Source organism: Carcharhinus amblyrhynchos, unplaced genomic scaffold (genome assembly GCF_965287045.1).
Source record: "Carcharhinus amblyrhynchos unplaced genomic scaffold, sCarAmb.v2.hapA scaffold_41, whole genome shotgun sequence".
Taxonomy (NCBI): Eukaryota; Metazoa; Chordata; class Chondrichthyes; order Carcharhiniformes; family Carcharhinidae; genus Carcharhinus; species Carcharhinus amblyrhynchos.
Window position 1 is genome coordinate 3,448,797 of NW_027649782.1, and position 1,023,816 is coordinate 4,472,612.

The 1,023,816-nt window shown below is 44.4% G+C and overlaps 6 protein-coding genes across 14 annotated transcripts in view; 3 read left to right on the forward strand and 3 right to left on the reverse strand.

Moving 5' to 3' along the window:
* Window positions 1-69,513: 69,513 nt before the first annotated feature.
* Window positions 69,514-173,990, forward strand: tmem269 (transmembrane protein 269). Its single transcript, XM_080181506.1, has 9 exons — window positions 69,514-69,564; window positions 89,722-89,780; window positions 112,269-112,340; window positions 138,961-139,026; window positions 142,380-142,527; window positions 156,947-157,044; window positions 167,997-168,140; window positions 168,958-169,158; window positions 170,626-173,990. Exons 2-9 carry the CDS (start codon window positions 89,756-89,758, stop codon window positions 170,727-170,729), a joined length of 858 nt encoding a protein of 285 aa, XP_080037632.1. The 5' UTR covers window positions 69,514-69,564; window positions 89,722-89,755; the 3' UTR covers window positions 170,730-173,990.
* Window positions 173,991-197,575: 23,585 nt separating this feature from the next.
* Window positions 197,576-247,354, reverse strand: LOC145335781 (tyrosine-protein kinase STYK1). 3 transcript variants are annotated; one of them, XM_080181510.1, is made up of 10 exons: window positions 247,274-247,354; window positions 233,827-233,942; window positions 230,863-231,003; window positions 228,836-229,069; window positions 225,614-225,795; window positions 218,188-218,268; window positions 212,570-212,787; window positions 211,314-211,354; window positions 208,952-209,048; window positions 197,576-199,800 (listed from the first exon to the last, which is right to left on the reverse strand). In XM_080181510.1, the coding sequence occupies exons 2-10, from the start codon at window positions 233,864-233,866 to the stop codon at window positions 199,629-199,631; spliced, it is 1,206 nt and encodes a 401-aa protein (XP_080037636.1). In that variant the 5' UTR covers window positions 233,867-233,942; window positions 247,274-247,354; the 3' UTR covers window positions 197,576-199,628. The 3 variants fall into 3 exon arrangements, with proteins under 3 accessions (XP_080037636.1, XP_080037635.1, XP_080037637.1); XM_080181509.1 differs by lacking the exon at window positions 247,274-247,354 and adding an exon at window positions 246,130-246,336; XM_080181511.1 differs by lacking the exon at window positions 247,274-247,354 and adding an exon at window positions 241,025-241,091.
* Window positions 247,355-261,489: 14,135 nt separating this feature from the next.
* usp48 (ubiquitin specific peptidase 48) lies at window positions 261,490-380,755 on the reverse strand. The gene is made up of 27 exons (XM_080181525.1): window positions 380,525-380,755; window positions 366,756-366,876; window positions 362,830-362,986; window positions 357,783-357,910; window positions 356,364-356,488; window positions 340,135-340,243; window positions 334,226-334,359; window positions 331,030-331,112; window positions 323,824-324,003; window positions 320,885-321,019; window positions 319,753-319,902; window positions 314,644-314,844; window positions 308,493-308,607; window positions 300,914-301,056; window positions 297,867-297,941; window positions 297,156-297,280; window positions 292,316-292,438; window positions 286,789-286,850; window positions 282,116-282,226; window positions 278,291-278,424; window positions 276,831-276,937; window positions 273,242-273,346; window positions 268,107-268,271; window positions 266,966-267,091; window positions 264,051-264,099; window positions 263,732-263,758; window positions 261,490-262,497 (listed from the first exon to the last, which is right to left on the reverse strand). The coding sequence occupies exons 1-27, from the start codon at window positions 380,656-380,658 to the stop codon at window positions 262,475-262,477; spliced, it is 3,147 nt and encodes a 1,048-aa protein (XP_080037651.1). The 5' UTR covers window positions 380,659-380,755; the 3' UTR covers window positions 261,490-262,474.
* A 23,467-nt stretch (window positions 380,756-404,222) lies between these two features.
* ldlrad2 (low density lipoprotein receptor class A domain containing 2) lies at window positions 404,223-420,843 on the forward strand. Its single transcript, XM_080181514.1, has 8 exons — window positions 404,223-404,253; window positions 405,122-405,326; window positions 405,408-405,640; window positions 408,082-408,084; window positions 413,326-413,460; window positions 416,911-417,066; window positions 419,991-420,083; window positions 420,665-420,843. Exons 1-8 carry the CDS (start codon window positions 404,223-404,225, stop codon window positions 420,841-420,843), a joined length of 1,035 nt encoding a protein of 344 aa, XP_080037640.1.
* A 16,783-nt stretch (window positions 420,844-437,626) lies between these two features.
* Window positions 437,627-974,206, reverse strand: hspg2 (heparan sulfate proteoglycan 2). 7 transcript variants are annotated; one of them, XM_080181499.1, is made up of 101 exons: window positions 973,986-974,206; window positions 836,713-836,839; window positions 834,147-834,245; window positions 804,093-804,170; window positions 767,747-767,856; window positions 765,078-765,136; window positions 757,779-757,939; window positions 749,588-749,716; window positions 745,978-746,220; window positions 743,773-743,892; window positions 740,964-741,095; window positions 739,848-739,992; window positions 736,020-736,171; window positions 733,692-733,838; window positions 731,504-731,667; window positions 727,603-727,779; window positions 723,735-723,931; window positions 722,555-722,702; window positions 721,075-721,202; window positions 718,767-718,853; window positions 718,621-718,679; window positions 715,217-715,290; window positions 712,058-712,198; window positions 710,106-710,288; window positions 708,640-708,819; window positions 706,609-706,727; window positions 705,683-705,794; window positions 705,226-705,336; window positions 702,077-702,204; window positions 700,247-700,333; window positions 675,682-675,731; window positions 671,571-671,641; window positions 669,367-669,507; window positions 668,322-668,516; window positions 665,991-666,029; window positions 662,387-662,488; window positions 659,418-659,720; window positions 653,048-653,146; window positions 649,835-649,918; window positions 648,470-648,562; window positions 647,323-647,406; window positions 646,069-646,299; window positions 644,617-644,730; window positions 641,141-641,268; window positions 639,997-640,083; window positions 638,564-638,622; window positions 634,776-634,940; window positions 633,441-633,551; window positions 629,152-629,252; window positions 627,858-628,038; window positions 602,118-602,231; window positions 595,766-595,918; window positions 588,200-588,345; window positions 582,701-582,781; window positions 572,300-572,435; window positions 569,998-570,149; window positions 568,370-568,499; window positions 563,261-563,412; window positions 562,532-562,661; window positions 558,241-558,392; window positions 557,942-558,068; window positions 555,257-555,408; window positions 554,939-555,065; window positions 550,945-551,096; window positions 550,627-550,753; window positions 548,469-548,617; window positions 546,741-546,867; window positions 544,606-544,757; window positions 542,475-542,604; window positions 538,411-538,562; window positions 531,747-531,876; window positions 526,170-526,310; window positions 524,364-524,498; window positions 520,991-521,172; window positions 518,071-518,266; window positions 515,398-515,577; window positions 513,906-514,166; window positions 510,463-510,625; window positions 509,502-509,599; window positions 502,150-502,416; window positions 496,896-497,008; window positions 495,464-495,611; window positions 492,483-492,599; window positions 491,304-491,321; window positions 489,215-489,299; window positions 487,520-487,664; window positions 486,034-486,136; window positions 484,480-484,589; window positions 480,084-480,192; window positions 478,060-478,158; window positions 476,902-477,123; window positions 475,097-475,341; window positions 471,653-471,824; window positions 470,491-470,613; window positions 454,945-455,020; window positions 453,422-453,500; window positions 450,125-450,195; window positions 445,725-445,808; window positions 443,178-443,281; window positions 441,231-441,446; window positions 437,627-437,788 (listed from the first exon to the last, which is right to left on the reverse strand). In XM_080181499.1, exons 1-100 carry the CDS (start codon window positions 974,052-974,054, stop codon window positions 441,274-441,276), a joined length of 13,194 nt encoding a protein of 4,397 aa, XP_080037625.1. In that variant the 5' UTR covers window positions 974,055-974,206; the 3' UTR covers window positions 437,627-437,788; window positions 441,231-441,273. The 7 variants fall into 7 exon arrangements, with proteins under 7 accessions (XP_080037625.1, XP_080037627.1, XP_080037628.1 ...); XM_080181501.1 differs by lacking the exons at window positions 437,627-437,788; window positions 804,093-804,170 and having other exon boundaries at window positions 438,528-441,446; XM_080181502.1 differs by lacking the exons at window positions 437,627-437,788; window positions 582,701-582,781 and having other exon boundaries at window positions 438,528-441,446.
* Window positions 974,207-998,681: 24,475 nt separating this feature from the next.
* LOC145335785 (proproteinase E-like) overlaps window positions 998,682-1,023,816 on the forward strand; it is a 110,747-nt gene continuing 85,612 nt past the window's right edge. Inside the window, exon 1 of the mRNA XM_080181515.1 lies at window positions 998,682-998,772. The gene's annotated coding sequence lies outside the window, so the exon portion shown is untranslated. The remainder of the gene's footprint in view (window positions 998,773-1,023,816) is intronic.

Consider the following 1,023,816-nt stretch of genomic DNA (forward strand, 5'->3'; position numbering starts at 1 on the left):
CTCCCAATTGTTTCAAGTCCACCCAGCACTTAGAATGAAAATGGTAAAATAGGGCCCAGAATGTGAGATGGGTTGGGAATGCTGGGGAAGGAAGAATGTATCAAAGGGAATGAGACAGAAGGAAAAAAGGGAGACATTCAAGCAGATTAAGGAAATACTTTGATGCAAAGTAAGTCAAAACTCTGATTTTTTTGTTACAGTATTAATACCAGGAATATATTCGTGGGCTATAGGCTGAATGTTGATATCACTGAAATAATGTGTAAGGTTTGCAATTGACATTCCTCTTCCTGTTATCTTAAGGGATCTTCATTGCTTATTTAAGTACAAAGAGAGGATGCTATACAAACTCGGTAAGTATATTTATTCAATAATTTCATCAAGAGGAACCTTTAGGTTTACAATTAGAATGAAAGATTCTTTGAAGGCAAGAACATTGCTTTTGCACCCCTGCCCTTTAAATGGTTAGCTGCACCTAATTTTCAAGTAAAGTTACATTTATGTTTCATTACTGATTGACTTGGGTCCATTCACCAGCCAATTAATGGAAAACAAGAAAAAAAATCATATCCAACAGCTTTCCACATTGTGTTCTCTATTTTGCTCATTGGACAAGCAGCCATCTGGTGTCAAACACAAAAAGAAAAGGAATGAGCAACAAGACATTAATGGTTCAACCCTTTGAACTGATGGATGATAACAAAGAGAAGTAAGATAATGAAAATATGTTAAAAGATCAAAGGAATGCAATAATAGCTATGAAAAAGCAAAGATCTGGGAGCGATCCATATAAGGAGAAATGCATATAGAGCTTTGCAGATGTATATCTTTGGATTGTCTCACTGGGGTCATTCCTCACACCAATTAGATTCCTGCATTTTCTAATTGCATTTTACAAGCCATACCAGTTAATTTCCTCTTTGTGGTGTCAAAACATGGCCCTTAAGTCTTTAAATTTCTTTCCATGTCTGTATCAGGTCCATTCCTTATTCTTTACGGATACCAATGAACCTGCTATACATTTTCAGCATTTTTTAATCTTATTTTTGCCTTCCAGCATTTGTAGTTTTTTTTAAATCTATGTTGGTTCATGTTATGGTCTCGGGAAGAGACCAGCAATGGCTTTATGGTTTTGTTGAAATCAGAATTTCACTGTATTTACCAAAAGAATTAAGGCACAAAGAAGCCACTTAAAACCAAAGAACTGTATTGCTCAAAAATCAGAGAACTTTGGAGGATTTCGTCAAAGTATCATTCCTAAGATTCATATCAGGGTTGGAATTTCTTGGGCCTTCCACTTAACTTCTGACAAGCCTTCTCGTCAGATGTCCTTGAAATGCCTCCCAGTTGTAGACTTCCAGTTCAATACAATCATCACTAGCTCTATAAGCATAGTCACCTTGGGTCGGATCTCTTGGGTTCTAATGTTCTTTCATTCTGGAGTCTTAACTGCATGGCTTCCAGATGTATTTTGCCTGAGAGAGGACTCCAGCCTCTGGGGTCATCACTTGCTCTCAATCCCCTGGCTGTAAGTCTTCTCTAGGCTCAAGGGAGATGTCAGAGGACTGGAAATTTGCAAGTGTTACACCCTTGTTCAAAATTGGTTGTAAGGAAGGAAAGAGAGAGCAATTATAGCATGGTGGCAGGGGGCAGCATGGCAGCACAGTGGTTAGTCTCAGTGCCAGGAACCCAGGTTCAATTCCAGCCTCGGGTCACCATCTGTGTGGAGTTTGCATATTCTCCCATGTCTGTGTGGGTTTCCTCCCACAGTCCAAAGATGTGCGAGTTAGGTTTATTGGCCATGATAAATTGCCTCTGAGTGTCAGGGAGACTAACAAGGTAAATACGTGGGGTTATGGGGATAGGGGTTGAGTTGGATTGTTGTTGGTGTGGACTTGATGGGTCAAATGTCCTCCTTCTGCACCGTTGGGATTCTGTGAAATCTCTTTCCCTTTGCAGATTGGCTGTCCCACTCACTGTCAGCTGCAAAGGGTTTAAAACCCTTACGGCTAGCTCAAGAATTTCAGCTGAATTTTGCTGAAAAGGATGCACCCTGCTACCAGCTTAGTCTAAGCTAAACAGCTTGAAAAGACATGCTCCCTGTAATAAACTTTTTTTACTCTCTGCTTTACTATTGTTTATCTCTCAGTGCCTGGAACAAGTTGCTTTCATGAAAATCTAATTCTTAATCAATTGGCAATAACTGAGACCCAGCTCAAGGAAGGACAAGACATGGTCTTAATATTCCTGGGTACAAGATGTTCAGAAAAGATAGGCAAGGAAGGTGAAGGGGCGAATGGTGGTTTGGGAGAGTATTGTAGTGCTGAAGAAAAGGGATGTTCTTTTTAGAACATGAACATTACAGCGCAGTACAGGCCCTTCGGCCCTCGATGTTGCACCGACCAGTGGAACCAATCTAATGATCCTCTAACCTAAACTATTCCAATATTATCCATATGTCTATCCACTGACCATTTGAATGCCCTTAAAGTTGGTGAGTCCACAACTGCTGCAGGCAGGGCATTCCACACCCTTACTACCCTCTGAGTAAAGAACCTACCTCTGACATCTGTCCTATATTTATCATCCCTCAATTTAAAGCTATGTTCCCTTGTGTCAGCCATCACCATCCGAGGAAAAAGGCTCTCACTGTCCACCCTATCTAATCCTTTGATCATCTTGTATGCCTCAGTTAAGTCATCTCTTAACCTTCTTCTCTCTAACGAAAACAACCTCAAGTCCCTCAGCCTTTCCTCATAAGACCTTCTCACCATACTAGGCAACAACTTGGTAAATATCCTCTGCACCCTTTCCAATGCTTCCACATCTTTCCTACAATGCAGCGACCAGAACTGTACGCAATATTCCAAGTGTGGCTGCACCAAAGTTTTGTACAGCTGCAACATGATCTCATGGCTCCGAAACTCAATCCCTCTACCAAATTAACACACCGTGCGCCTTCTTAACAACCCTATCAATCTGGGTACCAACTTTCAAGGATCTATCCACATGGACACAGATCTCTCATCCACACTACCAAGAGTCTTTCCATTAGCCCAATACTCTGTAATCCTGTTACTCCTTCCAAAGTGAATCACCTCACACTTTTCCACATTAAACTCCATTTGCCACCTCTCAGCCCAGCTCTGCAGCTTATCTACGTCCCTCTGCAAACTGCAACATCCATCCGCTCTGTCCATAACTCCTCCGATTGTTCTGATATTTTAATAATAAAAAAATTATTAGTGTCACAAGTAGGCTTATATTAATACTGCAATGAAGGTACTGTGAAAAATCGCTTGGGCGTAGAGAAAGATCAACTTAATGCAAGGTAGGTCCTTTGATGGCAGCAGGGAAGAAGCCGTTTTTGAGTTGGTTGGTACATTTCCTCAGACATTTGTGTCTTTTTCCCAACAGAAGAAGTTGGAAGAGAGTATGCCCACGATGTGTGAGGGTCCTTGATTCTGCTGGCTGCTTTATCGAGGCATTGGAAAGTGTAGACAGAGTCAAAGGGTGGGAGACTGGTTTGCATGATGGACTGGACTTCATTCATGACCCTTTGTAGTTTTTATGGTCTTGGAAGAGCATTTGATTTGATTTATTATTGTCAGATGTATTGGTACACAGTGAAAAGTATTGTTTCTTGCGTGCTATACAGACAAAGCATACCATTCACAGAGAAGGAGAGAGTGCGGAATGTAGTGTTACAATCATTTAATGTTTAAAAGTTTATTTATTATTAGTGTCACAAGTAGGCTTACAAGCAGAAGGAATACTTTCTATGGTGCACCTGTAAAAGTTTGTGCGAGTCAGTGTAGTCGTAACATGGAGAGACAATAGAAAATAATGAGTAACATTCTTAATGGGGTGCAAGGATAGAGGAACCTGGATATATATAGAAACGTAGAATATACATACGCACAGATCATTGAAGGTGGTAGGACAAGTGGAGAGACCTGTTTGAAAAGCATATAGTATTCTGGGCTTTATTAATAGGAATATAGAGAAGAACAAGGATGGTATGTTGAAATGATACAAGACACAAGTTAGACCTCGGCTGGAAAATTGTGCACAGTTTTGGGCATTACACTACTGGAAGATATGAATGTATTAGAGAGTGGAGAAGAAGTTTACAAGAATTGTTCCAGGGAAGAAGGCTAAGAAAAAGATTTGATAGAGATGTTCAAAATCGTGAGGGGTGCTGGACAGAGTAGATAGGGAGAAACTGTTCCTGCCTAATAAAGGATCAAGAATGAGAGGGCACAGAGTTAAAGAGATTTGTAGAAAAATCAAAACAGATATGAGAAAAAGGTTTTTCACCACAAGTGGTTCAGGTTTAGAATGCACTGCCAGGAAATGTGGGGGAGGCAGATGCAATCAAGGCTTTCAAAAAGGGCATTAGATGAATATTTGAATGGAAACAATGTGCAGGGGTACGCAGAAAAGGCAGGAGAATGGTCAGAAAGCTGAAGAGCCCGTGCAGAATCAATGGGCCAAGTGGCATCCTTCTGCACCATAACAATTCTGAGATAATAGGACCATTGCTCTACATCACATTTTTCTCCAAAAACACATCTTTATTAGATTTTTAATAACATTTCTGAGGAACATAGTTCTTTTAATGCTGCGGACAGCACAAATTAAACAAGGGGGAATGTGTCTTCTCTGGGATCAAATCCAGTGCATATACTAATCTGCCTTGCCTGACAGTATGGAGCCCAATAAAGATGAGGCTGCACAATCTGAACTCGTGGCCCTGTAGACAAAGCCCAGTCTATCAGAAAGCTATTGATTTACAGGAACGTTGTAGCTATAGTATTGTGGGGTGGTGTAGGAATGATAAGAAGGACTACAACTTCAACAGTTTACTATAAAAATCTTCAGCAGCATTTACACATCATGCTTGTAGCCAGGATAGTGAGAATCTCCATGTAATCAGCACATCATAGAATATAGAAACCCTACAGTGCAGAAAGGGGCCCTTCAGCCCATCAAGTCTGCACCAACCACAATCCCACCCAGGCTCTACCCCCATATCCCTACATATTTTACCTGCTAATCCCTCTAACCTAAGCATCCTAGTACACTAAGGGGCATCTTTGGACTGTGGGAGGAACCCGGAGCAAACACATGCAGACACAGGGAGAATGTGCAAACTCCACACAGACAGTGACCCGAGCCGGGAATCGAACTCAGGTCCCTGGAGCTGTGAAGCAGCAGTGCTAACCACTGTGCTACCCGTCACTTCCGGTCATTGCTATATATATATGCATGAATACTTATTCTATAGTAGCTGTAAAAACCCTTGCATCAGAGTCACTGATACAATGATGAAGTGGCATAAAAATACATGTCTTTGGGTGGAATTTTCCCTTCCTGCCCAGCATGGGAATTGTAGGGGGCGAGGGGCATACAAAGATCTATTGCCCTCAGGTGGGATTTTCCAGTTTTGGGTGAGTGCGGCCAGAAAATCCCACCCTATGTTTCAAAAACGTGGTGAGTTGCAAACAATAAGCCCTTTAATTTCTGTTTTACTACACTCTGTTTAGAATCTACTGTGGGCAAGTATGGATAATTCAGACAGAAGGTAAGGACCATGATGAAATATTATTCAGAACAATAAATGTGCAAGGGGTCACCTCGAAGTATGGCTTTTAATTGTCCCACTATTTGAACTTTAATTCTCCAACTTCGCACTTCCCTCGTGAAGAGCATTTGGGAGTTAGGTGCACGCGTCACCTAATGTTCTGACCATTTAAATTAGCAGCTCTACTGAAGTGGGGATTGCCACCTCATTAAATTCATGTCAATTCACTGATTTTCCCAATGAGACAGCAGTCTCTTACAGTAAGCTCTGTTTTGTTTTAATTAAATTCTCCTTAGACCGATAATAACAACATGACACTCTCCATGACCTCAGGAAGTCTCAAAGAAATTTACAGCCCATAAAATACCATGGTTACAGTTGTCGTTGTTGCAGTATGAGAAACCCGAGGGCTGGTGTGTAGACAGCAAGTTCTCTCAAACAGCAACGGAGTAAGCGAGCAGTTGATCTGTTTTAGTCAGGGTTACGTAATGAACAGAATGCTGGGAGAACTCTCTTACTCTACCTCAAATAAGGCAATGAAATCTTTTATATCCACCCAGAAGAGCTGACTGGGTATTGCATTTATGCGAGCGCAGTTTACAACAGCTTTATAAAAACACAAACCTCATGAGCTCACCTCCAAACAGAGTATCAGAGGTGAGAGGGAAGATTGCCATCACCCACCAGAGATTTGAATTGAGAAGGGGCACTGGACAGGAGGTGGGGGAACCGGGTAAGTCGTTCTTGTGCCCGGCAGACATAAGAACATAAGAAATAGGGGTAGGGGAGGCTGAGTTTAGGCATTGGAGGTGGGGGGGGGGGGGGGGGGAGGGGAAGAGGGTTTGCTGTTCATTGCCTTCATCCTAGGTCTCCAAGGGATCTGCGCTTGGTGTGAACTTTGCGCTTCTCAGGTTCTCCTTGCTGGTGTCTAAGTGATGTTTCCTCGGAGGGATTGCCTTTCTGGAATGGCAGCTGGAAGTGTGTGTGGGAGCAGGTAGATTCACCACATAGGGGCAACTGTGAGGTCCCAGGGTGGGGTCTTATAAAATGCAAGTGTCCCATATGTATTTTTCACCACTATATCAACTTGCCCTTCTGTCATCAGAAATCAATGTACAAACATGCCAAGATCCCTTTGTTCCTGACAATTGTTGGACTGTCTACATATTGACCTAAAATATTCTCCTGTCACATTTCAAGAAATCCACTCCATTCAAGCCCTTAGCACTGTATCTATCCTAATTAATATTGGGAAAGTTCAAATTACCTAATACAATTGCCGTAGTGTTATTTCCTCCCTAACGGCATTGAGGGTCAACCCACAGAACATGGACTGCAGCAATTCAAGAAGGCAGCTCACCACCACCTTCTCAAGGGCAACTAGGGATGGGCAATAAATGCTGGCCCAGCCAGTGATGTCCATGTCCCACAAATGAAATTTTTTTAAAAATTGTTTTTACACACCCCTGTGAACTATGCACATATTTGCTTCTCAATTTCCCGCTGACTATCTGGGGGTCTATAATACATAGAAACATACATAGAAAATAGTTGCAGGAGTAGACCATCCAATCCTTTCGGCCTGCTCCGTCATTCAGGGGGACTCTGACATGAAATGATTAGCTCTATGCGCCCTCAGTCCTAATCCTTGGGGGTTAGCAAGACACTTATGCGATCCAAAGCAGATGTCCACCTGTCATGTGGAGTTGAGAGAGGCTAGTACAGGAACTCAGCCATTGTGTGAGTGTGCACAATGTGACTTTTCATACTTCTAATGGTGCTAACACTGGTGAATAATTTCTATATGTGTCAAACTCACCCATGCCTAAGCTGTGACTATCTTTTCCTACTATTCCTCAAACTCCTGCTTAATTTAGGTTTCTCCTCAGGATCCACAGCTCTGGATGGGGTGGCCTGCTGACTGCTACTCTCTGCTGCTTGAGATAAACTAGGTGAATCTCCCCTGGAGGGCGGGACCTCAAGGGTGTGGGCCTGCTTTTGGACATACAGGTGCTGCAGTGCTGTCCACTTCAGTGTGCAGGGCTGGAGGTGTGTTGGTCACAGGAAGGGGCAGTCAAATGGATTGGACACATCCGGGTCTCCTGGTATGTTGGCCTTCATAGTGACAGGATTTGAGTATAGGAATAAGAATGTTTTATTTCAATTCTTCAGGGTTTTGGTGGCATCGTGCCAGGTGTATTGTCTGCAGTTTTGGTGTCCTTATCTGAGGAAGGATGTCCTTGCTGTAAAGGGAGCGCAGCAAAGGTTTACCAGGCTGATTCCTGGGTTGGCGGGACTATCATATGAGGAGAGACTAAGTCAGTTAGGATTGTATGCATTGGAGTTTCGAAGGGTGAGAGGGGATCTCAAAGAAACTTATAAAATTCTAACAGGATTAGGCAGGCTAGATTCAGAAAGAATGTTCCTCATAGAGGGGGAGTCCAGAGTTCGGGGTATAGTTTGAGGATAAGGGGAAAACTTCTCTGGAGTGAGGTGAGGAGAAATTTCTTCACCCAGAGGGTGGTGACTCAGTGGAATTCACCACCACAGAAAATAGTTGAGGCCAAAACTTTGTGATTTCAAGAAGAAATTAGATATAGTTCTTGGAGCTAAAGGGACCAAGGTATATGGGGGGAAGGCAGTATCAGGGTATTGAATTTAATGATCAGCCATGAGCGATGGAGCAGGTGCGAAGGGCCAAGTGGCCTACTCTTGCTTCTGGTTTCTATGTATTATAGATCCGCAGATAGTGAGTGGGAAATTGTGCACATATTTGCACCTCAATTTACGAAGGTGTGTAAAAACAATAACACTAGGGTATTTATATTTGGTGATTTCAGCTTTCCCAACATTAATTGGGATAGACACAGTGCTAAAGGCTTGGATGAAGTGAATTTCTTTAAACGTGTAGAGGAGAATTTTTTTGGTCAATATGTAGAGGGTCCAACAATTATGAGGAACAAAGGGGCCTTGGCTTGTTTATCCATCGATCTCTGAAGGCAGAGGGCAGGCTGATGTGGTGGTGAAAAAGGCATATGGGACACTTACCTTAATCAATCGAGACATAGATTACAAAAGCTGGGAGATCATGTTGGAGATGTATAGGACTTTGGTGAGACCAAAGCTGGAACACTGTGTGCAGTTCTGGTTGCAACATTATAGGAAGGATATGATTGCACTGGAGGGGGTGCAGAGGAGGTTCACCAGGATGCTGCCTGAGATGGAGCATTTAAGTTAAGAAGAGAGATTGGTTAGGCTTGGGTCATTTTCATATTTGGAGCAAAGAAGATTGAGGGGTGATCCGATCGAAGTGTACAAGATTATGAGGGGCATGGACAGGGAGCAGCTGTTCCCCTTAGTTGAAGGGTCAGCTACAAGGAATCACAGGAGGTTTAGTACATATTAGGAAAAACTTTTTAGCCAAACGATGTGATGGTCTGGCATGTGCTGCCTTGGAGGGTGGTAGAGATGGGTTACCTCACATCCTTTAAAATTTCCTGAATGAGCACTTGGCACATCATAACATTCAAGGCTGCCAAGTGCTGGTAAATTGGAAGGCATTATCCGGCCTGGGAACGATGTGGAAAGGGAGCCGCATTCTATTTTTTTCTGCGCGTGCGTAGTTGGAGGTACCGATCGGAGCTGCAGGGTTTCAGGCACGTTAAGCCTCACCCACAGGCTTATGCAGCACGGTTTGGAATCACTGATACTTTTTCTGGCAGACTGCATATGGGGGCGCCTGAGAATGGACCTAAAAGTCAGATCTGAAACACTCCCAGTTTTAAAGTCCTCCAGCGCCTAGAATCAAAATGGTGAAACAGGGCCTGATGAGTCAAAGTGCCTCTTCTGTACTATGTGATTCTATGAAAATTGCATTTGCAAAGTTTGTTCTGAAGGTCTGTAAAGAGCAATAATGGCTAGAAAAGATTGAAATGGCTAAATTTGTTTAAACAATGCTCAGGCTTAAATGCTGTGCAGACTGTTTTGAAAACCATGAGAAAGTAACACACAACGGCATTGATTGATGACGCAAGAAAAATTAACTCTGCAATAAACTATTTTTTGTATATATTTTTGTATGCTTTATCAGAGAGCCAATTAACTCATATGTCCATCAGAGTACTGCCAATAGCAGTAGATTTGATTACTGTCCTAACTGAGGTAGATTCAGGACCTGCCTTCTCACTGGAGCTATAGTTAAAAATAATGGCACTTTGCCATTGTTTGACAAATAATTGTCAAGGGCCTGCCTTTGGGCAGAGAACTCAAGAAGAAATGAGACAATTAATCAGACAAATTGTCTTTAAATCATCAAGCAGCAACTTGTAAGAAGTCAGTAATTTGAGGGAGTCAGATTGTTTTAATTACCTTGGTGGTCCTGAACTGTGTGCGACCAGGAAAGGAAGCTGTTGTTGTGTGTGTGTTGATAATGAGCTAAAGATATCTGCAGCAACCAAGAGGGTTGAAAAAGTACATCTGAAACATCAAAGCAGGCTCTAACATTGTGGTTTAAACAAAGAATTAGAAGTCCGAAAGAGATGCTGGTTAGGTGCATTGGCCATGCTAAATTCTACCTCAGTGTACCCAAACAGATGCCTGAGTGTAGCAACTAGGGAATTTTCACAGTAACTTCATTGCAGTGTTAATGTAAGCCTACCTGTGATACTAATAAATAAATCTTAATTATCTCTTAAGGTAGATTTTGATAGGAAAGTACTATCTTGACAGTGGGATCTCTTTTGCATACTTAACAAGTAAACAAGCTCAAATTAACTTGGGACAAATTAAAAGGGGTAGCCCCCCAAAAGGAAAGGGGGGGGGGGAACGGCCAGAACAGAAACCAAAGTCCAGTGGAAACTTAAAACATTAAACCAAAATGTGATTATCAGGGTCTATAACACACCTCAGTCCCTGCGGTGCCCAGCAGGCATCAACTGCGCCCATGGACACTGCATGCTCCCTCTCCAGAGGCACCTGGCCGCAAACGTAGCCATATCTTGACAACGGGACATCTGTGCCCACCTTGGGAAGAGAGGCATGAAGATTATTCTACAAAATGATTTGGGGTTTCAAATCAGCAATTGCTGTCGTGTACAATGAAATGTGATCAGTGGGTGACTGTATATATAACCTCTTGTAAAGTATTTGTCACTAATGGGTGGATTGTAATGCTAACAGGTTTATTGGATTGCTGACTGATATTCCTCCCAAACTTAACAAGAATGTTAGTGTTTAATTTGAGCTGTGAGACTTGTCTCTATTTCTCATCGCTCTTGTATACGAACTATAGAGTAACCTGTCAAAGATAAAAAGGTTATTATCCAGATAAGGAAGCTTCAAGAAACTGTTGAAACAAACTTTACATTCCTTTAAAATCTAGTGATAAATGTATATTGGAAAAATATTTTTCTTTCTTTCTTCTTTTTGTCTTTATTCAGGTAGCTCTCAAAATATTTGACCTCGCGCCATGAAAATCCACTTACTTCAGAAACAACCATCACTCAAAAACAGAGCAATAAGTATTCATCTGGAGTCCATCACTTCATAGCCTGTAGCAAGACAGGCCAAAGCAAAAATAACATCTGTACGTTTATTGCGGAACAACCACGTAGCTTCCACAGTTAGCATATGCAGTGTGGTGTGAAACATTCACAGCCCTCTGAGTGACCAATTTGGCCTGGGTAGCTCTAACTGGTGATTAAGGGACCTCTAAACCGGGTTGGGGGGCGGGGAGGGGGGTGGTGGTGGTGGTGGGAAGGAGAGATAGAGAATGTATCATTCTGATTTCCTCTCACACACAACCCAACATCCATATCAGAATCAGCCTTACCACTGTTCATGCCACTATCATGCGACTGAGCTGAGAGCTGCAAAAGGACAATAAAACAGGTTTCAAACATTGTCGCAGATTGGATGACTTTTAGGAAGATTCAGTGCTGTAAGTGTCCATTAGTTCTTATTTTAGGATTGCTCAGTATTGTAGTGAGTTGTGAAGATGATCATATTCTCCAGTTATTTTAATTTCATGTTGAAGACATCTGAAAAAAGTTTTGAGAACACTCTTATTTCCCTTGTAACTAGCAGATGATCAGCAGAAATCCCAGAGAAACATTGCAAATGGCCATTTCCACTCGTTCCAGGATACTCCCACTGAAGTCAAATAACCCCCACATCACCTGATTTGATTTAAACATATATTTCAGTCAAGAAGAGGTGGCTAATATTTTGGCAGTAGTTCTTTTTGTCCTGCTTACGCTGGGAGTCATCTTGGACGGGGGCAAATTATTTCACAGACCTTGGCCAGGACTCATCAGGCACATTATCCTCTGGTGGGAATCCTGGCAGCTCACTGAATTGGGCATCTGGCCTAAAACAGGGTTCTCACCAGGTGGCAAACCCATCGCAATGCTTCCACGCGCCACTCTGGTCCCGGAGAGGTTCCCGCATAGAGCAGATGGGATCCCAATGCACATTCAAAAAGCCTAACAATCATGTAATTATCGTGCTAAAAACTCAATACAGTGGCCTCCTGCAATGCACACTACCCCCCACCCCCCTGCCCCTCCAGCTGGAAGCTCATGGCATGTCCTGATAAACATGGTCCTGGTGCCTTGTGATCGAAGGAGCAGCAAGGAATTAAGTGTTATGCTCATGGTTGTACTTGACATTGTTGCCCTGGGAAAGGTTTTGCTCAGTTTCAGGATGGTGAATTCTGACACCATTCTGGGGCAAGATATTCATTATTGCCTTTGTCATCTGAAACCTTTAAAGTGCCCTGTTCACTTTGACATCCATGCCCTTGGGACATCTGGAAGCCTTCAAAATCATTGCACCACTCCATTCAGTTGGGATTCACCCAGATTTTAAAAGCTTTCTTTAAGGTGCTCTTATAGAAATGACCTGACAGGATTTCCTGGGAGAACCCCTCATTTTCTCCCATAACCCACAACTGCTGTGAAACCCCTTTCAAATGGTTTGGTGGTCGCTTTCACTGGGGAGTACCCTTTTAACATGAAAAGGGTTAGCATCTGGTGTCTGCATCCTTTTGTAGTGGTTTGATTGACAGGTATGTATTACTTACCCACCAGCTAAGAGCTTTGTTTGTTTTTCTTTCCCTTCATGCTTGAATGTACCTCCAGTGATTTGTGTACATTGTGATTAGAAAAGAGGAAGTGAAACCTCTTAAAATATACAACCTAACCATGATGTTTATAAATTTCAGCCTTTGATTGACAGTTTGCATAGTTTATGAGGTTTAACTTCCTCAATAATGAATAAGACAATAATGCGTATTTAACCCCAGAATGGTTTCAGAATTTACCATCCTGAAATTGAACAACACCTTTCCCAGGGCAACAAGGGCAAGTGCAGCCATTAGACCTACATCCCCAGCCCCAACTCACCCAGTCCCCAGGTCTCTTGGGGGACCTTTGCTCTGTAGCCTGGCAGTGGCAGAGGGGCATATCGACACATTATTTACCTCCTTGCCCCCTCGGAGTACAAGGCACCATAAGAACATAAGAAATAGGAGCAGGAGTAGGCCATCTAGCCCTTCAAGCGTGCCCCACCATTCAATAAGATCATGGCTGATCTGCAGTGGATCAGTTCCACTTTCCCACTTTCTCCCCATAACCCTTAATTCCTTTGTCTATCAGAAACCTATCTACCCATGACTTAAATATATTCAACGAGGTAGCCTCCACCATTTCAATGGGCAGAGAATTCCAGAGATTCACCACCCTTTGAGTGAAGAAGTTCCTCCTCAACTCTGTTCTAAACTGCACCCCCCCCTTATTTTGAGGCTGTGCCCTCTAGTTCTGTTTTCCTTTCTAATCAGGAAGAATCTCTCTACCTCTACCCTATCTAGCCCCTTCATTATCTTGTAAGTCTCTATAAGATCCCCCCTCAGCCTTCTAAAGTCTAACGAGTACAGACCCAGTCTATTCAATCTCTCTTCATAAGCTAACCCCCTCATCTCCGGTATCAGCCTGGCGAACCTTCTCTGCGCTCCCTCCAAGGCCAATATATCCTTTTGCAAATAAGGGGACCAAAACTGCACACAGTACTCCAGTTGCAGCAAGATTTCCCTGCTTTTATATTCTATCCCCCTCACTATAAAGGCCAACATTTCATTCACCTTCTTGATCACCTGCTGCACCTGCAGACTGAGTTTTCGTGATTCGTGCACAAGGACCCCCAGGTTCCTCTGCACTGTAGCATGCTGCAGCTTTTCACCCTTCGAATAATAATCCCTCCTACTATTATTTCTACCAAAATGGATAACTTCACACATTTGCTAATGTGAAGTTATCCACTTGCCAGGTCCTCACCCACTCACTCAGCCTATCCAGATCTCTCTGCAGACTTTACACACAATTCCATCATCAGCAAATTTTGTTACCCTACACTCAGTCCCCTCCTCCAGATTGTCTATGGAAATAGTAAACAGTTGACGCCCCAGCACCAATCCCTGTGGCACTCTAGTCACCAACTGCCAACCAGAAAAGCACCCATTGATTCCAACTCTCTGCTTCCTGTTAGATAACCAATCCTCAATCTACGTTAACACTTTACCCCCAACTCCGTGTACCCTAACCTTCTGCAGCAACCTTTTGTGAGGCACCTTATGGAACCCCTTCTGGAAATCTAAAAACACCACATCCACCAGTTGCCCTCTGTCTACTGCACTAGTCACATCTTCATAGGAATCCAATAAATTCATTAAACACGGCTTCTCCTTCACAAATCCATGCTGCGTCTGCTTGATCAAACCGTTCTTTTCTAGGTGTCTTGCTATTTCTTCTTTGATAATGGATTCTAGCATTTTTCCAACACCAGGCCAGGATGTGACTGAGGGTGCAAGGAGGTAGTGCAGTGGTCCTGAGGGCGTGTCCCTTTGCAGGGGGATGTTGAGGCCTCTGACTGTGGTGAGGGGCAGAGGGCCAGGGTCACCCTCATACCAACATGGGGGACAGTGCCCATTCTTCAGTGGTGGGGGTGCCCAGATGCTCCTCTATTGAGAGAGGTTGGGGGTGTCCCCCTTGCCAGTGGGGGGGTGTCATGTCCATTGTGGAGTCAAGGTGGCCTGTCTGGGCATCCCAATCTCTGTAAAACGGGGCTGGCCAGCGTGTTTCCCGAAATGCATAAATTTAAATGCTGAAGCTGGGAGACCCCTACCCGACAGGCACTGCTAATGCTAATGATAAACATTCCAGTTTTCCCACTGGCTGGAGAACTTGGAGTGCAAATAGGTGAATTGTGCCCTATGGAAAGGATATTGACCTCAGGTGTGGATTTCTGGCCCTGAAATGGGCACAACAGGAATATCCCATATGGAGTTTGAACTTTGTTATCACCTCAAGCACTTGTGTTTGATTCCCATCACAATTGCTGGAGAATTGTCTCACAATTGCAGGAAAATGTTGCTTATAAGGCTTCAAAATGAACTCGGACTGAGCAGCTTTAGCTTCAAGTTTTAAAGTTAAAGTTTATTTATTAGTGTCACAAGTAAGCTTAAGTTAACACTGCAATGAAGTTGCTGTGAAAATCCCCTACACTCTGGCACCTGTTCGGGTACAATGAGAGAGATTTTAGCATGGCCTGCTCGTTCTAAGAAGAAAAGTCTACAGGACAAAGCTGTCCATAATCAAGGTTAATTTGCATTGTTGCTGCAAAAGCTGAAAGGATATGTTGGTGCGCGTCACACCGATTGATGAGCTCCTGAAGATAACAGTGCCTGCAAAGTGGGAGAATATCAATGAAGTATAATAAAAACCTTATGTATAAAATGGGTCAACTTCCCCATATGGATTTGCTGAGCTCCATATGCACCATGGGAGCAAGACACTTACACCAAAACAGAGAGGTTTTCATTTTGGACTCCAGCATTAAGCTGGCGTTGATGGCTTGGTTGCCTTTGACAGGACTTTACTAGTTTACACTTTGGTTGATTTCCTTTGGGCAGGCTCTTATCATGGGTGTCTAATCTAGCAATGCCAGTTTGATGTTTGGGCCCAAAGTTAAAATCTCCCCACACAATGGTGCATGTGTTTGGAATAGAGTAGACTTCATTCAGTGTCCATCTCATTTGAGGGAACAGCTGATATCAATCCAGCGTGCAAAACATATCAGAGACATTGCACCCCCAGATTGATGGGTTGTAAATAACATTTTTTTTTGGTGAAACATCGAGGAATAGATTTTCCTCCAGGCTCAGTTCTGGGCAGGAATACAGTATAGAACATAGTCTGTGCCACTCATACTTATCAGCACTTGGATTTTTCCTGGCTCATGTTTGCTGTGATAATGAGCCCCTGATGAAAGGATCATTGGCTGAGTTCATTTTTCTTAGCAGTGATGTGGAAATCGGTGCCTTTAAACTACAGTTTCTTATCTGTGAAAAGTCAATAAATTGTTTCCTGCTCAGGGGCAAACGCAAAAATTATTGCAAGGTTTTCCTCAGCCTGACTTGCTCCAGTATATCTTTAGACTATGCCAGTTTAGTAGTCTTAATTTTCACACTGTTACAGAATCCTTTCCCCAAAAGATTCCTTTGATTTGGGTATTGAATTTCTGGTCAGCTAATGAAACAATTCCAAGCTATGTAAACAAAGTTCTCAAACTAATGATCTCACCACTCTTTCTACTACCTTGCCTCAGCTCTTTTTTTTATATAGAGGGAGAACAGCTTTAAAATACCGCATTTATGTTCTCCACAACAAGAAAATGCTTAAACATACTTTTATTTTCACTGTCTGAGTCTTAGCTTTCCAGAGCAGATGGCACACCCTATATAGATCCACCCAACATTTATCCCATTGAAATGAATGGAAATCGGACGGGTTCTATAAAGGGTGGGCCATCTGCTCTGTCAAAGCAACTGTGCAGATGGAAGATAAAACCTAGCTCGTTGGTTCCACGCATTTTTAAATTCATTAACTGATCTGTCAATCAAACAAAGCTTACATTCTCATCTGACCTCATTCATTTGAAGAATACAGGGCAATTTCATCCCCACATTCTATTTTACATGGCGCAATATTCCTCCCCGGTAAAGACTTAACTCTCTGATGGAGTCTTAACCCCTTAGCGTGTGACTTTTGGTTCTGCCAATTGCCCCTCCCTGAAGTAATTGATATTAACAGACCTGGCTTCCATTCAGGTAGAGGTTTGAGGATCAGGTCATCTCAATCTGTGGCCCCAGTCTGCATACAGCAAGCTTCCACAAAGAGAAATGTGATAATGATCAGATAACCAGATTTGTTGATTGAGGGATAAATATTAGCCAGGCCACCAGGCATCACGCCCCTGCTCTTCTTCAATGTAGTGTCTTTGGATATTTCATGCTTACCTGAAAGAGTCAATGTGGTTTCAATTTAACATTTCAGCTGAAAGATGGAATCTCATACAGTGAAGTGCTCCCTCAAGTATCACAATGGAGTACCTGCCTGTGTGCTCAAGTTCTAATGTGGGACTTGAACCTTCAGACTCACAGGCAAGAGTGCTACTCACTGAGTCACAGGTGAGAAGTAAAGCAAACTGCTATTCTGTATCCCAGTCAGAGGGCAGGGTAACAGGGTGACCATAGTTTCAAAGCACCCAATCACTACCATCTAATAGAATAAGTCAGCAGATACCTAGGAACACTGCAACCTGGAGGTTCCCCTTCAAGTCCCCTGACTTGGAAATATATCATCATTCCTTCACGTCACTGAGTCACAATCATGGAATTCCCTCCGTTACATTGCTGTAGGCATACCTAGAACTCAGGGATGCAGCATTTCAAGAAGGCAGCTCACCATCACCTTCTGAAGGGCACCTAAGGATGAGCAATAAATGCTGACCATGCCAGCGATGCCCACATCATGTAAATGGATGACAAAAACTAGCAGTTGTGCCAGCTTGAATTTAATAATTATGTTAAAGATTGCCTTTCCATGCTGTACATTCAGGAGGGAGATAGACCTGCTATATACATGTACATTCAAAAAGCAGGAACCTAAGAAACACTGTGGAATAATGTGGTATTTGTGCAGAGATCGCCTTTCAACACTGATAGATAATATTCAGAAACCTGGAAATGGCTCAGTTTGATTCTTAATCCACAAACTAATGAAGCTGGGAGATGGGCTATAAAAATTCACAACACCACTGGGATTAGAATAATAGAGGATCAGCATCATTAGGTTTATTCCCACTGTTAAATGTGATTTACAGCAAGCAAACATACTGCCACAGCTGGACGCAGCATTAATGCACAGAACTGCAAAGCAACAAGTGACACACTTCCTGATACTTCAGTTTCTCCACCATCCTCCATAAAGAACAAGAGCAGCAGTGTCAGGTGAAGACACATATCTCCAAGTCACACACCATCAAAGAAAGGCTCACCCGCTCAAACAAGAAATGGACAGGAAAAGCGGATTTACTAGTATTAACCATTTTCCAAAACCATTGAAATATGAAGAACGTTGAAAGGAAAGCATAGAAGTTATATTTGCATACATTTCAGGTAACAGTTATGTACACTCCATATTTTACATGAGAATGTGCAGGATAAGGTCAACGTTGTTTACCCGACCAGGATAGTGGTGGGTGTGGGAAGTGCAATTCAATAGTTGAACAAATTGGGTGATTCTGCAGCCTGATTAGCATATGTTAATGGAAATGAAAAGCAAGAAGGTGTAAAACAGGAATTACAGCCAATGCCAAATGACACCTCCTATCCCACCCATCTCTCACATTGGTTATAGGGAGGAGAGAAAGGCAAACTGAACTTCTTCATTCTCTCTCTGTCCATGGGCAGAAAGTGGTTCTGAATTGTTTTAAGCATACTGTGGCATACATACCAAACCTTTGGTTTGTGTGATCTAATTTTAAGTAACTCAGGGCAAATTCACATTATGACTAGTGCAGGATATAGGAGCAGAATTAAGCCAATTGGCCCAACGAGTCTGCTCTGCCATTCAATCATGACTGATATGCCCCATAACCCATTAAAAATCTTATTCCTCCTTAAATTTACTCACTGTCCCAGCATCCATTGCACTTTGGGGTAGCAAATTCCACAGATTCACAGCCCTTTGGTAGAAGTAATGTCTCCCAAACTCTGTTTTAAATTTGCTATCCCTTATCCTATGACCTCTCGTCCTAGAATCCCCACAAGAGGAAGAATTTATTTTATGTACTTTATCCACGCCTTTTATCATCTTCAATACATCAATTTGGTCTCTCCTTATTCTAAATTCCAGACGGTACAGGCCTAAACTGTTCAATCTGTCTTCATACAACAAATCCCTCATCTCTGGAATCAATCTAATGAACCTCCTCTGAACTGCCTTCATTGCCGCTACATCTTTTCTCAAAAAAGGGGACCAAAACTGTGCACTATATGCCAGGTGTGGCCTTATTAATGCCTTGTATAGTTGCAACAATACTTCCCTGCCTTTATACTTTATTCCCCATAGGTTAGTTTATTCACACTCAAACTTGGAGGAGGAGTGTTTCCACAATCCCACTCCACTACACACCCACATAGCAAGTGTGGATTAAAAAAAAATTTTACAACAATGGATTGTAACAATAAAAGAACCATAGAAATGAATATTATTTCACATGATTATCACAGTCCAAAGTCAGAGCTCAGAGAGTTATTCTTTCACATTGGAGCTCGTGTTCAGGTGGCTGAAGACAAGAGTTGTAGACTTCTCTTTGTAGTTGGTGCTAGCACCACAAGATGAAGATGCTAAAAGACTGGGATTAGTTTTTCAAGAAGGTAGAAAAAAATGAGGCTCTGTGAGGATGAGGTTCTGTGCCTGTGGGGTGACTCCATGAGAGTGGGGCGGTTCCATGTCCTGGAGTGGGGATTCTGTGGTGGCAGGGGAAAGGGGGGGGGGGGGGGGGTGTGTGTGGCTGTGAGAGTGCTGTGAGGAATGGGGTATTCCATTCGGGGGCAGGGCTCCTTTTCTTAATTACGGAGCCGTTAAAAAGCTAAGATGCTGGTGGAGCAGACTCAATTAAAGCCCACCTTGCCAACGTGACATGATACCAACCCCTCCACTTTAATTTTTACTGACAGTCTAAAAACAGTGGAGAAATCTGCCCTTGGGATGGCTTCCCCCCTGTTTGCCAAACCTACTGTGACACTCTGAAAATAATTTTAAAACTTTTGCCTAGGTTTTAATTCCATTTCCAGGGTGGGATGCAAACCCATTTTCCAGAATATTAGCTTGGGCCTACAGGTTACTAGTCCCTTGGTATTACCACTACTCCACCCCCATAGCTAGCTCCAAAGGGAGATTAAAAGATCACCAACTAAGTTGAACCCAATGGAATCTCCGCCACCAAAGACCGTGCTCCATGAATACTGCTGGACCAGGGACTCAGGATCAATGTTGCATTGGGTGGAGTTTGCACATTCTCCCTGTGTCTGTGTGGGTTTCCTCCGGGTGCTCCGGTTTCCTCCCATAGTCCAAAGATGCGCAGGTTAGATAGATTGGTCATGCTAAATTGCTCCTTAGCATCTGAAAATGTGCAGTTTAGGTCAATTAGCCATGGTAAATGGGTAGGGTTATGGTGAAAGCATAGAGGGAGTAGGCCTGGGTAAGATGCTATTTTAAAGAATTGGTGCAGGCTCGATGTGATTCTAGGGATTTGAATTTTTAAACAGTGATTCCTGTTGATGCCCTGTCAATGCTCCGAAAGTCTACCCATAATAAAAAGCAGCACCTGGTTTTGGCTCACGTTCTGGAGCAACAAATTACGATGATGAGCTCTTGGTCTTAATCATGTACCTTTTTAAAAGCATTGAACATACTGATGATGTAGCCGTCTTGAAAATAAAAGTGGCAAAGTGAAAGTAGGCTTTAATGAGGCTTTAAGGTGCTTTTGCTACCCATCAAAGATACAGAAGGAACAGAATCCTGATGCTTCTTCAACAGTTCACTGAGGGAGACTGCAGTGCACCAATGAATCAAGGTCACTACATTATTTTTATATTCTTCCCTTTTGGTCTCACCACTTTGTTTTCGCTACTTCCTAGATTTGAACTACCAAACTCTCAGAAACCTTAATGTCTGTTTGTTGCTGACAACCCCCAATGTTAATTCTAAAGTTTAAGTTATCTGCTCCCTCAGTTAAACATTTCATTTTCCAATTATGTGAGAAAAGTTCTTATCTCTCAGGTCTGTTTCAACACTCATATCAATTAATCTTTATAAGTGACAGACAGGCTTCATTTATTTTTAATGACAAGTAATCTGATTTTCTATCTTTGGAAGTTGTGTGAACAGTTCTCCATGTCCCATGAATTCTCTGCCACTGGTCTTTGTGTGTGCAGTTATTTAAACATTATCAGCTAATGACTTTTCTTGAATCTTTCATATTTGCCTCAGACTGTAGATTCTCAGTACCATCTCCTTCGAATAGCAGATGCACCACTGTCTCCTCCGCATGCACAGAATGAATTCAGGGAACACTGAATCAATACCATTCTCTTCTCTACAATCTTTTATGGTGGAAAAGAACAAGAACAGCAATGTTGTAGGAATACCATTATGTGGTAACATGGCCCCTTTAAGAGAGTGATCCTTGAGAGACACGTGATCAGGCCAGGTCTTGTGGAAAGGCCACATGGGAAGCTGAAGCAATCAGGAGCAAAGGCGCATATCCTGGGTCAGAGAGGAACCTCGGTTGGAGGAGAAAAGGGTAGACGTGTTTTGCACTTCTATCAGATCCTTATTTAAATAAATAAGTCAATTCTCACTTGAAGCCACAACAAGTTGCCTTTAAAGTTATGACACTGGCAATGAGAATAAACTCAGCAGATTGCAGTGTGCAGCTAGAGGGTGAAGCGAGAGTGGTTTTCTTTCAGGTGCTAGGTATTGAGCTGAATCCAGCTAATACAAAGACTCATGAAAGACGATGTGCTGGTTAAAGATATTTTTATTTGACCGACACAAAACAATTGTACATTTTCGAGAATTAATTTCTCCCACCTTGTCATTCTAACTGGATGCTCCAATCAAATTAGTACACCTTATCTTGGCCTTGCATCCTACCTTCTAGCGAATTAGGAATTCATTGGTCTATAGGATCCGGAAGTTCCCACCCACCATTACGAAGCACTTATGTAAATCTGTAAGGTTCAAAGGTTGCTTTCCCACCGTAGGCTACAGGGTTGAAAAGGTGATGTTCCCACTGTCTCATTCTGCCTTATTATTGATAAGAATTGAATATTTTAATCAGTGGAATTGAATATTTCATATACTTTATGAATACTTCCATTCATCTTCTACAGTATGAGAATTTGAACTCTCCATGACTTTTCTGATAACATAACAGTAAGCTACAGAATTCAGTTCCCAAAGAATGAGGCCTGTCTAGTTTAGTCTTCCCATTATGCGCCAGGGTAGTTTGCATTTTGGCCAAAGCACACAACATTTTCAAAAATGCTTGTTTAAATCTAAAATATATATTTAATTTCCATAGCAGTAGCTATGAGAGTGTCCATACAAGTAGTAAAAGTAGCATAAAATATGTACAAGAGCACATTGTGGTCCTCATTCTAAGTCAATTTCTCCTGTTCAGTTTTTAAAATCCCAGGGTTGCTGAACCCTCTAACAAAGGGGAAGGAGTGTGAGCATCGAAGTTACAAAGAGGCAAATATATATATCATATAAAAATGCCTTTAATAACTCCCTCAGCAACACCTCCCAATCCCATGATTCTTACCACCTAGAAGGAAAGGGCAACAATGCATAGGAACACTACCACCTGTAAGTTCGCCTCAACCATATCATCCCAACCTGGATTTTTATCATCATTCTCTTAATGACATGGAGTCAAAAATTCAGGAACTCCCTTCCTAACAGCACTGAGGGTATACCTTGTAAGGGACCAAATCAAAAAATGCCAAGGTATATTCTGAAGTTAACCTTGACCCCAACTTTTTTTTTATTTTGGCATAAGTGCGAGGATAATGTGTTTCACTTCTGGTGTGATTCTATTGATCCACTAGGAAGCTTTTATTAAAACAAATGTTAGTTAACCGCATAGTTAAAATATAACAAAAATTAATATAACTTTTACCAATTGTAATACTTAAACATGGCATGGTATAATTCTTAAGATCTATCTGTCTCTATAGTTCCAATTTAAGCCATATTTCCACAGACATAAATCCCTCTTTAAACTCAGGTAACATAAAACATACAGACTTACGTGGATGCTTGGCTTCCAGCCTTTTAACAGCTCTGGACAGAGATACAGAAACACACCTGGTTCTGATTCCCATATAGCAGCCTCCAGAGAAAATCTATCTTCAAACAGCAGAACTTCATAGAAACAGACTTTCTTTCTAGTAGGACCCAGTCTTTAATCTCCAGGGAGATGAAGAGTAGACACAGAACTACTTCTCTCTAAAGCTCCCAAACTGCACTGAGCATATTTCTCTCTGTGAACCTGCCCCGCCCAGTCACATGAACTTTCCTGTCAATCAACCTAATCAAACCTCACTCTGAAAAATCCAGAGGTGTCTTTCGGGTCCTTGAAATCACCAAACTGCATGAACCCAGATTAAAACAAACACTCCAGCAATTAGAGTTAATTAAACTTCTGCAGCAGCAACATGTAGGCTGCTGGTTGTAAACAAAGCAGCACCGGGTAAATAGAATCAAAGATTGCCTACAGTGCAGAATGAGGCCATTCAGCCCATCAAGTCTGCACCAACCACAATCCTACCCAGATCCTTACTCCCATAACCCCACATGTGCTAATCCCTCTGACACCAGGGTCAATTTAGCATGGCCAATCAACCTAACCTGCACATCTTTGGACTGACTTCTAAAAAAATGCTTCACAAGAAACGTAACATAAATATATTTCTTAAAGGCACAGTATTGTCACACCTTCCCCTTAAAAAATGAACTGTCAATATGCAAAGTTGGCTTCACTTTACAAAATCTCTGGTTTCACACTAATAGTACTCTACAATATATACACATGCATGTAAACATAACAATAGCATAGTCCATTTCAGTCTCTTTCTTCCACCATTTAACATTTCTTCATCTTTCATCAAAATCATGATAAAGCATCGGCAATCACATTCTCTCTTCTTTTCCAACATACTGTTATTATTCAGCTGCTTCGTTTTTCCTTTCAAAAACCTCATTCAATTCTTAATCCTGCTTTGATTTCAAATTCAAGCTCAATTTCATTGTTATGAGTATAAATTAGTTCTGTTAATGTCCTCAGAGGGCTAAGCAGGATTAGGAGGATGAAACGTTACACTAGATGCAAACTGGCACAAACCATTTCAGATTTGCTTTTTAATATATTTCGCTGACTCCAACCAGTTCTTTTGATTTTCAGAATCCCAAAACATCAAAACAAAATCATCTTTTCCCAGAAGATTGAATTGTTCACAGACTTTGTCAAAGACAGCCTGTTTGCATGCTTTCTCAACTTCACATATGTGTGATCAGGGCCATCCAGAAAGGTCACGTTCTTGGTAATTGGCCTTAGTTCCTCCATCAGGCAGTCCAACTCCACCTTCTGTTGTAGAACAGTACGCTCACAATTCTTCCCAGAGTCTCCAAACATACATCTTCTGTTAGGGAAAAGATACAACATCTGAGATGATGTGACTCAAGAACAACTTCTTCTCTGCTGCCATCAGACTTTTGAATGGACCTATATTAAGTTGATCTTTCTCTACACCCTAGCTATGACTGAAACACCACATCTTGCACCCTCTTTCCTTCTCTGTGAATGGTATGCTTTGTCTGTATAGTGTGCAAGAAGCAATACGTTTCACTGTATACCAATACATGTGACAATAATAAATTGATTCAAATCAAATCCTTCTGTTCTGAGGTAGTTTATCAATTTTGCTGTTCATTCTGGATCTTCACCATCACTTTCTGCACAGTCTTTGGCAAAGACATACAGCAGATTGTCTTATTTTGTGTCAGAGCCTGTTGTAACCATGGTTCCAGCTATCACCATGGCAGTTATTCTGCTGCGAGAACCATCATAATTTACTTGAACATCAGTTATGAACAGTACTGTTTCACTGGATATCCACATCTGTGCAAGCTGTACATTATTCCAGCAGTACATTTCAAATAATGGTACAGTATTCAGCCCTCTGGACCTCATCCCTGTTTCTACTTATGTTATTGGTATTGATATGGTTCATGACCGCTTACTGTTCACCCTTCCCTATCAGAGCATTCTGTATCTTTGACACTCACACTAGAGAAGTAAAATGCCACCCTGGGCTCATGTCCAGCAAGGAGTAAAGAGTGCATGGTCAGGAAACTATGCTTGAGTGAGACATAGGCCAAGTGACTAGGAAACTAAGTCGACGTGGGAATTTGGTGGACAGGGAAAAGGGGTGTTTTAAGCAATGTTTATTACAACTAGTAAAATGTGTTCCATATTAGTCAGCTTTATCAGAACTAATAAGGTTTATCAATAGTTGTAAGATTCATTACGTTACAGCCAAGTAAAATAAAATCAATATAAGCAAATCAAAGTAAGATAAAGTTAACATAAATGAAGTAAAGTTAAGGCATGGCAGAGCAGCTCAGTTGCATGGAATGCTTGACCTGTAGTATGTGAGAAGTTGTGGACACTGTCAGTGATCTAGACCATGAAATGTGGAGGGATTGTCACCAGTTGCAGAAATTTGAGCTTGAGTGCTGGCTAAAGTCACTGTGGCACATCCGCGAGGCAGAACATGAGCACAGAGGCAGAAAGGGAATGGCCAATCACCAACCATTTCCAAGAAAACCAGGCCGGTAGTACATGGGTCTACTGAGCGCCTGCTGGCTAATCAGTTTCCCATTTTGGATGCTGATGGAGCCTTGGTTGCAGTCAGAGTTAAGTTTGTAGCACCATGTCTGGCTCAGCTATATGGGAAGAGAGGAAGGAAAGAGGGGAAGAGTAGTACTGATAGGAGATTTGCTAATTGGAGGAATAGACAAGTGTTTCTGTGGCTGTAGATGTGATTCCAGGATGGCATAGTTCCTTCTTGGTGCCAGGGTCAAGCATGTCACACAGCAGCTGCAAGACATTCTTCAGAGGAAACAGCCAGATGTTATGGTCCATTTGGTACGATGATTTAGGTAGGAAAGGGAATGAGATCCTGAAAGCAGATTTCAGGGAGTGAGGAAGGAAATTGGAAAGCAGGACCTCAAAGGCATCATTACAGGATTACTTCCAGTCTAGCCATGCTAGTGAGCATAGCTATAGGGCAACTGAGCAACACGTGGCTGGAGAACTGGAGTAGTTGGAGGGCATCAGACTTCAGGGGCATTGGGACTGGTTCCAAGATGGGAGTGATCTGTACGAGATGGGTGGGTTGCATTTCAGTGGGACTGGGACTAACATGCTCAAAGGGAGATACATGAGTGCTGTTGGGGGAGCGTTCAAACTACATGAGAACTTGAGAGGGAGCTCAGATTCAAGGGAGGCAAAACTGGTAAAAGAAAGGCATTGCTGTTCCAGCACCTTCTTGGGAGCTGGGTTCAGCCATTATGGTGCAAGTCTCTCTAGAGCCTTTATTTGAAAATAAACATGTTGATTTTCCCTAAACTCAGGAAATTCAATTGACTCTGCCTGTTTACCCTGAAGTTTTCCAAGTGTCCTGTTGTGATATGTTTAATCGAATCCTAATCCTAACACAGATTCTAATGTTTTCCCTATGAAAGATGTTAAACCAACTGGTCTTTGTAGTTTCCTGCTTTCTGTCTCCCTCCATTTTTGAATAAAGGAATTATATTCTGGCTGAATGGCGAAGCAGGTTTAACTGAGTGAATAGCTTACTCCTGTTCCTATGTTGCTTAACAGGCAAATGCTTCTCTGTTTCCCGATCACTGCCCCGCCATATATAGTTGAGCCAGCCATAGTGCTGAGGACTGGACTCTAGCTGCCTTCTGCCTTTCACCACTATTCAGAACAGACATCCCATGATGGGCCAATCTATATAGTAAAACTCCATGACTCTATGACATCTATTAGCTCACAATTTAACCTTCTCCGTTCCAACAATCCTAACTTTTCTAACCTCTCCTTACAATTAAAGTTTTTCAAACATAGTAATGTCCTGGGAAGCCTCGTCTTTACCTGTCTAAGGTCATTACATCTTCCCTAAAGTGTGGTGTCCAGACTTATTCACAATACTCCAGCTGAAGTTTACCCAGTGAGTATAAAGTTCCAATGTGAACTTCTTGCTTGTATATTTTATTCTTATATTTATAAACCCTAGTAATGGATGTGTTTTAATCATTCTGCCCAAGTGCACTTTTCAAAATAATGCCACTTAAATTATACTTCTTACCATATTAGTCCTCAAACCTCCAACGTCTCTGCATTAATGCCATCTGCGAGGTTTCTGCCCATGTCACCTTCCTGTCAAAATAATGCCATTTATTGTATACTTTTTACTATATTAGTCCTCACCACTCCAACCTTTCAGGGTACATGAGCACAGAATGGAGACTGGCCTGCTGCTCCTGGTAGCAGACTTGAGCTGGCAACGGGTCAGCCGAGGGATAAGACAGATGCCGAAACTCTACTGTCTCAACCAATCAGAGCAGGCGAGGAGCAGACAACGGAAATGTCTGTTGACCTTGGGTGGAATTTTTGGGTCTCGGGTCGAGCAAAGCCATAAAATCCGGCCTAGGATGTTTAAAAGGCTTGTCTCAGTTCTCTTGGAGAAGATTTTTTCTTATATTTTAGGCCCTCTAGCCCTCACCCCTTGCACCTTATCAGACCCCACCCACTCATCATGCTACCTCCTTGCCCATTCACCCAGTATGCACTCTGTAAAGAACCAGTGAATGCTATAATGACAATAGTCCATTAGAACTGCTTCAAAACATCAATTCATTGTTTTCTTTGAAATAAATTGTTGCTGTTGCATTGTCCAGCTCTTGCTGCATATATGCATAGACTTTTTCAGTATCTTTGGAATATCAAATGGAACCGTCAGCAAACTAACCTTATGATGGAGGGAAGTTAGGTCTAGAACATTACCATGAGGAACTCCAGCAGTGATGTCTCAGCACTGAGATGACTCACTTCCAACAACCACAACCACCTTCCTTTGTGTTGGGTTTGACACCAATCACTGGAGAGTTTTCCCTGATTCACAATAATTCCAGTTTTACCAGGTTTGCTACCTTGATGCAGTCACTCTCATCTCCTAGAATCACAGAATCATAAAATGCAGAAGAGGGCCTTCAGCCCATCAAGTCTGCACTAGCATGCAAGAAAAACCTGAACTACCCAATCCCACTTACCAGCATTTGGCCCATAGCCTTGAACGTTATGATGTGTCAAGTGCTCATCATTTTTAAAGAATGCGAGGTAACCCGCCTCTGTCATTCCAGACTGTCACCACCCTTTGGGTAAACATGTTTTTCCCCACATTCCCTCTAAATGCCCTGCCCCTCACCTTGAACCTGTGTCTCCTCATGACTGACCCTTCAACTAAGAGGAACAGCTGCTTCCTATCCATTCTGTCCATGCCCCTCATAATCTTGTCCACCTCGATCAGGTCGCCTCTCAGTCTTTGTTGCTCCAAAAATGAAAACAACCCAAGCTATCCAACCTCTCTTCATAACTTAAATGTTCCAGCCCAGGCAGCATTCTGGTGAATCTCCTCTGCACCCCCTCCAGTGCAATCACATCCTTCTGATAATGTGGTGACCAGAATTGCACACAGTACCCTAGTCATGGCCTCACCAAAGTCCTATACAACTCCAACATAATTTCCCTGGCTTACTAATCCTACCCCCCAACATAGCCATCTATGTTGTTTATATTAATCAGGAATAATGGCAGACCCAACACAGGTCCTTGTGGTACGCCACTGTCATTGGCTTCCAGTCACTAAAGCAGCCTTCTGTCACCATCCTCTGTCTTCTATGACTGAGCCAATTTTGAATCCACTTTATCAAATTACCCTGTATCCCATGAGCATTCACCTTATTTACAAGTCTTCCATTTAGACCTTGTCAAAGGCTTTGCTGAAATCCATGTAACTACATTAACTGTGCTACCTTCATCTACACATCTGGTCACCTCCTCAAAAAATTCAAACAAATTTGTTAGGCATTAGCCTCCTCTGATGAAACTATGCTGTCCTCACCTCTTGAGTTCAGCTCTTTTGTCCATGTTTGGACTAAAGCTGTATTGGGTTCAGGGGATGAGTAGACCTGGTGAGGTTAGCAGTTGTGTATTGTCAGCAGTCTACGGTTTGTTTCACTGATAGCAACTGAATGGCATGTTCCATTCTGTCTTCAATGGGGAGGTCAGCGACATTACCCTGTTATACACAAAACAGTATCTGCCATATTGTACACCCACATTACTGATAATGTCCTGTTGACTCTTCATTTATGAACCCACAGATTAAGTGTTCGGGAAACATTTCATGGTAGGCGTAACAGCCCAGCTGAATTTTGTACATTTGTACTATGTACTACATACATTTTACAGAACGGGTCAATGGATAAATCACCTCCATCAGGTACTAAGGAAAATCACCACCATTGTCAGCTGCAATCAGTTGATGTAAGCACAAACAATGTGCTAAAGCTGGTTTTATTGCACTGAATTGTTCGGTGCTTCAATGTACAGTTCAATCATCAACTGACTATTTGGAAAAGCTCTCTTCTGGTCCTTTATAAACTCTGGGGAGTCAATAAGAATACCCTTTTCTAGTTTATTGATACCTATAACATCTTTTACTTTGCAAGAAATACATTTATAATTATGGTCATTTTAATAATTGGAATTTTGTGCAGGGACACACACAAAGGATTGCTAATTCTTCAATTTGTAACTAAAGCCTGATGGAAGGTAATCTGTTAATCCTGTTGGGAAGTTCTTCACATTTTGAGAGGGGAGATTATCCACAGATTCTCACAAGTAAATCTGAATCCTGAGCTGTCAGACTGATGACATTATTAGGCTAATTGATTCTTTTTAAAAATTCTCATGTGGCCACTACTATAACTACTTCATAAATGTTACCCTCAGGCTGAAATGATTGCAGATGTTATCGGCACATGCAGAAAGCATTTTGTTCAGTTAATTTGCACTGATAAAAAGGGACTTATGTGGTTTATGAAGGGCTGGGCTGAATCTTCAAAGGATTAGAACCTTTGAAGCTCTTGACTGTTCTGCAGATAGTTGTTGATGTCATTGTCACATCAGATGCTGGGAATGTAAGCCTAGGTTTATGAACTGGGGCTTGTCCTCAACTACACAGTAACTATTCTGGGAGTGGTTTCCCACTGTTTACAAAAGTTGCTTGGTTTTGATTTAAGTTCTGAAGCTGATGTTGAATCCCTTCTTTGTGATTACTATGCTGATTAAATTCTTTAAAAGTTGCAATTTGAATGAACTAAAGCTCTGAAAATTTGACTTCACCCAACTAAATTATATCTGAATGTAATATCCCAAGGGCTGAGCCCAACAATTATTCTGGTGGACTGGCTCAGGCTAATATTATAAAAGTGTTTGAACTTTAACATCCTGCCATTACCTTGAAGTCACTGTTTAACACTCGTAAGGCTGTAATCATTGTCAGTGATCTTATTGTACAAGTGGCTAATATATTCTGCTGTCATTAATTTAACTGCTACCACTGGTCACTTACTCTGCCAAGGGATATATGACAGTCCATGTACAATATTTGCATACTTCTCTGCTGCATGGAGACCTTCGTTGAGCATTTTAGCTCCTTTGTGACTGTGAAGCTCCGTGGCCTGTGCCAACCTCAAGCAAACCATAATTGAGATGCCTGCAAGGTTCTCTCCACATCAAAGTTCTTATCTGCCTGAGTGATCAGCCTGGATAATTATAATCATCACAAACTAGTGTTTTTAACATGTCCATTGAAATAGATAAGAGGGGTATTTGGTAAAAGTGCATTAAGAATTCATTAGATAGTATCACCAAGTGTGTTGCTCTAAACGATGAGTATTTGGCACTAGGTTGGTCCATAGCCATGCAATCAGACACATTATCATACACAGATATTACAAAAACAGAAAAAAACTGATTGTCACAACTAGTCCTTCAAGTATTCAACTCCATATGTGGTTCTTAATTTTAGTTCAACATCTTCTGCTTAAACATAGAAAATGATGCACCATTCAACCCATTGGGCCTGGTCCAATCATGGTTGTTCATTACTTCAATTGGCTGTGATACTTTAGCATCCTTACATCACAAGACTCAATCAATTTAAGTCTTGTAAATTTCATTTGGCCCCACAGGTGCTTAGGGGAGAGAGTTCTAGATTTCTGGTGTCCTTTATGCGAAAAAGTGCTTCCTGATTTCACTCCTTGAGGTTAATTATCTGTATTAATCCTATTCAGACTCATAGAATCCCTATAGTGCAGAAGGAGGCCATTTGGCTATCAAGTCTGCACCAACTCTTCAAAAGAGCATCCTACCTAGGCCTTCACCTCTACCATATCCCCATAACTCCCTGCATTTACCATGAATACTAAGGGATAATTTTAGCATGACCAATCCACCAAGCCTGCATATTTTTTACTGTGGGAGGAAACCAGAACACCCTGAGGAAACCTACACAGACACAGGGAGAATGTGCAAACTCCAAGTCAGTCAAGACCAAAATCAAACCCATATCCCGAGTGCTGTGAGGCAGCAGTGCTAACCACTATGCCACCATTCTGCCCATATGGGATCACATTCTCATGATGCAGACTGCTAATATTGGGCGTGAAGATCTTTGAGGTGGAGCCCGGGCTGCAGGCGTGGTTTGTGGGTGACACAGAATACCTGCTTCGAACATGGCTGATGACACCTGTGCGGAGGCCTGTGGCTGAGGCGCTGTGTAATGAGGCCCACATTGCCACCCGCTCTATAGTGGAGAGATGAATAGGACTCCTGAAGATGCAGTTCAGGTGCCTGGACCACTCTGGCGGGGCTCTACAATACAACCCCCTGATTTCTTCCCACGTTGTGGTGGTGTGCTGCGCTCTTCACAACCTGGTGTAGCAGAGAGGAGACCTTTCGTAGGAGGAGGAGGATGTGGAGACAGACCAGCCGGGCGTCACTGGGGAGGAGGCCGTCCAGTTGAAGTCATAGAACATAGAACATAGAACATTACAGCGCAGAACAGGCCCTTCGGCCCACGATGTTGCGCCGACCAGTTACAAAAACAATGACCCACTAGCCTATACCAATCCCTTTTCGTCCATAAACCTATCCAGAGATCTCTTAAACGCCCCCAAACTAGACGCATTTACAACTGCAGCAGGCAGGGCATTCCAATCCCTCACCACCCGCTGGGTAAAGAACCTACCCCTGACATCCGTCCTGTAGCTACCCCCCCTTAATTTAAAGCCATGCCCCCTCGTGCTAGCTTTCTCCATCCGAGGAAAAAGGCTATCACTATCCACCCTATCTAAACCTCTAATCATCTTATATGTTTCAATAAGATCCCCTCTTAGCCGCCTTCTTTGACCTTTTTGTGACAGTGCTTCACTGTTCTGGGGGCCAGTGGCATGGCAGTAACCATGGTGGCAACCGCCTCCCAGGCTGTTTAACTGTCACCTCCCCTGGGTCTGCATCCTGTTGGGGGGGAAGAAAGTTCCCCGCCTTGCCTCTGTAGCATCCAGCAACCTGCTTACAGGCTGGGTCAGTAATGTTGGGGGGTCCACTGTCCATGAGGGCTGGGGGAGGTATTATCTAGCCCGGGAGGGATCGGGCAGAGGAGCAGCATTATTTATTTTGCGCATGCGCAGTTGGAGGCTCCAAATGGAGCTCTAGGGTTTCGGGTGTTAAACCCCTCCCACAGGCTTCTGCAATGAGAATGAATCTGGGTGCTGATTTCTTTGCCATTTTCTCCTGCACTCCCTGTCCGTGAACTTGTGCGCTGGACTCTTGGATATTTTTTCCTGCACTGCCTGCCTATCCATCCTTGGGATTTTTATGAAGCTACTCCTTGTTAGGGAAGATCAGCAGCAGGCAGTTTGGCAGAGCATACCAGCAAGTTGAGTGCAGTTTGTTTATTAGCATTGAGGGGAGAGAGGACACGTGGGGGCGGGATCTGTGCCTCTATAACCGGGGCGGCACAGTGGTACAGTGGTTAGCACTGCTGCCTCACAGCACCAGGGACCCGAGTTCAATTCTCGAGTTGAGTCATTGTCCGTGTGGAGTTTGCAGGTTCTCCCTGTGTCTGTGTGGGTTTCCTCTGGGTGCTCCGGTTTCTTCCCACAGTCCGAAAGACATGCTGGTTAGGTGCACTGGCCATGCGAAATTCTCCCTGTGTACTCAAACAGGTGTGGAGTATGGCTTCTAGGGGATTTTCACAGTAACTTAATTGTGGTGTTAATGTAAGCCTACTAGTAAATAAACTTTAACTTTTCTATGATGATTGGGGGTAGGGAAGAGAGAGGGAAGTGTCATACAGCCATTGAAGTCAGGGGGTGAATGGGGCCGTGTGCAGGTGAGTCCGGGGTGGGGTGGAGGGGGACATGGGGGCCACTGCCACTCTGCCTGCAATTGGTGAGGGGGAGGGGGCTGCGATCACTCTGTCTATGATTGTTTGGGGGGGAGGGGGCTGCGATCACTCTGCCTGTGATTGTTTGGGAGGGAGGAAGCTGCGATCACTCTGCCTCTGATTGTTTGGGAGGGAGGGGGGCTGCGATCACTCTACCTATCATTGTTTGGGGGGGGGGTGCGGGGAACCGCGATCATTCTACCTATGATTGTTTGAGGGGGAGGGGGGCCATAATCTGTCTGGGCGTGGGGGGAGGGTTGGGGGAATAAGGGAGTTAGTAATGTTGGAGGGGTCCACTGTCCATAAGGGCCGGGGGAGGCATCATCTGGCCCAGGAGGGATCAGGCAGAGGAGCAGCTTTTTTTTTGCACATGCGTAGTTGCGCATGCCCTGGAGCTCTAGGGTTTAGGGTGCATTAAACCCCTTCCTCAGACTTCTGCCATGAGAACCAGACTCATTCAAAATTCTGCAGGTAGGGTGCGTAATGGCGGAAGCCTAAAAACACACTCAAAAGACAGATCTGAATCTCTCCCAATTTCATGTCCGCCCAGCACTTAGACAAGAAATGATAAAATACCGCCCTCTGTCTTCTATCTATTAGCCAGTCCTCTAACCAGGCTGCCCTAGCCCTAACATCAGGGGCTCCTATCTTATCAAATGCATTTTGGAAATCCAAGTAAATTATGACTACTGGTTTCCCTTTATCTATCCTGTTCATTACCACCTCAAAGAATTCTAGTGAATTTGTTAGACATGATGCCCCCTTCATGAAGCCACGCTGACTCTGCTTGATTGTGTTACGTATTTCTAAATACTGTGCTATTACATCCTCCATAATGGACTCTAACATTTTCCCAATGACAGCTGTTAAGCTAACTGACACATAGTTACCTGTTTTTTGTCCCCTTCCCTTTTGAACATGGCAGTTTTCCAATACTTTGGGACTTTTCCAAAATTTAAGTATTCTTGGAAAATTACTACCAGTGCATCCACTATTTCTGTAGCTACTCCCTTTAATATCCTCAGATGCAACCTATCCGACTTTAGCCCCATTCGTTTTCCTCGTATTTTTTCTCGAGTGATAGATATTATATTTCTTCCCCCCTTTTTCCCCTTGATTATTTAATATTTTTGGGATGTTGTTAGTGTTTTCGACGATTAATTCTGACACAAATTATTTATTTGCCTCCTCTGGTTCCCCACTATTATTTCCCAAGACTCATTCTCTGTTCCTATGATCATTTTGGCTTCTCTCATCGTGGCACAGTGGTCAGCGCTGCAGCCTCACAGCACCAGGGACATTGGTTCAATTCCTGGCTTGGGTCACTGTTCATGTGAAGTTTGCACATTTTCCCCGCGTCTGTGTGGATTTCCTCCAGGTGCTCCAGTTTCCTCCCACAATCCAAAATATGTGCAAGTTAGGTTGATTGGTTATTCTAATTTGCCCCTTAGTGTCAGTTGGATAAGCAGGGTAAATCCATGGAATTAAAGGGATAGGGCCTAGGTGAGATTGTTATCGGTGCAAGCTCGATAGGCCAAATGGCCTCCTTCTGCAGTGTAGGGATTTTTATATATTTAAAGGTTTTTGAGCTATTCTTGAGCTTTAAAATGGTGGTAGCGCATAAAAGCAAGGACATTATAAAACACTGGCTCTGCCTCAACAGGGGTATTAAGTTCCGTTCTGGGCATTGATTTGATTTGATTTGGTTTATTATTGTCACATGTATTAGTATACAGTGAAAAGTATTGTCTCTTGCACACATACCATACACAGGGAAGGAAAGGAGAGAGTAAAGAACATAGTGTTCCAATCATAGCTAAGGTGTAGAGAAAGATCAACTTTAAGTGAGGTAGGTCTACTCAAAAGTCTGTTGGTGGCAGAGGAGAAGCTGTTTTTGAGAACAAAGAACAACCCAGCACGGAAAACAGGCCCTTCAGCCCAACGAGCCCGCGCCGCCGCATCTTCCTACACCTACCCTGCCCTGTGTGTATGTGAATGGAACCCCTAATGTAGCCAGATTCAGGGGAGAATAGTCTCAATTTGGTACACCAATCAGCCTTAGAGCACATCTTTGGGGTGTGGGAGGAAACCGGAGCACCCGGAGGAAACCCATGCAACCACAGGGAGAATGCGCAAACTCTCACAGACACAGGCCCAAATCCATGTATCTGCACAGCTAGCAGTGATAGTCACTGAGCTGTTGCGGTGCCTGTCTGCTGGTCCAGGATTAAGCATACACAACGACACGAAGTACTAGGCCACTCTCGGAACCTCCAAGAGCAGCCCACGCATGACCCACCGTGTGCATGCCCCTCGTTTGACAACAAGGTGGACCGACACCTGTGGAATAAAAAGACAAAACATTAACATGTAATACTACATTTCCGGTGTCGTCCCGAGGCTCTGACCCTATTTAATACCGTCTACTATAACCCTCCATCCCTGGTTCGCTCATGTGTCTATCTAAGTAAACCTTAAACAAGTCCAACGTGCCTGCCTCCACCACCTTACTTGGTAGCGTGTTCCATACCCCCACGACCCTCTGCGTGAAAAACCCTCCTCTCGTATCCAAATTATACTTCTCCCCCCTCACCCTTAGATCGTGACCTCTCGTAACTGTCCCCAATCTAGGGAAAAGCCTACCACTGTTGACTCTACCTATTCCCTTCATTATTTTATACACCTCTATCAGATCCCCCCTTAATCTCCGTCTTTCTAAGGAGAAGAGCCCCAGTTTCTCCAACCTTTCCTTGTAACTCAGTCCTTCCATGCCAGGCAACATCCTGGTAAAACTCCTCTGCATCCTCTCCAGGGTCTCCACGTCCTTCCGGTAGTAAGGTAACCAGAACTGGACACAGTACTCCAAATGCGGCCTAACCAACGTTCTGTACAACTGAAGCATTAGATGGCAGCTCTTATACTCTATACCCCTTCCTATAAAGGCTAGCATTCCATAAGCTTTCTTCACATCCTTCTCTACCTGTGTTGACACCTTCAGAGACTTGTGCACCTGCACTCCCAGGTCCCTCTGTATTTCTATACTCTTAATCGGTCTACCTTTTATCACGTAACTCCTCTCTGCATTACTCCTTCCAAAATGCATCACCTCGCATTTGTCAGGATTAAATTCCATCTGCCATCTATCTGCCCAATATACCAACCTATCTATATCCTGCTGTGTCACCTGACAGTCCTCCTCAGTATCTGCCAATCCTACCATCTTGGTGTCATCTGCAAACTTGCTGATCACACCACGTACGCCCTCTTCCAAGTCGTTTATATATATTACAAAGAGGAGAGGTCCCAGTACTGAGCCCTGCGGCACACCACTGGTGACTGACCTCCAGCCAGAAAAGGACCCTTCCACTACTACTCTCTGTCTCCTATTGCCCAGCCAGTTTTCAAACCACCTAGCTACCTGTCCTTGTATCCCATGTGCCTTAACCTTTTCTACCAGCCTACCGTGAGGGACTTTGTCAAACGCCTTACTGAAATCCATATAGATGACATCAACGGCTCGCCCGTTTGAGTCGGTTGGTACATGATCTCAAACTTTTGTATCTATTTCCCAACGGGAGAAGGTGGAAGAGAGTATGACAGGGGTGCATGGGCTCCTTGATTATGTTGGCTGCTTTTCTGCAAGAAGCAGAAAGTGTAATCAGAGTCAATGGAAGGGAAGTTGTTGTGTGATGGACTGGGCTTCATTCATGACCCCTTGTAGTTTCTTGCAATCTTGGACAGAAGCAGGAGCCATGCCAAGCTGTGATACAATGTGAAAGAATGATTTCTATGGTGCATTTGTAAAAGTTGGTGAGAGTCGTAGCTGACATGCCAGATTTCCTTAGTTTCCTGAGAAAGTAGAGGCATTGGTGGGCTTTCCTAACTATAGTGGCTGCATGGAGGGCCAGGCCAGGCTGTTGGTAATCTGCACACTTAAAAATATTCTCATCCATTTTAGGAAGGATGTAAAGGCATTAGAAAAGATGCTGAAAACATTTACAAAAATGGTTTCAGGAATGAGGGATTTCAGTTACATGAATAGATCGGAAAAGCTGGGATTGTTCTCCTGAGAGAGGAGATGGTCAACAGGAGATTTGATAGAGGTTTTCAAAATCATGAATGATTTAGACAGATATGATATGATAAAACTGTATCCATTGGTGGAAATGTCAGAAACCAGATAACGCAGTTTTAAGGTGATTGGTAAAAGAAGCAGAGTGATCTGTGAAGATTTTTGATATCACACTGCCATCCAGAGGTCTAACATATAGATGCAGGCAAATCAAGCACCAAACACACAGGAGCTGGCTTAACTCAACCCCATATAACGTGTCTGATATGTAGCAGTTTGTGGGCCTTAGAATGAAGAGAAAGCAGTGCAGATCCGTAACTCAGGACTTGGCAAATGACACGTTCACTTCAGGAGGAGCCAAGGAAGAGACATATCAGTGACAACAAATTACCCAACTGACAATGGCCGCAGAAAACAAGTTCAAAATTGAGTGGAGTCCAGAGGGATCATTAACTAGATATGCAGGAGAAATGAATCAAAAGCTCACAGCAAAAATAAGAGAGAAGGGGTGGAATCTTGATAACCTGACTGGGAAACAACAGCATAGTGGAAAAAATAAAAGAAACAAAAGGAAGAAAAGGTCACTTTGTTCATAGTCAAGACATTCTGGGATCTGAGCAAAAAATTCAGAAACAAATCTGCTGCAGTTAAAATTTACCCAGTACTACCAACAGCTCCACAATATGGGACCAAAAGTCCAGACGATTGGGACATGAGCAGTGAGCTGTATAATAATGAAATAGACAAAGAAGGAAAGTCGTATGACGTGCCTTCGGAGTTGCGCCAATTAGAATAGAAGTTGTGTCCAAGGCCAAGAGGACTAGTCCGATTAAGGACAACATATGTCCCATTTATCCCAAGTGATAAGATAAAATTATTGGAAAAGCTGTCAAACCAATACCCTGCCACAACATTGAATGCTTCTGGGACAAACAAAGGCAAATGCGAATAACCCACAAACTGAATAATCAGGACATAGCCATTTTAGTACAAGTTGAAATGGCTGAGACAAAATGGCAGAAACTAGACAATGACTTTAGGGGTGGTACCTAGCGGACGGCCATTACCCAGATCATCCAAGAGTCTCAGGCAGCGTTTGACCATTTCAGGACAGCAGTGACTACCACGCTGAGAGTGATGTCAGTGATTTGGGGTATGATAGCCATTACAGCATTACAGACACATGACTACAGGATGACGTAGACTGGGACCTGACTATTGAAGGGTACGTGATTTAAGAAGGACAGAAAATCAGGAAAAGATGAAGGTGCGGCTCTGTTAATTAATGATGGTGTTAGCACATCAGAGAGGAATAACCTAATTTCAGAAATGATGTGGAGATGCTGGACTGGAGTAAGCTCAGTAAGAAGTCTCACAACACCAAGTTATAGTTAAAGATGTTGTTGGCATATTGAGGTACGAATTTGGTCTCCATGGCTGTTCCACGTGTGGATGAAGAACTGTAAAGAGATTGGCATAACCTGGTGTTGTGAGACTTCTTACTAATTTCAGGAAACCAGGATGTAGAATTGGTTTGGGTACAGATGAGAAATGATAAGGGCAAAATGTCATTTGTGGGAATGTATAGGCTTCCTAATTGTAACTATTTGGTAGGACGTAATATAAAAGAAGAGCTAATGAAAGCTTGTCAGAAAGGTATTGTGATAGTCAAGGGGGATTTTAAACCACAGACTGGAAAATCAGATGGACAAATGTAGCATAGATGAGGAGTTCACAGAATGTTTTGGGGATAGTTTTTTAGAACAGCTCATTTAGGAGTAACCAGAGAGCAGGCTATACTAAACTTGCTATCGTACAATGAAATAGGATCAATTGGTAACCTCATAGTGAAGGCACCCCTAGGTAGCAGCAATCATAATATGATTGAATTTTACATTCTGTTTGAGGGAGAGAAGAATGCTCTGAAGATTAGTATTTTAAATCTAAGTATGAGCAATTAAGTGGGCATGAAAGTGGAACTAGCTAAAATAAACTGGCAAATGGTTTTAGGGATAGGTTCAGTTTAAAGGGGTATTTCAGAATACATGGAATAGACACATTCTAATGAAAAAAATGAATCCAAAGTAAGGGCCCACCAAACATGGTTAACTAAAAAAGTTAAAGATGGCATTAAACTTGAAGAAAAAGCATAAAATTGTACAATGATAGATAACAGGTCAGAAAATTGGAAAAAAATGTAAATAACAGCAAAGACTGACAAAATGATTATCAAAGAGCGAAAAGTATGAGAAGAAAAACGAGCCAGTATTACAAAGATAGATAGTAAGAGTTTAATAGCGATTGTGGTGTCTGTCTCTTTAAGATGCCAGCGTTGGACTGGGGTAAACACAGTAAGAAGCCTCACAACTCTAGGTTAAAGTCCGACAGGTTTATTTTTAAACCTGTTGGACTTTAACCTGGTGTTGTGAGGCTTCTTACTCTCTTTAAGACAGCACAGCAGAAGAGGGTTACCCTGGCTTGAGGAACCAATCGGAGCGAGTAATCACCCTAAAGGGTGAAGTCCTCTCTGGTGCAGACTTACTGAGCAGCATGTAAGAACTGGAGCTCTGTCCCAAGGTGGCCATGGGCAGCAATCCCCTGTATCTGATTTCTCTTTATTATTAAATACTTTGTGTTCCTAACAAAGCCTGAAGTGTCTTGATGTCACCTGAAGGGTGCCTCATTATTACACATTGCCAATGCGGATAAATTTCAACGGCACAGCCCAACTGTAATGTTCAATTCAAATGAAATGTGGAAAAGAGGGATACCTATCTAAGTGCCTGATTGAGGGTGAAGAGAGTCAGAGAGAGTTGTGGAGGTAGTGCCAGTTCCTGAGGGGCAGTCAAAATAGTGAACCTGGTGTGACTGGTGGGTCAAGAGGTTTGGAAAGGCACAGAAAATTAAAATGAAGAGGGATTAGCTTTCAGGAGTGCTACAGTTTTTTTTCCTGGAGGGGAAGAAAACAGAGAAAACTTAGCTGTCTTTCAGGTTTAAGAAGGAAAAATCTGGATAGAAAGCCTGGAAATTACTTCAGGTGGCTAACATTAGAGGCTAAAAGGCAGGGGAAAAGCCATAATGAGCTCTAGAGCTTGTCCCAGGATTTAGGGAAAGTAAGGAGCTGAGATTTGCAGGTAACCCAATCTAACCAAAGCCTGCAGTACGTCTGGGTAGCGTTCCCTCCACTGAGGGGCTGCAGGTAGTCAAATAGTTGAAGTTGCACAGAAATTGAAAAGATTTTTTAGGTGCCAAGAACAGGGATGGAATTAGGTTGAGAAGTTTTTAAAACAAGATATTGGCTGCAGTTAACAAGTTCAGAAGTAAAAAGGAAAAAATGTCTCATGGAGCTGCAGGACCTTTCCCAAAAGCACTGGAAGATGAAAAGGTTGGGGCTCTTAAGGCTCCTGAACTGAACAGAGCCTGTGAATGTGTCCATGGCAGCGATCCCTACACTGGGTAATTGTAGGCAGTGAGGAGAAGACCTCCATCTGTCTAAAAATAAAGATGAAAAAGTTTCTTTTTAACTGGTCCCGGCTGGAGCTGGTAGTGACACTGACAAAAAGATCAATGTTCGAAAAAGGAGAGATAAACTGATTCTTCAGACAACCAGGAAAAATGGGCAAACTGCAGAAGTTGAGGTAGACATTTTCCATCAGCAAAAAAAAAGTTAAAACAGTTTTTAAAAAACAAACAATAGAGGGGCTGTAGGTTCCTGCCAAAACCCCAAAAGCGTGGGGAACACACAAAAACAGCAACTGTTGACAGCCTAAAAACAAACTTTGTCAGTCTTAAACCAATAATGCATTAAAAGTTGTACAACATTTAATGCAACAACCATAACCAGGAACAAAGGACAAGGGACAGGAAAATCAGAGAAGACCCAAGATGGACAGCAACTCTCTAAAGAGGGTCCATAAGCAACACAAGACCTCAGTGGAGGAAATTAAGGGCTCAAGCAAGAGGCAATGACAGACTCAGGATAGGCAGTAAAACATACCAGAGAAGTGGGGGGAGGGGGCGCTGAGAAACCCTGGAGAGGATGAAGAACTGGTAGACCCTGGAGGAAACCTGGGGGGTTGGTTTGTTGGGAAACCCTGGTGAAAACCCAGGCAGAGGACAGCAGAAGGCTCTCAGTGACTAATTGAAAAGCTAAAACTAGCTAGGAAACCTATTAGGGTCAGTGAAAAATAGTAGAAGATCCACCAGCAAGCAATGAGGAACTGGAATTAGAGTAGGAAGATGAGAAGAAAGTAAAAGGGTTGAAAGAAAAATACAAGTGGAACTCAATAACAGAGATCAGAGCATGGAACCCGAGAAGAGCAAAGAAAGTACCATGTAATGGATGCTATCAGTTTTGTGATAGTGAGAGGACTGCTCGTCTCAGAATGAAACACATCAAGGATTTGATTCATGGCATTCATGGTACTCCTGTGTCATCTACTACAAGCGTCACTGTGCTGTTCAACCAGATCTATCATTCACCACAGCCATTTTAGGAATCCTGCAGAGATTCAACTCAATGATCAAACCACCAGCCATGTGGAGCACACCAACAAGCTGGACAAATTGGCATTCTGCAGAAAGGCCAAAACTGTCCAGTGCTGTGGGAGGGTGCTGTGGACTACATAGCATTGAGCAAACCCAAAAAGAAAACACAATTATTGAACAAGTTAGCAATTCAGGAAAGGTGTCTCATAAAAATAATAAGAAGAAGGAAAAATGTTGAACATAGAAGTAAAGGTTGTTGCAACTGCAACAGAAGGAATATCGCAGTTCTCCACAACATGCAGAGCATGAGTTGAGAGGTATCATTATCTAATGTTGTCAGAAGACTGTTGAGTTCACCTTGGAAGAAACTCAGAAATTGATAAACTGAATGGATTGCAGAAGCAGAGCAATGGGCTTATGCTGGGAATGAGAATTTGAACCCAAGCAGAACAGCTAAATCATTGGATAAAAGCAAATCATGCGTGAGAGATTGGTGCAGCCAACAGTTAGGGAATAAAGTTGAGTTGGAACAAATTCGGAAACAGGTTGGAGACTGTGATAGATGCAGAGAACTGTTTTAACAAAGAGGAGCCACTTAAAATTGATAGTTTATCTAAAGGGATTTCAGATGAAATTTAAGGTAAAGGAAAAAGCAACTGTGGGAGTTGGAGCTGGAAATGGCTCAGACTGAACTTAACTGGCAGAGGTTGAGTGTAAAATTACAGGTGGAGGAGATGCAGAAGATGGGTTGATGCAGAAGACAGGCTGATGCAGAAGACAAAAGGAAGAGAGTAGAAAATGACGCTAAATATCCAAGGATACATTCCTATCGTAATGTCAGGCAGGTTGGCGGAGGGGACAGGGTTGTCTGTTAGTAAGAAATGAAAATAAGTCGTTAGTTGTAGAAGTTGTGCTGTTGAGAGCTACACAAGGTAACAATTCAAACAGAGAAAGAAGGAGATTAGAAGCCAGAACATGATAGCTCAAATGGTCAGTCTAATAGAAAAACAGAAGAACCAATATGATAAAATGGTCAATGAAAAGATGCTGAATAGAAATGCAAGAAAGAGAAGGAACTTTTTCACATGACCTAAGTATCAGCAATAGAGCTCCACGACCAGTTCCTTCACAAGTAACAGACTGAAGTTGTGAATGAGCTGGCAAGGCATAAGGTTGTGTTGCATTGTGATGTTGATGCCTGCACATGTTGTAAAATAGGGTGCTTGACAGAAAAAAAGATCAACAGACAACTGGAGAATGACATCATCCTTAGAGTAAAGTATGAAGTCCTTGGTCAGTGCACAGCCTTGGACAGGAATCAGAAAGCAGCGAGCCTGTATGGAAGAATCCCATGCAAGACCACATTTGGAACTGTGAATAGTTAAAGATCACTAGTAGTGTCACGTTAAAGGTAAGTCTCAACAGCTCATCAGTGAACAATCGCTACCTCGATTTACAAATGTCTAACTGATATTGTCTGGAAACAAGCAGACGCTTGTTAAAGCACTTTATCCAGGTGTCCTTTCTCACCAGATGGACACATGACAAGATTCAGTTCACAGATCAGCCCAAATTTTATTTAAAAATTCTTATTATACAAACTCTAATTGAAAACAACTCTTGATTCCCAGAATAACTTAATACTTTATGCAATGCGTCTGAGATTTCTGATACCACCCATGTCAATGATGTGAATGATGTTGTGGGTATCACAGAAATGTGGTGGCAAGGAGGTCACAGCTGGGAGCTAAATATCCAAGGATACACTCCTATCGTAATGTCAGACAGGTTGGCGGAGGGGACAGGGTTGTCTGTTAGTAAGAAATGAAAATAAGTCGTTAGCAAAAAACAATATAGGGTCAGAAGATGTAGAATCTGTGTGTGTAGAGTTGATGAATCGCAAAGGTTAAAAGACCGTGATGGGAGTTAGGTACAGATCTCTGAGCAGTAATCAGGACGTGGGACACAAAATACACCAGGAGATAGGAAAGGCAATGTTACCGAGATCATGGAGACTTCAATATACAGGTGGATGGAAAAATCAGGTTGGTAGTGGATTCCAAGAAAAGGGATTCATGAAATGTGTACTAGATGGTTTTTTGGAGCTGCTTGTGGCCGATCCCATTACCATGCAATTCTGAATTTAGTAATGGGCAATGAGGCAGACTTGATATTGGGAGCTTAAGTTGAAGAAACCGTTGGGAGGCCAGTGATTATAATATGATAGAATTCACCCTGCAGTTTGAGAGGGAGAAGCTGGAATCAGATGTAATGGTATTACAGTTGAGTAAAGACAGCTACAGAGGCATGAGGGAGGAGCTGGCCAGAGTTGACTGGGGGAAGAGCCTAGCAGGAAGGACAGTGCAACAGCAATGGCAGGAGTTTCTGGGAGTAATTCAGGATATGGAGATGCTGGCATTGAACTGGGGTAAGGACAGTCGATAAGGATGAATATCTCACCAAGGCCAGCCCCACACCTCCCCCCCACTTCTTGACTTCAAACAGTGCACAACCTCAAACACGCCATTGTCCGCAGCAAACTACCCAGCCTTCAGACGAAGTGACCATGACATCACACAACCCTGCCACAGCAACTTCTGCAAGACGTGGCAGATCATTAACACAGATACCATCATTTCACATGAGAACATTATCCAAGTACATGGTACATACACTTGTGACTCAGACAACGTTGTCTACCTGATGATACAGAAGTATCATCCCAGAAATAGCTGTAGATCAGGGAATGGAAGGGAGGGAGCAACTCAGGAAAGTTACAATCACCAAGGAAGTGGTGTTGAGCAAACTTCTGCGTCTGCAAGCTGTCGAATCCTAGGGTTCAAATGGACATCATCCTAAGGTTTTGAAAGTAAGGTAGTTGATGCATTGATCTCAATTTTCCAAAATTCCCTCGATTTGAGGAATATTCCATTAGATAGTTCAATAGCAAAAAGAAAGGAGAACAGAAAGCAGGATATACTACAGGCCGATTAGCTTAACATTTGTTAGCCTAACATTTTGAGAAAAATGTTACAAGCCATTGTTAAAGGTGTTCTCGCAGGGCACTTAGTAAAATTCAAGGCATTCAGGAAGAGTTAACATGGGTTTGTGAATGGGAAATCATGCTTAACCAATTTATTGGAATTATTTGAAGGAGTCACATATGGATGAAGGGCAACTGGTGGATTCACTGCATTTGGATTTCCAGAAGGTATTTGACAAGGTGTCACTTCAAACGTTATTGCGGAAAATAAAAGCTCATGGTGTAGGGGGTAGCACATTGGCATGGACAGAAGATTGGCTAGCTAACAGAAAACTAAGTTGGCAAAATCAGCCTTTTTCTGGTTGGCAGGACGTATCAAGTGGTGTGTTATAGGAATGAGTTCTGAGGTCTCAACTTTCGACAATTTATTTCAGTGACTTGGATGAAGGGGCTAAAAGTACTGTTGCAAAATTTGCTTATGATACAAAGTGGAAAGTAACTTCTGAAGAGGACATAAGGAGGTAACATAGATAAATTAATTGAGTGGTGAAAGGTCTGGCAAATGGAGTATAATTTGGGCAAATGTGAAAGTCATCATTTTGGTTGGAAGAATAAAAAAGCTTATTCTCTAAATGGTGAGAGAATGCAGTGGACTGAGATTCAGGGGGATCTGGGAGTCCCCGTGCATGAGGCACAAGAAGCAAGTGATTAGAGAAGCTAATAGAAAGTTATTGTTCATTGTAACTAATTATAAAAGTAGGGAGGCTATGTTTCAGTTGTACAGGGCATTGGTGAGGCCCGATCCAGAGTATTATATACAGCATTGGTCTCCTTATTTAAGGAAATATATATGTTAGAAGCATTTCAGAGAATATTTACTAGATGAATACCTGGGATATGCAGGTTGTCTTATGAGGAAAGGATGAACAGATTAGGCTTGTATCCAGCAGAATTTAGAAAAGTAAGAGGTGACTTGATCAAGACTCCTCAGGAGTCTTGACAGGGTGGATGTGAAGAAGATGTTTTGTCTTGTGGAAGAATCTCAAACTAGAATCACTGTTTAAAAATAAGGGCTCACTCATTTAGGACAGAGATGAGGCTCAAAGCACAGTGGAAGCAGAGTTGTTCAATATTTTCAATAAAAAGTCTGACAACACCAGGTTTTAGTCCAATCGGTTGGACTAAAACCTGGTGTTGTCAGACTTTTTACTGTGTTTACCCCAGTCCAACGCCGGCACATCCACAATATTTTCAAGGCAGAGCTAGATAGGTTCTTGATTAACAAGGGGGTGAATGGTTATCAGGAGGATCATAGAATTCCTACATAGTACAGAAGAAGGGCATTTGGCCCATCAAGTCTGTACCAACCACAAACCCATCCAGACTCTATTCCTGTAACCGCACAGATTTACCCTGCTAATCCTCCTGAAACTAGGGTCAATTTAGCAATCAACCTAACCTGCACATGTTTGGAATGTAGGAGGAAACCGGAGCACCCAGAGGAAACCCATGCAGACAGGGAGAACCTCCACATAGAACCTCCAAGGCCGGAATTGTGCCACCGTGCTAGGATGTAGGGTTGAGTGTACAATCAGATCAACCGTGATCTCATTGAATGGCAGAGCAGACAGGAGGTGAGAGGCCTGTCTTGTCAACTTGGATCGGGAATGTCTCACTTGCTGAGACTTTAAATTGGACTTTGATTGGATTGAATTGGATATATGAACAAAACAAAAAAAATTCTGGGAGAAGTCAGACCAGCACCATCTACAAAGAAGTGAGAAGCAGAAGAACACCTCCAACAGTTACAGCATCCAATAGAGGTGGCTAAGGGACTTCACTGGTGTGTTCTGGGAGAAGTCTGGCCAGCATCATCTGCTAAAAAGTGGGAAGTTGTCAAGGAGCAGTAAGCCTGAAACATTTCATTAGTGTTTCCCTCCCTCCCTCCCTCTCTGACCAAAAGAAAGGCCACTGTGAGATGATAAAAGTGAAGGTAAGAGTTTTATAAATTTTCTTATATAATTTAGTTGGTGCTAGAAATGTTTGTCTGTGGGATTAAGTGCTGCACTTGTGAGCTGTGGGAAATCTGTTACACTTCCAGTGTCTCGGCGACTACGCCTGCAGGAAGTGCACCCAGTTGCATCTCCTTATAGACTGCAGGGATAAATTGGCACAGCAGTCGGAGCACCTTCGGAGCATGAAGGTGGCAGGAGATAGGAGCTTTAGAGACGTGGTCACACCCAAGGTGCAGGCAGATAGATGGGTGACCGCCAGAAGGGGCAGGAATCCCCTATGGTCATCCCCCCGTCCCCCTCTATCAAGTATACTGTTGGGGGAGATGGTCTATCGGGATAGCAGCAGCAGCCGCCGAAGCAGTGGCACCACGGCTGGCTCTATTGCTCTGCAGAGAGGAACAAAGAGCACAAGAGCAATAATTATAGGGGATTCTATAGTTAGGGGTGCAGATAGATGCTTCTGTAGACATGAAAGAATGGTATGTTGCCTCCATGATGCCAGGGTCTAGGATGTCTCTGAATGGGCAGAAAGCATTCTGAAGAGAGAAGGTGAACAGCCAGAGGTCGTAGTACATATTGGTACTAACGACATAGATAGGAAGAGTAATGAGGTCCTGCAGCAGCAGTTTAGGGAGTTAGGGAGAAAGTTAAAAAGCAGGATTTCTAGGGTTGTAATCTCAGGATTATTCCCTGTGCCACATGCTAGTGAGGCTAGGAATAGGAAGATAATGCAGCTCAACATGTGGTGTAGGAGGGAGGATTTCAGATATCTGAACCATTGGGTTCAGATATCCAGGGCAGGTGGGACCTGTACAAGGACGGATTGCATCTAGTCAAGTCACTGGCTTGACAAAACTGACTGATGAGGGTGGGGCAGTGGATGTTGTCTACATGGACTTCAGTAAGGTCATTGACAAGGTTCCTCATGGCAGACTAGTGCAAAAGGTAAAGTCACATATTATCAGAGGTGAACTGGCAAGATGGATACAAAATTAGCTCGGTCAAAGAAGACAGAGGGTAGCAGTGGACGGGTGCGTTTCTGAATGAAGGGCTATGACAAGTGGCATTCCCCAGGGATCAGTGCTGGGACCTTTGCTGTTTATAATGTATTTAAATGATTTGGAGAAAAACGTAACTGGTTTGATTCATAAGTTTGCGGTCGACACAAAGGTTGGTGGATTTGCGGATAGCAATGAGGACCATCAGCGGATACAGCAGGATATAGATCAGTTGGAGACTTGGGCAGAGAGATGGCAGATGAAGTTTAATCTGGACAAATGTGAGGTAATGCATTTTAGAAAGTCTAATACAGATAGGAAATATACAGTAAATGGCAGAATCCTTAAGAGTATTGATAGGCAAAGGGATCTGGGTTACAGGTACACAGGTCACTAAAAGTAGCAATGCAGGTGGAGAAGGCAGTCAAGAAGGAATACGGCATACTTGCCTTCATCGACCAGGACACCGAGTTTAAAAATTGGCAAGTCATGTTGCAGCTTTATAGAACCTTAGTTAGGCCACACTTGGAATATAATGTTCAGTTCTGGTCATCACACTACCAGAAGGATGTGGAGGCTTTGGAGAGGGTACAGAAAAGATTTGCCAGGATGTTGCATGGTATGGAGAGCATTAGATATGAGGAGAGGTTAGAGAAACTTGGTTTGTCCTCACTGGAACAACGGAGGTTGAGGGGCGACCTGATAGAAGTCTATAAGATTATGAGAGGTATGGTCAGAGTGGATAGTCAGAAGCTTTTTACCAGGGTGGAAGAGTCAATTACTAGGTGGTACAGGTTTAAGGTGCAAGGGGTAAGTTTTTAAAGGAGATGTTTGAAGCTGATTTTTTTACACAATGGGTGGTGGGTGCCTGGAACTCGTTGCTGTGGGAGGTAGTGGAAGCGGATGCGATAGTGAGTTTTAAGGGGCATCTTGACAAGTACATGAAGAGGATGGGAATAGAGGAAATGGTCCCTGGAAGGGTAGAGGGTTTTAGTTAAGTCAGGCAGCATGGCTGGTGCAGGCTTGGAGGGCTGAAGTGCCTGTTCCTTGTTCTTTTTCCTTTCTTCTTTACTCCACAGCAACAGAGGCTTAAACAACCTGGTGGCCTACTTCTGCTCCTAATTGGCATCCTCGTAGTAAATGAGTTGGGGCAGAAGCATAATTGGATAATGTAAGGGAGGTGGAATTAGACCTCGTACATAATAGGAACTATAATAGATTTGAAGCTCAGCTCAGCATTAAATAGAATGCTAAGATCATAAATGGTTTGGTTTAATGTCTGGCAGTTGCATGGGAGTATATGGAGTTAGTGGATAGTGAATGGAGTTGTGTAGAGTGTGTTCACAATATTTAACTGCAGGGAATTTCTGCTGATCTTATACTGGATGTTGGCAGACAATATGACAAAGAGAGGCATGGCCCTACCAGACACCATTGCTAGGTTTGGCACATTTGCATCTCTTAATGCTCAGCTCTAACTGTCTTGCATCATGCATTATGTGATGTGATTTGTGGACTATTGAGGGTGTAAGAGGTTAGTTTTGTGCCTCACAGCACCAGGGATCTGGGTTCGATTCCCGGCTTGGCTCACCATCTGTGCTTGTTCTCCTTGTGTCTGCGTGCGTTTCCTCCAAGTGCTCCAGTTTCCTCCCACAATCCAAAAAAAACATGCGGGTTAGGTGCATTGGCCGTGCTAAATTCTCCCTCCGCATACCTGAACAGGTTCTGGACTGCGATGACTAGGGCATTTTCACAGTAATATTAATATAATATTTCACTGCAGTATTAATGTAAGCCTATTTATGACACTAATAAACATTAAATAATGCAAAACTAGAAGTAACCATGGAAAAATAATGCATTCCTTGCATAGCCTCAGCAAACCTCAGGAGGGCAGAATAAGCTAAGTGAAAGGTTGAGCTCAACAATATTTCCAAGTCAACCTTTGTTGTAAAGTTCTAGAAAAATGTCTTGCTGTTTAGCCATGATATTGCTACTTTCAATCTGCCAAAGCTTTTCACTATGATCCCAAGGTGATCATCTGATTTGGCCATTTTTTGTTAAACAATACATCAAGGTTCATTTGAAACAGAATCATGGTAAGGCCTTAAAATATGACTCCTGAAATATGTCTGAACATATTAGTGCAGATTCTTCTCATATTATATTCTCCTCTCACTTCTAGTTCTTTTAGCAATTACTATTAAATCTGTCTCCCTGGTTACCTGTAAATGGAAAATTTATTCAGTCTGTTTAGTCCATGATCTTAAACATCTCTATCAAATCTTCTCTCCCCCTGCTTCTCTCATCTCTCTGCACTGCTGGAGTTTTTACATCCCTGGAACCATTCTAGTCAATCTCCTCTACATCCTCACTAACACCTAGAAATCCTTCCTAATGTGATTGGTCAGTATTCCAGCTGAGGACTAACCATTGTGTCACTTTATGTAAACAATGGTTACAACATAAACGAGGCTATTCAGCCTGTTGAGAACGTGCTGGCTCTTTACGTGGACAAATTAGATTGTCCCACCCTTTCCCCCAGGGGGGAGGGGGTGCCTGATTTCCCCTCCTCCACTCATCGGGGTCGCCTGATTTCCCCTCCTTCACTCATCGGGGTCGGGTCGCCAGCTCTCCGCAAGTGGGAAGCTATAGTAATCCCTGCAGGAATGAAATACTCTTGGTGGACGGGGGAGATACCAGCGGGCCTGGAGATTTCAGTTCCTGGCCCGCTAATCATAAATTATATTAAAATGAATCTTTGCATGCTTAATATTGGTCTGCGCCTATTTCCGGCAAGGAGCTGACAGCACCAGAAATTCGCCACTGGGAGACACGCTTGGGGTTGGACACCCAGCGAAGATCCCACGGATTGGCCAGCGCGAGAGTGTCCCATCTTGCTGCACTAAAAATCAGCGCAGCAGGACAGGAGAATTGGCCCCTATATTCTGCACTCAGTTGTTGCCTGCCACACAGTCTGTTTTAATCTTTATACGGTGGGCAAGTTACTACGAGTAGACGTCTTGTTAGTACAACCAATATTTATTTAAACCCACACAATCAATAATCACCCACCCGACCAACAATAAGTTAATTTACAGAAAATACTAGAATTCAAGTCCAATACAAGACCTTGACTTAACTTTGCATAACTGGCAAGTACCCAAGCAGATATTGGTCTTTATCTGTGCGCTGGTCTCAGTAGTCGTCTGCATAGTCTGGTCCTTTGGTCTGGTCTGGCACTCTGGCTCTGGTCTTCCTTCCTTTCTTCTCGGGTGTGGTGGCTCTCCTCATGCTGGTTGTCACTGGCAATGGTCACCATTGTTGTAGCTCATTCGTGGGGTTAGAAAGAGAGAGAGATTCCTGGTTGCACAGCACCCTTTATACCCCGTTTGGTTTCATGCCCCTTTTTGGCCATTGCCAATCAATTGATCAGGACTTGATCACCCTGATCAATAACAGTCCAATCAGGTGCTACCACGCTGATCTCTGGGTATGTCCCAACAGCCATATCTGTAGGTGCTGGAGGCACACGGGTCACATACCTCCCTCCTAAATAAGGGGTCACAGTGCCCTTATGTCTGGTACACAACCCAGTGTGACCAGAAAGTCCCTTTCATCCTGGAATGACCCATATCCTGTTTATTCGCTTGTCAGGGTTGCAGCCTGTTTGCTTCTGTCTTTAAACTGCAGCCTGTCATTTTAGTTATTGCCCAATTGTCCCAGAATGCTCTACAAAACACCATTTTAGATGGCCTGTTTGGCCACACTGTCCTTTCCTTCTTCTTTCCTTGTCCCCTATATACTGTATGAACGGTATGCATTGTCTGTATAGTGGGCAAGAAATAATACTTTCCACTGCATACCAATATGTGTGACAATAATAAATTAAATCAAAACGTCCACCACAACATACTCGTTATACTTCCTTTGAAAAAGCCAAAATAATCAATCTGAAAACTATTGCATGGGCCATGACTCCTGGAATATGACAAGAGACAAATATCGTTATTTTATCGTTTTTGTCTAAGTGCTGGGCAGACTTGAAACTGGGAGTTTCAGATCCATCTTTTGGGCACATTTTTAGGCCCCACTACGTGTACTCTGCCTGCAAAATTATCAGCGAGTCCAATTCTCACTGCAGAAGCCTGTGGGCTGAGTTTAACATGCCAAAACCCTGTGGCTCCAATCAGTGCCTCCATGAATTAAAAAAAATAAAGCTGCTCCCCTGCCAGATTCCACCTGGCCCGGATAATGCCTCCCCCCAGTGGACCACCCCAACTTTTCTGATGCCCTTACCGCATCCCCCCATCCGCCTGTCACCCAGAACAATTGTATCCCCCCCCATCCCCACTGACCGCAGGCAAAGTGGCAGCGCCCCCCCGACACTCACCACACCCCACACCCACCTCCCCCTGTCTCCAATGGTTGTATGATACCTCCCTCACTCTCCCCTGCCCCCAATCATCATAGAGGCACTGAGCCACACCACCTCCCCACCCCGCCACCCATCAGTACACCTGCAAGTGCTAACTTGCTTTCCCCTCAATGCCAACAAGCAAACTGCATTTAACTTGCTGCAATACTCTCCCAAACTGCCTGCAGCTGATCTGCCCTAATAAAGGGGCAGCTCCATAAAACCCCAAGGGTGGACTGGCAGGCAGGCACTGCAGGAAAAAATGTCCAAGAGTCCAACGCCCAGGTTCATGGAGGGTGATCTCAGCAAGTTGCTGAATGCTACAGAGGCAAGGCGGGACACCCTCTTTCCTCCCAACAGGACATAGACCCGGGGCAGATGACAGCAATGTGGCCTGGGAGGCAGTTGCCGCTTTGGTTACTGCCATGGCACTGGTCCCTAGCACAGGAAACACTGCCGCAAAAAAGGCATCTAGCATCTTCCCCCAGTTCCCCCCACCTCCCAGCATCCTGCATACTTCCAGCCCCTGACCCCCAAGCACCTCTTTTCTCCCCCCACAAGAATATCACTATCTCTGAAGGCCACCTCTTGATAATCTGCAGGAGTCACGCCATTATTTCTTTCATGACTTCTTCTGTCCCACAGGAGAAGAATGCCCGTCAGTGAGACTGACCCCCTGTCCTCACCCCCTTAGAGGAGCAGGATGCTGAAGCTATCCAGAGAGGTGGACAGCAGAGCTGTCAGCAACAGCATGGTCGGGCTGTGCTAGGGACCAGTGCCATGGCAGTAACCAAAGCGGCAACTGCCTCCCAGGCCACTTTGCTGTCATCTCCCCCGGGTCTATGTCCTGTTGGGAGGAAAGAGGGTGTCCCGCCTTGCCTCTGTAGCATTCAGCAACTTGCTGAGATCACCCTCCATGAACCTGGGCATTGGAATGAGCACCTATCAATCCCCCAATCAATCTGAGTCAATTATTAAAGGCCATGGGTTTAAGGTGCGAAGGGCAAGGTTTAGAAGTGATATAAGAGGCATTTTTATTTACAGAGGGTGGTGGGCGCCTGGAATCCGCTGCCAGGGGAGGTCGTGGAAGCACATAAAATAGTGACTTTTAAGGAGCTTCTTGACAAATACATGAATGGGAAGGGAATTGAAGAATATGGTCTCCAGAAGGGTAGGAGGTTACAATTTAGATGGATTGCCTAGTCGCTGCAGGCTTGGAGAGCCATAGGACCTGTTCCTGTGATATAATCTTCTTTGTGCTTTGTTCTATGTTCAATGGAGAAATGTCAAGCCACATTCTGGCATCCCAGGTTCCACCCCTCCCTTGCACTTAACCTTGTGTCCTGTGTTGCAGGAAGAGATCAGGATGCCATGGAACCATCTGGTATCTCGGGCCCCATTGCAGTTCCCACCCATTCTAGCACAGACACCTCGGGTGAGTCCTCAGAGGATATGGGTGAAGGGACCTTCGGAGGTGGCATCTTTCTGGCATCAGCTTCTACCTCACAACTCTCACATCGGTGGGTCCAGTTAGTGGTGCGGTTTCTGGTGAGTACGACACATCTGATAATGTATGTCGGGTGGAGGAGAGAACATCCGAGGCCCCTGGCATGCGGGGGTCTGGCGGAGATGAGGACTCAGCTGGCCCAAAACTACATACTGGACCTCTGTGATCACTTCTCCCTCAGCCACTGGAGATTTAGCAGTAGATCCAGGGAATGCAGAAGGGGCTGATGGCCACACTGGACCGATTGCAAGGCTGTTGGGAGAAGTCCCAAAGCTTTCAGGTGGACCAGCTATTGCCTGTCTTACATGGTTCCCAGGCTAACACTGCAAGGGTGATGTCCAAGGTGGAAAGCCTCAGACAGGAAATCTCACCATGAGTGGCAGGCGCCAAGTGATGGCCGAGTCAGAGCTGGCCACAGCTGAGGGACTCAACAGGATTCTTGACATTCTGCGGCCCATGGCTGAGAGGCTCGAGAGCTTGCACGAGACCCAGCAGCTGTTAAGAATGTGGCCCATTCACAGAGGGCCATGGGCGAGGGGCTGCAGAGCGTAGCCTAGTCTCAGAGTGCACTTCCTGTGGCCACTGACTCAGGTGGCCATCACAGAGGGCTTGACTACCATGGGTAGGAGGCTAGTGGTCCTGCAGGACTGGCAGGGCCAGGTGGCACCAGAGCTTCTGTAGTTCATTGCAGAAGCACCGCCATCCCATGGAGTAACTCAGGCCCACAGGAACCCCAAGGGAAGAGGAAGGGCTCGAGCCCATGCTGGGGCCTTCCAGCCAGGAGACTACGGCTGTGGCTACACCTTGTGACTGCCCCCTCCCTGAAACCAGGGCATCTCATGGGCAGCGGGATGAAGAGGATGTCATGGATACATCCCAGTAACTGGGAAGCCAGTCAGGGCCCTCAACGTCTGGGCTCCAGAGGATGCCCACCAAGCACATCACAAGCCACGGGGCAACGTAAGCAACTGGCCCCCTCCAACTCTGATGTACATTCTGGGAAGGAACTGAAATGTTGTGGTAGGCCACAAGGTTGGGAAGTTGTAGTTGCACTAAGATTGCACAGGTGAAGGGCTGAAATAGTTAGATGTTTAAGCACCTTAAAATTTTCTGTTCACATGTCTTTATCTTAGAACTTGTTATTTCGACTCTTTTACTGTAATCAATAAATGTTTTTTCACCACCCATTAATTTGTCTCAGATTTGCCTTGAACAGGAATCCCCTGACAGTCGGCAGAGGGATCCTTCATGTTGATGTCAGTTGGGGAGGGTCCTCAATGCTGTGTCACTGAAGAAATGAAGCCATTGCTGCCCCAGATCCCACGAGCAATTCCTTCCCTCCCCCACCTCACCCATCCCTGAGCCCTGTATGCAGGGTCACAGATCTCTTACTCACTACACAGACGTGGGCTCAGGTGCCAGTGTGCATGCAAAACTCAGGTAGGAGTCAGACTAGTTTGCACCAGAGCATCATCATAACAGTGCTTAGCGAGTCGTCATCACCCTTTTGCCTGCCAAAGAAACTCACTAACGCAATGTACCCAGGCCCACCACTCTGCTGTTATAATGTTGTAGGAGATAGTAGGAATTTTGGGGGGGTCAGGGAATGGAACTGTGCACATAGGCAGGCCCCCCCCCGCCAAGTAAGCGAAGCACCTGGCGATCAAGCCCTCCCTCGCCATCCCGGCATGTCTCATTCTTGCTGCCAGCCCTCCAGCGCCTGGGTGGCATTTCTCTTCCTCCTCCTCCTGCTGGGCAGCCTGTTCCCCAGTGATGACTGGCTGGTCAGCCTCCAAGTCCTCCTCCTACAAAAGGTCCCCTTTCTGCTGCGATAGTTCGTGAAGGGCACAGCACACCACCACAATGTAGGAAGAAATCAGGGGCTGTGTTGTAGGGCCCCACCAGAGCAATCCAGGCATCAGAACTGCATTTTCAGGAGCCCTATTCACCTCTCCACTATACAGCAGGTGGCAATGTGTGCTTCATTATACCAGATCTCAGCTGCAGGCATCATCAGCCAAGTCCAAAACGGGTACCCCAAATCACCCATCGCCATCCCTGCAACCTGGACTCCTCCTCAAAGGCCTCTGGTATGTCTGAGCTCATGATGTGGAGATGCCAACATTGGACTGGGGTAAACACAGTAAGAAGTCTCACAACACCAGGTTAAAGTCCCACAGGTTTATTTGGTAGCAATAGCCACTAGCTTTCGGGCCTCTGATCCTTCGTCAGGTGAGTGGAGAGTTCTGATCACAAACAGGGGATGTAAAGACACACACTCAGTTTACAGAATACTGATTAGAATGCGAGTTTTTACAGCTAATCAAGTCTTAAAGGTGCAGACAATGTGAGTGGCGATAGCATTAAGCATACGTTAAAGAAATGTGTATTGTCTCCAGACAGGACAGTGAAATTTTGCAAGCCCAGGCAAGTCATGGCGGTTACAAATAGTGTGACACGATCCCAAAATCCTGGTTGAGGCTGTCCTCATGAGTGCGGAACTTGGCTATCAATTTCTGATAGCCATTAGCCATCAACCCCCATGACTTGCCTGGGCTTGCAAAATCTCACTTACTGTCCTGTCAGCAATCTTCATAGATTCTGAAGTGGGGCCTTGAGAGCAACGTGGGCGCAGTCTATAGTCCCCTGCACATTAGGCATCCCCACAATGGCTGTGAATCCTGCAGCCTGAGCTTCCTGCTGGGCCTGGGCCAGGTGAAATTTGATATACTGGCCAGCCTGGGCATACAGGGCATCCGTGATCTCCTTGACACAGATGTGCATAGCTGACTGTGAAATGCCACATACATCTCCGCTGGGGGGTCTGGAAGGACCCAGTGACATAAAAGTTCAGAGTGGTCATCAATTTGGCGGTCACTGAGAGTGAGTGCCAACCCCCCTACCTCCATGCCCCCCGCCCCGAGGTGCCAAGTCCTGCAATAAGTGGCACAAGTATTGCACTGTCTCCTTTCAGAGCCAGAGCCATCTGCGGCATGCGATGTCCGATATTTATTCAAACGAAACTCATGTGCCCAGTTCTCTGCTCTCCTGTGTCACCACCCATCTCCCTTCCCAACCCCCGAGTGAATGGCATCCACTTCCTGCCTCCGGTGGCCGTTTCCCTCTATTCGTGTGAGTAGTAAGGCCTGGGCCTCCTCTGCCTGCAATTCATACTCCTGCTCGTCCTCCTCAGTTCCAGCAGCAACCAAAAGAACAGCAAGATCAATTGGTTGCATCGCAAAAGCCATCTCGACAATATGGGTGGGGAAGGAGGGAGATTTGGAGAAGGGGAGAAACACATGGAGAGGTTAAAGAACACTGCTTGCCCCTAGCCCAGAAAAACACACTGCCTATACTGCCCATACCCACCCCCCATCAACACAGCTCCTCATTCCCTTCCCACAGGCCCCCCACTAATACAGCCCTCCCACCTTCGTCCCAGTAACACATACCCAAAACTCATGCAACAGTGAGCACAGACACTGCTGCTTGAAAAGTTCTGAGGCTGCAGCAGTGCAATTTCAAAGGGCTTCGCATAGATCCTTCAGCAGGAAGAAGGCTGCGTGCACTAAAACCCAGCAGGATCCCCAATTCCCAAGGTTAGTGCTGAGACCCAGGTCCATGCTGTAAATCGGACATCTTGCTAATATCAGCCCCCACATACTCACTGACCCCACCTGACCCGAAACGGAAAATAGCCACCACGAAAGGAGCCCCTGTGAGCAGCATGGAGCAGTCCGACAGTAACCACTTACCTTGTCACTAATTCTCACTGATGGAATGCTGGAATCAGTCTTTTATCGAGCATGTCTATACCAGGTCGATTCTGGATTGGACGAATGCGGTGGTAAAGGCAGATGTGCTGGTAAAGTGAGGCATCCAGCTCATTAACCGGATTGAAATACATCCAGAAATATTTAAATTGATGTCACACCCATTTTGAGCAGGTCTTCGATCGCAGCCATTTTCAAGCCTTGGTAAAGCGCGAACTGGCGTGCAAGTGGGTGCAGATCGCACTACTCGCTTCGCCGGACTTTACTAATTTTTCACACCCAGAAACAGGCGCAACGCAATGGTAAAATCCCAGCCAAGAAATCATATTGTACCCATCCAGGGAAATCAGATGTTAGACATTTCAGTAACAACAAAGGGTGTTAGCATTGTAACAATAACCTCTGTATGATTAAAAGTCAAGCAGTTTTAAGCAACAAGCTTTATATACACAGACTAATAACAGCATAGTTCCTATACACAAGTTCTACAGATTAATTAAAATGCAAACAAGTAATATAACCTGGTTCTCAGACCCACAGTGATTAATCTCAGCTCCCTGGACTACCATTAAACTGAATGGGCTTCCGACTATCCTGCAAACCCTCTAATATTGGAAGATTCAGTGTGTACCATTACACTATTCAGATTCCTTGGACTGCACGTAAATTTAACAATATGCAATACACGAGAGGTGTTTATGGTATGTTCTACTTGTGTGGTACCCAACTCTGTCCTAAAATCTTCATTTAATGTATAGGCCAATCTTTTATTGTAGTACGTGATTTCTTATTTTCATGGCTCAACTTAATTTGTTCACACAGCAACAAAAAATCTTCCCCCTTTTCTCCATATTTGAACATGATCATTAAAACACATTAAAATATTCTCAGACTTAACACATTAAAATATTCTCAGACTCACACTTCAACCTCTTGTTTGGTAACATCTTGTCACTCAAGCCCAAGAACAGCACAATACTATTGACCTTGTTACTATGTGCGGGACATTTCTCTGCATACCAATGCTAACAGAACTTCCTTTGCTCTTTGTGGAGATCATGATGTACAGCTGAACAGAGAACTACTGCCACAGAGTACCAAGTTAAATCTGGGAATTTGGCACATGAGGGGATTTTAAGAGTTGATCTCTCTCTAAAATCGAGTCAAATTTTGCATTTAACTTCTATCTTTAATATCATCATATGGTTCCTTTCAGTCTTTGTCATCGCAAGCTGCGAGGAGGGGGTCAAAGAAGCTGCAAAGATATATAGACTAGTGAGTGAGTAACAAAGTGGCAGTTGGGTATAATGTGGGAAAGTGTGAGGTTATTCACTTTGGCCTTAAAAATAAAAGATCAGAATTTTTTTTAAAATGTGTTAAGACTTGTGAATGTTGATGATCAGAGAAATTTGAGTATACTTGTACATTAGGAAACCAATTTTGATTTGAATTATTATTGTCACAAGTATTAGTATACAATGAAAAGTTTTGTTTCTTGTGCACTATACAGACAGAGCATGCCATTCAGAGAAGGAAACAAGCGGGTGCAGAATGAAGTGTTACAGTCATAGCTAGGGTGTAGAGAAAGATCAACTTAATGCGAGGTAGGTCCATTCAAAAGTCTGATGGCAGCAGGGAAGAAGCTGTTCTTGAGTCGGTTGGTGCATGATCTCAGACTTTTATATCTTTTTCCAGACGGAAGAAAGTAGAAGAGAGTATGCCCTGGATGTGTCTGGTCCTTAATTGTGCTGGCTGCTTTGCTGACGCAGAGGGAAGTGTAGACAGAGTGAATGGATGGGAGACTGGTTTGCATGATGGATTGAGTTGCACAACCTTCTGTAGATTCTTGCGGTCTTGGACAGAGCAGGAGCCATACAAAGCTGTGACACAACCAGAAAGAATGCTTTCTATGATGCATCTGTAAAAGTTAGTGAGTTGTAGCTGACGTGCCAAATTTCCTTAGTCTTCTGAGAAAGTAGAGGCATTGGTGAGCTTTCTTAACTAGTGTCAGCCGGGGTGGGGGGGGGGTGGGGGGGTGGGGGGGGGGGGTGGGGGCGGGCGGGGAACCAGGCCAGGTTGTTGGTGATCTGGACACCTAAAAACTCAAAGTTTTCAACCTTTTCTACTTCATCCCCGTGGATGTAGTTAGGGGCATGTTCTCCACTGCGCTTCCTGAAGTCGATGACAATCTCCTTCATTTTGTTGACGTTCAGGGAGACATTATTGTTGTTGCAGCATTCACCAGATTCTCTATCTCATTCCTGTATTGTCTTGCCATTGTTTGAAATCCAACCCACTGTGGTGGTGTCATCAGCAAATTTGAAAATCAAGTTGGAAAGGAATTTGGCCACAAAGTCATAGGTGTATAAAGAATATAGTAGGGGGCTGACAGCACAGCCTTGTGGAGCACCAGTGTTGAGGATGGTCGTGGAGAAGGTGTTGTTGCCTATCCGATTGTGGTCTGTGGGTCAGGAAGTTCAGGCTCCTGTTGCAGAGGGGGGAGCTGAGGCCCAGACCACAGTTTGGAGATGACATGTTGGTAAACAGCATGTTGGCCTTGATTGAAAGGAGTTTTTGGATACAAGAATAAAGGAATCTTGCTACAAGTATATGTGACTTTGGTGAGGTCACACCAAGAATACTGTGCAATTTTGGTTTCATATTTAAGAAAGGATATGCTTACAAGTAGATAGCATAATGAGAGTTCACTGGATTCACCACTGGGAGGAGAGGTTATCCTCAATCAGAGGCTAAGTAAATGGAGTTTATAAGCACAATTCACTCAAATTGGAACTAAGTGCCCATGCCAACCAGGCAGGCTGGCTTTTCAGAGATTTTAAAATTTAATTTCCATTTTTACACAATACTCAAAACAATGTCCTCAAATTATGGTTGACTTTATTACATCCTATCTGTAGAGGGTGCTATGGTCACTTCATTTGATGTTCAGAAAATTCTTTCCAGGCTAGACATAATCATAGAAATTACAACACAGGAAATGTTTAGCACTCCGCACCTGTGCCTTTGCTAAAACTTGACAGAAGATGACTATCTAAATTGCTTTTCTAATCTATTTCAATATAGTTTTAAAATTGTATTCAATTATTTATCCAGTACCAACTGATTTTATTGCTGTCACATACATTGGGGTACTGTGAAAAGTTTTGTTTCTTGTGAGCTATACCGACAAAACATACTGCTCATAGGGTACATAAGGAAGAAAAGGAGAGGGTGCAGAATGTAGTGTTGCAGTTACCGATGGGTGGCACAGTGGTTAGTACTTTGCACATTCTCCCCGTGCCTGTGTGGGTTTCCTCTGGGTGCTCCGGTTTCCTCCCACAGTCCAAAGATGTGCAGGTCAGGTGCATTGGTCATGCTAAATTCTCCCTCAGTGTACCCGATCAGGCACCGGAGTGTGACAACTACGGGATTTTCACCATAACTTCAGTGCAGTGTGAATGTAAGCGTACTTCTAATTAATAAATGAACTTCACTTTACGGTAGGGTTAAAAAAGATCAGCTTAATTTGTGATAGGACCATTCAAAAGTCTACGGCAGCAGGGAAGAAGCTGCTCTTGAGTCAGTTTGTACATGTTTTCAGACTGTTGTATCAACTCTGCCTCAAAGGCCAATTGTTCTAATGGTCTTTGAGAAGGCATTTTCTCCAATGTGTCATCACTCACCTGTTAATAATCTTGAATCTCTTTTCCATGGTTACTGACATGGAGAAGTGGAAAGGGGTCTTAGGTGTGGGTTAACATCAAACCTTCAATTTAAAAAAAAATGGTGATTCAGAGGGCAGGTTTGACTGAATTGACATCCTAATCTTTCCTCTAATTTGAATACAATGTACAATATCTTGACGGCATGGTAGCACAGTGATTAGCACTGCTGTCTCACAGCACCAGGGAACCTAGGTTCGATTCCCAGCTCAGGTCACTGTCTGTGTGGAATTTGCATGTCCTCCTCTTGTCTGCATGGGTTTCCTCCAGGGCTCCAGTTTCCTCCCACAGTCCAAAGATGTGCAGGTTAGATGGATTAGCCATGCTAAATTGTCCCTCAATATGTACAAAGATATGTAGGTTATGGGATAAGCCATGGTAAATGCGCGGGGCTATGAGGAATGGTGGGCAGGTGGATTGAGTAAAGATGCTCTTTTGAAGCGCCAGTGCAAACTTAATGAGCTGTATGGTCTCTTACTGCACTGCGGCGATTCTATGAAACTTGGTCAGCAACACTGTTGACTGAGTGGTGAAAAATATGTTGATGCAACTTTTAAAGGACTACGAAGACAAGAGATTGTTAGAGTGTCCAAAGGAGAATTGTGCACTTTTGCCAAAGAAAAAGATGGCAGAGTTGCTGCTGTTGATGTTGCAGAGGTATACATTGTTGTAGGATGTTTGTGAAAAAGTTGTCCCTATTTTAGATTGAAGACCATCAGACTCAGTATCGTTCAGATACAAACTGCCTGAATGAGGTCACTGACTGAATCTACGCATTTAATTGGAATAACTTACTTTTGGCTTGTAAAATGACCATGGTTATTTCAGTTTGTTCCTGTGCCTACTGATTGGGCCAAATGTCTCATGGACCTTGACCTTGGGTATTGAGGGCATAATGTCAAAGTCTGCAGCTGATATAAAACTCAAATAAAGGAAACAAACAGCAAAATAATAATAGAGAACATGGACTGATAAAGTTCCCAGGAGACATAAATGATGAAATTCAATAGAGGGGAGTAAATAGATACATTTTGGTAATGATGACAAGTTGAGGTGTGATGAACTAAACAGTGCACATTTGAAGTGTGTGTGGGAACAAAAAGACTTGGGAACACATATATAAAGATCCTTGGAGGTTTTGAGAAGGTTGTTCAAAAAACACGAGATCCTTAGTTTTATGATAGAAAATAAAGTAGCAATGAAGTGATGCTAACTCTTATAATAGTAGGATAATTGACTGGCACTGCTTATTACCTAGAATCATATTGAGAGCCTGCCCTGCACACTTCCAAACCAGGAAAAATGTGTGGGTGCGTGGGGTGACTATGGGGAGAGGCGGAGGGGTTGGTGGGAGGGGGAATGATTTTGTTTGTATATGTGGGTGGTTATGGGCAAGTGGCATTAGGAAAGTCCCATTCCAAATAATCAAGAGATTTGATGATGTGCCTATGTACCATAAGAGGTGTTTGGGAAAGTGCCACACAATAGACACATTAGAAAAATTAAAACCGGGGGATTAAAAAGCCAGTGGCTACATGGATACAAAATTGCCTTTTTACATTCTTTCACAGAATGTGGGATCGCTGGTTAGGCTAGCAATTATTGCCCATTCCTAGTTGCCATTCAGAAGGTAGTGAGTCACCTTCCTGAATTGTTGCAGTCCATCTGGTTGCAGATACACCGATTACGCTATGAGGGAGGAAGTTTCAGGATTCTGACCCGGTGAGAGTGAGGGCAGTGGTGAACCTTATTGTTTCTAGATTGGAGGCTGATAAGGTGGTTGTGTTCCCCAGGACTTGATATCAATATTCTCTTATCCAGCTCTCTCTGTTCACAGAAAGTCTCCTCCCGCCGCCTCTACAATTTAAAGTGGCTATTCACGAAACTGAACACAGTACTCTAGATGTGGTTTGACCCTAGCAGTGCATGGTGTAGTCATGATTTTCTTCAACCTGTATTCTCGACTGACTATGGAGTTCAGCAGGCTGTTGGATTTGTTTATCCCTTTTTTATGGGTTTGAGTGTTGAAGCTAAAACAGCCCCAAGGTCTCTTTCAGTTTCAGTTTTGGCTGTTTTAACTATCCCTAGAGTGTGTGTCACACGTTTTTCTTCTTATATGTATCTTGGATGAGAATATAGGAGGCATGGTTAGTAAGTTTGCAGATGACTTTAAGATTGGTGGCATTGTGGACAGTGAAGAAAGTTATCTCCAACTGCAGTGGGATCTTGATCAATTGGGCCAGTGGGCTGACGAATGGCAGATGGAGTTTAATTTAGACAAATGCGAGGTGCTGCATTTTGATAGATTGAACCAGGGTAGGACTTATTCAGTTAATGGTAGGGCGTTGGGGAGAGTTACAGAACAAAGAGATCTAGGAGTACATGTTCATAGCTACTTGAAAGTGGAGTCACATGTGGACAGAGTGGTGAAGAAGGCATTCGGCATGCTTGGTTTCATCGGTCAGAACATTGAATACAGGAGTTGGAATGTCTTGTTGAAGTTGTACAAGACATTAGGAAGGCCACACTTGGAATACTATGTGCAATTCTGGTCACCTATTATAGAAAGGATGTTATTAAACTAGAAAGAGTGCAGAAAAGATTTACTAGGAAGCGACCAGGACTTGATGGAGTGAGTTATAAGGAGAGGCTGAATAGACTGGGGCTTTTTTCTCTGGAGTGTAGAAGGCTGAAGGGTGATCTTATAGAGGTCTATAAAATAATGAGGGGCATCGATCAGCTAGATAGTCAATATCTTTTCCCAAAGGTAGGGGAGCCTAAAACTAGAGGGCATAGATTTAAGGTGAGAGGGGAGAGATACAGAAGTGTCCAGAAAGGCAATTTTTTCACACAGACGATGGTCAGTGTCTGGAACAAACTGCCAGAGATAGTAGCAGAGGTGGGTACAATTTTCTCTTTTAAAAAGCATTTAGATAGTTACATGGGTATAGAGGGATATGGGCCAAATGTGGGCAATTGCGATTAGCTTAGGGGTTTTTAAAAAAAGGGTGGCATGGACAAATTGGGCTGAAGGGCCTGTTTCCATGCTGTAAACCTCTATGGCTTTATATACAGCTTCACACTTATCGGCACTATATTTTAACTTCACTATTCAACCACATGAATATTTTATCAAATTCATTCTAAAACATCTGGCTGCCTATTAGTTTATCAGCTACAACTTTTCCCATCCCTTTTGACAGCAATACCTCAGGGAAAGCTGAACTTCCAGCAGTCAGTCATAGAAAGCATTCTTTCTGGATGTATCACAGCTTGGTACGGCTGCTGCTAAGTCCAAGACCGGGAGAAACTACAAAGGGTCGTGAACGAAGCCCAATCCATCATTCAAACCAATCTCCCATCCATTGACTCTGTCTACACTTCCCACTGCCTTGGAAAAGCAGCCAGCATAATCAAGGACCCCACATACCCCGAGCATGGTCTCTTCACCTTTGATCGGGAAGAAGATACAAATGTCTAAGCACATGTACCAACCGATTCAAAAACAGCTTCTTCCCCGCTGCTGTCAGACTTTTGAATAGACCTATCTTGCATTAAGTTGATATTGTTATGCTTGTAACACTACATTCTGCACTCTCTCCTTTCCTTCCCTGTGTACGGTATGCTTTGTCTATAGCACTAAAGAAACAATACTTTTCACCGTATACTAATACATATGACAATAATAAATCAAATCAGTTTTGAGAACACTCAGAAGCATGACTGAAATTTCAACTCACTCCAAGTATGATGTGCCAGTATTCCTACTGTGCCTATAAACAACTTAGATATGGCATTCTTTGGAGATCAACATTGCTTCTATTCCAACCTAATGCAACAACTAGTAGGTACTAGTTGGGGAACATCCCAAACCATTCCATAAGAACAAGCCAAAATTTGTTTAAATAAAAACAAGAAGTGCTGGAATAAATTCAAGAGGCCTGGAAAGAGAATCAGTGGTAATGTTTCAAATCCAATATGACTCTTCTGCAGAACTGGAGAGGTAAGAAAGCTGTTGGGAGGATGGGGGAAAATGGAACAAAAGAGAGTGTGAGAAATAGATTGGAGGATGGGAAGATTATATGAAGTATGTCATGCAACACAGGAAAAGTGAGTGGTAATGATAGTGTTGAAGACACAAAGCAGTCCAGAGTAGGTGTTAATAGCAGAATAAATGTGAGATGATATTAGTTGCACAGTGATATATCTGCCAATAAAAGTTGATTTGAAGCAACTGCATGACCAGAAGAGATCCTAGAAGGTAGGACTGCTGCTCTAGACCCGCTAATTAAACTTGCATCTCTTTTGTGGTGGCCCTTCCAGTTGTACTGCTGCCTCACAGTGCCAGGGCTTGGGTCACTGTCTGTGTAGAGTTTGCACATTCTCCCTGTGTCTACATGGGTTTCCTCTGGGAGCTCCAGTTTCCTCCCACAGTTCAAAGACGTGCAAGTTAGGCAGACTGGCCATGATAAGTTGTCCATTAGTGTTGGGGGGATTAGTAGGGTAAATGTATGGAGTTAAGGGGATAGGGCCTGGGTGGGATCATTGTCGGTGCAGGCTTGATGGGCGAATGGCCTCCTTCTGCACTGTAGGAATTCTATGATTCAATCCGTTGGCCATGACATCCTCCAAACCCTCCTGATAGCTTGTCACAGTACCAGAGTTCACACTCTTGGATCCCCAGTGGATTCACCTGGTGTCCAAACTCTTGCTCCCAGTCGCTGGCAATATACCAGGTTTGTGAAGGAATTAAAGGGTTAAACACCTAATATGGAAATAAGACCCAGGAGTTAGGATATGTCTTAATGTCGCGCCATTCCATCAAGGGTGTTTGTCACTGCCTTTGGGCTTTGCACACCATCCTTACAATTAACAAAATAAGAGTTTATCTATCCTTTTTATCTTCATTTTTGATCTACAGATGCATCAGACAATCAAAAAACTAACATTTTATCTAGTACCACATTTTATATTGCAATAGCATAATTTTGTACAAAACATTAGCCCTTAAAACACCTTTTTCAACAGCACATCTCTGGAAACAAGATTTAAGAAAAAACCCATAATGAAGTTATGATTAGTTACAGCAGTGGAGTGAAATATGTCAAGAAAACCTTTAGTGTCCTGCAAATATTGGTATCATCCACAACTTCTGACTCTGTTTTTGTCTCATTTAAACCTCAGAAGTCTGATAAAAGTTTTAAGTAAATGTAGGAAGTTAGTAGTCTGAAGCAATGTGGCAACAAGTTTGAAAGACCAGGAGTAAAAGATTTTTTTTAATGAACAACCACGAAAACAAATGGGCAATTCAAAAAAAGCCAATTTTGAAAAGTTTATGAGAAAATTAAGATCTAGTGCTATAAGTAGTCAAAACACTCTCCTGGATTGTCATTTTTTAAAATTCATTTTACAGAGTGTGGGCATTGCGAGATGGGCTAACATTTATTGCCCACAGCTACTTGCCATTCACTTTAATTTCAGTTTAGCAACTTGTGCCATAGATTATATCTTCTGACCTGACATTCTGTGTTCTCAAGCTGCTTTGAGCTAATTCTATGTTACTGTTGTATGTGGAGGGCAAATCAGTAATTATATAATGTGCTAATATACTTTAGGTAAACTTTTCCCATTTCTTGAATAATCCTCCATGGCTAGACTACCAGCCTTTTCAAACAGGTTTGAAGATTTTTCATATGTGTCATTTTACTGTGTGATAAATGTTATTGTCTTCTGTAAGTTTTCAGTTCTCAGTGCTGATTCCTTAGGATTAACAATGCCATCTCTAACTAAAAATTGAAGTTGTGGTGAAACTGAAATGGGGGAATATCACTTGACTATGTTAGGCAAGGATTTTCTTAAATATTATTATAGTATAGGACATTTCACATGTAGAATTATAACAATTACAAATTTCATATAAGGATCGAACTGATTTTAGAGATCAAGCAAGATTTTATATAGCTTGTTCATTTGACAATATAAATTTAAAGCAGATATGTTCAGGTTTAATATTGATAGGCTGGGAATAAAAACATGAAATTGTCACTTCAGACTGATGATCAAATCACTAATAAAAAAAGGCTACAGAATGACTGCCGCCAATGTTGGAGGTTGTTTCTCACCAGAAAAATAGCTTTCAAAATTATACTGAACCAGCCAAAAGAAGGAAAATTAATTATCTTTTTTCTAATATCCAAAGGATATCTCAACAATAACTACTTATTGTAAATAGCACTTTCAACATAGTAAACTTCTCATTTTATAGCATTAAGGTTGCAATTATGCATATACATCTAAAAAAAAGTCTGCCTATATTTTCATCAGGTAATAGAGCACACTTAAGATATGGACATATGGACAGAGGATAGGAATAAAAGGCTTGCTCGCTAAGCAGTGGAATATGACAAGCAGTTACTCTCTACTAGGAGTAACTAATGATGGGCAATAAATGCCAGTCTTGCCAGAATCACCCATATCTGAACACTGATTAAAATTACAAACTCAGGAACAAATGTCAGTGTGATTTCTCTAATCTAATGCCTTTGATATGTGATCAAGTTCAACTATCACCTTTTGCTGTGCAAGAAAGATGGATTCCCGCCCACCCCCCTCCTTTTTAAGCCTCTTGTAGTGATAACCAAAGTTTTTGCCTTTAAATATTAAATGGAAACAGAGGTCTTGACACCTAGGCCAAATGGTTTCTCCTTCATGTGGGAGCCCTATTCAGGAATCCAGAACCCCTCGAATTTTTAATTGGTAATAGATTGAAGGGTTATGGGGAGAAGGCAGGACAATGGGGATAGGGTGCATATCAATCATGACCAAATGGCAGAGCAGAATCAATGGGCCGAATGGCCTAATTCTGCTCCTGTAGCTTACGAACTTATGAACTTAAGCACTGCAGGGAAATGCCAAACTGACAGCACAAGTCGCATATTCATGGCACCACTATTTCCATGCATTTGTAATTCTTGCATGGGTGTGAGTGCAATAGATGTGGAGAACACTACAGTCAACAGTCCTGAGGGTTCATTAGTTGTAAAACTGCAGTGAACTTGACATTTTCAAATGGCAAGCAGTTAGAGGATTAGCAATGAAGCTGTCAGGTCACCCTAACCACCAACATTCTGAAACAAGTGGAGAAAGGACATAGAATCATTGAATCCCTACAGTGCAGAAGGAGGACATTTAGCCCATCGAGTTTGCACTGACCACAGTCCCACCCAGGCCCTAACCCATAACCCCTCTCATTCACTGTGCTAATCCACCTGCCACTAGGGTCAATTCAGCATAGCCAATCAGCCTAATCCGCACATCTTTGGACTGTGGGAAGAAACTGGAGCACCCAGAGGAAACCCACATGGACACAGGGACAATGTGCAAACGCCACACAGACAGTGACCCAAGGCCAGAATGGAACCCTGGTCTCTGCTGCTGTGAGGCAGCAGTGCTAAACATTGTGCCACCGTGTTGCTTTGATGGCATTATAACAGCACAGAAGATCAGTCAGCCTGTTGAACCCATGCCAGTTCTCTGCAGAACAATCGTATTATTCCCATCCCCTGAGACCTTATTTCCTTCAAATTCTCATATGTCAGTGATGCTCCCTATGTGATACCAATCAAGCTCTGATGACTTTGGGGGGGGGGGGGGGGGCAGCATGGTGGTTAGTACTGGTGCCTCACAGCTTCAGGAGTCTGGGTTGAATTCCTGGCTTGAGTCACTGTGTGCTGTTTGCACATTCACCCCGTATCTGCGTGGGTTTCCTCTGGGTGCTCCACTTTCCTCCCACAGTCTGAAAGATGTGCTGATTACATGCATTGGCCATGCCAAACTCTCACAGGAACATAAGAAATAGGAGCCATCTAGGCCTTCGAGACTGCCCCGCCATTCAACAAGATCACGGCTGATCTGAAGTGGATCAGTTCCACTCTCCCTAGGTGTACCCGAACAGGGGCCGGAGTCTGGCGACTAGGGCATGTTTCACATTAACTTCACTGCAGTAAGCCCACTCATAAATAAAATAGTTTCCTTTGTTCTAAGAAGTAAACTTTAAACGGACGCGCTCAGTCCTCTAGAATTAAAAATCTCCACCTACTCCATTGTCTTGAAGGGTAATGTGGACAACATGGGAATGGACGCTTCGCGCTCACTCCTCCCTCACTCCCGGCCGCTCTGAGCCTGGCGCCGGCGCGTGCGGCCCCGCCCCTAACCCCGCGCGGCTGGAAGCCGGTGCGTGCGGCTCCTGCCCTCGCGCCTCGACCGTTTTTTTCTCGAGCAGCTGCTCGATCCAGCCTCAGTGCGGAGGGCGGGCTGGCGGGACAGCGAGTGGGGTGCGCTCTCTGGCTGTCTGCCTGTGCTCATCTCCAGCCAGCCTCCGTCGCCTCATTTCCCACCCCCCCCCCCCCCACTTCCTCACACAGATCCTGGAATTTTTATTCTTACGGTAAGTGATTGCATTCGTTCCCTCATCCCGGTCAATGGACGGTTGTGTTTTGTTGCTGATGTTGAATAGCAGTGCTCCTTGCACGGGGTGATTGGAAACGAACGGGTGATATCCCTTGCAAAGAGAAGGCAGGCGAGCAGGAACGCAGGCTACCCACCCCGTTGTGGAAAGGCTGGGGTGGCCTCTTTCGGGGATTTTAAATTGCGGTGGTGACAAAAAAAAATGATTTTTTTCTCTTTCCCTTCCCGTCCCTGATGCTGCTGCCGCCTGGAGCGGAGCGGCTCCCACTCTGTGCCCGCGATTCGAGGGACCATCCAGCCGCCCCTGACTTGGCCACCCACCCATCTATTCATCCATCCACCCATCTATTTATCCACCCATCTATTCATCCATCCATTCTATCTATTCTCGCTGTGTCGGGTGATATTATTTTTGTCAGCCTAGCCTGTGTGCGAGTGAGCGAGTGATGCGGTGGGGGAGCTGTCCGCCTTTCTAATGGGTGCTGGAGGGAGCAGCTTGGCGCTGTCCCCATTATTTCCCTGGGCTCTGCCTCTGAGTGCTGAACCTCTGACTGTGGTGGATCACCCCATTCTCCTTAATTTGTGGTGAACTGGGAGAGGGGGTTGAGCACCGCCGCCCCCCCCCCCTCTTGCCTTGTAGTGGGCTTCGAGAGGGCTTGAGTGTCCCCTTTCCCTTTCATTGACTTGTGGTGGACTGGCAGAGGGCTTATGTGTCCCCCTTCCCCGTCCCTCTCTTCCTTTTCCCTTCCATTGATCTGTGGTGGACAAGCAGAGGGCTTTAGTGTCCCCCTTCTCCTTCCCCTTCCTCCCCATTCCCTTCCACTGACTTGTGGTGGACTGGGAAAGAGAGAGAGATTGAACCCACTGCGGGTGCTGATGTGCCAAACGCTTTTTCCCCGAATGAAAAGCATCTGCAGTAATTTGCTTTCATCGTTTTAAATTATTTTCGTAACTAAACAGAGCAGAATGGGCTCAAATAATAGAATCATAGGATACTTACAATGCAGAAGGAGAACGTTCACCCTTTGGGCAGGATTTTAAAGCCTGGTTTGTCCCAAAACTGTAGAATCCCACCTGAGATAATGGACCTCATTGAGAAGACAGCCTCAAAATAAGGGGGGGGGGGGGGAGTAGTTTAGAACAGAGTTGAGGAGAAACTTCTTCACTCAAAGGGTGGTGAATCTCTGGAATTCTCTGCCCATTGAAGTGGTGGAAGCTACCTTGTTGAATATATTTAAGTCATGGGTAGATAGATTTCTGATAGACAAGGGAATTAAGAGTTATGGGGAGCAGACGGGAAAGTGGAACTGATCCACTTCAGATCAGCCATGATCTTATTGAATGGCAGGGCAGGCTCGAAGGGCTAAATGCCTACTCCTGCTCCTATTTCTTATGTTCTTATGACTTTTTCCATTGGCTGCCCACCACTCACTCCGATTCCTGTGGCGGGCAGGGTGGTATAATTCCAGCCTTTGACTCTATACCCACTCTCTAATAGATAATCAACCTAACCTTCATCCCTGGGGATAATTTAAAATCTGTTCCACCTTGCCTGTGTCTGACCAACATGTGGCATATTTACCATCTGTGAGGTCTTCTGTTCCCCGTAAGTTAGAAACAATCACACTTTGGACTCTAAAGTGCTGTAGTTTTGGTGTGTATTTCTTGCCCCTCTCCATGTGGCTGGTGGACATAACACTTACATGACTGCAGTGGGGCACTCCAGGTTGTATATTTGCATTAGTTCTAGTTCTTTACAAATAATAACGTAACATATTATCATCTTTTCTACACTTCTCAAGTACTTGATTCATTGTTTGATCAATTAGAACTGAGAATCATAACATTAAGTAGCTGAAGGGCATCTTTTCTTTTGTGGGCACATTTTTCTTTTGTGGAGAGCTGTAAGAACTGAAGGACTTTAAAAGACAGCTTATTAGTAGTGGCATGGTAGCACAGTGGTTAGCAATGCTGTCTCACAGTGCCAGAGACCAGGTTCAATTCTGGCCTTGGGTGATTTGTCTATGTAGAGTTTGCATGCTCTCCCACAGACTAAAGATGTGCAGGTTAGGTTAATGGCCATGCAGAATTGCCCCTTAGTGCTAGGGTAATTAACCATGGTAAATATGTGGAGCTCTGGGCTTGCGTAAGATGGATACTCTATTGGAGAGTGGATATGGACTCAAAGGCTAGAATTTTACTGCCCCGCCTGCCACAGGAATCGGAGTGGGTGAGGGGCGAACAATGGAAAGGTTAGTTGATCTCAAGTGGGATTTTACAGTTTTGGGACGAACAAGGCTTTAAAATCCTGCCCAAAGGTTTACATTTCTGCTCTGCTTAGTTACCAAAATAATTTAAAATGAAAGTGAAAGCAAAGTACTGTGGATGCTGGAATCTGAAACAAACAGAAAATGCTGCAAAAGTTCATCTGTGGAGAGAGAACAAAGCTTACATTTCATGTCTGAATGACTCATCATAAGAATTATAAAACTAATCCCACTTGATTGACACGTACAAATTTGTAAATGATTTCCCTTAAAATAATCAATAGTACGCATTTCAAAGCTATAATGCCCATTTGCCAAAGCATTCCGTTCTCCAATAGCACCTGAAATTAAGTTTTTTTTTTGACCACTTTTAAGAAATCAATTAGATCATTACTTACTGGACAATATACTCCTCTATTCACTATTAAAAACCTCTTTGTTCTTTTCCAATTGATGTTATCGCTGACAGCAAAATCCAAATATCTCAAGTCTGCTGAGATCTATAGTAGCTCCCCGTTCCTTGGCATTACCCTGGTGCCTTCTTAGTAGCTTTAATATCCTTTATAATGGGACAGCCAAAACTGCTCTAGTCATAGAAATCATAGAAACCCTACAGTATAAAAAGAGGCCATTCGGCCCATCTAGTCTGCACTGACCACAATTCCACCCAAGCCCTACCCCCATATCTGTACATATTTTACCCATTAATTCTCTAACCTATGCATCTATGGTCAATTTAGCATGGCCAGTCAACCTAACCCGCACATCTTTGGATTGTGGGAGGAAACCAGAGCACCTGGAGGAAACTCACGCAGACACGAGAGCAAGGTCCCTGGAGCTGTGAAGCAGCAGTGCTAACCACTGTGCTGCCGTGCCACCCAAAGAGTCCTTTTCTCTTAAGGCATGTCTTATACTAACAGAGACCCTGGAAATAAATTGCAGCCAAATTAATGTCATTATTGCAAATATACTTCTTGAAATATGAAACTTCTTGTTATTCTTTCATCAAAGACTCAACAGATTGAACTGGAAGAAGTTACACACAGCAGTCCATGTGAAAATGGGTCTGGTAATATAAATACAAATTTTATCAAGTCTGGCCTTGTGACTTATTTGTAGTCATAGAATATGAAAGCATTAAGCTTTTGCTGCATTGAAGGCACAAGTTTACATCTGGTAGGTTTAATATTAAGAATGATTGCCTTATTTCCTTGAAAATCCACGATATAATTTCAGCATCTGTCACTAAACAAAATATTTTTCTAACTACCAATCTTGTTCCATAGCAGTCATTGTTTAGGATTCTGTTTCACAGTAACATTTATAACTGTTCCTTCCTTGTCCAACGGAGTTGGACCGGATGGAATGCATCCGAGGGTTCTGAAAGAAATGGCGGAGGTTATAGTGGATGCATTGGTGGTTATTTTCCAGACATCGCTGGATTCCGGGGAAGTGCCGGAAGATTGGAAAACGGCTAATGTTACGCCGTTGTTTAAGAAGGGTGCCAGGCAAAAGGCAGGGAATTATAGGCCGGTTAGTTTAACGTCTGTGGTAGGTAAAATGTTAGAATCCGTCATTAAGGAGGAAATTGCGAGGCATCTTGAAGGCAATTGCTTGATAGAGCAGACGCAGCACGGTTTCATTAAAGGGAAGTCGTGTCTGACAAATTTACTGGAGTTCTATGAGGATGTGTCTAGGGCGGTGGATAGAGGAGAGCCGGTGGATGTGGTCTTTCTGGATTTTCAGAAGGCGTTTGACAAAGTACCTCATAAGAGGTTATTGCAGAAGGGGGGTAGGGTGTTAGCGTGGATAGAGGATTGGTTGTCAAATAGGAGGCAGAGAGTGGGGGTCAACGGGTGCTATTCGGATTGGCGGATGGTGACTAGTGGAGTGCCCCAGGGGTCGGTGCTGGGGCCTCAGCTTTTTACCATTTATATAGATGATCTGGAGGAGGGAACCGAGTGTAGGGTGTCGAAATTTGCGGATGACACCAAGATTGGGGGAACGGCAAATTGTGCGGAGGGTGTGGAGAGTCTGCAGAAGGATCTAGATAGGCTGGGCGAATGGGCCAGGAAATGGCAAATGGAATTTAATGTTGGCAAGTGTGAGGTGGTCCACTTTGGTAGGAAGAATGGTAGGAAGGACTATTACTTACGGGGCGAAAAACTGCAGCAGGCGACGGTGCAGAGGGACCTCGGGGTCCTTGTGCCTGAGTCACAAAAACCCAGCTTGCAGGTGCAGCAGGTGGTCAGGAAGGCGAATGGGATGCTGGCCTTCATAACGAAGGGGATTGAATATAAAAGTAGGGAGGTCTTGCTGCAGCTGTATAGGGCATTGGTGAGGCCGCAGCTGGAGTACTGTGTGCAGTTTTGGGCGCCGCACCTGCGCAAAGATATTTTGGCCTTGGAGGGAGTGCAGAGGAGGTTTACTAGGCTGATACCGGAGTTGAGGGGGTTGAGCTATGAGGAGAGGCTGAATAAACTAGGCTTGTACTCGTTAGAGTTTAGAAGAATGAGGGGAGATCTCATTGAGACGTATAAGATGATGAGTGGGATGGATAGGATAGAGGTGGAGAGACTCTTCCTGCTCAGAAAAGACAGTAGGACTAGGGGGCACAGCCTCAAGATAAAGGGGGGGCGTTTTAGAACGGAGTTGAGGAGGAACTTCTTCACTCAAAGGGTGGTGAATCTCTGGAATTCTCTACCCATTGAAGTGGTGGAGGCTGCCTCGCTAAATATTTTCAAGAAGCGGGTTGATGGGTTTTTGATAAGAGAGGGGATTAAGGGTTATGGGGAGAGGGCCGGAAAGTGGAACTGAGCCACGACAGATCAGCCATGATCTTATTGAATGGCGGGGCAGGCTCGAAGGGCCAGATGGCCTACTCCTGCTCCTATTTCTTATGTTCTTATGTTCTTAGTTATTTGTGTAGAACTCTGAAAGGTTTAATCATCCATATCTATCAAATCCACTCACCTGACAGCATTTGCAAAACATTTTCGTTAAGATCTAGTGAATTTTCATGTTGGCACAGAGTAACTTTTCAAAATCTTATCAAGTAATTGTTCCCACCAGTTTCATCATCTCATCCATGATTGCCATGTTATCCCCTCCATTCCTATGCCTTTCATTCCTATGCCATTGCTGTCCTATTCCTTCAATCCTGCTCTTACCATCCCCATCATTCTCAGAAACATTCTCTCCAGCTGGGGTAGCTGTTGTTTGATTCTCCTTATCCTTTTTTTGTTCTCCAGCAAGATTCCATCAGCCTCTCCCCAACACTGTTATTGCTGTCATCAACTATTGACTACATGTACATCCTGGGTTCCAATCCTCCATCACTCCATTAGCAGGAATTGCCCACCAAATAAACCTACCAACAGACATGCCCATTTAACTGACCTATCCAAACAACTTGAACACACAAAAATAGTATTTATAGATAATTTATTGTGACATATTGATTCTTGTACTCTTCATTCCAGTTTATAAAGCCAGTAAGACATAGGAGCAGGATTGGGCCACTTGGCCCATCGACTCTGCTCTGCCATTCAGTCATAGCTGATATTTATCTCATCCCCATTCTCCTGCCTTTTCCCGATAACCCCTGACCCCGTTATTAATCAACAACCCATCTATCCCTGTCTTAAAGACACTCAATGACCTGGCCTCCACAGCCTTCTGCAGCAAAGAGTTCCACGGATTGACCACTCTGGTTGAAGAAATTTCTCCTCATTTCTGTTTTAAAGGGTTGTCCCTTTAGCCTGAGTTTGTGCTTTCTGGTTCTAGTTTTTCCTACTAATGGAAACATCCTCTCCACATCCATTCAATCCAGGCTCCCAGTATCCTGTAAGTTTCAATAAGATCCCCACCTCCCACACTTCTTAACTCCAAGTATTGACCCAGAGTACTCAACCTTTTCCCATACAACAAGTTCTTCTTTCCAGGGATCATTCTAGTGAACCTCCTGGGCCCTTTCCAAGGCCAGCACATCCATCCTTAGATATGGGGCCCAAAACTGCTCAATATTCCAAATGGGGTCTGACCAGAGCCTTATACAGCTTCAGAAGTACATCCCTGCTCTTGTATTCTAGTCCCCTTGATACGAATGCTAACATTGCATTTGCCTTCCTAACTGCTGACTGAACCTGCACATTAACCTCAAGAGAATGTTGAATAATGACTCCCAAGTCCTTTTGTGTTTCTGATTTCCTAAGCATTTCCCATTTAGAAAATAATCTATGCCTCCATTTCTCCTTCCAAAGTGCATAACCTCACACTTCTCCACATTGTATTCCATCTGCCACTTCTTTGCCCACTCTCCTAACTTGTTCAAGTCCTTCTGCACCCCCCTCCGCTTCCTTGATACTACCTGTCCCTCTACGTACCTTGTATCCTCTGCAAATCTAGCAACAGTGCCTTCAGTTCCTTCTTCCAAATCGTTAATGTATATTGTGAAAAGCTGTGGTCCCAGCACTGACCCCTGAGGCACACCACTAGTCACTGGCTGCCATCCTGAAAAAGACCCCTTTATTCCCATTCCCTGCCTTCTGCCAGTCAGTGAATCCTCTATCCACACCAGGATCTTGCCTTTAACACTATGGGCTCTTAACTTATTTAACAGTCTCCTATGCAGCACCTTGTCAAAGGCCTTCCGGAAATCTAAATAAATCATGTCCACTGGTTCTCTTTTATTTAACTTCCTTGTTACCACCTCAAAGAATTCTAACAAATTTGTCAGACATGACCTCCCCTTGACAAAGCCATGCTGACTCAGTCCTACTTTATCTCGCACTTCCAAGTACCCTGCGATCTCACCTTTAATAATGGACTCTAAAATCTTGCCAATGCCTGAAGTCAGGCTAACTGGCCTATAATTTCCTGTCTGCTGCCTCCCTGCCGCCTTAAACAGCGGTGTTATATTAGCTACTTTCCAGTCTTCTGATACCCTCCCTGCCTCCATTGGTTCCTGAAAGATCACCACCAATGCCTCCACAATTTCCTTAGCTATCACTTTTAGAACCCTGTGGTGTAGAACATCCGGTCCAGATGATTTATCCACCTTCAAACCTTTCAGTTTCCCCAGAGCCTTCACCTTAATGATGGCCACTACACTCTCCTGTGTCCCCTGACTCCTGGAGCTTTGGCATCCCACTGGTGTCTTCCACTGTGAAGACTAATAAAAAGTAACTTTTCAGTTCCTCTGCCATTGCTTTGTTCCCTTTTATTCATGGACCATTTTCCAGTGGTCCGATGTCTATTCTTGCCTCTCTTACCTTTTATATATTGAAAAAAACTCTTCCTATCTTTTGTAATGTTAGCTAGCTTACATTCATATTTCATCTTCTCTTCCCTTATTGCTTTTTTTTTGTTGTCCTTTTTAAAGGCTTCCCATTAATCTTTGCCACTTTGTATGTTTTTTCTTTTGCTTTTATGCTGTCCTTGACTTAACTCTTCAGCCATGGATGCCTCATCCTCCCCTTAGCATGTTTCCTCCGCCTTGGGATGAATTTCTGTTGTGCCTACTAAATAACACACAAACTCCTGCCATTGCTGTTCCACTGTCTTCCCTTTCCAATCAACTCTGGCCAGCTTCTCCCTCACATCTTTGTAGTTACCTTTATTTAATTGTAAAACCGTTACATCTGATTCCAGCTTCTTCCCTTCAAACTGCAGGGTAAATTCTATCATATTGTGGTCACTGCTCCCTAAGGGTTCCTTCTCCTTAAGTTCTCTAATCAAGTCTGCCTCATTACACATCACCAAATCCAGAATTGCCTGTTCCCTAGTAGGTTCTTAGACATTCCACAAATTGCTTTTCTTGGGATCCACTACCTACCTGATTTTCCAGTCCACCTGCATGTTGAAGTCCCCCAAGATTATTGTAATATTGCCTTTTTATATACCTTTTCTATCTCCTGATTTATTTTCCGTCCCACATCCTGACTACTGCTAGGGGGCCTGTACATAACTCCCATCGGGGTCTTTTCATCTTTGCGATTCCTCAACTCAACCCACAGAAATTCTATGCCTTCTGATGCTATATCACTTCTATTGATTTATTGAAGAAATGAGGGGTTGGGAGGATCGGACTGGTTAATACTGGCTTTTTTTCAAAAGCAGTTGTTTCTTTTTCTAAACTGTGCAGTAACTGGTCTATTAATTTAACTTAATTCCTTACTAACAATGCAACCCACCCCACCCCCACCCACCTTGGCCCATCTGCCTGTCCTTCTGATAGGAGTCATGATGTGGAAATGCTGGCGTTGGACTGGGGTAAACGCAATAAATTTACCCCAGTCCAATGCCAGCATCTCGACATCATGACCACTTTCGACACTGCAAACTGCTGGCTCCAAGTGGAGAGGATCTCCAAGAAGATCATGCATATTGACACTTCCAATAGGATACATACCCTTTGATATTTAGGTTCCAGCCCTGACCTACTTGCAGCCAAGTATCTGTGATGCCCAAAACATCATACCGGCCAATTTCAATGGGTGCAACAAGTTCATTTACTTTGTTCCGTATATTGCACACATTTAGATACAACACCCTCAGTCCTGCATTGACCACCTCCCTTCTCATATATTGTCACCTTTTTTGCTCTGCCTGAGGTTAGATTCCTGCCACCTTCTATACTCTCTGTTCTATTACTTGATTGAGAAACTTTACTAGCACGATTCAGATGAAAACCATCCCATCAGAACAGGTCCCCTCTTCCCCAGTACTGGTATTCTTCCAGTGTCCTATGAATTCAAACCCATTTCTCCCACACCAATCTTTGAGCCACGCATTTACCTCGATCTTATTGACCCTGTGCCAATTAGCCTGTGGCTCAGGTATTAATCCAGAGATTATTATGGTTTGGTTCTGCTTTTTAATTTAGCTCCTACTTGTTCATACTCCCTTAGCAGAATCTTTGTTCCTGTTCTACCTATATCATTGGTTACTCTCGAGTAAGGGGAAATATGAAGACATCAGGCAGATAATTGGACAAATAAACTGGAAGGAGGCGTTCTTGGGGAAAAGTACAGAAGGAAGGTGGCGGATATTCAAGGAATGTTTGACTGGAGCTCTGCACGATAAAGTTCCAATGAGACAAGGAGGTTTTGGTAGGGCGCAGGAACCGTGGTGCACGAAGGTTGTGGTGAACCTAGTCAGGAAGAAAAGAAAGGTGTATAAAAGGTTCAGAGAGCTAGGAGATGTTAAGGATCTAGAGGAGTATAAGGCTTGTAGAAAGGAGCTTAAAAAGAAAATTAGGAGAGCCAGAAGGGGTCATGAGAAGGCCTTGGCAGGTAAGATTAAGAGAATCCCAAGGCCTTCTACAAATATGTGAAAAGTAAAAGGATGAGAAGAGAAGGGATAGGACCTATAAAAGATGAAGGGGGAAAAGTCTGTGTGGAACCGGAAGAAATGGCAGAGGTGCTTAATGAGTACTTTGCCTCGGTATTCACGGTGGAAAGTGATCTGGGAGGTTGTACTACAGGTTTGCGGCAGTCTGAAAAGATTGAGTATGTGGATGTTAAGGAAGAGGATGTGTTAGAACTTTTAAACTCAATCAAGATAGACAAGGCGCTGGGACCGGATGGGATGTACCCCAGGCTACTGTGGGAGGTGAGGGAAGTGATTGCAGAACCCCTGGCGATGATCTTTGCGTCGTCGATGGAGACAGGAGAGGTTTTGGAGGATTGCGGATGTGGTTCCTATTTTCAAGAAAGGGAACAGGGATAGCCCGGGAAATTACCAACTGGTGAGTCTGACCTCAGTGGTTGGTAAGTTGGTGGAGAGGATACTGAGGGACAAGATTTATGAGCATTTGGAGAAGTTTAGAATGATCAGAAATAGTCAACATGGTTTTGTGAAGGGCAGATCGTGCCTTACGAGCCTAGTTGAGTTCTTTGAGAATGTGACTGAACACATTGACGAAGGAAGAACGGTAGACATGGTTTACATGGCGTTTGATAAGGTCCCCCATGCACGACTTCTTGAGAAGGTGAGAGGGCATGGGATCCAGGGGGCTTTGGCCTTGTGGATCCAGAACTGGCTTGCCTGCAGAAGGCAAGTGGTTGTGGATGGGTCTTTTTCTGCATGGAAATCGGTCACCAGTGGAGTGCCCCAGGGATCTGTTCTAGGACCCTTGCTGTTTGTCATTTTTATAAATGACCTGGATGAGGAAGTGGAGGGATGGGTTAGTAAGTTCGCCGACGATACGAAGGTTGGTGATGTCGTGGATGGTCTGGAGGGATGTCAGAAGTTGCAGCAGGACATAGATAGGATGCAAGACTGGGCGGAGAAGTGGCAGATAGACTTCAACGCAGATAAATGTGTAGTGGTCCATTTTGGCAGGACCAATGGGATGAAGGAATACAATATCAAGGGTAGGAGTCTTAGCTGCGTTGAAGAGCAGAAGGATCTTGGGGTCCGGGTCCATAGGACTCTTAAATCGGCCTCACAGGTGGAGGATGTGGTCAAGAAGGCGTATGGTTGTACTGGCCTTCATTAATCGAGGGATTGAGTTTAGGAGTCAGGAGGTAATGCTGCAACTTTATAAGACCCTTGTCAGACCCCACTTGGAGTACTGGGCGCAGTTCTGGTCGCCTCACTACAGGAAGGATGTGGAAACCATTGAAAGGGTGCAGAGGAGATTTACAAGGATGTTGCCTGGATTGGGAGGCATGCCTTATGAAGATAGGTTGAGGGAGCTGGGACTCTTCTCCCTGGAGAGACGAAGGTTGAGAGGCGACCTGATAGAGGTTTATAAGATGTTGAGAGGAATAGATAGGGTGGATTCTCAGAGGCTATTTCCCCGGGCTGAAATGGTCGCTACAAGAGGACACAGATTTAAGGTGCAGGGAAGCAAGTACAGAGGAGATGTCAGGGGTAAGTTTTTCACTCAGAGGGTGGTGAGTGAATGGAATCGACTGCCGTCGGTGGTGGTGGTGGAGGCGAACTCGCTGGGGTCTTTTAAAAGACTTCTGGATGAGTTTATGAGATCTAATGGGATTGGGGGTTATAGATAGGTGTATGGCTTGGTAGGTATAGATGTGATCGGCGCAACTTGTGGGCCGAAGGGCCTGTTTGTGCTGTAGTGTTCTATGTTCTGTGTTCTATTGGTACCTACATGTACCACGACAACTGGATCTTTACCTTCTCAATCCAAGTTCCTCTGCAGGTGAGATATCCCGAACCTGAGCAGCAGGCAAGCAACACAACCTTTGGGATTCTTGATCCTGGTCACAGAGAACAGTGTCAATGCCACTAACTATGTTGTTGTGGGAAATTCACCACTTCGGAGTCAGACTTGGAGGTTCAACAAACAGTTTTATTCGGACAAAGCTTTGGGAGAAGCGTTGGCACTCTGGAGTATAGGGTGTCACCTTCTCAACTACACAACGGTAGCTGAGCATCTTTTATACATTTTAGATAATAGACAGTGTGGACATTTAGCCATTAGCGCATTGTTACAAGTTGAGTAGACAGGTATGGACACCGACAGTTAACACATTGTTATACACAGACATGTACAGACATTGACAGCTATCACATCATTGTACATAGAGTAGATACATTTATGCAGTTATGTCCTCTATCAATGGCTGACTTGTTATATACATTTATGCACTTATGTCCCCGTCAGTGGCTGATCTTGTTATCAAACTCATTGTTGTGGGTCTGCTTTTATTTCAAGTTAGAGGTGCCTCAAGGTCTGACCTGTTTCCTGCAGTAATTTAAACACTACAGGTTTTAATTCTTTGTGTACTGTCTGTGTCCAAAGTCAGTGCCTCTTCTGTACTGTGTCTGCAGTACCTGTTCCTGTCCACACAGGGAACAAAAAACTCGAACCTATTGGTTCAGGGACTGAGGCTCTGCAACTTTACGTCCTGGATCCCTCAACTTGCCTCACTTGCAGCCACATGCTCCTGTCCCTGACAACTGGCCGAATTCAAGGTATTTAATCTAAGGGGTGTGACTGCCCCCTACAACAGTGTCCAAATGTATTTTCCCCCTCCCTAATGTGTCACAGAGTCCAAAGCTCAGAATCTAGTTCATCCAGTTTGAGCTAGAGTTCCTCAAGCAACCAACACTTACTACAGACATGCTCCCTAGGAACCACAATGGAGTCCACTAGCTCCCACGTCATGCATGAACAACACATCACCTGACACTCCATCTTTTTTATTTAATTTTTAATTTGAGTTTTAAACTTTTAAATTTTGTTTTGCAATGTTGCATCGTTAGAGCAAAGGTGATGAATGGAACTTATTCCTGTGAGGAATCTAAAAGTCAGTCATACTGCTTTACCAAAAAGAAGTAAACTGCAATACCAAATATCTGGCTGGAGGATAGGAATTAGGAGCAGAACTAGGCAAATTCAGCCTATCAGATCATGGTTGATCTCTCCCAGGTCTCAAATCCACCTTCCTACCGCTTCTCCATAAGCCTTTAACCAGTTTTTTTTAAATTAGAAATATATCTCCTTGAAATGATTCAGACTCTCATCGTGCTATGAGTTCCACAAATTCACCACCCTCACAAGAAGTAGTTTCTCCTCATCTTAACATTAAATCTACCATCTCTCAACTTATACCTGTGACCTCTTGATCTAGTTTGCCCCATAAGAGGAAACAATAGGTCTACATTTACTCTATCAGTTCCTTTTTAGAATTTTATACACATCGATCAGATCCCCCCTCATCCTTCTAAACTCCATTGAGTACAAGCCCAAACTGTTCAATCTGTCCTCATCAACCCTTTCGTTCCCGGAATCAATTTATGAACCTCCTCTGAACTGCCTCCAATGCAACCACATCCTTCCTCCAAGAGAACAAACTAGAGACAGTAGTTTCTACTGTCACCAACAATTGCAACAATACTTCTCTATTTTTATACTTTTGCAATAAATGTCAAGAACATAAGAAATAGGAGCAGAAGTAGGCCATCTAGCCCTTCGAGCCTGCCCCGCCATTCAATAAGATCATGGCTGATCTGAAGTGGATCAGTTCCCCTTTCCTGCTTTCTCCCCATAACCCTTAATTCCCCTGTCTATCAAAAACCTATCTACCTGTGACTTAAATATATCTAGCGAGGTAGCCTCCATCACTTCAACGGGCAGAGAATTCCAGAGATTCACCACCCTTTGAGTGAAGAAGGTCCTCCTCAACTCTGATCTCAACTGCCCCCCCTTATCTTGAGGCTGTGCCCTCTAGTCCTGCTATCCTTTCCAAGCAGGAAGAATCTCTCTACCTCTACCCTATCCATCCCTTTCATTATCTTATACATCTCTGTAAGATCCCCCCTCATCCTTCTAAGCTCCAACATTCCATTTGTCTTCCTTATTACATGCTATATCTGCATACTGACTCATGAACAAAGATGCCCAGATGCATTTTGAATCTGCTTTCCATTTAGATCATTTGCCTTTTATATTTTCTGCCCAAATGGATAATCTCAATTTATCCACATTAAACTCCATCTGCCAAATTTTAGCCTGCCTATGTCCGTCTGTAAAATCTTTATTCCTTTTCACTGCCTGCTTTCCCACCAATTTTAGTATCATACACAAATTTTACAATGTTACAGCCTATCCCTGTTTGCAAATCATTTATATAGATTGTAAACAGTTGAGGTCTGAGGACTGACCCCTATGGCACTCCACTAATTAAATTTTGCCAACCAGAGAAGGACCAATTTATCCTGACCCTCTGGTTGACTGATAGAAAGCAACGTTCAATCCAATCTAGTGCCTGACCCCCGATCCCCAACGATCTCACCTTCTGGATCAGTCTTTTATGCGGCACCTTGTCAAATGCCTTCCGGAAGAGTAGATATATACCACATCCACATCCACCTTGCTGGTTATGTCCTCAAAGAACTGGAGCAAGTTTGTCAAGTATGACTTGCCTTTCTAAAATCATGCTGACGATGGTGGATTGAGCTTTGTCTTTCCAAATGCTCAATTACTTCCTCAATTGATTCCAGCAACTTCCCACCACAGTGGTCAAGCTAACTGATATATAGTTTTCTGCTTTTTGTGCCTCTCCCTTTGAATAGGGGTGTCACATTAATGTGTTTCCAATTTACCAGAATCTAAGCAATTTTGAAATATCACAACCAACGCATCCACTGTTTCAGCTGCCACTCTCTTTTAATACTCTAGGGTATAGGCCATCAAGTCCTGAAGATTTATCTGGCTTTAATCCCATTAGTTTATTAAATCCTTTCTCACTAGTGATGGTTATTGCACCAAGTTCCTCTTCATTAACTACAGTTTTTGGAAAATTTTTCTTATTCCGTACCATAAAGACAGAGGCAAAGTATCGGATGTCATGATATTGCTAACGCCACATGCGACTTGAGTGCAATAATGAAACAACTGCTTGGAGTCACATATGATTGTTATTTTGACTAGCAGTGGGCAGGACAGCTAAGCCTAGACATAATGTGATTTTCTTTTTCTCTGACTCATGGGTGGAACAAAAAAGTAAAAAGGGGCGTGAACAGTGCTTTTGTCTCTGACTTGTCTCAGTGAACAAACAGGAGGATAGGACGGCACAGTAGCAAAGTGCTGCCTCAAGGTGCCAGGGACCTGCGTTCGGTTACGGGCTTGGATAACTGTGTCGTGTTTGCATGTTCTCCCCATGTCTGGGTTTCCTTCTACAATCCAAAGATGAGTGGGTTAGGTTGATTGACTATGATAAATTGCTCCTTAGTGTCAGGGTAATTAAATAGGGTTACAGGGATAGAGTCTGGCTGGTATTGTTGTCGGTGCAGACCTGATAGGCCAAATGGCCTCCTTCTGCACTGTAGGGATTCTACGATAAATAGAATAATTCTGCAGTATTATGATGAGGGCCATTCTGAAAGTATCTTCCATTGGTAACCTTATAAATTAATAATGGCTCTTTTTATTGGGACATGATAGAAATTTTTTGACTGTCTACTTGTCAATAGAACATAGAACAGTACAGCACAATACAGGCCCTTCGGCCCTCAATGTTGTGCTGAGCTACGTCCAAACCCAAGATCAAGCAATCCCACTCCCTATCCATGTGTGCTCCATGTGCCTGTTCAATAACCGCTTGAAAGTTCCTAAAGTGTCTGACTCTACTATCACAGCAGGCAGTGTATTGCACACCCCAACCATTCTGAGTGAAGAATGTATCTCGGTTTTTTTTAGAACATAGAACATAGAAAAACTACAGCACAAACAGGCCCTTTGGCCCACAAGTTGCGCCGATCATATTCCTACCTACTAGGCTTACCTATAATCCTCAATCCTATTAAGTCCCATGTACTCATCCAGAAGTCTCTTAAAAGATCCTATCAAATTTGCCTCCACCACCACCGACGGCAGGTGATTCCACTCACCCACCACCCTCTGAGTGAAAAACTTATCCCTGACATCTCCTCTGCACCCTAAACCTGTGTCCTCTTGTGGCTGCCATTTCAGCCCTGGGAAAAAACCTCTGAGAATCCACCCAATCAATATCTCTCAACACCTTATACACCTCTATCAGATCGCCTCTCATCCTTCATCTCTCCAAGGAGAAAAGACCTTTTTTTCCCGTTTTTTTAGATATAGGAGTGATGTCCGAGGTAGAAGTACGTATGTTCTTACCAGTATTAATGTACACAACTTTTAGTGTAAAAATGTTACAGGATGCAACTAAGTTGCAATAAAACATCCTCTTGAAGTTGAATAGAAGTTAAAGAATGGAATATTCTTTATTCCAATCCATTCATGTGACATTCAAGAATCTATCTTAAACCAGTTGAACCAGGAGCCAATTTTGGTCTTGGGAAGTCATTGCTGTTGGCGGCTTCGATGCCACTTTACTCATTTACTGCTTGCATTTGCCAATTTCTGGGAAAATTCTACCCAACATTTCAAGGCTAGGATTACTCGGTTCCAAAACAGATTGTCTCTTCATAGGTGCTTACGAGCTGAGTTTTTGCAGCATTTTCTGTTTTATTTCCACAAACATCTTGGGGACATGCCATTGTTTTTGGGTAGATGCAGGGTTTAAATTCCTGTTCTTGGGCAGAAATACCATCTTGTGGAATTATCCTCCAGCTAATAAATTAGGCTGCTTTAATCCTTTCTAATTAGGAAACTCACTTTTTGAATAGAAGAACCAGCTACCTCAAATGGGCCTATCATGTTATTTGGTTAAGGCACAGTAAACCTCATTGGCGGTGGGGAGGGGGGCGGGGGGGGAACGGAATTCAGGCCCTTGGCCTGAATTTTATCCCCCCACCTGCCACAGGAAGTTTTTCTGCTTTTTGTTACATCCCACTGATGGCAGGATCTTCAGAATCTATGACATTTTATGTGGCTTACCCATCCCACCGTCGGGGAACCTACCAGAAATTCCCACCCCTTAATGAAAGTGTTATGAAGAATAGAACCATATTAAAGTTTTATGGTGCAGAAAGAGGCCATTCATCCCTGAGTATGTGCTGTCCAAAAGAGAAAAATGAAATTAGCCGCCCATTTTCCAGCACCCTATTCATTAGCCTTGCAGGTTGCAGCACTTCAGATGCAGATCCAGATCCAGATATCTAATATCTATACACTCTCTTGACCACCTTGGCCTGCCGTCTTAAAGGCTTTGTGGAAATGTACTAAGGTCACTCACTTCCTCAATCTCTCTTAATACCTTCCCATTTATTGAATACTCTCTTGCTTTGTTTGTTCTCCACAAATGCATTAATGCATTACTTCACACTTTTGCATATTGAATTCCATTTGCCACGTCTCTGTCCACGCATCCAAACCATTGATAGTCTGGAGTTGACCTCTTCACTTATCAGCCACATTTTGTTGTTATTTGCAAATCATGCCACTCACATTTAAGTTTAAAGTATTAAGTAGGAAGGGCCCCAACACTGAACCGTGTGAAACATCACTTGAAACTGTTTCTCATCATAAACATCCATCGGCCATTACTCTTTGTTTCCTGTCACTGACTCAATTTTGGATCCAACCTACCAAATTTCCCCTGTATCCCATGAGATCTTACTTTTCTGACCAGTCTACCATGTGGGACCTTGTCAAATGGCTTGCTGTAGATAATAGCTACAGCATTACCGTTATCAATCCTCTTTGTTACTTACTGAAAATTATAAAGTTAGTTCGGCACAATCTTCCCCTAACATAACCCTGCTGTCTATCCCTGATCAATTCATACATTTCTAAGTGACATTCTTTTGTTGCTTATGCTATTCCAACATGGGACTTCCGAATGTGATTTGATTTATTATGGTCACATGTATTAGTATAAAATGAGAAGTATTGTTTCTTGCACACTATACAGTCAAAGCAAACCGTACATAGAGAAGGAAACGAGAGTGCAGTCATAGCTAGGGTGCAGAGAAAAATCAAAATAATGTGAAGTAGATCCAAAAGTCTGATGGCAGCAGGGAAGAAGCTGTTCTTCAGTCACTTGGTACATTTCCTCAGACTTTTGTATGTTCGATGGAAGAAGGTGGAAGAGTGTGTTCAGGGTGCATGGAGTCCTTAATTATGATGGCTGCTTTTCCGAGGCAGCAGGAAGTGTAGACCGCATCAGTGGATGGGAGGTGGGATTGAGTAATGGACTGGGTTTCATTCATGACCCTTTATAGTTTCTTGTGGCCTTGGACAGATCAGAAGCCATACCAAGCTTTGATACAACCAGAAAGAATACTTTCTATGATGCATCTCTAAAAGTTGGTGCAAGTAATAGCAGACATACCAAATTTCCTTAGCCTCCTGAGAAAGTAGAGGTGTTGATGGGCTTTCCTAACAATAGTGACAGCATGGGGGGGGGGACCAGGACAGGTTATTGATGATCTGGACACTTAAAAACATGAAGCTCTCGACTCTTTCTATTTTATTCACATTGATGTAGACAGGGGCATGTTCTCCACTCTGCTTCGTGAAGCCGATGACAATGTCCTTCATTCTGTTGACATTGAGGGAAAGATTGTCATCCAGTTCACCAGATTTTCTGTCTCTTTCCTGTTTTCTTCGCGTGAGATTCGATCCACTACGTGATGTCATCAGCATTCTTGAAAATCAAGTTGGAGGGGAATTTGGCCACACAGTCTTAGGTGTATAAGGAGTATAGCAGGGGGCTAAGTGCACATCCTTGTGGGGCACTGGTGTTGAGGATGACTGCGGAGGAAGTGTTGTTGCCTATCCATACTGATTGTTTTCCGTGTGTCCTAATATATAACTCCTGCTTTCATCATTTACTGAGCAGTTGCCTGTATTGCTGAAACTACCATGTGTATCCTGGTATTTGGTTAATGCAGCAATTGATCAACTAAGACCCCTGTATGAATCAAAGATTTAATTTGTTCCTGTCTGAGTTGTAGAGAGATGATGACTGAATCCTTCTCAAATTTGATCTTTCTGGATAGCAGCATGAAATGCTACAAAGATCATGGCCCATAACCTACTTGGGCATTGTAACTGGAGGTACCCCAAATATGTGCTGGGGAGTCTGTCCAGAAGTCTCCAGCTAAGGATTGCCTGGGAAGTTCAAACTATCATTGGGTAATTGCCTTGCACTAGGAGCTGACCAAAACCATGATATCAAGCACAAACTTCACATAGTTCTGACTGTCTTACTAGCATAGTTATGTAATTATGCAGGAAAATTTAGAATAATTAAAATGGGTAACTAAGGATGGTACAATGGCCAGCACTGTTGCCTTACAATGCCAGGAATCCAGGTTGAATGCCAACCTCGAGTTCCAGTCTGTGTGAAGTTTGCACATTCTTCTCATGTCTGCATGAGTTTCATCCAGATGCTCTGGTTTCCTCCCACAAGGATGTGCAGGCCGCACACATGTGCATGCATATGCATGCACGCATATTCTTGGAGGAACACTGGCCCTGAACTCTCACTATTTCACTTTTAAAAGACCCTTACTCACCAAGTGTTGATCTACCTGCACATAACTGCTTCCAGTCTCTGGTTTTCTCATCTGGCAAACAAAGTGAAGAGCTGGCTTTTCTCTCAGTATTGATCAACACTCTGAATTTTAAAATGAGAAGAGAGATTCACATTGTCAGCTGATGCGGTGGGGCCTAAACATGCTGGCAAGGCCAGGAATCCAGAGATGGGAGGACATTTTTTTAAAGGACACCTCAATCTCCAACTTGAATAAAAGACCTTCCCCGTGGAAACTGGGCACTGCCCACATCACAGCATCATTCCCACTGCACCCCTCCCCCTCCCATTTCTCCTTTTCTAAGGGTAAACCTGATCACATCGTGGTTGAGGAGGATTTTGAAATAGGATTTGCATTAGCATCCTATTTTATTTTGGACCTCTTGTGGTATTTAGCTGCCATTACAGGTTTTGCAGCTAGTGTGGCTGCTCAATGATGGCCAAGGTCTGACGTCTTACTCAGTCCTGTAGTGTCTGCTGAGTTTATCTGCATGCTAATCCAGGGTCGTTAATACTCCACTTAAATTTCACAGAAATCATGATGTTCTCCTCTGTTGTAACTATAAGCAAATTTCACTAGGATCGAGGGATGTGGGGAATATCCTATGAGGAGAGATTAAGTAGTCTTGGTCTGCAGTCTCCAATGTTTAGGATGACAGAGTGGATGCTGCAAAAATGTTTGCCCTGGCTGGGAATCTAGATCACAGTGTCAAATTGGGGGGCAGCAATTAGCAGTGAAATTAAAAAGATTATGAATTTTTGGAATCAACTTAACACCAAGGGCTGTGAATGTTTGGCCATTGAATATACCCAAGATAGATCTCATTACAATTTTGGTTTGACTTCACTTGAGAGGAAAATAGATGTGTTATTGTATGTCAGTTAGTGACTTGATTCCTCACTTTACTACATTTCCTTGTCTTTCAGTAGAAGATTAATCTATTTTACAAGTTGAGGCAAGATGTTTGTACTGAATCCCCCTTCCAGTAAGTACATATTGCCAGTCGTTTAACTTTCAGTTGTAATAAGTAACAGACAAACTTGTCTCTGCTGCCTCTTGAGTTTTTGTTCTCGGTTATTTTTGTTTGGCTTGTCTACATACCCCACCACACCCCTGAATTTTTTTCCAGGAAGTTGTTCATTGGGTTAAATGATGAATCTTATTAGAACATATTGTGCAATTTAATTCCAGATGCAAACAAAGATGAATTACAGAAGGTACTAAAGAAAAAAATCCATTATGTTAATTACTATAAAACACAATACTATCTGAAATGGTGGTCACAAGGACTTGAATTGATATCTGTATATTCAGAGCAAGGACAGAATCAAATTCTGAACCTAGCCAAAATTAGTTTGATTAAATATGGCCTGGATTGAATTTTTCCCTTAATTGTTCTTGAGTAAAATGATTTTAGTTGTTCCACAGCAGTGACCACAGAATGAATTCCCTTACAATTAAAATTGTATTTGGTACAAGTGGGGCTGGGGTCTATGGAATATTACCAAGACATACCCAAGTGGGGGAGCCACTGAGGTGATTGTGGATTGGAAAAAGTTTTAAGCACTTCCTACAAGAATTATCAAAGTCATACAAAGTTTCTGTGGTGTAAACTGCAATAGGAGGGAAGATATTAAAATAGAAAATATATCTTTTGAGGTGAGGAGTCAAGTATGAATATCTTTTAAAAAAGAATTTGAAGAACAATATTGTTGGAAAAGCCTGAAGATTTGCAGTGATGGTTAACAGTGGGTAACATCTGCTTTACAAAGCTTCAATTTTGCTTTACCTTAAATTGATTAGCTAAACCTGAAATGCGCACAGAAAGCAATACAAACTTGTGAATATGCTGACTGTACTGGGGAATGTTATTGTAGAACAATCATTTGCAAGAACACAGAGCAAGCTGACAAATTGCCCTATTTTGATCCCTTATTGGTGTAAGAATATAACAAAATTAAACTCTACATGGTATTACCCATATGCTTACAATGTAGCTTTGCAGTTTTGTATGAAATGTTGTCTTTTTTAATGTAAATCCTGTTAACTGCCATGTGGGTGGATGCACTGATTTTCTTTTCCCCCCCCAAGTTCCCTTAACTTCCAAACGGCAGAACTGAAAAAATAATGAAATGATATAATCAATTTGTTGTTCCTGCATGTGTAGTATTGCTAGCAGATTTTACAAGTGCATAAAAATTAGATTTTTAATGTTGCATGTTATCTCTTTTTTAAATCCATCATTCAGAAAACATTTTTTGTTTATTTAACATCAGTTGGTAACTTTTTTTCCACCTGCTTCTGGTCTTAACAGCGAATGCTAATAACAATATATTATTGAAGTTGCTATCAACTGAGAAGGAACAGAACATACTGTTATACTAGTTAATGTGACATTGGCAACTTAAATTAATGACAATCATTCACGACTCTTATAGTACTGGACTGAGTAATGGTGCCAACTGATTGCTTAGTTGCTGTTTGAAATTTATATTTTTTTGAGGGGAGATTCACCTTTACCATTGCTTTGCGAGTTCTTTTGCCTGAAAATGCATGACATCGAAGCCCTACGTAATTGCATTCTGCAGATCATATACCATTTAAGGCCTGGATAAAAAATCTCAGCCACAATTCAGAGTACTGCTGTAAGAGATCACCTGGAGTAAATGCTTCAGGAATAAGCAGATGGATGGAGATAAAGATGACTTTCTTTCAGAGGGTTCCCTTTGCTTAAGGTTCAAATGACCTTACAGTCAAACTCACACCATTAATTATGTTCCTGTTAAAATTGTAATCTCTCCAGTCCACAATGCCTGGGACTAAGTCATTTCTGAATTTTCTAGAATTTAGAATGATGTTAGAATGTCTTCCCATAAGTGTGTGAAACAGAGCGACACGAGAGTTAAATTTACCTGAAACATAAAGCAATAATAAAGATTGTTTTACATATTCAAATATTCAATTTTTCAGCTCGAATACTGTACTAAAAGGATGCTGCGAGTTGCTTGGGTCTGCTCAAACGATTTCTGGACAATTAGTGGTTCTGAACAGTTTTTGCAAGTTATTTTGTTGAACAATAGCAGTTTTGAGAATCTCTACCCCAAAAACACCCCCCTTCCCAAACCCAACTTCTGATCAATGTCCTTTTTCCTGATTCTGGATCATTCTTTGCAGAATTTGTCCTGTACACATGCTTGATGTGAAGGAAGTCAAAAATTAAGGCTTCCTCAAAACTCACCAATGCAAGGCTCAGCCTCTGTCTCTTTGTTTGAGTCCTTGGAAAAAAGGTTGATTTAGAATTAATAAAGACTGAGGACTAAGACTCCAAGTGAAACCATTATTGGAAATAACCAAGGTCCTTTCAAATTTTTTTGTATACGTCAAAGCTTTAACATTTCCATAAAGATTGATAATTTTTTGAAGAGATTAATTTCCCAAATGATGAATAATTGATTTTCTTTGGACAAGATTTCACATTTTTGAACTTTGCTGCAATAACTCAACATAAAACCAAATATTAATAGACAATTCATACATCTAACTAAAGAAGATACTTTTGTGTAGCTAACTAATGCAAGCAATACACATCTTGCCATCTTTTTGCTATCCACTCCATTTCTAGCAGCAAGTCCAAAGTTATCCCAACTCTCCAGCAGACTTATTTTTCTCCACAGTGCTAGTGACATTAAAAAAACACTTGACTTGAGTCTTCCAGATTTGACTTTCACAAGTAAGTCCTCCTCCTAAATCCCTAAAGTTCTGTCTATACTGTTCTCTTCCTTTCAAACAGAAACAATGTCCCTCGCTATGCCACAACTCTTCCTTTTATTGTGTCACTGGGGAAAGATTTGTAAACTATCAAGACATTTTAAAGCATTATCATCTTGTAAAATCCAGCATTCATAGCACCACAAACTTAGGAATTTTACCTGATGGAACTAACACAGGGATTTCATCTAAGTTACTGTACTCAGAGAAATATTTACCAAACATAGCATGGCAATTTGTGAAAACGTGCATTTCTTTAAATTTAATGGGTGAATCTAAACATAATGTTTAAAGTCAGTAATTAAGTATAATCTTTTTCTTGAAGTCCTGTGCCAAGGAATTTGTTCAAGAAATGCTTAATAAATTGATCTTTATCTGTGTCAGTTGTGACTCCATTGTAAGCGTTGTTACCTCTTGAGGCAAAAAAAAGGAGGAAATGGAAGACCATATGACCTACTTTGCCATGATCATCGCTGATCTGCCTCAACTCCACATTTTCCTGCCCTCTTCTGCAATCCCTAGATTCCCAGAGAGCAACCACAACCTTAAGTATGCTCAACAACAGACTTTCTTGAGGTACGGTTGCAAGGATTCACAACTCTTTAAATTAAGAAATTTCTGGTAGTGTTGTTCTGAATGAGCAGACCTATAACACTCCTGTTCAGGGTAACAATGTCTTCCCTGTCAAGCTCCTTCAAAATCTTGTGCGTTTCAATGAAATCATCTCTTACTCTTTAACTCAGAGTTTAGACCCAGTTGACTCAGTCTCATTGTGGGATAAGCCTTTTCATTCCAGGAACCAATCTAGTGACACTTGGCTCTATTGCCTCCAATCCAAGTATATCCTTTCTTAAATTTGAAGCCCAAAGCTGTGCACAGATTGATTGTCAAAACTCTACAATTATTGCAAGACTTCCTTATTCCTCTACTCAAGCTGCTGCAGTTCCTAGTAATTACGTTTCAAAAGTTGTCATAATGCACTATACAAATGAAAGTTTTTAATGGTCTGAAGAATCTGGGAAAGGCAGCCTGTGTATTCATTTGTGTCCTAACCATGAAGAAATCATATATATGGAACTGCGGGAAAGTAAAAGTTTTAAGATATGGCAAAGTGCAATGTATGACCATTAAGATGTGGAAAGCAATGGATGCCAATAGTGTCCTAGAGAATCACATGTGCAGGGTCAGCTGCTGAAACTTGAGGTTGAGTGGCAGCTGGAGTCGCTGAGCATGTATTCTGCATAGCTCTCAAACTTCATGGATGTGCCACAGAGAGGTGGTCACACCATAGTTTAGGAGCCTGAGCCAGAAAGCAATGGGTAACTGCCAGGGAGTGCAAGAAAATTAGGCAGGTAGCGAAGGAGTCCCCTGGGGCCCTGAGTAAAATCACTTTGAATTTTGGGTACTAATTTTTCAGAGATACTCAGTAGCGCTAGGTTTAAGGTATCATGAGCAGCTTACCAAGAGTGGCTGTACAGGGACGAGGGAGGAATATATGAACATGGTGAAGTAGAAGCAGAAGAAGCCATTCAGCTCCTGGAGTCTGCTCTGTTGTTCGAATGAGCCCATAGCTGATCTGTTTGTTTCAAGTTCTATGTTCCATATCCCTTATAACCTTTAATTCTCGAGGAATCGCTCTATCCCTACCTCCTGAGGCAGAGAATTCCAAAGTAGCACAACCCTCCAGGAACATTCTCGTCTCAAGTGTTCACTTGATGCTCTTTTTCTGCGGTCATCACTCTTACAGTCACAAACCAATAGATCCGATAGAGCCAACCTGTTGTAAGTTGTACAACAGATTCATCAGAATCTTATATTTCAAAACTGGATAAAAAACAATATAGATATATAGATGAGAATGTGGGGGGATGAAAAGTTTGCAGATGACATGATTGACACGGTGGTTAATAATGAAGAAGGTCTGTGTTGCAGAAAAATATAGACGGTTTGATCAGATGGACAGATCAGTGGCAAATGGAAGTTCACCCTGAAAGGTATGAGGTGATGTGCTTTGAAAGGAATAACTCGACAAGGAGGTACTTTATGAATGGCAGGATACTAGGAAACTGGGATATGAGAGCAATTGTCCACAGGCCCCTGAAGGCAGCAGGGCAGGACAGGCATACGGGACACTTGTCTTTATCAGTGGTGACATAGATTATAAGAGCAGGGAGATTATGTTGGAGCCGTACAAAACTTTGGTTGGGCTACAGCTGAAGTACTGTGTGCACTTCTGGTCACCTCACTATAGGAAGGATGTGATTTCACTGGAGAGGGTGTAGAGGAGATTCAGCAGGATGATGTCTGGGTTGGAATATAGGAGTGCTGAAGAGAGGCTAGATGGGCACGGGTTGTTTTCTTTAGAGCAGAGAAGGCTGTGAGGGGGCCTGATTGAGTGTAGAAGATTGAGGGTTTGTGTAAGCAGCGTTCCCTTAGTTGAAGGATCAGTAACTAGAGGGCATAATTTTAAGGTGAGGGGCAGGATATTTAGAGGGGATCTGAATGTTTTCACCCAGTGGGTGGCATGACTCTGGAATGCACTGGATAAAAGCAAATTACTGCAGATGCTGGAATCTGAAACCAAAAGAGAAAATGCTGGAAAATCTCAGCAAGTTTGGCAGCATCTGTAAGAAGAGAAAAGAACTGACGTTTCAAGTCCAAATGACTTTTGTCAAAGGGTCAAAGAGATGCTGCCAGACCAGCTGAGATTTTCCAGCATTTTCTCTTCTGGAATGCACTGCCCGGGAGGGTAATAGAGGTGAGAAACCTTTTTTGAGCTTTTAAAAAGTACATGATGAGCACTTGAAATGTCATAACATTGAAGGCTATGGACCAAGTGCTAGAAAGTGGGTTTAGGGTTGTTTTCAATGTAGACTTGATGGACAGAAAGGCCTGTTCAGTACTGTATGACTCCACCTCCTGCACTTGCCTTATGTGGCTTCCACCCGCCATTTTTAATTTTAAAATTGAGATTGATGGATTATTGGGTATGGTACCTAAGGCCAGTATATGGAGTAAAGTTACCGGTCAACCTTTGAACAACAGAGAACCTTGAATGGAGGTGAGGTGCTAAATGGTCTGCTACTACTCCCAATTTTCTTGAAGTTTTGAGTTAAGAATAAAAGACTATAGATTCAAGGTTAAATGTTGTTTTTATTGTATGTGTCTTCATTTCCATGTCTAGACCATTGCTTCATCTTATATATTAGACTCAGTTATCCCAAATTTTCATTATCCTCCTTGCAGGACCAAGTGCCCCCCTCTTACAGCAGGTAATGGAGGTTTCACTATATTTGCATTTTATCACTAAGTTGTGACTATATCACAATTGCTTTATCCATTTCAAGATAAATCTGGTGTGATGACTAATTGGATTAATGTTCCTTATTGAACAAATTAAAGATCAACCTGAGATATTAATGTTGCATTTTGTAGTAAGATTGTATGTTTGTTTATGATTAAAATACTGTGTGGGTGTGATCATATAGCATAAAAACCTATGCCAGTCTCTTTTACTGAATCTTAATCTTTCTAGGTTTTGTCTTCTAAGCACTTATTAACTTCTTTCTAAATGAATTTGTCAATATCTGCATATAATAAGACAAAACTTACAAGCCCTCTATGAACATAAGAACATATGAACCAATTATTTTCAATATATCCCTTTCATTTTCTGGCAATGATCTTTCATTTATGGCCTCTTAGGATTTGGGGAATCTGTGGAAACAATTTTTCATTTTTATATAATTTTGAAAATCCCTCCTTTTTCCAGTGAGAGGGTGAAAAGCACAACTTTTGAGCCTTTAAGATTTCCCATTCCTGCAGTCATTCCAGTGTAACTTCACTGTACGTTTTTGAAACAATTAGTGTCCTGATAATAGAGTCTGTAACATCTCTCAATGCTCCCAACTTGGCCTAGCCCCTCCAAAATCACTTTCTTGCCTTTGTATTCATTACATCTATTTGCCTTGCCATACACTTTGTATCTTCCCTCCCACCATTTAAAGATCTATGCCCCTCAGATCTCTGTTTCTTCACTCTTAATAACCTCACTATGAGTGTGTTCTCACTTCCACTGATTCATTTTCCCAAAATGTATGACTGTCCTTTTGCTGTTTTCTCTGTTTCTCTGACTTTGATATTGTTTCAAATAACCAGTAGACAGAAAACAAATGAAGTTGCAGCACGGATCCAGATGCATAGTATTATCCATAACCCACTGATCTGAAAGACATGTCCTGCTCTGCTTTCTGTTCCCCTGACAAACTCTACATTTAATACATTCCCTTTAATACCATATGGCATTACCTTTTTAAGTTATTCTATATCAAATGCCTTGTGAAAATACAAAGTACAGCTTCAGTTAACATTCCCTTTATCTGCATAAACTGTTTTTATGAAAAAAAGCTAAATTTACCGTGCTTTACAGTCCATGTTGGCTGTTTCTAATTAAACTATGTTCTTCCGAGTGTGTAGTCATTTCACCCTACATTATGATATGAGACAATATTTTCTTCATGATTTCTCCCAGAATTGTGCTGAGGCAGGACTTGTATCTGGCTAATTATCCCCCCCATAGACCGTGCTGAAGTTCAGGCGCTGATTCATATATTCATGGCATGTTCCAGTCTCTCCAGATTTAGGAGTTCATCCATTTGGGGACAGGGAGAAGGGAGTATGTTATTTATGGATTTAAATATCTCCAGTAACTTGAAGGGCTAAGGATCAGAAAGCAACAATTTAAGAAAGTAGGTGAAAGTTTTAGATGACCAGTGGGTGGAGATGCAACTCAGCATCACAAGCAGTTCAATTACCTTATCAATTCAAACAACTTAAGAGCCAGTTATACCCAAGATTCATTGCTCTAGTCATATTTGCCACTTGCAACTGTGTTGACATGTTTCAACAGCAAGCATATCACTGCTGTGGAAATACTTTAGGCCCATTTACACATCTACTCAACCCTGAGAGAATGCAGGCCACTAAAAGACTTACTCTTCTATCACCAACAAACCAGATGACCAATTTATGAAATTGGAGATTTACAGCATAGAAATGGGCCCTTCGGCCAAACTTGTCCATGCCGCCTTTTTTTTGAAACCACTAAGCTAATCCCAATTACCCACATTTGGCCTATATCCCTCTATACCCATGTAACTAACTAAATGCTTTTTAAAAGCCAAAATTGTACCTGCCTCTACTACTGCTTCTGGCAGCTTTTTCCAGACACTCGCTGCCCTCTGTAAAAAATTGCACCTCTGGACCTTTTTGTGTATCTCCCTTCTCACTTTAAACCTATGCCCTCAAGTTTTAGACTCCCCTACCTTTGGGAAAGATGTTGACTATCTAGCTGATCTATGCCCCTCATTATTTTATAGACCTCTAAAAGATCACCCATAAGCCTCCTATGCTCCAGGGAATAAAAGTCCCAGTCTATCCAGCCTCTCCTTTATAATTTAAGTCCCGGTAGCATCCTAGTAAATCTCCTCTGTATTCTTTCTAGTTCAATAATATCTTTTCTATAGTAGGGTGACCAGAACTGTACACAGTATTCCAAGTGTGGCCTTAATAATGTCTTGCACAACTTCAACAAGATGACCCAATCCCAACTCCTGCATTCAATGTTCTGACCAATGAAACCAAGCATGCTGAATGCCTTCTTCACCACCCTGTCCACCTGTGACTCCACTTTCAAGGAGTTATGAGCCTGTATCCTAGATCTTTGATATATAACTCTCCCCTACACCCTACTGTTAACTAAGTCCTGCCTACCAAAATGCATCATCTTGCATTTATCTAAATTAAATTCCATTTGCCATTCATCCGCCCACTGGCCCAATTGGCCAAGATCCTGTTGCAATCCTAGATAACCTTCACTGTCCACTATGCCAGCAATCTTGGTGTCATCTGGAAACTTCCTAATCATGCCTCCTAAATTCTCATCGAAATCATTAATATAAATAACAAAAGTGGACCCAGCACTGATTCCTGAGACACACCACTGGTCACAGGCCTCCAGTTTGAAGAACAACCCTCTACAATCATCTTCTGTCATCAAGCCAATTTTGTATCCATTGAATCCTGTGAGATTTAACCTCCTGCAGCAACCTACCATGTGGTACCTTGTCAAAAGCCTTGCTAAAGTCCATATAGACAATGTCAACTGCACTGCCCTCATCTACTTTCTTGGTTACCCCTTCAAAAACTCAAATTTGTGAGACAAGATTTTTCACTAATAAAACCATGCTGACTGTCCCTTATCCATTGTTGAGTCTCTAAACACCTATAGATCCTGTCTCCCAAGAATACTTTCTAACAACTTACCACAAAGGTGTTAGGCTCACTGGCCTATAGTTTCCAGGTTTTACACTTCAGCCCTCCTTAAACAAAGGCACAACATTTGCCACTCTCCAATCTTCTGGCACTTCACCTGTGGCTGTCAATGATTCAAATATCTCTGCTAGGGGACCCACAATTTTCTCCATAGCCTCCCACAATATCCTGGGATACACTTCATTAGATTCCGAGGATTTATCTATCTTGGTGCGCATTAAAGACTTCCAGCACCACCACCTCTAATATGTACATTCCTCAAGACATCACTGTGTATTTCCCCAAGTTCCCTAACGTCCATGCCTTTCTCAGCAGTAAATACCTATGAGAAATTTTCATTTCATTTAGGATCTCGCCCATCTCTTGTGCCTCCACACATAAATGACCTTGTTGGTCCTTAAGAGGCCCTACTCTCTCCCTAGTTATTCTTTTGCCCTTTGTGTATTTAAGAGCTCCCCCCACCCCCACCAAACTAGTTTCAACCCTCCTAAGTGGCTCTAGCAAATCTCCCCACCAGGATCATAGAATCATAGAAACCCTACTGTGCAGAAGGAGGCCATTCGGCCCATCAAGTCTGCACCGACAACAATCCCATCCAGTCCGTAATCCCAAATATGTACCCCGCTAATCCCTCTAACCTACACATCCTGGGATACCTAAGCAGCAATTTAGCATGGCCAATCCACCTAACCCTCACATCTTTGGAGGATATTAGTCCCCCTCCAGTTCAGGTGTAACTCGTTCCTCTTGAACACACCATCCCTGCCCCAGAAGTGATCCCAATGATTCACAAATCTAAATCCTTGCCCCCTGCACCAGCTCTCATCTGCCTAATCTTACTCTCCTAGCACGCGGCATCGCAGTACTCCTGAAATTACTACCTTCAAGGTCCTGCTCTTTAGTCTTCTGCCTAACTGTGTATATTCACACTTCAGGACCTCGTCCCTTTTCCTATCCGTGTCGTTGGTACCAATGTGTATAATGACCTCTGGCTGCTCACCCTCCCCCTTAAGAATTTAAATGAGGAGTGAGACAAGCATGCTGGAAGCAACACAAGACTGAAAATGAAATTTTGTTACAACCAGTAACATTGTTTTAAAGTTGACTAAATTTACTGAAATCTCAAGGTTCCATGGTTTTAATAAATAACATTTACTATAGAAGAATCAACAAACGAAGCACAAAATACTATTTCTGCTGTTCTCAACAACTTTCAGAATTAACATGTTAAATCTGATTTGAGGTTTATCATAAACTATAAATTGCATGGTAACTGGCGGAGACAACTAAGGCTGACATCACAAATGGGCTCCACAGTCCACTCAAATTGTAATAATCATACTCTTTCACTAAGTCCTTCAAATGCTTGTCTTTCTCATGAGGAATTTTAGCTCCTCCTTCTATGAGCTAGTCTGATCCCCAGCAAAGTGAAATCAACTCGAGTTGAATGGGCACTGTCTTCACTGCAAATGACACACATCTGCAGAACTCCCTCTGGATGAGATTGATCCAACACTCTTCAGTAATACACACAGCTGCAGCAACTTATTCTGTTTTGCCTATTCTCAGCTTCTCAACTTCTGGACCTAGCCTTTTCTTGAGTCTTTAGTTTGTATGTTCTGCTCTAGTGGGCAAATGCTCAGCTTGGATGTAAACTAGGTGTAAAGTGTCCTTTACATCTTTAAACAAGATTTCAATTTATAGAACATTACAGAGCAGTACAGGCCCTTAGGCCCTCGATGTTGCACCGACCAGTGGAACGAATCTAATGACCCTCTAACCTAAACTATTCCAATGTTATCCATGTGCCTATCCAATGACCATTTGAACGCCCTTAAAGTTGGCGAGTCCACAACTGCTGCAGGCAGGGCATTCCACACCCTTACTACCCTCTGAGTAAAGAATTTCCCAACCTCAAGTTTTTGGTTTCCTTAGAGAACCATGTTGTGATTTCATGTTGTACCTAGTTCGAACAGGGTCACTTTAAAAAAATTGGTCATGTGATGTACTGATGAAGTCATTAGTTAGGCAGGCTAATAGTCTATTCTAGCAGCCTGAGAGTGAACACCTTTGCAATAAAGCTCTTGTTTGTTTTGTACCGTTGTGGTCTGTAAGCCTCTCCTTAAAAATACCACAAAGAAACTAGTGACCAGGCAGTTTAAACACCTAACAAAGAACTACAGAAATCTAGTGGAGTGAGAAAAATCATTAATCCATGCTGTAACCATCCAAAAAGGTTTAAGATGATCAAAATATTACTACACCAAAGCTGGCAATGGAGGGGTGCTGATTAATAGCAGCAGCCATTGAAGGAATCAAAATTTAAACAAACGTTTTGGTGAAAATGGCATCAAAAGCTTGCCACGTGCTCTGCCTGAAAAGTTCTGAAAAGCGCTCCCTCTACAGTGAGTAGCAAGTAAAGTAATAAATACCCTGCAACATGTTAATAGCTAGAGGAGTTTTGCAACATCCCTTACAAAACTCAAAGGAGCAGGCTGAGCTTTTTACAATAAAGAGCTAGCGCTAAAAAGCTTTGTGGTGCATTTGTGCTTTCCAGTAATAAAAATAGGAGGAATTTTTGGTACCATGGGACCTTATGATGAAAGCACCGATAGCTGGAGCCCATACAGTAAAGGATTTGAATCCTTTGTCCAGGCAAACAAATTTTGCCAGACATTGTAGTCCCAACTTTCCTAAGCACAACTGGGGTTTTGGGGGACTTTCAACCTCCTGTGGAGTCTGATAAACCAGAAAAACCAAGCTCAAACCTACGGCAAGATTGTGAAGATACTGTGGGACCATTTCTTGTGAATCAATCACACAAGGCGTAGATACTTTAAGTAAGTTAGCTGAATTCTGTGAATTTGGAGATGTCTTGAATGACACCATTAGAGACAAACTTGTGTCTAGGTTAAGAAGCAAAGCTATCCTGAAAAGTCTGGTAATGGAAACCAACATTGTCAGTACATACATATACAATTAACCATCATTAATCAACTCTCCATGGGAATGCTGAGTCATCAACAATAATTGAAGAAGTCCAAAACATTCCTTTAACTGCAGGACAAGTAAAGAAGTATACCAGAAATGATCGAGTACTGTCAGAACTTATGGCAAGACTGCAGGAGCAAACCCGGAATTGAAGCCATTTGTCACCGAAGATTTGAACACTCTGTTCAGGCTGATTGTCTACGCCGGGGAACCGTTCCACTATTGTTAAGGAAGTATGTTCTAAACCAATTTCATGATTGTGGGTTAGTAAAGAAGGAGGAGATAACAGAAGCTATTTTGCTGGCCAGGGTTCACTGGCAACATAGCGGAGAAAGCAAATATGTGTTCAGCCATTGCTGGAAATGGTGCATCGCAGTCATCACCATGAAGCGGTCTGGGAATGATATCTTGCAGTCAGCATCATGGGAAAACAGCTAACTGAAGTGCTAGAGATAGTAAAAGTCAGAGCCAATGTGAGTGATAAGTAATTATAAAAGTAGTAAGGTTAGGTAATTTGACGTAGAATTAGACAAGGAGACTAAGTTATGGTAAGACGAGCTTTTAAGACTAAGAGGAGAATCTTACCAAAAAAATGGCAGTGTTTCTGGCGAGAAAGCGGACATGCTTCTGTCCAGAGAAACACTTTGGTTTTCTCTCCACATCTTCCACTCTGCCTGAAAAATTCAAGGCAGATGTTTCAACTCATTTTGCAGGGGGTGGGGCCTCAACACTGAGTGCAATCTTAAAAGGGCACCTCAATCATAACTGAAATAAAGCTGCCCCACCCCAATCAGTCAGCATTTCACTTTTCCCTGATCATTGCCTCCCCACTGGGGCCCTGCCCATGGCACAGGTTGGCATGGACTTGTTCACATCTAGGTGACATCATGTCAGTGCCAGCTGAATATCTGGTGGTGGGGGAAGTCCCAGAGAGAGTGCTCTCTAATGACTTGCTAATGTATTAGAATGACTTTCTTGGTATCCTGTGATTTCACACTACTCCACTGATGAGGGGGCTGGAAGATCAGAAAGGAAGATCAGAAACATGCCAATGCGAATCACACTTTGAGTCTCTGGATTTTGAGTGCTGTTGTTCCCACAATGTCATTATTATCATTTTGTCATTTGATTATTATCAAAACTATAATTAGAAAAGTTGGCAAGAAAGACAAAGAATGCTTAAGTTTAAACATGGCAAATGAGGTCAGCTGAGTGCATTGTGCACGTGCAGGAAGTGCTACCACATGTAGAAAGTTGAGCTCCAGGTTTTGGAGCTCAAGTGGCAGCTGGAATACACTGGTCCATGAGCAAAGCTGAGAGTTATGTGGATAGCATGTTTAGAGACTGGGGAAAGAAGGGTGACTACCAGGCAGTGCAGAGTTTCCTGAGGTGCAGCTTCCAAATCGGTTTTCCATTCAAGTGAGTGCAATCACAGCCAAACTTCTGGTACCATGAGCGGCATGACATTACAGGAGACGAGGAAGAAAGAAGGAAGACCAGCAATGATAGGGAGTTAATTAGTTAAGGGAACAGACAGACATTTCTGTAGCTGCAGATGTGACTCCAGGATGGTGTGTTGCTTGCTTGGGGCCAGAGTCAAAGATGTCACTCGCTGTCGGGCATTCTGAAGGGCGATAAGTCAGAAGTTCTGGTACACATTGGTACCAATGAAGGATGAGGTCTTGTATCAAGAATTCGGGGAACTGGGCAGCAGATTAAAAAGCTGGACCTCAAAGGTTATAATCTCTTACTGCCGGTGCTATGTGCTGGCAAGTGTAGATGTGAGAGAATAGGATAGATGAATGCATGGCTCAAGTTGATGCAGGACGTACGGTTTTAGATTCCTGGATCGTGTGGACTGCTTCTGGGGAAGGTGGGACCTGTTCAAGTGGGGCGGTCTGTACTAGAACCAGAATGGGACCGACATCCTTGCAGATGGGTTTGCTATTGCTGTTGGGAGGAGTTTAAATTAGTTCAGCAGGGGCAGAGGACACAAAGCAATGGTACAATAGGGACACAGCATACTGAAGGAACCAAAACAGAGCAACTTCAGCTATGTTAAATTCTAATGGAGTAAGGCAAGGTTGGGTGACCTCTAATGCTAGGAGTATTATAGCTAAGACTGATGAACTGTTGTAGGTTGACATGTGGAATTGTGATATTGATACCATCACAGAGACTTGATTGAGGGATAGGCAGGACTGACAGTTAGCCATTCAAGGGTATAGGATCTTCAGGAGAGGGCATGACAGAGGAGGTTATATTGCATTATTTTTGGAAGGATCTTCAAATGAGGCTTTGTGGGTAGAGCTTAGGAAAGGGGGCAGTCACATTGCTGGTAATGTATTATCGGTCCCCAAATAATCAACGGGCAATACAGGAGCTGATATGTAGACAATTGACTGAGTGTGTAAAAGTAATTAAAAATAGATGGAGTGATGATAGCTTGACACTGTTAGGTAATACTGTCAATGAATAAGTACAGACAGTGTAGGCCAGCTGAGTAACAAAGTCTTTACAAGTAATCATGAGCGCTAATGGATAAATGCAAGCAGGTGAGTATAAACAGTCAGTGAGCTGGTGTTAAACACTATGCAAACTAATTCAGGAAGAGCGAGTATCACCTGTAATCAAGGTATGCATGGTGTCAAAGCAGGACAGTCCAGGAGATTTTTTCGCCACAGAACAATATGGTGAGGTTACATGTAGTGTGACATGACCTGAGATCAAGTTAAGGCTATCTTCGTGAGTGCTGAACTTAACTATCAGTTTTTGTTCCACAATTCTGTGTTGTTGTGCACCTGGAAGGCTGCCTTAGAGAAAGCTTATTCGAAGAGTGGAGACAGTATCCTTGGCCAATGAAATGTTTTCTGACTGGGAGGGAACACTCTTGCCTGGCGATTGTTGCATGGTGTCCGTTCATCCATCGTCGTAGTAACTGCATGATTTTGCTGATGTACCATGCCCTGGCACATCCTTTCCTGCAGTGTATGAGGTAAACTACATTGGCCGAGTTGCATGAGTGTACTGTGTGCCTGGTGGGTAGTGTTTCCACATATGATGGTGGCATTTGTATTGATGATCTAGCAAGTCCTTTAGAGGTTACTGTGGTAGGATCGTGTGGTGTTGTGAACGCTGTTCCCCTGAGAGTTGGGTAGCTTGCTGTGAATGATAATGTGTTTGAGATCGTCATCCAGTACTTTCCCAGAATGGAGAAACTATGCCAGGTTCTTCACAGCCGTATGCATATCATCAGTGACGACGAACATCTCACCAAGGCGATCCTTGCACCTCCATTACTTGCCTTCAAACAGCTGTCTAACCTCAAACACACTATTGTTCGCAGCAAGCTGCTTGGCCAGTGTAGTTACCTCATATACTACGGGAAAGGATGCCCGGGACATGATGCATTGGCGAGACCATACAAATACTATGACAACAGTTGAATGGACACCACACAACCATTAACAGGCAGGAGTGTTCCCTCCCAGTCAGTGAACACGTCAGTGGCCAAGGACACTTGGCCTTTGATCTTCAAGTAATCGTTCTCCAAAGCGGCCTTTGAGATGCACAACAACTCAGAACTGCCAAGCAAAAACTGATGGCCAAGCTTCATACTCATGAGGACAGCCTTGACTGTGATCTCAGGTTCATTTCACGCTGTATATAACCCCAACATATATTCCTGTGGGGGAAAAGTCTCTTTGACACCATGCATACATTGATTACAGGTGGTGATTTTTCTACCTATGTTAGTTTGAATAGTGTTTAACACCATCTTACTCTGTTTGTAATCCTCTCTCTGCTTTAAATTATCAGTTCTTGAGTCATCCCTTCACTTGTTATATAGCCTGTTGACACTTTGCACATACTGATTTATAATTAACTACTTGCGTTTAATTGTCAGCATTCATAATTACTTGTAAAGATTTGTTATTCAGCCGGCCTACGTATCTACTTATCCTTTGACACTGTTGATTACCTGTTAGTGTTGGGCTATCATCACTCCACCTATATATTCTGTGCTTGTGCACCTCACTTCGCTTCATCTGATGAAGAAACAGCACTCCGACAGCTTGTGATTTCAAATAAACCTGTTGGACTGTAACTTGGTGTTGCGTGACCTCTCATCTTGTCCACCTCAGCCCAACACTGGCATCTCGTCATAACTAAAATAGGGTACTTATGTTGGGTTTTCAACTTCCCTAACATGAATTGGGATAGTCATGGTGAGAAAGGATTTGAGCGAATGGATTTCTTGAAATGTATTCAGGAGAGCTTTTATGTCATTATATAGATGGTCTAACAAGGGACGGCACAGTGCTGGATCTCATTCTGGAGAGCGAAGCTGGACAAGTGTTTGAGGTGGCAGCGAAGGAGCATTTTAGTCATAGTGACCACAACACAGTACAATTTGAGTCTGTTATGGAAAAGGACAAAGATTGCTTGCAATTAAACGGTTTTGGATTGGGGGGGGAAGCAATTAAAGCAGGTGAAAATACATTGGGAAAATCTACAGCAGATTACTGGGATTGGGGGCATAAAAAAGAACTGTGAAGAGTACAGGCTTAACCTGTTCCCTTTTAGGAGCAATAAAACTCACCTGATGAAGGGGCATACTCCAATAGCTTGTGTCTTGTGCTACCAAACAAATCTGTTGGACTTTAATCTGATGTTGTGAGACTTCTTACTAAGGAGGAGTAAGCCCAGGGAAACCTTGATATCCAGAAATATTCAGGACTGGATAAGAAAGTAATGAGAGGTTCTTAGCAAAGGGACCAACAGCGGAGACTCTTAGTGGACTATGGAAAGTGCAGAGAGGAACTTAAAAACAATTAGGAGATCAAAGAGGGACATGAAAAAGCACCGACTGGTAGGATAAGGATGAATCCCATAGTATAACCAGAGAAAGAGGTCCCATTAAGGAGCAAGGGGGAAATCTGTCTAAGGAACTGGATGACTTTGGTAGGATGTTAAACATGTGTTTCACATCTGACTTTACTTGGGAGAAGGAGAATTTAGGTACAGATTTCAGAGAGAGGAGGTTCTTGAACAGTTTGACATAGGGAGTGAGGAGGGATTGGAGGTTTAGTGCACTTAACAGTGGAGACATCTCCAGGACTGGATGAGTTGTATCCCAGATTGCTGTGTGAGGCAAAGGACGAAATTAGAGGGACTCTGACCCAAATTTTTAATTCCTCTCTGGCCATAAGGGCAGTACAGTAAGAAGTCTTACAACACCAGGTTTGTTTGGTAACTCATCAGGTGAGTGGGAGTTGTGTTCACAAACAGGGCATATAAAGACGCAAACTCAATTTACAAGATAGTGGTTGGAATGCGAGTCTTTACAGGTAATCAAGTCACACACTGTGAGTGGAGAGAGGGTCAAGCACATTTTTTTTTGTCTCCAGCCAGGACAGTTAGTAAGATCTTGCAAGCCCAGGCAAGTCGTGGGGGTTACAGATAGTGTGACATGAACCCAAGATCCCAATTTGAGGCCATTCTCATGTGTGCGGAAGTTGGCTATCGGTCTCTGCTCAGTGATTCTGCATTGTGTCGTGTAGGCCACCTTGGAAAACACTAACCCGAAAATCAGAGGCTGAATGCGTGTGACTGCTGAAGTGTTTCCAACAGGAAGAGAACATTCCTGCCCGGTGACTGTCGAGCGATGTACATTCATCAGTTGTCATATCGTCTGCATGGTCTCCCCAATGTACCATGCCTTAACATAAGAAATAGGAGCAGGAGTAGGCCATCTAGCCCTTCGAGCCTGCCCCGCCATTTAATAAGATCATGGCTGATCTGAAGTGGATCAGTTCCACTTTCCCGCCTTCTCCCCATAACCCTTAATTCCCTTGTCTGTCAGAAATCTATCTACCTGTGACTTAAATATATTCAGCGAGGTAGCCTCCACCACTTCAATGGGTAGAGAATTCCAGAGATTCGCCACCCTCTGAGTGAAGAAGTTCCTCCTCAATTCCATTCTAAATTGCACCCCCCCCTTATTTTGAGGCTGTGCCCTCTAGTTCCGCTATCCTTTCTAAGCGGGAAAAATCTATCTACCTCTACGCTATCTTGCCCTTTCATTATCTTGTAAGTCTCTATAAGATCCACCTTCAGCCTTCTAAACTCTAACGAGTACAGACCCAGTCTATTCAATCTCTCTTCATAGGCTAACCCCCCTCATCTCCGGTATCAGCCTGGTGAACCTTCTCTGTACTCCCTCCAAGGCCAATATATCCTTTCTGAAATGCAGGGACCAAAACTGCACACAGTACTCCAGTTGCGGCCTCACCAGTGCCCTGTACACTTGCAGCAAGACCTCCCTGCTTTTATATTCTATCCCCCTCGCTATAAAGGCCAACATTCCATTTGCCTTCTTGATCACCTACTGCACCTGCAGACTGGGTTTTTGCGATTCATGCACAAGGACCCCCAGGTCCCTCTGCACTGTAGCATGCTGCAGCTTTTCGCCCTATAAATAATAATCCCTCCTACTATTATTTCTACCAAAGTGGATAACCTCACATTTGCTAACGTTATACTCCATCTGCTAGGTCCTCGCCCACTCACTGAGCCTATCCAGATCTCTCTGCAGACTGTCCACACCTTCCACGCAATTTGCTTTTCCACTCATCTTTGTGTCATCAGCAAATTTCGTTACCCTACACTCAGCCCCCTCCTCCAGATCGTCTATGTAAATACTTGGGACATCCTTTCCTACAGCGTATCAGGTAGAAACGTTGGCCAAGTTGAAAGAGTATATACCGTGTACGTGGTGGATGGTGTTCTCACATGAGATGATAACGTCCGTGTCGATGATTCGGCACGTCTTGCAAGAGGTTGCTGTGGCAGGGTTGTGTGGTGTCATGGTCACTGTTCTCCTGAAGGCTGGGTAGTTTGCTGCAGACAGTGGTCTGTTTTGAGGCTGTGTGGTTGTTTGAAGGCAAGAAGTGGGAGTGTGGGGATGGCCTTGGCTCACGGGATCCAAGGTGACTTGGCACATTGGATCCAAAACTGATTTAGTGGTAGGAGACAGAGGATGGTGATAGGTGGCCATTTGTGTGACTGGAGATCAGGGCTCAGGAGCATTTTACAGGAATCAGTGCTCAGTCCCTTATTGTTCATGATGTATATAAATGATATAGATGTGAATGTGCAGGAGATAAGTTTGTGGATAACATGAAGATTGACAGGATGGATGATAGTGAAGAAAAAAGTCTTGGATTTTAGAAATATATAGATGGGTTGATCGGATGGGGAGATAAGTAGCAGGTGGAATTTAACTCTGAAAAGTGCAAGATGATGCATTTTAGGAGTAACAAGACAAGGGAGAACTCATAAGAACATAAGAAATAGGAGCAGGAGTAGGCCATCTAGCCCTTCGAGCCTGCCCCGCCATTCAATAAGATCATGGCTGATCTGTCGTGGCTCAGTTCCACTTTCCCGCCCTCTCCCCATAACCCTTAATCCCCTCTCTTATCAAAAACTCAATGAATGACAGGGCACTAGGAAGCTCAGAGGAATAGTGAAATCTTCGAGTGCTTGTCCATAGATCCCTGAAGGTGGCAGCACAGGTTAATAGGGTAGTTGAAGACATGCGGGACACTTCCTTTATTAGTCATTGCATGGATTATAAGCGCAGGGAGGTTCTGTTGGAGCCATATAAAACTTTAGTTAGGCCATAGCTGGAGTACTTTGTGCACTTTGGTCACTTTACTATAGAAAGAATGTGATTGCACTGGAGAAAGTACAGAGGAGATTCACCAGGATGTTGCCTGGGATGGAGCATTTGGAGCTATGAAGAGACACTGGATTGGCTGGGGTTGTTTTTTTCAGAGCGGAGAAGGCTGAGAGGTGACCTGATCGAAGTGTGTAAGATCATAAGACATCTGGAAAGTGTGGAAGGGTCAATAATGGGAGATGTAATTTTAAGGTGAAGGGCAAGACATTTCAAGGGAGTCTGAAGAAAATTTTATTTAACTTTGAAGATGGTGGGACTCTGGAATGTATTTCCTTGGAAGGTAGTAGAGGCTGGAAATCTCAAACTCTTAAAGTACGTAAGATAAACACATGAAATGTCAGAACATTCAAGTCTATGGGCCAAGTGCTGGAAAGTGGCATTAATGTAAATTTAGTGTATTTTTATTGGTGTAGATTGGCCAAAGGCTTTCTTCTGTACTATATATACTCTAGCATCATTACACCTATGGGAATGGCCAGAAGCGCCATGTCAAAGAGTTCATGCAGATTATGCTGGACCATTCAAAAGACAAGCATTTTTTATTATGGTAGACCCACACTCAAAAGGGTCTCAGTCGCCATTTTGTAGACTACGTCTTCAGAATGATAGACTGGGTAAGATTTTTGCAAGATTCGGTCACCCTGAATAACTTGTTGGCAACAATGGGCCATAGTTCATTTCACATGAATTCATAAATTATCTAAAGGAGAATGAAATCCAATGCATTGGATCAGCACCTTATCCTGCCACAAATGCAATACCTTGTTAAGGTACCATATGGTAGGTTGTTGCATAAGGTTAAATCTCATGGGATCCAGGGTGCGATATCTATATGGATACAAAACTGGCTTCTTGACAGAAGCCAAAGGTGGTTGTAGGGGGCTGTTTTTCAAACTGGAGGACTGTGATCTCTGGTGTGCCTCAGGGATCAGTGCTGGGTCCACTGTTATTTGTCATTTATATTAATGATTTGGATGAGAATATAGGAGTCATGGTTAGTAAGATTGCAAATGATATCCAGATTGGTGGCATGGTGGACAGTGAAGACAGTTATCTTTGATTGCAATGGGATCTTGATTAATTGGGCCAGTGGGCTGACAAATGGCAGATGGAATTTAATTTAAATAAATGCAAGGTGATGCATTTTGGTAGATTGAACCAGGGCAGGACTTGCTCAGTTAATGGTAGGGCGCTGGGAAGAGTTACAGAACAAAGAGATCTAGGGGTAGATGTTCATAGCAACTTGAAAGTGGAGTCACAGGTGGACAGGGTGGTGAAGAAGGCATTCAGCATGCTCGATTTCATCGGTCAGAACATTGAATACAGGAGTTGGGACGTCCTGTCGAAGTTGCACGAGACATTGGTAAGGCCACACTTGGAATATTGTGTGCAGTTCTGGTCACCCTATTATAGAAAGGATATTATTAAACCAGAAAGAATGCAGAAAAAGATTTACTAGGATGCTATCAGGACTTGATGGAATGAGTTATAAGGAGAGGCTGGATAGACTGGGACTTTTTTCCTCTGGAATGTGGAAGGCTGAAGGGTGATCTTATAGAGGTCTGTAAAATAATGAGGGGCACAGATCAGCTAGATAGTCAATATCTTTTCCCAAAGGTAGGGAAGTCTAAAACTGAGAGGGGAAAGATACAAAAATATCCAGAGGGGCAACTTTCTCATAGGGTGGTGAGTGTCTGGAACTAGAGATAGCAGTAGACACAGGTACAATTTTGTCTTTTTAAAAAGCATTTACATAGTTACATGGGTAAGATGGGTATAGAGGGATATGGGCCAAATGCGGGCAATTGGGATTAGCTTTGGGGTTTTAAAAAGAAAAGGTTAACATGGACAAGTTGGGCTGAAGGGCCTGTTTCCATGCTGTAAACTTCTATGACTCTAAATGGGCTGGCTAAACGATTATTCAGACAATGAAGCATTAGATGTAACTCATGAGCAAGGATCACTTTCAAAATGACTTAAGCCAATTCCTGATGACATGCAGGAATATGACACGTTCAACAATCAAAAGTTCCCCGGCATTACTCATGGTAAAACGTCAGTTCAGTGTTTGATTTGCTGAAGCCGCCAAAGACTAGAAAGATTGTTGAGAGGAAACAGCAAAGGCATGTTGTACAACATGAGAGCAGGGCTAAATGCCATGTCTTTCAGAAAGCTCAAAAAGCATTGGCAACAAACTATATGACCAGTAAAAAGTTGGTACCTGTCATCATATTAGCACAAACAGGACCTCTCTCCAAAATGTTCAAACTCAAGACAAGGTTGTATGAAGAATACACGCTGACTAATTTTTAGCAGCAACAACAAGATTGCAGGGACAGTCAACCGAGAGTTCACAACAAACTGTGCCAAGTAAAGATTTGTACATGCCTGAGAATATGACAGTACCACAAGTGAGGACACTCCAAAACCAAGTAAACGTCCAAATCCTACATTGACTCCAGTTGAGATAATTATGGATGACATCAGAAACACCAGAAATCGCAGTCAGAATGAAAAAGCAGACGTCTGAGGTTTATCGACAAGCACATCGGAATCAATGTTCCCAGGAAAGTGACTTGTGTTTACTAATTATTTATATTGTAAGTTTTGTTAACGTTATACTGTGTTTCATTGCAGGAACCTCTGATGTAAAGGGGGAGAAAAGAGTTTTTTGTGGTATTTTTAAAGAGAAGCTTGCAGTCCACAAAGGTACAAAATAAATTAGTTTTATTAGAAAGGTGATTACTCTTTGGCTGTTATAATAGTATCCCACTCAAATAGCCAATGATGGCATCAGTGTGTCAAGTGATTGAACTCTTAAAGTGACCATCTTCCAACTAGGAACAACATGAACATACAACGAACACTGGAAATAGAAGCAGGAATAGGCCACAAGACCCTTCAAGCCTGCCCCGCCATTTAATACAATGATGGCTGATTTATGCCAACCTCAACTCCTTTTGGGTGTGATTTTCTCATAGCCCTCTATTCTGCGATTTATCAAATATTTATCACCTCCATTTTGAATATTTCTAATGATTCAGCCTCCACCACCCACTGGGGCAGAGAATTCCAGAGATTCACCACCTACTGAAAGAAATTTCTGCGTGTCTGTTTTAAATGATTGGCTCTTTTATCTTGTAGCTGTGTCCCCTTGTTCAAGGCTCTGCCACTTGTAAAAAGATCTCACCATCAACTCTGTCAAGCCCCCTCAGGATCTTGTATGTTTGAATAAGGTCACCCCTCGCTCTTCTACGCTCCAAGGAACACAGACCCAGATTATTTAGTCAGGTTTAGAAAAACCTCTCATCTCAGGAATTAGCTTGGTGAATCTCCTTTGGACTGCCACCAATGTTACAATATCCTTTTTTTCTAGGCAAGAGGACCAATAGGAAGGCCAGTTTTATTTTGAGGTCCGCCTTTCCTTTTCAGTTTCATTTTCAATTCAACTTCCGTTTTGAGGGTCTGCCTCAAAAACATACAAATTACATTTAAAAATATAGGGGAAATCTTCTGGTCTGCAGATCATTGGAGACCAGAGGCTGGATTCTCCAGCTTCAAAAGACAGCCCTCCACAACTCAATGCCCTGCAGAATTGGGTGTCAGCCAAAAATCCAAATTCCCAACAGGCATCAAGGCTGTCAGGATTTACCAGGCTGGAAGCCCATTGTGGGCAGTAACTCATTAATTATACAAAACCACTAATTGTAATACAGTTAGTAGACTAGACAGCCCATTCGCCAAATCTGCCTGCCTGCCATGCACCTTCCCCCAATGGGAATGGCACTGGACAGCCTTTGGTATTGCTAATCACAAGTGTGGACACAGCATGCTGGACCCCAAGGGTCTAGGAGCGCATCAGTAATTTATGAGTAAAGAAGGGCTTCCTCCCACCACTCAAATCATGGGTCACCACCTTCTCCCACCTCAACACAGAGACACACACACTGCAGGCATGAGGGTGACCCAACCCCACTCTCCCTCCCCCTTCAACCCCTTTACCCTCAGGCCAGACATCTTGGTAGTGTCAAATGGGTCGACCTCGTCTGGGATGGAACCTTCATGGCAGACCTGATGATCATCCCTGGCATGGTGATTTCAGGCAGCCCCGTGATCAACATCTTTATTCCTGCCTGTCAGCTGTAAAAATTCTGAAGTGGCCAGGTCACTTTAATCTCCATGTTCCCTGGTCACCTGGCAGGCTTTTAAGTCACAGCAGCATTCCGTTCTGCAGCAGAGATTTCCCTTTCTCCGTCAGAAGTTGCAGATGTGAGAGCCCTTTAAAGTCCTCTCACAGAGAGAAGACATCAATTTCACCTGGTGTGTGGGGGGTTCTGTTCTGCACAGCTGTGTCCTCGGCTCCAGTGTATTCACAGAGCTTAGATTTGGTCTCTGAGGCTTCCAACCAAGCTGAAACCTTTGAAACCCCCTCTGTTGTATTGAAACTTTTTGATCTATGTCAATTTCAATTTCAACATGCAATGCTTTGAAATAGGCTTCCATTGACAATGGATATCTCTTCATGCTCCAGTACGCTGTTTATTTTTATTTCCCTTCACACTTGAATGCATCTCAAGTACCTCCATTGTTCCTAACTGCAATGTTTACTTAGATATTGATTGACAATTGTGGCTTTTTCAGAAGGAAAAGAAATCCGGGAAATTATAGGCCAGTAAGTTTGACGTCGGTGCTGGGCAAGTTATTGGAAGGTGTGATAAGAGATAGGATCTACGAATATTTGGATAGACAGGGACTTATTAGGGAGAGTCAACATGGCTTTGTGTGAAGTAGGTCATGTTTGACCAATCTATTAGAGTTTTTCGAGGAGGTTACCAGGAAAGTGGATGAAGGGAAGGCGGTGGATGTTGTCTACCTGGATTTCAGCAAGGCCTTTGACAAGGTCCTGCATGGGAGGTTAGTTAGGAAGGTTCAGTCGCTAGGTATACATAGGGAGGTAGTAAATTGGATTAGACACTGGCTCAATGGAAGAAGCCAGAGAGTGGTTGTGGAGGATTGCTTCTCTGAGTGGAGGCCTGTGACTAGTGGTGTGCCGCAGGGATCAGTGATGGGTCCATTGTTGTTTGTCATCTATATCAATGATCTGGGTGATAATGTAAATTGGATCAGCAAATTTGCTGATGATACAAAGATTGGAGGTGTAGTGGACAGTGAGGAAGGTTTTCAAAGCTTGCAGAGGGATTTGGACCAACCAGAAAAATGGCAAATGGAATTTAACGCAAACTAATGTGAGGTACTGCACTTTGGAAGGACAAACCAAAGTAGAACATATAGGTTAAATGGTAGGATTCTGAAGAGTGTAGTTGAACGGAGGGATCTGGGAATACAGGTACAGAATTCCCTAAAAGTGACGTCACAGGTGGATAGGGGTCGTAAAGAGTGCTTTTTGTACATTTGGCCTTTATAAATCGGAGTATCGAGTATAAAAGTTGGAGTGTTATGGTAAGGTTACATGATGTGGATGTGCCGGCATTGGACTGGGATAAACACAGTAAAAAGTCTGACAACACCAGGTTTTAGTCCAACCGATTTATTTGATAGTAAGCTCACAAGCTTTCGAGGGGACTCCCTCTTCGCCAGGTGAATGGAGAGTTCTGGCCTCGGACAGAGCATATAAAGCACAATCTCTAAACTGTCTGTGCTTTATATGCTCTGTCCGAGGCCAGAACTCTCCATTCACCTGACGAAGAGGGAGTCCCCTCGAAAGCTTGTGAGTTTACTATCAAATAAATCGGTTGGTCTAAAACCTGGTGTTGTCAGACCTTTTACAAGGTTATATGAGGCATTGATGCGGCCGAATTTAGAGTATTGCGTACAGTTTTGGTCACCTAGTTACAGGAAGGATGTAAATAAGGTTGAAAGAGTGCAGAGACGGTTCACAAGGATATTGCCGGGACTTGAGAAGCTGAGTTACAGAGAGAGATTGAATAGATTAGGACTTTATTCCCTGGAGCGTAGAAGAATGAGGGAAGATTTGATAGAGGTATATAAGATTTTGATGGGTATAGATAGAGTGAATGCAAGCAAGCTTTTTCCACTGAGGCTAGGGGAGAAAAAAACCAGAGGGCATGGGTTAAGGGTGAAAGGAGAAAAGTTTAAAGGGAATATTGGGGGGGCTTCTTCACACAGAGAGTGGTGGGAGTGTGGAATGAGCTGCCAGATGAAGTGGTAAATGTGGGGTCACTTTTAACATCTAAGAAAAACTTGGACGGGTTCATGGATGAGAGGGGTGTGGAGGGATATGGTCCAAGTGCAGGTCAGTGGGACTAGGCAAAAAATTCCTGTTTTCCTGCCAGCATGATCACTTAGCCTGAAAATGGGAGCATTCTGCCCCAGATGTACAACCAAAGATGTTCAGATCCATTAGGAGGCACATCACATCAACCTACATGACAATTGCCTGGGAATTTGAACTTCTGATGGGCCACTCCCCTGCCTCCCACATCCTCCCATGAATATCTCCGACTCTGCGTTGGAGACTTTTTGGACAGTTCTGAATGGTTATCCAGAAAATATTGGACAGATTAAAACATAGCCTACCTCCAGAAGTAACCGCCACTACTCCACCAACTTCTGATTACTCCCCAATATCTACTCCAACCTGACTACCCCTCTGTCCCAACTACCCCATGATGCACCCACTTAGTCATCTACCCACCCACCTACCTACCTACCTAACCATTCACTTATTTACCCACTCAGCCATTTACTGATCTAATCACTAACATTCAGACTGGACATTTAAACTTATCATATGGCAACTAATGCATTAAAAGGGGGCATTTTCTGAATTCCAAAACTCTGCTCTGTTCATTGGTGTTCCACGTTTCAGGAAATTCTGGGCTTAGAAGGCCCTGAAGAAATGAGGAGCAGCAGCAAGACTGGGGAATTTGAGCCAAGTGGCAATCTGGCGATTATTGCCGCTCCTCTGAGTCACAGATTCCTTCACAGCGCCAAACTGGTGAAGTCATAACATACAATTAGCAACAAGCTAAAAAGTGAGAAGTAGCACGCACTAAACAATGTAAATGTTCCCACACCAATTGAAGCTGTACCTAACAATGTGGAAATTTGCCTACATTTGTCTTCATAGGACAAATAAAACCCAATTAACAGTCCAATCAAATCAACCATGCTCCATTAGGTTCTGCCAGAACCACTTGGCTCCAAATCTCATTACAGCCTTGGTTCTAATATTGATATGAGCTGATACCCCATTCAAGACTCGACTAGTGTTTTATAAAGGTTCTTTATACTGACTTGCTTTTGTATTACACAACTCTTTGTTAAGCCCAGGGTCCCTTGTGTCTTTTTAACTACTTTCTCAACCTGTTCTCCCACATTCAATGATGTGTTCATCTGTTAAATGTCCTTCCATTCATTCGCCTGTCTGGCCTCTTGAGTTGTATCACTGTCTTTCTCACTACATTATAAAACATCTGCAAATTTTAAGATTGTGCCCTGTACATCCATTCATTAGTATACGAAAAGCAGTGGTCTTACTACTGATTCCTGTGGAACACCATTTTCTTCCAGGCTTAAAAAAAACTCTTCATTTTCAATCATTTATCCAATTTTCTAAACAGGCTGCCACTGCCCCTTTTATTACAAAGAACAAAGAACAATACAGCACGGGAAACAGGCCCTTCGGCCCAACGAGCCTGCGCCGCCATCTTAACAAAGCATTTTTCCTACACCTCCCTTGACTTATGGTACCCCCATTGGAAACCAGATTCAGGGGAGAATAATTTAGGGACAATTTGTTACACCAATCAGCCTAAGAGCACATCTTTGGGGTGTGGGAGGAAACCGGTGCACCCGGACGAAACCCACGCAACCACAGGGAGAATGTGCAAACTCCCACAGACAATGGCCCAAATCCATGTATCTGCACAGCTAGCAGTGATAGTCACTGAGCTGTTGTGGTGCCCATCTGCTGGTCTAGTTTTAAGCACACACAACGACGCAAAGTACTAGGCCACTCTCGAAACATCCAAGAGCAGCCCACGCATGACCCACCATGTGCATGCCCCTCGTTAGACAACAAGGTGGACCGACACAACTGCGGAGTGATAGAGACAAAACATGCATTTAAACTCTACTGGCACGCCTGTTATGTGGAGCCTTGATAGTAGAAGATGAATATGCTGTAGGATTTTTCTCATGCTCTTGCGATGGTAAGCTACAGCTTTAGCTGGTATTAGTAGTTGTACTACTGCTTGCACTTGGGTAACCCTAAGCTTTGGCTTTTACCAGACTACATCTCTGTTCTTTGGGTTAGGTAAGTATGGTAACTTCACAGTAAAAGTGCACAAAAATCAGGGCTGGTTTTTCCTCCATTCAGATGGGAAGTTCAAATCAGGAAATTTCCTAACCTGGCAGTCTACTTATGTTAAAAGGGCCCTGCTAGGGAGGTGGGAGCAGGATGGAGTCAGTCCCATGTCTCTGGAGGCAGTACTGAAGAAGTCTCATTAGAAGAATTACCTTGGTTCCCTGAGACTTGAGCTCAGTTGTATAAAAGACAATTAGGCCCTCTAGCCCTCAGCCGCATATCACCTCCATGCCATCTTATCCCTCTTTCATAGCCACTTACCCAGTATCCAGTATGGGCAGACCTCTGGAATCATGTGAAGTTCAAAAAAAATTTCTAACAACCTAAGGAGAGTCTCCATTATACACATTTGCAACCGAAAAAAAAATTGTCATTCGTGAAATCTGTTCAAAAAATACAAATCCCTTCAAGTGTTGATCTCTCGTCAAAAACAGGCAAACATCAATTCACAAACACATTAAAAGACTTCTAACCCTTTAATAACATAAAACTGTCTTTAAAAATGTATATTTCCTGCACAGCTGAGAAGGATGATTTGAAACTCAGCCAATCATTTTTAATGGGCTCAGCTGGCATAGCCCTGAGAGATTTGGGAAATGTCAACAATAACTTCTATTGGAACTGCAGGAAGAGATGACTAATGGATTTTTCCAAACTACATCAGTTGACCTGTGAATTGATATACTCTAATAGTAGTTCCTATTTTTTTCCACAATAGAGTGAAGACTAACATAATAGTTAAATAAAAAAAAGAGAGAGCATCTGTTAAAATTCAGTTAGTCCATTCACACTGGAATCTTCTCACTGTAACTAGGTTTCAGTGTACCAGTTTTGGTCTTTATACAATTGAAATTGCTAAAGTGATTTGGAAAGATTTTTAAATTGTCTGTTCAATGATGCATATGCTTTAAACATGTTTGTTGCTGAGCAGAGAGAAGTGCTTCTCAACAGAGGTGAAAATCAACAAGGGACATGCCCCAGGCCACTCGCACAACTCCTAGCGACCAATGAAAGCAACATTGGCGGATATCAGTGAGCAAGTCGCACATCTGCCTCTTGGCCAGAGAGTGGTGCAGGGAGAGCTTAAGAGAGAAAGGAAAGACATGTTTGTGAGTCCGTGTATAATGACATACTGATTCTAGATCAATAAACAGTGAATTTTACAATTCAACTTAAGAATGATTCAGTGAATACATCACTTGTTCTGACATACTTTTAACAACTTTGTCTTTATCAGCTTTTACATAAAATTGAGAATATTGATTTCATTACCAAAAAAATTTCAAACATGAATATATTTTGTCAGCAAGATTTGTCTCTATCATTTTAATTATAGAGATTTTCTTAAGCTACTTTATTATATTTAATATGTGTATGCAATGGAGACCGCTGGATAATTTTAGTTTGGTTTATCTAAAATTTTGGCACAATTTTCAAACGTGTATAATTAGTCTTACATTTACAGGTCAGAAAGAGGCCACCTGGCCCATCATGTCTGCACCAGCCAAAAAAATGAACCAACCAGCTTAGTCCCACTTTACAACATTTGGTCCATAGTCCTGAAGGTTAAGGTACTTGAGGTGGGGATCCAGGCACCTTTTAAATGAGTGAGGGTTTCTGTGTCTATAACTCTTTCATACGGTGAATTCGAGACCTCTACTACCATCTGGGTGAAATCACCTTTCTTTACCTCCCTCCCACCCGATCTTTCTACCAATCACCTTAAATCTATGTCCCTAGTTACTGACCTCTTTGCTAAAGTAAATAAGTCCTTCTCATCCACTCTATCCTGGCCGCCCTCAGTTTTGAACATCTCAGTCAAATCTACCCCCATCTATCTGACCTTTCCTCATAATTGTAATTTTCCAGTCCTGACAGCACCTTCATAAATCTGGATAAAAGCAAATTACTGCAGATGCTGGAAGCTGAAACCAGAAGAGAGAATGCTGGAAAATGTCAACAGGTCTGGCAGCATCTGTAAGGAGAGAAAAGAGCTGATGTTTCAAGTCCAGATGACCCTTTATCAAAGCTTTGACAAGGTGTCATCTGGACTCAACGTGTCTTGGTCCCCCCATGTTAAGAACAAAGAACAACACAGCACGGGAAACAGGCCCTTCGGCCCAACAAGCCCGGGCCGCCATTTTAAAATTATGAATGCCCTCCTCTACCCATAACCTTTGCCTACACCTATTGGGGAAGATTGAGGGAAGAGCCCACCAACAACTCTACTTTCTCAGAAGACTAAGGAAATTTGGATGTCAGCTATGATTCTCATCAACTTTTACAGATGCATCATAGAAAGCATTCTTTCTGCTTGTATCACAGCTTGGTATGGCTCCTACCCTGCCCAAGACCGCAAGAAACTACAAAAAGTCGTGAATGTAGCCCAGTCCATTATGCAAACCAGCCTCTCATCCATTGACTCTATACTTCATAATTAAGGACCCCACGCTCCCCTGATATTCTTTCTTCTATGACTGTAACACTACATTCTGCACACTCTCGCTTCCTTCTCTATGAATGGTATGCTTTGTATAATGCAAAAGAAGCAATTTTTACTATGTTAATACATGTGACAATAATAAATCAAATCAAAAATTTATCACCTTACACTTCACTGGGTTGAATTCCATTTGCCACCTTTCTGCCCACATGACCATTGATGTCTTTCTGCAGTCTACGGTAATTTTCCTATCAACCACTGGCCAATTTTTTTGTGTCATCTGCAACTTGATCATTCCTCTACATTTGCATCCAGATCGTTAATATATACCACAAAAGCAGGGGACCTAGTACTGAGTGAAACCACACTAGGAACTGACATCCTGTCACAAAAACACCCATCAGAAATTACCCTTTGTTTCCTGACACATTTTGTATCCAGCTATTACATTTCCCTGGATCACATAAGTTTCTATTTTTTAATTAGTGTGCAAGTCTGACCTTGTCAAAAGTCTGGCTAAAATCCATGTAGACCACATTAGCTGCACTATCCTTCTCAATCCTCCTTATGACTTGCTCAGAAAATTCGATCAAGTTAGTCTGACACAATCTTTTCTTTCATCTTTAATTAATCCATACCTTTCTGTATGACAGTTTATCTGGTCTCTCAGAATTGATTCTAATTACTTGCCCGCTACCAAAAAGGTTAGATTGGCCTGTAGCTTTTTGATCTATCCATCACTCACTTTTCAAACAAGGGTACAATATTAGCATCCTCTGGCACCACACCTATACAGTAAGAAGTTTCACAACATCAAGTTAAAGTCCAACAGGTTTATTTGGTAGCAAATGCCCACTAGCTTTCGAAGTGCTCTCCTTCGTCAGTGAATGGGAATTCTGTTCACAAAGAGGGCATATAAAGACACAAATTCAATTTACAGAATTATGATTGGAATGTGAATCTTTACAGCTAATCAAGTCTTAAAGGTACTGACAACATGAGTGGTAAGCACAGGTTAAAGAGATGTGTATTGTCTCCAGACAAGAAGTTAGTGAGATTTTGCAAGTCGTGGGGATTACAGATAGTGTGACGTGAACCCAAGATCCCGGTTGAGGCTGTCCTCGTGTGCGGAACTTGGCTATCAGTCTCTGCTCAGTGATTCTACGCTGTTGCGTGTCGTGAAAGCCATCTTGGAAAACGCTTACGTGAAGATCAGAGGCCAAATGCCCATGACCGCTGAAGTGTTCCCCAACAGGAAGAGAACAGCCTTGCCTGATGATTGTCGAGCAGTGTTCATTCATCCAATGTCGTAGCGTCTGCATGGTCTCCCCAGTGTACCATGCCTCATGACGTCCTTTCCCGCAGCACATCAGGTAGACAACATTGGCCAAGTTTCAAGATTATATACCATGTACCTGATGGATGGTGTTCTCACATGAGATGATCCGGCACTTCTTGCAGAGGTTTCCGTGGCAGGGTTGTGTGGTGTCATGGTTCCCCGGAACAGAGAAGCTACATCTCCTCCGGAGGCTTTCCCGCAGTCTCCTGTTTAGTTTCGTTTTATGCTCTGTACAGTCAACAGCTCCTACAATAAAACTTTTTTGCTATTTCAAATCTACGTATTGCAAGCCAGATTTTTTTGTTTGAAACTACAACCCCTTGCGTATTTAGGACATTAGGAAAAGAAAATTGGCGATGAGTTGGGACTTAATTTCATCAAACACAGCAAGAAGCGATCCTAAAGTTTAAAAAAAAATCATTGTGGGTCCTCAAACTTCAAACATTAGAAGGCTGGGGAAAATCAACAGCTTAAAGATTGAAGTGCCAGTGAAGGAAGACCAATAAGAAAAAGAACAATTACCTTTGTTGCTGGGGAAAAAAATTGGTGATCTCCTCTAAGCTGCAGGTTCCTTGCACATGCTGAAGTGTGTTGTGGCAGAGAGGAAGATTCACTGCACAGTTGATAAAGGATGGAAGATCTGTGTGGTTTTAAAAAGGGGGGGTTTATCAGTCAGCAATTCCAGGTAGTATCTGGCTTATTTGAAAAGAGGGAATACTCTACTGTACGGTTGGGGCTAATTAAAATAAAAAATTAGTCAACTCAGTGGCCTCAAGGTAAAAAAGTGGAGTACTGGGGGTGAGGGGGAAAAAAGTACTGAGCAGTCTTGAGTTCCTAGTGCCTGCAAAAGAAATGGCAGGTCAGTTAGGATCGAAACGAATAAAATTGCAAACATGTTGCTCATACCAGCTTTTCTCAGTACAATAGGAAGTAAAACCTCCAATTTGCTTTGGAGCTTCGTTCATCCAGCAAAGTCTGGAACCAAAACATACGATGACTTGACAAAGATTCCTGAAGAGCATTGCTCTCCAAAGCCACTTATCACTGAATGATCCAAATTCCATGGAAGGAATCAAATAGATGGTGAAAGCATTGTTCAGTTTATGGTAACTGTAGAAAGGCTCGCACAACATTGTGGATCTGGTGAGTTATTAGAAGATACTCTTCAAGACTATCTAGTTTAAGGTCTCCAAAATGAAGGCATCTGGAGAAGATTGCTTACTGAACATGCTTTGACTTTAAAGTAGAAATCACAATGTCAGTTTTTTTGCTATTTGGTGCAGATGAAAATCCACAAGTTGGGAACTTCCCATAGAAAGTCAAAACAGCAACAAACATGTCACAGAAGTGCTAAAATGGGCCATTCAGTGATCAAGGATTGTCAGTGCAAGAATTGTGGCAAAATGGGTCACATTGCAAAAGCTTGTCAACTTCCGCTGAGAAGGATATTCAGGAGAAAACTGTGTAGCTTTTGCATTCTACAAAATTAATTTACAATATGGAATAAAATAATGATGACTGAAAAAGAGAATGTCCAGAAATATGATGCAGAGCTCCAACTGAACTTCTTATCCATGCAGGGTGAATCACAAATATTCTGGGTGATTCCGAAGTTAAGTTGATAATCTGTTAGGATGCTGTCGTATCTTTAATTCCTGAGACTACATGCCAACAAAAGCTGAAGCATATTCTTTTAAAACCAGCTCATGTGGTTTTAAGGACATAAGAGATTGACCATGATATAATCTTTTAATGGCACAACATGGAGTTGAGAAGACAGACAGCGGAGTTACCTCTCCATGTTGTCTGTGGTAATTTTCCAGCTCTATTTAGAAGATCATGGTTGGATAAGATAAAGCTTAACTGGAGCACTGTCAACTGATTAGTTAATGCCAAAACAGACCTACAGCACCTTCTGGCTAAATATGAGAGTATTCAAAGAGACACTTGGCTCAATGAAGGGAGTTCAAGATCAAGTCTAATAGACCACTACAGGAGTTTTTCAGAGACCTATGTGTTTTACTGGCTTCAGGTTAGAGATTTCTCTATTAATTACAGTTCAGCAAATATAAAGAACTCACGGAGGCAGAAATTCTGGTTGAAGACACACTTTATTTTGCACAGCACTGGTCCACATGAGGAAGAACAATTTGGAGGCAACCCAAATCATTCTAAATTATATTTGTTATCAGCATTGCAACTATAGATTTTTCAGAAATTATCTGCCTGCCTATTCTGTTTGCCATGACCCGATGAGTGAATTATTTCAGTATGAATTATTTACCTTGGCCAATAACATCATATTCTCTGGCAGCATGAGAATTCATTGGTCCACAGAATTCAGAAGCTCTTGCCCACTGTATGTTAGCAGCCCCAATTATGTAGGTTGTAGAGTTCAAAGGTTCCTTTCCCACGGTCTTTTAGCAACCTCAATTAATTAAGTCCGTAGAGTTCAAAAGTTTTCTTTCTCACTGTCTGCTAGCAGTCTCTTATTGAAGAAATTGAATTATTCTGATTATTCTAGTGTCTGGAAACTTGTACTTTCTAAAGCCCACATTGATAAGAGAGTTTTTAGTAGCTGTATTGTTTTCAAAGAATGTGGTTCTTTTTGCTCAACTATATCCCATCATGCTGAGGGCAGTCTGCAATTGGCCAAGATGTACACAATATCACGTTTTTCAAAAATACATGATTAAATTCTGTACAGTGGTTATGTGTTTCTATGCAAACAGTTCCTTTGGTCCTTTATACTTCTTCTATACTATATTCACTCCAAATTAATTTGATCTTAATCTATTAATCTTTTAGTTTCAAGTTATCCTAAATCCTTCTAAAATATCTCACCTCTTGGTGCTCAGTCAGCTCAAGATAAGGCCGTTAAATGGATGTTTTTGAGTAAATATTCACGGGCGCTGGAGGGTTATTTGGCATTTGGGATCCCCTTTTCTCCACATGGACTGCCATTATTGTTGCTGAAACCATGTGTAGACTGCTTGTGCACAGCAGCATTTGAGCAAATATACAATTACAATAAATGCTAGATCACAATAAAAAACCCTTGTATAATTGATGTTCCTAACAATTGTAAAGTCCACCCCCCTCTCCCCCAACCCCCACCCGCAACAAAAGGAAAGGGTTGAGACTGCTTGATTTTCTCAACCTCTTTAATATGACCAGCTAGATCTGTAATAGATGAATTATCTGCTGTGTGTACAGCAACCATTTCATCATTGATTTCAGTAAGGGCATTGGCTGGAACATTGCCAACTTTTTCTAAACTTGCAATTAGTCTATTGTCGTCTTGTGTTAATCTCCCAATACCATACTGGTGGAGCATCATGCCAAAGTAGCATTCTATTAGCATGATAGCACGCTATCTTTGTTAGAGAAAAAAGGTGAGGAGAATGATAAATGTATGGGACTACATATCCAAGGTAGCATGATCCCTCCCAAGAGCCAAGAATACACACTGTCCCCACAAATCCAATATGTACCATTGAGCGTTGGGTAGGTGTTGCTTCCCTTAAAGCAATAAGAGACACTACAAGATTGATCATCACCGGGTGAACTCATGCACAGCTGTCTGGGCCAGTTTACAGTATTGTACTAGTCACTTGTACCTAAATTACTCCCAGGACCACCTTTATTCTCAATACAATATGCCCCCTTTGGCTTTGGTACTATTTATTTCAGGCTGAAACTGGGAGCTGGGTTTGAAAAGTTAAGGATAGGTGTATACCTCTTCATGTGACCCTAGTCTACCTGCACAGGATGTGCTACTGTGGAATTTTATCCTGTCATAAACACTAAGGTATCCTGGTAGCCAACATCCAGGGAATCTAAAGCACTGGACATGTTGGTCCAACATCAATTCAGACCATGAAAGGGGCACTGGTCACAAAGATATCTCCCATCAGTATGTGTAGGGACATGCAGGCAAACCCAACACTTCGATTGGTTGTCAAATAGGAGGCAGAGAGTGGGGGTCAACGGGTGCTATTCGGATTGGCGGATGGTGACTAGTGGAGTGCCCCAGGGGTCGGTGCTGGGGCCTCAGCTTTTTACCATTTATATAGATGATCTGGAGGAGGGAACCGAGTGTAGGGTGTCGAAATTTGCTGATGACACCAAGATTGGGGGAACGGCAAATTGTGCGGAGGGTGTGGCGAGTCTGCAGAAGGATCTAGATAAGCTGGGCGAATGGGCCAGGAAATAGCAAATGGAATTTAATGTTGGCAAGTGTGAGGTGGTCCACTTTGGTAGGAAGAATGGTAGGAAGGACTATTACTTACGGGGCGAAAAACTGCAGCAGGTGACGGTGCAGAGGGACCTTGGGGTCCTTGTGCATGAGTCGCAAAAACCCAGCTTGCAGGTGCAGCAGGTGGTCAGGAAGGCAAATGGGACGCTGGCCTTCATAGCGAGGAGGATTGAATATAAAAGTAGGGAGGTCTTGCTGCAGCTGAATAAACTGGGCTTGTACTCGTTAGAGCTTAGAAGAATGAGGGGAGATCTCATTGAGACGTATAAGATGATGAATGGGATGGATAGGATAGAGGTGGAGAGACTCTTCCCGCTCAAAAAAGACAGTAGGACTAGGGGGCACAGCCTCAAGATAAAAGGGGGGCGGTTTAGAACAGAGTTGAGGAGGAACTTCTTCACTCAAAGGGTGGTGAATCTCTGGAATTCTCTGCCCGTTGAAGTGGTGGAGGCTGCCTCGCTAAATATTTTTAAGACGCGGGTTGATGGGTTTTTGATAAGAGAGGGGATTAAGGGTTATGGGGAGAGGGCGGGAAAGTGGAACTGAGTCACGACAGATCAGCCATGATCTTATTGAATGGCGGGGCAGGCTCGAAGGGCTAGATGGCCTACTCCTGCTCCTATTTCTTATGTTCTTATGGTTAGAAATTATATATGCCATGTATAGGTAAGTGTTCATGATGTGGATGTGCCGGCATAGGACTGGGGTAAACACAGTAAAAAGTCTGACAACACCAGGTTTTAGTCCAACCGATTTATTTGATAGTAAACTCACAAGCTTTCGAGGTTTCCCTCTTTGTCAGGTGAATGGAGAGTTCTGGCCTCGGACAGAGCGTATAAAGCACAGACAGTTTAGAGATTACTGATTAGAATGCGAATCTTTACACCTAACCTGCTGTTCAAGTCCTAAAGTGGCTGACAATGTGTGTGGAAGGAGCACTGATCACAGGTTAAAGAGATGTGTATTGTCTCCAGACAGCACAGTGAGTGATGTTTTGCAAACCCAGGCAAGTCACGGGGTTACAGATAGTGCAACATGAACGCACTATCTGTAACCCCGTGACTTGCCTGGGTTTGCAAAACATCACTCACTGTGCTGTCTGGAGACAATACACATCTCTTTAACCTGTGATCAGTGCTCCTTCCACACACATTGTCAGCCACTTTAGGACTTGAACAGCAGGTTAGGTGTAAAGATTCGCATTCTAATCAGTAATCTCTAAACTGTCTGTGCTTTATACGCTCTGTCCGAGGCCAGAACTCTCCATTCACCTGACAAAGAGGGAAACCTCGAAAGCTTGTGAGTTTACTATCAAATAAATCGGTTGGACTAAAACCTGGTGTTGTCAGACTTTTTACTAGGTAAGTGTTGACATGCAGTTCCCGAAAGGAATGATGAATAACTTCAGATACTGGCCTTATCTGAGTTAAAACTAATAAACTCAATATCAAAAGAACAGAAACGTAAAAATTTTGACAATCAATGACCAACAATCTCTATAATCCATTCTATGTTCCGTGATTGTGAACCAGTATTGAGTAAGCATTATGTTTAGTTACACTCTTGTGTAGCAACTGCGTTACATTTAGCTACATGCTAATTATCTGATATATTTTAGATGATCCATCTGCTGCAGTCTTGTTCATTGAAATAGTTGATATGCGGGCGTGCCCTCTTGTGTTAACTGTATCATGTAGGTCTAAACAGCTCTCAATTAGTAACACAAGAACACCATTTCTATTTCTCTTCTCAAACCCTCTTGGCTCCTTTGTCTCATGCCCTGGCCAATTCTAGTGACCCATCTACAAATCCAAATTATTCCTACTACCAGCACAGAGGCCATAAGGGCTATAACAACCCCCTGCTTTATAGGTTTATCCACTCCCTGGGGCTGTTTGTGGAGGTGGATAATTACGGGGTTACTCATTGGGATATGATTTCAGTTGTGTCCAATGCTGCCACCGCGGGCTGGGCTTTTCACTAATTAGGGCACATGTTTGTTCTGCGACAATCAGTTCATTGGGTGCCTCCCATCATAGCCCTAACTGTTTTTTGTCTGTCATAAGCTTTACCATTACCTTATCCCCTGATGTGGGTAATTTGAGGGTATTCTCTGCTGCCATTTTAACCCAGTTTTAACCCAGCAAAATAAAATGCGTCTTAACGTAGAACACCACAGCACAAACAGGCCCTTCGCCCAGAAGTTGCGCCGATCATATCCCTACCTACCAGGCCTATCTATAACCCTCAATCCCATTAAATCCCATGTACTCATCCAGAAGTCTCTTAAAAGACCCCAATGAGTTCACCTCCACCACCACCGACGGCAGCCAATCCCACTCTCTCACCACCCTCAGTGAAAAACTTACCCCTGACATCTCCTCTGTACCTATCCCCCAGCACCTTAAACCTGTGTCCTCTCGTGGTGACCATTTCAGTCCTGGGAAAAAGCCTCTGAGAATCCACCGTATCTATACCCCCCAACATCTTATAAACCTCTGTCAGGTCTCCTCTCATCCTTCGTCTCTCCAGGGAGAAAAGACCTAGCTCCGTCAACCTAAACTCATAAGCATGCCACCCAATCCAAGCAACATTCTTGTAAATCTCCTCTGCACCCTTTCAATAGCTTCCACATCCTCCTTGTAGTGAGGCGACCAGAACTGCGCACAGTACTCCAAGTGGGGTCTGACAAGGGTCTTATAAAGTTGCAGCATTATCTCCCGACTCCTAAACTCAATCCCTCGCTTAATGAAGACTAGTACCCATATGCCTTCTTGACTACATCCTCCACCCGCGAGGCCGATTTAAGAGTCCTATGGACCCGGACCCCAAGGCCCTTCCAATCCTCTACACTGCTAAGAGTCCTACCCTTGGTATTATACTCCTTCATCCCATTGGACCTGCCAAAATGTACCACTACACATTTATCCGCGTTGAAGTCCATCTGCCACTTCTCCGCCCAATCTTGCATCCTATGTATGTCAAGCTGCAACTTCTGACATCCCTCCAGACTATCCACAATACCACCAACCTTCGTGTCGTCGGCAAACTTACCAACCCATCCCTCCACTTCCTCATCCAGGTATTTTATGAAAATGACAAACAGCAAGGGTCCTAGAACAGATCCCTGGAGCACTCCACTGGTGACCAACCTCCATGCAGAAAAAGACCCATCCTTCTGCAGGCAAGCCAGTTCTGGATCCACAAGGCAACAGCCCCTTAGATCCCATGCCTTCTCACTTTTTCAAGAAGTCTTGCATGGGGGACCTTGATCAAACGCCTTGCTGAAGTCCATATAAACCACATCCACCGCTCTTCCTTCGTCAATGTGTTTAGTCACATTTTTAAAGAACTTAGTTAGGTTTGTAAGGCACGACCTGCCCTTGACAAAGCTGTGCTGACTACTTTTGATCATACTAAACTTCTCTAAATGTTCATAAATCCTGTCCCTCAGTATCCTCTCCATCAACTTACCAACCACTGAGGTCAGACTCACCAGTCGGTAATTTCCCAGGCTATCCCTGTTCCCTTTCTTGAAAATAGGAACCACATCCGCAATCCTCCGGAACCTCACCCGTCTCCATCAACGACGCAAAGATCAGTGCCAGAGGCTCTGCAATCTCTTCCCTCACCTCCCACAGTAACCTGGGATATGTCCCATCCAGTCCCGGCAACTTATCTATCTTGATGCAATTTAAAAGTTCCAACACATCCTCTTTCTTAACGTCCACATACCCAATCTTTTCAGTCTGCCGCAAACCTGCAGTACAACCTCCCAGATCACTTTCTGCCCTGAATACTGAGGCAAAGTATTCATTAAGGAACTCTGCCTTTTCTTCCAGTTCCGCACAGACTTTTCCCCCTTCACCTTTTATAGGTCCTATTCTTTCACATCTCATCCTTTTACTCTTCACATATTTGTAGAATGCCTTGGGGTTCTCCTTAATCTTACCCATCAAGGCCTTGACCCCTTCTGGCTCTTCTAACTTCCTTTTTAATCTTCTTCCTACAACCTGTATACTCCTCTAGATCCTTAATATCTCCCAGCTCTCGGAACCTTCTGTACGTCTTTCTCCTCTTTCTGACTAGGTTCATCACAACCTTCATGCACCACGGTTCCTGTGATCTTCCAAAACCTCCCTGTCTCATCAGAATGTTGTCATGCAGAGCTCCAGACAAACATTCCTTGAAAATCCGCCACCTTCCTTTAGTACTTTTCCGCAAGAACACCACCTTCCAGATTACTCGTCTAATTTCCTGCCTGATGGCTTCATATTTCCCCTTACTCCAGATAAACACCTTCCTAGCCTGCCTGATCCTATCTCTTTCCAATCTATCATCAAGGAGATAGAATTATGATCGCTATCCCCAAGATGCTCTCCCACCAAGAGGTCTGACACCTGTCCAGGTTCATTAGCCAACCAATTAGCCAACCAGGTTCATCAGTCTTCAACCAATTACTGTCTCTGTTAGTCCTTTTTAATATTCTGGACACAGATATACAGATTCTATGTATAAAAGAATGGTAAATTGTTGTCATGACCACAAAAGTAAAGTAGAATAGATGTTATATATTTAAGTGGTTGAATGATTGCTTTAAAAGCCAGTCACATGATTTGTTGAGTGTCATTGGGGTGTTCACAGGCTTCTGTTTAGTGTCATATTATACTTTGTACAGGTAACAGCTCCTAGAATAAATCTGTTGTTATTTTGCGTCTGTGTACAAACTACATTTTTTTGTTTTAAACCCACAATCTCTAACATACTTAGCAGAACATAGTGCAATGCCCTATCAATAAGAACACTTCCTCCACTTTATCATTGGCAAGCCCTTTTTACATCTCTCCTTGCTTTCCAATTCTTCTTCAACTGTGCTCAGTCAATGTCTTTAATCTACCTATTTCCTACGTAGGCCTTGCCTGTTATCACTTCAAATCCCCATCTCCACCTCCCAAACACCCAAACTGTGAAGTGTCAAAAGTACTTTAAAAGCACTATAAATGCAAGTTATTGCTATTGTTTACTTCTAATCAATCAACTGTGAACTTCTCAAATCTTGTTGACAAAATAGTTGTTGAAACTATGGTTTTGACTAATATAGTGAACTGGTAATATGTCGATGCACAGAAACTGGTGCAAAATTTTGGAAAGTTAATTGCGCACTTTACAGCACCTGTAAATTGATCTAAATCAGTGTTTTTGCACTGCATGGTACCTCAAACAGATATTCTGAGGTGTGTTTGTGTGCATATGTTTTCAGTTAACAAATAGAATTATGTACAAATGTGGTTTACAAGTTTACAGAATTGCCCTTGCTTATTTATGCCACTGGCTGACTTATGAAATTGAAAACCCCCAATTAAAACCCCTCCCTAGCTTGAAGAAAATTTAACAAAGGAAAACGAGCTGAATCTAATGCTAACTTTGTAAAGTTCTGTGAATGACATTACTGTCTTCAGAACATATTTTTTCATGTTTGTTAATTTGTGCTCGTTGCCATTGCCTGCATAACCAAGCCTTCCAACGTTTTACAAAATTTTATCTAGCTTCAAAAAAGCTTTATCAGTGTAATATACTTCATCTTTAAACTTATTCAATTTTTAATCTTAGAGGATTGTTCCAATTCTGGGAACACTTTAGGAAGATAGAAATTAGGAGCAGGAGGAGGCCATTTAGCCTTTTGAGCCTGCGCCAGTATTCATTATGATCATGGCTGATCATCCAACTCAATAGTATGATTCTGCATTTTTGCCATATCCATAGACCCCTTCAGACCAGTGCCATATCTAACTGCTTCTTGAAAACAAACATTTTGCCCTCAACTGCTTCCTGTGATAGTGAATTTCACACACTGATCACTCTCTGGGTAAAGAAATTTCTCCTTATCTCTGTCCTACATGGTGTACCCTGTATCCTTAGTCTGTGACCTCTGGTTCTGGACACCTTGGCCATTGGGTACATCATGCATCCAACTTGCCTAGTGTTGTTAGAATTTTACAGGTTTCTTTGCGACCTCTCATTCATACTTCTGAACTCCAGCGAGTACAATCCTAACTGACTCAAATCTCTCCTCATACATCAGCCCTGTCATCCCATGAATCAATCTAGTAAATCTTCACATTCTATCCTCTCCAGAGCAAGAACATCATTCATCAGATAAGGAGACCAAAACTGCACATAGGTGCGGTCTGACCAAGGCCCTGTATAATTGCAGCAAGATATCCCTGTTCCTGCACTCAAATTCTCCCACTATGAAGGCCAGCATACCATTTGCCTGCTGCACCTGCATGCTTATCTTCAGTGACTGATTTATGAGGGCACCCAGGTCTCGTTGCACATTCCCCTTTCTTAATTTCCCCTGTACTAATTTGCCTTTCCATTTTGCTACCAAAGTGGATAACCACACATTTATTCAAATCATACTGCACCTGCCAATCATTTATCCACTCACTCAACTTATCCAAATCACACTGAAGGATGTCTGCATCCTCCTCACCACTTACACTCCCACCCAGCTTTATGTTATCTGCAAATTTGAAGATATTGCATTTAGTTCCATCATCTAAACCATTAGTATATACAGTGAATAGCTAGGGTCCCAGCACTGATCCCTACATAAAAGCAAATTGCTGCGGATGCTGGAATCTGAAACCAAAAGAGAACATGCTGGAAAATCACAACAGATCTGGCAGCATCTGTAAGGAGAGAAAAGAGCTGATGTTTTGAGTCCAAATGACCCTTGGTCAAAACTAAAATGCATAGAAAGTGGGAGATATTTATACTGCAGGGTGAGGGAATGAAAGATGAGTCATAGCCACAGAAACCAGGGGAACCAGTTAATAGCTGTCTACAGAGAGAATAAAGGGTGTGAATTGCCAAATGGCAGAGAAGCTAAAATGAAGATGTTTTGTGGGGTGGGGGGGATGGGATGGGACAATGGTAAGGTTTAGAAAAGAAGAAGCAAAGGGGAGAAAAGGTAAGGGAAGGGGCGTAAAGTAGGAGGAAAGAGTTGGGGGAAAGAAAAATGAAGAAAGACAATAAATAAAAGGTAGAGAACAGTAAAAATTTGAATAAAATAGAATGAAAACAAAGGGGTCGAGCTGATGCAGAGCAAATCATCTGAAGTTGTTGAATTTGATTTTGAGACCATAAGGCTGTAAAGTACCCCGCTGGAAGATGAGATACTGTTCCTCCAGTTTGCGTTGAGCTTCACTGGAACATTGCAGCAAGCCAAGGACAGGCATGTGGGCATGGGAAATGGATTGTGTGCTAAAATGGCAAGCAAACAGAAGGTCGGGGCCCTGATTGCGCGCAGAGCAAAGGTGCTCAGCAAAGCGATCACCCAGTCTACATTTGGTCTCTCTGATATAGAGGAGACCACATTGGGAGCTTTAAATTTAACGCATCAAATTGAAAAAGGTGCAAGTGAAACACTGCTTAACCTGGAATGAATGTTTTCGACTTTGGATGGTAAGAATCGAAGAGGTAAAGGCACAGGTGTTACACCTTCCGCAATTGCATGGGAAAGTGCCATGCGTGATGGGAGAGGTGTTGGGTGTAGTGGAGGGGTGGACTAGATTATACCGGAGGGAACAGTCTCTGCAGAATGCTGCCAGAGGGAGTGAAGGGAAGATGTGTTTGGTGGTGGTATCACACTGGAGTTGGCGAAAATGGCATTGGATTATGCTTTACATGCTGAGATTGGTGGGGTGAAATGTAGGAGCAAGGGGTCTCTATCCTTGTTCTGAGAGGAAGGGATGAGGGTCGTGGCATGGGAGATGGACCACACACTATTGAGAGCCCTATCAACAACTGTAGATGGGAATCCGTGGTTGAGGAAAAAGGAGCACATATTAGAACTATCATCTTGGAAGGTGGCATCATTGGAACAAATGTAATGGACGCAAAGAAGCTGAGAGAAAAGGATGGAGTCCTTACAGTATGTGGGTGTAGTCCAGTTACCTGTGGGAGTCAGAGGGCATGTAGTGGATATTGGTCGATAGTCTATTGTTGGAAATGGAGACAGAAAGTTCAAGGAAAGGAAGGGATGTGTCTGAGATTGATCAGATGAAGGTGATGGAAGGGTGGAAACTGGAAGTGATGTTGATGAATTTTTCAAGATCTGGACAAGAGCATGAAGCGGCACCAAAATAGTTATTGATGTACCGGTAAGGGAGTTGTGGGAGGGAACCTGGTTAGGGTTGGAACAAGGAATGTTCCACATGTCCCATAAAAAGACAAGCGTAGCTAGGACCCATGCTAAACATTGCTCCTCCTTTGATTTGAAGAAGGTGGGATGAGTTAAAGGAAAATTTGTTGAGAGATAGAATGAGTTCAGCCAGGCAGAAGAGAGTGGTGGTGGATGGGAATTACTCAGGCCTCTTTTCAAGAAAGAAGAGAAGAGCACTCGGGCTGCCCTGGTATGGGATGGAGGTGGAGAGAGATTGCATATTCATGGTGAATAGGAGACAGTTAGGGGCTGTGAACTGGAAGCTATCAATATGATGCAGGGCATCAGAGGAATCCTGGAGGTAGGTGGGGAGGGAAAGAACCAGGAGAGTGAGCATGGAGTCCAGGTAAGAGGAAATATGTTCAGTGGGGTAGGAGATGCTGATACAATGGGCCTACCAGATAGTCCTTTTAGTGGATTTTGGGAAGTAGGTAGAAGTGGGTTGACCAGGGTTGGGAGACTATGAGGTTGGAAGCTGGGGAAGGCATCCAGAGGAAATGAGGTCTGTGACAGTGTTGGAGATAATGACTTGCTGTTCAGCGTTGTGGGCATGGTCCACGGGGAGGTAGGAGGAAATACCTGAGAGGGCCGTATGGTAATACAGTGGTTAGTATTGCTGCTTCACAGCTCCAGGGACCCGGGTTCAATTCCCAGCTTAGGTCACTGCCTGTGTGGAGTTTCTCCTCGTGTCTGCATGGGTTTCCTCCCACAGTCCAAAGATGTGCGGGTTAGGTTGACTGGCCATGCTAAAATTGTCCCTTAGTGTCTTGAGATGTGTAGGTTAGAGGAATTGGCAGGTAAGTGTGTAGGGATATGGGGGTAGGGCCTTGGTGGGATTGTGGTCGATGGGCCAGAAGGCCTCTTTCTGCACTGTAGGGTTTCAATGATTTCAATTATTCGAGTTGGCGCTCAGCATTTTCAAGGTAGAGGTCTATTCGCCAGATGCCAACAGCACCCTCTTTGTCAGCACGTTTAATGACAATGTGAGGGTTTGACCTAAGGGAGAGAAGTTCAGAAAGAGAGAGGTTGGAATGGGTGAGGGGGACAGAAAATTGGAGATGGCTAATGTCCCATCGACAGTTCCTAATGAAAAGATCAAGGACAGGCAATTGTCCCGGTGGGAGTGTCCAATTGGAGGCACGTGAAAGGATCTGTGGAACAGGGAGAGGACTCTTGTCCAAAGAAGTGGGCACAGAGGCAAAGGAAGAAGAGTTCCACATCATGTCGAGCCTGGAATTCATTGATGTGGGGACATAAAGGACGAAGCTGAGTCCTTTGCTGAGAACAGCATGCTCAGCCTCAGAGAGGGGAAGGTCGAAGGGTATGGTGAAGACACGGCAAGGGCTGGGACAAGACGAGATGGAGTATGAGGGATTGGGACTGGTGGAGGGCCTGGGGTGGGCTATGGTGTTGATAAGTTGTTGAAGCTTACATTCCTTTACATCTGCAAGAAACGGGAAAAATTTTTTGTTAGGATGTCGAATGATGCAGAGGATGAAATGAAACTGGGGACAGGGACAGTTTGAGAGAGTAAGATGGTGTTGCTGGAGAGAAATGTCGAATGCCTTCATGTGGTAGTGCATGGAACTGAGAGTGGCTTTCAGAATGCAGTGAGAACAGCAGTTCGAAGAATGGTGTAAATCCTGGAGGTTACATGCGAGGTGGAATTTGAGTTGAAATCCTCATGGGATAAATCGGAGACAAAGACAAACGCAGAGAAAGAAATGTGGCAATGGCAACCTTACGATTGCTTGCCATTTTAACACACGATCCTGCTTTCATGCCCGCATGTCTGTCCTTGACCTTCTGCAATGTTTCAGTGAAGCTCAACGCAAACTGGAGGAACAGCATCTTATCTTCCGGCTAGGCACTTTACAGCCTTCCGGTCTCAACATCGAATTCAACAACTTCAGATGATTTGCTGTACCCCACCTCGACCCTTTTGTTTTCATTCTATTTATAATTTCTTGAGTTTTAGTTCTTTATTGTTTTTCTTCATTTTTCTCCCCCCCTCCCCAATTCTTTCCCCCACTTTATGCTCCTCACCTTACCCTTTCTTCCTCCCTCTCTCCCCCCACTCCCCAACATCATCATTTTAGCTTCTCTGCCATTTGGCCATTCACACTCCTTATTTTCTCTGTGCACAGCTATTAGCTGGTTTCTCTGATTTCTGTGGTTACAACTCATCTTTCACTCCCTCATCCTGCAAAATAAATGTCTCCCACTTTCTATGCCTTTTAACTTTGACAAAGGGTTATCTGGATTCAAAACGTCAGCTCTCTTCTCTCCTTTACAGATGCTGCCAGACCTGCTGTGATTTTCCAGCATTTTCTCTTCTGGCCCCACTAGTCAATGCCTGCCATTTGGAAAAATACCCATTTGTTTCCTGTCTGGCAACCAGTTTTCATCCATCTGAATACACTATCCCGTGCGCTTTTAACTCTACAAGTTAATCTCTTATGTGGGACTTTGTCAAAAGCTTTCTGAAAGTCCAAATCATCCATTGGCTCCCCCAAGTTACATCCTCAAAGAATTCCAGCAGATTTTGATTTCCAGCTTGATTTCCTTTTCATAAATCCATGCTGAACTGTGTCCAATCCTGCCACTGTTTTCCAGAATGTGAATGCTTTTAAAAGGGTGCAGAAAGTATTTATGAGAAAGGCTAAAAGGGATGAGACTTGAATTATGTTGAAAAAGTTGTTTTCACTGAGGATATTCTCTTTGGAGAAGTGAAGATCAAGAGGAAATTTGAGAGAAATGTTCAAAATCATGAGCCTTTGGCAGAATAGATGGGAAGAAACTCTAGCAGCACAGGTCAAGAACCAGTGAAGATAGATTTAAGATGATTGATGAAAGAACCAAACACGACACAAGGATAAACCTTTTTAACACAATAAGTGGTGAGGATCTGAAGTCCATTTGCCTCCAGACGTGGTGGAGGAAGGTTTGATTGAGGCTTTCAGAAGACGAATTGGATAATTGCCTGAAGAGAAAAAATTTGCAGAGCTAGAAGGAAAATGGAAGGTATTGGGGTTAACTTGCTTGCTTTTCCAAAGAGCCAGCAAACACTAATCGGCCAAATGGCCTTTTTCTTTGTATCCTATTTTATTTGATGTGTAACTGGGGATCCCCATAAACTTGCCTAGCTTCACAAACAGCATGCTCAACAATGAGGTGTCACAATGGATATTTGCATGGGACAATCAGGTCACGTCTGTATAAGTTTGTGTCAATCCAACTGGCCAATTATATGTCTAACTGTCATTGAGTAGGCAAAAACAAAATACTGGTTTGTGCTGCTCCTTAAACAGTCTGATTTTTAACTGCTGCTATACTGTGTATGGCTTCTGAATTAAAAATTAGAAAAGGACTATTGGTCAAGAAGTAATTTTGTTCACATTGATTTTAAGACGTTTTCAAAGCAAGAGAGAATCAGAGGATATATTGCAATCACACCGTGGCCATGTTCTAAGCAACATGAGATTTTTTTCACCTATAATGGAATGTACACAAGAATTTTTACATTCATTCACAGGATGTGAATGTCACTGGTAAAGTCAAGAACTTGCTGCCCATCCCCCATTTCCTGTGATAAAGTGATGATGAACTGTTACCTTGACTATAATTGAGTGGCTTGCTAGACCATTTCACAAGGCAATTAAGAGACAACTATTTGGCTGGAGGTCCGAAGTCAAGTGCAGACCATATTCCTTCCCTAAAGGCATGGAGAATTGATGGATTCTTAAATCAGTCCTGTAGTTTTCATGATCACCATTACAAGTGCAAGCCTTTTAATTCAGAATTTATTTAATTAGTTATTTAAATTCCCCAGTTGCTTTGTTAGGATCTGAACACGTCTTCAGCCGACTGGCCTCTGGCTTACTAGTCCATTAATACAAACACAAAGCTATTGTACCTTAGGCGTGTGTTTGCCAAACCATGCAACTGGTTAATTCTGTTAGTATTAAATTACAGATGCCTACTTTTTTCTCCATTTTGGTGCTATTCACTTATGTGTGGAAGAAAAAGTGAGGTTGAATATTAAGTGATCACCTTTTAGATTTGTCTCCCTTGTTCTTTGTATGTGAAGGCTGAATTACATTCAAAAGCTGTCACATTTCACTAATTTAGTTCTTGATATGGAGCTTCTTTTTCTGTGGGCTGTGCATGTTTGTGTACTTCAGCTGCATAAACTTATTGCCAAATGGTTCAAAAGATCTGATGCAAGAATAAGGTGATGAGTGCAGCAATGACTGGGAAGAACTGCACGGTCGCACGGTTACAGCTAGTCATTAAAATCTTGAAGGAACCAATGTTTAGATCGCAAGTGTTTTATTTGTACATGAAATTTGAACCGCATTCAAAAAATGAGAAGATGATACTTACGGTAGGTAATCCTAATGTATTTAAATCATGTTGAGTTTTTATGGTTTTTATACTCCGAGATTTAGACAGTGTCCTCTAATTGTTGATTGCTCTGTCACGTAGCCACTTACATGAATTACAATTAGTTTTTTTCCACAGCAGATTTCTACTACATGTACTTACTTTTGATGTTCTGAATGTCAAGAAAGTATGATTTGAACAGATGCCATTTGTTTAAAGCATTTTTTTAATGGAGAATCTTCTGAGTGGGGGTATCTATACAATGCTGATTAAGCAGACATTTGTTGGCTTCTGTGTTGCTCTGATCTGCTGTTTTCTTTCAGATCGAAAAAGACTTGAACTTGGCTGGCTTTGGAAAACACGTGAAGTGCAGGGTGCAAAACACAATAGTAGGACTTGAACCTTAAGGCTTTCTCCCACGTAAAGCTTAGCATTTAGGTATTTAAAAAGCACGCACATTTGAAAGTTGGGAAATGTGGGCAAATAGCATGATGTCATAGTCCATTGGTTGAAGTGGGTGGCAGGAGAGGGGTAGAGAATAGTCTTTAACCCTTTCATTAGCATCTGCTACTTAGGTTTGGGGTAATAGTTAAAATTTCAGTGTGGTAAGCTGTGGTAAGATTTATGATAGAGAAAAATATCTTTAACTCAAACCTGAGTGGTTTAACCCTTGTTCCATTCATTGCTAATTGTCGAACTGATTCAAAAGTGTTATTAACCTGAACTTGTAATTTGGAATGAAAGAAATATTGCTCTATTATTTTTGTTCTGTTTGTTTTAGAAAAAGATGCACGTCTTTTTCTCCATCATTGTCACCAGTGGAAATGATAAAAAGGAGAGATAGCTTTGTCTAGGATTTTAAAAGATCTCCAGGCTTGCAAATAATTTCTTAATGATCCTCCGCTATCTTCTCCCCATTGCTCATTTATTTTTAAAATTTTATTTATCAGTCACAAGTAAGGCTTACATTAACACTGCAATGAAGTTACTGTGAAATTCCCCTAGTCACCACTGTCCAGCATCTGACCAGGTCATGCACCAAAGCAGCACGTCTTTCAGAATTTGGGAGGAAACTGGAGCATCCAGAGGAAACCCAGGCAAACACTGGGAGAACGTGCAAACCTCACACAGACAGTGACCCAAGTGGGGAATCTAACCACTGTGCTACTGTGCCACCCGTTTATTCACAGAATTAGCTTTATTATAGATATTATCAGACTTGGTTAATGGAGGGAGGGGACATCTCATGGCATGCTGGCATGATGAAATACAAAGGAGCTAAAACATTTGTTTGCTTTTATCAGAATAAACCATTGATCATCAGTAAAAGCAACATCTATTTAACACACTACCTCAGTAAGTCAAAGCATGTTTTGACTTTTATTCAAAGCATGTTTTAAAACTGAAAACTAGCTTACTGTTGGCATTTTGCAGCAGCAAGATAAATTTTTAGCAGGATATGCTATACTATATGTTACTCTAACTGCCTGTTGCATTAACGTACTTGCTTGGAGTTTTGATTCCCAAGTGGTACGGTTTATAATGGTTGATTTTGAAAATAAAATTTATCTAAACTTGAATGGAAGAACACAAATAATTGAGTGATTTTAGTTAATGACCAAAGCCCACCTATGTTAAGACCTGAATGTTACAGCCATTCAGACCAGAGGGATTTTTCCATCCCGCTGCAATGAACAGAGATTTGGCTGGAAGCCAAAATCTCTGACCTTGCTTCAGGGGAGCATGCTGTGAATGGCTGGTAAGATTGCGCTCTTAGTGTTTCAAATAAGATTGTAGCTTCCTTGATTTCTTGCAACCACTGGCAACACATGCAGTGTAAACATTGTAATATGACCTGCAGTTGATAGAAACTGCAAATAAAGGTGAGACATCCACTGGTTAGCTTGAATTAATAACAAAAAAATTAGTCCCAGAAACCAGATTCTAGGGAACAACTTAACATGAAATACAAGTTGTTTGCAGCCAGGAGCTTTTTTTTTCTTTAACTTATGTTAACTAGTAGGCTATTAATCAGAAAACTTTAGAATTGTTTGTTTAAATATAAAATCCATTTTAATTAGTTGAACTATTACAAATGCTCTTTCAATTTAAATGGAATTTGATTTCTTTGGCCACAATTTTGTGGATTGTTGAATGGAAGAAGGTTAAACATCCGAATTGAGCTAAACCATGAATTAACCCTGTTGATTGCAAATTAGTGCAGTCATTCTCAAAGTTTTGAGATGTCCATTGTTCTGTTTAGAATTTATGAGCCAAGCATATTATTGTTTAGTGGGTCAGTTCCAAAATATTTGCTATTTAGCTTATTATGCACATTCATTACTGGAAAGGAGTGGCTATCTTATTCCCACCAATAATCAAAATTTAATTTTCAAAGGCCATTACTTTTTTTATTATAATGTCAAAAGAATATGGATTTGTGATTCCCACCGAGTGCAAAGGCAAACTGACCGTCTTCAGCCTTCCTTCATATTGATTCAATGGGAATAGACCTGGATTCACAAAATAATACCCATAGCCGCTTAAAAGCTTGGTTTTTGACTCAGGGCTCTCTGTTCAGTAGAAGAAACAGCGTACATGCAAAATAAGTTTGGCTTGACTGCACTTAACACGAACGTTCTGCTAATGTTGGATATTTTGAGATTATGTTAGATTAGCTTTTAAAGTAGTGATGTCTTGAAATGCGAGATACTGATATCTGTTTATACATACAACTATTATTTTGCCTTTTACAATATGACAATTATTTATTGCAATAGCCAAATATAATCCTGTTTTAAATGACAATGTGGGGGCTATTCTGCGGCCTCCCAGCTGTATCTGTCTTGGCAGCAGAAGGTGGCGTGCTGCTCACTGGCAGCGGAATTCTCTGGTCCCGCCACTGTCGATGAGATTTCCTTTTGATGTCGCCTCACGCCGCTACAAAACCCACGGGATGGGTGTACACTGCCAGTGGGACCAGAGAATCCCACTGGCATGAATAGCTGCAGAATTCCACCTCCCTCCCCCGCCAACTCCCCCAAGTCTTTCCTTTATTGGTACTAACTTTTTCAGAAACATGTTTTAAATTCTGATGTTGACAGTAAATTGTTTGGATTGCTCATATGCTCATAATGGCATTTTGCAAGACTGATACAAAAAGTTACCAGATTATTGAAATATTAAATCATATCATGACATCCCTGTTGGACTGTTATGCCGTATATCAGTTCTTGGTCCCAATGCCAAAAGGTGACCTAGAAGAATTACATTTATGTCTTCTTTATTCAGAGGAAATATCGCACTGATATGTTAGCCCTTCTCTGACATAAAGTACTATTTTTTTCTCTATTAAAGTTCCCCTTAGGCTATGTACATTTGCAACGACTTTTGTTTATTTGTTCACCTCAGCTGCTAGCTAACAGGTCCTACTAAATTTATGAACTCAGTCATTGCTGTTAATGGACTGAGTAATTTTGAGCCCTTTATGTTGATGGAGAAGAATGTCTGCATTGATCCAATAAGGGAAATGTGTTGCTTGCCCATGATCTTTCAGATACACCAAGTTACGTTATGTCTAATTAGACTTTCACTTTTTTCAACTGAGATAATGCCAGCAGTATAGTCTCTTGCTCAAGTTTTTCTCCTCTTTACCAAACCTACATGTACTCTAGATAAGTTCTAGAAGTGGCTTCTAGGATTAACATTTTAATTATCTGATTGACTACATTTTTGGTTTTAGGTATTTTCCAGTATGCTAAGAAGTTGTTTCTTAGTGAGCAGGCAGGCCGGATCCACCTTCAAGAATTTGCACGCCAGAATGCTGCCAATGCACTTTCGCTTACAAATCTTGTGATGGGACTATCTTCAATTCTGTGTAACTTAAATGGGTAAGAATTATAGACATAATTAAAATGAATATTTCTTACAAATAGTCATCTGGATCGCATGAGGCCAAGGGGTATGGGAAGGAGTACAAAGTTGAAATAATTCAGATGTGACAATGAAGTAGCCAAGAAGGGTTTAAAGATGAGGGCAGTGAATTCAAATCTGTGTTACCAGTATAAATCTTGACTGGTGAACAAAACTTTTGTGCACATGCAAGCAGTTTTGTTGAGTTGTGCTTTATGGCACAAGGAGGATTAAAGAAATTGGGTGTAATTTTATCTTAACAGACTTGCATACCACCAGGAAGCCAATAGACAATAGGCAACTATTTATTTTTAACGGTCCTTGCCTTGATTCTATAACTCCAGCCACAGCACTAGTATCCTGCTTCCAGGTTTTCCATGGTAATGGACAGAATTTGGGTCTTTATGTTTACTGCCCATGATCAGAATGTTGTATCTTCTTTCCTTTTTGGAGTGTGTGTTAATTAAGTAATTCCAGCAGCAAGCATTTTGTGAGAATAAAAATAAAGGTTATTAAACATTCACCATGAATTAAATGCAGTATTTTACTCACTTATCTCTCATGCATAAAGATTCAGTATATGTGACAGAAACTATTTGGTCCCAGGAATGTGTTACTCGTGAGTTCCATTATTTTCTTTGTTCCTGTTAATTTGGTAAGTTCTCACCCCTGATTCAACATTAGTTTCCTTAAGATGTCAGGCATGCTAACTTCTTTCTCGACTGTAAATGCTAACACAGCATAATTTTTCTTGTCTACCATTTTCTTGTCATTTCTATATCAATGTTATATTGTTCCTGACCACTTCTTTTCCCTTGACATGATCGTAAAGTTGTTTTGTGTTGATTTTGAAATCCCAATCAAGTTTGTCGTTCTTATTATCTGCTGTGAGCCCATTTGTTATTCTCAGTATTTACTGTGATCACTAGAATATATATGCTAGTTCTTGCATACTTGTATGCTTTCTTTTAGTTTTAAATTATCCTTAGTCTTTAGTTTTCCATGAGTTTACTTTGGCAAGTACTGTTCTTACTCCTTCTGGGTATAAAGTAGTTCTGTATCATACTCAAATCACTTTTGAACACCTCCCAGTGATCTTCAGCCATTTTACCAACTAGCAGATTTGCCAGTTTACTGTGGAAATACCTAAGATTCTCGGGGGCTTGAAAGGATAAATTCTGAAAGAATGTTTCGCCTCAATGGGAAATGTAGAACCAAAGGGATAGAAATTATTTCATTTAGGTCATCTCGCATTTCTCCAAGAATATCTGCCCAACTTACTTAAGCTTTCTTCACAAGACAACCACTCCAACCCAAGGATAAAATTAGTGAACTTACTTCCTCTGGAAGCAGCAGAGAGAATGTCACTCCTTAAATAAGGAGTGCCAATGAACTACTCCAAGGCACATGGAATCTTTGAAATCTCCACTCAGAAAGCTATGTTGGCAGAGTCATTGAATATGTTCAAGGCTGAGTGAGGCAGATTTTTCAACCATAGAGAAGCCAAGTGATATGGAGAATAGGCAGGAAAATGGAGTTGATTTTCCAAAAGAATGAAATGTCTTACGAGCTGGAATATGGGAGATTTTCCTGCCCGTTTTTTGAGAGAATTTCCAACACTCTATGCATCACAGAATTCTGCCAGAGAAGCCGGCATCAGCGTGCTTAGCGCATGCCCCCTGCCCCATCGCTGGTCTCCCAGCCCCAAACATTCCTCCCCCCTCACCTCCCCCACCTATTGCTGTGCAGAGTGCCCAGCGGTAACCCCCCCACTTGTGGCACTGCCCAAGGGGCATCCTCCTGCCCAACTTCCTGGGTAGGCCTCAGTGGCCTCTGCCCCCACGAACAAGGCCGTCACATCTGGTCCCTGTTGCTGGGGACCAGATTTCATCCCTGCTGGTGGGAACCTTCCCCCAGTGGGCACAGAAACATTAGTGAGCCTGGACAATACTGTCCCGGATTCACTAATGAGATTAAAATGCTGATTTCAATACTGTGATCAGCCTCGTGCTGTTTCCTGGTGTGAGGCTAATTACACTTTAAAAAAAAAGTCGCAACTAGAGATTTCCGTTTCAGCCCTACTATCGGTATTTCCTGGTGTGCTGTGCAAATAGCCCAGTGGGCCAGGAAAACTGTGCCTGTAAAGCTGAAGCCATAATCTAATTGAATGGCAGTGCAGTTTTGGAGCTGAATTGCTTAACTGTTCTCATTTCTTACATTCTCATGTCCTCACTCAAAAGCCAGCATGTTGTCCTCTTGCATCCATGTCCCACAGTGGCCCTCCACAACTAGTATCCTTTCCTCCTCTCTATAAAAACCATTACAATTGTTCACACCTCTTTGCGTCCTCTCCTTCCAAGTTAGCCATGTCTGCTATGGCTCAATTAATAGCTTTTTTGCATCTGAGTTACAATATTCTGGGTTCAAGTCCTATTCCAGGGTTCGAGCACAAAAATTAAGCTTGACAGTCCAGTGTAGTATTGGTTTTGGCTGACACATTAAATCTTGTGTGTTTGGGTGGACATAAAAGATTCTATGGCACTATTTCAAAGAAGAGCAGGGGGAGTTATCCCTGGTGTCCTCACCAATGTTTAAAGATTATTTATTATTGTAGCAAGTAGGCTTACATTAACACTGCAACTAAGTTACTGTGAAAATCCCCTAGTCGCCACACTCCAGCGCCTATTTGGGAACACTGAGGGAGAATTTAACATGGCCAATGCACTTAACCAGCACATGTTTCAGAGTATGGGAGCAAACCGGAGCACCCAGAGGAAACCCTTGCAGGTACAGAGAGAATGTGCAGCCTCCACACAGACAGTGACCCAAGAGGGATTCAAATGCAGGTCCCTGGTGCTGTGAGGCAGCTGTGCTAACCACTGTGCCACCATGCCAGCCCTGTTTATCCTTCAATGAACATTACAGAGCAGATTAATATAAAAGCAAAATGCTGTGGATGCTAGAAATCTGAAGTAAAAGCAAAATACTGGAAAAGGTCAGAAGGTGTGGTGGCATCTGTGGAGCAAGAAATCATAGAAACCTACAGTACAGAAGGAGGCCATTCAGCCCATCCCACCTTCCCATGCAGGCACTACCCCCATATCCCTACAAACTTTACCCAATAATCCCTCTAACCTATGCATCTCAGGACACTAAGGGGCAATTTTAGCATGGCCAATCAACATAACCTGCACATCTTTGGACTGTGGGAGGAAACCGGAACACCTGGAGGAAACCCACACAGACACAAGGAGAATGTGCAAACTCCACACAGACAGTGACCCGAGCTGGGGATCGAACCCAGGTCACTGGCACTGTGAAGCAGCAATGCTAACCACTGTGCTACCGTGCTGCCCCAAAGAAGGAAAGTATTGAATCCATATAACCCTTCCTCAGAGCCAGGACTTATCCCCTGATGGGCTGTCTCCTTCAGAGCCTCACCATCCTAAAGGTTCATTACTCTAGAGGGCCAGGTTACTGAGAATGCAGCAGACCAAGACCACAGAGTCATAGACAGAAGACTTCGGAAGAGGGTACTGGGAGTGCCACCTGACGAACCCAACTGGAAGCACATATTGAGAAGCCCTATGTCCTGGTCACTGGTGATCCTGGTGAGTAGCAGTTGCATCATCTGTCTGTGACTGCCAAAAAGGTGAGTAGCCATGTCCCCCTAGGATCCATCCATGCATTTTGGGGGTACTTTGACTAGAGGAGCAAGATTGCGTCATAGATTCCCTAAAGTGCAGAAAGGCCATCGAATTTGCACCGACTCTCCAAAAGAGCATCTTCCCCAGGCCCTCCCCATTGCCCTATCCCTGTAACACTACATACTTACCAAATAGGACCAGGAATAGGCTGTTTGGCCCTCCAATCTGCTCTGCTGTTTGAGTCAAAGAGTTATACAGAAAAAGGTACTTCAACCTTCTGCACCAGTCAACGACAAACCATCCAACTATCCTGATCCCATTTTCCCCATCACTTGTCCCATTGTCTTGTATGCCTTGGTATTACAAGTGTAAATCTAAATCCCAGTTAAATGTCATGAGGGTCTCTGCCACCACCACCCTTTCAGTGAAAAAGTTTCTCCTCACATCAGCTCTAATCCACTTGCTGCTTATGTTAAATCTCTGCCCCCTAGTTATTGATCCCTTAACCGAGGGGGAAGGTTTCTTCCTGTCTATCAACGCCCCTCATAATTTTGTACCTCTCAATTATGTCCCCCCTCAATCTCTTCTGCTCCAAGGAAAACAATTCCAGTCTATCCAATGTCTTTTCATAATGGCACAGTGGTTAGGGCGGCACGGTGGCACAGTGGTTAGCATTGTTGCCTCACAACACCAGGGACCCGGGTTTGATTCCTGGTTTAGGTCACTGCCTGTGTGGAATCTGCATGTTCTCCCCATGTCTGCATGGGTTTCCTCTGGGTGCTCTGGTTTCCTCCCAGCGTCCAAGGATGTGCAGCGTAGGTGGATTGGCCATGTTAAATTTCCGCTTAGTGTCAAAGGGACTAGCTAAGGTAAATATATGGGGTTATAGAGGTAGGGCCTGGGTGGGATTGTTGTTGGTGCAGAGTTAATGGGCTGAATGACCTCCTTCTGTACTATACGATTCTATGATAACAGGAGCATCCTGTCAAATCTTCTCAGTACCCTTTCCAATGCTGTCACATCCTTCATATAATGTGTATTCCAGAACTGCACAAAATACTTGAGCTGTAGCCTAACTAACATTTTATAGTTTCAACATAACCTCCCTGCTCTTAAATTCTGCCTCGGCTAATAAAGGAGATCATATGCTAACTTAACCACTTTATCCATCTGTCCTGTTAACATAAGGGACCAGTCTACGTGCACACCAAGGTCCCTCTGATCTTCAGTGCTTCCCAGGGTCCTGTCATTCATCATGTATTCCCTTGTCTTTTTTGTCCTGCCTGAGTTCATCACTATTTGCCACTGAGCAGCCCACCTGACCAGCCTGTCTATTATCCTCCTGTAATCTAAGACTATTTACCACCATATCAATTCTCATATCATCCACGAACTTACTGATCAACTCTCCTACATTCAAGTCTAAACTGTTTATATAAATCACAAACTGCAAGGGCCCAACACTAATCCCTGAGGGAACCCAGTGGACACGGTCTTCCAGTCCAAAAAACACTCCTTGACCACCACCCTGTAATTCCTGCCTCTCAGGCAATTATGGATCCAATTAGTCAAATTTCCTTGGATCCCATGTGCTCTTACCTTTGCTGTCAGTCTCCCATGTGGGACTTGTCAAAAACCTTGCTGAAGTCCAAGTAGATTATGTCAAATGCTTGTCCCCACCTACACACCTAATCATCTCTTCGAAAAAATTATGTTTATGGCTGATCGTCCAATTCAGTAGCCTGATCCCATCTCTCCCCACATATCCTTTGAATCACTTTTGCCCCAAGAGCTATATTTAACTCCTAGAAAACAGACAATATTTTGGTCTCGAGTGCTTTCTGCAGTAACGAATTGCACAGGCCTGCCACTCTCTGGGTGAAGGAATTTCTCCTCATTCATTCCTAAAAGATTTATCCTGTATCCTCAGACTGTGATCTCTGGTTCTGGGCTCTCCCACATCGGGCACATTTTTCCTGTCAGAATTTTATAGGCTTCTATGAGATCCCCCCCTTTCTTCTGAACATCAAAAAATATAATTTTAACCAACTGAATCTCTCCTCATACGTGTTGTATTTGTCCAATTCAGATACTGCAACCAGCTTCTTAATTAAAGTTTTACCCAGATATTTTTATTTAGGAGAAGAACAATGCACAAACACAGATATAATGCAACCTGTTGCCCTACACTCAGCCCCCTCCTCCAGATCGTCTGTGTAAATGGTAAACAGTTGAGGCCCCAGCACCGATCCCTGCGGCACTCCAGTAGTCACCAACTGCCAACCAGAAAAGCATCCATTGATTCCAACTCTCAACTCAGGGATCACCGTCTGAGGATACAGTGGTGGTAGTTGAGATGCATTCAAGTCTGAAGGAAATGAAAATAAACATCTCACTTACTGTCCTGTCTGGAGACAATATACATCTCTTTAACCTATGCTTAATGCTATCTCCACTCATATTATCTGCACCTTTAAGACTTGATTAGCTGATGAGCTGTAAAGACTCACATTCCAATCAGTATTCTGTAAACTGTGTGTGCCTTTATATGCCCTGTTTGTGATCAGAACTTCCCACTCACCTGACAAAGGAACAGCGTTCTGAAAGCTAGTGGTGTTTACTACCAAATAAACCTGTTGGACTTTAACCTGGTGTTGTGAGACTTCTTACTTTCTTTGACAGTCAGGGTCAAAACATCCCAGAGGAAAGATGCAGTAGTGTTGAAGTAATTTGTTTGTCATACTGCTGCTCAAAAGATCCCTGCCAACGTATTGTTGAATAACATTGCAAACTTAGGCAAATAGTGAACAGACTTTTTTTGGCAGTAGCAGTAAACATCTACGTCAACAATTCCCAGGAGACAAACTGACTCCTCTCACTTCTATCCAGGGTGCTCATTGCAACTGTTCCCCCTTTTGTCATTCCGCCTGTGCTCCCTTCTCTGCACTGAACTTACATCCTAGAAGGATATCATTAGTAGTTCCAGTCTTACTGTAAACATTTCTACCCTTCAGCATTAGTGCAATGGAACAAAAACAGAAACGCTGAAAAATCTCAGCTAGTCTGACAGCATCTGTGGGGAGAGAATAGAGCCAACATTTTGAATCTGGATGACCTGCGTTAGAGGCCTGCTGAGATTTTCCAGCATTTTCTATTTTTGTTTCAGATTCCAGCATTTGCAGAATTTTGCTTTAATCTTAGTACGAGGGAAAGTAGCCAGCCTTGGGACATCCCTGGGACTAAATTAGTCTCCCCTCAATCTGGTTTCCGATGTGGAATGCCGTAAGCATAGACAAGGGTCATGGGTGGAGAGGGGACTCTCAATATTGAAATGGCAGCGTGGGCTCGTTGGGCCGAAGGGCCTGTTTCCCATGCTGTGTTGTTCTTTGTTCAGTGAAGAGCAGCTGATGCCAGATAATGAGCCTTCTGTGTTTTGTGGGCTGGGAACACTGCATACTTATTTAAATAAACTAGCCTCACTTTACGTAACTTTAGTTCAATGTGCTACATGCACACTAAATAGCAATGCTACTTCTTCAACAGCATCATGGCCACGTTGCTATCCACTAATATTTGTAAATCACAAAATGCACACAAGCTGGGAACAGTGGATAAAATGGTTTAGGGCTGCATCATAATCATTTGTTCACAACCCATCACCTTTCCCAGTGCTAAGGATGCTATCAAGCAGAGCTTTTTGGAATCATCTTCTAACTATTCAAAAGCACAAAAATTTATAGCGCAGAAAGGGGCCATTTAGCCCATTGTGTCTGTTTTGGCTGATCTCAGCCTAATCTCATACTCCAACACTTGGTCCATTGCTCTGAAAGTTACAGCACTTCAAGTGCATATTCAAATTATCTTTAAATTCTGATGAAGTTTCCTGCTTCTACCATCCTTCGGGCAGTGAGTTCCAGATCTCTGCCACCATCCGAGTGAAAGAAATTCTCCTCAACTTCCTTCGAATTCTTCTGCCAAATACTTTAAAACCTGATCATTTACTTTTTTGTTAATGGAAATAGATTCCTCCTATTCACTCTAACTAGTTCCCTTGTAACTTAATATACTCCGATTAAATCTCTCTCCCACCTTAATCTTCCCTGTTCCAAAGAAAACCCCAGCCTATCCAATATTTCCTCGAAAAGATTTTCCACCTCTGGCAATATTCTCATTAATCTGCTCTGATCCACTCCAGTGCAATCACAACCCTCCTCTAATGCGAAACCCTATTCAGTGCTCTAGCTGTGATCTAATTAACACATCATAACAGTTCTACTATAATCTCCCTCTTTTATATTTCTATGCTTTGCCTAATAAAGGAAGCTATCCTGAATACTTCCTTAACTATCTGATTGACCTGTCTTGCTACCTTCAGGAATCTGGCCCAGTGCTCCTCTGTTCCCTACACTTCTCAGCTGCGTTAGCTCGATTAGTTGGTTGGCTAGTACATGATACAGACTGACGCCAACAGTGTGGGTTCAATTCCCATGATGGCTGAGTTTATTCATGAAGGCCCACCTTCTCAACCATGCCCCTCACCTGAGGTATGGTGATCCTCAGGTTAAAATCACACAAGGGGAGAGCAGCCTATGGTCATCTAGGACTATGGTGACTTTACCTTACTTCTCAGCATCCCATCATTTGTTGTGAATTCCTCTGCCTTGTTCGTCCTTTCTAAATGCATTACCTGGATTGAATTGTATTTGCTTTTCTGCACAGCTTACCAGTCTGTTGCAGTTGTCTATTTCATTAGAAACCATACAACTAGTTTTGTATCATCCATAAACTCCTTAATCTACTAAGTATATAGTCTGAATTTTTATCTCATTCTCAGTAAACATGAGTTCGGCCCATTCACAAGACCTAAAACTCCAATCTCATTTTCCAATTTTGATTTCCACAATAATTTTGTCTGAGATGTGGGCAGGAAATGGTGCCACGGACATCCAAAATTCAGCTGGACTCCTTCAGGTCGAGGTCTTCCAGAGAAATCATAGACCAGAAAGCACTGTCATCAACAGGCCTCCTCCACCTCTAATGTTCGATCTGGAGACACATATGGAAGGAGTGGGAGGGAATGAAAGGAGTGGAAGATAGAGGACCATTAAATAAGCAAGTTTCACAGTAGCAGTTAAGGCGAAGGGGACACCAATTGTACATTGTCACTAAACACATGTCACCACCATCCCGAGTTAACTATCAATGTTACGTCTGTCTATTTTAAGAGAGAGGAATTGGAGAGAGGGGCTATGTCCATTGCTTGGACCTATGATTTTCCCATTTGCCTGCCACATTCATTCCCAACTTGGGTTCTTTGAGAGCAACAGTGTTTGATACCCAGGTTTGACAGCATCACCAGTCCATGACTCTGAAGGTAGAACCCTTGAGCCTTCCCACCCCCTTACTTTTACATGGAATCGAGTGAACTCACTGCTCAAAAAATGATGAACCAGGGGGTAGGTGGACTGACATCAGAAAGGCTAAAGTCAGACTTCAGACTCTAAGGAACACCACAGCTTTCCTCACAGCAAGTCATCATCACCATCGAGCCTTGCGAGGAGATTCACTAACATTGCCAATCCAGGCCCTTCACCTTGGTATAATGCCAAGCTGACTTTTGGAGGGGAGGAGTAGGAGGAACGTGGGAGGGGTGGAGGGAAAGATGGAACAGAAGGGGCTGGTGAGGATTGTGGGAGGGGAGTAGGAAGGAGACCAACATGATGGGAATGTGGGAACAAGGGACTGAGCAAGACAGGGTATGAGATCAGGTGGGGATTGATCTGTCAGACAATGAAGCTTCTACACCTCAAATTAAATGACCCTGTTGGACCCTGACAGCCAGATGCTCAGCTCCTTCATCATCCTTCTTGTCCTCCTCCTCTTTCACCATGTCACCCCCCTGCTGTGCAAGTTCCTAGAGCATATCGTAAATGACCACTGCCCGTGCCACCCTCTGGGGTAAGCAGTCCAAACATCAAGACTGCATCTTGAGGAAGTCCACGCACCACTTGATGATGCTCCTGATGGCAAAGTGGGCCTCATTGCAACAGCTTTCCCCCTCGGTCTGTAGCCTCCGCACAGGCATCATCAGCAATGGCTGCATTGGGTAGCCCTAGTCCCACAATTCCTTGGCTGAAGGTGACTCTCAAACATGTCAGGTAGCTCTGAGTGTCCCAGGATGTAGCAGTCATGTACACTCCCAGGTTAGAGTGCACGCATGCATAATGTTCAGGAGGTGATCACTCACCAGCTGGATGTTCAGTGGTATCCCTTCCTGTTAATGAAGGGTACCCATGTGGAGACAAAGCTCAAAGATCAATGCAAGTGCCAAGAATAAGCCTGAGCATCCTGGCATGCCTAGTCCAGGTGGAAGGTGATGTAACCAGATTCCTGGACATCTATCACTGACAGATGCACCTGTGCATGGAGGTCTGTGAAATTCTACACTGGTCTCCAGTTGAGCCCTGGAACTATCCAGATGTAAAAGAATTCAAAGCAGCTGTGATCTTCACAGCCACCAAGAGCAGGTATCCTCCTCTAGGTGCTAGGTGAGCTAAAACCTGATACAGATGCTGCACCCTCTCCCTATGAAGGCACTGTTCAACATTTTGTTAAAAGACCAGCACCTCCTGTATGGAAGGGCTGTCTATATACTCTACTACCTAATGGGCAGTTGATACACAAATCTCTGTGGTAGCCCCCTGATGTTCAGTGTCTGGCTCTTATGGTGCTAGTTCAGACATGGGTTGCCATGGCGCTGTCGCCAATGCCTATCTGCTTCGGCAACAGACAATACCATGAAGGCTAGTTAATCTGCTTGCAAGCCAAAATTATTTTTTTTATCTGTGGGGAGGATGGAGAAGGGGAGGGGGAGAGAGAGACAGTCAGCATTGCCAAACACCCTGTTGCCCTCAAGTCTTCCCTTATCCTGAGATATCTTAAAGACTAACAAACACAGCCTGCAGGGGTTAGCTTCTCCAAAAGTGAGATGGCAGGGTCTCAGCCACTTGTCCCTATTCCCTCAGACCTGCCAGTGCCCTCTGGATCAGATGATCTCTAACCTCTCTGGACATTATCACGCTCCAAATGGCAGTGAGACCACACAAGGAACAACTTTTCCATTCCTGCTTGACTGATATGCACCCCAACTCCCCCAACCAATGCAGACCAGTGCAGAGCTCCCATCTCATTTGATAACCCTCTCCCGCTTGGGTGACCTAGTGGCTGCCCCTTTGTACTTCAGACATCACCAACACTCCCATTGATGTGGAGAGCTTGTGTCTACAACACCAAGGTCCCTTGATGGGCTCCACTGAGCTCCTGCATTTCTCTGGTAGTGCAGTTGAGGGTGGCTCATGGAAGGACCCTGGCGCATTCACACCCCATATCCTGTAGAGAGTCCATTCCACTCTCTCAGTTCCTTCGTACCTGTTGCAACTGTCTTAATGATGCCACTTTCCAAAATGGCACTGCTGATATGTTTTCCTTCTTCCTCAGTTGTGGTTTTCCACCCACCGTGGTTGATAGATCACTTGACTATCCAACCTATCGTCCAGGGTCATTGCTCTCACTTCCACCCTTCTCTCCCAAAACCAGGATAGGGTTGCCCTTGTCCTCACATTTCACCCCAGCAGCCTCTGCATTCAAAGGATCATCTTCCACAATTTCTGCCAACTTCAGCATGATGCCTCAACTTAACACATCTTCCCCTCACTCCTGTCAGCATTCCGCAGGGACCGTTCTCTCCAGGGCACCCTGGTCCACTCCCCAATCACACCCAAACACCTCACCCACTGCCAATGGCACCTTCCCATGCAATCGTAAGAGATGCAATACCTGCCCTTTCACCTCCTCTCTGCTCATCATCCCAGGGCCCAAACATTTTTTTCAGGTGAAGCAGTGCTTCATGTGCATCTTCTTTAATCTGGTCCCTTGCATTTGCTGCTCCCAATGTGGTCTACTGTACATCAGAGAGACCAAGTGCAGACTGGGTGACCACTTTGCAGAATACCTTCAGAGCATCCACAAGCAGAATCCAGAACTTATTGTTGCTTGCCATTTCAGCACACACCTGCTGTCCTGTCCACATGTCCGTCCTTGATCTTTTGCAATGTTCCAATGAAGCTCAGCATAAACTGGAGGGACAGCACCTCATTTCCCGATTAGGTACTTTACAGCTTTCCAGATTGAACATTGAGTTCAACAACTTCCTAGCATGAACTCTCTCCCTCACCCCATCTCCATTTATTTTATTTCATTTCTTTTCATCTTATTCATCCATTTTTAGTTGTATTATTTTAATTTTTCCACTCACCAGCCCGCTAAGGCCAACTGCTGCATTCCGGCACTCTGCACCTTTGTTCTGCCATTTAAATATTCTGATCTCTCATGGGATGCTGTTAGCACCTTTATCATCACCATTCACATTTCCTTTTTTTTTGATTGGCTATGCAAAATTGCCCCTTCATGTCAGGTGAACTAACAGGGTAAATATGTGGGGATAGGGAGATGGCGCCTGGGTGAGATTATTGTCAATGCAGGCTCAATGGGACAAATGGATTTCTTCTGTACTATAGGGATTTTATGAATTAGCAGAGCTACCCCTCCATTTTTCCTAGCTGTCTATCTCACCTAAATGTCACGTACCCTTGAATATTCAGATACCAGATTTTGTCATTCTACTGGCTATTAGATCATACATCTTTATTTGTGCAGCCAATTGCGAATGCCAAGTGCATTCCAATACTGTGGGGGCTATCTCAAGCCCACATTCACCATTCACGGGAATGGCAGCAGCAGCTGATGAAGCTTGAATCTCACCGGCAAGATCGCAATCTCCGATTCCCACCCCTCACACAACCACCCTCCGCCAGTGATGTACTCCGGTGCACACCCACAATGGGCATGAATCTGATTTCAATACATGTAAAATGATCAAACCACCCCTTGCCACATATTGAACCCAAGGCATAATTTCACATGCAGTTTACAACAAGTTCAGCCAAATGTGAACCTGTTGTAGGGATCCCTTGGAATGTAAAGGTGAGAATATCCCCTGGGCCACTGCCCATTGGCACAGATTAGCACTGCCAGGTTGGTACAATTTCAACAATGGTTGTGTGACAGTGTGTGATAAAATCTGGAGAGAAAACCAACATGTTTACCTTTCTCACCAGAACTAACACTGCCTTTTCTGATAAGATTTCCCCCAGAATCTTTGGTTCAGTCTTTTTACTATTTCAGTTTACTGTTTTTTATATTATGCTGCTGTTGCTTTTTTGGTAATCAGATGGGAATTGAATACTGTGTGGTGAGGTCAGAACCAGAGAGAAAAATCATAGGCCTCAGCGCTTCTCCTGTTTACTGAGCATGTCTGAAGATGATAACTGCTTATCAATACAATAAATTTTCAATATCTACCATGCAACACAACTTTGTCTCTACATGTCAAAACCTCAAAAAACTCATAGGAAGCACTTAGAGTGGTATAATAGGTAAGTAGACAAAAGAGCCAAAGTTTAAGTCAATGGAAAAGATTCTTGAGAATCCTATACAATATACTGTTTTATTGTATTGATTCATTGAGGCTATTATGTACTCCTATCCTAGTAACTTCATCCCACAAAGCTCACTCATTGTAACCTTCCATTAGTAACAAAATGGACAGACCTCCAACCACAATTTCACCCTCTATTCGCAAGATAATTATAGATGGCATTTGTCTAGCATTGTTAGAATCCATAGAATGCCTACAGTGCAGAAGGAGGCCTTTTTTTTGAAGTGTGGTGTGATTTGTGCCTTAATACTGAGAGGAGGGGCCAAAACAAGCCAGAAAGCCAGCCTTCACGGGGTGCCCTCAAACTTGAATTGAATTTAAAGATCACCCTCCCTTCTCATGTACATCAGAATCACCCCATTCTCCTTCAGGCTCTGCCTCCTCAGCAGTGCTGACCTGGCAGTGCCAGGGTCCTGCCCTGCCCGTCCATGTCCCTGACCACCCAGATGCTGCAGTGGCCTTCGGGCTCCCTGATATGGTTAGCACATCTTGTGGAGAATGATTGTGATTCCCATTGGCTTTTCATCACACTGGCGGGTGGGAACATTTGATGTTCTTGGAAGATTCTGCGTAAAACCTATATCGAATGTTAAAATGTAGTTCAATGAATGGCAATCAGGTTCTTGATGGCTGTGAAAGTCTGCTGGGGGGGAGGGGGACCTGGGAACATTATAAACTATTTCCGTCCTCTCCTCGAATTTTCCTGAAACAGCGAGATTTGCACAAAGTGGCCAGAAAATCACCCCCTCCCCTCCCCTCTTCCCCTGTCGGCCTTTGAAAAAATGTGGAACCATGCAACAACAACTGGTGAATTGACATTGATACTGATAGATCAGATTTTTTAAAAATGGGAACCCGCAGCCTGCCAGATTATTTTTTGCTGATCTCTCAAGTCTGCAGCTCTGGCTGCGCAGTCAGGGCAATGAGAAACTCCATTTAAAATACTGAGCCTGGATGCCCTCAGGGCCTCGATGTTTGACACCTTCTGCAACCCACTCTCCTGTGTCCTGGGTAAGATTGATAATGACATTTTAGTACAAAGACTCAAATGTACTGTACATTAAAATGGTTTACAATCCTCAAAAGATGCTTTGCATCCTAAATAGTACATTTTCCTGTTAACAATAATGTCAGTCATAAAGCCATTTAGCAACAACAGCATTTTAATGAACTTCTTTTACAATTATTCCATAGGCACCACCACTATGCTTGCTGGTTTCTTCTTTTCGGATTTCTTCTTGACCTAGCTGATGGAGCTGTCGCTCGACAACTAAATGCGTGTTCTGCTCTTGGTAAGTTCAGACTTCAACAGGCGTGCACACTTTTCAGTTACAGCAATAATATTAGAGGTAATGCCGAAACAATACAAATTAAACAGTTGAGTTTTAATTGGGAGTTTATTATGAATCTGAAAGACTGTTTTGATTTTGTATTCATATAGTCCAGTTCCAAAGTTAAAGTTTTATAAATGGTGCTACCGTTCCCTTTCTGATGCTACCAGCAAACTACCAAGCCCAAGGAAACACGAATGACAAATAATGCATCTACCTTTTTCCTGTAATGCTAAAAATAGCGTACAAAACTTAAGAAAAATGGCTGAAAGCATTTGAAATTCTTATACCAAATGCTTTTCTCATCTTTTGAAATTAAGCTTCATCATAATACTCATTCTACATAATGATTTGCAGAAATAGCCACGAGTGTGACCTTGCTACCTAGCAAAAGGAATTGCATATAAATTAATATAAATTGGTTAAAGGATTTATTTCCAGAAATTAGTTTGACATTCCTTGAACCTACCAATGAACTTCTTAGATCTTAAATCACTTTACAGTAAATCTTCAGATTTAGTGACAATGGCTGGGAAATTCTTCAAACCTGTTCTCACTGTATAACTTCATTAGACTGATGATGGAAGCTCCATTTACTTCTAGCAAAGTGGGAAATTATCATCTAATGACTGTCATTTATTGTGTAATGCGGCATGTTCAACCACATTTGACTTGTTAGTTCACAAGAACCTCATAGTTAGTATCAGACTTCAATTTCAAGCCGTAGTTACTGATTCATCTTATCACGTCAACTATTTGCAGTTCTATAACAGAAGCCTGTGTCTCTTGGATTTGCTATTAGCCAGGCAAAACTAAACCAAACAATAGACATTAGGCAGAAAGGAAAATAGACAGATGAAGGTTTAGATAGCAAAGACAATTGAAGATTTTTTGACAATGCTGATGAAAGCAGGGTATAAAGCGGAGACAGCCGGGCAAGGAGTCCGGCAAGCAGGTGCGTAGTTGTTAATTGGGCAGCCACAAACAGTACAGCAGGGAATGAGGAAATCCCTCAGTTTTAGAAGAGCTAAAGTTGTGCTCTGTTTTAAAGATGCATTCTGGAGGTAAAGTGTATAATTGGACTGAAGACGAGAGAACAAAAAAAATGGGTGGGCAATGTAAAAACAAAATCAAAAATGTGAATTCAGAACACAAGGATGTATTAGAGCAGAATGTGTTCAGTATTGAGAGTAGATTGGCCACTGCCAAAGACCAGGAATGAATACCAGACACCGTCTCCACTTTCCTGTCTGCCACACATGCACACAAGCAAAATTGGCTATGAGTCTAAGCCCTGCCAAACGATGACAAGTAGTGCTTATATCTTTGTCCATTCCTGGCAGCATTTAGAAGGTTTTTTTTGTTCCCCAAGAACTCGGAGTATATGTCTTCTTCTGAGAAATTGATGCAGATCCAGAACTGTTCTTTCACGCCATGCCTGTTCTTCTCATTTCTCCAGACAGGCTTTCCAGTAGGCTGACTGTAGTGGGAAACAGTCAAACCTTTGCATTGTTTGCCAGGGCCTCCATGATCTGCAGAAAATTTGAGTCTTCCCCATATCCTGCATTGTTTTTGTTAATATTTAGGCCAATATTTCTATAAATTAGCTTTGAATTTACCTTTCTTTAATCTGGTTCTGTCTTTCTGCAAATGGAAATATTATGAGTGGGATTTTTCCACTCCACTGCACTGGTCGAGTGGTGGAGTGGGGAAATATGAGCAGGAGGCAAAAAATGCAAATCATGCCCAGCATTGAACCATTCACGATCATTTAAATTGTATGAGGGAGACCAAGCTCACTTAGCTTTCCAACCCCGCCAGCGGAGGTCCTCACTACTGCGGATCACATATGATCAACCAGAGGCCATTGACCCCCCCAGATCCTCCATCCATCAATCGGGGATAAGGGTGGGCCAGCAGGTACCTAAGGGATGGACCTGACAGGGCACAGCCAGGTTGGGAGGGAGGAGGAAACTCTGCATCATGGGGGGCCAACAATTGGGAGTTGTGGCCAACACTCCGGAGCAGGAGTTGAGGCTGCATGGGGCGTTGAGAGGCCAGAGGCAGGCACTGTCTGTGGGAGGTGGGGTGGAATATCTAGTTGAAGGGTGGAATATCTAGTTGAAGGGTGGGGGGGGTTGGGGGGGTGGGGGGGGCGTTAGTGTGTGTTGTGGGTGGTGGCGGGGATGTTAAAACAGGATTTCCTGGTATACTGAGAGATTAGTCCGCATGCACAGTGACATCCTGAGCAGTCTTCTGCTGGTCTCTGGCAAGATTAGATCTGCACCTCCATCAGCAAGAAATTCCCAAATGCCAAAAATATTGACTGAATGTGGGAAATTTGTGCAGGATAGTTCATTAAACCGAAGTGAAACACTCTGCTTTTCAGACTTTTGTAACAGCATCAGCAATACAATTTTAAAATACAACAGGCCTGGGGACAGATTTGGCACTAATCGATCGCACTAGGAGCTGCCTGAAGGTAGGGTATAGAAACAGCCCTTTGAAAAAGTGAACAGCAGTCATGACTGTGCTTGGTGGTCACTGAAAAGATGGTAGAAGATTTGCAGAGTGGCAGCGTTGGTATGTCAGGTGTCTAATGACTAGCCCAGGGTTCTTAAGTGCCTCTATGAGGCATTAACCAAGACAATTACAGAGGGGCAAAAAAAAAGGTTCCTGGCATCCAGCAGAAGTTGCTATGGAGATCATTAGTAGAGGAGCGACAAGAATGATGTCGGTCCATTGTCAGGAAAGTAACACCCAGGTGACACCCAACTTTATATGCAGCAGCATGTACACGAGCATAGCCAATTGAGCCTATAGTTCTCCCCAAAATTGTCAGAGCAAGTGGACAGTTGCATCACTGAGAATTCTGCCACTCTTGCATATGGGGTGCATTTGAGAAGGGGATAGCAGTGAAGAGCACAACAGCTCGGGGTGGCGATGGCCTAGTGGTATTATCAGTAGACGAATAATCAAGAAACTCAGCTAATTTTCTGGGGACCTGGGTTCGAATCCCATCATGGTAGATGGTGGAATTTGAATTCAATAAAAAATATCTGGAATTAAGAATCTACTGATGACCATGAAACCATTGTTGAATGTTGGAAAAAAAAACCATCTGGTTCATAATGTCCTTTAGAGAGGGAAATCTATCATCCTTACCTGGTCTGGCCTTCTTGTGACTCCAGACTCACAGCAATGTGGTTGACTCTCAACTGTCCTCTCAAGAGCAATTAGGAATGGGCAATAAATGCTAGCCAACCAGCATCACCCATGTCCCATGAATGAATAAAAAATATCAGTATCCTGCAGGAATAGGTGAGAGAGACCAGGCTTCTCGTGTATTACTCTCTCGTGCTGCAGAGGGAAAAAAGCTCATAACAGTCATAAGATGTATGGAACTGGTAGTGTGGCGACCAGCAGAATCTGGCACCAATGAAGGCTGCAGAACTGGACTTTGAGAGGGTGGACAGTGGTGAGATGGGAGGTCATGAAGAGCAAGGTTTTATACTTGTTCTATCTGCAGGTGAAGGACATGGAGGAAATTCCTGCCCAGTGAACACTGTGGCTCTTAGACCGCTGTCATTCATGGGGTTGGATGCAATGATGTATCTGCCCAAGTTCTCATCACTCAGATCCTGCGCAAACCAGATTTGAGGTCCCTACCTGCTTCAAGAAGATGCTCATCATCCCTCTACCAAAAAAAAGCCAAGCAGCATGCTTCAATGATTATTGTCCAGTAGGTCTGACATCCATCATTATGAAGTGCTTCGAAAGGCTAATGATGGTACATATTGCTGCACCAGTCCCACAACAGTATCTGGCCCCACACTCAACCCTGGAACACCTGGATTGCAAGTCACTTATTGACTACAGCCCAGCCTTCAACATTATCCCAACAAAACTCATCTCCAAACTTCCTCTGCGATTGAATCCTCAACTTCCTAATCCACAGAATGCATCAGTAAGGATAGTTAAGTTTGTTTATTAGTCAAAAATAGGCTTACATTAACACTGCAGTGAAGTTATGTGAAAATCCCCTAGTCGCCACACTCCAACACCTGTTCGGGTACACTGAGGGAGAATTTAATATGGCCAATGCACCTAACCTATACATCATTTGGACTGTGGGAGCAAACCAGAGCACCTGGAGGAAACCCACATAGATACGGGGAGAATGTGCATACTCTGCAAAGACGATGACCCAAGCCAGGAATCAAACCCTTAGCCCCTTACTATACTCCTTGTATACTTATGATTGCATGGCCAAATTCCGCTCCAACTCCATTTTCAAGTTTGCAGATGACACCATCGTAGTGGGTTGGATCTCAAATAATGATGAAATGGAGTAGATGAAAGGGATAGAGAATCTGGTAAAATGATTCGACGGCAATAATCTCTCCCTCAATGTCAACAAAGTGAAGGAGATAAAGTCATCAAGTAGTGGTGAACGTGCCCCTGTCTACATCAACAGTGAAGAAGTGGAAATGGTCAAGAGCTTCAGGTTTCTAGGGGTCCAAATCATCAACAACCTGTCCTAGTCCCTCCACACTGACACTATAGTTAAGAAAGGTTTTGACTTTCTTGGGAGGCTAAGGAAATTCGCTACGACCTGCAGATGCACCAGAGAAAGCATTCTTTCCAGATATATCACAGATTGATATGGCTCCTGCTCTGTCCAAGACAAAGGGTTGTGAACGTAGCCCAGCCAATCATGCAAACCATCCTCCCATCCATTGACTCCGTCTGCACTTCCAGCTCCCTCGGAAAAGCAGCTAGCTTTTCAGGGACCCCACACATCCCAGATTTTTTCCTGTCTACCTTCTTCCGTCGGGAAAAAGATAGAAAAGTCTGAGGTCACATGCCAACCGACTCAAGACCAGCCTCTTCCCTGCCTCCATCTGACTTTTGAATGGACCTACCATATATTAAGCTGATCTTTCTCTACACCCAATCTGTCACTGCTACGTTATATTCTGCACCCTCTTCTTTCCTTCTCCCCTACATACTCTATGAATGGTATGTTTTGTCTGTATAGCATGCAAGAAACAATGCTTTCTAGTGTGTCCCAGTACATATGACAATAATAAATCAAATCAAATATTGTGTTTCACTCTAGCAGAGGTGGAGCTACTAGTGGAGCTTGGACAGTTATCACCAGCCTCTTTGGTGGGGGGATACTCAGTCTGCATCCTCACATCATTCCTCTGCACTACCCACCAGCACGGACACATTGACTTTGATTGGGACTAAATGAAAATTAAAACAGGGAGGTCTGGATAAGCAGCACATCATGCGTCAGCGGGAGAAGGAGTGAGCTCTGGACAGATCCACTTCAAAATATCCAAAAAGGCCTGGAGTGTTACTCTTTTTCAGATGAGAACAGAGAGATGGAAGAAGAGGAGAACAAAGTGGCTACTACAGAGATGCCCAGGCTCTGGAGGGAGATCAGTTAGACTGTCCCAGGCCTCACAGTGATTGACAGTTTAACATAAGTGTCAGCGACTGCGCAGTGCAGAGTGAGGGGAGTGTCAGCGACTGCGCAGTGCAGAGTGAGGGGAGTGTCAGCGACTGCGCAGTGCAGAGTGAGGGGAGTGTCAGCGACTGCGCAGTGCAGAGTGAGGGGAGTGTCAGCGACTGCGCAGTGCAGAGTGAGGGGAGTGTCAGCGACTGCGCAGTGCAGAGTGAGGGGAGTGTCAGCGACTGCGCAGTGCAGAGTGAGGGGAGTGTCAGCGACTGCGCAGTGCAGAGTGAGGGGAGTGTCAGCGACTGCGCAGTGCAGAGTGAGGGGAGTGTCAGCGACTGCGCAGTGCAGAGTGAGGGGAGTGTCAGCGACTGCGCAGTGCAGAGTGAGGGGAGTGTCAGCGACTGCGCAGTGCAGAGTGAGGGGAGTGTCAGCGACTGCGCAGTGCAGAGTGAGGGGAGTGTCAGCGACTGCGCAGTGCAGAGTGAGGGGAGTGTCAGCGACTGCAGCGCAGAGTGAGGGGAGCGTCAGCGACTGCACAGTACTCAGTGAGGGGAGTTACAGAACAAAGAGATCTAGGGGTACATGTTCATACCTTCTTGAAAGTGGAGTCACAGGTGGACAGAGTGGTGAAGAAGGCATTCAGCATGCTTGGTTTCATTGGTCTGAATAATGAATGCAGGAGTTGAAGTTGTATAAGACATTGTTAAGACTGCACTTGTGTGCAGTTCTGGTCACCCTATTAAAGAAAGGATATTATTAAACCAGAAAGAATGCAGAAAAGATTTACTAGGATGCTACTGGGGCTTGATGATTTTAGCTATAACAAGAGGCTGGATAGACCGGGACTTCTTTCTCTGGAGCGTAGGAGGCTGAGGTGATCCTTATATAGAGATCTAAAAAGTAATGAGGGGCACAGATTAGCTAGATAGTCAATATCCTTTCCCAAAGGTAGGGGAGTCTAAAATTAGAGGGCAGAGATTAAAGAGGGGAGAGATTCAAAGTGTCCAGAGGGGCATTTTTTCACACAGGGTGGTGAGTGTCTGGAACAGATACAATTTTGTGTTTTAAAAAGCGTTTAGAAAGTTACATGGGTAAAGAGATGAGAGAGATATGGACCAAATGCGGGCAATTGGGATTAGCTTCGCGGTTTTAAAAAAAAAGGGCGGCATGGACAAGGTGGGCCGAAGGGTCTGTTTCCATGCTGTAAACCTCTGACTTCTGACTTCATAACCAATGTTAATTCAGCAACATTTCACTGGAACATCCCTCAAACTGACAGAAAACTTGTATTCCATTATCAAAAGAAATTACCAAGCAACCACAAACATCTAAAGAACTCTACTGCATTCCAAAAACCGTGGTGGCCGTGAGGTGGTAGTACGACTGGACTAGTGATCCAGAAACCTAGGCTAATGCGATTGTCTGAGACAGACTCAAATACCACTGGTAGGATTTAAATTAAATTAATATATTTGTAATAAAAGCTATTTTCAGTAATGGTGACCATGAAACCATTGATTATTGTAAAAATCCATCTCATTCATGAATGTCTGGTAAAGAAAGAAATCTGCATCCATGACTGGTCTGCTTACATGTGACTGCAGACCTACACCACACAATTGACTCTTAACCACCATCCAAAATAGCTACTCAGTTGTAGCTAACCACAATAAAAATGTTGGAAAGAATTAAATCTTGATGAACTATCCAGCATCCAGACACCAGAAATGACAATGGCATAGTGGGGTCTTGTGTCAAAACTGGAAAAATTGTGTAGCTGCCAATTGACATAGCCGTAAACAGTAAATCATATCTTATCGCCAAGGTTTCAGACTCCTCCCATCACTGACAAGATCAACCCAACAGAAGTGGTGGCCCAAGGGCATACAGTTGGGAGGAAGTTGCCATGGGGAGTTCTCAACATTGACTCCGGGTTTCATTGGATCTCATGACATCAGGTCAGAAATGGAAGGAAACTTTGTGCTGATTACCACCTACCAATCTCCCTCAGCTGGTGAATCAGACCTCCTCCATGTTGAACATCACTTGGAAGGAGCACTGAGGGGAGCAAGGACACAGAAAGTACTCTGTTTTGGGAGGTCATGCCCATCACTAAGAGTGGCTCGGTAGCACCAGTACTGCCCAAGCTGACCTGAAGAGCATGACTGCCTGATTGGATCTGCAGTAGATATTGGGAAAACAAACAGTCCAACATGAGCTCACCCTTATCAATCTACCTGTCACAGATACATCTGTCTATGACAGTGTTGATAAGAGTGACTAATTCACCTCCTGGAGACAATATCCCATCTTCACACTGAGGATACCATCCATCGATGTATGTGGCACTACCATTGTGCTAATTGAGATTGATTCAAAGCTGATCTAGCAGTCATAAACTGGGCACCATGAAACACTGTAACTCATCAGCAGCAGGATTGTATTTAACCACAATCTGACCTGACATATCACTCACTCTCCCATTACCAGCAAAGCAAGACATCATAGAATCTCTACAGTGCAAAAGACCAGTCAGCCCATTATTCTGCACTGACTCTCCAATAGAACATCTTACACAGGCCCTATCCCTAACCCAACCTATTTACCCCACTAACCTACACATCTTTGGACACTAAGGGGAAATTTACCATGGCCAATCCACTTAATCTGCACATGTTTGGACTGTGAGAGGAAACCAACACAAACATGAGGAGAACGTTCAAACTCCACACTGTCACCCAAGGCTGAAATCAAACCCGAGTCACCAGTGCTTAAGGCACCACTGCTAACCAACCCTAGTTCAATGATGACTGCAGGAGGGCAAGCACGAGGTACACCTAAAAATGAGGTGCCAACCTGGTGAATCAGAAACCAGGGATGAACAGGGGTATCCACTTGCTGAAGTCCATGTCTGAGACGTTCAAGTCAGGCGATACTGACCTATACAAGAAAGCCAGAAACGATCCATGGAGATTCATCAAAGATGCCAGAAGACAATACTGGACCAAGCTAGAATCCCAGGCGAGCCACATTGACCCCCGCCAACGATGGCAAGGTCTGCAAGACAGGCCAGAAGGTGAAGGCATGTAAAATCACTGGCTCCATCGCACCCCTCCCTGATGAGCTCAATGCATTCTATGACTGTTTTGAGCAAGAGGTCAGCGAGACCATGCCCTCCACACTGGAAGCCCTGGATGAACCTGTATCTGGAATCACCATTGTAGATGTCAGAGCAGCTTTCTTGAAGATCAACACACAGAAAGCAGCTGGCCTGGATGAGATACCTGGACGTGCATTCAGATCTTGCACGGATAAGCTGGCGGAGGTACTCACAGACATCTTCAACCTCTCTTTACAACAATCTGAGGTCCCTATCTGCTTCAAGAAGATGACCATCATCTCAATATCTAAGAGAAACAAGCAGTGTGCCTTAATGACTATCGGCCGGTGGCTCTGACATCCATCATTATGAAGTGCTTCGAAAGGATAGTCATGGCACGAATCAATTCCAACCTCCCAGACTACTTGGATCTACTGCAGTTTGCCTACCGCTGCAACAGGTCCACAGCAGATGCCATTTTCCTGGCCCTGCACTTAACCCTGGAACATCTAGATAACAAGGACACCTATTTCAGACTCCTATTTATTGACTACAGCTCAGCCTTCAATACTATTATTCCCACGAAACTCATCTCTCCAAACTCCTCAGCACTTCCCTCTGCAACTGCATCCTGAACTTCCTAACTCACAGACCACAATCATTAAGGACAGGCAACAACACCTCCTCCACGATCCTCAATATCGGTACTCCACAGGCCTGTTCTCAGCCCCCTACTATACCCCTTGTACACCTATGACTGTGTGACCAAATTCCCGTCCAGTTTGATTTTCAAGTTTGCTGACAACACATAGTGGGTAGGATCTCAAACAATGACGAAACAGAGTACAGGAATGAGATAGAGAATCTGGTGAACTGGTATGGCAACAATAATCTCTCCCTCAATGTCAACAAAATGAAGGAGATTGTCATCGACTTCAGGAAGCGAAAAGGAGAACATGCCCCTGTCTACATCAACAGGGACGAAATAGAAAGGGTCAAAAGCTTCAAGTTTTTAGGTGCCCAGATCACCACCAACCTATCCTGGTCCCCTCATGCCGACACTATAGTTAAGAAAGTCCACCAATGTTTCTACTTTCTCAGAAAACTAAGGAAATTTGGCATGTCAGCTATGACTCTCACTAACTTTTACAGATGCACCATAAAAAGCATTCTTTCTGGTTGCATCACAACTTGGTTTGGCTCCTACACTGCCCAAGACTGCAAGGAATTTACAAAAGGTCGTGAATGTAACCCAATCCAAACCAGCATCCCATCCATTGACTTTGTCTACACTTCCCACTGCCTCAGCAAAGCAGCCAGCATAATTAAGAACCCCACACACCCCAGACATTTTCTTTTCTACCTTCTTCCATCAGGAAAAAGATACAAAATTCGGAGGTCACGTATCAAACGACTCAAGGGCAGCTTCTTCCCTACTGCTGTCAGACTTTTGAATAGATTTACCTTGCATTAAGTTGATCTTTCTCTGGACACTAGCTATGATTGTAACACTACATTCTGCACTCTCTCCTTTCCTTCTCTATGAATGGTATGTTTTGTCTGTATAGCGCGCAAGAAACGATACTTTTCACTGTATGCTAATACATGTGACAATAATAAATCAAATCAAACAATACAGCACAACATGTATGCCAAACAAGGGAAGGAGCATACAATGGATAGAGCTAAGCAATCCCACAGCCAACAACTCACATCTGTAGTCCTGCCACTTGTCTAGTATTGATAGACAATTAAATGGCTAACTGGGGGAGGAGGCTCTACAAACATTCACAACCTCTTGATAAGAGAATGATTTCCCATACCAAGAAAACATTCCTCCTAAACAAGTAACTAGGCGGCTCTCAACTTTGCCTACCAAGTCAAGTAACTTCAGAAAATCAGTCCAAAGATATTTGAAACTCAAAAATCTGTCAACTGTGCTCCAGCATGCACCACTACTCACGTCCCAGCAACCAGAAGCACCCATGACAAGGCAAAGAAATGCAGTCCACTCCAGGATATTTAGTTCGCCAATCATAGACACTGGAATGTTTAGGAGAAATGATATGCTTTCTATGTCTAAAGAAAAGCCACTTTAATTTAGTGAGCAGAGAAAACATGGGAATTTCATATAAAGCATATGCTATACACATGGATGGTGTTTTGGAGAGTTCCATACACTACTGTTTGTCAGGAAAATTTATTCAGATTCATAGATGCTTACTTTAGTCAATCCTGAATACCCAGGTCTGACAGTATGGCAATTTGTACAATGAAGTTGCACCTTCAAATTGTTGTATTAGGTGACATTATTTTACTCGTCCAATTTTCATTTGATTACAGGAGCCAAATTGGATGATTTTGCAGATTTTACAACATTTGGAATCGCAACCTCTATGTTGCTGCAGGCCCAAGGCATACTAACTGGTGTGTTTGTCATCTGCTATGTTATGGCTGTATTTGCACGTCTCTGCTTCTTTCCTAGTGGTAAGAGTTCACTTTCTGTGGTTTAATAATAGTGAAGTATTACTGTTGGCACTGAGATTGCAAATATTTTCCTAGTTTGCATTAAGTATTATATGGATCACGTGCATCGCCAGCAACTCGTTTTGCTGTTTTAAACCTAATCAAATTAGCTTATTCAACTATTAGAAGATTTGTTTGCGCTGTGAGCTTTAGTACAGTATCATAAAGTAACGCAATGCGGGTTGACCTCATTACTACACAGAGTTCCCAACAGCATGGTATTGGGGAAACATTGCATCAGTTTATGAGGGGAAGTTATCACACAGCACCAACTGACTGGAATAATATAAGGCAAGTCTTGGGCACGAGTAATTCATTTAGCAGCAAGGGATTAATGGTTTATTATTGCTTCATTCACGTGTTTCTTAACCTCCTGCATGGCATATTACAAAAAGCTGCAGCAAAGGGGAAAAGTTTGCCAAAATATTTGTAATCATAAAATAAATGAGAAATTTTGTCAGATACCATTGGGTGGGCCTTAATGGCATATTGTGGTCTTAAGTAGGTTAACTATATGTTTTTATTAACTACAAAAGCTATGTACTTATATACACTAAAGGGTTCAAACTAGGAGATATCTCCATGCTTGCTTGTGCACATCACTCTGTCCAACACTACATTGACCCCTAGATGTGGGGTCATGTGTTCTGTTACATCACTGTGGGGGCAATACTGTACTCAGTCCCATGTTAACCCTATATGTGCCAGATCCTTCTATTACATAAGAGAGTCTTTGCATTAAGATATTAACTTTTATTGGTACCATTTTATCTTTCAGGAATCCCATTCATCTACCGTGGCCTTCCATGTCCTTATGCTTCAGCCATCCTAGCCTGCACTTCTATATTGACTGGAGGCAATCGCTTTATCCTGTATATTGGTGCAGTGGTGATGATTCTGTTCATGACTGACCAGGGCAACTACCCCCATGACAAGATCCTAGAGTCACAGATCTGGAAAAAAGTAGTTTACATTGGAGGTGGGTAGGTCTGTCAAGACAATGAGATTGTATACAGACTGAGGGTATGCATTTTTAGTTCATTCCAGATTCATATGCTTTTCATTGATTTTAGCAGAGGTGCTCATCATTTTGTAATATAAAGAGGTTGTGTGGTGCTATGGGTACAGAAATAGTTGTTTTCATTGTCTTATTTACATGCTGGAATGAGGTTGGAAAATTTAAATTGTTCTCTTTTTGGATCAGAGAATTTGATCGGCATTATAATAAAACTTATGTGAACGACTGGTATGTTGAGCCATGACAAAGTGGCCGGAATTTTACTGCCACACCCGTCCTGGAATCAGGACAGGCGCGGCTCACAGAACGGAATTCTCCGTTGGCCTCGAGCGCGATTTTACAAGTCTCATCCAAGTGAGGTCGTAAAATACTGGCCAGCGTCTCTGCCAAACCTCAATTTGTAATGATCCTTTTGAGGCTTATGGCTTCAATTACTCTGCACTCTTCAAATGAATCATATGTTGGATTACAGGTCAAACTGAGATTTTTTTCTTTAAAAGTTCAATTGTTAAGTAAACACAAACTCAAAAGACCTTTCACAGATTACTTATTGTTAAATCAGGGACAATTGAGGCTAGAATGCATTTGCCAGTTTCATGTGGTTCTAAAGAAAAGTTACTGACCTTTAATGTTGACTCAGTTTCTTTCTCCAGCAGAGCTGCCACATCTGCTAACTATTTCCAGCATTTTCTGTCTTTCCTCCGGGTACTCCGGTTTCCTCCCACAGTCCAAAGATGTGCGGATTAGGTTGATTGGCCATGCTAAAATTAACCATAGATGCATAGGTTAGAGAGGATTAGTGGGTAAAATATGTATGGATTGGGGGTAGGGCCTAGGTGGGATTGTGGTCGGTGCAGACTCGATAGGCCAAAGAGCCTCTTTCTGTACTGTACGGTTTCTATGTTTTTCTTTCTATCATACATATATGCACACCATGAATGCTAAATGCTGTATTCATTATCTAGTTTTTTAATCACCTTAATACGTACCATATTTCAGAACAGGATATATATTTTTCTCTATAGGACAGAGTGCATGATTGCAAGCATATGACAGTATCAAAATTAACAGATAGCATGTGGTGTTCAGATAATCTTGTAAATCACAAGTTTGGAATTTAGCAATATAATGTGAACTTTCAACAATGGTTACCCCCGAAGCATGAGATTTAATATATTTAATACTCTAACAATGATGCATATATACTACACTTAAAATCCAAATGAATTACACATTATGTGATCATTAAATTTATAAGATAAAAATTATTCCATTAACTAACCAAGAAAAATTAAGTTCTATCAATGTTTTAAAATTAATTTTTCTTAAATAAGTACTTTATTTAAGAGCAAATGTATTTAGAAGAAAATAGAGGCTATGTTGAGTATTTTAATATTTTATAATTAATATTTCTTCTCTGTTTTCTAGGTCTGATGGTGTTGTTTTGCTGTCCGTTATGGCTGGCCTGCATATATTATCTGATTTGGTGTTTCTCCTACACTCTCTTCCCATCTACTTTGTGGAGTGGCTAGCGTTAACTCGATGTGTCATGCTTTCCCTTCACAGCGACAGGCTTGGTGCTGCAACCAGAGCCCAAGAGTCAGTCTTGTCAAATGGCAGAAAGACGGCTTCATGAAAACTGTAGAAGGATTATCTTTTTGACCTAGCTAACAGGCTGATATTATCTCCATTTCTGTTTAATTTTTCTGGGAATTCTGGAGGTATTTTTTTCTTTTTGTTTTACATTCCAAAACAGTTTAGCTTATTCACAGGCATTAGGATATAAGTTGCCTCTTTCTGATATTTCATCCTATTCCTCAAAAAACAGACACAAAATATATTATTCCTCTATTTCAGTTGTGAGTTCTGAAAAATGCGATTTCAATATTGAAATTGCTCATGAAAAGTTTGAGCACATTTTTAATATATTCAGAGAAATATTAATGTATTCAGAATATTATTTTTTCCTAATTCTGAACTTTTCACTTTAATAAAGTGAAACAATGTCTTATTCTTCATGATACCTGCTAACTAGAATAAGCTCAAGATATTTAGAATTAATTGTGTGATCAATAATAACTTAAGACAGTGGAGTATTGAAGCACTGGTCCTTTAAATCATCATCTCATGTCATATAAAGTCATGCTTCTTTTAGTCATCCTTTTTCACCCCTGCTTTTACCACTAACCTCTGCAACTCATTCCAAAGTAACAGCATATAATTGTTTTCAAGTTTACTCTCAATGTTTTATTTTCCTGTCTATCAACCAGCAATGTAAGCAAAGAAGGATACCAAGTGGATAAATACATTGCATAAAATTCCAATAGGCACTTTCCATCTTTTACAGCTGCCTGAATATGTCAGCAACCCCTGCTTAGTGGTCCACTAGACTGAAAAGACCATCTATCTTGGTACAAAGCATTGGATACATCGCTACTCAGGCTACACTGCCACTGACAGAACCCAAGAACAGTTGAAATTGAGTTGCCTTTCAAATATTGTTAGCCGCAGAGTCAGACATAATGAAATTCTCCTATGAATGTTATTTTGCTGTGCTGAGGTACATATGACTGGTTCAGTGTCAAGGTACATAACCTTCCTAGTTTAGAAGAAGTCACGCTATTCTTGACCACCTTCAGACCAGATCCAGTGAAAGACATAGTTTAGTCATAAGAAAACATGCCTCCCCAGTCAGGTCAGCTACAGTATGGACTGGCTCATGGTTTGCACTAATCAGCAAATGTTGAACTGCATTGGCCTGTGGAATAACACCAATGAGGTCTTAGTTTTTCTCCAACGACTCTTAAATGCATAGTGAGATGAAGGATTCCTATCTTTGAATAATGAAATTGACCGTGGTGCATGATGCACATCCTACCATAGACCGGAAACCTCCAGCCTCCCCCTTAGCTGGGATTCTCCAGTCCTGCTGCAGTGAATGGAGTTTTGGTAGAGCGCCAAATTGTCTCTTCCAACTGGCAGCAGTGGCAGGGCAGATGAGACTGGAAAATCCTTCCCATAGTCTTTTCATTTTCTCAGCCACAATCTTCAGATGAAACAAGGATTAGGGACCTCAGGTCAGTGATACACTCCTGCAAATCTCTGGATCAATTTAATGCAAGCATTCTACATTTCATACACTGGCAGCGCAAGCCACATGAACCGTTCTGTTATCACTCTCTTTGGAAGTTTCAACCCAAGCCATTTTTTAATAGTTGTTTCTGGACCGTGAAGGCTTAATACCACAGATAAATCCCTATTTTCCTTCCATGATTAGTTGTTTATAGCAGGCCATGAATAGAGGACCATAAGCTATGTCCATTATACTTTGGCCTGCTTCTTCTACTCTTCATTTGGTGCAGAAAAAATGTAGGTATTCTCTTTGCAGTGAGCTGCTCTGTACTTCATGAAACAAAATCTAAATTCTTGGGCTTGAGAGAGATGTTTCAGGCCCATGTCATGAAATAAAAAAGAATAGCATCATGCCAGGTTCACTGAAGAGAATTTTGTCCCAACTGATGATGTGCAAAATGCACTTTTTGCTACCTCAAATTTAAAAATCTCAGATCAGTGTACTATTTGCAGTGCTGGAAATGGTCATTAGAACTACCACTGTTACTTGTGCCTTTGCATCTTTGGTTTCTTAATTGATTAGACTAATTTCTTAGTAATTCTTATATTGGTGGCTACTTACCTGGTGCAGAAGTTCCTGAAATACTTGCTAAAAACAATTCAAAACCATGTGCCAAGGCAAATCAGTACTTTTACTTTCACACTGTAATGGCAAAAATATTCTTCTGTTATAGTATCAAATCTCCAAAAAAAAATCCTCTTATTAGTGCACTGACCCCTAAAATAAGACAACAGCAAAAAAGAGATCAGAAGAAACCTGTCCATGCCCTTTCAATTATCTCCATAACAAACTGTTGATTTTCTTCCAACTTCTGTTCTGAGTGTGCAACCAGTGATTAGATTTGAACAATATCAATTTAAATGATTATTCACATTATCACTTAAGTTAATTGCTGCAATCAGCCCCTAACTGAGGTTGATGCAGTTTAGACAATGTCACTGCATTACTTCACCCTTAACACAGTTGAGGAAGGAGGGACTTCACATTTCTTGTGCTTAGAAATGAAGGGTCCTACTACATGCCTGATTTTTGATCTATGAGATTTCGGCGAACTGATCGACATGCAGATATTTAGGATGGGAACTGCTTTCTGCCTAGATAAAATGTTCACAAGAGAATACAGTCCATCTGAAGGCTGTACATTTCTCATGCAACAATAACTACCAGGAATGTCTCAGGTTCCCTTTTCCTTCACATCCATTTTAACTCCCAGGTTGTTTTACCAAATGTCAATCTTTATTTTCAGCCTGTTATATTGAATGTGATGAAAATTTTAATAACATCTCTCATAGTGATTCTTTGCAGACTCTTGCTTTGTTACGGCTGTTACAAATAGACAAGATGTGGGTATGCCAGCGTTGGACTGGCGTAAACACAGTAAAAAGTCTGACAACACCAGGTTTTAGTCCAACCGATTTATTTGATAATACTCACAAGCTTTCGAGGTTTCCCGCTTGTCAGACAGTACTGTCTGGAGACAATACACATCTCTGTAACCTGTGATCAGTGCTCCTTCCACTCACATTGTCAGCCACTTCAGGTCTTGAACAGCAGGTTAGGTGTAAGGATTCGCATTCTAATCAGTAATCTCTAAACTGTCTGTGCTATATATGCTCTGTCTGAGGCCAGAACTCTCCATTCACCTGACGAAGAGGGAAACCTCGAAAGCTTGTGAGTATTATCAAATAAATCGGTTGGACTAAAACCTGGTGTTGTCAGACTTTTTACTACAAATAGACAAAACAGCCATGTACAGACATACAAAGGTGAAATTTGGAACACAGCAGTGTATCAGGTTGAAAACTATAATTTGCAGCCCTTGATATATCACCTTTATATATCACCCTGATGAGAGTTCGTTGTGTAGTGCAAGAGGGTCACTTTCAGGATGACCAGTCCTAGAATCTATTTTAAATAGGTTAATACCAGCATTAGACTATGGATTCAGGAGAAATCAACATGGCATATTCACAAATTGAAATAAAGAATGGTGCTTTCCAGGAGCACTTAGGCTTGCCAATTGCTCCAACTATGAATGAACAATATAAACTGGTATGCTTTTACAGCTGTTTTAAAACTTGGTCCTAGATATGTGAGCTTTCATCTGAGACTTTGATAAGTGCAGTCACTGGATCAAACAGTATTCATTGTGTATTCTGTTATATAACAGGTAAAAGTTTAAATGCATAAAGATTAACTTTAACTCAATTTTCTACGAAAGGAAATGTCATCTTAAAATACTTTTGGTAGTTCATGCCACATAACGACAGCATAATTGAGAACATTTAACACTGAAGCAATGAACCATCACTGTTGGTGCCACTGGTGAATGAATAAATTTTGACTTTAGCTCTTGAAGCATCAGAAATTTTTGTAAATATTTTAAGGATTGTATTATGTAGTTCCATCTGTTTGTAATCAGGCCATCTGATGTATGGGAATAAAATTAATTAAATCCTGTTTATTACAAGTGTGTGTGAGGGAGGGAGGCGTGGAAGGGGACGGAGTCTTACCATATTTAAGGATCATATTCTGTAGAAATCAGCATTTCTCCCTTGAAAATCTTGTAATTTCTGGAGTCAGTCCTTAATTGACAAATCTCTGTAACCTGTATGTGAAAGCAAAAGTGAATCCAACTTTTATTGGTTTATATTTTTATTACTAGAATGCAGCATAAACAGAATATATAATGAGTAACTGTGCGCTTATATCCTATACATGATTTGTAACTGATAGCATGATATTATGACTAAGCTATTGTTAACAAAATTTAGAAAATGTGTCAGACATTATGGTTCAACATATCCTGAGACCACAAAGATCTGATCTGTTCTAATGGCTGTGGCAACAACATTCCACCACCCCCAAAGCGAGAACTCGTTTACTAGGCACAATAATTTTAAAACTATTGAATATAACTTTCAGCACTTAGTATTGAAGGTTATATTTAATACTTTGGATGATATAATTACAATGTCTATTTAATTCTGAACCAGGTGGATGCATTTCTGCTCCTGTGCCAAATATTTTTTGTCACCCATTTATTAACAGTTCCCACTGTACAAAAATTGGGTCTCAGTAATTACATTTTCATTTATGAGAACAAAAGTTACATAAATTTGGTTGACAAAACCTGTTAAAGAAATGAAACGATTGAAGAGGATTTTCTATAGCATCAACCGTGCTATTTTCTTTTTATAAGAAGTATTTTGCACCACAGATTGCACTTTGAATACTAAACCCAGGTCAACTATTGTGTAAGCATGTTAAACTTTGTAAGCGTTGAAACTGCATTGAAGAGCACTAGTGCTCCTACGATTTAAATCAGTAATAGATACAAACAGTGGTTGGCAAATTAAGTGGTTTGTGTTATCTTTTAAGTACTCATCCAACTTTTAATATAAATTCAGACTGGCAAAAGCAGTATTCTGTACTGAAGATCAGAACAAACCCAGAGCTAATGTCAATGTAGGGATTAAACTCCAAACAAGTCTAATTTAGAGAGGAGAGGATGAAATGTCAGTTATATTAGTTTGCAATGGTGATTGATTGTCACTATGATTTTTTGTCTCATTTATCAAATATGGAAAAATCAATTTTAATGTTTGTGAGAAATCTTCTGGGAAAGGTAATTAGTGCCAAAAAGCCACTGTTACCAAACAAGTATAAATTGATTTTGCATGCTATATTTTAAGTTTTACTTTATTACATTTGATGGAATGTTACAGCTTTGTGTGGGGATTATTGGAAAAGAATCATTTCAGCAGAGTTGGGAGTGAAACAAAAGAACAGGAAAAGGTCTTTGAGCTGATGCAGTTTAGCCAACTATTTAAGTCTTAATGCTAGACCTGAGCTGATTATACATAGCCCATAGTTAGTTCCTGCTCTCCACTAAATTAGGGATTGCTTCAGTTTCTTTCTTGAAGCCTGCTATTAAGTCAGCAATTTTAGTTCTTGTTAATATTCTATTCCATGGTGTTCATGGATGATGTAAATCAGAATATTCAAAGCTCAATTCATTTTAGGTCATGATGAATTTTGTTCACATTTTTAAACTCTCCTCAAATGTTTCATGGCTGCTGAAAATATATTTTGAATGCTCAAAAAGTGAAATAGAAATATGTTTTTTGAACTCAATTTGATTTTAAGGACTTTGAACATGGTAATAGTTCATGGAACAGTAACGAAATTCCACATTGGTTTATTATATTTGCATATGTATTTTAATATAGTTTTTAATATATATTTGGTCATGATTTTGTCTTAAAAGTTTTAGGTAAATAGTTAAAATCCATATTCCTTCCACATTCTGTTGCAAAAAGATGATGGTATGTAGAACAGAACAATAATGTTAATGCATGATTTTTTTTAATTTATAGAAAATACGAGGAGAGGTAAACGCTAAAGGTCCCTCTCCACTGAAAATAAATATAATGTGTATGCACCAATCATGAGGTAGGAGAAAGTTGCATTCTTAAGGATAAAGCGATAATGGATTCACTGTTTAGTGGCCAAAAACATAAAATCCATTGATAGAACTATCAGCCATTAGGGTTTTATCTTTAATGTTTTAAACTCTATAACATTGTTGTGCACCTTTTAGGATTATGTATTTTTTAAGATTCAAGCTAAAGACTCCCAGAGCACTTTTGGGGTCAGCTTAGTTTAAGGTGTACAAATATCACATTGAGGTCAACAAATGAACCAGCTTCTGTTTGAGGATTTTGTTGTATTCAATATAATTCAAGATCCTCCTTTCTGAAAGATTCAATTTTTGGCACTTCAGGCAGATGAAATAATTGGTTTGTGAGTGACGCATAGAGATAAACCAATTGCAGGCTACTGACTAAAAATTCAAATGAATGTGACCAACTTTCTTTTATATTCTAGAACTTGTGAACTGATTTTGAGCCATACAGATGTTTTCTGTGAAATGCATGTTTTATGTGAAATTCCTATTCTTTGTGAATCAAAAGGTGTATGTTGCACATCTGACCTAAGTGCTGAACTGTTTTTCATCTTAAAAACTATTTCTGTTTAAATTGTATTAGACAAACTTTGTGACCGCAGTCTAATCAAAATGAGCTGAATATTACTTTTGATATGTGCCATTGATAGTAAAAGCAGCATCTGGTCATTTCTTTTCCATTTTGTATATGGCATTATTCAGAATGTAATTGCACAATGTAATTATGAGTACTTTAAAATGGACGTTATGGTAAAGAATTTGGATAAATTCAGACAATTGCAATTTGCATAATTTTGTGTTGAATGCCAAAGTGTTTATACAGCATTCAACAAATATGAACAAAATTCAAAGTGGGGAGAAGCTTGATAGGTTACTTCATGCTCTTATGAAAATGTATATATATAATACTAAAATATTTCCCAATCATATGTAACAGACTGAGATACCCTGAAAAACAGTGCTGGCTTAAATCTTTAAAAAGAATACACATAGGACTGGATTCTCCAATCTCGCCTGCAGCTGGGATTCTCTGGTCCCGCTGCAGTGAATGGAAATTTGGTTGAATGTTAAATTCTCTGTTCACGCTGGTAGTGGCAGCAGGTGTAAACAGCCAAAAAATCCCGCCGTAAACAAGTCATATTTGGCATCGCAGTTAAAATACTTTCTCAATACTGAATAGGTAGTAGCAGCAGCATATTGGGCACAAGCTGCTTCTGCAACCATTCTGGTACTTGTCTTTTGCTTTTGTAAGAAAATATGACAGTTGCCTCCAAGTTGAAAGCCATTTTGTGGAGACATAACCACAATGCCACAATGTTCCAGTGGGAAGGTTGTTCCAATGTGTGAGTTTAACATGCATTAAAATCACTGAATATTCACTTTTAAAGTTGGCTACCAACTTTTAATAAAAATATTTTTACTTTTCCTGTTTTTAAACAATCCCTTATTCTGGAGGCCAACTGATACTGATATGTAGTGAGTTACTGCAGAGTGGACAATAACATCAGAAACTGCCTCACCTTTGATTCCCTGCCCCATTCCCCTGCAGGAGAGGTTCTTAACCTACCTGCAACTGAGTTTGTGCTGTGCAAGATTGTTGCAAACTCACATTTTAATATTTGGTGAGACAACAGATTTATTCAGTTCTGTATGCTAGCAGTCAAGCCTCTTGGGAAGGCTTGATTAACTTGGCTTTGGGAAAGGAAAGTTTGTTGTAAACAAGGAAACAAATGTAGAATCTACTATTGATCTATCAATTTGCATTGTAATAAAATGCAGATAGCAACTAACTAAATCTGTTGTTGACAAATTTTTGGTTGTTTTCTCCCAATGCTGGATTAAAGAGCTTCAGCTTGATGATAGAACATTTTTGGTAGTAGCTTAGAAGTTTGAAGTTTTCATATATGTAATACCTGTAGTTCAATTATTCATTTTTGAGCATAAAACTACTGTTTTCCCTAGTAAAATAAAATAATTGTTAAATGAATTGTGTTTTGTGTACTAAATATTTTTAGGTAATGAACCAATGGTAGGAAGCAAATTGCCCAGTTTATGTCTTTTGTATCATGATGTAGGCAATTTCAAAGTAATGATGCTAATTTTTATTGAGCTGAAACTAAGCCAAGCCCACCTTTGCTGGGAAACTGGCCAATTCTGTTTTAAGCAGTTCGGAATTGACTCCAGAATTGTGCTTATGTTGTTGATCATTTCAATTCCATTGAGTGAACATCTTGGTTCCCAACTGCAGCCAGATTTACACAGCATTCAACTTTCTATTTTTTTATTCTCATTTTGTGATATCCTGATGGTCTGCCACAAGTCTGAAATTTACCTTTTTTACAGTGCTTCACTCTAGGGCAGAATTTTCTGAACCCTGGATGGCAGGTATGCACTGGGGAAGCAGGAGGTAGAGTGGATGACAAGATAATAGTAGGTGCCACTGTGGGACAGCTCCCCAACACATTCCCAATTCTGCCAAAGTTTTCCCAAGGTAGGCGGGAAGGCATCAGCTACCCACTGAATGGAAGTGAAGTTAACCCAATAGCATTTTGGCAGTTGAATCCAAGAATAAGCTCATCATACTTGAAGATCCCAAAGTAAGAACTGGGAATGTGTCTTAGGCACTCATGACATTGGCAATTGTGAAAATAGTCGATCTCTGCTGGAATTCTGCACAGGGTATGAACTCTATTCCAGCAGAAAGCCAAATTGAAGACTACTTGGAGATACCCATACTCAAAGAACTGACACCTTTTGGATTTTATTCTGGTCATAATACACACCAAAGGTACCAGTGCCGACCATTCACTGCTTCAAGCTACAGTTGCCTTCAGAACCAAGCATCACCCAAAAGGAAAAGGCCACAAGCAAGAAAAAGTCCATAGATTCTGTGCAGCAAAAGTAAAAAACAGGTTCCACAGCAAGCTTGAAGATGATTCCACAGTGACCCGATTCCAAGCAGTGATATTAAACAGTTAAAACTTACCCTAATAGAAACAACTGCAGACGTGATTAGCTTCTCAACCAGAAGATAACTCGGTTGTTTGGATGAAAATGGCAGAAATTCAAGAACTTCTTCAAAAGAAACATTCTGCCACAATAGATTACATTCATGCCCTGATAAACAAATTACAAAAGTTGAAGACAGAGATGCCTGCAATGCTTTACAAAACAACCTCCGAGACATCCAAAATAATTGGTGGATAGCACTTACTGATGGAATAAAATCTATACAGATAGGATGATGAATTCCTTCTTCAAAGCCTTCAGATCTGTGGAAGGACCTTCCTGCCAAGTACAGGCACGACTACAATGGTCATTGTCCATCACTGAATATATTTAAGACTGAGGTGAACAGATTTTTGATCTCAGGGATCAGCTGGAGCCCACGTTCAGCCATGATCATACTGAATAGTGGAACAGACTGTATGATCTATTCCTGCTCCCAAGTCTTTTGGATAAAGAGCCTATCTTACAACAATAGTCTGAACACTGAGAGCCCTTCAGTATTGTAGTAAGTTACAGGAGATGTCCATTACAAAGATCTCCCAGAGAGAATTGAAATTTGAACTGGATAAACCATGAAGAGATCAAGACTGCTACAGCAAAATGAAAATCACACAAAGCCCTTAAAATTGATGAGATTCAAGTTGAAGTCTATAAACAGGAAGGATATTTGATTCTTGATTGGCATGTTTACAGCATGCTGGGAGAAAGGAATAGTACCACAGGAACTTTGAGATGTGGTGACTGTCTCCCCCTACAGAGACAAGAGAAAGAAGTCTGACTCCTCAAACTGTAGACGCATTACCTTACTCTCCTGATAGGTAAAATCTTGGCCTGATTGCTTCTGAATAGAGTTGTTCCAACAATAACTGAAGAAAGGCTCTTAAAGTATGTATTCAGACCCAGGAAAGGATCTACAGACTTAACCTTTGTCCTGAGACAGATCCAGGAGAAATGTAAAGAACAAATGGGTTTGTACACTAATTTTGTAGCCCCACAAACGTGTTCAATGCAGACAGCCAGATTCGACCTAGATTGAGGTGCCATCCAAAATTCCTCATCCTTCTCTGACAACTGCACAAAGACCATAAAAATTAGGACATGTAGAATGGAGCCTCTGAGACAGTCCTGACCCATATTTGAAGAAAGAAGATGAACCTTCTGAAAATGAAGATGGATCTCCAGGAACAGTCTGAGGCTGGAAGATGGGCCACCTCCAGGACATCGAATGTGATACACCTATAGATATTAGGCCACCCGCAACCCACTGTTGTGGCGTTTTGGGTTGCATCAGTGTTCTCATGATAGCTACCAGAAACTTCTGTTTCTTGAAATTCATCAAGTTATAATTCAAAGTCTCCCTTTATTGAATTCATTTCCACAAACTTACTATTTAGACATGTCAAATCCTCATTCAAATGTTCTACTTCCCGTGACAGTTAAAATGTTCTCACCACTTCTTGTTTTTTGTGAAAACTCGCTGCCAGCGGGCTCAATGCTGTTTTTTCTGTTACCACACTGCCAATTTGGGAAAATTCCACCGATAGAAACTCCTACTGTTATCTTTATATATTGGCTAGTTTTCTTTCATAATCCAATTTTACCCCCCTCATCAATCTTTTTGTCATTCTTTGATTTTCTTTATATTCTTCTCAATCTTCTGACCATCACTTCCTTGTGCACACATATGCTTTTTCTTTAAGTTTAACATTGCCATTTAACTATTTAGTTAACCACAGATGATAGGCTCTTCCCTTGAAATTTTGCTTTCTCATTAAAACACATTTATTTTGAAATATCCCTTTAAATGTCTGCCACTAAATATTTGTTCATCTATCCCTTAACTATATTTACCAGTTCACTTTAGCTAGTTCTGCTTACCCTCATAATGGCTCTTATTCAAGTGTAAAATACTTTAAAAATAAAGTAAATTAAAATACTTTATAAATAAAAATTTAAATTGGAGGGGGCTGAGTGTAGGGTGACGAAATTTGCTGATGACACGAAGGTGAGTGGAAAAGCAAATTGCATGGAAGGTGTAGAAAGTCTGCAGAGGGATCTGGATAGGCTAAGTGAGTGGGCGAGGACCTGGCAGATGGAGTATAATTTCAGCAAGTGTGAGGTTATCCACTTTGGCAGAAATAATAGTAGAGGGATTATTATTTAAAAGGCAAAAAGCTGCAGCATGCTACGGTGCAGGAGGACCTGAGGGTCCTTGTACACGAGTCGCAAAAACCCAGTCTGCAGGTGATCAAGGCGGCAAATGGGATGCTGGCCTTTATAGCGAGGGGGATAGAATATAAAAGCAGGGAGGTCTTGCTGAAACTGTACAGGGTACTGATGAGGCTGCAACTGGAGCACTGTGTGCAGTTTTGGTCGCCGCACTTGCGGAAGGATATATTGGCCTTGGAGGGAGTGCAGAGGAGGTTCACTGATACCGGAGGTGAGGGGGTTGGACTATGAAGAGAGACTAAATAGACTAGGTCTAGGGGTATAAGGAGTGTAGTAAGGAGCTGAGGACACAGCCTTATAGGGCACCAGTATTGAGAATGATTGTAGAGGAGTGCCATGCTTGACCCATCACTTCTTATGTGACAGACCGTGCTGGACACTTACACATTATCCTTTCCATCTAGCAATTGTGTGATGACACAAACCCAAAACAAGAAAAGGAGCAATTAAATGTTCTTTATAAATCTGAGATCATTTAGTTAACTCTGACCCTTCAGTCCTGTTTGAAACAAGTTGTCAAATCAGAGGCAATTTCCAATCATTTAACCCATGACCACCTGGGCTTCCGACCTTCAAAGCCTCTCTGGCCAACAGGCCAGTTCTTCCAATGCAACATAAAAGCAAATTACTGCAGATGCTGGAATCTGAAACCAGAAGAGGAAATGCTGGAAAATCTCAGCAGGGCCAGCAGCATCTATAATGAGAGAAAAGAGCTGACATTTCAAGTCCAGATGACTCTTTGTTTTGTGACACTATCAATGTGATCAATGGGATGGATTCAGAACAGAGTTAGCAATTCAAAACTGAGCACCAATGAGGTGCTGTAGGCCATCAACAACATTGGATTTGAATAAAATAAGTGAAACTTGTTCATTGTTTTTCTTAGCATTGGCTTCATGGGGATTCTTTTGAAAGTTGTTGGTCTCAATGGGGACTGTAACAAATTCAGATTCTTTCTCTGATTGAAGATGTGTTGTAAGAGTCAGAACCTGGGACTGCTGGAGTATCAAGCTGGGGAGAAAGGAATACTTAGTGACAACTGGAGATGTTGGAGAACAGTCAAATTAAAAATGCAGAGAACGCACGTGCAAGATGTGGCAAAGACAGTACAGAAAGCATTCATAGCTAATGATAAGGCAAAGGAAAGGCATTGCTTTGATAGAAAATGAAGTAGTTGAGTCCAGTGTTAACATTATAGAACTAAAGAAACAAACACACGCTTTTGAATGTAAATTAGAAATTCAAGAGCAAACGACAACATTTTTCAATGATCACCAGCTGGTTTAACAATGACCTTCTCTGCATCTTAAAGTCAGAAATGTTCACATATAATTGAAGAGTGTTCAGTATCATTCATGAATCCACTTATGCTAAAACAAGTGTCTGCATGAAGACAAAGCTGCTTAACATTCAGTCTTAGATCGACAAGTGGCAAAAACATTTGTGGCTTACAATGATTGGCAATCGCCAATGAGAGAAAATTTAATTACTTTCCATGGGTGATGGTAATCATGTGGCATTAACGATGACACAATGGTTAGCACTGCTGCCTCAATGCCAGAGACCTGAGTTCAGTTACTGGCTTGAGCCACTGTCGGTGTGGAGTATGCATGTTCTCCCTGTGTTTGCGTGGGTTTCCTCCCGGTGCTCCAGTTTCCTCCCACAGTCTGGAAGATGTGCTGGTTAACTGCATTGACTCGAACAGAGTGTGGCGACTAGGGGAATTTCACAGTGACATCATTGCCGTGTTAATGTAAGCCTATTTGTGACTAATAAATAAACTTCTGCTTTTAACCAGAAACTTATTTGAGCCAGCCATATAAATAAAGGTCAGATGTGAGCTATGCAGTGATAGGTGACCCACCAAACCTTACCTAGTATCTACAAGACTACAAGTCAGGAACATGTTGGAATTCTCCCCACTTCTATTTTATTAATATATTGATTTGAATAAGCCATGGGATGGAATTCTCCCCACTAGCCTGGATGAGTTCAGCTCCAAAACACATGACTTCTAGACACCATTCAGAACAGAACAGCCCAGTTGATTCATGAAGCAATGAAAAGTGCCTAGATGTCCTGCAGCATTCTTGTAGCAATGTCTTGTGACTGAGATGATTGGTCTCCAACAACCATCTTCCTTATGTGTTAGGGTCACTCCTACCAATTCAGAGTGACCCACCCCCAGATTTCCACTGACTTCCATTTAGCTAGGACTACCTGATATCACGTTCGGTCAAATGCAACACTGATATCAAAAGCAGTCACTTGTCACCCAGTCTTTGGAGTTCAGCTCTTTTCTTTTTGTTTGAATCAGGGCTAGAATGAAATCAGGAGCTGAATGGTCTTTCCAGAACCCAAAATGAAGTATAACCAGCTCACCAATGCTTAATGTTGCTTGAGAGCAATGCTGAGAGTAAACTTCTAGAGTGGCAATTGGCAGGAGCTGATTTGTCTTGCTTTATGTGGATAGGACATACCTGGACAAATTCACACACTTCTGGGTAGATGCCAATATCACAAGAGTTACAATCCCAGATTTACTACTGAACATTCAGGTCCCAGAGTGGAACACTGGCTCAATAGACCATAACTTTTATTAGCGACATGGATGAACAGAATGGCAGGACTGCTGATTAAGTTTTAACAAAAAGAATAAAACATTTATACAATAAGGACAGATTAACTGTAATAAACTACTCTCTCACTCCCACTGTACTTTTATAGTTATGTACAGATTTATAAGAATGATGCAAGTTACAAAATATCTTATTAAGAGAATAAGGGAACACTTCTCTTTCTCTTTGTTCTTTGGGGTTTTAGTTCAGTCGAGCAGCATGGTCAGTGCAGGCTTGGGAGGCCGAAGGGCCTGTTCCTGTGCTGTAATTTTCTCTGTTCGCCTTTTGAAACAAGAAAATCCAGAACCTCCAGTAGCCTGACTTTTTTCACCAAAGTCTGAGAATTCTCAGGACTATCTTTAACCTTACCCTCTCTCTGATTCAGAGAGAGCACATTTCACCTGTACCACTACTACGGTTTTAACAGTCATTTCTTTTTCTGGCACTACCTTTCCTGCTACTGCAATTTTAAATGTTTCAATATACTTCCAGTTATGTCAGCTTCCTTACCCCTGCGTGTAATCCTAACTGCAATTTATTTGCCAATTCAGTTAACTGACTTTTGGTCATTTTCTGTAAAATAATCAGGATTACATTTTCCATCTTTTAGGAAAGACTTAGCAACCTCCAATGCCACTTTGGATTTCAACAAGCACAATATACCTCACAATAACTCCTTTTCTTATGTCCAATAACTCAGTCATAGAATCATAGATGTTTACAGCATGGAAACAGGCCCTTCGGCCCAACTTGTCCATGCCACCCTTTTTTCTTACAACTCCTAAACTAATCCCAATTGCCCACATTTGGCCCATGTCTTTCGATATCCATCGTACCCATGTAACTATCTCAATGCTTTTTAAAAGATAAAATTGTACACACCTCTACTACTAACTTTGGCAGCTTGTTCCAGACACTCAACACCCTGTGTGAAAAAATTGCCCCTCTTTTGTATCTCCCCTCTCACCTTAAACCTATGCCCTCTTGTTTTAGACTCCCCTACCTTTGGGAATTATATTGACCATCTACCTTGTCTGTGCCCCTTATTATTTTATAATAAGGTCACCCTTCAGCCCCCTATGCTCCAGAGAAAAAAGTCCGAGTCTATTCAGTCTGTCCTTATAACTCAATCCATCAAGTCCCAGTAGCATCCTAGTAAATCTTTTCTGGCCTCTTTCTTGTTTAATAATATCCTTTCTATAACAAGGTGACAGAATCGCACACAGTATTCCAAGTATTTGGAACCAATGTCTTGTACAACTTTAACAAGACATCCCAACTCCTGTATTCAATGTTCTGACCGATGAAACCAAGCATGCCGAATGCCTTCTTCACCACTCTGTCACCCGTGACTCCACTTTCAAGGAGTTATGAACATGTACCTCTAGATCTCTTCGTTCTGTAACTCGCCCCAACGCCCTACCATTAACTGAGTAAGTCCTGCCTCGTTCAGTCTACCAAAATGCATCACTTCGCATTTGTCTAAATTAAACTCCATCTGCCATTCGTCAGCCCACTGGCCCAATTGATCAAGATCCCACTGCAATTGAAGATAACTTTCTTCACTGCCCACTATGCCACCAAGCTTGGTGCAAAAGATAAATTTCTTTTAAAAACTGCAAACTTACTAACCATGCCCCCTATATTTTCATCTAAATTATTAATATAAATGACAAATAACAGCAGGCCCAGCACTGATCCCTGAGGCACATTGTCACAGGCCTCCAGTTTGAAAAACAATTCTCTACAACCACTCTCTGGCTTCTGTCAAGAAGCCAATTTTGTATCCACTTAGATACCTCACTCTGAATCCCATGAGATTTAACTTTATGCAACAATCTACCATGCGGTACCTTGTCAAAAGGCTTGCTAAAGTCTCATGTAGACAACATCAACTGCACTGCCCTCATCTACCTTCTTGCTTACCCCTTCAAAAAATTCAGTTAAATTTGAGAAACATGATTTTCCCTCACAAAGCCATGCTGACTGTCCCTAATCAGTCCTTGCATCTCTAAATGCCTGTAGATCCTGTCTCTCAAAATACCCTCCAACAATTGACCCACCACAGATGTGAGGCTCACTGGCCTGTAGTTCCCAGCCTTTTGCCTGCAGTCCTTTTTAAACAAAGGCACAACATTTGCCACTCGCCAATCTTCAGGCATCTCACCCGTGACTATTGATGATTCAAATATCTCAGCTAGGGGACCCACAATTTCCTCCCTAGTCTCCCACAATGCCCTGGGATATACCTCATCAGGTCCCATAGATCTGTCTACCTTGATGTACTTTAAGACTTCCAGTACCACCTCCTCTGTAATATGTACACTCCTCAAGACATCACTATTTATTTCCCCAAGTTCCCTAACATCCATGCTTTCCTTAACAGTAAATATTGATGAGAAATATTCATTTGGGATCCCACCCATCTCTTGTAGATCAGCACATAGATGGCCTTGTTGATCTTTAAGAGGCCCTACTCTCTCCCTTGTTACTCTTTTGTCCTTTATGTATTTGTAGAAGCTCTTTGGATTCTCCTTTGCCTTATCTGCCAAAACAATTTTGTGTCCCCTTTTTGCCCTCCTGATTTCTCTCTTAACTCTACTCCCACACCCCCTCTACGCAAGAGATTCACTTGATCCCAGCTGCCTATAGACGTCATATGCCTCTTTCTTCTTCTTGACCAGAGCCTCAATATCCTGAGTCATCCAGGGTTCCCAACTTCTGCCAGCCTTGCCTTCACTCTAAGAGGAATGTGTTTACCCTGAATCCTGATTAACACACTTTTGAAAGCATGCCACTTACGAGACATCCCTTTGCCTTCCTACAGACGCTCCCTGATACCATCAAAATTGGCCTGGCCTTGCCCCAATTTAGAATTTTAATTTTTGGGACAGACCTATCATTCTCCATAACTATCTTAAAACTAATAGAATTATGGTCACTGGTCCCAAAGTGATCCCTCACTAGCACTTCTGTCACCTGTCCTTCCTTATTTCCCAGTATTTACACTTGATTTTGTTTAAAAAGGAAGATAAGAGCAAGGATTTACCCATGGAATTGTGATAATAGTAGCCATCACAGTGACATAGCTGAGGGAGGGGCTGGATTGGCAGCTTAACATTCCATGATATAAGCTGGAATTTTACAAGCCTCGCCTGATCAAGCTCATAAAATACCGGCCATACAATCTTCAGACAAAACAGAAGAGGTGGTAAAAGGATTATTAGTTATTAATAATTAGCATTATTAGTTACAGAATCAATTACTGCCGCAAGGAAAGATGACATCTTGAAGGGGGCATTGAAGGAAGCTTTGTGTGTAGACCTTTGGAATAAAGAAAAGGCAGCTACATTGCTAGGTGTTCATTACAGACTCCCCCAATAGTCAGTGGGAAATTGAGGAGCAAATATGTGCAAAATTTGCAGAGGTGTAGAAAAACAATAATTGGATAATTATATTAGGTGATTGCAATTTTTCCAACATATTAATTAATTGGGATAGATATCGTGTTAAGAGCTTGGATGGAACAGATTTCTTTTTAGGCCCTGCTGGACATAATTCTGGGGAATGAATCCAGACGAGTGGTTGAGGTGGTGATGGGGAGCATTTTAGTGATAGCAATCACAACACGGTACAATTTAAGCTTGGTATGGATAAAGAAATAGACAAGTTATAAAAAAAGTTTTGGACTGGGGAGAGCAGATTTTAGTAAAATATGATAGGGTCTGGCCAAGATACATTGGAAACAACTACTTGGAGAAATCTACAGAAGCGCACTGGGAGGCATTCATAAAGAAAATGGGGAGGGTATAGGTCCAGCATGTTCCCCTGAGGGTGATACAAAGGAGTAACAAGCCCTGGGAAACATTAATGACCAGAGATAGGATAAGGTGAGAAGGAAAAGAAAAGCCTTTAGCAGATACAAAAGGAGCAAATCAACAGAGGAAATCAACAGTGAAGCACAGGAATTTCAGGGTGGAGCTTAAGAAAGTAAGTAGTAAAGCAAAGAAAGGATATGAGAAATCTCTGGCTGATAAAAATCAGGAAAATTCCAAGATATAAATACATCAATGGGAAAAGGATAACCAGGGATAAGATGGGGCAACCTATGGATGGAGCCAGAGGACATTAGTAGAGTGTTAAATAAATACTTCACATCCATCTTAACCCAAGAGAATGAATATGAAGGTATGGAAATCTGTGAGAGAATCTATGAGGTTCTTCAGCAAATTGACATAGGGAGTGACAAGGTTTAAAAGTGGACAAATCTTCAGGTCTGGATGAATTGTGTCCCAGACTGCTGTGGGAGGCAAGGGAGATTGCAGCAGCTCTGACCCAGATTTTTAATTCCTCTCTGGCCACAGGGGAGGTGCCAGAGGACTGGAGAACAGCTAATGTCTTTCCGCTATTTAAGGAGGGTTGTAGAGATAAGACAGGGAGCCTCACGTCAATGGTAGGGAAACTATTGGAGAAAAATAGGGCGGAGACAATCTCTCTCCAGTTGAAGAGGCCAAGTTTGATCAGGGATAGTCAACTTGGCTTTGTTGGAGGGAGGTCATGCTGATTGAATTTTTTGAGGAAGTGAGCAAGTGTGTAGATGAGGGTAGTACAGTCAATGTAGTTTATATAGATTTTAGCAAAGCCTTTGACAAGGTCATACATGGAAGTTTTATAAACAAGGCAAAAGCACATGGACATAGGTAATTTGATAAGTAGGATTCAAAATTGGCTTAGTAGTAGGATGAATAACGGCTGCTTACTTTCTTAAGCTCCACCCTGGAATTCCTGTGCTTCACTAATGCCTCTGTTGATTTGCTCCTTTTGTATCTGCTAAAGGCTTTTCTTTTCCTTCTCATCTTATCCTATCTCTGGTCATTAATGTTTCCCAGGGCTTGTTACTCCTTTGTATCACTCTCAGGGGAACATGCTGGACCTATACCCTCCCCATTTTCTTTACGAATGCCTCCCAGTGCGCTTCTGTAGATTTCTCCAAGTAGTTGTTCCCAATGTATCTTGGCCAGACCCTATCATATTTTACTAAAATCTGCTCTCCCCAAGTAGTGGTACACCATTGACAGTACACCATTGGTGTACCACAGGGATCTGTGCTAGCAGTGGAGATTCACCAGGATGTTTCCTGGGACAGAATGTTTAAGTTATAAAGAGAGGTTGGATAGGCTTGGGTTGTTTTGGTCACCGCACTTGCAGAAGGATATATTGGCCTTAGAGGGAGTGCAGAGGAGGTTCACTAGGCTGATACCGGAGATGAGGGGGTTGGACAATGAAGAGAGACTAAACAGACTAGGTCTGTACTCGTTGGAGTTTAGAAGGATGAGGGGGGAATCTTCTAGAGATGTATAAGATAATGAAGGGGTAGAGGTAGAGAGATTTTTCCTGCTTAGAAAGGATAGCAGGACTAGAGGACACAGCCTCAAGATAATGGGGGGGGTTGCAGTTTAGATCAGAGTTGAGGAGGAACTTCTTCACTCAAAGGTGGCGAGTCTCTGGAATTCTCTGCCATTGAAGTGGTGGAGGCTACCTCGCTAAATATGTTTAAGTCACGGGTAGATAGGTTTTTGATAGACAGGGGAATTAAGGGTTATGGGGAGAAAGTGGGGAAGTGGAACTGATCCACTTCAGATCAGCCATGATCTTATTGAATGGCGGGGCAGGCTCAAAGGGCTAGATGGCCAACTCCTGCTCCTATTTCTTATGTTCTTATGTTTTCACCGGAGCAGACAAGATTGAGGGCAACCTGATCAAGGTCTCCAAGATGAGGGACATGGACAGGTTGAAGGGTAGTCACAAGTTTAAGATGAGGGGCAGGAGGTTTAGATGAATGTGAGAAAATACTTTTTTTACCCAAAGGGTGCTGATGGTTTGGAATGTGCTGCCTGGGAGGGTGGTAGAGGCAGGTTGCTTCACATCCTTTAAAAAGTACCTGGATGAGCACTTGGCACATCATAACATGGACCAAGTGTTAATAAATAGAATTAGGTCGGTAAGTCAGGTGTTTCCCATGTTGGTGCAGACTCAATGGGCCGAGGGTCTCTTCTGCACTGTGAGATTCTGGAGATTCAGAGATTCCATGTTACAACAATAAATCCAAGTGTAGGTTTTACTTTCTGCATCTGGTAACTTGCTTTTCATGTTTCAAAATCACCCGATGAATTTATCTAACAAGCACCCAATTACCTGTTCGCCACATTTCAAAATCCTACAACGGCTCCCACTTTTGATACAATCCCAGCTGATGTTACCATTGATGCCAGAATGGAACCCTAGCTTTGTAGACCATGACTTTTTTTTTTGTTCAGAGACATGGATGAAGAGAGTCACAGGACCGCTGATTAATTTATAATTAAAGAATAAAACATTTTTTCCAATTATAATACACTATTCCAACACTTCCACTCTACCTTTACATATACAGATTATAAAGTTACAAAATATGTAATACCATCAGTAAGTACACAGTCAGTGTAAACCAATAGGCCAAATGTGGTCAGACAGACACTCTAAATCCAAGTGGCAAATGCCACTCAATATAACTTCTGTGGATTTTTCATCAAATCCTGCCCAGCTACTTGTCATACTGAGAGCCAACAGATCTCAGTGGAACTCTGTCTTCTATGTGTTCCAAACTCCATTCTCAAAAAAACACCTTAGAACCTTCGCCCAAACAACACTCTCTCAGATGCCTTCACCAAGAATCCACTTCCAGGATTTCATTCCTGCTTTCAGGAGCTAACCATACCAACAGAACATTAGTGCTTCACAGGTGTATTAAGGTGTCACCAATCTCAGCATTGAACAAAGAACAATACAGCACAGGAAACAGGCCCTTCGACCCTCCAAGCCTATGCTGCTCATTGGTCCAACTAGATTATTCGTTTGTATCCCTCCATTCCCAGTCTGCTCATGTGACTATCCAAATAAGCCTTAAACGATCCCAGCATGTCCGCCTCCACCACCCTACTTGGCAGTGCATTCCAGGGCTCCACCCCACTCTGTAAAAAACGTCCCTCTGATATCTGAGTAAAACCTCGCCCCCCCCCCCCCCCCCCCACCTTGAGCCTGTGACCCCTCATGATCATCACCTCCGACCTGGGAAAAAGCTTCCCACTGTTCACCCTATCTATACGCTTCATAATTTTATACACCTCTATTAGATCTCCCCTCATTCTCAGTCTTTCCAGGGAGAACAACCCCAGTTTACCCAATTTCTCCTCATAGCTAAGACCCTCCATACCAGGCAACATCCTGGTAAACCTCCTCTGCACTGTCTCCAAAGCCTCCATGTCCTTCTGGTAGTGTGGTGACCAAAACTAGACGCAGTACTCCAAATGTGGCCTAACCAACATTCTATACAGCTGTAACATCAGACTCCAGTTTTTATACTCTATGCCTCGTCCTTTAAAGGCAAGCATGCCAGATGCCTTCTTCACCACCTTCTCCACCTGTGCTGCCACCTTCAAGGATCTGTGGACTTGCACACCCAGGTCCCTTTGTGTGTTTATACTCTTGATGGTTCTGCCATTTATTGTATAACTCCCCCCTACATTAGTTCTATGAAAATGCATCACTTCGCATTTATCTTGATTAAATTCCATCTGCCATTTCTCTGCCCAATTTTCCAGCCTATATCCTGCTGTATTGTCCAACAACATTCATCAGGAGGTCCAGCCATCTTTGTATCATCCACAAACTTACTGATCACACCGGTTACACCTTCTTCCAAATCATTTATATATATCACAAATAGCAGAGATCCCAGTACAGAGCCCTGCGGAACACCACTGGTCACAGACCTCCAGCCAGAAAAAGACCCTTCAACTGCTACTCTCTGTCTCCTGTGGCCAAGCCAGTTCTCCACCCATCTAGCCACCTCTCCTTGTATCCCATGAGATTTAACCTTTTGCACCAACCTGCCATGAGGGACCTTGTCAAACGCCTTCCTAAAATCCATATGGATGACATCGACGGCCCTTCCCTCATCAACCGTTTTTGTCACCTCCTCAAAAAACTCCACCAAATTTGTGAGGCATGACCTCTTCTTACAAAACCATGCTGTCTGTCACTAATGAGATTATTCCGTTCTAAATGTGCATACATCCTATCTCTAAGAATCCTCTCCAACAACTTCCCTACCATGGACATCAAGCTCAGTGGCCTATAATTACCCAGGTTATCCCTGCTACCCTCCTTAAATAATGGTACCACATTTGCTATCCTCCAATCCTCTGTGACCTCACCTGCGTCCAATGAAGAGACAAAGATTTCTGTCAGAGGCCCAGCAATTTCATTTCTTGTCTCCCTGAGCAGATTGCTTCAGATATCTGGCTTCTCTATAGTTAACCTTACCAGGTTTGCACCTTTCATAGAACATAGAACATAGAACATTACAGCGCAGAACAGGCCCTTCGGCCCACGATGTTGCGCCGACCAGTTACAAAACAATGACCCACTAACCTAAACCAATCCCTTCTCGTCCATAAACCTATCCACGGATCTCTTAAACGCCCCCAAACTAGGCGCATTTACAACTGCAGCAGGCAGGGCATTCCAATCCCTCACCACCCTCTGGGTAAAGAACCTACCCCTGACATCCGTCCTATAACTACCACCCCTTAATTTAAAGCCATGCCCCCTCGTGCTAGCTTTCTCCATCAGAGGAAAAAGGCTATTACTATCCACCCTATCTAAACCTCTAATCATCTTATATGTTTCAATAAGATCCCCTCTTAGCCGCCTTCTTTCCAGCGAAAACAACCCCAAATCCCTCAGCCTCTCCTCATAGGACCTCCCCTCCATACCAGGCAACATCCTGGTAAACCTCCTCTGCACCCTCTCCAAAGCCTCCACATCCTTCCTGTAATGTGGGGACCAGAACTGCACACAGTACTCCAAGTGCGGCCGCACCAGAGTTGTGTACAGTTGCAACATGACGCTGCGACTCCTAAATTCAATCCCCCTACCAATAAACGCCAAGACACCGTATGCCTTCTTAACAACCTTATCTACTTGACTCCCAACTTTCAGGGATCTATGTACACATACACCTAGATCCCTCTGCTCATCCACACTATTCAAAGTCCTCCCGTTAGCCCTATACTCGACACGTCTGTTATTCCTACCAAAGTGAATTACCTCACACTTCTCCGCATTAAACTCCATCCGCCACCTCTCGGCCCAGCTCTGCAACCTGTCTAAGTCTTCCTGCAAACTATGACACCCTTCCTCACTATCTACCACACCTCCGACTTTGGTGTCATCAGCAAATTTACTAATCCACCCAACTATACCCTCATCCAGATCATTAATAAAAATTACAAACAGCAGTGGCCCCAAAACAGATCCCTGAGGCACACCACTCAAAACCGAACTCCATGATGAATATTTACCATCAACCACCACCCTCTGTCTCCTATCCGCTAGCCAATTTCTGATCCAATTCCCTAGATCACCCCCAATCCCATACATCTGCATTTTCTGCAGAAGCCTACCATGGTGAACCTTATCAAACGCCTTACTAAAATCCATAAACACCACGTCCACTGCCTTACCCCCATCCACCTCTTTGGTCACTTTCTCAAAAAACTCAATAAGGTTAGTAAGGCACGACCTACCCGCCACAAAACCATGCTGACTATCTCCAATCAATTCTTTACTCTCCAAATAACTATAAATCCTATCCCGAATAATTTTTTCTAAAACCTTGCCCACAACAGAAGTGAGACTCACCGGTCTATAATTCCCGGGGAAGTCTCTGTTCCCCTTCTTAAACAATGGGACAACATTCGCTAACCTCCAATCTTCCGGTACTATACCAGAGGCCAACGACGACCTGAAGATCAGAGCCAGAGGCTCTGCAATCACTTCTCTTGCCTCCCAGAGAATCCTGGGGTAAATCCCATCCGGACCAGGGGACTTATCTATTTTCAGACCCTCCAGAATATCTAGCACATCCTCCTTATCAACTGCAACACTGTCAATTCTACTCCCCTGCAATCCAGTGTCCTCCTCAGCTATATCCATGTCCCCTTGCGTGAACACCGAAGAGAAATATTGGTTCAATGCCTCTCCAATCTCCTCCGGTTCCACACATAACTTCCCTCTGCTGTCTATAACTGGTCCTAATCTTGCCCTAACCAACCTTCTGTTCTTAACATACCTATAGAACGCCTTAGGATTCTCCTTAATCCTATCAGCCAAAGTCTTCTCATGTCCTCTTTTAGCCCTTCTTAGCTCACTCTTCAACTCCCTCCTAGCCAATCTAAAGTTTTCAGCTCAACCTTTAACTGGGCCCTCTCTCTGACCCTTCCTTTACCTTCAGTAAGCAGTGCCTGATTAAGATTCCAGTTATTTGATTTGATTTATCGTCACATGTATTAGAATACAGCGAAAAATATTGTTTCTTGTGTACTATATAGACAAGCATACCATTGTTAGAGAAGGAAAGGAGTGCAGAATGTAGTGTTACAGTCATAGCTAGGGTGCAGAGAAAGATCAACGTAGTGCGAAGTAGGTCCATTCAAAAGTCTGATTACAGCAGGGAAGAAGCTGTTCTTGAGTCGGTTGGGACGTATCCTCAGTCTTTTGTATCTTTTTCCCAACAAAGTAAGAAGGTGGAAGAGAAAATGTCCGGGATGCATGGGGTCCTTAATTATGCTGGCTGCTTTTCCAAGGCAGTGGGAAGTGTGGACAAAGTCAATGGATGGGAAGCTGGTTTGAGTGATGAACCGGGCTTCGTTCACAACCCTTTGTTTTTCTTGCGGTCTTGGGCAGAGCAGAAGCCATACCAAGCTGTGATACAACCAGAAAGAATGCTTTCTAATGCGTGTCTCTAAACATTGGTGAGAGTCCTAGCTGAAATTTTCTTAGTCTTCCGAAAAAGTAGAGGCATTGATGGGCTTTTTTAACTATAGTGTCAGCATGAGGGGACCACAATAAGTTGTTGGTGACCTAAAAACCTGATGTTTCCGTCCATTTTTACTTCGTCCCCATTGATGTACCCAAGGGCATGTTCTCCTGTATGCTTCCTGAAGTCAATGACAATCTCCTTTGTTTTATTGACATTAAGGAAGAGTTTATTATCGTTGCACCAGTTCACCAGATTCTGATTCCTGCACTCCTTCCCATCATTGTTTGCAATCCATACCACTATAATGGTATCAGCAGCCAACTTGGAGGCAAATTTGTAATTTATAACAGGGGGCTGAGGACGCAGCCTTGTGGGGCAACAGTGTTGAGGATGATCGTGGAGGTGGTGTTGTTGCTTATCCTTAAAGATTGCGGTCTGTGGGTTAGGAAGGTCAGGACCCAGTCGCAGAGGGAGGATGAGCCAAGGAACAGGCCATGGAGTTTGGTGTTGAGTTTTGTAGGAATAATAGTGTTGAAGGCTGAGCTGTTGACAATAAATAGGAGTCTGACATTTGTCCCTTCGACTTCAGTCTTAGAACATTACAGCACAGAAACAGGCTTTTTGGCCCTTCTTGGCTGTGCCAAACCATTTTTCTGCCTAGTCCCACTGACTTGCACCTGGACCATATCCCTCCACACCCCTCTCATCCATGAACCCATCCAAGTTTTTCTTAAATGTTAAAAGTAAGCACACATTTACCACTTCATCTGGCAGCTCATGCCACCCTCCCACCGCTCTCTGAGTGAAGAAGGCCTCCCCCTAATATTCCCTTTAAACATTTCCCCCTTCACCCTTAACCCATGTCTTCGAGTTCTTTTCTCCCCTAGCCTCAGTGGAAAAAGCCTGCTTGCATTCACTCTACCTATTCCCATCATAATTTTATTCACCTCTATCAAATCTCCCCTCATTCTTCCATGCTCCAGGGAATAAAGTCCTAACTTATTCAACCTTTCTCTGTTAGTCAGCTTCTCAAGTCCCGGCAACATCCTTGCAAACCTTCTCTGCACTCTTTCAACCTTCTAAATATCCTTCCTGTAATTAGGTGACCAAAACTGCACACAATACTTTAAATCCGGCCTCACCAATATCTTATACAATCTCACCATAACACTCCAAACTCTTACACTTAATACTTTGATTTATAAAGGCCAGTGTACCAAAAGCACTCTTTACGACCCTATCTACCTGTGACGCCACTTTTAGGGAAGTCTGTACCTGTATTCCCAGATCCCTCTGTTCTACTGCACTCTTCAGTTTCCTACCATTTACCTTGTATGTTCTACCTTGGTTTGTCCTTCCAAAGTGCAATACCTCACACTTGACTGCATTAAACTCCATCTGTCATTTTTCAGCCCATTTTTCTAGTTGGTCCAAATTCCTTTGCAAGCTTTGAAAACCTTCCCCACTGTCCACTACACCTCCAATCTTTGTATCATCAGCAAATTTGCTGATCCAATTTACTACATTATCATCCAGATCATTGATATAGATGACAAACAACAACGGTCCCAGCACTGATCCCTGTGGCACACCACTAATCACAGGCCTCTACTCAGAGAAGCAATCCTCCACTACCACTCTCTGGCTTCATCCGTTGAGCCGATGTCTAATCCGACTTACCACCTCTCCATGTATACCTAGTGACTGAACCTTCCTAACTAACCTCCCATGCAGGATCTTGTCAAAGGCCTTACTGGGAATTCTTTCTTCATTCCCTGGTTTTTCGAACTATCCATTCTTAAGCCTCTGGGACTTACTTTCTGCCCCTTACTCTATTGTCCCCCCTCTGCCAGCAGTTTCCATGAGAGTTGCTTTCTGCTCAAGAACCTAGATCCAACTGAACCACAAGTGCTTGTGCTTTCCAACATGGGCCCCTGGCTGCTAAGCAACTGCTTAGTTTGTTTTTTAACCTCTACTTTTATGTCGTAAACCTTCAATTACAGCTTAAAATGAAATTTTAAGCCACTAGACAAGCAGACACTATTGGTTAACAGGAGTTGACGTTTTAATCTTTACTTAGCAAATAAGTACAGAAACACGAATTAAGCTTAAACATAAACCAATAGTCCTACTCACAATACAACTATAAATTGTTTAAACCAGCTCCATTTCCTTACAAGCGCTTGGTTATGTGTATGGCTAGTTCTGTGGCACAACTTTTCAGTACACTACTGAAATGTTGATGGTACTCATAAGCTTTGTCATGTATGTTATCATCTGAAAGGAACGTGTTGTACGATACTGATTGCCAATTGTGAAACTCAAGCCAAGATTTCTTTTCATTTATTTTAGTATTAATATTTGCATTCACATTTGGTCAGTGTAGAAGATAACCCATTATGTGCACACACACAACCCAAGCTTTCTGCATCAACCTGAACAATGTCACCAATTATACCGTGATCAACTTGAGAGTTTGTAACTATCGATTCAGGCTGACATCAATTGGGGTGACACCCTGCAGGTTACTGATAAAGATAACTGGCAGAGTTAAGAATCCTTAAAAGCGGGAACCCACAGTAAGAATTTCAGGAGGCTAAGAAATGTCCAAATGCCATAATCTGTTTCTGTCTTCCGAGTCAGTGACTAATTGAGTCCAACAGCTAATCATGTTTGCCAAAATATGGTTTCCCAAAGATCGGGTGACATGTTAACAATGCTCTTAAGTCATGATCAAATCTTATCTATTATTGCACATACATTCCATATAAAAACTTTTAAGTTTGAAAATTAGACATCTCCAACTTCTAGTGAATAAAGGTGACATAAGAACATAAGACAGTGACAGTGTAGATCTAATTTCTCCAGACACGGGTTCCCGGGTACAGTTCCTGATCTGTATTGAATTAATTGGTCTTCAACTGTTCAGAAATTGGAATATTATAATTGGTTACATTAAGGAGTCCCTTAGGCTAAAGAATAGAAAATGTCAGCTGAGGTATTCTGTTGCGTTGTAGATAAACAAGGGGAGATCAGGCTCCATTCTGATATCTCCACTATCGGGACGATGTGGGGGTCTGCTGGGGTTGAATGGGAGGGCAGGGGTTAAAGAAGAGGAAATTGGTAAAGCAAGATGAAAATTGATATAGATGGGTAAGCTCTGTTTCTATCCCAAACATACTGAAACCAACCAAAGGGAGATTAGTAACCCAGAGTTAATTCAACTTCCTTTAACCAGATTTAAATTCTCCTTTCTGTACGTTTGCTCAGATGTTCCCTTGTAAAATGCAGGAATTCCTATAAATTCAGGAAAACTGCAAGGGCATTTGTACAACACCAAGTGACTCTCATGTTCCGTCAGTGGAAGTTTGATGGAAACCACAATGCCCCCTTCCCCTCCCAGCTCCACTCCCAGATTAAAACTGGTTTAGAATCGATGCATTATCCAGAGCAGAAAGATTGACATAAGTGCGGAGAATTGTTTACCACAAATCTTTGCCTTATGCCACCACCTTCTCAAGGCAACTAAGGATGAGCAATAAATGCTGCCCTAGCCAGCAACACCCAAATCCCATAAATGATCTTTTTCTAAACTAAACCTTTAGCTGTGGACTCTGCCCATTGCTGATTATTATCCCAGTACTTTGGAGATGGCATTTAAAGGTTACAGTACATCCTGAACTATTCTTAATCTCTGGCAACTGTTACTGCCCTGATTGTGACAATCTCAATCTCTTCTAGAATGTTCCACATTCTGCGGTTGCCAAACATCAAAGCGCATCAGTGCGGTTTTTGGATGTGAACAACCGGCTTCACATTAAATTGAAAGTTCAGCCACCACAGCAAATTCACCTGGCAGCAAGGCAACTTCCTGTTGCTTAGTTACTTCAGTTGATGGCGGCATCTTAAAGCCTTCGATCATAATAATAGCATTCAATCAATCTGCATTCACAGTTTTCATCTCGTCTGCAATTTCCATTTTCTCCAGCGAGGCAAGAATTCTGCTATTCAGCTTTGTGTCCATTTTGGCCATCAGCAAGCATTTTGTTTCAGCCGCTCTTGTTTGTGAATTGCTCAGGGTCTTGCTGCTGCCTTTGTTCTGCCTTCTTGTCAGAAAACCCCAGCAGCTTGTTTGTATTGGTCGAGGTCCAGATCATCAGCCACTTGCAGCAATTGAACCCCATCGGCATTGTTCATCAAGGACACTAGCTTATTGATTAACTCCGACCAGTTTGGCCGGTCATAGTACTTCCATTGCCAGCAGTGTTTCATCAGGTCATATCTGAAGGGGAAAGCAGAGAGAGAGAGAAAAAGGTTTCTTTCAAAAAACAACAGCTCATAAAATTTTCAGATTGTTATTTAGAGGTTTTAAATCTATTGTATTATACACAAGCGTGGTTGCAAGGCATTCAGCAAGGACTGTGTTCCATTTAATAGATGACAGGATAATAGTTCTTGTGAAGAACTGTTTAATCTCTCCTTCGTTCTCTGTGGCGCCAAATTCCTTTTCGGAACAAATATCACTAATGGGTAAGGGTGCAGGACCTCCTGTTCATCAGTAACTGAGGGATGGCAACACTATGATGTAAGCATAGGTTTTTGATCATTGTGTTTCATTTGTCCTGTGCAAGTATAGAGTGACCTGGCCATAGGCTCACTGATCTTTGAAAATGACCAGAGATGCTGAGACAATAGGTAGAAAATAATATGGTTTCTTGGGCTTGATAAATTGATGCACAGAGTACAACAGTAGGGATGTTATATCAAATCTATACTTGGGAAGGCGATGGCCTAGTGGTATTAGTGGTGTTAATTAATCCAGAAACTCAGCTAATGGCCTGGGTTCAAATTCCACCACGGCAGATAGTGGAATTTGAATTCAATTAAAAGTATCTGGAATTAAGAATCTACTGATGACCATGAAACCACTGCTGATTGTTGGAAAAACCCATCTGGTTCACTAATGTCCTTTAGGGAAAGGAATCTGCCATCCTTACCCAGTCTGGCCTACATGTGACTCCAGGGAGTGTTTGACTCTCAACTGCCTTCCAAGGGCAACAATGGATGGGCAATAAATGCTGGCCAGCCAACAATCCAATGATCCACAAATGAATAAAGCAAACATCCATATAAAGCTGTGGTTAGACTACACTGGAGTATCTGGTTGTAAATCTTTAGGCGTGACGTGAGGATTCCTGAAATGGTGAACAAGAGACTCCCAGAATCTAAGGATGAGGAATTTTAGCTACAAGGCTAGATTGGAGAAACTGGAGTTAAACTTCTTGGAGCAAAGAAGTTTGAAGGGAGATTTGATAAGAGCAAATTCACCTGGCAGCATTATGAAGCATTTAAATCAGGTAGACAAAGAAAAGCTGTTTCTCTTAGCTAGTGATATAAGGACTGGGACAAGAGAACTGGGGTTTGGGGAAGAGATATGGAGATATTGTGGTAGGAATGTGAGGAAGAACCCTTTTTATGCAGTGATTTGTAATAGCCTGGAACTCGCCTAATGCAAGGTTGATAGAAGTAGAAACGATCAATAAATTCAAAGGAAATTCACTTGCAAGGCTGTAGGGATAGAGCAGTGAAGTGGTTCCAATTGGTTTGCTCTGCAGAGAATCAGCACAGAGTCAATGGGTAGGGTGGTCACTTTCTGTGCTGTTACAACTACATTCAGCTGGGAGGTAAAATAAACTGGTTAAAGCATGTCGGAGCAAGTTATATGTGGAAGGAACCCAGGCTTGATGGGTTGAATGGTCTGTTCTTATTCCATGCAGTCTTTCAGCCCTCAAGAGATCAAATTAAATATTTAAAAATGAGTTTGAATTAAGTATAGTTTTTATAAAAGATGAATAATAGTGTACCCAAATGATCTGGGGAACAGTAACTGGCAACAGAAAAAAAATGTGTCCAATGCATGCATCTGACAATATCACCTCGGGGCAGCTCAATTGATCTGTGATTTGAGTACCAGTTTTCTCATTCTGTAGATTTTGTCACATCAGAACAGTACATGGTTATCGCATGGGTAATGACAGTGAATCCAACTAATGGACTCCTCCTGATGCAAGTCACACTGAGAGCCACCCACAAGTCACACAGAGAGCCACCACTTGCCAGGAACCAGTTAAGCTCCCTAGCTCCAGCCATTCCGGTTTCATCGCATAGTTCAGCATCATTCTCCTGGATCATTGGCCCATTTTATTCTGTAGTTCTCATCTGACTAGATGACCAGACTAGGACAATTGTTCAGAGTCATGCATTACTGCATGCTTCCCTCGTGATCAGAATAGTTGTGAGGGAAGAAAAGAAATTAGAATCAATCATTTTAAGTGGAGAAAGATTAATGCAGCACATTCTGCCTTCTATTTTTATAAATCAAAGTAACAAATCTCAAAAGATTTTTATTTTGAAATGATATCTCTAGCCCAAACAGGCAGAGTTTTCTAACTACCGATCCTTGGGCATGAAATTCCAGTGGAAGTTGAAAACTTAAAACCTCAAAACAATTCAAAAACATTTGGATTTCAGAAACAGTGATAAAAACAGTGTAACATTAGGTAGAATTCTTCCACAAAGTTTACACATGAATGGTGAAAGATTATTAGTTGCAAGGCTTTAAAATGATATTTTTACTGATGAAAGATGTAACACTCAGTTCCACATACAAGGTGAAGGATCACAGTCAGATGGTTAAAACAAGCTGGTTCAATGGTTGTTTAGTGCTGGATGTGGGTTTTATTGATCACTTGTCAAATCTAATGTGTTCCATTAGCATGGATGGAGAAACGAAGGCGGATTCTTATTGGTGTTAGTAAAAGCTGATTCTAATCATCCCATGAAATCAACAGCTACGGAAAATCATTGTAGATCATAAATCTAATATATATTTGCTTTTACCATTACAACTTCTAAACTGGAGTGTTCCATATCTCATACAGTTGATTGCCAATTCCCATTTTCCACTACTATTTAATTTCCCTTATGATACTTACTCCATTGTGCCTGGTCAGATCCCTGATTATTCCTTTCATCATTCCATATTCTTTGCTTTCAAAAGCTTTACAAATTCTGGTCTTAAACAATGTGATAATCTCTGTCTCAACAGTCAGTTGTGGTAAAGCGTTCCATGTGTTAATAACCCGCTATGTAAGCACCTTTTATAACTTCCCTTTCTTTCTTTTGCAAAATCTGGCTCAATTTCCACTCATTATAGATTCAGCATTCAACAGAAACAATCTCTTGCTATTTGCCCTCGAAAATTGTCAGTCATCTTGTAAAACTGGTTAACAAATAATGCACAATATGTTGTGTGTGTGTCACAGTACAATGTATGGTGCTTGCACAGAAATGCATTAGTACATTAGGGCACTTTGCACATTGTGCACCTGTTTGAAGTCCAAGTTAATCAACTGAGAGTCCCTGGAGTTTGACCAAAGTGGGATATCAGGTATCTTCAAAAATGGGATGAGGAGCTTCAGAGTATTTGGGCATTGCTCTGAGAGTCTGTGTCAACCCCAGGTCCTTGTTACTTCCACAATCCTAGGCAGAGCCTGAGAAACCAATTATCACAATTCCTCACTGCCATATCTCCTAGGGGTATTGCAAATATTGTGTTACGGGGAAGTGATGGTTTACAATTGAAATGAGGATGTTTGCTGGTGAATGGACAGTGTTCATTGTCATTTGCAATCCCTCAGATACTGAAACACTGTGCGTATGCAGCAAGAACTGGACAACATTCATGTTTGGGTTGTCAATAGGCAAGAAACATTCGTCCCACATAAGTGCCAGGAGTGAACTATCTTCCCTTGACATTTAAAGGAGTTATCATCACAGAATCCCCTCAATATCATTGGAAAGTCACCATTGACCAGAAACTTAACTGCAGCAGCCACACAAACACGGAGGCAACAAGAACAGGTCAGGAGCGAGGAATTCTGCAGTAACTCCTGACTCCCCGAAGCCTGTCCACCATTTCCAAGAGATAAGTCAGGAGTGATGAAACATTTTCCACTTGTTTGGATGAATGCAGTTTCAACATTAGTCAAGAAACTTGAAAAAGTCTAAGCAGCCCATTTGTTTGGCACCCCATCCACTACCGGCACACAGTGACAATAGTGTGTACCAGATACAAGATGCACCGCAGCAACTTGCTTTCTTTCCCAAATACTATAACACAATATTTGCAATACCCCTAGGAGATATGGCAGTGAGGAATTGTGATAATTGGTTTCTCAGGCTCTGCCTAGGATTGTGGAAGTAACAAGGACCTGGGGTTGACACAGACTCTCAGAGCAATGCCCAAATACTCTGAAGCTCCTCATCCCATTTTTGAAGATACCTGATATCCCACTTTGGTCAAACTCCAGGGACTTTCAGTTGCTTAACTTGGACTTCAAACAGGTGCACAATGTGCAAAGTTTCTTTCGACAGCATCTTCAAATCCTATGACCTAAATTAATTAGGACAAAGCAGAAAACACCACCACCTGCAAGTTCCCCTTCAGGCCACACACCATAGAGGTTTACAGCATGGAAACAGGCCCTTTGGCCCAACTTGTCCATGCCGCTTATTTTTTAAAACCGCTAAGCTAATCCCAATTACCTACATTTGGCCCATATCCCTCTATACCCATCGTACCCATGGTCGGTGCAGGCTTGGAGGGCCAAAGCGTCTGTTCCTGCGCTGTAATTTTCTTTGTTCTTTGAATAAATCTGAGGGCCCATCCGGAGTCTGTAAAAGATCCCACTGGACTACTTTGAAGAAGGATAAGGGAGTTATCCCTGGCGAATATTTATCCCTCCATCAACATCACAACAACAAATTATTTGGCCATAGTCACTGTGCTGTTTGTGTGAGCTTGCTGCGTGTCAATTGGCTGCTGTGTTTTCTACAACAAAGCAGTGACATTTCATAAAGTATTTCATTGGTTGTAAACTGCTTTGACACATCCAGAGTTCTTAATATCCAAATTTTTGTTTCTTTCTACTGAAAAGTATGGTGTAGCATGCAGGTCAAAGCACATCATTAGGGCAGATAAGAATAATTTAATTTTAATTACCATCTAGGCCATGGATTTCTCCACCTAAAGTGTTTGATGCCAACAGAAAGTTTGATTCATTTGAAAGTTTGATTCATTTCCTGACTATAATCACTGTTCCTTCTAGAGCTTCCTCCATAACAGCACTGTGGGTGCACCTACAATCTCACCACCACCTCATGTGCAGCTAGGAGTCAGCAGCAAACGGTGACCTTGCCAGTAATGGGCATGTCCCATAAATTAACAAAAAGCATAAAAGTGCTTGCCATTTTACTGGCAAGTGCATATCTGTGGACAAAGGTAGAGAGTCACTGTGGCTTGTTTGTAAAGTTTCCTTTGATCAAGTAGTCTGCCAACATTGAGGGTCACTCGTGAAGAATGACCATTTAACCAATGGACCAGAAGGCCGCTGGTGTCCTTCAACCACACTCGCCAACAGCCCACACAACCAAACCACACTCGCCAACAGCCTGCACAACCCCCAAACCACACTCGCCAACAGCCTGCACAACCAAACCACACTCGCCAACAGTCTGCAGAAAGAAAATCTGCCCATTAGCTTTTCAAAATATATTCAAAGGGGAGAAAGAAATTGAAGAAAAACTATTTCAAACTGTGCAACCTTTCTTAATTTTTATAGCTTCGCTGTGCACTAGAAATATCCTACAATTAAACTATTAAAACAGAAAATAAATAATTGAGATCTGCTGGAACACTCACGGCAACATAAAGATGGGGAGGGAACAGGCTTCGATGAGCTCTTGAGCTGAACAATGTGACAGCTGAATATCTGTTGAACTCATTAACCTGGATTGCTCCAGTGATTATTTCATTCCAATTGTGCCTGTGCTCTCGGCTCACTGGATTCACCATTAGTCCAAATATAGTTTTGTAACAAAGTCCTTAGTGCTTAACACATAAAACAAAAACATCATTCTTAACCAAAAGCAAATGGATGAAAGGGATAGTTAACATTGTAACTGTGGGAAAAAATGTATTTCATGTTTAATTGCAAGTAAAATGCCAGGTCTTTTTGCTCATCACCAAATCTATTTATATGTCTGAAGTGACACTAAGCGCTCTATTTTACCATTTTGCTTCTAAGTGCTTGGCAGATTTGAAACTGGGAGTGTTTCAGATCTGACTTTTAGACCCATTCCCAGGCACCCCCAAACACACTTTGCCTGAAAAATATCAGCGATTCTGAATCGCGCTGCACAAGCCCAAAACCCTGCAGCTCCAATCGGTGCCTCCAACTGCATATGCACAAAAAAAATCGAATGCGGCTCCCCTGCCACATCACTCCTGGGCCGGATAATGCCTCTCCCTGGCCCCCACAGACACTGCCCCACTCCCACAACATTACTGACCCCCTTCCCCCCCTCCCCCCCCACCCCACACTGATCATGGGACCCTTCCCTCCTTCCGAGCTCAGGCAGGGTGGCAGCACACCCATACTTTCCCCCCATTGATCTCAGGCAGAGTGGCAGTGAACCACTCTTCTCACCACCACCCGCCCCCCCCCCCCCCCCCCACTGATCTCAGGCAGAATGGCAGCAGACCCACCATCCCAATCCCCGCCCCCCACACCGCTCTCAAGTAGAGAGCCGTTGGACCCACTCCACCCATCCACCCCCCTCTCCCCTTCCATGAAGCATATTTGTTTTGTGCCAGTTCTGGATGGGCAAACACGATGGTAAAGGGGGAAGTGCTGGTAAGGTTGGGCATGCAGCCCATTAAGTCAATTTAAATGCATGCAACTGTATTTAAATTGCTGTTGCGCCTGTTTTGGGTGCAGTCCCAAATGCGGCCATTTTTGGGCTTTGGTAAAGTGGGAACTGGCGCAGATCGTGCTACTCGCCTCATGCCTGACTTTACCAAGTTTTCACGTCTGAGAACGGGCGCAACACAATGGTAAAATTAGGCTGTAGATCTCTCCAACACCTATTCCTGCTCCTCTGTGGTTAATGGAAAGCTGCACAACAATCCAGACAGAGTTACACTGCTCCTCATTAAAACTAAATATTCCACCATCAAGTCATGAACACTTTAATGGTAGAAGGCCCAGGTTTATTATTTTATGGAACATAAAAAAAATTAACTTGTTAGGCTACAAGTTATTTAGACAGAATGTCTCAAAAATCATTCATTACTAAAATGGTTTGGAAATACGTGCATGGAACCCAGAACTATGCAGATTAAATAAAACGAGAGCAAAAGTGTTACAGAATAAGCAAGCTGCTGACGTGTGACTTATGAGAGGTGCTAAATGGAGCTTAAAGTGCATATGGAGAAGTTAGCTTTTATACAGCAAGTCGGTAAAGATCCTAGGAGTACTTCTTACAGGAAAGGTTTCCAAGGGGCAGCACAGTGGTCAGCGATGCTGCCTCTCAGTTTCAGTGACTGGGGTGATTGTGTGTGTGGAGTTTGCACATTCTCCCCGTATCTGCGTGGGTTTCCTCCTGCAGTCCAAAAATTTGCAGGTTAGGTGGATGCTTACTTGCACCTTAGTGTCAATACGTGTAGGTTAGATGGATTAGCCATGAGAGATGTGTGGATTTATGGGGACAGAGCAGAGACTCTGGGTAAAATAATCTGGTCAGAGAGTTGATGGGCCGAATGGCCTCTTCTGCACTGTAGGGATTCTGTGGAGTGTTAAACATGGGTAGAAGCTGAAATTCACAGGATAAAATAAGGCTGCCAAGGGCACTAAGAAATAGAAGAGTCACATTCCTTATGTTCATTAGATAGAAAGAAAAAGTCTAAAACAATCCACTGACACAGAACAGTACCAGTATTTGTTGTGTTAAGCAGGGAAGCTGTGCATCTGCCAGGGATAGAAATGGTGCAGGAGATACTTAATCAGAAAGTGCTTGTAGATTGAAATATTAGATGCCTAATGAATTGGGTTGCTAAATCTGTTGTAATGTGCCTTTAAGGGACAGCAGCATCCCATCACTTTAAGGGAAGTGTGTCATGTGATCCAGTCTCACTTTGGCTGGGAGACAGCAGACACAGCCCTGTTGCTGATATCTTCAAGCTCCTATACATATATACATTCACATGTTTATTCTTAATAAATTAACCCACAGTACGTTTGCGCTATCCCTCATAAGTGATTGGTGCTATAACACACAATAAAAATCAAGTTGAGTTCAATTATGGAGGTTTCACCACACGACCTTTCGTCTTAAACTGTCTTCTCCCTGCACTTCCACTGTTGCTGCACCCTCCAGGCACACTGTCTTTTCACAGCAAGTTGGAAAGCAAACAGACTCCTCAGATATACCATTTGGAATTATCCTTTCTTCCCCCACTCCAATATTTTTATAACCGATAAATGCAAGAATACCAAATTTCAAACCATCACAACAATTTATGGTCCAAGAGAAAGGGGTGCTGATTGTTTGGAAAGGCAACTGTTATTAGCCTTGTTACATTTCCCTACAGATTCCAGGACAACCTAGAGAGTTGAAAATCCAATAAAGAGTAAATAATTGAGAGGCTCACAAATTCGTGCAATCTGCAGGGTTCCTGACTTAAAGGAAAGACACTTTGAATTATACTCCAAACAAAAGAAAGAAAACCCAGAGGACATTTTGGTACTAATTACTTGGGCATAATCAACTTGGACACCTCAGCATTTCCTCATCATCACTGGGTCAATATTCTGGAACTAGTCACCTAGCACCATCACAGGAGCCCTTACAGCACATTGATCTAAGCCGTCTAAGGAGAAAGTCCACTGTCACCCTCTGAGGATTAGGAGTCAGCCATAAATGCAGTCTTTCCAGTGATAACACAGAACATTTTTTAAAAAATGCACATCTGGTTCTACCAAGTATGTTGCATGGCAGTTATCGTTAATATTCAATGTGCATTCAATCTTTGAAGACTATTTTGGTCATACTCCATCCACTCAGTCACTACTGGGAGAGTTTGACAACCTCCCCCTGTTAGGAACTGGCTGGAACAGAAGTTAATTTCAAAGCTGTCCCCTCACTGTGATTGGAAGTACTGTCACATACGTTTTAATGATGGGCTGAAAGGCATTCTTCTCCGCCTTCAGATGTGGAGCAAGGAGGAACAGGAGTACTTGCTCAGAGCTCCTGGGTCACTGCTGATTTCAGTTCCACCCCCAGACCTCAACCTGAATGATGTTTGGAAAATCCTCCTGAACTCCCCAGTATCACCTCAGCCAGGGACCGGCTGAGCAGCATTGTCTGTTCACCAGCCAAAACAGACAAGTTGTCATGGGGTGAAGTACAGATCAATCATCACCCATTGGAATGAGAACAGATTGAAAAGCCTAATCCTGTTTCTACTCAGGAACAACTCAATATTTACAATAGAAGTTCTCTGTTCAGATAGCAAGTGGTGATTGACTTACAGTGCATTGCTACTGTTAGAAGGTTTGGGCATTCTGTAATTTCTCTGCAGCTTTGGAAAAACTTCCAGAGGCTGAAACTCAGGATATGGAGGAGAACCTGCAAAGCAAAAGGATTAGGAAGTCAAAAATTTACTGTAGAAATAGCATTGAGATGGGGCATCGGTAATGTGTGAAATGTGTACCTCTTGGTAACAGTACCTTAACATGCTTCAAATCAGTAAATTTAAACATCACATAGGATATGCAATAACTACTACACTTAAGCACACATTCAACATAACTTCCTACCTTTTTACTTGAAGTGATTGAGGGCATCTTTGTACCAGAGGCTTAGCACCAATGCGAAGTGGTTTTCAGTATAAAATTTATATTTATGTGAATTTTTTTTTCCAATTAACAGTGCAGATACTACCTAATTTCAGAAACACAGCCCAGCATGGGAAGGAGAAATCTCAATCCACTCCAGAATGTTAGAATTTGACTCTAGATTTATTTAGATGCTTTAGTATAATTATCTACATAGATTAAGTGTCAAGGAAGAGCAGTAGATGTGATTTATATGGACTTCAGCAAGGCGTTTGATAAGGTCCCCCATGCAAGACTTATTGAGAAAGTGAGGGGGCATGGGATCCAAGGGGATACTGCTTTGTGGATCCAGAACTGGCTTGCCCACAGAAGCCAGAGAGTGGTTGTAGATGGGTCTTTTTCTGCATGGAGATCAGTCATCAGTGGAGTGCCCCAGGGATCTGTTCTGGGACCATTGCTGTTTGTGATTTTTATAAATGACCTGGATGAGGAAGTGGAGGGATGGGTTGGTAAGTCTGCCGATGACACAAAGGTTGGAGGTGTTGTGGATAGTTTGGAGGGATGTCAGAAGTTGCAGCGTGACATAGATAGGATGCAAGACTGGGCAAAGAAGTGGCAGATGGACTTCAACCCGCATAAATGTGTAGTGGTACATTCTGGCAGGTCAAATGGGATGAAGGAATATATAAGCGTAAAACTCTTAGCCGTGTGGAAGATCAGAAGGATCTGGGGGTCGGGGTCCGTCGGGGTCCATAGGACTCTCAAATCAGCCTCGCAGGTAGAGGATGTGGTTAAGAAGGCGTATGGTGTACTGGCTTTCATCAATTGAGGAACTGAGTTTAGGAGTCGGGAGATAATGCTGCAGCTTTATAAGACCCTGGTCAGACCACACTTGGAGTACTGTGCTCAGTTCTGGTCGCCTCATTACAGGAAGGATGTGGAAGCCATTGAAAGGGTGCACAGGAAATTTACAAGGATGTTGCCTGGATTGGGTGGCATGCCTTATTAGGACAGGTTGAGAGAGCTCGGTCTTTTCTCCTTAGAGAGACAAAGGATGAGAGGTGACCTGATAGAGGTGTATAAGATGTTGAGAGGTATTGATCGGGTGGATTCTTAGAGGCTTTTTCCCAGGGCTGAAATGGCTGCCACAAGAGGACACAGGTTTAAGGTGCTGGGGGATAGGTACAGAGGAGATGCCGGGGTAAGTTTTTCACTCAGAGGGTGGTGGGTGCGTGGAATTGGCTGCCATCGGTGGTAGTGGAAGCAAATTCGATGGGGCCTTTTAAGAGACTTCTGGATGAGTACATGGGACTTAGTAGGATTGAGGGTTATAGGTAAGCCTAGTAGGTAAAGATATGATCGGTGCAACTTGTGGGCTGAAGGGCCTGTTTGTGCTGTAGTTTTACAATGTTCTAAGTCCTAAGTCCTGACCTGATTCTGGAGCGAGCTTCCTTCCATGCTGGGGATGTGGCTTTAGATTGCAGCTGGATCTGCACCATTACTAAAGTGAGAGTGTGCTATGCTACAAATGCTCCTATTGTGATGCCTAATCAACTTATAGCACAGAAATTCCAATACTGCAGAAAGGCAATACTAGTCATATCAAAGTCTCAATGCCTTCATTGAAATTGTATTTCTGGATGTGTTAACATGGGAGTAAAGTCCATCAGTGACATAGCAGCAGCAGCACAGTGGTTAGCATTGCTGCCCCTCAGCACCAGGGAGCCAGGTTTGATTCCCAGCTTGGGTCACTAGCTGTGTGGAGTCTGCACGTTCTCCTGTATCTGCATTAGTTTCCTCCTGGTGCTCCGATTTCCACCCCAGTCTGAATGATGTGCTGGTTAGGGTGCATCGGCCGTGCTAAATTCTCCCTCAATGTGCCTGAACAGGCACCGGACTGTGGTGACTAGGGGGTTTTCACAATAACTTCACTGCAGTGTTAATGCAAGCCTACTTGTGACACTAATAAATTTAAACTTAATCGGAAGAGATTGTAGCAGAGTAATTAGAATTATGCGTTCAAAATTCATTAAATTAGTCTGTTTTCAGGACATACCTAGAGTAACTATTTCATAGAGAAGGATCCCAAATGACCACCTGTAAATAAAAACAAAGCTTAAATACAATTCTTCACCCTTAACATAGGAGCAAGGTCACACGCAAAGCATTAATTGGTATCTCGGCAATTGTGGGTTAACTATCACATCCATTTGTTAATCATTTCCTAAAAATTATTGAATGGTTTTTAGTTTCAAGTGAACAGTTGTAATTAATAAGTTAGAAATTTAAATCACAGACACAGACCATTTAATATTTGTGACGCTGGCATCATTGACTGAGTTCTCCATCTCATGGCTTCTCTACGTGTGTACATGCAAGTGTGGTGAACTAATCCACAAAAATAATAAAAAAGGGAAATGGTAGTGGAGTGGTAATGCCACCTAGACTATTAAGCCAGAGGCCCAGGCTAGTGCTCTGGAGACACAAATTCAAATCCCACTACAGCAGCTGCTGGAATTTAAAATCAAATAATTAATAAATCTGGAATTGAAAGCTAGTCTTAGCAATGGTAAGCATGAAACTATCGATTGTCGTAAAATCCCATTGAGGCATCTGGTAAATGTCTTTTAGATCATAGATCGTAGAACCCTACAGTGCAGAAAGAGGCCCTTCCGCCCATCGAGTCTGCACTGAACACAATCCCACCCAGGCCCTACCCCCATATCCCTACATATTATACCCACTAATCCCTCTAACCTACACATCCCTGGACACTAAGCGGCAATTTCATTAGCATGGCCAATCAACCTAACCCGCACATCTTTGGACTGTGGGAGGAAACCGGAGTACCCGGAGGAAACCCACACAGACACGAGGAGAATGTGCAAACTCCACACAGACTGTGACTCGAACCCAGGACCCTGGAGCTGTGAAGCAGCAGTGCTAACCACTGTGCTACCGTGCCGCCCCTAAGGAAATCTTCCACCCGTACCCCGGTCTGACCTACATGCAACTCCACACCCACAATAATGCAGTTGACTTTTAGATACCCTCTGAAATGGCCTAGCAAGCCACTCAGTTTAAGGGAAAATTAGGAATGGGCAATAAACGGTGGTCCAGCCAATGACGCCCACATCCCATGGAAGAATGAAAAAAGCTAGGATCGATACAAGAGAGGATTCAATAATGTCCCAGTGGTACCCAGAATTTCTAAGCACTATTTCTCACTGTCCACCCATATGACACTTGCAATTGCTCAGAGCCAATTGAACTGTGTTCTTTCCCAAAGCAAAAAGATTTTCTTGTACTCACGTATCACTCTTTTCTGTGATTGGCCGCTTTACAACCCTCTCTGGTGCAAGCCATTTAATGGGAACCTGGGCTGCTTTGTGGGATGACAGGGTTCCAGTTTTGTAAACATCAAAGGCCAGGCTCAGGCCGGTGAGTTTAACAGTCAGATCATCATGGATCAAAATGTTCCGGGCAGCGACATCCCCATGGATTAGTTTGTGCTTTGTAGTCAGATAATCCTGTTCCAAATGGATAGACAGTCTGAATAGTGTTTTGGATGCACAGTGTTGGAAGTCATATTTAAATGGGTTTTAATAAGAACGCAACTGCCATTCTGCTGAAGAAATTGGACAACAGTTAATCTGCGGATGACACTAACACTGCCAGGATTTCCATTCTCTCTCGATGGCCATCTTATACCAGTTATTTCAATGGAAAGTATCAGCAATGACAAACAACCAGGATAATAAAGAGGTTTTGTCCCAGAAATCCAACTAATCTACAAACTAATTCTGAAACTATTTTAAGCTACAATAGTGATTTACAAATTACCAGTAAATTTGTCCCTGACATTCCATTAATCTGACTCAGCCACAACAGCCTAGTGTATTCCTGCATAAAGGACACAACTTCTTGCCACATACAGAAAAGATTTTGTTTGGAACGCAGGAGTGAGACAAAATGCCACATCTTCAAAAGTTTCTTTTCAATTTAAATTTTCCCTCCCACACCAGGCATATTCTCAGAAGACAGGGGCCTGTAAAATACAGGAAGTGCCTAGCCCACCACCCTCCTGCCCATCCTCTATCCTCGGCTGTTAAGTGAGGCAAGGAAGGAGATAGCAGGGGCGCTGGCAATAATGTTGAATTCCGCACTAGTCACAGCAGAGGTGCCAGAGAGACCGGAGGACAGCCAATGTGGCACTATTATTTAAGAAAGGAGGATGGGATAAACCAGGAAACTACAGGGGCCAATCTGTCTAACCTCAGATAAAAGTGGAATACTGTGGGTGCTGGAATCCAAAGCTAAAAACAGAAAATGCTGGAAAATCTCAACATGTCTGACAGCATCTGTGGGGAGAGAATAGAGCCAATGTTTGAGTCTGGATGACCCTTCGTCAGAGCTAAAAGCAAAGAGAATCAGCAGAGATTTATACTATTGGGGTAGGAGGGGAAATGGAGTGGGACAAATGAAAAATAACTGAGGATGAAGAAGACCGAGAAGGTGCTAAAGTGTCCATTAAGTGATCAGAATGAGTGAACAGCGGAACAGAGGTATGGATTGTTAAAGGACTGTCTGAGGGCAGATAGCTGAGTTGAGCTTCAAGAAAAAAGTGAAAGCAATGTGATAGTTCTGGATTTCAAAGTGAAATAGTTTTTGGATATTAGATTATACAGAATAGCACTTTATCTATTCACTAATGTACTCTAATGCACCTGAGAATATTTCTACTTTTAAAATGTTGGTCTTTCCCTTGACATGACAAGAACTTTGGGAAATTATCACTGATGATGATTACTCACATATATAAACTTATGTTACGGAATTTCATAATGACTTGTGAAGTAGATAGTGCCTCTTGTGCTAACTTTCATATGATTTGTGTATCCAAACCATGGTTCACACCTCTTCAGTGTTGGTGCGATTCATGTCACCTATAAAAACCCACCCTCTTCCATTAAATTTTCAGAAGGTCCAAGATACCGACTTCAACAGTGGTATCCACAATGTCAGGATGGCATAATTTGTGCCTCCCACCTGGCCTTTATCCTACACTGCTGAAAATTGCCAGTGTTGGGAATAGGGGCAGGAATCCTGGATTCGGGTCCTACCCACCATTTCATAAACCCCCATCTGACACACTTACCCACATTTGGGCATGAAAATCTGGCCTGGAGCATTTTGCAAAGCAGAAGAATATAAATAAGACCCTGATCCCAGAACAGAACCTTTTGCTGCCAAGCATGGGAAGGTGTGTGCTAATATACAGCAGTTTATGAATCTATGGAGAAAGTGTTCCTTGAACCCTGCAGATATGTACAGTATAAATATGTGCAAAAAAGCAGACTATTTTTAAATGTTTTCCCCCTTAAGTTTTCACTTTAGCATTGGGTTCATTACTCAAACAGAGACTCCCTTATTCAAACCTATGTCAAGTCGGCACCATGACGTGGAGATGCCAGTGTTGGACTGGGGTAAACACAGTAAGAAGTCTCACAACACCAGATTAAAGTCCAACAGGTTTATTTGGTAATAAACACCGCTAGCTTTTGGAGCGCTGCTCTTTCATCAGGTGAGTGGGGAGTTCTGACAAAAAGACGCGCATTCTAACCAGTATTCTGTGTGTGCCTTTATATGCCCTGTTTGTGATCACAACTCTCCATTCACCTGATAAAGGAGCAGCGCTCCGAAAGCTAGTCATGTTTACTATCAAGTAAACCTGTTGGACTTTAACCTAGTGTTGCAAGACAGCACCACCCAGAGGTCTAGAAAGACACAGCAAGAGGTCAAATTGCATTAAGTAATTTAGAGAGTTATGAGCATTAAATCCTCCACATCTGAAAGACAACGGATTAGGGGCACGATGAAATATCTTAGCTCAAACATTTTGCTAAAACTAATGCCTAATTAATCAAATTCCATACAATTATGGCCAGTACATTAAGATGCAGAATCTCACTTTGACTGAGGGCTTTGAACTTTGAGGTTGGGATTCTAATGAAAGCTCAGTCCTCCTAAGTTTCTTTGCCTCGGCGCTGTTAACTTGGAACAATCATAAACAATGTACTTCCCAGCATCAAACATTCTTTCATCTGAAATTTGACCTTCCAGATTCGAGCATTGTACGTAGCCAGAAATCATAGAAATACAGAAGTGAATCACCGTGCCTTTTGAACATTTGCACAGAATGTGTAGGCATCACTGGCTAGACCCAGCATTTGTTGCCATCCCTAATTGTCCTTGAGAAGTGATGGTGATCTGCCTTCTGGAACTGCTGCAGTCCATATGGTGTAGGTACACCCACAGTGTACGATACTCCTTATACACCTATAACTGTGTGGCCAAATTCTCCTTCAATTTGACTTTCAAGATTGCTGTTGACACCACTATAATGGGTCAGATCTCAAACAATGGTGAGACAAAGTATAGGAATGAGATAGAGAATCTGGTGAATTAATGCGGCAATAATAATCTCTCCCTCAATGTCAACAAAACGAAGGAGATTGTCCTCGGCTTCAGGAAGCGTAAAGGAGAACATGCCCCTGTCGACATCAACAGAGACGAAGTAACAAGGATCGAGAGCTTCAAGTTTTTAGGTGTCCAGATCACCAACAACCTGTCCTGGTCCCCCCCATGCCCACACTACAGTTAAGAAAGCCCACCAGCACCTCTATTTTCTCAGGAGACTGAGGGAATTTGGCATGTCAACTAACACTCTCACCAACTTTTACAGATGCACCACAGTAAGTATTCTTTCTGGTTGTATCACACCTTGATATGGCTCCTGCTCTGCCCAAGACCACAAGGAACTACAAAAGGTCTTGAATGTAGCCCAATCCATCATGCAAGCCAGCCTCCCATCCACTGACTCTGTCTACACTTCCCACTGCCTCGGCAAAGCGGCCAGCATAATTAAGGGCCCCATGCACCTGGACATTCTCTCTTCCACCTACGATATCAAGGGTAGGAGTCTTAGCTGGGTTGAAGAGCAGAAGGATCTTGGGGTCCGGGTCCATAGGACTCTTAAATCAGCCTCGCAGGTGGAGGATGTGGTCAAGAAGGCATATGGTGTACTGGCCTTCATTAATCGAGGGATTGAGTTTAGGAGTTGGGAGGTAATGCTGCAACTTTATAAGACCCTTGTCAGACCCCACTTGGAGTACTGTGCGCAGTTCTGGTCGCCTCACTACAGGAAGGATGTGGAAGCTATTGAGAGGGTGCAGAGGAGATTTACAAGAATGTTGCCTGGATTGGGAGGCATGCCTTATGAAGATAGGTTGAGGGAGCTAGGTCTCTTCTCCCTGGAGAGACGAAGGTTGAGAGGCGACCTGATAGAGGTTTATAAAATGTTGAGAAGAATAGATAGGGTGGATTCTCGGAGGCTATTTCCCAGGACTGAAATGGTCGCTACGAGAGGACACAGGTTTAAGGTGCTGGGAAGCAAGTACAGAGGAGATGTCAGGGATAAGTTTTTCACTCAGAGGGTGGTGAGTGAGTGGAATCGGTTGCCGTCGGTGGTGGTAGAGGCAAACTGACTGGGGTCTTTTAAGAGACTTTTGGATGAGTATATGGGATCTAATAGCATTGGAAGTTACTGATAGTTCTACGGCTTGGTAGGTATAGATGTGATTGGCGCAACTTGTGGGCCGAAGGGCGTGTTTGTGCTGTTCTATGTTCTATCGGGAAAAAGATACAAAATTCTGAGGTCATGTACCAACCGACTCAATGACAGCTTCTGCTGCTGTCAGACTTTTCAATGGACCTACCTTGCATTAAGTTGATCCTTCTCTACACTCTAGCTATGACTGTAACGCTACATTCTTCACTCTCTCCTCTATGAATGATATGTTTTGTCTGTATCGCGCACAAGAAAATACTTTTCACTGTATAATACATGTGACAAAAAAAATCAAATCAAAAATGTTATTAGGGGCATTTTGACCCAGAAACTGGGAAATTGCCTGAATTTCCTCTAAGAAAGAAATTGTGCTCAGACCCACATTCCATAGCTTTGCAAGTTACTCAGCTTCCAATACCTATCCAGCTCCCTTTTAAAATCATTTATAGAATCAGCTTCCATCAGTCAGGGAAAATATTCTCAGACTAAAATAATGCTGCTTACATTAAGAAGGGAATAGATAAGATAGAAGCAGGGAAGTTGTTTCCACTGGCGGGTGAAACCAGAACTAGGGGGTAGGGCCTCAAAATTAGGGGGAGCAGATTTAGGACTGAGTTGAGGAGGAACTTCTTCACCCAAAGGGTTGTGAATCTGGGGAATTCCCTGCCCAGTGAAGCAGTTGAGGCTGCCTCATTGAATGTTTTTAAGGCAAGGATAGATAGATTTTTGAACAGTAAAGGAATTAAGGGTTATGGTGAGCAGGTGGGTAAGTGGAGCTGAGTCCACAAAAACATCAGCCATGATCTTATTGAATGGTGGAGCAGGTTCAAGAGGCCAGATGGCCGACGCCTGCTCCTAGTTCTTATGCTCGTAGTCTGACTTTTAGGAAGCTTTGTTTCTGTGGACAGTTCAAACAGGGCATTTATGTGAAACTGCCCCAACTTCTTTCACTTTGGGCCCTGGAGGCTGCCCCTCCCACTTCCCAACTAAATTTGGGCTGGATCCAAACTCAAGCCTCAGGAATATGAACATAGAACAACCCACTCACCTGATTAAAGAGCAGTGCTCTGAAAGCTCGTGACACCAAATAAACCTGTTGGACTTTAACCTGGTGCGGTGAGACTTCTTTACTGTGCCCACACCAGTCAGACTCAGCATTCGTAACAATTAAAATTCACTGTAAAGCTTTACTAATGACTAAAAGTATCTACCCAATTTCACCAATGAAAATGGAGACCAGGAATTCATGTGTTATCTATGGTACACGTAATGTAAAGCAAAACTGAAAGTAGAAACCTACCAGTCCACATGCTACTTGTTTTGCAATGCTGTACACACTCTTCTCTGTGAGGTTCAGAACTTCTCCAGAACGAACTCCTGTCTATTAATAGAAACAATGTGGAAAAATAAACAGGATACTTCAGGTAAACTCCAACATGCTCTAAACACTGAATGTATGCAGTACATTTTGGCTTTATTCCATCATGTAGACAGACAGTGCAACTTGTACATCTGGCTCAGAACAAAGTGTTCACTGTGGCGTATTCTCAGGCTCATTATATTGAATATTAATAGCTGGGTGTAGATCCAATGATACATCAGCAAGTTATTGTTTTTAAAATTTTATAAAAAGGATAATTTACATCCACAGTGCAAAGAGGGAGAAATAACATTTTCCCCTTAATATATGAGAGGCAAAGGTGGTCAATAAACATGAGATATAGGGTGGTCTAGCACAGAAAGAGCTGGTCACCCCATCCAGCCTGTGCCAGTAAGTTTTACTCCCAGTCCAATCTGACAGACAAACTCAATTTCATTGCTCTTTTTAAAAGGATTTATCTGCTTGGTTTGAACAATGGTTTGTGGAAGAGAATTCAACATTCTAATATCTGCAAATAAATATTTCTGCCCTTTCCTCTAATTCTTTGAGTTTATCTGAAAACATTGCATCCTATTTAATGTTTCACTGGCCAAGCAAATGAATCCACCACTACGGTGGATAGGAAGGCCCCGTACAATATATTCCATTGAATATTATAGTGTCTTTATGAAATGTATTCATATCATGTTTCCTGTAAGCAGTAGGTTTAAATTTCAGTTCCGCTTTACACGGTGCCGATTTGTCTGCATCGGGCAACGCGCTCAAGTTTATTGATTAGTCACAAGTCGGCTTACATTAACACTGCAATGAAAATCCCCTAGTCGCCACACTCCGGTGCCTGTTCAGGTACACTGAGGGAGAATTTAGCATGGCAAATCCACCTAACCAGCATGTCTTTGGACTGTGGAAGGAAACCGGAGCACCTGGTGGAAACCCACGCAGATACAGGAAGTGCAAACTCCACGCAGACAGTGACCCAAGCCTGGAATCAAACCTCAGTCCCTGGCGTTGCGAGGCAGCAGTACTAACCACTGTATCACCGTGCTGCCACTTGCTGAGAATGTAGGCTAATGTTTGGTTCTAGCTAGGGATGTGTTTCTTTTAATCTAAGTTGATGCATTTTTGGTTTATTTGGTCTTCCCCTGGGGCTTCAGAGTAGGGTTTTGATTAGATTGATTGACAGAATCATGTGCTTAAGGGGAGGAGTTAAGCTTACAGTGAAAAGCAGGCAGTTACCACTGGGTTCTGAAAGAAGCAAGGGTGTCTTTCTGTCTCTTTCTCTCCCTGGTGGCTGCATTTTGGGACCTCTCAGTTGATGTTGTCTACACTAACTTTAGCAAGGCCACATGGTAGTTGTTTCACAAGGTCAAATCTCATGGAATCCAGGGTGAGCTAGCTAAATGGATACAAAATTTGCTTGATGACAGAAGCCAGAGGATGATTGTTTTTCAAACTGGAGGCCTGTGACCAGGGGTGTGCCTCAGGGATCGGTGCTGGGTCCACTCCTATTTGTCATTTACATTAATGATTTAGATGAGAATATTGGAGGCATGGTTAGTAAGTTTGCAGATGACACCAAAATTGGTGGCATAGTGAAGAAAGTTATCTCCAATTGCAATGGGATCTTGATCAATTGGGCCAGTGGGCTGATGAACGGCAGATAGAGTTTAATTTATATGCATTTTGGTCGATCCAACCAGTTAATGGTAGGGTGTTGGAGAGAATTATAGAACAAAGCGATCTAAGGGTATATGTTCATAGCTCCTTGAAAGTGGATTTCACTCTTTCCCCCCCACACAGAGGGTGGAGAGTGTCTGGAACAAGATGCCAGAGGTACTAATAGAGGCAGTACAACTTTGTCTTTTAAAAAGGATTTAGATGGTTACATGGATAAGACGGGCATAGAGGGATATGGGCCAAATGCGGGCAACTGGGACTAGCTTAGTGGTTAAAAATTGGGCAGCATGGACAAGTTGGGCCAAAGGGCCTGTTTCCATGCTGTAAACCTCTATGACTTGACTGGGAAAGTGTTGGCAGATTTTTCCCTCATGGGGGAATCTAGAACTATGGGCCACAGTTTCAAAATAAGGGGGCTATCATTTAAGACAGAGATGAGGAGGATATATTTGTCTCTGGATTTATTAGTTTATGAAATTCTCTTCTATAAAAGAGTAACATAGGCTGGGTCATTGAATATATTTAAGCCTGAATTAAACAGATCTTTGATTGATAAAAAGTATTCGAGGGTTGGGGCAGGGCAGGTAAGAAAGTGGACCTGAGGCTACAATTGGACTAACCATGATCTTGCTGGTTTAATGCGCTGAATGGCCGATTTCTGCTCTTAATTCTTACAAACATGGGTGTTTAAACACCCAGTGCTTCACAGGAGCAAAGCAAAACTGGACACTGAATAACATGCAGCAATTTTAAGTCAGGTGACCAAATGTTGGTCAAAGAAAGAGGTTTTAAGGAGTGTCTTAAAGGAAGGAAAAGAGAGAGAGAGAGAGAGTTGGAGACTTGAGATGGAGAACAATTCCAAAGTTTAGGATCAAAGTAACGAAAGCAACCAAGATTGTGGAATTGCCACCGTTGGACTAGGGTAGGGCAAGTAGTCTCACAACACGAAGTTAAAGTCCCACAGGTTTATTTGCCAAATAAATCTGTTGGACTTCAACCTGGTGTTGTAAGACTACTTCTAAAGCAACCAATGATGGAGTCATTAATCAGGAATGCTCAAGAATTAGATGAGCACTGATATCTCTGAGGGGTTGTTGCAGGAGGTGGAGGAGATTCCAGAGAGAAAGAGAGAGACAGAATGAGAATTTCAAAATCTCGGTTGTTTGACTGTGAGCCAATGCTCTGTGGAGAGATTCAAAGGCAGGGCTCTGGGGAAGATGGATTTGGGAGGCACCAACACAACCAAGGACTTTGGTGAAGTAAAGAAGGAGGGGGCAGGGCAGTAGTTTGCAAGCACAGTGGATTCAAGGGAAATGTTCATTAACAAATCCAAAGGAGATCTCGCACAAATCGATCCTTACAGTTGCCACGCGTACACATCTAAGCAAAAATTTTGAAGATCCAATGCACCCAAATGAATTAGTCATGCAACAAAAAAAAAAATAAAGGAAAAAAGAACAATGTCTGAAGAAATAAAATCATTAATATCTATTAACATAGGCAGGAGAAGAAGATTGGATGGTCAGCAGCTTAGAAGGAATAAGGTCATGGAAGGAGCAGGCTTCCATAGACAAAGTGAGCTCGGAGAGGGCATTGAAGGAAGTGGGGAATGGGAGATAGGAAATAAACTGGAGAAAGATGAGGGCAGAGCAAAGCTTTAGAGAAGTATGGCTGCGTGAATTACTAGAATGGAAGGACATTGCCGAGACAGCTGGTTAGATGGTCTCAGTAACAAAATCCACGAACTCACACTTTGTATTGGAGGTGAGTCGAGAGGAAAGGGAAAAGAACTTTAAGACAGTTTGTAAAAGAAGACAAGGTTATCTTTGCATTCCAGGATGTTCTTGGAATAATGAATACTTCACGAGGCACAATAGTGCAGCCCTTTCCAAGCTGTGGCTGGCAACAACTGTTCTGGTCACAGAAACAGAGGATAGGCTTGCAAGCTCTAGTGTGCTGAGACTGCCTTGGCATCAACTCTCAGGCAGTCTTTAGCACTGCCCTTGCCCTACTTGTCTCTCCAGTTGGGCCAAAGGGAGCAATGGACCAGCCAGGAGGGCGAGGAGACTTTAGAGCATCTTGTGTAATCCGCAAACCCCAAATGAGATGCTACCAGTCCCACCTTTGCACCAAGCAGGGTGGCAGCTGCAGAACTTCTATTGGGGACAGGCTTGCATTAATGGCTTCCGACTGTAGGGGGCAGTATGCAGCAAGTCATAGCCACAGCTGCCCACCTCTATATGGGGCAGGATGGGTGAGACTTCACTGAGTCCTCTGTCATTGGGGAATCTGAAGAGTTAGGCCGAAACCAACACAAAATACATGAAATAATAATGCTTTTACAAAGTACTTTAAAACACTGATTTTCATATTAATATGATGTACTATAATGCCAAACTTTAATACTTACATACTGAATGTTACTATTTTGGTTTTGTTGGGATTAGGCTCACATTAATTTTCCAAGTGTTGAAAGATATTGGAAGAGTTTGGGAAGTGCAGTGATATTGTTTTATGCAGTCATTTCAGATCTGGCAATGGATGACTTAACCCAATGTCCATCATGTACACTCAACTCTGTGCGTCAGTTAAGGGAGTGGAGGTGAGGCTGTTCCAAGAAAAAGGCCAGGATGAGAGAGAAAGTAATGGTTTGTTGGGAACCGGGGCGTTGAAAGTGGAGCTGAGGGTGCAGCCGAGTGAATCAATACTTGCAGAATGTCGCTTACTTTCCGAATCCAGACTTCCGCAGGCCCAGGAAACACAAAGAGAAACCTGAAAATGGAGGCACAGAGCCTCTTTAAAAAGGTTTCATCAACCAACCCACCTCCTGAGAATTGATAGTTTGAGGGACAGGCAGTCAGTCTTTGTAAATACCGGGTATGGCTGGGTGTCTGCTTCAGATTTTATATTGCTTAACTTCTCATCCAACTCAAACCCCCAATGTGTCTACAGAAAGCATTTGCTTGTCTTGTGATTGCTGCCATTTTTTTCTCAATCTTTCAAATCTCGCTTTTTGCAATTTTCCTTTATATTTGACTTGACATTTAAAAAAAAATTTGCTCCAATATGCTCAGCACCAGAAATGTTCCTTCTAAGTGAGAAAGATCCTCACACGAGCTGATCCAGTTAAAACCTGGAACTTGGCGGGTAAGAGATTTGCAATCTGACTTTACACAATGAAACACACACCTGTAGATGGACTGAATTTACACAGCATCACAAAGCACTTCACTGCCAATAGCATTCATTTCAAATAAAACTGATAAAAATCAGGAAATGATATATAACACAGCAAGAACGCTGGAGTCTCTGTCAATGTAATGGAAATGCAAGTATCACTTTCAATAGGACCATAGGAGCAGAATTAGGCCATGTGACCCATCTAGTCTGCTCCACCATTCAATCATGGCTGATAAGTTTCTCAACCCCATTCTCCCACCATAACCTCTGACTCCCTCACCAATCGAGTATCTATCTATCTCTGCCTTTTATACTCAATGACCTGGCCTCCATAGCCTTCTGTGTCAATGAACTCCACAGATTCGCCATGCTTTGGCTGAAGGAATCCCTGCTTATCTCAATCGATACAAGGTGGTCATTTTTTGGAGACAGTCTCTTTTAAATTGTAAGCTATCTTCTTTCAAGCAACTGTGTTCTTGTATTTAGCGGAATGTTATACTAATGACTCTGGAAAGTCTGGACACAGATTTTCGCAATGTCGGACGAAGGTCCCCCGACATAATAAATCCACATAGCAAAGAACAAAGAACAACACAGCACGGGAAACAGGCCTTTCGGCCCAACAAGCCCGCGCCACCATTTTAACATTCTGAGTTCCCTCTTCCACCCATGACCCTTGTCTACGCTTATGGCACTCCACATTGGAAACCAGATTGAGGGGAGACTAATTTAGGGACAATTTGTTATACCAATCAACCTAGGAGTACAGTCTAAGGTAGACCGAGGGTTTGAATATCAAAGGTTAAAATGTCAGTCCCCAATAAAATACAGCTCATCAAGAGTTGCCTGTCAAAGCACTCAAATAAATGTCTTCCCTGAGAGAGTTTCATTGCCACTGGTGAGGGATTACTTACAGCACAGACCGCCTTCACCTGAATCTTGGCAATCCAGAAGCCAGCATATATTAAGATTCTGATGCCAGTTGTAAGGAATAGCAAAAGCAGATCATACAGCCCCCCCGAGCCTGCTCTGCCATTCAATATGATCATGGCTGATCTTCCTTTCAATTCTATTCTCCTGTCTGCTTGATTCAGTGAGACAACAAAGATTTGTCGCTCGTAACCCTGAATATTTCTGGAATGAACTTTGTGAGGCACAAAACAATGCCAGCCTTGTCTCTGTTGGCAGCACTCTCTCTCCCACCACCACCACCAAACCCCCATTCCCCCACCCCCAATGAGACATGATCATCTAATCCCAGCAGACGCTTCGCTGCCGTGCGGGGGAGAGGGCCGCATTGTCAGAGGGATCATTTTTCAGATGAGCTGTTTAGCCAGCAACCCGCTCAGGTGGACAGCAACATTGCATTGGGGAATTATCCCTGGCCAAAGATACCCTTGCACCAGGGTTCACACCTGGCCATTTATCTCACTGCTGTTTGTGGGACCGTTGTGTATGCAGTTTGGTTGCTGTTTCCAACAGTGACTACACTTCAAAAAAGGTATTTAATTGGCTGTGAAGTACTTTTAGACGTCCTGGGATCATGAAAGGTGCTATATGAATGCAATTTCTCTTTCTTTGGAGAGTGCCAAAGAACTTTTTTTTAACCACAGCCATGTACACCTTTGTCATAGAAATCATCATAGAAACTCTACGTGCAGAAAGAGGCCCTTCGGCCCATCCAGTCAGCACCGAACACAATCCCACCCAGGCCCTACCCCCATATCCCTACATATTATACTCACTAATCCATCTAACCTATGCATCCCTGGACACTAAGGGGCAATTTCTTAGCATGGCCAATCAACCTAACCCGCACATCTTTGGACTGAGGGAGGAAACCAGTGTACCCGGAGGAAACCCATGCAGACATGAGGAGAATGTGCAAACTCCACACAGACAGTGACCCGAGCTGAGAATCGAACCTAGGTCCCTGGAGCTGTGAAGCTGCAGTGCTAACCACTGTGCTACCGTACCACCCTATAGATTTCATTCTTTTGGCATGCTAGCAATGAGGCAGAAGCTCAATAAAGGGAAGCTTTCCCATGCTGTCTAATATTAACATTTATACAAAAGAAGAAAGGGAAGTTGCAGTGCATCTCATTGTTGATACACACCAATAATCATCAGTGATGGAAGGAATGTTTAGAGGGCTGCTTTGTCTTGGAGGGTATTGAGTTTTTGAGAGTATTGTTGGAGTTGCTCTCATCCAGGCAAGTGGAGAGTATTCATTCCATCATACTCTTGACTTGTAGACGATTTAAGTAAGGAGGTGAGTTACTTGCCGCAGAATTCCCAGCCTCTGACCTGTTCTGGTGGCCACAGTGTTGATAATGGCTAATCCAGTTCCATTTCCGGTCAGTGGTGGGGGGGGGGTTTGGTGATAGTGATGCCGTGATCGTTACTTCATTGTAATTAAGGAACTGAGTTTCAATAATGCCTCATTAAATTCTCAGGAAACATACAGCAAAATAAGTTAGCCACAAACCTCACGTAATTGCCATAATGCATGCAGTAGGCAGCCCCCATTCACATACTCCAGAAACAGGTACAGGGGGACTGTCTCCGTCCGACATCCCAACAGTTTCACAATGGACTCATGGTTACAGACTTTCGTGTGGAACTTTAGCAGGTCCAAGAAGTCTAACACCTCCTTCGCGTTTGCATTATCTAGGGGAAAAACAAGCCAGAAACATTGTCTCTGTTTTATAGATTATAGACATTGCTAGATCCTGCCCATTTCCTGCCTCACAAACTTTACCACTAGCTTCTAGCTAAATGTGGGACCAGGATTTCGGAGGATCTCAAGGGAAAGCACGACCATCCTCTCAGGGTCTAGAAGGCTACTTCTGTTCCTCGTGGCCTGGATACACCCTTCCCACCTGCTTCCAACCTGGCAGAGAACCCATCCAAGCTCAGACTCTGGTTACAATAGAGAGGAAGACCCAATTGATAGAAATTTTTGCCTGCATTAGACAGGCATGCTGCAGAATGGGAAAGCACCAAGCCCTGCACAGACAAGTAATTTGCTCACTCTGAACTGGTTTCCAATAGGCACGTCATGCTGAAAACCAACCTCATAGCTCCCTCTGCTGACAACAATACTTCATCAGCCAAGTTACTCATTAGCCAAACATACGTCATTACAGGATGAATAAGTTCAACCACAAACTCTCTGAGCAAAGGCAGAACAAAAGTCTTGGACAAAAGAGACCATCCAGCCCAGTGTATTTGTATTATGATTATTCTGTCATATCTTTATTTTATAGTTTTTATATAGTATTAATAGCACAGATCTCAGACCGGACATACAACCCAAGGTGCTCATTAAGACCCCGCAGAAATCTGCTCCCAAGACGCTGAGCTGTATAAAATCCATATAAATGATTTTCCAGCAGGGACAGGAGTGTAACATGGCAAAATTTGTGGATGATACTAAAATAGGTGGGAAAGTGGGCAGTGAAGAGGATATAAAGATTGTAGAGACAGATATAGATAGGCTAGGAGAATGGTCCAAAATTTGGCAGATGGAGTTTAATGTGGATAATTGTGAGATTATCCGCTTTGGCAGGAAAAAATAGAAAGACAAGTTATTTTTTAAATGGAAAGCAGATTCAAAATGCTTCCGGACAGAGGGATCTGGGTGGCTTTGTTCATGAATCACAGAAAGTCAATATGCAGGCACAGCATGTAATAAAAAAGGCAAATGGAATGTTGACATTTATTGCAAAGGGACTGGAGTATAAGAGGAGAGAAGTGTTGTTGCAATTGCATAGGGTGTTGGTGAGACCACATCTGGAGCCCTGTGTCCATTTTTGGTCTCCATAAAGAAAGAGGGCATGTATTTCAGCAACAACCAACCACTAGAACATGGTAAGCAGCTTCCTTCACCATCACTGAAGGTCCTTCATAAAAATAACACATCACATCACCATGTGAGCACATGTTGATGTGACGTGTTATTTTTGTGAAGGACAGGTGCTCACATCAGCACAACTTCAAGTTCAGATGTCGAATCATTTTTGCTTTGCATTAAATTGTGAAGCTGATGGATAACTAAAATCTCAAAAAATTTTTACCTTCCCCGGAAAACCTTCCGAATCTTTCACACAGAAATATGGGCTTGAATGAGAGGCACAATTTCAAATCCTTAATAGAACTAGGGTTACTGTGGGGATAATAACTTATTTCATTAAATGCAGATTTTAGCCTGACTCATGGCTAAAATTCTCTATCATTGCCAGAGAGAATGGAGAATTTGACATTCCGACAAACTCCATTCACTGTAGTGGGATCGGAGAATCCAAGCCATGGGCAAGGTCAGAGAATTCCGGCCTATGGATAAATTCATAAGAAGAAAATAAGAACTAGGAACAGGAGCAGGCCATCTGGCCCCTCGAGCCTGCTCCACATTCAATAAGATCAGCTCCACTTACCCACCCACTCTCCCTATCCTTTAACTTCTTTACTGTTCAAAAGTCTATCTATCCTTGCCTTAAAAACATTCAACAAGGTAGCCTCAACTGCTTCACTGGGCAGGGAATTCCACAGATTTACAAAAGGTCACTTTTCAGAAAAAAGCTTCAAAATTCACACAAATGATAGCTAGACTAAGGATCATTTAAAAATGAATATAGAAAAACCATGACACACACGAATAGGCTTCTAATTGATCATTCAGGTGATGCAATGGATATCTGGTCACATTTATAACTTATTAATAGTTTCTCTGCAAAACATCAGCTGTAAATATCTTTCAATAGAAACTGACTGTGGCTTATTCAAGTGTTCACTGCCTTAGATCTTCATGTGTTAACCATATATTCACAGTCAGTTTGTTTCACAATTACAAGTCATGAAGTTGGTTTACCTTGGCGTAGCCCAACTCTGTAACCACACCAACACTGCAAAACTACGAGATACAAACCTTTGAAAAAGGAAGCTCATGAAGTGGATGCTGAGGACCGCATATTTCCCTTGGAGACGAGGATCATGATTCAGGAGATTTCCTGTCATTGCGATCCTGCCCTCCTGTCTGGTGTGCTTGCCCATGTCATCTTCATAGTGGGAGACAAAAAGTCATGGCCACTGTGTCCTGAAGCAGGCCCATGGCAGGAATGAAGGGGGCAGATCAGTTAGAAGATCTGTGTGCATTTGTTGGGACCTGAGTTCAGTTTTGTACCTGAAAGTTAGATACCCTAACCTTCATCCCTCACTCATCTCCCCATGCCCACTCCATGGGCTGCACAGTAGTTAGCACAAGTGCCTCACAGTGCCAGGGACCCGGGTTCCATTCCCTGCTTGGAGACATTCCTGTCTGTGCAGAGTCTGCACATTCTCCCCATGTCTGCATGGGTTTCCTCCGGATGCTCCAGTTTCCTCCCATAGTTCAAAATACGTGCTGGTCAGCTGCATTGGCCATGCTAAATTCTCCATCAGTGTACCTGAACAGGCACCGGAGTGTGGCGACTAGGTGAATTTCACAGTAACTTCATTGCAGTGTTAATGTAAGCCTACTTGTGACACTAATAGATAAAATATTTTAAAAGTTCCAATTTGACAAAAAAGTACCTGTATACAGTCTAAAATAGACTAGCTAAGATCTTAGCTTTCAGAATATTATTTATCCCACTGGCTACGAGAAGTAGAGTCAAGTCACTACAAAAAGAATGGTGTGATTGGATAGCATGAAGGAACATTGCTTACTCACCATGGAGAGATTTAAACACGGCTTTCACCTCTCTAGATCCATCTGCAGCAAGGATATTGGCCTTGAATATTGGGCCATAGCTCCCGCTCTGCATATATTCCAAATTCCCAGTGAGTTTTTCAGCTGGAATTTCCCACCGCTCTAGGGAAGGATCCTTGGCTGCCAAAATCCACTCTGTTGCATTTGTCATTGATTCATATTCATTCTCCGATTGCTTTGAAGACTCAGGTTTATCTACACAAAGATTCAGATTCAAGATCACTCAGAACAGGTTAAAAAATAGGCCGTTATCAAACAAGTACAAAGATAAAGAACTGAACAAGATGCAGTTGTTGGGTGGTCTAACTTATAGGATAATGCCTGCCGGGAATGCAACCACAAACTCAGAGCATTCCAGAATCCAAACTTCCAAAATTTAAGGAACCAATGATCATGATTTCAAAGTAATCATATCAAGAAAGCACAAACAGAAAATCTGAGCAGGTGTTATTCCCAGGAGAGGCCGTAACAACTTCAACAAGCAGTTTCCATCAATGGATTTTGGAAACAGGATAGTAAGCATTTGAAATTGCTTTGATCTTCCCCACACAGCAAGTTTAGCACCTGATATATTGCCCAGCAGCAATGCTGCACTTGCTGTATTACTGCAAGGTGCAGTTGATTTATAAGTTACCCTTTCCAGCATTACCAAGCCTCACATGTTCACTGATAACATCCTGTGTTGCTTCAACCTACTGCATCAGTTACCTGGCTGCTGCCTTTCCCTGCTCAGTCCAAGACCACAAGAAAATATAAAGGGTCCTAAATGAAGCCCAGTGCAGTACACTAACCAGCCTCCCATCCATTGACTCTGTCTACATTGCTGTTGCCTCGGAAAAGCAGCCAGCATAATCAAGGACCTCACGTGCCCCGGACATTCTCTCTTCTGCCTTCTTCCATCAGGAAAAAGATGCAAAAGTCGGAGGTCACGCACCAACCGATTCAAGAACAGCTTCTTCCCTGCTGCTGTCAGGCTTTTGAATGGACCTACCTTGTATTAAGCTGATCTTTCTCTACAACCTAGCTATGACTGTAACACGACATTCTGCACCCTCTTGTTTCTTTCTCTATGTACGGTATGTTTTGTCTGTATAGCGTACAAGAAACGATATTTTTCACTGTATGTTTATACGTGTGACAATAATAAATCAAATAGTGCATAAGAAACAATACTTCCTCACTGTGTACATGTGAAAATAATAAAGCAAATCAAACATTTAAAGAAAGGAAAATGAAAGAACTGAAGCAAAATAATGCAGAAGCTAGAAAATGCAAGGGTAGCTGATTGCTGCTTTAGAGCTTCAGTGCAGACTCGATGGGCTGAATGGCAGCCTTCTATTCTACAGAATTCTACGAGGATGGAAAGGCACTATGATCCTTTACACAGTTGCTCCTGGTATCAACTTCAAGATTCTACAGATACAAAGATTTTAAACATCAGACATCTCTCTTTCAGGAGTTCCGTTTCTCTGTTCCAATCACATCCCAATTATGATTACTCCCAATTAGCCTCCTGAAAAGCACACCACCTAAAAACATTCACTCCCTCCATCACTGACACAGAGTGGCCACCATGTGTACCATTTACAAGATGCTCTGCAACAACTCACCAAGGCTCTTTTGACAGCACCTTCCAAACCCGTGACCACTACCATCCAAAAAGACAAGGACAGCAGATATCTGGGAGTTCCTTCACTGTCACTGGGTCAAAATCTTAGAACTCCCTCCCTAACCACACTGTGGGTGTACCTGCACCACGTGGACTGCAGCGATTCAAGAAGGTAGCTCATCACCATCTTCTCAAGGGCAATCCAGGATGGGCAACAAATGAGGCACCCACGCCGTGTGAAAGAATAAATGAAATGGGAAGCATTCCATGTTAGGTGTACATTGCACATTAGCTCATAAACCTGCAGAACTACAGAACTAAGTAGAGAGCGCCAACATTTCCCGTAACAGCTTGTCTCAGGTAACAGAAGATTACCCACCTTGCAGTAATATGATTGGAGCACGTTCCCTCTCTTGTTTCATCTTGCAAGTCTTCCATATGATGATAATGATCAAAACCACTGATGACAAGCCAAGGATCACTGGAATGATGATAACCCCATTGTTTATACCATTGACATCTGTGAGGGAGCAAGAGACAGATATCTGCTGTGCTGCATTCTTTGTAACAAAGCTTCAAATACACAACACTGGAAGATTGCATTTATCTCCTGAGTTCGAGTGGTTCAACACAATGTGCTTAGCTGCAATGAGAAATGCTCCTATGATTCTATGAATTCACTGCAGAGTTCAACAATCTAGAACTGTGTCCAACAGAGACTTCATAAGAACATAACAACATAAGAAGTAGGAGCAGGAGTAAGCCATCTTGCCCTTCGAGCCTGCCCCGCCATTCAATAAGATCATGGCTGATCTGAAGTGGATCAGTTCCACTTTCCTGCTTTCTCCCCATAACCCTTAATTCCCTTGCCTACCAAAAACCTATCTACCCGTGTCTTAAATATATTTAGCGAGGTAGCCTCCACCACTTCAACGGGCAGAGAATTCCAGAGATTCACCACCCTTTGAGTGAAGAAGTTCCTCCTCAACTCCATTCTAAACTGCACCCTCCCCCCCTTATCTTGAGGGGGGCCCTCTAGTCCTGTTGTCCTTTCTGAGCGGGAAGAATCTCTCTACCTCTACCCTATCCATCCCCTCCATTATCTTATACATCTCTATAAGATCCCCCCTCATCCTTCTAGTGCCCTGTACAGTTGCAGCAAGACCTCCCTGCTTTTATATTCTATCCCCCTCACTATAAAGGCCAGCATCCCATTCGCCTTCTTGATCACTTGCTGCACCTGCAGACTGGGTTTTTGCGACTCATGCACAAGGACCCCCAGGTCCCTTGCACCGTAGCATGCTGCAGCTTTTCGCCCTTTAAATAGTAATCCCTCCTACTATTATTCCTGCCAAAGTGGATAACCTCACACTTGCTAGTAGAATCATAGAATCCCTACAGAGCAGAAGGAGACCATTCGGCCCATCAAGTCTGCACTGACCACAATCCCACTCGCGCCCTAACCCCTTTACCCTAACTAGTCACCCTACACTAAGGGGAAATATAGCATGGCCAATCCACCTAACCCACACATCTTTAGACTGTGTGGGGAGCCGGAGCACCCGGAGGAAACCCACGCAGACACAGGGAGAACGTGCAGTCTCTGCACAGACAGTGACCCAAACCGGGAATTGAACCCGGGTCTCTGGCACTGAGGCAGCAATGCTAACCACTGTGCCACACAGAGCATTAGCCTGAGCCTCTGAGTGACTAATTTAGTGATATAACCAAAAGAGAAAAATGCTGGAAAATCTCAGCAGGTCTGGCAGCATCTGTAAAAGAGAAAAGAACTGACATTTGAAATCTAGATGACCATTTTTCAACTTCATGAACAATATAACTCTGTGGATGCTCAAAAACCAACACAAAAAATGCTGCAAATACTCAGATTACCTAAAACAAACTGTTATGGGAAATGTTGGCGCTTCTAGTTACCTTCAGCCCTGTAGTTCTACAGGTTTATGGGTTAATGTGCAATGTGCACCTAACATGGAATGCTTCCCATTTCATTTATTCTTTCACATGGTATGGGTGTCTCATTTGTTGCCCATCCTGGATTGCCCTCGAGTAGGCGGTGATGAGCAAATACTCAGGAGCAAGAAACAGTTTCAAGTTTCACACCCAGAAAAGGATCTGAAGATCAATCTGGTCTTTATTAGAGACCTGGTCAAGTCAACCCAAGACATTAAATAACCACTTTATCTGCTCTTGCCTGAATATTAACGAGGGGTTATAATGGAATTAGGACTCAGGGCTGAACCCAAGCATGTCTTTGCTACACTACTGTAACATACAATTATATATTTCACAAAACTAAAATAATGGTCATGCTGATGGAAGATGAGAAGCATTAAAACCATAAAGGGCCTAACACGGAAAATAGAGCAATGAAGAGTTGCATTTATATAGTGCCTTTCATGACCACAGGATGTTCTAGTGTATTAACAGCCAGTGATATCCTTCACTGTAGTCACTGTTATATGTAGGAACATAACAAACAGTTTACACATATAGGGGGCATGGTGGTAAGCTTTGGCAAAGGGTCATCTGGACTCGAAATGTCAGCTCTTTTCTCTCCTTACCAATGCTGCCAGACCTGCTGAGATTTTCCAGCATTTCCTCTTTTGGTTATATCACTAAATTCGTCACTCAGGGGCCCAGGCTAATGCTCAGGAGGCATGGGTTCAAAGACCACTGCAGGAGTCAATGAGTAAAAAAATCTGGAATACAAAGCTAGTCCATAATGGTGGCCATGAAACTATCATCGATTTTCATAAAAACCCATCTGGTTCACTAATGCCCCTTTCAGGGAAGGAACTCTGCTGTCCTTACCTGATCTGGCCTACATTAAACTTCAGAGTCACACCAATATGGTTGACTTGTAACTGTTCCTCTGAAATCACCTAGTAAGTCGTTCAGTTCAAGAGCAATTTAGGGATGGGCATCAAGTGCTGGCCTTGCCAGTGACACCCATATCCCATAAAATAACTTAAATCCCAGAAACAGCAATGAGATAATGACCTGCTTTTTCTCTGTGTTGTTGGTTGAGAGATAAATCTAACCTACACTTGGAAGAAAACCCAGTTCTTCTTCAAAAATATTATTGCAACATTCTAAAAACAGATGGGACTCAGTTTAGCAAATTCATTTGAAGGACGGGCACCTCTAACACTGCCATACTCCCTCAGCACTTCACCGGAACATCAGCCTAGGGTTTGGGCTCAAGGATCTGGAGTAGGAACTTCCTGGAATCTATAATTTCCAACTCAGGCCAGAATGTCACCCAATTCCTAGAAATAAATTTACAATGAAATTAAAAAAAAACGGTGAATCGAGAACTTACTACACCGATTGGAGATGGTGAAATTACACTGGAGGCTCATTAGAGATGGTGGCAGCTAACAGACAGGAACACCGGCAGATATCAGAAGCAGGAAATGCCAATAACATGTCAGGTACCTGCAAATAAACAGGTGAAAACTGCAGTCAGGAAAAGGAAGGCTCTTCTTGCACCTTCCCTTCTTGCGGAGGGAAGGTACAATCTTCTTGTGATTGCACTTTCCCTCCGCCCACTAATACCCACTGCCAGCTCATGTCATCCCCGTCCACTAATACCCATTGCAGCTCCTCCCTCGTTACAGCTCACTGTGCATTCACTGAGCAAAGGAGACCAGTTTTCCTTAACATAGTTTATTAAAAAATAACCCACAGAGATACACTCCCTTCTCCATTACACCCCCGCGCGCACACACCTCTCCCCACTTCACTGACTTGCTCTTAAGAAGGTGGGAGTGAGCTGCCTTCTTGAACCTTTGCAGTCCATGTGGTGTAGGTACACTCACAGTGCTGTTAGGAAGGAATTCCAGGATTTTGACCCAGCGACAGCAAAGAAACAACAATACATTTCCAAGTCAGGACAGTGAGTGGCTTGGAGGGGAACTTCCACATGGTGGTGTTCCCATGTCTCTTGTCTTTCTAGGTGGTTGTAGTCATGGGTTTGGAACTCTAAGGAGCCTTGGTGAGTTCCTACACCGTACCTAGTAGATGGTACACACTGCTGCTAGTTTATTGATGCTGGGGAGATTTACCAGAATGGTTCCAGGACCAAGAGGATTTTAGCAGCAAGGTTAGACTGGAAAAACTAGGATTGTTCTCCTTAGAGCCAAGGAGATTGAGGGGAGACATGATACAGTTGTACATGATTGTGGCAGGTTTGATAAGGTAGTTATGGAAAAACCACCTCCATTATTCAATGGTAGAAGGATTATCGTCACAGATTTAAAGTTTTGGGCATGAGATATGGGGATGTGAGCAAGAACCTCCTTATGCAGTAATTGGTAAGGACCTGGAATCTTCTGCCCATAAACATGGTGGAAACAGAGACAATTAATGGTTTCAAAAGGAAACCATTTGGGGGCAGCACGGTAGCATAGTGGTTAGCACTGCTGCTTCACAGCTCCAGAGACTTGGGTTCAATTCCCACTTGGGTCACGGTCTGTGTGGAGTTTGCACATTCTCCTCATGTCTGCGTGGGTTTCCTCTGGGGGCTTCAGTTTCTTCCCACAATCCAAAGATGTGTGCGTTAGGTTGATTGGTCATGCTAAAATTGCCCTTTAGTGTCCTGAGATGCGTAGGTTAGACAGATTAGTGGGTAAAATAGGTATGGATATGGGGTCAGGGCCTGGGTGGGATTGTGGTCAGTGCAGATTCGATGGGCCTCTTTCTGTGCTGTGGGGTTTTGATGACTTTGAAACTGGATGGGACTTAAAGGAAATAAACTTGTTGGACTACAGGGATACACCAGGTAAATGGGGCTGCCTGATTGCACCATGGAGAGCTAACATTGACTCAAATGTGTTCCCTAGTCACAAATGATTAACTAGAGATTGGCAGAAATCTCACCACCACATTAAAAATCCAACTTGACTAAAACAAGGCAGAGATGCCAATCTCTGGTATCAACCAGATATCAAAGGCAAAGGATGGTCAGATTGCCAGTGCCAACTTCACCCAAAGCAACACGCACCTGCCAAAGGTTGCCATTGATAGAAGCCAGCCCCCCTTTTCCCTACCCTTCTCTCACCACCCACCCACCCACCCAGCAACAACTGACTACATACCCTCCCTCGCTAAGCCATTGCTTTCTAACTATACCAAAGAGGTACCTCCTGGCCCTTTCCTCCCTCATTCAGGGCATGAAACTATACTTCCACACACATCCTGGTATACGGAGTCCTTTCCCCCTTCCCCTGTACACAATATGAATAAGAATTCCTCATTTTAAAAATCACGAGTCTTTGATTTAATATTGTCACGTGTATTAACATACAATGAAAAGTATTGTTTCTTGTGTGCTATACAGACACAACATACCGTTCATAGAGAAGGGAATGAGAGTGCAGAATGTAGTGTTACAGCCATAGCTAGAGAAAGATCAACTTAATGCAAGGTTCAAGAGTCTGATAGCAGCAGGGAAGAAGCTGTTCTTGAGTCGGTTGGTACGTGACCTCAGATTTTTGTATCATTTTCCCAAAGGAAGAAGATGGAAGAGAGAATGGCCTGGGTGCATGGGGTCCTTAATTATGCTGGCTGCTATGAGGCAGAGGGGAGTGTAGATGGATGGGAGGCTGGTTTGCATGATGGATTGGGCTACATTCATGACCTTTTGTAGTTCCACTAATCTATAGTAGAATAAAGAAACCTCGGGCCACCAGAGAACGAGGCTCAATTTTTCCACCACCTGGGTATTCAGCGAACTCTCCTGGTTCAAGGACCTGTACGAAGCTTTCTGGTCCCTAACTAAGCCCTGGCTTCATTAGCAGAACCTATAAATGCCCATTGACTTCAGTGCACACTCTTTCTTACCAATCCTACTTAATGAACAATAAACCTAACCAAACAGTCTAGTATATTATACAATCAAATCATGCTATGATTTGAACTAATACAGTGCTGGAGCTCCCATTCCCAGAGGATATCTGATGATATTGTTATTATGGTCTGGCTGGTAAATACAAACTGTAGCAAATAACCACCGTGTAGTAAATGACTCCATAAATGGTGCACACATAACATCCTCACACTGTATCAAATCAACTGTACCTGTGGCTCTAATTCCTGAGTGTTGTGTTATTAAAAAGTTGAATATTTTAACAAAACCTACAGAAGTATGAGGGGGTAAAAACTGCCAAGCCCCCTGTAAACCAGGTGCGACGAGTGAAATAGTACTTGCAGCCATTAGGATGCAGACAACAAATTAAATTAATGCACTTCTGTCTTTTAAAATGATCACCGTATGTAGCCAGTGTTGTTTATAAGCTCCCTGCTGATGTGTCAAATATCGTGAGAAACCAGCAGTGCTGAAAGGTCTGAACATTTGCAGTATATTGTGGCTACAAGTGGTTTGAGTTTTTTTGAAAAGTGAATCCAGGTATTCAACATTCAACCCATGTTCACATTTCACCCTTCCCTCCCGCCAAGCACAGACACAGGTAACATAGCAAATGTAATATATTTAAGGTCTCAAAAGACATTTGAGAAAGGTAGCACAGAGTGGACCTGAGACCAACTCCAGTGTGTACAGCACAGGGACTAGTAGTAGAACAATAGCAAGCTGACAGCAAAACAGGAGAGAAATTAGGGATTAAAGGAGAATTGTTCAGACTTACAGAAGCTGTGAAGTCTACAAGGATCATTGTTGGGATCAATTGTTCATAATTAATAAAAGTAATTTAACCTTTGGGATTGGAAGTACAATTTCAAACTTTGCAAGTGATTTGAAAATGGGAACTGCTGAGAAAAACTGCCTCAAAATGCAAGGTTATCAGGACTACCAACAACAAGCAGGTTGGGCAAGGATGTGACATAAAACCTTTTAAATCTCAAGTCTGATTTCAACAAGCAGAGAAAACAGTCCTTCTTTATCTGTTCAAACATAAGAACATAACATAAACAACCACCAACATTTTTGATTAGCCTTGTTTGTTCAAATGAAAATTCACTTTTTCTCACCCCTGGTATCTTTTAGCCAAGTCCTAGTAAATCGAGACCATTCTCTTTCCGCGCTACCAATTTCTATTTCATACAGTTTCCCAAATCTGCACACAGTACTTACAACAACAACTTGTACAAGGAGGTGGGGAGAAAGAACCATGTTACAAACACAAGTTTCTCCTGTGTGCTTTTGGCATTATGTTAAAACACATTTCGGGGGCAGTAGGACAGTACATGAACACAAGAACTAGTAGCTGGAGCAAGTCATTTGGTCCCTCGAGCTTGCTCCGCCATTCAATGATCTTTTTGTGGACTCAGCTCCACGTACCTTTCCGCTCACCATAACCCTTAGTTCCTTTACTGTTCAAAAATTTATCTATCCTTGCCTTAAAAACATTCAATGAGGTAGCCTCAACTGCTTCTCTGGGCAGGGAATTCCACAGATTCACAACCCTTTGGGTGAAGAAGTTCCTCCTCAACTCAGTCCTTAATCTGCTCCCCCTTATTTTGAAGCCATGCCCCGTAGTTCTGGCTTCACCTGCAAGTGGAAACAACTTCCCTGCTTCTATCTTATCTATTCCCTTCATAATCTTCTATGTTTCTACAAGATTTCCCCTCATACTTCTAAATTTCACTGAGTTTAGTCCCAATCTACTCAGTCTCTCCTCATAAGCCAACCTTCTCAACTCCAGAATGAGCCTAGTGAATCTCCTCTGCACCCCCTCCTGTGCCAGTATATCCTTTCTCAAGTAAGGAGACCAAAACTGTACACAGTACTCCAGGTGTGGCCTCACCAGCTGCAACATAATCTCACTGTTTTAAACTCCATTCCTCTAACAATGAAGGACAAAATTCCATTTGCCTTCTTCATAACCTGCTGCACTTGCAAACCAACTCCTTGTCATTCACACACAAGGACACTCAGGTCCCTCTGCACAGCAGCATGCTGCAACTTTTTATCATGTACATTTCAGGGAAGTCCGAGCCATCCTTATGGTTTGAATGAATGTGGAAGAAACAACAATCATATCATTGTTATATTTTTACAAACTGCAGCTTCCTGCCCGTTGATGTCCAAAGATGTGCGGGTTAGGTTGATTGGCCGTGCTAAGAAATTGCCCCTTAGTGTCCAGGGATGCGTAGGTTAGAGGGATTAGCGGGTATAATATGTAGGGATATGGGAGTGGGATTGTATTTGGTGCAGACTCAATGCGCCAAAGGGTCCCTTTCTGCACTGTAGGATTCTATGATTCATTGGTTATGATTGCTCTTTTTGCTGGCTAACATTGCCCTGTTCCCATGTACCTGGTGCAAAGAACACCGGAGAAAGTGGGAAAACGTGTGCAGCCCAGCGTCATGTTAAGAAAACAAATCCTCTTGGGTGAGGCGTCAATGCAAAACTGGTTGATAAGGAAACCCCTCCCCTTTATAGCAAATAAAACAAAATGATTCATAAAAAAAAGGAAACAAAGTCTTTATTTTTCTTTGACAAATAAACCTTTAGTGACACGGTCAGATTCTTTTATACAAATGTGTTCAAACAATGAAATCGTGCCTGCAATGATCATCAGTTAATGATCAACCACAGTATCTGTAATTTCTAATAATCCATCCATGGGTTACCTTGGTGTATCAGGCTTTGCAAGACATCTTTTAATGTTGTTACAACTGACTACATTCTCTCCCTCACTAATACTTTCTAAACTGTATCCAAGAGGTACCTGCTGGCCCTTTACTCCCTCAATCAGGGCATGAAATTATACTTTCACCCACATCCTGGTACACAGAGTCTTTTTCCCCTTCCCTGTACACGACATAAGAATTCCTCATTTTAAACATCACCAGGCTACAGGGGAACAAAGAAACCTCAGAGAAACAGAGAACGAGGCTCAATTTTGCAACCACCTGGGTATTCAGCGAACTCTCCTGGTCCTCTTTTGCATGGTTTTTCAGGGTCCTGTGTGAAGTTTTCTGGTCCCTAACTAAGCCCTGGCTTAATGTTGTTACATTAAATGAAGGTTGCAGAGATTTCTGGTGCATTGACACATGCAACACATACAAGAGGCACCTTTGCAAGAGTAGACTATGATTTGTGTGAACACCTCAAAACTTACTGCCTCCGACAGCGGATTATCTCTGCTCAGTGACTGTGACAAGAATAGAATATCTTTGTCCCCCACAGTTTGTGGTCTCACTTTGGAATTTTAGCTTAAAAACATGGGCTCTGTTATTAAAGGCATCAGTCTCAAAATGTATCGCGAGATGAGGTAGGGACATTCTTTCTGCTTAGACAGGATAGCAGAACTCGAGGGCACAGCCTCAAAGTAAGGGGGGGGCAGTTTAGAACGGAGTTGAGGAGGAACTTCTTCTCTCAAAGGGTGGTGAATCTCTGGAATTCTCTGCCCATTGAAGTGGTGGAGGCTTCCTTGTTAAATATATTTAAAGTCACAGGTAGATAGATTTCTGATAGACAAGGGAATTAAAGGTTATGGGGAGAAAGTGGGAAAGTGGAACTGATTCGCTTCAGATCAGCCATGATCTTATCGAATGGTGGGGCAGGCTCGAGGGGCTCGATGGCCTACTCCTGCTCCTATTTCTTGTGTTCTTATAATGGGTGGAACTTTGCTGTCCAATCCACCACGGGAAGCAGACCATGCAAAGGGCTGTTGACCTCAGGTGGGAATGTCCAGCCTTGGGGCAAACATGGCTGGAAAATCCCATGCAATGTGTCACCTTCTGACTTTGCTAAGATTGTAACTAACAAATGACTACGTGTAGAAAAGTAGTTACCTTGCATCATTATTGATCTGGGAAGTCTTACAATGCAGCAAGCAGCAGCATCCCTGAACCAGAAACTCCAGGCTAATGATATAAGCAGCAACTCACAACAACACCTGATAAACTTCTTGACTCGTGACAAATGTTGCTTCTCACATTCTCCCAGCACCTAAAGTGCACCATCTGTGATGATGGCAGCAGTTTGAGAAATCTTGTGGATATTTTAGTGCAAGGCAGTAAAGCCACAGAAGGGCAGGGGGTCAGAAAACTATAGCATTTTTTAAATAACCTGTGATAAAATGTAAATATTTCTAGGCCATTTCAAATAAGTGGAATTATTAGATATCAAGTGGGTAGAGACATCAGTTTTCCCTTTGCTTATCTTCTATTATCGAGACTGAATCAATGCATTAGTGCATGTAATTACCCCTTAGTGTCCCTAGATGTTTAGATTAGCGGGGTAAATACATGGGATTATGAGGATAGCGTCTGGCTAAGGTGCTCTATCAAAGTCAGCACAGACTCGATGGGCTGAATGGTCAAAGTCCATACTAACAAAACATCACATTGCTGGATATTGTATAACCAACCCTCATTTAGAACTCCTATTGTGTTCCAAAACAGCAGCATGCTAAACCAAAATCACTTTCCCAGTAAAACAATGTAATGGAGTGGGCTACATTCCTGACTTGTCATTTTGACATTAAAAATCTATTGGCTGCCTTGCACCTGACCAGCCCAAAAATCCCCATTCGGACCGCCTCACTCACCTCTTCCTCACCACTCTTCAAGCTGCCATTTCTCTCCTCCGACCCTCCCACTCATTGCCTCTTCCACTTACTGATCTTCCCTCGTGAACTCGCAATAAAGGGGCTGCAAGAAAAAAGAAATGGGAAACGGGGAGGCGGTGGTGAAGCTGTGGTTTCACAAAAGGCTGAGCACGCTGAGTAACCGTGTTAAAATGTGGGATTCCTGTCCAAAGAAAGAATTACAGAGAAGGGGATGTATAGATCGGAAAAGCATTCCAAAGAGCAGAATTCCATAATCAAAGACAGAATTCTAGGAAAGCAATGGAAGCTTGATGGAGGTGGAGAAACTTGAACTCATTGTGGTAATGGCAGGACCCACACAGCAGTTTCACTGACAAACGTGTAGGTCAGATGGATTATGTGTGGGGTTACAGGGATAGCAGGCAGTGGAGAGGAGGCCTGGGTAGAATGCTCTTTCAGAGAGTCAGTGCTGACTCAAAGGGCCGAATGGTCTCTTTCTGTGCTGTTGGGATTCTAATCTAAATGAAAAGGCAGAATCGTGATGAAAGACATGGTTGCATCTCAACCGAAACCTGGGCAACTTCAAAACAACAATTAAGCTGGCTCCCAGTGAATCCCACACAATAGGGCGTGGACAGATAAATGCATCGAACACCAAGGAGGGGCTAAATTAGTTAGCCCTGAAAACAAGCAGGGATTGCAATAAGTGAGTAACCAGCCCACAATCAGTGTACTGAATGATGGGAAATATCAAATCCTCCACTTCACATGCCACAAGCTCTCCTGATTCCAAAGTGGCAGATGATGCAAACTCACACCTTCCTCCCTCCCCTCACCGCCACCCCATCCTTCCCTCCCCTCGCAGCCACCCCATCCTCCCCTCCCCTTGCTGCCAACCCATCTTCCCCTCCCCTCGCCGCCAACCCACCCTTCTTCCCATTTCCTTTCAGCAGTCCAAGAACTGCAACCTGCCCGGGGAATGCAGGAAGAGCAGGACTGCATGAAGGTGAATCAACATCCTCATAGTCACAAGTGGCCACAGTCACACACAAGTGAGATGCTGGGAAGATGGAAGAGGATAACGCAGACTCCACCTCATTAGAGGTCAGGGAGACACCAGCGGATTCAGGTGATGACTGTGATGGGCCATGCTACAGGGGGAGGCTGACAAGTATACACGACCACATGCCTCTTACACTGGAAAGCCTGCCTGAAAGCCAATGTTCAAAGAGCATGAAGATGGCACATCCAATTTGTGACAGGACATCAAGGCAGAGCTTGGAGCACATCCTCCCCAACGCGGGCTGTCCAGTATCTCAGCATCGGTGCTGCAGTGGGTGCTCAGACTAATACCATTGCCATTCTGAATATTAGTGTGTAAAGGGGTTTCCCGACCATCAAAGCACACCTGCTATCTATTCTTCTACAGTTCTGCTCCCTAAACACTCTCTGCAGGTATGACACTCTGCTGATTGTCCTCCTGCTCCCTCTCCCTCTTTTGTAGCTAGTTCCGCTCTCCCGATATCTCTTCATTCTCCCACTCATGGTCATTGCCAAGAAGAAGCATAACCCAGTCACCTTTGTCTGAAAGAAACCGGTTTCTGCACAAACTTTAAGTCACCCTAAAAGAAACTTAGCACCAAACAGCCCTGTGAATTATTGAAACTTCAACCACTGGCAGCACCCAAATCTAGCAGAATTTCAGCAACAAGCAGAGGAAATAAACCTCCTGTGGGTAGTTGGAGAATCTTTAGATGGGCCGTGGATTTTCTGCTAAGATCAGATTCAGCAGCGTGAGGACAAAGGGAGCAGGCACCAACTGGAGTGTAGAGTTCCAAAATGGCAATGCTGACATCAAACCAGTATTGCCCACTAACTGGTGTCAGGATTTGCCTCCTCTGCATGTTGTTGGCAAACATGGGATTGTACAAACTTAACCCCATTACCAATCTGGCGTATTACTTGTGGAAATGTGCCCTGAACACCGCTTCTTAAACTCTGGGATCATGCTGCTCAATAAATGGTTGCTGCTGAGCCCAAGTTCACTCAATGATGTTTTCCAATGTGACAGCTATGGCCTAAACCCGTCACCATTCTGTCAAGCATCTGTAACTGGAAACATCAGAATTGTGGAAATCAGGTACAAAACACGAAACAGCCTTTTTCCCTTTTTCCTGACTCCCCAAAGCCTGTCCACCATCGACAAGGCATGAGTCATGAGCATGGTGGAATACTCTCTACTTGGCATGGCAGCTTAATTTAAATTTAATTAATAACATTTACAATTAGAAACCAGTGTACTGGTGACCACGCAATTGTGATTAAAAAGAAGATTTGGTTTCACTGTGTTCTTTACGGGAGGAAATCTGCTGAACTTACCTGGCCTGGCCTATATGTGACTCCAGATCCATAGCAATGTGGTTGACTCTTAACTGCCCTCTGAAATAGCCTAGCAAACCAGGGTGGCACAGCAGTTGGCACTGCTGCCTCACAGCACCAGGGACTAGAGCCAAATTCCAGCCTCGGGTCACTGTCCGCGCAGAGCCTGCATGTTCTCCCCGTGTCTGCATGAGTTCCTTCCAGATGCTCTGGTTTCCTCCCACACTCCAAAGACGTATGGGTTAGGTAGATTGGCCATGCTAAATTGCTGCTTAGTGTCAAGGAATCTAGCTAGGGTAAATACATGGGGTCAAGGGGATAGGGCTTGGATGGGATTGTTGGTGATGTAGAATCAATGGGTCAAATGGCCTCCTTCTGCACTGTGGGGATTCTATGATTCTAAACCATTCAGATCAAGGGCAATTAGCAATGGGCAACAAATGCTGGCCTTGCCAGTGACACGCACATCCCATAAAAAATACTTTTTAAAGATCAATGAAGAGAGAGAGAATCAACTCTGATTGGCAGATGTCACAGCTTTTCACTATATAGTAATAACTTGGATGAGGCAATAGATAACAGTGTAAACTACAAACACTGCATTAAGTTAGGATACACGCAAACGGAAAATATTAAAAGCTGGTGTATCAGTACAGAAGGAAATGAAAAAGTAAATGGAATGTGCATCTTTATCTCAGTCTGCAGTTGTAGAGTGTTAGTCAGGGGCTCAGATTTTGACCTGATTCACCAGAATGACACCAGGCCTGAATGTGTAAAATTGTTCGAACAGATTGCATACACCAGGATAGCGCTAGGATTATCCCAATCTAACCATCGGAATTGTGGAAATCAGCTACAAAACATGCAACAGGCTTTTTCCTGACGCCCCAAAGTTGCACTTTCTCAGCAATTTCACTTGTCCAAATTGTCCCCATATCCTGAGCGGGAAGGTGGAATTTCTTAATTATCAGCTACAGGCACCAAACTTTATATTTACTTTTTTATATTAAAAAAAACGAAGGTAAGAATTGTCATGTAGCACAGTTAAACGACAAGGAGATTTGAGGGAGTGAATTGAGGGAAATTTCAGGAATGGGCATAACCCTAAAAATGCAGCTAGGCCGTTTAGGAACAAAATTGACAAACACATGTTCCTCACAAGGACTAGCAGAAATCTGCAACAATCTCCCCCAAAATAGGTTGTGGGATGAAAAGCTTTCCACTCAGAGATAGATGGAATTTTGTCAGGAAAGGAGTCAAGTGGTACAGAGCAAAGGCAGACAGAGAGTGCTAAAGTGCACATCAATAATAATGTAATTCAACGGCAGCACAGGTTAAGGGGGCAGAATAGCCTCCTGCTATACTTAATCCACCTTTGGGTCACTCATGACAATTTTTAGGCTTTCAGCATCTAAGCATAATTGGAAAGACTTCATCCTATCTGCTGCACTGTTCTATACTATTCTGGGTGCTCTGCAATCATGCAGAGGTGGCACAGTGGCAAGCATTGCTGTCTCACAGTGCCAGGGACCTGGTTTGAGTCACTGTCTGTGTGGAGTTTGCACATTCTCCCTGTGTCTGCGTGGGTTTCCTCTGGGTGTTCCATTTTCCTCCCACAGTCTAAAGATGTGCGGGTTAGGTGGATTAGCCATGCTAAAATGGATGGGTAGGACTTGCAGGGCAAACGTGTGCGGTTACAGGAGTAGGGCCTGCACGGACCACAATCCCACCCAGGCCCTATTCCTGTACTCCCCACATATTTACCTCGCTAATCCCCTGACACAGAGAAGGAACTTAGCATGGTCAATCAACCTAATCCACACATCTACGGACTGAGAGGGGAAACCGGAGCACCCGGAGGAAACCCACGCAGACATGGGGAGAATGTGTGAACTCCACACAATGACCCGAGGCCAGAATTGAACCTGGGTCCCTGGCTGAAATGAATCATTTGAGCTTTATTTATGGGTGTGAACTGCCTAGAAACTAACACACATTCATTACACACACACACACACAGACTAGCCAACTGGGGTTGTAAAAGGCTGTCAATAACGACCTTGCCAAAGCCCAGAAGGCAGAATCCATCCTTACCAGTCAGGTAGCTGGTGAAAAGCTCAGTTCATTCTCCCAGTTTATGACATATAATTCTGCTCTGACAGACTCTGTTTCACTAAGCACAACGTTACAAGCAAAGTGGAATATAAAATACTGGAGCATCCATGGAAAGAGCCCAATTGCTGACTATTATACGGCAGCACAAAGAGAGCTTTACCCTGTATCTAACCTGTGCTCTACCTGCCCTGGAACTTCTTAACGCTGCTTTTCTCTCTTTCTCCACATTTGTCACTGGTTCGGAGTGTCCACCTCCATGGCAATAGCTCACACTTCCCTGTCGCCTGTTGCATGGTCACCCCGGAATAATAATTCTCCAGCTTGGCAGAGGCTTCTCAATTTAAAACACACACACAGACACAGAGTCTCATCTTCCACCCCAGGCGTCAGCAGCCCCGCGAACTGGGTGTAGAAATTGGGCAGCCCCCTGCATTCACTCTAAGTGTAAATGATGATTGCACTTTCTCAGCAATTTCACTTGTCCAAATTATCCCCGTGTCCTGAACGGGAAGGTGGAATTTCTTAATTATCAGCTACAGGCACCAAACTTTATATTTACTTTTTTTATATATATAAAAAAACGAAGTAAGAATTGTCATGTAGAACAGTACCGGATCTCGGAGGGAGAGGAATGGAGATGATGGATTGTCAAAGGCTTCTTAAGGCAGCCTGTAATATCATCCAGGATTTTAAACCTCGCTCGCTGCTCTAATGTTCACGGTAAAATATCCGTACACATCTCAGAGCAGTCATCTCATTATTCCTTTCCTTTATCTGGGTGCAGTTTACACTATTAGAAAGGTAAAATATTTTCCCAAACAATGCAGTAACTAAACGTAAGAATGGGAAGGTGCAGTTCCTAATATACATCAGCTCACCCTGTGGAGGATGTGACGCACTGTGCCTGGGTGCGGCTCTGGAGAGGCACAAATTGCTGTCAGCTTGGTGCCATTTAACCGAACAAACCCCAAACTAAAGGAGGGGCCAATTGCAAAGCCCTGGGGCACTGCAGCTTTGGACCACTTTGTTTACTGGAGTCAGACACAAACTCCTGTCTGGGACTGTTTGATTTGGAGAAAGAGTGTCTTCCAGCTGAGGCAGAAGCAGGAATAACAACTGCCCCACACACTCTTCAATCAAACATAATGAAGCCCAAAACCAAGCTCCATCTCATGGCCAATGATACAGTCAGGGGAAGCCTGAAGCTATCCACTGGTCTCCATTGTCAGCTCGACAGGACTGTGAGAGAGGGACCATAAAGAAGAGTTAGTCCACTCCAATATTTAGCTCACACAATATCACTCAAGCAGAGTCTGTGATTATTACCAAATTCCTGTTTGTGAAAAGTATCCAGGAACCCATGTTACATTTTGGACCTCCCCTTTAAACCTACCTTCAGTTAATGTTTCCAGAGCAAAGAGCAAAGTAAATTACAGCACAGGAACAGGCCCTTTGGCCCTCCGAGCCTGCACCCACCATGCTACCCAACTTAACCAAAACCCCTATCATTTCAGGGACCATATCCCTCTATTCCCAGCCTACTCGTGTATTTGTCAAGAAGCTTGCTGAAAGTCACTATCGTATCTGCTTCCATTGCCTACAAGCTGTCCTCTCTAATCCTATCCATTTCAGTCACTTGAGGATGAGTTTGTGGTCAAATTCAGCCAGGTGTTGTAAGATAGTTGCTGTTTAAATGCAGTTTAGGGTAAATGAGTTCATTGAACGAGGCACCCAGAGGCAAGATTGCCTCCCTACCTGTCCTCACTGAGCACGTAAATGAGATGGTCTTCACATGGAGCTGTGGCTATGATCCCATGGAAACTCCTTTGAAGAGAGTTTACACTCCAGTATACAGAGTGGTGTCTTCATCACTATTTTGTGTGGGTCAGAATCATGGATCCTGAAATGTGGCACTTCCATCAACACTGTCTTCAATCCATCAGAACGTCAAGAGACCAGACTGCATCCCAATAAATGAAGTCATCAGCAGAGTCTATCCTCACAGCATTGAAAGCATTCTCCTGAGCGTTGGACATGCAAGATCCTGGAATGATAAAAGCCATGCTTTATGGTGAACTGTGCTCCAGGAAGTGAGGCGGCAACGCACCTTAGAAAAACCTTCAAAGACTAACTGAAACTCTCTGACAGAGATAGATGGCACACGAAAAAGCAGGAAAGCAAATGGAAACCGGACTGCTGAAGAAAGGTACAGATGACAAAGAAGGCTGCTTATACCAGGGGCTCTCTCAATCAGGAATCCCTCTGCCAAAACTGCTCAGGAGTCTGCAGATCAAAAATCCATTTTTTCAGTCACCAAGATCATGCCAACCGAGACAAGCCCTCCCCAGAATCACAGAACCCCTACAGTGCAGAAGGACACCAATTGGCCCATCAAGTCTGCACCAACTCAATGAAAGAGCATCGTATCCATGTCCCCCCCACTCTATCCCCATAACCCCACACATTTATCATGATCCATCTAACCAGCTTGTTTTTCGAACTGTGGGAGAAAACTGGAGCGCTCGGAGGAAACACACTCAGACATGGGGAAAATGTGCAGACTCCACACAGTGACCCGAGGTCAGAATCAAACCTGGGTCTCTTGGAGCTGTGAGGTGACAGTGCTAATCACTCTGCCACCCTTGGTCTTCAGCCATGGTCTTCAACAACCTGTCATCATCATCAGGACAAATTCTTCTTCTTCTTGCTTGTCATTTTATGATTGTTTATTGAAGAAGTGTGAACATCCAGGATAGATAACCACCTGTTTGCACTCAGTTTGGAGATTTGAAGACTTGAGGAACATTAAGTAAAGTTCATCATACAAAGATTTAAAGTTTAATTTAATCAACTTTGTTGCATTTTTTTTACATCAGCTTGGATACTGTTCAAAGAAGTGTTTGACCCATGTCCTCCTTTTGGATGAGAGGGTGAAACAAACAAACTCCATCTGGTCAATGCAGATTTTCAAAAATATTAGTGAAATTTAGCAAAAAGCTTAGAAAAGTAATAAACAATGAGGAGGATCTTAACTGGCTTCAGGAAAACAGAATGAAATGAACAGTGTTACGATTCCCATGGGGAGAACACAAACCAAAATCAGCAAATTTATCCTTGACATTTCGAGGACATCCTGTCTCTCCAGCATTGCAATATCCTCGTTAATCAATGCTATCACAGTTCCCCCCACAACCCCCTCCCCCCACTTCTTTCCTTCTTAATCATTCATGAACACCTTGTATTTGGAAATATTTGGTAATCAATCCTATTTTAAGCCAGTTTGCTGCTTTCACCACATCATTGTAATCCTGTACCTTTATTGGCACCTGCTGCTCACCAACTTTATTGGGCAAATATTAGGAAAACATTATATCCTTGTGTTCAAATCCATTTGGCCATTCACACACTTTATTCCCTCTATGGACTGCCACTTCCAGCCTTTCCCCTTTATTTTGTGGCTATGACTCATCCCTCATTCCCTCCTCTTGCAGTATAAATATCTCCCACTTTCTATACCCTTTAGCTTTGACAAAGGGTCATCTGGATTTGAAACGGCAGCTCTTTTCTCTCCTTACAGATGCTGCAACTCATGCTGAGATTTTCCAGCATTCTTTTTGTTCCCAAGTCACATCTTTTAGAAAAACTATAGCACAAACAGGCCCTTCGGCCCACAATCTTTTGTTTCTTTACTTGTCCCATTACCACTTCCTTTGTCCTTGTACCAGGAATCTTTTTGTCATTTCATCTCTCCAATTTTCCAGCCTGCCACCAAGTCTTTATTCTGTATTTTTTCCTGTTCTCCTATCACTTGTTTAAAACCTATGACATTTCTGACTTTCTCCCAGAAGAAGCTTCAGTCTGAAACATTAACTCTATTTAGGATATAGAGGAGTCCACATTGGGAGCAACGAATGCAATAGACCAAATTGAAAGAGGTGCAAGTGAAACCCTGCTTAACCTGGAATGAATGTTTTGGACTTTGGATGGTAAGAATGGACGAGATAAAAGGACAGGAGTTATACCTCCTGCGATTGCATGGGATGGTGCCATGGGTGAAGGCAGAGGTGTTGGGTATTGTGGAGGGGTGGACTTGGTTGTCCCAGATGGAACAGTCTCTGCAGAATGCTGACAGAGGGAGTGAAGGGAAGATGTGTTTGGTGGTGGTATCACACTGGAGTTGGCAAAAATAGCGTAGGATTATGCTTTACATGCGGAGGCTGGTGGGGTGAAATGTGAGAGCAAGGGGGACTCTATCCTAGTTCTGGGAGGAAGGGGAGCGTGTGAGGGCCAGAGTGCGGACGATGGACCGCGTGCTGTTGAGGGCCCTATCAATAACTCTGCATAACTGTAGATGGGAATCCACGGTTGAGGAAAAAGGAGCACATATTAGAACTATCACCTTGGAAGGTGGCATCATTGGAACAAATGTAATGGAGGTGAAGAAGCTGAGAGAAAAGGATGGAGTCCTTACAGTACGTGGGTGTGAAGAGCTGTAGTCCAGTTAGCTGTGGGAGTCAGTGGGCATGTATTGGATATTGGTAGATAGTCTATTGCTGGAAATGGAGACAGAAAGTTCAAGGAAAGGAAGGGATGTGTCTGAGATTGATCAGATGAAGGTGATGGAGGCGTGGAAACTGTAAGTGATGTTGATGAATTTTTCCAGATCTGGACAAGAGCATGAAGCGGCACCAAAATAGTTATTGATGTACCGGTAAGAGAGTTGTGGGAGGGAACCTGGTTAGGCTTGGAACAAGGAATGTTCCACATGCCCCATAAAAAGACAAGTGTAGCTAGGACCCATGCTAAACATTGCTCCTCCTTTGATTTGAAGAAGATGGGATGAGTTAAAGGAGAATTTGTTGAGAGATAGAATGAGTTCAGCCAGGCAGAAGAGAGTGGTGGTGGATGGGAATTACTCAGGCCTCTTTTCAAGAAAGAAGAGAAGAGCACTCGGGCTGCCCTGGTATGGGATGGAGGTGGAGAGAGATTGCATATTCGTGGTGTATTTTACACAGAGGGTGGTGGGGGCCTGGAATGCACTGCCAAGCAAGGTGGTTGAGGTGGACATGCTGGAATCATTTAAGACTTATCTATATAGCCACATGAACAGACTGAGAATAGAGGGATACAAATGAATGGTCTAGCTGGGCGCACGAGCAGTGCAGGCTTGGAGGGCCAAAGGGCCTGTTCCTGTGCTGTATTGTTCTTTGTTCGTTCTTAATAGGAGGCAGTTAGGGGCTGTGAACTGGAAGCTGTCAATATGATGCAAGGGATCAGAGCAATCCCGGATGTAGGTGGGGAGGGAGTGGACCAGGGGAGTGAGGATGGAATCCAGGTAAGAGGAAATATGTTCAGTGGGGTAGGAGCATGCTGAATCAATAGACCGACCAGATAGTCCTTTTAGTGGATTTTGGGAAGTAGGCAGAGGGTGAGGTGTAAAATTGTTGAACTGAATGTTGAAGGTGGAAGTTTACAAAGTGCCTCACCAATAAATGAGCAGCTATTCCTTATGTTCATGATCATCAGTACAATGCATCAGTAGAACGCAGCAAGGTCAGCTTGGGGGCAAGATAAAATGAAAGGTGACTGAGAGCTCTGATGAAGGGTCATCCAGACTCAAAACATTGGCCCTGTTCTCTCTCCACAGATGCTGTCAGACCTGCTGAGATTTTCAAGCATTTTCTGTTTTTGTTTCAGATTCCAGCACCTGCAGTAATTTACTTTTGTTATAAAATGGTAGGTGACTGATAGCTTGGGGTCTTTGTCTTTTTTGATTCATTCACAGGCTGGGCCAGCATTTATTGCCCAACCCTAGTTCCCTTGGAGAGCAGTTGAGAGTCCACCACATTGCTGTGGCTCTGGAGTCCCATGTAGGCCAGACTGGGTAAGGACAGCAGATTTCCTTCCCTAAAGGGCATTAGTGAACCAGATGGGTTTTTCTAACAATCAATAACAGTTTCATGATCATCAGTAAATTCTTAATTCCAGATTTTTTAAAAAAAGTGAATTCAAATCCCACCATCTACCGTGGCAGGATTTGAACCCAGGTCCCCAGAATATTAGTCGGGTTCTGGATTAATAATCTAGTGATAATACCACTAAGCCATTGCCTCTCCACCAAAGAACAGAATGGAAATGCTCCACAAAACAGTCATTCAATCTACATTTAATTCTGTTGAATTCTATTATAATTTAAAAAAATATTTGTTAGCCAATCCCTCAAAGGAATACAAGCCCAGTTTATTTATCTTGGCCTCTTGCTATCATTCTAGTGAAACTCCGCCAGTTACTGCACTAAATTCTATCCCACCATCAGCGCAAGACAGATTCCCATAGAGGGAACAAATAATACTGGGAACCAGCCTATTTAACACAGACGCAATGGGATTTGTTGGGCTGGTTGTGTAGTTCTGGTGCACAGTAAGAAATTCACCACTGAGGAAAATCCAGCTGCTTCTCAAACATCTAGTGATTCCAAGATAATTAACAGGAGAACAATGTGATTGGTGTTTTGGGTGCTATATTTCACTACTACCAGTAATCTAATCGGGAAGTTTGGCTGACACAGCAAGACATTTCCTTTCGTGATTTTATAAAATCATTGGCGCAGATATTCAATCACTCCTTTCACAAACAAGTATTCAATAATATGTGAGAAGTCTCACAACAATCAGCGCTCCGAAAGCTCATGCTACCAAATAAACCTGTTGGACTTTAACCTGATGTTGTGAGACTTCTTACTGTGTTTACCCCAGTCCAACGCCAGCATCTCCACATCATCAATAATTTGTAACCAATTAGAGGCCGCTTCTGCTTAAGTTGTTGACATCTTCTGTTGAGCTTACGTGTGTCTGCAGATGCTCAGTGTAAAGGGTAATCATGTGATCTGGGACATGAGACATCACATTAACTACAATTGTAGTCACACAGACACACTGTATTATATTTAATTGCGATTATTAGCCACGATTTCACCATGTCTTTGTTACATGAATAAATACACAGGGCCAGCTCCAGTGAGTAAAACAAGAGTGCAATTTACTGTTTGCTAGATTTAGTCTAAGGAGTTTCCACAGTACTGAACCGTGATTTCCCCAGGGCTGAGAATTGTTTTATTGCTGATGTAATTTATTGCCACGTGTTAAGAACATCACTGAAGATAAAATAAGTCATAATATGCTCAGGGTACTTCAGAGCTAAGAGGAATAAAATGAAGGATACACACACAGGAAATACTACAGCTGGTGGAAGTGCTCAGCGGGTCTGAGATGGAGAAACTGAATTGAAATTTCAGGATAAACTTTACAGATTTAACAGGTTTGAAGCAAATAGAGGGGGTAAAACCAGGCCATGGGCGGGGGAGGCGAGAAATAGAGGAGGTGAAAGCAGGCAGCAGGGTGGGGATGTGTGGAATAGAGGAGGTGAAACAAGGTTTTGGGGGGGTAGGGAGTAGACAGGGTGAAACCAGGGTGGAGTGGGAAGAGAAGAACAAAAGGAAAGGTTAATGTTAGGAGGGAAGGTAGGAAAAATTAGATGCCAGAAGAGATAATGGTACAGGAAAAAAGATGTCAATGGTACAATTTAAGGAACAAAAGTCAAGAGTAGCAGTAAATGACAACAGCAGAAACATAGGCTGTAGTGGTTGGAACACGTGTAAAGTGCCTAATAGAATGATAAGACAATGTTTCTCCAGTTCCCATTGAAGTTCATTGGAGCAGCGTATTGGAACAGTGAAGGAAGTTGAGGACAGAGAGAGTGTGATGTGGAGATGCCGGCGTTGGACTGGGGTGGGCACAGTCAGAAATCTTACAACACCATGTTAAAGTCCAACATGTTTATTTGGTATCACAAGCTTTTGGAGCGCTGCTCCTTCATCTGGTGAGTGTTGTGAGACTCTTAGAGAGGGAACAGAGAATTAAAAGGCAAGCAACTGGAAGTTCAGGGTCACGCTACTTAACTGAATGGAGGTCTGTCGTTAAGAAATCTGACAATCTGCATTCAGTTTCCTGAGTGAAGAGGAGGCTGCAATAATACTAAAGATTTATACTCTACAACTTGCTGTTCGCCTAACCAAGCTGTCCTATTACAGCTACAACACTGCTATCTACCCAGAGTGGAAAATAGTCCAGTCATGTCCTGTCCACAAAACTGGGAAAAATCCAACATGGTCATTTACTGTCCCATTAGTCCACTCTCGATCACCAGCAAAACAACGGAATGAGTCATCAACCAAGCTATCAAGGGGCAAAAACTCCACAACAACCAGCTTGGGATAAGAACATAAGAACATAAGAAATAGGAGCAGGAGTAGGCCATCCAGCCCTTCGAGCCTGCCCCGCCATTCAATAAGATCATGGCTGATCTGTCGTGGCTCAGTTCCACATTCCCGCCCTCTCCCCATAACCCTTAATCCCCTCGCTTATCAAAAACCCATCAACCCACGTCTTAAAAATATTTAGCGAGGCAGCCTCCACCACTTCAACGGGCAGAGAATTCCAGAGATGCACCACCCTTTGAGTGAAGAAGTTCCTCCTCAACTCCGTTCTAAACCTCCCCTCCTTTATCTTGAGGCTGTGCCCCCTAGTCCTACTGTCCTTTCTGAGCGGGAAGAGTCTCTCCGCCTCTATCCTATCCATCCCATTCATCATCTTATATGTCTCAATGAGATCTCCCCTCATTCTTCTAAACTCTAACGAGTACAAGCCTAGTTTATTCAGCCTCTCCTCATAGCTCAACCCCCTCAACTGTGGCATCAGCCTAGTAAACCTCCTCTGCACTCCCTCCAAGGCCAAAATATCCTTGCGTAAGTACGGCGCCCAAAACTGCATGCAGTACTCCAGCTGCGGCCTCACCAATGCCCTATACAACCGCAGCAAGACCTCCCTACTTTTATATTCAATCCCCCTCGCTATGAAGGCCAGCATCCCATTCGCCTTCCTGACCACCTGCTGCACCTGCAAGCTGGGTTTTTGCGACTCGTGCACAAGGACCCCGAGGTCCCTCTGCACCGTCGCCTGCTGCAGTTTTTCGCCACGTAAGTAATAATCCTTCCTACCATTATTCCTACCAAAGTGGACCACCTCGCACTTGCCAACATTAAATTCCATTTGCCATTTCCTGGCCCATTCACCCAGCCTATCTAGATCCTTCTGTAGACCCTCCGCACAATTTGCCGTTCCCCCAATCTTGGTGTCATCAGCAAATTTCGACACCCTACACTCGGTTCCCTCCTCCAGATCATCTATATAAATGGTAAATAGCTGAGGCCCCAGCACCGACTCCTGGGGCACTCCACTAGTCACCATCCGCCAATCCGAATAGCACCCATTGACCCCCACTCTCTGCCTCCTATTTGACAACCAATCCTCTATCCATGCTAACACCCTACCCCCAACTCCATGTCCCCTGACCTTCTGCAATAACCTCTTGTGAGGTACCTTGTCAAACGCCTTCTGAAAATCAAGAAAGACCACATCCACCGGCTCTCCTCTATCCACCGCTCTAGACACATCCTTATAGAACTCCAGTAAATTTGTCAGACACGACTTCCCTTTAACAAAACCGTGCTGCGTCTGCTCTATCAAGCAATTCCTCTCAAGATGCCTCGCTATTTCCTCCTTGATGACGGATTCTAACATTTTACCTACAACAGACGTTAAACTAACCGGCCTATAATTCCCTGCCTTTTGCCTGGCACCCTTCTTAAACAACGGCGTAACATTAGCCGTTTTCCAATCCTCCGGCCGCAGAGCCACTCGGTTCCTCACCTCATTACAGCCTTGGTGCAAACATGACATCAAAGAGCGCTAGCAAAACTGGAGTCAATGGGAATCAGGGAGAAAACTCAACTAGTTGGAGTCATACTTGGCACAAACAAAGAACAAAGAAAATTACAGCACAGTAACAGATACTTTGGCCCTCCAGACCTGCACCAAACATGCTGCCTGACTGAACTAAAACCCCCTACCCTTCTGGGGACCATATCCCTCCATTCCCATCCTATTTTTACATTTGTCAAGACACTCCTTAAAAGTCACTACTGTATCTGTTTTCCACTACCCCCCTCGGCAGCGAGTTCCAAGCATGCACCACCATCTGGGTAGAAAACTCGCCTTGTACATCTCCTTTAAACTTTGTCCCTCGCACCTTAAACCTGTGCCCCCTTGTAATTGACGCTCCCACCCTGGGAAAAAGCTTCTGACTATCCATGCCCCTCGTAGACTTCCATCAAGTTGCCCCTCAACCTTCGTCGTTCCAGTGAGATCAGGTTTCTCCAACCTCTTCCTCATAGCTAATGCCCTCCATACCAGGCAACATCCTGGTAAATCTTTTCTGTACCCCCTCCAAAGCCTCCACATCCTTCTGGTAGTATGGCAACCAGAATTGAACAGTATATTCCAAGTGTGGCCTAACGAACGTTCTATAAAGCTATAACATGATTTGCTCATTTTTAAACTCAATGCCCCAGCCAATGAAGGCAAGCATGCCGCATGTCTTCTTGACTACCTTCTCCACCTGCATTGCCACTTTCAGTGACCTGTGTACCTGTACACCCAGATCCCTCTGTCTATCAATGCTCTTAAGGGTTTTGCCATTTACTGTATATTTCCTATCTGTATTAGACCTTCCAAAATGCATTACCTCAAATTTGTCCAGATTAAACTCCATCTGCCATCTCTCCGCCCAAGTCTCCAACCAATCTATATCCTGCTGTAACCTCTGTTGTTCCTCGTTGCTATCTGCAAAAGCATCAACCTTTGTGTGGCCCACAAACTCACTATACCAGTTACATTTTCCTCCAAAGGTCCCAGCACTGATCCCTGAAGAACACTTGTCACAGCCCTCCATCCAGAAATGCACCCTTCCGCAGCTACTCTGTCTTCTATGACCAAGCCAGTTCTGTATCCACCTTGCCAGCTCACCTCTGATTCCATGCAACTTTACCTTCTCCACCAGCCTGCCATGAGGAACCTTGTCAAAGGCCTTACTGAAGTCCATGTAGACAACATCCACTGCTCAACTCTCATCAATTATCTTCATCACTTCCTCGAAAAACTCGATCAAGTTCGTGAGACACGACCTCCCCTTCACAAAACCATGTGGCCTCTTGCTAATATGTCCACTGAGGCTAAGGGAGAAAGAAACCAGAGGGCATGAGTTAAGGGTAAAAGGAGAGAAGTTTAAAGGGAATATTAGGGGGGACTTCTTCACGCAGAGAGTGGTGGGAGTGTGGAATGAGCTGCCGGATAAAGTGGTAAATGTGGGGTCACTTTTAACATTTAAGAAAAACTTGGATGGGTTCATGGGATGAGAGGGGTGTGGAGGGATAGGGTCCAAGTGCAGGTCAGTGGGACTAGGCAAAAAATGGTTTGGCACAGACAAGAAGGGCCAAAAGGCCTGTTTCTGAGCTGTAATTTTCTATGGTTTCTATGTCCACTTATTTCCAAGCAGGAGCAAATCCTTTCTCGAAGAATCCTCTCCAATAATTTCCCTACCACTGACGTAAGGCTCACCAGCCTGTAATTACCTGGATTATTCTTGCTACCCCTCTTAAACAAAGGAACAACATTGGCTATTCTCCAATCCTCTGGGACCTCCTCTGTAGCCAGTAAGGATACAAAGATTACTCTCAAAGCCCCAACAATTTCCTCCCTTGCCCCTCTCAGTATTCTGGGGTATATCCCATCAGGCCCCAGGGACTTGTCTACCTTAATGTTTCTCAAGAACCCCAAAACCACTTCCTTTTTGATCTCAACACAACTCAAACAATCTACACACTCTTCCCCAGATTCGTCATCCACCAAATCCTTCTATTTGGTGAATACTGATGCAAAGTTTTCATTTAATACCTTGCCCATTTCCTCTGGCTCCACGCATAGATTCCCTCCCCTGACACTATTGGGGCAGAAGGCAAGGTCAAAGGAAAGTCTAGTGTGATTCTGGGAGGGAGGGAAAGGGATGAGGGTACAAATGTAGGAAATGGGACAAAAGAGCCAAGGTTCTGTGAATCACAGTGAAGGGGGGATCCACAGTTGGGGAAATAGGGAAACACAGCAAAAGTGCTGACATGCAAGCGAGCAATGTCAGGGCAGTTGAGATGGAGGTAAAAATACTGGGATAATAAAGTCATTACAGGAAGTTGGGGGAGCAGTTGTAGTCAAGGTAATTGGGACTTTCTGAGCTTGCTGTGGATATTGGTTTATCATTTAAACGCCAGAAGGAAGTTACAGAAGTGGAGGAAGGGAAGAAGTGAAGGCAGATATGAGAAAGTGAGGGAGAGGTATAAATTAGAAACAAAATTAATTAAATCCCCTATTCCCAATGAAAGGGGAGGGAACTTGACAGTCATCAATACATCACAAATACTAATGGAGGGGAATTAAATAGGACTGGGGCAAACAACGCACCATGCGCCCATGAAAAGGTCCAGATCACAAAACGTCTCCCATTACAATACCTGTCATGTGGAAGGAAAGGAAATATAGAAGTTGATCGATGAAGAACAAGTTCAGCTGAGAAGGTGGTGGTGTGTGAATGGGCCTCTGTTCAGGAGGAAACACAGAGCTGTAAGACTGTTGTGGTAGGGGGTGAAAGTGTAGAGGGTCAGAATGTCTTTATGAAAGGGACACAATTAGGATCAAGATACTGCTAAAGGAGAAGAGGATTTCTGAAGTTTCTCCCCAAGTTCACTTTTAAAGGCATTAAATATTTCTAGGCAAACAAATCAAGTTTCACTTTTGCAACCTTTTATTTCAATTTGTGTGGATTCAGAACACTGTTTGATGCTTTACATCTTTATGAAGAAAGTTAAGATTCCATCATCTCAAATAAAACCTGTTTTTGGAGTGCAGCAAGTTACAGCAGTGACTGTTGCTATATATAAAACAGTCAGAAACCTTTGCTGGTCATGTACAGTTCCAGGGAGCCTCCATTTAAAACAAAGGCAAATTAGTGTAGCTGCTGGAATCTGAAACAAAAACAGAAAATACTGGAAAATCTCAGCAGGTCTGACAGCATCTGTGGAGAGAGAATAAAGCCAATGTTTTGTTACACAGCTTTAATTTAAACACCTTCTCAGCATTCCAATTGAATGAGACAAATAAGGACAATAATTCAATTATTTCTTTATTTAACATTTCTAGTACCAACTCAAACATAAACTGTTGCAACTCTAACTTCTTACTGAGCTTTACCTCTAACTGAACTTTATCTCTCAAACTGCACTTTAACTGAACATCAACTTTATTTAACCGAAAATAGAAAGAAACGAATTTAGGAAAACCTTGGCCAAGAAATATCCTCAATGTAGAAGCTATCTTCTCCTTCTCTGAAGCATCCTTCAGGGTTTAAAACTTCTTGCAATGGATGACCTCTTTGAGTTATTGCTGCCAAACTAAAGGCTCATGTCTCTTTAGCCGTAAGATTCTCTGTCATCCAGCCAATGAATTGATCAGAACCACAACTGCATCGTTTGAGTGGGTCAATCAAATGCATGCAGAATAGTGGCATTGGTCATCTCAGGCCACATCATCCCTAGACCCCTTAAGTGCATATTGTTTACATTCTAATGCCTAGCTAAGGAACATAGACTCCCAAAAGTCTGTAAAGAATTCTTCCCTGCCAAGGACAAGCTGTTAACTCTGACATCTTGTGTCCTTTGAAAAATTCCAGGCCACAAGAAATCCCAGCATAATATAAAAAAGTTAAACCAAAAAAATCAGGTTTACTTGATTGAAGGTCTTTCAGCATATTAAAAGTTATATCTCCATTGAAAACAGTGTTGGTATTTTTCTCCCTGGTATTGGAGGTTCTGCTGCCTAGACAGAGGCTGTTAGGCTCTGCTGGCTAGTTAGTAACTAGAGGCAAAGAGTGCCTCTGTCTATTGAAGTGTGCTGGAAGTTCCTTGAGAAGATCTCAGTGTTTTCAGCTCAACATCCAAAGGAGTAAACCACAGCAGGAGTTGGAAAGCTGCAAAATCAAGCATCACGTGAGCATACTTACTTTCTGTGCTAAGTCTAAAACAGGGGGTGTGTGTTTGTGTTGGAACAGTATTTTTTTTTAGATACTAAGTTATACACAATCTCATGATTGTTCTATTTCTTGTAACTGATAAAAGTTACTGCTAATTGTCTTATATGTTAACTATATTCTTAAATAAACTTTGCTAAAAGTTCCCTAGTGGGTCATTTGAACCATACCTGTTTACCCATGCCAAAGTTCAAACTGCAAAACTTATGATCTAGGCTGACTCCAAAAAACACTTTGGAGTTTCTGAGCTGGATTATAACACACCGCCGCCAGTTCGATAGCAGTTAGGGAAAGCAACTAATACTGGCCTGCCCAGTGATGTTCACTTTTAAAAATCACTGATTGCCATTTGATATGAATCATTTGGCATTGTGTAACTGGGCTCAGACCTCACTGTATGTTATATATATATATAAAATATATCATGGCTAATTTCTAAAGCTTTAAGACTGGACGAAGACTTTTTTAAAATGATTGAAGCATGTCTGGTTGGGACCTTGAACAATAAGAGCTATTTGGCAATATTGCAGAAAGTCTTGCCTCATTCTCTCGGAAGGAACGCTAAAGGCCCCTGTGGGGCACAGAGACCAAATTCAATACCAAGGCCATTGGTATTTCAGAACCCAGGTTGGCCAACCAGAGATTACTAGTCTGCTAGGACAAAGAACCATGCAACCTTTCAAATTTTTAACGTATGGAATTGTAACAATCTCAGCGATCCAGACAGGGAGATATAACCCTTTGTTCAAACCAAAGTGCGAATCATGCTTAGCTGGTGGAACCTGCCATACTGCTTGGCGGAGTTACACAGCCCATTCCATCTATCAAGCAGCAACGTAGAAAATGGGCTCTGTCCGGGTTTCAATGTCTGGCCCCATCAATACTGTTTCTACTGGAACTTCAGACCCTCCGTACCATCACCTAAAGAACTGATTCACCTCTGCCTGCCTATCGCATCATGAAAGTCAACTCTTATCAGTAAAGTGAATTACCCAGCATAAGATCAGCCTGCTGCCCTCTTGTGAAGGAATTCACCATTGGACTCTGATTCTGGCCTCACATGAAACGAGAGTATTTTTTTGTGGTCTTTGCTCTTCAAACCTCCCTCTCTTTATCCTCCTCTTCTGTTGTATGAGTGAAAAGGAGGCTATGTTGTGAGCTCCTCCTACATTTGTGTAAGTAAAGTAACCCTCTGAATTTATCCTACAAGTTTGCTGCGGGGTTATTAATAGAAAATTGGATCACACCAAAACTAAGGGTTTGGGGAAACAAGCCACTGCTTATAGGAACATAGAAAGTAGGAGGAGGCCATTCAGCCCTTTGAGCGTGCTCCACCATTCAATATGATCACAGCTAACCATCCAACTCATGAGCCTGATCCTGCCCCCCCCTCCCCCCGCCCCCAACCCAATACCCTTTGGTCCCTTTGACCCAGAAGCGACAGCTCCTCAGGACTGTCCGCCTCACTGGGTCAGTGAAAAAATGATTAAGAGACAAGAAAATCAATGATAAAGGGGGAAGAAAATCTGAACACCTTTCTAATAATGGATGGTTGGAGAGAGGAGGAATCAGGGCTGTTTAAATTAACTCCCCCCACCCCCCCTTTTCTTGTCCATAACGCACTGATCTCCAATTTAGCACAGGCAACTGCTCAACTGCCAGGCAAGAGATCAATGAGGTCTGACATATTAGCAGATTAAGGATTTAGGAATGAGGAATGGCCACATGTACCACACGCAGGATGAAAACAGATTTCAGTAAGTTTACACTGGCTTCACTGATGGTATAACTGAAACCTCAAAGACATTTTCCAATCTAGGATAAAATCACTTCATATGTAGCAGTTTTATGACGGTCACAATTCAATATTTACCCATCACAGATGATGCCAGTTGTTCAGCGAGCACCTCCAGGCCTTCCCTTATTAAAAAATTCACATCTCATTTTCTATAACCATCTGCTCTTTTATTTGGTACAGTAAAGATAAGCAATATAACAATTCTAGTGGATTTATCAAGATAGCATTCTTACCACAGCATTTCTACAACAAACGCAATTTGCACAACCCTTTTAACAGGATTTGAAAAAACCTATTTCAGCACACTTTCAATTCTTTTCCAAGCAAAAGGCCGTATCAAAAAACAAAACAGTAAAATGTATTAAATCAAGAAGCATTGCATTTATTTACAGCACTTTAGTGGTCCTAGTACAATATTACTCGAATATATCAGGAAACATTAATGTAATAATGCAGGCAACTATTTCACTGTGTACACAGCTTCCAAGTTGCAAGGAACAACCTGGCTTAAGATCTCGGTTTCATACTCGTTCTTGCATATTATACATTTTGAAATGCAGTAGTGACTGTTAATCTGGTGTGTGTTAAACAATATAACTCAGTATTAACACAAATTCACGGTTACGTTGGTGTGTCATTCTAAGCAGGAATCAACTTTAAGTGTGTGATGAAGTCACACAAAGTTAATTATTGGCCTAGTGACCAAAAGCAACTTGCCAACAACAGTTGAGAGTGCTCAAGGAAGAAACTTTACATCAAATTGCTTGAGCAGAACAGCCATCAAGACAGCATTTTGGCTTCAAACATCTTTTTAGACACAGTGAATTGAGGGGAATATTCTCTCTCAACTTCAGTCAATTATCTGGTCACTATCACATGTCAAGGCAGCATTGAAAGGGGTTTCATTTTCCTCTATTGCCCCATCAACTGAATTCAGGACATTGTGCACGTTTGCATAAAAAGGCAGGAGATGCAAGCAAACTTTAAGACTGGTCCTTTCTTTTTAAAAGTATAAACCAAGTCAGTGTATGCTCTGTACGCCCGGTGCAATGTTTCAGTGACTACACCTCTGTCCTTCTTCCTCTTACTGCACAACTTCCACTCAGCTGTCTACAGCAAGTTTCATCACTTCAGTGGCCTAACAGACCGGTACCTGGGACAAGAACCACACAGAGGATTACACATTTTTTGTGACCAGCCAGACAAGGTTTAATAATTCAGTGCATAAGTAACATAATAAGCAGCATGAAAGGCAAGCAGTCTATCAGAAAACCCTGCCCATCAGCAGAGTGATGTTGATGATCCAACAATCACTAGCATGCTGATACCAGTAGCTTTGTGCATTGGAAGGGAAGTCTTGCTACTACTGCACAGTGTTGATGGGACCACATCTAGAATACTATGTATAGTTTTGGCCTCCTTACTTGGGGAGGGATATACTTACATTAGAGATTGTTTACAGAAGGTTAACTAGCTTAATTCCTGGTATGAAGGGGGTTGACTTATAAAGAAAGGTTGATCAGGTTGGGCTTACACGCAGTGCAGTTTAGAAGAATGAGGGGTGATTTTATTGAAATGCAAGATTCTGAGGAGGCTTGAAACAGTCATGGTGAGAATCCTGAACTAGGGCTTTACAACTAAGGGGTCTGCCCATTAAGACAGCAATGAGGGGGAATTTCTTCCGCAGGTTTCGAATCTTTGGCGTAGAGAGAGCAGTGGAAGCAGAATTGCTGAATACGTTCATAACCGAGATAGACATTCTTAAACTTCAAAGGACTCGAGTGCCAAAGGGAACATGAGAAAAGTGGACCGAGGCCAAGATAAAAGTCACATGAATAATAGAGCAGGCTGAAGGTGCTGTATAGTCTACTCCTGCTCCTATTTATATTTTACGTAGCATACTGATAACTGAAATTTCAATAGCAAAACTTGGTTCTGCAAGATTGATATCTTGCTTAAGTTTAAATGTAATATTATCACAAATAGACTTACATTAACACTGCAATGAAGTTACTGTGAAAATCTCATCACCACACTCCGGCGCCTGTTTGGGTACACTGAGGGAGAATTTAGCATGGCCAATGCACCTAACCAGCACATCTTTCAGACTGTGGGAGGAAACTGCAGCTCCCGAAGGAAACCTACACAGATATGGGAAGAGCATGCAAACTCCAGACAGAACTCGGAAATCGAACCTGGTCCCTGGTGTTGTGAGGAAGCAGTGCTAACTCACTGTGTCACCATGCTGCCCTTTGCATACTGAAATCCAGAACCTGGTGTGCTGCTAAACTGGCATTTCATTACCAATGTCTAAAATAGTAAAGCACCCAAATAAACTAGCAGACAGAAGTTACAAACTGCTTTTGAAAGAAATACACAAGACTCACCTTTAAAACCCTCTTCAGGCATACATACTGGGGAAAAATAAAAGTGAATTGCTATAAGTAAAAACCTTATCACTGTAAAATTCTGCAGCAAAATCAAGTGCATTTTAAGACCAAATTTTATCAAACAATGAAACATTAAATCATATTTGTTTGTGTGGCTTATTTGTGTGTTCAGAGATTCTATTGGTATTTTAGCTATAAATAATCAATATATTAAAATGATTAACCACTTTCCTCATAAAATCAAGTTAGATTATTCAACTGTTATTTATTTTAAGATAAATTTATAAATTCTAGGAAAACATCCAGAATCTCCTACCTTGCATTATATCATCCATTGCTGTATAATCAGCAATTGGTTCATCAGCCTTAAGTACAAAAGACAATAAAACATAATTTAACTGCTTGCCATAAATTTTCACATAAACACAGGTTACATTTAATGAGGAATCAAAAGTCTGCTCAGATCAAATCTACCAGGTATTTTTTGTGATTTGCACAGGAATTTTAAATATATTTTTAAGAACAATTTGAAATACAAAAATCGTATACTTTTGTGCTACAGGAATACACAGGAAATTATAGGGCAGTCTGTCTTACCTGGCTTGTGGTTAAACTCCTAAAGTCTATAATTCAGGATCGGGACAATCAGAGACAGTCAACATGGATTTTTAAGGGGTAAAAGGGAATTAAATGGATATTGTTTACGCATGTTTCTGACAGAAGGTTATGAAGTTGATGAAAATTATGGCACTTATAGCAAATGGATGGCTCAGGCGCAGCAAGTGTTGCAAAGCTGAGTTTACGAAGTTGGAATTTGTTATTGATAAAGATGTTAGAAAATGTAAAAATATTAGAGGGCAACATTGTGTGGTCCCTTCAAAAGCTGAAGTTTTGTTTCAGTGCTCAGAGGTTTAGAACGCAAAGTAAATCCAAAGTCCAAGCTGAAACATTCATATCTAAAAGTCACGCACTAATCTTCTCAAGACAACCTGTTCTTGTTTGAATTTTGCCCAATCAATTTAAAGTAGGCTACCAAGAACCTATAAGATTTGATTGTGATGTTGTTGATAAAATCAGACCAATCCTATTGTGAGAAAATTGAGAGGTCATCACAGGTACAAAAGAGAGTGCAAGGGGGGAGAAACAACTGACATCTCTCAAGCTTTGAGGGGGAGAGAGCAAATGCCAGTTGCCAAGAGCTAAGGGTTCTCAGCTCTCAACTCTGCCAGCCTTCTAAATGTTGTAAGAGAATGCACCATCTAATACCGGAATGTACCAATTCAAAAAGAACTTTGAAGAGAGTGACTAAATTCTATTATTACTTTCTTTGTTAATGAACAGGCATTTATTTATTTGAACAGCAGTCCAGTAGAATCTTATTTTATTTGGTATGTTACTTGTTTAGTTAAAATTCCCTAAAATAACTAAAGTTATTTTAGTTAAATAAATTGTTAAGTGTTCATTTGGAAGTATCAGATATTTCTGTCAGTTACCCACTAAATATTACTGAAGAACAGTCCACAACTTCCCACACACTTAACAGATTGTAAGGTGAGGTATTCCTCTTTGGGGGATTCAGCATTATGTCTCAAAAAGGGGACAACCTCCATGTTGCTCCTGTTTCCTCCCACAGTCCAAAGATGTGCAGGTTAGGTTGATTGGCCAAACTAAATTGCCTCTTAGAGTCCTGGGGTGTGTATGTTACAGGGATTAGCAGGGTAAATATGTGGGGTTTTGGGTACAGGGCCTGGGTGGAATTGTTGTTAGTTCAGACTCAATGGGCCAAATGGCCTCCTTCTGCACTGTAGGGATTCTATGAAAAAACTGGGTATTGAACATTTAGCCCTTTGCCAGATATTCTGTTGTCTGACTATTGAATGAACCATGGAGAATGCATGGAATTATACAACAATTAGTGAAAATAGTTAAGAAAAGCATGAAAGATTGGATATTTTTCCCTGAAATAGTGATGAAGTCGGACACCAATAAGGAATTTCACATTAACCTAAGGTTTAGAGAGTTGTTAAGTGATGCACTATTTCCGCTGGTCAGCAAATCAGTAACAAGCAGGCACAAAGTCAGACTAAATGAGGATAAAGGCAAATTGCTGTGAATGCTGGAACCTGAATCAAAAAGGGAAAATGCTGGAAAATTCAGCTGGTCTGACAACATATGTGGAGAGAGAACAGAGCCAATGTTGAGTTTGGATGACTCTTCCTCAGAACTAGTCAGACTAAAGCAGGAATCTGAAGAATTGTTTTACAAGGATTACTGGAACATGACATATTTACTACAAGTGGGTATTGAGGCAGGGACCATAATTTCAAGTGAGTTGGATAAATTTGAGACAGACAAATATAAATAGATACGGGGAAGTCAAGGGAAAAGGGGTTGAAGTAAAGTGGGGAAGAGTTAGCACAATGACCTTCTACTCTGCTGCAAACTTTATCATTCCCCGAGGTTCAATTTTCGCAGCCTAGTTCAAGATTTAATCTAAAGCCATTTGTAGCATCAAAGACAGTACAAAATGCAAGCTTTAAACACCTGACTTTCTTAAAATTTTATTTGTGGGACATGGACGTCGCTGGCTGGACCAGTATTTATTGCGCATCCCTAGTTGCTCTTGAACTGAACAGTTTGCTCGGCCATTTCAGAGTCAACCACATTGCTGTGGCTCTGGAGTCGTATGTAGGGCAGACCACCAGGTAAGGGTGACAAATTTCCTTTCCCAAAGGGCATCAGTAAACCAGATGGATTTTTCTGACAATCAGCAATGGTTTCATGGTCATTAACAGATTCTTAATTCCAGATTTTAAAAAAATTGAATTCCAATTCCACTACCTGCTGTGGCGGGATTCGAACGTGGGTCCCCAAAACATTAGCCGAGTAATTTTTTTTTAAATGCACCTGGTTGCCTGCAGTGTTAAATCACCGAGTGATGAAGATGTGGGGGGAGAGGGGGCTACTTATTTGCTGCAAATGTTTATAAGCAATAGATGAAAGGAAAATGGCTAGAAATCTGGAGTGTTACAGAATATAAAGTTAACACATCCTAACGGATAAATGATCAGTAAGTGTTAGCAATCCAATTGGAGATGAAATCACTGCAGGTCAGCAAGGAAGTAAAATAGTTTGACGACATTTCTATTAATGTACCGCCACTAAGTCATGTCTATAACAACATTAAAACCCACAGCAATACCAGAGTTGCCAACAGTTGAATAATAATACCTTTAGCAGAATGACTGATTCTGGGATGACTCCCAGATTTCCCAGTGTTGCAGTGTCATCAGTTAGCATCCTTCCTTCCAGTGACAAATTCTGATCAAATGGAGCTACAGAAAATGCGTGCATGATCTGCAGGAGAAAAGAGCAACTAGAAATCAGGAATTCTCCAGGTAAACAACCTACACCATCGCAGACATTTCCCAATACTTGTGCAAATTCACAAATCTACAAACATTTGATTATTCATTCAGTAAAACTGACAAAATTCACAATAACGTCTCCAAAGAGTGAATTCTTAACACAGATTGCACTTTGAGACATGTTATTTTACCAGAAAGCACAACTATGACAATTTCTCACTATACACAGAAACAAAACTAAAAGTCTGTGTGTTTGAAGGAGTATCATTTCATTTTATGGAATACCAGCTTAAATTCTGGTCCAACAGCATCTGTGGTTTGTCCTTTATCTTTTTTTTATTCATTCATGGGACATGGACGTTGCTGGCTGGCCAGCATTTACTGCCCATCCCTAGTTGTCCTTAAGGTGGTGGTAGTGAGTTGCCTTCTTGAATCGCTGCAATCCACGTGCTGCGAGTTGACCCATCTGCTAGTGATGGCATTGCTACATGGCTAATACCTGTTTCTAACCATCTGAAATGCAGCGGGTGATACTATTACCTCCACTGATCCTCTAGTGCAGCCGTTGTCAAGCTGCTCCCAACAGTACCACTAGCCTCTGCAGGAATTAGATAATAGCAAAACAGTTTAAAGTTTGTTTTAGTGGATTGTTAACTGAACCCCTCAATATGATCATTGCTTGTACTCTGGTACGCTATCTAAAAAAAATGGAAGTAAAAGCAAATCACAACAGAATGTACAACATAAAATTCTTTGGATCATGAAATAAATGATCCAGCAATCCCACTACTTTTTGACAAATCCAAACCCCACTGAACTGCTCTCCTGCAGGATGTAGTTATACATCCTCACATCTTTGGAAACCATTTATAATGGCCAATTTCAAAGGTTCTGCCAGTAACTTACCCCATAAATAAAAATCAGCCTCAAATTAGACTACAACAGGAGTTGTATCACACTTAAAATCAGATCTAATTTACCCAGAATATTCGAAAATAGTTTACCTGGATTTTCAATTCTTTGAGAGTTTGATTGGCTGATACAATGAGTTCCTTTTCTCCGCGGACTCTATGCCGGGTACTACGACGGATTCCTTGTTTATAGTACGTGCTGCTGTTCCCACCACCAACACAAGGGTGTGTCAGCTTCCGCCGTTTCGCTCCGTTACTCTGAAAGCAGAAGGTCTGACATCTACTTTTCTTTCAACTGCATGAGTTGGAGAAACTTTACCTATTAATATCTGCATCCAATTAGTACAGAACATGGAGGGTCACATTTCAAGTTCACAGTCTGCTGCACAGTGACACAGTGGTTAGCACTGCTGCCTCTCAGTGCAGGAACTCAAGTTCAATTCCTGTGATTGCCTATGTGGAGTTTGCACGTTCTCCTTGTGCCGGTGTGGGTTTCCTCCGGGTGCTTCAGTTTCCTCTCACCATCCAAAGATGTGTAGATTAGATGGATTGGTCATGCTAAATTGCCTCTTGGTGGCCCAAGATGTGTAGGTTAAGGGGATTTACTGGAGTAAATATGTGGGGTTATGGGGATAGGGTCAGAGTCAGGGCAGAGCCGATGGGTCAAATATCCCCCTTCTGCAGTGTAGGGATTCTAAACATGACTAATTAATTTGCTGCTAAATAAGTTGCATTCTGGTCAGCTGCTTACGTGTGTGAGGTCCTCCCATTTCATAGAATCATCATAGAACCCTACAGTGCAGAAAGAGGCCCTTTGGCCCATCGATTCTGCACCGAACACAATCCCACCCAGGCCCGACCCCCATATCCCTACATATTATACCCATTAATCCCTCTAACCTACACATCCCTGGACACTAAGGGGCATTTTCTTAGCATGGCCAATCAACATAACCCGCACATCTTTGGACTGTGGGAGGAAACCGGAGTACGCGGGGGGGCTCGAGGAAGAGTTCTTGGAATGCTGCCGGGATAGTTTCCTCGAACAGTGTGTGTTGGAGCCGACGAGGGAGCGAGCTATCTTGGATCTGGTGCTATGTAATGAGGCGGGTAGAATTAGGGACCTTGTGGTGAAGGATCCTCTTGGGGAGAGTGATCATTGTATGGTGGAGTTTCTGGTGCAGATGGAGGAGGAGAAAGTGGGTTCCCGGACATGCGTCCTTTGTTTGAATAGAGGGGAGTACGGTAGGATGAGAGAAGAATTGGCGAATGTGGACTGGGGGAGCGCGTTGGAGGGTGGGTCTGCTGAGGAGCAGTGGAGGATCTATAAGGAGATCTTTCTTGGTGCTCAGCAGAAATTTATTCCGATGGTCAAAAAGGATAGTAGGAGGAGAGGTAATAAGCCGTGGATAACGAAGGAGGTGAAGGAAAGTGTTAAACTAAAAGCGGAGGAATTTAGAGTAGCTAAGAGTAGTGGGCGAGAAGAGGATTGGGAGAGGTTTAAATGTCAACAAAGATTGACAAAGAAGTTGATAAAGAAGGGTAGGAGAAACTATGAAGCTGGGCTAGCGCTTAATATAAAAAAGGATAGCAAGAGTTTTTATAAATATATAAAAAGGAAGAGGCTGGCTAGGGTGAATGTTGGTCCTTTAGAGGATGAGAAAGGGGACCTAGTGGTAGGGGATGGGGATATGGCTAAGGTATTGAATAACTTTTTTGTTTCTGTCTTCACGGAGGAGGACGTGAATAATTTGCCGGGTGTTAGTGATGGAAAGGTGGTAGGACTGGAGGGTCTTAATGACATTACTGTTACTAGAGAGGCGGTGCTCGACAGACTGGAGGGGGCTGACTGTGGACAAGTCCCCAGGACCGGATGGAATGCATCCGAGGGTTCTGAAAGAAATGGCGGAGGTGATAGTGGATGCCTTGGTGGTTATTTTCCAGACATTGCTGGGTTCCGGGGAAGTGCCGGATGATTGGAAAACGGCTAATGTTACGCCGTTGTTTAAGAAGGGTGCCAGGCAAAAGGCGGGGAATTATAGGCCGGTTAGTTTAACGTCTGTGGTAGGTAAAATGTTAGAATCTGTCATTAAGGAGGAAATTGCGAGGCATCTTGAAGGGAATTGCTTGATAGAGCAGACGCAGCACGGTTTCATTAAAGGGAAGTCGTGTCTGACAAATTTACTGGAGTTCTATGAGGATGTGTCTAGGGCGGTGGATAGAGGAGAGCCGGTGGATGTGGTCTTTCTAGATTTTCAGAAGGCGTTTGACAAAGTACCTCACAAGAGGTTATTGCAGAAGGTCGAGGGACATGGAGTTGGGGGTAGGGTGTTAGCGTGGATAGAGGATTGGTTGTCAAATAGGAGGCAGAGAGTGGGGGTCAACGGGTGCTATTCGGATTGGCGGATGGTGACTAGTGGAGTGCCCCAGGGGTCGGTGCTGGGGCCTCAGCTTTTTACCATTTATATAGATGATCTGGAGGAGGGAACCGAGTGTAGGGTGTCGAAATTTGCTGATGACACCAAGATTGGGGGAACGGCAAATTGTGCGGAGGGTGTGGAGAGTCTGCAGAAGGATCTAGATAGGCTGGGCGAATGGGCCAGGAAATGGCAAATGGAATTTAATGTTGGCAAGTGTGAGGTGGTCCACTTTGGTAGGAAGAATGGTAGGAAGGACTATTACTTACGGGGCGAAAAACTGCAGCAGGCGACGGTGCAGAGGGACCTCGGGGTCCTTGTGCATGAGTTGCAAAAACCCAGCTTGCAGGTGCAGCAGGTGGTCAGGAAGGCGAATGGGATGCTGCCCTTCATAGCGAGGGGGATTGAATATACAAGTAGGGAGGTCTTGCTGCAGCTGTATAGGGCATTGGTGAGGCTGCAGCTGGAGTACTGTGTGCAGTTTTGGGCGCCGCACCTGCGCAAAGATATTTTGGCCTTGGAGGGAGTGCAGAGGAGGTTTACTAGGCTGATACCGGAGTTGAGGGGGTTGAGCTATGAGGAGAGGCTGAATAAACTGGGCTTGTACTTGTTAGAGTTTAGAAGAATGAGGGGAGATCTCATTGAGACGTATAAGATGATGAATGGGATGGATAGGATAGAGGTGGAAAGACTCTTCCCGCTCAAAAAAGACAGCAGGACTAGGGGGCACAGCCTCAAGATTAAAGGGGGGTGGTTTAGAACGGAGTTGAGGAGGAACTTCTTCACTCAAAGGGTGGTGAATCTCTGGAATTCTCTGCCCGTTGAAGTGGTGGAGGCTGCCTCGCTAAATATTTTTAAAACGCAGGTTGATGGGTTTTTGATAAGAGAGGGGATTAAGGGTTATGGGGAGAGGGCGGGAAAGTGGAACTGAGCAGCGACAGATCAGCCATGATCTTATTGAATGGCGGGGCAGGCTCGAAGGGCTAGATGGCCTACTCCTGCTCCTATTTCTTATGTTCTTATGAAGGAAACCCATGCAGACATGAGGAGAATGTGCAAACTCCACACAGACAGTGACCTGAGCCGGGAATCGAACCCAGGACCCTGGAGCTGTGAAGCAGCAGTGCTAACCCACTGTGCTACCGTGCCGCCCTTTCCTTTGCTCTGGTCCCTCTCTTCCTCATAAAGAATGAGACGGTTTCTACGCTTTCAAATTCTAAAAAAGACTGTGTCTGAAACATTGCTTGTTTCACAGATGCTGACTGACAGGCTGACATCATCTGCTTTTGTTTCAGATTTCAGCGTGTGCAGTTTTAAAAAAAATTTTAGAGTTGTTGAGAACACATTTATTGCCCAACCCCATCCTATCCTAGTTTTCAATCATTAATAGCCAGGGGACATCTGGCTATAAGGGCGCACTCAGCAAGACCTTCTTCCACAAAGAGAGTAGAAACACTTGCAGGCCTACAGAATATGTTTAAAGAGTTGAATTATCAAGAACATCATGGGATTACATTGTTAATTGACTGTGATCATGTTGATCAACCCGGGCAAGACTGAAATCACACCACCTGCGCATCACGGGGACCTTGTTTATACTTCCAAGAGTAAGAAGTCTCACAACAGCAGGTCAAAGTTCAATGGGTTTATTTGGTAGCAAACACCACTAGCTTTCGGAGTGCTGCTCCTTTGTCAGGTAAGCAAAAAAGTGCATTTTGCTACCAAATAAACCTGTTGGACTTTAACTTGGTGCTATGAGACGTCTTACTGTGTTTACCCCAGTCCAACACCGGCATCTCCACATCATGTATTTCCAAGAACCAGATTCTGTGAATAGGCTGCTGTGAGAAGGCTGTAAATACAAGTTCGACTGAAACCTCTGGTACAATTAATGTTTGTGCACTGAGATAATGTCTCCCACAGCCAGCCACAAGATGGAGGCAACACACACAATTCTTTTAAGAATGGGTACAACAGTAACAACCCAGCCCTGCTCGAGGTCACCAGTTTACTCTGTATATTTGGGAGGACACATAAGGACCATGGGCAAATATTCAGTGGTAGTAAAGCAAAGAAAGTTAACAGCTGATAGATTAAAACACTACAAATTACCGGTGAATACAAAATACACTGAGCAAAAATGAATCTCTTTTGCAGTGGTAAACCACAACGTAAGTAGCTGCAAGTTAGAAAATAAAATGGCTCAAGATGCAGTATTGCAGACACTGCAATCTATTAAAATATCCCTTTAAAGTTCTTGTTGAGATTTACCTTATTCACTTTAGTTGGAAGTACAAATCCAAAAATAAGCTACACCGTTGCAAATGTGTTACGTATTAATTTGGTATTTAGAAAATTAACTTGTGTATTTTAACAGGCTAATGCCTTCCCTATAATGTGCGTGGAATATGGGGAAGAATTATTCCATCTCATTTTCCTTGATTATTGAATTATTTTAACGAAAACACCAAGTTTCTATTTCTGGCTGTCCTCTATGCAATTTACAGCAGCACAATAGATGTGTTGGCTTTGAGTCTATTAGTCAACAGAAACATTTTGGAGTAATATTGTGTTAACCATGTACAAATACCATGAAGGAAAAAGAAAAAGCTTCAAATTTCGAAGTTTGTTCTTAAATTATTTATTTCAGAAATCCAAACTGCTCTTTTAAGTCTCAGATGTGACTATCGATACACCCAACTCTCCAAGTTCAAAACAGGAACATGCAAGCAATATTTAAGAACAAATTCAGTGAGATTCCTTCCAACCACTCTTTTGCATAGAATTAAACTGAATCAAACAAAATGCTACCTGGTTAAAGTCAGGATCCTTCTCGCCTTCTACCTTGCACTCCTCTCTCTCCTCCTCTGCCTCAGAACCACTCAAATTTAGCTCTGGTGCACCTTCCTTCATCACCTGAGAAACAAAGCAAAACAAAAACTTGTTATTTTATAATAAGGGTACTTCGAGACAAACACTGCCACGATAAGCATTGCAATTACTCTACTTTAAACACGTCGTAACTGTTTGTTCCGTCATTGTGAGTACATCCTTTACATTACTCCCTACAATCTTTAAACATTCCCCCAACGTAATCAATCATCCCAGTTCTTCGTTACCTGCTGTATTAGTGACCCCCCCCACCCTAACCCCCAAGGGTGGGGTTCTGATGACCCAAACGATTTAAACTATGAAACGATTCATTAAATGAGACAGTCCCATTAACTAATTTACTGTCTTTTCATCTTTTATTTGTTTCATCGATCACATTTCACAACCTGCCAAAGATCACAAAAGGAAATTTGAAGTTCAGATTATTAGAAAACTTTTTTTTTTAATTGCTTTACTACCCAGTAATGTCTGATAATGTAATCATCAGATGAGTTTTTAGAAAGTACAACGAGAAGTTATCAAACAAAATTCAGAAGCAACCTCCAACTAAAATTGATGGTCTTGGATTTCAGGACACCAACCACCCTCTAACACTGAGTAGAATTAAATAAACTGTCCTTTACAAATAGTTTGACAGAATACATTCCAAGTGTTAAAGATCCAAAGAAGAACATGAGAGCATTAAAGAAATGAAGCATTCCCTGCCATTCAATAAGATCATGGCTAATCTAATTATGGTTTTGACTCCACTTTTCCTGTTTGCCCCCATAACCCATGACTCTTTTTGTCAGTCAAAACTTTAACTCAGTCTGGGATACATTCGATGACCCGGCCGCCACTGCTCATTGAGGAAAAGAATTCCAAACAACTAATGGCTCTCAAAGAATAAATTCCTGCTCATCTCGGTCTTAAACGACAGACCCCTTAATTTGAATCCGTGCCCCCGGTTCTAGATTTCCTCCACGAGAGGAAACATCCTCTCATGACCCCTCAGCATCTTGTATTTTAAAAAGATCACCTCTCATTCTTCCAAACTCCAATGAGTATAGGCCCAACCTGCTTAATATTTCCTTAACTTCTCATACCAGTAATTGGCTTTGAGAACCTTCTCTGAACTCCATCCAATACAAATATGGCCCACCATAACACAGTGGTTAGCAGGGACTTGGGTTCAAATCTGGCCTTGGGTTACTGTCTGTGCGGAGCCTACCCATTCTCCCCGTGTGTGTGTGTGTGTTTTCTCTAGGTGCTCCGGTTTCCTCCCAATGCAAAAATGTACAGGTGAGGTGGATCGGTCATGCTAAATTACCCCTTAATGTCAACAGATGTGTAGGTTAGGTGGATTAACGATGGTAAATGTGTCAGAATGCGGGGAGTAGGGCAGGAGGGGGCCTGGGTAAGTTACTCGGTCAGAGAGTTGGTGCAGATTTGATGGGTTGAATGGCCTTTTCTGCAATGTAGGGAATCTATAATTTTAATACCCTGCACATGTTGTGGCAGGCCTTTTTTTTCTTTATTTCTTCATGGGGTGTAGGTGTTGCTGGCTGGGCCACCATTTATTGACCATTCCTAATTGTCCTTGAATTGAGTGGCTCACTAGGCTGTTTCAAAGGGCAGTTAAGAATCAACTACATTGCTGCAGGCTTGGAGTCCCTTGTAGGCCAGACCAGGTAAGGACGGCAGATTTCCTGCCTAAAAGATGTTAGTGAACCAAATTTTTTTTGAATGACAATTGACAAAACATTCATGTGATCATCAGATTCTTAATTCCAGATTTCTTTTTTAATTTTGAATTCAAATTTTATCATCTGCCATGGTGGGATTTGAACACAGTTCCGGGTAACCTGGGTCTCCAGAATATCCCGGGTCTCTGGATTAGTAGTCCAGTGATATTACCATTGTCTTTTCTCCTCCCCTAACTGTATACTCTGTCTTAAATAAGTGTCAACATCTGTACAACACACTTGCACAGCAGTGTGGAGCTTGTAGTTCAGGTACTCTGGAATTTGGAAACTAGTCACCTGTCCAAGGTCTCCGGCAGAAAATTGGGTAATTGGATGGGCAATTACATTAATAACAAGAAAGCTGCTTTTTTGGCAGGGGTATTTGGGAAAATGTGAAAGAGGAAGGGAGAACCAAAACTTGTTTGCAACAGAAAAATCAACTGCATTATAAATTACTAATACAAGATATTCAGGGTAATAGCTAATAAACGACACTTATAATAAAGGCAGAAAATGCTGGAAATACTCTGGTCAGGCAGTATCTTGGAGACAGAGAGAAAGAGTTAATGTTTCAGATGGAAATATTCCATCCGAAACATCTGCCAATGCTTTAAAGCTGTGGCCTCTTGCTGTTCACTTCTGCTGAGGGAAATTGGTCCCATTCTATTCTCGATGTCTCAATGCCACACACCACCATTTAACCCGTCCTCTGTGCCAGAAGAAAGCAACGCCAGCCTATCCAATCTTTCCTCTGAGCTAAAATTCTCCATTCTTGACAACAACTTCACTTAGCCTTTTGGTGAAGATGAAGTGTAGGATCAAGCCCAAGATCAGCTGCATATGCGTTTTCTAGTCAGCATGGATCTTGTGGGAATCATGAATTTGATTCAATTTGGATTGGCTTTTGGTGCAAGCAGCAAGATGGATTCAGTTAAAGAATAAATTTATTTCTAAAACCTCTAATGCCCTCCAGTGTAATCATCCTTCCTGCAGTGCAATGGCCAGAACTGTTTGCAATATTCTAGTTGTAATCCATGTTGTGTTGTATGCAATTTCTACTAGAACCACCTTGTTATATTTTATGCCTCAACAAATAAAGGAAAATATCCTATATGCTTTCTTAACCACTTTAATCAACATGTCTTGCTACCATCAGAGAATTGTGTGCTACTGGTAGCCTGTCAAGCATGTGATGCTAACCAATAAAGTTCATTTATTAGTGTTACAAGTAGGCTGACATTAAGACTGCAATTACTGTGAAAATTCCTTAGTCCCTATACTCTGGCGCCTGTTCGGGCATGCTGAGGGAGAATTTATACACCTAACCAGCACTTCTTTCAGACTGAGAGGGGAAACTAGAGCACTCGGAGGAAACGCATACAGACAGAGGGAGAATCTGCAGACTTTGCACAGCAACCCAAGCTGGGAATCAAGTTTGGGTCCCTAGCTCTGAGGCAGCAGTGCTAACCGCTGTGCCGCTTCTTTCTTTAACCTAATGCTGTCTTCAACTTTTCTTGTTAGATGCAGTTAAACCACCGTAGAGGCAACACATTCATAATGAATCACACATTGAAAGTTAACAATATACTATACAAGGGTAATGCACTGGAAATGTTATTTATGTTAAATGTCGTTGTTTATGTATCGTTTTTAGTATAGGATTGGCTAGAATAATCGGTGGAAATTTTTATAGAATGCAAGTTTGAGAAAGCTGTTTTTAATTAAACTCCAATACTAAATTTCAAAACAGCCACTCATGAATACCCTGCATAAAAAAAACTCACCTTTATACTCTCCACCACTTTGCGGATATAGATAGTTGCTTGTGTATACTCTCTCAAATCCCGCTGCTGTTGACATAGCAAACCTTCCCGACATTCTCCACAAAGATCTACACATTAAAAAGCAAAGTTTGCAACTTTTCATTTTACAGAATACAGCTTTCAGTGATATAGAGTTGGGGGGGGGGGACCCCAATGAGCTTTTCCAATCCTATCCTTTTCACTGTTCCTGCCATTTACCCACACCCGTCGTTGGTTTGCGGCTTTTTCCAAAGGTTATGCAATCTCAGCAAAACCAGACTAAAATGCAGCCTGCCGAGTAATCGAGTGCTCACTTTCGCTGAATATGGGGTTTGTGATGAGCAGTCAGTCCTTCTTCCGTCATTTCCACATTCAGGTGAATACATTTCAATTTACCTTGTTAGCTGATGCAGGCACTGGCTATTTCAAGACGTATCCATTTGAAACACAAGTTGCAAAGTGCCAGACCCCATGTTTGAATATGCAAACAGTCTTCAGGTCTGGGCCTAGCTCAAAAATCTTTTGTCCTTTCCCGATACGACATTTCGAATGCAACAACAGTGTGTGGGCTTCTTGGCCACCATTTTGGGGCCCTAGTTGGACTTTAGCACCCCAAAAAACAGGCGTTGCCCAATCAAATTTCCAAGGCTCTTGGCTTAGAACGAGATCACTTCACCATTCATTAGCGCTTATGTGATTAATGTTCGGTAGTATGGAACTATTTGGCGTCACCTGGTATAATTGAAATATCTTGAAATACAGAGCAAAAAATGAGAGCTAATTGCTCAATCTTGTGGTAATGTAGGCGCAGTAGCTTGTTAATAGTGGCAGCAAAATCTATTTGGCATATAGACAAGGTGAATTAGATTTCTGTCTTGTTAAGCTGACAAAGAATCTCGCCAACTTAATTTTATTTATGTGCTACATAATGAACCCAGCATGTGGGAATATCATTATGAAATAGTGTAGCTGTGTGGTAAAAAGCTAGTTATGCTTCCTCCTCAGGATATTATTAGCCGGTTTTAACTTCAATATGGGCATCAGGTAGTGGCTGATTGGGCTTGTTCCTGTAAGTGTGAGAAAAGCTATACTTTGATTTGTGCAACCACCAGTGCAGAACACATCTGAGGCTGTCTATTCTTGTACACAGACAATCACCCACTTCACTTGATGCACAGGCACCCTGGATGCTGCAGCTCATGTTAAAACACAAGTAAAACTTCACCAGCAACACAGGTTTTAAACATTGGGGGGGGGAGTGAAATGAGGGGAATGATTTGATTAACTGCATATTGCAACTCGTATTTGAAAATTCTTTACAAAAGTAGGCACAGAGAAAGGAGCAGACTTTTAAAGTCAGAATAATTTACATCAACTGTGGAAATATAACAATCAGACAAAGACACTTCTTCATGCCAACACATGTAGGAAAATCTGCTTACCAGGACTAGTGCTATATTCCAGTTGTACAGTGCCAGATTCTCCAGTGTTCATTAGTCGAATAACTTTAATTGTATTATCAACAACAAATAATTTGTGGATGATTTCCCATTCATTTGGCCATAAAAGAGCTACACTGTGCAAAGGAAGATACAGGTTATTGAATTTTGAAAGAACGTTTTAGTTAAACACAACTACAAACACGCAAAGTATAAGAGGGTTAATACTGCTGGAGTCCACCTCATTAATAGCACCAATATTACAGATGTTTGAGCCAAAACAGTTAAACACTACCTAAAATAGCTATCAGTACGATGGTGCTAATTCATCCTTATCCTGAGATGTTTGACTGGAATTACTCAGATCTAATTGCTCCGTCTAATGCTTTGAATAAATTTAAGTCATTGCCCCCCCACAAAACTTTTGAGCAGCATCCATTGCTATCTCCAAAGTGATAAATTTCTTGCAGAATCACAGAGTGCAGAGGAGGCCCTTTGGCCCATCGTGTCTGTACCGATACATGAGAAACACCTGATCTACCTAATCTAATCAAAACCACGAAGGGGAAACAAGAACAAGAATTTGAAAATGAAGGTATTGCTCAACGAGGAGCCAATGCAGGTCAGCAAGCACAGAGGTGATGGGTGAACAGGATGTGAAAGTTCGGATATGGACAGCAGTATTTTGGATGACCTGAAATTTATGGGAGGTACAAAGTGGAAAGCCAGCCAACAGCATAGTACAATAGTCATGTTGGAGGTAGTAGAGGCACGTATACAGAAAAAGTGAGAAATATAAGTGGGCATCCCAAAGGGTCTACATCTCCAGAGCAGCTCGGAGCACAACAACTGTGTATAACCCTTTATCCTATGTTGTCAAGCAAGAAAGTCTGGTTGAAAACACAAAATAGGGAGAAGCCCACTTCAAACTGGTCAACACGAACAATTTAACAGATATTCCCAGCTGCAGGAGACAACTGAGACAACAAGCCTTCTAACGTTTTACTACTTCAAAGGTGTTATATAAATGCAAGTTGTTGCTATTGCCTGAGACAAAAGAAAGAATCCTCATAGTTTAGATTGGTAGTCTGATCCAGCAATAGGCAGGGATGTCACCCAGGCAGAAATTATTTTTCCGTGAGATAATGTCTCAGGTACGGGGGGACAAATTGCCATTTTCTGTGGAAATGATGCACGTCAGAAATACTTATTGTTGCAGACTGTTACCTCAAGAAACCTGATGAAAGCTTCTCATTACTAGTAACTGAATGGGGGTAGGGTGTGAGGCACACAACCACTGTTCCATCTAGGACACTTTGAGGCTGTTGAAAGCACAAATGCCTAAAACAAATTGTTCGTTTTTCTCTACTGATAAGATTTTTGATCAATGGGAGGAATTACAAGCACTTTATCAATATTAAATTCAGCACATATTACACAATAAACCCAGTAGCCAGAGCCAAGGTTGAAGTTTTTGGCTGTTATGCTTTGCAATTGCCAGACCAACTTGACAGGGGGCTTTGTTACTAGGTGGAATGCAGACAGCAGCTGGTCCTCTAGTCAAGAGGAGGTAACCACAAAAATTTAAGAGTTCAGAGATTGATCCTGCCATGACTGGAAGAAGAAATCATCAGGGCGAGCCATGCTGCTGGATGCCATTTCGGAATTTCTCTGAAAAGGGGGAAACGACTTTTAATTGTCATCAGATGTGAGGACTTGGCGAAACGGGGAAAAGCAAGCTCAATGGAAGCTGGCAGTAGCTTGAAACTGGGTCCTATAAGGACTGAAATCCTGTAAGGAGGATGTATGTGTATGTGTTATGGAGTCATGTAAGGACATTAATAAAGGATGCCTTTAATGTTAGCTGCCTGTTTAGTAAGGATTAACCAATGTTGCTTTTGATTTGATTGTTACAAGAGAAGTCTTAAAAATTTAAATCTTGTTGTGCAATTCCTTTAAGTCAGTCAAATATCTTTTTTTAAAAAATGTTATTGATCTTTACAGGAATAACAGTGGGCAATAAAGGTAAACTTTGAATTATAGGAGACATTGAGACCAGTTAGAGATGAGAATGATGCTGAACAGTGTGGCACAGTGGCTAGTACTGTTGTCTCACAACACCAGGGACTTGGATTCAAGTCAGAGTATGAGTCACTGTCTGTGTGGAGTTTGCACGTTCGGTCCATGTCTGCATGGGTTTCCTTCCACAGTCCAAAGATGTGCATGTTCGGTGGATTGGCCATGCTAAATTGCCCCTTAGTGTCCAAAGATGTGTAGGTTAGATGGATTAGCCATGGTAAATAACGGGGTTACAAGTATAAGGCAGGGCCTGTTAAGATCCTTGGCAGGAGTCGCTGACCTCACCTGAAGCTGGGGTTCTCCGTTCCCGCTGCTGTGAATGGAGATTTGGCTGAGTGCCAAATTTTCCATTCTCACTGGGGCAGCAGCAGCACTGTGTGAATGGCCAGAGAATTCCAGCTCATTTCAGGGAAAGGGTACAGACTTGAAGGGCTGAATGGCCTCCTTCTGCACTGCAGGGATTCAATGGAACCTGAGATGTTTCAGCTCTGCTACGGTACAATTTTACTGGGTACATGTTTCCTGAAGACTTTATTGTAGTGACTCATCATTTCCTCTGGATAATGCATATTTTCAAACTCTTGGACATGGGCATCAAAAGCAAGTCAGATCCCATATTGTCCATTGCTCACATACACAGTGACCAAAAGTTAATGTATAGAGAATGTGAGGTGCAGCTGACCCAATACTGTGTTTTTTGGACTAACTGTAGGGATGCTCGTGCTACCTAAATGGAATCTGCTAGAAGTTATATAAATACAAAGCAAAATGAAGTTTCCTTGGTGTGACGAACTCAGATCTGTGCCGTTTATAGGGAACTTCAGAACCTGAACTTGACAGGCTGATATGGTGATGACAAATGCTACTAATTGTGAGAATTTAAAATAATGTCCATCTTTTAAGAAATAACTGCATACTACCGTTAGGCTTGTTTATAATTTAGTTATTGACTGAAAGTAGAAGAAAAACAATGAATATTTGGGATTCTGACAAAGAGGGAAAAGGAACAAGTGCAGCTCCAAATGGAGTCTGGAATGGATAAATATCTCCAGATTCTAGAAAAAGAACCTTCAATCCTGTTCCATCATTCAATTACTTTTTGAAAGTTCCTATTTCCCCTCAGCATCCACAGACTTTCGGGAGCAGAGTTTCAGGTTTCCTTCACCTTGTGAGAAAAAATGCTTCCCAATTTTCTGCCTGAACAGTTATGTCCATTTGTTGTGTCCGTTTGTTTTTGATTGCCCTATAAGAAATAATTTCTCCACTGTAGCTACTGTATCAAATCCTTCTAACATTTAAACACCTCAATCAGAGAACCCTACAATTCCCTAAAGTCAAGGAAGCACGAGGCAAATTCATGCAATCAGTCATCTTAATTTAACCCTAAAGTCCCCGTGTCATTCTGAGAATCTGCACTGCTCCCCTCACAGGATAGCAGACTCTGCCGCAGGTAGTGCCCAAAGCTGGATGCAGTTGCTCCAGATGGGGTCTGAACAAAGCTGTATACAAATGAAGCACAACTTGCTCTGCTTGTATTCCAGTCTGTTTTATAACCTCCTCCACCTGATGGCTTTTTTTTAGTTCCACGTAGAAACAGAACCAGTGAGAAGACACTACACATTTTCATTTCAGTTTTCAATGATGCACGTTAACAAAGCACTTATTTTAGCACCATAACTTAATCAAGAAAGGATGAAGTGTTTGAGCCTCTGCAGACACACATTTTTAAAACGATGGAATAAGACTCACTGTTTTGAATCTTCTTTGGTCATTGACTCTGCTGTAAACATGAGACCTCCGTGCGGACAGAGAAGTGCATTGTTGCCCACAGATGATACCGGACTGCATTTCGTTGGCTTCCTTCAGCAAACAGAATCAAATGAATGCACAGGGGAGAGATTTATAACAATGTAAACACGCTCTACATTGAAGTAGATCTTTCTGCTCTGACTCAGTCATTTCCTCTCTGAAGTAAAACATTATTAAAATTCAGATATTATTTTAAGACCTCAGTTCAAATCTCACTTAAGTGATTTTCCTGCCTTGCACCTTATCTAAAATAATTGAGCTTGTATGCACCAATGATACTGCATCTGCCAATGTAGCACCATCAATAATACAGATCTGTTGCTACACCAGATCTAGCTGAGATATAACTTCATTACAAATCAACACTGGCCATTCTGCTCAGTTCTCACCGAGAATAATGTTCCTCTGGCACAACCCTCATCAAATAGAGGAAACACTACATTTGGTTATCAATTAACTTTGTGCAATAGTGGATAGCTGACCTTGGCTGAAAATGTTGTTGCATGTTAACTTATTCAAGTGTAAATAGTGTTTACCACGAAGACTGCTCATCATAGAATTTATTCGTTGAAGGTAGCTCAACTTCCACATACAAATGAAATATCCATCAATGCTCCATTAACATTTTGGTGCCTTGATGGTCACTTAATCCTTCTCCACCCTTGCTGCATATAAGGCATACTCTGGAACTTTAACGTACTTCTTTTCATATGAAGCAGCAAGATGGAGACCCAATGATTGTGAGGAGCTGAACACGAAACAGGAAACAGGAAACTTTCCTGTGTACCAAGTTACATAGAGGCAATTGAGGAAGCTTTGTATGTGGATGTGAACTACTTGCAAAAAAAAAGAAACAATTACTCATGGCACGTATTTTAATATTTAATCCATTAAGAAAGCATATTAAAGCAATTCACACCAAAACGCCACATAAAATGGAGTCAAAATGGTCTGGAGTTTAATTTTGATCTGTCTTAGGCAGATTAGGGATTCCCCAAATTTTAATCCAATGATTATGAAGGAATGGTGATTGAATTCCAAGTCAGGGTGGTGCACGGCTTGAAGGGGAACCTGCAGGTGGTGGTGTTTCTACGCATCTGCTGTCCTTGTCCTTCTAGATAGTATAGATTACAGGTTTGGAAGGTGCTGCTAAGGGAGCCTTGGCAAGTTGCTGCAGTGCATCTTGTAGATGGTATGTAACGTTGCCAATTAGCGCCAGTGACAGAGGAAGCAAACACTTAAGGTACTGCTGATCACGCAGGCTTTTGTTTGATAGTGTTGTGCTTCTCAAGTACTTTTCGAGCTGCACTCATCCAGCTAAATGGACAGTAGTTTATAACACCCCCAACATGTGCCTTGAGGAAGGTGGACAAGCTTTGGGGTAGTGAGGTGGTGAGTTAATCACCGGAACCTTTCCAGTCTCAGATCTGCTCCTGCGGACAAAATTTATATGGTTGTTCCAGGTAAGTTTCTGGTCAACAATAGCCCTGGAATGCTGATGGTGAATGATCCAGTGATGGTAATGTCATTGAATGTCAAACTGTGATGATTAGATTTGCTCTTGTTGGGCTGGTCATTGCTTGACACTTATATGGCACAAATCTTACTTGCCACTTGTCTGCCCAAGCCCGAACGTTGCCCAGATTTTGCTGCATATTTGCACAGGCTGCTTCAGTATCCGAGCTGTTGTGAACTGTAGTGCACAATATGCAATCATGCCCACTTTTGACATGATGGAGGAGAGGTCACTGATGATTCAGTTGAAGATTGGGCCTCAGATACTACACTGAGCAACTCCTGCAGTGATATCCAGAGGCGGAGATCACTGGCCTCCAACAAGTATCTACTTTGGTGCTAGTTATAACTCTAACCAATGGTGGAATGTTTCATATTTTCACCAACTCCCATTTTGCTAGGGTCCTTGACGTCACACTCAGCTAAATACTGCCTCATCGTCAAAGAAAATCACTCTTGCCTTTTGAATGCACATCTTCTGTCCATTTTTGGACCAAGTCTAGATTAAGTTCTGGAGCTGAATGATTCTGGTGGGAATAAAACTGAGTGTCAGTGAACAGATTATTCCTGAGTAAATGCCACTTGATAGTGCTGTTTACGACATCTTTCACCATTTTGCTTATAATTGGTAGTAGGCTGATTAGCTTGACTAGATTTGCCCTGCTTTCTTTGGACAAGTCATCCCTGGACAAACTTCCATATTGTTGTTTAGATGCCTATGACAGCTCTACTGAAATAGTTAGAGTAAGGTGTTGCTAGTTCTAGGGCACAAATCATCAGTAATAAGCTTAGTTGGAGTCAGGACCCATAGATCTGTCTGTATTCGGCACCTTCAGCTGTTTGATATCACAGAGTGAACTGAATTGGCAGAAGACTGGTCTGTGAGGGGTCAGGGACATCACGAAAAGATGGATTGCCCACTTGACACTTCTGGCAAAATATTGTTGCAAATGATTCAGCCTTGTCTTTCACAAGAGTGTGCTGGCCTCTCCTATCATTGAAGCTTGGTATATTTGTGTTGCTTCCTCCCTCCTGCTAGTTATAAAAAGAATTAGAGGGTACTCTGCTCGCATAATGAAATTCTTGTATTAGGTCATAAAAAATTGGCAGACAATAATAACTTGTTTAAAAAAACAAATTTAATGTCAAATACATCCCAAGATGCTTAATAAGACATTTACCATTAAGAATATTTTTACACTGAGTCACAGGAGTTGAATCATAAGTTTGGGTTGAAGACCAATTGAAAAAAAAGGATAGAGGGGTTTAGAAAAGCAGCTGAAAGCATGGTAGAGTGATTAAAATCCAAGGGCTAAAGGAAATTAGAGGGACAGGAACAAGTGAGGTTGTAGAGGAATTTGAAAATAAGGATGAAGAGTTTAAAATAGAGACACTCTCACACAGAGACAATATAGAGATCAGCAAGCTCACAGATAACACATGAATGTGACTTAGTAGGAGTTAAGATACAGGTAGCAAAGTCTTTGATAACCATAAGTTTATTCAAGGTGCAAGACGGAAAGCATGGTAGGGCTGCACTGAACTGGTGAAGTCTAGAGATAATAAAGAAATAGATTAGGGTTTTAACCAGCAGGTGAGCCAAGGCAGGGATAAAGTCAGGCAATGTTTGGAGATGGAAGAGAGAAATTTAGGAAATGGAACAGACGTGTGGTTGGAAGCTCATCTTGTGAGAAAATACAAGATCAAGGTTGTGAGTCATCTGACTCAGCTTGAGAGTTGGCAGGAATGGAAACAGTTGAAAGGGAATGAAGTTTATGGCCAGGACCCAAGGCAATGGCTGCAGTTCTCCCGGTATTTAGCTAGAAGAAATTTCTGCTCATCCAACAATGAGTGTTGGACAAACAGAAGTGGCAAATCAGAGACGATGGAGGATTACACGTGGAGAGATGAATCTGAGTGTCCTCAACATAAGTGTAGAATCTGATGCTTTTGGATGACATCGCCAAGAGATAAAATGTACGAAACAGAACGAGGGCAAGGATAAATCCTTGGGGCACTCGAGCTTATAGTGTGTGAGTTAACAGTACATGGTTCAACAATGGTAAAAATGAAATTTTTAGAAGACAATTAAAATAGATTCACTTCAGGCTTTTCAAAAAAGATTTTATACTTTGAATAATCAACAACCATTAATCTAAAAAATCTAATTAAGAACTGAGGTACATATTTGAGGTTCAAATAAAGCAACTTATTGTAAAGTTATCTATAGACCAAGAACATACTTAGAACACTGTGCAATTTGGGCCACAGTCCTTGCCTGTTATTCCAAGATCAGCAGAGGCTTTTAGCATCGACTCTGCCTCACTTGCGGGATCACCAACAGGGTACCTCATTGCCATGGGGACAGCAGCTGACCATGCCATTACGAACAGCTGACTATCTCATTCCATCAGAAGTTCCTGTGCCAACCAGCTTCCTAGCGTCTATAACTGCCAATCCTGAATCAAACATTCAGAAATCCTTAACCAGTCTTCATGAATAGACAAACAGAAATCAAATAACATTGGGAGGGAGGTGATATTAATGCAAGCTCAAGTTGTCAGAGAGATTATGGAAATATGTGCCAGTCTGGACCATGACTGCCATCACTAAATCAAGACCAACACCAGATAGGGGAAGTTTGACCAAAAACACAAAATAAAATGCATTCTAAAAATCATAAATCTGTTAACAGTGTTTGTCAAATTGAACACTTTAGAAAGATTTGCAGAATAACAGCAACAAAAACCTGGTACTTCTGATGACAGGAGAAAATGTATAAAAGTGTTATGCTAGTTACAATATATATCAAGGACCAGGATAAAGTGGTGCTTGTATTTCCCATTTGAATCTAAATTTGGAAATAGGGGCAGCATTCCAGGCAGATTTTGCCATATATACGCAGTTGGTGAATGAGAGCACTCACTTCCAGAGGAAGGTCAAAGTATAAATTATACCTGACCAATAACTGAAGAAATACAATTCTTTCTCCATCCATTTACAAAAAAATACACAGTTTAACATCTCATGATTTGGAACAGCAAAAGTGTAATTAAATAATGAACAGAAATTATACAAAAATTAAAACAAAATGTCACCTGATAAACTTCTTCCATTCTTCGACAAAAAACTGGGAAACAACGTATAGAACCTCAGTCTCCTAGAAAACATACATGAAGGGGCCATAAATAAAAACTTAAATGAATCTGGAACGAAGTTAGTCAAAGCAGTTTTCTAGTATACTGTGACCTGCATGAAAAATGAGGTTTATTTCAAATAAAAAGTTTAGTCATAGCAACTATATTTTACAATTTGTAATTTTTTTTAGGGCAATGTACCTCAACTAAAACATAAGAACATAAGGAATAGGAGCAGGAGTAGGCCATCTAGCCCTTCGAGCCTGCCCTGCCATTCAATAAGATCATGGCTGATCTGAAGAGGCTCAGTTCCACTTTCCCACTTTTTCCCCATAACCCTTAATTCCCTTGTCTGCCAAAAGCCTATCTACCCGGGTCTTAAATATACTTAGCGAGGTAGCCTCCACCACTTCAACGGGCAGAGAATTCCAGAGATTCACCACTCTTTAAGTGAAGAAGTTCCTCCTCAACTCCGTTCTAAACTGCTCCCCCCTTATCTTGAGGCTGTGCCCTCTAGTCCTGCTATCCTTTCTAAGCGGGAAGAATCTCTCTACCTCTACCCTATCCATCCCTTTCATTATCTTAAATGTCTCTATAAGATCCCCCCTCAGCCTTCTAAACTCCAACGAGTACAGACCCAGTCTATTTAGTCTCTCTTCATAGTCCAACCCCCTCATCTCCGGTATCAGCCTAGCGAACCTCCTCTGCACTCCCTCCAAGGCCAAAATATCCTTGCGCAAGTGCGACGACCAAAACTGCACACAGTACTCCAGCTGTGGCCTCACCAGTGTCCTGTACAGTTGCAGCAAGACCTCCCTGCTTTTATATTCAATCCCCCTCGCTATAAAGGCCAGCATCCCATTCGCCTTCTTGATCACCTGCTGCACCTGCAGACTGGGTTTTTGCGACTCATGCACAAGGACCCCCAGGTCCCTCTGCACCGTAGCATGCTGCAGCTTTTCGCCCTTTAAATAGTAATCCCTCCTACTATTATTCCTAGCAAAGTGGATAACCTCACACTTGCTAACATTGTACTCCATCTGCCAGGTCCTTGCCCACTCGCTCAGCCTATCCAGATCTCATTACAGTCAACATCTGTTTCTGTTATCCTGGTTGAACACAGTGCTAGATCAGCTCTTCATATTAATGAAAACTCCAATCATTTTGTCTTGGTGAGTTTTGCCAGAGTTCAATGCTTCTTCACAAGAGGAAAAATCAACAGCCAGCTCACTCTCTGCAGGATACTTGTGCACCAAGCTGCTCTGGTAATTTACTTACATTCTCAATCTTAGTTCAGTGGAAATGCTGTCAGACTATTATTTTTAAGTGTGCGCTCCTGGTATTTGCACCAGCCTTTTCAATCAAATAATACTACAGGGAAAAATAGTAATGGGTAGCTTGGGAACAACAATTTCCCGTCAGCCCTTTCCACCACATTTCCTGTCTCTCTCTGTATTTTGTTTGGAATAATCCATCAGTGAGCCAACCCTCCTATCATTGATGTCAAGCTCCAGGTATGGTATCAATTATATTTATCCACCTCTCATTGGTTTACCATAACCCATCCACCCCACCATTCACTCCAGACATAGCGAATTCAGTTGCATCAACATATTTAATAATCAGCTCTGGTAATTTATTTACATTCTCAATCTTAGTTCAGTGGAAATGCTATTATTTTTAAGTGTTTGCTTCTGGTATTTGCATCAATCTTTTCAATCAAATCCCTTCTTCTCCAACAGTACCCAAACTTCCAATATAATTCTCCACAAGTCTTTCCAAGCTTCTTAACTGAGCTCTATTTCACTTCAACAATTATAGATTCTTTGTTTGCTAACAATGAGAGCCTGATAGCAGGGGCAGCACAGTAGTTAGCACTGCTGCTTCACAGCTCCAGGGACCTGGGTTCGATTCCTGGTTCGGGTCACTGTCTGTGTGGAGGTTGCACATTCTCCTTGTGTCTGCGTGGGTTTCCTCCGGGTGCTCCGGTTTCCCCTCAGTCCAAAGATGTGTGGGTTAGGCTGACTGGCCATGCTAAAATTGCCCCTTGGTGTCCTGGGATGCATAGGTTAGAGGGATTAGCAGGTAAACGTGCAGGGATATGAGGGGTAGGGCCTGCATGGGATTATGGTCGGTGCAGACTCAATGGGCCAAAGGGCCTCTTTCTGCACTGTAGGGTTCTATGGTTCTATGCTAACAATGGATTTTCAGCGAGTTAAATCTCACCCTTAGTATGTGGAAAAGGACAAACATTTCCCAGAATACTGTGCATCTTATCGAATAGCTTCAAGGCTCTCACAAACATCAAGTTATCATTTATTCTACCTTACCATTTGCCTGAAAGGATCTCTCATAAGCTCGGAATAGCCCAAAGCACTTTAAAGCCAGTGAAATATTTTTGAAATGTGGTCATTGCTGTAATGTTGAAAATATGGCAGCCACTTTATCCACAGCAAGATCCCACAAATATTAATCTGATAATGACCAGATTTACACTGCTTGAGGGATAAACATTGGCCAAGACACTATGCATAACTCCCCGGTTCTTCTTTAAACAGTATTTGGGACCATTTAAATCCACCTGAGAGAGCAGTCAGGGAAGAATGAATTGCTTCTCATTCAAGGCAAGAAAATGACAATGAAATATCATCCCTCTCTCACACGGAGACCCACTGAATCTCTTCGTACCAGAAGCCAGTCCGTTTAGCAGTGTTTCTGCAGAATGTACCCAAGATGGAAGCTGCCATTTCACACTAGGCTGGAAACCAATACAGAAATAGCCAAGCAGCAAAGTTAGTATAAAGATATTTTTCAGAATTTGGATTTGGTAGCAGGGGGAAGAGTTGGAGGAAGCGGAAGAGGGAAGGGAAAACATTCCTCCTAAGATTTTCCTTTCCATGTTGAGATGTGGGGAGCAGCTGTTAGACTCAGCCAGTAGCATTCACCCCTCTAGATTTAGCAGATAAGGGTTTAAACCCTGTATCATTCTTTGGATGTGAAGGATGAAGAGATAGGATTTCCTTGAAATAAATCAGGCTCCTGTTGCACCTTTAAGAATGCTGTGCCCACTACTTGCATGTAAAGGAATTCACCCACTAATTTCCTGAGACTGCTCATTTGCATATCCAATAACAATCCCTTTGCATCTATTGGAGTCTCTGGCGTCACATGGAAGAAAAACGTACTCCTTCTCGATGCCAGTGTCAAGTGTAGGGAAGGTTGTGCCACTTTTCAATTACCGTATTAAAATAAACTGCACATTGCAAGTATTCCAATCACATGGAAAATGATTCAAGCATTCGATGCTAACTTATTTACTTAGATCATGATTAAAGGACCATTCACCGAGGGGCAGAGGGTTAAAAAAACATTCATGCTGTAGGATGACTAGCATTTTGAGAGAATGTCCCTTTCTTTGAAAGTGGGAAGAGGAGTGATGGCAAAGATGGACTGGGCTTTGGAAGGAAAGAATACAGATGGTTTCTGATGCCCCCTGCAGCAGTCACTGAGGACTCCTTTGAGCGCTCACCATGATTGTCTGCTCCATGTAGCTCTGCATCCAACTGAACAACAGCCTTCTCATCAAACAGGTCAAAGTCCAGCCCTTCCTGAATGCTGAAGTGAAGGATACAATAGGCTCCAATTATTCCAGATCATAACCCAGTTTCGTTCCTGACCGGTCAGGCAGTGAAAACATCTCTTAACACCTTACATTCCCTCAGTCTAGAAGAAGCATGTGCCTCTCTGCAGTGCTGTCAATGTCAATTTGCATTCACGGTCACTCTAATACAATAACTGCCCTTTCTCATGGCTGTCCTGCTATAATGTCAAAAGTGATTAATTGTTCTCCTCGCCATGAAAGGCACTAGTGATCCAACTAATGCACATCGGTGCTGCAGCTTGATTTGATATCAGATAAATCTCCATAGCAGTTTGAAATGATGCTGACCCCATTAAAACTAAGAGGCTGGTAAATGCCACAGCAGAAAATTGTACAAGCAGATCAGTGTGGCTTGAGGTCTTCCTGATCTCTAAATGATACTGCCTTTTTGTTCAAATTAGTGCCAAAGTCTCCTCAGTCCCAACCTGTGCTGCTCCTTCTTTACATGATAGCTTACAGGGAATGCTGTATCTATTTCAAAGAAATTCCAAAAACCAACTATGGAGTCTGAAAGTTTACTATAAGGTGAGCCTGTGAAAATCAGCATGTGTATTTGTAGCCAAAAAACGTGTTTAAGCTGTAGAAAGTAATGTTCAAATTCTCCAGATTCTCCTAGTATACAACTCTGCACTTTCATGTCGATCAGATGATCCCAACACCTCAGATTTCAGTCTAATTTACAAAGAGTGTATTAGCAGCAAAAGCTGAGGAACATTTTTAGCTGCTAAAGCTGGTTCACACTGACAGGCACAGATGCAGCCAATGCTGAATCTACCGGTGGATTGTGGAAGGACTTTAAAAGGTTTGTACGTTTCATTGGTGGAAAATGATTGGAAATAACCCAATTTTCATGTGCCATTTATACACTGCTGAAAATGAGGAGGAAATTCTCCCTCACCCCCATCCCAATTCAGTACTCTTAACAAGTGCCGCACTGCAGTAGGGAACATCCTCCGGATACAAGTAATCCCAGCTCAAGTGAATGGCAAAGGGTGTAACAGCATTGCTCAACCCATACCATATAGTGGTAGATAAGCTGATCATTCCACCCAATGTTGTTTGGGGGATGCCTTGTGTAAAACGGCAGCAATAATTAAACAGAAAACACGACTCGCTGTACCTCTGTCAGTGAAATACTTGGACAGATTATGAGTGCTTTGTAAATTTTCAAGTATTTGGCACATGAAATAGCCTTGTTTATACCTCTAGACCATGTTTTACACCTTCCAATAGTCAATAAGAATCTTTGACAAGTACTTCTCATGGAAAAAAAAAGTTACCCATTTAACATGAATAATTTCTCTCGCAGCTAATTAAGACATACATAAGAACATAAGAAATAGGAGCAGGAGTAGGCCATCTAGCCCTTTGAGCCTGCCCCGCCATTCAATAAGATCATGGCTGATCTGTCGTGGCTCAGTTCCACATTCCCGCCCTCTCCTCATAACCCTTAATCCCCTCACTTATCAAAAACCCATCAACCCGCGTCTTAAAAATATTTAGCGAGGCAGCCTCCACCGCTTCAACAGGCAGAGAATTCCAGAGATTCACCACCCTTTGAGTGGAGAAGTTCCTCCTCAACTCCGTTCTAAACCGCCCCCCCTTTATCTTGAGGCTGTGCCCCCCTAGTCCTACTGTCCTTTCTGAACAGGAAGAGTCTCTCCATCTCTATCCTATCCATCCCATTCATCATCTTATATGTCTCAATGAGATCTCCCCTCATTCTTCTATACATCAATATACCAATGCAGTAGAACAGACATTTTTAGATTATTTTCATTATTGAATCATTAATAACAAATAGCATCACCTGGCCAAGCCTCTTACCTCAGGCCATTTGATTAGCAGCGGTCTGTTCTTGTCTTGAAAAAGGCATAGAAGTGCTGATTTCTGCTCATTTGCCATCATCTTGCTCAAAGTCTCGTTCTCTTCACCTTCCTTTTCTAATACCTTCTCCACAAAACAAAAAGCTCACAGTTGGATGGAGTTCAGTTTCAGTTAAATATTTCACAGTAACTTCATTGCAGTGCTAACGTAAGCCTATTTAGACAGTAAAAAAAATTTTAAAACTACTTAAAAGCTCTTGTGCCTAATTCTAGATATGTTTCCTAAAGCTTGGTATCAAAGGCCTTGGAGAAGGTGCAGAAGAGGGTGCTGGAATGGTAAAGGAGATGAGGGGTTTTAATCATGCAGAGGGATTGGAGAAGCTGGATTTATTTTCCTTTTATTAAGAAAAGTTTAACCAAGATATTCAAAATTTTGAGAGGTTTTGCTAAAGCAAATAGAAACAACTGGGGAGGAAGATTAGATTTTATGTGATAAGTTATGTCACAGCCTGAGGAGATGGTAAAAGCAGATTTAACAGTCACTTCAAAAGAGAATTAGATATATTCCTGAAAAGGAAACATCTTCAGATCTCTGAGAGAAGAACAGGAAACTGGGAATACTTGGGTAATTAAAAAAAAGCCAGCACAGGCACCATGAGCCAGATGGACAGCTCTTTCCTTCCGATTGTCATCTGCAGTTACATGCAGCTCAATGCCGCATAACTAATTCCAAAAGATCAAAACCCATGAATTTTAATTATACTTAATTTCATGCAAAAAAAAACACTCACGGGAGTGGTGCCCTAATACCTAACAGCAACCATGAGATGGGACAAGATAGAAATGAAATAATGGCAGCTTGTCAGAAAGGTATAGTGATAATCATGGGAGTTTTAATCTACACGAGGGTTTTAATAGTCAGTTTGAAAGATGTGCTGATAGGTACATTGGCCATGCTAAATTCTTTGTGTACCCAAGCAGACGCCGGAGTGTGGCGATTAGGGGATTTTCATCAACGGTTTATTGCAGCATTAATGTAAGCCTACTTACGGCAATACTGAAAAATCGAATGGGCACGGGTAGTTTAGATGAGGAACTCAATGTTTTCAGGATAATTTCTTAGAACAGCATCTTCTGGTGCAGGCCAGGGAGCAGACTATATGGGATCTGGCATTGTGCAATGAAATAAAATTAATGATCTCAGTGAACGCACCCCTAGGTAGCAGTGACCATAATATCAGAGACGTTACATTCAGCTTGAGGGAGAGAGGAATGGGTTTCAGATTAGTATTTCAACCTTAAATAAGGGCAATTAAGAGCTCTTGAAAGCAGAGCTAGCAAAAGTGAACTGGAAAATCAGGTTAAACAATAGGTCAGAGATGCAGTGGCAGACACTTAAAGGGATATTTCAGAATACACACAATAGATACATTCCAACGTGAAAAGAAAATTCCAATAGGAAGACCCATCATCCATGCTAAAGTAAAAGTATCAAACTTAAAGAAAAATCATATAATAATGCAAAAATAGGTGGCAGGTCAGATTGGACAGAGTATTAAAAACAGAAAAGAACAACTAAAAGATTAATAAAGAGGAAAAGATTAGAGTATGAGAAAATTAGCTAGAAATATAAAGACAGATAATAATGGTTTATGTCAATTATTTAGAGTTAACAGAATGGGTGTTGATCCTACAGAAAGTAACTCTGGAGAATTAAAAATGGAAAATAGGAGATGGCAGATATTTTGTGTTGGTCTTCATTATAGAGGTTACAAGTTACAGAAAATGCAAGGGAGAGAGGTACTTGAGAAAATTACAATCACCAGGGAAGTGATACTGAACAAATTGTTGGAACTGTAGATCGACAATCCCTGGGTGCCGATCAACTTTATTCTAGGGTCTTAAAAGGGGCTAGCGAGACAGTTGAAGAGCTAGTTTTAATTTTCCCAAATTCCCTAGATTAAGGGAAGGTTAGAACATAAGAACATAAGAAATAGGAGCAGGAGTAGGAGTAGGCCATCTGGCCCTTCGAGCCTGCCCCGCCATTCAATAAGATCATGGCTAATCTGTCGTGGCTCAGTTCCACTTTCCGGCCCTCTCCCCATAACCCTTAATCCCCTCTCTTATCAAAAACCCATCAACCCGCTTCTTGAAAATATTTAGCGAGGCAGCCTCCACCACTTCAACGGGTAGAGAATTCCAGAGATTCACCACCCTTTGAGTGAAGAAGTTCCTCCTCAACTCCGTTCTAAAACGCACCCCCTTTATCTTGAGGCTGTGTCCCCTAGTCCTACTGGCTTTTTTGAGCGGGAAGAGTCTCTCCACCTCTATCCTATCCATCCCATTCATCATCTTATACGTCTCAATGAGATCTCTCCTCATTCTTCTAAACTCCAACGAGTACAAGCCTAGTTTATTCAGCCTCTCCTCATAGCTCAACCCCCTCAACTCCGGTATCAGCCTAGTAAACCTCCTCTGCACTCCCTCCAAGGCCAAAATATCTTTGCGCAGGTGTGGCGCCCAAAACTGCACACAGTACTCCAGCTGCAGCCTCACCAATGCCCTATACAGCTGCAGCAAGACCTCCCTACTTTTGTATTCAATCCCCTTCGCTATGAAGGGCAGCATCCCATTCGCCATCCTGACCACCTGCTGCACCTGCAAGCTGGGTTTTTGCGACTCATGCACAAGGACCCCGAGGTCCCTCTGCACCGTCGCCTGCTGCAGTTTTTCTCCACGTAAGTAATAGTCCTTCCTACCATTCTTCCTACCAAAGTGGACCACCTCACACTTGCCAACATTAAATTCCATTTGCCATTTCCTGGTCCAATCGCCCAGCCTATCTAGATCCTTCTGCAGACTCTCCACACCCTCCGCACAATTTGCCATTCCCCCAATCTTGGTGTCATCCGCAAATTTCGACACCCTACACTCGGTTCCCTCCTCCAGATCATCTATATAAATGGTAAAAAGCTGAGGCCCCAGCACCGACCCCTGGGGCACTCCACTAGTCACCATCCGCCAATCCGAATAGCACCCGTTGACCCCCACTCTCTGCCTCCTATTTGACAACCAATCCTCTATCCACGCTAACACCCTACCCCCAACTCCAAGTCCCCTGACCTTCTGCAATAACCTCTTGTGAGGTACTTTGTCAAACGCCTTCTGAAAATCCAGAAAGACCACATCCACCGGCTCTCCTCTATCCACCGCCCTAGACACATCCTCATAGAACTCCAGTAAATTTGTCAGACACGACTTCCCTTTAATGAAACCGTGCTGCGTCTGCTCTATCAAGCAATTCCCTTCAAGATGCCTCGCAATTTCCTCCTTAATGACGAATTCTAACATTTTACCTACCACAGACGTTAAACTAACCGGCCTATAATTCCCTGCCTTTTGCCTGGCACCGTTCCATTAGATTAGAAAATGATCAAAAAGGGAAGGAGAGAAGAAGCTGAAAACTCCAGGCCAATAGCCAAACATCTGATAGGGAAATCGTTAAACTATTCTTAAAGACATTATAGTAGGGCACTTAGAAAAATTCAAGGTAATCAGGCAGAGTCAACATGGTTTTGTGAAAGGGAACTTATGTTTAACCAATGTATTAGAGTTCTTTGAAGGGGTTGCATATGCTGTGGTTAAAGGGGAGCTGGCAAGAAGGCATTCAATAAGGTGCCACACCAAAAGATATTGAGGAAAGTAAATATGGGGCAGGGGATGACAAATTGGCTTGGGCGAAAGATTAGCTAGATCGCTGGAAATAGACTCAAGGATAAAGTCTATCACGACCCAGAGAGTCGACAGCCTGCAGTTCCAACTGTTTTCTTAGTACTACATCTGCAGTGATACTAATTTTCTTGAGTCCCTCCCTTCGCTCTGTTTCCTGAAGCTCTCTCTGGGATGTTACTTGTATTATCTATAGTGAAGATCAACGCAAAATTTCTGCCTTCTCCTTATTTTCCATTAGTAATTGGCAGAAATGGTTCTTTTACTGGTTGACATTCTCCTGGTTGACAATCTGGTTTCCAATGGGGGTGCCATAAGCATAGACATGGGTCAAGGGTGGAGGAGGAAAAGCACATTGTTAAAATGGCGGCGCGGGCTCGTTGGGCTGAAGGGCCTGTTTCCCGTGTTGTATTGTTCTCTGTATCTTTGACAGGATGTGACGAACATTGTGCCACAGGGGTCAGTGCCAGAGCTTCAACTTTTTACAATTTATATAAATATGAATTGGAGTAAGGGGCTGAAAATGTGGTTATTAAATTTGCTGATGATAGAAAGATAAGTTGGAAGTCAAGTTGCGAAGCGGATATAAGGATGCTATAAAAGGATATAGACAGGTTAAGTGAGAAGGCAAAGATCTGGATGATAGAGTACAATGTGAAAAGGTGTGAAATTGTCCATTTTGCTAGGAAGAATACAAAAAAAACATATCTAAGAGACTGCAGAGCTCCAATTTGCAGAGAGATTCGGGTGTCATAGTGCATGAATTGCAAAATGTCAGGGTGCAGGTACAGCAAATAATCAGAAAAACTAAGAATGTAGGACAGGATTCTCCAGCCGTTCACACCAGCGGGATTCTCTGGTCCCGCTGTGAATGGAAATTTGGCCGAGTACCAAATTCTCCATCCTCGCTGGCAGCGGAGACAGGGTGTGAACGGCTGGAGAATTCTGGCCAATATCATTTATTGTAAAGGAAAGTGAATATAACTTATATAAGTAGGGAAGTTATGCTTCAGTTATACAAGACATTGGTGTATCCCTTTGCAAGAAACAAACCAGTACCATTTATAATAATCAGATTGAAGTTGATGTTTTTGAAAAATAATTGCAATTACCTGACACTGTACACAAGGCGAGTGATAATGTGGAAACTCGGGAGATTTGGGGAAATAAGCCTTTAGTCTATGCCATGTTTCAACAGACACAAGCCTTCTTTCAGTTTCAGATGTGCATAAGTCTCCTGTTGAAAAGATTTATGAATTATTAAACCTCACCGTTTATCTGGCTAAATTACAAGAAGTTTTTTTTAATCCTGAACAGCTCAAAATCATCATGTTTCAGATCTCCCCTGGGCAGCAGATACAGGAGTGTCACCTACACATCTGGGACAAAGTGTCAGTTCTCACTTCTCGGATCCTTACTTTGGAAGCATAGTGTTTTCCCTCATGTATTTATTTAGTCATATCTTATACTCTGGATAAGACTGAGACATCCAGTCTTCCTTGCCTCCATTTTTCTTTCAGTACCTGGTTTGGCACCATTTTAGCCACTAACTCGTCCTCCTTATTTGTCCCGTTTCTTACTCAACCCTCACTGGTTGAGAGGATACACTGTTAGTTTCACCTTCACTAATATCCCAGATGTGCTGTTACCTTCACCATGCGATTATCAGCTTAGATTTCTAGCCAATTCAAGACAAATAATATTTGAACAAAAAAAGGGGTATATACTGTGGGATGCCCCACTCCAACAAGACCTGGCCCAATATTTTAACTGGCCAAAGAGAAAAGTAAGCTTAATAAAAAAGAAAAACACCTGTCACATACCATGTGGACAGACAAGATCTTCATTGAAGTTCAGGTCTTCATCATCATCTTTTTCTCCTGAAATCTCGTCATCCCCTTCAACAAAGTACAATGTTGGATGATTTCCCCAAAACATACATAACAAAAATAAATGTCAAATTACACTAAATAGGCAAAGGTTACATATTAAAATGAGTTTTTTTTTATATGAGCAGTACAACACATCATAAAGGATCAAAACATATCCAGAGTCAAAATGAGGTGGAAGTGAGTGAACACAAACTCTCTTTAGAATTGTGATAGATGCTTTCCAAATCTGTGCACAAAGTTTTGTTACACAATGTTCTGTTAAAATGACCAATATTTATTGTACCTTTCAGATACCCTTTATAATCAGAAGCAACTCCTAAAATTTTGTTCCAAGTGAAATCCTAATTTTCAACAAAAATTATTGGCAACTGAAATCTTTTCCCAATGCAAGTTGGATGAATTTATGTCAGATGGTTTGTTCCAAAAGGTCACATCAGAACCAATAGTAAGTTCCTGCTCCCATTCTGTGAAGGATGTTCAACTTAGCACCTTACTCTCAGAGATGAAGGATCTGAACCCCACATCAGCACACAAAAACTGGTGCTCTAATAGAGAGAATGCTTTAATGCCAAAGGGATCAACTTTTCAATGAGATGTTAAACTAAGGCTCTGTCAAATACTGACACATTTGATAAAGCTCTTGTAATAACAGCTTCCACTTATGGAACAGCTTTAATGCAGTAAAATGCTATTCAAAAAATAGGTAGTTCTCCCAGCGTCCTTCCAGCATTCCTCCTCAACCATATGACACCAAAAATAAACTATCAGTACTGATGCAGAATGCCTCCCACGTTCACTGCATTCAGATAGAAATTTTGCACGAGCGCCTCGAGATATTGGTATGATGAAGTGCTACACCTATATAAGGACTCTCCTCAGATCTCTAACTTCAATCAAATAACTTTCTTCATTCTGTTCAATTCTGTGACCATGCAATGAAAAAAAATGACTTTTCAAAAGCAGATAAAATCCTTTGGTTTTCAGGCAATAACCACCTCCTTTACACAATCACACAGTTGTTCAGCATCATCAAGTTCTGTACACTGAATTGCTCTGGGAAGTTACATGCCGAACTATACAAGAAACTGCTATCATATCGCAGATCGGCAATGTTGAACATAGGATCCTACTCCTACACTGAAAAGATCTCCAGCATCTGCACGGCTTGTTCTGAACTGAAGCCAACTATAAGCTCAGCGCTTAACACCAATGTTCCCAAAATGATACCCTGTTCTTTAGAAAACTAAATGCTATCTACAAAAGCACTGGGTAACTAGATGGTCTGTAACCCAAAGCAAGGTGAATGGAGTGCTCCACCCTTTGGGCTTTTCTCAATTGGATCTGCATGGATATATCGAAGCCCACACCATGTCAGTTTTAGATTTTAGTTTGCGATAGAATTCACAAACATGGGATGCTGCCAAGATAAATGTTGTTAATAATGAGCCTGGATCAAAGGCTTTGAACATAACGTGTAAAAAGACTGCTATGAGAAAAAATGGTAAATCTTGCTTTTGTTTCAAGTTTTGGGGAGTAAGAACAATTTATTACTTAGTCTTCCCAGCAGAAACCAAGTGGCAGGCAGTTATAATGGCAGTAGTGGGTTGCAATTTTAGCCTGTTCTTTTGGGCAGGAAATTAAGAAATCCTACAAGAAGGCAATGTAATTCTTCACTACCTATATTACAAATATGGGCTCTGATTACATCATTGCAGCCTGACTGCAATTTGAACTTGGGACCTGCACAAGGAAAACATTGTAGTGTCACCTAGTAGCAAGTGGACTTACAGCCAAAAAAACAAATTTTTTTTTTAAGTATTTCATGTTTCCTTGTGGACTAGGAACATAGCAGTGTTCCCTCTTTCTACCAGGAAGACGCAAGTCTCCCAAACTTTGGTGTACCCTCCCCCTCTCCAACCATAATGTCTTCCCCAGACCCCCTAAGCATTTACCTGGCTGCCGGTAATAGTTACCCAAAGTCCGCAGTAGAAGCGTGCTGTAGCCTGTAACTCCGTTTCTGCCTATTGTTCAGTGAGTGCTTCGCAGAGAGAACATTGCAGAAAGACAGTTTCCACCCACTGCAGCCGCCACATAACTCTCTTTTGAAATTAGAATACGGGCGTTACTGACCCTCCTTTGTGCCCCAGGTATTATTTTTTTCTGCAATGTCAAAACACAATTCCTTTGGATTTTTGGTCTTCTATCTTGAAATGGACAGATTCTGCCTTGATTGAGGATATAATGGTTGTTTGTTATAAGAGTTTGAATTGACCTACATTTCCACAAAGTAGCCCAGAGGTGAAAGGCAACAAAGTTGACAATATCGTAAAGTAGCTGAGGCCCAAGTAAACACTGCAAACCACCTACATTTCCTTGAAATGTTAAAAGTTGCAGACAGTGCTTGACCAAAGTGCAATGATGAGAGTAGAAATCTTTGAGAATGTGGAAAAATGAACCATTGATTACATAACATTATGACAAAGAACCCAAGGCTTTAGTGGAAGCAGAAACAATGGTGAGTTTTAAGGGGCGTCTGGACAAATACATGAATAGGGTGGGAACAGAGGGATACGATCCCTGGAAGAGTAGGGGGTTTTAGATCTGTTGGGCAGCATGGTCAGTGCAGGCTTGGAGGGCCGAAGGGCCTGTTCCTGTGCTGTAATTTTCTTTGTTATTTATGCAAAATTCTTTATACCCATCCTGTACAACGAAACGGTACCTTTTACAGACGTGATTAGCATGTGATGTTACTAGGACCAAATCCAAATCTGGATAAATCCCTACACCTTATGAAGGATGTTGCAATAATTAACCACAAATTTTCAATTCAGACACTGATGCAAGACATGTTGCAAAAGATGCATACAACAGCACTGTGGTTAGGAAAGCAGCTAAATGTGAGATTTATCATTTCTCATTATCTACTTAAGCTGGGATAATGGAATAGCTGCACCCTTAAACCCCTTTTGGAAAAATACCTTTGGCGTGCAGATCGTTTGGGCCTTCTCCATTGCTTTTCCCATCAGCATGTTCTGGGTCATCTTCCTTCCCATCCAATTGATTTAGTGCAAGTTGACGCCAACTTCGGAGTGAGGCTTTTCCCACCCAATATCCTTCATGGCTGGAAAAGTCAAGAGGTGATACATTCAAATCAACATCTAACTAACAATCTAATAGTATGCTTTACTAAATCGGGAGTTCCAAGTGTCAGGAGAGTACCTAATGTCAGTAATAAACCATGGCAAGTGCTCAAAAGGGTTATTTGCACAAGCACATTACTTGACACAAATGTGTTTGGGGAGCGGTTAACCATCTAACATGGTAACTTAGATCACTTACTCAGTAGCATCCTTCTCCAAACAAGATGCAATATCCAGAATAGATTTGGGCTTACATTTTTAATGTGTTTAATGTTATGTGTTATGGTGACAGCATTCTGTTTCTCCATCCGCCAATCTCCATTTCAATCACAACACAGGTGGAGTTGGTTCTCTGAAGCATCAGAAAGATGACAAAGTTGGGGGCTACCCTGCAGCAGTCACTAATGTCAACATAAAAGGTGGGGGGGGGGGGGGGGGGGGGCACTGCAGCCATGAGAAATTTAAAGATGAGGTTTGCTTTGGCTGCTAGAAATAGTACCTTTGCAAATCCATGTTAAGTCTGGGACAACCTTGGGCAATCTGGGAGGGCAGCAACCCTTGGTATCATACATAATGATCTTCTATAGCCACATTATAAGCAAGCTCTGCTCTTTAATCATACCTTCCTGCTTCTGAAAGCTAGTGGTCACAACAGAGATTAAGCTGATGCAACAACACAACTGAAAGATGTATAACTACACCTGTCCAACACAAAGACAGGGCAAAGATGGAAAAAGATACCTTTTTCTTTAAAGAGCAAAGTATGAAAGAGTTAGTGAACCTGTCACACCCATCCATTGCTCTGGTAGAATGGTTTGCTACTATTATGAAACCTGCCCAATTCTCAGACCAGTGAAAATGATGGAATGTAATGGCAGGACATATTCTATTACATTAACACCAATAAATTCACATGCAGACTGTTTTCTTGCAAAGTAAGTGAGTGGGTTTCTAGATTAACTATCGCCCTTACACATTCTTGACTCTGGTTGGCTGTTTTGCACAACTCACATTTCCGTGGTCGCAGCAGCACAAAGAGTATCGAAGCGTGGAGCATTTGCTCATCCTCGTTTATATTTGCTAAAATGAAGATTTTTTTGCCCAATGGGATTAAACACACATTAAAAATCCTGCCTATTAGAACAAAGAAGAACAATACAGCGCAGGAACAGACACTTTGGCCCACGAATACTGCACTGATACACAGTTTCTGCCCCTCTGTTTGCCTACCATTCACATGCCTATCAAGGTGCACCTTGGAAGCTGCTAAAGTGCCTGCTTCCGCCATCTTCACTGTCAGTGCGTTCCAGGCACCCACCACCCTCTGTGTGAAAAATTTTCCACTCCCTACCCCCTCTCACCTTAAACCTGTGCCCTGTTGTAGTTGACCCTTCCACCCTGGGAAAAAGCTTCTGAAAAAGCATCTTATCTATGTCTCTCAAATTTGTAGACTTCTATCAGGTTGCCCTCAGCCACCGTCTTTCTAGTGAAAACAATCTGAGGTTTATCTACCCTCTCCCCATACTTAAAACCCTCCAGACCAGGCAATATCTTGGTAAACCTTCTATCACATGCAGTTTCAACGTATAAACCACTTGCATTACTATTTTTAAATCATGTAGAATATCAACCTTAAAAATCATTTAATATTCACTAACGTTCCTATACAAACACTTCATAATTACAAATGAGGCACAAATAAAATGACCCAAATCACTTAAATGCTTTGAAACTGAAAAATCTCATTTTATATCAAAAACATGTCTCATAAATGACATGATTAAATATATCTAGATCTTTTAGAACCTGTATTAATTTTATTTCCAGGGTTTTAATCTGGGATTCACTTTTAATCCCAAAAGGCTTGAGAGCATTGTCTTCAACTACATCTATGTATTGAGCGTGCATACTGTAGAACTGTCCATCATTAACAAACACATTAACAAAAGTTGAAGACTGGTCGCCTTTAGACTTTACAGATTTTGGAGAGTTTTAAAATATCTGCTTGCTGAGTAATAGCGCTCACACCAATGGGTTCAAACACTTCTCCAGAACTGCAGAAAATAATGTAGGTCCAATCATGTGGTTAATTGAAAATCCAAATGTGACCAACTGTATTCATTAGCAAAAACAAAACAAATGCTAGACATCATTAGAGAAGTGATCTCAATACTCATGTTCACATGTGGAAACTGTGCACATTTATTGGCATCACAAATAGAACGTAGAACAGGCCCTTCGGCCCTCAATTTGTGCCGAGCTATATCCAATCCCAAGATCAAGCTACCCCACTCCCTATAATTCCGGAGTGCTCCATGTGCCTACCCAATAACCGCTTGAAAGTTCCTAAAATGTCCGACTCCACTATCACAGCAGGCAGTCCATTCCACACCCCAACCACACTGAGTAAAGAATCTACCTCGGACATCCCTCCCATATCTCCCACCATGAGCTTTATAGTTATGCCCCCTAGTAACAGCAATATCCACCCAAGGAAACAGTCTCGGCACATCCACTCTATCAATCCCTCTCATCATCTTATAAACCTCTATTAAGTCGCCTCTCATTCTCCTCCCCTCCAAAGAGAAAAGCCCTACCTCCCTCATAAGACCCACCCTCTAAACCAGGCAGCATCCTGGTAAATCTCATCTGCACTCTCTCCAATGCTTCCACATCCTTCTTATAATGAGGTGACCAGAACTGAACACAATATTCCAAATGTGGTCTCACCAACGTCCGGTATAGTTGCAGCATAACCCCACGGCTATTAAGCTCAAACCCCCTGTTAATAAACCCTAACACACTATAAACCTTCTTCACAGCTCTATCCACTTGAGTGCAACCTTCAGAGATCTGTGACTATGAACCCCAAGATCTCTCTGTTCCTCCACATTCCTTAGAACCCTGCCGTTGACCCTGTAATTTGCATTCAAGTTTGTCCTACCAAAATGAATCACCTCACATTTAACAGGGCTGCCACTTTTCAGCCCAGCTCTGCATCCTATCAAAGTCTCTTTGCAGCCTGCAAGAGTCCTCCACCTCATTCAATACTCCACCAATCTTGGTGTTGTCAGCAAGTTTACTAACCCACCCTTCAGCCCCTTCTTCCAAGTCATTGATAAAAATCACAAAAAGCAGAGGACCCAGCACTAACCCCTGTGGTACACCGTTGGTAAACAGTCCGAAAATTTTCCAGTCTGAAAATTTTCCCTCCACCACCACCCTGTCTTCTATGATACAGCCAGTTACTTACCCGATTGGCCAAATTTCCTTCTATCCCACACCTCCTTATCTTCTTCATGAGTCAACCATGGAGAACCTTATCAAATGCCTTACTAAAATCCATGTATACGACATCAATTGCTCTACCTTCATCCACACACTTAGTTACCTCCTCAAAGAATTCTATCAAATTTGAGAGGCAAGACTTACCCCTCACGAAACTGTGCTGACTATCCCGGATTAAACTGAATCTTTCCAAATGGTCATAAATCCTCTCTCTCAGGACCCTTTCCATTAATTTACTGACCACCAAAGTAAGACTAACTGGCCTATAATTACCAGGGTCATTCCTATTTCCCTTCTTGAAAAGAGGAAAAACATTGGCCACTCTCCAGTCCTCTGGCACTACCCCTGTGGATAGCAAGGACCCAAAGATCAAAGCTAAAGGCTCCGCAATCTCATCCCTTGCCTCCCAAAGTATCCTAGGATGTATCCCATCTGACTCAGGGGACTTATCCACCCTCAGGTTTTTCAAAACTGCTAATACATTTTCCCTCAGCACATTTACCTCCTCCATCCTATCAGCCTATATCACGCACTCCTCAAAAACATGGCCCCTCTCCTTAGTGAACATTGAAGAAAAGTATTCATTCAACGCCTCACTATTTCTTCTGACTCTATGCTCAAGTTTCCACTACTATCCTTAACTGGCCCTAACCTCACCCTGGCCATTCTTTTATTTCTCACGTAACAGTAAAGAGCCTTGGGGTATTCTTTTATCCGAACCGCCAAGGGCTTCTCATGCCTCCTCCTAGCTCTCCTAAGTCCTTTCTTTAACTCATTCCTAGCTACCTTGTAACACTCAAGCGACCCAACTAAACCTTGTTTTTCTCATCCTTATATACGTTTCCTTTTTCCTCTTGACAAGACATTCAACCTCCTTTGTGAACCGTGGTTCCCTCACTCGGCCATTTCCTCCCTGCCTGCGAGGGACGTACTTATCAAGGACACGCAGCATATGTTCCTTGAAAAAGCTCCACTTTTCGTTTGTACCCATACCTGACAGTTTCTGCTCCCATCTTATGCCCCCAAATTCTTGCCTAATTGCATCATAATTACCCCTGCCCCATTGCAATAATGAAGGACACCGAATTGTGGTCACTATCTCCAAAGTACTCTCCCATAAACAAATCTAACACTTGGCCCGGTTCATTACCCAGTACCAAGTCCAATGTGGCCCCACCTCTTGTTGGCTTATCCACACATTGTGTCAGGAAACTCTCCTGCACACGCTGTACAGAAAGTGTCCCATCTGAACTATTCGTCCTTTAAAGGTTCCAATCAATATTTGGAAAGTTAAAGTCGCCCATGTTAACTACCCTGTGACCTCCACACCTATCCATAATCTGCTTTGCCATTTCCTCCTTCACATCCCTATTACTATTTGGGGGCCTATAGGAAACTCCTAACAACGTGCCCGATTCTTTCCTATTTCTAACTTCAGCCCATATTACCTCAGTAGGCAGACTGCCCTCGAAATGCCTTTCAGCAGCTGTTAAACTATCCTTGATCAACAATGCTACACCTCCACCTCTTTTACCGCCTTCTCTACTCTTACTGAAACATCTATACCCCGGAACTGCCAACCACCATTCTTGTCCCTGTTCTAACCATGTTGAAAATGTTGAAAAGCAGTGAGAGTCTTCAGTGACGTGAACGTACTGATTAGCAGTATTAGGCTGTTTGAGCCTGCTCCACCATTTGATAAGACCATAACCAATCCAGTTGTGGCCTCGAGACCCCAAAGTCTTGTCTGGGTCACAGCCCACAGTTTGGGAAGCCCTGGCCTCTATCGGGATGGCACTGTGGTTACACTGCTGCCCCACAGCGCCAGGGACCCGGGATCAATTCCTAGCTTAAGTCACCACCTGTGCGGAGAGTGCATGTTCTCCCCATGTCTGCGTAGGTTTCCTCTGGGTGCTCCAGTTTACTCCCACAGTCCAAAAAACATGTTGGTTAAATGCATCGGCAATCTCCCTCCATCTCCCGAACAGATGCCAACTAGGGATTTTCACAGTAATTTCACTGCAGTGTTAATGTAAGCCTATTTGTGACATTAATAAATAAACTTAAAAAAAACTTGACTCTTTTATTAGTCAAGAATCTAATTCTGCCTTAAAGATGCTCAATGACCCGGACTCCATCACTTTTTTACGGATAAGAATTCCAGAAACTCAACCACAACAGCCTCTTCATTTGCATTAAAATGCATTAGTCAAAGACAGTAAGAAACCACAAATTCTCTCCCTGACGCTAATAACTAACTGTCCATCTTACTACACACTGCCCCCAAGGGAGTCAGGCTCTGAAGTCCCCCTCCAGTCTTGATGGTCTGTGCCTACTCAATTCCAGTCTGCATTCGCAGCACTCCCTAATTCAAGAAATAACACAAATTTCCTTCTTCCTAGTGAACCCACAATCTGCCCTGTATTGCCAGGACGCCTCTCTTGAGTGTTTCTGGTACTCTCCCCCAATGCTATCATATCTTGTGATTTCCCCCTCCCCCAGAAATAGCACTGGACCAAGAGACCTGGATTCCAGGAATGTCGGATTCCAAAGATTTTTGGTACTCCCCGGCCCCAAGATGTCACTGCTAATAAGTCAGTAAAACGTGGTCACACAGCTTAACACAATATCCCTGTTCTTAGAAAACCGCTGCCTCACCAAGCTAAGCTCTGGGAAATCCATTAGCATATGATTGCAATTCAGAAATAACATTTGAGGAATATCAGCCTGAAATACCAGAACTCATCACTTTTCACCATTAGATTCAGACAATATGCTTTATGAAAATCAGTGGACTTTTGTCTGCAGCTACCTTACATATGAAGAGAACACAAACCCTTTCCATATAGGGTAGTGATATTCCCACACTACAGATTTTCTTCATAGATTCCAGCCACCTAAATTCACAAAATAGTTTATAATTCATATAGGCAAATGGTGCTTAGTAGTGGGCATCAAACTAAACAATTGGTTAAACTACAAGATGTACTTGTTGATTTTAACAGGAGGTGCATTCAGTGCCAGTTCTTTACTCTGTGCCAAGCAGGAGACTTGACAGCAGCCACAGAACTTAATCTATCAAATTGACAGTGAAGATAAATCCCAATTGGTGGACAGCAGGGTGCAAGCTGCTTGAAGAAAGGTTTTTTTGAAACTCGAAGGCAAGGGCGTGTGGCACAGAGCAAAAGCAAAAAGCGCAATTAGCAATTAAGGATTTAAACCAGGCTATGCAGTAGTGGTAACTTAGTCTCCTTTATTCAAAGCTCCTTCCATCAAATACAGTAATCCAAATATGTTAGCTTTAAATTCCCAATTTGCTAATCTGTTTACACATTGCCCAATACAAATGCAGAATCATCCAAAATTCAGTAGCATTAGAAATACTTCAAATTCCAGATATTATGAAACTATGGGTATCATCAGTTTCAAACTCTGGCTAAAGATTGAGGGCAGTTTGCCTTTTCATGTCATAAGAACATGAAGAACAAAAGAAATAAGAGTAAGCCATTTGGATTCTTGCAACTTCTCTGCCATTCAATAAGATCATAGTTGATCTGATCTTGGCTGCAATACCACTTTCCTGTCTGTCCCTATAACCCTCCAGACCCTATAGTTTAAAATTATGTCTCAGCCTTGAATAAACTCAATAATTCTTCATAACTCTCTGGGTTAGAGAATTCCATTGAATCATGGTCCTTGGGGAAGAAATTCTTCATCTTGGTTTTAAACGGAGGATCCCTTGTTCTAAAACTATGCCCCCCAACCTCTCTAGATTGCTCCACAATGGGAAACATTTCCGCAGAATAAATTCTAACAAGCTTCCTAGAAATGCTGCAGTAAGATCACCTCATTCTTTTAAATTTCAAAGGGTACAACTTGTTCAACATCATCTTTCCTTGCACACAACTACCTAAACATAAAATTCAGTGATGCCAGTGAGGTGAAGACAAGAAGAATAGATGAGAAATCAAGCATAAAGTGACAAAATATATTAAAGTTTTAAAATAAATATGGCAATGGGGCTATACCAAAATCCACAATAGAAATAAGCAGTGTCTTTCAGACAACTAGAAAACAACATTTCTCTTGCCTGTTTAAATAGAATGGATGGTTTCAAAGCACAACATACCTTTGTAACGTAGATCTGGTCAGGTTGGAGATAATTTTGTAATCTTCATTTAACTGATTCTTTAATCTAAGAATCCTGCATTTCTCCACCACACAATCTCTACATAAAGCAGAAGCTAAGGATAAGAAGAGTGTATCATTAGTATGTAATAATTAGTTTACAACTTTTATATTTTACAGTTTTGGTTCTTACGAGACTGACACACCCAGATTAATATTAGTGTTTAATGTTTAGCTCAAATGATACTTCCAGGTGTTTAACAAGTAGAGGATTTCACTAGTAAATTAAGGTTATCGAGGATGCTGAAGAATAGCTCATTAGATGTGCAAAATACTAAGAGATGCTCCCACATTCACTGCATTGGGTAAAAAGGCACAACCGAATCCCAGATGGTACACAGACAGTGACTGGGTAGACACTGGCTGAATATGCTCTATGGAGATGAAACACAGGCAGGAGAAAGGAGAAAATAATATTAAAATGAACTGTGAAGACCATCAGGCAACAGTTTCGCTTAGCCACACTCCCCCTCCCTGACCTTCCACAACACTGCAAAGTTCAGACGGAGGGTTGAAAATGGCTTTGCAAGAAAATGACTTTAGCAGATCAGCACAGCATGCCATGTGCTAAAGAACCACATGCAGGATATACCAGCCGTGCTTTATTGGACTCTATTGCCCATAAAACTGAGCAGATCTAAAATAAATCAACAAAACTATTTATTGGGTGTGAAGTGCTCTGAGGTTTCCTGAGGACATGCAAGGTGCTAACATGTGTGCAAGTTTGTTATTTCACTAAGTCAGCATGGACAAAATGTTAAATTACCAGCAAATGGACTACACTTCACTCCATATGTTTTATACTTTTAACATCTGGTAGAATATGCACAACACAAGGGGAAAGAGATAGAACCAAGACAGCTGCTGTGCAAAAATCTGAAATCTAGCCCCAGAGTTATACAAGGCTGGCTTATGCAAAGCTGTGATGTGGAGATGCTGGCGTTGGACATGTTGGGCTGGCCATGTTGCAAATAGTTCTTCCTTACCAGAGCAGCAAATGTAATAGGTTCCTTTTAACTTTGTCTTATAACACAGAATCATGTGAGAACCATTTTTACAATTCATTTTGGTAGGAAGAACGAGTGTCAATATAAACTAAATGGAACAACTTTAAAGGAGGAGGGAGTGCAGGAACAGAGGGATAAGGGGAAAATCAGTGTTTCAAGATGATGGGGCAAGTTGAGGAGGCTGAAGAGGCAAACAATCATTTTTAACCAGAAGCCTAAATACAAAAATCAAGGAAATGATGCTACATCGTTATAAAATATATGCTTAGAGCCTGCTAGAGTACTATGGCCAATTCTGAATACCACAATTAAGAGAAAGATAAATCACATTTAATTAAAGCAACATCTTACTCTGTTTGTGAAAATGCATTTTCACTAAGTTCCTAAATGTTGGTGCTAAATGCACAAATTCCCAACTAGGTCAAAACAAATGAACAGAATTTTTTTTTAAACTAACAGTGTCGTTTTTAGTAAATTATTCTACCTTGGTCAATTTATGTCAGCACTGAGCAATTCAAAGAGCAATATAACAAGCCCGATGCAGAGCAATGCTGACTCGACTTGCCGCCGTACTCAGAAAAGTGATCCCCGCTGCAATGCGTTCCCCACAGTCACCTTTGTAAAACGCCAATTTTTGATGCCAATTCATGTTACAGACTTGTGTCGCCCACCATAAATAAATAATCCCCTTCAAGGAAGCTTGATTATTGGAGGAAGACGCTGACAAGCTCATTCAAGTGTCTTCATAATGGCAACAAGACAAACATTTGTATGTTTGTGTGTTGTCACTCTGAATTTTATGTATACATTTTATCCACACTATCAATCCTCTATCATAAACAGTGAAAGGGACTCAGTTTCTCAGGAGTAGCATATCCCTGAACCATCAATTAAATTTTTTTTTTAAAACATGCTTGCTAATTAGATTGTTAAATACCAACTCTCTCAGATGGACTGTTCTAATGACCCAAAAGCTAGTGTTGCCAAATAAACCTGTTGGACTTTAACCTGGTGTTGTGAGACTTCTTACTGTTCTAATCTATGCAGATTACTTACAGATAAAGTTGACTCAAATGCTAACATAGTGCGCCGATTTTAGGCAAAGAAAAATGCAGTGTGAAAAAGCTTCCTCAATCAAATTCACCTCTTCCCCGAGGAGTGTGAGAAAAAAATGCTTTCCCCTGGTATAACTTCCCATTCTCAGCTGAATGTAAAATCAAGGAAACTTCTCCTTAAATTGAGTGATTTATGGATTCCTCTATTGTCAGATCCTGTTGCAAAGAACATGTGGTCCACCTCAGTCAGAAGTAGCTGAATCTGTCCCATGCTACTTATGCAATTACTGAGCTCAGAGTTTCTGTAAAATTGGAGTCGCTAAACTGCAGTAAAGTTACAGTGCCTCGTCCCAGTCTTCAGGATTTAAGGCAGAAGTGATTATTAGCTGATAACAGCTTTCTTGTCAGTTTTGAGAGCGTAGTATCAATAGGCACCATTATTTTTCTGACATAATGCTAGCTGCAGATGTGTTGGTTTTTGTTGACGGATTAAGTTTGGGGTTGTTTTGGGGGAGGGGCTGGGGGGGGATGGAGTGATAACCATGATTTCAGAAAGAAAGACGATGATAGAGAAGAATCAACTATTGACAATGTCAGCATGGGAGTAGATCAAATATGTAAACAATCAAAGATGGCAAATCTCACCTAAAGGGCTGCCATCCCTTGACTCAGCTCACAGTGGGCACCATGCAGAGCTTGGAAAACACATCAAAATGTCTGGAAATCATGAGTCAAGAGATCAGGCGCACTGGCAAGGAGCTGTAAGAATCTAGGTTGATCTTAGGGTACATTTATTTGACAAACTTAACAAATGTGCAAAATGGTTCCAGATTAGCACCAATACTGAGTTTGTTGTGGAATCCCAGAGATAGAGCTCCACTATTTCCAGAGCGTGCGTGTATGCAAGAATCTCCGGAAAAGTGTCACGCTACTTCCATCAGATACCACAAAAGCTTTGATCTGGATTGACAAAATGCTCAGGTGGTAAGTGGACCTCATGGGCATGTTTTAAAGCTCAGTAAGTCTCACAACACCTGGTTCAAGTCCAACAGGTTTATGTGGGAGCACAAGCCACAAGCTTTTGGAGCACTGCTCCTTCATCAGGTGAGTGGGAGTTTTGTTCACAAACAGGGCATGTAAAGACACAAACTCAATTTACAAGATAATGGTTGGAATGCGAGTCTTTAAAGGCTTTACAATTTACAAGATACTGGTTGGAATGAGAGTCTTTAAAGACTCGCATTCCAACCATTATCTTGTAAATTGAGTTTGTGTCTTTATATGCCCTGTTTGTGAACAAATCTCCCACTCATCTGATGAAGGAGCAGAGCTCTGAAAGCTTGTGGCTTGTGCTACCAAATTAACCTATTGGACTTTAACCTGGTGTTGTGAACTTCTTACTGTGCTTACCCCAGTCCAACACTGGCATCTCCACATCATTTTTTAAAGCTCCCAGACATTAATTTAAATAATTGAAAGGATTTTCCCTACTGCATACTTGCATTGGAAGTTTAATTTTTGGGAGAGGCTGCCCTATATCTGTAATGTTCTTTTCTGTTCACAACTGTAATTCCAGTCAAGCAGAATCCAGGCTGTGCGAGAGCACTACCAGGCTGCTTCCACTTAATACAGCCTCAAGGATTGGCAATCAAAGCTCAAACCCAAGCAATAGGAAACATAATAAACATATAAAAATAGGTTGGAATGGACCAATGGACAAAACTAAAGAAAAGCTTTGAAAAAGCTAATAAGAATGCTTTCTGTAAAAATGGGCAAAAAGACACCAGATAATGCAACATTTTTGTGCACCAAGAAAGCAATATTTTTCACCCCAAAAAAAATCCACTTTTGTAACCCAACATCGCTGGAAAAATTAAGGCAAACAAAGGAAAATGGCAAATATTTATATAACATATAAAACAGAAACAAACCATCTGATCCCAAAGAATCCATGTCAGTACTTACATGCCATACAAGGCCCCTCCCATTTTACCATCAGCAAACCTAATTGATGCACTACATTTCTATCTCCCTCGTATATCTAACCCATCTTGAAATGTTAGAATCCGTCATCAAGGAGGAAATAGCGAGGCATCTTGAGAGGAATTGCTTGATAGAGCAGACGCAGCACGGTTTCGTTAAACGGAAGTCGTGTCTGACAAATTTACTGGAGTTCTATGAGGATGTGTCTAGGGCGGTGGATAGAGGAGAGCAGGTGCATGTGGTCTTTCTGGATTTTCAGAAGGCGTTTGACAAGGTACCTCACAGGAGGTTATTGCAGAAGGTCAGGGGACAGGGAGTTGGGGGTAGGGTGTTAGCATGGATAGAGGATTGGTTGTCAAATAGGAGGCAGAGAGTGGGGGTCAATGGGTGCTATTCGGATTGGCGGATGGTGACTAGTGGAGTGCCTCAGGGGTCAGTGCTGGGGCCTCAGCTATTTACCATTTATATAGATGATCTGGAGGAGGGAACCGAGTGTAGGGTGTCGAAATTTGCTGATGACACCAAGATTGGAGGAAAGGCAAATTGTGCGGAGGGTGTGGAGAGTCTACAGAAGGACCTAGATAGGCTGGGCAAATGGGCCAGGAAATGGCAAATGGAATTTAATGTTGGCAAGTGCGAGGTGGTCCACTTTGGTAGGAATAATGGTAGGAAGGATTATCACTTACGTGGCGAAAAACTGCAGCAGGCGACGGTGCAGAGGGACCTTGGGGTCCTTGTGCATGAGTCGCAAAAACCCAGCTTGCAGGTGCAGCAGGTGATCAGGAAGGCGAACGGGATGCTGGCCTTCATAGCGAGGGGGATTGAATATAAAAGTAGGGAGGTCTTGCTGCGGCTGTATAGGGCATTAGTGAGGCCGCAGCTGGAGTACTGTGTGCAGTTTTGGGCGCCGTACTTACACAAGGATATTTTGGCCTTGGAGGGAGTGCAGAGGAGGTTTACTAGGCTGATGCCGGAGTTGAGGGGGTTGAGCTATGAGGAGAGGCTGAATAAACTAGGCTTGTACTCGTTAGAGTTTAGAAGAATGAGGGGAGATCTCATTGAGACGTATAAGATGATGAATGGGATGGATAGGATAGAGGTGGAGAGACTCTTCCCGCTCAGAAAGGATAATAGGACTAGGGGGCACAGCCTCAAGATAAAGGGGGGGGGCGGTTTAGAACGGAGTTGAGGAGGAACTTCTTCACTCAAAGGGTGGTGAATCTCTGGAATTCTCTGCCCGTTGAAGTGGTGGAGGCTGCCTTGCTAAATATTTTCAAGACGTGGGTTGATGGGTTTTTGATAAGAGAGGGGATTAAGGGTTATGGGGAGAGGGCGGGAATGTGGAACTGAGCCACGACTGATCAGCCATGATCTTATTGAATGGCGGGGCAGGCTCGAAGGCCTACTCCTGCTCCTATTTCTTATGTTCTTATAATCCCTGCTATTTACTTCAACTATTTCCCCATGTCCACTCTTTCATGGTATTGTAGTAGCTATCAGGCCACCACTAAGCACTCTCTTTTTCAGATATTGTCTGGTCAATCTTTCCTATTAGGTATAGTCTCTCAGTTCTGGTGGCACCCGAGAAACTTCGTGAAAACCTGGAGATCAGATCTCCACAGTATTCAGTGCGATCTAATTTCTTTACAAATTTAATAAACTTTTCTGCTTCTAATTCTCTTCCTTTAGAAATGAACCCTGGGCTTTGTTTGCTTTTTTCCTAAAATGGTCTTATCAACGCGTGCAAGTACTTCATGATATGTGTATTGATACTCCAGATTCCTTTGCTCCTCTATCCCATTTGGAGACTATTTTCTGAAAAATGCGGCCTCCTTATTCTTCCTACCAAAATGCTTCATCTCACACCCATCTACAGGGAAATGAATTTGCCACTTACAAGCCCATTCTGCAATTTTAGTGCCGTGCACTTGAACCAACAGAGTTTAATGTCACTAAAATTTCTAAATTTAACTCTTCCAATTGAGTTTTCGATCATTGTAAATTCTGTAGACCTTTTACAAAAAAAATTACATACTGGCTTACTTACCATCTAATCTGGGACCACCCCCATATCTAGCATAGAAGATATCAGCTGCTTTCTGGGAGATCCTTTTAACATCACAGATTTTGTCAGGAATAAGTCTGTTATGCGCACAGAGGTGACAAGAATTATCAATTGGCTTCGTTACTGCAGAGTCATCCAGCCACTTCCGTAACCAATCTACTGGTAGAAATTCATAGTGCTCGTCTAAAACAAAAATTGAAAGTTTTAGTCCATGATCATTAGCTAGCGTTACTTTGACATTATATTAAAATAACAAGGTAATGTTTATTGTGCGGAAGTTTTGAGTCAACACCTTCAGTAGTTAAAATAAAAAAGAACCTGAAAAGTCACACGGACTCAAAACACTACTGTTTCTCTCTCTAGATACTGCCAGACTGGCAGGAAAAGTAGAGGCAGCTGTGAAGACGTGACGCCACCAATGGCCAAATGTACTGCCCAAACTCATCAAACAGGCTCACGCCTGCAGAATGGCAATTTGGGAGAACTCGCGGGATACCAGCACATGTGGAACTTTATCTGCAAAGTAATGCTTCTTGCAAGGGAAATGGGAATTTATTTCAGCTTACACAGCTGCGTGTGCGCGTGGATGTGGGGAACATGTTGGTTGATTGTAACACAGTTACTTGTGATAGGCTCACCAAGCCACGAACAAAGGAGATGTTTCATCAAGTTCTCTTCCATTCTGGTATGGTACAATTGACTAATCTCAGTAATCAACCTCCATTAGTCTGCAGCAGACCCAGACAAAAGGTGGAAAAAAAACATGGAAAGTAATGAGAATTGTAGGTCCAAAGTCACTGGTACCTTTCAAAAATTGCTACACCTACTACACCATGTCTCAAAGTTCTCTCATATAGAATTAAAAGTATTTTCAAAAATCTTTTATTTGAAGGAATCAATACTATCAGCATACACCGTCACTGTAGGGCGTCTGGTCCAATAATCTTGCCACTCGAAATTAATCCTTCCAGAGTAGTTTTGAATTTACTTCCTTTAAAGCCCAGTGTTCTCTGGCTCTGCAGTTCTCCACAACATCGAACAATTCATCATAAGCAACATTGACTAGCCTCTCAAAAATCCCAAAACAGAGAACACTTCTCAGCCTCTTTTACAATGGAAAGGTGCCCGTTTATAGAATTCAAATCCTCCATCCCCTCAATCTCTTCTGTACTTATTCAATATCTGCAACATCCTTTTTAATACTGTGGTGTCCAGAACTGTGCAACAACTGGGCTTTTTCTATCCACTTTTCTTAAATGTCTGCATGCCATATACACTTCCCTCATAGAACAAAGTAGTCTCTTAAAACTAAAATGAAGTTTTCTACATGCACCAGCCAGCACTGCCCAATTTTCAGAATACTCATTTCCTGAAAAGAATATTGCGTCATCTCATTTTCTGAACTATTCCATACAACATTGATAGAATCCCTACCATGCTGGAATAGGCTATTCAGCCCCTTGAGTCTGCACCGACTTTCCAAAGAACATCTTACTCAGCCCAGTTCCCACCCTATCCCTGCTCATTTACCATGGATAATTCACCTAACCTACACATCTTTGGACACTAAGGGACCATTTGCCATGGCCATTCCACCTAACCTACACATCTTTGGACTGCAGCCAGGAAATCGGGGGAACCTGTAAGAAACCCATGTAGGTAGACACGGGGAGAACATGCAAGCTCCACACGGTCACCCAAGGCTGGAATTGAACCTGGGTCCCAGACACTGTGAGCGCTAACCATTGTGCCATCACACTGCCCTAAATTCCCAATACCAATTATCACATAGACATGAAAGAAGCTAGACAAAGGCTCAGAAAAATTGTTCCAGGGATGAGGGTCGTTAGTTATATGGAGAGATTGAAGTAGTAACGGAATTCATTACCACAGGAAGCAGCTGATGCCAAAATATTGAACGTATTCAAGAGGGGGCTGGATATAGCACTTGGGACGAATGGGATCAAAGCTCATGGGGAAATGTAGGATTAGCCAATTGAGTTGGATGATCAGCAGACCTCCACTAGTCATAATCATGGATCAGCCATGATTATAATGATTGATGGTGCAGGCTCAAAGGACCAAATTGCCTCCTCCTGCTCCTATCTTCTATGTCTACATCAGGCTATTCTCCTCAAAGAGAAGGTCGAAAGGAGATTTGATAGAAATATTCAAAACCATAAGGGATTTGGACAGAATTAATCAAGAAACTCGATTCCTCTTGCAGAGATACAGGACAGACATGGCAGACAGAATCGCCCACTTCCGTGCTGTAACAAGTCTATCATCAACAAGCTCCATTTACCCTGACATTCTTTTGAGTTCAGTATGTGAGAGAAAATATCTTTCATCTGATATGACACAATTTAGGATTCCTAACTGTTTGCGATGATATAGTAGCTTCTATGTCCTCTCTTATATTTCACGGTCACATCACACACGCATTCCAAAACATAACTACAAGTTTTATTTTGTACAAATCTTCAATATGGTATTGCATAACAGACTCACAGTTAAGGCTGGAGTAGCAAAAGCAAAATGGATAGCAAAATGGATAGCAAGTTGGCTACAAAACATTAGGGATGAAAACTATTTACTCAAACTGGTACTTGGCAGGGTGCAATGTTCCACACGGAATGCTGGACCACTGTAATTCATTAATTATACAAACTATTTAAGCTCAGGAATCAGACAACTTCAAAATATACAACCACCAAAGTTAGCAGTGTAGTCATAGTTGAAGACAGGCAAACTACAGGACAGCAATTTGTAATTATACAGCACTGTTTCCTCAGAAGTGCTTCAAAGGAATGTTAATGCAAATTTTATATTAAGCCCATTAAGTTGATATGAGGGCAGAACTTGATCAAAGGCTTTAAGGGGGACAGTTGGTGTCTGCATTGGTTTCCCCTGGGTGCTCCCGTTTCCTCCCACCGTCCGAAAGATGTGCTGGTTAGGGTGCACTGGCCATGCTAAATTCTCGCTCAGTGTACCGAAACAGGCACCGGAGTTGGCTACTAAAGGATTTTCACAGTAACTTCATTGCAGTGTTAACATAAGCCTACTTGTGACACTACTAAATAAACTTAAACTGAGAGAGAAATAAGGATTTAAACACATCATTAATAAACATGCAGGACAGTAAATTAAGTCTGATCCAAATAAATGAGAGGTCTGGGGAACAATCTAGCCACTTGCCCTTCGAAAATAAGCGTGTGAATAGGGCAGCTCTATGAGGACAGATTCACAAATTGTTTAAAGTAGCAACGCATGTCAGCAAAGCCAAAGAAAACGCAACCAAAGCTCAGTGGATCATTTCTCGATGACTATGATTGAAAACAGCACCATGCTAAATGTGTATAGAATTGCAGTTACACATCTGTGTACAGTTCTGTCCTCCATTCTACATATAGAAAAGGATAATTAAGACTCAAAAAGGAGGATACTGAGAATTGAGAAAAACGTAGCTATCAGTTTTTTCCTCGAACGACTAAACGGTTTGACAGGGTGAGACAATGATATTTTCACAGAGATTCCAAAACTAGGGATCATCAACATAAATTAATCACCCAAGAGGACATGAGCAGCTTCAAGAATTTTAAATCTTAGTGAGAAAGGCATAATATAGCATTTATGTAACGAAGCTTATGGAGAAAGATGGCAACTCAGGCACCAAGCTTCTGATTTTCACGCATATCTAGTCCCCAGATGTAGCTATTTGTTTGCAGATATTTGATATCTCTCCACAGATGCTGTCAGACCTGCTGAGATTTTCCAGCATTTTCTGTTTTTGTTTGATTCCAACATCTGCAGTATTTTGCTTGCATCTTACAAAGAACAAAGAACAACCCAGCACGGGAAACAGGCCCTTCGGCCCAACAAGCCCGCGCCGCCGCATCACCCTACACCTATTCTACCCTGCGTGTCTACGAATAGAACCCCTGACTTAGCCAGATTCAGGGGAGAATCTTAGCTATTTAATCTTTAATAAGTGGCCACTGCAAATTGTCACTGTTATTCCTTCTGCAAAAGCTAGGACATAATATGTAAAAATACAAATTTGTGATCAATCGTTAATACTTTCCTCTAGTTATCTCTATATCTTCAAACATATTTTAAAAATTGCCTTCAAAAGACTTGCTATTAATCTGTTCTCCCTCCCTTATTTCCCATCTCTATCTGGATGTACATAATCCAGCAGAACTGGCAGACTTGTCTTATTGGGTCCTAGTGGAGACTCTTTTCACAAGATAGTGTCATCAGGCAATTATCATGCAAGCTATCACAGCTAATCCCAATTCCAACCTTCTACAAACTCACTGGTATGGTTCACCAGATAGTAAATCAAAATTAGGAACAGGGCTGATACTGCCCTTTCCTAACCAAGAACAACTGTAGCACAGGTGAATTCAGCAATCAGCATTGGAAACAAGTTTCTGGTCGTTCACGAGACGATTCGGGCAACTTACGACTAAGTTACTACTCTGAAATATTCATTTAAAACTTAAAATAAGTTTTCTTGACAAGGAATCAATATGCTGTGATTGATTCTTATATGTTCAATTATTCCAACAGGATCAACAAACTTTCCACTGTTACTTCCACCTATGTCACCTGTTCAGTGTTAATAGGTCTTCTGTTTCGAATAGCTGGTTCATGATGCAATCAACACAGGTTCAATTCCCGTACTAGCTGAGCTTATCCATGAAGCTCTTGCCTTCTCAATTTTGCCCCTTGCTTCAGGTTAAGTCATCACCAGGCAATTCTTTCGCTCCAGTTTCCACCCCCAGTCTAAAGAAGTGCAGGTTAGTTTGACTGACCCTGTTAAATTGCCCCATAGTGTCAGGGGGATTAGCAAGGTAAATATGTGGGGTTATGGGGTTTGGGTCTGGGTGGGATTGCTGTCAGTGCAGGCTCAATGGGCCAAATGGCCTCCTTCTATACTGTGGGGATTCTATGATTCTCTCTAATCGAGGGGAGAGCAGCCTATGGTCCTCTGGGCCTTTGGCGACTTTCATTTTGTTACAAGAAAATTCTTTACATGGGTGTACATGCAATAAGTGAACTTCATGTTCTGTTAAATTTACAGACCTTCTTTAGCTGGTAACATGTTAAAGAGCTCCTGCACCTCCTCATGCTTGGCTTTGCCTTTGTCCACACTCTGCTTTCGCATCTCAGCCATTTCCATGCACCACTCCTCAAATTTTTTGTTGTCACGTTCAACCATCTTTTGTAAATGCGCTGCAAAAAGAGACAGGACGTTTCTTAGGAGCAGGGGAATATCCAGGCTTAATGCATAGAGCCGACAAATCCAAAAACCCCACAAAAGATACAGAATTTTTACCAGGTCACAAACCCACAAAATTATTGATTCTATACATGAACAGTAAAATTATTATAAGCAATCTCTTTTCAATTAATTGTATGTTGTTAACTTCGATAAAGTAGTAGAAATTAGTCTGAAAGTCATCTGCACTAGTGTTACAAGCAGAGTTTTTGGGTTCCTGGACCCAAAAGCATGAGAGATCATGCTTCTTACAGCTCTGACATGTACCTTGCACTGTATGCCAAGTAACTTTTAACACTATACTATTTCCGATTAATTGGCTGGACAGATGGTGGAGTGGTTGGGAGCAGGGTTGGGGTGAGATAGAAAAAGGAAGGTACATTGGGCAGACACTCCATTGGCTCTCCATCACATCCCTATTTTCCAGAAGTGACACATATCTTCCCAAACGTAGGCTTTAGATAATAACACATAAATGGCTCGATGCCATTCAACGTGAGCCTCAAAAAACCAATGTTTTCTTCCAGCAAAGACAGAAAGACCCAGACAGACAGATAGAGACAATGTAAAATGGTTTCATCCAGAGGGTAATAGGGGTGTGTAACACACTGTCTGAACAGGTAGTAAGGGCAGAAATCCTCAACTCTGGCTATGCAGGTGAAGTCCCTACAAGCTTAAGTGCTGGAAGATGGGATCAGGCTGAGTGACTGACAGATATAATGGGTAGAGTGGTCTCCTTCTGTCCCATCACTTTTTCTACATTTTCCAAAAAATGTTCTAAACATCTGCACAGGAGGAACGTGGGGACAGGCAGTGTGATCTGCACCTTAAAAGAGCCAGCACAGACACAATGGGCCGAATAGCCCTTTTCTGTACTGCAATAATTCTATGAAAGCACTGTGGGAGAAAATAAACTTGAGAGCGATAGATGCTTACATGGGAGTTGAACAGTTATTTCCTTTTCCTTGCCTCCTTCCACTTTCCGCCTGTACACCAACATGTAAGCATTCCTGGAACAGTGAACACCTTTCACACATTTAGGTTTCCGTGTCTGGGACTTTGAAGGCTCAGCTAAAAAGTGTAATACAAAATTAGAACATTAATACTGGCAAGAGAAGGGAAATATACAAGGGCAAGCCCACATCATTAGATACACCAGGATAAAATTAATGGTTAGAGAATTCAAATGGGAGCTTTGATTATATTAATTAGAATGCTGTAGTTTTGTTACAACAGAAGCAGTTATATTTGCATTATGATAAATCATTCTAACAAGGTGTTCCAAATGACAAAGTACAGGCATTCAGCTTTCCTGTATGGTTTCATTCAAAGACAGCAATTGATCTTAACCCTTCAATTGTAATTTAAGATCAGGAAAACAGCTAGAGTTTAACTCTTTCTATTTCTCAGTTCTTTGCTTCCCCTCTGCACATTCTACCAGCACACTAATAGCATACCCAGCTCTACCTCACCACCCCTTCTCCTTCCACTGCCTCTGTATTATCTAGCAACCTGCCTGACATTCAGTCTAGGATGCACTGAAATTTCCTCCTTCAATCATTCAGAAGATGAATGCAATTATCATCAGTCTATGACATTAACCCTAACCAATGATGCCAAACCCATCTCTGGTCTCAAACAGAACAAGGCTGTTCACAATGCCAGGTGGGTCCACTTGACCCAGAAATAAGCTTTTGAGTCTATATCCTCTCCATCACAAAGCCTCTCTATTTGTATCTCCTTACATTGCCCATTTGCAGATTTTGCTATCTCCAGACCATTCAAATGTTATCCTGGGTTGCCACCCCACTGCCATCCTGTATAAACTTAAGATAAAAGCAAATTGCTGGGTATGCTAGAATCTATAAACCCAAGTTCACCCTAAACTTTGCTGCCCATACCCAATCTCATTCACTCATCACTCTTCTCCTCGCTAATTAGCTATGACTGTGGAGATGCTGGCATTGGACTGGGGTAAGCACAGTAAGAAGTCTCACAACAGCAGATTAAAGTCCAACAAGTTTATTTGGAATCACTAGCTCTTGCAGCGCTGCTCCTTCATCACGTGACAAAGGAACAACACTTCCAACTGTATCCTCTTGTCCACCTCGCAGACCATCACTGGTGGCCATTACTTCAGTCATTTAGACTCAAAGTCTGGAATTCCAAACTTCTCTTCATCTCAAACTTCTTTCAAGATGTCCTTAAAACTCATTTCTTTGAACAATTTTTCAGTCCCCTGCTCTAATGTCTGCTCCTGTAGAATAGTTAATTTTGGTTTCACTGTATTACAGGAAAGCAATTTGGGAACATTTTATTACTTTAAGGGTGTCACATTAACCCAAGTCTTTGAATCTGAGATCCTGCTTTTTTATAGAGCTTGTAACTTACTGGAAGGTAGAAAGAAAGTTGGGGTACATTACTAAGATATATCAAGCATTAGTATTTTCAAAATAAAACAAATGGTTTTTCAATTATTGCAACAAAACTAGATCAAAGACTACAGAAACTTAAAATAACAGATAAATATGTTAAGATTAGAAGCAAATCAAGAATGAAAATCCTCAAAATCTTTTGAGAACCTAAACAAATGCTCAAACACAAAAATTTGATTATATAATGAAGATACAGTAATGTCACTATAATTGACTTCAACATCTCTGGGTTAATTCAGAGGGTAATTGACCATGATTCCTATTTCCAATGGTTATCAAGCAACTCCTATTAAAAGCATAGGCTCATGGATGGGGGCTCAGTGGGCATTAATGCTGATGCCATCCTTAATACTGACATTAAATGGGGAAAGGAGGATGAGAGGGAAAAGAAAAGGAAGATGGCTACGGAAAAAGGAAGGGGAGAAAAAGAGCACGGGAGGATGATTAGCACAATACAAACTAATTATTTTGGCCCAAAGCAAAAGCTGATAGCTTAATCAGAATAGGCAATGAACAGGAGTAAATTCTCAAGCAGGTCTATTATTTAAAATAAAGCCAAATACTAAAGTATCAGATTGCACCACATTGGCATGGATCTCATGGAGGGCTAAGATGTAGATTTTGTGCAAATGATTTCTTACATGACCCCAGCGTAGGGTAGAGCAGGTGGATACTAAGGTAACTGGAAAGGCCAGCCAACCAAAGTCACTGCCGCACGCATCCAATTGTAGAATCATTAGCAGGTAGCATTAGTAAAAGACAATGAACAAATCATTAGCCCATTCCCTCTGCTTAGAAGATGCACAACGCACGAGTCTCTATGAAGCTAAAAGGGGCAGAAAGAAGTTCAAGTGTAATTAACAGATATTGCACCAAAGCAACAGCATATGTTTATTTCTACCATAACTGTAATCTCAATTATTGACATTACAGCAGTACAATTAGCTTTACACCCAGCAGTGCAAATAACTATGCTGTTGATACAAAATAGGTGATTAATCTTGTTATTCTCTCTCGTGGGCTCATCTACCACTGGAATTTGTGCATCAGTACACGAGTTAAATGCTAACTGTTCATGCACATAAACTTGTTTAAGGTTTGAATGCGAATTGCATGGCAACACCTTGCCCAACACCCAAGTCATGTGTTGACAGGAGCGGTATCGACATGAGTAACCTGCCATGATCCTCTGGGTGCTGAGTTCACCACCTCGGCCACAATGAAGCATGCCAATGCACCAATCTTAGGCATCTCAACAGTTTCAAGCCACACTGGCAGAGGTTCATAAACAGATTACCCGACTTTCCACCAAGCCAATGCAATTTGCAGCACTAAAAACCTCAAGAACCAAACATGCATCAAGGAAGCGTCTCACTCTAAATACAAGTGTATCTGTAAAACTTCCAAACGTGGCCCAACATCAAGCCACTGGTTGCTCACCAAGATCTTCCTCTATCCCCAACTGCAGCTTCTTCCCTTCCATTTTCTCAATCTCCTCATCATTAAATTTATACCAGTCGCCGGTCCTGTCATCTCGCACGTGTGCAATGTAATGGCCGGAATATGCACTCACCCCTCTGTGAATCAGCACCGCACTCAGTTCATAAACACAGCCAATATCTAGAGGTGCACAAAAATGGAAGGAAGCATTTAAATGAATGCGTAATATCATTGAGACAACAATTCTAACATTAACCAACAAAACTCTAATTTTTACAGTTAGAAAATATTTAACATGCAACGGAAAAGGGATTTTGCCGTTATTTCATTGTACAATGAATAACGTACGATGTAATGTGTAGGGGATATGGGGGTAGGGCCTGGGTGGGATTGTGTTCTATGCAGACTTGATGGGCCGAAGGGCATCTTTCCGCACTGTAGGGTTCTACGTTCACAACACTATGCACAGCTAAAATATAAAACTGGCATAGAGGAAATATGTTGTTGCACCACCCAAAGGTTAATTATAATGCTCATAAAGGGTACAAAAACATTAATAGGCAAGTCACATAATTTTATATATTATCACAAGTTCCACAAGAATTCTCCAGATGTAAATGGAAGCATGCTACATAAATAGCTATATTCACGGTTCAGATAATCTGCCATACATATGTATATAGATACATATAGTAAAACAACCATAGCATTCAAATTCCCAAGGATTTAGCCTTCAACTGACCCAGTTGTTGGTTCAACTACAGCTGTAGGTCTAAGTCTAACTGCGAATCTTAAATTCTTAATCTTTATGTTCACGGCTTGATATTACTCTCTAGATCTCAAATCTTTTTCCTGTTGTCGGAACATTTACATGGTGCAGCACTTTGACCTAACAGCATGAGTAAAATGCATTAAACCGATGGATTGAGAGATGCTGGCTAACATCCTATACACAACCCAATGGGAGGATATAATAATGTACCTCAACATAGTCAACACTGGTTGACTTCAGCTGTGGTGATACATTCACCAACAATTAAGTGCAACTCATTAATCAGCACCTAAAGCCTGTACAAACCAACTCTAAATCATCACAATTGATTAAAAAGTAAGGGCCTGTCTAACATTTAAACTTTACACATGCAAACAACACCACAAAGCCTTTGTGCTGCAATTAGATTCTAATATATTTATCTAATCGCTAACTCTCCTGAAGAAGCTTGCTTTATTAATAAAGGTGCTCAGCAATGCTATTTTTCCATTCTTGTTTCATAAAATTTAGAAGTGACGTGCTTAAAAGTAGCTATTTTCTACTCTGAGCAAAGCATTTAGCCTGTTTCTGGGTAGGTAATCCCCATTTACATATACAAAGCATCACAACATTAAACTTTACAATGAATTTATCAGGGCTTTTTTTTAAATCCATAATTACAATCAAATTGGTTGCATCATTTAAAAACTCCAGAATTTTAAACAAAAAACACTTACTATAATATCAAAAGCTTAAATGTCTTAATTAAGCAACCTGAATTTGCATATCAACACACAAATGCCAAGATATAAATATATATGGTTGCTAAATTATTAGAAAATTGAAATATTTGCATTCACCAATGACATTTTAAATAAAGATCATTTCAAATGCTTTTTGGGCTTCAAGGATAGTTTTGTAGGAAATAAATACATTCAATTCAGTGTTCCACATGAAGCAAAAATATTTATTTTATTATATATTGAGAACGGGTTTTACAAAAGCTGGGCATTAAAATCTGTCCATTAACAGTCATGTGCATGTCTGCAAGACCTCCTTATGTTGGAGAAACTACTCCAAAATACACTTCTGTTTGAAATTGCTACTTAAATCGGCTACCTACAATGAAGCTCATATTGTTGCTGGAGCATTTAAAAGATGATGCAAACATAATAATTGACCGCAATTTCAAATAATGCAATCCTACATAGTGAAATCTTGAGGCAAACTTGAAGACGACACAAAATTCTGCTTGTGTTGGCATTATCAACCATTCCTGACTACAGAGTAATAAAAAACTACAGAATATTGCCCACGATTAGCCAAACGTCTGCAGTGGTTCATCCGGGTTAGCTGAACTTTTGATGGTAGCAACGAAGATCTCTCAAGAGAGATGCTTCCGTGGCACAATTCACCCTGTTCTGCAGGGACCAATTGACCATGCCAAACAGAGTGGTGTCATCAGTTTGAAGTGAGCTCAAATTTCTCTGTGGAGCAACATGCAAATATGGTGAAAATTGAGAGCAAGTCAAAAGTGTTGTTGATTGGAGAAATTGATATAGCCCGTGGAGAACCGTGGCACAAAATGGGAAGCAGGCATCAGAAAGTAATAAGCATTTAAATGGCTCAAAATGTTGCATTTATATAGTGTAGACTTGTAGGCATATGAGAAAGGCATATTCATGGGGCAAATTAGGCCTCTTTAGATATCAGGAAACTCTGTTTAGCCCAAATCTGAAGGTGATTCCTCTGGGATTTGACTCTGACAAAATTAACCAGTTTCACAACTGCAGGTTGGGGTGAAATGCTTTCAGAAAACACTTGCAACGGAGGAACGATGTTTGTTATCCAGTTGGTACATAGGCAGCATCAGCAGTTCAACTTTCACCGTGTTGAACAACACGTTCTCATATTTTTGGTGCTTGTTTAAGTAAATTCTTGCAGATACCAATGCCCTGAATTACCAAGGAAACGATCCCTGAATTTAGTGTGCTTTCATCAACCTCAACACACTGATAAATCACTTTCACTGCACTTGTACAGCAAAACGATCTTATTGTTACTTTTAGTACTCTGCTTTCTATGCTTTTCTATCCCACACACAGACAAAGGTACACAGAGAGGTTCTTTGAAAGACTCCTGGCTGATATACTATAGCCTCCCTGGTGTGACAGGCATTGAAACCAGTGACATCAATATAAATTTAATTTAGTGAAGATCAAACCTGCAAGTTAAGACATATTAATTTGTGTCAACTGTTTGATAGGTTATGTACAGTCACTATATTTCCATTAGTCTCTCTTTGTAGAAAGAGAAGGAAACCCGAGCAGTTACAGATTAAATATAATGTCAAGGAGTAATTGTTAGCTGTCTGATCAGATAACCAGACGCGTACCTTTTTACTCACTACTGGGAAATTGTGAAGAGACATTTGCTTGCATGAGCCAAATATTTCATTTTCTCACTTGGTGTTCATTCAAACATGTGACAATCACACAGTGGGAATCATTCTCATCAGTCCTTTTCTGAAAAAATCCATTTGAAAATAAGACAATTCTATTGTTACGGAAACTGAGGCCAAAAGCATCACAATGTTACATTACCCACTTTCTATACAGCTTTCCTCATTCTTCTAATTCATCCAAAATAGGGGTAACAGTGAAATAGTATCCCTGATAAGGATATCTCTGACAGCAAGTGCAGTACAGAGAAAATGACAGTGCAAAAGCACTAGGTAAACAGATCATTACTACTAGCAGCAAACATCTGCCATTTCACATCGAATTAACAAAGGAGCAGATCATTTGCCCCAACGGGTCTAAGCTGGTGTGTATGTTTCTCATGAATTGTCTCCTTTTCTTTTTTATTTAATCTCATCAGCAAGATCTCCTATGCCTTTCGCCCTCAGGTACCGATCTAGATTTCCCCAAAATGCATCCATGCTAGTCACCCCCAGCTAATTCTCATGTGGTATTAATTCTCACATTCTCACACTACGTAAAGAAATTTTGTTTCTATTCCTTATTGGTTTAGTTGGTGACCATCTTGTATTTATTCCCCTAATTTTGGACTCCCACAAATGAAAGCACCTCCTCTTCATCTATCCAATAAAAACCTCTTCATCATTTTGACAATCTGTTACGTCATCCTCAAAGGATAAAATCATAGAATCCCTACAGTGCAAGAGGCTGCCATTCAGCCCATCAGGTCTGTACTAATGCGGCTGTAATCATCGACTAATTTCGTCAACACCCTCCCATGTGCAGATCATCAATCATCTCTTAATTTCAGTTAGAACAGGTTCCAAAATTGGGTAGGTATGGTCTTTTTCAGAGAGCCTTCCTTCTACTCCTCCCTCTCTCAACAGCTCTTGCTCTGTGGTCTCAGCTCAACTGCCCACTTACACTGAATACCTAAAGGCCTACTGGCCCACCAATGCTTTGAAACAGCTTGATTCTGCAGAAACCTCCAAATCAGCAGAAAAACAGTTCTGTGTCTGCTAGGCTACTCCCTGTAGACCTTAGAACACTAAACAACAGAAAGCATTCAAAAAATTAAAGTTTATTTATTAGTCACAAGTAAGGCTTACATTAACACTGCAATGAAGATACTGTGAAATTCCTCTTGTCACCACACTCCAGCACCTGTTCGAATTAATGCACCGAACCAGCATGTCATTCTGACAGTGGGAGGAAACCGGAACACCCAGAGGAAACCCACGCAGACACAGGGGGAACATGCAAACTCTGCACAGACAGTGACCCAGGAATCGAACCCGTGTCCCTGGCGCTGTGAGGCAGCAGTGCTAATCATTGTGCCACTGTGCACAATAGCTTGCACTGCTAACCACTGTTGCTGTAACTCTGCATGGTTAGGCCCCAGGTTGAGTTACAAAACATGTAGTTACAGCAATAGGCAGAAAAAAATAAATCAAAATGATTGAAGGTTCCTTTAAATAGCACTGACTGGGGTAATTCATACTACTGAACATGTACTTAGCTGTGGAAGGTTAAGTGAAGATATTCTCTGGAGGTTCAAGATAACAAAGCTGGTGTTAAATCTGCATGACATTATGATCTATCTGCTCTCCATGTTGCTGGCAGACATCAAGCTCACGTGTTAACCTCTATCAATACACACATTGCTTTAGCAATGAGTACAAACACTACAATGACTATTTTGGAAACTTAAGGTTTGCGTAGCGGCCAAGGAACAGGCACCGTCAAATCAAATTTCACCCCACATCTTGGAACCAACTTGACCCAGAAGAATACCTCATTCCTCCCATTACCCTAACAAAGACAATTATTGTTCTGATGAAAGGTCACAGACCTGAAGCACTAATACTGCTTCTGTCTCCACAAATGCTGCCAGACCTGCTGAGTAGTTTCAAGATGATCTCAAGTTGGCTTGCTTTTAATTATTTAATGATGTGGGCATCACTAGTTAGCCCAGCATTAGTTTCCATCCTGAATTTCCCTTGCAATGGAACAGCTTGTTGGACCGCTTCATGGGCAACTAACAGTCAAGCACATTGCTGTGGGTCTGGAGTCACATTCTGACAAGACAAGGCAAGGATTTTAGATTTCCTTCCTTAAAAAGCATTAGAGAGGAATATTACTGAGAAATATAGTTTTAATGCTCACCAGGGAGACAACAGACATATGGTTAGCATGATGAGCACACAAGTCTGCTGTCTGGTTCCTTCCATACAAGTTATCGATATTCTGTGTGTCAGAGGCTAAACCTGTTAGAATAGCTTTTACACAACCAGGTGGTTGTAAGACAAGGAATTTTAGCTAACGAATTGACTAGCCTCGATTAAATTCAGCAACATGTAAAGTAGCTCATGGTCACTTCAGTTACACATTTAATTGAGTAAAATACTGAGGTGCTTCATCATGACACATCTCCACCCCAGAAACAATTCTGCCATAGTACAAGTTTGGATCCAGCATTAAAAACTGATTTCAAAGGACACAGAATCCTTGAAACTGAGCTGCTACAATACAGCTGGCCAAACTTACATCCATGTTAACTATTTCTGTGCACATGGCAATGGACAACCAGTCTACCTTCATCTGTACACCTATACTCATCAGCAAACCAAAGAACTGAATCACGCACCCCTACTTCCAGCAAAAAGTTGAGTGATGCGGCTGTTCTCATAACTGGAAACCCCACGTTCTAGAATTGCCACAAGCATTCCTCATGTTCAACCTATCTAATGCATGTCTTTTCAAGGTAGGGTGCTTAAAATTGCACACAATATTTCAAATGTGGTCTCAGTAATGATCTGCACAAGAGTTTCCCTCAACCTAGTTAAATTTTATAGATACTTATGACCACAGCTTTACAATGACTGGAAACACACAGTTAGCTAATTGAAAATAATTAGGGCCAGATCATTTCCTGATCTCCAAATTCTTATTCCTTTCCCAAGTCCTTGAACACGTTGTCAGCCCTCAATCTATGTCCACCATTTCCACATGTCTGAAAGTCCCCAATTTGGCTTCCACTCTTACAATAACACTGGAACAGCCTTAATCAAAGACACAGAAGACATCTTCTGTAACCATATCCATGGTATACAATCCTTCCTTGCTTTAAGATCTTGTTGCAGCCAACCTTTGCTAACACCTCTCTCCTTGTCATTTAGGTCAACAAGACGACCCGCCCTTGGTTTCACTCAACCATCAGAGCATCTCCAGTCTTTTCACCTCTGCACCCGCTTGAAATCAATACTTGGTCCTCTGCTCTTCCTTATCTACAGGCTGCTCCTTGGTAACATTACCAGAAGAAGTGGGATCAAATCTCAAAATAATTTGTTCAAACCATATGTGACAATTTGTATTATCTACATGCCAAAATGCAAGAATCTATTGGACACATGGCATTTGTTTCCTTCATGTACTTTCTTATCTGCACATCCTTTAAAGAATTAAAATCATCTTAAAAATACAATTCGCAATAAGCTCACATTAAGAATCCCATTCCTGTCTTCTGACATTTCTACCTCTACTGCCTTCAGTTAGTCTCAACTGGTTTTAATATAACTCACAATCCTTACCACTTTTTCTTTCAGAGCATTTTCAGTGTTATGGTAATTTCTGATCTTCTAACTGTTTTAGTTGAGATTGCAAAATTTCTGTATTGCATCCAACGACATCTTTGTCTTCCAAATCGTTTCAAACAATCTGGAAACAAATTCACTTCTGCTTTTAGGCAAACAGTGTAAAATATGCAAGGATGAATCAGTCCTTGAGCAAATATTTTCATTAACTGAGTGCCAGCTAATCAGCATGTTAATGGATCGTCAGAAGGAGTAAACACCAATTTCCCACATAACAGATTAACTTGAACTGGGTCTTCACAACTGAGGGAGAAAAACAATTGCAGAGATAACTGAAATCCAACATCACAACCGAAAATATGAATATAAAATAATTCCTTACCTTTCCTTTCAAGGTACGTAGTTAGGTCTAAAACTTCAGGAAAGCTGATGTAAGAGTTTAGTTTTTTCTTATGACCAGTTTGCCTGCAGAAGTCAAATTTGAGAAATTCAAGTGAAAACTTTAGAATGGTGAATTCACCTTGGGCCATGGTTCAAGTCAAGTGGTATCAGATTGGCTGCCCCTTACACAGAGCATCAGATACTCTGCTCCATTTCAGTTAATAGAATTAAATATCAAATAGTGGAAATAATGGGTGGCCAATCTAATGCCATCAATTCTGTGTCGCGACCAGAGACAGATTTCTATCCCGTTATGTCTCATTAAAAAAAGTTAATAGTTTATTAAGAATGTCAGCAATTCTTTTGCTGCCCAAGTTATTGGATTTAAAAAAGTATGAAATATAATCTAAAATTTAACAACTCATAAAATTTAAATTTCATTCATGTTATTTTCTGTGCATTAAACTGTAAGGGTGGTGGAAGCATTTTCAGAATAACTGAAAATGAACTTGATATATTAGAGAAGGAAAAAAAAGCTCGGGGTTAAGGGGAGAGATTGGAAAAGTGGTACTAATTGAATAGCTCTTTCAATGAGATGGTACAGGCATATTGGATTGCATGACTTCATTCCATGCTGCAAGATTCTAAAATCCTGTGAACAGTCACAACAAACTTGCTGGAGGTCTAGTGCTTAACAATGCAGGTTGCTGGAAGGCAATAGTCAGTGGTTGCTCACACCAGCCATTAAAACAAATCACTGGCAGAATCTACAAGTTTCCAATCTGGATGAGGGAATTGATTAAAACTTGAAAGTACCATGTCAAAAGCCAAACCTGCTACCTGGCAATAAGCATTAACCATGCACTTCATGTAGCAAATAAAATAGACTCTCAAACCAAAGTCAGTGTTGTTAGCTATGTTGAGTAATGAAGGTCGCTCCACAACACTTTGAAAACATGAGAACCACAATTCCTTGGCAAACTACTCAAAACAGGATCAACTGAAATGGTGCTGAATTTTTTTTTTATTGGTTTTGAATCAGTAAACTGAACTGCTGCTAGCCTTATGAAAAATAATCCCAGGTGTACGACCAACACTGAATATAGTTACTGACCATATGGTTACTGACTGGGCGCCGCTAAATTCCTAAAGCAGCACTGTCCTGGTGGTTATACAGAAATTTGACAGACGGTTAATTTTCATTCGACTGTTGAACAAATTCAAAAACATACTATGCTACTCGACCTTTTCTTTTGAATAAATGCTAAAATGCTACAAATAAATGCTTTTGTAAATTTCTGCCAGTTTAAATAGACAAAATAATGCAAGCTAATGTTGGATTTTTAATATTCCCCTTTCCATTTCATGCTAAATTTAACTTAAGAACTCCTTATGCCAGTTTCTTACAGGATATTTTTAAGTGGGGTAAGTATCACTTGATAAGAGCCATATATACCCAAGCTGAACAAATCAGCAATGTCCAAGTTCAAATTCTGTTCCGTGCTGATCTTAGTCGACGCATTTCAAAGGGGTATTACTACTGGCCTGAATGCTCCTAGGCAAGATAATGGGTTAAAAAAAATCAAGCAACTGCCCTTGGATGGTGCTTTTTATTGATGGGTTCTCCATGCCTGGCCATCACTGTGCCTGATTCTGTCATCAATCTCTTACGTGTTGGAATAGCTGCCTGCATTCACTCTCCAAACTAACTCATGAAGCATTGCTGCTTGAAAATGGGAATGAAGGGTAAACAGCAGCCTCTGGCACAGGACTCCAGCAAGATGATGCAGAAAAACCATGCCAGAATGCTACACAGGGATCCGACTAAGAGGAAGAAACTTTCTATAACATTCATCATTATCCCAACTAATAACGTGATCAATAAAACGTGTGTGATTTCCACATCTGAGTGGATTCAAAGGCTACATACACAAGTGTGGAGAAATGTGCACTTCCAGAAACACACACATCTGTTTCAACTGTGATTGCCATAAAATTATAATACTCATAAGTAATTACCTCCACCATCCACGTGACAAATTAAATATTTATTCTTCAAACAGGCCAATCAGTCCAACTAGTGTTTATGCTCCGCCCGAATCTCCTCCCATACAAGATGATCAGAGGGTTAGATAGGGTGGACAGTGAGAGCCTTTTTCCTCGCATGGTGATGGCTAACATGAGGGGACATAGCTTAAAATTAAGGGGTGGTAATTATAGGACGGATGTCAGAGGTAGGTTCTTTACTCAGAGGGTAGTAAGGGCATGGAATGCCCTGCCTGCAGCAGTTGTGGACTCGCCAACTTTAAGGGCGTTCAAATGGTCAGTGGATAGGCATACGGATAACATTGGAATAGTTTAGGTTAGAGGGTCAGTAGATTGGTTCCACTGGTTGGCGCAACATCGAGGGCCAAAGGGCCTGTACTGTGCTGTAATGTTCTATGTTCTATCCTTTCTTATCTAACAGCAAGCCCTCCATCCCCTTCTTTCTCACGCTTCTCTTGAAGTACTCCGATACAATTTGCCAACTCAGGGTGATAGCATATTCCACATTCTCGCCATTCTCTGGGTAAAGATGTTTCTTCTGAATTCCCTATTTGATTTCTACATAGCTTTGACATTCTAATCTACTGCTCTGATTAGTTCTGCCGTTCCCAAGTGGAACTGTACTGTTAAAGCCTTTCATAATTTAAAAGATTTCCATTAAGGCATCCCTCAGCCTTCCATTTTCTAAAGAAAGGAGCCCAGCCAGTTCAACTTCTCTTTTGAGTACAATCTCTCAGTTCTGGTATCATGGTACTTGCACCCTCTCTAGTGCCTGTAAATCCCCTCTCACAATATGGCGATGAGAACTGCACGCAAAGGTCCAGGTGTGATCAACCAAGGATTAATACAATTTTACTTCTCTGCTTTTCCCTCCAGAAATCCCATACATCGTGGTGCACAAGTTTGCATTTGAAGCTTCAAAATTCCTTCCAAAAATAAGGATCAATTTATAGAGCCAAGTACAAAACGAGAGTTGGTTTTGATTTCAGTCTGTTTGACGCAGATATTCTACCACAAGCATGGATATTATACTCCATATCAGGGCTCAAAAATGGATTGCACAGGCAATTATACCAAATAAACAAACATGTTTATGAAAATAAGCACAAATATATTATGATGATGCTTTCAGCAAATTGAACATGACTGACCTGTCAAAGACAAACCTCAAAAGTTGTAAATTGAGTGTTCTCGGAAGGCTAAGTAGTTTAATTTTTCTAGTGGCATTCTGTTTGTCCTGACATTCATCACAAAAGTACCTATTATCCCCCTCCAGCTTTTCTTCCTGAAAGAAAATTCAAAATTAGTGCAAGGACCTTAAAAGGGAGCAAAAACATGTAAAGCAATTTGTTTTTACATGAATTGTTTCTTTTCTAAATAATAAGTGTTACTCATTTTCATTACTACGTTGTGGGAGATTATGAAACATTTCCATTCAATCCACAAGTGTGACCTTAAACTACCAGTCACTTATCATTCTAATTCTCCGTCCCCCACCAGCCTCTCTGTCCTTAGTCTATGAGCTGTTTCAATGAAGCTCAGGATAAACATGGCGCATAGCATCCACTTCATATTTTGATGAGACACGTTACAGTCTCTGGGCACGACATGGATGTAATTTCAGATAACACAGCTGGATTCTATTATTCCCATTTGCACCTCCTCCTGAACCATCTTTTCTTTTGATACTTGCCCCACAGCTATCCCGTCACCTAGTTCCAAACATCTTCAGCTGCCTCATCAATGACTTTCCTTCCATCATAAAGTGAGAAGAGAGGATGTTATCTGAACATTGTACAATGCCCAGCAGCATTTATGACTCCTCAGATACCAAAGCAATCGCTGTGCAAATGCAGCAAGACCTGGACAACAACAACAAGGCTTGGGCTAGCAAGTGGCAATTAACATTCACATCAAACAAGTAACCATGTCCAAAGAGAAATCTAACCCTCGCCCCTTGACTATCAATGATATTACCAATGCTGCATCTCCCACTATCAACACCACTGACCAAAAACTGAACTGGACTACTATGGCTACAATAGTAAGTCAGAGGTTAGGAATCCAGCATGACTAACTCACTTCTTGACTCTCCAAAGCCTGTGCACCATCTACAAGACACATGTCAGGAGTGTGAAGTAATACTCTCCACTTGCCAGGATGAATCACTGAATCCCTACAGTGCAGAAGAGGCCATTCTGCCCATCGAGGTTGAACCAACTCTTTGCTAGAGTATCCTACCTACCCTATAGCAGTAACTCTCACATTTCCCATAGCTAATCCATCTTAAACTACACATCTCGAGACACTAAAGGGCAATTTAGCATGGGCAATCCATCCAACCTTCACATCTTTGTCCTGTGAGAGGAAACTGGAACAACCGGGGAAAACTCACGCAGACACGGGGACAACGTGCAAACTCCACACAGACAGTGGCCCAAGGCTGGAATTGAACCCGGGAGCAGTGGGGCAGCAGTGATAGCCACAGTGCCACCCTTCACTAACCAGCTGTCCAGCCAGCTCAGCTAACCGACTCCAGCTCCAGTAGCACTCAAGCAGCATTACACCATCCAGGACAAAGTAGCCCTCAGGATTGGCATGCCATCCAAATATTTATTCCCTCCACCATCGACACACAGTGGCAGTACACACGATCATCTACATGACGAGGTCACCAAGACTTAGTCAGCAACTTCAAATCCATGACCTGTACCATTTTGAAGAACAAGGACAGCAGACACAATGGTATCACCATCACCAGGAACTTCCCCTCCAAGTCACACACCAGCCTGGCTTGTGAATATTTCACTATTCCTTCATTGTCACTGAGCCAAAATCCTTGAACTCCCTCCCTCTCACCACTCTGGGTGTACCTACACCACATGGACTGCAGTGGTTCACAAAGCCAACTCACCACCACTTTCTCCAAGGCAATTAGGGATGGGAAATAAATGATGGCTTAGCCAGCAACGCACACATCCCATAAATGAATGAACGACAAAGAAATCTGTGATGCTGGGGAGCTCAGGAGGAGACCATTATAGATCATCCACTCAGCACTTCTGCCTGAAGATGGCTGTAAATCCCCCTTGTATTTTGTACCGACGTGCTGGGCACCGCATCATTGAGGAGGGGAACATATGAGAAGCCTCCTCCTCCAGTTAGTTGTTTAATTTTCTAACAACTTTCACAACTGGCTGTGGCGGGATTGCTCAGATCACAGCTGTGGGATCAAATCACTTCATCACATGTTGCTCATTTGGCAAACCTGTTTCGTATTCCAGCTTCATCAGGTATGCCCAGTACTGCTCCCAGCACGCCCTCCTGCACTCCTCATTGAAAGCAGATTGATCCCCGAGCTTGCTGGTTATGGTTGTGGTTATGCCCAGCCTTGAGGTTACAAGCTATGGTTGCAGACAATTCTTCTACTGCTGATGGCTATTAAACATTTACAATTTTTCCGAGTTCTGAAAAGGTCACCAAACCTCAGATATAACTTTGTTTTTCTCTCTACAGATGTTGCCTGACCTGCTGAGCATTCTTGCTTGGATTTCAGATTTCCAGCATTTGTAGTATTCTGTTGTGTTTGGGAGATTTTCTATGCTTCAACTTTTTGAAAGAAGCTGGTTTTCCATTCTAAAAACTTTCCACAATGCCACAGAACCTAGCTGCTGTGAACAGGTTTTTATTTACTATAGTTGAAGTGTAATGCAGGATGTATTGAATGGAACACCCTTCAACAAAATACTGATCAAGTCGATTCCACAAGAATTTTTGTGGAATCTCAATATGTTTTTCTTTCTGGAAAGGTAGGGGATTCTAGTTCTGTCAGGCATCATGGTCGGTGCAGGCTTGGAAGGCCAAAGGGCCTGTTCCTGTGCTGTAATTTTCTTTGTTCTTTGAATAACTGTGCAGGTTTGAAAAGCAGCTGAAAGCACCTTGCATTATGCAAAAGGACATTTTCCTGGGATGGCAGGAAACTGAGTTGGTCAGGATTGTCTTCACTAGCATTTAGAAGAATGAGGTGGGATCTCATAGAAACCCTAGAAAATTCTAACAGGACTAGACAGGGTAGACGCAAGAAGGGTGCTCCCGGTGGTGAGGGTGTCCAGAACCAGAAGTCATGTTCTGAGGATCCAAGCTGTTTAGGGCAGAGGTGAGAATTTTTTCCACCCAGCGTGTGCAGAATTCGCTAGCACAGAAAGTAGTTGAAGCCAAAACATTTTATGTTTTCAAAAAGCAGTTGGATACCGCAATCGAGATGAATCAAAGGATACGGGAGGAAGGCTGGATCAGGCTGCTGAGTTGGATGATCAGCCGTGATCACAATTAATTGAAGAGCAGGTTTGAAGGACTGAATGGCCTTCTCCTGTTCCTATTTCTAGGCTTCTTGGGGAAGATATCTTAAACATATGTCCCACTATAGCATGAACTGAGATTCAGGGAGAAAATGCAGCAGTCACAGATGGATGGTAAATCCAGGGAATATAAAATATGAGCAGGATGTGTGTGTGGGGGGGGGTGGTTTGGATTGGAGGAGGTGACCAAAAGGAATTTAAATAGATGATGAAAACTTTGAATTTAAATGAGGCTTTGGGGTCAACACAAGTCAGTGGTGCAGGATAATAGGTAGAATGGGACCAGCAGAATTTTGGATTAGCTAAAGGTTACGCAGAGTGGAGGATGGGATGTTCGCCAAGAGTTCATGGGGGCAGTCAAAACCAGAGATTTCTTCATGGGTACAACTGCTTCTAAGCCCATTTCTAACCAGTTCTTTTCTTCCTATCCTCTGGCACAGCTTTTTTTGAATTTGAAATTTTGGAATCTTTGGTAGGGAACTTTTCCAGAAGCTTTCTGGAAATTCACAACTGTATCCAAAGGAATGCCACTGTCCATGCTATTGAAGCCAAGGAGGGGGTCAGACTTGCCCCTTGTGTACATTTATGCAAATTGAAAACAAAAAGCAACTATAAATTTCAAAAGCTCAAAATTTCTCAAGGTAAAGGGACCAAATTTAGGGGTGAGAAATGTTGTAGATATCACAACTTTAATTCCTTTCAAATATGCATTCTTGGAAGAGCTTTCTTCATTGCTGCTCCAAACTACAGTATCAGTTGCATTGGCTTAAAGCCCGCAAAAAAGCCAAAATGAATGGAAGGTATCCGTCCTAAAGCTACTTAGATATCAAGTGTGCATTGATCACCAAACAGGGGCCTGGACTTGGTCCTATATCTTGCAAATCAGAAGATTATACCATTTACCGATTGCACTTTGGCAAACATTTCTTCTGCTCCCCTCCAACCCTCCTCGCCACTGCCACAGGCCTGACTAAAGTTTTTTGGAATTAGAAAATACCAAGCATATTTACTCGCAAAACATATTCATGAAGTCTGCTCATCCATGTGCAAATATAAATATACACAATAGCTCACATCCTGAATCAGGATTTGCTGTAATTTCTAATCCTAAATGAGGTACTAAATCCATAACGCAAGCTGTGTTTCAAAATATTTCTGATAATGTTCGATATAAGATTAAAGAATTTCCATGAGCAACAATATGCACAGTAAAGCTTATATAAAGATTAATGTAACAATAGCAAAGAACAATTCCACCTTACAGCTTCTCCACCATTTAATAAGATAATGCTGAACTATTTCAACTCCAGCTGACAGTCTACTCCCTCAAATCCCACTATTCCCTTCATGCCCGGATATCTATCAATGGAACAGACACGACACCACGTATCACTCTGAGGGTAGAGAATTCCAACAATTCACAACACTAAGGTGAAGAAATTTCTCCTCAACTCAATCCTAAATAATTGATCTTTAGTCTGAGACTACAACCTGCAGTTTCTGGTCTACTGAACCAGAATAGCGAGCCTCTTAGCATCTTAAGCCCTTTAAGAATTCTATTCACTTCAATTAGATCACCTCTCATTCTTTTCAACCACAGAGGACATGGGTTCATTCTATTCAATCTCTTCTCCTAAACAGCCCTTATAGCTCAGAAATCGATTTAGTGAATTTTCATTGCGCTACTTCTAAGGCAACATCAGTCCTTAAATAAAACGGCCAAAACTGCACACAACACTCCAGATGTAGTCTCAGAATCACAATTGGCCCATTGTGTCTGAACCAGCTCTCCAAGTGAGCATCTTATCTAGTGCTTTTTTTTGGCTTCTCCCCATGACCCTGTTATTTTGCCCTTTCAGATAACAGTCTAATTCCTTTTAGAATGGTTTCCCTTCACTGGTTTTTGAAATCCTCCTAACCCCCACTACTCCTTTTGCCATTGTAAGTCTGTTCTTTTAATCTATTATCCTGAGCTTTTCATTTCCTAATCGTTTTTATTTCTCAAGGGAATCTATGTTTGCCAAGAACTGTGAATTATTTATTTAAATCCTTTCCATTTCTTACCTACGATTATATATTTTTACTCAATTTCTCAACCTACTGCAGCTAACATGCCCCTCATATCCCTGGAATTGGTTTTGATCAATTTCAGACTTAACTACATTACCCTCAAATTTCATAGTCTACTAATTATATCATAATCACCCTTCCTCAAAAAAATCCTTCATTAAAATTGCACTAATTAACAGTCACATTATGCTATACTAGGTCTTAAATAGCCTGTTCTCTAAATGATTCCTTGAGCTGTTCTGTACAACTGTCTCAAACGCATTCCATGAACTTGGTTTCTAAGCTGCATCTACAAATTAGGTTTGTCCAAGATCAAAACATTCCAGAATTAGTGCAAAATCAAAATGTTCCAGGATCAGTGCATTCCCTTGTTATATACTCTTAACTCCCTAATTTACAATATCAGTTAGTGTTATTATAGCTCCCTTCAATAACCTCCCACCTGTCCGCTCCAGGGTAAATGAAAAAATGATACCACTTTTGATTGGGGAAAAAAGCTGTAAAATGTGTGAAATTCAACAGGGCCCAAGAATTATTTCTGTATTATGTGGGTCAGTATTGCGGGTGAAAAAATATTCCCATTGAGTATGAGTCACAGGGCCTTGTATCCCTATTACTAAATGTCAAGGTACCTTCAGAAATTCATCAATGCAATCTGTCAGTTGCTTGTGTCCTTGGATATTTAACTCCAGCTCATAAAACCGGGATAACAGCTTAGACTCCCGCCCGCACTGATTACACCTGAAATTAAAAACAGATATTCCTAATTAAGTGGAGACTAAACAAAATCTGTTTTGAAAATATAACAGCATTGCATAAATCATTGTTCAACAAATGGAACTTGACTTATATATTAGATGCACTTGGGATACAAGACATTAAATCAAACAACCACCAGAGTCCCATCTGGATCATCCAAGAACTTTATTCATTTCAAATAGCTGAACATGTGGTCAAATGCCTCTTCCCATCACAGAATTGCTGACAATTACTTTTTCACTAATTCTGCTTAGTCACAAATTAGCAAAAACAAATTAGACAGAAAGTCATGTTTCATTGTTTAATTTAATGTCAACAAGAATCTATGTTTAATTGGTTTGTACAATTATTGAGAAGCTGTCAGTCTGGGTGCATAATATAATCATAATTACATGTACAGGTCATTTTCATCACTTTGCATAAAGGTAAGTAGATTCAAGATCTAGATACTTGACAGCAATCAGTGACAATCTTACCTGAAAGATATTGGACAGAAGACCAAAAAGCACTGAAATACCTTCAGAAAAATAAAACTTGCATTTATAAAGCATTTTTAATGTGGTAAGACCTGAGGAATTCACAGGGGCATAACAAGACAAAAATTGATGCTGGGCCAAAGTGGGAGGAAGTCAATGGGACAGACGGCCAACAATGTGGTTTTTAAGGAGCACTTGGAAAAGGATGGAGGGGTTTAGGGGAATGCATTTCAATGTTTAGGATCTAAACAGCTGAGGGTGAAGAGAGTAGGATGTGTAATGGGAAGGATGACATCTCAGCTGCAGAAGGACTAAGGCAGAAGCAGAGATGGACAATAGTTATGGCAAAATAGTCAAGTCTTGGCGACGGAGAGGATCTGGAGTTTGAAACTCAGCTGAGGCTCAAAAGGAATAGCAGTTACAGACAGTCTGGTTCAACGCGACAACAGCCAAACTCAAAGCAAACCACAGAATGCAGACCTGAAATAAAAACAGGAAGTGCTGGAGAAGGTCAGCAGGGTCAGGCAGCATCTGAGGAGACAGAAAGGGAGTTGAGTCCAATATGACTCTTCATGAGTGAATTGGAGGCTGATTGTGGCATTGCTGATAAACAGCGGGCCTGATTTTCCTCCCAAATCTGAGTACACCCACTTCAGAGACAGATAAACTTATTACAAGCATGTAAAATGTCAAAGCTAGCTGTCCCCTTCACAGCTGTGTAGACAAGCCCCATCAAACCCAAATCCAGAGCTCAGGCAGCAATTCATAATGAGGTAATTTTGCCAAACAGATATCTGGCTGTGTTCAGTCTGCTTTGTTGATGCAGTTGCCAGTGACAGAGGGTGGGGCCCTCTAATGGCCTCAACACCAGCCCTTCTCCATTGGCAATGATCCCGACGCCATCTCCCACCCTACTCTCAAAGACCAAAATTCTGGTCAACTGTTGGCTTTCCGAAGTCAGGATTGCAATGCTGGGAAATGCTCGACTCTTGTTTCCCAAACCAAAGACAAAAATACAGCTCAATGACTTGGTTGATCCAACAGTTAACTGGAGGAAATTTCTGCTCATCCAATACTGGGTATCAGAGGGAAAGCCAAGCATCAAAGGATCAATATTTTTAGGAAATCGGTCTCAAATCTAGTTTGATTTATCATGATTTTTGGTGATAATCACTTTACCGATGTTGGTTGTGATTTTTCCAACAGTTTGAGTCAAACAAAACACAGGTTTTGAGGCTATTACCCCTTTTGTCATTTCATCCCTCCAAATTCTACCTTCAAAGATCTTCCCTTTTGTTCTCTCCCTCCCCGCTCCGCCCTCCCACTTTTCTCTGCCTTCAGATTTGTTTAAAATCAATTTAATCTCTTAACATTTGATTTGATTTATTGCCACATGTATTAACATAGTGAAAAGTATTATTTCTTGCACGCCATACATTCAAAAAATACCGTTCATAAAGAAGGAAACGAGAGAGTGCAGAATGTAGTGTTAGAGTCTTGCTAGGGTGTAGAGAAAGATCAACTTAATGCAAGGTAAGTCCATTCAAAAGTCAGACAGCAGCAGGGAAGAAGTTGTTCTTGAGTCGATAGGTACATGACCTCAGGCTTTTGTTTTTTTTCCCCCCAAAGGAAGGAGGTGGAAAAGAGATCCGACCCACTACAGTGGTGTTGTCAGCAAACTTGAAAATCAAGTTGGAGAGGAATTTGGCTGCACAAAGGTGTATAAGTAGTAGGGGGCTGAGAACACGCCTTGTGGGGCACCAGTGTAGAGGATGATTATTGAGGGAGGTGTTGTTTGCCTGTCCTTAATGATTGTAGTCTGAGAGTTAGGAAGTTCAGGATCCAGTCGCTGAGGGAGGTGTCCAGTTCTGATAAAATTTATTTGACCTGAAATATTGTTTTTCTCCACATGTGCAAGCTGAAAGAACTTGAGCACAAAAATCAAAGCCAACAATCCAGTTTAATGAAGTGCTCCATTACCAGAGGGGCCATTTTTCAGATGAGACATTAAATCAAAGCCCCATCTGCCCTCTCAGGTGGACCCTAGGGCACTACTTAGAACTGAGCAGTGGAGTTAAGCCTGACAGCTTGACTAATATTTATCCCTCAATCAGCACCACGAATACAAATCACGGTTTCTATTATATATTTAAGTGGTTGCACGATTGCTTTAAGAGCTGATCATGTGGTTTGATGCTGATGTCATTGGCACTCCTGTTTATCAAAGACTTCCTACAGTGGAGGAGGCGACCATTCAGCCCATTGAGTGTGCACCAACTCTGAAAGAGCATCTTACCCTGGCCCACGCCTCTCGCCCTATTCCTGTAACTGTGCATTTACCATAGCTAATCCATCTAAGCCACACAATCTTGCATACTAAGGGGCAATTTAGCACAGCCAATCCACCTATCCTGCACACATTTGGGCTGTGGAAGGAAACCGATGCACCCAGAAGACACCAATGCAGACATGGGGAGAATGTGCAAACTCCACACAGAGTGTGAGTACAGTGCACAAGAAACAATACTTTTCACTGTATACTAATGCATGTGACAATAATAAATCAAATCAAAATCAAAGACAGTCAACCAAGATTAGAATTGAACCCAGGTCTCTGGCAATGTGAGGCAGCAGTGATAACCACTGTGCCACCATTTTGTAATCTGTACAGGCAACAGCTCCTTCAATAAATCCTGTTGCTATTTTGAATCTACGTGTGCAAACCCATCTTTTTCCCCTTTTGTGTAAAATTTACAACCCCTATCATAGTTAGAACATTGCAGGCTCTGAGAAGTTGTCAAATGAAAATTGGCTATCACATTTCCTAGAACAATGACTACATATATCTCATGAGCTATAAAATGTTTTGGGATGTCACGGGGATTGGGAAAGGTGTTTTTTTTAAATAACTTTTATTCAGCAGCTCCTATTTTTAATTACAGGATTTTCATTGCTCTTATGTAAAAGCCCATTTAGTCTGAAGTTAATTCCTTATAAATTACTCGAGGATAGATTAAAAATTGCTCAAATGAAATTCTTTATCACAGCGAGAAGCAGAGCTCCAACTTGCCTCGAACAGGTTTGTCTGCATATGGTAGACCAATATATTCTAAAACTGAAGTCAGGAATTGCATTGTGAAAATGAGTTTCTTTGTGGGCTATTACAGACAGTTGATCTCATCTTAGTTTTTGATTTGATTTTTTGTCACATGTATTAACATAGTGAAAAGTGTTGTTTCTTGTGCTATACAGACAAAACATACCATTCATAGAGAAGGAAATGAGAGAGAGCGCAGAATGTAGTGTTACAGTCATAGCTAGGGTGTAGAGAAAGATCAACTTAATGCAAAGTAGGTCCATTCAAAAGTCTGATGGCAGCAGGAAAGAAGCTGTTCTTGAGTCGGTTAGTACGTGACCTCAGACTTTTGTGTCTTTTTCCTAAAGGAAGAGGGTGGAAGAAAGAATGTCCGGGGTATTGTCAATGGTTTTGAGAGGAAGTTAACACTCTGTTGTTGGGGGGAGGAGGGAACGAAAAGGAGCAGGATGGGGAAGGAAACATCAGTACCTGCAACCAGAACCTGAAATCAGTAAGCTTGCTTGGACTTATTTTAAGTGTGAACCAATTTCTGCTCTCTGCCGGGTTTCCAGGGCAGAAAACTAATAGGCTGCACGAATTCATAACTTATCAAACTTGAAATAACAGCTTTGCTGACTGCCTGTGAAGAAAGGCTTAATCTTCAGAAGAATTTAGCACTCGGGAAGCACTACAGAATTGTACAGGAGCTGGGGTTTCCATATACTTCCCTGCTATTTATGCAAGGCAGGGGGGCTGATTCAGTGCAAATGTTATTGGATGGAACTACCTCTGAGGACCAGTATGTACTTAAACTATTCATGCTTCACATTAATCAAATCTTTGTCCTCTACTTTTCTTGTCAAATTTTTCTTGTGTTATAATATCAGCAAACCAATCTGACCATCAGTTTCATCAGCAGTGTTATTTTCCACTGCGCAGCTTGTATAGAAGAGCGAGGGGAACAGGCCCAGTGATGGTTACTGTTTAAGCCAGTGATAAAAACAGCAATGGATCCGTTCACAGTGCTTTTCAGAACTCAAGTTTCAGTTCATAGAAGATACATGTCTCTCGTAGCAACTGGCTTTTCACAATGGCTCTGAATAAGCAGTGTTTAGATTATACCTGAATTATGATCACAGTGCATCTTTTAGTTTAGGTTAATGCCAATGGTCTCTCTAAGCTGTGTGATCATGCAGAGCCTGAATGCCCTTGCATAGGCTGTGCACAAACCAGTCCTATTAAGTTGCTGCACAGCCAAATTTAAAAAGTTCATGCACCTAAAGGAATCAGCCACACACAAACTCAAGACCATGTCAGTCATCATGTTAATGTATGGCTTGAATGACTGAATCCAGATCAGTCTAAATAAACCTGATGCATTTCTTCACAAGATAAAGGATTTATTCAGCACCTGACTAAATAAACTTCACAAAACACCATTGATTACAGTACATTAGTTTTAACAAGTGTAAACATTTCATTGTAATAGAAAGTGCTCTCAGTATGAGACTATGAACACAATAACTATTCACACACAAGTTTCCCAATCTCAGTGGTGATAGGAGGAAGCCATCATGAAAATTCAGCATTATAGTCCCAATGGAAAAATATTTGGGATTACAGTTAGCCGGCTGCCCCTGTGCACCTACTACAATATTACAAAATAGTACGAAACCTGGATAAAAATTTATTACGATGAGAAGCAAGTAATAAAAATGAGATTTCCAGGCAAAACATTCAAGGAAAATAAGTAACTTGCATTTATATACCACCTTTCACGACTTTAGGGCACCCCAAGGCAGATTACGCTTCAGAAATGTTTCATTGGCTGTAATCAATTTTGCCCATTCGGCCCATCGAATCTGCACCAACCACAATCTCACTCAGGCCCTATTCCTGTAACCTCACATATTTATCCTGCTAAACCCCCTGACACTAGCATCAATTTAGCATGGCCAATTAACCTAACCCGCACATCTTTGGACTGTGGGAGGAAACTGGAGCACCCTGAGGAAACCCACACAGACACAAGAAGAATTCCACGCAGACAGTACCCAAGGCTGGAAGTGAACTCGGGTCCCTGGCACTTGAGGCAGCAGTGCTAACCATTGTGCCGTTGTTCCAACTTACATCTGAAACAGAAAAACTTTTGCTCCAGGAGGGTGGGGAGTGGGCTGGTTAACAGTGAGTAGCTACACAAGGTCTTGCTCTGCCTTCAAGGAGTTGAGAAGAGAGGGAAAAGCAGCTGGCCGCTCAAGGGTCCCAAGCACAACAGGGCATCAAAGTAAAACTACAACAGTTGAAAGACTGAGCTGACACCACATCCTTCAGACTGGCTTTGGAGCTGTGGCAGTTTCACTCACAGTAGCTCCAACTGCTGCTTCTGACTTTTGGACAATCTCATGGGTTTCTGGCCGGCTTTATAGCTGAAAACGAAGGTGACCTCACAACTGAAGAATAACCTCGACATTGGGTTTGGAGACTGCCACTTGACTCTTTACAGACCAGCTTTTCAAGAAAACAAAAAAATGTCCTGTCAGCACTTCCAGTTACTACAGCATGACAGTGCTGGATAACATGGAGTTTACTGTATACCCAGTTCAGAAAGCTGACAAGGTCTGACTTTAACATCCAAGGTAACCCCTCAATGTTGTACTGAACTGTCAGTGTAGATTGCTTGTGGAAATCTCTCGAATGTGGATGGAACTCATGACTCACTGACTCAGAAATGAGAATTGTTCTGTCAAGGCTGACTCCTTAGTAAATTGTTGCTTTGATTTGTATGCATGACAGTGTTCATCAAGTCAGAAAGATGAGCTTTATAACAATAGACACCTCATCAACAGAATGAATTGCACAATTGTGATGGGAAGCAACACAGGTTTAGATGAAGTAATATAGATTCCCCATGGCATTTACCCTAGTTGATAATGCCAGTTCTGTATCTTCGTAAAAATTTATTATGGGCCAGCATCTGTTGCCCATCTTTAACTGACCGGCTTGCTAGAATATTTCAGAGAGGCAAAGTCAACCACATTGCTGTGGGTCTGGAGTTGCATGTAGGCCAGGCTGGGTAATGACAGCAGATTCCCTTCCCTAAAGGACATTAATGAACCAGAGGGGTTTTTAATGTCAATCTATGGTAGTTTCATGGCCACCATTACTGAGACCAGCTTTCAATTCCAGATATTTTTTAATCAATTGAATTAGCTGCCATAACTGAATTAATTGCTGCCATAACAGGGTACAATTGCATTGTGGTTATGCTAGACTACGCATCCATTATGAGGGACATGGACAGTGTGGATAGTCAGAAGCTTTTTCCCAGGGTGGAAGAGTCAATTACTGGGGGCACAGGTTTAAGGTGTGACAGGCAAGGAGATGTACAAGGTATGCTTTTTTTTAAATAGAGGGTGGTGGGTGCCTGGAAGTCGCTGCTGGAGGAGTGATGGAAGCAGATACGATTGGAGCTTTTAAGGGGTGTCTGCACAAATACATGAATAGGATGGGATATGGAGGGATATAGTCCCTGGAAGAATAGGGGATTTTAGTTTACATAGACAGCATAGTCAGTGCAGGCTCGGAGAGCCTGTTCCTGTGTAGTTTCCTTAGTTCAAATAATAAATATGGCAGTTAAGGAGTTTTAACTTCTATCTAAATAAAATTGGAATTAAAAAGCTAGTTTTAGTTAGTAACTGTGAAACTATCAGATTGCTGGAAAAATACATCTGCTTCGCAAATGTCCTTTAGGGAAGGAAATCTACTGTCCTTACAGGATATGGCCTGTAAATGACTCCACACCCATAGTTCTTAAATGTCCTCTGAAACAAGGGATAGGGGCTAGCTGGAATTGTGCTCGGTGCACTTGATGGGCCAAATGGCCTCCTTCTGCACTGTAGGGATTCTATGATCTTACATAGGTAGCAATCAGCTGCACGTTTCTTCACCATTTTTGCCTGAAGCCATGATGTCCAGCAAGCCTCCAGCAAGGCACTCACCCGCATGGACCCACTCTATAAAAATGTACTATCAAACTGACCATCCGGCATCAACCCGGACATTGAATTTGGACACAAAGATAAACACTGTTCAGTCCATCTTGCATCTCCTCCACTCAAAACAAAATTGGGACAGCTGTCCTGCAGACTAGTCAAGCAATAGCCTAACAGGGGTGGTTCTGAGAATTGGTTTCTACTCCATCCCATCCCTCAGTAAGTCCTGACCCACTGGTAGTTCAGGCCCATCAAAAGCTGTGGCACAACAGTATGCAGTAGACAGGGAGCTGCCTGGGAATCCCTAATATTGACTCCAAAGCCATTGGAATGACATGGCTTCAGGTTAAATATGGCAAAGAGAAGTGCAGCTCATTGCCACCTACATGAGATCACAGAATCCCTACAGTGCAGAAAGAGGCCATTTGGCCCATCGAGTCTGCACTGACCACAATCCCACCTAGGCCCTATCCCCATAACCGTATGTATTTCTGGCAGTGTGGAAGATCAGAAGGATCTTGGGGCCCGGGTTCATAGGATGCTTAAAGCAGCTTCGCAGGTAGAGGCTGTGGTTAAGGCGGCGTATAGCGTACTGACATTCATCAATTGAGGAACTGAGTTTAGGAGTCGGAAGATAATGCTGCAGCTTTATAAGACCCTGGTCAGACCACACTTGGAGTACTGTGCTCAGTTCTGGTTGCCTCATTACAGAAAGGATGTGGAAGCTGTACAAAGGGTGCAGAGGAGATTTACTAGGATGTTGCCTGGATTGGGTGGCATACCTAAAGAGGATAGGCTGAGAGGCGCTATCGACGTATTTGATAGCATCTTTTAAGAGACTTTTGGATAAGTACATGGAACTTAGTAAGATAGAGCATTATAGGTAAGCCAAGTAGGGACATGTTCGGCGCAACTTGTCCACCGAAGGGCCTGCCTGTGCTGTAGTTTTTCTATGTTTCTAGAAAGGCTGGGCAACGACCATACGTGACAGAGAATTTAACCATCTGCTCTTGATATTTAATGGCATTAATATTTTCAGATCCCCAACAATCAACATCCTTGGGATCACAGAAACTTAACTGGGCCGAACTCAAATACTGTAGCTATAAGGATGGGTATTCAAAGCAAGCAACTCAGCCTGTGAACTAACAAATTGAAGAGAACGTACATGTACATTGATTTGATCAATTACCTACTGTCCTTATATTGCAAAAATGTCCTGGTTGTAAATTTTCACAATTCCTGTACTAATGGCACTAACCTATTCTCTTGCAGCCTATAGAATCTTCCTGCCATAATCTGGGGTCTCCAGGTCATGCTCTCAGAATAGAGGGTAGGATATTCCATTAGAGAGACAAAGCATGATATCGGAGACCACCTTCAACCCTGACCACAACCTTTATTCATCTTGAATGAATCACATTTTCCTTTAGATGCTGCATCCCACGGCAGCAGCAATATTTGTTCAGCCCAACCACTCTGCTGGCTGATATGGATAAAGACTGATTTGAATCTGGGATGCAAGCTTTTATAATGACTCCCATTGTCCCCGAATAACCTCCTTTTATGGCTGTTTTGTCCGAAATTCTATCTAATTAACTTAACAGCATAGTAAAGCAAGGCAGATGGAACAGAAAGTTGTAAAGAGGCATTGATAGATTAAAGTGAGTGGGTAAAACTGCGGCAGATGGAGTTTATGTGGCGACGTGTGAGGTCATTCACTTTGGATTCCAGAAAGATGGATTAGTATTTCCTCAGTTGTAAGAAACTGGAAACTGTGAAGCAACTGAGCAATTTGGCGGTCCATATACAGAAACATAAAACTAGTAGACAAACACAAAAAAAACCCAAAGAGCTAATAGAATGTTAGCCTTTTACTTAAAGAAACTAAATACAAAGTACTGAAAGCTCCGATTAGACTGCACTTGGGAGTGGTTAGCTTTGGGCATCACACCTCAGGAAGGACAATCTTGCTTTGGATCGAGTGCAATGCAGAGTCACCAGAATAATACTCGAGTTAGAAGGGTTAGATGATAGAGGCGCATGGTACAGGCTCAGCTTATATACCCTTGAATACAGAAGCTTATGGGATGTGCTAATTTATAGCTAAAAGAGGGATGGCATGCTGGCACAGTGGTTAGCACTGCTGCCTCACAGCACCAGGGACCCGAGTTCAATTCCGGCCTCTGATGACTGTGGAGTTTGCATGTTCTCCATGTCTGCATGAGTTTCTTCCAGGTGCCCCTGTTTCCTCCCACATTCCAAAAATGTGCAAGTTAGATGGATTGGCCGTGGTATGCTACCCTTTAGTATCAGGGAGATTAGCGGGCTAAATATATATATATATGGGGAGAGGGCCTGGGTGGGATTGTTGTCGGTGCAGGCTCTGCACTGTAGGGATTTTATGACTCTATGAAATGCCCAATACGATTAAAGAATTTGACAGGGCAGTCACAGTACGTATTTTCTCTGGTCAGAGTCCAGACAAGAGGGCATAACCCTAAAATTACCCCTTCATACAAGGAGCTTTGGGAAGCTGGAACACTCCCTATTTGAGGTTAGGTCTATTAACAATTCAAAATTAAAATACAAATAAAATTTTGTTAGGTAAAGGTTTCAGGGATAAGAAGCAAAAGCAGTTAAATGAAATTTGAGTACAGATGATCTAAGGCTCTAGAGGTTGAACAGCCAACTTTTGTGCCTAAGCATCCTTGAAAATGGCTTTGGTATCCCTAAAAATAGGCTGATTGTATACTGATATGATTCAGTTATATTCTACAATTAGGTCTTCTAAGCCAAACAGGTAGAAACTCGTATTTGCTCACTGGGATGCTCCAAAATGCTCAGCACTAATACATCACTTTTTGCTGCGCACACGTTTGCCAACAAACATTTTGCATAAAGCAAGGTGCAACTAATGACATAATACAAGTGACCAGTTAACCTGGTGTTTATTAGTCACAAAAACAGAAAATGCTGGAAAATCTCAGCAATAGGTCTGACAATATCTATGGAGAAAGAGAAGACCTATTGTTTCAAATCTGGATGGTCCACACTTGAAACTTTGGCTGTTATTGCTCCACAGGTTCTGTCAGACGCGCTGAGATTTTCCAACATTTTTTGTTTGATTCCAGCATCCGCTGTACTTTGCTTTTATCTTGATGTTTTGTAGTGGGGTAGCCAAGAAAAGCATGCTGCCCACAACACTGGGAGAACACTGGACAGTGACAAGAAATCCAACAAGCTCCTGCACAATCAAGTCCAGCTTCAGTTTAACAACAACACCTTTGTCAAAGAGCGTAGGGTCAGAAGTGAGCCATCGATTCTCTGTAAAGCAACCCAAATAGCCCCATTCTCTGCTCTCTCCCTGTCGTGCTGCAAGTTTATTTCCATCAAGTGCCCATCTAAATCATCTTCACTTCTATAATCCTCATAGCTGCCAAACTCCACACCACCTGCTACATAAATATTCCCCATCCATATCTCTTGTCCAAAAACTCTCAATCTGTGTCAGCCAGTCCTTGTTCCGTTAACTAATGGGATCTGCTTTTCCTCAGCTATCACAGGTAAGCTTGTCATAAATTCGTACATCTCAATCAAATCTCACCACATTCTTCTTTACCCAAAAGGAGAACAACCCTAACTTAGGTAAAAACCCTCATCCTTGGAATCATTCTGGTAAATCTGCATTGCACCCTTTCTCATACCCTCACACCCTTCCTAATCTTAGATGGTGCATAGGAAGACCCTATTACCCTTGAATATCCTGGGTCTTAGATTTAGTACAAGAGGCAAGAGGATTAGAAGGGAACTGAAGAGAAGTATTTTTCACACAGAGGTTGGAAATCTGGAACACTGCCTGAAAGGGCAGCAGAGGCAAAAACCCTGATAACATGTAAAACCTATTTATATCTGTAGTCCGTAGTATATCCAAGAAGCAGAAAGTGAAATTATGTGGATGGCTACTTGTCAGTCAGTGCAGACACAATGTGCTATAAATTTCTATGATTGCTATGAAATGCAGTCACTATTACTTGCGGCCTAACCACATTTTCTTTATGGCCCAGCATAATTTCCCTACTTTTATATACAATTGTATTTATAAAGCACAACAGAATCCCTTCAGTGCACGAGGCCATTCAGTCCATCAAGCCTGCACCGACAACAACCCCACTCAGCACCTATCCCTGTAACCCCACGTATTTGCCTTGCTAAACCCCCTAACTGACACATCTTGAGACACTAACTTAGCCTTTAAAGACACCAATTTAGCATGGCCAACCAATCTAAAGCGCACATCTTTGGACTGAGAGGGGAACCTGCAGCACCCAGAGGAAACCCACACAGACACAGGGAGAATGCCAAAATTCACCCGAGGCCTGAACGGAACCTGGTGCTGTGAGCCAGTCATGCTAACCACTGTCACCGTGCAACCCCAAAATCCCATATACTTTGCTAAACAATCTGTGTTCTGTCACCTTTGAAGATCCACATACATGTAACTGCCATTAAATCCGTATTACTTCTCCCAAAATGCAACTCCTTATACTTTTCAGCAATGAAGTTATATCTTCAAAGTCACACTGAAGGGTCACCCTGGAATATATGCTAACGCTTTGGACTATGGCTCGAAGCTAAACCTTCGGATTTGGTGTGACTGATCAGGTGAAAAATATAATACACGTACAATGTCCCAAAAAGCTTTACCAAAATTCTTCAACTGCCCCTGTTAGAACACCACTGAAAACTATTGTCCCAATGCCTGTAGGTGAAATATACAAACATACCAATCATGTCGAGTAGGCCACTCAGCCTTTCAAGCCAGCTCTGACGTTGAATAAAACCACGGATCCTGATTGAAACCTCAACCCTACATTCCTACCACCCCTTTGTTAATCAAGAATCTAACCAGCTCTGCCTTAGAAACATTCGAAGACTGCCTCCACTGCCTTTTCAGACTTCCAAAGACTCGTGATAAGAACATAAGAACATAAGAAATAGGAGCAGGAGTAGGCCATCTGGCCCTTCGAGCCTGCCCCGCCATTCAATAAGATCATGGCTGATCTGTCGCTGCTCAGTTCCACTTTCCCGCCCTCTCCCCATAACCCTTAATCCCCTCTCTTATCAAAAACCCATCAACCCGCTTCTTAAAAATATTTAGCGAGGCAGCCTCCACCACTTCAACGGGCAGAGAATTCCAGAGATTCACCACCCTTTGAGTGAAGAAGTTCCTCCTCAACTCCGTTCTAAACCGCCTCCCCTTTATCTTGAGGCTGTGCCCCCTAGTCCTACTGTCTTTTTTGAGCGGGAAGAGTCTTTCCACCTCTATCCTATCCATCCCATTCATCATCTTATACGTCTCAATGAGATCTCCCCTCATTCTTCTAAACTCTAACGAGTACAAGCCTAGTTTATTCAGCCTCTCCTCATAGCTCAACCCCCTCAACTCCGGTATCAGCCTAGTAAACCTCCTCTGCACTCCCTCCAAGGCCAAAATATCCTTGCGCAGGTGCGGCGCCCAAAACTGCACACAGTACTCCAGCTGCGGCCTCACCAATGCCCTATACAGCTGCAGCAAGACCTCCCTACTTTTATATTCAATCCCCCTCGCTATGAAGGCCAGCATCCCATTCGCCTTCCTGACCACCTGCTGCACCTGCAGGCTGGGTTTTTGCGACTCATGCACAAGGACCCCGAGGTCCCTCTGCACCGTCGCCTGCTGCAGTTTTTCGCCACGTAAGTAATAGTCCTTCCTACCATTCTTCCTACCAAAGTGGACCACCTCACACTTGCCAACATTAAATTCCATTTGCCATTTCCTGGCCCATTCGCCCAGCCTATCTAGATCCTTCTGCAGACTCTTCACACCCTCCACACAATTTGCCTTTCCCCCAATCTTGGTGTCATCAGCAAATTTCGACACCCTACACTCGGTTCCCTCCTCCAGATCATCTATATAAATGGTAAATAGCTGAGGCCCCAGCACCGACCCCTGGGGCACCCCACTAGTCACCAACCGCCAATCCGAATAGCACCCATTGACCCCCACTCTCTGCCTCCTATTTGACAACCAATCCTCTGTGATGCTCAGAAAAAATTCTCCTCACTGCTATCTAAAATGAGCGACCCTTTATTTTTGAACAGTAAAATCAAGAAATGAGATGCATTGCTCAAATAGATGTACATAGTATTTGGGAGTTGTACAATCAAGAGGTTTTGTGGGAGAAATGGGTTTCAATTCACAGGGCTGGTGTCAGTACTGGTGATAAAAACTGAGGGGCATGGACAGAGTGGATAGTGAGCAGCTGCTCTCCTTAGTGGAAGAGTCAGTCACGAGGGGACATAGGTTCACGAGGTTTAGCGGGGACGAGAGGAACATCTTTTTTACTCAGAGGGTGGTGGTGTTCTGGGATGTGCTGCCTGGGAGGGTGGTGGAGGCGGGGTGCCTCACATCCTTTAAAAAGTATCTGGATGAGCATCTGACACCATCACACATTCAAAGCTATGAGCCAAGCGCTGATAAATGGGATTAAGTGGGAGGTCAGATGTTTCTCGATTGTCAGTGCGGATTTGATGGGCTGAAGGGACTCCCCTACACTATATGGTTCTATGAAAGAGGCAGCTTCACTTGAAGCAGGCTGGGACCAGTGGCCTGGCGAATAGAATCGCTAAAGCTGTAGATAGGAGTTTAAATTAAATAGTTGAGGAGTGGAGGTAGTAACTGCAATTGAGGAGAAACATAGAAAGTGAAAGAGAAAGCACAAGCCAATAGTTCAGGGTAGTAATATGAGTAACAATAACCAGAGTGTGACAGGAAGGAACGGAACATACAACATTAGGAGTGCATCAGCAAACGTCAGAGTAGGGAAAAAATGTAAAGACACAAAATTGATGGTTGATTCCTAGGATGAGGGAGTTGTTTTATACAGAAAGATTGGTCAGGTTGAATCTGTACTCATTGGATTTTTTTAAAAAAAGAGGTGATCCTATTGAAATGTAAGATTCCAAAGGGGCTTGACAAGGTAGATTCTGGGGATGTTCCCCTCATGAGAGAATCTAGATGTAGGGGGACACAGCTTCAGCATAAGGAGTGCCTCATTTAAAATGTACATTAGAAGAGCTTCTTAGGTTAGAGAGCTGTGAATCGTTGGAATGTTACACTCCAGAAAGCTGTGGGGGCCAAGTCCTTGAACTTACTCAAGGCTGAGATAGAACCTAAGAAATAGGAGCAGGAGAATTCCAGAGATTCACCACCCTTTGAATGAAGAAGCTCCTCAACTCTGATCTGAACTGTCCCCCCCTTATCTTGAGGCTGTGTCCTCTAGTCCTGCTATCCTTTCTAAGCAGGAAGAATCTCTCTACCGCTACTCATGCACAAGGACCCCCAGGTCCCTCTGCGCCATAGCATGCTGGATAGACAATTTCTGAACCATAGCTTTGAGGAATAGGCCATATATAGTTGAGGCCAATGTCAAATCAGCCACGAGCGACTGAATGGAGGAGGCACAAGGGGCCATCTGACCTATTCCTCTCTTATTTCTTATGTTACGTAGCATCTGTGGATGGAATGGAGAAATTATTCAGGTGTGGAGTGCATCAGAATTTCTGAAATGTTTCCACCTATTTTACAAATTTTTTTTGATCTGTTCAAGATTTGCTGATGACAGGACTAGATTATTCTAGGCAGTAATTAATTTTGTCCCAAATGAGCGATTGCCACTGTTCAGTCGTATTGAAGCCATTGGCTTGTTTCACCACCATTGTTTGAAATATACTATTTGCAATAATGCGATGTTTTGTGTTCTGCAAACGGGTACGTCGGAGTATATATTCCTGCATTTGTACGTTTTACCAAAACGACGGAAGCTTGACTAATTTAAGAATTATGCATGGAATAAAATGTAGTGTTTCTGAAGTTCCTGACACAGGACAAAAACATCCTAAAGTTAACAGCTAGGAAGCAACTGCTGAACAAACAGGAAGGCGTTCCAGCAGAGAAATATATAATCGGGGGTAATAAACCACTGACTAACCTTCACAACAATGGTATAGGATATTGAAATGAGATCATCAAATGAAAGCTCATTACAGTTTAAGTAATAATATTCCAAATAGATGCATGTCAGAGAACCCAAAACATCCTCTAAGTTTAAAATTGAGCATACAGACTTATTTTCTCCTCGTAGTGGTCAGCCTCTAAATCAAATATCAAATTAAAATGTTACATTACTGTATCGCTGGGTGCACTTTTGTTGATACTCTATAGAAGGTGGGTATGAAAGAGACATTTAGTGTTGAAACAGCATGCATTTTATATTGTTCACTTTAAAAATCATATTCCCAATGGAAATATTTCAGATCAGCCAAACACACCAGTCACAAAGAACATATACTCCCATCACCACCAGCAACGAAAAGAGGGACACAAGTTTACCAGCTTTGGTTTCTCTTCTCTTTCCTGCTGCAATTTCTCTACTAATATTTATTACACTCTGATGTATATTTGAGATGTTCTGCAGCACCAAGCAAAGTTCAGCAATAGATTCCAGCACACTCACACTGTGACGTAGGCATACTGTCCACAGAACTGCTGCTGTATAATATTCTGTACATCGGGATTGTTCTGTTTTGATAGCGTGTCCTCTAGCAGTGACATAAAAAGCTTCGAGAATTCTTGAGCATCCTGTGGATGCAATTGCAAGTGATTAAAACATTAAACAAACAAGATAAAAGCAGTCGTCCTCATGACCGGATATGGTTAATCAAACAATGCATAAACTAATGGTCAAGAAAAGTAATAAAATTGTGAAATTTCAAAAACATTTCCACCAAGTGTGAAGCGAATCATACCATTACTAATATTGTCTTCAAAATTCTAACAATAATCCAATAAAGTTGTGAACAATTGGATGTTTAATTGCAAGTTGTGGATGTGACTAAGTATCCATGAAAAGCAGAGTGGTCCCTCGAGCACAAGCATTCTGTGATATTATCTTCTATTTTAGCATTGTATACCTTCCAAAAAGGACTAAACATTTTAACTATAATAATGATTGCCACAAAGGCCTTAAAAGTTTTAATGTAGCTCTTGAAAATCTTGCACTATAAATGATCTGTAAAGCTACAGTTAACAGCACCAAAAACACACACATCCTACTTCAGCAGGCTACGGCATTTAGATAAAATATTTCCCTCTCTAGAGATGCTGCATGACCTGCTTAGTACTTGCAGCATCTTTGTTTCAGATTTCCAGTATCTGCGGTATTTTGCTTTTGTGGAATGTGAATAAGAATGCTCACTAATTTAGAGTTAGCTGGGTGACCGACAACTTTTTAACCTTAACTCCTGCCAGATATTCACCTGTCCATCCACATTTCCACTTTGTGACCCTGGATTACACGGTCTTAGAAAAATACTTCCCTTAATCTTCCTCCACCCTCACCTCCATGATACTGGCTACATCATGTGCTACCTTTGCCTTCGCGCTTTCTCCTTAGTCACAGATATTCATGATTTCAAACACTGCTCCTATTTCCAGCCTTCTTCTGGGTGCTCGCTCTGGTTTCTTTGCAACTTTTCATCTTAAAACAGTTTTGCTTAAAGATCAACCCAAAGTGTTCCTTTACATGTGTATTTGCAGCTTTCCAGCATTTCAGAGCTTACTTCTTTTTAACTGAGCCACCAGTGTTGGACTGGACATTAATCCAGTCCATTACACCAATTATAATTCATGCTTGCACAACAGCCATCACAAAACTATATTCCAATCATTAAATATCCTCTGACTTGGTATTTAACACTCAAGAAGTTATAGTCTCAACCATGAGCCAACAGAAAATCTTGGCAAAACAAAGAATTTCCTATTGTTTAAATTGGATCGAGTTTAACTATGGTGTTTATTTATGGGTTGGAAGTCATAGGAATCCTAATCCACACATTTCTTGGCGAATTAGTTTCTTGGATTCACATCTATTTACCTGCTGTTGCCCTGTGTCCAGGCCCAATGCTTTTACAAAACCAGAAGGATCAATGTATCGTCGATTGCTACTTTGCAGCAAAGCAAACAAGTACTGAAGATGTTCACAGATGGACTGTGGTTCGAATTCTAAGGTAGAAAACATAACGTTAGTAACTGATCATTGTAATTAATCTTGTTTTTCTCTAGAATGTCTCATCTTCAGGCCAATACAGCACAAAATGATCCACTTTAATTATCATTTCTTGCAATAACGTGAATGTAAGTGGTTAAGTTTTGCTTGCTAAAATGCAGTTGTGTTGAACTGGCACCATTTCCTTTGGTCATTCTGCCTCTACATTCCATTTTACTGAACAACCCATAAAGAATACTTTACTCTTGTCTCAACTCTATAATATACTGCAGGTATACGGAAACGGAGCCAAGGCAAAGCATTGCACAGTACTTTTATGTAGTTTACCAATCAGCTGTGTAAACTGCTCAGCTCTACCCAGCCTTTTAGCAAAGCTGCCTACTGGCACTTTAAAGCTCTTGGTTCTAATATCAGCATCGTTTGATTTAATGATCATTCAGGCTTCTTTCCAAACCTGCCATTATAACCCAATTGTGCTGCATTTAAGTCTATTTCTTCAACAAAGTGAAAGTCCACATCGTCTGAAGAGAGACAACAGCACACAAAGTGCCTTCACCTTCCAAGTGCAGTAAATAAAGGATCCTGATTTTTTTTTTGAAAATACCACAGAAACTCTCATTGCTATCCGGAACATCTCACAATAGCACAAAAATTGCTGCTTTATCTACTGTGCAAGGCAGGCACGTAGGGATGACCTCTCTTCTGGAAACTGGGGTGCAGAAGCAGCTTGGCTGAGATGAGAAATGATAAGGCACTTGTGGGAATTGTGTACAAGCCGCTTAATTCTAACTATATGGTAGGACAGAGTATGAAAGAAGGGATAATGGGAGCTTGTCATAAAGGTACAGCAATACTCGTGGGGGATTTTGATACACATGTAGATTTGAAAAATCTGATGGGCAAAGGTAGTGTAGATGAGCAGTTGAATGTTTTGGGGATAGTTTTATATTCTGGAGCTAACCAGAGGGCAATGCCAGAGCTGGTATTGTGCAATGAGATAGGATTAATTGATAACCTCAGTGAAAGCACCCCAAGGTAGCAACGATTATAATAAGATTATATTTTACATTCAATTTGAGTGAGAGAAAACAGTGCGTCCAAGACCAGTATTTTAAATTTAAATAAGGGCAATTATGAGGATATGAAAGCAGAACTGGCTCGAGTGAACTGATAAATGTACTCAAGGGGTAGACTGATGAGAGGTTCAATGGTAGACATATTCAACCATTGAAGAACACAGAAGTTCCAATAAGAAAGAAGGATGTGTTGTCTGTGGTTAACTAAGGAAGTGAAGGACAGTATCAGAAAGAAAAGGCATATATTTGTTCAAAGACGAGTTGCAGGTGAGGGGATCGGAAAGACTATAAAAGATCAAAGAACGACAAAAAGATTGATAGAGATGGAAAAACTACAGCACGAGAGAAAGAAGGCAAGTCATAAAAAGACAGATAATAAGAGTCTTTATAGATACTTAAACAAGGGTTAACAAGCCGAGTATTGGTCTTAAATAAAGTGTGCTTGGGGAATTGGTAATGGAAAGTAGGACCATGGCAGATGCATTAAACAATTTTGCATTGGCCTTCACTATAGAGGACGCAACATCCCAGAAATAGCAGTACATCAGCTAACGGAAGGGAAAGAGGAACTCAGAAAAATCACAATTGCCAGGTGACAATTGGCATTGAACAAATTGTTGGAATTGAGAAATCGCCAGGTCCTGATGGATTTCACCTGAAAGTAGTGACTAGCAAGATAACTGATGCACTGGTTTAAATTTCCAAAATTCCCTACATTCAGGGAAGGTTCCACTAGATTGGAAGAAAGCAAATACAAGTCCTTTATTCAAAAAGGGAGGGAAACAGAAAGCAGGAGACTACAGACGAGTTAACCGAACGTCTGTCTTATTTAATAATGGCTTTTAACATTTTATCTATGTTAAAGCAGGACACTTAGAAAAAAATCAAGGTAATCAAGCAGAATCCACATGGTTTCGTGAAAGGGAAATCGTGTTTAACAAATTTATTGGAGTTCCTTGAAGGAAATCACAAATGCTGTAGATAATGGGGAACTGGTGAATGTACTGTACTTGGATTTCCAGAAGGCAATTGATAAGGTGCCACAACAAAGGTTGTTGTGGAAAATGAAAGCTCAATATAGCAGATAACAATGGCATAGTTTGAAGATTGACTAGCCAACAGAAAACAGTTGGCATAAATATGTCCTTTTCTGATTGACAGGATGTGATGAGTGGTACGCCCCAGCGATCAGGACTGGGGCCTCAACTTTTTATAATTTATATAAATGCCTTTGATGAAGGGACTGAAGGTATGGTTGCTAACTTTGCTGATGACACAGGTAGGCAGGAAAATAAATTGTAATAAGGACATAAGGAGGTTACAAAGGTATATAGACAGGCTAAGTGGGCAAAAAAACTGGCAAATTGAAAGAGAGAAAATGTAAAATTGCCCACTTTGTCAAGAAGAATGAAAAAGATTATCGAAGTGAGGAGAAATTGCAGAGCTAGGAGGTGCAGAGGGATCTGAGTGTTCTAGTCCATAAATCACAAAAGATTAGTGTACAGGTACAGCAAGTAATTAGGAAAATTAATAAAATATCATTTGGGAGGGGAATCGATTATTTGATTTGATTTGTCACATGTATAAGCATACAGTGAAAAATATCGCTTCTTGCATGCTAAGTATGAGAAGGAAACGAGAGTCCAGAATGTAGTGAAGAGATTGAATTGGAGCGTTGTTAGAGAGTTAGAATGAAGTTTTAGAAGCATGGAACAAGAGATAGAACTAGAAGGTCTGCTGGGCACTGGTTGCAAGAAGTCACCTCACTCCGGCATCATCTTGTTCCTAACAAAAATAAGGTTGTGCCTTAGTTGCACAGGGCATTTATGAGACCACATCTGGAGTATTGTGTATAGTACTGGTGTTCTTATCTAAGGAAGGATGTAAATGCATTAGGTACAATATAGAGCAAGTTTACAAGAGTCATACCAGGAAAGGGTGGCTTGTCTTCTGAGGCAAGAAATTAAAGTTAGGTTTGTATCCACTAGAATTGAGAGGAATAAGAGGCAACTTGATCGAAACCTTTAAGATCCAGAGGGGTATTGACAGGGTGAATGCGAAGCAGGTATTTCCTCTTGCCGGAGAATCTAGAGCTAGGGGTCACTGTTTTAAAAAATAAGGGGTCAGTCTTTACAATGGCAATAAGGAGAAATCTTTTCTCTGAGGATCATGAGTCTCTGGAACACTTTTCCTTCTTTGAATATTTTTAGGGCAGAGCTGAATAGATTCTTGATTTACAAAGGAGGAAAGATGATTGGGGTAGGTAGGAATGTGGGGTTGAGGTTACAATTAGATCAGCCGTGATCTTTATTGAACGGCAGAGCAGGCTTGAAGGGCCGTGCCTACTCCTGCCCTTAATTCATATATTTGTATGCAAGACATCAATTTAGTTTGGAGCTCTACAGCCTGACCACTAGGATGGTGGGGAGAATACATTTCTTTTTATAAATGTGTGCATTTATTTGTATATACAAGAATGTCAAGAATTTGGGCATTCATATACAGCATTATCATATATCCATCTTCAAACAGTAGTCTTCAAAAGAACTTAAAACAGAAATAATTCCAAAGAATATGTTATTCTGAAATTTACCCAACAAATGACTCACATTAGGATGACTGCAATCAGAAGATTGTCATGCTCAGGTGTAAGAGCTAGTTCTTATACATTAAATTTGCCAAAGTCACTTTGTGGCCACACGATAATTGAGTAAGTTCAAAATGAATTTTGAGGCAATTAACTGAATAGGTGTTAATGCCTTTGATGGGGCGATGCCTGTACAGGGAAGCCAGCTAAATACATGAGGAAGAAAAGGAGGATATGCAGATAGGGTTAGATGAAGTAAGGTGTGAGGTTTCACATGGAGTGTAACTGCTGGTGCAGACAAGTTATATGCTACAGGAAAGAAATGGGCCAATGTGAAACTGAAATGCAAACACAAAATAATGCAGAAAATGAAGATCGTTACTGAGCATTTAATGGAAGCATCCAGTTTATGAGAATTTAACATTGACAGAGAGGCAAGGTGGCTCAGCAGTTAAACACTGCTGCCTCACAGTGCCAGGGATCCAGGTTTGATTCTGGCCTTAAGTGAATGTGTGGAGTCTGCACATTCTCCCAATGTCTGTGTGGGTTTCCTCCAGGTGCTCCGGTCTCCTCCCACACTCCAAACATGGATCGCCACGCTAAAATGCGCGGAGTCACGGGGATAGGGCAGAGGCAAGGGCCTGGATAGGATGATCTTTCACAGAGTTGGTGCAGATGGGTCAAATGGCCTCCTTTGGTACTGTCAGGATTCTGTGGTTCTACGTCTGATCCAGTAACAGTAAAAATCAGAGACACGTCTTGACCACTTAAAACTGACCCTCACTGTTACAGTTTCAACTTCATCATGCAAAGAGCAAATACACTATTCCCTAACCAAGAAAGTGAACACGGAATAATAAGGAATTTGAACAAAGGACTGTCAAACCTGCTCCTGCAGCTGCTACAAGTACAGACTTTTTCACTCAGTTCCTCTCCATGCAATCTCAGCCAAAATGAAGAACTCAACAGATAATAAATGTACAGAGTCCATGTTCTAAGGCAAAGCACATTATCATATCCACATATTGGAATATTTTCCACAGTAGCTTATTTTTACACTGTCTAATGATACAGCCATATCAAGTTCTGGTTAAGTTTGTATTGAGCTGAATTAATGATTATGCAAATCTAGGTCCTGCCCACACATATAATAAATAAAACGGAAAATATGAAACACTACTGCACTGAAGTGTGGCCAAAAGCGCTCATTTTTTCCCCCAATTTCCTCAACTAATCCACTGTCAATACTCACCTGCATCTTCCTCAATCCCTTCTCCAGTCCCTATCTCCTTCCGAGGACCATGGCAGAGATACAGTGCCTGTCGCAACTCAAGGTTGTGAAACCAAACCTGAAGCAAGGTGTTGACGTAACAAGTAGCTCCAAGATTAGTCAGTCCTACAAAGGTATTCTTAGAAAAGAGAAGAGACAATTTGAATGAGAACAAATCATTTTATATGGTGAGGATTCAAAGCTTCTGAAATTGCTTAATAGGGAACTTTCTATATAGGTATTAGCTTAATGGAAAATATTAAGTGCCCAGCTCTAAGGATGCATTCGAAACATATGAAAGGCAGTGCTGAAAAGACATATTTAGCATTGTAGTCAAAGCCTTGTCCAAATCTTTTCTGTTAATAAGTATTTGGGCATACATGGCATATACATTTATATCTGGTTGCAACTGTTTGCAAAATTTATAAAATGGGATTGCTGTAGCTATGAGGAGCAATTCAGCAATTTTTACGAAATGTCGACAAATCACTTCCCGTTAAGGCAAAGAGGGCAGAAATTACTTAGCACCAATTTACACAAGTATTATGCAGCCAACCTATAACTGCGAAAGTGAAAAAAGCACCATCTCCAAGACAGCCAAGAATCTCTTGTAAGTGTTCCATAAAACATCTGCTCCTCCAAAAGTCTATGGATCTTTCACCAATTAAACCCCCTATTATGTACATATGCAGCACATTACAAGTGAATCAAACAATTCAGATCTACCATTAGTTTCTCATAGGTTGTGCAGCTCAACTTGTCCAATAATCAGTCAAATCTGCACAAAGGAATAAGAAATAGCAAAAAGTAAGCAGTCATTTGTGGGAGCAGTTTGCTGGTCCCCAAACATTAACTATACTGTAGGATGGAATATACAGGAAGAAATAATGGAGCCCAGTTTGAAGAAGCCCAAGGTGCTACTGCCTGAGGTCTGCACCGGACAACCGTCACTGACCAGGCTCCACACTGCCTGCCAGAGTTGACACTTGTTGGCGGCCAATCATAGCTGTTTCTGGAGGATTTCTTCAGGATGCATGGCGGGATAAGACTGGTGGAGAGAGAGTTTGGCAAGGGTTGATGAAAAGATAAAACTGTAGCCGGTTATTGTTCAAAACGGCCAGACTTGGCGTGGTTTTTGGTTTTGATTTTGTGAGTAACCTGCTAAAGAATTACTATTTCTTAAAGGTTTTTTAGTTGCACTCTGTGAAACATCAACAGTATTCATCACTTGTTTCTTTGACTTAACAGTTTATTAACTGAGCTAATAACTATGCGTGGCTGTGCTCAAAACCTTTTCAGTGCTGAATTAGATCAGATTTAGAACTAATTCTAGTCATCTGAGCTAAAGAAACTTAGTGGAGGGAGATTCCATTGAGCAAACAGTGGAGGGGAAAAATGGGGGCTACCACTGCCAAGGAGGGAAGATACACACAGTGATAGGACATTAAGAGCCTAAGCCACAGGATTTGGATGCCTCGGAATCTACTCCATTTTCCCAATGGGGGTCAGCAGCAGAAGGTGCGCTAACAGGCTGTTTCCACTCTATATGTTGACATATTTTAAAAAGGATTTTAAAATGGCAGAGCAGGCCAGAATGGTTTGTTCCTGCCCCTTGTTCGCATGTAGCCAACATGGTGTGGAAGTGGGAGGCCACTGACTCCATGCTGGAATTGGCCTTGCAAGAGTCTTTGACTTGCAAAAAGCCAAATGTATGTAGCCCAAAAAATCTTGAGACTGCCATCAGTGCAACCCAACCAGAGAGGGCCCTGATACTTGGACGTGGCTATAGTCAGAGAATATCAAGCACAGGCTTCACACCACGCAGCAAGCATTAGGAAGGATCATGTTTGTATGGTTATGGTCTTATTAGATCATAACCATGGCAAATGTAAATAAAAGCGGTGTTTATGAGCAATTGATTCAGTTGAAAAATAGTTGGAATTGTTTGTCTCATTGAAGTGTGCTGTGTTACTGAAGAGATTGGGAATCACTGCTCTAAAGGGAGTGCCTGGGGAATTAATAATGAAAAATAAGGAAATGGTGGATGAATTGAACAGATATGCTACGTCTGGCTTCAATATAAAAGTCAAAGAAAATCCTAGAAATAATTATGAACAGACAAAAGGGAGGGAGAAACTTAAAACAATTGCAATCACCACAGAAAAGGTACTGAGAAAATTTTTACAACCAAGGGCTGAGAGGTCCCAAGGTCTTAGAGAACATTCTATGGTCCGAGTGGCCACTGATTCCTTAGATTCAAGAAAGGTGCCTTCAGATTGCAAAATGCCAAATTCATGACGGGAAGCAGGCCAGTCAGCTAACATTTGTCATAGGGAAAATACTAGAATTTATCAAGGTGTTCATGGAAGGACACTTAGAATATCATAATGCAAGCAGGCAGAGTCAACATGATTTTGTGAAAGGAAAATCATGTTTGACTAATTTATTTGAGTTCTTTGAGGAAGTATCAACCTGGATAATGGGGAATCCACACATCCGGTGCACTTGGATTTCCAGAAGACATTTGACAAGGTGCAAAAATCAAAGATTGCTGCAGAAAATAAGGGTTCATAGTATGGAGGTAACACAACTAATAAATCCTCTGCCCCTGCTACTAACAGGAAAGGGAGGGTAGAGATAAATGGATCAGATTGGCAAGATATAACGAGGAGTGCCACAGAACTCAGTCCTCAGCAATTTACGATCTACATCAATGACTTGGATGAAGGAACACAATGTATGACTGCAAAAACAGTAGAAGAGTTGGATGTGAAGAAGGCATTAAAACTCTGCCACAGAATTCCTAAAGTGCAGAAGGTAGGTATTCCGCCCAAAATCCCATCCAGGCCCTATACCTGTAACCTCATTTTTACCCTACTAACCCCCTGATACTAGGGTCAATTTAGCACGGTCAATCAAACTAACCTTCACATCTTTGGACTCTGGGAGGAAACCGGAGCACCCGGAGGAAACCCACACAGATGCAAGGAGAACATGGAAACCCCACACAGACAGTGACCTGAGGCCGGAATGGAACCCAGGTCCCTGACACCGTGAGGCAGCAGTGTTAACCATTGTGCCACCATAATGCCAAGGGATATAGATATGTTAAATGAGTGGGCACAAATTTGGCAGATGGAGTATAATGTGGAAAAACGTAAACTTGTCCACTTTGGCAGGAAGAATAGAAAAGCACTTTATTATTTAAATGGCAAGAAACTGCAGAACTCAGGTACAAAGGGATCCAAGTGTCCTGTTGCACGAATCACAAAATGTTAATATGCCGGCACAGCAAGTGATTAGGAAAGCAAATGAAATGTTCGCGTTTACTGCAAGGCAAATGGAAAGTAAAAGTTGCTACAATTACACAGAGCATTATGAGGTCACATTTGCAGGACTGTGAAAAGTTCAGGTCTCCTTAACTAAGGAAGGATATCTTTGCCTTATGAATAGTGCAGAGAAGGTTCACTCGACTGATGCCAGGGATGAAGAGGTTCTCTTGTGAGGAAAGACTGAACAAGTTGGGTCCGAATCCATTGGAGTTTAGAAGGATGAGAGGTGATCTTATTGAAGTGTACAAGTCCGAAGGAGACTTACTAGTGGATATTCATTTTTCAGTTGTATTAATGAAACTCCATCATGTTACCACTCAAGTGCATCAATGAATTATTTAATGCAAGATAAAAATGATATTCTAAAATGCTGTCCCAATGGAAGATCAAAGATTTAAGTTTGTGACTATGCAAATGATTTTGAGCAGAAGCTTGTGCCAATTGTTATTAATTTGGAACACCACTGCAATTCTGAGCACAATTTACGCCACGATGGTAAATTTCATCAAAAACAGAAACCCTACCCCTTCCCATCTTACACTAAAACATCTCCAAAACACAAGGTATTTTACTCACCTTGCATCTCCTTTCAGAGTTTGGATCATCAATGTTATGGAAGCTGTTTTCATCAATTTCTCCCAGCCACACGTGTTCACCAAGACCCACCAAACAGTTTGGGTTTCCTCGACAGTTGCGCCTAGATTGTGGAAGGGGAAAGCAAATAACAATAATGAAACTTTGGAGTGTGAATTTTGCAGACAATGACCATAACATGTTTTCCAGTGAGAGGTTGCTAAAACATTTATTGTGATCCAGTTACCCAAACTTAGCACTTTAGCTTGTGATTGTTATTAACTCAGCCTTTCATCATGCACCCTACTGGATGGTCATTATGTGATTGCAATCTCTGTTGAGTGAAGCACCTTGTGTATCAGAGTCAGAGAGGTAGGGAAATTAGATGGAGGAGCAGCCAGTTTCCACTTCTGATCACTATTCAATAACTAAGGCTGCAAAGTTAACACCCAATGCAAAGGCAGGATCAGCTTCCCTTCCTATCATGGTCTGAGTTTGCTAATATGCATCACCAACACTCAGAAAGGTATCTGCGGTATGAGTAGCAGGAAGATCATTCTTTCCACAGAACCAAAGGCACACCCAAGTTACTGCTTTTTACAAGGGAGGCATTCCAATTTCTTTGGTTAAGAGCAAGAGCAGGGTCAAGCCCAGGGTCATTAATGCCTGTTCTTGTCAGCTTGCATCCAGTACATCCCTTTTGTGGGGACCATGAATTGGATTCAATTTGAAATGGGTTTTGGAGCAAACAAGAAGTTGGATTAACGGGTTTGTAACTTTGAGAAAGGATTGCAATTTTTTTAAGAGAGGGTTGCACACTCAGTTCTGGCATCATCCTTGTAAACCTGTTACGCATTTTTCACTGGTGCCTTGATAATCCTTAATAATTTGAAGGCAGGAGCGTACCGGACTCATTGTGGTCAAACCAAAGTTCTATAGAAGTTTAACACAACTTCTCTACTTTTGAATTATATTCCACTAGAAATGATCCCAGTGCTGTTTGCATTTTTGTGGCTTCACTAACCTGCAATGCTCGTTTTAATGATTTGTGTTGCAGGTTTATGTGTCCATTCCGTAGGTTTGTTACACTTTTTGTGTATTTGGCATAGTGAAACAAGTCTCATTGCATTGATTTAAGTGAAGCTTAAAACTTTTGTTAGACCACAAAATCAGTTTTAAAAGGTCAAAATTACACAGGTCTCTGGATAAGAACTGCTTTGGAAAATCTTGATAAATTGCAGTTAACTCAAAATGCCATGGCAAGTTTTGAACTGAGGTTTAAAAACTTAAATAAATGAAGAAAAAAATGAAATAAATCAGGAAATAATGACGACAATAAGTTGCTGGGCATCTATACAGCATAACTTTAATGATGTACATTATCAAATGTGACCTTCTGACATCCAGAGTGGGCATAGGCCCAAAAAGGAATACGAGGCATTGGAAGGACCAACCCAATCTCAAAATTACAAAATAGTTTTGATGGACATGCAGGAGGAAGGGGAGGTGCGGGGGGTAGACCAGGAACTATACGATCGGGTAAATGTTTACTTTGGCTACAGTCATGAGATAGGGGGATCAGATGCAATGTGAAAAAGGACATATCCATCACATTGCAAACTTGGTTCCAATTGGATTGACCGAGATTCAAAGTTATTATTCTATGAGGCCCTATTCTAATATTATTGGGTACCCCTTGTTAGCAAGGATCAACACCTTCCATGAATCTAAAGATTGCTGTCGAGGCCAATTCAGAATCTGCATTCAACATGACATGAGGATTAGTGGTCATACAGAGTGTCTGCTCACGTAATAACAGCTTGGGTCATGGCATTTCTTTAAGTCAACCTCTTCTTCATTTTGAAATTGTTGGGTTCTCAAATTGCACGGATCCATCCCAAAGGCTATCTGATATGGTCCAAAGCGAAGTTCACCAAAGAGATGATGTCAATGTTTCATTTCTTCATGTTGACATTCAGCACATTCTGGAAGCACTTTCTACCCTGATTGAGCTGAGAGAACACTACTCACTTTGACAGCTTGATATCTGACATCCGTACTACATAACTAACCCAGCAAAGCAGGTGATATAGCCTCAAGGCTTGTGTTTGTCCACCTATCTATCAGCATATGAAGAAACATCAGCTTTTCCTCATCTACCATGTGCCCACATTAGATTTCAAGAAAATCCAGGTTCTGATAGGGCTGTCTCACTGGAAGACAGCTGACCATTTTCAAGCAGGGTTAGATTACCAATACACTTTTCAAAAATCAGATTAACTAGACATGGGCTTTGGAGAGTAATGCCAGTAAAATATTGGAAAAAGTACTATTGTAAATTCAATCTATGCAGATCTTGCAATTTCAGGATACTGGATTGGTAACTATCTTCACCGGACAGGGACCAACCAAAACTTGGGGGTTAGACAAAATAAACATGTCTTGATCTAGAAACTTCCAAATTAGGCAACGACTTAGCCCCTCAAGCTTGTTCCGCCATTCAATAAAATCATAGCCCCACATTTCTGCCTACTCCAAAAAACCTTTCACCCCCTTGTTAATCAAGAATCTACCAGCTCTGCCTTAAAAATATTCAAAAATCCTGCTTCCACTAACTTTTGAAGTAGAGAGTTCCAAAGACACACAACCCTCAGGAAAAAAATTCTCCCCATCTCAGTCTTACTTGGACAAACTCAGACTCTCCAACAAGAGGAAGCATCCTCTCCTCATCCATCCTGTCAGGATCTGAAAGGTTTTGAGCAAGCTGCTTCTCAAATTCCAGTGAATCTAAGCTGTCTAACCTTTCCTCGTAAGACAACACGCCCATCCCAGGTATTAGTCTAGTAAACCTTGTCTGAACCGCTAACATGTTTCCACCTTTCCTTAAATAAGGAGACCTAGACTGTTCAAGGTAATCCAGATATGGTCTCCCCTGTACAAGTGAAGCATAACCTCCCTACTTACACAATCAATTCCCTTCGCAACAAACAATGATATTCAATTAGCTTTCCTAATTACTTGTTGCACCTGTATACTAGACTTTTGTGATTCATGCACAAGGACAGCCAGGTTCCTCTGCACCTCAGCACTCTACAATTTCACATCATTCAAATTAGCTTCTTCTTTATTCTTTAAAATGGGCCTTGTACATTCTCCCACATTATATTCCATTTACCAGATCTTTGTCCATTCACTTAACCATCTCAACATTGAGTTCAACAACTTTAGACAGTGAACTTTCCCCTTTTGTTTTCTATTATTGGTTCGTCTGGCTTGTCCCAACACACTCCCACCCCTCCCCCACATGGCCACTGTCCCTTGTTGCTCAGTTTTGCCACCACTAAGCACTGACCTCTGTTCTATAAATACATTCTGCTATTTTACCTTTGCCACAATTAACATTCTTCAGTCCCTAATGGCAGTTCCAACAATATGCTCAATACCACTCCCTGCTTTTATTTCTGAGTTCCTCCCTCCTTTCCATTTCCCGTTCTAGTCTTTTCTGGGATGTTACTTGTATCCTCGACAGTGATATGGAAAATGCGTGTTCAATTTATCCGCCATCTCCCTGTTTCCCATTATCAATTCCCCAACATGCTTTCCTATGGGACCAATGCTCACTTTAACCCATTTAAACATCTATAGAAATTCCTACCATCTATCTTTATATTTCTAGCTATCTTTCCCTTGTATTCTATTTTCCCTCCTTATTAATCTTCTTGTAATTTTTTTGTTCTTTATACTCTGTCCAATCTGCTGACTTACCACCGTCTTTATTTAATTACTTTTTTTTAATGTTTGATGCCTGTCTTTAACTATTTACCTTAAAATGGGCGAGTCCTTCACCTGGAACTTTCCCTCATATTGAAATGCAACTCTATTCTGAAATAGACCTTTAAATGTCTGCCACCGCATCTCTATTGATCCGTCACTTCATCTAATTTTCCAGTCAGTTTACTTTAGCTAGCTCTGCTTTCATGCTGTCGTAATTGCTTGTTTATGTTTAAAATACGAGTCTTTGACACACTATTCACCCCTCAATGTTAATCATTTTATAACTGCTGCTACCTAGAGGTACAGGGTTATACAATTAATCCCATCTTGCTGCACATTACAAGGTCTAGTTGCTCCCTGGTTGGCTCCAAAACATGCTATTCTAAGAAACCATTCTATGAACTATCTACTCAACCTTTACCCTTCTGACCTGACAGTGCAAATAAGAATTAATAAATACGCACTGATAGCCATTAGAGACATGGCTACTGGATTGACATACATTGGGATGTTGAGTATTGACAGCAATGTGACATTTACATATGGCAGTCAGTTAGGAAAAGATGGAATGGTGGAGGCTCTGTTAACTAATGGCGGGTGTTAGCACAATTGAGGGAAATTACCCAAGTTTAGGAAACCAGGATGTGGAGCTGCTTTGGGTTGAGATGAGAAATGATAAAGACAATAAATCATTTGTGGGAGTGGTGTATAGGCCCTCTAATTGTGACCAGAGAGTAGGACTGAATACAAAGGGAGAGATAACGTGATAATCAAGGAGGATTCTAATCTCCATTTAGATTGGAAAAATCAGAAAGATAAAGGTAGCTCAGATCAGTTAATAAAATGTTTTTAAGAATAGTTTGTTATACAGCATGTCCTGGAGCCAACCAGCAAGCAGGCTATACAAGCTCTATACAAGTACCACAAGCTCTGGTTCCACAAGATCCTACAAATCCATTGGCAGGATAGGCACACCAACATCAGTGTTCTCACTCAGATCAACATCTCCAGCATCGAAGCACTGACCACCCTTGATAGGCTCCGCTCCGCAGGCCACACGGTCCATACGCCTGACACGAGATTCCCAAAACAAGCACTCTACTCAATGCTTCAACACAGTAAGCGAGCTCCTGAACAACAAAGGAAACACTTCAAGGACGCCTTCAAAGCTTCCATGAAAAAATGCAAAATCCCCAGCGACACCTCAGAATCCGTAGCTCAAGAAGTGTGAATTGAAGGAAAAGCTAATTTGGGAAGGAGTTGAACCCAAATTTCTACACAGAGCAAGCTGAAGCCAAGCGTCAACAGTGAAAGGAAGGCATGGTAACCTGGGAACCCCACCCACTGTTCCTTCAACCACCCATGACAGGGACTGGAGGTCACACACCAGACACCTCGGATCTTGAGAACTCATTTTCAACGTGGAAGCAAGTCTTTCTCAACTTACAGGGACGGCCTAAGAAGACTTCTCCACTTTTTAATCCTATTTCTCCATAAACATATTTTGAAGCCTCGAAAAAACCTTTCAAAAACCAGGGCCAACAGGTAAGGTTCAGGTTGTCACCATTTTAAAAGTTTTAAAAACCATCAAATTCATGCATGCGGTGCAAAGAGTTCATCAAATTCATTAAGTCACTTTGGCGACAGTATCAATGCAATGAATCAGATTTGGTGCTTCCAAATCTTCAGCATAAATCAACTTCCTCTCCATCGGATATTCCGCATTTTTGAACAAAATGAGCTTGTGCACGAACAATTTGATCGCAAAAATCACAAACCATCAAGCAGGACTGCATGCATACTTCCGCTCTTTTTGAAGGGTTCCCTGTCAAACATCCACCTTTTCCATTTGGTTCAAACATGATCCTTGAATGCCTCGTTGAGGCACACTGCCAAAGGTTGAAAGATGTTAGGTCCCCAGTATAATTGCAATTTGGATGTTATTACTTCAGTGACCTCATCAGTTAAAAGGGATCTGAAAGTGTTCCACATTAATGAGCTCCAATCTGCTTGGGCCACCAAGATGTTGACTCTGCACATCATCGATCCACAACTTCAGTCCATTCTCACCGTCATGCTGATAAACTCCTACCGGGCACTTGATTTTCAGCATGGTTTTACATTTGAAAATTACCAGAGACTTTAATCTTCTACCGTCAGCCATGGAAGCTAGTACCACCATCATTAATCTTGTCTTCACAAGTATCATGGTTTGCACAAAACTGTTTTCAAACTTTTCCACTCAACAATTCAGTCTGCTGTGTGACATAATGGTCTTTGTCATTGCATAATGGAAAGATCACACGAAACAGGTAATTTTGGCAAAGAACTTTTGGTTTCTAAGCAATCTTGGTCTCCTGCCACAACATTATGATTTTTATTCCACAAAACAGCTACACCAATTAGCTGTTGATGTGACATTTTTGCTGAGATATGTATGCTTTGCATTTCTGGTGATGTAACTGATAAGTTGAAAACCAATTCTGATATCTGCTTCACAAGATCAGGCCAGTAGCTGGTCCCAGTTCACATGACGCATTTATTCTTCGGAATGTTTTCCAGGCCAGATTCCACCTACCTCCTCCCATTTTCACACCAGCTTTCCCCAAACACCTAATTTCTTCCTCAATGTAGCACAGTTATTTGAAGAATTAACAAAGGTTACAGCTTTCAGTTTCAATCCAGCTTTGAACTTTTTTTTGGGGAGGATCCATTTCTGCTCATCATTCACCATTTGCAGTACGCTCTATATTTTCTTGGCAACACAGCCCACATTCCATGCTCGTTCCTATGCGCTGACTTAGAATTAAAACATGCATTTCCAAGGTGAAAAATCGAAGCTCTCTCCTAATGCAAGTTTGGCACTTCTTAGATGGCGAGTCAACTTTGTGCCAAGTATAGGCATAAACATGAACTTTCATATCAGGAAATTTGGGGTTGTCTTATACATTGGATCAATTTGTACACGGTGATCTATGGTGAATCAGACTAGTTAGTCAGTTTTTGTTTTTGGCCTTAATGATCTGCATCACAGCTTTTAATGATTTAAGCATTAGTGCTCTTTTGTTCCTCTACTCTACTTAGATTCTCATTTTTACAAGTAAAATGTGACCTCTTTACTGTGTTTATCAAAATACAATATTTCAAACATCTGTAATGATGATCAATCCAAGAGCAAGCCCTTTGACCATTTTTCCACACTTTGCAGTCCTGCACTTTTCTCACCAGCTGCTCATCAAAGCCTCCACATTTCTAACCGCAATGAGCAATATGATGAAGGAAAAGAACAAGGTGGTTTTCAGTTGCCCCCTTCATGTATGCTTAAAAAAAACACAAGTCCTCTTCTGCAAAGATGCTCCACCATTTATCTGTGCTGAACTTCATTTGCCAAGTTACTATTCCCTCAAGCGTGTCTTGTGATTTGTTGTACTTCCCTCTGTGTCGAACATGCCTCCTAAATTGTTGTCTACAAATTTAGGAACTGTGGTTTCGATTCCAAAGTTTTTTTTTAATATAAACTGCAAATAATAAATGGTAACAGCACAGATCCTTGTGGGATCCCATCTTAGATACTGCCATCTGAACAGCTATCCTATACCTCATCTGTTTTCTGTCTTTCAGCTAGCTAGCCATTCTGCTAATTATCTCTGACGCTGCATGGTCTGACTTCATTCATTAGTCTATGGTACCTTACATAAGAGCAGTCTGAAATTTAAATAGACTATATCTCTGCTATTCTATGCTACTCTTCAAACAGTTCAATGCAATTGGTCAAGTTAAGGCTTTCCTCTCTAGAATACATGTTGATTACTCATTATATTTGTAATTTCCACACATGGTTCAGCCAACAATCCAAACTATGATTTACTTCCTTTAGCTTCCTTTCTGAATATGGGCTAGTCTTCACAAACATCAGTATCTCGACTTCATTCTCTCAATTTACAGCACAAAGTTACATAAGTTATCAATAAGAAAAAATGAAAATGAAGCACCACAATTATCCAAATTTCCCATCATATTATTATTAGTTTTATTTGCATCACGTCCAAAATTCTAAAATACTGTAGTCTCAAGGCAATGAATTCCTAGATTATGGGACTGCTAAATTGGTCAGCATTCACAGGTCCAGTATTTCACACCACATAAAACAACAGGAGTAGAAACATTTTTATTTAAGGCCAACAATGCATTCGAATAAAGAGCAAGCATTGCTGTCTGAGAAAAAGATGCAGCTCTTAGCAGAGAATGTTGACTTAAAATCATCTCTTTTGGCAGGAAAAGCAGCACAGCATCTTCTCCTAACCCTTGTGAAGATTATTCCCAAATAGATGCCTGCTGTACTGATCACCTTAATTTACCATCATCCCTGTAATGACTGATCTATATCTACAGTCCAGTAATGCTTCAATTGTAAATTCTTGTCCTCATTTTCAACTCCCTCCATGACCTCATCTCTTGCATTCTCTGTAACCTCACCCAGCTCTACAATCCTGAGATCTCTGTGCTCCCCGAATTCTGGCTTTAACACATATCTGATTTTTTTGCTCCATCACTAGCAGTCGTACTTAGGCTGCAAGGTCTGGAATTTCGTTTCTAAACTGCTTCCTCACCCCTTCAAGATACTGCTCAAAACCTAGCCCCTATCTTTTAGTCACTTTAGTGTCAACTAATGCGGCTCAGAGTTGGATTTTGTTTATCACTCTGAGGACACTGAAATGTTTTAAAGGTGCTACATGGATGCAGTTGTCATAATATAATTTCTCTCAAATTTTAGCTTTCTACATGAAAGTTTATTATTTTCTAGTTTAACATTTCATTAAAATCTTGTATTAAATGTTGCATTCTATAAAACCAAGCATTTGCCACTTCTTGCCAAATTGCATATCTTGTCAAACTCATTTTAGAATTATTTTGTAATCTACTCTAAATTCACTGCTCAACTTAGAATCTATAAATCTAACCAATACGCATTGAGTTTCTGAACCCAGGTCAATGATCTACGTTGGAAACAGGAACAGTTCCAACAGCAAGCATAGGGGTACCAGTTTAATAATTTTCCCAATCCTGACGTGACAGATTATTTAGCCAGTAAATCACTACTGGGCTAGTGGAGATAGCCAGTGGAGGTAACTGATAATTCAGAACTACTGGGGAATTTTCCTCTTTCTTGAGAGTGGAAACCTGCAGCTTGAGTGAACTAGGACACCTCTGCCAAATTATGTACCAAGACACAAAATTAGTTGTTTCAAAAGCCTTACCATTTAACAGATTAAGAATCACATTCTAAAAAGTTTATCTTTAGAATGATTCAGTTTTGTTTTAAAGCATCTTTTATCATTTTGTCTGCGTGTTAATTAACTTACAAATAAATCTCACCAAGCAACTTTAGCCTGGAAGTGTTAGTTAGCAACATTACAATTTCCAATCTTTAGAATGGACAACAGAACATAACTGGTGCCCCCAAAGTGTGAATGGGGGCGGGGGGGGGAATGTAAATGACAATAAAAGGGTGCAGTTTTTAGATCATGGGAGATTTGCTCTGCTTACAGAAATTAATTATTGATGTGAAGACAAGAGTGTTAGTTAAGAACCCAAAACTCAAGATTTGATGTCAGCTTACAGACTAAACAATCTGCTCTAAGTATCAATTTAATTAAATCATCAGAAGTACTGGAAATTCTGCCGCAAGCAATTTACCTCCTGACTCCCAAAGTTTGTTTAACACTTCCGCAAAGAAAAAGAGTGGGATGGAATACTCTCCACTTGTCCTCTTCTAAGGCCAAACCAAACAAATTCAAAATAAATTAGGACAAAGTAAAAGGGGCAGCTCCCCAAAAGGAAGAGGAACAGCCCTACCAAAAACAAAAGTACAAAGGAAACTTAAGACACATCAAATCAAAATGTGATTGTCGGGGTCTAGAACGCACCCCAGCCCCTGCGGTGCCCAGCGGGCACAGAAGGCATCAACTACGCCCGCAGACATCGCATGTTCCCTATCCAGGGACACCTGGCCACGAACGTAGCCGCGGTAGAGGGGCAGACAGTCGGGATGGATGACCCCATCGATCGCCCGCGGCCTGGACCTATTGATGGCACATCTCCCCAGGCCCAGGAGCAGGTTCACAAGGAGGTCGGCATCCCGACCCTCCCCTCTCCGCACCAGGTGTCCGTAGATCAGAAGCATGGGACTGAAGTGCAATCCATCTATAATTCATGGACCGCAGCCTTCCAGGGCGATCAGGGATGGGTAATAAATGCTGGCCTAGCCAGCCCACATCGTATGCATGAATTTTTAAAAAACTTGCCATGATGTCTACAGCTCCAACATTATCCAAGGCAAAACTACACACTTGTTGAGAATCCTACTATCTGAAACTTCCGCTTCACCACCAGTGCAGTGTGGATGCACCAGATTAATTCAACAAGGCTCCTTCAACAGTACTTGCCAAACCCTATCACCTACAAGAACAAGAGCAGCAGCACCTCCATAGCATATACCATTGCCAAATCCTCACTGTCAGTGGGGCAATATCCTGGAACTCTCTCCCTACAAGCACTGTACTTATGCCACATAAGCGGACAGTAGTGGCTCAAGATGCAGTACATCACCACTTTCTAGACAGATTTTAGACATGGAAAACAAATGGTGGCCTTGCCAATAACACACACGAACAAAGAACAAAGAGCAGCACGGCAGCACAGCTGCTTCACAGCTCCAGGGATCTGGGTTTGATTCCTGGCTTGACTCTCTGTCTGTGTGGAGTTTGCACATTCGCCTCGTGTCTGCGTGGATTTCCTCCGGGTGCTCCGGTTTCCTCCCACAGTCCAAAGATGTGCAAGTTAGGTTGATTGGCCATGCTAAAAAAGAAACGCCCCTTACAGTACTGAGATGCATAGGTTAGAGGGATTAGTGGGTAAATATGTAGGGATAGGGCCGGGGTGGAATTGTGGTTGGTGCAGACTCGATGGCCTCTTTCTGCACTGTAGGGTTGCAATGATTGCTAAAACAAAGGGGTGGCCACTGCAGCACAGGGGTATACCAAATCATAGATCTCCTTCCGAGATAAATTCTAATTCCACATCTTTTTAAGATTTACGAAGATGCTACTGCGACTTGATGGTTTGAGTTATAAGAGGCGGCTGGCTGAACTGGGACTTTTTTCTCTGGAGCATTGGAGGCTGAGGGGTGATCTTGTAGAGGTCTATAAAATAATGCAGGGCGTAGATCTGTTGGGAAGGAGGGGGGGGGGGGGGGGGTGTCCTGGTCCGGAGGTTGGGGGTGACAGTCGGGAGGAGCATTTTTCGATGTATGAGGCAAATTTAGCCATTGGACCACTGGAAAATGAGGCTGGAGGAGTAATAAAAGGGAACAAAGCAGTGGTAGGGGAACTGAACAGTTACTTTGCATCAGTCTTCACTGTGGAAGACACCAGTGGGATGCCAGAGCTCCACGAGAGCGAGGGGGCACAGGTGAGTGTCGTGCCCATCAATAAGGTGGTGGTTCTGGGGAAACTCAAAGGTCTGAAGGTGGATAAATCACCTGGACCGGACGGACTATACCTCAGGGTTCTAAAAGAGGAAATTGTAGAGAAATTGCTGGTGATCTTTCAGGAATCACTGGAGGCAGAGAGCATGCCAGGGTACTGGAAAGAAGCTAAAGTAACACTGCTGTTTAAGAAGGGAAGGAGGCAGCAGATGGTAAATTATAGGCCAGTTAGCCTGACTTCAGGCATTGGCAAGATTTTAAAGTCCATTATTAGACATGAGATCGCAGAGTACTTCAAAGTGTGTGATACAAGTAGGATTGAGTCTGCACAGTTTTGTCAAGGGGAGGTCATGTCTGACGAATCTGTTGAAGTTCTTTGAGGTGGTAACAAGGAAGTTAGATAAAGGAGAATCAGTGGACGTGATTTATTTAGATTTCCAGAAGGCCTTTGACAAGGTGCCGCATAGGAGACTGTTAAATAAGTTAAATGCCCATGGTGTTAAGGTAAGATCCTAGCATGGTAGAGGAACGGTTGACTGGCAGAAGGCAGAGAATGGGAATAAAAGGGTCTTTTTCAGGATGGCAGCTGGTGACTAGTGGTGTGCCTCAGAGGTCACTGCTGAGACCACAACTTTCCACAATATACATTAACAATTTGGCGGAAGGAACGAAAGGCATTGTTGCCAAGTTTGCAGATGATACCAAGATATATAGAGGAACAGGTAGTATTGTGGAAATAGGGGGAGCTGCAGATGGACTTAGAGTGGGCAAACAAGTGGCAGATGGAATACAATGTGGAAAAGTGTGAGGTTATGCACTTTGGAAGAAGGAATGGAGGCATAGATTATTTTCTAAATGGGGAAATGCTTAGGAAATCAGAAACAAAGGGACTTGGGAGTCACTGTTTGAGATTCTCTTTTAATATGAAAATAATTTCATCAGCTAGAGACTGGTGAACCTGTGAAACTCTTTGCCATAGAAGGCTGTGGAGGCCAGGTCACAGTGTCGAAGAGAGACAGACAAGCTCTTGATTAATCAGGAGATTGGGTGTAAAGGAAAAAGAATGGGGATGAGGAAAATATGACCATGAATGAACGACAGATCAGACTCAATGGGCCAAGTGGCCTAATTCTGCTCCTATGTCTTCTGGTTTGGGGGTGGTCAGGAGTCAACAGGTGTCGGGGAGGGGGATGGGAGTCCAGGGTGGGCCTGGTCGGTGGACGTCCCAGGGGAGGGGGGGCATTGGTTGACGGTCATCTGGCAGGGCAGCCAGGGTGGCCGGTAGACAGCCTACGCGTGGAGGGAAAAGAGGCGTTTCGCAGGCGGCCTGCAGTGGGGAGTCAGAGGGGAGGCGGGGGGTGGGGATGGGATGGTTGTGCCGGGTGCTGGGGTGGGGATGGGATGGTTGTGCCGGGTGCTGGGGTGGGGATGGGATGGTTGTGCCGGGTGCTGGGGTGGGGATGGGATGGTTGTGCCGGGTGCTGGGGTGGGGATGGGATGGTTGTGCCGGGTGCTGGGGTGGGGATGGGATGGTTGTGCCGGGTGCTGGGGTGGGGATGGGATGGTTGTGCCGGGTGCTGGGGTGGGGATGGGATGGTTGTGCCGGGTGCTGGGGTGGGGATGGGATGGTTGTGCCGGGTGCTGGGGTGGGGATGGGATGGTTGTGCCGGGTGCTGGGGTGGGGATGGGATGGTTGTGCCGGGTGCTGGGGTGGGGATGGGATGGTTGTGCCGGGTGCTGGGGTGGGGATGGGATGGTTGTGCCGGGTGCTGGGGTGGGGATGGGATGGTTGTGCCGGGTGCTGGGGTGGGGATGGGATGGTTGTGCCGGGTGCTGGGGTGGGGATGGGATGGTTGTGCCGGGTGCTGGGGTGGGGATGGGATGGTTGTGCCGGGTGCTGGGGGGGGGAGATGGGATGGTTGTGCCGGGTGCTGGGGTGGGGATGGGATGGTTGTGCCGGGTGTTGGGGTGGGGATGGGATGGTTGTGCCGGGTGCTGGGGGGGGAGATGGGATGGTTGTGCCGGGTGTTGGGGTTGGGGGGGGGGGGTGGGGATGGGATGGTTGTGCCGGGTGTTGGGGTGGGGGGGGATGGGATGGTTGTGCCGGGTGTTGGGGTTGGGGGGGGGGGGGGGAGATGGGATGGTTGTGCCGGGTGTTGGCGGGGGGGGGGGATGGGATGGTATGGTTGTGCCGGGTGTTGGGGTGGGGGAGGTGGGATGGTTGTGCCGGGTGTTGGCGGGGGGGGAGGTGGGATGGTTGTGCCGGGTGTTGGCGGGGGGGGGATGGGATGGTTGTGCCGGGTGTTGGGGTGGGGGGGATGGTTATGCTCGGTGTTGGGGTGGGTAATGGGTGGCTGACGGGAAAGTAGGTGGGAGTGGGTGGTGTTATGGTTGCTGGGTGGGGTGGGGTGTGGGGGGTAGTTGGCGCCGGCAAGTGTTGCGTCTCCCTCACCCCTAATCCGGGCTGAATCTCTTGGCGGTGAGGAGAAGCCGCCCTGGAGCGGCCTCTTACCTGCGGGCGTCCCTGCGGCAGGAGCCCAGGCGGATGCGGTAGGCCAGCTCGATGTGCTCCTGCTTCACCTCCTCGGGCCGGACGCTCTCGGTCCACTGCCAGGCCGCCTTCTCCAACTGCTGCTTGGGGGCCATAGGCACCGCTCCGCCCGCGGCTTCGCTCCGAGCCCCGGGTCGGGGTTTCTCCGCTCCGAGCCCCGGGGCCTGCTCCGCGCCGCCGAGTAGCCGGGCCGATGACGTCCTACACACAGGAGCACTGGAAAATGTGACGTCACGTCCGCCGCGACCGAAAACGTAATACGCAATGTGCGCAGACTCTGCGCAGCGTCAGTACGCAGGCGCTTGCGCGTGCTCAGAGTGCAGCTTCGGTGTGAGGCTTGCGCGCATGCTCAGTAGTGAGGCTCAGCGCGCATGCTCAATTTTGAGTGCACAGGCTTAGTATTGCGGCTCAGTGCGCATGCTCGGTATTGAGGCTCAAGTGTGCAGCAGCAGGAGATGATTGGGTCCATGGTGTTGGCAGTGCATGGAGGAGCATTCATCTGTAGACATCTCTTCACTCTGTAACCCTGCACATTCTTCCTTTTCAGATACTAATCCTATTCTCTAGAGCAGTCTCAGCATACGGGTTAGACCATATGAAACTAAGAAGAGGAAAAATTTCTTCACTGTTAGAGTGATGCCTGGTATAATTCTCTCCCACCGAAGACTAAGTCACTGAATGTATTTAACAAAGACATAGACATTTTGAAGATTTTAATTGCATCAAAGAGCATGGGGAGCAAGCAGGAATATGGCATTGATATTAAAGCTATCAGGCCATATGATAGAGGAGCAGAATTAGTCCATTCAGCCTATTGAGTCTGCTCTGCAATTCCGTCATGATAAGTTTGTAAAACCCTCTTCCTGATCTTTTTCTGTAACATTTGATCCCTTTACCAATTAAGATTATATCTATCTCTGTCTTAAACATATTCAAATACCTGGCCTCCACAGCTCCTGTGACAATGAATTCCATAGATTCACCACCATCTGGCTGAAGAAATTCCTCTTTGTCTAAGAGTTGTCCCTTTATTCAGACTATGAACTAGGCTCCAAATATATATGTATTTGTGTATATATATTAGGATTTGCTGTGGATCTATTAGAATGGTGGAGCAGGCTCAAAGGGTCAAATGGTCTACTCTTGCTCCTAGTTTCTGTGTTTCTATTCCAGATCTTTACCACTCAGTGCATGAAACATTTTCTTACATTGCTTTTGCTTCCTTTTTGCCAATTCATATCAATCTGCCCAATCATGCTCCATCCTTTCATGACTAGCAACAGTTTCTCCCTGGCCACTCTATCCGGAGTAAGAAGTCTCACAACACCAGGTTGAAGTCCAACAGGGTTAATTAGTAGCAAACACCATTAGCTTCCAGAGCATTACTCCTTCATCAGGTGAGCCAGCATTCATGATTTTGAACACCCACACCTCTATCAAATCTCCTCTCAGCCTTCTTTTCTACAAGGAAAACAGTCCTAACTTCTCCAATCTACAAAAATATTCATTCTTGAGTTTTATTGTGCCGTTCGCAAAATGAATACTTCCCTTTCTGGTCACTGAATGGAGATTTTCACCTTCCCTTTAGAGCTTAAGAACTGGATAGGATTAACATTCTTGAGATAACTGCTGTGAGTTTATAAACTGAATGAATTTCAAGCACAAATTCAACTTGACAGTGTAGCCATAACTGAGCCATGACTACTGTTTGCTCAGGAGCTTTAAAGTTTATTTATTGGTGTCACAGATAGGCTTACATTAACATTGCAATGAAGTTACTGTGAAAATTCCCTAGTTGCCACACTCTGGCACTTGTTTGGGTACACTGAGGACGCATTTAGCATGGCCAATGCACCTAACCAGCAAATCTTTCATACTGTGGGAAGAAACCAAAACACCCAGAGGAAACCCATGCAGACACAAGGAGAACATGCAGATTCCGCACAGGCAGTGACCCAAGCTGAGAATCAAACTGAGGTGCCTGGCGCTGTAAGGCAGCAGTGCGAACCACTGTGGTGCTCACATTTACGAGAATTTCCCAAAATGAAGAACTTTAATCGTACAGAAAGATTAGAGAAGTCGAGGCTCTTGTTAGAAAAGTGAAGTTTGAGGGGAGATTTGATAGAGGTATTCAAAATCATGAAGGATATAGCCAGAGATGCTGTTCTTGTTGGGAGATGGCTGAAGAACCACAGGACACTAATTCTAGATGATTGGCAAAAGAATCAACAGCACAGTGCGTGGTTAAGATCTGACTTCTTGGATGTATTTGTACCTGACAAAAGAGTAGCGCTCCAAAAGCTAGTGACTTTTGCTACCAAATAAACCTGTTGGATTTTAACCTGGACTTGTGAGACTTCTTACTGTGTTTACCCCAGTCCAACGCTGGCATCTCCACATCATTTTTTGTATAGCTCAGGGTGGCCTGACTTGAATGTCTCGGACCTAGACTTCAACAAGCAGTGGATACCTCTGTTCATCCATGGTTTCCAGTTGGGAAACACGCAGATTTGCTTGTTTGGCACGCAGTCTTCTACACACTTACTGTGTAGAAGTCAGTTACTGTGGAGGCATACTTGTTTGGGCTGGTCACAGAGTTTTTAAATACTGAACAGTCCATTGACTAAGGAGTCCCGTAGGAAATCATTTGATCCCTCAGACCAACATTGCATGACTTTCTCTGACGGATTCTCCCACTTCAGTTTTTGCTTGTAAGAGATAGACGAAGAGTGAGAGAAGAGACTGAGGCAGAAACAGCTAATTCCTAGCCTTTCCATACAGCATTCTGATCTCTCTGGCCTGGTAAACAATTATTAAAATTCTGCCGGCTGTATATTGCTATTAATTCCATATCTATTAATCATTGTTTTTTTGACAATAGGTAATTTTGAGGTATCGTCTCAGAAGCGTTTGAAGAGTTTCAGGAATCAACAGGAAATGGGGTCATTCAAACTCTTCAGAGGCTTTGGGGTGTTTGTTCCCATTTCACCCCACACAGATAGAATGCAAGTTGTAATGGTGGCTGGCTGGCAGTTCTCCATTGTTGTAATAGGATTGCAGGTTATTGTTTCTTAAACATTCAGCCAGAATAAGTAGAATTAGCAAGTGTATTTTTTTTAAAAGCACATCCTGCTATCACACAGGACTTAGACTAGTTTTTTTCCTCCCCTATGTTTTGTAGGTAATTATCCAGATAAGTTAGAACTATCCAAAGTTTCTGACTTAAATTAAGAGTTGGTGACTTTTTGGAGGGTCCATGGAAGGCGGGGAATTACCCATTTGAAGTTCAGACCTCCTGAACAATTCGCATAGAGTCAATGCATTGGGACTTCTGATGGTTCTGTACCACATCTTCTGGAGTACATCTGGTCTCTGACTATCCAGGTATCATAAGATGTGGCCATTTTATTTAAGCCCTTTAATGTAACAAATAAACTAAAATCAATATCAACTAAACATGTCTTAATAGGCAATTAGGCTACAGAAAATGTGCTTTTCCCATTTACTAATTAGAACAACTACAAACTCCACACCATATTTATGCAATGCCCAATCCTCACAGCAGATATGTAGCTTTGTAGATAAAGTCTCAAATACCCCCTCTCCTCCAGCTATTTAGCACACTGTCTTCTGTCTGCCCCATCAGGGTAAGTCTAACAATGTCTCCTTTATTCAATCTTCCACATATCACCGTGTATCATTTTGAAAGACAGTCTGTGCCCAGAAACACAAGCTGCCCCTTTTTTGAACTATGGTGTGAAAAATGGTATTTGAGCTTGGGTTTCAACCTGGACTTACGTCCCTATGACAGCCAAATCATATGGACCTGTCTCCAGCAGTTTAAGATGATAACTGTTTCTATTCTTCAGGAGAACTTGTTTTACCTTAAAGTAAAGGAAATACTTTAAAATATAGCCATACTATAGTCTTACATTAGTAATTATTAATGTAGAATTATTTAAAGTTTGAAGCTCCACTCTTGGCTTATCCATAGAAAAGCAATTATTAAAAAACTGATCTTAAAGATTGAACGGATAGTCATTTAGAGATTGTAAGAACCCTTTTGCCAAGTCTTTGAGTTGGCCTTTGAGTAGCTGTTGTTGGTAATTGGAACCTAGTTTAATTCATGGCTGGTTGTTGAGTTAGCCAGTGGCAACCAGAATGGGAATTGGGCTTTAAGCATTAGCCTTCATCTTCTCCTCAGCTCAGGAGGTTTGATTTGATTTGATTTGATTTATTATTGTCACATGTATTAACATACAGTGAAAAGTATTGTTTCCTGCGTGCTATACAGACAAAGCATACCGGTCATAGAGAAGGAAAGGAGAGAGTGCAGAATGTAGCGTTACAATCATAGCTAGGGTGTAGAGAAAGATCAACTTAATACAAGGTAAGTCCATTCAAAAGTCTGACAGCAGCAGGGAAGAAGTTGTTCTTGAGTCGGTTGCTCCGTGACATCAGACTTTTGTGTCTTTTTCCCAATGGAAGAAGTTGAAAGAGAGAATGTCCGGGATGCGTAGGGTCCTTAATTATGCTGGCTACTTTGCCAAGGCAGTGGGAAGTGTAGACAGAGTCAATGGATGGGAGGCTGGTTTGCATGATGTTGCACTAAGTTTTATGATTGTGGGCTATATTCATGACCTTTTGTAGTTTCTTGCGGTCTTAGGCAGAGCAGGAGCCATACCAAGCTGTGATACAACCAGAAAGAATGCTTTCTATGGTGCATCTGTAGAAGTTGGTGAGAGTTGTAGCTGACATGCCAAATTTATAAGAACATAAGAAATAGGAGCAGGAGTAGGCCATCTAACCCTTCGAGCCTGCCCCGCCATTCAATAAGATCATGGCTGATCTGTCGCTGCTCAGTTCCACTTTCCCGCCCTCTCCCCATAACCCTTAATCCCCTCTCTTATCAAAAACCCATCAACCCACGTCTTAAAAATATTTAGCGAGGCAACCTCCACCACTTCAACGGGCAGAGAATTCCAGAGATTCACCACCCTTTGAGTGAAGAAGTTCCTCCTCAACTCCGTTCTAAACCGCTCCCCTTTTATCTTGAGGCTGTGCCCCCTAGTCCTACTGTCTTTTTTGAGCGGGAAGAGTCTTTCCACCTCTATCCTATCCATCCCATTCATCATCTTATACGTCTCAATGAGATCTCCCCTCATTCTTCTAAACTCTAACGAGTACAAGCCCAGTTTATTCAGCCTCTCCTCATAGCTCAACCCCCTCAACTCCGGTATCAGCCTAGTAAACCTCCTCTGCACTCCCTCCAAGGCCAAAATATCTTTGCGCAGGTGCGGCGCCCAAAACTGCGCACAGTACTCCAGCTGCGGCCTCACCAATGCCCTATACAGCTGCAGCAAGACCTCCCTACTTTTATATTCAATCCCCCTCGCTATGAAGGCCAGCATCCCATTCGCCTTCCTGACCACCTGCTGCACCTGCAAGCTGGGTTTTTGCGACTCATGCACAAGGACCCCGAGGTCCCTCTGCACCGTCGCCTGCTGCAGTTTTTCGCCCCGTAAGTAATAGTCCTTCCTACCATTCTTCCTACCAAAGTGGACCACCTCACACTTGCCAACATTAAATTCCATTTGCCATTTCCTGGCCCATTCGCCCAGCCTATCTAGATCCTTCTGTAGACTCTCCACACCCTCCGCACAATTTGCCGTTCCACCAATCTTGGTGTCATCAGCAAATTTCGACACCCTACACTCGGTTCCCTCCTCCAGATCATCTATATAAATGGTAAAAAGCTGAGGCCCCAGCACCGACCCTAGTCGGCACTCCACTAGTCACCATCCGCCAATCCGAATAACACCCGTTGACCCCCACTCTCTGCCTCCTATTTGACAACCAATTCTCTATCCACGCTAACACCCTACCCCCAACTCCATGTCCCTCGACCTTCTGCAATAACCTCTTGTGAGGTACTTTGTCAAACGCCTTCTGAAAATCAAGAAAGACCACATCCACCGGCTCTCCTCTATCCACCGCCCTAGACACATCCTCATAGAACTCCAGTAAATTTGTCAGACACGACTTCCCTTTAATGAAACCGTGCTGCGTCTGTTCTATCAAGCTGTCCGTTCTTCAAGCTGTCTGTTCTTCAAGATGCCTCGCAATTTCCTCCTTAATGACAGATTCTAACATTTTACCTACCACAGACGTTAAACTAACCGGCCTATAATTCCCCGCCTTTTGCCTGGCACCCTTTTAAACAACGGCGTAACATTAGCCGTTTTCCAATCATCTGGCAGTTCCCCGGAATCCAGCGACGTCTGGAAAATAACCACCAAGGCATCCACTATCACCTCCGCCATTTCTTTCAGAACCCTCGGATGCATTCCATCCGGTCCTGGGGACTTGTCCACAATCAGCCCCCTCCAGTCTGTCGAGTTTTCCTTAGTTTTCTGAGAAAATAGAGGCATTGGTGGGCTTTCTTAACTATAGTGTCAGCATGGGGGGACCAGGACAGGTTGTTGGTGATTTGGACACCTAAAAACTTGAAGCTCTTGACCCTTTCTACTTTGTTCCTGTTGATGTAGACAGGGGCAGGTTCTCCTTTACATTTCCTTAAGTCGATGACAATGTCCTTCGTTTTGTTGACATTGAGGGAGAGATTATTGTTGCCACACCAGTTCACCAGATTCTCTATCTCATTCCTGTACTCTGTCTCATCATTGTTTGAGATCCGACCCACTATGGTGGTGTTGTCTGCAAACTGATGACACCACTATAATACCCGACAGGTAATACCCGGCTGAACGTATGCCTGTATCATTTTCTAGTTATCCCCTAACTCATGAGGACACACTCATGTTGAACTGTGATAGCCTTGTACTCAAAGAATTTTCCAACAAATCAAAGAAAACACAAGTTCCAACTTATGTCGGAGTGGAATAGTCATCCTCACAAACAATTGCAATGTGCAGTACTTCACTATTAGCTTACAGTCCCAGGAGTATCAAGCGTTGGACTGATGGGTGGCACAGTGGCAATGTGGTTAGCACTGCTGCCTTACAGTGTCAGGAACCTGGGTTTAAAGAGTTTGCATATTCTTCCTGTGGGTTTCCTCCGGGTGCTCTCGTTTCCTCCCACAATCTGAAAGACGTGCTGGTTAGGTGCATTGTCCATGCTAAGTTCTCCCTCAGAGTACCTGAGCAGGTGCCACGACTAAGGGGTTTTCACAGTAACTTCATTGCAGTGTTCATGTAAGGCTACTTGTGACACTAATAAATAAACTCATCATCTGTTGGCAAGATAGGAAATATGACGAGAGATCGACTGTCTATTAGAATACTACCTACCCATCTCCTCAAACAAAATACTGTAATTTGTATTGTAAGTTCTTATGAATTTATAATACCAATATTTATATTGGACCTTTAAAACAATAGCAATGCTCTGGAAAGTGTTAATCATTTACCAGTCAAAGTAACAATTGAGAAAGTATAAACTCGCTCCATGTCAAGTTCCGAATTTGTAACGAATGCTGATGTGTCCTCTTCAAGATCTGGGACCGAGTCTAAAAGTTCGATTCTCACAACCCGCAAAAGGAGCATCTTTGAACATTGGTTAAAATAATATAGATCAATCATATTCGCCACCAAAAATTATTTGTAACAAACACGCGTGTTAGCAGTCATGGATAGTTTGTATAATTAATTACGCTGATTGTTGCCAGTTTGTGTTTCTGCTGTTTGAGTTGCACTAACTTTGATGATTATGGGTCTAACCATCCCCAGCTCCGTTCTGTGGGTGGAGGCGCCGGATTTTGTTTTAATGAGTGGAGACCTCGGGGCCAACGTTAATATTTCTCGCCATTCAGCAAAGTGTACAGAAGGCACAAAGACGGTTCGTAGCCAGCATGGAAGTGGAGTAAACACTCGAAGGAAGGGTGGGATTCTTAATTCTGCAATTTATAAAAACGCTGCATTGTCAAACAGTGCATGAAAGATGGGTCATTATCCCGGGCTGTCTCCTTGCTCTATTAAACTCGCGTTGTTTCCATGGCTTCCCCCAAAAACACACATTGGGGAATGAAGTGGACAATGAAAGACTGCCTCCTCTTCATGCACCAGACATCCCTGTCCTAGGGGATCACCCACCCCTCCAAAAGAGAAAGCAATCTGGACCTGCCCGGAATAGCCGCAGTACCTGCCCTGCCTGCGATGGTGAGTTAGCTGGCAGCCTTGTACAGGCTGGCAGTCTGAGAGCAGAGAGAGAGAGGCACTGGAACACCCAGCAGAACTTTAACACCCCCCACCCCGTCCCAAATTCAGGAAAATTGAGCATCGCTCCAAGGAGAAGAAGATGGGGAGAAAGCCAGGGGGATTCCTGCAATCCCTCCTGCTGGTGTTGAACATGTTGCTTGTGGATTCCATGCGATCAGGTAAGTCCTGAACTAATTTTCAGTTCTGGCTGGATGTGTTTCTGTTTCAGATCGGGATCCTGTGTCTGTTCCCTGTCTCCTTCACCTTCAGTCTTCACCCTGTCCATCCGTCCGGCGTTAACTTTCCCAATATTCCAGTCTCCTGTTCCCAGTTCCCAATATTTACCCAGCTTTGTCCCTAAACTTGCTTCTTTCCTTCAGCTCCCAGTCTTTGTCTCTGGTGCGAAATCCATCACCCTCTTTGTTTAATTCGATCTGCTCTTTAGTTCAAATAAGTGTTTGCAGTTCCTGATCCAATTGGGGGGAATTTTAATGCGGAATTACCTAATAAAAACAATTTGCTGTCTTGGGAAGTGTTAGCTCCAGTCGGAATGAACATTTTCTCACCATTTCTTGTGCTTTATTCCCTGTCTGAAATACTGATAAATAAGTTTCTGATTTAGTTTTTCATTTTTGTGAAGGGGATGTTGAGTGAAGTCCCTATCTGCCTCTGGGGAAAGGTCTCATGCCCACACCTCATACCAAATTCCCACTAACATGCGGAGCAGCCAGCTCCCCTTCCTCTCTCCCTTTCCTGTTAGCTGATATTGTTGCCTCTCCTCAGGTACTATCCCTCTGCCATCCACATTTATCACCATCATCCCTCCCAAAAAACAACCCTTGATCCCCCTCCCCACCCCACCTCTGCCCTTGCAACAGGGAGGCACGGTGGCACTGCTGTCTCACAGTGCCAGGGATCCAGGTTGGATTCCCAGTTTGGGTCACTGTCGGTGCATAGTCTGCACATTGTCCCCATGTCCACATGGGTTTCCTTCGGGTGCTCCCACTGTCCGAAAAACATGCTGGTTAGGTTCATTGGTCATACTAAATTCTCCCTCAAGGTACCCAAACAGGTGCCAGAGTGTGGCGACTTGGGGATTTTCAAAGCAACTTCATTGCAGTGTTAATGTAAGCTTACTTGTGACACTAATTAATAAACTTAAAATTTAAACTGCTCCATCTCCAACCTCCTTTTCCTCTCTAAAGTCCTGGAAGTCGCCAATATTTCCCGAAATTCCATGTTTGAACCCAGTCAGGTTTCTGACCCTGCCATTTTACCAATATGATACTTATCAGAGCCAGTGTGAGTATGATCACGGTAAATTATCCCTCCTCTTCCTTCTCGACCCGCTTACAACCCATGACATGTTTGGCCTCACCATCCTCTTGCAATGCCACTCATCTGCTGTCCCATTGGCTGGGGCTATATTTGCCTGATTCCATTCCTATCTATCCAGTTGTAAACAAGGAATCACCTGTAATGGTTTCTCTTCCACTGCCACACTGTTAACTGGATTCCCCCACAGAATCCGACCATGGCCCCGTCCTATTTCTCAGCAACATGAACCCCACTCCACTGTATCACTACCACTTCTGACCACTGCACTCTCTTAATTGCAGACCATTCACCCAAAATGCAGTATTGGGCCAGCCAAAATTTCCTCCTACTAAATATTGGGAAGGTGATCCTGCAGCGCCAGTTCTGCTTACCGTAAGTGGCCCACTAGGCACTCGCATTCCACGCGAGGTCTTCAATCCCTTCTACAAACTCCATTCCTCAGCCATCACATTTACCCCTCTCCCTGGAAACAGTCTGAGGCTGAGTTGGGCGATTCACAACCTTTGTATTGTATCTTATCCAGAGATGAGCTTCTGACCAAATATTCACGTCATTGGCATACTGAAACCACCTATTTCCACCTTCAATCCGTCATTCAGCGCTGCTCTTGTGTTAACTCATCTACAGCTCAAACACTGGTCCATGCCATTGTTACCTCTCAAGGTGACTTTTTCAATAGACTCCTCCTACCTTCCACACTTCATAAGGATAGTCTCTTCCAAAACTCTGACACCATTATCCTAACCTGCACTGAGTCCCATCCGTCGATCACTTCTTGCATTCACTGAACCACAGCATTTTCTGGTTAAGCAATGCCTTTATTTTGAAAGAATTCTCAGCACTGTTTACATTTCTGTACTCCTCCAATTCTGGCCTCTTTGTGCATCACTGACTTTAATCACTCCACTGTTTGCTGTTGTACTTGCCTTTGTAAAATGTCTGACAACACCAGGTTTTAGTCCAACCGATTTATTTGATAATAGACTCACAAGCTTTCGGGGTTAGCCCCTTCATCAGGTGAATGGAGAGTTCTGGCCTCAGACAGAGCGCATAAAGCGTGCTTTATATGCTCTGTCTGAGGCCAGAACTCTCCATTCACCTGATGAAGGGGCTAACCCTGAAAGCTTGTGAGTCTATTATCAAATAAATCGGTTGGACTAAAACCTGGTGTTGTCAGACTTTTTACTGTGTTTATGCCAGTCCAACGCCAGCATACCCACATCATGAGTACTTTCCTTTGCCAGGGAGCTAAGCCCTGGAATTCCCTCCCTAATATCTCCACCTTGCTGACACTCTTTCCTCTTCTAAGATGCTTTGCAAAATCATAGAACCCTACAGGCCGCTACCCCCATATCCCTACATATTATATCCACTAATCCCTCTAACCTACGCATCCCCTGACACTAAGGGGCAATTTCTTAGTTTGGCCAATCAACCTAACCAGCACATCTTTCAGACTGTGGGAGGAAACCGGAGCACCTGGAGGAAACCCACACAGACACAAGGAGAACATGCAAACTCCACACAGACAGTGACCCGAGCTGGGAATCGAACCCAAGACCCTGGAGCTGTGAAGCAGCGGTGCTAACCACTTTACTACCGTGCCACCCATGAAAATGAACTGTCCATCATCATATTTCTGGTTACCTACACTGATGTCTTCTTATGTGGCACTATGTCAAATTTTGTTTGATAATGTGCCTGGGGAAATTGTATTCAAGGTGCTTGATAAATGCAAGTTGTTGTTGCGTTGGAAAGTAGTATACCAACCTGAATATGGCGGAAGCAGTATGCAAGCACAGAAGGTGGCTATTTTAAAAGAGTTCTTTGAAAGAGTGCTGTTCAATTTGCTCCTGCTGTTTGCCATTTACCTGTACTTTCTTCCCCATGAAGTGCTAACCCAACTTTCCTTTCGAGCTTATTATTGAATCTGATTCCACCACCCTCTCAGGCAGCGCATTCCAGATCACAACATGTGAAAACATGTTTTCTTAAGCCACCCCTGCTTGTTTTTGCCAATCAGATTAGTTTAGTCTCCTCTGGTTACTGACCCTGCTCCCATTGGAAACAGTTTCTTCTTAACCAAACCCTTCAAGGTTTTGATCGCTTCCATCAAATCTTCTCTTAATCCCATTTCATTCTGAAAAAAAAAACAGCTTACAATTAAAATGTTCCCGTAATTCAGGAAAACCTCTCCGGGCACTTCATAGGCACATCACCGAACAAAATCTGAAACCAAGCCATATACGAGGATATTAGGGGAGATGACCAAAAGCTTTTTGAAAGAGATTGATCGTTAAGGAAGATCTTAAAGGAGGATAGAGAGGTAGCAAGGCAGAAAAGTTTTGGGAGGGAATTTGAGTATTTAGGCCATCAGTTTTGCCACTAAGGGTGGCACAATTAACATCAGGGATGCTTAATGGACTTGAATTAGGTGAGTGTAGCTGGAGAGTTGGCGGGTTGGAGTTGAGTACAGAGATAAGGAGGGGCAAGACCATGGAGGGATCTGAAAATAAGGATAAGAATTTTTAAACCAAGGTGTTGCTTTACCCAAAGTCAGTATAGATCAGCAATGTGATATTAGCAAGATCTGAGCATGTGGTTACATTGCCTTCTCTGCTGGGGAGGTATAATATTCTAACTATGTTGTGGGTTGTCGGTTTTAACAAAAAGAAAGGTGGTTTGCACATGTAGATTCAAGCTAACAACAACAGATTTATTCAAAGACCTCTTATCTAATCCTATTCCTACCACAGAGAACAAACAGAATGTAAGACAACAGTCTGTGGCAACACCCTAATGACATCACCATCAAATCATGTGATCAGCTCTTAAAGCAATCATGTAACCCTTTTAAATATACAACAGGAGGTATAAATAGTATTAATTCAATCATGGTTGCCTGCAGTTGACCATGTGTTAGTCTTACTCAATGCAGTAGGCAATAAAACGATGGTGATGAGGATAAAATGGAACTCTTTTTATATTTCATTTGAGAAATGAAGGTTGGAGAACATTGTGATGCTTGGTTTGGAATTTCTAAAGTTAATTTTGAGGAATTTTAAACAGTTGAAAGATCACTCTGTGTGTACTCATCATCTCTAGCTACGTAGTGAGGCAGCATGGTCCACAGTTAGGGAGGTGATGGACTCGTGATATTAATGCCAGACTATCAATCCAGAAACTCAGCTAATGATCTGGGGACCTGGGTGCGAATCTCGCCACAGCAGATGATGGAATTTGAATTTCAATAAAAAATATTTAGAATTAAGAATCTACTGATGACCATGAAACTATTATCGATTGTCAGAAAAACCCATCTGGTTCACTAATGCCCTTTAGGGAAAAAAATCTGCTTTCCTTACCTGGTCTGACCTACATGTGACTCCAGAGCCACAGCAATGTGGTTGGCTCAACTGCCTTGGCCAACTACGAATGGGCAATAAATGCTGGCCAGCCGGTGACACCCATGTCCCACGAATGAATTTTAAACAAATGGTGCTGAAAGCATTTTTGAGATCAATTGAATTCAACCCTAACAAAGAGGACTAACAAACAAAAATTCACATTTGACCAAAAGTGAATAAAATAAGAGATGGGGATAAAATTTTCCACATGTTGGGGCCCAATGCTTTTAATGTAGACTTTAACTAAGGTTGTCCAAGAGACCCAGTTCCAAGAAATATGCTGAAATTAATGAGATTCTGAACTCGTATTATGGTTCAAGAATGAAATTGCACCAAGGGTTATGTTTCATCAAATAAAGCAATTGGCAAGTGGGACTGTTGCCGATTACTTTCTTGAATTATAAAAAACTCTCTTTTCACTGTGGGCATAGCCTGAATTTAGAAATCAGCCTTAGAGACAAATTTATGAGAGCCTAATGGGCAAGAATATACAGAACAAGCTTTAAAGCTAAGACTATAAGTTGATGTGAAAAGAAATCTGTGATGAGGCCATGACCATGGGAATGGCAGAAAGAGATAGTTGTCAATTTTTTTTTGAACTGACAGGGGAGGCCCACCTGATTTCAGAGAGATCCAGGCCTTGGCCAATAGGTTCAGTGTCTCATGGTCCAAAATTTAGAAGCTACCATTGCCTTGGCAGCCAACAAGCACTTAAATTCCACCATTTCCACCCTATTTCCATGCCTGTGAAAAAGCTGGTCAGATCTAGTCATATCGGGGGTACAAGAAACAGTACAATGCTCCCAGCAGTGGTAAAGCTCCAGGTCACACCTATGGACCAGTCTGAGGTTGTGGTAGATCTAAAACCTGTTTAGGAAATCCATGAATGCCTATAAGATGAATATGGAAACAGAGGTTGTTGTTATTGAGCAGGAAGATCAAGAGTTGGAATCACTTAGAGAGCTAGAAAATGAGTGAATGAAGGATGAGAGTAATAGGGCTGAAGGTAAAATTCCAACATTTGCAATAGAAATTAAAACCAGAGGTTCACAAGTTATTTTCATCATTGCTGCAGCTGCAGCTTTGTCCATGATCTCAGAAGGAGGTTTGACAAAATCCTGAAGTCATATTCTCTGACACAAAACTGGTGTTAAACTGGCTAGTTATTCCAATAACAGTGCCCTACTATTAGGTGAAGGTATTGTTGGAATGGAACATCCTATTACTTGCCATGAGTAGCAGTTGGAAGAAACAAAATCTCCCTAATGGGTAAGAACCGGTTTAAGAAAATATAGTTAAACATGGCTGAGTTATTCGCAGTAGAGATCACTAAGGATATATCTGACTTTGAGAAAGTGCTCAGAGAGCCCAAAGTGGTCTTTAGCAAAGAGTGTCAAATGATCCGATTAGCCATCAGTACGATATTAAACATTGTGAGTTAGTGGGTCATGTAATGCAGGCGTTCTTTGGCATGGTGGCACAGTGATTAGTACTGTTGCCTCACTGCACTAGGGACCTGGATAGATTCCCAGCTTGGGTCACTGTCTGTGTGGAGTCTGCATGTTCATCCTGTGTCTACGTGGATTTCTTCTAGGTGCTCAGGTTTCCTCCAAAAGACATGTTGGTTAGAGCATTGGCCATGCTAAATTCTCCCTCAGTGTATTCAACAGGCACTGGAATATAGTGACTAGGGGAGTTTCACAGTAACTTCATTGTAGCGTTAATGTAAGCCTACCTGTGACACCAATAAATAAACTTTAAACTTAAATACATTTCCCACAAAGATTGATTTGTTTCTACCTGCTGAGTTTCCTGGGAATTACTTCACACACACAAGTGACATTTCCATATCTGAAGAGAAATTAGTGAAGAAACTCAAAATGGAGGTGAACTTACAGTCAGTGGCGCCTGTGCTCACCTTCATTTCTGGGTGTCTCCCCAACCTCATGGCCCCTTCTGACCTCACCCACCCTCGCCCCACAGAACGGAAACTATAAAGACACACAGACTGGTCATTGCTTTCTAACTGATAAAAATACACCTGTGGTGAATAATTGCTGATTGACAATCTAAATATTCCTTTGGTCAGAATGACGGTAAAGATGGTCAGTATTGGGATGTGTGAGTCATGAGGTGAGCAAACATGGAACTTCCAATGAGCAATGAGATCGGAAAACCAGCCAATGACATAACTGCAGCAGAGGACAGTACAGGAGCAAAAAGTTCAATCAAAGAGACAGATGCTACCCTAGGGTATATTTCACGGAGTCTCAATCAGTTTCAACAGTAAACGTTAACTTCCTTACTTTTGTAGAACATAGAACCCTACAGTGCAGAAACAGGCCCATCGAGTCTGCACCGACTACAATCCCACCCAAGCCCTATCCCCATGTCCCTACACATTTACTTCCTCTCACAAAATCAAAGAAGTTATTGCCATAAATTCACACGAGTGGAATGTCCAGTGTGGTCTGTGGACCGATCTGCAAGTTTCCGTTCTTTATCCTAGAGACTTTCTGAAGGCCAGTCCTGAGAGTGACGGTGGTTAGAATGACCAGCACACGACCAGCTGCAGCTATTATACCCGACCAGCAAAGGTCCACTTTGAAAAACAGAATTTAAACAGGAGAGTACGGAAGAGGGACAGATTTTTAAGATTTTTCTTCCTTCATCCCTTGTTGGCATGCCAGTTTAGGCAGCTATTTTCCTACACTTTTTCTTTACAAAACCATCAATTCCATCATCATAGCTAAAATCTTGTAAAGACGCACTTTCAATCAATGTTGTTGAACTTGTCAAATGTTCCTGACTCATCGTACTTCACAGATAATTTTTAACTCTTTTCAAAACAGAAATTGAACATTCAGTGTAAACATTTGTGACAGATATTGTTGAAAGTATTTTCAGAATGGTTTCCACAGTTGGAAAGTTGCCTGCAAACCATCACATAAAAGTCTATACAAATCAGCTGTGATCCTGAAGCACACAGCTCATCATTACCGATTAAATGAATGAATTGTCTCACTTCATCTTTGAAAAGATCTGTGCCTTTGCCCTCCTGGTAGAATTCACTTAATTTCTCACTGCAGTAGCTTTTAGCATCTTCATCCAAACATCTGTCAAAAAGAATGCAAAATAAATCAACAGTTTTCTTCAGGGATTCACTTCTACTCTTCAATTGCACCATTACTGTGTCACAAATAACATTGACAGTCAGAACAATGATCTCCTCTTTCCCTTTTAAAGTGATTTTATTGTCTCTAGTTTCATCAAAAAATAATTTCCTGCATATTATACGATTCTCATCATCAGAGGGACCTATTTATTTTGTTAATGTTAGTGCCTCTGCTTTCACCATGCTATAGTCATTTTGAATTTACATGACAAAACTTTTAACTCAGGCTAACATTTGTGCAGCATTCAACGAAGTTGTATCGATGTTTTTGCATCAATTTGTTGATGGCATTAAGTCTTTGAAGTCAACGGTTCCACAAAAGGGTAAAACCAGCAATATTGTACTATTCAAACTACTCTGCTAAGGATTATTTTAACAATTTATTTATTAGTGTCACAAGTAGGCTTACGTTAACACTGTAATGCAAATCTCCCAGTCGCCACACTCTGGTGCTTGTTCACGAACACTGAGGGAGAATTTTGCATAGCCAATCCATCTAACCAGCACATCTTTTGGACTCTGGGAGGAAACCGGAGCACCATAGTGGATAGTCAGCTGCTCCTTCCTAGTGTAGAAAAGTCCAGTACTAGGGGACATAGGCTTAAGGTGTATGAGGAAAAGTTTAGAGGAGATGCGCGAGGCAAGTTTTTTACACAGAGGGTAGTGGATGTCTGGAACGTGATGCCTGGGAAACAGTGGGAGCAGGTACAATAGCAACATTTAAGGAGCAACTAGATGGATACATGAATAGGATGGGAATGGAAGGATATGGATTCCGTAAGTGCATTGGTTTTAGTTTAGGTAGGCATCATGGTCAACACAGGCTTGGAGGGCTGAAGAGTGTGCTGTACTGTTCATTGTTCACCCAGAGGAAACCCACACAGACACAGGGAGAATGTGCAGACTCTGCACAGACAGTGACCCAAGCCGGGAATCGAACACAGGTCCCTGATGCTATGAGGCTACACTGGGAACCACTGTGCCACCATGCTGCTTTACAGTCCAACATTTTGCTTCAAATTTCACGTGCTTTTTAAAAAATTTGATGCTATAAGATTTCCTATATATCAGTAATGTTTAATTTCAAAGCTAAAATAGCATCTGCATGAGCTGACCACCTGATGTCACAAATTCGTTTCTCAAATGTTTTCCGATTGCTTGTTTCAAACATGAACCATAGAACCCTACAGTGCAGAAAGAGGCCCTTCGAGTCTGCACCAAACACAATCCCACCCAGGACCTACCCCCATATCCCTACATATTATACCCACTAATCCCTCTAACCTACAACTCCCTGGACACTAAGGGGCAATTTCTTAGCACGGCCAAGCAACCTAACCCTCACATCGTTGGACTGTGGGAGGAAACCCACGCAGGCACGTGGAGAATGTGCAAACTCCACACAGACAGTGACCCAAGCCGGGAATCAAATCCAAGACCCTGGAACTATGAAGCAGCAGTGCTAACCCACTGTGCTACTGTGCTGCCCTATGAGTGCAACATATCCCACTGATGCCAAAAAAAAGCATACATCTTTTGAACAAAGTAAAAAAAAGTCTACAAGTGTCTCATAGGATTCAGCGGCAATGTTGCAGATTAAATTCAAGGAGTGACTGGAACATGGGATGAATAAAGCATTGTTCAGTTCTGCTTCTAGACCTGAATATTTTCCTGCTATTTTTGTGGTATTATTGAAGCTCTGCCCATGACAGTTTTTGATGTCCGAACATCAATTTGCAATGAGTTCCACAACAGTTGGCTCCAGACACACGGAAGCAGGGGTTTGCAGCTGGGCAAAACAAAGAAATTGCTCTACAACTTCACTATTGTTGGTCACATATCTTAAAATGAATGTTAATTGGAACAGATGGCTCACACTTGAATCAACTGTTATGGAATAGTATTTGGCATCTTTGACTTCATTAGTGAATTGGTTTCTGAGCTGTTCTGCCTTTAAAGTGATGAAGTAATTGTCAGTTCAGTGTGTGAACAAGTTTGGGGGCAATTCTCTCTGCCCCCTGCTAAAGCAGTGCAATGGGCTGGGAGACTCAAGCAGAGGCCAGTTAGCGGGTTCCCCACTGGAGGCCATGGCCTCCATGAGTCTCCAGCCGCTGGATTTCCCTGGCCGTCCAGCACTGCCCAAGGAGCAAAGTGGCAATGCCCAGGGGACACCTTGGCACTGCCCACCAGGCATTGGGCAGTGCCTAGGGCATGGGGCCAGAGTGGGGTGGGGCCTTAGTGGGGGGCCTCTGGGGGAGAGAAATTGGTGGGGGTTGGCGGGGGGGGGGGGCCTGCTGCAACTCTGCCCTCAGAAATAGGGTGAAGGTGGGTGTGTCAGGGGTCAGGTATGCCAGTGGTGGGGGCGGAGGGGGGGGCGTGGTGGTTGGGAGGGAGATCAAGATGAGTGGGGTGAGGGGGCAGGAGACTGGCGTGCACACATCCGGGAGGCCATAGTGGGGTAAGGGGGGCAGCAATGAGGGGTCGCGAGACTGGCCAGCAATCAGGAGGCTGGCACTGCGGGCCACTGCATGTGTGCCAATCTTGGCACTGACAGATTGGCACATGCGCAATGGCCCACTCAGCGCAATGCTGCCAGCTCTCCAGCCGCCACTGATTTTTAATGAGATTCACACTAGTACACTCTGCAGTGCAGAGGGTGTGGGAGATTCATTTTGAAAACCCCGCTGAAAAAAAAAAGTGGGATTTACTCCAGCTTTTTACACCAATTCGACACTTCAAATTTTTTTGGGAGAACCCCACCCTTGTTCTTCCCTGAGCCGTAATATCGCAAATGCTTTTTGAGAAACTCGTCAAATTCAATGAGATTTCAAGACAGGTAAAAAAAATTTGAGTTGACACTGATGACTCATCATGTCCTCTAAGAGGTGATCCTAAAGAAGATAGCAGTGACAACAACATGTCTCAGGTCTTTCCTCCAGTAAGAACACTCGTTTTCAAACCGAACCAATAACACAGAGCAAGATCTTCCAGATGATTTAAATCTTTGAATAAACGCACACAAAGCCTTAATATATGAACTTTGGGAGCTTCAGCAATAGCTCTTCCAATGTTTCTCCAGTTGGAGTACCCATTGACGAATGAGTGTTTGGTTTTACTCAAAGAACAAAGAACAAAAACAGCCCGGGAAACAGGCCCTTCGGCCCAACGAGCCCGCACCGCCATTTGAACATTACCAGTCCCCCCCTCCACCCATGACCCTTATCTATTGTTTTATGGCCATCCACATTGAGGGAAACATTGAGGGATACTCGGGTCAGAGAATCATTTGGAAACAGAACAGTAAACTGTCTTGGAGGTTTCCGAGAAAAAAAAAACAAATTTCTATTTTCAGTCATCCCATTTCTCCCCACCCTCGTAAAATGGGAGTTATGAAGAAGTCCAACCCCAAACTCTTCTCTCAAATTTCTCATTTTCTCTATCTTTTCTGCTGTATTTAGTACGAAATGTTCTATCATTCTCAATGGAACAGATCTTGACCAGAAGGCAATGTCTTCTTTCATTTAAAGGGAAGAATCAGCAATATCTTGTAATTCCGCTGTCATTTCAGACTCCACTATCTGTTCAACTTTTTCAGGCAATATGATATCTCCAGAAATCAACCAGTCTAAGTCATTAGATAATTCACTCATACTTTTGGTATTTGAGGGTGAATGGCTAATTTGTGCATTATTCAATACTTCAAACTTCTTAAAATAAGATGACCAATTGTCCTTTTGCCTAATTTTTGTCCCTTGTCTCAGACTCTGTATTTGTGTGTTTTTGACTGCTGCTTGATAGTCGCTTTATATTGCTAAACAAACTAATCTTGATTTTAATGAAGTGTCGAAAAAGCAGGCGTTTGCACACCCAATCTCACACTTTTTATCAGTTCCAATTCAAGCTCTGCAAAAATTAGATTCAACCTTTTAACTATGAAATTGTGATTCTGGATCGCAAACAGCGCTCACTCCTGACTGTTCCCCCTCTCAAACTCACAAACTCTTGAAAATGCAACCTGACCCTCACACACCCTGCTCTCCCCGTACCCACACACTCTTCCACCACCCCCATCCCTTCACAGTCTCCCCCCAACCCGGACATTCTCACACCCTCACTCTCCTTGCTGACCTGGGCAGCCTCCTGCCTCACACGTCATCGCCTTGTGGCAAAGGTTTGACTTGGGGCTTCACGCATCGCTGTTACTGGCCTGCCCTGCAAATCCGTTTGTCTTGCCTGCTCCCCTTGCTTGCTGCCCTCACCTTTTGTGGCTTTTGATGCCCTGTGCCTCGCACCTCATTGTTGCTGGCCTGCCCTCAGCGCTGGGTCAAGTTGCCTGCTTACCCCTCTGCTGCGCTCCTTGGCAGATAACCTCACCCCGTGATGGCTTTCAGCACCTTAGGCCTTGCTGGGGTGCCAGAAAGATGCTTGCCTTTCACAAAAATGGTAAAATTCAGCACCCTCTCCCTCCTCATCATGTCACCTCTTTTTCTCCTTCCACCTCAACTTAACTGTTCATACAGTTCGGACCAGTTTTCCCGCTCTTTCAAACTCACCAATCAGAGTCCGATTTCATTCCGCATTGCCTGATGATAGGCTCATTTGCATTTGTTGAGCTTATTAGTAAATGCAGAATAATCATGCCCTGATTGGATACCCAGTGCACCGACCAGCATGGGCCCCCTCCTCTGGCTGAGCCAGCCTGGCCCCCTGGCACAGCCCACTGGGCATTGGGCTGTGCCAAGGGGATGGGGCTTTATGTGGCAGGGCCTATAGAGGCAGGGACACTTGGGGGAGGGGGAAGTTGGTGAGGGTGGGGGGGGGGGGGGGTCCTGCTGCCACTTTGCACTTGGACTTTGTGACAGTAGGGAGGCCAGTGATTGGGAATGGCCATTGGGATGGAAAGGTGGTGGGGCCAGCCTGCCTGGTTGGTCAGGGTTGTGGGGTGGGTGGGGAGAAGCATCGGGACTGTGGGAGGGGATTGGGGCTGCCGGTGGAGGGAGATGGGATTGTTGGGGGGAGATTGACGGATGGGGGTTGAGGCTGACCCAAACACGTCTGGGATTCCAGCGATCAGGCTATGGTTCACACTGCTAATGATGCGGGGGTCGTGGGGCTGGCCAGCGATTGGGAAGCTGGCAGTGCGGGGCTGCTGCTCACATGCTGATCTCAACACTGAGAGATTGGCACATGCGCAGTGGCCCTCTTAGCACTATGCTAACGGCCTCTCCGGTGGCAATCGGACCCACCCCCAGTTTGTGGACTGATTCACACTAGGGCATTCTCCAGTTCACATTCTGTGGGAGATTCATTTTGAAAATCCCGCTGAAAAAAACCAGTGAGATTTACTCCAATTTTTATGTGAATTCAACACATTGAATTGTTTTGGGAGAATCCCACCTTTAACTCGTTTAAGCCTGATGACAATGAGCAAAGTTATAGAGCAGTAATAAAAACAGAAAATGCTGGAAAACCTCAGCCAATCTGGCAGATTCTGTACAGAGAGAGAGAGAAACAGGGTTAACATTTCAAATCCAATATAATCTTCCTTGGAAAGAGTTCCAAAGAAGAATCAGATTGGACTAAAAATGTTGACTGAAGTACTTTGGCCATTCATGCCAGCAGGATTTTCCAGCCCCGCTGCAGGAAATGGAGAAAATGGAGATTTGGCTGAGTGCCAAATTCTCCATCCTGTCTGGGAGCAGTGGCGGGGTGTGAACGGCTGGAGAATTCCAGCCATTAACTCTGTTTCTCTCTCCATCGTCCACACTATTGTCTGTAACTGTTCCATTACTTCATCAAAGAACTCAAGTTAATCAGATATAATTTTCCTCAAACAAGGGTATTCATAAAGACAACCACAAAGTGAAGACACCAGCAAAGCTTAACGGTTAAAAGGGCTAACTCTGTATCAGGGTAAGGACTGGGGAGCAGCAAAGAGTGTGCAGCTATGGAATGATCAGAATTTGAACATGGAAATTAGCTCCGCACTGATTTCCAGTGTGGAGCTGATGACGCTAAAAACCCTGGCCCTGGAGACGCACAGGGGCTGTAGTGGCAAGCGGGGAGCCCACGAAATTCAAACTTCCCCCATCTGCCCTGCTGGAATTCGCATCCTGGTCCACAGAACATTAGCTGAGCTTCTGGATTAATAGTCTCGCGATAATACCACCAGGCCTTCGCCTCCCCTTAGAGGGTATGAGCTATAAGGAAAGGCTGAAAAAACTAGTGTTGTTTTCTCTGGAGCGGCGGAGGCTGAAGGGAGACCCTGATAGAAATCTATAAGATTATGAGAGACAGAGATAGGGTTGACAGACAGATATTTTTCCAGAGTTGAAATGTCCATTACTTGGGGGCGTACACTTTAGGTGAGAGGGGCGAAGTTCAAAGGAGATGTGAGGGGCAGGTTTTTTAAACAGAGAGTGGTAGGTGTCTGGAACTCACTGCCAGGGGTGGTGCTGGAGGCAGATACGATAGGGGCATTTAAGGGGCTTTTAGATAAGCACATGAATATACAAAGAATGCAGGGATAGGGACCAAGGGCAGGCAGAAGAGGTTAGGTTAATTCGGTATCATGTTTAGCACAGCATTGCTGGCTGAAGGGCCTGTTCCTGTGCTGTACTCTTCCATGTTCTATGTTATGGCCTCCGAATGGAGAGCTCCATTGGCTCCTACCCTTCCTTTGACTTCTTTTTCAGTATGTTATCAAACTGGGTTCCAGGGATGCTCTCGGTATTTTATAGACTGAACCCACGTAATTCCCAATGTACTGGGTGAATAAGGGCTGAGCCTCCACCCACACACCCCACTCCCAAGCCATTTAAATATTCCCCAGCCAAGAGTGAGCAACACAAGGGCATAGAGGTCTCTCAATGTGCTGCTGATGTAGATGTACAGACGCAGGGAGATTGCAGTATAGCCTGCACATTTCTCAGGGAAATCTGCAGCGACAGGTTTCATTCTAGAATTCAATACAATTACTGCTGTTCCTATCTAATATCGCCAAGCATTGGAGCTGAGGTCTTGGAGCAAAATGTTTCACATTGCCATTTGCTACCACATGGAATTTTTATGATGCTTCACTCACCATAATTCACATGTACTCAGCTCCTAAGTACCGTGTTCTTTGGAGGATGCAGCATTGTTGGTGTGGCAAACAAAGGCATTGATTATCTAAGAATTTTTAAAATAACTCTTTCGAGACAATGTTTTCAGATGCAGTTATCAAAGTGCCAGGCAGAGAGGCTCAGAGAAACCGCTAACAATGGACTTGAGGGACTAACAAAGCAAATTAGCTTTAAACATTCTTCTGAATGTCCCAACCAGACTTCCCTCAGCCCCTGGAAACCTCACCAATAAATGCTGAGAAGCACAATAAATCTCTGTGTTCTCCATGTCATCCTTGGGTTGTGTGGTGTGAGAGAAGACAATGATAGCTTTGGCATCTCTTTCATTAGGATGCTCATAGGACCCTAATAAAGGTCCCATTTTCTTACTTTACTGCTGTTTGCCCCATAGAATACAAGATGGAGCAGATTGTGTTCATTGTTCAAGAAAGTAACTTCAATTTATAGCAATTTCAATAAAAGTTATTCAGAGAAATTGAGGTGATTTAGTTGAATTCCAAAGAGTGTTTTCAGACGTCCATTTCCTGACAATCGAGGCACACTCTGTATTTCCATTTCTTTCTCTTTGATTTGTTAATGTTGAACAATTATGCCTAAAGGCTGAATACATAATGGTTTGAAATCTTCACAAGGGGCTAATATCAGGCTTAAGAGAATATAATGCTGGGATAGAAAATACTTTCACAGTTTTGTGCCTCTCAGTACACTCTACATCAGTACCAGAAAAAACTTAACAGGGCTCAGGTCAGAGCAGATTAACTACCATCCCTAACCTATAACATCATTACAAACATTCTTCATGTTTAACTCTTTAATTCAGACTGGAAAGACCACCCTTTCTGAAATTCCGTGGACTCTTACATCAGCTCCATTTCTTGTCACTCCCTTAGTGACAAACAAACCATATTAAATATCGTTAGCTCACATTAGATGTGCTTTTGTGCAGTCTGCACGTTCTCCCAATGTCTGGATGGGGTTTCCTCTGGGTGGTCCGGTTTCCTCCAAAAAACATGCTGGTTAGGTGCATTGGCCACACTAAATTCTCCCTCAGTGTACGTGAACAAGGTACGTGTGGCGACTCGGGGATTTTCACAGTAACTTCATTGCAGGGTTAATGTAAGCCTACTTGTGACCATAATAAATAAACATTAAAACCTCACACTGCTAATCATAGAAAGATGAAGAAGATTAAAGGATAAAATGTTTTCACAACATAGTTTGTCTGATTAGATTTGCTGAAATGTTGAGTAAGCAAGTAAATGCAACAAGTAATACAACTATCTTTTTATTGCTCCAAGTCAGTCTGGTGGATTTCTGTGGACAGACCATCAAGGCTGATGGAATCATCATTAACTCCCATCAAGGATCTCAGAAGGACTACTTTGTCACGGTTGGGACTGACTGTGAGTTAACAATGCAGGCTGCTTCCCCCAAAGACAATGTTCAGTTCCAGTTTAGATTCTTCTTGGTGTACAGTCTGCTGCGAGAGTCTGCTATCCTTCAGCCCACCACGGCACTTCAACTACTGCAGCGCAATGCAACCGGACCCCTGTCCTTACTGGAGACCACCAGACCCAGGCAAAGAGCAGGGGTGCCGCTGCCGGGAGCGGGGGTCACTAACACATGCAACGCTGGATCCTATGTACAGTTTTACGACGGGAAGAATAGAAATTCGCCACCGATTGGCTCCCTTTTATGTGGGAAGAATATTCCCAAGCCCATTTTATCAACTGGGAACTACCTTTCACTGAGACTGGTCACCAGAGGTCAACAACCCAGAGTGGACTTTGTTGGAGATTTCACATCCTTTCGACCAGGTAACAAAATACTCTTTTATTAAATGGATTTTTAGAAATCCAGTTATATTTCAAAGTATGGAAGGGTTGAGGTTGGGCACCTTAAAGAGGAAATATTATCAGAAATCAGAGTTAACTTGTATTTGTGCTGTCCATTTCTATTCATTTCAATTTTTATTAATTTAAGGGTTGGCATAATGGTTAGCACTGCTGCCTCACAATGCCAGGGACACGGGTTCAGTTCCAGCCTTGGTGACTATGTGGAGTTTGCACTTTCTCCCCATGTATGGGTTTCCTCCAATGCTTTGGTTTCCTCCCACATTCCAAAGGTGTGTGGGTTAGGTGGATTGGCCATGCTAAATTACCCCTTAGTTTCGGGGGGACTGGCAGGGCAAATAGCTGGGATTACGGGGAGAGCCTGGGTGGGATTATTGTTGGTGCAGAGTCAATAGGCCGAATAACCTTCTTCTGCACTGTAGGGATTCTACGATTCTATGAAAGGCTGATACCTTAGACATTACTGAGGCCAGTTATTGGCTTCCTGCAAATTATTGGAGGAGTAACCTACCTCCTGCAGTGGTGATGCTGCTGGATTAGACAGGGGAAGTGTTGAAATTTCATGGGCGTGTGATCTATATCTGCACTAACTAAGACTATACCCCTGGTTGCACAGTTGATTGGCTGCACAGGGCTCAGTGGGGACCTACATCTTTTGTTGTCCCTATCGGAAACACCTTGGAGCTATTTTCACAAGTTCTCACACTCAGTACATCTCAGTAACTAGTGGAAAATCTAGTTGTGTTTGTGGAAAGCATCCCCTGCCGCCTGGGATGAAAAATCTCTTTTGTGGCGAGATTCCCAGGCAAGAGAAAGGTCCAGATTGCATTAATCTCTGTGTAAATCCAATCCATTAATGAATGAGTGTGGTGTTTGACAGAGGTACCTGCCACCGCAGTGTAATTTCCAGAAGGTTCCATGGTGCATGTCTCCACTTTCTCCACTCCTGTGTTTGAAGATGATACATATTTTAATTTATCACCCTAACTCAAACAAACAAAAATTGGAGGATTATGGCTGGAATTTTACTGGCACGCCTAACCCAATTCCAGGGCCAGGCGAACCTCGGAGGACAGCATTTCCTGTTGGCCTCGGGCGGGATCATACAAAACTCGGTAAAATTCCACCCTATGGGAGAACAAGCCGGGGTGAGCAATCAGCTCAGTCTTTCAAAAACTGGCACAGACACAATGGCCTGAATTATCTCCTTCTCTGCTGTATGATCTTATAATTATTATTGATCGCATTTTGTGCCTTTGCCAGCTCAGCACACATTCCCTAAGTTCCCACTGCCAATGTCGGAACAGTTTCTACATACTTTCAGTTGATATGACATTGGGGAAAATTAGGTGGGTTGCATAAAGTGTGAGTCTGTCTTTTGGATGATAGATTAAACTGATTCCCCATCAGGGGTGGATGTTAAAGATCCCATGGCATTCTTTCGAAGAAAAGGAGAGTTATCCCCAGTGTCCTGGCTAATAATTATCCCTCAACTCACAAAAATCATCTGGTTATTTTCACATTGCTATTTGTGGTAACGTGCTGAGTGAGGTGCCGTGTTTCTGGCATTCCAGCAGTGACTACACATCAAAATGTATAGAGGAATGTTCATAGTCAAACACTAAGACAAAAGAGACAAGGAACTTAATAACAAAGAGAGATTTAAGGCCCAGGACTAAAGAGGATCACTCACCAGAAGACAAATAGAAGAGATCCTCCCCACCTTTAGTAACAGGATTTAAGCCGTGAATACACATGGGTTTTATAAAGAGTTAGAAGTTGGAAGCCCCAAACACTTTGTAGTACCTAAGGTCAGCGACAAGATCATGGGCTCTGTTTCTGGGCCCCTTATTCTTCACCTACCACCCCACACCCAATTCATCCCCCTCTTCACATTCTCCAGGTGCCCAGAACTGGGAAGCACTATAACAGTGGGGTCGAACTGTTTTAGCAAAATAGCTTGGCTTTTGTTCTCTACGCCTCCGTTTAGAAATACATCCAAAACCGCAGCTCTGTCAGACAATTATACAAAACTCAATCGTTCATATTAGGCAACCAATTTCTTTCAGCCTGGCCCTATGCAATACCTGGACAGGAACAGCCAAAAGATTTGAATCTCTTAAGCACCACAAACAACAATCCTGTGTACAAATGAAAATATCTTGAATTAACCGTGACATATTCTATTGGTGTCTGACTCCTGGTTTCCTTTTCAGATTTAAAAATGTCAAGATTTTCCACTAAATCAGCACCAACTGATTCATCTACAATAATGTGATATTTCTATCCACATAATTTGATTTGATTTGATTTATTATCACATGTATTAGTATACAGTGAGAAAAGTATTGTTTCTTGTGCGCTATATAGATAAAGCATACCATTCATAGAGAAGGGAAGGAGAGGGCGCAGAAAATAGTGTTACAGTCATAGTTAGAGAAAGATCAACTTAATGCGAGGTGAGTCCATTCACAAGTCTGATGGCAGCGAGGAGGAAGCTGTCCTCGAATAGGTTGGTACGTGACCTCAGACCTTTGTATGCTTTCCCTGATGGAAGAAGATGGAAGAGAGAATGTCCGAGGTGCATGGGGTCCTTGATTATGCTGGCTGCTTCTCCAAGACAGTGGAAAGTGTAGACAGAGTTAATGGGTGGGAGGCTGGTCTGCGTGATGGACTGGGCTTTGTTTACGACAAATTTATTTACTTTTATTTACAACATAAGTGAGCTTTGCTAATAGAGAAATTATACTTTGCAGTGAGTGATACATATTTTCTCATTTCAAGTTTAAACTCACCAGACTTACAAATACCCAGCATGGAGCATGAGATCGGAGAGCAGACAGTGAATGTGAAATATAAATGGAAAATGCTAGAATTAGGCAGCACCTGTGGAGGCAGAAACAAGGGGTGGAATTCTCTGATCTTGTCGGCTGCCAGTGGGAATGCAGAATTTGGCGTTCTTGCCAAAACTCCACTCACTTTCTTCGGCACCAGAGAAGGATAGAGAATTTTTGGCAATGTTCTGATCTTCACTAGCCTTGATGAAGGGCCACTGACCCCGGCTTCTCGCTGCACAGATGCTGAGCAAAAATTTTCCAGCACCGCACCCCACGCCCCCCCTAACCCCCCACCGCAAAGCCTGAGAGGCTCTCATTCCCCTTCAGCAAGAAAGGCAGCAGCAACTGCCTGTGACCTGGCTTGGCTCAACGTTAAACGTCAAAAATAAAGTTTCGATATGAAGGAAACATAAACAACATGCTGAGCAAAAACAGAAGAAAATCTTCCTCCCCAAATAATTGATTGAGCCACACAGCTGGCTGGAAGTGTGGAAAGTCCAGGCTGAAAGGTGACCACTACAATTCCACCAGCTTGGAGTTTGAGTCACCAGAGGTGAACGCAAGGTCAGTGTTAGTTAAACCCAACTTCTTAACTCAGTCCCAGTCCCTTCCCCGGTGACCAGGAGTTGGGGCCTGGTCTGTTTCTCTCCATGTCTGTCCATCAGCTGAGCTATATATTTAAGTCACGGGTAGATAGGTTTTTGATAGACAGGGGAATTAAGGGTTATGGGGAGAAAGCGGGAAAGTGGAACTGATCCACTTCAGATCAGCCATGATCTTATTGAATGGCGGGGCAGGCTCGAAGGGCTAGATGGCCTACTCCTGCTCCTATTTCTTATGTTCTTATAGTATGCAAAACATTATTTGTCAGTTTTTAATGAGCATCTTTGTTAATTACTCATTCTTATAAATTGTTAATTTATTGCTTTGACATAGATAATTTTCAGTAAAGGTTACTTTTTTTGTAGCTCAGTTACCAGTTTAGTTAGAAAATGGCAATTATTTGTTCAAATGCACTTCAACAAGGTTTACAAAATTTAAGACTGCGGTTCCTTCCTTAAGGCAAGAGAAAATTTGCTTCAAATATGGGAAACTAGGAGCCCGATTGATGCATCGACACTTCCCAAAGATATCTGTGTATTCATTCTTAGAGGTCACAGCCTTCACTTGTGAGGCTGGTGGATGGAGTGGGTGATGTGAAATGGGCAGTTTCTCTACTGATGGGTAAGGCTGCTTTCAAAAATGTGCAGGTTAGGTTGATTGGCCATGCTAAATTGCACCTTAGTGTCCCGGGATGCATAGGTTAGAGGGATTAGTGGGGTAAATATATGGGGTTACGGGAATAGGCTGTGAGTGGGATTGTTGTCGGTGCAGACTCAATGGGCCGAATGGCCTCTTTCTGCGCTGTAGGATTCTATGATTCACTGGAAACTGGATATATTGGAAATGCTCAGCAAATCGTCAGCATCTATGCAGAGAGAAGCAAAGGTTAGTGAGCCTTCGTCAGAACGAGTACAGATCGTGGATCTATTTCTCTCTCTACAGATGCTGCTGGCCTGAAGAGTATTTCTGGCATTTCCTATTTATATTTCAGGCTCAGCATCTGCAGTACGTTGCTCTCCTATTAGACATGATGGACATTTGTAAGTGCGATTATACGTGTGGTTCAATCACTCAATGCCAAGCGTAATTTTTCTGTTAACAAAGTCCACTTATGTGGATAGAAGTATGAACATTATTTTTATTATTTATTCACTGTTGCAGGAGAATGGATGAGTGCTAATTTACTGAAAGGTTTGGCTGTTTGTACGCTTGGAATAAAAACCAGGCATCATCCACCAAAGGAATGTTAGTTCAGGATATTCTCATTTGTATATGGGATTGTTGTTGATGGTGCTTTGGAGCTTACATTTTTTGCATTTTGCTGTCCAGATATTGCGTTGGGCCAGGTTCAAAGAAGCAGAGCTAGTTACATTATATGAATAACCAAGATGTGTATAATTGTCTAATAGAACCGTGTGTCATACTGGAAGCTGAGCTTTCAATGAACTTTATAAATAGAGGCATATAATGCAAAGGCCAAGAGGTTTTGCCGAAATAATTTGAAACATTTTGACTGTGACTATGGTTCCCACTTCTGCACCTAAAATACGTAAGGGGCGGGTGGGGGGGCTTGGTGTTTAAAGGGTGGGGTTGGAATAAGGGGTCAGGTAAAGCTCTGGGGTCCATGATTTCTCTCCCTGGCCCTTCTGATCCCTGTAGGGAGGGGTGTGGTTGGGGGGAGAGGGGAGGTTAGTTGCAGGTGGCAAGGTCAGAGGCCTCATGGTGGGCTGAGGATCAGACCCCTTGGTGGAAGGTTATTGGGGGAATGCCGAGCATGGTGCCCCCATACCACCTCCTCCCCACCCACCCCAGGCAATCATTGGATTCAGGAGGCAAGTACGAAGACGCTTGCCTTCTGAAACCAGCTTGTCGACACCTCTTTGAAATTGCTACCAGCCCCTGGGGCATCCCAGCCAACAGTTATTAAAGTTCATAAGCTGCATAGCCATGAAGTTCGCAGCCTCATTATCTTACTTGAAATTCCAACTTGGCTCAGAAAATTCTGCCTTCAGTTGAAGTGAGAAATGGGTGGGTAGGGGGCAGGTTTGGACTGAGAAACAGATTTTGAAGATTTTAAACCCTCCCCGCTCACTCCCCGAACCCAAATCCACCCATTTTGATCAATTAAAATTCAGCCCATAATGTATAAGGGCAAGTTTTCATCAGTTCAGTGGTTTCTAATTGATTGGGAACTGTGGCGGATCTTCAACAACACACATTATAAAGAAGCATAAAAACACTGACAGCATCTTCTCAATTTCCAGGTTTTCCATGTATGGACTCAAAATTAAATATATGGCCAACAACATAGTATTAAAAGGTTGAACAAATAATGAATAAATACATAAATATTTACTGTACCTAATGTTGCGAAGTTGAGTAGAGCCATTATAGATTGGTGTTTGTAAAATTGTAAGATGCTAGGGGAGAAAGCATTACATGGTCCCTTTAAAAAGGTGGTGCTTTTTCTGTGCTAGAAAGTTAAAAAAAATTGCAAGTACATACTGAGTGCCCAAAATGAAACATTTGTACCGAACGGTCAAGCAGCAGTGTAACCAAGGCAACAGGGTTTCAAGCTGTTGAATTTTTTGAATTCAGCCAATCAATTTGAATTAGACACTTAGGGCCCTATTTTACCATTTTGATTCCAAGTGTTGGGTGGACTTGAAACTGGAAGTATTTCAGATCCGACTTTTAGACTCATTCTCAGGTGCCCCCGAGCAGTCTGCCTGAAAAAATATCAGCAATTCCAAATCTCACTGCAGAAGCCCATGGGCAGGGCATAACGCACCCGAAATCCTGCAGTTCCGATCAGAGCCCCCCAACTGCGCATGCGCAGAAAAAGAAATGATAGAATGCAGCTCCCTGCCACTTCCCTCCTGGGCCAGATAAAGCCTCCCCCAACCGCCACAGACATTGCCCCACCCTCACAACATTACTGAACCCCGACTTCCTCCGCCACCCAGACAGATCACGGATCCTTCCCTCCCTTCGCCCTCACTGATCTCAGGCAGAGTAGCAGCAGAACCCCCCCTTCCGCCCCTCACTAACCTTAAGCAGAGAGCCATCAGACACTCAGCACTTACCTCCTCACTAACTGGAACGCCTGAATCGGACTTTTGTAGAGCATTTCTGTTCCGCGCCAAGTCTGGATGAGCAAATGCGATGGTACAGGGGGAAGTGCCGGTAAGGTTGGGCGTGCAGTCCATTGAGTTAATTTAAATGCATGTCCCGGGTGCAGTCCCAATCGTGGCCATTATGGGGCCTTGGTAAAGGGGGAACCAGTGCAGAGGCAGGCGCAGATCGTGCTACTCGCCTCACGCCCAAATTTACCAAGTTTTCTTGCATGAAAACAGGTGTAACTTGATGGTAATATTGGGCCCTTAGATACCAAGAACATATTACATTTAAATTTGACGGTGTTGACAACTTTGGACCAATCAAATTTTGTGGGATATTGATATGTCATCGCAGGTATAAAAGGATGGCAGGGGAACAAAAGCAGAGAGCAACGATAATTTGCCACAGCTCTTAGCTCAAAGCCTCATCTAACTTGCAAAGGTACCAAAAGAGAAAGAAGTTTCAGACTGAAGAGTCAACAGAGAGGGCCCAGAAGATTCTGGAAAACACAAAGCCTGGTTGTAATTTAAGAGAGTGACTAAATTCTATTTTGTGAATGAGTGGGAATTGTATTTATTTGAACAGCATCCCATTAGAATTGTGTTTTGATTGGTTTGTTAATAGCTTTAGGTAACTTGTTCACTATTAGTTAGATAAAAATGTTGTTACTTGTTGATTTTAGAGAGTCAGGGAGTTATTTTGATTTAATCACTGGATAATTCAGTCAGACAGTGCCAGGTCAAACTACAGTCACCACCTTGTTTAAAAAGAAACATATTCATTAACTGGTCTTGGATGATGTCATTTGTTGGATACTAAAGACCCACCAACTGGATCTTTCAGTCCCATCGAAGATGACCTCCTGCGGCGGGACTGGTGAGTCACAGAAAATACCAGCGGGACTGGAAGATGGTGAACCACCTCCATTGCCAGAACACATGCCCTGGGATGAGGGGGGGGGTGGTGGGGGGCAGAAAATCCCACTCACTCTGTCGTCACTCTGATAGGGGAATGACGGAAGTAGAAATAATTATACGTACAGAGAATCTGAAACTTTCCAGTCTTTAATCACAGGTTCGAGATCTTCAGCATGCGGGGGTGAGCCATACTTTCAATGTCAAAATGGAAAATGCATTCCCAAGAGTCTGGTCTGTGATTCGGAAAGTATCGATAATTGTGGTGATGGAAGTGATGAGACTGGACATCTTCCAGCAAAGTGCGACGGTAAGACATTGAACAGAACTCACACAGCGGCATACATTGGGATTAGAATCAAATAGCACAGAAGGAATTGATTTGATTTGATTTATTATCACATGTATTAGCATACAGTGAAAAGTATTGTTTCTCGCACGCTACACAGACAAAACAGACTGTTCATAGAGAAGGAAAGGAGGGAGTGCAGAATGTAGTGTTACAGTCATAGTTAGGGTGTAGAGAAAGCTCAACTTAATGCAAGATTCAAAAGTCTGATGGCAGCAGGGAAGAAGCTGTTCTTGAATCAGTTGGTACGTGACCTCAGACTTTTGTATATTTTTCCTGAAGGAAGAAGGTGGAAAAGAGAACGTCCAGGGTGCGTAGGATCCTTAATTATGCTGGCTGCTTTGCCGAGGCAGTGGGAAGTGTAGACAGAGTCAGTGAATGGGAGGCTGGTTTGTGTGATGGATTGGGCTACATTCACGACCTTTTGTAGTTTTTTGCGGTCTTGGGCAGAGCAGGAGCCCATACCAAGCTGTGATACAACCAGAAAGAATGCTTTCTATGGTCATTTTCAGGTCACAAAGTCATTTTCCCCATTGTACCATGTGATGGATTAAGTCCACAACATTTCGGGAATGAGAAACATTTGCAATTTAACTCTCCTCTTCCTATGTTTTTAATAATGTCAGTGGGTCCGAATGGTGATTGGGTTAACCTGGATTGATAGGATAAAGGTATCCTCTATCCTTCCAATTGGCAAGGCCTTCCCTCCACTGTCTGAAAAGGTTATGGGTAATGCTTGAGGACTCAAGGTTCAGATGTTCATCAAAGTTTGCTGTTGGAGTTGGTCCCTGCATCCTATTCCAAGTGTATGGTTTATTACCGTTTTCTGATCCGTCCCCAAATCAGGATCAATCTACATCCTTCCTGCCTCAGTTGACAAGTGGGATGTGGAGGAAATATGGTGAGTGTAACTTTTATAGTGAAAAATGATACGGTTGTAAAGTTAATTTTTGGATTGAAATGTAGGGTCGATTTTAACACAAGATATTTGAAAATGTATGATTTTTCTAAGCCAAATATCATGGGCTTGGCTTTTACATGAAATCAAGTTTTACACAAATGTTCCTGGTAAATTAGTTTGTGACATTTTAATTGTTATGATGTGGAAGGTGGTAAGTATCGTACTATTCAAATCCCAAAGGGAACCTTATCACAGTGGTTTGCAATTTGTATTCTACTATGAGAAGATGTGTAGGCTGAAAGCAGGAGTCAAAAATACTTTTGGAAATTTTAAACAGCAAATTAAAGCAGTTTATTAACAAATCTAAAGAAAATTTAAACATACAAGTTTACATCTACGTAAGTTAAAATTAGTCTTACAAAAATTTCCCCAAAAGAGTTTTACTTGGTTAGACTCACAAAAAAATACCCTTTTAGACAACAGTTTCTGTAGATGTTTAGTCTATGAGGTGGCACTGTGGCACAGTAGTTAGCACTGTAGCTTCACAGCGCAAGGAACCCTGGTTCGATCCCCAGCTTGGCTCACTGTGTGTGTGGAGATTGCACGTTCTCTGCCTGTCTGCGTGGGTTTCCCCAAGTGCTCCAGTTCCTTCCCACAGTCCAAAGATGTACAGGTTAGGTGCATTAGCCATGCTAAATTTTCCCTCAGTGTACTAAACAGTTGCCGGAGTGTGGCGATTCGGGGATTTTCAGAGTAACTTCATTGCAGTGTGAATGTAAACCTTCTTGCGACTAATGAACAAACTTAAAAAAACTATAAAGATTCCAGTAAATTTACCACATTGCAGTGAATGAAATTTTGGCTGAGCGTCAAATTCTCCGTCCTCAGTGGTGGTATGGCGAACCAGCCCTGCCCTTTAGGGCAGCCAGCTGGAGTTGAGTTGAGGGGGGGTAGGGGGCGGCGGGGGGCAGATTTCGGAGGCGAGGTGGGGTAGGCAAAAAAAAGGTTACAATTGCAGGGTGGGTGCCCTCAATGTCCATAGGACAGCCCCCACCTCCCCTTCTCCCGCCATCCCACCATAAGGACGTAGTCTGAAAGTCGTGCTGGTTAGGTACATTGGCCGTATTAAATTCTCCCTCAGTGTACCCAAACAGGCACCAGAGTGTGGTGGCTAGTGGATTTTCATAGTAACTTCATTGCAGTGTTAATGTAAGCCTACTTGAGACACTAATAAATAAACTTAAACTTAAAAACTTAACCCCCTCCCTTCCCACCCTTTCACCAATTTTGGTAAAAGATCAGCCCTTCCCCCTGACCAGCTTTCCACTGTAAAAAGTCTGACAACACCAGGTTTAAGTCCAACCGATTTATTTGATCGTAAACTCACTAGCTTTCGGGTTAGCCCCTTCGTCAGGTGAATGGAGAGTTCTGGCCTCAGACAGAGCATATAAAGCACAGATGAAGGGGCTAACCCGAAAGCTAGTGAGTGTACTATCAAATAAATCGGTTGGACTTAAACCTGGTGTTGTCAGGCTTTTTACTGTGTTTACCCCAGTCCAACGCTGGCACATCCACATCACAGCTTTCCACTGCCCAGGACAATGTGGCAGTGGAGCTGGATTGAGGTCCTGGGCATGAATTGCTCACGAGGGCCTCAATAGCCTTAATGGCAGGCGGGCCAATTAGTGACTTACCCACACACCCCCGCCCCCCAACATGGGGACCGGATCGGAGGGTGGTTAGGAAGGCAGTGGGCTCACCCCCCCCAACATATTTTACATCCCCCGCCTCATTAAAAACAAGCCCAGCTGGAGACTGTAAAACCCAGAACCTGAGCACAGAACCCAGGATAATATTTCAGCGTGGGATTGTACTGAGGCACTGCCTAAGGTGTTGGTTCTTTGCATGAAATTGTAAAGCGAGACTACGCCCGTTGGCTGAGATGAATGTAAAAGGTTCCTTGGCACCATTTTGAAGGAGAGCAGATTCCGCCCCCCCTCCCCCCACCCCCCTACCCCCCCCCACCACCCCCCCCACCCCCCTACCCCCCCCCCACCACCCCCCCCCACCCCCCCCACCCCCCAACGCCCCCCCCCCCCCCCCCCCCAAACACTGCAATGAAGTTATTATGAAAATCCACTAGCCACCACACTCTGTTTAGTGCGCAGGGGTATCCATGAGGTCAAAGCAACCATTGTCTGTACAATTTGATTGGCCAGTTTTGTAGTTCTTACAGGTTCATGGCTGGTAGCTTTGAAAGAAATGAGGAAATTTGATTATCTGCTGGTTACAGATTCATCACTGGTACATTTCAATTAATTTACAATAAGTCGATAAATTAATTGATTTAGTAAAGCATCTATCTAAGGTATCAGTTGCAATATTTTGCATGGTGGATATGTGAGGCAAGTGGAATTACTGTGACTATAATTCTTGGTGTTATGCCTTTGAAAAATCTTTAATTACATTTTAATTACACTATCACCCAGTGTAACCTTCTTCTTTTGCAGATAATCTCCTCGACTCAGCAACTGTTGGTAAAGTCAGCTCAAGCACCATGGAACCTAACAATTCACTGTCTCCTTCTGTCAACCTCACTGCTCTTTGTCAAACACCAAATAGACGTCTTCTAACAGACAGTGTCCTTTATCCAGGCTCTGTCGCAGGTACTTTGTTTAAATTATGCCTTAATCTTTTTTCTCTTACTTGTGGTGTAGTTTATGGAGCTCATTAAAGTTTGATGTCTTGGAATAAGAACACCTTGTTTTTAAATGTCAAGCCTTCCTTATCATTAAATATACTGGCTTCATACCCAACTGTATCTGGCACTGACCCCCGCCCAGAGTTAGCAGAACTATTGGGGCAACACCTGATTTGTACCCCACTACTTCAGATGGGCAATGTTGCCCCCTCGCCTCAACTCTCAATCTGAACATTGCTCTAGTTTCTCCAAGCAATGGAACTCATCGAATAAACTCAAAACTCCAACAGATCAGGCAGCATCTGTGATGAAAGGGGTAGAGTTATCAGGGTTTCAGGTCAATGAACATAGAAACATAGAACAGTACAGCAGAGTACAGGCCCTTTGGCCCTCAATGTTGTGCCGAGCTATGTCCAAACCCAAGATCGAGCTATCCCACTCCCTATAATTCTGGTGTGCTCCATGTGCCTATCTAATAACCGCTTGAAAGTTCCTAAAGTGTCCGACTCCACTATCACAGCAGGCAGTCTGTTCCACACCCCAACCACTCTCTGAGTGAAGAATCTACCTCGGACATCCCTCCTATATCTCCCACCATGAATCTTATAGTTATGCCCCCAAGTAACAGCAAATGAACGGGGAAAAGTTAGAGATGGAACAGGTTTTGAGCAAGTACAGAGACGGGGAAAGGAGTGGGGAGAATCAATGTTGAATCCAGAAGGCTGTCAATCAAAAGATGAGCTGCTGTTCCTTGAGCTTGTTGAGCTTCATTAGAATGCCAAGGACAGAGAGGGCAGAGTGAGCCTGTGACAAGGAATAACAATGAGAGATGACCAGAAACTCAAGCTCACACACTGTGAAAAGATGGTTTGCAAAGTGGTCAATCTGGATGGAGGATAGAGCATTGTGAGCAGTGTACCCCACTGGAATCAGTGCAAGTATGTACACTTCCACTTTTCCTGAACACTATAGTGGAAATTTATTGTATATTTGGGAGTATGTACAATTAGCAGTCTTTTTAAAAAACCTTTGTTAGGCTTAAGCTACTTATCTTTCAAACTTGTATAATTGATTTGTTAATACTGTTATCTGCCAACTTTTCCAAGATGCTTTACAGCTTGCAACTGATGTACCACATCATTGATAATTCATGCTCTTCCTCACTCTATACAAACCTTGTACTTCCTCACTCCTCCATGTACTCCCTCACCTATCCATATATTTACTGTTCCATGTACTCCTTCCTTCCTCCATGTTTTTTAAATTCATTTGTGGGACATGGGAGTCGCTGGCTGGCCAGCATTTATTGCCCATCTCTAGTTGCCCTTGAGAGGGTGGTGGTGAGCTGCCTTCTTGAATCACTGCAGTCCACTTGCTGTGGATTGACCCACAAAGGGGGAGGGAATTCCAGGATTTTCACCCAGTGACTGCGAAGGAATGGCGATATATTTCCAAGTCAGAAGTACTCCTTCACTTATCCATGTACTCCTTCCTCCATGTCTTCCCTTCTTCATATACTCCCTCTCTCCTCCATGCACTCTCTCCCTCCTTCCATGTTCACTCTCTCCCTCCTTCCATGTTCACTCTCTCCAAGCACTCCATCTCCTCCCCATGTATTCCCTCATGCCGCTGTTCTCCAACAGTGGAGTTGATGTCATGTTTGTTACTTCCAAAAACCCTTCAATAAAATGTCACAGATTTAGGCTTGTTAGGAAAGCTAAACTCCGTGGGATGAAAGGGCTGTAGCAGCAGGGAACAAGATTAGTGAAAGAATAGAAGACAGGGAAGTGGCAAATGACTGTTTTGCAAACTGGAGAGAGGTATCCGGTGGAGTTCCCCAAGTTCCCAGGCCGGGACTACTGCTTTTTTTAATAGTCACTAATAACTTAAACTTGGGGTAGAGGACACCAAACTTGGAAATGTTGGAAGCAATGGTGAAGATAAAAGAAAGTGAAGAGGCTGGTGGAACGAGCAGACAAATGGTAGATGGAATTCAACACAGTAAGACTCACATCATCCATTGTCTCCTGCCCTCCCCCATCCACACCCTCAAATAGCGAGTCAGGATCAGGACATGCAACAAGAATTCCCTTAACTGAAGGTTCCCAATCCTGAACCTGTTCTGGGAGTCACTGTTGCAGTAACCCCAGCCGAGGCAGAGTGTTTCAGGCTCTACAAGAGCAGATGTGGGTCCCACCAGACAGTGTCCAGGCTTGGTAAATGGTGCGAGCCCCCTTTAAGAATGACAGTTTCTTTTTATCTGGTTGTCCTGCTGGTCTCCCTTGTTTAGCTGATTGGTCCAGTGTCAAGGAAGAGCTGAAGTGGACTGGGCTATACTTCCTAGGATGGAATAAGTGCAGAAATTCCAGCATAATGGATCAGGCCTCTGTAAAGCACAGAACAAACCTGTTCACTAACTCTCTCAACCTGATGCTCATGAGGAGTTCCTTCTGCAGCAGGGTGGCACAGCGGTTAGCGCTGCTGCCTCATGGTGCCAAGGACCTGGGTTTGATTCCTTTGGGTTACTGTCTGTACAGAGTCTGCACGTTCTCCCTGCTTCTGCGAGGATTTATTCCGGATGCTCCGGTTTCTTCCCACAGTCTGACAGATGTGCTGGTTAGGTGCATTGGCCATGCTAAATTCTCCCTCAGTGTACCCGAACAGGCACCAAAGTGTGGCAACTTGGGGATTTTCACAGTAACTTCATTGCAGCGTTAACGTAAACCTACTTGTGACACTAATGTATAAATAACGAAGAAACTCCAGCAACGTTGTTGCAGAATCCCTGCCTTAGGAATAAATTATTGTAACAGATGTGGTTCTTGGTCGATTAAAAGCTGAATTGATCCTAAATCTGTCACATCTTGTACTTTTCTCTCTTATTTGCAGATGCCAAGTCATACGTTTCGCTGCTCGCCCTCTACATCATCCTGGGAGTCATCGCTGGCGTGGTCCTCATGTTCTGGTGTTGTTGGTCACCAGGTTGGTTGGTCTGGAGGTTCAGTGTCTGCAGGTTCCTCCCGTGCTGTAACTCCTTCTGTGCGGCCTGTCAGCTCTGTACACAGAGCTGCTGTCGGACGGACAGCGGGCGACTGGCCAAGGTCGCACCGCAAAGCACAGTCCCTGTCCCTGTGTAATATACACCGCCCGGGATACTCCTTCTCTCTTTCACAGCAGATTATTAATAGTCTGACCAGCATTATGCAATTCTCCAACCTGACATTGCTGCATTCCTACCGGTCAGGATTGGGTTGGAACTCACTTTGGGTTAATTTAACACTTACAATGTGACCCATTATATGCCTCTGACTAATTCACGGATTCCCCTGTTCTTCAGGAATGAAAAAATATAGGTACATTGTCTACTTTAATGTGGTTTAAGCAGTATGGGATTGTACTAATTTGTTCTCATGTTTCCAGACTTGCGTGTTGCATTTTGTGCAAAGACAGATTTCCTTTGTGACTGCAACTTGTTTGTAAGTGAGTTAATTTCAATCTAATTCTGGATCCTTCAAGGCAGTGAGAGCACAGCAAGTGTAACACTAATTAAACACTGCCAACAGCTTTGGATTTCCTGGGAAGATTACTTTCCGAGTTAAGCCTCGTCTGCTCTATGGTCTTTGATCTCTGGTCCACAAAGCTTCGCGGAGGGCTCAAAGTGCAGTGTCTCATGCTTCCTCTGGAGGTTGGGCAGTCTGAGGCCCCTGTGTCCAATGGAGCCGTTATAGAGGACACACGTTGATTTGATGTCAGATAGCAAGTGGCCTAATCTGTCTCTGTTGAGAAGCCTGCCTCTATTTTTGTGACCTGTAAGGTGGCAGAGTACATTAAAGGAAAGGAACCGTTTCCAGTTTTACTTTTACACTGGGGCTTTAACTTGTTCAAAATGTTGGAGGTAGTGCAGTCATTGGCCAGCAAATAAAGATAGCTTGGCGAGGTGAAATGGCATTGCTTATTTCGCATTCTTGGTATTGACGCAAGGTCAGGGGTTGTTCAGCTCCACGGGCAAGGTAGTGAGAAGTTAAACAGCAACAGAGAAAGGCTGCAGTTAAAAGCTTATTTCTACCCCTCTATCTGTCACTTCCAGCCCACAACACTCCAAGATATCTTCCCTCAAAGGCCCGGTAGCACAGTGGTTAGCACTGCTGCTTAACAGCTCCAGGGACTTGGATTCAAATCCCGGCTCGGGTCACTGTCTGTGTGGAGTTTGCACATTCTCCTTGTGTCTGTGTGGGTTTCCTCCAGGTGCTCCAGTTTCCTCCCACAGTCCAAAGATGTGTGGGTTAGGATGATTGGCCAGGCTAAAATTGCCCCTTAGTGTCCTGATTTGTGTAGGTGAGAGGGATTAGTGGGTAGGATATGAGGGTAGGGCCTGGGTGGAATTGTGGTTGGTGCAGACACGATGGGCTGAATGGCCTCTTTCTGCACTGTAGGGATCTATGATAACTAATTTTAACCTTTTGATATTAATTTGTCTCTATTTTGCTTTCAGCTGCCTGAGTGCTAAGTCTGGAAGTTCCCCCCCACCCTCTCTCCCTCTGTACTGCTTTGTGCCTTTAAAACACTCATTAAAAGCTACCTCTTTGATGAGGCTTTTGGCCATCTGCCCTAAATCTTTTTCATCCGTTCATAGGACATGGGTATCATTGGCTAGGTCAGCACTTATCGCCTATCCTTAATTTCCCTTGAGAAGATGGTGGTGTTTTGTCTTCTTGAACCGCTGTAGTCCATGTGTTATAGAAACACCCACAGTGCTGTTAGGGAGGGAGTTCCAAAATTTTGACCCAGCGACATTGAAGGACAGTCAGGGTTGTGTGTGACTTGAAGAGGAACTTGCAGGCGGTGGTGTTCCCATGTATCTTGTCCCTCAAGATGGTAGAGGTTACGAGTTTGGAAGATACTGTTGAAGGAGCCTTGGTGAGTTGCTGCATTGCATCTTGTAGATGGTATGCACGGTTGCCACTGTGCGTCAGTGAGGGAGGGAGTGAATGTTTATTGCGGTGGAAAAGGCTCCAATCAAGTGGGCTGCTTTGTCCTGGATGGTGTTGAGTTTCTTCATTGGAACTGCATGTGGGGAGTATTCTATCATACTGCTAACTGTAACAGTATGTATATTGCTAGTCAAATTCAGTTTCTGGTCAATGGTAACCCCAGAATAATGATAGTGGGGATTCAGCCTTGGTAATGCCATTGAATGTCAGGGGTCGACAGTTCTCTTATTGGAGATGGTCATTGCCTGGCACTTGGGTGGCATCAATGTTACTTGACACTTATCAGCTTAAGCTTGAAAGTTGTCCAGATCTTGCTGCGTTTGGACATGGACTGCTTCAGGATTTGGGGAGTTGCAAATGGAGATGAACAGTGCACAATCTTCAGCGAACATCCCCACTTCTGATCTTATAACGGAGGGAAGGTCACTGATGAAACAGCTGAAGATGTTTGGGCCTAGGACACTAACCTGAGGAACTCCTGCTGCGATGTCCTGGGACTAATCTTGACCTCCAACCTCCACAACCATCTTCCTTTGCGATTCCAACCAGTGGAGAGGTTCCCCGTGATTCCCACTGACTCCAGTTTTATTGGTGCTCCTTGACGCCACACTCAGTCAAATGTTGCCTTGATGTCAAGGCCTTCTCGCCTCACCTATGGAGCTCAGCTCTTTTGTCCATGTTTGAACCAAGGCTGTAGGGAGATCAGGAGCTAAGAAACCCTGATGGAATCCAACCTGAGCATCCACGGGCAGGTTATATTTTGCCTTTTACCTTCACCTCACGTCTATGTGTAAACTTCTGACTGGCTGTATGTAAACATTCTTTAAAGTGATTCTTATTTTTGTTTCTTGATTGTGTGGAAATCCTTTAATATGATTAGTTGAGCTGCCTGATGATAACACTCTCAGTGGAATACTGGGTGAGGATCACGGCGATTGGTTACAGTATCACAGCAAGGCGAAGGTGCCAAAATTCTCACCGGTGCGATTGATTTTTAACAAGACTTGCTTCCAAGTCAGTAACAAATTCCCTGGCTCCACAACTGGCCCCAAACTCCACAAGAAGTCTCACAACACCAGGTTAAAGTCCAACCAGTTTATTTGATAGTAAACTCACAAGCTTTCGGGGCTAACCCCGAAACTTCTTACTGTGTTTACCCCAGTCCAACGCCGGCATCTCCACATCATCACCCAAACTCCGTGCCAGCGACTCATTGGAAAGATAGATCAGGCGGGATAGATGGGAGTGGATACACATGGAAGGGGCTGTACTACATATGGCAGTAGGAAGAGATGCAGGTGTGATTCAGGGACCAAGACCTAATTGGAACACACTGCAACAAGGACCTCAATCATTGAGAGATGTCCCCAAGAAGACCCCAAGGGCAAAGACCCTCAAGGGCAACAAGGGTATTCATAGAATCCCTACAGTACAGAAGGAGGCCATTCGGCCCATCGAGTCTGCACTACCACAATCTCAGCCAGGCCCTATTCCCGTAACCCCACTTATTTTACCTACTCATCCACTGACACTCGGGTCAATTTAGCAAGGCCAATCAACCGAACCCGCACATCTTTGGCGTGTAGGAGGAAACCGGAGCACCTGGAGGAAACCCAAGCAGATCTGGGAAGAACGTGCAAACGTCACACAGACAGTGACTCGAGGCTGGAATTGAATCCGGATCTCTGGCGCTGTAAGGCAGCAGTGCGAACCACTGTGCCACTGTGCCACACCTTATCAAGAAGACAAACAGCAGTGGCTACCTGCAGAGACAATGGAACCTGTGTTGGAGCAGGGAGTGACAGACCACCCCATCGGGATTTCTGTATTAAATCTGTGGTTAAATATCAAACCTACTCCTCCCCAAAATCTGGGCCTTGAAGCTGAGGTTCCCTTTTGCAATCTCAAGTGATGCAAATACCCCATGACACTATCTGAAGAAGAGTCTTGGTCAACATTTATCCTTCAACAAACATCACAAAACAGATAATCTCTTCACTTATCTCAGTGCTGCTTGTTCCATGCAAATTAGCTGCCTTATTTCCTACATTATAACAGTGAATACATTTCAGAAAGCGCTTTCTTAGTTGCAAAACACTTTGGGGGTGTCCTGAGATAATGAAAAGTCAGTCTTCTTTTCAAAGTGGCTTCCATACTACCAAGATATACTGCTTATACTTATGATTTCTTTGGCACACTCATGGTTTTAATAGAAACCCAAACTGAATCTTTGCTCAGTGCTTCTTCCCATCACTGTGCCAGTGTGTGAGGAATCCACCTTCAATGTCTCATCTGAAAGGCTGGAGTGTGACATGTGTCTGGTTAACAGGCAGTCTCCTGGGACTGAAGTGCACTCATTTCCCCTCTTGGTCAGTCTGGTTCTGCGTGCCTTTGGTGACTCAGCATGTCAAAAAATAAAGAAAAAGACAAAGTACTGGGATGTGTTGCTGAGGAACGTTGTTCACTTATCACTCTTGCTCAAAGGTTTCATGATGTTCGCTCGCTGGCTGGAAATTGGAAGGGTGCGGTACAGATGAGAATTCTCTCAGTCCCAGATATGTCTACCCTCCAGTGCTGTGCTTCCTCAGCGGAACGCTTGTTATGTTTCCATCACCAGGGACAGTTCTGACCATACTTTATTTCAAGCCTTTGCAGAGTTGCTGTCCTCTGAGTCATTCAGTTCAAGTCTTGCTCGTCCTTTTGTCGTTTCAATACTTGTTACACCAATAAACACTGCACAGGGGTCTAATTCTCATTCTATTCACTAACTGACCAAGCTAACTTGGGTGAAGGGAGCAGGTAACTCTCCAGGACAGCAGTGACTCCAGTGATTGAGTTGAGTTCTTTAATGTCAAAATTCAAGGTTGGTGCTGTCCCCACCCTGCCGAGGCTACACGGTTCTGTGTTCACCTCCTCGGTGAAACACAGACACCAAACACACTGGCCTTGAAGATCCCGATGGACAAGTCCTCCTCCTCCCTCTGTGAGCAAGGCATTCTCTCTGTCATCTCCGTTCCATTTCCTCCTGATTTGCAGTGTAAGGGGGACCACACCAATAGCCTCCAATAACCTGACAGTGAACCATTTACCCCAAACTCTCTGTTTCCTGTTAGTTAGCCAATTATCCATGTTAACATAATAACCGCAATACCACGAGCTCGTATCTTGTGTAGAGAAACTTTTCATTTATAGAATCCCTTCAGTGCAAAAGCAGACTATTCAGCTCATTGAGTCAGCACCAACTTCCTGACAGAGTATTCTACCCAGGCCCTATCCCTCTAACCCCATGCATTTACCATTGCTCATCCATCTAACCTCTTTGGACTGTGGGAGGAAACTCACACAGACTCGAGGAGAATATGGAGACTCCACACAGACTGTGACCCGAGGCTAGAATTAAACCTTGGTCTCTGGTGCTGTGAGGCAGCAGTGCCAATCACTGTGCCACTGTACCACTCCAACTTGTGTAGTGATTTTTTATCTGGCACTTTTTTGAATGCCTTTTGGAAATCCAAATACCCAAAACTCCCAGTTCACCTTTATCCATCCTGCTCTATTTTCAAAGAACTCTAATCACTTTATCAAACAAAATTTTTCCTTTCATAAAACTATGTTGAATCTGCCTGATTGCATTAGGATTTCCTAAATGTTCTGCTACTACTTCCTTAATAACAGACTCTTGTGTATTCTCAGTGACAAATGTTAGGTTAGAATTCTCCATCCTCGCCCATGGCTGGCATTCTCCAGTCCCCATGCAGTGAACCCTCTGAGTAAAGAACCTACCTCTGACATCCGTCCTATAATTACCACCCCTCAATTTAAAGCTATGTCCCCTCGTGTTAGCCGTCACCATCCGAGGAAAAAGGCTCTCACTGTCCACCCTATCTCACCCTCTGATCATCTTGTATGCCTCAATTAGGTCACCTCTTAACCTTCTTCTCTCTAACGAAAACAACCTCAAGTCCCTCAGCCTTTCCTCATAAGACCTTCCCACCATACCAGGCAACATCCTGGTAAACCTCCTCTGCACCCTTTCCAATGCCTCCACATCTTTCTTATAATGTGGCGATCAGAACTGTACGCAATACTCCAAATTTGCCCTCTAAGTAACCTGTACCAGTTTGATTATTTCAGCCTAATTACCGATTGACGATGTTAGATTCTACACTGCAACAAAGTCTGATACAATGCGATTTTTTTGCTCATCAGGAAATATTCCGTTGCAGTTGTAATGCACAAGAAATGATGAATTAGAGAATTGCCAATTTTGTTTCAGCTAAGCAAATACAAATGATTTGAACAGTTGGTTTACAAATTGATTTTATCAAGGTAGATTGAAGGAGGACTTTTAATTAATTTGATGGGATCAAGAGCCAGGGGCAGAGATGCAAAGATTGAATAGAAGAGAGTTAGCGAGTTTGTTAAAGGACAGGGCAAACTTCTTCACACAGAGCTGTGGAATTCACTGGCAGAGTTAGTGATTGCGTCAACGTTGAAGCTTAAATTGGATAGGGAAAGAGAAGTGATGTGGCAACATTGTGATTGGGAATATTTTCTTGCATGGAGAGTCAACACGGACACAGGATAGATGGGCTAAATGGCCTATTTCCCTGTTACAATTTATATGTATTTCTGTGTATATCAGGAAATGTACACAAGAAATATCTGCACACCATTTCTACAAACCCAATCAACCATTACTTCAAATCAGCTCGTAAACAAATGAGTTCCTATTGTATGAGTTACCTGAAAGACCCCCCCTATTGTATAAGTTATATAATTTAGGAGTCTGGTTTGAACAGTACATTTCACATCGGGACATTTTGATTTGAACGCTTGTTCCAAAATGACTAAACAATATGAAACGAAGGGAGCTGAGTGTGTAAAAAATAAAGCCGGATTAAAATGGGAAAAGCTAAAAACAAGCTGCAGATTAAGGAATGGCACCATTTGTGTGTGTTTTAACATTCATTATTGTAGTGACTGTAATATAACGTCTGTAATTGTAATAGCAAATTGTGTAACGTGAACTATTAAAACTGTAAAACCCACAGTGGAACCAGAAGGTGTGCTTGTCGTTAATTCACAAGAAAGATCCTTGACAAAACCCTCAGCTCCGTTAAGGGCAAGTCCCTCATCTGTCAAACGCTTTTTCATTTTATTTAGATGACTGATACATGTTCAGATGTATAGGTTAGAAGGAATGGGTGGGAGGGGTGTGGTTGTGGGGGGGTGGTGTAGGTGCGAAAGGAGGTGGACCATTGCTTCATCTGACCCAAAGTGATGACTTAAATTTGGTTAGGGGGATTAGCAAGGATGGCACAGTGACACAGTGGTACTGCTGCCCCACAGTGCCAGGGACACAGGTTCAATTCTCAGCTTGGGTCGCTATATGTGTGGAGTTTGCACATTCTCGCTGTGAATGCGTGGGTTTCCTCCAGAAGCTCTGGTTTCCTCCCACAATCCAAAGATGTGCGGGCTAGGTTGACTGGCCATACTAAATTGCTCCCTAGTGTCAGGGGGACTAGCAGAGTAAATGGGGTTATAGGAATAGGAACTGGGTGGGCTTGTGGTTGGTGCAGACTCAATGGGCCAAATGGCTTCCTTCTGCACTGCAGCGATTCTAAATGTGAGAGGATAGGGTGGGTAAGATGCTCTTCTGGAGAGTCAGTGCAGACTTGATGGGCTGAATGGCCTCCTTCTGTACTGATAGAGGGGTTCAAAATCACACGGGGTCAGGATCAGGTTGACAGAAACTGTTCCCACTGGTGGTACGATCAAGGGGCAGGGCACACTGATGAAAGATGAAGGTGAGATGAAGAATAACCTTTTTTACATAGAATCAAACAGTGCCGATGGTGGTTAGAGTGTCTCTTATTGGTGATCGTCATTCCCTGGCATGAAGTGTGTGGCACGAATGTTACTTGCCATTTGGTATGCAAGTAATCCTGTTTGGTAGCTTCACCAGGTTGACGCCTCATTTTTAGGTATCCCTGGTACTGTTCCTGGTATGCCCTCCTGCACTCTCCATTGAACCAGGGTTGATCCCCTGGCTGGATGGTAATGGCTGAGTGGGGGCTATGCTGGGACATGAGTCTGCAGAGCGTGCTGGAGTGCAGCACCTCATGGATGCTCAGCCTTGAGTTGCTAGATCAGTTCGCAGTCTGTCCCATTTGGCACGGTGATAGTGCCACACAGCACAATGGAGGTTATTCTCAATATGAACGTGGGATTTTGTGTCCACAAGGACTGTGCGGAGGTCACTCTTACCGATACCGTCATAGGCAGGTGCATCTGCAGCCGGCAGATTGGTAAGGATGAGGTCAAGTGTGTTATTTCCTCTTGTTGGCTCCTTCACCACCTGCTGCAGACCCAGTCTAGCTGTTATATCCTTTAGGAGCCAACCAGCTCCATCAGTAGTGCTGCTGCTGAGCCACTCTTGGCTGTGAACACTGGAATCCCCACCTAGAGTACATTTTACACCCTTGCCACCCTCAGTGCTTCCTCCATGTTCAACCTGGAGGAGTACTGATTCATAAGGAGGGCAGTACGTGGTAACCAGTAAGAGGTTTCCTTGCTCATGTTTAACCTGAAGCCATGAGACTTCACGGGGTCTGGTTAGATCCCTGACCCCAAAGTGTGAGTTTGGATGGGATGGGAGGAGTTACTTGATGGTGGAGGAGGGTTCTGATGGGGGGGATAGGGTAGTTAGGTGGGTTAATAGGAAGCAATCCTACTTCTGGCTCACAAGCAGTGCTGGAAAGGGAATGACCCTTCCCTTGCACTGCCTTCTTCTTCCTTGAGCTGTTAAGTTTGCTGAGGCCTCAGAGTCCTGCTCAGCCAGGTTCTAACTTGTAAGAACTGAGGCTCCCAGCCTCATTAAACCACTTACACTTCGTCACGAACCAGGCTGACATTAACCACGAGGGTCTCCTAACTTGGAAACAGCGGTTCAGGTTGGTGTATAGTTTTGTATACAGGAACGATGTAAGGAGCAATGTATGATACCCAGTGAGAACAATATCCAGCTCAGTTAGCATGACTGAGAATTAAAGATTATTTAAAGATTATTTACTTATTAAAGATTATTTATTAGTCAAGAAAAGATACTTATACAAGAAAAGGACTATAATAATTTAAGACAGTTACATACAAGTCTACTAAAGAACTTAAGTAGGAATTACCCTTCTGATCCAAAATCTGTTTACAAGATCTGAACTCTTTCAGAACTAATGCAGTACATTTATAAGTCAAGACCAGCGTAGTTACAACTATACATACGATTGAGTCGATTTTCTGGGGAACATTTCTTGTTTCAGCGAAGATACGAGTTTTAACTGCCTCCACGGCAGGTTCTCTGCACGCTTACCTCTGGTCTGCTAACCATCACTGGCTAACAGGCTGCTGGTTAAACTCTGACCTCCAGTCTGCTCGATGGATACTGCTCCTCTGCTTCCAAAAGATGGTAGCCAGTTATATCATTGTTTCCCTGTGAAGATTCTCTCTGTATATTTGGCTGACTTTCCCCTCGGCCTGTGTTCATTCCAACGTTAGGTCTCAAAGAACAACACAGCACGGGAAACAGGCCCTTCGGCCCAACGAGCCCGCGCCGCCATTTTAATATTACCAGTCTCCCCCCCCCTCCACCCATGACCCTTATCTATGCTTATGGCATTCCACATTGAGGGAAAACTAATTTAGGGACAATTTATTACCTCCAATCAGCCTAATAGCACATCTTTGGGATGTGGGAGGAAACCGGAGCACCTGGAGAAAACCCACGGAAGCACGGGGAGAATGCGCAAACTCCCATTGACACTGGCCCAAATCCATGTGTCTGCACAGCAATCAGCGATAGTCACTGAGCTGTCGTCTTGCCCAGCATCTGGTCCAGTTTAAGCACACACTAACGACGTGAAGCACTAGGCTATTCTCGAACATCAAGAGCAGCCCTTGTACGACCCATCGCGTGTATGCCCCTCGTTGGACAACAAGGCGGACCGATTTAAAACCTGTGAATTAAAAGAGAAAAACATTAGTATCATTCCACATCCTTATACATAACCAGGGACGTCCCAATGCCCCTGAACCTTATTTAAAACAATCTCCTATATCCTCCCATCTCCAACCCACTCATGTGCCTGTCTAAGTAACTCTTAAACAACTCCAGCGTGCCTGCCTCCACCACATTGCTTGGCACAGCATTCCATACCCCCACTACCCTCTGTGTGAAAAACCTCCCTCTAATATCCGTGTTATACCTCTCCCCCCTCACCCTAAGCCCATGGCCCCTCGTACTGTGCGTTTCTAACATAGGAAATAGCTTACCACTGTTTACTCTATCTATACCCTTCATAATCTTTTACACCTCTATTAGATCCCCCCTCAGTCGCCGTCTTTCAAGGGAAAACAGCCCCAATTTGCTCAATCTTTCCTCATAACCCAGTCCTTCCATACCAGGCAACATCCTGGTCAACCTCCTCTGCACTCTCTCCAGGGTCTCCACGTCCTTCTGGTAGTAAGGTGACCAGAACTGGACGCAGTACTCCAAATGCGACCCTGACTGGAACCATTCTCTACCCAAAGTATTTCCTATTAGTAAGACGATGTATTAGTTTTGTGTTACCTGCAATTGCTAATCACATTATTGGGATTCACATGCTGGTGGCCTCTGACCCACTGGCACATTCATGGCAACCTGCTGCCTGCTTTGCTGTCTACCCCAACCCCATTCCATTAAACCAGGAAACGGGCAAACTGGGGTCAGCTTGAATTTTCAACATTTTTACATTCCACCAGACCCAAAATGCACCTGTGCTTGAGGGTTAAAATTACCCTCAATGTGTTTTTGTTTATTTATTAGTGTCACAAATAGGCTGACATTAACACTGCAATTAAGTTACTGTGAAAAATCCCCTCGTCACCACACTCTGGCACCTGTTTGGGTACGTCGAGGGAGAATTCAGCACGGCCGATGCACCCTAACCAGTATGTCCTTCAGACTGAGAGAGGCAATCGGAGCACTGGGAGGAAACCCACGCAGACATGGGGAGAACGTGCAGACTCCATACTGACCCAAGCCGGGAATCGAACCCGGGTCCCTGGCACTATGAGGCACCGGCACTAACCACTTTGGCACCTTGCCGTCCTATATCATCAAAATAACACATTATAAGCATGCTTAATATAAGGGGAGTAAATTATCTGCTAATCATAAGAACAAGGTTAGAGGGATTAGTGGGTAAATGCCCAGGGATATGGGGGTAGGGTCTGGGTGGGATTGTGGTCGGTGCAAACCCGATGGGCCAAATGGCCTCTTTCTGCACTGTAGGGTTCTATGATGATTTGCCATCTGCTCAGTGAGTTTTAGTGTCTACCATAAAATCTAAAAACGGAACATAACCAATATTGCTGAGAGACTCCAGCCCATTACATTCACTCACTTACCCTCATCGACTGACTTAATTCCTTACTTGAAATTCCAATGGATATTTGAGGCACGGCATGGATCATTTCCTTCATAAATAACCCTGGCCTGTGCCGCACCATATTTACTGCACAATACCAGACCAGGCAGGTTTAAGCTCTGAACTAACGCGGGGAGTGACACCTCAATTTGCCAGTGATTTTCTAGAGTAACTGTCCACCCTGAAAAAGACACAGAATGAACGAAAGATCTGTCTGTTTCCAATTGGTTATCAAACAATATACGGCTCTGTTCATTCTACACATAGTGATTGTATGCAGCGGGTGCACCACTCCCCAGGTTACTCTGAGAGGCTGATCAGTGGTAGCACAACAGTCGCTCAGTCAGAAGGTTGAAGGTTCACATCTCACTTCAGAAACTAAAGCACAAAGTGTAGGCTGACTCTCTCTCCCTGGAGTGCTGTGCTGTGCTGTATTTTATGTAACCTTTTAACCAAGACCACCATCTGACTTCCCAGGTGGATATAAATGATTCCACAGCAGGTGAATCCTTCTCATGTCTTGGCTAACATTTATCCGCCAGTCAATACTATTAAAACGGATTAAATGCGGATGTCCTGTGTGTAAATTGGCTGTTGTGTTTGTCTATATTACAACAGTGGTTACAGTTAATAATGTATTTAATTGGTTATGAAGTACATAAGAACATAAGAAATAGGAGCAGGAGTAGGCCATCTAGCCCTGCGAGCCTGCCCCGCCATTCAATAAGATCATGGCTGATCTGAAGTGGATCAGTTCCACTTTCCCGCTTTCTCCCCATAACCCTTAATTCCCCTGTCTATCAGAAATCTATCTACCTGTGACTTAAATATATTTAGCGAGGTAGCCTCCACCACTTCAACGGGCAGAGAATTCCAGATACTCACCACCCTTTGTGTGAAGAAGTTCCCCCTCAACTTTGATCTAAACTGCACCCCCCCCCAACCTCATCTTGAGGCTGTGCCCTCTAGTCCTGCTATCCTTTCTAAGCGGGAAGAATCTCTCTACCTCTACCCTATCTATCCTCTTTATTATCTTATACGTCTCTATAAGATCCCCCCTCATCCTTCTAAACTCCAACGAGTGACTGGGACATTTTGGATTCATGGAAAACAGGACATGAAAATATGAATTTGCACATTCTCCCCATATCTGCGTGGGTTTCCTCCAGATACTCCAGTTTCCTCTCGTACCCCAAAGATGTGTGGGTTAGGTTGATTGGCCATGCTAAATTTCCCCTTAATGTCTGGGGGATTAGCAGGGTAAATATGTGGTGTTATGGGGATCGGGCCTGGGTGGGATTGTTGTTCATACAGCTTGATGGGCCAAATGGCCTCCTTCTGCACTATAGGGATCTTATGATGCAAGGTTTATATAACCCATCATTGCTTCATACAACAGAAAGCAGCCATTGTACATTTTTATTACTTTTGCCCTCCTTATTGACATGCACTTGTATGAGGGTTGTTCTTAATACAAATGGCTAGCCTTCCATGTTTGAATAAATATTCAACAGGCTAATCCATAGTGTGGGCTGGGGAATGCATAAACTGTGCTGCAGAAGGGCAAAGATATAGGCTTAGGGCTCCCATTCTGCATAGAGCAAAGCCTTAATCTCATGCTCAATGTTGTAATAAGTCTTTGGAATGGAAGTCCCTTCACCAGAACTCCTTTATTTCCAAGACCCAACAACACTATACAGAGTGCTCTCAGTGTGCAGTCTACATCTGGAGTGCCAGAGGAACTGACACACCAGGCAGCACGGTAGCACAGTGGTTAGCACTGCTGCTTCACAGCTCCAGGATCCTGGGTTCGATTCCTGGCTTGGGTCACTGTCTGTGTGGAGTTTGCACATTCTCCTTGTGTCTGCATGGGTTTCCTCCCACAGTCCAAAGACGTGCAGGTTAGGTTGATTGGCCATGCTAAGGAATTGCCTCTTAGTCTCCAGGGATGCATAAGTTAGAGGGATTAGTGGGTATAATATGCAGGGATATGGGGGTAGGGCCTGGGTGGGCATTCGGTACAGACTCGATGGGCCGAAGGGCCTCTTTCTGCACTGTAGGGTTCTATGATTCTGTTTAAGCTCAGAACACGGGGCTCCCTGATTGGCCCACCAATTTGGCCTGTAATCAGGGAGCTCGTATTCAAGCCGGCCAACCCCAATTGGCTGATTAAAGTCAGTGTGATTACCGGCGGATCCCGAAAAGCTCTTGGATGACCACACGAGGATGAAAGGGAGAGACCAGGAAGACCAACCAATTTCAGGACAGGTCGAAGTTAGGGGCAGATTTCATCTGATTCTATGATGACGTACACGGTCCAGAAGGGATCTATGGAGGCACGGAATTCTTTAATTGTAAAGAGAACACAAAAAAGCGGTGTTATCGAGCATTAACACGACAATAGCTTGCTTCGCTGTGAAGTTCTGAATTCTTTCTTCCTCACGGGAATAAAACCTTTACTTCATCATCAGTCCAAAGCTCAATCCACTCTCGGAATTGTACAAAGGGCTCAGTTAAGAGAAAGTAGCCTTTCAAACAAAGCATTTATCAACAAACATGCCCACTTGCCCTGCCGCACTCTGATTAAGCAGGAGTTTCCCCCGCAGTTGGGACAACAAACTACATGGCTTAGTGTGCGGAGAGTCAGCCAGCATTCAAATGTATATCTGCACCATTGATGAACGGACAATCCCTGACAATCAGGTAGTGAAGAGGAAGAATGCGGACATGCACCCATCTAACAAAGCCCCACAGATAAAGGCACCGATCGTGAAATCGAGACCCTGCAGCTGACTTCAATGGAAGTAGTGAAGCATCTACATTCCGGTAGACAAAAATACCTTGAAAGCTTTTGAGAATGTTTTTTTTTTCCCAGTTCCCCGAGGGCAGTATCTTTTTAAAAGTCTTGAGTTTGGTACGACAGGGTGGATTAGGAGTCAGAGCTCAGAGGACGAGTATTCCCACCGTGGAGGGTGGAGGATTTGAACTGAATTTTAAACATTTGGAGCTGAAAAGCTGCTCTCAGTAAAAACGATTGTGAGGTTGTGACAGGTTGTGTCAAAACTCCGACTGGGTCTTTCTTCGGGGAAGAAAGCCCTACTATCCTTCCCAGGTCTGACCCACACGTGACCCCAGACCTAAGTAAGTCTCAACTGTCTTTTGAAATCAGCTGGCAAGCTGCGCAGTAATATCAAAATATTACCAATGGTTCATAATTAAAGTCCCACTAACACCCTTTCAGCTTTAAATTGAGGGGTGGTAATTGTAGGACGGACATCAGAGGTAGGTTCTTTACTCAGAGGGTGTGGAATGCCCTGCCTGCAGCAGTTGTGGACTCGCCAACTTTAAGGGCGTTCAAATGGTCAGTGGATAGGCATATGGATAACATTGGAATAGCTTAGGTTAGAGGGTCAGTAGATTGGTTCCACTGGTTGGCGCAACATCGAGGGCCTGTACTGCGCTGTGATGTTCTAACCACTGTATTGGCGATGGGGAAATTCAGTGATGGTGGTGCTGTTCAGAGTTGGAGAGAGTGTTGGGGCTCTCCCTTTTTCAAAATAACCATGACGTAACACCAGTTCCAGTGAATTAAAAAGCTTTTATTGTTTAAATAAAAAGCAAATGAACACAGAGAGCAACAGTAGGTTCACTTGCACATCCCAAGGAACCTACTTAAGCACCAAAGATGTGGCATTTTTGATATATAGTTGCCAGGACTATTTTTTTTTAATAAAAATATCTGAAAACAGTTCTGATTTGGTAAACAACACAATATCCACTGGAATTGTAGTTTCAGTTATATTTCTCACCTGGCTATGTCACCCAGACTGTTGTAAGCTACCCCCAACCGCAACCCCCCCCTCCCCCCCCCCGTGACAGCTGTGCGCAGATGTGTTATCTTAAACGGCCGTTAACATTTCCCTGTGAGAAAAATGCCATTCTGCATTAAAGTGAATTCGCTTTTTTTTTCCCAATCACATCCTTCCAGCTCCACTCACCCTGTGCACCTTTCCAGGGGCCCTCGGTTTATGTACAGCATCCACCCCCCCCCAACCCACCCCGCAACACGACGATAATGAAACCTTGTTCAACTGATAACTAACTGAGACCGGCTAAACTGGGACACCACGGACTGAATGAATGCCTGAAAAACCTGCCAGGTGTCACCCAGTCACGCCCACCAGCACCTTGTACAGATTCTTATGCTCTGTTGTCACAGTGACTGAGGTAGGAGATTTGAAAATGATGGTCCAAAGAAGAAAAAAAATAACGGGAGGTGACTTGGGAAATTACCGGATAAAGACCTGATCGTTTCGGAATGAGTCTTGGCACGTGTCGGCGTAACATGGCAGGCACATAATTCTAACCAAAAATCTTGTCCGTCACAAAACGTGTGAACAGAAAAGGAACTGTCTCTCGGGATGTTGCAGAGGGTAGAGAAAGCTGGGGAGAAACTAATCTGATGGGTAAATCAAGAGGCACCAAGTTAAAAAAAAACACATTTCCTATGGTGCCTCTTTGGTGCCAAAGGTCACCTGCACAATTTGACAAGAGTTATCACCTAGAGCAAGACCATGAGAGGCATTGGTTTACCGCATCTAACGTGAAGACATATAACCCAATTTAAAAGGATGTAATTTCATTGTTGCCTTGTGAAATTTGCTTTTGGGGAAATTCAGAACTTAGACCTACTTAAACCCGAACAAAATTTAAGCCACTTTTTTCAGTAAACTTTCATTTTTGAGCTATTCTTCCTTCGCATCATATATATGTGTGTGTTGGCTTGGATCATTCCCATTTGATGAGGTGAACATGGATAACTAGGACAGTAATAAGGTACATTTGGAAAATTTGCCATGCATTTAGACTCTGCAACCTCATCATACTGGCACTGGGTTTGAGACTGTGATGGTGCCACGATTTTACAATCGTAACTACCTCCCCCCTACCCCCCACCAGAGGGCCTGCTGTACTTGTTGGCGCTACACCAGCTAACAGATGACCATAAGGATCAAGGTGGGTGTTGAGGGCAACTAAGCACAGGGAAAGGCGGGGTAGGTTTGGAGTGAGGTCACGAGAAAACAAAAGTTAAAAAAGAAAATCGAGCTAACAACAGTTTTGGAATTGAGGGAGAGTGAGGAAATGAGTCTCCGGAGTGAATTACTACAGGGTGCGGGGTACATATGGGATTTAAACATGCCAAATTTTAAGAAGTCAATTAAAAAAAAATCCCTGCATAATTTCCCCCCATCGTAAGGCCTACAATGTTTAGTGCTTGAAGCTTCAAGACAGCGTCAATGCTCACTCGTGTGGCCAAGTTAATTGGAATTTTGCAACATGAAGTCCAAAGATGTGCAGGTTAAATGGGATGGCCATACTAAATTGCTTCTTAGTGTCCAAAGATTTGAAGGTTAGATGGATTGGGTATGCTAAATTACCCCTTAATGTCTAAACATGTGAAGAGTAGGTGAATTGACCATTCTAAATTGCCTGTTAGTGTCCAAAAATATGTAGTTTAGGCGGATTGGCTGTACTAAATTACTCAGTGTCCAAAGATGTGAAAGTTAGATGGATTATCTCTGGCAAATGCGTAGGGTTCTGGGGATGGGCCTGGGTAAGATAGTCCTTCTGAGAGTCAGCACAGATTCAATGTGGCGAATGCCTCATTTTGCACTGTAGGGTTTCTATGGTTCTATGGAGGTGGCCCTATCCTGGACTCTCAAACTCAATTACAGTTCTCAGAGTCCTTCATCCAGCAAATGCAGAAGATCCAATGGCAAATCAGGCCACGTATTTTCTGGCAGATTTGCAGAGAGAGGATCTTTCGAGCCTCTGTTAGTTAAAGAGCGTGTGTGGCCAGGGGAAGGGAGCTAAAATAAGAGCTTGGAATCCAGGTCTCTGAACTAGTGAAACACAATGATGGCCCCTATTTTGGGTGAACCTAGAAGGATTAAATATCTTGGCAATTTGACCATCATAAGATGGTGGGTTGCCCATTATATGATTCAGAGAGATTGAAGTCTAAAAAAAAATCAAAAACGGGGTTTACTCCAATTAAACTTGAAAATATTTTTAAAAGTCAGCATCCAGATGCCTCTTTTATTAATTCAGTCATATCCTTACTTCCCATCGCCCAAGTCATTCAGTCACCTCCACATGGACTGCAGTGTTGTTTAACAACTGACATTGCAAGGCTGTCATGTCATTCTTGGTGTCAAAAGGTTAACGCCTGTAAAAGATTTATATATTTTTACATAAAAATACTGTATATCCTTCAGAAATCTTTAGTGGGCTAATACAACACACAGAATATGCTAACAGGATTGTTAGAAGATTGCAATGGGTATGAGGGTGAATGTTTCTCTTGTATGGACTTGGGGGGGGAACCACTGGTGCCAAATGTTCCCATTTCCGCATTAAACAATAACAATGACAAGGTAGCAATCTATTTTGGAGCTTTGTATCGGCTTAATCGATGTACAGAAATAAGCTGAAAAATACAAAGTCATTGTACAGCATTCAACAAGGACCAAGTGTGGAAACGTTATCTCAAGTATCACACACTCTTATCTTATTGTAGCACTAGATAGGATTAAACCAGGCCGATCATCAGATCCTGAATCGCATGACTGGCTGCTTCACTCCGTTTATTTGACCACATTGGCACCAGGAAATCAAAATTAATAAAATATGGCAAACACAAAATGCATAAAAACGTTTCACGGACACATTCTAAATACCCACGTAACAATACATGGCTCCTTCCGGGGGATGTAACAATGGGAAAGCACGATAGCCAGCAGTTGTGTATTATGTTGCTGTCTTCACTCTGGAACCAGCCAGTACAACGTGCAGACCTCTGATTGCCAAGGAAAAGAAAAAGGCTTCTCTCCATCTTTGGAGCACGCCTTTAACCTAGGGTGCGTATCGTTTTATTTTTAACCTCTTCCGCCCTCACTCCCCCCCCACCACCTTCTCCAATCCCGTTCACCCCCACTAACTTAACTAGAGAGAGGAAAGGAACCTGTGCCCAGGACAGTTTGCAGAATGAAAAGTGGATTAGCCACTACGACGTACGTTGAAGAAACCGTGAAAGGGGAACTTAGATTCCAGGTTATTCTAGTAGTCCACAGTGCCAGTGTCTATTTGAAAATGATTGTATCGACCAGTGGCAGTTTCCTAATAGCCTCCTAAACCAGAATGAAAATTCAGTACTGCAACTTTCTAACATGGAGCCATGAGCATCTACCGAACAAAGAACGATGTGATGAAAAATGAAGCCATTATAAATTATTCCATTCAACAAAGTAAGGGTAAGATTGTTACTTTTTTTTATGGCTTTATAGATACACACAAAAAAAAAATCGAAGGCATGTCTCAAACCTGTTCAATTTAATACTAACATACTGAGGGATAGCTAGCTGAAATACTGATTCACTAACTGAGGAATCAGGTTTCTTTAATACTGCAATTGACGGAAGAAAATGTCTTTGGTTAAAAAAAACACAGGAAATGATCAAATATTACAATCACGTTCAAGGATGTGGTACATATCATTAAAATGCATAGTTAAATGTTAAGAGCACTAACATACGCTTTGTGTGTGTGTGTGAGATTGCCCTGGCTATGCTTGGAGACAGATGTCAGTAGTTCTAATAAAGGATTAACTACGCAAGGGTGTTCTGGTTTGTTTTCTTTTTTTTAAAAAGTATTTGTATTGGATATATATATATATATAGATATGTCCAGCAAATATTTTTTTTCCCACAAAAGGTTCACAAGCTTAATTAATAAATCAATTCTGAATAATGCTTGGAAGTTTCGGAACTGCAAATAGTGTTTTAGGTTTCAAAATAAAACTCTCAATCCTTCATCAAACAGTAAGTATACTCGCGCCTGAACTTAAAGACCAGGACAGGAGCGAAGCTATGTCTTTGGTTCTAAGGCTCAATGTCTTTGAATCTCACCGGCTGTTCCATTTTCTGTGGCTTGTGTACTGCACACCAGCTCTCTTAGTATTTCAATGAAGCCACGTGTATGACTGCGTTACCAGCAGCTCAGGGGTAGAACTACCCTCCAGAAGGTTGGATCACCCCACATAATAAGTCTCCCTTGAGCTTTACCCTGTTTGATAAGCAGCAACGCTCAAATCCTTAAAGCAAATGATGAGGAGAGCGTGTCGGGAGTTCGAGGTAATCTCACCTTCAGGTTAGATTTACACCAATCTGCCAACACAGCAGTGGAAGAATAAAATATTCATTTTCATGAATATTTGCATCCTTGGGAAATCCATTCACCGCACGATGAGATAAAGAACAATCCGCACATTGATGGAGATTCTGCTCGCAAGCTTAAAGTGGCATTGCCTTCATGGAACCATCAATGACTTCATATCAAATCTTTCACAATGTCTAAATCATACCTTCGTGAGTTTTGACGTGGCAAATTGCGCATTTGTAAACAGCAGTTAAATATTCCTGAAGACCGTTGTTCCTTCATTGATTTAAACTTTGGCATTTCCTGAACTCAAGATAAATTCATCTGGAACAGAAGCTTTCCTTTCGAGGCACACAGGAGAACGAGGCAGGAAGGACTGAGTTTTGTGCAAGTAAAGATCATTCTCGAGATGTGGGCGCTGTAGGCGAGGCTGGCATTTATTGCCCATCCGTAGTTCCCCTGAGGGCACTAAGAGAGAACCACGTAGCAGGGGGGCTGGAGTCATGCAGTGGACTGTTTGCGTTTTTGTCAACCCAAATGTAACAACTTCAATTCCCCAATTTTTTTCTGTTGAGATTTGAACTCCCAATCCCTGGCTTGGTCGTCTAGTGACATAACCACTACACCACTAAAAATGTGAGCGTTCAGATCAATCCTGACTGCGCTTTCTTTTCCTTTTCCTTATGATATTAATGTCTTCTGTCCAACTAACCCAAGGATCTCAAACCTCAACTAATGCATCTTACTCAATGGCCGTCCTTGTGAGTATGAAGTCCAATAACCTTTCTGACATTTGAAGACGTGGTGTTTTACACCAACACACAGGGCGTATGTTCCAGATTCAGGTTTAAGCATAACTCTGGACTTCATTGTGTGTTAAACAATGGGTAAGAACTCAGTGTACGTGCACAGAAAATGGCTGCCAGTCTGAGAGAAGAAAAATTGTTAGAAACCCCTGTCATTTTCCTGTACGGTACCCAACCCAGATATTTTATTCAATTACAGAGCTCCTATAGTGGCCAGCCCACCGAAACTTCAGTAATAAACCTTTCGGTATAGAGCTTGTGAACCTTTTTTTGTTGTTGTAAAGACAAAGTGATGATTGAGTGGGGCCTGGTTCATTTCAAGGAGATAGCAACCAGGCCAGAGTGCCTTGAAACACAGTACTAGAATCCAGAGGCAAAGGTAGAAGACTGATTCCTAGCTGTTCTTGTTCACTAACATTCCAAACTTCAGTGCTAGAGAAATCTAAATCCATAGGATCATCCGCCTCAAAGGATAATGCTAGTGTTCTTATATGGCTGTTGTAGGTACAAAATAAACCAATCCAAGTTGAGGAAACCCTTCATTCACGGACTACAATTGGATGACATTGTGATGATTTGCTTTTTTTTTGGTTAACGAGGACTGCATTAAGGAACACAAAACAATCCAATTTAATAGCAGCAAAGCACCTTCTCCAGAAGTCTCTACTTTGCCTGCGGTGAGTCAGAATGTCTATGATGAACACTCCCGAGCGTTTACCCCTCCCTCAGCGTGAACCCGCAGGTCGACTGGCTGGACATGGTGTTGGTTGGGTCTCTTATTTACAAGGATCACTTTCCTGATGCAGCCAGTAATTCCTGATGTAAATTTCCCCCCTGTAAAGGGCGTAATGTCTGGAGCACCACCTGGCAACAGAAAGGGGAAAAAAAAATTAAATCAGGGCAGGAAAACAAAGAACAACACAGCACGGGAAACAGGCCCTTCTGCCCAACGAGCCCGTGCCGCCATTTTAACAATGTCCTTTTCCTCTTCCACCCTTGATCCGTGTCTGTGCTTATGGTACCCACATTGGAAACCAGACTGAGGGGAGAATAATTTAGGGACAATTTGTTACACCAATCAGCCTAACAGCACATCTTTGGGGTGTGGGAGGAAACCGGAGCACCCGGAGGAAACTCACGCAAGCACGGGGAGAATGCGCAAACTCCCACAGACACCGACCCAAATCCATGTATCTGCACAGCAAACAGTGATAGTCACTGAGCTGTCATGTTGCCCAGCATCTGGTCCAGTTTAAGCGTACACCAACAACGTGAAGCACTAGGCTACTCTCGAAACATCCAAGAGCAGCCCTCGCACGACCCACCGCGTGTATGCCCCTCGCTGGACAACAAGGTGGACCTGTGGAGAAACGGAGAAGAGTTTTGCTGCACCGATTCTAGGCATGGGATCGGAGCATGCCACAAGCGGTGGTCCATTAATTAAAATCAAACCAATAAAATGATTCAGAAATTCAAGGTAGTCAACAATATTGTAGCTTCTCTTATTAATAACTGTCACATAGCTCACCTTTGACATAGTAAAGCACCCAAAAGACCCTTCACAGAGGTGTTCTCAGACAAACTTTGACATGGGGCTACACAAGGAGATACACAGACAAAATGACCCAAAGCTAAGCTCTGAGGAATGTCAAGAGAAGTCAAGAGGAGGGAGGAGTAGGAAAGGAGCTCAACAGTCCAGTGGCTGAAGGTATGGACAACAATGGCGGAGAAATTCAAATTGGGGATATGTAAGAAGTCAGAATTGGAGGCAGAAGTTCGAATGAGGCTAGAGGTGTCAGCTGGAGCTCAGAGCTGCTACTAGTGACTGGGATTTAGAAGATAGTGGGTTCAAGCCCCGTACTGTAAACTTAATCCCATGTTCTCTGTGCATCTTCAGTGCAATACGGACGGGGCCTTGCACTAATGGAGGCGCAGCCTCTCAGAGGAGGCCAAGGTCCCGTCTGCCCTCCCACCGTGGGCAGCACGGTGGCACAGTGGTTAGCACTGCTGCCTCACAGCGTCAGGGACCTGGGTACAATCCTCAACTTGGATCACTGACTGCGTGGAGTCTGCGTGTTCTCTGGTTTCCAAAGGACGTGCTGCATTGCAAATTCTCCCTCAGAGTACCCGAACAGGTGCCAGAGTGCGGCAACTGGCAGATTTTCACAGTAACTTCATTGCGGTGTTAATGTAAGCCCACTTGCGACACTAATAAATAAACTTAAACATGGGCATAAGCAATTTGTTGGCGCCATTTAAAGAACAGGGGTTTCTCCCTGACGTCCTGGTCAATTAACGTCTCCGCCAACGTGTCATTAGTGGCATGGCTGTTTCTGGGATCTTGCTGTGTACAACATGGCTCCACTGCTTTTCGTCTTACTGCAACAGCAACAACATTTCCGAGGTAATTAATTGCCTGTTAAGAACTTTGAGACGTGCTGAGTTTTGGCAAAGAGAAGCTTTCCTTTCTCTCTGTTTATATGACACCTCCTGCTGGGATTGGGAAAGCGAAGTGATCCGGTCACAATTCCACGTTTTATTTGGCACAAAATAAGTTGAACTGATGAAAACAACCTCAAGAAAATGCAGACTCACCCAAGTAGACGCTTCCCCTCGTGTTGACCATCACCTTATCTCCTTTAGATTCACCCCTCACAATCTCTTCACCATCCACTTGGATATATCCCGATTTTCCTTCTCTGTGGAGAGAAACGTTACTTAGATTCCGAACAGACGCCTATTTCCCATATAGAACATAATAAGAACAGAAGAACTAGGAGCAGGAGTTGGCCATCTGGCCCCTCGAGTCTGCTCTCTGCCGTTCAATAAGATCATAGCCGATCTTGGACTCAGCTCCACTTATCCGCCCGCTCACTGTAACCCGAAATTACTTTACTGTTCAAAAATGAATCTATCCTTGCCTTAAAAACATTCAATGCGGGAGCCTTAACTGCTTCACTGGCCAGGGAATTCCACAGATTCACAACCCTTTGGGTGAAGAAGTTCCTCCTCAACTCAGTCCTAAATCTGCTTCCCCTTATTTTGAGGCCATGCCCCCTCGTTCTAGTTTCACCCGCCAGTGGAAACAACTTCCCTGCTTCTATCTTATCTATTCCCTTCATAATTTTATATATTTCTATAAGATCTCCCCTTATTCTTCTGAATTCCAATGAGTATAGCCCCAGTCTACTCAGTCTCTCCTCATAAGCCAACCCTCTCAACTCCGGAATCAGCCTAGTGAATCTCCTCTGCACCCCCTCCAGTGCCAGTATATCCTTTCTCAAGTAAGGAGACCAAAACTGTACTCGGTACTCCAGGCGTGGCCTCACCAGCACCTTATACAGCTGTAACATAATCTCCCTGTTTTTAAACAGCATCCCTCTAGCAATGAAGGACAAAATTCCATTTGCCGTCTTCATTACCTGCTGCACTTGCAAACCAACTCCTTGTGATTCTTGCACAAGGACACCCAGGTCCCTCTGCACAGCAGCACACTACAATTTTTTTACCATTTAAATAGTAGTCCATTTTGCTGTTATTTCGACCAAAATGGATGATCTCACATTTACCAACAATGTACTCCATCTTTCAGACCCTCGCCCACTCATTTAGACTATCTATATTCCTTTGCAGACTTTCAGCATCCTCTGCACACTTTGCTTTGCCACCCATCTTAGTGTCATCTGTGAATTTTGACATACTTGGTCCCCACATCCAAATCATCTATGTAAATCGTAAACAATTGCGGTCCCAATACTGATCCTTGAGACACACCACTAGTCACTGATTGCCGACTAGAAAAGCACCCATTTACCCCCACTCTTTGTTTCCTGTTAGTTAAATATAACTCGACCGAGCTCTATGAATTATGAGAAGTATTTAAACTCACTCTGAAATCATTTCAATTTGCTGTAAGGTTCAAAGATCTCAGATTCAAAGGGAAAACAATAAGAGAGTTCTGAATGAAGATCATTGCTGAATTTTTTTCAGAATGTAGAATGTTGTGTGTTCCTTCACTCACTGATATCAAAGACTTTTAATAAAGGTAGTTTATTGCTCATCTCAACAGGTACATACAGTACTTGTATTCTGTCCAACATCCCGGGGTAACACCAATCCTCCTGTCACATAACCTCTTATCATAGAATCCCTACAGTGCAGAAGGAGGCCATTTGGCCCACTGCTCCAACAACTATCCAACCCAGGCCCTACCCCTGTAACCCCATGTATTTACCCTGCTCATCCCCCTGATACTAAGGGGCAATTTAGCATGGCCAATCAACCTAACCCACACATTTTTGGATTGTGGGAGGAAACCGGGGCACCTGGTGGAAACCCACGCAGATACAGGGAGAACGTGCAAACTCCACACAGACGGTCACCCGGAGGCCGGAATTCAATCCGGGTCCTTGGCGCTGTGAGATAGCAGTGCTAACCACGGTGTTGCCCTTGTGTAGCCACATCATCACGTTCTCATGTGCCCCCTTGGTCTACATCTTCCCTGTTTGGTTGGGACACCCGGTGGCATGAGATGTAACAGTGGGCACCAGGCTTTAAGTCGAGCATTCCCAGTGATTATGTTGAGAGTGGTGAAGATCTCACTCTTTCCTGTAAGGTGCCAATACTGTTGCAATAGCGAGTTGTTGGAGGCTCTGTAGCTTCACTGTTTTGGGTAAATTTCAATTAATTCTTACTGATGCTCTGACCTCTAGTGGATCAAACTGCTACTGATGACAGAGGAAAGCTGCTGTGGTTTGGATCTGTAGCATTGAGCAAATTCCATTTGCTGCACTTTTTACCATGTGCAAAACAAGCTTTTGTGTCTGGTGGGTGCTGGCCACTGCAGTTGGAGCAGGGCACCCCCTTGTACTGGATATCGCTCAGTTTCCTGCCTAACATCTCTGCTTCATTTTTCAGATTGTTGGTTTAATCTACAGATATCGATGGCTGACGGTAATAGATAGTGTTGATTTTAAAAATTCACTCATAGGATGTGATTATAGCTGAGAGGCTAGCACTTACTGTACATCCCTAATTGCCTCGAGAAGATATCTCTGAAGCATTAGTACGTATCTCTGGGTGAATACTCCAACCACATGTTATCATACATATTATCACTAGAAGTGGTTTCTATTTCCTTACCGCACAGCGGTTATTCTGTGCCATTCCCCATCATTAATTGGATCTTCTGATAGGATATTGGCTTCACCGCTTCCCAGCTGGTAACTGCATGGACAAAAACAAAACATGCAAAGAATTGTATCAAAAAATAAGTTAGAGAAGAATCTGTGTCACAATTCTGAGATATATCATTAATACTGAATATGGACGGAAAGAGGGGAAGGATATTTGGTCCTCGAGCCATGCAATTAGACCATAACTGATTTGCACCTCAAGCTGGCTACGTCTTGTAGCTCCTGAGACCCTTACTTAACAAAACTCTATCAATCCTAGTCTCGAAAACTTCAGTTAGTCCAACATCGTCAGCCCTTGTGGAGAGAATTCCAGATTTCCACTTTTCTCCCGAGTTCTCTGTCCAAAGTCAGATCTGATCCATGACTTCCAGCAAGACACATCTCCCAGGTACATCCCAGCCAGAAAGGGGATTGAGCCGCAGGCTGTTGGCACTCACCTGATCCACACCCAATCATCCAGCCAACTGAGCCAAGCGACTCCACAAAGGGTTCAGAGTTGCTATGGGAACATACACGTGCGTGTTCTGGTCTAGGTCTATAAATAATGATGGTAGAGGCTCTTTCATGGTTAACCGGGAATCTCTCTGCCTGCCTCTGGTGTGTTGGAAGGATTTTCAGGTTGATATTTCACCTGTCCGCCCATGTTATAAACGCACCTTCCTTAACCATCTAATCCTAGCGACAGACTTGAAGCCAGAGCTTCTGGCTAACAGGCAGTGACACTGCCCACTGCACCCCAGGCTTCCTAGATTCCCACTACCCACAGTGATTTCAATCCAAAACGTACTGGATATAATGTTAAGATTACAGCCCCTTGTTCTGGATTCCTCCACTAGAGAGAACAATCTTCCTGAATCCACCCTGTAGAATCCCTTTAAGACTTTGGTTAGATCTCCTGTGAGCTCCTAAACGCAAGGGGAGCTTGACTTCACGAAAGGGGCATTGTCATTGACTGGGTGTTTTGGATGATATTGTACCACTCTGAGTGCACGGCGATCGAGCCATGACACCATTTTCATCAATTATGTTTGTTTCCATAAGTAATTTGGAGTACAGCTTAATTGAAAATGAGAGCAGAAAAACAAGCCATTGTATGATAGCAGAAACAGTTTTAACGCTAAAGCATTTTACCCTTGTTCATCCTTCTCATGGGCAAGATTAACCCATTATTTTAAGAGACATGAAATTAAAGGATAATTACAGGTATTGAAGTCCATTCATCCTTCCCAACCTCTCCTTGCTCATTCATCCCCAAATATTTGACAGATCTCCCATTGCAAACTCTGTTGCAGGTTTGAAAATGACTTTGGATCTGTCACCTGCAGTGCCCCATCCAGGAATCTATCGTACATGCAGATCGCTCAGTGTGAAGAATATTGCCCGAGTTGTGTGAGGTGAAGGCTCCGTATCAGGAACAATCATGGGAACAGAATCCAATCTTACACTCTAGTTATTACTGAGGGGGTGTTGCACTATCTTCTGGATGAGGTGTTAGACTGTGACCCCATCTGTCCTCTCAGGTGGACACTAAACATGTCATAGTGGTTGAAGAAAATCAGGGTTATTCTCCTTGATGGCGTGGGCAATAATTATCCCTCAAACAACATTGGTAAGCACATTATCTGGTCACGATCGCATTGTTCACGGCTGTTTGCTGTGTACAAACTGGCTGCTGTGTCCTACGTTACAACAACAACCACACTTTTTTGTATTGTACAAGTAGGTTACTTAGGAAGGTTCAGTCGCTAGGTATATATGGAGAGGTAGTAAGTTGGATTAGACACTGGCTCAATGGAAGAAGCCAGCGAGTGGTAGTGGAGGATTGCTTCTCTGAGTGGAGGCCTGTGACTAGTGGTGTGCCGCAGGGATCGGTGTTGGGTCCATTGTTGTTTGTCGTCTATATCGATGATCTGGATGATAATTTGGTAAATTGGATCAGCAAATTTGCTGATGATACAAAGATTGGAGGTGTAGTGGACAGTGGGGAAGGTTTTCAAAGCTTGCAGAGGGATTTGGACCAACTAGAAAAATGGGCTGAAAAATGGCAGATGGAGTTTAATGCAGTCAAGTGTGAGGTATTGCACTTTGGAAGGACAAACCAAGGTAGAACGTACAGGGTAAATGGTAGGACACTGAAGAGTGCAGTAGAACAGAGGGATCTGGGAATACAGATACATAATTCCCTAAAAGTGGTGTCACAGGTAGATAGGGTCGTAAAGAGTGCTTTTGGTACACTGGCCTTTATAAATGGAAGTATTAAGTTTGAGAGTTGGAATGTTATGGTGAGATTGTATAAGACATTGGTGAGGCTGAATTTAGAGTATTGTGTACAGTTTTGGTCACCTAATTACAGGTAGGATATTAATAAAGTTGAAAAGAGTGCAGAGAGAGCCTACAAGGATGTTGCCAGGACTTGAGAAGCTGAGTTACAGAGAAAGGTTGAATAGGTTAGGACTTTATTCCCTGGAGCGTAGAAGAATGAGGGCAGATTTGATAGAGGTGTATAAGATTTTGAAGGGTATAGATAGAGTGAATGCAAGCAGGCTTTTTCCACTGAGGCTAGGGGAGAAAAATAAAACAGAGGAGATGGGTTAAGGGTGAAGGGGGAAAAGTTTAAAGGGAATATTGGGGGGAGGGCTTCTTCACTCAGAGTGGTGGGAGTGTGGAATGAGCTGGAAGATGAAGTGGTAAATGCGGGGTCACTTTTAACATTTAAGAAAAACTTGGACAGGGGACGAGAGGTGTGTGGAGGGATATGTTCCAGGTGCAGGTCAGTGGGACTAGGCAAAAAATGGTTCAGCACAGACAAGAAGGGCCAAAAGGCCTGTTTCTGTGCTGTAATGTTCTATGGTTCTAGAGTAATGTACTTCGGGATGTACGGAGATGATGTCAGTGGCTATGTGAATGCAAGTTCTTTGCTTCTTTCTAAATTGATCCAAATTATCTGTCGTATCATGAGCATGTTGGTCCTTTTCTTTGAAGTGAAAAGAGTCAATGGGACAGAGTGTCCCCCTGAAGCCTCAGAGAGTGACTGAGTGGGACCAGTCTGTGATGATTTTAGTCATCCCAGGGAGACAGTGGATGGTCTTATTATTATTGACTCAGTACCTCAGGTGAGAAAGGATACGCTCCTATCCAGTGGACCCTACTGGAAATCTCTAGGGTTGGCCTTAAACCTTCTGGGTGGCCGACGGGTGGAATATTCCAGCAACTTGTCTGTTGTGGCAGTGAAGACATTGGAACCTTTTTGATGCCAAGGCCTCGTTTAACTAAACATGTGATTACTCACTTCAAAGAGCCATTCTGGTGCAACTTGCCACGTTCCATTTCAGTCTGGCCATCAAGGTACATCGGGGACAGAACTGGGATGCGTAGGGAGGGGAGGGTAGTTGGGGAGTCTAGGGAGCATACTTACACTTCACAGCCCCACAAGGACCAATGAAAATTGTCCTCAGATCTACATCAGCGAAAACGTTATGACGTGGAGATGCCGGCGTTGGACTGGGGTAAACACAGTAAGAAGTCTCACAACACCAGGTTAAAGTCCAACAAGTCTATTTGATAGTAAACCCACAAGTTTTCGGAAACACTGTTCCTTCGTCAAGTGCGTGGAAACTTTCCACACACCTGACAAAGGAACGCTGTTTCCGAAAGCTTGTGGGTTTGCTATCAAATAAATTTGGACTTTAACCTGGTGTTATGAGGCTTCTTACAGTGAAAATGTTCATTGAGCTCCACTATTTCTATCCTGCAATGGTGACTGGAATCTGATGCATGTCATTCGAACCTGATTTGTATATGAAAGGGCCACTCACCTGAGTCAGGATAGTTTGCTTGGTAAGAAGAGTTTTGGGGGAGTAGTTTTGGCTTTAAGTGGGGGGATAAGACTACTGACCACATTTTGAGGCCATTACTGCTGAATTTAGCAAGTTAAAAATCACACAATGACACAAAATATGAGGTAAAGGACAGAAGGTTAGCAGTATAACGTCACTGCAGTGTTATTGCAAGCCTACTTGTGACACAAATAAATGAACTTAAACTACAATGGGATGGGCATAGTGGAAGTATGGAGCTAAAAATGTCCTCAGTAAAGCAGCCAGCATAATTACGGACCCCATGCACCCCGGACATTCTCTCTTCCACCTTCTTCCATTAGAAAAATGATACAAAAGTCTGAGGTCACACTGCAACATGGAAAGTGGAAACAAAAAGCAAATCCTAAGTTACACAATATGTATTGCACTATGGTCCTAAGTGTTAGATAAATGGAAGAACTTTTTTGGGTCCTGGGTGAATGAATGAGATTTTCTTTGTTGAACCATATCACACCTCGCTTGCCCTTACCTGAACAGCACGTGACCATTTTGCAATCCAAGAGCGACAAAGTCCTTTCCTCGTCCGTTTTCTCCCTGTTTCTGCAAACACAAGAAAATCTGCTGCTGACAAAAATAAAACTAAAGGAAGCAAGCTGGAACATTCACCTGTGTATGCAAGAGAAAAACAGCTGAGTGTGCAAGAGAAAAAAAAGCATCACATCTCATTGGAACTCTCAAATCTGTTATCCTCCTCACTTATAACAACAGACGTTCCTCTCTTGGTGAGATATTCGACTGCAAAAACCTCAACTGAATATCGGCATGTATGTAGAAAATAAAAATACCAGAAATTGTGAACAGTGACAAGGACTCATATAATATCAAACAACAAAAATTAAAATGGTTCGAAAAAAACTCCTGCATAGATTATAATTTGGGCGTTATCTGATTTTGTACAAACGTACATTAAAATCTCTTCCGTTGTAATATTTTTGTCATGCTTCTCTCTCTTTTCCTACTGCAACATCTGACATTGGCATTTATGCAAACTTGTGTCATTCAGTAATTACAGACCAGCAGTGGCACCAAAACGCCTCAGTTCTCTACCTCCCAGCTTCGCAGCCTGCACTGCAGACAAACTCCCGTACTCCAACAACTCTTGGCTACTTGACTACAAATAATAATGCAATATCAAAGTATTATGTATAAATAAGGACAGGGTGCGTGACTGTAGAATGGGCTGCATTTCATAGATACACCTGGTCCAAGGATCCCACTTCATCGGATTGAGACTCTGTGTGCACGATGTCATGGGAGATTGACTGATACGTCTTGTTCTGTTGGGGGGGGCGGTGTTGGGGGAATATTGGGGTGCAGGTGGGGAGGGGGTGTGGGTGACCACAGCTTGTTTTGGTGACATGTTACACTTCAATGTGCGTAAATATTTACGCTGGGTTGCTGCTATTCCCTGAATGGTCAAATCGTCGTGCCCGTTCTGCTGCTTTTAGTTGATCTGGATTTTCCAGAAGGAAAAGAAGCAGGTCAGATAATGAAAGGGATGGATAGGCTGGAGGTAGAGAGATTCTTCCCGCTTAGAAAGGATAGCAGGACTAGGGGGCACAGCCTCAAGTTGCGGGGGGGGGGGGGCAGTTTAGATCAGAGTTGAGGAGGAACTTCTTCACTCAAAGGGTGGTGAATCTCTGGAATTCTCTGCCCGTTGAAGTGGTGGAGGCTACCTCGCTGAATATATTTAAGTCACAGGTAGATAGGTTTCTGATAGGCAAGGGAATTAAGGGTTATGGGGAGAGGGCAGGTAAGTGGAACTGATCCACTTCAGATCAGCCATGATCTTATTGAATGGCGGGGCAGGCTCGAAGGGCTAGATGGCCTACTCCTGCTCCTATTTCTTAGGTTCTTAGTCCAGTATTCCTAGTTCCCATTTTCCTTCTGGGTCTTTGTTATAACCTTTGTTATATTTAATAATCCATGAGCTAAAAAGGAACAATGCAGGTGATGTCTGGGAGCTGATAGAATCATGGGATGTTACGGATGGGACAGAGGCCATTAAATTCATCAGGTCTGCGCTGTCCCTACACGATCCTTGTAATCGAATGTCACTCCACTGTTTGTTCCCCTGAGCTTGAATCCAATCACTGTTTCAAATCCTGTCCTGTCATTAATGCTTCCCGTAAAACAGTCATTGTGAATCACTGTAGCATTTTGTCTTGCACATTCATCAACGTGAAGGAATATTCATCTTCATCTAACCTTCCTGAGACACCAGCGGTGATACCACGCTCCTGAGCGTTTCAGTGCCTGCCCTAGGAATTGCCACATTCTAATTTTTCTCTCTGTTACCCGGTCTTATTTCCGGGTGGGAAAGCCAGCAGCAAGAAGCCAAGAGGGGGCCATTTCCATAGAACCCCATCAATTATCATAGAACCCTACAGTGCACAAAGAGGCCCTTCGGCCCATCGAGTCTGCACCGAACACAATCCCACCCAGGCCCTACCCCCATATCCCTACATATTATACCCACTAATCCCTCTAACCTACGCATCTCAGGACACTAAAGGGCCATTTTAGCATGGCCAATCAACCTAACCCGCACATCTTTGGACTGTGGGAGGAAACCAGAGTAGAACATAGAACATAGAACATAGAACACTACAGCGCAGAACAGGCCCTTCGGCCCACGATGTTGCGCCGACCAGTTACAAAAACAATGACCCACTAGCCTATACCAATCCCTTTTCATCCATAAACCTATCCAGAGATCTCTTAAACGCCCCCAAACTAGACGCATTTACAACTGCAGCAGGCAGGGCATTCCAATCCCTCACCACCCGCTGGGTAAAGAACCTACCCCTGACATCCGTCCTGTAGCTACCCCCCCTTAATTTAAAGCCATGCCCCCTCGTGCTAGCTTTCTCCATCCGAGGAAAAAGGCTATCACTATCCACCCTATCTAAACCTCTAATCATCTTATATGTTTCAATAAGATCCCCTCTTAGCCGCCTTCTTTCCAACGAAAACAACCCTAGATCCCTCAGTCTCTCCTCATAGGACCTCCCCACCATACCAGGCAACATCCTAGTAAACCTCCTCTGCACCCTCTCCAACGCCTCCACATCCTTCTTGTAATGCGGGGACCAGAACTGCACACAGTACTCCAAGTGCGGCCGCACTAGAGTAGTGTACAGTTGCAACATTACACTGCGACTCCTAAATTCAATCCCCCTACCAATAAACGCCAAGACACCGTACGCCTTCTTGACAACCTTATCTACTTGATTCCCAACTTTCAGGGATCTATGTACACACACACCTAGAGTACCCGGAGGAAACCCACGCAGACACGAGGAGAACGTGCAAACTCCACACAGACAGTGACTCGAGCTGGGAATCGAACCCAGGACCCTAGAGCTGTGAAGCAGCAGTGCTAACCACCCTGCTAGCATGCCGCCCAGGCCCAGCTGCAGATAGGGAGATGGGGTAGAGGCAACAGTCAACAAGACAAAGGCTGACACCATGACCGAGAGGCTGTTTGGAAGTTCCCACCCCGCCTGGCCCACAAGGAGTGCTGGTAAAGGGCATTCACGTTGTGAAGTTAGTATTCTCACCCTCAGGAACCTGAGCGGCTGCCATGAGACTGAAATCAGACTCCAAATTTCAGCGTGGGAAGCTGACACCTTGTTATGCAAAGATCATCTCCATTCTGAAGTTACACAGACCAGATAGAGGCAATTTTCCCTCTTCCTTGTACAATACTTCAAAGATCTTCAACGAAACACAGATTTTTATGCTAATTTGTCAGGACACTTACCACCCCCTGCCAGAGCAGGATTCCATCAAGCGATGTTGTTTGAACCTCCATTTCAATGGTTTCAGGAGCAGTTGGAGAACTGCGAAAATTCAACAGCAGAGTTTTTGAATACAGGAATACAAATGGTCTCGATAGTCACAGTACTGGCCCAACGCACCCAAAAGTGAAGAAAAACCTCCGTTTTAATAAGGTGGATGATGTCGGTGGCCATGCGTGAAAGAGGAGTGGGCACTCTTGTTGGAAGGTGGGGCTGGAATGTGCCTTGAGGCCTAGACAATAGGCCTCAACCAGTCCCCGGCCTTCTCCATTGTTTCCGCCAGGCTGCACTGAACCTCAGTCCCACGGGGAGCCTCATCAGAGGGATGTGCTTGGGTGGATGTATTTATGCCCCCTCCCTGTCTGGTGGAACAGGTGTCATAGGTATGGCACTCAAAGGAGACAGGCTGCATACTGCCAAGGATGGAGGTGGCTGCCCATCAAGAGATACTTGAACTGGGTTGAACTGGGCTTGGAAGAAAAGACAGCACTCTGAGTAAAGGGACTACCTGGAGCATCTGAAGATACTTTCCTGCAGATAAGAGTCTGTCCACCACCCTCCAGGGGCAGCATGGTGGCACAGGTGTGAGCGCTGCTGCCCTACAGCACCAGGGACTGCATGGGTTTCCTCCGGGTGCTCTGGTTTTCTCCCACACTCCAAAGATGTGCGGGTTAAGTTGATTGGCCATGCTAAATTGATCCTGAGTGTCAGGGGATTAGCAAGATAAATGTGTCGGATTATGGGAACAGGACCTGGATGGGGTTATGATTGGTACAGACTCGATGTGCCGATGGCCTCATACTGTACTTTAGGGATTCTATCATCCTGTCTTGGGGTGACCAGCTGCTCCCAGCTGGGGGAGGGAGTGTGGTAATTGGGTGAAGATTTGTCTCCCTTGGCCCCAGAGTGTCTGACGGGGTCCTCATTGGGGTTCAAAGCCTGGCACATTTTAATTCAATAAGAGGGAGAAAGTCAACTGATGTCCTTTCAACTCCATATGGGAAGGCGATGATTGAGGGGTATTCTTACTAAACTATTAATCCAGAAACTCAGCTAATGTTCTGGGATTCAAATACCACCCACAGCAGATGGTGGAACTTGAATTCAACAAAAAATATCTAGAATTAAGAATCTACTGATGGCCATGAAACAATTGTTGGAAAAATCCATCTGGGTCACTAATGTCCTTTAGGGAAGGAAATCTGCCGTCCTTACCCGGTCTGGCCTAATGTGACTCCAGAGCCACAGCGATGTAGATGACTCTCAAGTGCCCTACAAGGGCAACCAGGGTTGGGCAATAAATGCTGACCAGCCAGCGATGCCCACGTCCCACGAATAAACAACAAAATATTTAATTGAGCCCCCATTACAGCTGCAATCACTGGTCCCTTCAGGAGTAACCTGAGGACATGTGACTCAAAACAGGAGACCTGGCAAGTGCCGGAACTGTCACTCTGGCACCGCTGCCACCCCACATTGCTCTTACCTCCTTGGGAACATCTGTTTTGGTAACACTATGTATCCTCCATTGTGGAAGAAAGCTCCGTACTGCACAGGGGAGTCTGTATAAAGAGATAACATTGAAAGTTTACACCAGTAATAGCCACCATGAAGCTCCCTTTATCAACTGCAGCTTTCCATTTAGCTAAGTTTAAGTTTGTCTGTTAGTGTCACAAGTAGGCTTACATTAACACAGCAATGAAGTTACTGTGAAAATCCCCTAGTCGCCACACTCTAGTGCCTGTTTGGGTACACTGAGGGAGAATTTAACACAGTTAATGCACTTAATCCGCCATGTCTTTTGGACTGTGGGAGAAAACTAGAGCACCCAGAGGAAACCCTCGCAGACATGGGGAGAATGTGCAGACTCCGTACAATCAGTGACCCCAGCCAGGAATTGAACCCAGGTCCCTGATGTTGTGAGGCAGCAGTGTTAACCACTGTCCCGCTGTGTAAGAAGAGCTTAAAAAAAATAACCAATTAGAAGTTGTGACATTCTTTGCCATCTACCCAACCTAGACCATGCTATGATACATCCTGGCTTTTAAAAATATTGTTATTGAACTATAGTAAATGTGTTAATTAGAGGTTTCAATACTGCTTACTAACCCTTAAAACGCTTCCTCCTCAGAAATCGAGTTTTATCTTTTTTTTTAATAATATGTTATTTTAAATGAGATGGGGTTAAACCCTCATGTGTGACTGTACTGTCTGACTACTTAGTGTGCCAGTAACAGAGCTCTTGTCGCTATTACCTTATTGCTGGCCTTCGCGAGCGTGCCACGTGCAGGCATCACAAAAGCAACAACTACACAGCTTTCATTCCAATCATTTCCACACATCAGTTCAGACTGATTGGAAAAAAATCACACAAATGAAACAGATTTTTATCTTCTGTCCTCCTTCGTATTCCTCAGCTGTGGCCCAATAGTAGAACTCCCACTTGTTTCAGGAACATAGAAAATAGGAGCAGGGAGAGTCCATCAGGCCCTTCAAGCCTGCTCAGCTATTCATTACGGCCACAGCCGATCATCAAATTCAATATTCTGATCACACCTTCTCTCCCCACCCCCACATCTCTTGATCCCTTTAGCCCCAAGAGCTACGTCCAATATAGAAACAGAGTGAATTAAATTCTAATCACTATTTAAGGGAACTCTGCAAATCAGATTCCTCATACCATTTCCATTTGACACAAAAAAGCCAATTAAACAATAAAGTATCCCACTGGAATACTTTGTCTAGGCCCAAGGCCTCCTATCCGTGGCCTTAATTCTTACTTCCCAAACCCGGCCTTGCCTCTCTCTCCCAGTACAGTATCTAATGTCAAGCCCCACTCCTCTGCAGCAACCTGGGGGATGGATGGACAACTCTTCCCCGGAATGGCTGGGCTCCTGATCCAACTTCTATTCCTACCTGCTGGCCACGGTGTCGGGTAACTATGACGACCGCGGGCAATCTGCTGTCTCTTTGAGAGTGACAGGCTCCCTCCCATCCCCTGGCCTGAGGCAAAACCAACCTGAAGCGTTTGTTGCAGTCACAGAAACTCGAAGCAGGAGTAGGCCATTTGGCCCTTCGAGTCGTCTTCCCATCGCAAGCCACGGAAACAGAGTGGAGAGAATTAAAACTGGAGCTCACCCCCATCCACCCCAGATCCTAAAATAATCGGTACAACTTCTAAAGCTAATCCTGGATAAAAGCAAATTACTGCAGATGCTGGAATCTGAAACCAAAAGAGAAAATGCTGGAAAATCTCAGCAGGTCTGGCAGCATCTGTAAGGAGAGAAAAGAGCTGACGTTTCGAGTCCAGATGATCCTTGACAAAGGGTCGCCTGGATTCGAAATGTCAGCTCCTTGCAGATCTGCCAGACCTGCTGACATTTTCCAGCATTTTCTCTTCTGGTTCCTGGACATTACTGGTTAATTTTTGATATCACAGTGTTAAGGAACCTCCTGAACCTGCCCTGTGCTAGGAAACCCTCAGAGACAGCCAGCAGCAGACATCTCACACTCTGTCCCTCACAGTAAAGGCAAAGTTGCCATAATCCCAGATGACCACAGGCTGCTCTCCCCTTTGAGGGATGGTGATTTAACCTGAGGATCACCACACCTCAGGCGAGGGGTAAGGTCGAGAAGGGTCTTCGCGGATAACCTCAGCCGGTACAGGAATCGAACCCATGCTGTTGCCGTCACTCTGCATCACTAACTAGCTGTCCAGTTAACTGTGCTAAACCGACCCCCACCACCAAGCCTGAGCTAAACTGACCCCCAGTACCAACCCACAGTACTGACCTTGTATTAAACCGACCCCCAATACACATCTCACCTTGAGCTTAACCGACCTCTAATAAACACCCTGAGCTATAACAACCCCCTGTACCGACCCCGAGCTAAACTAACCCCCAGTATTCACCCCAAACCCCAGTACCCATCCCAGGCTAAACTAACCCCCAGTACACACCCCAGGCTAAACTAACCCCTAGTACCCACCCCAGGTTAAACTAACCTCCAGTACCCACCCTGAGCTAAACTAACTCCCAGTACCCACCCTAGGCTAAACTAACCTCCAGTACCCATCCCAGGTTAAACTAACCCCCAGTACCCACCCCAGGTTAAACTAACCCCCAGTACCCACCCTGAGCTAACCTAACCCCCAGTACCCACCCTGAGCTAAACTAACCCCCAGTACCCACCCCAGGTTAAACTAACCTCCAGTACCCACCCTGAGCTAAACTAACCCCCAATACCCACCCTAGGCTAAACTAACCCCCAGTACCCACCCCAGGCTAAACTAGCCCCTAGTACCCACCCCAGGTTAAACTAACCCCCAGTACCCACCCCAGGCTAAACTAGCCCCTAGTACCCACCCCAGGTTAAACTAACCCCCAGTACCCATCCCAGGCTAAACTAGCCCCTAGTACCCACCCCGGGTTAAACTAACCTCCAGTACCCACCCTGGGCTAAACTAACCTCCAGTACCCACCCTGAGCTAAACTAACCCCCAGTACCCACCCCAGGCTAAACTAGCCCCTAGTACCCACCCCAGGTTAAACTAACCCCCAGTACCCATCCCAGGCTAAACTAGCCCCTAGTACCCACCCCGGGTTAAACTAACCCCCAGTACCCACCCCGGGCTAAACTAACCTCCAGCACCGAACCGGAGCTAAACTAACTCACGACAGTAGAAGGTGAGTTAAATTATGTAGCAGGAGACACCCAGGGTGCAATAACCCCAAGGGGAAAGGTCAAATGGCTCACACCAGAGTCTGGACACAGTTTTCAGGGATACCGTTTTTCAAATACTGCACTCTAGACTGTGTTCGTGCTTTGCTATGTGAGTGCCGGTGAGTGAGTGGTGAAAGAAAGAACTGTAAGTGTAGTACATTTCACAATTCAGGACACCCCAAAGCTCTTCTATAATGTCGGGAAAGGTGGTGGCCAATGTGCCCACAGCAAGGGCCCACAAACAGCAATGTGAAAAATGACCAGATAATCTGCTCCAAGCATCGGCTGAGGGATAAATATTGGACAGAACACAAGGGTCAACTCCACTGATGATCTTCAAATTGTGTCATAAGATCCTCAAGAAAGCACTTGGTTCAACGTCTCATCTGAAAGACTCTGACAGTATGATATTTCCTCAGTAACTGGATTATGGACTCACATCTCTGGTACATTATGACTGTACATTTTGCCTCCCAGGAGCATCAAGGAGAAATCACAAAACCTTCTTCACACAGATAGTAACTAACGTATGAAATGAACAACTAAAGGAGAGGCTCACATGAAGTCAGCCAGCTTTCTTTTTTTTAATCCATTCATGGGCATCGCTGGCTGGCCAGCATTTTTTGACCATCCCTAGTTGCCCAAGGCCAGTTGAGAATCAACCCCATTGCTGTAGGTCTGGAGTCACATGTAGGCCAGACCAGGTAAGGACAGCAGATTTCCTTCCCTCAAGGACATTAGTGAACCAGATGGGTTTTTTTCCAACAATCGACAATGGTTTCATGGTCATCGTTGGATTCTGAATTCTAGATATCTTTTATTGAATTCAAATTCCACCAACTGCTGTGGCGGGATTCGAACCCAGGTCCCCAGAACATCAGCTGAGTTTCTGGATTAATAGTCTAGCGATAATACCACCAGACTCCCTGCAGATCGGGGGGAGTTCTCACAGTGTCCTGATCAACACTATTCATCACCAATGATGATGATTTGGTCATTCTCACAATGCTGTTTCTGGGAGCTCACAGTGAGCAAGTTAGCTGTCACATCTTCTACATTACAGCAGCAACTATACTTCAAAAAGTACATCAATGGCTTTGGAACAAGTTGGGCAATAAGGTGGCATATGGAGTATAATGTGGAGGGTTAGAGACATGAGGTTATTCACTTTGGTAATATGAATAGAAAAACAGAACATTTTTTAAAAAGCATGAAACTTTTAGATGTTCAGAGAGGCTTGGGGATACTTGTACAAAGAACACAAAAGTTAGTGTGCAAGTAGGGCAAGCAATTAGGAAAGTAAACTGCACGTTAAATTTTTATTGCAAAGGCATTGGAGTAGAAGGATAAGGAAGTCTTGCTACATTTGTACTGGGCTTCAGTGAGCCCAAACCTAGAATTGTGTGCGCAGTTTTGGTCTCCGTATTTAAGGAAGAGCATATTTGTCTTCACGGCAGTGCAGTGAAAGTTCATTCAGATTGATTCCTTGGAAGAGAGGGTTATCCTATGAGGAGAGTCTGAGAAAACTGGGCCTGTACTCTCTTGAGTTTAGAAGGGTGAAAAGATTCTGAAGGGTGTAAATGGAGAAGCTGTTTCCCCTGGCTGGGGAAACTAGTCATGATGTGGAGCTGCTGGCGTTGGACTGGGGTAAACACAGCCAGAAATCTCACAGCACCAGGTTAAAGTCCAACAGGTTTATTTGTAGCAAACGCCACTAGCTTTTGGAACAGGCTCCCACCCACCTGACGAAGGAACAGCCAGTTTCGAAAGCTAGTGGCGTTTGCTTCAAATAAACCTGTTGGACTTTAACCTGCTGTTGAGAGGCTTCTCACCGGGAAAACTAGAAATGGGGGCACAGTCACAGTATAAGGGGGAGGGAGGTCAATCATTTAGGACTGAGATGAGGTGAAATTTCATAGAGTCATAGAGGACTGGGAATGGAGGGGTACAAAAGAATGGTCTAGTTGGACCAATGAGTGGCCAGGCTTGGAGGGCTGAAGGGCCTGTTTCCTGTGCTGTATTGTTCTTTGCCTACAGCACTGAAAAAGGCCATTTGGTGCATCATGACTGCGCTGGTCAAAGACAAACCACCCAACTATTCTAATCCCATTATACAAGTTTGTTTGAGGCAACAAAATTGGCTAAAAAAACCTCAAAGATTCACTAGAAATGACATAGAAACAGGCAGCCCAGTCCAATTGGTCCATGTCCACAGAGGGAATAGACCATGGAAAGGCAGAAAGGTCCCTGGCTTAGAAAGGCATCATGCGCCAGCGCAGGCCCAGCGGGCTTCACTCGATGGATTGTGAATGTTTGGACTGCTTTATCCCAGAGGCTTGTGAATGCTCCATCCTCGAGTATATTTAAGTCTAAGATGGACCGAACTTTGGTTTCTCGTGGGGAATCAAGAGACTTAGGAAGCAGATAGGAAAACAGGGTTGAGGCAGAGGAGCAGCCATCATTGTGTTAAATGGTGGAGCAAGCCCGAGGGGCTTTGTGACTAACACCGGCTCCGTGTTCTTAAGCTATGGAACATCCCGTGGGTGTGAAAATTCTACAGAAATGAAATTTTCTTTTCTCTTTTCCAATTTAACAGGCAGAAACACAATCCTTCCCATAAAAGCACAGATAGTAGATGATGGTTGTATGTACTGAATGTAGAATATGTTAATTATGCACGAGTTCCACTCGCAATAAAGTTAGCAAAAAGGGTCCACCCAACTGTGAGACTGTATGGAATATATTCATCGGACTGTACCTGGCACCAAGGTAGATACAAATCAGATTAAAACACTCACATCAACTGGAAATTATATGTATCAAAATAACAGACACCAAATATTGATGTCACACATGAGTTGCAGTGTTGACACGTATGTCAGTTGAACTCCTCAACCTAACTGAATACTCCCTGGCATCTATTATTCGCCTTCATTTTATGAATAAAGGCTTCAATAGTTAGCCTTTAAACTCAGTTCTGGGGAGGGAAGATAATTAAATACAAGGAGGGATTGCAAACACATTCTCTCATAACAGAAACATGTTTTTTTTTAAACTATGGTAGATTGTTTTTATGAGCCAGTGCGAAAACATTCTTAAAACTGAACAGCATCCCCCATCACTTACTTTAACACGTAATCAATAACCGTACAAAATATCACTAGATTTGTTGCTGAATTCTGGTAATCATTTAACAGAATTTGCAATCCAGGAATACTGTCAACTACTGGGGTTAATTTTGTTAAAGCAATTGGTGAATTCTTTCATACAGTGTGCCTTGAATGCGAGTAGGGCCAGCGTAGATTTCACGTGTCTTTATGGAGACTCAACATTGAGACAAGGATATGGACCCTTCAGCTGTCCTCATTCACAGCACGCTTCTCTATTGAAGACACTGCCACTTAGCACGTGCTTCAAGGCTGAACAGGGAGATAGACTTCTAATCCTCAGCTAAAAGTGGTTTTTGGGGTTGGTGATTAAGGCACCAAAACACTTTGTCCTGAACGGGGGGAGATGCTTTGTGTTTTTTTTTGTTTAAACGTTTTCTTCCTTCTCCCACAGACGTTGATACAACACGGGATATCACATTAGACAGAGTTATCTCAATCCATGCGTTAAAGACACTATATGAAAGTGTTAGTACGTGGTCAGATCTAGGTTAAAGCTAAATGATGCACTACAGGATTGGATTTGGGCTAAGGGCTTCCTTTCGAGCCCAAATCAAAAGCAAACTATTGATCCTTGTCTATCCTCCTCTCTGTTCCTTCCTTGCTACTACTTTATACACTCCATTTTCAAGTTACAACACAAATCATTTCTTCACAGATTGGGCAACAGCTATTGGACTCCTGATCCAACTCTTAAGATGATTACGTTTAAATGCTTTTGTAATCGATTATGGCATTGAAGCATTGCTAGGACTTCCGTTCAGAGTAATGTGGTGGCTCAGCTGGTTACAAACGTTGTCTTCACCATTGAGATTGAGTCCTGGTTTTGGACTTGATCATCAGTTAGTCCCAGGACGGTCCACACACTGAGGGCAGCTGAAGCAACCATTCAGTCAACCACATCCAGCTTCTGTTTCCTGCAATTCATTCAGCCAATGGCTGTACCAATGGGAAAGGTCTTGAGCTAGGCTAATCCATTCTCCCATCTGAAGGAGGATGTGATTATTATTGACCCAACAAAGCATAGCGAAGCTGTGACAAACATAGTTTCATGTTGGAGACCCAATGAATTAATCATAGAATCCTACAGTGCAGAAAGAGGCCATTCGGCCCATCAAGTCTGCACCAACCACAATCCCACCCAGATCCTATCCCCATATCCCTCCATATTTACCCACGAATCCCTCTAATCTATGCATCCCAGCTCACTAAGGGCAATTTAGAATGGCCAACCAATCAAACTAACCCGCACATCTTTGGACTGTGGGAGGAAACCGGAGTACCCGGAGGAAACCCACGCAGACACGAGGGGAATGTGCAAACTCCACACAGACGGTGACCCGAGCCGAGAATCGAACCCAGGACCCTGGAGCTGTGAAGCAGCAGTGCTAACCACTGTGCTACTGTACCGCCCATTTTCATGCAATTAAAGATTAAGTGCCTGAAAATTTCTGAGAAGATTCTGGGAGAGTCATAGAGTTTTACAGCACAGAAGGAGGCCCTTCGGCCCATTGCAGCTGTGATGGTCATCAAGCACCTATCTAACCTAATACCATTTTCCAGCACTTGATCCATAGCCTTGTATGCTACGGCATTTCAAGTGCTTGAAAAATTTAAGGGGATTATTAATTCCTTAAATTCCTATTTTACAAATATAAAGATATCAAAAATGGGACTAAAAGCTGTTTGGCCGATTAGTTGTGGGAGATTATTTGATAAATCCTCCAAGTTTATGGTCACTGAGGATAGGCAATCCCAGTCAAAACAAAAGACCTGAAAAATAAAAGTGCACTTTAAATTGCCGCTACCCACTAAACAATGGTTTAAAAGTTGATTCCAGACTAAAGATTAGACGCTGCTCTCTCTATCTGGCCTGTGGTTGGGCAACATTTATATCAGTCAACCTACAACTGTCCTGGACTAAGTCACGCTGCATCATAACAGCCAGAAATACATCTCGTTTCCTCTCTTTCCTCAGGTTTCAGTGCATCATTTAACAAATAAATGTTACAAACGGGATTATAGGCAACTAAGACTAGGAGTCATGCCAAATTAGACACCACCACCATTTCCTTGTTAGATTAAAAGTCAACACAGACTAAATGACATTACCCGCACTACCCTCCATCTGCCATTCTGGTGCTGAAGTAACAGCAGACATACCTGTGTAGGTGTAAATAAAATCATTAACAAGCCATTGTATGTTGTTGTGCATCATTCAATTTCCTAGTTTTGGGGGAGAAGAAATGTTAGTGGCCGCACCCAGCCCCGTCCATGCTGCAAAGTCCACCTCACTAACAGTTGGGGGGACTTGGCGCCCAACTAGAAGAGCTGTTGTACAGATTAGTCAAGCAACAGCTCGATATAGTCACATTTACCAAATCAGACCATCCAACCAGTGTCACAGATTCTTCCATCCACATTCCCAGGTATGTCCTGTTCCAACAGGACCACAGGTCGACCAATGTTTAAGAGAGTGTGTCCCCGAGCACCCTCAACATTGACCCCATGAAGCATTTTGACATCAGCTCAAAGAATTCTCCTGCTGATTACCACCTATCCACCCTCACCTCAGCTGATGAATTGGCACTGCTCCATGTTGAACATAACACTGAGTGTTGTCAGGATGCAGAAGATCCTCTGGGTGAGGACGTCAAAAAAGTCCAACACCAAGAGTGACTCGATAGCACCATTATTGACCAAGCTGGCCAAGTCCTGAAGAACAGATCCAACAGGCTGGATATGTGGCAGGCAGCAACACAGCTAACAAAGACCTCATCCTCACCAAACTACCGATCAACGATGCATCAGTTCATGAGGTTATAAACAGGAATGACCACAGGACGGAGCTTAAGACAAGGCCCTGTTTTTGAACTCGGGACGTCATCCTACTGTACTGTGTGGTACTATCGTGTGGAATGGAATAGAGTCAAAGCAAATTTAGCAACTCAAAACGTACCTAAACATGAAATGTCAATCTGGTGAAGCTGTACCACAAGGACTATATCCATGTAAAACAGCATTCTTTAGTAGAACTAAGTCATTCCATAATCAGCAGATTAGATCAATGCTCTGCTGGTCTGCTACTTCTTGTTATGAATGAACCATAGAAAATTACAGCTCAGAAACAGGCCTTTTGGCCCTTCTTGTCTGTGCCCAACCATTTTTCTGCCTAGTCCCACTGACCTGCACCTGAACCCTATCCCTCCACACCCCTCTCATCCATGAACCTGTCCAAGTTTTTCTTAAATGTTAAAAGTGACCCCGCATTTACCACTTTATCCGGCAGCTCATTCCACACTCCCACCGCTCTGCGTGAAGAATTACCCCCCCTAATATTCCCTTTAAACTTTTCTCCTTTCACCCTTAACCCATGCCCTCTGGTTTTTTTTCTCCCCTAGCCTCAGTGGAAAAAGCCTGCTTGCATTCACTCTATCTATACCCATCAAAATGGTGGTGGATAGTTAAACAAATAACAGGAAGGAGTTCCACATATATCCCTGTCCTCAAATAATGGGACAGCCCAGCACATCAATGTAAGATATATGGCTGAGGCATTCGCGACCGTCTTCAGTCTGAAGTTCTGAGTGGATGATCCATCTAGATCTTTGCTCGATGTCCCCAGCGATCACAGATGCCAGTCTTCAATTCAAAGAACAAAGAAAATTACAGCACAGGAACAGGCCCTTTGGCCCTCTGAGCCTGCACTGACCATGCTGCCCAACAAAACTAAAACCTCCTACCCTTCCAGGGACCAAATCCCTCTATTTCCATCCTATTCATGTATTTGTCCAGATGCCCCTTAAAACTCACTATCGTATCCACTTCCACTACCTCCCCCCGACTGCGACTTCCAGGCACCCACCACCCTCTGTGTAAAAAACTTGCCTCGTACATCTCCTTTAAACCTTAAACCTACGCCCCCTAGTAATTGACTCTTCCACCCTGGGAAAAGAACTCCACGTGATGTCAAGAAATAGTTGATGGCACTGGATGCTGCAAAGGCACTGAGAACATTTCAGAAAGAGTGCCCCAGAACGAGTCATGCCCCAAGCCAAGCTGTTACGCCAGAGTTATAATACTGGCAGCAACCTGGAGATGTGTAAAGTGGCCCAGGTATGTCATGTCCACAAAGAAAGACAAATCCAAAGATTATTGCCTCATCAGTCTACTCTCACTCGTCAGCCAGGTGATGGTGCTGAGCTTCTCGAGAGTTGTGTAACTGCGCTCAGTTAGTAATTGTCTTTGATCCCCAGCAGCACTGTGGAGAGTGCGGGGTCGGTCTCCAGCAGCACCGTGGGGTGTGCGGGGTCAGTCTCCAGCAGCACCGTGGGGTGTGCGGGGTCGGTCTCCAGCAGCACCGTGGGGTGTGCGGGGTCGGTCTCCAGCAGCACCGTGGGGTGTGCGGGGTCGGTCTCCAGCAGCACCGTGGGGTGTGCGGGGTCGGAGTCCAGCAGCACCGTGGGGTGTGCGGGGTCGGTCTCCAGCAGCACCGTGGGGTGTGCGGGGTCGGTCTCCAGCAGCACCGTGGGGTGTGCGGGGTCGGTCTCCAGCAGCACCGTGGGGTGTGCGGGGTCGGTCTCCAGCAGCACCGTGGGGTGTGCGGGGTCGGAGTCCAGCAGCACCGTGGGGTGTGCGGGGTCGGTCTCCAGCAGCACCGTGGGGTGTGCGGGGTCGGAGTCCAGCAGCACCGTGGGGTGTGCGGGGTCGGAGTCCAGCAGCACCGTGGGGTGTGCGGGGTCGGAGTCCAGCAGCACCGTGGGGTGTGCGGGGTCGGTCTCCAGCAGCACCGTGGGGTGTGCGGGGTCGGTCTCCAGCAGCACCGTGGGGTGTGCGGGGTCGGTCTCCAGCAGCACCGTGGGGTGTGCAGGGTCGGTCTCCAGCAGCACCGTGGGGTGTGCGGGGTCGGAGTCCAGCAGCACCGTGGGGTGTGCGGGGTCGGTCTCCAGCAGCACCGTGCGGTGTGCGGGGTCGGTCTCCAGCAGCACTGTGGGGTGTGCGGGGTCGGTCTCCAGCAGCACCGTGGGGTGTGCGGGGTCGGAGTCCAGCAGCACCGTGGGGTGTGCGGGGTCGGTCTCCAGCAGCACCGTGGGGTGTGCGGGGTCGGTCTCCAGCAGCACCGTGGGGTATGCGGGGTCAGTCTCCAGCAGCACTGTGGAGAGTGCGGGGTCGGAGTCCAGCAGCACTGTGGGGTGTGCGGGGTCGGTCTCCAGCAGCACCGTGGGGTGTGCGGGGTCGGTCTCCAGCAGCACCGTGGAGAGTGCGGGGTAGGTCTCCAGCAGCACCGTGGGGTGTGCGGGGTCGGTCTCCAGCAGCACCGTGGGGTGTGCGGGGTCGGTCTCCAGCAGCACCGTGGGGTGTGCGGGGTCGGAGTCCAGCAGCACCGTGGGGTGTGCGGGGTCGGTCTCCAGCAGCACCGTGGGGTGTGCGGAGTCGGTCTCCAGCAGCACCGTGGGGTGTGCGGGGTCGGTCTCCAGCAGCACCGTGGGGTGTGCGGGGTCGGAGTCCAGCAGCACCGTGGGGTGTGCGGGGTCGGTCTCCAGCAGCACTGTGGGGTGTGCGGGGTCAGTCTCCAGCAGCACCGTGGGGTGTGCGGGGTCAGTCTCCAGCAGCACCGTGGGGTGTGCGGGGTCAGTCTCCAGCAGCACCGTGGGGTGTGCGGGGTCGGTCTCCAGCAGCACCGTGGGGTGTGCGGGGTCGGTCTCCAGCAGCACCGTGGGGTGTGCGGGGTCAGTCTCCAGCAGCACCGTGGGGTGTGCGGGGTCGGTCTCCAGCAGCACCGTGGGGTGTGCGGGGTCGGTCTCCAGCAGCACCGTGGGGTGTGCGGGGTCGGAGTCCAGCAGCACTGTGGGGTGTGCGGGGTCAGTCTCCAGCAGCACTGTGGGGTGTGCGGGGTCGGTCTCCAGCAGCACCGTGGGGTGTGCGGGGTCGGTCTCCAGCAGCACCGTGGGGTGTGCGGGGTCGGTCTCCAGCAGCACCGTGGGGTGTGCGGGGTCGGTCTCCAGCAGCACCGTGGGGTGTGCGGGGTCAGTCTCCAGCAGCACCGTGGGGTGTGCGGGGTCGGAGTCCAGCAGCACCGTGGGGTGTGCGGGGTCAGTCTCCAGCAGCACCGTGGGGTGTGCGGGGTCGGAGTCCAGCAGCACCGTGGGGTGTGCGGGGTAGGTCTCCAGCAGCACCGTGGGGTGTGCGGGGTAGGTCTCCAGCAGCACCGTGGGGTGTGCGGGGTCGGTCTCCAGCAGCACCGTGGGGTGTGCGGGGTCGGAGTCCAGCAGCACCGTGGGGTGTGCGGGGTCGGTCTCCAGCAGCACCGTGGGGTGTGTGGGGTCGGTCTCCAGCAGCACCGTGGGGTGTGCGGGGTCGGTCTCCAGCAGCACCGTGGGGTGTGCGGGGTCGGTCTCCAGCAGCACCGTGGGGTGTGCGGGGTCGGAGTCCAGCAGCACCGTGGGGTGTGCGGGGTCGGTCTCCAGCAGCACCGTGGGGTGTGCGGGGTCGGTCTCCAGCAGCACCGTGGGGTGTGCGGGGTCGGAGTCCAGCAGCACCGTGGGGTGTGTGGGGTTGCTGTCCACTTCAGACCATACTCATGCCTGAAGACTACATTTGTCAGAGAAGTTGCAGAATTCACGTTCCTCAGTTAGTAAGCAATCCTCTCAGGTCAGGCATGAATAACTGAAACTGTGATTGCTGTAAACTTAAATATAGTTAGTGCAATGTGAGGCAGGCCCTCAGCAATTCAGCAAACAACAAAATGATAGGTGTTTGCCATTTGAGACCGGAAGCAAATATATTGTGCTTAAAACTTAGAAACCTAAGTTTGTTAAAATCTGGTAGCAATCTTAGTTGAAGACAAGTGTTGGCCAGGTGCTTTATGGTTGAGTAGGGAACTCATTTGCTGGTCCAGAAAAATTGCAATTCCTGGGTCTCTTTTAAGTCCCGTCTGCCTTCCATGCTGCAGGGGGTGCTGTTGGGAAATAGTAAAAACACAATGTGGGGAAAGCAAATGGTCACACGGTTCACGTCACTGTGATTTGTGGGGACTTGTGCACAGAAAATGGCTGCCACGTTTACTCCATTACAACAGTGACTATATGGCAACCATACTTCAATGGCTGTCAGGAGCTGAGAGATATCCCAAGGTTAGAAAAGGGTCTGTATCAATGCAAGTTCTTCTTTATCCACTCAATACAAGAACAAAACTACTTGTAGTGTGGGAGAGCTCTCATGGCCTGAAGGGAGACACATTTTCCCCATGGAATGCTTCCCTTTGGCCCTCTTTCCTTTGTTTCACAAACTGCATTGTGCACACCCCCTGTTATCTAATCAATAATCACAACAAAGCAATGTTGTACAAATCGATAAACCTAACAACACTCTTTGCCAAAGGAAACTAATCGATGACTAACAGTGGTGGGACATTGAAACACTGCGTCACAAAGAACTTCCACTGATCTTTTAACTCGTACTGAAATTCTCCCAGGAATAACAAGGTTACTTATAAAGATTTTCTCTTGTTAAACTACCCTTAATGACTCTGAAGACAAGTGATCATTCGCAAATTCCAAGTCTCACTTGGGAGGGGAAGTTCCTGAAGTACCTGAAGTTATTTCTGACTTTCCCAAAATAGACTCATTGGTCTTGTTAAAAAAAGAATTCCTGTAAGTTTATGTATACTCAGGGGGCCCGAGCATTTGAGAAATAAGATGATACGAAAGACATTCACGTGAGGACTGCAGGGGAAAGTGTGTAGCGGGACACAATTAGAAGGCACCACCTTAAAATGTACACTATTGTAGCTGGTCTTTCAATTCAGAAACCCAGGCAGCCTGGCACACGGATTCCAAACCACATTGAGCAGCAAGGCAATTGCGCACACACTATTTGCCCAAGGTTCTGATATGCAGTCAAGCTGCCTGGCACGCAACTAAAAATACCTGCGGGAGATTTTAACTATTACTTCTCAATGGACATTGACAGTCCAATGTATAATTCCAACTCCTCAACAGAAATGTGGAAGTGTCAGACACCATTTACTGCAGTGATGGGAGAATTATATCTGCTAGCTTTTAAACCTGGGGAATCCTAATTGAATAGTTACTATCAACCTTTTCACTAGCCCACTTAACTTCCAACTTAGTTTTTAACTTTGGGTGAGAATAACCAACCAAGCTTCCCTCAGACTTTGTAAACACAACAGATTAAAAACCAGAACGGGTGGTCAAACTGATCAAGGAAACCCTGCACATTAATGAGAGAACTTGGTGAAATTCAGCTTGCAAAGAATCTTGCCCATCAAGAGGGCACACCAGAAGTTCCATCACATTGCCCAGGAATGAGCAGAGGGTCAAAAATATGACACCCCCCAGGTTTCTATAGCCAGTCATGGCAGTTATAGGTCTCTGCTCAAAATGGACATCAGGACAATCATGCCTCGTGTCTTCAACTGCTCATCATATCCTCTAACACCTCAAAATTCAAATACTCTTTCTGGTGCTTTACTTCTTCATGCTTTTTTTCTTCCCGTCTCTGCCATACAATCCTTGAGGTGCTCTGCATTCCTGTAACTCTGGCCTCCTGTTCATTCTCCATTCCCTTTGCCCCATCATTAGTACGCAGATCTTCAATCTGACTAAGCCCCATTTCCAATTCCCTCCTTCTAGCAGTGCACCTCCCCCCAATCATCCTTAAAGACTCCTTAAAACTCATCACTTCCACAAAGCCTTTAACCATCCCCCCTTCCTTAGTTTGGTGTTCATTTTTGCTTCATTAAGCCTCTGTGAGTTATCTTGAAATATTTTTACACTCTCAGAGGAGTGCACAAATAAATGGTGTTGTCCTCAATAGTAAAACTCTCGAGCGGCTAAGGAAATATCAAATGACAGCAACATTCTCCATTACTAAACAGATGGATTGGTCAGAGATAATACCACAACTCAGAAACAGCATCAGTTTAAAGATAATTACAATAGATTATATCAAATATGCTCTCATATTTGTCAAAACATTAAAGAGATCCTTTGAGGATCATTAATTAGATCTTAAACCAACATTTCCGGTTAGGATTTAAGGAACTTTTTTGAATGGTTCTAGGATTTCAAGGGGTTGGAGATGGTATTGTGATGAAACATCTGTCTCTCGGTCTGTACCTAGCTCACAGTACTGTCCAGTATATCCCATTGGACACCAGCACTGGTTCTTCTCACAGGTCCCACCGTTCATGCAAGGGTTCCCCTGCAAACACTTGTCCAGGAAGGTTTCACAGTTCTCACCTAGAATCAGAGGAGAGTTCAAATTAAACACCAGTTTATGTTAATTAGGTCAAAATCATAGAATCCCGACAGTCCAGAAGGAGGCCATTCGGCCCATCAAATTTGCACCAAGTCGCCAACGGAGCATTTTAGCCAGGCTCACCCTCTGCCCCTTTCCACACATTTGTTCTGCTAATTCCCCTCATTTATATATCTTTGGACACTAAGGGACAATTTACCAACCTAACCTACACGTCTTTGGACTGAAAATGAGCACAGGTTTCCAATGAAAACAGCAAGGAGTAATGTTACGTTTCAAGAGAAAAGGGCAAGTGAATAAGAGTCATGGAGAGCAAGGGCAAGGCAGCTTTTGACCCTAATGATAACTGTTAGGTGGGAAGGCAGTTGGGGGAGAGGGAGAGAGAATTTGAGGCTTGGATGACCTGAAAACGCAGATTTTCCATCAGTCCTCTCAAATTTAATGGTGGGCCCCATCCTAAATTTTCTTCAACAGGTTTCCGAGTTGCAGCTTGTCTTTGTCAGTTGGCCTTGGCCTTCACTCAGGCTACGTAACAGCTCAAGGACAGAGACATGAGTGTGAAAGTCTAAACATTTCACATCTACAACATTATCCTTGTCCAAACTTTCTTACTTCTGAAAAAGACAGCATTTTAGTTCTGAATCAGTTGGGGATGAACCCGAACCAGGGTGCTGAGGACAATGTCACATTTAGTCAATCATCAAGTCTCCAGCAATTCTGGATAAAATATGCATTATAACTTTAACTGGTAGATAATTGTCAGTAGAGTCACACTCTGGTGATACCAATAGTACAAGAAATAGAAGATTTACTCTCTGCACTATTTGCAACTAAATTGCACACCTATCCATAACTGCGTTATAATAGACAAAATACAATAATCTGGTCTTCACCTCCCCAATGTTACTTTCCTGATGGAAGCCCGAGTAAGTTCAAACTCTTTTGGCTAATTACAAGGCCCCTGTCCATCAACACAAAGTGAATAAGACAAAAAGCAGTTCATTCCTCCTGCAGACTCACCCTGATATTCGTTTGTACAGATGCACTGATATTCATACTCTCCAGTTACTATACACCTTCCACCGTGCAGGCAAGGCACACGGTCACACGGTGAGCTGTCGTAACACTGATTGACATTCAGGCTGTCTGTAAAGGTATAGGAGAGGTCCACCTTCTTCCCATTAATAGACACCTGGATAATGGAGAGGGAGAGATGGAATTTTTTTTTTCAAAAATATACTTTATTCATAAAAATCTCAAGTAATCTATTACAATGTACAGGGCTTCGAGTAGCAAAACAATGCGGAATCAAAACATTTTTGCAGATCTGTCCAAACTACAGTGACTACATTTCAGTACTTAAAAAACTATTTCCATGTCTCAATATTTACATATTTGTACTAATTACAATGATTACATTTCAATACTTAAAAACTATATACATGCCTCAATAGATTACTGTGTGCCGTTAGTGAGATGGAATTACACCAGATGGAGGGAGAGGAGCAGCCCAGTCAGCCCAATCAGTTTTATCCACTATTTGATTTTCCTTCTGTCTTTCCTCATTTAACTCTACCTAACAACCACAAATGCTTATTTATCCTCATCTTAAATGCCTCTATACTACTTGCCTCATCCTGCGGTAAAGGCCTCCATGTTCTTACCATTCCCAGGACAAAGAGGTTTCTTCAGAATTCCTTATTTAATATTTTTTATTCTTTTACAGAACGGGGTGTCACTGGATAGGCTAGTGTTTTTTGTCTATCCCCAATTGCCTTTGAGGTGGTGCTGATGAGCTGTTCTTGACTGGCTGCAGACCATGTGGTGTAGGCACACCCACCCAGACTTCTTGGTGACTTTTTTTTATGGATGGCCTCTAATTATAGTTCTTCGCCACAAGAGGAAACACAGGTTGAAGCAAGGTTGGTGCAAGTTTAACGTAGCTTCTCTACTTTTCAATTCCAGCTCCCAGAAATAAACTCTGGTATTCGGTTTGCCTCATGGACTTATTGATTAGCATCAATCCTTTTGTTGGTTTGCACATTTAGGCCCCAGATCTCTTTGCCCCTCCATTTAGTTTCTTATTTTGAAAGTGATACGTCAGCTGCTTACCCTTCTTTCCAAACTGGACCACCCTACGTTTATTTGTCAGTTCTGTGCCCCTTCTGCAAGCTTTTAACGTATTACAATTTGCTGCAGTTCCCCTCAGTGTTGACTGTCCTTCTCAATTTGCTGTTCTCCAATTTAGAGGTTACAGTTTTGATTCAAAAGCTGAAATTTTTCATACTATTTGTGAAAGTGGTGCTTCCAGCATGGAGTCTTGCCGACGGCCATTTCCATCATTAAGTGTTCTGAACTAATTGCACTCTCTGCTTTCTATTTTGCAGGATTGGAGATGCTGGCATTGGGCTGGGTTGGGCACAGTAAGAAGTCTCACAACACCAGGTTAAAGTTGTGAGACTTCTTTCTGTTTTGCGGTGAACCATCCTGCGAATTGCCCCTCAGTTCTGCATCTTGCAGCACACTCATCAGTCTACTGCTTGGCACCTTATCAAACACCTCTTGGAAATCTAGACAAATTACACACACGACATTAACCTTGTCTACACTCGGTTACCCCTTCAAATAACTCACTTGAGGTTGGCTGACAAGACCTTCCATTGAATCACAGAATTCCTACAGTGAAGGAGGAGGCCATTTGGCCCATCGAGCCTACAGCGACAACAGTTCCACCCAGGCCGTATCCCTGTAACCTCACAAATTTACCCTATTAATCCCCTTGACATCCGCCTAACACTAAGGAGCAATTTAGCATGGCTAATCAACCTATCCTGCATACCTTTGGATTGTGGGAGGAAACCGGAGCACCCAGAGGAAACCCACACAGACACGGGCAGACTCCACACAGTCACCCAAGCCAAGAATCGAACCTGGGACCTTGGCGCTGTGAGGCATATATCACAGAATTCCTACAGTGCAGGAGGAGGCCATTTGGCCCATCAAGCCTGCACTGGTAACACTCCCACCCTGGCCCTGTCCCTGTAATCCCACCAATTTAGGTTGCTAATCCCCACTGATGCTAAGTGACAAATTAGCATGACCAATCAACCCAACTCATACCTTCCTTTTGATATCTGTGTTGACAACGCCTTGCAAGACTCTTGGTGAAAGCTGAGCTGTGTAAGCATCAAAATGAACTGAATACAATGTTCACGTCAATTAAAAGGAGCATTGTTATCACTCAAGCTCCGAGTTAGAAAAGGATTGGGGTACGTGGGGGAGGGGCGGTAAGAGAATCCACATTAGGTTCCAATCATATTGGAGGTGCTGCAGCTTTAAACACTGGATCAATTACTTTTCTCAAAATAGACCAAACAAATAAAGCATCCTTTATTTAAATACGAAGAATTATTTTTGATTTGGAGAATCATAAGGGGAGCAGTAAGCTCCATGACAGTTGTGCTCAGAGTTAATTAGACATGCACGAGGTTAGAAGAATGAGGGGTGATTTCATTCAAACACACTAAATCCTTACAGGACTCGACAGGATAGGGGAAATTTCACAGTAACTTCTTGGCAGTGTTAACGTGAGCTTTATTTGTGACTAATAAATAAATTTTAACTTTTTGGATGCATGAGGGACATTCCCCTGGCTGATTTGGTGGGACGGGGGAGGGGAGGATGGTGTCTTAACCAGGAAACAGTCTCAGGATAAGGAGCAAACCATTTATAATTGAAATGAGGAAGAATTTCTTGGCAAATCTCTGACCCAGAGGGTTGTGGAGGTGCCATTGTTGAGTTTGTTCAAAACTGTGATGGATAGATTTTTACACATTAGAAACATCAAGGGATACGGGGGATAGAGCAGGAAAATCAGCCTTGAAGCGAAAGATTACTCACAATCTCATTGAATGGTGGAGTAGGCTAGAAGGGCTGAATGGCCTACTGCCGCAGGTTTAGCCCATTTGTATTGCGTTCCACTGTGTGCTATTTTAACACAGTCCTTCACCTGTTTAGAATGTTTAATGAAGCAGAGCACAAAACAGTTCTACACCAATGGGTTACTTTGTGCAGCAGCGGAGGAAACCAAACCCAAAGGTGAGTTTCTCACCTGGGCCAGGACGTTGGGCATTGGGGAAGAGGGGTGGTGGGGAGGGCGAGGGGCAGTGGGGAGGGCGAGGGGTGGTGGGGAGGGCGAGGGGCAGCGGGGAGAGCGAGGGCGAGGGGTGGCGGGGAGGGCGAGGTGAGGAATAGCCCAAGGCAGGTTGCTCTTACTGGTTCCATATAGGTTAATCACAGAATGCAACGGAGCCTGGAAGTGGGAAAATCCCTCTCATCCTCAACTCAGGAATGGTGTTTAGCAGATGGGAGAAAGTACATAACGTGGATGTGAGATAATAAGAAGGCTTTCTTCAATTCTTGGTGGACATTGGTGTTGAGTGGCCCTTAGTTCCAGAGACTCACCTCAGTAATACAGCCATCCATCCCCTCTGTGACGTTTAGCGCTGTGGGAAGAACTTCCGTTCTGGGCACACCACCGAGATACATGGGGCTTCGGAGGTTGAGACCTTGGCTCTTGCCCGGAGAGACACTTCTGATCTCCTTCTCACTGTCAATATTCAGCAAGCCATCCTTGTTGTGTCGGTGTGCTTTCAATCTGTGCCATTTGTTGAGAGCCACTGGTTTGGCACTCTGTAGAACGGCAAGCCCTGTGAAAATCCCAAATGGGTTTGGACTGAGTAAATGGACGCAATGACACATGCACTTACAGCAGTGATATCAACACTTTCTCACAAATCTGTCCCTTCATGAAGAGCTGCAAACACAGTAAGGAGGTTCTTCTGTTCTGAGATGTGTGGGTTGACTGAACGGTCAGTTGATCGAGCCCCTTTCTCTACTCAGGAGGCGAATACACTGAGATTCTTTTCACAGAACCTGAGAGGAGCACATTCCAAGGTTGAATAATGAGTCTGTTTTGGGAACACGGTTTGCGAATAACCAGCTTTCCTTTTCCTTTAACTATGTCTGGTAATCAAAGGGGAGGGGGTTTGTGCTGGGAATGGAACTGCTCAGAAATGGTCTCGGGCCTGGCAATGGTGCACATGGCCTTCACTCCTTGAAAGGCCTCGGCTGCTCCCTGGAATCCCTCCAAAAGTGTACCGCAGTTGGACTTCTGCACACTGACAGCTAAAGTTTGGGGATGTGATAATTTCCACAGCCTAATAGGGAGGCAAACAACTCTTTGGGTTTTTCAAAGACACTGTAGCAGTTGGAGCAGTGTCCTATACTCTTACCAAAGAATGTGGAGCAACGGGAAAGACTGAAGGGCACAGCCATTTAGTTTTGGAATTCTCCAAAAGGGACAAAGTACCGATATTTCAAAAGATAAGTGACTTGTTTTAGGTAGGGTCTTTCCTCCCTAAACTTCAATTCAAGTTAGTGCAAATCTCACTGAGTTGCAGGAAGAATACCGACTGAATTCCTCAAGGAACTTCCAGACTCTCTCCTAGAAGGGGAGTAGTGAGAAAAGGCACCTTCTCCCCACCAACACCTCCAAACTGGAATTTGGGTGGAGTGGGATTCAGGTGACAAGCAGACAGCTCCTAGTTCCATCACCAACTTCCTCTCCTATCACGGAGATCCCAGCTTGTGGGATATTGCAAAATGCAGCAATGCTCACTGTCACCATCCAGCATCAGTCTGACAAAGACCAGTGCCCACCTGTCACAGGACCCTGCCGCTGCCATACATCTGCTTCCACTTGGGATCAGGAAGTAGCTTCTTTTTGCAAAATAACAGCTGCTTAGAGGCTACAAATGGATCTAATAGGCAGGGTGACACAAATATGCAACACCCCAGGAAACGTGTACAATGCCCACGGTCAGAGAAAACCAAACAGAACATAGAACACTACAGCACAAACAGGCCCTTCGGCCCACAAGTTGCGCCGATCATATCCCTACCTACCAGGCCTATCTATAACTCCCAATCCCATTAAATCCCATGTACTCATCCAGAAGTCTCTTAAAAGACCCCAGCGAGTTCGCCTCTACCACCACCGACGGCAGCCGATTCCATTCACTCACCACCCTCTGAGTGAAAAACTTACCCCTGACATCTCCTCTGTACCCGCTCCCCAGCACCTTAAACCTGTGCCCTCTCGTAGCGACCGTTTCAGCCAAATGGCAGATTGTTGGAGGAGCTCCACACACGAAGACTGAGCTAGGTTAAAGGGGAGGCATTACTGACCCAGATTAATTGGCACCTACCTGATCCCAGGTCGTAACGGAACTCCAGGTGCCCGTTGAGCATGGCGACAGAGACAAAGTCGTTCATTTGCATCCTTTGCCCGCTGCTGTAGAACATCAGGCCGGAGGGTGAGCGAGGTTTGAACTCCAGCTCGATCGTTAGCTCATTGTGAACATTGCTCAGTGGTGGGTACGTCACAAAAGAGTCACGTCCTCTGAAGGAAGGAGCTGTAATTAAGACACCTGCGAGGCAACAAAAAACAGGTAACGAAAGTCAGCCCTGCATCCTGTGAAAGAATTTAAAGAAGTACAGGTGGAGATCTTCTGAGTTTGAGGGTAAAGTGCATTATTCGGGCAGTGAAAATGAAGCTTGGCTTTGTACCGGACCTTTGCTGTATCTGATCTTGGAACAGCAGGAGTTCACATTCATCGACTAAATCGGAGTGTTCTATTTCCATTGCATTCTCACCAACAAAATAAAGCTTTTTTTTTGAAAAATTAAAAGATATTTGGCATCATTTACTACAAGTGGCACAGTGGTCAGCACTGCTGCCTCACAGCGCCAGGGACCCAGGTTCGATTCCTGCCTTGGGTGACTGTCTGCGTGGAGTCTGCACATTCTCCTTGTGTCTGCGTGGGTTTCTTCCGGGTGCTCTGGTTTCCTCCCACAGTCCGAAAGACATGCTGGGTAGGTGTACTGTCCATGCTAAATTCTCCCTGAGTGTACCTGAACAGGTGCAGGAGCGTGGCGACTAGAGGATTGTCATTGAAGCGCTGGAGACTACCTTGTTGAATATGTTTACGTCACAGGTAGATAGATTTCCGATCAATAAGGGAATTAAGGGTTATGGGGAACAGGCAGGTAAGTGGAACTGAACCACTTTCAGATCAGCCATGATCTTATTGAATGGCGGGGCAGGCTCGAGGGGCTGGGTGGCCTACTCCTGCTCCTATTTCTTATGTTCTTATGTCACAGTAACTTCACTGCAGTGTTAATGTAAGCCTACTTGTGACGCTAGTAAGTAAACCATAACAAGCTTATTGATGACTATAATTTAATAAAACAATTGCTTTAAAAAGGCAGCTGTCATGCACTGGAATGTCATTTAGCTATTGTTAAGTTATTCAGTGTGGGATAACTTCCTTGCCTTAGAATCAAAACTAAACGTTGAGACTCACCATCCATACATTTTGTCCCTCGTTTGCCCAGGTGGCATCGGCAGTTGTACCCGAGGCCATCCGCTCTGTTCACACAGGTTGCATCTGGTCCACAGGCTTCTGCAGGTCCAAACCACAAATCAGGCATCAGCAACTTCATCACAGACACTATTAGATTTTTCCAGACCAAGGCACCGGCCCAGTTTGCCCTTCCATAAGTCCCCACGCGTTGGCTCATTGCAGATCAGAGACCCAGCAGCCGCCTGGAATGGAAATCCTCTGCCAACAAGTAGCCAGTGGAATCTCTTCACCACCTTCCCATAATGGCATCGTTTAAAACAGGGGCTCATTTCATGGAGAATAGAGAGGGACGTGCCTTTAGCCACCCCAGTATTAGGATCTTAAGTCTCACCGATTATTGTTGGGTAGTATTAGTTGTGAAACAAAGGGATCACGAAACACCTTATATAACCTTCCAATAGTTACTAAATCTGGAGTTACTACCCTACACAGTTATCTCCTTGACCCAACCATCTTGGAAAAAATAGTTTCCTTTGTTGATCTTTTGAGTTTTTGATCTTACTACAATCCGATAATCACACTTGGATGACCTACTTAACTGTGTCTTCAAAGACAATGGTTTGGTCACTGGGAGATGCTGTGACGGTGTAGGCAGGTTTATGAAAGTTTGTGTGGAAGTAGCATTCACCCTCAGTGCATTGCAAAGTCCTTCACAGTTAAATATCCTGGAGATGCAATTACTGCTGTTCTGTGCTACACACTCCAGCCAATGTGTACACTGCAAGGCTCCACAAACAACAAGGTGATAAATTACTAGATAATCTAGGAATTTAGAAGCAAGAGTAGGCCATTCAGCCCTTTTGAGACTGCACCACCGTTCAGTAGGATCGGGACTGACCTGGTTGTGGTCTCAGTTCTATTTATAACAAAGGCTGCGGATTCTGGAATCTGAAACAAACAGAATATGCTGGAAAGTCTCAGCAGGTCTGGCAGTATCTGTGGAGAGAGAATACAGCCAACGTTTCGAGTCTGGATGACCCTTTGACAGGGCTGACCTGAAGGGTCATCCTGACTTGAAACATTGGCTCTATTTGCTCTCCACAGATGCTGTCAGACCTGCTGAATTTTTCCAGCATATTCTGTTTTTGTCTCAGTTGTACCTTCCTGGCTGCCACCCCATAGCCCTCGACTCCCTTCTCTAACAAAAATCTGTCCAATTCCACCCTGAACAAATTCAATGAGCCAGCTTCCACTACTTTCTGACAAAGAGAATTCCACACCTGAGCCGCCCTCAGAGACAAAATTTTTCCTCATCTCTGTCTTCAAAGGGAGACCTCTTATTTTTAAACTATGTCCCCGAGTTTTAGTCTTCCCTCAAAAGAGGAAACATCCTCTCAGTATCCACCTCACTAAATCACACAACTCAGGGGGTTTCAATAAGATCACCTCTAATCTGCTTTGATTGTGCTAGTCGAGAGATGAACATCGACCAGGATATTGCCCGCTGCTGTTCACTCAACCTAATTAGGCACATAGGACTTTGGTTTCATCTTCCATTTGAAAAATGGCACTTCAGACAATGCAGCACCCCTTTAATACTGCACTAGAGATTTACACTAGGGTGAGACCTGAACCCACAGCCTCTAACTTAAAGAGGAGTGCTACCAGTTTGCTGAGTTGACACACTTGGACCAAAATTTCACCTCCATCCAATGGAGAACACTCAATCGTCCTGGGCAGTCCAACCCCAGCTGGTCAAAGAACAAAGAACAAAAACAGCCCGGGAAACAGGCCCTTTGGCCCAACGAGCCCACGCTGCCATTTTAATATTACCAGTCCCCCCCTCCACCCATGACTCTTATCTATTGTTTTTAATGGCAATCCACATCGAGGGAAACTCAATTATTTTGGAAATGATGAGAAATGAAAGGTCATTACTGGGTTTACCCTCTCGATGGTCAAAACCAGGCTGAATGAGCCAAGCATTCTCTTTTATGTCGAATCAATGCTGAATGCCAGCTTACCTGGGTGACAGTGCAGAGCCAGTGAATGCTCACAGTTGCTCCCAGTATATCCCGGCCTGCAGTGGCATGCATAGCTGCTAGTCTCAGAGTCCACACACTGACCTCCATTCTGAAAAACATCAAGGTCGCTACATTAATGAATCCTTAATAACTGACCTCAACCTACAGCAACGATTAATTAACTGTTGTGACATCATCCGTAGTGTTCCTTCTCACTGTAAAACGTTAACTAGAATATTGACAGAATTAGCAAAGCGTTGTACTCCAGCACACGTCAGGTTTAACATCAAAACAATTGTAAGTCTGTGAGTCCTGTGTGCATTCCAATTTCATTGATCTATCCTGGTGAATGATGAGAGATTAAGTAGTCAGGATGTTTAACTTCAGTGATTTAAAAGTGTCTCATTTCTTGCGCTGCTAAATGATCAGACTGAAATCAAGCAATGAACTTGAGGTCAGGAGTGTGCATGCGCTGCGATAGACAAGGTATCACAAATGTGTAGGACTGCTAGGATGGGCCAAAGGGCCTTTAGCCATTGATCATTTTCGTATATTCACTTGCCTGCGCCACATCAGAAACGCCACAATCTGAAGCATAAGGAACTAGTTTACCAGTATAGAGGGACAATTCCTTCTAAAGATCTTTTCAGCTTGCAGGTGCAGCAGGTGGTCTGGAAGGCGAATGGGATGCTGGCCTTCATAGCCAGGGGGATTGAATATAAAAGTAGGGAGGTCTTGCTGCAGCTGTATAGGGCATTGGTGAGGCCGCAGCTGGAGTACTGTGTGCAGTTTTGGGCGCCGCACCTGCGCAAGGATATTTTGGCCTTGGAGGGAGTGCAGAGGAGGTTTACTAGGCTGATACCGGAGTTGAGGGGGTTGAGCTATGAGGAGAGGCTGAATAAACTAGGCTTGTACTCGTTAGAGTTTAGAAGAATGAGGGGAGATCTCATTGAGACGTATAAGATGATGAATGGGATGGATAGGATAGAGGTGGAGAGACTCTTCCCGCTCAGAAAGGACAGTAGGACTAGGGGGCACAGCCTCAAGATAAAGGGGAGGCGGTTTAGAACGGAGTTGAGGAGGAACTTCTTCACTCAAAGGGTGGTGAATCTCTGGAATTCTCTGCCCGTTGAGGTGGTGGAGGCTGCCTCGCTAAATATTTTTAAGACGCGGGTTGATGGGTTTTTGATAAGAGAGGGGATTAAGGGTTATGGGGAGAGGGCGGGAATGTGGAACTGAGCCACGACAGATCAGCCATGATCTTATTGAATGGCGGGGCAGGCTCGAAGGGCTAGATGGCCTACTCCTGCTCCTGTTTCTTATGTTCTTATGTTCATTCCACCATAATTTATCATAATTCAGGAAGGTCTTGAAAAATAGAGAATAAATTGCATTTGTTTAGTTTTAAACTGACAAAACTTGAGCTGGGATTTCCCCCCCGCAGCTTTCCACCAGGGCAGCGTTCCAGAGGCAGCTGGCCACTGGCGGTATCTTCTGGTCTCACTGATGTCTATGGAGTTGTGTATGGGGTGGAAACAATGGGCAATCTCATTGACAGCGGTGAGACCAGGAAATCCCATCGCAGCCATGGAAAATCCCACCCTTTGAGCTTTGCGATGAAACCTTTGCAAGGTGATCTTGCAGGGGGGCATAAACTGAATGGCAAATCCAAAACATTACCCTCAGTTGAAAGAGAGTAAGGATTGAAACTAGTGAGATTAATCACTTGCAACGGACTTTCCGATGGGAGTGACAGAGACAAAAACCCTGGAGTTGCTGAAGTGATCATTTTGATTTAGCACTGGAGGAGTGAGGATGCGATGCAGACTTTGAAATCTCTCTGAATGGGTGAATTAAGGTGGCTGGTTTCCCTGAATGAATGGGCCAAATGGTCTCCTTATCTATAAATCCCTTGTGATTTTTCTTAGACTTTTTATTGATTTATGCAGATCCTGGTTGGAATAAAACTGATTTTTTTCAGGGATTATGTGATTAAAAAAAAACTGGTTTTACCTTCTAACCGAATATGTTACCTATATTAGTGTCATGTTCTACAATGTCTTTGAGTATTCATCCCCACACTGATTCCTCTAAATTTAAGGAACTCACGGTAACTATGCTGTCTCCAATATGCATGTTTCCTGATTCAGTGACTTATTATGGTTACTTCAATTGATTACATTTGAATGGTCATTGTTTAGCTGCCCTGTGCAAACATCCATCATCCAAATGTCCAAACGCTTAGAATTTTAGTCTAGAGAAGAGGGCGCATGTCCATGACTCGTGAGCTGTCACACCCTAATAAACTAGCCAATGATGTCTGGGTTCTCAAGCTGGCGCCTGGACCTGACAGAAAGATGCAGGCTGGAATTCTGCTGTTGTTCACGTCAGCAGAATCTTCCAGTCCTGCCGATGGCACACCTCGCCATCGTGGCTTTCCTGGCCGTAGGGGATGGAATCGATGGGCAATCCCATTGACAGTGGTGGGACCAGGAAATCCCGACACCACTAAATGGCGCACTGCCTCCCGTCATGAGAAAGACGGGAGGAGACCAGAGAATTCTTCCTCCACGTGCTCTTTAACGAGGAACAGTGTTCCCTTTTAAATTCTGCATGAGGTTATTGGAAGTGCTCATGAACAAGTGCCACGTATATAATCCTTTCCTTCATGAGATTAAAGCAATTACCCTGATATCACCATTCACGATGTGGAGATGCCGGCGTTGGACTGGGGTAAACAGAGTAAGAAGTCGGACAACACCAGGTTTAAGTCCAACCGATTTATTTGATAGTAAACTCACAAGCTTTCGAGGTTCCCCTCTTTGTCAGGTGTTGTCAGACTTCTTACTGTGATCACCATTCACTTCAGGAGAATGGCCTTATTCAACTCCCAAATATACCAGGAGGGAGCTTAGAGAAGATGCAGCAATTAGTGCAAATGTACAACTATTGTAAGGTCACTTTGCAATCAATGGGCCTCGTAATATTTCAAGATCTTTGCAAGGTACCCTATTGCTTTAGTCTCACAGGTGTGTCTAGTAATAACACTATTTTCCAAAAATTCCCTAACTCAACTATGCTGATGAAAGAGGTCTAGTTATTTTGCATTACTTAGGAAGCCAATGAGAGGATCATTGACTCCATGCCAAGCTTGTGGACCTCATATTAAAGGACTGCATTGACAGAGATCTGAAAGCAAGTTACTTATTAAACATTCCTGAATGGAGGGCTGTGACAAGTGGTGTTCCTCAGGGATCAGTCTGGGACCTTTGCTGATTGTAATATATATAAATGATTTGTAGGAAAATGTAACTGGTTTGATTAGTAAGTTTGCGGACAACACAAAGATTGGCGGATTTGTAGATAGCGACGAGGACCATCAGAGGATACAGCAGGATATAGATCAGTTGGAGACTTGGGCGGAGAGATGGCAGATGGAGTTTAATCCGGACAAATGTGAAGTATGCATTTTGGAAGGTCTAATACAGACAGGAAATATACAGTAAATGGCAGAGTCCTCAAGAGTATTGATAGGCAGAGGGATCTGGGTGCACAGGTACACAGGTCACTGAAAGTGGCAATGCAGGTGGAGAAGGTAGTCAGGAAGGCATATGGCATGTTTGCCTTCATCAGCCAGATTGAGTTTAAAAATTGGCAAGTCACGTTGCATCTTTATAGAATGTTAGTTGGGCCACACTTGGAATATAGGGTTCAATTCTGGTCGCCACATTCCCAGAAGGATGTGAGGGCTTTGGAGAGGATACAGAAAAGATTTACCAGGATGTTGCCTTGTATGGAGGGCTTTAGCTATGAGAGGTTGGAGAAACTTGGTTTGTTCTCACTGGAGCGACAGAGGTTGAGGGGCGACCTGATAGAAGTCTACAAGATTATGAGAGGCATGGACAGAGTGGATAGTCAGAAGCTTTTTCCCAGGGTGGAAGAATCAATTATTAGGAAGCACAGGTTTAAAGTACGAGGGGCAAGGTTTAAAGGAGACGTATGAAGCAGATTTTTTTTTACAGAGAGAGAGTAGTGGAACTTGGTGCCGGGCAAGGTAGTGGAAGCGGATACGGTAGTGACTTTTAAGGAGTGTCTTGACAAATATATGAACAGGATGGGAATAGAGGGATATAGTCCCCGGAAGGGTAAGGGGTTTTAATTAAGTCGGACAGCACGGTCGGTGCAGGTTTGGAGGGCCAAAGGGCCTGTTCCTGTGCTGTAATTTTCTTTGTTCTTATCTCGGCCAGGAAATGGAAAGTTAGGATGGAAAACTTGTAAAAGAAAAAAAAAGGATATGAAAACACAGCAACAAACTCCCTGATGCTGCGAAAATAAATTTTCACTTGACAACCAGCCGCTGGGTCTTCATCTGAGTAGCCGTGTTGGTGAATTATACCTTGCAAGGATTGTCTTTGCAGGTTGGGCAGTTGGATATTCCTCTAGCTTTTAGTTCTGGAGCTGAGAAGATCACCTCGTCACCTTGAATTATGAGCTGGCGAATACAGCCTGATGAGAGGGAAGAGAGAGTCAGCTGGAATACCGATCGCTGTATTATTCACTCCGCAAACATACCCGTTAAATGTTTACCAAGAGGTTTCTTTTCCACAATGGATTTCAAAGACATGCAAAACAGTTTTCTCTCCTACACACAGCAATGAAATGCAGCACCGCAGTCTCGGCGAACTTTGTGAATGATTCTCGCACAGTGGCTGTGAGATATCACACACACACATCCCTTTGGTATTATTAAACAGTGTGGACGGAAATGGGAGTGGAAAATCCCAGCCCGAAATTTTAGTTTCAGCATCACAATAGAATCCCTACAGTACAGAAAGAGGCCATTCGGCCCATCGAGTCTGCACCGACCACGATCCCACCCAGGCCCTACCCCCATATCCCTACATATTATACCCACTAATCCCTCTAACCTACGCATCCCTGGACACTAAGGGGCAATTTCTTAGCATGGCCAATCAACCTAACCTGCACATTTTTGGACTGTGGGAGGAAACTGGAGTACCTGGAGGAAACCCACACAGACACGTGGAGAATGTGCAAACTCTACACAGACAGTGACCCGAGCCGGGAATCGAACCCAGGTCCCTGGAGCTGTGAAGCAGCAGTGCTAACCACTGTGCTACCGTGCCGTTGGAACAATACCAACTGTTCTGAAGAAGGGTCATGTTAACTGTGTTTCTCTCTCCACAGATGCTGCCAGACCCACAGAGTTTATCCAGCATTTTCTGTTTTTATGCCAACTGTTCTAGGTTGTTGAAGCAATGATGAACTACGGGTAGACTTTGGGGAGGTGGGAACTGATGGTGGAGTCTTTCCATTGTTGCCATGGTTACATCTCGGTCTTCTCTGGTGTAGATGAATAGTTTGGGGTGATTGGAGGCAGCTCACACTCAAACTTTGACCTTTAGTGGCAAACTTGACAGTACAACTCACTGAAATCTGGATGGGGTCATACCACCTCGAGATATACTTGATGAAAAGCCTGGCAGTACGGTGGCACAGTGTGGGCACTGCTGCCTCACAGTGCCAGGGACCTGGGCTCAATTCCAGCCTTGGGTCACTGTCTGTGTGGAGTTTGCACATTCTCCGTGTTTGCGTGGGTGTCCGCTGGGTTCTCCGGCTTCCTCCCACAGCCCAAAGATGTGCAGATTAGGTGGATTGGTCATGCTAAGTTGTCCCTTACCATCCCAAGATTTGTGTGGCTTAGGTAGTTTAGCCATGGTAAATGTCAGGGGTTACAGGGATAGGGAAGGGCAGAGGGCCTGGGTAGGATACTCTGTCAGAAAATTGGTGCAGGCTCGATGGGCCAAATGGCCTCCTCCTACACTGTAGAAATTTTATCCTATGGTTGAGTGTGACAGATGGTCCTCAGGCATCTCTTTAACAGTTGACCTAAGACTCTGTATAGCCACTCTCTGAATTACTTTCTTACCCATAAACCCACTGTTGCTTCCAGTGACTTTTGAAATGTTGTCAAAATCAGGGTATCCACCCACGTACAGCTCCTCATTCAAATCCAGACCTCGGAAATTTCCCTAAAACAAAGAGTAAAATACCTTAAATAGGACGGAATAAAACTTGAGGAAAGGTGTGAAAAAATGGGTCTCTCTCCTTAAGGGACGCAACAGATTACCAGGTAATGTCACCACTATGTGTAAAATTATGAATGATTGGGGTAACGTAGATCAAAACAGACTCTTTCCAGTAGTTGATGGGTCAAGAATGAGCTACAAGATCGAGGGAAGCATTTAGAATGGACAATAAAATCTCTCCAAGTCGAGTGTTGCGAGGCTGTGGAATTTAATTCCAGGGTTAGTGACTGAGGTGAAAACTGTGACAATGATGAAAAATTGGATTGTGGAGTTGGATGCAGGAAGAGAGATAAACAGGATTTGGGAAGAGGGCAGCAGGACATCACGGAATCCAAGGGACTGACCCATCATTTGGTCTTCTGCGTTTAAACAGCGCCTACATTTCAAAAGTACTTCACTGGCCGCAGATTCCCTCAGGTTGTGATAAGCGTCATTTCCATCTTTCTTTCTTGAGGGGGAACGTGCACTTATCCAGCACCTCAACCACCCTCTGGACATCAGGAACTGCTCCACATTCAACTCATTACATCTGAAGTGCAGTCTCTCTCGTTATGTTGGTACAATTGGTGGTGCTGGTTGAGGGAGACATGTTGGCTAAGACACAGGGAAGGCTGGTCTCTGACTAGCACTTGAATAGTCATGATGTGGAGATGCCGGTGTTGGACACAGTAAAAAGTCTCACAACACCAGGTTAGAGTCCAACAGGCAAAGCCCCGAAAGCTCGTGGCGTTTGCTACCAAATAAACCTGTTGGACTTTAACCTGGTGTTGTGGGACTTCTTACAGCACTTGAATAAACGGATAGGACAATATCTTTTCTGAAACGTTGCAAAAATGCAGCACTCCCGCACAGCTCTGAAGTGTCACTTTGGATTATATTCTCCTGGCGTGGGATTTGAACCCTGTAGTACCCTGGCCCTTTAAAGGGGGTCGTTTCCTAAAGGCCGCATGATTGGGCTGGACCCTGTGGGTTGTCCTGACCAGCAGCTGAGCCAATCAGCAGGAGGGCGCGTACCACGGGTCAAGGAGGGACTTGCAGTTGGAGCCAGGGAGTCGAGCACAGCGGGCACAGTGTAACTCAGTCTGACCTTGTTGGATATATATATTATTCTTATTGTTTGGCAATAAAGCCTTTGTCGATCCAAGCCACACTGAGTCGCCCTCGATCAGTTACAAACCCACAACCTTCTGACTCAGGAGCTGAGCTGTCCGAGCCAAGCTAGTTTTTGGAGGAACTCCCAAGTGCAAACACCCACAATACAAACATCAACGCACAGCAAGCCAGTCGCCCCAAACGCAGCCTCAGCACCTGAAATACTGATCCTACCTGAGAACTCCCGTTGACAGGCAGGTCGCTGTCCACGAATAGTGAGCCCTGAGTTAAGTTTCGATATAACACCACAGTGTGGTACTCTCCCAGAGAGATGGGGTTAGGGTGACGAATGGTGGCCATGCCAGAACCCACGTCGAACCTTTGGAAGCAAGCACGCGCATTTGTAACAAATATCAGGAAACTGTGTGGAATGTAACTGTCATTGAGTGTGAACAGGCACAAAAAGTGTGTGAAATTATTAACAAGGTACGTTGTAAGAGGTATTCCTGCAATGGTCTTTCACAGCTGCATTTTCATGATTTGGTCCCATCTCAAAGAACAGCACAGGAAACAGGCCCTTTGGCCCGCGCTGCCCATTTTAACACTCAGTGAGTGCCTCATTCCAATCCTCCTTCTACCTACGACTTCTTCTATCTACATCTCTTTGTTGTAGTTTCTTTATGTAATATATTAGAATCGAAAGGCACCATCGTGCAAGAATATTTGTATGGCAGGGAGGTAATTTTCCGAGCCTCAGAAGGAGCTGGCCAGACTCCTGCCGGGTAATTTATTGACACTGGGACGTTCCACTCAATTCTACGCCAGAAGACAGTGCAGACAGGTCCGTGTGGCAGGAAAGGAGCCTTCAGCCAATAAATGCTGGAATCTTAGCGCACGTGATCTTGATCAGCACGAACTGGGTGCATCCATCTGCCTGGTCACCCATCAAGGGAGAGTTACATAAACTTGACAAAGCCCCTTGTCCAAAACAATGGAATCAAAGATGCAACTCATCACAGGCATCATTGGTAGAAGGAATGGATTAAGGATATACTCCGGAATGGATATTTCCCCAAATAGAGATAGTCAAGTAGTTTATTTATATGACTGAAAAATAACTCTATTCCTGGGTGATCAGAGGGTGTTGCTGCTTTCTTCATTATTCTCTCATGAGGTGTGGCAAAGCAGGCATTTTTTGAACTGAGTGTCTCGCTTGCCAATTTGGGGGCAGTTAAGAGTCGACCACATTATTGAGTCACATGTAGACCAGGCCAGGTAAAGATGGCAGATTTCCCTCCTTAAAGAACCAGATGGCGTTTTGTTTTAATAATAATTGATGATAGTTTCATGGTCACTATTACTGAGACAAAAATCCAGATTCCAGGGAATGGAATTAGAACTGCTGCCTCACAGCACCAAGGACCTGGGTTCGATTCCCAGCTTGGGTCACTGTCTGTGTGGAGTCTGTACACTCTCCTCGTGTCTGTGTGGGTTCCCTCCGGGTGCCCTGGTTTCCTCCCACAGTCCGAAAGATGTGTTGGCTAGGTTATTGACCATGCTAAATTGTGTTGGGGGATTAGCAGAGTAAATACATGGGGTTATGGGGATAGGGCTTGGGTGAGTTGGTTGTCAGTGCAGACTCGATGGGCCAAATAGCCTCCTTCTGCACTGTGGCCACTCTATGGTCCTAGCTGAATTTACGCTATGGCGGGATTTGAATCCAGGTCCCCAGAGGGTTAGCCTGCACCTCTGGATCACTAGTCCAGTGACACCATCACTCTGTCACCATTGCCCCTTTTTAGGTTTGGTCCAGGTTTGATGGGTGTGTAACTAAGCCAGCTATTCTTGCGAACCTCTTCATTAGTTACCCGACAATTTAAACATCCGATATTTTGTTCGCACAGAATTAAACCAAAGCGTTAAAATTACCTGAATTCGGGTCGACCGCCCACCAACGTAAATGAGATGAAATCTGCTCCTGTAGTTTGTTTCTGTCCGTTGTATATAATCATACCTGAAACACAGAGAACCAGGGTGGGGTCAACATAAAGAGCATCACTTCTGATGTAATCGCTGCAATGTACAGAGGAGATTGACGCGGATGTTCCCAGGACTGGAAAATTGCAGCGATGAGGGAAAGGTTGGGGTTGTTCTCACTGGAAGAGGAGGCGGCGGAGGGGAGATTTGATTGAGATTTACAAAACTGTGAAGGGCCTGGATAGAGTGGATGGGAAGGAGCTTGGCACAGAGGTCAGCAACTAGGGGGCACAGTTTTCAAGTGAATGGGAAAGATTAGATAGGGTGGGGGGGGGAAGCGAAATGAGGAAAATCTTTTTCTACCCAGAGGCTAGTTGGGGTCTGGAGCCCACGGCCTTTAAGGGATAGTATGGCAAAAAGCCTCAATGGACAGGGCACCAATGATGCCGATGATCTTTGGTCGGGGAAGGTGGGGGTAAACGTCCCTTCAAATTGGATGGGCGGGGGTGGCGGAAGGGAGGGTGTTCCTCAATTTCAATGTGAGATTGGGGCACCCTTTAAAAATGGCTCCTGATCTCTGTGAAGCTGGGGTTACTGGGACCCTTCCCTCTCAAAACCGGTGCAAAACTTGCCTCCTCCCAAAAATGACTAAGTGTGGGAAAATTGCAATGCCGATTGGAACCACACTGGTTTTCTCACTCAAAATGACACAGTCATTTTTTTGGGAAAACTCCACCCATTGAGTCCCAGTTTACACCCAGAAGACCACACCCACTGCATGTGCCAGTCATTATTGACGAGAGGAACCTCTCTGTCTAAAATTGGCCTCGCACTTGCCCTAGCATCCATCTTTAGTGTGAAGTGTCCCAGTTGTTTTACTGGGATGTGGTCCATTCATTACAGCACAAGTAGACCACAAGAGAAACTTGGATTAATAGTAATTGTCACACATTTACACTTTGAAGAATGTGGCTACTTTTTTTCCCCCAGAATCACCTGTTCATTTTATTCAGGATTCCACGACCGACAGCTGAGATAGTCAGAAAGGTCAAATCCAATGGTAAAAGCATTACGTAGAAATTCACATCAGTCAGAATGAAATTTCTCAGTTTTAAAATCTTAACACCCAAACACAAACCATGGCAGCATTGTTTATAAATTAATCAATTTAAATATTTTTTCATTAGAATGCATGAACATTAATAGATAGCAGTTCATATAAGCATTTCATAAAGCACTTATTTATCATAGAATCCCTACAATGCAGAAGGGGACCATTGGGACCTATCCATTCTGCACCAACCTTCCAACAAAGTATCTTACTCAGGATCATCCCCCACTCTATTACCATAACCCCACACATGTACCCCACTAATCCCGTAACCTATATATCCAAGGGGCATTTTAGCATGTCCAATCCACCTAACTCACACATCTTTGGACTGTGGAAGGAAACTGGAGCACCTGGAGGAAACCCACACAGACACGGGGAGAATGTGCAAACTCCACACAAACAGTCAATCAAGACCGGAATTGAGCTGGGTCCCTGGTGCTGAGAGACTAAACATTGTGCTACCATTAAACCAATGCAAGCCTTTCTTTATACTGTAACCATAGAATCATACAACAGAAGAGGCTATTTGACCCATCGCATCTGTGCTAGCACTTTGAAAGGGTTAACCAATAGTCCCACTTACCTGAAGTAAATGGCAGCTTGGGTCATACATAAATGTTAGCACATTATTATGCTCTATATCATACTGGGAACAGGGGAAGGCCATTCAGCCCAGGAGCCTATCCTATCAATTAGATCATTGTATTGTATTCTTATTCATTTTGCACTTCAGAATGAATTAAAACTGGCATCAAGGTAGCAATGTGCAGAATAAGGCAAAAGCCCAAGGCTTAAAGCAGTTGATGATCTGATGGAATTTTTTTTTAGTAGTTTTATAATGTAGCTCAGCACAATCCAAACACAAAGCACATTTTGTTTTTGCCAATAGCAACAGGTGAAATTTGCGGAGATACACAACAAACTCACCAGAGTACAATAAGAGAGCTTGGATATAGAGGTGGGAAAAAGAACACAGAGAAAAACAAACAGAAAATGAGAAAAATTCAACATAGAACAGATAACAAAACTATACACTTACAGACTGACGTATCAATATCACAGTCTTTGTGTAGATTAAGGTTGAGAGGCAAGACTTTGAAAAATATATTTGCAATTTGAGCAGTTCACTTCTCCAAGTACCATAAATGAGAATAATCCTGCCCGTCTTGTGGGAGGGAAGAACTGAATACATATAACATGGCTGTAAGACCGCCTGAGTTAACACATTGGGGAGGCAATGGCTTAGTGGTATTATCGCTAAACTATTAATCCAGAAACTCAGCTAATGTTCTGGGCACCCGGGTTCAAATCCCACCATGGTGGATGGTGGAATTTGAATTCAATTTTTAAAAAAATCTGGAATTAAGAATCGACCGATGATCATGAAACCATTGCTGGTTGTTGGAAAAACCCATCTGGTTCACTAATGTCCTTCAGGGAAGGAAATCTGCCATCCTTACCTGGTCTGGCCTACATGTGACCCCAGAGCCACAGCAATGCGGTTGGTTCTTACCTGCCCTATAAACTGGCCAAGTGAGACACTCAGTTGAAGGGCAATTAGGGATGGGCAATAAATGCTGGCCAGCCAGCGATGCCCATGTCCCACAAATGAATAAAAGGAGGTGTGATGAGAGTTTGACCATCGGAGCCCATTATGAAACTAGGATTGCCTCTCCCTGTCCCTCATTTAGGTTGATATTTAAAGAGTAAGTGACATGGTTGCGCGAGCTGGTTGGGAAGAATCTTAGCCCTGGGGCTGCAGGGGTTTCATCAGCATCCATCATCCAAAATAAAGTCAGCGACTGATGGAGAAAGTCAACATAATCACGCATACCAAACACCTTTTAATGATTTATTTTCCAAATGATCTCCTGTTGGTCAGATACCCACAGTAACATCCTTACTGAAGGGTACGGACTGTAATGGAGACATAATCACATAGAACACACAAAGATTTCCCAGTGGGTTATTTAGATTTGATACCGTTTCTCAAGCTTCCACCTTCTTACGCACAGTTTACACGCGAAGCTCTCTTGGGTGAGTCACCCACCGGCTTAGCTGCCCGAACCTGATTCAAGGAGAAACACGGAGGGAAGAGATTCTTACCATCAGCTGTATCTGGGCGGAACGTAATCCTGATTTCAAACTCATGGTAGGCGTCCCTTATGGTGGGCAGGGCAATGTAGGAGATGGGGTCCTGTGTGAAATATGGGATCTTACGTTCTGCAAAGACAGGAAAATGTACAAAGTTTTACTGAAGTCGTACAAAATGCCCCGCTTGAACATTTAAAGAGGTTCAGTTTGTAGCCTCATGACCCCAGGATCACCAGGCCTTGGGTTCAAATCTCACTTCACGTGATTTAGGTAGGATGAAGCTTCAGTGCAGTATTGAGGGAGTGCAGCATTGTCGGAGGTGTAGGCACTCAAATGAGACATTGAAACAGGGCCCCACGTGCTCTCACAGGGGGATAGAAAAGATCCCATGGCATTATCACAAAGAAGAGCAGAGGAGTTACAGCTGGCAGCCCAGGCCAACGCCAGTGAGAAGTCTGACAACACCAGGTTAAAGTCCAACCGATTTATTTGATAGTAAACTCACAACAAGCTTTCGAGGTTCTTCATTCCAGAACTCTTCCTTCACCTGACGAAGAGGGGAACCTCGAAAGCTTGTGAGTTTACTATCAAATAAATCGGTTGGACTTTAACCTGGTGTTGTCAGACCTCTTACTGTGTTTACCCCAGTCCAACGCCGGCACATCCGCATCACAAAGTCAGTGAAACAGATGATCTGGCCATTAATCTCATTGCTGTTTGTAGGACCTTTGTCTTCAGTGTTTCCTAGGCCACGCAGTAGCTGCACTCCAGAAGGACTTCAGTAGCTATGAAGCACTTTGGAACATCCTGAGGATGTGAAAGTCGTTAAAAATATCACATAACATAATAGTATTTCTTGGAGCGTCAAACCGAGATACAGGGAAGTTTGTGTATCTGGTACTGAACATATTTATGAATAAACCACATTTCTTTCAATCACGGTTCAATACTGCTCCAGCAATATATCATCAGGTAACTTACACCACGTTACATTCCAAGATTCGTCTTTTAGACTCTGCTAAACCTCATTTGTACCAATTCCGCATCACGTTTAGGTCTCCCTTGAATGTACCATTCAGAAGGCAAACGGTGAGTTGGCTTTTACTGTGAACTTTCTCCTCCACCTTGACCCTTTTTTCCTCCGTCAAATTTTTTTGTTCCAATATAACCTCACCCCTCCCCTACAGAGCCATCTGTCTCTTATGCTGTCAGTTTTGCTTTCACGGAGCACTGACCATAGTTCTCCTAATGATGTGGAGATGCTGGCATTGGACTGGGTTAAACACAGTAAGAAGTGTCACAACACCAGGTTAAAGTCCAACAGGTTTATTTGGTAGCACAAAGCTTTCTGGGCAGCGCTGCTGGACTTCAACCTGGTGTTGTGAGGCTTCTTACATTGTTCTCCTATTAACACATTCTAACATCTTACCTTTCTGCCACTACTAACAACTTCTGTAGGCCGTCACACTTCCTTTGTCGTGTGCCCTAAGTATCTTGGTGCAAACTCTCCTTGTCCACATCTCTCACTGACTTTCTATTTAGTCTCACTCCATCTTGAGCAGTATAAAATCTTCAGTTCTGAAGAGTCATCCGGACTCAAAACATTATTTCTGTTGCCCTCTCTGCAGATGTTGCCAGACCTGTTGAGCTTATTCAACATTTTTCTGTTTTTATTTCAAATTTCCAACATCCGCCATATTTTGCTTTTTATTAAGATTCTGAGAGGGCGTGACAGGGTAGATATTGAGAATTAGTTCCCTGGCTGGGGAATCTGGGACATAGCTTCAGGAGATGGTGGCAATCACTGAGATGGGGAGAAACGTCTTCACTCAGAGGTTGGGAATCTTTGGAATTCTCTAGCCGAGAGGATTGTGGGAAGCTCCATCAGTGATTTAATTCAAGGCCGAGAAAGACAGATGTTTGGTTTCAGGGAATCGAACGACTCATCAACCCATCACCCAAACCAGCCTTCCATCCATTGGCTCTGTCTACACTTCCTGCTGGAAAAGCAGCCAGCATAATTAAGGACCCCACACACCCCGGACATTCTCTCTTCCACCTTCTTTCTTCGGGAGAAAGGTACAAATGTCTGAGGTCACATACCATCCGACTCAAGAACAGCTTCTTCCCTGCTGCTGTCAGACTTCTGAATGGACCTACCTCACATTAAGTTGCTCTTTCTCTACACCCTAGCTGTTTATAAGACCTCACTTGGAGTACTGTGCGCAGTTCTGGTCGCCTCACTACAGGAAGGATGTGGAAGCTATTGAGAGGGTGCAGAGGAGATTTACAAGGATGTTGCCTGGATTGGGAGGCATGCCTTATGAAGATAGGTTGAGGGAGCTCGGTCTCTTCTCCCTGGAGAGACGAAGGTTGAGAGGCGACCTGATAGAGGTTTATAAAATGTTGAGAGGTATAGGTAGGGTGGATTCTCGGAGGCTATTTCCCAGGGCTGAAATGGTCGCTATGAGAGGGCACAGGTTTAAGGTGCTGGGGAGCAGGTACAGAGGAGATGTTAGGGGTAAGTTTTTCACTCAGAGGGTGGTGAGTGAGTGGAATCAGCTGCCATCGGTGGTGGTAGAGGCAAACTCGCTGGGGTCTTTTAAAAGACTTCTGGATGAGTATATGGGATTTAATGGGATTGGGAGTTACAGGTAATTTATGGCTTGGTAGGTATGGATGTGGTTGGCGCAGCTTGTGGGTCGAAGGGCCTGTTTGTGCTGTAGTGTTCTATGTTACTGTAACACTACATTCTGCACTCTCTCTTTTACTTTTCTATGAATGGTATGCTTTGGCTGTATAGCGCACACTAAACAATACTTTTCACTGTATAGTAATACATGTGACAATAATAAATCAAATCAAATCAAATCAGGTATGTGGAGCAGGTGGGAAAGTGAGGTCGAGGCAGAAAATCACCCATGATCGAAATGCATGGCAGAGAAATTTCTATTCCTTAGATTTCAAGAAAACACAGGGAAGATTTGAGATACCTCTGACTTTCAGCATGGCGTAAGCAGTTTCTGTTCCCTGTTCATTTGTAGCTGTACAAACGTATGTCCCAGTGTGCTCCGTGGTCGCAGATGGTATGGTCAACACATTGTCCTCGACATACGCTCCGGGCGGGAGGTCTCCCTCCAGCTAAAAGTAACCACAAAAATAAATAAACATGAAATCAGAATGGAAACCTCCCAACAAGGTCAGCCATGCATCGCAGCGGCAAGTTTGATCAAAGACAGCAATGCAACGTAGGGTTTGCTTAACCCGATTAATTACGTACCCAAGAACTAAATCAGTTTCCAATTTACAGTCACAAAACTACGTCCTATTTCTCCTGATCGCACTGTTACCAAGAATCTTTTGTGTCGCCGTTTATAGAATGCTCTCCGGAAGTCCACACAGGCAACATCCATAAACGCTTCTTTATCTACCTTAATAGTGACCTCCTTCAAAAAATGCACGCAGAATTATTAGACATCTCCTACAGTTAACAAATCTGTGAAGGCTCACTGTGACCAGTTCATAGTTGCTTCAATGCTCAATTGGTAATGATGGACTTGAGCAGCTTCCCCACAACTGACTTTAAACTGACAGGTCGGCAGTTAACCAATGATTTCTCCCACCGTTCTTTAAACAACGGGGCATTAGCAATCTCACTGACCAATGGCTCTTTTTTTGAATCACGAGATGGACCTAGAATCACAGAAACCCTACAGTGTGGAAACAGGCCATTCGGCCCACTGAGTCTGTACCGACCACAATCCCAACCAGGCCCTACCCCTATATCCCTACACATTTTACCCGCTAATCCCACTAACCTAACATCTCAGGACACTCAGAGGCAATTTTAGTGTGGTCAATCAACCTAACCCGCACGTTTTTGGACTGTGGGAGGAAACCGGAGCACCCGGAGGAAACCCACGCAGACACGAGGAGAATGTGCAAACTCCACACAGACAGTGACCCGAGCCAGGAATCGAACCCGGGTCCCTGGAGCTGTGAAGCAGCAGTGCGAACCACTGTGCGACCATGCCGCTCAAACTACTCCATTGTTGACACAGTCCTGGCTATTTAATCCTCTTAAGGGAAATTCTGCGTAAGTACCTTCTCAATCAATGGGTCACCAATCAAAATTGCAGAGGGCCTACCCATTCTCTAACTCCGAACACCTTAGCCGCCCCAGAGTTAAAGAAGCCACAAAATAGTTCATCACTTCAGTCTATGCTTCTGTCAAAAACCTCCAACCCTAATCACAAATATTGATCCAGATTACTGGAGGCGTTGATCCGTTAAGCATCAGCTGCTTACGAGTGTGCGGCAAAAAGTGCAGGGTGCTCTTTTCAGAGCGCAAATGAACGCATTCCTGACCCTACAAAGGACACATTGCTCAAATCGAAGGAAATAGAAACCCAAGCAAGAAGCTACCTTACTCCATGTGACCTCTGGTACTGGGTATCCCGAGGCAAGACACGGGAAGACTGCCGTGGATCCAACTGCTACTTCTTTGAGCTCTGGCTGAGGAGCAATCATGGGGACAGCTACAAGGATAACAAGGATTTTGTTAATGCTGTAACATAGGAAAATATAAAGTTTTACAGGCCAATCTTTGAACATACATACACAACATATGAGGGGACTCAGTAACCTCCCTGACCCAGGTGTTAGAACCTTGTACAACAGGACTGTCCTTGCCTTCAAGCATGTAATTCAACCTGATAGAAAGGCAAATGCTTTTGGGAATATTCTAATGAAATGTTTATTTATAGAGATCAGTATGATGTTAGTTCTATTATCTGGAACAAACGTGAATTGTAGTTGTTTTCAGGGATGTGTCCAACACGGCAAGACCACACGTAATACCCATTCCCTCATTACTCTGACATTCAGGGTCAAGCAGTGGGTACGGAACTGGAATCCCCTGTCCCACACAGAAATTAATTCAGAGCAATATTTGCACTTGGTTTTGCAAGGTGCAGAGACCTTCTGGTTGGCTCATGAACTAATAACTCAAAGGCCATACGTTCGAATCCCACTGGAGCAAGTTATGAGACCAAATTTAATAAATCTGGCCCTTAAAGGGCCAGTACCTAAAACATCACCACAAAATTACTGAATTCCTGAGAAAGCCCAAACTGGTTACACTAAGGCCTTTCAGGGAATTGGTCCTGATATTCTGACCATGCCCAGCCTACACGTGACGCACACATGGATAAGTTGTTATAACTTGTTGTGAGATGCAATGACAATAGCTTCGCAACTGCTGCTCACATACCAAGGGTAAACAGGAAAAAAGTATCTCGTGAGTCAAGTGCAAACTAATAGTTCCAATTATGCATCTGACAACGCAGGTAGAACCTTGCAGCATTCCAATAAAGTCTTCCATTGTCCACTCACCCATACAAACTCACAGTTTGCCTCACTGAGACTGACAATGCAGAGAAGGTAAAGCTTTGTCTCATGCTCTTGTGTCAACTACTCTGGGTAAAGATTCATTCTAGCACAGGGCAGGCACATGGAGAAGCATTTTAATACCAGAAATTTCACTCTGTACCCTGTGGTTAAAGTTAGTGGCATTTCTCCATATTATGAATAGGATATGGAAGAGGTGGAAAAAGTTACTGGAAGGTTTGTCAAGGATGTTAATAGAGCTTTGAGGTTAGAACAATCAGGAAAGACTTAATAGGCTTAACTCTCTGGAAAAAAGAGTCTTTTCCAGAGTCTTATTCTCTAGAAAAGAACAAGTGGAGGAACAATGTAACAGAGATCTTTAAAATTATAGAAACATCATAGAAATCCTACAGTACAGAAAGAGGCCATTTAGTCCATCGAATCTGTACCAATCACAAACCCATCCAGGCCTTATCCTCAAATTCCTATATATATTTTACCCACTAATCCCTCTAACCTATGCATCTCAGGACACTAAGGGGCAATTTTACCATGGCCGATCAACCTAACCCGCACATCCGGGAGGAAACCGGAGCACCCGGAGGAAGCCCACACAGACACGAGCAGAACATGCAAACTTCAGACAGTGACCCAAGCCGGGAATCGAACCCAGGTCCCTGCAGCTGTGAAGCAGCAGTGCTAACCACTGTGCTACCGTGCCGCCCACCATTGCGCTATCATGCCGCCCTTATGAAGAGGTCCAATAGGATTGTGAAATAGTTCCTTAGAGGCCAGTATTCATAGAATAGAATCATAGAACCCTACAGTGCAGAAAGAGGCCCATTGAGTCTGCACCGAACACAATCCCACCCAGGCCCTACCCCCACATCCCTACATATTTTAACCCGCTAATCACTCTAACCTAAGCATCTCACTAAGGGGCAATTTTAGCATGGCCAAACAGCACATCTTTGGACTGTGGGGGGAAACCGGAGTACCTGGAGGAAACCCACGCAGACACGAGGAGAATGTGCAAACTCCACACAGACACTGACCCGAACCAGGAATCGAACCCAGGTCCCTGGAGCTGTGAAGCAGCAGTGCTAACCACTGTGCCACCCACCAGATTCCCTTTATTTACAAACATATCTCCTATATATATATATGTATGTATACATAGGTGAGGCTCCCTGATTGGACAGGTAATCATTACCTCAATCAGGGAGCTCATACTCCAAGAGGCCAGTCTTATGGGCCTCATTGAGGACATTACAGATTGGTGTAGAGACACATCCCCAGTTGTTGGAGAGTCACAAACTAGGGGTAATGAATATAAGACACAGTGAGTCCCCACTTAAAGTTGTGGTTGTGTTCCTGAAAACAGTGACTTTAAGTGAACCATAGATTCCTATAGGAATCAATGTTAAAACTGGAGTTAGGTTCACGAGGTGATCCACTTTGGTAGGAATAATGGTAGGAAGGATTATTACTTACGTGGAGAAAAACAGCAGCAGGCGACGGTGCAGAGGGACCTTGGGGTCCTTGTGCATGAGTCGCAAAAACCCAGCTTGCAGGTACAGCAGGTGGTCAGGAAGGCGAATGGGATGCTGGCCTTCATCGCAAGGGGGATTGAATATAAAAGTAGGGAGGTCTTGCTGCGGCTGTATAGGGCATTGGTGAGGCCGCAGCTGGAGTACTGTGTGCAGTTTTGGGCGCCGTACTTACGCAAGGATATTTTAGCCTTGGAGGGAGTGCAGAGGAGGTTTACTAGGCTGATGCCGGAGTTGAGGGGGTTGACCTATGAGGAGAGGCTGAATAGATTAGGCTTGTACTCGTTAGAGTTTAGAAGAATGAGGGGAGATCTCATTGAGACGTATAAGATGATGAATGGGATGGATAGGATAGAGGTGGAGAGACTCTTCCTGCTCAAAAAAGACAGTAGGACTAGGGGGCACAGCCTCAAGATAAAGGGGGGGCGGTTTAGAACAGAGTTGAGGAGGAACTTCTTCACTCAAAGGGTGGTGAATCTCTGGAATTCTCTGCCCGTTCAAGTGGTGGAGGCTGCCTCGCTAAATATTTTTAAGACGCGGGTTGATGGGTTTTTGATGAGAGAGGGGATTAAGGGTTATGGGGAGAGGGCAGGAATGTGGAACTGAGCCACGACAGATCAGCCATGATCTTATTGAATGGCGGGGCAGGCTCGAAGGGCTGGATGGCCTACTCCTGCTCCTATTTCTTATGTTCTTATGTTCCATCGGATATTTCTCACCCAGAAAACCCAACGTACAAGTTGAAACATTGTCCCATACACGTGCAGCACTGTGCAATCCTAGCCGAAATACCTTGCAAAACAAAATGCATTAGCAATTTAAAAGGAATATAACTTGTGAATAATTGTTTTGGAAAATTGCTATCCTGGCCTCAGTAGAGTGTGAATGGGGTTGACCAGACTCCATCTTGTGGTAGGCGTTGGTTAGTGCAGGTGGAGGCTGAGGCCCCGACTACCTGCAACTGATCGACATCTGCCAGTAGGTGCTGCCTCGGACACCAGCTACGAGCTCAGAAGGGGAACAGATCCTAAGGACTAAGGGAAGAAGCAGCACCAGGAGGGAAGGAGCAATGGTGGGAGTCGACCAGTGGGAGCTGGCAGGGGCGGGAGGAAGCGGGACTGTTGGCGAGGGCGGAAGCAGAGCGGGAAATATCCTGTGAGCAGACAGGCCACAGAAGAGAACATCAAGGCAAAGAACATTAAAGTGAAACCAGCAACACTAAACAGATATACCGCCAATATTTTATTAAAAGCTTTACTGTTAAGTGAGCTGACGTTAAAAGAGGATTATTGTAGTCACTGATGCACCCGATAAGGAATAGACCCTACAGTGCAGAAAGAGGCCCTTTGGCCCATCGAGTCTGCACCCAGGCCCTACCCCCATATCCCTACATATTATACCCACTAATCCCTCTAACCTACACATCCCTGGACACTAAGGGGCAATTTCTAGGCACGGCCAATCAACCTAACCCGCACATCTTTGGACTGTGGGAGGAAACCGGAGGAAACCCACGCAGACACGAGGAGAACGTGCAAACTCCACACAGACAGTGACCCGAGCCGGGAATCGAACCCAGGACCCTGGAGCTGTGAAGCAGCAGTGCTAACCCACTGTCCTATCGTGCTGCCCCAATGGAGGAGAAACCTCTTTATCCAGAGTGTGGTAAAAATGTGGAAGTTTAAATTATACGAAATGTTGAAGGCAATTTATCTGAGTGCACTTCAGGAGAAGATAAATAAGTAAATGGGAGAAGATGAAGAGGAAGGAGGATATGGTGATACCGTCAGGTGAAGTAGGGTAAAGGTGTCCAAAGTCCAAAGATGTGTGGGTTAGGTTGATTGGTCATGCTAAAATTGCCCCTTAGTGTCCCGGGATGTGTAGGTTAGAGGGATTAGTGGGTAATAATATGTAGGGATATGGGGGTAGGGCCTGGGTGGGATCGTGTTCGGTGCAGACTCGATGGGCCGAAGGGCCTCTTTCTGCACTGTAGCGTTCTACGGTAGCAGCGGCTGGTGTTGAACATAAATATCTGTTCCGGCTAGTTGGGAAGAATGGTCTATTCCCGTGTTGTAAACGCTATGGGAACATCTCGATCAATTCCAGATCCCGACCTGGTGCCTGAGCTCCATCGCTGCAGCAATGTGATCTTTCAGTGCAAGTGGCTGAACTCACCAGGAGGCACGGTCGATTCCAATTAGAGCGGCCTGGTGTCTCCGGGAGGCGGGAGCTGCCCGCCTGGCACCCACGGTGAGGGCAGGCAGCAGCCATGTTGGTGGAGACTGTCGCTGTGTGCTACTCCGTAGACCAGGCAACTCCTTAGGAGTGGAAGGAGACAGACAGGGGCAACAGCCCAGCTGTCACTGGGCTCGAACCACACGCTGGTTGAGAAAACCACCGGGAATAAAGTTATTCAGGCCTCGTGGTGACCCCGACATGCCAAATATCGTTTGAGGTTGCTGAGAATTCCAAAATCTGATTCCATTTCAGGCAGGTTCTTCAACAAGATCCTCAAGGAGCTGAAGGGGTTGTCAGTTGGAGGTGAGTGCCTTCCCGGCTCTCTCGCTCCCCCCCCCGGATGAGCAGTCGGAAATTCCAGACTGCTCCAGGTGTCGGGATACTGACACGTTCTCCCGGACTGCAATTATCACAGGCTGTCTACACTGGGCCACCATCCCCCCTCGGAAAGCTGCTCCTGCCACCCTCAAAATATACTAGAGAACGGGTCAAGCTTCACTCACTCTGCACGTACAGAACCACCTCCGACTTGACTGATCCGGCATCATTGGTGGCTGTGCATCGGTAACGCCCAGCGTCAGATTCCTTCACGTGTTCAATTTTCAGCATTCCCTTCTGGATGATGACTTCGGGGGACAGCCTTCCGTCCACTTTACTCCACCGAATCGAAGGCTGGGGATCCCCGATTGCCTGGCATTCGAATTCCACCGACCCGCCCACCATGACCATCTGCATGGACGCCCGCACGTTGATCATGACAATGGGTAAGGCTGAAAATAACCAGCGAGAAAATCATTCACCCGTCCCACTCCCTGCCAGCTCATCTGTTAATAGAGATATAGAAAATAGGAGCAGGAGGAGGCCATTTGGCCCTTCGAGCCTGCCCTGCCATTCATCGCGATCATGACTGATCATCCAACTCAAAACTCAAGACTATTACTTACGTGGCGAAAAACTGCAGCAGGCGACGGTGCAGAGGGACCTCGGGGTCCTTGTGCATGAGTCGCAAAAACCCAGCTTGCAGGTGCAGCAGGTGGTCAGGAAGGCGAATGGGATGCTGGCCTTCATAGCGAGGGGGATTGAATATAAAAGTAGGGAGGTCTTGCTGCAGCTGTATAGGGCATTGGTGAGGCCGCAGCTGGAGTACTGTGTGCAGTTTTGGGCGCCGCACCTGCGCAAGGATATTTTGGCCCTGGAAGGAGTGCAGAGGAGGTTTACTAGGCTGATACCGGAGTTGAGGGGATTGAGCTATGAGGAGAGGCTGAATAAACTAGGCTTGTACTCGTTAGAGTTTAGAAGAATGAGGGGAGATCTCATTGAGACGTATAAGATGATGAATGGGATGGATAGGATAGAGGTGGAGAGACTCTTCCCGCTCAAAAAAGACAGTAGGACTAGGGGGCACAGCCTCAAGATAAAGGGGAGGCGGTTTAGAACGGAGTTGAGGAGGAACTTCTTCACTCAAAGGGTGGTGAATCTCTGGAATTCTCTGCCCGTTGAAGTGGTGGAGGCTGCCTCGCTAAATATTTTTAAGAAGCGGGTTGATGGGTTCTTGATAAGAGAGGGGATTAAGGGTTATGGGGAGAGGGCGGGAAAGTGGAACTGAGCCACAACAGATCAGCCATGATCTTATTGAATGGCGGGGCAGGCTCGAAGGGCTAGATGGCCTACTCCTGCTCCTATTTCTTATGTTCAATAGCCTAATCCTCCTTTCTCCCCGTAACCCCTGATCCCATTCGCCCCAAGCGCTATATCCAGCTGCCTCTTGAATACATTCAATATTCTGACATCAACTACTTCCTGTGGTAATGAATTCCACAGGCTCACCACTCTTTGGGTGAAGAAATGTCTCCTCACCCCCACCCTAAATGGCCTACCCTGAATCGTAGTCATGATGTGGGGATGCTGGCGTTGGACTGGGGTAAACACAGTAAGAAGTCTGACAACACCAGGTTCAAGTCCAACCGATTTATTTGATAGTAAACTCACTAGCTTTCGGGGTTAGTCCCTTCGTCAGGTGAATGCAGAGTTCTGGCCTCAGACAGAGCATATAACAGCACAGACAGTTTACAGATTACTGATTAGAATGCGAGTCTTTACAATTAACCTGTATTCAAGTCCTAAAGTGGCCGACAATGTGAGTGGAAGGAGCACTGATCACAGGTTAAAGAGATGTGTATTGTCTCCAGACAGTACAGTGAGTGAGGTTTTGCAAACCCAGGCAAGTCATGAGGGCTGTCTGGAGACAATACACATCTTTTTAACCTGGGGCTTAATGCTCTTTCCACTCACATTGTCGGCCTCTTTAAGACTTGAATAGCAGGTTAATTGTAAAGACTCGCATTCTAATCAGTAATCTGTCTGTGCTGTTATATGCTCTGTCTGAGGCCAGAACTCTCCATTCACCTGACGAAGGGACAAACCCCGAAAGCTAGTGAGTTTACTATCAAATAAATCGGTTGGACTTGAACCTGGTGTTGTCAGACTTCTTACTGTGTTTACCCCGAATCGTCAGACTGTGACTCCTGGTTGTGGGGTCCCCCTCATCAGGAACCGCATCGACCCTGTCTAGTCCTGTTAGAGTTTTATAAGTCTCTATGAGATTCTACCCTCCCCGCCACCATTCGTCTGAACTCCAGTGAAAACAATCCTAAGTTAGTCAATCTCTCCTCATACATCAGTCCCACCATCCCCGGAATCAGTCGAGAGCAAGAACGTCCTTCCTCGGAAAAGGAGACTGAAACTGCAGACAATACTCCAGGTGTGGCCTCACCAAGGCCTCTGTATAATTGCAACAACACATCCCTGCTGCTGTACTCAACCTTGCTCAGTGAAAGCCAACAAACCATCTGATGTTGGATTCACATGTCTACCTCAGTGGTGCAGGCGGCCAGTAACATTCTGTGCTGTTTGTTGTTAACTGTCTCCTATTTCCCCCTGACTATTGATGGTGTACACTATGAAATACATTGTCACTGCCTTGTGACTTACCTGTCCACTTTTCCTCCTGTCAGTTTTTCTGGGTTAGAACATAGAACACTACAGCACAAACAGGCCCTTCGGCCCACAAGTTGCACTGATCATATCCATACCTACCAGGCCATAGAGCTATCTGTAACTCCCAATCCCATTAGATCCCATATACTCATCCAGAAGTTTTGCAGAAGACCCCAGTGAGTTCGCCTCTACCACCACTGACGGCAGCCGATTCCACTCACTCACCACCCTCTGAGTGAAAAACTTTCCCCTAACATCTCCTCTGTACTTGCTTCCCAGCACCTTAAACTTGTTATTCGTCTGCAAAGGTCCATCTAAACTAGGCCACATCCTGAAAAATCTTTTACAGCCTTGCTTGCTGTTTGTCAAATTCCTTACATTTGCATCACCCACAAATTTCCCCATTCCCGAGTCCAAATCTTCCTCAACAGTGGAAACTGAGCTCCCATCCTCCAAACTCTGTAAGGTTTGGCTGATTCATTTCCCACACCTCAGTCTCCCTCTCCTTATTCAATGACTCTGGGTTCTGTGACACTTCCATTCGAAAATTCACACCTTTGCTTCAAAATCTCTTCTTGCCCTGACACGCTCCCTGTCACTGTAACCTTTATGTGGGTATGCCGGCGTTGGACTGGTGTAAACACAGTAAAAAGTCTGACAACACCAGGTTTTAGTCCAACCTATTTATTTGATAATATACTCGCAAGCTTTCGGGTTAGCCCCTTCGTCAGGTGAATGGAGTGTTCTGGCCTCAGACAGAGCATATAAAGCACAGACAGTTTAGAGATTACTGATTAGAATGCGAATCCTTACACCTAACCTGCTGTTCAAGACCTGAAGTGGCTGATAATGTGAGTGGAAGGAGCACTGATCACAGGTTAAAGAGATGTGTATTGTCTCCAGACAGTACAGTAAGTGAGGTTTTGCAAACCCAGGCAAGTCACGGGGGTTACAGATAGTGCGACATGAACCCAAGATCCCTGTTGAGACCGTCCTCACGTGTGCGGAACTTGGCTATCAGTCTCTGTTCAGCGACTCTGCGCTGTCGTGTGTCGTGAAGGCCGCCTTGGAGAATGCTTACCCGAAGGTCAGAGGCTGAATGCCCGTGACCACTGAAGTGTTCGCCAACAGGAAGGGAACAGTCTTGCCTGGTGACTGTCGAGCGATGTTCATTCATCCGTTGTCGTAGCGTCTGCATGGTCTCCCCAATGTACCATGCTTCGGGACATCCTTTCTTGCAACGTATCAGGTAGACAATGTTGGCCGAGTTGCAAGAGTATTTACCATGTACCTAGTGGATGGTATTCTCACGTGTGATGATGGTATCCGTGTCGATGATCCGACATGTCTTGCAGAGGTTGCTGTGACAGGGTTGTGTGGTGTTGTGGTCACTGTTCTCCTGAAGGCTGGGTAGTTTGCTGCGAACAATGGTCTGTTTGAGGTTGTGTGGTTGTCTGAAAGCAAGAAGTGGGGGTGTGGGGATAGCCCTGGCGAGATGTTCGTCTTCATCAATGATACGTTGAAGACTCCGGAGAAGATGTCGTAGCTTCTCCGCTCCGGGGAAGTACTGGACGACGAAGGGTACTCTGTCCACTGTGTCCTGTGTTTGCCTTCTGAGGAGATCAGTGCGGTTTTTCGCTGTGGCGCATCGGAACTGCCGATCTATGAGTCGAGCACCATATCCTGTTCTTATGAGGGCATCTTTCAGGGTCTGGAGGTGTCTGTCACGATCCTCCTCATCTGAGCAAATCCTGTGTATACGGAGGGCTTGTCCATAGGGAATGGCTTCTTTAACATGTTTAGGGTGGAAACTGGAGAAGTGGAGCATTGTGAGATTGTCTGTGGGCTTGCGGTACAGTGAGGTGCTGACGTGACCGTCCTTAATGGAGATGTGTGTGTCCAAGAATGCAACTGATTCTGGGGAATAGTCCATGGTGAGTCTGATGGTGGGGTGGAATTTGTTGATATCATCATATAGTTGTTTCAGTGATTGTTCACCATGAGGCCAAAGGAAGAAAATGTCATCAATGTATCTAGTGTACGGCATCGGTTGAAGATTCTGTGCAGTGAAGAAGTCTTGTTCGAACCTGTGCATGAAGATGTTGGCATATTGAGGTGCAAATTTGGTCCCCATGGCTGTTCCATGTGTCTGGATGAAAAACTGGTTGTTGAAGGTGAAGACATTGTGGTCCAGACACCTGTGATCGTGACAGACACCTCCAGACCCTGAAAGATGCCCTCATAAGAACAGGATATGGTGCTCGACTCATAGATCGGCAGTTCCGATGCGCCACAGCGAAAAACCGCACTGATCTCCTCAGAAGGCAAACACAGGACACAGTGGACAGAGTACCCTTCGTCGTCCAGTACTTCCCCGGAGCGGAGAAGCTACGACATCTTCTCCGGAGTCTTCAACGTATCATTGATGAAGACGAACATCTCGCCAGGGCTATCCCCACACCCCCACTTCTTGCTTTCAGACAACCACACAACCTCAAACAGACCATTGTTCGCAGCAAACTACCCAGCCTTCAGGAGAACAGTGACCACAACACCACACAACCCTGTCACAGCAACCTCTGCAAGACATGTCGGATCATCGACACGGATACCATCATCACACGTGAGAATACCATCCACTAGGTACATGGTAAATACTCTTGCAACTCGGCCAACATTGTCTACCTGATACGTTGCAAGAAAGGATGTCCCGAAGCATGGTACATTGGGGAGATCATGCAGACGCTACGACAACGGATGAATGAACATCGCTCGACAGTCACCAGGCAAGACTGTTCCCTTCCTGTTGGCGAACACTTCAGTGGTCACGGGCATTCAGCCTCTGACCTTCGGGAAAGCATTCTCCAAGGCGGCCTTCACGACACACGACAGCGCAGAGTCGCTGAACAGAGACTGATAGCCAAGTTCCGCACACGTGAGGACGGTCTCAACAGGGATCTTGGGTTCATGTCGCACTATCTGTAACCCCCGTGACTTGCCTGGGTTTGCAAAACCTCACTTACTGTACTGTCTGGAGACAATACACATCTCTTTAACCTGTGATCAGTGCTCCTTCCACTCACATTATCAGCCACTTCAGGTCTTGAACAGCAGGTTAGGTGTAAGGATTCGCATTCTAATCAGTAATCTCTAAACTGTCTGTGCTTTATATGCTCTGTCTGAGGCCAGAACTCTCCATTCACCTGACGAAGGGGCTAACCCGAAAGCTTGCGAGTATATTATCAAATAAATAGGTTGGACTAAAACCTGGTGTTGTCAGACTTTTTACTGTAACCTTTGCCAGACTCACAGAGCTTTTTGACTCGAATCCCTTGTGCATTCTCCCTCCTCGCACTGCTTGTTTTCCCATTGATGGCTGGACCTTCAGCTCTACAAGTTATCTAGAAACAACTCAATCTTCCCAGAGTCCTTCAAACCCACCTCTCTGGCCAAGGCTCGATTACCCCTTTGAAAATTTCCTCTCTTAACTCAGCATCCATTTTCTGTCTGATTGTGCCTCTGTTAAGCACCTTGGGAAGGGCTTTCCACATTATAGGTGCTACATAAATGCAGCTGGCTGCTCTAACATCTCTCTAACCTTGAAAACACACCATCAGCACTGAGACGCTCACAAAGCACATGAAATAAACACGCTACCAAAACATGACAAATATGGAATAAAATCTATTCACCGATGTCTTGCTTTCTCTCTCTCTTCACTGAAGGGAGAGGTGACTTTCATGTCATATCACAGCCAGCCAATCCTCTGTAAATGCTTAGGGGATCGATGACACATCACTTCCTGTCATACAACGTGGGTGGCCCACTCCTCATGCACTAATAGTCTGACATGCTCAGGTAGCTGACCCACTGCCTTATGTTATTCACCATCAAAGACCAGGCGGCATGGTAGCACAGTGGTTAGCACTGCTGCTTCACAGCCCCAGGGACCTGGGTTCAATTCCTGGCTCGGGTCACTGTCTGTGTGGAGTTTGCACATTCTCCCCGTGTCTGTGTGGGTTTCCTCCCACAGTCCAAAGATATGTGGGTTAGGTTGATTGGCCACGCTAAAACTGCCCCTTAGTGTCCTGGGATTAGCAGGTAAATATATAGGGGTATGGGAGTAGGGCCTGGGTGGGATTCTGGTTGATGCAGACTTGATGCACAGTAAGGTTTCTATAATTCGATGACACGTCTGCAGTGTCCCCGATGTCCCTCACTTGTCCACTCTTCTTCAATCGTCAGCTGCATTGTGATATATCAGCCAATGTTGGCCTCAGCTGGGAATTCTGCGTAAATTCACTTCTGTAACACGTACAAACCATCTTCATAGAATCCCTACAGTGCAGGAGGCAGCCATTTGTACCAACAACAGTCCCACCCCCAGACCCTATCCCAGTAACCCCATGCCTTGCTAATCCCCCTGACATTAGCATGGCCAATCAACCTAACCCGCACATCCCCTGAGTGTGGGAGGAAACCTGAGCACCCGGAGGAAACCCACAGGGAGAACGTGCAAACTCTACACAGATGGTGACTCAATGCCGGAATTGAACCCGGGTCCCTGGCGCAGTGAGGCAACAATGCTAACCACTGTGCCACCCTTTGCAATAACCCGGGTCACAACACCCAGTGCAACCTGACTGTGCAATCGTGCATGAGTTCATTAATAAGAACCCTTCTTTAGGGCAAGGAGTTTTTCCAAACATCGGCCAACGCATTCAAAGGAGGGTAAGAATAACCCATTTCTCTCCCTTGGCCTTACAATCTTTTTAATCACATCTAATTATTTTAAACAAATATGTAGAATTATAGACCTGTCTTTCAATTGAGCCGATGAGTCTAACCTATAACCTACCTTGGATGACAAGTTTAGCACTGTCCTGCACTTGCCCAAATGAGTTTGATGCTCTGCAGATATAAACGCCTTCGTTTCCATCTTGTATGTTTTCTATTCTGTAAAGATAACAATTTGATATCAGATAAACATCCCCAAAGGAACCGAACACAAACGTAACACAAAACCCAGCCTTTACTCCATTTTGCTTTTGAAGGCGGAAAAAAGCCATAAAGGTGGGTACCTGGCATAAAAATAGCTGTCCGGCACATAAGGGGTTAAAAGGCATTAAACCTGCACTGACTTCCAACACAGACACTGACTTTCAAACACAGACAGCTATTTAAAATTTAAACCACAGGACAGACAGTTAATTGAATTGAAACAGGGAACAGATGTTTCAGAAAGCCAGGCACCTTAAAAGAGATAAAGATAGTCCTGGGATAATGTGGTCTGACAGGGAGATTAAGAACAGGAATGCATAAACACAAAGGAACCACTTACTACAAGAATAGAATAAAATTAAGTCATTGATAAAGAGGAAATGTACCCATTCATGGAACAATGTGATAGTGAAACGATAATGGCTGTACCTGTCCATAATAATGAGCTAAGAAATGTTGTACCCATTTGACTATAACGACGTGATAATCGTGTCCGGTCCACCTATTGTGTAAAGGGTATAAAGATGGATCGCTTCTATTATTTCATCGAGAGAAGGTAGCTGTCCAGTACAGCGGGGTGCTGGTACCTTTTCTCCACGAAGCTTTGTTAAATAAAATTGTATTGTTGTTCCTCCAGTCTGACTCCGAAGTGGTAATTTTCCCACAACACTTTGTTACTTGTGTTTATCCATCTTTCAGGTGATCTTTCAGTCACCTCATTTCAAAGCGGAACGATAAGGAATTCGGATCTTTACTTGGACTTCAGTTAAGGAAGAGTCGCCTTTAGAGCGATCAGAAATAACGATTTGTCACCTTACCTCAAGGTTCCTTTATCGATTCTGTGATTTCGTGGCAAGCGCCCACCCTCCTTGAGCCACTCAATCCTGGGTTCTGGGTGACCGGTCACCGAACAGGTGAACTCGGCAGAGCTGCCGATGTTTCGCACCTCAACCTCCGGCGACACTTTCACTGCTGGGGGAGCTGGTGTGGAGAACAGGCAGGAAAAAGAGTTAAGCGTTGTGACGTTCTTTCCGCAAAGCACGACTGTTTCCTTTTCTACTCCAAGTTATTCTATTCCAAGCAGACTACGATCGACCCACCAGCCGTGGAATCCTCAGGAGCACATTGTTCCACGGATGGTGTTTAATCTCATCTGTTCTGTGAGTTGCCACATTAAAACCCGGCCCACTGAGACGTATAAGATGATGAATGGGATGGATAGGATAGAGGTGGAGAGACTCTTCCCGCTCAGAAAGGACAGTAGGACTAGGGGGCACAGCCTCAAGACAAAGGCGGGGGGGGGGGGGGGCTCTGCCCGTTGAAGTGGTGGAGGCTGCCTCGCTAAATATTTTTAAGACGCGGGTTGATGGGTTTTTGATAAGCGAGGGGATTAAAGGGTATGGGGAGAGGGCGGGAATGTGGAACCGAGCCACGACAGATCAGCCATGATCTTATTGAATGGCGGGGCAGGCTCGAAGGGCTAGATGGCCTACTCCTGCTCCTATTTCTTATGTTCTTATGTTCTTATGTTCTACGTGGTTTATTGGAGCTGTGCAAAACTGATCTTTTACCTTGAATATTGGACAAAGTAAGATCTGGGCTAGAAAGTGATCTCGTTCCATCGGGGCCTTCCAGTATAAGAATTATATTTTTAAAAAACGTATGTATCTGATGCAAGGAAAAGAATCAAGTTTGCTAATTGATCAAATAATGTTGTATTTGAAGTACTGTTATTCGCAGATAAGATTCCTGTAAGTTTTGGTACAATAATCTTTCAACAATGTCATTCCAACAGTGTGAAAAATACTGAACAAATATATTTCACCCAGAGTGATTAGATTGTGTATTTAAAGTACACATGTTCAGAATATCAAGGCAATAGTGCATCAACTCATTAGTGTCAAATTAAGGGGGGTGGAGGGGGATAGCTGCATTTGAGAACGATAGTTGGAAACTGTTATACCAAGAGCTTCTTCCAGGATCACAATGTTTTTTCCCTGCTGATACTGTTGAACGTTTCCGGGGTTTTTTTTAACCCATAAGATAATAATGCCAGTTACCATTGCAAGCTCTGAATCACTCAGACCAATCGAATCTCTCCCATTCACTTCCTCAATGGGAAAGCCAACCGAACCTCCCCTCCCTCCCTCACCTTGCCACTCACTTCCTCAATGGGAAGTTCACCAAATACCTCCTGGAATGTGCAAAAAAAAATCATCAGTACGCAAACAAGTTTCTCCCAGTTTAGAAGTTCAGCATCTTTCATTATCCAGTTTATATTACATGATTACACACTGATATATGATGTATGTAGTATATGATTTTTCACTCAGAGGGTGGTGAGTGAGTGGAATCGGCTGCCGTCGGTGGTGGTGGAGGCGAACTCGCTGGGGTCTTTTAAAAGACTTCTGGATGAGTACATGGGATTTAACGGGATTGGGAGTTACAGATAGTTCTACGGCCTGGTAGGTATGGATATGATCGGCGCAACTTGTGGGCCGAAGGGCCTGTTTGTGCTGTAGTGTTCTATGTTCTATAATTCAAATTCAGTAAAAACATTCTGCAGCAAACTATTACGGTGATTACAGAGAGTGCAGTCAATATTTGTTTGATTTATTTTAAAAGCTCCCGGCTTATTTTGGGCAGTTTGACAGTGATCACCAGCTATAAATAGAATAGAATCCCTACAGTGGTCATTCGGCCCATCGAGTCGACAGTGACAACAACCCCACCCATTCCTGTAACCCAACATATTTATCTTGCTAGTCCCCTTGACACTAAAGGTCCATTTAGCACGGTCCAATCAACCTAACCTGCACACCTTTGGACTGTGGGATGAAACCGGAGCACCCGGAAGAAACCCATGCAGACACGAGGAGAATGTGCAAACTCCACACAGACAGTGAGCCGAGCCGGGAATCGAACCCAGGACCCTGGAGCTGTGAAGAAGCAGTGCTAACCCACTGTGCCGCCCACTGATGTTGCAAACTGATATCAGTTAGAGGCGTTGCAGTGAAAACCAATTCTCGTTGGCATCTCATTCAATACTTGTTTAGAACAAGGACGTGGAAAGGTGGTGTGTGCTGGAAGGCTGCAGCCTCAACTGTTATTGGCCACAGATCCTAATTTCTGCCCCCTCAGTGCCTTAAATTGGACATTAAAACAGGAAAATTCAGCCCCAGTAAATTCACAGGTCAGGTCAATTGACAAACTATCATTTTCTGCACTTTCCTTTTTGTCCGAAGAAGGCAGATCATTGATGAAGCAGCTGAAGATGATTGACCCTAGGACACCATCCTGAGGAACTCCTCCTGGACGTCACTGCAGGAGTCCCTCAGGGCAGTGTCCTAGACCCAACCATCTTCAGCTGCTTCATCAATGATCTGCCCTCTATCATAAGGCCAGAATCAGGGATGATTGCCAGTGACTGCACAATGTTCAGCATCATTCACAACTCCTCAGATACTGAAACAATCCATCTCCAAATGCAGCAGGACCTGGACAATATCCAGGTCTGGGCTGACAAGTGGCAAGTAACATTTGCACCACAGAAGTGCCAGATAATAATCATCTCCAACAAGAGAGGACCTAACCATTATCCCATGATATTCAATGGCATTACCATCGCTGAATCTCCCAGTATCAACATTCTGGGTGGTTACCATTGACCAGAAGCTGAATTGGGCTAGCTGTATAAATACTGTGGCTACCAGAGGAGGTCACAGGCTATCATGTGGCAAGTAACTCACCTCCTGACTCTCTATCTACAAGTCAAGAGTGTAATGGAATATCCTCCATTTGCCTGGGTGACCGCAGCTCCAAGAATACTCAAGAAACTCAATACCGTCCAGGACAAAGCAACCCACGTGATTGAATGTTTGTGGGAGGGAAAACAATCTCTCCACCACTGACAAACAGTGGCAGTAATGTGTACCAGCTACAAGGTGCACTGCAGGAACACACCGAGATTCATTTGGCAGCACCTTCCAAACCACAATCACTACCTTCCAGAAAGGCAAGAGCAGCAGATACTATGGAGCATCTCCACCTGGATAGAGGGCCTCAGAATCCCAACATTTGTCTTTGGAATCATTCAGAGATGGCATTATAACTCCTCTTTGGGAGAGCTATCAATTGCATCCTACTACCCAAACTTTTTAGTCAGAGTCCTGCAAATTTTCCAATTCAAGCATATGTCAATTTGCTCTGAGCTCATGGAAGAGGAGAACAGAATGAGAAGACAACAAGACATTTTACTCACATTTCACATTTACTGTTGCAAACGCATCACTTTGACCGACTTTGTTCTTGACAAGGCATCGATACATGCCCGAATCAGATACAACGGCTAGGTTGATCTGCATGAATCCATTGCGTATGACTGCCCTGCTTGGCAAGCTTCCGTTCACCTTGGACCATTCATATGTTATTGGTGGAGTTCCTTGGGATAGGCAATGCAACCGGATGATCTCGCCCACCCTTACGGTGACAACCTCAACGTTAAAGGTGGCATACGGAGCAGCTGAAGAACAAGAAAAGGCAATGTTACTTCAACTGTGTCACTGACGTTAGCTATATAATTAAAAACTAACCATAGCTAATGAAGGATTGTGATTGGTTGCATGGATAGGTGATCAGATACAGTCAACTTGTCTGCAAGTTTTCAGTTCTACTAGAACCACATCTCGTTGACCATGACCAACCTTCCATTGAAGTTCTCCAGTGATAGGTCCCAGCACCTAATCAATGCACTATTAATGTGCCTGTGTGTTTCAACTCAGAGTCCAAAAGCCTCATGACTGAACAATCAATAAATATCACCTTCTAGAATTCTCATCACTGAATGAGAAGATTGGGGATTCAAGGTCAACCTCAAGAGTTGAGCACGTAGCCTGGGCTGGCACCATAGAGGGAGTGCTGCACTGCTGGTGGCCTTTAGTTCCATGAATTCAGTTGAATGTTGAAGTTCTTAGAGCCCTGCCTGAAGAAGAGTGAGGAATTCTGATATCCTGGCTAATTTTCTTCTCTCTGCCAACACCAAGAAGCTAAATCGCTCATCGCTGTTTGTGGGAGTTGTTGAGTGTATCACGTCAGCCTTACTTGTCTACTACAATTAACATCCCTCAAAGGGATTTGCTTGTCAGTGAGCTGCTTTGAGATCTGAGAGATTTGATGGAAGTGTTATTATAAATGCAATTATTTTTTAATACTTGTTACCAGAGCATAAAGACAGAGCTGAGTGCCAGCGTAATATTTTCTCACATTCGACTGGTCAAAAGTGGCACTTTTGATGATTGTTTTGCTCTTATTGGGAACAATTCTGCTAAAAGTGAGAAAAAGTTGGTAACGTCCAAGAAGTCCCAATAAACTAATTGCGTGGGCAGTAACTTAGTGACTAAGTGAATTCAACCACCTGGCTAATAGTTATCCCTCAAAAAGCAGCCCAGAAAACACATTATCTGGTCAAGACTGTTTGTGGGAGCTTGCTGTGCACAAACTGGTTGCTGCATTTCCTGCATTACAACACTTCGGAAGTACTTCATTGGCTGTAACGGGCTTGGGAAAGCTATGAAACACAAATCTTTGCCAATCCTGTTCATCCTGGCACTGTTGGCAGAGCAACTCCAGGCAGCAGAACTTAGTCTCAAAAATAATTAAAAATGCTACCTACACACCAAAAAGCAATAAATCATAGATCGGAATGTTACATATTCAAAGGATGTTGAGAAAGTTAACAATGAACAGCTTCTTACTTTCTACATCCAACTCTATATACAACTCGGAGAATCCTGCAGAATTGGAGGCATTACAGATGTATTGGCCTGAATCCTGCAGTCCCACGTTAGGGATAAACAAAGATCCATTGACAATCCTGTGTTGCCACGGCAGTGGGGCCCGCAGTTTAGACCACTGTATAATTGGAGTGGGGTAACCTAGAGGGAACAAAGAGAACAATCAAGGTTTAATCCGACAAAGAAACTTGCTACGTTTTAGACTCAATTCTCTTTTGTGTTCCCACAAGGGTGTTCAATGCCTGGGGAAGATGCTGAATTGGTGGTTATGCCACAGAACTAGTAATCCAGAGGCCCAGGGTAATACGCTGACGTTCAAATCCCATGACGGCAACTGGTGGAATTTAGATTGAATGAATAAAAAAAATCTGGGATTGAAAGCTTGTCTCAATAATGGTGCCATAAAATTATCATTGTTATTAAAAACCTACCTAGTTCATTAATGTCCTTTAGGGAAGGAAATCTACCGTCCTTACCATGTCTGGCTTACATGTGGCTCCAGACCTACAGATTATCTCTTAATGATTCTCAAGGGATTGGCAACCAATGTTGGCCTTGCCAGCCATGTCCAAACTCATGGAAACGCAAACAATTAAACGTACCTCCTTACCAGTTTAAAAAGAATCAGAGGCTCTATTTCTTTCTATAGTTGCACTGCTTAAAAACTAGCACAGATCCCACCAGAAACGCCAGTGTGAGCTTATTGACATCATTATTCCAAGACTGCTAATATTATTTAATAATAGTCCATTATTATTGAGACTCAGATGGATCTGGGGAGGACATTTATATTGGGCATCAAAAAGTCTAACTTCTGAATAACGTGATAAGAATTCTGAAAGATCTCTAAAGTTATTTCCACCCATTCCTCATCAATGGTTAAGAATTGCAGGATAATCTACAAACATAAGAAACCTTAGGTGCATGTTCAAGTCTGCCAAGTTCAATGCCTTACATCCTGTTATCCTTAACGCTGAGGGACTGCCGAAGGAGACCTTCCTCTACCATCTTATTGTTGCAGGGAATTTTAAACAGTTTCGCTGAGCAGTCTGTGCTGCTTCCTTAGTAAAGGATGTGCTTTTCAAAATCACTGCATCAAACATTCATCTCCTGTTGAGTGAGCTGATTGACATATCATCTCATTGGTAGGGCATGTTGTCGACAGTGGCCAGGGAGGTTTAAATAAGCCAGAGGGGGAAGAAAGAATAACACCTTATTGATTCATAGAATCTCTGCAGTGCAGGAGGCGGCCATTCGGCCCACTGAGTCAGCACCCACCACAATCACACACAGGTCCAATCCCCATAACCCCATGCATTTACCCTAGCTAGTCTCCCTGACACTAAGAGGCAATTTAGCGTGGCCAATCCACCTAACCCGCATATCACACCATACCCAGCACGGTAGCACAGTGGTTAGCACTGCTGCTTCACAGCTCCAGGGACCTGGGTTCGATTCCCAGCTCGGGTCACTGTCTGTGTGGAGTTTGCACATTCTCCTAGTGTCTGCATGGGTTTCCTCCGGGTGCTCCGGTTTCCTCCCACAGTCCAAAGATGTGCGGGTTAGGTTGATTGGCCATGCTTAAATTGCCCCTTAGTGCCCTGAGATGTGTAGGTCAGAGGGATTAGTGGGTATAATATGTAGGCATATGGGGGTAGGGCCTGGGTGGGATTGTGGTCGGTGCAGACTCAATGGCCTCTTTCTGTACTGTAGGGTTTCTATGATTTCTATAATGTTTGGAGTGTGGAGGAAACCAGAGCACCCGGAGGAAACCCGCACGGACACGAGGAGAATGTGCAAACTCCACACAGACAGTGACCCGAGCTGGGATGAGAACCCGGAAGCTGTGAGGCAGAAATGCTAACCACTGTGCCACCATGCCGCCCCACAGTGGGGCACTTTCTATTTAATGTTCATTAATATTCTATTCTATTGAAAAGCCAAATGACGGAATACCAGGGGCTCACGATTGCACTGACGTAGACATAAAGAAACTAGAAGCAGGAGTAGGCCATTTGGCCCTTCGACCCTGTTCCGCCATTTCTTTTGATCATTAAATTCAATATCCTGATCCTGCCTTTCCCCTCTATCCCTGGATCCCTTTAGCCCCAAGAGCTATATCTAGTTTCTTCTCGAAATCACACAACATTTTTGGGCCAGTATCTGTGGGAGTTTGCGCATTCTCCCCGTGCTTACGTGGGTTTTCTCCGGGTGCTCCGGTTTCCTCCCAAACCCCAAAGGTGTGGTCTTAGGCTGATTGGTGTAACAAATTGTCCCTAAATTAGTCTCCCCTCAATCTGGTTTCCAATGTGGAGTGCCATAAGCATAGACAAGGGTCACGGGTGGAAGAGGGAACTCACAATGATAAAATGGCGGTGCGGGCTCGTTGGGCCGAATGGCCTGTTTCCCGTGCTGTGTTGTTCTTTGTTTTGTTACTTTGGCCTCAACTACTTTCTGTGGTAACATATTCTGCAGATTCACCACCCTGAGTGAAGAAACTTCTCCTCACCCTAGTCCTAAAAAGTTTGCCCCTTATCCTCAAACTATGACTCCTAGTTCTGGTCTTCCCAACATCAGGAACATTTTTTTCTGAGTCTATCCTGTTACAGAGTTGGATAAGTTTCTATGACATACCTGTCGCTGAACATCGCAGAGTGGCGACTTGGCCCGCTGTCACGGTTATGGATGGTTCTACAGAGCTAACCTGGGGAGCCTGCGGTACGGAGGCCGAACGCTCGACTATCACCTCCACCTGAGCCTCAGCGCTGCCAAACAAATTAGTGGATGTGCAGGAGTAGGTCCCAGAATCTTGCAGGCGAGCGGAAGAAATCTGAAATTAAAAATGTAATAAATGATCCAAGATTGTGTTAGCTTGAAGAAGCACAATCTTTGTGCAAAATGTTTGTAAAATTCATTTCATTTCTATTTGGAGTAAGGTCACAAATCATTATAGGTCATATAACAGGAAACAAACCAGATTAAAACAAACACCTTATTATCTAGGATCATTTTTTTTTATTCTTTATTCCAATTCAATCCAATCAAATCAAATCAAATCCAATTCGGAGTCCCAACAAGTTGGGACATTCCTGATCCAAGCTGACAGGACAGGGCTCTCACCTCCTGTCTTGGGCTTGATCTACATGATCCAAGCTGATTAGAGTAGATATAGCTCCTCCTCCAAGGCTCAATCTCATTTGCATCTTAGCCAAAAGGTGGAGGTGCCCCTTTAAAAAATTGCTTCAAATGAAGCTAAAATGTAACCTAATGACTTCAACCAAGCGCAGCATGTCGATACTACACTTGATCTTAATCTCATTGAAACAGACCGTATCCCGATCAATTATTCTCCTGCATTCTCAGCAGGGAGCTTTGCAGACAGACTGGCACCAGGTCAACCAGGGCTGAATTTTAAACATGATAAGAACACATTTCTTAAAGGCACAGTGTCACACTGGGACACAGAAAACCGAGGCACTGCAGCGCCATCAATGATGGTGTAATTACAGCAAAGAAGCTTGCAACGGCCAGTTTCCATTCTGAATGTGATAGGCAGCTGTTCTAACAGTAAAAAGTCAACTCAAAAACGAGACAAAAGTGTGGAAAACTGGAAATAAGATTTTGTAGACAGGAAATACATGAAAATTTAAGATTTTTAAATCAATTTGGGCTTGATAGGGATTTTAAAGTGACATCAGTTCTTTCCTTCTGCTCACTTCTAATTGTTTGCCTTAGGTTCAATTACACCGCGGATCTGCTGGCGGAACTGCATTTCCATCCATGTGGCTAGGCTCCAGAGTCGTCATGTTTTTGAAGATGCTTTGTTTGTATAACGCACAAGAGATAGGGAGTGGGATAGCTTGATCTTGGGTTTGGATATATCTCGGCACAACATCGAGGGCTGAAGGGCCTGTATTTTGCTGGTTTATGTTCTATGTTCACTAACTCTTGTGACAATAATAAATCAAATCAATCTGTTTTCCCTATAGTATATACCTATACTTGAAGACTCTTGGGAGAAGTCCATCTAACAGTATTTGATCTGTGTATGTGTGAGATGAAGGTGCATGAGCATCATATTAGCCCCAAGCTTGCAGATTCGAGAATTCACCTTAATTTATGAATCTACAAATAAATATAAATGGGTGTTTCGGCCTGGAAACAATTACATTCTGGATCATGTATTTTATGCCCATGCTAAGGTTTGGAATGTGGCTGTGTCTAATTCAGTCACAGCTCCCCAGGTAAGATCATTGTTCGCCCGGGGCATCACTCTTCACTGAAAGGGTAACAATTTCAGATTCCACTTACTGAAATAGTCACTGAGTGAGAAAATGGAGCAAAACAGCTGCACGCAACAGTGAAAAAGTTTTCACTGAACTTCCTATCACCAACACCTTCTCACCGAGGTACCATTTCCACCTTCCCGGGCAACAATGACCCGCCAGTAAGCTCAGAATAAATAACTGATACAAGCTGGGTAATAGTTTAAGGGAGCTGCCATCACATTGGACACTTTGGGTGGGATTTTCCAGCCTCGCTCGCCCCGAAACTGGAAAATCCTACCCGCGGTCAATGGATCTTCCCATGGTCCGCCCCTTGCCCGCTACGATTTCCGTGGCATATGGAATGGGAAAATTTGCCCCTTTATCACAACTAACATGCCCTTTGACCAATCTTCACCTCGATTGAATGGTCTCACAATGTTGGCAGAGGAGACTGCGCCCGGCTAGTTATAGTCTGATACAAAATGCCCAAAGAAAGGGCGTTACTATGGCCTGATGGGAAATGTGGCTAACTTCAGAACTCAGAGGTTTGAACTCCCAGCTGTGAGTATATGAACCTATGTTTAGTTGTAACAAATGTCTTTGATTCTACGATTGGCAACACAGCCAGTAAGATAATGGATATTGGTTGTCTTCAAGGGAGAGGTTGACCATGACAAATCAGCAGGATGGAGAACAACACAAGTCCCTGACAATAAACTCACTCTGCTCGATCAAACGGACAGGAGCCAGATACGTAACGGTGCCAGAAGACCGATTTTCAATGCTAAAATAATCAAGTCCCTAAGGCCAGGCAGCTTGCAATAAACAAATCTGAACGATATACCCATGGTCTGTGCCTACGCGTGGGAATGCATTTTCCAGCCAGGTTTAAAGGATAAATATTGAAGTTTGGAAAGCAGAATTGGAAGGAGAACTAGAGAAGCAAGAAGGAGGAAAGCTCAAGTTCTAAACTTGATGGAGGTTGATCCCTCTCCACATCTGGCCAAGACGAGTGGGAAGTGATGCCCCTACAGGTCCATCAGACGAGTATTGGTAAATGAAAATCTATGCTTATAAACTCATTGTAATAGATTTATTGGGGGATTGAAGCATTTACTTGTGATACACTGCAAGAGAATCAGCTTTGTAGTCATCATAAATATTTAACTTTTTCACGTTTTTCTACTAAAGTTGTGGTTTGATTTAAAGATAAAGGTGTAATGATTATCAAATAACTGGAGCGAGGGTCTCGGTCAACAAGATGATGAATGTCAATATTTACTCACCGTCAGAATGGGGTCACCTTCTCTCGGTTGCTGCCTCCCCATGTGGTTCCTTTGCCTACCATTGACCCGACGCCAGCTGATTGTAGGCCGGGGCTCTCCCATACCTATACATTCCAGAGTGACGGAATTGCCCACACCCAGTCTGACTGGACCTCTGGGGGAGACGGAGACAGTGGGCGGTCCTAGAGACAAAGAAGGACAAACAAACTTCCACTGATCAAACACAAACACAGACTGGCGTGACGGACTATTTTGTACAACTCAGGAAGGCCATGCTGGAATCCCATTTGAATGACAGATGTAGGATTCAATTCATATTGCTTAAAGAAACGTGCCACCAAATCTTTTCATCTTGCACTCATCAGGACAGCTCAAAAGAAATTACTGAACCGTAACTGAGGAACAACAATTTATATTGCAAGACAAGAAAATGCTGATTGGTTGGTAGGTGATTTGTGGAGGTATTGTCATGGTTGGGGGGGGTGGTGAGGAAGTGGGACCTATCTATGACAAGGGGGGCTGTGCAAGGATGAGGGGGAAGGGGGATGGTTCACGATGGCAAGCAAAGGAGATGGATGAAGACCATGAACATGGAAAGCAGAGGGAAGACCGACGGGAGGGAAGCTGGACCCCAACAAGGCTACACGAGAAGCTCATGAAGGGGTTAAAGGGATTCCACATTGATTACTGGAAGGATATGTATAAAGATGCCAGTTGCCCTGGGTAGAAGTCCAAGCAGGGCATGGGCACCTCACATGTGATGGGCTCCATGTAGAAGCTTGTTGAATTGAGGAACAGATTTCCTCTCGAGGCTGCTGGCCTTTTCCCCTCAGTGTTGCAAAGTTGGGTAGAGTAATTGAAAATTGGGAGATAGGAAGTTCGAATTTGGTGCTTGTAGCACTGTAAAATGCTAGGAAAGCATCGTGTGGTCCAGATAAAAGATGGTCCTTTTCTGTGCTTAGAGATTTAAAATGCAAGTACACAGAGAACCCAAACTGAAACATTAGTATTGAAAGGCCAAGCAGCAGTTTTTACCAAGACGTCAGGAGTTTGAATTTCACCAATCGATTTGAATCAGGCACTTAGATACCAACAACCTATCAAATTTAAGTCTGATGGTTCTGACAACCTGGGATTCACAATAGGATTCTATTGTGGGAAATATTGATACGTCATAACAGGTAATAAAAGAAGGGGCAGTGGGACAAAAATAGACAGCAACTGCCACCTGTTAGAGACAACAGCTCACAGCTCTAAAGAGGGAGAAAATCACTGGCTCTCACAGCTTCATCTATGTCTTAAAAGAAAGCACCATCCAGATAGCAAAGATACCAAAGAAGTAAGAAACTCCAGACAGAACAATCAACAGAGAAAGCTCAGAAGATTCTGGAAGACACAAAACCTGGTTGTAATTTAGAGAGGGACTCAATTCTATTTTGTTAATGAGTGGGAATTGTATTTATTTGAACAGCATTCCATTAGAATGCAGTTTTATTCGGGAATAGTTAATAGTTAGAAGGGACTTATTCGATTTGTTAATAGTTTAGTAAATTTGTTCTCTGTTAGATAAATAGTTATGTGTTGAATTTATAGTGCGTGTCAGGGATTTACTTTACTGAAGAGCAGGTCACACACACTTTTTACAGATTATAGGGTGAGATACTTTTTGGGTGTTTTGGTGTTAGTTCTCAGAGGGAGGGATCCACCTCTGCTTGAGAACACTCCGAGTTGCTGACATCCAGCACGGTCTGGTAAAGATGGGTGGGCTGGAGAGATGGACTGATCTTTAAGTATGGTGTTGGGACCTTCAAACCCGTCAGCTGAGGGCAGGCGGACGAATCAGCTTCCAGCCCCCCGGAAGAGTCAGAGGAGAACTCACTTGAGCATAATTAATGAGGTTCCAAGTGCAGAACCTAGCGCGGGATCCAACTATTCCGGTTGGCTGGAGTTGCACCACCACTGTACTCAGTCCCAAAAATGGGAGAATTCTGTCCAGTAAGTTACAAAAGCAACCACATACGACTTTAAGGCACAGTTAGTTGAACACCCTGACATTCCCATAGTTAATGTTGCATTGCTCTAAATTGACAGCCACTAATGTAATGGACAAGAAGTCAGGAGGCTAAACTGACAATTAAGAAAATAATATCATGTCTCTCGTCTCTCTGGGATTTTGCAAAGGGCTTCACAACGAATAAGTTACTTTTTGAAATGCAGTCACTGTTGCAATGTAGGAGAATGCGACAGCTGTTTAGCACAAAACAAGCTCCCACAGACACAACCTCACTGTTTTAGTGGTAATGGGAGATGGATAATAGTGGCCAGATCCCTGGAAAACTCCACCCACCAGGACAAAGCAAGACTACAAAAAAAAAACAGGCAATGCTGGAAAAGTTCAGCAGTCTAGCTGGCAGTGTTTGTGGAGAGAGAAACAGAGTTAAAGTTCTGAGTCTGCAAGACACTTCTTTAGAGTTTTAGTGAAGAATTATAAAGGACGCAAAATGCTAACTCTGTTTTGTCACAGATACCAGCTTGACCCACTGAGCTTTTCCAGCGTTTTGTGTTTAATTTCTGATTTCCAGCATCTGTGGTGCTCTGTTTTTATTTAAGACAGTTTTATTTAAGAGAGGGAGTTCCATCGAGTTCAGGACAGTAAACATGGAATTTACAGTAACATAACTTTCGATTTCGATTAAAGAATGTAATGTGACCACTAGGAGCGTACTTAACTGAACTAGTTTAAAAAGTTTATTCATTAGTGTCACAAGTAGGCTTACATTAACACTGCAATGAAGTTACTGTGAAAATCCCATCATTGCCACACTCCAGTTCCTGTTTGGGCACACTGAGGGAGAATTTAGCCAATTCACCGAACCAGCACATCTTTCAGACTGTGGGAGGAAACCGGAGCACCCGGAGGAGACCCACACAGGCACAGGGAGAATGTACAGACTCCACACAGACAGCGATCCAAGCCGGGAATCAAACCCAGGTTCCTAGCACTGTGAGGCTGCAGTGCCAACCACCGTGCCACCTGTAGGAATTACTTACTTTAGATAAGAGAGATAAATATGGAAAGATAACCGATGAGAGATATCAGTATAAATACTATGGTCATGTAATAAATGCCAATAAGATATCAAACATTCTTTGATAATGCGTAAAAGGGAAGAAATGGTCACAACGTGAACAGTGTACTCATCTCAATAACCTCGAAAAAGGTTCACAAAACCATGGATCATCTCACCCAGAGGCAGAAAGGTTGAAAAATGGCCAGTGTTTGCGTCAGGTCTGGTGACAGAGTGCAAGGATAGCTGGGAAGTTATACTAACAGAGATTAGCCTAAAAGCTTTGCTGCTTTACAACGCTGTACCTTGTACGATCAGAGTCATTATGCTGGATGCTGATCCAAACCGGTTAAAAGCCACACACTTGTACTGGCCTCGGTCGATCTGCTGAACCCGAGTGATTGTAATCACAGAGCCATTACTGCTGATCTTCACATTTTCTGAAAGGCAAGATGGGCAGATAAATAGTTCAAATGTGTTCTGTACTTGTGGCACAAGTGCCCCCAATGCAAAGGCTGACAGATACAGGCTCGAGTAATGAAGGAAAGTAACAACTGATTCTATTGTTAACGGTTTATTGAGGCTTTCATGGCCCCGTATCACAGAATCGTTACTGTGCGGAAGAAGGCCATTCGGCCCATCAAGCCTGCACTGACAACAATCCCCACCCCCCACCCCCAGTCCCTATCCCCGTAATCCCATGTATTTACCCAGCTAATTTAGCACGGCCAATCAACTGAACCCGCGCAACTTTGGATTGTAGGAGGAAACCCAAGCAGGCACGGCGAGAATGTGCAAACTTCACACAGACAGTGACCCGAGGCTGGAATTGAACCCGGGTCCCTGGAGCTGTGAGGCAGCAGTGCTAACCGCTGTTCTCTGAGTCAGCCATGATCAAAATTCATGCTGAATCCTGTTCCCTCATTTACTTTGCTCGAAGTTGAAGGAATACTTGGTTATTAAGTTTGCCCAGGTTTGGAATTAGCTTTCAACCAATAAGACAGCCCTTTTCTCAACTAAAACATAATTAAGTAGGTGACTTTTCACTTCTGGCTTTAATTTGAAACGATGTGGAGATGCCGGCGTTGGACTGGGGTAAATACAGTAAGAAGTCTCACAACACCAGGTTAAAGTTCCAACAGCTTTATTTGGTAGCAAACACCACTCTAATTTGACTCACTCTAATTTGACAGATGGAACATGGCCCCTGGGTGGTTTGGTGATGGAGCAATGTGACATTTATGCCTGTTTGCAGTCAGGAGTTCACACAGAGGTGGATAAAACTTCAGACTGACAAAGTCCAAGCATGAATATAATATTGCAACACATTAAACCCTAGAGTGAGAACCTCAATCACTCAGCTGGTGTGCCTTCATGGGACAGTGTACTAGAGAGGGAATTCTAGGGGCCAGTTACCACTGCTGTGCACCTATTATCAGACAGACCTGTGATAGTTTACAGATCTTTGCAGTATTATGCAGCTAAAAAGACAATAAAGAGAACAAGAAGAAGTATAATAGCCACCGCTTACAGTGGACATGTTGAGTCTAATGTTTTATATTTCAAAGTGTTTTGTCTAAAGTCCATTATTTTTTTCTGTTGCTGGACTTCTGTGAACTATACTGTACTAATCATAGGAGACATTACTTGGACTCAGCACTCTCGAACTTTAACCCACTCATGGTTCAAGGTATGCCGTGGCGATTGCGTTAAGGTTCTGCGTGATTCTCACACTGGAAGGACTCAGTAAAGTGCCACAAGGTCCTAATTTGTCCTTTGACACAACACTGTTTACAGAGATCATTCAGTTCTGCCTCAATCTCTGTGTGCGGCTCTGTGTCCGATAATGTGCAGTGGTTGCCCAAGGACAGAGTCATTCGCTGGACATCTGTGGTTGCCTCAAATCGCTGGTATTCTTACCATACAGTTATTGACAGTGACAGCAAATGGTTCGTGCTACTGTGCCCCGATTACACTTGGGCGAGTTAAGAGATGGGAGACTGTACTGGAATGGCCATTCATAGAACGCCCGCAGAAGGCAGGCAATGTCATAACAAGCGCAAACTCTGCCTTTAGGTATCAGATATTACACAAACCCCAACGCAGTGTACCTTGTTGTGGTTCATTAGGCGTTTTCCACTTTATCTGGAATGGCCGAGCTCCCTCAACAACCTCACAAGTGAAGGACGCAGTGCCACCCTGGATTACAGTAACATCCTGTGGCCCAGTGTTAATGATGGGTATTGTTTCTCCTGCAAAATAAAGGGTTAAAATTAACTAGAAGGCTAAAAAAACAAGGGAACAAACAGTTTATTTTGCAATCAGGTCATTAAATATTATGCAAACACACAGTACAAGAAAGAGCCTGCATTTCTGAAGCACCTTTCACAACCCCATGACTTCACAACCGATTAAATTGTGTTGAAATGAAATCACTGCCATAACATAGGGAAAACAGCCACTATTAAAATGCCACAGACGGTAATAACTGAGCAGATTATCTGTTGCTTTTCACTAATATTGGTTAGAAACCAATATCATTAAATCATAGAATCATAGAATCATACAGTGCGGAGAGAGGCCCTTCAGCCCATCAAGTCTGCACCGACCACAATACCTCCCAGGCCCTACCCCCTTATCCCTACACATTTACCCACTAATCCCTCTGACCTATGCATCTCAGGGCACTAAGGGGCAATTTTGGCATAGCCAATCAATTTAACCCGCACATCTTTGGACTGTGGGAGGAAACCGGAGTACCCAGAGGAAACCCACGCAGACACGAGGAGAATGTGCAAACTCCACACAGACAGTGACCCAAGCCAGGAATCAAACCCAGGTCCCTGGAGCTGTGAAGCAGCACTGCAAACCCACTGTGCCACCATGCCGCCCGTGATACAAGACAGATGGAGATTATCTGGCCCGCTGTATTGGTGCAGGTTCTTTGGTAGAACTTTCCAATTCATCCTATTCCCTGTTCTTTCAAAGAAGAAAGAGGACAAATAAAATTACAGCTCAGGGACAGCCCTCCAAGCCTGCACCGACCATGCTGCCCGACTGATCAAAAACCCCCTACCCTTCCAGGGACCGTATCCCTCCATCTCCATCCTATTCATGTATTTGTCAAGATGCCCCTTAAAAGTCACTACTGTATCTGCTTCCATTACCTCCCCCGGCAGCCAGTTCCAGGCAACCACCACCTTCTGGGCAAAAAACTTGCCTCGTTCATCTCCTTTAAATCTCGCACCTTAAACCTGTGGCCCCTAACAACTGACTCCTCCATCCTGGGAAAAGGCTTCTGACTATCCACTCTGTCCATGCTCCTCATAATCTTGCAGACTTCTAGCGGGTAGGTCGTGCCTTACTAACCTTATTGAGTTTTTTGAGAAGGTGACCAAAGAGGTGGATGGGGGCAAGGCAGTTGACGTGGTATACCTGGATTTTAGTAAGGCGTTCGACAAGGTTCACCATGGTAGGCTTCTGCAGAAAATGCAGATGTATGGGATTGTGGGTAATCTAGGAAGTTGGATCAGGAATTGGCCATCAGATAGGAGACAGAGGGTGGTGGTGGATGGTAAATATTCATCATGGAGTACAGTTACGAGTGGTGTGCCTCAGGGATCTGTTTTGGGGCCACTGTTGTTTGTAATTTTTATTAATGATCTGGATGAGGGTATAGTTGGGTGGATTAGTAAATTTGCTGATGACACCAAAGTTGGAGGTGTGGTAGATTGTGAGGAAGGGTGTCATAGTCTGCAGGGAGACTTAGATAGGTTGCAGAGCTGGGCCGAGAGGTGGCGGATGGAATTTAATGCGGAGAAGTGTGAGGTAATTCACTTTGGTAGGAGCAACAGATGTGTCGAGTATAGGGCTAACGGGAGGACTTTGAATAGTGTGGATGAACAGAGGGATCTAGGTGTGTGTGTACATAGATCCCTGAAAGTTGGGAATCAAGTAGATAAGGTTGTTAAGAAGGCGTACGGTGTCTTGGCGTTTATTGGTAGGGGGATTGAATTTAGGAGTCGCAGTGTAATGTTGCAACTGTACACTACTCTAGTGCGGCCGCACTTGGAGTACTGTGTGCAGTTCTGGTCCCCGCATTACAAGAAGGATGTGGAGGCGTTGGAGAGGGTGCAGAGGAGGTTTACTAGGATGTTGCCTGGTATGGTGGGGAGGTCCTATGAGGAGAGACTGAGGGATTTAGGGTTGTTTTCGTTGGAAAGAAGGCGGCTAAGAGGGGATCTTATTGAAACATATAAGATGATTAGAGGTTTAGATAGGGTGGATAGTGATAGCCTTTTTCCTCGGATGGAGAAAGCTAGCACGAGGGGGCATGGCTTTAAATTAAGGGGGGGTAGCTACAGGACGGATGTCAGGGGTAGGTTCTTTACCCAGCGGGTGGTGAGGGATTGGAATGCCCTGCCTGCTGCAGTTGTAAATGCGTCTAGTTTGGGGGCGTTTAAGAGATCTCTGGATAGGTTTATGGACGAAAAGGGATTGGTATAGGCTAGTGGGTCATTGTTTTTGTAACTGGTCGGCGCAACATCGTGGGCCGAAGGGCCTGTTCTGCGCTGTAATGTTCTATGTTCTATGTTCTATGTTCTTTCAGGAATTCCATTGTAACATTTTATCCTTCAAGTATTTATCCAATTCCCATTCAAATCTGCTTCCAGCCCCCTTTCAGGCAGTGCATGCCCAACTCACTGACGCCACCTCTGGCTGTTTTGGGAATCACCTTAAATACGTATCGTATCCTCTGTTTACAGACGCTCCGTCAGTGTTGATCGTTTGTCCTTATTTACTCGATCAGAGCATTTTGAACGCTGCAGTATTGGCTCAGACCCTGGGGGGAGCCACTCTCCTTGCTTTAGAATAGTGGCGTGGAACTTTTAGATCCATCTGAGGGGGCAGCTGGGACCTTGATTTCACATATGAAAAGGCAGAGAGAGAGAGAGCTGCACTGGGAGGTCAGCCTAGATTATCTACTCAACCTCCTTGAACTCTCAACCTTCTGAATCAAAGGCAAGAATGCTACCATGGAGTCACTGATAACTGTTGTAAAGGAAATATTATTTTTGACACTTCTTGAGGTTTATTCTGTGAAGCAGGTTTGTGGCTGTGGGTGTGTGCAATTTACTTAAGCTGGGAACTGGGTTGATGACATCAAAGGGGTTGAGGTATGAACTCGAAGCAAATGTGGCCAAATTGAATTTCCCATAAGCAATTAAACAATGGGTAGAAATTTGCATTAGGAGATAAAGAAGGTTTGTTGCATTAAGTTGTTAAATTTCAATGGGAAGCAAAAAGGGATTCACAACTTGGGAAAGGTTATAAACAAATAAGGCAAGGTTAGTGAATATTGTTTTACTCGTAAGTAGGGAAAATAGGGAAAACAGAAGTTTTTTTATATTCTTTGCAAGGTAAATATCAAAGAAGGACAAGGACATTTAAATCAAGGTAAAACAGAGGGGAAAGTATTGAAGGGGAGATGCTGAGAGAATAGGGGGAGTGGCCATGGAAGGCCTCCTCAAGTGTCACTTTGTATTAGGGACAGAGCTGTGAAGGCACAAAGTGAGGATCTTCCAGCCAACCCAGAAAAGTTTTTTTTCAAAAAATAGGTTTTGTTTTAAAGTTCGTTGAATTTCCACAGCAGAGTGGGAGCAAGAGAGAATTCCTGTGACATACCTTCCCTACTGCAACAGTGGGTTTGCCTTGTGGTAATATTATTCAAATTATTAAGGAACTTTTGCATAAAGGCTTGTTTATTTGGGAGTATAACCAAGTAGGGAATCTTTTTGGGGAAACATTCTGTAGGACTAATTTCAACTGTGTAAATGTAATCTTGGGCGTCTTAAGTTTTTTTTTGTTAATAAATGCTTTAATTTCATATTTAAAATCTCTAAGCGTGTCAATTGATTTCAGCACATGCATCTTCTCGTGGCAAAAATATAAAAAGAAAAAAAAAAGTTGAGATAGCCTGCCAAGTTTCCCTCTGGGATTTGGTTTCTGTGGCATTTACCACTGGTCAGATCCTAACTCTATGTATTGTGTCTTCTTCACCAATTACATTAAGTGTAATGTCCTGAAGCCTTTCATCCATTAGAAATGGTAGATCAATTAGTTATACTTTACTGGCTTTAAATTCAGTCTTTTCTTGAATATTCAATTAAAGATTCTCCAGTCTTCAAGGATCTTCAAAGATTAACCAAAGCCTCACTTACTTACTCCCAGGTTAAGACCAATTATGTGGCAAATGGTAGCACAGCGGTAATGTCACTGGACCAGTAACCCAGAGATTCAGTTTAATGATCTGCAGACATGAGTTCGATCCCACAATGGCAGCTGGTGGAATTTAAATTCAATTAACTAATCCGATGTTTAAAAATCTGGAATATAAAGACGGTCTCAGTAAACGTTGACCGTGAAACTATCATCATAAGAACATAACATAAGAACATAAGAAATAGGAGCAGGAGTAGGCCATCTAGCCCTTCGAGCCTGCCCCGCCATTCAATAAGATCATGGCTGATCTGTTGTGGCTCAGTTCCACTTTCCCGCCCTCTCCCCATAACCCTTAATCCCCTCTCTTATCAAGAACCCATCAACCCGCTTCTTAAAAATATTTAGCGAGGCAGCCTCCACCACTTCAACGGGCAGAGAATTCCAGAGATTCACCACCCTTTGAGTGAAGAAGTTCCTCCTCAACTCCGTTCTAAACCGCCTCCCCTTTATCTTGAGGCTGTGCCCCCTAGTCCTACTGTCTTTTTTGAGCGGGAAGAGTCTCTCCACCTCTATCCTATCCATCCCATTCATCATCTTATACGTCTCAATGAGATCTCCCCTCATTCTTCTAAACTCTAACGAGTACAAGCCTAGTTTATTCAGCCTCTCCTCATAGCTCAATCCCCTCAACTCCGGTATCAGCCTAGTAAACCTCCTCTGCACTCCCTCCAGGGCCAAAATATCCTTGCACAGGTGCGGCGCCCAAAACTGCACACAGTACTCCAGCTGCGGCCTCACCAATGCCCTATACAGCTGCAGCAAGACCTCCCTACTTTTATATTCAATCCCCCTCGCTATGAAGGCCAGCATCCCATTCGCCTTCCTGACCACCTGCTGCACCTGCAAGCTGGGTTTTTGCGACTCATGCACAAGGACCCCGAGGTCATCGAATGTTGTAAAACTGATCTCGTTCACTAACGTCCATCAGTGAAGGAAATCTGCTGTCCTAGCCTGGTCTGGCTTGCATGTGATTCCAGACGGCCAGTAATGGGTTGACTCTTAACCGCTACCAGCAAGCCACTCAGTTTAAGGGAAATTTGGGATGGGCAACAAATGCTGGCTTTGCCAGAGATGCCCACAACCCATATAAAAAAAAGTTTTACCTTGATCCTATTGAAGTTTTTGGAAGAATCCAGTGGCCTCGTTATATGGGGGATTTTATCACATCACAGTTTCCATATGAGTTTGGACCAATCCATACAATACTGCAACAGTGAATACTATCTACTCGCAGTGAATCGCAGTCTTGAGGTTGTGACTGGTGCGATGGAAATTATAGTTCTTCCATCCATAACTGAACCCTTCTTTAATAGAAAAAAAATCCAGGAAACTGAGGCCTGATCATGAAGCTCGCAGTAACATTAAGCGAATAACTAAGTAATGAAGAATGGCTGGGTTTTACGCACTGGATGTTGTGGAGGTGACCGAGATGGAGAACTTGAGCTGTTGCATTCCGAAGATGTTTTCAGCGCGGCAGATGTAATCGCCTTCGTCCGCCGGAGTCACCTGCAGGATTCTCAGCACACGGCCCTCCACCTGGAACATCAACAGGAAAATTGCAAGGCCGTTTTATCACTCAAACTACCGCTTTTAGCATTGCCACACATAACACAGCCTCCGTCAAGCAGAGGTGAGACCCTCGGAATATTGCGTCCGCTTCCAATGGGAACATGGCCATTGCTTATTGCATCCAGCTGGTCCTCCCGCAGGTTAAAGGTCAGACTAATGACCTGACCTGGTAAAAACGGGCTCATAAGAACATAAGAAATAGGAGCAGGAGTCGGCCATCTAGCCCTTCGAGCCTGCCCCGCCATTCAATAAGATCATGGCTGATCTGAAGTGGATCAGTTCCACTTTCCTGCTTTCTCCCCATAACCCTTAATTCCCCTGTCTATCAGAGACCTATCTACCCGTGACTTAAATATATTCAGCGAGGCAGCCTCCACCACTTCAATGGGCAGAGAATTCCAGAGATTCACCACCCTTTGAGTGAAGAAGTTCCTCCTCAACTCTGATCTAAACTGCACCCCGCCTTATCTTGAGGCTGTGCCCTCTAGTCCTGCTATCCTTTCTAAGCGGGAAGAATCTCTCTACCTCTACCCTATCCATCCCCTTCATTATCTTACACGTCTCTATAAGATCCCCCCTCATCCTTCTAAACTCCTATGAGTACAGACCCAGTCTATTCAGTCTCTTCATAGTCCAACCCCCTCATCTCCGGTATCAGCCTAGTAAACCTCCTCTGCACTCCCTCCAAGGCCAAAACATCCTTGTGCAAGTGCGGTGACCAAAACTGCACACAGTACTCCAGCTGCGGCCTCACCAGTCCCCTGTACAGTTGCAGCAAGACCTCCCCACTTTTATATTCTATCCCCCTTGCTATAAAGGCTCCAATATCGAAAATGCTGGGTGCAAAATCTTTTGCCTGTAAGAGCAGTGGGAGAGGAAGATTGCCGCATGTGCCCCTTGGTACAGATGATGTTTACAGCACAAAGCTGTTACTTGTGGGACTAAGTCACGTGACCTCTATTATAATCATAGAGGCAATGCTTGGGGCTCGACTCCAGTCGAGTCTGTGACTGGATCCTGAACTTCCTAACCCACAGACCACAATCAGTAAGGATAGACAACAATACCTCCTCCACAATCATTCTCAACACCAGTGCCCCACAAGGCTGTGTTCTCAGCCCCCTATTATACTCTTTATACACCTATGACTCTGTGGCCAAATTCCCCTCCAATCAATTTTCTTGTTTGCTGATGATACTACCATGGTGAATCGGATCTCAAAGAATGATGAGAAACAGTACAGAAAAGAGACAGAGAATCTGGTGAGCTGGTGTGATAATAATCTCTCCCTCAATGTCAACAAAACAAAGGAGATAGTCATTGACTTCAGGAAGCATGGCGGACATGTCCCTGTCTACATCAACATGGATGAAGTGGAAATGGTTAAGAGCTCCAAGTTTCCATGTGTCTAGACCACCAACAATCTGTCCAGGTCCCTCTAAGCAGATGCTATAGTTAAGAAAGTAGCCTCTACTTTCTCAGACGGCTAAGGAAATTAGGCACATCCTCTGCGACTCTCATCAACTTTTACAGATGCACCACAGAAAGCATTTTTTATGATTGTATCACAGTTTGGTACGGCTTCCGCTCTGTACAAGACCGCAAAAAAGTACAAAGCCCAATCCATCATGCAAACCAGCCTCCCATTCATTGAGTTTGTCACGCTTCCTGCTACCTCAGAAAAGCAACCAGCGTAATTAAGGATCCTACACACCCCGGACATCCTCTCTTCCACCTCCTTTTGTTGGGAAAAAGTCCAAATGACTCAAGAACAGCTGTTGCCATCAGACTTTGAATAGACCTACCTCGCATTAAGTTGATCTTTCTCTATACCCTAGCTACGACTGTCACACTACGTTCTGCACTGTCCTTATTTCTCAATGAATGCAATGCTTTGTCTGTATAGTGTGCAAGAAATAATACTTTTCACTGTACGTTAATACACGTGACAATAATAAATCAAATCGAAGAATGGAGAATTTGGCACTCAGCCAAATCTCTGTTCATCGCAGCAGGACAGGAGAATCCCAGCTGTGGGCAATGTCGGAAATTACGTCCTAGATGTTTCCCAAGAGTGTTATGCAAAACAGAATAGGATAAATTGGGGAAAAAGTAGCATTAAAGATTGGTTGCTCAGAGACAGAAGGCATGCATGAAAGCTTTAGATACTCGGGGGGCGCGGTGTGGGAGTGGGCAGTGGAGAACAATATAGTTGAGTGGGCGGTGGTGCTTTTAATTCCATGAACCGAACAAAGAATCTGGCTTTCCATCAGTTAATTTATATTTGTAGTAGTGTGGCCCCTTTAAGGGGGTGACTCCCCAAGGACCATATGATCGAGGCGGACCCTATGGCATGTCAAGCCAACGAATGTAGTCTACATTGGGGAGGATCCTCAGCTGGAAGCAGGGATGAGTGGAGAGCAGTCACATTGTTAGTTCTGTCCGAACCTTGTTTGTAAATAATTATTTTTTGTTGGCAAGAAACCCCTTTATACTTAGAGTCACATTGTACTGCCCTCAGTTTAGTATAATATTGTAGAAAACCTTTAGTTTTTGATAGTGAGATAGTGAGGTCCTGTTAGTGCAACACCCTGTTCGCTGTTGAAAAACACTGTGTAAAAAGTGGCTGTTAAAGAAACTTCATTCTTGCAACAAAAGGAGATCACTTTGCTCAGTTATCTCACCAGGGGAAGCTGAATGGGGAGCAGGCAGGTAAGTGGAACTAAACCACTATCAGATCAGCCACGACCTTATTGAATGGCGGGGCAGGCTTGAGGGGCTAGATGGCCTACTCCTGCTCCTATTTCTTATGTTCTTATGAATCAACAATCATCCATTGGTGGTTATATGTATGATGGTCACCTGTAACATTATTGAGGGCAGCACGGTGGCACAGTGGTTAGCACTGCTACTTCACAGCACCAGGGAGCCGGGTCCGATTCCCGGTTTGGGTCACTGTCTGTGTGGAGTTTGCACATTCTTCCTGTGTCTGCGTGGGTTTCCTCCGGGTGCTCCAGTTTCCTCCCACAGTCCAAAGACGTGCTGGTTAGGTGCATTGGCCATGCTAAATTCTCCCGCTGTGTACCCGGACAGGCGTCAGAGTGTGGCGACTAGGGGATTTTCACAGTGACTTCATTGCAGTGTTAATGTAAACCTACTTGTGACCAATAAATAAACTTTAACTTTATTGTTGTATCACATGCACTGTGCAGCGAATTTTGGTGTGTGCGCTCGTGGTAGTTCAGAATTTATCTCAGAGAGGCAAAAAATTCTTGCTGCGTAATTTCTCAGAAATCACAAGTAAAAGAATCATGTGAACCAGGATCAGGAGAAGTAATTCAGCCCCTTGAGCTGGTTCCGCCTTTCAATACAATCCTGGCAGATCTTGTCTCAGCCTCAACTCCACTTTCCTGCCCATTCTCCATAACTCTTCAACCCATTGCTAATTTAAAGTGGCCCCCTCTTTTACTCATTGTCCCAGCATCCACTGTACTCTGGGGTAGTGAATTCCATGGATTCACAATCCTTTGAGAGAATTAGATTCTCCTCATCTTTGTCTTAACTCTGCTACTCCTTATTGTAAAACCATGACCTCTTGTTCTAGATTGCCACACAAGAGGAAGCATCCACTCTCGTCTACTTTGTTAATACCTTTCATTATCTTATAAACCTCAATTAGATGTCCTCTCATTCTTTGAAACTCTAGAGAGTATAGGCCTAAACTATTTCTCTCTTCATAAGGCAGATCCATCATCTCTGGAATCAATCTACTGAGTTGTCTCGAATGCCACTGCATCCTTCCTTAAAGAAGGGGGACCCAAAACTGTACAAAGTAGTCCAGGTGCGGTCTTCCAAATGTATTGTAAAATGGTAAAGGTAAAGTCACCATAGTCCCAGATGACTGTTCCCCCCTTTGAGGGGAAGAGCTGGTGAGAGGTGATTTAACCTGAGGGTCACCACACCTCAGGAGAGGGGCGAGGTTGAGAAGATGGGGCCCTCAGCCAGTATGGGAACTGAACCCGTGCTGCTGGCGTCACTCTGCATCTCAAACTAGCCATCCAGCCAACTGAGATAACTGACTCTCAATGCCTTGTACAGTTGCAGCAACACTTCCTTATTTTTATACTTCATTCCTTCAGCTATAAATGCCAAAATTCCAATTGCTTTCCTTATTACCTGCTGTACCTGCATACAAACCTTTCTGCAACTCATGCACTAAGACACCCAGATCCCTCTGCCCCGAAGCCTCTCTCCATTTCGCTAATAAGTTGTCTTTCCACTTTTCCCACCAAAACGGATAACTTCACCCTTATCCACGTTAAACTCCATCTGCAACATTCTGGCTCACTCGTCAGGCTGTAAACTTTCGGAATGAGGTCTTACAACTGCAATCCTTGTAAGTGTTACTCCCACACTATTCCAATGTCCTTTTAGCTAGTCTTTGCAAACTCCTGACCTGTTAAAGGAATGATGTGGAGATGCCGGCGTTGGACTGGGGTAAAAACAGAAAGAAGTCTCACAACACCAGCTTAAAGTCCAACAGGTTTATTTGCAGCAAACCCCCACCAGCTTTTGGAACAGCTTGTGGCGTTTGCTACAAATAAACCTGTTGGACTTTAAGCTGGTGTTGTGAGACTTCTTTCTGTTAAAGAAACACAGTCTTCCTCATCCATCCCATCCCCTTCCACATTTGTTAACCTTCACTGATTCCATTTTCTCGGCACAGTCAATGTAAACCACATGTCCTTACCCCTGAATTTCACAGTCCAATTCCCTATCCCAGTCCCGAACTTTGGCAACCCCATAACCGCACTCAAACTCCTTGTACTCTGGACTTCTCCTCCTCATGTCACCATGTGTGGCAAAGTCTTCAGCCACCTCTGTCCTACTGTGGAACCCTCTCCCTGGATATCCTCGTGTTCACCTCTCTCTTCACTCAAAGCGACTCTCAAAAGTTTCAGTCACTCTTTCGAAACTCTCTTTATCTGGTACACCATTCAGTTCCTCACATACATTCGTGACATGCCTTCAAATATTTAATGATATTACAGGACATATAAAATCCCAGAAACATTCAATCAGCTCTGATCTCACTCATCCCTGGAACCTAGTCCAGTCTCGGTGTATATGGAAAGAATGACATAGTCCTCCAAACATGAGGGGGTGGAGGCTGGGATGAGGGTCACGAGTAACATGCTTTCCTTTCAAAGTTTGCACTACAATCGCACAAACAATTTCCCTATAGCCTGACCACGAACGGACCCTTGCTCTGGAAGCTTCTCGGCATTGTTTCGAAAGCAGATGCCAGAGTTCACAGAACAAGGAAGAAGCACCTTATAGCTGGTAACGGACAGGGATTAAAAACAACATCAAGTGAGGCAGTTGTGAAAGCAGAGGATCAGGCAGATTTAAGAACATAAGAAATAGGAGCAGGAGTAGGCCATCTAGCCCCTCGAGCCTGCCCCACCATTCAATAAGATCATGGTTGATCTGAAGTGGATCAGTTCCACTTTCCCGCTTTCTCCCCATAACCCTTAATTCCCTTGTCTATCAGAAACCTATCTACCCGTGACTTAAATATATTTAGCGAGATAGCCTCCGCCACTTCAATGGGCAGAGAATTCCAGAGATTCACCACCCTTTGAGTGAAGAAGTTCCTCCTCAACTCCGATCTAAACTGCCCTTATTTTGAGGCTGTACCCTCTAGTTCTGGTTTCCTTTCTAAGTGGGAAGAATCTCTCTACCTCTACCCTATCCAGCCCCTTCATTATCTTGTAAGTCTCTATGAGATCCCCCCCTCAGCCTTCTAAACTCCAACGAGTACAGGCCCAGTCTATTTAACCTCTCCTCATAAGCCAACCCTCTCATCTCCGGTATCAGCCTGGTGAACCTTCTCTGTACTCCCTCCAAGGCCAATATATCCTTTCGCAAATAAGGGGACCAAAACTGCACACAGTACCCCAGCTGCGGCCTCACCAGTGCCCTGTACAGTTGCAGCAAGACCTCCCTGCTTTTATATTCAATCCCCCTCGCTATAAAGGCCAGCATCCCATTCGCCTTCTTGATCACCTGCTGCACCTGCAGACTGGGTTTTTGCGATTCGTGCACAAGGACCCCCAGGTCCCTCTGCACCGTAGCATGCTGCAGCTTTTCACCCTTTAAATAATAATCCCTCCTACTATTATTTCTACCAAAGTGGATAACCTCACATTTGCTAACATTATACTCTATCTGCCAGGTCAGATTTACTGAGTTAGATCACAACTGGATATACTGCTTGACAATCATCTGCCAAAGTATCAAAATTCACAGCTGGACATTCACTGATCAATACTGCTGTGATTTGCAACAGGAAAGCGGAAGGATTTGGATGAATGTAATTTTGTTTGGTGATTTCTGGAAAACGAATCTCCCCGTTCCCTGGCAACTTAGCTTTTCATTACATTTTACTGATAGAAAGTAACCCAGAAAACGCAATGCCACGCCACCACAATGACGTACCTGGTGATTGGCTGTTAGATAGCCGTCTGCCTTGTACCATGTGATCATGGGTTCCGGCTGACCTGTGACCTCACAGGTTAACTCCAGCATTTGCCCCTCGGTTATGGAGACGGGTTTGGGTTGGACTCTCACTATCGGGGCCCCTTCGCGTACTGCAGAGGGAGGGAGGAGATCAGAAAAGGCTCAGTAAGACCGATAACAATTTGTTAGCTTTACAGATGCTGTCATTGGCTGAATCTCACAATCCTGCAGCGTGCGTTGACATTGCTCAGTAACACTTGGTGCAAAATCTAGGGACAACTGACGCGAAAATATTGAAATGTTCTCAATACTGAACTGAAACACCTCAGAGTGCATCTCGATCTCTGGAGAAAATGTGAATATCGCCGCACTTTGTCTCAACAATTTGAAAATTTTTGGAACGTGTCTTTCAGAGTTTTTATGAGTAAAAGTGTATTTTTGTAAAAGGAAATCTAGGGACACAACCAAACTCATGGTAGAAATCTGACAACAAATTTTTAACGTGTAACCTCTGAACTACATCAGAGTCCTCCTGAAGTTCCCAACCCATAAAATGGACACAATAGGAATCTTGCTCATCCGTCGAGATGTAGGTGACTGTGATTATTATCTGGGGTGTTTAGCAGAGTGCCGGTAGATGGCCGCTAAGACAAATTTGCAGCTGGAAAACTCTGTTGCAAACAGTGCAGGATTTGGCAGATGATTGAGTTTTGGATTGAGGATTGGAGTTTTGGATGATTGAGCAAGTTGCTCATTTGGGACTTGGAGAAGGGGGATGGGGGAGGCATGGCACGGTGGCACAGTGGTTAGCACTGCTGCTTCACAGCTCCAGGGACCCGGGTTCGATTCCCGGCTTGGGTCACTGTTGGTATGAAGTCTGCACATTCTCCCTGTGTCTGCGTGGGTTTTCCCTGGGTGCTCCGGCTTCCTCCCACAGTCCAAAAAACATGCTGCATTGGCTGTGCTAAATTCTTCCTCAGAGTACCCGGAACAGGCGCCAGAGTGTGGTGACTAGGGAATTTTCACAGTAACTTCATTGCAGTGTTAGTCTTGTCTGTGACACTAATAAATAAACTTTAAAAACTTGATTTGCTTTCCTTGCTGTTTCTCTCTGCTTCGGGTATGCTCTTGCTTTCGAAGGGTACTCCAACAGAGTAACTTCAGGAAAGCTGTTTTTGAGCCAACGCCTTATCCATCAAGAGTCTATGTCAGAGAGGGCCACTGGCATTCTCAAACCAACTCTGCAACCTGCTGAGTCACAGCCAGGAGCACTGCTGAATTTACCCTCAAATACCCAATGTTGCTGCACCATGATCGATCCAAACCAAAACTAACTTCTTTCCACTTAACAGTTGCTTGAATTCTACAAGGTGCCAGAAAAGAGGTTATTATACACAAAATTACAATCCCCGGATATTAACATGGAATGAGGGCTTGCTGGTGGACAGAAAACAGACTGATAGCAATAGATGCATCATTTTCCAATTGGAGGGTTCTAGTTGTGGAGAACCTCAATAACTTACAACCTATACAAATAGTATAGGTGAGGGAACCGATTGTATTTCGTCTGAGCTTGCTGACAATGCCAACTTAGAACGTAAGAAATAGGAGCAGGAGTAGGCCATCTAGCCCTTTGAGCCTGCCCCGCCATTCAATAAGATCATGGCTGATCTGAAGTGGATCAGTTCCACTTTCCCACTTTCTCCCCATAACCCTTAATTCCTCTGTCTATCAGAAACCTATCTACCCGTGACTTAAATATATTCAGCGAGGTAGCCTCCACCACTTCAATGGGCAGAGAATTCCAGAGATTAACCATTCTTTGAGTGAAGAAGTTCCTCCTCAACTCTGATCTAAGCTGTCCCCCCCCTTATTTTGAGGCTGTGCCCTCTAGTCCTGCTGTCCTTTCTAAGCGGGAAGAATCTCTCTACTTCTACCCTATCTATCATCTTCATTATCTTGTAAGTCTCTATAAGATCCCCCCCTCAGCCTTCTAAACTCCAACGAGCACAGACCCAGTCTATTCAATCTCTCTTCTTAAGCTAACTTCATAACTTAGGTGTGAAAGCAAATGGTGAGGAGTACATAAAAGAGGCTGCAACAGGGTACAGGCAGGTCCAGTAAGTAGCAAATATATGTACACTTTTGGTCTCCTTAGTGAAGGAAGAATACTTCAAGTGACTGCAACAAATACTGGTCCCTGGGACGAGGGGACAGCCCCTATAAAATTTTTTGGGGCTGAGTAGCTTAGTAAAAAGTGGGATGATGTTTCTCCCTGGCTGTGAAGTTTACAACTAGAGCAAGAGATGATAGAATAAGGAGTTGGCCATTTAGAACTGGGATGAGAATGATACTTCTTCACTCAAATGGTTTAAAAAGTTTTTAAAGTTTATTTATCAGTGTCACGAGTAGGCTTACATTAACGCTACAATGAAGTTACTGTGAAAATCCCCTAGTCGCCACACTCTGGGGCCTGCTTGGGTACACTGAGGGAGAATTTAGCACGGTCACTGAGCCTAAACAGCATGTTTTTTGGACCGTGGGGAGAAACTGGAGCACCCAGAGGAAACCCACACAGACACAGAGATAACGTGCAAACTCCGCACAAACAGCAACCCAAGCTGGGAATCGAGGCCGGGTCCCTGGAGCTGTGAGGCAGCAGTGCTAACCACTGTGCCACCCCAGTGGCTGGGAATCTTTGGAATCCTCGAGTCCAAAGGGCCATAGATGCTCAGTTGGCGAGTGTATCCAAAATGGAGGTTTGGATAAATAAAGGTATGGAGGGATATGGGGATAATATGAGAGAGCCGTATTGAAGATGATCATCAGCTAAGAGCTTGTTGAATGGTGAATCTGCCTTGAATGCCAGGGTGGCACAGTGGTTAGCACTGCTGCCACACAGCGCCTGGCACAGTGGTTAGTACTGCTGCCTCATAGCGCCAGGGACTCGGTTTGATTCCAGCCTTGGGTGACTGTCTTTCTGAAGTCTGCATGTTCTCCCCGTGTCTGCGTGGGTTTCCTCTGAGTGCTCCGGTTTCCTCCCACAATCCAGGTTTGGTAGATTGCCCATGTTAAATTACCCCTTAGTGTCTCAAAATATGTCGGTTAGGTGGATTAGCCATGCTAAATGTAGGGGGTTAACGGGGATAAAGTGGGGTGGTGGGTCTGTCAGTTTGGACAGTCAGTGTGGACTCACTAGATCAAATGGTCTCCTTCTGTGCTGTAGGGATTCTATGGGTGAATGACCTGCTCCTGTTTTGTCGGACACGAGGTTGACTGAATGTCTACAATTCAGAGAACAATTTCAGACACTCCAAGAGATTAAATAATGTAGTACGTTTACACAAATCCACCTTTCTCTACATCTTCCAGCGATACCTTCATTTTGAAAAGTGATGTGGAGTGAATATTCTCTGTTCACCATTTGAAATCAAGCACTGGGCTTTAGAAATTTGACCATGGTGTACACATGTTTCCCTCGGGCGCCTAAGAATCCAACAGGGCTTCCAGCATGTACATATCTATCATGTACCAGATCGTGATGGCACGTTTACGTCTGTCACGTTGGGGTTGGGAAGGTGGTGTTTAGGGTCAGTGTTTACTGTCAGCTGTATGCACCAACATGCAGCAACCTGAACGTCACCACAAAGGCTGTACTTGAGTTGCCCCTTTCGAGTTACTGCTTGTCTGCGTCTGTACAAAGACATTTTAAAATGTTGCACACTTATTTACCTTCCCACACACTCCAAAAAAGTTAGTGGGAATGTTGTGTGGGGCCCATGCCCACAACGAACCTTTTCATTTGCAAACAGGGAGCTATTTTTAGGTCTTTCACATGTCTCTAAGTGCAGTTGGCATTAATATTAGACTTGTGCTCCCGCGTGCTGTCACTCTTCCTAGATGCACGAACCGATGATGAAAACTTTCTTAAACAGCACATGAAATCTTCTGGTTCCAAACTGAAAGCCAGCAGTAACAGCGATAGGATTACAAGAGGGTGGAACATATAGTAGAGACAGGACGGGGATGACTGAGTTACATACTGGATGGAGTGGCAGCGAGAGAGACGGAGAACTTGACTTCCCGTGTTCCAGCGCTGTTTTGCGCGCGGCAGATGTAATCTCCGACATCGGCAGGTTTCATACGGAGGATGCGTAGCACACGTCCCTGCACCTGGAGCATCAACAGGAAATTCACTTTCACTCTCCCCGGCAGCATTTACAAACACACTGATAATTACAGCACACACTCAGCGCTCAGGACAGGCAAAGGGCTGACACTTACCTTCAGGTGTAATGATTTACGCTCTGCTTCCCGGTACACCTGAGTCTCAAGTGCAGGCTCAAAGGGCTAAACACCTTAGTCCTTATATTATTTCTCAACTTAAAATAAATTTAACTCTTTACTCTTAAGATTATTGAACTAACTATTTATAATTCCAGATGCAAACTTGAAAGGGTCCAGGGATAATATCAGAGGTAAGAAAGGGAGGATGCCGGAGTTGGGGGGGGGGGGGGCGTGGGGGGGGGGGGGGGGCGTGGAGGGTGAGGGGGGGGGGGCGCGGAGGGTGAGGGGGGGGCGCGGAGGGTGAGGGGGGAAATGTCATAATGGGTTTCACAGGAGTGGGACTAAATTCTGAAATCTATTAAAGTGCTCAAAAAGAAATCTCAGCTGGGAGGTTTACTAGGCTGATACCGGAGTTGAGGGGGTTGAGCTATGAGGAGAGGCTGAATAAACTAGGCTTGTACTCGTTGGAGTTTAGAAGAATGAGGGGAGATCTCATTGAGACATATAAGATGATGAATGGGATGGATAGGATAGAGGTGGAGAGACTCTTCCCGCTCAAAAAAGACAGTAGGACTAGGGGGCACAGCCTCAAGATAAAGGGGGGGCGGTTTAGAACGGAGTTGAGGAGGAACTTCTTCACTCAAAGGGTGGTGAATCTCTGGAATTCTCTGCCCGTTGAGGTGGTGGAGGCTGCCTCGCTCAATATATTTAAGACGCGGGTTGATGGGTTTTTGATAAGAGAGGGGATTAAGGGTTATGGGGAGAGGGCGGGAATGTGGAACTGATCCATGACAGATCAGCCATGATCTTATTGAATGGCGGGGCAGGCTCGAGGGGCTAGATGGCCTACTCCTGCTCCTATTTCTTATGTTCTTATGAATTCTCTGGCCGTTCTCGCTGGTGGGATTCTCCGTCCTGCGGCAGCGAACCATCTCCCGCCCTCACCCCCTCTCCAGGGTTTCACACCAGCATGGTGTGATGAGAATAGGAACTCCTACTGACAGCAGCAGGACCAGGGAACCCCACCACTGGCAAACAACACACACCGCCTCCGGCCAGAGAGAAACACGGCCCCGGGAGGCCGGAGTATCACGGCCCCTCAAAGCTGTGGCGGTGGAGGGTTAGGAATTACCAGATAAAAGGAAAGGGTTAAAGAACCCCAGGTAGAGGCTGGAGCAACTGACAAGTCCAACCTTACTGGGACTCCAGCTCCACGTCTGCTGACCACAGAACTCAAGGCCGTGCAGATGCAGAGTTTCTCTGAGATTTGGTCAAAGGAACCATCTCATAGGTCAGTCAGTATTGTTGCATGCCCATGAGAGAGCGGGTTTCAGACTGCAGGTCTGTGTTACTGTTCAGAACCACAAGCTCTCTCTTTCTAAGAATGATGTAAGCATCCTTGCAGGAAATGGTGCCTCACTGCTTTGGTTTCCCTGTTCTCCCGGAACAAGAGAAGATGGGTTCTACTGGGTTCCAGATAGATAGCAACCTGGCACTCGTGCCAAATGACACCTTGGCCACCTAGCTGCCTTCTGTTGAGTGGCAGGTCCACAAAGCATTGCACGTAGCGATTGGGGTGCATCAGAAAAACCTCCCAACATTGCAGTAACTCAGCCGTGCATTCATATCCCAGATTGTAGCCAACCAGCTAAAAATGCCTCCTTTTCTAAGAGAAACACCTTCCAAAACAACAACTGCTGAAGCATAAGAGAATCGTCATTGGTGCCGCTTGGGGCGATGTGAATGGACGTATCTTTTTGGTATTCCCATGGAAATGCCAATCCTTCCCCCGCAGAGACAGATTACATTTTACATCACATGCCCAATTGCATCTACATAATTCCCCACCGAAGGAAAATCCGGCATTGTCCCATCGCTTCCACCTACCTGGTGATTGGCAGTGAGAGAACCACCCGACCTGGACCACGTGACCCTGGGTTCGGGTTGACCTGTGACCTGGCAGCGTAACTCCAGCATTTCTCCCTCGCTGACCAAGGTGGACGAGGGATAAATCCTTGCAGTCGGGGCAATTCCTTGTGCTGTGGGGAGGAGACCAGAAGAGACTTTTTAACAAAGCTAACAGTTGGAAAGTACACAACACGGAGGGCTGTTACTTGTGGAATCACAAAGTTGTTTCTTGGTGCCCAACATGGAGGAACGTTCTCTCCTCCTGCCTCATCCCCAATCACAACGAGCTACTTCTCTGCATGACCTCCTCATCCTTCTTCCCATCTCCTCGGCCCTTCAGATGGCCAAATTAATCCCAGTTCATATAATAATACATCTCAGCAATCTTTACTCCTCAGGGATTTTTGTGGTGTAGGAGAAGTTGATTTATACTCATAGTGATTGTGTTTATGGATTCTATTCTTTAGTGTAGGACTGAAACATTAAACTCGTGAACCTCCAAAACATTTATACCTTCTTTCAATACCGGTTCTACATTGTTGCTCCTATCCTCTGTGAATAGAAACACAGGAAATAAGAGCACGGCTAGGCCATTTGGCCCATCGAGCATGTTCTGCCATTCAAACAGCATGGCTGATCATTTATATTTACACCATTTTTCCCACTCTTCCCTCATCCCTTTGATGTCGTTTGTATTCACAAATCTGTGTCTTCAACATACTCAATGATCGCTCATCCACAGCCCTCTGAGATGGAGAATCCAAAAGTTCACCATCTTCTGAGTGAAGAAATTCCATCTCAACCCAGTCCTAAATGGCCTTCTCCTTGTTCTGAGACTGCGTCCCCAGGTTCTAGACACTTCAGTCTGGAGGAACTTCTGGCGTGCCCAGGAAGAATGTAGGGTGGATTTTTTCTCCCTTTTCGTGGGGTGTTTCACAGCAGCAGGAAGCGGAACACCATTCACTGGCAGTGGAATCTGATGGTCTCACTACGGTCAATAGGTTTTCCTATTGAATGCGCCTCTTACCATTGGGAAACTGGCAGCAGGGATGTGCCATTGGTGAGACCGTAAGATCCCACTGGTGTGAATGGCTGCAAGATTTCAGCAATTGTCTGGGCGGAGAAGTGGCAGACGGACTTCAATGCGGATAAATGTGTAGTGGTCCATTTTGGCAGGCCCAATGGGATGAAGGAATACAATATCAAGGGTAGGACTCTTAGCAGCGTGGAGGGTCAGAAGGACCTTGGGGTCCGGGTCCATAGGAGTCTTAAATTGGCCTCGCGGGTGGAGGATGTGGTCAAGAAGGCGTATGGTGTACTGGCCTTCATTAATCGAGGGATTGAGTTTAGGAGTTGGGAGGTAATGCTGCAACTTTATAAGACCCTTGTCAGACCCCACTTGGAGTACAGTACGCAGTTCTGGTCGCCTCACTACAGGAAGGATGTGGAAGCTACTGAGAGGGTGCAGAGGAGATTTACAAGGATGTTGCCTGGATTGGGAGGCATACCTTATGAGGATAGGTTGAGGGAGCTCGGTGTCTTCTCCCTGGAGAGGCGAAGGTTGAGAGGCGACCTGATAGAGGTTTATAAAATGTTGAGAGGAATAGATAGGGTGGATTCTCGGAGGCTATTTCCCAGGGCTGAAATGGTTGCTACGAGAGGACACAGGTTTAAGGTGCTGGGGAGTAGGTACAGAGGAGATGTTAGGGGTAAGTTTTTCACTCAGAGGGTGGTGAGTGAGTGGAATCGGCTGCCGTCGGTGGTGGTAGAGGCGAACTCGCTGGGGTCTTTTAAGAGACTTCTGGATGAGTATATGGGATTTAATGGGATTGAGGATTATAAATAGGCCTGGTAGGTAGGGATATGATCGGCGCAACTTGTGAGCCGAAGGGCCTGTTCGTGCTGTAGTGTTCTATGTCTCAGATTGTAATGAATTTTCAATTATAAGATTTCTTTCCCCCAGTTAGAGGCTACTGATGTTGCAGAACACTTTTCTAACAGTGCAAGAAATCTCTGGACCCCTGGATTCAAACCGTGTGGAAGAGTAAAGCAAACAGAAATAAAGAGAGCAAAAGATGTGCCAACAAGTGCTATAAGAATAACAGGTTACATACATGTGGAAGGAGTGACTGAGACAGAGAATTTGACCTCCTGCAGCCCGTAGCGATTTTCAGCGCGGCAGATGTAATCCCCGACATCGGCAGGACTCACACGGTTGATGCGTAACACGGCGCCCTGCACCTAGAACATCAAGGAGAAAATCACAGCCTCTGTTACCCACACTCTCCTTTCAGCATTCACAAATCTACTGATTATTACAAGGCGTGAAGAATAAGGGCTGACACTTCCACCTCTCTGAATGAGGAATTAAAAAAAATCAAGATAACCCAGGGCTGGGTCCCCATTTCTGACATCCACCCAGTGGCCAGTGAGAGCAAATAAACGCCTGCACCTCCAGCCCAACCTGATTCCATCTGCGCCAATGTTTACTCGGCAGATTCACCTGAAATGGTACGTTACGCAGCGAGCACAAGGTCCTCGGTCAGTTTTAAAACAGCCAATTTCAGCCAGATTACATTGAACGAGAGACCCATTCCAGTGAAAACTATCCACTGAATCCCTACAGCACAGAAGGAGGCCTTTCGGCCCATCAAATCTGCACCAACTCCTGGAAAGAGCATCTTAACTGGGCCCTACCCTCTGCACCCCCCCAGCCCTAACCGGTTACCCTATGCATTTACCCTGGGTAATCCATTTGACCTACACACCCTGTTTCCTCCAGATGCTCCGATTTCCTCCCATACTCCAAAGATGTACGGTTAGTTTGTTTGGCCACGCTAAGTTGACCCGAGTGTCAGGGGGATTAGCGGGGTAAACGTGTGGGGTTACAGGAATAGGGCCTGGGTAAGATTGCGTTTGGTACAGACTCGATTGGTCGAATGATGTCCTTCTGCGCTTGCAGGGATTCTATGATCTAAGGGGCAATTTAGCACGGCCAATCCATCCAACCTGCACATCTTCGGAGTGGGGGAGGAAACCAGAGCACCCGGAGGAAACCCACGCAGACACGAGGAGAGCGTGCAGTTTCTGCACAGATAGTGACCCGAGCGGAGAATTGAACCCGGGCCCCTGGCTCTGAGGGGCAGAAGTGCTAACCACTGTGTCCCCCTCCCCCCAGACCTGACAGTTTGCAATAAGGAACTTCCGGATGTCATCCTCTTCCTCAGTTAGTTTTGTTGTACCCTTGTCTCACGGGCACTTCGGAAGGTGGCACACCGGTTAGCCAGGGATCCGGGTTCGATTCCCTGCTTGGGTCACTGTCTGTGCGGAGTCTGCACGGTCTCCCCGTGTCTGTGTGTGGGTTTCCTCCGGGTGCTCTGGTTTCCTCTTAGAGTCTGAAAGATGTGTTGGTTAGGGTGCATTGGCCGTGCTAAATTCTCCCTCAGTGTATCTTAACAGGCGACGACGGAGCGTGGCGACGGGGGGGGGGGGATTTTCACAATAACTTCATTGCAGTGCTAACGCAAGCCCACTTGTGACACTAACAAATAAACTTGACATTACTTGACATGAAGTTGAGCCTAATTCAACAAGTAATGAAACACGGTGTGTAGCGCATCTGCTGAGAGAGGGGGAACGAACAGGCAGGTCAGGAGGCAGCAGTGAACGGTGAGGTTGAGTCACATTCAGAGTGACTGCCATCATCACGGGAAACAGACGTGCCACGCTCAGGGCGGGTTCGATCCGATCTGCCCCCACCACCCGAACCTCAGGTCACGCGCTGACGCTCAAATAAAATTATTTCCCGCCCAATTGAGGGCTGTTCCACGGCCTTCACCCACCTGGTGATTGGTTGTCAGAGAACCAGCAGCTCTGTGCCAGGTGATCCTGGGTTGCGGTTGACCTGTGACCTGGCAGTGTAATTCCAGCATCTCTCCCTCTCTCACAGAGAGAGGGGAGGGGTAAGTCAGCACTGTCGGTGCGTTCCTCGCTGTGGGAAGAGTGGAGACAAGAGTGAGGCAAATAGATCACAAGGCAAACAATACCGACATCGTCATTTACTGAGCTCCAGGTTTGTTCCTTGCCTGGAATTGAATAGACTGGGTCTGTACTCGTTGGGAGTTTAGAAGGCTGAGGGGGGATCTTATAGAGACGTATAAGGGGATGGATAGGGTAGAGGTAGAGAGCTTCTTCCCGCTTAGAAAGGAAAACAGGACTAGAGGGCACAGCCTCAAGATAAGGGGGGGTGCAGTTTAGATCAGAGTTGAGGAGGAACTTCTTCACTCAAAGGGTGGTGAATCTCTGGAATTCTCTGCCCGTTGAAGTGGTGGAGGTTACCTCGCTAAATATATGTAAGTCACGGGTAGATAGGTTTTTGATAGACAGGGGGATTAAGGGTTATGGGGAGAAAGTGGGAAAGTGGAACTGATCCACTTCAGATCAGCCATGATCTTATTGAATGGCGGGGCAGGCTCGAGGTGCTAGATGGCCTACTCCTGCTCCTATTTCTTACGTTCTTACGGAAGTTCCCTTTAATAACTTGTGCAAATGTTTAAATTGACTGTTCATCCTTTACCATCTAGCGTAATGTATTGGACAGAGCTCTTGGTGTAAAGAGGATTCAATTTGACTGACTGCATTGGCATTGCTCAATTGGTACAAGCCTAGCCTCTGAACCTGAGCCGAGATTAGGAACTTTACCAGAGCAGAGCACAAACTAAGCTGGTATTCCAGTGCTGCGCTGCTAAATCACTGCACTGTCATTACTGAATGATGGTCCTTCCAAACAACTGCCACCATCTAAATATTATCTTCATACATCAAACTCCTGGTGCCTTCGTAAATATATTCATTTTGCTGTTTTCTAAAACCATTTCAACCCATAATTCTGGACCTGATCAGGAAGTCCTATATTTGCGGGGCAAAGCGTCATCAGGGTTGGGGGGCAAGGATGTTTGTGATCAGATGATGTTGAAATATAGGCGGGGGCAGCATTCATTCTGCTGCTTACGGTGCATCTTGCTGTTGAGGCGGGTAAGTAAGAGGTGAAAGCTCACCAGGTTGAAGTGCTTCCTTATATTGTGCCCTTGCCTTTGATTCTTGCTGTGAACTCAGGCTCAACGTGATAGAGTGCTTAAGATTAGTATTCCTTACTGAACTTGCTATCATACACTTTGCGTGACACTCACTTCCTTTCAGGATTGAGAACACATTCAAACCTTTCTCTATGACTGGTGGGCTTGTAGTTACCACATTCACTTTTCCAGAAAGTATTTAGCATCTTCCCTGGTGACAGCACCAGGAACCCAGGTTCGATTCTGGCCTTGGGTAACTGTGTGTGTGTGTGTGTGTGTGTGTGTGTGTGTGTGTGTGTGTGTGTGTGAGTGAGAGAGTGAGAACTATGCATGTTCTCCCTGTGTCTCTGTGGGTTTCCTCTGGATGCTCCGGTTCCTCTCAGAGCCCAAAGATGTGCAAGTTAGCTGGATGGGCCACGCTAAATTGCCCCTTAGTGTCCCATCGTGTGGGTTAGGGAATCAGTGGAATAAATAAATGATGGAGAAAGGGCCTGGGTGGGATGAGACAACGAAGAATTGGTGCAGACTCAATGGGCTGAATGGCCTCCTTCTGCACTGTAGGGTTTCTATGTTCTACTTCTATGGTTTTTGTATGATTATACTCATGAATTCTTCTTTATGGTAGGTCTGGAAACGTAAAAGATGCAATGTTCATTTAATTTTATCTTCTATTGATGTTAGGCTAATTTGTCTATCATTCTGACACCACCTTTCTGTAGTAGCCCCAGCTCACAGGACGCCCATGGTTACAAGGCAATTTGATCTTCTCTTCCAAAGCTGGAAAACACTGCAGTTATACTGCGCTTTTCAAAGGGTAAAATAATTTGGAACTCAAGCGTTTAGAAAAATGAGCAGAAAGGTAAAGAAGATAAAACATGTAAATGCAGTTCAATTAAATTCCATAAGGTTGACGGGGGTTACATACTGGTAGAAGGAGTGACCGAGACGGAGAACTTGACTTCCCGTGTTCCAGCAGTATTTTCTGCGCGGCAGACGTAATCCCCGACATCGGCAGGACTCACGCGAAGGATGCGTAGCACAGCGCCCTGCACCTAGAACATCAAGAGGAAAATCACAGCCTCTGTTACCCACACTCTCCGGGGCAGCTTACAGCATTCACCAATATATACAGAGCGACAGATAACTATTCCCCATAAACCGTCCTTCCAAGGGTTAGGAAGTTGAAGTTAAAGAGAAACAGAAAGGAAATGGAGGATAGACAAACTGGGAGGATGTCACCTACCTGGTGATTGGCTGTTAGCGGGCCAGCTGCCCTGTACCATGTGATCCTGGGTTCTGGTTGACCTGTGACCTGGCAGTGCAACTCCAGCATTTCTCCCTCCCTAACTGTGTTGCGTGAGGGGTGAACGTTCACTGTTGGGACAGTTCCGTGTGCTGAGGGGAGAGACAGAGCGAGGATAATGGATCAAAAACACACAATGTAGACGCTGGCATCTATTGAGTTCCAGATTTGTTTCTTGCTTTGATACTTCAATACTGTGTGTGAACTTCCAGATATTTCACTTGACCTTTCACCTGTGACTATCTGTGCATTCGGCGAATGATCACGCAGGCACGGGAGAACATGCAGACTCCGCGAGAGTGACCCAAGCCGGGAACTGAACCCGGCTCCCTGGCGCTGTGAGACAGCAGCGCTAACTTGGTCGACTTGTTCTGAGCCCACAAACTGGCAATGACCTTCAGCAAATTGTATCCCAGAACCTTCTCTGAGCAGCAACACATTAACAGAATCTTATCTTGTGAATTCTGTAGAAAGTAACAATTTAGTAGATTGCCTACTTTGGATTCATCCTTATTGGGGGAACACTGGTCACAGCATTGTATGATTGAGATTAGTAAAGGAACAAGAGATAGTAGACCTTCTAAATTGGAAGAGGGTCAACTTCAATGGGATGGGAAGGGATCTAATCAGGCTAAAATAGAGTCAAAGATATACTGAAACAATGAAACAGTGTGTAACCTTTAAGGAGATATTTCAGCTACAGGTTAGGTATATTCCAACAATACTTCACGAATCGCAAAAACCCAGTCTGCAGGTACAGCAGGTGATCAAGAAGGCGAATGGAATGCTGGCCTTTATAGCGAGGGGGATAGAATATAAAAGCAGGGAGGTTTTGCTGCAACTGTACAGGGTACTGGTGAGGCCGCAGCTGGAGTACTGTGTGCAGTTTTGGTCGCCACATTTGTGGAAAGATATATTGGCCTTGGAAGGGGTGCAGAGAAGGTTCACCAGGCTGATACCGGAGACGCGGGGGTTGGACTATGAAGAGAGACTAAATAGACTGGGTCTGAACTCGGAGTTTAGAAGGGTGAGGGGGGATCTTATAGAGACATATAAGATAATGAAGGGCTAGATAGGGTAGAGGTAGAGAGATTCTTCCGGCTTAGAAAGCACAGCAGGACGAGAGGGCACAGCTTCAAAATAAGGTGGGGGGGTGGGGAGCGCAGTTTAGATTGGAGTTGAGGAGGAACTTCTTCACTCAAAGGGTGGTGAATCTCTGGAATTCTCTGCCCGTTGAAGTGGTGGAGGCTGCCTCGCTAAATATATTTAAGTCACGGGTAGATAGATTTCTGATGGACAGGGGAATTAAGGGTTATGGGGAGAAAGCGGAAAAGTGGAACTGATCCACTTCAAATCAGCCATGATCTTATTGAATGGCGGGGCAGGCTCGAAGGGCTAGATGGCCGACTCCTGCTCCTATTTCTTATGTTCTTTAACAAGGATGAAAGAGAAGGCAGCCAAAGCTGAGGCTCCTTGGATGAAATGGGAGGTAGGAAATATCATGAAACTAAAAAGCAAGTGTATACTGCGTGCCAGTTAAATTCGTCAAACAAGAACCAAACCAGGTATAATAAGTTAAGAGGGGGTGGGGGAGTGATGAGGAAGACAAGATTGGAAAACAAAGAATATCAGAATAGAGTGGCAACCAACAAAGTGGATCCAAAAATCTTTTACCAACATTTAAGTCGTAAGCCAGAATAAGAGATGGGACATACGCAGTGTGGTGCAGGGGAAGGCTAACGGATGTAAGTTGAGTACATTATATCAGCGTTCGTGAAGGAAAGGTTTGCTGATAAAGTATCAGGAGAAGTGGAGATGGTGGAGGTATGGGATAGGTTGAACATTGTTAGGCAGAATGTAATGGAAATACTGGCTATGCAGAGAGTGGATAAGTCACCAGCTCAGGATGGCTCATACCCCAGCTTGCGAAGGGAATTGGGATTGGAGATGGCAGAAGGGTTTGCAATCATTGTCCAACTTTTCCTGGTTTTGGGAGAAGTGGCAGAGAAAGGGAGATTGGTAAATGTGACACACTTATTCAAGAAAGGGGTAACAGTGGCTCACATTTGATTCAGGGAGAATAAAAGTTAACCGGCACTTGGAGTGATTTGAGTTGATTAAGCACAGACAGGATGAATCTGTGCATGTGTGGGAGACGAGGGGGGGGGGCGCGCGGGCGCAATGGGCATGGGTGGGCGCGTGCGAGGGAGAGATGCACGTGCAACAGAAGGGGGCACAAGTGTGGGAGAGGGAGGCAAATGTGTGAGGAAGGATGGTGCGTGCGCGAGGGGGAGGCGGTGCGTGCATCAGGGATACTGGTGCACGAGCGCACATAAGGGAGAGGGGTGCGCACAAGCAAGAGGGAGGGGGTGCGCACGAGGGAGACGGGCGCGTGTGGGCGTGCGAAGGAGAGGGGCACGTGTGTGCGCAAGGGAGAGGGACGAACTTGTGCGAAAGAGAGGGGCGTCTGTGCGTGTGAGAGGGAAAGGCATGAGTGTGTCTCCAATATGAGAATCAGCTTTCCAGCATCAATCATTAAAAATGACAAAACGTTAAGATTTAAAGATATATAAATAAAACTGCTGAATTATTATCAGATTACCTACTCTTAAAGTGGGAACTACTTCATGGGGTTAATGTTAAGGGACATGGGAGGGAGGCTTGGCCAAGGGTTGGGAGGGGGCCATGTAGCTGGCACATGTATTTGTGACTGTGTGTCTCTTCCTAATTCCTAATACATGTATAGATACAGCTAGATACGTTTAGATTTGATTTTTTTGTTCGTTCCTATTCTGTGGTCAAAAAAGGGGCGTCAACATGATGAGAATGTTAGGGGTTGCCCAATGACATTACAAGGGGCTCTCCTGCTCAACATTTGGGAAACCATTAATTAGATATTTCTCATACACAACTTCAGTTACCTCATCAAAACATCCGGGGAGATTAGAGAGAGAGAGAGAGAGAGAGAGAGAGCCAGCTGAGAAGATAGACTCGAAGGCATATGGCTTGCTTGCCTTCATCGGCTGGGGCACTGAGTTTAAGAATTGGCAAGTCACTTTGCAGTTTTCTAGAACCTTAGCTAGGCCGCACTTGTTCAATTCTGGTCGCCACACTCCCAGAAGGATGTGGAGGCTTTGGAGAGGGTCCAGAAAAGATTTACCAGGATGTTGCCTGGTATGGAGGTGATTAGCTACGAGGAGAGGTTGGAGAAACTTGGTTTGTTCTCATTGGAACAACGGAGGTTGGGGGATGACCTGATAGACTGATAATCAGAAGCTTTTTCCCCCAGAGTGGAAGAGTCAATTACTAGGGGGGCGCAGGTTTAAGGTGCGAGGGGCAAGGTTTAAAGGGGATGAACGAGGCAAGTTTTTTTTTACACAGAGAGTGGTGGGTGCCTGGAACTCGCTGCCGGGGGAGGTAGTGGAAGCAGATACGAAAATGACATTTAAGGGGCGTCTTGACAAGTACGTGAGTAGGATGGGAATAGAGGGATATGGTCCCCGGAAGGGTAGGGGGTTTTAGTTCAGTCGGGCAGCATGGTCCGTGCAGGCTCATAGGGCCAAAAGGCCAGTTCCTGGGCTATAATTTTCTCTTTCATTCCCCTCATCCTCCCACAATAATTATACTCATCGATTCTTCATCAAGGTGGGTCTGGGGATGTAAAACTTGCAATCCTCATTAACATTTTCCCTCCTATCAATGATAAGTGAATACCATCCTTTCTATAATGGCCTCAGCTCACAGAATTTGCTCAGTTACAAGGCTACACAATCTTCTCTCCCAAAGCTGGAGATTACCGCAGTCATCGCGCACTTCTCAAATAAAAGAAATACTTTGGAACCCAGGCATTTTGAAAAATGAGCAGAAAGATAAAGCAAATAAAACCTAAGAAAGATGCCACAAATGAATGCGTTAAGACTGACGGGTTACATACATGTGGAAGGAGTGACCAAGACGGAGAATTTGACCTCCTGCATCCCATAGAGGTTGTCTGCGCGGCAGATGTAATCCCCGACATCAGCAGGACTCACGCGAAGGATGCGTAGCACAGCGCCCTGCACCTAGAACATCACAAGGAAAATCACAGCCTCTGTTACCCACACTCTCCGAGGCAGCTTACAGCATTCACCAATATTTACAGAGCAACAGATAACTATTCCCCATGAACAGTCCTTCCAAGAGTCAGAAAGTTGAAGTTAAAGAGAAACAGAAAGGAAATGGAGGATAAACAAACTGGGAAGATGTCACCTACCTGGTGATTGGCTGTTAGAGAGCCAGCTGCTCTATACCATGTGATCCTGGGTTCTGGGTGACCTGTGACCTGGCAGTGCAACTCCACCATTTCTCCCTCCCTAACTGCGGTTGGCGAGGGTCGAACCGTTACCACTGGGGCAGATTCGTGTACTGTGGGGAGAGTGAGGATTCAGTCATTGTTTTAGACTGTAAACAGTTGACGGCAGAACGCTGGTATTGCCCCGAGTTACATTCTGCTAGTTCATAACTATCAAGTTTATTCCGACTCTCGATTCTCTATTCATTACATAGAACATTAAACATTACAGCACAGTACAGGCCCTTCAGCCCTCAATGTTGTGCCCAGCTATGTCCCATCCCAAGTAACCAATCCCTGATCCTTGTTCATATATTACCCCAACGCCATAGACCTCATTTTGTGTTACCACCTTTTGAAAATCCAGATGTGCCAGAACCACCTGTTCCTTCTTATCTACATCACTAATTACATATTCAAACTCAAACAGATTTCTCAAACAGATTTACCAACTCCCTTTTGTAAAACCACATTTATCGAATCAAATCATGATTTTCCAAGTGCCTTCTTCCACGCTCTTAAAGGCAAATTCTAGCATATCAAACCAACTGGTCTATAATTCCCTGCTTTCTCTCTTTCTCCAGGTCTGGATAGCAAGGCTATATTTGCTACCTTCCAATACATGTTCTAGAATTTAGTGAATTCCAAAATATACCAGGGTTGTTTCAATAACTGTGAAAATCATCTGAATTCACACAAGTTTCTGGTTTCACTCATGAGGCATTATCCTTTGAACATTTTCTGGACTTAATCAATATGTTTCTGCTTTCAATTAAATCAGAAATCAACAAATTGTTCACTTGAGAAACCAAATTAAATGATATTTCTGGGGCCCTGAGTGGAATTTGAATTCAATACAAAAATATCTGAAATTAAGAATCTACTGATGATCATAAAACCATTTTTGATTGTTGGAAAAATCTCATCTGGTTCACTAATGTCCTTTAGGGAAGGGAAGATGCCATTCTTACCCTGGTCTGGCCTACATGTGACTCCAGAGCCACAGCAATGTGGTTGACTCTCAACTGCCCTTGGGCAATTAGGGATGGACAATAAATGGTGGCCAGCCAGCGACACCCATGCCCAATGAATGAATTTAAAAAATCTTCTACATCCTTATCCTCTCCTACAATACAACAGTGTCTAAATCTCTTGTTATGGTCTCCAGAAGAACCAAAAACAATTTTAAAAAGATATTTGAATTCCAGTGACTGACAAAAGATCAAACGACAAGATTTTATGGTTTAAGAGTTCTACTGTAACAAATAAACTCAAAGCAAAACTGGCTGAACACTTTGTTTTTGACTTTTACACTAAACTACAGAAAGGTTTTCGCATTTAACTCTTAAAATGATCAGAAACTCCCTTTGATGATAGCTCGCCCTCTCCCTTAAGCAAATACTTCATTCTCCCAGAATCAGTCCAAAGTTGCTCTCCTTTCCCAATGACTAGCTTCCTTTTTCCTTCTCTGCCGGATAACTTCTAATTCCAGAATTGACTTTCACAAGAAGGTTCCGCTGGGAGGCTGGAGAATCTCAGCCCATGTTGAGGTAGCACCTTTCATAACTTCAGAATGTTCCAAATCAGTTAATAGCCGATCAAGTAAGCGCGGGAGAGAGGGGAAAGCACATGCGGAAGGAGTGAACGTGGGCGGGAGAGAGGGGCGAGTGCGGGCGGGAGAGAGGGGCGAGTGCGGGCGGGAGAGAGGGGCGAGTGCGGGCGGGAGAGAGGGGCGAGTGCGCATCAGAGAGAAGGTTGAGTGCGCGCATGAGAGAGGGGCATCTGTGAGGGGGAAGGTGTGGCTGTGCCTCCAATATGAAGATCATCTTTCCTGCATATAACATGCTACTAAAAATGACAGAAGGGTAAGGTTTAAATATACTTAAATAAAACCGTTGAATTATTACAAATGACCTAATCCTAAAGCGGGAACTACTTTGTGGGGTTAATGTTAAGGGACCATGAGCGGGAGGCTTGGCCAAGGGTTGGGAGGGGGCCATGTGGCTGGCACATGTATTTGTGACTGTGCCTCTCTTCCTAATACATATATAGATACAGCTAGACTTGTTCAGATTCGATATTTTGTTCATTCCTATTCTGTGGTCAAAAAAGGGGTGTCAACATGATGAGAATGTTAGGGGTTGCCCAATGAGGTCACAAGGGGCTCTCCTGCTCAACATTTGGAAAATCCTGTATTAGATATTTCTCATAATCAACTTCAGTTACCTAATCAAAACATTTGGACAGATTAGAGAGAGAGAATCAGTTGATTCCCCTCATCCTCCCACAATGATTATACTCATCGATTCTTCATCAAGGTGGGTCTAGGAATGTAAAACTTGCAATCCTCATTAACATTTTCCCTCCTATCAATGATAAGTGAATACCATCCTTTCTGTAATGGCCTCAGCTCACAGAATTTGCTCAGTTACAAGGCTACACAATCTTCTCTCCCAAAGCTGGAGATTACCGCAGTCATCGCGCACTTCTCGAATAAAAGAAATACTTTGGAACCCAGGCATTTTGAAAAATGAGCAGAAAGATAAAGCAAATAAAACCTAAGAAAGATGCCACAAATGAATGCGGTAAGACTGACGGGTTACATACATGTGGAAGAAGTGACCAAGACGGAGAATTTGACCTCCTGCATCCCATAGAGGTTGTCTGCACGGCAGATGTAATCCCCGACATCGGCAGGACTCACACGAAGGATGCGTAGCACAGCGCCCTGCACCTAGAACATCAAGAGAAAATCACAGCCTCTGTTACCCACACTCTCCGAGGCAGCTGACAGCATTCACCAATATTTACAGAGCAACAGATAACTATTCCCCATGAACAGTCCTTCCAAGAGTCAGAAAGTTCAAAGAAATGGAGGATAACCAAACTGGAAAGATGTCACCTACCTGATGATTGGCTGTTAGGCGGCCATTTGCCCTGTACCATGTGATCCTGGGTTCTGGGTGACCTGTGACCTGGCAGTGCAACTCCACCATTTCTCCCTCCCTAACTGCGGTTGGCGAGGGTCGAACCGTTACCACTGGGGCAGATTCGTGTACTGTGGGGAGAGTGAGGATTCAGGCATTGTTTTAGACTGTAAACTGTTGGCAGCAGAACGCTGGTATTGCCCCGAGTTACATTCTGCTAGTTCATAACTATCAAGTTTATTCCGGCTCTCGATTTTGTATTCATTACATAGAACATTAAACATTACAACATAGTACAGGCCCTTCGGCCCTCAATGTTGTGCCCAGATATGTCCAATCCCAATTAACCAATCCCTGATCCTTGTTCATATATTACCCCAACGCCACAGACCCCGTCTTGTGTTACCACCTTTTGAAAATCCAGATGTGCCAGAACCACCTGTTCCTTCTTATCTACGTCACTAATTACATATTCAAACTCAAACAGATTTCTCAAACAGATTTACCAACTCCCTTTTGTAAAACTATGCCACATTTATCGAATCAAATCATGATTTTCCAAGTGCCTTCTTCCACGCTCTTAAAGGCAAATTCCAGCATATCAAACCATCTGGTGTATAATTCTCTGCTTTCTCTCTTTCTCCATATTTGGATAGCAAGGCTATATTTGCTACCTTCCAATACATGTTCTAGAATTTAAGGAATTCCAAAATATACCAGGGTTGTTTCAATAACTCTATGACAACCATGTGATTTCACACAAGTTTCTGGTTTCAATCAGGATCATTATATTTTGAACATTTCCTGGACTTAAAACAATAAGTTTCTGCTTTTGATTAAACCCAGGAGTCAACAAATTCTTCACTCGAAAAACTAAACGATATTTCTGGGGCCCAGGTGGAACTTGAATTCAATACAAAAACATCTGAACCTACCGATAACCATAAAACCATTTTTGATTGTCGGAAAAAACTCATCCGGTTCACCAACGCCCTTCGGGTAACGAAATCTGCCGTCCTTACCCGGTCTGGCCTACATGTGACTCCAGAGCCACAGCAATATGATTGACTCTTAACTACTCTCCAAGGTCAACTAGGTCTACCCATGAACGAATAAAAAACTCTTTTACATCCTCATCCTCTCCTACATTACAACAGCGTCTAAATCTCTTGTTATGGTCTCCATAGGGACCAAACACTTTTAAAAAAGATATCTGAATTCCAGTGAGTGACTGACAAGTTCAAACAATAAGAGTTCACGATTTAAGAGTTCTACTGTAACAAACAAAAAGCAAAATTGGCCGAACACTATTTTTTTGTAGACAACTTTTACACTAAACTACATAAAGGTTTTCGCATTTAACTCCTAAAATGACCAAACATTTCCTGATACGGTTACAGTTCATTCTTTCCTTTAAGTAAACACATTATTCTCCCATAATCAGTCCAAAGTTGCTCTTATCTCTCAATAACCAACTTCCTTCTCCCTTCTTAGTTATGCAACTTCTAGTTCCAGAATTGACTTTCACGAAGGAGGTTACGGTGAAGGTTGTTCCACCCTCGCCCAAACTAGACAAATCTTACAGCCTCCTTCAAATCCTCACAAACGCAGTTTCTTCAATCAGAGTGCGTGCTCCCACCAACATGGTAACTATTAGTCAGCACTTTCTCTGCTTTGGGTGCAGGACTGACTCTATGGACAGGACTTTCCCGTCCTGGCCGCCACGGGAATTGTAGCGGGTGGGACATGGACCAAGCAAAGGTCCATTGACTTCAGGTCGGTTTCTCCAGTCTTGGGGTGAACCTCAGCAGGTGATCGAGAAGGTGAATGGAATGTTGGCCTTTATAGCGAGGGGGATAGAATATAAAAGCAGGGAGGTCTCGCTGCAACTGTACAGGGCACTGGTGAGGCCGCAGCTGGAGTACTGTGTGCAGCTTTGGTCCCCTTATTTGCGAAAGGATATATTGGCCTTGGAGGGAGTGCAGAGAAGGTTCACCAGGCTGATACCGGAGATGAGGGGGTTAGCTTATGAGGAGAGATTGAATAGACTGGGCCTGTACTCGTTGGAGTTTAGAAGGCTGAAGGGGGATCTTATAGAGACTTATAAGCTTATGAAGGGGCTAGATAGGGTAGACATAGAGATTCTTTCCATTTAGAAAGGAAACCAGAACTAGAGGGCACAGCCTCAAAATAAGTGGGTTGGGGCAGTTTAGATCAGAGTTGAGGAGGGACTTCTCTCAGAGGATAGTGAATCTCTGGAATTCTCTGCCCATTGAAGTGGTGGAGGCTACCTCGTTGAATGTGTTTAAGTCACGGGTAGACAGATTTCTGATAGACAGGGGAATTAAGGGTTATGGGGGGCAGGCGGGAAAGTGGAACTGATCCACTTCAGATCAGCTATGATCTTATTGAATGGCGGGGCAGGCTCGAAGGGCTAGATGGCCTACTCCTGCTCCTATTTCTTATGTTCTTATGGCCAGAAGTGAAGTATTATCTTCTGAAACCCAATAAAACAAATGGCTTCCTATGGACTGTTCCCTTCCCAAAAGCCCATGTACCATGGCAGTGTGAATCACATGAGTCTTGTATAGAGGTAGAAATGCTGATTAGCCATCCTCTAGACCCCCAACTCAATCCTGTGAATTTATTAGATAGCTTAACATACAATAGTTTATAAATCCTGACATCTAAACGAGACTTGGAAACAATCAGTAAGTCCAGAGATACTCTTGCCATTGTCTACAAGTGTGAGCATCTTACACCTTCAGAGCAAGGCGCTTGACTTGGGCTCCTCCTATCCCCATAGAAACCAAGCCCCCCTCCATTTGTTGCCGGGCAGAATACAGTCAGTCACATGACCCCCTTTCACTGTTGCGTTTTATCTCAAGTTAAGGAGACAGTGCCAAAACACATCATTTTATACATTTTGTGTTTACAACATTCTAAACTATTTGATTGGCTATAAACTGATTTGGAACATTCTGAAGTTAGGAAAGGTGCTATCTCAATACGGGCTGAGATTCTCCAGCCTCCCAGACACGAGTGGCCAGGTAGCGTACGGAATCTGGGGTGCTGTTCGTTAGTGGCAGGATTATCTGGCCCCGCCGCTGTCAATGGGATTTCCCCTTATGTCACCCCACACTTTGGTTTTGGAGGGTTGTTCATGTTTATTTATTAGTGTCACAAGTAAGGCTTACATTAACACTGCAATGAAGTTACTGTGAAAACCCCCCGACTCGCCACACTCCGGCACCTGTTTGGCTACACTGAGGGAGAATTTAGAGTGGCCAATGCACCTAACCTGCACATCTTTGGACAGAGAGAGGAAACAGGAGTATCCGGAGGAAACCCACGCAGATACGGGGAGAACGTGCAGATTCCGCACAGACTGTGACTCAAGCTGGGAATCGAACCCGGGTCCCGGGAGCTGTGAGGCAGCAGTGCTAACCGCTGTGCCACCCTGGCAGGACTGAAGAATCCTGCTGATGTGAGCAGCTGGAGAATTCCAGTCACCACGTTTTTCTTTGTTAGCGTCTTCTAGGATGATCTTTGGTTGCCGAGAGGGGAAAAGGGGGAAGTCGGGAAGCAGCGGGTTGGGGAAGCAGTGGGAACAATGGGTGTGTGGGGTGAAATAGAGGACAGAGTCTGTTTCCTCAAAATATCTAACTAGATAAGTTAGACAGGACTCCACCTTCACAAAGCAAAGTCAAGTCACTCCACCCCTAATGACGAATCCACTACACAACTGATATTAAAGATGATAGAATCATAGAATCCTATAGAAGGAGGCCATTTGACCCATTGAGTCTGCACCAACCACAATCCCACCCCAGGCCTTAACCCCATAAACTCTATGCATTTATCTTAGCTACTCCCCCTGACACTAAGGGACAGTTTAGCATGGCCAATCCTAACCCGCACATCTTTGGACTTTGGGAGAAAACCAGAGCACCCAAGAGGAAACCCACGCAAACATGAGGAGAATGTACAAACTCAACATAGACAGTGACCCACGTCAGGAATTGAACTTGGGACCCTGGCGCTGTGAGGCAGCAGTGCTAACCATTGTGCCACAGCGCCGTCTCGATACTTTCTGTGGTAAAGTAACGAGACTTTGTTTCCCCAATCTTTGACGTCTCGGAAGTGACAGATTATCTTTTGATCTTTGGATCTCAACTGCTGTCAGGAGCGGGCATGAGGTTAAACCAAATTGACAGAGAGTCAAAGCAAGTGCAAATTAAATACTAAAAGAACGCCCACGGCTACATACCCATTGTGCTGGAAGTGACCGAGACGGAGAATTTGACTTCCCGCATTCCAAGCTCATTTTCTGCGCGGCAGATGTAGTCCCCGATGTCAGCAGGGGTCATGTGAAGGATGCGCAGCACAGGGCCATCCACCTGAAACAGGAAAGTAATAGACCCCGTTACACTCACTCTCCCAGGCCGCTTTCAACATCCGCAAAAACACCAACAACCGGAGGAAGGCCGGCCGGAGTTTGCTGGTGTGCTTTGGACGAAGAATGAAAAACAGGTAAAGCAGTCCGTGTTCCCAATCCCTATGGCCATCCAGTGATGTGTGAGCGAAGCTGCACAGACATGTACATTGGGTAAAAACTCATGCTGAGTACCCCGTGACACCCCGCCCTGTCAAAGAGCATGTCCAACCTTTTGATTTATTATTGTCACACGTGTTTAGTATACAGTGAAAAGCATTGTTTCTTACACGCTATACAGACAAAGCATACCGTTCGTAGAGAAGTCGGTAATAACTGTCGGTTGTAATACCAGATGTTGACACTGTGATAGTTTCAGGGTCAATCCGTTGTTTGGATTGACACTGAAACTATCACAGCGTCAACATTTGGACATTAGAGGCAATCTTCTTTCTTTTCAGATTGCATTCTCAGCTTCAGCACCTTTAGATCACTCATTTAAATCCGTACAAAATAATTCCGCATTAACAGGAAAAGCGGGGTTGTTCCAGCACCTTCTCCTACCTGGTGATTGGCTGATAAGGAGCCAGTTGCCTTGTACCACGTGATCCGAGGTTGCGGTTGACCCGTGACCTGGCAGTACAACTCCAGCATTTCTCCCTCGCTTATTGACGTGCGTGAGGGGTGAACCTTCACCACTGGGGCAGATCTACCTGCTGCGGAGGCAAGGTTAGACTTTTTAAAATGAGACAAACCGATCAAAAGATTGTCACTGGCTGCATCCCAGATACTTTCCTTGCAACAATTAATATAAAATCGAAGAATGGAACTAAGTTAAGTTGTGCTGTGGCTGTTTTTGAACGATGGAACTTCCTGCTCAATGTTTTTCCTGATGACAGGGTGCCAATTGTGTACCTGATGTGGTCTCATTACTGTTCTACGCCAAAGCTTGGCATTCTACTGATTTACTGTGAGATGTCTTTAAAGTTTATTTATCAGTGTCACAAATTGGCTTACATTAACACTGCAATGAAGTTACTGTGAAAATCCCAGAGTCACTACACTCTGGCACCTGTTCTAGTAAACCGAGGGAGAATTTAGCATGGCCAATGCACCTAACCAGCATGTCTTTCGGACTGCTTTGTAATAGACACGCTTTGATGATGTTGACTTGGAACCATCCAGATGTTGCTCTATTTCACACATTTCATATCTTCATTTTGATTACGCCGTGCATTAAACCAAACTGTTTAATTCCGTGTTATTAGTTAATCAACTGTTTGATGAATTTGGATATTTTTGACATTTGAGTCCTCTCTAAACCCACTGTTCCTTTGTCAGTTTGGGGACGAGCGTAGGAAGGAACTTAAGGAAGGAGTTAGGGAGGCTAAAAGGGGTCATGAAAAGTCCTTGGCAAACAGGATTAAGCAAAATCCTAAGCCATTTTATACGTATGTAAACAGAAGAGCAAAAGGGTTGGCTCACTCAAGGATAGTGGAGAGAATGTATGCCTGGAACCAGAGGAAATGGGCAACACACTAAATGAATACTTTGCCTCAGTATTCACCAGAGCGAGGGACTTGACAGAGGAGGAGCCTACAGTAAGGTGTGTAGATATTCTGGGTCATGTCGATATTAAAAAGGTGGTGGTGTTGGGCGTCTTAAAAAGCATTAAAGTAGATAAGTCCCCAGGGCCTGATGGGATCTACCACAGAATACTGAGGGAGGCAAGGGCAGAAATTGCTGGGGTCTTTGTATCCTCATTCGCTACAGTGAAGCTCCAGAGGACTGGAGGATAGTCAATGTTGTTCCATTGTTTAAGAAGGGCAGCAGGGATTATCCAGGAAATTATAGGCCGGTGAGCCTAACGTCAGTGGTAGGGAAATTGTTGGAAAAGATGTTTAGGGATAGGATTTACTCACATTTGGAAACAAATGGACTTATTAGTGGTAGACAGCATGGTTATGTGAAAGGGAGGTCGTGCCTCACTAACTTGATCGAGGAAGTGACAAAGATAATGGAAAGGCAATGGATGTTGTATACATGGACTTCAGTAAAGACGTTGACAAGATACCTCATGGTAGATTGGTATGAAAGGTCACACAGGATCAGAGGAGAGCTGGCAAGATGGATACAGAACTGGCTTGGTCATAGAAGACAGAGGGTAGCAGTAGAGGAGTGCTTTTCTGAATGGAAGGCTGTGTCTAGCGGTGTTTCACAGGGATCAGTTCTGGGACCTTTGTTATTCATAGTATATATAAATGATTTGAAGAAAAATGAAGCTGGCCTGAATAGTAAGTTTGCAGACCACACAAAAATTGGCGGAGTTGTGGATAGTGAAGAGGCTTGTCAGAGAATACAACAAGATATAGACTGGTTGGAGATTTGGGCAGGGAAATAGCAGATGGAGTTTAATCTGGACAAGTGTGGGCTATTGCATTTTGGAAGGTCCAATGTATGTAGGAATTATACAGTAAATGGTAGAACCCATAGGAGTATGGACAGACAGGGAGATCTGAGTGGACATGTCCACCGTTCACTGAAAGCGGCAACGCAGGCGGATAAGGTAGTCAAGAAGGCATCTGACATGCTTGCCTTCAACGGTCGGGGAATTGAGTATATAAATTGGCAGGTCATGCTGTAGCTGTATAGTTAGGCCTCATTTAGAATATTGTGTACAATTCTGGTTGTCACACTACCAGAAGGATGTGAATGCTTTGGAGAGGGTACAGAATAAGTTTATCAGGATATTGTGTGGTCTGGAGGATATTAGCTGTGAGGAGAGACTGGATAAAGTCGGTTTGTTCTCATTGGAACGACAGAGGTTGAGGGGTGACCTGATAGATGTTTACAAGATTTAGAAGTTTACAATGAGTGGCATGGACAGAATGGATAGTCAGATGCTCTTTCCTAGGGTAGACAAGTCAAGTACTGGGGGCATAGTTTTAACGCGTGTGGGGAAAAGCTTAAGGAGATGTCCGAGACAAGATTTTTTTTTTTACACGGAGGGTGGTGAATGTCTGGAACACGCTGCCCGGGGAGGTGGTGGGGGCAGTTACGATAACAGCATTTAACTAGACAAATACATGAATAGGATGGGAATGGAAGGAGTGCATACAGTTTTAACTTAGGCAGGCATCATGATCAGCGTAGTCTCGGAGGGCTGAAGGGCCTGTTCTTTGTTCGTTCTTTGATCTTAACTTTTGCCCACTAGTTGCTGAGTGACTGGCCAGTTAAAATCCCTTCCTAACCATCATAATTTCCTATGCTGCTCTACACTGCCCCCTCAGTTAAAAAGGAGCAACTCCTAGCTTCCGAAATGTCCTCTCAAAACTAAAACCTTTAAATCCCTGGTAATATCACAATGAATCTCTTCTGCACCCTCTCTATGACCCTGACATCCTTCCCCAGGTATAAGCTCCAATGCTCGAGATGCTTCTGAAACTATTTATGTAAACTTCATTTATTTAGATCTTTAATTTCCTCAAGCATTCTGATAATACTATGAGGTTAATAATTTATAACATACAGAAGAACTACAACTCACCCTAACAGAACCGTGTTCAGTTCTAAATGATTACGCACCCATTCAATCACACTCAAATCTTGGTCTCCCGAGAACAGTGGAAGCATCAACAAGAACACAAGAATTAAGAACAGGCAGAGACCATTCAGCCCATGAAGCTTGCTCTGTCATTTCATGGCTGATCTGATTGTGGTTTCAATTCTACTTTCCCATTTACCTGCTATAACCTTTTGACATTCTTGCTCATTGAGAATCTATCAAACTCAGCCCTAAGATCATACAATGACCCTGCATCCACTGCTCTCTAGGGTAAAGAATTCCATAGACTAACAACCCTCCGATAAAAAGATTCTCCTCATATCTGTCTTAAGTGGGAAACTCCTTATTTTTCCAATTACATCCCCCATTCTAGTCTCTCCCACAAGTGGAAACATCCTCTCAGCGTCCACTTTGTCAAGTCCCATCAGGATCTTATACATTTCAAGAATCATAGAAATAAAACTACAGCACAAACAGGCCCTTCGGCCCACAAGTTCCGCCGATCATATCCCTACCTACTAGGCTTACCTATAACCCTCAATCCTATTAAGTCCCATGTACTCATCCAGAAGTCTCTTAAAAGACCCTATCGAATTTGCCTCCGCCACCACCAAGGGGGGCCGATTCCACTCACCCACCACCCTCTGAGTGAAAAACTTACCCCTGACATCTCCTCTGTACCTGCTCCCCAGCACCTTAAACCTGTGTCCTCTTCTGGCAGCCATTTCAGCCCTGGGGAATAGCCTCTGAGAGTCCACCCTATCTATACCTCTCATTATCCTATAAACCTCTATCAGATCGCCTCTCATCCTTCGTCTCTCTAAGGAGAAAAGCTCTCTCAACCTATCCTCATAAGGCATGCCACCCAATCCAGGTAACATCCTTGTCAATCTCCTCTGCACCCTTTCAGTGGCTTCCACATCCTTCCTGTAATGAGGCGACCAGAACTTAGCACAGTACTCCAAGTATACCGTCACTCATTCTTCTAAACAGGCCCAACTTGTCCAACCTTTCCTCATAAGCATCAGTCAAGTGAACCTGCTGTGTGCTGCTTCTGTTCCTCAAGTAAACAGACCAAAAGTGTACACAGATACGGTCTCATCGAGGCTTTGCAGAATTGTAACAACACTTCCCTATTTTTATACTCAATTCTTCCTGTAATAAATGCCAACATTCTATTGGTCTTCCTAATTACTTGCCATACCTCCATACTAACATTTTGTGATCCCTGTATCAAAACACAGTGTGGTTCTGCAGTCTCTCCTGATTTAAATCGTTATTGGCTTTTCTGTTCTTCCTGCCAAAGTGGACAAGTTCACATTTTCTCACATCATACTTCAAATTTTTGCCCACTCAATTAACCTTTCTAAATCCCTTTTCAGGCTGCTTATACCCTCTTCACAACTGACTATCCTGCCTATCATTGTGTCAACAGCAAATTTAGTAACCAAATATTTGATCCCTTCATTGATATAGGTGGAAAATCGTTGAGGACTCAGTGCTGATTCCTGTGGCGCTCCACCTGAAAAAGACCCATTTATCCCTACTCTCTGCTTCCTGTTAGCTACCTAATCCTCTACCTAGGCTAGTATGTTACCCCCTACACCATACTTTTATTATGTACAGTACCCTTTGACAAGGCAACTTATTAAACGCCCTTTGGAAATGCAAGTAGACTACATCTTCAGGTTCCCCTTTATCCCCATTACTTTCTAATGCTTGAAGAAACTTCAATAAATTCGTCAAACACGACTTTCCTTTCACAAAACCATACTGACTCTGTCTGATTGCAATGAGATTTATTAAGTGCTCTGCTATAAGCTCCGTAACAATAGAGTCTAACAATTTCTCTCTGACAGACATTAAAGCTAACTGACCTGTAGTTTCTGCCTTCCTCCTCTCTTGGAGGAGAGGAGTTACATTTACTATTTTCCAATCTGATAGAACCTTTTCTGAATCTCAGGAATGTTGGAAAATTGCAACCAATGTGTCCACTATCGCACAGCCACTTCTTTTAGGAGCTTAGCAAAACAACCATTGCACCATCCTTAAGGAAACAAACGGGCAGAAATATCCCACGGCTCAATAAGAACGAGAGGGTTACGTACGGTGAACACTGGAGGTGACCAACACAGGGACCGAAACTTCTTGCATTCCAAGCGGGTTTTCAACATGGCAGATGTAATTCCCAGCATCTGCAGCAGTGGCCTGCTGGATGCGTAGCACGGGTCCCTGCACCTGCAAAATCAACAGCAAAATCAGAGCCATGGAACCCCTCTCCGGAGAAACAACTACAGATGGTAATATGTTACTAGACTGGCAATCCAGAGGCCTGGACTAATGCTTTGGAGGCACGATTTCAAATCCCACCAGGGAATTTGAAATCAATTAATTATTTAAACCTTCCGGAATAAAGTACATGAGTTGCTAATAATGATCACAAAATTACTGTGTTGTACAAACCATCTGGTTCATTAAGACCCTTAAAGGATATTAAATCCTTAACCTGTCTGGCTTGTACGTGACACCAGGTCTAAAGTCATGCCGTTGACTCTTGACTACCCTCCAAATTGATAGCAAACAACTCACTTGTATTAAAGCTGCTACACAGAAAAGCACTGTGGGTGTACCACATGGCTGCGTTGGCCAGTTTGGCTCAGTTGGCTGGTTAGTGATGCAGAGCGATGCCAACAGCATGGGTTCAGTTCCTGCACTGGCTGAGGTTACTTATGAAGGCCCCACCTTCTCAACAGTGCACATCGCCTGAGCTGTGGTAATGCTCAGGTTAAATCACCACCAGTCAGTGCCTATGGTCATCTGGGGCTATGGTGACTTTACTGTTGTAAAGTGCAGACTCCGCACAGACAGTGACCCAAGCTGGGAATCAAACCTGGGTCCCTGGCGTTGTGATGCAGCAGTGTTAACCACTGTAGGAAAATGGTGCAGCCAATTTGCACACAGCAAGCTCCCACAAAAGAAAGATCATCAGCGGTAATGATACTGATTGAGAGATTAACACAGTGAGGACACAGAGAACCCTTCCTTGAAGAATAATTCCAGTACAGCGCCACAGCGAGGCAACTTAGAATCACAGAATCATAGAACCCTACAATGCAGAAAGAGGCCCTTCGGCCCATCGAGTCTGCACCGAACACAATCCCACCCAGGCCCTACCCCTATATCCCTACATATTTACCCACTAATCCCTCCAACCTCCGCTACCCTGGACACTAAGGGGCAATTTCTTAGCATGGCCAATCAACCTAACCCGCACATCTTTGGACTCTGGGAGGAAACCGGAGCACCCAGAGGAAACCCACGCAGACACGAGGAGAATGTGCAGTCTCCACACAGACAGCGACCTGAGCCGGGAATCGAACCCAGGTCCCTGGAGCTGTGAAGCAGCAGTGCTAACCCACTGTGCTACTGTGCCGCCCAGTTCTTGCAAGCTATTCCCAGCATGCCCTTTAATTCTATCTTTTACTCTCACTCTATGCTTCTAAAACTTCCTTCTAACTCATTTAAGCTCTTTAACAATGCTCTATTCAACACGACCTTCTGCACCCTCTCCTTTTCTTCTCTATGAACGGTATGCTTTGTCTGTAAAGCGCTTGAGAAACAATAGTTTTCATTGTATGCTAATACACGCGACAATAATAAAGCAACTCAAATCAAAAAGTTCAATGGGAAAAGTTTGGGATATCCCACTCCCAAGCCAGAGATTACAACTGTATACCTGGTGGTTCGTGGTGAGGTGGCCACTTGACTTGCGCCATGTGATCGTGGGCCAAGGTTCCCCTGTCACATGGCAGTATAATTCCAGCGTTTCTCCCTCTGTCACTGAGGCCGGGGAGGGTTGAATTCTGGCTGCTGGTGCAGATCCCTCTGCTGTGGGGAGAGGAGATACCAGAATAAAAAAAAAGATCAAAACGCGGAACAAGGAAACTTCCCCCCGAAAATTAAAACAAAAGGCCGAAAAGAAGAGAAAAACACACACGTAAACTGCTTGCACAAGAGCCAATATTCTTCTAAGGCAATTTAATGTGTGACAGATCTAAGGAATTTCTAGATGATACAGGCACCTAAATGCAGATACCACAAATTAAATGGGCCATAATTATAGAAGACAGTGCAAGTGCAAATATATTTTAATGATATATTTATTTTAGAAACAAATACTTTTTAGAGCAATGGGTAATTTTTAAATGAGCATTTTGATCACGGTACAAAGTTTGTTTAAAATTTTTGGGGTTAGATTTGTGGTGAAGTAGATGAACAACATCTGATAGCTCATTTTAATCAAATGCCTTTGGTTGAATTCTATTAAACTTTTCTAAACTGTAGGAGCATCAGTCAGGGCCTTAGATTTCCAAATAATCAACAGCCCAGATTTCACTTAACATTCTGAAAAAAAAACCCCTAGTGGGAAAGATTAATTACAGTGTGACAGCTTTCTTTAATAAATGTGATGCTGGAATTTATAATGGGAAGATGCTATAGGAATGTGACCAATCAGAAATTAAAAATATAGGGATAATGTGGAGCATTGAAGATAAACCAGGTTAAAGAAAGGACATTTACTTCATTTATTAACGTTTCATATATTACAAAATTATCACAGTAAGAAATTTCACATCACTGTTAAAGTCCAATACGTTTATTTGGAATCACGAGCTTTCAGAGCACTGCTCCTTCACCAAGTGAGACTCACCTGATGAAGGAGCAGTGCTCTGAAAGCTCGTGATTCCAGATTAACCTGGTGTTGCGAGACTTCTTACTGTGCCCACCCCAGTCCATTGTTGGCATCTCCCCATCAAAATTATCACGACGGCAAAAGGCAACCTTATTTCACCTAATGCAGTGATTGTACTTTCGGCAAAGTTACTCTTTAACAAGTACAAAATCCACTGCAGGGGGATAGGAAAGAATCATTTAGGGGTGGTAGTTATAGGACGGATGTCAGAGGTAGGTTCTTTACTCAGAGGGTAGTAAGGGCGTGGAATGCCCTGCCTGCAGCAGTTGTGGACTCGCCAACTTTAAGGGCGTTCAAATGGTCAGTGGATAGGCATATGGATAACATTGGAATAGTTTAGGTTAGAGGGTCATTAGATTGGTTCCACTGGTCGGCACAACATCGAGGGCCAGAGGGCCCGTACTGCGCTGTAATGTTCTATGTTCGTGAACATGTGTTGCTCTGTTCCTGACTAACTCCAGAAGCATCTGTTGGAATAAAGCCTGTACACCTGACTCAAGCCCACGAGTGAAAGATTCCAAGGTAAGATCAATGGGCTGAATGTTGGTTGCGTCACAATATCTGCATTTAAAACATTTTTGGCTGCCCTTCAGTTGAAATGGGATTCAGCTATACACCCAGACAGAACACCTGAGAGTCTGGAATAGACGACTGACTCTCAAGAGGTAACTTGCACCTCTCTGCGGTCTGTACCCTCCCAAGTTTCATCAGCTGAGAAGCCAACTTATTGGGTGTCACTGCCAGCCTTTCGCGTCTGCAATATTATTTGCTTTCTAGTTAGCTTTTAAAGCGGGCAAGATGGAAAAGAAATCCCAGCGATGCTGAGCTTTTCAGCTGTGTTCAGGGAGCAGGATTGGCCAGTACATGGCTAATGGCAAATTCACTGGGTCCATCGACTACTCAAGATCGTCCCTGATTGGGAGGCCCAGGATGCAGGTCCCTGTGAGGCTACCCGCGACCGAGACGAAATAGAATATAACCTCCCCCAGGTAGGAGAAATCTGAAATGGCTTCTTTTGAAGTCAAGGCTCTGTGGCTGGAGGGGTAAATCACACTGAGGCTCATAGCTGAGCACAAGGGTGAGAACAAACTGAATGTTCGACAACATTAAACATCAGCACAAATAAATCTGAGTGTTGTTGAAAAAAGAGACACGATAAAGTTATTTTTGGGATGAGTACAAGGTGAAAAGTTTCAACACGTCTCTTTTCTTTCAGCAATACTCGGGTTCCGTACCACCAAACGACTGCAAATAAATTTAATCCTTCTGAGAAACCAAGACCTACAGGCTAATACCGAGACTTCAATGCGACCTTCTGAAGAGCCAGCAGAATTGGTTCCCACACACAGGTAGACACCAGCTTGGGCAACGGTGATTGAAGGGATAATGAGTGTCCCGATATCCGTCCTTTCAACCTTGGCCTGGAGAAAAAAATACAAAAAATAATGTACATCACCCAGAGCATTATGTTGGTAGATTTGTACCTACCAATAACAGATGAAGCATCTTCTATTTCTGTGCATTTTATAAATGCCTATGTCCACAATTATAATGGCAACTGCCAATGAACAGTGCCTCCAGTGGGGTGAAAATGTAATTACAGTGTACAATTATCTATAAACAGTGCCTCCACTGGAGGAGGAGATGTAATTGCAACACAACATGTTGATGCATGGTTTGTATTGTAAGAGTGGATTCTGAGATTTATAATGGAAATCTACCATTTTCAGTGAGAGCTAAACATTAGATACTGAAGTAACATTTGTGCATCAATTATCTCCAACCTCTAACCCTGCTTTGTCTAAAGTCTCGACTTCCGCACCAGCACTGGCAATTTCTCTTGCTCTTTGCTTGATTAGAAAAGCAACAGATCCATGCGGTTTCATGCAACAGGATTTGCAAGTTCCTGCAAAAACTTGCCAACTATGACTGGCGTCTCTCATGCAGGGCAATTTCAAATGCTGTCTTTGGTCCTTCTTATATCATGATGTGGAGATGCCGGCGTTGGACTGGGGTAAGCACATTAAGGAGGTACACAACACCAGGTTAAAGTCCAACAGGTTTATTTGGTGGCACAAACCATTAGCTTTTGGGGCGCTGCCCCTTCATCAGGTGAGTGGGAGTTCTGTTCAGAACAGAACAGTTCTCTTCAGAGCAGAACTCCCACTCACCTGATGAAGGGTCAGTGTTCCGAAAGGTAATGGCTTGTACTACCAAATAAACCTTTTGGACTTTAACCTGGTGTTGTGTACCTTCTTATGCTCACACGCCACTTCATGTCGAGAGAATAGCTCCGTCTGTTTTCCTGCCTCTGCTACACTATTCCGCAATGAAAAGTGGCAGTATATTTCCCGCCAGGAACCTCCAAGACCCTATGGGGAAGTATCTCGTTTCTGCTCAGAAACTCCTTCCTGAACCCTGAAAGACCCAGTGAGGGTGAGCAGCTCAGCAGGCAAAGATTCGCAGGCGTAAACTCGAAACTCATGATTCAGGGCAGCTCCCTGGCAGAGGGACATCACGGTATAGTAAACACCTCCCAGTTTGGATCGCTGTGGATTTGAGCCTTTCGGCAGAGCAATGGTGTGCACTTACAGCAACCACAATCGCCCCACGCACATGTTGCTGTGATGCTTTCCAAAGTACCCAATCAGATTTTATCGGAGTCATCAAATCTGAGAACCAATTATGTTCGTTCACGAGTTATTCCCTCAGTAATGGCAAAAACAGAAATGTTTACCATCAAAGCACTTCAATGTATCACCTTTCCCACTGTGCCACCTCACTGTGGGGCAGCAGGGTGGCACAGTGGTGAGCACTGTTCCCTCATAGTGACAGGGACCCGGGTTTGATTTCCGGCTTGGGTCACTGTCTCTGTGGAGTTCGTATGTTCTCCCCTTGTCTGCGTGGATTGCCTCCAGGTGCTGCAATTTCCTCCCACAGTCTGAAAGACGTGCTGGCGAGGCGGATTGGCCTCAGTGTCAGGGGGACTAACTAGGGCAAATGCATGGGCTTGTGGGGATAGGGCCTGGGTGGAATTGTGGCCAGTGCAGACTTGATGGCCTGAATGGCCTCCTTCTGCACAGTAGGGATTCTATGATTCCAATGACTCGTCCGGTGACTTGGTTTCAGTTTTGTCCAATAAAGCTCTTGCAAAGCAACTTAGAACTTTTTTGGTAAAGTTTACATAAATATAAGTTATTGTTGGGACAGCAACTGTCTGCAACTCTCATTGAGACTATCGGAACAGTTTTTTGGCTCAGTGATGGGAATGTACTGTACGAGGGTCCCAGGTAACAATCAGAACCCTCTCCGTTCTATCAAACTTGCACTTATTGAGAACGGTGACGGACATGCATCAAACTGCTGCTCTGGAACAAGCCCGTTTGGTAACATGCAGCCCTTTGATAAAATAAAACATATTTCCAAAGCTGTAAAAGGCAGTCAAACGTTAATAGGTTATTTCACATGAGTGCAGGGATGCATTCAAAACTGCAGTATTTCACTGGCCACCAGGGGACGCACTTGCCAAGGGCTGAAACATCAAGTTTACAAAGTCAAAGTTGAAAGTTGCTGAGTGTCGGATAACCCAGGGATTGGATGCAAACAGTCTCAATTTTAATATGCTCCAGCCTCTTCCCCTCATTTAGTTTTAGTTTAATTTTGCTCTGGAACGGTTACTCTTAGCCTTGCAATGTAGATACAGTCAGACCATTGCCAACCATCAGAAGAGGAAAAGACTTCTAAATTTGAGAAATTATTTATGGGGCACTTTTCAGGATCTCTGGTTGCATGGGAGTGTTTTACAGCAGATAGGAAAAATCCTAGGCTCAATGTCTCAGCTGCTGTGCATCGGCCTGTCAAAACAGCAATGATAATTGCCACGGTGGTGGTTATGGACAGCAGCCAGAATTAGTACACAGCCACTCCTGCCTGGAACTGCATGCACAGACATGGGCACGAGGACTGACTTGGCTTGGAACACAGTAGGTTGAATGGTCTACTCCTATGGTCCTGTGATGGGGAATTTTGAGTGAAATGGTTTGGCTGATGGGTGGCTAGTGTAGGGGAAAGCTGGGTGAGGAGACAGTGGGACTTCTGGAGGGTTGGGCCAAGGGTAGCTGACAAGTGGAGGGTGAACACAGTAAGAAGTCTGACAACACCAGGTTTAAGTCCAACCGATTTTTTTGATAGTAAACTCACAAGCTTTCGAGGTTCCCCTCTTCGTCAGGTGAACCCACACAAGTGGAGGATGAGACAGTGAAAATTAATCTAGAGGGACAGTCATGAGGAACAAGGAAATGGCAGAGGAGTCAAACAGATATTTTGCATCAGTCTTTATGGTGGAAGATACCTCAAACGTCCTGTAAATACGAAAGAATACGAGGGAGGAATGAATTACCATCACTAGTGAAATAGTCATGATGTGGAGATGCTGGGGTTGGACTGGGGTGGGCACAGTAAGTAGCCTCCCAGCACCAGGTTAAAGTCCAACAGGTTTACTTGGTAGCACAAGCTTCCGGAACACCACTCCTTCATCAGCGAAAGCTCGTGCTACCAAATAAACCTGTTGGACTTTAACCTGGTGTTGGGAGGCTACTTACTGGAGAAAGAACTTTCATCAGCAACCAGACGAGTTGTTGAGCTTTGTCACAAGAAATGGTGAGCAATTTTAGAGTCAATTGATTTGTTTAATACATGGGACCTTGTGTCAAAAATAACATTTGTCAGCTTGGTAAGAAGGTCATGTCTCTTTTAACTAATTCCCTTTGAGTCAAAATTCAAAGTAGTGCCGCAGAACCACACTGAAATAAAAGTTCTACTTTTTTGAAAAAAAGAGTATTAGACAAATTAATGGTGCTGATAAGTCACTGGCCCCAATGGCTTGCATCCCTGGAATCCTATAAGAATTGGTACAGAGATACTGGACAGCATTGGTTATAATCTTCCAAAATTCCTTGGATCCTGGAGAAGTAAAAAGTCTGACAACACCAGGTCTTAGTCCAACCGATTTATTTGATAATACTCACAAGCTTTCGAGGGGACTGCCTCTTCGTCAGGTGAATGGAGAGTTCTGGCCTCAGACAGAGCATATAAAGCACAGACAGTTTAGAGGTTACTGATTAGAATGCGAATCCTTACACCTAACCTGCTGTTCAAGACCTGAAGTGGCCGACAATGTGAGTGGAAGGAGCACTGATCACAGGTTAAAGAGATGTGTATTGTCTCCAGACAGTACAGTAAGTGAGGTTTTGCAAACCCAGGCAAGTCACGGGGGTTACAGATAGTGCGACATGAACCCAAGATCCCTGTTGAGACCGACCTCATGTGTGCGGAACTTGGCTATCAGTCTCTGTTCAGCGACTCTGCGCTGTCGTGTGTCGTGAAGGCCGCCTTGGAGAATGCTTACCCGAAGGTCAGAGGCTGAATGCCCGTGACCACTGAAGTGTTCGCCAACAGGAAGGGAACAGTCTTGCCTGGTGATTGTCGAGCGATTCTAATCAGTAATCTCTAAACTGTCCGTGCTTTATATGCTCTGTCCGAGGCCAGAACTCTCCATTTACCTGACGAAGAGGGAGTCCCCTCGAAAGCTTGTGAGTATTATCAAATAAATCGGTTGGACTAAAACCTGGTGTTGTCAGACTTTTTACTGTGTTTACGCCAGTCCAACGCCGGCATTCCCACATCCTGGAGAAGTATCAGGGGATTGGAAAGCTGCCAACGTGACACCTCTATTCAAAAAAAAAGAGGCAAAGAAGCATAGGCTGATTAGCTGACCATTACTGTTAGAAAAATGATGGAATCAATTATTAAGGATGGAATAGTGGCATATTCGGAAAATCACAATCTAATCAAGCAGAATCAGTGTGGCTTCATGAAAGGGAAATCACGTTTCACTAATATTTTTGAGGAAGTCTCAACCAGAGTGGTTCAAGGGGAAGCAGTAGCTGTGTTGTATTTAGATTCCCAGAAAGTATTTGACAAGGTTCCTCACAAAAGGTTAAGTCATGAGATAAAAGGCCATGGTGTTGGGGATAGATAGAGGTGGGGAATAAGGGGTTATTTTTCAGGTTGGTGGCCTGTAACCAGTGGGGTCCCACAGGGATCAGTGTGGGACTGGAACTGTTTACAACACATGGAGGGAAAAAAGTGAATGTATTGCAGCCAAATTTGCAGATGATACAAAAATTAGTGGGAAGATAAATTGGGGGGTTACAAATAGCTTACAAAGAGATACTGATATTGGTTAGCCAATGGGGTATAATGTGGAAGAATGTGAAGTTGTTCATTTTGGAAGGGAGAACAAAAGAAGAGAGTATTATTTAAATGGAGAAAAACTGCAGAAAGCAGACCTGGGGGGACTTGTGTACAAAACACAGAAATCTAGCACAGAGGTACAGCAGGTAATCAGGAAGGCTAATGGAATGTTGGCCCTTATTTCAAGTGGTTTGGAGTACAAGAATGGGGAAGTCTTGCTGCAACTGTACAGGGTACTGGTGAGACCACATCTGAAACACCAAGAGCAGTTTTGATCCCCTTATTTAAGGAAAGATATTGGGCCCGATTTTATCATTGCGTCGTGCCCGTTTTCGGGCGAAAAACGTGGTAAAGTCGGGTGTGAGGCCATTAACGTGATCTGTGCCTGCATCCACGCAGATGGCCACTTTACATTTGCATGCATTTAAACTGAATTAGTGAACTGCCTGCCCAACTTCCCCCTTTACCACTGCGTTTACCAATCTGGAATTGCACCGAAATGGACATGCTGAATAGAAGTCTAAATTGGGTGCTCCAGCTGCTGAAGAGGTAAGTTCAGAGCTTCCGACGGTTCTCTGACTCAGACTGGTGGTGGAGGGGGAGGCAGGCCGGCCTGATTGTTCTCTGGTGGCGGCGGGGGTGGGGGGAGAAGAGAGGCCCGATCGTTGTCTGGTTGGGGGGGGGGGTGCTCAGATCGTTTTCTGGTGGGGTGCAAGAGGAGGAGGGAGGAGGAACGGATCCCAAAACCGTTCTTTGGTTGGGGGTGGGGAGGGAGAAGGAGGCAGGTTAGTTGTACCTCTGGAGAGCGGGGTGGGAGGGGGCTGGGAAGTGAGGCCTGACCATTCTCTAGTTTGGGGGGGGGGGGAACGGGGAAGAGAGAAGCGGGTAAGTTGCATCTTTGATTGGGGGGGGGGGGGGGGCGGTGCCAAATGGACTTGTGGTGGGTGGTCACCGGGGTTGGGGGGGGGGGGAGGGCGCTGTGGGTCCACTGCCACTCTGAGGGCCATCGGTGGGGGGGGGGGGGCAAAGGAGCAGGGGGTCATGATCTGTCTGGGTAGCGGGGTAGGTAGATAAGCGGGACAGCGATGTCTCTGGGGGCCATCGCTCTCATTTTTTGCTCCTGAGTTGCTTTCTCTGCTTTCTGTGGCCCGGGAACGATCTGACACGGGCATGCTATTTCAAATTTTTTTTTCTAATTGCGCCCCTGCAGTTCAGAGCTCCGATCATTTCAGACACGCTCAGCCCCGCCCACAGCGCGATTCAGACCCGCGGTTCTTTTTTCAGGCTGAGTGCGTATGGGGGAGCCTGAAAGCAGATTTCCAAGTCGGATCTGAATTGCGCCCAGATTCAGCACTTAGAATGAAAATGGTCAAATCGGGCTCATTATTCCACTGGAAGCAGTTCAGAGAAGGTTCACTAGGATGACCCCAGTATGGAGGGATTGTCTTAATGAGGAAAGGTTAAACAGGTTGGGACTTATTGGAATTTGGAAGAACGAGCGGTGATCTCATTGAAACCTACAGGATTTCTAAAGGGTTTGACAGGGTAAACACTGAGAGATTGTTTCCCTTCATGGGAGAGGCTAAGACCAGACGGAAGCGTCTTAGAATAAAGGGACATTAATTTAACACTAAGATGAGGAGGAATTTACTCTCAGAAGTTCCAAGACTCCTTGCCACAGAAGAAATTCACGGAATTTCTTTTATGGCAGTTAGTCTTCGGAACTCCTTGCCTCAGAGATCTGGGGGGGACAGAGTCTTTGTGTATATTTAAGGGTGAGATGGATAGATTTGTGATCAGTAAGACAATCAAGGATTACGGGAAAAGGCAGGACATGAGGAATGTTGGTCGGATTAGCCATGATCCTACGGAATGGCAGAGCAGGCTTGAGGGGCTGAGTGGCCTACTCCTGTTCCCATTTCTTACGGTCTTGTAGTCAAAGTGCCACTGTACCTAATCTCATAACTGGAAAGATAGAAGGTATGTTACAGCTCCACATTAGCCTTCCCTCCGAATGTCTCAGAGTACATTACACTGAAGGAATTGTTTGCTTTGTGACACTGCTGCTCTGCACTCGAGCACGGTTGTCAATTTGTGCACAGTGAGATCCCACAATGCAGACAAATGAAGGATATGTTACCTTGTTTCTGATTATGATATCCAAGGAGTGATGGGCAGAAGTGTAAAACTGGGCTAGCTTTCTGTTACGTGGAAAGATTCCTTCTTAACTGCTGCACTTTTGTCAAATTCCTTATCACTCTGCTTACTCCCACTACAGTACGTGCACTTTGAACACTCATTGTAGAATGCCTCGACATCAGACTCAATAGAGTCTAGGATGGAAGGGAGGGTCTAGGATGGAGGGGAGGGTCGAGGATGGAATGCTCTTTCGGAGAGTCGGGCATGGATTCGATGGGCCAAAGGGCCTATTTCTGCACCGTTGTGATTCTAATGAAAACATTTCAAGGTGAAAAGTCAATTCCTTGTGTCTCCTGAGTGGAAGTGTTTGGTAGCAGCTGCTTGTCAAAGCTAAAAGGGGGACTCTTCCCCCAAAGAGACCAGGAACTGCACAGGGACAGAGAGATTTGGGAGTTTAAACACAGAAATGATCGAATCCTACAATTCAAGTGAAAAAAGTCATCAGAGAGGCGAATGGAATGTTGGCCTGTACCTCGAGTGGGCTGGGGCACAAACAGGAAGCAGTGATAGTTTGGTGGTTGACCGGGTTGGTCAGGCTGCATCTGGAGCGCAGCATTCAGTTCTGAGCAACTGCACCTCACGGCGGGTCTGGAGGACGTGCAGCACTGAGTCAGGAAAATGACACTGGGACAAAAAAAAGAGTTAAAATCATGAGGACGGGTGGCATAAATTCTTCTCGTATTTCCACCAGCATAGAAGTTTGAGGTTAGATCTAATCAAAGTGTTTGGAATGTTATGGAGGAACTATTTCCTTCTGGTGGACCTCCTGAGGAACTAAAAGGGCTCATGTCCGTGGTTTGCTCTCAGTGAGGTCAGCCGTCAATTGTGAAATACATTCACTTCAGAAGCAGTCAGAAATAACTGATAGACCAGTAACATTGTCTTAGAAATAGAAAATCATAGAAACCCTACAGCACAGAAGGAGGCCACTCGGCCCATCAAGTCTGCATCAACCACAATCCCACCTTGGGCTTACCCCCACTGCTCCACACGTTTACCCCATCAATCCCTCCAATCTACATATCCCAGAACATTAAGGGGCAATTTAGCATAGCCAATCAACCTAACCTGCACATCTTTGTTTAGTGAAAAGGGGAGCAGGAGGAGGAGGCCATTTGGCCCTTCGAGCCTGTCCCACCATTCAGCATGATCATGGCTGATCCCCCCCCCGCCCACTTCCCCCTACATCCTTCAATCCCCTTCAGCCCAAAAGCCACATCCAGCCCCTTCTTGAAGAAATGCTGAGGCCAAATGTAAGGCCAGTCTATAACTGTGACAGCTGGAGGGGGTGAGGGAGGGGCGCGTGAGGGTGGGGGGAGGGGGAGGTGAGGGGGGTGAGGGAAATCAGGCCAGGGGGTTAATCAGGGGCCATCGAGGGAATTGCAATGGCCTTCTTTTGGTACAGAGAGTGATTGGTCGCCACTTAACCAATCGAGGAGGAACGACATATTACTCTTGAGGGGCTAGATTCCCAAATACTCTGAAAAGATGAGGAATCATCAGATGTTCCCAAAGTTTAACAAATCCACAGCGATGCTACAAGAGTAAAACCCCAAAGGATCATTGGAAGTAATTTAACACACAATGTACATTATTTAGCATCGAATCGCTCAAGTGGCAAACGGACCACTTCAGTGAGGTGCTTGTGGCAATTTTCCTTTCTACCAAAGGGTTTGGCTCATTGTAGAAATCTTCTTGATTTCAAGGACATCTCTGCCTAGTGAATGGCCAATAAACAGACAGGTGATACTGTCATTGCAAATCCTCATCATAGCTCCGAGACTCACTCTTACGATGCACACACACGCACGCACACACAATTATTGAGATCATTGCATTGCAAGCAAATTGCTTTCAGACCATTCCACTTGGTATCTTAGATGGGCAACTCACGAGCCCATCTTCAGATCTGTAAGCCTAGGTTCACTTCAGGTGAAGCTGCTCCAGCTCCAAGGCTGCCCTCTTCCACTGTGGTCTGCACAGTTCACAGAGGAACCTGTGCAGGTACACACAGTTTTAATGTAAGCTGGTGCTAGCTTGTCGCTGATGATGTGATGTGATAGGCTCTTGGTCTGGCCACATTTCGACTTTTCAAGTTCTCATTCTTGCTTTCAGATTGCCACCCTATCTCTGTAATCTCTTCCAACCTTATAACCCACAGGAGGGGTCTGTTTTCCTTCAATTCTAACCTCTTCAGCGTCTCTAATGGGTGATCACTTAGCCACTGGGGGTTGTACCTTCAGCTGCCAAGCTCTGCAATCCCCTCCCTAAACTCTCAGCTCTCTACCATCATCTGTTTAAGATTAGCCTTAACATTGCCCTCTTTAATCAAGCTTTTAGTCACCTGTCCCAAGCTGAGACTCCAAGTCACAATTCTGTCTGATAACACTCCTGAGAAATGCTTCACAATGTTAAAAGCGCATTCTAAATGCATGGTTTTTTTCTTACTGACTTTGCGGATTTGATGTGGAGATGCTGGCATTGGACTGGGGTAAACACTGTAAGAAGTCTGACAACACCAGGTTCAAGTCCGACCGATTTATTTGATAGTAAACTCACAAGCTTTCGAGGTTAAACTTGAGACCTTTGTGGATTTGGACAGAGTTTATATTCTGGATTCTCCAAAATGATTTTATACAAGTTGGAAACTGACCAGAGAGGGACAAGTCAGTGTGTGACTGGACTGTGACCTGATCAAATTCAGGATGGGAATAATTTATAATTTGGTAAAAGTAAAATTGAAGGAAAAGAAGCAAGACATGTTTTGGAAAGGCAAGTGTCAACATGTTCAGAGATTGGGGGAATTTTGGACAACTTGCGCAGTGAAACAGCCAAGCCTGTGCCATCAGGTGCTGAATATTGGAGAACAGAATGTGCTATAGACAGGCCTGAGTTTGCGAGTACAGATGTTCTGCTATACTGGACACACCCTGCACCCCTGCTCATATTCTGCAAACTTGCACATCTGTTGCTAACATGTATACCTGCTCACATCTGGCAAACCTGCTATAGCCCTGCACCTCTGCACACCTTCGCGTATCCTGCAAAGCTCCTGCAGCCCTGCACACCTGCTCATGCTCTGCTTGCCTCCTGCTACTCTGCACATCTGCTGTTGCCTTCTGCATCTGCCAGTACCCTGCACATCTGTTGCTGTGCTGTGAGATGGAATGGTCTGAAAGCAGTGGGTCAGTGCCTGCTCACCAAGCTCCAGTGCCCAGGCAAATGCAGCTACCTGAAGCTCTTGGACACGCCTCTGGAAGACCTCACCATTGTTGCCATTTCCCATTGGAAAGAAACCAAATATGGACATAGCCTGGACAGAGAGCAGAGAGGGTGGGAAAGAGAGAGAGTGCAAACAGCAAAGAAAGATCAGACACAAGCAGTACATCAAGGGAGAACGACTTGTTTAGCAATGTTGCTCAGAGACCTGTCAACTGGAGAGTTGATTTCATCTAGAGCTTAAGCTTTGTTAATTCCCTCACCAACATCTCCTACTCTTTCTCCATCAGATTTGTCAAAGTCACATTCTATTTTCCATCAAATCCACTTCGCTGAGCCATGGTCGGAGCCTCAGTTTGGAGCACCTAATCATCTCATCAAAACTTGACTTTATTCAGTAGTTCACAAGGCGAATAGCTAGCAGGATTGTAATTACAATCACTTTTAGCACTGACTCAAGTATTATGGTCAGAGATGAGCTCATTGTGAACTCAGAGCAATTTATTATAAATCTACCCTGCTTGGAATGGGCCAATGTAGCAAGTTAGTTGACTATGGCAAAGGAAGATCCCAGATCAAACCGCCAGCTTGTGTTGCACTGAGACAGTGGGCAGGCTGGGGGAGGGTCGAATTGGCTTCCAGCGATGCCCAGGTTTAGACTGGGATGGGAGGGTGAAGTTAGACGAGGCTCCTTTGGCTGATATTTTCAATGGGAGGGATTGGTAACAGAGTACCTGTGGTCATTTGATGGTAATGGAATTGGATTGGCACTTGCTGCGCATCAGAGGGATGCCACCCTCAGCCCACTGACACATGATGAGGGGCCATCCTGGAAAATTCCAAGGAGCTAACAGCGGCCGTGGAACTGTTCAGGACGGGATGGGAGAAGAAGAAAAAAAATGGGGGAGGGAGAATGATGAGCGAGCAGTAAGCACACTTCTAATCTGAAAGTCAGCCTTGTGTGGCTCCTGTAGTTTTCAAACCACATATAGAGCAACAAAAGAGTGTAGGGCCCCTTCAGTAAGCCACTAGCAAAGGCTTAGAGAAAAGTGGAGGTAAATGGTCTTTTGTTTTCCCATCCATTGTCTCTATCTAAGAGGAAATCAGGGAGTGGCACACTGGTTAGCACTGCTGCCTCACAACACCAGGGATCAGGGTTCCTGCCTTGGGTGACTGTCTGCATGGTGTGTGTGTGTGTGTGTGGGTTCCCTTCAGGTACTACAGTTTTCCTCCCACATTCCAAAGATGTGCAGGCTAGGTGGCCATGCTAAACTTCCCCTTAATATAAGGGCAATAACCAGGTAAATACATAGGGTTACAGGGATAGGCCCTGAGTGAGAACATTGTCAGTGCAGGCTCGATGGGCTGAATGGCCTCCTTCTACACTGTTGGGATTCTCTGCACTGTGATTTCCTGAGATCTGCTCCCTTGGTAGAGTGGCTGATCTCTGACTCTCTCCGCATGCTTTTGTCTGTATCCACAGGACTGTTCTTGGGTAGGTTTTGATGAATGAGGACCTACCTTCCCAGAGACAGCAATAAGTGAAATATTTATGAATATTAAATATTTATCCAACGAGAGACAGCAAGTTATTTTGGTATTCTGCCTCTTCCTTGGTTCAGGCCCAGATATATCAAAGGATTGGTAACACAGCAATGCATTTTCAGAGGATTTGTTAAGTTTTTACATAAACCAGAGTACACAAGCCAGAGTCAAATTTCTACTGTGGTTAGAAATCCCATAATCACAGCAATCTGCAAGTAGCCTGTCTATATTTTGAGAATATATTTTTAAAATGCACAGAGTGTGGCTTACACATAACTAACCCTATGGTATCCACTATACTGAAACTGTGGATGCTTGGCTCAGAGCTTACACCTCGGTCTCCAGTTAACCGATCAAGACCCAAACCAAATGCTTGGCTTTCGGAAAGGTCTTTCTTTCTGTTCATTCACAGGATGTTGGCGTCTCTGGCAAGGTCAGCATTTATTGCCCATCCCAAACTGCCTTTGAGAAGATGGGTGAGCTGCCTTCTCGAACCACTGCAGGCTGTGTAATGTAGGTACACCCGCAGGGCTATTAAGGAGCGTTTGACCCAAACACAATGATATATTTCCAAGTCAGGACAGTGAGTGGCTTGGAGGGGAAACTTGCTGGTGAAGGTGTTCCAGTATGACTGCTGCCCTCGTCAGCCATTCAGTTGCATCTCAAACACATTCACTTTCTACTTTTGTGTAGAATTTCGCTCCGTTGAATGTGCGCAGAATCAGCATTGACGAGACCCACAGTAACGTCAGAATGAACAATCGGAGTAGAATGTGTATTTGAGGACTGATAACATCAGATACTGACAATATTTTATTATTCTCAAGACCAAATTTTATTCTCAAGATGTTTTCTCTGTCCCCTCACATCTGTTCCTGAAAACTAAGGTTTCTGCATTATTGGAAAATTCTCCAGCCAATTTCGCAAACAGGTAGGACAGGGAATCTTTGTATCTTGTGACACAAGGGCTAGTTTTAAGATTTGGGATTGTTGCAGCTGCTGATATGACTTACCATTTAAACTCTCCGAGGCTACAGGAACTGTGGGCTATCATGATGGATGATTCTTTGGAGATGATTGTTTAGAATGTGTCCCAAATCTATCAAAAACACACTTCACCCACAAAGTGGAAGATACTCCAAAACGAGAAGTCAAAAAACATAAACTTCTAACTAAGAACCAATGGTCAAAAGCTTGTATTTTCCTACCTTTGTAATTATATTAACACAACATTTACGCATTACACTCCTGCCATCACTCTTGCTCAGTTTCACAAAATGTGGTGGGTGAATTGGTCTTTTGTACAAAGCGTGCAGGAAGGTTTTTTGACTCAGTATGTAGATAGGCCAACGAGAGGTGAGGCTATATTGGATTTGGTGCTGGGAAATGAGCCAGACCAGGTGCTAGACTTGGAAGTTGGTGTGCATTTTGGTGATAGTGACCACAATTCGGTTACGTTCACCTTAGTGATGGAAAGGGATAGGCATGAACCTCGGGCCAGTGGTTTTAGCTGGGGGAAGGGTAATTATGAGGCTATTAGGAGAGAATTAGGAAGCATAGGTTGGACTAGGAGATTACAGGGACTGGGAACGTCCGAAATGTGGAGTTTTTTCAAGGAGCAGCTACTGCGAGTCCGTGATAGGTATGTCCCTGTCAGGCAAGGAGGAATTGGTAGGGCTAGGGAACCGTGGTGCACCAAAAAAGTAGTTTTGTTGGTTAATAGGAAAAAGGAGGCTTATGTTCGGATGAGACGTGTGGGCTCGGGTAGTGCACTAGAAAACTTTAGATTGGCTAGGAGGGAGTTGAAGAGTGAGCTAAGAAGGGCTAAAAGAGGACATGAGAAGACTTTGGCTGATAGGGTTAAGGAGAATCCTAAGGCGTTCTATAGGTATGTCAAGAACAGAAGGTTGGTTAGGGCAAGATTAGGGCCAGTTATAGACAGCAGAGGGAAGTTATGTGTGGAACCGGAGGAGATTGGAGAGGCATTGAACCAATATTTCTCTTCGGTGTTCACGCAGGGGGACATGGATATAGCTGAGGAGGACGCTGGGTTGCAGGGGAGTAGAATTGACAGTGTTACAGTTGATAAGGAGGATGTGCTGGATATTCTGGAGGGTCTGAAAATAGATAAGTCCCCTGGTCCGGATGGGATTTACCCCAGGATTCTCTGGGAGGCAAGAGAAGTGATTGCAGAGCCTCTGGCTCTGATCTTCAGGTCGTCGTTGGCCTCTGGTATAGTACCGGAAGATTGGAGGTTAGCGAATGTTGTCCCATTGTTTAAGAAGGGGAACAGAGACTTCCCCGGGAATTATAGACCGGTGAGTCTCACTTCTGTTGTGGGCAAGGTTTTAGAAAAAATTATTAGGGATAGGATTTATAGTTATTTGGAGAGTAATGAATTGATTGGAAATAGTCAGCATGGTTTTGTGGCGGGTAGGTCGTGCCTTACTAACCTTATTGAGTTTTTTGAGAAAGTGACCAAAGAGGTGGATGGGGGTAAGGCAGTGGACGTGGTGTATATGGATTTTAGTAAGGCGTTTGATAAGGTTCACCATGGTAGGCTTCTGCAGAAAATGCAGATGTATGGGATTGGGGGTGATCTAGGGAATTGGATCAGGAATTGGCTAGCGGATAGGAGACAGAGGGTGGTGGTTGATGGTAAATATTCATCATGGAGTTCGGTTACGAGTGGTGTGCCTCAGGGATCTGTTTTGGGGCCACTGCTGTTTGTAATTTTTATTAATGATCTGGATGAGGGTATAGTTGGGTGGATTAGTAAATTTGCTGATGACACCAAAGTCGGAGGTGTGGTAGATAGTGAGGAAGGGTGTCATAGTTTGCAGGAAGACTTAGACAGGTTGCAGAGCTGGGCCGAGAGGTGGCGGATGGAGTTTAATGCGGAGAAGTGTGAGGTAATTCACTTTGGTAGGAATAACAGATGTGTCGAATATAGGGCTAACGGGAGGACTTTGAATAGTGTGGATGAGCAGAGGGATCTAGGTGTATGTGTACATAGATCCCTGAAAGTTGGGAATCAAGTAGATAAGGTTGTTAAGAAGGCATACGGTGTCTTGGCGTTTATTGGTAGGGGGATTGAATTTAGGAGTCGCAGCGTTATGTTGCAACTGTACACAACTCTGGTGCGGCCGCACTTGGAGTACTGTGTGCAGTTCTGGTCCCCACATTACAGGAAGGATGTGGAGGCTTTGGAGAGGGTGCAGAGGAGGTTTACCAGGATGTTGCCTGGTATGGAGGGGAGGTCCTATGAGGAGAGGCTGAGGGATTTGGGGTTGTTTTCGCTGGAAAGAAGGCGGCTAAGAGGGGATCTTATTGAAACATATAAGATGATTAGAGGTTTAGATAGGGTGGATAGTGATAGCCTTTTTCCTCTGATGGAGAAATCTAGCACGAGGGGGCATGGCTTTAAATTAAGGGGGGGTAGTTATAGGACGGATGTCAGGGGTAGGTTCTTTACCCAGAGGGTGGTGAGGGATTGGAATACCCTGCCTGCTGCAGTTGTAAATGCGCCTAGTTTGGGGGCGTTTAAGAGATCCGTGGATAGGTTTATGGGCGAAAAGGGATTGGTTTAGGTTAGTGGGTCATTGTTTTGTAACTGGTCGGCGCAACATCGTGGGCCGAAGGGCCTGTTCTGCGCTTTAATGTTCTATGTTCTATGTTCTATCTGCCATTGGTCTATACGTCACTGAAAGCAAGACTTACTTTGTAAAGAGTTACTATAGCACCAGTATTGACCACATAATAATTGACAATAAAGGATAGCTTCTTTAAGTACAGAGGAACAACCTACTTCGATCACAGGCATGAAAATTAACGGCACTGTCTTCAGAGATCTTTGAAACTGCCCTCAGTTCACATCAATTCAAAGAAACCTGGCCAGATGACTGACTCAGTAGCATCCTGCGGGAATCTGAGCGCAACCTTCCAAGTGAATAAAGGGCAGTGGTACCTGTGGTGGTAGTTCTCCTCGATGCTTCTTCCACGAGAGCGTTGGTGAAGGATACCCTCCCGCTCGGCAGTACAGCCTAACTGTGTCGCCTGCTGGTACCTCTATCCGCTGCGGACTGACCTGTACCTGAGGTAGGTTTCCGTTACCTACGGAAACAAGTCGGATAAAATGTTGTGTAAGAATCCCATTCATGGAATTAAAAGACTCAAAAAAATAGAGGTTGACAATTCTTCCATACAGCTATCTTTGAGTGACTCAAATTATTAGATTAATCCAGCCTGGTACATTTCATTTATAGTAATTTTTGTTTTCAATTTTTTTTAAAGGCAGGTAAATTCTAAAATTTACAATAATATGCGACAGGTTTGATGCCCCTCTTTTCAGTTCAACCTGTTTGCCCATTTGTACAATGATATAAAATTGCCCTCTTTAAGATTCTGGCATTCTCTCTAAGCTTCTGTAACTCGTAGGGACTTCTTTAGTATTGTGGGAGTCAATATCATAGAGGGACACATGAAATACAGTAAGAGAAACTCAAATGTGTAACTGAGACAGGGGCCAGAGAAACATGTTCTTAAGGAGGTTGGACCCTATTGAAAGAATGTGGAAGCCAACCCCCAGTTTAGTCTTTCCCATTTTACAATGTCCATAAACAAATGAAATGCACCAAGTGATTGTGTAGAAAAATGCAGAGTCCAGAAAAATACAAATGTTGCCTTATCAAGAATTGTTAATTCAATAAAGACTTGACTAGAATACAATAGGTCTTCACCTGATGTTGCAATAAAGACCATACACCAGATAAAGGAATGAACTAAAGAATAATATACTTCCCAATGCTAGTTTTTAAAGTGAGTCTTATTTCCTCGATCCTCTCAATAATCACGCTCGATTCCCAATCTGAAGAGCTAAGCCTGGGGCGAGGGTAACAGTGTGATAAGAAAATGAATGACAAGGTGCGTGAGAAAGCATGGTTGGGGGGGACAGGGTGAGGTCGAGTAGACACATCGGAATTGCTCTACTGGAGCAGTAATGGAAATAGTCTTTCCAAATGTCACTAACCACAGCAATTAGAAAAGGTTGGATCTACTGTACTCATTGTAGCTTAGCAAAATGAGAGGTGATCTTAATGAAACATGCCAGTTCCTAAAGGGACTTGATAGGGGAGAATGTTTCCCCTTCAAGGGAAAATCTAGAACCAGGGGACACAGTATAAAGATAAGGCATCTTCCACTGAAGAGTTAGAATGAATTTTGATTGATGGGGAAGTTGTGTGGTTGAGGGAGGATTAGGGAATGTGAGTTAAGCCCACAATTAGTTCAGGTTTGTTGACCTTGTTGAATGGTGGAGCAGGCTTGAGGGGTGCAATGGCCTATCCCTGCCCCCAGTTCGAATGCTATTAAAATATTTTCCTTCCAATCACCGTCGTGTATTCTCTGCGGTTTGTTTCAATGGAGATAGAGCTTGAATGATTGAGGAAGGACTTATTGCCTTTATGTTTTAGATAGGGTGGACTCTCAGAGGCTATTTCCCTGGGTTGAAATGGTTGCTACGAGAGGACACAGATTTAAGGTGCAAGGAGGGAAGTTCAGAAGTGATGTTAGGGGTAAGTTTTTCACTCAGAGGGTGGTGAGTGAATGGAATCGGCTGCCGTCAGTGGTGGTGGAGGCGAACTCGCTGGGGTCTTTTAAAAGACTTCTGGATGAGTATATGGGGTTTAATGAGATTGAGGGTTATAGATAGGTCGGTAGGTTGGTAGGTGTTGATGTGATCGGCGCAACTCGTGGGCCGAAGGGCCTGTTTGTGCTGTAGTGTTCAATGTTCTATGTTTTAGGGGAAAAATTATTCAAATTGGTTTTAATTTTGAACCCTGGCCTAATTTTCACTAAACAAATTTTTATCCATCATTTCAGTGAGATGAAGCAACATTCTGGTGTAATCTTCATTAAACTTGGATTACCGTGGAGGTCAGTGATAAATGAATCAAACCAGTGATAAATGAGTCAAAAGCAAAGGGAGGATTAGGTGGTACGGTTCTTAAGCATGCTCTGCCATTCAACTGGACCATGATGTCTCTCCAACTCAATGCCACTTCCCGGCACTACCCCCCCATCCCTTAATGCTCAGAATGTATCCTATGAATACATTCATTGAATAAGCTTTAAAATTTAAGTTTTAAGTTTATTTTGTTAGTGTCACAAGGAGGCTTACATTAACACTGCAATGAAGTTACTGTGAAAATCCCCCAGTCACCACTCTCCGGTGTCTGTTCAGGTTACTGAGGGAGAATTTAGCATGGCCAATGCACCTAGCCAGCACGTTTTTCAGACTGTGAAAGGAAACTGGAGCACCCAGAAGAAACCCACGCAGACACAGGGAGAACATGCAGACTCTGCACAGACAGTGACCCAAGCCAGGAATCAAACCCGAGTCCCTGGCACTGGGAGGCATCAGTGCTAACGACTTTGCCAGTCTATCGAATAAGCATCGCCTAGCCTCTGGGGATTCCAAAGATTTACAACCTCTCTAAATGAAGACATTTTCCCTAATCTCAGTCTTAAAGTAGCCGACCTCTTATCTATAGATCAATGCCCCTAGCTCGAGATTCTCAAATCAGGGAAAACTGGGCAGTTCAAAAATTGAATAATTAAAAATAATTGAATAATTCAATATTTGCTTGCTGCAACTTTACACATTTCAATGAGATTATCTATTATTCTTCTAAACTCCAAAGATAGGCTCACTCTATTCAATCCTTCTCCTTAGGGCAACTCCCTGACTCCAGCTTGATCAGAGCTGTCCTCTGAAATTGTGACTAATGTTGGCACAACTTTGGAGCTTTGGCAATCAGATGTTCCATTTTTTCGCCAGAAAGTAAGAACGGAAATGCCAAGAAACACTTCACACGAGTACTTGATTTTGCCCGAAGCCATTTTCAAAATTAAACAACTCCCAATGCAATTATGTCTTTAAACTGTGCCGAAAAATAATTAAAGTGGTTGCGACATACTCTACTGCATCCTCTTCAGCGAGAGGTTTTGCTCGATTGTGACTTACACTACCAGAATCTAAATCCCCCATTCATGGCTCTCTTTTTGTGACAATAATTAGAATAAACGTAAAGCAAATTATTTGATGTGTCTACACTTGGGAGTAAAACTTAACAATAACTCACAAACATTTCAAAGCAATGCCTAGCTTGGTGTTGTGGGATGAATTTAAGAAGATCGCACAAAGTTTAAAGTTTATTCATTCGTGTCACAAGTAGGCGTACATTAACACTGCAATGAAGTTTCTGTTAAAATCCCCTAGTCGCCGCACTCCGGCGCCTGTTCCGAGTACACTGAGGGAGAATTTAGCATGGCCAATGCACCTAACCAGCACGTCTCTTGACTGTGGGAGGAAACCCAGGCAGACTCCTCACAGACAATGACCCGAGCTGGGAATCGAATCCAGGTTCTTGGTGCTGTGAGACAGCAGTGCTAACCACTTTGCCACCTTGCCGTCCCAAGTGCACATGTTGCAGCGACCGCAAATGGCATCCTGCGAGACACTATCTATTGCACTGGAAATTGGTGCACTCTAAATCCGCAACAGGCTTCCAGGCAGTGGGTTTTTAAAAATAAGATGTTACAGGCTTCAAATCCACGAGTGTTGCCACAGCAACACAAAACTCGGACAGATCATCCAAAGGAGGGAAGGAGGAATGCAGACAGTTCTGGTTACACAATTTAGCCGCACTACGGCAGACAGTCCATAAGATCAACAATGCTCATTCCCTTTTATAATGGCCACGCCAATTCTAATCAATCCAAAACGGACACCTAATCCCCATTTATGCATTGCAGCACTGCCCGACTGCACAAGAATTCTTCTGCAAATGTAGCGATGGGCTGCATTCTGTCTTTTGGGTAAAGGTATTATTAGTGTTGTCTTGGCGCGAGTTGTCCATTAGCCCAGTGAAGCCTGCTTCAGTAATAGTAATTATTACTTTGAAGAAATAATGCTTTTTAGTTATATTAATTTATGATGGGGATAATTTAATTTCGCATTCATCGAGTTTGAGTGCCTATAACTTAATTATCTGTTGAGACTCATTTTCCATATCTGTGACTTGTTAATGTATTTTATTTATTTCAGCTATCATTCCACTTGCCAATCACCCCGTGCTCAGTGGCCAGTGCTGCCTCCTGTATCCACCCCAAATTTGAAATACTTGTATTTTTGTACTTAAATCTCTCCACAGCCTCAACTCTCCTGCTCCTCTAGCCATGCAACCCTCTCAGGTCTCTGCATTCCTGTGAATTCTGGTCTCTCGAGCTATTCCCGCTTCCTCCAGTCACTACTGGCAGTTAGCTATCTCGGTCATTAGTTCTGGCACCATGAGGCTAACTACTGTGCCACTTGGGGTGGCACAGTGGTTAGCACTGCTGCCTCACAGTGCCAGGGGCCTGGGTTCATTTCCCTGTTTGGGTCACTGTCTGTGCAGAGTCTGCACTTTCACTTGCTCTGGGTGCCCCGGCTTCCTCCCACAGTCTGAAACATGTACTGGTTAGGTCGTGCTAAATTCTCCCTCAGTGTACCCAAACAAGCACTGGAGTGTGGCGACTAGGGGATTTTCAGTTTTCTGGAAATCCATTCCCAATTCTTCCATCTCTCTACCTTTCTCCCTCTTTTAAGAGGCTCCTTGAACAGGTTTTCCAAGACCGATTATGTGGCTTGGCGTCACATATTGACTGATAGCACTCCTGTGAAGTGTCTCGGGATGTCATAAGAAATAGGAGCAGGAGTAGGCCATCTAGCCCTTCAAGCCTGCCCCGCCATTCAATAAGATCATGGCTGATCTGAAGTGGATCAGTTCCGCTTTCTCCCATAACCCTTAATTCCCTTGTCTATCAGAAACCTATCTACCCGTGACTTAAATATATTTAGCGAGGCAGCCTCCACCACTTCAACGGGCAGAGAATTCCAGACGCTCACCACCCTTTGAGTGAAGGAGTTCCTCCTCAACTCTGATCTATGACGTCTTACTATTTTAAACGGTGCTTTGTCAATGCGGAATGTTGCTGTACGCATGGAAGTGAATAAACCATCCGACTGGCTCTCACCCATCTAGCAAAATTTCACGCGCTGTTCCAAGCCTTATTTCCAGCATTGTTCAAAGGGAATCATTTTGCGAGATTGCATTTGTTACTTGTATGAAACAAAGCTTTTCTTTAATTTAGAGAAAGAGAGTTAAATCGTCTACAGGCATAGGGCAGCAGCTCTTGCTGTGTTTTCTAAACCCACAGTGCCCCACGTTTCCTGCGCCAATGTCACACTCAGTACAGGGCGGTACTTCTCAGTGGAGGCAACTGTAGCCAAAGGAACAGATTCCATTGAATAAGCGACAAAGGAAAACATTCAGCCAAGAGACTGCAGAGATCATTCTTGTGGTGACTCAGTTAATTGGCTTCTTTTATATTCCTCTGCAAACCCATTTAAGGCCAATTTGTTTCCAGCAGATATTTACTGTCTGAACTGGAAATGACAAACAGAACATTAGCCTGCTCCCATAATTGTCGGACAAAATCGCAGATTTATAGCAGGGCAATGAGGGGTTGAACACAATGGGCAGTGTGGGAAGTGAAGCATTATTTTCACTCAAGCCAAATGGACGAATCCCAAACAAAATAAGTCCTCAAATCCTTTTATGCTGAAATAAATACTACCATGTTCCTTGATTTATCGAGATTCTTATTAAAGTTACGATTTCTCATCACAAATCCTGTGAACATCACCTCAGGTTCTTACTAATTCATTTCTTTACTAGTAACCTTTGGTGCTTTGCGAGTAAAAGGAACGTTAAGAGCAGAAGCGCCTTGTTGAGCCCACACTCTCGTCCTCCCATGTATATCATACGTTGCATTAAGTCACTTGGTCATGAAAGTGCGATCAGAATGGATCTGAACTTCCTTTCAGTCTTGCAACTTAACACTTAATACTTTATTCCCATGTCTTGACCTAACTGCAACCAACATGATGTTTATGGCTTTTTACAAGGTCATGGCTTTGAGTCAGAGACCAAGACTGTGGCTCCCGCAGTTCACAAGTTATTACACAACAACAGGGGACAACTTCAAAGGTTGCAGATGATACTAACTTGGAGGCATTGTAAACTGTGAAGAGGACAGTGCAGAACTTTAATAGGACATAGACACATTGGTGGAGTGAACAGATAGGCAGCAGATGAAGTTCAATGTGGAGAAATGTGAGGTGATGCAGTTTGGTAGGAAGAACATGGAGAGGCAATATAAAATAAGGGGCAAAATTCTTAAAGGAATGCAGAAGCAGCGAGAGCTGGGTATATATGTGCATAGATCATTGAAGTTGGCAAGACAAGTAGACAAAGCAATTAATAAAGCATACAGTATTTTGGACTTTATTAATAGGGGCATAGAGTACAAGAATAAGGACGTTATGCTGAACTTGTACAAGACGCTGGTTAGACCCCAGCTGGAATACTGTGTACAGTTCTGGGAGCCACGCAATAGGAAGGATGTGAATGCATTGGAGAGAGTGCAAAAGTGGTCAACAAGAATGGTTCCAGGGCTGAGAAACATCTGTTATGAAGAGAGATTGGAGAGGTTGGGACTGTTCTCCTTGGAGAGAAGAAGGCTAAGAGCCTTGATAGAGACGGTCAACATCACCAAGGGGCTGGACAGAGTAGACGGGGAGAAACTATTCCCGCTCATGAAAGGATCAGGAATGAGAAAGTGCAGGTTTAAAGTGATTTGCAAAGGGATTAAATGTGATGAGAGAAAAAGCTTTTTTCGAACAAGTGGTTTGGGTCACTGCCTGGAAGAGTGATGGAGGCAGGTTCAATCGAGGCTTTAGATTCAAGAGGGCTTTAGATAATTATCTGAATAGAAACGACGTGCAGGGGTACGGGGAGGGGAACGGTATTATTCATGGTGCTCGTTTGGAGAGGCGGCACAGATACAATGGGCCAAATGGCCTCCTCCTGCGCCATGACAATCCTGTGATTCTGACACTGCACAATTATCAAATGTGGGATAATTCAACTGGGAATTGTGTCCATGATATAGTCACATGTTGCACTTTCCAATTATATAGCACATTCGTGGCTGACTTGTCTACGACTGGAACAACTTAAAGGACGTGCTTTTCTATTATTCCCTGAGATGCACAGAAAGCCTTAAACAAGGACAGTTCGCCATTAAATTTCCATCCAATAAGGCTACTCCCTCCCCTTTCAAATACAGTGATTCTCATTAGCATGTGTCTGCTGGAGGATTTCCACTGACTTCTTCAAGTTGCCTCAGTTCACACAAGAACGTGAATTGGTCATGGTACGTGAGAACCTGACCTGGGTTCTCCCCTCCCTTGGTTGGCGCTGCCAATAAATCTGATGCCCAGAGGGCTGTGATCACTTGAATCAGCACAGACCCAGGGTTAAAATAGGAGCCTTTCTTAGTTTGAGTACGGTTCAGTATCCCGGGCCTTCGGACAGCCAATCCGAGCACAGTAACCGACATCTTGAGTGAAATTTAATTTGGTTCTTACTCTGTACGTAGAGAAGGGATGTGACCGTGTGATGCCCAGCGCTGTTCGAAGCTTTGCAGGAGTACTCGGCTTCGTCTGAATGCTCCACAGCAACAATTCGAAGAAGTCCACCCTGAATCACTGCGTTTGGTGAAATAATATTACCTTGGCCCCCTGGAGATATAGAGGGAAATAAAAATGATAACAATTGTCACAATAACCGCATCGCAGGCAGTATGTTACTAACAGTCAAACTAGGAGATTATTTGGGATTTTAACAGGTTGGAACAGATTGATATGTGGTATTAGGTCAAAACTGGGCATCCCCATCCATTATAGGGATTGTCTACGTAAACTTGCCACGCTGTAATTCCACCTCATACAAAGAACAACACAGCCCGGGAAACAGGCCCTTCGGTCCAATGAGCCCGCGCCGCCATCTCAACATTGTGAGCCCCCTCACCACCCATGACCCTTACCAAATTGAGGGAAGACTAATTTAGAGACAATTTGTTACACCAATCAGCCTGAGAGCACATCTTTGGGGTGTGGGAGGAAACCGGAGCACCCGGAGAAAACCCACGCAAGCACGGGGAGAATGCGCAAACTCCCACAGACACCGGCCCAAATCCATGTGTCTGCACAGCAAACAGTGATAGTCACTGAGCTGTTGTGTTGCCCAGCATCTGGTCCAGTTTAAGCGTACACTAATGACATGAAGCACTAGGCAACTCTCGAAACATCCAAGAGCAGCCCTCGTACGACCCATCGCGTGTATGCTCCTTGTTGGACAACAAGGTGGACCAAAGCACTTGTGGATTAAAAGAGAAAAACATCAATAACATGCACATCCTTATACAAACATTCAAGGGAATCCCCAGAAGCTCAAAAGTAAAACAAATGAGCCAAAAAATATGTTGGAAGGTCCCAGGGACGTCCCAAGGCTCCTGAACCTTATTTAAAACAGTCTCCTCTATCCCTCCATCTCTATCCCGCTCATGTGCCTATCTAGGTATCTCGTAAACAACTCATGATGGCACAGGAGCACCCACCACTGGCGTGAGGGCATGATTACAGCATGGGTCTACTTTAGAAGCATAAATCGGCAGCCAAAGTCCCATCACGTTTGACCTTGCTTCCTCTGAACGATTTTTCACTCTCTTTTCGGGTAATCGTGACCTGGTCCCACTGGGCACTCTTACTTGATTTGGAATTAATATTTCAGTATTTTCCCCAAGTCAAAGGGGAAAGTGTAAACAGCTGCAATGAAGAGCTGGCTACTAATTCACTTTCCTTGTTAAATCAGGAATTATCAAAAGCTTTCCTCCAAACACCCTATCAGATTCAGACAGCATTAGGGAGGCTTGAATAGCTGACGTGTGATTGGTTTGTGATCCTGACATTTAGCATCCATTTCCCAGATTTTACCCAGTTGCTTATTTGTGATGTGGTCAAGGCTTGGTCTGGAAACATTTAAGTTTGTTTGTTGTTTGTTGAATTACTGTGTCTGATTATTTTTCTTTAATAAGAGCATGCTTTACAGAATGGCTCACTGAAGTGAAGGGAGCATTGTGTTTATAATACCAAAGAACGCTTTGATGATTAGTCCAATTGCAACTAAAGAGAGATGAGAGGCTTTAAACTTGGGAGATGTGCATGATTTCCTTAAACAAAATCGGTCGCGTTTTGGGCATGGATGGTTACAACACTGATTTTCCTGCCCTAACTCAAACCCCAAGGAAAAAACTTCCAACTCATCTTTCAGATCGATAAGAAGCGGTTTCATTAGGAGTTAGGCACTAGGTCCCTGGAGTCTGTTCTATCATGGCTAATCTGTGACCTCAACCCCACATTCCTACCTACCCTCGATAACCTTTCAACCCCTCGTTAATCAAGTATCTACCTATCTAAAAATATTCAAAGATTGTGCTTTTGAGGGTGAGAGTTCCAGCATTTCTTGACCCTGTGAGAAAACAAAGCCCATCTCTGCCGTAAATGATTTATCCCTTTCTCTAAACTGTGACCCCTTGTTCTAGATTCTCCACATCCACCCTCTCAAAACCCCTCCGAATCTTAAAAATGGCTTTGATCAAGTCATCTTTTACTCTTCTAAACTCTAGTGAATGCAAACCAAACCTGTCCGACTCTTCCTCAGAAGATAATCCACCTATTCCTGGTATTAGTCCAGAAGACCTTCTCCGAACTGCTTCTAAAGCATTTACATCTATCCTTAAATAAGGAGACCAATACAGCACATAATACTCCAAATGTGGGCACACCAAAGGATAACCTCTTCACTTTTGTAATTAATTCCCTCCACAATCAGTTATGACATTCTATCAGCTTTCCTAAATACTTGCCAAACCAGTATACTAGCCTTTTGTTATTTATACACTAGGACACCCAGATCCCTCTGAATCTCAGAGGTCCCAAATCTCTTACCATTTATATAATGAGCTGCGATTTTATTCTTTTTGCTAAAATGGACAACTTCACATTTACCAACGTTGTACTCCAGTTGCCAGATCTTTTCCCACTCACTTAACCTCTCTTAAGGGCCTTCAGGTCTTCACAGGAAGTTAGGTGGCAAGTTGGAAACCTGACGCCAAACACCGTCAAGGTTAAAGGTCACTGCTAGCAGATAAACCTTGTTTCGATTCAGGCTTCCATCAAAATGGCTCCAGATCAGTCAAATTTTAGCAGCTGCCCAGAGGGTGTCTTGGATCTCCTGGGATTGGCAAACTTGGGGCTTGAATGTTTTAATGAAAGAAACAGAAATTTATTCCTCAAATTAAGGATTATTTATCTGGAAAACTGGTCATTAGACATGCATTCAAGCATGGGGCACTTTCATTATTAAATCGAGTGTGGTCATTAGTATAACTCATGTCTGCTAGTTGATTGGTACAAAAACCAACCTGAGACAGGTGTACAGACAACACATTCCCATCACCATTCGAATTTCTTCATGGATTTCCAAACAGGTGAAACAGGAGGTGGCAGTACACATGGAGTGGGGAGTTCAGAACAATTTATTTTGTGCTCTCGAGCTTACCCTTGATTGTTTGATGTGAAGCCACTGGTCTGAGGTGCTTGAACAGTAATGAAAGAAACCTCATTATAGAATCATAGAGTCCCTACAGTACAGGAGGCCATTCGGCCCATTGGGTCTGTACCAACCATAATCCCACCCAGGTCCTAGTCCCATAACCCGATATTTTCCCAAGTCAAAGGGAAAGGATATGAACAGTTGGTTGCTGATTCACTTTCCTGGTTAGTTCAGGAATTATCAAAATCTTCCCTCCAAATTTCCAAAATGCACGATCAGTTTCAGACAGCATTAGGGAGGCTTGAATAGCTGATGTGTGATTGGTTTGTAATCCTGACATTTCACATCCATTTCCCAGATTTTACCCAGTTGCTTATTTGTGATGTGGTCAAGGCTTGGTCTGGAAACTTTTACGTTTGTTTGTTGAATTACTGTGTCTGATTATTTTTCTTTAATAAGAGCCTGCTTTCCAGAATGGCTCACTGAAGTGAAGGGAGCACTGCTAATCCCCCTGGTACTGAGGGTCAATTTAGCATGGTGAATCCAGCTAACCTGCACATCTTCGGACTATGGGAGGAAACTGCAGCACCCAGAGGAAACAGGGGAGAACGTGTGGATCCGACACAGATAGTGACCCAAGTTGGGAATCGAACCTGGGTCCCCGGTGCTGTGAGGCAGCAGTGCTAACCGCTGTGCCACCGTGCCACCCAATTATGCCATTGGTAGTTACATCAAAACCAGAGGGGAGGCCTTGGGAGGTGAAGGGCGTGACCTCAACGAGCTGACTGCCCAGACCAGGTTGTTAATGGATTCCACTGGTGTTTCGATCAGTGGTAAACAATTACACCTGAGCTGCTGTGATCAGAAGCAGCAGGATTTTGGTACTGACCTCTTCTGCAGACCTTTTGAATCTCGACGCAAGAGCTCATTTGCCTCGAAAGGCGACACATTGAACCAGGCTTCAAATTTTTAATAATTAAGTTTTAGGGTAAGGGTAATAGGGTAAGTTTTTCACTCAGAGGGTGGTGAGTGAGTGGAATCGGCTGCCGTCGGAGGTGGTAGAGGCAAATTTGTTGGGGTCTTTTTAGAGACTTCTGGATGAGTACATGGGATTTAATGGGATTGAGAGTTATAGACAGGCCTGGTAGGTATGGATATGATCGGCGCAACTTGTGGGCCGAAGGGCCTGTTGGTGCTGTAGTGTTCTGTGTTCGAATAGCCCTCAGTAATTATTTTCTTTTAATCTCCGAAACAATTCCCATGGATCACAGGTTTCTCCTGCACATTCACGTGGAAATTTGATGTCGAGATATTTGTGCCGAACAGAAGCTGGATGGCTAATCTGAACTCTTTGTTTAGGATTCCCAATGCTGAACTGATGGAACTGCTAGTTTAGAAAAAAAGGCTGTGTGGGGGACCCTGCTGCGAATTCTACCTCATGAACTTGGCGGTTTGGACTGAGAACTACATTTCAGAGGCGCAACAGCTTCTCAGACACTTTGATATGTTAGTCATCATTTTGGTTCTCTTAGCAACCGCATTCAGACAGACTAAATCCAAGGGGTTTTTTTTTAACCGTATTAGGAAAGGGGTCTGATTGTATGAGAGAATCTCAAACACAGCATGGCCTCCATCTTGATCTTTTACCTTCATTTCAGAATCACCCCTCAATCTAATATTTGAATTTGGGTCTCTCAGTTGAGAGTCCCAATATTCCCACATTGTGGCTAATTCCTTGCATATTAGAAATGGTTCCAAGCACATGAGAAAGCCATTTGGACGATTGGGTCTATGCCAGCTCCCTACATGAGCAATTCAGCTGGCATTTTCCCTGTACATTTTTTCTCTTCAGTTGCTTGTCCAATTCTGTTTTGAAAGCCACAACTGAAACCGTCTCCGCCACACTCTCAGGCAGCGTATCCCAAATCCCAATCACACACTCAGTAAAAAAAAATTGTCCTCATTTCACTCTTGGTTCTTTAGCCACTCACCTCCAGTTTAGTTCCCAACTACTCTGCTAATGGGAACAGTTTCTCCATTTCTATTCTGCCCAGACCTCTCATGAATTTGACCACCACCACCATCCCCTCCTCTCAACCTCCAAAGGAGAACAACCCCCCCCCCAATGTATCTTCCTAACTGAAATCCCTTTTCGTTGGAACCACTCTCAAAAATATCTTCATCCCCTCTCAAATGCCGCTACATCCTGCCCAAAGTGTGGTGTCCATAAATGGAGGCAATACTTCAGTCGAGGCCAGACTGGTGTTTTATAAAGATTCATCATAATTTCCTTGCATTGGTAGTTTATTGTACTTGACTTTGTCATGGAATCATACAGTGCAGAAGAGACCCTTCGGCCCATTGAGTCCACACCGACACATTAGAACCAGCTGAACTCCCACCGAATCCTACTTGCCAGCACTTGGCCCATAGCCCTGAATGTTATGACGTGCCAAGTGTTCATCCAGGTAAAGGATGCGAGGCAACCCGCGTCTACCACCCTCCCGGGCAGCGCATTCCAGTCCATCACCACCCTCTGGGTAAAAAAATGTTTTTCCTCACATCCCCCTCACCTTGAACCTATGTTCCCTTGTGACTGACCCTTCAACTAAGGGGAACAGCTGCTCCTTATCCACTCTATCCAAGACTTTTAGGTCACTCCTCAATCTTCTCTGCTCCAATGAAAACAACCCACGCTTATCCAACCTCTCTTCATAACTTAAACGTTCCATCCCAGGCAGCATCCTGGCGAATCTCCTCTGTGACCCCCTCCAGTGCAATCACATCCTTCCGATAATGTGGCAACCAGAACTGTACACAGTACTCTAGTTGTGACCTCACCAAAGTTCTATACAACTCCAACGTGACTTCCCTGCTTTTGTAATCTATACCTTGATTAATAACGGCAAGTGTCCCATACGCCTTTTTCACCTTTCACTTCACTTTTAGAGATCTGTAGACAAACACGCCAAGGGCCCTTTGTTCCATAGAACTTCATAGAGTTCTAACATTCATTGCGTGCTTTCTTGTCAAATTCCTGCTTCCATAGTGCATCACCTCTCACTTTTCAGGGTTAAATCCCATCTGTCAATTATCTGCCCATTTGACCATTCCGTCTATATCTTCCTGCAACCCAAGACACTCCACCTCATTGTTAACCACCCCTGACCAATCTTTGCATCATCTTTATGGCGCACGATTTATGCCAAACTCCTCATATTGATGCAATCTATTATTCAAAAGAAACATCTTCAGGTTTTATAGATGACTAACAATAGACCAAGTATTACTTTACAGTACCAAATGGCCATTGTAATAACGTACCGAACCATTCCAATCTTGGCGGAGGATTCCCAGTCGCAGTGCATCGGAATTCTGCTGTCTGCCCCTGTCTGACTGTTAGGATGGGAGGCTCAATTGTTGCTACGGGTCCTGTGGCTATGACAAGGCAAAACATAATTTTATTCGATTTTAATAACAATACAGATTATCGTGGCCGTTCGAGTTTGCTTGGAAGTGCATAGAATCTCTTCTCCCAAACTCCATCGGTCGAGAAGGGCAAGGAAATGAGAAATCAAGTAGATCTGTGAAGCGAGTGACTGCCATGTTTTAAATAATAAAAATAATTCAGCCACAGGCCGTTTAAAAAGCAAGGACAAGGTTTTGAAAGAGGCATCGTCAGGCTGGAGTGCAGTGGTTGAGAAGTATATTGAGACAGTAAATGTGGCCAGTTTGCAGATGTGCTGAAGCCCAACATCTGCATCCATTCTGTTTGAATCAACGTGGGGAGATATCATTTACATTAACAACTGTGAAGGAGTAAGTGGGAACAATATGCCGGGCAAGACCACCAACACATTGGACAACAATTCAGACATCAAACTGCTACAACCAAGATTTGGGTCCTTTTGTACTACTTAAATCCTCCACAGCAGACGTTCCATCTGGCATCGGGTCCACAGATTACTCCACTAAGAACAGTGAATAAAACTGTTTGTTATTGATTATTCAATACAACTCACTTCTATAAATTCAACTGATCTGCTGACAAGAGCTTTCAATCATTTTGAATTAAACCAGCCGTGTGTTGCTTAGACTTTTCACACGTCGCTTTTGCACCCAGCTAGACAGCGAGGCCACCATTTCTCAAAGCTACTTTTCTCTTTCAAGGAAAACAGTTAACGGAAACACGCTCTAACTCTGAAAGATTCCGAGTTGGGGGGAAAAAAAATCCTCATCAAAGAAGCTGTGCCTGACCGGAATGCCACAAGCGGTCATCCAAGTGAGTTGCCGGATCCTGGTCACTTTCTAAACTTCTTGCATGAGTTTATTTAGGGAAAGATTGGAAATCATTCATTTATTTTACTTGATTAAAATTAAGTGGATTGGAGAAACAGATTATGCGTAAATTGACAAATTGAAAAATAACGGGGCCCTAATTCTCTTTTACCTTTCGAAGAAAAAGATTAATCAGGGAGAAGGCAAGGTTTTCTTCTCTTTCAAGTCTTCACCTGACAGCATGGGGTCTTCTGCAGTGTACAAATGGCACTCCAGCCCACACTGAGATTTGGATCTAGCAACATCAGGAACAGGAGGAGGCCATTCAGCCCTCTGAGTCTGTCCCATTAGTCAATGAGTTATTGACTGTGCTGCACTTGAACTCTTCCAATCTGCTTTAACGTCCCTCAATAATCTTACTTAGCAAAAGATTCATCACCCTCTGTTTCGAAAAACTTAATCACCCAGCATCTGTTTCTATAAGTTTCTTGGAATGGAGTGCAACACATCGAGCGAGATTCTCTGGTCTCATCCCTACTTGCCCCACTGCCAGCGAGAATGGAGAACTTGGAGCTCAGCCAAATCTCAATTCACTGCAGCGGCACCTGAGAATCCCAGCCATGGGCGAGGTCAGAGGTTTTCGGTGAATGTCTCCCAAGTGATATGGAACAGAGTTGGAAAGGACATCAAATATCCAGATCCAGCTTTAACGTGGGGGCATATAGCTTGCAACTCTGCGGACCAAGCGATGGTAAATGGAATTTGACGAGATAGGTGCTTGATGGCTGGCGCAGACAACATGGGCTGAAGGGCCTTTTGCTGCACTGTAAAACTCTTATGACTCAAAAAGCAAAAATGTAGCTGCCCAGTGTTGGTGTTGTTACAAGAGAGAGCATAATTCTCTGACAAGAATAATACCATGATAATGTTTCCATCCAATGGCTCTCAAGGAAGTTAAAAGTTGGCACTAAAATTGAAATATTCCAGTTAACAGGTTTCCAATAAATTGAGTAATCAGCTTGGTTTGTAGGATCTGGAAATCCCCCTCGTTGCACTGACTAATTGAGCATGGCTCAGTCGTTACAAACGGAGGACGCTATCCTCTCATTCATTCACTGTAATGATGCTGTATCCATCGTTGATGGGGGGGGTGGTTTATGAGCCAGGTATACTTTTGTGAGGGATACTGGATTCTACAATCTCAATCTCTAGTTTCATTTTTATCTTAACATTTAGGAAAGGGATTTCAAATGGGTTATCTAATGGGTGGCACAGTGGTTAGCACTGCTGCCTCACAGCTCTGGGGTCCCAGGTTCAATTCCTGCCTCAGGTCACTGTTTGTACGAAGTTTGTACGTTCTCCCTGTGTCTGCGTGGGTTTCCTCCAGGTGCTCGTGTTTCCTCTCACAGTCCAAAGCTGTGCAGGTTAGAGTTTATTGGCCATGCTAAATTGCCCCTTAGTTTCAGGGGGACTAGCATGGCAAATACTTTTATTTATTTATGTCACAAGTAGGTTTAAATTAACACTACAATGAAGCAACTGTGAAAATCCCCTAGTTGCCACACTCCAGCAGCTGTTTGGGCACACCGAGGGATAATTTAGCATGGCCGCTGCACTTAACCAGCACGTCTTTCAGACTGTGGGAGGAAACCGGAGCACCAGGTGGAAAGTTTTCTTTTGCCAGGATCCCTTCATCACTTCTCACTCCAGCAACTTTTGGCAGTCATTGCCTTACATTAGCTATCAACAGAAGATCCACTTCCATTCAATATTGAAGTCTGTGTCACATCTGGCTGTATTATTTCTATCACTATCAGGTTCTAGCTTTTCCACCACGGAGAAAGGTTTCTGAATCTCATGCAATTATGCATTCAGCACAACTGAGAAGGTTTAAAGAAAATACACTGGAACGGTCTTAGTCGAATTGAATAGTTCACTCCTACATTTTGAACAAGTTCCAACGGACAAAAGAATCCTGGACGAGTTACTTAAGCCCAAATAAAGGGAGACATTAAAGGCTTCCAACTGACATTACTACGAGCAAAATTCCACATCATGACTAAATGAAATGAATCATTCCCGTAAACATTACTCCTCCATTACTACATCATCTAAACAAAACTTGGTAGAATCAGATTAGCTGCCTAAAAGTAGAATATAGCTCGGAACGAGGTCAAGACGGCCGGGTGAACTGACCACGTCTTTTGGAGGACTTGGCTGATTTCGGTTTAAATTCTCTATGGAATTGGTTGATTTATTTTTTTATAAATGGGATTTCTATTCCAGTCACTGAAACTTATCCAGATACTGTAATAACGGCTAACACGAGGGGACATAGCTTTAAATTGAGGGGTGATAAATATAGGACGGATGTCAGAGGTAGGTTCTTTACTCAGAGGGTAGTAAGGTCGTGGAATGCCCCGCCTGCAGCAGTTGTGGACTCGCCAACTTTAAGGGCGTTCAAATGATCAGTGGATAGGCATATGGATAACATTGGAATAGTTTAGGTTAGAGGGTCATTAGATTGGTTCCACTGGTCGGCGCAACATCGAGGGCCAAAGGGCCTGTACTGCGCTGTAATTTTCAATGTTCTATAATATATTTGAAACCTTCTTTTAATTAACAACTTCTTGTTAAGGCTTGTCGTTGGGGCAGAAATTTTTAAATCAAGTTCATTTATTAGTGTCACAAGTAGGCTTACATTAACACTGCAATGAAGGTACTGTGAAAATCCCCTAGTCGCCCACACTCCTGCATCTGTTCAGGTACACTGAGGGAAAATTAAGCATGGCTAACGCATCTGACCAGCACGTCTTTCAGACTGTGGGAGGAAACTGGAGCACCCGGAGGAAACCCACACAGAGATACGGAGAATGTCCAGATTCCACACAGACAGTGACCCAAGTAGAGAATTGAATCCGGGTTCCTGGCGCTGTGAGGCAGCCGTGATAACCATTGTGCCACCAAAATATAAAGTGCCAATAAGTCAGAGTTATCTGAAAACTTCAGTAACTTTTGAGAACCTCTGCCTTTTTCACAAGCTTCTTAACTGACAAAAATCAAGTTACTGAGCAAAAAAACGAAATAAAAGCTTGGCCATTTGCAATGAACCAATGTGGTGGAGAACATTTGGATGAAAAACGACATGGACATCCTAGTTGTGCCACTCTAAGGGGTTGACTTGGCAATGCTGATGCAAACTGACAGTCCCAACAAAGCCACTAAGCTGGGCTTGCACTCTGTGCCAATTTGGCAGCAGACGGGTTCGAACAATAATGCTGTGTAAAGCAAGGGGAGATAATTCAGAGTTCTGGCGAAAGGGGCCTGGGATTAGAGCCAGCTTTTGAATGCATTTATAGCAATCGTGCGAGAAGTCAGTTTTTGTTATTTATGCTGATGGGTGCATTGAAAAGGGAGGACCAGCCATCAGCAGCACAATGAATTAACTCGATTCACTCAGCAGAGGTAGCAAGTTCTCACCCAGTTCTCCCACAGTCAGGCTGTTAGTGAAAGTCATAGGTTTAGACTCTGTAACAAACTTAACTTTTTGTTAATCTACAGCGTATCCTGGGAGCCAGACACGAGGCACTTTTAGGGACTTTGCTTGATGACGACAGTGCCGGCGTGATAAGTGGAGCAATGGGTGGAGAGATGCATGCAAAAGACTCACTGAGCTCCATCAGACACAGATTCGGAGTAACTGTGGAACCCAGTAGACTTAAAAAAATGATCGTGGATATTGCATTTTAGTTCAATCATCTAATAGAGCCTTGCTGCTTGACAAAAGCATAGGGTAAACTGAAATATATCCTAATGTCAAAACCACAAAAAACATTACATGTGTTTTCCATTGTTAATAACACACAAACAGGGATTGATCATTCAGTCTTGTGAGCCTGCTCCACCATTTAATTACATCATTAGGGATCCGAATCTCAACCCGATGTCTCCCTGATTCTTGCATAACGTAAATCCATCAGTTCAGGTTTGCAATTTTCAACTGATCCCCAAGCATTAGGGAGAGAAAGATCCGGATTCCCACCACCCCTTGTGTGAAGGGGTGCTTCTTGACATCATCCTCAAATGACTTTATTCTAATTTTAAGGTTTTTGCCCCCTTAATCGTGACTGCCCATCAAGAAATGAGCTTCCCCCAACCTTCCCATTTGATTCTGCATGCCTCATACAGATAACCCCATCATCTTCTATCTTCAAGGGAACACAAGACTAGCCTATACAATTTGTTTCCATTAGCTTCATGCTTTTAATCCGGGTATAATTCTAGTGAGTCTGCAATGCACTCCCTAGGGAAAGCGATGGTCTGGTGGTATCATCACTAAACTATTAATCCAGAAACTCAGCTAATGTTCTGGGGATCCGGGTTTAAACCTACCATGGCACATGGTGGAACTTGAACTTAATTAAAAGTATCTGGAATTTAGAATCAACTGATGATCATTAAACTATGTTGATTGTCAGAAAGAAAAATTATCTGGTTCACCAATGTCCTTTAGGGAAGGAAATCTGCCGTCCTTATCTGGTCTGACCTATATGTGACTCTAGAGTTACAGCAACATGGTTGACTCTCAACTGCTGTTGGGCAACTAGTGAGGGGCAATAAATGCTGGCCCAGCCAGTGATGCCTATGTTCCACACATGAATAAGAAGAGTCAATCTTTCTGAGATGTAACATGTAGAATTGAACATAGTCCCCCAGATGTGGTGCAACCGAAGCTTTATATATCTGTTGCGTAACTTCTATCCCCCAGCATTCCAACGTTCCTCATCACCCCCACCCCGCAATCAGGGACAGGTTTACACTCCCATTTTTTCTATTATTGATGAAGCTTTGATTTCACTTTGGTTTCTACAAATATTAATCAGGCAAAGGATGTGATTTTCCAGCCTGCCAATTGCCCAGTCCCGCTGCAAGTCGATGGAGTGGATTGCCGAATCACCCCCGGTGGGGGGGGCAGAAACTGCTGGACAAGTTTTCTTCCTTCTGAAAACATGCTTTAACCTGGGCTGTCACGTGTGCAGTGTATAAACGGTGTGCAGTGGCATGGGATACAGAATGACGTTCCCCACAGACAAATGCAGTTATACCAGCTACGCATCCAAAAAAAACCAAAAATGTTAAAAATGGCCATCCATTGACAATAGAGCAGGTTGACAAATTACGTATGCATAAAAATGCCATCTCATGCTGACCCAGCGTGTGGTCTGATGTTGAAGCAAACAAATGATTCAGTCAGGTTCATGCACAAAATGGGGTGGGGGGAAGGAGCGGGGAGACATGCCAGATGTAAATCACATGAAAATTGTCCAGTCCTCCGTCTGCATGCACTCTTTAAACATCATTCTACAGGGACACGAGAATTAACCGCACCCAGTCAAACATCTCAGTTGCATCGGGGATCAAGGGCTAATGTTGGTGTACACACTCTGTTGAAAACGCAGGGATGACGGGCTTGGGAACTGCTATCTTTGTAGTGGTTCTTTACACATTCATTTTCCTTATCTCTTCACCTTGAATGGAACCTCCTCCAAACACATGGGAAAACGGTGCCACAGACTCTCTCTCATCTGATGAGAAGGGACATGTCTACGAGGAACGGATGAAGGTATGTTATAGCAGCACAAAGAAATTGGAGAGGCTTCTGGAGAAAGGACAAGAAGTTGAAGGGACTTGGGCGCTTTTTGAACAATATATTCTTATCTTGGGAGGGGGTGACAAGAATTGCCTGTGGCACCAAATGATGTTCAAGAGTCTTGGGTTGTCCTTTGTAAATTCTGCTTGGCTCATGAAGAATGTACACCAACATTTTGATAACTTTTGAACAGGAACATTGGAGGTAGATACGCACGAGAGAGAGAGAGAGGGGGTAAAGAAATTCCAGAAAAATTAACTTCATACCATGCCAACTTACATTGTTGGTATCCTGCTACTGTTTCAAATGCCTGAAAATGGACCTGTGGCGTAGCTGTGGAGTTAACATGTCAGATTAAATATCTAGCGAGTAAGTACCCATTACACGAAGTGAGGAAAATCATACCCCATTCTTTTCCTGACATTGGAAGACCTGTAGCCAAACTTAAAAAGAACTATGCAGTTTGATTCAGACTTGCATGCCTGTGCAATGATCCCATTGAAAGTTTAAAGCTTCTTCATGCTACAAGAAGGCCTACATTAACACTGCAATGAAGTTACTGTAAAAAAATCCCTTAGTTGCCACACTCTGGTGCCCGTTTGGGTATACCGAGAGAGAACTTAGCATGGCCAATCCACCTAACCAACATGAATTTCAGACTGCGGGAGGGAACCGGAGCACCCAGAGGAAACCCATGCAGATACAGGGAGAATGTGCAGATTCCGTATAGACAGTGACCCAAGCCAGGAATCAAATCGTTCCCTGGTGGTGCTGTGAGACAGCAGTGCTAATCATTGTATCACCATGCCGCGGAGTGTTGTCAGGTCAAGTGACTAAAGCCCTAAACTACAAGAGTGCACAGGTTCAAGGTGAGAGGGGGAAGTTTAGGGGAGATCTGCAGGGAAAGTTTTTGCACAGAGTGGTGGGAGCCTGGAATGCACTTAGCTGGAAGCAGCACGTTCAAGGTGTATCTTGACAGATACATCAACGGGAGTCGAGGAAAGTGATTAAAACCACATATGGGCAATGAGTAGTGAATCTAAATAAGGACTGGGAATCGGTGCAAGCTTGGTGGGCCGAAGGGCCTGTTCCTCTGCTGTATTGCTCTTTGCTCTAAACCCGACTCTAGCAACAGGATCCCAATGAGGGGCGTCACAGAACAATAGATGGGTCCATCCAGTTAAATTGTAATCATCTAGAATTAAAATATATTGATTCCATTCAATTGAGGGATCTGCACTGAGTCAGGGTCCAAGGTACTGAAACCTATTTTTCAGGACATCATTTCACTGTACACAGGTAAGCCAATTCTCCAGTAATGTCTGTCTTCAAGAAATCTTGATACTTTTAATACCTTTAATCATGATGTCTTGGAGACAACAGAGAAAGGAAGGAGTGAGGCCACGGATGGATTTGAAAGCAAGGTCAAGAATTTTAAAATCAAGGCATTGATTAACCAGGAGCCAGAATAGTGAGCGCAGATTGACTGGTGGGACAGAACTGGGCTTACCTAGGGACACGAGACCATTGAAACGTCTGCTGGCCAAGTTTACGCAGGGTAGAATGTGGAAAAGGCAAGTCAAGGGAAAACATAGGCAAGAATAAGAGTGTGGAAACAGAGGAGTTGTGGCGAGGACAGAGCCCAGAGCGTGTCACAGGGGGACAGCCAGTTTTTATAATCGCGTGGACAGATGATCGGAAGCCACTCTCGAGGTCAACTGCGACACCAAACTTGCGAACGGTCTGGCTCAGTGTCGGGCAGTCACTGGGGAGACGGAAGAAGTTGGCAGCTACGGAAAGGAGTTTGGAGTGAGGACTGATACAATGGCCAATGTTTAAATGGGAACAATGGGATATTTTTAACATCTACTTTATTCAGTAAATAGTATGTAAGGATTTTACCATGAAGGAGCCCCACTTCACCGAGTAAGGCTTTTCTCCATATGAAACACTTTTACTATACAAGCTCACCACGATGGATTCCACTGTACCTCTCAACCACAACCACGCAGGAATTAGAAGAAAATTGTGACTATTTAAAGAATAGCGACAAACTAGTTCGGCAGCCTGTACACTGCTTGCAACTTTGTTTAACCAGGAATTTTACAATTAAATGTGAACATTTAATTAAGGAGATGGGCATACCCTCAGCATGCAGCATGGTTCAATAATAGGCTGATAGTATCAGCAGCACTGTGCAATACTCTCACTGCAGTTTGTACATTCCAGAACATCGCCAACGTTGGGAATAAATCAAAGACCCCCATCAATACCAGCGTGCAGCCAGCCACATGCAGGAACGCAAGAGGAGGGAGTGGAAGGCTCAGGCGCACAGGACGTCCGCTAAAGTCAGCGCAAAGGAGGCGGAGGAGCAGAAATTGGTGGAGAGAGCAGGTCAAGGCTGGAGGGAGTGAACAGCAGGGCACAGGAGCATGCGGGAGTTCAAACCTACGATGCAAAGATGCTTAGAGTTGGACTTCAACTCTTAGGGAAAGAGGTCCCAGTTACAGCAAAGAATATGAAGTAGAGACAACCAAAACCAAAAAAAAGGTATCTTTTGGAAAAAAAACATCATTGCAAAAGAAATTGCAAAAGGACTCTGATGAAATTTCCGTGAGGGAGAAAAAGCCGATACTTCACCAAAAACTAGGAACAATCTACACGATCAGTGGATTTTACCTGAAGCATATGGTTCTTTCTTTAGTTTCTATCAGAAGGATTGAATTAGGAAAAGCCATTCTCCGCACGGAGCACAATTCTGACTCACCACCCAACTTAATTTACAGAATGAGGCCAATCTCCAGAGAAATTCTATCTGAATCATAACATGGTCTCCAGATTACAGATCCCACTTGCAACTCACATTTCTTCCAGTCTAACCTACTGAAACAAAAGAGTGGAATTTTATGGTTTCCCCCCTCGCGGTGGGAGCACGGCTACAAAACGCGGTGCACCACTCTGAAAGGGCCACCAATTTCGACTGGTCTGGAAAATCCCGCCAGTGGGAGGGGCTGTAAAATTCCACCCTAAAACTGAGAATGCTATATAAAAAAAAACACACACAGCAGGTCAGTTTGCATCTGTGGGCAGAATAGAGGGGTCACCTTAATGACTTTATTCTTTCTTTAAAACCATTGAGGGGAAACGTACAAAACAAAAAAAAAAGAAATTGATTCCTCTATTAAATTTGACATTCTCGTCATTCAAAACTATTTCAAAAATTTCCTCTGCTCTCAATAAGAACATTAGACCACAAGATAAGAATTTCCAGCTCACTATTTATTCTGTCCACCCCATCCCTCTTGAACTTCTTCCATCTGTTGAGCCATCCCAGAGCATTAACAGCAGCCATGAATTGTATAACTGCAGTAAAAAGGAAACTTGACTGTTGAAATCTCCAACTATATGGATGGTTACATTTGACTTTTGGTCACCTGGCAAAATGTTGATTGATCAGGACATTGCCCTGAGGAATGAACCAGCAAATGGCTGATACTTATTCCGTTTAGCTGAAACTGGTGCAATGTGTATTCCTGTACTTTCTGTCTGCAAAGAACAGGGTCCTGTGTATTAATATATCTGGCATCCATGCAAACATGAGAGTCAAGGTGTCTAGTTTCAATTTTCAAACAATGCTTGGCAGTTAAGTATCAATCACCATCAACTGGTGCATTCTCCATGGCAACACTTCTACTACAGTCCTCTTGTCAACTAATCAGCACTTTATTCTCATATTATGAAGTTGTTGTTTCCCCTTGCCTATGGTACTCTTGCGATTGTCCTGCTATCTGCAACAGGAAAAACTTCGATAAAGTCTTTTTTTCAGCAATACTTAAGATTAATATTGTCACATATTCAGGATCAGGTGAACATACATTAATTACTGGCTATCTTGCAGATTTTTAAGTGGATGTTTTTCATGATACTGAGGAGAAACATATGCAAAAAAAAACCCTTTGCAAATACTTTGATCCAAATGTTGGCAGGACATTGACCAGCCAGACATGAATCGTATGGCAATCCACCCAACTTGTGTGCACTCTTCCCGTCCTTCACTCCACACTGCTCATGGTGTCCACTGTGGCATTCTGTGCCTGTGAAGTGGTGAGCAGGAAGGGTCATGAATTGATGACGTTCATTTATATTCTCTCAAGCTGTAGGATGAACCAGCTTAAAAGCCAATTTTACTAGTGTTCCTTGAAATTGGCCAACATTGCTCCAGGGCCTAGATTTTCTCCATGAAGGAGAGGCATTTCCTGTTTTTATGGGGGCAGCTTTGGCAGTGAGGTACATTCCTTACGTGCGCAGTTGGTCAATTCAATGATCAGTTGCCTCCATTGAGGGGGGATTTTGGTACGTCAGGTGTGTGAAAGCCAAAGTGTGTAGGTTAGACCAGGTAAGAGCAGGTCTGAACTTGAAGGATTCGTTTCAATAGCCAAGGTACGTCTCTGGAGACGTTAGGCATTGCCTTTGAATCTGGTCCTGGAACACCTTTACAGTAGGTCAGATGTCCTTTGAAATTGTTAAATGTAGGCACAAGTATGGGTAAAAGGTGCACAAACTCATCTGAATGGTCAACAGACTTGGCAAAGAGAGCTGTCAATCTGACGAGACTTTTAGAAGTTCAGCCCTTTAAATCTTTGAAAAAAAGTGTGGAGACTTTTCATTCTATCTGCTAGCATAAGCCAGGGGACTTCTATTATGGGGGTACGGTGGAAGTGATAATGTTGCTATTATAGTTGTACGCCACAGATTCAGATTAATGTTCTGGGGACATGGGTTCAATTCCTATCACAGCAGCAGATGGAATTTAAATTCAATTAATAAATCTGGAATATAAAGCTAGTCTCAGTAAAGGTGACCATGAAACCATCATCGATTGCTCTAAGAACCCATCTGATTCACTAATGCCCTTTCAGGAAGGAAATCTGCTGTCCTTACCTGGTCTGGCCTCCAGATCCAAAGCCACTCAGTTCAGGGGCAATTACAGATGTGCAACAAATTCTGGCCTTGTCAGTGATGCCCACATTCCACGAAAGAATTTTTAGAAATTATTAGATTAGTGCTGCCCGATTCATTTCGCAACCATTCATTATCACAGCAGGGTGCTTTTCATATCAGAGAATTATTGACAGCTACATTGCTATAGAGTCTTTGATGTGGGACTATGGATTCCAATGCTTATTGGTATAAGGAATAGGATACTGGAATTAAGTGTTTGTTTGATATAAGGCTTTATTAGCTCATCAGTATAAGTTGATTTGATTTATTGTCATGTGTACTGGGATACAGTGAAAAGTATTGTTTCTTTTGTCTGTGACAGACAAAGCATATGGTTCATAGAGTACATGGGGAGAAGGAAAAGGGAGAGTGCATAACAGTGTTGCATTTACAGTTAGGGTGAAGAGAAACATCAGCTTAATATATGATAGGTCCATTCAAAAAGCTAACATTTTTTCTTTAGAATAAGACCTGTTTAAATAATAGAGATCCCAGGTCTAACTTTACTGCACTCCAGAGTAAAAACACAAAACAGGGATAGGATCAATCAATTCTTGATTGTAGTGCGATTTGCATTTGTTTTATATTTGATCAGGGACACTTGCCATTTTGCAGTATACTACATAAACACCAACTTGAATATTGCCTAAAATAAAGATATGTTGCTGAAGCTTTTCACCTATCACTTATCAGGACAATCACAAGAATGCCAAATTTCAAATGATCACAACAATTTATACAAGAGTGCTGACCGGCTGGGAAATCAACTCTGATTGGTCAAGGTGTTGCCATGGAGAAAATAACGGGAAACTAAAGGTTCTAGGAAATTCAAAGGAGGAGGAAATTGTTATATACAAACTGTCGCGATTGCTTGAAATTTGGCATTCTTGTATCTGTTCTGATGAGTGCAAGAAGAAAAGCTTCAGCAACACATCTTTCAACAATATTCAAGTTTGTACCACCAGGTGACTCTAAGTATCAACTTCTTCAGGATTAGTTAACCTGTGTGTCGTACAGGGATGGTAAACATTTGAAGAATCAATGTAGAGTGGTCAATCCCAACCTGATGTTGGGTTTCTTTAGGAAGCTGAGTTTCAAGGACTGTGGGGTTCTCGCATCATAAGAGGGGCCACAATGGGAAAGAAATTTGATGACCTTGTTTACAATGTGACTAGAGATTTGCATATCAGTTTTAAAACCCACAGATAATCAGGGTTTAATTTTCCAGGTCCAGTTTTGATCTGGATTTAAATCGACAAACTAACTCTTTCTGCACTCTCAATTTTAGTGCAATGGAAAACCTTGTGCTGTGCTGCCAAATCCTTCCTGTAAAGACACTCTTAGATTTCTGCCACCATTTTAAAGTTGTCACAATAAGATCTGATCAAGAGTATGAAAGGGAGAAGTTAATTCTATGACGTAACTAGTGGGTCTCCCACAATGTTGCTCTTTGCAAGTTAGATGATATGCTGTTCAGTATTGACAAGAACATTATCCTTTGGTAGAACTGTATCCCTTCATTATCTAATTGTGAAGTGAGCTTAAAGGTCATTCAGAGCTTAACTGTTGTACGGTTAGGAAGCCTTGAAATTGGAATCTGCATGTCAACTTGAATCTGTAGCATTTTATAAGGCTGTTTCCCTTTTGAAACTGTGAGTCAGAACTTAAAATGGTGATCTGACTTTGAAATCATCGGCCTCCTTGTCAGGATTGTTGGAGGAAATCCACGCACGTATCAACCAGTTGGAAAGGAAATTTGTTCCAATTTGTCTACTCTTCCATGAGGCATCTGAAACATGATGGGAAAGAATGCACTCTGCATGCAGCACTATTTTATCCACAGGCTATTTTCTCGCTGCCCACTTAACCATAAGACAAACAGTTTTCCAACAGTAAAGGTCTTATAAGTACGTGGTGTATAATTCAAATACCATTTGTACCAAGCATATAGAGGAATTAAGACTTTGGTCATAAAAAGGAATAATTAAGCTTAAGGAGACAGGACAAGTTCACATAACAAGTACCATAATTGTTCCCATATTATCAATTCATATCATTCAACACATTAACTGGGATAGAACATTCTCGCTGGTTGGTGGTAATATTCAATAAGAAAGAATGAAATTGCAGTAAAAATTTTGAATCTGATTGTAATAAACTAACAAGGGTTCAGTTGGAATCATTAGTGCAATATATTGCCAACCAAACGTTATCCCGAACCTGGAAATCAATGTCAAAGTAACTGCACAGCAAAGCAAATATTTTAAACCAAAAGACAAAATGCTGGAAAATCTCAGCAGGTCTGGGCAGCATCTGTGAGGAGGGAAAAGAGCTGACGTTTCGAGTCCAGATAACCCTTTGTCAAAGCTAAAAGGCAGAGAAAGTGGGAGATATTTATACTGCAGGGTGAGGGAATGAAAGATGAGTCATAGCCAGAGAAACCAGTTAATAGCTGTCCACAGAGAGAATACATTAGAAAAGGAGAAGCAAAGGGGGAGAAAAGGTAAGTGAAGGCACGTGAAGTAGGTGAGTAGAGTGGGAAGAAAAATGAAGAAAGACAATAAAGAAATAAAAGGCAGGGAACAGTAAAAAAGTTAAATAAAATAGAATTTAAAAAAAAGAGGTCGAGGTGGGGTACAGCAAATCATCTGAAGTTGTTGAGTTCGATGTTGAGCTGTAAAATGCCCAGCTGGAAGATGAGATGCTGTTCCTCCAGTTTGCGTTGAGCAATTTCAAAGAGCAACAGTCAAAGCAAATGTTTTGTTAAGAACTCTTATAATCACATGGAACGTAAACACCAACATGGGACAGTTGGGCCGAATGGCCTGCTTCCATCTGGTAAATACTATGCAGTTCTATGTAAGCTCTGATGAAATAAAATTCAATTAAATTGCTATAATATATAACATGACTTAACAGAGGAGAATCAAGTCAAACAAATACTACTTGCTTGTGCTGGCTACCACCAGAATGTAGCTCAGGACAAGGACCGAGCAGAAATACAAAACAAGGAACAACTGCGTAAAACATGGCAAATGTGCCTCTGTGCGGCACCAAGATCTCAAAGGAGCAAGGTTTGATTGGTATGGCTGCTCCTCACCTGAAATTTAAATGTTAAGGGTGTTGAGAGATTGACAAATTGATGACACATAAAAGAACGCTGTTCTTGTAGACTCTCCTTTGCCAAGTGCTCCCCGTCCCACCCTGAACTTCCACCTGGATGATCATTCTTGTGGATCAATGTCTGCACTGAGTTTTGTGAATGAGCAGACCATCACACCGCCCAACCCCAGGTTAATTTGTCGAATTATCAATCGGATCTCTTTTAATGTTGCCTCTGCGGTCTTGAAATTGAGAGCACCATACTCCCGATGGTCTGTGCAAGCCCAATTTCAGACAAGAAAATGAACTATCGAAAGGAAAACATTGAAACCTTTATATCAAAATGCAGTCCTTAAAATGAGATGCTAATCAACAGAGATGAGTGATTGAATGAATGTATGCAAAAAAAAGTAAAAAGCAATGATGCGTAAATAGCAAGGTTTGAAGGCACTTGATTACATATAAAAAAGGCTAGGCACACACATGCATGTTAGTATATGCAAAAGCTTTACTTCTGTACAAAATACAATAAAACAGATTTACACGGCTTTTATCTTTGAATTGGTTCACCATGGATAATGGTGGCAGGAGGAAGGGAGGTAATTGTGGATAAGTATTTCACATTGTATCAATTAAGCACCAGTAACAGCTGTAATAAAAAAGCACCATCTTATCAGGAACTTAGTGAACATAATGGAAAAGGGATTTAAACGGCTCACAGAGCGAGCCACTTAGCAAGAGCAAAAACTGTAGACAAACTGTTTCAATAACACGATCAAAAACATCTAATTTCCCCACGATCCTGCCATTGTGCCAAAGTTGCATGTGAAGCCATGAAGGACCCAAACCGTCCACGGCTACCTTTGCTATTGCTACAGGAACTGCTCCGCGAAACACATCTCCTGAACGCTCTCATCATAGAAGTCCCTCCCCGCCACAGCTCAGCAGCCGAGGTTCAAGTTTGGGATTCTGTACATGGCTCTTTCAATGGTAAAACCTGACAGCAGCAGAAACCCATTCTTGTTTTGTGACACTTCTCACTGCCAGTCTGACCGATAAGAAGTGTACATTCAGCCTTTGGAAAGAATACCTGCTTTCTGTGCAGAGAATAACAGTGCAACATTAACCTATCCACACACACATGACCCTTCGTACTGTTGATGGGCAATGGTTGGACCACTCTGTCGTAAGGTAAATTTGCCCAGGTACCTACACATTCTCAATTTATTAATAAACCCAATTTATTAGGCCAATGTTTTTCATCGCTGGATGCCGACTATGAGAGGTGACCATTTCAATCTTTTATTCTCTGAGGTTCCCCACCAGTTTTCAACACATGATGGACTGCCTCTTGAATCCTAATATTAGTTGGGAGAATGGAGTCGGGGTTTATAACACGACCCTCTGCCAATGTTTCTTCTTCATCAAAGCTGTACTCGTAACAAGAAGCATGGCCAGAATACCTGCCCGGAGATAAATATTGCAAAATCACTCCCAATGATCTGATCTAGTCAAACATGGCCAATGCCATTTACCAGTGTTCCAGCCATCTCAGGTTTAGTAGCATTTGTCTGATTTTGAACCAATTTTACAATGCAGTTGGATTAAACTGACGATACTGGTAAATATATTTTATGATTCCACTGAAGGGTCTATTGCGTATTAAACAAAAAAAGGCCACCACGTTGCCATTTAAAATCACCAGCTGGAAATTCACAGCAGTTTCACACCCTGGACTAAAAAGCTCAGCTGCCATTGCTGAGCTTGGGGCTCGACCTGATGATCTGAGCTGCGAGGCAAGTGTTCTGATCTCACCGCTGTACAACCTGGTCATTAGTACCACAGTCAACTTCTCCTCATCAATCCTGCCAAGCCTTCTGCCTCCTTCATGTTTTCCCCCCGCCGATGAAATGGGTTTAAAAACAGCAGGCGCGCTCACTGTGCCTCGCCGCCATTGAGCGAAACATATCGGGACCAGCATTCAGCCGCTCTCGAGTGAAATGAAGACTGAACTGGGAACAGGGCAGAGTTCTACTGCAGGACCTCAGCAACAATCTGAAAAAAAGACACTTCATTACGAAATTGCCACCCCCCCCTTCTGGTGCAGACTCGATGGGCTGAGTGGCCTCTTTGGCACCGTAGGGATTCTATGATTCTTACTAGTCAGCTTCGCTCTCCTTGCTGTCCAGCAACAAGTGACTGCCAGCTCTGGTTCCTTGGTATGCTGGACTCCTATCTAAAAGGAATTAAAACCACGGCAGTGCACTGAATCTTTTTCCCCATTAGCAACAATTGCCTTTTACTCAATCAGTGCAGGGTAGATTCTGACCCTGTGCAGAACCAACAAATCGATTTTATTCATTCGCGGGACATGGATATCACTGGCTCGCCAGCATTTATTGCCCATTCCCAGTTGCCCTCGAGAAGCTGGTGGCGAGATGCCTTCTTGAACAACTGCGTGGCTTCCTTGGCAATTCCAGAGGATAACTGAACGTCAACCCCACATTGCTCTATGCCTGGAGTCACATGTAAACCAGAGTACATAAAGACAGAAGATTTCCTTCCCTAAAGGGCAGTAATGAACCAGATGGTTTTCTCCGACAATCGACAATGGTTTTAATGGAATCAGTAGATTCTTAATTCCAGATTTTTTTTATTGAATTCAAATTTCACCATCCAGATTGGAACCCAAGTCCCCAGAGCATTAGCTGAGCTTCTGGATTAATAATCCAGGAACAATACCATTAGGCCATCGCCTCCCCTTTCAGAATTTGAAATGGGAAAACATTATCCCATGCTTTTTCTCATTAATCTCCCTAAGTAACTAAACAACAAAGGCTGGCAGTTGTGTAAGCATTCTTCTGGACTAGAAAAAGTGGAACCAATGTTAACCTGGCCTCCACACGCATTTTGAAAGCAAAAATCTTCACTGCTAGTCTCTGTACAGAAAGCAGGCCAACTCATCATTCATCTCAAGTGCAGACACCAGTTTGATATATTTGTAGCTCAGTGTTGCTCTGTTCAAGGGCTCAAACAAACAGCTGACTGAATAATGCATTGCGGGACCATCCCTGCTCCTTATAAAAATGGGTTTTACAGTGCACAGCAAGTGAAAGTTGAGTCCTCAGCTAATCTTACCTAAATACCTGGCCTGCCTTTATTTAATGCCAGTAACTCTAGTGGGCAAAATTTGAGTACAATCCCTTTCTGAACTGGTTACGGTCGTGTTTACTGGCTTTGGTTATGTGGCGAGAGAACAAATCCTGATCAATCTAGTCATGTTTTTTGTTTGGTTAGTTTGGTCCTTGCAAATAACAAGCTCATTCAGAGTTTGCTCGGAAATCCTCGCGACTGCGGCAAATGCAAATTGTTAATTTTGTACCGTTTATGGTAGGATTCAATCCACTTATGACGAAGGTTGCCTCTGCATAAATTATTGTGTGGGAACGGCAGTGTCAACAACAGGGGCATAAAACAATATCCATGGATATAAAATTACACAATGAAGGAAATAACCATTTGTAGCCATAGACAAGGGAATTAAGGGTTATGGGGAGAAAGCAGGAAAGTGGAACTGATCCACTTCAGATCAGCCATGATCTTATTGAATGGCGGGGCAGGCTCGAAGGGCTAGATGGCCTACTCCTGCTCCTATTTCTTATGTTCTTGTGTTCAAAGAGCTACCCAATTAGTTCCACTTCTTCCCCATGACCCTCCCACTTATGGGACAATTTATCCGTCACTGGTTCGACAATAAAGATGTGGAGATGCCGGCGTTGGACTGGGGTAAACACAGTAAGAAATCTGACAACACCAGGTTTAAGTCCAACCAATTTATTTGACAGTAAACTCACAAGCTTTCGGGGTTTCTCCCTTCTCAGGTGAATGGAGAGTTCCATTCTCTCCATTCACCTGACGAAGGGAGAAACCCCGAAAGCTTGTGAGTTTACTGTCAAATAAATTGGTTGGACTTAAACCTGGTGTAGTCAGATTTCTTACTGTGACAACAAAGGGCCAGAAGATGGGAATTGAGAGGTCTCATCATGTCATTATTCACACCCAGAGACTCTGCAAAACATGTCTTCCAGCCATTGGAAGCCCCTTCTAATAACAGCTCCTCCAGAACAGATGGTAGGAGCAGGAAGGCCAAGAAAGAAGATTAAGTGGCAAATTACTAAATTAAAATAAATTGCAAAATAGAAAGGTAAAGGAAGGGAGGTCATGCATAACAAATCTGGTTCAATTTTTTGAGGAGGCGACCAGATGAGGGTAGCGTAGTGGATGTAGTTTATATGGATTTCAGCAAAGCCTTTGACAAGGTCTCACAAGGCACGCTTATAAAGAAGGTAAATGCATTTGGGATACAGGGTAATTTGAGAAAGTGAATTCAAAACTGGTTTATTTTTCTTCCCCCCCCCCCCCCCCCACTCTTTCCCTCTACTTTCCTTACCTTTTCTCCCCCTTTGTTTCACCTTTCCCCCCTTTTTCTAAATCTTATCTCTCTGCCACCACCCCCCACCACACATCTTCCTCTGTCACAGTACACCCTCTGATTTCAGTTTCTCTGCCATTTGGCTGTTCACACCCTTTATTCTTTCTATGGACTGCCACTAACAGCCTCTTCCACTTGTTTCCGTGGCCATGTTTCTCTCCTTACAGGTGCTGCCAGACCTGCTGAGATTTCCCAGCATTTTCTCTTTTGGTTTCAGATTCCAGCATCTGCAGTAATTTGCCTTTTGTTTTTATTCAGTTGTAGGAGACAGAGGGTGATGGCAGCAGATTGTTCTAGTGACTGGGAGCCAGTACCCAATGGCATATCACAGGAGTTCCCAATTATTCATCATTTATATAAATGATATAGGTGACTATGTGTGGATTAGGATTAGTAAATTTGTGAATGACACAAAAATTGGGGGGGGGGGGTGATTAACAATGAGGCTGAGTGCTTTGAACTAGAATCATAGGACCCTACAATGCAGAAAGAGGCCCTTTGGCCCATCAAGACTGCACCGCACACAATCCTATCCAGGCCCTACCCCCATATCCCTACATATTATACCCACTAATCCCTCTAACCTTCGCATCCCTGGACACTAAGGGGCAATTTCTTAGCATGACCAATTAACCTAACCCGCACATCTTTGGACTGTGGGAGGACACCGGAGTACCCGGAGGAAACCCACGCAAATACGAGGAGAATGTGCAAACTCCACACAGACAGTGACCCGAGCCAGGAATTGGACCCTGGAGCTGTGAAGCAGCAATGCTAACCACTGTGCTACCGTGCTGCCCAAGACTACAAGAAGATATAGCCAGAAGGGCCAAATGGACAGAGAAGTGGAAGACAGAATTTAACCCTGAAAAGTGTGAGGTGATACACTTTGGAAGTAGTAATTTTGACAAGGAAGTATTCAATGAACAGCATGACTCTAGGAAGTTCTGTGGAACAAAGGGACCTTGGTGTGTTTGTCCATAGATCGCGGAAAGCAGAAAGGTGTTAGTGGGGTGGTGAAAAAGGCATAGAGGATACTTGCCTTTATCAATTGAGGCACAGGTTACAAAAACAAAAGTCGTGTTGGACTTGTACAGAACTTTAGTGAGGCTGTAGCTGGAATAGTGTGTGCAGTTCTGGTCGCCATATAATAGGAAGGATATGAACTCGCGGGAAGGGGTGCAGAAGAGATTCACCAGGATGCTGGCTGGGATGGAACATTTAAGTTACAAAGAGAGGTTGGGTAGGCTCGGGTTTTTCTGGACCAGAGAAGACTGAGGGGCAACCTGACTGAGGTGTTCAAGATGGATAGGGAGCATCTGTTCCCTTTAGCTGAAGGATCAGTTACGAGGCAACACAAGTTGTAAGTGAGGGGTGGGAAACTTAGGAAGGATTTGAGGAAAAACTTTTTTTTACCCAGAGAGTGGTAACGGTCCGGAATGCGCTGCCTGGGAGGGTGTTGGAGGCGGGATGCCTCACATCCTTTAAAAAGTATCTGGATGAGTACTTGGCGCGCCATAACATTCAAGGCTATGGGCAAGGCAATATTGACAAGTAGGATTAGGTGGGCAGGTGGCCTTAAACGCGTCGGTGCAGACTCAATGGGCCAAAAGACCTTTTCTGCAGTGGACTATTCTGTGATTCTGTTTCACAGTCAATGAAGTGCGGGAAGATAGGGGAATTGAACTGGATGGCAGAGACAGTACAAAAAAAATTAAATATGTTGGGTGGCATAGCATCCCTCACAGTGTCAGGGATCGGGTTCAATTCTGGCTTCGGGTGACTATCTGTGTGGAGTTTGCAAATTCTCCTGGGTTTCCTCCAGTGCTCCGGTTTCTTCCCACAGTCCAAAGATGAGCAGATTGGGTTGATTGGCCATGCTAAAATTGCCCTTTAGTGTCCTGGGGTTAGCAGGATAAATACGTGGGGTTATGGGGATAGGTGGGATTGTTGTTGGTGCAGGTCTGATGGGCTAAATGGCCTCCTTCTGCACTGTAGGGATTTGATGATAAATTTTCTGGTTCTATTTGAGGTGTAGTTGGCAGCTTATTCAGCCATAATATCTCTTTGGCTGGAACCTCTTTCCCAAAACCCCTTTGCCTCAAAGCTTCCAAAAACCCCCTCTGAACTCTTTTCCTCTGACCACAGCTTGGCCCTCTCATTCCCATCCGGCTTCCTTCCTTCATTATTGTGAAGTGTTTTTCTTCCTCAATATAAAACCCTCAAGAGTTTCCCCTGCACAACCAGACTTGTAGAGAGAAAGCTGTTATTAATTTAATACTGGGTTAATATAGTGCAGTCATAAAAGCTGTCCTTCAAGTTTGAGTAGATTTATCATTGTGATAGGTGTGCTTGTATTTCAACATCACAGAGTCTGTCTATGTTTGAAGGATGGAAAAAGTGTGTGGATACATTGCTGGAAATATATGCTAAGATAATAAATTTCATAGTGAGACTTTGAGAAAAATCCCTCTGGGAACCTTAGCTTAGAACATTACCTCTGGTGTCCTATAAATTATTTGTTACTGATTTAACACTATTCTTTCATGACAGCCCCTTTTCCATGAACTATCCTGATTAACTGAAGGAACTTGTTCAACTTGATTGGCAAATGGGAAACACAGCATCCCTACGGGGCAGGAGGCGGCCATTTGGCTCATTGAGACTGCACCAACTCTTTGAAAGAGCATCTTACCCAAGTCCCATCTCCATAACCGCACCTATTTACCCTACTGATCTCCCTAACCTACACATCTTGGGACACTAAGGGACAATTTACCATGGCCAACCCATCTAACCTGCACATCTTTGGATTGTGGGAGGAAACCAGAGCACCCGGAGGAAACCCATGGGGAGAAGGTGCAAACTCCACACAAACCAGACACCCCAAGGCCAGATTTGAACCCGGGTCCCTGGCGCTGTGAGGCAGCAGTGCTAACCACTGCGCCACCAAAGGTTGTGGATTAACATTCATAGAAATAGAAATCACAGAAACCCTACAGTACAGAAGGAGGCCCTTCGGCCCATCGAGTCTGCACCGACCACAATCCCACCCAGGCCCTACCCCCATATCCCTACACATTTACCCACTAATCCCTCTAACCTACACATCTCAGGACACGAAGGGGCAATTTCGCATGACCAATCAACCTAACCCGCACATCTTTGGACCAGTGAGAAATTGAGCAGAATTTCTAAGCTGAGTACAGTACTGACGGTCTGTTGAATTTTGTTAAAACGGAGAATGTCACGTCCATCCCAGTGATTCAAATATACAGCCACCGCCGCCACCACTTCAAAGCGTGCGAGTGGTTTCTCGGTTGAACTCCCCTCACTTAACGACCCACCAAACACAGACAGACTGGCCATGGCTGCGGGTGGGATCTTGCTGTGTGTAAAGCGACTGCCACGCTTGCCCGAGTGACTTCATTTCCAGGTAAATTTGCTAACCATACAATGTCCTGATCCGCTGATCCCGAAACGGGGTCTGTCCTTCTGCTAACTTGCTCGATTCACTCGCTGCCAACTGTGCACTCCCCAGCAAACACAATTCGATTCCCGTGAAACAGCACCCATTGCAACCCTGCTGCCCGCCACTTCTCTGGCAGAGCCGTTTAAATCGATGGGGTGGTTTAAATTTAGAGCAGCCGTCTAACTTTGTTTGAGCCCTATGAGATATAAACAGCGGCAAAATCCAACCAGTTCCAAAAACAAAAGGGTTACACAGTTCATTCAGTACAGCTAAACAGGCCATCAGTGACAGAACTCACAGTTAAATAAAACAGATAATTACACACAAGTTAAAGTTTTCATAAAAATACACAGGATCAGGAGGGGAAAAAAAAATTCTACAACTTTACAGTACCAAACAAAATAAGTCAGAAACAAGCACCTTTGGAATACGGGAACGTCACTGAAACCCGAATGGGAAGCCACATTTCCCTGGTTATTCACACAGTTAACACGGCTTTGAAATGTGTATGAGCCAACCCCATCAATAGTATATACGACGCCCAGGGGAAAACGGAGAGACAAGAAGAAAAAGGGAAATAAAATGGGAATTACATGGCCTTCAGTTGCCAGGGTTACTGGAGCAATGGAGAGACAGAGAAAGCCTAACCTTAGTACTGTAAGATTTGTAAATGTTTATGTATCAATACAATTTGGTGACATCGATCTTTTATCATTTTAAAAAGGATCAGCGTACCTCCGATAGTGTATACTTAAAAATTTACCAGCTTCTTTCTGTGTACATTACTCAGATACTGTTAAATATATACTGTCAATGGGGTTGACTTCAACATGCTGGTTCTCATTGACATTTTACAAGTGGTTCTAATGCCAGTGGAAATAAAAACAACTCTCGTTACTGCTTCCGAACATGGAATTGTCAATTTCAATTAGCCATTTCAGTGTCTGCTGAATAGCTCTTTTCGATATGCAGCCCAGTGTTCTTTCTCTAAAAGGACCATTTGGAAAAACCTGTTTGTGACATGGACAACTTTCCGAGGAGTTATGAACAATGTCCACGCTGGGTCATAAAGATGGTAGGCTCTCTTGGGAGGGGGAAGGGGGTTGGATGTTGATTTGCGAATGTCCAAAAGGCTCGCTTGCTGCACCACCAGAACATGACTAGTCACCTCATCACCCACGGCTACCCTGGTGTCTGAACAGAGCGTCAGCAGAAATAAACCTCACACCGATGGAAAGGAACACCAAGACCAAGACCAAGACCAAGACCAAGACCAGGACCAACACCAACAGAAACACTGAGGAGGGTAAGAGAGGGGACTGAGGCAACCTGCATTTATTTTATAATGTAATCATCTGGACTTCAAAATAATGCAGAGGAGGGCGGGGCGAGGGGGGAGTTGGAAAGAAAATGTTTCAAGGAGGATGGGCCAAATGGTCTCACTTCTGTGCTGTAAGATGATACGAGAGATGCCAGACACTGCTAAAGTCATTAAGGACAGGGAAGACAATGTGATCCAACATTAGATGCAAGGAGCACCATGTATGTTTTCTGACATTTTGACCATGAAGACTCTGAGATCTACCGCTCAACTCCTCACAACCCCTGCCACCAGAGGTAGACAACACTTTCACGTCACAGTATCCCGACTATGTCTTCCGCTCAGCAAAAATATCAAATTTCCTACAACAGGAGTCTGCCACCTGGATCCAATATAACTGGAGGTGCAGGGTTTTGTAAACCGAATGGTTTTCAAATGTTCAGATTTACAGGATAATATGTTTAACTCTTCCTTGTGTTTATTACACGACCCCTACAGCAAGCGGTAAATACATAAAATATACAGTATGCAAATTATCTACAAGTTACGATGTGCAGTGCAAACAGCTGTTGTGTAAATAAAGGAAGTAGATTTAATTAAAAAGTGTAAGTATTAAAACTACCTCGATTTTAGCTTTCACATTTCAAAGGGGGCATAGGAATCGCTAACTGCAAGCTTCTCTCTCTTCACAAGCTCTGGCTTCTGGTTGCAAGAAGGAGAACATTTATGGGCTAGCCGTATCCATGTTCGGGGGAACATCACAGGCCACTTTATGCCAATGTTCAATTCTAGACAGACTGCAAAACAATTACTGCACACAGTAGGCCATTCGGCTCCACCAGCCTGCTCCCCAGTCAGGGCCAACACCGTTTTTTTAATTCCAACTAACAGCCTTAGTTCCAGTTTAGCATAACTCTTGTTTTAAAAGAGGTCCCACTGCTAACTGCACTAACGCCTGCCGTGCTGAATTTATGACCTCTAGATGCCTTGTTGATACGTGAACGGCTGTAGCTAAGCACTTTTACAGATTACCTGCAGGGGTTACCTCGACATGGTTAGCAGAAGTCCTCCAGGTGAGAACATTATAGAAAAACAAGTCAGCTCAGGGCCTCCAGGTGCGCCTCTTCTTATCCCCCCTCGAGTTTGCAGCTCTGGCAGAGTGTTAAGACAGACTTTACTGAAACCTTTCGGAGATAGATATCCCCTTGGGGAAAGGCCACGATCAAGAATTTGCTTCTGGCCAACACCAGCCAGAAAATACAGATCAAGGATTTTCCCTGGGGACTGTCAGCCATGCGGTGCTTAACTAATGCCACTAATGCAGGGCTAAGGAAAATTAAATGGCGTGAACGATAATAAGGCTTAATAAGCTAAAAGAAACTCTTCAACCTTCCCCAAGAAAGCTCCTATTATTTACCAAAATCAAATTCAACCACCATCAATATTGAAATGGGGGTCATTCTCTATTTAACAGGGCCAAATTGTACTAAAGAGGGCAATAAGACAAAAAAGCATACCCAAAAATCAGAAAAGTCTGTATCGCAAGGCTGCATTTGAAAAATTTAAAGAGGTGAGCAAGGGATCAGCCACAGCAAAGGGGGAGCAAAAGGTGAAAGAGTAAAGCAGGGAGATGTCAGGGCAAAGCACAGCGCTGTTTGCAGGTCAAAGGGCACAGGGAGGCAGCTGGTGGAATGCCATGCACCATGGGAGGAGAGGATGATGAGTACTCAATGGTGCAGTTCACGAACCTGGTACATGTAAGACAGCAGTCCCCTCGTCCATGGCGAACATGTTGGAGCCTGTGCAGACGTAGACACCCGCGTCCTCGGGGCGAACATTGCGGATGGTCAAGATTCCATTGAAATCCACTGCAGTGTTTGGGAGTTTACTTCCAAGTTGCCGGGTCCACACCAAAGTGTACGCGGGGGACTGGAAGTCAAAATGAAATGGAAGTCACATCACCCAGAACACCAAACTTTCATAGCAAGCCTATAATCAATACTACAGCCAGGAAATAGCAAGAAATCTGCATTGGTAACCATGTCCACGTGTAAAACTGCTAATTCTTGCATTGATGCTTTGCAAATTGAGCAATGAAAAGATCAAGTTCAGAAGGGTGCTGGTTGGCTGCTGCGCAGTGGGTAGTCCTCTTACCTGCAGGGTTACAAACCCACCTCCTGGCTCAGTATTCAGGTTGAGACTCCAGCGCAGTACTGCAGTTATGTGGCAACGTCAGAGCTGTCGTCTAGTGGATGGGTTGGAAAGCTGAGGCACTATCTCCTCTCTCCAGCGGAAGGAAAAGAGCCTGTGGCCCTGTCCAAAGAACTCCCAATGCCCTGGCCAATACTGGTTCTTCAGATACCACTACTAAAAACATTTAGACACGACCACCTGGGGAAACGCTGGCACAAAACCGCTGCCTCGTCCACAAAGGCCGTCAAGCTCACGAAGCAAGGTGCATTGCTGAAGCACAACTTAAGGGCGAGCTGCGCAAGTCCAAAGCCACTAGTGCAACAACTACAGTGTCTACACAAGTCTGCCCAATTATGTGCCAGGACATTCCGTGCCCGAATTGGCCCTGATCAGTCAACTCCGGACACACCGCAACCAGCCTCAAAATGACTAATGGTGTCAAGGTCCTCATCGATGACGATGGACGAACAACAACAACAACAACTAAAGGCATTAAATGGCCCCAGTTTCCATGGAGTGAGAGTCCCAGTTAGATTGTCACTATGGGGAGGGAGGGGCACTTTGGAGTTTGGTCAGTGGGGCCTGTTTCCAGCACAATATTTTTTAAACTAACGCAAAAGATTGTTAAAAAAAAAACCTGAGTTATGCTGAAATTAATTTATGTTTAAAGTTCCTCAATCTGTTGTGCAAGTTATGCCAATTTTTGGCAAGTTATGCCAATAAAACAAACTCCGTGAACAGAGCCACCAGACGATGATCAGAATTTCCCAATGCTATTTTATTTAGGCACCAGGTTATCACACGAGTACCACTCGACTTCCAGCCAGTGACTGGCTGAGGGACGTTTACCTGACTCTTTGCTGTGCAGATGAAATTGACAGTGACGCCAGATCTGACTGTCTGCGTCCTTGGTTCTTCCACGGTCACTGTTATGGCTTTGAAGGAGGGGACTGCGGATAAAACGGGAAGACGCACATTACGGATATATCCAGAAAAGTCCAGTAACGGCAGCAACAACAATCGCGCTGGAAAGCCCAATGTTACAGAAACAGGACCAGAATTTGCATCTGGTTGTTCTGCTGTTGTGTTAAATCTTAAACGAGGAAAATCCATTATTACAAAAGAGAGAAAAAAGTCAGAATGGTAAATAAAAACAACACATCACAAAACCACCAAAGACGGAGGGATTCACAGGACTGAGAGAGCTGGCAGATGAATCCCCTTCCCAGTGATTGATGGAACTAATGTGAGCAGCTACCTACACAGAACTGTACCAAGTTAGTTTAGATTTACTGGCGACAAGTTGGAAATAAGTAATATACCACACTGTTACCACTCACATTTACGCGTGACTCAGTTGCGGTAAAGCAATACATTAGTGGTCTCTCGGGCTGAGAAGCCCCCTCCCCCTAGAGTTGGGTAAATTGACAATGCATTCCAAGGTAACTACTTTCATTCTGACAGGATCACTCAAAGCGCCTGCACGCTCCACGCTTTGATAAATGGCAACATTCTTTGCTCCAGTTTTTTTTAATTCATTCGTGGGACACGGGTGCCGCTGGCTGGCCAGCATTTATTGCCCATCCCTAGTTTGCCCTTGAGAAGGTGGTGGTGAGCTGGCTTCTTGAATCACTGCAATCCACGTTCTGTGGGTTGACCCACAGTGCGTGAGGGAGTGAATTCCAGGATTTTGACCCAGTGACTGCGAAGGAATGGCGATATATTTCCAAGTGGCTTGGAAGGGAACTTGCAGGTGGTGATGTTCCCATTTATCTGCTGCCCTTGTCCTTGGAAGTGGTCGTGGGTTTGGAAGGTGCTGTCTAAGGATCTTTGGCAAATTGCTGCAGTGCATCTTGTAGATTGCACACACTTCTGCTACTGAGCGTTGGTGGTGGAGGGATTGGATGTTTGTAGATGGGGTGCCAATCAAGAGGGCTGCTTTGTCTAGGATGGTGTTAAGCTTCTTGAGTGTTGTTGGAGCTGCACCCATCCAGGCCAGCTTATATGATTATGAGGAAAACCGAGTAACTAAGAAGCAATGTTGTCATTTGGAAATACTGGAGGTTCTGCAATGGTTAAACTGCCCAACACGTAAATTCTGTAGGTGCTGCCATTTTGTTAATTCAAATTCACTTTTTGTGAAAGACAATTCGAATTGTCTTATTGCCAAAGTGATGAATTTAAATAAACCAATGCAGGAAGCTTCTTGGACTCAAACCAGAATTTAAATTAACACATAATTGAAAGCAGGTGACTTCTGGTTGCGAGTAATGGACTGTACACTTTTGTAAAAGGAGTTGGTGCTCAGAGTGCTTAAGAGGGAGGTGGTGATATTGTCACTGGATGAGTAGTCCAGAGACCCTGAGCAAGATCTTTGAACTTGGGTTCGAATCCCACCACTGAAGATCGTGAAACGTCAATTCAATGACAATCTGGAATTAAGAATCGACTGATGACCGTGAAACCATTGTCGATTGTTGGAAAAATCCATCTGGTTCACTAACGAGCTTTAGAGAAGGAAATCCGCCGTCCGTACCTGATCTGACCTAGATGTGATTCCAGAGTCACAGCAACGTGGTTGACTCTCAAATGTCTGCTGATATGAAGGGCAATTAGGGACCAGCAGTAAATGCTGACCCAGCCAGCAATGCTCAGTTCCCGTAAAAACAAATATAAAAAGATCATAAGCTCTCTCTCTCCTGATGTTGTCCAAATGCTGTTTTAAAAACTACCGAAGATGGAGGGATTCACAGGACTGAGACAGCTGAGAGATGAATCCCCTCCCAAGTGACTCATGGAACTCAGCGAACAGCTACCTACACAGAATTGGACTAAGTTTAGATTTAGTGGCTATAAGTTGGAAATAAATGCTATACCACACTGTTTCCACTAAAGCCTGACTCACCTGCACTAAAGCAATTGTTATAGTAGGTTAATGGTTTCTCAGAGTGAGAAGTTCCCCCCTCAGGGTTAGGTAAATTTACAATGCATTCCAATCTGACAGGATCTCTCCAAGCGCCTGTTCGCTACGTGCTTTGATAATTGGCAATATTGAGTTCAGCGGTAGCTGCCAGTTCTACTCATCTTTTTTGTGAAAACACATGTTGCAAACACATCAATGAGAACCAGGCTTCAGCAATCATATACAAGGTAATCAAAACCAAATACTTCTTGAACAAATAATGCTCCCTGCTCCGCCACGCCCTTATTAAAGTTTATTTATTATTCACAAGTAGGCTTACATTAACACTGCAATGAAGATACTGTTAAAATCCCCTAGTCGCCACACTGAGGGAGAATTTAACATGGCCAACGTACCCAACCAGTACGTCTTTCAGACTGTGACAGGAAAACGGAGCACCCAGAAGAAACCCACACAGACATGGGGAGAATGTGTAGATTCTACACAGATAGTGACCCAAGCTGGGAATTGAACCCAGCTCCCTGGCGTGGTGAGGCAGCTAACCGTGCCGCCCCATTAGCCGCCTAAACCCAGTAGCATACGAAAACACAAGCTTCAACAAGCCAGATTCTAAGAGCTGCCACAGCTCTCCCACTCCCCCCCAAACCCAGCTAACTCGGGTGCCCATCCATGTCGCCAATGGCTGTCCCATAGCAATTTAAAACTGGGAGCAGCATTAAGAGGAGATGCCAGCCCCTTTCTGGGGGGCAACTTGCACCTGAGAGAGCTGCCAGCCAATCAGATCGTGTGGTCCTACGATTACAAGGTGGCGTGGTTACTGCCGGTACTCCAGGCTGTCCCACTGGGCCAAAGGGCATGGCTAAGTCTGGGGTCAAGGGTCTCAGCGAGGCAGAAGAAGGGGGTAGGAAACTGGATTCAAAAAGATCATAGGCAAGGGGAAGGATTAAGGGAGTGATGATAATCCTAAGGCGGTGCTTCTGTTGGGATGAAGGAACGCACAGAGGAGATTCCTTCCTTCCCTCCCAGGCCCGATACCACCAGTCTGAAGTCTGACAACACCAGGTTTAAGTCCAACCAATTTATTTGATAGTAATCTCACAAGCTTTCGGGGTTTGTCCTTCTTCAGGTGAATGGAGAGTGAATGAAGGATGGCGAACTCTCCATTCACCTGTAGAAGGGACAAACCCTGAAAGCTTGTGAGTTTACTATCAAATAAATCGGTTGGACTTAAACCTGGTGTTGTCAGACTTCTTACTGTGTTTACCCCAGTCCAATGCCGGCATCTCCACATCATGACCACCAGTCTGTGCAGATAAAGCTCTGTCCCAGAGTTGGTAAAATACCCAGGGGGCCACTGAAGATCCTCAATTGGACAGGTGGGCCACCTGAGGTGTTCCCATCACTGGATAGGTGTTGGGCAGAGGGAGAGGGGGTAAATGTGTGGAGGAAAGGCCAGATTTTACACACCCTCGTCTCACCCGCAACCTGCCGCGCGTGGGAGTTTAAAATCCATTTCTCAGGCTCTGATGAAAAATCTGGCCTCACTGGTCAAACGACATCACTACGTTTGGAAACATATACTAACAGAAAATATTGCAAGAAATAAAGCTTGTGTAATCCAGCACCCGCTGATTCATAAATTATCCCCAAAAATGACTGGTGCCAGATTTGGTTCTTTTATCTGTGGGCTGGGTCACAGAACTAGGGTCATTCTTCTGAGAGGAAAGAGGATGAATCATGTACCCGCACTGATGGAACAGTATACTTTCACCTCAAACCAAGATGGCTAATCCCTCTTTTAAAAGCAAGAAAACAAGAAAGAAAGGTATCAAACGCTGGAGGGGAAGGAGCTGCACTAAGATACAGAAATCTTCAATTTCCTGGAGATTGTGTAAGTGAGATTTGAATTGCTTCTACGCTGCAGCAATTAGTTCAAAGTATAGTAAGAAGTCTCACAACACCAGGTTAAAGTCCTAAAGGTTTATTTGGAATCAGGGCTTTCGGAGCGCCGCTCCTTCCTCAGGTGAGGAACACTGCTCGGAGCGCTGCTCCTTCATCAGGAATGCTCCGAAAGCTCGTGATTCCAAATAAACCTGTTGGACTTTAACCTGGTGTTGTGAGACTTCTTACTGTGCCCACCCCAGTCCATTTCCATGGTTCAAAGTATGATCGAATCGGATTTTGATTCTGATCTGAATTTCTTTCTGTAACTCACCAGTAACAATGACTTCAGCCCGACTTGAATTGGTGCTTTGCAAATTGCGACAGGTGCATATGTAAACCCCGGCATCTGATGATTTAATTTCCCGGATCACCAGCTCTTCACCTGGTAGAGAAGAGTTCGGACACAACTGTTAGCCACCTCATGCCATGTACAGCGACAGATGAACAAATCCAATATTCTCAAACTCAGTACAGCTTCACAGTATCAACAGTCAATCGACGCAGAGGGAAACATAATCAATTTCATACCCAAGGTTACTCTTCACAACAACAGGGATAAGTGACTACGCTGTCAGTTCAGTAAAAAATAGCACAGCAAACTTGTGAGTGCTGATGTCAAATCTATGTCTACACTTGCAACATAAATGCAATCATAAAAAATTGCGCACTTCCACATTAAACTGAAAAGCCTACACTTTACATGTGAATTCACTACACTTCTTTCCAAACCTGTCTTTTTAAATAGTTAAATATGGACGTTCAATTATTCAGCCAATGGGTCAAACAAGTCCCTTCAGGACACAGAATCTATAGTGGGCACCGATGAAGCAATTTTCCCAACACTGGAATTCAACCGTTAAACTAACGGATTACAAAGTTAAGAGCAATATGTGTACGATTCATTCATCTTCGTATTAACTAGGGCACTACGTGAATGGTTCAAATAATGTCCAATGGAGAAAATCACCCTTGTGTGACAATTTAGCTTTAATAAGCCATTCCTAGATATGCTCAGTTCCAAAAATAGAGATGTGACTTTCCAATATTTTAGATAGTTACCCTGGACTAAAAAAAATCCCCAAAGCAGCAGTCAATGATAGCTACTAAGTTCTTCCAATTCTGAACAGCAGCCTCCCTGACTACTACATGATAACACAGGAACATCATACAGCCCTTACACTTGGGGTTGAAGCTCATCCAGAATTGCTAGGTTTAGAGAGGATAGTTGTCTCAACTGCCTCAAAAGGAAGACAGAGGTCATTCTCCATTATTTCAGAATTGTCCACAAGCTCAGGACATGTGGACCAGCACACCTTTACATCTCCAGCACAGTGTGCTATCCCGAAATGCTCTTTCTATTTAATTAATTCAGAGGAAAATCCCCTGCCAGTGTCTGCGAATTTTTGACTGCTCACGGACACGGTCTCAGGTTTTAACTAACGCTTGTTGGCCGAGTGGCTACCACTCATGCACTGCTGGGTAATTCAACAGCTACGAGCTCTTGGGAGCAAGAAATTCTCTTTCATCAAGTCAGAATGTGTTTTCAATGCAAATGCAGACTGAAGTATCAAGTAGGTTGATGGAGAGATCCTCAGTGCACCGTTACCTTGTTCTCTCTGCTGAACACGGCTGGATAACGGCTGGCCATCTGCTCTGCTCCAGTAGTAATAGAATGGGGCTTGACCAAAGACTTGGCATTTCAGTATCACGTTGCCACCTTGTTCCACTGTTGTTCTCTCAGGGATAACAGTCACCAGGAAAGGATTGCGATCTAAAGACAACAGTAAATTCAGTTATGTTCATACTGTTGTGTTTCATCCAACAGGGTCAAATCTGGTTAATGCAAAACATGATTACTTTCAATACACTTCTGTAACTTTTATTTAACTTGTAGCTTGACAGCAGGTCCAGGGAAATTCCAATTGAGTCCTGATGTCCTTTTGATCATATTCAGTCACTGTTTTATTAATCAACTATTATTTTTCAAGTGAATAAAAACCCATTTCGACATTTTTACTACTCATCAGAATACTCAGAATTGAAGTGCACAAGGAAAGGGATGTCCACTCTGAAGCAGAGAGGTAATGCAGCTAACGAGCTGTTTGATGGGCTGAAAAGGTTTCCTACCACATCAGGTCGGACCTCAGCACCCACATACACTGCAGCTAAATCCCCAGGGAGAACATGAGGTGGGGCAGCGTGGTGGCACAGTGGTTAGCTCTGTTGCCTTACAGTGCCAGGCTCCCGGGTCAATTCCAGCTTCGGGTAACTGTCTGTGCGGAGTTTGCACATTCACCATGTGTCTGCATGGGTTTCGTCCGGGTGCTCCAGTTTCCTCCCAAAGATGTGTGGGTTAAGTTAATTGGTCATGTTACTTTGCCCCTTAGTGTAAGGGGGACTAGCAGGGGAAATACGTGGGGGTGCAAGGATAGAGTGTGGGTGGGATTGTGGTCAGTGCAGACTCAATGGGCTGAATGGCTCCTTCTGGGCTGTAGGGATTCTATGAGCAAACTGCTAGATTACACGTGACCCATCATTAATTAACAGAGCCTCCCAAGTTAATCCCATTAGTAATATTCTCAAATCTGATGCCTACAACAAAGAAGAATGTACTTGGAGGTGTGAGTGAATGAAGAAGAACCATAAACTCCCCAAAATAGAATAGACTAGGGGAGATAATTGAACAAGAGAGGATTTTAAAGGCGGTCGGGAGATAAAGGTGTACAGGGAATTCCAGAATGTAGGAATTAGACAGTTTCAGATACCACAGCAATGAGAGCCAACTTAGAGAGAGCAATGCCCAAGGTTATATTAATTTGTAATATACTTATAAGAGGAAAAAGGGATGGAGACAAAGTCCAGTAAGTATCTGCTCCATTCTGCAGCACTGACATTTCCTGGGATTGCCTTTTGCCTGTAATAAGAGTGAGACCACTATCCAGCCTCCAACCTCAGTACCAGGTCCCCGACCGGTGCAAGAACCTGTCCTTGGATCCTCAGTATAGCACTATCAGATCCTGAAGATGTAAATGAAGTGTTTCACAGTGAATGACTGAGAGTCACTGCTGTAATGTAGGAAGCATGACAGCCCACTCAAGCACAGCAAGCTGCAGAACTTGCAAGGTCAACCAATATTAATTTTGGATGCTGTTGGATCTTCAGGATGAACAGACATGAAGACGTGTTCTTCAATTTTTGGTTGAACCATGGCCTTTCCCCCTCCTTATCTCGCTAACCCTACAACAGGCTGAGAATTCTTCATCTCCACTCTTTGCAAAGCCACCCCCAGCCCCCTCAGATGTTAGCCCCCCCATCTCTCTCCCCTCCCCACTCCCATTGCTGGCACTGCCAGCAAATGCTGAGAGACTAATAGAGAAAAATGTTGCGAGACGGAAAGAACGTAAAGAGTGATGCTGAGAGAAAGATGTAGGTAGACGCAGTGGACAGTGTGCCGTTTACAGGCATGTTGGGAGCTGTTGGTGTGACATTACCAATACTTTCAGAGCCAACCAGGTCTGAGAAAGGAGGTGAGGAGTCTGTTCAATTGTTGGAGTTAAGTTTTCTCCTCTTACTGTTAATTTCTGCAAATTACTGTTAATTAACAGTTTGCTTTTCATCTTTTTGACTTGTTACCCTTTTAATGGTTAATAAACTTCCTGAATTCACCACTTAAAGTGTCCTTTCTTGCCATATAGTCTATAAAGAGCAAAGAAAAGTAAGCACAGGAACAGGCCCTTCAGCCCTCCAATCCTGTGCCAATGATGATGCTCTAACTAAAGTAAAAAAGACCTTCTGCCCGTACTCTGTCCATATCCCTCTATTCCCTCCCTATTCATGTACCCACCCAGATGTCTCTTAAATGTTGCTAATGTGCCTGTTTCCACCTTCTCCTCTGGCAGCACATTCCAGGTGCCCACCGCTCTTGGCATGAGAATCTTTCCCCGCATATCTTCCTTAAACTTTCCCTTTCTCACCTTGAACTTGTCCCCCTCATAACTGACACTTCCACTCTGGGGAAAAAGTCTCTGACTATCCACCCTGTCTATGCATCTCTCCATCAGGCTAGACTCTATCAGGTCTCCCCTCAGCCTCTGTCTTTCCAGCGAAAACAATCTTAGTTTGTTCAACCCGTCCTCATAGCCTACACCCTCAAGAGCAGGTGACATCCTGGTGGGATTTTATTCCTGGGGGGGAGGGGCTGTTGTAAACAAATCAACCCCATAAATCTCAGATCAAATGAAGAAAACCTCCTGTAGTGATGCAGAGCTGAATGCACGAGTAGAATAGTCCAGCTATCAAAAAATGAATGCAGGATGAGGAGGAGGGAGGGCATATGATACAGCTTTGTATATGGAGGATGAATATACCGCTGAGTATATTCAACTTACCTACACAAAGTGGTATTATGCCAAGAATAACCATGACCGTGTAATGTAAACATTAACACATTAGACTGTTAGATATTCTAGATCTTACCAAAATAAGAAACAGGAGTAGGCCATTTGGCCCCTCGAGCCTAGTCTAACAGTCAATAAGATCATGGCTGATTTGATCTTAATTCCACCCTCTTGCCTGCAACCCCCCCCAACTTCTTGAGCAACCCCCCCCCCTCAACATCTCCTGCAACTACTGTCTCCCCCCCACCACACGACCCCACTCCCACCCCATGCGTCAAAAATCTGATTTGAACATGGTCTGTCCTGCTCTCTGCGGAGGAGAATTCCAAACACTAATGACCCTTGCGGAAGAAATTCCTCCTCATTCTCTGTCTTAAATGGGAGACCTCTTATTTTGAAACTGTCTCTTCTAGTTCCCTAGACTACCCCATGAGGGGAAACATACTGTCAGGATCTAAACCATGTTGGAGTCACTGCGTGCTACAACTTGGAAACGCCGCTGGAGTCCACCTCCCGTACGTGGTGTGTGTGAGGGTGAGTCAGCGGTACAGATCATGGAACACGGTTAAAGACAACAATAAAACGTGTTTGTGAACTTAAATGTTTACAAGATTGAGGGTCTCAATCAAAAAAAAAACACATTACATGTGCACGCTTGGTGGGATTAAAAGAACCTGATGCTTTCCAAATATTACATTTCCTGAGCTGCAGACTGAAATCCGAGAGGGAGATTAACCCTGGAAGGTTGCGTGTGAATGGTGAATTTGAGTTTGCAGAATTCCAACTGGCTTATGAATCAGACTTAAGATCTGAGACTGGCTTTGATAACTGCATATCTCGGTGCTTTGTGGTGTGCGGTTTCCCCAGAAGAATTTTGGAAGCAAAGATTCAGCCTGCAGATCCCTCGCATATTAACAGTGCTCAGCAATTCCACTTAGATAGCGTGAAAAGGTAAATCTCAAACGCCCTCATCTCCCAGGACTTGCTACCAACGTACCGACTGGATGACACCTCTGTCCTGCGATTCTTGGATTGCCAGAATACCCCGGGGCACAGCTGAAAAGGAAGGCAAAACATCACTAACAGAGGGAAAATAAAGAGCAGGGTATCCGTGCCACTGCCAAGTGAGTGATACCTCATTCAATCAAATGCGTTACATCAAACTAATTAAAAGCCAGCAGAAAGTTATACAGCTGCAGTGCCATTACACTTCTTAGCTCAACTCCAAGGGTGAAAACTCCAATTGGCATCACTCCTATACTTCCCTCCACGCACTGATACCAAGTTCCTCTCTATGCTGTTGTAACCTCCAATCGTAGAATGGTTAGGGCACAGATGAGACCATTTGACCCATCGTATCTGTGCTAGCTCTCAGTTAGAGCTTTTCCCCTGGTGTCACACCCCTGCCTTCTCCAGATAGCCCTGCGCCTTTTTCATTTTAAGATGATGATTTCAACCCAACAGTCCTGCACAACATACATGTAAGGAATTATTACTATAGCGAGCATGTTGAGGTCCATTTCCTTGCTTTTCAACTCTTGCCCCCAAACACCCAGACCGGACCAGCAAATCCAAACTGGTTCCCATTATTTTCCAAGGCCAAGGGTTCCTGTCCCAGGCCTTTAGTGGTTTGGAGGAGCCTTTTTGGGGTGGGGTCAGGCGGAGGCTGAAGGGTGGAGGGTGTGGAAAAGAGACCTCAGTGCCAAAAACGGGAGACAAAACAGAACACAGGCCTGAAAATCAACTGGGACAGAAAGCAAAGTTTAACCTCAGGGCTCTTCTCCACCTTGGAGCTGCAGCCTCACGAATCCTCCAGTCAGAGGAGTGTTCTAAGCTGGCTTGGCAACACAGCCCCTGCTACTGTACACTCCCTGGCTGAGGCATTCAGACCAGTGGTGCTGCACAACTCCCCAGCACTGTGTTGCTGATCCTGCGTCTGGTGGGGGAATGGGGAAGGCGATGCTGAGATGTTGGGTCATGGAGAACAGGCACAGACCTTGGGTAAGAAAGTGGTCACCACCCACATTTTCCTGACCTTTGCACCCAGCTAGCCGACATGCCCTAGAGCCAAAGGCCGGCAATATTACCCCGGTGACTCAGGAGATTTGCAGAGGACTGTTCCTAGGTATGTGCTAATTTCTTACTCTTCACAGGATAATCACAGTGCAGAAGAGGCCTTTTTGCCCATCGAGTCTGCACTGACTCATGAAAATCCCTGACCTGCTCACCTAATCCCTACTTGCCAGCCTTGAATGTTATGGCGTGCCAAGTACTCAGCCAGGTGCTTTTTTTAAAGGATGTGAGGCATCCCGCCTCCACCATTCCATACCGTCATCACCCTCTGGATAAAAATGCTTTTCCTCAAACCCCCCGCCAACTTTTGATTACCTAAACCTTCAGGAACCTCTACTAACGATCGTATCCACTTACCGTTCACAGTACTGGCCTGTGTAACCAGGGAGACAAGCTGTACACCTGTACCCACCGCCGCCATTACTTTCACAGATGGGAGAAAACCTAGCAGAAGACAAAGTGAAAGACGCCACAGAAAGTTATCCATTAACGTCATCTTCGATCCATCCAATCTGATGAAGAAACAACTTGTAATTATGGTAATCCATAATGGTGAGCTGTACACCTTTAACAATGTTATTGTTCGCAATAATAACCAGCAGTCAATAACCAAAACAACCAGTTTTGCAGATAAAGAAATCACCGAGGGAAGCGGGAACCTGAGGGAAGGGTGCTCGCTGTGGGATGGGCAATGAAGGTATGCTGGGACTTCTAAATTGGTTTGTGTCTGCGGGGTGGGGGCGGTGAGAGAGCAAAACACATTTCACTTAAACACTGGTGCACTCATGGTGGGGGGGTTTGCGGGTTAGGTTGATTGGCCATGCTAAGAAATTGCCCCTTTAGTGTCCAGGGATGTGTAGGTTAGAGGGATTAGTGGGTATAATATGTAGGGATATGGGGGTAGGGCCTGGGTGGGATTGTGTTCGGTGCAGACTCGATGGGCCGAAGGGCCTCTTTCTGCACTGTCAGGTTCTATCATTCTATCAGTCAAGAGGGTGCCTGGGTTAGTGGTTGCCAGGCTGCTGCCAGGCTCCCCCCCCCCCCCCCCCCCCACTCACCGCGTCCCCATCCCCTCCCAGTGCCAGGGCTCCCTCTGACACCGATCCTCTGTTTGCCAGTGCCAGTTTTAGCTGCTGTCCTCTCGGGAAGAAAATGGCATCACTAAGCGTCTCTCCGCGGTGACGGAACACTGGAAGTTTGGAAATAGAAACTGGAAAAGCTGGAAGGGCCCAGCAGGTGCTGCAGCGCTCGCAGGAAAACTGCCATTGGCGCTTCTCACCGCTGGCTCTCTCAATTCTCACAACCGTGAGGGAGCTGAGGTCGGGATACAAGACCCTGTGGCAATCCGCTGGAGTAAATGCATACCTCAAAACGTTCTACAACCAAATAAGGTTGCACAACAACATCAGTAATCTTGTATATGGTGCATTGAGCCACATGCTATTTGGTGATAAAGGCAGCAGCATAGTGCACCAAGACATTTGCAAAGTAGGTAACTTACTGGTTTTCTGGAATGGTCAGTGGGCAGGCACAAGGTTGACAATCATCTGGCGTACCCCTCGTGGCATCACCGTAGTATCCAGGGGCGCACTGATCACAAAACTCCCCAGCCGTGTTATGTAAACAGTTCTGTTGGAGAGATTTTTTAGAAGAAAAATCTTGCTTCAGTTAAGCACTCGCTATGCCTGGGTTTATTACTAGGGTTAGTCAGTGTATTAGTATCAAGAGGCATTTGGTGGAAAGTCACTCCCGCTTAATATGCTTTCAAGTTGTGTGACATGCTTCCTGTGTGACGCGCTTATTCATCATCTCAACTTCTTCCCCCCGTCAACTGTAAACAGGTAAGCAAGTCACCCTACGCCAATAATAAGCCTGTAGGGGTTGAAACTTATCTTAGGTGATAGCACGGAAAAAGGGAATAGTGCTTTAGTAAGCTTTTCACTGTTGCCCAATTGAAGTCAGTGGAAAATTGACCCCCTGACAGAACGTTAACTTGCTCTACCCTACTGCCCGAGACACTATTGCCTCCAAGTGTTGGAATCATTGCTGATATCAGAAGAAGAATAGTTTTGGCTACATAATTCGTCACTGCAGAGGGCTGTAGAAAGTCATCACTAACGGCTGGTTTTTAATCAGTAAGGGAATTAAGGACTGTGGGAATTAAGACAGGAAAGTGGAGTTGAGGGTTATCACGAGATCAGTTGTGATCTCATTGAATGGCGGAGTAGACTCGATGGGCTAACTGCTCTCCTTCTGCACCTATGTCTTATGGTCTTATAGTTTTCTCAGGGAAGCAGCCCACACTGGGTGAGTCAGATCTAGAATTCTGAAGTTGGGTGTCTTTTCACTCATCAGGTCTCGCTCTACGGTGTAAAGATGAAGACTGCCAGTTGCTGGGCCCAGCTCTCACTGCCCATCGCTGTGTGGGTCTCTTTGCCAAGCCAAGACCTGCGCTTCCAGGGCAAACACACACTTAAAAGAGGACTTAAAACATCTTTCTTCACAAAAGATGCAGCTGTTCACAAACGTCAATATCAAAAAAAATGAGCAACAAAATTAAATGGAAACGATCAAACAATTTTATCTTTTTAACATTCATGTTTACAAAACATCCAGGAAGGAGAACGTGCCTGAAGATAGTGCAGATCATATTTCACATTCATATCGCCCCCAGTTTCAATGCAATATTTTCCAAATAAAAGAGAAGCCTTTTGATATATAGTTCTACTTCATCTCGAGGACAGCAGCCAGCATATCCCCCTCTCTCTGTACCCGTGAACATATATTAAATTTCCCAGGTTACAGATGCTGGATTTAATCTTTACAGCTGCATCGCTGATGTGAAGTAGCAGCTGATAGGCTGTGTTGTAGAATAAAATGGGGAGGCTGAATAACTCAAGCAGCTGGACTTCCCAATACCAACTCCACCCTGCTGCAATCCTACAACTCTCTTAAAATTCACTTGTGGCTTCACCACCTACACTAACATTCATTGACTGTGTCTAGATGCCCTTGAGAAGGTGGTGGTGATCTGCCTTACTGAACCGCTGCAGTCCCCGAGATGCAAGTAACAGCACCCACTGTGCTGTTATTTAACATTGGTCAGTCCACACATGCTGCTTCCAGTGTGGCAAAGTCTCTAGTTACTTACTCTTAACCCCTGGTGCTTTAAGGTTGGGTCCGATCAGAGCCACACTTCACTGGGCAATACACGAGTATAGATGGTAGCTACCCATTTGGCTCTCTCCACCAATCACACTTCCATCCTTCGACACCTACTTTCTATTTTACTTCTTCTTACTCGTTTGGGGATGTGGGCGTCACCAACTGGGCCAACACTTATTGGCCGTCCCTAACTGTATTTCAGATGGCATTTAAAAGTCAACCACATTGCCTCGTCTCTGGAGTCACATGTAGGTCAGGCCAGGTAAGGATGGCAGGATTCCTTCCCTGGAGGACATTAGTGATCCACATTGGTTTTTATTACAATCGACAAAGGCTTCCTGGTTTTTTAATTGCAGATTTTCATTGAATGCAAATTTCACCATTGTCATGGTGGGATTCGAACCCAGGTCCCCTGGGTCTCTGAATAATTAGTCCAGTGACAATGCCAGTAGGCCACCACCTCCCTTGGGTACTACACTAACATTACTTTGGTTTTGCTTCTTACAGTTCATGAAATCACATACGCAAGCCATTCAGCCCTTTGTGATTTTGCCAGCATTTTGAGAGAGATAAGCAACTAGTCTCATTTTGCCATTCTTTTCAGAACCTGTAGACTTTTCCTTTAGAAGCATTTTTCCCATTCCTTTTGGGAGTTACAATTGAATCTGCTTCCACCGCCCTTTCAGGCAGCACATTAAGATTGTAACTTGCCGTGTCAAAAAACAAATCCTGTTTGTCAGCCAATTATCTTAACTCAAAGGCCTTTGGGAACTGACCCTCCTTCCACTGGAAACAGTTCCTGCTTACTTACTCTATCAAAACCTCCTGCGTGCTATTGAAATATTATCCAAATACTTCTTCAATACTTCAGTTAAGTAGATACCCATCCAGCCAGTGAATGTTAGCAGTGGGTGTATTACCACTTCCAGCGGAATTCCCTCACCAGCTCTGATCAGCACACGCTGATGGGGGCGGCTTACATAAGAACATAAGAACATAAGAAATAGGAGCAGGAGTAGGCCATCTAGCCCTTCGAGCCTGCCCCGCCATTCAATAAGATCATGGCTGATCTGTCGTGGCTCAGTTCCACTTTCCCGCCCTCTCCCCATAACCCTTAATCCCTTCTCTTATCAAAAACCCATCAACCCGCTTCTTAAAAATATTTAGCGAGGCAGCCTCCACCACTTCAACGGGCAGAGAATTCCAGAGATTCACCACCCTTTGAGTGAAGAAGTTCCTCCTCAACTCCGTTCTAAACCGCCTCCCCTTTATCTTGAGGCTGTGCCCCCTAGTCCTACTGTCTTTTTTGAGCGGGAAGAGTCTCTCCACCTCTATCCTATCCATCCCATTCATCATCTTATACGTCTCAATGAGATCTCCCCTCATTCTTCTAAACTCCAACGAGTACAAGCCTAGTTTATTCAGCCTCTCCTCATAGCTCAATCCCCTCAACTCCGGTATCAGAATCATACTCGGAACTTCCTTAGTCCTCAGGCTTAGTGACTCACCAGTTTCACCAGCACAGCTACCAGGGAGCGTCTACACTCTTTTGACAGGAAAAAAAAAACACTGAGGAATTAACATTTTAGAGTGAATATGGTGCAGGCAAAATGCTCGCTGTAACGAGGCCATCTTTCACATATTCCCCTCACTTGGTACGGGAACGGTAAAAAGGCCTTTTCAAAATAAAGGACTCATTTGTTGACCATTCCCTGTGAATGTGAGACAGAGATATCTGAAGGCTATTGATGAAGGGAGTCATTTTGGTGCTGCCAAAATTCCTGATACACTGAAATAATCAAAGCTATGTACCAAGCAAAGGCCAGTCTCCGGGTGACAGGAATCGGAGTGTCCATGACATTCACACAGTTTGCAGTCTCCGAGGTAGAGGCCTCCTCCAGTCCTTGTGTAACCAGGAGCGCAATCCTAGGACAGAAACCGGAGATTCAACATATCGTCCTTTACTCAATTGTTTTCCTCACTGCACTAGAATTTCTTTTACCTTAGCAGAGGCCAAAAAAGATCAAACACAGAGACAGCTGATGCCATCACACTATCACAGATTCTGCGACGAAAGCGCCTAGAGTAATCCCTATTAAGGTAAAGTTAGCAATAGTCCCAGATGATCATAGGCTGCTCTCCCATTTGACGGGAGAGAGCAGACTGGTGGTGATTTAACCTGAGGATCACCACGCTTCAGGCTGAGAAGGCAAGAGCTTCATGAATAACCTCAGCCGGTACGGGAACTGAATAAGCTCTGGGTGTCACTCTGCATCATTAAGCAGTTGATCAGCCAACTGAGGTAAACCAACCCCCCAGTGACCCCTTTTAGGTGTGTGCAGGCATGCATTCCAGATGAGAGATGGATGGGGTTTGGCTACAATGAACTGCATGGATGAAGAATCCATGAACACTCTTCATATAGAGTCAACCACAAATGAATAAGGAAGTACTGAGGACTACCTTTTCCTGTAGAATACCAGCACAGTTGTAGCATGTACGGACGGGAACATCAGTCTTTGACCACTGTGCCAGGCATCTGCTTTCAAAACTTACTACTGTCATTGGTTCAATTACAGAATGGATCAATGTGCAGGATATGTCACTTTAACTGATCATACACAGTGCACCTTGTGTATCAAAAAGAAAAATTTAAAACTGAAATGGAAGGGAATATGTTAAGAGGACCTAGTGTACGGACGTCATCTTCATGTTCAATTCTCCATGTCCTTGTTTCTTCCCATCTCTGTAATATCCTCCAATTTTACACCCTCAAAGATATTTTCACTCCTCTAGTTCTGGCCTCTTGCACATCTCTAATTTTAATCACTCCACTATAGGTGCCATGTCAACAGCTGTTAGGTTTATTGGCCATGCTAAATTGCTCCTTCGTGTTAGAAGGATTGACATGGTAAATACGTGGAGTAGGGCGTGGATGGGGTTGCTGCTGATGAAGGTTTGATGGGCTGAATGGCCTCCTTCTGCTCTGTAGGGATTCAATGCTTGGTTTTTCTGGAATTTCCTGCTAAATCTCTCCCCATTCTCTAATGTTCCTTAAAGCCTTCTCCCTTGACCAAGTTTTTCTCCTGATGTGTTTCAATGTCAAGTTCTTCCTGACAACATTCCTGTGAAATATCTCGAGATTTCCTTTCCAAAAGGATGTTAAAGGTGCACCATAAGCACAAGTTGCTGTTGTCGACCTTACAATAAGTTGCAGGTTCAAGTGTAGGCCAGGTTCAGCCAGAGAAATGTTGGTGTAGTCACCTGGCAGGACAAGCCGATGTAGGCTGGGGGGCATTGGCATTCTTCTACTTGCAATGCCTGTGCCATGTTGGTGTAGAACGGCACAGCCATCTCCATGCTCACGTCGGACAGGCTGGCGGAGATCATGTCAGTTGAGTAGGTGGCACGGATGAGGACTTCGTCTAGGTCGGCGAGGACCATCAGGAGATGTTCCCGGGTGGCCTGCTGACCATCTGGTCGCTTCCAGAATTGCTGAAAGGAAAGAAAAGCAGGTTCATCACTGTGCTGACTCCCACCAAATGGTCCTGAGCAAGGTTTCCTCATCTACCGACAGTTAACATTCCAAGTTAGCTCATGTCAAACTTTTCCAGTGGCTAAACCCAGGCAGCATACTGAAGATTCACTTAAAAACTCACACCAGCTATTCCAAATGTTCAAAAGATAAGAGTGCTCAACAGTGGTTACATTATTTATTTATTAACCTTACAGGCGTAGAAAATTAAGTTGAGCTGTTCCAACTAAATTGAACCCCGAATATAAATTGCGTCTATCTTTTGTCACTTTTTGGAGAACTACAAAGCTCCCTTGATTGACAAGATATCGCAGTTAGGAGGGAATGTGGAGTTAATGCCTTAATCAGATCAGCTTTAATCTTATTGAATGACAGAGCTGGCTCGAGGGACCATCTCTTGCTCCTAATTTGTATTTATTTACAAATCAACAAAAAGTTTCAGCCAGATTTTTACTCATTTTTCTTAAAGATAATACATTTCCTCTACCGGACTACAATGTGGGGTAAGGCAAGAGACAGATCTCCATGAATTGCTACAGCCAGTGGGAGAACTGAAACCCGCATCATCCTGCACCACACTCTAGACATCTAACCAAGAGAGCTAAGTGACCTCCATCAATGGATCCAAGTTCACACTTGGGAATAAAATGGGGATCAGTGAGGATCCTTTCGCCTCAAGAACAACAGTCCCGTCGGGTAACTGAGGAGAGAGGGACACTGTCTGTGGAATAGGAGAGCGAAGGGCATGATGGGAAGGTTACAAGTTGGAGTAATCTGTTGGAAAGTGAGAGATTTATTGTGCTGACTCATCCTTTTTCATTCTAGGAATGCGCACTCTTATTACTCAATGTAATAAGAGCTTCCTTTGCTCATGTCTGGAAAGCAACTCATTGCCACGACAGTAATGGACCTGACTTTACCAATTGTTGAAGATATTTGGAGGAGGAATGGTGGAGCATAACACACAAAATGTAACCCTTTACCTCTTTCAGCATGACCTCAAAGGACTTCATCTCTCTTGGCTGGAGCTGGTGACGATGGTAGGTTACCAAGGTGATGTCATTACCCTGAAAGATTACACAAGCAGAAGACATTTACAGGTGAACAATCGATACGTCTGTACACTGGTAAGCAAGGAGGAAATACAATGTAATTATTGATCCCACAAGAAGATTTGCACAATGATGTGCTGCTGCATGGGAAGGGGAGTAAGCGAGGGAGAGATGCTCATTCTAGCACTTCATGCTACTCTCTGCAGAGCACTGCAGTGCCTCCTTCCAGGTTCTAACCAGGCTGAGTATTAAATACCCGGACACAGGCACAAAGGGAGACTGCACAGCTCAGGGAATCCACTAAGATAAGACTACTGTGCATTGGACTGACAGCCGAGACCCTGAGTGAACCTGTTCCAAATTAACTCTCACAAGTCACAGCTTTTTCACTGCTTCTCGTACACCCCCATTTCCCAATGGGGCTCACAATAATTGGTGATCATTGTTAGCCCGATGTTACACACCCAGGTCATGGCAAATCACCATCGTGGACAAATACTGCACAATGTGAAGGTAGCTATTAACCCCTATCTCTCAACAGCCGTGAGTTCCTTCAAAATCACAATGTGGAAACAAAACAAGCAAAAGGAATTCAAAGAATTTAAAAACCAAAGAATAAACGTACCCAATAAACAAAAATAGAACCCAATAAGTAAGACATACGATGAAAGGTCACTAATGAACGTTATTCGAAGGAGATAAAGTGCCTTCAGCAGCCACCATTTTGCAGGGGCTTGAGACAGACGTCTTTGCATTTCCCCGGCAATGGTTCAGGAATCATGAAACAAATGGGCTTACTGATGAACATACACCCCATCAGGGAGAAGCTTTATCCATCCCAGTGTAAGCCAGCATGAGAAAATGGGGTCACGCGATCTGTAGAGCAAGGACATGGGATACTCCCTGGCCCCAAAGCTTTGTGTCTAGGTGCTTATCTCTCAATACAGCGCACACCCACAATTTGGTCGTCCCGGAAAGATACATGGTGGGAATCCCAGACCAACATTTCGCCAAATGGCTGGCTTCATTTTTACAGACTCAAGTGAGGCGTGCCAGCCAGGCTGCTGCTGTCACTTACAATGATCTGTACGTCAGCATCTGGTACTGTGGACCCTCTGTATCCAGCATCGTAGGAGAGCGTGTAGCGAAGGTGTCCACCGTAGGCCGTCAGCTGTGCAAAAGAAAGAAAAACATGAGAGAACTGCTTTATACTGATGCAACATGTGGATTAACGCCACTCCTAAACCAGGAGCAGAGAGAGAACAAATATCACCAGCACCACCTTGGATTTAACATTCAGGGACCAAGGCAAAGGAAAGATACCTAAAGAAATAAAACTGTTAATTTTATAAACTGCTGGTACTCTATAGGAGTTGGAACATTTATCAAAATTAGCACTTTATACATTATGTTTTTTTAAAATGTAAAGCTACAAAGTTCCAATGCTTCAATTAAAGACTCCATTATTGATAGATCCTCTGTGGCATTGCTTGCAGTGAGGTCAGGCTGATGGAGGGCAGCCACTTACAGAGTGGAAGAGGGAATGACCCCAACGTGGGAGGGAGGAGTTGGGACAAGGCAGGAGCCCCACAGATGGTGAAAGCTGGCTGACTTTCATTTTACCCATTTATTGCTCCTTAGTGTGAAAAGATGTGTAGGTTAGATGGATTGGCCATGGTAAATGCACGGGCTTACGGGGGCGGAGGGCTGGCCCTGTGCCATTCCACTCATCACCGACAAAGCACCTTGCATTAGATGGCTTGGCCAGTCATCCTTATCGACGTCAGGCAACAAAAATGTTGGCTCAAAATCGACGCCCCTACTTCAGTTTGAGGTTCCATGATTTTATGGGGATGGGTCAAAACAGGGGGCAATTTTAAACTTAGCCTGACCAATGGGCAATTGTCTGGATGGGTCCAGCTACAATTCTATACCTCACCTGCTATTAGTCTCTATTGACTTCATTTGGTCAAGGTATAAAATGGGCACCTGACACAAGACTGTCAGTTTCCCATTGAGTGGACTAGGCTAAAATGACCCCCACAGTCTCAAAAGTAACATGTCCTTGCCAAATGTCTTTAATGAAGGCATCTGGCCAACACTTTGCTCTTGTTTTGATAATGACCAATGATAGCCTTTTAGGAAACTGACATCTGAAAATCTTGTTAACTCAACTGATGTTGAGCAAAGAGAACTCAATGGTTGCACTGATTTTGTTTTGACCAGTAACAGAGGATCTGATAAGAGATCCAGAGGTTTCCAACACTTTCTCCAACCAACAACAGAACATGGACTGAACCGTGAATCCTTCTTCCAAAATACATAAAAAGACACTGTCATATTCAATTAGAAACACGTGCATAATTCGTACCAGTTGGAATTATTATCCAAACGACAATTGTGCAAGATTTAGCTTCTAATTCAGGACTGAAATGCTGGTTACCTTGTTCCCCAGGTATTGGTGAGGTAGCTGCCAATAGTAATTGCTTTCAGGTAGGAGACTGAAGCCCTTGTAAAGTAGAGAATACTAGGATAGGAAAAGAGGCAGACACAGGGTGAACAGAGAAAGTATACAGAGAGCAGAAATCAAAGACACATCTCTTCCCAAGGAGGGTCTCAGGAAGCAAAGGCACCCCTCACAACCCTGGTCCCCAGTTCCCAACTTCTAAAATACAAACAGGTTTGTATTCACAAGAGAGTTCTGTAGAATTATTAGAATGTCCTGGGCCTTTATAAAGGTACCAATTGATAAGAGTAGATCAGAAGTACTGCACTCAGTAAAATCCACAAGGCAGAGCAAAGTGAACTAAGCAGAAGTTAATTCAATGCTGAGAAATGTAGTTTTGATAAAAGATCATGAACCTGAAATGCTAACATTATCTCTCCCTCCACAGAAGCTGCTTGATCTCTTGATTATTGCTAACATTTTCTATTTTTGTTACAAGATTAATATGCCAGTTTACACCATCTGTATCAGTTCAGTTAGGCACAGAATCTCAGCGACATGTTCGAGATTCTCCAAGCCTACCTGGAGTGAGCTGTAAACTGATGAGTTGCTCAATGCCTGATATCCAAAGCATAGCTCATCTACGTAAACCTGCAGAGCTTAGGTTCAGGTTTGCAACAGCCGGGACAGAGAGAGTAGCAGATGGGGAATGCTGGAACTTTAAATCAACCACAAGCTCACAAAGTCTCCCCTCAAAGTCTTGGAAAATCTCTCTCACTGTTTGTTCCCCAGGCACCATCTTATCCATTCGGATTTTAGATGCTGGGAAGATCAGAGGTTATGTGGGAAGAACCCATTATTCCATCATGACACCTGTATGATGTTAAAAATTCAGGATATAGACAATCCGTTTTATAAAAATAAGGACAGGTACCATCAGGGTTTCTTGTGTGGGAACCAGGAGGGCAAAAGGGAGAGGAGACTTTTCTAAAAACCTGTACTTCTGAATGGAGACCACCCTAAGTTCCAGGGTCACTCGGAAAAAAGCTTTATTGCACTTCTTTGATTGCTCCCCCATTTCAAAAATCTTCAACTTCCCAGCCTTTTGAAATCCAGACCCTTTTTATTTGAAAGTGCAACAGGGAGGTGATAATCTAGTGGTATTATTGCGAGACTATTAATCCAGCTAATGCTCTGGGAACCTGGGTTCGAATCCCACCGCGGCAAATGGTGGAATTTGAATTCAATAAAAAATATCTGGAATTAAGATGACCATGAACCCATTGTCAATTGTTGAAAAAACCCATCTGGTTCACTAATGTCTTTTCAAAAAGGAAATCTGCCGTCCTTACCTGCTCTGGCCTGGCAATGTAGACGGCTCTCAAACGACATCTGGCATCTAGGGATAAGCAATAAATGCTGACTAGGCAGCGATGCCCATGTCCCACGAATGAATAAAAACAAAATTAACCAAAGGGAAGAACATTCCTGCTACTTGGAAATGGGAAGGCGCGAAGACTCTATAATAAGACTGAAGAATAAGTGAACATCGGAAATAGGAGGAGTAAGCCATTTGGCCTCCCTGAGCCTGCTCTGAAATTCAGTAAGATCGTAGCTGACCTTCTATTTCAACCTGCACCATCCCCATTTTCCTTTACATCTTCAATATCTAGAAGTAATCACTTTCCACATCAGAGACTGGAACTTCTCGCAGGAAATCACTTTCCAGATTTCCTTTCTGAAAAGACATGAGTGAACCAGATGGGTTTTTTCGACAATTGACAATGGTTTCATGGTCATTTTAATTCCAGATATTTTTTATTGCATTCAAATTCCACCATCTGCCGTGGTGGGATTCGAACCCGGGTTCCCAGAGTATTAGCTGGATTAATAGTCTCGCAATAATGCCACTACAGCTGGGAACTCCATTGGAAACCTGTCAAACCTAAAACAAGGTTGACCCTGGCACGTTAACCAGGTTTACAGTAGGAGTCAGTCAGTGGAAAATCCCATCTCAAAGGGAGGTGTGATGGTGGAACTGTCTGTTGCAGGTCTCATTGTGTAAGGAGACTTTGGAATAGGTGGTCAATTTGTTTTTATGAAGTCTCTTTTTTAAAACAGGGTTAGGGAAATCCTACTAATTTCCTCGGCTCTGTTTGGCTTCCTCGCTAAAAAGGAACTCTCTGAAACTGTCGTCCAATGATGCATTCCTTCAGGGCACCAACTAATGTAAATATCCTCCTGCCTGCCAAACCAATGTTGATTCCAATTACACTTACAGGCCTGCCTTACATTCAGCGTTGTTATGACAACCACTGAAAACTGTGATGCCTGCCACGGAGTGGCCACATCCACTTTGAAGACACTCATCACATTATTGCAGACACACTCACAAGCTGGTGTTACCTCCAAGGGGAAGTCAAATGGGAAGTCCAGTGGAACATCTCTCATACTCAGAACTTCTAATAGGTAATGAATGGGTCAAGTCCCTTCACAAGAGTGTGCCCTAACACGATGGGCAGGATCTTCTGGCCCTTCCGGTCCAGCCGACGGCAATGCCCCGCGGTGCGTTGACCGCCAGCTGGACAGACGAGCCACAGAAAATGCTGCAGACTTTGGCGGGGTCTTCCGATCCCACCGGGGGCCAATGGCGAGCTACCACCGCCAGCAGTAAACTTGGTGTGGGGGAAGGGTGGGGGGCAAGGGCAAAACAAAAATCCAACTCGATGAGACTCCCCTTTAATAATTTACCAACGACACTCGGTATTAGGATAGCTCAAGTCCAAACATGCACGTTTGAACCAATCACAACAAAGCCATAGATATACAATTTTAGTTCCAACCAAAAGTCAGCACAAATAAAACAAGGATAATTTTACCCAGCAGGATATTTATGACCATGTTCACATTTCATGCCAAATGCTCCACATTTTGCAATGAGCTCAGCTATTTTCTACATCATTTAGTTTGAACACAAGCATGCTGCTTTGTTGCTATTTTTAATTATTGAATCAGTTGACATGGTGAATAATGGCAACATTCACGAACACAGGCGATCCAATGAGCTCCTCAGGACAAACTGGGACCCTTGTTCAAAAAGTCTGGAATTTGTAATCCAACAGGCAACTTTCTGAAGCCATTTCACATCTCAGGCATGCACGCAGTCTTGGAGACACTGGAACATTCCATGCATAAGTTGACTCTGGCTACCTTCTTGAAGTCTTCAGACCTTGGGCCTGACATGGGGGGAGAAATGAGGTTCACTGATTCCTGAGCTTGCAGTGAAGGGGCCTGAGGAACGGCTTTCATCTGTAATATTTGCGTGCAGAGAAAATCAACACTGAGCTTCATCAATTTATCATGGCATTTGTTTAAAAACTAACACGAACGCTCACATACAAATGCAGAGTTACAGGCCATTTCCCTTTAAACTCCCAGCTTTCTCCCCCTTCAATGTCTCAGGTGGGAGTGGGGTTATACTTGCCTTCCCAGTGAGTGCGCTCATCCAACTGGTCACACAAGGGAGCTCGGATGAAAGCCTAATCCTTTCATAATTGCATATTTTCCAGTAGGGGAGGAATGACACAGCCACTCACCGCAGACAGACATTGCTCTGGCTGATGAGAGCGAATATTTAAACTGTTAAACATTCAAACCCTGAGCCTGTGTTCTATAGCACACTACACACACACAATACTCATACACACACACACACACACACACACACACACACACACACACGTCACCCCCCAAGGCTGACGATGCCACTTCAACTCAGGATTTCCAGTCTGTAGACTTTGGCAAATTCAAACCTCCACTCTCAGAAAGTCTCAACAGCGGTGAGCCATTGACTGCCATCTACAGCTCCTCTTCATCCAACTTTCATGCCTTTACTTTCCGCATTACCATCCCGTTTTGCCTTGCTCCATCGTGCCTTCTGCCAAATCATCAGCTTGCAGGTGCAGCAGGTGGTCAGGAAGGCGAATGGGATGCTGGCCTTCATAGCGAGGGGGATTGAATATAAAAGTAGGGAGGTCTTGCTGCAGCTGTATAGGGCATTGGTGAGGCCGCAGCTGGAGTACTGTGTGCAGTTTTGGGCGCCGCACCTGCGCAAAGATATTTTGGCCTTGGAGGGAGTGCAGAGGAGGTTTACTAGGCTGATTCCGGAGTTGAGGGGGTTGAGCTATGAGGAGAGGCTGAATAAACTGGGCTTGTACTCGTTAGAGTTTAGAAGAACGAGGGGAGATCTCATTGAGATGTATAAGATGATGAATGGGATGGATAGGATAGAGGTGGAGAGACTCTTCCTGCTCAAAAAAGACAGTAGGACTAGGGGGCACAGCCTCAAGATAAAGGGGGGGGCGGTTTAGAACGGAGTTGAGGAGGAACTTCTTCACTCAAAGGGTGGTGAATCTCTGGAATTCTCTACCCGTTGAAGTGGTGGAGGCTGCCTCGCTAAATATTTTTAAGACGCGGGTTGATGGGTTTTTGATAGGAGAGGGGATTAAGGGTTATGGGGAGAAGGCGGGAAAGTGGAACTGAGCCACGACAGATCAGCCATGATCTTATTGAATGGCGGGGCAGGCTCGAGGGGCTAGATGGCCTACTCCTGCTCCTATTTCTTATGTTCTTAAATCATCTCTCCTGCCTCTCCCACTCGATCACGGACCTACCGTTTTGCCCTTCCCTCATTTTCCCCTTCGGCTCCCCGCTGTGATTCACACAATTACACAACTGCTACAGTGCAGGAGGCCATTCGGCCCATCGTGCCTGCACCAGCTCTCTAAATCAGAAAGTTACTTAGTGCTATTCTCCTGTTCTCTCCCAGTAACGCTGCACGTTCTTCCTTTTTAGATGACAGTCTAATTCCCTTGGAATGCCTCGATTGAATCTGCCTCCAGCACACTCAGGGGTGATGCTGTACATTCTTGTCCTTTAACGATTTGCTGGTTAAAATCTGTTATTTTCCCATTTCTGGCATTTACTAACTTGAAACGTTGCCTGTATTTCTCCACAGTACGGCTGTCCTGCTGAGAATCTTTAGCAGTTTGTGTTTCTATCCAGTTTACACCTATTCCCTTCCCCTTTTGGTGGAAGCAACTCAAAATCAGGGCGGCTTTGTGGCAAAGTGGCTAGCACGGCTGCCTCTCAGCGCCAGGGACCCAGGTTCAATTCCAGCCTCGGGTGACTGTGTGGAGTTTACTCCCCATGTCTGCGTGGGTTTCCTCCGGGTGTTCTGGTTTTCTCCCACAGTCCAAAAGATATGCAGGTTAGGTGGATTGGCCATGCTAAATTGCCCCTTAATGTTAGGGAGACTAGCAGAGTAAACACATGGGGTTACAGGGATCGGGGCCTGTTTGGGATTGTTGTCAGTACAGGCTCCATGGGCCAAATGACTTCCTTCTGCACTGTAAGGATACTATTCTATCCCAAGTTCAATTTTTACCTTCTGTTGATCTCAGAGGTTGAGGAATTGACACAATGTCATGTACAACCACTGCAGATCATTGTACGAGCCATCAACACACAATGCCAGCTGACTTTTCAAAACCAATTTTACCATGCTAAGATCACAGTTATCTGCAACTATTCATCGTTTGTAACGGTCAATGGAATGCTCTACGTTGCTGATGAAGATAGCTTGCAAGCTGGTATTGCTTGATGCACAGGTTGTAGCTACACTTACTTAGCATTTTATCAAATGGAAAACTGTGCCTTGATTTTCTGCTAGTCCTTGAGGCTCATCAGGGGGAGAGAGGGTGCCCCTAGACTGGCTAAATCTAAGGGTCAGGGACAAAAGGGGGCTGCTGGGAGGAGGAGGAAGGGGGGTGAGGAGCGGAGGCCTCAGCCTCTTAATCTGCATAACAGGTTTGAGGTTCTTGCTTCCAGTCTGGAAGAGGACGAGGCAGGTGAGGTTGGTGAGCAAACTGCACACGGTACAGTGATGCAGCAGGACATAGGCAAAGAGAAGGGGAAAAGGAACGTAGTAGTGATTGGGGATAGTGGGGTGAAGAGTATTGACACTGTCCTTTGTCACAATGACAAAGTGCACAGAAGGGTGTGTTGTCTGCCTGGTGCTCGGGTACAGGATGTCACAGCTGGGCTGCAGAGGAACCTGGAGTGGGAGGGTGAGAACCCGGTCGTTGTAGTACATGTGGGTGCCGGCGACGTAGGCAAAGTGCGGACTGAGGATCTGGGGAGGGAGTATGAGAAGCTGGGAATGGAATTAAAAAGTAGAACCGACAAGGTGGTCGTCTCTGGGCTACTGCCTGAACTGAGTGCAGACGGGCGTAGGGTTGACAGGATAAAGGAAGTGAATGGGTGGCTCAGGGATTGGTGTGGGAGGAATGGGTTCGAATTTATGGGGCACTGGCACCAGTATTGGGGTAGGTGGGACTTGTTCGGGCGGGATGGGGTTGGTCTGAATCGTGCTGGGACCAGAGTGTTGGCGAATCGAGTAAAGAGGACTGTAGACAGGGCTTTAAACTAATTAGGGGGGGGGAGGGTGCGAGGGTAGGTGACGCTACGAGGTCTAAAGTTAAGGATAGGGTACAGGTAAGGGAAGAGGCCGAGGATGTCCCAATTGGTGGCGTTACGGCAAATAGGGTCCAGGTGAAGGCTGGGATGAAAGCGCTTTATCTGAATGCACGAAGCATTCGGAATAAAGTGGATGAGCTGGTGGCGCAGATCGACACAAATGGATACGATCTGGTGGCCATTACAGAGACGTGGCTGCAAGGTGACAGGGACTGGGAGATGAATGTACAGGGCTATCAAGTGTTTAGGAAGGATAGGCAGGAGGAAAGAGGGGGTGGCGTAGCTCTGCTGATTAAGGATAGTATCAAGGTGGTAGCAAGGGATGATATCGGAGCCAAAGAGCAGAACGTGGAATCGTTGTGGGTGGAGATTAGGAACAGCAAAGGGAGGAAGACGCTGGTGGGTGTCGTCTATAGGCCCCCGAATAATGATCTGGAGGTGGGGCGGGCTGTTAACACGCAAATAAGTGCGGCGTGCAGGAATGGGACGGCAGTAGTTATGGGAGATTTCAATCTGCATATTGATTGGTCGACCCATGTTGGACGAGGTGGGCTCGAGGAGGAGTTCTTGGAATGCTGCCGGGATAATTTCCTTGAACAGTGTGTGTTGGAGCCGACGAGGGAGCGAGCTATCTTGGATCTGGTGCTATGTAATGAGGCGGGTAGAATTAGGGACCTTGCGGTGAAGGATCCTCTTGGAGAGAGTGATCATTGTATGGTGGAGTTTCTGGTGCAGATGGAGGAGGAGAAAGTGGGTTCCCGGACACGCGTCCTTTGTTTGAATAGAGGGGAGTATGGTAGGATGAGAGAAGAATTGGCGAATGTGGACTGGGGGAATGTGTTGGAAGGTAGATCTGCTGAGGAGCAGTGGAGGATCTTTAAGGAGATCTTTCTTGGTGCTCAGCAGAAATTTATTCCGATGGTTAAAAAGGACAGTAGGAAGAGAGGTAATAAGCCGTGGATAACGAAGGAGGTGAAGGAAAGTGTTAAATTAAAAGCGGAGGAATTTAGAGTAGCTAAGAGCAGTGGGCGATAAGAGGATTGGGAAAGGTTTAAATGTCAACAAAGATTGACAAAGAAGTTGATAAAGGAGGGTAGGAGAAGCTATGAGGCTGGGCTAGCACTTAATATAAAAAAGGATAGCAAGAGTTTTTATAAATATATAAAAAGGAAGAGGCTGGCTAGGGTGAACGTTGGTCCTTTAGAGGATGAGAAAGGGGAGCTAGTGATAGGGGATGGGGATATGGCTAAGGTCTTGAATAACTTTTTTGTTTCTGTCTTCACGGAGGAGGACGTGAATAATTTGCCGGGTGTTAGCGATGGAAAGGTGGTAGGAATGGAGGGTCTTAATGACATTACTGTTACTAGAGAGGTGGTGCTCGACAGACTGGAGGGGCTGATTGTGGACAAGTCCCCAGGACTGGATGGAATGCATCCGAGGGTTCTGAAAGAAATGGCGGAGGTGATAGTGGATGCCTTGGTGGTTATTTTCCAGACGTCGCTGGATTCCGGGGAAGTGCCGGAAGATTGGAAAACGGCTAATGTTACGCCGTTGTTTAAGAAGGGTGCCAGGCAAAAGGCGGGGAATTATAGGCCGGTTAGTTTAACGTCTGTGGTAGGTAAAATGTTAGAATCCATCATTAAGCAGGAAATTGCGAGGCATCTTGAAGGGAATTGCTTGATAGGGCGGACGCAACACGGTTTCATTAAAGGGAAGTCGTGTCTGACAAATTTACTGGAGTTCTATGAGGATGTGTCTAGGGCAGTGGATAGAGGAGAGCCGGTGGATGTGGTCTTTCTGGATTTTCAGAAGGCGTTTGACAAGGTACCTCACAAGAGGTTATTGCAGAAGGTCAGGGGACATGGAGTTGGGGGTAGGGTGTTAGCGTGGATAGAGGATTGGTTGTCAAATAGGAAGCAGAGAGTGGGGGTCAATGGGTGCTATTCGGATTGGCGGATGGTGACTAGTGGGGTGCCCCAGGGGTCGGTGCTGGGGCCTCAGCTATTTACCATTTATATAGATGATCTGGAGGAGGGAACCGAGTGCAGGGTGTCGAAATTTGCTGATGACACCAAGATTGGGGGAACGGCAAATTGTGCGGAGGGTGTGGAGAGTCTGCAGAAGGATCTAGATAGGCTGGGCGAATGGGCCAGGAAATGGCAAATGGAATTTAATGTTGGCAAGTGTGAGGTGGTCCACTTTGGTAGGAAGAATGGTAGGAAGGACTATTACTTACGTGGCGAAAAACTGCAGCAGGCGACGGTGCAGAGGGACCTCGGGGTCCTTGTGCATGAGTCGCAAAAACCCAGCTTGCAGGTGCAGCAGGTGGTCAGGAAGGCGAATGGGATGCTGGCCTTCATAGCGAGGGGGATTGAATATAAAAGTAGGGAGGTCTTGCTGCAGCTGTATAGGGCATTGGTGAGGCCGCAGCTGGAGTACTGTGTGCAGTTTTGGGCGCCGCACCTGCGCAAGGATATTTTGGCCCTGGAGGGAGTGCAGAGGAGGTTTACTAGGCTGATGCCGGAGTTGAGGGGATTGAGCTATGAGGAGAGGCTGAATAAACTAGGCTTGTACTCGTTAGAGTTTAGAAGAATGAGGGGAGATCTCATTGAGACGTATAAGATGATGAATGGGATGGATAGGATAGAGGTGGAGAGACTCTTCCCGCTCAAAAAAGACAGTAGGACTAGGGGGCACAGCCTCAAGATAAAGGGGAGGCGGTTTAGAACGGAGTTGAGGAGGAACTTCTTCACTCAAAGGGTGGTGAATCTCTGGAATTCTCTGCCCGTTGAAGTGGTGGAGGCTGCCTCGCTAAATATTTTTAAGAAGCGGGTTGATGGGTTTTTGATAAGAGAGGGGATTAAGGGTTATGGGGAGAGGGCGGGAAAGTGGAACTGAGCCACAACAGATCAGCCATGATCTTATTGAATGGCGGGGCAGGCTCGAAGGGCTAGATGGCCTACTCCTGCTCCTATTTCTTATGTTCTTATGTTCTAGCCTCAAATGGACGATTCTATTTCATACCGAAGCAAGGTTTCCATACCTTCTTGTGGTGGCCAGGACGGGAAAGTAGAGATGAGGGGAGAGAAGAACGAGAAGCAGCAGGTCTTGAAGAGAAAGTTGAGCGTGCAGAATGAGATGATGTGTTGCGAGAGGAAGGGGGAGCGGGAGGTCCAACAGGCCCTGATGAGGCCAGTCGAGATAACGGATGGGACCCGTTGGACAGATCCCTGCCAACGGATGGGGTGCGACGGGGTGGTTTTTGCAACTGCTTAGCAGTAAAGCCAGTTATAATTGCCCAAATCTCATCATCTATCCGCTTCTGCTCTTCCATGTCTGGTGCAGACTACAAGGAAGTAAGGAACAAGTTATCTATAAAGGTACTTGCACCAAAAAGAAAATCACCACTGCAAGCCAGCCACAAACGTACCACTCTCTAACTAATATACACACACGACATCATAGTACACAAAGGCCACTGTTTTTTGCTCTTTATTCTTTCATGGTATGTGGGCATTGCTGTGGAGTATTTCCTAACTGCCTGCACAACCGAGTGGTTACTTAGTCCATTTCAAAGGGCAGTTAAGAGGCAACCGCATGGTTGAGAGTTTGGAGTCACATCCAGGTCAGGCCATGCAAGGACAGCAGATTTCCTCCCTTAAAGGAGGTTGTGCAGTTCGTTTTCAAAATAGTTCCACAAACTTTCTTCCTCTTTCAAACTTCTATGTGCTTATCCAAATCTGTTCATCCCGTAGACACGATACACTTTGGAAGGTGTAACTTGGCAAGGAAGCATTGAATGAATGGTAGGACATCAGGAAGTTCTATGGAAGAAAGTGGCCTTGAGGTATTTCTCCACAGATCTCTAAAGGTGGAAAGTCAAGTTAGTAGAGTGGTGAAAAAGGATACTTGCCTTATCAATCCAGACATAGATTACAAAAGCAGGGAAGTCATGTTGGAGTTGTATAAAACTTTGGTGAGACCACAGCTGGAGTAATGTGTGCAGTTCTGGTTGCCACATTGTCGGAAGGATGTGTTTGCACTGGAGGGGGTGCAGAGGAGATTCACCAGGACGCTGCCTGGGATGGAACATTTAAATTATGAAGAAAAGTTAGGTACGCTTGGCTTGTTTTCATTGGTGTGGAGATGCCGGCACTGGACTGGGGTAAACACAATAAGAAGTTTCACAACACCACTCACCTGACGAAGGAGCAGCACTCCGAAAAATAGTGGTGTTTACTACCAAATAAACCTGTTGGACTTTAATCTGGTGCTGTGAAACTTCTTATTGTTTTCATTGGAGCAGTGAAGACTGAGGAGCAACCTGCTTGAGGTGTACAAGATTATAATAGACATGGACAGGGTGGATAAGGACCAGTGGTTCCTCTTTGTTGAAGGGTCAGTCACGAGGGGACATAGGTTTAAGGTGAGGGACAGGAGGTTTAGGGGGGGAACGTGTGGAAAAACTTTTTATCCAGAGGGTGGTGACAGCCTGGAATGCATTGCTTGGGTGGTAAGGACGGGTTACCTCACATCCTTTAAAAAGTACCTGGATGAGCACTTAGCATGTCATAACACTCAGGGCTATGGGCCACGTGCTGGCAGCTGGGATTAGGTGGGAGTTCAGGTATTTCTAATGCGTCGGTTTAGACCCAGAAGGCCAAAGAGCTTCTTCTGCACTGTATGATTCTATAGCCAATTTTCACTGCTGTCCTTTGAAGGATTTCCATCAGATGTTAAATCATTCTGTTAAGACCAAAGCACCATTCAAAAACACCAGAACATGCTGTAAAACAATTAAAAGGGTTACTGATTTGCTCATCCACCCTTTCCCTGCATCAGACTGAGGTCCGATCATGAAGGACCAATGTGATGACATGAATCCAATTATGCTGTAGCTTGATCTTTGTTTGAAGGAGGCTTGGGGGGTATGCCTGCAGATCATTACCATTTACAAAAGAGGTGGCACAATGGTTAACACTGATGCCACATAGCACTAGGGACCCAGAATCGATTCCCGGCTTGTGTGACTGTCTGTGTGGCGTTTGCATGTTCTTCCCGTATCTGCCTGGGTTCCTTCCCACAGTCCAAAGACGAGAAGGTCAGATAGATTGGCCATGGGAAATGCCCCCAGAATGTCCCAAGGTATGCATGCTAAATGGGTTAACCATGGTAAGTGTGTGGGGTGACGGTGATAGGCCAGGGGAAAGGGCCTGGGTAAGATATTCTGTCAGACAGACTCAGTAGGATGAATAGCCTCCTGCGCTGTAGGGATTCTATGAACAACACAGCTGACCACCAGGGATGAGGGAGACCAATCATATGGAGAGAGACTGGGATTGTCAGAGAAGATCCTGAGAGATATTCATAATTATGAGAAAGTTTCACTGAGCAGACAGAAGGAATTGTTTCCACTGGCAGGGTTTAAGTGATCAACAAAGAACGACAAGAAAGATTAGGAGAATTTTATTTTTATAGGGTTTGGTTCTGATGATCTGGAATGCACTGCCCAAAGCAATTCCTGTGTTCTAATTAGACCACACATGCAGAGTCAGCAAAGACTAGCTGAAGAATAGACTGTATATTGTTTTTATTTATATATCCAATTCAATCCAATCAAGTCCAATTCAAACTCGCAGCAAGTTGGGACATTCCCGATCCAAGCTGACAAGACAGGGCTCTCACTACCTGCCTTGGGCTTGATCTACATGGTCCAAGCTGATGGGAGTAGGTGTAGCTCCTCTTCCAAGGCTTGATCTCATTTGCATCTTAGCCAAAAGGCCGAGATGCCGCTTTAAAAAATTGCTTCAAATGCAGCTAAAATGTAACCTAATGACTTCTACTAAACTAATTTGCAGTGGGGAGAGAGAAGTAAAAGAATAAAATAGCTGAAATAACATTGTGCACTGGAGCGATGGACTGGACAAGGTTAAATCTACTCTTGTCTGTAGCTCATACAATCCGTAGTCACTAAGAGTCATGCTGAACACTGTCATGCAGTCTCACTGCTACCTTCGAGGATCGCTTAACCCTCGGAAGTGATGACGAAGAGCCTAAGAGTTCCCAGATAGCTGCATCCTTCCTCAGCTGGTCCTCGGTCAAAGACGGGTCTTTCTAATGAACGCAATTTTGCACTTTAGTTACAACATACAAACTCATCCTCCGGCTCAGCAAGGTGCCCCGATCAACATCAGCTCAAGCATGTGCAGACAAGAAACTACCGAGTAAGCAAACCAACGATGGCAGGATCAGGAAGTACAGCGTGGTTATTTTGTTGTGGTCAGCTGAGGTGAGTAGATAAATCACTGCAGGTCAAAAATACAGCGGGCTTAGCTTTAACATGAAACAATCGCCCATCAAACAGGACCAAAGCATGCTGAACGCAAACAGAAGCTTATAAAACTGCTTTTATATATGTCAGTTTCAGCATCTGGATTGGCAGACACCTTCTTAACAGCAAAGAAAACAGAAGTCACTGATTATTCGGGACTATTCCAGTTGCACAGTTTTTGTTTTTAAATGGCTTACTCTTATTTTGGCTCTAAGTTAATCTTCCCACCTCTCGAATGCACGGTTAAAATACAACCATGTCAAGGGGATTCCATTTCAGCTTAGGAACAGGAGGAGGTCATTCAGGCCCTCAAGCCTGTTCCACCATACAAATTAAATCCTGATTCATCTGTGCTTCCAATCTATTTAACAGGCTTTGCTTCAATATCCTCAAATCAATGAAAAAGATCTATCACTCTCAGTGCGCAAGGTTTCAATTGACCCAGCACCTATGCCTGTAGAGGGAGTGAGTTCCAGGTTTTATGCCAGTATTGTCAAATTCGCGCTAATCTCCTGTTAAGTTCAGTTATAAAGGAACATGATCCATCTGACACGTTGGCAGATGTTATGAAGCCCATGCGTGCTGTAACTTTACAAGATGGAAGATTTTCTAATCTGCATTCATTTGTCATCCTTACAGGGAACAATTAATATTCAGTTACTTTCATTCATTGAGCTTGGAGAGGGAAAAGATTGAAGTTACACAGGGACCTGTTAGGTGTTGACTGGGTGGATGTGGAAGGGGTGTTTTCTCTTGTGAGTGAGTCTGGAACTTGGGGGCACGGTTTTAAAATTAGGAACTTGCCCTTTCAGATTTATCTTCTCCCAGAAGGTCGCGAGACTCTGGAATTCTGTCTCAGAAGGCAGCGGAAGCAGGATCACTGAATAACTTTAAGGCCGATGTAGATGGATGCTTGTTAGGCAAGGGAACAAAAAGTTATCGGGGTAAATAGGAACATGGAACTCAAGTGCAGCAGGCGGTAAAGAAGGCAAATGGTATGTTGGTCTTCATTGCAAGAGGTTTCGAGTACAAGACAGGGATGTGTTGTTGTAATTATACAGGGGCCTTGGTGAGGCCACACCTAGAGTATTGTGTGCAGTTTTGGTCTCCTTTTCTGAGGAAGGACGTTCTTGTTCTCGAGGGAGTGCAGCGAAGGTTTACCAGGCTGATTCCGGGGATGGTGGGACTGATGTACGAGGAGAGACTGACTAGGTTAGGATTGTTTTCGCTGGAGTTCAGACGAACGAGGGGGGATCCCATAGAGACTTATAAAATTCTAACAGGACGAGACAGGGTAGACAGAGGGAGGATGTTCCCGATGGTGGGAGAGTCCAGAACCAGGAGTCACAGTGTGAGGATTCAGGGTAGACCATTGAGGACGGAGGTGAGGAGACATTTCTTCACTCAAAGAGTGATGAGCCTGTGGAACTAATTACCGCAGGAAGTAGTTGATGCCGAAACATTGAATGTATTCGAAAGGCAGCTGGATATAGCACTTGGGGCGAACGGGATCAAACGTTATTGGGAGAAAGCAGGATTAGGCTACTGAGTTGGACAATCAGCCATGATCATGATGAATGGTGGAGCAGGTCTGAAGGGCCAAATGGCCACCTCCTGCTCCTACTTTCTATGTTTCAATGCAAAAAGATTAGCCACAGTCTTATTGAACAGCAGATTAGGCTTGAGTGGCCGAATTGTCTACTCCTGCTCCTATTTCTTATGTTCAAAAGAAGGAAAGAGCAGCTTAGGAACAATACAGCAATTCGCAAATCTATATTAGGGAATGGCTACTGAGACTCCTGAGGCAGTGAAAGAAAACAGGAAAAGATGTGCAGAAGTTCAGCAGGATCACTTCAAGGTTACCTCCCTCTTCTGTGCCCTCCACCACTGAAAAAGGCAAGGGCAGGAGGGATGTATGAACAGTAAAGGGGCTGGGGTGGGGGGGAGCACCATTTCCCTGTTTGGAAGCAATTTTCAAGGCAAAAGTTGAACTGGTCACTTCCAACAGTCAATCTTTATCAAATCTAAGTGCCTGATGGTCTGGAAAATTGCTTTAAGCTACAGTTACTCAAAGTTATAGTGTGGGAGATGGAGAGAAGGTGATGGAAGGCAAGTTCCAAGACTGTAAGCTAAAACTAAACAACAGAAGAGGATTACAGTGAGTGGAGGAGGATTACAGTGAGCGGAGGTTAAAGCATAATAAGAAAAACAGAAAAGAGCTTAAAATGGAATAAAGGAATAAGGGAGTGAATGCAGTACAGAAGTTCTTACTATATATTTCAGTCCTAATAAGAGAATTGACAACAAACTAAATGGGTTAATTTGAAGTGGCGAGGAGTTTACTTGGTGGCCAGTAAATCATCAGCAGCTACAGGATTTTGGGAAGGTACATTGGTTTCCCGTGTTTACAAGTTTGACAATACAGCAAAACATTAAACTTGAATACTGCTGAAGAAGAGACCCATGTTGCTGAAGTTTTTCATCTGACATTCATCAGGACCAGTTGCAAGAACGCCACATTTCAAAGGAGCAACAATTTATGTCGCATGAGAAAAGGGTGCTGTTGGTTGGCAAATGAATTGTGAATGGTCGCAGCACTGCCAGGGAACTACTGTGCTTTTGCTTAACTCAAAAAAGGCAGAATGCTTAGACATGTTCTTTTCGCCTGCCAACCAATCATCATCCTTTCCCTCACGCATTAAATATTTATGCACCCTTTGCAATTTCTTACATCTGGTGAGTGCAAGATGAAAAACTTTGACAGTATGTCTCTTTTATTAGTAATACTTGAGTTCTGTCCTGCCAAAAAGCCCTGAACTATATTACACAGTCCTTATTCATTTCTTATTGTGAAGGCGGAAATCCAAACATTTTCTTTGGGGGAAAATATATATTTGTTGCAAGGTATTTTCTTTTACACTGTGACATTCTCCTGTCTTTTTCCTTGGTCTCCCTTTGTTAACAGTTAAGAGCTGAGGGGAAAGGCAGGCTATCTGCCCTCGGTCTGGCTGCTGTGGGAAACACTAAGTAAGCAGGCTGGGTCAAGGTCAGACATTTGCTCAGCACCTGGCCACCTAAACTGGTTGGAGAAAATAGCCGCACATGCTAACACTCCACAATAGCCCCCACTGTCCAGCCTCAAGGTACAAGTTCACTTCAGGTGTCTTCGCAAGACATGGCGCCCTTTCACTACGGGAAGCTAACAGTGCAAAGCCGAGCCCAAGCAGACAAACGTAGCGGTCAAACCACGCGGAGGTCATCGCAGCTGCCCGGTGCACACGCTACCTTGTGTCCACGCCTAATGCGGGCAAAGAATTGCTCTCTCTGAAGAAAGGGAACAAATAATAGTGAGAAGTAAACTGACACAGAACAGTGGAGAGGAAGTTTAAAAACAACAAAGTACAGTCCATCTTGGCAGCATAATGTAAGGGAACCCTTGACATTTCACAGTTGTGGTTGAAGAGGTAACGGAATGCAACTGTAAGAGCCGTGTGTTCAGCCACAAACTCCATGTTAATTTAATCTGCTTTGCAGAGAAAATTTATTACCAGGTCAATTCTACCCCCTTCTAATTCTGTCCAACAGACTAAGCCCTTGGCTCCAAACACTTCTGCATTTGCCACAGGTTTGTACTGCCAGTTCTAGCAGTCACTCTGCTTTGAAAGAACAGGTGTACGACCGGATTAATGCTCATTCCACATGTACGTATACAATCCCAGATTAAACTTCAGTCACTGCTAGTTTCACGGGTAATCAACATCTGTTAATGACATACTGCGGTGCTGCTCTTGGCAAATCAATTTTACAAAGAAGGGAAAAAGAGAATTCAATCGCTGGCAGAACTTAATCTCAATGCTTTGGAATCTGACTTTTTTTTTGATGGAAAACAGATCTAAGCTTTCGGTGCGGTTCAGAATTCAAGTCTCGGTTTTCAGCTTGCTGTCTCACATCAGGACTTCTGAAGTGGATGGTTAATCCTCAAACTAGTGTTGTGACTATAAACAGACTGTAGATTTGTACATTATATTGAGGTGATCCTGGATCACAAACATAATGTTTAATTCCATGAGTAGATTGTGCTTTGCTGCACTGTTTGGTTGAAATGGAAACAGTGCTGTTCACCTTTGGAGACCGCACCCTACCACGTACTAAAGGCTGTGAGCTCATTAGACATGCACCAAGTCACAGTCTTCGGATAAGGGGTAGCAAATTTAAAACAGAGTCAAGTAGCAACTACTTCTCCCAAAGGGTTGTGAATCTGTGGAATTTACTACCCCAAAGTACGGTAGATGCTGGGACAGTGGGTAAATTGGCAGAGGATTTAGACAGGTTTTTAATTGGTTAATGGATTGAAGGGTTATGGGGAAAAGGCAGGAAAATGGGGATGAGGAGCTTATCAGCCATGATCAAATAGCAGAGAAGACTCGATGGGCTGAATGGCCTAATTCTGCTCCTATATCTTATGAACTCATGTCTAATGAGCTCACAGGGCAGCATGGTGGCACAGTGGTTAGCACTGCTGCCTCACAGTGCAGCGCCGGGAACCTGGGTTCGATTCCAGCCTTAGGTGACTGTGTGTGTGTGTGTGTGTGTGTGTGTGTGTGGAGTTTGCACATTCTCCCTGTTTCCTCCAGGTGCTCCGGTTCCTCCCATGCTCCAAAGATGTGCAGGATAAGCGGATTGGCCATGCTATATTGCCCCTTATCCTCGAGGGGACGAGCAGGGTAATTACGAGGATAGGGCTTGTTGTCGGTGCAGGCTCGATGCACCGAATAGCCTCCTTTTGCACTGTGGGATTCTTTGCTCATTAGTTTCATTTCTATATTTAAATAATATATCCACCTTGCCTCCCCCCACACCAGAAAGGCAGCAGGTTGTGTTAAAGGTGAAATTTGTCAATCTGCATAGCTGATATTGGGGCAGCTGAGTGACACTCATGAACATAATTAAATATGGTGACCACAGTGCAACAAGGACCACTGTTTAAGATTCACTGAAGCGCGCAGTTTCCCTACAGCTGGGGAATTTGGCGGTGGATGGAATGTAGGTGCTGAAACCTTCACAAGGTAAGCGCCCTTTCCCCCCATTCCTGGTGAGCAGGTTCAGCCTGGCTGCTCATGGAAACTTTCTGCCTCCAGTCACAGCCTGATCATCAGCCTCTCACCCCAACTGTTGACCTCCATCCCTATCAATTGACAGGGGCTAACCCCAAGTCATCCGCCCTTTGCCTTCAGTCTCCTGTGGTTAATGCTCCTTCCTGCCTACTGGGCAGTTTGTCAGATAGGGGGCAGAGCTCCAGGGTGTTGACGAGACCCTGCTGTCCGTGTTGGCAGGACTTCCCCAATAGGGTCCTTGCTCCATTGTAATCACGCCAGCTCCTGCTCACTCAGTCTGTTACCACTGAGAAATGTCACAACACATACAATTAGCAACCTCCAAAACCTTGAACTATAAATGTCAAATCATTGCAATAACAGCGCGGCTGGGAATTCAATCCTAAATCAACATGTTCAACAATCTTGATCACCAGCAGGGGACATCACCCCGAGCATCAGCAAGTCGGGTTCTTAAACCTGTAAATTTCTAGGGCCACCTAGGAAGAGTCTGGAGCTGTACCTTGTCTCCCTGAAATGCCGCTGGAAGCTGCCAGTAGTAGGATTCCTGGGTGTGCTGTCCAAACTGTCCGAATGAGAGCTGTGGATGATTATCCCTCACCGTCACCGTGAATCCCGAGGTGATGCGTGTGGTGCGCTGGCGGTTGACCAGCGAGAAGTTCTGGAAATTGTTCGGTGGGACGAACGAACTTGCAATCTACGGAAGAGAATAGAATGGAAGATCAGCTCTTCAACGGCTCATGAAATGATCAGAGAAACCTTGCGGTATGCTGCAAACCAGGTGACTTGCACAACAACCCTGGTGTTTGCGCGTCACCAAAAAAAACCCACTCCTGACAGAATCACAGCATGGTCACAGGACAGGAGGCCATTCGCCCATCATGTCTGTGCTGGCTCTCAGAAGGAGCAGTTGGCCGAGTGCTATTTCCCCGCCTTCCCCCAGGTGTGCTGCACATTCTTTCTTTTCAGATAGCAATCCAATTCCCTTTTAAATGCCTTGATTGAACCTGCTTCCCCCATCCACCACACTCCCACCCAGTGCACTGCAGACCCTAACCATGCACTGTGAAGAGGCTTCTCCTCATGTCTCCACTGTTTTCTTTGCAGTGACTTAAAATCTCAGCTGCTCGTTCTCTACCCTTCCAGCAATGTCAGTCCAGCTGAGGTCACAACCTACAGAAATGAATACCATTGACTGCACCAGCTTTGCTATGTGCCCACCACATCTTAGCTCAGGTCTGGCAACTACGGCAACTAGATAATAACAGCCAAAGGTGCTCCACAAGAGCATCATCAAGCAAAGTATAATGTTGAACACATTAAGGAGATATTAGGCATGTTGCAAATGACTTAAACACTCCTGGATTGGGAGGCAATGTCAGTGGGGAAAAGGAAAGTGAAGATTGCTCCCAGCGTAAGGTCTTGAGGATGTAGTTAGCCTGTGGGGTGCTGTGAATGTTTTACAAGGCCAACCAAATTCCCAGGTAATTTTTTCCCTTGGCGGTGACACAGGTTGTCAAAGCTTGAGCAGTTAACGTAAAACCTACCAGCTTTCTAAAGTACGAGGAGCTGCTGCATTGCTGTGTCACTCCCATACAGAAACAGGGAAGGCATCCTTCCCTGCTCTCCGCACTCAGGTAGAAGTAACCGGCTTTGCATGTGTCACAGGTACGGCCTTGCACGTTTGGCTGTAATCGAAAGACAAATGACATAGCATCAAGGTTAAACTCGCACAAAATGTGACATCTGATGCAAGTGGATCACATCATTCAGCAGTAAAACACTATAAATAAGAGAAACTGAAAGTGGATTTAACCAGCAGCTTTTCAAAGGTAGATTTTTAGGTTCCTGATTGTCGGTATAATGTACTCTCAGGAGGGATAACTAGTCTCCATGTCGCAGACAGTGCAATTGTCTTGATTGAAGTTTCAGGAAGGAGTAGGTAGATAATGAGAATCCAAATAGCAAACCATAATGAGAATCCAAATAGCAAACCAGTGGACTGTGATATCAGCGTGAGGTTTTAATTAAGAAGCTCTTTATGGCACTGATGTTCAGCGAGGGGATAAAATCAACTCATAAAAACCCTACAGTGCAGGAGGCGGCAATTTGCCCCATCGCTGGCAACAATCCCACGTCAGGCCCTATCCCCGTAACCCCACACATTTACCACACTAACCGCTCTAACCTGCACATCTCGGGGCAATTTAGCGTGGTCAATCAACCTAACCCGCATATCTTTGGGCTGTGGGGGAAAACCGGAGCACCCAGAGGAAACCCACGGGTTACGTCAGGCACGGGAAGGACAGGCAAACTCCACACAGACACTGACCCAAAGTGAGAATCGAACCCGGGTCCCTGGAGCTGTGAGGCAGCAGTGCTAAACACTGTGCCACCGTGTCACCTTTGAACATTCAGCACTTCTACCCTCATCCCAGATTCATTTCCGTTTCAATGCTCTACGAAGAGGCACCCGTTTGGCAATGTGTTGTAGGGTTCATCCAAAAAACAGAGGACAGACTCAGTCCTATCAGCACTGCAGTGAGTTGTATTGGCAGATGGCAGCTGCAACTTAATCTAATGCTTAAAATGAAAGCATTCACTTTATTTCGATGGCTTGCAACCTAATTTCCTCTCCTAAAACTGTTGACTAATTGCCAAAACTCGGCTTCATGGACACTTGTCACTCTCTGGTGTTTTGTTCAAGTGGCTTTTATTCATGTGTGGGCAGCAACAGGAAGTGAAAACAGGATTCGCAGCCGCATCCAATCTCATCGTGTGCCCTTTCCTCGTAACCCCTGATTCCTTTACTGGTCAAAATGCCATTGTTCTCAGCCTTAAGTATACGCACACGGACTCTGTCCCCACAGCTCCCTGTGGTGAGGAGTTCCAAAGACTCTCCAACACTCAGAGAAAAAAAAAACTCCCCCTCTGCTCAGTCTTAAATTGGCACCCTTTTATTCTGAGACTCTGCCCTCTTGTCCTAGACTCTCCCAATGTGTGTGATGTCTGCTCCAGCACGGACCCTGGAGAGTAATCAGCACGAACTCTGGCTTGTATGCCCCTTCTAATCTTGAGGTATCAGCTGTAGCTGCCGAACTGACCACTGAGGCTGAAATGAAGCAGCCCAGGTATCAGAGTCCATTGTCCCACAACATCTTCACTCTACAGTGGCGGACCCAAGGAATCATCTTTCAAAAAGTTTCCTCATAGCTGTGTGACCTGACGCTTTTATAACTTGTTGCCTTATACCCAATAGAAATGTCCTTTAAAAATATGATCCCTAACTCCCAAATGTAGAAATAAAATTATTCTACAAAGTAACTCGGGCGGCACGGTAGCACAGCGGTTAGCACTGCTGCTTCACAGCTCCAAGGTCCTGGGTTCGATTCCCAGCTCGGGTCACTGTCTGTGTGGAGTTTGCACATTCTCCTCGTGTCTGCGTGGGTTTCCTCCAGGTGCTCCGGTTTCCTCCCACAGTCCAAAGATGTGCGGGTTAGGTTGATTGGCCGTGCTAAGGAATTGCCCCTTAGTGTCCAGGGATGCTTAGGTTAGAGGGATTAGTGGGTATAATATCTAGAGATATGGGGGTAGGGCCTGGGTGGGATTGTGTTCGGTGCAGACTCGATGGGCCGAAGGGCCTCTTTCTGCACTGTAGGCTTTCTATGTTCTATAACTCAATTACATTCGATCAGTTTGGTTTACAAAGATCTCCAACGGTCGTTGTCCAATGGTAGTATTCAATCATTACCTTGCATTGGCAGTGACCAGTGGCATCACAGCTGCCTCCAATACTTCCTCTCCAGTCACACGTACAGCCAGCTGCAACACAGCAAATGAAACATTTCTGCTTTTATCCAGACAGAAATTTAGGAAAATCAAGAGGGTAATCAAAAAGAAGTTAAACGTTAACATGTTAAAAGACACCTCCAGATGTGTTATGGTGGGTCTCTCAGTGGGATGTAAGTTGTGATGTTAATGTGGACCCATCGCTGGGCCAGTCTCACTCCGTTGGCCCTTCAGCCTCGGCTAGCAACCCCAGAGTTCTCCCGTTGTTCGAGAAGAGTCCAGAGCTGACCGGGAGTCTGGTTGCCTCACTTAAAACAAAATAAATGCCCTGGAGAAGGTGCGGAGGAGGGGGCAACATAAACGATCCTAGGTTTAAGATGGATGAACGGCACAGAAAAGTCAGAGAAGTCTAGTCTCTGCCACCTAGAGAAACGATCTGAAATCAATTCCAAAGTCAGTCAGCCAGTTGGACATGATTAGTTAAAAATATATTTAAAATAGATCATGAGAGAAGCTCATTTACTGAAGGAGTAATGAGCATTTGGAGTAATCTGCCTGATAAAGTACTAGTTTTACATACAGTAGAAGGATAATTTAATGCGTAAATCGGCCTCCGGACATTGGCTCAGCTGTAGCACTTGAAGCATTAAGTTAAGTCGTGGCTGTAGGGCAGCACAGTGGCACGGTAGTTAGCGCTGCTGCCTCACAGTTCAAGGGAACTGGGTTCGATTCCCGGCTTGGGTCACTGAGTGTGCGGAATCTGCACATTCTCCCCACATCTGCCAGGATTTCCTCCGGGTGCTCCGGTTTCCTCCCACAGTCTGAAAGACGTGCTGGTTAGCTACCTTGGCCATGCTAAATTCTCCCTCAGTGTACCCGAACAGGTGCCGGAGTGTGGCAACGAGGGGGTTTTCACAGCAACTTCATTGCAGTGTTAATGTAAATCTACTTGTAATAAATAAACTTTTAAAAAAATCTGGCTCACAGGTTCACGTTTCCCTCAAGAACATATTAACATGGCTGACATTTCCTCACAGTACTGAGGGAAGATTTTACTGTCAGAGTGTTGTCTTTCACCAACATCAATATAACAGATTATCTGGTCATTTGTCTCATTCCTGGTTCCAGGACCTTGCTGAGTACCAATTGGTTGACACCTTTCTTACATTACAGCCAACATAGACAACAATCTTAGATGGTGCCGGAGCGTGGTGACTTCTGGAAAGCTGTGCACAGCATACCCTCTAATTCTATCTTTTACTCTTGTTTTATGCTTCTAAAACTCTATTCAACTCTTTAATAATGCAGTATTCTTCCCTGCTGTCACCAAGCATTAGAACGGACCTACCTTGTTGATCTTTCTCTGCACCTCAGCTATGACTGTAACACTACATTTCTGCACCCTCTCCTTTCCTTCCCTACACAAGGTGTGGCTTTGTTTCTACAGTGTGCAAGAAACAATACTTTTCGCTGTATGCTAATGCATGTGACAAACATAAATAAAATCAAAAATCAAACAAAAATGGGTGGAAAGTTAAGTTGTGAGAGAGACACAACAGACCATCTCGAGGGCAACATGACAGCTCAGAGACTATCTCTGTTGCTGTGCGGACACATGGATTTGGGCCTGTGTCTGTGGGAGTTTGCACGTTCTCCCCGTGGTTGCGTGGGTTTCCTCCGGGTGCTCCGGTTTCCTCCCACATCCCCAAAGATGTGCTTTTAGGCTGATTGATTGGGTACTAAATTGTCCCTAAATTGGACCTCCCTGATCCTCGCACATTAGGCGTAGACTAAAATCATGAATAGGACACTGAGACAGTGGGACGGCGGCGCGGGCTCGTTGGGCCGAAGGGCCTGTTTCCCGTGCTGTGTTGTCCTTTGTTTTTTTTTACAAAGAGCTGTTGATAGTAAATGGGCAAAAAGTTGGCAAATGGAGTATAATGTGAGAAAATGTGAAGTTGTTCATTTTGGAAGAACAAAAGAACAGATTATTATCCAAATGGAGAAAAACTGCAGAAAGCAACAGCACTTGTACCAAAATGGGAGAACTTGTGCACAGAACACACAAAGCGAGCACACAGTGCAGCAGATAATCAGCAAGGTTAATGGAATGCTAGCCCTTACTTCAAGGGGGCTGGGGTATAGGAGTAGGGAAGTCTTGCTGCAACTGTACAAAGTACTAGTGAGACCACATCCAGAGCACCGTGAGCTGTTTTGGTTCCTTTATTTAAGGAAACATTTTATGGGAGGCAGTTCAGAGAAGATTCACTAACACAATCCCGGTATGGAGGGATTATCTTATGAGGAAAGGTTAAACAGATTGAGACTCTACTCAGTGGAATTTAGAAGAATGAGAGGTGATCTCATTGAAACATATCAGATTGTTAAAGGGTTTGACAGGGTAAATGCTGAGAGGATGTTTCCCTTCATGGGAAAGTCTAGGATCAGAAGCAAAGTCTCTGAATAAAGGGACACCAATTTAAGACTGAGCAGAGGAGAAATTTCTTCTCTGAGGGTTGAGAGTCTTTGGAACTCCTCGCTACATAGAGCCGTGGGGGGAAGAGTCCTTGTGTATGTTTAAGGCACAGATAGATAGATTTTTGATCAGTAAGGGAATCAAGGATTATGGGGAAAGTGGACATGAGGAACGCTGTATCAACCTTGATCCTATTGAATGGTGGAGCAGGCTTGAGGAGCTGAATGACTGACTCTTGATCCGATTTCCTACGGTATTACTCTTGTAAAGTGATTGTGACGCGCTGATGTTTTGGGAAGCTCTATTTAAATGCAACGTATGGCCTATAATCAGTGTTTTTTTGGACTGTGGGAGGAAACCAGAGGAAACCCACGCAGACACAGGGAGAACATGCAAACTCCACACAGGCAGTGACCCAAGCCAGGAACTGAACCTGGCGCTGTGAGGCCAAGGTGCTAACCACTGTGCTAGGACAATGGCGAGAGTAATTTGTATATTTTTGGTGATCTTACTTAGGGAATGATTTACTTTCATTGGAAGCAGACAGAGAATGTTTACGCGGTTGATTCCTGGGATGAAGGCGAGATCTTATGAGGAAAGGTTGAGCTGGTTGGTCTACACTGACTAGAATCAAGCAAAATGATAAGTGATCTTATTGAAATAGTGAAGATTTTGAAGGGGCTTGGAGGAGTAAATGTTGAGAGGATATTTTTTCTTGTAGGTGAACCTAGAATGAGGGGGCACCATTTAAAAATCAAGAGGTCTTCCATTTAAGATGGAGGTGAAGAGGACATTCTTCTCTCAGAGGGTTGTTAATCTTTGTCACTCACTTTCCCAGAGAAGAGTGAGACCAGATCATTGAGCATATTCAAGGCGGAGTTAGATAGGATTTTGATTGACAAGGGTGTCAAAAGTTACAGAGGACAGGCAGGAATGCGGACCACAATCAGGTCAGCCACAATGCAATCAAATGGTGGAGTAGGCTCAAGGGGCTGAATGGTCTATTCACAGAATAGTACAGTGCAGAAGAGGGCCTTCGGCCCATCGAGTCTGCACTGATGCATGAAAGGCCCTGACCTGCCCATCTAATCCCATTGGCCAGCACTTGGCCTTGAATGTTATGGCATGCCAAGTACTGATCCAGCTACTTTCTATAGGATGTGAAGCATTCCTGCTCCTGTTTCTCATGATCAGATGGGCTTCTGAAAGTTAATATTTACCGCAACCAGGAATTACACTGATCATTCAACAAAGTCGGTTAAACATGACCTTCCCTCTTGGAGCTCCATGGAGACCAGTCTAATTCCATTATCTTACCTACCACTCTCATGAAGCTAACTCATCAACATTTCCCTGCACAAGCTCTATCTCCTTTTATGAAATTAAGCACTACATTGTCTATCCACTAGTTCTCTGTGAATAACTATTCTCTTGTTGGCTTTTTTAACACATAGATATTGGTTTCTTTGCTATCCTCTGCCCTGTTGCTTTGAGTATCAATGGGTACAATCCATTTAGACCTGGTGTTTAATTCTCTATTTTATTTCATTTCAGCAGGTAGAGAGATGGAATTAAAGTCTCTGTACTTGATACTTACGAGTGCAACTTTGTCCATAGGGGGGATTCCCGCTGTAACCTGGAGCACAACTGTAATAAGAATTGCAAACAGAAATTAGAAATAGAAATTTCTCCACACAGGATTCAAACATGTTTACATATAAACCTTGGCTGAAGCCATTGACTAAGGTCAGGTTTGTACTGGAATTTACCTCTGATTTGTTGTCTGCAGCATGACCATACTCTCAGTTACAACAACACCTCGGTTGCAATCAGGGGGAGTAGATCAAGGTCTGACCCAGCCTCCAGTAAAATAAATATGAATCCATCAAAGCAAAGTCCACCTAGTCCCTGGTGGCCATGGGCTGCTCTTCCCTTAGAGTGGCACGGTGGCACAGTGGTTAGCACTGCTGCCTCACAGCACCAGGAGCCTGGGTTTGATTCCAGCCTTGGGTAACTGTGTGGAGTTGGCACGTTCTCCCCATGTCTGTGTTGATTTCCTCCTGATGTGAAGATGCCAGCATTGGACTGGGGTAAACACAATAAGAAGCCTCTCAACGTTAAAGTCCAACCAGTTTGTAAACCCACAAGCTTTCGGAAACGCTGTTCCTTCATCAGGTGTGTGGAAACTTTCCACACACCTGGCGAAGGAACACCGTTTCCGAAATCTTGTGGGATTACTATCGAATAAACTGGTTGGACTTTATCCTGGTGTCGTGAGACTTCTTACTGTGTTTACTCCCACAGTTCAACGTACAGGTTAATGGATTGATCATGTTAAATTGTGCCTTTGTATCTAGGTTAGGTGGATTAGCCATGGTAAATGTCTAGGGTTACAAGGATAGGGCGAAGGGCAGGGGCTGGGTGGGAGATTCTTTCGGAGAGTTAGTGCAGACTTGGTGGGCCAAATGGCTTCTTTCTGCACTATAGGGATTCTATGATTTAACCTGAGGATCATCCCTAAGGCAAGTTTGAGAAGCCAGGGCTTTCATGAATAACCTCGGCCGGTACAGGAATTGAACCCACACTGTTGGCATCACTCTGCATCACGAACAGCCATCCAGCCAACTGAGCCAACCGACCAAGCAGCTACTTGTAAATTACGTGAAGAGTCCAGAGAGGTTGGGGTTGATCTGCTGACAGCCGAGATGATTAGGGGGAAGTTTAATAGAAGTATTTAAAATGATGAAAAGCTTTGCATTTTTTCCCTATTCCATTAACAGGAGGGTCAGTGACCAGAGACCCCAGATTTAGAGAACTGGCAAAAGAACAGTGTGGGGGAAGGGGGAGGGTTTTGTTTTCTTACACAGTGAGTTGTTGAGATCCGGAACCTGCTGCCTGGAGACAGATTCATCAGTGACTTCTCAAATGGAAATAGAGATAGATTTGAAAAATTTGCAGAGCTAATTAGATAGCTCTTTCGAAGAGCTGGCAGGGGCATGATGGGCCAAATGGCACCCTTCTGTGCTGTGTATTATATACTGTAATACAGAACCAAGATGAAGAGGAAGTTCTTCAGCCAGAGGGTGGTGAATCCGTGGAATCCATTGCCACACAGGGCTGTGGAGGCCAGGTCATTGAGTGCATTTAAGACAGGGATAGGTTCTTGACTGCGAAGGAGATCAAAGGTTATGGGGAAAAGGTGGGAGAATGGGATAGAGAAACCTATCAGCCATGATGGAATGGCAGTGCAGACTCGGTGGGCCAAATGTCTGTTCCGGCTCCTATGTCCTTACAAACTTGCAGAGAATTCCTTATTGTCATTCGTATAGCTCCATTGCCCTCTCACCTAGTAATCGCTCAACTGCACTATTCACATTGTTCGTTCTACTTTCTGATGTACTTTTTGGTACAACTTGTCAATTACAAAGCCACAGTCACTAATTAATTGTGCGCAACTATTAACCTACATATTTGGATAGTTCTTCCCAGACAGCAAGTCAGTTGGACCATTCCAACACTTCCGCACTAACTAATCGACTCCAGTTTCCTCACCCTACCAAAAAGAAACATGCTGGGTGGGTTTGAAAGTTTAACGATATCACTATTTATTGATCTTACGCAGTAACAGACAGACGGCAAATGGTCATTTTTATCCAGACAAAGACATTACATGTGCACAACTGATGTAGAAAGGAACAGAACACATACAAAAGGCTGAGGGCAGCATCAGAAAGCCCGCACCAACAGTAACTAAAGTCAACAGTGACAAAAGTTTCAGAGAAATCCAGGCAGCAAATCAGACAGCTGTTTATTATGAGAACTGGCAAAGCAAATTAAATAGCAGATCGGAACTACTGACAACTGCAGGATGAGAAGGCCAGCAGAGACTGAGAACTGCAGGTGAGTAAGATTATTGTTCAGGCGATAAACCCTTGGTAACGGCCTCCTCCTCCCAAATATTTATTGTACACAACTTGGCTAAATGTCATCCAAAAACCTTCCATATAAAAAAACGGAGAAGGGCACCGTCGCTCAGTTGTGCGTACCAAAGCAGTGTGGTGTCACTAGGAAACGCTTCCACAAGCTATCACAGGTCAAAGGCCAGGATCTCCCCACGTGATCAGTTAACCTTCTCTTTTAAAAACACTAACAGATTAATCTATCCCGCCATGCTTGAGATTAGTGTGATGAACCTTTTAGTAAAGCACTTTGCTCAAGACCATTTCTTTGCGTGTCGCTAAGGCACTCGTGTCACATCAAAAAGCATCATCTGCTCTGTGAGCATTGGACTCAAATTAGGACCAAACCCTAATGTTTATTTCTAACTGATATTTCCCATTGGGACAAGTTCATCTTTTTTTGTCATTAAAATGTGGTTTACTATATCCACATTGCTCTGCAACTCCTCACTCATGGCCACATAGAAACTTGCGCAGGGGTAGAAATCCAGATGTTTTATGAAGTGTTAACGACTCAAACCAAAGAGCATTGTATTCCACTTCTGGGGTCTAGTCCCAGCAAGAACAACACATGAATCGGCTGTTGAAAGAGTCCTTGTTATGAGGTATAAGAGGCCATCAGTGATACAGAGGCCTCATTTTAAGCCTTCCTTCTGTAATACATTTGTTTTGGGATTTTCTCTGCAGTTCCACATCCGTCGCACATTTGCTTCACTTAGTCTGACAGTGCTCCTGTGAAGCAGCTTGGAATGGTTTACTGTGTTAAAGACTCTACACAAATGCAAACTGTGGTTGCAACTGAACCGGTTTCATCTGAAGTTGCTCACTTTGTCTCAGATACTTCATTGGGAGGCTCAGTCCCAGGCTTGTTGTGATGGATTAAGCAAAAAGCAAACTGGGTTCCAGCAATATCTGGCTGCTGAATGGGGAACACAATGTGGAGATGCCGGCGTTGGACCGGGGTAAACGCAGTAAAAAGTCTGACAACACCAGGTTAAAGTCCAACCAGTTTATTCAATACTGAACCCACAAGCTTTCGGGGTTTGCCCCTTCGTCAGGTGAGTGGAGAGTTCTGGTCTCAAACAGGGCATATAAAAGGCACACGTGGTTTACAGAATACTGATCAGAATGGGAGTCTTTACAGCTAACCTGCTATTCAAGTCTTAAAGTCTAAATTGTCTGCATCTTTAAGACTTGAATAGCAAGTTAGCTGTAAAGACTCGCATTCTAATCAGTAATCTGTAAACTGTGTGTGCGCCTTTTATATGCGCTGTTTGAGACCAGAACTCTCCACTCACCTGACGAAGGGGCAAACCCTGAAAGCTTGTGGGTTTACTATCAAATAAACTGGTTGGACTTTAACCCGGTGTCGTGAGACTTCTTACTGAATGGGAAAGCCATGTTGCTGCAAGGTGATCCAGACATGATTTTTTTTTTAATTCATTCATGGGACATGTGCCCTTGAACTGAGTGCCTTGCTCAGCCATTTCAGAGGGCATTTAAGAGTCAACCATGTTGTTGTGGGTCTGGAATCACATGTGGGCCAGACCAGGTAAGGATGGCAGATTTCCTTCCCTAAAGGACATTAGTGACCCCAGATGGGACTTTTTTTTTGATAATGGTTTCATGGTCATCAGTAGATTCCAGATTATTTTTTATTGAATTCAAATTCCACCATCTGCCGTGGTGGGATTCGAACCCGGGTCCCCAGAACATTAGCTGAGTTTCTGGGTTGATAGTCTAGTGATAACAGCACTAGGCCATCACATGCCCGTCGGCTGCTGATAAAGAAGGTGTAGAAATAGAAATGTTTGAATACTAATAAAGTTTAAAAACTAGCTCTTTCAGCATCACTGAAAACCTTGTGGTTTTTCAATTGGAGCTGACCTTTTAAAAACCTGTCTTCATCATATCAAAGCAACCAGCTGGCTTTAATACATCTGATAGTGTGAGAAAACCAGCTCGTGCCTGGTTAAAAACAGCTAAGGTTTATATGCAAGTTATGCTATGGTCAGCAGCATGAGTTGTTAAAAGTTCTTTACTCATGGGACTTCTGATAATCCACACAGTGATAGCCACAGTAGACAGTAGCACTCTTGACCTGAGAGTCAGAAAGGCTGTAGCTCAAATCCCAAGATGGGTGGCACAGTGGTTAGTACTGCTGCCTCAAAGCGCCAGGAGCCCGGGTTCGATTCCTGGCTTGGGTGACCGTCTGCACGGTGGCACAGTGGTTAGCACTGCTGCCTCGCAGCACCAAGTGCCCAGGTCCGACTCTCGACTTGGGTGACTGTCTGTGTGGAGTTTGCACATTCTCCTCGTGTCTGCGTAGGTTTCCTCCAGGTGCTCCGGTTTTCTCCCACAATCCAAAGATGTGCAGATTACGTTGATTGGCCATGCTAAATTGCCCCTTAGAATCGGAGGGGTTAGCAGGATAAATAAGTGGGATTATGGGGATAGGGCCTGGAAGGGATTGCGACTGGTGCAGGCTCGATGGGCCAAATGGCCTCTTTCTGCACTACTGGGATTCTATGATAAGACTTGAGCATATCATCTAAGTCCTGCCTGAGGTGATATCTTTCAATGAGATGGTGAACTGGTGCTCTGTTCAGGCAGGCATAAACACACTCATTGACAAGGAGCAAGGAAATTCTCTGCGAGTCCTGCCTAACATCGCTCAAACCGATTTTGCAGGTCCCTGTGCCCAGGTACTGATGATGGCCAACCAAACACTCAGATGATGTCAATATTTTCCCACATATTTCAGTATTACAGATGCAATCTGTGCACTTTGGGACATGCTGAAAAAATGCAGATCGTTATTGAATTAGAAGGATTTTTTGCTATGAGCCTATTCTCTGGAGGTATCTGGATAGCCTCACTTGTGGGCACTGGGGTAAATGTGCAAAATCATTAAACAAAATAGGCTGCGAACAAACTGTGCTGGCCATTTCACAAAAAGATTGATATTCTCTGATTCAGTATAACCAACAAGGCTAGTTTGTAAACCTCTTTCGTACATTCAGTTTAAGTTGAGTAGAAGAATGCTAGCGAAGCATTTTATTGGCTGATTGCCAGCGTCTACAAACACCAGAAGGATACCTGAAAGGTAAGAAAATTGTGGCGAGAGCTCTATTGCACATGAAGTGTACAAATACTAGCTTTCTTAATGCCCATTCTCAAAGCTAACCTGACTATCACGGCCAAAAGAGAGTAGATTTTAAGTCATCTGATACATCATGTGCCAATTATTGTAATCCATTTGGTTTCTGGACTGTAACAATCAAAACAGTGAAGACAACACAAAGACATGCTACAGGAAAGGATAAGCACCTTCTCACAGTCTAACGACAATGCTCTTTCTCTTTGTACAACGAATGCACACACAGCGACACTTAAAGCTTCTTTCACACACAAAGCCCCCTGCACCCAAAAGTAACGGGAACAGCCTGAAGTCCAACTAACCCAGCACAGCACCTCTGCCCCAAAAGGATGCGAAAAGGAATTTGGAAAACAGAATTACAAGCGCACCAGCTGGCTAGTGGATGACGGGAATCTTACCTTGCCGATTTGTGGCCTACCGTAGCCACCAGAACAATTCTTGCACCAAACAAAAGGCCTGAACCTATAAACACTTTATTGCATCAATTGTGTTAAACACCCGGAACAGTGAGGTCTTAAGTTAGGTAAAAAAAGATATTAGAAGCATTCCTACCACACTTAACAAAATAATAACACACTTTAACAAACTATTCCTTTTCTTCTTCGGCAGGAAGGTGAGATTGTTTCAAGGATATATCATGAACTAGGTACGAATTACAACTAGCCATTCATCTCGAAAATGATCAGATTCAAGCAACAGGTGGGTAATCATTTTACCTGATGGCTTCCAACTTACCACGTCAGAAAATAGTGACGAGAGAATGGGGACTAGCCAGAATGTCCAAACACAATGTATCCTGAATAGCAAAAATGTCCAAGCATACCGTACCCCAAGGAACCTGAACTTTACCTGACAGCTAACATTGTTAACAGAGCTACTCGTGAGACTGCTGCTCCCCGCTGTTGCAGGAAAAAATAATGAAGGTTGACGCACTGATTTTGGCTTGAGTATTCCATGTTTAGGAGCTGAGTTGGGGACTTTCTGTGAATTTGAACAATAACTTATTTGAGGCTTCACATCAAGAGAAGCAACACACTGTCCAATATAAACAGGGTAAAAGCTGAAAGTCATCCACAGTGCCAGACCTTCCAGAGTCCACAGCCATACGCTGGTACGGATCAGGCTGCATATATTCTCCTACTGAGAGCGGGATGAGATGCACTGGCAATTGACAAGCTATTATTGGTCTATCATCTCATGGATATGGCAATTCTGAAGGCTAGTTGAAGAGTATTGTATTGGAAACAGAGCAAGACAATTGGATTAGTTTTGGATTGTTCAGGTAATAAGCCAGTGGGCTGAATGGCCTCTTGTTGAGCTGTTATTAATTGTGGTTCACTGTTGGGCAGTGTGTATTATACTTAAGGGACACAGATACATTACACACAGTGAATCCATAACTTTTAACATCTGACACATTACTGCATCCTTCTGAGAATTCACCAAGACTCAAAAATCCTCAGATGATCATCAAAAATGATAAACAGTGACTTCTGAAGAGAATGTATTTGTATTCTTAAAATTAATTTCAATACTGAGAATGTTTCAAAGGGTCTAAACTCTGGCAGCGCTGAAGAGCTGTCGGTACAACAGGTGATTTGTGAAAATGTACTACCTCACTTGTCCAACGCAAACACTTTCACACCCAATCATCTCATCCTGTAACTTCAGAGCACAGAATGTCACATCACCACCTGGAGAGATATGGGATGTTAAAGAAAGATATAATCGTGGTGACCCAATGAGATGTTGACTCATGTGACACCTCAGGTTGATGCAGGAACCCAGAACTTTGACAGGGAATTGTGTTTATTTAATAAAACAGACCCACAGCAAACCTGTCAAAACGCTCAGAAGTGATGGCCACCATTTCCACTTAATTTGTTGCCTATTTTGGGGCTTTACACTTCAAAAATAGATCTAGCCCTACCTCACACTTGAGAATCAGAGATGTTCCCAGGATGTTGACAGTTGTCACCTAGACAGAATAGTTGACTTCCAAATTGAGTAAGTGGGAATATTTTCTCAATGTAATAAAATCATTTTTCTTTTGGAGGCACGGCGGATGGAATTTAATGTGAACTCCCAAGGTGAGTTTTGAGCAGGGACAAAGATTTAATCGGGTGTGGAGGTTGTTGGGTGCCCATATCACCACTTTCCTGCCACTGCTGATTAAGTCTGGGGCAGGAAAGCTTATGGATGGTCTTTCCAATCAATGGCAATTAATGCTCATTCAGGGCCCCATCACACCTTTGGTATTCAACTAGCAGCAGACAGGAGTGTCAATGTGCGGGAAGCTTGTTCTGGCACTTACTGACAGCCATTCCCTTGCTCTTGTCGCTGACCCCCCTTCACCCTCAATCCTCACTCCACGACCCCATATCCCTCCCTCACTCACTTGGGTCTGGGGTCTCTCAGCAATCCGAGTTTTCTCCCTGGTGCATTACTGACTGCACCACACCCCCTTCCTGCTGGAAGTGCCTGCAAATAGATTGGGACTTTTTTCTCTGGAGCGTAGGAGGCTGAGGGGTGATCTTATAGAGGTCTATAAAATAATGAGGGGCACAGATCTGCTAGATGGTCAATATCTTTTCCCAAAGGTAGGGGAGTCTAAAACTAGAGGGCATGGGTTTAAGGTGAGAGGGGAGATACAAAAGTGCCCAGTGGGGCAATTTTTTCACACAGAGGGTGGTGAGTGTTTGGAACAAAACTGCCAGAGGTAGTAGTAGAGGCAGGTACAATTTTGTCTTTTAAAAAGCATTTAGACAGTTACATGGGTAAGACGGGTATGGAGGGATATGGGCCAAATGCAGACAATTGAGATTAGTTTAGAGGTTTTAAAAAAAAGGGGCAGCATGGACAAGTTGGGCCGAAGGGCCTGTTTCCATGCTGTAAACCTCAATGATTCTACGCACAGCCTCCATGATCCAAGGGAAATCCTCCAATGTCGGCCGTGTATCGTGACAGCCTTTCTGAAAAGAGGTGATAGAGGGCTCTCGGTGACTCTCCAGCCGGCAGCAAGGATTCCGATCAGCTACAATAAATACTGCCAAGTATCTGAGTGATGCGATCTCGGACATCACTTGTTTGGGAGAATCAGGTGACTGCAGACCTATGGCTCTCTCAGCTCTCCATCACCTGGGCTTTCCTTGCCTCATGTACAGGTCTATTGTAGGCCAAGTCATGGAGATTGATTGCTGCGATTAGCCAATAACTCCATTATCACTGGCTCCTGTGACTACCAGTAGGGCTACAGATAAACTAGATGGGACTTGCTCTCATTTTACCTGGAATTCCCTATGTTCCCACATATACTTACGCAGCATCCAAACTGGGGCAGTCAGATGCCAAACTTTGGCAATCCAGATCGTGATGCCAAGCTGGCTCAGCTTTATTTGTGCCTTTGGCCTGTTTCAGTGTTGTGGAGCTTTAATATTTGGAAATAGCTGTTTGTAGCACCACCGATGAATGTTAGATCAGCACACCAAGTGCGGTTAGCACTGGCAATATAAGACATAAACAAATTAGTAGGGGATGGATATTAACTTTACAAAGCCTACATGGCTCGATGATGTACACCTACATAGCCCACAAAAATCAAAGCTTGGACAACATGAATATATCCAGCAATTTCACTGAGCTCCATTCTGAATGTGTAGCCAGTCTAACAAAGAACAAAAGAACAAAAACAGCCCGGGAAACAGGCCCTTTGGCCCAACGAGCCCGCGCCGCCATCTCAACACCACCAGTCCCCCCCTCCACCCATGACCCTTATCTAATGCTTTATGGCAATCCACATTGAGGGAAAACTAATTTAGGGACAATTTATTCCTGCCAATCAGCCTAACAGCACATCTTTGGGGTGCGGGAGGAAACCGGAGCACCCGGAGAAAACCCACGCAAGCACGGGGAGAATGCGCAAACTCCCACAGACACCGGCCCAAATCCACGTGTCTGCACAGCAATCAGTGATAGTCACTGTGCTGTCGTCTTGCCCAGTATCTGGTCCAGTTTAGGCACACACTAACGACATGAAGCACAAGGCCAATCTCGAACAACCAAGAGCAGCCCCAGTACGACCCATCGTGTGTATGCCCCTCGTTGGACAACAAGGCGGACCGACTTAAAACCTGTGAATAGACAGGAACATTGATCAAAGATCGGGCTCTCGCACTCTCAGGCTAATTCTGTGATCCATCCTTCACCCTGGTGAAGGTTAGTTCTTGAAGTGCTGATACCTTAGGGCAGCGTGGAAAATGTAAAGTCAGAATGATGTTTAGCTGTACAGAAGGTCACAGAACACTCCACCAATCCTAAACAAAGCAGGTTGTGAAAATAGCGATTGATATCATTATGAATCTTTATTGTCATAAACAGGAAAAGCACAAAATTGTTTTTAAAATGTCACTGTAAACGCAATATAGAAACAATTACTTAAATAGCAGTTATGAGCTCAACAGAATTTAAAAATACCACTTGCTTTTATTTTAAGCTTTGTAAACATTGTCCCAGGAGGTACAGTAGCTGAAATGAAAGCACGACAAACAGACTGGAGGCAGGGTGTATCCTGACTGTTAATCAGAAGGTCGAGTTTTTCCCCACCTCAGAGCACAAGAGTATTATAGAGGTCTACAGCATGGAAACAGGCCCTTCGGCCCAACTTGTCCATGCTGCCCTTATTTTTTTCTTAAAACCCCTAAGCTAATCTCAATTGCACTGCATTTGGCCCATATCCCTCTGTACCCATGTAACTACCTAAATGCTTTTCAAAAGATAAAGTTGTATCCGCCTCCACCATTACCTCTGGCAGCTGGTTATAGACGGCAGCTGGCTATTCTTTGCTGTTTCTCCAGCTTTCTGGAACAATACCATTGTCTCAAAATGTTCAAGTTCACAATCCCCGCAGCAAATGATCAATGATAATTTTAGCTCTGCTGAATGCAAGGAGGACCAACTACGTTCTAAACAACTGCCAGAAACACTACTTTTTATTGAGAGCTGAACCAGATGTTTTAGTTTAATAATAACAAGTCAGCTGCCTGTTTGCAACTCCATCCTTCAACAAGACGCCACAACTTTGCATCTCGTCGCACTCGTTCACCAATGTGTGCATGTTGTGTGTCCACTAATCTCCAGCCAAACAATTCAGAAAAGAATTCCACCCTCCAAGGGAGTGCACGGGATTGATTTTCTCTTTGCCAGTTTGCTCTGCCTTGGTCATCACCTTCTATTGTCCACTTAGAATGGAATGGGGTGGTGAGTACTTACCAACTGCGGTGAGCATCGCACTTCCTGCTTCTTCACAAAAAAAAGCCCAGGATTTAATGTTGTATAATTTATTGGCAAAACTGGCAAGACTGATGATCTTCCCCACTTTCCTACATAAAAATGACGTTGTTCTCAGAAATATCTTAATGAAAGGCAAACAGAAAATGGGAGAATCTCTCAAAAGAGGCCTCAAGAAAAGCTCCAGATTTGATAAAGAACCGAAAGGAAAATAGAAAGAGAGAGAGAGAGATCTTTCCATCGAGGATATACTCAATGACATACACAATTAAATTTCTCCAAGGACACGGTAGGATTTCTAATTTCTCGCATTAAGATATTCACCAGTTCTTCGTGATGATGAATAATTTCAATACAATTGATTCTTTATTAACCAGCGCCTTGTTAAAGCATTTTCATCCTGTTCTTCCCTGGACCATGGGCTGGTGACAATAACAAATCAAATCAAATCAAGCAGATCACAAATTTCATCAGACCACGTGGTGGGGTTGAGTCATGTTCTTTCATTCATTCCACCTCCCATAACTAGGCACCATGCAAAAGTGGCCCACTTCTTTGCTAAGTATTGATTGGACTTGCTGTACCACATTGGCCATTCTCACTCCCAGATATTCCATTTATACAAGCACTTGGGAAAATTGGTCCAAATAGTAGAGGTTTCATCGATTAGTCCACCTCTTTTGAGGGCGAGTTTGAGGAACGGTACGGTAGCACAGTGGGTTAGCACTGCTGCTTCACAGCTCCAGAGTCCTGGGTTCGATTCCCGACTCAGGTCACTGTCTGTGCGGAGTTTGCACGTTCTCGTGTCTGCGTGGGTTTCCTCCAGGTACTCCAGTTTCCTCCCACAGTCCACAGATGTGTGGGTTAGGTTGATTGGCCATGCTAAGAAATTGCCCCTTAGCGTCCTGGGATGTGTAGGTTAGAGGGATTAGTGGGTATAATATGTAGGGATATGGGGGTAGGGCCTGGGTGGGATAGTGTTCGGTGCAGACTCGATGGGCCGAAGGGCCTCTTTCTGCACTGTAGGGCTCTATGAGTCTATGAATTCACTAGGACTGAAATTTTCAGGACCTTCCATGGTACGGTCCCCGCTGACAGACGGCACGAGGCACACACAACTTTGTCAACATCAGCGGGACCAAACGATCTCACTGCCAGCCAATGGCGGGTCACTCAGAAAATACACTTTGGGCGTGCTGGAAAATCCCGCTCAGAAATTTTCCTGTAGGGTACTCAATATTAGGCTGAATTCTAACACACCAAACCAACCACGTCCTTGGAGAAATGGGCATGTGTTTAAGGGTATTGATTCGAAGCAGTCTGTTATCGGGCAGAAGACTTTTCCAGTTTCCAGGAACTGCTCAAGATGCAAATCTGCTTCAAGGAGGCCGAATAAGTGGATAAAGAAATTGATAAGATGGAATACAGCATGAAGAAATGTGCGGTTATTCACATTAGTGGGAAATACAGAAATGATTAGAGGCTGGAAAGTGATGAAGGTACATGGGTGCCCATTTCCAAGAGTCATTGAAATCTGAAATGTAGACATGGCAAACAATTAAGGCAGGAAATGGTATGTTGGCCTTTACCACAAAGGGATTTGAGTAATGGAGTAAAGATGTCTTACCGCAATTGTAAGAAGCCTTGGCGAGATCTCACCGGGGGTATTAAAATCAAATAGACTGTGCCTTTATTCTCTGGAGTTTAAAAGAATGAGAGGTGACCTCATTGAGACCTACAATATTCTTCCAGAGTGCAACAGGGTAGGTGCAGGAAGGATGTTCCCCTTGGTTGCCGTGGGGGGAGGGAGGGGTCTAGAACCAGAGGACATAGTCTGAGAACACGGGGGAGGCCATTTAGGATGGAGGTGAGGAGGAATTTCTTCACTGAGTGTGGTCAATCTTTGAAATTCTCTGTTGCAGGGCACTGTGGAGGCTCAGTCATTGAGGATATTCAAGACGGAGATTGAAGTAGATCAGACATGGTCTCATGGAATGATGGAGTGGGCTAGAAGGACTGAGTGGCCTACTCCTGCTCTTATTTCTTATACATCTGCATAGCTTCTCTCCAAGTCCTAATTACTTCCTGCCAATTCTATATGTAAGAGTTTTGTACAAATGCCACTTTGGAATTTCTGCTGATCAGGATTGGAAACTCACTCAGTCCCACCTGACTTGCACCTACACAGGAACAAGGTGAAGAGTGTGGTGCATAATGTTCCATCAATTGGGCACTGGTTGGCGCTTTCAAATGGTTTTGCCACTTCTCTTGATGTTGGTCAATAAGAGGAACAAACTGAGGTCCCAAGACTGACCAACTGTCACAGGAAGAAGTTCTTGAACGTTGAAGAACATGGAGAGCATTATAGCTCAGCCAATCTTACTTGGATTGTTTTGATAGTGGTCCCTGTTCTCCTTCTAACTTAGAGGAAAAGGCATGCTTCTCCAAGCAATGTAAACTTGACATTTTTTCAGCCAGATGACTGAGTGTGACCACTCTTGTCTGGCCCTCTGTTGAACCACACAACAGCCAGTAGAATTAACACCTCTGGAAACAAACTGTAGTCAATAAGCAATGGAAGGAAACATCTGAAGTGACTGGAGAAGGATTTTAGAATCAGGATCACCATCACTTGCAAAGAGAAAAGAAAGGCATACAAAAGGTGGGTTAACTAATGGCCCGAGATTTAGAAGTACCAGTGAGGGCAACTGACAGAAGATGGGGAACAGGATAAAGGGAAGAAGTGAGGGAAGGCCTGAGTGTTGACAGTGGACAAAGAAATAGTCACTTCCCAAAAGGCAGGAAAGAGGTAAGGGCAGGGTTAAAATACTGCAGATGCTGGAATCTGAAACAAAAAGAGAAAATGCTGGAAAATCTCAGCAGGTCTGACAGCATCTGTGGAGAGAGAATAGAGCTAACATTTCGAATCTGGATGACCCTTCACCAGAGCTAAGAGCAAAGAAAATCAGAAGAGTTTATACTATGAGGATGGGGCTCTATTGGATAAAGGGAATGTAAATGAGGATGAAGAAGGCTGAGAAAGATGCTAAAAGTGTCCATTAAGTGATCAGAATGCGTGAATGGCAGATCAGAGATACAGATTGTTAAGGGACTGCCTGAGGAATATGGCAGTGATCGTGAAAAAGTGAGGGGGGGTGGGGGGAGCTAAATAAAATAAATAGGGTGAAGGTGGCGGAGAGTGATGATATCCTGAAATTGTTGAACTCAATGTTCAATCCGGAAGGCTGTACTTGGCGGGGGAAGAGCCTGGAAAGGTGAGAAATTGCTGCAGTGTGCGCAGAAGAACTTGCTGCAACTGTACATTTCCAGTCCTACGAGGGAGGAAGCTGTGCTTGAATTGGTCCCACGAAACAAGATCAGGCCAGGTAGAGGATGTCAGAGTGGGGGAGCAGTTGAGAAACAGCAATCATAGTAATAAGGTTTAATATTAAGTTCGAAAAGCATAAAAATCAGTCACAGATCAAGATCTCAGACTGGAAAAGGGCAAGCTTTAGGGATCTAACAGTCGAACTGGAGCAGGTTGATTGGAAAAGCATTTTGGTGGCCGAATAGCCTACTCCTCCTATGTTTCGATGTTTCCTGTTTTCATTCAAGATTTGCAGCATCTGCAGTATTTTGCTTTTATGTTCTATCAAGAACGTAGGTTCTCTTCTGTTGGAACAGAACCTGCCAAAGTGTTACCATGGATCAGTCTGTACAAACTCAGAAGGGATTTTTTACCAACCATGCCCCCCCTCTATCTTTGGATGAACATACATGGAGAACAAGGAATGGAGAAAAATAGATAACTTCACTGGCAGAATATCAGGGGAAAAAAAAACCATGAATCCAAAATACATCTGCTTTTTAGTCTGTATTCAGTGCTTCACATGGCAAAGTTTTATTAAATTCAGTTCACTTAAACAGCAATGGGCACCACCTGCCTTTCTGGCAATGCAAATTTTCAAATTAGGGACTTCAATCCCAGTTTACATCAAGGATTTACAAGAAAACAGCATCGACAATATGCGGAAATGACTGATATTAAGTGGAGAGGGGTGACTGAAATAAAATCAACCCAGTGTTTAGCACATTCCCATCCACAATCAGACAAGTTAAAAAGTTCGAAACTCAGTCCCTCTTTTTACCTTATCTCAACAGGACTGACAGCGGCTGTGGAGAGAGAATAGAGCCAACGTTTTGGAGTCTGGATCGCGCTTTGTCGCTGCCAGGCCTGCTGAGACCTTCCAGCATTCTCTGTCCTTGTTTCTGATTCCAGCGTCCGCAGTATTTTGGTTTTAACCCTCTTTTTCTTTTTTTTTACCTGAGTGGAGTCCCCACACATGCACATATTGTAGGCCCAATCACGCAGATGTTGTTAGGCTGACATCCGCAATTAACTGATTGTTAAATCTATATCGATGTACGGGACATAGGACATTCAATGTAACAAGACAGATGCTCGAGTTAAACAAATGATCTATAAGACTTCAGCAGGCAAATCGCAAGCATGCGGTGGAAAACATTGATGAATGTGGAGCTACAACATGAATCCTATTTTCTTTGGGTGCGGTGATTCAGTATGAGTCAGAAAAGAGACAAATTTGTTGAATTCAATAAATTATTACTGTAGACGGATTACTCAAATAGAACAAATGAGAGGAAACCAGGTGTCACTTGAATTGAGGTAGTTGTATGCGCCTCATCGCTGTTTCAAATGAGCTACATTTTACTTTCACAAACTACATTGCGTAACACCTTCAAAACTTTTGCACGTTGTTTTACACGGGCAAGCGCAAAAGAATCTCGCGCAGTCCTCAGTGAGTCTCCATTTGGGCGGATGAGATTCTCAAGCACAAAGCCAGCTTCTTCGCAAGGAGGCGTCTTCACATATTTTCCCGTTGAAAGCTGAACTCTGAAAGCCAGCACGGAAACTCCATCAATCCGGGATAATTTTTATTGGGATGGCCAAACGACCCAGTGTGATGTAGAGCGGCAGCTCCTTGCCTTTGCCATTGGAGTTGATGTGATGATGCTGCTGCCCTCCTCGCAGTATTTGCAGGATGTCCAGAGCCGTCGCTTGTTTCGTCTTTCTCCTCCTGCCCCCCGCCAGTTTGTTTCCGGGCGGATCACCGCCATCGCACTTTTTGGTCTGTCGTCCGCGTATCGGTCGACGCTCAGGTCTTTTCAGTGACGGTGCAGTGGCTGCGCGCGTGCTGGGAAGCGTCACCAGCGTTTCGGAAATCTTTCTGGCCACCACCAATGCTGGAACGGAACTTGTTTTACCTGCAGTTTTAGGCTGTGCCGTCACTAGGGGCAACACGGTAGCCCCTGAATTAAAGGATGCCTTTCGTCTCTTCTGGGTGGAAGCATTATTAGTGTTGGCTGATGACGGCTGCTTAATTTTATGCCTTTGCGACTCACCTCTACTCTGTCCTGCTCCGGATGAAGGCTTTGCAGTCGCCTTGGGATGTTTCCTGCTTGTTTTACCAGCACGTTTTGTTTTATCCGGAGACTGTGCTTTATTACCAGGTTTTGGTTTACGCTTTGAGTGTCCGCTCCCATTTTTAACAGGTTTGTTTTTACCCGTAGACTTGGTAACCTTTTTGCCGCCAGTGTTTATTTTACCCTTAACCCTAACTGGGACCGTTGCATTAGTCACAGTTTCTGTGTATCTGTGTTTCGTTTTCATCCTTGAGGCCTGTAAACGTGATCTTGTGGGTTTCTCCAGCACGGCTGTAGGAACTGGCTGAGTTGTCGAATCCTTAGGCTCTGTGAAGACCATGGTGACATTGGAGTGCAATGTAAGTGTGGTAGATGAGACGTGTGTGACTGCAGGCTTCAGGGTTATTGCTGATATAACTGTTATAGGGATCTGCTTTACAACAGTTCTGCCTTTACCAAACAGAGCTGAATTGTTCTGCCCCTTAATAGCAGGCACTCCAAATTTCTTCTTCACCGGGACTTTGCCTTTGGATTGCACAGGAGACGGGGATTTGACACGTCTACGTACAGTTGTCGTAGAAGCAATGGTAGCAGTTACTTTCCTGTGCAAGCGAGAAGCTTTGGTCTTGACTTGAGGCGGGGTGGTGAGGGTGGGACTTTTAACGGGAGGTCTTTTAGAAACAAAGCTGGAGGTTTTGTTGTTGCTGCCGAAAGGTGATGGCTTCACTTTTGACCTTGTCCTGGAGTACTTTGTAAACGGACCGACGGGAGAGCTGGTGGTCATTTTAGTGAGATCTGGTTGGTCACTATTGGTGAGTGAAGTCCTCTTTTTCTTCAGCTCAGAGATCTCTTCAGCCAAAGCTGCAAAACCGTCAATCAGAATCTCCAGCCGAACTCGCAAGGCAGTCAGTTTGTCATCCACATCTTCGTACTTCCACTTTAAGTCAGAAATTAGCTTATCTTTGGGTGGGGCTAACAACATACGGGTGATGTTCTTCAGTTGCAAGCTTAAATTGTCTTGCCTCTTCTGCAAGTGCTTGAAGCCATCCTTAAGGTCCAAACCTGTGTCCTCTAACATGGTTAGTCTTCTGTTGAAGCGGATGAGGTGTGTTGTCATCAAGTGCCTCAAATTATTCGCCCTCCGTTTCAAGGTGGTGACCACTGGCAGAATTTTCGTTACTCCCGTCGGCAAGGTAACTGTGCTTGCGATGGAAGCATTGTCCATTTTTTCAGCATCCCCATTTATTGGACTGGTGGTGTTACCGGTCTGATCCGTCACATTGCCACCATCAACGACCTTCTGGCACTCAACTGGAATCAGCTCTTTGGACTCCAGTGTTACTGGCTGAATCCAGTCTTTGCAGAATTCTGTCAGATTTCTTCTTAAAGGATTAAAAGGTCTTGGTCAGCAAATAAAAACATCTTTTCCTTCTTTAACGAAATATTTACAAAGAATTGATCACGTGGCCTCAGATTGATGGCCAGTAGGTTAGTTTAAAATTGGTTTCATTTTAGACAGGTCGCTTTGAGCTGTTTTACTTGAGCACAAAGGCCGTGTGCTGAAGACTCTATTGTTGACAACAATAGACACGTTTCAGCCAGGTAGGTAGTCTTTCATTTACATGTACTTGTGTGTCAGTGTGGAAAGGCGCTAAGCAACAAACTGCCACGTTTGCGAGCCCTGACCAACAAGTAGCCACCATGGTAGCCCCAAGTTAGTGCACAGGTTAGTTAGCAGCAGAAGCAGAGCTTGATTAGGCAGTGAATAAAGCAAAGGCCCCAGACTAGTCTGCACATGAAGGTCAGTTATCATCCTTGCAACATCTGCTCTCACCTGCTCCTCATCTCAACGCAATCCATAGAATCCCTTCAGTGCAGAAGTAGGCCATTCAGCCCATTGTGTCTGCAACTCTCCAAAAGACCATCTTACTCATCAACCTCCCCCCCACCCCACCCCCTTCCCTGCCTACCCCCATAACCCTGCACACTTATCATGGCTAATCCAACTAAGCTATACATCTTTGGGCACTAAGAGGCAATTTAGCATGGTCAATCCATGCACATCTTTAGACTTTGGGAAGAAACCGGAGCAGCCTGAGGGAACCCATGCAGACACTTGGGAGAACACGCAGACAGACACACAAGGCTGGCATTGAACCCAGGTCCCTGGCACTGTGAAGCAGCAGTGCTAACCACTGTGCCACCCTCAATCCTCAAACAAAGACTACCACCGTTCCCTAAGCAAACTCCCACCTGCTATTTGACTGTATCCTGCACGCTGTCATTAGCTGGAAAGCATATTGAGCTCTTCATCGCATGGAAGGCAGCACTTGAAAGGATGCAAACCAGGTCAAACACCATTGATTTGCATACATATAATTCCAAACAATCTCCACGACTTGAAATAAAGAGAAGCACAACATCAGCGGTGAGAATACTAGGGTTTGGAAACTCCCCAACATTCACTAATCAGCTTTCTACAACTAACACAGCAACGCTGACCCTTAATCCAAGAGCGTTTGCTGCTCATCTCGACGGAACTAGCTAGTAAATCGTAAGGAAATGAAAAAGTAAAACATACACAGCGAGTTTCTGCTGGCCAGCAGAAACTCTACATGGCCTTGTCTTCCATTGCCTGCTACGTTATAAGTGAGGTCTTCCAACCCATTTTCCAGTTGATTTAGGTGAAGCTAGTGCAACAAACTGGGGATGTCAGCTGTAGCGAGGATTAAACCAGTAACAAAGGAGTCTGTTCTCATGGGCTTTTTTTGTTGCAAACATGTCAGACCCTGCTCAGATGCTTAAATCGTCTCCACTGGTGCAGGACAGCTGGAAAGTGCGTTTGCATTTCACACATCTTTAAAAAAAAAATCCCCAGGCGTGGTAATAAAACCCACACATCTGGATGTAATAACGGGATGTCAAGGGTACTCATAGGGTGTAATCACAGCATAGAGAGGGTATTCAAAAGATGCGTTACACTGGGTGGGTGCCATTTTTCTTCTCATCGTTTGACCTTTGGGGGTTTTAGAAAAGAACCTCTAGTCAATTTCACAAATAGTTTTTAGCGATTAAGGCCGGTAGCACCATTTCCCGCTATGGAGGCACAGTGGTTAGACTTGCTGCTTCACAGCGCCAGGGACCCAAGTTCGATTCTCAGCTTGCACCACTGTGTGGAGTTCGCACATTCTCCCCGTGTCTGTGTGGGTTTCCTCCAGGTGCTCTGGTTTCCTCCCACAGTCCAAAGACGTGCGGATTAGGTTGATTGGCCACGCTAAAATTGTCCCCTTAGTGTCAGGAGGTCGAGCTGGGGTAAATGCATGGAGTTATGGGGATAGAGCCTGGATGGGATTGTGGTCGGGTGCGGACATGATGGGAAAAATGGACGCCTTCTGCGCTGTAGGATTCTATGATTCTAAGAATTATTTTGTATTATTGTGCCCAGCAAAAAGTGTGAATTTATCATTGGGAAAATCCCAATGGGTGGCGGGAAAAAGAACTCCGTCCCCCCAACCCAAGTACATGCCTAATGCCGGAACTGGACAGAGGATACTGGAACCCACGGTATGAGCTTGCTTCTTGCTGAGCCACTGTGTTGAGACATATTAGAGGATGGAGTGCTTGCAGCTGCTTCACTGGGGAAAGGGACCAATTTCAAACTATCCCCGTAGGGTCATCCCCAGCCTTCCAGGGTAACCAATCTGTATTAGGAAACAGATGTTTGCAACGGAACCACTCTAGCACTCTTTTGTACTTGACCAAAGTAGGCTAATGGGAAGATAGGACTTGAGGATCCAACAGCAGCAGGAAAATATTAATCTCAAAAAAAAAAGTCAAGAACAATCCAGGTGTATTTTCCTTGTTCTTTTATGACTGGGGAAATGGAATTTTAACAGGATCATTCCCTCAAACATTTCCCGCGTCAGTTCAAAAACCAACTCGCTTTATTAAATCTCAACCTCGGTTCCTGCATTGGGTATTTGGTGGGTTTTAGTAGTGACAGTGTTGTATTAACCTCTAATATCCATATGTTCCGAAGAGGAGTCAAAATAACGTAAACTCTGTTTTTCCCTCCACAGATCCTGTCAGACCTGCTGAGATTTTCCAGCACTTACATTTCAGATTTTCAGCATCTGCATCTGCTACTACTTACTGGCCCCGTAATCTCTTCACTCTATCTAATAAGGCTTTCGGTCACATAGTTCAGAGTAAACATGAGAATTGTGACTCAGTGGTAACACTCACTCAGTTGAGTAGCAAGTTGTGGGGTTCAGGTCCCACTCTGTTACTCATGCACGTAATTACGGCTAACACCTTACTGCAGTACTGAGAGTGTGCTGCAGTATCAGGTATGCTGTCTTTCAGATGAGGTGTTTAGAGGGGGCCACGTCTGTCCTCAGGGGTGGATGTCTACCAAGATAAAGCTGAAACCCTTTGCTAGTTAATCCTGCCTGTTCCGTAGCATCAGCTCTCAGTCACCAAACGTACAGGGCGAGAGATAAACTGAGACAACTCCATGACACTGCTGCTTGAACCCAGCTGAGAGAAGGATCATTCCTACACTTACAAAGTCACACAGCTGCAAGGAGATGGTTTCACAGCGTGGCAGAAGAGGAGAACACCATCTAAAAATTGTTAAAAGGAAGTTATGCTAAATTTCTATAAATCACAAGTTAGGCCCCAGTTAGAGTGCTGTGTCGAATTCTGAGCGCAACAACGTGGGAAGAATGTGAAAGCCTTAAAGAGGATGAAGAGGAGATTTACGAGAATAGTACCAGAGAGACGGGGCGTCAATATTGTGGAGAAACGAGAGAAGCGGCGACTGTTTTCCACAGAGCAGACAAAGTTAAAGGAGAAACCATGACAGCTTTTGACAGAGTAAATAAACAAGAACTGTTCCCACTGCCAGGAGAGTGGACAACCAAAAGAGACAGGCTTGGTTGAAGAAGCAGATGGGAGATGAAGAAAATGTTTTCCTTTAATGCAGTGAGTTTTGAGATTTGGAATGCACTGCGGGAAGTGGGGTCAAATATCACTTTCAAAAAGGAAATTAATACATACTTTAAAGGCAGAAAAACAAATGCTGCAGCAGAAAAGGGTCAAGGGAAAAGGGAGAGCTCTTGAAAAGAACGATGATGGGCTGAATGGCCTCCTTCTGTACTCTGCGTTTCTAGTACTCCAAATTTGGGGTTGCTTATGATGCCGAGGGATCAGATTTGAGAAAGATAATTTGTCACGGACAGCAGAGTGAGTACTGAGCATTCCCAAATTATTTACACACCTACTCTTCAACATAGCTCTCACCCCAAACACAATGTAAACTGCACTACGACTATTCTCAAGCAATTCTTACGCTGCCTGTGGAGGACATAGTACCAATAGGTACCACACCCTTCAGTTCTGTGGGTCCACGTCCATGAGACAGCTGACCAAAACTGCCCCAAATGACTTCACAAAAGATTAAAATTTGGTGGGGTAGGGGTTGAGGGAGGGTGGCTTTCACAATGGGCTGAATTAAAACTCAGGTCCTAAAGTCAAAATACTTCCAACTGTACCAACAGTCCCCAGTACAAATCTATGTTTATACATCTCAGCTTTTATATTAATTGTCACGTTGAGCACTGCGATGCAACAGTTGGGAGTCAGCCCCAGCCAAGCTGGTCAGCTACTACACAAAGTTAATCACACACCAAAATCTTTCTTGTCCCAGCAAAACTGCTTGACCAGGCATGAGAAGGTTAAGCAGACAACTGGGGCTCTTCCAAACTCTCAAAGCAGCTACCTATCTAACAGGGCTGCGAGGTACACCTGGCAATTTGCACACTGTGTTTCAACGGGGGAAGTAAAACACAGGTCTAGGTTAAATAAACATGGGAGGAAATATTAACAATACAATTTACAGAAACCTGTGTGTGCTGGCTGAATCGTGGGATTGGAGAAGGCTGTGGGGTTGGAGCAGATTATTTGGAATTGTGACCACAAAGACAATGTCATCGGACGTTCGGCAGTTACGTCCAACCCAAGGGTTGGCCATTTTGCGGCTATATTACAGCTTAGTTTTATTGTATCGTCGACCACTAATTGGATGCTCAGGCCTTCAAGTGAAGTCAAGTTCAACAACCACGATGGTGTACAGACTCGTCGTTTGCACCCAACATGAGGAATTAAAGCTCTACTCCTTAAATAGTGTCAAACCAAGATATACATTTTGCTTTCCATGAATCAAAGTTTGCGATTGTAAAAGGACCATAAAAGACAAAAATGCACAGCGATCACCACCATGACAGCAAGCCTTTTGTACAGACACACAGGAAGAGTCCAAGCCACCAAGAAGCACCTGAGGATCATCAGTCCGCGACTATATACCAGCTCCCACAACACTAAGCACCAACTCCTAACCAGTTCATGCAGAGCTCTTTGGCTTTCTCACAGTGAGTAAGGCTCAACGTATCTCGTTACTATTAACCCCTTTGCACAGAAGCTGTAAGTCCAGACTCTCGGTCTGTTGGTCAAAAGGAAGCCGTGGCCATCAGCTGTATTGACAGAGGCTGGTGAGGAACCTGTGGTGGGCGAGATGCCCACCTTCCGTTATGGCTGGGAGGAATCCCCTTCTCCTTTTAAGAGACTGTCCAAATTTTACAATGGACCGAAACAAATGCAATGGTGACGATCGACAACAGTAGGGGATGTCCTAACGGCTGTTAAAGTCAGCCCAACAGCCAGCTATTCTGCCCTTTCAGCTTCTGCCACAGGGGGTTAGGCGGTTATTGAGTAACAATCCAGTAATGTTTATTATTTGAACTCTGGCTTCTCTCCAGACTCTCAACGTATAGCATGCAGAAGATCCTTTTTGTCTCTCTGGATATACAGTTCTGTAATAAGTTACTCCCAGTGTACCACACCCCATTAACAATCAGTGATCACGTGTTTCAGCTCCATGGCACTTACAGAACAGTTTAAGGACAGTAACATCTGAATGGCACAGATCACCCCTTACTGATGTTTTAAGGACATCTTGGTATGACGTGTTTACTGTGCCTAGAGAAATCACAAAGCATCTTTTTGCTTATCCTACTACATTCCATGAGGCTGGATTTGTCCATAAAGTTATACTCCTGCATGCTCAATCTACTGTATAGAGTTGGGGAGAAGCTACAGGCAAATTGTCTGCTTTCAATCAGAGGTAGCGTGGTGTCATATTCCTGACAACGGAATGGAGTGTGGCCTTAGAAGGATTTTCAATGTTACACTGCTTTCTTTGTGGGGAGTTGCCAGCGGGGGCAGTGATACACTGCACAAGAGAGGTTTTATTGTCAGCTTAGTCTTAAAATGCCCATTCCCACCAGGACTAAGGTGAGCCGATCTCATTCTCACTGACATCAGATAAAAGGGATCTCCATCCTTTCTCCAAGTGGGCTGGATTGTAAATCAGGTCCAACCCTGAACGTGACAGATCAACACTACTGTTTTGAAGTTGACCAAAGAAAGCAGAACTCAATTGAAAATCCTAACAACAGATCTTCGTTATTTAAAACTGAATCCCAGATTCAGTGAGCAACAGCGAGTTTCTTTTAATCAAGAGAATTATGGGTCAAAGTTCAAAGAACTTGCTGTTAAAAGTCAGGGACTCGTGTTATGTGGACTCAGTTAAATCGAACCCTTTCACCGGAGCTCAGCAATAGTCAGGACTGAATGAAATATTCCAAGATGGTATCTGAATTTAAATGTGTTGGCCCAGTCCTGGATACTTGGCTTGTGGCATTTAGTAACCATGATATTTGGGCAGCACAGTGGCCAGCACCACAGGGACCAGGTTTGATTCCCAGCTTGGGTCACTGCCTGCGTAGAGTTTGCACGTTCTCCCTGTGACTGCGTGGGTTTCCTCCGGATGCTCCAGTTTCCGCCCACAGTCCAAAGATGTTCGGGTTAGATGGAATGGCCATGCTAAATTGCCTCTTAGTGTCAGGGGGGGAATTAGCTAGTGTAAATGAATGGGGTTATGGGGATAGGGCCCGGGCGGGATTGTCGGTGCAGACTCGGTGGGCTGAATGGCCTCCTCCTGCACTGTAGGACTCTACGAATGTAAACGAGGTACAGAATTCGGTACAGACAAGCCGGTGAAGGGGTCAGCACATCTGAATGAGATGCTGGTTTTTGGAAATGACACCACGTTGGAAGCAGCTCCACGTTCTAGATTAAGTAAGTGGGCCCTTGGACCGACTGCCTGGAATACCCACTTAAGAAATGGTAATGTACAGTAGAAGAAATAGTGACGATAGCCCAAGACACAGGAGGGCCTTGGCAGACCATACCTTTCGCAGTTTCTGCCTTCATAACCGCTAGGGCAACGATCGCAAGTCGGCGTACCGTCAGTGTCCAGGAAACAAGTCGGGGAGAACCTGAGTGGAAAATGAAACCGTTGTGACGATACAGTGTCTTTAAGAAATGTCCTTTAACCATGTTCTCTGCAGTTTTTAAAGCAGCTCTGGCGTTTTGGTTGTGACGCTGAGCTGTCTGTACCAGTATCTTTTATTGTTGCTGAAGCAGGATAATCAAAGCAATGTTTATTTTTAACTGGACCTAATGCAGCGTCCTGGAGTTTTATGACCTTTTTGGGATTTGCAAATGGTTGGCAGGTCAAGTGGTACCTTGGGACAGCTTTTTTTTTCAGGAAAAATCCAAAGGTTTTAGTTTCAGTTTGGCAGAAGATGTTTGGGCTGAAGACTGAAAGCAGTGTTCTCCATCTCTCTGGAATAAAAGTTCTGCTGCCTGGGAGCTGCAGCTAGAAGCTAGAGGCAAGCAGTGACTTTGCGTGTCTCAAGATATGCTGGAAGTTCCAGGCACAAGGAGGTCCCAGCACCTTCAATTCACCATCCAAAGGAGTAATCCACAGCAGGTGTTGGACTGCTGTAGGATCCAGCATCACGTGGGTATTCTTGCTTTCTGTGCCAAGCCTAGAAATGTTTCCTTGTAGGGGTTGTTTAGCTTGGAATAGTCTATTTAGCTGTTACGGTTTATACAATATCATGATGATTCCTCTTTTGTGGTTGGTAAAAGTTATGCTAATTTTCTTGTTTTTTGTTAACTGTTAACTGTGTTTCTAAATAAACTTTGATAGAAGTTTCTGAGTGAGTCACTTGAATCCAAGCTGGAGTGGAACATCTTCTGCTCACCTGTGCCAAATTCAAAGTGCCAAAATTACAGTCTAGGCAGACTTTGCAAAACATCTTGGTGTTTCCGATCTAGATCACACACCATTAAAAAGGTTGCAAGCTGACCATCAAGCTTTTCAAGAATTTGGAGTAAAATTTTCACATCGGCTACATATTTCTTTGGTTAGGGAAAAAGGGGTGGAAAGCAGAGCATTTATTGCTAATAATTAACATAATACAAATCACTTCCTTTCCTGCAAAAGAGAAAAGGATTGTAATCTATACTGAGGAATTTGATGTGTAGGAACAGAAGAGTGAGCAGCAACGATGGCGCAGTGGTTAGCGCTGCTGCTTCTCAGCGCTAGGTTTGATTCCCAGTCTGTGTGGAGTTTGCACCTTCTCCCTGTGTCTGTGGGTTTCCTCCGGGTGCTCTGGTTTCCTCCCACAGTCCAAAGGGGGCATGCTGGTTAGGTGCGTTGGCCATGCTAAATTCTCCCTCAGCGTACCTGAACAGGTGCCAGAATGTGGCGACTGGAGGGAATTTTCACAGTAACTTCATCGCAGTGTTAATGTAAGCCTACTTTTGACACTAATAAATAAGCTTTAGACCTCAGCAATGGGACAGTAGAGGATTGAGCTGAAATATAGGAATAGGATCCTATTTAATTCTAGGGCAAGAGAATTCCAAGGGCTTGTACAAACATTGCAAGGTTCCAATTTCGAAGGAAAGATATAGAGTTTTACGCAGTTTCCCCAGTTCACATAGATAGTGATTTGCCAACGCGAATGGAAGTTGAATATTACTTTATTATACCACTGGCTCAGCAGCTGAAATTGATTCATTGCCATTAACCAACAGCTGATTTTCCATTAACTTAAAGATCTGGAGGGAAAGTAAAATCCACGCAAGTGTTTTTTATTCATTTCTCCCTCTTATGTTATAATTCGCAGCCAAGTAATTTCACGTAAAAAAAAAACAAGGAAACTCACTGATTTGAGGCCGTGATTCCTGGACAAGGACAGGGTCTACAGTCATTTGGCGTTCCGACTCTGGCATTCCCATAGAAACCTGACCCACACTGTTCACATCTGAGACCCTCAGTGTTGTGCTGGCACTCCTGTAGTCGCACAAGAAGGAAAACAAACTTCAGATCACAGCTGCTAACATCTGGGTAAGATTATAATCTGCTAAAAGGCAAAGAGAGATGCGATAATTCAGACAGTGTGCGCAACGTTGAATGCGTTAGCACCGATTTTCACACAAAAGGAGATTTTCAAAAGCACTCTCCCTCTATACAAAGCGATTTGATTTAATTTACATGAAATGATGGGAAAAGGTTTTGAACCATGAGAGCAACTTTATTTAAAACACGATGAGAAATTTCTCTAATGATGTTCGAACATAATCCTAGAATCCCTACACTGCAGAATGAGGCCATTCAGCCCATTGAGTCTACACCGATAACAATCCCACCCAAGCCCTATCCCCCTTACCCCACATATTTACCCTACCAATCCTCCTGACACTAAGGAGCAATTTAACATGGTCAATCAATCTAACCCGCAGGTTTCTGGTGAATGGGAGGAAAGCGGAGATCCCGGAGGAAACCCATGCAGACACGGGGAGAATATGCAAACTCCACACAGGCAGTGACCCAAACTGGGAATTGAACCATGGTCCCTAGTGCTATGAGGCAGCTGCGCCAAGCTTGGTGCCACAGTTGGTCAATAGAGATTCAAAGACATACTAACATATACGTTGTATAATAGCAGAACAAAAGTGAATATATTTAAGTCACGGGTAGATAGATTTTTGACAGACAAGGGAATTAAGAGTTATGGGGAGAAAGCGGGAAAGTGGAACTGATCCACTTCAGATCAGCCATGATCTTATGGAATGGCGGGGCAGGCTCGAAGGTCTAGATGGCCTACTCCTGCTCCTATTTCTTATGTTCTTATGAAAGTTTAGTGCGGCTAAATTATATTCCTGATCATCGTACTTGTTCATTCTTCGAAGCTGCCTCACTGACATTATCAGCAGTGGACTCCATTTAATAACAGAACCGGCAGAGAAGGGGAATGAATATAAGGGAATACTTTTTAATTCACAGCACTCTCCAATTTTATAATATTTTTAGACATGCCAGCAATTTGGTACCTTATTAAAAATAATCATGAGTTCTGCTGCCTCCCTACACCAATTACATCAATAATAAACATCCCGTGTGATTGACAGCATCTCCAAGGCAACTCTGAGGAACTGACAGATTGCAGATTCCAGAATGCTGAAATCTAGGTCACCTATAAGACCTGTTGACTTGACCTGGAATCTTTTGGTTCCTCTCTATAGATGACATTCAATGAAACTTTGAAATACAAGTAAGTATGTGGAAGGAGTTTCTGGTGTAGAATTAATGTGCGTGATAACATCTACCTGTGTCGGTGGTCCAAGTTGCGGGGCAATATTTAGAACTGTCGATGTACAAAATATTTGTGTAGTGAAAAGAAGTCAACCCAATCTTGGTATTTATCAATTTTTCTTGGGTTGTGGGCATAGTTGGCAAGGCAGCATTTATTGCCCATCTCTAGCAAGACGATGAGGGTGGTAGGCCCTCTACTTTAAATTCCATGATACTAACTTAGTGATCATGAAAAAATGTTGATCCCCATCCAAGTGTGTAAACTTGATGCTGAGGAAGCTCTCCCACCATTTGTGCTATTCATGTTGCTATTCTGAATTCATGTTGCAACTGTACAAAACTCTGGTGCGGCCGCACTTGGAGTATTGCGTACAGCTCTGGTCGCCGCATTATAAGAAAGATGTGGAGGCATTGGAAAGGGTGCAGAGGAGGTTTACCAGGATGTTGCCTGGTATGGTGGGAAGGTCTTATGAGGAAAGGCTGAGGGACTTGACGTTATTTTCATTGGAGAGAAGAAGGTTACGAGGTGACCTAATTGAGGCATACAAGATGATCAAAGGGTTAGATAGGGTGGACAGTGAGAGCCTTTTTCCTCGGATGGTGATGGCTAACACGAGGGGACATAGCTTTAAATTAAGGGGTGGTAGTTATAGGACAGGTGTCAGAGGTAGGTTCTTTACTCAGAGGGTAGTAAGGGCGTGGAATGCCCTGCCTGCAGCAGTTGTGGACTCGCCAACTTTAAGGGCGTTCAAATGGTCAGTGGATAGGCATATGGATAACATTGGAATAGTTTAGGTGAGAGGGTCATTAGATTGGTTCCACTGGTCGGCGCAACATCGAGGGCTGAAGGGTCTGTACTGCGCTGTAATGTTCTATGCTATGGTTGTTCTTGATAGTGGAGATGGAAGGGGGAGTGAGATTAATCCTGAAGTATTCTGGGTGGGTGATGTTTTCGTGGAAAGCCTGTGGATTGCACAAACTACAGTCCCAGTCTGCTGGGTGCCAAATCCAATGGCAGAAACACTAATTGAGTGAACTGCTGCACCCTGGATGACATTGAGCTTCTTGCGTGTTCAGGCAGCTGCACCCATCCAGTTAAATGGTGAATATTCCAAGACCTCACTTGAGTGAAAGTTTGTGGAGTCATGGGATTTGTTTATCACAAGAGAACCCAATTTCTGTCCTGATCTAAAATCTGGTGACTCCAGGATGTTGATGGCAGGGGATCCTGGGACAGTAATATAGGTGGGGCTTCTCTTCCTCCAAATGGCCATTGTCTGCATTTACATGATGTGAATATAACCTGCCACTCATCAAGGCTATTATTTGTATTACTGAGCTACTGATCCAAAGTGAAGATAGAAACACACCAAGTGCAGTTTGCAGGGGTAGGTGAAAGAACATGAACTCTCATTCACAACGACAAATCTCCAACATAACAACTGTGCCAACCGGGCAAACGTTTCCAAAGTGCCAAGTTGACAAGATTTTTTAACCAGCAGCATATGCGGATCATAACATGAAAGGTCCACGAATCAGAATAAGTGCCAAGAGATGGAGGAATTGAAACACCAACCACAAAGAGGAAGCAATTGCAGAAATGATGCCAGTCCAAAAAGGAGTAACATTTCTCGAAGTCCCTATCAAAGTGGGGAAATGATACACAACATATCAAATGGTATATAGAATGGAAGTAGTATTTTGTGGATTTATCCATACCAGGCATTTCCCAGTGTCTGCATCACAGTCGGAATGTCCGTTACAGTCACAGCGCTCGCACATTCCCAGGTACAATCCACTTGATGTGCGTGTGTAGCCAAAAGCACATTCCTGCACAAAAGAAATTTCACAAGAGTTTGTTTCAAAATTAAACTATGCAAATCTATACGTTTTTAGTTTTAAGTAAAATTACTAAAGCTACTTTTTTGCATTTCTTGACAAATTCAAGTAACATCAACTAGATTGAATATTCTGAAATTGAACATTGAAATTGCAGCGATGAGAGTTACTTTGCTACAAATACTGTCAGATTGTGACGTGCAGAAAAGTCAGAATACTGATCTCTTGGTTTTTAAGTCAAGATGAATGTTTTTTCAGTTTGACCACGGAGAACTTTTGGATGTCCAGAGATCATGAAAGGTGCCTGAATCAATGCAAGTTCTTTCTTTCTTTTTACCTGACATGATGTTCCCTTGTAACCTTCTGGGCAAATACATTCCTCCACCTCAACTGCCTGCTTCTGTCCAGTGGAATGTGGGACTGCTACATCCATATGGACCTGGGATATCCTGCAAAAGGAAAGCCACATTAATCTCCAAACATTGCTCTTCTCCTGAAAATGGTCGGGTTTCCTGGTTTCATACAGACAGAACTTCCATCCAAATGTGTCTCCAATCTTGAGGGCAAAATTGTTTGCTAACATAGAGGATCTGAAAACTAATGGACAACGCAATCTCAAAAAAAAACTTAAACCTTTGAGTTTGAGCGCAATTCAAGCTCCACAAATAAACAACCAGGCAAGACCCAAAGAGGACACATCCCTTTAACAGTATGCTGAGGTACTGAAGCTGGGACAATCCTTGTGATTTAACATGAGGCCTTTTCACTTGGACCTTGATTTGGGAGGGAATGGATTCTGGACAAAGGTAGGAGCAGAAAAACTGATCAAATACAAGAAACATTCTCAATGCCGCTGTCTGCTCAAGAACTAATCTGAGGAAAGAGAACTCTCTCCAATTTCCCCCCCTCCGCCGCCATCCCTCAAACCGTTTGTTCTTCTAAATCTTAGCACGATAAGTTACAAATCATTTTTCTACAAATTTGAGCTTCCTTAGTACCTTCTGCTATCTTAAGAAGGCCCAAACATCCCAAATCAATATTAATCAGCTGGCATCAACCATTGACTCATCTGTGAGTGCTACACTGACGCAACAGAGATTGTTTTCTTTGCATTTTGGTCTAGAATGTCAAGCCAACCACTAAGCATAGGGCCAAGCAGGTAGCACTGGTAGAAGATAACGTACAAATGATATCAGAGAGTCTTCCACGAGCAACTTTTGTTTCGAATTAAAATATTTACCCAAGGGTCTGCTGATACTTAACCTGCTTTCAGTCGTCCCTTCCGTATAACTTGCTCGGATCATGAAAACATTAATGTTGGCCAAAGCCATCAGGAGGTGCTCTCTGGTGGAAGGTTGGCCATCTGCCCGTCGCCATGCCGACTAGAGAAATACAAGATCATTTGTGAATCATTAAAAAATCATTGTGAAAGGGAATATAGACAGAAAGTATGATCTTACTTAGATCATAAGCTCAACAAGAGATATCACTGAATGTGGCTAAATCACGCTAATGAACATAGAACATTACAGCGCAGTACAGGCCCTTCAGCCCTCGATGTTGCGCCGGCCAGTGGAACCAATCTAATGACCCTACACTACAATCGTGAGTCTTCATTTAAATTGAGCCTGAGAAAAGCTGATAATCAGAGATCTGAAGGACAATTCTAGGTATAACCAATGAAAGCCAGCCCCGATAGGTTAATTAGCTAACAGGAGGAGACAAGAACAATACGTAAGAACCTTGTGAAGGAGTAGGCTCTGTGATTCTAAATGCCTATGGCTAACTCTACTACAAGTTGACTTTTTCACCATATTCCCTAATAATTCCTCTAGTCAAGCACATCTTGCACAAATTTCATCTGCGTAATCTATTACAACAAAAAATGCAATGAAAAGGGTTTTCCATTTCACGGGGAAAAACAGACCGCACTCAACTTACCTTCGTTTCACCATTTTTACGGAAACCACAACATTAAAGGAAATACAACAGCATTGTATCAAAGGTAAGATCCCGGGTGCTTATACAAGGGAGTGGACAGAAGCAGCACCCTGCTCACTACACATTAGGACACACTGGACAAAAAGGCTCTGGATGTGGGAGAAGGAAGGAAGCAGGACACTATCCTGGTAAAACTGGCCTTTTGGCACCCTACAGTCTAGTGTAAGGTCAACTAAGTGATTCTAGTGGAACAGCTGGGGGAGCAACACAATAATTTCTTGCAATCCTGCCTTGCAGTGCCTAATGTGAAATGGATCAAGGGCTTGGAAGGCCCTTGGCATCAAGGCTATTGGGGGTGCCTCTGCACAACCTTTCCCACATTCCTCAATCCATGACAACAAATGCATGAGCCTACATAACGTTTACACATTAAACTCAACTGAGTATGTCTTAATATACCATACTTAAATGTATTTGGCTAAGTCCTGGGACATAAACACCACAGGTCTCCACATCAACCTCCCCCACCCATTCCCAACTCAAACCCCATCGACCTGTGTGTTAACCTCCACCATAGCCCCCCATTCCCAGCATGAACCTCATTGGTCTGTGCATCAATCTCCACCCCCACTCCCAGCATGAACCTCACTGCCCTGTGTGCTAAATTCCCCCACTCCCAACATGAACCTCACTGCCCTGTGCGCTAACCTCCCCCATTCCCAGCATGAACCTCACTGCCCTGTGTGCTAACCTCCCCCATTCCCAGCATGAACCTCACTGCCCTGTGTGCTAACCTCCCCCATTCCCAGCATGAACCTCACTGCCCTGTGTGCTAACCTCTCCCATTCCCAGCATGAACCTCATTGCCCTGTGTGCAAAACTCCCCCACTACCAATTGCACTGGCTACTGAACACAGTCGCCCCAATTGCATTATGTGGTGGAGATCTGAGCTCTAGTTCAGCACTTGCTGCCCATATATCCCTGCATTCAGCATGGCACAGCGTAGGCCTCTGATCTCAGATCCTTGGGTGCAATGCGTGGCATAAATAGGCCCCTTGACATCACTGAATTGCAATCACAAATGTTGTAAATAGACATGTGACTGACGATCTCTTCAACACTGACGATCTTGTCCCTGAATAATCCAATCCAACCACGGCTCATCAGGACATTATGCATACACATCAGGTTGCCTCTTAACTGAGCACTAGGGAGTTGCATGTCCCATCTGCAGATGGATGATCCATACCTCAGAGTCTAATCAGCAAAGGACTCTCTTCTCCATTCAAGCATTCACTGTATATATCTCAAATACACATGCAATAGGTTGAAGAAAAACAACAACAACCTACTTCTTTGAAAACAACAGAGAAAGTTGAGGGGGTGCCAGGTTGCGGCCTCTTAGCCGTGTAGTGCTCCAGGAAGATGTTGTTGCCTTGTAGAATAACATCAGGCATGCCAGTGATTGGCGTAGAGCCGGGGGCGACATTATGTAGGATGGTGTAATGTAATTCCCCTCCATAAGAAGTAACCTATAAAAATGAATAGGGGACAGGAAGCAATTAGTAGTTTGAATGAAGACATGTAATTTGTTAAAAGTGTGCGAACGAGGCTAACCCATATTAGATCATACGCTAAACAGATCGGTCCAGACAGCATTGCTGGCAACCAGATGCGTCGACAGAACTGAGACTGAGCAAACATTGTTCTATCCTTACAACGAAGTAATTAAATTCAGCACTTTAATACGTACACAGTTATCTTCATGCGATTGAAGATTGATTTCACGAGGAAACTACTGAATGACCTCCTGCAGAAGACAGTGCCTCTCTTTCTTTGACCAGAGTTCGATGAGTCTATACAAGGTCACTGGTCAAATGTTACAAATACCGAGCTCTTGCCCTGCACAAATTGTCACTGTGCGTGTTCTCTCAATCCCTCCCCAGCCCCCTGGTTTGGGGAAGATTTATTTTTCTTCCCGGAGTGTGCACCTCAATCCTTCTGAAAAGAGGAATCAGCAAAGAGTCCAAGTTGACAGACTGAGCGTGAACGCAGAGGGTCAAATGCAATTTTTAGAGCGATGAGTGAGCCATAGAAATTGGACAACTTCCAAAAGAGAAAAAACTGGTGACCGGTAAACCTCTGCCCCCCACCGTCTGTTTACTGTATGAATTTGTCTTGAACAGAGGTGGAAATAAGTAGTAAGATCACTAGGGCCTAATTTGCAAACTGGGGGAAATCAGATGTTTTAGAACAAAGAACAGTACAGCATAAAAACAGGCCCTTCAGCCCTCCAAACCAGTGCCGATCATGACACCTTAACAAAACAAAAAAAGAAAACCTTCTGCCTTTACTTGGTCCACATCCCTCCATTCCCTCCCTATTCACGTACCCATCCAGATGCCTCTTAAATGTTGCTAATGTGCCTGCTTCCACCACCTCCTCTGGCAGCGCATTCCAGGCACCCACCACTCTGTCTAAAAAAGCTCCAATGTGGAGATTCCGGTGTCGGACGGGGGTAAGCGCAGTAAGAAATCTCGCAACAGCAGGTTGAAGTCCAAAAGGTTCATTTGGTAGCACAAGCTTTCGGAGTGCTGCTCCTTCTTCAGGTGATGAAGAGTTCTTCACTCTTCACCCATCTGAAGAAGGAGCAGCGCTCTGAAAGTTGGTGCCACCAAATAACCCTGTTGGGCTTTAGCCTGGTGTTGTGAGACTTCTTACTGAAAAAGATCCCCCCCCCCCGCCCAAGCACATCTCTCTTTTTGTTTTGTCTCTCCCATTTGCAACGTCAACCCAAAGCGGACAGATCTCCGTTTACCTTATTGCCTTTAAACCGATCAGGTAGCACCCAGTAGTAGATGTCACGAGGGATTTTATCAAAGTTCGCAAAAGTTAGTTCATTTAAGCCACTGATTTGAACTCCTTCAGTGATCCTCTGGGTGTGTGCCATATTTGTCAACATGTAAAGACTCCTTTCCTGCTCATCATAAAGAGCTCGGATCTTGCAAAGTGTAAACAGAACAATTCGATTATGGAACAATGAGGTATTGTCAGCAAGTCTCAACATATCAATTTATTCTACCTAGTACAACCCAAACAGTAACATATCAGCCTGGTAACAATAGTCTGTGTGCCCTACCCCCTGGGCACCCATTTTTAAGATTCCAGCCAACTAATTACCCATTGCTTTTACATAATATTTAAAATGACCTAACATTGCAAAATTGACAAATTGGAATGGATGGTTATTGCTGTGTCATAGATAGCTCACATCTATATTGTACAAGTCTGAACGAATACTCTTTTAAACAAAATCCTTTCATTTATTACATAATTCTGTGCACAGTGAAATGAAACAGTCGCACTGTCCCACGTAACAAGCTCTTAAATCAGAGAAACCCTACAGTACAGAAAAAGGCCATTTGGCCCATCGAGTCTGCACCAACCATAATCCAACCCAGGCTCTACCCCCATATCTCTACATACTTATCCACTAATCCCTCTAACCTGTGCATCTCAGGACACTAAGAACAATTTTAGCACGGCCAATCGACCTAACCCGCACACCTTTGGACTGTGGGAGGAAACCGGAGCACCCGGAGAAAACCCACACAGACACGAGGAGAATGTGCAAACTCCACACAGACAGTGACCCAAGCCGGGAATCGAACCCAGGTCCCTGGAGCTGCGAAGCAGCAGTGCTAACCACTGTGTTACCTTGCCATCCCAGGAAATCCAGCTCCTCATTCCAAAGAACAATGAAAAGTACAGTACAAGAACAGGTCCTACAGCATGCATCAAACATGATGCCCCAACTAAACTTAAGAAAAGCTTTTCTTTTTACTCATTTGTGGGACATGGGCATCAATGGCTGGCCAGCATTTATTGCCCATGCCTAGTTGGCCTTGGCTCGGCCATTTCAGAGGGCAGTTGAAAGTCCAATCACATTATGGCGGCTCTGGAGTCACATGTAGGCCAGATCGGCTAAGGACAACAGATTTCGTTCCCTAAAGGAAATTAGTGAAGATGAGTTTTTCCGACAATCTGCAATGGTTTCTCAATTCCAGATACACTTACTGAATACAAATTCCACTGTCTACCATGGCGGGATTCGAACCCAGGTCCCCAGAACATTAGCTGAGTTTCTGGATTAATAGTCTAGGAAGAATCCCACTGGGCCATCACTTCCCTTTTGCTAAACTTCCAAATCCAGCCAGCTCCAGACTGTCACTTGAAGAACTGGGCAACAAAAAACATTCAGATCTTCCATCGAGGTTATAAATCATCCCAAATGTTGAAGAAGTAGCCAAAGAGTTAAACTTTTCTCAGTACAGACAGGCGTTTTAAAAAGAAAATCAACATGCCAAAGAAAATCCATTAAAAAACACGCAAAATTCTGCAAAGACCTGCCCTGTGCCAAATCCAAGCTTTAATATCCCACACGGAACACACGCAAATTTCAATGTCAGAAGAGCTTTGGGACAAATTATTCATTTAACCTGACTGCCAGCAACAGAATGAGTAACATTCCTTGAACAATGAACATTTAGCTTGACAAAGGGATGCCCAGTTTCTCCCCCTGCAAAATCCACTGCACCTATTCCTGTGCCAAGTTGAACAGTGGAGTAAATCGTGATTGTGCTTCTTCTTAAAAAAAAACAAAATTTGAAAAGCAACCAATCCATGAAAAACCTGGAACCCACAGTGCAAATGTACCCTTACAGATGCTACCCCATAGATATCCAAAGATACCGCAGCTCACAGACTCACCTGGTCCCGGTGCCAAGTGGAGCTGGCACACTGTTTGCTGATCCCCATGCAGAAACACTTCAGGCAGCCATCCACATTGGAACCATCCAAGTTGAAGGAGCCCGTCGAGCATTCATTACATAGCCTTCCAACAACATTGGCCTGTAAGACAGCCAACAGAGTGAGAGCATTATGATGGCTGTATGGAAGCCTGGACACAGTGGGGCCTAATTAGAGCCCTCTGACATTCCAGGGGTTGAATTTTAAAAAAGACACAACAAAATAAAAGACATTAATGATAACCTCATTCCTTTTGTTACAATAGGATTTTGAAGAGAGTTGCCAACACTAAGGTCATGACATCGAAAGTCAATAAAAACATTAAGAAAAATACCAGTTTTCATTTTATTCCATTCTCACAACAATTTGAATGTCACCTGGTGCATAAGGACATAAGAAATAGGAGCAGGCTTAGACCATCTAGCCCTTTGAGCCTGCCCCGCCATTCAATAAGATCATGGCTGATCTGAAGTGGATCAGTTCCACTTTCCCGCTTTCTCCCCATAACCCTTAATTCCCTTGTCTATCAGAAATCTATCTACCCGTGACTTAAATATATCCAATGAGGTAGCCTCCACCACTTCAACAGGCAGAGAATTCCAGAGATTCACCACCCTTTGAGTGAAGAAGTTCCTCCTCAACTCCGTTCTGAAGTACTCCCCCCTTATTTTGAGACTGTGCCCTCTAATTCTGTTTTCCTTTCTACATTGGTACATTGGGGAGACCATGCAGACGCTACGACAACGGATGAATGAACATCGCTCGACAATCACCAGGCAAGATTGTTCCCTTCCTGTTGGCGAACACTTCAGTGGTCACGGGCATTCAGCCTCTGACCTTCGGGTAAGCATTCTCCAAGGCGGCCTTCACGACATACGACAGCGCAGAGTCGCTGAGCAGAGACTGAAAGCCAAGTTCCGCACACATGAGGACGGTCTCAACAGGGATCTTGGGTTCATGTCGCACTATCTGTAACCCCCGTGACTTGCCTGGGTTTGCAAAACCTCACTTACTGTACTGTCTGGAGACAATACACATCTCTTTAACCTGTGATCAGTGCTCCTTCCACTCGCATTGTTAGCCACTTTAAGACTTGAACAGCAGGTTAAGTGTAAAGATTCGCATTCTAATCAGTAATCTGTAAACTGTCCGTGCTTTATATGCTCTGTCTGAGGCCAGAGCTCTCCATTCACCTGACGAAGGGGCTAACCTGAAAGCTTGTGAGTCTATTATCAAATAAATCGGTTGGACTGAAACCTGGTGTTGTCAGACTTTTTACTTCCTTTCTAAACAGGAAGAATCTCTCTACCTCTACCCTATCTCGCCCCTTCATTATCGTATATGTCTCTATAAGATCCCCCCTCAGCCATCTAAACTCTAACGAGTACAGGCCTGGTCTATTCAATCTCTCCTCATAGGCCAACCCCCTCATCTCCGGTATCAGCCTGGTGAACCTTCTCTGCACTCCCTCCAAGGCCAATATATCCTTTCGCAAATAAGGGAACCAAAACTGCGCACAGTACTCCAGCTGCGGCCTCACCAGTGCTCTGTACAGTTGCAGCAAGACCTCCCTGCTTTTATATTCTATCCCCCTCGCTATAAAGGCCAACATTCCATCCACGGGAAAAGAACTTCAACCATATAGTTAATTTTGAACCTTGCACAACATTTTTGATTCAAACAGAAGTGTTGGGTTTGGGAAGTCCACTGCTGATTCCAAAATCAGAGTGTATCAGAACATTGTAAAAATCTATGAATAATTAATATCCATCACATCGAGAGTATGCAAGCTGGGACTGCTCTCCTTCGAGTAGACGAGGTGAAAGAGAAAATTCAATCAGGGTGTTTGAAATCATGAAGGGTTTTGATGGAGTGACTAAGGGAAAACTGTTTCTACAAACAGTGAAGTCGGTAACCAGAGGGGGCAGATTTAACAAAATTGACAAAGAGGAGAATCTTTTAATAGTTGATGTGATCTGTGTTGTGCCGTTTCAGAGGGCGACAGAAGTAGATTGAATAGTGCCTCTGAAAGAGGAATTGAATATAAACTTCAGAAGGGAAAAAAACTGCAATGGAGGAGGAGCAAGAGAGAATTGGATAACTCTTATAAGGAATCAACACAGGCACAATGAGCCAAATAGTGTCCTTTCCGCTGTAGAAATCTATGGTCATAAAATTGAGATTGTGGACTAGATATAATCAGAATAATAATTTCGTAGAATTAAAAAAAATCAACAAATTCAACAGAAAGGAGAGAAAAATGGTTAATGACAAATTCTTGGCTGATTAAAAAAAAAGGAAACTTAGGGTGGGATTTTCCACCGCACTCAACCCAAAACTGGAAAATCCTGCTGGAGGTCAGTGGACCTTTGTGTGGTCCTGTCCTACCTGTTAAAGATTCCCAGGCTGGGTTGGATAGGAAAATTCCACCCTTGGAGTTGATTACAATAAACGCACTGGTGGAAGGGACAATGTTGAGTTGTTACTGTGCAGAGGGGTTGTTAGTTTAAAAAAAAAGCATGGTTAGACGGAATGGGCAGGTTTAACATCAGGAGCTGGTACATGTCCAGTTGTGAAGGGATCAAAACACGTAGAGCACATAAGTCACTGATCTCAAAACGTGGTAGTGGTGAAGGGGGTTGCAGAGCAAGTGGTGGAGGGGAGAAAGAAGGATGGACAGGCAGATAGAGGTGACAGAACAATTCACGCATGCAGAATGAGAGAGGATTTGACCAAAGGTTGCGACACAACCGTATAATGGATTTTAAAATCATTATTTGAGCACTAACAAATTGAAAATCCAGCAAGTGGAAATACAAAGAAACTGCAAAGCAAGTGTGCATTTGGAAAAAAAAATACAACATTTAGACAGGCCAATGGTACATTAAACACAAAGAGGGGAGATTCTCCTGTCCTGCCTGCCACGGGAATCCAGGAGATACAAGGAAATCTCTTTGCTTGTTAATACTATGGCCATAATTGATTCAAAATAACTACTGGTTTGGAACTCGTCGCTAATGTCCATGCTCCCCGCATTCATTGCGTGGATGTTGTATATTGTACTGCCATGTTTACTATGCATTAAAGTCTATCTCTCTCCAGTCATTAGAACATACCTACCTTACACACACAAGATCCATCGTGTGATTTTGTGGAGTCCGTTCCTCTGTTGTCACAATTTGAAATATGTCCCGCTGCAAAATAAAACAAACTTTCTTAGACAATTCTGCTCTGGGCCATATCAAAGCGTGTCAAGATTCTTGAGAAATAATTTCCTATGTTACAACAGTGAGTAGACCCAATTGAAACACCTGTCCAGGTCTTCAGGCTGTGAAAGGAGTTTTAGAAATGCAAGCTCATTGGGTCTCAAGGCTGGGGAAATCAGGCTTTTTTAAAGATTCAGTAATGATATTAATACATAAAGTATGGGACACTGAAGGAAGTATGTGCTCCAGCAGTTCTGTTTCGCAGTAATATCCTTTCCTACACCAGTCACATCTTCCCAATTCCTAGATTAATTATCTTCTGGGTGAGACTGGCAAAGATGTAGAGATGCTGGCGTTGGAATGGGGTAAACACAATAAGAAGCCTTGAGGGATTACTATGAAATAAACTGGTTGGACTTAAACCTAGTGTTGTGAGGCTTCTTACTGAGACTGACAAACACAGAGTAATCCTGTACCTGTAACCTCTGGGATCTGATCATGAAGGAAACGACCTGGAGCCTTTGGATTTCACTTCACCAGATCGATGACTTATTCCATTCATTCAGTTTGATTGAAACCAATATTCAGAGAGAGATCTCGTTATACAAATGTGAGGTTTTGTTAGGTGGTTATGTTTTCGAATTGTCTCTTTTAATTTAATGTAACACCAGATCATAGAAACCCTACTCAATATCGAGGACCGAAGGGCCTGTATTGCGCTGTAATGTTCTATGTTCTACAGTACAGAAAGAGACTATTCGGCCCATCGAGTCTGCACCGACCACAACCCCCCCCAGGCCCTACCTCCATACACCTACATATTTACCCACCAACTCCTCTAACCTATGCATCTCAGGACAGTAAGGGCAATTTTTAGCATGGCCAATCAACCTAACCCGCATATCTTTGGACTGTGGGAGGAAACCGGAGCACCCGGAGGAAACCCACACAGACACGAGGAGAATGTGCAAACTCTACACAGACAGTGACCTGAGCCAGGAATCGAACCCAGATCCCTGGAGCTGTGAAGCAGCAGTGCTAACCACTGTGCCACTGTGCCTCAATCTCCTCAATTAGGAGATGGATTTCACACAGGTTTCTGCCCAGAGATAGCTCCATGTGACCTGTAAGTGAAAACTATTGAAAAATCAAGTGACAGCTTACACAGCGAGAAACACATCAAGGATCTATCTACTGCTTTGGGAAGAACCTCTGTTTCTACTGCACTGAAGAACACAGTAGAAGTAATTTTGTGTGAAGAACTAAGAAAAATGCTTGTAAAGGTTGATCTTACATGTTTTACATTTGGAAGAGAAGGGAGCAGGACTTTTGAGATTCAAGGAGCCACTGAGATGTATAAGATAATGAAAGGGATGGATAGGGTAGAGGTAGAGAGATTCTTCCCGCTTAGAAAGGGTAGCAGGACTAGAGGACACAGCCTCAAGATAAGGGGGGGGATAGTTTAGAACAGAGTTGAGGAGGAACTTCTTCACTCAAAGGGTGGTGAATCTCTGGAATTCTCTGCCCGTTGAAGTGGTGGAGGCTACCTCGCTAAATATATTTAAGTCACGAGTAGATAGGTTTTTGACAGACAAGGGGATTAAGGGTTATGGGGAGAAAGTGGGAAAGTGGAACTGATCCACTTCAGATCAGCCATGATCTTATTGAATGGCGGGACAGGCCTTGTGGGTGAAAGTCTGATCTGCGTTACTTTGTCTGAGTGGCCCAAATCTTGAAGCTTCCAAAAGCTATGACTTGGTGGGCAGAGGGAAATAAACCTTTTGGAAGTTGGGAGCATCTTCAGACTTGATCTTTTGTTGTTACCCAACAGCCAAGAAACATGGCATGAAGTAAAAATAGCATATAGCATATTTCAATTGAATTAATTAGTTAATGCAAAAGAACCTTTGATTTATTTGATTTTAGAAAGGCGGTGGCAAAGAGGGGACCTTATTGAAACATATAAGATGATTAGAGATTTAGATAGGGTGGACAGTGATAGCCTTTTTCCTCGGATGGAGAAAGCTAGCACGAGGGGGCATAGCTTTAAACTAAGGGGTGGTAGTTATAGGACAGATGTCAGAGGTAGGTTCTTTACCCAGAGGGTGGTCAGGGATTGGAATGCCCTGCCTGCTGCAGTTGTAAATGCGCCTAGTTTGGGGGCGTTTAAGAGATCCGTGGATAGGTTTATGGATGGAAAGGGATTGGTTTAGGTTAGAGGGTCATTGCTTTTTAACTGGTCGGCGCAACATCGTGGGCCGAAGGGCCTGTTCTGTGCTGTAATGTTCTATGTTCTGTTGGTGCATTAGTTGCCTGTTAAAAAGTGTTTGATCAATGTTGATTTTAGTTTGTTACAGTAAAAGTCTTAAAACACGAAATATAATCATTTGGTAATTTCAATCGATCGCAGAGAACTATGTCTCTTTTTAAAACTTACTGGTCTCTATGGGAACCATATAACAGTATCTCAACCCACCAGGTAGCCACAGCTGAATGTGGCAGTTCTCCTGAATGATTCCCATTCTGGGGGAATGCTGTTTATTATGGAGTTCAGGTGATCTGCTCAGTTTAGCACACCATCCAATCGCTAACTTGAGTAGCAAGTGAGTATTCCAGTTTGATGGAATAAATCAGGAAGTGCTGGGAAAAAAACTCAGCCAGTCTGGCAGCATCTGTGCAGAGAGAAACACAGCTAGTGTACTGAGTCCAATGTGACTGTTCAGCTGTTCCAAAGAAGAGTCAAATGGAACTCAACACGTTAACTCTGCTTCTCTCTCCACCTGTTGAGTGTTTCCAGCACTTTGTCCTAATTTCAGATCCCTAGACATCTGCAGTATATTGCTCCTATTTAAGCAGCAATGGAATTTGGTTAGAGATATGGAGACCTGAGGTCCTGCACACTGAGCTTGCCACAGCACTGCTGCCTCTCAGCACCAGGGACCCCAGGTTCGATTACCAGCTTGGGTGACCGTTTGTGTGGAGTTTGCACGTTCTCCCCATGTCTAAGTGGGTTTCCTCCGGGTGCTCTGGTTTCCTCTCACAATCGAAAGATGTGCAGGTGGATTAGGTGGTTTGGCCATGCTAAATTACCATTAATGTGGCAGGGGGACTAATGGGGAAAATACGTGGAGTGACAAGGATAGGGACTGGATGGAATCGTTGTCAATGCAGGCTTGATGGGCCAAACAGCCTCCTTACGTACTGTAGGGATTCTATGAATAACTGGAGGATTTAATTTGACCCTCAAAGTTAAGTTTAGCATAAAACACCTGTTATCTAAATAATTCTGAGAAAAACAGCCTGCATTCTGGGCCTTACCAGTTGGTTTACATTTTCCACCTGGAGTCATTGGGTTTCCTTCATAACCAGGAGCACAACTACAAGAAGAAAAAAACAGAGGTTATAGCAAACAATGCGTCTCTGATACCAGCCAGACAATTACACTGTTAAGGAGATAAACCTACATTTCACATCTCCGCCCTGTGTAGCCTTCACTGCATGCGTCACAGGTGGGACGTTCGTCTGTATCCAGGAAGCAGGTATCTGAAAATCTGTGGAAAAGATACACATCAGTTTGGCTTCTGCAAATGACAATCACTCCCCAAATTTACCCTGGATTTTTGTCATGTTTTTAAGGCATTCGCATTGTTAAAAATGACCTCCATCCTCAGCACAAATAGAGCATCAGCTGTAGAAAATGCACTCAAAACACTAGTTTGTGAGAACACATTGAATGTATTACACACAGACTCTTCAACTCAAGTAGGAGGAGTGGAGAGGGAGGGCGAGTCAAGATGGGGGAGGTGCAGAAGCTGAGTGGAGAGGGAGCGCTTCAAGCACTCACTGGTCAGTTAAGGTGAAGTTTCTCCATTCTATTGAACTATGCTCTTTGACCTTTGACTCCTGAGAATTTTTCCAATCAGTGCATCAGTCTTATCGGCAGTCTAGTGCCCTTGCTCTGCACTCATTAGAGACCAAATCCATCGGTCACTCATCTGGCCAAATGTTCAGTGCACCTTCTGATTGCACTTGATTCAAACCAAGGAACCCACAGAGCAGCATATAAATAGCATTCTTAATAAAATAAAATGTGCCAAGATATTTCAAATAAAGTAAGCAAACAAAATTTGACATCGAGCCACAAGTGGAAATGTTAGGTCAGCTGACCAAAAGCTCAAAGTGGTAGCAAAGACCATGGTTTCATAGTCATCATTGGATGTTTAATTCCAGATTTTTATTGAATTCATGTTCCATCATCTATCATGGTGGAATTCAAACCCAGATTCCCAGGGTCTCTGGATTACTAACCCAGTCACAATACCACTACACCATCACCTTCCCCACTATGTTCAATCTTTGGAAAACAGGCCATCAATTTCTCCATTTCCTGTACTTATTCACAAACTGAAGGCACAACGGGGAAACACCTGGAGTGAGCAGGAAGGTTCACAGTTCCTTCTGGTCTCTGTTATGAGGCACCTGAACTCATCCTGAATTTGGCGAAGGTGCTACAAGTCTCAAACACTCAGTCTGGGGTTAGTCAATCTGGTTGGTAACCGCTGAACACTTTGAGACAATACGTAACAGTGGATCTCAGAGGTGGTCAGGAACACACACAAGTTGAACAGCAAAATCAGCTTCAGGGGCAGGAGGGGATTGAGTGGGGAATTGGCAATTGGCAATACAACAGAATGACTTGGAAGAGGGAGCTGAAGGGTGGGTCAGTAAATTGGCTGATGATACCAAGATTGGTGGAGTCGTGGATGAGGTGGAGGGCTCTTGCAGGCTGCAAAGAGACATTGATAGGATGCAGCGCTGGGCAGAAGAGTGGCAGATGGAGTTTAACTCTGATAAGTGCGAAGTAATTCATTTTGGTGGGACAAACTTGAATGCGGATTACAGGGTCAAAGGCAGGGTTCTGAGGAACGTGGAGGAACAGAGAGATCTTGGGGTTCATATCCACAGATCTCTGAAGGTTGCCACACAAGTGAAGAGAGCTGTGAAGAAGGCTTATAGTGTGTTGGCGTTTATTAACAGGGGGTTTGAGTTTAAGCGCCATGGGGTTATGCTGCAACTATACTGGACATTGGTGAGACCACATTTGGAATAGTGTGTTCAGTTCTGGTCACCTCACTATAAGAAGGATGTGGAAGCATTGGAGAGAGTGCAGAGGAGATTTACCAGGGTGCTGCCTGGTTTGGAGGGTGGGAAAGGCTTTATGAGGAAAGGTTGAGGGAGCTGGGGCTCTCTTTAGAGCAGAGGAGGATGAGAGGCGACTTAATAAAGGTTTATAAGATGATGAGAGGGATTGATAGAGTGGATGTGCAGAGACTATTTCCTCGGGTGGATGTAGCTGTTACTAGGGGGCATAACTATAAGGTTCATGGTGGGAGATATAGGAGGGATGTCCGAGGTAGATTCTTTTCTCAGAGAGTGGTTGGGGTGTGGAATGCACTGCCTGCTGTGATAGTGGAGTCGGACACTTTAGGAACTTTCAAGTGGTTATTGGATAGGCACATGGAGCACACCAGAATGATAGGGAGTGGGATAGCTTGATCTTGGGTTTGGACATAGCTCGGCACAACATTGAGGGCCGAAGGGCCTGTATTGTGCTGTACTGTTCTATGTTCTAACAGAAGATGTTCAAAAAACAAATCATTCATTCAACACAAAAATCTATTCCACAAAACCACAAATCTGACAGACACACAGCCCGACCATGTCGAGTTCACAAATGTTCGTTCCAGCAATGCTGCTTTTCCAGACACAGACCTCCTGTGGGATTCTGTAAAGGGACACGGACACGGCATGCAGTCGTTAGCGGTTCCTCGAGTGGGGTTGCCAAAAAATCCAGCCTTGCACCTGTCACAGTGTGGGCCTTCCGTGTTGTGTTGGCAATTCTGCAAGGTAGGAAGAAATGTATTAGCTGACCCAAGACCTTGGGCAACATTAACACAGGGAAACAGGATTTACTTGGGATCTTCATTCAACGTCTCAAGAGCATACCTGGGCCTCAGATTGTGAGATTGCATAATCAACAGGGACTGCATGGCAGGCTCAATTCTCAAGTCACCTAAATCAAAACTGGACCCAAATCCATCTTTCTTCAGAGGATTGTTAGGGCGGCACGGTGGCACAATGGTTAGCACTGCTGCCTCACAGCTCCAGGGACCCGAGTTCGATTCCTGGTTCGGGTCACTGTCTGTGTGGAGTTTGCACGTTCTCCCCGTGTCTGCGTGGGTTTCCTCCAGGTGCTCCAGTTTCCTCCCAAAGATGTGCAGGTTAGGTAAATTGGCCATGAGGTTATGGGGATAAGGCGGGGGTGGGAGGATGAGATGCTCTTTCGGAGAGTTCCTGCCAATTCGATGGGCCAAATGGCCTCCTTCTGCATTGTAGGAATTCTAAGATTTAGCATGTCCAATCAATCTAACCAGCACTTTTTTGGAGTGTGAGAGGAACCGAGGCATTCGGAGGAAACCCACACAGGCACGGGGAGAACGTGCAGTCTCTGGACAGACAGAATGACCCAAGCCGAGAAACGAACCGGGGTCCCTGGTGCTTTGAGGCAACAGTGTTAACCACCGTGCCACCATGCCATAGCTGATGGCACGGCACACTCCCATCAGAGGCAGTTAAAATGGATAGTGCAGGGGAAGGGAAGACAGCTCTCTGGATCCTATTCTAAATACACTTCTAGGGCAAAACAGAGTCATAGAGGTTTACAGCATGGAAACTGGCACTTTGGCCCACCTTGTCTATGCCACCTATTTTTTAAACCCCCAAGCTAATCCCAATTGCCTGCATTTGGCCCATATCCCTCTATACCCATCTTATCCATGTAACTGTCTAAATGCTTTTTAAAAGACAAAATTGTACCCGCCTCTACTACCACCTCTGGCAGCTTGTCCCAGACAGTCACCACCCTCTGTGTGAAAAACTTAAACCTGGTGTTGTCAGACTTTTTACTGTGTTTACCCAGTCCAAAGCCGGCACATCCACACTTGATCAGTTACAGGAAGTAGCTGCTTTACCAGAAATCATCTCCCACAGAAAACTAATTCTTAAAGGAACTATCACCCCAACACAAAACATAGATCTTTCCCCGAAAGAACACGAGCCATCGCACTTCCCTGACAGAAAGTAGATGACCAAGTTATCGCCTGAAGTTTTCCTGGTCTTAATTACCAGTATCAGCCACTACCCTTCTCTTAAGGAGTCTGAATTTTCTTGCCGCAATGTTTGATGTTCTTACCAGACAATATCCCGTGACTTTGTCACAGCTGCTGGCATGACCATTGCAGCTGCAGCCGTCACATATACCCAGATATGGCCCAGTCGAAACACGCTGAAATCCATGAGCACAGGTCTCACACGACAGACCCTTGTAATTTATAGGGCACCTGCAAGAGAGAGAGAGAGAGAGAAACTTTGAACTTGGGATCCCTGCTCAATAAATGCGCTAGGTTATTCCTTGCACTGTTACGGGGTAATCAACATAACTGGACAGGAAATTCCTGGAAAGGCTTGACCCAGCTACGGTGATCAAACATTCCAGACTTCCCCGGCGCTCTGTCCTGTGTCCTGGGCGGCACTGTGCCAGGTTGCTCTTTGTCCCACAATTCAGACCATTAAACTTCAGGCTTATGCCGGTGTGCTTGCCCTTCACGTTGTTTGTTTCACCAGCTCTACAGACCAACCTCCCTCTCCCCGCCCCCTCCCTCACTGGGCAGGCTGTCACACAGTTGCTCACCTACTCCTCCTCGCTGGAAATTTGCCTGTAACTGGCTTGAGCCCGTTTTACATTCTACCGCTCTGCAGGCAAATTCCCTTAACGTCTGCACCACGCCCAAGTTGAGTCTGACACAACCAACTTTGTTCCAGAACTTACTCCCCCCACCCTGCTCCTTCATAAGAAGCACAGAACTCCAATTTTCTACGCTTATGCCAATTCTGAATGAACATAAATTTCCTGCAAAGGATTTATATGCTTTGGCTATCTTTGATGTTTTCTGGAGATGAGTTTTAGTCTCACTGCAAGTTGCCATTGGCAAGGAGCAGAGTAGAAATGACTGCAAGTTCTGGTGCAAGCTGGATCAAAGAAATCCCACTGTTTGCTGTGCAGACACATGGATTTGAGCCGGTGCCTGCGGGAGTTTGCGCATTCTCCCCGTGATTGCGTGAGTTTTCTCCGGGTGCTCTGGTTTACTCCCACACCCCAAAAACGTGCTCTTGGGCTGATTGATGTAACAAATTGTCCCTAAATTAGTCTTCCCTCAATCTTCCCCAACAGGCGTAGACAAAGGTCACGGGTAGAGGAGGGCACTCATAATGTTAAAATGGCGACGCGGGCTCGTTGGGCCTGTTTCCCGTGCGGTGTTGTTCTTTGTTAGAATGCAATTTCAGATAAAGCGAGGAGGATTTCTGCTTGGTACCTGCACTGTTCAACGAGGAGTGGTTTTCCCAGAGTTGTGAATTCCGCACTGGTGGTATCCATGACAATGTCGCTAAGACCAACGCTGGCCATCTTATTGTCGTACTTTGTTCGGATCATGATTTGGTCCAGGTCAACCAACGTCATCATAAGATCTTCACGGGTCACAGGGGTACCTGATTCGTGCTGCCAGTTATCCTGTAATTAAAAAAAACACGAAACATTTAAAACAATATGAAAGAGTCATTACGCCTCAGAAACACAGAAGCCTACAGTGCAGGAGGAGGCCATTTGGCCCATCAAATCTACACCGACCACAATCCCACCCAGGCCCCATTCCTGCAACCCCACATATTTACCCTGCTACCCTTGATACCGGAGTTGAGGGGGTTGAACTATGAGGAGACGCTGAATAAACTAGGCTTGTACTCGTTAGAGTTTAGAAGGATGAGGGGAGATCTCATTGAGACATATAAGATGATGAATGGGATGGATAGGATAGAGGTGGAGAGGCTCTTCCCGCTCAGAAAGGACAGTAGGACTAGAGGGCACAGCCTCAAGATAAGGTGGGGGCAGTTTAGAATGGAGTTGAGGAGGAACTTCTTCACTCAAAGGGTGGTGAATCTCTGGAATTCTCTGCCCGTTGAAGTGGTGGAGGCTGCCTCGCTAAATATTTTTAAGATGCGGGTTGATGTGTTTTTGATAAGAGAGGGGATTAAGGGTTATGGGGAGAGGGCGGGAAAGTGGAACTGATCCACGACAGATCAGCCATGACCTTATTGAATGGCGGGGCAGGCTCGAAGGGCTAGATGGCCTACTGCGGCTCCTATTTCTTATGTTCTTAATCCCCTGACACTAAGGGTCAATTTAGCATGGCTAATCAACATAACCCATACATCTTTGGACTGTGGGAGGAAACCCACACAGACATGTGCGAACTCCACAGGCAGTGACCCGAGGCTGGATTTGAACCCCGGGTCTCTGGGGCTGTGAGGCAGCAGTGCTAAACCCTGTGTCATCGTGTCACCCTTCTTAACTGTGGGCGCAATAAACGTTAAAATTTGAATCGTGCCTTAAAAAAAATTCACACCTTTTGAGGATATTAAAGACAGTAGACATTCAGATGTCTCCTTGGGCCACATGACAGCTGCCATGATTTATCAGACAGCCAACGAAGACCTTGTTGCACAAACCAGTTTCAGGACAGCTTTCAGGTCATCACTTATCAAGTCAGCTAGGTATCAAACTCCACAAAATGCTACAGCACACAATTCACATTTTCAAAGATGCAGCAGCATACAAGAAGGATGAGGGGGGGGGGGATCTTATAGAGACATATAAGATAATGAAAGGGATGGACAGGGTAGAGGTAGAGAGATTCTTCCCGCTTAGAAAGGATAGCAGGACTAGAGGGCACAGCCTCAAAATAAGGGGGGGGGAGCAGTTTAGAACGGAGTTGAGGAGGAACTTCTTCACTCAGAGGGTGGTGAATCTCTGGAATTCTCTGCCCATTGAAGTTGTGGAGGCTACCTCATTGAATATATTTAAGTCACGGGTGGATGGGTTTCTGATAGACAAGGGAATTAAGGGTTATGGGGAGAAAGCGGGAAAGTGGAACTGATCCACTTCAGATCAGCCATGATCTTATTGCATGGCGGGGCAGGCTCGAGGGGTTAGATGGCCTACTCCTGCTCCTATTTCTTATGTTCTGATAATATTTAAGCTTATGTCTCTGACGAGGGTCATCCAGACCCGAAACATCGGCTCTATGCTCCCTCCACAGATGCTGTCAGACCTGCTGGGATTTTTCAGCGTTTTCTGTTTTTGTTTCAGATTCCAGCATCTGCAGGATTTTGCTTTTACATTATAAATATTCAATAATCTACAGTCACGTAACTGGGGCTCAATCCCACAAATCTCGGAATCACAGCCATGTTACTGGTCAGCAATTGAGAAAGCATTTGCAATTCTGTGAACTGATGATCACGTATGTTGCAGGGTGTATAAAAAGCTCCAGAAATGCCATGTTAAATTATTAATAACGCTCAAACGAGCAGCAAGATCATTTTCATCCAGAAGTCGCTCGTGCATATTAAGCAAGAAAAATATCAGGTTCCAAACCAGAGTTTAAACATAAAGCTGCCATGGAAATTATTTATTTATTTTGCATGGTTGCAAATTAGAATTCGTTATGGGCATGGAACCAAGATTTGTTGTTTTATTTTTAAACTTTATTTATTGGTCACAAGGAAGGCTTACATTCACAATGCAATGACGTTACTGTGAAACTCCTCTGGTCGCCACACTCTGGCACCTGTTCGGGTCAATGCACCAAACCAGCACATCTTTCAGACTGTGGGAGGAAACCAGACACAACGTGCAGACTCCACAGAGACAGTGACCCAAGCTGGGAATTGAACCCGGGACCCTGGCGCTGTGAAGCAGTTGTGCTACCGTGCCACCCAAATTTTATTTGTACTTGTCATCCAGGTTCTGTGAATATTACAGAGCAACAGTCTTCCAATATTAAGGGTGGCATGGTGGCACAGTGGTCAGCACTGCTGCCTCACAGTGCCAGAGAGACCTGGGTTCAACTCCGGCCTTGGGTCACCGTTTGTGTGAAGTTCGCACATTCTCTCCATGCTTGTGAGAGTTTCTTCCGGGTGTTCCGGTTTCCTCCCATACTGAAAGATGTGCAGGTCAGGTTGATTGGCCATGCTAAATTGATCGGGGGAGGGGTGGGGGTGTTGGCAGGGCACATATGTGGGGTTACAGGAATAGGGCCTGGGTGGGATTGTGGTCAGTACAGACTCGATGAGCTGAACGGCCTCATTCTGCACTGTAGGGATTCTACACATATTATTGTTCGAGTTGCTCCACAAGCAAAAATACATCTTTTAACCTCAGTAGACACCTGCTCCCACCAAAACTCAACCATTTAATGAACTTTCAAGTTAAATGTGTATTAGAAGATAAAATGCAAAAATAGTTGACAGCCTCTTGTTAGTGAATTTCCCGCACTGTGTCCAAATGCCCTGAATGGTTAGAATGCTTAATTCCCAATCAATTTAAAAAGTTGCACTTTCGTGGAAAACGAAAGTACTTTTGGAGATTCAGTAGCAGAGCGGGATTGTCACTGGACTAGTAATCCAGAGACCCAGGGTCCCAGGTTCAAATCCCATCAGGGCATAGGGTGAAATTTAAATTCTATAAAAGTCTTGAAACCGACTGATGACCATGAAGCTGTTGTCAATTGTTGTAAAAAGTCATCTGGTTCACTAATGCCCTTCAGGAAAGGAAATCTGCCGTCCTTACCAGGTCTGGCCTACACCTGACTCCAGAAGCAAAGCAATGAGGCTGACTCTTAAATGCTCTTTGAAATGACCTACCAAACCCCTCACTTCGAGGGCAATTAGGGGTGCGCAATAAATGCTGGTCCAGCCAGCGATGCCCACTGGACACATACTTCAAAGCTTTGGGAGCAAAACTGTGCTCAAGGTGGAGACTAGGACCGGAGAATGAAAAATTAGAATAAGAACTTCTCATTCATTAAGACCTCAAGACATCTAATAAAATTTTGGCCTGTTGATCTTGTGTCCATTATTAAACGAAGGCACCCACTGTGAAAGGAACAAAGGATCATAGCTGTCCCCACAGCAATGAAAAAAACCTACTGACATTTTGCTGGTTCTAACACAAAACATTTGACAACTGTGGATGGTTTTTCCAGGCACAGAGCATTCAAACATAATGGCCTCTCACAGCCCTGATACAGGTCCAAGGCCTGAAAAGCTTTACATCAGGGAATGAACATCTACAGTTGGTCAGAATGAGAATCTTGAGGCTGGGTTCGGAAACTCTCTCCTTACCTCGGTGAACAGGATTTCCTTCTGGTTGACGACATCGGGCTGGGGGGTCCCCGTCTTGTAGATTAGTTTTCTTCCATTTCCGCTTATAATCACATCTGCCTTCTTCTCGGGCTCAGCCTGCCCTCGGGCTACGCTGTAACGAACCTTGTAGCGCAGGAACCCACCGTATGAATCGATCTGCGTAAAATCAGACGTCACATTGTCAAAACAGGTGCCATTATGGTACTCTGAACTTTAAACATGTGTGAGCTTCATCAAATAAAAACTTCTCCAACTTGGAAAATAACACATCCACCTTTCAGGATTCAGCTCAGCCTCAGTAGGTACTCATTAATATCTGGATTTTCAACTAATCGAAACAGAAATTAAATTGTCCCCCACCCAACTTATGCGAATAGCATTACGTTAAAAGATTTCTCGCTCACATTTGGCATTTTGTTTTACTTGCATCCCAGTTATATCAGTTATTGTTGGGACGGCAAGGCAGCACAGTGGTCAGCACTGCTGCCTCACAGCGCCAGGGACACGGGGTTCGATTCCCAGCTTGGGTCATTGTCTGTGTGGAGTCTGCACATTCTCCCCATGTCTGCGTGGGTTTGCTCTGGGCGCTCCGGTTTCCTCCCACAGGCTGAAAGACGTGCCAGATAGGTGCATTAGCCATGCTAAATTCTCCCTCAGTATACCCAAACAGGCGCCGGAGTGTGGCGGCTAGGGGATTTTCACAGTAACTTCATTGCAGTGTTAACGTTAAGTCTACCTGTGATACTAATAAATAAAGTTTAAAATACAGTTTGTATATTTCTACATTTCCGACCACAGGAATCAAAATCTTGAGGGAGAAGTCAGGCACATTTGTCTCAGAGAACTTGCTTGCTTGCGGAAGTGTTCCCTAGTGCATTATCATAGAATCATAGAACCCTACAGTGCAGAAAGAGGCCCTTTGGCCCATTGAGTCTGCACCGAACACAATCCCACCCAGGCCCTAGCCCCATATCCCTACTAATCCCTCTAACCTACACATCCCTGGACACTAAGGGGCAATTTCTTAGCGCAGCCAATCAACCAAACCCGCACATTAGAGAAATATCTGGTGCAAGCCAGGATTCCTGACTGATGACTGTACCAATCGCAGATAATTAAATGTTCTTCTTCATCTAATTAACTCTCGCGTTGTGCCCAATTACGAGAGAAAGCTGTAAGTATTGTGCTCTGTGGCCCTGTGTTAGGAGCCAACTGGGATTGTGCCACCATCAAAAAACAATGACCTGCCTGAATGGCCAGATCAAGATAATAAAAAGATTCCGTTGCATTAAGTGCGGTGATAAGATAAGCCTCGTTATCGTTGTCCCATAAATTGGCCACAGCAGCAGGGGGAAAGGCCAAAAACGCTGCTGAAGTGATGGATTTGACTGACCGTTCTTGCTAAATCAGATTAACGGCTGTCTCCTTTGCCAAAGGTGTGTCATTCTAATCCACGTCCAACAAAACTACATTACCTTTCCTAGAAAGCAGCACGAGACGGCAAATAACATCGAACAATTTCAAAGGGATAATCAATGTGTATAATTTTATTCAAAAAAAACCAAATCGGGTGCGAAATCCTCTGACCTATAGACCGAGCATCAAAATAAAATGTTGCCACTCAATCAGGAATCTCAGTGTTCTTGCAAACTGAAATGAGGATAAATCTTTAAGAGAAGCAATTTCAGGCTGTAAAAAAAACAAAATCGTTCCAGAAGGGAATTTATGCAAAATAAAATGCTAATCCCAAGTGTTAATCTTTTATTACTTACAAACTTGGATCCACTTTATAAATTTCCCACTGAGCAAGGGCTGCTACAAGATTTACTGAATTAGCCACGAGAATGTTAGCCAACAAGACATTAACCAAAAAGGAAAGCAAATATCCCGAAGCTATGGATCCCTATCTTGATTCTGACACAAACGCCTTCCGGTTTTTGATGCTTTTCTAAACATCATTGGCTGTAGCAAGGAGTTTATTTTGGTTAAGCTATCCCCTTCAACTGTCAAGTCAAATGAAACGAAGATACCAAAACTCTCACAATTCACTTGGATCCAGATCTAAAATGGAGTGGAATGAGAACGAAGCAAGCACAGAAAGCCTCACATCGAGAAAGAACCATTGCAAAGAAAATCCCTGCCCTCGGCAATGTAAGAAGTCTCAACACCAGGTTAAAGTCCAACAGGTTTATTTGTGTGCGCCTTTATATGCCCTGTTTGTGAGCAGAACTCTCCACTCACCTGACGATGGAACAATGTTGCGAAAGCTTGTGGCATTTACTATCAAATAAACCTGTTGGACTTTCACCTGGTGTTGTGAGACTTCTTACTGGGTTTACCCCAGTCCAACGCCAGCATCTCAGCGATGCACACAGGTGTGTCTAGGAAATATAAAAAGGTGCAACAATCAAAGGTGAAATGAGGTTAGAACCTGGGATATAAAAATGATCTTGACTCATGGCGCGATTGTTAAAACACAGAACTCACTGAGGGGAATTTTCCCAATCCGCCTAACACCGGAATCGTAGCGGGCGGGACACAGATCATGCAAAGGTCTGTTGACCTAAGAACATAAGAAATAGGAGCAGGAGTAGGCCATCTAGCCCTTCGAGCCTGCCCCGCCATTCAATAAGATCATGGCTGATCTGAAGTGGATCAGTTCCACTTTCCCACTTTCTCCCCATAACCCTTAATTCCCCTATCTATCAGAGACCTATCTACGCATGACTTAAATATATTCAGCGAGGTAGCCTCCACCATTTCAACGGGCAGAGAATTCCAGAGATTCACCACCCTTTGAGTGAAGAAGTTCCTCCTCAACTCTGATCTAAGCTGCACCCCCCACCCCCCCCCCCCAATCTTGAGGCTGTGCCCTCTAGTCCTGGTTTCCTTTCTAAGCGGGAAGAATCTCTCTACCTCTACCCTATCTAGCCCCTTCATTATCTTGTAAGTCTCTATAAGATCCCCCCTCAGCCTTCTAAACTCTAACGAGTACAGGCCCAGTCTATTCAATCTCTCAATTGTGCGGGATTTTCCAGCTTTGGGACAAGCGCAGCTGGAAAATCTCATCCATTGTCTCTTTCAAAGGTGTGACCAACACATTATTGAAATAATTTCTTTCCTGTGAATTGAGCATCTATAATATTTCCTGATACTAATCTCGGAACAATTTAGGATCTTTGCAAACTGTGTGACAATGATTAAAAAGTCCCAGAGGTATAGAAACATCAGCCATAGGAGCTATTGGAGTGAGTTCAGAAGAAAATAGATCAGAAAATAAAACAAAATGCAGAATGGCCAACACTGGATAAGTCCCAAGTTTAATAGGTCATGAAACAGACATCTGAAGGGCTGCTTACACCAAAACAAATGAATAAATGTGTCAAAATTGGGCTGCAGGTAGTAGTGTGCTCACTCCTCCCTCATCCATTTAATACTTCTCTGCTTAGCCTGTAAAACCTCCCACAAATCTTCATAGTCCACCTGTGTTCCACTGAAATAACAGAGGCAAGGATATTCACTACGCAGGGGTTGCAAAACCATTAAAATTATAGAGGCTCGCTGTTTTCCCAGAAGGTTTTCACTCTTGCTATGAACAGCATTGTTCTGCATCCATTCTTTGAGGGGAAAGATAAATGCCATGAGTTTCCATCACAATTCATTTATACCTAAAGCACGGAGGGCAGGAGAGATCACAAGCCTGTGTGTGAGAGTATACAGGTTTACCAGGATGGCAGCATGCATCTGACCCATTTCAAAACATTACATTTCTGATTAGTTCCAGTCTGAAACTCCAGTGTGTTCCAAGTGTGAGGTAAACAAGATAACAAAATCTGAGAGGTTAACTGAAATCTGAGCAGCTTAAACATTTCAAACTCACCTTATTTCCCAGAAACTGTTTTGGGAGCGTCCAGAAGGAATCATGGCTGAGGAACCGTCTTGAGAGATCGACCAGCTGAAATTCTCCTGACTCGGGGTCGATAACCATCTGAGAGGTGGACAGGGGGGGTGTCACGGGCTGGGCTGGTACTGTCACATTCACACCTAGGAGAGAAAAGGCAATTGCACCTCAGTTATAACCTTGAAAGCTGATTAATTCCAAGGTACCATCATTCAAGGCAAACTGTGGCTGAGCTGGACAGCGTGTGCAAGATGTTCCTTCAGAGGAGGACCAAATGGCATTCTTCTGCACTGTAGGGATTCCATGATTCTAGCACAAAGGGAAATGGTTATGGTTGTTATCATTCATCTCAGCTCAAGGGCATCTCTGCAGGAGTCCCTCAGGGTAGTGTCCTAGGCCCAACCATCTTCAGTTACTTCATCAATGACCTGCATAAGGTCAGAAATGGGGATGTTCGTTGATGATTACACAATGTTCAGCACTATAGATACCAAAACAGTCTGTGTCCAAATGCAACAAGACCTGTACAATGTCCAGGCTTGGGTCATTTGCGCTGCAGAAGCACTAGGCAACGACCATCTCCTACATTAGTGAATCTAACCATCACCCCTCTCCACTGAACAGCATTACCAATGCTGAATCCCCCCCCCCTTATCAATACCCTCAGTTACCAATGACTAAAAACTGAACTGGACTAGCCATATAAATACAGTGGCCACAAGATCAGATCAGAGGCTAGGAATTCTATGGTGAGTATCTCATCTCCTGACTCCCCAATCTTACCCACCATCTGCAAGGTACAAGTCACGGGTGTGATGGAAAACTCTGCATTTGCCTGGATGTCAACACTTCAAGAAAGCTGACACCATCCAGGACAAAACAGGCCACTTGATTAGCGTCCCTTCCACAAACGTTCACTCCCTCCACCACTGCTGCAGAGTGGCAGCCGTGTGTGTCATCTACAAGATGCACTGCAGATCCTTAGACAGCACCTTCCAAACCCACAACCATTACCATCTAGAAGGTCAAGGGCAGCAGGTAAATGACAACACCAAGTGCAAGGTCCTCTCCAAGCCACTCACCCTCCTGACTTGGAAATATTTCACCATTCCTTCACTGGGTCAAAATTTTGGAACACCCTCCCTACCAGCACCATGGGTGTACCTACACTAAACAGACTGCAGCTCACCACCACCTTCTCAAGGGCAATTCTGGATGATCAATAAATGCTGGCCTCATCAGCAAAACCCGAATCCCTTTAACGAATTAAAAAAAAAGCGAGGTGGTAGTGCTACACGACACGGTGGAGGCTTTCCTCCTATTGAAAACGGGACTTTGTCTCTACAAGGACTGTACGATAGTTACTCCTATCGATACTCCTATGGACAGATGCACCTTTGACAGGCAGGTTAGTAAGGATGAGGTCAAATATGTTTTTCCCGCTTGTTGGTTCCCTCACCACCTGCCACAGCTTCAGTCCAGCAGCGATGTCCTTTAGGACTTGGCCAGCTGGTGGTACCGAAGCACTCTTGGTGACGGGTGTTGAAGTTCCCCATCCAGACTACATTCTATGTCTTTGCCATTCGCAGTGCTTTCTCCAAGTGGTGTTTGACATGGAGTACTGATTCATCAGCTGAATAGGGACAATGCAAGGTACTCAGGAGGTTTCCCTACCCACGTCTGACCTGATGCAATGAGACTTCATGGGATCTAGAGTCGATGCTGAGGAATCCCAGGACAACTCCCTCCCAGTTGTATACCACCGTGCCACCACGCCGGTGGGACAGGATGTACCCAAGAATTATGATCGTGGTTTCTGGAGTGTTGCCTGTGATGTATTATTCCATGAATATGAACGTGTCAGGCCGTTACTGAACTTGTGGGAGAACTCTCCTAATTTTGGCACAAGCCCCCAAATGCTTGTAAGGAGTACTTGGCAGGACCTACAAGGTGTCAAGCACTGTGTTTGCTTGGCATCTTGTCAAGTTCATAAGACCGCCTCACAATAATTAGCGGCTTATCCTTTATCCATGCCAGCCCTTTGGAGGAAGACGGCTAACACACGCAGGACTGACGAAATCTCTCAAAAATGTCTTCAGAGCACAACTCAAGGCAAGGCTTCAAAAAGCTGCTTGCAAAGGAGCAGACATTATTTAGAATTGTTTACCCATGAAGTTATCTTCCTCTGTGAAACGCAGATGTATCTGGTTTCTGTAGCGGCTGGTCGACTCACAGCTTCTGGCCACACCAAAGCAGAAACAGGGAACACACTGCAGGCTACCCTGGACATTGAAGTGCCCTTCAGAGCAGATTCCTGAAAATAAAAATCAGAGCATGAAGTTAACAACTGGGCGGGGAGCCGGGGGAGGAGAAGGGGAAAGGAGAGCAATAAACTAAAATCACAACACATCACTCCCCGCTGCCTTGGCGAAGCAGGCAGCGTAATTAAGGACCCCATGCAACCTGGACATTCTCTCTTCCACCTTCTTCCGTTGGGAAAAAGATACAAAAGTCTGAGGTCACGTACCGACCGACTCAAGGACAGCTTCTTCTCTGCCGCCATCAGACTTTTATCTGATATCGATGTGGTTATCCAGGGCTAGGCGGTAAAATAAGCTTTAACTTGCATTGTGTTCCTTACTTTTCCAGCTTTATGGCTGGAGATGGTGAAATGGGTTTCATTTCAATTCTTTAAATGGTCTGAGATGGGAATGGGCGGGGTGGGGGGGGGGGCGTGCTGGAGAGGGGCTGAAGGAGAGGCAACCAAAAGGGCTGAACGGAAAATAACTCAATGCTGAAATAGCCGAAAACACGACAAATAAATTGCTTTCAAACAAGCACGCCGTTCTGGAGGTAAATTTTTGAATGGACCTGCCTTAAATCAAACTGCTCTTTCTCTGCTATGAGTGTAACGCTACGTCCTGCACCCTCTCCTTTCCTACTATCCTATGTACTCTATGAATGGTATGCTTTGTCTGCGAGCGTGCAAAAAACTATGCATACGAGGGCGGCTCGGCCACAGGGGCGCGGAGGCCGGGCCACAGCGATGCGGAGGTTAGACTAGACGGATACGACGATAGGTTTAGGTGACAGAAGTTGAGAGAAGGCTCAAGCGGAACGTGAACGCCAGCACGGACTGGTTGGTCCGGCTGGCCTGTTTCTGAGCTGTAAAATCCAGGTTATCCTACACAGCAGCTGCAGTACTGACCAACGGAAGATGCCACAACTTTTACCGTACAAACATTGGTTTAACATTTTGTTCTTCCTTCATCACCTGATAGGTCCAACTCCTTGCTGAATCTCAAATCCACTTCTGTCAGTCAGCTCTCAGTACCATGCTCTCTCCAAGCATGTGTTACCTGTACATCTGTACCTGTGCTCCAGCCTCCCCATCACCCTGGCAAGGATGAATAGATGATAAACTGGGGGATCAATCTACCCTTCCCAATCCCAGTGGGTCTGACGCTATTCTAAGAATGCTTGCCACCTTCGGAGAGAAGCTCGCTCCACACCAAGCAGGCAGTAATCGCCAGCCTCGTGCATGCTACATGACGTAATCCTTCTCAAATCACAGCTGCTGTGTTTCATGGGAACATTTCCATAGTTTCAACCGGAAGGAAGGGCAGAGACAATGTTAATGGTCAGGTAGGGATGTACCAAGGGGACGACATGCCACCAGAGTTAAAAACTGAGAAGTACCTGATTAATGAAAAGCATTTGGTCCTCAGTGTATCTGATGCAGTGAATAATTCTACTGGTGACAACAACTGACTCGCTACTGATCCCACACCCAGGGGGAGGCACGGTGGCACAGTGGTTAGCACTGCTGCCTCACAGCGCCAGGGACCCCAGGTTTGATTCCTGGCTTGGCTCACCGTCTGTGTTGAATCTGCATGCTCTCCCCTCTGTCTGTGTGGGTTTCCTACGGGACAGGTGCACTGGCCATGCTAAATTCTCTGTCAGTGTATCTGAGAGTGTGCCGGAGTGTGTCGACTGGGGAATTTTCACAGTAACCTTTTTTGCAGTGTAAGTATAAGCCTACTTGTGACTGATAAATAAATGTTAAATGAACTTTTACTTTAGGGTACATGGTGCATTGCTTACTTGGTTGCCTTCCCCACTCCTTTCACCATCCAACCCACGTGGGAAGTTCCAGACTGCACAGAATCATCCACGTTCCTCACAAGAGGAACGTCAGGTGGATTGTTCCCCTGCTTTGATCAAGAAGTATCTGTTATTCCTTCACCTCTGCGGAAAACCAGGGGACTCATTTCCACCACTGATCCTCAAAATATAAAACCAAAGGTTTTCCTCCCAACCAAGAACTGGGTTACTGGAGCACAACAGAGGTCCATTCCTGTCTCAATGACCTCCATTGTCAATTCAAACTTCTGACCAGCTAGAGGGTTTGGAATTAATACTTTATAACGATGAATGGAGGATTGTGTCTGCGACTCGCGAATAGGTTCCATTGAGCTTAGTGTGAAGTGATTACCTGTGTTGGATTTCAAAACCAGCAACGCGTCAGGGATTGCGAAGATCATTCCTTTGGCGTTGATGGCCTCGCAGGTGTATGCTCCTTGATCTGACTCCTTGACATCTCGAATGATCAGTGTGCCCTGGCCATTCTGACTAGTCATGGTAACTCTGCAAAACAAAAAGGAGAAACAATCACAGATGTGATTTTGGCGTAAAGCTGTGCCAGAGAAACACACTACACCGCCGAGGATCCAGAGACTCACTATGAACTCAAACTGTGCCACACAGCATTCCAAAACAATAAGCAAGCTTTCTTAACCCAGTGGAAAGGCTACTGCAAACAGGTGCCCTGCTGTGCGCACTAAGTAATGCAACACAGACCCCGTTATTTCATTTATATTCAGGAAATACAGACAATTGATTTCAATCTTTCAACACCATATCATTCCTAGCTGCTTTTTCCCCTCGTTCTAGATCCGATTTTCCTTTATAACCCATCAATGGAGGGAAGGAGGGTGGGGGAGATTAAAAGAAAGCAGGGAGAAATGTGCGCGCGCGTGCGTGAGAGAGAGAGAGAGAGAGAAACGGGGGGAGATGTGACACAGTCAGAGAGAGAGGGAGGGAGAAAAAGAGAGGGGAATGTGTGTGTGTGTGTGTGTGTGTGCGCATGTACATGAATGCCTGCCAGTCAGTGAGGCCAGTGAGGCGAATGAGGTGAGTGTGAATGCGTGAGTGAATGCGACTGCGTGAGAGTGCGTGTGTGTGTGAGTGAGTGAGAGAGAGTGAGTGAAAGAGCGAGTGAGGGCATATATATGCATGGGGCAGAGAGAGAGAGAAAAAGAGTGAAGAGTGTGTGAAAGAATGAGGAGAGAAGGTGCACACGTGTGTGTGTGTGTGTGTGTGTGTGTGTGTGTGAGAGAGAGAGAGAGAGAGGGAGAGAGAGTGTGTTTGTGGGAGAAGAGGGTGAGTTAGTGTGTGCATGTGAATGACAGAGCATTCACCTGAAGAAGAGGGAAACCTCGAAAGCTAGTGAGTTTACTATCAAATAAATCGGTCGGATTTAAACCTGGTGTTGTCAGACTTTTTACTGTGTTTACCCCAGTCCAACGCCGGCATCTCCACATCACGACAGAAATAGGCAGAGATGTTGGATGGGTGTGGACAGGACATGTTTACCTTCTTACAGTAATAAACAAAACATCTGTTGACATATTCAATCACTTTTTTGTGCAACAGGCTTTCCAGCCCAAGAATGCTGCTTGGATATACACATTACAAATCAGGGGGGTATAAGATATTGGAGAGTGTAATGAGTCTGAGTACAGTGCCCTGTAGCTTTCATTTAGGTTTAAGACTCTTTGAGAGGATTATTTGGGGCTGTAAAGATTAAATCCCCATGAATAGACTGCTTCTAATTACAGTAATAAGCTAACGATTTGGCAAATCCAATCAGACAAGGAAAGAACGATTGCAATTTTGGAAAGCTGGAAACACTAAACCAATTAAAACACAGGAAAAATCATTGAATTATGCTTCCACTGACTTCCTTACAGCCTTGGCTCGGTTTAGCAAGCTCCACACATCAGGGAAAAGACAAGTAATAACTGAGGAGCTTTAGTGCTGCATTATCAGAGACGATCTCTCTGCTTGTCGACAGGACTCTTGGTAGTGTCAATGAGCAGAGAGATCTTGGGGTACATGTGCATAGATCCCTGAAAGTTGGCACCCAGGTTGATAAGGATGTTAAGAAGGCGTACGGTGTGTTAGCTTTTATTGGTAGAGGGATTGAATTTCGGAGCCCTGAGGTCATGTTACAACTGTACAAAACTCTGGTGCGGTCGCACTTGGAGTATTGCGTACAGTTCTGGTCGCCGCATTATAAGAAAGATGTGGAGGCATTGGAAAGGGTGCAGAGGAGGTTTACCAGGATGTTGCGTGGTATGGTGGGAAGGTCTTATGAGGAAAGGCTGAGGGACTTGACGTAATTTTCATTAGAGAGAAGATGGTTAAGAGGTGACCTGATTGAGGCATACAAGATGATCAAAGGATTAGATAGGGTGGACAATGACAGCCTTTTTCCTCGGATGGTGATGGCTAACACAAGGGGACATAGCTTTAAATTGAGAGGTGGTAATTATAGGACGGATGTCAGAGGTAGGTTCTTTACTCAGAGGGTAGGAAGGTCGTGGAATGCCCTGCCTGCAGCAGTTGTGGACTCGCCAACTTTAAGGGCGTTCAAATGGTCAGTGGATAGGCATATGGATAATATTGGAATAGTTTAGGTTAGAGGGTCATTAGATTGGTTCCACTGGTCGGCGCAACATCGAGGGCCGAAGGGCCTGTACTGTGCTGTAATGTTCTATCACAGGGCCATCGTGCTCTGTGAATTAACTGAAGGGGTCAGAAGAGCAATTCCCAGATTTTCTTTACCCCAACATGATCAAGGTTTTTTATCCCGTTTTTCATCTCTCCCAGGAGGGTGTTTTTAGCTTCATCCTTTCCTGGGACATGGGCATTGCTGGCTGGGCAAGCATTTAGTGCTCATCCCTAATTTCCCTTGAACTGGGTACCTTAGGAGACATTTTCAGAGGACACTTAAGAGTCAACAATATTGCTGTGTGTCTATAGTCGCACGTAGGCCAGACCAGGTAAGGTTGGCAGATTTTGTTCCCTAAAGAACCAAATGGGTTTCTATGGTCACCATTACTGAGACAAGAATCACAGAAGGTTTACGGCACAGAAACAGGCCCATCCATTCTGCACTGGCCAAGCAACAAGCCTCCAGCCTAATCCCACTTTCCAGTTTGTCGTCCTAGCCCTGCAGGATACGGTGTTTGAGGTGCATATTCAAACACTTTTTACATTGAGTTGGGGGTTTCTACCTCAACTACCCTTCTCAGGCATCGATTCCAGACCTGCACAACCATCTGGATGAAAAGCATTTTCCTAATCCCCCCTCCATAATCTTTCGACCCATCACTCCAGGTCACTGACCACTCTCGAGGTAAAGAGGCCCTTCCTGCCCATTCTATCCTTGCCCCTCACAATTTTCCACAACTCGCTTTCAATTCCCAGTTTTTTTTTGTTCTTGAATTTAAGTTCTACCAGCTGTCACAAGTGGGATTTGAACCTGGTTCCCCAGGGCCTCTGGACAACTAGTCCAATGATTGGAGAACATTTCAGCGGTCACGGGCATTCGGCTTCTGATCTTCAGGTGAGCATTCTCCAACGCGGCCTTCACTATACATGACAATGCAGAATCATTGAGCAGAAACTGATAGCCAAGTTCTGCACACAAGGACGGCCTCAATCGGGATCTTGAGTTCATGTCGCACTATCTGTAACCCCCATGACTTGCCTGGGCTTGCAAAATCTCACTAAGTGTCCTGTCTGGAGACAATACACATCTCTTTAACCTGTACTTAACTCTCTCTCCACTCACATTGTCTGTACCTTTAAGACTTGATTACCTGTAAAGACTCGCATTCCAACCATTATTTTGCAAATTGAGTTTGTGTCCTTATATGCCCTGTTTGTGAACACAACTCCCACTTACCTGACAAAGGGGCAGCACTTCAAAAGCTGGTGGCTTTTGCTACCAAATAAACCTGTTGGACTTTAACCTGGTGTCGTGAGACTTCTTACTAACTAGTCCAATGATATTACCACTCGGCACCATCTTCCTCTGCCTGGGGTGCAGATTGCTGGGATGGATTAAAAGATTATTTCTCTGTCCTCTTTTTCACGCGAGTTCTTGATGTACACACCAGTTGAAAGAACTATGATCAGCTCCAACAGATACATTACAAACACTGAACTGACTCACGGCCCACGTAATAGTTACCTGCTGGTTAGAGGGATATGACCCCAGTTCAATCGCCACGTGATGATTGGCGTGGGAACGCCCGCTGCCACACAAGTTAACGTGACGGTAGCACCGCGGTTGACCATGACTGTTTCTTCGGGTGGTGTGATCACCTGAGGAGGAGCTGTAAAGAGTAACGTTCGACAGTGATTCGGTTACCCTGCGGTACTCCGCGGCAATTTCTCGGTCATCGGTTGAGAGCAGCTTCGAGTCAAGACACAAGAATCTTCAAATCAGTTAACCCCCCCCCCACAATTGGCACAGCTTCAAAGGCGTGATGGGAAGAGGGAAGAAGTGTCATTATCACTTTCAACAAATGAGGGGTCTGGCTCATGGCCAGGTGACCCAACCCTACGAGCTCCCAGTCTTAACTTTTCTGTGATGGGAAGGAACGAAACGGAAGACCACGCAGTCCTTCAAAAACAGGGCAGTGATAAGAAAGCAAAATACACAATAACAAGAGAACAAGTTAAGGCTCTTTCTCATTGGGCTCTGCAGGCTGTCAACTGACTCCTAGATCACCATCATATTCTTTCTGTTTAAAAAAAAGACCAAAGATCTAACTCAATATTTCAACACTGTAACATTTTGCTGAATATTTGCCTTTATGCAGTGGCTTTGAAATGCCTCAGAAAACTCACTAAGCCAATGACCTTCCCTTAATAAATCACCAGTCAAACCCCAACTGGAGTACTGTGTCCAATTCTAGCACCGCATTTCAGGAAGGGTAGCAGGGCTTATAGGAGATCTGGAGCAGATTTATTAGGGCTCATTTGACTTCAGAGATGACCAGAGGTGCTAAAATTCATCAAGGGTTGAAGCAACTGTGTCTGGTGGCAGAAGATAGAGGCCATTCAGCCCATCGTGTCTGAGTCAGTTATTTGAAAGAACTATCCAATTAGTTCCTTGCAGTTGCTTTGTCCTCCACCACAAAGAATGAAAACAAAGTAAGTGACACGAACACAAATTTCAAAGGGCGAGTTTCAACAAGGGGTCAAAACCAAACTCACTTCCCTGAGCACAGATGTAACCAACAATGTGGGTCAGTTAGGGTGACACAAGTTTCTTTACATTATGGCAGCACAGGTTACTTACTACATCCAAATTCATCCGAGCGGTCAGGACAGTCAGTCTCCTCATCGCACTGGTGACTTGCCGGAATGCACGTTTGGGTCGCAACACAGACAAATTGCTCAGGAGCACACGTATCTCCAGGTCTCTTGGTAGCTGAAAGTTGACAGAACGCACTTTTACCAAAACTGAATCACTGGAAAGGACTTCCAGGTCATAGCTTGTAACATGTTCAAGAGGATAACAAAAATAATACAGACAAGAGAAAAATATCAGGGTAAATTAGTGATTAAACAAAATATGCATATGGACATACAAATTAGGGGCAGGAAAAGGCCATGCGGCCCTTCGAGCCTGCTCCATTCAATAAGATCACGGCTGATCTGATTGCAACCACAGCCCTTCATTCCCACCTACCCTGATAATCTTTCACCCCCTTGCTTATCACCAATCTAGCTAGCTCTGCCTTAATAATACTCAAAGACTCTGTCTCCACCACCTTCTGAGGAAGAGGCTTCCAAAGACTCAAGACCCTCAGAAATGAATTCTCCTTATCTCTGTCTTAATTGAGCAACCCCTTATTTTTAAACAGTGACCCCCAAAGTTCTAGATCCTCCCATAGGAAGAAGCAGCCTCTCCACATCGATCCTGTCAATGCCTCTCGGGATCTCAGAGGTTTCAATCAAGTCTTACTCTTACTCTTCTAAATTCCAGTGAATGCAAGCCTAGCCTATCCAACCTTTGCTCATAAGACAGCCTGCTATTCTAGGCGTTAGCCTAGTAAACCTTCTCTGAACTGCTTCTAACCCATTCGGGTTACAGGTCACTCCATTAACTTCATTTCATTTTGCTTTAAATTCGCAAGTCATTAAATATGAGCACATATCCGGTTAGGTCAGTTTATTTGCAGACTTGTATTTATTAATAAAGTAGCTGCCTGTGATGGATCCCATTGAGATTCAGGTGTTCCACAATCTGCGTCATAAAATTCGACATTTTGAGAAGCAAACTTTCTCATTCATTGGCTATGTAGACACAGGCCTAAATTTTCCATTTTAATAATCAGCATTAAAATAATATTGATCAAAACATCCAGCCATAACCTCCAAATGTCTCTCTACAGGAGTGAAGCAGGAGATTCACAAGGATCTGGCTTTCCATTCAACTGGTTAGAATTCTTAGATCACCATCAGCACGATCACTGACCGAGGCACGACCGGAGTTAGGCTCAATGGTGAGCACCCTTCTACATCTGTCAGGAATGCTCGCACTGCCATTTACCTGCAAACGGTAACACCCCAGACCGTACACCATTTACCAATGAAAACTGGTAAAAGGTCATTTGCCCAATGTGGATTTCTGTAAATGCAGTATACCCAGATCACAAACTTAATTTTTCTTTCTCTCTTTGGATGCCATGTCCCAGGAGAGTGTTGGCAATCATGAACCCCCAGGTCTAAAGACTTGGATCATCTTTGTTCTTTCATTCAGTTTGCAAGGTCCTGTAGAAAAATCATTCTTTGTCTACCCCGATTGCTTTTCCCATCAATCTTTCCCATTAGTATTAGACTTTCTAAATCATGATTTCTTATGACACGTCCAAGAAGTTCTAATTGTCTATTACTGATCTTGGTCAACACGAGTTCTTTTGGTCTCAGGTTTTCCTCACACCTGTAAACGGTAGTGTGACTTATCCAAGATATCTTCATGACTTTCCTCAAAAACCACAAGTCTGTAGCCTCAATTCTTTGTTGCACTGCCTCACTGGTCACCCAAAACTTACTTCCCCGTCAGAATTGGTATGACGTGGCATTCCAGGATACTCCAATTTTTTTGCATGGCTAGTGTTGAGTTATTGATCTCTTTCATATTTTGAAATATATCTCCAGCTATTTCAATCTTTCAGCTTTTCTCTTGGTCTCTTTCCATCCAACCTGAACATACTTCCTGGGTTAGAAAAGGTGTGTGATGTCTTCATTTTTCACTAGAATGTTACGTTCTGGTGTGATTTTCTGTCTGGACACTAGAAGACATTTTGTTTTCTTACAAATTAGCTTTTTCTCCTCTTACTCACTACAATCTCCAAAATTTGTTGTTTATCTTCAGAGTAGCTACGAGAACAATGTCATCGACATATATTAATAAATCGCAACCTCCAAATAATAATTCAGAAAGGTTTTCAATCTCCCCAAGAATATTTTTACTACACTAATTGAGCAAACGCATAACCCATTTGACTCTTCTTTTAATCTTCACAAAACCGCTTAGATCGTTCTTGATTTTTACAGCTCCAGTTTCTTCCCCGTATAAACAGACTCTAACACATTCATCAATTCTTTTAAGTTTCAACCTATCAATTGTCTACCATAATCAATAGAACATGTTTTGTCATCTCAATCTCTCTTTCTAACAGCATGTTGCTTAAAGATAGCATCTCTCATTCCTCTATCTTCTGCAAAACAGCATCAAAGAACTGAAATTTCTTTGCTTCTGGTCTGGTTAACGGTACTTGAAGAAGGATCATAGCAATGTGACTCATCAGACTGTTAGTGTGATGGAGATTACACTCAATTGCTCTAGGTTTTTTAAGGAGTGCAATAAATCCTGATTTACTGGCGTCTTCAGGGATTTCTTCCCTGTTACAAACTTCATTAAAGATGAGAGACTTAATTACCTTTTCTTAATTAATATCCTATTCCAATAAGCTATTTCCTGCAATCCAAAATGAGCTTGAGTACAAAGATCAGTAAATGATCAGCTGACAAAGCGCAGCAAACATGCAACCTGTTTCCGGGGCAGGGACTTTGCTGAAGGACACTTTCTGCTGACTTACGGCAGAATTCTTCATCAGAGTTGTCTCCGCAATCGTTGTCACCATCACAATTCCACAGCTTCAGGGCACAGCGGCCATTCTTGCACTTGAACTCGTTGGGCTCACATGGTGACGGTGTTCCTGGGGCACAAGAAAGGGAGTGAGGAAAACCTGTGTTTATATCTTAAACTCCAAAGCAATGCCTGAGCTGTGCGTTACAAAATTTCCCAATGCAATACAGTGCGATCTACCGCTGGATGCCCCATGGCTTTGTCTACAGAGGTTTACTTCCCCGAGTGATGCTGTATGTAGGTTTGGGGATCTGCCACTTAAGACTTAGGGAGAAAGGATGTGTGCAATGAAAGTGCAACTGTTTTGTCCAGTATGATGCCATCCAAATAAAGAGTGTGTGACCTACACAACAGATTCAAGACTATATTATGTAGATTTATGGAAATAAACATGGGGAATAGTTTTCTCCCCTCAGCTAATTGCTGGCTAAATGTAGCTTTGTGACGTGGTGAGATACTGAGTCGAAGTGTATGGTGCAAGGGATGATATATTAATCACAGAATCCCTACAGTGCAGAAAGAGGCCCGTCGAGTCTGCACCGAACACAATCCCACCCAGGCCCTACCCCCACATCCCTACATACTTACCCACTAATCCCTCTAACCTATGCATCTCAGGACCCTAAGGGCAATTATAACATGGCCAACCAATCTAACCCGCACATCTTCGGACTGTGGGAGGAAACCGAAGCACCCGGAGGAAACCCACACAGACACGAGGAGAATGTGCAAACTCCACACAGGCAGTGACCTGAGCCGGGAGTCGAACCCAGGTCCCTGGCGCTGTGAGGCAGCAGTGCTAACCGCTGTGCTACCCTGCCGTCCCCAATACGGATAGATATTGGCTAACCGACAGGAAAAGGATAAATGGGTCATTTTCAGATTGGCAAACTGTGAGGTGCCTCAACTAAGACCACCAAGAGCAGATTAACTGGCCACTCAGCTCATGGGGCTTGTTAGGTCTGAATGTGGAAAGACCCTAATGGCTATCGGAAATGGCAACACTTGACAAGTTGCTCACATACCCTAAGGAAGGGAACGCTGCCATATAAATGCAAATTTTTTTAGCACTGAAGGGAAACAGAATATCTTGGTTCTGCCCCAGTGATTTTTTAAAAAAATATAAATTCTTCAAACTGTTTTCAAAAGGTCTCGGTGGAAGGCTTCCTTCATTCCTCCAACTCTCCAAGCATTAAGTCTTTCACCTTTCAGCTCAGCCAACTTCTTATCTCAGATCTCAAGCTCCCAGGTGTCGATTCCAAACCTACAAGAGGTTGGATGCCCGGCTGATCTCCAGCTATTTTTAATTTTTAAAATCAGCCTTCAGTGCTCTTTTGTGGTTAAACAAGAAGTAACTAGTTCGGAACTTCAACTGAGAGGACATCATACAGATTGGGCCCGGGGAGGGAGTTAAGGGAGGGGGGGAGGAGGGAGGCGGGGAGGGAGTTGAGGGGGGGGAGGGAGGAGGGAGGGAGGGAGGGAGGGAGTTGGGGGGGGCATGGCAAGTGGGAGGCGGAGAATGGTGCTTGAAGATGTGTAGCTATGACAAGGAAGTTCAATTAGTTCACCAGTATCTTGTTAAACAACAACAACAACAACAACTGGATGGAATGTGTAAGTTTTAAAGGGTGATTTAAGTGGGAGAGCAAAGCAGAGAAGGTTAGGCTCAGCGGACAATAGTGGAATAGTTAAAATAGTGGAAGCGCGGACAGCAATTTATGACAAGTCCCAAAGACAGCAGTAGTCAGAACATCACACAACTGAACCCATAATCCTGGATAGTAATAACATTATAACGTTCAACCATTACAATATAGCTTGACCCAGGCCTTCCCCGATGTGTGTGCTTGTTCACTAATTCAATGACAGCAATACTCCCACACTTCCCAGCAGGGGTCAGAGGTGACCAGTTGGAAATAGGGATCATAGTCAACTACCTGCTTTTTATGTGGGAAACACCTGAACAATACTCCACCGCTGCTTATTTTCCAGGACACCCCACCAGTTAATAACTGTGGCAGCCAGAAGCAATGCGCTGTTCCCTTCTGATTTGAAATTCAGTGACACAAAAAAAAAATCATTCAATCGCAGCAAAGGTCCTTCACGCTCCCCCCAAACAAATCAGCGCTCAAGAAATTCTACTTCAGGCACTTACCACAGTCCAGCTCATCGCTTCCGTCAATGCAATCTCTTTCTCCGTCACACAGGTAGTCTCTGGGAATACACTGCCCGTTCTGGCACACCGCCTTGTCTATTGGGCAGGGTCTTAGAACATCAATAATGGGACGAGTGGCTACTGTAGGAGCCAGAGGTGGTGGTGTTTGATACGCTGGTTTAGGTGTGATAACAGCAGCTGTCGTAGGAGCTGCTGGCGTGGTGATTACTCTGGCTAGGTCCACTGTGGGTTTTCAAAAAGCAAAAGGCAGATGTGAGAACCAAGTCTTGGTAAAGCCTGCAGTGAGTCCATCCTAGCTAAAACTTTCCTGACAAGACTGAGACATTCGCTTCCAGAGTCACTCTCTGACTATTCAACTCGACTCGCAACTTGGGATCACAGGTATTGTGCGTCAATAATTTCACACGTTCGCTCAAAGTGGCACAAAATAGGTGACGTCAAATCTCCCAAACATCTCTCACACTTCCTCTTGATTGGACATTTGTTGGACAGACTGTGTCGAAGGCTGATTCATTATCGCCCACTCAGCTAGCGTCCACTATGAATTTAATTACCAGCAATGGTGAAAGAGGGCGTGGGGAGCCCAAGGTCAGAAAACTGCCACAGCTTTCCCTTCACTTCAAAGGAAATACTGAGGAGGAACTGTTGGGATGGGTGGGGGAAGGCCAGGTGGTGACAGTTCAAATTGTAAATACGTATTGTAAAAGCAGTGAAAAAGTAAAATTCTGAAAATAAAACAGAGAAGTTTGTGGCCACAGGACACACATCCAATTCCCTTAGCAACGAGCTGTTCAGAGGTTTTAGGAGCAGATGTTGTTGAAAGGTTGATGTTGATGAGTTGGGGTGTTGTAATAATTCTCGCTGCTCCTCTCATCTATTACCACAGAGTCGAGCAGAAAGCACCCACTGAGATGGGACGGTGTCTCCATAACAATGTGGCTAACTGATACAGCCATAAAGTAAGGAGGAGGCCCTTCAGCCCGTCTAATATACATCAGCAAAGCTACACTAAATTTACATTAAACGCACTTTCCAGCGCTTGACCCATAGACCTGAACGTTTTGACATTTCAAATGCTCATCCAAGTGCTTTTTAAAGGTTGTGATGTTTCCCGACTTCATTACCCTCCCAGGCAGTGCATTCCAGACTCAAAATACATCCTCGAATCCTCTCTAAACTTCCTGCCCCTCACTTTAAAGTTATGCCCCCTCATTACTGACCGTTCAACGAAGGCAAACAGCTGCTTCCTATCCATTAACTCTTTACGTAACCCTCATGAACTTCTGTATCTCGAACAAGGCCTCCCTCAGCCTTCTCCGCTCTAAAGGAAACAGCCCCAGTTTATCCAGCCTCTATCCATCGCTCAAATGCTCCATCCTGGGCAACACCTTGGTGAATCTCCTCTGTGCCCATCTCCATGCTATAGTAAAGTGACCAGAAGTGCACAAAGTATTCCAGCTGTGGCCTATCCAAAATTTTGTACAGCTCCAACATAATCTCCTACTCTTGTAACCTATGTCACGACTGATAAAGGCAAGTGTCCCGCATGCCTTCCTTGACTATCCTATTAATCTGCCCCGTCACCTTCAGGGATCTGTGGACAACCACCCAAAGTTCCTTCTGTTCCTCTGAGCTTCCCCATGTCTTGTCATTCATGGAGTTACTTCCTTGTCACCCTGCCAATCTTCATGTCTTCCGCAAACTTATCAGCCCCCTCACACTCTCATCTATGTCATTTATATACATCATGGACAATAAGGGACCTAGCATTGATCCCTGTAGAATGTCACTGGACATTGGCCTCCAGTCACACAAACGGCCTTCTTTCACCACCCTTTGTCCCCTACCACTAAGCCAGTTTTGCATCCAATGTACCAAGTTACCCTGGGTCCCATGTGCTCTTACCACCTTCTTCAGTTTCCCCTGTGGTACCTTGTCAAAGGCTCTGTCGAAATCCATGTAAACTACATCAACTACACTACCCTCATCCAGACACCCAGTCACCTCCTGGAAAAATTCAATCTAATTTGTTAGGCATGACATCCATCCATGGTAATTATCCCTGATCAAACCTCGCCCTTCCAAATGGAGATGAATGAGCATGGGGTTCTGGGACCTAATGGTGATTTCCCTGGTGGACCCAGATCTTATGCAGTGGGGTTCCTATTGCAACAAAGGAACATATTATTTGTGGCAGAGCCTTGAAGCCTTCTCATGGATGCCTAGTTAAAATCCCCTGCAGTACTTCACAATTCCCTTATCTACAAAGGAAGGTAACGCATTTAACAAGTCAGATGTGATGTCAGAAACTTTCTATTTAATTGTTCACTTTGTTCATTACTGTTGGGAGTAATGGCTTGCACTCCATTCTATTAAACGTTTTTGTTTTTTGTTGTTGTTACGAATAGACTTCCATTAACGCTGCAATGAAGTTACTGTGAAAATCCCCTAATCACCACACTCCAACACCTGTTTGGGTGCACTAAGGAAACAAACCAGAACACCCGGAAGAAACCCACACAGAATGGGACTCTGCACAGACAGTGATCCAAGCCGGGAATTGAACCCAGGTCCCTGGTGCTGTGAGGCAGCAGTGCTAACCACTGTGCCGCTCCCTATTCCTCCTTCCATCTTGACACAGCTTGGATGGGCAGAGGGTTGTTTCTTATCCATCATCATTACGTTAATATGTTTGAAAGTCACTGTTTAGCATTCTCCCCAGCTTTCTACCACTCCATAGAACTGTAGAAAATTACAGCTCAGAAACAGGCCTTTTGGCCCTTCTTTTTTGCCTAGTCCCACTGACCTGCACCTGGACCATATCCCTCCACACCCCTCTCATCCATGAACCCATCCAAGTTTTTCTTAAATGTTAAAAGTGACCCCGCATTTATCCGGCAGCTCATTCCACACTCCCACCACTCTCTGTGTGAAGAAGCCCCCCTAATATTCCCTTTAAACTTTTCTCCTTTCACCCTTAACCCATGCCCTCTGGTTTTTTTTCTCCCCTAGCCTCAGTGGAAAAAGCCTGCTTGCATTCACTCTATCTATACCCATCACAATCTTATACACCTCTATCAAATCTCCCCTCGTTCTCCAGGGAATAAAGTCCCAACCTATTCAATCTCTCTCTGTAACTCAGCTTCTCAAGTCCCGGCAACATCCTCGTGAATCTTCTCTGAACTCTTTCAACCTTATTTACATCCTTCCTGTAACTAGGTAACCAAAACTGTACACAATACCCTAAATTCGGCCTCACCAATGCCTTATATAACATTACCATAACACTCCAACATTTATACTCGAAACTCCGATTTATAAAGGCCAATGTACCAAAAGCACTCTTTACGACTCTATCCACCTGTGACGTCACTTTTCTATTTCCAATGTGAGTGCAAGCCTGATTCCAGGATAAAGGCCTTTGGAGGCCCTGATCAGAATTACCAAAAGGGAGATAGGCTACAAGACACACAGCTGGAGATGGCTCTTGTGGGCAAAGATTGAAACCGCCACAGCAATCCTCCAGAGAAAGAAGCAGCCGTGCACTGAATTCCAAATTCTCTCACGTCAGGATTTACAGAGCTCTTACCACAGTCATCTTCATCGGACATGTCGCTGCAATCAGCCCTCGAGTCGCAGCGATAATCGAGGGGGACACACTCGCCAGAACCACAGGCAAACTCATTCGCGTGACACTCGCGAGGCGGCGGTATCGTTTCTAAGGACAAAGGCAGAAAGAGGCTCGTTAAAACCACGTGCAGCACTTATCATCATAGCACACCCGTCAACAAACATCCAGCGTCTTGTCAGTTTGGATCAGCACCTAGCAATTTTACCGCAATCAGAAGGTTAATTTAGGGAAACGCATTCTTTCAGCGAGGTTCAAGTGCAGTACTGAACAAGTGTTAAATTATTGAAAGCATTGCTTTCTGGACAGGGTGTCAAAGTGAAGCCCCATCTGCACAACTGTGTAGGTGTGAAAGAACCCAGGGCTCCATTCCAGGGATAAGAGTGAGTTCCCCTGATGTGCAAGTCAGCCTCCAACAAACCCAACATTGCCAGCAACCTTCCCAATATGTCAAAGAATTGATTCACTGCGAGAAATCATTTATTTGCTGATCTTGGAATGTTGGAGAGTGAAAATCAACTGTTGTGTTTAGCTTTGAATTTATTTTGGCAACGGTTGGAGATTGTTTGAGGCATCACAAGGATAATCAAAGGCACGGGATTAATGCAAATTCTTCCTTCAACAGCCAGTTTAACACCATACTGCAATGATATGACACTGACTCGAATACAAAAACAGGGATGGACTGCTGAGGCTTTATAAGGATCTGGTCAGAACACATCTGGAATAATTAGGAGCAATTTTGGGCATCAAATATAAGGGAGGATGTGCTGGCCTTGGAGAAGGTCCAGAGGAGGTTCACGAGAATGCTTCAGGGAATGAAAGGCTTGATGTATGAGGACTCTAGGTCTGCACTCAATGGAGTTTAGAAGGATGAGGGGGGGGATCTCATTGAAACTTACAGAATACTGAGAGGCCTGGATAGAATGGACACAGGGAAGATGTTTCCATTTGTCAGAGAGACTAGGATCCGAGGGCACAGCCTCAGAGTAACGGGGTGAACCCTTTAGAACCGAGATGAGAAAGAATTTCTTCAGCCGGAGGGTGGTGAATCTGCACAGAGAAGGCTCTTGTGGAGGCTGAATCATTGAGTGTCTTGTTGTGAAGTTAGTGTCTGTAAAGTTATAAAAACTTGTAAAATGCTAAACGTTGTCAAATTGCCTTGCCTGTTTAAAACAAAAGGGTAGTTTTTTTTTGAAGAGACGCAGGGTACTGTACATAGATAACATAGTGTAAAACATTGTATTGCAAGGCCAGGCAATAATTGTTGCCAAGACAACAGGTTGTTTTTGAATTTTAACCAATCAATTTGAAATAGGCATTACAGCTGCAGCCTATAAAATTTGAATTTGATTTTCTGATAACCTGTAAACCAATCCTATTATGCTAATTTTGTATGTCATCAGGGATATAAAACCAGCTCCCAGCTCCAAACTGCCAGTAGGCCGCCTACCAGCACCTGCCGAGTAACAGCTTAGTTCAGTTCTCAGAGAGAAAGAGAGAGAGATACACAGACAGCAACTGTCTGCCAGTCTAACTGACACATTGATGTCCTAAAAGGAAGCCTCATCTCAATCGTAAAAGTACCAAAAGAAGACAGCGAAGACAGAAGTCAGCAAAGAAGATAGAAGAGTCCTGAAGACTACAAACCTGATTGCATTTTGAGTGTGACCAAAAATTCTATTTCTTTTGTTAATATGTAGGAACTATAATTATCTAAACAACATTCCATTAGAAGTGTTTTATTCAGTTTATTAATAGTTTAGTTAACCAGAAGAATAACGTGTTACTTGTTATTTTTCTGAGAAAGTCTCAGACAGTTATTTTGATTTGACCACTAAAAGCTATTGAAGTGCAGATTCTCACACACTCTTTAACAGATTGTGAAGGGAGGTACTTCCCTATGGGTGGTTGAGTGTTAGTTCTCAGAGAGAGGATCAACCTCCCCTATGTAACAGTATTTAAGAAAGAGATAGATAGGTTCTTGATTGGTAAGGGAATCAAAGGTTACGGAGAAAAGACAGGAGCATGGGGTTGAGAAACTTATCAGCCATAGTTAAATGGCAGAGCAAACTGATGGGCTGAATGGCCTAATTCTGGTCTATCTCAGCTCAAAGGGATTAGTTAGGCAATTTGCTGTACTTCACTTTTGTATTACAGAGAATTTACAGGAAAAAAAGGGCCCCTTGGCCAATTCAGACACTGGCAGGGTTGAAAATCGCTAATTGGGTGGTGTTGGATAAGCTGCCCTCATTTAAAGTTGAGGAGGCAACATGTCGGGGTGAGATGCATCGAAGATACTGAGGGAAGTGAGAACGGAAATTGCAAAGGCATTGGCCATAATTTTTCAGTCTTCCTCAGACTCAGGAATGATGCCTGAAAGGCTGCAGAAATGCAAACACTCACTTTTTAGACGAGGCAGCGAGGGAGTTGATGAGGGCAATACAGATGTATGCGGGACTTCCAAAAGGCATTTGATACAGTGCCGCAAAACTGACTTATTAACAAAGTTGTAACAGAAAAGTAGTGACAGGGATAAGAAATTGTAGGAGTGAAAGGAAACAGGAAGTAGTAGTTGATGAGTGTTTTTCAGCCTGGCTGAAGGTGTGTAGTGGTATTCCCTTGGGAATCACTGTTGGGACCCCAGCTTTTTCTAATATGCATTAATGATCTAGGCCTTCGTGTACAGGGCACAATTTCGAAATCTGGATATGATGCAAAACTTGGAAGCATTGTGAACTATGAGGAGAATATTGTGGAACTTCAAACAGGTATAGACAAGTTAGTGGACAGGGCAGACAGGTGGCAAATGAAATTAATTGTGATCCATAAAGGAATAACATAATAATAAAGGGTACAATTTTAAAGGAGGTGCAAGGGGAGAAGGACCTGGATATATGTGTATTGAAAATGACTGGACAAGTTAAGAGAGCAGTTAATAAAGGATGAGTTATCCTAGGCTTTATTAGCAGGGGCATAGAATACAAGAGCACAGAGCTGGTGCTGAACCCGTATAGACACTAGTGTGACCACAGCCAGAGCACTGCTTTCAGTTCTGGGTGCCAGACATTAACAGAGGTGTACAGGCATCGGAGAAAGTGCACGGAAGATTCATACAAATGGTTCCAAAATAGAGGGAGGTTAGATATGTGCGGAGACCAGAGAAGCTGTGTTTGTTTAAAGTGAAGAATTAATGGGGGCATTCAGAACTTTGAAGGGTTTGATAGGATGGTTAGGAAGAAACTGTTTCAACTGGCAGCTGTGTCAGAAACCCAAGGACATAGATTTAAAATAGGTGACAAAGTATCAGGGAAAGATGAGGTGAATAAACTTAATTCTGAGTTGTGATGATTTAGAATGCACTGCCTAGAATGGTGCTGGGAATGGATTCCATGGCAACTTTCCAAAGGGAATCAGAAATGCATTATTTCATGGGATGTGGAAATAGTTGAAGGTTAGCATGTGTTGTTTATCCCTAGTTGCCCTTGAACTGAGTGACTACTGGCAGCAGTCATGATGTAGAGACGCCAGTGTTGGACTGTCCACAGCAGGATCAGTAACCAGAGGACGCAGCTTTAAGATAATTAGCTAAAGAACCAGAGGATGAGATAAGGCTCAGTCTGTTTTGATGCAGAGGGTTAAAATGCTCGCCTACAATGGCGGTGGACAGAGATTCAGTGGTAAACTTCAAAAGGAACCGAATAAATATTTATGGGGGATAGGGCGAGGGAAGGGCTTGTGTAAGATACTGTCAGAGAGTTGGTGCAGACACAGTTGTCTAAATGGCCTCCTCCTGCACTGTAGAGATTCTACTTGTAAAGGAAATACTTCTTGGGCTCTTGGGATAGAGGAGTACAACATGACTAGCTCCAATGCTCTGAAAGAGTTGGCACAGCAAGGATGGACTAAATGGCTTCCTTGTATGCTATAAGATTCTACAATATCACTGGATCCAGACACTGATTTGTGGCTTCAATGCCTCTTGCAACAGTGTGTTTCTATCAGTCAGACCATCGTGAGATGCAAACTTAATGTACGTATCACAATGTAAAAGTCTGAGATAGTTCAAAACGTTGCACGAACTCATAGGGTAAGTCACCGTGTCCAGATTCAGAAAAAATTAAATTTTGCCAGTAGGAAGTTCAGAGTAGGAAATTAAAAATCCGCTCCATTTGCTAAAGGTTAAGGACCACAGCTGCTCAGCAGAAAACCATTCAATCCCAGAGCAGCAATTAACAGCAATAGAACATTTTATACAGAAGATGTAACAGTCATGAGTACAGTCCCGCTATTTTATTACAGAGAGCTTGCAGTCAGCCAGTCCGTGGATGTTGATTTTTTTTTAATATTTCCATCTAAGCTGACAAAGGGGAGCAGTGAATGAAACAAGAGTTGGAGAACAAGGTGGGGCTCAAAGAGTACTGGGCTTGGCCCACCCAGGTGAGAAAATCAAACTAAACCTAGCAGAATAGTGTATAGTTTATAAAATGTTGAGAGGTATAGATAGGGTGGATTCTTGGAGGCTATTTCCCAGGGCTGAAATGGTCGCTACGAGAGGACACAGGTTTAAGGTGCTGGGGAGCAGGTACAGAGGAGATGTCAGGGGTAAGTTTTTCACTCAGAGGGTGGTGAGTGAGTGGAATCGGCTGCCGTCAGTGGTGGTAGAGGCAAACTCGCTGGGGTCTTTTAAAAGACTTCTGGATGAGTACATGGGATTTAATGGGATTGGGAGTTACAGATAGTTCTATGGCCTGGTAGGTATGGATATGATCGGCGCAACTTGTGGGCCGAAGGGCCTGTTCGTGCTGCAGTGTTCTATGTTAATAGTGGATATGATGTGCTAATGTCCTGTCAATTAAATTGTTATGGTTAAGAGAAACATGTGGTAGGTATTAATTGTCTCTGAGCACATATAAATAGGAGATACATAGAAATCCTACAGTGCAGAAAGAGGCCATTTGGCCCATCAAGTCTGCACCAACCACAATCCCACCCATTCCCTACTCCCATATCCCTACAGATTTACCCACTAATCCCTCTAACCTACACATCTCAGAACACTAGTGGGCAATTTTAGCATGGCCAATCAAACTAACCCGCACATCTTTGGACTGTGGGAGGAAACCGGAGCACCCAGAGGAAACCCACACAGACACGAGGAGAATGTGCAAACTCCACACAGACAGTGACCCGAGCCGGGAATCGAACCCAGGACCCTGTAGCTGTGAAGCAGCAGTGCTAACCACTGTTCTACCGTGCCGCCTGGGACACTAGGCTGAATGGGAGGGTTACTGCAAAACTGAAGAAGGCATTAAACTCTCTCAGTAAAGAAAAGCTCTGCATCTAAAGAAAAACTCTACATTCTGCACTCTCTCCTTTCCTTCCTTATGTATGGCATGCTTTGTCTATATAGTGCGCAAGAAACAATGCTTTTCACTTTATACTAATACGTGACAATAATAAATCAAATCTTAGTTTCATTCATAAGAATCATAGAGCAGAAAAGGCCCTTCAGCCCATCAAGTCTGTACCGACAATAACTACTATTAAAGTCACACTAATCCCATTTTGCAACACTTGTCCCATATCCTTGAACGTTAAGATATTTAAAGTTGTCTTCACCACCCTGCTTGGATCCTACTGATATTATGTTTACCAACTTGATAGATAGCACAACATTTTCCTGCTCCATCATTTCATGTCAACAACATTAATTTTTAGCTGTCGCATTTCCGAAATTACAACTGTGACTACACTTCAGAAAGTGCTGTAAGGTACTTTGGAACGCTGGAAGGATGCGAGTTGGGAGAAAGTCAGATCTGATATTAGAACCCAGTGTAGCTCTCGCCCTGATAGATGGACCTGGGCCAAAGCATAATAAACCCAGGGATGTAATTTGCTCATCCTCATTGTTGGTTTAGTCACTAAAGCCTGAAGCTCAGAACACAATTTCTCAGAAGTAGCTTAATTAACCAATGAGGCAAACAAGGGAGTCACATTGTTGCAGTGTTAGGTACCTTTCCCAGAGGATTGCACATTTGGAGCAGAATGGTGACAATGTATGTTCCTGTGCCAGGATTATTAGTAAATAACCCTGTCACTGAGAGGTTTAAAGGACACTGCTTCCTTTAGGGCGAGCACCTCTCATTTTGCTAAACACAAATAGTAGCAGCTGTTTAAAACAGAACGGTGGAAAATCCCAGTAATGAGAGTCCAGGAAAATAAGCTTCCCCACTGTCTGCAATATTCGGAAGCTGCGCATTATGCCAGTGGGGGACACACAGCATTTTACAGTGTGAAGAAAGGCACTAGCTTCATTCCTACAATGATGGAGGAGGAGGAGGTCAAAATCTACAGGATTTACTCAGTCTGGCATAGTACTGCTGAAAGAGCTGAGGGTATCACAGTTACGTGGTTTATAAGATTACGCCTGGGGACAGTGTCTTTAGGGTAAAATGAAGGGTGGTCATGGGACCTCCAAGTTTGTCTGACAGCAGGTCATGGCTTTTAAAGATTAAAAGGAGGTCTTGTTTACTTTTAAAAGGACAGAATCTGCAAGGTATTCACACTTGCAAACAGCGGAAAGCAGCTGGGAGGATAATGAATACACTGTGGGTCTCCAAGCCCCAGTGAAGTGTTAAAAATGTCAGATTGTTAAAGGGTATACTTAGAACTGCCCATCTGATACCAGGGCAGCGTAGGGTTGCTGTCTTAATAATAGCTAATCAGCATTTCTACTTGATTACAAGGCCTATTTCGTTCTCATTGCCACAGGGGAGCACTGCAGAAGGAGCCGTTGCTAAGGTGGATTACAGGGTTTCCTCAAAGAGCGCTGAGTATCATGGACAGGATCTAGCAGAGGGAGAGTAGCTACAGGCAGCATGCATGGCTCACCAGGTAAACTGGGGGCAGCGGAAGCTTGAAAGAAAGATAGGAAAGACAAAATTCCTGAGAGGTTAAAACAAGGCTGGAAAATTGCCAAGCTTTAGCTGTAAGGAAAACCCAGAATATGAAAATCAGTTCTGGATTCAAAGTTTCCAGGCTGGAAAAAAAAATTACAAGTATACCCTCGGAGCCAAAGAGACATTTTGGTCGAGTCTGGGAGAATCAAATGTCTATTTATGTTTACCTCTGTGTTTTCGTTTAGTGGTTGTGCTAAAATTTATGTTTAAAGTTTTGAATTTTATTTATTACTGTCACAATTAGGCTCACATTAACACTGCAATGAAGTTACTGTGAAAAGCCCCTCGTCGCCACACTCAGAATTCAGCATGCCGGGTGCACCTAACCAACACGGTGGCACGGTAGCACAGTGGGTTAGCACTGCTGTTTCACAGCTCCAGGGACCTGGGTTCAATTCCCAGCTTGAGTCACTGTCTGTGTGGAGTTTGCACATTCTCCTCGTGTCTGCGTGGGTTTCCTCCAGGTGCTCTGGTTTCCTCCCACAGTCCAAAGATGTGCGGGTTAGGTTGATTGGCCATGCTAAAATTGCCCCTTAGTGTTGCAGGTTAGAGGGATTAGCGGGTAAAATATATAGGGATATGGGGGTAGGGCCTGGGTGGGATTATGGTCAGTGCAGGCTCGATGGGCCGAATGGCCTCTTTCTGCACTGTAGGATTCTATGATTCTAAACACGTCTTTCAAACTGGGGGAAGAAACCGGAGCACCAGGAGGAAACCCATGCAGACACGGGGAGAACGTGCAGACTCCGCATAGATAGTGACCCAAGCCGGGAATCAAACCCTGTCTCTGGTGCTGTGAGGCAGCAGTGCTAACCACTGTGCTGCCATGCCAACCTAGTTTAAATTATAAGATCCCTACAAAAGTAGTATTTAGTCAATTGTACTTGCAGGCTGTTCATTATAGCATGTCTTAAAATACAAAATCCTGTTGTGTCATCCATTCAGTTTTTAACTGGAAGTGCAAATGTCTTTAAAATTTCAGTTTTTGAAGAGATAATAACAAGTGCTATATTCTGGAATGATTATATTCAGGTTCGGGTCCATCTATCTGGGTGAGTACGGCACTCAGTTCTAATATCATTTTTCTCCATATTAATTGAATACCCAGATTTGAAGTTCAATGTCCAGTGCATCTTTTTTTGACCTGCCACATTAACATGCAGATTCATCCAGAAGGGAATGACAAGTACCTTCTCCTAGATGCCGAAATTTGAAACCTTCAACTGAGGTTTCGTAAGGGCCGATGGATCCACTCCTGACAACCGAGTAAACCACGTCTCGTATCTCCTCATCGTTGCTGTTTCCGTCAGATCCCACGTCCAGCTCCACAATCACATCTTGGTCCTCTTGCCTGTAAAGTTGAACAAAAAGAATGATATGCCACGCAATGCAGCCTAGACTGAACACTTTGGTCCTTGGCCACCCAATGAGGTAGGACAAGGCAGGACTAGACAAACCAAAGGTAAATTGACAAATGTGCAACCAATCAATCTAAATTAAATAATTTGTTAGCGATCTTATTGCTTGTTAGCGCAGTGGAGTCTGAATCATTAAGTGGTTTCAAGAGGGAGATAGATATATTTCTGATTTTAAGAATGGGTTAAAGGGATATGGGGAAGAGATAAGGAGATGGATTTGAAACCAGCTGTGATTTGATTGAATGGCGGAGCAGACTGGGAGGGCTGAATTCCTATTTCTGTTCCTACTTCCTATGTTCATCCTTTCTCTTCAATGCCTTTAATCTAAGAAACTCTTAACCAACTAGATCCAAAGTGCAATCCTGCTGGTTAACAAAGACCCTTCAGTAAGAGTGTGCGCCTGATAATGCATCCTCACATTATCCAGCATGTTGATACAAATATTAATTTATTCATCATCAGAAATGTAGAACTGCAGGAGTAGGTCACTCATCTCTCAACCCTGTTCCTCTATCTGCAGAGATCACAACCGAATTAACTGTGTCCACCTGCCTCAGCTCCAAAATCCTTAATGCCTTTGTCTAGCAAAAATCAGGTTTACAAAGAACAAAAAGAACAACACAGCACGGGAAACAGGCCCTTCGGCCCAACAAGCCCGCGCCGCCATTTCAACATTGTGAGTCCCCTCTCCGCCCATGACATTAAGTTAACACTTCTTTTTTAAATGGGAGAGAATTCCAAACGTGATGGCACAACAGCCAGGGAATATCGGTTTAAAGTTTTGAGCAAGAGATGCAGCAGGAATATGAGGACAATTTGTTTTGCACACAGCAAGTTGCGATGACCTGGGACTCTCTGTCTCCACTTCCAGTACGCAGTTGGCAATGAAAAGTCTCAATGGATACTTGAGGGAAATAAATTTGTACATCTATAAGGACAGAGCGGGAAAATAGGTGGTTGGATTGCTCCAAGGGGCTAGCATGGACCTGATGGGACAATTGGCATTTTTTTTTGTGCAAAATGACTCCCTGAAGAAAGAACAGTACAGCACAGGAACAGGCCCTTTGACTCACCAAGCCTGCGCTGATCACACTGTCGTATTTAGACCAACCACCTGTATCCCTCTACATCCCGCCTGTTCATGCGTCTCTCCAGATAAGCATTCAATGTCACTAATGTGTCTGCCTCAACCACCTCACTTGGCAGTGCATTCCAAGCCCCCGTCACCCTCTGTGTAAAAACTACTCCCGCACATCTCTACTGAACCTCCACCCCCCGCCCACTTATTTTGAACTTGTGCCCCCTTGTAATTATCACTGCTGCCCTGGGGAAAAAGTTTCCGACTATTCATCCCATCTATACCCCTCATAATTTTATAAACCCCTATCAGGTCACCCCTCAGCCTATGTCTTTCCAGAGAGAACAATCACAGTTTATTCAATCTCTCCTCATAGCTAATACCTCCAGGCAACATCCTCGTAAACCTTCTCTGTACTCCCTCCAAATCCTTCTGGTAGTGTGGCGACCAGAATTGGACACAATGTGCCAAATGTGGCCTAACCAGCATTTTGAATCACTGTAACATGAAATGAAGAAGTGTTTCCCAAACAGTTCCCTGAACGATCTGGTTGTGATCTTTACAGTTGTGCCCCCTTGCTTAGTCTCCCTCCATCAGCAGAAGATGTGTTTATCCCCCATCTACCCAGTCAAATCATTTCCAAGCTGACAAAACCTCAATGAGATTACTAATTAATCCTCTGCTTTCCAGTTCATGTGCGTTCTCTTTCCATCTAACATCCTAGGTAACATTTTGTTGACTCCATGCTGCACTACTTCCAAGCTCAATAAATATATCCCCAGGTGTGGTGCACAGGTGTATTACACACTACTCCAGATGTGTTCCAACCAGGGCTTTCAAAGGCTTTGGCAAAATTTCCTCTTTATATCCTCACCTTTCATTCAGCACCGCTCATTGCTGTCAAAGCTTCAGTGAATGAATCCGGTACATTGAACAGGAAATTAAAGATTTGTTGCTATCACAAAAGCCAGTGCCTTAGACCTTTACATACTAAACATAAAACATAAAATAAAAAAAGACAGTGAAACAGCAAGATAGTCGGAAACGTGAATCATTTATTTTTATAATTGGGAGTTGTAGCAAAGAGTATTAGTCGGCAAACACAATAGAAATGGGAGGAGGTGTGACCAAACCAAAAAAGACACAGGATATCAAAAACAAAAGATTAAAAAGAAAGTTCAAGTCTGTTAATGCAAAGTCAGGAAACAGAAGGCATCTGTTGCTGTGAATTCAGATAAGAGGGCAATTCTCTGAAGAGCTCAGTATGACCCGACTCAAATGGATGAATTGGAACCAGGGAAGCAACGAGGTGGGCAGGTTTAGAGGGCAATGCTACACAGAAGTACAGGGCCACTGCACAGAGTACAGAGACCGTGGGGAACTCACTGAATGGGTCCAGTAAGGCTCAGAGAAATAAAACACAGGGAGAGTGACCAAAACATAACAGGACAGGTAGTCTGAGAAAGCAGAGCAGAGAGCAAGGGAAGTCTAGATTAAATGGCATTTATTTTAAGAGGCCTGGAGGGCAAGGCAGATAAACTCGGGACATGGATGGGTACGTGGGACTGGGATATCATAGCTATTACTGAAACATGGCTAAGAGAGGGACAGGACTGGTAGCTCAATGTTCTCGGATAGAGATGCTGTAGGAAAGATAGAACAGGAAGTAAGAGAGGAGGGGGGAGTTGCATTTTTGATTAGGGAGAACTTCATGGCAGTACTGAGAGGGGGTATATCCCAGGGTTCGCCCACTGAGTCTATATGGGTAGAATTGAGAAATAAGAAGGGTAAGGTCACCTCGATAGGATTTTACCACAGGTCCCAGGTAGCCAGCAGGAAATTGAGGAACAAATATGTAAGGAGATTACTGATAACTCCAAGGAAAGTAGGGTGGTAATAATAGGGGACTTTAACTTTCCCAACAATGACTGGGACAGCCACACTATTAGGGGTTTGGATGGAGAGAAATTTGTTGAGTGTATTCAGGAGGAATTTCTCATTTAGTACGTGGATGGCCCAACTAGAGGGGGTGGGGGGGGGGCAAAATTTGATCTCCTTTGGAGAAATAAGGAGGAGCAGGTGACAGAGGTGGTTTTGAGAGATCACTTTGGACCAGTGATCATAATTCCATTAGTTTTGAGACAGCTATAGAGAATGATAGGTCTGGCCCAAAAGTTAAAATTCTAAATTGGGGCAAACCAATTTTGATGGTATCAGACAGAAACTTTCAAAAGTTGATTGGGGAAGTTTGCTGGCAGGCAAAGGGAAGTCTGGTAAGCGGGAAACCTTCAAAAGTGTGTTAACCAGTGTTCAGGGTAAACACGCTCCTTTTAGAGTGAAGGGCAAGGCTGGTAGAAATAGGGAACCCTGACTGACCTGGGATATTGAGGCCCCAATCAAAATGAAGGAGGAGGCATATGACATGCATAGACAATCGGGATCAAGTGGATCCCTTGAGAACAGAGGATGTTGGAGTAAGTTGAGAGAGAAATCATGAGGGCAAAAAGGGGACACGAGCTTACTTTGTCAGATAAGACAAGTGTGCTGAGTACCTGGGGTTGAATCTTGCCACGGCAGATGGTGGAATTTGAATTCAATTTTTTTTTTAAAATCTGGAATTAAAAATCTATTGATGACCATGAAACCATTGTTGATTGTCGGAAAAACCACCTGGTCCTTTAGGGAAGGAAATCTGCCTCCCTTACCTGATCTGGCCTACGTGTGATTCCAGATCCACAGCAATGTGGTTGACTCTCAACTGCCCTCCAAGGGCAACTAGGGATGGGCAATAAACGCTGGCTAATCAGCAATGACCAGATCCTACAAATGAATTTAAAAAATCTTTGCCACACTCTTCTTTGAGTTTGAACTCCTGCAGTTACATTCTTGAGATTAAAAAGAACCCTTTTCAACTTCAAGAATAATTTGAAGATGGTGAATGTTGGCTGGGCAGTGGCTCTAGGAGCTTGAGTCCCTACAATACTTCTGCAAGTAGTCATTCGTGAACCTCAAGCAGACGTTCGGCCAATTATTTGACATGGCTAGTGAGTGTGGACTAGGATAGACTAATCTAGTCATCATCAATGGTCAAACATTTGTACAAGATATTCACGAAGAGCGAGAACTCTGGTTCCCTACAATGTATAATGGTCCACTGGAGAGACCATGCAGGCGCTACGACAATGGATGAATGAACACCGCTCGACAATCACTACGCAAGACAGTTCCCTTCCTGTTGGTGAACACTTCAGCGGTCAAGGGCATTCGGCCTCTGATCTTCGGGCAAATGTTCTCCAAGGTGGCATACGACACGTGAAATACGACCTTCAGAACACTCAACAGCGCAGAATCGCTGAGCAGAGACTGATAGCCGAGTTCCGCACAAATGAGAGCGGCCTCAACCGGGATCTTGGGTTCACGTCACATTATTTGTAACCCCCATGACTTGCCTGAACTTGCAACATCTCACTTACTGTCCTGCCTGGAGACAATACACATCTCTTTAACCTATGCTTAATGCTACCCCCACTCACATTATCTGCACCTTTAAGACTTGAATAGCAGATTAGGTGTAAAGACTTGCATTCTAATCAGTATTCTGTAAACTGTGTGTGCCTTTTTATGTCCTGTTTGTGAGCAGAACACTCCACTCACCTGACGAAGGAACAGCACTCCGAAAGCTAGTGGCGTTTACTACCAAATAAATCTGTTGGACTTTAACCTGGTGTGGTGAGACTTCTTACTGTGTTTACTCCAGTCCAACGCCGACATCTCCATATCATCTCCACAGCAACCCAGAGACTCAATAACAGTGATCCAATCGCCCCTGTTAACATCTGCTAATTTATCACGAAGTGCAGACGGAGTTAGGGTTCCCACGGATCACAAGAGTACACAGTGAACAGACTGATGGGGTAACTGGGAGATGGGCTGAAATAATGACATTTCAGTTTCTGTACATAGTTTTTAAGATGTTTTGTGCAGTTTGGGTTGGTACACTTTTTTTGGGTTCACATTTTCATCGAAGGTGAAGGAACGTCACAATATGTGACAGAGAAAAGCCATCTGCGAAAACGCGAAGGTTTGGTCTGGAGTCAGGTAAAGGTTAAAACTGCTCCAGCAAATGCAGTGAGAAGCGAAAATCTCTCAGAAAGCCCGCTGAGGCAGACTGAACAATGTACTGACTGCAACTGGAGGAATGTGTGGGAGAGGCTCATCCGTGGGAGAAAAAGCATCTTTATTTCTCCAAAGAGCATTCTGGAGCTTTCCAGCGTGGGGAGTGATGACTGATGGAATTGGAATGCTATGGGCCAATGGGATAGCTATCTGTGTGCTCCTGCCCTATGACTGGTGTCCGTTTGATAAAATCACTCATGGTCCCAGCTGCAGACAGACGCCATTCTTCATTTCGCACTGACCCCCAAGGGAATTACAGCTTTTAATCACACTCGGTACATGTTACTGTTATGTTATCGGCCTCAATTGATTACTACTGAGAAAGGAAACCAGCTGTGGATATTTTGAAACACGGAAACATCATCAGGAGCGTGGCCAGCTGGGAAACTTACTGTGCCTTCTTCTCTGTGTGTGTGTGTGTGTGTGTGTGTGTGTGTGTGTGTGTGTGTGTGTCAGGAGGGGTGGGTGGGGGCACGTGTCAGGGAGTGCGCGTGTGCATGTGGAGGGTGCATGTGTCCACATACACACCCCCACAACAGCTAGTGCATGTAACAGATTCAGACCCATTCTACTCCACTATAGCAGCTCTGGATTTATACATCTCATAGCACTGGCCAATCATTATGGAAAAGGCCTCCAACACCCCAAATATTTTTAGTGGTCACTTCCAAATCTAGGAATCAAAATATGATATTGACACTTATCGGGGTGGCCTCAGAGTTGCGTTGAGGTCAGTTGTTTTAACAGCATTCTAGAAGAATGACTAACCATCCCAGGGGTAGACTTCTCATTTGGATACAAGACATTAAAAAGTCAAAAACTAGGACAGCCAGTGGATTCCACCAAGATTACCGGGAGACTATCAGCCTCTTTACAGATTTTCCTTGTTAATAGATATTTTTTATATTCCTAAATAAACCTATAAACTTACATCATTACAGTACATCATTACATGGTTTCTGAATTGGATAGAGGGTGTTGTCAGTGAAGGGCAGGGTGAGTAATGACGATGTGAATATTGATAGACATTCTGGAATTTGGCTTATCTACCATTCAGAATCAGATTCAGACATACTTTTCCTTTTGGAAATTAAACAATTGTGATTGTAGCTAATTCAGGCGAGATATGAGATGTCTCACAGATTTTTAATTTCATACTTCAGGCAGTCAGTTGAAACGACGAGTGTAAAAACCTTGTACGGTCATCCCCTCTACCCACAAGAAGTGCTTCATGGCAGCTGGATTTCGCTGCTGAACTCAGCAAAAGTAACGGGACAAAATAAAACTCATGTGGATGAGAAGGCCAAAGAGAATGCAACGTGGAAGGGCGGCAGAATCGCTGCTCTGGCCCTCAATGGTCTCACATTTGGTCTCATCAACAACTCCAGCGTGCAAAGGGGCACCCAGGAATCTTTCAATGATCAGAGCTGATCACGTGTCACCCAATGAGGAATTATCAAACCAAATCAACGACACTGATTTAGAAATCGAAGTCTTCAAGGGACAGAAAAAACAGAGGCATCAACATGTGCCAGCGGGAATAACTGTGGAATGATTAGATGTTAGATGACAGAGGGGTCTTTAAGAACAGAGATTAAAAAAGGGATAAGGCTCAGGAGCATTAATCATTTCAGGATTACCTGCACTCGCTTCAGATGTAAATTCCCGTTTTCTCAACTGGTGAACAAACCTTTATAACTACGATCGATACTAAGATTAACCCGAGAATGATCACATTGTGCTTTGCTTTGTCTGACACTGGGCTTACAGAAGATCATTCTTGGCCTAAGTTGAGATTGTGTTGAAGGGGCACTTACTTGATCCATACCACTGTAACTGACTGTTCTCCCGGGATCCGATAAAATTCAGACTCGAGCTGTAAAGAAAGTGCGTTTATTAAAGGTTTTGAGTCACAGAGATCGTGTTCACTTCAAAATACCGTTTTTGAATAATCATTCAACTATTAGCCAAACATGGTCCATTTCGAGTGACACATTCAGTCAGCATGCGGGCTGCACACACGCACATTCAAAATTCTCTCAGTCAGGTTCCCAGTTTCAGTAAGTAAAGAGGATCAGAGCAGTAAGATTCAGAGCACCTTCACAGTCTCTGACTGAACTGGTCTGTTTCCTGTGCTGTGTTGTTCTTTGGGAACCAGCCACTGAGATGCCAATCTCAGCTCAACATAATAAACATAATAAACAAGTGACTATCCATCAAAAAGCTGCATCACACAAGATCAGATCAGCTGCGGTCAACCCCAAGAAAATCATAGAATGGACCTGGGTTCACCAGGGACCCTGTAGACGACCAACGTTCAGACAATTCCTGGCTCGGGTCACTGTCTGTGTGGAGTTTGCACATTCTCCTCGTGTCTGCGTGGGTTTCCTCCAGGTGCTCCGGTTTCCTCCCACAGTCTAAAGGTGTGCGGGATAGGTTGATTGGCCATGTTAAGAAATTGCCCCTTAGTGTCCAGGGATGCGTAGGTTAGAGGGATTAGTGGGTATAATATGTAGGGATATGGGGATAGGGCCTGGGTGGGATTGTGTTTGGTGCAGACTCGATGGGCCAAAGAGCCTCTTTCTGCACTATAGGGTTTCTATGGTTCTATTTTCTCAAAGTCAATTAGGACTGGGCAATAAATGCAGTCCTAGCCAGCGATGACAACATCCCCAGAATAATCTTTTTTTTCCCCAAAAAGCTATGCTTGTACAGACAGGCCAGATGAACGAGTGCTCCCTCCATCCTCACAAGACCAGCAATAGGCAACACATTACAATTTGGATGTTCCGATGAACGGTCAATGATCTGAGACACTGGGTGGGACTCCCTGACCCTTCCCATCGGTTGAATTTTCCAATCCCGTCGAAGGCACACCACCCACCACCACCCCCCCCACCCCCCGCAGCCTCCGGTGGACTATCCGGCAATGGGACCAACTGAGCCACGCAAAACATCGTAAGCTTCGGCGGCAGCAGAAGATCCCGGCAGCGACCAATGGTAAGCTGCCTCCTGCCAGAAAGCACGCGGTGGGGAAGGCGGAAAATCCCACCCATTAACTCAGTTTGTCTCTCCACGGATGCTGCTGGAGCTGCTGAGAATTTCTGCCATTTTCGGTCATTATTGCAGGTTTCCAGTGACCGGCAGTAAGTTGTCGTCGATCATGATCTAGGTTAAGTATTAGTTGAAGAGGAGTGGTTGAACTGAGTGTACAGTTTTTGAAATACACTTTTTTTTTTAAATCTCTCAGTCCAATAAATAAACAAAATATATTAAAATAATATCAGACTGTATACTCATTAAGAGCTTACAAAGTGAAAGGTGGCGCAAAGAACAGTACAGCACAGGAACAGACCCTTTGGCCCACCAAGTCCGTGCTGATACAGATGCCCCTCTTATGTAATATTTTCTTGCCTCTACGTGGTCCATATCCCTCTATTTTCAGTGTACCCGAACAGGCGCCAGAGTGTGGTGACTCAGGGATTTTCACAGTAGCTTCATTGTAGTGTTACTGTAAGCCTACTCATGGCTAATAAATAAATAAGCTTTAAAAATTCTAACAGGGTTAGACAGGGTAGATTCAGAAAGAAAGTTCCCAGTGATGGGGGAGCCCAGAGCCAAGGGTCATAGTTTGAGGACAAGGTACAAATAAACCTTTCAAAACTGAGCTGAGGAGAAATTTCTTCGCCCAGAGGGTGGTGAATGTGTGGAATTCACTCCTACAGAAAGTAGTTGAAGCCAAAATGTCGTCTGATTTCAAGAAGAAATTAGATGTAGCTCTTAGAGCTAAATGAGTGCTCCCTCCATCCTCACAAGACTAGCAATAGGCAACACATTACAATGTGGATGTTCAGATGAATGGCCAATGATCTGAGACACTCAAGGGATATGGGGCAGTGGGGAGGGAATCTGTCATGTTGCAAGTTTATTTTTATTTTAGGATATTGAATTTGATAATCAGCCATGATCAAAATGAATGGTGGAGCAAGCCCAAATGGCCTGTTCCTCCCTGTAAAATGGTGCAATGTATGTATTTGCTGTTAATAACATTGCCCAAATTCAAAATTAGCCTCAGAAACACCCTTTGTTTCCTAGAATATTTTAAATGTTCCACACACCCAACTTCATTCCACCGTCATCACCGTAATCTCCTGCTCTTTTCCTCCTCCAGTGCTTTTGTCCAATTTCCATTCCATGATTCAATCCGGTTCATCTCTCTGCATAAATCACTTGTTCCTCAAATTCCCACTGGATTTATTACCACCTTGTATTCAAGGCCCCTGGGTTTTGGGCACAGCCATCAGCGGAAACACCTCCTCTCCTCTCCAAATCTCCCATAATTTTGGAGAACTCTTTAGTGAACTCTCAGTCTTTTCTTATCTGAGGAGCCCCGGCCTGTTCAGTCATTCCTGACAGTCATGAGAAAAAAATTAATTGGGTTTACACAATCAGAAGCATGTAGTAGAATTGTCCCTCCTGTACTTACTGTGTCTATGATTCCTTCAGATACCTCCCTGAACGTTTCAGATTCAAAGTTCTCCAACGCAGGGTCGTACTTGATTGAAGTTGTGAAGTTCACCAACACCCGGTAGTACACTAAAAATAAACACATGGAAATAACATCAAACTGGGGATTGACTTTCTGATTTAAAAATCGCATCACCAGACTTTCCAAAAACTAGATTGTGGCTGGAATTTTCCGACCTTGCCTGTGGCTGGGATTCTCCAGTCCCGTTGCCGTGAAGGGAAATTTGGCTGAATACCAAATTTCCCCATTCTCATTGGCCAGCGGTAATGGGGCGTGCGAGACCAGAGAATTCCAGTCTTAGTCTCAAGTGTACCGTCAAGTAAGGCAAATCACACAATAAAAAATCCTTTCCTCGGTGGCCCGAATGGACAACACTACCTTAAATATACATGGGCCTACACTACTGTGCTTTGGAAAGCAGAGGACTTCCTGGATCTGTACTCACTGGAGTTTAGAAGGCTGAGGGGGGATCTTATAGAGACGTATAAGATAATGAAGGGGATGGATAGGGTAGAGGTAGAGAAATGCTTCCCGCTTAGAAAGGAAAACAGAACTAGAGGGCACAGCCTCAAGGTAAGGGGGATGGGCAGCTTAGATCGGAGTTGAGGAGAAACTTCTTCACTCAAAGGGTGGTGAGTATCTGGAATTCTCTGCCCGTTGAAGTGGTGGAGGCTACCTCGCTGAATATATTTAAGTCACAGGTGGATAGGTTTCTGATAGACAGGGGAATTAAGGGTTATGGGGATAAAGCGGGAAAGTGGAACTGATCCACTTCAGATCAGCCATGATCTTATTGAATGGCGGGGCAGGCTCGAAGGGCTAGATGGCCTACTCCTGCTCCTATTTCTTATGTTCTTATGGAGGCAAATCACCCATTTTCCAAAGCTCCTCTGAGGAGCAAGCAGGAAACATCTGTGTCTAGTCCACCTGTCCAAACCAACAGTCGCCCCAAATATTGATAAAGGTCCATGGCCTATTGCATGGAATAACTCATATTCCCAGCCAACCGGTATGCCCAGGATTCTGTATTATTGTTTGCTGATATAGAATTCAGCACATAACATAAACAGAGTTAATATTATATCGACAGCAGTATTGAAAGAAGACTGGGAGTAGACAAAGGGGTCATGAAAGAAACACTTTATCGTTCACACATCCTCAGAAAAATTTACATTGAGCGTGACAAAATAGGTTATACAAAGCAAACCACACAAAACTACTTAGTGTATAAATGCCACGTGACAGCAGTGGCTGGTAAATACGATAAGGGCCAGAACTCTCCATTCACCCGACGAAGAGTTTAACCTCGAAAGCTTGTGAGTTTACTATCAAATACACTGGTTGGACTTAAACCTGGTGTTGTCAGACTTCTTGCTGGTAAATACCCCAGCGAACAAATATGATTTTATATTTAGCGCCTTTTGCAACCTTAGGACAACCCAAAGCTCTTCACAACCAATTTTTTTTTAAATGTGGGGGACCGCGAATGCAATGACCAATATGCACGGCAAGGTCCCAACAACATCACTGAGATAAAGTGCCCAGATCAGCTGTTTTCACTGACGTTGGTTGAGGGATCAATATTGGCACGGATACCAGGAAAACTCCCCTAGTCTCCTTCAAAATAACGCCATTGGATTTTTGGCATTGATCGGATGGGAAGAGGGTGTGGGTGCTCAGCTTAGCTTCTCATCTGAAAGCCAACATTCCTTACACTCGCCACTGCATTGGAAGTGTCAGCATAAGTTACATGCTCAAGCCTTCGGAGTGGGATTTGAACTTACAAATCTTCTGCACAAGTAAACAGCGTTGACCCAATTTCCTACTAGCTCCTTCTGCTCAGTTTAGGCTATTCTTGCAACATGTTCACATGTGAACTCTCCATTCAAATCAACGTTCTTATCCTTTCGATCAAATATGTGATTATCTCAAACTTGGGCCCTCTCATCACCATCTCCAGTGCAAATAATCTATTCCCATTTGCCTCCTCTTAACCTTGATAGGCCAGCAACTCAGTCACAACATTCATTCAATCGGAAATGTATATTTTTTTTATTTTTAGCTTCTGCAGCTTCTCTGCTGTATTTCTAAATCTTCCTTCGTTGACTAGAGAAATGAAGCCATTATTCCTGTAGTGAAGGTGTGTCTGAAAAGATTTTTACAAAGTTCCTCAATTTTATGCCATGATGCCTCAGCAATACTTGGTAGATTAACGATGTATTTATATTACATAATTGCTTCAAGTGGCCTCTCGATCTCTCAGGCTGTGGAATCCACTCCATTTACACCAATAAAGCTGAATGCGTTTAGGCAGTTATCTAACAACAGCACAGCCAGCCATTACAATGACTTAGGGAGGAAGTGGGCTCTGCAGATAATGACTAGGGCTGAAGACAATGTGAGGAAGGGGAGAAGGTCTGTACCAGAACTGAGATACAAAGACCAATGCTGGAAAGAAAGGATTGTATTTACATCAATGTTCTGGTCTTAGTGCTTCTAGAGAATCATAGAACCCTACAGAGCAGAAAGAGGCCCTTCGGCCCATTGAGTCTGCACCGAACACAATCCCACCCAGGCCCTGCCCCCATATCCCTACATATTATACCCACTAATCCCTCTAACCTACACATCCCTGGACACTAAGGGACAAATTTTTTAGCATGGCCAATCAACCTAACCTGCACATCTTTGGATTGTGGGAGGAAACCGGAGTACCCGGAGGAAACCCACGCAGACACGAGGAGAATGTGCAAGCTCCACACAGACAGTGACCTGAACCAGGAATCAAACCCAGGACCCTGGAGCTGTGAAGCAACAGTGCTAACCACAGTGCTACCTTGCCGCTCTAGAAGACCAAGAAGACTAGTTTTTAGGCACTTAAAAAGCAGCGGCATCACCACTTGCCTCGCAATGCTGCTGTTGAAATAGAATCCCTACAAGTGCAGCAGGAAGCCATTTGGCCCATCAAGCCTGCACCGACCATAATCCTACTCTGGCCCTTTTGTATTTACCCTTGCTAATCCCCCTGACACTAAGTGGCAATTTGACAAGGCCAATAAACCTAACCTGCACATCTTTGGAGTGTGGGAGGAAACCCACTCGGACTCTGCACAGACAGTGACCCGGGGCTGGAATCGAACCTAGGTCCCTGATGATGTCAGGCAGCAGTGCTTAACCCCTGTGCTGCTCCAAGTCGGCTGTTGACAGCCAATTTACCAGACTCTGGAGCTCAGAAATCTCAGCAATAGTTACTTCAAGGACACGATATACATAATCCTCCTTACTCCAGTCCAATTAGCTATGGCTAATCGCTCTCTCAAGAGCTGAGAGATCCACTTGAGATTGCCGCCAGGTTCTTCCAGGAGCAAGTGATGAATCTATCACACAGCAAGGAACAAGCTTCCAACTCTAAGCAATGTATCAGAGAGATTCAAATTCTGTTTCCTTGGCTGATAAATAACAGCGCCCTGCTTACCAAGGCACCACGGTACAAAACTATCCGGTTTTAATTATCAGAAGCATTAACCAGTTCAATGAAAGAGGTAAAATAATAATGGGATTCGATGGGGTTGAGACATCCGCTTGTGAGGAATCCAAAACTAGTTGGCATATTATTAAAAAAAACGTGGACCTCACTACCGCATGGCATGAACAGCAGATGCACGCAAGAAAAGCCAGATAAGAACGCTTTCAGGGATGGCTGTATCAATAGAGTGATAAGAATTTGGGTGGGGATGAGCCTCAGAAAGCAGCATCAACACCAGTATTGACACGCTGGGCTGAAAGGCCTGGTCTAAGCAGTTAAATTCCTAGTGAAGCAATGTTGATAAACACAGCTGCAATCACAGGATATCCAATTCTGTATAAATAAATATCAACACAGCCCTGAGTACGACGACATTTGATGGTTCCGAACACGCACAGTAGTTTCAGCTTTGCATTAGCAGAAAACTTTATGTGGTGCAAATTGAGTCCTGAGGGCCAAACCGGTTCAAAAGCCTTCATGGTGCACCTTGGCGAGCCTCTTTTCTATGTTGAAAACTCTGTGTGACGCCTGCCAGAGATTCAGGCTGCTTTTACATCATAATCAAAAGAGAAAACGCTGGAAAATCTCAGCAGGTCTGGCAGCATCTGTAAGGAGAGAAAAGAGTTGACGTTTGACATCAGCTCTTTTCTATCTTTACCAATACTGCCAGACTTGTTGAGATTTTCCAGCGTTTTCTCTTTTGGTTTTAGATTCCAGCATCTGCAGTAATGTTTACATCGTAATGTTTTGTATTAAGGCAGCCAACGGGTTACTCGATAGAAATATTTCCCGCACTTAAGATACATTTTGACATGAGCCATGTCAGATACTAATCAGGTGGTGGGACCTGATACGAGAGGAAACTACAGCTTGTTGATAGATCTATAATAATTATTTTGCTACATGGGAGGTTAGGGTTGGGATGAAGGGCCAGTGTTCAGGGAAGACAGACTTGCACAGCTTTAGGATAAAGAGTTTTTCAGTCAATTAAAAAAAAAATTGCAGACAATTCAGAATATAGGGAACCCAACATCCGATTTTCATACAGGAATGAGATAATATTTGTGCATGTTAGTTGAGGAAAAAATATTGGCCAGCATTGGCTGTGGAGGTAGTTTATATGGACTTTTGAAAAGCATTTGACAAAGTCCCACACAGGCCTCCAGATTGAAAAACTCTGATGTCAAGCCAATTTTGTATCCAATTGGCTACCTCACCCTGGATCCCATGAGATTTAACCTTATGCAACAACCTATCATACAGTGCCATGTGAAAGGCCTTGCTAAAGTCCATGTAGACAAAGTCAACTGCACTGCCCTCTTTTACCTTCTTGGTTACCTCTTCAAAAAACTCAATCAAACTCAGCCCTTCTTAAGCAAAGGTGCAACATTTGTTACCCTCCAATCTTCAGGCACCTCACCTGTGGCTGTTAATTAATCCAATATCTCTGCTGGGGACCCGCAATTTCCTCCCTAGCTTTCCACAACATCCTAGGATACACATCATCTAGTCCTGGGGATTTATCGACCTTGATGCACTTTAAGACTTTCAGTACCACCTTCTCTCTAATATGTGCATTCCCCAAGATATCACTATTTATTTCCCCAAGTTTCCTAACATCCATACCTTTCTCAACAGTAAATACTGATGAGAAATCTCACCCATTTCTTGTGGATCTGCACGTAGATGATCTTGCTGATCCTAAAGCAGCCCTACTCTCTCCCTAGTTTATTTTTTGCCCTTTATGTCTTTGTAGAAGCTCTCTGGGTTCTCCTTTGTCTTATCTGCCAAAGCAATTTCATGTATCCTTTTTGCCATCCTGATTTCTCACCTCTACTCTGGCAATGTCTACACTCTTCAAGAGATCCACTTGATCTTAGCTGCCAATACATGTCGCATGTCTCCTGCTTCTTCTTGACCAGGGCCTTAATATTCCAAGTCACTCAGGATTCCTACTTCTACCAGCCTTGCCCTTTACTTTAAAGGGAATGTGTTTACCCTGAACCCTGGTTAACATACTTCTGAAAGCCACCTACCAGACATCCCTTTGCCTGTCAACAGATTCCCTCAATCATCTTTTCAAAGTTCCTGGTCTAATACCATCAAAATTGTTCTTGCCCCAATTTAGAACTTTAACTTTTGGGCCAGACTTATCTTTCCACATTGTTATCTTCAAACTAATAGAATTATGGTCACTGGTCCAAAAGTGATCCCTCACTAACACTTCTGTCACCTGCCCTTCTTTATTTTTCAAGAGGCGGTCAAGTTTTGCCCCCTCTCTAGTCAGACCATCCACGTACTGAATGAGAAATTCCTACTGAATACATTCAACAAATTTCAACAAAAAGAGGATACAACAGGATATAGATAGCAGCACGGTAGCACAGTGGTTAGCATTGCTGCTTCATAGCTCCAGGGACCTGGGTTCGATTCCCAGCTCGGGTCGCTGTCTGTGTGGAGTTTGCACTTTCTCCTCGTGTCAGCATGGGTTTCCTCCGGGTGCTCCTGTTTCCTCCCACAGTCTAAAGATGTGCCGAATAGGTCACTGGCCATGTGATCAAGAAGACAAATGGAATGTTGGCCTTTATTGCGAGGGGGATAGAACATAGAACATAACAGCGCAGAACAGGCCCTTCGGCCCACGATGTTGCGCCGACCAGTTACAAAAACAATGACCCACTAGCCTATACCAATCCCTTTTCGTCCATAAACCTATCCAGAGATCTCTTAAACGCCCCCAAACTAGACGCATTTACAACTGCAGCAGGCAAGACATTCCAATCCCTCACCACCCGCTGGGTAAAGAACCTACCCCGACGTCCGTCCTGTAGCTACCCCCCCTTAATTTAAAGCCATGCCCCCTCGTGCTAGCTTTCTCCATCCGAGGAAAAAGGCTATCACTATCCACCCTATCTAAACCTCTAATCATCTTATATGTTTCAATAAGATCCCCTCTTAGCCGCCTTCTTTCCAACGAAAACAACCCTAAATCCCTCAGTCTCTCCTCATAGGACCTCCCCACCATACCAGGCAACATCCTAGTAAACCTCCTCTGCACCCTCTCCAACACCTCCACGTCCTTCTTGTAATGCGGGGACCAGAACTGCACACAGTACTCCAAGTGCGGCCGCACTAGAGTAGTGTACAGTTGCAACATGACGCTGCGACTCCTAAATTCAATCCCCCTACCAATAAACGCCAAGACACCGTATGCCTTCTTAACAACCTTATCTACTTGATTCCCAACTTTCAGGGATCTATGTACACATACACCTAGATCCCTCTGTTCATCCACACTATTCAAAGTCCTCCCGTTAGCCCTATACTCGACACATCTGTTGCTCCTACCAAAGTGAATTACCTCACACTTCTCCGCATTAAATTCCATCCGCCACCTCTCGGCCCAGCTCTGCAACCTATCTAAGTCTCCCTGCAGACTATGACACCCTTCCTCACAATCTACCACACCTCCAACTTTGGTGTCATCAGCAAATTTACTAATCCACCCAACTATACCCTCATCCAGATCATTAATAAAAATTACAAACAGCAGTGGCCCCAAAACAGATCCCTGAGGCACACCACTCGTAACTGAACTCGTAACTGATGGAATATAAAAGCAGGGAGGTCTTGCAGCAATTGTACAGGGCACTGGTGAGACCGCAACTGGAGTACTGTGTGCAGTTTTGGTCCCCTTATTTGCAAAAGGATATATTGACCTTGCAGGGCGTACAGAGAAGGTTCACCAGACTGATACCGGAGATGAGGGGGTTAGCTTATGAAGAGAGATTGAACAGACTGGGCCTGTACTCGTTAGAGTTTAGAAGGCTGAGGGGGGGAACTTATAGAGACTTACAAGATAATGAAGGGGCGAGATAGGGTAGACGTAGAGAGATTCTTCCCGCTTAGAAAGGAAAACAGAACTCGAGGGCACAGCCTCAAAATAAGGCGGGGGGGGCAGTTTAGAACGGAGTTGAGGAGGAACTTCTTCACTCAAAGGGTGGTGAATCTCTGGAATTCTCTGCCCATTGAAGTGATGGAGGCTATCTCGTTGAATATATTTAAGTCACGGGAAAATAGGTTTCTGATAGACAAGGGAATTAAGGGTTATGGGGAGAAAGCGGGGAAGTGGAACTGATCCACTTCAGATCAGCCATGATCTTATTGAATGGCGGGGCAGGCTCGAGGGGCTAGATGGCCTACTCCTGCTCCTATTTCTTATGTCCTTATGTTACGTTCTTATAAAAAAAATTGTGCTTAGTGTCCTGAGATGCATAGGTTAGAGGGATTAGTGGGTAAATATGTCGGGATATGGGCGTAGGGCCTGGGTGGGATCGTGGTCGGTGTAGGCTCGAGGGGGCGAACGGCCTCTCTCTGTACTGTATAGATTCTGAGTCATTCTAAGCTCTAAGATAAATTGGATACTTGGGCACAGAAATGGCAGATGAAGTTTAAACCAGACCAATGCGAAGTGATGCATTTTGGAGGATCAAATTTAGACATGAATTATACTTTAAATAGCAGAATCCTTAGGAACATTAACATAAAGAGGGATCTGGGTGTGCAGGTCCCTAAAAGTGTCGACAGAGGTGGCCAAGGTGATTAAGAAGGCATATGAATGCTTGTCTTCATCAGCCAAGACAATGAGTACAGGAATTGGGAAATCTTGTTATAAAACCTTGGTTAGGTCTCATTTGAAGTATTGCGTGCAGTTGTGGTCACCATGCTATCAGAAGGATGTGGAAGGTTTGGAGAGAGTGTAAACGAGGTTCACCAGGATGTTGCCTGGCTGTGAGGGTATTGGCTATGAGTGAGGTTGAATGAACTAGGATTGTTTTCACTGGAAAGATGGAGGCTGAGGAGAGACCTGATGGAGATCTACAAAATAATAAGAGGCATAGACGGGAAGGATAGTCAGAGGCTTTTTCCCAGGGTGGAAGTGTCACATACAAGGTGGGGGGGGGGTGCAGGTTCAAGATGAGAGGGGGAATGTTTAAGGGAGAGGTGTGGGGGATGTTTTTCACGCAGAGAGTAGTGGGTGTCTGGAACACACTGCCAGAGGAGGTGGTGGAAGCAGGCGCATTAGCAACAGGCATCTGGATGGGCACAGGAATAGGGAGGGAATAGAGGAATGTGGACCGAGTAATTGCAGAAAGTTATTTTTTAGTTCAGGCATCATGCTCAGCACAGGCTTGGAGGGACACGGGAAAGGGCTGTTCCTGTGCTGTACTTCTCTTTTTGTTCTACTCTAACAGAGTCACCCTGCTATTCACTGAATTACTGCCAATGGGATCAGTCATATTCATGTGAGACAGCAGACAGAACCTCAGTTCGACGTCTCAGTTGAAGGGCAGCACCTTCAACAGTGCTGGATATTCCCACAGTACCTCGCTGAAGCATCAACCCAGAATTCATGCTCAAACGCCAACAGTACATGGAACTCTGGCAGTACATGGAACTGCACTCAAGGGCGAAAGTGCTAATGCTGGCCACAGCTAGTTCCTTAGAGTTACAAAGAGCAAGCTTTTGGAGACCCAGGGTGCCAATGGCAAGGAGTGCAGCCTCATGGTATCTCCAAGAAACCCTGTAAGGGATTGATATAACGTCAGTGTTGTCTGCACTTTTCAGATGCTGACAAGGTCCATTGTCAATGTGACTGCAGAGCTATTTAAGACCCCAAAAAGCAGCTGAGGTACTGACAGAGCAATTCTGGATATATATCTTGGCTTTAGCACTGCTGTGGCCGTAGAAAAAGCTCCAATTTATCACCCTGTGCAACAACCACGCCTGCAATCCTCAATGACACTAACCTTCTGACTTCCTTCCCATCTCTTCACAAAGAAGAGTATCTTGCCCTCAGAGTCACCCAAAGTCTCCACAGCATATCATATTGAAGTTTGTGATCTCGAGGGCTCATTCGGATGAAAGCCACAATGTTTAAAGCTCTGTTCCCAGCTAATCTGCCCCGCTATTCACACTGTGGCATGAAAGCACTCAATGGGGTTCTACAAAAAGGCCATCAGGTCAGGTTCCACTCAGAGAAGTAATCTTACAGCAACGCCCAGCCTCCTCTCTGTACCGCAGTCCTTCAGCAACCCTAGACCCCCCCCCAGTGCCTAAAACACCAGAGCCATACTGAACCCTACTGGTAGTATGCATGGACAGAATAGACCTTTTTCCACTGGGATTTAATGAGCCCAGGATTTGGCTGACACAGATCGACAAACGTATCGGGAAAAACACTTGAATTAAAACCATAACCTCCTGACAAGAAGGTCTGTTACCAAAGACAAGGCTGCTAAGCATATAGTGGTGCTTCTAAGCAAAGGCAAAATGCTTGGAATCATATTATAAAACATGTTTAAACGCAAGGGCTTTAATTCAAAGACTTCCCACTGTTTCCAGATTGTGGGAAAGCAGTCCACAATGAATTCTCAACCTCTTGTTAGTTCAGCTCCAAACATTAAGTCACCAAGTCCATCTCCTCCTCCCTACAACCTCAAGGTCGGTCATAATACTTCTCCCCAACTCCAATTCATTATTTCCCAGGACATCAGAACTGTTAACTTTAAAATGAAAGGAAGTATACAATTAGTCTATTGTCCATGTCCATAAGCAGCAAAACCTGAACAATATTCGGGCTTGGGCTATTAACTGGTAAGAAATATTTGTGCCACAGTGTCAAGCAATAACCATCTGCAAAATTAGACACTCTATCACCCCATCACATTTAATAGCATTACTATCACATAATTCCCCCATCAAAATCCTGGGACTTATTATTGATCAGAAACTGAACTGGACTAGCATATAAATACTGTGACAGGTCAGAGGCTGGGAATTACAAAAGGTAACTTCACTCCTGACTCCCCAAAGCCTGTCCACCGTCTACAAGGCACAAGCCAGGAGTGTGATGGGATATTCTCCACTCGCCTGGACAAGTGTAGCTCCAGCAACGCTCGAGGAGCTCAACACCATCCAGGGCAAAACAACCCACCTGACTGGAAACCCAGCCACCGGCATTCACTCCCTCCACTACCACTGAACAGTGGCAGCAGTGTGTACCATCTATAGGATGCACTGCAAGAACTCACCAAGGCAGCACCTTCCAAACCCGTGACAACTACCATCCAGAAGGGCAAGGGCAGCAGATACCTGGGAACCTGTTAGTTCTCCTCCAAGTCACTCATAGTCCGACTTGGAAATATCTCGCCGTTGCTTCGCTGTCTCTGGATCAAAATCCTGGAACGCCCTCCCTAATGACACAATGGATGTACCCACACAAGATGGACTGCAATGACTCAAAGCAGCTCACCTCCACCACCTTCTCAGGAGCAGTTAAGGATAGGCCTTGCCAGCAACAGCCACGTCCTATGAAATAATTTTTTGAGACCTTCTTGGAAAACCACCCATGAGATTGCAAATGATCTGTTCACAAAAATTAAACAACTGTACCGTAGCACAATTATTAAAACCAGCTTCTAAAATTTTACCTGGGCTACGGCAAGGAATAGTGGAACACATTATTAAACACTGATGTGTGTAGCTATTCATATCTGCTCACTTTTAAATGGTGCAGTAACTGAGCAAGATCGAGGGGCTGAATGGACAACTCCTGTTTCGACTTTCCTCTGTTACAGCTTTCGTTCAATTGAAGGACACACTTCTTTTCATTAAAATTGTCTAAATATATGTGATTGACCTTTCAGTTCAGCATCCTAGTCTGGCCACAGGAGTCCAGGAGAAGTAGGGTTCATTAGCTTTCAATAAAACTTCACCACTGTTTTAGAACAATAGATGGCTTCCGCCCAACATCTGTAATGTTCCTTCCACACAACATTCCAATACTGTAGCACAGTTTTGGATATAAATAAGAGAAATAGAAACACTTTCAATGCCACTATTAGGAAGTTATGTTCTCCACTTCCCTCTGCAAAATATGTTTTCTACTGGGACTGGGGGAAATCCGGATTGTTCAGAACACATGATGCAATCATTAACACTAGACCAGCTGGTCTCCTCGGTCGTAGCTAGAAATTCCAATGACAATTAATCCTCACAGATTGGTTCAAGCCTTCACCAGGACGGAATCACTACTTCAATAGCACCTTCCCCCCTTGTGACTGCCCCAACCCCCAACCCCAAAACCCCGAAGGAAGGACGGGGACAGCAGCACTGTTCGTAAGACCATTACCTCAAACAGTTCCCTTCCATCTCAAACACCATCACGATTTGGACACAAGCCTCTTTCCTCCAGTGCTGTTCGCCCATATCCTGGAACTTCCCCCACCAACATTCCATGTGAGATCACCATCACCACAAGATGATTCAACACCAGCCGATGAGGGACAGCGTAAATCCTGTCAGCACAATCCACCTATTAAAACCCCAATAATACAAAACTGACCTTTGCCTCTGGTGTGCAGCTCAGTGAAGTAATGAGCTAAAACTGGGTTAATGACCAGTGTGTTGTGTGGAATCCTGAGCCATGTGGACTAGGAAGATGGTATGTTGGCTGGTCTGCGCTGCCTTAGCTGTAGTCAGTAACCTGTAAACCGTCTGTGCTGTTAAATGCTCTGTCTGAGGCCAGTACTCTCCACTCACCAGACAAAGAGGGAAACCTCGAAAGCTTGCGAGTTTACTATCAAATAAATCAGTTGGACTTAAACCTGGTGTTGTCAGACTTCTTACTGTGTTTACCCCAGTCTGACGCCGGCACCTCCAGATCATGTCTGCCTCAGCTGGCCACAGTAAGGATTTTGGGGTGGGTGGATGGAGGGGCTGGGGGTGGGGAGTAGAATAGCCAAGTGACAAGGATGGTAAACACTTGGTCCTGTTTCTGATCTCAAGGGTAGAGGTAGAGGGATTCTTCCTGCTCAGAAAGGACAGCAGGACTAGAGGGCACAGCCTCAAGATGGGTGGGGGGGGAAGGCAGTTTAGAACAGAGTTGAGGAGGAACTTCTTCACTCAAAGGGTGGTGAATCTCTGGAATTCTCTGCCCGTTGAAGTGGTGGAGGCTACCTCGCTAAATATATTTAAGACACGGGTAGATAGGTTTTTGACAGACAAGGGAATTAAGGGTTATGGGGAGAAAGCGGGAAAGTGGAACTGATCCACTTCAGATCAGCCATGATCTTATTGAATGGCGGGGCAGGCTCGAAGGGCTAGATGGCCTACTCCTGCTCCTATTTCTTATGTTCTCAATGTAATGATCTTTGTTGGAAAGGCGCCATAGATGTTGATAGGATAGGGCTGCTCTTTCCATGGATTATTACTCGGTTACTGAAGGTAACGAAAGGTAGCAGCTGCCAATGGAGTCACATCGGAGTATAGATCATCACAGGCAGAAGCACTGGGGAAAAGAAAAAGAGGGAGGAAATCAAACTAGGCAATGAGTTCAAACATGAAGAAAAATTGGAACGCCAAACTATCACCTTGCTGCATCTTTCAGCTTGTTTCAGTTGTAAGGAAATTCTATGTGTAGTGTCCAAGCAATAATTATAGTCAGGTTTGAACTGTGAGGTTTGTAAAAAAATTCTTTCATGGGATATGAGTATCGTTGGTAAGGCCAGCATTTGCTGCCCATCCCTAATTGCCCTTGAACTGAGTGGCTGGCTCAGGTTATTTCAGAGGGCAGTAAGGAGTCAAGCACATTGCAGTGGGTCTGCAGTCACATGCAGCTAAGGACAGCAGATTTCACAGAAACCCTACAGTGCAGAAAGAGGCCATTCAGCCCATCGAGTCTGTACCGACCACAATCCCACCCAGGCCCTGTCCCCATATATTTTACCCACTACTCCCTATAACCTATGCATTCCGGGACACTAAGGGGCTATTCAGCATGGCCAATTAACCTAACCCGCACATCTTTGGACTGTGGGAGGAAATCCATGCAGATATGGGGAGAATGTGCAAACTCCACACAGACAGTGACTCAAGCCGGGAATCAAACCCGGGTCCCTGGAGCTGTGAAGCAGCACTGCTAACCACTGGGCTACTGTGCCCCCTACCATTCTGGGCTCGTGTGCTGCTACCATTCACTAAAGGACATTAGTGAACCAGAACAGGGGTTATTGTGACAATCAATGGTAATCTCATGGGCCCAATTACTGAGACTAGCTTTCAGTTCCAGGGGTTTTTTTAATCAATTGAATTTAAATTCCACCACGAGAGAAGCAGTGGCCCAGTGGTAGTGTTACTGGACTACTAATCCAGAGATCCAGGGTAATACTCCAGGGGCGTGGGTTCAAATCCCACCACAACAGATGGGAAATTTGGATTCAATAAAAATCTGGAATTAAAAGGCTAATGACGACAATGAAACCATTGTCGGTTGCTGGAAAAACCATCTGGTTCACAACTGTCCTTTAGGGAAAGAAATCTTTTGTCCTGACCCAGTCTGACCTACATGTGGCACCAGAGCCACAGCAATGTGGTTAACTCTTAAATGCTCTCAGGGATGGATAATAAATGCTGGCCCAGGCAACGACTGCCACATTCCATAAACAAAAAGAACAAAACACTGCTGTGGTGGGTTTTCCTCCCACAGTCCAAAGATGCGCGGGTTAGGTTGATTGGCCGTGCTAAGAAATTGCCACTTAGTGTCCAGGGATGCGTAGGTTAGAGGGATTAGTGGGTATAATATGTAGGGATTTGGGGGTAGGGCCTGGGTGGGATTGTGTTTGGTGCAGACTCGATGGGCTGAAGGGCCTCTTTCTGCACTGTAGGGTTCTATGATTCTATGATCCATCTCTCTCGAGCATTATTCTCTGGATTACCAACCCAGTGGTAAACAGATAAAAGCAAAACACTGCAGATGCTAGAATCTGAAACCAAACAGAAAATGCTGAAAAACCTCAGCAGATCGGACAGCATCTGTGGAGAGAGAATAGAGCCAACATTTCGAGTCTGGATGACCCTTCGTCAGAGCTACGAGCAAAGAAAATTAGTTGCTAATCAGACTGCCTAAATTCACTGAAATGGGACATGGGGAGACTAGAATTTTGCTGCATTATGACAGGCATAAAGTGTTTTGGAAAGTTCTGAGATCACGACAGGCTTTGTAAAAATGTAGGTTTGTTGCTTCTCATCATGTAGAGAATCCTGTGGGTTGATCATGCTGCCCACTGCATTAACATAAACATAAGAAATAGGAGCAGGAGTAGGCCATCCAGCCCTTCGAGCCTGCCCCGCCATTCAATAAGATCATGTTCTGCAACACTTCCGGAAACCAAGACGAAGGCTGTAATCTGCTGTCACCCCTTCCCCTCACCTCCCTCCAGTAAGAGGGCATCCTTACTGACAGACAGACCCTGTATCCTTACACACAGCAGCAACATAAACTGATGAAGCAGGGTAGGAGTGCAGGCTTTGCATCAACATGGGCAACAACTCTGCATTTAATCAGCAGCAGAACTTGTGCCCAGTTTATTCCTGAGCTCCTTAAGACCCCTGGAGCAATGCTTGAGTGTTTAGAAGTCACTTTTGTTGATGGTTTTCTTTGCGTGCTGGTTTGGAATGAGACCAGAAGAGTTCTGAAGCTGAGCAACAAACACTGTACAAAGGTTTTTCTCACAATGTCTGCAACACTCTTCCAACCACCATGTTGCTTTGATTATAGATCTGCTTTTGCGTAGAAAAATGTTGCTCAAATTTTTTTTTAAGCTGCTTTCAAAACCCAACTCAAATGTAGGACTGCACAGTTCACAGGATCATAGAATGGTAACAGCATTGGAGAAAGCTATTTGACCCACTGTGCCCCCATGAAAATGCACGGTGTGCTTAGGAGGAGGATCAGCAGAAACCAGGCCAGTTCATCAGACCTCCAAATCTACCTGCTAACGACAGCATATCAGCTGCGATTCAGCAGGAAGAGTGAGGGGGTGAACCAAATCGTTCCTCCGCAAGAACGAAAAGTAAAGTTTATTTATTAGTCACAAGTAAAGCTTACATTTACACCGCAATGAAGTTACCGTGAAATTCCCCTACTTTCCTCAAATTTCTGCTATCCAGAGTTAAAGGAACATCACCCCTCTGTTTGGAGAAGTTGAGGGAGGATGGGGTTTGTTTTCCAGGCCAAAAGGAGTTTATCCCCGCCACATCTTCCTGTCCACACATCGCAAGAACAACTTGCACCTAAATCTTTGTGAAGTACATCACTGCATTCAAGGAGGCCCCATCTTCTCAACCTGCCCCTCGCCTGAGGTGTGGTGATCCTCAGGTTAGATCACCACCCCCTCAAAGGGGGGAGAGCAGCTTTCAGTTATCTGGGACTATGGCGACTTTGCCTTTACACCACTGCATTGATGTCGAACTGTAGTAAGCGTCGCAATGTAGCCAAAGTAAGCAATCAATTTATTCATGGCAAGATCCAACACAATCACAAGGTTACCAGGTAATCAGTTTTTGATACCGTTGACTGAGGTATAAATATGCGTCCCAGGACACCTGGAGAGTGGAACCACAGGAGAGGAGCCTTCAGTGCCACTTTTCTGTTGCAAAATCTTTTTCTGCAATGCAGTGTTTCTGAAATGGAAAATAATGACTTCTGTGGAAGAAAATTCAAGCTCAAGGTTTCAGGTTTGCAAACAAGTAGAATTTGAAGATGGAGAGACCTCCCTATGCTCTTGTCAAGAGATCTGTTCCATTCACTTGTACAGGCAACAGGGCCACCTTCACTGAAAGATGGCACCTTCGACAGTGCAGCACTCCCTCAGCACTGTAGTCAATCTACAACCAGTAAAATTCTGACTGAAACCAAGACTTAATGGAAGTTAAAGAATTTTTCAATGAAGGAAAAGTATTCCAATTATAGAGTGAAAGGATAAAATGCGAGCACCTTTTTTAATGGGTAGGTCTATAGTTGCTAAGCAGAGCTTGGGTCTCTTTTGTATATGAAGGATCTTCCAGTGCAATTAACGTAGAACCTGACCACTAAATCTTTTTAGTCTGAGACATCCTGATCTGAAAGTGTTCTTGGGTACCATTCCTCAAATACCTGCACCTAAACTGCCAAATCTTTGGTTCATTATTTTAAGTCCAAATTTTCAAAGGGAAAGAGCACTGTCCAGGGCAGACATCTCACGGCTGCCTCACCAGCTTTAAGTCTTCTAAAACCATGCATCTTCAAACCAGAAGGGAAGGGGCAGTGCCAGAGATGGTAGAGGTCTGGGAAGCCTGCTGAAATCTAAATTCCTCTCCATCTTCAAATACTACTTGTTTGCAAACCTGAAGCCTTGAGACTCAATTAAAAAATATTGCTGCGCTAAAAATAACACTGATGTGCTTCTCCAATAAGGCTCCTAATGCAGAAGAACTTTCTTCTGCAGAAGTCATTATTTTCCATTTCAGAAACGCTGCATTGCAGAAAAGCATTTTTCAACTGAAAAGTGGCACTGTAGGCTCCTTTCCTCTGTGGTTCTGCCCTCCTCCATCACTGCAAGCTTCTCCACTCCAGCAATTCTCAGATAATTCTGCATTCTTCCAAACCTAGCTTCACCTTCGGTGGCCGCCTTTTGGTGCGCATTCCTTTGACCATCCAGCCATCAGTTCTGGAATTCTTTCCCCTGCTGTAAGGTGCTTCTCAAAGCCTGTGGTCATCATCTGTCCCGATACGTCATTTGGATTGGTGTCAACTTTCGTCAGAGTTCATTCCTCTGAAGTGCTTTCAAACCAAACACCATCACTAAAGTATACATTTTTTTATTTGTTCATGGGATGTGGGCATCGCTGGCTGAGTCAGCATTTATTGCCCATCTCTGAGGGCATTTAAGAGTCAACACATTGCTGTGGATCTGGAGGCATAAGTCGTTAGATGTGCATTTGCAATGCCAAGGCATACAAGGCTATGAACCAAGTGCTGGAAAATGGGATTAGAAATAGGTAGGTGGTTTGTCTTTGAACGGTGCAGTCATGATGGGCTGAAGGGCCTTTTCCTGTGCTGTATATCTCCATGATTCATGGGGTGATGACGATTCATGATATATGGGGTTTTATGGGATTGGGGGTTATAGATAGGTGTTGATGTGATCGGCGCAACTCGTGGGCCGAAGGGCCTGTTTGTGCTGTAGTGTTCTATGTTCTATGATTCGTGAAGTAAGGATGACAGATTTCATTCATTGACAATCTTTTCATGGTGTCTGCATTCCTTGAGGACATTATTGGGGAAGCACATTATCTATTTTGAACAGTAAATAGTCTCACAACACCAGGTTAAAATCCAACAAGTTTATTTGGTAGGACAAGCCTTCCGAGTGTCGCTTCTTCATCAGGTGAGTGCAGGATTTGTTTCACACACAGGGCATGCATAGACACCAACTCAATTACAAGATAATGGTTGGAAAACAAGTCTTAGCAGGTAATCAAGTCTTTACAGACGCAGACAACGTGACTGGAGAGAGGGTTAAGCACAGGTTAAAGAGATGTGTATTGTCTCCAGCCAGGGCAGTTTGTGAGATTTTGCAAGCCCAGGCAAGTCGTAGGGATTACAGAGTGTGAGACATGAACCCAAGATCCTGGTTGAGGCTGTCCTCACGTGTGCGGAACTTGGCTATCAGTTTCTGCTCAGCGACACTGCATTGTCGTGTGTCATGAAGGCCACTTTGGAGAACACTTACTTGAAGATCAGAAGCCAAATTTCCTTGACTGCTGAAGGGAATACAAGTGCATTTCCTTCCTGTTGGGGAACACTTCAGCAGCCAAAGGCATTCAGCCTCTGATCTTCCGGTAAGCGGTCTCCAAGGTGGCCTTCATGACACACGACAATGCAGAATCACTGAGCAGGCACTGATAGCCAAGTTCCGCATACCAGGACGGCCTCAACCAGGATCCTGGGTTCATGTCTCTCACTCTGTAATCCCCATGACTTGCCTGGGCTTGCCTGCTCACTAACTGTCCTCGCTGGAGACAGTACACATCTCTTTAACCTGTGCTTAACCCTCTCTCCGCTCACATTGTCTGCACCTGTAAAGACTTGATTACCTATAAAGACTCGCATTCCAACCATTATCTTGTAATTGAGTTTGTGTCTACACTTGCCCCATTTGTGAAACAAATCCTGCACTCATCCGATGAAGGGGCAACGCTCGGAAAGCTCGTGCTACCAGATAAAGCTGTTGGATTTTAATCTGGTGTTGTGAGACCACGTACTGCGTCTACCCTAGTCCAATGCCGGCAACTCCACGTCATCATCTATTTTGAAAGATGAAACACCAAAAAAAAAGGTGCAGCCTGTTTGGTAGATGCAACATGCACCCACTGGGCAGAGTAGGAAATTGAACTGACCAATATTGGCAGCAATCTTTATTAAGGCATTGTTGCCAGTGAGGAGTTCAAGCAAGTGCCTCCGTGATGGTAAGGTGTAGCAGTGAGAAGTCAGAGATGGAAGAAAACAAACTGGAATGCTGTCTGTGCTCCGGTTGGCCAATCACATACTGGTATATTTCTCGATTCATTAGGATAAAACCATTGGATCCCTACCACTCAGAAGGAAGCCATTTGGCCTCTCAAAGGGCATCCGACCCAGGCACCTTATCCAGAGTGAAGCAAAGGACTTATCCCTGATGTCCAATTTTTGTCCCTCAGCTGATCTCGCCTTAGCAGGTTATCTGATCATTGCAACGTTGCTAATTGTGGGAGCTTGCTGTGCTGAAATGTACTGCAGCTTTTTCTTTACAACGCTTCAAAAGTTTGTCAGCTGTAAAGTACTTTAAAACATCCTGAGATTGTGAACAGCTCAATATAAATCCAAATCCTTCTTTCTATTTTTGACCTTTGCCTAGTGAACAACTCCAAGTGTCACCAACATGTCATAATACCAATGAACCCGTGGGACACAGTTTCACCTTTGAAAATCCTCAAGAGCTTTGGTGAGTCCGCGACTAGAGGATTCAACCCCGTTCTGGTCAGCACACTTCAGGAAGGATGAGAGGGTCCTCAAGGTGACGCAGAAGTGGTTTACCAGAACGGTACCAGAGATGAGGGGATTTTAGCAACAAAGGTGTAGGTTGGAGAAGTTGGGGTTACTCCTCCTGGAGCAAAGGAGGTTGAAATCATAGAAACTCTACAGTGCAGAAGGAGGCCATTTTGACCCATCTAGTCTGTACCAACAACAATCCCATCCAGGCCCTAGCCCCGAAATCCCACATATTTACCCTGCAAATCCCTCTAACATACACATCCCAAGATGGCCAATCATAAGAACATAAGAAATAGGAGCAGGAGTAGGCCATCTAGCCCTTCAAGCCTGCCCCGCCATTCAAGAAGATCATGGCTGATCCGAAGTGGATCAGTTCCACTTTCCCGCTTTCTCCCCATAACTCTTAATCCCCCTGTCTATCAGAAACCTATCTACCTGTGACTTACATATATTTAGCGAGGTAGCCTCCACCACTTCAATGGGCAGAGAATTCCAGAGATTCACCACCCTTTGAGTGAAGAAGTTCCTCCTCAACTCTGTTCTAAACTGCATCCCCCTTACTTTGAGGCTGTGCCCTAAATTGGTTGGTGCACCAAAGGTTGTGCAGGTTAGGTTGATTGGCCAGGTTAAAATTGTCCCATAGTGTACTAGGATGCTTAGGTCAGAGGGATTAGCAGGTAAAATATGTAGGGATATGGGGGTAGGGCCTGGGTGGGATTGTGGTCGGTGCAGACTCGATGGGCTGAAGGGCCTCTTTCTGCACTGCAGGGTTCGATGATTCTATGATTAATGCACATATTTGGAGAGTATTGGGAAGATACTGGAGCATCCGGAAGAATCCCATAGAGACACGGGGAGAACGTGCAAACTCCGTACAGACAGTGACCCAAGCTGGGAACCGACCCCAGGTCCCAGGAGTTGTGAGGCAGCAGTGCTAGCCACTGTGCCACCAGGCCATTGAGGGGAAATTTTTAATCAAGGTATACAAGATTATGAGCGGTTCAAATAAAGTAGACAAAGAAAAGCTGTTTCCATTAATTGATCGGTACCAGGATGAAGATTTTGGGTAAGAAGTACAGAAGGTATGCAAGGAAGATCTTTTTTACACAGCAAGTGATAATGAGCTGGAACACGCTGCCCATGAGGGTAGTGGAGGCACAGATGATCAATGATTTCAACAGGATATGGGATAGGAACTCAAGGGAATGGGGCCGACTAGACTGATCTACAGAGAGCTGACATAGCCCCAGTGGGCCAAATGGCCTCCCATCTGTGTCACAATAACACTATAGTGGAGCTTTGCAGTTTCTCTCTGATAGCTCAAGTAACTTCCATTCTGTGGCAGCTTTCTGCTGGTTTGTTGCCATGTGCTGAACTCAACTCGCCACCTAATGCGGTAAAGATGAAACATTCCTAACCCTAACCTTCGCCTTTACACACCAATCATCAAGCCACACCAATCTCAGCAAATAACAAGCTGTCAGACAGGAACCAAGGCTAACTGAAGAATTGGAATTGGTGACTTAGGTTGAATATTTGAAGGAGGCATCCAACATAGAAGTTGAAAATACCCATGTTAATCATCTTATCCATTCTGTATCTGGAACAACTGTGTGATAATGTATATATATTCATGTGTTTACCTAGGGCTCTCTGATACACATTCCCACAGCTTGAGTCAACCCAGAACATAAAGTAAAACATATTTAAAATCTTCTATAATAAAGGATTCATGATAATGGGCTGCTTTGATTTAATGGCACCATGCTGGTCTAAAATAAGGCGGCCTTGGTCTCAAGTGCCATCTCAGTGATTGGAGCTTTTGCAGGAACGCTGCACTGTCAGGGGGGACTTCGAATGGAAGTCCTTTATCTACCTGGGAATCTGAAATAAAAAACAGAAAATGCTAGAAAAAAGCTCAGCAGGTTTGGCAGCATCTGTGAAGAAAGGATGAGTGCTTTTCTTTTCTGACTCTTCTTCAGAGCTGTGTTCTCTCTCTCCACAGATGTTGTCAGACCTACTGCATTTTTCCAGCGTTTTCTGTTTTTATTTCAGATTTCCAGCAGCTGCAGCATTTTGCTTCTATTAATTAGCGGATGTTTTTAGGGCTGGAGAAACGATTCCAGTGAAAATCGCAAAGGGTCAGTGTTGAGACACTTGCTTTTGCTGATATATATTAATGACCTAGAAGTACAGGCAGAGAAACGTGAAATGTGCATTTTGATAGAAAGCACAGGGAGAGACATTATAAAACAGAGGAACTGTTCCAAAGGGGATACAGGAGCATATATGGGTATAAGACATCGAAAGTGGCAGGACAGGTTTAAAGTGGTTAATATAGCAAGCAGCATCTTAGCCTTTATTAATAGTTCAGAATACAAGTGCAAGGAGGCTATATTGAACTTGTTTAAGGAACTAATTTGGCCTCAGTTGGAGCACTGCATCCAGTTCTGAGAGCCACACTTTCTTTGGCAAAGGCGTGAAGGCACTGACGAGAGGATAGAAAAGAACGTGAGGACAACAACCTAAAGTCATCTGCAAAAGGAAGCATAAAAGTGATAGGAGGAAAACTTATTCACACAGTGATGACTTAAGGTTTGGAATGCGCTGCCTGAGAGTGTAATGGAGGCAGATTCAACGGAGGCTTTCAAAAGACAAGTAGGCTGTTATTTGGAAGGGAGCAACGTGGAGTGTTATTGTGAGAAGGTGGGAGAATGATACAAAGTAAATTTTTTATCTGGAGGCCCAGCATAGAAGCAATGGACCAAATAGCTTCCTTCCACACGGAAAACAAAAATTCTGATGATGGCTACAAATTCTGTTGAGGCGAATAATAATGAGATGCCAGCGTTGGACTGGGGTAAACACAGTAAGAAGTCTCACAACACCTGGTTAAAGTCCAACAGGTTTATTTGGTAGCAAAAGCATTGGCTGCCCCTTCGTCAGGTGAGTGGGAGTTGTAATCACAAACAGGGCATATAAAGACACTAACTGTCCTGTCTGGAGACAATATGCATCTCTTTAACCTGTGTTGAATGCTCTCTCCACTCACATTGTCTGTACCTTTAAGACTTGATTTTCTGTAAAGACTCCCATTCCAGTCATTATTTTGTAAATTGAGTTTGTGTCTTTATATGCCCTGATTGTGATCAGAACTCCCATTTACCTGACAAAGGGGCAGCGCTCCGAAAGCTAGTGGCTTTTGCTACCAAATAAACCTGTTGGACTTCAACCTGGTGTTGTGTGGCGAATAAGCACAGACTGGTGTCAGAGTTTTGTTGCAATTTGGTGGGAAATTTGTACCTTGGAAGGTGCTGCAGAATTTTTGGCCCCAGGTTGGAAACACAGAGTAAAATGACTGGCTCGCTTCCTTTTCAATACTTTTAACCACCTGAGAGCGTGATAACACTCTCAACAGTTTACTGTTATCCACTTAGTGTCCTGTGGTGTTCCTTTGCTTGGATTGAAAGATTCCAATTAGCAGTTATTCCAACATTCTATTAATTCGGCAGAAAAGCTCACACATGCACAGCACATTAGGAGATAAATAACATTCAGATCACGTTCATCTGGTCTCAAGATGTTCTTGCTGTCAATCACAAACTCCTTAATGGTGATGAGATGAATTGCCAGAAAGTACTAGCTTGCAGATTTCCACAATGACGCTAAAATACAGTTGCAAAATAATCTTTAATTTTCTGCTACCATTACTACAGGCGATAAGTGTCCTATCAGGTGGTGATTTAGTGAGGCTTTGAAAAATACAGGAATTAGCAGTGCTGCCTCACAGTGCCAGGGACCCGGGTTCGATTCCCGGCTTAGGTCACTGTCTGTGCGGAATCTGCATGATCTCCCCATGCCTGCGTGGATTTCCTCCAGGTACTCCTGTTTCCACCCACAGTCTGAAAGACGTGCTGGTTAGATCCATTGGCCGTGCTAAGTTCTCCCTCAGTGTACCCGAACAGGTGACTGAGTGTGGCTACTAGGAGATTTTCATAGTAACTTCATTGCAGTGTGGATACAAGCCTACTTGTGACACTAATAAATAAACTTAAAACTTAAAAAAAAATGCAGATTCCCAATATATCAGAAGTCGAGTAAGGAATGACTTACTTTGATTCTCGTTACAAGGAATGAAGCAGAGCAGATAAGTGAAATAGGGGCATGAGTGACGGTAATATACTGATTTATTATAAATGTGTGGCCTGGACAATAATTATAAAGGATACAAGATTGGCAAAGATCTGGTTAATAGATGGGGGAAAAAAAATTAAGTTTGAAGAGCTGAGAACTAAACTTGGGAAAATCGAATGGACAGCAATGTTGATCAAGATTGGGAAACATTTCAAACAATGTTCAACACAGGAAAAATATATTCCACTAAAATACAAGAACAATTTGAACACCAATGAGACGTTATAGATGAATAAGGACACAAAGTAAAAAACTGAATCAAATACACTAAGGATACAGACACTACAGGACATCATGACAAGAGAGGATAGAAACTATGAGTAAATTCAAAGCAGCCTTAGGAAGGCATAGAGGAACTATGAAATTAATATATCAAGGATCTTAGAACAATACAGCAAATATGAAAAAATGGAATGGGAATAGGGACACTAAGATACTGTCAGGATAAAAATCACAGGCAGTGATAATAAAATGGTAGAAATATTAAATAATCATTTTACTTCGGTACTTGCCAGAGAGATGGATCGATTGGACAGCATCAGAAAATGGGATTAGAAATGATATAACCACACTTAAAATGAAGCAAGGAGAAACATCAAATGTAATAACTAAACTCAAAGGGAGATAAACTCCTGGTCTGGATGGATTGCATTTTCACATTCTAGAAGCATCCTTAAGAAAAGCAGAAGCACGGCTATGCACGTTATAATTCCTTACAAGATGCAGTGCAGAGGCCTGGGCCAGTTAGCTAACTTTCTCTGTGTATTTAGAGGGAGGTAAAAAGTGCCTAGGGGATTATAAACCAACCAAATTAACACTGGCAAGTAGCAAAAACAGATCATCTTCTTCTTGTTCTTTTATGCAATGTGGACATCGCTGGCTGGGCCAGCATTTATTGCGCACCCCTAATTGCTCTTGAAGTGAGGACATTTTAAGAATCGGACTGGGGTCACATGTAGGCCAGACCAGGTAAGGATGGCAGATTTCCTTCCCTAAAGGACATTAGTAAACCAGATGGGGTTTTATGACAATGGTTTCATGGACTTTTAATTCCAGATTTTTATTGAATTCAAATTTCAGCATCTGCCATGGTGAGATTTGAACCGGGATCCCCAGAACGTTACCCTGGATTACTAAATCTCTGGATTACTAGTCCAGTGACAATACCATTATGCCACCTTTCTCTAAAAAAGATCCAAAATAATATAATGAATAATCAACGTGAACCAAACATGTTGAATTCTTTGAGGAGTTAACTGTGAGAATAGATAATGGAATTAAGTAGATATAATATTTGTAGATTTTCAAACAGGTCTTCAATAAGGTAGACCAATGAATAAAGTCAGAACACATGAAGTCAGGGGCAAATGATCAGAATGCATAGCCAGCTGGCAGAGAGACAAAAACAGAGTATAGGTAAAAGGTAGTTTTTCAGAGTTTCACAAGTTGGACCCTACATGGCACCACTGATATTAATTGTGCTGCTCAGAATTAGTATCAGACTTTGGAACCAAAAGCAAAATTCCTAAACTTGTGGACACAACCAATTTGGGGGATAGCAGACATTTGAGGAGGGCTACAATAAACTACAAGATGACATCAATAAACTTGCAGAATGGACAAGTAATTGGCAAATGATTTTCAACACTGATAAGCACAAGGCATTTTACTTTGCAAAGAAAAATAAAGAGGTTGCATATTATTTAGAAAATAAGAATGGAAATTGTATCAAGGGACAAAGGGATAAACCACTCAAAAGTAGTGACCCCCAACCATTAACACTATAATAAAAGCAAACCAAGGACTTAGATTTATTTCTACAGGGATAAAACTGAAAAGTAGGGAAGCTATGCTAAGCCTGCATCAAACCTTGGTTACACTACACTTGGAGTTCCATGTACTATTCTGGTTGCCACATTATTAAGGCATTTTTGGAGGCACTGGAGACTGTGCAAAAAGATTTACAAGGATGATATCTGAACCATGAGGTTATAACCGTCAAAAAATGAGCAAGCTGTACCTCTTTCCCCTTGTAAAGAAAAGGCTAAGGGAGGACCTAAAAGGAGTTTACATTTATGAAAGAGGATGACCAAGTAGGAGCAGAGAGGATGTTTGCATTTGTGGGAAAATAAAAACCAGAGGCCATGAAATAAGACAGTCACCAAAAAACCCAACTGGGAATTCAGAAGAACCTTGTTGACCGAAGAAGTGATGAGAATGTGGAACTCGCTACCACAGAATTCACTGAAGTGAATAATATTAAAGGGATTTAAAGGGAAGTAAGGAGAAGCATATGCAGGAGAAGGGAATGTAGGATTAAGCTGACAGTGATAGAGGAGGAAAGATGGATGAGGGTTGGGGAGGGGGAGAGGAAGTTGGACTACTTGAGCTGAATCACACATTTCTTTTTATTAATTCATGGGAATGTGTGTGTTACTGGCTAGGCCAGCCCATCCCTAATTTTCCTTGAGAAGGTACAAAGCCATCTTGAACCGCTGTGCTCTGTCTGGCGTAGGTACTCCCACGGTGCTGTTAAGCAGGGAGTTCCAGGATTTTGACCCAGCAACAGTGAAGGGACAGAGATGGCAAGTAGCTTACAGGAAACTTCCAGGTGATGGTGTTTCCATGTGTTTGCTGCCCTTGTCTCTCTAAGCAGTAATGGTTATGAGTTTGGAAAGTGCTGTCTAAGGAGCCTTGGTGAGTTCTGGCAGTGCATCTTGTAGATGGTACACGCGGCTGCCACTGTGCATTGGTGGTGGAGGGAGTGAATGTTTCTGGATGGGCTGTCAGACAAGCGGGGCTGCTTTGTCCTGGATGGTGTTGAGCTTATTAAGTGTCGTTGCAGCCGCACCCATCCAGGCAAGTGGAGAGTATTCCATCACACTCCTGACCTAGGAGTTGTGATGTGGAGATGCCAGCATTGGACTAGGATAAGCACAGTAAAAAGTCTCACAACACCAGGTTAAAGTCCTGGTGTGAGCTTTCTTATTGTGATGTGTGGTCAGGGAGTCCGAAAGCACCTTACTCATCCCCTGAACCCAAGCCTTTGACCTGCTCTGATAACTAGTCCAGTTGAGTTTCCCGTCAAAGGTAACCCCCTGAGGATGTCAATATATACTGTGCCACACACTGTACTATCGTTCTCAGTAATATAATTTGCGATTCCACCTGCAGTGATCTCAGTACCACACGAGGGTGTCAGCCTGGATGTGTGCTCAGTTTGTTGGAGTATGGTTTGTGAACACACAGTGGCACAGCGGTTAGCACCGCTGCGTCACAACACCAGGGACCCAGGTTCAATTCCAGCCTCGGGTGACCTTCTGCATGGAATTTGCGCGTTCTCCTGGTATCAGTGTGGGTTTCCTCCAGGCGGTCTGCTTTCTCCCACACTCCCATGACATGCATAGTAGATGGATTGGTCATGGTGAACGTGCAGGGTTATGGGTATAGAGAGGGGGAAAAGGTCCCAGCTAGGACGCTCTTTCGGAGAGTCAGTACAGATTCAATGGATTGGATGCCCTATTTTGGGATTCTATGATTCTAACCTTCTGACCCTGAGGTTAGGCTGCTACCCACTGAGGCAAGGCAGTTCTGACTGGTTCTCCCATTCCTTTCTTCATTCTTGGGATGTACACGTTGCTGGCAAAGCTGTATTTTATTGCCCATTTCTGGTTGCCCGAGAAGGTAACAGTGGATGTTTTCTTGAACCATCTCAGTTGGCAGCAATTGGATACCACTCATTCACTTACCAAGCACCTCCAAAGGGCAGCTGTAGAGGCCACGGTCTTGAGCCACGTTCCAAAATATTGAGTCTCTATTGCCAGAGGTGCAGCTTTTCAGATAGCACATTCAACGCAAAACCTCACTGGCCCTTGCGGTACTATTTCAAAAAACGGCAGGCAAATTCGCCCTGGACAATATTCCTCAACCAATATCGGCAATTAGTCAGTACATCAAAGCTAGTTGTGGGACCCAACGTGCTAAACCTGGCTACCACAATTCTCTACCACAGTGACTGTATTTCAAAAGTATTTACCGCGTCTGCAAATACTTTGGAACATCCGGCATTCACAAAAGCTGCTACATTCAGTTCCCGCTTTCATACTTTAAGCTGATCAAGCCTAGAAAGACCTGTTTCCTTTAACTGGTATGACTTACAATCTAGTTTGCTTGTAAAGTTAGTCCGAAAAGGAAGCTTGTAAAGTAGGATGCAAGCTCCACAAGTTTTATTTGAACCCTTTCCCCATATCAGTACAATAGACAGAGCTAGTATGCTGAAAGATCTGATTTACCATCTCAACAAATTAAAACAATGCTCGCTGGCCAGCCTTCCCAGCGAGTCCATTTAAATAAAGCAATCAGGATCTGATGATTGAAAAAATAACCAAAGACGGAGCTTGAGGTATTCTATTCGTGAAACATTTCAACATGCCTCAGGATTGTATCCATATGGCCATTTCAAAAACGGTCCAAGTAATCAAAGAAAGATTCCACCTCTCTCAATACCAAGTGATTTAAGTGAGAGTCCAGGTTCAGCAAGATAGGCTGGAGAGTCCAAAGCATTTGCCGCTCAAATACTGGCATTTTGTTTTTCTTCAATAGACCCCAAAAAAACATTTAATGAGCTGCCACACAGAAAAAAACAAATTGAAACTGAGAGCTGTGGGTAAATTCAGGATAAACGGGTTAAAGAGGACACTGAGCAAAATGCCTCTGCCTCACCGTGTTAACACTATTACAATTACACAGCTCTGCCTGCAGGCTTTCCCCTGCTGGTTTGATGATCCGTAACTACAAAGCTGACAGCATTTTCTTTACGTAAGAGCTTCCATCTCACTGGGGAGGTTTTAACTCAATATACATTCAACAACCTGCTCTGAAAACTCTGCTCATATTTCGATAACGTCCACTATAGCAGCTGAGGCAATCCACAACATTCTAAATAAAACAATCCATAACGTTTTTTTTTAAATAAACAATTTGCCCCAATTCCCAACATCAATAGATCCTTTGAAGAAATTCCAAGATTCAGATCAGGAGCTTTACCAAAAACAAATAAGTTCTTTCTTGCACAAACACCTTCATATCAAATTTCATCGAAATTCATCATTTGTTTTCGAGATATATTGTTTACAAATAGGGGGCGAATACATTGCTTCCACCCAGTTTCCGTGACAGAGGTAATCATGGGTACAGGAAAATAAATGGTTCTCAATGCTGAAAATGGTCATTCATTTTTCTAGGCATTACATTGGGAGGTGGGGAAAGTCAGAGCAAACCCAAAGGCCAGCACTGGGATGAGTCTTTGTAATTTACAACAGCAGTTTGCACACAAAAGAAAGGATAGCAGGACTAGAGGACACAGCCTCAAGATGGGGGGGCTGGGGGTGCAGTTTAGATCGGAGTTGAGGAGGAACTTCTTCACTCAAAGGGTGGAGAATGTCTGCAATTCTCTGCCCGTTGAAGTGGTGGAGGCTACCTCGCTAAATATATTTAAGTCACGGGTGGATAGGTTTCTGACAGACAAGGGAATTAAGGGTTATGGGGAGAAAGCGGGAAAGTGGAACTGGTCCACTTCAGGTCAGCCATGATCTTATTGAATGGCTGGGCAGGCTCAAAGGGCTAGATGGCCTACTCCTGCTCCTATTTCTTATGTTCTTATGAAAACTCAGAACAGATTATAACTTGTCCCAACTTGTCCCAAAGTGCTTCACACTTCACAGATGCAGTCGCCCAAAATATCATTATCAGTGAGCTGCATAAGGCCATATTAGGACAATGATTAAAAGCTTACATTCTCATCTAGCTTTATATTGCCAGCAATCCTAGGTACATCACTCTCTGTGTCTTCACCCAAGTCATTAATACAGATTGTAAATAGCTAAGACCCCAGCACTGATACTCCCCTGGTCACATACAGTCTGATAGCTTTAAAATTCTCAACCTATTTATCCACGCTGTCTGTTTCCTTTCTGTTAATCAATCTTCAACCCATACTAATATATCACTCCCAACCCCATCTGTGTCAACTTTTTGTGAGACATCTTATCAAACACCTTTTGGAAATCCAAGTACCCTGTATCTACTGGTTCCCCTTCATCTATCTGACTAGTTACATCCTCAAAAAATGCTTAATCAAACAGGGTTTCCCTTTTGCAAAATGGTGTTGACTTGTTCAAATCATACTATATGTTACTAAATGCATTACGACTACCTCAATAATAGATTCTAGCACCTTCTTGTTGTCAGGAGCAGCCTGTAGTTCCCTGTTTTTTTCTCTCTCCCTCCTGGAATGATTGGTCAAAGAAACAATGATGATATGAGGAAGAACGTTTATTTTGCTGCCAGCGATTAGGGTCAAGTGGAACTGGTCCACTTCAGATCAGCCATGATCTTATTGAATGGCGGGGCAGGCTCGAAGGGCTAGATGGCCTACTCCTGCTCCTATTTCTTATGTTCTTAAATGCAGAGTCTGGAGAATAGAGATTCAATCATGGTTTTCAGAAGGGAACTGGACAATCATCTAAAGAGAAAATAAATTGCATGGCTGCAGTGGTAGGGAGTGAGTCAGTTACACTTGTACAGAGCCAGCACAGGCATGATAGGCCAAACAGCCTTCTTTGGTGCTGTAACCATTCTCTAATTCTACGAGTTCCTGTTCAAACCACATCCAAGGTTTCCACTGTTTGTTGGTTTCATCGTAAGACATGAGCAATCACATTACTGTACGCATTCAGCTCAGAAACCTAACAAAGTGCTGCAAAAGCCATTCTTCCCAGGCAACTATATCCCATCAACCAAGGAAATAAAAAGTGCTAAACAGACATGTGATTTGACAAACATGCATGGCACAAACTACAAAAGGCTCCAGATCATCTGTTTAGGAAGATACAACTTCTGACAAGTACGCTATTTCAGTCAGGACAGCAGGAAAGATTCTACTATTGTGTTAGCCTCAGCACCGAGTCTCCCTGCCTCTGTTCGCTATCTTCTGTTGGAAACATGTCCAAATGGATGAAAATATAAAACTGGATACTTAAATATGTGTATTTTTAGCTTTATGTTTCGAAGACAGTCTTTGAATTTATCAAAACCCATCCATGTTGTATCTTTGTTATGCAATCTGGGGTCTCAACTGGAACTGGAAATAGAATTTAAAAATTGGTCAACACTTTTCGTGAACGCTCCAAATCCAGACCATTTTCCTCCCCCGACCACACATTCTCCTGTTCCTGCAATCATGTCCCGCACCCAACTGAGTGAATCCCCAGGTTCAACTCATCTGTACAACAAAGAACGGGTAGGAGAATCCAAAGGGAAATTTACACACCACTCCTGTCACGTGGTTCTGACTGGATTCAAAACGTCCAGGCTGCTTCCTCAAATAGTAGCAAACAGTCCACATCGTTGCTGCTCCTCCTTCCTTGTCCAATGCAGTGATTGACTTACCTTTCCGGAAGGTATTAAGTAGGTCCTTTAGAACTCTTACCACCTGAAGGAGTTCCTCATGATCCACCTCCCCATTCCCCCCATCTTCTCCGGATCAATTCCATTATGGCACTAAAGGAAATGATGTAGATGACATCCTTCAACACAAGTATTTGAAAAGTCCCACCAATTTCAAGTGGGAATTTTCAATCTAGTCTATGCTCTGTCACAGCTCCCTGCTCCAAAATCTTCTACCTAGTGTTCTAGAGTCAAGGCTAAGTGGGTCCAAACCAGCCAAGCACATACGACTTGACAATTAACCCTACGCCCGAATGGTCAGTGATCCGTGTACAATATTTCTCCTTCCATTCCTCGAGGTGTCAATTCTGCCTCCCACAGAGAAATCCTCCAGTAGGGAGTCGGGCATTGTGTGTGTGTGGTAAATACGTGCAGCATTAATAAACATTAATAGCTGGTCAATGTTCATTACTTCAGACTGTGAAGTGACCTCTCATTCTAGGTTTCAGAAGGCGCCTGCATCCTGATCTGTCATGGTTCATTCTGCAAATAGCCGGATGCTATCACCACCAGGGAAGAAACTCAGCTTCTGTGTTTTAGCCAACGCTGCAGGAAGCCGTGTGTATTTTTAATTCTACTATTGTTCAACAACACCCACTCATCCGGGAACTGATCAACCAGCATCCGAAAGCAATCTGCGGTATTTATCAAGCAGCGCAAGTCATCACAAGTCCAAAGTATCAGAAGAATCATGTTTATCTGCGGTGGTTAGATTAGGTTTTCCCAGTCCGACAGTACATTTCGGACACATGGGAGATGTGAGCTTCTCCGAAGCACAATTCACCCACGGAGCTGGTGCAGACCAAACACAAAACTGCTGATGTTAATGCAGGCAGTTAACACAGGAAGATGTGGTCACAGTGGGTACTAATAGTGGTGCACTTACTGCACAGGGGACACAATGGCACTCATGATATATAAAAGCCCCTCTAAAACTCAAAGCTTCGGGGACGAACAAAGGCGTGGATTACACGCATCACTTTTCCTTTGCAATCAACTCAGGTCAGATACAAGACACAACTTGTCAGCAGTATAAGGCTCCGTGTTCCAAAACACAAATACGGTCACACTTCAAGAAGTCACTGGGAGGCATGTTTAACCCGTTCTGTACTCTCCATGCTTTGCTGTGTCTGGTAGTATTTGCAAAATGTTTTTATGCTGCATTTTCCCAACAACAAATAAATATGTTTTAGTTTGACCAGTGAGAGAGGGCGCAGCAAAAGTGAAGGCAGATTTAACAACACGTGCAAGGTTGAAGCAGAGACCTGAATATTTCAACCTCACTGAGTCTCCGGTGTTAGAAATGCATGGGTTAAGTAGATTGTTATACTTTGGGACATTTAAGGTAAATGGAAGAGTGAAGCAAGTCACGTGAAAAATCTGAATTTCACCCAATGAGACACCTGAGAGACGTGGATGCATTTCTGGGGGGGGGAGCTGGGAGGAGGGGGAGGGGATGCAAGAGACTTGCTGAGAAGGTGCAAGATCTTTGCAGCTGTAGAGAATGAGACAATGGCAAGAGCATCTGTGCTGACTGGAAGTCGACTGTTCAGTTTCCAACTCCCACAGGAATGTGAAAGGGATACGATGTGTTATAATTTTAAATATTTAATTCCAAGCTAGAATGAATTTAGGGTGGAGGGGATAGCTGATTGGTATTCATACCTGCATACAAGGTCCACGTGATTCACAGGGTCATGGAAATGAGCTCTGAGAGCGGGAGGGTCTATGGAGGATCATTATAGTATCGGGTAACAGGATTTCGAGATATTTCTGAAACTCACTCACACAAGTGAGTCTGCAAGGATCCGATAGCAAAAAAAAAATCAGGAAAATACAGGCAGCCAGACATTCACCTGAAGCACAGAAAATGTTGATCCTATCAGTTCATCAAGCAGGATGTAAGCTTGCCTCCAGATTGAAGACCAATATAGATGAAGATCTAAACAAGGCTACCTACTGGGCTAAAGAGAGAGGATCTCCTTTGTAATCACCGCGGTGAAAGCAGCTCTGGGTTATAAGCTACCCAAATAGAAAAAGGAGGAAGCAAGCATCCAGTGTGGAAAAAAAGAGTTGTATTTGTTCCGGGAGAGTAAAGAGTCCACTTAAGGGAGAAATAAAATATAGTCTTGGCATGGGATGGTCAGTCACATTCAACATCACATGGGCAAACCTTTCTATGAGTTATCTAAGATATTTAGTCAATGTGGCTTTTAGTTTACTTACAGTAAAAGAGGGCACAGCCTCAAAATAAAGCGGGGGGGTCAGTTTAGAACAGAGTTGAGGAGGAACTTCTTTCTCAGAGGGTAGTGAATCTCTGGAATTCTCTGCCCATTGAAGTGGTGGAGGCTACCTCGCTGAATATATTTAAGTCACGGGTAGATAGGTTTCTGATCAATAAGGGAATTAAAGGTTATGGGGGGAAAGTGGAACTGATCCACTTCAGATCAGCCATGATCTTATTGAATGGCGGGGCAGGCTCGAGGGGCTAGATGGCCTACTCCTGCTCCTATTTCTTATGTTCTTAAGGCTTGAAGCTTAAAATCTTGCCATGTGATCCTTTCTGGAATTACAAATATCTTTCTTAAAGTTATCAGTCTCTACAGGATTTCTGAAACTGGTTGAATGCAGGTATGTTTATGGAAATTCTTCCACCAGTCAGCAACAACTAACATAATGAAACATCCCAAGGCATGTCACTGGGGGGGGTATCGTGAAACAATAGTAGGCACCGAACCACATGAAATTAGGTCAGGTGAGCAAAATATTGGTCAATGAGGCAGGTCTTGAGGTGCCTTGAATGGAGGGGGGGGGAGGGCAGAAAGTGCAGGAAGGAAATTCCAGAGCTTGGAGTTTAAGCACCTAAGGTCACAGCCATTAATGGTGGTGCAATTAAAATTATGATGCACAAAATGGGCGGCACAGTGGTTAGCACTGCTGCCTCACAGCGCCAGGGACCCAGGTTCAATTCTGGCCTCGGGTCACTGTCTGTGTGGAATCTGCACGTTCTCCCCGTGTCTGCGTGGATTTTCTCCGGTGCTTCGGCTGCCTCCCACAGTCCAAAGTTGTGAGAGTTAGGTTGACTAGTCATGCTAAATCGGCCCTACTGTCAGGGGGATTGGCAGGGTAAACATGGTGAGTTACCGGGGATACGGCCTGGGTGGGATTGTGGTCGGTGCAGACTCGATGGGCCGAATGGCCTCCTTCTGCACTGTCGGGATTCTATGGCTGTACGAAAAAGCTAGAATTAGGTGAGCACAGGTCTCTCAGGGATTTGGTGGGCCGGAGGAAATCAGAGATAGGAAGCAAGATCACAGGAGGGCTTTGAAAACACGACTGAGAGTTTTCAAATTGAGGGGTTGCTCAACTAGGGGGGGCCAATGTAGTTCAGCAAGTCCAGGGGTGAGAGGCGACTGAGACCTGATGCAAGCTAGGACACCGGCAGCAGTTTTGGATGACTTCAAGTTGACAGAGGGTAGAATTTGGGAGTGGGTTGGAACAGTTGAGTTTCAGGATAACAAACGTACAAATCAGGATTTCAGCAGCAGTTGAGTTGAGATAGGGGAAGTTGACTGATGTTACAGAGGTGGAAATAGGTAGTTTGAGTGATTGTACAGCGGCGGGTTTGGAAGCTCTCCTCAGGGTCAAACAGTTCCACTCAGTCTCAGCAAGCTGACAGGGAGAGGGATGCGATTAGTAACTGGGATTGGAGTTTGGATTGTCTCTCTGCTGTAGACATTGTTAATATTAGAACATAGAACACTACAGCACAAACAGGCCCTTCGGCCCACAAGTTGCGCTGATCATATCCATACCTACCAGGCCTATCTATAACTCTCAATCCCATTAAATCCCATGTACTCGTCCAGAAGTCTCTTAAGCGACCCCAGCGAGTTCGCTTCTAACACCACCGACAGCAGCTCACTCACCACCCTCCGAGTGAAAAACTTACCCCTGACATCTCCTCTGTACCTGCTCCCCAGCACCTTAAACCTGTGTCCTCTCGTAGCGACCATTTCAGCCCTGGGAAATTGCCTCCGAGAATCCACCCTATCTATACCTCTCAACATCTTATAAACCTCTATCAGCTGCTATTATGTAACGTGTAACCTGCATTTTCAGACTGGGGTACTCGTCAACATTTGGACAAAGCGATTCTTTCCCCCCCCATTTGGGAGATGAGAGCGTCACTGTTTGTTTATTTATTTATAAGCAGCAGGTTGTAGTGGGCTGCTCTTGGACGTTGCTTTGGGAGTTGCCTATTGCTTCATGTCGTTAGTGTGCTTAAACTGGACCATCTCGAGGGCAACATGACAGCTCAGAGACTATCTCTGTTGCTGTGCGGACACATGGATTTGGGCCTGTGTCTGTGGGAGTTTGCACGTTCTCCCCATGGTTGCGTGGGTTTCCTCCGGGTGCTCCGGTTTCCTCCCACATCCCCCAAAGATGTGCTTTTAGGCTGATTGATTGGGTACTAAATTGTCCCTAAATTGGACCTCCCTGATCCTCGCACGTTAGGTGTAGACTAAAATCATGAATAGGTCACTGAGACAGTGGGATGGCGGCGCGGGCTCGTTGGGCCGAAGGGCCTGTTTCCCGTGCTGTGTTGTTCTTTGTTCTTTGTATTAGTGTCACCAGTAGGTTTACATCAACACTGCAATGCAGTTATTATGAAAATCCCCTAGTCGCCACACTCCAGCACCTGTTCGGGTACACTGAGGGAGAATTTAGCATGGCCAATGCATCTAATCAGCACGTCTTTCAAACTGTGGGAGAAAACCGGAGCACACACAGGAAACCCATGCAGACATGGGGAGAATGTGCAGACAGTGACCTAAGCCTGGAACTGAACCCTGGTCCGTGGCGCTGTGAAGCAGCAGTGCTAGCCACTGTGCCACCTAGAAACCAGAACAATAATTGCCCATTCTTAATTGCCCTTGAGAAGATGATGACGAGCTCCATTCTTGACCTGTTGCAGTCCATGCAGTGTGGGTAATGTTAATGCACAAAGCAAAAAACAGGCATTCATTCCAAGTCGCTTGCCATGCCTTTGCATGCAGCATGACATACTCACACAGGCGGCCGGGTCACTGTAACAGAGCCCGCAGTGCAGCAGCAGACTACGTCACAGCGCAGTACACACTGGGTGCAGAAACACTTACCGTACTGAGGGGGTTCTGGGCTGCTCTTCATTTCTGCTACTACTGGAATAATCAGAGGGTACACCGGGGCCTCAGGACCTTCCCACAAAGAGTGAGACAGACAAACAGAGAGGATATGAAGTGGGAGAGGGCAGCGGAGTGAATGAAACGGGGCATGTTAATGGGGAGAAAGACAACAGGATGAAACAGGTACAGAGAGCAGTGAAAGGAAACAAGACAGAGGATACAAAAAGGAATGTGGGAGAGGAAAGAAAAGAAAGAAAGTGAACAATGATAGATAAAGTACAGGAGAGCCAACAATAGTTTGAACATTAGTTCAGTATTTAAAATCTAATCCTATTTATAATTCAATGTTGTTTAGCTCTTGTTAACAGTTGATTTTTTTCCTACTTCAAAAGGCATCTTTTAAATAACTGCAGGAAATTTTTACATCATCTTCACTCTAAAATTCGAACCAATGAGTGGACGGAACGCTTGCTCATTAAAGCTTGGGCATTTCTTCACAAGTCACAGTCTCCAATTTGCTATCGGATGGACAGCCTGTAGGAAAGCAAAGCCTTAAATCTGCCCCTTCCTTCTCTTTTTTTTTAAGTGAGTTGAATTTCTGTGAAGGGGTGGTTTCCCCGCTTGATGGTGATAGAGGTTAACAACCCGCACTGATTCTGGAGCTAAAAGAGGAAAACAGAAGCCCCAGGTCACACTGAGTTCACCACTGGGTCCTCGACACCAGTGTCCCACAAGACAGTGTTTTCACTGCCTCCTACACTCCTTATACACCTATGACTGTGCGGCCAAATTCTGCTCCAACTCGATTTTCAAGTCTGCTGATGACACCATTGTAGTGGGTCAGATCTCAAACAATGACAAGACAGAGCACAGCAATGTGATGGGTACTCTGGTGGATTGGTACAGCAACAATAATCTCTCCCTCGATGTCAACAAAATGAAGGAGATTGTCATCAACTTCAGGAAGCATAGTGGAGAACATGCCCCTGTCTACATCAATGAAGTAGAAATGGTCGAAAGTTTCAAGTTTTTAGGTGTCCGGATCACCAACAACATATCCTGGTTCCACCATACTGACACAAAAATTAAGGAAACCCACCAAAACCTGCACGAAGACTAAGGAAATTTGGCACATCAGCAATGACTCTCACCAACTTTTACAGATGCACCACAGAAACCATTCTTTCTGGTTACATCACAGCTTGGTATGGCTCCTGCTCTGCCCAAGAGCACAAGAAATTACAAAGGGTCATGTGAATGTAGCCCAATCCATCACGCAAACCAGCTTAGCCCAATCCATCATGCAAACCAGCTTTCCATCCACTGACTCTGTCTACACTTTCCACTGCCTCAGCAAAGCAGCCAGCACAATTAAGGGCATCGCGCACCCCGGACATTCTCTCTTCCGTCTTCTTCCTTCGGGAAAAAGATACATTAGTCTGAAAACACATTCCAACCAACTCAAGAACAGCTTCGTCCTTGCTGCATCAGACTTTTGAATGGACCTACCTTGCATTAAGTTGATCTTTCTCTACACCCTAGCTATGACTGTAACACTACATTCTACACTCTCTCCTTTCCTTCTCTATGAATGGTATGTTTTGTCTGTATAGCACACAAGAAATAATACTTTTTACTGTATGGGATAATAATAAAGCATATCAAATCTGTCTAAATATCACCTTAATTAGTTCAAAAATCAGGTTTTTTTTGCTAACACTGTTCTCACGAGTCTTGGGACATTGCATTACATTAAAGGTGCTTTATAAAGGTAAGTTCTGATGTAACAGCTTTCTTTGTAAAGAGGTGGAGCATGACAAAGACCTGACAAAGGCCCACACAGGTATTACTGCAGCGAGCAACCTGTCCAAACCTGAACGATGCAAGCTGAAAGTTAACTTTCAAGCCAAGTCAAGTCAAGGTGTTCCAGACATATCAGCTGGAGCGGAAACAAAGCTTGTGATCAGATGTGGGAACAGGAATACCAGTTTGCCTCTGGTGTTACAGCTGGAAGCGTGCAAGGTCATTCTGCATGGGCACGTCGATTGGACTCTGTGGCATTTTAATAATGGTTCATTCCTCCCACTGCGTACTGGGACATGCTCTGGAAGCAGTAAGAATTGAGTGGTCGTGTTCAGCAGCGTACTTAACTGGTTATGGCAAATCTGCTGCCAAAGGTCTGGAGTTCAACGCTCTAACGATGAGGGAAGAAAACTGTGTTGAGGCCCATTGAAAAGACAGCTCTTTCCATTTAAGAAACATTGCAGAGATTACATTGTGGAGAGCTTTGACTTGGTTATTTCATAGAGTGAGAAGATCACTGGCTGGACCAGCATTTATTTCCCAACACTAATTGCCCTTGAGAAGGTGGTGGGGTGCCATCTTCACCAACCGCTGCAGTCCATGTGGTGTAGGGACACCCACAGTGCTGTTAGGGAGTTATTTTTAATTCCTCCATGGGTTTTGGCCATCGCTGGCAAAGCCAATATTTGTTTGCGAACCCATTGTGGGCAGTTAGGGTGCTGAGCCCAATAGCACCCAGGCTGACACCAGCAGTCAACCCACTAGTTAGGAGGGCCAGGAAGTGTCTTTGGAAATGCACCCAAACCATTCCATCCATTCAGGAGAGCCAGCAGTACGAGCTTCCTGCATTATCTGTGAAACTTGGGTCTCAGGCATATATTCCCAATACGGTTTCAAGGCATTGGTTCCACTTGTACATGAGTTTCCCTGAAGTTTCTACACATGACATACTGCTGTAAATATTTTACATCAAATCATCTATTTCTACAAATATAAAGGGGCAAGTAAGAGACCAAGTGTGCCAATGTAATGTCATCCTTTTTGTGACGTGCCTTTGAGGGAATCATTACATCACGGGAAAGGAAGTACATCATGCCATCCAGATTTAGTTTCATTTCTGCTGTTACTGCAGAAATAGTAAGATAATTCTTACCATTATCTTCAAGTTTGATGCCTTGATATAACTGTTCAAATGTACCCCGACTTGAACAATCACCCATAACATGTTTACAGGTTACACTCTTCTAAGCATTTATATCATCATAAAAAAAATGACAACCCATACTTTCCAGGGTGAATACTTGGTCTTTATTTTTCCATGAGCAATTCTATCATTTACAATGGAAATTGTCTATGTAAACTTGTCACACTATCCGTATCACCCTTCTGGTAGTGGTGGTGCTATATCATCCACCAGTTGAGTTGCTGCAGTGTTATCACATGCTGATGAGCTTTAAATGGATTGCCTTTAATGATGGAGCACAAATAAATTGGTGACTAGTGGGGTGCCCCAGGGGTCGGTGCTGGGGCCTCAGCTATTTACCATTTATATAGATGATCTGGAGGAGGGAACCGAGTGCAGGGTGTCGAAATTTGCTGATGACACCAAGATTGGGGGAAAGGCAAATTGTGCGGAGGGTGTGGAGAGTCTGCAGAAGGATCTAGATAGGCTGGGCGAATGGGCCAGGAAATGGCAAATGGAATTTAATGTTGGCAAGTGTGAGGTGGTCCACTTTGGTAGGAAGAATGGTAGGAAGGACTATTACTTACGTGGCGAAAAACTGCAGCAGGCGACGGTGCAGAGGGACCTCGGGGTCCTTGTGCATGAGTCGCAAAAACCCAGCTTGCAGGTGCAGCAGGTGGTCAGGAAGGCGAATGGGATGCTGGCCTTCATAGCGAGGGGGATTGAATATAAAAGTAGGGAGGTCTTGCTGCAGCTGTATAGGGCATTGGTGAGGCCGCAGCTGGAGTACTGTGTGCAGTTTTGGGCGCCGCACCTGCGCAAGGATATTTTGGCCCTGGAGGGAGTGCAGAGGAGGTTTACTAGGCTGATACCGGAGTTGAGGGGATTGAGCTATGAGGAGAGGCTGAATAAACTAGGCTTGTACTCGTTAGAGTTTAGAAGAATGAGGGGAGATCTCATTGAGACGTATAAGATGATGAATGGGATGGATAGGATAGAGGTGGAGAGACTCTTCCCGCTCAAAAAAGACAGTAGGACTAGGGGGCACAGCCTCAAGATAAAGGGGAGGCGGTTTAGAACGGAGTTGAGGAGGAACTTCTTCACTCAAAGGGTGGTGAATCTCTGGAATTCTCTGCCCGTTGAAGTGGTGGAGGCTGCCTCGCTAAATATTTTTAAGAAGCGGGTTGATGGGTTCTTGATAAGAGAGGGGATTAAGGGTTATGGGGAGAGGGCGGGAAAGTGGAACTGAGCCACGACAGATCAGCCATGATCTTATTGAATGGCGGGGCAGGCTCGAAGGGCTAGATGGCCTACTCCTGCTCCTATTTCTTATGTTCTTATGTTCTTATGACACCATATGACAATTGCAAAATAGGCTTAAAAAAGAAAGCTATCGACTTTGTTGGTTGAAGTTTACAGTCATTTCCATCTGGCACAGTTCAATCACCAAGCAATTGATTTTGGATTCTGTTTATACCTTGTGGCCATAAGACCCTGCCCCAGCTTAGCAGCAGAATCACACATTCTCCTATTACGAGACAAAATTCCTGTTGCTGCAACCGTACAGGGCACTGGTGAGGCCGCAGCTGGAGTACTGTGTGCAGTTTTGGTCGCCGCACTTACGCAAGGATATTTTGGCCTTGGAGGGAGCGCAGAGGAGGTTCACTAGGCTGATACCGGAGTTGAGGGGGTTGAACTATGAGGAGAGGCTGAATAAACTAGGCTTGTACTCGTTAGAGTTTAGAAGAATGAGGGGAGATCTCATTGAGACGTATAAGATGTTGAATGGGATGGATAGGATAGAGGTGGAGAGGCTCTTCCCGCTCAGAAAGGACAGTAGGACTAGGGGGCACAGCCTCAAGATAAGGGGGGGGTGGTTTAGAATGGAGTTGAAGAGGAACTTCTTCACTCAAAGGGTGGTGAATCTCTGGAATTCTCTGCCCGTTGAAGTGGTGGAGGCTACCTCACTAAATATATTTAAGACGTGGGTAGATAGGTTTTTGATAGGCAAGGGGATTAAGGGTTATGGGGAGAAAGCGGGAAAGCGGAACTGAGCCACTTCAGATCAGCCATGATCTTATTGAATGGCGGGGCAGGCTCGAAGGGCTAGATGGCCTACTCCTGCTCCTATTTCTTATGTTCTTACATCATTCTACTCTGGGCACTGTCACGGGAAGACCGCTAGTGACAATCATATTCTGTGGAAAGTTTTAAAGTTTGGAATAGTCCCAAATCTGCTGCTTTCATTCAGAGCGGATTAAACCAGATAAGCAGCATTGAGGAGGAAATGTTTTCTTAGTTTGACCGACAATCTCGGAACCTTATCCTGTCAGATAACCTCACGGGAAGGCTTTCTGATATTGAGTTTTATTTTTCCCTCGAGGCAACAATCAGATGAAATGAGTTGTGTGCAAAGTGTTTCTTCATGCCAAAAAAAAGATATTTTTTGGTAGTCAGAAGATTCCTGATTAGTTTTCTGGTTCTATCTGGAAGAAAGCAAAACTTTGCGTTGGCGTAGTGGTATTGTCACTGGACTCGACATCCGGAGACCCAGGGTGCTGCTCTGGGGATCTAGGTTCAAATCCCAATACGGGAGATAGTGAAACTTGAATTCAATAAAAAAATCTGGTTGTAAAAGTTTAATGGTGACCATGAAGCCACTGTTGATGGTTTTAAAAACCGATCTGGTTCACTAATGTCCTTAAGGGGAGGAGATCTGCCATCCTCACCTGGTCTGGTCTACATGTAACTCCAGACCCACAGCAATATGGTTGACTCTTAAATGTCCTTGGGGATGGGCAATAAATGCTGGCCCAGCCAGCGAGGCTCACATTCCATGAATTAAAGAAAAATAATAATGCTCAGTAATGAAAATATACAGTTGCCACCACAAACGTGAAGACAACAGGAGCAGCCAGCCCGCGGTGACTGACACAGGCAGCCGCTCTGTGTTCAGTTCTGTGTCAGTCAAGGCTCAATGATAGCACCCTCTCCTCCACGTCAGAAGGTTGAGAGTTCACATCCCACTCCACAGCCTTGAGCAGTTGACCCTGAAGCAGAATACTGAGCGAGTGCTGCACTGTCACAGCTGCAGTTCTGCAAATGAGATATCAAGCCAAGATCCCACCCCATAAAATGAATAAGGCAGGGATAGCGATCCCACGATGTTCACTGAGTGGCCCCTACCCCAGTGCCCAGGCTAGTGTTAATCACCGAGAATCAATGGTTCCATTGTTATATGCAGAGCCTTGTTGGGTGAAAATTGGCTGATACTTTTCAGATATTATGACAGCAACTACACTTCAAAATTACGTTGGCTGAGAAGTGTTTTGAGACATCCTGAGACAGTGAAAAGCACCAGCTAAATGCAAGTCTTCCTTTTTTGGAGCTGTACCTTACACTGCAACAACTTATTCACACCAACACTTCCAAGTTTGGTCAAATTTACAGCAATTAGCATTTGACTTTCTTTTACAAGCTAAATAAATCAATATCTTAAATATCTCAGGAGTGCTGGAGACTCAGAACATCTCCAAGGCTCAGGCAAGTTCCAGCCAACCTTGTTCAGGAAGTGTACAAATGAAATTCCCAGGAGTGGATGTATGGACCAAGTGACTGATTTGTTGTCTGGAAACTTTCACCACTGGAGCACCCGGAGGAAACCCACGCAGACACGGGTAGGACGTACAAATTTTACACAGACAGCGACCTAAGCCGGGAATCGAACCCGGGTCCCTGGCGTTGTGAGGCAGCAAATAGAATCATAGAACCCTACAGTGCAGAAAAAGGCCCTTTGGCCCATCGAGTCTGCACCGAACACAATCCCACCCAGGCCCTACCCCTATATCCCTACATATTATACCCACTAATCCCTCTAACCTACACATCCCTGGACACTAAGGGGCAATTTCTTAGCAGGGCCAATCAACCTAATGTGCCATCATGCCGTCCCTTACCGAGTGAACAAAAGTCAGGAAGCTGGTTCAGCCACCAACTAGCTATTGCTGATACAGATGGTGCAGAGAACAGGAGAGATTTCACTGACACTCTCTTTGAAACAACTCGCACGTTACACATTTTCAAGATATAAACACTGCTTTAAGTTACTAGAGTAGCAGTAATTTTATCACAGAGTACTGCCTCTTCAATGTAAAAGAAACAAAGCTTTGCCACACTGTAATCATATTTTATCACGTAGGACATGAACACCACGGCACAAACAGGCCCTTCAGCCCACAAGTTGCACCGATCACATCCATACCTACCAAGCCATAGAATTATCTATAACTCCCAATCCCACTAAATCCCATGTACTCATCCAGAAGTCTTTTAAAAGACCCCAGTGAGTTCGCCTCTACCGCCACCGATTCTACTCACTCACCACCCTCTGAGTGAAAAACTTACCCTTGACATCTCCTCTGTACCTGCTTCCCAGCACCTCAAACCTGTGTCCTCTCCTAGCGACCATTTCAGCCCTGGGAAACAGGCTCCGAGAATCCACCCTATCTATTCCTCTTAACATTTCATAAACCTCTATCAGGTCGCCTCTCAACCTTCGTCTCTCCAGGGAGAGGAGACCGAGCTCCCTCAACCTATCACATTCAACTCCCAAGTGCTGGAGAATTTGGGCTTCATCCTGAGATAGATTTCAACTGTGATCTCTGCAAATATTATCTTCCAGAGCATTGCTTGCCCTTTCTATAAGCCCTCCACCAAACCTGGTATGAGAGCCTACTCACATGTTCCAAATCTTTTTGAGCCAGCATACAGGTCAAGTGCCTAAAGCTAAAAAACCAATTCATACATATTAATAGGCAAATTGTGGTTTGATGTTTATTTTAAAGTTTATTTATTAGTGTCACAAGTAGGCTTACATTAACACTGCAATGAAGTTACTGTGAACATCCCCTAGTCACCACACTCCAGCGCCTGTTCGGGTACACTGAGGGTGAATTTAGCATGACCAATGCACCTAATCAGCACGTCTTTCAGACTGTGGGAGAAAACTGGAGCACCCGGAGGAAACCCATGCAAACACAGGGAGAACTTGCAGACACCGCAGACAGTGACCCAAGCCAGCAATCGTGCCCTGGTCCCTGGCGTTGTGAGGCAGCAGTGCTAACCCACTGTGCCACCCCACATTTATTTTGGGGAAAAAAAAAATCAAAACAAAAATGAAGCACAAATAACAATTTTTTTCAGGAGCTGTTGATCCATTTGTCAGAGAGGAGGGAATACCATGGGCGGTATGGTAGCACAGTGGGTTAGCACTGCTGCTTCACAGCTCCAGGGACCTGGGTTTGATTCCCGGCTCGGGTCACTGTCTGTGTGGAGTTTGCACATTCTCCTCGTGTGCGTGTGGGTTTCCTCCGGGTGCTCCAGTTTCCTCCCACGGTCCAAAGATGTGCAGGTTAGATTGATTGGCCAGGCTAAAATTGCCCCTTAGTGTACTAGGGTGCTTAGGTTAGAGGGATTAGCGAGTAAAATGTGTTGGGATATGGGGGTAGGGCCTGGGTGGGATTGTGGTCGGTGCAGACTCAATGGGCCGAAGGGCCTCTTTCTGCACTGTAGGGTTCTACGATTCTATGAGATCAGGCCGGAATCCTACGGCCATTCACACCCCGCTGCAGCGCCAAATGTCCTCCATTCACTGCAGTGGGATTGGGGAATCTGGCCCACAGAGTAGAGCAGGTATGGTCCTATGTGGAGTAGAAACAATGGCAAAGGACAGTTGGGCTGCAAATTCTAGATGTATTAATGCGGAACATAAAGGTGCGTGAAGAATACTAGGTGAGAAGTGGGGAACGGCATCATCATGCTTGCATCAATGGTTATGGTACTTTGCAGAATCATAGAACTGTTACAGCACAGAGGGACACAATTCGACTCATCATGTTTGCATCGGCTCTGCGAATGAGCAATGCATCTCGTGCCATTGCCTCACCTTCTCCTGCATCCCTGCTCACTCTCCCTTTTCAGATAATAATCCAATTCTCATTTGAATACTTCAACTGAGCCAGCCATCGCCACACTCCCAGGCAATGCCTTCTTGGCATTTGCTGCGTGAAAACCAGTCTTCCCTTCTGGTGTTGCTGGTCCCCTACCTCACCGCAACCCCCAGCCTGTCCATCCTGAAATGAGTAAGCCTCAGCCTGAACTTGGCCCAGGCCCAAACTGAAGCACTACAGAAAAAAATGAGAGAGGGGGAAAAAAAATGAGAATTTAGGAGGGATGGTTAGTAAGTTTGCAGATGACACCAAGATTGGTGGTATAATGGACAGTGAGGAAGGTTATCTAGAATTGCAACAGGATCTTGATCAATTGGGTCAGTGGGCTGATGAATGGCAGATGTAGTTTAATTTTGATAAACGTAAGGTAATGCATTTTGGTAGATCAAACCAAGGCAGGATACTCAGTTAATGGTAGGGTGTTGGGGAGAGTTATAGAAGAGATCTAGGGGTACATGTTCATAGCTGTTGAAAGTGGAGTCACAGGTGGGCAGAGTGGTGAAGAAGGCATTCAGCACGCATAGTATCATTGGTCAGAAAATTGCATACTTGTGTTGGGATGTCTTGTTGAAGTTGTACAAGACATTGGTATGGCTACATTTGGAATACTGCATAGAATTCTGGTCACCTTATTATAGAAATGATATTATTAAACTAGAAAGAGTGCAGAAAAGGTTTACTAGGATGCTACCGGGACTTGTTGGTTTGAGTCATAAGGACAGGCTGGATAATTTGGGACTTTTTCCCTGGAGCGTAGGAGGCTGAGGGGCGATCTCACAGAGGTCTATAAAATAATGAGGGGCATAGACAAAGTACATAGTCAACATCTTTTCCTAAAAGTAGGGGAGTCTTAAACTAGAAGGCATAGCTTTAAGGTGAGAGGGGAGAGATACAAAAGAGTCCAGACGGGCAATTTTTTCACACAGAGGGTAGAGAGTGTCTGGAACAAGCTGCTAGAGGTAGTAGTAGAGGCAGATACAATTTTATCTTTTAAAAAGCATTTAATTAGTTACATGGGTACAATGGGTATAGAGGGATATGGGCCAAATGCAGGCATGTGGTATTAGTTTAGAGGTTTTTAAAAAAGCGGGGCATGGACATATTCGGCTGAAGGAGCTGTTTCCATGCTGTAAACCTCTATGACTCTTTGACCTCCCGATTCCCCAAAGCCTGTCTGCATCTACATGTTCCCTTCCTGTTGGTAAACACTTCAGCGGTCACGGGCATTCGGCCTCTGATCTTCGGGTAAGCGTTCTCCAGGACGGCCTTCACGACACATGACAGCGCAGAGTCGCTGAGCAGAGACTGACAGCTAAGTTCCGCACACATGAGGACGGTCTCAACCAGCATCTTGGGTTCATGTCGCACTATCTGTAACCCCCATGACTTGCCTGGGCTTGTAAAATCTCACTTACTGTCCTGTCTGGAGACAATATACATCTCTTTAACCTCTGCTTAATGCTATCTTCACTCACATTGTCTGCACCTTTAAGACTTGAATAGCAGGTTAGCTGTAAAGACTCACATTCCAATCAGTATTCTGTAAACTGTGTGTGTCTTTATACACCCGTCTCTGATCAGAACCTTCCACACACCTGACGAAGGAACACCATTTCCGAAAGCTTGTGGGATTACTATCAAATAAACTGGTTGGACTCTAAATTGGTGTTGTGAGACTTCTTACTGCATCTGCACAGGTCAGGAGTGTGATAGAACACTGTCCACTAGCCTGGATAAGTGCAATTCCAACAACACCATCCAGGACAAAGCACTCCACTTGATTGGCACAGCTTAAAAATTCACTCCCGCCATGACCGACGCACAGTACATCATCTAGAAGATGCACTGCAGCAACTCGCCAAGGCTCCTGCGACAACACCTTCCAAACCCATGACTTCTATCACCCAGAAGGACATGGGGAAGCTGACAAATGGGAACACCACCACCTGGAAGTTCCGTGCAAATCACACACCATCCTGACTTGGAACTATATCACCATTCCTTCACTGTCACTGGTTCAAAATCCTGGTGCTCCCTTCCTAAAAATACTGTGGGCATAACTAAACTTCATGAACTGCATGCAGCAGTTTAACATGGCAGCTCACCACTCAAGGGCCTTCTCAAGGGCAATGAATGTTGGCCTTGCCAGTCACGCCTCATCCCACGATCAAAATAATCCAATAATCCCGAGGAAACAGGAATCAGGAAAGGGAACAAGACCACAGCACGGTCTGGCTAGTATCTCTCTGCTTCAATAGCTAAGCTAGTGCCACAGAGAACCCAAATGATAACATTCCCAAAATTAGGCCATGGGCCAGTGTGGAACTGGGACAAAAGAAATCCATGAGTGTAAAATCAATCACGTTTAATTTGTCCCCAGGCCAAGTCAGTTTATGTGTCTACATCAGGATTAAGAAGAAAACCATTGCTGATTGTCCAGCCCTCAAAGCAAGACTCCCTAAAGATACTCTTAATCATACCAGTGACAAATACTACTTTAAAAATTCCAGTGCCTTGGGAGTCAAGCAGGGTTTGTTTAAAAAAATATCCGTAGAATTTCCTATAAGCTGGATTAGTCTGTACTCAAGTTAAGTGAGCTTTTGACAGGTGTCCTCCTCCCTGGTTCCCATTCATCTTTCTTTTGCTTCTTGAACTCGGCTTCTAACCCTGGACACAACACACCCCTCACTCTCCTCCTTCCCACTGTGTCCCCAGGCAGTTCAGAGACTGGGGGCTAGTTTTATTACGCAGTATCTGCTCATTGCTCCGCCGCTGCCACTCAGCTGCTAGGCTGACCACTCCCTGAGGGCCAATACCACAGCAACTTACACTGCCAGTCACACAGACAGTTCCATTATCAACCCATCCGCACACTGCCCAAAGGAGTCATTTTGCTTTGATTTACTGATAAAAGGCAGCTGCGAGTTAGCGTTGATACAAGTATTATCCTGGGCGGCGCATGTGCAGCCCAAACTCTGCAATGACTGAAGAAATCTATAGCTGCTGGAAAGCAGAAACAACAGAAAATGCTGAAAACGCAGCATCTGTGGGGAGAAAATTCTATAGTGACCACTCTTCATCAGAACTGAGAGATGAAACAAGTTCTAATTAAGCACAGAGGCTGAGAAAAGTGGGATAAATCAAATGGAAGAACCATGATCAGAGGAGAGAATAGATTAAAAAAATGTACTGTTGGTGAAAGACAGAAGGAGCTGGTAACAAGGCAGGTAAAGAAACAACTGGGTGGCACAGTGGTTAGCACTGCTGCTTCACAGTGCCAAGGACCCGGGTTCAATCCCTAGTTTGGGTCACTGTCTGTGTGGAGTTTGCACATTGCTAAAATCCATATACACCACTAAATCCATATACACCGCCATTATTGAATGGCGGAGCAGGCTCGAGGGGCCAGATGACTCACTCCTGTTCCTAGTTCTTATGTTCTAGAACGTCCCTTCGTTTTCTACATTGAAAGGAATACAAATCAGATTCATGCAGGCTGTCCGCTTAATATAACACACAAGTTCTGGTACCTTGCTGACCAATCTGTGCAGCACCCCCCTCAAAGGTCAATATGCCCTTCATGATGCCCTGGGCCAAATGCATTTACTCCAGATGGGTTCCAACTCAGGCTCTGTGCAACTGAAGTGTCACAGCACTCTCGGGTCAGCAAGGGCAGATTGCCTCTTTCTGTACAACTTGCCACCAGCCAACCAGGGTGAGGATGCAGTAAGGCAAGTCTGTACCTCCTTAACTTGCCCCATGCTTAAAACAGCAAAAACCAGTAAGGTCAATAACCCAACGTTCCCTGTGTTTTCTCATTTTTGGTTTTAAACAAATGACTTTTCTCTTAACAGCCTAAACTGTGATTTATTTTACACGTGCTCAGTGCTAGGACTTCCAGCTGTTTAAATACCGCAAGGGCCACCAGGTCAATAAGGCAAGTTCAGGAAATATGAAATGTAGCAAATGATCTGCAGGACTCCCAATGCACAGAGGCTCCACTTCAAAAAAAAATAATCACAGCGTCAATACCTTCTTCGACAAAGCAGTAATTTTCCCTTCTATTCCGCTCTCCTCTTTTTAACCAGTATTTCCAATAGCAATAGTCGCCAGTACGATTAGAATAATTGATCTGTCAACCCCCCTCAATGACAGCTCTCTGAAGATTCAGTTTCTTCATCCTCTTCTGTGCTCAACTCCCTCCTAAACACACAACTTCCTTCCGATGACTCAATGTTCACTGTCCTTCTCCTCAACGCCCTTTCTTCAGGCAATATTGCCCCTGTCCTTTATTTCAAAATGGTCCCCATTGTTGCCTCCCTCAACCCATTCCATCACCTTCACACAATTGCCCAAGTCTTCCTTCATTTTCCTCTATAAAGTAAGCAAGTAGCACCCCCACCACCCAGCTCCCCATTCACCTCTCCATCATCAAAAATCGAAAGTTATCTCACTGACTATGTCTGCAGTTCTCTTGCCTAGCCCCACTGTTCAAGGCCTTGGGAGACTGACGCTGAAAGCACGACATAAATATAAGTTAGTGCATCTATCCGCATCAAAACATAAAACTGTTCGTGTAACAGTGTTGTCTGCGTGGGCTTCCCCTGGATGTTCCGGTTTCCTCCCACAGGCTAAAGATGTACTGGTTAGGTTGACTGGCTGTGCTAAATTGACCCTTAGTGCTAGGGGGATTAGCAGGGTAAATACATGGGGTGGTCACGGGGATAGGGCCTGGGCGGGATTGTTGGTGCAGGCTCGATGGGCCAAATGGCCTCCTTTTACACTTCTATGAGAAGGCCATTCAGCCTGTCACCTCTGCGAGGACTTTCTAAAGGAACAACTCAACTAGTGCTGTTCCTCTATCTTTTCCACATAGCCCTGCACATCTTCCTTTTCAGATAATAGTCCAATTCCCTCCTCAATGCCTCATCACACGCTCAGGCAACGTATTCCAGATCCCAACCATTCACTGTGTGAAAGTCTTCCTTCATGTCGCTATTGCGTTTTTGTCAATTACCCTTCCACCAATGGGAACAGTTTTTCTTGACGAGACCCCTCATGATTTTGATTGACGAAATCTCCTCTGGGACTTCCCTTCAAGACAAACTTCTCCAAACTCCCGCAAATCTTTTCTGCGCTCTCTAAAGCCTTCACATTCTTCTTAACAAGCCCAGAACAGGACACTAGTCTTCAATACAAGTTGAACATAGCCTCCTTGCTTTTATTTTCATAGATCATAGAACTCTACAGTGCAGAAAGAGGCCATTCGGCCCATCGAGTCTGCACCGAACACAATCCCACCCAGGCCCTACCCCCATATCCCTATATATTATACCCATTAATCCCTCTAACCTACATATCCCCGGATACTAAGGGGCAATTTCTTAGCACGGCCAATCAACCTAACCTACACATCTTTGGACTGTGGGAGGAAACCGGAGTACCTGGAGAAAACCCATGCAGACACGAGGAGAATGTGCAAACTCTCTATAACAGACAGTGACCCGAGCCGGGAATCGAACCCAGGACCCTGGAGCTGTGAAGCAGCAGTGCTAACCACTGTCCTACCGTGCCGCCCATTCTCGATGGTCCCTATTGATAAAACTCCAAGAGACCGAGTAAAGGGAAGGGAAACATTGAATTGAAGGTGGGGTGCTGGCTAGGGAACTAAGAACAGATGAATGTTGAATCCACAAAGACTATACTCCCATGTATGTTTCGTTTGAATGCAATGTGTCAAATCAACAAATAGCCGACAGGCTGTATGTGATCAGGACCACATGATGACTTGTGAGGTGAGCTGCTACCAAAATACTGAGGAAAAACAGGCACTTTCTTTTTGCTACACAAAACATTTTATTTGAAGGAAAGAATTTATCAGGAGGAAAGCAGACAAGGAACAGAGGACGAGAAAAGAAAGCTAGAGAGGGGAGTTGATCATTATGTGACATCTTCACAACAATGCAAACATTCATTTAATAGCATATTTCTAGAAAACATGATTACTTCCCAACAAGTTTATGCCTTGGCACAATGACTGCAGCTGTGAAAAGCTAAACTGATTACACAGCAACACGAATACAAAATTAAACAGTGATTGCAACTCATTAACAAACCATGTAGTTACCACAACACAACTGAAAGTTCACTTCAAAAGGTAGGAGGCAATCCAGTTTAAAAGGAAACTGATAATCTCCTTTTTCCCCTCAGTGCGGAGAAATCACATCAAAGGGCAGGGATGTAGTCTGAAGAATATTTCCACTGATGCGTTCCCAAAACAATCCCAAAGCATACCTGCTGCACACTGCTCTGTAATCACCAGCCACACCACACCACACCAAACAAGATTGTTTCAAGCCTCAGCGGTATTAAGTGCCCCAGCTGGGTGGGGAGTGGGGCCTCTAAACAAAGGTTCACGGTTTGTCAGACCTGCAGAATTAATCATCTCTCACCCCTACAACCATGTATCAGAGGACATCTCCCAATTGTCCCAGTGGAGGGAGGGGCTCCAGTTTCAGATTCACTTGATGACTAAGTGTCCACAGTGATGGATGCACTCTGTATACTTCGCAACATGCATCAGAAGCTCTTGCTCCAAGTATTACCAGGACTCATTCTAAAACTCGGTTGGTTTATGTTATAATGCAACCAATGGTAACATGCTATGAGTAATAAAGAAACTTCATTACATCAACATTCAGACAATGCCCTGGGCCACACAAACTTCTCACAATCCCCTTCTGACCCACTAGGCAATGTAACCAATGGCAAAATGGTGTCAGGATCAGCTGGCCAGCTGACCCGAAATAAATAGAAGGCAGATGGGGATTGAGAGAAGTTTGTGTGGCCCAGGGCGTTGTCTGAATGAAGTTTCTTTATTAAAACTTTTACTTTGATTTACTTTGTGAAGTTAGTACTTTTATTGCTTGCAACTGAAGATCCTTACTGACAGATGAACAGTTGGCAGCATGGTGGCAGCGGTTAGCGCTGTTGGAGAATAACTCTGATGAAGGGTCATCCCGATTCAAAATGTTGGCTCTATTCTCTCTCCTCAGACGCTGTCAGACCTGCTGAACTTCTCCAGCATTTTCTGTTCTGTTTCAGATTCCAGCATCCACAGTATTTTGTCTTTATCTTTGCATTTATATAACACCTTTCACAACCTCAGAATATCCCAAGGTACCTTTACAGGCAATAAAACACCTTCTAAAAACATCATTCTTGAACATAGGAACAAGAGTAGGCCAATTGGCCCATCGAGCCTGCTGTGCCATCAACTTAATCATGGTTGATCATCTGCCCCACCACCACTTTCCTGTACTATCTGCATATTCCTTGATATCATTGGTCTCCAGAAATCTATGATTTCTGTCTTGAACGTGCTCAATGATTGAGCTTCCACAGCCTTCTGGGGCAAAGATTTTCAGCTGGAGCGAAATAAGGAAACATGGCAGTCAAATTACACACATCTAGATCCCCTGTATGAGGGTCAGCTGACTCACTAGGCAATGTAACCAAATGGTGTGAGGATCAGTGGTGATCAAGAAGGCAAATGGGATGCTGGCCTTCATAGCGAGGAGGATTGAATATAAAAGTAGGGAGGTCTTGCTGCAACTGTACAGGGCACTGGTGAGGCCGCAGCTGGAGTACTGTGTGCAGTTTTGGTCGCCGCACTTGCGCAAGGATATATTGGCCTTGGAGGGAGTGCAGAGGAGGTTCACTAGGCTGATACCGGAGTTGAGGGGGTTGAGCTATGAGGAGAGGCTGAATAGACTGGGCTTATACTCGTTAGAGTTTAGAAGGATGAGGGGGGATCTTATTGAGACGTATAAGATGATGAAGGGGATGGATAGGGTAGAGGTGGAGAGGTTCTTCCCGCTCAGAAAGGACAGCAGGACTAGAGGGCACAGCCTCAAGATAAGGGGGGGGGGGGCGCAGTTTAGATCGGAGTTGAGGAGGAACTTCTTCACTCAAAGGGTGGTGAATCTCTGGAATTCTCTGCCTGAAGTGGTGGAGGCTACCTCGCTAAATATATTTAAGACGTGGATAGATAGGTTTTTGGTAGGCAAGGGGATTAAGGGTTATGGGGAGAGGGCGGGAATGTGGAACTGAGACACGACAGATCAGCCATGATCTTATTGAATGGCGGGGCAGGCTCGAGGGGCTAGATGGCCTACTCCTGCTCCTATTTCTTATGTTCTTATGATCAGCTGACCATATCATCTACCTTTAATGATGCTGCTCGAGGGATTAATATTGTGCAGCATATTGGGGAGAATTCCCTTGCTCCTCTTCAAATGGTGTCGTGAGATCCTTGACATGAATCTCAGACACTGCAGCACTCCTTCAGTACTGCACTGAAGGACCAAAGTGTGCTCAGGTTTCCGGAGTGCGACTTTAACCCACGACCTTCTGACACAGAGGTGAACACAAGAGTTCAGGGCCAAGGCTAACACTTCTTGCAAACTTCAACTCAGCAACCATATCAACAATGTTACAATTGGCATCTCAATCCACACTTCAACTTTAGCAAGTAAATTGGCCTGCAAATCGTCAAGTTAAAATACTAAGGCTTTTTTTGAGGGGCTTTTGTGTTCACATCATTTTTAACTGAAAAATACTCTCAAGGTCAATCAAGTCCTCGGACAGTCTGTTGTCACGAGTTTAGTGAATTGCTCGCTGTTGATGAGTATCTTGTGATGACTAAGCAGCACTCTGGATATCTCTTTGGATACGGGAACAGGATGTGCTTCCCAATCAGCAACACTATTACACCTTGGACACAGCCCATAACAACTTCCTGGCTGAACACAAAAGACGCAAGATCAACAGGAAGCGAAGATAGCAATGAGATGCAGAAAAGCAGAAGAAGTTAAACCAAGGCCACCAAAACCTACACTGAAGGGCATTCAATCACGTCCCAGAGGTAGTTAGCTCAGGTCTCACGTCTCAAATCATCCTACATCACTTAGAAAATCACCGTTATTTGGAGATCGATCGTCCTTGGAGATCCATCACCCAGAATCTCATTGAGTGAGATAGCCTACTTATGTCCTTATGTACTCAATCTGAACATTATACAGTGGTTAGGACCACAGGAGAATAAGTCAGTCACAGTTTGGGTTATGGTAATGTTGTAACACTGCTGACCCCAAATCAGAGAGATAAATATTTTATAGTACTATGACAGAGCACATGTGTGACAGGAAGCAGACAAGGTACTGACAGGAGCTACACATTCCATACAAGACTGCTCTTAACGTATAATACAAATGGAAATCCGAGATCTGACGAGTATTTTGGGGATCAGAATTCGCAATCCACCCATTTCTTCATAGAAAAACAAAGCCCAATTGACCCAAACTGTGATGATAACATAACGAAGCGAAATATATTGAAGGTGTTTAAAGGATAGATAGCAATATCGGAATTCACAATATCTCCACTGTTCAAACCACTCAAATAAATGAATCGGAAAGGGTAGTAAGTAATTAGGAAAACAAACAGAATGTTATCATTCATTGTGAGGAGAACTGATTATAAAAGTAGAGAAGCTATGCTTCAGTTATACAGGGCACTGGCAAGACCATATCTAAAGTAACGCGTACAGTACTGGTCCCCTTATTTAAGGAAAGGTGCAAATGCGTTGAAGCAATTTGGAGAAGGTTTACTAGACTAATTCCAGAAATGGGTGGGTTGCCTTATGAGAAAAGGATGAACAAGTTAGGTTCGTGTCCATTTGAGTTCAGAAGAATAAGAGGTAACTTCATCAAAACCTTTAAGATCCAGAGAGACGTTGACAGCGTGGGTGTGGAGTGGGTATTTCCTCTTATGGGAGAATACAAAACTAGGGGGTCACTGTTTAAAAAAGGGTCACTCATTTAATCATAGAATTATAGAACCCTACAGTGCAGAAAGAGGACCTTCGGCCCATCGAGTCTGCACCAAACACAATCCCACCCAGGCCCTACCCCCATATCCCTACATATTGTACCCTCTAACCTACGCATCCCTGGATACTAAGGGGCAATTTCTTAGCATGGCCAATCAGCCTAACCCGCACATCTTTAGACTGTGGGAGGAAACCAGAGCACCCGGAGGAAACCCACGCAGACACAGGGAGAATGTGCAAACTCCACACAGACAGAGACCTGAGCCGGGAATCGAACCCAGGACCCTGGAGCTGTGAAGCAGCAGTGCTAACCCACTGTACTACCGTGCCGCCCTGCCCAGGTGGCAATGAGGAGAAACCTCTTTCTCAGAGGGTCGAGAGTCCCCGGACATACTTCCTCAAAAATCAGTGGAAGCTCAGTCTTGAATATTTTTACGGCAGAGCTAGACATTTTACTGATTAACAAGGGGGCAGGGGGAGAAAGGTTATTGGGGGCAAGCAGGAATGTGGGGTTGAGGTGACAATCAGATCAGCCATGACCTTACTGAATGGCAGAGCAGGCTCAAGTGGCTTACTCCTAATTTGTATTTTCATAAATCTTGGTGAATTGAGCTCCTCAGGATGTCAACAGAACAAACGGGGAAGTAAATATTATGGAGAGGTATGGGCACGAATTTTCGCTCTCTCAAAGAGATCGTCTAAATAAAATGATACACTGGATAAACGGTGCCATTACCCGGTGAGCTCCCAACCTCAGGACCTGAGGAAGGGGAGAAATCTGGGGGAAAGATCACATTTTAAAATCAATCCAATAAGGCAAAAATAAATCAAGAGTCAAAAATAAATGAACACACCCATCAGCCACAGTGGCTAACCGAGAACCGGATGTGCAATAAGCAGGTGGACAATAGACAATTAAAATTCATTATTGCCCTTTGCGTGGCCTTTGGCGTCAGCTAGCTCATTATATCCACAAACAGCCAGAATCAATCTGAGTACATTTTCACATCAACTATGTTGCAGTGATAACTGCAGTCTTTAGTTGGAAAATGCTTGGAAGCCACGTACGCTGTAGAAGGTTCACGGTGGATTTCAGCAGCGTTGCATTACGAACACACGTACAAACGTGGAAAATAGGAGCCATAGGGGCCAAAATAGGGCAGCACAGTGGCACAATGGTTAGCATTGCTGCCCCACAGCACCAGGGATCCCGCTTCAATTCCCGGCTTGGGTCACTGTCTGTGCGGAGTCTGCACATTCTCCCCATGTCTGCATGGGTTTCCTCCGGGTGCTCCGATTTCCTCCCACAATCCGAAAGGCGTACTGGCTTGATGCATTGCCATGCTAAATTCTCCCTCAGTGTACCTGAACAGGTGTCGGAGTGTGCGACTAGGGGATTTTCACAGTAACTCAATTGCAGCATTAGTGTCAGCCTACTTGTGACAATAAATAAACTTTTATTTTTCATTTGGTCCCTCGAGCCTGCTCTGCCACTCAATAAGATCATGGCTGATCTTTCTACATGGAGTTCCATGTTCCCATCTATCTCCAATAGCCTTTGATTCCCTTGTCCAACAACAACCTATCTACTCATGTCTTAACAATATTCAATGAACCCACTTCCTCTACCTTCTGAGTTCCAGAAATCACACAACAGATGTTTAGTCTTTACATGCCTGTTTTCTGCCTCCTGCCCTTGAATAGAGGTGTTATATTCACTACTTTCCAGTCTGAGGGAACCTCTCCAGAATCTAAAGAATATTGGGAAATCAACAGCAAAGCATCTACTATCTCATTAACCATAAAGACCCTGTGATGTAGTCCATTAGGAATTGGGCTGGGAATCACTACACCCAATTCACACTTTGATAGTGACAAATTAAAATGCAATTATTCTATCTCTCGTCCCTTTATTCACCAGGGTGTCCACCATCACCTAATACATTATAAACAAATCTATTTTTCATAATATCTTTCCTTAGCCCAAAGCTTTTCACAGTCACCAAAGTGATATAGGGACAATATATCTGCAGCAAGATCCAATCGACTTGTGGTATATTTGAACTCAAGTCCTTCCAGCAATAATGCTGATTGAATTTAGTAGTGGTTTCCAAAGTGGGGTACAGGCACCTTTTGAGGTAGTCTCTTCTCCCCAACCCTCTGCTCACCATCTCCCCTCCTTGAACCTCCCACTCACTGCTTCGCCCTCTCCTGACATTCTCCCGGGTCATCCCCCCCTCCCTGTCCACTCTCTTCACCATCTTCCCTCCCACAACTCCCACTTTGCCACCACTGACACTTGAGAGCAGGGTGGGAAATGCAAAGTTGCACGCTGGAGGAGGTTCCAACAAACAAATCATCTGTCACATTAATGGTTACGAAACAATTATTATTAATGGCATGTGTAACCTGTAATTTGTAAATTGTAATGACTTAGGAGACACACGTTCAGCAGTAGGGTATTTAAAAGGAAATAACTGTGTAGGTATGTAAAAAGGTTAGATCTAAGTAACAGTACACAACCACCTAAGATAAAGGCAAATTACTGTGGATGCTGAAACTGAAAACAAGAGGAGAAAATGCTGGAAAATCTCAGCGGGTCTAACGCATCTGTGAGAGAACAGAGCCAACATGTTTTGAGTCTGGATGACCCTTCGTCAGAACTCAAGTTTGAGAACTCCTGAACAATTCAGCCCCAAGGTTTCAGCTTTTAGATGAAATATTCTACTACAAGTTACAGGGGCGGATTTTAACATGACCAGATTTAGCAGTCTTTGTGTTAGTGTTTTAGAGTGTAGAGACAGGTAGCCCTCTACATTACACACAATCCTTCCATTTGGACAATGTTGCCCCAACGTTGTGGTGCTTCCGCCACACTGCTTCACATCGCGTGACTGCAGGAGGAATGACCATTAAAAGCTCAGGTCACATTACAATGCGACTGCACAGAGCTGTGTGTGAATCATGCAGAGAGGCAAGCCCGCTCCCCCCGCATAGTCATCACCTTGATTTTATCTTGCAAATAGGAATTCGAGAATAAAGTGATGATTATCCAGGGATTATTATCTTATCTCCAGGGGCAAAAATAACTTCCATTTATGCAGGATAATGGCAAATTCATTGCCAGTTCAAATTAAGTACATTTACTGCTCCACTTAATATGCCTCAAGGCTACATCACCGAGAAGCAGTCATAAACCCATCGTGACCTGGGAAGGCCCAAATTATATATTTGTTTAAGGATTGTTAAACCTAAATGTTAAAGTGATTAATTTAATTACCCAATCTGCTTTCCCTTTAATTACTCCTTCTGACAATCTGCAACAGGCTGACGGACTTGCTGACACAGGCACGGCTTTCTTGCACTCGACATGGGCCAACATTGAAACTTTAAATTGATGCAAGTCATGTGGGAGTAAAACTTGGACTGGGAGAGTGGGACCGAAAAAATTGTGCTGAAATTAACGCCCGTGTGAGAACTTTGACTCATTTCCAATCCACAAAGCCACTTCCAATATTTCCCTCAGGTCACACAGCTCTTGCAATCAGATCGTAAAGCTTTGGCACGTACAATTTTAATAAAATTTCAAGCAAGCAGAATCAAAGACACTAAAGGAAAGACGCACTGTGTCACAAACTACTGTCTCCATTCACCTCACTAATCACAGCTCCTTCATCGTCACTGGGTCAAAGTCCGGGGATTCCCTTCCCAGCAGCAGCGTTGAGTGTTCCTACGCCTCAAGGATTGTAGCTGCTTAAGGTGGCAATTCGTCACCAGCTTCTCAAGGGTTTCAGGGATGGGCAATAAATGTTGGCCCATCCACTGATGGTCACGTCCCATGAAGAATGCAAAAAGGATCAGAAAGACTTACTAAATGAATCTAAGTTCCACCAGCTGCCATGGTGGGATTTGGACCAGTGTCCCCAGAACAATAGCTTGGGCTTTGGGATTACTGGTCCAGTAACATTACCACTACACCACTGCCTCCTCCACGGGCAGGAATTCTAGAGCTTCACAACATCACGGAACTGTTATGGGGCAGCAGGCAGCTACTTGGCTGATCGTGTCTGCACCAGCTCCCCAAACGAGCATCTTGACTTCATGCCATTCCAGGGTTATGGTGAGCAGACGGGTGAGTGGAGCTGAGTCCATGAAAAGATCAGCCATGATCTTATTGAGTGGCCGTGCAGGCTCGAGAGGTGAGATGGCCTACTCCTGCTTCAAGTTCTTACGTTATGTCCTCCTGCCTTTTCCCCATAACCCTTCTCTGCACATTGTTTCAATTCAAGTAACCTACTGAAAGTGACTTTAGATGGATGAAGACACCGCAACCAACAGTGACGGAAGAGGAGGATTCACAAGAGGTCTGACTTGAAGAACATTGAGTTTGTGGAGAGCTGTACAAGTGGAGTTAGTTTCAGGATCAGAGAGTTTAAAGTTTATTTATTATGTCACAAGTAGGCTTACATCAACACTGCAATGAAGTTACTGTGAAAAACCCCTGGTTGCCACACTCGGTGCCTGTTCAGGTACACTGAGGGAGAATTTAGCATGGCCAATGCAACTAAACAGCATGTCTTTCAGACTGTGGGAGGAAACCGAAGCTTCCTGGAGGAAACCCACGCAGACATGGGTTGGGGGTGCAGACTCAGCACAAAACAGCTTCTTCCCTGCTGCCATCAGACTTTTGAATGGACCTATCTCACATTAGTGGGCGGCACGGTAGCACAGTGGTTAGCACTGCTGCTTCACAGCTCCAGGGCCCTGGGTTCGATTCCCGGCTCGGGTCACTGTCTGTGTGGAGTTTGCACATTCTCCTCGTGTCTGCGTGGGTTTCCTCTGGGTACTCCGATTCCCTCCCACGTCCAAAGATGCGCGGGTTAGGTTGATTGGCCATGCTAAAATTGCCCCTTAGTGTTCAGGGAGGCGTAGGTTAGAGGGATTAGTGAGTACAATATGTAGGGATAAGGGGGTAGGATTGTGTTCGATGCAGACTTGATGGGCCGAAGGGCCTTTTTCTGCACTGTAGGGTTCTATGATTCTACGATAAAGCTGATCTTCCTCTACACTCTATGACTATAACATTACATTTCTGCACTCTCTCCTCTCCTTCTCTATGAATGGTATGCTTTGTCCATATAGCATGCAAGTAACAATACTTTCCACTGAATACCAACACATACGACAATAACAAAATCAAATCAACTCAGTGACCCAAGCTGGGAATCAAACTCGGTCTCTGGCGCTGTGAGGCAGCAGTGCTAACCACTGTGCCGCTCTGAGGAGAGAGATGAGGGGGATTTGAAGGTGTAGATGTGAGATTATAAATAAATTGAGGCATTATTGGATCAGTAAGCAATGTGGTTCAGTGAGTTGAGGAGCGGATAGATGAATGGGACTTGGCGCAAGGAGGATACAGACAGCAATGTTTTGGGTCAGCCAGGTTTTTGGAGGCTGGCTAGGACAATTTTTAAGGTCCAAAAAGACTTGCGCAGAACTTGTGTACAACTGGTACAGAAGATGTACAACGTCAGCAGGCAAGTAAATTTAAGTCAGTATCCCGTCCTGTACGCAAACATTTTGCAAAAATTACTTCGGCCGCAATTATTTTGAGACATATCTCCACTTCTATTTTTGGTACAGATTAGCTAAGGTTCCAAAAGCCCACCTGCAGATTTCTGGAGCCTTTCGAAGTAAACACTCCAGACAAGCTCATGAATTAATTAGGTACAGGAAGTAGAGTACAGTCCTGGCTACAGACTCACCCATTGTGTGGACATTTCGGGTGTAATATTAAAATACACAAAGGCTCACATTCTGCCATATTTACTAATTTCCACATTGCAAGTGTTCCCACTGGTCCCGGCTATATCAAGGTTATATTAACACAAATTTTTTTTTATTTCTTAATGGGTAGTTGAGAAGGAATCTCCACTCCTTTCATTGGATAAAGGCAGGCTTGCATTTATATAGCACCTCTCAGAGTCTCCTTAGGTGACGTACAGCCAATGCCTCACCTTGGCTGAGGAATCTCTGTATAATGGACAAACGCAACAGCCAATTGGCAACAGCAACACCGAACAAGCTTTCGAATGAGTTAAATGATGAGCTGACCAATTTGGTGGTGTCAGCTTTGGTCAGGGCAGTCAGACCTGCCCCTCTGTGCATAATGCTACTGTCCATCTGAAGAGGCCAACGAGATAGTTAAACCTCTGATAGTCAGTTGGTGAGGGAAACCAGAATTTAATCTTTGGATTTGTTCACAGATGAAATATTACAAACACGTACCTCCTAACGCTACAGCCTATCACCAGTGTCAATAAGTGTCTCTTTACAGAGTTTCTGGCCAATCAGCTAAGTGCCTCATTTGAAAGGAACAGTGTCTCTTCACATCCTTTTGAGAATCAATAAACAAAAGTAAATAATTAACCATCTCTTGAAGGGACACTAAAAGCAAAGAAGAAATCAAAAGAAACTTGCATTAAAACATCACTGAGAGTGATAAGGCAATCCAGCCCCTGCAGCACCCAACCATTGCGAAAGGTCTCAAACATCCAAGTGAACATCATGTGCTCCTCCTCCAAGAGCACCCAGGCATGGGTGTAACCACGAAAGACAGGCAAGCAGTTGGGCCACGACCCACCACAATTGCCCAGTGTCTCCTTACATGCTCTTCTGGTGCAAAAAAAATCAATTAATTAAATGAAAGTTCAACAAATGAGTTGGAGAGCCCTTGATGGTGCACTCTAACTACATGCAAACAAGGAACAGGAGTTGGCCATTCCGCCCCTTGAGCCTCTCCACCATTTAATAAGATCAAAGCTATTCTGAATATAACCTCAGCCTGCATCCCACCTACACCTGGTAACCTATCGTGCTCTTGTTTACCATGAATATATTGACCTCCACCTTAAAAATATTCAAAGAATCTACTTCCACTACCTTTTCAGGAAAAGACTTCTAAGGAAATTTGGCATGTCTGTTACGACTCTCACCAACTTTTACAGATGCACCATTCTTTCTGGTTGTATCACAGCTTGGTATGGCTCCTGCTCTGCCCAAGGACCGCAAGAAACTACAAAGGGTTGTGAATGAAGCCTGCTGCATCACACAAACCAGCCTCCCATCCACTGACACTGTCTACACTTCCTGCTGCCTCGGCAAAGCAGCCAACATAATTAAAGACCCCACGCACTCCAGGCATTCTCTCTTCCACCTTCTTCCATCAGGAAAAAGATACAAAAGTCCGAGATCATGTACAGCCAACTCAAGAACAGCTTCTTCACTGCTGCCATCAGATTTTTAAATGGACCTTGTATTAAGTTGCTCTTTCTCTGCATCCTAGTTATGACTGTAACACTACATTCTGCACTCTCTCCTTTCCTTCTCTGTGAATGGTACGCTTTTGTCTGTATAGCATGCAAGAAACAATACTTTTCACTGTATACTAATACATGTGACACTAATAAATCAAATCTAAGGGGAAATTTAGTATGGCCAATCCGCCTGACCCACACATCATTGGACTGTGAGAGAAAACCAGAGCACCCAAAGGAAACTCGCGCAGACACGGGGAGAATGTGCAAACTCCACGCAGACGGTTACCCAAGCTGGGAATTGAACCTGGGTCCCTGGCACCGTGAGGCAGCAGCGCTAACCACTGGGCCATCATGCCGCATGACAACTGCCACAAAATGCTTGAAAAACACATTAGTCTCAGTCACTCTTGAGGCCAACAAGCTGAGAAATACTGATCCAAACCTAGCTTGAAACGAGACTGTAACAGCCCAGGCGTACACATGACTATATTAAGCCCATGTGAAATGAGTTAGTCTGCTAATTGCAGAGCTGCTCCATACTGTGAAATTATTCGCTATTTTGGGAGGGCTGTGAACAATATAGTGTAATAAATAAGGGTCCCATTTCAAACAGCTGCCACCCTGTGAACTGCATTGCAATAATCCCAAAATATCCTTCAGGGAAGTTTCAAAAACAAAATCTAGGCCCAAACACACATTCCCCCTCTAACAGTCAGTTTAAAAGTTAAAGTTTATTTATAGTGTCACAAGTAGGTCTACATTAACACTGCAATGAAGTTACTGTTGCCACCACACTCCGACAGCGCCTGTTCAGGAAAACTGAGGGAGAATTTAGCGTGGCTAACACACACCCTAACCAGCACGTCTTTCAGGCCATGGGAGGGAACCGGAGCACCCGGAGGAAACCCACGCAGACATGGGGAGAATGTGCAGGCTCCGCACAGACAGTGACCCCAGGCCAGGAATCGAATTCGGGTCGCTGGCACTGGGAGGACAGCAGTGCTAACCACTGTGTCACCATGCCGCCCCTGTGGGAGAAACTGATACGCCTTTGAGCAAAACTCGCTATTCTCAACGCAGCTCTGATAAGCAGTTCAAATATATCGCAACAACCAGCCAGCTGATTTAGAAACAAGACTGCGATCTTTTGTCGAGTCTAAAAGCGGACAAAGGACAGAAGCAGGGTGATGACTATCATCAAATACCTTTAAAAGTTGTACAGAGACAAATCAGCGCAGTCTTGGCATTCCTCGATTACAATGAGCACATTCATTTCAACGCAGTCACAATGTGTTCGTGGTCTAGTTTGCTTGCCAGCATTCTTACTTTAAATGTTACAGCCATATATGCAGTCCTCTTAGCTCCATCACACGGCTCAGTATTTGGATCAGAATTAGTTGCTCTTATGTTTGTTTCTAAATATTAGTAAACCGTTCCCCGAGATACAACTCGCAGCTATATATCTGGAACATTTTCTTGATGCTGTCTGCCATTTGTTTACAGCTGGGGGCACGATGACCTCACCGCTCCCACCCCGGGGACCTCCCGCCCTGCCCCACCCCACCCGCCATTCCGCCCTCCCCCTTTTCCTACCCCAGATACTTCCCCCACTTCCGCCCCATTGGCATCCCATCCTGGGGGCCTCCCCCCCACCCCACCTCAACCCCCCTGCCCCCCCCCCCCCCACAACAGGGACCGCCTCCTCCACGCACCCCCCCCCCCCCCAACCTCAGGGATCTCCTCCCCACCCCCCCAAATCCCAGGAGCCTCCTCCTCCCCCTCTCCCACCCCGGGAACTTCCTCCTCCCCCCCCCCAAATCCCAGGAGCCTCCTCCTCCCCCTCTCCCACCCCGGGAACTTCCTCCTCCCCTCTCCCACCCCGGAAGCCTCCTACATCCCAACTCCCTGGGCGTCCTTATCCCCGCCCGTCCCCTTCCATTCTCCCACCCAGGGGTCTTCCTCCCCCACATCTCTCGCCCCCGGCCCTGGATCAACCCCCCTGCATCTCTCATCCCGGGGATCTCCTCCCCACCCCCACCTTGGGAAAGATTACCCCCCCCTCCACCTCTCCTGCCCGGCCTCACTGCAGTTAGGTTGACTGGCCATGCTAAGTTGCCCCTTGGTGTCCAAAGATGTGTAGGTTGGATGGTTTGGCCATGGTAAATGGCAGGGGAAGAGGACCTGGGAAAGACATTCTGTCAGAGAGACAGTGCAGATTTGATGGGCTGAATGGTCTCCTTCTGTACTGTGGGGATTCAATGAAATACTTTCTTGCCACACTATCACAAGCTACCCTCATTGTGATTCCACTCCAGCACATCTCCAGCTCTACAAAATATGAGAAGTCACATTCACAGAGCCCAGTCCACACTCTGGAGATGCCTCAAGTACCCCACAGCCTCAGAAACAAATTCTGGCACACAGCCATCGTTATTCTCAGGCAGCTAATTCGTACACCGCAATGCCTTACATACAGCAATGCACAACATTTGTCAGTTTTGATTTTGTTGGCTGGGGGGTAAACTTTGATCAAGGAAAGTAGGAGCACTTGTCTTCAAACATCTCGGCAAGGCCTTCAACAAGTACAAGCTACACGACTGAAGCTCGGTTTATAACGGTCATCTGAACCCCTCTGCAGCATCACGAGTAACACATTCTGCATTTCTGTCACGCAAAATGAACTATCTGATACCAAGTGTGGATTTTGATCTTAAATAGAGATCCGAATCTTTACTTCAAGACCTGCTGTATCTCTGAAACAAACCAACATAGACTGCTTCAAAAAGTAATCGCTAAGAGCCTGCGTATTAATCTTCAATTTGCCCAGAAAATGCTCTCGAGGTATCTGTCAGAATCCAGCCCAGGTATAAATACTGGATTAACGGTCTTCAGTTCACATTGTGACAGAAACAGGATTGGAAAATTCTAGCCCTCTGTGTCTCCTGCCAACACAATAGGGCCACACAAGATGGCCCGCAATATCCCCGCCTGCATATGCAGACTGGTCCAAGCAGGTGCCGAAATCCAATGACACAGCTGGAGGCTGAGACCCGGAGTTCAAGAGTGGCAGCAGGGCGCAAAAATGTAGGTTTAATGCTCTTGGCAACTTAAAATCCACGTACAGAGTTTAGAAACACTCACCAACATGACTGTAGAATTAAGGACACCGCCCCCACCTCCCCCCCCACCCCACCCCCTTGCACCCCAGACATTCTCTCTTCCACTTTCTTCCGTTGGGAAAAAGGTACAATAGTCTGAGGCCACGCACCAACTGCCTCAAGAACAGCTTCTTCCCTGCTGCTGTCAGACTTCTGAATGGACCTACCTTGTATTAAGCTGATCTTTCTCCACACCCTAGTTACGGCTGTAACACTACACTCTGCACTCTCTCCTCTCCTTCTCTATGAACGGTATGCTTTGTCTGCGTAGCGTGCGAGAAACAATACTTCGCACCATATGCTAACTCACGTGACAATAATAAATCAAATCAAATCAAGGCAGTAGAGTATCCTACAAGGAAGAGAGAGTTCACTTCCCTGTCTGCAAACCCTCGCTTCTGACCCCCTGTCAAAGGGGTTCCCCAAAATCCATCACTGCCAGCCCAGGATAGCAATTTACAACATTCCCTCCTCCTGCTGCCCGGGAGAGTGATGGCTCTGATTGAGTCCTGCTGCACCCTGTCCCTTGTAAGCGACGGCAGCCATGAACTCGGGGGTACAACTGCAGGAACAAGTGTCGGCAGCAAACGCAGGCTCTCCATCTCGCTAAAGCAGCCCCACATTTACAGCACAGGCGCCAGAACCAGTCAAGAGCGACTGAAGTAACGCGGCGAGGTTTTCTTACCTGTTTTTTGCTTTGGAATCACTGATAATGTTGGGACAGTATGTTCAACTTCAGGTGTGCTGGGCGTGCTGCCCTCTTCTAACTCTTCAGCACTTCCCTCTGGAGAAAGAACCACAAAATCTCCGTGAACAATCACAGTTATTCCAGAACATTCTCAAGACTTTACGTTGAGCTCAGGGCGGACAGTATGCTCCCGGTAATTCAAAGTGCATTATCCAGCAATTTGAATTTCGGTTTGCGCACACATTTGAGCTGGGGGTGGGGAGGAGGAGGAGGAGGAGGAGGGGTTAAGGCACTGTTATGTTGGAGGCCCGTGAGTAGCTGTGTGGGGCCTGCCCCAACCCAAGCCACGTGGAGCAGATGACCGAAAGGACGCAAATGATAACTGACAAGATTGGGGACGGCGCAGTGGCTAGCCTCACAGCCACAGGCACATGTTCAATTCCCAGCTTGGGTCACAGTCTATGCAGAGTTTGAACATTCTCTGTGTGGGTTTCCTCCGGGTGCTCTGGTTTCCTCCCACAGTAAAAAGTCTGACAACACCAGGTTTTAGTCCAACCGATTTATTTGATAATAGACTCACAAGCTTTCGGGGTTAGTCCCTTCGTCAGGTGAATGGAGAGTTCTGGCCTCAGACAGAGCATATAAAGCACAGACAGTTCACAGATTACTGATTAGAATGCGAATCCTTACACCTAACCTGCTGTTCAAGACCTGAAGTGGCTGACAAAATCGGTTGGACTAAAACCTGGTGTTGTCAGACTTTTTACTGTGTTTACGCCAGTCCAACGCCGGCATACCCACATCATTCCTCCCACAGTCCAAAGATGTGTCGTGCAGGATAGGTGGTTTGGCCATGCCAAATTGTCCCTTAGTGTCAGGGTGGCTGGCGAGGGTAAATGAATGCATGGGGTTATGGGCACAAGGCCTGGATGGGTTCGTGGAGGATGCAGACTTGATGGGCCAAATGGCCTCCTTCTACATTGTAGGATTCTGTCATTAGAGTGAGGCTATGTTCATAGAATCATAGAACGCTACAGTGCAGAAAGAGGCCCTTCAGCCCATCGAGTCTGCACCGAACACAATTCCACCCAAGCCCTACCCCCATATCCCTACATATTATACCCACTAATCCCTCTAACCTACACATCCCTGGACATTAAAGGACAATTTCATAGGATGGTCAATCAACCTAACCCGCACATCTTTGGACTGTGGGAGGAAACCGGAATACGCGGAGGAAACCCAGGCAGACACGAGGAGAATGTGCAAACTCCAACAAACTTGTGGATCAACCATCACAACACTCCTGCCCTGAACATTCAGTGTGTGTCAAGTGATACACATTCAGGACAGAGGCTCAGAACACTTGCTTCAATGAACTACTTAAATTTGGTCCAGGGTAATTCTGGAGGGATCCACATTTTTCCCCAATTCAAAAGTATGGCATTAATCCACATTTTTTTTTACAAAATTAGCCAAATTGAAGTCAGCTGCTGACTTTCAGCTCAGTGCAGCAGTTTATAAGCTGCAAACTTGCTTTATCAATAAAGGATAGTTCCACAACAGCTCAGCAAGTTGGGGCTTTTCAATGGTTGGCTGATAGAGATAATGAAGGCCTTCAGGTTGATACCTTTGCTGTGTTTGGCTAGCTACCTTCAGCCACAGCAGGCATCAACATTAACTCCAAAAACCATTGAGGAAGGAGGGAAGAAGCAACAGAGCTCCAGCTCCTGACTACAAGTCAACTGCACCCCATCCCCCAACACACCAACCCCCAATGACCACCACCTTCCCCCCGACCACCACCATCGCCACCCATCCCCAATGACCACCATCCCCACACCCATCCCCAATGACCACCATCCCCACACCCATCCCCAATGACCACCATCCCCACACCCATCCCCAATGACCACCATCCCCACACCCATCCCCCAATGACCACCATCCCCACACCCATCCCCCAATGACCACCATCCCCGCACCCAGCCCCCAATTCTCACCACTCCCCACACCCATCCCCCAATGACCACCATCCCCACACCCATCCCCCAATGACCACCATCCCCGCACCCACCCCCCAATTCTCACCACTCCCCACCCATCTCCCAATTACCATGATTCCCCACCAACTCCCAACACCCCACACCACAACTACACCCCATTCCCTACTCACCCTACTATGACACTGGCCAGCGGCACTCACCTACCACTCGCCCCCGCCCCCCCCAACCCCATTTCCCCCCAGTCCCAACAACCACCACTCCCCTCCCCTCAGCAAGGGGCAAAGTGACCACTGGGTGAGAACAGCATTAAGATTTACGGTATGCCCCAATAGTAAAAGAGACACTCTTTGGTGTCAGATTGGACTTGAAAACTAACCAGCTGAGCAGATCCTAAGGGTTGCCAGTGAAGCCTCTGCCCAGCAAAATAGTAACTATTACCAGAGTGCGTTGGGGAAAACAGTCTCTCCCTCTTTGCATACTGGAAAAGGAATCAACCAATCTGATGCTAACACCCAAATTTCAGTCCATCTTTCTATCAGACTCCTTCAGCCTCTTACCAGCAGACGCTGCAAAGTCCTCGTCATCGGATTCAAGGGGAACCCTCCGCCGGCGAAGGTAACTCTGAACCAGCTCCGAGTCCTCTGCGACTGGGACTTCATCCAAAACCCTCGATGCATTTACAACCTGAACAGACAAGAAAGAGGGGAATACTTTTATTTTCCAACAACAAAGCAGGAAATTCACATTCTATTTGTCCAGAAAGCGCACTGCATCACTGAGGTACGACGGGTGATGAAGCTTTCAAACTGGAAAGAGTTGGCTCAAGGCACTCATCACTATATCAGTTATTTTAATGTACAGGGACCCACTCAGTGCACGCAAGGCTCAATGCAATTTGTGACAACTAAACCATTTAGCTGGCGGCTGAATGATAGGTTTAGTTCATGAATAACCCAAAGTTGTGCACAAGTACAGCAAGTGGTGAGGAAGGCAAATGGAATGTTGGTGTTGATTGCAAAGGTATTGGAATAAGAGCATAAGAACTAGAAGCAGGAGTAGGCTGTCTAGCCCTTCGAGCCTGCCCCGCCATTCAATAAGATCATAGCTGATCTGAAGTGGATCAGTTCCACTTTCCCGCTTTCTCCCCCTAACCCTTAATTCCCTGTTAAGGTGGTAGGGAAGTTTTACTGCAGCTGTTCAGGGCTCGGGTGAGACCACATCTGGAGTACTGCGTACAGTCTCCTTACTGAAGGAAGGACGTACATGCATTAGAAGCCTGTTGGAGAAGCTTCACTGGGATGAAGGGATTATCTAATGAGGGAAAGTTGAACAGGAATGGACCCATACCCATCAGAGTTTAGAAGAATGAGAGGTGATCTTACTGAAACATACAAGATTCTGAGGGGGCTTGACAGGGTGGGTACTGAAAGGATGTTCCTCCTTGTGGGAGCGACTAGAACTAACTTCAACATGGTTCCTCTCTCGCACTCCCCTGGAACCCCACACCATTGGATTTCCATGACATAATTTCTGCTGACATCCTCTGGATACATGCAGCTAGAATTTCCAACCCTACTAAAAACTTTTTTTGAGATATTTTGCCCCTTTAGTTTTGAGCAATCCAAATGTTAATCACGTCACCACTGGTTGCTGTGCTTTCAGCTGCCTGGGCCTCAAGCTCTGGACTACCTTTCCTGAACCTCTCTGCCTGTCTTTCCTCTTTTGAAAAGACTCCTTAAAACCCACCACCCTGACCAAGCATTTGGCCATCTAATATCTCAGGCAGATGGGTGGCATAATTTGTGTTGTAATGCTCTTTAGGATATTTTGTGACTTGAAAGCTTCAATACAAGCTGCTTTTCACAGAACTGTTGCCAACAACAGAAAGAGGCTACTTGGCTCATCATCTTTACTTATTTGTCAGTCACAATTAGGCTTGCATTCAAACTGTAGTGAAGTTACTGTGCAAAATCCCCTAGTCGCCACACTCCAGCACCTGTTCAGGTACAACGAGGGAGAATTTAGCATGGCCAACGCACCTAACCGGCACATCATTGGACTGTGGGAGGAAACCAGAGCAGCCGGAGGAAACCCATGCAGACACAGGGAGAAGGTGCAAACTCCACACTGACAGTGACCCAAGACAAGAATTGAACCTGGGTTCCTGGCGCTGAGAGGCAGCAGTGCTGACCACTGTGCTGCCCCTGCTTTCTGAATGAGCAATTCCACCCCCTCCCCACCCGAGTGCCATTCCCCCTCCTCCTCAACCCAACTCTGCATAATTCTTCCCTTTCCGATACTGTCCAATTTCCTTCCGAATGCTTCGATTCACCCTGCATTCCATGAGTGCAGCCATTTATTTGAACGCATGTAATCACAGAACTATCAGTAATTAATACAAACAGACATCCTAAAAATCTACAGCACAAACAAAGCAATCTCTGCTGCAAATCTAACCACCAACCAGCATCTTCCCAGCATAGAGTCCTGTTTCATTAGTACCTTTAACAAAATGCTTCAACACAAAAAATAGTTACAAAAACGTGCTGTTTAAAACCAGGCATTGCAAACTAATTTTATTGTTGTCGCACGTAATGGGATAAAGTGAAAAGTATTGTTTCTTGCGCACTTTACAGGTAAAGCATACTGTGCATAGAAAAGGAAAGGAAGGGAAGCAGAATATAGTGTTACAGTTATAGCTAGGGTGTAGAGAGAGATCAACTTAATATTTGATTTGATTTATGATTGTCACATGTATTGGGATACAGTGAAAAGTAGTGTTTCTTGCACGCAATACAGACAAAGCATTCCATACCTAGAGTACATAGGGGAGGAGAGTGTGCAAAATTAAGCGTTACAGTCATAGCCAGGATGTAGCGAAAGATCAACTTAATGTGAGGGAGATCATAGAACCCTACAGTGCAGAAAGAGGTCCTTCAGCCCATTGAATCTGCACCAAACACAAACCCACCCAGGCCCTACCCCCATATCCCTACATATTATATCCACTAATCCCTCTAACCTACGCATCCCAGGACACTAAGGGGCAATTTCATAGCATGGTCAATCAACCTAACCCACACATCTTTGGACTGTGGGAGGAAACCGGAGTACCCAGGCAAAACCCACGCAGACACGGTGAGAATGTGCAAACTCCACACAGACAGTGACCCGAGCCGGGAATCGAACCCAGGACCCTGGAGCTGTGAAGCAGCAGTGCTATCCACTGTGCTACCGTGCCGTCCATTCAAAAGGCGGTAGGTCCATTCAAAAGTCTGGTGGCAGCAGGGAAAAGCCATTTAAGAGGATTGACTCTCGATTTTCAGAAGGCGTTTGTTAAGGTGCTGCACAAAAGGTTGCTTCAGAAGGTTAGGGGGCATGGAGTTGGGGGTAAGGTGTTAGTGTGGATAGAGGACTGGTTGTCTAATAGGAGGCAGAAAGTTGGTATCAATGGGTGCTATTCGGATTGGCGGTTGGTGACTAGTGGAGTGCCCCAGGGATCGGTGCTGGGGCCTCAGCTATTTACCATTTATATAGATGATCTGGAGGAGGGAGCCGAGTGTAGGGTGTCGAAATTTGCTGATGACACAAAGATAAGCGGAAAAGCAAATTGTGCGGAGGGTGTGGAAAGTCTGCAGAGGGATCGAGATAGGCTAAGTGAGTGGATAGGTTTTTGGTAGGCAAGGGAATTAAGGGCTATGGGGAGAAAGCGGGAAAGTGGAACTGAGCCACTTCAGATCAGCCATGATCTTATTGAATGGCGGGGCAGGCTCGAAGGGCTAGATGGCCTACTCCTGCTCCTATTTCTTATGTTCTTATGTAAACCGCACACGGGGTCCTCTACAGTTCACAATCATCACTGACATTGAAAATCTCTCTCTGATTCTTGCTGAATATCTACGGTGCGTGATGGCAGCTAACCGAATCGGTGGTGCAAATGTCTAAAGTGCCTGTGCTCAGTGACGGTGAATAAAGATCGGACCTTTAAATTAATTGTATTTGCTCAGTGCTTTTCTATTCCGGACCGAGAGTTTAAAATTACAGCGTTTCATCTCCTGCTGCCTTTGAAGTGTGAGTGGAGCAGTTGCTGCCAGATCCAGTCACCAGCTGGGGTAACGGTGAAACACAACTCACCCTTAAATCAGTCCCTTTAGTGTGAACAAAATGCCCTGTGACATTTAACAAGGAAACTGATTTATAGACGTTTTGAGACTGTGTTACAAGAACGGCTTCAAATGCAATAAGAACCACTGAGTCCCTTCAGTGCATGAGGCAATTTAGCACATTAAATATGCACTGACTTTCCAAAAGAGCACCCCACCCAGGCCCACTCCCCCACCCTATCGCCATAACCCGGTGTATGTACCACGGCCAATCCACCTAACCCTCTCATCTTTGGACTATGGGAGGAAACCCACACAGACACAGGAAAATGTGCAAACTCCACAGTCAGTCACCCATGACCAGAATTTAAGCCGGGTCGAGGCAGCAGCGCTAATCACAATACCACCGAGTGTCCTAAGCACAGTATTCCAGGACATGGCTCAACTAAACTCAGCGAAGCCACAGGTGGGTAACTTCAACTTACTGGCAGAACAGTTTGGCCTGGTCTTTTCAAACTAAATTAATCCAATATCTTATCTTCACTGGCTGCTCTTCACTGATGTAGTCCAACAGCCGGTCCAGGCTTTGTTGGCAAATGATCCTGCACAAAGTTTCACTGAGATCCAACACGTGCGTAAGAGAGCGAAAGCCAAAATTGTAAAGACAAATAGTCATGAGGTCAAAAGTTTTATTATTCATCAAACTGCAGAATTCCTTTCCCTGAATCTTCCACAGACGAACGAAGATCCCAAAAGAAAAAAAAAACGCAGTCAAATAACTTGCATCTGATCTTCACCGCTGCACACACCTCACTCCAAACAGATATGCTGCCTTCACCATGTACTGCGCTACTGGGACATTACTCGAGAGAGATTCCCAGGGAAGGATTTCCAGCAGCAGGAACAATTGGACAAATTTTTAAAGTGGCCTGAGGAACCTAATCCACAAAGCAGAGCCACAGGGAACTCATAGGAGCTCCATAGTGGAACTGTGGAAGGAAGGCCAGCTACGTGTACGCAGAAAATAAGCCTGAATGTGTAACTAGTGAGCGGATTAGTGCATCTCACACAAACAGTGAAGAGATGCATCCAGCTCCTACAGAGAAGACCAGTGCTTACCACTGCAGATGTAGAGATTAAGCATACATCTCAGAGCCCAATGTGAGAGATGATGGGAAGTCAGCCAAGGCTCCCATTCCAGACTATTATATTCCAGGCTGAAAGTGTGTCCTTGGATGAAGACAGAACCGAGATGGGTTATAATTGGCCTTGTGAAGAATCTGATGACCATTAATAGCTGGATCAGCCATAATAATAGGCATTGCACAGGTATCGTTGACAGATAACTGATGCTTCATATCCTTTCATGGGATGTGGGCTTTACTGGCTAGAGCTGCACTCAATTCCACTTCTAACTGTCCTTGAGAAGGTAATGGGGGAGCTGTCTTCCTTGAGCCGCTGCAGTCCATGTGGTGCAAGTACACCCACAGTGCTGTTAGGGAGGGAGTTTCAAAATTTTGACCCAGTGACAATGAATGAAGTGTTTTATTTCATGTCAGGATGGTGTGTGGCTTGAAAGGTAACTTGCAGCTGTGGTGTTCCCATGCATGTTCTCCCTTGTTCTTTCAGATGGTAACGGGTACAGATTTGGAAGGTGCTGTCCAGAGGTTTGGTGAGGTGCCACTGTCCACTTTCCATATAACACAAACTGCTGCCTCTGTGGTGGAGGGAGTGAATGTTTAAGTTGATGAATGGGGTGCCAATCCAACAGGTTGCTTTGCAATAGATGGTTTTGAGGTTCTTGAGTGTTGTTGGAGCTGCACTCATCCAGACTAACACAGTATGTTCCACACACTCCTGACTTGTGCCTTCTAGATGGTGGACAGGCCTTTGGGAGTCAGGAGGTGAGGTATTCACCTCAGTATTCCTAACCTTTAACCTGCTCTTGTAGCCATTGTGTTTATGTGGCGAGTCCAGTTTCTGGTCAATGGTAATGTTGACAGTGGAGGATTCAGCAATGGTAATGCCATTGAATGTCATGGGGAAATGCTTAGATTTCTTTGTTGGAGATGGTCATTGCTTGGTATCTGTGTGGCACAAATGTTTCTTGCCACTTATCAACCCAAGCCTGAATGTTGTCCTGGTCATGTCTCATATGGATATGATTGCTTCAGTATCTGAGGGGTTGCAAACAGTACTGAATGTTGTACAATCATCAGTGAACATCCCTACTTCTAACCTTATGATGGATGGATTGCCACTGATGAAGCAGCTGAAGGTGGTTGGACCTTGGAAACTATCATAAGCAATGCTCTGGGGTTGAGGTGATTGGCCTCCAATGACCTCAACCATCTTCCTTTATGCTAGTTTTTGACTCCAACCAGTGGAGAATTTCCCCCCCCCACCCCAGTTTCCATTGACTTCAGTTTTGGTAGGTTCTTGATGCCACACTGTATCAAATGCACCTTGATGTCAAGGGCAGTCACTCACACTCCCCTCGCGTTCAGCTCTTCTGTTCATGCTTGGACCAAGGCTGTACTGAGTTCAGGAGCTGAGTGGTGCCAGAGGGAACCCAAGCTGAGTGACACTGAGCAGGTTATTACGGTGTAAAGAGCTGCTCGATAACATTTACTCTGCTTTCTATGAATGGTCATGATGTGGAGATGCCGGCGTTGGACTGGGGCAAACACAGTAAGAAGTCTGACAACACCAGGTTTAAGTCCAACTGACATATTTGGTAGTAAACTCACAAGCTTTCGAGGTTAAGCTCTTTGTCAGGTGAACCACAGCAGATGTAGAGATTAAGCATATATCTCAGAGCCCAATGTGAGAGATGGTGGAAAGTCAACCATGGCTGCCATTCCAGACTATTATATTCCAGGCTGAAAGGTGAACCTGACGAAGAGTTTAACCTCGAAAGCTTGTGAATTTACTATCAAATAAATCGGTTGGACTTAAACCTGCTGTTGTCAGACTTCTTTCTACGAATGGGACATACTTAAGGAGTTAGTTGTCAGATAGGTGCCAGTTTTGTAGCTATACTTCAGCAAGTGTTAACCAGGAGAGGTTGACTGGAACTTCAGAGTTAACACTTTCAGGAGAGGAACCGGGAAATGAAAATTGACGTGAAAATATGTACAGAAACTGTGAAAAGGCAGTTCATTAAACGCTTTCCAGCAGGCTTTGTAAACCAGTACAGATAGCAACTTAGCCCGAGAAAAGTAAATAAGATGGGATAAACAGAAAACAGGGAGTAAAGATAGGTTCAGTATCTTACAGGTCAGTAAGCTTATCTTCAGTGGTGGGGAAACCTCTGGAGACAAGGCAAAATGAACAGTCACAGGTTGATTAAGGAAAACCAACATGGGATTATTTTTTAAAGGGAAAGATCACATTGAACTAACTTATTGGAGTTTTTTTGAAGATATGATAGAAAAGTGTGAGTTGAGGGGGGTGGGGGGGCAATGCTGGGTTCCTTCAGCACCCTAACGATTCTGTAAAGACAAAGCTGTGAAATTTCTGAGTAAATCCTAAAGATTATAGGTCTAAAATGATATAGAATTTTACAGCAAAAGGCACAGGGCATTCAGGCCAACAAGTCAGTGGTTATACACCACATGAATCTCGTCCTGCCCGACATCTCAACCTGGCTCGGTGTTGTGCTTTGCTTTATTTTGTTTTTCTGAAATACTTTGGGCTGTTTTATTACGTTAAAAGTGTGCTCGGTAAATAAAAGGTTGTTGTTGCCATGATCAACGTAGCCTTTTATTTATTTCTCCCTCACATATTTCTCTAACTTCCCTTTGAATAATTCTTGTGCTAAAGGAGCGCCACATCCTCACCACTTTGTACGAAGAGGTTTTACTCCGAGACGTTTGTCTAAAGTTACAGACAGCTATATTCAATCAAGGCTAAGGTTTCTGCAATCTCAAGCAGTCTTCCTTAATACATACGCATCTGATCCAAATTGAAAGGGACTTCACAGATAAACGCAGACTCCTGTTTGAGGAAGGTTTGTCCAAGTTTATCCATCTATCTGCATCCAGTGGGAAGTTCCATGACCGCTGCTTTATTGCGCATGCCAATAGATCTCAGCTAAGGCACTGGGAACGCCTCTTGCCTCATTCCCACTCTCCGTGGCGCTGCTCCATATTCTAATCAACACACGCTGCCTTCATTACCAACAACGATCAGTTTGTGATTTCAGTTCTACGGAGCAACACCAATAAAGTTAACAGATGCCAAGTTGGTTAGCTGCCTTATTGCATATTTATTATTAGGTGTCACAAGTAGGTTTACATTAACACTGCAATGAAGTTGCTGTGAAAATCCCCTAGTAGCCACAGCCTGGCACCTGTTCGGGTACACTGAGGGAGAATTTAGCATGGCCAGTGCGCCAAACCTGTACGTCATGGGAGAAAACCGGAGCACCCGGAGGAAACTCATGCAGGCAAGGGGAGACCGTGCGGACTCTGCACAGGCAGGGAATCGAACCCGGATCCCTGGTGCTGGGAGGCAGCAGCGCTAACCACTGTGCCACCGCGCCGTTTGAACTTGACAGGACGGAACCAGGCCATTCCATCCCTCAAATTAGATACACACCATTTACAACTTGCTCAACACCCTCCTTTCTCCCCCCACTCCCTTCAAAAACCATGGACGGAAAACACAAATGAAAATGAAGTCAGAGAATAACAAAGGGAGAAGAACTTGCGTGGCAAATTTGGTAACAACAGCGCAGTGATTGTAATAGAGTACTGGAGTCGCAATCTGGAGAGCTCAGATTCCACCACAACATACAGTGACACTGAATGACCTTGGTTGTGCTTTTTTTTAATTTGTTGGCGAGGCCAGCATTTGTTGCCGATTCCCTAGTCGCGTGCCCGAAGATGGTAGCGTGCCGCAGTCGGTGTGTCGAACCATGATTTTGACCCAGTAACTGGTGAAATGGTGATTTACTTCCACAGGTGATGGGGTAAACGTGGAGGGGAATGTGTGGCAAAGCGTTTCACAACACTTAAAGAGAGCTACAGATTCCCTCACCGTCGCGATGGTTCTGTGCAGGGCCATCGAAATGGACTCAAAACTGAGAAGTCAGTACGTGACTTCACTGAGATCATAAGGGTAATTACGGCATGATTTAATTTAGATCTATAACCCAGAGCTTCAGACATATTGCCTGTTCCATATTAAATTTTTAAGCCAAGTGTCACCCACCAAACTAGACTCCAGCTCATAGTTTCAATTTATTTATAACTTGCAACAGCTTGTTACATTCTATTTTCAAACCAGCGCATATGGGAGGTGATTTAACTGCATCACCTGCATTCAATTTACAGATGAGAACATTTCTCCCTCAAATCAGCAGCTTTAGAGCTGGTTTATTTTGCAAAAAGTGCCCTCAGGACGTGGGTGCTATTGATAAGGCAGTGACTATTGCCCATCAGCTTGAGAAGTTGGCTGTAATCTCGAAGTGTTGGTTTGCTACGTCACTACAAAGGGGGCTAGAATCACGTGTCGGTCAGATCAAGAACCAAACTGGTCTTCGCAGCAAGCCAGGAACTCGAACAGCACCTTCCAAATCCATTTAACACCTACAAGGACAGGGGCAGCAGACTAGGAACACCACCGTCTACACATTCCCCTCCACGTTTCCCCATCGTCCGTCGAAATAAATCACCATTCCATCTCTCACTGGGTCAAAATCCTGGTTCAACACGTGGACTGCAGCCCACCACCATCTTCACGCATGCGATTAGGGAGTCGGCAACAAACGCTGGCCTCGCCAACAAATAAAAAAGTACTGCCAAGGTCATTCAATGTCACTGTTCGTTGTGGTGGAATCTAAGGTCTCCAGATTGCGACTCCAGTACTGTATTACAATCACTGCACTGTTGTTATCATTCTGCACTTCACTGTTACTACTTTCACCCGCATAATAACAGTCACTGCAAAGGAATTCACTGCAGCTGAGGCAGTTCAAAGTTTGTTTATTGGTTACAAGTAAGGCTTACATTAACACTGCAATGAAGTTACTGTGAAATCCTCCTAGTCGTCACTCTGTTCGGGCCATTGCACCTAACCAGCACGTCTTTCAGACTGTGGGAGGAAACCGGAGCACCCGGAGGAAACCCACGCAGACACGGGGAGAACACGCAAACTCCACACAGACAGTGACCCGAGCCTGGGTCCCTGGCGCTGTGAAGCAGCAGTACTAACCACTGTGCTACCGTGCCACCCACTAATACTGTATCAACAGATGTGAAAGCCAATGCAGGATTTCTTCATTGCAACTAACACGTTGCAGCAGCAGCTAAACACAGTGTCCGAGCAAGGATCAGTGAAGTGAAGGGCACCCTAAAGTCAGACAGAACGGCAACAGGGAAGAGACAGAAACTTCCTCTTCAATCCTCGACCAGAAATTTGCAGCAGAGCTTTCAGCCAAGTAAGGTTCCTGAAATATGAAAGTTATAGCTTCCCTTTATAATCGCCACAGACAAATAGGACAGATCAATACCCAACTTGGGGGGGGCAGCACACTGGCACAGTGGTTAGCACTGCTGCCTCACAGCTGTAGGGATCTGGGTTCAATCCCGGCCTTGGATAACTGTGTAGAATCTGCACATCTGGTTGGGTTTCTTCCGGGTGCTCCGGTTTCCTCCCGCACTCCGGAGATATGGATTGGCCATGCTAAATTGTCCCTTATTGTCCAAAGATGTGAGGGTTGGGGGAGCAGGGAATCAGCCATGGTAAATGTGTGGTATTACGAGGATAGGGTGGAGGGGAGGGCCTGGGTGGAATGCTCTTTCAGAGAGGCGTTGCAGACACGATGGGCGAGGTGGCCTCTTTCTGCACTGTAGGGATTCTACGGTTCTACAGGGCAGGGATGGTATTGCAGGGAGCACGCCTTGTGGCATCATTCTTCCTCCACTGCTTTAGTGACTGGAGGCCAGTGGCCAGGAGGGATCTGTGCTGGGCCCCCACTGTTCATCATTTACGTAAATGACATTGATGACTATGTGGGGGGGGCAGGGTCAGTAAGTTTACCGATGACACAAAGATTGGCTGTGTGGGTAACAGTGAGTTTGAGTGTCTTAGGTTACAGGAAGATACGTGAAATGGGCGGATAAGTGACAGATGGAATTTAAACCTGAACCGTGTGTGGTGATATGCTTTGGAAGGAGCAAATTGACAAGGAGGTATACTAATGAAAGGTCAGACACTGAGAAGGTCCAAAGAACAAAGGGACCCTGGCATGTTTGTCTGTAGACCTCTGAAGGTGGAAAGGCAAGTTAATTGGGTGATGAAAAAGGGCAAATGACACACTTGTCTTTATCAATCGGGGTACTGATTACAAAAGTGGAGAAGTCATGATGGAGTTATATACAACTTCGGTGAGGCCAAGCTGGAGTACTGTGTGCAGTTCTAGTCATCACGTTATCAGAAGGATGTGATTGCATTGGAAGGAGTGCAGAGGAGATTCACCAGGATGCCGCCCGGGATGTAATATTTAAGAGAGGTTGGATAGGCTCGGGTTGTTTTCTCTGGAGCAGAGGAAGACTAAGGGGCATCTTGATTGAGGTGTTCGAGGTTATGAGGGGCATGGACAGAATGGATAGGGAGCAGCTGTTCCCCTTAGTTGAAGGGTCAGTTACAAGAGGACACAAGTTAAAAGTGAGGGGTGGGAGATTTAAGGGAGTTTTGGGGAAAAACCTTTTTACCCAGAGGGTGGTGAGGGTCTGGAACGCACTGCCTGGGAGGGTGGTGGAGGCGGGATGCCTCACATCCTTTAAAAAGTACCTGGATGATCACCTGGCAAGCCATAACGTTCAAGGCTATGGGCCAAGTGCTGGCAAGTGGGATTAGGGTGGGCAGGTCAGGGCCTTTCATGCATTGGTGATGGGCTGAAGGGCTTCTTCTGCACTGTAGTAGTCGTTCATTCTTCTGCCAACAGCACTTTGTGGAGTCTTGTTAACCCTGGTCAGAGGTGCGGAAAGCTCACACTGGAAGTTATATCTCATGGTCAATGTGGAATGTGTGGCTGAGAGAGAGCAAATTCTAGAAAAAGAAAACTTGGAAGGTGGAACATTCTACCAGACTCAAGGGATCGAGCTGATTTAGCACAAAATATCGATGTCAGAATGAGGCCGGGGAATTCAAGTTCTCATTTTATGTAAAACTGAAACTCAAGAGAACCTATAATCAGCCTTGATAATTGTTTTTCTTAAATTAAGTAGAACACACTACCAAAGTTGAAAACAGTAAACAAGTAGGTGAAATAATAACAGCAATGACCAGATGAAGCATTGTATCAGGGATATGAGCAAATTCCACAGTTCTAGACCCTAAGATTTAAGGAATCCGGATTCGAACACCATCAATGCAGATAGTGGAAATTGAACTAAATAAATCTGGAATTAAGAATCTACTGATGGCCATGAAATCATTGACGATAGTCCTAAAAACCCATCTGGTTCACTAGTGTCCTTTAGGGAAGGAAATCTGCTGTCCTTACCTGGTCTGGCCTACATGTGACTCCAGAGCCACAGCAATGTGGTTGACTCTCAATTGTCCTCCAAGGACAACAAGGGATGGGCAATAAATGCTGGCTAGCCAGCGATGTCCATGTCCCACAATTGAATCAAAAAAATTTAGGAGGTGTAGCAGGGATGTGTCCTACAAATTTAAGGGAACATAGACCTTGGTTTGACCCGCTCCTCACTGCAGATCTGTAAATGAATGCAGCATTGCACTTAGACAATAGTTTGGATTCAAGACACTCGTGCTCATGTCTAGGCCAGTGTTCACAACTTAAACAGGGGCTGTACTTTTATACTTCAGCATCAGTCAGTATTAAAGACTTTTAGCGAGTGAGAGAGAGGATAGTAAATGGACCATCATCTCTTTAATCAATGTGGATAAAATGCAGTTGGTATTGTTCATGTAGTTCAGTCTTGATACTGTCTACATAGTCCCTAACTCAAACTGGATTCAAGCTTCCGGCCGCAGTGTGCAGATGGTGAAGCAACACCAACTATGGTGGCACAGTGGTTAGCACTGCTGCCCCACAGCATCAGGGACCTGGGTTCAATTCCCGGCTTGGGTGACTGTCCATGCAGGGTCTGAACATTCTCCCCATGTCTGCATGGGTTTCCTCCTACGCTCCAATGGTTAGGTGCACTGGGCGTGCTAAATTCTCACTCAGTGTACCCGAACAGGTGCCAGAGTGGGGCGACTGGGAGGTTTTCACAGTGACTTCATTGCAGTGTTAACGTAAGCCTACTTTGACACTAATAAATAAACTTTAACTTAGAATAACAACTTCCACTGAGCTTTCTCCTGGGTTCCTGCACACTGATAGAAGATTAAAGTCAAAGAGGACATCAAGAATTCAGGATATGATGAAGAAAGCATCAGGTGAGCGCAGGTGAAGAGAAACTGCATCTATCATTCTGACCTTGTGGATAAACAGATTAATCCAGGTGATGTGAAACCTCGAGTGAAAAATCAGCCCACCTGTCAGAACAAATCCCTGCCGAAGAATAATTTCTACCTGTCACCTCACAAACTTGTTTGAAGTGCTCTTTTTGTTTTCTTCTCATCTCAAGAATTACCAAAGAAAAGTCGTCTGCGGTGAGGCGGCATTTCCAACACAAAGAAGTCATCAAGCTGCACACTGCACACCCGTGCACAGACCTGGGTAATCTTCCAGGATATCACTAACAAACAGAGCCCTTAGTTATCAGCTGTGGATCCTGCACCAAGACTGAATCAAATTACACAGACACGTTTGCACCTTAATAATCCTCGCAATTCCATTGCCAGCTTGTCAAAAGTTATTAAATTTGTATGAATAATCGCAGCAGGAGCGGCAGTAAGGACACTGGCAACTTTAATTCAGTATCCATGGCTCGCAGCCTGATGGCACAGTGCCCCACAACACCAGGCGCCCGGGTTCAATTCCGGTCACTGTCTGTATAGAGTTTGCATGTTCTCTCGATGTCTGCTTGGGTTTCCTTCCACAGTCCAAATGTTGCAGGTTAGTTTGATTGGCCAAGCTAAATTGACCTTAGTGTCAGTGGGATTAGCAGGGCAAATATGTGGGGTTACGGGAATAGGGCCTGGGTGGGTTTGTGGTCGGTGCAGACTCAATGGGCCAAATGACCTCCTCCTGCACTGTAGGGGTTCCATGAGAGAGAGAAGGAGCACAGAGTAAAGCTAGGGTGGCAGAAAGGATGGAAAAGTGAGAAAGCTCACCTGGCTGTGATTTCTCTATTCCTTTCACCCACTGAAATAGTTGGCTGCCCCTATTGCCTAGGTTTCCAATAGCCAGTTCATCAAAGGAAGGAAGATGGTTGATGGCAGTCAAACTGGAGCCTGCACTCAGCATCAACTCCAGGTCAAAGAGAGAGATAAACAAAGACATGGGCAATTCCTACTGTATATTTCACATGATTATAAACGTATAGGATAAACGTGATTGGAACATTAATGTCAAGCAGGAGAATGGACATCCTCCAGATGCTTTCGTTTCCTCCCAAAGATGAGAAGGTTAGGTGGATTGGCCATGCTAAATTGAGCCTCAGTGTCCAAAGATGTGTAGGTTAGGGGGAATTAGCAGGGTAAATACGTGGGATTACAGGGATTGGGCAGGGAATGGGCCTAGGTAAGGTGATCTGTCAGAGAGTCAATATAGACACAATAGGTTGAATGGCATCCATCTGCCCTGTAGGGATTCTAAGGCAACATATTCAAAGGTCCTTTTTCATCTAGCAATAGAGGCTAATGCATGTAACTGGTTGCACACTCGAGCTAAGACAATAGGTCTGTGATAGAGGGGGAGTTTAATTGGGCCTTTTCCTTGTTTATATGATAATGGGGACAAGGCATTGCTTTCATTTCAGAGAAGATTCTGCTCCTAGCTAGTCTTATTGCTGTGAAAATGACGGACACAGCACAGTTTTCAGATAAACTGGGACTAAAGGATTGGGAATAACTGAAGCATTGAAGAAATTCAGTCACCATGTTACTGTCATAAACCTCATTTTCTTTTAAAAAAAAAAGTTCTGAGTCTCCAGGCCCATGTAACCTGTACTGACAACAATCCCATCCAGGGCCTTTCACCATTTTTTTTGTTCATTTATGGGACATGGGTATCACTGGCTGGCCAGCATTTATTGCCCATCCCTAGTTATCCAAGGGCAGCTGAAAGTCAACCACACTGATGTGGCTCTGGAGTCACATGTAAGCCTAAGTCACAGGTAAGGATGGCAGATTTCCTTCCCTAAAGGACATTAGTGAACCAGGTGCATTTTTCCAACAATTGGCAATGGTTTCACGGTCATTTGTAGATTCTTATTTCTAGACTTTTTTTTAAAATTGAATTCAAATTCCACCATCTGCTGGGGCAGGATTCAAACACAGGTCCCCAGAACATTAGCCGAGTTTCTGGACTAATAACCTCATGATAATACTACTAAGGCCACCGCCTCCCCAAACTCCAGAGGTGATACCTACACTGCACCTCTGACTGAAGACAGCTGCAAATGTTCCGGCCCAGTCTATTGCTGGGCTGAGCTTTGCCATCTCTGAGGATTGGGACATTTATGGACCCTCTTCCTCCGGCTCATTATGTAATTTTTCACCACCATTCATGACCGGATGTGGCAGGACTTCAGAGCTTTCATCTGATCTGTTGATTTTGGGATCATATTCTTTCTATTGCACGTTGTTTAGCACACATGTAGTCGGGTGTCGTAGCTTCTTCCCGCTTTTAGGTGTCCGTGGCACTGTTCCTGGCTCCTGCAATCCTCATTGAACCATCCCTCCAGCTTGGTGGTAAATTTTTAAGTTTATTTATTTATTAGTGTCACAAATATGCTTATACTAACACTAGAATGAAGTTACTGTGAAAATCCCCAAATCTCCACACTCCAACACCTGTTTGGGTACACTGAGGGAGAATTTAGCTTGGCCAATCCACCTAACAAGTATGTCTTCCAGACTGAGGGGGGGAAACCGGAGCACCCAGAGGAGGAAGTGAGGAGTCTGCACTGTCATCCAAGCCAGGAATCAAACCTGGGTCACTGGTGCTGTGAGCCAGCAGTGCTAACCAGTGTGCCATCGTGCTGCCCCTGATGGTGGAGCGAGGAGTAATGCCAAGACATGAGGTTACAGATTTCTGTACAACTCTGTTGCTGCTGATAGTCCAAAGCACCTTGTGGATGCCCCAATTTGAGCTACTTGATCTGTTTTGAATCGATTCCATTCAGCACCACGGTGATGCCACGTGGAACACAATGAAGTGAGTTCTCAATGTGAATAGGGGAACATTGGCTCTTCAAGGACTGTGTTGGTGGTCACTCCAACCAATACTGGTGCAAGTTTACATAGGGAACTGCCATTGTAAGTACGGTCACAGGAAGTTACGTGAGCATTTTAACATGAAGGGCATGCGACTTTCGGCTTACATTAACACCGCAATGAAGTTACTGTGAAAATCCTCTAGTCGCCACACACTGATGCCTGTTCGGGTCCACTGATGGAGAATTTAGCACTAGTCAACCTAACCAGCACTCTGACTGTGGGAGGAAACCGGAGCACCTGGAGGAAACCCAGGCAGATACGGGGAGAATGTGCAGACTCAGCACAGACAGTAACCCAAGGCTAGAATCAAAGCTAGGTCCTGCTGCTGTAGGCTGTAGTGCTAACCACTGTGCCACACTGCTGCCCAGATACACTATAATATAGATAAATGCAATTCCATGGTGACAAATACTGAAAGCGTCGCAAAAATGAGGAATAATTCGGACATATTCACTAAACCAACCAGGGAGTATCTCAGCGGATAGTCTGATAACTTGGCCTGACATCCTGACAACACAATTTATTTAACAAGTGAAAGGGGAAGCAGTGAGATGTGGAATGGTGTGATAAGAGAGCGAATATTCCTGAATCTATTGTGCCGTACAGACAGCTCAATTACTCTGCCAATCAGTGCATGCTGCCAACTTCACCCGAAGGAATTCAGAGACGCAGCACTTTTTGGAGAACAGAACAATGGGATTATTATTACAGGCTGTTCAGTCAACAGAGAACGGAGGATTTGCAAGCTGGGAGAACTCTCCAATGACGGCGCAACTGGCAATCAGATGTGTCACGCTGCCTGCTCTGTATCATGCTAGAACAGCAATCTGCCATGGTTCGACGCAGAGCGTGCATGGGATTGACTCAGATAGGGAGAAATGCAGAAAGGAGCAAGCAAGAGGAGCAGGAATTGAGCGAGAAATCATTCAACATTGAAAACAAGCAAGGCTGAGAGTGATAGAGAAACACTACTGACATGATATTTTCTTGTCTTGATGGCTAATGTCGATGCTAGGCAACAATTATAAACTTTACATTCAGGTAGTTCAGCTCGATACCTGTGTCAGGAGCAGCAAAGAGTGAGGCTTTGAACGGTCCTGCATATTGTTGAATTTGGCATTAAATGTTTCACGGTCTGTTACACACACTGGAGAGTTGTCAATCTTCTATATGAAGTATACACAATCCCACACAGTTTGTGCTTGTTTAGGGTTAAGTATAATGAAAATAAAAGCCAATCAAGTCTTTCACAAGGTGCTTGTTTGTGATGTCTTGTGAATCCCCTGTGGATTTCCAGTTTCCTTTAAGATTGAAGTCACCTCGGGTCCTAAAGGACAGTAAGAAGTCTGACAACACCAGGATCAAGTCCAACCAATTTATTTGATGGTAAACTCACAAGCTTTCGGGGTTTGCCCCTTCGTCAGGTGAACGGAGAGTTCTGGCCTCAGACAGAGCATATAAATTGGTTGGACTTAAACCTGGTGTTGTCAGAATTCTTACTGCGTTTACCCCAGTCCAACGCTGGCATCGCCACATCATGACTCCTAAAGGACACACAGGACTACAAGCAGGTTGGAGGACACTGTTGAGGACATGGTGAATGGAAAAAGATTTGCGCGATTGTGGCAAATAAACAGGGGAGTGATGTGCGACAGCACAGGCTACTAGGGGGTTGGCATTGATTTGTGATCTCCAACCTGGGTTTGTCTGCTTGGGTATCAGCCAGATAAACACGACTCCTTCTGGTTCACCACACGCAGCTACAGAGCACACAAGGATTGGTGCATCGATATACCAGGACAAAGTGACCATGCACCATGTTATATCACCAATACACACACAACTGGCCACACACGCTGATAGCCAAAGCACTCACGCCTCTTGGTTTGTATTTGCAGTTTCAGGGATAATTTGGCACTCGTTTTCATTTTGGTGGCTATCCTCTTGAGGTGATCATGGAGGAACAGAGTGAAGACATGTCGCAAAATATTGCCAGGGAAAATCACTTCCAGAGTGCGTTAAGCATTCCCGTTCGCGAGGCAGAACACGTTGACAGCTGTTTTGTGCAGGTTTTGTCCAAGTCTGGCATGCCAGCAATATTCCTGCGCATTTTGGGACACCAAGGGCCAATTCAGCATGGTCAACCCACACATCTTTGGACTGTGGGGGGGAAACCCACACAGACAAGGGGAGTATATGCAGACTCCATACAGACAGATACCTAAGGCTGGAATTGAACCCGGGCTCCTGGCACTGAAGCAGTCACGCCAACAGCTGCACCACCTTGCCACCCTCCCCACGGCCAAGTTGATGTACAATTCTCTCAGTCCCTAAACAGAAGGAGTACCTCAACTCTGACAACTTTGGGACCGATGCCATACCGGATTCTGGAACTTGCTGGTTTTTGGGGAGGGTGAGGGGGAAAGAAAAAGAAAATCCAGATGGCCTGGCAATCGAGGTTTACTGGAGTACAGAAATCGTTGGATGCGCGTTGCCAAACAATACTCGACACATCCCCAAACATTTTTACATCCTCCATCAAAGTGGACTCGGTGTCACTGAAGGCGTTTCTTGTGTAGGGAGGGAGGGAGGGAGGGAGGAGGGCACCCACTCACGGAGGTTTACAGGATATCATTGGCAGAATGCAGCCCATGTGGACACTGAAGAACATTAGCGCAAAAGATGAGTTTTGAGCCAATCCATTGTTGAGGGACAAGAGTGAGATAAACCAAAATGTTCATGCCCATTGCTCAGGATTGTGCACCACGCTGTACAACGATACACCAGCACAGTAACCCCGCACCACACCGTACACCAGCACAGTAACCCTGCACCACACCGTACACCAGCACAGTAACCCCGCACCACACCGTACACCAATACACCAGCACAGTAACCCCGCACCACACCGTACACCAGCACAGTAACCCTGCACCACACCGATACACCAGCACAGTAACCCCGCACCACACCGTACACCAGCACAGTAAACCCGCACCACACCGTACACCAGCACAGTAACCCTGCACCACACCGTACACCAGCACAGTAACCCCGCACCACGCCGTACACCGATACACCAGCACAGTAACCCCGCACCACACCGTACACCAGCACAGTAACCCTGCACCACACCGATACACCAGCACAGTAACCCTGCACCACGCCGTACACCGATACACCAGCACAGTAACCCTGCACCACACCGATACACCAGCACAGTAACCCTGCACCACACCGATACACCAGCACAGTAACCCTGCACCACACCGATACACCAGCACAGTAACCCTGCACCACGCCGTACACTGATACACCAGCACAGTAACCCTGCACCACACCGATACACCAGCACAGTAACCCTGCACCACACCGATACACCAGCACAGTAACCCTGCACCACACCGATACACCAGCACAGTAACCCTGCACCACACCGTACACCAGCACAGTAACCCCGCACCACGCCGTACACCGATACACCAGCACAGTAACCCCGCACCACGCCGTACACCAATACACCAGCACAGTAACCCCGCACCACACCGTACACCAATACACCAGCACAGTAACCCCGCACCACGCCGTACACCGATACACCAGCACAGTAACCCCGCACCACACCGATACACCAGCACAGTAACCCTGCACCACGCCGTACACCAGCACAGTAACCCCGCACCACGCCGTACACCAATACACCAGCACAGTAACCCCGCACCACACCGTACACCAATACACCAGCACAGTAACCCCGCACCACGCCGTACACCGATACACCAGCACAGTAACCCCGCACCACACCGTACACCAGCACAGTAACCCTGCACCACACCGTACACCAGCACAGTAACCCCGCACCACACCGTACACCAATACACCAGCACAGTAACCCCGCACCACGCCGTACACCGATACACCAGCACAGTAACCCCGCACCACGCCGTACACCAGCACAGTAACCCTGCACCACGCCGTACACCAGCACAGTAACCCCGCACCACACCGTACACTGATACACCAGCACAGTAACCCTGCACCACGCCGTACACCAGCACAGTAACCCCGCACCACACCGTACACCAGCACAGTAACCCCGCACCACACCGATACACCAGCACAGTAACCCCGCACCACACCGATACACCAGCACAGTAACCCCGCACCACACCGATACACCAGCACAGTAACCCCGCACCACACCGATACACCAGCACAGTAACCCCGCACCACACCGATACACCAGCACAGTAACCCCGCACCACACCGTACACTGATACACCAGCACAGTAACCCTGCACCACGCCGTACACCAGCACAGTAACCCTGCACCACGCCGTACACCGATACACCAGCACAGTAACCCCGCACCACGCCGTACACCAGCACAGTAACCCTGCACCATGCCGATACACCAGCACAGTAACCCCGCACCACACCGTACACTGATACACCAGCACAGTAACCCTGCACCACGCCGTACACTGATACACCAGCACAGTAACCCTGCACCACGCCGTACACCAGCACAGTAACCCCGCACCACACCGATACACCAGCACAGTAACCCCGCACCACACCGTACACCAGCACAGTAACCCCGCACCACACCGTACACCAGCACAGTAACCCCGCACCACGCCGTACACCAATACACCAGCACAGTAACCCCGCACCACACCGTACACCAATACACCAGCACAGTAACCCTGCACCACACCGTACACCAGCACAGTAACCCTGCACCACGCCGTACACCAGCACAGTAACCCCGCACCACACCGATACACCAGCACAGTAACCCCGCACCACACCGATACACCAGCACAGTAACCCCGCACCACACCGTACACCAGCACAGTAACCCTGCACCACACCGATACACCAGCACAGTAGCCCCGCACCACACCGTACACCAGCACAGTAACCCTGCACCACGCCGTACACCAGCACAGTAACCCCGCACCACACCGTACACCAGCACAGTAACCCCGCACCACACCGATACACCAGCACAGTAGCCCCGCACCACACCGTACACCAGCACAGTAACCCCGCACCACGCCGTACACCAGCACAGTAACCCTGCACCACGCCGTACACCAGCACAGTAACCCCGCACCACACCGTACACCAGCACAGTAACCCCGCACCACGCCGATACACCAGCACAGTAACCCCGCACCACACCGATACACCAGCACAGTAACCCCGCACCACACCGTACACCAGCACAGTAACCCCGCACCACGCCGATACACCAGCACAGTAACCCCGCACCACGCCGTACACTGATACACCAGCACAGTAACCCTGCACCACGCCGATACACCAGCACAGTAACCCCGCACCACGCCGTACACTGATACACCAGCACAGTAACCCTGCACCACGCCGATACACCAGCACAGTAACCCCGCACCACGCCGTACACTGATACACCAGCACAGTAACCCCGCACCATGCCGATACACCAGCACAGTAACCCCGCACCACGCCGTACACCAATACACCAGCACAGTAACCCCGCACCACACCGTACACTGATACACCAGCACAGTAACCCTGCACCACGCCGTACACCAGCACAGTAACCCCGCACCACGCCGTACACTGATACACCAGCACAGTAACCCTGCACCACGCCGTACACCAGCACAGTAACCCCGCACCACGCCGTACACTGATACACCAGCACAGTAACCCTGCACCACGCCGTACACCAATACACCAGCACAGTAACCCCGCACCACGCCGCACACTGATACACCAGCACAGTAACCCTGCACCACGCCGTACACCAATACACCAGCACAGTAACCCCGCACCACGCCGTACACTGATACACCAGCACAGTAACCCTGCACCACGCCGTACACCAATACACCAGCACAGTAACCCTGCACCACGCCGTACACTGATACACCAGCACAGTAACCCCGCACCACGCCGTACACCGATACACCAGCACAGTAACCCCGCACCACGCCGTACACTGATACACCAGCACAGTAACCCTGCACCACACCGATACACCAGCACAGTAACCCCGCACCACGCCGTACACTGATACACCAGCACAGTAACCCTGCACCACACCGATACACCAGCACAGTAACCCCGCACCACGCCGTACACTGATACACCAGCACAGTAACCCTGCACCACACCGATACACCAGCACAGTAACCCCGCACCACGCCGTACACTGATACACCAGCACAGTAACCCCGCACCATGCCGTACACCAGCACAGTAACCCCGCACCACGCCGTACACCAGCACAGTAACCCCGCACCACACCGTACACCAGCACAGTAACCCCGCACCACGCCGTACACTGATACACCAGCACAGTAACCCCGCACCACGCCGTACACCAGCACAGTAACCCCGCACCACACCGATACACCAGCACAGTAACCCCGCACCACACCGTACACCAGCACAGTAACCCCGCACCACACCGTACACCAGCACAGTAACCCCGCACCACGCCGTACACCAGCACAGTAACCCTGCACCACGCCGTACACTGATACACCAGCACAGTAACCCCGCACCACGCCGTACACCGATACACCAGCACAGTAACCCTGCACCACACCGTACACCGATACACCAGCACAGTAACCCTGCACCACGCCGTACACCAGCACAGTAACCCCGCACCACACCGTACACCAGCACAGTAACCCCGCACCACACCGTACACTGATACACCAGCACAGTAACCCTGCACCACACCGATACACCAGCACAGTAACCCTGCACCACACCGATACACCAGCACAGTAACCCTGCACCACGCCGTACACTGATACACCAGCACAGTAACCCTGCACCACACCGATACACCAGCACAGTAACCCTGCACCACGCCGTACACTGATACACCAGCACAGTAACCCTGCACCACACCGTACACCAGCACAGTAACCCTGCACCACGCCGTACACTGATACACCAGCACAGTAACCCTGCACCACACCGTACACCAGCACAGTAACCCTGCACCACACCGTACACCAGCACAGTAACCCCGCACCACACCGTACACCAGCACAGTAACCCCGCACCACACCGTACACTGATACACCAGCACAGTAACCCTGCACCACACCGATACACCAGCACAGTAACCCTGCACCACACCGATACACCAGCACAGTAACCCTGCACCACACCGATACACCAGCACAGTAACCCCGCACCACGCCGTACACCAGCACAGTAACCCCGCACCACACCGTACACCAGCACAGTAACCCCGCACCACACCGTACACTGATACACCAGCACAGTAACCCTGCACCACACCGATACACCAGCACAGTAACCCTGCACCACGCCGTACACCAGCACAGTAACCCTGCACCACGCCGTACACTGATACACCAGCACAGTAACCCTGCACCACACCGATACACCAGCACAGTAACCCTGCACCACACCGATACACCAGCACAGTAACCCTGCACCACACCGTACACCAGCACAGTAACCCCGCACCACGCCGTACACCAGCACAGTAACCCCGCACCACGCCGTACACTGATATCCCGGAACAGTAACCCCGCACCACGCCGTACACCAGCACAGTAACCCCGCACCACGCCGTACACTGATACACCAGCACAGTAACCCTGCACCACGCCGTACACCAGCACAGTAACCCTGCACCACGCCGTACACCGATACACCAGCACAGTAACCCCGCACCACGCCGTACACCAGCACAGTAACCCCGCACCACGCCGTACACCAGCACAGTAACCCTGCACCACGCCGTACACCAGCACAGTAACCCCGCACCACGCCGTACACTGATACACCAGCACAGTAACCCTGCACCACGCCGTACACCAGCACAGTAACCCCGCACCACGCCGTACACCGATACACCAGCACAGTAACCCCGCACCACGCCGTACACTGATACACCAGCACAGTAACCCTGCACCACACCGATACACCAGCACAGTAACCCTGCACCACGCCGTACACCAGCACAGTAACCCCGCACCACGCCGTACACCAGCACAGTAACCCCGCACCATGCCGTACACTGATACACCAGCACAGTAACCCCGCACCACGCCGTACACCAGCACAGTAACCCCGCACCACGCCGTACACTGATACACCAGCACAGTAACCCCGCACCACACCGTACACCAGCACAGTAACCCTGTACCACACCGTACACCGATACACCAGCACAGTAACCCCGCACCACGCCGTACACTGATACACCAGCACAGTAACCCTGCACCACGCCGTACACTGATACACCAGCACAGTAACCCTGCACCACGCCGTACACTGATACACCAGCACAGTAACCCCGCACCACGCCGTACACTGATACACCAGCACAGTAACCCCGCACCACACCGATACACCAGCACAGTAACCCCGCACCACACCGATACACCAGCACAGTAACCCCGCACCACGCCGTACACCAGCACAGTAACCCCGCACCACGCCGTACACCAGCACAGTAACCCCGCACCACGCCGTACACTGATACACCAGCACAGTAACCCCGCACCACACCGTACACCAGCACAGTAACCCTGCACCACACCGTACACCAGCACAGTAACCCTGCACCACACCGTACACCGATACACCAGCACAGTAACCCCGCACCACGCCGTACACCGATACACCAGCACAGTAACCCCGCACCACGCCGTACACTGATACACCAGCACAGTAACCCCGCACCACGCCGTACACCAATACACCAGCACAGTAACCCCGCACCACGCCGTACACTGATACACCAGCACAGTAACCCTGCACCACACCGTACACCGATACACCAGCACAGTAACCCTGCACCACACCGTACACCAATACACCAGCACAGTAACCCTGCACCACACCGTACACCAATACACCAGCACAGTAACCCTTCACCACACCGTACACCAGCACAGTAACCCTGCACCACACCGTACACCGATACACCAGCACAGTAACCCCGCACCACACCGTACACCGATACACCAGCACAGTAACCCCGCACCACACTGTACACCGATACACCAGCACAGTAACCCTTCACCATGCCATACGCCAATACACCAGTACATGATCCTGCACCATATCATACACCAATACAGACAAAGTCATAGCACAGAGATAAAGATAAAGTTAAAGTTTATTTATTAGTCACAAGTAGGCTTACATTAACACTACAATAAGTTACTGTGAAAATCCCCTTGTCGCCACACTCTGGTGCCTGCTCGGAGACACTAAGGGAGAATTCAGCATGGCCAATGCACCTGACCAGCAGGAAGAAACCAGAGCACCCAGAGAAAACCCACACAGACACGGGGAGAACATGCAAACCCCACACAGACAGTGACCCAAGCCGGCAACCTAACCTGGGTCCCTGGCACTGTAAGGCAGCAGTGCTCACCATTGTGCCACCGCGTCACCCTTCGATCTCCCTAACCCTGTGGACAAATGGATCACTTTTCAGTTTAATATAAGAGCACCATTTGCAGAGTCAAATTAACTCATGTAATTGCATCTTGGTGTGGGACTCCAAATCAACAGCTCTGACAAAAACAAGTTAACAAGCTTGCCAAGAAAAGACATGCCTTTGACATTTAAAAAAAACACCCCAATTGCCACAGGAACAGGAGGAAGATGATGAATACTTAGAAATAATATCCTGCTGAAAATTGGGTAAAACCTGCCAAAACTTTGCAAAGGGCAGGATATATTCCTATGAACTCAACTTCAAACATGCTTTGATTTGGTAATCCATAAGGGCAAAATGTACACAAATTATTGGGTCTGACCCCCATATACCAGTCTAAACAAACTCTATTTGCTGGATCAAAATCAGTGTGGGTAGAGTACCTCAAATCCAGCTACTCAAAATTTTTTTGGACTTTTCTTTTGCTTCTGTTGCTCCAGTCAATCTTGACCCCACCCAACCTAGCTTGGAAAAGTTTGGGGAGGGTGGTGTTGAGTATTGATTGGGCTTTGCACGCCCAACGATCACCACGCTCCAGTCAACCCAATCTGTTGGATTTCATCCTCCCTCTCCCCCACCCCTGAAAACCAGCAGGTTCCAGAATCTGGCAGAACCTTGGTCCAGAGGTTGCCAGATTTGAGGTACTAAGGCCCATTTACAGAATGAGAGAATTATACATCACAACTGGGGGGGGGGGGGGGGGGGGGGGGGGGGGGGGGGGGGGGGGGGGGGGGGGGGGGGGGAGGGGGGGGGGGGTGTGTGTGTGTGTGTGTGTGTGTGTGTGTGTGTGTGTGGCATGGTGGCACAGTGGTTAGCACTGCTGCCTCAACCTGGGTTCAATTCCATAGCGAATTTAGAATTACATGGAACATAGAACAGTAAAGGCCCTTCAGCCCTCAATGTTGTGCCGAACTATGTCCAAACCCAAGATCAAGGCATCCCACTCCTTATCATTCTGGTGTGCTCCATGTGCCTATCCAATAAAAGTTCCTAAAGTGTCCGACTCCACTATCACATCTCGCAGTCCATTCCACACACCAACTACTCTCTGAGTAAAGAATGTACCTCGGACATCCCTCCTATATCCCCCACCATGAACCATATAGTTGTGCCGCCTAGTAACAGCTACATCCACCCGAGGAAATAGTTTCTGTAACAGAATTACGTAGAACATTACAGCGCAGTGGAGGTCCTTCGGCCCTCGATGTTGCGCCGACCTGTGAAACCAATCTAAAGTTCATCTAACCTACACTATTCCAATATCATCCATATGTTTATCCAATGACCATTTGAATGCCCTTAATGTTGGCGAATCCACTACTGCTGCAGGCAGGGCATTTCACGCCCTTACTACTGAGTAAAGAACCTACCTCTGACATAAGCACAGATAAGGGTCACGGGTGGAGGGGGGACTGGTAATGTTAAAATGACGGCGCGGGCTCGTTGGGCCGAAGGGCCTGTTTCCCAGGCTGTTTTTGTTCTTTCTTTGACATCCATCCTATATTTATTATCCTTCAACATAAAGCTATGTCCCCTTGTGCTAGCCGTCTCCATTCAAGGAAAAAGGTTTCACACTGTCCACTCTATCTAATCCTCTGATCATCTTATATGCCTCTATTAAGTCACCTCTTAACCTTCTTCTCTCTAACGAAAACAACCTCAAGTCCCTCAGCCTTCCCTCATAAGACCTTCCCACCATACCAGGCAACATCCAAGACTCCAGTCTTGGGGTGAATGCGTGGAATTCTCCCTGTGTGATCCTTGTGCATGTTCTCCCTGTGTCTGCAAGGGTTTCCTACGGATGCCCCAACTTCCTCCCACAGTCCAAAGGTGTGCAGGTTAGATGGGTTGGCCATGCTAAATTGCCCCTTAGTGCCCCAGAATATGCAGGTTAGGGAAATCAGCAGAATAAATACTTGGGGTTACACGGATGGGCCTGGGTAAGTGCTATGACGGAGAGTTGGTGCAGGCTCCATGGGCCAAATGGCCTCCTTCTGAATGGTAGGGATTCTATGAAATTGCAATATTTTTAATCTCTAAGCACGGACTATTAACGACTTCCCACTCTAACTAGTTAAACAATGGCTCCATTTGCACATGCCAGCTGAGTTTTCCTGGACGTCTCATGCAACTTTCCAAGTGACTCAGTAACCTCCTTCCTCCTCCTCCTCCTCCTCCATTTCCACAGCACAGTCTGACTGACCATCTGAGAGGACTCCACCGTGGGAATATAGCCCAGCCTCGTGCAAACAATCTTCACTTTCAGCTGTTCAAAAACGAGAGATAAAGTGGCAAGTCCACACTAATAATCGATGACATAATCTACAAGTGGAGCCCCAAGCTGAGGAATGTTCTAACAGAACAAGAACAATGGGGAGCAGTCACCAGCCTTGACCGAGCAGGCAGCCTTGAAAGAATTTTCCAAGTTCAGTGAGGTCAACTGGGACGTATCACAGCCGACTGCACTCGTTCCCAGTCTTGTAACAACCGGTCAGTTATGATCTGGCTTTGGTCAATGAGGGCGGCCTTGCTTTCAAAGACTGGGGGGCTGGAGACGGAGAGCCACTGTCACAATTGTCCAATTGTAGTTATTAGCACACAAGTCAATGGGAAATTTAATTTCTGAATTCAAAATGTGCGCTGCTTTTGAAGGCAGGCCAAGTTATGACTTCAATGCTCTTCACTGGAAACAAACAAATTCAGTCAACTGAACTTGGTTTGCCAATCCAACGCTGATAGACGTGTCCAGCATCACACAAGAAACTGTGATCAAATTTCAGAAGTGCTCTGAGATGGCCCAAGGTCCATGAAGTACATTGTGTAAAAGCAAGTCTGTCTTTTTTTTAAATGCGCTCAGCTGAGTCGCCTCTGACGTGTTCAGACTTGCTTTGCACAGGAGGAGCTTGCACTCAGGGTCAGGAGGGAGACCGGTGCCCATGCAATGTCACCACAGCCATGCCTGAATAAGGAGGACGGAGAACGAATATTGAATGGTAGGAAAGAGGCCAACCTGTTTGTTCTTCCAATTTTAGATCATCTTCCCCCACCTCCATTGCTGTTAAAGACTCAGAATTTCAGGATGTGGAACGAGTGACAATCAATGGATGTGATGTTCATCCTGAACTGGGGCCAAGTCAGAGAGTTGCTGACTTGTGAAATGTGGCCATGCTTCCTCATGTGATGGCAACACACGTCTACGTGGAGTTAACAAGCAGGTCAGCCTTCTTTCTTACCATTCAATATTCATTCTCCAACCTCCTGATTCAGGCTGGAGTACTGTGTGCAGTTTTGGTCGCCGCATTCGTGGAAGGATATATTGGCCTTGCAGAGAATGTTCACTAGGCTGATACTGGAGATGAGGGGGGTTAGCCTATGAAGAGAGATTGAATAGACTGGATCTATACTCATTAGAGTTTAGAAGGATGAGGGGGGGTCTTACAGAGACGTATAAGATAATGAAGGGTAGATAGGGTAGAGGTAGAGAGATTCTTCCTGCTTGGAAAGGAAAACAGAAATAGAGGGCACAGCCTCAAAATAAGGGCGGGGGGGACAGTTTAGAACGGAGTTGAGGAGGAACTTCTTCACTCAAAGGGTGGTGAGTCTCTGGAATTCTCTGCCCATTGATGTGGTGGAGGCTGCCTCGCTAAATATATCTAAGTCACGGGTAGACAGGTTTCTGATAGACAAGGGAATTAAGGGTTATGGGGAGAAAGCGGGAAGTGGAACTGATCCACTTCAGATCAGCCATGATCTTATTGAATGGCGGGGCAGGCTCGAGGAGCTAGATGGCCGACTCCTGCTCCTATTTCTTATGTTCTTATGTAGGCATTGACCCGTTGCTGAGGTGACACTGCATGGGCACTGGTCTCCCTCCCGGACCCTGCTTGCAAGCTCCTCCTGCGTAAGGCAAGTCTGAACATGTCGGAGATGATTCCGCTGAATGCATTAACAAAAAAGGTAGACTTGCTTTTACACAATGTACTTCATGATCTCGGGCCATCTCAGAGCACTTACAGACAATTAAGTACTTGTTCTGGTGATTACGGCAGCTCAGAGGCTGGGTGTTTTTTTTGTATTTGTGGGACATGGGCATCACTGGCTGGCCAGCATTTATTGCCCATCCCTAGTTGCCCTTGAGAAGGTGACAGTGAGCCAACTTCTTGAATTACTACTGTCCATGTGCTGTGGCTTAGCCACAATGCCAATCTGCACCAAGTGGCTTACAATACAACTCTCTTCTGCCACTTACTGAAGATAGACCAAGTTACATCCTTCATCTTCTTCACTGGGAAGAAACTACCACCTTGATTTTTAGTTTGGTTTCCTATGCATATCTTCAGTAAATGCTGGATAATAACCAGTCACCCTAGCCACCAAGATATTTTTGGCTGATTGTGACTTTTTGCAATGCAAAGATATCGAATGTCAAGGAGATGGTTCAGCTGTATCTTGTTGGAGATTGAGCCTAACCTTATATCATGTTTCTTGTGAGGGGTACGTTAAAAATTCAACTCTGCTTACCTGGCACCCATCTGTCTAGAAACCAAGTAATAATCAGTCAAGATACTGGGGAGTTTGTTTTAATCTGAGCGAATGCAGTTTAGTTTATTATTTGGATTTCTCCCTGGGGTTTCAGAGTAGGGGTTTAATTAGGTTAATCAACAAGAGACAGTCATGATAATGGGTGGAACTAAGCTTACAGGGAAAACAGGTTTTAGATTCTATTTGGGTTAGCAGGGAGCTGGAGGTCTCTCTCTCTCTCTGGAGTCTGCTGTTGGGATTTGTTAGTAAATAGGTCTCTCTCTCTCCAGAAGTGAAGGAGGCTTGAGGACTGGCAGCCCAGGTAAGTCTGTGTGTTTTTGCCAGCTGAGCTGAAGGGGAGTTTAAGTCTATAAGAGAAATATTGCTCAAATTGGAACTAACAGAGGTAGTTAAGAATATCATGATTAAGTATTTCATTCATTATATTTAAACTGTATTGTTAAAGTAAATTGTGTTGCTAAAAGCTTCCTAGTGTGTCAACAGAATCATATCTGGGGTGAAACACCTATCCTCACACAAATGTCAAAATAAAAAAAAGTTGGGGTCTGGTCAGGCTTCATAACATACAGCAGACATTCAGACACTATTTCAAAACCCCTGATGACAAGAGGTACAGCAGATCAGAAAGAAATGGCATAATTATCACGTAATTTTAACATTTCCTCCCTATCCCTCAGACGCTTGGCATCGAAATAGGGGTAATGTTAACTCACTGAGTGGGAAATCCATAGCATCCGGTGAAATATTCATTTTAAACCTCACCTAATATTAGTGTCCACTAGTTTTAATGAGTAGCAATATTAATCAGGATGTGGGAACAGCTTTGCATCCAATCAAGTTCACAATGGGCAGGGTAAATTAAAACTGCCCCCTATGATCAGTATGTGCACACACAAGATCAGATTACACACGTATCAACATGGCTCAGAGCTAAACCAAACAATCTGAAGAAATCAAAGTTGATTTAATTTTTATTGTCCCCCTTCTGAGAAACAACAGTGCCCTTGTAAGGATATATAATCCTGCCATTCTTCGACAGTCTGTCAAGCAACAGGTTGGCAATGCCCCGGGCAATTTAGCATGGCCAATCCACCTAACCTGCACATCTATGGACACTAAGGGGCAATATAGCATGGGCAATCCACCCAACCTACACATCTGTGTACATGAAGGGGCAATTTAGCATGGCCGATCCACATAACCTGCACATCTTTGGAGTGCGGGAGAAAACTGGAGCACCTGGAGGAAACCCAGACAGACATGGGGGGAATGTGCAAACTCCACACAGACAGTGACTCGAGGCTGGAACTGAACCCTGGTCCCTGGAGCTGTGAGGCCACAGCGCTAACCATTGTGACACCGTGCCACAATGAAAGCTTTTGTCCCCGCTTCACCTTACGTGGAACAGTAGACACATGGTTCCTTCAATAAGATAACCCTTCATTTTCAATGAGGAAAGTTCCATTAGTAATATCTGCTTCCCTTTGAAAGCTGATTTCAAGTGAAGCCTACAAACAGGTTTCATTTATCTGATGCCTTTCAGCTCCACCGGATATCTCAAAGCACTTTACAGCCATTACAGTATCTTGAAGTGTAGTCATGGTTGTGATGTAGGAAATGTGGCGGCCTATTTTCATACAGCAAGCTCCTACAAACAGTCATATTGATTCAGTTATAACTATTGGCTAGGAAGAAAGGATTCCTCCCCTTATTCAACACATTGGTACAGGACCTTTAATGTCCACTTGATAGAGGGCAGACAGGGTCTAGGTTTCATGTCTCACCTGGAAGACAGCACTTCCAACAGTGCAGCACTCCCGAGGTACCGTACTATAGTGTCATAGAATAGAATCGCAGAATCCCTACAGTGCAGGAGGCAGCCATTCGGCCCATCGAGTTTGCACCAACCACAATCTCACCTAGGACCTATTCCCGTAACTCCATACATTTACTCTGCTAATTCCCCTGACACTAGTGTCAATGTAGCATGGCCAGTCAACCCTAACCCACACATCTTTGGGCTGTGGGAGGATAACAGAGCACCCCGATGAAACCCTCGCAGACATGGGGAGGATATGCAGACCCCACACAGACCCAAGGCGGGAATTGAACCTGGGTCCCTTGGCGCTGTGAGGCAGCAGTGCTAATCACTGTGCCACCCACAAAGCCTGTCGGGCTTGTCTGGACTGGAACTTGGTCCCAGTATTCTAACTAATCTACAAATAAAAAGCTTCCAGAAGTGACCTGGAAGAGCTTCATTCACCCAATGATGAGTCCTAACATGTTTGATGGATCAATCATGGACTGAAGAAATCATTTAAGATATCAAATTTCTGTTGTTATTGGGCTGTATGCAAAAATCAGACCACCTCACTTTTCTTTAAAAGATATTTATTTTATTTGCTGTCTAAGGTACATCCTCTGCAGGGGTTGATTGGCTTTTAGAACGTAAACAGCAAGTTTACATGCACGGATGCCTTGCGTACGCACACACACACACGTACACTTTTGAGAATGAGCTGAAAGTCTTGTTAAATTTGAGTTTCCACGCCACCATTTTCAAAGTAAGTCATCTAACTGGTTTATTTGGAATCACGAGCTTTGAGCGCTGCTCCTTCATCAGGTGAGTGACTGGACTGGAGGAGCAGCGCTCCAAAAGCTCGCGATTCTAAATAAACCTGTTGGACTTTAACCTGGTGTTGTGAGACTTCTTACTGTGCCCACCCCAGTCCAACGCAGGCATCTCCACATCATTTTCAAAACACATTCTCAAAAAACCGTTCTATACAAATGCAGTTTGACTTCTTTACTGAATAAATTTGAGTGTGCAGTCAGCATTACTCTGTCATTTCTTCAGTAGTTTCTGAGAATGTCTTTCTCACAGGATTAAGCTATTTAAATGTCAGGGTCGGTACAGTGCATACCAGATTGAAGCTTGTCCAACTTTTGCTTTGGTTCATCAACAAATAATTCTAACAAACAGCCAGGTAATGCTAAAGGCTGGAGTGAAAACGTTCTTCTATTCAACTGAATTTCAGGTGAATATGACCCCAAAATTAACCCAAGAGTCAGCCCCAATCCCCGTCCGAACAATGCCTGAAACTCTCTTCTGCACTAAAGAACATCTTCTCACCGACTGTAAGCTAACTGGGTCGCCGGTACTGCGTGAGAATACAATTTTTCCTGATTTTAAGTTGGATTCCCAAATGGATTCATAGAATCCCTACAGTGCAGAAGGAGGCCATTTGGCCCATTGAGTCTGCACCGACCACAATCCCACCCAGGCCCTATTCCCGTAGCCCCACATATTTAACCTGCTAATTCCCCTGACACCAGGGTCAATTCAGCACGGCCAATCTACCTAACCTGCACATAGAACCATAGAAAATTACAGCTCAGAAACAGGCCTTTTGGCCCTTGTCTGTGCCGGACCATTTTTTTGCCTAGTCCCACTGACCTGCACTTGGACCATATCCCTCCACACCCATGGACCCGTCCAAGTTTTTCTTAAACGTTAATGCATTTACCACTTCACCCGGCAGCTCATTCCACACTCCCACCACATCTTTGGAGCCTGATTCTCGGAGCATCGGTTACGATTTAAAATAAATTTGTTTCTGGGGGGAACCTAAGGCAAATTCAGCCACCCATCCTTAGCATGAGTGGCAGAGCAGACTCGAAGGGGCAAATGACCTACTCCTATTTCTTGTTTCCACATTATCAATGCGGTTAGTTTAATCATTTTATAGTGATCAAGACAATGCGCTGCTCTAACACAAGAGTTAATCCACTTGTTACGTAATTTTAATCCCTGAATTATATAGCAGACTGCACACAAAAACTTAGAAGAGTTAGTGTATTACACTCAAGTGCACAGCTTCAAGGATAAAAGCTACCACAGAGAAGACAAAATGCAGTTGGCTAAAATGCGAACAGGGGTAGAGATGGGAAGCGGGCAGGAAGAGGAAGGGGCAGAGCTCCGTGACGGGAAGCACACTACTGAGCTGTCCACGGCTGTGAACTTTGTTTGGTTTGCGCCGTCTGCAGCTCATGGGAAAGTCGAGAGAGCCCCGTCCTCCAGACAATGAGTTTACAGCCGCGGGTTCTATTTTCGTCTCGCTCATTTCCATTTGTGATTTTTAAAGAGAGGATTCGAGTCCGGTTTGCGGATCCACATCACCATTGGCTCAAAGCAGACGGCCTGTCATTATTTCCCTCGCCTCACACGGGTTCCCGGGCAGCGTGCGCGTGAGGGGAAGGCAGCAGGAAGTGTCCACTGGACAACCTGGCAGGAATCCCGTCACATCACAGAAACTAAGTGTTGCACCTGCTTTTCTCGGCAGAGTTTTGGGAAATTATTTAAATGTGGACTGCACAACAAAACCAAGTTTTGTTTATATATAGAACATAGAACGTTACAGCGCAGAACAGGCCCTTCAGCCCTCGATGTTGCACCAACCTGCGAAAACAATCTAAAGCCCATCTAACCTACACTATTCCAATATCATCCATATATTTATCCAATGACCCGTTAAATGCTCTTAATGTTGGCGAGTCCACTACTGTTGCAGGCAGGGCATTCCACCCCCTTACTATTCTCTGAGTAAAGAACCTACCTCTGACATCTGTCCTATATCTATCACCCTTCAATTTAAAGCTACGTCCCCTCGTGCTAGCCATCTCCATCCGAGGAAAAAGGCTCTCACTGTCCACCCTGTCTAATTCTCTGATTGTCTTATATGCCTCTATTAATTGGACGTCATTGGCAAGGCCAGTATTTGTTGCTCATCCTACCTGCCCTTGAACTGAGCAGGCCATTTCAGAGGGCATTTAATAGACAACTACAATCGCTGTGGATCTAGAGTCACGTGTAGGCCAGGCTAGATAACTGTGATGGATTTTCTGCCTTATAGGGACATTAGTGAACCAGATGGGTTTTTCCAACAGTCAAAGGTAGTTGTCACATTACCAAGGATACCTTTATATTCCCAATTAATCCAGTAGAAATTCCATCAACTGACACACAGAAATAGCTGGTAAAAATAATTCTTAACAACTTGGTTTGAGGACGAGAGTTTAACTGTAGATATTTGCAAATGTCATTGAATCCCTACAGTGCAGAAGAGGCCATTTGGCCTACTGAGTCTGCATTGACTCTCTGTCAGAGTATTTTACCCAGGTCCTCTCCCCCCGTCCTACCGTTATATCCCACACATTTACCATGTCCAATCCACCTAAGCTTGGGACACTTAAGGGGCAATTCAGCATGGCCAATCCACATAAGCTGCATATCTTTGGAGTCTGGGAGAAAACCAAAGCACCTAGGAGGAAACCCACGCAGACACAGAGAGAACGTGCAGACTCCACACAGTCACCTGGGGCTGTAATCGAACACAGATCCATGGCGTTGAGGCAGCAATGCCAACCATTGTGCCACCGTGCCTCCCACCTGACTGCCCTTTCTCTAACGCACACAGTTGTTTCAATAAATAACTTGTTCACAATCACCCGTCAGGACCAGCTAAATCTTAAAGGTGCAACACTGTCTACAACTGGAGTTCCCAAAATGCAGGTCTGTGATCCCGAGACAAGATTTTATGGCCACAAACTCTGAAACAGCAGTGGCAGCCACGGAACCCGGTCCATATTTTAAAGTGACTTTGTTCCTATTTTCTCTCTCAGTCAGTCTGTTCCCTAAAGTCCAATTGCTGCTGCAACCATAGCATGCAAGAAGAAAAGAGGGTGGTCTTCTCTTCTCAGAGAAAACCCAACAGTTTGGACCAGCTCTTCCCCCACCCACTTTGACAACTCTGCAAACCTCTCTCCCCACTGCGCTCAACAACCTGTGGTCACGCAAAGTAATCTGAGGCATAAAAAACTGGGTCACGATAGGAAAGGCTTGGCAAGCACTGACCTACAATAGGATGTGGTTGAGATAATATCACCACCACATGCCAGGAAAACATCAACCATGAAGAGTGATGTATAATATAGAAACCACGCGATGCTGCACCACTTCAGACCACGCTACGTTAGCCATTTTCTCCAAGTAACAACATCCAGTGCCTTTACGAACACAGTTACAAGAATGAGGTTTGTCAAACTGCTACGATTTGGGACTCTTAAAACTTCCAAAAAAGAGTGTGGGTGTGCGCGTGCACTCGCAAATGTCCTGCACTCCCCCCCCCCCCCCCCCCCCTTCAGTTTTGGGTAAAATGGACAAACTGATCACGTGAATGATCCTGAATTCTGATCAACAGCCTAGCTGGTTGTTAAAGGTTAAGGAGTCGTCATACTGGGATGAAGGCGCAGGGTGTTCACACACGCGCGCACTCACCCACACTCATTTGTCAATTTTAAAAGTTAAATAGGAGATCTTTTCTACAGTTCAGAATAATGGTTGCCTAACGAGACAGTGTTTAGTTAATATGACCCCTAGTTTGTTGTTACAGCAAGAGTCTTCACACTTTAAATCTCGTGTGATCATTTCAGTCGGTCACTGGAAGTTCAAATCTCTTTTCAGAAGTCTCCCCTAGTAGCAAACACACAACCTTCGCCTGAAAATTAAAATCATTCTAACAGGCTGGAAATAGAACAGTTTAACACGCGTGTCTGAGTGAAGTGAGTCAGAAAAAGCATGTGTGTGTGTGTGTGTGTGTGTGTGTGTGTGTGTGTGTGTGCGCGCGCGCGGGCACACAAAGTGCGCACATACCCTGCATGTCAATGGTGTGTACTACAATGAAACACGTTTATCAGACACACTCCCCCAAAGGTAAGGGAGGAACCAGCGTAGGACATTCCAGTGTACTGGAGCTTGACTACAAGATCCGTCTGTAAAGGCGACACGCAATCCTCGTTTCTAGTATTACATCTAAATATATGATGTTCTCGGCATAGGCTCCGCACTTCATAAGCTATTTAAATAGGAGCTCATAAAAAAAGGCAGCGTTCAATAATATGATCACTTGATACAATGCAGTCGGCATTCAGACTAACAGAGCCTACCTAGTTATCTCATCAAGGCTTGTTAAATGAAACTGAAGCCTGAAGCACATTACCTGGGATGACAGAGTACAACAGGCATGCTTAGTGCTGTTTTCGAACAAAGGACTTATTTACAGGATAAACTAACAACCAAAACGCTCGAGTCCCCTAACACCATATCTCAGCGGGATTCTGGGCGTACAGACGAGGAACGCAGTTAATGTGTCTCAGTACATCCTGAAGCAAGCAGACAATTAATACTTTAATAAAACGGATGAGACAGGAGATTAAACATTCACTCCATACAAACGGTGACTGCATATTTTTGGCTTTTTCTATCCAAAAATCACAGCGGGTGTAACTTCTCATCCTCACTTTCTCCCACCAGCCGTCCATCTTCAGCCACCTCCCTCACACACCCTGATCATCCCAGGAACTGTCCACAGTCAAGATTAGATTGATCAGTTAAAGATAAACTGGTTCAGTATAACAGCGTCAATCACATCAGCTTACAGAGGGGCGACTGATATTTAACGAGGGTGGGTTTTCTTGTTTAAAAGCAGCGTTAGCAGTGAGTGGAGCTCCTAATGTTTGTTCCTATTCATTTCTTTAATTCTGCAGGGGGCCATTCAGCCCATCAAGTCGGCACCAACTCTTTGGGAGAGCATCTGGCCCTATCCCCTAATCCTGCACATTTACCATGGCTTATTGCCCCAACCTATTCATCAATGGACACTAAAGGGGCAATTTAGCATGGCCAGTCCTCCTAACCTGCACACCGTTGGACTGTAGGAGGAAACCGGAGCACCCGGAGGACACCCATGCAGACACAAGGAGAACATGCAGACTCCACACAGTCACTCAAGGCTGGAATCGAACCCGGGTTCCTGGCGCTGTGAGGCAGCAGTGCTAATCACTGTGCCACCATGCTTTCAACTAACAACTAAGGCGACATAGGACACTGCAGCTGTTGCAAGACTGTAGGGCAGTATAGACGTCAAATGCTCCTTCAGAAAGAGTGAGAGAGAAATTCCACAAAGAAATAGAAAAGCTATCTTATTATAAAATAGTCATCGGTTTTATTCTTTTATTGTAAATGCATTAACCAAGCAGTCACCACCTCAAATCCAGAGGCTTATCTTTTCTAAGGATCTTAAGTTACTAATAGGCTTTTCAGGTGAGTCTGTGAATATTAAATCAGGGTCCCTGGGGACAGTCTTGTCCATAATCTAAGTTACCTCACGCTTTTACAACCCTTTTCTACAGCCCAAAATAACTCACGGCATTGTTATTATACCTTTTACAGCAATAAAAAGAATATCCAATAGAAACATCACAAAGAATCATTACCAAATGGCAGTCAACACCACTGGAAAATGAAATAAATTAACACAAATTACACCCTAGGTAGCACTGCATTCTGCACCCTCTTGCTTCCTTCTCTATGAATGATATGCTGTGTCTGTATAGCGCGTAAGAAACAATACTTTTCACTGTATATTGATGCATGTGAGAATAATAAATCAAATCAAATCAGAATTACAGAACAAAGGTTGTATGTTTTTTTAAAAAATGCACACTAGCTGATCACCTTATAGGCACTTGTCGAATTCAAGCAAGCAAACATCACAGCAAGATCCCGCAAACAGCAAATTAACCAAACCACCAGCTTGTCACTGGTGGTGGGATATCACAGGGACTTGACATTTGTGTGTCACCTATAACACAGTGAAAGTCCAAAGGGATAACCATGGCATGGGTTATAATGACAGAGTGCGAAGGCTCTGGTATCACATAGCACAGACAGCAGATTAAGCAGTGGTTTGTGCAATGATTAACGTTTCACTTAAATCGAAGGAGATAAGGATAAAGAGCCATGGTCTCTCACACTGCAGCAATTCCAAGTGAGCGTCATGAAGCAGGAATGCAGATTGATCGTTCACTCCGAAATCCTGGCACCCAGCACCAGTGAAAGGGAGACTGCTAGTTTGAAGACACCGAACACTCTCAAACCCTTGATAAGGAAACTTGCTCGCTTGCTCACCAGACTATAATTGGTTTTATGCAGCTGCAAAATATAGATTTACGAGAGGTTAAGTAATTTTCAATGGATTTAGTGCCCATAATGTGTCAATGTGATCTGGCAAGCAACTGTTTAGGGCAAAATCCGTAAGAAGTCTGACAACACCGGGTTTAAGTCCAACCGATTTATTTGATAGTAAACTCACAAGCTTTCGAGGTTGACCTCTTTGTCGGGTGAATGGAGTGTTCTGGCCTCAGACAGAGCATATAAAGCACAGACAGTTTACAGATTACTGATTAGAATGCGAATCTTTACACCTAACCTGCTGTTCAAGTCTTAAAGTGGCCAACAATGTGAGTGGAAGGAGCACTGATCACAGGTTAAAGAGATGTGTATTGTCTCCAGACAGCACAGTAAGTGAGGTTTTGCAAACCCAGACAAGTCACGGGAGTTACAGGTAGTGCGACATGAACCCAAGATCCCTGTTGAGACCGCCCATCTGTGCTTTATATGCTCTGTCTGAGACCAGAACTCTCCATTCACCTGACGAAGAGGTTAACCCCGAAAGCTTGCGAGTTTACGATCAAATAAATTGGTTGGACTTAAACCTGGTGTTGTCAGACTTCTTACGTGTTTACCCCAGTTCAACGCCGGCATCTCCACATTAGGACAAAAACTCCAGGCTCAAACTGTTCCAGGTTACTCCTGCCCAGCTTCACACGTTCTACCCTCCATCGATTGAGGCGATCCATATCGTACTGCCCAAGTCCCACTTCCTCGTCACCCCTGTGCACAGTGACCTAAGCTGATTCACGATTGAGCAATATCTGAACTTTTAAATTCTCTACAGTGTTTCCAATTCCCTCTATGGACTGGCCTCTCCCTACCTCTGTCAGCTCCTCCAACCCTGTGATATATATTTGCCCATCCTCCAACTCAGGCCTCTTGAAGAAAGAAGTAGGTTATAAGGTGCGCCGAAAAGCAGGAAAGAGAGTTGGAGTGTGATGTGCTGGGAATTCAAGGATCCAGGGTTGGACATACCACCACCAGTGCTGGGGGTGCTCACGAGGTCGGAATTGGTACACAGAGTAGTTGGGTTAGAGAAGATTACGGAGATGGGGAGCAGTGAGGCCACGGAGGGATTTGGAAACCAGGCCACTAGCTCTAACCATGTATAGAATCACAGAATCCCTACAGTGCAGGAGACAGCCATTCGGCCCATCAAGTTTGTACCAACTCTCTGACAGTATCTCACCCATCATACCCAGGCCAGCCCCACACACCCCCATAATCCTACACAGTTATCCTGCTAATTCCCCCCAACTTACACATCTTTGGACACTAAGGGGCAATTTAGCATGGCCAATTCAGCTAGCCTGCACATCCTTGGAGCGTGGGAGGAAACCCATGCAGACAAGGGGGGGGCGGGTGGAATATGCAGACTCCACACGGACAGTGACCCAAAGCTGGAATCAAACTGGGTCCCTGGTGCGATGGGGCAACAATGCTAGCCACCGTGCCGTTCCTATGCATCAGCCTAACTCATGGTTCGATTTGCGCATCCTCCCAACTAGTTCCTACATCAAACAGCCTGCTGTAATCCTCAAGGTAATTTGCAATGTCATACTTCAGTGCTTCTTCCTTTCAGGAATTCCAAAGAAAAGGTGTGACATTCTGCTGGGATGGGAACCCTGGCCCTGCCCAGAATTATTTGGGACCGCTTACATTAAACAGACAAGGTAGGAAGCGTGTGCTCGGATTTGAATCTACACTGAATTCTAACTTAACTACATCAAAACTCTCCGGTTTAAAAAAAAAGGCTACCAGCAGCATTTCCCCCCCCCAGTACAGGGGTTGACCAGTTGCAATTACTAAATTCTTTTCAGGACCTGGTGAGTCCTGAAGTTGTACGTATGTTGACTAGAACACATCTGGCAGATCTCCAAGCCACGGTGGCATTCTCAATGTGAGCTGGTGTAGGGGGCCCTCAGAAACCCTGTTACCATAGAAACCACTTGCTCCTGCAAGCACGTGCCACAAAAATGCTCTGAATTCCTTGTGTATGTTGTTGAATAAAGTCCTTGACCACCACCCCCCCCTTGAGTAGTTTATGTTCCGCTCTGATTCAGTGTTCCACTCTGAATGAAGGTTCTACTTGTCTCCTTACACGCTCGTGTCCTCTTGTGTTTAACCCTCTGAACTCAAGTGCAGGCTCTTTTATATTCCGGTGAGGGTCACAGGCTCTTTACTGGTACCCACCAGTTGAGCAAACACAAATAATAAAAAAAAAAGTCATTAGGTTAAAGTCCCATCAATTTCTTCTCCATTTCATTCACAGAATCAGTGCCAGTCCAAAGCCATTGTTCGTTCAACTAAAATGAGCCAAATCAGAATGTGGCACAAGTCAGCAGAATTCTATGAGTCTCCCCTGGCTACCAGGGAGAGCGCAGTAAGAAGTCTGACAACACCAGGTTTAAGTCCAACCGATTTATTTGATAGCAATCCCACAAGCTTTCAGAAACGGTGTTCCTTCATGACAAACACACACCTGATGAAGGAACACCGTTTCCGAAAGCTTGTGAGTTTACTATCAAATAAACTGGTTGGGCTTAAAACCTGGTGTTGTGAGACTTCTTACTGTGTTTACCCTAGTCCAATGCCGGCAATCTCTACATCATAACAGGGAGAAAGCAGTGAACTCCCTGGGCTTAACAAACACTTCCAATGTATCAAAATGGCATGATTAAAGACAAGTGACACGTACACATTCAGTGACCAGTCAATATCACCCAAGGGGGTGGGGATAGTTAACTGTCTGTCCACCCATGGTGGAGGGGGGTGGCCTGAACAAACATTCAGTGCAAGCCAGCAACTACAAAGGGCCACCCTTTAAAGAAATTAAGTTCTACAGATCTCAAAATGATTTATCTACGTTTACACTGAACTCAGCTCAAGTTGGTGCCTTGGTGTGGATTGTGGCTCTTTCTCTGGACTCTCAGCACCTGAACCTGTTAAGGGGGTCTCTGCCTAGACCCTAGGCCATCCAGTTTCACGCCCCAACTGCAAATTATTGTTGTCTGAGCTCTGCCGGCAGAGTGTAGTCTCAATAGCAGTCAATACTACTGAGTAATGACTGCACTAGATTGGAACTTCAATACAACATTAAGGCAAAATACTGGATGCTGGAATCTAAAACAAAAAACAGAAAATGCTGGAAAATCTCAGCAGGTCTGACAGCATCTGTGGAAGAGAGAACAGAGCCAACGTTTCAAGTCTGGATGATCCTTCAGTAGCTCTGACAAACAGTCATCCAGACTTGAAAAGTCAACTCTGTTCTCTCTCCATTGCCACTTCAACATTTGCCCTGGCTCAAGGAGTAGCACTTTTGGTTCAGAGTCAGAAGGTTTTGGGGTTAGGATCCACTTCAGGGGCTCAGAACTAATCCAAATGGACACTCCAATGCAGTGTGCACGAGGCCAGCAGTTTTAGTGGTTCCATCTTTCAGAAATCGAGGTTCGTTCTGCCCCTTGAAAAACAAAAAATAAATCTCACGGCATTATTTCAGAGAGGATCTTTAGGGTTCTCTCCAGTGTCCATTCATCCCTCGATCAACATCACTGAACCATATGATTGGGGGCCCTGTTTCCGACATTACAAAAGTGACTTTCATTCAAAAGTAGTTCGTTAGTTGCAAATCACCCTGGAATGTCCTGAACTTGTGAAATGGGGCGATATAAATGCCAGTTTGTTTTTCCTTCCTGTGCTTCTCATTCTGGGTAATGCAGGATGCTGTCCATTCTTTGGCGCGCAAGAAAGTTCAGCACGTTGCTGCAATATTATTGGAATAACAATTTCACACGTGGACGCTGAATGGATTTCACAATGAAATCAACACCTTCAACAGATACCAGCATTAACGTATTGACATCACTGTGGTGGTGAGCTTGGTTTTGTTGAAAACAAAACTATTGAACGATTGGTCCGCAGACGTGCGGAGTTCTCTCAATGAGTTCAAGTTTAAATTCGTGCCTTCTGAAGGCAGCACTACCCCAGTGAACCCTCCCCAACCCACCACCCCCTCTTCTAGCACACCTCCCGGCCTGCACCCTCCACTGCCTTGCCCAGTGCCTCCCCACCCCCCAGCCCACACAAAGGTTAGAAGAAGTCTGGAACTATTGCCCCAGATGACAATAGGGGACGGGGCGGCCAAATGGAATCTTCAAGATCGCCAGATTTTTGTTAGGTAAGGAATAGGGAAAGGAGATGGATACATGGAGCTGAGGTCGAAAGTGGAGTGTGATCTAATTAACTTGTGGGGTAGGCTCAATGGGCCACTCAAGCTTCTGGAAATTAGCAGCAGCTCCTGGTCTGACAGATGGGTCAGCGGCCTCCCTTCAAAATTCACAATCCCCTCAGATAACATTGGTGAATTGTTCACCATCAAACAAACTAAAATGTCCTGGTGGCACAGTGGTTTGCATTGCTGCATCACGGCGCCAGGGACCCAGGTTCGATTCCCAGCTTGGGTTACTGTCTGTGTGGAGTTTACACGTTCTCCCCATGTCTGCATGGGTTTCTCCCGGATGCTCCGGTTCCTTCCCACTGTCCAAAGGCGTGCGGGCTAGGTGCACTAGTCATGCTAAATTGCCCCTTAGCGTCAAGGGGACTAGCTGGGGTAAATGCACGGGGTTACGGGGATAGGGTCTGGGTGGGACCGTTGTCAATGCAGGCTCAACGGGCTGAATGGCCTCTTTCCGCACTGCAGAGATCCTGTGAATCCTGCAATGCAGAACAATGACAAGTTCAAAGAATTCAACATTGATGCGGGCGAGGGAAATGGGGGACAGGAAAGCATGAGACGAGACCAAAATCATTCAGATAAGAAATAACGTAAAAGTTAAACCTCCAGGACATTAGTGAAGTGCAAACAATCTAGTTCCTAAACACGCAGGCCGGAATCTTGTCAACATTCGCACCAGCGGGATTTTCCCGTCTCGCTGCAGCGAACGACAGGCACACTGCTTTCCTTCAGTCTCACCACCTCCCATCACAGCATCGCTGCTGTCCCTTCACTTTTCCCAAATGCATAATACGAACTTCTAAAACGAGGTGCAGTCAAAGTTTCGTAGAAGACAAAGACAGCAGGTTCGTTAATGTCCTCAAGAAGTCTCCAGCTGCACACGCACGGTTAAAAGGTTTAGTTAGCTGATACTAGTATGCATTTACCACTTCATGTTGGGTGATTTACATAAAGCTGACGCAGATTAATCCAAGTTTTTTTTTATTGTAATCATCCGGTTGGCACAAGTGGAGTGTGAGCTGTCTGACACACTAATGACACCTACTTGGTGCACTTCTTGCAAAGCTCAGTGTCCACTGCTGCGTCCTCAACGGGCTGTTTGGCACGAAGAGGGGGGAAGATTGGCAATCACGAGAGAGTGGCAGCAAGCCACCGAGTGAAGGCTGATACCTTCCTCGAGGGACTGCTGCACCTGACCCACAAGCTGCGCTGGAAAGAGCGCTCAACTTCCTGGACCAGCAATTCCCACATCCCTTTCCCTGCCAGCTCTCCCCCTTCCGGGAGAAACATGGGTGGCAACCGCAGAACACTCACACACCACGAAATGGAGCCTCGTGGCTATTAGGGGCCCACACACTGCTTTTTCCATGTGTGGGCCCAGTCTCTTGTGGGGGAGGGTGGGCAGGAAGGATTAACGTCAAGAACACGATCCCTTGTTGCGCGGCGGTTGTACGTAGGTACGAGGTGGCATCAACGTGCCTCGTTCAGAGTGAAAAATGTATCTCAGTGCTATCGATTCTCCTAGCACAAATTTTCACAGTCAACCCTCACTGCTACAGGCAGAAAGCCACAGAAAGAAATCATAGCTTTTTTTTTTGTGCTGCTGTTAAAACAAAGAAATGAAAATTACAGGATGACCCCTTTTTTGGATCATGTTCTGCGTGAGTCAGAGAAGTCATTTATATTTCGAAAACTGGCATGTAGTCATGTTTTATAGCCAAGTTTCATTTCTCTGCTTCATCTGATGTCCTTCTAAGGTGGTTAATTCATAACCACTTCATCAAAACAAGTTTAGCCCATGAGTAAAACTAAATATGGACCTTAAAAGCTGAGGTCAGCCAACAGTGAAAAAGAACAAAATGGTGCTCTTCTCACTTTCCCAGTTAGTATTTAACCCACAGGTAATTAGCATCTCGGAATCATCTGCTCAGCTTCCCTTCCTTGGCAGGAACTAACCATTAAGTTTTGTTGAATTAGCAACTGACTTTTTGTTTGAGAACAGACAGGGCAGCATAACATAACAAGGGGGTTAAAGATTAAGGGGGCGGGGGTGGGGGGACAGGCAGGAAAAAAAAATGAGTGGAAGCCACCATCAAATCAGCCCACTTGGAGTGCTGTGCGCAGTTCTGGTCGCCTCACTGCAGGAAGGATGTGGAAGCTATTGAGAGGGTGCAGAGGAGATTTACAAGGACGTTGCCTGGATTGGGAGGCATGTCTTATGAAGATAGGTTGAGGGAGCTCGGTCTCTTCTCCCTGGAGAGGCGAAGGTTGAGAGGCGACCTGATAGAGGTTTATAAGATGTTGAGACGTATAGATAGGGTGGATTCTCAGAGGCTATTTCCCAGGGCTGAAATGGTCGCTACGAGAGGACACAGGTTTAAGGTGCTGGGGAGCAGGTACAGAGGAGATGTCAGGGGTAAGTTTTTCACTCAGAGGGTGGTGAGTGAGTGAAATCGGCTGCCGTCGGTGATGGTGGTGGTGAACTCGCTGGGGTCTTTTAAGAGACTTCTGGATGAGTACATGGGATTTAATGGGACTGAGAGTTATAGATAGGCCTGGTAGGTATGGATATGATCGGCGCAACTTGTGGGCCGAAGAGCCTGTTTGTGCTGTAGTGTTCTATGGCCTCACCAAATTGTAGAACAGTCTTGGAAGGGGTGAATGGTCTACCCCTGCTCCTATATCCTATCAAAAATGGCCAAATGGACTACTCCTGAATCACATGCCCCTAACATCCATTCTACTTATCCCCTCAGCAGCAGTTCACAGGAACGGTAGCAAGGTGGCAATGTTCCTGGATCAGCAACCAGCAGGGTGGGACTAATGATCCAGAGACATCCGTCCAATTGAATTTAATTTCAATTAATTAATAAATCTGGAATGAGGGGAAAAAAAAAGCTAATCTCAAGTAAAAAGGACCAGACTGTCATTACAAACCCATCTGGTTCAATAATATCCTTCAGGGAAGGAAATCCGCTGTCCTTACTTGGTCTGGCCTACACGTGACTCCAGATCTGCAGCAAGATGATTGGCTCTTGGCGGTACAGTGGTTGGCACTGCTACCCCACAGCACCAGGGAACCGGGTTCAATTCTGACCTTGGATCACGGTCTGTGTGGAGTTTGCACATTCTCCCTGTGTCTCCGTGGGTTTTCCTCCAGGTGCTTCAGTTTCCTCCCACACTCCAAGGATATGTAAGTTAGGCTGATTGGCCATGCTAAATTGCCCCTTGTGTCAGGGGATTAGCAGGATGAATACGTGGGGTTACGGGGATGAGACCTGGATGGGGTTGCAGTCGATGCAGACCCCATAGGCCGAATGGCCTCCTCCTTCACTGTAGGGATTCTATGAATTGCTCTTAACTGCTGCCCCTGGATTGTCCAAATACAACACTATGGGTCTACCAATACCTCATGATTTGTAGCAGTTCGAAAGGCCACCTTCTCAAGGACAATAAATGATAGGCTTGCCAGCGATGCTCATGAGCAGATTAAAAAGACTCCACCAATTTGGCATTCAACTATTGCTTGCTCTGAGACACACAAGAGCAGCTCAGAGAGACCTTCCCTTGCCTACGGAGCAGCACCTGCCATTTGCTGTGGCACTCCTGACAGGAACATTCCTCAGGTCATGAAGCCAGTATGCAGAGGTTCAAAACCTCCGAATCCTACCAGCTAACATTCTGCGAATTGGAACAAAGTTTTCCAACCAGGTCTTATCACCTCTTATCCCAAGCGAGAGGCCAACACCGTTGTAAACAGCCAATGATAACTGTATCAGCGCAGTCATTTATCAGAGCGCGAGAGATAATCCCGTTGCAGAGTTAGTTGGAGGGTAACCAGCAACTTCCTCAGAAGTGTAACACTCAGCTGCAAATCTTTCTCACAGGATAGTCTGAAATTTCCATCATTTTCAGCAGGAATTCACAGCTGGCTTTGTCAGTTACGGCTTTCCAAATTAATTCGGCATCTGGGGATCTAGAAACCGGACACCACATTCCAAAATGTGTGTCAGGAATTGTCCAAAGAATGCTGAGATTGGGCTGTCTTGGCGTAAGCCACCACTCCATCTCAGAAATTAGCAAAACTTCAGAGGAAAAACGCAAGGGCACACCAAGCAGATTGGTTTCAAATATGGAACAGCCAAAGGGAGAACAATTAGGAATTTGTGCGAGGCATTTAGATTTTCATCTTTGACATTTAACGCGGTTAAATTGGAAGCACAAACAGTAGTTTGTTTTTAATATTCATTCTGAGGACATGGGCTTCATTTAAAAGGCTGCTGACAATCAGTGCCTTCAGAAAGCACTGGTGGTGATGGGCCACCTTCATGGACCCCCACATAATTGGTGCGAAAGTTGTGTTTCAAACTCTGGTCTGGTGCCATACACACCCGCCTGATTCGGACAGGAGATGCCTACAGGCAGGCGTTACAATTCCAGCGTTGGATTTCAGCACAAACGCACGTTGCCACAGCAACCACAATCTGCACAACATCCATTCAAGATCTCAAAGTAAAAATGTTTCACGCACAGTATACAGCGGAGCAGCACACCGCATCAAACACATCCTGGCAAACTGAGGACTCAAAGAAACAGCAACCCTCGGACTAAGCAACATTATTTTGCTACACCGACAACTTTAATATCACTCTGTACTTTACACCTCATTACCGGAGTTACTGGTTTATGGTTAAGGAGGAGGATTAACAAAAAGAGCAACAGCAGAAATGCTTTGATGCGTTCAGGTGCAGAATCGCAGCGAGAATGTATGGATTCCAGAAAAAGTCACATTTCATAAGTCTGGTTATATTAAAAAAAAACCTGTTACATAAACATTTGATAGTAAAGGGGAAATAGGAAATAAACAGAAGACCATAGGAAAGAGTAGAAAATTAAAATCAGAGATTCCACGGTGGATGCCGTTGATGTCGGTCAGTCCAACATCGACCCACTGCACAGATTTTTGATACACTGGTTTTGCACTGGAGAGGCAGAGAAAGTTGCACACTGACAGACATGATGTGGAGATGCCGGCGTTGGATTGGGGCAGGCACAGTAAGAAGTCTCACAACACCAGGTTAAATTCCAACAGGTTCATTTGGAATCACGAGCTTTCGGAGCGCTGCTCCTTCATCAGGTGAGTGGAGGGGTGGGTTCACAAACACGGTACATACAGACAGAGACACGATTGCCAGGCAGCCTTCAAGACACACGACAGCGCAGAATCGCCGAGCAGAAACTAACAGCCAAGCTCCGCATGCACGAGGATGGCCCCAACCGGGATCCTGGGCTCATGTTACACTACGTGTAAAGGATACAGTATCACCACATTCAGCTATCCACTGGACCCAGAGTTAAACTCTGAAGTATGTCCACCATTCAGAGAATCAAGGGTCTTTAAACACTGAACCCACTGTCTGAGTTTGGTGACAAGAATAGTGAGTGAAGCTATTTTGAGTAAGAAGCCTGACAACACCAGGTTAAAGTCCAACCGATTTATTTGATAGTAAACTCACAAGCTTTTGAGGTTTCCCTCTTCGTCAGGCGAATGGAGAATTCTGGCCTCAGACAGAGCATATAACAGCACAGACAGTTTACAGATTACTGATTAGAATGCGAATCTTTACACCTGCTCTGTCTGAGGCCAGAACTCTTCATTCACCTGACGAAAAGGGAAACCTTGAAAGCTTGAGAGTTTACTATCAAATAAATCGGTTGGACTTGAACCTGGTGTTGCCAGACTTCTTACTGTGTTTACCCCTGTCCAATGCCGGCATCTCCACATCATAGCTATTTTGAGGACAGTCTCTTTTAACGGTGGGGGCCGTGTGTTTGATGGATGTAGAAAAATTCTTCGCAACACACTCAGTCCCCAAAATAGTTAACTAACCAACTGACAGTCCACAAGAACGGAACTTCAGTGAATCACCAATGTCACCAAACATTAAGACACTCCACAAAACAAGGGCCACAAACCAAACAGAAACTGTGCTTTTCCAGAGTGACTCTCCTTCTGCGAGTTCAGTGCCAAAAAACTCTGATTCTCTGAACGTCTAATGGGTGGTGGAGGTACTTCAGAGTTTAGTTCTGGTCCAGTGGATAGCTGAATGTGACGACGGTGCACCCTTTACCCATCTCTGTCAGTCTGCAGCCTTCATTGCCTCGCCAGAGTCAAGCCATCAATAGCCCATGCTGCGTCCAGCGCACACTCACTGTACTTATCCTTACGTAGAAAATAGGAATAGGCCATTCGGCCCTTCGAGCCTGCACCACCATTCATTATGATCATGGCAGATCATCCAACTCACTAGCCTGATCTCAGCTTCCTCTCCAGATCCTTTGATCTCCTTTACCTCGAGTGCTATATCTAACTGCTTTGTGAAAACATACAATGTTTTGGCCTCAACTACTTTCTGTGGGAGCGAATTCCACAGGCTGACCACTCTCTGGGGGTGAAGAAATTTCTCCTCATCTTGTCCTAAACTCAGACAGTGACCACACCACCCCCCCCCCCCCCCCCCCCCGGTTCTGTACACCCCCACCATTGGGAACATCCTATCTGAATCTACCCTGTCTAATCCTGTTAGAATTTAATTAGTTTCTATGAGATTCCCCCCTCATTCTTTTGAATTCCATGCATCAACCCACATTTGGAGGAAACTCAGTGGTCTCAAAATCTCCTTTAGTTTGGCTGTACTCTGATGAGATACTCTTATTTGTTTTTATTCAATCGTAGGACACAGGCTTCCCTGGCTGGCCAGCATTCATTGCCCATCCAAAGTTGACCTTGAGAAGGTGATGGTGACCTGCCTTCCTGCACTGAGTGGTTCGCTAGGCCAATTCAGAAGGCAGTTCAGAGTCAACCACATTGACATAGCTCTAGAGTCACAGGTAGACCAGACGAGGCAAGGATAGCAGATTTCCTTTCCTAAAGGATATTAGTGAACCAGATGGGCTTTCCCGACAATCGACAACGGTTTCACGGTCAGCAGTAGACTCTTAATTCCAGATTCAAATTCCACCATCTGCCGTGGTGGGATTCGAACTGGGGTCCCCAGAACATTCGCTGAGTTTCTGGATTAATAGCCTAGCGATAACATTCTAGATCATCACCTATCCTTATCCCAGCAGTGTGAAGAGTTCAGCAGGATCCCTAAACCTTGTTCAACTTCCAGGGTTAGCAACATTCTTGGGGGATACCCAGGCCATTTCCAGCTGTGGGGAAAGTGACTGTGGCATCACTTCACTGCACAAGCAATTCTGCGGCACACACAAATTTTCTTAAGAAGTTTTTTTTTCAACACATCCACACCCATACTTGAAATGGTGTAACCTGAACGCTTAAATTCCAACCCTCTCATGGACCCTCTCCACACTCAATGCCAGTGACGTGCACACACCCTTGCCTTATACATAACATGGTGTTGTGAGACTTCTCACTATGTCCAACCAAGTCCAACGCCGGCATCCCCACATCATTATACAGAAGGGACAGGATACACAATAGCTGATTATCAGTACACGCTCATCCACAATTTGAATGCAAACACTGACGAGTGGTCTGAGCTACATCACCCTTTTATGAGCCGCCTCTCTGACTCAATTCTCATCAGAAGAGGAGGCAAGGGGTGTTGCCAAAATGAGAGCTAACTGGAAAATGCTATTAAAAGTGCACACTGTGCTGGTCATTAGCTGTGCACTTATTACAGTTCTGATTAGGAGGACTCATGTGGAGTCATTCAGAATAAAAGTTCGCTTCAGTCACACTGAAGCTCAGGCTGTTCAACTCCATCCAATTTTCAGTGAAATTAATGCTGCTTCTTACTGAGCTACCATGAGAGAGTTCAACCGTTGAACTCGGTACTGAGGTACTGAGAGAGAGTCCAACCTTTAAGCTTCAGACGATCCCACATCACTGCGCAGTGATTCCAAACTGGAATCAATTCAGAGCTACAACTCAGCCTTTGTTAATTACCCCAGCGTCATCATTCCCCAAAGAGCGAAGAAATACATTCCAAGTCCAAAGATGTGCGGGTTAGGTTGATTGGCCATGCTAAGAAATTGTCCCTTAGTGTCCAGAGATGTGTGTAGGTTCGAGGGGTTAGGGGATATAGGGGTAGGGCCTGGGTGGGATTGTGTTCGGTGCAGACTCGATGGGCTGAAGGGCCTCTTTCTGCACTGTAGGCGTTCTATGATTCTCTATGCGTGAAGACACGCTCAGAGGCTGAGTCAGGGGGTTCAAGTCCCACTCCACAGACTTCAACATAAAATCTAGGCTGACGCTCCTGAAGCCGAGCTGAAAGTGGGCTGCAATGCTGCCAAAGGTGCCGTCTTTCAGGTCAGACACTCAACCAGAGTCATGCCTCGGGTGATGATATGGACACTCATGGCACCGTTGCCAAGGAGAGCAAGGGAGTTCTCTCCAGTGTCCTCAGGCCAACATTTATCCTTCAACCAACATCACAAAAATAAACTACCTAGCCTTCGGATGAAACATCTCTCAAGTGCATCATAGAATCCCTACTGTGCAGGATTAGGCCATTCGGCCCATCGAGCCTACACCATCAATTCCACTCAGGCCCCTATTCCCGTAACCCCACCCCCTGCTAGCCCCCTTGACACTAAGGGTCAATTTAGCCGGGTCCCCGGCGCTGTAAGGCAGCAGTGCTAACCACCGTGCCACCGTGCTGCCCCAGAAACTCGACTGAATAACTTCACCAGTGGCCACGTTCACTCCTTGAGCGCCTTCTCCTCCTTCAAATAAGTGTCTTTTTTTTTAAAAAATAGACTGCTGTAGGAAAACAATCTTCATCCCACTCAAAGCCAACCACAGAGCAGCCCACTAAGCCATCAAATTGCCACTTCTGGTGGTGATGAGAGGATGTAAAATGAATGACGTCACCCCCCCACCCCTCATCACCAAAGACACTGCCTCCCAGTGCCAAGTTTCTGGGCTTTACTTCAGTAACGCTTCTGATGTGGTCCGGGAGCTTCACACACTTTTGAGGTGCAAACGAATTTATAACAGCTCGCATCCAGATACGAGAGAACACAGCACAGAAACGAGACAGATGTTCCACTACCTCACTAAACCAATGGCAGGAGTTATCCCAGAAAACACGTCAAGCTCCAGACAGTTTTAGGGCAGCACAGTGCTTAGCACTGCTGCCTAACAGAGCAAGGGACCCGGGTTCAATTCCGGCCTTGGGTGGCTGTGTCGAGTCTGTGCGTTCTCCCCGTGTCTGCGCGTTCTCCCCGTGTCTGCGTGGGTTTCCTCCGGATACTCCGGTTTCCTCCCACAGTCCGAAAGACATAATGGTTAGGTTAATTGGACGTGGTAAATTGCGTCCCCCCCGCCGGAGGGATTAGCAGGATAAATACGCGGGGTTGAGTTTAGGGCCTGGGTGGGATTGCTGTTGGTGCAGGCTCGATGGGCTGAACTGTCTCATTCTGCACTGCAGGGAATCATAGAACCCTACAGTGCAGAAAGAGGCCCTTCAGCCCATCGAGTCTGCACCGAACACAATCCCACCCAGGCCCTATCCCCATATCCCTACACATTATACCCACTAATCCCTCTAATCTACACATCCCTGGACACTAAGGGGCAATTTCTTAGCACGGCCAATCAACCTAACCCACACATCTTTGGATTCTATGATTCTTGGGGAAAAGTACAACCAGGCTTTTAAGTTATATTTGTATTAGTGAGTCTTTGTGATCTCAATGAAGGATTTATATCGTGAGCTCTTCACAGACTCAAAGTGCCACGCTCAACAACCAATGAATGATTTACAGAAGTTACTGGAAATCATTCATCAATTTGCCCGCAGATAGCCCCCACACATATGAGATAAACGGCTACGTTATCTGTTTTCAGTCTTATTGATCGCGATACCATGATCTTTGGAGAACTGTTACGATTCTTTACCATGGGCAGGTTTCAGTTAAACATTTAATCCAAATGAGGTGACTTTTAACAGTGCAGCACTCCCCCAGTACGGCACTGGAATGTCAATCAAGATCACATGAATCCACTATCTTATGATGCAAAGTGGCAGGGCCACCTGGGGGACATGAATGGTGCCCAATAACCAATACCAAGCGTTCTTGTCACATATTTCGATCCAACAACTAACACTTGCCAACCACAACAAGAAGTTTTCCTTATGATCTGACGTGACTTGGAGCAAGGCAAAATAATGTCAATTAATGCACATAATAGACATCCAGCAATTAAATTCAAGTTGTAAGTTTATACTGGAATATCAGTCAAATCACAAAGTTGCCTTATGAAATGGACACCGTGTTATGAAAAGCTAAATTTGGAGGATACAAGAACACAAATCTGATCAGATTGGTCAAACTTGCTGTGTTTTGAGGTCCTTGTACCAATATAGGCTTGGACATCCTTGAACAAGATGTCCAGTACTGCAACCAAATTTCATGAGGGCAATGATAAAAACTTAAACACCCAACAGGGAGTCCAAAATTAATATCTGCAGTGCAGTGTGCAAATAGTTCTAAACTTGAGATTGTACTCGCTTCCAATTGCAGTACTGCTCCCACACTATGACACATAACTGGAAAAAAATGCATAACCTCAGACGTGGTAACAGATTAAGAAAGCAAATATTCCCAAAAGCATCAAGTTTCAATTTCCATCACTCCAGGGGTGGGTGTGAGAGAGTGTGGCGACTGTTTCAAGTTATTGTCTTAGAAGGCGTGAGCCAGCGTGCAACAGGAACACAGGTCTGTGTGGTGATGATAGATAGAGACAAGGGAAACCGGTGTATGAGATTTACTGATTAAACCAGGTATTAGATTGAGAGTTCGATAGGGAAAAATCATAATCTCACACATTCCCAAAATCTACAGCCTCCCACAGAACAGACTGAAGCCAATTTAAACTATTCATAATTCAGAATCACACAACAGCTCTCCAAAAGGCACCTGCGCCATTTTCACCCCTTTTCCCTGGCACAGTGGTTAGCACTGCTGCCTCTCAGTGCCAGCAACCCAGGTTCAGTTCCTGGCTTGGATCACCGTCTGTGTGGAGTCTGCACATTCTCCCGGAGTCTGCATGGGTTTCCTCCGGGTGCTCCTCTTCCTCCCACAGTCCGAAAGATGTGCAGGTTAGGCCCACTGACTGTGCTAAATCCTCCCTCTGTGTACCCGAACGGACGCCGGAGTGTGGCGGCTGGGGAATTTTCACAGTAACTTCATTGCAGTGTTAATGTAAGCCTACTTGTGACACCAATAAATAAACTTAAACTTATAACATTCCACATTCTTTTCAGATAAGAGTCCAAATCCCTCTTGAATGCCTCCATTAAGGTTCGATGCATCTGTCCCATCTTTCTCAAAGTTCAATGCATGTTTAAATGATTAATTCACAATTCATTATTTGTTTTGCTTTATTTAAAATTCTGGATGAGTCAAAATTGTAAGCAAAAAAAAATCAACTGGAAAGTTAACTGCGTCCATGGATAAGGGGACAAGTGGTGGATCTCAGCAACGTGAGAAAAGACATGTCTCTCACATCACTCAGAACACCTTAAAATATACAAAGTTCTTATGAATTCTTATTACTGTTAGCACATAAGCAAAAATAGCAACTACTTCGTAAACATTGAGGCTCCAATAACAGCAGTGGGATCAGAGGCCCATTAGAAATTGGGAGAGATGTTTGGGGAATAAATACTGGCCAGGATACCATCAGAACTTCTGTGCCCTTCTTTCAAAACAGGAATGTTTACAAGATGACAGAATGCGCCTCAGTTCAGTCTCTCACCTGAAAGATAGCACCTCATCAGTGCGACACTCAGTCAGTATGCAACAGAATGTTAGCTTGGCTCAGTGTTCAAATCTCTGGAATGGGACTTAAACCTATAGCCAAAAGAGAAAATGCTGGAAAGTCTCAGCAGATGTGGTAACATCTGTACAAAGAGAAAAGAGCTGGCATTTTGAATCCAGGTCACCCTTTGTCAAAGCTAAAAGGCAAGCCACTGACTCAGAGGTGGCAGAGTTACCCAGAGTCATGCCTGGCATCAGCACCAAAGTAAGAAGTCTCACAATACCAGGTTAAAGTCTGAAAGGTTTATTTGATAGCAAAAGCCACTTGAGCTCTTATGAGACTTCTTGCTGTGTTTACCCCAGTCCAACGCCGGCATCTCCACATCATCGGCACCATAAGCACAGTCATGACTCAGCACTGACCACAGCAGTTCTGAATGGCAACTTCACCTTCTAAACCGTGTTACAGTCAGAGGAAGTACTCAATCACCAACTGAGTTGCTTTATAAAGTGCTGCAGTTGCTTGTAGTGATGGTTTACAGCTGTACCATACAACCATTTTGAACTGCTGGATCACAGTGACAGTGAGGGAACGGCTGTGTATTTCAAGTGAGGATGCTGTATGGTTCGGGGTGGGGGTTTGGCGGGGGGGTGGGGGAGGGAGAGAAAGAGGAGGGGGGGCAAAGAGGAGGAGGAGGGGGGGCAAAGAGGAGGAGGAGGGGGGGCAAAGAGGAGGAGGAGGGGGGCAAAGAGGAGGAGGAGGGGGGGCAAAGAGGAGGAGGAGGGGGGGCAAAGAGGAGGAGGAGGGGGGGCAAAGAGGAGGAGGAGGGGGGGCAAAGAGGAGGAGGAGGGGGGGCAAAGAGGAGGAGGAGGGGGGGGCAAAGAGGAGGAGGAGGGGGGGCAAAGAGGAGGAAGAGAGATGGTCATAGGTGGTGACATTTCCGTGAGTTTGCTGTTCTTGTCCTTCCAGGCGTTAATAGTCACAGGTTTGGAAGGCGCTATCAAAGGAGCCTTGGCGAGCTGCTGCAGTGCATCTTGTAGATGGTACACACTGTACATCGGCAGCGGATAGAGTGGACGTGTATGTTGGTGGACGGGTGCCAAACAGGCTGTTATATCCTTTACAATTTTGAGCTTTTTGAGTATTGTTGGAGTCACACTCATCCAGGCAAGTGGAGAGTACTTAACTGCCAAGGCTCCAACACGTGACACTTGTCAAGAGATTTATCTGTCCGTGTTTGATAAGTTTGTCTGCTGCGTGACAGTTTTTCCATTTACTGACTTCGACAAGTTCCAGGAGTCTTGCACTTGCTTAGCAACCAGCTGCAGGAAGAGCTGGGAACACAGCTGCAACTTAAAAGTTCCTTCTCATACTGAAGTTTGAGAAAATAGAATTTAAAGAAAAAACTACACTCTAGTACAAGAACCTAAAGATCTGCTCAACTTACCAAACTAAGGTTGGTAGGAAGAACACTTCTTACACATGCCACGCTCTCAAACCTGTGTCGCTTTGTAGCAGTTTATAGCTGCAAAGCAACACAGGTTTGATAAAGCAGCATGTGTAAAATTGCACAGTGGCAACTGGTTTTATTATTCTTTTGCTCACTCATGGAATAAGGGTGTCCTCTTGCTGGCTGGTCAGCATTCATTGCCCAACCTTGGTTGCCCTTGGAGGGCAGTTGAGAGTCAAGTACATTGCTACGGCTCTTGAGTTACACGTAGACCAAACCAGTTAAGGATGGCATGTTTCCTTCCCTAAAAGACATGAGTGAACCAGGTGGGTTTTTTCGACAATTGACAATGGTTTCACGGACATCAGCAGATTCTTAATCCCAGACGTTTTTTATTGAATTCAAATTCCGTCTGCTGTCGTGGGATTTGAACCCGGGTCCCCAGACCATTAGCTGAGTTTCTGGATTAATAGTCTAGTGATAACACCACAAAGCCATCGCCTCTCCTCACTGAAAATATTACACCTCATTTTTCAAGGATCTTCATGACCCTAAGAACCAAGAATTGGTCTGGTTTTCTCTCTAGAAAGTGACAGAAAGGTGAAAAGATGAAAAATAACCTTTGCCAAAAGTGGCTTTGAATGAGCGTTGTACAAGGAAGGAAGCAATGCTATGGGAGCATCATAGAATAAAGCAGTCATATGAATACAGCTGTTACACTACTGCCCTGGGAACAGAATACAAACAACCTCCATTTTAATAGGTGCCTCCATTGTGTACGATGTTTTAAATGTCAAAGCTGGGAATGTGGAAATTCTTCGTAAATGGTCACATTGCCCGTGAAAGCTTTCAAGATGAACTCTCACAAATCTGGACGTCATTCAAAAACAATAGGCCTGTCTTAGCAATAAGAGCTAATGGTTCAAGGACATGGGATGATCTGGTGCATGTTTTTGTATTTTTCTGATTAATTTGAGCAGGTGTTAAATCCTCTACCCTACAAACTAACAGCTTCAGAGTGAAGTGCTGCAGTCATCAACGTCGCACCCTCATTTGAGTCTCGAAGTATACTCCAACGGAGTGAAATCTTATCATGGTCTCTATTCCACTCCTATGGTCTAAAACAGTACACTACAGGTAAACAATGTATTAAAAGTCAAATCCTGATAACAATCCCTGATAATAGGATGTTAGCAAATATGCATAGATATCCTCTCCCAAATGTTAAAGTGAATATTTGGAGAATACATCAAGATTCACTCCAGGTGTGTTCTACACAGAAGGTCTTGTGGTGCAGTGGGTAGCACCTTATCCCTAGGAGAGGGTGTAGATATCTGTATGCATCTGGAGATCTGTAACGCATTCAGAAAAATATCCAAGCAATGTGTTAACCCTTCCTAAACTAAACTTGTCTTTTAATCTTTAGAAGGTGGGTTCAAGTCCCAATCCAGCACAACACGTGATACCAAAGAACGTACGTGGCTAAACAGGTCGAATTTTAACTTGTAAATCCTTCCAACATATACCAGTGGCAGGCCATTAGTATCCATAGCCCCAGACTATAACATTTACAAGTGCGCAGCAACTCAGATTCCGACTGAACCATGACGCACTACCGGTGAGTGTTACACTACAATTTCAGCTTTGCTTCTTAGCAGGTACCTATTGGCAGATGCAGTAAATTTGCAGGGGGCAAACTCGATACCGGAGCTTTAATCCAGATAGGATAAATGCTGTGCTTTCAGAAGCGAGTACTAGTCTGCCGAGCCTATTCCCGAGTACCTCCATCTCCGACAGGATGGCGCTTAGGTTTTGTGATTCTACTTAGAAACATTCTCGGGTTCCAATTGGGCAAATTCCATCACAAGGGCAAACAAATGAGAGAGAAAACTGGGTGGTATATAAAGCACCTTGCCAATTTGTTACTAAGAAGCCCAACAAGACAGGTTTACTCATTAGATCCATAAACTTGAAGAGATGTAAAATTCACTTTCAGACATGCCAGCTCTCTGCAGTCCAGTGTAACCTTCTCCTGCTTTATTTAAACCCCTACACTCCCAAATTTTCATTCGTCTAACTCGGGTCTTTATGCTTTATATCTCTTCACACGCTTACTCAATAACTGGCAGATGCACCTCCAGCCATTTAAATTCCAAATTCCAGAATAATCTTTCTTTAAATCTAATTCTTTGAGCAAGCTTTTTGCTCACTTCTCCTAATATTTCTGCTTTATCCAACTGCATCTCGGTGAAGCACCTAGGGATGGTTTTAAAGTCACTGTATAAATGAAAGACATAGGAAAAAAAAATGTACGAAGCAGTCAATGTGGTGATTGTATGAACATTCTATCACACGTTGTAAGCAGCAAGTTGCCGTACTTTGCACACCTTCTAAAGGTTAAAAGTTTAGTTTAGGAAGGGTTAACACATTGCTTGGATGTTTTTCTGAATGCATTTACAGATCTCCAAATGCATACAGATATCTACACCCTCAGCTATTACTCAAAAATGCCCAGGAAACCCAAGCAGCTTAGACTCAATGCTGAATTAGTGTTAAATCTGACTGCACATACACTGACACTGCTAGGGAGTAACGACCGAGCAATTAGCCCTGGGCAGGAATCTGAATGCCTCAAGGTCAGCACTAACAACCTTATCGAACCTTGCCAGAGAGGAAATGGCAAAGACTTGCTTTTCAGAGCAAAACAATAGCCAAAGATCTGGCCGTCACTGAGAAAAACTAATCCGTCGCTGGAATGGAACACTCCTACTCAAATGTACAAAAACAGTCCAAAATCCAGAAAGATATATTCTATAGGTTAACAGCTGACCACAGCAGCTGGAAACATCTGGGGATTGTGGCGATAGAAGTAACATGGATTTGTATGTGCTGAGAATTGTGGGGGCAGTTGTGTGTTCCTTGGGACCCTAACAATTGGGAATTCAGCTGAGAATGGCGCACATTCTATCTTCAGCTCTTAACTCTTTGACTGATCGGTTACATTTATGCTGCGAGAGAGACTATGACTTCTGCTCTCAGGGTAAAGGAAATTCCTGTTTTACCCCCTAACCTCCTGGGAGGGGGTGGTGTCTGACCCATTCCACTCCCAATGAAGAATGAATAACACATCAGCCAGGGAGCCACATTGTTGGTGCGGTCTTTTGATTTTGTGGCAAGCCTCTCCATGATCAAACAAGATGATGGCCTCAGTCTCCAGCAGTCCCTATTATTAAATAGTCTGTTGCATTTCAATCTATTGACTGCTAATCCTTGATCTGCGGGCAAAGTTATACAGATGCCAGATGTAACCCAAAGACACAAAACATTGTTTGTCATGAAATTTCAAAAGCTTTTTCCTGTTAACTCTGCTGTTGCTTAAAAAACTGACAATGAGCTGTATCCACTTCAGGCACAAGACATCAAACGGCGAAACTTTTTTTTGTTGTCTAACTTAAGAGATGGGAGAGGCAGAGCTCTGGTTCCCCGTGGGTTACTGCCTTGTGGAGCTCGTTCAGCTTATGCAGATGTACAGGGTCAGCAAGTTATACGGGGGAATGAGACTGTTCTCATCCCACTGGCCGGCGTTCAACTGCAAATCCCCAAAGAAGACAACTATTTTTTTTTGTGCGATTCCAGAAGCCGGTTGTGGGGTTGGGAAGATGTGTTTCCATCAGGTATCAGGCAGCCCCAGGGTATTCCACAACAATCTTTCTCACTGTAAAGATTGCAGGCAATGTTGTAACAGGTACGCTAAGTATTATTTTCTTGCTGACTGCAGCGTTTTGCCAAGTGGAAAACTTCCAAGTTACACTCGCAATTGCCCAACACGTGCTTGGGAAGGGTGCGCTAGGACGCATTAAACAGTATCAACATCTTTGAACAGGCCAAAGGGTTTTAACTCTCGTTCCAACCCAGGTGTGAGGAACTGGCAGGGTGGGAGGGAGCACGTGGCAAGAGGGATCTGGCTTAGCCACTGGAATCATGGCAAACCTCAGCAAGAGTCACGCCATGACTCTCATTCAGACTAACCTGTCTGAAACGAGTAACGAACGGCACTGGTACATCGTGGACACTGGGGGCCCACAATCCAAAGCAAAACAAAATGGCTCACACTTTGGAATGTTTTATATCCTGAGCTTCAAACATTAGCAATCAATTAAAGAATTACATTTATAGAGATCTTTTTCAGACGCTAGGCAGCCAGTGAAGTGTAGTAACTGTTGTAATTTGAGACTGTGCTCAGAGTTAACATTTCCTATTTTACTTGGTGTATTTTGTAACTTCATAACCTCCCTCATCATCCGCCTCTTTGCAAAGTTGAATAATTCCAGGTTTTTTCCAACCTCTCCTCATAATTCAGGCTACAAGCCTTTTCTGTAGGCTTTTACACGAATAAAGCTGAGCTCCAAGTGAGGTTAGCCATGGTTCAGGCGCTAACACACTCACCTCAAAGTCAGAAGACCCTGGGTTCATGCCCTACTCTGGAGACTAGAGCACATGATCTAGAGAGAGACAGAGAGCAAGACAGAGACAGAGAGCAAGACAGAGACAGAGAGCAAGACAGAGACAGAGAGCAAGACAGAGACAGAGACAGAGAGCAAGACAGAGACAAAGACAGAGAGCAAGACAGAGACAAAGACAGAGAGCAAGACAGAGACAGAGACAGAGAGCAAGACAGAGACAGAGACAGAAAGCCCTGCCACACCAAGGGAACACTGCAGTATCAATGGAGCACTACGCTATCTGAAATGTTGACTTTAGGATATGAGACATTAAACCCAGGAACTCACACAGACATTAACAATCTTGTGGGATTATTTGAACAATAGCAGAGGAACTCGCCTCAGTAGCCAGACTAATATTAGTCAGTGAAACAAAATCACTAAAAAAGAATGATAATTACCAGAAGGGTGTTTATGGGACCTTGTAGTTTATAAATTGGCTGCCACGATTTCTGCAGTATAACAGAAGCTACACTTCCAATTATTTCACTGACTTAAAGGGCTCTGTGACACCTGATATAATAAAAAGCGCAAGTTAAATGTAAATCTTTCTTTTTCATTTTATAAAATTGAGGACGGTGATGCTCATTTGAGATTAGTCAAGACAGGTGGCCATTAGTGGTCTTTATTTTGCATGTGGTACAGGTTCAGGTACCGGTGAATGTGCTATGTCCTCAGGTGTATCAGCAGTTTTAAATTCAGCACCTTGCTTGCTGACTGCAATCTTCAATAGCTTGTTTATCAGACTGCTTAGGTTGCATGGATGACTGGAGATACAAGAGGGAAGGGTTTCTTCCAAAATAACGGAGCATAAGCACCAGCATGGATTGAATGGCCAGTTGCTGTGCCATGTGGCTTATGTGAATTAGTTCAGTCACTGTGACCGTGTGTGTGTGTGTGTGTGTGTGTGTGTGTGTGTGTGTGTGTGTATGTGGTGGTGGTGGGTGGTGGAGGAGGAGGAGAGAACTGACCAACTGAGAGGGCCGTGGAAAAACTGTAAAAACTCCCACCGCTTAATTTCACATTGATTCATTTGATTGCTGTTAGCCTTTCAAAAACCACCAAATATTACTCCAAAACTGGACGACCATTCTTATTCCAAGGTAAAGACCTCGGAAGTTGTGTTGAGTTTCAGGGACTTATCCACTTTAAAAAAAAAACACAATTTTGAACTCAGTGTTTGATACGATCTGCTGTTGCCATGGAGAACAAAAATATATCGTGCCTCACGAAGGAATAGAAATTTTCCAAGGTGTACACAGGAAGAAAACGACCTCCATTTAGTCAGCAAGATGACTAATGGAGCCCATGGCCATGGACACACACACACACACACACACACACACACACACACACACACACACACACACACACACACACACTGCTGTGGTATGCTGGATCAGTCCCAGGTTAGAATTGGAATCTGTGGATCATTAAGCAGATTGGCACAGTGCCCAGCCATCATTGGGACTTGGACTCAAGCCCACCAATTTTAACCAAAAGAGAAAATGCTGGAAAATCTCAGCAGGTCGAGCAGCAATGGGAAGGAGAGAAAAGAGCTGATGTTTTGAGTCAGATGACCCTTTTCCACCAATTTTAAATTGTCTAAATGTCAAGCATGGAGAACAGTGTCCATTCTTCTTCTTGTACCCTCCAACTCTGAAGACAAGGCGTACGATATTACAAATGGTGTCTGAATCCCAACGATGGGTCAAACCTTTGTTTCCACCATTTCCCTCCTTTATGCAGCTGACTCCCACAGTCTTTGTTGCCATGACTTGCCGACACCCCATCTACCTTCTGATACGAATAGAAATGTGCAATGGCACACTGCGGGCAACCATATTCTCCCTGGTGTCCTGGTCAATATTTAATCGACCAACCACTGAATCCCTACAGTGCGGAAGGAGGCCATTCAGTCATTGAGTCTGCACCATCTCTTTGACGAGCATCGTACCCAGGCCCTCTCCCCGCCCTAACACCGTGGATAATCCCCCTAACCTACGCATCTTGGGGCACGAGATTTAGCATGGCCATTCCACCTAACCACACTCCAAAGATGTGCAGGTTAGGTTGACTGGCCATGCTGAATTGACCCTCGTGTCCATGATTAGCAGGGTAATTATGTGGGGTTACGGGAATAGGGCTTGGGTGAGATTGTGGTTGGTGCAGACTCAGCGGGCCGAATGCCCTCCTTCTCTCCATAGTGATTCTATGACCCAGCATGTCGTTGGGGTGTGGGAGGAAACCCACGCAGACAGGGGGAGAATGTGCAAACTCTACACAGCCAGTCACCTCGGGCTGGGATTGAACCTGGATCCCTAGCACTGAGAGGCAGCAGTGCTAACCACTGCGTCACCGAGCTGCTCAGAGAGTCTGCACTGAATCCCCGGGACAGCATCTTATCCAGCCTCCCACCCTGCCCTATTCCTGTAACCCCGTGCATTTACCATGGCTAATCCACTCAATTTACGCATCTTTGGATCAACATTAATAAAAAAAATCATTATTTTTACGAGCTTGTTGTGCGCACACGGTCTGCTGTATTTAGCCTCACTGCACCAAGACCAACACTTCAAAAGTATGTTATTGGCTCTAAGACAACTTGGGCCGTCCTGAGCTCATGAACGAGGTTATACAAAGGCAAGTCTTTCTCATTGCAGTGAGCGCCAGGTCCCTGGGCTGAATTTGTGCATGTGGAGTTGTCAATGGATAAATGCATGTTATATTATTTTTGCTTAACCCACGCCTACAAACAGTCCTGTATCTTATGCTGTGGATTTCTGGCACAAAGTGAGAAATGCCTCAAGTGGCACCTGGTCAGATTGAAGTAGTTCAAGTACCTTTTATTGAAATTACTTTCCCCCCTTTTGAAAACATGAATTAGAAACAGCCAAAACCGTGCTTTAATAAACCTCCATCCCATAATGAACCTGATTCCACAGAGAGCAAACGTATGGTGTAAATCATGATTTGGAGTGACAAAGATCGCACACACAGACTTAGACCTCCAGGCTCCTGCTCCATTACAGCTCTGTTAAGCATTTAAAATACCGTACCGCCAGGATTACATGAGAGCTAGATTTTAAAATGAGATTAGTGCTGCAGTTCGATGCACCTAATCCCACATTAAATCATGCTTTCATGCACAACTGTTTCAGTTCTGCATTCAAGACATGATCTCAATACTGGCAATGGAATCTCAGGTAGAGCATGGATAAGGGGAGACTGCAAGTCCTCCCCCTCTGTTTGACTAAATTATTTTCGCCACCCTCCCAATCAAGGGAAGGCAATGGCCTTGCGGTGTCATCGCTAGGCTATCAATCCAGAAACTCAGCTGGGTTCAAACCTCGCCACAGCAGATGCTGGAATTTGAATTTCAATAAAAAAATATCTGGAGTTAAGAACCCGCAGATGGCCATGAAACAACTGCCACAAAAACGCATCTGGTTCACTAAGGTCCTTCAGGGAAGGAAATCCGCTGTCCTTACTTGGCCTGGCCCACATGTGACTCTGAGCCACCAGCAATGCGGTTGACTCTCAGCTGCCCTCCAAGAGTAACAAGGGATGGGCAACAAATGCTGGCCAGCCAATGATGCCCAAGTCCCACAAATGAATTAAAAAAAGCTCAGAGGGATGCATCTATCCAAAACCAACACCACAGTCACTACTTTTTATTATTTATTGGTGGGACATGGGCACCACTGGCTGGTCAGCATTTACTGTCCACCCCAATTGCCTGAGGGTAGTTGAAAGTCAACCACACTGATGTGGCTCTGGAGTCACAGAAACATAGAAAAACTACAGCACAACAGGCCCTTCGGCCCCCAAGTTGGGCTGAATGTGTCCCTACTTACTAGGCTTACCTATAACCCTTTATCTTACGAAGTTCCATGTACTTATCCAAAAGTCTCTTAAAAGGCCCAATCGAATCCACCTCCTCCACCACTGCCGGCAGCCGATTCCACTCACCCTCTGGGTGAAAAACTTACCCCTGACATCTCCTCTGTACCTACTCTCCAGCACCCTACATCCATGTCCTCTTGTGGCAACCATTTCAGCCCTGGGAAAAAGCCTCCGAGAATCCATTCAATCAATACCTCTCATTATCTTATACACCTCTATCAGGTCACCCCTCATAGAACATTACAGCACAGTACAGGTCCTTCGGCCCTCGATGTTGCGCCGACCAGTGGAACCAATCTAATGACTCTCTAACCCAAACTATTCCAATATTATCCATATGACTATCCAATGACCATTTGAATGCCCTTAAAGTTGGCGAGTTCACAACTGCTGCAGGCAGGGCATTCCACGCCCTTACTACCCTCTGTGTAAAGAACCTACCTCTGATATCTGTCCTATAATTATCATCCCTCAATTTAAAGCTATGTCCCCTCGTGTTAGCCATCACCATCTGAGGAAAAAGGCTCTCACTGTCCACCCTATCTAATCCTCTGATCATCTTGTATGCCTCAATTAGGTCACCTCTTAACCTTCTTCTTTCTAACGAAAATAACCTCAAGTCCCTCAGCCTTTCCTCATAAGACCTTCCCACCATACCAGGCAACATCCTGGTAAACCTCCTCTGCACCCTTTCCAATGTCTCCACAACTTTCTTATAATGCAGCGACCAGAACTGTACGCAATACTCCAAGTGCAATCGCTCCAGAGTTTTGTACAGTTGCAACATCCTTCATCTCTCCAAGGAGAAAAGACCGAACTCTCTCAGCCTATCCTCTTCAGGCATGCCACCTAATCCAGGCAACATTCTTGTAAATCTCCTCTGCACCCTTTCTTTGGCTTCCACATCCTTCCTGTAATGAGGCAACCAGAACTGAGCACAGTACTCCAAGTGGGGTCTGACCAGGGTCTTCTACAGTTGCAGCATTATCTCCCGACTCCTAAACTCAATTCCTCGATTGATGAACGCCAGTACGCCATACACCTTCTTAACCACATCCTCTACCTGCTAAGCTGCTTTCAGCGTCCTATGAACCCGGACCCCAAGGTCCTTCTGACCTTCCACACTGCCAAGAGTCTTACCCTTAATATTATATCCGGTCATCCTATTTGACCTGCCAAAATGAGTCACCACACACTTATCTGGGCTGAAGTCCATCTGCCACTTCTCCGCCCAGTCTTGCATCCTATCGATGTCTCATTGCAACTTCTGACATCCCTCCACACAATCGACAACATCTCCAACCTTTGTGTCATCCGCAAACTTACCAACCCATCCCTCCACTTCCTCAGCCAGGTCATTTATAAAAATCACAAAGAGCAAGGGTCCCAGAACAGATCCCTGGGGCACTCCACTGGTGACCGACCTCCACGCGGAAAAAGACCCATCTACAACCACTCTTTGCCTTCTGTGGGCAAGCCAGTTCTGGATCCACAAAGCAATGTCCCCTTGAATCCCATGCACCCTCACTTTCTCAATAAGCCTTGCATGGGGGACCTTATCAAACGCCTTGCTGAAGTCCATATAAACTACATCTGCCGCTCTTCCTTCGTCAATATGTAGGCCAGACCAGGTAAGGATGGCAGATTTCCTTCCCTAAAGAACATCACTGAAAGGGAAACTGTGCACGATTTAGAATTCTCAAATGCCAAGTCATCAGGTGCTAACTCTGTTGTGTTGTTGAATCTGTCCCTTCTTCTGTGACAGTCAGCCCTGGCGGTATGCCACCAATTTGTGGCTTCAGTGCAAACAGGTTTATAAACGTACCTTGGACAGGTTTATAATACCAAGTACTCTCCACACTTTGTTGTGACACTACAGCAATTTTAAAGCTTTTTTTAAAACATGTTTGACGAATCATTAGGAGCATAGTAGGCTTTTCGCAGAATGTCAAAAATGATTGAATATGGTCATTTTTGCCTTCAAAACAAGATGTCATCTTTCACATTTGGCTATTTGAGAGCAGTGAGATGAAGCAGGATGTGCGCCTGTTCGTATACAAAGTGCACAACGTTAAAACTCAGCTGCTAAGCCACACAGCTGAATAGAGTAAGCTCCAGGGAGCAGAAGCCACTGTGGAGAGCTCGTCCCCTTGCTCCCTCTACTTATCCCAGGAACTGTGGAAATGGCAAGAATGTAAGGGATGGCCATTTTCCATACAAGAAGTACTTTAACGTTACAAAGGGTCAAAGAAAATGCCATCGCCGCCTCCCAATGAGGAATGCCCTTGTTCATTGTCCATAGCACCAAAGTCTATAGAGAAATGAATGTATTACCCATCCAAACAGGGGAAAAGCACATGGTACAGTTTGCCTTTTAAGAGTTTAGTTCCCTATTAGTTCAGGTGTCCCCTCTACCTTACTGTACTTAAGGACTTCACTCTGAACCATTATCTGAAGCTCCCGTGCTTTCCCATCAAATCACGCACACTGACGTATGGCAGGATTATACAGTCTCGCTTGTCCCAAAACCGTAAAATCTCATCTGAGGTCAACAGACCCTCCCATGTCTCGCCCCTCGCCCACTCCGATTCCCATGGCAGGCGAGCCGTAAAATTCCGGCCATAGTACAGTGCTCGTACCCACTTAAAGGAGCAAAGGGACCATGTTGACACAAGGTCAAAGGCACACAATAAAAGGTGTGAAGATGCATCAGGTCACGCGGATCAAGAGAGAAAGAGGGAGCGGAGCTTAAAGATGGATTTTTAAAAATTCAATTGTGGGACGTGAGTCACTGGCTGGGCCAGCATTTATTGCCCATCCCTAGTTATCCAAGGGCAGTTGAGAGTCAACCACATTGCTGTGGCTGAGTCACATGTAGGCCAGGCATTAGTGAACCGGATGGTTTTTCCCAGACAATCGGCAATGTTTTCACGGTCATCAGTTGATCTTTAATTCCAGATATACTTACTGAATTAAAACTGCACCCATCTGCTGTGGCAGGATTTGAACCCAGGTCCCCAGGAGGCAAACTAAACACCAAAGGCATGTTATCCCGCACACCACCTCAGGGAAATCAGCAGAATTATGTTAAAAAAATGACACCTCAGGGAAGACACCAAAAGGTGTGGGAATTTCTGTTCAAGCGCTGCTGAGATCTTTAGCAGTTTCAGGATTACAGGTAATGTTTTATAACCACGCTCAGATCCTGCAAGCACCTGCCCTGAAAAGGTCAAAACCGAACAAAGTTCCATTTCTCGTGGCAATTCCCCAGCATCTCAGAAATATCAGTGAATATTTTCTACGAGCCTACTTCGCGAGTTGGTCTAATTTGCGATGGAGCTTTTCACATCATGAAAATTACACACAGGACACACAGACATCTCCAAGGCTGGCTTTAGGTCATGGAATTGATAAGTATGAGGTAAGCCCACGTGTTTTCAAAGTGAGGCCCCTCACCAAGCCCAAATGTTCAAAGGACATTTTATCCACAGACATTAATTGGACTCAACGTGTGCCAGCCTCCAGAACTCCTCTGGTGATCCTCACGAACCTGCAGCTTTGAAAACAAGCTTTCTCCCTGCCCCAGGTGGGAGGTTTTAAACTTCACAATTACCAAGGCAAAACTAGCGCCTTCTTCGCCCACGTCTATTCTTTCACGAATAGGATGGGTATAGAGGGATATGGTCCCCGGAAGGGTAGGGGGTTTTAGTTAAGTCGGGCAGCATGGTTGGTGCAGGCTCGGAGGGGCCTGTTCCTGTGCTGTAACTTTCTTTGTCCTTTGCTCTCCTTGTCTGGCCAACTTTCAGCCTCGGTTAAGGGAACTTCCGTATCCAACAGCTAACTTCGAAGGTGCCCAGTACTGCCCTTCATTATTCTCCACTTGGCTATTAGTGGGAGTGGGCACAGTAAACAATCGATTCTGCATGAATATGAGCAAGGAGGTGGGAAGAGCCTTTGATGCTGAACAGATATAAAAGAAGCAGATAGAAGGCGCTGAAAATATTAGCGCACAAACTGAAGAGTGCCTGAATAGCTTAAACAAAATCACTCGGACCAAGACATCCGGAGATTCCACATCAAACAGACATCCTTGCTCTGGGTATCGTAACCTCACTTTGTAACATGGAATGTTTCAATTAAATCACCATCGCGCCTTTGAAAGTGATTCCATCTTCTTAAGCTCCATGTTTCCTTGACTAGGCATGCACGCGGGCAGTTTTTCCTTGAAAACTGCCCTCCAGGAATTCAAACACTTCGCAACAGCTACAATGGCACACCAGCGTGTTTATGAATCATAGAACCCTACAGTGCAGAAAGAGGCCCTTCGGCCCATCGAGTCTGCACCGACCACAATCCCACCCAGGCCCTATCCCCATATCCCTACGTATTTTACCCGCTAATCCCGCTAACCTAAGCATCCTAGCGCACTAAGGGGCAATTTTAGCATGCCCAATCAACCTAACCCGTACACCTTTGGACTGTGGGAGGAAACCGGAGCACCCGGAGGAAACCCAGTGAGATGCTGGGGCAGGGCGGGGCCACGAGGGTCTCAGGTTCTATCCCCCACTCTGTGACGAACCAGCCAGGTTAGCTGGAGAGGGACTATATTGTCCTCAGCTCTTCTGCTTAGGGAGAAGCGTACCAGGGATTCTATTCTTGGCTGGTATTCAGCAACCCTTGTGAATGCCGAGTGAAGAGAGACTGGTGAAGGAGGACGTGTGTGTCCCCCCCCCCACTCCCAGTTCCTACCTCTTAAAACTCTCACAAGAATGGCAGCCATTTGGACCTGGCACCTGAGGGAAATGCCCGTGTACAGAAGTGGCCACCCACAGGTAGCCACTGTGACGGGAAGGCAAGGAAACAAAAAAGGATAAAAATAAAAATCTAGGAATAGAAAGAAGTCATTGATCCCGAGTCTGTTCCGTATATTGGCTAATCTGTACCTTAACTACATGTGCCAGCTTGGAAACATAGGCTTTAACATCCTTATGTTATATAAAACAATCATTCAATTTTGTCCTCCCATTTTCAACAGCTTTTAGGAAGACAGAATTTCATAATTGCACCCAGTTGTGAAGGGACATTTACTGATATCTACCTTGAACAACCTAGCTCTCATTTTAACACATTGCCCTGAAACCCTAGTTCTGAACTCTTCTAAGAGGAAATAGTTTCTCTGTATCCACCGTATCAAATCATCTTTAAACAGCCCAATTAGCGAATCCTTAATCTTCTACACTCAGAAATACCAGCCTCATCTATACACATTGCCCTCATGATTCAACTCTTTGTAACTCTACTCCTAGAATCGTACAGCACAGAAGAGGCCCTTCAGCCCATCGAGTCCACACCGACACTCGAGAAACACCTGACCTCCCACCCAATCCCATTCAACAGAACTTGGCCCACGGCCCTGAACGTTATGATATGCCAAGAACACATGCAGGTACTTTTTAAAGGATGTGAGGCATCCTGCCTCCACCACCCCTCCCGGGCAGCGCATTCCAAACCGTCACCAACCCCCTGGGTAAAAAGGTTTTTACTCATATCCCCCGAACCTCCTGCCCCTCGTGACCGACTCTTCAGCAAAGAGGAACAGCTGCTCCTTATCCACTCTGTCATTACTCCGCATAATCTTGAACACCTCAATCAGGTGGTGACCAGAACTGCACACAGTACTCTATCTGTGGCCTTGCCAGAGTTTTATACAACTCCAACTTGACTTCCTGGCTTTTGTAATCTGTGCCTCGATTGATAACAGCAACAATGTATGCCTCTTTCACCACTCCACTAACATACTCTTTCACCTTCAGAGATCTATTCCAGTAAGATTTCCCTGACATGTCCCCTCATCAACCTCTCAGCAAATTATCCTGTCTTCAAGGACCAACAGGGGCAGCACGGTAGCACAGTGGTGAGCACTGCTGCTTCACAGCTCCAGGGACCTGGGTTCGATTCCCGGCTCGGGTCACTGTCTGTGTGTGTGGAGTTTGCACATTCTCCTCGTGTCTGCGTGGGTTTCGTCCGGGTACTCCGATTTCCTCCCACAGTCCAAAGATGTGCGGGTTAGGTTGATTGGCCATGCTAAAAAAAATTGCCCCTTAATGTCCTGAGATGTGTAGGTTAGAGGGATTAGTGGGTAAAACACATAGGGATAGGGGGGTAGGGCCTCGGTGCAGACTTGATGGGCTGAAGGGCCTCTTTCTGCACTGTAGGGTTCTGATTCTAAATCAGGCACAAGTGAAAGCTGAACCTGTTGAAGTTAACCAGTAAAAGAATACACGTTTTGAAGTAATCCTGAATGAATTCTAATGCCACTGGAGTGTTGCTTTTCATGCCAGCGTTGGCACTCCATTGGTATCATGTACGCTCAAGCTCTCTATTCTTGCCTGAATTACTTGACATTGTGTGTTCTCTTTGTCTGACTGACCCCAGTGGCTGGGTAGCGTCTGAGCAGTTCATTCAAAGCACACAACTAACTGGTTTGAAGCGTATTGTGCCACAAGCACTCTTCAAGTCAACTTCTGGAGGGGCCCACTCTGAATGGAATTGATGACGTGGAGATGCCGGCCTTGGACTGGGGTAAACACAGTAAGAAGTCTCACAACACCAGGTTAAAAGTCCAACAGGTTTATTTGGAAGCAAAAGCCAATGGCTTTTGGAGTGCTGACCCTTCATCAGAGAGTTCTATTCACAAACAGGGCATATAAAGATCTCTCTCCATTCACATTGTCTGCAGCTTTAAGACTTGATTACCTGTAAAGATTCGCATTCCAATCATTATTTTGCAAATTATGTTTGTGTCTTTATATGCCCTGTTTGCGAAGAGAACTTCCACTGCTTGACCTCATGAAGGGGCTAGTGGGTCGTGCTACCAAATAAACCTGTTGGACTTTAACCCGGTGTTGTGAGACTTCTTACTGAGAATTGAGGCCAGAGTTACTAGGGTGCAGCTGCTGTTCCCCATTTGCACAACACTGCAGGGTTCAAAAGAACCAAGGGTTACTCGGCAGTCACTGAAGATGCTTTCTCCCCTCGCTCGCGACCAGCTATCAACCGCTCATCGTGGGCTCGGTCCCCGAGTGAGCAGCAACAATATTTTCCAAAACACCCACAAAGCCCAAAGTTTCATTAGAAGTCAAATGTGTGTCGAGTCACGCCGAACAAAGCAGAATGGAGTCGGGGTAAGGGTGTGCTGTGTTAGCCATCAGACATAGCTTGGCTTTCTGCCTCACTGGAGGTGCTGATCCAAATTGCATGAGAACGAGAGGAAACGGAGCAGAATGCTAAACAATGCTAAGTATTATATTTATACTAGCAGCCAGCGGCTCAACAGCAACTGTATGAGAGAAAACATCTGCATTTACATAGCATGATAAAATAAACTTGTTTTCCAGTGTAACATTAACATCAGTCATTTTGGGATTTGTGTTTATTGTGTTTAAAAGCCCACTCAACACAGCAGCAGCTAGAACTGAAACCAGCCCATTAGATGGTGAAAAAACCCACTCAAATCCCGTACGTTTTAATTACATTCCGAATGACACATCTGCAAATACAGAAAGGGGCGAGGAACAGCACAAAATTCACTGGAAGGATAGGGTCAGACTAGGGACAGGCAGCTGGGATAACACGCAGGACTTTGTTAAGCTGGAGGAGATGGTGGCAGAATGGTAACGTCACCAGATAGTGTCCTGGGGACATGGGCTCAAATCCCACCACAGAGGCTGGTGGAATTTAAGTTTAATTAATAAAAATCTGGAATTAAAACCCGTTTGTTCATGGCGATCGTGACCACCATCACTGATTGCCATAAAAACACATCTGTTTCACGAATATCCTTTTAGAGAAGGAAATCTGCCAGCCTCTGGCCCTACATACAACTCCCCAGCGCCGCAGTCCAACTATTAACTGTCTTCGGAAAAGGCCTAGCAAGCCATTCAGTTCAAGAGTAGTTAGGGGTGGACACTGAATGCTGGCCTGGTCAACGATACCTATTCCCATAAAGGGATTAAAAACTGGCTGCTATTTTTTGACAAGACAACAATCCAATAGATTGGGATGGTGCGGATATCTACTTGGATTTCAGGAAGGCATTTGACATGGCACAGGCCCATGGAATAGACGGCAAGATATTAAGCTGGATAAATACATGCATGGGACCAATTAGCTACCAGAGTCAAGCGGAGTATGTGTCACAGTAATTTTTTTTAATGTAGGCAAGGGAGCAGATCATTCTCCAGGGTGTCTTACCTTTGGAGATGATGGGAAACTGGACACAAAGACCATGGTTGCCCATGGCAATATCACAAGGGACTGAGACATGCCTGGATGAATGGACAAGGAAGCTGCAGTTCAACACAGGCAAATGTACAGTCAGAAAGTGGAAGAGAAATAAATGAGAACACAGACTGTGGTAGTATCTTTGGGCGGCACGATAGCACAGTGGGTTAGCACTGCTGTTTCACAGCTCCAGGGTCCTGGGTTCGATTCCCGGCTCGGGTCACTGTCTGTGTGGAGTTTGCACATTCTCGCCGTGTCTGCGTGGGTTTCCTCCGGTTTCCTCCCACAGTCCAAAGATGTGCGGGTTAGGTTGATTGGCCATGCTAAGAAATTGCCCCTTAGTGTCCAGGGATGTGTAGGTTAGAGGGATTAGTGGGTATAATGTGTAGTGATATGGGGGTAGGGCCTGGGTGGGATTGTGTTCGGTGCAGACTCGATGGGCCGAAGGGCCTCTTTCTGCACTGTAGGGTTTCTATAATCTTCTATGATCTAGGTGAGCGTGCAGGGGTAACTGGGAGCAAGAACGGTTCAAACCTACGGGTCGTGCAAAAAATATTAAGAACAAAAAGCAAAAACAATTACTGCGCGGGAACAGGCCCTTCGGCCCTCCAAGCCTGAACTGACCACGCTACCCGAGCACTGACCATGCTACCTGAAAAGGATGCATAGCTGAAAGTTAAGTCAAGCCTTGGTGAGTTCAATATCTACTGGAGTACAATACTTAACTTCAGTCTCTACATTACAGGAAAACTGTGAAATTGTTATAGTGAGTCAAGGGAGGGACTGGTTATCGTTGTCCTATCATGGGATGTGGGAGTCACTGACAAGGCCAGCATTTATTGCCCATCCCTAACTGTCAATGAAAAGGGAATGGTGGGCCACCTGCTAAGACCACTGCAGTCCATCTAGTGTGGGTACACCCACAATGCTATCTGGGGGTTCCAGGATTTCGATCCCATGACAGTGATGGGCTACCGGTATAATTCCAAGTCAAGGATGGCGCGACGCTTGGAGGGGAGCTTGCATCGTTGCCCCCTGCCCTTCCAGGTAGCAAAGGCCACAGGCTTGGAGGGCTGGTGAAAGCAGCTGAGTGGGATACTGCTGTGCATTTTGTACACACAGTACACACTGTGTGCTGGAGGGAGTGAGCGTGTGAGCTGGTGGATGGGGTGCCTATCGAAATGTTTGCTTTGTCCTGGATGACGTTGGAACTTCTTCAACACTGTTGGAGCCACACTCATCCAAGCAAGTGGACAGTATTTGGTACTTGTGACTTGTAGACTTTGGTGAGTCAGGAGGTAAGTTACCCACTTCAGGATTCCCAGCCTCTGATGTGCTCTTGCAGCCACAGTATTTAAATAGTTGGCCCAGTTCAGTTCCTGGTCAATGATAGTCCTCAGATTGATAGTGGGGGATTTCGTGATGGTAATGCCACTGAATGTCAAGGGGAGATGATTGGACTCTCTCTTGTTGGAGGCGGTCATTGCCTGGCACTTGTGTAGTGCAAATGTTGCTTGCCACTTTAAGCACCGGATTACTGAACGTTAAAAAGACAGTTGAATCTTGAGGGTAGGTAACCTACGCTGGAACTCCACCCTCCAAGAAAAAGAGGACGCTGTGGACTTTGAGGTAATTAGAACTTGCATTGCTCTAGAGAACATGGATCTACAACAGGGTCAGAATTTAATTACTAAGGGGTACAGTTTGAATCATAGAATCCCTACAGTGCAGAAGGAGGCCACTTGGCCCGTCAAATCTGCACTGACCACAATCCCACCCAGGCCCTATTCCTGAAACCCCACATATTTACCCTGCTAATCTCCCCGATACAAGGGTGAATTTAGCATGGCCAATCAACCTAACCTGCACATCTTTGGACTGTGGGAGGAAACCAGAGCACCCTGAGGAAATCCATGCAGATGTGGGCAGAATGTGCAAATTCAGCAAAGTTGCTGACCTAAGGCCAAAGAGGAACTCGGGTCCCTGCCGCTGTGAGGCAGCAATGCTAACCACTGTGTCACTCATTGAAGTAAAGGCATCAAAGAAGATTAACTAAGTTTTGACAACTTTTGTTTTAGGTTTCAAAAAGCAATGGAAAAATTTCCTTGAAAAAAAAGAGGAATGTTCGGGCTTCACAGTAAGGAGTCGATGTGTGTGTTTTAGAAAGTTTTCTAATGGGCTAATATTCTCCTCCCAATCAAAATATTACTGTTAGTTTTGTAATTTTATTTATTAGTGTCACAAGTAGGCTTACATTAACACTGCAATGAAGCCACTGTGAAAGTCCCCTAGTCGTCACACTCTAACACCTGTTTGGGTACACTGAGGGACAATTTAGCACAGCCAATGCACCTAACCAGCATGTCTTTCAGACTGTGGGGGGGAAACCGAGCACGCGGAGGAAACCCATGCAGACATGGGGGGAATGTGTAGACTCCACACAGACAGTGACCCAAGCCAGGAATTGAACCTGGGTTCCTGGTGCTGAGGGGCAGCAGTGCTAACCACTGCGTCACCGTGTCGCCCAGTTAACATGAAACACGGGTGTGAGCAAACAAACTTCTCAGTTAACAAGTCAGGCCAGTAACCTGGTGCTTTCAACATCTATGGATCGAGGAATAGAAAGGTAACTTAAAACTCCAGACTTTATGCAAGATCCTGTAAATAGCATGAGGACAAGGAGATAGTCCGATCAGATGGAACAGAACCCTGAACCAAGCCTGCACTAGACTCAAGGAGAAGGCGTGTCATAGCTGTAAACTGTGCGGAGTTCATAACCTTGGAACTTGGCATTCCTCGTTCTTTAAAAATAAAATTACACTTTTACACAATTCAGCTGGTTCAGGATTGACTCAATCCTGCTGCCTCTCAGCTTCAACTCATCTTCATTAACCACAGTCACTGCCTCCCACCAGAAACCATCCCACAGTCACAATAACAAATCCCTTTAAACAGTGCTCACCCATTCCCTGGGCACAAACAGATGGCTCAGCTTTGGAAAGTATGACCACTGAAACCGCTCTTTTAATGGACGTAAAAGATTCCATGGCTTTACTTCCAAGAGGAAGAGAGCCCTCCCTGGTCTCCTTAGCAATATTTATTCAAGGGAAAACTTCAGTAGAGCACATTGTCTGATCATTATCACATTGTTATGAGAGCTAGCTGTGTGCAAAATTAGTTGCCTCATTTCCTATATTACAACAGTAACTGCACTTCAAAAGCCCTTAATGTGACTATAAAGTAGGTTGGGACATCCCGAGGTCAACAAGGTACAATATAAATGCAAGCCTTTGATTAAGCAATTGGAATTCTACAGGTAAGTGGAAATGAAAGAATAAGCATATTATTCCTGTGCTTACAGCGCAATGCATTACTTTGCATTGACTTTACATTCCATCATAGCAATATTGCAAAAAAAAAACACTACCGCTGTTAAATAGAAGCACAGAATCCCGACAGTGCAAAAGGAGGCCATTTGGCCCATCAAGTCTGCACCAACAACAGTCCTACTGAGGTCATAATCGTAACCCCTCCCCCTTCGTATTTATCCTGATAATCCTCCTGACAGTAAGGAGCAATTTAGCATGGCCAATCAACCTAACCTGCACATCTCGGGAGTGTGGGAGGAAACCAGAGCACCGCGCACACAAGAGAGAATGTACAAACTCCACGCAGACAGTGGTCCAGGACTGGAACTGAAACTGGATTCCTGGTGCTGTGAGGCAACAGTGGTAACCACTGTGCCAGCCATGTTGCGATTGAGTGGCAATGTGGCTAATGATTTGTGTTCAATCCCAGACAGACCCCACTATCTGATGACGCTGAATGTGGGAAATCAAATGTTTAAGATGCACAGTCTAGAAGTGGTCTTAGAGATTTACACCACGGAGTCCTGGCTAGGCTTGTCCACTTTGGCAGGGAAAATAGAAAGGCAGAATGTTATTTAAATGGAAAGAGACAGGAGGGCTCTGCAGTACACACCTGGGTGCCCTGGTACATGAATTACAAACAATTAGCGTGCAAGTACAGCAAGTGATAGAGAAGGCAAATGGAATGTTAGCCTGTAATGTAAGGGAAATTGAACCTAAAAGTAGACAAGTGTTGCTACAGGTGCACCAGGCTTTACTGAGACTGTATCTGGAACACTAAATTTTGGTCTCCTAACTTGAGGGAGAACATACTTGCATTAGAAGCATTTTAGAGAATGTTCTCAAGGATGAAACAGTTGTCTTACATGGGAAAGTTGAGCAGGTTAAGCCTATACTCACTGGAGTTTAGAAGTACAAGAAAGGACCTTATTAAAATATATGTTTATGTATATATATATATAGGGCAGTATGATGGCACAATGCTTAGTGCTGCTGCTCAGTGCCAGCGACCTAGGTTCAATTCCCAGCTTGGGTCACTGTCTGTATGGAGTCTGCATGTTCTCCCTGTGTCTGCGTGGGTTTTCTCAGGGTGCTCCGGTTTCCTCCCACAGTCCGAAAGAGGTACTGCTTAGGGTGCATTGGCTGTGCTAAATTCTCCCTCAGTGTACCCGAACAGGCACAGTGTGCGTGAATAGAGGATTTTCATGGTAACTTCATTAGAGTTAATGTAAACCTACTTGTGACTAATAAATAAACTTTAAACTTTATAAGACATAAATAGCTGGGAGAATGTTTCCCCTGCAGGATAGTCTAGAACTAATTCAAAAATAAGAGGTCTTCCATTTAAGATGGATAAGAAAAAATTTTTTCTCTCTCAGAAGGTTATTAATATTCGGAATTCTCTTTGCCTTGGAGGCTGGGTCACTGAATATATTCAGACTCAAATAGATTTTTGATCAACAGGTAAATCAAGGATTAGAGTTTATTTGTTGGTGTCTCAAGCAGACTTACATGAACGCCACGATGGAGTTAATGTGAAAATCCCCCCAGTCATCACACTTCACCAAGCGATGACTAAGCCTGTATTTAAAGAATGATAGGGAGTGGGAATAGCTTGATCTTGGGTTCGGACATAGCTCGGCACAACATCGAGGGCTGAAGGGCCCGTACCGTGCTGTACTGTTCTATGCTCTAAACTTCATCGCACTAGTAACAGAACTCCAGGGGAAAGCCATCTCCAGCTTTGATGCCACCAGCACTCTACGCAATCACATTGACATAGGTGTTGAGGTACAAAGGCAGCAGTTCTGATTAGCTTGACAGACATCTCAATCCAGAACAACACCACTTGAAAGGACTCACTGCACATCTACACCTGTTTGATAGGAATGGGGTAAGCTCAGCCACAGAAAGTCATCGTCAAGCCTGATTTTGGCTATTTGGGTTTTCCAAACAGGGCTACAAAATCTGATCAGAGTTAGATGTAGGTTTTGTATAGCACTAAATGGCCAATGGCAATTTTAACCATTCATCCATCTGCCCTTTCAGCTATATTAGAATAAAGCAAAGCCAAATCATTGAATTGTAACATCGCTACACTGCAGAAAGCCTATCGAGCTCGCACCAACAATAATCACACCCAGGCACTATCCTCGTAACCCCATGTATTTATCCTGCTAATCCCCCTGCACTGAGGCGTACTTTTGCATAGCCAATCCGCCTCACCTGCACGTCTTTGTACTGTGGGAGGAAACCCATTCAGACATGGGGAGAATATCGAGTGGATTCTCAGAGGCTTTTTCCCAGGGCTGGAATGGCTGCCACAAGAGGACACAGATTTAGGATGCTGGGGAGGAGGTACAGAGGAGACGTCAGGGGTAAGTTTTTCACTCAGAGGGTGGTGGGTGCGTGCAATCGGCTGCCGGCAGTGGTGGTGGAGGCAGATTCGATAGGGTCTTTTAAGAGACTTTTGGATAAGTACATGGGGCTTAGTAAGATAGAGGGTTATAGATAAGCCTAGTAGGTAGGGACATGTTCGGTGCAACTTGTGGGCCGAAGGGCCTGTTTGTGCTGTAGTTTTTCTATGTTCTTAATATGCAAACTCTGTACTGACAGCCACCCAAGATTGGAATCAAACCTGGGTCTGTGGCACTGAGAATCAGCAGTGCTAACCACTGTGGCATCATGCCGCCCCCTTGCATGGTTCTTGCAATGTGTCCACAATGCAATAAACATCCATTGATCTGGGGAAGTCAGGCATAATTCAGCGCAACTACTAACAGAACTCAGTTTACCTGAGAGACTCGGACTCCATCAAACACCCAGTGAAGTTGTAAAACTACTCAGGACCTGAATGCAGGCAGTAACCGTTCTCCAAACCCAGTACACAGGAAGTTGCAATATTGGTAGAACAGAAAGACATCAGTCTAACAGCAGGAGTATCACAAACGGCGAAGGTACCAATCGAGCAGCAACTTTTCACTTCACGTTTTACAATTTTGTGGTTTAATTTACATTTGATGTGGAGATGCTGGAGTTGGACTAGGGTGGGCACAGTAAGAAGTCTCACAACACTGGGTTAAAATCCAACACATTTACTTGGAATCACAAGCTTTTGGAGCACTGCTCCTTCATCAGGTGAGTCGGCAACTCACCTAACGAAGGGGCAGCACTCCAAAAGCTCGTGATTCCAAGTAAACGTGTTGGACTTTAACCTAGTGTTGAGAGACTTCTATAATTTATATTTGTCAAGGAAACTTCCAGATGACGCACCAAGTGCTGGGTTTCTCCACGTTCACTCACTCGGACAGCAAATTTCAAACATTCCACTGGCATCCAGTCAACACCAGCAAAAAACTGTTCCATTGTGGGCTGACAAATCAGTAGGTAGAAAGATTCAGATTTGGAAAGAATAATAATAAAAGAAAATTGTGAGCAGACTCATTTTCCAACAATTTGAGCCCACAGCCAAAATCTGAACAGAAATGGAAAATACCAAAAATGGAAGAATGAACAGCAAAGGAAAAATTCTCTCCTCAATAAAAGGACTGGATTCCAATTTTAGTTAAGACTTTCACAACACACACACGCCCCTTATGCCTGCTGTATGGTTAGCCAAAGCCATGATAGTGTCCCACTGGTTTAATATGGGACAAATTTGGTCCATGGGATCTAAATGCACACTGTAGTTGTAACATCCTCTCTACCCTACCTACCCAGAGAGGCATAATTGTTATTTTCAAAAAGCAATGAAAGACCTTAGTTCCTCTCTCACTGATGTAGAGTTGCAGATATTGGACTGGGTTGGGCACAGCAGGTAGTCTCACAACACCAAACAGTCCAAAGTTGTGCGGGTTAGGTTGATTGGCCATGCTTAAATTGCCCCTTAGTGTCCTGAGGTGTGTAGGTTAGAGGGATTAGTGGGTAAAACATGTAAGGATATGGGTGTAGGGCCTGGGTGGGATTGTGGTTGGTGCAGACACGATGGGCCGAATGGCCTCTTTCTGCACTGTAGGATTTCTATGGTTTCTTCTTTGATTTCTACAACACCAGGTTAAAGTCCAACAGGTTTATTTGGTAGCACGAGCTTTCGGAGCACTGCTTTGAAAGCTCATGCTACCAAATACATTTCTGGACTTTAACCTGGTGTTGTGCGACTACTTACTGTTCCTCTCTCACCGTGTAACTAGATATGTGTGTGATGTAGGCATGTCTGCATTTACATGATGGTACTTTACACTGTGATACAAGGGGCAGCAGCAGCACACTGGACTCGTAATCCAGAGTAATGCTTTGGGATCTGGGTTCGAAGATGATGAAATTTGAATTCAATTAAAAATCCTGAATTAAAAGTCTAATAATGACCTTGGAACCACTGTTTCCCTCCACAGGGAGGGAAAACCTGCCGTCCTGACCCGGTACAGTCTACATGCAAATCCAGACCCACAGCAATGTTTAGGCCAAACTGTAACCAACACATGGGAGGAAGCAGAGTGCCTGGTGCTGTCAGTATACAGCAACGACACAAGTTATATCTAACAAAGCATCACACTGGGAGTGGCATTCATCCACAGTACAAACTGCTCCATGTTACAGCCATTACATCGATTCAGCGAACCTGGCACACTATTAATCACGGCAAGTTTAGAATTGGGAGCCTCACTTTTAGTCTTTGCGCGACACTGGTACCAACCATCCTTACAATATTCTACAAAAGCCCAGACTTTTGGGGTAGATTGACACTTGAAATAAAAAAGCACATGACAAACAGGAGAGGGGCAATGGATGCATCTAGCCACCTTACTGCAAAGGTGTATTTAAATTCCCCACTTTGATGTCAATTTCAGAATGGCAGGTCTCCGAGTGTTTTCCAACTGGTTCACCAACAAACCTTGACAAATCAAACCAACTGAGAATTATCGAAGGAAAGAATTCTGACCAAAGCAAGACACGAGAAAAGGAGGAGGGTTTGAGGACAGCAAGTGGACAAGACCTTTAATGATATACAGATGATATCGTAACAAGGGACATAAGAACATAAGAAATAGGAGCAGGAGTAGGCCATCTAGCCCTTCGAGCCTGCCCCACCATTCAATAAGATCATGGCTGATCTGTCGCTGCTCAGTTCCACTTTCCCGCTTTCTCCCCATAACCCTTAATCCCCTCTCTTATCAAAAACCCATCAACCCGCGTCTTAAAAATATTTAGCGAGGCAGCCTCCACCACTTCAATGGGCAGAGAATTCCAGAGATTCACCACCCTTTGAGTGAAGAAGTTCCTCCTCAACTCCGTTCTAAACCGCCCCCCCTTTATCTTGAGGCTGTGTCCCCTAGTCCTACTGTCTTTTTTGAGCGGGAAGAGTCTCTCCACCTCTATCCTATCCATCCCATTCATCATCTTATAAGTCTCAATGAGATCTCCCCTCATTCTTCTAAACTCTAACGAGTACAAGCCCAGTTTATTCAGCCTCTCCTCATAGCTCAACCCCCTCAACTCCGGTATCAGCCTAGTAAACCTCCTCTGCACTCCCTCCAAGGCCAAAATATCTTTGCGCAGGTGCAGTGCCCAAAACTGCACACAGTGCTCCAGCTGCGGCCTCACCAATGCCCTATACAGCTGCAGCAAGACCTCCCTACTTTTATATTCAATCCCCCTCGCTATGAAGGCCAGCATCCCATTCGCCTTCCTGACCACCTGCTGTACCTGCAAGCTGGGTTTTTGCGACTCATGCACAAGGATCCCGAGGTCCCTCTGCACCGTCGCCTGCTGCAGTTTTTCGCCCCGTAAGTAATAGTCCTTCCTACCATTCTTCCTACCAAAGTGGACCACCTCACACTTGCCAACATTAAATTCCATTTGCCATTTCCTGGCCCATTCGCCCAGCCTATCTAGATCCTTCTGCAGACTCTCCACACCCTCCGCATAATTTGCCGTTCCCCCTATCTTGGTGTCATCGGCAAATTTCGACACCCTACACTCAGTTCCCGCCTCCAGATCATCTATATAAATGGTAAAAAGCTGAGGCCCCAGCACCGACCCCTGGGGCACTCCACTAGTCACCATCCGCCAATCCGAATAGCACCCGTTGACCCCCACTCTCTGCCTCCTATAATTCTGCCTCTCTTGGAGGGTGGAATTTTTGTCACTCAAAGCGATTGGAGTGTTCTGCCTTCCAACATCTCCTCAATATAGCCAGATCCTAATAATGATGTTTAGAGCTGTCGTCATTCAGGAGTGAGAGGCAACAATTAAAAAAAGCTCAATTCCAATAGGGCTCTGTGCATCTGGTTTCAGTTTCCATGTACTTAAATGATAATTGCTCAGAGTGATTAAACTAGGCTTCAGAATTGCCAGGAATAAATGCAACAACTAACTCAGCGCGCAATCCATTCAGATGTGTTCAATCTAACCTCTTGCTGTTTTGGTAATAAAAGATGTTTGCAAATGTTTCCAAGACATATTTCATGTATTTATTTCTGCCTTTTTCCATAGTAGAGTAATGAAGATGACTAGAATCCCTACAGTGCAGAAAGAGGCCATTTGGCCAATTGAGGACACTTGGGCCCGATCCCCATAACTCCACACACTTGCCCTGCTGATCTTGCTGACACCAAGGGGCAACTCATCATGGCCAATACACCTAACCTGCATATCTTTGGACTGTAGGAGGAAACCGGAGCACCTCAAGGAAACCCACGCACACATGGGGAGAGCTTCCAAACTCTGGAACCTTCTCTAGCACTAAAACTCGGACAAGCAGCACGGTAGCACAGTGGTTAGCACTGCTGCTTCACAGCTCCAGGGACCTGGGTTCAATTCCTGGCTCAGGTCACTGTCTGTGTGGAGTTTGCACATTCTCCTCGTGTCTGCGTGCGTTTCCTCCAGGTGCTTCAGTTTCCTCCCACCATCACAAAGATGTGCGGGTTAGGTTGATTGGCCATGCTAAGAAATTGCCCCTTAGTGTCCAGGGATGCGTAGGTTAGAGGGATTGGTGGGTATAATATGTAGGAATATGGGGGTAGGGCCTGGGTGGGATTGTGTTCGGTGCAGACTCGATGGGCCGAAGGGCCTCTTTCTGCACTGTAGGGTTCTATGGTTCTATGAGAAATCCATGCTCTCTAATTCTGACCAGATAAGCATCTCCAATTTTAATTGCTTCCCTACTGACCCCCATATTGTTATCTGTTTGGGTCCCCGAGCTCTAGAACTCCTTCCTTAAACCTCATGTCCTTACCTCGTTTTCCTCCTTTAAGATGCTCCTCAATACCCAGTGGCCAAACTTTTAGCTATCTGCGCTGATTTTTTTTTGGAATCTCACTTTGTTTCGTAACACACTGAAGCACCTTGGGGCAATTACTTCTTCTAAAAGGGCCTATGGAAGTTCAAGTATTTGATTTTGTTGCATGAATGGCAAACACAGTAGGCAAGCCAACTAAGAACAGAAGAACTAGGACCAGGAGTAAGTCATCTGGCCCCTCAAGCCTGCTCCGCCATTCAATAAGATCATGGCTGACCTTCTCATGGACTCAGCTCCACTTACCTGCTCACTCACTATAACCCTTTACTGCTCAAAATTTTATCTGTCCTTGCCTTAAAAACATTCAATGACGTAGCCTCAACTGCTTCACTAGGCAGGGAATTCCGCAGAATCACAACCCTTTGGGTGAAGAAGTTCCTCCGCAACTCAGTCCTAAATCTGCTCCCCCTAACTGTGCAATACAAGGTGGGTGGGTGTGTGTGTGTGTGTGTGTGTGTGTGTGTGTGTGTGTGTGTGTGTGTGTGTGTATGAATGGTATAACGATACATTCCCATAGTCTTCATCTGGTTGTTGCTTCTTGAGCTGCCCACTGGGCTAAAATTTCCAATGGAAGTCCTACAAACCCTAACAGGAAATAACTGGATTGGCAAGCTTCCGATGACAATCAAACACAAACTTTACCCGGCCGTCGCTAATACTGAAACATCTGCTGCTCGCTGCAGCTGGCTGACTCGTGCTAATGGAAGCAGCGTGATCTATCAAAGTTCGCATTATTGCCATAAAACACAACACACAAACTCATCAGGGACTTCTCGTTCATAAGCTGGGCCATCAACATCTGCACTGGCGGAAAAAGTGGAATCTAAACAAAACGGAGCTTGGATAACATTGTTGTCCACAATCTCCCTGAGTACAGCTTGGACCAAGAGGGTGAACTATAATCAAATGTAATTCAAGTTGAAAGATGCCTCAAACATCACACGCTTTGAATAACTCAACGTAAAAAGCAGTCCCTCTTCTCCCCACTACTCACTGAAAGCAGTAAGCCCTCTCAGAGGGCAAGTTCACAAGTGGCATTTGCCATTCAATACTCGTGTCTGAGAACGTTGAATTTTTTTAATTCATTCGTGGGACATGGGCATTGCATTTACTGGCCAGCATTTATTGCCCATTGCTAGCTGCCCGAGGACAGTTGAGAGTCAACCACATTGCTGTGGCTCGGAAGTCATATGTTGGCCACTACACACAAGGACAACAGATTTCCTTCTCTAAAGGACGAGTGAGCCAGATGGTTTTTTCCGACAATCAACAATGGTTTCATGGTCATCAGTAGATTCTTAATTCCAGATATTCTTATTGCATTCAAATCCCATCATCTGCCGTGATGGGATTCGAACCTGAGCTGAATTTCTAGATTAATAGTCCAGTGATAATACCACTAGGCCATCGCCTCTCCATGAATGTTGGCCAATGCTGTTCTTTCCCAACATTCACACACCGTTAAGAGTTGCAGCCTTTCCCCCTCACAAAATTAGGGATTATTTTTGTTTGCGCAGCTCAGGACCACAGCCATTGGTCTGGTCACCCAAGGAGCAATTCAGAAATACACTGTTATCTTTAAGAGGAAATTCACAATATCAACAACTTTTAGTAGCCAGAAACAAGGAGATATGTCACCTTCTGCACTGTACAACATGGTTAGTGGCACAATGGTGTTTACATGACTGGTACATGTTGACATGTGAACTACACTACAGCCACTGACACAAAGCGGTCTGACACTCAGATAAGTCAACTTTCAGTGTTCTAAAGATCACTGGCTGATTTACCGTGACATTGCCCACAGGCAATGTGAAGGACATTTGTTTAACTATTAAGATGTCGCAATTTGAGGCGGCACGGTGGCACAGCGGTTCGCACTGTTGCCTCAGAGTGCCAAGGATCCGGGTTCAATTCCCAGCTTGGGTCACTGTCCACGTGGAGTCTGCACATTCACCCTGAGTCCACGAAGGTTTCCTCTGGGTGCTCCGGTTTCCTCCCACAGGGCAAAAGACGTGCTGGTTAGACACATTGACTGTACTAAATTCTCCCCAAGTGTACCCAAATATTTTATTTACGTTGTTCAGTTGTTTTCCCCATCTACCAACACAGAAATCTCACTCCCAAGGACACTATTTTGCTGCTTAAATGGAAAGTCAGGTTCCCGCAGGAGAAATTTTTAAAAAGTACAATTAATTTACTCAGCATAGTCCCGATTGTTCAAAGCCACGTTCTCCCCAAGAATAGGCTCTTCTCATTTTAAACAAGTTACAGATGGGCCAGTCTGTATCAGTTGCAGCTCTGTAATTACTACCCGATGATAAATAATCTGTTTTCGTTAAACAAGGGCAGCTGGCATGTTCTACTGATGTGCTGGAACAGAGAGCTGCAGGACTTGAATGTGTAATGGGGTCTGTGCGCAGGGTTTTCCATCTTGATTGTGGCTTCACTCGGACAGATACGCATCAAGGATCTGGACGGCTGGAGCAAAGCAGAATCGAGAAAGGAACTAGCTTAGACACCGCAGGCACATCCCCTTCCCAGTAAGCTGGACTGTGGTATCAGCAGATACCAGCTAGTCAAAACCACAACTACCCTCCACGTTGAACAGTGCCAACTGAAGGGGACATCAAAGAGGGGGGTGAAGACTCATTCATTTCCTTCAAAGATGATGATTTCACACAATTGAAACTGGACTGCAAACAAAGCCCGGGAAATAATCACAATATGGTTCTGATTAGTATAAAAATGTATTTCTTAATTACATTTATTGTTTGGTTACAACATACTGTTTTACATTATGTCTTGGGTGTACTGTATATCGAAAGCGCTCATCGTAAATGGTGGGGAGTCTGAAATACAGCTGGACGTTATGAATTGCTTGGAAGCTAGTAGTGGCGCAGTGGTTAGCACTGCTGCCTCATGGCAACAGGGGCCCTGGTACAATTCCCGACCTTGGGCACTGTCTGTGTGGAATGTGCACATAAGAACATAAGAACATAAGAAACAGGAGCAGGAGTAGGCCATCTAGCCCTTCGAGCCTGCCCCGCCATTCAATAAGATCATGGCTGATCTGTCGCTGCTCAGTTCCACTTTCCCGCCCTCTCCCCATAACCCTTAATCCCCTCTCTTATCAAAAACCCATCAACCCACGTCTTAAAAATATTTAGCGAGGCAGCCTCCACCACTTCAACGGGCAGAGATTCACCACCCTTTGAGTGAAGAAGTTCCTCCTCAACTCCGTTCTAAACCGCCCCCCTTTTATCTTGAGGCTGTGCCCCCTAGTCCTACTGTCTTTTTTGAGCGGGAAGAGTCTCTCCACCTCTATCCTATCCATCCCATTCATCATCTTATACGTCTCAATGAGATCTCCCTTCCTCCGGGTGCTCCGGTTTCCTCCCACAGTCCAAAAAGGCATGCCGATCAAGTACATTGGCCATACTAAATTCCCCCTCAGTGTACACTAAACAGGTGCCGGGGATTTTCACGGTAACTACATTGCAGTGTTAATGTAAGCTTACTTGTGACACTAAACAAATAAACTTAAAACTGGGAAGTCATTCAACTCTTGAACTTGCTCTGCCATTCAATTAAGTCACGGCTGTTCCATATCTCAATTGTGTCAAACCACCTTAGTTCCAAATCGCTCTACACTCATACCAACAAACATCCATCCAGCTCACTTCTGACAGAGGTGTTTGAAGACAAACTAACAATCTATTTTTTCCCCACAGCTAAACTACTATAACTGCGGTCGGTGACCATAATTCAGGATTGGATAGAACATAAAAAAACTACAGCACATACAGGCCTTTCAGCCCACAAGTTGCGCTGATCATATCTCTACTTACTAGGCCTATCTATAACCCTCAATCCTATTAAATCCCAGGTACTCATCCAGAAGTCTCTTAAAAGACCCTAACAAATTCACCTCCACCACTACCGACAGCAGCAAATTCCATTCACTCACCACCCTCTGAGTGAAAAACTTACCCCTGACATCTCCTCTGTACCTGCTCCCCAGCACCTTAAACTTGTGTCCTCTCGTAGCGACCATTTCGGCCCTGGGAAAAAGTCTCTGAGAATCCACCCGATCTATACCTCTCAACATCTTATAAACCTCTATCAGGTCACCTCTCATCCTTCGTCTCTCCAGGGAGAGAGGACCGAGTTCCCTCAACCTTTCCTCATAAGGCATGCCACCCAATCCAGGCAACATCCTTGGATGTTGAATGTCCTGCTCAAGGGCTGCTAACAGTAGGAGTGAGTTTTACTGAGATGCAGCCATGCCAGGAGGCCAGGAACCAACACCCAATTCTACTTTTACATTTTTAGGTACATCAACTTAATTGGACTGGGTCAGCAGATCAGGCTCAAGAGCTCGCACAGCCTACTTCCGCTCCTAATTTGTATGTTTGTTTATGCTGTGACCCAAACTGACTAATCATGGTAACACAGCTCGCACTGACTAGAATGTAGGCTCGCGAAGAGCAACAGATGATAGAGAGGAGGGCTCCTTTCTGCCAACCTGGGATGCACCACCACGAGTTCCCTCACATTCAAAGAGGATGAACAGCCTTGTTCACTCCTGGAACGAATGAATGATGCCTAGAGTGCGCACCAAGCAATAGATCAGGCAACTTTGTGCTAGTGCAGGTTTTGATAGGGTACTTTTGCATCTCAGTCTGTTTCGGAGCAGGGTGAATCTTTGCACATGCCTAGAGAAGACGGGGAGAAAAATCACTTGGATTTCTGTCCTCTGCTCACTTGGAACGAACAATGGGGTATCACAAGCTCCGTGATGTAATAACCTAAATAACCCAGGAATTCTGGCTGTTGCATAGCAGAAGGTTCCGACTTCCCCCCAACTTGGGTATTCTGAATTTCTGATGGTCATTTCACTCTTCTCATCAATGAGAAACTGCAATTTCTCTGCAAGAACATAAGAAATAGGAGCAGTAGTAGGCCAACTAGCCCTTCGAGCCTGCCCCGCCATTCAATAAGATCATGGCTGATCTGTCGTGGCTCAGTTCCACATTCCCGCCCTCTCCCCATAACCCTTAATCCCCTCTCTCATCAAAAACCCATCAACCCGCATCTTAAAAATATTTAGCGAGGCAGCCTCCACCACTTCAACGGGCAGAGAATTCCAGAGATTCACCACCCTTTGAGTGAAGAAGTTCCTCCTCAACTCTGTTCTAAACCACCCCCCCTTTATCTTGAGGCTGTGCCCCCTAGTCCTATTATCCTTTCTGAGCGGGAAGAGTCTCTCCACCTCTATCCTATCCATCCCATTCATCATCTTATACGTCTCAATGAGGTCTGCATTTCCAGCATCCATTCCGCCACAAGAAACACCCTGCTTGAGCTAGGCTTTGTACTGTCAGTAAAGAATGGCACTCAACAATAAAGTCAATAAACAGGGGGAGGATTGGAATTAGTTAGAGAACGGCAAGGAGAACCTTTAATAGTGCTAATTCGTAAACATGCAACACTCAATGTCTGCACAGCCAGGCTAGGAAATAGATGAACAGAAAATGTACAGTGACGAGGGCAAAACTGATAGGCAGCAGAATACAATATCCCTTCTGTGTAGATAAACAAGTTGCTGAAGGAGCACTACCCCACAAAATTTGACACCGAACCATGAAGAAACATGAGGGCAGATCAGGTAGACTTTAAGAAGCCTCTTAAAGAAGGAAAGAGTGGTAGAGCGAGACTCAGAAGGGGAAATCCACAGCTTCAGGCGTAGGCAGCTGAAGGCAGACTCACCAGTGATGGAACAACTAAGTTTTAAGTGACAATTGGCTTACATTAACACTGCAATGAAGTTACTGTGAAAATCCCCTAATCGCCACACTTTGCCACCTATTCGGGTACAACGAAGGAGAATATAGCACGGCCGATGCACCTAACCGGCGCATCGCTCGGACTGCGGGAGGAAACTGCAGCAGCCGAAGGAAACCCACGCAGACATGGGGGGAACGTGCAGACTCTTCACAGGCAGTGACCCGAGCTGGGAATGGAACTCCAGGTCTCTGGCGCTGCGAGGCAGCAGGGCTAACCACTGTGCCACCCGTACTAACTCTGGATTGCTCAAGAGGCCGGAACTGGAGTGAGAAATCAAACACTTGGTGAGGCTTTCAGAAGTTACAGAGATAAGGAAGGGTGAGGTCATGGAAGAGTTGCTACACAAGAGAATTTTACAGTTGACACACCAGGTCCAAATGGCGGCTGGTTTAAGTTTGGGGAAAGACAGCAGAATTTGGGTCAAGTCAAGTTTATGGGAGAATGAGCTACAAGGTTTAAGATTTGATGAGAGAAGCTTTGATTTCACAGTCCAGGAATTCAAGGCCTCACTGAAACACATATGTATATGTGAGTGGTGCAGAGTGGAGAGTACTGGAGTGTACAACCAATGGGCTTTTTATTCCAGGGCACTTCCAAACCGTTGGAGAGTTTCACTCACTAGTTTGGAAGTGTTCTGATCACATTTTAATGACAGTTAACTCCCTATCCAACCACAGGCCACAGGCCAATCTAAACAGCAGACCAAGCTCTGTGCTAATATGCATCAGTGACGAATACAATAGTGAAACTGGGGCCATCTTCTAAATTTCTGACTTGGATCACTAGTTTAAATACAACCCCATGAAAATCAGTAAAACCAACCCTGACAATCACTGATCTCCTTATTTGATCCAGTCAGTCCATGGTGACTGTACCAGCTCTTGGAAAGAGCTCCCCTGTGTGAAACACTCTTTCCCTGCAAATTTCTCCGGTTTTGATGTATTCATCTAAGCCTCTTTTGAAAATTACAAGGAAAGAGTGGTAGAGAGAGACTCAGAGGGGGAATTCCACAACAATTCCACAGAAATTACATTTCTTCCCACGTTATTTCAGGCAATCCGTTCCAGGTCTTTATTTGAAACCACCGACCCTCATCGCATCCTGGCTCAAACGGCCATCCTTCTTGTTAAGAATGCCTTATCTCAGGCACTGACCCTGGTGGATAAGGCACTGAGGGACAAGCATGGAACTCCATCCAGAGAGAGAAAATAAATCAGCTGCAGCTCATGGCAACCTTGGACATCTCCGCAGAAAGATCAGGAATTGGACAGGCATCACACGGCAACTCTGGGAAGGGGGCGCAACAGAGCGGGAAGACTCAGGGAAGTCAGCTCCTACAGCACCCTCCGGGAAAGGCTCAAGACAAAAAAAAACTGGAACACGTTACTTCCTCCACTTTTCAGAAGGCAGATCGTTCAACTTGATTTAAAACACCCCGACTTTCAAAAAGCTGTGTTACAATCACTCATTAGCAGTTAATTTTAATCAGAGCAGGTAACTGAAGAGGCTCTGAGTCACGGTCAACAAAGCTGAATGCAGTCAGGCTGGACAAACGTTCCACGGCCAGACAACAGTGGGTCAGCGTTGGCTAACATTCCCATTCACGCCTTCAATTTGGCACCTCCTGTTCTTTTTTTGAACTGTGTGGGGTTAGCGAGGGAGACAAAAATGAAGAGTCTGCAAAAGGGCAGGAAGAGGCGGCAGGATCATAATGGTTGTGCTTAAAGTCCCAGTCAACCGTCAACATTAGACATAAGAACATAAGGAACAGGAGCAGGAGTCGGCCATCTAGCCCTTCGAGCCTGCCCCTCCATTCAATAAGATCATGGCTGATCTGAAGTGGATCAGTTCCACTTACCCGCCTGCTCCCCATAACCCTTAATTCCCTTATCGATCAGAAATCTACCTGTGACTTAAACATATTCAACGATGGTGCCGGTTAGGTGCATTGACCTAACCAAATTATCCCTCAGTGTAACCAAACAGGCGCCGGAGTGTGGCAACTTGGGGATTTTCACAGTAACATTCATTGCAGTGTTAATGTAAGACCCCACTTGTGACACTAATAAATAAACATAAGAACATAAACATTATCCAAGTACGCCAATCATTCAATGACAGAGTGTGTCAACAGTTCCAGGACCATGTGAACAGATAGACCAAGAGGTCCCACATGGTTACAACCCTTTAGGACAAGGAACTAAAAAAACTTTAGTCAGATCATTCAGGCGAGCAGTCAGGAAAGGAAAGACAAACAAGTTATTTAACTCCTTTGCCCATTACATCAGTTCAGGCCACCTTTGCATCTCCCCATTGACAACAGCAATGTATATTGAAATAGCAACTTTAAATGTATTAAAATATCCCAAGGTGCTACCACAGGCACGCTGTAAAAACAAAGCATGGGTGCAAATCGCAAGAGGCGATATTATGCCAAGTAACAGAAACTTGATAAAATGAGATAGATGGTGAAGAGTCTTTTCAAGGAGTTAACAGAAGAGGTAATGAAATGGAGCTGAGTGTCGTCAGGGTCTGTGTGAAACTAACACTGCTGTTGGATGATGTTAGTAAGCGGCATCATGTCCACGAGAAATAACTGGTGACCAAGAATAGAACCTCGAGAGATATTCAAATCTCCTATCAACAGCAATGTAATAATAACAACCAGTTAATCAACTAAAGATATTCATTACTGTGAAAATCCCCTAGTCGTGGCACCTGTTCAGGTACGTTGAGGGAGAATTCAGCATGGTCAACACACTTAACCAGCACGCCTTTCAGACTGTGGGAGGAAACCCACGCAGACGTGGGGAGAGTGTGAGGTACAAAGATAGAGAGAGATGTCGGGAGGGTATTCCGGGGGTTAGGGCCAGATAGTGGGGCGATTTAAACTGGTGACAAGGCCAGACTTACAGGAGCGTTACTGTCGCAGGGCATTGCAGGTTTGGAGGAGATCACAGATCGCCGTCATGAAGGCATTCAAAACAAAAAGGACGAGAATTTTAATTTCAAGGAATTGTGAGACTGGGAGTCAGAGTAGGTCGGTGAGTAGAAGGTGGCAGGATTTGTGCGAGTGAAGGCAGAGCAGCAGAGTTCTGGATGACCTCATCTTTAAGGAAGGCACAATGTGGGAGACCAGCCAGGATTATGTTGGAATCTTTAAGTCTACGTGCAACAAAGGCATGGGTCATACCAGTGAATGGCCTGCAACAGGGATGGTAACAGACTGTCTTAGAGACACCATGAATACAAGCTCAGAAGTAATTCTCGTGGTATTTAGATACAGCACCAATAATGTGAACGGATTGGTTTGTTCCCGAGATTGTTGCCAGAGAGAGTGATGGGGTCAGCAGCACAGGAACGGAGGTTAGGGCGGGAACCAAAAAACAACAGCTTCAAACTCCCCAATATTTAACGGCAAGAAATGTCTGTTCATCCAGTGCTTTACTTCAGATAAACAGCCCGATAATTTAGCAACAACACAGGAGTCAACAGAAGAGGTAATGAAGTAGAGCCGAGTGTCGTCAGCGTCTGTGTGAACCTAACACTGCTGTTGGATGATGTTCGTAAGCGGCAGCATGTCCACGAGAAATAGCTGGTGGCCAAGAATAGAACCTCGAGAGATATTCAAATCTCCCAAACAGCAATGTAATAATAACAACCAGTTAATCAACTAAGGATATTCATTACTGTGAAAATCCCCAAGTTGCCACAATCTGGCACCTGTTCAGGTACATTGAGGGAGAATTTAGCACGGTCAACACACTTAACCAGCACGTCTTTCGGACTGTGGGAGGAAACCCACGCAGACATGGGGAGAATGTGCAGACTCCGTACAGACAGTGACCCAAGCCAGGAATTGAATCCGGGTCCCTGACGCTACGAGGCAGCAGCGCTAAGCACTGTGCCACCGTGCTGTCCCTTATTGAGGAACTAAAGTTGATGGGAGACATGATTACTTGTTTCAGGAATGATGGCAGGGCAGTTACATTTGACAAGTGTCTTAATGCATTGTCATGACTGGTATTTGCTCTTCTTCCAAATGGTGCTGTATAATCTTTCTGCTCCAGTCTCAACAGGAAGACAAATCATCAGCAATGCAGCACTCCCTCAGCACCGCACTGACGTGTAAGCTTGCAGTTCAATCCTCTGGGGAATAGATGGGGTTGGGTGGGGGATTTAAAGAATTCTGGATTTGGAGTTTACAATTTATACCAGTGGCAAAATGGGCGGGGGGGGCGCGGTGAGAGGGAGGGAGGTCGGTCTTGATTCTGAGCACCCCCCACTGCTGGCCATTTAACTTGGTTTCTTCCCCAAAGGAGGTGACATGAGCTCTCACTAGCAGTCCCCTGTCTCCCGCATTAAATATTACCCCATGTTTCTGGCTTCTTAAATAGTAATTATTAAATTATTCACACTGAATAATAGAATCAAAGAATCCCTACACAGTGTAGAAAGAGGCCATTTGGCCCACTGAGTCTGCACTGGCTCTCCGACGGAGCGTCCCCATCAAACCCGATCCCCGTAACCCCCAAGCATTTCCCTCACTAATCCCCCTAATCTACACATCTTGAGACAGTAATGGGTAATTTAGCACGGCCAATCCACCTAACCCGCGGATCTTTGGTCTGCAGGAGAAAACTGGAGCACACGGAGGAGACCCACGTAGACACGGGGAGAATGTGCAAACTTCGCACAGACGGTCACCCAAGACCAGAATTGAACCTGGGTCCCTGACGCTGTTGAGGCAGCAGCGCGAACCACCGTGCTGCCTTTCCACATCTCTTCCCTTCTGGGAGACGTGTCTCGATTGTAGATTATTATGCATGTTGCCCACACCACACCAGCCCTTCCTCCAGATATGTTTTCCAGTCGCGGCTTTTTAATTTTAAATCGCCCGGATCGGGTTTTGGAATCCGGGCTCTCTTCTGAACCACACATTTTCTGCTGCAGGGCTCTTACAAATCCCTCTCTGGACTTGAACACCACCAAAAACAGCTTCCCTCTCTCCTCCCTCTCCCAATGCATCAGAAACTGATGCCACATATGCCTGGCTTTAGATCAGACTTTCATGCTTTAAGTCAGGTACTCTCTTGCAAAGGAGGGACAAGGAAGCATTATGTGGCCATTCTTCCAAAGTTTCTGAAACAGCCAATTCAAGCAGCCAAAGTGTAACATTCCTTTCTTTCCACCCCATTCTGTTTAACTTTCAAAGGGAAATAGCAAAAATTCACGGGAATTGTGTTTTTATTTGTGGGGGAGGAACGAAACCATTAAATTCTCACGCTTCACCAGTGACCACGAAAGCAGCAGCCTACTTTGATAGACCTTCACCAAGTTTTACGTGCAGCGCTGCACAGCTCCCCCAAGGAAACAAGGGCAGTATAAAGTCGAGCTCTGAAAGAAGTGAATCATCGGGCAGGCTGGCAACCTCAGAGTCGCCGCTCCCTCCTCCCGAGACAGCCAGCATCAGCAGACAGACACTTCCAGAGCTCCACGTCCAGCAGTGCAGAAACCTTGCCAGAAGAAACTCCACAATTGGAATCTCAACTGTTCAAGGCAAATAGCTAAAAGGTGACTGATGGCTGCATCAGTATATTTTTGCAGACAGAGGGGGGTGGGAGGGTCGGGTTGGGGTGGGGTTGAAGCCAACGCTCTTACTATTTGCTTCCATCCTCCACCGGCCTTCTCAATGGATTTCATTATCCACGGACTTCAGGGTGGGGCGAGGACTCCTCGTTACAGCTCATGGGGATCAAGGGAAGTGGCGTGGAAATAGCAGGATCAGGATATTGAATTCAAAGATCAGCTGTGATCATAATCGTAGAATCCCTGCAGCGCAGAAGGAGTGCGTTCGGCCAACTGAGTCTGCATCAACAATCCCACTCAGGCCCTATCCCCTACATATTTACCCCGCTATTGCCTCTAACCTACACATCTCGGGGCACGGAGGAGCAATTTAACATGACCAACCAACCCAACCCACACATTGTGGGAGGAAACCGGAGCACCCGGAGGACACGGTGAGAATGTGCAGACTCCACACAGATCTAAGCTGGGAATCGAACCCGGGTCCCTGGAGCTGTGAGTCAGCAGTGCTAACCACAGTGCTGCCTCACTGATGAGCAATGAACAGCAGAACAGGCTCGAAGGGCCAAATGGCCTCCTCCTGCTCCTATTTTCTATGCAGATGGCTTTGGACAGTAAAAGGTCTGACAACACCAGGTTTTAGTCCAACCGATTTATTTGATAGTAAACTCACAAGCTTTCGGGTTAGCCCCTTCGTCAGGTGAATGGAGAGTTCTGGCCTCAGACAGAGCATATAAAGCACAGACAGTTTACAGATTACTGATTAGAACGCAAATCTTTACACCTAACCTGCTGTTCAAGTGTTTTTTTTTTACTGTGTTCCTTCGTCAGGTGTGTGGAGAGTCCCTTCCACGCACCTTCCGAACGAACAGCGTTTCCGAAAGCTTGTGGGATTACTATCAAATAAACTGGTTGGACTCTAACCTGGTGTTGAGAGACGACTTACTGTGTTTACCCCAGTCCAACACCGGCATCTATACATCATGGTCTCCAATACCAGATTCCCATCTATAGGCAATGCTGCACAAAGCAAAACGCAGGCTATCTAGTGGAAGGCTCGATCGTGAGTGGCTACCTAGTTGTGGTTACGCTACGCTTAGTGTTGTTGACTCCTAACACACTGATCTCCCACAGTTGACATCCAGCTGAGTTTACCCGACTGCCAGTCTTGGCAAATCAGCTGAGTTTTCTTTGCTGTTGCTGGACTGGGCATCACACTAGAGCAAAGCAACAAAACAGCTTTCAACAAAGCTTCAGCAACCTTCTGCTTAGTTCCCTTCAAGCAAAGGAACAGTATGACACACAGCACTTAAAGGCAAAGAATGAGAACACAGGTGCCACCTTACAGTAAAGTTTATTTGTCAGTCACAAGTACGCTTTCTTGAAGTAACTGTGAAAATCCCCTAGTTGCCACACTCCAGCGCCTGTTCGGGTACATTGAGGGCGAATTTAGCACGGTCAATGCAGCTAACCAGCATGTCTTTCAGATTGTGGGAGGGAACCCATGCAGACATGGGGAGAACGTGCAGTGACCGCACAGACAGTGACCCAAGCTGGGAATCGAACCCGGGTCTCTGGCGCTGCGAGGCAGCAGCGCTAACCCACTGTGCCACCTTTGCACAGAAGCAGCAACTCCTCCTCTCCATTGTAAAGCAGCTGCAAACAAGGCCCAGTACACTGGAAACATAGTGCGGAGAGCACACTCCAATCGGTGGGGCCTTCTCAGCTTCCAAGATGCAACGACAGCTCAGACACACCACATCGGATTGTCAGTATCGTCAAGGCTTTGCATCACGAGGTCACAAAACACAGGCTGCTGAACAAGAACGGACAGCAATGCCCAACAATAAGCTGAGGAGTAACATGCAGCGAGCCCCAGCTGCAGAAACACTCCATTAGGAGAGAGGCCCCACGTGAGGGAGTTATATTGAGCAGCTTTTCAGCGCTTGGCAGGGTTGGGTCTATCGAGCCCGCTCACAGCACTGAACGAGGCCATTTCCCCCAATCCACCTGTGCCAGCTCTCTAATCGAGAGCTAACCAAGTATTGCTGCACCCTTGCTCCTTCCCCAGTTTCCTGGGAATTGTTTCCTTTGGCGTATTTATCCTCCAAATCTGCTTCAGTCAGCGTGTTCCAGTATTTTGACTCTGGTTACCCAGCCGTTGGAAAGAGAAACATTGAAGATAGGAGAACGAGGCCTTTCGATTCCAGATATCATCCTATACCAGCTGTATTTGAAGATTTATGAGGAGAATAACATTCTCTGTCCAAAGACTTTGTACTTGTATACATTTGAACATAAGAACATAAGAAATAGGAGCAGGAGTAGGCCATCTAGCCCTTCGAGCCTGCCCCGCCATTCAATAAGATCATGGCTGATCTGTCGTGGCTCAGTTCCACATTCCCGCCCTCTCCCCATAACCCTTAATCCCCTCTCTTATCAAAAACCCATCAACCCGCGTCTTAAAAATATTTAGCGAGGCAGCCTCCACCACCTCAACGGGCAGAGAATTCCAGAGATTCACCACCCTTTGAGTGAAGAAGTTCCTCCTCAACTCCGTTCTAAACTGCCCCCCCTTTATCTTGAGGCTGTGCCCCCTAGTCCTACTGTCCTTTCTGAGCAGGAAGAGTCTCTCCACCTCTATCCTATCCATCCCATTCATCACCTTCTATGTCTCAATGAGATCTCCCCTTATTCTTCTAAACTCTAACGAGCACAAGCCTAGTTTATCCAGCCTCTCCTCATTTGGTACTGCCTATGCACATCACTACCTTTGTTCTACATTAATTGTTGATGGTGATCCATCATGATCATGACTGATTGTCCAACTCAATAGCCTGATCCTGCTTACTGTTACCCCTTAGTCATCAAATAGCTCAAGTCGTACCCGATAACTGAATACCTGGGCAGGAAGATTTGCCAAAGGTGCTCCAGCGTTTGATCCGTCCCTCATCTCGCTGGGTGAGGACAATTGGACACAAGTGCTCTCGGTATGATTGTCTCATTAGCGTTGAACTGCATTCTGTTTCAGCCACGTTGCTAAAAGTTCTTTGGTTTCCTGAATGCTCCAAACTCCCTCATTCCCAGGGGTATGTTGTGTCTGCTTGAAGACCCTTTTTTGTTTGGCGCTCCGCAGAACGTGCCCCAGCGCATACACCCACCGCACGGGCCCAGTCTACATAAAGGGGCTGGGACGAGAGGCTCAGGGAGGCAAACGTCTGGGCAAGCAGTCAAACCCACACAGCAAAGCGGGCTTTATCTGATCGATTCCTGTTCAGCGCAATGGAAATGATTACAAAAAGGAGATTTAGAGGGTGATAACATGATAACGTGCCTGTGATTTACAGCCGAAAGAAAACACAAGACCTGCACACAGTCTGTCCAGCCAACGTTTCAGCAAATGCCTCCACGTCAGACAGCTCACATTCCTACTGTGTTTCTCACCGCGTCCCCCCCACCCCGCCTCACTAGTCAATCCCTTCCCACAACCACAACTGAAGCAACATTAATCAACCCTGAAGCTGAGAATGCAAATTGCACTCGGCGTACGAACTCTAACAGTTAGGTGCATTGGCCGTGCTAAATTCTCCCTCAGTGTACCCGGACGCGCGCCAGAGCGTAGGGGGGTTTTCACAGTAACTCCACTGCAGTGTTAATGCGAGCCTACCTGTGACACTAATAAATAAGCTTAAAAACTTAAAATTCTCACCTACAGGCGCATGATGGCACAGTGGTTAGCACTGTTGCCAGCACTGCTGCCACACAGCACCAGAGGCCAAATTCAAAGCTGGTCTCAGGTGACTGTCCATGTGGGGTTCGCACGTTCTCCCTGTGTCTGCATGGGTTTCCTCTGGTTTCCTCCCACATTCCAAAGAAACGTGGGTTAAGTGGTAAATTGCTCCTTAGTGTCGGGGCTAGCAAGGTGAATATGTGGGAGTTCCGGGACAGGATGAAGGTGGGGTTGTTGTTGGGGTAGGCTCAATGGGCCAAATGGCCTCCTCCTGTACTGCAGGGTTTCTATCATTCTATAGTCATACTTCTGACCTGAAAAGGAACACCTCAAATAAACAACAGCCTTTGCCTCAGGGTCAGTCAACTTTGGAGTTCTCTACCCAAGGAGACTGGGTCATTGAATATTCTTCAAGCTTGAGTTAGGCAGATTTTGTTCTGCAAGGGAATCAAGGGTTAGGAGGCAGGCAGGAAAGAGGAATGGAGGCCATGATCTTACTGCATGTTGGAGCAGGTTTGAGGGGCCAAATGGCCTCATCTTACTCTTGCATGTTATGTTTAACCAAGCAATGAGCCAGAAGTGATGGACCACCACCTGCCAGTTAACATATTGTCACATCATGCTTCTCAAAACAAGCCAAGGTGCGTTCACATAATGAATGGAGTCTCCATTTGACATCACAACGACAAGCTGGGCGCTGGATGAGGTCATTTGGACTAGAAGCACGACCCTATTCCCTCTCTACAAATGCCGGCAGACCCGCTGAGATTTTCCAGCATTTTCCGTTTCACCTTCAGTTACAGTCCTGGCCCAACGAACAGACAGACAAGCCTCAGCTTAACATTCCAACCTGTGGCAGCACCAACAACAAAACATTTATTCTGGAGTCACAGAGCCATCGAGCGTTAACAGCAGCAACTCACTAATCATGGTTAATGGTGTCATCCAACCCCATAACTTCTTCCAGCTGGAAGGACACCATCTTTGAAATGCCACCTCCAAGTTCGGCTCCAGGCCGCACTCCACCCCGAACTGGGCATCTGGCTCTGTCGCTGCAGAGTCAGCTCCCACCCAACACCGTCATGGGGGAAACATCAACACAAGGCTTCAAGAAAGTTGGGACAGCGGGGTCACCATACAGAGGGCAATGCCAACGTGCCAGGAACTCAGGAACGAAACTAACTTACGAAGGAAGGGCTTGCAGAAAACCATGGGCGCGCCTTTTAAGGTCAACCACGCACGAGTTAACACTGCTCTCGCACACCCCGGTGGTGTTACCCAGCTACCACAATCAAAATATAAAACAGAAAACGCTGGAAATATTGGGTGGGGACCGGCAGCATCGGTAGAGAGAGTTAACGGCTAGGATTTTCCACTCCCAACACGGGTGGCACTAGAGAATCTGCAGAGCAGCCAAAAATCTGTTGACATTGGGCGGAAACCTCCAATCCTGCCAAAAATCCTATCCAACTCTTCAGGTCAGCGATCCGTCACCAGAGTAAAGGTGATTGACCCGAAACCCTAACTCTGTCTCTCCCTCGATAGACAACAGGCATGCCGAGTACTTCCAGCATTTTCTGTATTTATTTCAGATTTGGGGGCGTCTGCGGCACTTTTCTTACTTAAAGCAGAACAGAATTAGAACGTTAGGCAGTAAGCACAGCGAGTGAGGATTCAATCCATTTTAACATGAAACGATGGAACAAGGCTGGCGATCGTCCCTTGCGGAACAATTGCGAAGCACGATAGTCACTGCCAGCAACCCATTCCCGCTGCTAGGTCACGCCTCGCGCAGGCCGAGAATGACCCCAGACACGAGAGCCGTGACTTAAAAACGTGATAAAAGGCTTCTACGAACGAAAGTGCCAAAGAAACAAGGGGCACGTGAATAATGGATTACGTGCGCGATAGGCAGGTTCATCAGTTGTACAGCTCGGCAAGCCGTGTACAAGCAGCAGGGGGCACAGGAATCGATTGGCTCGTACACTCACGCCCGAAAGCACGCCACCGTCTCAAAAGATTTTAAACAACAATCACAGCACTTGGGCAATTAGGATGCAAAAGCAACTGCATCTCGAAAGCACTTCACTGGCTGCGAACCAACTCGGGGTGCTACGTCAATGCAGGTCTTTCCTTTGGTTGTTGCTGGATGGGTGATCGTCATGTTTCACTCAAATGGAATGTATTTTGCTGCCCCTGTGTAAATAGGACTGGTTAAAGTGTAACCTACGCTGCTCCGAATTTAAAACCAGATAGGGAGGGAGGGGAAGGGGGATGAAGGAGCGCTGGTCCAAATGGATGGACTTTGTCAGCAGTAAGACACCGAGTACACTAAAGGGCGTTCCTCCGTGCTGAGTACAGGCTCCACCGTGAAGCAGAGGTGCTTAAGTCACGCAAATATTCAGGAAAGCAGCTTCCCAGCAACAGGATAAATCCAGGAGAGAACAGTGCCGTGGAAAAAGGAAGTCAGAGCAGGGTTAACTAGTTGAGAGCACACAGTGGGGAGAAGTACATGGAGGATAGAAGCTGTCGTGAAAATACCAGGGAAATCCAAGAAATTGGAATTCTTTCTGGGTTATGTTCTGTTTAAATATTTTAAACTAGGAATGCGTAAGAAAGATAATTAAGGCAGGGGCAGCGTGAATGGAACTAGTACATTTGATACGTTCAAAAGCCTAGCACCACTGCAAACAGATGTTCACCTCAGGCAATTTAATAACAACAGGTATAGAACATTCTCCAAATAGGTTGATAAGGAGTCAAAGGAAGGGATGTTACATTTGTAAGGAAGGTGTCGTAGGGAAGGTGGGTGAAGAGAGTTTACTTTTTGTTTGAAAAGTAAACCAGAAAGTAAAACAGAGGCGAAGATAATCAAGTCTGGGAGAGTACAGTGCTAAAGAAATTAGTTCAGATAAGGGAAAGGTCAAAGGAAGAAAACAAATTGCTGACTGCCTCTTGCTTACAGCTGAGATGCATAGCCTTTTTTTTGAACAAAAAATTAGGGTCACAAATAGGCTTACATTGACACTGTAATGAAGTTACTGTGAAAATCCCCAGTCACCACACTCCGGCCCCTGTTCGGGTACAGCAAGGGAAAATTTAGCATGGCCAACGCAGCACATCTTTGGAGCGCGGGAAGAAACCGGAGCACCCAGAGGAACATAAGAAATAGGAGCAGGAGTAGGCCATCTGGCCCTTCGAGCCTGCCCCGCCATTCAATAAGATCATGGCTGATCTGTCGTGGCTCAGTTCCACATTCCCACCCTCTCCCCATAACCCTTAATCCCCTCTCTTATCAAAAACCCATCAACCCGCGTCTTAAAAATATTTAGCGAGGTAGCCTCCACCACTTCAACGGGCAGAGAATTCCAGAGATTCACCACCCTTTGAGTGAAGAAGTTCTTCCTCAACTCCGTTCTAAACCGCCCCCCCTTTATCTTGAGGCTGTGCCCCCTAGTCCTACTGTCCTTTCTGAGCGGGAAGAGTCTCTCCACCTCTATCCTATCCATCCCATTCATCATCTTATACGTCTCAATGAGATCTCCCCTCATTCTTCTAAACTCTAACGAGTACAAGCCTAGTTTATTCAGCTTCTCCTCATAGCTCAACCCCCTCAATTCCAGCATCAGCCTAGTAAACCTCCACTGCACTCCCTCCAAGGCCAAAATATCCTTGCGTAAGTACGGCGCCCAAAACTGCACACAGTACTCCAGCTGCGGCCTCACCAATGCCCTATACAGCCGCAGCAAGACCTCCCTACTTTTATATTCAATCCCCCTCGCAACCTAGGCAGACACGGGGAGAACGTGCAGATTCCGCGCAGACATTGACCCAAACCAGGAATCAAACGCAGGTCCCTGGCGCTGTACGGCAGCAGTGCTAACAACTGTGCCACCGTGCTGCCCAAACCTCTCTGGGGCCACAGAGAGGGAATCACTTCTTCCTCAAAAAGCAAATTCTTTCACGCCTGAATTTCACATTATTGACTAATGATTTCACATTATTGTATCTTCAAAGAGTAAAGCAAGACAGAAACTAAACTCGCAGGTCAAACACCCTTCTAGGATACAACATTGGGCAATAGGTCATGTGCCTTCCAGTTAACGTAACCAAATTATTGCACTCAGAACACGGCAGGTTCTACAATTCTGTTGCCAACGCTACGGCTTTGTTTACTGTAAAAACAGGTCTGAAAATGAATTAATGATTGATGTATGGTAGGACTTCTGGTTCTCACACTTCACTGTTACCTTCAGGCTGGAGTTTGACTTACTCACTCTGACCTGTCTCATTTACAGCGTGTTCACTGGCTGTTCACCAAGGGCAAACGTGCCGAGAACACTGAAAACTGAACAGTATTTGGCACATTTCAACTATTTCGGTAGCCAAATGAGCAATTCCACATAATCACTTAGAATCCTTCAAACAGAACCTGCCACCCAATGACGGTGTGAACAATTGTTTATTTTCTAGATGAATGAATGGTGCTTTGCCTTTGGAGATTGGGTAGATTAAAACAGCCAACATTGGTTTTCAAAGAGAAGACAGGTCCATAATTCATAATCCTAACTCGTGTTTGATCAGACACGTACATTCACAGGAGTGAACATTGCTACAGGTCCAAACTTCATACAAAGATCAGAATTGAATCTGAGTGGCCACATTCACACATTTGGCACGTAACGCTAAAGCAGTCCATCTGCACGGACAAAGAAACACTTCAGACTGAGGGAACCATTTATAAGAAACAATTCTACTTGCCAGCTCTCAAAGTCCGGGGCGGCACAGTAGCTAGCACTGCTGCTTCACAGCACACGAGGACGGCCTCAATTGGGTTCACGTCATGCTATCTGTAACCCCCATGACTTGCCAGGGCTTGCAAAACCTCACTAACTGTCCTGTCTGGAGACAATACACATCTCTTTAACCTGTGCTTAACCTTCTCTCCACTCACGTTGTCTGTACCTTTAAGATTTGATTACCTGTAAAGACTCGCATTCCAACCATTATTTTGTAAATTGAGTTTGTGTCTTTATATGCCTTGTTTGTGAACAGAACTCCCGCTTACCCGATGAAGGAGCAGCGCTTCGAAAGCTAGTGATTTTACTACCAAATAAATCTGTTGGACTTTAACCTGGTGTTGTGAGACTTCTTACTGGCTTCACAGCACCAGGGACCCAAACTCGATTCTTGGCTTGGGTCACTGTCTGTGTGGAGCTTGCACGTTCTCCCCGTGTCTGCGTGAAACCGGGTGCTCCGGTTTCCTCCCACATTCTGAAAGATGTGCTGGTTAGACGCATTAACCCAAACAAGCACCAGACTGTGGCAACTAGGGGAATTTCACAGTAACTTCATTGCAACGCTAATGTAAGCCTTACTTGCGACTAATAAATAAACTTTACTTTTTACTTTACATCCAGGAGAACCTCAGATTTGTGTTATAATTCTACACAAACACCAATACGAAGAGTTTTGGGATGCACCAGAAACAAAAGAGGTAGTATATCACTTGTGACTATGGAACTGACTTACATGGGTAAGATGGGTATAAAGGACTGTGGGTCAAATGTGGGCAACTCAGTGGTAAAAACTGGGTGACAAGAGCAAGTTGGGCCTACGGGCCTGTTTCCACGCTAAAAATCTCTATGACTCTGACAGAAACCTGCTGGAGGCTCCCTCTCAGGGTTTGAGTTTCACGGGTGCAGTACAGCTCCTGTCTAATGGGGTAACAAGTGCTGACTGCTGTGTAGTCAGCTCAAAGTCCATCCGCTGGTCTCTTGCCCCATGAATCCCCACCTTTGCTCATTAATTGCTCCTGATTTAAACAGTAGGAGTATTTTAGCCAGAACTTCAAGTTACTAATTAACTTTAACAACCTCTGTCTGACGGTTCAAAGCCCATCCCCACACTTTACCTTGGGAGTGCTGGAAAATATCTGGCCATAAATTCATTCTCAAACCTGGCTTCAAACTCCTGGACCTCTCAGGAAATCAACACTGGAGTGATTGAATTGAATTGATTTATTACTGTCAGATGTATTGAGATATAGAGAAGAGTATCATTTCTTGTGAGCTGTTACAGACAAAACACACCATTCATAGAGTAAATAGGGGAGAAGAAAAGGATAGGGTGCAGAATATACTGTTGCAGTTACAGGTAAGGTGAAGAGAAAGATCAACTTAATATCCGATTGGACCATTCAAGAGTCTGACAGCAGCAGGGAAGAAGCTGCTCTCCAGTCGGTTGGCGCGTGTTTTCAGACTTTTGTCTCTATTTCCTGACTCAAGAAGGTGGAAGAGAGAATGTCCGGGGTCCTTAATTATGCTGGCTGCTTTGCCGAGGCAGCGGGAATGTAGACAGAGTCAATGGATGGGAGGCTGGTTTGTGTTATGGATTGGACTTCACAGAACATGGAAAACCACGGCACAAACAGGCCCTTTGGCCCACAAGTTGCACTGATCGTATCCCCTACCTACTAGGTCTACCTATAACTCTCAATCCCACTAAATCCCATGTACTCATCCAGACGTCTCTTAAAAGACCCCAACGAGTTCGCCCCTGCCACCACCGACGGCAGCCGATTCCACTCAACCACCACCCTCTGAGTGAAAAACTTACCCCTGACATCTCCAAGGTTCGTCCACAACCTTTTGCAGTTTCTTGCAGTCTTGTGCAGAGCAGGAGTCATACCAAGCTGTGATACATCCGGATAGGATGCTTTCTATAATGCACCTGTAGAAATTGATGGCATTGGGAGTGGACATGCCGAATTACCACGGTTCTGCTCTGGACCACACTACCTCAAGAACCAAATCACCGACGTGCAGTTCTTTTGTGATATTTAACGCCTCTTTACTTTCCTTCCCCCATGACCACTACGATGGAGTAACGTCAATATCCTGCTGAGCTGGTGATCTGCTCTGGTTCTACAGCTGCTTTATCCAAAACCCCTGGAGCTGATTGCGGTTCAGTATTCGGATATTTTCGGTTTCGGGATGTATCAGGTCTTTGCTCTGCCAAAGACCACAAGGAACACAAAAGGTCACGAATATAGCCAAATCCATCACACAAACCAGCCTCCCACCCTTCCCGCTGCCTCAGCAAAACAGCCAGCATAATTAAGGACCCCACGCACCCTGGACATTCTCCCTTCCACCTTCTTCCGTCGGGAAAAAGATACAAATGTCTGAAAACACGCGCCAACCGACTCAAGAAGAGCTTTTTCCCTGCTGCCATCAGACTTTTGAATAGTCCTATTAGACCTATTTTCTTGTTGCTATTTCTAATTTCCACTTAAATGGATTTAACGCTTTCCTCCATCAAATCTATATCATCTCTCATTACTGCCCTGACGTCAGAAGGAAAGGTTATTAAAGGAGGCAGCTCCGCGCCCTCACCCACGTCTGTTTGAATGTTGGATCGTGCACAGTAATTCTCAGCATACTGTCACAGTCTATTTGGTTTGCAAGCTGCTTACTGCTGTTCATGCCCTCTGAACGGAACTGCAGGCTGCAACAAGTTACGTTTAAGAGACCATGAGATTTATTAACGTGCAACATTGCGAGGCTACAAGAACATTAACCAGTCAGCTTCAATTCTTGGCCAACTGTTTGTCCTCCTCCCCCCACCCATTACCGAACCCAAACCCTGACACAGCCCGCTGATGAAAGTTAACAGGGTCACACAGACCCACACTAATAGCCTGCTTTTAAATCACATACACTTGCAACTCCACCCTCTCTGCAATCAGCAGAGATCAAAGTAAATCCCTCAAACACACAGTCTTTTATAGAGGAAGGCCAGTATTTATCTGCCCATTGCAACGTCCTAAGTAAACATCACTATCAAAATCCTTCTGAAAGCCTTCTGAAGAGGATCAATGCTTGGAGAATTCATGGAATTTATGGCCCAGGAAGCATTATGGAATCTACACGGAATGTGCCAATATTTGAACCGATCTTTTCACAAGCTCAGGGTGCTGTTTGAAGAGCCTATCTCTCTAGTCGAGATACTCCCTGCCAATGCAAGAAAGGACAAAGAGCGAAAGAGCAAAGGAAAGTACAGCACAGGAACAGGCCCTTCGGCCCTCCTAGCCTGTGCCAATCACGATGCCCTAACTAAACTAAAAAAACCTCCTGCCCTTACTCCCTCTATTCATGTACCCGTCCAGATACGCTTAAATGTTGCTAGCGTGCCTGCTTCCACCACCTCCTCTGGCAGCGCGTTCCAGGCACCCACCACTCTCTGCGTGAAAAACTTGCCCCACGTCGCTCTCTCAAACTTTCCCCCTCTCGCCTCGAACCTGTGCCCCCTTGTATTTGACACTTGCGCCCTGGGAAAAAGCCTCTGACTACCCGTCTGGTCGATGCTTTTCACAATTTTGTAAAAGGCCAAGTTGAAAGTGATTAATATATTAAAAAAAACAAAATCCCTCCCCTTTTCTTTTGCTGTGTTTTATACTTGGGCAGAACATTGCTGCACACAGTACAAGTCACCGTAAAAAGGATCCACGCCAGTTGGCAAAATTAGACGCAGGTCTTTTCCTTGATAGTTGGTTTATTCGCAGAATGCAGCATAGCATATCTCTGTCTTCTACCTACCAACAGCCCAGCATCCCAACAGTTCCTTTTTATTGATACTCAAGAAATTTCATCAATTAGTACCCTCAACCTTAGCGCTACAGTTAACATAACAGTTACCTATAGAAAGGTGAGAATGGAGACTCGCTGTAGCCAAGCAACAAAACTGCAAATCTGAATTGAGAGTTTGAGTGTCAGAAAACAAAAGATTGCACAGTACCTTTAACACACTAAAACATCCCATGGTGCGAATGTTATCAAATTGAACATTGAGCCAAATCAAATAATACTGGGGCAGCCATGGGGGAAGTGGGAACAGCCTCTGTCCCAGAGGTAATGAGTAACTAAAACTGGGTAGCTTTTTTGGAAGCATTTTAAGAGGTGGAGAGATCGAAGGAAAGGGTGAGCAAGTCATGGTGAATGTTATGTTTTTACAGGGAAAACCACTACAGGGTACAACTAGATAAATGGGGGTGGGGTGAAGAGGGTTTCAGAGGGGTGGGGGAGGAAAGGAAACAGTTCCCTTGAACAAATGTGTTGTGTGTACAGTTCAAATGTGTTGTCTTGTAGGGTCAAATGGCCACCTAGTTCCGCAATACCCCCTTTCTAGGCTTACAATTCACCAAAGATCCTTAGACAGCAAGCCCACGACCACTTCCATGTAGAAGGACAAGGGCAGCAGATAAATGGGAACGCCACCACCTGCAAAGTTTCCCTCCAAGCCAATCAGCAGCCTGACTTGGAAATAAAATCACCATTCCTTCGCAATCGCTGGGTCAAAATCTTGGCATTCCCTCCGTAATGGCACTGTGGGTCAACCCACAGAACATGGACTGCAGCGTTTCAAGAAGGTAGCTCACCACCACCTTCTCAAGGGGCAACTAGGGGTGGGCAATAAATGCTGGCCAGCCAGCGACACCCATGTTCTAGGAATGAATTATAAAAAAAAACACACGAGCTGCTTACACTCCTAGCGGAGCACAGAGATGACTGCCTTTAGTGTTGGATTCCAGCACCAACCCTAACCAGGGACATAGACAATAATGACCCTGAGGTTTCCTAGAACAGAAAGGCTTGAATCAACTCCTCTGAGGCAGGAACAGACACTAAACACACACTCCAAAACCATGAGTCAAATGACAATGAACTTTGGATCTGAACTTGTGCGTTCGAGCAATGGTTTTCAAAAGGGATGCTGCCAGACAGAGCATGAGAGGCCAAAGATACAAGCAGTGTGCAACATTTTGCCAGCACCAAGTTTTTTGGATTGCCCCAGAGTTCAGAGTCATTGCTTTAACGTTCTTGGCATAAACACAAACCTGGATTAAACAAGCAACTGTAACAAATCCTGCGGAGGGTTGGAAGCTGGCACACCTTTACAATATCAGAGGTTTAATCCAGGCACCGTTTAGGCCCAGTTTGCCTCGCCTGCCGAAGGGACGTTCAGCAGCGTGTCACAGACTGAACGTCAGGGAAAATGTAAATGCTTCAAGATACGGAAGAAACAGCAATTTAAAACTCCCTCGGGTTTTCCGCAGGCAGATGGTATTGTTCTTGGGCAAACTGCTATTTGGTCACATGTCAATCTCCAACGTGGTCCACTGCCAGGCTATTAAAAGCTTAAAATCTAACGCAACATCAGGTTTTGGCTTTATAAAGCAATGCACCCATTAAAAATCTCAATCCCACATGGTACAATCCTAGTAACGAGTCTTTACAGATGACAGTAAACAGATGGTGCTCGGACGACTCAACATTACGACAATCACTATAACACATAATTGCAGACTCCCTTTTAAGGGCAGTTTTATATTCCAAGGGCCCTCAATGTAGCAAGATACAGTAACAGTTCCCGTACTGTTGAAACCCTCCATGAACACTCACTTCACAGGACATTTTTTTATTAGAAACTACAGGGCTACAGATAAAGAGATAGAAAATGGTATTAGTCTGGACTGTCCTTTCACAAGTGGCACAGCCAAAACTAGCCAAATGACCTTCTCCTGTGCCACGTATCTTTGTCTATGCCTTTACCATTACAAAGAAAGTGCAGTCCGATACACCACAGACACCGAAGTAAATCAGAGTGCAAAGAAGAATACAAATTAAGGATTTAGCCAAAGTCGATAGTTCCCCTTTTCTCTCACCATGGCAATACCTTGGCTAAGCAGCACCCTTTTCCACTGAGTATAAATTGAGGAGAGATTGGGTAAACTGGGTTTGGTCTCCCTGGAAAGACTGAGAATGAGGGGAGACCTAATAGAGGTGTACAAAATTATGAAGGGTATAGATAGGATGAACAGTGGGAAGCTTTTTCCGAGGTCGGAGGTGACGATCACGAGGGGTCACAGGTTCAAGGTGGGGGGGAGGGAGGCGAGGTTTAACTAGATATCAGAGGGACCTTTTTTTACACAGAGGGTAGTGGAGGCCGGCAATGCACTGCCAAGCAGGGTGGTGGAGGCAGACACGCTGGGATCGTTTCAGACTTGTTTGGATAGCCACATGAACAGACTGGGAATGGAGAGATACAAACAAATGGTCTAGTTGGACCAATGAGCAGCGCAGGCTTGGAGCGCCGAAGGGCCTGTGCTGTATTGTTCTTGTCCTTCTTGTTTGCTCTCTGTTTCGTTGAGATTGCTTGAAATTTGCCATTCTTGTGATGGTCCTGATGAGTGCAAACTGAAAAATCTCAATGTTATATCTCTTTTCAGCAATATTTGAGTCCTGCAATGCCAGATGACTGTTGGTGTACAAATAAAGGAGCCAATTCGTTACAACTGAGCAGAACACTTCATGACGTTAACCAGACTTTGTTTAACACAAGATACTGTCATGAGTTTGCAGGATTCCTATTCCTGTGTTACTCCTACAGATGTTTAACTCTCACGTTCAAAAAGTGGCACAAATGCAAAAGAAACTCCAGCTGACTTGTTTCAATCATTTACAAACCTAACTTTGATGGTTCACAGAAGGGAATGGAGCATACTTGTAAACACATATGTAGACAGATTTGTCAAGCACAGCCTCATATATCACATTAAATCCTGAATGAATTAGCACAGCACATCTAGACAGACAGTACTGGGCAGCAAAACCTGCCGTGGTGGATAAAACCTGCACAAATACTGATTTTTATCCCTAGCGTTGGAGCACATTGCTCCTTTGATTTGATGTCACGTGTATTAGTATACAGCGAAAAGTATTGTTTGTTGCGTACTATTCTGACATAGCATACCATTCAAAGAGAAGGAAAGGAGAGGGTGCAGAATGTAGCTAGGGTGTAAAGAAAGATCTATTTAGTGCGAGGTAGGTCCATTCAAAAGTCTGACGGCAGCAGGGAAGAGGCTGTTCTTGAATCGGTTGGTACATGACCTCTGACTTTTGTATTTCTTTCTCCGATGGAAGAAAGTGGAAAAGAGTATGTTAAGAATGAGATGTTACACCATGACCCAGTTTGCTGTCAGATGAATGTAAAAGATCCCATGGTATTATTTCAAAGAACAAGACAATTCTCGCCCATATTCTGGCCAGCATTTATGCCTCAACCACCATTGCTAAAACACAAATTAACTGGTCTTTATCACATTGCTGTTTGTGGCAGTTTGCTGTGTGCAAATTGGTTGGTCCACCTATTACATTGCAACAAAGATTATACGTCCAAAATATTTCATTGCCTGTAATGTACTTTAGAACATCCTGCGGTCATGAAAGGCTCCGTATAATTGCAAGCCTTTCATTACGATTGAAAAACTCATTCACTGGAACTTGTAAGGGGGAGTCAGTGTAGTCGCAATGTTACTGGATTGGTAATCCAGAGGCCCAAGGTCCAGTGGTGTACAATTGTACCTAGTGGTGTACCACAGGGATTGACGCTGCGTCCCTTGCTGTTTGTAGTGTACATTCGAGTTCTCAACACAAAAGTAGGAGGTATGATTAGTAAGTTTGCAGATGACTCGAAAATTGATGGTGTGGTGTATAGCAAGGAGGAAGGCCTCTGATTACAGGATGATATAGATGGACTGGTCAGATGGGCAGAACAGCAGCAAAAGGAATCTAACCTGAAAAGTGTGAGGTGATGCATTCTGGCAAGACTAAATAGGCAAGGGAGTATCCAATGGAGGGTTGGATGTTAGGAAGGAGAGAGGACCACAAGGACCTTGGCATGCACGTCCAAAGACCCCTGAAGGCAGCAGGACAGGTAGATGAGGTGGTTGAGGAGACATATGGGATTCTTGCCTTTATTAGCCAAGGCATGAGTGCATCAGATGTCGCTCAGTTGCTATCACCTTGTTCTCAAGTCACAAGACTGTTGGTTCAAGCCGCTTCAGGGTTTGAGTGCAAAAATCAAGGCTGACATGCCAGTCCAGTTTTGAGGCAGCACCGCACTGTTGGAGGTGCTGGCTTTCAGATGAGATGTTAAACCAAGACCCCCACCCACCTGCTCGGGTGGGAGGCAGGGATTCTACGGTGCTATTTTAGGGCGGAACAGGGGAGTCATCCCTGGTGTGGTGGCCAATATTTCATCGGTGTCCGTAGCTATCCCTTGACATCTGCTCATGGTCGTGAGTTTCGGCCATGGGTCGTCACGTGTCCAAACAAGTCAATGCTTGACTCTCAGATATTTGGGCACATGGCGCAACATGTCTCAGGTGGTGACGGGATCCAGAACCTTCCCTTCATTACCAACACTCTGCCTCATCATTAGGACATCGTGATGGAAAACAGCTGAATGGACAGGTTGTGGCCATTTTGAATGACCAGTTGCAAACTCCCCCTGGTCATTAATGTCAATGCTGCCGCACCTGAGAGAGTTTCAGAGTCTGAAACCTTTTCTTTGGTCTGCCTGGAATGTTGGACATTTATGAGTTGAGAAAACAGGACCTGGTTGTAGGGGTTGGGGGGGGGGGGGGGGGGGGGATTTTTTTTGGTCATCTGAACATAGTGTCCAGTCCATTGAAGTTAATTCAATAACAGCTTTGCCCAAGTGTTTGTGGAGCTGCATTCAGGGTGGAAACATCGAAAAAAAAATAATAATTATCCCTCAAATCACCGTCACAAACACACACTATCTTGGCCATTATCACACTGCTGTTTATGGGAGCTTGCTGTGCGCATAGTTTCCTACATGACGACAACAACTACACTTCAAAAAGCAACTCATTGATCGTAAAGTCCGTCAAGATGTTTGGGAGGGCGGGGGGGGGAGATCGTAAAAAGCGCTACGCAAAGGCAAGTCTTTCCTTTTTATGTTTGCCAACCTATTTAGAGAGAGTGTGGGCAGCCCAGGGACCCCACCGTGATTTAGACTGGGGCCATTTGCCTTTTCGGTGATTCCAACTGACCTGTGGAAATCAGAGTGGAGAGTGAGAAATAGAGGAGGTCAGTTATGGGAGGCAAACATACCGCTAACTTTCCCCAGCCAGACAACAGCCAGACAAAACAACTGAGAAATTAATCACCAGTCAATCCGCGGGTGGCGGAAAGGCATGCATCTTTTTTAATCAGGGAATTTATTTGCACAGCCTGTTCCTGCATCCGCAAACAGAAATATGAGCTGCAAGCTTCAAGGTGAAGACAGGCCCATTAAATGGAAAAGTCTGACGTGCCAATTATTAATACAGCAAGGGAGTTATTGTTGTTGGCCCGTCACACACAGAGAAGGAAACCTCAACGACCCGTGCATTTTTCCACAGTTCTGCGATAGTCACAATGTGTTTCTTGCCCACTGGACATTCTCTCTGGATGCTGACGGATCCAGGCAGAACGTGCATCCTTCGCTTGCGTACAAATTAAACGTTAAACAGCAAAGCTGCTCGCAACTAGAAAAGCACAACTGCCCCTTCAACCGCACTACATGGAAGGAGCAAATTCACCTTTCTTACTTTATAGTGGTGAAGTTCAGCTGGACGTGTACTTTGGGGCAGTGAGATTCCGCACTAATGCTTAATGACCCACGCATACTCTAGCTGGACAATACGTCGGGTAAATCGAATCAATTAACAGAATTACTTCCTTGTACCACAAGGAAGAGTGACAGAGGGAAAAGGGTGGACCGTGAAGGACGCAGTTGCGATGGTTGGGTTTTTCATCTTTTAAGATCTTGCGAAGATCTCCAGCTAAACCTCACCAACAAAAAGGCGAGGAGACACGTGAGGAAACTCGGAACTTTTGGGTTGACATGGTCAGAACTGACCACCTGGTCTTGCTTGGACGCAGGGAGCAAACTCAAACTGAAGAGGTGACAATCCATGGAATCCCTATAGTACAGGAGGACGACATTCGGGTCATCAGGTCCGCACCGACTCTCCGACAGAGCATCTTCTCCAGGCCACCGTCACCTCCCATCCCATCCTGCAAATCCGCGCATTCAGCACGGCCAATCCACCTAATTCACACGTCTTTGGACCGAGGGAGAAAACCGGAGGGAATCCAAGCAGACACGGGGGGTGGGGGGGGAGAACGTGCAAACTCCACACAGTCAGTGACCCAAGCCGGGAACCAAACCCAGGTCCCTGGCACTGTGAGGCAGCAGGGCTAACCACTGTGCCACCCCAAGATCAGAATGTGTCAATGGCAGAACAAAGGTAAGCAGCATGTCAAAGGACAATCTGAAACAGATAACAGATGGCTCCAGGGGGGTGGGGTGGGGTGGGGTGGGGTGGGGTGGGGCAGGGTCGGGCGGGAAGGAGAGGAGATGGTGTTAAGGGACAAAAAAAAATGGAAAGTGGGATAAGAAAGGGGATGGAAACATGAATATAAAATGATAGAAATAAAAAAATGGGGTGAAGATGGGGGGAGAGAGAGTTCACAGTCTGAAGTTGTTGAACTCAATGTTAAGTCTGGAAGACTGTAATGTGTTGTACATCGCCAGCAACTCCTTATCTGCACTTTCCTCCTTCTCAAGTCTTTTCCAAACTTTATTCAAATAATTCCTCTCCCTCTTGTACGTAAATACTTCAATTATTTTTCCCTTGCAGGTTTGGTTATTCCTCTCGCAACGCGCTGCCTCTGACTGCGTGTGGTCCAGACACCGGCAATCCTCCCCATTACCTCAGTCACGAGCATTACACGGGCCGAATTAGGTCGTTCATTCCCTCCAGCACGCTCCGCCACTCAATCAGATGGCAGGTGATCTCTATATAAGCCATCCACTCACCTTGGTTTTGTAACGCTAAACATCCTTGCCTAATAAAAATCCACCGTGTTAGTTACGAGATACGGAGCAGTGGCTGGTAAATGTAGATGACAAATAGGTTAGCTAGCACCTAACTGAACAGTGGACAAGCATTGTGTTTAGCACACAGCAGACACACAACTGTATCCTGGAAAGGTCAAACCAGTAACTGGGCTCTCGGGATGTTTCAGTTCAAGCAGTCACAGTACAAAAACAACGCACACCCAAGATTTCAACTACAACCCACTGACAATACTGGTTCTCATTTTTATGGCTGTCAACTGTGAAATTCTCTATCAAATTCCCCATGCCAGAGAGCTACTGTTCAACTTGATTCTCTTCACCTTCTCTTATTCCGACACACATGATAACTCAGCTAAGACTGAGAGGATGGCTTGCACTCCAGCCTCAAGCTGGAACACTGGTGGGCTGGATACTTGTGGAAGTGGTCAGTCCCATCTCACCCCCTCAACGTCACATCCAATGGAAGGTTGAAAGATGAATCTCACCTCCGCTACACTACAGCCCAACGCTGAGTCAACCCCCATGGCAAATTAAACATGGTTCACGCTGCTGCCTCACAGCGCCAGGCACAAGGGTTCAATTCCTGACTTGGGTCGCTGTCCGCGTGGAGTTTGCACATTCTCCACGTGTCTGCATAGATTTCCTCCAGTTTTCTCCCACAGTCTGAAAGAAGTGCGGGTTAGGTGCATTGGCCACGTTAAATTCTCCCTTTGGGTACCCAAACAGGTGCCAGAGTGTGGCAACAAGAGGATTTTCACAATAATTTCACTGCGGTGTTAATGTAAGCCTTACTTGCGACAATAAATAAATGTTCTTCTTGTACTCAAGAGATGATGCCGGCTCAAATTTCTGGCCTCTGGGCAATTGTACTCCAAACATACACCCCCTCTCCCCCACCCATACCCGCCCGCCCTTCACCCCCACCCACACCCTCCTGCCCCCCATCCGTACCCTCCCACCCCTCCCCCACCTGCCTGCTCCCCCACCCGTACCCGTCCGAACCTCTCCCCTGCCACCCGTACCCTCCCGCCCCTCTCCCCCCCGCAACCCGTACCCTCCCGCCCCTCTCCCCCCCCCAACCCGTACCCTCCCGCCCCTCTCCCCCCCCAACCCGTACCCTCCCGCCCCTCTCCCCCCCCGCAACCCGTACCCTCCCGCCCCTCTCCCGTACCCCCACACCCCTCTTCCCCCTCACCCTTACCCCTGCCCCTCTCCCCGCCCCCCAACCCTTACCCTCCCGTCCCACTTCCCCTTCACCTGTACCCCTGACCCTCTTCCCCCCTCCACCTGCATCCCCCGCCCCTCTCCCCCCACCTGTACCCCCCCCCGCCCCTCACCCCCCTCCACCCTCACCCGCCACCCCCCCCCCCACCTTCACCCTCGCGCCCCTCATTCCCCACCTCTCACACCCAACCCCTCACTCCCCCCTTACCCCCCACCTGCCCCACTGTGATGTGCTACTGGGCACCTTTTGCACCTGGAACTTTCCAAAAAAGTCTTTTAGCCACGCCTCAACACAAACTCACGACGCCCTGTTCTCTATATTCACAAACTGATAAATGACAAAACTCCAAGGAAAACATGCAGAAAAGTGGAAGGTGCTTCATTGTCCAGTTGAAACTATTGATGGTGAGACAGAGAGCTGCTCTGCCTTCCTCCTGCTGGTGTGTTTAGTCTGTCTGGTCAAGTACTATAGTGGTTAGTTATTCAGAGCTGGCCGTCGGCATTGAGACCAGCTGTTGCAGCTAATTTTGTTCCGACTAGTTCTGTGTCGCTTAAAGACCAATCACTGACTGATGGAAGGAAGTTATTTCCATGGCGAAGACATTGCTGGCATTTCAGGGATCACCTCATCTGATATGTGCACCACTAAGGTCAGCCTGGCTCTGGAGTCAGATAGAAAGAAAGATTTGCCGTTGCGTAGCACCTCTCACAATCTCAGGACCACTTCACAGCCAATGAAATAGTTTCAAAGTGTAGTCACTCTTGCAATGCTATCCTTGAAATGGGATCTTTTTGTTCATTAAAGAGCACGATCCAAGAGCTCGTGATCCAAGAAGCTCAACACCATCCAGGACAAATCAGTCTGTGTGACTGATGCCCCATTTGCCACTTTGAACTCATTAAGGCTCCTTAAAGAAGCCTTCCAAATCCGCGACCTTCTCCACCTAGAAGGACAAGGGCAGCAGATGGATGGGAACATCACCACATGCAAGATCCCTTCCACGTTGCGCACTGTTCTGACTTGAAACGATATCAATGTTCCTTCACTAGATCAAAATCCTGGAACTCCCTCCCTAACAGCACTGTGGGAGTTTCTACAATAGTCATGATGTGGAGCTGCCGGCGTTGGACTGGGGTAAACACAGTAAGAAGTCTCACAACACCCAATTGAAAGCCTGACAGGTTTATTTGGTAGGAAACGCCACTAGCTTTTGGAGCACTGCTCCTTCGTCAGTGAGGTCTTCGCCTGATGAAGGAACAGCGCTCCGAAAGATAGTGGCATTTACTACCAAATAAGCCTGTTGGATAAACTGGTGTTGTGAGACTTCTCACGCAGTTTCTACAACACATGGATTGCAACAGGGCAAGGCAGCAGCTCACCACCACCTTCCCTAGAGCAATGGGCAAAAATGTTGGCCTAGCCAACAATATCCACATCCCAATAAAAACTCTCTTATGTCTGTCCTAAATCCCTGATATGGAATTCAAGAGCAAAGTGCATCAGCTACAATCTGCTGTTATCTACCCTTCCATAACTTTAAAAGCCTTTAACATCTCAATACTTCTAAGCTTTGTATCCTATATCTCATGATTCAAACCATAGGAATTTTCAAACAGCCTAATCAACCTGAACTGCTGCCTTTAATGTTCCGTGAACTCAGCGCCACCCCTCACACAAACAAAAAGCCACTGTGCTTTCACAGAACCAAGAGCGCTTGTGCCCAGAGTATGGGTCATCGCGGGTTTTTATGGAAATGCATCATCCCACGCTACGAATCAACGCCGAGGTCCTCACTGCAGTCACGGCGCTGATGCAGAGCAAGGTTACGTCACACACTGACCTCGGTGGAGTCACTGGGCAAATGCAGAGTCGAGGATTAAGCGTAGGCGAGCAAGCTGTTGTGCAAGACCCGTGATCTTGTGCACACTGGATTACTGAGCGCTGAGTACTGCAAAAACCTGGAGCGTGGCCACAGTGGGTTTTTCGTGGTTTCTCAACTTTGCGCTCTGAATGATTTAACCACGTCGGACACCACAACCCCCCCGTGCAATCGGTTAATGTATTGTGGGTTGGCATTTTTACGTTTGAGAGCAACATCACTTGAACCTTGGATCTTCTCAAGCTCCACCACCAAAGGTGACTGGGAGGTAGATACTGACGGGAGATAAAATTCCCAGCCTCTCCGCTGAAAATAGATTGTACATAAATACTTACCCAAAAAAAAATCTTACATTAAAAGAAGGCCAGTTAACCAGGGCAAGTCAACACCTGTTCCAGTAGATGCTCAGAAGCAGGGCCAACAGCCGATGCTTTCTCAACAGTGAAATAAACTGTTATATGAAGACTTCAGTGCCTTGAGAAGGAGCACAAAGGGGAAAAACCAGGAAACCCGAGCCTACAACATTATCCTAACACAGCAGCCAATTGATGCAACAAACCCACGGCAGAATTTTCCGCCCCAACCTCCAGTCCTGACGACGACAGCTCCTCGCTGTGGATTCCCCAGCGAAGGATGCTGCAAACAACGGAAAGCCCTGTTGACAGTGGTAGGAGAGGAAGGTACCACCACCAGCCAATGGTGGGCTGCCTACACCACAATACACGCCTTGTGGAGGGGGCTGAAATCCCACCCAACATGTAAAAAGTAAAAGGTAAAGTCACCATAGTCTCAGTTGACCATAGGCTGCTCTTCCTTTGAGGGGGGCTGGTGGGGAGGAGAGAGAGTTCTCTGGTGGTGATTTAAACCAAGCGTTACCACACCTCAGGTTAGGGGCAAAGTTGAGAAGGTGGGTCTTTATGGCTCTCTTCAGCCGGCACGGGGATGGAACCTGTGCTGTCGGTGTCACTAACCAGCTGTCCACCAACCATCACTAACCAGCTGTCCACCAACCATCACTAACCAGCTGTCCAGTCAACTGAGCTGGGCTCAGTTAGGGACAGAATAGTGGGGAAAACTCTCTTGTTCAAACAAGTGCTTTTACATCTACCCAAGGAGACAAGCCTCTGACAGTGTAGCTTTCCATCAGCACTGCGCTAATGCATCAGTCTAGATTCAATACTTAAGCGAGAGTCTGACTCAAGGGGAGAAAGTGATCACTGATCCACAGCAAGCCACATGTTACATTTCCAAATCCGCGGTTCCCTTCCAAACTCTCAGCAGTCAACGCTCACCACATTTGCTGCCGCTGATCCAAAGATTTAATTTCATAGTTAATTTAAGAATGTTTCGCTCCAACATTTACCAGAACCATCTCATAATCAACAGACAGACATAATGATGGAACTTTAATCGTTACATCTGTGGGACTTTGAAATGCCTCCTGCGGCAGTTTTTTTAATATATTTTGGTCGTAATTTTTAAAAATCAATGTCTCTTAATCCCAATGTTCTCATGCATAATCTGCAGATCTTAGAAGCTTTGCTTTTGAGTTCTTTGAAGTCATCATTTCTGTCTTTGCTCGCACAAACCAACCAGTTGACATGCAACCCACGCACCTCAATCCACAACGCTCTATGTCAACCTCATTAAAGGAATTAAGAAATGTCTTCACAACAAATGTTCACATCAGTTTCTTTGTATTTCTGGCTGGTCTGTGATGGTCCCTCTTATCCCAACATATCTAACTACCCATTATAAAATGGTTTTCTCAAACTGTAGCCAGAGTACATCAAATTTAGAATCCACCTTCTTCCGATTATGATTGCAGCACGGTGGCACAGCGGTTAGCACTGCTGCCTCACAGCGCCTGGGACCCAGATTCAATTCTGGCCTCGAGTCACTGTCTGTGTGGAGTTTGCACACTCTCCCCGTGTCTGCGTGGGTTTCCTATGGGTGATCCAGTTTCCTCCTACAGTCCAAAGATGTGGGGGTCAGGTTGATTGGCCATGCTAAATTGTCCCATAATGTCAGCGGGACTTGCAGGGTAATATGTGGGGTTAAAGGGATAAGGCCTGGGCGGGACTGTTGTCAGTACAGATTCAATGGGCTGAATGGCCTCCATCTGTACTGTCGGGATTCTATGATTTTCTTATTACATCCTGCAGATCCTCCTTCTCCCCCTACCCCACTTTTCAAATGAAATATAAACCCTGCGGGAAGCTCACTCAGCAAGTATAACAGATCTGAGCGGTACACACTGGCGAAATGCTGGTATCTAACTGTGCTCTCTGAAGATTTCAGTCAAGGGAGTAAGGAGGAGAGTGGCCCCTTTCAGCCATCAAGAGATCCTCCTCCGATCCTACACACAGCAGCACCAGTTCAGCGGTCGCCTTTGTTGGCAGGTAATGAGTTCAAATGCCACTCCGGAGACGTGAGTACGCCACCCATATGGGCACTCCAATGCAGTGCCGAGGAAATGCTTTTTGGAGAGGAAGTTAAGCAGAGGCTCTGCCTTCCCTCGTGAGCGGGCGTTAAAAGGATGACAGGGCATCTCTGAAGAAGAACAAAGGATTTCTCTCCTGTCACTCAACCCAGATCACACAGAGAGATCACCTGGTCATGATCTCATCACTATTTACGGGAGCTTGCTGTGTGTGAATTGGCTGCCGCGTTTCCCCACACGATACCTGGCTGTGAAGTGGTTCGAGGCGTCCTGAGGAAGCAAAAGTCACTGTAGAAATGGAAATCGTTGTCATATCCAATCTACAGACAGCACCTGGGGGAACGATCCAAATTTTAAACATCCTGCATTGCCATGTCAATTCTGGGTGGACAGAAGGACAAATGAGTGGGTTTGATCAAGAGTTCTGGAATCCAAAGTGTTGCTGAGCATAGAGACAGAGAGAGAGAGAGAAAGATAACCAAGTACAGACATTGGAAAAGAAGACCTTGCCCTGGCAAAAACAGAAGGATAAATTGAGGCTAAAAACAGCAGAAGAAGAAGAAAAATCAGATGAGGGGATAACACCAATGTGGACTGAGGGAGGACTGAAGAGAACCAAAGAAGCAAGACATTGCCAATAGTCCTACTAAAGCGAGGGTGACAATCTCATTTCCACCTCTAAGTGGTTTCAAAAAGTTACAAGTTTTAAAAAAAAACTTACAAGATTTAAAAGCATGACTAAATTCTCACAGACAAGGTGAAGGGATCTTTCTTCCTCCACTCTCTCTCACTCTCCATTGGTTCCAACATCAGCAGACAGTGCTGCCCTGAGTCATATTGCAACATAGCTCAACCATCGAGATGAGTCTCGCAACACAATAAACAGCGAAACCACAAACTGTCATTATACAATCAAATAAATTGCTCGGGAATGATTGTTCTGCAGCTGAGAGCACTTCAATTCCACCAGCAATAAAGAAACGTAAACCAGTGTCTGTGCTGCTGCCGTTTCCGCCGCACTCACTCACTCTCGGCAGAGATCAAAAACACAGCTGGTCTGGCTGAAAGCACACAGGTGTTCACCCTGTGCAGCGAACTGTCTCAGGGTTTGGGAACGATTTTGGTGGTGGCTGCGTAGTGCTACATGTCACCACACTAGCAAGCCAGGCTCTGCTCTGAGACCAGGGTTCCAATCCCACAATGGCAGCTGGTAGAATTAAAAAGTTAGTCTTGGGAACAGTGACCCCATGAAACCATCGCAACAAAAAACCCATCTCGAAGAAAGGAACACTGTAAGGTTGAACACCACTTGCAGGGAGCACTGAGGGTGGCAAAGGCACAGAATGCACACTGGGTGAGGACCTCAATGTCCATCATCAAGAGTAGCCTCCTAGCACCACCAGAGACCGAGCTGGCCAAATCCTAAGGGACATCGCTACTGGACTGTGGTAGGTGGTGAGGGGAGCAACAAGGGGGAAAAACATACGTGACCTCATCCCCACCAATTTGCCTGCTACAGATGCATCTGCCCATGACAGTAATGTTAGAAATGACCATCACGTTCAGAGGCCAAGTCCCATCTTCACAATGAGGATAACCTTCATCGTGTAGTGTGGCACTATCACCATGTTAAATGAGATGGACTTAAAACAGATCGAGCAATTCAAAACTAAGCATCCACAAAGCACTGTGGCATCAGCAGAAGAATCGTATTCAACCACAATCTGTAATCTCATGGCCCAAGAAATCCCACACTCTACCTTACTATCAACCCAGGAAATTAACCCTTGGTTTATCAAAGAGAGTAAGGAGTCTCACAACACCAGGTTAAAGTCCAACAGGTTTATTTGATCGTAAACGCCACAAGCTTTCAGAACATGGAGAACTCTCCACTCACCTGGCCTGTTCCAAAAGCTAGTGGCGTTTACTACCAAATAAACCAGTTGGACTTTAACCTGGTGCTGTGAGACTTCTTAATGCATTTACCCCAATCCAACGCCGGCATCTCCACATCACGTTTATCAAAGACTGCAGGAGAGCAGGCTAGGAGCAACACCAGACATACCTAAAAATTTGGTGTCAACCTGGTGAAACTAAAACACAGGGCTACGTGCAGGTCAAACAGAGAAAGTCGCAAGTGTTAGGCAGAATTAAGTGATCCCAAAACCAACAGATCAGATCTAAGCTCTGCAGTCCTGCCACATCCAGCCGTGAAAGGTGATGGGCGGAGGAGGAGGCTTTACAAATGTCCCCATCCTCAATGAAGAAGGAGCACAGCACATCAGTGCAAAAGATAGAACAAAGAACAACACAGCACGGGAAACAGACCCTTCGGCCCAATGAGCCCGCGCCACCGTTTTAACATTGTGAGTGCCCCCTTCTACCTATGACCTTTGTCTACGCCTACTGGACTCCACAATAAAAGAACCATAACCAGATTGAGGGGAGACTAATTTAGGGACAATTTGTTCACACCAATCAGCCTAAGAGCACGTTTTTTGGGGTGTGGGAGGAAACCGGAGCACCCGGAGAAAACCCACGCAAGCACGGGGAGAATGTGCAAACTCCCACAGGCACTGGCCCAAATCCACGTATCTGCACAGCGAACAGTGATAGTCACTGAGCTGTCGTGTTGCCCATCAGCTGGTCCAGTTTAAGCGTACACTAACGACGTGAAGTACAAGGCCACTCTCGAAACATCCAAGAGCAGCCCTCGCACGACCCACCGCGTGTATGCCACTTGTTGGACATAAGGCTGAATCATTCACAACTATCTTCAGCCAGTAGTGTCAAGGGGGTGATACACCTCAGCCTTGGCTGGAGGTCCTCAGTATCACAGATTCCAGTGTTCAGCCAATTCAACTCACTGCAAGTGACGTTGAAAAATGGTTTTGCAGCACTGGATGCTGCAAAAAACTGTGGTCCCTGAAAATATTCTGACAACAATTGAGGACTTGTGCACTAGAGCTTGCCACACCCCTTAGCCAAGCTGTTCCAGTACGGTGACAACACTGGCATCTACCCAGCAATGTGAAAACCTACCCAGATATGACCTGTCCACAAAAAGCTGAACAAATCCAACAGGGTCATTTACCACCAAGTCAATCTACCAACATTCATCAGTGAAGTGATGGAAGGGTTCATCAACAAGCAGCATTTACTCAGCAACAACCTGTTCGCTGATAATCTGGGACCACAGTAAAAAGTCTGACAACACCAGGTTTTAGTCCAACCTATTTATTTGATAATATACTCGCAAGCTTTCGGGTTAGCCCCTTCGTCAGGTGAATGGAGAGTTCTGGCCAGAACTCTCCATTCACCTGACGAAGGGGCTAACCCGAAAGCTTGAGAGTATATTATCAAATAAATAGGTTGGACTAAAACCTGGTGTTGTCAGACTTTTTACTGTGTTTACGCCAGTCCAACGCCGGCATACCCACATCAATCTGGGACCAGCCAGTCGCTCAGCTCCTGACCTCATTACAGCCTTCGTTCAAACATGGACGTAAGAGCTGAACTCAAGACAAGAGATAAAAGGCATTTGACTGAGTATGGCATCAAGGAGCTGTGGCAAAATGGAAATCCGGGGTAAACTCTCCAGCGATTGGAGACATACCTAGCAGAAAAGAAGATTGCTTTAATTGTTGGAAGGCAATTATCTCAGTCCCAGGACATCACTTTAGGAGTTCCTCAGAGGCACAACCATCTACAGCTGTTTCATCAATGATCAGTGGCAGCAGTGTGGACCACCTTCAAGATGCACTGAGTCAACTTTCCAAGGCTCGTTAGACAACTGTTTCCAAATCCCTACCATCTAGAAGAGTTGCAGACACATTGGAACATCACCACCTGAGAGTTCCTCTCTGGGTCACTCACCACTCTGACTTGGAAATATATCACCTTTCCTTTAGTGTCACTGGGTCAAAATCCTGGAACTCACTTCCCAACAGAAGTGTGGGTGTACCTACACCACAAGAGCTGCGGCATTTCATGGTGGCCCCCAATCATCATGGTCTCACAGCCATTAGGAATGGACAGTTGGTCTAACCAGCGACACCCACGTTCCACGAAAGAGTAAAAAAAAATTGCAGGAGAGGAAGACAATCTAATCACAATCACAGAATTGTTACAATGCAGAACGAGGCCATTTGGCCCACTGATTGGAATAATGATGGGAAAACCCAGCTCAGAGAAACTGGGAACACTAACACCTCTCCATTCTGGCAACAGTGTACTTAAATACTAAAACTGTTTCCAGTCAGAATCATAGAATCCCAACAGTGCAGAAGGAGGCCATTCGGCCCATTGAGTCTGCACTGACCACAATCCCACCCAGGCCCTATTCCCATAACCCCATCTTGCTAATGCCCTGACACTAAGGGGCCATTTAGCATGGCCAATCCACTTAAGCCGCACACCTCTGGACAGTGGGAGGAAACCGGAGCACCCGAAGGAAATCCACGCAGACACAGAGAGAATGTGCAAACTCCACGGAGACAGTGACCCAAGACCAGAAGCGAACCCAGGTCCCTGGCGCTGTAAGACTGCAACGCTAACCACTGTGCCACCGTGCCGCCCCAGTCAGTGGAGAGTTGAGAATAATAAACAAACCACCAGCACAAACAAATCAAGAATTTATGTGGCATTTCTTTACACAATCATAGGGGCATGCAACAAAAAAAGACCATTCAGCCCATCAAACTGCACTACCACCAGAAGCACATTAATCCCGTTTTCCTGCACTCGTCCCATATCCTTTGTGTTATCTTATTTCACGTGACTGGGGAGAATGTAGAACACATTACTACAGAGATTAGTTGTGTTAAAAATTTTTCCTTTTTAAAGTTTAAAAGCTTATTTATTAGCGTCACAAGTAGGCTTACATTAACGCTGCAATTAAGTTACTATGAAATCCCCTAGTCGCCACACTCTGGTGCCTGCTCGGAGGGAGAATTTAGCATGGCCAATGCACCTAACCAGCATGTCTTTCAGACTGTGGGAGGAAACGGGGAAGGTCAGGGGGCATGGAGTTGGGGGTAGGGTGTTAACGTGGATAGAGGACTGGTTGTCAAATAGGAGGCAGAGAGTGGGGGTCAATGGGTGCTATTCGGATTGGCGGTTGGTGACTAGTGGAGTGCCCCAGGGGTCGGTGCTGGGGCCTCAGCTATTTACCATTTATATAGATGATCTGGAGGAGGGAACCGAGTGTATGGTGTCGAAATTTGCTGATGACACCAAGATTGGTGGAACGGCAAATTGCGCAGAGGGTGTGGAGAATCTGCAGAAGGATCTAGATAGGCTGGGCGAATGGGCCAGGAAATGGCAAATGGAATTTAATGTTGGCAAGTGCGAGGTGGTCCACTTTGGTAGGAATAATGGTAGGAAGGATTATTACTTACGTGGAGAAAAACTGCAGCAGGCGACGGTGCAGAGGGACCTCGGGATCCTTGTGCATGAGTCACAAAAACCCAGCTTGCAGGTACAGCAGGTGGTCAGGAAGGCGAATGGGATGCTGGCCTTCATAGCGAGGGGGATTGAATATAAAAGTAGGGAGGTCTTGCTGCAGCTGTATAGGGCATTGGTGAGACCGCAGCTGGAGTACTGTGTGCAGTTTTGGGCGCCGTACTTACGCAAGGATATTTTGGCCTTGGAGGGAGTGCAGAGGAGGTTTACTAGGCTGATGCTGGAGTTGAGGGGGTTGAGCTATGAGGAGAGGCTGAATAAACTAGGCTTGTACTCGTTAGAGTTTAGAAGAATGAGGGGAGATCTCATTGAGACGTATAAGATGATGAATGGGATGGATAGGATAGAGGTGGAGACGCTCTTCCCGCTCAGAAAGGACAGTAGGACTAGGGGGCACAGCCTCAAGATAAAGGGGGGGCGGTTTAGAACGGAGTTGAGGAGGAACTTCTTCACTCAAAGGGTGGTGAATCCCTGGAATTCTCTGCCCGTTGAGGTGGTGGAGGCTGCCTCGCTAAATATTTTTAAGACGCGGGTTGATGGGTTTTTGATAAGAGAGGGGATTAAGGGTTATGGGGAGAGGGCGGGAATGTGGAACTGAGCCACGACAGATCAGCCATGATCTTTTTGAATGGCGGGGCAGGCTCGAAGGGCCAGATGGCCTACTCCTGCTCCTATTTCTTATGTTCTTATGTAAACCGGAACACCCGGAGGAAACCCACGCAGACATGGGGAGAACATGCAGTCTCCGCACAGACAGTAACCCAAGACGGATATGGAACCCGGGTCCCCGGCGCTGTGAGACATAATGTGGAAATGTCAGTGTTGGACTGAGGTGCACACAGGAAGACACTGTGAGACAGCAGTGCTAACCACTGTGTCACCCATCATTTTTTTGTGTAATAAGGATTCTTAATACACTGAAACCAGCTTGCCCAGACAGGTCAAACTTGCACTCAAAAAGAGTTATTGATAACAAAAGGAATTAAGTTAGTCCCAGCAACCTTCACTGAGATTTGCATAAAAATTAGTTTCTTTCCATGCCCAATATTGAATTTATGTTCAAGGTTTCCACATATTTCACCAATCTGCGCAATTCTTATGATTAGCTGCTACGTAAGTGTATACTGAAGCCCTCTACGCGAAGCGTATCAGTTGCTGGAATCCCCAAGGACACGAACACACAAACTGGAAACAAAAGCCCCTGTTAAAAAAAAATCTTGCTCTCAGCAATCTCCGTATCGTAAACAGTTCCGAGTGGGACCTCCTCATTACAAGTGGCAGCTTGTCCCAGTTGGCAGCCCTCCTCCCTCTGGGAGTCAAAGGCTTGTGGTCAGATTTTAGGTTGTACATCATTACAATGTCAAGATGTGAGGACAGCACCGGAGTTCATTACAGTGGCGAGGGGCAGGGCGCGAGTTCATTACAGTGCTGGAATTTACTACAGTGTTGAGGGAGTGTAGCTGTGTTGGAGTTTATTACAGTGTTGAAAGAGTGCAGTGTTGGGAGTGTGGGGCAGATACCAATGCTGTGCCTGACACAGAGACAGGTTCCCCATCACGATCCTGTTATTATCGTTCCTTAGTTTCCTCCCTAACAGCGCCCTGGGCTGTCCACATGGACTCGAGGTTCAAGAAAGCGGCTCACCATCATCTTCGCAAGGACAATTAGTTTAAGTTTATTTATTAACGTCACAAGTAGGCTTACAATAACACTGTAATGAAGTTATTGTGAAAACCCTCCAGTCGCGCCACACACCGGCGCCTGTTCGGGTACACCGAGAGGTAATTTAGCACGGCCAATGCCGGCACATCTTTCAGGCTATGGGAGGAAACCGGAGCATCTGGACGAAACCCACGCAAACACGGGGAGAACATGCAGACTCCGCACAGACAGTGACCCAAGCCAGGGACTGACCCCGGGTCCCTGGCGCTGAGAGGCAGCAGTGTTAGCAACTAAAGAGTAAAACAAATTCCATGCCACGGACTGGCTCTTCCTGTCTCTAAATTCCAGCATTAATTCATAATTTCAGTCAACTTCATATGAAATCCAACATAAACTATTCAATCCTCTCTGGCTAAGCTTAATTGGGAGGGGAAGAAAAAACTTCCGTACAATTGTACATTCCAACTTCACTGCAGCCACAGGGCAGACTAACAACCTGTCCTGATGTCTGTAAGTTCTCCCACCACCCCAGACAATAATCACGGCACGCAGGCTTCAATGAAGTTTGAACGCGCCTGGCCAGGTGACAGAATTCTTGAATTCAGCTTCCCTAGCCCTGGCCTATCGCGTTTCTTTAGGCATCGCAGCTTTCCTTTCAGGCAAACCCTATCCTTCCTCTGATCTCAGAGCTGTGGAATGCCTGGGGACACACGGCCTGGCTTTGCACCGCACAGCCAAGGGCAAGAGTGCTGTTTGTACCCTCGTAGTGTTGGGGACGGGGGGACGGGGGGACTGGGGGGACGGGGGGGCTGATGCCATGGCAACATGGAGCAAAACACTCAACTATTTTTCCATGCCCAAAAAAGGGTAAAATTTAAGGATTCCAATAGCTGTGTGTGTGTGTCTGTCTGTACGCGCTCAAGGGTGGAGTGGTTTTACTCAATCAGAGGGGGAAAATAAAAATTGTAATTGCAATTGACTGGTGTTATTTTTAGCGTTATGATCATTTTACTTTAATCAAACAGGGAAAGAAAAGACACAGTCACAAACAAGGAACAATTAGCTAAACGCAGACCTGGAGTAAACTCAAATCCGAAGCATATAATAATCTTTAAAATCATTCGTAAAGGCTGCGCTTATAATTAGCTTCCAACGTTTACCTGCAGTTAGAAGATTTAAAACCCAAGATTACCAGCATTTCATTCCTGGAGACAATAAAACATTTAAATCCACCTCGTCTGTGCACTGGAAGCGCATTGGATTTAATGTGACGGGGGTGCAGGGGTGCGCACAGACTTGTTATAATCTGGGATGTGCTCCCTGAAAGAATGGTGGAAACATAGTCCGTAAAATAATGAGGGGCACACATCAGCTAGATAGTCGATATCTTTTCCCAAAGGTAAGGGGATCAAAAACTAGGTTTAAGCCAAGAGGGGAGAGATACAAAAGTGTCCAGAGGGGCAATTTTTTCCACAGAGGGTGGTGAGTGTCTGGAACAAGTTGCCAGAGGTAGCAGTAGAGGCAGGTGCAATTTTGTCTTTTAAAAAGCATTCACAGTTACATGGATAAGATGGGTATAGAGGGATATGGGCCAAATGCAGGCAATTGGGATTAGCTTAGGGGTTTAAAAAACAAAGGATGGCATGGACAAGTTGGGCCAAAGGGCCCGTTTCCATGCTGTAAACGTCCATGACTCTACGATGGGCTGAATGGCTTCCACTGATACTCCAAGATTCTGCAAATCAGGCATCGATTCCCAACTGAATGCAAGGCAATATAGACATACAAATTAAGAGCAGGCTATTCGGCCCCTCGAACCTGTTCTCAATAAGATCACAGTTGATTTGATTGTGGCCTCACCTACCCCCTCCCCACCCCCTACGTGGACTAACACAAGATCTATCTCTGTTGTCAAACCAGTCAATCAGGCACTCGGAATACAACATTCCCCACGTCTCCCAGAGTCTTGACAGCAGCAGCTGGCGCAGGGCACAGTCCCACAGGAAGCTCACTCGAAAGGTCATGGTGCCAATGAGAATGTTTCTGAAGCGTTGGCAGCCTGTTTGCCGTTTGGGTAGTTTACCTTCAATATAAACATTCGAGCTGTTAATTCTTCAAAAGCTTACCCTCAAAGCAGCGAATTACTGATCCGCTCTCGATAGCAATAATAAAGCCGTTTACCCACTTCCGATAATCTAATATCTGAACTGCCTCAGACTGCTTTGAGCAATGCTGAGTTTGTCAAGTGTTAAAGATGCAATCACCACTTTTCACTCCCTCACATAAAACCCAGATCAACCACAGACAGGAGACCAGGGACACAAGCTCTCTCCTAGCCTCTGAATCCTTGCTGGAACACAACAATCTCCCTATGATAGCTTCACGGCAAAACTTGAAGGTTTCACCTCCTGTTGCAAAGCGTGACTAAAATAAGCCCCCGTGCCAAACAACATTTGAATACCTCTTTGAGGCAACTGTGCAGGGAACCATCTTACAGACTGATCAACCCTCTTGTGCCAACCATACCTGCTGGCAGTCCACACAGATTCAGTTGCCAAACTCACTAATGTTTCCCCACTGTTACTATCAGAATGGCCAGAGCACAAAGCGCTCAGGATCCTGGGCACGCCACAGCTGGCACCTATTCACAGAAACGGCACAGCACAGAAAGAGGCCACTCCCCCATCATACCCGTGCTGGTTCTCTGAATGAGCAATGTACCTGGTGTCCTGCTTTCTCCCTACATCCCTGCACACCCATCTTTAGAAGATACTAATCCAATTCTCTTGACCGCCTTCACTGAACCTGCCTCACCAGTCGTAAATGGTGCATTCTAGATTTTGACCGCTCGCTGAACGCGAAGTTTTCTCATGGGCGGGATGAGACGGGGAAAATTCCACCAGTGGGAACAGCTGGAAAATTCTGGCCCACGTCCCATTGCTTCCAGAGGGACAGGTAGTATGGAGGAAGCAAGGGAGCTGCAGATGGACTTGGACAGGTTAGGAGAGTGGGCAAAGATGTGGCAGATGGAATACAATGCAGAAAAATGCGAGGTTATGCACTTTGGAAGGAGGAATGGAGGCATAGGCTATTTTCTAAATGGGGAAATGCTTAGGAAATCAAGATTCTCTTGAGGTTAATGTGCAGGTTCAGTCGGCAGTTAGGAAGGCAAATGCAATGTTAGCATTCATGTCGAGAAGGCTAGAATACAAGTGCAGGGATGTACTTCTGAGGCTGTAAAAGGCTCTGGTCACACCCCATGTGGAATACTGTGAAGAGTTTTGAGCCCCATATCTAAGGAAGGATGTGCTGGCTTGGCAAGAGTCTGCAGGAAGTCCACAAGAATGATCCCTGGAATGAAGAGCTTACCGTATGAGGAACAGTTGAGTACTTTGAGTCTGTACTCATTGGAGTTTAGAAAGACGAGGGGGGATCTTATTGAAACTTACAGGATACTGCGAGGCCCGGATAGAGTGGAGAGGATGGTTCCAGTAGTAGGAAAACTAGAACCAAAGGGCTCAACCTCAGGCTAAAGAGACAATCCTTTAAAACAGAGATGAGGGGGAATTTCTTCAGCCAAAGAGTGGTGAATCTGTGGAACTCTTTGCTGCAGAAGGCTGTAGAGGCCAGGTCACTGAGTGTATTTAAGACAAAGATCGATAGGTTCTTGATTAATAAGGAGATCAGGGGTTATATGGAAAAGGCAAGAGAATGGGGATGAGAAAAATATCAGCCACGGTTGAATGGTGGAACAGACTCGATGGGCCGAGTGGCCTAATTTTTTTATGTCTTATGCTCTTTTACCAATTACCATAAACCTCAAGGAGATTTTCACAATAACTTCACTGCAGTGTTAATGTAAGCATACTTGCAACACTAATAAATAAATCTCGTTCTCAACCCTTCCACCAGTGAGAAACGTTTCTCCCTATCCACTCTGTCCAGATCCCGCAAGAATTTGAACATCTCTATCCAACATACTCAAAGCCTTCCTTTCTCCAAAGAAAACAATCCCAACTTCTGCAAACTTGCTCATCCCTGCAATCACGCTCGTGAATCTTTTCCATTGAACAAGGTAAACATCTAAAGACTTTCACTTCTCCATCCAGAATGAATAGCTTTTCAGTCTGTGGGCTGGTTCCTTTCCAGTCTGAATTCTATCGGAATTGGAGGCAAATACAGACATACTTTACATGTGGAGGTATGACCAATGTTGCAAGAATTTTCTATTAATTGGGCGGCATGGTAGCACAGTGGTTAGCACTGTTGCTTCACAGCTCCTGGGTCCTGGGTTCGATTCCCGGCTCGGGTCACTGTCTGTGTGAAGTTTGCACATTCTCCTCATGTCTGCGTGGGTTTCCTCCGGGTGCTCCGTTTTTCTCCCACAGTCCAAAAACCTGCGGGTTAGGTTGATTGGCCATGCTAAAAAATTGCCCCTTAGTGTCCTGAGATGCTTAGGTTAGAGGGATATGGGGGTAGGGCCCGGGTGGGTTTGTGGTCAGTGCAGACTTGATGGGCTGAAGGGCCTCCGTCTGCACTGTAGGGTTCTATGATTCTAATCCAGACTCTTTGTGCCCTAAACCATATTTCAGTTTTCGGAAGAAATCAAGTGCGATCCTATAATCTCCAATGCCTTCATTTAGCACCCTAGAGCCCAGACTCTCTGCAAAATGGTCCCATCCCAGTTCTGTTGGGGTGAGAGCTTGCCAATGCCAGTGGATTTTATTGTTGAGCGTGGAAGAAAAAACATCTGGCGATAGCCTGACTCTCCAGAATTAAAACTTTTGCCCCTGTCACAAGCGTACACGCTGGATAGTCAGATGTCCCGAGTGAGACAGCAGGTCAGCTACAGTTTAACTGAACTGTGAAACGGGCTCTAGGGGGCTGAATGGCACACTCCAGTTCTCGACGTGCCAAAAGGCACATGAACTAACTGGCCCACCACTACAAGGGCAGCTTTGTGCTGGAAAATTAGCTTTTCTAAAATACTGCTTCCACGGAACGTTACAGCAAAGGACTTGCTGTAAGCACAGTGTCAAAGGCCCGACAAGATGCTTTCTAAGACTTGGCTGGGTTAACAGCTGCCGCCATCTCTCCTGAAGATGGACGTGCTGCGGTTCTGGTCTCTTCAGTACCTCAGCCAAGAGACCATTCAAATGGGAGTTACTGCTGTCCTTGCCTCACACCCCCGCGCACACACTTTCCAATAGCTTCGACCACTGCCAAACTCCTTCCCCACACACTGCCCCCCCCCCCCCCGCCACCCCTCCACCACAGCCTAGGGTACAAGCCAGCACAACAGAAGCCAGCTGAAGTCAGAAGCCAGTACAGACCAAGAGTCAAATCTTGAACACGTGCATTCTGTAAAGCAGAACACCAGACAAGGCAGAGCAATTAAACCAGGCCAGCACCTCAGGCACTTGGTTTCTGAAAGGAACAATGCATTCCCCATGATGCAAGTTAAAGATAATGACATTTCTGTGATTCTTGGACTGAACTTACATGCGCACGAGTCGCAGTTATTTGGTATTCTGATTTTCATCTTTCTTGCTATTTTTCCATACCCTCTTTGTCTCTCAGTACCATATCGTCTCAAATCAGGACAGTCTGCTCTTTGGATGGCCACCAAAAGACCGATATTCTGTCAGTCACTGTGATTAACCATTTACACTGTTTGTTCCCCTATCTCAGTCAGAGGACATTCTTACAGATCTCTGACCAGCGGTACCACAACTCACACCAAGTCATAGATCATAGAACCCTACAGTGCAGGAAGAGGCCCTTCGGCCCATCGAGTCTGCACCGAACACAATCCCACCCAGGCCCTACCCCCATATCCCTATATATTATACCCACTAATCCCTCTAACCTACACATCCCTGGATACTAGGGGACAATTTCTTAGCACGGCCAATCAACCTAACCCGCACATCTTTGGACTGTGGGAGGGAAGCGGAGCACCCGGAGGAAACCCACGCAGGCACGGGGAGAATGTGCAAACTCCACACAGACAGTGACCCGAGCCGGGAATCGAACCCAGGACCCTGGAGCTGTGAAGCAGCAGTGCTAACCCACTGTGCCGCCCATTTTATCCATTTAAAGTCCTGCTTATCCATCACCCCGGGGATCACTGACCTCTCGTGCCTCCTGGCTGACTGCGCCCATTTTTTAAAGTTTTCACCCTCGTTTTCAGATCCCTTCTCATTTCCATCCCTCCCTTTCTCTGTAACTTATCTCCAACCCTCACTCCTCCAATTCTGGCCTCTTCAGCATCCTGGATTTTAATAACTCTACCACTGATAGTTGTGCCTTCAGCTGTAAGTCTCTCCCTATACTTTGCCACCTCTTTCTCCACCTTTTAGGTACTGCTTGTGACAAAACCTCTTTAATCAAGCTTTTGGTACCCGAACCTAACGTTCATGGTCGTTCTTTGGTGTCAATGTTGCTCCTGTGAAACACCTTGACATGTTTTACCGCATGAACACTGACACACGAAGGTAAGTTATTCTGTCTGGTAGAGACTACACTCAGGTGAATAGAGCAGGTGACTCAGAAACCACTAGATTACCAGGTATAACATGGTTAAGGTTGCCAACTCTCCAGGAGTCTCCAGCAATCGAAGATCAAACTCCAGGACACCGCTGTTTCCTTTCAAGTGGAGAGGTTTAGAAAGGCAAGACCATAGAATAAGATGCCTGCATAAATAATGGGTCAAACAGAGGGACAGAGAGACAGAGGAATGGTGCAATCAGAAGACCACAATAGGAGGGGACAAGGCCAAGGAGAGATTTCTAGGTGAGAATAAGGATTTTAATTTAAATGCATTAGGGGACAGCAAGCAAGTAGGAGAAATGAGTTAAAGTTTATTTATTAGTCACAAATAAACTTACAGTAACACTGCAATGAAGCTACTGTGAAACTCCCCTCGTCGCCACACTCCGGTGCCTGTTCGGGTACACTGAGGGAGAATTTAGCATGGCCTAACCTGCACATCTTTGGACTGTGGGAGGGAACCGGAGCACCTGGAGGAAACCCATGCAGACATGGGGAGAACGTGCAAACTCCACACAGACAACGATCCAAGCTGGGAATTGCACTGTGAGGCAGCAGTACTAACCACTGTGTCACCCCATGCGTGTTGTACAACAGGGGCTTAATGTGGCACTGGATACAAAGTTGAATTGTGAGGGGATTTCAAGGTGGACATCAGAGGAGTTAGGTCCAACATGGCAACAATCTTTGTATTGAGGTCGGCTGGAAGGTTTGCAGTATTCCAGAGGGAAGCCATGTTTCAAAAGGTGGAAGTTTTGATGTATCAGAACTTGGTGGTAGGCGATTAATTCAGCACAAGGGCTGTCAAGAGGCTCAGAGAGGTGGTGAGGGTGATGTTTTAATGTTCAGCATGGGTCAGCGTGTCAGTCAAACCTGATCCAAAGCCTCTGGACAATGACATCAAGGAGCAGCGACATAGGTGGTGTGTGGGGGGGTGGGGAAGGAGTGCGGGTGAGGGGAGAGTTGGTTAAATCGCCAATCTGGGAGATGTTCTGACTGCCTTCAGTTGGTGAAGGGGCAGTGACATATTACGCAGAGAGCTCCATAGTGCTGGAGAGCAGATGGAGTAGGGTGAGCCATACTGATCGTAGCAGAAGGGCCCAGGGAGTAACGGTGCGAAACAATCTGCCTGTAATTGCAGCCAGGGCTGGTTGACTGTTGAAGGCAAGAAATCAGATTTGAACTATACCTCATACCCTACACGTACCATCAACAACCTCCCAAACTAAAACAAAGTGCTGGAGACACCATCCCACTCCAACACAGCCGGAGAACGACTGTGAATATAGACACCAGGACGGCCACTACCAACATTAACAGAAGCAGGAAACTGGCCACATTTCAGACACTCATTCATTGCCGATCTCGCCTGAACCTCCTTCTCAATGAAGCCAACGTAGAGAGGAATGGGTGGGAGGGTGGGAGGGAGGGGATGTGTCATCGCCATCCACTGCTGTCAGTATCCTGCCCCCACCATGGCCCCAGCTGGGCTGTGACAGCAGCCTCAAGTCCATCAAGGCTCACCCAGTTTCCAGCAGGAGGCACTGGATTGCATCCAGGATCACAGATCCATCGTCACTGCTCACCCTCTCACACCCCGTCACCATTCACGTCCCGGGGACACAGAAACCAAACAGGGACCCCCCCCCCGCCCAACCCCCTCACTCCACCGACAGAGAGCCAAGAGCAGGGTTCAAACCCGCAAACCCCTCCGGAGCTGGGGGGCTGATCGCACGTACCGACACAGCTACTTGGGGAGAGTTAAGCTGGAACGTGTAGACTGGTTTCAAACTCTACGTTCGGTTCACTTTTAAAGGGCCTTTAAAGCACACGTTGTGTAATAAAGAGGTGGTGTGACAGAGCTGCAGCTTTGCCAAGTACAGATTTAGCAAGGTTCACACCATTACAGCCCAAGTTTTAGACACACTTTCACAAAGCTCTGACTCACAGCAGGCAGAACAACTGTACTGAGATTATCTGCCTGCACCTTTCTAAGATGTGACTGATCGCAGGTCCCAGGTCTTGTGAACAGTCTTGTATTTGGTCTAGCCACGCATCCGGGAGGGTGGCAAAAATGATTAAAGTCTGCCGTTACAACGCAGCCAGGGGAGCTAAACCAGATAAAAGTGAGAGAGATTCAGAAAGAGCCTCAGAGTTTCTGTCCACCTCTTCCCACTAAGATCTAGGCAGCACAGTGATTAGCACTGCTGCCTCACAGATCCAGGTTCGATTCCCAGCTTGGGTCACTATCTGTATGGAGTCAGCACGTTCTCCCCATGTCTGCGTGGGCTTCCTCCGGGTGCTCCGGTTTCCTCCCACAGTCCAAAAAAAAAACGTGCTGGTTAGATGCGCTGGCCATGCTAAATTCTCCCTCGGTGTACCCGAACAGGCACCGGAGCGTGGCGACTAGGGGAGCTTTAGAGTAACTTCATTGCAGTGTCAATGTAAGCCTTATTTGTGACACTAATAATTAAGCATGAATAAACTTTAAAAACTTTCTTGAGCTGCGGGGGACCCCATCTCCCAAAGAAGTGAGTTGCGGTGGGGGGGGGGGGGGGGGGGGCGGGGGGTTATTTCAAAAGGCATCCAACTGGACAGATAGAGCTGGAGCTAAGAGGGGTGCAAAGGTGATACCTGGTCTGTGATCTGCCGAGGAAGAACCACTAACTCGGAGTGTCAGAGGGCCCCCTTGAGTGAATGAGCATCATAAATCTTGCAACAATCTGAGCACAATCTCCAAACCAAACTCTCCATTGAGAAATCAATTATTTACACTGCCCCCTCACTCTGTTATGGTGCAGCGTTTGAGTTGAAAATGCAATCACCTTCACAAACAAGACGTCCAACGTCGTATTTATGCAAAAAAAAATGTGAGGGGCTGGGACTGATTTAGAAGAAACTCTATGAATAGAGTTGGAAGCATAGCAAGAGTTCCAGACCGGATAAAATTAGCCTTTAGCCGCTTACTGGGGGCAACTTTTACACAAATAAATACTCAAGGATGGGTGCAAACTCAACATTCCGCACCTTTACAATGACCCCCACCCTGGGCTGCAAACTTCCCACAACTTCTTGTTTTCTTCAGAAAAGTTTTTTTTTGGCAACTTTTGATTTTTTTTTTAAACTTTCGGAAAGTTCGCCCCGAAAAACTGACTTTAAAACCCACCGAGGGGGTGGTGTGGGGGGGGGAAATGCAAGAACTCAAAAAGGAAAAGGGAGTGGGGATGTTGTACTCACACAGAAGGAGAGGAAGAGGATTTGGATGAGGAGACGCCAGTGGAGGAGTGAAACTTTTCTCCGGCCCATTTCTCTCCAGCCTTGTCTCTCTCTCTCTCTCCCCCAAACTCCTGACAGAAACTTCCCGCTGCTCGGCCGCCGGGAGAATGGAAAGCGAATGCAAAGTGGAGCTGTCCCGTCTCCTGCTCCTTGCTGTAAAACTTTTGCTGCAACTTCTCCAGCCGCTGCTCCCCTCCCTCCCTCCCAGCTCCACTCAAAAACCAAAACCCTGCCTGGATTTCCCAGGAATGGATCCACTCGCCTCCCTCCCACCCCCCCCCCACCCAACTACGACCCGGACTGGATTTCCTCAGGAACCTGGACTTCACTTCTCATTATAGAATCCCTACGGTGCATTTTGGAAGAGCTAAGGTAGTGGAGGGGGGGCGATACAATAAATGGCAGGGCCATCGAGGGTATAGAAACACAGAGGGATCTCTAGGTCTGCAAGTCCACAGATCCTGGAAGGTGGAAGCGGAGGTGGTGAAGAAGGCAAATGGCGTAAGAAATAGGAGCAGGAGTAGGCCATCTAGCCCTTCGAGCCTGCCCCGCCATTCAATAAGATCACGGCTGATCTGAAGTGGATCAGTTCCACTTTCCCGCTTTCTCCCCATAACCCTTAATTCCCCTGTCTATCAGAAACCTATCTACCCGTGACTTGGATATATTTAGCGAGGCAGCCTCCACCACTTCAACGGGCAGAGAGTTCCAGAGATTCACCACCCTTTGAGTGAAGAAGTTCCTCCTCAACTCCGATCTAAACTGCCCCCCCCTTATCTTGAGGCTGTATCCTCTAGTCCTGCTTGCATGCTTGCCTTTATAGGACGGGGTATAGAGTATAAAAGCTGGAGTCAGATGTTGCAGCTGTATAGAATGCTGGTTAGGCCACATTTGGAATACTGCGTCCAATTCTGGTCGTCGCGCTACCAGAAGGACGTGGAGGCTTTGGAGACAGTGCAGAGGAGGTTTACCAGGATGTTGCCTGGTATGGAGGGTCTTAGCTATGAGGAGAGATTGGGTAGTTCTCCCTGGAAAGATGGAGAATGAGGGAGAGCTAATAGAGGTGTGCAAAATTATGAAGGGTACAGATGGGTGAACAGTGGGAAGCTTTTTCCCAGGTCGGAGGTGACGATCACGAGGGGTCACAGGCTCAAGGTGAGAGGGGCAAGGTTTAACTCAGATATCAGAGGGATGTTTTTTATGCAGAGGGTGGTGGGGGCCTAGAATGTGCTGCCAAATAGGGTGGTGGAGGCAGACACACTGGCATTGTTTAAGAATTACCTGGATAGTCACATGAGCAGACTGGGAATGGAGGGATACAAACGAATGGTCTAGTTGGACCAATGCGCGGCACAGGTTTGGAGGGCCGAAGGGCCTGTTTCCTGTGCTGTACTGTTCTTTGTTCTTTGACTATAATCCTTCCCAGGCCCTACCCCCATGCATTTACCCTAGCTAGTACCCCCTGACATTAAGGGCCATTAGCCAACCCAACTAATCTGCACGTCTTTCAGACTGTGGGAGGAAACCGGAGCACCCGGAGAAAACCCACGCAGACACGAGGAGAACTCGCAGACTCCTCACAGACATTGACCCAAGCCGGGAATTGAAACCTGGTCCCTGGCGCTGTGAGGCAGCAATGCTAACCACTGCACCACCATGCCGCACCAATCATAGGATCCCTACAGTGTAGAAGGAGGCCATTCGGCCCATTGAACCTGCACAGGCAACATTCCCACCCAAGCCCTATCCCCACGCATTTACCCTAGCCAGGACCCCCTGACATTAAGGGGCAATTGAGCCAACCCACCTAATCAGCACGTCTTTCAGATTATGGAAGGAAACCAGAGCACCTGGAGGAAACCCATGCAGACACGGGGAGAATGTGCAAGCTCCACACGAACAGTGATCCAAGGCCGGAATCGAACCTGGGTCTCTGGCGCTGTGAGGCAGCAGTGCTAACCACCATGCCACCCTATTCGCCCCACTCCCCAAACTCCAGCAATCGCACTGCCCCCCCAGCAACTTCCCACTCTTGTTGTGATTTCACTTCCTTCTTGTTTTGTTTTGGAGTGGCCCTGTGGGGTAGGGGCGGAGGTGGGGTGGGGTAGGAATGTCTCAGTGAGAAGCCCTCCCACCACCTGCCTTAAGCGTCAAAGTTTAAAGTTTTAAAGTTTATTTATTACTGTCACAGGTAGGCTTACTTTAACACTGCAATGAAGTTACTGTGAAAATCCCCTAGTCACCACACTCCGGCACCTGTTTGGGTACACTGAGGGAGAGTTTAGCATGGCCAATGTCCCACTTAGCATTAGACTCGTGTGCCTCATCCACCGAGGGGTGCTGCACTGCCACAGGCGCCAACTTTTCAGTTAAGAGTTTAAACCAACATTCCATTTTTTTTGATTTGATTTATTATTGTCACATGTATTAGTATACAGCGAAAAGTATTGTTTCTTGCACTATACAGACAAAGCATGCTGTTCATAGAGTACATAGGAGAGAAGGAAAGGAGACGGTGCAGAACGTAGTGGTACAGACATAGGTAGGGTATAGAGAAAGATCAACTTAATGTAAGGTTGACCCATTCAAAAGTCTGATGGCAGCAGGGAAGAAGCTGTTCTTGAGTCAGTTAGTCCATGATCTCAGACTTTTGTTTCTTTTTCCCAACAGAAGAAGATTGAACAGAGAATGTCTAGAGTGAGTGGGGCTAATCCATCTAACCTACACATCTTTGGACTGTGGGAGGAAACCAGAGCACTGGAGGAAAATCACACGGCGGGAACATTCAAACTCCACACAGACTGTCATCCAAGGATAGAATCAAATCTGGGACCCTGGCAAGGTTCGGCAGCAGTAAGTGAATGAGTGTGAGTCTGGAGTCAGTGGGACTAGTCTTGTATCTGTACCGAGCTTGTTTGCATTGAGCTTTGACTATCATTCAATAAATCATCATTGTGATTCAAGGCTTCCTCATTGTATTACCTCGTGCTACCAAAGTAGTCCAAGTCAGTTTGGTGCTAACAGACTTTCCATTCTGAGAATTACAAATAAGCCACAGTTTAAGGGCCAGCCCTTCATTTAAATGGAAAACCTTGTAGTTGAAATAAACAGCCACTATTCTACAAACTGCAACTGAGAAGAAGAAGGATTGTAACTATATTTTTTGTAATAAGGGCTTCCGATAGCATTCATTTTAATTTGACTTGTCATCGAGAGACAGATTGGTGATTAGACATGAAGAGACGCCAAAAATAATTGTCAGAAAGTAACTCACGCAATCAGTGCAATTTTTTAAATATCACATGGACCAGGGGCAACAGTCTGAGATTAAGTCACTCTGTTTGCAAACTTGGTGTCATATTTGAACCCAAGATTATCTCCTGTCTTCATATTAGCGCCTCCACTGTGATCACCTTTTTCCCTACTTCCGTAATGTTGACTGACGTCAACCCTGCCTCACCTCGTCTGGTGCTGAAACCTTCAATCATTCCTTCATTACCTCCAGACTCAACTATTCCAATGCTTTCTTGGCTGCTCTCCCACATTCCATCCACTGTAAAGTTGAGGTCATCCAGAATTCTGCCGCCCGTATTGGAACTCGGATTGATTCCCATCCTGCCTGTGCTCGCTGACCTACACTGGCTCTCTGTTGAGCAATGTCTTGATTTTAAAATGCTAATTTCAAATCGTTATATGGCCACACCCCTCCTTATCACTACAGTTTCCTTCAGCCACACAACCCTCTGAGATGTTGGCACTCTTCTAATCCTGGCATCTTCTGCCTCCCGGATATCCTTCACTCTATTGGTGACAGCATCTTCAATTGCCTCAGGACCTGAACTCCAGAATTCCCTCTCCAACGTTCTCTGCCTCTCCTCCTTTTAGACACTCCTTAAAATCCACCCTTTTGTCTAAAATTGCACTACCAGAAGGATGTGGAGGCTTTGGAGAGGGTACAGAAAAGATTTACCAGGAAGTTGCCTGGTATGGAGGGCATTAGCTATGACGAGAGATTGGAGAAACTTGGTTTCTTCTTACCGGAATGACGGAGGTTGAGGGGGTGACCCGATAGAAGTCTACAAAATTATGAGGGACAGGGACAGAGTGGATAGTCAGAAGCTTTTTCCCAGGGTGGATGAGTCAATTACTAGGGGGCACAAGGTTTAAGGTGCGAGGGTCAAGGTTTAAAGGAGATGTACGAGGCAAGTTTTTTTACACAGAGGGTGGTGGGTGCCTGGAACTCACTGCCGGGGGAGGTAGTGGAAGCAGATACGATAGTGAGTTTTAAAGGGTGTCTTGACAAAATACATGAATAAGATGGGAATAGAGGGATATGGTCCCCGGAAGGCTTGGGGGGTGGGGGATTTAATTCAGTCGGGCAGCATGGTTAGTGAGGTTCGGAGGGCCATAGGGCCTGTTCCTGTGCTGTAATTTTCTTTGTTCTTTGTTTGTCTGGACCTAATATCTCTCAAAGCTCGGTGGCATATTTTGACTTATAATGTTCCTGTGAACATTATAATGTTTTATTGCAATAAAGGTGGAATGTTAAAAAAAAGTTGTAGTTTTACACGGGGATAAACTTGCCAACAAAATCCAAACGTTTTTAAGGAAGTAAAATAACCCTGGGCGCTTTCATTGTTCACTGGTCTACAAACACTGTTTCCAGTTTCAACTCTGGTTCCGTTTTTAACAGGCACATCAACTGGATATTCACTCTCCAATCCAACTAGCAATTCCTCGTCCCCCTGGTTCTCATTCAATCATACTAGCTGGGCGGAAATTCAATGGCAGCAATGGAAAAATCACTAAATCGCCTTCTACCCTGGGTTCTCAGAATTGGAAAGATGTCCAAAGATGTGCGGGTTAGGATGATTGGCCATGCTAAATTGAGTCGAGTGTCAGGGGGACTAGCAGGGTAAATATGTGGGGTTACAGTTATAGGGCCTGGGTGGGATGGTGGTCAGTGCAGACTCAATGGGCTGAATGGCCTTCTTCTACACTGTAGGGACAGTATGGATTGTATGAATGGGGTACGTTTGCACATATGACTCAGGTGAGAAGTCACCCGGTTCCCCACAGAGCTTTTGGGTCAGTTCTGCCCTTTTCCCTCTCTTTTTACCCGCCGTAGAAACATAGAAAAATGGAAAATAGGAACAGGATTAACATTTAAGAAAAACTTGGACGGGTTCATGGATGAGAGGAATGTGGAGGGATATGGTTCAAGTGCAGGTCAGTGGGACTAGGCAGAGAAATGGTTCGGCACAGGCAAGAAGGGCCAAAAGGACTGTTTCTGAGCTGTAAATTTTCTATGGTTCAAGGGTTAGGCCATTTGGCCCTTCAAGCTTGCTCAGCCATTCATTTTGATCAAGGCTGATAATCAAATTCAATATCCTGTTCCTGCCTTCCTCCCTTGTCCCTTGATCCATTTTGCCCCAAGACCTATATTTTTTTCTTTCTTGAAATCGCACAACGTTTTGGCCCCAAAAGCCAGAGTTAAAATTGCAGCCAGGTTCTTGTGACTTCAGGATCCAGCAAGCATGAGTAAAGAGGATCCCACCAGCTTTGGGAAGGAACGCTTGAAATCTGCTCAGAAGGTTCAGCTTAAACCCCAGATAGTGGCTTCCCAGCAGGCAAATGCCATGTTTCACTCTCTACGCACCAAAGTTGGTCAAGTGGCTTCAGTTAGCAAAAGTGGACATGACAATTGGTTTAGTAGGGGATAAATGAAGCAAGGTTTCTCTTCCTTGTAAAGTTTATTCATTAGTGTCACAAGTGGGCTTACATTAACACTGCAATGAAGTGAATGTGAAAATCCCTGAGTGCCAATTTCTAATAAAGTCCGGGATGTGTGGGGTCCTTAATTATGCTGGCTGCTTTGCCGAGGCAGCGGGAAGTGTAGACAGAGTCAATGGATGGGAGGCTGGTTTGTGTAATGGATTTTATCCTCAATAGCGAAATTATAAATTTTTGATTTCTTATCCGCTTCCTGTTTCATCACCTGCTGTGCCACATTTAAATGTTGTCTAGCCAATTCACCTGCTCTATGCAACCTTTCCCTGAAGTTTGATACATAATCCAATAATGATGGTGTCAGAATGCTCCTTCACCAATTTCTCCTTCATCAATTTAAGAGGTCCCCCATCTTGTGACCAGAAATCAATTCAAATGGACTGAATATGGTTGACTCATTAGGTGCATCCCTAATTGCAAAGAGTACAAACGGAATTCCTTTATCCCAATCTTTTGGATAATTTTGAAAATAAGCCCTCAACACTGTCTTTAAAGTTTGATGCTCTAATTCTCCCTACAATTCTGGATGGTATGCAGTCAATTTAAATGGTTTTATTCCTTAGCTATCCTTAACCCCCTTGAACAGCTTTGATGTAAAATTTGATCCTTGACCTGATTGTATTTCTGTGGTAATCCATATCTAGTAAAAAAAATTAAGTAACTTCTCTACAATCCTTCTAGTTGTAATATTGCATAATCGAATGGCCTCTGGAAACCTAGTAGACACATTCATTATAGTCATAAGATACTATTCCCACTTTTCATTTTAGGGAGGGGTCCTACGCAATCAATTAAGATCCTTGTAAATGTAAATGGGTAGTAAGAGTGCAGGTTTTATCATTGCTTGAGGTTTCTCTGAAACTTGACATGTGTGATATGACCAACAAAATTTTATTACATCTTTATGCAGTCCTGGCCAATCAAAATATTTTTATATTTTACTTTTAGTCTTTTCCTTACCCCTAAATAACCTGCTACTGGTATCTCATGAGCTACTTACGTCACTTCCTTTCTATACCCTACCGGCAATACCAGTTGATGAGCTTCTGCTCACTTTTCACCCTCCTGAACATGTAAAGCTCTCCATTTTCTCATGAAGACATCATTTTTAAAGTAATGACATTCAGGTATACACTCAGATTCCTCTTCCGTGTATGCTTTCTGATACAATTGTCTTATTTCTAGATCCTTCTGTTGTAACTCTGCCAACTTTCCTGAACTAAATAGTATCCACCTCATCCTCCACCTGTTCTTGTTCTTTTCCAGCCATCTGATCAAAAATTATTTCTGATAATTGAACTTCAACTTTCTTATCTTCACTTTTTGATTGCTCCTCCTGTTTTAACCCATGACTTTGTGACCTTGTTACAACACAATCAGGACAAATCAAACTGCGCATCCTTCAACAACTTAGTTGTTTGATTCTCCACTGGCTTTTCGACCACAGTAGGAATCACTCCCACCTGTGATCCAGCTGTATCTTACCCGAGATAAACTATACTCCTCAACAAGGTAATTTCTCTATTACTCATATTACCACATCATCAATCTTCACTGGACTCTCCAACCGTTGTATAATAGAACTTCTCACCCTAAGTTCCACAAATTACTATCTTTTCTGGCAATGCACCTTCCAAACTACACAACTCCTCAATTCTCACCATCAAAAATTGACCTTTCCCTGTATCTCTTCAAATTTTAACCTCTTTACCTACTCCTCCTGGTACACGTGAGAAAATTTTACCCAGACAAGTGAATTCTTTAAAGAGATCTGGCACCTTCTTATCACGATGTGGAGATGCTGGTGTTGGACTGGGTTGGGCACAATAAGAAGTCTCACAACACCAGGTTAAAGTCCAACGGGTTTATTTGGTAGCATGAGCTTTTGGAGTGTCGCTCCTTCAGGTGAAGAAGGAACAACATCCCGAAAGCTTGTGCGACCGAATAAACCTGTAGGACTTTAACCTGGTGTTGTGAGACTTCTTACGATACCTTTATCAATCAACCCCTGACCAGGTTGTACATCTTTTGCAATTCTTTCGCTTCAACTGGGCTTTCCTTTCCCACTTTAACAAACCCCACTGGTATATCCTGTTTTAGCACGTCAGTCTTCCCAGTACTTTTCCTTAAACCACCAACACTGTGACTTTGCGTGTCCTAATTTATGGAAACATCTGAGGCTTTTCATTTCTCTTCCACCCCCTGAAATGCTGGACCATAAAAGATCCTAGAGTAAAAATAAATAAAATCCCATGAAGCCATTGGAGTGGCAATAAAAGGACTCCTCCAGACAGCCCGGCAACCATGAAAAAAGCTGAAAGCTGCAGAGAACATGATTTAAAATAAAACTCTTAAAGGTACATTGACATCACACCTCAATGGGGCACCTGAGATTGACCTCTTGGAGTATGAGCTCCCTGACTGAGGAAATGACTGCCCACCCAATCAGGGATTGTTATGAGGAGTGTCAGGGCTATTGATTCTGACTTAATACCGGAAGCGGTCTTAGGAGTGGGGAAAATCTTGTAAAGGGAACCTGATGAAGTGACAATGGCCCCTGGGGAATACTTCACATTGTTATACAGTTTGTATACACAGCTGTTGTAGCCTCTATCTTACAAGGACCAGCATGTAGAGTGGGCAGGGAGCCAGGTAAACAGTATTTTCAAACAAACATAGTGGACATTTTTAGTGCAGGCTAGTTTTCCTTTCCGTCTGTTTACTTTCTTCCCACTTTTAGATCTCCAGATCTCGCTGGTAAACTTCCTGTTACATCTCAACGACTGGCCAAGAAACGAGTGACTTTTACTACCTCCACAGTCCTGCTCCCGATGCAGCTGCTACGGAACATAGCTACAGTTTAGTGGGTGGCCCTCTTGCATCTGACTGCAGAAAGGTGTGGGTTCGAGTTTTCCCTCCATGGAGTGGGACCTGGCTGACTGTCCAGTGCAATAACTGAGGGATTGCTGTATGGTTGGTGGTACTGTTCTTCAAATAGTCCGAGGCCCCACCTGCCCTCCCAGGGCGAAGTGCTGTGCAATATTTAGCCCTCAATAGCACTTAAAAACAGGTTAGATTCTCACTGTCACATGGCTGTTGATCTCTCAGCCTCTCTCTCCTTTTAAAATATAAGAACATAAGAAATAGGAGCAGGAGTCGGCCATCTAGCCCCTCGAGCCTGCCCTGCCATTCAATAAGATCATGGCTGATCTGAAGTGGATCAGTTCCACTTTCCCGCTTTCTCCCCATAACCCTTAATCCCCATGTCTATCAAAAACCTATCTACCCGTGACTTAAATATACTCAACAAGGTAGCCTCCACCACTTCAACGGGCAGAGAATTCCAGAGATTCACCACCCTTTGAGTGAAGAAGTTCCTCCTCAACTCTGATCCAAACTGCCCCCGCCCCTTATTTTGAGGCTGTGCCCTCTAGTTCTGTTTTCCTTTCTAATTGGAAAGAATCTCCCTACCTCCACCCTATCTAGCCCCCTCATTATCTTGTAAGTCTCTATAAGATCCCCCCTCAGCCTTCTAAACTCCAACGAGTACAGACCCAGTCTATTCAATCTCTCTTCATAAGCTAACCCCCTCGTCTCCGGTATCAGCCTGGTGAACCAGCCTAGTGAAAATGCTTCTTAAGATCTACTTTTATGGCCAAGTTTTTGGCCACGATATCCCGATCTTTGATTCTGCAACAAACTTTATCTGATCACATTTCTCTGAAGTGTTTTGGGAACTTTACAATGTTAAAAATGCCACAATATGATTATCTTTGAGATGAAGAATTCTTAAAATTTGACAATGAGCAGCAGCTTGGAGGAGCTATAGTGGTTAGAATTTATTGTCTGTTTGAAATGCTACCTATGGTGGAAAGAACATTGAGTTGTGGTTTCTTTGTCCAGTTGTACAATTAATGACTAGAATCTATACAAGCACAGCCAAACAGCTTAAAAATCAATTAAGCTCATTTAAGCGTTGAACTCAATTAAAAGCCCAATTTCTTTAGTGCCAGAAGAAGCTGTGCCCCCCCCATTGCAGTGACTCCCTTACTAGACTTGATGGCTGGAATTCTCCGACCTTGCCCGCAGCTGGAATTCTCCAGTCCCGCTGCAGTGAATGGAGATTAGGCCGTGCGGAGCGTATGAGACTGGAGAATTCCGGCCTTCTTTCCCTATTCTGTTCCAGAATTTATTATTGTCACGTGTATACAATGAAAAGTATTATTTCTTGCGCGCTATTCAAACAAAGCATACTGTTCATAGAGAAGGAAAGGAGAGGGTGCAGAATATAGTGTTACTGTGATATTCGGCTCTCCACGAATCAGCCTTTGAACTTGAATCATCTGCCCTCATCCCGTTTCTGTAGCTCAGATTTTATTTGATAGAATGTGCTCCGTGCATTTGTACCTGGTTTTCTAAAATGGTTGGTTGCCTTTGAAAAATTGATTTATTTCCTAGCCTTCGATTGGTGAGCGCTTTTTTCATCAGAATGAAGAAATTGTACCTACACTGAACCAATCATAGAATCCCTACAGTACAGAAGGAGGCCATTTGGCCCATCGAGTCTGCACTGACCACAATCCCACCCAGGCCCTACTCCCATATCCCTATGTATTTTTACCCTCTAATCCAAGCATCCCTAGACACTAAGGGGCAATTTCCTGGCATGGCCAATCCACCTAACCCGCACATCTTTGGACTGTGGGAGGAAACCGGAGCACCCGGAGGAAACCCACGCAGACACGAGGAGAATGTGCAAACTCCACACAGTCAGTGAGCCGGGAATCAAACCCAGGACCCTGGAGCTGTGAAGCAGCAGTGCTAACCACTGTGCTACCATGCTATCCTTGAGGAATGGGAAGGGGTGCAGCTTTTGAATTTTCAGGGAAGGCCCAGATTGAATTGATGGAAGCAGTTTATTTAACTTGTAAAACAATTCCAGGCTGAGTGGTATATATAGGAATAAATTAGCGAGCTTCAAACAGGAAAATATCCTTCTTGCTACTTCAGTGACTGAACAATTGCTTTTCCCTCCAAGTCAGTTGTGTTCGAATCTGGCTGGTACCTGCCTCTGGAAGAAAGGATGAACGATTTAGCATGGCCAATCAACCTAACCTCCATATCTTTCGGAGGTTAGGAAACCAGAGTACCCAGAGGAAACACATACAGACACTGGATGAACAACTGGTCCTGGCTGATATTTACATTGCACCCTCTGGCTTTCTGTGCTTTATCTACTGATGCACCAGTGCTCTAACTATCTAGATAGAATCATAGAACCCGTACAGTGCAGAAGGAGGCCATTCGGCCCATCGAGTCTGCGCCGATTACAATCCCAGCCAGGTCCTTTCCCTGTAACCCCAAGTATTTACATTGCTGATCCCGCGACACTAAAGCCAATTTAGCATGGCCAATCCACCTAACCATCTTTGGAGTGAGGGAGGAAACTCACACAGACACGGGGAGAATGTGCAAACTCCACACGGACGGCAACCTGAGGCCAGAATTGAACTCGGGTCCCTGGCGCTGTGAGGCAGCAGTGCTAACCACCGTGCCACACAGAGACACGAACATTGTTCAGCTCCAAAGCGTTTGCAAAGGAGAAAATTTGATCAGGGTAATAAATTGATGTGGACGGATCAGTGTTGTCTGTAGTCTGACCTTTTGAACTTTCTAAGCTTCAGAGCTGATGAACCGTGCGATCGTTCTCACTGTGTGACAATGGGAGTGGGGATCGAACAGCTGAAGGAATGTGGGCTGTCTGATGTGGATGCATTTGCTGAAACGTTGGCTGGACAGACTGCACAGACCTTTGTGTTCTGTCTGCCATGAATCAGAAGGCATATTATCATGTTATCACTTTAAATCTCCTTTTTGTAATCATTTCTATTATGCTGAACAAGATTCCATCAGATAAAGGCTGCTTTGCTGTGTGGATCTGACTGCTTGCCAAGACTCCATGAACTGTCTCATCCCAGTCCCTCGTACAGCCTATGGGTGGGATAGACAACTTTAGACCAGGAGCACTCAACCTTTCTCCTCCAACCCTGAAGCACATCTCCAGATGGATCATGTTACACTCATGTCTTTGACCTGACTTTTGGTCTTATCTCCCAAGACTGCATTTTTGATTAGATTTTTAAAGTGCTTTCAGAACTTTTTTCTGCATTGGACAAACTGTGTGAATGTCTGGTCCTCTCCTCTTCCAAGAAGGAATAAGAGGAAGGACTTGCAGTTGTATAGAATTTTTACAAACCCAAGACATCCGAGTGCTTCATAGCTCAATGGTAATGTCTCATCACCCAGGGATACTGTTTCCTCTGCCTGTGGGATCTAGAACAAGGCGTTACCATCTCAGGATACAGAGTAGACCATTTAGTAGACCAGAGTGGACCCAGGTTCAATTCTGGCCTCTGATCACTGCCAGTGAGGAGTTGGCACATTCTCCTTGTGTCTGCGTGGGTTTCCTCTGGGTGCTCCGGTTTCCTCCCACAGTCCAAAGATGAGCAGGTTAGGTGAGTTGGCCATGTTAAATTGATCCTTAGTGTCCCAAGATGTGTGAGTTAGGGGGATTAGTGGGGTAAATATGTGGGGTTACAGGATAGGGCCTGGGTAAATTTTTTTTAAAAAGTGGGTGGTGCAGACTCGATGGGCCAAATGGCCTTCTTCTTCACAGTAAGATTCTATGATTTAATGATTTTGCACTAAAGTGAAGAGGAATTTATGCACTCAGAGTTTTAGTTTATTTATTAGAGTCACAAGTAAGCTTAAATTAACACTGCAATGAAGTTACTGTGAAAATCCCCAAGTTGCCACACTCTAGCGCCTATTTGGGTGCACTGAGGGATAATTTAGCGTGGCCAATGCACCTGACCAGCACGTCTTTCGAATTGTGGGAGGAAACTGGAGCACCCGGAGGAACCGCACAGGCACAGGGCAAACATGCAGACTCCGCACAGACAGCCACCCAAGCCGGGAATTGAACCCAGGTCCTGTGAGGCAGAAGTGCTAACCACTGTGGCACTGTGCCACCTTAGGCGGCCTGCAGTTCACTGATGTATAAAGCTGTTGACCAGTCGGACGTTTGGCACGCCACATCCATATTTTGGAAGGAAAGATTTGACCAGACAACATTTAGTGAGTTCACAGGCTGACACCGTCATTGGCCTACAAGGCATTGTCGATGGAACCCACACGGGTATGAGGCCCATGACAGATACAAAGAGAAACAGTTGGCGGACAGTCACTGTTCGGGTAGTACCTGACCATCGGAAAAATCAGGATCAAAGGCTGTTATCCAGGATATCTTCATTCGGCCATTTCCACCTTTTTGAAGAATAATCAGGGACCCGGGTTCAATTCCGGCCTTGGGTCACTGTCTGTGCGGAATCTCTCCGTGTCCGTGTGGGTTTCCTCCCACACTCCGAAAATGTGCAGGTTAGATGGATTGGACAGGGTTAGGAGGGTAGGGCCTGTGTCGGGTGTTCTTTTGGCGAGCCAATACAGACTTAATGGGTCAAATCGCCTCGTTCTGCACTGTAGGAATTCGATGATTGTATAAAGTCAGACTTGAGGCACATCTATATGCAAAGAGTGGTGCAAATTTGGAACTCTCTTTTTAGTTGATGCTAAATTCATTTTGATGAACGATACTAAGGATATGAGGCCAATCTATATATAAGGGATATGGAGTTAGGTCAGAGATCAGCCACAGTCTCATTGAATGGTGAACCAGTCTGATGGGATAGGATGGCCTCCCCCTCTCTCTATGTATTGATATTAATATGGGGATCTATTGCTCTCTGTGTGGTCTTTTTACAACGTATAAATTAACAATCTTTTGCACCCCTTTGATCTCTTTAAGAGGGTCTCTTACAGCGTGAGGGAACTGATTTCCTATCAGGTTCCGGTTTATCAGATTTATTTCTTTATTCTCTGATCTATGGGACAATGAAGGCAGTTTACTCTACCGTCTCTCCCCTCCGGAATCTGTGCGCCCCAGAATCGGCGGGGGGTCCAACAACAAAAATCTCCACTGACCTCAGGCGGGAGCTTCTGATCTCGCCCGAGTGAGGCTATAAAATCCCGGCTGTAGTGTTTACTGGGTCTAACTGCGACGTAACTGCTTTGAAGTCATTTCGTACGGACTGGAAGGGTGGAATTTTGCGGCAGCTGGATTTTCCACTCCCGCCGAAATCACCGGACTTTTGAACAGCTTGCTGCATTTTCCAGACCTTCCGTGACGGGGCTGTAAGATTCCACCCGGTAACTCTGTTTTTTCCTTTCTCTCTCCATGGAGGGTGTCAGACCAGCTGGATTCTCCAGCATTTACCGGGTGGGATTTTCCAGGCGCCCCCCCCACCCCCCCCCCGCGGCGTGTTTTACACCGGCGGAAGGCAGCTGGCCATCGGCTGGTGACGGGATCTTCTCAGCTCACTGCTGGTTTTGGGGTTTCCCATTCTGTGCACCCCTCCCCGCTCCGCCCCCCCCAACCCCCGTTGCCAGGAAACCCACGGCAGGTCCTCACTGTCAGCGAGACTGGACGATCCCCCCGGCGAGAACAGTTCCGGCAAGCGTAACGTTTATTGGACTGTCGAGGTCACTTAGATTTTGTTTTGTTTTTATTCCAATTCAATCAAATCAAGTCCGATTCAGAGTCTTTGAGACATTTCCGATCCAAGCTGACAAGACAGGGCTGTCACCTCCTGTCCTAGGAGGACCCAAGCTGATTGGAGCAGGCATAGCTCCTCCTCCAAGGCTTGACCTCAATTTGTATCTTAGCCAAAAGACCGAGAGCAAAGATGGTTCCTTGGCCTCAGCTCACTGGAACCAGTTGTTAGGAAAATGTCCATCAACAATATACATATCCAATTTTCACACAGTGTAACACCCCACTTCCTGAGAGCCAAGAGTCACACTGAGCCGCAGAATGAGATACTAGGATAGCGAGCCAAACAAGGAGGGAGATATTTTCCCATTTTTTTGCCTAAGTGTTGGTCGAACTTGAAACTGGGAGAGTTTCGGATCAGTCTTTTGGGTGTGTTTTTAGCGTCCCCGAAATGCACTCTGCCTGCAGAATTTTGAGCAAGTCCGGTTCTCCCTGCACAAGCCTGTGGACGGGGCTTAATGCACCCAAAACCCTGCCGCTCCAATCAGAGCCTCCAACTGTGCAAAAAAAGCACAATAATAATAATGCTGCTTCCCTGCCGTATCCCTCCTGGGACGGATAATGCCTCCTCCTGGCCCCCATGGACATTGCCCCCCCCCCCCCCCCCCAATTTACTGATTCCCTTATTCCCCCCCCGAGACAGATCGTACCCTCCCTCTTCCCCACCAATCGCAGGCAGAGAGGCAGTGTCCTCCTTCTCAACCATCCCCACCTTACCCCGCACATACCTGCACATGGCCCCCCCCCATCTCCCCCTGACTCCGATGGCTGTATGATTCCTCCCTCTCTCTTCCCTGCCCCTAATCATCATAGAGGCACAGGTCCCACTCCCCACCCATCGCCTCCCCCCAACGCCCCCACCCCCCCCAACCAGCACACCTATAAGTGCTCACTTGCCTCCCCCTCAATGCTAACAGGCAAACTGCAAGTAACTTGCTGGAATACCCTCCCAAACTGCCTGCAGCCGATCTGCCCTAACAAGGGGCAACTCCATAAAATCTCCAAGGATGAACAGGCTGGCAGTGTAGGAAAAAAATGTCAGCGCCCAGATTCATTGAAGGCAACCTCAACAGGTTGTTGGATGCTGCAGAGGCAAGGCTGGGCCTCTTCCCCCCTGACAGGACACAGACCCAGGGGAGGTGACGGCAAAGCGGCCTAGGAGGCAGTCTCTGCCTCAGTTACTGCCATGGCACTGGCCCCTAGCACAGGAAAGCAGTGTTGCCAAAATGTCAATGACCTCACCTAGGCAGCAAGAGTGAGTGATTAACCCCGTCTAGCATCTTCCCCCAAATCAGCCCCAGATATCCCACACCCAGCACCCTACACGCTTCCAGCCCCTGACCCCCCTTTCCGCCCCCCCCAACCCCCCACCAAACAAAGAGTATCACTGCATTTGCCCTCTGCGGGCCACCCCCTGATGCTCTGCAGGAGTCACGCCATCATTTCTCCTGCCCCCACAGCAGAAGAATGCCCGTAACACTCGCGAGAGGGTGAAGACAGCGGGAGTGCATGAGTCGCAAAAACCCAGCCTGCAAGTGCAGCAGGTGGTCAGGAAGGCGAATGGGATGCTGGCCTTCATAGCGAGGGGGATTGAATATAAAAGTAGGGAGGTCTTGCTGCAGCTGTATAGGGCATTGGTGAGGCCGCAGCTGGAGTACTGTGTGCAGTTTTGGGCGCCGCACCTGCGCAAGGATATTTTGGCCCTGGAGGGAGTGCAGAGGAGGTTTACTAGGCTGATACCGGAGTTGAGGGGGTTGAGCTATGAGGAGAGGCTGAATAAACTAGGCTTGTACTCGTTAGAGTTTAGAAGAATGAGGGGAGATCTCATTGAGACGTATAAGATGATGAATGGGATGGATAGGATAGAGGTGGAAAGACTCTTCCCGCTCAAAAAAGACAGTAGGACTAGGGGGCACAGCCTCAAGATAAAGGGGGGGCGGTTCAGAACGGAGTTGAGGAGGAACTTCTTCACTCAAAGGGTGGTGAATCTCTGGAATTCTCTGCCCGTTGAAGTGGTGGAGGCTGCCTCGCTAAATATTTTTAAGAAGCGGGTTGATGGGTTTTTGATAAGAGAGGGGATTAAGGGTTATGGGGAGAGGGCGGGAAAGTGGAACTGAGCCACGACAGATCAGCCATGATCTTATTGAATGGCGGGGCAGGCTCGAAGGGCCAGATGGCCTACTCCTGCTCCTATTTCTTATGTTCTTATGTTCTTATGAGCCTGACCTCCGGGTCCTCGCCCCTTTGAGGAGGGGGTGCTGAAGCTGTCCAGAGAGGAGGACATCCGAGCTGTCAGCAACAGCGTGGTTGGGCTGGAATCGAGAAGTGAGCACCTGTCAATCCTCCACGAAATTTGAGGCAATTATTAGGGGGCATGGGTTTAAGCTGCAAGAGGCAAGGTTTAGAGGAGATGTAGGAGGCGTGTTTATCTACACTGAGGGTAGTGGGTAGGTGGTGGAAGGAGATACAATAGTGACTTTTAAGGGGCAGCTAGACAGATACCTGAATGGGAAGGGAATAGAGGGAGATGGTCCCCGGAAGGGGAGGGGGTTACAATTCAGATGGGCAGCTTAGTCGCTGCCAGCTTGGAGGGCCACAAGACCCGCTCTGTGACTTTCTTTGTGCTTTGTTCTATGTCCAATGGAGAAATGTCAAGCCACGTTCCGGCATCCCAGGTTCATATTCTTCTCCATCCCTGTCTGTGATCTGATTTGATTTGATCTATTATTAGTATACAGTGAAAAGTATTGTTTCTTGCGCGCTATACAGACAAAGCATACCATTCATAGAGAAGGAGAGGAGCAAGTGCCGAATCTAGTGTTACAGTCATAGCTAGGGTGTAGAGAAAGATCAACTTAATGCAGGGTAGGTCCATTCAAAAGTCTGATGGCAGCAGGGAAGATGTTGTTCTTGAGTCAGTTGGTATGTGACCTCAGACTTTTGTATCTTTTTCCCGATAGAAGAAGGTGGAAGAGAGAATGTCCGGGGTGCGTGGGGTCCTTAATTTTGCCGAGACAGCGGGAAGTGTAGACAGAGTCAATGGATGGGAGGCTGGTTTGCGTGATGGGTTGGGCTCCTGCCATGGACTTAAGCGTGTGCCGGAGCCTACAGACTTCCATCTGCTTAAGTGTCTCCCTCACCACCAAACTCCCCATGGGGGGGGGGAGCTCATTTTGTTCCACCTTTAGGGGAGGAATTTCAGAACATTGGGCCTGGGCAGCTTTACCGTCAAGTTCGAAGAGGTGAAAATTCCAGGGTGCACAGACGCCAGCGTCGGGGGAATTCCAAGATCTCGGAAGGTAGTTGGAGGCCATGGAGGTCAGCGAACACAAGGCAATGGTTTACTGGAGCTCAGTGTGGGATGAAGGCAGCAGAGCCTCAACAGTGGCACGTTTGCAGAGGGTGGAAATTGGGTGGTCAACCATGACAGCGTTGGAGTAAACACGTCAAAACGAATAATCGGCACTTCACTCATTGTTTTGGCTCAACCTGTTTGACATATTCAGTGCTTTGTTTGTTTGCATAAAGCTATCTCATCTTTGAGTTCATTTCAGGATTATTGATTTAGAACTTAATGTTCTTTTTGATAGGGAACTGTGCATCAGCGCATGAAAAGCTCTGCTGTTTGCCAGCATTTATTAAAGAAGCAGTTTATTTCATGCTACTCGGCGTGGAATGGTTAGATGTTGATGAGGTTTTGCTGAAAAAAAAGCATTCTTGTGAGTTTTGTAGCTTTTAATCAAGGTGAAATTAAAATTGAGCGAAGGAAAATGCAGAGTGAATGTTTCGGTTACTCCAAGACTGCTCCCTGACTCTTCATCAGGTCCACTTAGAACATGGAACACTACAGCACAAACAGGCCCTTCGGCCCACAAGTTGTGCCGATCATATCCATACCTACCAGGCCTGCCTGTAACCCCCAATCCCATTCAATCTAATGGCCTCCGTTTTGAGAGACTGCAGTTTCTGTTCATTGGCACTTGCGTCGACCAAACAGGCTCATCCGATTCGGGCCACTTTTTCATTATCCTTTAACCTCTGGGTGGATTTGCTCCTCTCTCCCATATCCGCCCCCCCACACCTCCCCTCCCTCACCTCCTTAACAACCCCTCCACTTGCCTGACCCCAGCTTTGTCTTTAACCTGTCTCTCTTCGCCCCCCACCCCCACCCCCCACCACCACCACCACATCAGCTGCCTCAACCACAATCTCTGGAATTAACTCCCTAAATCCCTCCATCTCTCCTTATTGAACATATGTCCACCCTCCCAGCTCTCTCCCTCCTTCTTCTTCCTCACACCGCGTTGAGGCACGTTGGGATATTTGGCACTGTACAAAGGCGCTATATAAATGTGAGCTGTTGTTGAAATCGGTGGTGGGGGGGGTGCAGAATTGCCTGTTCATTTATTAATTCTCGGGATGCAAGTGGCGTAGCTGGATGTTTCCCTGGGAGGGTGGCGCTGGGCTGCCTTATTGAACCAGTTGCTACAACTGAATGGCTTGTTAGGTTAGAGGCAGCTAATGGTTATCCACATTGGTGTGGGACTGGAGTCACATGGAAGTCAGATTGGGTAAGAAAAACAACCCTCCTACCCTGAAGGACATTAGATATTGATGCATTGGATAAACATTTACAGTACATTGCCTCTCACTCGCTTTTGATTGTAGATAGATAGAACCAAAAGTAACAACAAAATATTAGCTTAAAGTTTACTTGTTAGTGTCACAAGTAGGCTTACATTAACACTGCAGTGGAGTTACCGTGAAAATCCTCCAGTTGCTGCACTCCAGTGCCTGTTCGGGTACGCTGAGGGACAATTTAGCATGGTCAATGCGCCTAACCAGCACTTCTTTCAGACTGTGGGAGGAAACTGAAGCACCCAGAGGAAACCCAGGCAGACATGGGGAGAATGTGCAGAATCCACACACACATTGACCCAAGCCAGGAATCTAACCTGGGTCCTTGGCACTGTGAGGCAGCAGTGTTGACCACTGTGCCACTATGCCACCCAATTCATAGTTGACTAAAGAAGCTATGGATATCACTAAATTAATGGAAGAGGCTGTTGTGAAGAATAGTGATGTTACTGTTGACAGAGTTGACAAAAAGGAGGAAATATAGAATATATGGAGTACTGTGCGCAGTTCTGGTCACCTCACTACAGGATGGATGTGGAAGCTATTGAGAGGGTGCAGAGGAGATTTACAAGGATGTTGCCTGGATTGGGAGGCATGCCTTATGAAGATAGGTTGAGGGAGCTAGGTCTCTTCTCCCTGGAGAGACGAAGGATGAGAGGCGACCTGACAGAGGTTTATAAAGTGTTGAGAGGAATTGATAGGGTGGATTCTCGGAGGCTATTTCCCAGGGCTGAAATGGTCGCTACGAGAGGACACAGGTTTAAGGTGCTGGAGAGCAGGTACAGAGGAGATGTTAGGCGTAAGTTTTTCACTCAGAGGGTGGTGAGTGAGTGGAATTGGCTGCCATCGGTGGTGGTAGAGGTGAACTCGCTGGGGTCTTTTAAGAGACTTCTGGATGAGTACATGGGATTTAATGGGATTGGGAGTTACAGATAGTTCTATGGCCTGGAAGGTATGGATGTGATTGGTGCAACTTGTGGGCCGAAGGGCCTGTTTGTGCTGTAGTGTTCTATGTTCTATGTTCTAAACTAGCAAGAAATATAACGGAGTACTTTGATCAAGACTGGGTGGAACAACAATGCTCCTGTGCTGAAGGACATTAGATATTGATGAATTGGATAAACATTTAGAGTACACTGTCTCTAACTTGCAAGCGTTGTATATTGTCTCTCGCAGAGTTGACCTGCCTGGTTTGAATTTGAACAAAAGCTTGGCAGTTAACTGTTCCCTGCTGTAATCCTCATTACAATATCTCTATCAATCAGAGTCCACTTGCCAACCAATCAGCACTCTCTTCTCATGCAGTACAAATTGTTGTTTCCGCCACGGTTGGTATTCTTACGGTGCGTCCTGTTGAGTGCAGGACGAAAAGCTTTGACAGCTGGTCTTTTCTTTTTCAGTGGCCTTCAAGTTCTGTATTAGAAACAGCTGTCAGGTTGTAAGAACTTGCACAAGTGTTTAAAAAGGAAAGTGGCTAAAGTAAACCTGGGTCCCTTAGAGGCTGAACCAACAGAAGTTATAATCGGGTACCATACAAGGGCAGAGATATGAAACAAATATTTTGCGTTCACCTACACAGTGGAAGACAGAAAAACATACCAAAAAATGTATTTTTTGAGCCAAGAGAAAGAAAATCTAAAGTAATTAGTATTCGTAGGGTGTGGTGGGAAAAAATCACCTGATACATAAAAAGGTTACCTGGGAGAGAGACATTAAGCAGGCACTGACTTTTAGTGCAGGCAGCTACTTGAAACTAAAAACATGCAGGACAGATAGTTACTTAAAGTTAAACATGCAGGATTCAGATACTGCAGGAAGCCAGCAGAGAGCTTGAGGCACATTTAAGGTAAGGGCAGACCTAGGAAAATAAGGAGATTAGCCATAAATGGGAACGGGAATACATAAATGCAGGAAAACCAATTACTGTATGTATAGATTGAAACTAAGTCATTGATAGTCACTGATAGAGGAAATGTATCCATTCTATGAAATAGAATGCAATGTTAAATGCCAATGTCTGTATATGTCTGGCTGTGACGATGTGTTAAGCTATCGATCCTACCCAACTATAACGATGTGTTCAATGGCTAATGTCCGGTCTTTCCATCATCTGAAAGGTCTATAAAAAACCGCTCCTATTGTATCATTGAGAGAAGGTAGCTGTCCTGTACTGCAGAATGCCAGTGCCTTTTCTCCACGATAAATAAAACTGTATTGTTGCACCCCCAGTCTGACTCCAAAGTGGTAATTTCCCACAACAAGGGAAAAATACTAAAGAAAATAACAGGACTGAAACCAAAAAAATCCCTACGCTTAATAGAAACATAGAAACTAGAAGCAGGAGTAGGCCATTCAGCCCTTTGATCCTGCTCTGCCATTCACTATGATCGTGGCTAATTATCAAATTGAATATCCTGATCCCCCCCCTTCCCTTCATATCCCTTAATCTCTTTAGACCCAAGAGCTATATCTAATTTCTTCTTGAAATCAGACAATGTTTTGGCCTCAATTACATTCTGTGATAGTGAATTCCACACATTCACCATCCTCTGGGTGAAGGAATTTCTCCTCACCTCAGTTCTAAAAGGTTTACCCCTTATCATCAAACTCTGACCCCCTAGTTCTGGACTTCCCCCATCATTGGGAACATTCTTTCTGAATCTACCCTGTCTAACTCTGTTGGAATTTTGTAAGTTTCTATGAGATTCCCCTCTCACTCTTCTAAACTCCAGTGAATATAATCCTAACCGACTTAGTCTCTCCCCATATGACAGACCTGCCGTCTCAGGAATCAGCCTGGTAAAGCTGTGCTGTTCTCCCTCTAAGGCAAGACATCCTTCCTCAGATAAGCACACCAAAACTACACATGATAGTCCAGGTGTGGCCTCACCAACGCCCTATACAACTCCTGCAAAAAAGCCCGATTCCTATACTCAAATCCTCTCGCTATGAAGGCCAACGTACCATTTGCCTTCTTTACTGCCTGCTGTACCTGCGCTCTTACTTTCAGCGACTGATGCACGAGGACACCAAGTATCCACCTCTCAATTTACACCCATTCAAGTAATTCCTATTATCGCTACCAAAGTGGATAACCTCACATTTACCCACATTATACAGCAGCTGCTCACACACTCAGCCTGTCCAAATCACACTGAAACATCTCCACATCCTCCTCACAGCTCACCCTCCCACCCAATTTGGTATCACGTGCAAATTTGTAGGCAATATATTTAGTTCCCTCGTCCAAATCATTAATATGTAATGTGAACAATTGGAGTCCTGGCACAGATCCCTGTGGAACTCCACTAGTCAGAAAACTGCCTATATCCCAGGTTTGAGTAGAGATAGCTGCAGAGAGCATGGATCGAACGGTTGTGATCTTTCAAAATTCTCCAGGTTTTAGAATGGTTGCAGTGGATTGGGAATTATCAAATGTAATGCCACTGATTAAGAGAGGAGAACATAAGAACATAAGAAATAGGAGCAGGAGTAGGCCATCTAGCCCTTCGAGCCTGCCCCGCCATTCAATAAGACCATGGCTGATCTGAAATGGATCAGTCCCACTTTCTCCCCATAACCCTTAATTCCCCTGTCTATCAGAAACCTATCTACCTGTGACTTAAATATATTTAGCGAGGTAGCCTCCACCACTTCAATGGGCAGAGAATTCCAGAGATTCACCACCCTTTGAGTGAAGAAGTTCCTCCTCAACTCTGATCTAAACTGCACCACCCCCCCCAACTTTATCTTGAGGCTGTGCCCTCTAGTCCTGCTGTTCTTTCTAAGAGGGAAGAATCTCTCTACCTCTAGGAAGGAAAGGGAACACAGGTACTGCAGAGCAATTAGTCTAACATGAGTGGTTGGGAAAATACTGGAGGTTGTTATTAAGGAAGTTTCAACAATACAGTTAGAAAATCAACAAGTTCAACATTGAGTCATAGAATCATAGAATCCCTACAGTGCAGATGGAGGCCATTTGGCCCATCAAGTCTGCACCAACCACAATCCCACCCAGGTCCCATTCCTGTAGCCGCCTGCTAATCCCCTGACACTGGGGTCAATTCACCATAGCCTATCAACCTAACCCGCACATCTTTGGATTGTGGTTTATGAAAGGGAAATTGCGTTTGATAACTCTATCGGAGCTTTTTGATGATGTAACTATCAGGTTAGATAAAGGGGAACCAGTAGATGTAGTATATCTGCATTTTCAAAAGGCTTAAAGCGTTGCCCGAGAGGTTAATAAGCAAGATAAGGGCTCATGGAATATTGGAACATAATAATAATAATTACTCACGGGTCAATCATTTAGGATGGAGATGAGGAGAAATTACTTCATTTGATTTGATTTGATTTGACTTATTATTGTCACATGTATTAGTATACAGTGAAAAGTATTGTTTCTTGCTCTATACAGATAAAACATACCATTCACAGAGAAGGAAAGGAGACAGTGCAGAGTGCAGCGTTACGGTCATAGCTAAGGCGTAGAGCAAGATCAACTTAGTGCAAGGTAAGTCCATCCAAAAGTCTGACAGCAGCAGGAAAGAAGCCGTTCTTGAGCCAATTGGTACATGATCTCCAACTTTTGTACCTTTTTCCCGATAACTGGTAACAAATTTAAAGCAGAGTTGAGGAGAAACTATTTCTCCCAAAGGGTTGTGGAATTTGCTGCCCCAAAGTGCAGTGGATGCTGGGACAGTGAGTAAATTTAAGGACGAGTTAGAAGGATTTTTAATTGGTAATGGGATGAAGGGTTGTGGAGAGAAGACGGGAAAATGGGGATGAAGAGCATATCAACCATGATCGAATGGCAGAGCAGACTCGATAGGCCGAATGGCCGAATTCTGCTCCAATATCTTATGAACTTACGAAGGCCGTGCAATTGGTTTCAAATTCCGTGTTCTGATCTTACAGAGCATTAATTCTAGCACAAGTCTGACTGTGCTGGTGCCACCTGGGTAACAAAGAAGGAAGCTGATTGCAATGCAGTGTATTGTAATTCCCAGAGTTAACCATAGAAACCCTACAGTGCAGAAAGAGGCCATTCGGCCCATCGAGTCTGCACCGACAACAATCCCACCCAGGCCCTATCCCTGTACTTTACCTGCTAATCCCTCTAACCTACGCATCCTGGGACACCAAGGGACAACTTTAGCATGGCCAATCCACCTAACTCTAACTTTGGACTGTGGGAGGAAACTGGAGCATCTGGAGGAAACCCACACAGACACGGGGAGAATGTGCAAACACCACACAGTGGTCACGCAGTGACCCAAACCGGGAATCGAACCCAGGTCCCTGGAGCTGTGAGGCAGCAGTGCTAACCCACTGTGCTACCGATTAAACCCAGTTCCTGGAGTTTACTTTCCTTTACCATCCTTGTTAAATGCAGAGAGGCAGTAAGTTTTGGTGTTCTTGTAGCTGGGCACACCAGGCTGGAGCAGGTTTCACAATACGCAGAGCTAATGCAGAGGCAGAAATTTTCGACACAATAAGATGTCCTTGGTGCCTGAAGTGAGTTGCAGCTGCTTGATACTTCATGTGGAAGTGACCCTGAAGAAAGAGAAAAGGGGCAAGAACTATGTAGCCCGAACTAGAAAAACAAACATACCAGAACCAGAAGAAGGTCGGATCAACAGAGTGTCAGTAAGTGACTAATCAATCTTCTCCGTATTGGCGAGGAAAAAGAAATGAGTGATGCTTCTGGTAAAATACACCTACAGAAACACAAGAGGATTAATGTCATGGCATAATCTTCAAACACGATCCTAGTAAGTGTACAGAGTTGGTGCGAGGGGATTTACCCGGGCTGTTATAGTCCAAGCAGCTGTTGGAGTTACAGACAGTGACAGTTACCAGCTGGTTGAAAGCAGAATGTGAAATTTTCAGGGTGACTTCCCATGACAAAATTCGTGCAGGAAAATATATCTTTTGCACCTGCAGGCCCCCTCTAGATTTCTGAAATACAAACAGCCTGGCTCTCGGCCTCGGTCAGCTTGAGCAGAGACAGCCTGCTTCATAGCTTCTCAGCCGGGCTGCGAGCCGACAGAGGGGATTTAAACCCAGCAGTGGTTCGATCTCCCGTGACATGGCGGGGAGCGCCGGTCTTGCTATTGATTGGTTAAAGAAGGTTACCCACATGCCATATTCTCCAGCCCAAACGTTGCTACCTCTTTCCTTAAGGAGAACAGCGTAGTTATGGGAGATGAAAGCAGAGCGGGCTGGATAAACGCAACAAGTCTGGCAGCGTTCAAATTCAATTCCAGCCTCGGGTCACTGTCGGTGTGGAGCCTGCACATTCTCCCCGTGTCTGCGTGGGCTTCCTCCGGGTACAAAAACAAAGAGCAAAGAACAGCACAGCACAGGAAACAGGCCCTTTGGCCCTACAAGCCTGCGCCGCCCATCTTAACACTCAGTGAGTGCCTTATTCAAGTCTTTCATCGATCGTCGATGATTTTGTCTACCTCTAATGGACTCCGCAATAAAGGGGGTACAAATTTAGGGAATTATACGTGCGCCAGATTAAGGGAGATCCAACTCTGGGACAATTTATTGACACCAATCAACCTCAAAAGTACGTTTTTGGGACATGGGAGGAAACCGGAGCACCCGGAGAAAACCCACGCAAGCACGGGGCACTCCGGTTTCCTCTCACTGTTCAAAGATTAGGTGGATTGGCCGTGTTACGTTGACTCTTAGTGTCAGGAGGATTGGCAGGGTAAATACGTGAGGTTATGGAGATGGGGCCTGGGTGGGTCAGTGCACTCTCTAAGGGCCGAATAGCCTCCTTCTGCACTGTAGGGATTCTGTGCTTCTATGATCCGTGGAGAGAGAAGCAAAGTTATCAGGGGAAATCTTACCGTAAAATGGCAGAATATTGGTTCCGGGGAGAAAATTGGCATATTTCTCTCCCTGTCACAAAAAAACAGCTGGGTAAGTTTCACTCTGCCACATGGGGGTGGGGAGGTGTGTGTGTGGCGCAGGGGGGGGGGTGGGTGGGCCGCATTCAATACATTGGCAAAGCCTGGCTGCACCGAGATCTGGGCGCTATGTATAAAGGACAAGCCGATCAAAGCAAAAAAGTAACCTCCTCCCTCACACCACCAGCAAGGTCTCAGGGGGCTCTCCCCCCCACCCTGTGAATAGATTCACAGAACATATAGAAAAACTACAGCACAAACAGGCCCTTCGGCCCACAAGTTGTGCCGATGATATCCCTACCTACAAGGCTTACCTATAACCCTCAATTCTATTAAGTCCCATAGAATGTAGAATTCACCTCCTGCTCCTCCCAATCAGAGCCAGCAATCACCATACCCCCCCCAACCCCCAACAGTCGGTGCCAGCAGCACCCCCCCTTTCCCAAAGACATCAGATCCCACCCACCCACCCCCCCACAAGCACTCAGGGCCTGCACCCCTCATCCCACCAAAATCCATTGTTAGTCAGCACCCCCATTTACCACGTCCACCCCTGCCCGCTGCCACATTTAAATGAATCCCTGACCTCACAACCCCCTCTTCTCCCCACCAATGAGGCTCCCACTGGCCCGCCCCAGCATTGTTCCCTGGCACAGGCTGACATGGCCAGGTTGGCATGGGCATGGTTCCAACTTGGCAGTGCCAACCTTGCCGGGAGGTATTGACAAGCCCCTGCTTACTCATGTCCCTCTCCCCTGGGGGGCTCTATTCACCTTTATATCACCTGTGGTGGGATTGGGGGGGGGGGTGTAGATCCTCATCTCAGGTTCATGTCTTGGATGGAAAGGGGTCAATAATTGGTGTGGGGGGGGTGCTCTTTAAGTAGATGTAAATAATTTCAAATATATTATAATGAGGTGAATCTGATGATGTCGCCGGCAATTGGGTGGCGAAAGCTGGAAGTCACGATCTCGTTGGCGAGATTCATGGCTTCCAGATTTTGCCGAATCTTTAGCCCTCACCAGCATCCCCACAGACAGTGAATCAGGGCTCAAGAGTCTCCCAACATTTGGAGTCTTTATGACCTGTCAGGGGAGGCTGGGAAACGGGAATGTTTTGAGATATGTCATGTTAGAGGACATGGGTTAAGGGTGAAGGGGGAAAAGTTTAAAGAGAATATTACTGAGGGGGCGGGGGGGGGCTTCTTCGCACAGAGTGTGGAATGAGCTGCCGGATAAATGCGGGGTCACTTTTAACATTTAAGATAAACTTGGACGGGTTCATGGATGAGAGAGGTGTGGAGGGATAGGGTTCAGGTGCAGGTCAGTGGGACTAGGCAGAAAAATGGTTCAGCAACAGACAAGAAGGACCAAAAGGCCTGTTTCTGAGCTGTAAATTTCTATGGTTCTATGGTCATTGGGATACAAACTCTATGAAAGTATCAAAATGAAATTAAATGCTTAGATCTCGTTATTTTTAGATCTGGAGTAAGTGCATATGTGGAGTGCTTTTCAGTCTGTGAGAGAGCATCCTGTAAGCAAGACCTGTTTCACACGCGCTCCTGTTTTCATAGTAATTTATGTTCTTGCTGTCCTGTTGAATTACTGTGTTAAACTTTATTACTTTATTAGATAAAGGACATTCTTCTTATAAACAACGGGCAGGATTATCCATCCGCGCTTGCTCCAAGGTTGGAAAATCCCATCCGAGGTCAACAAACCTTTACATGGTTCATGTCCCATCTGCTACAATTCCTGTGAGCAGGCCAGATGGGAAAATTCCTCCCAAGGTATTTAGCTTAACTTATTTTGGTCTCAAATTTCCTCATCTTCATCCTTATTTGTCGCTTGACCCCACACATTATAATTAACTCTGTCCTGAGTCTTTCTGGTTAGGTAGAGGCTGGTTGATTGCGTTGTTGATTATAATGTTCCGTTGTGGGAATTACGGGAATCTCTCGCTGCTGAAAAGATTTGTCATGTGTCAGCGTGGGCTTATCCAGTGTTTCCTCACTCAAATCTTTTAATTAATTCTCTTGGCAAAACCCTTATGTCCAGCATCTGGAGACGGTATGTTATTCAGGTTCGATCCAGTGACCGCAATATGCCAGTGTAGCAGCCTTGCCCTTATAGTGCATGGCTGACAATGCAGAGATCCTGTAACATCCCAACTATATTCGGGGTTTAACCAGAAAGAAAAAGATGTGATTTGTACACGTAGATTCAAAATGACAACAATACGGGGCGCGGCACGGTGGCAGAATGGTTAGCACCGCTGCCTCACAGTGTCGGGCACCCATGTTCGATTCTTAGTTTGGGTCTCTGTCTGTGTGGAGTCCGCATGTTCTCCCCGTGTCAGCATGGGTTTCCTCCGGGTGCTCCGGTTTCCTCCCACAGTCCGAAAGACCTGCTGGTTTAGTGGATTGGCTAAATTCTCCCTCAGTGTACCCAAACAGGGACAGGTGGTGACTAGGGGATTTTCACAGTAACTTCATTGCTGTGTTAATGTAAGCCTGCTTGTGATTAATAAATAAACTTTAACTTTTTAACAAGGTTTATTTGTTGATTGTACAGAGTAGGAACTGAAACTAAACAGGAGCCTGTGAAACACTCCAACGACATCACCATTGAATCATGTGACCGGCTCTTAAAGCTATCATGCAACCAATTAAATATGTAAAGGATTTTTTTCACTCTACTCTCACTAGAAAATAAATGACTATAGAAGCTGTTGCATCTTTGTCATATAAAACACACTCATTCCCTGATGCCCTTCAGGGTAAAGAACCTGTCACCCTTACCCACTCTGGCCTACATTTGGCTCCTGCCCCACATCACATGGTTAACTCTGGGAGATCATTAGGGATTGACAAGAAGTGATGCCTTACTAGTGTTGCTCACACTCCATGAACTGACCGAGTAGCAAGTACTGATATCAGCGATATCACCTTCCAGTGCTAAACGCTGACTGTGTCAACACCGGGGTGTCTGAGCTTGGAATAGCTAAAGAGATCTGGCTTTTGATTCTGATATTCAGACATGCAGGTGCCTTGAGCAGGTAAACTGAGCCTTTTCTTTGCCCAGAAGCGCAGCATTTGTCAATCACAACCCATTTTCAACAACTTCGTCCAGACACCGAATGGGAAACCAGGAGGAATTATGATGATACGGTTATGGGTGGACTGAGCAACCAGGGTGGATGGTTCCAACGAGGGCAAAAACGGGCCAGCGGGAGAGGGGGAGAGTTGGCGAGTGGAAGGGCTGGTAGTCAGAAGTGGTGGGGAGGAAAGTAACAAGATGGGGGTGGGGGCGGGAACTGAAGTGGTGAATGAGTCAGTGAGTGGGAGAGAGAGATGGAGTGTGGAGGAGGGTGTGAACGAGAGGGAAGAGACGAATGGGAGAGGGACTGTGAGTGGGCGAGGCCGAGAATGGGACGGTTGGTGGGGGGGGGGGGGGGAGTGGTGAACGAGAGAAACAGTGAGTGGGGAGGACGGATAAAGGAGGTGGCAAATAGGAGGGAGGTGGCAGTTCAGAGTAGATCCACTGGGTTGTATCCTGGAGGAAAGAGGTTGTCTTATGAGGAAAGGTTGAGCAGGTTGGGTCTAAACCCATTGGAGATTAGAGGGGATCATATTGAAATGTGTAGGATTCTGGGGGGACCTGACAGGATGAACGCTGAGAGAATATCTATCCCTCCAGCAGGGTGGTGGGGGGCAGGGAGCCGGGGGAGGAACTAATCTAGAACCAGTGAAACACAACCTAAAAATAAGGGATCTCCCATTTAACACAGAGGTGAGGAGGAATTCGCTCTCTCAGAGGGCTCTGTTTGGAGTTCTCTTCCACAGAGAGCAGTGGAGACTGGGTCATTGAATATTTACAAGGTTGATTTGGACAGATTATTGATTCAGAGTTAGGAGTCAAGGATTATGGAGGACAGGCAGGGAAACTAAGATAAAGCCAAGGTTAGGTTAGCCACGATCTTCTTAAATGGCATAACAGTGTCCCTAGAATCATAGGATGCCTACGGTGCAGGAGGAGGTCATTCGGCCCATCAAGTCTGCACCAGCAACCATCCGACCCAGGCTCTATCCCCATAACACCATGCATTTACTGTAACAAGTGCCCCAACACTAAGGGGCAATTTAGCACAGCCAATCCACCTAACCTGCACATCTTTGGACTGTGGGAGGAAAGTTGTGAGGTTTGCAAAACCTCCCTACTGTAATGTCTGGAGACAATACACAACCTGTGATCAGTGCACCTTCCACTCACATTGTTGGCCACTTTAAGACTTGAATAGCAGGTTAGGTGTAAAGATTGGCATTCTAATCAGTAATCTGTAAACTGTCTGTGCTGTTATGTACTCTGTCTGAGGCCAGAACTCTCCATTCACGAAGAGGTTAACCCCGAAAGCTTGTGAGTTTACTATCAAATAAATCGGTTGGACTTAAACCCGGTGTTGTCAGACTTCTTACTGTGTTTACCCAGTCCAACGCCGGCACCTCCACATCATGAGGAAGGCTGAACAGCCGGAGGAAACCCATGCAGACACGGGGAGAATGTGCAGACTCCAGAGGATAGGTTGATGGGCTGATGGGTCTCCTCCTGTTCCTACTCTTTTACCCTCTGTAATATCTGAATTTTGTTCCTCACTGGAGAAGGCTGAGAATGTGCTTAGCTCCAGGCCAACATCCGCATCTATTTATATTTTATGGAAAGTGAACAAAGACAGTGTGAAATTCGACAGCGTGTTATTAAAGTGTTTACTAAGAAAGGTTTTCAACCCCTTCTTGAGTTCCTGAAAGACTAGCATTCAGTGATAAGGAGCACTGGCAAACATCAGACTACTGTGTAATCCGAACTTTAAATGGAAGATATTAGACAAGTATTTCTGAAAAAGTTCTTGTGGGAGTAATAGTGTAACTACTGTATTCATTCTATGAGTTTGACTATGCTGTGTTTCCATTACTCTACCTAACAACGTCAATAACACCAAAACAACACAGGCATTATAGGCAACAGCCCCAGATGTTTGTTCTGGGTGTGGGGAGGGGAATGATTCTTGTACCCGATTGAGCAGACTGGACATGCACCTGATATTGAGCCTTAGATAACAGAGACCCGTGAGCTCTGAGCACCCAGAATCATAGAATTCCTACAGTGCAGAAGGAAGTGATTCAACCCATCGAGTCTGCAGCAATTCTCTGAAAGAGCATCCCGCCAACCCACCTCGCCCTATCCCCATAACCTCATGCACCTCATGGCCAATCCACCTAACCTGCACATCTTTGGACTGTGGGAGGAAACCGGAGGACCCGGAGGAAACCCACGCAGACACAGTGAGAATGTGCAAACTCCACACAGACAGTGACCCGAGCCAGGAATCGAACCCAGGTCCTTGGCGCTGGGAGGCAGAAGTGCTAACCTACTGGGTCTTTAAGGACTATGGATTTTGCTAGTTAGTTAGTTCAACCAATGTTTAGGACTCATGTAGACTTCATTCACATCAATCTTGCACAGGGGACCTTGAAGGTTTCAGTGTTAGGTCTCTTGGTAGTTATAGGATGGATGTCAGAGGTAGATTCTTTACTCAGAGGGTAGTAAGGGCGTGGAATGCCCTGCCTGCAGCAGTTGTGGACTCGCCAACTTTAAGGGCGTTCAAATGGTCAGTGGATAGGCATATGGATAACATTGGAATAGTTTAGGTTAGAGGGCCATTAGATTGGTTCCACTGGTCGGCGCAACATCGAGGGCCGAAGGGCCTGTACTGTGCTGTAATGTTCTATGTTCTATGTTCTTCTTTGAATGTGCAAAAGATCTAACACCTGATTCAGGAGAGCAGCTTGGACACCTATTTTCACATTTACCAATAACAATGGGTGCTACATTCCCGGCCCGGAATGAATGTGATCCATTGCCGCCAGTTTGGAGGCCAGTTTTCCATTACCAATCACCTGTTTATTAACAGAGCTGGTTGAGTCCTGTCTGGTGGTTACAGACTGTGAATCGATCCCGACTCTATTGACTGCTGGCCCGAGTGGTTTTAACTCTGCTTCTCCTTTCCTATTGGGCAAGCCTCCACTTGCCTAAGAGGGCAGTTCATATTCTACAAGGGTCGATTGAGGGATCTACTAATGATTCCCCTTAGACATCATAACATCCCTCCCCCTGTAGGTCTGTTTGTTCCCTCGCATCCTTCCACAGAGGGGATCTTCCCCGCTGCTTAGAGATCAGTGTCGCTTTGGGTGGAGGCCGGACTGGATGAGGGGATGTGAAGTGGATGGGGGGGACCTTTGTTTTTGGAGAGAATGCCACAAACCCACTGTCTCTGGCTCCACTTTGCTTCCGTTGGGGTGTTAGTCCCCTCTGCTTCCATATCGGAGTCCGTATCACTCAGAGGGGCTGTTGTGTGGCAGTGGTCACCCCCTTTGCTGGTAATGAGGCTTGCGCTGGCATGGGCTCCTTACTCCGGAGATGGTCCTGGTATTTCCTGACAATCTTGCCCCGTACTTGGACCCAGGATGGAAGAGTCAATTATCAGGTTTAAGATGCGAGGGGCAAGGTTTAAAGAAGATGTACGTGGCAGATCTTTTACACAGAAAGTAGTAGATGCCTGGAACTCATTGCCAGGGGAGGTAGCGGAAGCGGATATGGTAGTGACTTTTAAGGGGTATCTTGACAGATACATGAATAGGATGAGAATGGAGGGATATGGTCCCCAGAAGGGTAGGGGGTTTTAGTTCAGTCAGACAGCACGGTCGGTGCAGGCTTGGAGGGTCGGAGGGCCTGTTCCTGTGCTGTAATTTTCCTTGTTCTTTGTTTTATATCATTTTCTCCATTATAATCCCAGGGACCCAACTGAGGCCAGCCCCAATGTTCCTCCTGTGGACTGGGCGCTGGTTTTGAATGTTTTGTCCCTCTTCAAAAAATCATGGTTCTTCTTCTGGATCTCCTGCAGGGACTCTACCCTCCCCACCAGGTTTGGGAAAAGTCAGTTTAATCTTGTCCAAAGACCCAGTCCCGTTAATAATTCCATTGGGGGCGATTGCTGTCGCTGTGTGAGGGGTGGTCCCGTAGCTGAATAAAAATCGTGCCAGTTTGATCTCTATGGGCATTGCCAGTTGCTTCTTCATAGAACATAGAACACCACAGCACAGACAGGCCCTTCGGCCCACAAGTTGCGCCGATCATATCCCTACCTACCAGGCCTAACCCTCAATCCCATTAAATCCCATGTACTCATCCAGAAGTCTCTTAAAAGACCCCAGCGAGTTCGCCTCCACCACCGCTGACGGCAGCCGATTCCACTCACTCACCACCCTCTGAGTGAAAAACTTACCCCTGACATCTCCTCTGTACCTGCTCCCCAGCACCTTAAACCTGTGTCCTCTCGTAGCGACCATTTCAGCCCTGGGAAATAGCCTCCGAGAATCCACCCTATCTATTCCTCTCAATATCTTATAAACTTCTATCAGGTCACCTCTCAATCTTCATCTCTCCAGGGAGAAGAGACCGAGCTCCCTCAACCTATCTTCGTAAGGCATGCCTCCCAATCCAGGCAACATCCTTGTAAATCTCCTCTGCACCCTCTCAATAGCTTCCACATGCCGAGATTAAAAGTCTGCACCGCTTGTTCAGCCAGCCCATTCGATGACGAGTATATGGTGCTGTCCTAATGTGTTTGATCCCATTAGAAAGCGTGAAGATCTGAGACTCGGTGCTAATGTAGGCAGCGCCATTGTCAGAAACCAGGGATTCAGGTATCCTGAAGCATTGTCATAGTTTCTCAATAGTAACATGGGAAGTGGTGGAGCTCATGTACCTCTAACTATTTGGAATGCGTGTCAACCACGATCAGGAACGTGGAGCCCAGTAAAGGCCTGGTGAAGTCTACATGTAATTGTGTACAGGGTCTACCAGGCCAATCCCATGTATGTAGGGGAGCTGAGGAGATGAGTTTCTGATTCTCCTGTTGAGCCAATTCAGTGAAGTCTACATCAAGGCTGGGTCACCTTACATAGCTCCGGGCTAGCAGTTTCATCTTCGAAATCCCAGAGTGGCTATGGTGTAATTCCATAAGTGTCGGACGTCACGGTGGGCAGGGAACGACACAGGAGCCCCAGAAGATGAGCTCGTCTTTCTTTGTCCAGTCATATTTCATTTCACCCGAGGGCTTTCCTCGGAATCCCTCATAGAATACAGGATCGTGCTTTTCACTGGGACAGGACTGGGTCCCTTTGCGTCCTGTCGCCAGGGATGTTGGGATATTTTACTGATGCTATCGCTCTCGGCTGAGAGTTAAATGCTTCCTGAGGCCCCTCCCCGCAATCGGAGGACACTGCTATCTGACGTTCCCTGCAGTTCCCGAGCTCCTATCGCTGCATTCTCCAGTGACAGTGCTATCTCACTGGCCTTCTTTAGATCCAAAACGGGATTTGCCAAAAGTTTTTCTTGGACTGTCACAATGTTAATTCCACGGACCAGCCTATCTCGCAACATGTCACTCAGGGCTGGCCCAAATTCATTGGTGCTGTGCCAGTTTTTGAGATCTGATTAGAAATTTAGTGATAGATTCCCCAGGGGAGCACCCTGCTGTGTTAAAGTGGTAGTGCTAGAGTATGATGGAAGCTTTTGAATCACAATAGCTTTTAACCAAATCCATCAATTTGTTAAAGGTTTTGTAGTCAGGGTTAGGTTTTGGTTACATTGAAGGTTGCTTATGATCAATGGGATCACTTTCTGCTTCTCATCCCCCTCAAACCTGTTGGCTTGAAAGAAGTAACACATGCACTCTGGGCCCAGACTGCTGTATTTGCACCATAGGCTCCCAGTTTTCCAAATTTTCTTACTTGAGGGTGACTCATCTCGACTGTAAAAATGGTCCAGAGGAAAGAAAAAAATGACTTTTACTCCTTGTCGCCAGTGTAATAATCTCGCTCAAGCCAATTTTCTGTCAGCCTTTATTTACAGAGGTAGGTAAGTGCTGTGCGAGGGTTACAGATTGCAAATAGACCCCGCGCCTATCGACTGCCAGCTGGTGTGGAGCTAGTTGGCTTTAAACTCCTCTACTGCTCCTTCCCTATTGGGCAAACCTCCACTTGCCTACAAGGGGAGCTCATATTCAACAGGATTCACATGGATATCGATCGGTGACCCCCGTGGTCATTATAACAGGAGACTTAGGCTGCTGTTCAGCCCCTGACAAATCAGGAACTACAGAATCTCAAGACGAGAATGTTTAAATACTGAATTCCTTTAATGATGTACAGAAATTAACTTTTCCCTGATTTTGCCTTCAATTACAAAATAGAAGGAAGTTTCCACATGCACCGTTCCGTTTAATGCCTTGTCATGATAATGAATACATTTGTTTCACTTTGTTACTTCTCTCGTTTATCATGTTTGCTTTCTGCGGTCATTCTCTGAGTTTAGAAAATCCTACTTCAGCACTTTTTAAGATGAAGCATTTTAGTTTCCTTCCCATTTTTGATACTCAGTGTCAACTTCAAGCAACACGGTATCAGGCACTGCACATTTTGAATTCTGGATTTACTGACTCACTGACTGTTTGATGGATTTAGGATAACTTGGGATTAAAAAACTAATGGATTAAGACAAAACTAATTTAGAGTGAATATAGAATAGACAAGGTACAAAGTACCTGAAGTGGTGCTGTCCGCATAGACACACATATAACCACTGATAGAGAATTTAAACATATATTTCTGAATATTCTGTAGATCGTGGCCAACTACACACTGCATGGTGGTATTATAGCTAAGTAAAATGAACCACATTCCTTGAAAACAACACAGCCACTAAGTGAAATAAAAAAGGGCTGTCTTATCAGCGTAGGTCTCAGGTAGTTCGAGGAATCCCAGAAAGCCGAATGAATAGAGTATTACAATTTTCCTGATAAGGAATTGCTCAGCAGACGATGAGAAAGGAAACTTTTGAATTCCACAGGCTCTCATGTATTGGAGGTTGCTAGGATGCAATGGGCAAGAACTTCCAGGCTGTATGGACCCATGTATTTTCATGTTGCCAGAATGTTATTGGCCACGGTAAATGATTCATAATAAAATGATTGGCTCGTCCAGTTACGATGAGCAGAGTAGGCGGGCAGGTAATTTCTGAAAAATGTACAATTGTAATGCAGTAATTATAACTTAGAATGATGTCGGCTGCTCCAAGTCATTCTCCCACGCCTGTGGACCAGGCCTGAGTGACAATAAAGTCTTCAACCAGAATTGTCGATTCCATGAGCTCTTTGTATTTGCTGAGCTTTAACTAATAAAGAGTAAAAGCCAGCGTAATAAATAGGTCTCTGAAAAACTCCTGCACTAACTCACTGGGGAAAATGTTAATCTCAGTCTCCTGCCGAGGAGCTGGGTGTAACACTGGCTGACTTCCTGCCTGATTTTTTGCCCTATTGAAGTCACTAGACTGTAATATTGGATGGGGTGTGAAACTGACTAGACGCTTGGCATTCCCGTCCGGTAAAGTTAGGTGAAAATCACTCGCCATTTCCCACAAATTCCTCCGACCTTCCCCCACTCTGCCATTCTCCAGAGGTGTAGCAGAAAGCCCGGCATTGGTTTTGTTCCAGGAACTTGGGGAAGAGGAAGTTGAACAGGAAGCAGCCTGATCCAACCACACCTCCTCGTGTGTGAGGACTGCCAACAACGATGGCTGTAAACTCCACAATGGGAGAGTGCAGAATGGGCAACATTGGTAACATTTATCAGGGCAGTTAGTGAGACTCAGATCACCCAATGCATCAGTAAGTTGGCTTCGTTAAAAGCCAAATTGGTGAAAAGAAAGACAGAATGAGATACCACTGCCTGTGACACTCAATTAGCTCCCATCCATATTGTTAGCATACTTGGTGATCCAATAGATAAAAGGTTCTACACAATGTAGTTCTATTGATAAGTGTTGTCCTGTGATGTAGGCAAATGGGAAATCAATATATACCTGGCCTCTGTATTCAATGTCTTCATTACAGATGCCCCATTCTGATGGGATAGATATGGGCGATTAAGCAATCTCACAGAGAGAACTGAACGAAAGCAGTATATTCCCATAGCGGACACCCCCCACCCTCCCTTCCCCACCAATCTCAAGCAGAGAGCCATCGGGCACTTACCTCCTCACAAACTGGAGTGCCCAAATCGGACTTTTATGGAGTGTGTCTGTTTCGTGTTGATTCTGGATGGGCGAATGCAGTGGTAAAGGGGGAAGTGCCGGTAAGGTTAGCCATGCAGCCCATTAAATCAATTCAAATGCATTTAAATGGCTATTGAACATAAGAACATAAGAAATAGGAGCAGGAGTAGGCCATCTAGCCATTCGAGCCTGCCCTGCCATTCAATAAGATCATGGATGATCTGAAGTGGATCAGTTCCACTTTCCCGCTTTCTCCCCATAACCCTTAATCCCCCTGTCTATCAGAAACCTATCTACCCGTGACTTAAATATATTTAGCGAGGCAGCCTCCACCACTTCAACGGGCAGAGAATTCCAGAGATTCACCACCCTTTGAGTGAAGAAGTTCCTCCTCAACTCCGTTCTAAACTGCTCCCCCCTTAATTGAGGGCTGTGCCCTCTAGTCCTGCTGTCCTTTCTGAGCAGGAAGTATCTCTCTACCTCTACCCTATCCTTCCCCTTCATTATCTTATACTTCTCTATAAGATCCCCCCTCATCCTTCTAAACTCCAACGAGTACAGACCCAGTCTATTTAATCTCTCTTCATTGTCCAACCCCCTCATCTCCGGTATCAGCCTAGTGAACCTCCTCTGCACTCCCTCCAAGGCCAATATATCCTTGCGCAAGTGCGGCGACCAAAACTGCACACAGTACTCCAGCTGCGGCCTCACCAGTGCCCTGTACAGTTGCAGCAAGACCTCCCTGCTTTTATATTCAATCCCCCTCGCTATAAAGGCCAGCATCCCATTTGCCTTCTTGATCACCTGCTGTACCTGCAAACTGGGTTTTTGCGACTCATGCACAATGACACCCAGGTCCCTCTGCACCGTAGCATGCTGCAGCTTTTCGCGCTTTAAATAATAATCCCTCCTATTATTCCTGCCATAGTGGATTGTGCCTGTTTCAGGTGCAATCCTGATCACAGCCATGTTCGGGTCTCGGTAAAGGGGAAACAAGTGCTGGGGTGGGGGCGGATCACGCTACTCAGGATGAAATTGGTCTTGTGATATGGTGCGGACAGCTCCTAACTCTTGAGCCAGAAGCCCCAGGTTTGAGCCCCACATCCAGGACTTGATAGGAGACAGAAGGTGTGTACATAACATAGCCAAACAGATTGGTTATCAACTCCCCAATTCTTTCAGTACACCAGTGGGTGAGCAGTAAGTTTGGAGGAGTTTCCTGGCCAGCCATGCTTAGTGTAGAGTGTACCTTCTCCACCACACCTCTTCCTTGCCCACTCTCCACTCTCCCCCTCCTCTCACCGTCCCATCCACTCAAGTTATTGCCTTTGCCTTCTGGCTAGTGACTTGTCCAGGAAATTTGAGCTGTGGGAATAGATGTAATTGTGTTCTCTGTCTGCCTCAGGTATCTCAAAATATGGGGGACCTTCCAAATGTAAAGGTTGCATTGGTCCTTGGAATGTAATAATGAGCAACATGTGGTGCAAATCATTTTATTTCATTTGGCACTATAATAACCTTGTAATATCTATCAAACCCCCTTGGAATTATTGTTGTGATTGATTGAAATTTGGCATGCTTGTGTTTGTCCTGATGAGTGCAAGATGAAAAACTTCAGCAACACATCTCTCTTTTCAGCAATATTCAAGTTCTGTGGGAGGCAACTTCTTTGTATCTCTTCCTCCTTTAACTGGATGCCAGATAAGCCATTGGGTAAGACGGGTATAGATGGATATGGGCCAAATGTGGGCAACTGGGGCTACCTTAGTGGGCTGCATGGACGAGTTGGGTCGAAGGGCCTGTTTTCATTCTGTAAAACTTTATCTCTGAGTCACCATGCCCTTTCAATGCCCTCACTGATCTTCGTCAAGACAGCGGCAGGTTGGCAGGAGCGATGTGGTGCTGGTCCAGGAGATGGGTGGTGGTGAGATCTGATTCTACGTGGTGCTGCTGGTTTAATTTCAGGGGAGGCCGTCACTTTGTTGTGACAGCTCGGGTGCTCTTGGTTGGCATCCTATGGGTATTGGAGCCCCTGAGGTCCCTGGCAGTCACTGCTTGACCCATACCCATGCAGAGATGGATTTGGGCATTGAGTGATGAGGCAACTTGTCAGGCCGCTGTGGGAGCTGGGCGGGCGGGGGTGGTCATAACAGTTGAGAAGTGGAAGCACTTTGGACTGGAGACATCGTTACCATTCCCCTTCTCAATACCACCTGGAAATGGGATTAGAATAGATTGATGCTTGATGGACGACACAGATACAATGGGCCGAAGGGCCTTTTTCTGCACTGTAAAACTTAATAATGGGGGCTCTTTATTTGAAGGTAAGACTATGTATAGAACATAGAACATTCCAGCGCGGTACAGGCCCTTCGGCCCTCGATGTTGCACCGACCAGTGGAACCAATCTAATGGCCCTCTAACCTAAACTATTCCAATGTTATCCATATGCCTATCCACTGACCATCTGAACACCCTTAAAGTTGGCGAGTCCACAACTGCTGCAGGCAGGGCATTCCAAGCCCTCTGAGTAAAGAACCTACCTCTGACATCCCTCCTATAATTACCACCCCTCAATTTAAAGCTATGTCCCCTCGTGTTAGCCATCACCATACAAGGAAAAAGGCTCTCACTGTCCATCCTATCTAATCCTCTGATCATATTGTATGCCTCAGTTAGATAGAGATATAGATAGAATTAACAGGGAGATTATTATACGCACATACCCAGACCTGCTGCTGCAAGACACATCACTTGTCAGGGGGGTTATTGCATCATATGCTGTCAACATGGTAACGATTGACAGTAGTTTAAGGTACGCACTCTGAAATGCGTACGTCATTAGAGCATGCTGCACTCTCTCCGCAGTGTGGACAGTGTGTGTCAGTACCAGGCTGGGTATCTGATGCATTTCTCGCCACCTTCTTCTCCAGCATAGCTCCGTGCCCCCAGAATCGGGGGTTGGACTATGAAGAGAGACTAAATAGATTGGGTCTGTACTCGTTGGAGTTTAGAAGGATGAGGGGGGATCTTATAGAGACGTATAAGATAACGAAAGGGAAGGATAGGGTAGAGGTAGAGAGATTCTTCCCGCTCAGAAAGGACAGCAGGACTAGAGGGCACAGCCTCAAGATAAGGCGGGGGGGGCAGTTTAGAACGGAGTTGAGGAGGAACTTCTTCACTCAAAGGGTGGTGAATCTCTGGAATTCTCTGCCCGTCGAAGTGGTGGAGGCTGCCTCGCTGAATATATTTAAGTCACGGGTAGATAGGTTTCTGATAGACAAGGGGAATTAAGGGTTATGGGGAGAAAGCGGGAAAGTGGAACTGATCCACTTCAGATCAGCCATGATCTTATTGAATGGCGGGGCAGGCTCGAAGGGCTAGATGGCCTACTCCTGCTCCTATTTCTTATGTTCTTAATTCAGCATCAGTGACCAGCTTTGAGGAGTTTTGAGAGGGATTGCTCCCTGTGACACGAATCTTCCCTTGCTGCCCCTTCTACCAGCACCTGTCTGTGCTGATTTGTGAGTGTCAAGGTGAATATACAGCTCGCTGTCTGAGTGGGCCCCTGATTTGTGCTGGAGTATTGGCCGTGCAGTTTGCAATGCTGCATCCCCAGCAAGGATCAGGATATTAGTGGCCACACAAATAGACAGGGTGGTAAAGAAGGCGTATGGCATGCTTGCCTTTATTGGCTGGGGGCTTTGAGTACAAGAGTCAGGATATCATGTTGTATCTTTATAAAACTTTGGTTAGGCTGCACTTAAGAGTATTGTGCTCAATTGTGGTCACCACATTACAGGAATGAAGTGGAGGCTTTGGAGGGGGTGCAGAAATGGTTTACCAGGATGCTGCCTGGATTAGAGGGTGTGACCTACAAGGAGAGGCTGGACAAACTAGGCTTGTTTTCCCTGGAGTGACGGAGGCTGAGGGGAGACCTGATAGAAGTCCATAAAATTATCAGAGGCGTAGATAGGGTTGATAGTCAGAATCTTTTTCCCAGAGTTGAATGCTAGCGGGAATGCACTTAAGGTGAGAGTTCAAAGGAGGTGTGAGGGGTACGTTTTTTATACAGAGAGTGGTAGGTGCCTGGAATGTGCTACCACTGGTGGTGCTGGAGGCAGACACGATAGGGGCATTTAAGGGGCTTTTAGATAAGCACATGAATATACAAGGAATGCAGGGATAGGGACCACGGGCAGGCAGAAGGGGTTAGGTTAATTTGGCATCATATTTGGCACAGTACTGTGAACCAAAGAGTCTATTCCTGTGCGGTACTGTTCTATATTCTACCTGAGAAATAGTCCTCATGGTTGTCCTGATGGGTCGTACTAGGGCTGCCCTTGAATGTTCGAGATTGGCCTAGTGCTTCATGTCATTAGTGTGTGCTTAAACTGGACCAGGTACTGGGCAACACCACAGCTCAGTGACTATCACTGATTGCTGTGCAGACACATGGATTTGGGCCGGTGTCTGTGGGAGTTTGCGCATTCTCCCCGTGCTTGCGTGGGTTTTCTCCGGGTGCTCCGGTTTCCTCCCACACCCCAAAGATGTGCTCTTAGGCTGATTGGAGGTAATAAATTGTCCCTAAATTAGTTTTCCCTCAATGTGGATTGCCATAAGCATAGATAAGGGTCATGGGTGGAGGGGGGGACTGGTAATGTTAAAATGGCGGCGTGGGCTTGTTGGGCCGAAGGGCCTGTTTCCCGGGCTGTTTTTGTTCTTTTTTCTTTGTTCTTTGTCCTGTTACTGTGCATGAGAAGGTTCTGGAAGACAGAAGGACAGGGTGGTAAAGGTGTCAAAATCACAACCTTTATGTTCATCATATTCAGTCACGTCACATTTCAGTTATTGGTGAAATGAAGTTAGTGTATCTGTGTCAGAGATATCTGTAATTCTGCGTCCAACTATTCATATACTTCCGTTCCCTCAACCTCTGGCACAGAGTGGGGCAAATCTTCCATTTAGCTCTATGGGTTCTCATCTAGATTATTTGTGGTGAGGATTTCAGCCCACGCCTTTGAGGGTGGTGGATGAGCTGCCCTGTTGAACCGCTGGAGTCCTGGTAGTGTAGGTACACCCACAGTGCTGTTAGGGCAGGAGTGCTTGGCTTTTACACCCAGCGACAGTGAAGGAACGGGGATATATTTTCAAGTCAGGATGGCGTGTGGCTTTAGTGGAGAACTTGCAATTGGCGGTGTTCCCATGTGTCTGCGGCTCTTGTTCTTCTGGGTTATGGGTTTGGAAGGTGCTGCCAAAGGAGCCTTGGTGAGCTGCCACCGTACACCTTATCGATTGTATACACGGCTGCCACTGGGCATCAGAGGGAGGGGGTGAATGGAGAAAGTGGTTGATGGGGTTCCGATTGCTTTATCCAGCATGGTGTCAAACCTGTTATGGTGCGTGATAAACCTCAGCAATCCAGGTAAGAGGGAAAGTGGGCTGGCTAGATGGATACAAAACTGGCTTGGTTATAGTGAATTTACTATCAAATAAATCGGTTGGACTGAAACCTGGTGTTGTCAGACTTTTTACTTGGTTATAGAAGATGGAGGGTAGCGATGGAAAGATGTTTTTCAGAATGGAGATCTATAGCTAGTGGTTTTCCATAAGGATCGGTGCTGGGACCGCCATTGTTTGTAGTACGTATAAATAATTTGGAGGAAAATGTGGGTGAATTATTAGTAAGTTTGTGGATGATGCAAAGGTTGCTGATAGTGCTGGGGATTGTCAGAGGATTCAACAGGATATAGATAGATTGGAGGCATGGGCACACAAATGGCAGATGGAGTTTAGTCCGGACAAATGTGAGGACAAATATTTGAAGGATCAAATTTAGTTGTGAATTATTCTGTGAGTGGCAGAACCTTAGGAACATTAACATACAGAGGGATCTGGGCGTGCAGGTCCACAGTCCCCTACAAGTGGCAACACAGGTGGCCAAGGTCATTAAGAAGGCATATGCTCGCCTTCATCAGCCGGGGCATTGAGTATAGGAGTTGGGAAATCACATTGCAGCTCTATAAAACCTTGTTTAGGCCGCATTTGGAGTATTGCGTGCAGTTCCGGTCACCACACTACCAGGAGGACATGGAAGCTTTGGTAAAGAAAGTTCACCAGGATGTTGCCAGGTCTCGAGGGTGTTGGCTGCGAGGGAAGGTTGAATAAAGTGGGATTGTTTCCACTGGAAAGACGGAGGCTGAGGGGAGACCTGATAGAGGCCTACAATATGATGAGAAGTATAGACAGGGTGCGTAGTCAGGGGCTTTTTCCCAGGGTGGAACGTTCAATTCCAAGAGGGCACAGGTTCAAGGGGAGAGGGGGAAAGTTTAAGGGAGATGTGCAGGAGAAGTTTTTCATGCAGAGAGGGGTGAATGCCTGCCAGAGGAGATGGAAGTACGCACATTAGCAACATTTAACAAGCATCTGGATGGGTATATGAACAGGGAAGGAATAGAAATATTTGGACTGAGTAAAGTCAGAGTTTTTTTGAGTTTAGTTCGGGTATCGTGATCGGCAGGGGTTTGGAGGGATGAAGGGTCCGTTCCTCTGGTATACTTTTCTTTGTACTTTAAATGCATGAGGTTATGGGGATAGGGCGGGGTGGGACCTGGGGGGGATGCTCTGTCGGAGAGTCGGTGCAGACTCAAAGGGCCAAATGGCCTCCTTCTGCGCTGTAGCAATTCCATTGTTCGACGTTGAAGAAACCTTTGGTGAATGCCTGTAGTTCATTTTGTAGATGGCGCTCACTGCTGCCACCGGTGGTGGGAGGAGTGATTGGTCAAGGTGGGCCATGGTGCCAATTGGGAAATAGCCAATTCCAGTCACCCCACTGATGTTTAATAGTGGAGGTAATAATGTTTCACTCTGATCAATCTGTGCATCTGAGGGAATCCTGACATAGCACACAGGTTCCACAACTGAATTGCTTCAGAACCCGGGCATTCATTCCAGAATTAAATTCCAAAAACAGGGAACGTAAATGAAAAGAAATCACCAATAAATCCAATAATGGGTTCAGGAAAATTCTCTGTATCTAGAGGAATGGTAAGAGTGTGAGAGTGTGCACGTGATATAGTTTGGGACAGCACAATGGCACAGGGGTTAGCACTGCTGCCTCACAGTGTCAGGGACCTGGGTTCCATTCTAGCCTTGTGCCTGTGTGGTATTTGCACATTCTCCCCGTGTCTGCGTGGGTTTCCTTCGGGTGCTCCGGTTTCCTCCCACAGACCCAAAGTGTGTAGGTTAGGTGCCTTGGCCATGCTTATTTGCCCTTTACTGTCAGGGGGAGGAGGAGGGTAAATATACCGGGTTACGGGGATAGGACTTGGGTGGGATTGTAGTTGGTGCAGACCCGATGGGCCAAATGGCCTTTTTCTGCACTGTAGAGATTCTATGATAGAAACACGCTCGAGAAGAAGCTGGATAAGCAGATGGAGAAGAAAGGAATGGAGGATATGTTGATAGGGTGGAGGGAGCAAAAACTCTGGCATTGACCAATGTCATTTTCTGGGATAATTCCCACAAACTCTCTTTGTTTCAGCGCCTTTGGAAACTTGGCTTTCGCTGCCCTCTGCAGGTGGGCTGTGTAAATTTACATTCAGAGGGTGAGGTGCTGGAAAACCTTTGCCTCCTCCTGGCCTTGCAACCCCTCCCATTCTGCAACCCACCCCCCCAGTCCTTATTGATCTAGTTTGGTGCTTGGAGTTGCCAGGAAAATTGATCCAAATGAGGCAACGTTTACCAATCCATGGCACGAGCATTCAGGAAGTGGTTTCTGCAAAGATGTGTGAGGGTGTGGAGACTAACAGCGAGGCAGAGGGATCGTAGGGAATTGGAGAGCATGGGGAATTGTGCCGAGGAGATGGAGGGTCCCTTGTCTTTTTTGTCTCACGTCAATGCTGGCGTGGGTCTAATGCAAGTTTAGACATAGGACGTATCAACAACAACCTGCATTGCTGTAGCCTCCTCAAAGTGGAAAATATTCCAAGTTGCTTGACGGAAACAAGAGTGAAATGAGAAGCTGAGGGTCTCATACAAAGAAAGGGATAGGCTGATGAGGTGATGGTGGGCTAAGGGTCTGATAAAATGTGGAGAATGTGAGGACATACAGACTAAAGGAGTATCCTTTATCCTAAGACAGCAGAAATCGAGGGGAATTATTTCCTTCATACCCCTAAACAGGTGCACAGGAGCAGTCCTCGCATCCGGGGCCATGTGTCTGATTATTGTCGAAATGGTGAGCTGTGGACTCCTCAACAGTCCCCCTCAAGCCAATTCCCCTGAGGAGTCACCCAGGTTAGCCCTTAGAGAGAGAGGCTGGTTGAAATGTTGACGAAAAGGCGTGCTATGATATTGTAACTTTCACTATCAGAGGGTGTGTCAAAGTGCTTGATGTAATTCGGAGGTGTAGTTACCTCAGGAATGATGTGTTATGTACTCACCTTGGTAATCAAGGGAGCCCGGGGAACTGGGAAGGAATTGTGACTGGGACTGAGGAGGATAAAGGTCACAGTTAGAAGGTGGGTTCGGCGAAATCAGGTGGAGCAGTTATTTATGGAACCCTGGCCTTGTTGGTTGAGGCCTACAGTGTCCCGATAAGAGAAGCCTGTCAGGCTGAACGGAGGCCTAACTTTCCTGAATGCCATTGTCCAGTGATGGCTTCATTTGGGACACTGTACAGATTTGTGCCTAGCCCTTAATCCCATTGCAGTGTTCCCTTGGGAAATGTGTCTGTCATTGGGTCAGGGCCAGCGTTCAGCTCCTTCAGTACGCGAGTGGAATAATTATTCCTGCTTCCAGATCAGTTACGTTCGCGCACTCAATCTCACGGCCTAATTTTCCAGAGCTGGCGATGGCTGTCTTAAGTAAATGAGTGTTGGAATGCAGACCTCAAACTAACTTCACAAATTCCTAATACCTGCTTCATTCCTGAGGAAAAGAACTCTTTCATCGGATCATCCCACTATGGGAAGTTGGAAGCATTCATTGCCCATCGCTTTGACAACATTTAAAGACTACACACTCGCACAACATAAGAACATAAGAAATAGGAGCAGGAGTAGGCCATCTAGCCCTTCGAGCCTGCCCCGCCATTCAATAAGATCATGGCTGATCTGTCGTGGCTCAGTTCCACTTTCCCGCCCTCTCCCCATAACCCTTAATCCCCTCTCTTATCAAAAACCCATCAACCCGCGTCTTAAAAATATTTAGCGAGGCAGCCTCCACCACTTCAACGGGCAGAGAATTCCAGAGATTCACCACCCTTTGAGTGAAGAAGTTCCTCCTCAACTCCGTTCTAAACCGGCCCCCCTTTATCTTGAGGCTGTGCCCCCTAGTCCTACTGTCCTTTCTGAGCGGGAAGAGTCTCTCCACCTCTACCCTACCCATCCCATTCATCATCTTATACGTCTCAATGAGATCTCCCCTCATTCTTCTAAACTCTAACGAGTACAAGCCTAGTTTATGGAGAAAGGAGCCTAATTTTAAGGTCACAATGTTCCCTGGCATTCACTGTGCCAGGGACCCGGGTTCGATTCTCGGCTTGGGTCGCTGTCTGTGTGATGTTTGCACATTCCCCTCGTGTGGGTTTCCTCCGGGTGCTGCGGTTTCCTCCTCCTGTCCGAAAAACAAAGAACAAAGAATATTACAGCACAAACAGGCCCTTTGGCCCTCCGAGCCTGCATCAACCATGCTGCCCGACTGAACTAAAACTCCCTACCCTTCCGGGAACCATATCCCTCTATTCCCAACCTGTTTGTGTATTTGTCAAGACGCCCCTTAAACGCCACTATCGTATCTACTTCCACTAACTCCCCCGGCAGTGAGTTCCAGGCACCCACCACCCTCTGTGTAAAAGACGTGCTGGTTAGGGTGCATTGGCCGTGCTAAATTCTCCCTCAGTTGTACCCGAACAGGCGCCGGAGTGTGGCGTCTAGGGGATTTTCACCGTAACTTCATTGCATTGTTAATGTAAGCCTACTTGTGACACTAATAAATAAACTCAAACTTAAAAAACCTAGGACGTCTAGTTCCATTTTGCATTCTGTAAATTGTGAATACACAAATTTGAACTTTTGCTAATTATTCGGAGAGATGAATGACGTCGCTGTGAAATGTTTTGTGTTACAGCTCCAAGTTCAAACTACAAAGAGGAGAGAGTATTTGGATTGTGTGGTTTTAAATCTATTCTGGGAAGCGGGGGGGTGTATTAGGATGTGGGTAAGATCCTCTTTCGGAGAGTTGGTACAGACCTGATGGGCTGAATGGTCTCTTTCTGCACTGGAGGGATTCTACGGTTCAATAATTGGGCAGAGAGGTTCCAGAGGGGAACACATTGGTTATTAGGGAAGAAGGTGGATTTATAATGTGGAGAAATGTCAAATGATCTACATTGGCAAAAAGGATGGAAAACCCAGAAAAATTGTCAGAAGGTGGTCACTGATTTTCGGAAGGATGTGGGGATTCTTGCTCCCAGGTTAACATGCGTGTGTAAGAAGTAATTAGGAGGATAATTGGGCCAGAATTCTCCAGCCGGTCACGCCAGTGGGATTCTCCAGTCCTGCCGGCAGCGCAGCCCCGCCCCGCCCGTGGGTTTCCTCCCGATGTGGGGTGAAACCAATGGGCATTCCTATTGACCACGGTGGGACCAGAGCATCCCATCGCTAGCAAGCAATGTCAGCGGGAAACTCGGGGGCCGGAGGATCTCACCTAAGTTGTCTATTCCTTTATTGCAAGAATGGCTTGAGTCCAGGAGTACAGAAGTCTTGTCGCAAATCTATATGGAGTATAGAATTAGACCACATTAACCCCCAAGTCTGCTGTGCCATTGGACAACATCTGATATCAACCTCACTGTCTTGTCCCGTCCTCCTGATTCCCCCAGCATCCAAAACTTCCCTTCATATCAATCTCAATCCTGAATGTTCTTATTTACTGAGCCACAGCTCTCTGGAGAATTCCACAGATTCACAACCTTCCTGGGCGAAGAAATATTTCTTCATCTCAGCCCTAAATGGCTGACCTTTTATGCAGAGTCTATAATCCCTAAATTCCCCTGCCACGGGAAACAAACTCACAGTGTGTACCCTTTCAAACACTCCGTTTCTGGAATGGTTAACCACCCCCCCCAGAGTTGACAGTGGGGGATTCAGTCGTGGCAATGTAATTGAAAGTCTCTCTTGTTGGAAATGATCGCTGCCTGGTACTTCCGTCATGCAAATGTTACTTACATGCATGTAGCAGTGGATTAATGTGTTGTGTGCATGTGTGTGTGTGTGTGTGTGTGTGTGTGTGTGTGTGTGGATATGTGTCTGAGTGCATGTGTATGTCTTTGTGTGCGTGTGTCCGTGCATGTATGTGTCTTTGTATATGGGTATGTGTGCATGTTTGTGTCTGCGTGTGCGAGTGGACTTGTGTGTGTGTGTCTATGTGTGTGGGCATGGATGGATATTTGTGTGTGTGCGTATGTTTCTGGATATATGTGTGGGTATGTGTCTGTGCGTGCATGTATGCATGTGTTCATGTGTCTTTGTGTGTGTGTGTATGTACGTGCATGCGTCTTTTTGTGTGTGTCTGTACGTGCATCTATGTGTCTGTGCGTGCATGTATGTGTCTGTGTGGGTGTGTGTGTGGGGTGGGAGGGGGTGTCTCAGTGTGAGGGGCCCCTCCCTGTTTGTATCTCTGGAGCTCTGGAATTTCCGAGTCACTGTTGCCATGGCATCACTCTCTGATGTCACCAATAAGCCTGATTCTTACTGAAGACACAGGATATTATGACATCAATCAGCTTGGACTTCAGATGGAGCAACAGCCCGTATCTCTTCCCTGATGCTTTTTCACGCTGATGTTGTCTCAGTCACAGTTCCATTGCCGCTTGCCATTTCTCTGAAGCGGGGCCTTCCTCAGAGTGGCTGCAGCTTGCAGGTAAGGCATCGGCTCAACCCATCGTTCTTTCGATCCCGCGCTGGGAGCAGAATTTCCAAACAGTGGGACGCTCCCACATTTGAGGACAGGCCCCGTGCATGATCCCACACACTTTGGCTGAAGGTCTCATCCATAGGGCCAATGTGTGTGCAGAAGCCTCAATCAGATCGTCCGCTCCGGGGAACAAATCTGCCTCTGACTGCACTGTGACCTGTTTACATTAAACTTTAGCATGCAGTCTGGTTATTATAATGACATTGATGAACCCACTGCAATTTATGAAGATCCTGATGTCTCAATACATTTAGTTATACCCAGAACATTGGTAAGCTAGTTGAAGGTTGTTACAATGAGTAGACTGAGGGAGTGCTGCACTGTTGCAGGTGCCATCTTCCAGATGAAATATTTAACCTGTTTGCACCCCCCCAGGGTGGACGTATATAAGAAAAAACTCAAAGCACTATTCAAATCAGAACGGGGAGGGAACTGGTCTTGCATGTCAACTAGTTTGGCAGCTTTATCAATCAATGTGGCCTTACCACATTGTTCAGGGTCCGTGACTATGAGCATGACTCTGCAAATCCTTGGTGCTTCCTTTATTACAAACAGGCCAGCAAATTACAAGCAGGTACTGGGTAACGAAGGGCGTAATCCTCCAGACACGGTGTGGAAGAATA

Bases quoted from the DNA above. Each gene is read 5' to 3' on its own strand.
- LOC145335781 (XM_080181510.1), bottom strand. From the start codon at position 233,866: ATGAGCCTCCAGTGTAATTTCACCATCTCCAATCGGTGTA. The intron at 225,796-228,835 runs GTGAGTAAGCAA...TTTTTCCCCTAG, and splicing joins CGTGTTTAAATCTCTCCATG to ATAATGCAAACGCGAAGGAG. The intron at 211,355-212,569 runs GTGAGTACAAGA...TTTTATTTACAG, and splicing joins ATCACAGAAAAGAGTGATAC to GTGGTCATTTGGGATCCTTC.
- ldlrad2 (XM_080181514.1), top strand. From the start codon at position 404,223: ATGGAGCAGATTGTGTTCATTGTTCAAGAAA. The intron at 404,254-405,121 runs GTAACTTCAATT...TATTGCTCCAAG, and splicing joins TGTGTTCATTGTTCAAGAAA to TCAGTCTGGTGGATTTCTGT. The intron at 413,461-416,910 runs GTAAGACATTGA...CTTCTTTTGCAG, and splicing joins TCTTCCAGCAAAGTGCGACG to ATAATCTCCTCGACTCAGCA.
- tmem269 (XM_080181506.1), top strand. From the start codon at position 89,756: ATGTTTGTACTGAATCCCCCTTCCA. The intron at 157,045-167,996 runs GTAAGTTCAGAC...ATTTGATTACAG, and splicing joins AAATGCGTGTTCTGCTCTTG to GAGCCAAATTGGATGATTTT. The intron at 169,159-170,625 runs GTGGGTAGGTCT...TCTGTTTTCTAG, and splicing joins AAAAGTAGTTTACATTGGAG to GTCTGATGGTGTTGTTTTGC.
- hspg2 (XM_080181499.1), bottom strand. From the start codon at position 974,054: ATGGGCCGGAGAAAAGTTTCACTCCTCCACTGGCGTCTCCTCATCCAA. The intron at 633,552-634,775 runs GTAACGGTGCAC...CTTCTCTACCAG, and splicing joins TGTTCAGCAGAGAGAACAAG to GTGAAGAGCTGGTGATCCGG. The intron at 509,600-510,462 runs GTAAGGTGACAA...TTATCTTTACAG, and splicing joins ATCGATAAAGGAACCTTGAG to AATAGAAAACATACAAGATG.
- usp48 (XM_080181525.1), bottom strand. From the start codon at position 380,658: ATGGCCCCCAAGCAGCAGTTGGAGAAGGCGGCCTGGCAGTGGACCGAG. The intron at 308,608-314,643 runs GTAAGTAAGCCA...TCTTATCCTTAG, and splicing joins GGGTGGTCCCAGATTAGATG to CTTCTGCTTTATGTAGAGAT. The intron at 263,759-264,050 runs GTAGGAGATTCT...ATTTTTCCCCAG, and splicing joins AATGGATGATATAATGCAAG to TATGTATGCCTGAAGAGGGT.